At 40.2% G+C, this 1044775-nt stretch overlaps 58 protein-coding genes, 9 long non-coding RNA genes, 19 other non-coding genes and 4 pseudogenes across 115 annotated transcripts; 41 read left to right on the forward strand and 49 right to left on the reverse strand.

The window, feature by feature from the left end:
* Positions 1–7538: 7538 nt before the first annotated feature.
* Positions 7539–17559, forward strand: LOC145454195 (homeobox protein Nkx-6.2-like). The gene is made up of 4 exons (XM_080332211.1): positions 7539–8518; positions 12594–12772; positions 17029–17226; positions 17294–17559. Exons 1-4 carry the CDS (start codon positions 8035–8037, stop codon positions 17303–17305), a joined length of 873 nt encoding a protein of 290 aa, XP_080188337.1. The 5' UTR covers positions 7539–8034; the 3' UTR covers positions 17306–17559.
* Positions 17560–22690: 5131 nt separating this feature from the next.
* LOC145453648 (sideroflexin-1-like) lies at positions 22691–30278 on the reverse strand. Its single transcript, XM_080331620.1, has 11 exons — positions 30073–30278; positions 28931–29003; positions 28028–28198; positions 27200–27298; positions 27057–27132; positions 25278–25363; positions 24772–24899; positions 24034–24083; positions 23800–23849; positions 22955–23002; positions 22691–22892 (listed from the first exon to the last, which is right to left on the reverse strand). The coding sequence occupies exons 1-11, from the start codon at positions 30176–30178 to the stop codon at positions 22796–22798; spliced, it is 984 nt and encodes a 327-aa protein (XP_080187746.1). The 5' UTR covers positions 30179–30278; the 3' UTR covers positions 22691–22795.
* On the reverse strand, positions 30249–34110 carry LOC145453649 (uncharacterized). Its single transcript, XR_013919860.1, has 3 exons — positions 33975–34110; positions 30670–30766; positions 30249–30597 (listed from the first exon to the last, which is right to left on the reverse strand). It is a non-coding gene; the product is annotated as an uncharacterized LOC145453649 (long non-coding RNA).
* Positions 34111–34163: 53 nt separating this feature from the next.
* LOC145453647 (band 4.1-like protein 4A) lies at positions 34164–38922 on the reverse strand. Its single transcript, XM_080331619.1, has one exon. The coding sequence runs from the start codon at positions 38584–38586 to the stop codon at positions 36703–36705; it is 1884 nt and encodes a 627-aa protein (XP_080187745.1). The 5' UTR covers positions 38587–38922; the 3' UTR covers positions 34164–36702.
* Positions 38923–41987: 3065 nt separating this feature from the next.
* On the reverse strand, positions 41988–51053 carry LOC145454370 (nuclear respiratory factor 1-like). Its single transcript, XM_080332369.1, has 11 exons — positions 50761–51053; positions 50101–50376; positions 48933–49085; positions 48044–48202; positions 46058–46185; positions 45197–45305; positions 44989–45099; positions 43732–43980; positions 42640–42733; positions 42525–42577; positions 41988–42260 (listed from the first exon to the last, which is right to left on the reverse strand). Exons 1-11 carry the CDS (start codon positions 50944–50946, stop codon positions 42129–42131), a joined length of 1650 nt encoding a protein of 549 aa, XP_080188495.1. The 5' UTR covers positions 50947–51053; the 3' UTR covers positions 41988–42128.
* Positions 51054–55875: 4822 nt separating this feature from the next.
* Positions 55876–62895, reverse strand: LOC145454369 (uncharacterized). Its single transcript, XM_080332368.1, has 3 exons — positions 60778–62895; positions 60552–60717; positions 55876–56241 (listed from the first exon to the last, which is right to left on the reverse strand). Exons 1-2 carry the CDS (start codon positions 62781–62783, stop codon positions 60570–60572), a joined length of 2154 nt encoding a protein of 717 aa, XP_080188494.1. The 5' UTR covers positions 62784–62895; the 3' UTR covers positions 55876–56241; positions 60552–60569.
* A 4613-nt stretch (positions 62896–67508) lies between these two features.
* LOC145453956 (dynamin-1-like protein) lies at positions 67509–82344 on the reverse strand. The gene is made up of 16 exons (XM_080331920.1): positions 82149–82344; positions 81643–81790; positions 80790–81046; positions 78901–79038; positions 78102–78234; positions 77433–77577; positions 75015–75221; positions 72742–72862; positions 71789–71935; positions 71103–71192; positions 70934–71038; positions 70657–70722; positions 69190–69369; positions 68797–68906; positions 67867–68026; positions 67509–67669 (listed from the first exon to the last, which is right to left on the reverse strand). Exons 1-16 carry the CDS (start codon positions 82248–82250, stop codon positions 67613–67615), a joined length of 2166 nt encoding a protein of 721 aa, XP_080188046.1. The 5' UTR covers positions 82251–82344; the 3' UTR covers positions 67509–67612.
* Positions 69331–71237, forward strand: LOC145453957 (uncharacterized). The gene is made up of 2 exons (XR_013919986.1): positions 69331–69445; positions 70356–71237. It is a non-coding gene; the product is annotated as an uncharacterized LOC145453957 (long non-coding RNA).
* Positions 82345–91760: 9416 nt separating the features above from the next.
* On the reverse strand, positions 91761–105908 carry LOC145453795 (casein kinase I). Its single transcript, XM_080331778.1, has 10 exons — positions 105655–105908; positions 103883–103989; positions 103697–103823; positions 101637–101735; positions 98739–98878; positions 96342–96495; positions 95228–95350; positions 94935–95049; positions 93039–93072; positions 91761–92274 (listed from the first exon to the last, which is right to left on the reverse strand). Exons 1-9 carry the CDS (start codon positions 105775–105777, stop codon positions 93062–93064), a joined length of 999 nt encoding a protein of 332 aa, XP_080187904.1. The 5' UTR covers positions 105778–105908; the 3' UTR covers positions 91761–92274; positions 93039–93061.
* A 5595-nt stretch (positions 105909–111503) lies between these two features.
* Positions 111504–115434, reverse strand: LOC145454371 (large ribosomal subunit protein uL4-like). The gene is made up of 3 exons (XM_080332370.1): positions 115278–115434; positions 114729–114982; positions 111504–112402 (listed from the first exon to the last, which is right to left on the reverse strand). The coding sequence occupies exons 2-3, from the start codon at positions 114965–114967 to the stop codon at positions 111556–111558; spliced, it is 1086 nt and encodes a 361-aa protein (XP_080188496.1). The 5' UTR covers positions 114968–114982; positions 115278–115434; the 3' UTR covers positions 111504–111555.
* A 3596-nt stretch (positions 115435–119030) lies between these two features.
* LOC145454368 (A disintegrin and metalloproteinase with thrombospondin motifs 2-like) lies at positions 119031–150394 on the forward strand. Its single transcript, XM_080332367.1, has 22 exons — positions 119031–119250; positions 119318–119345; positions 120114–120517; positions 123260–123380; positions 123441–123568; positions 130519–130602; positions 130659–130821; positions 136777–136882; positions 136962–137105; positions 137638–137776; positions 137848–137961; positions 138358–138503; positions 138703–138872; positions 139526–139659; positions 141422–141554; positions 142328–142411; positions 143060–143229; positions 144409–144548; positions 144608–144730; positions 146566–146785; positions 147062–147206; positions 149747–150394. The coding sequence occupies exons 1-22, from the start codon at positions 119197–119199 to the stop codon at positions 149881–149883; spliced, it is 3087 nt and encodes a 1028-aa protein (XP_080188493.1). The 5' UTR covers positions 119031–119196; the 3' UTR covers positions 149884–150394.
* Positions 121061–122921, reverse strand: LOC145454372 (uncharacterized). The gene is made up of 2 exons (XR_013920106.1): positions 122786–122921; positions 121061–121490 (listed from the first exon to the last, which is right to left on the reverse strand). It is a non-coding gene; the product is annotated as an uncharacterized LOC145454372 (long non-coding RNA).
* Trnak-cuu (transfer RNA lysine (anticodon CUU)) lies at positions 147704–147776 on the reverse strand. Its single transcript has one exon. It is a non-coding gene; the product is annotated as a tRNA-Lys (tRNA).
* On the reverse strand, positions 148030–148102 carry Trnak-cuu (transfer RNA lysine (anticodon CUU)). The gene has a single exon. It is a non-coding gene; the product is annotated as a tRNA-Lys (tRNA).
* Positions 150395–159023: 8629 nt separating the features above from the next.
* Positions 159024–171175, reverse strand: LOC145453197 (UDP-N-acetylglucosamine--peptide N-acetylglucosaminyltransferase 110 kDa subunit-like). The gene is made up of 21 exons (XM_080331172.1): positions 170978–171175; positions 169424–169574; positions 168839–168958; positions 168652–168775; positions 168520–168588; positions 166192–166308; positions 166055–166134; positions 165291–165481; positions 165079–165224; positions 164303–164659; positions 163353–163532; positions 163009–163167; positions 162311–162418; positions 162136–162243; positions 161451–161621; positions 161237–161383; positions 160909–161037; positions 160696–160848; positions 160353–160563; positions 160069–160237; positions 159024–159383 (listed from the first exon to the last, which is right to left on the reverse strand). Exons 1-21 carry the CDS (start codon positions 171045–171047, stop codon positions 159233–159235), a joined length of 3111 nt encoding a protein of 1036 aa, XP_080187298.1. The 5' UTR covers positions 171048–171175; the 3' UTR covers positions 159024–159232.
* A 2590-nt stretch (positions 171176–173765) lies between these two features.
* LOC145453198 (uncharacterized) lies at positions 173766–178380 on the forward strand. Its single transcript, XR_013919653.1, has 2 exons — positions 173766–173968; positions 178079–178380. It is a non-coding gene; the product is annotated as an uncharacterized LOC145453198 (long non-coding RNA).
* A 4396-nt stretch (positions 178381–182776) lies between these two features.
* LOC145453943 (apolipoprotein(a)-like) lies at positions 182777–214047 on the reverse strand. 4 transcript variants are annotated; one of them, XM_080331906.1, is made up of 31 exons: positions 213578–214009; positions 212839–213074; positions 212620–212781; positions 211624–211786; positions 211382–211569; positions 210315–210601; positions 209699–209856; positions 204120–204284; positions 203395–203495; positions 203107–203334; positions 201744–201897; positions 201146–201261; positions 200492–200558; positions 196779–196859; positions 196508–196717; positions 195513–195696; positions 194274–194395; positions 194061–194213; positions 193336–193493; positions 192176–192384; positions 191485–191741; positions 190985–191138; positions 190884–190927; positions 190291–190452; positions 189591–189782; positions 189305–189512; positions 187582–187763; positions 186318–186536; positions 186036–186158; positions 184023–184120; positions 182777–183164 (listed from the first exon to the last, which is right to left on the reverse strand). In XM_080331906.1, the coding sequence occupies exons 1-31, from the start codon at positions 213817–213819 to the stop codon at positions 183010–183012; spliced, it is 5178 nt and encodes a 1725-aa protein (XP_080188032.1). In that variant the 5' UTR covers positions 213820–214009; the 3' UTR covers positions 182777–183009. The 4 variants fall into 4 exon arrangements, 3 of the variants coding, with proteins under 3 accessions (XP_080188032.1, XP_080188033.1, XP_080188034.1); XR_013919980.1 differs by lacking the exon at positions 182777–183164 and having other exon boundaries at positions 186478–186536; positions 213578–214021; XM_080331907.1 differs by lacking the exons at positions 182777–183164; positions 184023–184120 and having other exon boundaries at positions 185962–186158; positions 186478–186536; positions 213578–214023.
* On the forward strand, positions 183159–487753 carry LOC145453942 (doublecortin domain-containing protein 1-like). Of its 2 annotated transcripts, XM_080331905.1 has the most exons (34): positions 183159–183221; positions 464429–464606; positions 464673–464799; positions 464871–465023; positions 465656–465753; positions 465998–466157; positions 466593–466755; positions 467659–467864; positions 468308–468401; positions 468466–468625; positions 469112–469211; positions 469336–469468; positions 470128–470282; positions 470822–470956; positions 471771–471980; positions 472128–472253; positions 472786–473010; positions 473086–473208; positions 473387–473488; positions 476235–476431; positions 476485–476637; positions 477317–477602; positions 478342–478562; positions 479263–479438; positions 479505–479646; positions 480528–480639; positions 481111–481315; positions 481781–482028; positions 482997–483225; positions 484286–484500; positions 484701–484886; positions 485390–485494; positions 485811–486012; positions 487219–487753. In XM_080331905.1, exons 2-34 carry the CDS (start codon positions 464470–464472, stop codon positions 487416–487418), a joined length of 5484 nt encoding a protein of 1827 aa, XP_080188031.1. In that variant the 5' UTR covers positions 183159–183221; positions 464429–464469; the 3' UTR covers positions 487419–487753. The 2 variants fall into 2 exon arrangements, with proteins under 2 accessions (XP_080188031.1, XP_080188030.1); XM_080331904.1 differs by lacking the exon at positions 183159–183221 and having other exon boundaries at positions 463792–464606.
* LOC145453949 (uncharacterized) lies at positions 205675–208747 on the reverse strand. Of its 2 annotated transcripts, none has more exons than XM_080331915.1 (5): positions 208513–208747; positions 207008–207170; positions 206859–206926; positions 206620–206792; positions 205675–206308 (listed from the first exon to the last, which is right to left on the reverse strand). In XM_080331915.1, the coding sequence occupies exons 1-5, from the start codon at positions 208655–208657 to the stop codon at positions 206222–206224; spliced, it is 636 nt and encodes a 211-aa protein (XP_080188041.1). In that variant the 5' UTR covers positions 208658–208747; the 3' UTR covers positions 205675–206221. The 2 variants fall into 2 exon arrangements, with proteins under 2 accessions (XP_080188041.1, XP_080188040.1); XM_080331914.1 differs by having other exon boundaries at positions 206620–206795; positions 208513–208738.
* LOC145453945 (eukaryotic translation initiation factor 2-alpha kinase 3-like) lies at positions 215574–232395 on the reverse strand. Its single transcript, XM_080331911.1, has 20 exons — positions 232017–232395; positions 231824–231959; positions 230349–230420; positions 229861–229976; positions 228628–228756; positions 228199–228295; positions 226853–226940; positions 226694–226794; positions 225516–225651; positions 225361–225457; positions 225013–225182; positions 224004–224106; positions 223827–223950; positions 222987–223142; positions 221729–221811; positions 221514–221663; positions 220578–221073; positions 220075–220221; positions 218839–219177; positions 215574–215776 (listed from the first exon to the last, which is right to left on the reverse strand). The coding sequence occupies exons 1-20, from the start codon at positions 232145–232147 to the stop codon at positions 215684–215686; spliced, it is 2964 nt and encodes a 987-aa protein (XP_080188037.1). The 5' UTR covers positions 232148–232395; the 3' UTR covers positions 215574–215683.
* Positions 240757–260630, forward strand: LOC145453545 (uncharacterized). 2 transcript variants are annotated; one of them, XM_080331512.1, is made up of 7 exons: positions 240757–240923; positions 253993–254172; positions 254283–254419; positions 255571–255658; positions 255906–256327; positions 257753–257959; positions 259995–260630. In XM_080331512.1, the coding sequence occupies exons 1-7, from the start codon at positions 240839–240841 to the stop codon at positions 260325–260327; spliced, it is 1452 nt and encodes a 483-aa protein (XP_080187638.1). In that variant the 5' UTR covers positions 240757–240838; the 3' UTR covers positions 260328–260630. The 2 variants fall into 2 exon arrangements, with proteins under 2 accessions (XP_080187638.1, XP_080187639.1); XM_080331513.1 differs by having other exon boundaries at positions 254286–254419.
* Positions 250693–252452, forward strand: LOC145453548 (uncharacterized). Its single transcript, XR_013919814.1, has 2 exons — positions 250693–251734; positions 252219–252452. It is a non-coding gene; the product is annotated as an uncharacterized LOC145453548 (long non-coding RNA).
* LOC145453546 (putative G-protein coupled receptor 63) lies at positions 260580–273088 on the reverse strand. The gene is made up of 7 exons (XM_080331514.1): positions 272170–273088; positions 269175–269292; positions 266998–267198; positions 265060–265201; positions 264199–264487; positions 262529–262703; positions 260580–261152 (listed from the first exon to the last, which is right to left on the reverse strand). Exons 1-7 carry the CDS (start codon positions 272363–272365, stop codon positions 260951–260953), a joined length of 1323 nt encoding a protein of 440 aa, XP_080187640.1. The 5' UTR covers positions 272366–273088; the 3' UTR covers positions 260580–260950.
* LOC145453944 (uncharacterized) lies at positions 278946–293118 on the reverse strand. 2 transcript variants are annotated; one of them, XM_080331910.1, is made up of 12 exons: positions 290170–293118; positions 288936–289108; positions 286784–286947; positions 285668–285720; positions 285508–285595; positions 285368–285440; positions 284891–284951; positions 284120–284259; positions 282631–282729; positions 282379–282507; positions 281161–281286; positions 278946–280504 (listed from the first exon to the last, which is right to left on the reverse strand). In XM_080331910.1, exons 1-12 carry the CDS (start codon positions 293048–293050, stop codon positions 280340–280342), a joined length of 4152 nt encoding a protein of 1383 aa, XP_080188036.1. In that variant the 5' UTR covers positions 293051–293118; the 3' UTR covers positions 278946–280339. The 2 variants fall into 2 exon arrangements, with proteins under 2 accessions (XP_080188036.1, XP_080188035.1); XM_080331909.1 differs by having other exon boundaries at positions 282631–282738.
* On the forward strand, positions 297897–313083 carry LOC145454227 (uncharacterized). The gene is made up of 10 exons (XM_080332231.1): positions 297897–298443; positions 298731–299523; positions 304121–304210; positions 304968–305795; positions 306651–306830; positions 307085–307264; positions 308666–308763; positions 310114–310162; positions 312273–312389; positions 312845–313083. Exons 2-10 carry the CDS (start codon positions 299178–299180, stop codon positions 313081–313083), a joined length of 2127 nt encoding a protein of 708 aa, XP_080188357.1. The 5' UTR covers positions 297897–298443; positions 298731–299177.
* LOC145454698 (DNA-directed RNA polymerase I subunit RPA2-like) lies at positions 313771–335123 on the reverse strand. 2 transcript variants are annotated; one of them, XM_080332684.1, is made up of 25 exons: positions 334748–335123; positions 333027–333255; positions 330680–330768; positions 330081–330226; positions 329449–329572; positions 329238–329380; positions 329039–329119; positions 328103–328235; positions 327921–328037; positions 326959–327067; positions 325928–326018; positions 324249–324379; positions 324051–324185; positions 323069–323182; positions 322860–322972; positions 320906–321123; positions 319921–320030; positions 319038–319166; positions 318084–318225; positions 317882–318023; positions 316662–316863; positions 315632–315840; positions 314789–314900; positions 314353–314451; positions 313771–313996 (listed from the first exon to the last, which is right to left on the reverse strand). In XM_080332684.1, exons 1-25 carry the CDS (start codon positions 334928–334930, stop codon positions 313827–313829), a joined length of 3471 nt encoding a protein of 1156 aa, XP_080188810.1. In that variant the 5' UTR covers positions 334931–335123; the 3' UTR covers positions 313771–313826. The 2 variants fall into 2 exon arrangements, with proteins under 2 accessions (XP_080188810.1, XP_080188811.1); XM_080332685.1 differs by having other exon boundaries at positions 319062–319166; positions 334748–335121.
* LOC145454697 (uncharacterized) lies at positions 335591–373035 on the reverse strand. 4 transcript variants are annotated; one of them, XM_080332683.1, is made up of 52 exons: positions 372817–373035; positions 372558–372748; positions 372283–372395; positions 372103–372224; positions 371479–371567; positions 369837–370015; positions 369096–369237; positions 368714–368868; positions 367897–368131; positions 366661–366853; positions 366444–366602; positions 365631–365807; positions 362173–362315; positions 361648–361816; positions 360465–360847; positions 359937–360028; positions 359601–359804; positions 358483–358682; positions 358250–358369; positions 357627–357783; positions 357391–357522; positions 357154–357292; positions 356700–356837; positions 355810–355960; positions 354665–354863; positions 352672–352865; positions 352313–352495; positions 351409–351652; positions 351137–351296; positions 350587–350715; positions 350450–350531; positions 350196–350303; positions 349831–350001; positions 349290–349433; positions 348796–348969; positions 348529–348691; positions 347290–347465; positions 346072–346292; positions 345649–345809; positions 344629–344762; positions 344293–344482; positions 343665–343801; positions 341693–341801; positions 340673–340813; positions 340340–340410; positions 340045–340230; positions 339738–339815; positions 339207–339368; positions 338546–338730; positions 337984–338095; positions 337513–337564; positions 335948–336088 (listed from the first exon to the last, which is right to left on the reverse strand). In XM_080332683.1, exons 1-51 carry the CDS (start codon positions 372964–372966, stop codon positions 337517–337519), a joined length of 7995 nt encoding a protein of 2664 aa, XP_080188809.1. In that variant the 5' UTR covers positions 372967–373035; the 3' UTR covers positions 335948–336088; positions 337513–337516. The 4 variants fall into 4 exon arrangements, with proteins under 4 accessions (XP_080188806.1, XP_080188809.1, XP_080188808.1 ...); XM_080332682.1 differs by having other exon boundaries at positions 335949–336088; positions 337477–337564; XM_080332681.1 differs by having other exon boundaries at positions 335956–336088; positions 337473–337564.
* Trnap-cgg (transfer RNA proline (anticodon CGG)) lies at positions 362757–362828 on the reverse strand. Its single transcript has one exon. It is a non-coding gene; the product is annotated as a tRNA-Pro (tRNA).
* On the forward strand, positions 362980–363051 carry Trnap-ugg (transfer RNA proline (anticodon UGG)). The gene has a single exon. It is a non-coding gene; the product is annotated as a tRNA-Pro (tRNA).
* Trnap-agg (transfer RNA proline (anticodon AGG)) lies at positions 363907–363978 on the forward strand. Its single transcript has one exon. It is a non-coding gene; the product is annotated as a tRNA-Pro (tRNA).
* LOC145453948 (glucose-6-phosphate 1-dehydrogenase X-like) lies at positions 373889–386239 on the reverse strand. Its single transcript, XM_080331913.1, has 13 exons — positions 385414–386239; positions 383059–383096; positions 382005–382113; positions 381871–381930; positions 381440–381597; positions 380601–380759; positions 380009–380134; positions 379797–379890; positions 379263–379479; positions 378218–378426; positions 377778–377854; positions 377570–377662; positions 373889–375256 (listed from the first exon to the last, which is right to left on the reverse strand). Exons 1-13 carry the CDS (start codon positions 385555–385557, stop codon positions 375169–375171), a joined length of 1572 nt encoding a protein of 523 aa, XP_080188039.1. The 5' UTR covers positions 385558–386239; the 3' UTR covers positions 373889–375168.
* LOC145453643 (uncharacterized) lies at positions 402798–425711 on the forward strand. Its single transcript, XM_080331615.1, has 20 exons — positions 402798–403060; positions 403817–403933; positions 404069–404247; positions 404549–404678; positions 404741–404925; positions 408214–408349; positions 408501–408696; positions 413776–413930; positions 414032–414145; positions 414211–414311; positions 414533–414725; positions 415412–415530; positions 417533–417707; positions 417894–418093; positions 420732–420907; positions 421873–422030; positions 422086–422732; positions 423535–423766; positions 423928–424446; positions 425068–425711. Exons 1-20 carry the CDS (start codon positions 402991–402993, stop codon positions 425352–425354), a joined length of 4089 nt encoding a protein of 1362 aa, XP_080187741.1. The 5' UTR covers positions 402798–402990; the 3' UTR covers positions 425355–425711.
* Positions 430618–440722, reverse strand: LOC145454427 (uncharacterized). Of its 2 annotated transcripts, XM_080332423.1 has the most exons (13): positions 440599–440722; positions 440370–440531; positions 439938–440040; positions 437470–437663; positions 436577–436757; positions 434658–434727; positions 434446–434594; positions 434261–434366; positions 434067–434187; positions 431990–432118; positions 431592–431714; positions 431259–431367; positions 430618–430915 (listed from the first exon to the last, which is right to left on the reverse strand). In XM_080332423.1, exons 1-13 carry the CDS (start codon positions 440675–440677, stop codon positions 430858–430860), a joined length of 1584 nt encoding a protein of 527 aa, XP_080188549.1. In that variant the 5' UTR covers positions 440678–440722; the 3' UTR covers positions 430618–430857. The 2 variants fall into 2 exon arrangements, with proteins under 2 accessions (XP_080188549.1, XP_080188548.1); XM_080332422.1 differs by lacking the exon at positions 430618–430915 and having other exon boundaries at positions 430949–431367.
* On the reverse strand, positions 444070–452127 carry LOC145453939 (telomerase protein component 1-like). Its single transcript, XM_080331902.1, has one exon. It carries the CDS (start codon positions 452125–452127, stop codon positions 444328–444330), a length of 7800 nt encoding a protein of 2599 aa, XP_080188028.1. The 3' UTR covers positions 444070–444327.
* LOC145453940 (1-phosphatidylinositol 3-phosphate 5-kinase-like) lies at positions 452187–460000 on the reverse strand. The gene has a single exon (XM_080331903.1). It carries the CDS (start codon positions 459997–459999, stop codon positions 453565–453567), a length of 6435 nt encoding a protein of 2144 aa, XP_080188029.1. The 5' UTR covers position 460000; the 3' UTR covers positions 452187–453564.
* LOC145453947 (bifunctional polynucleotide phosphatase/kinase-like) lies at positions 460088–463239 on the reverse strand. Its single transcript, XM_080331912.1, has one exon. It carries the CDS (start codon positions 462314–462316, stop codon positions 460658–460660), a length of 1659 nt encoding a protein of 552 aa, XP_080188038.1. The 5' UTR covers positions 462317–463239; the 3' UTR covers positions 460088–460657.
* Positions 487754–489338: 1585 nt separating the features above from the next.
* Trnak-cuu (transfer RNA lysine (anticodon CUU)) lies at positions 489339–489411 on the forward strand. The gene has a single exon. It is a non-coding gene; the product is annotated as a tRNA-Lys (tRNA).
* A 551-nt stretch (positions 489412–489962) lies between these two features.
* Positions 489963–490035, forward strand: Trnak-cuu (transfer RNA lysine (anticodon CUU)). The gene has a single exon. It is a non-coding gene; the product is annotated as a tRNA-Lys (tRNA).
* A 537-nt stretch (positions 490036–490572) lies between these two features.
* On the forward strand, positions 490573–490645 carry Trnak-cuu (transfer RNA lysine (anticodon CUU)). Its single transcript has one exon. It is a non-coding gene; the product is annotated as a tRNA-Lys (tRNA).
* A 539-nt stretch (positions 490646–491184) lies between these two features.
* Trnak-cuu (transfer RNA lysine (anticodon CUU)) lies at positions 491185–491257 on the forward strand. The gene has a single exon. It is a non-coding gene; the product is annotated as a tRNA-Lys (tRNA).
* A 1660-nt stretch (positions 491258–492917) lies between these two features.
* Positions 492918–492990, forward strand: Trnak-cuu (transfer RNA lysine (anticodon CUU)). The gene has a single exon. It is a non-coding gene; the product is annotated as a tRNA-Lys (tRNA).
* Positions 492991–493534: 544 nt separating this feature from the next.
* Positions 493535–493607, forward strand: Trnak-cuu (transfer RNA lysine (anticodon CUU)). The gene has a single exon. It is a non-coding gene; the product is annotated as a tRNA-Lys (tRNA).
* A 538-nt stretch (positions 493608–494145) lies between these two features.
* Trnak-cuu (transfer RNA lysine (anticodon CUU)) lies at positions 494146–494218 on the forward strand. The gene has a single exon. It is a non-coding gene; the product is annotated as a tRNA-Lys (tRNA).
* A 1341-nt stretch (positions 494219–495559) lies between these two features.
* Positions 495560–503920, reverse strand: LOC145453379 (protocadherin gamma-B5-like). Its single transcript, XM_080331348.1, has 18 exons — positions 503512–503920; positions 503216–503445; positions 502366–502546; positions 502187–502300; positions 501261–501394; positions 500687–500910; positions 500479–500624; positions 500285–500413; positions 499946–500078; positions 499706–499883; positions 499352–499495; positions 499115–499288; positions 498870–499055; positions 498602–498805; positions 497300–497442; positions 497139–497235; positions 496963–497074; positions 495560–496661 (listed from the first exon to the last, which is right to left on the reverse strand). The coding sequence occupies exons 1-18, from the start codon at positions 503621–503623 to the stop codon at positions 495721–495723; spliced, it is 3582 nt and encodes a 1193-aa protein (XP_080187474.1). The 5' UTR covers positions 503624–503920; the 3' UTR covers positions 495560–495720.
* LOC145453380 (uncharacterized) lies at positions 499979–524229 on the forward strand. The gene is made up of 2 exons (XR_013919745.1): positions 499979–500102; positions 523987–524229. It is a non-coding gene; the product is annotated as an uncharacterized LOC145453380 (long non-coding RNA).
* Positions 524230–525604: 1375 nt separating this feature from the next.
* Positions 525605–525677, forward strand: Trnak-cuu (transfer RNA lysine (anticodon CUU)). Its single transcript has one exon. It is a non-coding gene; the product is annotated as a tRNA-Lys (tRNA).
* A 510-nt stretch (positions 525678–526187) lies between these two features.
* Trnak-cuu (transfer RNA lysine (anticodon CUU)) lies at positions 526188–526263 on the forward strand. The gene has a single exon. It is a non-coding gene; the product is annotated as a tRNA-Lys (tRNA).
* Positions 526264–527689: 1426 nt separating this feature from the next.
* Positions 527690–527762, forward strand: Trnak-cuu (transfer RNA lysine (anticodon CUU)). Its single transcript has one exon. It is a non-coding gene; the product is annotated as a tRNA-Lys (tRNA).
* Positions 527763–529197: 1435 nt separating this feature from the next.
* On the forward strand, positions 529198–529270 carry Trnak-cuu (transfer RNA lysine (anticodon CUU)). Its single transcript has one exon. It is a non-coding gene; the product is annotated as a tRNA-Lys (tRNA).
* An 811-nt stretch (positions 529271–530081) lies between these two features.
* Positions 530082–558024, forward strand: LOC145454357 (uncharacterized). Its single transcript, XR_013920103.1, has 2 exons — positions 530082–530228; positions 557776–558024. It is a non-coding gene; the product is annotated as an uncharacterized LOC145454357 (long non-coding RNA).
* On the forward strand, positions 531595–531667 carry Trnak-cuu (transfer RNA lysine (anticodon CUU)). Its single transcript has one exon. It is a non-coding gene; the product is annotated as a tRNA-Lys (tRNA).
* Trnak-cuu (transfer RNA lysine (anticodon CUU)) lies at positions 533366–533438 on the forward strand. The gene has a single exon. It is a non-coding gene; the product is annotated as a tRNA-Lys (tRNA).
* On the forward strand, positions 548160–548232 carry Trnak-cuu (transfer RNA lysine (anticodon CUU)). The gene has a single exon. It is a non-coding gene; the product is annotated as a tRNA-Lys (tRNA).
* Positions 558025–559664: 1640 nt separating the features above from the next.
* LOC145453925 (protocadherin beta-4-like) lies at positions 559665–578052 on the forward strand. The gene is made up of 19 exons (XM_080331889.1): positions 559665–560932; positions 561683–561903; positions 563405–563588; positions 564583–564690; positions 564800–564933; positions 565624–565832; positions 566603–566748; positions 567700–567828; positions 568191–568320; positions 568878–569052; positions 570403–570546; positions 572424–572594; positions 573507–573698; positions 574090–574293; positions 574650–574765; positions 575351–575426; positions 575650–575755; positions 576056–576223; positions 577128–578052. Exons 1-19 carry the CDS (start codon positions 560815–560817, stop codon positions 577937–577939), a joined length of 3543 nt encoding a protein of 1180 aa, XP_080188015.1. The 5' UTR covers positions 559665–560814; the 3' UTR covers positions 577940–578052.
* A 2965-nt stretch (positions 578053–581017) lies between these two features.
* On the forward strand, positions 581018–673927 carry LOC145453707 (nuclear pore complex protein Nup107-like). 3 transcript variants are annotated; one of them, XM_080331686.1, is made up of 24 exons: positions 581018–581153; positions 581214–581314; positions 581468–581554; positions 582623–582666; positions 582736–582871; positions 583888–584041; positions 584538–584606; positions 585007–585058; positions 586360–586431; positions 586491–586582; positions 587482–587563; positions 587628–587741; positions 589744–589834; positions 652279–652361; positions 654478–654537; positions 665490–665717; positions 666829–667047; positions 667831–668023; positions 668615–668869; positions 669335–669423; positions 672105–672298; positions 672848–672986; positions 673551–673727; positions 673786–673927. In XM_080331686.1, the coding sequence occupies exons 1-24, from the start codon at positions 581113–581115 to the stop codon at positions 673852–673854; spliced, it is 2841 nt and encodes a 946-aa protein (XP_080187812.1). In that variant the 5' UTR covers positions 581018–581112; the 3' UTR covers positions 673855–673927. The 3 variants fall into 3 exon arrangements, with proteins under 3 accessions (XP_080187812.1, XP_080187813.1, XP_080187814.1); XM_080331687.1 differs by having other exon boundaries at positions 581217–581314; XM_080331688.1 differs by lacking the exon at positions 654478–654537.
* Positions 591172–609389, reverse strand: LOC145454167 (uncharacterized). Its single transcript, XM_080332186.1, has 33 exons — positions 609250–609389; positions 608285–608406; positions 607915–608031; positions 607093–607759; positions 606431–606690; positions 606291–606366; positions 606060–606215; positions 605756–605996; positions 605550–605701; positions 604516–604603; positions 604281–604449; positions 603612–603768; positions 603407–603554; positions 602588–602749; positions 602316–602516; positions 601950–602177; positions 601744–601878; positions 601253–601359; positions 600871–600989; positions 600690–600812; positions 599714–600470; positions 599379–599647; positions 599067–599307; positions 598337–598577; positions 597932–598080; positions 597798–597873; positions 597346–597514; positions 597016–597172; positions 596802–596955; positions 595651–595818; positions 595408–595587; positions 592640–592870; positions 591172–591405 (listed from the first exon to the last, which is right to left on the reverse strand). Exons 1-33 carry the CDS (start codon positions 609375–609377, stop codon positions 591235–591237), a joined length of 6519 nt encoding a protein of 2172 aa, XP_080188312.1. The 5' UTR covers positions 609378–609389; the 3' UTR covers positions 591172–591234.
* On the reverse strand, positions 609868–617453 carry LOC145453706 (uncharacterized). The gene is made up of 18 exons (XM_080331685.1): positions 617044–617453; positions 616435–616576; positions 615883–615995; positions 615699–615815; positions 615372–615472; positions 614634–615307; positions 614321–614571; positions 613665–613881; positions 613051–613291; positions 612499–612650; positions 612338–612419; positions 612123–612273; positions 611174–611330; positions 610963–611116; positions 610735–610902; positions 610484–610669; positions 610190–610420; positions 609868–610128 (listed from the first exon to the last, which is right to left on the reverse strand). Exons 2-18 carry the CDS (start codon positions 616524–616526, stop codon positions 609970–609972), a joined length of 3246 nt encoding a protein of 1081 aa, XP_080187811.1. The 5' UTR covers positions 616527–616576; positions 617044–617453; the 3' UTR covers positions 609868–609969.
* On the reverse strand, positions 619004–625278 carry LOC145453708 (uncharacterized). 2 transcript variants are annotated; one of them, XR_013919885.1, is made up of 9 exons: positions 624385–625278; positions 623691–623831; positions 623424–623625; positions 622375–622505; positions 621670–621773; positions 621483–621601; positions 620695–620829; positions 619158–620042; positions 619004–619123 (listed from the first exon to the last, which is right to left on the reverse strand). XR_013919885.1 is itself a non-coding variant. In XM_080331689.1 (8 exons), the coding sequence occupies exons 1-8, from the start codon at positions 625117–625119 to the stop codon at positions 619630–619632; spliced, it is 1980 nt and encodes a 659-aa protein (XP_080187815.1). In that variant the 5' UTR covers positions 625120–625278; the 3' UTR covers positions 619004–619629. The 2 variants fall into 2 exon arrangements, 1 of the variants encoding a protein (XP_080187815.1); XM_080331689.1 differs by having other exon boundaries at positions 619004–620042.
* Positions 673928–674743: 816 nt separating the features above from the next.
* On the reverse strand, positions 674744–676757 carry LOC145453724 (mediator of RNA polymerase II transcription subunit 28-like). Its single transcript, XM_080331705.1, has 3 exons — positions 676458–676757; positions 676114–676374; positions 674744–675231 (listed from the first exon to the last, which is right to left on the reverse strand). The coding sequence occupies exons 1-3, from the start codon at positions 676572–676574 to the stop codon at positions 675019–675021; spliced, it is 591 nt and encodes a 196-aa protein (XP_080187831.1). The 5' UTR covers positions 676575–676757; the 3' UTR covers positions 674744–675018.
* A 175-nt stretch (positions 676758–676932) lies between these two features.
* LOC145453712 (phosphatidylinositol 3-kinase catalytic subunit type 3-like) lies at positions 676933–694499 on the forward strand. Its single transcript, XM_080331692.1, has 17 exons — positions 676933–678431; positions 679727–680067; positions 681929–682341; positions 682819–682957; positions 683720–683937; positions 685100–685266; positions 687167–687280; positions 688239–688440; positions 688505–688615; positions 689622–689756; positions 690951–691140; positions 691206–691337; positions 692080–692189; positions 692247–692388; positions 693410–693593; positions 693656–693813; positions 694290–694499. Exons 2-17 carry the CDS (start codon positions 679834–679836, stop codon positions 694428–694430), a joined length of 2790 nt encoding a protein of 929 aa, XP_080187818.1. The 5' UTR covers positions 676933–678431; positions 679727–679833; the 3' UTR covers positions 694431–694499.
* A 381-nt stretch (positions 694500–694880) lies between these two features.
* On the reverse strand, positions 694881–698001 carry LOC145453711 (integrator complex subunit 8-like). Its single transcript, XM_080331691.1, has one exon. It carries the CDS (start codon positions 697999–698001, stop codon positions 694996–694998), a length of 3006 nt encoding a protein of 1001 aa, XP_080187817.1. The 3' UTR covers positions 694881–694995.
* Positions 698002–698041: 40 nt separating this feature from the next.
* On the reverse strand, positions 698042–701239 carry LOC145453722 (TBC1 domain family member 20-like). Its single transcript, XM_080331703.1, has one exon. It carries the CDS (start codon positions 701074–701076, stop codon positions 699952–699954), a length of 1125 nt encoding a protein of 374 aa, XP_080187829.1. The 5' UTR covers positions 701077–701239; the 3' UTR covers positions 698042–699951.
* A 6671-nt stretch (positions 701240–707910) lies between these two features.
* Positions 707911–725181, forward strand: LOC145453710 (ubiquitin carboxyl-terminal hydrolase 44-like). The gene is made up of 18 exons (XM_080331690.1): positions 707911–708226; positions 708557–708631; positions 709560–709708; positions 710393–710549; positions 710610–710767; positions 712123–712268; positions 712839–713328; positions 714057–714320; positions 715346–715589; positions 717142–717355; positions 718201–718418; positions 718817–718939; positions 719003–719139; positions 722125–722282; positions 722347–722438; positions 723048–723170; positions 723226–723325; positions 724017–725181. The coding sequence occupies exons 1-18, from the start codon at positions 708125–708127 to the stop codon at positions 724244–724246; spliced, it is 3180 nt and encodes a 1059-aa protein (XP_080187816.1). The 5' UTR covers positions 707911–708124; the 3' UTR covers positions 724247–725181.
* A 1761-nt stretch (positions 725182–726942) lies between these two features.
* On the forward strand, positions 726943–731287 carry LOC145453720 (dol-P-Glc:Glc(2)Man(9)GlcNAc(2)-PP-Dol alpha-1,2-glucosyltransferase-like). Its single transcript, XM_080331702.1, has 4 exons — positions 726943–727217; positions 727590–727781; positions 728312–728616; positions 729879–731287. The coding sequence occupies exons 1-4, from the start codon at positions 727080–727082 to the stop codon at positions 730618–730620; spliced, it is 1377 nt and encodes a 458-aa protein (XP_080187828.1). The 5' UTR covers positions 726943–727079; the 3' UTR covers positions 730621–731287.
* A 177-nt stretch (positions 731288–731464) lies between these two features.
* LOC145453725 (uncharacterized) lies at positions 731465–732975 on the reverse strand. Its single transcript, XR_013919890.1, has 4 exons — positions 732814–732975; positions 732197–732526; positions 731617–732048; positions 731465–731577 (listed from the first exon to the last, which is right to left on the reverse strand). It is a non-coding gene; the product is annotated as an uncharacterized LOC145453725 (long non-coding RNA).
* A 1852-nt stretch (positions 732976–734827) lies between these two features.
* LOC145453723 (gem-associated protein 2-like) lies at positions 734828–746656 on the forward strand. The gene is made up of 9 exons (XM_080331704.1): positions 734828–735050; positions 736331–736430; positions 736490–736660; positions 737112–737226; positions 737846–737982; positions 744715–744833; positions 745142–745247; positions 745311–745410; positions 746212–746656. The coding sequence occupies exons 1-8, from the start codon at positions 734878–734880 to the stop codon at positions 745407–745409; spliced, it is 1020 nt and encodes a 339-aa protein (XP_080187830.1). The 5' UTR covers positions 734828–734877; the 3' UTR covers position 745410; positions 746212–746656.
* On the reverse strand, positions 746304–755585 carry LOC145453718 (uncharacterized). Its single transcript, XM_080331700.1, has 8 exons — positions 755472–755585; positions 751618–751848; positions 751120–751360; positions 750780–750964; positions 750224–750456; positions 748532–748697; positions 747657–747860; positions 746304–746569 (listed from the first exon to the last, which is right to left on the reverse strand). The coding sequence occupies exons 1-8, from the start codon at positions 755521–755523 to the stop codon at positions 746304–746306; spliced, it is 1578 nt and encodes a 525-aa protein (XP_080187826.1). The 5' UTR covers positions 755524–755585.
* Positions 755586–756419: 834 nt separating this feature from the next.
* On the reverse strand, positions 756420–765512 carry LOC145453713 (uncharacterized). The gene is made up of 6 exons (XM_080331693.1): positions 764196–765512; positions 762256–762430; positions 760458–760610; positions 758912–759128; positions 757720–757903; positions 756420–756892 (listed from the first exon to the last, which is right to left on the reverse strand). Exons 1-6 carry the CDS (start codon positions 765478–765480, stop codon positions 756828–756830), a joined length of 2079 nt encoding a protein of 692 aa, XP_080187819.1. The 5' UTR covers positions 765481–765512; the 3' UTR covers positions 756420–756827.
* A 3284-nt stretch (positions 765513–768796) lies between these two features.
* LOC145453450 (ras-related protein Rap-1b) lies at positions 768797–783923 on the reverse strand. 2 transcript variants are annotated; one of them, XR_013919768.1, is made up of 9 exons: positions 783784–783923; positions 783244–783322; positions 782859–782927; positions 782418–782474; positions 780622–780762; positions 779900–779997; positions 776165–776210; positions 771211–771442; positions 768797–769308 (listed from the first exon to the last, which is right to left on the reverse strand). XR_013919768.1 is itself a non-coding variant. In XM_080331434.1 (8 exons), the coding sequence occupies exons 2-8, from the start codon at positions 783298–783300 to the stop codon at positions 772318–772320; spliced, it is 561 nt and encodes a 186-aa protein (XP_080187560.1). In that variant the 5' UTR covers positions 783301–783322; positions 783784–783923; the 3' UTR covers positions 772198–772317. The 2 variants fall into 2 exon arrangements, 1 of the variants encoding a protein (XP_080187560.1); XM_080331434.1 differs by lacking the exons at positions 768797–769308; positions 771211–771442 and adding an exon at positions 772198–772410.
* Positions 783924–792601: 8678 nt separating this feature from the next.
* Positions 792602–799344, forward strand: LOC145453987 (uncharacterized). Its single transcript, XM_080331946.1, has 5 exons — positions 792602–793894; positions 794984–795144; positions 796044–796230; positions 797696–797882; positions 798918–799344. The coding sequence occupies exons 1-5, from the start codon at positions 792713–792715 to the stop codon at positions 799136–799138; spliced, it is 1938 nt and encodes a 645-aa protein (XP_080188072.1). The 5' UTR covers positions 792602–792712; the 3' UTR covers positions 799139–799344.
* A 1731-nt stretch (positions 799345–801075) lies between these two features.
* On the reverse strand, positions 801076–804053 carry LOC145453679 (large ribosomal subunit protein eL32-like). Its single transcript, XM_080331647.1, has 4 exons — positions 803912–804053; positions 803658–803752; positions 801311–801478; positions 801076–801251 (listed from the first exon to the last, which is right to left on the reverse strand). The coding sequence occupies exons 2-4, from the start codon at positions 803748–803750 to the stop codon at positions 801102–801104; spliced, it is 411 nt and encodes a 136-aa protein (XP_080187773.1). The 5' UTR covers positions 803751–803752; positions 803912–804053; the 3' UTR covers positions 801076–801101.
* A 6253-nt stretch (positions 804054–810306) lies between these two features.
* LOC145453677 (vacuolar protein sorting-associated protein 4B-like) lies at positions 810307–812331 on the forward strand. The gene has a single exon (XM_080331645.1). It carries the CDS (start codon positions 810392–810394, stop codon positions 811703–811705), a length of 1314 nt encoding a protein of 437 aa, XP_080187771.1. The 5' UTR covers positions 810307–810391; the 3' UTR covers positions 811706–812331.
* A 269-nt stretch (positions 812332–812600) lies between these two features.
* On the reverse strand, positions 812601–815344 carry LOC145453678 (uncharacterized). 2 transcript variants are annotated; one of them, XR_013919874.1, is made up of 6 exons: positions 814708–815344; positions 814332–814494; positions 814190–814275; positions 813673–813806; positions 813429–813610; positions 812601–813273 (listed from the first exon to the last, which is right to left on the reverse strand). XR_013919874.1 is itself a non-coding variant. In XM_080331646.1 (5 exons), the coding sequence occupies exons 1-5, from the start codon at positions 814847–814849 to the stop codon at positions 813569–813571; spliced, it is 567 nt and encodes a 188-aa protein (XP_080187772.1). In that variant the 5' UTR covers positions 814850–815344; the 3' UTR covers positions 812601–813568. The 2 variants fall into 2 exon arrangements, 1 of the variants encoding a protein (XP_080187772.1); XM_080331646.1 differs by having other exon boundaries at positions 812601–813610.
* Positions 815345–820033: 4689 nt separating this feature from the next.
* LOC145453719 (monocarboxylate transporter 14-like) lies at positions 820034–833712 on the reverse strand. Its single transcript, XM_080331701.1, has 6 exons — positions 831993–833712; positions 831437–831580; positions 827133–827644; positions 824933–825122; positions 823965–824210; positions 820034–823072 (listed from the first exon to the last, which is right to left on the reverse strand). The coding sequence occupies exons 1-6, from the start codon at positions 832198–832200 to the stop codon at positions 822846–822848; spliced, it is 1527 nt and encodes a 508-aa protein (XP_080187827.1). The 5' UTR covers positions 832201–833712; the 3' UTR covers positions 820034–822845.
* Positions 833713–833854: 142 nt separating this feature from the next.
* Positions 833855–843701, reverse strand: LOC145453717 (sodium- and chloride-dependent taurine transporter-like). 2 transcript variants are annotated; one of them, XM_080331698.1, is made up of 13 exons: positions 843170–843696; positions 841369–841500; positions 840980–841161; positions 839213–839301; positions 839021–839153; positions 838825–838959; positions 836488–836591; positions 836187–836280; positions 835811–835954; positions 835363–835500; positions 835088–835294; positions 834305–834478; positions 833855–834249 (listed from the first exon to the last, which is right to left on the reverse strand). In XM_080331698.1, the coding sequence occupies exons 1-13, from the start codon at positions 843324–843326 to the stop codon at positions 834142–834144; spliced, it is 1797 nt and encodes a 598-aa protein (XP_080187824.1). In that variant the 5' UTR covers positions 843327–843696; the 3' UTR covers positions 833855–834141. The 2 variants fall into 2 exon arrangements, with proteins under 2 accessions (XP_080187824.1, XP_080187825.1); XM_080331699.1 differs by lacking the exon at positions 835088–835294 and having other exon boundaries at positions 843170–843701.
* Positions 843702–850566: 6865 nt separating this feature from the next.
* Positions 850567–860616, reverse strand: LOC145453716 (sodium- and chloride-dependent GABA transporter 2-like; annotated as a pseudogene). Its single transcript, XR_013919887.1, has 13 exons — positions 860242–860616; positions 858269–858400; positions 857685–857866; positions 857457–857545; positions 856725–856859; positions 856528–856662; positions 854367–854470; positions 854025–854118; positions 852649–852792; positions 852167–852304; positions 851895–852101; positions 850815–850988; positions 850567–850752 (listed from the first exon to the last, which is right to left on the reverse strand). The product of XR_013919887.1 is annotated as a sodium- and chloride-dependent GABA transporter 2-like (transcript).
* A 3345-nt stretch (positions 860617–863961) lies between these two features.
* LOC145453714 (sodium- and chloride-dependent GABA transporter 3-like) lies at positions 863962–874405 on the reverse strand. 4 transcript variants are annotated; one of them, XM_080331694.1, is made up of 13 exons: positions 874269–874405; positions 872126–872379; positions 871083–871217; positions 870794–871025; positions 869754–869886; positions 868731–868865; positions 868468–868571; positions 867550–867674; positions 867369–867481; positions 866327–866467; positions 866011–866214; positions 864950–865123; positions 863962–864323 (listed from the first exon to the last, which is right to left on the reverse strand). In XM_080331694.1, the coding sequence occupies exons 2-13, from the start codon at positions 872328–872330 to the stop codon at positions 864165–864167; spliced, it is 1860 nt and encodes a 619-aa protein (XP_080187820.1). In that variant the 5' UTR covers positions 872331–872379; positions 874269–874405; the 3' UTR covers positions 863962–864164. The 4 variants fall into 4 exon arrangements, with proteins under 4 accessions (XP_080187820.1, XP_080187823.1, XP_080187821.1 ...); XM_080331697.1 differs by having other exon boundaries at positions 872126–872269; positions 874269–874384; XM_080331695.1 differs by having other exon boundaries at positions 874226–874373.
* A 1164-nt stretch (positions 874406–875569) lies between these two features.
* LOC145453917 (PX domain-containing protein kinase-like protein) lies at positions 875570–891958 on the forward strand. 3 transcript variants are annotated; one of them, XM_080331883.1, is made up of 17 exons: positions 875570–875749; positions 876571–876621; positions 877562–877796; positions 878790–878941; positions 880249–880323; positions 881347–881451; positions 883012–883116; positions 883176–883227; positions 884528–884637; positions 884706–884823; positions 886130–886260; positions 887896–887973; positions 888050–888136; positions 888206–888269; positions 889268–889333; positions 889856–889888; positions 891545–891667. In XM_080331883.1, exons 1-16 carry the CDS (start codon positions 875654–875656, stop codon positions 889864–889866), a joined length of 1536 nt encoding a protein of 511 aa, XP_080188009.1. In that variant the 5' UTR covers positions 875570–875653; the 3' UTR covers positions 889867–889888; positions 891545–891667. The 3 variants fall into 3 exon arrangements, with proteins under 3 accessions (XP_080188009.1, XP_080188008.1, XP_080188007.1); XM_080331882.1 differs by having other exon boundaries at positions 889856–889907; positions 891545–891648; XM_080331881.1 differs by lacking the exon at positions 889856–889888 and having other exon boundaries at positions 875571–875749; positions 891545–891958.
* An 11877-nt stretch (positions 891959–903835) lies between these two features.
* Positions 903836–904666, reverse strand: LOC145454518 (glutathione S-transferase Mu 1 pseudogene; annotated as a pseudogene). Its single transcript, XR_013920150.1, has one exon. The product of XR_013920150.1 is annotated as a glutathione S-transferase Mu 1 pseudogene (transcript).
* Positions 904667–907517: 2851 nt separating this feature from the next.
* On the reverse strand, positions 907518–908358 carry LOC145454695 (glutathione S-transferase Mu 1 pseudogene; annotated as a pseudogene).
* Positions 908359–910558: 2200 nt separating this feature from the next.
* On the forward strand, positions 910559–912087 carry LOC145453568 (uncharacterized). 3 transcript variants are annotated; one of them, XM_080331531.1, is made up of 4 exons: positions 910559–910720; positions 911004–911052; positions 911501–911666; positions 911732–912087. In XM_080331531.1, the coding sequence occupies exons 2-4, from the start codon at positions 911010–911012 to the stop codon at positions 911859–911861; spliced, it is 339 nt and encodes a 112-aa protein (XP_080187657.1). In that variant the 5' UTR covers positions 910559–910720; positions 911004–911009; the 3' UTR covers positions 911862–912087. The 3 variants fall into 3 exon arrangements, 2 of the variants coding, with proteins under 2 accessions (XP_080187657.1, XP_080187656.1); XM_080331530.1 differs by lacking the exon at positions 910559–910720 and adding an exon at positions 910750–910920; XR_013919825.1 differs by lacking the exon at positions 911004–911052.
* Positions 912088–912299: 212 nt separating this feature from the next.
* LOC145453566 (complex I assembly factor ACAD9, mitochondrial-like) lies at positions 912300–921784 on the reverse strand. Its single transcript, XM_080331528.1, has 14 exons — positions 921644–921784; positions 921425–921591; positions 921041–921193; positions 920810–920968; positions 920118–920242; positions 919915–920059; positions 918627–918711; positions 918100–918202; positions 916338–916587; positions 915454–915582; positions 915315–915394; positions 914006–914252; positions 913312–913510; positions 912300–912486 (listed from the first exon to the last, which is right to left on the reverse strand). The coding sequence occupies exons 1-14, from the start codon at positions 921705–921707 to the stop codon at positions 912320–912322; spliced, it is 2073 nt and encodes a 690-aa protein (XP_080187654.1). The 5' UTR covers positions 921708–921784; the 3' UTR covers positions 912300–912319.
* Positions 921718–923413, reverse strand: LOC145453567 (tRNA N(3)-cytidine methyltransferase METTL2-like). The gene has a single exon (XM_080331529.1). It carries the CDS (start codon positions 922820–922822, stop codon positions 921839–921841), a length of 984 nt encoding a protein of 327 aa, XP_080187655.1. The 5' UTR covers positions 922823–923413; the 3' UTR covers positions 921718–921838.
* A 9463-nt stretch (positions 923414–932876) lies between these two features.
* LOC145454258 (signal peptidase complex subunit 3-like) lies at positions 932877–934339 on the forward strand. Its single transcript, XM_080332259.1, has one exon. It carries the CDS (start codon positions 932943–932945, stop codon positions 933480–933482), a length of 540 nt encoding a protein of 179 aa, XP_080188385.1. The 5' UTR covers positions 932877–932942; the 3' UTR covers positions 933483–934339.
* A 9574-nt stretch (positions 934340–943913) lies between these two features.
* On the forward strand, positions 943914–1014563 carry LOC145454421 (synapsin-3-like). Its single transcript, XM_080332416.1, has 10 exons — positions 943914–944210; positions 944608–944752; positions 945139–945196; positions 946258–946349; positions 949446–949602; positions 953756–953845; positions 1009037–1009242; positions 1010610–1010787; positions 1011137–1011282; positions 1013347–1014563. The coding sequence occupies exons 1-10, from the start codon at positions 943988–943990 to the stop codon at positions 1013600–1013602; spliced, it is 1551 nt and encodes a 516-aa protein (XP_080188542.1). The 5' UTR covers positions 943914–943987; the 3' UTR covers positions 1013603–1014563.
* On the reverse strand, positions 960175–965996 carry LOC145454426 (metalloproteinase inhibitor 3-like). The gene is made up of 7 exons (XM_080332421.1): positions 965827–965996; positions 964838–965185; positions 963856–963969; positions 962844–962986; positions 961935–962052; positions 961358–961536; positions 960175–960813 (listed from the first exon to the last, which is right to left on the reverse strand). The coding sequence occupies exons 2-7, from the start codon at positions 964959–964961 to the stop codon at positions 960583–960585; spliced, it is 909 nt and encodes a 302-aa protein (XP_080188547.1). The 5' UTR covers positions 964962–965185; positions 965827–965996; the 3' UTR covers positions 960175–960582.
* LOC145454851 (U6 spliceosomal RNA) lies at positions 973143–973239 on the forward strand (annotated as a pseudogene).
* Positions 996672–1002077, reverse strand: LOC145454423 (uncharacterized). Of its 2 annotated transcripts, none has more exons than XM_080332418.1 (9): positions 1001508–1002077; positions 1001329–1001443; positions 1001155–1001257; positions 1000867–1000930; positions 1000716–1000781; positions 1000582–1000658; positions 999634–999748; positions 998506–998675; positions 996672–997143 (listed from the first exon to the last, which is right to left on the reverse strand). In XM_080332418.1, the coding sequence occupies exons 1-9, from the start codon at positions 1001635–1001637 to the stop codon at positions 996994–996996; spliced, it is 990 nt and encodes a 329-aa protein (XP_080188544.1). In that variant the 5' UTR covers positions 1001638–1002077; the 3' UTR covers positions 996672–996993. The 2 variants fall into 2 exon arrangements, with proteins under 2 accessions (XP_080188544.1, XP_080188545.1); XM_080332419.1 differs by having other exon boundaries at positions 1000582–1000649; positions 1001508–1002065.
* An 11352-nt stretch (positions 1014564–1025915) lies between the features above and the next one.
* On the reverse strand, positions 1025916–1035842 carry LOC145454715 (P-selectin-like). Its single transcript, XM_080332708.1, has 4 exons — positions 1035245–1035842; positions 1030937–1033279; positions 1028252–1028466; positions 1025916–1026309 (listed from the first exon to the last, which is right to left on the reverse strand). Exons 1-4 carry the CDS (start codon positions 1035396–1035398, stop codon positions 1026205–1026207), a joined length of 2817 nt encoding a protein of 938 aa, XP_080188834.1. The 5' UTR covers positions 1035399–1035842; the 3' UTR covers positions 1025916–1026204.
* A 333-nt stretch (positions 1035843–1036175) lies between these two features.
* LOC145454718 (uncharacterized) lies at positions 1036176–1040166 on the forward strand. Of its 2 annotated transcripts, none has more exons than XR_013920207.1 (2): positions 1036176–1036382; positions 1037942–1040166. It is a non-coding gene; the product is annotated as an uncharacterized LOC145454718 (long non-coding RNA). The 2 variants fall into 2 exon arrangements; XR_013920208.1 differs by having other exon boundaries at positions 1036200–1036382; positions 1039128–1040166.
* Positions 1040167–1044775: the final 4609 nt, after the last annotated feature.

Below are 1044775 nucleotides of genomic sequence, written 5' to 3' on the forward strand. Positions count from 1 at the left end.
CGTCCGGAATTTCACTGTTCAAGCTGGCGTCCGAGAGGAATTTCTAAAATATGCCAAATGTCCGGAATTTTGAAGACTTGACTTAAATCAACTTAAAACTGTTATCTTTTGGATTATTTATGCTGATGCATGATAACTTTTTTCGCGCTGCGCGTGATTTACTATCACATTCATGTAGGCTACCACCCTCGCGAAAGCTGCAATAAAATATAAATAAAATCAACCTTCATTTATTGGAAAAAGCCTAATGGTAATCGCAATTATAGGAGAACGGTATATTCCTAGAGATCGTTAATGCTATTTAAATGCTTTATTCAAAGATAGTGGCTCCAAACTAGGGGGTCGTTTGCCTTTATTCTGGGGTTTGCGAATATGTTGAACGTAATCAGCTTCCAAAATAGCCCGTGAGTAAGTCTGTTAGTCTGGGCAAAGATGCTGACTTCTTTTAATGATCAGCTCGTCAAATTTTGATCTGGGCCACGGAACATTTTCAAATTGGAGATGGAGTCGCGACCATAAAAGGTTGGAAACCACTGGATCTGCGGTGTTTATAAAGCTCCGTGGTGCGCACCGGCAGAAGGCTGATAAACAATCTTATCGGTAGGACATGTACATGACTTAACGATGTACAATTACGCTCCATGTATTTTCGAACTCATCATCCTCCACCAGCTCCACCGCTAACTCTGATCATGTAGGCGAAGAGTAATAGTATCTATATGGTAATAAAGGAACAACCAATATTATGGACAGAATTCATTCAAAAAACCAGATGCATATAGTAACCAGATTCATATAGCAAGCACCCCTCCCCCCCCCCCCCCCCCCCCCCCCCTCCATCCCCGAAGTTGCATCGATTACCCCATAGTGTGGGCTCAAAATCATTGTTTATTTGGGCGGGAAGGGGCTGAAAACAAGTGCTTTCGTTCCTGGTTACTCAACACACAGCCACATACTCCTGAACCGGATCGGGACCATCTGACCACCTCTGGTGTGAGCAAAGCTTTGCTAGTGTGACGTCATAACTCATTTTTGAATCCACTAGTGGGCGCTAAAGAGTGTCAGGCATTTGAGTCGCAGAAATATGGTAACCCTACACTGGACAAGTGGACATGCTTGATGACCAACGGATAGCCGGCGAGATACTGTTCCACAAATCAGGTCCTGTATATGTGATAGAGCGATGATCTTTCCTGTCGATCATATGATAGTTATTGGATCTTGGATTTAACGAGGACGCGCGGGAGAGAATATTTATTTTTTCACGTTACAAATCAACATCACACCACAAAAATGCAACACAGTGAAATGAAATATGTTGTTGTTGTTGTTGTTGTTTGTAATATTCATATTGATTTTATATTACAACGGTTAATTACACCAGGCCGATATTATATCTATATCATGATTTCCTACCTATGCCGACTTGTAGCACGCGGCATATTTCAGATTCCGAGAAGGAGCCAAGATCAACTTCCAATAACTATAATTCAGTTCATTTGTTGAAATATTTACCAGATCACAAGACCAAAAAATTGCCATAACATGAAAAGATAGGAGGGTGCCGAATACTTGGAGTAGTATTCCGTTACCCACCTTGGCCTACAGCATGTAGATAAGAGGCATGCACAGTGGATAAAAAGATATAAAAGATAACATAAAATGATTAGCGATGAAGATAAATAAAGTATATCTAGGCTATCGATGCGCGACGTATGGCAGATACAGTAGGCTTACCATACGTCCTCTTTTAAGAGGATTTGTCCTCTTTTTTGAGTTTTTTGAAAGTGTCCTCGGAGGACGCCCCTTTGACCTCTTTTTCGAGATTTTGTCCTCTTTGAAAATTTCGGTCAGATATAGAGCAAATTGCGAGTGAAATGCCGCAAATTAGCACAGAATTGACGCTCCGGTGGGTTTTTCGGAGTGAAAAACGGTGATTTTAGCTCCGAGCGAAGAGATGACCTTTTTTTTTTTGAGTCAATCGCGATCACAAAGTGGGAAAAATTCACCGGATTTTAAGAATTCTTCTCCGGTTTTGCAAGTCTGAAATTTCTGAAAAAGTGTCCTCTTTTTAGATTTCCAAAATATGGTAAACCTAAGATACAGGATCAAGTAATCTTGAGGGCTGCTAGTATAGTCTAGTATAGGAAGGGTTTCTGGAGTCGAACCCGCGGACGCGTACTGAGCAGTGTGCATTGATCTTAAATTCAGAACTGAATAGCCTTGGCCTCATGTCTTTTATTGGGCGCTTTTCTCCCTGTTCCTAGTGTTCGCTTTTTCATTCGCTCTTTGATAGGGCTATTATAAGAACAAAGGCGTCGGGCAGTGGTTCCCAACCTGTGGTACGCGTACCACTAGTGGTATGCGAAGGTCTCCAAGGTTGTACGCGAGTAGATTTCGTTTTTTCGACCGGATCGAAGGGAGTTATGATTTCAGGTGCGGTTGATTTTGAGTTTTTTGACGCTGTAGTCGTCGAGGTAAGGCACGTCCGTTGCAAGGTACGTCAAAGAAACGAAACCGACTCATGCATGACTTTCGATGGGCTGTGATGGCCGATTTCGGGGGCTTCCAGGACCACGAGCAGAATAAAATTTAAATTTTTACAATCAGTACCGCGGAAGATTTCGATTGATATCCGTTTTATCAAATTTTGCGGTCGGCAAGCCGGTCAAAAATTACCGTCAAATTACCTTTAGCCAAATGGTAGACCAATTTCACTGAGCCGTGAGATTTGCTTGTGTCCACACCATAATTTATAGGACACTATGCTATGAGCGAACGTATGACACGCAGTGGAAAATAAACAAATGCAGCCATTGCATTAAATAAATTGACTTTTTGGTTTATTAATGTTATTTCATTATGTTGTTTATCTTGTGACTCATGGTGGTTAGAAATCATGCATCTCATCAACCCTGACTGATAATGCCTAGTTTAATGGAATTTCTTATTACACCTCGCATAGGTCAAATACGTGAGTATGACGTCATAAATTGTGAATTCAGGGTAGGTGGTACGCGAGCACTGCATAAAACCTCGAAATGGTACGTGGGTGGAAAAAGGTTGGGAACCACTGGCGTAGGGGATAAGGAGCCCATAGATGAACCGCCAATATAGTTCGTCACATCGAAACGTGCTCTTGGCGAGACTCGATCCTGGGTATCCAGTGTTGGTGTCAATCTTGCATTTGAACAACTTTTGCGGTTTTTGAACAAATTAGACACACGCGTTGCGGTCTATTTGGAAAAAAACGTAGAGCACCTTTGATTTCTCCGAAATCGAAACTGCTAAACATAGTAGCGGTAACCCTTTTGTGTGAACACCAAAAGAAAATATTAATGAGAGAGTCCCTAGGACCAAAATTAGATCAATTCGACAAGCACATCTTGCTTTATGTCTGAATGAGCAGTGTGAGACCGTTTCAAGTCAATATATAACATCAATCCCTACATAATCCATCAAATATACTAGTATTCTAATATTTTCAACCATAGTAATTAATGAATAGTCGTACTCGTATTAGTCAAAGTATTTCTATTTCCAGATATCGGCGACTTGATATAGCGTGACCTCGGATGATGTTAGCGTCCACAAGGGAGCGACATCGAGTAAAGTGTCTGGGTGTAGAACAGGTCATATCTTCTTTGTTTCGTAATAGGTACTGGTACATATTTGAACTTTCCTCCACATCATTCATACGCTTACAGCAGTGGTTCTGAAAGGCTACCTCAGACACCATCTGTATATTTTCAACACCGTTAAAGTGTTGTGTCATGTTGAACATTACTCGGGACTCAGTCAAAGCGTTTATTCCTAGCAAATTCCCAGTCTTCATGAACTACAAAGTTAATTTTGCCGCTGCTGCATGGTTTCGTCTTCAGGGATTGCATGCATATTGCATATCACTTCAATCAATCAGGTTTATTAATATTTTCATCGTTTCAAAACATCGCAAGACTGCGATACAATGAAAAGATAGGAAGGTGTCGAAACAACTTGGAGAACCCTTTAATGTCAGACACCCACCTTAGCCTAGGTGAAGTAAAGAAGAGGCATGCACACTGCACAGTGAATGAAAAGTAATACAGAGAATATAAAAGGCAAGCGACAACATGAGGTGGCATATGGCGGAGGGTGAGGTCGATGTTAGGTCGTCGTCCGGTAATCCTGAAGACTGGCTAGTATTCATTTTGAAGAAATTGCTTGTATTTCGACTTGAATGTGGACAACTGGACATGCTCGACGACTGTTGGATAGCCGATGAGATGCTGTTCCACAATTGGGGTCCGGCATACTTGATAGAGCAATGCGTTTTCTTGTATTCAGTCACTTATTTCTTACCATCCAGTGTAAATGTCTCTTCTTTGCATAGCCTAGGCCCTTGTGGGTGTCTGATTTCAAAGACCATTATTATCATCATCATCATCATCATCATTGGTTTATTAGCAATTTTATCAGTTCAATACACCACTAAAAATGCGATAGCCTACAATGAAAAGAAAGGAAGATGTCGAAGCGACTAGGAGTTGTCTATGGAATCGGACACCCACCTTGGCCTAGGCGATGTAAAGAGGAGGCATGCACACTGAATGAAAGTAAAGAAGATAGTATAGAAAAAGGAAGCGACAAGAAATAGGGCGGCATGTCATGGGAAGCGAGATCGATAGGTCAGTCGTGGTCCGGTAATCTTGAGGATGGACTGTATTTATTTAGTAGTAATTGCTTGTATTACGACTTGAATGTGGACATGCTCGTCGACTGCCGGATGGCCGGCGGGATACTGTTCCACACATTAGGTCCGGCATATTTGATAGAGCGATCATCTTTTCAGTCGATCATATGATATTTGGACGACGTGGACGCGCGTGTGTTGTACTTGCGCGCGACCACTCCAATCGTTTCGACACCTTCCTATCATTTCATTGTATCGCAGTCTTGTGGTGTTTCGAAATGATAATTATTAATAAACGGATACTGATACTGGGCGAATTGTACAGATCATGTGTTTACAAGAGGAAGGGGGTGTCTTCTCCAATATGAATGACGTTATTGAGTCAACTAAAAATAATATGTCCGAAAGTGCTGTGTACGAATTGCGGTCAGGGTTGTAATGACTTCAGTCAAACTCGAGTCGCGATTTTTCTGTGACTCAACCCGAGTCAATTTGTGTCTTGATTCGACTTGTACTTAAGTCATCTCGCGTGGTTCGAAGTCATATGACACGAGACTCGGACGGGAAAGACAGGTATTTCATTGCGACTTCAAAGAATAGTAAAGTTCAAAATTATTGGTATTTCGTCTATCGTCACACTTGAATATTAGGGCCAGAAACTTTTAATAAGGAGGAACATTTTCATATTAGGAATGCGAGGCATTCGATATCATCAAGGCAGGTTTTAAAAAGTGGGTTGAACGTGACTCGAACTCGAAACTAAACAATGAACACAATGACTTGGACTCGGACTTGACTCGATGACGAATTGAAAATAACTCCGACTCAACACTATGAGAGTAATATTGACTTGTGACTCGGAACCTTGTGACTTGGTTACCACCCTGACTTGTGATTTTATATCAACGCATTTGTTTATCAACATTCGACATATACGACTTCCGACCTGAGCTAAATAACTATTATAGTCTATAATAGGTTCGATAACGCAAATCTGTGATTTAGAAACCACAAACGAGATTGATATCTCCATCAAATGTGAGACATATGGAGAGATAAACGCTGCTCTAATAGCGATGGTCTGCTAATTATATAGTAGGCAAGATTGACTGAGGATCAACTTAGGCGTGTGTGCGGTAGTCAGCACATGCAATCTCATCTTTTTCTCGTTTACTGAACGTCGTTATCTTGGCGTCATATGTGCAAACACATTAATTACCAGCATGGGGATTTGATGGAATATTTGGTCGATAGAAGTAGCGAATTCACATTGGTCGTGTCGCCGCTTGGCAAACACGGCGTGATTAATTGCGATAGTTATGTTGTTGGTATTGCACGGGAATATTGATGTCGTATATCATATAATCGAGATGATTACTTTGGATGCACTGCCGCGAATCCGAGTGTTTGCTATTTTCCATCTGAAGACAACGATTATTAATGATTTCTACTAAAACAAACGAATGCACGTCAAAGGTGATTTTCATAAGCAGAATACAGTCTACGAAAGAAGTGAAGTTGTTTTACTAGAGCCCACTCAATAGATAACACCAAATGCAACTCAAGGTATTTAGGAACGGATGCCAGATTGCTTGTATGTTGGACTATTGATTTGTCAATACGGTAGGCCTAGAATAAATTCAGTTTTCAGCGTGATACAGTTTTAATGTGTTATGATTTTTATGCTTTGAATTGACCCATGGGTTTTAAGACCACATACCTACTAGAGGTTACAGATTTAAGAAATCAATTAATTCGCACAAATTATCTTCAATAAGTAGCTCATTATGTCTCATTCACTGCCTTGATTTATGCTACGGGTAGGTAATGTGGCACGGGCAGATGGACTAATTAGGAATTGAACACGGAATTCTTTGAAAACAGCCAGACCTGCTGTTTCACCTGACTGTATAAAAACAGTCTTCGTATTTTGTGAAATATATTCTTTATAGGTTGGAGCACAGTGTAAAGGAAAATGCTATGGTAACTTAGGGGCAGTTTTCGGCTTGGTTAATCTTATCTTATAGAATCCTTGGAATATGTAGAAGTGTAAAAACTGATTGCACTGATGCCTCATTATATCATCACGAATCACGATTATGGATCGATCATTGGATAGAAAGAAATCCGTGCCTTGCGTGCATCTGCATACACTACACAAGGATGGATACATTACTAGACGCATTGCCATAAGTTCGATAAACATGAAGTAGTTAAGCTTGGCATCGGTTGAAACTGTCCTATATACTTTACGATCTTGTATTATTACTGATGCTAGAAGTTTTGAAGGCCTTGAGTATTTTTAACAGCCAGCATTGCAAAACATTGATACCGTGATCTGTGAAACTTGGATTCCGTTTGGGAATATTTGGTTCTTCCTGTCCAAGAATTTAATAATGATTTTATGTCCTTAAAATATTTGAAGATACTCTTGCAGAACTTCAATATACAATTGAATAGTATAGTCATATTGTTCAGTTCAATAAGAATATCCTAAAAATACCGAATATAAGTAAATGCTTATTAGACTCTAAAGAATATTTGGCATTCATAAATTATTTCCAACGCGCGGTCATTGATTAGGACCGGCCGATTCATAAGTTGCTAATAGATATAGTTCTGTAAAAACATCAACATATATTACCTCGGATTACTGGGAGTTACCCGTCACTAAAATACACTGCGGGTTTAATCATCCAGTCTGCTGTTACGGGTTAACGAGAATAAATGCGGGGACAAATAGATATTACCCAAACATTAATCGCGACTTCAGTGCTTTTTCAAATGCGAGAGAACTGGTGACATCAAAACTTCTTCGATATTGGAATCAGCCCGTCGCCATATTGGTTTCGGCTGCACCGGTATACTTGGATGGACCCGGCGCGGTTGTTCTTGTGAGGTATATCAACAAGTGTCAGCCGAAAATATTCGGGTTTATTTCAATATAAATAAAGAAGCTCTTCAACTACCAGTCTGTTGTTCCATTTGTATGAATGTAAAGGATGAAATCATTTCGCTATCCCATTCTTTGAATCCAAAGCGTCTCCAAAACGAGTTCGAATAATAGAAGACTTAAATCGCGACATATGCGATCGAATCGCTATTTTTCCACCTGAATTAAATTAGTTTGTGACCCGAATGTTCAGTAGCAGGGAATAATTAGCTTTACATATTGATAAAAGCGAGAAATACTGTTCGATAAACTCGATCGGGTTTATGAAAAAAGAAGAAAAAAAGTGATACACGAGACAGATTTACGAGAGGGAAGGACTATTCTGTATCACAGCCGTTGATGTACATAAGACATTGTATATCGATACGTATTCAAACAGGAAGAGTACAGATTATACCGTCAAAGACTCATGTCAATGTCCAGGATGGAAGAGCCGCGATCTTCAAGCCAGTGGCTTGATAACGAACATGTTAATGCGAACGGGACTATGACCGGCAAAGCCGTTCCTCATTTATTCGCAAAGTCAATGGCGCAACAGTCTAATTTTCAGGACTTCAGAAGGAATTTCTCTAGTCAATACGCTGCGCGATTCATGCAAATGCAGCAAGGAGGCACCCCGTTCGGTATAAACGACATTTTAAATCGACGCGCCGCCGATATGAACTGCGATAACAGAGTGATCGGCAATTCGGCCTCGATGGCTTTCTCAGAGGCTTCAAAGGCCATGTATTTACATGAATCTGGACTCGACCGGGCCCACCATCCATCAATTCCGCCGAACGCGATCGGGTTATCGCCCGGGTATCCGCAGACTTTGGCCGATCTACCTGTCAGTCCGGCGCTGTATTGGCCCAGTTTACTGCATGACGATTGGGGAGATAAACGACCCCGAAGTAAGTTGGTTTACTCGTATTTTAAATTGTATTATAGGATATAAATTGTTCTTTACTGCATTCTGCAGTAAAATCACTTGATTTTGTCGGCGTTGATTATAATTGTTTACTAACTCTACCGATGTTGCCCATGGCAACATAAAATACGACTTCTCTTTCCCCTGTATTGCTTATAACGCTGTGCTACTGCTAAGTGAGAACAATGAATTGATTTTATTTGGCACACTGTCTTACGTCAAAAGCATCAAGTTAAATTCTGGTTATTATATTGTAAACAGAAACTGACGAAAAAATAACTTGAATACATCTTGATATGAGTTATTATTTTATTCCATAACTTCAGTGGTTAATTCATACATTCATAGACTCAATGATCTGAATCTAGAATTATACATTAATATTCGAAGCTGGTTTCATAACGGCGACGGAAATAGAAGCAATTCGATGAAAATGCATTCTGAACAGATAAATTTTACAGTTTCTGTAATACATATCGCAAACTTCGTAGTGTTGGACCGTTTCTGTCGGAGATAGCGGCAATTCGCGAATGAGCCGACAATTCTCTAGGTATAGATTCAGTACCAGTGAAGTTAGACGAAACTAGTGTATAGCTAATTTTTTCAGTGCCATTCTGACCGAGAATAGTCAAATTCAAAATGTGTTTCGATAATAATTAATCAATGCGCTTGGTAAATGGAAAAGCTCTATTACGTCATAAAATCAAAACTTTGAAGTGCGAGGTAGCCTACTCCGCAGTGAAGGATTGAACCTTGCAGCCATGCCACGAGAAACACTAATAATAACCCGATTAGCAAATATCAAAAACGTGTTTCAGTACACAGAGTCACAGACACAGCTTCGCACTCCAGCAGTTATTAATAAATTGCCCAGCATTAATAGTTCCCTCGAAAGATGTGCTTTCATGTGGTATATATTGTTACATTCATTAACAAGGTAGGCCTACACAGATCGGATATACATACACACAGCAATAAAAACTTTACTGGATTCGGATTGACTTGATTACAAAACGTGCTGTGCAGAATTGATGAGTTTTTGTTTGGGAAGTTCATCTATGTGGTATGGGTTCATATGGGTCCAAATATCATATGATCGACCGAAACGATCATCGCTCTATCAAATATGCCGGACCTAATGTGTGGAACAGTATCCCGCCGGCCATCCGGCAGTCGACGAGCATGTCCACATTCAAGTCGAAATACAAGCAATTACTACGAAATAAATACAGTCCATCCTCAAGATTACCGGACCACGACTGACCTATCGATCTCGCTTCCCATGACAAGCCGCCCTATATTTCTTGTCGCTTCCTTTTTCTATACTATCTTCTTTACTTTCATTCAGTGTGCATGCCTCTTCTTTACATCGCCTAGGCCAAGGTGGGTGTCCGATTCCATAGACAACTCCTAGTCGCTTCGACATCTTCCTTTCTTTTCATTGTATCGCATTTTTTGTGGTGTATTGAACTGATAAAATTGCTAATAAACCAATGATGATGATGATGATGATTACAGTATATTCCCATTGAAATAAACCCGAAGATTTTCAGCTGCCACTCGTTAGGGGTTACGTCAGCGACTACAACAGAATTCAACAGAACTATAGAAGCTGACGATTGCCCTTGCCCCTGAAAAGTGTCAGTCAACAATATTCGGGGTTATTTCAATACGAAGGCATTATTCAATTGTATATTGAAGTTCTGCACCTCCAAAAGTATATCTTCTGGTTTATGGTACGAAAATGTCTTTATGGTCAATTTCTGCACGCCAGGATTGAGATGGCTGCGCTGTAATTATGCTTTCTATTGCACAATATGCAACTGATATCGTATTTACCTCGTCATCAATATATTTTCATACGGCCGCAAACACTCTCTGTTTTCCAACACTTCAAATCATTGCTTGCCAATTACGCTATCATTCAATTAATGACCGGGCGGAGTTATACGCGTTCACTATTGCAGCATATTTTTCGTCAAATATGTACATTGTCCAATCACCCTCGACAAGTGATCGGGGCCATTATTTTAATGAATTCCAAACAAGGCAAATGTTCCATTGACAACATTATTATCTCGATTGTGTCGCGGGCCGCAAATGAAATCGATTAAAAAAATATTGGAGAAATGTATTATGTAGGGCAGGCGTGTTGGCATATATTTGCCTGTCGATCGCGATTGAAAGATGCAATTCGTGTGATACATATAATCTGATTTGTGAGTCTTTTCGGAAATAGAATGAATCCCCTTTCAAAAATAAACTAACAAAGAAGAACATGTTGATTCAGTAAAACAAATGCTTTCTTCTTTCTGTCACACTGCATATAGGCCTACACACTGTAACAACTTGTTAGGACCTGAACTGATTACCAAGATCTTTAATCCTTGTTAAAATCTAAGTCTAAAAGAATTACAGGGGCATCCCTGTGTGGGCATATCCTTGACTTGCCTTATCACAGTTCGAACGAAGATTACTTTGAGCGCCACTAAGCCAACATATACGTACAATAATAATTTATAGACCAACATAGAAACATAGTAGCCTATGCTACTGTAGGGCGCTTTACACAATGACTTGTTAACATACAAAAAGTGGAAATATAATATATATATAGAATCTTGACCTTGTCTAATGCATAGATTTTGAATTCGGCAAGTGTGTATACTCTTAGACGGTAGAGTTGTCTTGATTGTTCTGCCGGCGATAGCACAGGACTGGGAAGTGGGAATAGATATTGTACAATTATACTACATAGCGCACATATGCATGGGTGTCAAGGTGCAATAATGCATTTGTTTGCTTAGTAGGTACTAGGTGCAAGGCTCAGTGGAGGTGGTAATACGAATATTAACGCCAAATTCGACACATGGTCGTGGTGAATTGTTTGCTAGTTTTATGCATGTGACTCGAATACATATAATAACATTTTAGCCTATAGTTGATCCAGCAACCTTCTCTTTGAGGATAGGCGGAATGTTGAACTTCCTCAGTATATAAGACTTTAGGTGACTGAGCGAATATTTGCTGATAAACGGTCTATATCTCGTCCATTTACGTTCGGTCGTACAAACGCCTTGAATATATTTGTGTATACATAAAATGTTTTACGCAATATCTTCTACCTACACGTATTTGAAAACGGATTCCGCTGGATATCCAAGTTTTTGTAACATTAAATATAGTTGCAGACCGATAAATCTGACTTTTAAAAACTATTAAATCAACTTATTTCGCTTTGATGTGCCTATTATGTAGCCTTTGACGTGTGGACATGGAGGTTGATGACTTTATGACTGACACATTAGCTGAAATCGAGAGATGACACCATACCAAGCCTTCTTATCAACACGTCGACTACGAACGGAACCGATCTACCGGTAGTGCAGTATACAAACTTCGACATTGTTTGTTTATTTCAAGTCAAAATGGCGGATTCAACTGTCAAAGGCTAATCTGTCGATTTCAGTTAAATATTCTGCTGCAAGCTCGGAAAGATGATATATTACTTCGCCAATCCCACAAAACTGACCATAGTTGTCAATATGCGTTCTGTAGTGCTAACTCCGGTACTATAGTAGGCCTTGCAATCGATGACAATTACACTTGGTATTGGAGAGATTGCAAGTTACTAGGCGTACGAAACTCAAAAATATAATGATTACGATTACTGCTATTGCTATACCAATATAAATGATTACTACTAGTGGTTTGACTAATATATACAATATACATATTGGCGAATATTTTCGGCTGATACTCGTGAGGGCTAATCATTAGCAGCTAGTAGAGAATTGAAAAAATATTGACGATTTATGCGTTTTTCAGTTGCTTACACTTGTGTCAACACAGTCTTTCATAGATTCAAATAATCCACGAAAATTAATACAAACGAACCCTAACACAAAACATCACATTAATTAATCTTTGTACTGCATATTTCGTATGCCCTAGTAATCAGTAATGCGATTGTTTACAACCATGAATAGCGACTGCCCTGTCACAGTAACTAACCAATAACCATATAGAAACGTGCCAACTCTTGATTACCATTTCAGACTCGACGCTGCCAAATCTGACGATGGAAAAATGCGACAAGAAAAAGCACACGCGTCCCACGTTCTCCGGGCAACAGATTTTCGCACTGGAGAAGACGTTTGAACACACCAAATATCTCGCCGGTCCAGAGCGAGCTCAACTCGCGTACACCCTAGGAATGTCAGAATCACAAGTAAAGGTAAGTAGTGGGCAATGTTCCTTCTAAGCTGCGCACGTGGGCAAATACGTAGTGCTGACACGGTCTCTGCGCACAGAAAATCTAAGTTGCGGACAAAAAATCCGAAGTGATGACCTTTTTTTCAGTCGTTACGCAATGTTGTCCAAGGGTCTGCGCAGTAAGTTGGCGAGTGTGCGCAGACTCGTCAAAAATTAGAGGAAACATTGGTAGTGGGGCCTGACATTTACTTGTAGAATATTATTTACGTGGAGCATTTTCTACTGAAACCCCACATACGTGCAGTGCATACCTCGATTTCCCTATTCAATCTGACGAATCCTTCAGCATACACATGAGAAGTTGCGTACTAATGTAAATTTGATAATAAATTCTAGCACATCGCCATGGAGTGTAATCAAATATAGTATACATATAGATATCAATCATACGATTACTTGCATTTTGGAAATGTGTTGAACCGAATATAATGGCTGTTATCCATCTCATGAATGATACTTTGGTATTTTTTCGACCATACCGATTTCATTGCACTCGGTTACAATGAAATGGTATAATCATGACCAATGTTACCTCTAATTTTTGACGAGTCTGCGCACACTCACCAAGTCACTGCGCAGACCCTTGAACAACAGTGCGTAACGACTAAAAAAAAGTCATCACTTTGGATTTTTTGTGCGCAACTTAGATTTTCTGTGCGCAGAGACTGTGTCAGAACTGCGCCTTTGCGCACGTGCGCAGCTTAGAGGGAGCGTTGAGACTTCAGAAATGTGCTATGTCCAGTAACCTTCGTATAGCTTTGTACTATGTTTCGTATGCTTCAATACCGCCAATCAAGGTTTCAAGGCTTCAACACTAAAAATTAGTATCGAAACTATAAATCTCGTTGATATATTAACTATTCAGTGGCGAGAAGCGTATAATTTCAGTACTCGAAAGAAATCGTCTTTTACTACTCGACTCGAATCGTTAAAATTAATACTCGATTCAGATTCGAGTACTCGAATCATTGTGTCCATCCCTAGTTATTGGTGACTCAACATGATTGTTTTCGAATATCACTCATTATGAAGTCACAGCAGTATGAATAATGCGAACGCAATAGAATGCCAATTTTACATCACATTAAAGGCAACTTGACATTTCGACACCACCTATTTCAATGCACTTTGTGACAATGCAGTGGGGGCTGACCTCGACTTCACAGATACGTCGTTTCTACTAATGTTCGTGGCTTTATAGGCTACTACATGTTTCGTAGGCAGCGATATGTAGTACACGTTAATTATTGCACCCTCTCAAATCTCATAATGTCGCCTGGGATGGGAATAACAAATCACAAAGAAAACTGTAATCGTATACTCCATTACTACGGAATAATGTCTGTACACAAGTCGGTACACGGCAGATCGTCTTGCGGTTTAGACGAACATGGCCACCGCAGGTTTATCGTGAGACCGTATTAAAACGTCCGCAGTGGGACGCGGAAATCAAGGCAGTCAACAACGATTAGCGCTGCTCTGCGGATGCAGTGCGTCACCCGATTTTATTGATACCAGAACGTGTTACATGATCCCTCGGGAAATTTTACAGCCATAGTGAAGTAGCACAACGAGCCACGCCGATGTAGGGTCCTGCGGGACTATGAATTTAAATATTGATGACGCGAGGCAATTTATTTGTCAGACGCAATCATCCATCTGATTTGATTTCGTGAATAATGCTAATCGCAACGACCGTTATAACCCTTGGTGTCTTTATGAAGATCTATCGCATGTCTCGAGTTTTGTAATGTCTTCGTGGATATTCGTAGCGATGCCATGAGATGTCCGTTGCAAATTGAGTTATGCGTTTAAAGTAACATTGATCAGACATGTACAAACTACGGCTACGGGATTCTCAAAACGCGCAACTAGAACTAGAGTGTGTCTGATTTCTATTCCTAGTCGTTTCGACATCGTCCTATCTCTTCATGGCCTCGCAGTCTTGTGGTGTTTTGAATTGATTAAATTATTAATAAACTGATACTACACAGATAACTAGAACTACTCAGATTTCAAAAGTCGCAACTAGAACTACTCACCTTTAAAAATTCGCAACTATGGAAATGGAACTATACTCACTGGTGAAAACGTGCAACTAGTACGAGAACCAGAACTACTCACTTTTCAAAACTTGCAGCTAGAACCAGAAGTACTCGCTTTTCAAAACTCGCAACTAGAACTATACTCACTTTTCAAAACGTGCAAATAGAACTAGAACTACTCGCTTTTCAAAACTCGCAACTATAGAACTAGAACTACTCACGTTTCAAAACTCGCAACTAGAACTGGAACTAGAACTACTCACTTTTCAAAACGTCCAATTAGAACTAGGAATAGACCTAGAACCGCTCACTTTTCAAAACTCACAATAAAGAGAGCTAGAATTAGATCTCCATACTTTTCAAAATTTCCAACTAGAATTAGAACTATTCATATTTGAAAACCAACTACTAGAACTTGAACCAACGACCTTTAAATATCCCCAACAAACCAACTAACTAACTAACACAACTAACTAGATAACTGATGCACGAATTGCTGAATTACAAATCAGCTAAGAAATATTCAAGATAGAATCGACATTTCAAAAGGACGGGGTTTCGATTTTGAAATGGGACGGACTTCGACCCCAAAAACTCACCCGCTGGCTACGCCACTGTTAGCAGTGATGAATCTGAGCTGGCAATGGCTGCAAGAACATCACACAACAGAACACAGGTTGACAATTCATGCCGAACGTAGGCGAGTGTTTCTAGTTGTACTTGAAGAGAAGTACTTGAACTACTCACTTTTCAAAATCCACAACTACCACTAGAACTACTCAAAAACAGTAGTTAGTTAGACCATCAGCTTACTAGATTGGTAGTTTGTACGAGTCTGAATTTAACGCGAAATTTTGTGCTCGTTAAGATGTTGTCGCTTTCTGTCCTTTACGAAAAAGGTTATACTTCATGTTTTTGCTACACGCAAATGATCAGAAATATGTACTATACTCGGGCGATACGCTTTTCAATCATATACAGGTCGATAGTTGGTCTGTTAGGTCTTCGAGAATTTTCGGATAACTTGACCTGCTACGCTATCCATCAAAAGTCGACGTAACATTTCGGTAATCGCATTATCAAAGGATATTTCTACCGATACAGTAAAAACAGTTTGGGTCGCACTATAAGTCGGTATATGATATGGATTCAACAAAAACCGATATAATACCCCTAATACGTACAATGTATGGGATTGTTTGGTGTGAAATATGATCGTTGTGGATCACCATGGAATTAAGAATAACATCTACAGCCTAGGATGCCTCTCGGTTCGACATTATTTCGAATGATAAAATTATTAATTTCATTAGATCCGCTGCTGAGTATATGCGTGTGCGTGCGTTGCACATTTTGTCTAATATATCGCACTTTGTGTAAGAGTAGTGCCGTATATAGGTTTCCAAAGCAATGAATGCAGCATTGTATGCAGAATTCATCATGTAATGTAATGTAATACCACACTCCGAACCCAGAGATATGTTGAACTTTTAGATATCGCTGTCCGAACCCATTGATGAGATCTGCGACGAGACGTCAATTTTCAGATATGACCCATGTGTATTTGTAAAAATAAAAATAATTCCACTCGGGGCCTACGATAAATTAAGCTAACTTAACCTAAGTTATCGTAGGCCCCGTTCCACTTATGTAAGAATTTGAAATTTGAATTGTTAACCCGCTACTTCTTACGGCTGTCGCCGAATTCGTGGACTCTTGTCACATTATTCGTATTTGTCCTGAATTGACTATTCTTTACTACTAACTTTGCACGTGGTGCACCAGACCCTTCACGGTGATATGCGCCACTTCATTTTTACCATCTATAATAATAATATGCACATCTGATACATATATTCGTATATCGAAATATACCCGAATATTTTCGGCTGACCCTCGCCAACAATTGAGAAGAACATTGTTTATCAACAACCGTATCGAAAATGTTCTTCTCAATTCTTTATATACTAGTTGGAGTAGTTGCGGACGATGATCGCTGACAAGGATATTGTTGATATAAAATGTTCTTTTCAATTCTCTACTAGTTGCTGAGGATTGCCCCTGACGAGTGTCAGTCGAAAATATTCGGGTAGATTTCAATATGAAGATTCGATTATAGGCTGAAGTTGTGTACCTCCGATTGTCTCTTTGCAAATCTGTTCGTTTCGATCAGGTCTGGTTTCAAAATCGCCGAACAAAATGGCGAAAACGTCACGCCGCGGAGATGGCGTCAGCCAAGAAAAAACACGACAGTGACGTAAAGCAAAAACTAACAGAATTACCGGATTCTGACGAGCGAGAAAACGTCAAAAGTGACATGAACCATTCCGATTACGCAGACAGTAAAAGCGAAGACGATGTCTCTCTGCTGGTAAACAAATTTACATTTTGTACGCCTGACAAGGCAAAGCGTGAAAACCTTCTGTTACTAAATACAGACCGACACATGAACACACTCTCACGCTAAGAGCTGGAAGCTACACGGTACAGGCCCAGCGGTTTACAGAGCCGAAAAACACACCCGTTTCGCAAAGGCCGTAAGGACTCTACGGTACTGACGAACAAGACTTCAAGCCAAAGATGAATACGCTGACATCGAATACGTCCGAGTCTGTTTGCATGAACTGCTATGAGATTATATTTCTGAATGTACTGATACTTATACCTGAATAGTTACTGGGAAATAGATGGTCAAAAGTTCATATATCTGTGGTGTGTTCCTCCTGGAGACAGGCCTATACTTCAAGGGAGAGTTGTATCATCATATTGCATAACCAAGATGGCCTGTGCTAGCTCTGAATGTTTAGAAATTGTAAGAAGTATACCACAAATTCCGCCATATGGTATTTCTTTCTTTTACTGGGGTAGGAAAAGTGTAAACAACTAAACAGGTATAGTGGTGACCTATAAATCGACTGTTGAGTGTTGATATTGCAAAAAAAATTGCTTTAGTTCAGGGAAGAAATCTTATACTGTGTGCGTAAGTAGGCTTACTGGTCTCATGTATATGACCTTCCTAGAGCATGACCTTTTACAGCGCATCGCCCTATTTTTGAATAACACCAAGCCATAGCGCTAAGTGCAATTGACACGTATACTTTTGGCTGGTGATAAAACCAGGCTTGTGTTCAAATATGAGACGCCCAGAAGGATAAATCGATTCTAACCGACTTACTCAAAAGATGGTATAGGTAGGAAAGCGATCCTCGCGATTCTGAATTTTAATTAGGCGTGCTCGCCTCTACTTTCTTAAACCTATTTCGTGCGCGATTAAATATTTAAAATTCAACAAAACGATTTCTCAGATCACACGCTTTTTCCAAATTTTCAGGCGATCAATGGTCTTTTAGGCAATCATCCCGTTACGTAATGAGGCATGATGTTACACAGAATAAGGTCGAACTCCCTCGAGACCGTGCAAGCGATGAGGATCATTGGACACAATGGAGACAAATTGCGGTTCCCGAGCTCACAAGCCATTAAAAGAGTTTACGGGCTCGTGTTTAACATTTATACCGCACGGGGAAAGGCGGATTTAAATCACTAAAATCGTTTATATTGGCCGTTAATCCAATATACGTTGTGATCGTTTTGAAAATAATTGTCCATTTCAAGTACGTTTGAAACTATCATTTGACAAGGACAAGTGCCCGTCCAACTACAACAGCGAGATCATGAAGATGTTACCATACCACAAAATGCTCAATATTGGATGTGAAATGCATTAATGATAATCTTCGGAATCCACTTGTTCGATTTGAAACATCAATACTGTACCCGGATAAGATAGTGCCAATTGCTTGCAGTAGAGGTCTACGAGTGATTTAGGTCGCATGTATTCGTTTGTAGTGGCATTAGGAATATTGCAAAATAAAGCTGTGGTACAGCAGGTTCTGATTGTGTCGTTTCGACTGTTTCGTGTCATTTCATCGTCGAAATCGTTTAACTAGACTGAACGATATCATCAAAATTAATCAGCGAGCGACGTTACCCGTGGCAATGTTTACATTCTGTCACTGCAATAAGGATAAATGCGTCAATTCAAACTGCATTCAATTGAATAATATATTCCATTTATTCATATCGAAATATACCCGAATATTTTCGGCCGACACGCAGGGGTGATCGTCAGCATTCTCAGCAATTAGTTGAGACTTGAAAAGAACATTGTATATATGTGTCAGCCGAAAATATTCGGGTTTATTTCGATATGAATATATTATTCAACTGTATATTTAGTTCTGTATCTCCAAGAATTAGCTCTATATCTATATTCATTGTGAACGATTATACTAGGGTTGCCGTATGTCCGGACCTGTCCAGAATTATACTGTTCAAACTGCGTCCGCGAGGAAATTCCAAAATATGCCGAAATGTTCGGAATTTTGAAGGCTTGAATTTGGCCAAAAATATCCGTAAATCAACATGAACAATATTATTTTTAAGCAGATGTATGTTACTTGTAATTTTTCTTCGCGTCGCGCTGCGCGCGATTTAGTGTCACCTACATTGCACTTAATATGCATGGGGTCTACCACTCTCGCAAAAATGCAATGAAATAGATCATCATTTACTGAAATAAGTCTTACTGTAATAGCAATTTTAAGATAACGGTATATATTTCTAGAGTCGGTTAAGGCTGGTTGGATGCTTTAGTGAAGGACAGTGCTCAGTATCAGTTTATTATTATTTTCATCATTTCAAAACACCACAAAACCGCGATACAATGAAAAGATAGGAAGGTGTCTAAATTAGGGTTACCATATTTTGGTTGAACAAATTCCGGACGGTCTTTAGCGCCCACTAGCGGGTTTCAAAATGAGGTCTAACCACATTGTCAATCAATATTACGTCACACCAGCAAGCTTTATCTATCGACTAGAGGTGGTCAATGGTCATGATCCGGTTCAGGAGTATATGGTTGTGTGTTTGAAGTTGAAACCAGGGCCGAAGTCACCTTTTTTCAGCCCCCTCCCGCCCAAATAAACACTGATCTAGGGCATACCGTAGGGTAATCGATGCAACTTCTGGGGGCTTACTAACTGCACATGGTCGTTAAATGATTTTAATTTATTATATCAATAATATTGGTTCTTCCATATATACTACTATAAAATTTTGATCCTCTCTCCGCCCACATGATCAGAGACCTGGTGGAGGATGATGACGACTTCGAAAATGTAAGGAGCATAATTGCACATCGTTAAGTCATGTTCATGTCCCACCGATATGATTATTTTATCAACCTAATGCCGATGCGCACTGCACCACCGAAGCTATATAAACACCGCACATCCGGTGGTTTACAACGTTTTATGGTCGCGACTCCATTTCCAATTTGAAAATGTTCCCTGGTCCAGCTGTAAATTTGATGAGCGGATTACTAATTAAAGATTGGCACATTTGTCCAGACATACTCATGGCCAATTTTGGAAGCTGATTACGTTCAACATATTCGCGAACTCCAGAATGAAGGCAAACTACCCCCAGGTTTAGAACCACTATCTTTCAATAAAGCATCCAAACCGCCTAAACCGACTCCATGAATACACCGTTATCTCGTAATTGCGATTACAATTACACTTATTTTTGTAAATGAAGGTTATTTTTATTTATTTTTGAAGAGCTTCTTGGAGGTACAGAACTTCAATATACAATTAAATAGTATATTCATATTGAAATGAACCCGAATATTTTCGGCTGACACTCGTCAGGGGTAATCGTCAGCAACTAGTAGAGAATTGGAAAGAACATTGTATATCAACAATCGTATCACAAAATATGACGTCACCAGCATGAAATTTCGAATGAGAGAGCGTTCAATGTACTATTTTTAGGTGATACACAGGGTTGTAACCAAGTCACAAGGCTTCGAGTCACAAGTCAATCTCACTTTTATATTTTTGACTCGAGTCAAGTCGAGTCATTTTCAATTCCCACCGAGTCAAGTCCGAGTCCAAGTCAGCGAACAGAGGATCGAGTCCGAGTCATGGTATTATGACTCGAGTCCGAGTCCAAGTCATTGTGTTGACTGCTCAGTTTCCAGTTAAAGTCTTCCTAAACCCACTTTTTTAACTCTGTTTGGTGATATTGAATGGTTCGCATTTATAATATATCAATTTTCCTCACTTTTAGCAGTTTCTGGTCGCATTTTCAAGCACCAGTACCAACAAACGAAATCCCAATAGTGTGTTGGCTTCGAAATTACAATGAAATGTCGGTCTTGGCCGTCTGAATCTCGAGTCAATGACTTGCTTCGAGTCATGCGCAATGACTCGAGTCCAAGTCGAGTCAATACACAGATTGACTCGAGTCGAGTCGAGTCATTTCCGTATTTTGAGAAAATGACTCGAGTCGAGTCGAGTCATCTGAAAATCGTGACTCGAGTCTGACTCGAGTCGAGTCATGACTCGAGTCATTACAACCCTGGTGATACACGAACTCCTTTTGTTGACAGAGTTTTGGTTGGTGTATTTTGATAAAAGTTGATTCCAAGGCACACAAATGGAATTGTGATTTTTGATCGCAGTTTTTGTGAGGTTGTTATAGTCCCCATATTAGAGCCAACATGAACATATATGATACTGAATCGCGCGCCGCGCGAAGAAAAATTTCATGCAGCATAAATCTGCCCAAAAATGATATTGTTTATGCTGATTTATGAAAAAATTATGAGCTTACTTCAAGCCTTCAAAATTCCGGACATTTAGTCATATTTTAGAAATTCCTCCCGGACGCAGTTTTATCAGTAAAATTCCGGACATGTCTGGGAAATTCTGGACGTATGGCAACCCTAGTGTAAATGAAATATAGTAGTCTTTGAAATCAGGCACCCACCTGGTTAGGCGAACTAAGAAGAGGCATGCACTTGCACACTGAATGAAGAGTAAAGCAGAGAATATAAAAGGCAAGCGACAAAATGAGGTGCTTCTAAACCTTGGGGTCGTTTGCCTTTATTCTGGGGATCGGGAAGGTGTTGAACGCAAACAGCTTCCAAAATAGGCCGTGATTAGGTCTGCGCAAAGGTGCTGACCTTTTTACTAATAAGCTTATCAAATTTTGTGCTGCGTGCCACGGAACATTTTCAAATTGGAAGTGGATTCGCGACCTTAAAATGTTGGAAACTACCGGATATGCAACCTGGTGGTGTAGACTGTCATTTCTGCAAATAAATAATCTTATCCATGTGTCATGAACATGACTTTGTTTGTTTGTATTGAGGTATTTCATGGTGTTTGTCGACTATTATGGTCATTTACATCAGGCCGGTATTCTTCATTTTTTATTCCGTAACTGCCGACTTATAGCACGGCCCACTTATAGGCTGTTTGTAAGACACTGTTACGCGGATGAGGTGGCGAGGAGGAGCCTAGATAAACCTCCAACACTCAGGTATAGGAATTCTGAAGTCGACCTCGAACCGGCAACCCATTGGTGTTGCAGCCGCGGATTATACCACTGCGCTATCTCGCCATGAACATGACCTGAACAATATAGGCCAACATACGCTCCCTGAATTTTCGAAGTCACCATCCACCACCAGCTCTAACGCTATTTCTGAACACTTAGGCGGAGGGAGCATCAAATTCTTTTACCACCAGCTACATCGAGTACCTGGGCAATTCGATTCCTAGTCGTAACCAAGTCTTGGAGGCTTATATATGTTAGGCTCCTCGTCACCATCTGATCCGCGTAAGCGGTGTCTTAAAAAGCCCTGAAGTGGCAGCTAGAATATTTGCTTGGTGCAAATGCCGATTGCAGTCGAAAAACACCATGAACACCACAAACAACAACTTTGTAAAATTTTCTACCTGCGCCCTAACCTCACCACATCGTGACAGTCACAAATGAAACTTTATTATTCCGCACGGTGTGAATTCCAAATATTTCATGGAAACGGCTAAGACACATAATTGGGCAGGACGAAATAACACGATGGTTCATAAACCTTTGTTAAAATAGACACGATCGCACGATACACCTTTGCTCTTCATCTGCGCTTGCAAATCCTCCTCGAGACTGGCAGTAGCCATGGAGCTGGAAAGAGATAGGAAAATGGGCGTGACTTGCTGCACGGCAACGCACCATGCGCGACATACCTTTTTTGAGGAAACAACGCGCAACAGAGCGGAGTGGCGAAGACAAGGCTGTAAACAACAACGGAGTTACAATGCGTAGATTTATTATCATAGGTGATCAGCAACGATGCATCTTTCAAGTTCTGAAACTTCCGAGCTTGAGTACGATCACACCTACTACCAATACCAATTGAAGTAGTTTCAACGTGCATTCGAAAACGATGGTGTCAGGCAAATTTGCTCTATTGCTGTCATAATATGTTTGCCTTAGATTTTATGGATAATGGACATGGGCCCTAGATGATTACTTCAACTATCACTGAAATTTCATATTACTGATGGCTATTGCAGAATAGAGTTATAACCTAGTCACAAGTCAATCTCATTTTTATAGTTTTGACTCGAGTCAAGTCGAGTCATTTTCAATTCCCCACCAAGTCAAGTCCAAGTTCGTGACTCATGTCCAAGTCATTATGTTCACTGTTCAGTTTTGCGTTCAATCCGTTCGACCCACTTTTTCAACTCTGCCCAAGTGATATAGAATGGCTCGCATTCATAATATCGTAATTTTCCTCGAACCTAACAGTTTCTGGCCCTATTTTCCATAGATAGACGAAATACCAATAATGTGGTAACTTTACTATTTGTCAAAGTTTGAATGAAATGTATGTCTTGGCCGTTCTAGTCCCGAGTCATATGACTTGGTTCGAGTCATGCGCAATGACTCGAGTTATTTTACGCATTTGAAAAATAACTAGAGTCAAGTCGAGTCATCAAAAACTGCGACTCGAGTCATTACAACCCTGTTGCAGGAACACGAAATCCAAATGTAAAGCTAATTTAAATTATAAAACAATGTTGCTCACCATAATCCAACCATGCCGACTTGGATAGGGGCAGACATGCCTGGATATTTCTGAATATAAAATTTCAACTTGCTCAGCAAAATTGAAGTCAAGTGCTACTGATTTGTAGCCATTACAAATCTACATAGGTTAGTAATTGAGAAATTCAATTCAATCGACACAATTTGATCGGACGCAAACTGAAACTGTCAAAATATACTGTCGGCAAATTCAGTTGAACAGAAAAATACACACCTGAAGAAACCTTCCTTTCGCCCATTTGTTCATAAATATCGGAGGGATGACTGAATGCAAGGACATAATTGAATAATATAATCATAACGAAATAAACCCGAATATTTTCGGCTGACACTCGTCAGGGGTAATCGTCAGCAACTGGTAGAGAATTGGAAAGAACATTGTATATCAACAATTGCGGCAATAAATAATTCAAAACTGGGCGCTTTCCCAAATATGATAGCCTGGGTTGTAACCAGGTCACGAAGTTCCGAGTCACAAGTCAAGTTGACTTTTCTGGTTTTGACTCGAGTCATTTTCGATTCACCGCCGAGTCAAGTCCGAGTCCAAATCAGGTCGAGTCATAGTGTTAAGACTCAAGTCCGAGACCAAGTCAGATTCAACTCACTTCTGTGAAACTCTTGGGTGATATCGAAGGCCACAGATTCATAATATACTCATTTTCTCACTCTAAACATGTTTATTCGAACAGATATAAGACAGTTTCTGGGACTATTTTCAGTTATCAAAGTAGAATGTGTCAAGTCATACGCAATGACTCGAGTACAAGTCGAGTCGATACAAAAATTGACTCAACTTGAGTCGGGTCATTTCCCATTTTTAAGAAAATGACTCGAGTCAAATCGAGTCATCAAAAATTACAACTCGAGTCATTACAACCCCAACGACAGCACTTAAATATTGGACTCGCGACTCAAAATTCAATCACTTAAGTAGCCAGCTGGAATATCTCACCCATTCCGGGCACGGCCATCCCGATCCTCGACAAGGTAACTTGAGTGATGGCGTTCTTCGCGGCTTTCGGAGATTTACCGATTTCAGTTCCGTCTTCGGTCGTCACCAAGATGCCATCTTTCAATTCGCTAAATTTCAAAGCAAACGAAATCAATTCAAAGCTCACAATGTACAAAATACATAACCAGAGAGGGTCGCCTGCCAGTCACACTCGCAGACACTAGATATTTAGTTAGTTGACGGTCAACTAAACGCTGGATTTTTAAGCAGTTCCAGTTGTGTATTCGTAAAAGCGAGTGGATCTAGTTACAATTCTAATTGACGATTTTGAAAAGTGAGTAGTTCTGGTTGGTCCATGTTTTTGCAGCCATTACTGGCTCAGAGTCATCACCACTAATGTCATAGCCAGCGCGTGGGTTTCAGGGGTCAAAACCCCTCCCATTTCAAACTTGAAATTAGGACCTTGTGAAGCATGCTGAGAATGCTACTCCTTAACCATCACTTACTTGCGTCTCATTAGAGGAATATTGATACAGTTTGCGGCCGCAACCGCGCAGAATGGCACGAGTCTTCCAACAAGAGCAGGTAATTTCTGAATAGAATTTCACGTCACATCATTGTCTTTGTATACAAGGCTGTGATTATCCACGAAATTAACAAAATGGTGAAGTCTGGGTCATGGCAATCTGATTTGAAATATTACTTACGTCGCAATTACAACCAGGATAACATTTAGTCCAAATGCTTTGATATTCATAATTGTGAAATACGATATCTTACATTTAATGTTGAGCACTCATGATTCGAGTACTCACAACTGAATCGAACGAGAGATGATTTTTTCCAAGTACTGAAGATACACTAATTTATCAACAAAAATCATAGCTTTGATACTATTTTCCACTGTAGAAGCCTTGAAGCCTCAATTGGTCATCTCGCAGCATACGAAACATGTACTACAAAGCCACCATGTTACTGAAAATGACATATCTGCGAAGACGTGATCAACCCACACCATTGTTACAAAATGAAATGAAATATGCATGGTTGTGAAAATACTGAGTAAAGTGAAATAAAACTGACATCGCAATCTTTGTTTTAGCTGGAAAATGCACATATTTGAACTCCCGAAATCTTTCGCACCGGCCCGAATTATATCATATCTGAGGTATTTTACTGGATTTTGTTGACCACATTTGCAGTGCAACTGATTACAACACACCTAGGAGTAATCGAGGTTACTAGCAGTAAAGATTACAGCTGGATATTCCACACAGTGGGATTGAGCAGCTTTATTTAACTATATGCAACATAAGATTATCAAATATAGAGAATGCACGAACAGATACCATAATTTTTACCGGTATTCGCCTGTTTACGCGAGACCGGACTGCAGTTATGCAGCATATTTTGGTAACTTACAGGTCATAGCAGGGTGATCATGCAAGGCTTTCTGGCAAGCCTGCCGCAACGCGTGCCGTAATCTTATTATAGAAGATTTGCAACTTTTGACCCTCGAAAATCAGTAAATCGTAAACTTTCGAATTGCAACGAAGCGTGTTATCGCATTAGCGACCGGATTATCGAGTCAGTCTGGGTGGTGTAAAATTTGAAAATTGTAGGTATTCTGAAGGTAATTAAGGGCACTTTGAGAAAACGCCAGTCAAAAAGGGATGAAAAAAAGTCGAAACCCTGCTGATCCAAAAATATTTTGGTTTAGAGATGTTTTGTTGGGATTTGGAAGATTTGTTAGCAAAAATTCAATTGCTCCTGTGATATATAACCAATATTCCAGAATAACTCCAAGATGAGATGCTAGATAGAAACATTTAGACTGGGGGTTATATGTTCATTAAAAATATGTTTCTCAATTTTGGTGCCTATCTGTTGCGATCATACCCAAGGGTGTCGTCGGAAGCGTTTCTAGTCACCAATACATTCGCCACCCCGTACCTTAGTGGACGACACAGATTTTCAAGACACGTCCGCGTATTTCAAGGAATGCAGCTACAGAATTCGCTTTGAAACAATAAAAGACTTGCCAATTTTTACATAAATTGTGTGATGTTATTTCCAAGAAAAGTAACTTTTAATGCTGTTTATCACTAGCCTACAGATATTAGGCTATTTGCAGGAGACAGATGACGTTGCACCATAATTGAGCTAAATTTGAACTAAATCTTGGGAGGGGTGGTTTCGCGGTTGAGAACCTCAGGTCTATGTGATGTTGTTTGATTGTTAGTGTCTGCGCATTCTAGCAGCAAACACGAGAGGCCCATTCTTACTTTGACTGTTTGATTGAGCAAGAGCGCGGTTCCAACAGCACCGGTGGTGGCGGCGCCGTAAGACAGCATTAGTTCTCTGAAAATATAAGAGTAGTATCAATTATGCCTATTGCGACAAGAGACAGTAAGACGCTAGGACTCACTTATCGGATAATGGTGCATCACCGCTCCTATTAGTATAGTTCACAATTGCGTTGAACGACTGGTTGATCCATTGCCAGAATATGACGGCAGGTGTCGTCCTGAAAATAAAGTCATCGAAGAGGTTGCTTTGGAGTCATAACGGTGTTTAAATATGTATGGTATCCTATTGAAAAGCTTCTTGGAGGTACAGAACTTCAAGTATAATTCATATTGAAATGAACCCAAATATTTTTCTTGCCATGAAGCCACAATCCCATTGGCACATTACACTACATGGAAAGAGAGACAAGACGTTTGCAGGACCGCATAAAACAGTCCCCATAGTTATAAGAGCACGTGCATCACGCTCGGAGAAAAGCTCACCCTTGGCTCATCACAAGTAGCTTGATTCAGAACAGGCAAAGGTGAAGAATTCTGTCGTTGACCAACTTTTGTTGGATAATACTGTTTGCGTCAAAAATTATCAAAACGACAAATTTCAACGACAGGCCGTTCACACTTTCATTTGTGTGCCTTGGAGTTGACTTTCATCAAAATCCGCCATTCTAGTTTGTTCTCTTTGTCCCGATATTTCGAAATTTTATGACGGTGACGTCATATTTGGTGATAAGATTGTTGATATACAATGTTCTTTCCTATTCTCTACTAGTTGCTGACGATTACCCCTGACGAGTGTCAGTCGAAAATATTCGGGTTCATTTCAATATGAATATCCTATTTAATTGTATAGTTTGGAGATTGAGAGAATTAAGAGCAAGATAATCGTGCAAAGATGTAAAAAGTTAAGCATAGACGTAGCAAGAAAAAACGAAGCAACGCAACAATACCTATAAAAGGTCATCATGCAACCGGTTATTGTCATGTTCATTGGCACCTGAGCCGACATCCTACCAATTAGAAACATTTTCTCCTTTGTATCGGGATGAAAGGCACTGTCATAGCGATATTTGGCGCGCCAAAGGTCGTCTTCCGTAAGACCAGTGAGGCTTTCTCCGCGTCTGAAACAACATTTGTACACAGGAAGTTATTAAGGTTAAAATTATTTGATTTAGAGCCTAGACCAGTGAAAATTAGGGTGTGCGAATCTTGATTGTGATTAAAATGGATGACTGGCATATTTATGGCAAGGTCTTGCCAAAATCGAGTGCCAGAGTGATCCAATACTGAATTGAATATTAGGATTCGAGACGTGTATTCGAGTTTCACTGATTTTGACGTCATAACAGTATAAATGATGCAAAAAGTTCAAATATGCGACCACAAAGAAAATACTGCCGGTTCTACATCACGTTAAAGATTATTTGGCCATTTTTCTCACATATCATTTCATTGCACTATGTGACAATGCTGCGACTTTATCACCGCTTCAGAGATGTGTCATTTTCATTGGTTAACTTTGCACCGCATGTTTCGATATGACCGATCAAGCTTAATAGATTTCACAGTGGAAGATACCATTAAAACTAGAATTTTCGAGTTCAAGTTCAAAACCGGGCTTTCTAAAAAGACTCATGTACGGAACAGACAGTATTCGCAGTAGGTGCACCAGTGTTTTGTGACCTTTCTCAGACCATAGCACCTTCACGGAATGTTCAAGCGACCCTGTTCCGGCGACATTGCTAACAAACATCCAGAAAAGCAAACATATTCAAGACCTTGCTTGCTGGCTGCGTGGGCAACTCAAACCAGCTGTGTTATTCACACACGAACGACAGTAAAAGTGGACTCACGAATATCGCAATACAATATCTTTGGCTTCATCAAGATCTTTCGAAGAAAGTAATAGATTCAGTGGATTGGTGACTAAAAATGAAGGAAATGCATCATGATTAATTAGGAGAGGCTCTATCATAGAGTCAGAACTACACTGAAACAAACATAGCTATAGTGGAAGTAGGTAATGACGGTTTGAAAAGTGCTTACATGATTTCACGAAGTAGTTTTGGTCGAAGTACGTAAACTATGAAAGGTGTCAACGTCCGGAATTACACGACGCGTCTTCACGACCAACACAAAATGGCTAATAATGCCACAGCAAATAAGGTTCCATCTTTAAAAACACATTCAGTTACCAACATACTGGGACTATTCCACCCAGTCGTTATGACAATTTCACTCATGAATGTGATTGGAACATATCCCACTACCTTCTATAACACAAAATCCAGAAGTCTAAAAAAGAAGTAGTTTTGCATAAAAAACTGTTCAATACAGGTATAGGACGTTGTGTCGTCAAAAGACACAACAACTCAAGTAGGGAGTGCAAATAGGCAATATCTACTTAATTACTACAAAAATTTAAAACTGCTTAATTGCTGACCACCTCTGGATATCACAAGTGGCTAGAACTGCAATTATGTTTAATGAATAATCCATAAGTACAAGCAACTTGAATGATGATAGATGAGCTCCACTCGGCTTCAAATCAGTTATCATCAGGCAACTACTTTGTGTAACATATGCAGGCTATCAAGCCCATTATGGGACAATTCAATTGCAGCACTTTGATACAGTAGTGAGTATTACTACCGTTTTCATTATTGATGGCATACGAACGATAAAGCTCAATCCATAAATACAGCAGATCATAAATACAAGTGCATGTTTCGTATGATGCGACACAACCAAGCACGGTTTCAAGGCTTGCATAGTGGAAAATAATATCGAAACTATAATTTTTGTTGATATATCAACTCTTAGGGGCAATAATTTATGTAATTGATAGAATGACCTCTCATTAGTGGATGCGAATCATTGGAATTAACACTTGACTAAGATTCCAGGACACGAATATTTGTCCACAGCCCTAATTATAAGAACCAGAGGTTCCAATCAAATGATCAACAAATTGCACGTAGGTACTCGGCCTTACCAGTGAAGAAATGTTTGGCCCGGCCGGCGTAGGTGTCTTGCGGCCATTTCGGTTTGCTCAGATCAACGATCGTCTGATTGCCATCGGAATCCTTTGCGGCGTCCATATTCAATGATTCGCGTTTCACAGGTCCATATTACACAAATTAAAATAGTTTATAATAGGTAAGTTACGAGCTGGCAGAAAAAGGTGAAAATGTCATTCGAGTTTACAACTTGAAGAGTTAAGAGTGTTGATTTCCTTCGCGGAACAGTTTCTAATGGAAACACTGTCGATAAATTCAGACATAATGGCAAGAAATTTCAAAAATGTTAAAAAAATTTCATTGAATATTCATATTACAGAGCTCAATTTTGAAATACAGAAAGACATGATATACGATGCAATTTTGCAACATGTGGAAAACATCATTCCGATAAAATCATATGCACAATCTGGAGTGGACACAGCGTTCATAAATCTTTGAAGCAGACATGGTCCCATTCTGCAACCTTCTCGATATCAACTTGCATTTCTTCCTTGAGACTGTCAAAAGGTGTAAAGCTGGCAAGAAATTCAAAAATGTATATCGCTAGTCAATAACGTACCAATCGTAACATATCTTTTGACTTGCTTGCCGATGGGATTAAAGCTATACCACTTATCATAATCCAGCCATAGCAATTCGAACACAAGCTGAGATGCTTGGATATGTCTGAAAAAGTTAAATTCAGACTCACAATCAAAACAACGGCATACGGTGATAACAATAAGCCCGCTTGAGAAACCCACAATTCATTCATTACAAAACTTGCATGCAATCTTAGCTATTGAAAGTATACTAGATTTGAAAAATTTACCGACCTAGATTAGCACTTCGCAATAGGTATTTTATTCAGTAGCCGGAATTCTCATATTTGACATTCTGGCCTTGCCCAGCTGCTTCATTCACACAACACTGGACAGAAGGCATGCAGTCATGTTTTGGTAACAACACATGACCAATAAATCCTGGGTCAGTGATTTTGAGCAAATACCCCTCAGCAGTAAGCTAGTTCTAATCCTAAAATAAAGACTCTGGGATAAATAGAGATAACGTGTGGTCAAGTGGTGGCCTGGCTAACGAAAAATGATTCCAAAACAATTACTGCTACACACAATTTGTGCATGTCCCAGTCCAGGGGTTCTTAATCTGGGGCCCTAGTTCTAGAAGGCTCGTGAAAGGGCAATGTCAAACTACATCATCGAGGAACTACATACAAACCAGATTAGATTATTATCCTTCGGCAATGACTCCTTGACAGGGAATGTGACCACCTTGTCTAGTCATTAGTCAGCTTATTTTAGACATGGAATGGCCTAAATAGAGTTAAGCTTGATGTGATGACCCTTTTCACACACTCAAGGAAAGTATGGGAGCGTGCGGGAACTAATCTAACGCTGTGGCCGAATTATTTTTCCGACTTGGATGTTGGATTCTTCACTCTTTCGTAGTGCCCATCCCGACCTATTACAGGTATTTAGGCAAAGCCAGCAATTGCACGGTTGATATAGCACGAATAGATCAGAAAATCACATTTTATCCATGAGAAGTTATGAAAAATCAATTACCACAGTTCCAAAGGGAGAATACAAGAGTTGAATGAATCAAACTGGAACGATAAAAGTTCTTCACTATAATTATAGGCCTAGTCAATTGCTGTATAGTGGAATTGTGATTAGCTCAAATCGTCGCGGTAGAATCAAAGTCCGTTTCAGTCCGTTTTTTTCCAATTTAGAGATTATCCATTTTTCAAATTGATAGAAAATCATATATTTGTACTATTTTCACAACTTTTCTGGCACATCTTGGCAGTTTGTAAGACTGTTTCAAAGTTATCCATGGCTAAGATATGAGGGAAAGAAAACGAAAACTTTACCTGAAGCAAATTTTCTCAAAACGAGTAAAATGGACATGAGCTGCTATGATTCCACAGCGACGAAATGTTCATGTTGATTTATTAGATTTCACAAATCTTAGGATTCAGGACAGTGGTTACTAATAATACACAAATAAAATTAGTGGCGATTCAAAATTTCACTCGCATACAACAATACCTGCTACTTACCAGGGCAGGCCGAAAGGATTACCAGAGAACCCGGCCCTTGGAGAACCCGGCCCTACCAACCCGGCCCTTGGAGAACCCGGCCCTTGGAGAACCCGGCCCTCGGTGAATTCCTCGGGAAATTTTGAAATTAAGTGTATTCACAAGTATTAATATGAATTAATAAAGTAATAATGTTATTATCAACTGATTTGTCAACCGGCAATCCTAATATCCCACCTCCGGAAACCCTAATATCCTCACCCTACCCCTAATATCCCACCCCCGGACACCCTAACCCTACCCCTAATATCCCACCTCCGGCAACCCTAATATCCTACCCTAACCCTAATATCCCACCTCCGGCAACCCTAATATCCCACCTCCCCCAACCCTAATATCCCGCTCCCCCAACCCTAATATCCCACCTCCGGCAACCCTAATATCCCACCCCCGGGAACCCTAATATCCCACCCCCGGCAACCCTAATATCCCACCTCCACCAACCCTAATATCCCACCTTCGGCAACCCTAATATCCCACCTCCGGCAACCCTAATATCCCACCCCCGGCAACCCTAATATCCCACCTCCACCAACCCTAATATCCCACCTTCGACAACCCTAATATCCCACCTCCGGCAACCCTAATATCCCACCTCCCCCAACCCTAATATCCCGCTCCCCCAACCCTAATATCCCACCTCCGGCAACCCTAATATCCCACCCCCGGCAACCCTAATATCCCACCCCAGGCAACCCTAATATCCCACCCCCGGCAACCCTAATATCCCACCCCCGGCAACCCCAATATCCCACCCCCGGCAACCCTAATATCCCACCCCCGGCAACCCTAATATCCCACCTCCACCAACCCTAATATCCCACCTCCGGCAACCCTAATATCCCACCTCCGGCAACCCTAATGTCCCACTCCCCGAACCCTAATGTCTCCTTTCCCAACTACCCTACCCAACCCTAACGCCCCACCTCAACCTACAGTTGCAATAACGAGCAGACCACGAGTGGTTGATATGTGAGCAATAACAATCGTTGGGATATATTTTTCATCTGAACATTCACACACAATGTACAATGCGATAAGACCCAATGCGATGTCATGAACAGATACGAGTATGTCGAACGTCGCACGTCCGCCCCGCGCCAAGTCAATTCAACACTGAGCCGACCACGCAAGCGTGATCACGTGATCTGATCACTCCGTGACTGCGTGATCTACGCATGCCCTGACCTCCTTACAAGATTGACAAATCAGTTGATAATAACATTATTACTTTATTAATTCATATTAATACTTGTGAATACACTTAATTTCAAAATTTCCCGAGGAATTCACCGAGGGCCGGGTTCTCCAAGGGCCGGGTTCTCCAAGGGCCGGGTTGGTAGGGCCGGGTTCTCCAAGGGCCGGGTTCTCCGGCAACCGGCCGAAAGTACCTCATTTATATAAAAGCATTACCGGTAGTTGTCAAAATTGATATAAATTGGTAAGCTATTCACTTTCCAAGATGCAAAAGTTAGATTTCTAAAATAGTTCAAGCAACTACCCACAAATCGTACGAATTGAGCAATTTTGTCATTAGCTAACTATCTATCATTTATAATCAATACTATTATGGGGGATTTCATCACATTCACAAATTCGTGATGTCATAAATTTTACAATCTTTGTCATTTTTACAAGAACACTAGGTCTTCAACGCGAGTCACAGATCGTGCTGAGATTTAACATGAATTGAACCGATCATGAGAGTCAATCACTTGTAGTCAACTACTTCTGCAATTTAATTAAACATAAACATAGGCCTATAGAACGTCTTACCAAAAAGGAATTGCTTCACCCCCCTCCAGTTGGTACGTTTCAAGTATCTTGTGGCCATTTGCGTTTGCTCAGATCAACACTGAGCTGTTTACTTTCAGAAGACTCTGTCCCGTTCATATTAATATCTTCTTCATATAGGCATCCACGATTCTTGTATAATATATATTAACAGCCAAGGTACTATATGACCTAACGGTAAAGGATATAAATGTCATGTGAAAACATATTATTTACACTTAAACAAAAAGAAAGTGCAAAATGACGCGTCAAGCAAACACAAGAGTGTAATTTCAGATTTTTACGCACGAATAGCTTACAAAAACGGTATTAGCACCGATAAAAACCAAAAAATTACATGATAACCAAGTGAAAAGTGCATTTTTAGCCAAGTTTCGGGTGTGAAAAATCACGCCAGCATTCCTAAAACAGTGGCTAATTATAAACAAGCCCGACACAATGCCCGTAGGCATGATGGACTAATAAAATGTGCGCCACATTACATTGTAACATAGAAGGTTGTAAATATCTCAACCCCTCGTAGAATACAAGCAGGAAATTACAACAAACAAATTATCTAAATAGGTAGGGCTACTACAGCTGTACAACAAATACCAAATCAAATAACTGCACGTTTTACAGTACATTTTCATAGGCTATCAAGCAACCTATGGTTTTTAACGAGCTTCTCGGATGGGCAGAACTTCAATATACAATTGAGTAGTATATCCATATTGAAATAAACCCAAATATTTTCGGCTTACACTCGTCAGGGGTAATCGTCAGCAACTACTAGAGAATTGGAAAGAACATTGTATATCAACAATTGTATCACAAAAATACTCAGCGAAAGACGGCTGTATAGCAACTATTCTTATTAATTTGGTGTTTGTTCGCGCCTATGAGATGAGATAATTACACTGAAAATATCCATGGACATCTCAACAAGCCTAAACCTTTTCTATTAATACCAAAAACTGCCGTAAATCTAATAACGTATTTGACTTATCGGGGAAATTAGAAAGACAGCCCAACAGGCAAGATAATGACGATAAACTTTCCTCGCATTTTTATAAAAATACGTTATGTTTCAAAAATCATATATAGGGATCCTACACATACGATACAATGAATGTTGATATCACAGCTTCACAGGTATTGGCCTAGATCAAACTGGAAGACTACAAAACACGCAATGACATACCAAAAAATAGCTTCAAGTTACACTAATTATAAAATACCACGGTCAGCTAATGCTGATATTGAAGTGAATAACATAGAGCAGAAGATTAAAAATACCATACAACGTAGTACAGTAATTCAATCTTTAACGAGACCCTAGCTGTTCTGCAAAATATACATGAATACATTGTCAATTTGTCACCACACCTGTTATCCGACACAATGACTGAACAGGTGGTGATTTGACTGTAACCCCATAAATCGTGCCTCTTGTGAATAGAGAAATATGAGGAGAATCTGTGGATATCAAAACATTTCGCGAAGACGTGGTGGGAATATTGATATTTTACATTGATACTTCACATAATGATACCTGTATTTACACGAGGAGGGCCGTTCTGTACACCGACATTTCGGTATATCAATACCGTGCGTTGCTACAGTTTTTAGTGTGTATTGTACATATCAACATTCATCTTTTCAATATCGAAAGCTAACTCTAATACATGTCATGGAAGGTAAAATGCAATGCACGTTACTAGGATGATTTGGCAGCTGATTGTTGAAATTCAGTATCAATTGAACAAAATCTCTAGAATTCAATGGCAAAGTACACAATTGGATGTACTAGAGATTGACAGTACAAAATTAGATTTCATAACACAAAAATTGATATGATGAAGTGCTGATCGACCAAAGGCCTAATCAATCTACCAAATATTTAAGGTGTTCGGCAATAATATAATTCGGTCTATTGATAAAAAATCAATTTTGCCTTCAAAATAAGCAGCTTGAGTGTAGAGTTTAAAACAAATTTTAATAAAAAACCCAGTCTCTTATCATTGTAGACCATAATCTTTAGATTCTTCTTAAAATCAGTGCAATCTGATCTATACAAGTGACGGTGTTTCAGATATAAATCTAATCAATTGTAACGAAAAGACTATTTTAGCAGCACTATATACTGGATGATGAATTTAACAACCAAAGCCCATCATGACTCACCCATCACCCTTGTAAAACATGATTTTGTATGTTGACATATCTCAGAATGTTACGGTCGGCTGAATTATTATGCCCTGGAGTAGGAATGTCAGGATGAAATTGAAACAATCAATTCTCCCGTTATTACCAACGATTCACTAGATTGAATGAATCTGATCATTGAAAAAGATTACAAAAACATTTTAAAAAGCAAAAATATAACATGTAAACGCGCTTCCCGCGACTAGCACTTGGCAAAATCGAGTATGCGAATTTTATGACCATGCCTATTTCAATAAACTATAATTTTCATTGAAAAATCAACTCTTAGTATTCAAGAAGCGCATAATTTCACTAGGCTATTCAAAAGAATAATCTTTCATTATTCCACTCGAAGCATTACAATAAATACCCGGTTCAGATGCGAGAATTCTCAGAACCATTGTGCCCAGCAATACCACAATAAAATTATCTAACCACATCTACTCACAATTGCAATAGAGTATCTCATCAACAAGGACATTGAACTTTAGTTACACAACTGCAAATTCCAGTGCAAATCACGTCATGTCTTCGACTTTTTGCTTCTTGTGTCCCAGACCTGCTGTGAACTCGCGGGCACCGAGTATTTGTTGAGTGATGATTTCGACGTACTTTTCCTCATCCTATCGTCATATCTGCTTTGATCCGCTTCTTTTGAAGTAGTAACTTGGAGAGACGGAACCATAAAGTCTCCGGACATGTAGTCTTTAGTAACGGAAGCCCGAGAACGTCTTGAACGGGGTGATATAGCGCCACGGCCATGTTTACGAACTCGTACAGGGAGAGGGTTACCATCTGTTCTTACTTCAGTATAGGGTATGTCGTTGAGTTGCTCAGGAGAATAATCGGCTAAATCTTCATTCTGCTTTCTGATTTGCTGCCATAACGCGCGTTGAGCGCGTACATCTTCTCTCGACAATCGATTTTGTGCTTTTCTGAGTTTATTTTGTTGTGTACGGCCATCGTTGAAGAGCGATTCAGTTTCAGATCGCTTACGACCGTTCGGGGAATGCACAAGGTTCGTTCTTTTGAGGGCTTCCGTGTCAGTGTGGTATACGCCGCCATTTCCAGTCCCGGTGTGATCTCGGGATCTATGGCGATGATTTCTAGACCTGTGACGTCTTGACGCGTCTGATTCATCACCGCTAGACCGACCTCCTGATTTAATCCTGTTTTGTTTATTTTCAGAATCGCTTAAAGAGCGAAGGTGTCGGTTGCGCGCGCGCCTTTCGCTTTTAGGAGTGATGTACATTCGGCTTGATTTGCGATTACCTTCGATACCAAATAGACCTTGTTGCTCTAATAAGTTTTGACCTTCCGATTCATGACCGCGGTCTGTGTTGGTGTGCAGTGGTTTTGAATCTTGCATGCTGGTCACCGTGGCTGTAGATCTAGTGCTAGACCGCCATTGGCGTTTCGTCTGATCATCGATCGCGGTTCCTCCGATTAAATTTTCTCGTCTAGGAGTCCATTCGGGGTGAGGTTTTGGATTTTGCGGCGCGTTCGGATCAGCTCGTAATCGGAAAAACTCGTGATGCTCAATCGCGCGTTTCCATAATCTTTTACAAGCTGTTCGGTCTGACGTCGTGAATGTATACACCGATTCATTACAATTTCTACTGCGTACTTGCAGGCGGATTTCTCTGTCTTTAAATTCAATGTGGCTCACTAAAGGCCAGTAATGAGTTTTGAGTTTTCTGGAGTTTTTTCTCACTTCGATCCCTTTAAAAGATAATCCAATCACACAGTCGTGACCGTACTCGTCTTTAGCTGAGTGTACTTCTACACCGTACAATTCAAGCTGACGGCATTTTCGGAGATACATTAGTTCCGCGTTTTCTGTCGACAATCCTTGAAATTTAGCGTGTAATTTCTCGACGTCGTCCGTGAATGATTTTTGTTGATTCGGAATAAATTGGACGGCGCTAAGATAACCTTGACGGTGGAAATCGATTTTGAAATCGCCTAAATCGGCTTGCGTTGCGATAGCTGCTAAATCAGCTGCTTTTCTTGATTCCACTTTCAATTTTCCGGAAGATACGTCTTTTTGTAACTGTAGAAAAAATTGGTGCTTTGCGATTTGATCGTGAATAGTGGTAGGGTCGGAAACGTAGAATCTAACACCGAAATGAAATTGGTGTTCCGTTTCGGAGACATCAAATCCTTCGTGATCGCGAAATCTTTTGTACAAATCCAACCAATGCGTGCGCGATTCAATGTCATTGTAGTTTAGCCCGAAATAATCTCTCTCTTCCAATTTCAAGTGACTGCAAACAGCTTCGAATATCTTCAAAGTCTTATCAGTCTTCTTGAAATGGATGTTATCACGAAATGACAACACAGATCCGTCTAATAAGATGACTTCGCAGTGTACATTGCCGCTTTGCTGACCTCCACAGCACAGCATCGTATGCAATCATGTATCTAATTCATAAATCCGATTTTGGATGATGTTACACCACGGATTACAATACGACGCGGTAAATGCTAAACACTGAAAAATGTAGATCGTATTCAGTACTTACGCAATAACATAGTTGGTTCAAATATTAGAGCACGGAAGCAGAGTATAATATAGAAATGTCAACGAGGATGTACGCTTGAAAAAATGGAATCTCTGACCCATCTGAATCGATACCATTGACAGCAGGCAGAAGTTATCAATACTTTACCGTACACTTGTTTCAAAATGATGGGAAATATTCCGTTATTCCTCGTGAATCTTCCAATAAGTTACAGCATCCATTAGAACGCCGTTTTCATTACCTACCCCTACCAGCCAAGATCTCGACTTGATGTGAACCGAAGAGCGTAGCGTATCCTCAAGGATAGACAATATTCGATTCTGTAAATCAAAGGTCGCTAGATTATGCTAACGAGTCACATAGTTTATCGTCGGGGTGGCAGGTCATCTCATCATCATCATCTTATTAACATTTTCATCAAATCAAAACAAAATTGCGGTATAATGAAAGGATAGCATGATTACCAGAGCCTTCTTTAGGCCTATTCCTGATCTATCGCTGAATGCCCATTTTTTCAACTTCATGATAGAAAATGGAGTCTACCCAAGCTATCTAAAAAAAGCCGGAGTAGTCCCTGTACACAAAGCTGGGGATAGAACTAATGTCACCAACTATAGGCTTACCATACGTCCTCTTTTAAGAGGATTTGTCCTCTTTTTTGACTTTTTTGAAAGTGTCCTCGGAGGACGCCCTTTTGTCCTCTTTTTTGAGATTTTGTCCTCTTTTTTAGGATTTAGAGCAGATTTAGAGCAAATTGCGAGTGATATGCCACATATTAGCACAGACGTGAAGCTCCGACGGGTGAAAAACGGTGATTTTAGCTCTAAGCGAAAAGATGACCTTTTTTTTTTTTTTTTTTTTTTTTTTTAGTCATCCATCTGGCGATGTGGAGTAAAAAACGTTATTTTGAGATCTGAGCGGAAAAGATGACCTTTTTTTTTTAGTCAACCGATCACAAAGTGGGAAAAATTAACCGATTTTTGAGAATTTCACTCCGGATCTGCAAGTTGCAAATTTCTGGAAAAGTGTCCTCTTTTTTGATTTCCAAAATATGGTAAGCCTAACCAACTACCGTCCGATATCCGTTCTCCCATGCATCGGGATTGTATTCGAAAAGTTGCTCCTCTCCCGCCTGTCCTCATTCCTCGCCAAAATGTCTGTCATTTCCCCTCAACAATTTGGCTTCCGAAACAAACACCAAACCGCTCATGCCCTCCTAGCAGTGGCCGAACAGTACTATGATATCTCAGAGAAGCGAAATGTGGGATGTAGCATTTTTCTCGACCTAAAAAAATCGTTTGACTGCGTAGATCATAAAATTCTCATCTCGAAATTGGCGCGTTACGGACTTCGGGGCCCACAACTTGAGCTCGTGAAAAGTTACCTCACTGGACGCCAACAAATGGTTGCGATCTCAGACACCTTGTCCTCTCCTCACCCGGTGACCTGTGGTGTGCCCCAGGGCTCAGTACTTGGACCGGTCCTTTTCACCTTATATGTCAACGACATTTTTGAAACCTCCTCACTGAACACCACACTGTTCGCTGATGATACTCACCTCCTCTCTTACGCATCTTCGACGGCAGAGCTGGATGCCTGACTGGTGACCAAATGCCCAAAGTCCATGAGTGGACGGCCCAGAACAACCTTTTGCATAAACGCCTCGAAATCGCAATTGCTGACAGTTAATTCAAAAAATAACCTAACCGTTAATATCGCTGGTCAGCCCGTTTCCAACACAGATAAGGCCAAATATCTCGGAGTTTTACTGGACTCGAACATGTCCTGGAAGAGTCATATTCAGTCCCTAGAAACTAAATTATCACCAAAGTGCGGCCTGTTCTACAGCCTTGGGCGCTTCATGCCAGCATGGGTTCTTCTGATACTCTTCAAATCCTCTGAATCAAAAGCGCACAAGTACAACACACGCGCGTCCACGTCGTCCAAATATCATATGATCGACCGAAAAGATCATCGCTCCATCAAATATGCCGGACCTGATGTGTGGAACAGTATCCCGCCGGCCATCCGACAGTCGACGAGCATGTCCACATTCAAGTCGATAATACAAGCAATTACTACTAAATAAATACAGTCCATCCTCAAGATTACCGGACCACGACTGACCTATCGATCTCGCTTCCCATGACATGCCGCCCTATTTCTTGTCGCATTCTTTCTCTATACTATCTTCTTTACTTTCATTCAGTGTGCATCAGTGCATGCCTCCTCTTTACATCGCCTAGGCCAAGGTGGGTGTCAGATTCCATAGACTACTCCTTGTCGCTTCGACATCTTCCTGTCTTTTCATTGTATCGCATTTTTGTGGTGTATTGAACTGATAAAATTGCTAATAAACCAATGATGATGATGATGAGATTACCACTGAAACATATTCAGTGCGAATCGTGTTTTGTAGAGTTGCTTCATCAATGTGATCCCCTTACCAGATAACATAATAAGCTGCCTAGATTATGTAACCTCTATCCTGCATATCGACCTCTACTACCGTTGCGTTGTGCTTTCAAGGTTGTCGTCGCGCGTCATTCGTTAATTATCTCCTGATACTTTTCGTGCTGTATGCATGTGCAATTTATTCTTGTCCTTTATCTACGGGTTCTAGCTAGGCTGAGGTGGGTGTTATATTAAAAGACTACTCCAAGTCGCTTCAATGCCTTTGTATATCTTCGTTTTATCGCAATCAGGAGAACATAGTCGATTTCCCGAAAAGAGAGGATAAATCCTCCTAATAAGAAGGACGTGTGGTATGGTAACTCGGGTTACCAATTACCAAATCCTGGAATCGGAAAAGGAGGACGCTTTTTTCAAACCATAAAAGATAGTTTACCGTAATTGAGAACAGATGATTTTGAAATCTTTACTGGAAATCTAGTTCTTGACTAAAAAAAGTTAATTTCTCAGATAGGACTCCCACGTAACTCGTCGTTTAGCTTTTATGCCAAAATTTAACATCTTTCGTGATCTTTTTGGACATTTCTTCTAAAAGGAGGACGTATGGTACCCTATGTTTTACATATCATTACAACAGACTTTTTACAACACAACTCTGGATTCGTAAGCCTGCGCACGACCAGCTTATTTGATCACTAAACGGTCGTACCACTGGCTAACATTAACTCAATTCTTTTCACTTATTTTGAAAACAAACTTCAGTCTGTCTAACTATCAAGCCCCCATTCAACCACTTTTCTCACGAGTCCCGCAGAAAAATGAAAAACACCGCTTCCCTAGTGCCCACCACAGTATCACAAACTCCCAAGTCTTCAAAATAACTTAAATCAATAATTCCGGCCAACAAAATCAGACATGACACAATGGAGAACGAATAGTAGAATGTTCGTATGCATGAACAAAAAAAATAGTAGCAGCAGTAAGAAAAGGCTATACACATTTGGCTGGCAAGTCAGGCGTCGACGCGAAGAGAATCCAAGTTTACATCGCCGGGTGAGCCTTGCCCTGTGTCCATGTCCATCGCGTCGTGCTGGCCCAGCTGATCTTCCGGTGACCTGCGGCCGACACCAGCAAGGCTGGGATCCTATCGAATGCAATCAAATAAAATTATATAATTATTGTCAACACTATTATATTATTAAATTAAATAAATAACATTTGTTTGGTTCTAGTTGTCTAATCGGACTAATTACAGCAAAATGCCGGTATTCCTTATTCGGAATATAATTCAATTTCCAAGTTTTTGCAAATTTAGCAATTCTAACCGTGTAGCCACAATCCTAACTCTGATCGACCTTGGAAAAGTTGAAAATTTTTCACTTGCTTAGCCTCTGCACATGCCACCCACCTGTATACTACTCGCGATCTTCTCATAAACGGAAACAGGTATATGGACCATTGCTGCAAATGAAATATATAAAAGTTTATACGACAGGATTGGACCGAACCGAAATATAATTCACCTGTCGAGCCATGTTCCTCAAGAACATCAGACGATGTCGATAATATGATCCTACTGACTGATGGATGAGACGAACCTTGCAAGGCTGCTACAGACTGAAAAAAATACGATTGAAACGTTAAAGCGAACATTTTAACGTCACAATATTTGCAAGTCGTTTGGAAAAGGAAAAAAGTTTGTTTGATGATAAAAAATTGACTATTTACGTCATATTTCTGCAAATTTCATGCTTACATATATACATCGATTTGAGACGGCCCACATCAAAACCTTTGCTTCAACAAGTGAACTAGTTGTTAAAATTACCCTTTTTGCTACACGAAAACTCCGGTATCAACAAATATGAATAATACGATGTCTTTTATGCCGGCGACGTCATATTTGGTGCTACGATTGTTGAGATACAATGTTCTTTTGAAATCTCTACTAGTTGCTGGCAATTACCCCTGACGGGTGTCAGCCGAAAATATTCGGCTTTACTTTATAGGAATATATTATTCAAGTTTACATGAAGTTCAAATATGTACATTTTCGCTACCGCAAAGAATATAATGCCAATTTTACACCACATAAACATTCACATATTAAATTGGATTTTTTCGACCATGCCTATTACACTGCACTTCATAACAACGCTGTGGGTCAATTACGACATTACATATATGTGATTTTCGCTAACGTGCATAGCTTCGTAGCATATGTTTCGCATGCCTAGATACCACCAATCGAGGTTTCAAGACATTTACAATGGAAAATAGCATGATCTTTCACCAACTGACTCGAATCATTAAAATTAACACCAGATTCGGATTTAAGGACTCAGATAATTGCGCTCAGCGCTAATCATAAGTTAGTTACCCGAGATTTCAAAAAAACTTTGTATATCTACAAAACTGGAATTGTTGTGTACAGTCCAGAGTTTTGTAATTTGATTTTTGCAGTAATTCTTTTGGTAGTCAGCTTGACTCGAGTCAAGCCTAGTCGACGAAAAATCCTGGCATAGTCCTACTATCTGGATAGGCTACAGATTTTAACATGAAACCTTGTACTCAATGCTAAAATCAATACCGATGCGAGATATTAGCTTAGTTACCTGGCAAACCTCGTTGCTCAAAGCAAATCCAATGTGGTCAGAGTTATCGTGCAGTTGCTCCTGACCCTGCTTTCCTTTTTGTTCAAGCATTCCGAGGTTGTCTCCGTTAGCCGATATCACAACTGGTTGGTCTTGGTCTACGGAAGCCAACACGCCGCCTTCCGAATGATTGCTTTCAATGACAGTGGGTATCGCAGTTATACCGTGCTGGTTGTCTGTGGTCGTGAGCGCCCAATGCTGCCCGTTCACCTGCGGAAACCGTAGATCGCGTTGCAGTGATATGTCGAGAATGGTAATGCGAAAGCAGGCCGTTATATTTTTCAATCGCGCCAAACTTGCAGTATCATGTGGATGACTCCAGGCCAGGACAGCCAAGACAGACATTTCATTGTAACTTCCAATAGTAAAGTCACCACATGATTGGTATTTCGTCTATCAGTCCTGATACTTGGAAAATATGGCCAGAAACTGTTAGGACTAAGGAAAATTATGATATTATGAATGCGAGCCATACTATATCACTCTAGGAGAGGTGAAAAAGTGGTTTGGAGTGGATTGAACTCAAATCTGAACGCAAATACTTTGACTCGGACTCAACTCACAACACAATGACTCGGTGGTGAATTGGAAATGACGACTTAAAACTTGACTTGTGACTCGGAACCTTGCGACTTGGTTACAACCCTGGCGACAAGATAGCGCATTGGTACACAGCAGACTTGGACAACTACATAATTCTAGTAGTCTAACTAGACTAATTGGAGCAAATCGCTGGTAATTCAACTCTATCTAATTTATGAAATATCACTTCGTTCTAATTCTAAAATTTGCAAATTCAGTAACTCTAATTCTAATCTAACTCTGAGAAATGAAACAGTGTAGGCATAATTCTAGTACTAATCCAACTCGGAAAAATGTCTAGCTATAATTCTAATTCTAGTCTAATTTAGAATATACTGTGTACCGTGGGCATAATTTGACTTCTAATATGATTTGGAAAATCTGAAAATCTCTTGATTGTCTAACTCTGGTACAGGGCAGTGTTTCTGAACCGTTGGCCCGCGTCAAATCCGCCAAATACACATCTCAATTCCAAAATGCAGGCTGGACAATCGCCAATGAGGTAGAGAAAAAAAACATCAAATTTTAAATCGATACGGTATTGAAGGATGGAAGAGTGTCAGCCGAAAATATTCGGGCATATGTTATTGTGAATATGTAATTCAATTGTATTCCATTGGGACTGCCGTACATTACCTGCTGCATGGTCACCGCCAACGGTCCGTCTATCCCGTCGTTGGCCAACGTGGCTACAGCTTGTCCTGTCTGATCTTGCGTTATCGTCGCTATAGTCTGCCCAGAGTCAATCTAAAAACAAGTTTGGATGGAAATAAGTGGTTGAACAAAATGGTGAATATGTCACTAAAAATTTGACCGCAAAATAGCAAAATCAACACAAGGTTACCTGAATTAATGAAACCGATCCATCAGAGTTTTGCACAGTTTGCACGAGAGTAGGCGGGGTCACGTCCACGTGCGACGTGGGCCTGGCAGCCGCCACGTTGCAGTATCCCCTGTAAGAAATCACAGCGGGGTTGCAGCCAAGTCACAAGGCTCCGAGTCACAAGTAAATCTCTATTTTATAGTTTTGACTCGAGTCAAGTCGAGTCGTTTTCAATTCGCCGCCAAGTCAAGTCCAAGTCCGAGTCATGGTATTATGACTCGAGTCCGAGACCAAGTCATTGTTTTGACTGCTTAGTTTCCAGTTAAAGTCTTGTTAAACCCACTTATTATAACTGTGTTCGGTGATATCGAATGGTTCGCATTTACAATATACTACTTTTCCTCCCTTTCACCAGTTTCTGGTCGCATTTTCAAGTACCAGTACCAATAGACGAAATCCCAATAGTGTGGTTGCTTTACTATTCTTCGAAATTACAACGAAATGTCGGTCATGGCCGTCTGAGTCTCGAGTCATATGACTTGGTTCGAGTCATGCGTAATGACTCGAGTCCACGTCGAGTCAATACACAGATTGAGTCGAGTCGAGTGGAGTCATTTCCGTATTTTGTGAAAATGACTTGAGTCAAGTCGAGTCATCAGAAAATTGTAACTCGAGTCGAGTCATGACTCGAGTCATAACAACCCTGGATGACAGTGAATTTTTTTCAAATTTTCAAACTCCTGTGCGGTCACATCTATCGGTTGGAACAGAGCAAAAGTTGGTGTGCAGCGTTTCTTTATGCAATTTGACAATTTAATCAGTGAATATTTTTGAACAACCCTAACGTACATCACAATAACAACTTTAAAAACGTAAATTTACCTTCTCGATCTGTCATTTCTGGCGTCTTCGTGCTGACCTTCGTCCGGGAAACAGTTTAGTAAATCCTCACGGCCGTGATGCTTGTAACAGTTGCACACGATTTGTCTCAGAGCGCGCGTCCAAGGCACCTGGCCGCGTCAAAAACAAGTCATCAAGATATGTGCTATGTCACACCCAGTATAGCGTTGGTGGGCATTTTACCAGTTTAAAGCAGGGTTGTAACCAAGTCGCAAGGTTGCGAATCAGAAGTCGATATTGACTCGTATAGTTTTGACTCTAGTCAAGTCCGAGTCCAAGTCAGCTAGTCATAGAGGGTCGAGTTCAATCCATAGTGTTGTGACTCGAGTTCAAGTCATAGTGTTTATGGTTCACTATCGACTTCGAGTCAGGTCCAACTCAATATCAAGGCCCCGGATTCATAATATACAAATTTTTCTCACTGTAAACATGTTAAATCAGGGGTGTCAAACTCAAATTGCGTCGCGGGCCGGACCATTCAAATGATTGAAATTCCATACCCTTGTTTTTTGCTTGAATACTTGATTATTGAGCCTACACAATAATATATTACCTTATACCGGATCATAGGGTTCTACTCTAGCAACACCTTTATTAGCGAACAATGGAATTAGAAGAGATGAGATGAGATTAGATGAGATTATGACTGGTTAAATATGGTATTATAAACTGCGAAAAGAGTAGCTTTGCGGACGATAAACCTCATGTGTATGTGTTTTTGTGTTATGAGGAATACGAGATATATATTGAAGCTGGTTCATTACTATTATATCGTGATTCGTGATATCGTGAGGTTCTGTTAAGTCATTTATATAAGCGAAATTGGGAGTGCGTCCAGCCCGTCCACAGATATTTGAATTATATTTGTGTGTAATAATTACATTTTCCATATAACCTGCAAATACCGGTTTCTCACTATGGCGGTTTCACTTCTGTGGTTAACTACTTTTTAGTCCATTTTTCCATAAAAATCGCAATTGAGTGTGCATTTTTTGCCTTCGCGGAATGGAAGTACATGACGGCTTTTCCTTGCTGATGGTGACTAGGGTGAAACCACAACACCACTGTCCGATTGTCATGATGTGACCAATGAACAATTGAACATACTCGATATTTGCTATCTTAGGGATTATTTGATTATAATACTTCATACAAAAAATCTCAACATTTGTAAGAAATGTGCTGAATAATACAGCCATTTTTCAAAATAGCTTCGCGGGCCGGATGAAATGGTCTGGCGGGCCGGATGCGGCCCGCGGGCCGGATGTTTGACACCCCTGTGTTAAATGATACAGATAAGACAGTTTACGGGCCTGCTTTTCGATCACCTGCCCTGATATACGAAACCTGAACGAGTCCTAAGAATTACCTAGTTGCCCAAGTCTGGATACAGGGGCTATTCCCCTCGGTTGTTAAGACGATTTCACTCAGAAAGCCGGTGCAAGATCTCCCGAAACCTTTCATACTTTACAAAATTGACATTGTAAAAGTACACTGTTCGAGTAGAAGTGCAAATAGTCTACAGACCTAACACTTTTTTTCGGTACAATAATTTTATCAACAAGATCAATCTATACAAACCAAGTAACCAACCCCAAAACGACTTTCCACCATACAAAAGCAAAAGTGTAAATAGTAAATAGTTTTGCATGGAAAACTGAAAACTGCTAAGCAAAATTGGAAGTAGTCTGAAAACAGCACCTCTTGATTAAATAACTAAGTACCAGTAGGGAAAACCTACTTGAGTAGGCTACTCCAGAAAAGTAGTACTTTGTTAAAATTGTTACTGTCCACCTCTGTACATTGGACAGTGTATTCATATTGAAATGAGCCCGAATATTTTCGACTGACACTCGTCAGGGGTAATCGTCAGTAAACTAGTAGACAATGGGAAAGAACATTGTATAGGCTATCAACAATCGTATCCTCTGTCTATATAAATCACGAAAACGCGTAATGAAATCTTGCCTTCAATTTTTGTGTGTCCGTCCGTACGTCGCGTCTGACGTTGGCCCACGGTACGTCGCCGGGCCACCACACCGGTCTGGTCGAGTCCCGGCCCCACCCCGGCTTTCCGCGACCCGTGGAGTATTTCAACATTTCCGGGATAAACATACGAAGCTGAGCCTGCGACAATATCAGAGCACCAGTTGCTAATTTTCTACTTGACGAGTTCTCGATTATGGCATTTGCAACAAATATTTTTCCAAGATGAGCTATAGTTCGTAAAACTTTTTCAGAATGATTTTACCAATCTTAGATCTTGTTAAAAAAAAATTTCAAATTTGATAAAATGTTAGGTTGGCTAAAAATTTGGCTCGCTAGTACAAGTAAAGCTACAGGAATTTGAAAATTTTGTATTTATTTATAAGAAATTTTTTTCAAATTTTTATGTCAACTTCATGAAATCGGTAAGTTGTAGAAAGTAACGACGTATAACAAATTTTGGACTAGAAATGCATCGACTGTGGCCACTGTCGGTAATCCCAGAATTATTAGCGAAAAACTCAAATAACTTCGCTTCTGCGGGTGCTAATTGCACTTAATTTGTTTTGTATCATTTTTGCAGAAAACTCATTAACAATGTCATGGGGTAGACGGTATAACCTAAAAAATATAATTTTAATTTTTTTTTATAATAAATTCAAAATTGTTAAATTCCAGTAGTTTCACACCTGCTAGTCGGAATTGAGCCACATTTGGTGTGCAACGTTATCTTTTAGCCAACCAATTTGATCAAATTGCCGCAAAAATTTGCAAAAAACGGTTACTTTCGTACGACCCTGACGCACAATGTTCTACCAGATTTACAGTGAAATGCTGTCAGATGGGAACGAGTCAGAATATCGCTCCTAACCTGATTCATTTTTTCTAAAGTAGTGGGAATTCCGTCGATGATTAGCGCAGGCAATTCAAACAAGTGTTCCTGAGATCGGGTGTTGCAAGGCGGGGCTTTTTCCTGCAGCTGCTTCTCCAAGTCCCGGAGTATCATATTCTGGCATCCTCTCACCTGGGAAAGGGACATGAATCGTCTAGTTGCTCAAGTATGCTTGCAGCACACAGCGTAGACATAGAAACTGCGTCTTCTGCCAGAACAGTAACAACAAAGAAATTGAGTACCGGTATGTAAAAACCAGGAACACATACAGTTTGTAGCTATTTGTGTATCAATACAGACGGGTGCCGGCGATATGATACTTGAGACCTTCATGTAAAGCCGTAACCCAGGAGATAAGCAAATATACACTCGCTACCAAGTAAACTAGCATATAATGGTACACTGTATAACATCTAATGAGAAGAAATAACATAGAAAGAAAAAAACGGTGGATGACTGATTGCAACCTGCTATTTGAAGAACGCAATAGCTAATGGAGATTCGAGAATGCATACAACTATGTCGTCAATGTGGAATCAAAGCAGCCTATGTCGATTTTACACATTTCGAGAAAACTTGGTTCATATAAAGCTTCATTTTCTTTCGGCCATGATCAACTTTAAAACGATGTGACGAACATAAACATAGTCAAGATATGGCAAAAAATATGTGAAAATTTGTACAAAAACTAGATTTTCTATCAATTTGAAAAATAGATCTCAAAATTCAAAAAATGGACATAAGCTACTTTAATGCCACAGCGACAATATTTGCTTACAACTACCGTAAGTCAAGGAACTCTCTCAGTCTCACGGCACCAATATTAATATATTCCATAGGCCTACATCAATTCCAGTAGGCTATGTCTTAAGGGAGACGTAAGTTTTTTGGGGAGTTTGACATATAGAACTTAGCAGAGGTCATAGTTCAACAAGTAGCCAAGTAGCAGATTATTAATCGCATCTGTCATGTACTGAATTTAGATCTAATAATCGATAAAATCTGAGTCTATTGTCCACGACAATGGACCATCGCTAATAGATGTTTCCCTTAAAATTGATGGATTATCACGTGATCACCACTTCTGTACGGTATTCACGTTAACAATGAGTTAGGTATAGGGATGAATAAGATAAATTTAACTCACAACTTGATCCAAAGGAGACGCCCCAAAGACCTTCACGCTTGGATTTTCCTTCCCCGGCGACACGCAAAGCAAAGCTGCCTGTTGCCCGCATCTCGTACAGAACTCCTGCATGATGTGTTTTAATTTCCGCAGCAACCTCGTGTATTGACGTTTACGCGTAGATGGATTTGTCTCAAATTTGTGAATCGTTTGTCTTCGTCGGGATGTTACAACAGCCGCAGCCGCAGCTAGACCAGGCATGGTGCCAGATGCGTTCAAGGACACAGCAATTTCGTCCTGCGAGAAGAGCATAAATGAATTACAAAAGTCATCCAAATACATAATATGGCAGAATCTGTCAACGTTGGAAAACTATAAAATTTTCAGTTTTCAGCTCCTCTAAATTAGGCAGTCGCAGTACCGTAATTAGAATTGCTCGATTCGCTTGGAAATCAGATTAAATACACAATTAGGAAGAAACAACAAATAGAGTTCTTTCTCATAAGCATTAGAATGTAAAATGTTCCGCACTATGCAGTTCTACAGCGGAAATTTTCAGCAAAATCCGAAATTAGTTAACAATTGAAATTCGAGCATAAAACATTTCACAAATTCGATCAGATGTTTACACCACGGTACCAAGTAACTATTAAACTATATCGCAAAATTCGTATAGATTACCTCTATGCCTCCATCGTGCATCAAATTAGTCCCAAAGCCGTCGTCTTCTCCAAGAGAATCGTCTTCGTCGCTGATCCCTCTCAAATCTCCATCAGCCCCCAGCATTTCAGAGTCTTTCGTTTGACTTATACCTTGCCTGACCTCTACTATGCGAACGTGAGTGCCGTCCCGCTGTACGTTGTTCATATCCAATAGGTTAATAAGGAATTCCAGCAAATAACAAGCCTAGCAAACACAGCGCTAATGCCAGAAATGAAGCAAACACTCGCGGAAAACCAACTCTTGCAAACTTAACGAATCCGGTTAAATATCCGGTTTGGATATTAGAAGATTCGGATTTGATCATTGTTGGATGAAAATACAAAAACTTCTTCGACTAGCCTCCGTGCATCTCTATACTATAGTCTACTGACATATATAGATTACTAATCTACGGTCAGCAATATATGCTGGATCCGGGTAAAACGGGTCTGTACAAATTTGTGTTCGGTTCGGTACCTAGTAGTATTGGTTCAAATTTTGTTCGATTTCAATTTCAACCATATCTTATTATTACATACACTAGTGTTTCCAAATTTTCGATGCAAAATAATTATGTATAGAACTCCTGTTCATATCAGAGTACATATTATGTCAGATGTATTAAAAATATGTGTGCATAGTGTTATTAACATTACGCATCGATAAATGACAACAAAACTAGAACAGCATGCAGCCGGAACGGCTGAGTGAAGTTTATTATTATTACTTATTCGTTCGCGCTTGTAGCCATGAAAGGCCTGGCGGAGACGCTTTCAGCAGTCACCGTATTATTCGACCATTATTGTGACTTCATCTGTGTTCACAACGTCTTTCCAGACACAAACCTATATTCTCAAACGCTGGTTACTAATATTGATTCAGTAGGAACTGCATAAATATTGTCCAGGCAAAGGGGGTCACAGTTGAGGACAAGCTCGCTGGCGAAATATACCATTCAATACTTTGCGCCTAGAAGACAGACGACGACAGACAACTTGGAGTAGTCTTTAAGATCAGACACCCGACCTTGGCCTAGGCGAAGTAAAGGAGAGGCATGCACACTGAATTAAAAGTAATGTAGAGAATATATAAGACGCAAGCGACAAAATGAGGTGGCATGTGGCGGAAGGCGAGGTCGATGTTAGGTCGTGGTCCGGCCGGTAATCCTGAAGGCTGACTAGTATTCATTTAGAAGAAATTGTTTGTATTTCGACTTGAATGCGGACATGCTCGACGACTGTCGGATAGCGGCGAGATGCTGTTCCGGCATACTTGATAGAGCGTAATGCGCTTTCTTGTATTCCGCCCCGATCATATGGTAGTTGTTCTTCGTTGACGCGCGTGTGCTGTAGTTGTGAGCTTTTGACTCCGAGGTGAAGTAGTCGTTGAAATTTGAGGGACATCGACCGCAATGGAACTGATACATAAACTTGGCAATTTCTAGCTTTTTAGAACACCAAATCTTTTGAGAAGCGATTTGTCAGTTGCACATGCACATCCAGGCCCCCGTGGGGCTTCTTGCATTATTCGCTACATCATTGTTTTGCAGGTGTACTCCTCCAGGCAACTGCTGTTCGCCAAATTCTCAACTCAGATGTATAAACCTAGTCGAGTACCTTTTGAAACCGTACGACTTCTACTGCAGGGTCATGCAGTTTACACGTAAATCCGAACTTCGACTGGAGTAGCTTCGGTGACTGCGTTGATCATTTCTGCTGCGGATCAGAGCCCAACGCATAGCCAAGGACGAATCCGCAATGAAAAATTGTAGAGGCAGACCGTTTCACGCAGAGGCAGAAACGTCACGAACAAAGATGTCGTTACAATGTCGCAAACAAAAGATTGAAGTGAAAGTGCCTTTTGTCCGTCTGGCTAGCGGCTACGCCACATACTTATATCATGTTGTTGTCCATGTCATCATCATCATCATTGGTTTATTAGCAATTTTATCAGTTCAATACACCACAAAAAATGCGATACAATGAATAGACAGGAAGATGTCGAAGCGACTTGGATTTGTCAATGGAATCGGACACCCACCTTGGCCTAGGCGTAGTAAAGAGGAGGCATGCACACTGAATGAAAGTAAAGAATACAGTATAGAAAAAGAAAGCGACAAGAAATAGGGCGGCATGTCATGGGAAGCGAGATCGATAGGTCAGTCGTGGTCCGGTAATCTTGAGGATGGACTGTATTTATTTAGTAGTAATTGCTTGTATTTCGACTTGAATGTGGACATGCTCGTCGACTGTCGGATGGCCGGCGGGATACTGTTCCACACATCAGGTCCGGCATATTTGATGGAGCGATGATCTTTTCGGTCGATCATATGATATTTGGACGACGTGGACGCGCGTGTGTTGTACTTGTGCGCTTTTGATTCAGAGGTAAAGAAGTCATTGAAATATTTTGGGCAACGACCGCAGTGAAACTGATACATAAACTTGGCGATTTCTAGTTTCCGCATATCTTCTATGTTTAGGACGCCGAATCTCTTCAGCAGCGACTTATTGGATGGGCAGCCAGGCCCCTTTGGGGCCCTAGCTATGATTCGGAGCACTTTATGCTGTAGTTTCTGCAGTGGCTTGAGTGCAGTTTTACTGGCAGCCCCCCAACAGAGGATGCCATAATGTAACTTCGATTGGATTAAGGATTTAAAGAGTATCAGGAGAACCCATGCTGGCATGAAGCGCCCAAGGCTGTAGAACAGGCCGCACTTCGGTGATAATTTAGTTTCTAGGGACTGAATATGACTCTTCCAGGACATGTTCGAGTCCAGTAAAACTCCGAGATATTTGGCATTATCTGTGTTGGAAACGGGCTGACCAGCGATATTAACGGTTAGGTTATTTTTTGAATTGACTGTCAGCAATTGCGATTTCGAGGCGTTTATGCAAAGGTTGTTCTGGGCCGTCCACTCGTGGACTTTGGGCATTTGGTCACCAGTCAGGGCATCCAGCTCTGCCATCGAAGATGCGGAAGAGAGGAGGTGAGTATCATCAGCGAACAGTGTGGTGTTCAGTGAGGAGGTTTCAAAAATGTCGTTGACATATAAGGTGAAAAGGACCGGTCCAAGTACTGAGCCCTGGGGCACACCACAGGTCACCGGGTGAGGAGAGGACAAGGTGTTTGAGATCGCAACCATTTGTTGGCGTCCAGTGAGGTAACTTTTCATGAGCTCAAGTTGTGGGCCCCGAAGTCCGTAACGCGCCAATTTCGAGATGAGAATTTTATGGTCTACGCAGTCAAACGCTTTTTTTAGGTCGAGAAAAATGCTACATCCCACATTTCGCTTCTCTGAGATATCATAGTACTGTTCGGCCACTGTTAGGAGGGCATGAGCGGTTTGGTGTTTGTTTCGGAAGCCAAATTGTTGAGGGGAAATGACAGACATTTTGGCGAGGAATGAGGACAGGCGGGAGAGGAGCAACTTTTCGAATACAATCCCGATGCATGGGAGAACGGATATCGGACGGTAGTTGGTGACATTAGTTCTATCCCCAGCTTTGTGTACAGGGACTACTCTGGCTTTTTTTAGATAGCTTGGGTAGACTCCATTTTCTATCATGAAGTTGAAAAAACGGGCCATATATTGACCGATATGCAGGCTTATCATTTTTAAAAACCATGATGGGATTTGGTCATAGCCGTCGGCCTTGTGCGATTTCAGTTTGTGGATGGCTACTTCTACTTCGTATTTGGTCGTAGGTTCAAGCACAATTGACTGGGATATCGATCTCACCTCTGACCTGGCCGACACAGGTTTTGTAATAGAAGAAGCAATATTTGGGCCTACGTTACAAAAATATTCATTGAAGTGATTCGCGATGGCCGCCGGGTCTGAAAGTTTGTTTCCGGTATCCGAATTCACAATTTCCGAAACAGACTTATGGCCTTTTTTTCGATGTAGGAGAGAGTTAAGTCCTGACCATGTTTTTCGAGTGTCCTTTATGTGTCTGTTGAAAAATCTCTCATTGTACTTTGCTTTTGCCTTGGAAATGAGATGCACGGTGCGATTCCTGAAACGTCGAAATCTTTCTCGTTCATGTTCTGGGCAGTTCTTGGTGTCTATTCGGTTATGCCACCGGTTACGTTTACGGATGAGTTGAATCAGATTTGTGGTCATCCACGGATTTCGCTTCAATTTTCTTTGACTTCTCGAAAGGCGCTGTAGAGGTGCAAATTGTTCCAGCAGTGATTTGATAGCAGACATAAACTCTACAAATTTTTCGTCAAAGTTGTTTACCGAGATGTGGGGGATGGCTGATGTTTTAAATTGATTGAATGCGGCATCATCGAGCGCTTCTTCGTCCACTAACTCTCGTCGTCTGCAGAGGTGATATGTTTCGGGGGGTGTCCTTTGTTGTCCACGTTAAATACGGAATATTTTTGAACAATTGAAAAATACGCTTCGCTGTCATCGTGCAACTCTACTAAACACACTCAACTACGATTAGTATATTTTGGAAATTCGAAAAGTGGACACCTTTTCAAATTTTCACACTTGCAATACCTAAGAAAAATACTGAAAAAAATGGTAAATTTTCTGCACTTTGTGGTCCGTTGTCGTTTTAAAAAAAGGTCAACTTTACGGCTCAGCTCCCGAAATAGCCGCCGCAGCGTTACTTCAGTGTTGATTTACTGTATCTCAGTCAAATTTGCCATATATTTAACCAAAATCCTCAAAACAGAGGACATTAGGCCGTCCTCCGAGGACATACTTTCAAAAAAGAGGACGCATGGTAACCGTACACTAAACCAATGCCCTTCATCCTTCTTGGGTGATGAACACTTAGAGTTGGAGTGACTAACTCACGCACCCTTTTCGGCGTAAACACATCGGGATCACCTTTACCGTCGTCCCGTTTCAGAGCATGGTTACTTAGTACAAATTCCAGGACCTTCTCGAACTTCACCCGTAGGATTTAAACCTTTGCTTGGCAAGTTTCTCATGCATCCCTTCGTATACTGGTACGCCCCATGCGTATTTTGGTAAATACCGGTTACAGAGCACTGCACAAACTAAATCAAGGCTACGCCAGTAAGACCATACCTTAATCACACCCTCAATGTCCCTAGTCTACAACAATGCTGTCGATGCACGCCCGATGCTTTTATTGGAACAACGAGAGTCGCACAAAGCCACCACAAGAAAAATTCCAACATATCAAAACGCATATCGCCCACACATTTTCAGACAATGCATTACGAAAACTAAAATCGTTGATTTATGGAACATACTAAATGAACGTGCCCGATTCGCGACAATTAAACTAAATCGACGTAAAAAAAGTGAATGCGGAATACTAATAATACACGAGTGGCAGGGGACAGTAGCAACTAATCAAGCACGGTCATTATATCCGCCTAATTCAAAATAAAAACAGTAAAAATTATCGAGCATAAATATATTCTATGTAGCGTTCGAGTCGCGGCGTCGGCGGAGATGAAAGACGAAATCTGAAACAAAAATCGATCGAATGATGCATCCATATTAAGATCTATAACACAATTAATTTCGGCTGACACACATCAGGGGTAATCATCAGCAACTGGTAAAGAATTGAAATGAGCATTGTGTATCAACAATATCAACCGTATCACCAAATATGACGTTACCAGCTTGAAAGTTCGAATAATCCAGGCGACGGATGGATCATCAATGTACTACTTACAGATAATACGACGAATTGTCAGAACAATGCATATGCTGACAAGAGCGAGGGCTATCGAATATCAAAATGCGCTAGACCACCAAGGCGGGGTTGATTTAAAATTAGACTTGTTACTAATTCAGGGAATTCGGCAAAATCGGGTGAAGTACGTGACACGGAGTAACCTGATCACGTCACGTCTCGCGCGACAACGCTGTGCCTACGAAATACCTCCAGAGGTGAAGTCGATTTCGTGGTTTAAGCCCGCTACGTAATCAAGCTACTGTTCGAGATTCACGTGTCATAAACGGACTAAATTAGCGCTGGAATTACATTGCCAGCTCGCAGTACATGACTGATACGGCATGCCTATGCGATGTAATCAATTTTGCAAACGCAATAACAAGACCGCAGCCTTGCACAGTGTAAGAACTACGCCAATGACATCCGCATTGCGCGATAATTCCGCGAAGTCTGCGGTTTGCAGCTATGTCGAAGAATCAAGAACCGTGCCGCGATTGCATAATGCTATGGGTTCGGCAACTTACCAAACAAAATGGGTAGTTACTAAATGGTAATCCGGAAGTTAAATCATTGTAGGCCCTTAGGGATCTAATTATATCAGCTCTGGATACTAAGTGAAGCAATGTGTTATGATCATGACACAATTACAAGTATACTTGGAGCAGACTGCATATATTCCAATTATGCCTACAAAAAGTAATGTAGGTATCTTGAAAAGATTGTTGCTATAATGAAATAATCTACTATTCCGCAAGAGGGCCAAAATTACTGATTACATGTACTCATACTATACAGTTTCGTGCTAGCAATTCTAAAGGATAGTTTGCTGGTTTGGAATGTGATGATTTTTGATGAGAGAATTATCAAAAATGAAAGTCGGACTATACACAGAGCAATAACTAAGAACTTGAGGTAGATCGCGCGAAAAAAATTTTCAAGTTGACTGCAGCTTCGTGCCCCTTTCTCGTTCTTTCACTCCCCTCCCCCAGTTTGAGAACCACTGGTTTAGACACAACAATTGAATAGGTTACAGACTTGGAAAACAAGATAGCTTACTGTACAGTGTTCGATGTGTACATACATTTGCCGTTCTCGTGCTTATGAGGATGGACTCTGACTTGATATGACCTGAACTTGATTTATTTTCCAAGTTTTCGCGAATTCAGTGATTCTAATTTAATCTGGAAAAAGAACTGCACAGCTATGATTCTAATTCTAGTCTAATATAGTAAAAAAATGTAGCCATAACTCAAATTTTAATCTAATTTGGAGAAGGTGGAAATTTTCTTGTTGCCCAACTCTGGATTAAGTTTGGATTGTCAACATTTTATAGGAAAGAAGATACTGGTATGTTTCTGTGAAAGACTCTCAAAACCTCAGCTGTGAGATTACGGAAGTATCTACTACGTCATGTAGTACAAGGTTACTCATGTTCATTGTTCATAGACACAATGTGATATCTATCTATGATAGGTCTTGATTGTAAATTCAAAATTCTTTTCAAGCGCGAATGGCATTGACAGTTATCATAGAATTGGACTACCCCTATTGATCTGCAGGAAACACCACAGGTAAGTTTTGCAGATATAAATATCATTATTAAAATACCATAAAGCTTCTTGAAGTTGGTCATAGGAAACCGATTAATCCAAACTGTAGTCACATAAAATACTCAGAATTTCGAGATATGTAGCTTTTACAAATTTATACATGAAACTGAGAGAATCTAGGTACCGGTAATGAGATATTCGAATGGGAAGTTATCAAAAAATGAGGTCAGTGTCGCACAGAATATAAAGAGTCTAATTGCATAGTCACCATGTCTATGCATTTACCCATTACATCATAATTATAATTTTTGGCTAATAACAATTCCAAGTCATACAGAAAATCAATCATTAAGTAGAAATCTTGCATTATCACATAATCAGAAATGTAAAATCACAACACCTATCTTACAGTAATGGAAAAATTTCAATCCGAACACGCTGAGATGTGTCTTCAGAAAATCAGTGTATGAGGATTGAATGCATATTTAGCATCAGCGAGGACATGGATATCATTTCAAACAGAGAATGTGATACTAAATCACAATCTAGTCAGGGCTGTGATACTGATGTAATCATAACTGCCCTAATACGCTAGCCCTAGTAGCTTATGTTAAGATCGGTGAATTTAATGAGCAGTCGTTGATGACACACAACAACAAAGAACCTTCCTATTGACACTATGACCTTGCAGAAAATAAGAATATAGCGTGATGGCTCGCCATTCTTTGGGATTTGTGACACACTTGACAAGTAGAAAATTTCCAGGATTTGCAAATTAGATTAGAATTAGAAATATATTTTACCCATATTAGATAAGAATCACTGAATTCAAGAAAACTTGAATGATGTTCAGTTCATAACAAATCAGAGTTCATTGTCATGATCATAATAATAACAAGTTACATCTGTACAGTAAGATTGGCTCATTTCGCACAATAGCACAAAAAAATTAATTAATGGCATTCAATTAATCTAATTAGACAACTACAATTATCTAGTTATCCAGTCAGATTCGCGACTCAGACATGATATTGGCGAGAACAGACATTTTTGACACGTGATCACAATAACCCGAGTCTCAAAAATTCATCATTTTGTATCAAACTTCATTGCAAAAGTAATCATTACAAAATAATGTAATTGATTTTTTTGAGAACTGTCCAGAGGTGGTCAAAGTAGTCAAGAAAGCTACTCAAGTAGAAGTAGAAGTAGCGACGAAAAAATCTACTCAAGTACGAGTAGAAGTACTTCTTCCATAAGCAACCTAAAACTACTTGAAGTAGAAGTAGAATTGACTGACTTCAAATCTACTCAAGTAAGTAAGTAGTTGTGAAAACGATCGTAATTCGTTCACATGGATTGTCCAAAGGTGCATATTGAGCAATGCGAAAGGTGCCTAGCTTGATTCATATTGATGTATACCAGGAGGTATTCAATTTTCGACAGCATAAGCATTCGTCCGCATCATGGGATGAAAATGATAGTATTCATATGGAAATGCGATACGAATCCTCTATTTAATCGAAATAGAAATCGTTCTAGAAAATATCATGGTATGGCGCCCTCCTCCATATTATAAGGCCCGTGGTGAAGTCGAAGAGCAATGCGGAGAAGTTATATAGGATACGGTGTCAGCACTTTGCGCGATTAGTAAACGTGAATACAAAATATGGTGGATCGTGAAAATGCCATATTGTGTAGCTTTATTTCTGGAAATTGAAGGCATTACTACACTTGCTTTTATACTTCAACATGGCATGTTATCGAGACAAAATAACTGATAATGATTTGAGCTCAACTGGGCATTGAAAGTGAAATATAGGCTAAATACTACTTCTAAAAGCGGAATATGTATTTCATGTTGAAAGAAAGAAAGTTTCAAAGGTGGTATGCTAAAACAGCTCTAAAACTAAAAAAGTCAGAGTTCACTTTTCCAGATTAGGACACGCCATGGACTGCAAGATTACGATATGATAAGTAAATGCTAGATTGCGAAACATCAGTTTCAAACATTATGATGAGCTATATATACTCTGGTGAAATATTCCATATGGGCAAAGGGCGACGGTGGGCGAAGGGTGAACGGAACCACGTCAACCCGCTACCCAAATTATATTCACCGATACTTTCGTGAAATCATACTGGCTACTCCGTATCCACTGAGCGCGTAGCGCGACGAAAATTTTTGGCTTTACTCAACTTTTATGAAAATGAAATGTTGATACTCCGTGAAAACAGCCCCGATATTCCCCAGGCTATCTTCCTGATTAAAGGATTAAACTACTTCTACTTGACAAACTGAAAATAGCGAAAAGTAAGTAAGTAGATCACAAAAAATTACCAAGTAGAAGTAGCGAAAATCAGATCTACTTGAGTAAGTACCAGAAGTAGAGGGAAACTACTTGAGTACTTTGAAAAAGTAGAAGTACTTCGTTACTGACCACCTCTGGAACTGTCATACACGGAGGTTCACAATTTCATCAACATTTCACAATAAACTTGCATGCGGAGATGATGAGAATATACATCAAATATTACATACCTATTATTGCATATATATTCATTGCTGGTGAGCTGAAGGATTAAAATACATGGTTGAGCTACTTGAAGATTGCTCCATCTTGACCACGTGTATGTTATGATCCGTTTTCGCTGCCACTGGTACCACTGTGTTTCTGCGAATAGTGTTTTTTTGCAATTTTCCGTTCCTGGTCAGAAATAACGGGTCAACAAATGCATAAAATCAAAACACACACAAAACCACTTACTTATGAATTTTTACATGTTTGGCCAAGTGATCGGACCGAGAAAACTTTTTCTCACAAACTGGACACTCATATGGTTTGATTCCATCGTGTGAGCGCTTATGCCGCGCTAGTTCATCAGATCTTGAAAATTTCCAACCACATGATGGATGCTTACACACAAATGGTTTTTCTCCAGTGTGCCTTCGGTAATGCGCTTTTAGATGCGAGCTTTTCGTATAACTTTTGCCGCAATTTGGGTAATCGCAGACATGGATTCTCAAGCTTTCATTATCGTTTGCCTTTTTAGAGTCTTTTGCGTCACCTTGTACAGTTTTGATTGCGATGTTACCCCCTGGATTCGTGATAGCAATACCGGCTATCATAATACAGCTTCCTTGTTGAGCAGATAACACCGGTAACGGGGCTATTTTTACAAAGTCTTTGCCCCCTTTTCCATCACCCACACTCTGGTTATTAACTGCACCGTTATCGTTAGTAGTTAGTGCGTTAGGAACTTGTAGCTGTGCGATTCTTACAGGAATTAACGCACCACCAAGGGCGATAAACAAAGGAGTCTCACCGCCCTTATTTTGATCGGAATTCAAGGTGATCAAATGTGCTAACGTTCCGGAGTTTTGTTGCGTAGAGCTTGACGGTGTGTCTGTCTTTGTTTGGTCTTGTAGGATTGAATTAGATGTCGACGTAGACGCCCCGGTAGGTGTCATAGGTTCGGTTTTTATCGGTGAAACACCAGGTGCCTGTGCATTACCGTTTTGCGTATGATGCATTGGCATTGGATTATTAATATTCGAATGTGTTTGCATCGTAATTCCATTATCGTTGAGAATGGATACATAACTTTCCTCATGAGATCTGGAATCGGAACCTAGCAAATCTTCCAATACGTTACCGAGGTTTTGTAAATCACTAGAACTTGAAACTTGTTTTATGGAACCATGATGATCACCTAATGAGCTAAACATGGGCATAGCATGATGTGGCTGATTACTGACAGGTACAGAACTAAACGATTGCGTGCTGATACCGAGAGGCTCCAGATCTACCGTGTAGGTCGAAGGTGGATTCATTTTTGATGATGTTTTTGTAAGCACCGGTTTTTCTAGTGACGAATACACAGACTTTGTGGGTGATACTGTAGTTGAAGTTAAGTTTGCATATGACACATGTTCATTGGAATCATTTCGATACAAATCACTTTGAGGATCGTAGGGCGTGGACAATTGTTTTTTCAAGCTAACTGTAATCATGGCTTGATTAAACTCCTGCATGGCTGAAGCAATGTCATGGTTGTTATCCAGTTGGAAGTGTCCCGGCATGTTACCAATAATAGCAGGTGCTATGACGGATGGCTGGTGCCCGACCTGTGCCAAGCTAACTGGATTTGAAACGTCCATTTGCTCCACAGAGTCCGGCATGTGGTGAGAGTTGGCACTTTGGAACATCCACGGAAAAACGTCAGTGCCTTCATGCATCGTAGTCACATTCGTTTCCGAAATAGTGACTTGGTTATTTGGTGGCCCAGGGGCCGCTGGTAAACTAGCCGTGTTTTGCTGCGGACTGTTGATAACAGCAACCGTAGGGACTTGGGATAAAACTTGTGCGTTGACGTTTTGTGATAGTTCATTCGTGCTGTACAATGGCTGCTGAAAAATTTGTCCTTGCGGATGAAATGAAGTTCCTGATATGATCGGAAGTGACACTCCAGATGTCGTCATCAACTGAGCATCGTGCGGCTTGTAAAGTACATCCAGCAGGCTGTCTTGGGCCGGCACACTGTGTCCCACCGGGACAGCTTGCTGATACGTTTGGTATTTCATGACACGGTTCATATCTGCAGGGTTGCTGTGTAGAGGCGCTTGAGTGAAAATTTGAAAACCGGGTCGATTTTGTTCCAACAGACTGGTGAGGTTGGGACACACCGTTCTGGCCGTCGAATGTTGTTGCTCTGAGGACTCCACTTTGTTTGATATTCCGGCAGAATGTGGTAATTCCAACGTCGCTTGCATCACGACACAACTTCAACTGATATTTTTTCTCACAACTTGAAACACATATGGAACTATAGATTCAATGTGATTCGCTTGATAAAGACAAAAAAATAAACTGTAAGTAGTGATTTTGATTTAATCAGTCATCCTGATTACGGTTGGGCAAAATCAAGTAGGCCTACATACGAGTGATTTGCTTCTGAATCGACTATCGTACTATACTATATAGGCTTTGAGTCGAGTCAACAGTCAAGTATCACTCATTATGGCATTATAACAGTATGTAGGCCTATCATGTAGAGAGTTCAAATATGTAGCTTTTATGCTATAACAAAGAATATATTGTCATTTCACAGCACTTTTTGCCAACGCTGAATCACGATTTCGCAAATGTCATTCCCACTAACGTGCACAGCTGTGCACTATATGATTTGTATGCTGTGATACTAACAGTTTCAAGGCTTCCACAGTGGAAAATACTATCGACATTCACTCTTAGTCTCAGCAAAGAGCGTATAATTTCAGAACTCGAATGAATCATTAAAATTTACTCTCAATTCAAATTCCAGTGATCACAACATTGCGCTCAGCCCTGATATTTCAAACCTTGAAGAACGGTGCAAATAATTTATTACCACACCTGTCCGTGTGTCCTCATTGTCAACTAAATTGTGCAGACTGTTCCTAACACAACTGCAGACCGACCAACTGTGAATCACGCCAGAATTTCTCGACACGAACACTTTTGTGTTAAAACAATAGATGCTTTGATGTATTATAGTGACCGAATCGTAGACGTCATAAATGTTGGCATTGGAGACGAATGACGGACGTAATATGTCACAAAAGCGTGTCTGAGTTCCGCATGTCACACGATTCCAAGCCACACAGTAGTAGCTGAACCAGTTTTGGCTGGAATTCTTGACGGGCTAGTTCGATACGATTACGCAATACCTGCCTGATAATCGTACAAATTTGTACCCTCACTGAAGTGTCTGTGATATGCATTCGAGCAGCGTATCAGATCCAGCGTGTCTACAGTTAGATATCTGCTGTTGAACCGAATCGATATGACGTAGTTAACTTAAAGACAGCTACCACAAAACACCCTACAAAGCAAGGACAACACCATCACGAGGACATCCGTCTACTGCGCCTCTGCGCAGTGCGAGAGAATGACGCAAAGATTTTCGACCAATCGGCGATTGAGAATTCCGTGACATACTGGGCTCGACCTCTGTGCTGGAACGCGATTGGTCAAGGGAAGGAAGGAGAATTCGTTTTTTCGTTTGGAAAGTTCTCTCGGTGTATCGGGAGGTTTGAGGGCGGAATTCGGGATGCGGCCTGGAAAATCTGGCATACGCCGGAGAAAACCTAAAATACTACGCATGCTGGTCACAACAAAGTCGTTTCACTTGTTCATGTCGCACCTGTAACTCCTTTTCAATCGATCTGCGTTCTTTTACGGCTGTAATCGATCCAGTAATGATGGCAAGGTAGTGTTCTCTGATGGGTAGAGAATGGGCTCGTGTGTGAGGTGTGTCCACTAATGATATCAAAAATAGCACTCACGAGCGAATTATAATGTAGGCTACTTATTTATAGAACTGCGTTATACTATAGTTACACACTATTTCAACGTGGTGGTGGTGAAGAATCTCACCTTTGCCCACACCGCAATCATATTCAACACGCAGATACGTTGCCATAAAAGTGTGTCTTGAGCGGATGGAGAGAGTTAGCGCAGTGATGACACCCAGCCACAGCTACTCAGGTGGCCCTTCCCCGTGAATACTAACTAGTCACTAGTCAGCCTGCAGGATTACCGGACCATGACATAACATATCAATCTCGCCTTCCGCCACATCATTTTGTCGCTTCAATCAATCAGGTTTATTAATATTTTCATCGTTTCAAAACATCACAAGACTGCGATACAATGAAAAGATAGGAAGGTGTCGAAACAACTTGGAGTATCCTTTAAGATCAGACACCCACCTTAGCCTAGGCGAAGTAAATAAGAGGCATGCATACGACGAAATGCATGGCATGGCATGCAACGAAAGATAGGAAGGTGTCGAAACAACTTGGAGTAGCCTTTAAGATCAGACACCCACCTTAGCCTAGGCGAAGTAAAGAAGATGCACTGCACACCGAATGAAAAGTAATGCGAAGAATATAATACGCAAGCGACAAAATGAGGCGGCATGACTCCACCCTACTTCGCCTAGGCCAAGGTGGGTGTCTGATCTCAAAGACTACTCCAAGTCGTTTTGACACCTTCCTATCTTTCGTTGCATCGCAGTCTTGTGGTGTATTGAAATGATGAATTTATTAACATTCAATTGAAATCAAAAAACTGACATCGGGCACCAGGCACGCAGCAAAAGTGGTCTTTTCGGCATCCTCCTTCCTATCTGTTAATTACACAGAGGTGGTCAGTAACGAAGTACTTCTACTTTTTCGAAGTACTCAAGTAGTTTTCCTCTACTTCTGGTACTTACTCAAGTAGATCTGATTTTCGCTACTTCTACTTCTACTTCTTAATATTTTGTGATCTACTTACTTACTTTTCGCTATTTTCAGTTTGTCAAGTAGAAGTAGTTTCATCCTCCAATCAGGAAGATAGCCTGAGAAATTTCGAAGCTGTTTTCACGGAGTATTAACATTTAATTTTCATAAAAGTTTAGTAAAGCACAGAATTTCCGTCGCGCTTCGCGCGCAGTGGATGCGGAGTGACCAGTATGATTTCACGAAAGTAACGGTGAATATAATTTAGGTGGAGGGTTGGTGTGGTTCCGTTCACACCACATTGTCGCCCTCCACCCATGAAATAATTCATCACAGTATATATAGCTCATCATAACGTTTGAAACTGATGTTTCGCAATCTAGCATTTTCTTGTCATATCGTAATCTAGCGTATATATGTCCATGGCGTGTCCTAATCTGGAAGAGTGTTTTAGCATACCACCTTTGAAACTTTCTGGACTAAAAACACGAAATACATATTCTGCTTTTAGAAGTAGTATTTATATTTCACTTTCAATTCTCAGTATCATATACTTTGAGTTATAATTAATATCAGTTCTTTTGTCCGAATAACATACATGTTGAAGTATAAAAGCAAGTGTAGTACTGCACTTAATTACTTAATGCTTTTAATTTCTGGAAATAAAGCTAGATAATATGGTATTTTTACGGTCCACCATATTTTTATTAACGTTTACTAATCGCGCAAAGTGTTTACAGTACACCGTATCCTATACAACTTCTCTATATTGCTCTTCGACTAAACTACGGGCCTTATAGAGGGATGGCGCCGTACCATGCTATTTTCCAAAACTCGTTGTTCGAGAAAACAGAGGATTAGTATCGCATTTCCTTATCAATCCTATCATTTTCACCCCATGATGTGGACGAATGCTTATGCTATCGAAAATTGGATACCTGCTGGTATGTATCCATATGAATCAAGCTCGTCACCTATCACATAGCTCAATTTGCACCTTTTTATAATCCATCCAATCAGGATCGTTTTCACAACTACTTACTTACTTGAGTACTTTTAAAGTCAGTCAATTCTACTTCTACTTCAAGTAGTTTTAGGTTGCTCATGAAAGAAGTACTTCTACTTGTACTTGAGTAGATTTTTTCGTCGCTACTTCTACTTCTACTTGAGTAGCTTTCTTGACTACTTTGACCACCTCTGTAATTACATCGCATTGTTTCTTGTGTATCGCATTATACATTGTGTGAGATGAAAGTACTATCTGTAGATTTGATTATTATTGAAATTAATAAAATGATGGTACAATCGAAGGTAGGAAAATATGTGGTCTATTCCGCCGCCTTATAGTCACTGATTTGGACTTTCTTCATCTCATTATTATAATCAAAGATTCCATACGGGATTGCTTGCTGAGGTGCAGTCCGCAAGAATACAATTGACGTCGAGAACGTGCACAACTGCACATTCAAGCCGAAATGCAAGCAATACCTACTGAATGAATAGTAGTCAGGGGCTGCCTTAGATTTCAGGACCCGGATCTGATATAGGCCTACCAAACTCGCCTATCGACACATTTTATGCGTCATTCACTTTCATCACCGGTCGTTTTATGCTATCCCTTATTTCGTTCCATCTAGTGAGCATTTTTCTTATTTACATCGCCTAGGCCCAGGGGGGTGTCTGTTCAAAGAACTACTACTCCATGTCGTTTCAACAATTTCCTATCTTTTCGCTGTATCAGTCTTGACGCGTTTTAAAATGATGAATTTATCAATAAACTGATAGAGACAGCCCGCACCATGAACACGGATGACTTCAAATGATATAACTGATTAGAAGGATGTCCATTGTTCAATGTTCACCTTGGACGCACTTCACGCAATACCATCTCTTATCACGACATCTCTAACCAGACTCATCCTATAACACACCCCTCACTGTCGTAGTCAGTTCAAACCTCAATATATCACGAAGGATTCATCCATAGCATGTTATCAATTCACAATACAAAGCGTGCGCAGGCGAGTCACCAGGCGAGTCAACCCCACTTTCAGAATGCAAACGGCATACAACATTAGTGTGAAGACATTCCCAGTTTTTGAACTGAGATAATGGGATATTCCAGCCGTGCTAAACAGACTATCTCATACCACAACATGTGCCATAGGCCTCGATAGATCTTAGATGGGGAACACCTGATATGGTCTTCTGTAACACAGTTCATAACCAATCTACAAAAAAAGTCTCACATTCTGATTAAATTGCAATGATTATAAGTTCACAGGTACGCAAACATCAGCATGCTTTGAAAATACAAAAGGTTCGCCTTGTCACGGCTACCACAATTGCGAATCTCTTATCTCCCCGATGGCTACGCTGGCTTTCTGCAGGGCCTGTAAAATACGGATTGTGGTTCGTGAAGCACTTGGAAATTTTGCCTCGGGTAACGAGTGAATTCACATTTCTGAAAACCAAGTCAAGTCGCGTCACATAGAAAAATTTGACTCGAGTCATCCCAACACTGATGTGTACATCCAAAAAGACCACTATTCACTGCTGTAACTTTATGTTAAATTTAAATCATAAGTACCTTCAACATTTCCGCGGCGTCCTTGCGCTTCTGCGAGATGCTGTCGGACTCGGTTAATAGATGATTGAGTTGATCGGGCTTGTATAACTGCCGCACTAGTTCGCTTTGCAAATGATCTTTCACATGATTGACGAGAAAATGCATGACCGCTTTGGGCACGCTGAAAAATGAAATGTTTCATGATTGTGCCGTCAGTTATGTACAGTAAATTCTTAATATACAGTTAAATAGTATATTCAATATTCATATTGAAATAAACCCGTATATTTTCCGGCTGGCACTCGTCAGGGGTTATCAACAGCAACTAGCAGAGAACTGAAAAGAACATTGCATCAACAATCGTATTGCAAAATATGACGGCATGAACATTCGAATAATCGACAGACAACTAGAAAATGTTTAGCTTTTTCAAATCAGAGTGGAATCAGAATTATAGCTTCATAGTTTTTTCCAAATTCGATTAAAATTTGAATGATAGCTTCACAGTTTTTTTTCAAACCAGAACAGAATTAAATTTACTGCATTCACATTAACTTTGACATTGATCCTGGTTATTCGCATAAGCATGAGAAAGGTAACTGTTTATTAGTCGTTTCGCACTATACAGTTCTCCTGTGGCATTTTCAGAAAAACACGAAATTAGATTAGAAGTAAATTTAGACCATAGAACATTTCCGAAATTAAATTAAAATTAAAGCACAAAAAACATTTCACAAATTAGATTAGAATTAGATTACCGGCATTCGCTCTAATTAGTAACTAGAATTATGTAATTGTCCAAGTCAGCATGCCGGTTATGTTATATTTGGTGAAACCAATGTGGATATACAACGTTCTTTTGTGGCTGACGATTACCAGTGACGAGTGTAATCAGGATCATTTCAATATGAATATATTACTCAATACTACAATTGACATATCATTTTTCACCTGTCTTGTATGTTCTTTCGCACAATAAGAAAATACGAATGGATCAATTTCTGAATGACGTCGACGTCACGTTTCTCTCGCCACGATAATTTCCTAGATATCGGCATTTCCTGGACAGATAACAGTTACGAATTTGAAGAGCTTTTTACGAGGTACAGAACTTAAACATACAATTGTATAGTATATTCATATTGACACAAGCCCGAATACTTGTCAGGGGTAATCGTCAGCAACTAGTAGAGAATTGAAAAGAACATTGTGATGCGATTGGTGATATACAATGATGTTTTCAAATCTCTACTAGCTGCTAACGATTACCCCTGACAAGTGTTCGGGGTTATATCAATATGAATATACTATTTAGTTCTATATCGTATATTTCAAACACCTTACCACATCTAACAGATTGATAGCAGGCTGCTGCGATACATGAAGCGAACTGGGGTAAGCAGTCGGGCTTCTCGATTCGGGACGTAGAGGATTGTCTTTATTACCCCCGAACCATTGTTTTCTAGACGCGTCTGAGTTATCCAGTTCCGATAATGATGCAAGCGGCGCGTCACCGTTTTCATTCTGAAGGGTGTCAAAAATCGTTAGTGTATCGGGGATGTTAACTCACTAACCACACGTTGGTCACGGAGCAACTACCGTAATTTTCCAAGTATGGTACGCCACCATGTATAATACGCACCCTTAAAATGGCACACAAATTCTGGAAAAAAGCCCGTACCCATGTATAGTACGCACCCTGCATTCGCAGTACATGAATAGCTGTGTTTAGTACACGATGGTGTTCTGTTTTGCGATGTCATTGTCGAAAAATCATGACATAACCATCGCTAATCATTATGCAATTAACGGCATTGTCTCTAATCGACAGTAGAGAGCAGCCAAAGCCTGCGAGACTGGCAACGCCATAGTTCAGGCCAGCAACACGACGTCTTGCGCACGAGGCCTATTACAGATGCGATTGCTAATCATTATACAAGTAATGGTATTGCCCCTATACGATAGTAGATAGCAACCAAATCCTGCGAGGCCGGCGACGCGACATCTTGCGCACTAGGTCAGATGCGATTGCCCAGGCCAACGGTTATGTCGTGCACACCCACGCCTGTTGGAGGTGCGACTGATTACGCATATGATTATATCTGACGCACATGGCCTCTTGTGTATGCTATTGTTAAGGCCTGTCGCTGACGCGATCAATTAGCAAGCATTGCCGCGCGCTGGCAGCAATCAACAACCTAATTTCGCTCGTGTGCAAACGGCAAACCAACTCAGCAGGAGATTGCGTGCTATGCAGACGACTCTCGTTAATTGGCAACACGCTTTTTGCTAGTTGGTAGCGCGTTACACTGATAATACGAATTACTGGGCACGATGGCTGAAATTGATGCGCGATTGGAAACAAACATGAAGAAAGGTGTGATTTCAAGTTTTTTATCGAGGGAGATTTTTTTCAAGCGTGTTGTTCCCGTGTATAATACGCACCCCCCCGATTTTAGGGCAAAAAATCGTGAAAATTTTGCGGATTATACATGGAAAATTACGGGTAGAATATGTGAATTCGCAAAAACTTTGAAATTGAATTAAATTCAAAATTAGGAAGAAATACAACAAAAATCAAGTTCAGTTAATTTCAAATCAGAGTTCATCCTCATGACCACGAGAATGGCAAATATATGTACAGCAAGCTTGGCTCGCTCGGCACTATACAGTTCTGTAGCGTTTACAGGAAAAACAGAAATTAAATTAGAATTGAAATCACAGCATTGAAACATTTTACTGATTAGACTACCAACATCTCACTCTACTTAATGCGGTAACAAAGTCTGGGCTGGGAGACGGCAATGTTACCTTGGTCTTGATTTGTTTGAGAAGTTCTCCGTTGGAAGCAACTTGTTTGCTTTTCCTTTCGTTTTGCTAAAGAACGAGAACACACGATTATATTATTGAGCCAGGGTGAATCTTGCCACTTCACAAATTTTAATGGATGAAACTGGTCATCTCATTACATACCAACAAAAGGTATAATGAAAGCGTAGCATTATGCACAGTTCTGTTCTGAACAACATTCCTCATCAATATCAATCCAAGGTTACCACAAATCCGCATACACCAAAGCAATACTTACTGCGTGTTGTTGGTGCACTTGTAAAAGTTCCGTTAAATTCTCGTCGGAAAAGTCGGGGTGCTTGGTGTTGATGTACGATAATTCGATCGCGACTAAATTGGTCACCTGCGAACAAAAGGAAACTGCAATTTCCAGGTCGGTAAATATCAAGTACTGCATTTCGTGTTACCATGTCGTTTGTAATCGGCAATCGTTGACGTAACAGCTGAGTTACTACTTCGACGATGCAGTCTCTCAGTCGAGGAAATCGTACTACCTCCTGTAAAATAATACAGTTAAAGGTTTATGCATATTCTTCAAAACACCTACAAATCTTTGCTGTGCAGTAGGGTTGTTCAAAATCAACTTTTTCCTTCAAACTTTACCGGCAATTAGATAAAATTTTTAGGTTGGTTAAAAAAAATGCTGTACACCAAATTAGGCTCAATTCCAACCAGCAGAAACAAAGCTTGAGTTCAAAAATGTTCAATTTATTAATAGAAACTGACGTCACCAGCATGAAAGAGAGAGCGTTCATGCTGGTGACGTCATATTTTGTGATACGATTGTTGATATACAATGTTCTTTCCAATTCTCTACTAGTTGCTGACGATTACCCCTGACGAGTGTCAGCCGAAAATATTCGGGTTCATTTCAATATGAATATAATTTTAAATTGTATATTGAAGTTCTGTACCTCCAAGAAGCTCTTCAATTATTTCAAATTCAAAATTTGAACACCCAATAACGGTCAAATATGGTGTAGAGCGTTTTTTCGTCATTTGAACAACCCTAATGTTCAACTTGCTGACGTTGGCGACAGAAAAAAGGTTTTTGGTCCATGTATGTATAACCGAGCAAGCGATTCGAACTCACATGAAATCCCGTGTTCTGAATAATCCGTTGCATTTCCTCGTGAACCAGCTCGACGCAGCGCAACGACGGCTCTTCTAATCTCTTGATCTGGCGTTTAACCAAAAGCTCGAACGACATCTCCGGCACAAACCATGACGGTCGGGGACCCTTGTAAAGCAAAGAAAAGGAAATTTTAGGAAAGGCGAAGTAAATTTCTACTCAAAAGCAAGTGGAAGGAGAAAATAAAAGGTTTTAAAACAGTGGTTTCTCAACTTTTTAGACCGTGACCCAAATCTGAGTTATAATGGTATCCCGTCACTAATTGAATTGTAAGGTTGCCCCAAAAAAAACACTGCACCCCAAATTTGGGCTCCATTCCAACTCGTAGATATCAACACACACAAGTTTGAAAATTTTGAATTTTTTATAAAAATCATACAATATTTTTCAATATTTCACTGTCAACCTCGTGAAATTGTTAAGTTATCTAAAAGATGCTTACGGTGCTTAACAATTTTTACTCCCTTCCAGCCGGTAGAAGTGAAGTTTTGGTAGAAGTGAAAATTTGGGATTCGCAAAAATAGCCTGGACGGTGGGTAATCCCAGAATTATTCATGAAAAACTGAAATAACTTTGCTTCTACGGGTTGGAATCTCGTCAATTTGTTTTGCGTCGTTTTTGTAGACAACGCAACCATTTCATGGGGTTGACAGTACAGTTACTTAAGTTTTTTTCTAAATTTTTTTATAGTAAATTTGTAACTCTTGTGCGTTCACCAGTTGTGATCGAGCCAAATTTGGTGTGCAGCGTTATTTAGGCAACTTAGCAATTTAATCAGTGAATCCCCGGATTCCGAAAAAAAAGAAGTTATTTTTAACATCTGTAATTGCCACACATATCAATACAAATATGGTCTGTTACGCCTAGTCAACTTTTCTCTACCAAACCCAAATTCATGCCACAGCCAATCGTACATTTGCGTTTCGTATGGCCGTTAAAATGTTGAGGTCCGTCAGCCCGCCGAGCGGGTTCATCGTTTCCAGCTTGCGTCCGAAAGTTTCGTGAAAAATGTAACAAATCCTGGCGCCGCCGCACCTGAAATAGCACATCAATCTAACCCCAAAGTGTCGAGTAATGAGAGACGAAGTTTTTGAGCACTGATATCAGGGTTGTAAAGAGTAAGACTCGAGTCACGATTTTTTGGTGACTCGAATTGACTCGATTCATTTATTCAAACGCGTAAGATGACTCGACTCAATTTGTGTATTGACTCGACTTGTGCTGACATTGTGCATGACTCGAACCAAGTCATAGGACTTGAGACTAGGACGGCCAAGACAGACATTTTATTTTGCCTTCGAAGAATAGTAAAGTCACCACATGATTGGTATTTCGTCTATCAGTCCTGATACTCGGAAAATAGGGCCAGAAACTGTTGAAACTGAGGACAATTACAATATTAATGTGAGCCATTCTTTATCACTCGAGTAGAGTTAAAAAGAGTGGATTGAACTCGAAACCGAACAGTGAACATAATGACATGGCCTCGGACTTGAGTCACAACACTATGACTCGGACTCGACCCTCTATTCACAGACTCGGACTTGTCTCGGTGGTGAATTGAAAACGACTCGACTTGACTCGAGGCAAAACTTTTATAGTTATGTCGAGTCAAGTCGAGTCATTTTCAACTCACCACTGAGTTAAGTCCGAGTCCAAGTCAGCGAGCAGCGGGTCGAGTGAGAGTCATGGTATTATGACTCGAGTCCGAGTCCATGTCATTGTGTTGACTGCTCAGTTTCCAGTTAAAGTCTTGTAAACCCACTTTTTATAACTCTGTTTGGTGATATCGAATGGTTCGCATTTCTAATATACTAATTTTCCTCACTTTTAGCAGTTTCTGGTCGTATTTTCAAGTTCCAGTACCAATAGACGAAATACTAGTACGGTACTTAACTATTCTTCGAAATTACAATGAAATGTCGGTCTTTGCAGTCAGAGTCTCGAGTCGTATGACTTGATTCGAGTCATGCGCAATGACTCGAGTCCAAGTCGAGTCAATACACAGATTGAATCGAGTCGAGTCATTTCTGTATTTTGAGAAAATGACTCGAGTCAAGTCGAGTCATCAGAAAATCGTGACTCGAGTCATTACAACCCTGGTTCTCCAGTAGCATTTCAAGGAAAAGCAGAAACTAAATTAGGAATCACAATATGCGCATTAGGGCTCTTCAAAAATGACTTTTTTTCTCAAATCGCACTGGCTACTTGATAAAATTGTTAGGTTACCTAATTTAAGCCTAGACGCCAAATTTGGTTCAATTCCAACCAGTAGCCGCATTGCTACAGGAAAAGAAGGTTTCTATTTATTATATAAAAATAAATAACAAAAAATTTGAAATTTTTTTGTTCACCCCATGAAAGTGTTAGGTTGTCTATAGAAACGATGTTCACCAAATTTGGTTCAATTCCAAACAGTGGAAGCGGAGTTATTGCCGTCGAAAAATTTGGATTTGAATAAAATAGTATTCACGGTGGGCACCACTATAATAAATAATTAAAGAATTGGTCACTGTAAATACTATTTTATACATAATCCAAATTTTTCGACGGCAATAACTCCGCTTCCACTGTTTGGAATTGAACCAAATTTGGTGAACATCGTTTCTATAGACAACTTAGCACTTTCATGGGGAGAACAGAAAATTTTCAAATTTTTTGTTATTTATTTTTATATAATAAACAGAAACTTTCTTCTCCTGTAGCAATGCGGCTACTGGTTGGAATTGAACCATATTTGGTGTGTAGGCTCAAATTAAGTAACCTAACAATTTTATTAAGTAGCCAGTACGATTTGAGAAAAAAAGTCATTTTTAAAGAGCCCTAATGCGCATAGAAACATTTCCCAAGACTAATTAATCTAAGATTAATCTAATTAATCCAATTCGACAACCAGAATTATCTAGCTGTCCAAGTCTGCATGTAACATATGTTTTATAAGCTGTAATCTGTACAGCAAACTTGGCCGAATTTGCACTATACATGAAAACAAAAAATCACCGTAGAACGAAAATAAGAGAATAGAAACATTTCACAAACTAAATTAGATACAAAATTATAGCATAAAACAGATTCAACTAGATTACAGGCATGTCCTTCTAATTAATGTAATTATACTAGAATTATATAGTCTGCACTCAGCTATGCGATTTCGTCCAGCCCTAGTGTCATGAAGAAATATACATACAGTTCTGAGGTCTCGATATTCTTCGCAGTGCCTTCGATGGTGTTGATGTATTCCGACGCGAATTTCGTGATGATTTGTAATAAGGTAGAACTCTCGTCTCCGATTTCTTCGCCGAAAGAATTCAGCAACAGTTGAAATTGAGACGTTAAAACGTTGACTCTGGTCTTCAGCGACGGCAGGCAATCTCGAATGTGGTGCATTAATAATCTGCAACATAACATTTTGGAATAACCTTCACATCACGGTTGTTCGAAACTCAAAATACACTTTTTTCAAATTTCACCGAACACTCCCTTAAATTGTTAGGTTGTCTAAGAACGCTCGAATTTTCATGCCGGTGACGTCATGTTTTGTGATACGATTGTTGATATGCAATGTTCTTTCCAACTCTCTAACAGTTGCTGACGGTCACCCCTGACGAGTGTCAGCCGAAAATATTCGGGTTCATTTCAATATGAATATACTATTCAGTTTTCAATTCTCGCCGGGCACCACATGAAATTGATAGGTTGCTGGAAAAAAAATGCTGTACATCAAATATGGCTAATTCCAAGCCATAAAAGAGAAGTTGATCTTGATGGAGTAGAAAATTTTGTATTGTATAAATACTTTTTTTCCCAAATTTAACCGAAGACCACATAAAATGGTTAGGTTGCCTAAAAATCGCTAAAAGAAATTTGGCTCAATTCCAACCTGCAAAGTTTCAAAGTAGAAAAGTTTGGATATGATAAAATAGTATTCACGGTGGGAAATTTGAAGCCAAATTCGATATGTGCTTTTTCTAGGAAACCAGCAATTTCATGGCATGCCCGTTGAAGTTTGAAAAAAAGCTTACTTTGGACGAACCTATTCCACATTCATTATTCATGATCGGCGCAATGCCATCGTATGAACATTGAACATACAACTACACTCCAATCTCATTGGTATTTAGCTACCAGAGGAGCCGCAGGACTGCAGATGGGAAATATATATCTATATCAACTCAAAATAGTAATTTCAGAGATGTAAACTAACTTGCCTAGTCACGGCAGACATTTTCAAGTCTGGCTGGGGTTGCTGAACCACCAGTTGCACGCCATTGCGTCATAGATAACAATGAGGTGCAGCTAATCAATCACATCGCACTTTGTTTTATAGCATGTTTTTTGACATCACTGCTCCACATTTTGTGCAATACTTGATAAAAGTTGCAATAAAAAGTAGCAAGAAAAAATCGAAAAAGTTGTAACTTTTGCAATATAAAATTCATTCAAACACCTTAAAACATCATACTGCATAAATCTTGAGTATTTAGTAAAAAAGTTGCAAAAACTTGCCCTACTGATAACTAACTCTCCGATAAAGCCAATATATTCATTCGATATTCAAAAGATATATGGTCTGTAGCTTAAGGTGCAATTTTGAAACTTCAGAGCATTTATTTGAACAGCTTTACAGCCATTGATGGGCTTGGACATGAAATAGACTAGGAAGGCATTAGGTAAGTATTTTGTCATGACATTCATGAAAATAAGGCCACAATGATTTCGCCTTCAAAGTTAAACCATCGTGATATTCGCCCGGACTTTGATTGATTACTGAATGATCTCCATTTTACGTAAGGGCTAATTCCTTTATACAATTGTCGTGCATAAATTACAGTCTCAGCATACATGATGTTCTGCAATTACACCATCTCGAGCATCGATCGTCATTTGCAGACCTATTGGCCTGAGTGCGAAGCTACTGATGACAAAATACAATTGCTCTACAGGGGTGTCCCAGGGACGCTTTAATGGAAACTGATATCGATTCATTATAATGTTGATAATTATCAACGTTTGCTGGAAATTAACAAGCAAACAAACATTAACCGGGGTCGCAACTTGCAACTCAATACTAAAATGGTGTCCAATGCAATTGCAACTGTATCATATCTCCCACGGGACCATAAAAACATGTCTAGCACTATTCACAGGTGGAGTGAAAAATTAAAATTTCTATTACAAAAAGCGGCCTCCATATGGCCTCAAATATCAAATCTCCGACCCTGCAATGCAATTTTATTAAACGAGCCATATCTTGATGACCGCTTATGCTAGAATGATAGGTTTGGGCTTAAAAGCTGCAGAAATAACATGATTCCATCTCATTTCCGCACAAATTTGTCTCGAAATGCACAGAAAAATGATAAATGCAAATGAATGATTTTTAAAGTAAAACCGAGCACTGGTGCAGTGGATGAGATAACTAAGCTTATAATGATTGATCTTATTAATGTGAAACATACCATATCAGTTAGAACTGCTTTTAATAAACACCATGCGTCAGCTATTAGCAGCATATTTTATTAAAATCTCACAGTAACAATAGGAATAGGAGGCTTGCTTTCCGACAACTATACTATACTGCATCACAGGTTTAGAGAACGAGTACCTGTTTAGGGTTTTCGCTAGGAATCTTGTACCATTGCGATTCGCGAGCGACGGATATCTTCTGTGCAAAAAGGCTTGCTCGTCTGCGATGGCTTCCGCAATATCTTTGTTCTTTTGTATGTCGAGTTGGCTACGGTTGATCACACCTGCGCGAGGAAACAGAGATAATGAAGTAAAAATTTTTGGATTTTGGGACATTCACAACATCAATTTCAGAACCTCCCACCGTGAATACTATCGTCTCAAATCGAAATTTTTTTAGACAACTCAACTTCATGGAATACTCGGTAAAATCGGGGATTTTCTTCAAAATAAATATTCAAAATTCTCCAACTCCAACTTTGCTTCCACTGGTTGCAATTGAGTCAAAATGAGTGTGAAGCATGTCTTTAGCTAACCTAACAATTTCATCAAATATCCAGTAAACCTTGTGAAAGAAACAGTTATTTTGGAACAACCCAAATGCCGTAATTATTACTTCAACTCGAAGTAGTTACGATGTCTTGGGTATCGCCAACTTTCACTTGTCATTGAGTATGAATTCACAGGTCACTTTCATTACTAATTGAGACTCACTGCTGAATGCATTGACCACATATGCATATCGCTTCTTTCCACTAGTATTAGCCGACAAGCTTACGACAATCACAAAATCAATATCGACACCTACCAATAATGCCAAGTTTAACAGGTATAACCCTGCCGCACAGTACGTCCATCGCGTCCGTCCCTGCGTCCATAATATCAAGCTTTGTAACGACAGCCAGCGTACGTCGCCCGTTTGGATCCACTTCAAGAGCCATCTGGAAGTATTCGATGCAAAAGGTCAGCATCCAGTAGGGCTGGGTCCAATAATTCGAGTAACTATTCGAATGATTTGAGTCGAGTACTGAAATTATACACCCCTTTCCACTAACAGTTTATTTATCAACAAGAATTATTGTTCCGAGACTATTTTCCCCACTGCGGTGCGGAAGCCTTGAAACCTCGATTGGACGTTTCACATCACACGAAACATTAGTACAAAACTACTCAAGTTATTGAAAATCGCATTTATGTGAAGTCCTGATCAACCCACAGCATTGCCACAAAGTGAAATGAAATAGGTATGTTCGAAAAATAACAGAATTATTGTTCATGTGCAGAGCTGGCATTATATTTTTCAACAGTATTTTAAACTGGGGAGACCTTGAAACATCGATTGGTCATGTCGCAGCATACGAAAAATGTAGCAAAAAGGTACGCACGTTAGTGGAAATTACGTATCTGTGAAGTCGCGATCAACCAACAGCAGTGTCGCAATGCGCAATGTAAAAGGTATCGTCGTAGAACTATCGTTATTTTCTTTGTGATTGCATAAAAGGTACATATCTGCACTTTCTACATCATTCCTACTCCGATGATGTCATAACGAGTGTTACTCAAACATTCAACTAATACTTGGTTCAGAAAGGCAGCATATTACTCACCTTGATAGCTTCGGAGGTTGCCATGTCTGTGTTAGCGGCTGTGACGGCTAGAATGATTGAGTTTGGATTGGAAATGTACTTCAGTATGAGGTCGCGCACTTGATTTTCGATATCTTCTGGCTGGTCGCCGATTGGAACCTGAAAATGAACAACCCACATAACACCACGCCACTTGAAATAATATCATAATCGCAACATACTGATTTATAGAGGGCAGTAAATGGTAAAATATCATTCCAATACTAGGGAGCTATAGAAAAGTATGGAAGCAAATCAATGATAAAAGATGGCGTGAAATTCCGGCAACCTAATTAATTCTTATATAATCTGTGAAATGCTTTTATGCTCTAATTCAAATTATAATCTAATTTCTGCTTTTCCTGAAAATGCCAACGGAGAAATGTATAGTGCGAAAATGAACCAAGTTTCCAGTACAGACATTTGCCATTCTCATGCAATCAGAATGAATTCTGATTAGATAACTTCAATCGAAACAATTTCAAAGTTTTCGTGAATTCAGTAATTCTAATCTAATTTGGAAAAAATGCGCAGCTATAATTCTAATTCTAATCCAATTTGGATTAAACCGTGTAGTTATAAATGCACGTGTTAATAAAACGGTTTTTGATGTTACGCTCAAACATAAAAAAATACTCGATCTGCAACAGACATGTTTGCAAAGTGTTTATTAAAAAAATCAATTCGTCGATACGATGTCAGATTAAATGACACAATGTCAAGTTCAAATACAAAGTGAAACAGCGGCCCATCGGGAAACCGTATACCGCTGTTTCGGCAAATTCAAGGCACGCTTCACTCTAAATATGATGAAGGTGTGAAAAATATTTTATCGGTAGCCATTGTCCTCAAGAAGTGGCTGTATTGTATTGTAACTGCAGCTAAAAGATTTTCATGAAATGTATCATATTATGAAGAACCAATATATCAGAAATCATGGAGGTTTAGTTACGGTAAATATGTGTACATTATGTAGAGGGTTAACAAGAAAAGACGCATGACCTTGATACCACAGAGATAGATGTAATGTAATGGTGCATTTCGTGAAAATATTTTGCTGCAGTCCGAATACGGTGGCTTTCTGATGATAACGGCTGCTGTCAAATTGTTTTGCACACCCTAAAAGTTATTATACCATTGAATATATATTCATATTGAAATCAGGGTTGTAATGACTCGAGTCATGACTCGACTCACGATTTTCTGATGACTCGATTTGACTCGAGTCAATCTGTATATTGACTCGACTTGGACTCGAGTCATTGCGCAAGAATAGTAAAGTTACCACACTATTGGGATTCCGTCTGTCAGTACTGGTACTAGAAAATGCGACCAGAAACTGCCGAAAGTGAGGAAAATTAGTATATTATAAATGCGAACCATTCGATAACACCAAACAGAGTCATAAAAAATGGGTTAACAAGACTTCAACTGGGAACTGAGCAGTCAACACAATGACTTGGACTCGAGTCATAATACCATGACTCGGACTCAAACCCCTGATAGCTGATGGACTCGGACTTGACTCGGTAGTGAGTTTGAAATGACTCGACTTGACTCGAGTCAAAACTATAAAAGTGATATTGACTTGTGACTTGGTTACAACCCTGAACCCGAATATTTTCGACTGACTCTCGTCAGGGGCCATTGTCAGACCCTAGCGGAAAATTTAAAAAATACTTTGTAAATTAACAATCCTATCACCGAATTTGATACATAATTCCCTCTGAGGTCCTGACGATTGTCAGTCAAGAATATTCGGGTTTATTTCAATATGAATATATCATTCAATTGCAAACTGAAGTTCTGTATTTGCAAGAGTCTACTTTAATTGGGGACCACAGACCACCATAAATTTGTCGATCACTTGCCTTAGTCATCCCAGGCAGGTCCACGAGCGTCAAATTCAACACCCTCGGGCTGAATATTTTCAAGTTGATGGCGTCCGGGCATATTCCCTTGTTGTCCCCGCCGAGTCTCGACGTCTCGTTTTCAATCTCTTTGCGAATCTCGTCAAAGTCTGTGAATCTCTTGTCTTTGGTGTGAAGAAATTTGGCCCACTCTCTCGGTTCCTCAGATTGCTGTTCTGCGCCGTTGACTGCTTGTCCCGGACTCTCGTCATCTTTATCTTGATAACGAAAAAAGCGGCTTATTTAAAAACAATACTTTTGAGTTAGGGATGTTGGCTTGGGTGTATCCTTGACAATGCCCGGTCCAGCAACAATGTCCAGTATTTGGATAAATTTAGAATTCTAATTAAATTAATTAGAGCGAAATGTAGTTCTTTTCTAATTTGTTAAATATTTCTGTGGTCTAATTGAAATGTATCTATGCTCTCATGTAATTTCTAATCCAATTTCTTATTTTGCTGAAAATACTACCGGGGAACTGTATGGTGCAAAACGAGCCACGCTAGGTGTACAGACATTTGCCATTTTTTCGGAGCAACTTTGTATCAAAAAATATGACGTCACCGGCATATCATTTGAAATTTCCTGCTGGTGACGTCATATTTTGTGATACAAAGTTTCTCCGAAAAAACGGTAAGTCGATGAGCATTGATGACAAATATTTCATCGATATAATGCGAGGATTCAGCCACTTGATAGAACACCATCTTTAAATGTGAATTTAGACATGGGAGACTAACTGAAATCGACAAATACCGAGGTCATATTCATTTTCAGACTATAATCATGTAATTTGAAAACTTGAGACATTTACCAGATTCCAACTTTACATCCCGATTGGCAGTGGCATCAGAAACATTGACTAGTTGTAACACGAGTGGTCTGCGAGTCACGATTCCTGTTCCTCTGGGTAGAAAATCTCGTCCAACTAAATTTTCCAGAACGGAGCTTTTACCACTGCTCTGTAAAACCAAGATAAAGATAATTTTACATATTGTTTCTCAAAGATATGGTACATAGCCAGTCCGGAATACGCAGTGCACAGGAAGGAGAAATGTATACGGAATCATATGATCCTGGAGGTGGATTGCACAATTTGAACATGCTTTGAAATAAGCACCATACGTATGCTACAAAATCATATTCCGAAACTCATTTCTGGTGTAGTTAATCTACATAATGTATTCATGCATTCAAATACACGGGACCCAGTCTCTATCACCCTTTTATCACGTCAGACCGGTGTTGAATTCCTAACTTTTATAAATGAAGAAATCAATATTATGGCCAAATGACATATTCTTCTGAAAAGACGCTTACCTGAGCACCCACGACCACAATTTGAGGTAGTTGTATTGAGTCGGTACCGACGGTGTTGAATATGTCTTGCAATTTGTTGATGACAGGAATTAAGGCATCCATTTTGTATATGCCCCAGTCAAAAGTCACCCAGACACATAAACCGCACAAGACTAATAACGCAGGGCACCGCTGCGATTCTGGCAGAAAATACTTCTGTTGTTTTCTGAAAATCACTGAGCCTTTGTGCTTGCAATGGTTCACTGATCGTAGCAAAAATAATAATCATACCAGTGTTGGGATCAAGTCACTACCTTCGAGTCACGAGTCATTTCGAGTCATTGCCCATTTTGACTCGAGTCAAGTCAAGTCAATCGATTTTCAAAGGTGACTCGAGTCAAGTCAAGTCACTCGATTTTTGGAGGTGACTCGAGTCAAGTCAAGTCAAGTCACGAGTCAAGTCACAATTCAAGTCAAGTTGCCTTTTCGAAGCACGAGGCATGATAACGTTATTGTATTTTGAAAGCTGTCTGAAAAACAGATTGAGTGGTCATTGATTTTGAACCGATGAACGAATATAGAGTTTAATATTCACGCAAGAAGACGCTGTATCGCTCACAGATACGTAGAACTGCTAGACCACAGTTTTTAGTTACCAGCCTAAATAGAGGATAGATACGAATTGATAGGATGCAATACATTTCCCATTTACAAATTGATATGAATTATGATACAATCCGAGCCTGTGGCAGTGGTTGAGGACTATATAAACTATATTCGAATTCAATTTCAATAAAACAAGAGGCTTGGTTAAGGTAAAAAACAGAGATTAATTACTTTACTATACTAGTTTACGACAACGTAAGCTGTAAGCTTCGATCACTTCGTTTGCGGTGAATTTATTTGTGAGGGAGCAATGGAGGCTCAGTCAAACGCACGATCATTAAATGATTGGTCGCGCTCACGGTTACACCAGCGTTTCGCGAACAATCCGAGCATATGCAAGATTCAGTGATCTTTATCGACACCGATTATTTGATGACTCGAAATTGACTCGTGAATTTTGCTCCGAGTCACGAGTCAATCCATATTTCTGATACGCCGAGTCAAGTCAAGTCAAGTCATTTTAGCAAAGTGACTCGAGTCAAGTCAAGTCATTCGAAAAAGGTGACTCGAGTCTGACTCGAGTCAAGTCATGACTCGAGTCATCCCAACACTGAATCATACCGGGTAGAAAGAGAAAGAATCTTTATTCGTCCACATTATATATCAACATCACACAACGCAAAATGTAACACAGTGAAATGCCACATGTAACGTAGACCGGAGGCTAGATATGACAGACTCTTCAGAGTCGAGCCCCCCAAGACAGGAACAATTTCTCCAACGATTTTGCATGGAGATGAAACCCTGAACAATACAGCGATACAGTAGATGGCAGTGTTGGGATGACTCGAGTCATGATTTGACTCGAGTCAGACTCGGGTCAGCTTTTTCGAATGACTTGACTTGACTCGAGTCACTTTGCTAAAATGACTTGACTTGACTTGACTCGGCGTATCAGAAACATGGATTGACTCGTGACTCGGAGCAAAATTCACGAGTCAATTTCAAGTCATCAAGTAATCGATGTCGATAAAAATCACTGAATCTTGCATATGTTCGGATTGTTCGCGAAACGCTGGTGTAACCGTGAGAGCGACCAATCATTAATTTTAATCATAGTGTCCTATATGGTGTCGACACAAGCAAATCTCACGGTTCAATGAAATTGTATCACGTCACAATTTCCATTTGGCTACAGGCAATTTGACGGTTATTTTTGACCGGCTTGCCGAGCAATAAATTTGATGAATCGGGTATCAATCGAAAGCTAACTCTGCACTGATTACGAAAATATAAATTTTATTCCACTCATGGCCCTGGAACCCCCACCATCAGCCCCAAATTATTCATTGTTGAGTAGATTGGCAGTGTGACGCAACAATGCTGTCTGGCGAAACGAGAGAGAAACTCAAGAGCAATGATGCGGCCGAGCGGCGAGAGTGGGATCAGCTGACGTCGCGGCAATAGCTATGTGCATTGTGCAATTATAGATAACTAACCCAGCTATACTTAGACGGAAGGATATTGCAGGAAAATTCGTAGGTCCCAAATACATTCTGTGGACACAGTTCTACCTTTACAAATCAAGGAAAGGCTGGTAATGTGTGCTCGCTTTTAGCGAAGCACCTATAGAAAGTGTCAACAGCGCCACGCATCTCTGGAGCCCTACGCAACAAGCGGGCTAAGGTAATCGATATCATAATAATCTGACATATCCAATGTAGACTACTTAGACGTAACCTAACTATCTCTATCAGCTGAAGGATATTGCGCGAAAATTGGTAGGTCCCAAATACATTCTGTGGACCCAGTTCTACCTTTACAAATCAAGGAAAGGCTGGTAATGTGTGCTCGCTTTTAGCGAAGCACCTATAGAAAGTGTCAACAGCGCCACGCATCTCTGGAGCCCTACGCAACAAGCGGGCTAAGGTAATCGATATCATAATAATCTGACATATCCAATGTAGACTACTTAGCAGTGTTGGGATCAAGTCACTGCCTTCGAGTCACGAGTCATCTCGAGTCATTGCAGATTTTGACTCGAGTCAAGTCAAGTCAATCGATTTTCGAAGGTGACTCGAGTCAAGTCAAGTCACTCGATTTTTGGAGGTGACTCGAGTCAAGTCGAGTCAAGTCAAGTCAAGTCATGAGTCAAGTCACAATGGGGCTGTTCCACTTCATTTTGAACACGCGGTGGCGACAAAGGTAACTCGACCCAAATCTGTTTTGTTGCTATATACTTTACTATGGGTATGGACTAAACATGGACCTAATTTCGTCTCTTGACGCACAACGAGGATGGTCAAAGTATCCATATCAACTTAAATCATCCATATGGATATGAAATAGCTGTTAGCCGACGAAAATGATGCTATTTCTTGGCGTCTTGTTCTCGTGATGGAAGTGCTGAAATTATGATTATATCCTCACCACCAACTGCAATGGTTCTATCATTATTATTCTCGCCATTTAGCGGCCAAAACTACACCAGATTGTACTGGATTCAATACAAACCCTTTCTAGATATATTATGACCTTAACCAAATAGCTGTCTGGTTGAAAGACTTCATGTCATTCCGATACCTTCCTATTCATCAATCTCATCACTATCTGTTGGTGTTTTTATGTGATAAAATACTAATAATACCAACTAGATCTCATCCTCACTGATGATTGACAATTAAACGATGTACCAGTTGTATTGTTGCAGTTATTTTGTCAAATAAAATGGAACGGTTATAAACTAAAGTCGCAAAGCGTAATAGTCTATAAAGCAGAGGTTCTCCAATGGTAAGCACATAAACATTGGATCATCATCATCATTATTGGTTTATTAGCAATTTTATCAGTTCAATACACCACAAAATGCGATAAAATGAAAAAATAGGAAGGTGTCGCAGCAACTTGGACTAGTCTATGGAATCAGACACCCACCTAGGCCTAGGCGATGTAAAGTGGAGGCATGCACACTGAATGAAAAGTAAAGAAAATAGTATAGAAAAAAGCAAACAACAAAAATTCTAAGCAACGTATCTACGCATGCTCATTATTACACAATTACATAATTCTTAGGAAGAGGAATGTCAACCCTCTATTTGAGAAACCCATGTATGGGACTGCTTTAAGACAAAAAGCAAAATACTTGTAAACCCAATTGATACTAATAGCATCACCATATCCAAGAATTGTAAAACACAAAATGAGCTTGTGAGCCTTGGTCATTTTTGATCATCGAGTTTGTACTTGAAAATCTTGAAGGTTGTAGCAAAGTTTGTTGTGCTACCAACAAAATATGTATCAGATAATCAGATACGTATAATAAGAGTCCATGTAGTGAGCAACTGACAATAGTCCCGTTTTGTTGAAGTCATATGAAATAGTTGTCTTAAAACTAAGCCTAATTTCCAAGTCTTTCAGTGGGAAGTACAAAAATGACGCCATGCTTACAATATCCAACAGTGTTGAGTGTTCAGGATTTATAGTGGGAATGATGGTTGCTTTGCACTATCAACTATAGAGTATGCTTCTTTCAATAAGGGGTGAATCACTATAGATTCAGCTATCCCCTTTTCCAAATTGTTGAATCGTCAGAACAAGATGCCGTGACTGATGACTCGTACAGTTTATTCTTTTGCAACAGCTTTTGACACTGACGTCTCTTCTGCAACCTTTTTCATTGAAAACAGAACAGATGAGGCTGCCTTTACCGAAGTGTAATCAGCTTCATTGTAATTCAAACGCCTGATTTATATATGTTAGAACCTCACAGCAGCAAATGTACAATGTACATAACGTAATTTTCCATAACACATAATAATCATGGGGGAACTGATTTACTGCAGGAGAAGCAGGATAAATCATGCTGGTGAAATGATATTCTGCAAACAACATTTCCAGGAGAGGACTAGGCATCGATACCTCTTCTTCGTAAACGGAGCCCATCCTCCCGATAACTTTCTGTTTCTAATTGATGCATCTTCTGAGATCAAATGACCGTCATCCTTACACAATGAGGCATATAAAACTCGCCATATCATACGACTCTCGGAAAATTAACAGCAATGTACCGGTAAGCTTCCACCTGCCAATGGCTGCCATGATGCCAATGTCCATCACGAGGACTAGACGCCAAGAAATAGCCTCATTTTCGTCGGCTAACAGCTACTTGATATCCATATGGATGATTTATATTGATATGGATACTTTCACCATCCTCGTTGTACGCCAATAGACGAAATTGGGTCCATGTTTAGTCCACTCCCATAGTAAAGCATATAGCAACAAAACAGATTTGGGTCGAGTTACCTTTGTCGCCACCGCGTGTTCAAAATGAAGTGGAACAGCCCCATTCAAGTCAAATTGAATTTTCGAAGTAAGAGTGATGATTCAAAGTCATAACATTTTGCCAGCTGTGAGAAAGACGATTAATTATCCATTTATCTTGAATAAAATAACGAATATAAAGTTAAATATACATGCAAAATTGCATTGTATCGCACACACACACGTAGAACAACTAATAAAATACGTGAGTAACTGTATAGCTACATGCTACAGTATGTTATTAATGTTATTATCAGCCAAAAGAGAGATTCGAATGCGAAGCCTCGAGAAGTTCAAACAAATTGATGTGGTACAATACACTACCCAGCTATACATCCGTAAGAAATAAATGCATTAACTATATTCATTATATTTAAATCATACAAGATGGTTGGTAAAGGTGACCACTGCGCAAATCGCAATGTAAGCACTGAGCCGTTTAGAAACAGAGATACGTTGCTATTAATCTACTTACTACTAGGGATGGTGTGAACCTCTAAAAGGTTCGGGTTCGTGTGAACGCGAACCTTTTTGAAAGGTTCTGTGTGAACACGAACGTGAACCTCGTGACGTCACGGGACGTCATATGGCTAATTCCAACCTAGCGATACCTAGCGATACCTAGCGACGACTCGGGCAACATTACGTCATAATGCGGAAATACATATCGACGTTTTAAACGTCGCCAAATGTATCAACTGGGGCAATCAAATGATATAATAATCTCATAAAATCAATATCTTCCGTCGCTTTGCCAACAATTTTGACGAGGACTTACCAGGGAATATAAGGGAAGCAAGGGACGTAGTTTATTTTTGTCCTTGATGTTCTTGCGGCATATACACCGACTCATGATATACATACACACGATCTGCGTATATGCGTACCGTGAGTACATGATGTGCATATGCCGTCGGGCAAGGAAGATGCAGATATAGCCTTGTAGCAGTTTTGGGATGACTCGAGTCATGACTTGACTCAAGTCAGACTCGAGTCACCTTTTTCGTATGACAGGTCGGAAAATCTATTCGACGTCTGAGTATTGCTACATTGATATTGAGCAGAGTGTGAAACGGGTTTCTATACTTGCTACTGATATCACCCCATTAACAAGTTATACAGCAGTAGCCAACACCTCAGTCGCACCGATTTGGTTTTAATGATCCAGTAAACATATGAAGTCAAGATTGACCCCATACGCCTGCTAGATTGATTAGTTGAATAAGCATCATTCACTGACCACGTAGCATATTTCGATCGTGATGTTTTGTGATTGTGGGTCAAGCTCGCAGCAGAGAGTCAATAAATATTTACAAACGGAAAGTTGGATATTTCGAGCAAACTGTTGCAACAAACCAAGTAAAACTTTGGAGATTGTCAAGGTACATGCTCGTTTAGTGTTGATTTTTTTTATGCCTATAGCGCCATGTATACAGTGGCCTGCAGTTGAAATGCGATAAATTTGAACCAACGATGTTGTAATGAAGTGAAAATTGTAATATATGAAAAAGGTTCACAGTGCAGAACCTACCAAGGTTCTGTTGTGAACGCGAACCTCTAAATTTCCGAGGTTCACACACAGAACGCGAACGTGAACCTCACGTTCACACCATCCCTACTTACTACTATACGGCAACGTAAGCTGTGATCATTTCGTTTGGGGCCAATATATTTGTGATGTAACAATGGAGGACCAGTGAAACGTACAATAATTGAATGACTGGTTGCTCTCACAAGTGCCACCGGCGTATCGCTAATAATCCGAATATACACATGATACAGGGATTTGGTCGAGACCGTTTACTTATTGATGACTTGAAATTGACTCGTAAATTTTACTCCGAGTCACGAGTCAATCCGCATTTCTGAAGCGCCGAGTCAAGTCAAGTCAAGTCATTTTTGCAAAGTGACTCGAGTCAAGTCAAGTCATACGAAAAAGTTGACTCGAGTCTGACTCGAGTCAAGTCATGACTCGAGTCATCCCAACACTGCTACTTAGACGTAACCTAACTATCTCTATCAGCTGAAGGATATTGCGCGAAAATTGGTAGGTCCCAAATACATTCTGTGGACCCAGTTCTACCTTTACAAATCAAGGAAAGGCTGGTAATGAGTGCTCGCTTTTAGCGAAGCGCCTATAGAAAGTATCAACAGCGCCACGCATCTCTGGAGCCCTACGCAACTAGCGGGCCAAGGCAATCGATATCATAATAATGTGAAATATCTAAGTAGACAATTTAGACGTAGCCTAAATATCTCTATCAGTTGAAGTATAATGCGCGAAAATTGGTAGGGCCCTAATACATTCTGTGGACCCAGTTCTACCCTTAAAAGTCAAGGAAAGGCTGATAAGGCGTGCTCGCTTGTACCGAAGCAAATAGAAAAAGTATCAACAGCGCAGCGTTTCTCTGCGACGCGATTGCACATCGCTATTGCCGCGACGTCAGCTGATCTCACTCTCGCCGCTCGGCCGCATCTTTGCTCTTGAGTTTCTCTCTCGTTTCGCCAGACAGCATTGTTGCGTCACACTGCCAATCTACTCAACAATGAATAATTTGGGGCTGATTGTGGGGGTTCCAGGGCCATGAGTGGAATAAAATTTATATTTTCGTAATCAGTGCAGAGTTAGCTTTCGATTGATACCCGATTCATCAAATTTATTGATCGGCAAGCCGGTCAAAAATAACCGTCAAATTGCCTGTAGCCAAATGGAAATTGTGACGTGATACAATTTCATTGAACCGTGAGATTTGCTTGTGTCGACACCATATAGGACACTATGATTTAATGATCGTGAGTTTTACTGAGCCTCCATTGTTCCCTCACAAATAAATTGACCGCAAACCAAGTGATCGAAGCTACAGCTTACGTTGTCGTAAACTAGTACAGTAAAGCAATTAATCACTGTTTTTACCTTAACGAAACTTCTTGTTTTATTGAAATTGAATTCGAATATAGTTTATATTGTCCTCAACCATTGCCGCAGGCTCGAATTGTATCATATCAATTTGGAAATGGGTAATGTATTGTTTCCTATCAATTGGTATCTATTCTCTATTCTGGCTGGTAACTATAAACTGTGGTTTAGCATCTCTACGTATATGTGAGCGATACAGCGCCTTCTTACGTGTATATTTAACTCTGTATTCGTTCATCGGTTCAAAATCAAAGACCACTCAATCTGTATTTCAGATAGCTAGCAAAATGCAATGAGGTTATCATGCCCCATACTTTGAAAAGGCAACTTGACTTGAATTGTGACTTGACTCGTGACTTGACTTGACTTGACTCGACTTGACTCGAGTCACCTCCAAAAATCGAGTGACTTGACTTGACTCGAGTCACCTTTGAAAATCGATTGACTTGACTTGACTCGAGTCAAAATGTGCAATGACTCGAAATGACTCGTGACTCGAAGGTAGTGACTTGATCCCAACACTGGTAGATGGTAATGAATAAACCTACGCTCAATGACGCATTAACACTGACGAACAATCGATTTTATTGAACGCAATGAATGCAGCAAAAATATCATAGAAGACTTGCGATCGTTCGATGTAATTACTATAATCGGGTTCAAGGATATATAGAACTATTAGAGTCCTCTATATCCCTGATTGGGTCGTTAATATCAAAATGCTCAAGATAGTAATACAATGAAAAGATGGGAAGGTGTCGAAACAATTTAGTATGGTCCTTGAAATCCTATCCGGTCAAACTAGCGAATGTCAAAACAGCGAGTATCAATATATGGCGAATTCAAAATTAGTATCCGCCATTCGGTTCATCATTGATTTATTGGCAATATTTATCAGTTCAATACACCACAAGATGCGATACAAGGAAAAGATAGGAAGGTGTCGAAGCGACTTGGAGTAGTCTATGAAATCAGACACCCACCTTGGCCTAGGCGATGTAAAGGAGGAGGCATGCACACTGAATGAAAAGTAAAGAAGATAGTATAGAAAAAGGAAGCGACAAAAATGGGATGGCATGTCATGGAAGGCGAGATCGATAGGTCAGTCGTGGTCAGGTAATCTTGAGGATGTACTAGTATTCGGTAGGTGTTAGGGTTGGTCTGTGTGGTTGAATACCTCACAGCCTGTGTTGATTACCTTACCACAGCAATATACAACGTAGCGTTGTAAATTGCTATGACCTTACTATGACACTGCCTGTTTCACACGCGAGTCGATATGCATACAATATGGTGCTAGATATAAACGAATGAATGCTTGATAGTCCGTTACATGGTGGAATTTATATCATTGAATGCGAGCAGTCAATTCGGATTGACGATAGAATAGAATGGATGTCGATCCCAGCGCACGCTCCATGTTGCTGAATTGGGTTAGGCTTGTTCTTAAGGGACATGATCTGTCTCAAATTAATGACTTGAGTGTGCCATTTTCTTCACAACGCCACCATATTCACACTGCATGAAATACACCATTGCACTCCCTCTCTGTGGCATCAAGATCACTCGTCATCGCTTCTTAACCACGATATACGAAAATCGGGAATGCACTTCGTCACTGCTGCACTCTCTCACCCTTCTAGTTTCATTTCTTTAATGATTACGTGGTAAATAGGAGATGGATCCCTCACTTACTTTTACTAGATGCAACACCTTCGAATATTGTATCTGATCGAAATTCACAGCTGCCCCAGTGCCCCACGACGACACACCATCAGAACCCTCTCTTCAACCTCATACACAAAATCAATTTATTCCAAAAATGCAAGTATCCCATTACTGCCACAAACAAAAATAGTGTTTTTCCAATACACACAAATAGAGCAAATGATTCATGTAGGCTTAGTGTCGAAAACGCTATAGCACACTGCTCGCGAATCTACAGTAAGGCACTGGGCCATTGCGTGTGCCAGAGTAGCATAAAATAAGTAGCAACGACAGTAAGTCACCGAAATTGCAAAAATTCATCCATGAATCCGTAGAGAGTTAGTGTTGTCGGGTAAGCGTTTGGAGAGACGACTGATCGCAACGTGTTGTGTATCGACGCCAAATGAGAGAGAGAGAGCGCGCGTGTGAAAAAGCAGCAGCAGGAAGGAACAGCGCAAAGTAGCATTATGATCATTATGTACACGAAAATGAAGTGCTAGAAAAATTGAAAACATACACATACATACGAAAAGAGTCGGGGGGGGGGGGGGGGGGTACAAGAACAATGGTAAAACAGCCAACGAGATCCAACACCTGAAAACAACACAATATTGTTAGTACTGACTCAAGTGTTTTTCAAGGGTAGGCCTGCCACTACTTCACAACAAAACTAGGCCTAGAATAATCTTTACTTGGTAATTTACACCGTTACTCGTATCCTTTGACCACCTAGGTTTTTCTTACTTGCAGTACTATCTGAAGTGGTTGTATTTTCAGACTAATTCACTCAAGTTTTTTAGGGGAAATCGCTTACTTTTTAGACTTCGGGTTTTGTGAAGTACGAAGTAGTTTTGGGACGTGTTACCATCACCTTAGCGTGAAATTGTCACATAACTGCCCGAAATAGTCTCTGAGACGTCGCAACTGAATTTATTTTTCAAATTCGCATCTATTGGCATGGTCAATAATGATCCCGCGAAGTCGCAGAGATGGAACTAGTAATTCTGAAATTAGTCAGTAGTCACCTTCGATCATCTGCTAAAAGTAGCCGATGCAGCCCCTCGACTTTCTGAAACAACATATTTGAGTTTTTTCCAAGCCTGTCATTTTCTACTTGAACTGCAATCGAGTAGAAATTTATGGCATTATTATGACCAACTCCGTAGGGGACTAGTAAGTGAGAAGGTTGCATGACTGGACTGTATGCAATGGCCGTTATTTATTCCAACACCACATTGCAAGGAGTTCAACTCATTAGTTTAGAACAGCAGGACACACTTCGGCCAACGCGGAAGTTTGCCCCGCCAACAAGCTTCAGCAGGTTACATAGAAAATAGGAGAGGAATCATTCCACTTACTTAATCCTTTGTGGAACTTCAAGTTAGTAGACACCTGCAACAAGAATAGCATTGATTTGAATATAGAGAACACACCATCATCACGCGCAAGGACTCGGAGACATTTGGCAGATTCTGTTTGGCCTAACAAAGCATCATTCGAAATCAAAAGCGCTCGCAGCGTTTCACAAACTTATCACACAAACACCTCCCTGGGCAATGAACCAGGTACCAACCTCCCCCATTCAAAGATTTGTTTTGTTTATTGCACACACAGACAGATACAGACTTATTACTTTATTTCATTTCCAAGCAATAAACGCTTTGAAGTTTTGGAAATGAATCTCAAGTCAGATGCCACATCCTTCGAATTTCGGCTGAATATATCGGGGTTATCGGTGAAGGTGCTAGTTATTGGTTTCACTGCTATCAGTCAGGCTCTACTTATTATTTCAAGAATCTCAGAAGACGACTGTGATCATGAATATGTGCGGTTTTAATTGTAATGACTAAAGTCATTTTCCGTTTTCAAGAACTTGGATCCCTTTGTACATTGACTCGACTAGTACTCGAGTCATTGCTTATGACTAGACCAAGTCATACAATTCAAGACATTCTATATCACTGATTCAAGTCTTGTGTATCGGGACCAAAAATTGAAAAATAGTCCTAGAAACTGTCTTTAATCCAGGGCCGGCCAACCCGTGGCCCGCGGGCCACATGTGGCCCGCGAGAAGGTTTTGAGTGGCCCGCGAAGTAATTTCCGAAATTTCTAATATCACCAAAATGGATTGCACAGATTGTAAACTTGCAAGGTCAAACAAAAATTTGATTAGTGTCTGGCACTTGAGATGTGTTGACTAAAATATCAGTTCCGGCGCTTTGGCAGATCCATCAGCCAGTCACATATTGGTAGATATTCGTAGGCTACACTACAATAAAGCAGAATAATTTGCGATGGGTTTATCAAATGTAAAAATTTTGGACAAGCTTCGCGCAACATGTTGTCACTTGATTTCTTGTTTGTGATATTGTTGTCCCTTTGTGAAAATGAAAGAACGCCTAATGTATCAGATTGAGTCTAACTATATTCGCCATTACGAGACAAAGTGTCGTTCAACATATGCGACTTTGCGTTTGCACTCGCAGTAACACCGTTCACTATGGAACCTAGGCATAAAATAATTGACGCATTTCCTATATCCAAGTGTTGGAGGGTTTTCTAGGCTACTCCTCACCTCCTCATCCGCGTCAGCGGTGTCTTACAAAAAGCCTAGAAGTGGGCCGTGCTGTAAGTCGGCAGTTACGGAATATAAATAAAGAATATCGATCTGGTGTAAATGACATAGTAGTTGACAAACACCATGAATACCTTAAAACCAACCGACCAATTGACGAATGTTGGTCGCATCTTTCGATATCGATATGTCCAGGCGCCGCGTAGCCCAGTCCTCGCAAATTTAGCCCAGCGAAATACAGCAGGCCCGCAATATAGTCAAGTGACAATATTATTGACCTATAAACTTAAAAAAATTCGCGCCTCGCGCGGCTGGTGGCCCGCGCAATAGTTCGTCAACCGAATGTGGCCCTTTGGCTGAAAAGGTTGGCCAGCCCTGCTTTAATCTGTTCGAATACACATGTTTAGAGTGAGAAAAATGAATAATATTATGGATCCGAAGGCTTCGATGTCACCAAGAGTTTCACAGAAGCGAGTTGAACCTGACTCGAACTCTACAATGAACAGTGAACTCTATGACTCGAGTCACAACAATATCGCTCGGACTCGACCCTTTGCTCCCCTACTTGGACTCAGACTTGACTCTTGAGTCAAAACTACATATTTAAGATTGTCTTGATAATCGGAACCTTGCGACTGGGTCACAACCCTGCGAATTCCACAACTATAGCAGCACCCACCTTTGCTCTTAGTCTTCTCCAATTGCTTAGCGGCGCTTGACGGGTTTGTGGAAGTGGCGCTGGCGGCTGCAGCGGCTTTTTGCTTTAGCATTGTCCAGTCGAACACGTAGTCGTACTAAAGTACAAATCGTCATGAAACTTTACCCCTCGCTATTACTACAGACGAGACTTTTGTAGGTACAGAACTTCAATATACAATTGAATGATATATTCATAATGAAATAAACCCAAATGTTTCACCAACTAGTAGAAGAACATTGTATATCAACAATCGTGGAACAAAGTTAGCGTACCTGGTGGTTCAACGTGCGGAAAAGTATACGGAAGAGTTGTCTCAGGTACATGTAGTCCGGGGCTTCTTCGAATCGCAGGCCGCGACAGTAGTTTAGGTACATTGCGAACTCCGCTGGATACCCCTGAGGCAGAAAAAATTTATGTCAGCATGCATATCATACTCGAGTGAACAATCGGGTCCTTTTGATTTTGACAGAAACCCATCAAGCCTTGTATACAGACTGATTATATTCACACCATTGATGTGATTTAAAACTAGACCGATTTATGGGTTCGTCGACAATAATATGTCGATATCCAACTTTAAAAGATCAGTATCAGGTGATGGAGGTGAAAAAAAATAGTGGCACCGCATTTTTCGTGCCGGCAGGGGGCCTGAGAACTTTAATCTGCGACTTCTAGACTGGCAATATTGATATTATATTTTATACCTTACACGAACCCAGATGCAGCCTTTTCTACTTTATTTCATGTCCAAAAATAGCAATGGCCTTTAAGCCGTCAAAATAAATGCCAAAATGTTTTGGAAATGCGCCTTGGGCAAGATGCCAAATCTTTCGAATATCAGGGTTATCAGTGAAAGGTTCGGTTTTATCAATGTCGGCGTAAAAATCTGATATCGGTCAGGCCGTAGCCATTACGTTGGGAGTATCAAGGCTACAAGGTGTTAGTTGTCGGCTTCTTCGTTTGGATTTATCGTGAAAGCCTTGAAACCTCAATCAGTCGTATTGGAGCTCCCAAAACATGTTGTATGATGCTATGGACGTTAGCAATGACATTTCCGTGTAGCCATGATCAAACCGCTGCATTGTCACAAGTCTAATTTAGTACGTATGGTCGAAAAACTGACATTATTTTCTCTGTGACCGCATTATGGGTGGTGTTGAGCTGGAATTAGATTCATAGCATAAGAGGTGAATATTTCAACTTTCCATATCATACATACTCTTATGATGTCATATGGGCGATACTAGAATACTCAACGCCCAATACCCGATTCAAATTCGAATCAATCAGGCACCTGAGCAATTATTCATTATAAGAATATATATAACACAATACATATACAATAATTATAGAAGATCTGAATTTCATGGTAGCCAGGGAACTTACTCTGCAGAGGACTTCCACGGGGGTCGACATTTTTTTCTCGCTAATTTTTTCGTATTTTTGCTTTTTCGTCGCCGCTTTCAGGCCTTGCCACGGCAGACTGCTTCGGTTGAAATACATCAAGACGTATCCCAGGGACTCCATGTCATCTCTCCGACTGTGAACGTTTCAAAGTACACTTAATATAACGGACTGTGCACACAATAAAGGCATATTCCGATTTCCTAAACATTTACATCTATTTACATTGAAACAAAATTTATTGGAGGCTATGTTTTTCTGAAGAGAAATCGTGCAGAGTTCATTCTCGTCGAGATATCTAGTTTCATTTAGTCAAACAACGTTATAGGTAGGCCTACATCGTACATGTATTTGTATATACTACAGCTGTATACATCCCAAATATGGAGACTTGGCCAGTGACATTCCACTTCACTTTTTCCATTGACTGAAGTTGATCGCCTATCTTTACGTCGCATTAATGACTACCATAGGTTTTCAACAGGCACAATTTTCAACATATGAATGGTAGCTTCGAATTTCATATTTTGTCACGTGTGATGTTGTTTTCGGATCGATTCGTACAGATTTGAAAATGAAAATGTTGGATCGCGGCTACCAGATCATTACATCTGCTACAATTTTCAACGCCTAAATACTAACTCTGAATTTCATATTTTCTCGGATGTTTTCTCAGTTTTTGGATCACATTGCAAGATTTTTAACTTGCAGGATTGGATTGTATTCACTGCTACATGTTAGCAATCTTATGCAATATCAACAACACAAACATTAAAAGCTACCTACCACGGTCTGCCTTCACTGTGACAGGAAGACATAAAAACCATCAAATTTTGTCATGTGTTCGAATTAGCTGACTGATCGATGACAGAGGAAACGTCAGCGCCAATGCAACTACACCTAGACCTTGTTACTTTTCGATCACAAGCCAAATCAGCCAATACGCTAGCTGTGAATATCGATGCGCGATTACATCTCCTCACAAGATGTTGATTCCGCAATCATCAGCAATACAGGCGTCTTACGGAAAAGAAATTGACGTCACACACGCAATGACGATATTATAAATGCGGCTGATATTGCACCATATAACAACAGGAAACAGTTTCTCGATGCAAACGAAATGTCCACGCAGAGATAAGAGCACTCATAAAACACTAGGCTACATAATTAATGAAGCGGAGAATTCAAGAATGTTATTGCAAGCATGTTACGATCATCGTGGTCGGGATAGAACACCAAAAAGGAATTCAAGTAACTCAAAACATACCATGCCACAATATTGATCACGATCAGAGAAGCTAGTATAAGTAGACTTGGACATCTAGACAGTTCTAGATCCCTAATAGACGAATTACAGCGAAATGCCGGAAATTCGAATCTAATTTGTTAAATGTTTCTGTGCTCTAATTTTGATTTCAATCTAATTTACGGTTTTCCAGAAAATGCTACAGGAGAAATGTTTAGTGGGAAGGTGTCCACCGTTCTAGTGCACATGAGCATGAACTTGAACTTGATTTTTGTTGCGTTTCTTACTAAAATAATCCAAATTCTAATCTCATTCTAAAAAAAAAACTCTGTAGCTATAAATAATTCTAATCTAATTTCGAAAAAAAAAAAAAAAAAACTGTAGTTAAAATTGTAATTCGAATCTAATTTGGAAAAGACTGTGTACCGTAGCTATAACTCTAATTCGAATCTAATTTGGAAAATAAAAAAAACTGTATCTATAATTGTAATTCGAACCTAATTTGGAAAATACTGTGTAGCTATAATTCTAATTCGAATCTAATTTGGAGAAAAAAACTGCAGCTAAAATTCCAATTCTAATCTAATACGGAAAAAAACTGTGTAGCTACAATTGTAATTCGAATCTAATATGGAAAATACTGTGTAGCTATAATTCTAATGGTAATCTAATTCGAAAAAAATGCAGCTAAAATTCCAATTCGAATCTAATTCGGAAAAAAACTTGTGTAGCTAAAATTCTAATTCGAATCTAATTCGAAAAAAAAAACTGCAGCTATAATTGTAATTCGAATCTAATATGGAAAATACTGTGTAGCTATAATTATTATTGTAATCTAATTTGGAAAAAAAAATTGAACTAAAATTCCAATTCGAATCTAATTTGGAAATACTGTGAAGCTATAATTCTAATACTAATCTAATTTGGAAAAAAATGTGTAGCTTTAATTCTAATTCTGATTTAATTTGAAAAAAAAACTGTAGAAATAGCCACAATTATAAATCGAATCTATAATTTGGAAAATAGTGTGTAGCTACAATTCCGACCCTAATCTAATTTGGAAGCCGAGATTCTACTCATTATTCGACTTCGACTAAAGGTATTGGCATTTCGAAGCAATAATCACATACCTTTGTTCGATACCCAAGTGAGCGTTGATGCTTGCATATCTAGCGGTCCCGGTGAGGTTCTTGTCCTCCCTGTAGGGAATGTGCTGTCTGGTGCGGTTGTCTCGAAATTTCTTAGCCAGCCCGAAATCAATTATGAAAAGCTAAAAGCAACACAGCGTCGACGGTAAGTTACAGTGGATACAGTCAAACGAAATGAAAACAATAGTAGCAACAAAGATAACTTCACCATTCAATATGTGTATGTGTAAGTATACAATACAATTCATATCCATATTCATATTGAAATGAGCCCGAATATTTTCAGCTGACACTCGTCAGGGGTAATCGTCAGCAACAAGCAGAGAATTGGAAAGAACATTGTAGTCTATATCAACAATCGTATCATAAAATAGTATTATCATGTTGACATGAACCCAAATATTTTCGGCTGACACTCGTCAGGGGCAATCGTCAGCAACTAGCGCTGAGAATCGGAAAGAACATTGTATATCAACAATCGTATCATAAAATAGTATTATCATATTGAAATGAACCCAAATATTAGCGGCTGACACTCGTCAGAAGTAATCGTCAGCAACTAGCAGCAAATTGGAAGGAACATTGTATAGGTATCAACAATCGTATCACATACGATGACATCACAGGCATGAAATTTCGAATAATCGGGCAGAGATCGCTTAAGATCAATATATTACTTTTAGCTGGTACACAAACTCCAATTCTTTACTAGTTCCTGACGATTACCCCTGACGAGTGTCAGCTAAAAATATTCTGGTATATTTCAATATGAATATACTATTCACTTGCATATTGAAGTTCTGCACCTCCAAGTAGTTCTTCAAACAATCTCTTTATTAATAATGCCGGGAGATTGACACCGACAGAAATCACAACTCCAATAACGTATTCCTAGTATCCAGATCAACAAAGATAACTGCCAAGCCAACAATGACAGAATTCAATAGTGTCCAATCCCTAGGAACTCTCCTACAATCACTTTCTCAGAAGATTTAATCCCAATATTACTAGGCCCGAGGGAGAGAATAAACAAATTGAACCAAGACTTCACAGTGATTTGACACCCAATTAACAATTCGTAAATCTTGGAACTTAAGGATGCCTTGGCACAATACGGCAAGTGCATCTTATCCACTATTCGGCAAGAATCGAAACTAGTGATGGTCGAGTGAGTTCTTGATGTCACCGCAGTAGAAGCCGAATTACTGTTGTGAAAATCTACACCAAGCAGAGATTCTGATTTACTAAATAATTCTGGAAATGATTTAAAATACAAGAAAATGAACGGTACAAAGAGTATTCAAGCACGTTAGATAAATAGACAGTAGAGTTGTTCAAAAATCAAAAATAACTTTTGTGTTCAAATTTTACGTGCTATTTGACATTGTTCGGTTTGCTAAAATAACGCTGCACACCAAATTTGGCTGATTCCAACGTGCATCAGCGAAGCTACAAGAGAAAATGTTAAATTTAATACAAAAAATTACTCCTCAAATTTCACTTTCGACCCCATGAAATTGTCCAATTGTTTATAACATGAATTGTAACTAATTTGGCTAAAATCTAACCAGTAGGGTTATTGGAGCACAAATTTTTGGATTTGAAAAAATAGTAGCCTATTTACAGTGGCAAATTCTGTATCCACTCACCAATAACTTCTACCGAGTGGAATTGAGTCAAATTTGGTACGCATCGTATTTGTAGGCGACGTCAGTAAATTTATTTTTTATATATTAGTAAAAATATATCGCAAATAATTTCCGTAGTACGTTTTAAAGTAGATGTGTGCCGGATAACTTCTTACCAATTGTGGTCTAACCCTGATCAAATATTCCAACCTACATGATAGCAGATGCTTAATGGCTAATATTGTCACAAAGGGTGCGACTTCCTAAAAATTTCCCTCACTGGGTGCTGTTATAGTGGTTATAACGCCCAGTAGATACGGTGACCAATCATGGGGTAAAATTATGAATGAAAACATTTGAAACATCGAAAGTATTTTAGCTTCAAGAACTATACAACTATCGAAAGCAAAACCACTCGAGCAGTACAAGTATGTGCAGTAAACTTTTTGAATTATCTCAAAAAGTAGGCTATAGGTACAGCGATGTTACTTTTGTCAATATAATCGAACTTGATAATAATGCCAATGTTCTGTTTTAGCTAATTCCCGCTATAAATTTGTGAATTTCTAGTGTCATTATCACACATCAATGTCGGCACAAATAGTCAACAAATCGCACATAATAACTGTTCCCAACTTGACCTAGCGACGTCTGCACGGGATTTATGAATGGTATATACACATCACACACACTAGGATTATCATATTTTGAGATCTGGAACGAGGAATCTTCTTACGAATCGCAAAATTTATGATACCAGACGAGAAAATGGGTAATTTGAAAATCTTTTCAAGAAATAATGTTGTGTTGACAAACAAAGGGTCATTTTTACAACTGGACCCACGAAAGACCCACAAGAACGTCAAGATCCCAGATTTCTTGTCATTTATGGCGTTTTTTAGTTGTGCCTGTACTATCGCCTGGCTGTGCAGAAACTATAAAGGAGGACGTAATGCCAAAAAGGAGGACAAATCCTCCTAAAGTGAGGTGGGTCGCGAAACGCCTAATTCACAAGAAAAGAAATAGCAAACACATTCATTGCATACTCTTCCTACCTTCCATGTCAGTTGAAGCAAAATAGAAAAGCTAACTTGATCAATCATAGTTTTAATTTAAAATGGCAGCATCATGTGAGAATCACATTTTTGAGTTAGTTATTAATAACAGTGAATTTCAAATGCAAGAAAACGTCATCCATCACTATATCGATTCGATACTTTCAAGGTATTTTCAATGGTAAATACCACGTTACCTTGTTGCAGTGTCTTCCAATGCCCATCAGAAAATTGTCTGGCTTTATATCTCGATGAATAAAATTTTTGTTGTGTACATACTCAATCCGGCTGATCATCTAAAATAGAAATTACATGCATTAAAGTGATCATCGCGTGATATTATTTGAATAGATCCGAATAACGTGTAGGCCTACGGACTATGGTAGTTTACCTGACAAGGGAGATAAGTATTGAAGCTGTCAAGTCAACAAGGATGTATATGTGCGTAAATTATAGATATATGTCTGAGATATTTGTGTCGCTGTTGAGCTCTATGTGTGCAATATGAAAATTTTGGGTGACACATCTAATATCTACACGGTAAAACTGCGAGTACGATCCTTCCAAGCATTGCGTGTACGTTCGGTTCATTTAATATTAACTTTTTTTCAGGATTCCGGGGATTCATTGATTAAATTGTTAGGTTGGTTAAAAAAAAAACACGCTACAAACCCAATTTTGTTCGATTGCAACTGGTATAGAACAATTTTCAAATTTGATTATCAACCCCATGAATTTATTAAGTTGTCTAAAAGAACGATGCTTACCGGCAATCATTTTTGCTGGATGGTGGGTAATCCCACGTAATTATTGATGAAAAATTCAAATAACATCGCTTCTATTGGTTGGAATTGCGTCAAATTTGTTCTGCATCGTTTCCCTAGACAACTCAAAAACATCATGGGGTTGACAGTCAAATTTGAAAATTTTCATATAATAAATTCAAAATTTTTAAACTCCTGTGCCTTCGCATCTACCAGTTTTTATCGAGCGCAATTTGGTGTACAGCGCTTTTTTAGGTACGGTAACCTAACAATTTAACTAGTGAATACCAGGAATCCGGGAAAAAGGGTATTTTCGAAATGAAGCTAAAATGCCCTGTCACGCATTACGAGCACAGGAAACATCATACCGTCTGCAACTGATGCATGGCAAATAACTTTCATCAAGTATTTCAAACCAATTCTACTGGTAAACATCGTCCATTTTGATAGAATACATGCATTTTCACAATCAAAATTGAATATATCACCGTGGTAGAATGAATTTAGTTTAGGCTATATCCCTTTTTCAAATTTAGAGATCCATTTTTCAAATTGATAGAGGAACAAGTAGGGAATGGCAGCATATAGGAAAGCTTCTAAATGAGGTCATGTCAAGAATCTCGAAATTCTAAAGGTTCTGGGAAAGTTAAATTTATTCTACCGCATCCTGAAGTGACAATGAATGAACTGACAACGACATATTCTTCAAGAATCTTGACAGAACATTTGATTATTAGTTTGAACAACGGAAATAAATCTTATCCTCGAATGTAATTGCCCTAATTGGCAGAGCGTCACAGTTAAAAGATAAGTGGAAGGCAGACTGTGTGCCAAAGATAAAAGGTAGTCGATGCAGTAGCAGTATCGCCCAGTCATAATTATGTTATTTGGCAGTCGGCACTGTGGTCAAATCTTTTTTTAGCCTAATTCTCAGTAAGACCATTATAATATTATTACATATGACATTTTCACAAAATATCTACACAGTCAGTGTAAGCGCACATATCAAGTTTCCAGAATGCTGCGAATGGCCTGTTAGATCACATACCTGTTCTAAATGTTTTATAAGCCTCACCTAAAATTGAAGAAAATAGGTTTTTCCACTCTATTGATTTATATACAAGTGTGACTAGTTTTAGCAATTAGCACATACCATAAATTGATGCAAAAAAGATTACAAAAACATGTTTTGTATTGTGACGATCAGTAACCCATTACAATTGCGAAATTATGCTTATCTGATACATAGCATCAGTTGAATGTTTCATTTGGGATCACCATCTTATCATACATCATTGTTTCTGATATTGCAGACAATATTTATTTTCTGGTGCATGCAATTTCAGATATTAAAAATATTCATCACACAATAACAGAGATAAGGCTGAATTTTCCATCAGAAATTTGAAAGTCAAATTGTGATGTCATTTCAAGTTAGCCACCTGATACGAAAACATATTGGATCCATATAAAATACCAGTAACCCAACAAACCTGATCAGCTAACATTAAAACCGTTTTCATTGTGAACCTTCTGGAGCAAAAGTTGAATAAATCTTCCAGGCTTGGCCCCAGTAAATCCATGACAAGGACGTTATAATCTTTTTCATGTCCGTACCACCTATACAAACACGGCACCGGTGGTATTATAATGGAGACAAAAAGCCTGTTGTCCATTACCTTATGTGCGGTATACCAACACCACCGGCAAGAATTTTGTAGAGTTTGCTTTCATAGAGAAGCTGAGGGTGCCGCGCTTTTTGTGATTCGAGCTTTACCGCGACCTCCTGTAAATAGATACAAGAATAGTATTCATATATTTCGATGGTTGGAGTACTCGAATCTAAATCGAGTATTAATTTTAACGATTCGAGTCTAGTAGTGATAGACGCGTTGTAATGCATAAGTATGGTTGAAAAAATACCAAATGTTCAATGTCATGTAGAGATGGCTTTACTTTAAACTCAAAATTCAATCACCTTCATCGATATAGGATCTGATTCAACACAACCATTCAGAGAATGCTTCTGAATATCATTTCAATGAAGAACTGAAGTATTCGAATGCAAAGTTGATTAAGGGTCAAGGGCATTGAAGTCTGTACTAATGAATTTTTATAAGCAGCTTACATACGCTGTAAAGTCTACACAGATCGATCACAATCCCCATCAAAATTTAATTAAAGGAAGGATCCCATATCGTGGTCATACGAAATCATTAATAATTCCATAAAAGTAATAAGGAATATAATTTATACAAGATAAAGAATTATATAATACCGCCTTTGTTCGGTTGATGTTGCATTATTGCACCAAAAAACATTTCAATACGGTATAATCAGAGTGACATAAAGAGCTTGGTAATTGGTAATGATTCATGCTCTTTCTCCAGAATCAATGTCATAAAATGGGATCATGCCAATTCGCTGAATTTGATTCAGCATGTAGTTGCCCACAGTAATCAAACAAATTCCGAGCAACAGTCGGCATACAGGAATACATTAAATTTTATTCCACATTGGAAGCAGCAGTTGAATTTTAAGCAGCCTGACTAGCAACTAGTGAATGGTATAATTTTAGCCTTCTTATTAAACATCAACAACACAGTATTGCAGATAGCTGCAAAGCATTGTATTTGTCAATGCTAGACATTGTTTGTTAAATAACGACTCCCACGTCCCACGTATAGGTTTCAGGAAAAAAACAGGAAATTCCTGAGATAAAGAACAAGAAACCACAAACACACTACGAAATCAATACCTTTCGAAGTCTTACTATTACTGAGAGCAGTCAGAATGAGACATCTTTTACGCTTCATTTTAACTAATTTCAAGGGGTTACATTGAATGATCACATCCTCGATATAACATACTGGGAGATTTTTGGTACTTCAAAATTCAAACCTATTGATTAATGACAGCTAAACAATCCACAACTTCAACTTGAAATTGAACAGACAACATACTATCCCGATCCCATGATTTCAATATAGAATACCTCAATCAAGTAGCGAACATGCTGACAATAGGCGATTATTTCCAGCTACCACTAACGAAGGATATATTGTTGCTATGGAATCAAACTAGTTTGAAATGTCCTATTTTACAAATTTTGAGAAAATTAACTTTGTGTCAAGTTTTTATTCCTCTTGGTCTTGGCTATATCTTGGCCTTGGTTATCTTTGAAACAATGTGACAAACATGAACAATTTAAACATGTTGAAAAATATGAAATTTTACAAAGACTTGATTGTATATCAATCTGAAAAATGAATCTCAAAAATTGAAAAAATGGACATAAGCTATTTGATTCCACAGCAACGATATGTAGCCTACTATGCATTAGATTCAGGTTATATTCTGTCCACCAAGAACGTATTAAGGAAAACTAAGCAAGGAATACTGAACTAAAATGGATGCAAAAATATGTCGAAAAAATTAATTTCGAACATACCTCTCCATTTGTCACGTTAATTCCAAGATAGATGTCCCCGAAAGAGCCGCTCCCAATCTTTCTCACAAGCCTATACTTGCCTCCGACGATAAACTCGGATTTAGTGCTCGACGAACTGGCCATAGCTGCTAAATCCACTCGGTTGAGGCAGGGATTTCTTTCAAGATTTCTCACGAAGAGGCTTCACGGAGCCGTCTTGTTTATTTGTGACACTACACAAGCTGTTTTACTAAAAATTGGAAAGGAATTTAAGTCGAACCTTGCAAAGAGTGTGGTTTGCATACAGCACATTCACATATTAAAGAGCATTGACATTTTTACTATTACCGACTGCGGACTGTTTTTTGAAATTGTTGGGTTAGCTGAAGAAAAAAAAATGCTGCAATTTGGCTCAATTTTGACGCGAAGATATTAGAGTTGAAAAATTTCAACTTGATTATAAAAAATTTTTAAAAATTGTTTTAATTATACTGTCAAATGCGCGAGTATTTTAAGTAGTCTAAAAAACATTGCACAACAAATTTGGCTCAATTCCAACCAGTAGAAGCAAAGTTTTCGGTGTTCAAAATTTTGGCTTTGTAAAAATTAGCCCACCAAAAATTTTTATCAAACAGTCAGAAAAAAAGCTATTTTTTAACAACTCTATGTGCCAATGAGAGAATTTATGCAGACCGCAACAAAGCTTCAGTTTAAAATGGTGTACGGCCCCAAAAATGGGTTTCTAATTTAGTTTCGTTAGGCACGTTTCAGATAAGTGGGCTAAGGGCCAAAATAAAACTAAAATATGCATATACTGACTTTCCTGCATGGGTATTCAAACAAAATTTGTTCGACATCCATAAGAATTATTCATGCGATGCGCTATTCGTCTGCAGGTATTCAAGTTCGGTGCTCATGCATATAGTTGGTAATCTGATACTGAAATACATTATCAAGTCTTGCCATCACCATTACCAACAGTGGGCCTGGCAACTATAAGAGTGCGTATGTTTGCAAGATCAAGAAAGTGGTTACAAAATTGGTAATATACGAGTTACAAAGGAAGCTTTGGTTGGTTTTTTATGAACTTCACCACAGTGACACAATTACTCGGACATCAATTTTAGTTTCATAAACAAATATTCAGGAATTTTAACTTAGATTTATACCAGCTCAAAAACTAGTTTCAACAACCAATTTCAAAACCGTTCAAACTTCCTGTAACGCGATATCGCATGACAATAGTGCACCATAATTTCACATGTGATTAAATAAGTATGCACGGTCTGTTTTCATAAACATAAGCTATATATTGGCAGGTCTCAGGTTATGGTATGCATGCAAGCTTTCTTTTCCCATGGCTGTGGTACATGGTCTGTGACCAGAGTGGAATTGGTGGTAATGTCACGCGCAACTTTCCGTTTAATTGCTTAATTATTCTATGTAAGAAACCCTTCTGTCACGCGCAACTCATTGCCGAAAACCATCACTGTTTCCAGTCTGGGTGAAATAGTTGCCTATAAGAAGAGTTAAACAATTTACATAATTCCTAAAAATGTCTGAATAATTCATGGCATGATATATATACGGCATTTGAAAATAGATTTTAATTTTCATCAATTGTGGTATTTCAGCCAATGTCGCAATTGAGTCTATGATTCACAAAATTTTGGGCATGTCCAGAGTGGAATTGGTGGCAAACGTCACACGCAACTTTTCATTCAATTCTTTAATTATTCTATGGTAGAAACCCTTCTGTCACACGCAACTTATTGACGAAAACAACCACTGATTCCAGTCTGGGGCCATGTTTTTTCTTACTGTAAGATCCATGGCCTTATGTTATAAGCGTTGAATAAACGAGAAAATGCAAAAATATTGTCATCAAGTCATATATAAATCGTCAAATTTCCATAATGATTTAGCCAGTCTCTCTAATCATGGTCGGTCTGTGGCTTTATATTTCCTCATTCATTCGTTTAATACCTGTTCACGAATATTTAAAACGCGATGTCGATATTATTAGTTTATGCAAAACGTAGGCCTACCGGTACCGTATATATATAAACAACTGGAACGAAATAGAAGCTTCGTATAGATACTACCATCACTCCAGATACACATCGTTATGCAATATCAAATATATGAGCCTACTACAATGCTAAATGATAAAACTGCATTACAAACATATCCTGCGGTAACCCGTAGTTAATTCCAACTCCAAGCTAGTCCAGGGCAGTAACCAGAGCGGTTCTTCTACTTTTACCGTCAGTTCTTTGGAAGAGCGACGTTATTATATCGATGCGGCCATGGAAGCCGCTGACAACGCAATCCGCGACGGTAGCATAGCAGTCTGCTCACAAAACACAGTCGTATACATCTTTAAACTACTACGATCCAACTGGAAGGAAGAATATATTTGTAAACCAATAACAAGCGCCAATATCCATATCATGATACTAAGCCAACGTTTTTCCTATTTCATCAACTCGAGAGGCGTAGCCAGGAGCGAGGGGTGGTTAAAGTCACCAACATCTATGGCGACGAAAGAGCATGAGCATACAGTGCCCAAGTCAAAAATTGGGAGGGGTATTAGTGCGTGGTAATGGTAAAATAGAAGATGATACTTGAGCATCATCAGCAATCTTCGTCCCCGTTGGCTGTAAAGCGCGCTTTGCAGGTTTGTCAGAGCTCAGTATCAGTTTATTCATATTTTCATCAGTTCAAAACACCACAAAAAACTGCGATACAATGAAAAGCTGGGAAGGCGCCGAATCTACTTTGAGTAATCTTTGAGATCAGACACCCACCAGGCGAAGTAGAGAAAGAGGCATGTGCACCGTGCAGTGCACATGCACAGTAATGTAAAGCAGTGTTGGGATGACTCGAGTCATGACTTGACTCGAGTCAGACTCGAGTCACCTTTTTCCCATGACTTGACTTGACTCGAGTCACTTTGCTAAAATGACTTGACTTGACTCGGCGTATCATAAATGTGGATTGACTCGTGACTCGGAGCAAAATTAACGAGTCAATTTCAAGTCATCAAGTAATCGGTGTCGATAAAAATCACTGTATCTTGGATATGTTCGGATTGTTCCCGAAACGCTTGTGTAGCCCATGAGAGCGACCAATAATGCAATGACCGTGCGTTTCACCGAGCCTCGATTGTTCTCTCACAAATATATTGACCGCAAACGAAGTGATCGAAGCTTAGAGCTTACGTTGTCGTAACTCTAGTGGTAAAGTAATAGAATAGAAAATGTCAATTTCTATTCTCTGTATTCTTATCTTACTTTAACAAAGCCGCTTGTTTTATTGAAATTGAAGTCGAATATAGTTTATATAGTCCTCAATCATTGGCGCAGTCTCGAATGGTCTATCATATCTATTTGTAAATGGGTAACGTATTGCATCTTAATAATTCGTTTCTCTATTCTCTATTTTGTCTGATAACTATAAACTGAGGCTATGAAATTACGTAGTTTAACAGGTTTACGTATATGTGAGCGATACATCGCCTTCTTGCGTGTATATTTAACTCTATATTCGTTCATCGGTTCGGAATCAATGACCACTCAAACTGTATTTCAAACACCTAGCAAATTGCAATGACGTAATCATGCCTCATAGATACATCGAAAAGGCAACTTGACTTGAAATGTGACTTGACTCGTGACTTGACTTGACTTGACTCGACTTGACTCGAGTCACCTCCAAAAATCGATTGACTTGACTTGACTCGAGTCAAAATGTGCAATGACTCGAGATGACTCGTGACTCCAAGGTAGTGACTTGATCCCAACACTGATGTAAAGTAAAGCAGAAAATATATATGGTAAGCGACAAAATGAGGTGGCATGTGGCGGAAGTCTGGTGATGCTGAGGGCTGACTAGTATTCATTTAGAAGAGATTGCTTGTAGTTTGACTTGAATGCAGACATGCTCGACGCTTGTTTAATAGCTGACGAGACGCTGTTCCACAATTGGGGTCCGGCGTACTTGATAGAGCAATTCGTTTTCTTGTATTCCGTCCTGATCATATGGTAGTTGTTCTTCGTTGACGCGCGTGTGCCGTACTAGTGCGCTTTTGACTCCGAGGTGAAGTAGGCTAGTCGTTGAAATTTGAGTGACAGTGACGGCAATGGAACTGATACATAAACTTGACAATTTCTAGCTTCCTCATGTCTTCTGTCTAGAAGGCCAAATCTTTTGAGTACCGATTTATCAGTTGTACGTCCAGGCCCCCGTGGGGATTTTTTGGCAATGATGTATGATGATACGATGTTGTAGTTTTTGCAGTGGGTCAATCGTATTCTCCTTTGCCTTTCTATTGTTATGGTAGGCTTACCATACGTCCTCTTTTAAGAGGATTTGTCCTCTTTTTTGACTTTTTTGAAAGTGTCCTCGGAGGACGCCCTTTTGTCCTCTTTTTTGAGATTTTGTCTTCTTTTTTGAAAATTTAGGTCATATTTAGAGGAAATCGCGAGTGATATGCCGCAAATTAGCGCAGAAGTGAAGCTCCGGCGGGTATTTCGGAGGGAAAAGGGGTGATTTCAGCTCTGAGCGAAAAAAAGACCTTTTTGTGCAATGTGGAGTGAAAAACGTGTTTTTGAGCTCTGAGCGGAAGTGATGACCTTTTTTTTTTTTTTTTTTTTTAGTCATCCGATCATGAAGCGGGTGAAATTTACCTGTTTTTGAGAATTCTTCTCCAGTTTTGCTTGTCTGAAATTTCTGAAAAAGTGTCCTCTTTTTTCATTTCCGAAATATGGTAAGCCTATGTTATATATTTACAAATAACCCCCGAGACAAATACAAGGAGAAGACAACAAAAAGTTCGGGATTATCGGACCACGATCTGACATTGACTTCGCCGACCGACACATGCCATAATTATTCGCTTTCATGGCTCGTCCTTTTATGCCATCTTTATGCTCTCAATACTACTAGGTCTGCCCTCAAAATTACGGGACAACAATCAGACATATCGACCTCGCTTACCGACACATGCAGCATTCATTTTTGTCGCTTACTTTTATGTTATTAATTCTCTTATCCATGCTATTGGGTATCAGCGAGGGTGGGTGTCTGAAGCAGGAATATCTGAAGGCCACTCAAAGTCGTCTCGGTACCCTCCTATCTTTTCATTACATCGTAATCATGTGGTGTACTGATGTGACGAAGAATATTTTTAATAATTGCTCGCCTGGCATTTAGTACCGTAACCATATTTATATTTGCTCTAGCTAGGGCTAGGCCGTAAGGTTGGTGTCTGATTCTTATGGTGTTTTTGAAACGATGAAAATATCAATAAATGACGGATTGACTACATATTTGGTTCCTCGAAAAATACCTAATACAGAAAACAGCTAAGTGTGTGTATAACCATTTTTGGACAACCAGGCTGTAGCGAAGGAATGTGCGTTTTACGGTTCACTTTCAGAAAGGTCCTTAGATAATAGATATACACTACTCGCATGGCTGCAGCTCTAGGCCAACCGGGACGGTAGATCTGTTCTTATATAGCTCAGCGTACACAATAATCATTACTGATACTTAATTACAAATGAAGTACAGTAAACCAATTACTCGTAGAAAGATCTAAGACTTGCTAATCGTCACAATAGTCCCTGAATATCTATCTCAGACTCTGTAGACAAGGACAGAACGCTGTTTCATAAACTATATACACAGATAATTACATTTCTCGTAACATATTTTTGACGAAAAAGGAGGCTACATCTATACTATTTCTCGAAATACCCAACCACTCGTCTCGTTTTATCAGACTAGGTCTAATACCTAATTAAAACATAATATACAGCCTTAAAAATTCGCTTTCCACAACTCCTCCAACCACCATCACGACATTATGAATCCAATACCATTTTATTGGCACCTCATAACCAACACAGAAACTCATCATTTCTTAGCGGCCTTCTGAGTACGCAGCTTCACCTTCTCGCTCCGTCTCTTCTGTTCAAACAAGATAGCCGCCCGCTTGAAACTAGCCGCCGCCGGGTTGAGCTTCAGCATTGCCCTGAAGTTCTTCAGAGGATTCTTCTTCACGGTACGTCTCTTGTTCTCCCTCTTGGGATCGCGAAGCGCGGACCGGATCGAATCGCATTGCAGAATCTTACTCAAATCGGTACATGTCATCTTGGGCATGGGAAGGTTGTAGTTTTTCTTCTCGGCCGACGGTTTACGCCATGTTCCGTACAATGAATCCAAACGTTTGAAAGCACTTTCCGTCCAGATCAGGAATCTACCAACATGGCCGCCGGGAGCAATTTTCAAAAGATCCAAACGATCCACGCTGATCAAGGTGATGCCTGGAATGTTACGGAAAGCTCTTGAGATACCTTCATCTTTGTCGTAAATCACACAAGGCCCACGGCGCATGGTTCTACGCCTGTTGCGCATTTTTCCCTTTCCAGCACGGATACGTTTCGAATCCTTAACCTTCTTGATATCCTCCCAAGCTTTCAGATTTCTCAACAGCGCGACAGCCTCTTTGGTTTTCTTGAACTGTTGCACCTTATCCTCGACCACGAGCGGAAATTCGGGCGTCTGCTCGATCTTGTGACCCTTGGACATGACCAAAGCAGGAAGGGCCGAAGCGGCAAGGGCGGAGCACATCGCGAAACGACGTTGGTTGATGTTGCAACGACGGTGCCATCTGCGCCATGTCTTGGTGGGCGCGTACATTCGGCCACCGCGGCACATGTTACCGAAGGCGGCTTGTCCGGAGCGGTGGGTACCACCACCCCTGAAATACAACGAATCTGGGTTAACGAGTTGCACATATAACGTCTTCATATGAACTGGCTTCTATAATATTTCAAAATATGTTACATCATAAAAAACCAACATCGCTACAGTTAAGATTGGGGCTTTTTTTCCTCTGTTAGCTACACATCAAGTATGGGCTAGTGTGGTTATGGCAATATACCAAAGTGGAATCGGTGGCAACGGCACGCGCAACGTCACGCAAACATTTACATCTGATCACGCTAGTTATTGAATTATGCTGACGTCACAAAGCGATACTGAAGTTCAGATCCAGAGTAAGGCGCTTGCGCTTTACAATCAACGCAAGCAAGCGTGGCAATCGCGCAACGACGTAACCCTAGTCCGGCGCATACCAGGTCTATTTTAACACATTGTGTCATAATTCAGTATCGAATCAGAGCAAAAATATTTCCGTCACGCCTCACGCGGATGAAATTTTCCAATCACGCGAGAAATCCGTCTGTCACGCACATGTTGTCGAAAACAACCACCGATTCCAGTCTGGGAAATATATCATAGTATGATAGTATAGGGCAGGGGCGTAGACAGGGGGGTAGAATTGTAGAACGTTCTACCCCCTTTCCAGGCTCGATTCTATCCCGAAAATCCCATGTCAACGCTATTGTTATAACAACATTTCTTCACGATATCGTTCAATTTTAATTTGCTGTGCGCGACGCCGATCGCCGACGCTGATTACATGCCTTTTTCTCGTCGATCTCTCGTCTACGGAAGCGCGTCTATGCAAGGGTGAAAGGGGCATTGTTACATTTTTCTCTCGACGAGAGTAAGCGATCAGCATAATCGCTTTATTCTGAATGCAGTCGTCAAGAAATAATAACATTTGTCGCGTCGTTCACGCGTTGGTTTTCCCATCAACAGTTTATTGTAAACGATTACGAACATTAATAACATGAAAGTAACAACTTATAACTGAATGAAATTATGTTTTAAAGCAATCGCATCTGATTCGTGCTTTGCCGAACTCAAGCCTGTTCCCCAAAACAGCGCGAAAACACAATACATTCGATTCGCATTCTACTTTTGGCGCCATTGTTGTGCATTGTCTTGACCTCAATGACCATCTATACGTCATACTAGATTATGCCTTTCGTGATCGGTATCCCACCGGGACGCATTCAGCCTTCAATAGCCGCGCCGAAACATGTTTGCGATTCCCTCACTTTGCGAATAAGTCATTATTCACACGCCGGTACAATCAGTATATGCGCCATGTTCGAAATGAATGGAATTAGAACGCCGAGCAGACATTACTCTAACACGCTAATTGAATCATGTCAAAATTCATGAAGATATAACAGATTCTGCGCTGCATAGATTGTTCAACGTGAAATGTTGTTATTGTATTGTTTCAAGGACGATTACTTATTTGAATGCAAATAAGATCTCCTGCACTGTCACAGGATGAGCGCGTGCGAATCGTAACATGATCCCGCGCAAGCTGTTGATTGCTAACTCGCTTCCAGTAATTAGATCCGCAAATTAGTTACGCTTTCAAAAGCGTACGGAATGCAGAAGTCGCTATCGCTAAAGGTATGACGCACAGAGGCTCATTCTGCCCCCTTTATTCAGTTCTACCTCCTTTTTATCTCGGCTGGCTACGCCCCTGGTATAGGGCTATAGTCATTTGATATCACCCAAGTAGAACATAAGATGACTTGAACTCATGATTGCAAGTGAGCACCTGGACTCAAGTATCAGCATGATGACTCGACCCTTTGCACGGTGACCTAGAGTCTAGACTATAAGTCACCAAAATTATATTAATTGAGTATTCGAGCATCACTTTTGACGACGATGTGGTAAGTTTGATGATTACTTACCTTTCATGCGACCACAAAGAATGCAATACCAGTTGAAGTTGAAGATGAAGATTATTTTTTTGACCATACACACCTATGGAATCTCGGTTCATTTTACGAAATAAATCCTGCGTGATAAGAGCTTTTCAGCATAGAAGAATTAGGTATTTAAACAGAAAGTTCTGCGTGACGTTGCCACCATCCATACCAATTCCACTCTGGACAGAATTTAATGAAATGTCACACGGCACGAGGATATTATAATTGACGATCCCAGCAATTATTGTGGTAAATAACATATAAAATAATATGTTCATTAGTAATGCCTGACATTAATGCGGACATATACGATAAGAAATATGTTACTAAACTTGCCACAGAACTGCATACATTACATTAACACGCCACAAGGTTCGATATCTGATATGTCCTAATCACATAAATTGGTGAGCATATAAAATATAGTATTCAGTATCTTACCTGACACGCGGGATACGAGCAACAGCACGTCCCGTTCCCCATGATTCTGCACTGGTTTGTTCACCCGCGATCTTTTTCACCGCGTACGGTTGACGATGATTTTTGCCGACATTGGTGTGGACAAAGTTTACAATGTCTGGCCTGATTGGAGCCTTGAAAACGGCCGGTAATGTGTGTGTCGTGCCAGAAGCGACACCTTTTTCGCTGTATATAGTAACCAGGGGCCTGGCGCATGCCATGACGATTATCAACGTCTGGAAAATAGAATGGGTAATATATGACCCTATTTCATAATCGATGCAGGACAAGCAAGATTTCTCAAGACATGATGGATACAAATAAGATGATTTTACGATTCTTAATCAAGTTTAAATTCAAGCACTGAAAGTTGATTCTCACTACTATAGTCCACTAATGCTAATAATACTAATACTCATACTAAAATTATTACCAATACTAATACTAATGAGCATTTCCACAAGCTCTGACTTCCGCAAACGTAATATATTTCACTTAAATATATCGAGAATCAGTTTTATTCGTACTCACCCAGTCGAGCACGCACAGAAAAGACCGATCGCAACACGTTGATCCGTAACTAAAACCACTCGATGGCGCAAATATAGTCGATCGCCAGGAATTCAAGCAACATGGGAGACATTACGGTGATTATCTGTTATAATTTTGAAGCAGTGCGACCGCCGTAGTTGAAAAACTTACACAAACCTTATTATTTTTCAATAAGCACTTGCATGGAGAAGTCTCGCCAATGATGGGACCAGGGAATGAGTGAGGAACGTTATTTGCGTACAGCGTGGCTGTACTAGTTGGATGCACCGCATCGCCGTCCGCGCGGCGAGGATCCGTGAGTCCCTCAGAGTCAACCGCAAACTTTATCTCAACTCAATAATAGGGCTATTTTCTGACATATCAAAATTTGTCAAAATTTTGTCAAAATTGTAACATTAGGTCAAAATATTACAAAATATTTTTGACCTCTGCATTTCGTTTGTATCGTAGATTTTGCACTGTATGTGAACTTCTCATTTGACATTTTACCGCTTGTAGCCTACTTTATAAGCCTACCGTTGTAGACGGCCCATTGTCTGCTCATTGTGAATCATTAACGGTCAAATGAAACAAATAGGTTCATCATCATCATTGGTTTATTAGCAATTTTATCAGTTCAATACACCACAAAAAATGCGATACAATGAAAAGAAAGGAAGATGTCGAAGCGACTAGGAGTTGTCTTTGGAATCGGACACCCACCTTGGCCTAGGCGATGTAAAGAGGAGGCATGCACACTGAATCAAAGTAAAGAAGATAGTATAGAAAAAGGAAGCGACAAGAAATAGGGCGGCATGTGAGGGGAAGCGAGATCGATAGGTCAGTCGTGGTCTGGTAATCTTGAGGATGGACTGTATTTATTTCGTAGTAATTGCTTGTATTTCGACTTAAATGTGGACATGCTCGTCGACTGCCTGATGGCCGGCGGGATACTGTTCCACACATCAGGTCCGGCATATTTGATAGAGCGATGATCTTTTCGGTCGATCATATGATATTTGGACGACGTGGACGCGCGTGTGTTGTACTTGTGCGCTTTTGATTCAGAGGTAAAGAAGTCATTGAAGTATTCGGGGCAACGACCGCAGTGAAACTGATACATAAACTTGGCGATTTCTAGTTTCCGCATATCTTCTATGTTTAGGACGCCGAATCTCTTCAGCAGCGACTTATTGGATGGGCAGCCAGGTCCCTTTGGGGCCCTAGCTATGATTCGGAGTACTTTATGCTGTAGTTTCTGCAGTGGCTTGAGTGCAGTTTTACTGGCAGCCCCCCAACAGAGGATGCCATAATGTAACTTCGATTGGATTAAGGATTTGAAGAGTATCAGAAGAACCCATGCTGGCATGAAGCGCCCAAGGCTGTAGAACAGGCCGCACTTCGGTGATAATTTAGTTTTAAGGGACTGAATATGACTCTTCCAGGACATGTTCGAGTCCAGTAAAACCCCGAGATATTTGGCATTATCTGTGTTGGAAACGGGCTGACCAGCGATATTAACGGTTAGGTTATTTTTTGAATTTACTGTCAGCAATTGGGTTTTCGAGGCGTTTATGCAAAGGTTGTTCTGGGCCGTCCACTCATGGACTTTAGGCATTTGGTCACCAGTCAGGGCATCCAGCTCTGCCGTCAAAAAATGCGGAAGAGAGGAGGTGAGTATCATCAGCGAACAGTGTGGTGTTCAATGAGGAGGTTTCAAAAATGTCGTTGACATATAAGGTGACCTGGTGTTATGGTCAACGTACCACAATATCCTAACTGAAGCATCACTGCTTAGGCATTGCATGGTTCTTATAGCAAGAAGCGCATGATGAAAAATTGCGATATAGACAGCATTGTCAGAATGAAGCAACACGGTGTATCACCAGCAGTATATGCACAACTTCAGTGTTGTCAGCCAACAACTGCTGCTGTTGAGCATTCTTTCTCCATTATTGGCAAGCTGTACTTAGTAAGGACATACACTTTCAACCCGAGAATGTAGAAAAGTATCTTTCGTTCTACTACAACAAATTTCAATTATTTCTACCATAATACGTGATGTAACCAGATTTCGTTGAAATACTATAGTTTTTCAGATTAAAATTTGTCAGTTTTTAAACCCAAAACGTTTTTTTCTTGCCAAACTACTTCATAAGGAAAGACAGTTCCAATCAAAAATGAAGATATGTAGTAAAAATTTAACATTATGTGGGAAAATACCTAATTTGTCAAAATTTACCCGTCAGGTGGAGCTACTCGGTCACGAATTGAAGCATATAAGCGCGGGCTACTGGCGCTTGATTGCTTTTAGGAATATATCTTCAGTATGTCTACAGTTAAGTTAAAAGTGATGTCATCATTCAAAGCATCACATTTTTGCGATATAATGAAAATATGCAGCGACTTGCAGTAGTCTTTCAATCTGACACCCACGGCCTATAGGTAGAACATCGAACATGTAAACCCGATTTGTGGAACAGTGTCTCATCGGCGGCTATCCGACAGTCATCGAGCATGTCGAATTGTCCACTGTCCACATTCAAGTCGAAATACAAGCAACTAATACTAGTCAAGTTTACCGGACCACAATCTGACATACCGATCTCGCCTTCCGTCACATCACATGCCATCTCATTTTGTCGCTTTTCCCTAATTGTATTATCTTCTTTTACTCTTCATTCAGTGTCCAATGTGCATGCCTCCTCTTTATATCGCCTAGGCCCAGATGGGTGTCTGATTTCAAAGACTACTCCAAGTCGTTTCGACACCTGTCAATCTTTCTATTGTAGGCCTAGGTCTTGTGGTGTTTCGAAATGATGAAAATTTTAAAATAAACTGATGATGATAAATAAGAGGCATGCACAATGCACACTGAATCAAAAGTTACAGAAGATAACATAAAAAGGACACGCGATGAAAATGAAGTGGTATGTGTTGGAAAGCGAAGTCGATGTATATCAGACCGTGGTCCGGTAATCTCGAGCGCATACTAGCACGAATGCTGCGCACGCGTGGAATTATATATTTGTCACGCCAAGAAGTATTCATGTCATCTCATTCCAGTTGGTATTGGTAAACGAAGATTTATATTCAAATTCATCTCTTGAGTAGGTCTTATAGCACGAAAAGGCCAAACACAGCTCACGATCAAGAAATCACATCTATATGAGGGGTGTTTTCAAATGTCGAACGTAATTTGTGGAACCTAATTCGACTGAGTTATCGCTTTTGATGTGAAGGCTTGTTTGGTGGGCCTTCAAAATGTACGGTGCGGACATGTAAAAATCAACCACAATTTCTTGTCTAACGTTTGCGATAAGAAATAACTCTTTAAGCTATTGTCGTCCTATGATAAATTTACATGACGACCTGCTCAAAATAGGTGTTGGTAACCGCATAATTAGTATTTAATGAATGCGTTACAATTACGACAGAACATGCATAGTAGATATTTCTAGGAATTAAGACCCTATTAGCAACATTTACGAAGCGTTTACGCGATAAAATCATATCGTACTCGCAATCAAATGCGCACGTTTCCGCTCGCATGGGATGTAAAACGCAGTTCGATCTAAACTTTCGATTACATCGTAGAAATTGAAAACTTAACCGCATAAGCGTTTTATTCAATCAGAAGCCTTTCAAAGAAAAGGCTCGACACAATAAAAGTTGGCTCTGTCTTTCCCGCGGGGCGTCTTTGCCACTTTCTTTTAATATTTATCTCTATAAACATATAAACGTTCCCATAAGTATAGTGATCTTGTCGGGATTCATTCAGATTATTTGTACACAATCGAGCAATGAAACCAGCTGACCAGAAGCCGGATGTCCTATGATCTTTGCTGAAAGCCGAAACATGGAAATGTTCGAGAAATAATCGTTTTTATTCGGCGCAACGTATACTCAAGGAAGGAATATGTATCTTCAATTATTTGTTTTAGTTTTACTTTCAGAGATTATACTGTCAGAGGTATGGCGAACCGTGCATCTACTCTTGAACAATTCAACTTACTCATAGAGAATATTTCTTTTTGTAGGTGGGGGCCGTGTTGAGACTGACTCATGGTAAGAATTGTGGTCACCATGTTCTGTAGCATATTGGGCATAAACGTATGAATGCTAGGGATGGCTTTGATACAAGTCGGTATCCTCATTGTCAATGACAAAATATAATTAGATAAGTGAACAGAACTGCATATTTATTACAAAGCTACTTAATAATAATAATGATAATGATGATTATGATGATGTTGCCACAAGACTATACGCTATTGTTGATGCAATAATATGCCGATATGCGGATTATGTATTGGCATATTTAAAATTTGGTGTAGCATCGAATCCGTGACCTCTAGCTTTACGATACCAGAAATGCAATCACAGAGGTAGGTACTGTGGAAATAATCGAAATATTATCGATAAATTTTGTTTGAGAGTATAATTAATTTCGTAGCATTGGGTCTTCTCAATGCACGCAGACTATATCGTCAATAGGGACAATATCATTCTTGGGCCCCTTCTCATATATAAATTGATTCAATCGATTCAGTCACATAATGACGCCACGTCACAGCAGCGATTGAACCATTGTATTTTTTTTGCACAAACGTCTACACAAAGAATAGTTGCCCTTTTTATACAACTTTCCCCATACATTATACATCCCAGATAGAAACTGTCAAGCGAATATCGAAGTCTTATACTCAGTCCAGTTTAATATTATTGGAAATAGTAAAATCTGCAGAGTGCGGTGTAAAAATAGCATACAAATTTTCTCGCAAAAGTGACACTTCAATGCATACCGCATGCTGACGCTATCTTTATTTTATTAAGAGGAGATTGTCCAAGAGTTTCCGGCTTACGATTATATTTATCCGATTATACGCGACAAAGACGGTAAACGAGTACCAATCCATACTGAAAATCAAGCGACTGATCGCTTAAAGCGGGATTTGACAAGATCCAGAGTGCAGTCGAAGAACGGAAATAGAACATACCGTTACAACAGCGACGTGAAACCCGCCTCTGAACAGTTTTACCTCAACATTTCTGCTTTTGGACAAAACTATGCAATCGTGCTGCAGCGAAAATCGAATTTGTTTGCTCCGAATGCGAAGATATACGACCACGCCGCTGGCGGTGTGGCTGAAGATTTTTTGGGAACTGATAATGTGTATACAGGATACGTATCGAATGTGCAAGGCAGCAGAGTGGCGTTGACTAATTTCAACGGAATTGTGAGTTAGCTGATTACACATTTTGGTGTTCGGTTTCTCGCTTGATGATGATGAAGTATACAAAACGAAAAATCGATTTATCTTGATCATCTAGAGGCGATTATTTTGTAGTTTACACACGCCATGACCACCGGTGCCACACCACTCGAAAAGTTGTAAATAACTATATGCTGTCGACCAAAAATTACCGACTACACAATCGGATTACGGTCGTGACGCACTGTAGACGGAAGTAACTGCATTTTCCATAGTTTCACCATCGCGTGCAGAGTCATAAAGTTATACGCTCTTTTATGCTACAGCATTTGGTTCTCACACACAAAGTTGTATCCAAGTCACGAGGACCCGAGTCACAAGTCAATTATACTATTATAGCTTCGATTTGAATCTAGTCGAGTCATTTTCAATTCACCACCGAGTCAAGTCCAAGTCAATGAGCACGGGGTCGATCCGAATCACTGTGTTGACACTCGATTCCTTTTCCTATAGTTCAAGTCATTGTGTTCTCTGTTCAGTTTCGAGTTCAAGTCCAGTTCAACTCACGTTTTTACAACACTGTTTGGGAGATATCGAATGCCTCACATTCATAATATAATAATTTTCCTCACTTCTGACAATTAGCGAATATAGCGTATAGTCTACCGTAGGTGTGTTAATGAAGTCATTAGCATTTCCGGAATAAAATTCGCTTTTACACCCATTCCAGTTGGTGCTTGGGTTCTGCTTTAGTGGACCAGCACAAGAAGATGCAAAAAGGTGGCAATTTCAATCAAAATCCGGTCCCCATAGCTTTTTATTTCATATGGGCTTTACTTTTGTGACGCAACAACATTCGGACGTCATATTGTTTGCGGGAAACGTGGCATAAATACCCGGTTCAAAGTTCAGTGTCGAGGGTCGCCAATTCACTTCACATGCTCGTAATATGTCAATTATCATTTCGCAGTACTCGGATAAACTCTACTATGGTTACCTACCAGAGGTGGTCAAAGTAGTCAAGAAAGCTACTCAAGTAGAAGTAGAAGTAGCGACGAAAAAATCTACTCAAGTACGAGTAGAAGTACTTCTTCCATAAGCAATCTAAAACTACTTGAAGTAGAAGTAGAATTGACTGACTTTAAAAGTACTCAAGTAAGTAAGTAGTTTTGAAAACGATCCTAATTCGTTCACCTGGATTGTAAAAAGATACAAATTGAGCTATGCGACAGGTGACGAGCTTGATTCATGTTGATGCATACCAGCAGGTATCCAATTTCCGATAGCATAAGCAATAAGTATTAGTCCACATCATGTGATGAAAATTATAGTATTGATATGGAAATGCGATGCTAATTCTCTGTTTTCTCGAACAGCACGTTTTAGAAAATAGCATGGTATGCAGCCATCCCCCATACTATAAGGACCGTAGTTTAGTCGAAGAGCAATACGGAGAAGTTGTATAGGATACGGTGTAATCACGTTGCGCGATTAGTAAACGTTAATAAAAAATATGGTGGATCGTAAAAATGCCATATTGTGTAGCTTTATTTTCAGAAATTAAAGACATTACCACACTTGCTTTTATACTTCAACATGTATGTTATTTAGACAAAAGAACTGATATTAATTATAACTCAAAGTATATGATACTGGGAATTGAAAGTGAAATATATATACTACTTCTAAAAGCAGAACATGTATTTCATGTTTTTAGTCCAGAAAGTTTCAAAGGTGGTATGCTAAAACAGCTCTAAAACATAAAAAAGTCAGCTTAGGACACGCCATGGACATGCTAGATTACGATATGACAAGTAAATGATAGATTGCGAAACATCAGTTTCAAACATTATGATGAGCCATATATACTGTGATGAATTATTTCATATGGGTGAAGGGCGACAATGTGGTGCGAACGGAACCACGCCCACCCTCTACCTAAATTATATTCACCGATACTTTCGTGAAATCACATCGGCCACTCCGTATCCACTGCGCGCGAAGCGCGACGAAAATTCTGGGTTTTACTACACTTTTATGAATATTAAATGTTGTTACTCCGTAAAAACAGCCCCGAAATTCCTCAGGCTATCTTCCTGATTGGAAGATTGAACTACTTCTACTTGACAAACTTAAAATAGCGAAAAGTAAGTAAGTAGATCACAAAATATTACCAAGTAGAAGTAGAAGTAGCGAAAATCAGATCTACTTGAGTAAGTACCAGAAGTAGAGGAAAACTACTTGAGTACTTCGAAAAAGTAGAAGTACTTCGTTACTGACCACCTCTGTTACCTACCAGTGTCCCATACTCCCTTCCATTGACGGAAAATATAACAGGTTTCAATTCACAAGAGGCGCGATTCTTGTGTATACTATATAGCTCATGTTGTTGGAAATTGTGCTTACAAGAAATATTGCCCGTGTGCTGTAGCCCACGTAGTTAAGCAACTAACGAGTTCCATGTTTCGGATGAAATCACAAGTCGATATATCCAACTGAAACTCTCAGCATTTAAAAGTCGAATGTTTACATTCGTGCAAGCGAATGAGCAACCACAATGAAACCATCCACATCCGCCGGTTCTTACATATCTACCGCAGGCACAAACATTACATCACGAAATTAAGCAATACGTCTGTTATTAGTTTACGAACTTGTGGTTAGCGATAATCTTGTAGGTAATTGTTTGCTATTCACGCTTTATTTTACCTTTGTACATATAGTTTCGTTGCTATCTCCTAATGTAATCTGCACTGTCTATGCTAGGCAGGCTACCTGAGAACGGAAGGCCGGGAATACTTCATGGAGCCGCTTGAAAGCGACCGATGGTCTTCACAACGCCATCTTATCTATGAAGTTAACAATCGATTCGGAAAAAAGCGGACAAGTAGGCTGATATGCCATATTATTTCTAAATAAACCACCACCTTAATGACTACGTATTCAGAGCGATCAAGAAGAGATTCGAAAAGACGAAGTTACAATATCGAAGTACTCGTAACGGCAGATGACAGTGTGGTGAATTTTCACGGACGGGATCAAATTCAGTCCTATCTAACGACGCTTTTGCTATTAGTAAGTCTTTCAGTGATCCTCGGAACTACTGTAGATCCTAAAACACGCACTGAAAAGTCCTCCATCTCTTGCTAGAGTTCAGACCAGGTATGTCATACGCGGTGGCTGATATGTGACTACATGCAGTCAAAACAATCCAAGGCATTTGTTTTCCAACGGGATGTTCATTATGTGATCTGATTGAATACAGCTGGTTCTTCATTACTAAACAGCATTCGTGTTGGCAAGAATGCTATTTTGCGTCACGACAAACAAAGGTCATAGTGTCGCTGCATTGAACCAACTCACCACACTACAGAATCTGAGAGACTCGACGAAACTGTCTTCACCGCAGCTGACACATTTTTAAAGTGCACATTCGGCGGATAGAATCAGACCGAATGAGTTGGCAAGGTCACCGTTTCGAATCAGAAGAGTGCAACTGATACAGTTATTTGCACTGACTACATACTTGAGCTATTTCGTAACTTGCATACAACGCTTTAACCTTGGAGTTTTCGCATCTATGAATAACTAACTTTCGATCCATACTTGACATGAAGATAACAGTGTGCACTTTTTGCCCTTCCCGGAATGTGGTGTCGATCTGTTAACATGTTCGACGTTTGTTGTCTTGAGGAGGGAATGTGTCCTTGGGATAAATCTCTCAACTTTTGATAGAAATGTGTTGGGATACACCAGTGGTTCTTAACCTTGCCCCCAGCGCCCCCCAGGGGGCGCTGGCGATGTTGAAGGGGGGCGGAAACGCTCAGGGGGCGATATGGGGGGCGCTGGGCTCAGGGGGGCGGTATGGGGGCGCTGGAGAAAAATGGCTTCGTAGTAGATGATGTGGTGATAGGACATATCCTTAATATCGAGTATTCAGAGCAAATTAACACCGAAAACTTCGTTACATATAGCCTTCAAAATACATATAGGTTTAATTGTCCATGGGCGCCTAAATGACTGACACCGAATGTTCCTGTCTTGGAAATCTGAACCCCAGAAGACGAATTCCATCTGGCAGGGAAAAATTATATGTCAGTTAAGAAATACCAATCTGAAATCGTGTGCGTCTTTTAGTTTAGTACGATTGGGCGACAGGGATATTCCTGTTGGGCGATATCCCCGTTGAGCGATACTATATTTTTTGATATTGCAGACAGGGGGTCACGAAATAACATCATGCAACGAGGTCATACCAACGGGTTCGCCTGCCCGAATATGTTTAATTATTGGTAACGGGCCCTACAGTTTCCAAGAAACCTCACAATGTTCGCTTTAAGTTTTGATGAGTCTGCGCACACTCAACAACTCACTGCGCTGACCCTTGGACAACAGTGCGCAACGACTAAAAAAACTCCGGATTTGTTGTGCGCAACGTAGATTTTCTGTGCGCAGAGACCGTGTCAGCACTGCGCACGTGCGCAGCTTAGAGGGAACTTTGCACCTAACTCAGCTCTACCGGTAAATGTGTTTATGTGAGCAGAGAGAGGATAAAAATTGATCTCAATTTACATGCAATTCCCGATGATATTGACCAATTCAATCCTTAATTAGTGAAATTTTTCGCACTTCGCGCGACTAGGCGAAAATAGCTCCCTCAGTAAATGTACACCGAATGTAGATACCTAATAGGCTATCAGCAAATAGCGGACAGCGTAATGAGGGTCTGGGAGCGAAGTCCTCCGGAAGTTTGGTATATCACCCGATGGGGGCCCAGAACCAACGTTTTATGTTTGGGGAGGGGGGCTGACGAAGTGCTGTTACGGCCCTGGTAACGAATAATTGTACCTGCGGGAACGCCCGAATATGTTTAATTATTAATTACGTGCCCCTTATTTTCCTATACAACAGCTCACTCAGTGCTACTGGTAAATCTGATTACGTGGGCTGAGAGTATAAAAAGTTTATAGCGACTTATAAATGAAATCACCATGCATTATAACAAATTTTGGTACCTAGGGCGACCAGGCCACACAAACTTTAGTGACCATCAAAATCACGATATGGGGTTCGTGGGGGCGAATCCCTCAGAAGTTCGGTTTATCACGCTATGGGTGCGCAAGGCAATCGTTTCTAGGGGGGTTGACGAAGTGCTGTCACGGCCCTCCCTCTTACTCATTGTCTTTATTACATTCGTTACAATATGAAGTTGAGGGGGGCGCTGGAGCACGATAATTTTTGAAAGGGGGCGCTGGACGAAAAAAGGTTAAGAACCACTGGGATACACCATTATATTTTCATTTCCTCAACACGTCGCTATGTTTGACATGCCTGGTCGAGACTATACTCTGGATGCGGTTCGACTGGACCTGTTGTAGTCATTCCTCATTAGGCGAATTCGGACCAACCGCCACTACGCTCATACGTATACGTACGTACGGACGCACACATACAGAACTAGATAATTTTAGTCAATCAGAAATGCAGGTAATCCAACTCTTATCTAATTTGTGGAATGTTTCTATGCTGTAATTCTAATTCTAATCTAGTTTATGATTTTTCTGAAAATGCTACAGAAGAATTGTATCGTGCGAAAAAATCCAAAGCTTGACATACCAACATTTTCCCTTCTCATGCTTATAAGAATGAACTTGATTTGATATGGACTGAATTGTTTTTTACTAATCCGGGATTTAATCCAATCTCCATTTTTTTTCGAATTCAGTAATTCTAATCCTAATCTTACTTTGAAAACATTGTGTTCCTATAATTCTAGGGCGGAGATAATAGAGTTGGATTAGCAACAAAGTCGATTATCGCGTTTGTCAGGATTTATCAACCCAGGATTAAGGAAACCGGTTGATCGCAGCGCATAAAGTTAGCGTTAATCTCATGATTTAACAAACCGAACAAACGATAGATAACTAGTTATCAATAGAAACTGCGGACGCTGCGGACCATTCCTACGCAGAAATATTTCCGATAATGACCGTGTCAACCGGACTGTCTCCTAGGTCAGAGGTCTCAAACACGCGGCCCGCGGCCGCATGCGGCCCGCGAGACCATTTTGTGCGGCCCGCGACGGCATTTTGGAATTTCAAGTATTCACCAATATATTCAAGTGCCGTATATCTTTTTTAGATATATAAACTTAAAGTTCACGCTAAGACTACTATAAAATAACCGAAATCTACAACAAACTTCACTGTCACATCACTTTTAAAAGCAACCTTGCTGTGGAAGATCGACTATTACGTCTCATTTCTAGTTTATAATGATAAGACATGACCCGTTGATGATTCGTGACTGAAAATTGTGATTTGGTTTGCTGCGACCTTTTCGTTACTCGATTTCGGATTGACTGGGTGATTAAATTAAAATGACTCGAGTTGAGTCGGGTGAAACGTCAAAATCAGAGAAGGACTTGCGACTCGGGTCGGTGACTTGGTGGGGTGGGTAATCCTACGGACGCAACAATCTATGATACTGTCATGGGGAATAGTAATATATACATAAAGGTTGTATAGCTTAAGTTGCGTGGGGTATATAGCTATCTAATCAGGTCAGTATGGCAGCCATTGGTATTCCGTGACCCCCGTGACGTATAGTTGAATATATGCTAGGTGTTGTTTGTTCTCTTTATCCATGTTATTATCGTTGGCGAGTAAGATAGTATAGTACACTCTACAGCTGTAACATCAATGAATTCTTCGCCGATTGGACATTTCAATTCCATGGGTTCTTAATCAGGGTCCGTAGACTCCATCGGGGTACGAAGCACCACATCAGGGTGTACGAGATGCATTGTGGAATTAGGCCTATATGCTGTGGAATATTTTCTTGACCAATTGATTCAACTGGAAAATAGTCCCCGCGCTGCGCGCGATTTCATGTGAATGGGATTCTGATTTTAATATAGGTACCACCAGAAATTGATATATTCCAATATTAATTGAAGGCAAAATCTAACGCTGATTTAGTTTGACTTTGGCAATGGCAGTCACAACAGCCGATACTTATCACGACTGTATCAAAACCAGGATTAGGCTACACCGCTAAAATGCTCTGATATCAGATCAATCTTCAGTAGATTTTAAAATATTTTACATAGAATTGTGGCACGCTAAATGTCCACTAGCTGCAATATTATAGCCCGACATGAGGCATGCTCTCGTATGATGTCTATTACTCATTAATTAAAAAAATTATGCCCGACACAAAATCAATTTTATTGAAATATTTGAAAATGTTTTTTTTTCGTGTCAAGAGTGAATAATGCCATAGTAAATTACATTGCCACGATTTTTGTGGAATGCCTGTTTGCAAGGTCCCGCCAAATAAGGTCTACATTGAGAATTATACATTGAATATCCCTAAGATTGGTGCTGCGGCCCGCGGCGTCATCAAAAACTGGGAAATGGCCCGCGAGCACATTTGAGTTTGAGACCTCTGTCCAGTGGCGGCTCGTCCTATAGGGCAACTGGGGCATTGCCCCACCTAAAATTCTGTTCAATAACAGTTCTTTACCATTTATAGACGCACAGCAATCTATATATACCGAAATCACAGCAAAAATCGTATTCTTCTTGTCCTTTCGCTTGTAAATGCCCATATATATAGCGAAGTCTCTGCGAAAATCGAATTCTCTTCGTGTTTTCGCTTTGCAAATGCCTAGCCGGGGCATGCCCCGGTAGCGCTCATAACAAGCTTTCACTGTCTATTCTCTCAAAGCTGCGCACAATAAAGAAACAGTGATTTACTCTCTCCTATTCATAAAATGACCGAGCAACCGGGGCAACATAGCCTACTCGCCCTTAAGGTGTGATGTAACAATCGTATCTACATCTGAACTCGGTTACCGTCATATGCGTTTAGTCGACCTTTGCTGGTATAGGTCGATTTTGATGGTGTTTCACACCATGATAATTCTTGAAACTTGGTATGTCATGTCGTGATGGTGGTATTTAACATTGTCCCAAGTTTCAGGGTTTCTACTTAAAGTTTAGGGTAGTAATTCCGTTTCCGAAGTTGAGTGTGTGCTGATTCGTCATGTATCGCAAACAGATTTTACTCAAAAGCCGGTATTGGTATCCATTGATTTTGACGATGTTCCATACCGAGATCGGTCATGACATTTGGTACGGTAAGTCTTAATGTTAGTATTCAACGCGGTACCAAGTTTCAAGTTTGTCACTGTACTGTGTTAGTGGTAATTTCGTTTCCTAAATCGAGTGAGAGCTGACTCGTCATTTATCGCAAACATATTTTACGCAAAGCCGGTATTGGTCTCCATTGATTTTAACGATGCTCCTTACCTAGATCCGTCATGAGCTTTTGCATGGTATGTCTTGATTTTAGTATCGAACGCTGTGCCAAGTCTCACGGTTGGCACTCAATGATTAGGGCAGCAATTTCGTTATCAAGGTCGAGATGTTAAAGATGTGCGCTGATCTGACACTTAGCCTACCTAACGCATTGCGGATTTCACGCAAAAGTCGGCGTATCTGTGTTAACGCTAACTGTGTTCCATACTGAGATAAGTGATGAGATGATGATATCATGAAACAGTTTACTAGCATCCTCGGTTTGCATTCAAATATTTACTTTTATTTTATATTCTCCAATGTCAATTTTGACCGTGAAATTGTGGCCTTCAGGCCATTTGCTTACAATTACAACCCCTGTCAAGCGCGATAGCTGTTTCGTTTTCGATGGCGGCTAACAGCTGATCGCTTGATCAATGATCAGCCTATTCCTCAGTAAATTTTACGCAAAATTCGGTGTTGGTCTGTTTGTATTAATTTTGACAGTGTACCATACCGAAAACGGTCATGAGGCTACTTCTCGTTGATTTCATGTAACAGTGTACCAAGTTTTCGGCTTTCATCCACGTATTTATTCGGTAATATATTTTCCAAAGGCGATTTTGCAGCAGACATATAGACCGTAAGCCGTATGTGTCGTGTGACAGTCTCCAGCACCAAGGCCAAAACATCTCCTATGCTGTATCGGGACCGAATTTCCGAGGCTGCTATCCGTAGTTCTTCAGAATTATGTTTTGGATTCAATATGACATTGTCCAATCTATGAGATAACAATTGCGTATGTGTCCGAACTCGTTGACCTTTCCAGCTAGGCTTACGCAATCTCTCGAGTTATAGTCATTTCCATTTCTGCAGATAATTAGTCAAGTCAGGTATAGTGCGAACATGAGCCGTGTGAAATCTTTGTTCCGTACGCCGTTTACGCAGTTACCACACTTCAAGTCACAGCTCACCGGCAGACCTCTCGCGGCACATACGTTAAATCACTGTTGTCGGGAAGTTCGTGTTACCGTAGTTCGTACCACTAAGTTACTTGTTTACGTTGGAAAACTCCATTGTGACGTCATCTTGATAAAAAGTCGCTTGCAGCCCTTGCCCCACCACCCGATATTGTCACGAGCCGCCACTGCCTCTGTCCTAGGTAATGGCTTCACTAAACAATCAACGAATCATGTACCCGCCATTGCAGAGCGATATCAATATTCTATAATCCGTTTCGCAGCTGTACCAGTCGAATTGGACAAGACTTTCATTTCGCGATGATGATAATTCTACCTGCAATTGAAGTATCGTTATCACCAGAGGCTGCTGTTTCATTCAACTATACATTCTATAAATTCAACATATTGACAACTGACAGCATCTAACACGTTTTCACATTATGATGTAACAGATAACGCCACTTGATTGAAAACTCGGGGCATCTGGACTATCCATCGCGTGTAACCTTTCCCAACTTTATGCGTCGCGATTAGCAGTAATTAATCACACGATTAGCATTCTGCCGGATCAGCTGACTTTATTATCCCCACCTAAAAATCGTCCCTATTAGCAGTTTTTAATCACATGATTAGCATTATCCCTTATCAGCTAACTTGATTATCTCCGCCCTTAGTTTTTCTAATAATTTGAAACGTTTGAAAATTTTCTAGTCCATCGCTGCATGTAACGACTCCTAATTACATCTGAAACGATGTTCAGGTGGACGAAATCTATCAAGACGATTCGATCGGCCATGACATCAACATCGTCGTGGTACGAATCACGCTCTTGGATCACGAACAGGTTTGTTATATATTAAAGTCGCAATGCTGTCAGGCTAATTATTACAACGCGCGAAGTCAGAGAACCTAATCTCCGGCCGGACTGCCATGACGAACCTAAAATCGGTTTGCAAATGGACTCATCGGAATCATCACGTGGATGGTGAGGCGGAAAATGGAACTGATTACGATCACGCGATATTTCTGACGAGGAGATTTTTCGGACCGACCGGGATGGAGGGTAATATTAATGCAGTTAATTCAAATGCTCGTGACAGCAAATCCAAGTGACCAAGATTCTCAGGCGGTGGTCGTATATATATAGTTAGGGCTGGGCACAATGATTCGAGTACTCGAATCTGAATCGAGTATTAATTTTAATGATTCGAGTCGAGTAGTAAAATACGGTATTTTCGAGTACTGAAATTATACTCTCCTCGCCACTGCAAGGTAATTTATCAACGAGAAAATAGTTTCGATACTAATATTCACTGTCGAAGCCTTGAAACCTTGACTGGCCGAGTGGCCGTATCGCAGCATTCGAAACATATAGTACAAAGCTACGAACGTTACCGGAAATAACTCATTTCCAAAGTCATGATCATCCCGCAACATTGTCACCAAGTGCAAAGAAATCGGCATGGTAGAAAAATACCAAAGTATCTTTCATGTGATGGATAACAGGTCTTTGTGGTCGCATAAAAGGAACATATTTGAACTTCGATATATCACATTCTGTTGTGACATCATAATGAGTGATACTCGATTACTCGACTCGACTCGAAGCATTTTACGTGATTCAGAATCGAATCACTCAGGTACTCGATTTTGCCCAGCCCTATATATAGTGAAAGTTAATTGTGACAAACAATTATGTCATGGACCTCGATAGCACAGACCTTGATAGTGACCTCGATACCACAGAGATGGAGTGGTATGGTATAAATCAGGGGTCGCCAACTCAAAACGGGTCGCGGGCCACTTTTCGAATTTCGTAGCGGTCGCGGGCCGCATGAATTCGATATCCATATAAGGTGGGCAATAGGGTTGTTCAGAATTGACCGACTTTCAAAAAGTCTAGGTTTTCAGTCCGTTTCCCATGCCTTATACCTTAAAAACAAATCCTGGCAACTTTTTTTTGTAATTCATCCCCTGCATCCGTGTGCACATTGAGCTGGAAGAATAGCAGCTGAAAATAGGGGATTCCCCTAAAATCTGAGTGTCACGATTTTACCTAGCCTAGTTAAAGTGACATATAACATGGATTTACGCAGCTGTTGCGGTTTGGAGTGCTACAAAACCCCACTATATAAGGCATTCCTAGTTCAGGATATCATTTCCATGTCCCACCCAGCCTTAGAACTGCTCAAAACTACCTAAAACTGATAGTCATTTTGTTGGATCACATATCCTACACCCCTCAAACCTACCCGGCACTGTTCATCAATTTCCTGGATCCCCATGTGCAAGAATACAACTGTAAATGTAACATCCACTCACAGCCACATAATAAAAATCACAGGAAACGAAAAAATAAGGCAAAGAAAGAGATCAACTTGGCAAAATATTACATAAATCAGGTGGATGAAATGGTTGCTTTCGAGAAATCTGCATATCTGTTCCGGTGATCTTCCACAGCTTGTAGGAGGCTCGCTCGCTGTTTTTTGTCATCCGTTATGAACGCAGCATAGTCGGTATTCAATTTTACCATACGCTCTGCTGCATCATTAACTACTTCAACAGTATTCACAAATTCTTGAGCTGTCACGAAATCCGGATCAGCATGCCATTCCGAAACTGGAAGACTCAACCAATCATGTTCCACATGTATAGCATCAAATAGAAACCACGATTCTGGCCCAATCAAATCGACCATACTCATTGACTCAGAGACAGAGTCAGAGATCAGACTGAGAGGCATACATCTGCGATATTTTTCAGGGATTGGCATTTTCAGCAATTTAGCAGCCATCGCTTCCTTCAGTTTGTCAGGAATCGTTGGATTAGCCGAGAACGTGGTAAATACCACCTTTTCCTCAGTTAGATACCAATGATGTTTTCGCAATTTCTTGTATGCCACATCAGCAACAGTAAGATCGCATAATGAAAAGTTTTTCATCTCATGAATGAATTTGAGATCATTCCAAGGTGCGTCACATGCAATACCAGTTTTCAACCAAGCTGGAACATAAAACAAAGCAATGAATGTATTGATTCGTTCGAACTTTTCAATGAACTCTTCAGAATAGTCCATTTGCTCACTCCACATGAACATTTTTTGACAGTACAGGACTTGACTCATCCATGTAGCGCTATGAGTAGCACCAGGCTTGCGAAAACGATGATCAACATATTTGTCATCCAAAATCGCCAAGGTGCCTGTTGCACATTCTCTGTAATCTCTTATCAAGACTTCTTTCTGCTTTCCATCATTGGGTTTCATCAGTGGAATTATTTCTTGCTTTGCTTCATCAGCTTTCATCGCCAACCAGCTGCCTTCAATAAACTTCAGCGTTTTATAGCTTCTTGATTTATCAATATGTTTCCACTTCTTCTTGAAGGTATTAAAATCCGTGTTTTCAGGGCCTGTGGTTGTCGATCCAAACAAACACTTCCAAACCTCTCGAATGACCAGTTCATAAATATGATGGCGACAGGCATTGTAGAAAACTTTCCTGTTAATCAATTCATCAAGTAACGGAACCGCACCTTTGTTTTTACCAGTGTTTGAGGATGTTGTGTCAAACACAAGAGCTCTACCAGATTTTGTTAAATTCCAAAGTTCCAGCAGTTCAAATGATGCATCAGCCTGTGCTTTTCCTGTAGCACTTTCCAGAGTTTGAATGCCAAGAAGTTTCCCTTTCTTAAATGCGCCGGAATACGCAGACGATGCGAGCACTGCCAAGGCCTCAAATTGATATCCTAGACGACTCTTAGTGCGTTTTCCATCCCAGTGCAATGCAATGTGCTCTGGGGATTGGTGGATATTTTTTCAAAGATAGATTCGGAAATATTCAAACGATTCGCAATGCGTCGTCGATAGGTCCCAGATCTTGAAAGATGGAAGTCATTAGGGTTGCCATCGCAAGCTTTAATCAGTGCTGCAGTTATCATGGTAGCGGCATTATCACTGACTTTCAAGCGATCAAAAACCTGGCATAGGTCTTCGTCGCTGAATAGGTTTACAGGAGCTTTTAGAGTCACAAATTTAGCGGAATGACCAGATGTCGACAGTGCAAGTTCAAAATCAGTGCTGTGAGAAGTGTCAGCTACCTGTGAAGATATAGGTGAGCTCTCTGTAAATTCACCTTCGCTACTTGATGCTGGTGCAGACTCTCTTGCACTCATGGTCCGTCTCTTTTGTTGCATGATTTTCGCTTTCAACACTTTATCTTTGCCACCGATCGTTGCTAATCTCGGACCCCTTTGATCCTGATAAAATGCTATGTCTTCACGTTTTTTATCGTCAGAAAGAAGTCTACTTGCTTCAATTGTCGCTATCGCGTCAGGGGCTCCTATATCCCATAGCTTACTCAGTTTGGCTTCAAAGTCGCTTTGTTTTTTTGATACATATTGCCGGCCTGCAGTTTTCTTTAGTGACAGCCATTGTTTCCATACTGTTTCCAATCTTTTGGTGGCATTGACTTTTGTGATAGTCTTTATGCCAGCAAGTAACCAAAAACCGATCACTTCATCTACTGCGATCTGGATGTGTGACTTGACTGGTTCATTTTTTAAAAATGAATGCTCTCTCAGGTGTAGCACATATTGCATAACTTGCCTCAGAGCGGGCAACTTCGATCCCGTAATGGCTTCCTCAGATGGCCCAACTAAGAAATGCTGTGTCTGCGATCGTGTTCTTCTAGCTTTCTTCGGTACTGCTGCACTAGATGACGATTTTCTTTTTTTTCAGACATTTCGCACTACAGCTAATCCTAGAAAAACAGATATACATAAACCCAGTCAAGCAACAAAGAATAGTGGAAAACATTTCAGTTCTTTTAGAGTTTTAGGTCGACCACATACTGCATAATTTGCACAGGAGTAGCCAGATTAGATCTAGTTATAGATTATCGAAGATAGTTATTCCTAAATTGGAAAAACTCATACCAGTATATTGATATCTTGGGATAAAACAAAAAAATTTAGAGCAACCGACTGGCGGCTTTACCCAGTCACTGGAATAGACATTTGCAAGCTTTGTTTCTATCCCAGTAGAAAGGAAAAGAGTATCAGGTCTATTATATCAAATAGTTGTATACTGCTATAATACTATGTTCACTAATCACGCGCTAAACCCGCTAATAGCATGAGTCAAAACGCCGCCTGATAAGTCCTGCACCTCAATCGTAAACACAGTCCATCAACAACAAAGCAGCAAGGCCCCTGACTAATCAATGATCCCCGTTTCACAGCCGTGTTCAGCGCTTCATCAGCGCTAGCTCAGTGGCTAGAACATACGCGTCACGTCAGTGAGAACACACGCCATTCCTGTCGAGTCACTGACAACGGGGGAATCCCCTAATTCCGAAGAAATTTTTAGGTGCATGAAAAAACGGCAATGTGCACACGGATGCAGGGGGTGAATTACAAAAAAAAGTTGGCAGAATTTGTTTTCAAGGTATAAGGCATGGGAAACGGACTGAAAACCTAGACTTTTTGAAAGTCGGTCAATTCTGAACAACCCTAGTGGGCAACCACGTTCTAAAACTCTACGTCAGTACAACGATGTGCTGCCTAACATAGGCGATATAGGCATAGCGACCACAAAAGAAGTAATATTTTATTAGGGAATATAAATACAATAAAAGATCACTGTTATCAATTTCATTATATTTTGAACTCTGAGCTGTGCACGATACCTGGAAACGCTTTTGGGGGCTAGCGAAATACATTACTAGCTGAAAGACCATCTTCACGTAAAGCTTGATCTTGTGTGGAAGCCCTAAGCCAGTAGCTCTCGAACATTTTTAGACATGTCCCCCTTTATGATACTGAGAAATGTCGCCCTCCCAGGTCGTCATATCACAAAATGCATCCATGATGCTAGAAATCCGAACGGGTAGTTTAACGGCATGGATGGTTATGAATAGGGCTGGGCACAATGATTCGAGTACTCGATTTTGAATCGAGTAATTATTTTAATGATTCGAGTCAAGTAGCAAAATACGATTTTTTCGAGTACTGAAATTACACGTTCCTCGCTACTGAAAGTTATTTTATCAACGAGAATTATTGTTTCGATACTATTTACCACTGTGGAAGCCTTGAAACCTCGATTGACCGTGTCGCAGCATACGAAACACATAGTACAAAGCTACGACCGTTACTGGAAAAACATTTCCCAAGTCATGATCCTCCCACAACATTGTAACAAAGTGCAATGAAATCGGTAGGGTCGAAGAAATACCAAAGTATCTTTAATGTGATGGATAACACGCATTATATATTCTTTATGGTGGCACAAAAGGTACATATTTCAGCTTCGACACATTACAATTTGTTGTGACGTTATAATGTGTGATACTCGAATACTCTACTCGACTCGAAGCATTATATGTGACTCAGAATCGAATCACTCTGGTACTCGATTTTGCCCAGCCTAGTTATGAATGTTGATGAGAGAATTCTATAATATGATTTCGGGACTATATATAAACAGAGCAATAACCGTAACTATGAATTTGAGGTAAATCGCGCGGAGCGCGCAAAATTTTTCAGTTGACCGCAGCTCCGCGCCCCCTTCAGATGCTTTCACGCCCCAACAAAGATACGCCCCCCCCCGTTTCAGAACCACTGCCCTAAACAAATTTCTAAGCGTCTCGGTCTGGGAAGTGTTTCGGCCACAACACACACAAACCGCGCAACCACACGACACAATGCACACCGAAACACAAAATGTTTTCTTAGCTTTCTTCCGAAATCTCAAATCAAGTCGCGGGCCGCAAAATATGACCTCGCGGGCCGCGTGTTGGTGACCCCTGGTATAAATTTTCCGGCCGGTAACTGCAGCTCCAATGCGGTGACTCTCTGAGAAAAACGACTGCTATACCAAGCTTTGTTGCACACTTTCGACATTCATTTGAGACATCATCATATTTAGATCGTAGTGTAAGTTTAAGAACTATACTGCTATAGGGTATTTAGTACCCATGAGATCCACGATGATATCAATGATACAAAACTACTACCACAGGCTACGCTCACGTCACCGGAATGTGTCATCCTTTACGCAGTTGCACCTTGAATCGTGAAGACGGATTCTCATCTGCTTTCGTCGTGGCCCACGAAACAGGACACGTGTGAGTTGCACAATGCACAATTGCACACATTCGTTTTAAATTTGAGGCTTACAAATGCTTAACTTTGTTCACGATTTAGTCTGGGTATGGAGCACGACGGGGAAGGAAATAAATGTGGTGATGAAACAAGCATGGGGTCAATTATGGCTCCGTTGGTTGAAGCTGCGTTCAATCGGTATCATTGGTCTCGATGCAGCGAATCGGAGTTACAAGGATACATACGGTAATGTACCTATGTTATGGGCATTTATATATACTATTTATATATGACAATCAACAGATAGATACACATTTATAAATATATACTAAATTACTCTAATACAGGGTTATAATTAAACGTGGTTCTTATGACAATTTCATTTGTAAAAGTCTCAAGCGTCTGCATAATGCTAGGTCATGCCACTCATTCACCATTTTCAGCCTACGAGCGGTCCGAAATTTCTGACCCTGACTTTGATACCCGTTCATTACATACCGCGTCTCCCAGTCTACCGTTTAACATCGGCAATCGTGTAATTGATTGAGTCCTCGTAGCATTATACCGCAGCACCGTAATAATTGTTTTCTCGCTTTTCCTCTCAAGGTATGATTTTATGATTGGTTCATCCATAAAGTAGGCCTGTTAGAACTACACTTGAGTTGCATAAATTCGATCTTTCGACGTTGCGAGTGCGACAACCTTTAATAACGCATGTTCGCAAGATAGAAATGTACAATAGCAGTGGTGAATATAGCACGGTTATTTCACATTACAGGAAATTCAGTTGCCTTCAAAACAACCCACATGTCGTGAACCCGAGCTCGCCACCAGACCGACACTATCCAGGAGTTTATTACTCCCTCGACGACCAATGCAGAATTGATTTCGGCAAGGGATTCAGATTATGCACAGCCGTGAGTGAGAATATATAAGTATACTATATAGACTCGCAAGGTATTTCAATGTAATCTCGTATTTCCTACAGTTCACAACCACAGATGTTTGCCAAGTCTTGTGGTGCGGGCACGATGAAAACCCGAAGCTTTGTAAAACCAAAAATAGCCCGCCGATTGACGGTACGGCTTGTGGCGAAGGCAGGGTGAGTGTAACATTCGTATTGATGTATATTATTAAAACTATGGGCACTAGTGACGAGAATTTACCCGTTTAATAACATATACCACATCCATAGTGGTATGATTCAAACTGTCCGTGTCACTAGGTTATCACAATTCACAAATGTCATATTTTTCGGTAGGTTATGTTACAAATGGTAAATGGTCATTGAAAACTACTAACCGATTCATTTATTTCAAAATATTTCGTGAGATGGTTCTGTCTATCGCTTGACACAGGATATGTCTCAACTTTGAAATTTTCAAGATCGTTCACATGTATGTGCACTTGTGCAGTTGTGCATTATGCGAATAGGGAAACCTGATTTCTCTGATAACGGGCTATGCCGACTTTCACATATCTGCCTCAAAACCGACAGTGGTGCTTTAAAAGCTACTGCGTGTGGAGCGATCACCAGGGAGGACGCAGAGACGGCGGATGGGGAGAATGGTCAAACTACGGAGCTTGCTCAAGGTCGTGCGGTACCGGCACGAGGAATCGTATCCGAGAGTGTAATAGGCCAAGGTATGGTTTAGTTTAGTTTATTGCGGACGATTACCCCTGACTAGTGTTAGCCGAAAATATTTGGGTTTATTTCAATATGAATATACTTTTCAATTTATGTTGTTATTAATTGCTTATCGAAAATCGCCGATAGGTTATCGCGTAGGGTACCAACGTTGAGATAAAAGTCTCCCAAATTCGAAAACTTCATCCGTTTCAGGCCTGCATTGGGTGGACTCAAATGCGAGGGATCCGGTATTGAATATGGTTTATGCAACAAAGCACCTTGCCTTCGATCAACCGACTATCGCACAGAGCAATGCAGGCATCATCGTCAAGTGGTGTATGGCCATCGTAGGCATACCTGGTCGCCATACGAGTACGATCATGGTACGTCTGGATTATTTGTTTACAGATACTTTATACATTGTATAACTACAATAGTACCCCTGACGAGTGTCACCCGAAATTATTTGGGTTTATTTCAATATCAATATATTTTTCGAATGCATATTGAAGTTTTGTACCCATAAAGTCTCTTATTTGGATTTAAAATTCTCTATATTACTACTGAAAATTATATAGTCGCACATTTTTCGATAAAAAATAAATCAAGTTCGCCAAAAATTCTGTTACGCCTGTGGCGCCATTTCTCCGCATGTTTTCGTATACTATAGTCGCTGTACAATTTCCTTGTGAAATTTCTCTTGACATTTCGTCATCCCATAAATCAAAAGGACTATCCTCGCATTAATTGTGCGTCACCACTATCATTTTCTCGCCCACGCATTAGTTTGCAGTGTATTAGGCAAAAACCAGAGATTCTTAGAGGTACAGAACTTCAACGTACAATTTATTACTATGTTCATATTGATATTGTAATTAATCCGGCCATTTTCGGCTGACATTCCCCCAGGGGTAATCGTCGGCAATATATATTTAAATGAGTAAATTGAAAATACCCTCACGCCCGACCTAAATACGAACAAACAGCCCAAGATCAATCTTCTTATTCAACTAAATATATAAACCGAATATTGCAGAGCAGCTGAAGTGTGAATTATACTGCCAATCGAAAGAAACGGGTGTGATTCTTTCAATGGGAACTCCCGTAGCTGACGGGACACGCTGTAGTTACGACGATCCGTATAGTGTCTGCGTGAATCGAAACTGTCTGGTGAGTGTCTGCACAATATCAAGCAACGACCGATGCCACGAATTACAGCGCGGAGAGGCGATTTACGTATACGTTGCACCTGACATCTTAATTGATTACGACGATTGCAACTCTATCAAGTAATCGTAATGGTTTTGAAATAATCCTGAATCGATCGCAACAGTGATCGAATATTTTGCATACATAAAACTGGTCCACACGAAATTTCAGGTTTGGGTTCTGACAACTCCATTTAGCTGATTTTGGGGCGACGAATCCAAAAATGAACCCATATTTTCTCTGTCACGTCGCGTTTTTAAGATATGAAATATCCCTGATTTTTTCATTCCAAGACATGCAATTTTAATAAATACAACGCAAATTTGTGTGAATATAATATAGAAGGCGTGTTTTCTGATTCAAGCCGGATTGTGGCAGGTTAAACAGTGTTTATTGCATCAGAATTCCTTGTTTTGACTACAGAGATTGTTTTTTTTCTTCTTCAAAATTAGAGATATTTCTATATCTCCAAAACATGATGTGATAGAGAAAATCTCTGAGTTCATTTTCGGATTCACCGCCCCGAAGTTAGCCGCAATCAGTTGTCAAAACCCAAACTTGAAAAAAAGTTAAAATTTGTAGACCAGAGAATTGATTGCTTTGTAATAGAGCGAGTACTCATTTTTTCGTCTCATGCTTACGAGTAAAATAAAATTTGAATAATAATATTCGTATTGATATAAATCCCGAATATTTTCGGTTGACACTCGTCAGGGTTAATCGTCATTAATCAAGGACATTGTATATCGACAATTATTGGAAATTTCGTCCCGGTGACGTCATATTTGGTGATATGATTGTTGATGTTGATATACAATGTTCTTTTCAATTCTCTACTAGTTGCTGACGATTACCCCTGACGAGTGCCAGCCGAAAATAGCCGGGTTTATGTCAATGCGAATATAATATTCAATTGTACATTGAAGTTTTATACCCCAAGAGATCCACCGAGGACGATAAACATAAACATGAGTCGTAGCTAAAATTGAAATCAGTGCGGTCGACCGTAGTTTGTTTGCTTAGTAGGCGATCACACATCCGGAATCGGAATCTGCAAAATCTTTTCTCCTATCATGATATGTCATGTAAAAATTGTAAACATGGCAGATAAAGCGAATGGATTGATTTTCGAGATATTATGCTCAAATTGAATCTCAGCTAATCCGGTTCCCTCTACTTCACCTACTGCCTCAGAGTTGTACATGTACAGCTAAAGAAAATTTTCAACTTTTCCAAATTACATTAAAACTAGGATAGCTGCACAGTTATTGAATTATTGAATTCGAAAAACGTTGAAATTGAATCAAAGTCCGGATCAGACAGGAATACAGCAAAAATCAAGTATATACACTTCATATCTAGCCAGAGCTCATATTCATAAGCAGGAGAATGGCAAATGTCTTTACAGCAATCTTGGCTCGTTACTATACACAGTTCACCTGTAGCATTTTCAGGGCAACCGGAAATTAGATTCGAATTAAAATTAGAGCATAGAAAAGTTTCACAGATTAGATTCGAATCAGATTACTTAGACAACTTATCTAGTGTCTGACCAGCGGCGAATTGTTTTGATAACCCACATTTTCACGTCACAACATCCCAGGCGCACAGTTACCGCGATGCCGTAAACACGATTCACCGAACAGGCATGCAGTAGTTGACATAATTCATAGTAAATACACAACGAATCGGGAATTTATCTCAAAGGATATTGCTTTTCCAGCACATCGGTTGCGACGGAGTCATCAATTCCGGAACGAAAGAAGACGAATGTGGTATCTGCGGTGGCGATGGTATCAAACAATGTACAAGAGTCCATAAAATCTACAAGAAAGCAATTAGAAAGACGCCGCACGGTAAATTGAACGTGATTCATCAACTAGCAATCCCATCAAGGCCACTCAACCGGCAGACCGCGGTCAGAATGCGTGCCTTTTCCGCGTCGAATCCGAACCTTATCTGTCTCTGTTGTTGTTTGTGGTATTCATGATTTTATCGACTACAACGGTCATTTACGCCGATATTATTTTTTATGATTCGTACATGCAGACTTGCAGCGCTGCCCACTTCTAGGCTTCGACACCGCTGGCTCAGTATTATATAGGCCTACCGGTACTTGTTTTTTAACAACAACAAAGCCATTATCGTTGATTTGCAGCCGCGATTCAGAGTTGGTAAACACGAACTTTGCACAGAATAGATTTGATATATTAGATCTGCATCGCCATTGGCCATTGGCCAGTGAAAACCTTTAGCACTACCTTCGACTCGCTTTCAACAATTTAGAACTTAATTTGAAGAGCTAGCAAGAAATCAAAATTGCAAATTCTCCAACCACCTGTGACTAACAGAACAATAATTGCATTTCGCTTATTAATTACTATTGCTGATCCCGCTTTACTGGATTTTGCATATAGTTGCAAATTTAGCGGTCGGGCTAATCAAATTTTTGATTGGCCATGCAAGTTCACAATAAATTACTTGGGTAATTTATTTTTTTGATATTTTAACTAATTTCGAGGATTACCTCGCGGGCCACTTAAAACCGCCTCGCGAACCACGGGTTGGCTGCCCCTGAGTTTACTTATAGTGACGAAATGCGACTTCATCTTAACGTATGTATTTCCAGGTTTCACCAAGATTCTTATCATTCCGTACAAAGCGAGACATGTGCGCATTCGGGAATCAATCCTTTTTTCTAAGACTGCAATAGGTAAGTCATTTCTCGTTAAAATTCGAAGAATACAACGAATATAATGCCATAGTTCTACATCGCATGAAAGATAATTTGGTTTTGTTTTCGACCATGCGTAGGGGAGACCGGGGACAAATGTAACAGGAGGCAAATGTAACAATCACTAGTAGGGTGGAGAAATCGCCTTGAGATTTTGCGTGCGCATGCGGTAGTTATGTCTCCTAACATGCCTGAAGTTACGTTGAGCTATACGACGCGAAACCCCGGAATAATTTTTTTTAATACGAAATTTTGGACACTTGAGTAAATATTTTCTGATCTGGAATAATTTGTTCAGACGAATAATACCCCAAGTGGTTACAATGTAATATATGTAGCCGGAACAATATTATCATAATCTACCGTGATGATAGGAAAACTGGGACTTGCATCGCCAAGAAGGTACCATACTGAGACACTAATCATGGTCGAGCGTCTCAGGTCAATTGTAACACTCTGTTACTTTTGCCGCGTTACAATATATTTTTAATGCCGAATATCAAGCTATAATTACGATATGAACTATAGAAGGATGTAACCTCTGTAGCCAGCCACAAGCATCTATGGCTGGACGTGACTATGTATGTGAGTGTTGGACTTTACACACTGACAACGTCTCTTTTCAAGGATTAAAGAACCGTCACACTAGACGCTGGGTTTTCAAAAGCAATCACTCTTCATTAACCGACGATTCGAAGCAGATAATCGAAAGCGGAATCAAGTGGACATACTCGCGGACACAGCGCAAGGAACAGTTTTTCACCGTGGGGCCGTTACCGTACGAATACGCTGTTTTCGTGAGTCTACCATCCCCGTACATTTGCAACGCAGACTTGTATACATACTACTACATTTTCAAAATGCTCAACCAGAGCTAGAACTAAAACTAACGACCTCTAAAAATCCGCAAATAACTGACTGCGGGGGGATATCATAAGGTTGGATTGATTAAAGAGTGCATCATTTCGTTCATCAGGATTAAGGAAACCGGAAGATCGCTTCGCATAAAGTTGATCGAGTAACATTTTCAATATCATGATCTTACAAACCTGGACAAAATGTATACTGCGTAAAATTCCCACACAGAAATATTTCCGATAATGACCGTGCGTGACGATTGTCTCCTGGGTAATGGCTTCACTCAACAATTGGACAATCGACGAATAATGCTCGCACCATTGCAGAGCAATATATCTTGTCTATATTCTATAATCTTTGCGTTGCTGTACCGTACTAATTGGACACGACTTTCATTACGCGGTGATGATAATTTTGTTACAATCTCAGTATATTTTATCAGCAGCCTGCCGGTTCATTCAAAAACCTGATAACTGACAGCCAACAACGCGTTTTCGCACTATAGTGCAACATATAACATCGCAAACACGACCTATACTTGATTGGCAACTCGGGACACCTCGGGTATTTATCGCGCGAAACCTTAACCGATTTTATGCGTCTCAATTAACAGTTTGTAATCAACCGATTAGCATTCTATCGGATCAACTATAACTTTGTGATCCCCGCGCTAAATCACATCTAACTGGTACCTGAAAATACGAATTACTGAATTTTAAATGAGCTGAGAAATATTGGAGGTCGGCATTTCAAAAGGACGGGGTTACGAGTTTGAAATAAAAGTGGTTTCGTTCCCAAAACCCCATCCCCTGACTACGTCATTGTTAGTAGTGACGACTCAGAGCTAGCAATAGCCGCAAGAACATCACACAACAGAACACCGGTATCACGATTCACGCCAAACGACGACCCGTGTTTTCCAGCTGTTGTTGTTGTTGTTGTTCTACAACTATTTTAATGCGCAACTAGAACCAGAACTAACTTCAAAATCCGCAACTAGACCTAGCTAGATCAATAACTACGCAAATATCGGTAGTTAGTTGATCGTCTAGTCTAGTTTGTACAGCTACAATGACGTAAATCAGCACAGTTGCTATGAATCGTTTCATTTTATTTAGGTATCTGTGCCGACTGATACCAGGAAGATAAAACTACATTACAGTTACAGCATGCATAGCAGCGATGTAAAATCGAAAAAATACGATTACGTAGTCCGAAAATGGTATCCCTGTTCTGTTACTTGTGGCAGGGGCGTCAAGTAAGAGCCTTCACTTTGTAATTTTCGACATCTGTGACTACCAGCGTCGCTATTTCTAGACGGGCGAGGTATGGGTGCATGAACAAAGTCACGAAGAGGTTCGTGCGCAAATATCATTGTGGCAATTCTACTCCGAGGAGACTCAGAGAACCTTGCAGCGTACCGTGTTCCAATGACGTGAGGTGATCACATTAATTATACTTTAGAATGTTGAAGCAACACAATGATTTCTGTAGCGTTCGTTTCGATTGATAACAAAGGCGACTACATGTTTACAGGTTTCATTTTCGTGCTGCTTTTGAAGTAACATATAGTTCCCGCTGTGATATAGTTGTTAAGCAGCTTAAAACGCGTGCTTCATTACGAGTGTTTTGGTGGTGAAATATACGTATGTCGCATTATCGCAACCGAAAGAATCGTATTTGCAATAAATAAACTAACGCCATTGTATTCGAGATCGCTGTGTAATGTAAAAATCATTGCTTCTAAACCACCGTTCCGCCAAATAAATGACAGTTTTAGATCTCAATTGAAAATTGAAAGAAGTTGGACGCTTTTCCATTACGTAGATAAATGAAACATCAATTTATTAATTGATTTATAAATTTGAAGCGTATTTTATTCGTCCTATAGAATTGTTCATGGCTCAAATTAGCCTACGTTGCAATACTGCAGGTGTTGTCCAAAGCTGTTTAAGAGTAGCACATAAATCGCTGACCAGTGATAGGCGAACGCCAACGACTTTTGAAACAAAACTCGTTAAACTTCGATGGTACAATTTGACAGTATAACAGACGCTAGCAAACAGCGAAGTCATATAGGTCTTTAAGAAATGCCGAATAATCAAACTCAAGTTATAGTTGTTTTTAACGGGAGTTTGCTTTGAAGAAATTTCGAAATGGAAGCACAAAGCTGCTCAAAAATTTAGGATTCGAATATTCTATTTTGAGTATAGCATACATCTGTCGTAATTTATACATTTGGGTTTGATTATGATTTTTGAAAGTTCACCGCTCCGCGAAATATGCTGTGAAATCTTTTCCAAGCTAAAAAGGTTCAAAAACTCTAGTCTAAATATACAATTATACATATACAATCGAATAAAATGTTCACGTTGAATTAAACCCGTATATTTTCGGCTGTCACTCATCAAGGGTATAATCTTCATCAACTAGTAAAGCAGCTATTGTAAATATATCTCGATCTCGAACTTAGAGTTACCTTGAAGTTGATTACTCAAATTCGCCATTGTTTTGATTATTACCGTTCCAATATTTACACTATTTGATAACAAAACTCGACGTATCGTAGCGTGCGACTATTTATAAAATGCCAGACACATCAGATCAATACCTGTTAAGGTCACCGACATGGACATTAACGTGTTTACGACCGTGAAATACTAACTTTAAGAACACCGCGCGTAATTACTTCCTCACTAATAAACACATCGTTTAATTCTTTGCAGGTAATACTTTGACCTAGTTGTCTAATTAATTTAATTCTAATATATTTCTGAACTGTGTCGCTATAATTCGAAATTCTAATTTAATTTGAAAAAAAAATTTGCTATCATTCAAATTCGAATATCCTATGAACAAACTGTTGCTATAATACTAATTCGAAACTAATTTGCAATTAAAAAAAACTTGCCATGATCCTATCCTAATCTAGTTAGGAAAAAACTGTGTCTCTATAATTCTAATTCTAGTCTAATTAAAAAAAAAACGCACTATATGTAGCTATAATTCTAATTCTAATCTAATTTGGAAAAATGTGTAGTGGTAATTCTAATTCTAGTCTATTTTGAAAAAAATCGGTGTTGCTACATATTTGATTCTAATCTAATTCTACAAACTATGTAGCTATAATTCTAATTCTGATCTAATATTGAAAAGCTTTGCAGCTATAATTCTAATTCTAGTGTAATTTAAAAAAACAACAATGTAGCTATAATTCGAATTCTAGTCTAATTTCGAAAACTTGAAGATTTTCGAGTGTTCCAATTTTGTTACAGGTGGCACACCGGGCGTTGGAGGCAGTGCTATTCGCGAGTGTGCAATCAGAGAGGGTTCAAGACCCGCAGCGTGACTTGCCAACGGCAGATGAACAACGAAATAAACTGGACGGCAGTGCCGAATTCGCAATGCGCCTACCTCTCGGAGAAGCCGATCAGCAAGAAGTCTTGTTCTAAAACCGTCTGCAACCCGCAGTGGACATTTGATGATTGGTCCGAGGTAAGTTATCGAATACAGCACGGGAGCAGGTAATTGGCATCTGAGTCGGGTAACTGGTGTTAAGCTTTTCCAAAGAAATTGAGCATTAGACATATAGCTACACAGTTATTTTTCAAATTCGATTAGAATTAAAATCACTGAATAGGCAACATCTTGAGTTTGAAATAAATTCCGGCGATATATTCGCATTCGTACGCACCATTTCCAACTATACACACATACAACACAGATAATATCAATGTCATTATAATTGAACTCGGGGATCATATGCTTTAGTGCTCAGTGTCTTGTGGCGACGGGGAAAGACGGAGAAATGTTCGCTGCATGGTCGGAGGTCGTGAAGGAAAACACATAGAAGACGATGATTGTATCTTACCAAAGCCTGCGTCCACGAGCGCGTGCTCGAGGCAGGCGTGCCCTGGTGAGTGATCAAGATAGAATCGATGACGAACCAAACACGAATTCTTCATCCAGACAGGCCTACCCTACATATGTGTGGAATGTAGACATGTCGATAATCTTCAAGTTTCAGCACACACTTCTGCGAGATGGCGTAGTGGTATCATCCACAGCTGCAACACCAATGTGTTGCGGGTCCGAGTGCGACCGAGGTCGACTCCGTGATTCTTATCTAAGTGTTGGAGGTTTATCTAGGCTCCTTTTCGCGATCTCATCCGTGTAACTGTAAGTGGTGCCTTGTAAAGGCTTAGAGTCGGCCCGTGCTACGAAGTAGGCAGCTACAGAATATAAATGAAAATTGGCCTGGTGTAAATGAACATAGCAGTCGAAAAACACCATGAATACCACAAACAACAACAACACTTCCGCATGAGATCGGTTGACTTGCTTCCGGTTAAGGACAGAGGCGAAGACGAAGTTTCCTCGACAAAAGAATAAGTCTTTCACAACGTAAAATACCGCCCAACGTGGGGCTCGAACCCACGACCGTTGGATTAAGAGTCCAACGCTCTACCGACTGAGCTAGCCGGGCGCCGTAATATCCGATTAAACCTCCAAAAATATTCCAGACTGTCGCCAACGATGACCCGAAGTGCCAGATGTTCGTAGTATAAACCATTACAATTTCAAAACAACAGAAAGATGCCCCCTACTGCAGAAGATATGTCGATATACAATACAAGCGTATCCACGATTCTGTATTAGAGTGCTGTTACCGTAATGTAAGGGCTGCGGGAGCGACTCAGATTCCTAGCCAAAAGCAAAAAGTTACAAATGCAAAAGGCCGCCCAACGTGGGGCTCGAACCCACGACCGTTGGATTAAGAGTCCAACGCTCTACCGACTGAGCTAGCCGGGCGCTGCGATGTCGTAGTAAACCTCCGAAAGCATACCAAAATGTCCCCAACGATTACCCGAACTGCAAGATATCCATAGTATAAACCATGAAAAATTCGAAACAACTGGAAAATATCTCCCTATTACGAGGACATATCAGTATTCTGTAAAGAATCCGTATGAAAGTGGACGCTCTGCTTCCGAAATGTAAGGAATGTAAGCCCTCAAGATCACCGGATCACTGATATATCAACCTCGCCTATCGTCTCATGCGTCATTCATTTTCACCACTAGTTGTTGTGTATTATCCCTTATTTCTTTCCGTCTAATGTGGTTGCGGAGGTCATAGCGTAGTGGTGACGATAAGCGCCTACTAATCTGGCGGACCCCGTTCGAGCATATTAAAAAGTCCAGAATTACAGTGAAAGCTCTGCTTCCGAAATGTAAGAACGAAGTTGGATTAAGAGTCCAACGCTCTACCGACTGAGCCAGCCGGGCGCCGCAGTACACCTTTAATCTACCAATAAAATTCCCAAAATGACTATATGGGAGATATGTCCTAAGGCCGCAGAGGGTGAGATTCGTATCTTGGGTATCCACCAGGCACGGTCGCACCATGATGTCATAGTCCGTCCACTTTGTGCATGTCGGTTATGCAGGCGCCACTTCTTCTCGAGTGTCATTGTCGACGGCTTTGCCGCAATATATCTAGACCAGGGGTCGCCAACTCAAATCGGGTCGATGGGCCGCGGGCCGCAAGGTTTGAATATCTAGATAAAATAGGCCACGCCGTTAACAACCACAGTCCTAAAACTTTACGTCTGTACAACGCCGAGCTCTCTAATATGGGCGACGGGCTTGGTTAGCACGAACATATTTTACTAAAAAAATATCACGATCATCACTTTCATTCTAACATCCACGATGAGCTGCGCACGATACCTGACAATATGGTTTTCAGCGACCGAAAATTTGATATTGGGGTTACCTGGTCACGATATTTGCTGTAAAACTATCGCTCCTAGTAAAGTTCGATCTTGTGGGGAAACCTGAAGTCGTTTTCTAAGCATCTTGCTCTTGGCAGATTTTGAATGCCCATTCGTATCAGCAAATTCTTCCTCCATGGAATGCTACTACCATCGCTGAAACCTTATCAGCTTGTGAGGAATATAGTGACGTTGGGCACAGGAGAACAGCTTATTTTAAACAACAACAGCAATATTTTCAACTTAAATCAATTTCAGTATGTTAAAATGCTTTACCAAGCGTACTTCCGAAATCTGAAATCATGTCGCGGCCCGCAGAATATGACCTCATGGGCTGCGTGTTGGTGACCCCTGATCTAGACCAAAATGGAATCTAGATATCACCGACTTCGGCAACATATTCAGCCATCCACGCCCCTAATATTTTGCCTTGGTGAATTTTGCGCATGCAACTCAATCAATCACGCGACGCTTGTGAGAGAGATTGAAACGATTGTTGATATACAATGTTCTTTCCAATTCTCTACTAGTTGCTGATGATTACTTCTGACGAGTGTCATCCGGAAATATTCGGGTTTATTTCAATATGAATAATTCTGTCCGTCCAAGAAGCCTTTCGGAGAGATTTGGCCGCGAGATTCCAATACCTACATGTTGAGAGTGTGACATACTATTTGCAGAACCTCATTGCAGAACCTCGGAATCCCGGATGTGCCGGCTGTCAGTCATGAGGGAACACTGTTGGAAGCCGAGATATCGTAGGTTCTGCTGCCAAACCTGCCGGACGTACGTCGCAGGCCGTCAAAGCGAAGACTAGCTGGCAGACGCGGTCGCGCAGCAGTTGGACAACTATAAAATATTCGACTTTTCGAAACTGGATTAGAATTAGAATTATAGCTACGCGTTTTTTTTCTCAAATTAGATTTGAATTACTGGATTCGTAAAAACATATATTGAACTAAATTCAGGCCCACAAAGAAATATAGGCTACAACAAAAAGTTCAGTTCATGTCACTCACTAACCAGAGTTCATTCCCATAAGCACTACAATGTCAAATGTCTTTATACCAAGCTCGACTCGTTTCGGACTAGTCGGAATCGGACTAAACATTAGCAATCAGATTAGAATTAGATTACGGGCAATTCACTCTCATTTAACAACTGGAATTATTTAGTTCTCTCTATAATTATAGTTGTATGTCCAAATCTCCATGTGCAGGGTGCTACATCTTCCGTCTTTAGTTCACATTCCGCGCGCTTAAGTGTTATTTTACAATTATTTTTGTATTGCTCTGAATTATATCGCATTAAACATGCACCTTGTTTTACGTGGGGGTTGATTATATTATCATTGTGACGAAGTTGTTACATTTGACATGTATACGTGGATGAGTTAGCGAGCTCGATATATCCTCGGCAATAGCCGATAAAATACCGGGTGGAAGACGGATGTATAAGTAGCAAGGAAATGCGTCCAAACACAGCCAGTATAGTAGGGATGGTGTGAACCTCATGGCGTCACGTGACGTCATATTGCTAATTCCAAACCTACATCTAAGTGAAGTGATAGCCTATATTAATGTATAGTTGTACACGCAGGGCCGTAACAGCACTTCGTCAGCCCCCCCCCAAAACGTTGGCCTTGGGCCCCCCATGGGGTGATACCCCAGACCCCCCTTTGGCTATCCGCTTTTTTACGCTATTTGACATCTCCATTGGGTGTCCGTTGGGTGAGACAGCCTTTCCCGCCTAGACGCGCCAAGCGCGAAAAATTTCAATAATTCAAGAATGTAATCGGGCAATATGATTGGGAATTACATATATATTGCTATCAATTTTGATCCTCTCTCTGTTCACGTAATCAGATTTTCCGGTAGAGCTGAGAGAGGTCTGTTTTAAAATGTATGACCGCCCAATATTATTGATATATTATATTGATATATGATATGATATTATTGATTGGTGGATAATCCGCGATTTATCAACGAAAAACTCACATAACTCCGCTCCTACTGGTCGGAATTGACTCAAATTTGTTTTGCAACGTCTTTGAAGACAGCTCAAGAATTTCTTGGGGTTGGCAGGAAAATTATGTATTTTTTTTTTTAATTTTCCATAATAAATTAAAAATTTTAATTGGATCTGCGGAGTCCTATACTTGTTAGAATCGAACCAAATTTGGTGTGCAGCGTTTTTTAGGGTAACCTGACAATTTAATCAGTGAATGGCTGGAATCCGAAGAAAAAAGTTAATGTCCACATTCAAGTCGAAATACAAGCAATTACTACTAAATAAATACAGTCCATCCTCAAGATTACCGGACCACGACTGACCTATCGATCTCGCTTCCCATGACATGCCGCCCTATTTCTTATCGCTTCCTTTTTCTATACTATCTTCTTTACTTTCATTCAGTGTGCATGCCTCCTCTTTACATCGCCTAGGCCAAGGTGGGTGTCCGATTCCATAGACAACTCCTAGTCGCTTCGACATCTTCCTTTCTTTTCATTGTATCGCATTTTTTGTGGTGTATTGAACTGATAAAATTGCTAATAAACCAATGATGATGATGTCCATTTCTATAAATCTTGCGAGTTTTTTCTTGGGGGAAGAGTACCAAATAATCAAGATATTTGGCAACTTTAAATCGCGCCCAGCGCGAAAGATTTTGGAAAAAATTGCATAAATTTTCAAAAAATACTCTATAATTTATGCTAATTCACAAAATAATTCGGGGCCCCCCCAATTGGGGGGTTTGGGGTGCGGCAGTTACGGTGCTGTGTACACGATACCTAGCCACGACTCGAACCATATAATGCCACAATGCTGAAGAGCATATTGACGTTTTAAACGTCGCTAAATGTATCAACTGCGACAATCAAATGATATAATAATTCCATAAAATCAATATCGTCCGTCGCTTTGCCAACAATTTCGACGAGGACTTGCAAGGGAAGGCTTACGCCTTTACGGTCTATGTCAGACCGGACAATGTATTCGGCATCTGAGTATTGCTACGTTGATATTAAGCAGAGTATAAAACGGGTTTATGTACTTGCTACCGATATTATCCCTTTAACAAGTTATACAGCAGTAGCCAACACCCCAATCGCACGGATTTGGTTTTTATGATACAATAAACATATGAAATCAAGATTGACCCCGTACGCCTGCTAGAATTTTTACATCAGACAACGATATCAATTTCATTGGTTGGGTGAATAAACATCATTCGTTGACTACCTACACTACATGTAGGTTATTTCGCTCTCGATGTTGTATGATTGCGGGTCAAGCTCACAGCAGATAGTCGCTAAATATTCACAAACGGAAAGCTGCATATTTCGAGCACACTTTTGTAACAAAGCAAGTAACTTTTTTGAGATTGTCAACGTGCGTGCATGCTCGTTTTGTGTTGATTTTGTATGCTGACAGCGCCATGCATAGAGTGGCCCGCAGTTGAAATGCAATAAATTTGAACAAAAGATGTTATAATGAATTGCAATATATGAAAAAGGTTCAGTGCAGAACTTACCAAGGTTCGTTTGTGAACGTGAACCTATAAATTTCCGAGGTTCACACACAGAACGCTAACGTGAACCTCAACCTCACGTTCACACCATCCCTAGTCAGTAGATCACTATCAAACAGCAAAGTCATTAAACACGGTTACATCCTTGAATTGTGTGTCTAGAAAGAATAAAACCGCTTATTATTATGCGATTACGTGTTTTGAAATGACGAAAATATTAATAAAACTGACACCCTATATGGTACATACCCTTCGCGGAACCCTGAACTTTCGTTGAGTAACCAAAGCAAAACATTGCCACATTGCACATCTAATACATCAATGGAGTACTGGTGCAAACACGAACTGCGTCAAACAGCCGGGCGATAAAAGTACAAAACCATTATGATGAATACAGCTATTGCAAATCAGGTTTCGCTTTAGAAAGCGTCATCCCCTTGTTCGGTGACAATAAACAGCGTGGTACCAATAGCTTTATTCCAAATGAGATAATTTGAGAGAGTCGGCATTTCAGAAAGTTGGCGTTTAGATTCCGAACCCTAACTGGTCCTGCGTACGCCACTATACCTGTACGTACGTACACGATGCCGTAGGCTTACCACCGCATCGGCCACAGTTCGAATACTGATCGCGCCTAATTACTGCTGGTACGACCCTGCTTAAAAGAACACTTTCTACCTCCCTTAACTGATCAACATTTGGTTGAATGGCCCCGTCAATTCTTTTCCGGTGACGACCATGTTGCCGTCACGAGGCGGTCCTTGCCACCCCAGACCACAGTCCCTTGGTGAAGGCGAGAGCCTAGACCAGGGCTACTGAACTACTTTTTGCAAAGGCGATACAAGTTTAACATTTGCTGAGGTCCGTCGTAACTCTCATGAAATAATTTACAGGCACTTATATGTAATACGGTGTATACAAAATCTGGTAAAACGGTATTAGCAAAAGCGAAGTTTATTTATTGGCCTGCCACAGTATTTCTCAAAGTGGGCGCCATCTGGGACGTCTGCCTCCTCGAAGGCACCGCTAGCTACAGCGGCGTAGCAGCATGGGCTGCCGCCCATGGCTTTCGTTGAAAATGCCGCCGCCCCTTAGTAGACCGCAGCAAATTACGACATAGTTTCATGTTCGATCAATCTTTTCAATAAAAATAATTACAAATATTATGCCGCATCTCAGAAGTTCTATATTGCTTGAGAAATAAGCCGCACCGTCTCAGCGTTTATAAGGCCAAAATGATATAGACATGAAAACACGAACGAATGTGTTAGCGTCAGGCCAGGGGCGGCCAACCCGTCGACCGCGAGATTTTGAGTGACACGCGTGATATTTCCCGAAATTAGCTGTAGTATCAAATAATATATATTCCATGTAATTTATTACGTTTATATACATCCAGTGGTGGCCCTGGACGAGACTTCCGGGGAGGGGGGGGGGGTATAAGTATGTAATCGCAGCTTCTGGGGGCTCCGTCCCAGACCCCCCTTTCACATGTATTGTTACAATCTTGATATTAGTGCGCCATATGGGACGGGATTACGTGATGTGTATATGACACTATAACATGGCTTTCAAGCGGGCCGGAATGTGGAATTGCTCTAGCTCTTGAGCCTTCTTTTTTCATGCATTGTCAAATTATAAAAGAAGTGAACCAGTTATCTATAGCTCATACCTTCATGTTGAAGATGTATGCCATGTAGCGTGATACAATTGCTGCAGGCTAAATAGACCCACACTAATCTGGAAAGCTATCGGCTTACAGTAGTAATAAGCCAGCACACCTCGTCAAGTTTTGAGCCAGGCGCTGGATTAGGTCATAGGGCAATTCCCTGCACAGACAACCGATGTTCCCCCCACTACCTCTTCAAATCTCCTGAAATTTGGTACACGCAGAGATGAGCTAATTCCAAACGGGATGAACTTTATTTTATGAAAATTGAACTTTTGGGTCAAAAGTTACGTCACTTCGAAAATTGACAACTTTCTGCTCATTTCGGGTCTGCACTTTTAGGTTTTATCAATGCAATATTCAAGAAGGTGTAGCTAGATGTTAGACGACAGTTGAGATACGGCACTTGGATTTATCTGAAGCTTGTCTGATCGTCTATACTTCCAAGTGAAATTTAATACCCTGTAGGTTAGGGTCAAACGTTAAATTGAGGGGGAATTTGCTCAATGGTCTAAAATCAGTCAGGCGTTACGCGATTTAGACTGCGGATTGCTCAAAAACATATTAAAATATTTCGGAAAATTGGGTCTTAAATGAAAGTTTGCTTCAAGGGGACTTCGTTCATAGCTGTTTGATTTTGGTTTTTAAACTGTAAAGTGATGAAATTGCAGCTTCAAGAGCACACTTCATTTGCACATGGAAATAGGTACGTTTGACACATAGTACACAAGTGTGGCAACCCGGCGTTTCCAGAATGTTCTGTATTTGCCGTTTAGAAATTATATTGCGCATCATGTGACTAGAGACCACATGTTTAGTTGGGAGTTGGCTGAGAGCGTGGCTGAAAATGGATGTGAATGAGTATGTCTCTGTGTTTGGTAGCGGGAAGTATGAGTAGTTGGGAGCAGCATCATGAAGTAGTTGTGGTATTAGGCAACTGGGGCATGAAGTAGCAGGTAGTTGGTTTTGTATTTGTAGGATTGAGGTGGATGTATCCTGTCGGAATCTATGCGCGGGTAGATTGACTGGGGTACGGAAAGGTCACGGCTTTTTTAGGTGATGTTTGGCTCTTTTTCTCAAAAGATGTCTGGCAACCTTGCGGAGCAGGCGGTAATCGCAGATAGACGAGGTCCCGAGCCCAGGAACATAACCGCGTTCCCTGTTAGGTACATCGCGCCGCATCAGGGTCGCTACACAAGGAAAAGTGTTTACCAATGCCTATAATTATATTCATTGTTAACAGTATTTGTTCAACTTGAGATTCTGTCGGAATTTGTTAAAATGGATACTGAAGATCGGTCTTGTAACATTGGACAGCTCATAGGAGAGGAAGCAGATTGCCAAAAAGACCCATCGAAGCGTATGCAATTTGGTTCATTTGAAGAGGACGATAGAGAAAAAGTTCTACCCAGATCTAGACTACTTGAGCAAAACGAGAAAGTCAATAGCATCTGTGCACAACATAAAAGAGCTTTCCTTGATAGGCACGAATTTTATCAAGTGTCCTGTTGCGACCCCTTCACCAAGCACAAAAACTAGTGAAAAAATATCTTCGTGTCATCACATTAGAAACCGTGAAAAAGCTAGCGGGAAAAAACTTGAATATCATTCCAGGCAAAAAGCTTTGCGGAAACTGTAGTATAGAGATGGAAAAGCTTGCTATGGCAGAGGTTTCTTGTCCCAGTTATGTCCAATCCCAATCCGGGATAATCAGTAGTGGTACAGGTACTGACAGTGGGGAAAGTAATTGCTCGGATGAAATTGCCAGATATCAGGTAGACAAAACATTGACTGTTATAGGAGAGAGCCCTCTCAAGCTCCACGGTTTACATGACAACGAGAAACCTGAATACAAGAAACGAAAGCTTTCTTCAATTGGTGACCATTATGGCAAGATGATGACAGAAGCCTTTCGATCGCCGGAGCATGCTGTGGATCATGACGTTGATATGGAAATTGGAAAGAATGAGCAATGCCTTAAGGACTACAATATTTTATTTGGAAAAATTAGAGAAAAGATTAACGACAAGACTACCACATATTCCGAGAAAATTCAGTTACTAACATGCGCACCTGAATCCTGGTCCAAAACTACGGTTGCAAAATATTTTCATGTAACTCAGCACAGTGTCAAAAAGGCACGAGAAATTGATTAAACGTCAGGAATATTCAGTAAACCACCTGTGACCAAAAGGAAAGGTCTGAGTTTGGATATTAAACAGTTGGTCATTGATTTTTACTGCGATGACGAAAATATGCCAGGAGCTCGAGATAAGGTAAGCATCGCCAGGAATGTGTATGAGCAAAAGAGGCTTCTTTTGTGTACTATGAAGGAACTCTATCAATCATTCAAAGGCCAGTATCCATAGAGAAAAGTGGGATTTTCAACTTCTGCTAGCTTGAGGCCGAAATGGTGCGTGTTGGCGGGTTCTGCAGGCATACATTCTGTATGTGTTCGTACGATACATCAGAATGTAATACTAATGCTGAAGGCTTGTCATGCGAGAAAAACGTACAAAGACTTGATTGCTATGATGTCGTGTGACATAGAAAACTAAGACTGCATGCTACTAAGATGTCCTAATTGCCCAAATGAAGATGCTGTGAGGAAATACTTGCTTCGTCAATTTGGTGATACATACGACAACATCAGCTTCAATCAGTGGGTCACAACAGATAGAACTGATATGATTTCTCGATTACTTCCCATTGATGAATTCATCAATTTGCTTGTCCAGCAACTAATTAAACTCAAGCCACATTCATTCATAACGAGTCAACAATCAAGCTGCCTTAAACATCGAAAACAGTCATTAGAAGATGGCACAGTGGTATGTCTTACGGATTTTAGTGAAAACTATTCATTCCACGTACAGGATGAGGCACGGTACCCACAAAAATTGCACCGTTCACCCGGTTGTGTGCTATTATAAGGATGGCGACGCGCTAGCACATTCCAGCGTGTGTTTTCTCTCCAAAGATTTAACACACGATGTCGCGATGGTATATGGAATACAAAAAACACCGTTGACTTTCTCAAAAGAAAATCACCACAGCTGAGAAAAATCGAATATTATACCGATGGCTGCGCAGCACAATATAAAAATTGTAAAAACTTCTTGAATTTATGCAAACACGAAGAAGACTTCGGTGTCGCTGCTGATTGGTCGTTTTTTGCAACCAGTCATGGCAAATCGCCATGCGACGGCATTGGAGGCACACTAAAAAGGCTGACGACATTGGAAAGCCTCCGTCGACCCTATCAAAACCAAATATTGAATTTGACAGACATGATGGCACTCTGTGTAGATAATATTCCAGCCGTACACTTTATCGAAATAACTGAACAATGCATGGAAGCAACGAGAACAAATCTTGTGAAACGATTTCAGCGTGCAATGACCATCAAAGGAACAAGAAGTTTCCACTATTTTCAGCCAATTTCACAGACAAAAATTGGCGCTAAGAGAAAATAAGCTTTGAGGAAAAGTATGCTTGTGTATCTGGCATTTTACAACCCTAACGTCACAGTCAACCCTCTACTGAATAAATACCAAGCAGTCACGATTATCTTACCACAGTTGAAATAACCACAGTTGAAATATCAACATCACCTAACGAAACATGCCTCGTTGATATCCAACGATACTCCTTTATGTTTTCCTTTGATGTAACTTTGTGTTTCATTTCATGATTTTCGATCGTTTTGGTGAATAAAATAGCATTAGTTGTCCGTCATTCTGATTGAATTCTATTGAGATCACTCACAATCAGGTTAGTTTCTAGTCTCAAGAGTGACAGAAAGGCGTTATGGCAAGTGATATCTTCATTTTTCAACATGTGTCAAACTATTGCATTTCCATGTTCAAATGAAGTGTGCTCTTGAAACTGCAATTTCATCACTTTACAGTTTAAAAACCAAAATCAAACAGCTATGAACGAAGTCCCCTTGAAGCAAACCTTCATTTGAGACCCAATTTTACAAAATATTTTAATATGTTTTTGAGCAATCCGCAGTCTAAATCGCGTAACGCCTGACTGATTTTAGACCATTGACCAAATTCCCCCTAATTTAACCTTTGACCCTAGCCTACAGGGTATTAAATTTCACTTGGAAATATAGACGATCAGACAAGCTTCAGATAAATCCAAGTGCCGTATTTCAACTGTCGTCTAACATCTAGCTACACCATCTTGAATATTGCATTGATAAAATCTAAAAGTGCAGACCCGAAATGAGCAGAAAATTGTCAATTTTCGAAGTGACGTAACTTTTGACCCAAAAGTCCAATTTTCATAAAATAAAGTTCATCCTGTTTGGAATTAGCTCATCTCTGTGTGTACCAAATTTCAGGAGATTTGAAGGGGTAGTGGTGGGAACATCGGTTGTCTGTGCAGGGAATTGCCCCAATGGTTGCAAGGATAGACTACATCAAAACTAAGTACCTCTACCGTATGCAGAGACTTGATGGCGATCGGGATATGGGAGTTTAACAAATGCAGAGATTTGATAATTGACCAAAGAGGGGGCCCCCGGGCGACTGCCCACCTCAAAAGCCGCCACTGTATATATCGTCTGCTATCGGCGCAACATAGCATGTAATTTATTGTGAATTTGCAAGGCCAAACGAAAATTTGATTAGCTTGACCGCGAAATTTGGGTTGTTGATGACTTAAGCATCAGTTCCGACGCATCGGCGTAGCCAGGGGCCAGCCACATTTTTTGCAGAGCCTAGAGAACCAAACACCATCGACATTGTTGAGTATACCAAGCATTTTATTTCCAACGAAGACACCGCAAGCCATAATACACCACATAATTACATTAGTATCGTACATCACCGCAAGCGCATCGACAACTAGCGTATTCTCACAACTATGTACAGAGACTATGTACAAAAACGATAGTAAAAGAGCATAATAAAACTACAAAAAAGAGAGTCCTCTCGCTGCGACGACCCGGCTTCACTTCAAAATGTGGTCGACCGGTTCGCCGCGCGAAAACTTGGCCCACATCTTTTCGAATAAGACCTCCATGTTGGACGTGTACGTCTTGATGCTGAACAGAGGCGAGTTGGTCCGCTGCCTCCAGACTTTGGCGCGTACAGATTTCAAACTGGAACAGGAAAAAACGTAGCATCAAAAAATTTGTCAACTTGTTGATACAATGTATATAGTGAATGTATAGTGTAACATGATAAGAGCAAACTACTGGATTTTCAAAATATGCAACCACAACCACCCACTTTTCCAACCTCACAACTACAACTAGAATTTCTCATATTTTAATATTGAGAACTAGTACTCACCTACTCACTTTTCAAACTACAACAGGTGTATTATAAAAACTAAGGACTAGACCTGGAACTACTCACTTTTTTAAAATTCACTAGAACTAAAACTACCGACTTTTCAAACTAGAACGGCTGTGTTTTTGAAACCGAAGACTAAACCTAGAACTACTCCCTTAATGCGCAACCGGAAATAGAACTAGAACTACAACTTTTTCAAACTACTCAAAAAACCAGCAGTTGATTGACCGTCAACTAACTAGGTTTGTGGTTTGCACAAGTCCGCTGAGATAATTCAACAGTGAGTGATAATTACAGTTTTCGATAATATATTCCAATCGTGTCAGGCTGCAAGCCTCGATTGGTAGTATTGCAGCATACATAACAGGCCAAAGCCAACCGACCCACAACAACTAAGGCAATGAAATAATAGGCATACCCAAAATAATACTAAAGCATCTTTAACGTGATGCAAGGTAGAATACTAGAATCGTAGAATATATATCTTACTATTCTTGGTCGGTTCCGAGCCGTACTGCGATATCTTCGTAATGAGACCGCGACGACGCGATAAGCTCCGGCAATTCGAGACAGGACAGCTGAGACGAGGCCACGCGGCTAGCCAGGGTCTCGCACGGCAGGGTCACCATCGGGCAGCCGGCCCACAGTACGTCCATGCCTGTCGAGAGACGTACACCCCATTAAAAAGGGACGGTCGGTGACAAACACTCGTAGTCAGTAAAAGAGGCAAAAACAAGGGCACCTACACACTGGCATGGCCCCATTCCACTCACCGGTCGTGTGTCCATTGCAGAGCGGCGTGTCCAAGCACACATCGGCCAACTGTCCACGGCGGACATGTTCTTCTTTCGGCGCCACGGGAGAAAACACAATCCTGTTCGCGGCCAGCCCGCAAGTGTGCGTGGCAAAGCGCTTGACGTTCTCCTCACCCACTGCCGGAAATCGCAGCAGCCAGAGCACGCTGTGAGGCACTCGTTTCAAGATCTGGGGTAAAACATAACATGTTACGCGATGTGGCGCGCGGACAGTTTGTCGTCACAAGTCTGCCGGCCAGAAAAGGCCAAGTTCAACTATTTACCTTTCATGCTAGCACAAACCATAATAAGGACAACTCACATTGCACCACATCTGCAGTGTGGCGGGGTCGATCTTGTAAAGCTGGTTGAAGTTGCAGTACACGATCGCGTTGTCGGGTAGACCGTACTGAGACCGCGCTGACACCACGATGCCCCGAGTGGGTTTTTCACCTGTGGCAGTCTTCGCGTCCAACTAAAAAATAGGTTGCACTGAAGACGAACGGTTCATGTCAGATAGGTATAGGCGGCGTACCTGCGCAATAGCGAGACCGTTATGAACATCGATATCTTCGCCGATTTTCACAGACAGCTGCCCGGTCTTGATCATGTTTTCGATGGCCACGATCGTGTCGTGGTCGCGCGGCACGCAAGGTATGCTGATCTGTGCGCAGAGAGGGTCAAGCCGTCAGTGTCGCTACTCGGGTAGAAATAATGGTGTGAATTTCTACTTTATTAGAAATACAGGCAAAGATTCATGAGACGTGTCAAAACCACATCAAAGGGAAGCAGAAAATGAAAATTCTGAAAAGTAGCCGAGTAATTCTAAAAAGTAGATAACGTTTACGAAAATCTTCACTCACCTTGTCGTTGGGCGTATCTTTAACGGCAGCTTCAATATACTCCACCCCTCCGAGCGACGTCAAGAACTCATCCAGCCGATCGGAATTGATCACAAACTTGTTATCGCCAAACAGCATACCGCCTGTCGTGTTAATCACGGCTTTTTGCTGCAAAAAATCGTATCAAAACTGTAACTAAATCACAAACGCGTAACGCAAAGCTTTTCTCTCTCACCTTCATGGAGGGGAACATGTTGGCGTGGTCTCCGACGAAGAAAGTGTCGGGCATGTAGGCGAGTTTCTCGCTGTACTGCATTTTCAGAGGTTCGGGCGAGGTCACCTCGTCAGTGATGATATAGTCCATAAATGGAGCCCCGCTGGTGCCCGGGTATCCAAGCCACATGACCTGAACAAGACAAGTGTTTAGGGGCTGGACACAATGTTGTAATATATTATCATTTTCCCCGGCCCTTGAATGTTACAGCTGACTAGGTCACTAACGAAACACTTCCAAAGCACTCGAATAGGCCGTTTTTAGATTAACCGCACTTCTTTCAACTGGAACTATCTTGATGATTTGGATTCGGAAAGTGATTTTGCACAACTATCAAGCCATAAGAACTGCACGAGATAGCTTTAGTATCACTGAATATATTCTCGAAAATTACACGGAGCTTCCAATGCAGTTTTATTTGCCATCAGTCACAAAGATACAACTTGCGATTTCAAATAGGCTCAACCAAATCCAATTTTTCAAAGCTAGTTACTTGGGTACTTTTCAAAACTTTTGTTTTCTACTTCCACTTGAAAGTAGTTTTGCAGAGTCTCATAAATTTCTACTCCTACTTGTAATGGAGTAGAAAGTTACTGTATAACAATAGGCCTTTGCTGCAACCCGGTTTTTTAGAATTGGCGCTCACCTGAATTGGGGCTGGCTTCAGAGCAAATATTTCATTCCTAGCGCCTTTCGTATACCCGTTCATGTTGAGCAAGATGTGAATGCCGTCCTGGTGAATGCGATCAGCAGCCTGCACACAATTGGGGCACAAATTATAAAAGGCCACACAACACGAGCTTGAAATGACAAATCGATACCTTCCCGTTGCAAGGAATGTGCGATAGATCGATGAAATGTTCAACGCTACCGGAGACGTGCTTGCGGAACTCAGTGCCGTCGTCTGGACTCAACGCGTAGCAAAACACCTGAAAAAGAGGGAGCTTGATAAACTAGCTGACACACTACATAAAGTATAAAATTTAATTTCTCAAATTTGTCCTTGTGAAGGCAATGTCTGATAAAACTACCCTGTCCCGTGTCCATATTTTATAGATTCGACCTAATTTCGGCAACGTGGCCGTGAATTGGCCTGGGTACTCGAGGCCAAAACTTTGTCAAAAGTAGGTTTTTCACGTGAAAAAATATCGGAATTTTTATTTTCAATTGATTAAAAAATAATCGCCCTAGTCATTACTTTGTCTTCCGCGTCGATCACAATCCCGTTCATGAGCCGGGTCAAAATTGCTTCAAATAGAACAGAAAATCCGTACATCAAGTACAAAAGTAGAAAAATAGTTTGGGACGTTCAAAAAACTTCAAATTCTATGTATCGTCGCGGATGCATCATAGTAGCTTATACCCATTTCTCAAATTTTTAGAAAAGCAAGTTTTTTGTAAAAATTTCATTTCTACGGGCCATATTTCGGTCGTGCTTTATGTTTGTCGCTGAGTTTAAAGTCGATTTTCTCGAAACGCGACAATGTCGACTTCGAGGCAGACGGACGTCGACACCCACCTCGACTTTGCTCCTGTCGTGAGACCCGGGCACGTTCTGCATCAGGTGCGAGGTCGGGTGGTTTCCGAAATCCGAGCTGACGTATCCGACACGCAGCCTGCCGTTGCTGGCCTCCAAGCCTCTCGGGTGCTCAAACGGCTGCTTGTGCAGTATGCTGATCTGAAAGTCGACGATAGATCGAGTTGAAACAACGCTAGTAGGCAAAGCCTACTCAAGTACACCGAATGAGTACAACTACTTTGCTACAATTGTTAAAAACTTTGTGAAAATCACAAGAACATCATTACCGACCACCTCTGTCACTTTATGAGCTCTACTACCCGATACTAGGAATCTTGCAGTACCTTGTCAACACAGAATCCTCCGTGGCGCGCCGCGATGGCCTTCCTGTTGTCGTGATTTAGTGGGTAGAGCATCGAATGATGAGGGTGCACAGAAGGCAACCGGTTCTTGTCCAATTGATCGGCGACGATCGTCAGCAATTTTCTCATCCTGTCATCGTAATCGCTCCAGTCGCAGATGATCTGCATAGGGACACGTCTCGTTAAACCACAAATGCGCGTCATGTATTCAGTACTTGGCCACCCCTAACCCTAACATTGATAAATACATACATACAGTATATTATAATTCACTCTTATATCAGCGAAACATCCGTTTTCCAATTTACCATCACAATATTGACATGTCGCTTTCACAGTAATAATAGCTATTACCAAGGCAACTAATTTTAGATTTGTCAAAAAAAGGCGAAAAAACTTGTCAAATTTATACCTCTGCTATGTCCACTTTTTATGTGCGACCATTTCTGTAGGTCACTTCGTTTTGCAACTGTTTATTCAGAAACTTTATTCGAGAATATCTCGTATTATACCCTACTAAAGATAACATCTTTTTACGATACATAATTCAAAAACTTGAGTTTTTCATATGTGAAAATTTTCAATTTTAGGGTAAAAAATTAATCGCCGTGTAGCTATTACATATTCAGTTATAATGCCAAATTAACAAAGTAAAACATCGCATATCACAATTAACGGTCATAATACTGTTGCAACAAACAATTTATTCCACTCAAAGATTTTCGACCGACTCTCATCAGGAGTAAACGTCAGGAATTGAGATAAACCAAATTCAAGTCGAATAAATTTGACAAAATGAAAATCTTGTTTTTTTGCGATATTTGAAGTTCTGTACTTCTAAACGCCCATATAAGAATAATAGTTATTACATTGCTGCCGACAACAGCACGCTTGAATTCACCAATAACCGCGCCAAGGCAGAGATGAAGTACCTGTAGGCAGTGAGCCAGATTACAGTAGGCATCTGGAAAATCCGGCTTCAACTTCAACGCCGTCCTGTACGACTGTATCGCCTCCGGAATATTCCCGCTGTCCTTATGGACGGACGCCAGGTTGCTGTGCGCGTCCGCGAAGGCCGGGTTGATCTGTATGGCGCGCGTGTAACACTGTATCGCGCCCTGCACGTCCTGCATCTCCTTCAGAGTGTTGCCCATGTTGGAGTACGCGTCCGCGAACGTGGGGCTGATGCGGATCGCGTCCTTGTAGTGCATCAGGGCCTCTTGCAGTTTGCCTTGCTGTTGCAGGACGCTGGCGAGGTTGGAGTGGGCGGCCGCGAACTCGGGGAAGACCTTACAAGGTAAGATAATACTCTAGTTTAGGGGGGGGGGCAAGTTGACTCGTCTTGCGGGGTCAGTGAAAGAGCACATTAGATTGTCCGTTGGCAATGTGGACACGAACGTGGGACTTCGAAAGTGACCATCGTTTAGCCATAGTTAGCTTTTCCCAGGCATAAAATAGCTTAAAATAGAGATTGGGCTAAAGTGATGTCTTTCTCGGCACATAAAACTTGCGCTAATTGGCGAGAAATGGAACACTTTTGAAATCGCAAAACGTATTTTCACGACTAGCGCAAAAGTGATGCTCAAATAGTCGCAATCTTCGAAATCGTATCCAGCAATTGCCGTGACAGCTACGTCACGCGGTTTCAACTCATCACGAAGCTACTTTCTACTTTTCAAAACCCAAAAGTAGTTTCGCCTCTACGTACCTCAAGCGCTTTGCAGTACAAAGCGATTGCCTCTTCGACCAATCCCTGTTCTCGTTTGATGTTAGCCAGATTATTTAGAGAATCGGCATGGGTAGGACAAAGCCGTAGAGCTTTGTTATAACTTTCTTCTGCATCCGCCACTTTGCCTGCGTAGAATCATTGCGAAGATGTAAGAATAAAATTGTGACTTATAAAATTCTGACAGCACCAACCTTTTTCCTTCAAAGCGTTAGCCAGATTGCAGTAAGCATCGGGAAAGTGAGGTTGAAGCTCGATAGCCCTGCCGTAGGTCTCGATGGCCAGGTCGATCAGACCTTGTTCGTAGTAGACGCACGCTAGGTTACCGTGCACGACCGCGTGGTTCGGAGATAAATTGAGCGCACGGAGATAGGCAGCCACGGCTCTGTAGATGAAGACTCGTTTCATGTCCGGAATCAATAACAAAACCATGCAACATCTCATAAGACAGGCCACAGCCATACCGTTGCGGCGGAATGTCCATTGATCATATTTTGAGATTTATTTTTCAAATTGATGGAAAATCAAGCTTTTGTAACGTATGTCACATTGTTTCGAAATTAATCAAGGTCAAGATACGGAAAATGGACATAAGCTACTTTGATTTCACAGCAACTATACATAAACTTTCGATTTGAAGACATGGTTTTGTGGGTAATTCTATGAACAGTAAAGAATTTCTTACTGTAAATCGTTTTTTTTAGTCAAATCAACAATTTCACAGGGTATCCACTATCTAGTAACAGAAATTTTATACATAGTAAATAATCGCTCCTACAGGTTGGAATCGAGCTGAATTTGATGGGCAGCGACTTTTTAGCTCCAATATTTCTAGGTGACACCAGTCAGTAATTAGTAGAATACCGGTGTTTAAAAGAACATTGTCTATAAACAGTCAGACCACCGATTATTACATCACAAGCATGGAATTTTGAACAACTCAATAATCGTTACTGACCTGTCAAAGATTCTAGCCTCCTTTAAAACATTCCCCAGATTGATGTAGGCGTCCAGAAAATTCGGATCCAGCGTCACAGCCTAAAACAAGCCCACACCTCAACCACTGACCACAACTCAAACCACAACATCAAATACCTTCTCAAAATGATGTATAGCCAACCATATTTCGCCTTGGCTATTGAAAACGCACCCGAGATTACTCCAGGCCACAGCGAAGTTAGGCTGTGTCTCGATGGCTTTCAGGTAGCAAGCCTAATGCAGATACAATGTTTGAATTAGAGTACAGCCGAGAACAAAGAGCTTGGATCAAGCCGAAATGATCCATACGCAGGAAGCTTGCGAGTAGATACTGCCCAGCTGTACATTCTAATTTCAATTTAGGAATACCGATGCTTCAATTCAATTGATTTCAATTTAGGAGTTCCGCAATGGCACTAAAAGCCTGGCTGTATCTACTCTGTATCATATCGCTGAGTTCTCTCAAAAGCCGTAGATGGCCAGACACTTTGTTAGCTGCTGTCAAATTGCGATACCGCGGCATTTTAGGACAAAGGGAGAGAACCTGGCAACGATATGCAAAGATTTAGCTCGCTTGGAGGTGCCAACGCAGGGGCGCATGCTCTTGAAACAAACATAGTTTTACCCATCTCGTATACAATACCATGGCTTTTGTGCTTAAGGAGCTTACGGAATATTTAGCTGAAAGACAAATAATTCATCTGTCGTGCGACGATGTGTGTGTCTTCTCTCCTTGGCAATGCTCGTTGGAATGGCCATCTGGACAAGCGGTCTTAACGTGACTTCACAATGAGACAAGAATAAAATAGAGTGGTTAGATGTTTGCATATTGAAAACAACAATGCTGATCGGGGGGGGGGGGGGGTTCACACTGACAGCGTACCGAGAAAGCACGTCGATTACCCTCAAAAGTCCGCTTTACAAATCAAACAAATGCAAAAATACTGTTTACAATCAATTAATGGTAAAATGTTACAAGGCCGAATAAAATCATCTGAGGGATTCGATCCTGACTTGTGTATTCCAGTAACGTTTATTATGCCATCACAACAGCATGAAGCATGAGGAAAAGTTCAAATATATAATTTTTATGCTACCACAAGGAATATACCGCCAGCTCTACATCATATCAAAGATAATTTGGTATTTTTCAAACGTGCCAGTTTCATTGCACCACGTGACTATGTTGCGAGTCCATTAGGACTTCACAGATATGTTATTTGCACCAACGTGCGTGCTGCGATAACACCAATCGAGATTTTAGGGCTTTCACATTGGAAAATTCAACCGAAACCATAATTTTCGTTGAACAATTCACTCTTAAAGAGCTTCTTGGAGGTACAGAACTTCAATATACAGTTGAATAATACATTCATAGCGAAACAAACCCAAATATTTTCGGCTGACACTCATCAGGGGTAATCGACAGCAACTAGTAGAGAATTAGAGAACATTGTATTTTGTGATACGATTGGTGATGTGCAATGTTATTTCTCTCGAATTAGAACATTATAATCAACGGCAATTTTCGCTAATCTGTCAGTGTAAATTGTTTCACAAGACAAATCATCAGAGTGGCATTTGGGCTATTTTAAAGCGTCTTAACGACTTGCTAATGGATATCTAACTTGCCAACTCTGTGAAGGGCCATTCAACTTGATACAAATACATTGCTTATGGGAGGATGCATACTAAACCGCTATGGAGGTCTTGCCGAGGACAGCAACATCTACAAAAAAAACTGGCAGCATTATCATGATTAAACATGATACACTGATCGCAATTTAGCGTTCATGGGTAGAGCCAAATGCTAAGATCGATGTCCGAATATTGAAATATCGAAGCCAACACGCCGTGTGTTTGGAAATAGCGCACAAGACACAGCATCAAGCTTCAACGCCAAATACATCGATTCATAGCACGCACCCATGTTTTCACGTCCGAAACCGCCATAAGCAAGCGTGGGACCCCATCTAGACCGGAAAACCAATTCGTAACACACTATTCTACACAGATACTGCAATCGGAAAAATATTTCCTCTCTATACCAATATAGGGGAAGCTCCCACCCAAAGACATGTCCATTTTAAAATCTAGATGAAGTCCCAGAGTTATTAAGATGATGTGTTCAGGGGTGAATCAGTAACGCATGCAGGAAGCAAATAACGAGAACTCATTTCAGAATTTGAGAAATGTCAAATTGGCCACATTTGAGAAGGAAATACTTGTGACATGGTTTCAAACTCGCACCAGTATCACAAGAATTCAGTTGGCAAAGATTCACCCCAGTGACAATGCTGCCAGTCAACAGCCACATAGGCTACTACTGTCCCCAAACCAGACGCTCCATCGCCCTAATGACCGTCGAATGCACAAGTAGTTAACGTATAGTGACTTAGGGACTCGGTACGGCGTGGCTTGCATGCGATGCCACACTCAATTCACCTTGGCCTCCTCAAGTCGCCCTAACGCCTTCAATAAATTGCCAAGATCACTGCGAACACAATACAGGTCCTGTAAAATAAAGAATTTTGCATAGTTACAAGGAAAAGTATAGCAGCAACACAAAATACATACAGGGTTAATATGTAAAGCTGAAAAATATGCTTGAACTGCGCCTTCAAGATCACCCGCCGTCACAAGGGCGGCTGCTAAATTGATATACCCATCAATGAAATCCGGCTTCAAGCGTACAGCATGCCTGTAGTAACGAATGGTTGAATTACTGGGAACTTGTTAGGTTTCGGCCAGCTACAATCCTTACCGATAGTGGTCTAGCGCTTCCTGCAACTGAGCTCGTTCTTTGTAGACATTGCCCAGGTTTGAGTAAGCTTCCGCTAACGTTGGGTTGGTTTTAATCGCATACTTTGAAAAATAAGCAGATCTGTCAAACAAAAATAAATTGATAACAACTGTTGAACAACAGGACACCGCACTGTAATAACAGACCACAGATCATTTTTAAAATTGATACAAATCAAAGTTTAATGGACACAAGCCACTTTGATTTCACATTGACGAATTAGGCTCTTAGAAGGTTCAACTTCAACTTCACTAAAAGAACAAATAATATATTCATAATAACTCTAATTCTGTCAACTGCAATTACTGACTGTCGCTCGTGATGAGAGTCAGTCACGAATAAAACTTCAAGCGAAATAAATTTGACAATGATATGATTGTTTGCTACAGTATATCAATAAATAGAAGTGCTTTTCAGAATAGGTTAAAATTAGGTTACACACACAAGATCCAACACTTCTCAGATGCAATTTAAAAAACACACACTACCAAGTAGAATAGTTGCCGTAAAATTTCAACACGATATCATCAACAATATATCACTCACTTGTCTAAGCGGCGGCATTGAAAATGAATGGAACTTAAAAGAAGCAAAACACCGGTGTTTTCAGTGTCCTGTTGCCACAAATGCATGCAGTGTCTTTCGGCATTTTCGTAATCGCCAGCTTGATATTCACGGTGAGCAAGCTCAGCCAGGCCTATTACATATATCAGATATTAATTACATACATTCGACTAAAATTGACAGTATTTTCATAATGTACATTGGGGGTGTTCAAAAATAACTATTTTTACCTAATTCAACTGGTTAATTGATAGCATTGTTAGGTTACGTAGAAAGGCTGCACTACAAATTTGGTTCTCTTTCAGTGTGTAGGAGGCAAAGCTAGGACTAAAAATTTGGATGTTTTCTGAAAAATACAAACTTTTTGTTCATTTTTTCAAATGTTATTGGCAATCCCATGAAATTGTGACGTCGAACTGTCTACAACAACGATGGATAACAAATATGTCTCAATTCCAACCATTGCAGTGAAGTTATTGGATTAAAATTTTTTTGTAATTGAGTCAAATTTGTTATTCATTGATTTTTTTAGACAACGAAACAATTTCATGGGGTAGGCAGTGAACTTAGGACAACTTAACAATTCAGTACATTTTGAAAAAAGTTATTTTGAAAAACCCTGATGTAGCCTATGATATTAGATAGCAAATATGTCTCCACCTTCAAGTTATAAGTCACATCGAGTCACTGAATTTATTTCAACCCGAGTCTAGTCATGATTGAAGTTATCGACCGAGTCGCTATTGATTTTGTATTGAGAAACAAATATAAAGTTGATTATGTATGTAAAAGGGCATTGCATCATTTACATATAGACCTACATTAAAACTGCTGAACTACGCAGATAACTGCAGCCTACAGGACCCTGCAGTCTGAAATTATCAGCTCAAATAGAAGATGATTGAACTTTGGACATATATGAAACCTCAGAAAGTTGAAACAGATTTATATGATATAGGCTATACACATCCACGAGGTAAAGTTTAAGCCTCCATCAATTTCTGTCAAGTAATAGAAACTTATATAGTGATTTTTTTGACGTCAATCACCAAATAGAAGTGAGATTGACTCAAAAAATTAGACTTTGAGTAACGAGCCTCATGTTACGTGTTACATACACTTATATACGACACGAGTCTTGACTGTCGAGTCATCACATAAAGTACGGTAGTTTTTTATCCGAGACATAGCGGAATATCATGGACGAATGATCACAGCGGGAAAGCTGCAATACCAACACTGCTCGTCTGCTACACCATATAATACAATGTGACACAGCTGATTCGAAAAATATAAATAATATCAATCCAGCATCATTTTATTAATTATTTCATAATTTTAATACACCACAAGACTGCGACACAATGGAAAGATACGGTAGGAAGGTGTTGGAAAGGCACCAGAACCCCCCAAATTGCAAATTTTTAAGGAGGTAAGACACTGTACGATACGCGAAAATTGAACATCGATTCAAGTGCACATAATAAGTTACATATGCAGAAAATATCGGTCCAATATATGTTAGTTTACACTGACCTGTGGCATCCAAAACTGCCGCCTGCTGGTTACCGTTGATCATGACTTTCTTGATGTCGTCTTTCGTCATCAGTGCGTTGCAGTTGACGTACGGGTCCTGCGCGTCCACACAATTCTAATTCTACAGGGAGACTTAACAGGTCTATATAAGATATACAATATGATAGCAATCAACCGCAATAACAACGAAAATCGCAATGCCTCAACAGAGGCTTTGTCCGATTCCTCGCATTAAATGTCACGTCTCGCGCAGTAGGCAAGGCACACTCACTACATTTTAGCATGAAAAGTAAATAGTCCGCAAGGTCTAGGAAAAATTAGGTGAATATGTTATTGATCATTCCCTATCGATTGCAATACTTCGTAGCAACTATTCTCATATGATAAGACCATATTTATAGTCAAACAACTTCAATACTTTATCCAGTAACGATCGGGATTGTGTGAGCCAAGCGACGCCAGTTTACGGTATCCGTTGCGTCACAGATATGTATTCTTCCGCTGTCCGGGATGGCGTGATTGCCTTCTTTCTAGAAATACGTCACGCGCGACTTTGACGGGCAGTCGCGAGGCACGCCTCGAGTTAAATCCGATCCAGCCGATCTCAGCACCACGAACTGGTTGCGACCTAACTACAGGGTATTGCTACGACCAGCTGTAATAAACATTCACGCCAGCTCTAATGATAATCTACATCAGGGCCAATGAAATCACGCACCGTAGTGGTGACGATAAGCGCCCGCGGTTCCATTCCCGTCGGAGGCGTTTCTGGGCTTCTCTTCCCGCGCGACAACAAAAAAGCCAAGAAAAAGACCCGACGAAAGAAAGCACTCACAAGGAATGGAAAGAACTAGAAAGAGCCGTAGCTTCAAAAAGATCAACATCGAAAAGAACCGTGACGGCGGGCACTCTAGGCCGAGGTGGAGGTCAGTCTAAAGATCGCAACTGCGCGTCGTTCGGCATCCTATTTGTTCGTTACATCACATTGTACATTGCATGCAGAGGTGGTCGAAGTAGTCAAGAAAGCAACTCAAGAAGAGGTAGCGACGAAAAAATCTACTCAAGTACGAGTAGAAGTACTTCTTTAATAAGCAACCTAAAACTACTTCAAGTAAAAGTAGAATTGACTGACTTTAAATCTATTGAAGTAAGAAAGTAGTTGTGAAAACGATTGTAAATATTTCGCATGCACGACAATGTAATCTGTAAGCTCCGATCACTGCGTTCGCGGTCAATATTGTGATATAACTATATGGAAGCTCCAGTGAAACGCACAATCATTGAGTGATTGGTTGCTCTCAGAGTGTAACCAGCGTATCGTTAACAATCCGAACTTTTACAAGATACAGCGATTTAGTCGACATCGATTACTTGATATTGACTCGTCAATTTTGCTTCGAGTCAATCCGCATTTCTGAAACGCCAAGTCACTTTTTGCAAAGTGACTCAAGTAAAGTCATACGAAAAAGGTAATCCCAACACTGGACGCTGGGAGCCAAGCCCCCTATACGTTTGGTTTATCACCCAATGGGGGCCCAAGACCAACGTTTGGGGGCGGCTGACGAAGTGCCGTTTCGGCCCTGACTGTCTAAAGCTTATTGGTATTTTTCTACCATAACCCTTTCGTTGCACTTTGTTACAATGCTGTGGGCTGATCACGCGTTCAGATATATTTCTTTTCCGCTAACGTAGGCTATGCGTAGCTCTGTAGTCATACTACATGTTTCGTAAGGTTTGATACGACCAATCGATGTTTACAGCGTTCCACAGTGGAACATGTACTTGGACCGGTCCTCTTAACCTTATATGTCAACGACATCTTTGAAACCTCCTCATTGAACACCACACTGTTCGGTGACGATACTCACCTCCTCTCTTCGGCATCATCGACGGCAGAGGTGGATACTCAAAGTGCATGAGTGGACGGCCCAAAATAACCTTTGCATAAATGCCGAGAAATCCCAATGCTCATAGTTAATTCAAAAAATAACCTAACCGTTAACATCGTTGGTCAGCCCGTTTCCAACACAGATATGCAAAATATCTCGGGGTTTTACTGGACTGGATATTCAGTCCCTAGACACTAAATTATCACAGAAGTGCGGACTGTTCTACAGCCTTAAACGCTTCATGCCATCCTGGGTTCTCCTGATACTCTTTAAATCCTTAATCCAATCGAAGTTACAATATGGCATCCTCTGTTGTGGGGCTGCCAGTAAAACTGCACACAAGCCACTGCAAAAACTACAACACAAGGCACTCCGCATTAGCTAGGGCCCCACAGGGGACTGGTTGTCCATCCAAAAAGTCACTGCTGAAGAGATTCGGTGTCCTAAACATAGATGATATGCGGAAACTAGAAATCGCCAAGTTTATGTAGTTCCACTGCGGTCGTTGTCCCGAATATTTCAATGACTTTTTTACCTCGGAATCAAAAGCGCACAAGTACAACAAACTCGCGTCCAGTGGATTGACTGAAATCGTCGTCGGTTTGACAGTTATAGCAACTAGATACAGATCATTGGTACAAAATGAGTGTTCTGATGCTGATGACCGCCGACCGTAAAAATGCTGCATAACAAGGTAGTCCTAGTTAAATATAATATTGGTCTGCTCTGTTAATGATAGTGGTCGGAAGCCCTTCTCGTGGAAAAAGCCATATTTACTAGGTATTTTCAATGACAATCCACTGTGACGTCACAATAAATATCCGTGATGTCATGGCTAGAAAAAAAATGTTTTATACATGTTTGCTAGATGGATTTTTGTTTTAAATGCAACCCTACGCACAGCATTGCCAAATAGTCCAATGAAAAATGTTCGAAAAAATACCAAAAAATAATCTTTAATGTGATATAGAACTGAGACTGCTTCTTTGTGGTACACGTTTGAACTTTCCACATCATTCATAATATTTGGCGCCATCGTGACACTTGATTCACAAATGAATCACATATGCAGGTATAGTCGCAGTTAACATGTTAGCAAAAGGTCAGAAAAACGTGCCATCGAACCCGCGTATAGACAGTTTCGCATAAAATCGCGAAAAGAAGTGGGTCCAACTGTATCGGATGGGCTGTGCCGCTGCGACTATTCACAGGCGCTATCCCGCTACTGGGCGACGCGGGAACTTTTGGCTGCTCCCTTTCGGGCCTGGCCCGGTTCGTTCCTCCTTAGACAACCTGGTCTGCCGAAGCTTCCAACGGCACACCATATTGACGCCGAACTTAGCGCGGACACCCGATCTACATAGACCGTAACGACGCAGAACTCCCAACCTCAAGCCGTTCACCACTCCTGGCCTCCAAGTAACTGGATTACAGACGCGCGCCACTACGCCCAGCCGATTGTTCGTGGTTAATTTCGGTGTTTCATTCTCTCGTTTATTCGCGCTATGCATTCTCTTCTATTGCATGCACGACAGATACGCATGACACTGTTGAGCTGTATAAATAATGCTTGCAATACTGTCGAGCGGCTGTTTCCTTCGCGCGGGATTATCTCACCGCATTTATATTCATTGGGTGATTATTGGGACTGGTCACAATGATTCGACCGGTAATTGAATGTGAATCGAGGATTAATTCTAATGATTCGAGTAGCGAGAGACGGTTTTTTCGAGCACTGAAATTGTACGCTCCTGCCGCTAAGAATTAATTTTTCAACAAGAACTATAGTTTTGATACTATTTCTTACTGTGGAAGGCTGTAAACCTTGATTGGTCGTATCACAGCTACTTAAGTAGCCTAGTAGGCTACCAAGCTACGCGCGTTGACGGAAATGATTATCTCCGAACTATTAGGGCGGGCCTGTTGGCATAATGACTTCGTTACATGACGTGATGTTATTTCGTGACCTTCCGTCTGCTATGTCCAAATATATTGAAAGCTCCCCAAACGTACTAAACTAAAAGACGCACACGATCTCAAATAGGTATTTCTTCGCCGGCAAATATTTTTTCTCTGCAGGATGGCATTTGTGTTGTGGGGTTCAGACAGGGTTGGAACCAAGTCACAAAACTCCGAGTCACAAGTCAATCCCACTATTATAGTTTTGACTCGAGTCATTTGCAATTCACCAACGAGTCAAGTCCGAGTCCAAGTCATCGAGCAGGGGTTCGAGTCATGGTATTATGACTCGAGTGCGAGTCCAAGTCATGTTGACTGCTCAGTTTCTAGTTAAAGTCTCGTTAACCCCACTTTTATAACTCTATTTGGTGGTATCGAACGGTTCGCAATCATAATATACTAATTTTCCGCACTTAGTCCTGGTTAAAGATATTGTTTATCCGTATATGACAGGAGTTGGAAGCCTATTTCGTCAAAGGAGCCATATTTATCCTATATTTTCAATCGTGAATATCAATCCACGATGACGTCACAATTTAATATACGTGGCGTCATGACTTAGAAAATATATGTCTTAAACACAACCATAACCATCTGTATAAATTCATAGCCTGATTTATTACGCTTTCTAACGTGATCGATCGTTCAAAGTTTACTTTCTACTTATCCTACGTCACAGCACAATGTTGCAAATGTGATTGTACCCGACTGTTTTTTTAAAGGCAGTCCCCTCTACCGTAATATATGTGAAAGTTGGAATAAGAAGAAAGACACCCAACAGTCAAAATCGAGTTGATGGTTTTAACTGTGCTCAATAATAATCAATGATCATCTGATTATATTTTCATCTGCCCAAGATACACACACAATGTACAATACCATGGAAATGCTCAGCAAACTTCTCATAAATTTGAAGTTCCAATTCCATGATTTGAGTTGAATACTTAATCAGTTTAGTCGCACTATGGGATGATTTTTATTTTTCCCCCGGACAGCAAAATTTGGTTTGCAATTATGCCAGTCTGAAAGTGGAAAAAGTTCACTGGTCTACACAACCGAAGCCCGATCAGTGATTATCATGATCACGCTTTCGAGGTCTCATTATTTATAACTTAACAGAAGCGCCTCCTTCCCAGGGTTACGTGACGAATTTCAAAGTGAATCTCTATAGTTTTCATTCGTGAATCAAGGCTTTGAAAAGCTGGTGTCATGGTTGAAAGACTACTCCGAGTCGTTTCAACAATCAATATCCCACCTTCTTTTCGCTGTATCACAATGTGTCAGTGTTGGGATCAAGTCACTACCTTCGACTCACGAGTAATTGCAGATTTTGACTCGAGTCAAGTCAAGTCAATCGATTTTCATAGGTGACTCGAGTCAAGTCAAGTCAGTCGTTTTTTGGAGGTGACTCGAGTCAAGTCAAATTGAATTTTCGATGTGTGAGTGATGATTCAAAGTCATTAAATGTTGCTAGTCGAGTAAAATATAGATTAATTGATCATTTATCTCGAATCAAATACCGAAAATCTAGTTAAATATACATACAAAATGACGTTGGAACTGTTAATAAAATATGTGAGTAAGTGTACACTGTACGTACAGCTACATGCTACAGTCAGTTAATAGCAGCCAAAATATAGGACCTAATATGAAGCTTCGAGAACTTCAAACAAATTGAAATGGCAAAATAGCCTACACTATCCATCTACATCCGTGAGAATATAAATGCACAAACTATATTTGTTCGATTTAAATCATACAAAGGTGAGCACTGCGCAACGTAAGCATTGATCCGTCTAAGAAACAGAGACTCATTGCTATTTAGATTATTATTCTACTACTACAAGGACAACGTAAGCTGTGATTGTTTAGTTTGCGGTCAATTTATTCGTGATATACCAATCTAGGATCAGTGTATCGTACAATCAGTGAATGACTGGTTGCTCTCACAAGTTACAGTGATTTATTCGACACCGTTTACTTGATGACTTGAAATTGACTCGTAAATTTTGCTCCGAGTCACGAGTCAATGCACATTTTTGAAGCTCCGAGTCAAGTCAAGTCAAGTCATTTTTTCAAAGTGACTCGAGTCAAGCCAAGTCATACGAAAAAGTTGACTCGAGTCAAGTCATGACTCGAGTCATCCCAACACTGCAATGTGTTGTGGTTATATAATCGGTGGGATATATATTTTTCATCTGAACAAGTCACACACATGTACAATTCGATAAGACACAATGCGATGAAATGAACAGATACGAGAAAGTCGAGCGACATGAGAATGTCGAACGACACGCATGCAGTTGCGATCGCTTTAATCTAACATCCACCTCGGCCTAGAGTGCCCGATGTCGCAGTTCTTTTCGATGTTGATCTTGTTGAAGCCGCGGCCCTTTCTACTAGTTCTTTCCATTCCTTCTGAGTGCTTTCTTTCGTCGGGTCTTTTTTCTGGGCTTTTTTTATGGCCGCAAGAACGGCAACACTAAGTCAGCAGCTCAGGAATCGTACAAACGATTTTATCTGCCTGGTGAAAAATTACCGTTGATGTCGAAACGCGATTTATATCAAACATCAACATGCCCAGAACCGGGTTCGAAGTCACGACCTACTGATTGATGTTTTAAACAGTATTTTAAACAAATGACTTTAAAAAAAAACATCGTTGTGTTTTTTCAAACGTTGAAACTATGCCATGTCATGTAGCCTATACGGACGATTTGCACCCAATATAGCCAACGCATACGGTATGGATTGACTGAAGCCCGCGAGATCGTCGTCGGTTTGACAGTTATAGCAACTAAATACAGATCATTGGTACAAAATGGGTGTTCTGATGCTGATGATCGCCGACCGTAAAAATGCTGCATAACAAGGTAGTCCTAGTTAAATATAATATCGGTCTGTTCTGTTAATGATAATGGTTGGAAGCCCTTCTCGTCGAAGGAGCCATATTTACCCGGTATTTGCAATGACAATCCAATGTGACGTCATGGATAGAAAAAAACATGTTCCATACATGTTTGCTTTAGATGGATTTTTGTTTTATATGCAACCCTAAGCACAGCATTGTCAAATAGTCCAATGAAAAATGTTCGAAAAAATTCCAAATAATAATCTTTAATGTGATGTAGAACTGACATTGCATTCTTTGTGGTACATGTTTGAACTTTCCACATCATTCATGATGTTTGGATGCCATCGTGAATCGAATACTCGATTCAGAATTGAATCAGCAGTTAGAATGTTAGCAAAGGTCAGAAAAACGTGCCATCGAGTGGGATCGAACCCGCGTATTGACAATTTCGCATAAAATCGCGAAAAGAAGTGGGTCCAACTGTATTGGATGGGCTGTGCCGCTGCGACTATTCACAAGCGCTATCCCGCTACTGGGCGACGCGGGAACTTTTGGCTGCTCCCTTTCGGGCCTGGCCCGGTTCGTTCCTCCTTAGACAACCTGGTCTGCCGAAGCTTCCAACGGCACACCATATTGACGCCGAACTTAGCGCGGACACCCGATCAACATAGACCGTAACGACGCAGAACTCCCAACCTCAAGCCGTTCACCACTCCTGGCCTCCAAGTAACTGGATAACAGACGCGCGCCACTACGCCCAGCCGATTGTTCGTGGTTCATTTCGGTGTTTCATTCTCTCGTTCATTCGCGCTGTGCATTCTCTTCTATTGCATGCGCGACAGATACGCATGACACTATCGAGCTGATAAATACATGCGTGCGATACTGTCGAGCGGCTGTTCCCTTCGCGCGGAGACGGGATTATCTCTCCGCATTTAAATTCATTGACTGATTATTAGGGCTGGTCACAATGATTCGACGAGTAATCGAATGTGAATCGAGTATTAGTTCAGATGATTCGAGTAGCGAGAGACGTTTTTTTCGAGCACTGAAATTGTACGCTCCTGCCGCTAAGAATAAAATTATCAATGAGAACTGTTGTTTTGATACTATTTCTCACTGTGGAAGGCTGTAAACCTTGATTGGTCGCATCACAGCATACGAAACATGTAGTACAAAGCTACGCACGTTCATGGAAATAATATCTGAACGCGCGTGATCAGCCCACAACATTGTAACAAAGTTGCCCCCCTGTTGTGTTTTGCGGTTGAGATATCATATACTCATTAAGTGCGATTTATATAGGGATATATAGTTCTATATATCCCTGGTTTCAGTTCGTCACGCCGAATCGCGAAAAATTCATGGTTGAAGCGGTCAATAATATCGGGAATTGCATAAGTCTTGCTATAAATGTTTTATCCTCACTTTGCCCACGTAATAAGATTTACCTGTAAAAGCTATGACTATGAGTGAATCAGTATTGTCTTGGAAAATGGAGCACCCGTAAATAATAATTCAACATATTAGGGCGGGCCTGTTGGCATAATGACTTCGTTACATGACGTGATGTTATTTCGTGACCTTCTGTCTGCTATATCCAAATATATTGAAATCGCCCAAACGTACTAAACTAAAAGACGCACACGATCTCAAATAGGTATTTCTTCACTGGCAAATGTATTTTTCTCTGCGGGATGGCATTTGTCTTGTTTAGATCAGATCGTCGGGACAGGAACATTCGGCGCCAGCCATTTAGGTGTCCATGGACAAATAATCAACCGGGGGTTCGCCACTGGCGTAGCAGCATGTGCTGCCGCCCCTGGCTCTCGCTTAAATGCCGCCCCCTCCCTAAGTAGACAGTAGCAAATTTCGACATATAATCTATTGATTTTCAAGCAATCTTGTCAATACAAATAATATGCCGCATCTCAGCCTCACCGTCGCAACGTTAATAAGGCCAAAAATAAGGCGGACAAGAAATAGCGAACGAATGTATTGTGCAAATTGAAATCAATGGCCGCCTCAAAGCTTAACTTTTCGTGCTTTCACTGAAGCAAAATCAGCGATAATAACCTCGAATTCAAGGTTATCTTCAATTCTATTTTGAACGTATAAAGTCACTTTCTATAGACAGAATGGATAGAGCTGATAGCCGATCATCATTCATGGTAGAACGTAAATAAGACTTAATCAGTCTGAACTTTGAGAAGCTCCTCTCACAGCTTGCAATTGAAACACCAATGGTCAGATAAAGTTTCAGGCACGAGCATAAATATGGTATCGAATCAAGCAGCTTTGCATTAACTAACCACTGCTCCATACCAGCCTCTAAAATCCGTCAATTTCCACAGCTAACTCCAAAAAGTTCACCTCGTCGTCATAGGTGCTATTAGAAGCGCTGGTGAATAAATTGTGACTTTCGCTTTGCAGCAGCGCGTGGGGATTAAAAAATCCAAACATCATTAAGTGGTGTAGGCTATGCCGGTAAACCTAGTTTGAGCTTCAAGTTTAGTTGTCACACTTGAATACCCAGACAGGCCTACAGCTGAGCCAGCTAATTGCAGCATAATTGGTCATGGTCATCATATAGTTGGTCAGGCCCTCCGAGCGCTCAAATTTAACAATACTGATCTTAATCGAAAGCTATTGTTGACCTGATTCCGGCGCTCCGATTGTTAGGAACAATCGGCCTTGACGGCTATTTTGGAGTGGTTCTATTGCCATATTAATTCGTGTTTTCGGAATCAGCGCGACACTAGCTTTTGATTGAGACCAGTTTGATTAAACTTTAGCTCACGGGATGCCAGCTATAGGACTACCAATTACGCTGCTTTTAGCCGGCTGTGTACACTGTGTATCCTCATTTTGCCGCCCCCTTGGAGCCTGCCGCCCCTGGCGCAGAGCCAGAACCGCCAAGCGCCTGCTACGCCACTGGGGTCCGCGAAGCCTCCAAATTTATAAAATGGCTGATAACCTCTACTTCGTATTTTTTAAATTGCAGAAGTAACGAGGCAGTTTCGCTTCATAACCGCTAAAAATTCATAACTCACATAAACAGAATGGCCGTCGGAGATGAAATATTTTACTGTGCAAACACATTTGAATAGCCAAATTGCCAATAGCCTACTGATACAAACGTATGGTTGTTCAGCGATGTTTTAGAAAATAATTGTTTGCAAAAAATCCACATTCTCATGTGACAGGCATAACTTCCAGATGAGCTGCTGCATAGAAATGACTATGCTAGACGTTATATGTTCACTAAAATCTGTTACTCACTTTTGGTGTCACATATGTAGCGATCAACCAAAGGTGGCGTCGAAAGCGTTACGCTTTATTATTACATTCGCCACCGCCTTGTGGAAATAGATTTTCCGCACTCGTTCATATCGGATAGACGGTGCGGATTTTCAAGACCCGACCGCGTATTTCAAGAAATTTAGCTACATAATTCGCTTTGAAATAATAAAATTCTTCCCACTTTATACACATACAGACTATAATGTTATTTTAATGAATTGTTATTTTGTTGCTGTTTATCACTAGCCTACAGTTGATATTTGCACAGGACAGATGGCGGTTGCTCGATAATATATCTAAATTTGAACTAAAACTTTGGGGGTCCGCGAAGACAAAACGGTTGAGAACCACTGATATGTATTTCGATCAACATAAAGGCAATCTTTTTCGGCCAAGGTTTTCTCGTTGCTGGTCGTTCTGGGACACTTCTCGGAGTCGCATGTTACATATGTGCGTCGTGACGCTGTAATAGCCGACGCCTATACATGTCCATTTCTATGAACCATGCGTATTTTTTAGGGACTGGTACCTCAATTATTCAAGATATTTGGCAACAGTAAATCGCGTCTAGCACGATTTTTTTAAATAAAGTTGCTTAGATTTTCAAAAAAATACTCTATAATGTACATTCACGGAATAATCTTTGGCCCCCTTCGAGCTCGCCCCCTCCCAATTGGACCGTCATTCCGGGATGGCCCGAGTCGCTCGAGGAAATACATTTCAAGAAAACATCTTAATCGAAAGCCGCATCGTGTTAAGTGCTGGGATCCACTCTCACACCCATGCTATGTCAAAACGAACACGGTTTCCTGAATCGATCCGTCTATGTTACCAGGTGGGGGTATGATCATGATCATGATTCTGACTAAGGCAACAACCGCGTTACGATTTCACGGAACTTCCCACAAACAGGAAATAACGAGGGAAGTTTGGAAACCGAATCCCGCGTAAGCAGTCGGGAATATATGCAATTATGCATTGATCCACTCATCCAGAGGTAGCCTATAGTCATGGGAGTGTTTAGACTATGAAAGCAAATCCAGACACCTATATATTGAGTTCTGTGTACTGTACATGTACAACTGTATTGATTGAACATTGGAACATCCAGCTAGACTGAAGTTTAGATATCCCGAGTCTAGAGAAGCAAATCAAGGTATCTGTAATCTACATTGTGCTCATATGTTGAACATCTGTAGCTAGACAAGAGTCTAGATATCCCTGAATCTAGAGCAGCAAAAACGATACATGTACATTTACTTGTACAATTGTACGTGGATCGAACATTGGGGCGTCGATAGCCAGACTAGAGTCCTGTAGATATCGCTTGAGTATACAGAAGCAAATCCATTGTACAGGCTACATAAAATTGGAGCGTCCGTAGCTTTTAGCGAAGTCGTGGGCCAGTATAGTTCGAAACCAGCTGTCTTTTTACGACTTTCAAGCGACTTTTTCCCTTCAGCGCTAAGGGTTTAACGAGCGCATGACGGATGCGCGCATCCGCTTTTATCATCACGTTTCGCCCATCCGTTGTGTTGTTCATAAGCGCTAAACTGTACCGCGACTCCACATTGAGCTAGTCGCCGCAACACAGAGCTATACGCCTGTGACATGGCTTGGGGACGGGAAAGCAAACACAGTTACGAAAATATGTTTGCTACTGTCACCAGGACTCTGTCGCAGAGCACATATCAGCAAGGTATCGCGTTCGTAAAAAGTAGCCTAGGTCATTTCCATTCAACAAACTGTATCTGAAGTCGTCCAAGAGTCAAATTGAATATGAAGACGTGAATGTGTATAATATAGCGCATGTATAAACTGATGTATGCAATGGAATAATATATTGGTATTGAAATAAATCCGAATATACTATTCATTTGGGTGTTAATTTCTGTACCTCCAATAGTCTCTTGACGTCGGTAACCTCGTACAATACTTATACCTGCTAGCAATTAACGCTCAATAATATCGAAATTTATTCATGATAACTGACAAAAATGTAAAAAACTACTTGCCACATCAAAACCTCACAATATTTGCATAAATAAAACTAAATAAAATATAAACGTGTAGCGTTCCTGCGAGTATGTAACAGCCGACGACTTGAATCCGGCGATATAAGTCCGCAGGAGCTGTTGAATCTTTTCCGGGTCGGCCTGATTATTTGCAACCGAGCAAGTCCCTGTATTGTGTAAGTCGCGGCCGTCACGATACCACTGAACTATTTGGTTGTATTAAGGTCGGTGCAGTTCCGGACTGCTTCATATAATACCAATGAACTAGTTAGTTGTATCAAGGTCATCGATTTGGGATTGCTTATAAGAGCGCGTGATAGATCCTAGCTGAACGGATGTGAATTAGTAGCAAAGACTCAAGAATAGAACAATGCAGAACACCATTACATCGCAAGCTTAAATTCTGATCACCGAAAAGGCAGCTGTCCTAAACAGCGCAAAATACGATATGACCGCATGCAATGCGCAATATCCTGGCGCTTCCGTGAGTCACAAGCGAAAGTAATAATCCGATTCCTATGCATATGGTAACTAAGTTACTGGTGGTATCTGTATATCGCGAGCATGTCCGTATGCCATAACCTAATGCATGCTTCACGATACCGGTATTGGAAGATGATCTTACGGCCAGTGTGCTTTGGAATTGGATCCGGGTCAATTACAATGGTGAAATTATCATAATTATAACAGACGATACTGTAGCAGTAAACGAAGCTTGTGTGCAACAGGGTTGCCAACTGCGGGATGGCTCTGAGTGCCAAATTTTTCGTAAAATAGTGCCACACTGACTCATAAGTCCCAAATTATCTTTAGTATTCGAAATCCCCGTATATACGAAGAGAAATAAGCTTCAACAGTCCAATTAATCTTAAATTAGGCTGCAGAAGGAATATCGTACATCCTGGTGGAATTCATTAGCTCTGCGTAGGGTCGTCAAGTAATGTTAAATCTGTAAAAGTCCACAACAAAAGTATACAACAAGAGTGACACAAAGATCAACTAAGCAAACTTTCCAAAGAACTTACCAGAGAATTTAAATTCGTCCACAGCGGAGCAGTCTTTACGTCTGGACTGATGGTACCCGTTTGGTTTCGACCGAACTTGTAAAGCGACACCGACACAGCTAAATAGAATTTCGACATTCGATCACGATCACAGCAAAAATAATTACTCGACGAAAGTGTGACATCACGGTTGTTATCACGAAAATATGCACATTATTATTATATTTAAAAACAATTTCACTAACGCATATAACAACAATGTTTGTACTGTACAGGCGCTAATCGAGTAGGTATGGGGCCAATCACATAATCAAGCCAACTAAACCACTCAGTACCGTCTTTTTGTTTCCGCCATGAATTCCCACAGCAGAGGTAATATCTACCCGTTTGTTAGTAAATTCGCCATGGTGAAAGGATACTCGTAGGTCCAGCATAACAGCTCTAAACTGACACCATTCATTGGCGTGCACATACAATGGAAATATACCAGGGTTGTAATGAATCGAGTATTTCTTTAACATGTAAAATGACTCGGCTTAGTCAATTTGTGTATTGGCTCGACTCATTCTATATTACTTGAACTCTCTGACTTCGACTCCAGTATCAATACGATGACTCGGTGGTGAAATGAAAATGACTCGAGTCAAAACTATAAAAGTAAAATTGACTAGTGACTCGGCTGCAACCCTAGTTATAATGACTCGAGTTGCAATTTTTCGGTGACTCGACTTGACCGAGTAATTTTCTTAAATATATAAAATGACTCGACTTGAGTGACTTATTGTAAAGACTCGACTTGTACTCGAGTCATTGTGAATGACTCGGTCAAGTCATGCGAGACATTCGATACGACTTGATTCAAATTATATATTATGTCAGCCTTTCTCGATTGTAGGGTCTGTTATCTGATATAATAAACATATAAGGTAAGAAAAATCAATATATGCATGAGAGACATTCGATATCATCCAAGAGTTGCGAAAAAGGGAGTTGAGCGTGACTTGACTTGCGGCTAGAGAAAGAATATTATGACTCGGACTCGAGTCTCAGCGATAGTGCACCCTGCCCTGGAATCAGAATTGACTCGGTGGTGAATTGAAAATGACTCGACTTGACTTGGTTACAACTCTAACATTTACGTGCAGTTGAGTTATCGTTTGCATTATCCAAAATGTGAGAAGGACAAGTCTTTCTTCTCCGTACCCATTACCGTCAAAATTGAGTCGAGTCATTATCAATGTTTCATATTCAGCGAGCCCCATTTTTGAGACCATTACGGACAGAAATCACACCCAAAACGATATATTCTGCCCAATACCACATAGAAAGCGAAAAAAAAGAGTGCCGTAATCAATAATCATCTTTTAAAGATCAGAAATCACTCGATTCAAAGTTCATGCATTCAGTTATTTACCACAGGTAATAGGACATTTTATATTTTCGCCCTTAATCTTTTTGCAGCATATACACCAACTCATGATTTACACACACGTGATCTCTGCATATGCATACCATGAGTGCATGACGTGAATACGCAGCTGGATAAGGAAGGTGCAGATATAGCCTTCAAAGGCTTTCTAAGTCTTGCACAACCCCTCCATGCTGTCTCAGAAATGCTGAGCTCAAAGTGCGGAAGCCACAGATACCACCTTTACTGAACAGGTCTTCCGATACGACCGGGGATTGAACCCACGACCGAAAAGCCGGACGCTCCACCATTACTATATCTTGTCGGTCATGACAGAGTTATCTATGCGGAAGCAGGTAACTATCACACATCTAAAACGTTTTACCAAACAACAATAGCATTAACATTGGAAACACAACTCGACAGCCATCTGAAGAGACTCATGCTGGTACAGAACTTCAATACACAATTGAATAATACATTCATATTGAAATAAACCCAAATATTTTCGACAATCGTCAGCGACTAGTACAGCATTGAAAGGGACACTGCATATACACAACCGTATCATCAACGAGAAAGTATAGAATCGATAAATTCTACATGGACGAAATACACAAAAATACCTGGAGCACGCGGACCATTGATTCCATTGCGACCAAACAGCTGAGCGGCACGGAGGATCGTAACATCTTTCGTCTGTTACTTTGATATTATGTCCATGGCAAGGGCCGAGCAAGCAATTGCTTCTGAATAACACAAGCACTACTTTTTGAACATATGACATCAACCTCAGCATAAATCACTGTTTGCACGTTTATTAGGAAACTATACGACAAAGTGAATATCTCTAAAATGCCTTCGGTACTTTTCAGGTCTTGGAAACCGTTAGTTCTAATTATAATTACTTCAGGTAAACGTAGCAGTCCGCAGAACAGTGTTTCTCTGACCCAGCCCAAGTCATCCACGTCCCGACGTATCTATCCTCACAAAATCCATACTCCCGAGCCGTATTAGGCTCCGTTTGTTTCAAGTCAATTCTGGCAACAGTCGCACACCATTTCTTACCGCTGGAATTTTCGCCGTCCGGAGTCGGCAGAGATACGCACTGAGAGTAAAGCCTTTGCCTGAATAAAATTAACCGTGGTGAGCATTTATATATCCCTTACACGCGTGTTTCAAGGCTAAAAGGCCTCGTCAATCCTAGTTTTTGTGATAGACCATGCCAATAAATCAACATATCCTTGATTGTTACGCTACATTCACAAAAGATGTGTCAAGATGTGTCACCGGTTCATGAAAAATTACGAGACACGTTCAATACCTCATCCTTCTTATTGGGAACATAAAGAGGCAAAAAAACGTTTAAATAGATGGAAAAAAAAACAGATGTTTTACGTATGATGCATTTGATTGAACATGAATGGCATGAGCCTTCATCGTATGAAACAAGACAGTTAAAAAAGAAACATTTTGAGTTAAGCTCGATGTTACTCACCATAAGTGAACAAGACCCCCTTTGTCAATACGAAATTGTCAAAGAACAATGGTTACAACAACTTACACGTAGCCATACCCAGGGCACGTACGGTCCACCGTCAATCCAATTTGGAGGTCCCACCGTTCAGTGAGACAGAAAATACGACGAAAAAACATGTTTTAGCTAGCTTTACGATACTAAAACCAGGGTTGTAATGACTCGAGTCAATTGGTATTGACTTGACCTCCACTCGAGTCGTTTCCCATATCTTTGAATAAACAGGTTAAGAGTGAGAAAAGTGAGTATATCATGAAACCGAGGCCTTCGATATCACCCAAGAGTTGCACAGGAGTGAGTTGAACCAGACTTGATCTCCACAATGAACAGTGATCCCTATGACTTGGATCAGATTGGAGTATGGATTTGAGTATCACCATTATGAATCGAACTTGACTCGGTGCAGAAGTGAAAATGACTCGACTCGAGTCACAAGCATAAAACTTGGTTACAATCCTGATTAACACCTACACCTACGTCCTACATGAGTGCTGTTTAGGCTACAATTCTATGTTTCTGTTAATAAAGACATGTCACAATTCATTAATGAAGACTTTCATAATGGCCCCTTGGGGGGTTAAGGGCCGCGGTTGATAACCCCTATTCTATGTGCTACGATTGGAAAGATTACTCACTTGTATTGAAAAGGGAAGATACATGGCAAAGACATCGGCACACTGGTTTGTATCTGCACGAATATTGGCTGTGCCGAAGGGTAAGACCTCTCCATTGGACAGGGTGGCACGTTACACAGTTCAGCATGAGCTACGTCAACGTAACACCACGGCCGGGGCTCGACGCCTCCAGGATTCCGGCACTAAATCACAAACACACATGCTACTAGTTAATTCTTCAACATTTAAGGTTGTTCAAAAATAACTGTTTTTGTCAAATTTTTGCGGCTACTTGATAAAATTGTTAGTTTGGCTAAAAAACCACTGAACACCAAATTTGGCTCAATTCCAACTAGTAGACGCGAAGCTACAGGACTTCGAAAAGTTTGGATTTACTATGGAAAAAATTCAAAAAAAATTTCAAATTTGACTGTCAACCCCATGGAATTGCTGAGTTATCCACCAAAAATCCACAAAACGAATTTAGTTCTTCATTAAAAATTCTTCGATTACCCACCACACCACCATCAATGGTATTTTTGCAAATCCAAGATTTTTAACTGCAATAACTTTGCTTCTACCGGTTGAAAGTGATTAAAAATTGTTATGCAACTTTTTTTAGACGACTCAACAATTTCACAATAAAATTTGAATTTTTTTTTTTTGCGAAAATTCAAAATTGTCAAACTCCAGTTCACATCTATTAGTTGGAATTGACCCAAATTTGACGTGGACCGTCTTTTGGCCAACCCAACATTTTCAGCACATAGCCGCAAAAATTTAAAACAACATCTTGGACAGCTAGAAAATTTCCAGCTTTTCCAAATTACTTCAGAATTAAGAGCGAAATGTTTTATTTCGAAATTAAATTCAAATAACCGAATATGGAAAAGCATGGAAATTGAGTTAAATTACGGATTAGAAGTAAATACAAGAAAAATCAAATTCAGTTCACATCGAATCAGATCACTCTCATAAGTACGAGAACAGAAAATGTCTGCGCGGCAAGCTTGGTTTGTTTCGTACTATATAGTTTTCCTGTAGCATTTTCAGGAAACGAAGAACTTGGATTAGAATTAAAATTATAGTATAGAAAGATTTCCTAAATTCAATAACAATTAGATTACTGGCATTACGTTCCAATTAGTCTAATTAGCCAACTAGAATGAGCATAGTTGTCCAAGTCTGCACACTAGGGGTGTTCAAAAACGACTTTTTTTTCGCAAATTGTACTGGCTACTTGATAAAATTGTTAGGTTACCTAATTTAAGCCTACACACCAAATTTGTTTCAATTCCAGCCAGTAGCCGCATTGCTACAGGTGAAGAAAGTTTCTATTTATTATATAAAATTGAATTGTAAAAACTTTCAAAATTTTCTGTTCACTCCATGAAAGTGTTAGGTTGTCTACAGAAACGAATTTCACCAAATTTGGTTCAATTCCAACCAGTGAAGGCGAAGTTATTGCCGTCAAAAAATTTGGATTTGAATAAAATAGAATTCACGGTGGGCACAACTATAATAAATAATAAAAGAATTGGTCATCGTAAATACTATTTTATTGATAATCCAAAATTTTTCGACGGCAATAACTCCGCTTCCACTGGCTGGAATTGAACCAAATTTTGTGTGTAGGCTTAAATTAGGTAACCTAACAATTTTATCAAGTAGCCAGTTCGATTTGCGAAAAAAATTCGTTTTTGAACTCCCCTACTGCACACACGAATCATTGAATGCCGCGTACATTAGAACTTTCCAAGTCCAAATCCGGATATAACTGTTTCAAACGACTGCTCCATTGTATACACGGTCTGGACAACATGGACACGTTCACCGGCCCTCGATAGGACTTTCCATAATCTGACACGGTGTAGCAATGTTTTGCAATGTCACAAGGCACTGTGTTGCACTTTCCAGATATCATAGTACTTGGCCCCTGACATGGTTCATACCTTCAAAAATCAGTTAAAATTATGCGTATCGTTATCGAGAGTATACACTGACCACACAATAAGAAGAATGTTACCTACCTACAATATCTAATGTAGACAGATTCTCCTCCCCCGCAAGGTTGAGAGCACGACACTAGCTTCCAAGGTGACCAAGTGCCTTCGTAAGACTTGAAACACCGCACCAGTGCTTCGTTCTGCGCGTCTGACGAACACCAAAGACCGTGCCGAAAATCGATACGTATACACGAGTGATGTATCTTGCTTTTGTAACTGTATTAGGTTGACAAATTGTCAACACAAATATCATAACACATCAAACACTGAATGCTATCTTTTCAACATGATTTGCCGAGTTTAAAAAATAATTTTTTTTATGCAGGGGTTATAAATATGTATTGTCAGGGTTGGAATGACTCGAGATTTTTTCAAATGTATAAAATGACTCGAGACTAGGACGGCCAAGACAGACATTTCATTGTAACTTGTAAGAATAGAAAAGTCACCACATAATTGGGGTTTCGTCTATCAGTCCTGATACTTGAAAATAGGCCCAGAAACTGTTATAACTAAGGAAAATTATGATATTATGAATGCAAGGTATTCTATATCACTCGAGCAGAATTAAAAAAAGTGGGTCGAACCAGATTGAACTGAAAACTGAACAGTGAACAAAATGACTCGGACTCGACCTTTCATGCGACCACAAGAAAATAACATCAGTTCCCCCCCATAATCAAAGATCTGCGCTACAGTCATGATAAAATATCATAATTCTAACCTGTAAGGAAAAACGCAAAACTCATTGGCCGCACGGGTCTCAGAATACCCTGATACATTCCCGTCCTTCTCACAATGTCTAAGTCCGCAAGGAATTGCTGTTTTCTTCCCACCCACGATAGCATCACACCACGGAGATATGCGATCGGATGTCTCGAAATTTCTAAAATCACATATATTCACGTTCACCTCAATTGAACACACGAAAAAACTATCATGCATCAAGATTTCAGGAAAAATTTTCAGAATTTCCAAATTATATCATAATTATAGCTACATAGTTTTTCCCAAATTAGATTAGAAACTTGGATAATTTTCAGGTTTTCCAAATTAGATTATAATTATATTTATAGCTACGTAGTTGTTTCCAAATAAGATTAGAATTAGAAACAGTGGGTTCGCAAAAACTTGAATAATTTTTAGAATTTCTTAATCATGTTTATAATATAATTATAGCTGCAGCTTTTTCCAAATAAAATTAGAATTAGTGAATTCGCAAAAACTTGGATAATTTCCAGCTTTTCCAAATTACTGTAGATATGAATAATAGCAATACGTTAAATTATCTAGTTCTCCAAGTCTCTTCGAGATTACCTGCATTCATCAGTATACTCCTCCCCAATTTTCCTTTTCAAGCACTGACAAAAAGCGAGAGATTATTATCGATTTTCTTGTTCGGAAACAGTAGACATTACCGGGTTTCCAGAATATGTCGTGTTCTTAAATCCGTGATAGTTAACGCCCCTATCGGATCGTTTGTAACACGCTTCGCACGGGTGAGTGTTACATTCACCCATGGTTTTTTGTGAAGGGCCATGACACGGTAACACCCGACACCATCTTCGGTATCTGTAGATGTAAATAGACTGGCACTCAAGTATTCAACTCAAATCCGGGCTATAACGATTCGAGTCGGAATTTTTCAGGTGACTCGACTTGACTCGAGATGTTTTCTTGAATACAGAAAATGACTCAACTTGAATCACATTGTGTATTGACTTAAATTTTAGGTTACTCAAACTATTTTCTTGAATAATGAAAATGACTCAACTTGAGTCACTTTGTGTATTGACTCGACTTGACTCAAGCTATTTTCTTGAATATAAAAATGACTCGACTTATGTCACTTTGTGTATTGACTCAACTAGTAGCCTAATTATTTTCGACAACCCTAACCCACATAGATAAAACACACCTGTATTGACCACCGCCACATTTGGCCGTGCACGTGACACCACTTCTGAACAAAGTCCAAGGGGACCAAGTCCCTTCATAAGACGATACGCAGTGTGCCCAAGTATTCGGAAACAACATGAGCAGGTCGTGATGGGTGCCACACACATGCACGTTGTAGAACAGGGCGAACGAGAAAAAGCGTATGCACGAAGTTCTCAGGACGCCGTCGTACTGGTACGGGAATCTGCATGCCGCTGTAGACCCCGTTGAACGAAACTGAACGGAAATAAGACAGTAGTGATGAATATGACCGGGCAAAATCGAGTAACAGAGTGATTCAATGCATAATTGAGTGTTAGGTTTTGATTCGAGTACATTTGGCTTGCCTCGAGTCAATTTGTGTATCGACTCGACCTGTACTCAATTCATCGTGCATGACTCGGATCAAATCATAAACTCACCGACTTGGACTTGACTCGTTGGTGAATTGAAAATGACTTGACTTGACTCGAGTCAAAACTACAAAAGCCAGATTGACTTGTGACTCGGAACCTTGTGACTTGCCAGTCTAAAGATAGCTTAGTAATTTTTCACCATACATATTTCATAGCACTTGGTGACAATGCTGTGGGTTGATCACTGCAGAGAAATGTAATTTCGTATATAAGTAATACATGTGGCGTGATTCAAATCAAAGCATCCCGACTTACAGCCAGCACCTCCCCTTCGACAGCAGGACAGCGTCTTACATCGCAATACTCCCATCTCGTGTCGCTATTCTCGGTGAAACACCAAGGCGCGTATCTCTCGCTCGGAGACGGGTTGCGACAAAACGCATGATGCAACGACTTCCCAAGATAATCACTCGCATACTGATGATCGTGTGGCACTTTTGAAAGCCAGTTCATGCATTTTTTACCTGATATCGAAAATATCCGAGTCAGAATGTGCATTTAACCATCGAAACTACATCTTTGATAAGCCTACATATCAGCATACTTGGTATATTTTATTGCCTTTATGTACAGCGTCCTAGTGATATATTGGTATACAATTGAATGCTGTGATACATTCATAGTGAAATAAACAGGGGAAATGGTCAGTAGAGAATTGAAGAGAACATTGGATATCAACAACCGTATTCGGGTAATCAGCAATTAGTACAGAAATGAAAAGTAACTAGCATATCGACAATCGTACAACCAAACTTGTTATATTGCTATATTTGGAGTTTCATAAATTAGTATATTCTTTAGTCACAGTAAAACTGGTAATTACACACAAAATCCGAGGAGCATCCTGCCCCCTAAGGAAAATGTTGAGATTGAAGTAAACTTTTAAAATTTCAGTAAAAAGTCAAATTGTTATTCCTATACAATACATGAAGAGGTCAGATTACATAATTGCGGTAGATGAAGAATTGGCAACGTGTGCATCATCATCATCATCATTGGTTTATTAGCTATTTTATCAGTTCAATACACCACAAAAAATGAGATACAATGAAAAGAAAGGAAGATGTCGAAGCGACTAGGAGTTGTCTATGGAATCGGACACCCACCTTGGCCTAGGCGATGTAAAGAGGAGGCATGCACACTGAATGAAAGTAAAGAAGATAGTATAGAAAAAGGAAGCGACAAGAAATAGGGCGGCATGTCATGGGAAGCGAGATCGATAGGTCAGTCGTGGTCCGGTAATCTTGAGGATGGACTGTATTTATTTAGTAGTAATTGCTTGTATTCCGACTTGAATGTGGACATGCAGTGGTAGAGATGAGTGAAAACGAAGAATTGAAATTACAGAAATTATGCTGCGATTTTCGTGTGCAAGTGTAAATTAGTCCGGTATTATTATTGTTATTATCACGTACCTGTGTAAGTTTGCGAAGCGTTCCCGGAATATTCGTAACCATGATTCGTGTAACAATCAACATCTTTCTTCAATTCGCTTTTCCATTTACAAGGAAACTCATTACATGCAGAATCATACTTCAACTTCGGGCCTTCACACAAAGGGAAAAGGCAATCTCTAAAAATCACAGAAATAGATTGCTTACTAGACTTACAAATGTCAATAATCACACAGCAATAGAGCAAATCTACACATATATACCTATTAGGGTTGTTCAATGTTCAAAAATAACATTTTTCCTCAAATTTTACCGGCTATTTGATTAAATGCAGTTCAATTCCAACCATTGGAAGCAAAGCTGACGAAAACTTGAAAGCAAAATTATTGGTGTTCAAAATTTTGAATTTGAAATAACAGTATTTACGGTGGGCATTCTATAATTAATAAAATTATCGTATTTCCCACCGAAATACTAACTTTGCTTCTACTGGTTGGAATTGAGCCAAATTTGGTAACCATCGTTTTTTAGACAACTTAAATTCACGAGGTTGCTAATAATCATTGAAAAAATAATCCATATTGTTAGTAAATTTAAATTTTTAAAGTCCAATAGATTCGCTTCTAATGGTTGGAATTGAGCCAAATTTTGGTATACAGTGTTTTTATGCAACCAAACAATTTTATTGTCAATTATAGTCAAATTTGGAAAAAAACGATTTATTTTTGAACATCCCCAATGCCTACCTTATATAGATTTTTTTCCCACCACCACAATGTTCAGAACAGTCGCCAGTGTCCCGCCAATTCGACCAGAACCCTTCGTAGGACGGCGGGCACATGCCCAGTTCATAGTTTTGCTGCGTCCAGATAACAGTTGTAGGTGGACAAAAATACCCTCTTAAAACGATGTTAATATTATTGATCAACTGCGACAACGCTACAGCCTTCCGAACTAACTCTGTACGTCTCACGCACGACGAATAAGTTTCCGAAATATTCTTGTATGGAAAAACACATCTGGCGCGACCTTGTTGGTAACCAGGTAGTGGGATGGTGTAAGGAATCACCCCGTCAGATTTCTATGAGAAAAGATACAAAGGAAAATTAGTTTCACTGCAAGATATGGATAAGTCTCGTTTTCAAGGCAGGACAAAATCGAGTACCTGAGTGATTTTATTTTGACTCGAGTCTTGGGCTTTGAGTCAAGTTGAGTACTCAAGTTAAGGTTCTAACCAAGAGTCACAAGTCACCCCTATTTTTATACTCTTGACTCGAGTCAAGTCAGGGTGCACAAGGTCAAGTCCAGGGAGGTAACCAAGTCACAAGGTTCCGAATCACAAGTCAATCTATCTCACTTTTATAGTTTCTGACTCGAGTCAAGTCGAGTCATTTTCAATTTACAACCGAGTCAAGTCAGTGAGTAGAGGGTCGAGTCCGTGTCATTGTGTTCACTGTCGAGTTTTGAGTCCAATAACGGTTCAACCCACTTTTATCAACTCTGCTCGAGTCATATAGAATGGCTCTCATTCATAATATCATAGGTTTTCTCAGTCCTAACAGTTTCTGACCCTATTTTCCAAGTACCACGACTGATAGATGAAATACAATAATGACGTGACTTTGCTATTCTACGAAGTCGCAATGAAATGTCTGTCTTGGCCGTCCTAGTCTCGAGTCATATGACTTGGTTTGAGTCATGCACAAAGACTCGAGTACAAGTCGAGCCAATACACAAATTGACTCAAGTCGAGTCATTCTACGCATTTCAAGTCCCAGTCCCAATGATTAGACTCGAGTCCAAGTTCAAGTCTCGTTCAACTCACAGTTTACTACTCTGTTTGGGTGATATCGAATGCATTGCATTCATAATATAGTAATTTTCGTCAATTTTAACATTTTCCGGTCCTATTTCACAAATACCAGCACTGATAGAGGAAATATCAATAATGCGGTAACTTACTATTCTTCAAAGTTACAACGAAATGGCCGTCTGAGTCTTGAGTACAAGTCGAGTCAATACAAAAATTGCCTCAAGTCAAGTCGTGTCAGTTTTCATATTAAAGATAATGACTCGAGTCAATTTGAGTCACCAACAATCGAAAAAATGATCTCTCACTACTCGACTTCATAGAACTAATAATCGATTCAGAGTTAAGAACTCAAATTACTCTACCCAGCCCTGGGTACAATCCTTACGCAATGAAACGGGTCGCAATACTCCTTACGGCCACTGCTTTCTGCATAACACCAAGGCAAACCCTTCTGCGACTTTGGATTGCGGCAATAGTTTTCCTTCAAATCACTAAACTCGGGGATGAGATTCCATTTCTTGCATCTTGACCCGGTGTAGGTTTTTGCATAAGACCCATCGTAGCCTGTCCTGCACCGTAAATATATAACGACTCAGTCCAGGGTTGTAACCAAGTCACAAGGTTCCGAGCCATAAGTCAATCCAATTCTCATAGTTTTGACTCGAGTCGAGTCATTTTCAATTCATCGCCGAGTATTGTCCGAGTAGAAGTCAATCTGTGTATTGACTCGACTTGGACTCGAGTCATTGCGCATGACTCGAATCAAGTCACATGACTCGGGACTTAGACGGTCAAGACCGACATTTCATTGTAATTTCGAAGAACAGTAAAGTAACCACCCTATTGGGATTTCGTCTATTGGTACTGGTATACTTGAAAATGCGACCAGAAACTGTTGAAATTGAGGAAAATTAGTATATTATAAATGCGAACCATTCGATATCACCAAACAGAGAAAAAGTGGGTTTAACGAGACTTTAACTGGAAGCTGAGCAGTCAACACAATAACTTGGACTCGAGTCATAATACCATGACTCGGACTCGAACCTCTGCTCGATGACTTGGACTCGGACTTGACTCTGTGGTGAATTGAAAATGACCCGACTTGACTCGAGTCAAAACTATAAAAGTGACATTGACTTGTGACTCGGAGCTTTGTGACTTGGTTACAACCCTGGTGATATCGAAGGCATTTATAATTAACTCATTTTCTCACTCCTAACATGTTTTCCAACAGATAAACGAGGTTTTCTGGACCTATTTTTACAGTATTGGTCCTGATATACGAGAACGAGACTATCAAATACACAATAACATTAAAGTATAACTGACGATCTAACGGCACAAAATAATCTACAAGCACAGATGATCCACACTCACCCATCTCCTATAAAGCAATCCATACATTTGTGAGTGTTACACGGCAGCGCATCCTTTGTGCTGCTATCAGATTTACACGGCCCGTGAAGGCACTGCCTTTGATACAACCAAACCCCACCTCCACAGGTCTTGGAACATTTCCATTTTATCCAATTCCCTGTTGTGCCTTGGGTTAGTCGTGGGCATATAGCGTAATCCCCATTGTGTAATCTAAGGAAGTTAATTACGATTTTGAGACAAGAAACGGAATTAACTAATCATATACTTATACCTTTCAAGAATCGAATCTTTAGTAGTTATATTAGTTCTGACCGCGCATATGCTGAGTTCACCCATACCAGTAACTGTTGTTCTGAAATAAGATCAAATAAATACCAGGCATACTTCGATATTTGCATAGAGAATGGATTGAACTTGAATGGATTAGCTTCGATGTTGGGAATGGCATGCTTCTAATTCAAATATGAACCTCTGTAATAGTAATTGAGGTATGTACAATCGTACAATGCAACTGTGCATTTCCAGTCTGCATGTAGAGATTGACTACATTTCAAATATTATCGAATTTGCGTTTTCATCCGAGGTTACTGAAACACATCTGTTTGTAGTTAAACGTAGTGTAACATCACTTTTAGCTTAGGATCCATTTTCGCCTTCCATGGATGCCATAGTCCATATTGTCAAGGGGGGGAATCAGAGTAGCTTACGCTACTATTTCTAAATTTTTTGAGATCCATTTTTCAAATTGCTATTAAATCAAGTTTTTGTAAAATTTTCATATATTTTCGGCCATGTTTATTAGGGTTGTTCAGATTTGGGCAATTTTTTGGAAACTTGTTTTGCGTAATTCCAAATGATAGTTTAGTGCATAAAAACACCTCTAAAAGCGATTTTGGTCATTTTCATCGCGGTCTTCCCTGCGCGCAAAGCCCCCAAAGACCCACGGGTCAATTCTCCTTACTAGCGACGATTCACCATTGCTGGTTTGTAGCTTTTGTGAAGTTTGCGGTAGAAAACGGCCGAGTAGAGCTGGGAAATATCAGGTTGAATTATCTTTTTGACAATTGAACATACCTACATTCCTATACATGCCAAATGTGTTTCCCCTTCCCGTATTTGGTATAGGTAGCCGGGTGGTAGGCCTATGTATGAAATGAACGAATACAGGCATTTCCAGCCGGTTTCAACTCTGTAAATGTTAATCAAAGACATATTGTATATGAATGTAATTTCACCTTTATAGTAGCTTCAATTCACCTAATCCGCATCAGGTTTGCAGTATCTAATACGTCTGAAAGAAAGTTGACACCCCCCCCCTCCCCCGAACACAAAAACGCAGGCCTGTCCTGTCCAAGACGTTGTCACAGTAGCGAATACGGCCAGAATGCAAGTGTCAAAAGCTCACGACACTAGGCTTCTTCTCAAATGATCATGACAGGTAAGTCTAAATGGGGGTCCTGATACTCAACTACCAATGCATTCTGTCTGAAAACGTCCCCGGTGTTCTTACGGAAACAGAAACAATCTCAATACATATTAGTCATTGTCGTCACCCATTATGGTATGTGCTTACAACTGAGTTAACATAAGAAATCTGGCACAGACTATGTTTCTGAAACTTGATGAATTCATTGTAAGGAAATTTGCATTATCAAACTTGAAAAGCAGAATAAGGCAAAACACAAATCCGGACATAGTAGGCCGACCATTTACGTGACTTGAGACAATTGTGAAAGATGAAAAGACAGGTATTATCATTGAAGAACATGTTGAGAATTAGGTAAGCATAAAAACAAAAAGTGGATAGCAACAGGCTCTAGTCTCAGGCAGGCTCATAGGATTTCAGTGTGGATTTATTGAAGTTGTGATACTTCTGACGGTGTAGCTCAACAACTTGCAGCATACTTTTCTTTTGGCGCTCATCATCTGTGATGATCGAAGCAAAGTCGGTATTGAGTTTAACTCCTCGTTCAGCAGCGTCATTAACGACTTTGACATTACTTACAAAATGGCTCATTTCATTGTATGTTTCATACTTAGGCCATTGTTCCACAGGCTGATTCAACCATTCTCCAGAACACTCAAATTCGTTGAACAAATGCCATGACTGAGGGCCCACTAAATCAGCCAAAGTGGTGTTATCCTCTATAGTCCCTTCTGATGAGAGAATGCGTGGCCCGCGTCGATAAGATTGCGGTTTTACAACTTTCAGTAGGCGGCTTGCAATGCTTTTTCTGGTATCGCAACTTTCTTTTTCTGAGAACAAGGCATAAACCAAAGTTTCTTCCACAATGTACCATGGATGCTTCTTCAACTTATTGAGAGCAGATTCAGCAACATCTTTATCGGTAGTTGTTTTTTTGAAATTGTTGAATAATGTATTTTCAGGACCTGTGGTTTCAGGTCCAAAAATGATTGTCCAGACACTCTTTACCACCAACTCCAATACATGATGGCGACAAGCATGATACATTTATTTACCTAGGCGGTCTTCCAGTAACTTTGCAGCTCCTTTTTTCCATCCACTATTCCTTTATGTCGTGTCAAATACCAACGTGGCAATGGAATTCTGCAAACTCCAAGTCGTTATCAAATCAAATGCAGTTTTAGCTTGGACCTCTCCTGTGGCATTTTCAATCTTTTGAATTCCAAGTAATTTTCCATTGGTATGCAAAGGATGAGAAGACAAAATAACAGCAATGCTTCATACTTTGTTCCATACCTGTCTTCTGTCAACTTTCCATCCCAGTGTATAGCAGCATGATTCGGTAGGTCTTGTTGAAATGACTCGTATATTTCATGCGAAATCTCAAGACGATTAGCATCTCTACGTCTCTTTATAGTTGACCTGGATAGCACAAAGTCATTTAAGTCCCCACCGCATGCCTGTATGAAGGCACTAATCAACATAGTTGCTTCATTATCGGTCAATCCTGAGTTTTGGTCGTTTTAGGGCATTCCTCTTTCAGATACAGCAAATACTGTAGAACTTGGCGTAGAGTGGGTAACTTGGAGTGAATAATACACTCAGATGAATATCCAATCAAATAATGACCAGACTTCGATCTTGTTCTTGGTGGGTCCGACACCTTTCTCCGCTTTGTTTCAGACATTCTTCTTCAACCAAATTCTAGCCTACCAGCAAATTGGATAACTCAGTATTTTACAGTAACACTAAAATCGAGGCAAAGATTACTGACATAACATATTACATGCCTTCCAGTAACATTTACTAGCTTAACACCAGCTGGAAATGTCTGTGCATCTGTTCTCGAGCTCGACTCACAATCACAACACGATGGTGCTTCTTCGGTGTACGATTCATAACAAACGTGCTACCAATACATGTTTCCCATGAACACGATATACCGGTTCATCATGGTATAACGAAGATTCATCTGGCATTTATAGGACTGCATTTCAGTACAGTTATGAATACAGATATATTTCCCATCCTTACATAGCCGTCTTGAACTGATAACTTCACAAAAGCTCCAAACCAGTGACACGGTCAACACTACAGATAAAGATATGACGTAAACACGTCAGAAGTAAGGAGAATTGATCCGTGGGTCTTTGGGGGCTTTGCGCGCAGGGAAGACCGTGATGAAAATGACCAAAATCGGTTTTAGAGGTGTTTTTATGCACTACACTATCATTTGGAATTACGCAAAACAAGTTTCCAAAAAATTGCCCAAATCTGAACAACCCTAATGTTTATGTTTGTAGGCAAAATATTTTGAGATCACTACGATGATATATAGGATTATTAGAAAGTGGGCATTCAATCACTAATTGCCCTCTCATATTCAACACCAGGGCAAAGTTCGATGAAAGGGAAGGGGAGCAGTCATAATTGAATTGACACTGTTAATACCATAACTTGGGCTAGACACCATGGGTTGCATACATATTCCAGGTATTATTGCCAATCACAGTGAAGTCAGGAATTTGTATGCCACGTCATAAACACAATTTACCTACCTTTGACAACCTATAGTTTTGCCAAGAGGTCTGGGCCATGTGAAGGAGAAATTGCACAACTTCGGTTCTGAAAATCGATTACCATTATAACCTAATATATGATACTTGAATCAAGTTCACTGGGCTGGGTTGGTGCAAAAATGCAAAAATTTGGAGTCGCATTCGTGATATTCCATAGTATGAGAAGAGTGCATTACAGAGTCAATACCTTGTAATACACGGTAATTAGCTTGTAACTGTCACTCTCTGTAACAAGTAACAAGTTTGCAAGCAAGAAATAATCTTCAAGCAACTCAAGGTGCTCCAAATAACAAAACACATCAGCCTAGATCACATTCTGTAGGCCTACCTACAAATAAAATAAATATACTCTTGTGGACATGGAGGTACCAAACCACGATATACCATTGAATGGTATTGAAATAAACCCGAATATTTTCGATACTCGTTAGGGATACTCGTCAGCAGCTAGTAGAGATTTCGAAATAATATTTTTTTAAATTCTCTACTACTTCTGACAATTCCCCATGACGAGTGTCAGCCGAAAATATTCGGGCTCATTTTAATATGAATACACTATTCAATTGGACGCCTATCACACATACACAAAAACACAGATTCTGGCAGATAAATAATGAAAGAAGTATTACAAACCCGGGTTATCCCTCAACTTCATCGGAAAATATACAGGTATTCCATACAGATCATTACGTCTCTCAGGACATTTGACAACATCGCAATACTCCCATCTCGCCTTCACATCACCAATGCTGCAATTTGTGTGGTTAGCCCAAAAGAAGATATCAGACATTAAAACTAGGGCTGAGCACGAGTCGAGTAATGAGAGATGAATTATTCGAGCTCTTAAATAATACGATCATCGCCATTGATAGTTAATTCATCAACGAGAATTTTAGTTTCAATACTATCTTCCACTGTGGAAGGCAGAAAACTTGCATTGGTAGTATCACAGCATACGAAACATAAAGTGCAAAGCTACACACATTAGTGGAAATGACATATCTGTCAAGTCGTGATCAACCCACAATATTGTCACAAAGTACAATGAAATAGGTGTGGTCGAAAAAATACCAAATTATCTTTAACGCGATAATATATTCCTTATGGTCGCATAAAAGGTACATACTTCACTTTCTACTCCATTCATACGGTCGTGACTTCATAAGTGATACTCAAATACTCTACTTGAAGACTGATACTCGATATTCCCCAGCCCATATTAAGAACAAACCTTCGTTCGGAATAACACCAAGGCGCGTGACGAATGCCGGGGGTCGGATTCCTACAATAATTGTCCTCCAGAGATGGAAAACCGTCTGGGATCGTATTTGGGGTCAGTGCGTGTTTCACGGGAATTTGGGATGACCAACTCTGACATCGGCGCCCTAAAAATGAATGTAAAACAATAAAATTGCAACAATGACAGAGGCAGTAGACACTTATTCAGAGGTGAATAATCTGAAATTGCAGTGCATCTTTGCGAACAATGCAAAATGATTATTGACACTACAAATAAGTTCATTTTCTTAAAGTAAATTCAGTTACTATGATACAGGGGCAATTGTGCCTAGTTGGTATGACAAATTCACTCTAATGTTGATAAAAAATGCTTTCTACTGGACATTCGCAAAAACTGCTGGGTTGAATTTGAAGTATTCAACTTGAGGAAGCAACCCAAGTACACACAACCTACTTGAGTACTCCAGGGCTGTGACCAAGTCACAAGGCTCCGAGTCACAAGTCAATCTCCCTTTTATGGTTTTGACTCGAGTTCAGTCGAGTCAATTTCAATTCGCCAGCGAGACAAGTCCGAGTCCAAGTCATTGTGTTGACTGTTCAGTTTCCAGTTAAAGTCTTGTTAAACCCACTTTTATAACTCTGTTTGGTGATATCGAATGGTTCGCATTTATAATATACTAATTTTCCTCCCTTCTAGCAGTTTCTGGTCACATTTTCAAGTATCGGTCCCAATAGACGAAATCCCAATAGTGTGGTTACTTTACTATTCTTCGAAATTACAATATAATGTGGGTCTTGGCCGTCTGAGTCTCGGGTCATATGACTTGGTTTGAGTTCAAGTAGAGTCATCAGAAAATCATGACTCGAGTCATTGCAGCCCTGGAGTACTCTGACAAAGTAGAAGCACTTCATTACCGACTACATCTCGAAACAAACAGCTGCTGATGGACTCATAAATATTATATATTTGCAGTTTTCAACGAGATAACTGCAAATAGCATACATATTTTCAATTTCCGATACAATATATTTCCAGTTTGAAACCTGGCCTGGAAATAACACTAATTTTTCACATTTTACGGCAGTGACTCGCGTTTTTGCTCACGCAATCTTGTGGTGTTTTGAAATGATGAAGTCAAGATTGGGACAACGTGTCATTGACTTTCATTAGTCAATTGTTTTTGACAGCTACCAGATCATATAATCTTTAACTCAGTGTGTAATCTTCTAATTTACATTTTCTGGGCCATGGTGGGTTTCTTATTGACATACTACCGTAGTAGTTTTAACTTTTTCCTGTCTTTTCATTATATTGCAATCTAGAAATGATAAACATATTAATAAACTAAACTAACTGGTAATGGTTGTGCTTCTCTTCCCAGAGTAAGTCATGCCGACACCGGTAAAGCAATCGTCAAGTCCAGGATTGGAAAAAGAACAAGGAAACACATTACACTCCCCAGACCCGACACGTGTCGCTTCTCCAGAACACGGCGGAAACAGACACTCCCGATAAATAATTAATTTACCACCCCCGCAACGCTTTGTACACTCCGTACTTATTTTCCATTCGCCCCATCTTCCTGCGTTAAAAAGTCTGGTTACATTACCAAGTCGAGTTTTGAAAGAATATTTTTGCCCACCACTGAAATATCTTGGGCAATACGCGAAATCGTTTCCAAAAGTTGAATTGGCTGTACGGCACCAGTCCACTCCTAGGCCATCCGAAACACAGTGGTCGTAGCTGAATTATACCGTCCGAAAATAAAGATCTTTGGAAATAGCGAGAGCTCAACCTGCGACTTATACGCGGACTCGAAAAACTAGATAATTCTAGCCGAATTAGACAAATTGGTGCAAAATGGTGGTAATCTAATTGTAATCTAATTTGTGAAATGTTTTTATGCTCAAATTTCGATTCTAAAATGATTTTTCGTTTTCCTGAAAATGCTACAGGAAAACTGTATAGAGAAAAATGACCTGAGCTTGGGTACAGAGATTTGCCATTTTTGTTACAATGAGCTCTGATTTGATATTAGCTTAACTTGATTTTTGTTGTATTTCTTTGTAGTGCGGAATTAAATTAAATTTCCAAGATTTTGTGAATTTAGTTATTCTAATCTAATTTGGATTTCAGATAAAATTGTGTAGCTAAGAGCCTGTAAGAGCCAATTTGTCAACAAGAATTATAGTTTCGACACTATTTGCCACTGTGGAAGCCTTGAAGCCACAATGGATCGTATCACAGCATCCAAAATATGAACTACAATGCTATTTACATGAGCGAAAATGAGATTTTTGTGGAATACTAGGTCCAGAACCGAATCACTGAAGTACTCGATTTAGCCAAGCCCTCCCTGTGACTTACATTTCATAATTGGCGGCCATGAATGGGAACCTACACCCAGCGCCGACTAAGTATTGCGGGATGTCGTAAGGGTGTGCCGGCACTGTAAATGGAATACCGGGCGCCGAATACCTGACCCGGCATGGCGGCATATCGCAATATTTCCAAGCGTCCTGTCCTCGGTTTCTGGAACGGAAATTTCTTCGAAGTTTAACAATGTTAAGGGATCGCCAGACAGGACGCCTATTGCCGAAAACCTAGCCTATAGCCGAAGCGCATCGGTTTCCGGCTTTCGGCAGGCTTTCGGGAGGCTTTCGGCTTTCCGCTTCATTGGTGTGTATCGGACCGCGTTTTCGCGGGCCGATCAAAATATTGTTGCGATCAAAACATTGTTGACTGGCTGGAAAGGAAATGGACGTGGAAGGAGCATTGGAAATGGACGTGGAGTTGGAGGACGGTGATATTGAGTCCTTGTTGGCAGTGTAGCTCGTGCAGCATTTTCCAATGTGCCATCGATGGAAAACATATTAGCATTGAGGCCCCTGCCAAGTCGGGATCAGAATTTTATAACTACAAGGGAAATTTTAGTATTGTGCTTCTCGCTGCATGTGACTCACAGCTTTGCTTCACTCTGGTAGACATAGGTGATTCGGGGAGACATAGTGATGGTGGGGTATTTTCGAATTCGACATTAGGAAGTAAGTTCATGAATGGTCAACTAAATGTGCCTGATGATGGCTGCCTACCTGGGACAGATGTACGTGTTCCCTACGTCATGGTTGGAGATGCGGCATTTCCATTACGCAGGAATCTGATGAGACCCTATCCCGGCAAACAATTGCCATCACACAAATCAATTTTCAATTACCGATTATCACGTGCACGGCGTGTCATTGAAAACGCATTTGGCGTGATGGCAGCACGGTGGAGAGTGTTCCGGGGCAGGGGCACCACTACTGCCGAGCCGAAACTTGCCACTGACATTACCAAAGCTGCATGTTGTTTGCACAACTTCTTGCAGTTTAGATCCTCGTGCACACTCTCGAACCTTGGCATCGCACCAGCCACGTCCAGTGATTTTGGAGGCCCTACAACCACTTCTCAAACCGAGACCACTCCCCGAACTGGGAGGCTGGGGTCCAATATGTACAGCAACGAAGCAAAGGAGGCGAGGGAGAAATTTACCAATTACTTTATGAGCAATATTGGCAGAGTTGCGTGGCAAGAAGCAGTGGTAAATCGCGTGTGAGCTCGTCGTCTCTGGTGGACCACAGATATCCTTTGGATATTCTGGTACCATAAATCTGCTTTTGAATATATTGCTAGACGAAATGACATTGTCCTGATGTACATTTGATTGTAAACCACTGTTCCAAACCATTCATATTCTTTCATACACGTTATTGGAACAGTTTTTATTAAAGAAAATATGAAAATTGCTTGTGCGAACATAGTTTGAAAGCAATGTGTAACGAAGTACAGTATATCACAGATCAAGAACGAGTACTAGGGGCAAGTTAATGCATTCATATTGGAACAGTTTTTACTGAAGAAGATATGGAAATTGCTTGTGCGAACATAGTTTGACATCAGGGTATAACGAAACACATACAACTAATTACAGAATATCACGGATCAAGAATGAGTACTAGGGGCAAGTTAACGCATAAGAAAGGTAGAATCACAGCGAAAGACATGAAAAATGTCCAAAGCAAAAATGCAGTGAAGAGAATTCAGCATGTATCAACACAGAGGTAAACAGCAATGTCAAAAGCATACAGTCAGACTTCTGCAATCTACCAATTTAGTTAATTGACGTGGTGACTAAGTTACGGATTTCGAAAACTGAGTAAGTCCTAGTTCTAATTGCAGATTTTGAAAATTGAATCGTTCTAGTTTCCGACTTTCAAAAGCGAGTAGTTATAGTTCCAGTTGCACATATCCAGTCGTTTGTACAAGTCATCATACAACATACATCATTCTGTATCCTGTGTATCAATAACTTGTGTCTCGAGTGAAGACATCTGCTCACCCATGAATTGCATAATACAGCTCATTGTAGAAATAGCTTTGACTGGTGGCAATTTCTCCAGCATCTTGGCAACCATGCTGCCAAAGTGGGCCTATTCGTTTCTTGGGCGATTTGCAAGATGAGCAGTAAAGTCATTCATTGATTTAACGTTTTGGCTCATGAAGTCGGATATTGCGGCCTGCATATGGAAAATATAAGAATATCACCACTTTCAATATACGATCATCATTTTTACCGGAGCTGGAGCCGGAGCTCTACATAAAATTCCGCCGGAGCTGGAGCTAGTTATTTGAGGGGTAGCTCCGGCTCCGACGTATTTCATAAGATGCTATTATATATGCAACAACCATATCTACTGAGTTCACATAATTCAACAGCAGGATTTTGCGAAATCAAGAATATTTTCCTCTTTGTTGCTGCATCCAATGTTACTGACGGCTGGCAGACTCTAGATTACTATCGGGCAACCCTTCATCACATCCGACTCACCTGGAATTCTTGTTTATCAGCATATCTCTTCCTCTTTCTAGAGACAACTTCGGTATGTGAGCTTGTTGACTGATCCGCACACTCTACCTCATTTCTACCATCATCAGACATAACCTGGCTTACATCTTCTTGAGATTCATGGACTTGCATTACATCTTCTTCTTGGCTTGATTCTGCTGTTAACAAAGTTGCACACGTGAAGCAGACTAAACACATGAATTCATCCTGTGGCAGGTTACCAGTATTTGAAGAAACATCCAGTCTATCTCCATTCCCATCAGAATCTGGTGCAACATTTCCAATAGTTCTGATCGCAAAATAAGCAATACCAAGTAAGAAATGTGGGCCATCTTGTAGTTATAGATATTTATATGATGTTAGGACTTACGGTTTATGCTTCAAATGATCAAGCAGAAAAGACATGGACTGATAATGAGTAAACTCCTTGATAGTGCTTGCGGCAGAGCCACTGCTTTTGGCTTTCTTCAACTCGCCAACATATTTGCTGAACCTGTCTCGGAGTTGTTTCCAACGTTTTTTGCAGTTCTTCGCTGTAAACAAATGAAAATTAATAAAATACATTAATCATTATACTGTGACATAATACATTTATTTACAACTCCCTACTGGACAATTTTTGGGCATGTCGGTGTGACGAAATTGGTCACCGTAAATACTATTACTTCAAAGTTTGCCGATGAACTCGGCACTTGGTGAGTTCGGCCGCACAAACTCGGCACTTGGTGAATTCGGCCCTCGGGAAATTTTGTAATGAAGTGTATTAACAGCTAATAATATGAATTATTAAACTAATAACAGCATTATCAAGTGATTCGTCAATCTTGTAAGGAGGTCAGGGCATACGTAGATCACGCAGTCACGGCGTGATTAGATCACGGATTGCATAGCCGCATATACCGACCACACGCGGTCTGCTTGGAATCGATGACGCGAGTGACGGGCCTGTGTCGTGTAAGTTTTGAGAAGATGGATCTTGTCGGTGTATGTGAGATCGGAGCTGTGGAAGATCAAGCGGCGCTTCTTCGTTTATTGATCACGACAAGCCAGTGTTCCTCATCAACAAATGTTTCGCATGATCACAGTTCTACCATATTAACAAAGCAAACAGATTTGAGGTTGGGCAGAAAAATGCCAAATACCATATTTTCATAGTAGGACTATGTGTAAGTTGTGTGAATTCATGTTTGTAAGGCCATAACTGTCATAGTATTTCATATTATAAAACAACATTACTGGAGCTGGGGTGGAGTGCAATATTAGCGGTGCAAAAATGCACTTACCTCTGAAAAGTTGCGACAAATTAGGGAAAATACTTGAGGAATTTTTATGGTCGACTGACATCTTTAAATTGAAAAGTTTTCGCAAACGTTAAACTATCTCCTTACCAGTATTTATATTTTTCCACAAACTTCAACAAAATGTCTCTAAACAGCAAAATGATTGTATCAGTAGGTTATTGGCAATTTGGCAATTAAAATGAATTTACACAGTAGGATATTTTTCATGCCCGGCGATTATTCTGATGTGAGTAATGAGGATTTAGTAGTTGCGGAGCAAAACTGCCTCGTGATTTCCCTAATTTAAAAGATTTGAAATTGGCAATTTGGCAATTAAAATGAATTTACACAGTAGGATATTTTTCATGCCCGGCGATTATTCTGATGTGAGTAATGAGGATTTAGTAGTTGCGGAGCAAAACTGCCTCGTGATTTCCCTAATTTAAAAGATTTGAAATTCATATATCAATCATTTTAAAAATTTAGAGGTCTCACGTCTCGCAGACCCCCTAAAATTGCTTCGCAGACCCCCGGTTGAGAACCACTGGGGCTATACCATATCATACACTCATAACCATAAACTCGTCATGCTTACCTGTTGTATCGTCTTTAGCGAGTTTTTCGCTGATCTTTATCCAAATATTATCTTTTCGTATTGTATCCAAAAATTTCGTATGTGTAGAGTCATAGAGCACCGGGTAGTCCCGGACGCTCTCGATCAGTTCCTCATTAAAATTCATATCAAATGCACAGCATAAATAGGCCTGTCACTGCATACAAGAAAATATGAGTAAAAACAACAGGGCCCCTTCCATCAGAAGAACTGAGCCCCAACATATTATATCTACCGATCTATCTATCAATATCTATATCTATCTATCTGCATGTATATCAATGATTCAAAATACCAACATATCTGGTGCCATGATTGCCGACCATCTCATATTGTTCTCATCAAGTATACAGTGCAGTAAACAATATTGGCACTGTACTCTACTACAATTGAAGTAAATTAGTACTGTTACTTCAAACAATAACGCCACTGCCACCGCATCTCTTCTCCCTGCGATTCACAACACTCAACAAAACATAGCCCAGCAAGCCAAATGCGACTGAAGCACACGGTGAACGACCAGCCGTGAGCGCCGATAGCCGATAAAGTTAAAAATATTTTAACTCGATAGGCGCCCGTACGCTTTCGGCCAGACTCGCGAAAAACGAGAGAACGCTTCTTCGTACGCGACCTGTCTGTATCGCATAGGTTTTCGGCTATTGGCTAGGTTTCCGGCTATAGGCTAGGTTTTCGGCAATAGGCGTCCTGTCTGGCGATCCCTTTAAACGTGCAGAGGTTGTCAGTAATCAAGTAGGTTTTGACTACTTCCAATTCTACGTGAACAGATTTTGGGAAAAACTACCGAATTTTGATAAGCTGGATTTTGAAAAGCAGAACGTAGTTTGGGATGAATTCGCATCATTTGGGCGCGCCTTGGAAAGTGCTACAGTACTTTAAATTCAGTAGATATTTATAGCATTACTCCTACATGAGTAGCAGCGCTGAATACTTTACAGCGTTGCAATCAAGTCACAAGGTTTCGAGCCGCAAGACAATCTTACTTTTATAGTTTTGACTCGAGTCAAGTCGAGTCATTTTCAATTCACTACCGAGTCAGGTTTGAGTCCGAGTCAGGTAGCAACTCGAATCCGAGTCATAGTGTCGAGACTCAAGTTTAAAACTCTACTACTACCTCTGTAAATATGATGCGATTACTAAAAATTCTTACATGTAACAGTAAGGCTGATATCTCAATTTGATAGGCCGGCGGCAGTAATTTCTCCAGTCTTTCCCATAGTTTTCGCCATGCTGCAATAACGCCTCTGACCACGCAATGCACAAATGTCCATCTGCCGTAGTGTCAATAGTGGCAGTGATCTCCTCCTTCTAGAGTCAAATAAGTTTCATAATGAGTTTGTGTATTGGGTTTAAGTTTGAGTTTCATGCCAATGAAGTAATATTTGGTGACACGGTTGTTGCTATACAATGTTCTTTTCAATTCTCTACTAGTTGCTGACGATAACCCCTGACAAGTATCGGCCGATAATATTCGGGTTTATTTCATTATAAATATAAAATTATTCAATTGTATATTGAAGTAGCCTACTGTACCTCTAAGCGAGTCTTCATATTGATTATTTAAAGGTTATTTTATTTTTCATTGTCCTGAATATGGTTCATAACTTGCGCTGAATCCTAGCGGTATGATCATATTGCTGTTAGTATGTCGAAGTGGGGTCGAGTCACATTCGAGTCACACAATATGCACTTAAAATTATTACAAACCGGAAAGTTGGTAATCGAAACTAAAAAATCAAAATTACACCAAGCACATTCACACAAACCTCCTCAAAACAAGCAGTACAAGGCTGAGTATTGCAAACCCCGTTGACATCTGTGGAGTCTCCGCTACACGGTTGATATCTGCAGACTCGATTTCGAGTCAACAGTCCCCCTCCGCAAGTCACCGAGCATTGGGAATCAGGAGAATCCGCCGAGGACCATGACGACCAGGACCCCGTCAGTTCCGGGAGGCAATAGCCCCAGTGCCGGTGTTTGTCAAAGCTCTCAGTGAGGGAGCACCACATATCGGGTCTTTCTAGTGTAGATATGCATTCGTTGATTAATGAGCCTAAAAAAGAAGGAATATGTCACAGAAGTAAACGATTCCGACTATAATTTATTATTGAATAGTATATTCATATTCAAATGAACCCGAATATTTTCAGATGACACTCGTCAGAGGTAATCGTCAGCAACTAGTAGAGAGTTGGAAAGAACATTGTTTATCAACAATCGTACCACCAAATACGACGACACCAGCATGAAATTTTGAATAAAGTGACGTTATATTTGGTGATACAATTGTTGATATCAAGTCATAGGCCAATCTCACTTTTATTTTCAATTCACCACCGAGTCAAGTCAGCTAGTAGCGGGTCGAGTCCGAGTTATAGTGCTTTGACTCGAGTCCGAGACCAAGTCATTATTTTTGTTTACTGTTCAGTTTTCAGTTCAATACAGTACAAGTCGAGTCAATACAAAAATTGACTCGAGTTGAGTCATTTTATGTATTTGAGTCAAGTCGAGTCATTACAACCCTGGTTGATATACAACGTTCTTGAGAATTCTATAATAGTTGCTGACGTTTACTCCTGACGAGTATCAGCCATCAACTAATTAGATTAGTAGTTTTCACAGGTCTACCTACAAGACTTGGATAGTAGCGCCCAACTTTGAGCAGATAAGTCTAAAATCTTGACTCTTAACTCCATAACAAACAACATTTTATCAGCACATAACTTGAATTACATCAGAGACATATTTTTTAAAGATTTTTACTTGAGTGGGCCTACTACCAAACATAAATACCATGCACTACCACGTACTATTATTTGAAAAATATACAAACCTTCATAAACAAATGGAAATACGCATTTTCCAAACGTAGCACGTTCTAAAGTCGGATAAACTGTTGTCACCGGGAACATATCCGACGACCCGCCATAAGTCAGTAACATATCACCCGAGCACATCGCAGTGTTACATGCAGAACCAGTAGTTTTCGACAAACGCGTATGACAAGGTTCAAAAAGGCACCTGGGAATCACAAGCATTACAAAAGACTACCAAAAACTTGTTGTTATTACGTACTTTCTAGTCAATAGTAACACACCACCACCGCAAGGTTTGTTGCAATACGGCGGAGATAGCCATGCCGTCGTTGTACCGCGTTTGCTCTCAGGGCACACGCCCCATTCTGTTGGCTTTTTGTCCAAATTTGATGACACCGCACAGACGTGACGCGTACTGATATCTGTGGAAAAGTAAATTAATTTTATTGAACTTAAATTTAAGACTTAACATTCATTAATGTAGTGAATCATATTGCAAACAGTAGTAAATTGCATCAAAAGATTAATCAAAAACAGTACACGGAGCTCGAGCCGTCTGTTCTCCTCGAATACTCAAATTTTCAAGTCAGCGATGTCACATTTGGTGATACGATTGTTGATATCCAATGTTCTTTTCAATTCTCAACTAGTTTCTAACGATTACCCCTGACGAGTGTCAGCCGAAAACAGTTGGATTTATATCAATGAGAATGTATTATTCAATTGTACAAGGAAATTCTGTGCATCCAAGAGTCTCTTCAAATAAAATATTCATAGAAAATAATGATTGAAAAGTATTTAGTTGCATTGATCCAACAAGTATTTTAGGACTTAGCTTTGCCACTAGGCCAACACAGCCTTTACAACTACATGATGAATCTCTTTGAGTATAGAACCATAGCCTACTACTGAATACTCTCTGAGTCTGGACAATTTCGTGTGAAAAACTTACGCATATTTAACATAAATTGATTTATACTCGACAAATAAATTTTGAAACTGTATTAAAATTATTAGAAACTACCGGAAAAGGAGATGTTGAAACCGTGTAGCCCAAATATATGCCAATGAATTGAAAAAAGAATATGTACCGCCAGTACCGGTACTATACTTTGTTAGACCGACTAACTGACTGTGCCTAGTAATTTGGCACTATTTATTTGTGTATAAATTGTTTCATGCATGATACTTCATATCAACATACTATACATTCACGAGATCAATTACAACAAAATGCAATCATGCCAATAGATACCTGGAAATTTCGTACACGACCAAAACTCCGTATTTTTGTAAATAAACGGGAAAACACATTGCGCGCCGACCCGATTACCACCCGCTGATGTAAGGATTGTATTGCTGTCCAGCGGGTCGCTTTCCAAAGGCAAATCGCATACTGATAGTACAGTATCTGTGACTGGAGAAGTATACACTCAATTGATAGTTATAGAAATGAATTCACAATCATTATCACCATTTGTTGAGTACTTGATCCATTTTGATGGCTTGACGAACGGTTTACTTTGCAGAATTACTCGGGCACCGACGATAACCCATTTGTCATAGACCTTCACATGATTAAGTCGAAAGTTTGAAATTCCTAGGCTGAAATTCGCACCACAAGTCCACGAGATATGAGCATCGTTTTCTTCATTGCAAGATAACAAGGATGTGGTTTCCTCATTCCGGATATTACGGACACCAATACATCTGAGTAGTAGAGAATGATATTACTGCTAAAATATTTCTGATTTCTATGACCAGGCTAGTACAAACTACCAATCTCGTTAGTTGACGGTCAACTAACTACTGGTTTTTGAGTAGTTCTAGTTCATTTTCTAGTGGCACATTTAGTAGTTCTAATTTTAGTTGCTCATTTAGAAATCGAGTAGTTTTTGTTTCAGTCACAAATTTTGAAATTCCAGTAGTTCTAGTTTTGCCTGATCATTTTGAAAAGTGAGTAGGTATAGTTCCATTTCCTCCTTTTGAAACTTGAGTAGTTCTAGTTCCATTTTCTCATTTTGAAAAGTGAGTACAGTAGATAGTTCTAATCGTTCATTTTGAAAATCCAGTAACCGGTAGTTCTAGTTCTAATTACTCATTTTGAAAATTCAATAGTTCTAGTTGCACATGTTGAAAATCCAGTAATTCTAGTTCTAGTTGCTCATTTTGAAAACCCAGCAGTTTGTACAAGTCTGTCAATGACACCTTACTGTCTGGTATAAACGTTCATGAGGCGTTTTCCTGATAACAACGACCATTTCCATGCAGTATTGTCTTCCGGACAGCTTGTGGTTAGAAATGGGATGTGAACGCCGGTGCCTTGTTTTAGCACACTTAAACACATTCCTCCGTGCGTATCCATTGGATGGTATATTATGTGACCAGTATTTTCGCAAGACCCGTAACCGTGCATCGTTATTGCGAAAACGAACGTAAATATTACAGAGTTCATTTCGTTAATACCACTATATAAATAAATTTTCAACTAGGAGGAAATATACGAACATATAATAAACCACAGCAGAAAGGACACTGCTGAAAAGTGAAACTCGACTAGGTAGTGAATGTTTTGATCCTTAGAGATTGCTGTAATTTGCGAGAATCGTATTCACAACATTATTCTTTGTAGTATTTAGCCCTCGATATACATAATAGTGCTAAATTGTGACAAAAAACTATAATACAGGATGAGATAAACACAGCATAGCTAATCCCAACACTGGCCTGGCCCCAAACAAAGCGGATCTAAAATTTTGCATAGCTACATGCTATGGTTGAGTGATTTTGGATCTAACGATGGTGACGTAATTATGGCTAGCGTTTCATCTCCCACTCGCGGGAGGATTGTGTTGTAAATTGCTATGCTTTTAGCTTGAATAACTGCTCCGGGGCAGCGCGCACTTGAAATTGTATATTAAACCATATATAATAAATCATTGCTTCAACTTCATTAAAACGTTGTTCGCATTTTGCCTCCTGTGTTTGATGACTTTTTCATGCCTGCTAAAAATGTCCACTCCCATTACACGAGATCCTCGTCTAAAGGAAATATCTACTTACCCCCACCCAATAGCAACCTAACTAAGAGGTCCATCGACTACTCGGGACCTATTATCTGGAATGCATTACCACCACATATCCGTGAATTGCCCTATAATAGATTCAAAAAAGCCCTACTTGATCACCTCTTGTCGTTACACTAACACTGTTGCCCTACCTCGCCCAGACATTGCTTCATTGATCATTTGCTACCATCGTTTAATTTTTCTTTTATTTTATTTTGTTTAACTACCGTAACGTTTTTTACAGCCAGACTGTTTAGAGTCAAGTGTACCAGCTGTTTGATGCTGGTGTGATCAGACTAGATGACCTTCACGGTCTTATCGATCATTCCTATCTAATAGCGAATACTGTGCATGCATAGCCTATCTTCTGTACCACCACCACTACCATGTGTTATGTATTTTGGTTTGATGAAAATAAAGACTCTCTCTCTCTCTCTCTCTCCTCATTTGGTCTTCGCTATATCCTACACTACATCAACTGCAATATTTGAATAATTCGTTGAGCAGGCGATACAGATCTTGGTTTGGTTGCTTTCACACCTTCTTTAACGTCCACTTGCAAAGTAATAATTTTATTTATCACACGAGTTTTCGGAGCTCTGCTCCTTCATCAGGTATCTGATAATCTGTTGCACATACTTTCGGATACTCACCGACATCAAGCAAGATTTTCCTCTAGCTTGTCCGTCTTGTCTTGTCTGTGCAACACCACCCTGCCCTACTTGTGCAAAATTCAATCACGGTTATAATCGATATATGCAATGACGATATATATATGTTGAAAATGACTCGAGACAATTTAAACAAAAAAAAATTGCGACCAGACTCATTACATTACAACCTGCTGATTCTCTCTCTCTCCGCATAATTTAGCAGTCGTTTTCAACGTTTTAGTGCTTATCGATATTATAGTTAACATTTGCGACACGCCGGCTCATATCAATACCTGCATACTGTACTAATACCGAGATATTTCTGTTCGAAAGGTGATAATCTCAATTCTCAGATAAAGTAGGTTATATTATAAAGCTCGTCTGAGCAGTTTAGCATGTCAAGTGGAACTCACTTCAAATATAATTTCCAATATCTCGCAATCGGTGTTATAGTCGGTAGTCAAAGTCATGGAATCAGAAACAAAACATCGGATTTTGTCATTTTTATTCAGCATTTTCACGAGTAAAAAATTTAAGAGCAAGAAATCTCAGGAGAAAAAGTACCAATAACAAAAAATGAACCAACACCATACGACCACTATGATTTCGAAAACAATTCATCCTTTATCGCTTCTGAGGCAGTGGGTCTGTCGTTGGGCTCGTCTGACAGCATTCGCTTCGCTAATTTTGACTGAAAACAGAACGGCCATGTTAGTTATACAATACGCCACGATAATTCAACCCAAAATCCATATATCTCTACTCAATTACAAGTAAAAGTAGCCAATTTCAAGATGTGCCTAAACTACTTCAAGTGAAAGTAGAATACATGTTTGAAAAGTACTCAAGTAGTGCTTCAAAAACTAGATTTGGTTAAGGGGTAGCATACTTTTAGCTGTCAATTAAAGGTGGCTACTTTTAAATTGCAAGATATATTTTCGCGAGTGATGCAAAATGGCTAATTACACTACAAACCAGAGTTGGATCAATTGTAATTTGTAATGTAATGTAATGTAATTACATTTTTCAATGTAATTGTAATGTAATTGTAATTGAAGCATTTTTATTTTGTGTAATTTAATTGTAATTGTAATTTGACAAAAATTTTGCTCAATTACAATTTCAATTACATTAAATTGCTACTGAGCCTGACAAGCACATCATAAAATTATTGACTTATAATGCATTCTCTTTAAATGTCGACAAGGAATTTGGTGGATCCATTTGCGGAAGCCCTTGACTGCGCCCTTGCGGGCGAAGTTTTTTATTTTTACCGCTATGCTGGGCTCGGCTGCCATTGTATACAATTATTAGATTACTAACCAACGGATGGATTCGCAACACTTGACTCACGATTGAATACGCCGAGAAGCGAACTGCTGAGCCGGCTAAAAGCAGCAGAATTGATAGTCCCTAGCTGGCGATCCAAGCGTCGAAATTTGATATGTATGGTCCTAATCGAAAGCTAGTGTCGCACTGATTCCGCAATAAAAGTATATTTCCAGGCAATGGTACCATCCCAAAATAGTCGTGAAAGTCTGGGAATCGGCATTGTTCTGAACAATCGCTGGGCGTAATTGGTCATTGTTGTGGTCATGCTGCTGCGGCGCTCTCACTTTTCAGAACAGTCGGCCTTAAACGGCTATTTTGGAGCAGTTACATCGCCCTGACGAGATTTTAATTTGTATTTTCGGAATTAATGCATCAATAGCTTACGATAAAGACCAGATGCATCAAATTTGGACGCTTGGATCGCCAGCTCTAAGACTATAAAGTTTGCTGCTTTTAGCCGGCTCTGAGGTACGTTTGTCGGTGCATTCATCCGTGACTCACATCTTGCGCATCTATCCGTGGGTTGCAGAGATGAGCATGGATTAGGATTAGGTTTTGAAAAAACAGGATTTGTGAAATTTTGTCGGATTTGGATTGGATTTAGACATTTTTTTCGGAACGGATTAGGATTTGGATTGGATTTACCTATTTTCTAGGAGATTGAAATGTCGTGTGGCGAATGGCGACAAAATTTATTCAGATCAGTTATTATTGTACTTATGGTTACTAAGTTATCTTGAATCAAGTGAATCGTTGGTTGTGAAAGAAAATTTTCGAATCCCTCCATTGCATAAATTAGTTTTTTTTTCTGAATTTCCAGTTGGAAGCGGATTAGGATTGGACATGGACTTGAATATGAAAAAGGTAGGAATTAAGATTCGGATATGGATTTGAAGGTTCGAATTTGGATTTGATCAGGACATAGAAATTTCAAATCCGCTCATCTCTGGTGGGTTGGCAATCTACGATACGATTTCAGATCACGATGCTGCATCGCTATTTCGTCTGGCTAACTAACCAGACCACTGGATATTATATAACGTCTTATCTGACAAAGCACGGTTTTGTTTTTACTCCTCATCCTAATTCCTACGTCCCTCGATAAAAATAATATTATTTCTTTAATTATATACTATATATGCAAATCCAACACGTGCATATATTATACTACTTTTTTCAACGACATACTGCACCCTATCCTTAATCCTAACCCATAGGAAATTAGGTAAATAACATTTTACATTTCCAATTACGTGAGCCATAATTACCGAGCATACAAAACACGCTTATATTACGTCACAATGACATCTTACATAGCATACTATGTACGTACGCACATAAACGCATTTATTACTACACAATCTGAACTAGACTTGAATTGTTGTTAATTACGACGCTACGGTTGTCAAGGAGCACGGTTGAATTTATGATTATTCAATTACATTTTCAACAGCAGCAATTGTAATTGTAATGTAATTGAAGCATGCAAGAAGTAATTGTAATTGTAATTGTAATTTGATATTTTTAGCATGGAGTAATTGTAATGTAATTGAAACATGCATGAAAGTAATTGTAATTGTAATTGTAATTTAACTGATATAATGTAATTGATCCAACTCTGCTACAAACAAGTGCGGTTTTCGACATTATATTCAGTTAAAACCGTAATATAGAGGCAATTTCACATGGATTTATTGACAATTTCACTCATAAATGTGAGACAAACATTTCCCAAACTACTATCGACTTTGCAGAATACAAGGTGAAAAAAGTAGGTAGTTGTGTCTAAAAAACCTGAGTAGAAGTGGAAGCTGTTGTAGCAGGGTTGTAATAAGCTAATGACGGGAGTTATTATTTCAAATGCGTAAAATGACTCAACTCGAGTCAATTTGTGTGTTGACTCGAATTGTACTCGAGACATTGTGCATGACTCGAGACGAGGACGGCCAAGACAGACATAGTAACTTTGAAGAATAGTAAAGTCACATGATTGGTATTTCTCCTATCAGTCCTGATACTTGGAAATTAGGGCCAGAATCTGTTAGGACTGAGGAAAATTACGATATTATGAATGCGAGCCATTCTATATCACTTGAGCAGAGTTGGAAAAACAGCGTTGAAAAGGATTGAACTCAAACCTGAACAGTGAAGACAGGGACTTGGACTCGGACTTGACTCGATGGTGAATTGAAAATGACTCGACTTGACTCGAGTCAACACTATAAGTGAGATCGACTTGTGACTTGGTTACAACCCTGGAAAGTAGTCTAACTACTTGAGTAGGCAGAACAAGTTTGCAGAGCTTGGAGTACTCCAAAAAAGTACAAGTACGTTGCTACTGACCACGTCCGCTTAGTTCATTTGGTTTTATCGATACTTCAGAAGAATAATAGACTTGGAAGTCAAGACCATCAGTCCTACCTCTTTTGTGTATAACCGCGAGAAATCTTTCGCCAACACTCCCTTTCTTGCTTTCTTGAGCACGTCCACCCTTTCCATATGCGTTGAGAAGGTAGTAAAAAGTTCAATGAGTATAATCCCGATAGCGAAAATGTCCACTTTCTTGCTGTAGTTGCGGCTGTTCATTTGCTCGGGAGCCATATACAGTCTGGTGCCGACTCTTTCGGTGTGCAGCTCCTCAGAGTCGTATGCGGTGTTGCTGTCGGCGGCCGTGTCGCTTTCAAAGTCGTCGATTTCGGTGACCAGACCAAAGTCTCCGACTTTTATTTTGCCGTCGTGGGAGAAGAATACATTGGAAGGCTGAATGAAAAGATAAAATCCTCAGGTCTTGAGTTAAGTTGAATCTAGTGAGGCTGCAATGCGATAAGACAGTAACTGACCACTGGCTTTCATTTTTAAACCTTTGTGGGAGCATACCTCAAGTTTTTTTATTTGTTGCATGTACTTAGGGTTGCTAAAAAATAACTTTTTTTTTTTGGATTCCGGGTATTTACTGATTACATCGTTAGGTCATAGTTGTAATGACTCGAGTCACGATTTTCTGGGGGCTCGACTTGACTCGAGTCCTTTTCTTAAAAATGAAAAATGACTCGACTAGAGTCAATTTGTGTATTGACTTGACTTTTGCACTTGAGTCATTGCGCATATGACGGACCCAGTCATATGACTCGAGACTGAGTCTACCAAGACAGACATTTCATTGTAAAGTTATCACACTATTATTATTTCGTCTATCAGTACTGGTACTACCAGAAACTGTTACAGCGAGAAAATTAGTATATTATGAATGCGAAGCATTCGATATCGCCGAGCAGAGTGGGTTTCACATGACAATAACTCGGAACTGAACAGTCAATACAATGACTTGGACTCGAGTCAAAACACTATGACTCGGACTCGACACTCTACTCCGTGATTTGGACTCGGTGTTGAATTGAAAATGACTCGACTTGACTCGAGTCAAAACTATACAAGTGAGTGACTTGTGACTCGGAACCTCGTGACTTGGTTACAACCCTGCGTTGGGTTGCCTAAAAAAACGCTGCACACCACATTTGGCTAGACTAAAAAATTTCCTTAAGCAAAAGCCCTATGTTTGGTAGTCATAAATTCGGTACAGTGTTTTGTCGTGTATATTTCAAGTTCGTTGCGTGAGAAATGTGTCAATGGTAAAATTCCGAAAAAATCAACGCATACCTTGAGGTCCCGATGGATCAAATTGGAATCGTGGATATAATCGACAGCGCTCAACACTTGCTGCAAAATCCACAAGCAATACTGCTCTTCTCGAGCATTGTTACCGTTGAGCCAACTTTGCAGGGTTTCCTTTTTACAGAGCTCCATCTGCAATGTAAGTTACCAGACGACGTGAATAAATTGAATTCCTTTCCCCAAGGATATGTGTTAATTTACACGCAGATCAAATCAAATTTATTGTAACACAGTTGATATAATTGAAAAATATATTCACATTGGTATAAACCCAGAATATTTTTGGCTGGCAACTAGTAGATTTTGAGTCAGACATATTCGGGTTAATTTCCATCTAAATATATTATCAGATCTATAATAAATAATTAAAGAATTTGCCACCGTAAATACTATTTTTCTCAAATCCAAAATTTGTAGTCCAATAAAAATGAGTTTTTTTTTAACAGCCCTCCGGGCCTCCGGCCGCACCTTAGACAGAGCGTCCTCACCTGAATGTACAGATAAACATTTGGCAACTGTGCTGCCACAGGCTCTATTATCTTCGATTCCTGTGACAATCTCTTCTTCTGTTTCGAAGAATCGTTGAACCCCGACCTGTCTTTGGTTCTTCGAGCTGGTTTCGGCTCTTCAAACGCTGAATCTCTCGAGCTAGTCGAATGATCGACGCCAGAGTTTTCAAACACAATGCTCAAATCGCTTAAAGACTTGTTGTTTCGGTCGTATCGACCAAACGGAATGCTTTCATTGTAAGACGACTCCTCAGGCACTGTGGATTGAGGTTGATATTCGGAATATTCAGATAGTTGGAATCCGCCGCTGGGCATTGACGGTATTGCAAAAGGTTCAGTTGGTTCAAACGAGACGTTTCGTTTACAAGGCGATTGGTTACGTTGTACTATATATGAATCGGTGACTTGATGCTTGGCTTTGGTGTCGGAATGTTGCGCTGAATGCGGCGATCGTGCAAAAGTTGACAGTAGATTGCTGAAAAGAAATTCAGTAGATGTAGAGATATAAATTTCTACACATTTACAAGTGAAAGTATTCGTTTAAAAGTGCGCAAAAAATAAATATCTCAGTCAGCCTTGGTAGATACTTCTAGTTATCTAACTAGACCAATTATAAGGGTTGTAATGAGTCCAACTCGAGGCGCGATTTTTTAGCGACTCGACTTGACTCGAGTGACACGAGGAACTACTTGAGTACTCTGAACAGGTAGAAATACTTCCTTGCTGTTCACCTCTGACACTAACCCAAACTACTAACCGACATGAAAATAATAAGTTTCATGGAGAGCACAGTTGACGATCTTGTTTTTTGACATGTTCATTGGGAGCACTGATATGCGATAGTCAAGGGGAAAATTCTTCGCCGTGGATACAAAACTACACTAGACCCAGTAAGACACAAAAGAAGGATCATACTTAGCACTGCCAGTCAGGCCAATGTCAGTCTGCTCTTGCCAGTCTGGAGGTGGCTCTTCGATCCAAGCGTTGTAATACCGCACGATGCAGTTATGATTGAGTTTGGCCAACGCGCGGACTTCGCGGAGCATTTTTTCCCTCGCGGTTTCCCTGAACGATGAAATAATCATAATTTCCAAGTCCAACCGAATAATAATTGAAGAGGAAAAAGTTACTTGTTTGGTAAACGGATTCTTTTGACTGCGTAGCTGCAATCATCTACCTTGTTCCGTGATTCCCATACAATTCCAAAGCCTCCCTAAAGTATTAAAATGATGGCTTTATTCGGTTGGGTGGGTTAAACGCGATTAAAAATCATACTAATATATGTGCAGTGTGCATGCACTTCTCCATGTTTCCGCTGACATTAGAAGTTATAATATTCTGTATAATTGAATAATATATTCATATTAAAATAAGAAAACGAACCCCTGACCAATGTTCCCTCTAAGCTACGCACGTGCGCAAAGGCGCAGTGCTAACACGGTCTCTGCGAACAGAAAATCTAACTTGCGCACAAAAAATCCGAAGTGATGACGTGACCTTTTTTTAGATGTTACGCACTGTTGTCTAAGGGTCTGCGCAGTAAGTTGGTGAGTGTGCGCAGACTCGTCAAAAATTAGAGGGAACATTGCCCCTGACAAGTGCCAGATGAAAATATTCAAGTATATTTCAGTATGAATATATTATGCAATTGTATATTGAAGTTCTGTACCTCCAAGTATCTTCAAATATTGATGTAATATCATACACTATCGATATAATATCAACGAAGCAAATGTAGAACTTCAATACGGCAATAAATTTCAACTTTCTGCACAATAATGTATGATTTAACTACTTGAATCGTTTATACGTCAAAATTCATGAAAAAAGTTTTTAAATGTCAAAAGTTTCAATTTCTACGTTAACATTATCGTTTTTAGGTCAAATATTATTAACAACACAAAGAAAATGGCTCACTAGAATAGTCAAATGCACAATTGCTTATGTTAAAACTGTAACTGCGCAACAAGCCGGGAGAAACAAACAGAAGAGGTGTCAATTTTGTAAATTCCTTCCGTTTCTTAAATTATTTCGGTGCCGCAAATTGTCGGCATGTCTTTCTGATATTCTCAACTCAAATTGAACACTCGAGCCTTGAATTACTCTGCAAAGTGTACAATAGTGTAATTGCCAAAGTTTAGGAAACGTCATGCACAAAAGAACTAAATTTCTGCTACAAGTCGGACTGATCTGTTTTATGTTGTTGATTGTAATAAAGATATCCTTCCTCAAGTATGTTTCATTAGCTTTAGATTTGCACAGAATTCTATTGTTTAGTAATTTTCGAGTGTGATATGTAGGATTGATGAAGTCAGAATGGTAAAACATGACAAAAAACTTCTGTTTTGTTCATATGAAGGATAATTATTAAAAAATTAACAAACCAACCTTGCCAAGACAATGGGTAGCTTCAAAGTCATGCAAAAATCTTGATTCGTAAGTGCTATAGGTGCATGTGGTATCAACATCGTCTTTGTTAGGTGTGACATCTGTCACTGCCGTTTCAGGCTGAGTTTCGGGTGCTTTGGATTCTTGCTTAGATTCCTGAACAGAACATATATAGTGACGTTTCATATCTAATTTCTGCAAAGCTTCACAAGCTACCGATCCATGACAATATGTGGCTGAGACTCTCTTTCAAATTTGTTTTAATACACAAAATCCACTTTTTGAGAGCTTGAGTTCGACACAAGAAATCTTAATACCGACAAGTCAAATCTAAACTCCCAAATGGCACCCGGCAAGTATGTATCTGATGGAGGAATAAACTACCAAACGAAACCAGTATACATTGATTTCAACAACTAAAACAACAATATCAACTACGTTCATCACTATGGCATGATGGTGATCAGCATGCTTTAATTTTTAGCCATTCCAAACAAGAAACACACAAAATCTCAACATTGAGCCCGATTGATACCGTATTTTTAAGCCGATACTGATAAACCCATTATATTCAGCCGATATTCAATAGAAATGGATCTCGCTCAAGGCGCACTCATAAAATTTTAGACCGTATAAACAATATATCAATATCCCTAGTCTAACAGATGCAAATTATAGTTCTCTAACCGCCTACAACCTTGTGACGTCTCAAAAATTTCTGATAAATTTTACCTCTAGTAGTTGATACTGATATTTATTTTCAAGTGTGATATCTACTCAATGGCATTGGCACACTAATAATCGGTCAGGCTCTACCTAGATACAAAGTAAACTTGATACCTTAGATTTCAAATGCCTGTGGCACAACCAAGCCACCACAACTGCGAGCACCCACGTGAAAAAAAGAAGCGCAATCGTATTCCCAGACATGCCATAAATGAAGACGAAGTATATGGGTGATTCTCTAAAAAACAACGACAATGAGACAAGCGACAGCGACACAGAACAGACACTCACCCGGAATGCTCATCGACGTAGATTTCTGTGATCCTACCCTTGCGCTCTGATTGATCGGGTAACGCATAAAAAGGCAGAGGGCTTTTCAGGAAGAATCCAACTTCTGGCATGTAAGAAACGAAGATTGGATACAGCAACAAACATTATATTCATATTGCCAAATCAGCGTTGTAACCAACTAAGTCATTACGTTCCGAGTCACAAGTCAAGTCATTTTCAACTCATCACAGAGTCCAGAACAAGTCCAAGTCAGTTAGCAAATGGCCGAGTCCGAGTCATAGTTTTCACTGACTATTATCGAGTTTGAGTCAGCTTGAACTCACTTCAGTGAAACTCTTGGGTGATATCGACGGCCTCGCTTTTATAAAAACACATTTTCCTCAATCTTAATATGTTTATTGAAACAGATAAAAGACAAGTTTCTGGGCCTATTTTGCAAGTATTGGTTCAGACGCACGAGACTCGGAGTCATATGGCTTGGTCGAGTCATCCACGATTTTATGATTGACTCATACTGTCATAACAATTTCTCTGTGCATGTCATTTATTGGCGATGGTGCGCAACAGAGTGAACTTGGAAATACCCAAAGTACCAACAGAAGATCAAGCAAAGCGCTAAATTCTTTTTTTGCAAAGAAAAATCAGCAAATATTACATACGTTTGGTCACTCTGGTTTGGTTGTGACTTCAAGTTAAATCCTTACTTTAAGAACTACTGACACACTTCAATCTACAGACATACATACAAAAAATATACGTTGAATAACTGCGATATTATCATTCATTACTTTGAAGAGCTTCTTGGAGGTACAGAACTTCAATATACAATTAAAGAGTATGTTCATATTGAAATGAACCCGAGTATTTTATATACGAGTGTTCTTTCCAGTCCACCACTAGTTACTGTCGATTACCCCTGACGAGTGTCAGCCGAAAATATCCCGATTCATTTCAATATGAATAAACTAATCAATTTATACCTTAGAGAAAAATGTATGCCCAACCCAACCTTTTCTGGATTCGGTCGACTGGTCTACGTACGACATCCAATTATTGTCGCAGTTTGCCGAGGCTGAGCCATACACAGACAATTCGCTGTCTTTCGCGTCTGACATCACAGCTTCCGTTAAATGGTCCGCAGAAGCCAGGTACGGACGAAACGGTAGTCTCACAGTGGGGCTGAATAGATTGAGAGAATATGTAAATATACAACTCAATGGGATGTTCAAAGTTTTGCTGCTGAAGTAGTAGTTGAAGTAATGGAAAAACAAGTGTGTAGCTATAATTTCAATTCTAATCTAATTTGGAAAAATTTTAGTTGTCCCACTACAAACGCTGCACACAAACAATGCCCGACCTGTATTTTGAAAAATGACTCATGACAGCGTTCGATTTCGCGGTGGCGCTTCGAATCGAGCTCGACATCTGGATGTATGCGTTCTTTTTATACATTCCTGGAAGTAACGCTGGTGAAAAAAAATCTCAAAACATTGAAATGTGCGAGAATGTTACCGAGGTAGATTGTTGGGTCCGGTTTTGGGGATTTCTCGTCCCCCCTCAAGGCTGGTACAGTGGACGGATCGAACAGGTCCAGTTTTTTATATTCTGCGCCGTCGATTTGCCAAATGCTAGCGATCGGACTGCCAAACTAAAAGGAATCGCACGTTAAATATACATGAAAGATTGATAAAATTACCAGTTACTTCCACAGCGGTATGTAATGAAGTAATTCTACTCAAGGGGTTGTGTTTTTAGATACTCCCATCCCTACAGTCTTAAAGAAAAACTACTATAGTAAAAGTAGTTTAGAATATTATATTCAAATTGAAATTAACCCAAATATTTTCGACTGATCCTCGTCAGGGGTAATCGTCAGAAACTATTAGCGAATTGGAGAGAACATTGTACATCAACAATCTCTCGCCCCGATTATTCGAAAATTCAAGCCGGTGACGCCATATCTTGTGGTATTCGTGTCGGACGTAGGCAGGTTTTCTCAAAATTTCAGAAAAAGGCTTTAGGCAGGGTTGTAATGACTCGACTCGAGTCACGATTTTTTGATGACTCGACTTGACTCGAGTCATTTTCCCAAAATACGGAAAAATATAGTGTATTGACTCGACTTAGACTCGAGTCCTTGCGCATGACTCGAGACTCAGACGGCCAAAACCGATATTTCATTGTAATTGCGAAGAATAGTAGTCACCACACTATTGGAATTTCGTGTATTGGTACTGGTACTTGAAAATGCGACCAGAAACTGCAAAAAGTGAGGAAAATTAGTAGATTATAAATGCGAACCATTCGATATCCACAAACAGAACTATAAAAAGTGGGTTCAACAAGACTTTAATTGGAAAATGAGATGTCAACACAATGACTTGGACTCGACCCTCTGCTCGATGACTTGGACTTGACTCGGTGGTGAATTGAAAATGACTCAACTTGACTCGTGTCAAAACTATAAAAGTGGGATTGACTTGTGACTTGGTTGCAACCCCGGCTTTAGGTATAAAACCAACCATATACACAAATTTGTATATTTCAAGATAATTATACTAGATACGCATGCATTATAAGATTGCAAGTTAGGTGATGTAAAAATGCATGCATTTCCTACAAAATGCACCATAATAATGGAGCCAAAGAACACATCCAGTCAATAAAATTCGTAGTTGACTACTATTCACCTTTCGCGTCCACATATTCTTGTGATCAGAAGTCAGCAATGACACAGAGCCGTTCGGAATGGATACTTGCACCTCGCAATTGTCTTCGTTGCCGAAATGGTCTGCAACAAATCGTGTCAACAAATTCCGAATTTTTTTTGTCAAGTCTCACAGTATTACCCTTGACGAAGTCTGGGCCGTCACCGGCAAAGTCAGGATCGTTTTCGTGTTTAAGTGGTCCAGACCTATGGTGAAATTCGTCATCAGCCTGCAAATTCAAAATCATTTATTAATTAAAATCTCATGTAACACTAAAAGTGGACAATAAGGAAGTACTTCTACTTTCCAGAGAATTTAAGTAGTACATATGCATACTTATGCTGCTTACTAACATGGTAGTGTTTTAGACCAGTGGTTCTAAACCGGGGGTCTGTGAAGCATTTTAAATCCAAATATTAAAAATGATTGATAACCTAATTAGTATTTTTTTTTAAATTAGGAGAATCTCGAGGCAGTTTCGATTCATAACTGCTTAAATTTCCGGACTCACATCAACGGAATGGCCGTCGGAGGTGAAATATCCCACTGTGAAAAGTCATTGTCAAATTGCCAATAGTGGCCTTCTGATACAAACATATTGCTGTTTCGAGAGAGATGTTTCGTCGGGGTTTGTGGATAAAGTTGGAGTAGTGGAATCAATCAGGATGACCTCGAAATGTTTGCAAAACCTTGTGGATTTGAAGTTGTCAGTCTCATCAAAATAGTGAACAGTCGTTTGAAATAGGAAAAAGTGTTTTCCTTATCTGCCCCAATAAAAGGATGGAAACCTTGACATGGGATCCATTTTCCTCTGTGATATACATATCCACTATTCCAGAATAACTTCAAGATGACCTGCTTGATAGAAATGACTAGGCTGGACGACTGGACGTTCATTAAAAAAGTCTGTTACTCAATTTTGGTGTCGTAAATGGTGCGATCCTACATAAAGGTATCGCCGCGTGGTAATATTACATTCGCCGATGGAGCGGATTTTCAATACAGGACCACGTATGTCAAGAAATGCAGCTGCCGAATTCGCTTGAAATAGTAAAAGTCTGCCCAATTTCTACATATTGAATGATATTATTTTCAGGAAAAGTCAATTTGTTGCTGTTTACCTCTAGCCCACTGTTAATTCCTGCACATGCAGATGACGGTTGCAGGACTGTTGAGATAAATTTGAACTAAAACTTGAGTGGGTCCTCGGGGGTCTGTCACGGTCCAAAAGGGGTCCGCGAAGACAAAAAGGTTGAGAACCACTGTTTAAGACTACTTCCGATTTTACTTTAACAGTTTTTGACTACTTTCACGACATCTGTGTATTACACATTATTCAATGGATAGGGCCTACGTTTGTCTATCTATCATCCTTATCTAGATTTAATGCTATATTTGAAGATCAAACTTCACACTTTGTGACTAAGGTAGCTTCGAAACAGATTATCTCGAGAGAAAATAATTCATATGAATCAAGATTAGACCACCTGATGAGATAGTTCAGGAGACTGCTGAGTTGGAATGAGATCCTTTGACATGCCGGCCGATATGTCAAGATTGAAGTCACCCACGCTGAAATTCCATCTGTACAGGCAACACAAATAATAATATTAATATAAAACAGGCATCATAAAAAAGGACACTGATTACATTGTGGTTAAGGAATAAGAAGAAAATATTCAGACTAACTCTACAGAAATCCGGAACAAGATTTGCTTACCAAAATACAGATAATATAGGTTAGAGTGGAGTCATGATGACTCGTGAGTATCAACTGAAGAGTGTGAATGCGTCATTATGCTAATATGACACAATAAACATCGTTGCAGGAAGTACATGCTTAACACAGAGATACACGTTTTATATGTTTCAAGACTTCAAAAGACAGTGTCAGATATCTTAACGAAATTTCATACTTTTCATATCCATTGCGTTCACTGACCGACCGAACAGTTTTCTGGTGCCGTTTCAGAATAATAACATTAGATTCTTTTCCGGGTTCGTGCAGCGTATTACAGCCGTCAGGCGTGCAGAAATACACCAATCTGAATGAAATTTGGAATCACATCAAACTTCCTTTAACACTGCATATCCATTATCCATACACAATATACATTCCAAACTCTAAAATCAAAATTGTGTCCATCAGCATAGCCAAGATCATGTTATAATTATCGGTCTAACGAACACAATTTGGACACTATCAGGCTGCACAGTTCACAGTCAACCACAACACAGCTTCAACTCATATAATCGAGCCACTGAATTAGGTACTGGACATAATTTCCTTATTGAGCAGTGCCACAATGCAGATTCCAAATACAACTCAACCCCATCAAACATCATTATTTAGTTGAATAGTATATTCTTATTGAAATAAACGCGAGTATTTTCGGCTGGCACTCTTCAGTTGTAATTGTCAGTAACTAGTAGAGAATTGAAACGAACATTGTATATCAACAATCCCCAAATAGCACCATACATCATCTGTCTTAGGCTACATATCTCATAATATGGGGTGCACCAGTTAATGAAAATATCTGAGTAGGGCCGATGTTGAAAAATAGTTATTAGTTAAAATAGTTTTATCAAAATAGGCCACAAGTGTGTGCCCACAGAAGGAGTTTGTGTATCTAATAATACTACGCTGAGCAAGCGCTCCAATTACTTGAAATTTCATGCCGGCGATATTATATTTTGTGATACGATTGTTGATATACAATTTTCATTCCAATTATCTATTAGTTGCTGAAGATTACCCCTGACGAGCGTCAGCCTAAAATATTCGGGTTCATTTCAATATGAATATACTATTCAAAAATAGTTAAGCATAAGCACCCCTTTCCTACACCATGCCAAGGTGTATTTATCTCGTCAAACTGCAAGTGACAATAAAAGGTTAGTGACGAGGTTTTAAATCTTTTAAGGAATGTCAATATTTATGAAATATTAAGCTTGAAGAGTTTTTTTTTCCTTTCAGAGTGATTGTTGCAATGCATTGAAATGGTCACACCTAAGACATTTGATTCCTAAGCAAAGGATTCAATAAAATAAAGCTTGCGTTTTCACAATACTAGTAGCCTAGATCTAGATGAAATGTCCCGCACGCAATAAAATTATAAACCTGAAACTATCAAGAACAAACATACCTTCCATTTTGTGAGTCCACTCCAAACGTGGTAACTTCATGGTCACCAACTAAGAGCGAGCCATCGGAAACTTTAAACGAAGATGACAGAAGGCTGTCTGCAGTTATTGGCAGAGACTGACAAAAAAGGAAGGAACTTTATAGACAAAAAAACACCAAACATATAAAGACTATGATGAGAGAATTTATTTATTATAGATAAAATGGCAATACATGGAATTCACATTTTACATGACACAAAATGATTCAATGGATGCAGTACATGAAATGCAGTTTATGAATTAAGATATAAAATCAATATTAGTAGGGATATAGCCTATGATTATTATATAGTTGAAGATGTAACAGTGAATAGTCAATATAACATAATACAATGAGTGTAGGCCACTGGAAGCGATTGGTCAAATTTGGTAATAAATATAAATTTAGTTAAGTCAAGCAAGTTTTGATATGATGAAAGTACAAAATGCATTATATCAGCGCACTTACTTCAACTGCATTTCCATCGAATTTGAAAAGTCTACCTTTCAGAGATGGAATTAGCCAGACAGTTTTCCCATTCTGAAATTCATACAATTACATTACTGATTGCAGAGTAGAAGTAGAATTAGATAATTAGTAAATAATTATGTCTAATTAGCATAAAAGAGGGACAAAATCATCTTGTTTCAACTTGATAAAACAGATTAGGATATTATGATAAAGTTGCTAATGATAATATCCTTTGCTTACCCACGTTTATGAGTAACAAACTTGTCACCTTTTGTCAAATATAGACTATGGCCATTCCCCAATATGCATGTTATATATATCAAATAAACTGTGATATTGGACACTACGCAAAAGCTGGATGTCAGATTAAGAGAACGCAGCTTGTTTCGACATCATCTGATCCGTTCATTACATCGCTTTCTGTCTTATGTATCACATTTTACATAGTGTGTGTCTTGATAGGATGAAAATATAATCTGACGATTATTGATTACAACATAGAAGGTTCAGTCAAACCATGAGTCATTGAAATTAGGAAATTGAGTTAGAAACACATGGTACCTAGTTTAAGTCGGCAAAAGGAAGACGTCCTCTAATGGGGCTACCAACTATTTCCCTAACTTTGCATGAAATGTTTGATTAAATTATTATCAAAGGAGTGCATGAATTCAAAACTGGTGGTACCAAGATAAAATTTGCACTGTGAAATTCATCAACCATATATCATCCATTAAACGAGCGAGTCCTCCCACATTATTCGAATTCAATTTTTTTCAATTTCAATTTTCATCATTAACTATAACTACAAATATGAAACAGAATATATATATTCAACAGATCGAAGTCTAGTTTTGACTCGAGTCAAGTCGAGTTATTTTTAATTCACCGCCGAGTCATGCGAAGTCCAAGTCACAGTGTTGAGACTCGAGTCCGAGTACAAGTCATTGTGTTTACTGTTCATTTTCGAGTCCATGTTCAACTCGCGTTGTCACAACACTGGGAGATATTGAACGCCTCGCAATCATTATAGTAATTTCCATCATTTTACACAGTTTCTGGCCTTATTTTACAAACACCAGTACTGATAGATGAAATACCAATAATGTGGTACCTTACTATCCTTCGAAGTTACAACAAAATGCCTATCTTGGCTGTCCGAGTCTTGAGTCAGTGAATTGGTGGACTCGGATAGTAAATTGCGTCAATTAGAGTCGAGTCATTTTCCATATTTTAGAAAATAGCTCAAGTCAAGTCGAGTCACCAAAAGATCATGACTCGAGTCATTACAACCCTGGTCCCATCACTCTATACCCAAATGGTCAGACCCAGTTAATGCAAGGATGAGTTAGCTAAAATTGAAATAATACCTTTTCAGCGTCTACAGCAAATAATCCCAATATTACTCAGTATGACTTGCCTAATGCCATTAGAAAATCATACCAACGCAATAATAATTAGTCATAGAATATTACCTGAGTAATCGGTAACTTGGTAAGACTTGATGATAACAACGGGCCAATTTCAGCATCAAAGCTCCATACAAATGCACCACTACGTCTGTCCAATGCTGTGACTTTACCGTCCATTGTACTCACAACTATGAATGGGCTAGTGAAAAGAAATAGGTGTTGAAACGATAATTGGACTAATTAACAGGATACCTACCCGTTGAATCTTGTCTCTGAATCATTTTGTACAGATAAGTCATTTTCATGTTTCCCTGCAGCAGCTGGCGCGATTGGTCGTGTAACACATAAGAGCAATATTCCAATATATGCGCATGATATCAATTTCATTCTGAATATGTAAAAGACACATATTTTAATGTTAATGTAATCCCATGAAATTATCTGATATCTGTGATGAATATGCTCACTGTATGATAGATTTGCTGGTAATCTTAGCGCTGGTGACCAGAGCGCAAAATTTAATTGAACCGGACTCAATCGAACGCTACTTTCTCACTGATTCCGAACATATTAATTAAAATGTGGTCCAGACGCTGGAATCCCACTAAAATCGCGCTCAAAGTTCGACATTTCCATTGTTGCGAACAATAGGAACGCTCAAGCTGAATGGGCAATTAGCGATTTTGCCGCTTGGGGCTCAGTCTCAGCAGTACCAACCACAACCACAAGTCACAACCAGTACATCAGGATAGCGTGGAGGGGCAGTGCAAGACTTAGAAAGTCAATATCTGCAGGCTATAACTGCACCTTCCTTGTTCAGCGGCATATGCACATCATCCACTCACGGTATGCATATGCACAGATCGTGTATATGTATATCACGAGTCGGTGTATTCGTGTATATGCCGCAAAAGACCTCAAGGACAAAAATACATAACGTCTTTTCCTTATTGCAAAAATTGCAATGGCGAAATGGGTGTTCGTAATGACAAATGATAAAAAGAGAAAGCTATGTTAGCAATTATGTGCCCAAACTCAACTGGAATTTGCATTCATAAAGTGCAAAAATAGTCCCGACAGCGGGTAATAATAAAAATAATCTTCCGAGGTACACGTAAGCAAAAATGAGTACTCCGGGAATACCCCGGTCAATTGTTTACATCACGTGATCTGATCTGCTTGATTTAATTTTCGTGCAGTTGCAGTTGTGGTTGCAGCAGAAAAATGCCTGATTCATCGACCATAGCAATTTACTACGTAGCTACGTTGTAAATTGCTATACATCTACTATGACCTGATATTCACTATTGATAATCATATTAATAATCATAATGCACTTTTGATGACTGCGTAACAGGCAGGTGGTCAGTAACGAAGTACTTCTATTTTTTCGAAGTACTCAAGTAGTTTTCCTCTACTTCTGATGCTTACCCAAGTATGTCTGATTTTCGCTGTTTATACTTTTACTTCGTAATATTTTGTGATCTACTTACTTTTCGCTATTTTCAGTTTGTCAAGTAGAAGTAGTTTAATCCTCCAATCAGGAAGATAGCCTGAGGAATTTCGGGGCTGTTTTCACGGAGTATCAACATTTAATTTTCATAAAAGTTGAGTAAAGCCAAGAATTTTCGTCGCGCTTCGCGCTCAGTGGATACGGAGTAACCACTATGATTTCACGAAAGTATCGGTGAATATAATTTAGGTATCGCGTCGGCGTGGTTCCGTTCACACCGCATTGTCGCCCTTCACCCATATGAAATATTTAATCCCAGTATATATGGCTCATCAAAACGTTTGAAACTGATGTTTCGCAATCTAGCATCTACTTATCATATCGTAATCAAGCAGTCCACGGCGTGGAAAATATGGACTCTGACTTTTTTTAGTTTTAGAGCTGTTTTAGCATACCACCTTTGAAACTTTCTGGACTAAAGACACGAAATACATTTCCCGTTTTTAGAAGTGGTATTTATACTTCACTTTCAATTCCCGGTATCATATATACTTTGAGTTCTAATTCATATCAGTTCTTCTCTCTGGATAATATACATGTTGAAGTATAAAACCAATAAGTGTAGTAATATCTTTAATTTCCGGAAATAAAGCTACACAATATGGCATTTTTACGATCCACCATATTTTTTATTAACGTTTACTAATCGCGCAAAGTGTTTACACCGTATCCTATACAACTTCTCCGTATTGCTCTTTGACTAAACTAAATGTTCTAAAACCATTGAGCTATATAAACACGTATTTTTCGTCATAAATTTATTTCGAATTGACAAATACAAAACGGACTTTAGCGAGATGATGTACGAACATTAAACGCATATTTGCAATGAAAAATGATTCGAAAATACTAAAAAATAACCACAGCACAGTCACTTGTAAAACGGATCTTTTTGTCCCATTGTGCCCCATAGGCGTGATGGGACTAACAGTGGGTAAAATGGGACAGTATTAAAATTATAACAGCGCACCAATCAGAAAGAAACTGAGAACTCTTGAAGAAAAAGACTGACGAGTACTTGTCAAAGCCGAGAGAGGTAACTTAGTGGTGACGAGATTATTTGGGGCTCCTCTTCCCCCGCGTCGATATTCTTACGGTGACAGAAGCCCAGAAAAAGACCCGATGAAAGAGCGCACCCGCAAGAATGGAAGGAGCCAGAAAGAGCCGCGGAATAGAGACTAATATCGAAAAAGGAACTGTGACATCGGGTGCGAGGTCAAGACGGATGCCAGTTCAAGAGGCCGCAACTGCAACCACAAATGGTCGTTCGGCATCCTGCTATGGGATCATCACATCATCATCATCATCATCATCATTGGTTTATTAGCAATTTTATCAGTTCAATACACCACAAAAATGCGATACAATGAAAAGACAGGAAGATGTCGAAGCGACAAGGAGTAGTCTATGGAATCTGACACCCACCTTGGCCTAGGCGATGTAAAGAGGAGGCCATGCACACTGAATGAAAGTAAAGAAGATAGTATAGAAAAAGAATGCGACAAGAAATAGGGCGGCATGTCATGGGAAGCGAGATCGATAGGTCAGTCGTGGTCCGGTAATCTTGAGGATGGACTGTATTTATTTAGTAGTAATTGCTTGTATTTCGACTTGAATGTGGACATGCTCGTCGACTGTCGGATGGCCGGCGGGATACTGTTCCACACATCAGGTCCGGCATATTTGATGGAGCGATGATCTTTTCGGTCGATCATATGATATTTGGACGACGTGGACGCGCGTGTGTTGTACTTGTGTGCTTTTGATTCAGAGGTAAAGAAGTCATTGAAATATTCGGGGCAACGACCGCAGTGAAACTGATACATAAACTTGGCGATTTCTAGTTTCCGCATATCTTCTATGTTTAGGACGCCGAATCTCTTCAGCAGCGACTTATTGGATGGGCAGCCAGGCCCCTTTGGGGCCCTAGCTATGATTCGGAGTACTTTATGCTGTAGTTTCTGCAGTGGCTTGAGTGCAGTTTTACTGGCAGCCCCCCAACAGAGGATGCCATAATGTAACTTCGATTGGATTAAGGATTTAAAGAGTATCAGAAGAACCCATGCTGGCATGAAGCGCCCAAGGCTGTAGAACAGGCCGCACTTCGGTGATAATTTAGTTTTTAGGGACTGAATATGACTCTTCCAGGACATGTTCGAGTCCAGTAAAACTCCGAGATATTTGGCATTATCTGTGTTGGAAACGGGCTGACCAGCGATATTTACGGTTAGGTTATTTTTTGAATTTACTGTCAGCAATTGCGATTTCGAGGCGTTTATGCAAAGGTTGTTCTGGGCCGTCCACTCATGGACTTTGGGCATTTGGTCACCAGTCAGGGCATCCAGCTCTGCCGTCGAAGATGCGGAAGAGAGGAGGTGAGTATCATCAGCGAACAGTGTGGTGTTCAATGAGGAGGTTTCAAAAATGTCGTTGACATATAAGGTGAAAAGGACCGGTCCAAGTACTGAGCCCTGGGGCACACCACAGGTCACCGGGTAAGGAGAGGACAAGGTGTCTGAGATCGCAACCATTTGTTGGCGTCCAGTGAGGTAACTTTTCATGAGCTCAAGTTGTGGGCCCCGAAGTCCGTAACGCGCCAATTTCGAGATGAGAATTTTATGATCTACGCAGTCAAACGCTTTTTTTAGGTCGAGAAAAATGCTACATCCCACATTTCGCTTCTCTGAGATATCATAGTACTGTTCGGCCACTGTTAGGAGGGCATGAGCGGTTTGGTGTTTGTTTCGGAAGCCAAATTGTTGAGGGGAAATGACAGACATTTTGGCGAGGAATGAGGACAGGCGGGAGAGGAGCAACTTTTCGAATACAATCCCGATGCATGGGAGAACGGATATCGGACGGTAGTTGGTGACATTAGTTCTATCCCCAGCTTTGTGTACAGCTTTGTGTGCATATATGTCTTATCGCATGGTACAATGTACATACCATAATTTGACGATTATAATATTCCGAATTGTTTTGAGTTGTAACAAAACCTGAATGAAGATCGAAACCGGCTTGTCGATCCACATTTATTAGAGGGTGGTAAAAATAGCCCTCCACTTATTGCGTGACATTTCAAGGGATGCTTTTAAGGGGGCACCGGTGACGATCTTGCTTCTGTGGTTTCTTCTGTTGATTTTTATATAAAAAACCAAAATTTTCCTTCTGATATCAATGGATCCATTTTGCCCCTAAACTAAAGTGTCCCGATGTGCCCAACTCACTTATTCGGAACAAAACCACCAATAACATTTAAAATGGCAATTATGTGCCTAAAGTAGTCTAGAGGGCGACTATAGTAACTGCTCTCATTACTAAGTTGTGTGAACTAATTTTAAGTACAATACACAATACGGCGGCCTACACACCGATAACGCGATCGAAAGGTATACCGATGTAAATTTACACAGGTTACAAAACTGAAGAACTGGTCATTGTCTCACAAAGACGCCGACCCAGGCAAAAACAAGTAGCGTCATGATTACGACTGATATGACACTACTAAATCATCGAAAGGATGTTTATTCTTCACGCGTTTTTTTTAATATTCACGATGTAGGGCTACCACTGTGCCCCTGTATGCATGCCCCAGTGCACCACCATTCCCTACGGTGTATGCGACATCTGACATATGCGTAGGCTATGCGGTAAATTGTCATTTCACAGTATTTCAGCAGACCCTTTGTCTTTAACAATTCATTAAATACATTATACTGATATTTTGTACTTATCGTATTGATACGGATCCCATTCCCGCCCACCCTTAAACATCAGCAGAACACACAAGGACATTCCGGACATCAGAGGTTGGGCTTTCAGCTGATCTTAAGTTTACAAAACTATGATATCCGATCCATTCTTTCACTATTAGGTTAATTAATGACTAATTAACATTAAATACAGAATATTAAATCTTTCAAGTGAGCGGAATGGTATTCTTGTATCAAATTGCTGGAATGGATACAGTTGCTTTCTGAAAGTCTTCAAGGATTGTAATTATCGCAAACAGCCTATTATCATTGCATATTTACGGGTCGCACAATGTGAATTCTTCTTTACGGAAAGCGATAAACACAGGGCTTGTAACCATATCTTTTTTACTGTCCTTCGATTACCCCCTAAGTCGTGAGATTACGATTGTGTTCTTAGACAACAGAACTAATCTTAATGGGACAACCCGCTGATTAGGCTTACTCCCTTGTATCAGAAAGTTATTCCTCCATATGCGTAATCGAATCACTTTAATCTAATACCCTTGACATTCAGTGAAGGCGGAATAAATTATAATCTAGCATAATCTCATATAAAGAAATGTGCCGTGGATCCGTTTCGTATCAAATTATGATGTCGATTTACAACGAAATATAGCCTACATCTGTCAGAATGATGGTGCGTTGCTTTAGAGTGGGATATGTCACAGTTAGCTATTTGCTGCATGTCGAAATTCTGCAGTTACAAGATCAGGACTGTTGATCTTGCTTAGCACAATTATAAGTGCATCAAGACCCAGAACGTTATCTGATTTAGGGCACGGTAACAGTAACAGCTCATCTAGGCCTATATGTATAGTCTCACAGATGCAATAAACTCTGCATGGTGGATGAATGAGGCTAAGAGCGATTCACCGCGAACTCAAATTTATTTTACAACATAAAATTACATACTTTTAATACCATATATAATATCGGTGAGGATATTTACTACCGGTTTTATTCAGAATCCAGATAATTCACATTTAATTTTATTGATTGCAAAGTTTTGTTGTTGAAGCGCTTAATTGCGATTTGATACTTTGTTTTGTTGATCTGTCCGCTATAGGTTTCATTTATTCCGGGCCTCTATACGATTTAAGGTGAATGTTAAGGCATGTTTCCGGTTCACCAGCTGATCGTTGAGGGCACATATACCCAGTGGAATAAATGTATCCTCGCCATATAATTCGGGTGCATTATCCCCATTATTTTCACGTTAGCAGGTGCAGCTAACGAAACAAACCAAACGGCCTTTGAGCCGTGTCAAAGCGGAAGCATATAATAAGTTTTGAAGACTTGATCCGAGTGATCCGTTATCAAAGAAATCCTACCCAGTAATCAGTGTTCTCAAAAGAATTACAAAACAGTATCATACAAAGGTGTCGCGACGACAGTAAGATATTGTAACAATCTGTTAGGTACAAAGTTACTCATGTCTTTTGACTTGTTACAACTAAGTCGATACTGATGTATCCTTTTGTCCCTCAATCCGTTTATGGTGTTAATAAGATGTAGGGTATATTAGTAGCTTCATATGAAATGATACGAGGATAAGGTGCGAGACAGAAGAATTATCATGGAGTTCAGAACTCGTCAAAGCAGTGGTGTCCAAATTACTTTCCGCGGTCTGAGTTAATTTCCTAGGAAGTTCTGAAAATGACCATTCGTCTTTCAAAACCTGACAGTGACATTGGCTGTACACAATAACTAAAAACATCAAAATAGTAAATGTGGTAAATTTTCTGTTTTAGGTATTCTGGCGATTACGAGGGCTAGGGACCTTTGTAGTCAGCAGGTCAGGTCCGTGGTGACTCGCACTTTCGTGTATTTCTATGTATTTGGCACTGTAATCACTACTAAGTTCAAACACCATAAATTACTAAAAATATGTTATTAATATATTATAATTAATATGATATTAACCGGGTTGTTATTATAGATGTCGTGAAAGCACAAAGCAGAAACATTTTCAAAACTCTCTATTGTACAAATGATCGTTCATGTTCTGCGGGTCTCAAATTCGGGCGAATTCTATCAGGAATACCTTCGAATATAACATGATACCTTTTTAGGTAACCTGGAACCATAGTATTTTTCAACAACCGGTTAACTATAGTCAGAAAGTCGGTGTATGTGTTAACAAATATATAGATGGCTCCAAATGACGTGATTAAGTTAGAGAGTTGAAGAACGTACAAGTACATATATTGTATATAATACTGACTATATGCATGTTGGTTATATTCTGTGATCTGGTTTTATATGACCACCCCACGAAGTTGGCTATACTATGGATGACATTTTTGTAACAGATCTGATTGAAAAATATGACATTTGTGATACACAAAATGACATACAATGTGAATCCTACCACTGGTTGTGTTTTGTTGCAAATGCAACAACGCAACACTTTTGCGACACCAATTTTGTTTCGGAACTTTTGTTGTGGTAACACTAACAATGTTTCCTGTGATTTACCGTGCCCCGTTATTCACACTTGAGCATATCTATCATATCCGCTTTCCTGTTGAGGGTGAAAACGTGCCGTATAAGCAAAATATCGCTTGCGGTTACACTGTAATCGTATGTGCCATCAGTCAAGGAAATCCCGTTAGGTATTTTAATATATATGGCCTCAAACGTAGCGGGTTTGGTTTACCAATACTGTGCGTGACCGTAGCCCGTCTCGCCTGACAGTGATGGAGGAGCCATTTTGCTTTGTTTCAGGCGATTACCGCGTGCTAACGCATTTTCTTAAGGAATTACTGACCCCCGCATTATATACAGACTCATTATGATGCATTTTCGATGATTATATTCATTACACTATCCTTATTTTTGGTTAGGGGCATAAGTAATTTCGTAAACGCACCGCCATTTGGTACATCAGTGATATGAAGCGTTACTAATGTTGTTCGTAGCTTGTCTAAACCACAAATCGCAGGAACATCTCCATTGATGTCGCGTGTCGGGCTCGTTAAAAGGGTGGACAGTAAAAACTACAAAGCTTTGGATTAAACAGAAAAGGTTACTTATTACGACGAGCAGCAATAATTTATAAATGGGGCGTAATTTGGGTATAATGTAAACGATAATGAGTTTACGGGTTGCATTTAAAAATTCTTGGAATACATGTCATATATAAAGTTGCCTGCTTCGAAATATTGCAACGCTATCGTCCTGACATCAACTAGAAATATTTCGAGCGCATGCTGTTTTGTTGTTATGCGTTGGTAGACTATTTATGCAGAAAGACATCTTGACATGGTGTATCTGCAAAATAGCGTATCTGTACATACGATCTGCGAGATGTCTAAATCTCAGTGTTGTATGAACATTACCATCGATGCTAAAATCGACATGTCTGTTACGACAATGCTATCTTGAACGACTAAATATTACAGACTGCATAAATCCATCGATTTGCTGCATAAATTCCTAAACAACGACCGCTAATGCGCTAACGACTGATGTACGCTCCTATATGTGGTTGGAATGTTATCAGCACGCAGAGTTTTTATCGTGTATGTTATATAGAGTTGTCAGATTATTATCACGTTGCTGTAATGACAACTATTCATTTACAGTACGCAGATTTCAAGCAATATGTATCAAATTATTTTAATTGATTTTGATAGACTCGGAATATATTGGGTATAGCGATAAGACAGTATCTTCAAATATATATCGTGAAATTGTGCTTTCGACCTTAAACACATTGCTCGACGCGGCGCCATTTTGTTACAGTATTTTAGCTTTGCATTAGTAAGGTAACCTGTGAAGACTCTTTGGTAATAAAGACTTGCGATAATGTCGAACTCTCTTCGATTCGGAGTGAACGCTATACTCGGATGGCGGACCAACGGAGGCAAGGACAAAAATATCAGTTGTAAAAGTATGTTCGTTTCATCACGAAATTTGAGCTTTCGGACTAATCATTGTCCAACTATTCTCTTTCCATAAATAAATATATAGATAGATATCGTGTATCTTTCAGTTTTATTCACTGACGACCGATTTTGTGACACAAATTCATGGATAGTTAAGGATAGTGATGACACAATATTCCGCACATAACAGACGTTGAATAGCCTATCTCCTATAGCTAGAGTCAGACTCGATTCGTCGTTTTTGTTGTGACCTAACCTGACACTATAGTAACGATTTATCACTGGTTTCACAATAATGTGTAACAATATATGCAGTAAACCGCATAAGGGTGGTATTCATGGTGTTTGTCGACTACTATGGTCATTTGGTCATTTACGCGAGGCAAATTTGTTATTTCGAAAACTGGTGCAATATAGGTTGGCAGACGACGTTTATAGACGCAGCTAAAACATACGTATTTTCAATGACAGTATGTCGATTTTCCTTTGAGGCGAGATCTGACGAAATCATAGGTTTATGAGATAGAATTGCTCGTTTATTGCGAACTGACACAAGCCATACTAATATTCATGGCGATCTGAAGCGTATTGCCCATATGGTAGAGGCCTGAGTTTAGCAGCATTATACGATTGATGAAACTGCGAGATCCCTGTTAACGCCTTATCGGTAAGTGCTGTTGTTAAGTTATCAGGTTAAGTTATCCTAATGTTTTCGTGAATTTCATCGCTATGACGTAGCATTGTGGTAAAGGTTAATTTGCGTGCAAGTGGCTGGCTACCCTGCTGTCATGCATTTACGCGCATTGACTATTGTTTGAGTTGACTTCTCTCAATTGTTACATAACATTCTACTTTCTAAGCTGTGTACTATTTGTGAACCAAGTGATCTGCCCGTGCATTCACGTTGGCATTCTGTTGTTCTGATTCGTATATGGTAATTAGTGCCAATTAATATTCTTCGTGTGTCCGGCTTTAGTATTTATACCGTAATCTGCCCCGACTCATCTCTTATCTGCCCTTTCAATACGTAAACTATCGTGCTCCCCTGTGTAACTGTGTTAGTGATTATGTTGTTGAAGATTTAATGAATTGCACTGGGGTTGGAAGTTCATCGCATTTCTGGTCACTATTTTAACAATAAATGCCAAACGTAACTTGAAGTATACGGCTATAGACGTACAAAATCCTATAAAGTGCGTCGACTTCATTTCGCCTTTCGAATACAAAATCATCTCGTATATCAAATCACCAAGTCAACAAATTTATATCCCTGTATACAGGGATGGGTCTGGAAAGAATTTCATCGAAGAGATGGCGTCAGAAATCGAACGATCTCTTGATCGCCAATTAAGAACCCAATCCATGTGTAGGACAGCCAGTATTAACTTTCTCGAGCAGGTTACGATGATGGTTCAGGTCTGAGGGCTTGAATTAGCAGCAGATTACTTAATTTTCTCCCTGACACCAGTCTTAACTTATAATAGTGAAAAATTTCGCGCCCCCTGATTGTCATGTCACAAAATGGAACCAGAATGCTAGCAATCCTAACGGATAGTTTGATGGCATGGAAGCAGGGATATCTGGAACTAGATATCCCTGCACGGAAGGTTATGACCGTTGATGAGAGAATTCTCAAATTTGAAATTGGGACTATAAACAGAGCAAGAACTATGAATTGGAGGTAAATCGTCATAGCCAACACCAACGCCTCTATATCATGCTTGGACAACTATAAAATTTTCGGCTTTTCAAATTGGATTAGAATCAGAATTATAGCAACACATTTTTTACAAATGACATTAGAATTACTCAATTCGCGAAAACTTGTCCATTGGACGACGTAAACTTCATATCATATTAGAGCTCATTCTCATAAGCATGAGAATAGCAAATGTCTGTACAGCAAGCTTGGCTCGTTTCACTTCGTGCAGTACTGTAGCATTTTCTGGAAAACCAGAAATTAGATTAGAATTAAAATTAGTGTATAGAAACATTTCACATATTAGATTAGAGATGAATTACCGACATTTCGCCGTAATTAATCTAATCAGAGAACTTGAATTATCTAGTATAGTCCAAGTCTGCTACATATAAGGCATCTTCGCTAGAATGTAGTACGAATGTAGTGCAAATATGAAGTGATAAGGCCTGCCTATTCACGAATAGTCACTACCGAACGACTTCAATTCGTTTAATCGCCCGGTATTCACCACAATCTAAATCAGGGGTCGCCAACTCAAAATAGGTCGCGGGCCACTTTTCCAAATTCCTGGAGGCCGCGGGCCGCATGACATCAATATCGATATAGAAGTAGGCAACGCAGTTCAACAACCACGTCTGATAACTCTACGTTATTACAACGCTGTGCTTTCTAACATAGGCGACGGTTATAGTCACCACAAAAGAACTAATATTTTATTGAACAAACACAAATACAACAAAAAGTATCATGATCATCAATGTCATTATATTTTGGACTATGAGCTGTACACGATACCTGACAATGACAACACTCTTTAGCCGCTAAAACAGGGGTGGCCAACATTTTTGTAATTCACGGCCGCATTTCGCGTACTCATGTAGCCTGCGGCCGCATACCGGTGGTTAGTCGTGATAAACTAGCTGGGGCCAAATACCCACGTTATCATGTCCATGTCCATTGCCGGTACACTCCGAACTAATCTATATGCACATATCGGCTTACTATGCGCACCAAATCGTTAGTAGTTATGTTGTAAAGAGCCACAGAGAACCAATCTGTAGTCGCGCGAAGCGCGAAAAATTTTTCATGTTCATGAGTGAATTTCGTCAATAAATATTAGTATAGTTTCACATATTACTATAAAATATTTATCCTTTCTCGGCCAATGTGATCAGATTCCCAGATACAGCTGATGCAGGGGGTATCTGTGAAAACTTAGGGTTGTTATTACAAGTGTCGACAGCCGCATAATTTTCCTTCTACTGCTGCAGATTGGCCACCCATGGATTGAAGAATCAATATTGGGGTTAGCTATACACGGTAGGCCTACTTGCTAGACAACTATCTCCTCGTAAAGCATGGTCTTTTGTAGCGCCCGAAGTCGTTTTGCAGGCGTCTCGGTCTTGGCAGTAGTGGGCCATTGCACGTCAAGGCAATATGCCCATTCGTACCAGCAAATTCTTCATCCATGGAATGATATTACCATGCCGAAGCCGTATCAACTAGTGAGTAATAGTGATAGTGGGCACATAGAATGGCTCACTTTGAAAAACAACAACATTATGTTTCAACTGAAATCAATTTTAGCGTTTCAACATGATTTACTAAGCGTTTTTCTGAATATTTTTCAAATCAGGTCGCGGGCCGCAAAATAGGACCTCGCGGGCCGCATCCGCGTGTTGGAGACCCCTGATCTAAATAAACATCATTTCTGACAGTGGCGTTAATGCCGCTTAAGCGATATTATCTATATGCAAGAGTGAAGGGTAAAATATTTTGCGGTGGCGAAAATTACATTATTGAGTTCATACTATAAATAGCAGATAACATCGACAGACAAACAATCGTGTAGGCTATCCACCGTTTTGGAAATTGTATCACTATTTCACGCGGTAATTGCGTCGGCCTCCTTTATCTCAGAAATCATCTCATGCTAATGATCGCGATTTTGCCAGCCATTAGCTGCGTTATCGGGACGATCAATTTCGTGGCGCAAAGAATTCCCAGTTTAGATCGTTACGGACATTTGCGGTGAACGCATCAAGACGATCTCGACCGGTAACTTTCGACAAGTCACGGAAATTTCTTTAGCGCTTCCGACCCGGCTTATCTCAAGGCAATCTGTTGAAGTTCAAAAGAGATACGCCTTCACATTTTCTGGTCACGTTCCAAGTGTATCCGAACCCGTGTTTATATCATTGACAAAGTAACTGCACAATTATATCGCCATCATCGACGCTGGTACATGAAATAGTATCATTTTGGTAACATCAATAAGTTTTGGTAAGGTAAATCGCATTTGTTCTGCGACACATACCTTCAGTCGTGAAACGATAAGACACGGGTAATGACAGTTATTGTTCACACTTCGTATCAAAGACAACGTGCCTCCATACATAGAGAACGATAATAGGCAAAATTTGTGGTGTTCTGCCATCGATCAATCTATTATTTTTGACACCTTTGGACAGATGCATAAAATAGGTAAATCCAGAAACGGGATAGGTTGAATTATACTATCATAAATTGACATATCATGTCATAAACCTTCGCATTGTAACACTTGACTCATGCGGCCATTATTCTCCGAGAATGAATACTATAGTCAGCCCTCATGATTACCGGCCCTCGATCTGACATATCAACCCAGCCTATCGGCCCATGCGTAATTCGTTTTCATCAACAGTCGTTTTATGTTTTCCCTTATTTCTTTCCATCCAGTGTACATATTGTACTGTACAGTGTACATGCTTCTTGTTTACATCGCCTAGGCCCAGGTGGGTGCCTGATCTCAAAGACCATCCGAAGTCATTTCGACATATTCCTATCTTTTCATTGTATCGCAGCTTTGTGGTGTTTTGAAATTATGATAAAATTACTGATACTGATATCATATTCTGTGCTGACTTCGCGAAACCAAATGCTAGCGACCAATTCTTGTCTGTTTGTAATTAGTTACGAATGGAATATGCATCCACGCGTGGACTTCTAACAATCCGATTAGATATAGTATCGTGTATGTCTGATCGTAGTCCTGTGCGTTGGGACCAAAGGAGGCACGAAGTAGTCTGTAAATCGAGCAGTCATCGTGGTATTGCGAAATCCAAAGACATCCGTGGTAAATGCAAACTTATCCAAAGAAGAATACCTTGACTGCTTGCCGAAGTAACATTTCCGAGTAGGAGTACGATAAGGTCAAGCAAAGGCGACATGGAATTTATGATAGTGTCGCGATCGCGATGGAGCAATCATGAACAGTTAGGAACCAGGTTGCTACTTTGTAAGATTCTAGTTCTCGCTAGGCCAGCGGTTCTCAACCGGAGGTCCGCGAAACATTTTCAGGGGGTCCGTGAAGCCTGAAAATAGTTGATAAGCTAATTTGTGTTTTTTTTAATTCGGAAAATCACGAGGCAGTTTCACTTCATTACTAGTAAAACTCCAGATCTCAGATCAACAGAATGGCAGTCCAAGGTGAAATATCCTTCTGAGCAGACTCATTTTTATTGCTAAATCGCCGATAGCTTACGGATACAAACATTTTCCTTTTTGGAGGTGTCTTGTTAGGGACAATGCGGGAAAAAAGTTGGATGAGTAAGGTCAAGCACGGTGGCTTCGAAATCCATTTTCCCGTGTGATATATACAACCATTTTCTATTATAACTTCAAGATAAGCTGCTGAAATGACCAGGATTGACGTAATATCAAGGGCGGGCAACTTCTCCAGTCGGCTGGCCGGACATGAGAAAATTAGGTACTTGGCGGGCCAGATTCCTGAAAATCGCGTATTTATCCACCTATACAACGAATAAATCGTATCTATTGTAACCTTTAAGTTTAAAGTAGAGACCAAAAACAGTATTTACACCATTGGATTACTCATACTGTAATTCAATAGCTGTTAAAGTCAATGAGACATGTGGTAATCAAAGTTGTCAACAAGTTTCTTAAACTCTGGCTGCATGTCAGCCGTAGAAATCCTTGGGAAAGAATGCAAGTGAACGTCACAGCTAGATTGTCAATGTTTATGGTCAAAAATTTTTGCTCGCAAATGTATGTAGACCCGCGGGTCACATTATCATGGAAGACCGGTGACTGTCTGCGGGCCACTCAAAATCGCGGGCCGTATGTTGCCCGGTTCTGCGTTATATGTTCATTAAATAATTTTGTCAATTTTGGTGCCATATTTGTTGCGATCATACCCAAATGTGTCGCCGGAAGCGTTACGCTTTATTATTACATTCGCCAACACCTGTACTTGTTGAAATGGATTTTCGGCACTCGTTAATATTAGGGCTGGGCACAATGATTCGAGTACTCGAATCTGAATCGAGTATTAATTTTAATGATTCGAGTCGAGTAGTAAAAGACGATATTTTCGAGTACTGAAATTACAAGCTCCTCGCCACTGAAAGTTAATTTATCAACGAGAATTATAGTTTTGATGCTAGTTTCCAATGTGGAAGGCTGAAACACTGATTGGCTGCATTGAAGCATACGAAACATAGTACAAAGCTACAAAGCGTACGTGAAATAATACATTTTCGAAGTCATAGTCATCCCATAACCTTGTCACGAAGAGCAATGAAATCGGTATGGTCGAAAAAATATCAAAGCATCTTTAATGTGGTGGATAACAGGCATTATATTCTTTGCTGTGGCATAAAAGGTACATATTTGAACTTTGACATATTACATTCTATTATGACGTCATAATGTGTGATACTCGAATACTCGACTCGAAGCATAATACGTGATTCAGAATCGAATCACTCAGGTACTCGATTTTGCCCAGCCCTAGTTAATATCCTATCGAAGGCGCGGATTTTCAAGACACGATCACGTATTTCAAGAAATGCAATTGCAGAATTTGCTTTGAAATTATAGAAGTCAACGCAATTTCTACATAGATAGTATGATCTTAGTGATAAACAGCAACAAAATGACTATTTTTGATAATAAGACCATACTATCCATATAGAAATTGAGTTGACTATAGTTATCATTTGCCCAAGACAGATGACGTTTGCACGATAATTGAGCTAAATTTTAACTAAAACTTTGTGGGGGTCCGCGGGGTCCGTGACGGTACGAAGGGGTCCGCGAAGAAAAAAAGGTTGAGAACCACTGCGCTAGGCAATACACAACACCCAATATCATCGTAAAGACTTTTCTGTGACACACCATGTCGGTTGACACATCTATAATGGATATCACATTTTATTACTTATCTATAAGGCGTATTCCTTCTCAACTCTTCGTATATATGTTTACAGCTAAATCATGGCTCACATTCGGCTATAATTTCTTCCTTCACTTTCAAACTCTAAAATTGAAACAGGTGGATCATAGAAACGACTTTGCAGCAGTTAAAAAACTTCAAAGCCCGTTAACGAATGGAAATTAACCATTACGTAATTGCAGAGTTATTTTGGCGCGGTCATAATGCGTTTCACCTTTTCACACACTGTCACCTTGTACAATAGGCGCGGCGCGGTAATGGGCTTTTTATCGCTTATTTACAAACCGAAGTGTCGCATTCGTTTCACGGCGAATACGTAAATGCCAATTGAAATTTCACAGTTCCAATGATCGCATTTCCTCGGTAGTTTTATCGAACCGATTATGCAGTACATTATAGGTTGAACGGGGTGATTTACATCCCAAGTATATATTTTCAATGCTGTAGCAATTATTATTATTAGATATTCCTTCGGGTCCGTATAGATTAAAATCATGAAAATTAACTCGCTTAAAATGTTTGAGATCACAGATACCACATATTTATCTCTCTTTCGATCCCAGTTTCGTGTATACACTGTTGTACAGGTACGATGGTGCATGAACTACGCATCGATAGTGAACAATACCAAGGAATTTAATGTATTCGATTTCCATGCTGTATCGTTTGTCAGAATTGAAGTATAGTGTCGAATCCGACGAACCAGAGATTTGTATAATGGCTCGACTTGTACCAGAGTCATTGCGCATGACTCTACCACGTCATATGACTCGACACATTCTAAATGACTTATTCCAAGCCTAGTATATCAGGGCCGATAATTGAAAAATATAGGCCACGAAACTGTGTTTTATCTGTTGTTAGAATAAACATGTTTGGAGTGAGAAAAATGAGTATATTATGAATCCGAGTCCTTATATATCACCCAGGAGTTGTACAGAAGCGAGTTGAACCAGACTGGAAGTCGATACTACTGACTCGCGGTTGAATTGAAAATGACCTGGCTTGACTCGAGTCAAAACTATAAAAGTACGGCTGACTTGTGACTCAGAACCTTGTGACTAGGTCACAATCCTGCTCCAGCTCTATAACCTTCACAGGTGAACGTAATTTGAAGCTGTGCATGATACCTGAGAAAACTATGTTTGATTTACATTTTAACTCTAAAATTCAAAATGTAAATGAGATATAGTTTCTTGAACAAATTTACCAATTTTACGCTAATTGTGGTCATGTACTCAATTACATTTATGTTGACGATCAAGGCTGATAAATTCGTTAATTGAGCGCAGAAGTAGCCTATACGGTTGCTTCATCGGAGCCTTGATAGGTTTATGAGATGGTGTAAAATGCAGCCTCCTATAAACCTTTCCAATGCGATTAATCCATGCGATATCACTATAGATACTATGTATAGACAGATAGCGACAGATATTTTACACGACTCTTTCCCTCCGTTACGTTGGATTTCTGATATCTGGCATACGATCGTACAATGCCTATTCCGTCTTATTTGCCGTTTCATCCTCCTTTAAGAACCGTTAAGGCGTGGAGGTCTCATGTTCACTGCTCAGCTGCATTGGAAACAAGGAATAAATTGCAGCAGTATGTATGTTGATTAGAAACTTAGTTTCTCCAACCATCAGAATCACCGAGGCATAAGTATAGCAAATTCTTCCAATGGCGCTTGAGATACACCAACTTACTTCCGCTTCCGATTAAGGTCATATACACGCTAAATACGCATATTTATATCACGCCGTGTCGAGTGTATTCATTAACAGATATCCTGTTGCTTTCGTAAATGCCTATAAAGTACAATCCGTTCAAATCATCCTTTGCAACGTAGCAAGGGGGTTCGGCGAGGTATGGTCATAGCATATACCATAGCATAAGGCAAGGGTCGGCAACCTACGGCCCGCGGGCCGGATCCGGCCCGCCAAGCGAAATCGTCCGGCCCGCGACATAATAATTAGTTATCACAAGAATACGGCCCGCCACTTCATAATGAGTTTCAATCTGCAGTGCAGCGCTGCATGAAAAAATGCGGCATTGCTACGATATAATAGTAGCCTACATCGTATTAGTCTATTGTTACGCCTTAAAACGAAGGTGGTTGAAGTAGAAGATGGAGATAGACTAGACTGGATCAGTGCTTATCAATCGGGTGTATCTCGCAACCGAAGGTGTTCCATGCTTTTTTTAAAGGGTTAATCACTCTGACGGGGTGTGACAAGAAAGGTGTTCTTCCTTTGCTTCGAAAACGCTTGGAGCATCTCAGACGCAATGACGGAATCTCAAACTATTCAATTATAGATAACTAGCCTCCGTATGTTAGTTAGCCTGTCTACAGTTTGATTTTCCATAAGGCATTGTGTGCCAAGACAAAAAACCTGAATAGTGTTTTGGCCACAATGGTGAAAACTGTTAATATGATTTTTGTCTCATCAACTGAATCAGTTACGCCAGATATTACTAGAAGCAGAGAATCAATATGGCGATGTCATGTAGGCCTATATCTGTCATGTTCGCTCATTGAGTCGAGCAGCTATGCTTACACGAGTGTATGAACTGAGAAATGAAATAGCAACTTTCCTCGAAAATACAAATATCGCCGACTCATAATCTTGTAATCGAAAATGGGTATCTCATCTTGCTTTCCTGGTACATTTAACGTCACCATTTCAACAAATTGAACTTGCAACTTCAGGGGGAAAACAACTACATAGGCCTACATGAGATGTTGAGGCGCATTCAAAACAAATCTGTGACTCTGAAAATGTCAACAGTACAAAGAAAATTATGCTCACTTTCCTATACTGGAGGAGAGAAAACCTACACACAAAAAAATCTGGTAGATTTACAAAGAAATTTCTGTAAATTTTACAACGAATTACCGGTCGCAGCCAACAGCAGCGTGTAGCTTGTCATTTTACATTTTGATATGTAATATTACATTAATTTAGCTGCTAAGTCAAGTTACCAGAATTTATTCGCAAGGTTACAGACAGTTACTCGCTACGGCATTTTACCAAGCTATTGGCAAAATTGATTAGCTTCCAAGCCCCAGCAACCAGTGGATACGTGGAAGTGCATGTCACTGTGATATCATTCTCGTTGCGATTTGACCTGATTCAACCTCGTTCGCGAGACAGGATTAGGTCACACGGAACTGGTTGACCCTAGTACCAATTTCGGTATAGTGCATAGTTGGGTGCAAGAAGCAGCTGACAATGTAGTTACACCATAGACATTATATTATAAGGCTATGGCTATACGGTCGGTCTCGGCGGTTATATTTGTTGTAACAGATAGGGCTAATGAGTTACAAAAATCAGTTTAGGATATATAATCTTATTCCTGAAACTAGAAATATCAGCACAGCAGCAGGCTCAGTTGACCATTTCTTAATGGCGGACACGGCGACCTATAATAGGTTACCTTAGGTTGCGCGTTGCGGGTTTTTCTGAGATTCGTAGTAAACAACCAAAATCAACTGTGACATCACAAATAGCGTCCGGTTAGGTAAGTAAGTAGGGAACCACACGTGGAGCAATAAATATCAATATATACGAAATTAGATGCAAAAGAAAGGGACTATAGGTGTTGATAGATGTTTCTGTATGAAAAACCAACCTGGATTGAACATTATAACGTGGACAGTAAATATTATTGGTGGCATATGTGAGCGGATGAATATCACTTATTTCAAAGTCGTCTGCGTGTCGAGCCGAGTAGCCGACTGGTCGGCCATTAATATTGAGCTTTGGGCAAGCAAAGGCTGACGGTGCGAAGCTTGTGACTTGTGATTGAAGAAAGTAGAGACTTTCGTTGAAGATTCTCAGGACTGATGAATGGGATGCGCATCGTAAAAGGTACAGTAGCCTACTGTATAGTATTAGTTACCGTGAATATCTACGACTGTGCACACCACCCGGATGACTTTGGTTTCATGATTTAAATATTTCAGTCGCCCCATTCTCAGTTCTATTTTGGGATATTAGTCGACTTGTATAATGACCTGCGACACCACATACTCTGCCGCGGAGTAGTTGAAACTGTTAGCTTGTTATTGACATTTATCGGGTCATAGCTTAGATATGTTTTCATCCACTGCTCGATATGTTTGGCTCACATGCCGCATCAAATGAGGCACCTTTTCTTTTAATACATTGATCATTGAAGTCAGGAAAATCTGCTATATCATGTCAAATGAGGAGTCGTCAACTCACAATGTACCAGTACCGGTACTTCAAAACTTGTTATATTTTTGTTAGCCTTTTTGTCTTAGTCTTTATAAGTCATGTCTAGGTTAGCAACTTGTCTTAGTATAGCGACTTACGCATGAAATATTTTTAGTGGAACTGCAAGATACTAGTCACACAGAAGGAATGAAAACGAGAAAAAGAAACAATTGGAAGTTTATCCGGCGTTGGAATTAATTCACCTTTTCTTGGGACCACTCGTGCTATATTTGCATGCCTCCTAAACAAGAATTATACTTCCAGCAGCAATACTTTTTCATCGTGAATCATGAATGAATATACAGTTGTCCTAATGTCGTCTTGAGAGCGTGAAGAAACTTTTGCGGTATTTTGGCATCGCGTTGCTTTGGGATAGGTATGGATGTAGGCAGAGACGTGAATTTACAAGCTGGCATGTAATCTGATTTACAAGGACAGCATGTAGGGTTGTAGGTAGGTAGGTAGGTAAGGCGGTAAAATTACAGTCTCGGTGGTAAATGTACAGAAGAAAATGTAGATTGAATATGCCAGAGGTGACTGTAACATTACAGTCTGGCATGTAAAGTTAGAATACCGGACGGTTGTAAGTTGAATTTACATTGAGTGACGGTAATGTTATATTACTGCCAAGTGGCTGGCCACCCTGCTTCCAGACATTTCGCGGTAAATCGAGGTAAATTTTTTTTTCAGTGTAGTACCAACACTACATTTGTAACTGTGATACGAAATTTAACTACTGAATATTCACCCGCTTTTCCGACATTCCTTCTCTACAAAATGAATTCTGACTATTCAATGTGGACGCCAATACCATTGCCTGAAAATTTCAAATGGGCCTTTCTGAAATGGGATGCAGTTGAATTGAATGACAAATTTCATACAAAAAGCATATCGCTGCATGACTTTGACAAAGAGTACGTTCTTGAGATTGGTCTTTATCCCAGCTTGACCGGCAATGCAAAAGAAATTGCATCGATTTTTGGAAGCACGTACGCATGTGAACAATAGTTTTAAACAATGAAATTCACGAAGAGCAAGCTAAGATCACGTATTTTGGACGTCCATTTTGAATAGGGTCTGATTCTTGTTTCATCTGACTTGTTACCAGAAGTTTAAAACCTTTCACAAAGCAAGCTGCGTCAATTGTCACAATTATTCTGTGTCGTTGAAGTGTAAATACACGTGTCTTCGGATTGGTATGATTAAGATTGCAGCAATGTAGGATAATATACCGAAGTGAGCGTAAAATATAGTACTAAGAAAAAATCCGGCCCGCCAAAAGGTTGTACACCCGAAATTTGGCCCGCGACTAGCAAAAGGTTGCCGACCCCTGGCATAAGGTCATAGCATATAGCGAAATGCTCTCAGATTCAGCTGTGAGTTTACCGTCTCAAAATAGATTGTATAGTGCAGCAGATCAATTCAGAGTTGAAGCAAGAACGCAGGCATTGATCGCAGTCAATATACAATTATACATCGTATTATTTTAACATACAAATTACCACATGCAATAATATTTTCCGTGCAAATTTTAAAATGACCCGTTTCGTCGTCCGCCATTATATCTTTTGTGAGTTGTTAAAAGAGTGCTGTTGATTGATCCAGATCACGACTTCACATGTCTCATTTTGACTAACGTACGCAACCTTGCACTGCGTGTTCGTATGCTGATTCACCACCTGTGGAGGTTTCAAGGCTTCCGTAGTTAATAAAATATATCTTGGTGACAAGGAGCGTATAATTTCATTACCCCAAAATCATCTCTTTAATACACGACTCAAAACATTAGAATTTATAGGCTACTCGTTTCATGTTCGAGTAGGCTACTCGAATCATTGTGCTCTGAAAGCTTAGTGACAAGATCACATCACTTCTACTTTTAATCATAGGCAGTTCCAGAAACGAAGAGAAGGCGACAAGTCAAATCGACGCATCACCGTTATCTGTCTCGTCGACTTCTTCGCACACCGATTCTCGCAGGCCGTCTAGTTCCGAATCGTACCGCGACTTGAAACAGTCGCGAAGGAAACGCGAGAGAGTCGACTCGGAAGATATTACTGCAGATAAAGGTAACTTGGATACAATACAGCGCCATCATTACTGAAATTATGCCGACGTTGTGCTATATGAGCGATTGAAACTATAAAGTCGAATGGTGATGCGAAAATTCGCCATTTAGCAGCCTCCAAGCACGAATCGAAGGAAGCATCGAATACGTTCGTGGATTCTACGGCCGAATTCGCACAGTCTCAAATAGATTCAGGAGTTTTGCTGAACTCGGCTTTCAGCCCGCGAGGACTCAATATGATCCACCAAGTAAGAATTTCGCGAGAATAGCCCTATATCTGGAAATTATGTATAAATTGTAGGCTATATGCGTGCAATTTTACGCGCCACACTTGGACAACTTGATAATTCTAACAGTGTAGTTAATAGTAATTCGAGCGAAATACCGGTATTCTAATTCTAATCTAATGCGTGAAATGTTTCTATGCTTTAAGTTTAATTCTAATCTAATCTCTGGTTTTCCTGAAAATGCTACAGGATAACTTTATCGTTCGTAGCGAGTCGAGCTTGGTGCCATTCCCACACCAATGAAAATGAGCTCTGAGCTTAGTTTTTGTTGCATTTCTTTGTAATAGGGAATATAATTAAATTTCCAAGTTTTTGAAAATTTAGTAGTTCTAATTCTAATCTAATTCAAAAAAATGTGTAGCTATTTATCTGATTCTAATGAAATTTCGAAAAGATGAAAAAAAAATCTATTGTCCAACTTTGAAGAGCTTCTTGGAGGTACAGCACTTCAATATACAATTGAATAGTATATTCATATTGAAATTAACCCGAATATTTTCGGCTGACACTCGTCAGGGGTAATCGTCAGCAACTAGTAGAGAAATGGAAAGAACATTGTATATCAACAATCGCATCACAAAATATGACGTCACCAGCATTGTCCAACTTTGCTACACGCCGGGCGTAAACGCAGAAAGGAAATTTGGTACCGACAAACAATGTTTCAGCAACTTAAGTGCCATCGTTGTTATTTGTGATATTCATGGTGTTTGTCGACTACAATGGTCATTTACACCAGGCCGATTCCATATATTTGATTCCGTGGTTCCGTCGTTTAATAGTGTATATTATTATTACGCCGGGCTTTTGATGAAGACCCCATATGCACAATGTACATGTAGTTGACCGAATTTGTAATCGGTTAAGATAGTGCTACCTTCTTGGTTGATATAAGATGGATATCTATGTATTTTTTCGATTCAACTTCGGTAATTATTGCGGTCCAAAATACTTTGAAAAATATCAGTATCATACTGTTCAATCGCCATTTTGGCATCGCGAACATGGCGGGCTTGAGATATACTATGATATTTTTCACGTTTCTGGCGTGCATTATGACTTTGCCTTTAAATAATATCGTCTGAATATTGAATATTCATGTTATATTTCAGTATCCCGGCTACCTATCTGCCGCGCAAAGATTGGGACAAGACGCCGCCTCGTTATTTTCAAATTCGATTACGGCGCCCCCGTTCACAGGTAAAGTAAATTACAGCCTATAACTTATTTGTCCAATTACATACAATTTGATCCTGGTGACATAATTTTTGGTGATACGTTGATATAAGTTATTTTGAATTCTCTACTAGTTGCTGACGATTACCCCTGACGAGTTTCAGCCGAAAATATTCGGGTTTATTTCAATACGAATATTATTCAATTGTATATTGAAGTTCTGTACCTTCAAGAATCTCTTCAAAATACTATTTCAATTGTTTATTTGCAGGTATTGCACAACACACGACAAGTCCTTTCATACCAAATATAAATCTACTGCCAATGGAGCTGCGCACCGCGCTGATGTCAAGAAACATTTTGGCGCAGAGCGACGTCTCGAAAATATCGCCTTTCGACTTGAAAATGTTTCAAAGCCACATCGAAAACTCAGCGATAAACTCTTGTCAGATACCGAAGACTTCGACTATTGATACATCGCCTTTGTACTGCCTGCCGTCAAGGACACTGTACGATTTATTTCCCGATAAATACGGGGCCGGTTTGGCAGCGCGCGTGGCCGTCGAGAATATGGAAAGGGATCACGAACGTTTGATGAGCAATTCGTCGAATCTCGGAAGAATGCCGGACTTTTACGGCAGCAGGATTGCGCTGGAAAGTCATCACGCAGGGTCGTATCTCGGATTAGACGCGGTAAGAGTTGCCTGATGGCGGCGGAGTTTTTGTGAACTAGGAATCTTTCAGCTTTCCAAATTACAATTATATCTGCACATTTTTTCCAAATTCGATTAGAATTAAAACTACTGAATTCGCGAAAAACTTGAAAATACAGTTAAATTCCGAATTACATCATATGAAATCAGAATTCGTTCTCGTATGCATGAGAATGGCATATGTCTGTGCACTATAAGTGTGGTTCGTTTCGCACTATACGTTTTTACAGTGCTCCCGTAGCATTTTCACGAAAATCAGACACTAAATTAGAATTAAAGATTTTTGTAATCAGATTAGAATTATAGATTACCGGTATTCGCTCTAATTATATAGTCTCATTGGACAACAGGAATTATTTAGTTGTCCAAGTCTGCCTGGTGAATGTTATTTTACATTGTGTTGGATTAAAACCGGAATATATAGGAAATAAGCTGAATGTATATCTTTCTATACTTGAATATTCCTTGAATAACCGGATTGATTTCTTGAGCGAAACAGGCAATACGACCAGACAAATATATCACGTATTCCGAAACATTTTCTGTAAATCTTTATAGATCTAAATGATAGGGACCGAATCGGATCGTGATGTAGGTTCGAAAATGTCAGGAACATCGTCGAATTCGCATTATTAGTACAGTATAAAACAAAACTAAAACCGTGTAGATGTGATTATATCTGAAAACGATTAGATCAAAATTCGCAAGCGCGTTTCGCAGTCCTCCGCCTTGAACAGGGACAATGATAGTTTGAATAAGCGGATTCCTGACACATTCCTACTCGTTTCGGGATACACGATTCTAATCAAGCTTCTTGGAGGTACGGAACTCCAATATACAATTGAATAGTATATTCGATTCTAATGGAGCTAATAAATCTGAGGTAACAGTTCTATGCCGGATGCATACAGATTTTCGCTAAGGACACCTATGTGACCATGGATGAATATTCAATACCATTCTCAATGTGGGCGACTATACCATACGTATAGTTAGTATATTGAACACCCAGAACGGGCACAGTCAATGTGTGAAAATGCATCGCATTTACTTCACATAAATTTAGGTTTAGGACCTGATGCATTAACTATTATACTAAACGCTATGGCTACATTGGTATATAATGGCATAGTATACTAAATATAAATATAATCAGTCAAGTTGTTCAGAATGAAGAAGCAGCTGTAAAACGGTTCTTTGACACTGTTCGGGGCTTACCTAATACGTAAACTCTGATGGAGCCAATATACCAACTTTTTACCTCAGCATATCCGCACACAAACCTAATCAAACGATCATGTATCGTGTCTTATCGATTTAAATTTAACGTCCATTTGAAAGGTCATAATAATGCAATATCTAAAATAAGAGATTAGATATATTATAAACTTGTCGTTCATTCCAGGGACAACAAGACAGCCTGAAAGCAAAACGGTGCCGCAGAAGCCGAACGGTATTCACGGAGCTGCAACTGATGGGACTAGAAAGAAAATTCGAACACAAAAAATACCTCTCGACTCCGGACCGGCTGGAACTCGCCAAGAGCCTGGGACTTTCTCAGCTGCAAGTCAAGACGTGGTATCAGAACAGGAGGATGAAATGGAAGAAACAGGTAAATATTTAGAAAACGCTCGTTTTCATGTTCCAGTTACCATCCATCATGCAATGTATTTTCCTTCTCCAATGTAAGAGTCATCAAAATTCGATACTTATTTTTACTCCGTACATAGTTGTATGTGAAATGTGTATTGTGTTTAGTAAAGCAATGCACCATTGAAATGTAAGGTGTAACCAAAATTATGAGCGATTTAAGCGGCCATTTAAAATTACAATCCTTTTACAGAATACATCTCGCGGTATCATAGGGTAATTTTGTAGTTGATGCAACCCTTATTGCGCCGATATAATATCGTAGTGGCCTGCACGCTATTGCGGTAAATTGTTTCGGGCTAACGATTTTCCCGTGTTTATCCGCTTCCGGTCACGATAACCTTGTGTTATATAATCGAATACCGCCGTGAGGATTGTAGTTGATAATAATAAGGGTCTTGTTCAAGATAGGCTAGGCTACATAACAACAACTTAACAACAGTTTACGCCTGTGACCTTATACGGGTAATGCGCCAAATACTCGTTGATATCGGGTGACGTCTCAATGATTGAGATATCCATCAAACTGTTGATTGGTCATGAACTATGATAAACTCAAAGCGGCGTTTGGACAACACGTTTACCCTTTGAATATTGATACCATCGATCTACCCTATTACATTCAACAGCTATCTTTTATCTAACCCAACTTGCAAGGCGCATTACATATAATGAACTGAAATATTACAAATTGCGACAGATCCTCGCATGTAAAAAGTCCTAGATGTTACAGGTAACATCAAACAATGTTTCCAATAACAATCAAGAAGGTAGGCCTATAGGGCTGCTGGTAGAGCAATTTGCTTGACGATCATTTTTGAACCAGCAATTCTGTATTTCCCGTGGCTAGCTTCTTGTTTTGTAAATAAATTCATGCAATGTCTCGCCTAAAAGTCTTGTCGAAAGTGTAAGTAACTAACTCGAAATACGCCAAAAAGGACATTAGGACATTTTTGATCGTCCTTGGAGGACCATACACTTTTCTTGAGAAAGAGGACAAATCCTCTTAAAAGACGACATTTGGTAGGCTTAAAAAATCTAACTATCCTTGAGTTACTAACTATCGAAAGAGAGTAAAGTTGAACGATCGATTCGAGTCGGTTAAGCCGCGATTCAATTGAATTGAACGTATCGCTTATACGCCTTATGCCGTGGTCACGAACGACAATCAGACATTTCATCTTCATGTAAGGAAAATGTAAGGTGCCAATCTTCAGCGACATTACAAATATTTGATGTACTGACATGGTACTGTGTTTGTAAAAGTCAATGCTAATCCATAACATGAAGCGGGAGGTGTTAACACTGACCATAAGCGCCGCCGACACGCGCTTAGCGGCAAAAATTATGACTAAGTACTTTCGCGCGTACCGAGTGCCGCGGCCCGTCCTTTTTTCTTCAAAGTAATAATTCATAACCGACAGGATAATAATGATGTATGCTTCTTGTTAATGCATCTAATGCGCTAATTGGGAATTAAACAGGCACGTGCCAGAGAGCAGAGGCGCAATTATCTCCCAAAATACTTACTGGCTTCGGCCATTTAATAGACGCCAAACAGGCTTGATCTCCTTTGAGTCACAGCTTTTTAGACTAATCGCGGTGCATTATTGTAATACCAGGTGCGTAATACCCTTCTTCATGTACAGTCAATAGCGTACTGTATACATAGGGCACACTTATGAGAAAAGTGTCCTTCAATCACACAGAGAAGATTGTTTCAACCAGATATTAGTCTGTATTATATTCCAACTTAAACAGATTACACACGAGTAAGAGACGTTTAATGAAGCATCATATCTATGCTGAAATTTTGGGATGTACGCACAGTTAGACATTCAGAATATTTCATCTTTGTCAAAGTATATTATAATTATAATTACAGCTAGGTTTTGATTCTTTAAATTAGAATTAGAATTAAAACTACACATTTTTTCTTATCCATATTCGTTACACGTTACACGGATTCTTATTGTGACTACATACCTTCATTTTAGAATCAACTCAACGGCAACGATGAAAACGAATCTCAATTAAAACCGAAAGGAAGACCCAGGAAGTCGCCGGAACCGGATAGAGCTTTGAAAGAAGACAAATTCAACACCGACGCGATCGCATCCAATTTTACGCCCAGAACTCAGAGAAAAATGTCTAACAACAGCGACATGTCTCCTCGCGCAGCGAACACGGAGTACATTTCAGACGAAAATCATTGGTCACTTAAACGGGGTTTATCAAGCAGCAGCCCACCGATACATGAACGGCTAATCTCATCGAAAATTAACAGTGATTTACAACGCGATAATAGCAAGGTGTTACGGAAAACGTGATATTTTGGTACTTCCAATTCGTAAATAACGCGAATCGAGAGCGCCAAGCGATTCGGTAGAGAGCAATCAGCGCCGGGGCAAACAACGAATTATTACTTGCTGAACGAATCAATGTCGTGGCGCGATTCCACCCAGCACGGCCTATATATTGATACGTGAAAGAAGATCGAGTCTACGTAACTTACTGTAGACGTCACTGCCTGCCGACTAGGAATTCATTCTTTTGATGCGTTATATCCACACTATATACGATTTTTTCAATCGACTGCCTTTTATTACAAAATATATACGCATGAGTAGCGACCAACATCCCTTTTACTGAGAAAGTGACAAGTTTCTATATAGTGAAATAAAGAAAGACAGAAGTATAGTATACCAAGAATTTGGTGCGATGCAGTGTTCATTGGAGGTTGCTCCCAATATCCCGACGTAGGACCGCTCTTTTAAGCTGTATTCCACAATGCCAACCTGCAATATTAGCAGACCTACACAGATATTTTCTCGTTATTGATGAGTCCGAGTATCATCCTCCATCATGAGTATCATCCTCCATCATGATGTTGCTGACATTATACTAGTGGATTGCGTCAACACGGCCGGTTATGTGGCTTTGCCGATAACATTCAGGGGACTTTGAAGTAATCCAACGTCCGCGAGTATCCGCTAGCCTGCGAAAACGGAGTGTAACTGTCCAGGCTGCGAAGGTTGGGAAAACTGATTTCGTCGGCTGATGACAGCGTCTCGTGCGCGTGATTTCTTTGATTGCAATTCCGCGTCGCGCCTTCCTGCGTCTGCGGGACTGGTTCTCTCAAATGGATCTTCCTCCTGTAAACATCATAGGTTAAAGAAAGTTAGGTCTATCTGAAGACTACACCAGCGGAGATGTGTAGTCAGTTATATATGTAATGTGGTCGATTATTGTTTTGCGACTCAACGGGCTCCAGGAAGGCTTGCTGACTCGCGTAAGGGTTCCCCAGGTTACTAACGGTTAAGAACCTAGATATACTAAAACTTAACCATTCAGCGTACCACAATAGCTCATATCGCCACGCATGACTGAGCTCATCAGATTTTGTTGTATCAATTCGTTATGAGTAGCATGTAGTGCCAACTATGTGTATGTTTAGGTAACGTTTTCTTGTTTCCCTCCTTTTCAGCTTAATCACTTGTTTGTTTGAATGAATCCTTAGAAATATACGCATAATGACACAGCGCACGATCAAGTTTAATACAGGCGTTCCCAACTGAGGGGTCACCGGCAAACAGGTTATCAGTCGAAGCATCATTTTAAAGTGACACCTATACTATAACGTGAGGCTGGTTCCTAGCCATCACTATTCTTCCTTCCATGAAAACTACAACGGACCGGTAGTGGTATGTGTTAACAATTATACACAATGCACGTGCTCGGCGCGACCGAATAACTAGAATATAGATCGTTATCTGTATTTCGCGTGACCCAGAATTTAACGTAACAGTCCTTGATTACTTCGAGATAGATTGAAATCGTTCCAAAAGACCTATACGCGTTGCTACAGTCTTGATTTAGGGAGGTTGACGAGTTCATATTTGCTAGGGTTACCATACGTCCTCCTTTAGGAGGATTCGTTCTCCTTTTTCAGGTTTTTGAAAATGTCCTCCGAGGACGCCTACTTCTCCTCCGTTTTGGGAATTCGTCCTCCTTTACAGTAATTAGAGTTAAGATAGTGGATGGATTCGAGTGAAAACGGGCATAAATAACGCTAAATAGGAAATTCGTGGTTCGAACGAAAGTGACGACCTTTTTTTTAGTCAACCGATCAAGAAGTGGCAAAAACTTACCACTTTTTTCCCAATTTTACTCCACAATTCTAAGTCTGAAAATTTTGAAAAAGTGGCCCCTTTTCCCGATTCCAGAATATGGCAACCCTAATATTTGCATGGTATAATTGCGCACATTTAAAGTCGCCAGTTTCCCCCATAGGCCGTGAGTAGGTTTAGGGGAAGGTTCTGACATTATTTTTAAGTAATCGACACTTCAAATTCAGAGGTTGGGTCGCGGGACATCTTCAAATCTAAATTTGGGGTTGCGACCTTAAAAAGGTTGGGAACACCCTCGTTTAATACAACCAAATACTCCTATAAATGCACAATCGTACATCACTTGAACGTCTATATACGCAGCTGCATCGTGATTTCCGGACTCAAAGTTCAATACTCACCCAGGTTGCATGAGATGCAGTCCGTTGATAGTAGCGAACAGAACTGGCACGTTGTGATGATGGCGCTGTATGGGTCGGTCGAAATCCCTGTCCGCTGAACAAGTCGCTGTGTCGCTTTGTTGGATGTCTTGGTTCGCAATTGAGTTCGTGGTTGAGCCGCTGTTCGATTCGTATTCTGATAAAACACACACCTTAGTCCAAAGTTCCAAGATATAATATCGTTAAGTACTATTAAAATATCAAGTGGGCAAACAAAAAGTCTGACACTCAGCCGTCATAATCAGCGATATGATACAACAGTGTGGTCTGTACTACAGCCTTAGAGACTACATGCCAGTCTAGGTCCTTCTGATACTCTTTAAATCCTTCTTCCTATCGAAAAATTTTGATTTGAATAAAATAGTATTTACGGTGAGCACAACTATAATAAATAAACAAAGAATCGGTCACCGTAAATACTATTTTATTTAAATTGAACCAAATTTGGTGAGCATCGTTTCTATAGAAAGCCTAACACTTTCATGAGGTGAACAGAAAATTTTCAAATTTTTTATCATTTATTTTTATATAATAAATAGAAACTTTCTTCCCCTGTAGCAAAGCGGTTACTGGCTGGAATTGAACCAAATTTTGTGTGTAGGCTTAAATTAGGTAACCTAACAATTTTATCAAGTAGCCAGTACGATTTGAGAAAGATAGTCATTTTTGAAGAGCCCTAGTGTGCATGCCTCCTCTTTACATCGCCTAGGCCCAGGTGGGTGTCTGACTACTCCCAGTCGTTTCGGCATCTTTCTATCATTCATTGTATTGCAGTCTTGTGATGTTTTGAAGTGATGAAATTTTATGAATCAACTTGAACTTGTACAGTTATAATAGTCTCTATTGCGACATCATATTGGTGTATAGCAGAAGGGCTTCCCAACCTTCCGGGACATAAGCCCTTTTCAGGTGAACTAGAAAGATTTGAATTTTTTTTTATCATCTTCTATAACAAAATAACCTCAAAATTTAATAAAAATTCTATAGTACAGCAATATTTTACTTCTTGATCTCGAGTTTACATTCTTCCCTCCACCACCAAACCAGGACTTAAGACATTGGCAAGGAAAATACAAGCTCAACGATCGCGTTAACTTTATTAATGTACTATCATGATTATTTTCTGTTGCATTTATATCATTTATCATCCAAACTATACCGATTAGTGTATATATACCGTTCTCAATTAAAATAAACGTTTCCTAATATTTTCATAATGCTAGAAAAAAGTATGGTGGAATGACGGTTTATCACTCTAAATTAACAGTACTGTATAAAACAGTTTTTAAATTAAAACAACAATACTTCCAAAAAATCGGGAAAAGGGGGAGCATTGATGATTATGATTTCAACCTGAAAAACGTAGGCCGTATTCCTCTCACCTATCAAGATCAAACACAAGTATTCGCACTTGAAGGTCACATCAAATTATCATCCTGGTTCAGTTGTTGAGTTGAGTATATTGTTAATAATGTTGTCAGTTCAAAAATACGACAAGATTTCGATATAATGAAAAGCTATAGGAAGGTGTCGAAACGACTTGGAGTAGTCTTTGGAATCAGACACGCTAATACAAGATAAAACACAAACATATATGCAAAAGGGGAATAAAAGTTATTAGGAAGTCTTACCGCGCATTTCTGAAGCTGCTGTGCTAATCTGCTTCTTTTTCTTGCAAGCAAAGCACCAATCCAGCCTGTCTTTCATCTCGGGAAGCCAAGCAAACGTAATAACAGGGAAGAGAGCCGAGAATCCAAACATGATCCAAACCAGGACCGTTTGGAAATGTGGCCAGGACGAAGATTTGGCTTGTGCGGTTCCCGAGAACTTGCTCGATAAATCCACCAAAATGTATGGAAGCTTCAACAGCAGGAAGATGAGAAATAGAGCCGCCACGTAATATGCACGCACTGACTGCATCTGTCGAAAGTGGTGTTTGGATTAATGCCTGCAAATTAGGTTAGAATTAGAATTACAACTAGAGACTTTAATCTAAATTAGATTAGAATTAAAGCTACACATTTTCCCAATTTAGATTAGAATTAAAATTACTGAATTCGCGAAAACGAATCGCTTGACTCGTTTCGTAGCAGCCTATGTGACTATACAAAGTTCCCATGTAGCATTCTGAGTAAAACCTGTAGTTTGATTCGAATTAAAATGAGAGAGTATAAACATGTCACATATTAGATTAGAATTAGAATAAGTGACAAAACATTTTACAAATTAAATTATAATTAGGTCACCGGCATTTCGCTCTAATCAGTCTAAACTGTATAGAATTGTCTAGTTGTCTAAGTCTGAGTACTTCTTTACTGACCATCTCTAGTTTTGTTAACTCGTACTGTTGAGCTGCTACAATGCAATCGTACTTCGTTGTACCTGTACGTAAGTTTCATTACACATCATAACGCGCACTCTGCGGCGTAGCAATGATAACAATTGTCGTATACCCAGAAGCATATTACAACAAAAATATTGACTTTCCAAACCTGGAAAAGTTTGTCGACGCTACCGTTTCCTTCGCGGTGATTTCGATTGATCTTCAATTTATAAGTTGTAAAACACAGCGAGACGAAGCAAAACAACGCTGCTGCAATGGGTAATCCAATACTTGTAATAACGAGGGAAATTCTGGTATGAAAAATACTGCGAATTAACATATATATCCCACTTAGCCTACTAATATCGAATAATTATTGGAAAGTTAACGAGACGACATATAGAGTTGGGCCATGAATAGAATCAAATTTACATTTCGTAATCAGTACGGCAGCAGCTTTCCATTGATACGCGTTTTATTGAATTCGGCGCTCGGCAAGCCGGTCAAAAAGGGTCGTAAAGTTGCCTTTGGGCAAATGGAAAGTATGACGTAACCCAAATGCTGTCTCCACACCATATAGGACCAGAGGTGGTCAGTAACGAAGTACTTCTTCTTTTTCGAAGTACTCAAGTAGTTTTCCTCTACTTCTGGTACTTACTCAAGTAGATCTGATTTTCGCTACTTCTACTTCTACTTCGTAATATTTTGTGATCTACTTACTTACTTTTCGCTATTTTCAGTTTGTCAAGTAGAAGTAGCTCAATCTTCCAATCAGGAAGATAGCCTGAGAAATTTCGGGGCTGTTTTCACGGAGTATCAACGTTTAATATTCATAAAAGTTGAGTGAAGCAAAGAATTTCCGTCGCGCTTCGCGCGCAGTGGATGCGGAGCGACCAGTATGATTTCACGAAAGTATCGGTGATTATAATTTAGCTCGCGGGTTGACGTGGCTCCGTTTACACCACATTGTCGCCATCCGCCTATATGAATTAACTCATCACGGTATATATGGCTCATCATAACGTTTGAAACTCATGTTTTGCAATCTAGCATTTACTTGTCATATCGTAATCAAGCATGTCCCTGGCGTGACCTAATCTGGAAAAGTGGACTTTGACTTTTTTTTAGTTTTAGAGCTGTTTTAGCATGCCACCTTTGAAACTTTTTGGACTAAAGGCATGAAATACATGTTCCACTTTTAGAAGTAGTATTTATACTTTTATTTTTATTCCCAGTATCATATACTTTGAGTTATAATTAATATCAGTTCTTTTGTCTGGATAACATACATGTTGAAGTATAAAAGCAAGTGTTGTAATGCCTTCAATTTCCGGAAATAAAGCTACACAATATGACATTTTTACGGTCCACCATATTTTTTATTAATGTTTACTATTCGCGCCAAGTGTTTACACCGTATCCTTTACAACTTCTCCGCATTGCTCTTCGACTTAAATCGCATTGCTCTTCGACTTAAATACGGGCTTTATAATATGGGGGATGGCGCCGTACCATGCTATTTTCTAAAACGTGCTGTTCGAGAAAACAGAGGATTAGTATCGCATTTCCATATCAATACTATCATGATGTGGATGAATGCTTATGCTATCGAAAATTGGATGCCTGTTGGTATGCATCAATATGAATCAAGCTCGTCACCTTTCGCATAGCTCAATTTGCACCTTTTTACAATCCATGTGAACGAATTAGGATCGTTTTCACAACTACTTACTTACTTGAGTACTTTTAAAGTCAGTCAATTCTACTTCTACTTCAAGTAGTTTTACGAAGCTTATGGAAGAAGTACTTCTACTCGTAATTGAGTAGATTTTTTCGTCGCTACTTCTACTTCTACTTGAGTAGATTTTTTGACTTCTTTGACCACCTCTGTATAGGACACTATGGTGATACGATTGTTGATAAATAATATTCTTTGCAATTCTAGACTAGTTGCTAACGATGACCCCTGACGATTGTCAGTCGAAAATATTCGGGTTTACTTCTATATGAATATTGGAGTTATGTAGGCCTACCTTCCACAGTCTATTCAGCTTATTATTAGTTCCAGAGCTATCGTGGAATAGAAATATTCATCAAAAATTCTTACATATACAGTGGTGTTGTCCCGTGCGATAAACCACATAAGCTACGTTGCACGTACGGTGCAATTCGAATACCGCTTGCTGGTTTTGGGAATAGTAACGGGCTGGATATGGCGAACGCGTGGATCCACGCGTAGAACACCGCGCATTTTGTGTACTTCATTGACACTTGGCGACGGCCGTAATACCGGCAGATCACGAAATATCTGAAGAATGTAAAATTGAAGCATCAAACTAGCGTCTTGTTGTAATCATCTCAGGTTTAACCTTAACGCATTGCCATTTCAAACACAACCCTATTAGACATAGAATATTATGCTGCATATTCGTACGGGTACATTGTAATGAATGAATACCAGTCAGCCCTCAAGATTTCCGGATCTCGATCTGACATATCAGCCTCTTCCATCGACACATGCGTCATTCATTTTCATCACTAGTTTTATGTTATCCCTTATTTCGTTCCATCCAATGTGCATGTCTCTTCTTTACATCGCCCAGGCCAGGTGCGTGCCTGACTTCAAAGACTACTCAATGTCGTTTCGACAACTTCCTATCTTTTCATTGTATCGTGGTGTTTTTGAAAGGTTACATTTATTAATACACTGACACTAAAGAAAGATGAAAGTTACGAAAATGATTATCCTAATGAGCTCGATAGTTTTTCAAAAATGTTCCATAGTTTTTTTTACTTTAATGATATATATACCGATATTCCAAGTCTCACGTTAGGTACCATTTTTATTTATGTGCAATAAATGCCAGTGACCGATCTGCGATGTTTCACTTTTCTAGTGTAGTAAAATCGGTTCATTACGATATTGGTAACGAGAACCAACAGCAAAAAGGGCGCAACAGAATAGCATGTCACATTAAGTGACATATGTAAGTCTATGGATGCGCATAAATAGGTAAACAATTTAATTGTATGTAAAGCATCACTTTAACAGCTGTTAAAATTTAACAAATAGAGAGTGATGTATGTAAAGATTTCGGCGCTTCTTCGATATACGCCCCAGATCAAAGCAGTGTTTCACATGTAACCAGCAAGTGTTTCCCATGAACACGATCAAATTTTATAAACGTCAAAATAAATTGTTTTTTTCCCTGTGGAGAGACGGATATTAGGGTTGGATGTGATCAAAGTAGGGGTTAGGGGTAGGTGGATATTAGGGTTGTGTTAGGGTATTCCAGGATTAGAGCTGGGGAAGGGGGATATTAGGGTTGGGGTGGGTTAGGGTCAAAATTGGTGTTAAGGTATCCCAAGATTAGGGTTGGGGATATTATGGTCGGGAGAGTGTGGAATATCGTGTCCCGCACTCCAAACCTATTCTTGGGTTACCCTAACCCTAACACAGCTCTAACCCAACCCAGCTCTAACCCTAACTCTAAACCCATCCCTTAACCCTAATATCCCCCAACCCTAATATCCCCTCTCCTCCAACCCTAATATCCCCATTTCCTAACCCTAACACAGCTCTAACTCTGACCCAGCTCTAACCCTAACTCTAAACCCATCCCCTAACCCTAATATCCCCCCTCCCCAACCCTAATATCCCCCTCTCCTCCAACCCTAATATCCCCATTTCCTAACCCTAACACAGCTCTAAACCTAACACAGCTGTAACCCTAACTCTAAACCCATCCCTTAACCCTAATATCCCCCCTCCCCAACCCTAATATCCCCTCTCCTCGATCCCTAATATCCATCATTCATCGAACGCTAATATCCCCCCTCTCCAACTCTAATATCCCCCTCTACTCAACCCTAAAATCCTCCCTCCCCAGTCCTAATATCCCCCTCTCCTCCAACCATAATATCCCCCTTCCACAACAATGGCAAAAAACAATTTATTTTGACGTTTATAAATTTTATTGTGTTCATGTGAAACATTTGTTGGTGTCATAGGGAACACAGTTTCGATCTGGGGCGTATATCGAAGAAGCGCCAAGATTTCGCTGCTGCAATAATTTGTACTACAGAAAAACATATAATATTGTAACTCAAACACAATACAAAATACAAATTATTGACTGCCACTTTTCAACTGATATCCCTTTATATTGACGCTCAACTCTAATCAGTCGCGTCCAGTCCTTATTTATCTAATTTCGTTGCAGAAAATATATAGGATACATTTTAATCGAGAGGACAGTCTGTTAAGCTTATCCACCAACCAACCTGTCTGCAGCCATCATAGTCACGGTTAGCAGCATCCCGATGTTTTGCAGCTGTGTGCAACAGCAATTAAACCCTTTCAAAAACTCTCCGTATATCCAGCTCCTTTCGATCGAAAATCCTAGTAAGTATGAAAAAATTCTGAATCTAGTCCGCCACCCAAATTGAGTTTAGCATGCCTATTGTCTATGAACGGCTGTACTAAGTTTGAGTGGTCGCAGCCAGCTCGACTAAGACGTTATATACTTTGGTCCTTGTTGCTTTTCGCGGCATATAGGCTACACCAGGGCTCTTCAACCGGGTGTATCGTACACCCCACAGGGTGTACCAAAATTTTAAAAGGGTGTACCACTCAGATGGGGTGTACTGGGGTGTACCAGATTCGCAGTAAAATGAACCAACGATTACAGTTATGACAATAAATAGGCAAGTTTATGCTTCAGAACATGTTGACGGGGTGTGCAATATCGTACAATGTTCATACCAGCTGTACGCAGCTTGCAAATTACAATCATTTTGTGATGTCATAAGCAAATGCGTCTCGTCATTTAAAACCGTTGTTAATGGACTTATTGGTTCCTTGCAGTGGTGCCACTCCTAGTGTTTTAACACTAGATCTAGTGTTTTTTCGGTTGTCCTAGTGTTCTAGTGTTTTTTTTCGCACAATTTTGCCAATATAGTGTTTTTCTGCAATTGTGCGAACAATGAATATTCTAACATAAGACTACTAAATTATACGCTAAATTTATCGATAATAAGGCGATTTGGTGTCTCTGGCTGTGTTTGTTTTCAACAATTCTATGTGGTGGTGCAGGAACAAGAAATTATCACGTAACAGGGTGCGCTGCGAATCCGTACTTATGAGCGAAAATCTCGGCAAAAATGAAGAGCGATTTCGCTCTGATGCTCTTGTCGTTTCTTGTTGAATTCACTCTGCAGATTCGGGCAAGATTTTCATTTGCCTAGGACAGCAGCTGCATACTTTCGCACTTGAGTGTATTGAATCCGTTACCAGCCTAATTTACACACAGAAAAGTGAAATCAATCATTCCTCTAGCTGCAATTTCCCTATGTGATATTATTTGATAAACTTGATGATTTGTCGTAAGAATGGGCTGCTTTGGCAAATTCGCAAAATGAGCTGCAGGTTACCGGTCAATGCCCTCCAACAGAATTTTGGCAAAAATTGAAATCCGTGCACAATGGATTCGCTGAATCAAAATTCCCTTTACTGGGGAAGCTCATGACGAATCTCCTGGCATTGCCACATTCCACTGCATGCGTGGAAATGAATAAGTATGCTGCCTATGGACACCTCCCCATTGTTCGGTTGAAGATGTACGGTAGTGAGCAAGATTCCACACAAAAGATACTTATGTTTGATGTGTACCATCGAAAGATAATTTTTATGAAGCCGTACAATTCGAAAGCGACAATATTTGATTTTTTCTTACTCTGTTGAATTCGTTTCATTTATTTTCATTGAACAATCATGCAGTATATCATACATATGCATCGAATTGATGTGTGGAACACTTCATATCTATGGATTTGTACCTTGGTCATCATTATTACTTGGCAACGGTAAATTTTTCCTGCAATTTACTAATCTAGTGTTTTTTCCGCCAATCTAGTGTTTTTTCACGACATAATCTTGTGTTTTTCCAGGAACCTGGAGTGGCAACACTGGTTCCTTGTAGACAGGGCCGTAACAGCACTTCGTCAGCGTCAGTCAAACGATGGATTTGGGCCTCCCAAAGGGTGATAAACCTCCCCAGACCCTCCTAAGGCTATACGCTGTTTACCCCTACTTATCAATAACATTAGGTGTCCGTTTACTGAGCGAAGCGCGAGAACTTTCTATTATTCATGCCTGAATCGGTCAATGTGATCGGGAATTGCATATATATTGCTACCAATTTTTATCCTCTCTCTGCTCACGTAATCTGATGTACCGGTAGAGCTGAGTGAAGTGTGTTTGAAAAGGTATGGGCACCCTCAATATTAATTAAACATTTCCGGATGTATACCCGTTGGCAGGAACGAAACAGCACTTCGTCAGCCCCCTACCAATTTTACCTGCGGGATGGTATTTGTCTTGTGGGGTTCCGATTGCCGAGACAGGAACATTCGGCGCCAGTCATTTAGGCGCCTATGGACATATGGACAATGTATTTTGTATATATAACGAAGTTTTCGGTCAGCATAAGGGCAGTTCTTTTCGGCCAAGGTTTTCTCGACGCCGATCGTTCTGGCACACTTCTTGGAGTCGCAAGTTACATGGCCTAAAACTTTATATGTCTTACTGCGTCGTGGCGCGGTCATGGCCAACGCCGATATGCCCATTTCTATAAATCTTACGTTCCATTTAAGTTTTCCTCAGTTATATACTCGCGATTTTGGTGCATAGATAGTACGCCAGCGGTGGTGTTCTGCTGCTACAATTAAAAACTTTTAGACGCGCGGTATATCTCAAGAAATCAGTGATGGCAAAGAACACCACAAGGGCTCTACCAGTATCCAATTTAACTTGAGTATATGACGTCCAGATGGGTCATGACGACTCTCCGCCGTAATGTGACCGTATGCTATAGTAGGCTATATATGGAATTGAAGTACGGCCGTGAACAGAAACGAGGTTGAACACCCCTGGATAAGGCTTACGATACGGAATCAGTGTGTTATGTGGTCACTGGTCAGGGTTGTATATGAGTTTTAAGTAAACGTTAAACGGGTGTACCATTATGAAAAAGGTTGAAGAGCACTGCGCTACACCACTGCACTACGCTAAGATGAGCAATTGAGCATGGGCAATAATACAAGCTGTAGTTCATGTTGATCATGTTCAACATGATTACGCTGAGTCTGGTGTCAACGGGAGACGATGATTGACAGCAGTTTTACGTACTGGTACGACGGTACATTCTTGATCTCAACGCACATTCTTGATTTGGCATCTACATTCGATATATTCTAATTTTAAGCACACAAGATTCACCTGTTGCCAGAGACATCGTGAACGTGCACTCGAACAATCCAAACGCAGCCATACTAGTGATATAGGTATTGAAAGCACTTCGTACTGGAGAAGTCGCTGATACGACGATGAGCAAGGAATTCCCAACAAGCGAGATCAACAACAGCAGAAGAAGTACACTAGTGTTCATAGCAATCACAAAATCATCTTGAGACATCAGTTAGCAACAGTCCCTGCACCATAATAAAGGAAGGTATCAATCACGAACTCCACACTTGTCGCGCGAGCAAACCAAATCTAACGCTATTACGGGGCCACCAACACGGCCCGAGATATAGTTATAGATTTCAGAACGACGCTAAATAAAGCATTTTGAAATGCTGAAATTGATTGGCAACAGTATTCCATCGAGGGAGAATCAGCCGATATGAATGGACATGGACATATTGCCAGAGGTGGTCACTGGTCAGTAACGAAGTACTTCTACTTTTTTGAAGTACTAAAGTAGTTTTCCTCTACTTCTGGTACTTACTCAAGTAGATCTGATTTTCTCTACTTCTACTTCTACTTCGTAATATTTTTTTTATCTACTTGCTTACTTTTCGCTATTTTCAGTTTGTCAAGTAGAAGTAGTTTAATCCCCCAATACGAAAGATAGCCTGAGGAATTTCGGGGCTGGTTTCACGGAGTACCAACATTTATTAAAATAAAAGTCAATTAAAGCCCAGAACTTTTGTTGCGCTTCGTGCACAGTAGTTATGGAGTGACAAATATGTTTTCACGAAAGTATCAGTGAATATAATTTAGGTTCTGGATTGCGTGGTTGCGCTCACACCGCATTGTCGCCCATATCAAAGTTTCATGACAGTAAAAATGGCCCACCATAACGTCTGAAACTACCGTTTCGCAGTCTAGCAATTACCTATCATTTCGTAATCTAGCAGCCCAAGACGTGGCCTGCTAATCTGGAAAATCCGGCTTTTTGAACGTTACACCTGTTTTAGCGAATCACCTTTATCGACAAAAGACATGAAATATATTTTCAGCTTTTTGGAAGTGGTATTTGTATTTCACTTTCAATTCCGAGTATCATACTTTGAGTTCTAATTACTTGCAGTTCTTTTGTCTGCAGAACATACATGTTGAAGTATAAAAACAAGCATAGTAATGCCTCTATTTTCCGAAAATAAAGCTACCCTAAATATAGATTTTACGATCCACAATGTTTATTGTTAACGTATACTAATCGCGCACGGTGTTGAAACCGTATCAGATACAATTTCTCAGTATTGCTCTTCGCCTAAACTTGGGGCCTTATAATATGGAGTATGGCGCCATGCCATGATATTCTCTAAAACGGGGTCTTCTAGTAGACAAATGGTTAGTATCGCATTTTCATATCAATACTATAATTTGCATCCGATGATGCGAAAGAATGCTTATTTTGTCAAAAATTGATGCCTCCTGCGATGCATCAATACGAATCAAGATCTCTGCACCTCCCGCATATAGCTCAATTTGCAGCTTTTGACACTCCATGCGAACGAATTAAGACTGTTTTCAAAACTACTTACTTACTTGAGTAGATTTAAAGTCAGTCAATTCTACTTCTACTTCAAGTCGTTTTAGGTTGCTTATGGAAGAAGTACTTCTACTCGTACTTAAGTAGATTATTTCGTCGCTACTTCTACTTCTACTTGAGCTTTCTTGACTACTTTGACCACCTCTGCATATTGCCTTGATGTGATATTAGGGTTACCATATACGTCCTCTCTTAAGAGGATTTGTCCTCTTTTTTGACCTTTTTGGAAGTGTCCTCAGAGGACGCCCTTTTGTCTTTTTTTTAGTCAACCACCCGACAATGTGAAGGAAAAACTGTATTTTGGGCACCAAGCGGGAAAGTTGACCTTTTTTTTAGTCAACCGACCACAAAGTGGGAAAAAATTACCATTTTTTGAGAATTCTCCATCGGTTTTGCAAGTCTGATAATTCTGCAAAAGTGTCCTCTTTTCAGATATCCAAAATATGGTAACCCTGTTTGGTATGGCCCAGTTACTGCCAAGACCGATACGCTTAGAAATCGGTGGAGAGCTTCCCAATGATATCAAGCTTTACGGGAAGATTGTCTTTCAGATATAGTACCGTGTCTCGCTAAAAAGCGCTGCTCAGTAGCCTACATAGTTCAAAATAAAATGAAAGTGATGATCATGATAGTTTTGTTGTATGTGTATTTCTTTAGCAAAACATGACTTCTTTTGCGGTAACTATGACCGTCGACCATGTTAGGCAGCACAACGTTTTGCTCACCTAAAGTTCTACAAACCTGGCTGCTATGCTATGTGGCCTGTCGCGAGATTGTATTCATGTGGCCAGCGGCCTCTCCGAAATTAGAAAAGTGGCCAGCGACCCGTTCTGAATTGGAGACCCCTGCCCTATTGGATAAGTTAATGCGCGTCTTGAGTCAGATATATAGCCATATAGGCCAGAGTTGGAGAACTACAAAGTTCTCATATTTTTCTAAGTGGATTATAATTAGAATTATAGCTACACAGTTTTATCCAAATTAGATTAGAAATTCTGATTTCGAAAAAAACTTGGAAAATGAATTAAATTCCGAATTCTAAAGAAATACAACGAAAATCAAGTCCAGTTCATATCCAATCAGAGTTCATTCTCGTAAGCACAAGCATGGAGAATATCTGCGCACCAAGATTGGCACGTTTCGTACTATACAGTTCTCCAGTAGCATTTTCAGGAAAAGATTAGAATGAAAAACTAGAGCACAGAAACATCTCGCAAATTATATTAACGTCATTTTCCTGTAGTTTGTATTAATAGACAACTAGAATTATCTTCAGTTCGATTATTATTCAAGTCTACTATATACCAAACTATAGCTTACTCAATACGAGGGAATGCATGCCTTGGCAATCAGATTCTACATACTCTGCGCTACCAATAGAGCTCTCATCTGGATTAGGAAAACAAAAATAGACAAGCGCGATAACAGCTCTTCATTCTCGATTTCATAGATCGCTCTCTGTCAAGCAAACAATGCAACGATGAGTAGAATGAGTTCGATGGGCTCAAGTGGTGTGCTTTTAACATGGAACGGATGCCACAAGTTGGCTTCGATGATGGATTGAATAATTGAATAACAAGTTATCGCACACCTCTCGATCCAATTATGAAAATAATTCATGCGTAAAGAAATCGGACCGGGACTAGGCCTAGTGCAGAGGGCAAACTTCCAAACGGCGGACAGGATGCTTTTTCATAAGGCTCGCATCACAATCTTGCAAACGCTTTTAGCATAGCACAGCTGAATATACATGAAATGACTTTGATTCATACAGTGCTCCTTATGAATCTTTAGTTTATGGTCATTCAAATTGTTGACTCCGACTTCTGTTAAAATGCATACTCAACGCACTTAACTACTTACTGTTTTCAGGGATATCTAGATATCCCTGACTGTTTTCGTGGGTAATAGCCACTCGATTGCTTTTTGCAGAAAAATTCCATTCGGCACGTGGCGTGAACTGCAATGCGGTGTACAATGTAGGCTATAGAGCTGTAAGTTAGTGCATTATGTTGTACAATATCATTTATCAGCTTACATGTGACCTTACTAGAGGGGTGCAATCTCTAGGCCGTAGAAGGAAATTTGTGCGGCCGTGGAAACGTAATTCAATTTGTACGTGTTGGCAGCCGTCAACATCAAGATTGAATTACGAATTGACTCCCGAAGAGTAGATGCGAACAGCGGAGGAAAATGATGCACCCCATACACAGGGCCGTAACAGCACTTCGTCGGGCCCCCCCAAAACGTTGGTCTCGGGCCCCCCACATAATGATAAACCAAACCTCTGGGGGGCTTCGCCCCCCAGACCCCCTACGGCTCTCCACTGTTTAGCGCAACTTGTCATCTGGATTGAGGCCGTTTGCTGAGCCGGCTTTTCTCGCTTATACGCGCGAAGCGCGAAAAATTATTTGTGCAATGCATGATTGAATCGGTCAATATGATCGGGAATTGCATATATATTGCTATCAATTTTTATCCTCTCACTGCTCACGTAATCAGATTTGCAGGTGAGGGGTGTTGGAAATCGTCGGATCCCTCAATAATAATTAAACACCTTCTGGCGTATACCATACCCCTTGGCAGGAACGAAACAGCACTTCGTCAGGCCCCGTCCCCCCAAAAAACTGGGGTCTTGGGCTACCATAGGATTATAAACCTACCCCCAATCACGCTGTTCGCTTTTGTCACGAAATTAGCCGTCCTGTCCAGGGAGCCAGCACGAAGCGCGAAAATTTTCGATAATTCATGATAAAATCGATCAATAAGATACGGAATTGCATATATATTGCTTTCAATTTCTTGTCCTCTCTGCTCACGTAATCAGATTTACCGGTAGAGCTGAGTGAGGTGTCTTGGAAACTGTATGGCCTGTTGGTATGAATCCGTAACATGACGGTATTTCGTGAGTTGTGACCTCCTGACGCACACGATTTCAAATTGGTAGGCTATTTCTTCACTGGCATATAATTTTTCCCTGCGGGATGGTATTTGTCTTGTAAGGTTCAGATTGCCTGGACAGGAACATTCAGCGCCAGTCATTTAGGCGCCTATGGCCAAATAAACCTCTATGTATTTTGTATATATAACGAAGTTTTCGGTCAGCATAAGCGCAATCCTTTTCGGCCAAGGTTTTCTCGCTGCCGATAGTTCTGGCACACTTCTTGGAGTCGCATGTTACATGGCCTAAAACTTTATATGTCTTGGTAAATCGTGGCACGGTAATGGCGAATGCCGACATGCCCATGTCTATAAATCTCTGCGTATTTTTTCTTGGGGGGAAGATTACCCAAAAATCAAGTCGTCTGGCAACCTCAAATCGCGCATAGCGCGAAAAATATTTGAGAAAGTTGCATCAATTTAAAAAATACTCTATGATTTATGCTAATTCACGAAATAATTTTGGGCCCCCTTCGAGCGCAGCCCCCCCCAATTGGGGGGTTTGGGGTGCGGCAGTTACGGTGCTGCATACAGAAATACCAACTTGGAATCGTGTGCTCCTAACGGAAAAAAATATTTCTGGTATATGTTTGGGAGATTCCAATATCTTACCACTATACCAACAATCCTAATTAGAGGCCAAGAAATAACAGCATGCGACTAAGTGACTGATAACAATTGGCCCACCCGAATATGCATCATCATTTATAACTGCCTTGACTTTTCGAAAACACTTCTCTCATCAACTCTACTGGTGAATCTGATCACAGTGGGCCGAGAAAGGATAACAATTTGATAGTAATGTGTGAAACAACTAATATTATTGACGAAATTCATGCGTGATTATGACCATATAACCAGCCCCAACTATTCATTACATGACTACTAGTAGGGTTATTACCATATTTTGGAAATCTGAAAAGTGGACACTTTTCAAAATTTTCATACTTGCAATGCCGGAGGAAAATCCTGAAGAAATGGTAAATTTTTCCCACTTCGTGGTCGGTTGACTAAAAAAATAAGGTCAACTTTACGTTCAACTCCCGAAATAGCCGCCGGAGCGTTACTTCTGTATCTCGCTCGAATTTTACCGTGTATTTAAATAAAATTCTCAAAAAAGAGGACAAAATATCAAAAACGAGGACATTAATTTGGCCGTCCTCCGAGGACACTTTCAAAAAAGTCAAAAAGAGGACGTATGGTAACCCTACTTACTATAGCGATTTCGATGCGTAAGCTATCGTAAGACAATGTGAAAAAGTAGGCCAGTCCGGAGTTCACCGGAAATGGGCAATTGCGCATGGATAGTGTAACATGGGTATTTGGTGTTCAGTTAGTTCATTGCGACTAGATCCTGGAAAGCGGCCGTAGGCTACATAAGTAATCGAAATGCGGTTGTGAATAGCAAAAAGGTTGGCCACCCCTGCCTTACAACGGGCAAGTCTGAAATTGGTTGCAGGGACGCTGAACAAAAAGATGCGGCGTCCCATTCTGTAAAAACATGAGTATAGCGAATATGTTGGTTAGGAATCGGCGCTGTCCAGCTACTAACATACCTCCATTGCTCAATGCTCACAGTCCATCGTTTAGTAGGCTAGTAACGAGTCTAACTTGATTAATAGTTATCAACATTGATATATGTTGTAAATGATTTTCACCCTATGGGTCGGTCTACTGGATGTAAACTCTTCTGTTCTGTACATATAGGAAATCTTTCGTTAATTTCGGCTCATTAACACACTCGGCCCTTCATGACTTGAAAGTCCAAAGAAAATGTTGCGTGCTAACTAAGCGGTAACCACACAGCTGACTGTGGAAAAGCAGCTTGCCATTGATTAGCCTACATCTTCAAACGCAAGCAGAGCAGACTCGGCCGCAATCTGAAGGCAGGCTAGGACAAGCACTCAATTCCAGAGCGAAACGTCGGCAATCTATTCTTGAAATATCTTATCCAATTCAAGTTCTGTATCCACGAGTCTCTTGAAATGTTTCTGTGTTGGAATTTTAATCTGATATTCCTAAAATGCAAGATCAGAACTGTATCGCGCGAAACGAACCAAACTTGGTGTACAGACATTTGCTTTTCTCATGCCTACGAAAGCGGACTCTGATTAGATATGAACTTGATTTTTGTTGCAAAAAATTCCAATATTGCAGAAAACCTGACTATTTTCTTTTCTAGCTGTCCGACTTTGTTAAAGGTAGTCAGACACGACCCTTCACAGCCCTAACAATCCCAATCCCATAACAAGCTCCACACGCAACACGCCACAAATGAGGGTATCAAAATCTCGAAAAAAATATCATTTGACGCAGATTTCGTAATATAACAGATAACGGTCCTAGACGCGAGTCATCGCTACGGTAGCCAATCATCATTCGCGGGCTAACGCATCACAAAAATCGCGGTCACACACAAACAGTGGCAAAATATCAATCACGTATACCAAAGTAAGAAAATAACTCGTTTCAACCGGCATGATTGCTTTGTCGTAACGGAGCCACAGAACTAAAATATTCTATCTATTCTCACACCGAACCGAGGCTTGATTACCGTAACGTTGTTAAAAGTAAAACTGTGAAACGTTCAAAGATAGCGTCTTTCATTTTGATAGTCCTCAAATCAAGCTGGGCGCGAACCACCCCGATAAAGCACGGCGTCCACGAGTACGGGGCGCGATTTCCGTCAGGCACACTCTGCTGATCTGCTCAGGTCGGTTGCGATGCCTCGATTGTCGCGCGTTCATATTGATCGACTGTTTCGTTTACAATTGCTTAATGTCAACAAATAGATGATTATAGTTGTCAATTTCAACTACTTGGAGCGAGATGTCGGTCATCCAATTGTAGTCTAATTTGTGAAATGCTTCTAATTTATTTCTGCTTTCCTGTAAATGCGACAGCAAAACTGTATAGCGCGAAACGAGCCAAGCTTGCTGTACAGACATTTGCCGTTCTCATTAGGGTTACCATATTTTGGGAATCTGAAAAGAGGACACTTTTTAAAAAATTCCAAACTTACTGTAATGGAGTCAAATCCGGAAAAATTGGTAAATTTATTGCGAGTTCGTAGTTGGTTGACAAAAATAAGGTCATCTATCTCACCCGACTCCACAATTACACAATTTCATCGAATTTTCTGTTGGTTGACTAAAGAAAAGACAACTTTTTGACACACCCTGTTACTTCAGTACTGATTCCCTATATTTTAACATGCATTTAACAAAAAAATTCGAAAGAGAGGACATTTTGGCGTCTTCCGTGGACTGGACACTTTCAAAAATGTCATAAAAGAGGACATACGGTAATCCTAATTCTCATACTTATGACAACGAACTCTGATTTCATATGAACTGAGCTTTGTTTTTGTTGTATCTCTTTTTAATTCAATTTAAAAGTTTTCTCAAATTCAGTGATTGTAATATATTTCTGAAAAGCTCAGCACAATCTGGTTGCATCACTCTGGCCAGTGGCGACATACTGCTAGTTCGTAAGTAGGTTTCTCCTACTGATAAGTGCTCAAGTTGACAGACTACTTCTATTTCAAGAGTTATTTTTCTTGGACAGCAGGCATACTAAGCAATTCCTGACCGTTATAAGTGTTATAACCCAACGGAACTGATGATCAATACGCACGCTACGCTACACAGGCATCGCAAATTCACCCGGTCAACGTTTAGGAGGCGGCGGTGGCGGTGGCAACTGCAAATCTGGCAGAGTGTACAGTTTTCTTGTTTCCCGCTTCGAGAAAGGCAACAGAGACGAGACGCCTGATTTGCTGTCGGCGCCAGAGGTGAGCGGTTGGTACTGCGGCGCTGGCGGCGATTTCGACGCCTGGAAAAAGACGGTGCTGCGATTAAAACTGGTCACAGTAGACAGAGTTGCTATACCTTATACAAGCATAAGTACAGTTTTCTTTTCAATTCTCTAACATTTTATATCAGCATTCGTGCCAACAGGAGTTTGTGTACCCTCTAAAAATAGTACATTGAGCCTTAATCTCTCTCGTTACCCCGATTACTCAAAATTTCATGCCGGTAACACAATTTTTGACGTACAATGTTCTTTCCAATTCTCTACTAGTTTCTGTCGATTACCCCTGAAGAGTGTCAGCCGAAAATATTCGGGTTTATTTCAAGACGAATACCACGTTCAGCTGTACAGACGTTCCGCACCTCCATGAGTCTGTTTAGAAGTAGAAGTAACAATTTCTATCGCAACTACTTTAAGTAATTTGTTTCAAAGTAGTTTAGGCCGAAGGGTCGCACACGTTTGGCGGTTGATCGGATGAGGCTACTTTGAAATTGCAAGACGCATCTTCGCGACTAACACCAAATCACTAACACACTGCAAATAGACACCAATTTCAAAAATACATTACCGCAAGTTACCGTAATAACGTGACTCACTTTCCAAATCACAGAAGTATGAAAAATGATCAGTTTAGCCTCAAGCACTCATAAAAACACTTTCACTCGCAACAGTCTCACCTGATCTTTTGCTGACGACTTGTCCTTCTTCTTCGAGTGTTTCCCCTGATATTTTTCGATATATCTCCTGATGAGACGGCGGATTTTGACGGTGTTCACCTCGTACGTCAGCTCGGTGTTATAGATCTGCGGAAAACAAATGAAGAATGAGTCGACTCGAGTAAATTTGTTATGTTGACTTGACTTGTGTTTGATTCCTTGTTCAAGATTCGAGACATTCTACATACTTGATTCAATTCTGGTGTATCAGGGCAGATACTGGAAGAATAGGCCAATAAACCCTATTTTATTTGGTTAAATAAACATGCTAACATGAGGGTTGTAATGACTCGACCCGAGTCACGATTATTTGTGACTCGACTTGACTCGAGTCGTTTTTTCAAATGCGTGAAATGACTCGGCACTAAGACGGCCAAGACAAACATTTCATTGTAACTTGAAGAATAGTAAAGTCACCACATGATTGGTATTTCGTCTATCAGTCCTGATGCTTGGAAAATAAGGGTCAAAAACTGTTGGGACTGAGGAAAATTACGGTTTTATGAATTGAATAGTATATTCATATTGAAATGGACCCGACTATTTTCGGTTGAAACTCGTCAGGGGTAACCGTCAGCAACTAGTAGAGAATTGGAAAGAACATTGTATATCAACAATCGTATCACAAAATATGACGTCACCAGCATGGAAATTTCGAATGATAGAGCGTTCAATGTACTATTTTTAGGTGGTACACGAACTCCTTTTGTTGACAGAGTTTTGGTTGGTGTATTTTGATAAAAGTCGACTCCAAGGCACACAAATGGAATTGTGAACGGCCTCGCCCAACGATTCGAAATCGGTCGTCTCGATAATTATTCGCACAAATCGGATTATCCAACAGATGTTTGCCGATGGCAGAATTGATGGTCTTTGATCGATCAGCATCATTTTTAAGCGGATGAGTTATGAATGTGAGCCATTCTATATCACTCGAGTAGAGTTTAAAAAAGTTGGTTGAGCTCAAAACCGAACAGGGAACGCAACGACTTGGACTCGGACTCAAGTCACAACACCATGACTCGAATTCGGCCCTTTACTCACTGACTTGGTGGTGAATTGAAGATGACTCAAGTCAAAACTATAAAAGGAACATTGCTCGGAACCTTGTGACTTAGTTACAACCCTGGCGACGACTCAAATTGCAATCGATATTCCCGAACAAGTCTTATTCCGTACCTTGTTCACGGCTTTCTTCAGTATATCTTTATATTCCGTCTTGGTGATTTGCCTCCGTTCGTAATAAGGTTTAATGGCGGACTTTGCTTCTTCGATGACTTTTTCACGAAATTTCAGCCTCTTCAGGTGCTATTGAGTAAAAAATCTGCGGTCAGCGGAGGCATATAAACATTTTTCAGGAGCAGATGCATCGAGCCTGGCGAGTCATGTTATGCAGGATCATAGATCCACGAGTTAGTCATAATGACTTACCCCACGTTTTTTATCCTTATTGTAAAGTTCAACAGCCGAAGATTCTATGCCGTCGAGGGGTGTATCGTCGGATGTGGTGTTGGTCTTTTCGTTCAAGTGCTGTGAAAACTAAGACAAATTGTATTAAGATGTTACCATCCGTACAACTTACACGCATATATAAAAAGCAGTGACAAAACACTAACGTAGATGGATTGAAATCGACACAAAAAGTGAAAGGTATAATCACCAGTGAGAGACTTAACAATTATCCCCCCAAAGGAAGGCCAAAAATTTTGATATCAATACGTAGCAAGGATGCAGAGGGTTGCAAATTGCAATGAGTTGAGTTTGACTTAAATATGGAAAATGACACGACTCGGCTCGAGGTAATTTGTATTGACTCAACTTGTACTCGGGTCACTCCGCTACAGGGTTGTTCAAATATACCTTTTTTCCAGATTCCGGGGATTCACCGATTAATATGTTAAGTTGCACAGTAAATTTGGCTCAATTCCAACCAGTAGAAGCTGATGCAGGGCCAATTGAAATTTTTGGATATATTACCAAAAAACTAAGTAAAACAATTTTGACGCAATTCCAACCCGCAGAAGCAAAGATAACTGAGTTTTTCATTATTATTACTGAGATTACCCACCGTCAAGGCTATTTTTGCATTTCCAAAATTGCGAACCGCAAAAACTTCGCTTCTACCGGCTGGAAGTGAGCAAAAATTGTTAACCATCGTTCTTTTGAACAATTTAACAATTTCATGGTGTTGACCGTAAAATTTAAAAAAATTTGTTTAACAAATTCAAAATTCACATCTACTAGCTGGAATCGAGCCAAATTTGGTGTGCAGTGTTTTTTAGGTAGTCTATTCACTGAAACCCTAGAATCTGGAAGAAGAGTTATTTTTTAACAACCCAATTGCGCATCACTCGAGACTCGGCCGGCCAAAACGGGCATTTCGTTGTAACTTGACTAACTTCGTACAATAGTAAGCTGACACATTATTGGTATTTCGTCTATCGGTACCGGCGTTTATAAAATAGGGCCTGAAACGTGTAAAGTGCGGAAAATTAGTATAATTATTATGAATGCGAGGCATTCGATAACACACGGCCAGAGTTGTAAAAAAGTGTGTTGAACTTGAAAATGAACAGCTAGCACAATGACTTGGACTCGGTTGTGAATTGCAAATGACTCGAGTCAAAACCATAATAGCAGAATTGACTTGTGACCTTACGACTTGGTTACATCCCTGCATGGAATAGACCTCAACTTGACACTCGCAATGTAAGATTACTGACGGGCGAACACACACTTTCATAGGCCTAATAACTTATATCTAACCCAGCAGTCCCTGCAAAATGCAGAATTTCCACCACAGAATAACAATATTGCAGAGACTGACATTGCCTTCAAAATATACAAGGCTGACACGAGAACAGTGTGAGATGTCACAGTAGCGAGGTGTCTACGTAGTGCGCAAGATAGCAAAAATAACCTTATCTAGACTGAGATGCTTTGACAGCTCCGCAATGCTCAAAATCGCATTCTGCGCAGCCGAGTGCTGTTGCGGGTTCAAACCAATGCTGTTCAGTATCTGAGTCGGGTTCAGCATGGTCTGTTGCATAGTTGTTGCGTCTGAAAACAGCAAAATTACAAAATTAGTCACGATATGCAACCATGGCAGACTTGGACAACAATTGATTCAAGTCGTATAATTATACTAATTACAGCAAATACCAGTAGTGTAATTCTACTCAAATTTATGAAATATTTCTATACTTTAAGTTCTAGTTTTACTGAAACTGCTACAGAAGTAAACCTCCTGTATAGTGCGAAACGAGCAGCTTGGCGTACAGGCATTTGCCAACCTCGTGCTTTTGAGAATGAGCCAAAATTTTGTTGCATTTCTTCCTAATTCGAAATTTATAGTTTTTACAAAATCAGTAATTATGATTCAAATCTAATTTGGAAAAAACTGTAAATCTGTTATAATTCTATTTGTCCAAATGTGAGCTGGGCACAATGGCTTGATGAGCACTCAAATACTGGTAGTACCAAGGTTGACATGTGGCTGTTTTTATGGCGAGATTGTAACCTGTTGGCCATGAATAAATTGGTGTTACGGCCCATTTGAGGTAAAAATTTTGTGGTCATATAATATACAGATTATAGACAAAATAAATTCACTTTCAGTGGTAAAGACCGTATGATTTCAGCACTCATGAAATCCCTGTGCTCAGTCCTAGTCGTATTTAAAGATGGATACCTTCAACTTGATCTTTTTTCGTATTCGCCTCATTTTCCTTGGCAATGGTTTCAGCGTCGGCCTGAAATATGTGTCATTATGTTAATTACAAGAACTCATAGTTGAGTATTTAGCAGTGCGATCACCACCAGACTTTTCGAAATGCGAAACTAGAACTGGAACTGCTTCCTTGTCAAAACTCACAAGAACTAGAACTTCTAAAAACCCGCAATTAACTAAATTCAACTCTGAAGCTTTCAATGAGTTAGATATATTGGAGATATAATCGGCCTTTCAAAAGGACGTGATTCCAAGTTTGAAATGGGGGGGGGGGGGGCTACCCCAGGCTACGCCACTGTGAGTAGTGATGACTTTGATGACACAACAGAATACCGGTATCACGGATCACACCAACTCATGTTTTCTAGTTTGGCAATGAAATTCTTTATAAATACGCAACTAGAACTAAAGCATTTGCAGTAATATCGTTGAACTTACATCAAAGTCCCCCATTTTCACGCTATCAGAATTCTCGGAGTCCAAAATCATGTCACTCGGAGAGTATTCCACGCTGAAACACAATATCAATAAACAAAGCGTTTAAAACTCACAATATCGCATGCGTCCAATATACTTACAGTGATTCTTTTGTTGCAGAACACTTTTTATCGTTGGGCACGCCCTTCTTATTGCTCTGTGAATGCGGAGTGCCGACACTTCGAGAATCTACACAGAACAACGTCATATTTTAACACATAGGCCACAATGGACACAACTTTACGTCAGACACACACTTACCTTCAAATATATCTACGACAGTCGGTTTTGATGGAGTACCAAAATCGCAAGTTCTGAAAAGTGTATAAAAATAATAACCAGAGTGCAGCGATAGTGTTATTCACAGGTGTAGTGATTAATCAACTTGAGAAAGTTCTAGGTTGATATCGACTAATTTCATTCTACTGCCGTGACTGGTTCAATACCTATGCAGCAAAAGTGTTCTCTTTTGTATTAATGAAATAAGTGATGGTGAAATTGACAATTTCACGAAAATCATTAAAATCATGTACCTTGCCTTTAAACATTGACAATCAGTATTAGACATTTGAAGAGTTTCTTTCAGATACCGTACAGAGCTTCGATATACAATTGAGTACGGTAGTATATTCATATTGAAATGAGCCTGAATATTTTCGGCTGACACTCGTCAGGATTAGGCTTATAGGCTAATCGTCAGCAGCTAGTAGATAATCAATAATCATATCACAATGTTCTTTCCAATTCTGTACTAGTTGCCCACTATTATTCCTGACGAGAGTCAGCCGAAAATATTCGGGATAATTTCAATATGAATATACTATTCCTTAGTATTGGACATGCATTCAATTGCATTATGAGATGCCAAATTCCTCACAAAATAACTCAAGGCCCCAGGGGTTCTGCTGGAGGCCAAAACACACACCCTACTCACAGCAGTAAATATTCATTCCAATCTCTTGATTTTGCTAGAAAATCATGTTTCAATCTTTTTTGTTCTTTCAACGCTGTTGCTGGAGCACATATAGAATTGTGGAACAGGGTAGACTTAGCGAAAATTTGGGGTTCGTCGAAGACTTGCAGATTAGCTAACGGTTCCCCAGGTTAGTGAAGTTCAAGAACCACTGTTTTAACCGATACTACTCGTAGCCCAAATAAATTTTTCAGCAATAGAAACATGTCAGTTTTAGCGCAGAGTAGAACTTAACTAATTCTGGCCAACTAATTGGCCACGAAAATAAGTATATATTTACTAAGGTGATGAAAATTGTTCAGGACTTTTGCTACAGCGTTAGTTTTCCTCGCATATCGGATTTCCCTCATTTACAGTGCCGGTAAACTTTGCTTCGGAATGGGAAATGAACCAAAATAACACACCTGAAATCAGTATCGTTAACCGGAGATTCGGCGATATCGAGTCCCGGAATCCTCGTATTCGACTTTCCGTTCCAATAGGTTTGCGCGTTTTTACCCGAATCATGATCGGCGTCCGTAAAATTGCGATGATTCGTCTTCGATTCCGAATCGGACAACACGCATAGCTGAAAATTGTTACAGTAGACATAAGCGACGTTATAACACTCAATAATTAATCCTGAATCGAATATTAATTCTAATATTTCGAGTCGGGTAGTAAGAGATCCTTTTTCTGAGTACCGAAATTATATGTTCCACCCGGTAAGAGTTGAACCAAGATATATCAACGACAATTATAGTTCCGATACTATTTTCCACAGTTGAAGGCTCGAGACCTCGACTGGTTTGGTCACAGTACAGGAAACACGTAGCACAAAGCTGTGCACGTTAGTGGAAATGACATAGCTGTCAAGTGTATAACACACTGCATTGTCACAAAGTGAAATGAAATAGGTATGGTCGACAAAATACAAAATTTTCTTCAACGATTTTGCCGAGCTTCAATCTTGGAGAACAAAACAATTATACGCCCATAAAGAAGCATAAGATATATATGGTCGATAAGTTTTCCCTGCACGAATATTTGTTGGATATGGTGTGGTCAGCTATGAAGACATAGGTTGGCTAAAATAAACACTACACAGCTTTAAGCTGGCAGCAGAAAGGGGCAACTAGACCTTGTTTAATATTGACAATATTACATTACAATAATCGATATCTAATGTAGAACACTGACGATTATTCGTACACCATAATGTTCATACCCACAGCACAATCACTACTTCTTCACACAGATAAGCACCATCTTTCCCGAGTACAACATAGCTTTTACCATGTTTTCAACATCCGCAGGATACAGATACCTCGACTCTTAACATTGTGCTCGACTTCCATGCGTTTTTCAGCAAAATTAGTTCAACAGAGTTAGCTTGGTGGAAGCAGGAAGTCCATTGTGTCGACTCAAGTCTGGGAATACCGTGTCTATGATATCATCGATGTAGACTAGCTGGTGTTTAGTAAAATTTCCAAACAAAATTTCTGAATCCGTCAATCTACAAAAATCAAAATTAACTTGAGTAGTAGACAAAGTACGCCCAACTTAAAACCAAATACTACAAACTTGAATTGAATGTGAAATTTACTGCTTCTCATTTGATAAAACACATGTCACACGTGGTTCTGTTAAAGTTTCTGCAAGTTGAAGACGAGGGGACTAGTACCTCTAAAATTTGAAAAATTATTAAAATTTTCAATGTATTTTTTGGTTGGAAATATTAACACGGTATGCTACTTCCGCTCTTACGTACTGACCTTATCTCAAAATTTCAATACCAAGTAGTATTTTCAGTCACTGTGAAAATGTTCAATACTGTAGTGTTTTCATACATTGTGAAATTTCGTTATATTGGTTTATCATAAACCTAAAATTTGTACAAAATTTTTGTCGTAAATGAAACACACATGGTTTTTTGAAAAGTCAACATCCAGATCTACATTTTGCTAATTTTTGTTTGACCTAGGTACCACATGGTTCGAGCTACAGAACTTCATAATAAACGTCAATAAAATCGAATTATGAAATTCCATAACGAAATTTCTCCAAGATGAGATTCACATAATCCTTCAAACATAGCAAAATGTCGGACTGTCCTACTACTTCTTAAAACAGGTGTCAGAACACATAAGGGGCATCGCAATTTTGACCTTTGGAGATATGGTGTTAGGGGTGTCAAAGCGCTATTTTTCCTTTCAAATTCAAATTTGTGATATTTTGTTTATAGCATAGATGTGAAAATTTCATGGTGACGAGGGTAGTCGTTTACGAGTTAGCTTTGTTAAGTGTTAGCCCCCTTAAAAACCATCAAGTTGGTTTCATGGCTAGACTTTTGAAAAAAACCTGGAGCATTGTCATGTCGACTACCTCCCAAGTATACCATAAACTCTATATTATGACACTAGGCATAAAATTATGTTTGAAATTCCAAAATCTAATGTTTCATTTCTCTAAATTAACTGACAAGCTTCCAAATTCTTGCATTTTGCAACAATCCACATACGATATTGTAATGAGTTTGGCGGTTAAGGATCACTGGTACAGACCACTACGCCTTACTTGGGGCGATTCATTAGAAGACGCGACACTCGACTTTTTTTCCTTCCACCGCATTCGAGACCTTTCCACAAATTCTTCCGCAAAACTCAAGCTCTCTTTAATGCTCTGATGAGCTGTGCTAGCCTCGTTCAACTCCGACGGCGGAGATACATCCGGTGCGGTTGTCGGCGTTTCTAAACCCAAAAATGAAAATCCAGCGTATATTTTACAATGGACAATGCACATTAGGGTTGTTCAAAAATAACTTTTTTTCTTCAAATTTCACCAGCTGCACATCAAATTTCGCTCAATTCCAACCTGCAGACGCCATTGAAGTTTGAGAATTCATAATTCATTAATTTTTTCAAATTTTAATGGCAACCCCATGAAATCGGTATGTTGTCTGAAAAAGATGCATACAGGTAGCAAATTTGGCTGAATTCCAAGGTAATTGGAGTACAAAATTTTTGGAATTTCAAAAGTAGTGTCTTTAAATATTTATTACAGAACTGCCCACCGTTGATACTGTTACCGTATTACAACTCCAAAATTTGATTTGATTTTTTGATGAATTTTTGCACAGCCTTAGCCTTTACAAATCGCAGGACAATAGCCCGAAATGAGTTCACACGGAAAGGCCCTTCAAGCAATACTTAACCTCTTGGTGGCGGCAAAGGATATGAAAAAAACTCTCAAACTTTAACGCTGAAAAAGGCTACTTAATGGGGTACAAAACCAGCTATCTGAAGTACCTTACGATAGCAGGAATACAGCACATACCAACTACGTCAGCTGAAATATCTCGTTTTACTTTCCGTAATTACACCGCAAAACAACTTCATTTTTTGGTAAAATGAATTTCTCTCACTCTCGAGGCTGTGGTTCCACTAGGCGGTGTCGAAGGTCAATGCTACTGTCGCTGTGGCAACTGACGAATCTCAGCTTTCCATCAAGCCATCACTGGAAGAATTAGCTAGCTGCGTTCGCGAGTTATTACGTAAAAACTTGGGTGAATACTGTGGGGCATATTTTGCGGAATTATTGTGTATTTGTTACGTAAACACACCTCACTCAATTCAACACTGATAATTTCGCGACGCTCACTAGAACGATAACTATCGAGTGGCAAAGTAAAAATCCGGCTTAAAAGCGGGTGCCGCCACCAAGAGATTAACAAAGCCTATTTCAGGAATCACAATGACACCAAGCAAACGAGATTGAGTTTCAAGATAATATAATCAGCCCAGCAGTCTACCTTGTTTTAAAGGCGATTTCTCCGTCTTGATAGACTCTTCATCCTGTTCATCCATAGCACTCTTTGAAGGCGACAAAGTGGGAGAAGACCTTTGTTGTGCTGTTTCCGCATTTTGCTCGTGAGCCAGTTCTTGATCAGAACCCGTCTTGACGTCATCTCCCGTCTTGACGTCATCTCCTAGAATACCTTGACCTAAGTCTTGTATGGGGCTGTCAGAAATTTTGTTTTCAGCTACATTAGCTGGATTCGTGGATTCATCATCAGGTTTGATAGAGAAACTGTCTTCGATGACATGAGACTCATCACTGCTACGACGATTAGCATTAGTCTGGTCTTCACTGCTGACGGAATCATGCCGTTTTTTTTTTTGCCTTTTTTTATGCTTTTTAGTACTTTGGTCGTCTGTAGAACCCGGTGAGGCCGATCGTTTCGAACGCTTGTGTTTATGTTTTGATTTTTTCGAGTGTTTTACTTCCGCGTGGTCAACGGGGGTGTCGCGATTGGGGCTACGTGATTTTTTATTCGATTCGATCCTTTGCGTTTGGAACGATTCCATTTCAGGATCGTGTAAAGATTGATGGTTGTTTTGATCATCATCGTCAAGAAAATTATCGTCAGCATCATCGCTACCGTCCCACGATCCAAACGACATTCTTTGTCGCTGTACTGATTTTACTTTCGTAGTTTCATGCAAAATTTCAGTACCTTTAGATTTACTACTTCGACGGTTTGAATCTTTGGAAGATTTTGATTTTTCAGACTTAATTTTGGTCTCAGACTCGGGACTTAGCTCCCTGTGGCTTTTACGTCGATGCGAACGACCTCTTTCCGATGAGTTCCGGCTTTTATCGCGACTTGATTTTGAGTGCTCCTTATCCCTGTGCGAGTCGCGATCATCGCTACGCTTATCTCGTTTTTCGGCTATACGGCCCCGGCTTGAGGACCTGTCCCTGTCCGAATCGCCGCGGCTTTTCTTTCTCCTGTGCTGGTCGCGACTTGATCTATTTTCTGACTTGTCCTGGTCAGAATCGCCACGACTACTTTTTCTCCTGTCCCGACCCCTACTAGACCTTTTTTCAGCCTTACGTCCCCGACTTTCAGACTTCTCGCGATCTGAACCGCCATGGCTTCTCTTCCTCCTGTCCCGCTCACGACTGGACCTCTTTTCATCTTTATAGTCCCGGCTTTCGTCTCGGTCAGAACGATCACGTTTTTTCCTCTTATCTCGATTCGAGTCTCGGCGATCTCTCTCTTTTCTCTTTGAGCTATCGTCAAGACTGGAGCTTTTTCTCTTTTTTTCACGTCTCTCCTCTTTATCAGAGTCTACTCTTTCGCGGCTCCTTCTTTTGCTCTTCTTGTGACGCGATTTTTCTCTCTCCTCATCAAAATCGTCGTGGCTCTTTTTTCGTTTATGTTTATGAGATTTTGACGCGCTTTCACGAGACTCGCTAATAGTTTCATCAATTTTTTTTTCAGCATTTTTACATTTTTCATCATTTCGCGATTTTGAAATCTTTTCACGTTTTGCATCGAAAATTTCACCGTCCTCCAAATCAGCGTTTACTTTATCTGAATATTGCTTCGCGTCAATCGATTCATTGAAGTCTGAATTTTTGCTATTTTCTGGTTCTGTGTCACTGCTTTTACGTTTTGAGCGTTTATTTTTCTTGTCCCCATGTAGTGATTGGCCATCTTTTTCAGTAGTGATGCTTATTTCAAGATTGTCGTCACTTGAAAATTTACTTTTCGAATCATTTCTTTTATCACGTTTCTTGTTTTTGAAGCTTGCAGGAGATTTGTTGCCTTTTTCAGTAGCGATAGTCACTTTGGCATCATCGTCACTGGAAAAATTCTGTTTCGAATCGTTTTTGCGGTGTTTCTTGCCTTTTAAGCTCACAGATCCATTATCGTTATCGTCTTCATACTTTTGGGGAACATTTTTGATAGGGCTACGATCTTTTTCTGCAGAAGCTCCAGATTTTGATGAGTTATCATTGTTTTTGTGATGTTTCTCACTTTTTAAGCTCACAGATTCGTTCTCTTCATCGACTTTATGCTTTTTGGAAGGAGTCTTGATATGGCTGCGATATTTTTCTGGAGAAGCACCAGATTTTGATGATTTATCATCATCTTTCCGAGGTTCCGCGCGGACTTTCTTGATATTTCCTTTGGTATCATTTTCGAGCTGGTCGTCCAAATACATGTCGACTATATCGTCAAACTCGCAAGACTCATTGTCTTTTGGTGTAAAAGTGGGAGACTTGCTTTGTTTTTCGCCGACTAATTTCTCAGTTGTTATTTCCGAATTTTCCATGTCTTCGGGAGACCAAATATTGTCGACATGTTTTTCACGTTTATCAGACTGTACGTCAAAATCAATTTTGGCAGATACGGATTTTTGTGAGATTTTACCTTTCCCCTTTTCCCGATTTTCCTGTGTTGCAATTTCAGGTTCAGTGATTTTATTTACTGAATTCTTCTCTTTGATTTGAAGTTTTGTAGTTTCTTTTACTGGGTCATCTTTACCTTTTTTCATATTTCCTTCTGTCGCAAGTTCCTCAAATTCAGAAATTTCATTTTCTGAATTCTTCACTTTGTTTTGAACGTCTGTAGGTTCCTTTTCAGGGCATTCTGGATTCCAGTCATCACTTTCAGGTGAATTCCTCTCCTCCTCAGACCAAGTCGGTTCAAAAGGATCGTAGATTTTTGTATCTTCTTGGTCATTTTGAGGTTTTGTAGGAGACACATCGCCTGCTATGTCGGAGAATGGGTTATACAGTTCATTCTTTTTGTCTTTTGGTAAGCTGGTGACCCTTTTTATGGTAATTTTTCTCGCACTGCCAGTCGACTTGCTAGTATTCGATGGTATTCGGCTGTCCATGATTAATATATCTGTGGTAGAGATAACATAATTGATCTCTGTATGAGGTAAATTAAGATGTTAAAAAGTTATAAGATGCGGAATCAAAGTATTGATCTACTGAAGTATTCTTTTCATCTAGCAGTCTAGCTTTAAGAAACTCTTGAAGCTACAGAAATACTTATATTGAAATATACTCGTATATTTTCGGCAGACATTCGTCAGGAGGGGTAATTCTCAGCTACTAGTAGTAAATTGGAAGGACATCGTATATCAATAGCTGTATCTAATTTCGCAATTTACTTGTAGCCTACAGATATTGAAATTGTAGAATACCAAGTTGTTTAGAATATGGAGCATCAAAAGTGATCCTAGTTAGCAAAACAATCTACCGATTGACGAGAGATGAGACAGGCGCTACCATGCTATCTCGTCCGTATAATACTTCATGGCCTTCGGAATCGTTGCACGTTATATTTTTCAGAGTGCGATGTAACAAATGCTGAGTTGCGCTACGCATTTTCAGTCGTCAACAAGCCAATAGGGTTTAAAGGCATGCAGTATATCCATGAAATGCTGGTAGTACAGCTATGCTCACTTTGCTCAGTGCAACCGGGCCGTGCAGATGAGTAGGGTTATGGTCAGGAAAATGCACTAAATCGTAAAACTGAACAATATTACGATTGTTATTATTCAAAGCTATTTGGATGAAATAAGTAGGCTTGAATTTAAAACAGATAGAAAATTCGTGTGCCGCATAATCCCGATGCAGATCCTGCTTGCATCGTAATATCTGCACTTGGCTTTTGGTCAACGGACCCATTAAATGTATATGGCGCACTTGAAAGCTCAGTGCTTCGCACAGTTGTGTTTTTGAAAATATCCTCCAAGGACGCCTAAATGTCCTCCTTTTTGACAATTCGTTCTCCTATACAGCTTTTAGAGCTAATATAAGGGAAAGATTGTAGTGAGAAAGGGCATAAATAACGCTAAATAGGAAATTCGTGGTTCGAACGAAAGTGACGACCTTTTTTTTAGTCAACCAACTTGAATAGAGAAAGAAAAACTGTATTTCTGGAGTTGACCAGGAAAGTTGACTTTTTTTAGTCAACCAACCGCAAAGTCGGGAAAAATTTATCATTTTTCCGATTTTCACCCCACATTCCTCTAAGTCTAAAAATTTTGACAAAGTGTCCTCCTTTCCCGATTCCAAAATATGGTAACCGTAGGCTGGGTCCATCGAAAAAGAGAGCATCGATGATTTCAATTATAAATTGGATTTCCCGTTTAAAGCGCTGCCTTCGAGAATGTCCTGATGTTGGTGTCGTTCCGATTAAGGCAGTGGGGTGTCCGCGAAGAAATTTCAGGGGTCTGCGAAGCCTCTAAATTTGAAAAATAATTGATAACCTAATTTGTATTTTTCAATTATAGGGAAATCCCGATGCAGTTTTGTTTCATATCTGCTAAAACTTCAAGACTCACATCAACAGCATGGACGTCTGAGATGAAACATCCTAGTTAGCAGAGATGAGCGGATTTGGAATTTCTATGTCCTAAAATTCAGAGATGGGCAAACTACGGCCCGCAACACCGTTCTGTGCGGCCCGCGAGAGTCTAAAGAAACTTATTGAAAATATTGCTAAATTGCGTAGTAAAAAACGATTTAATGATTAAACTTTTTCTTAGTATATTTCACCATGGTAATTCTAACACAGTGGTTTTCAAACTGGGGGGCACGCCCCCTTGGGGACGTGAAAGCATCTAGTAGGAGGGGGGCGCGAAGCTGACCCCTACTGACTTTTTTTCGATATTTCACCATCATAAGGGGGGGGGGGGCTGTCTTAAAAAGTTTGAGAACCACTGTTCCAAGAATTGGGACAACCGACTTTCATCTCTATAGTTTTGACAAATTGTTTATTGAGTTCGACCAGCCTAAGCATATACACATACAGCCTATCTATATTATCCCCATGTAGTCACTATATAATCAAATACCAAAATTGCGTTTTGGTTTATAATCCCCGTTTTATATAGTGCGGCCCGCGAATGGATTCAGACGTCCAATGCGGCCCGCGAGCTTAAAATGTTTGCCCACCCCTGTCCTAATCCAATCCAAATCCGAAGCTTCAAATCCTCATCTAATCCTAATCCGATTCTAACTTGAAATCAATCAATCAGGTTTATTAATATTTTCATCGTTTCAAAACATCACAAGATTGCGATACAATGAAAAGATAGGAAGGTGTCAAAACAACTTGGAGTAGCCATTAAGATCAGACACCCACCTTAGCCTAGGCGAAGTAAATAAGAGGCATGCACACTGAATGAAAAGTAATGCAGAGAATATAAGACGCAAGCGACAAAATGAGGTGGCATGTGGCGGAGGGCGAGGTCGATGTTAGGTCGTGGTCCGGTAATCCTGAAGACTGCTGGCTATAGCATTGATTTAGAAGAAATTGCTTGTATTTCGACTTGAATGCGGACATGCTCGACGACTGTCGGATAGCCGGCGAGATGCTGTTCCACAATTGCATGGGGTCCGGCATACTTGATAGAGCAATGCGTTTTCTTGTATTAAGTCCTGATCATATGGTAGTTGTTCTTCGATGACGCGCGTGTGCTGTAGCCTACTTGTGCGCTTTTGTCTCCGAGGTGAAGTAGTCGTTGAAATTTGAGGGACATTGACCGCAATGGAACTGATACATAAACTTGGCGATTTCTAGCTTTCTCATATCTTCTAAGTTTAGAACACCAAATATTTTGAGAAGCGATTTTCAGTTGCACATCCAGGCCCCTGTGGGGCTTTGGCAATGATACGGATGATCCGATTTTGAAGTTTTTGCAGTGGGTCAATTGTATTCTTGCAGGCAGCACCCCAACAAAGAATTCCGTATTGTAACTTTGATAGGAATTAATAGAGTGTTGAAATTCAGAACAAATTTTAATTTATGCAAGTGAAGAATTGGAATATTTTTCACAACCAACATAAAGTTACCATACCAAAAGTATATTAATAACTGATCTGAATAAAGTTTATCGGCATTCGCCACACGACATATCAATCTCCAAAAAAATCTGTAAATCCAATCCAAATCCTAATCCGTCCAGAAAAAAATCTCTAATCCAAATCCGACAAAATCTCACAAATCCGGTTTTTTCAAATTCTAATCCTAATCCATAGCAGAGATGAGCGGATTTGGAATTTCTATGTCCTAATCCAATCCAAATCCGAAGCTTCAAATCCTAACGCGTAATTTTTGTATATTCAAATCCGCATCCAATCCTAATCCGGTTTTAACTTGAAGTTCAGAAAAAATGCTAATTTATACAAGAGAGGAATTGGAAATTCTTTCATAACCGATAATTCTCTTGAATTAAGATAACTTTAGCATAGTGTAGTGTACCGTAAGTACATTAAAAACTGATCTGAGTACAGTTTGTCGCCATTCGCCACACGACATATCAAGCTCCCAGTAAATCGGTGAATCCAATCCAAATCCTAATCCGTTCAGAAAAATATCTCTAATCCTAATCCAATCCACATCCGATAAAATCTCACAAATCCGTTTTTTTTTTCGAATCCTAGTCCTAATCCATGCTCATCTCTGCTATATAGTCCGTCCGCAAGATTACCGGACTATAACCTGACCTATCGATCTCGCCTTCCATGAGATGCCACCCCGTTTTTGTCGCATGCTTTTTTCTATACTATCTAAGTACTACTACTTTTCATTCAGTGTGCAATTACATACTCGTCTTCGAGAACGAAATTACTAACCCAACTGTGTATTAACAGAGGTGGTCAGTAACGAAGTACTTCTACTTTTTGGAAGTACTCAAGTAGTTTTCCTCTACTTCTTCTGGTACTTACTCAAGTAGATCTGATTTTGTCTACTTCTACTTCTACTTCGTAATATCTTGTGATCTACTTATACTTACTTTTCGCTATTTTCAGTTTGTCAAATAGAAGTAGTTAAATCCCCCAACACGAAAGATAGCCTGAGGAATTTCGGGGATGTTTTCATGGACCTTTATCGTTGAGTTATATTTTGATCTGAACAAGTCACACACAATGTACAATGCGATAAGACACAATGCGATGTCATGAACATATAGGAGGATGTCGAACAACATGCAAGCAGTTGCGATCCTTTTAATCTAACATCCACCTAGGCCTAGAGTGCCCGATGTCGCAGTTCTTTTCGATGTTGATCTTGTCGAAGCTAGTTCTTCCCATTCCTTGTGAGTGCATTCTTTCGTCACTCACAATGAATGGAAAGAACTAGTAGAAAGGGCCGCGGCTTGAAAGAGATCAACATCGAAAAAGAACTGTGACATCGGGCGCTCTAGGTCGAGGTGGATGTCAGAGTAAAGGATCGCTACTGATGCGTATCGTTCGACTTCCTCCTATCTGTTCATGACATCGCATTGTGTCTTATCGCATTGTACATTGTGTGTGACTTGTTCAGATCAAAAATATAACCCAACCATGTTATGTTATGTTAAGTTTTGAAACGATGAAAATATTAATAAACCTGATTGATTGTTTGATTTCCTCACTCTAGGTGGAGTTCAATCTCGGTGATGTCCATTCTCGGGGGTAATGTCCATTCTCAATGGTATCCATTCTCGGTATTGATTTTCTCGGATCGGACAACAATTTTATCAAGTTTTGCGCTCAACAAGCGGTAAATTATAGCTTTGTTCAAATGGAAAGAATGACGAACCCCAATCGCTGTGAGCCATGAGATTTGCTTGTGTTCCACACCACTGAGCTATATCAACACACTCAGTCTCAGTCCACTGAGTGTGCCTGCAGTGGCGCCACTCTTGGTGTATTTTGATTTTGACTTGACCAGTGTTGTCGTTTTGTGGTGTTCCTGTCGACGACTATGGTCATTTACACCAGGCCGATATATTCTTCATTTTTCCGCATAGCTGCCGACTTATAGCACGGCCCACTTCTAGGCTTTTTGTAAGACACCGATTACGCGGATGAGGTGGCAAGGAGGAGCCTAGATAAACCTCCAACACTTAGGTACCTATAGGAATTCTGAAGTCGACCTCGGTCGGACTCGAACCCGCACCCATTGGTGTTGCAGCCGCGGATTATACCACTGCGCTATCTCGCCACTACAAGTGTTCTAGTGTGTTTTTGTTTCAAAATTCTTAAAATCTTGTGTTTTTTCTTCGAAAATTATTTGTAAATTAGGATGGTATTACGATGTGCTTCACAGTTCACATAATTTATACTTGGAAGAGATAGCAATTTATATTCGTCCACGCTTGCTCATTTGGCACAAGAACGAGAAGTCTAAACTCTATTACTCACTTGAATCGAACAGGATATGCTACCTTGCCCAATATTGAATGGTTACCAAAGGTGTATGTATAGCCCGGCGATTATACACTGAGTTGTATGCTTGGCTTGGTCGAATGCCTTGCCAGACTGTAAATTTGTTGGGCCACATTATTTGAAAAATGATGACTGGTCCGCGCATAAAGTCAAATTTCAAATTCAACTTTTTGTTAGGGATCAAATTTAAGAAATTCAATTTAAATCCGAATTTTACTTTTTCCAACATTGTCGGCGTGTTCCCATGGGCTGAGTTGGGGGTGGGGGTCCTGAGGATTGGGATGTAAGGAGTCAATGAAAATATGATAGGGTCCTCAGGGTTGAGGGTTGCAGTTAAGTAATTAGGGAGGGGTGAGGAGGGTCTTTACCGTTGGGTCTTGGGGGTTAGGGTTCGGGGTTGTGGTCCTTAGTGTTACCTTGAAAGGTTGGGATTCGTGGTTAGGCTCAGAATATGACCTATTTTGCATGTAGTGACAGACCTTGTTTTACACGTAACGACTGACCTTATTTTGCATGCAATCACACCAACCCTCCTCGGTCGCTTCGTAAACAGATATTGTGTGCTAGCGGCCGGACAGCATTATGTCTGGCGTCTGGGGTGGATTCGGACTGTATAGTACGGTAATCAATATACTGTACGCTGGACCGCTTCAACCCACTATAATAATTTTGACAGTCATGTGACTATATTTCAAGTATTAAGAGTACTACATGAGATGACCCCGATGTAAATATTAGGCCTACCTGTAAAGTTGTGATATTAGCTGGAATTTCTGCAACACACAACTTGCAATGAATTCGGAAATGGTAGACAAACTGAATGACATGACAAATGAACTAACATCAAAAATCGACAACAGCGAAAGTCGACTCTTTAGCAAATTGGAGCTGGAATTGAAGCCTCTCGTCAATCAAACTTTTGAGAAGATTCTGGATGCCTCTATTGCCAAATACCATGCTCGCATAAGTGAATTGTTTGAAAAAGACTCCGCATCCTTGAATTTGTCCCACCAGAAGATGGATTATATGATTCAGCGAATTCAATCTATGGATAGTCGACTTGAAAAACTGGAATCAAAATTGGAACCATTTACTCATGAAAATGAGAAGAAAAAAGAGTCTTTACGGATCAACTCTGGTATTGTTTACATTATTTTTAGTTAAGAAAAAGCTTCTATGAGTATCAATCTTACAAAAATATATTGCAAAACCAGTTTACATGACAGTAAGTCTCCTGATCGAATGCCTGCTGCTTCCAGGGGCGGTTTATTCACTGTACTTCTTTTTTTTAAATAATTTTTATAAACCACCATAACTAATAAGCATAAGCATGTAAACCTCTTGGCACTGCTTCGTTAGTCCCCACACATCGAGAAGTGATCCCCATGAAACCAATGAATGCTTCCCATGAACATGTGAAAATTCATAAACGTCAAAATAAATTGTTTTTCGCGTTGGGGTGGGGTAGAAAGATATTAGAGATGGGGATATTGGGGTCGGGCGGGGGATATTAGGGTGGGTTAGGGTCAAGGTTGGGGTTAGGATATCCTGAGATTATTAGGGTTGGTGATGTTAGGGTCGGGAGATATTAGGGTTTGGGAAAGGGGGTATTAGGGTGGGTTAGAGTCAGAGGTGGTCAAAGTAATCAAGAAAGCTACTCAAGTAGAAGTAGCGACGAAAAAATCTACTCAAGTACAAGCAGAATTACTTCTTCCATAAGCAACCTAAATCTACTTGGAGTAGAAGTAGAATTGACTGACTTTTAATCTACTCAATTAAGTAAGTAGTTGTGAAAATGATCGTAATTCGTTCGCATAGATTGTCAAAAGGTGCAAATTGAGCTATGCGAAAGGTGCCGCGCTTGCTTCAGATTGATGCATACCGTACCAGGAGGTATCCAATCCTTGACAGCATAAGCATTCGTCCGCATCATAGGATGAAAATGATAGTATTAATATGGAAATGCGATACTAATCCTTTGTTTACTCGAACAGCACGTTTTAGAAAATATCATGGTATGGCGCACTCCCCCATATTATAATGCCCGTAGTTTAGTTGAAGAGCAATACAAAGAAGTTATATACGATACTTTGCGCGATAAGTAAGCGTTAATAAAAAATACGGTGGATCGTAAAAATGCCAAATTTTGTAGCTTTATTTCCGGAAATTAAAGGCATTACTACACTTGCTTTTATACTTCAACAATGATGATGACGAAAGAACTCAAAGTATATGACACTGGGAATTGAAAGTGAATTATAATTACTACTTCTAAAAGCGGAAATGTATTTCATGTCTTTAGTCCAGAAAGATTCATAGATGGTATGCTAAAACAGCTCTAAAACTAAAAAAAAAGTCAGAGTCAGCTTTTCCAGATTGGGACACGCCGTGGACTGCTAGATTACGATATGATAAGTAAATGCTAGATTGCGAAACATGCAAACATCCGTTTCTAACGTTATGATGAGCCATAAAGACTGTGATGGAATATTTCATATGGGCGAAGGGAGACAATGCGCTGTGAAGGGAACCACGCCAACCCGCTACCTTCATTTATTCACCGATACTTTCGTGGCATCATACTGAGCGCGAAGCCCGACGAAAATTCTGGGCAATACTCAACTTTTATGAAAATTAAATGAACATTGATACTCCGTGAAAACAGCCCCGAAATTCCTCGGGCACTCTTCCTGATTGGAGGATTAAACTACTTCTACTTGACAAACTGAAAATAGCGAAAAGTAATGTAGTAGATCACAAAATATTACTAAGTAGAAGTAGAAGTACCGAAAATCAGATCTACTTGAGTAAGTACCAGAAGTAGAGGAAAACTACTTGAGTACTTGAGTACTTCAAAAAGAAGAAGTACTTCGTTGCTGACCACCTCTGGTTAGGGTCAAGGTGAGGGTTAGGATATCCTAAGATTAGGGTTGGGCGTATCTTAACATTCGGGTTGAGGAGGAGGGATACAATACTCTATACTCCCAACCCTGATCTTGGGATACCTTGTCCCCAAATTTAACCCTAACTGACCTACAACCCTAATTTTGGGATATCCGACCCCAACCTTGACCCTAATATCCCTTTCCGCCAACCCGACCCTAATATCTTCCTCTCAACCCTAATATCTCCCACCCCGACCCTAATGTTCCCTTCCCCCGACGCCAATATCTTCCACCCGACCTTAATATCTCCCAACCCAACCCTAACATCTGTCTCCGCAGCCAGAACCCCAACACAATTTTTTTTTAAATTTTGACGTAAACTTATAAATTTTCACTTGTTCATAAGAAACATTTATAGGTTTCATGGGGATCACTTCCCGGTGTGTGGGGAATAACGAAGAAGTGCCAGCCTTTTATTATACTTGTTATAATCTCAAGGGTTAGGACTTGACATTAAGATCTTGAGGATTCTATCGCCGGCACCCGTCTGTATTGTCATTCATGCAGTTGCACACTAACACTATTGTGTATGTGTTTTTATGTATTTTTTTACATACTCAATTTGTTTGTTGTTAATGTTCCGGTTGGCGAAGCTAAAACCTCTCTATGCCTCTCTCTTTCACTCTACGACAGTGGCTCTCAACCGGGGGCTCGTGAAGCATTTTCAGGGGGTCTGCGAAACCTCCAAATCTGCAAAATGGCTGATAACCTTATTAGTATTTTTTTTTTAATTAGAGAAATTACGAGGCAATTTCACTTTGTAACAGGCCGTATAAGATGAAATATTCTTGTGGGCAAACCAATTGTAATTGCCACGGGGGAACGTGACGGTCCAAAGGGGGTCCGCAAAAACAAAATGATTGAGAACCACTGCTCTACGACTTGTTAGGTATAGCTGATAATTAGGGTGATTTTTTTTTGACCAAAAAAATATAAAACTTTGACCTAAAAAAACTGATATTTGAGCTCACATATTCAGATTAGGTGTTTTCCCACATAATGTTCAAATTGCACTACTTATCTTCATTTCAGGTTGTAACTGTCTGTCCTTACAAAGTAGTTTGTCCTGAAAAAACGTTTTTTGCTTAAAAACTGACAAATTTCAACATGAAAAAACTAGTATTTCAACGAAATCTGGCCCTATGAAGAATTCCAGTAGTTGTATCACGTATTGTGGTGGTAGAAATAATTAAAATCTGTTGTAGTACAATGTAAGATACTTTCCTACATTCTCCGGTAGAAAGTGTCTGTCCTTACTGAGTAGCTTGCCAAGAATGTAGAGAACGTTCAACAGCAGCAGCTGTTGGCTGACAACACTGAAGTTGTGCAATGTGCATACACCAGTGTTGGGATGACCCGAGTCACCTTTTTCGTATGAATTGACTTGACTTGAGTCACTTTGCTAAAATGACTTGACTTGACTTGACTCGGAGTATCAGAAGTGTGGATTGACTCGTGACTCGGAGCGAAATTCACGAGTCAATTTCAAGTCATCAAGTAATCGGTGTCGATAAAAATCACTGTATCTTGAATATGTTCGGATTGTTGGCGAAACGCTGACAGTGTAAACCTTGAGAGCGACCAATCATTCACTTATCGAGCATTTCACTGAGCCTCCATTATTCTCTCATAAATAAATTGATCGCAAATAAAGTGATCGAAGCTTACAGTTTACGTTGTCGCAAACTCTAGCAGTAAAGTAATAAAATAGCAAAATGTCTATTTCTGTTCTCTGTTCTTACCTTTACCAAACCTCTTGTTTTATTGAAATTGAATTCGAATATAGTTTATATTGTCCTCAACTCAACCATTAGCGCAGGCTCGAATTTTATCATATCTATTTGTAAATGGGTAATGTATTGCATCTTATCAATTCGTTTCTCTATTCTCTATTTTGGCTGGTAACTATAAACTGAGGCTATGCAATTACTAATGTAGTTTAACAGTTGTACGTATATGTGAGCGATATAGCGCCTTCTTGCATGTATATTTACCACTATATTCGTTCATCGGTTTGGAATCAATGACCACTCAATCTGTATTTCAGATAGCTAGCAAAATGCAATGACGTAATCATGCCTCATACTTCGAAAAGGCAACTTGACTTGAAATGTGACTTGACTCGACTCACTCGAGTCATCTTTGAAAATCGATTGACTTGACTTGACTCGAGTCAAAATGTGCAATGACTCGAAATGACTCGTGACTCGAAGGTAGTGACTTGATCCCAACACTGGCATACACTGCTGGTGACACACCGTGTTGCTTCATTCTGACCATGCTGTCTGCATCACAATTTTTCATCATGCGCTTCTTGGTATAAGAACCATGCAATGCCCAAGCACTCATGATTCAGTTAGGATATTGCGGTAAGTTGACCATAACACCATGTCAACTTATTTGTTTCGTTTGACCGTTTATGATGCACAATGAGCAGACAATGGGCCGTCTAGAACGGTAGACTTATAAAGTAGGCTACAAGCGGTAAAATATCAGATGATAAGTCCACAGACAGTGCAAAATTTACGATACAAACGAAATGCAGACGTAAAAAAAATGTTGACTGTAGCGATGTGACAAGCTTGTCAAAGTGGTTGTAAGTGCACTGGAACTCGACGGCAGGAATCGGCATATCGAACACAGCTTTGAGTCGATCGCGATTGAACCACATCTTTGACAAATTTCTACATGTAAAAAAAAATCGCCCTACTCAAAATATAATAAATGTTTTGCAGTACCGATGTAGTTAATTGTATTGTCATATGATTGCAGTTCTAGATTATATTCCAGATGTATCTGTGGAAACTGAAAATTGTGCCATTACTGTCTCCGAATCCGACACTACTGATGACAGCTCTGTCCTTGAATTGGACGAAACAGGTATGTTTTTCAAGGATTCAATGTGATTGAATTCAATTCGAATGACATTTTGAATCTTTCAAATACTGAGTAGGCCTACTAAACTAGAATGCCAATAAATCGATCACTATGCCATATTTTGTTTATGACGGAACATACCCTTACGTACCCTACTGACTACTGTAACTACATATTGGGATCAATAACAATATTTGCACTAGTTTCTGATGATATCGCATAATTTCATTCCTAAAATTTAAAATGATTAGCTAAGAACCGGCCTTGAAACGAACATATTTTGAATTGTATCAAACACTACTCTGCATAGCGTCACCCAGATGAATTAAATATGTCACCAATTGAAAAACAATTGAACATTTGCGACAATTGTAGGATAAACAGGCCAATAAATATTGACCAATCGTCCTATGCCGGTATCTCTACTACTGAGGTGAATATCAGTCAAGCTCTACTTAAATTCCCCCTCTGTTCACACACCTGAAAGTTTTTGGGACATTGGGAACTCATCCAAACTTCATGAATGTTTTAGAGGTAGTCAGTAAAATGATTTTGGGCCAGTCCTAAACTCGTTCTCATGTGTGTCTTGGAGGTTGATTATTCAGGATGTCATTTCACATACCAGTAACTATAATAGTCTCGGCGGACAATCTCTGGTTGCTGATTTCGGCACCAATTGACCTCTGGAATGGTGGTGTGCGAAGTGCGACTATTATAGAGTACTAGCTTAATTGACTCTTGTGTAAATTTATATTTTCAGACAGGATACAAGTCTCCGACACGGTTGTTATGTTTAGAAGGAAAAACTTGACAAAACATAATAATGTTTATGAAGGAGAAATTTCAAGCAGTCTACTGGACATTCGGCGGTGTGCAATTAAATTTCCACGAGAATCTAGTCAAAGGGATGAAGAAGTGATGATTCTGGAAAAGCTTGGATCACATTCCCATGTGAACTGTCTTATCCAATCGGGGGTCTTCGACGATGGCCCGATCAAAAGTCGATTTCTCGTGTTGGAGTTGTGCTACAAAGAAAATTTGGACCAATTTCTAAGAAACGAACCTTACAACTTGGAGCAGAGGTTGAAATATTGCACTCAAATTATAAAGGGCATGAATTATATTCACAAAAAATTGATTATCCACAAAGATTTAAAACCCGCGAACATTTTGCTCGCTTTGGACAATTTACAATGCATAAAAATTGCTGATTTCGGCATCAGTCAACAAATACAATCTGAATGTTCAATGGTCTACTGTGAAAATTGCTTTGGCACTATCGGGTATCATCCTCCTGAAAGTTTTGGTAACGATCACATATCATTGAAATCAGACATTTTCTCGTTGGGAGTTGTGTTCTATTTTATCATGAATAAAGAAGAGTCCCCGTTTGGACCCGCATCAGATTTGTGGGATTCGAATATTAAAAAAGGGATAGTGGATATAACTTTGCAATGTGTTCCTAACCCAATCGCCTTTTCACATTTATTCAAATTAATGATGAGTAAAGACCGGCGATGTCGTCCAACCATCAGACAGGTCGAGAAACATCCTTGTTGGGCACTACAAGAAGACGATTGTGACTTTGGTAAGTAATCAATTATGTACAATGTACAACATTATATGTTGGCTTGCATTCAAAACAGCTATTTTTATGTGCGCGAGTATAGCTAAGGTTGACATATTGTGGAATCGGGAAAGGAGGGCACTATTTTCAAATCAAAAAAGTTATGTTGTCGTAATGGAAACTGACTGATTTTAAGATTACTACTACAAATATTGCTGTGTTGACTAAAAAAGGTCATCTCTCCTACTCGACTCCTGAATGACCCGCAAACGTCCAAATTACCTATTTCACGTCATGACCCTTTCCATTAGCCTAGCTGTCAAAGCTGTAAAGGAGGACGAGCTCCAAAAAAAAACGACATTCAGCTGTCCCCGGAGGACATTTTTCGATTTCTTGAAAATGGAGGAAAAATCCTAAAGGAGGACATATGGTAACCCTAAAAGTAACCAGAGCAGTGACGTGCGCGGTCAGGGTAAGCAACTAAGCAAGTGAAGCTGAATAAAATTTTGAAAACCTTCAATTATTTTATTATTGATATTTTACGTCGATGTTCACCAATGACTAAATTTTTTCTCCAAACATCACCACTTTTCATATGTAATGTTCGAATCGTGCCTCACATCACTTGTGATAATGCAATTCATCATAAATAGCTCAGAATTTATAATGACTGGTATCAATCGAATGCTATTGTTGCACTGATTTCGAAAATCCGAATAGTAACAATGTCTGAAGTGTACGGAAACCCTGAAGTACGCGCTGCAAATCTCGAAAAGGGAAAACGTCTTCACCTAATGTTTATAGGTTCAGGGTGTATATAACTGTATATTTCTCTTTGATGCGAGAGTTCATAATACAGTCGTTCCAATCATTCAGATCATGGATTCATGGACGAAGTTAACTTGGGCAGTGAAAAAAGAGATTCATCTCAGCTAGAAGATGTTGATTCAGTAGATGACCGTGGGAGAGTGATGGAGATGCTCTCAATTCTGGATCCAATTGAGAACGAAATAAAGGAAGAGAAATCGCGTAAAGAAATTGAGAAAGAGAAATCAAGTAATGAGCGTAATAGTCAATTGAGACTCATAGAGCAATTCTGGATCCAATTGAGAAAGAAATAAAAAAAGAGAAATCAAGTAATGGTCAATTGAGACTCGTAGATGAGTGACTCTTAATCTGTTCTCTCTAGACTTGGATGATAATTTTTTGACATTGCGACAAAAGTCGAAAGTTTCAATTTTTAGGTCAAAATTTGCGCTTCTTTGATATACCCCCGAGTACAAACATCAACAGTCTTTCCAATTATCCAGGTTATGGATTCATGGACGAAGGTAACTTGGGCATTGAAAAAAGAGATTCATCTCTGCTAGAAGATGTAGATTCAATGGATGACCATGAGAGAATGATGGAGATGCTCTCAATTCTGGATCCAATTGAGAACGAAATAAAGGAAGAGAAATCGCGTAAAGAAATTGAGAAAGAGAAATCAAGTAATGAGCGTAATAGTCAATTGAGACTCATAGAGCAATTCTGGATCCAATTGAGAAAGAAATGAAACAGAAATTGAGTGAAAAAATGGAGAAAGAGAAATCAAGTATTGAGCGTAATAGTCAATTGAGGAGACTCGTAGAGCTGAGGCTCCCAATCTGTTATCTCTAGGACGATTATTTCTGGACATTTCAAATAAAATCAAGTTTTTTAGGTCATAATATCTCGTCTTTTGGAATCAATAACCATATACTACCGGTATATGCTTTTGCACTGATTTCTGGTGATGTTGCAGAACGTCATTCCTAAAATTTAAAATGATAACAGCTTAGCTAGGAACCGGCCTTACAGGGCACTTGAAACAACCATATTTTTAATTGTAACAAACACTACTCTGCATTCTGTCACCCTGACGAATTAACACTCTTAGTGGGGGCAGTCGCTGTCAGTGACTCACCAATAACGAACTGCGGCGTCACAGAATTTGAAATAAATAGAATCCGCACCTAATTGGGTTAAAGCCAATAACATTTTGTCCATTTTTCAGTGGGTGTCTCTATTGTAATTTTTTGGCAATATCTCGCAACTCACATCTATCTATAGATTGCGGTATCGTCGGCATCTGGAAAGTAGCTTGAGAGCTGTAGAAGTGTGTGTTCTATGATTGTTGGCAATGTTGTGGGCTGATCATGACTTCACAAATGTGTTATTTCCAGTAACGTTCGTAGCTTTGTACTATGTCTCGTATGCTGCGACACGGTCAATCAAGGTTGCAAGGCTACCTCAGTGAAAATTAGTATCAAAACTATAATTCACGTTGATAAATTACCTTCCAGTTGCGAGGTAGTGTATAATTTCAGTACTCGAAAAAATCGTCTTTTACTACTCGACTCGAATCATCAAAATTAATACTCGATTCAGATTCAAGTATCAAATCATTGTGCCCAGCCCTAGTCATGAACACTTTTTTGCCAATCGACATCGGTAGTTGGTGGCATTGTCAATAGGGCAAGTTGTTTCCTGAGAAATTGAGATCACGGTTGCATATCCAAGTCGAAAGCAAAGAAGTGGCTGAATTTCATGTCTGTAGTAACTTCACGATTTTTTAGAATAGGTCCGTGTCCCATCTAAAAATGACGTACTAACAATATGCGTACTGTTTTCATGTTGTTTCTCTCCTAATGGTTTACGTAACACATGTACAATTTACGCGAATGGGGAACTACAGGGTTAGTATTTTGCAATTGAACTCTCCAATCGAGTTCAAATATAATCATTTCATCCGCAACAATGATGAACGGTCAACATTCAATGATAAATTATTGTGATTAACGACGAACTTGATAATTAATTGCAGTATCTTTTTCTGTATCTTGGTAGACAAATGTTCATTCCATTTTAAGCAATTCTGAAAATCCAAACGGACGAAGAAGTGGATCGCGCTTTCCTAAACGACCTCGCTGCTTTTCAATATCGATCGGGTCAAGTGGATTTGGACAATGTTTGTGATAAGTTTCTATTAGTTCATTCCTGCTGAAATGTCATTCAAATGACCCAGTGTTCCTTATCACTAGGGCGATTTTTTTTACCTAAAATAGGATTTTGACCTAAAAAATGAAGATTTTGACATATTTTGAACTTAAACTTAATTTTGACCTTATGTATGTAAATTAGGTGTTTTCCCATATCATGTTAGAATTGTACCACTTGTCTTCATTTTTGGTTGGAACTGTCTGTCCTTACGAAGTAGTTTGGCCTGAAAAATAATTTAACTTGAAAACTTGAAAATTTTTACATGAAAAAACTTTATTTTAACAAAATCTGGACCTATGTAGAATTCCAGTAGTTAAATCACGCATTATGGTAGAATTAATCAAAATATGTTGTAGTACAACGAAATATACTTACCTACATTGTCTGGTAGAAAGTGTCTGTCCTTACTAAGTAGCTTGTCAAGAATAGAGAAAGAACGTCCAACAGCAGCAGTTGTTGGCTGGCAACGCTAAAGTTGTGGGTACACTGCTGGTGACACATGTTGTTTCATTCTGAGAATGTTGTCATACATCACAATTTTTAATCATGCGCTTCTTGATATAAGAACCAATGCCTACGCAGTACGCAGTCTTGCTTCAGTTGGGATATTGCGGCACGTTCTGCATAACAACATGTCAACCTATATTTGTTTCATTTGACTGTTTATGATCCGCAGTGAGCAGGCGTATAAAGTAGGCTAAAAGCTGTAAAATGTCAAATGATAAGTTCACCGTCAGTGCAAACATTTACAATACAAACGAAATGGAGGTGGTAAAAAATTTTGACTTTCTAAACAATTTTGACGATATTGACCTAATGCTAAAATTTTGACATAATTTTGATTTATTTTGACATGTCAAAAAAAACGCCCAACTTATCACCTACAAAATCACGAATATATTGAAAACACGTTTACAATCTCAACTATGAGAATCGTGTTTAAAAATTTCAGGGATGTGACCTATAAACATACCTGACATGAACGATCTTGAAGAACTATTTAATGGAAGTATTTGTTAGAAATGTGCTGGATGATACACCCATTTTTCAATCTGATCAGTATTGCCGGATTAAATTATCTGGCGGGCTGTATGTTTGACACCCTGTTCAAATCACGTTGGACGTAAGACAACAGTAACTTCATGCAGTAATATCGGATGACAGCTACCTAAAATTCCCCGCTTGTAGTAGTAGTAATGATCCTATCTTTTTCAGTATTTACAGAAAATCATACTAGTCACTCTTCCTTTCATAGTTCGAGAAGGAACAGGATTTTTATTTTGTAAGCTATCGATTGAAAGATTCTTTCTGTTAACAGCTCGTTGCAGAAGCAGTTTTATCTGATGCTTTGGAGTCTCCTGATTACCGTAAGTAGACGTCAATTAGCTTTTTCCGGATTCGGTGAGAGTGTTTTCTGCATTTTATTTTGAATAGTTCATTAAAAGGCAATATGACCCTCAATAAATTTGCTTGCGTTGAAAAAGTTTCGGCTTGCCGAAAGGCGACCCAAGTCCTAGTGCGACTTGCAAGTTCAGCTAAATACCTCTGGCTTCAGCTGCTGTGCAGATGTAGTGGGTTGATCATCAGCCCATTTTGTCTTCATTTATATATTTCCCCACTTTTTTTTACTTTCTTTATTTAGTATTATGCTAATTCTCAACTTGTACTTTCGTTCGTTCTTTCTCTCTTCAACAACAATTTGACAAAGTACAGTAGCCTAGTCGCGTAGCACAATTACTACAATATTCATTAGTAATTTAGAATGTTAATTGAGTTTCAGGCAGGGCTCCACACAAATAATAATTCGTCTAAAGAAGTCCGTGAACCGTGACAACAAAAGGTTGGGAACCGCTGCACTAGGGTTAGGGAATCGAATTATAAAAGCTTTTAATATTTATGTTGACTCTAATTGACGGCTTAATCAACGGCTTAATCAACAAAACACAATGCTTCCATGGGCTTGAACATTTACGCTGTGGCCGTGACTGAAATAGGGGTCATAACTGTATGATGATGCCGCATTTGCTACTATAGCAGCATCCCAAAATCTACTTTTCTCTACCATTCTGTTCTACAACATGGACTCGATTGTGTTGAATTAAAAGCGACTATTCTGCTGGCTCGACCTCATTGCATGAATCGCTTATGTTTCAGCATAATCGCTCATCTTCTGTTGAAATGAATGAATTAATGCTTATTCTGTCAGAACCAAACAATAAAAATTGGAAGACTATGTCCGAATTAAGCAGAGAATTGGCTGAATTAACCTGAGTTTTTTATTGTGTAGTCTGAAAATTTGTGCATCTCTGTATTAGATGTCGACTTGTACACAAGAGCTACACTTCTATTGTTTTTGTCCACATTTTAATCATGCAGCATGGGATGTATATCATGTTTGAATGATTCATACATACATATTGATGTAGTTGTGGCTTGTTATGAAACAAGGAAGGAATGAATAGGTCCTTGTTAATTGCACGGCGAAGATTTCGAGCAGTAGGCTACCACCATGATTTATAAGTATGTTTGCAAATGTTAGGTCTACAATGTTTTATAATCGGGTTACCATATTTTGGAATCTTTTACCAAATCAGAAAAGTTAGTTGATCAAGAATAAAAACAGTCGCTTTTGCTATTTTTGCTTGAAAATTTGAAAAAAAAGTCATCACTTTCGTCCAACTCCCGATTTACCCACTTTTACTTAAATTCAGTGGTGTTGAAAAAAGGTTGTCACTTTCCATCGACCCAAACGTCCGCATTTCCGACATTTTCCAAAACCTGAAACAGGAGGACGCATGGTAACCCTAGCAAATTAAAATCATTCAGAGAGCAAGAGTCTTAATTTTTCATCAAACCAAAATACATAACATACGGCAGTGGTGGTGGTACAGAAAATATGCGTGCACAGTATTCGGTATTAGATAGGAATGATCGATAAGACCGTGAAGGTCATCTAGTCTGATCACACCAGCATCAAACAGGTACACTTGACTCTAAACAGTCTGGCTGTAAAACTGTTGCGGTAGTTAAAAAAATAAAATAGAAGAAAAATTAAACGATGGTAGCAAATGATCATGATCAATGAAGCAATGTCTGGGCGAGGTAGGGCAACAGTGTTACTGTAACGACAAGAGGTGATGACACTGTGGCCTATAGTTTTCGCAGTAAATTTGTAAGACTGTCGGATTTCTTCGAGGAAAATAGTGGGAGTCGGATAGCCGGCGAGATACTGTTGCACACTTCAGGTCCGGCATATTTGATGGATCGATGATCTTTTTTGTCAACCATATGATAGTTGACGACGTGGACGCGCGTGTGTCGTACTTATGTACTTTTGTTTACCTCAAAGAAGTCATTGTAGTTTTCGGGGCAGTGGAACTGATGCATAAACTTTGCAACTTTGTATTCGAGTACCGGCAATATCTGCTCCGAGTCCAAATGTTCATTCCGAACATATAATTTATTTCACTTTCGCAGTGGAAGACATGTGCAATTCGCTGGCTCCCCAAATCCGAACGCAGGATCTCAAGGACATGCTTCACTCTTTGAGACTGCTCACAGGCATCACGATGGCAGAGATTGAATCCCAATACAGTAAGTCTTGTAGGCGGTCGTCTGATTTGGAAATTTCCCTGTCTATTTTGTATCAAACTGTAGTTGACAAGTGGCACCGGAAATTCACTCTTTGAAAACTACCAATATAGTTCGTTGGCGGTCTACCAACAGCTGTTTTTTTTAGTTGTTATAGTTGCACATTTCAAATCTTCTATTATATTTAACAGTCAAACATGAGGTGCTTCGGAATAGAATGTATTTGGTTGCGGATTTATAAAGGTTCCTAGTTCTAGTTGTACAAACTACTGGATTTTTATAATGCAGAAGTCTGATACCTATACTTGCAGTCACATGGAAATGAAAAATTATCAGAAGAAAAAGTCCAAATCGAGCTACATAAAATTTCAAATCTGTTGTCTCAATGATAATGAACTTCTTTGAATATGTGCATTTTCAATGTTTCCAATAGTATAATAACCGTTGTCTATTTTCAGGGTACGATCATCAGGAAATGAGGAAGGAATTTTTGATTAGAATGCGTTTGGAGCAAGGTGGCGGACTAACGCCGCGTGTGCTATTGAATAAAGTGCGCTCGTATGGAATGAGAAAGCCATACGAAGAATTATGCAAAGCCTTCCTCCAGCATTTGAGGGAAGCAGAGCTTGCAGATCGGAGGGAAGCAGAGCTTGCAGATAGAATCTATGAAAAGCTGGCTGCAAGGGGGTTGGGGTGACTAATCTCTGTTGACTTTGAAATTGTTAACTTCCTGTGCTTGAGATGGCAGAACTGGCGGAAAAAATATGGTTATATACTATTGCCGAAAATGGTCAATGTAGAGAAATGTATACCTGAGCACCAAATGTGGCAATGCACACACACTTTCATATGCTAAACATGCGTTCATTGCATACTCAGTGGTGACCATTCTCAGTCATGGATTCCTCAGTATTGACAGGACACCAGAAAAAATTAGCTAGTCTCGAGGTTTCTGAACAATCAGTTAGAATGAGGTTATTGTGGTTTTTGCTTCATGGACACAAGGAGACAGAGGTGTATGACTCTGACCAAGACTAATTACAAAGGAAAGTAAAGTTGAAAATGACTTGAGATAATACTATAAAAGTGTGGGACTTGTCACAATCCTACGTCACAAATGCTGAATGATGGAAATCTAGTTGCATCTTAGACGCTGGGAACCACTGTTACTACGGTGCAGTCAGCTGCTTATACAATATAACATGTCTGAATCTCATTTAAATATCAGACTAATTACAACTGGAATCTATCTCCCTTGGCTGTCACAGCGATACGATTGCGGCAATTTCTTCAACATGAAGAAAGCAGAATTCCATAACAAGGCATTGACATGCGTTTAGACAAGAAGAGATTAGTGTCGCGAAATAAAAACACCCGAGCAAATACCGAAACAAATATCAAACAAGCAGTGTGCAGTAGCGCGGCAACGGAGTCTCGAATTCACTTGTCCGAAATCACCATCCGAATGTTCATAGCGGCGAGTTCGTTCACCAAATATCTGTACACGGACGGCATTTCGTGCAGCTGCACGTGAGCGTCGGACTTGCAGCTCGCGCATTTCCATTTTGGTTGCAGCATATTTTTAAATCCGTTTTTCGAAGCTTTATTCTCTGAAAATTCGATCGCGCGTTAGTTGATCGCAGAGGTTAGCGAGTAAGTATTGATAATTGCGCTGCTTATACAGGTGTTTATGATTCTACATTACTTCTACATCACTTGCCTGTTCTTTTGAGCAAAACCAGGCCTAGAGATAAGAGAAACATAGTATTTTACACACTTGTGTTGACAGAGCAAGTCCAGAGGTTTGTTGTTGGTCAAGACACACAGCAGACTAGTACAACACAAGTCACACAGTAAGAACATATCAAATCGCTCACAGCACGCTTCTACTTCCAACAGATTTGGCCGTCAATGTGCACAATGTAGCAAGGGTACACTTTTACCAAAATCACACACACAACATTACCCAAAAGAGGCGCTATAATGCTTCCACACTTTGTGCAGAGGTGACCAAACGAACGATCCGAAGACAGCAAGAGCCGGTCCAAAAGAAGATGAGAACATCCTAAGAAAAACAATAGAACAAATGAACCTAAGATCATGGTTGCAACCGAGTCAATAGTGTTAAGACTCAAGTTCGAGTCCAAGTCATAGTGTTTACTGTTCAGTATCCAGTTCAAGTTATGTTCAACACAACTCACTTCTGTGAAGCTCTCAGGTGATATCAAAGGTCTCACATTCATAATATACTCATTTTCTCACTGTAAACATGTTTATTCGAACAAACAAGACATTGTTGGCCTACTTTTCAATAAGCAGTCCTGATATAAGAGACTTCTACACAACTTGACTAAGTTGTTACAATCCTGGAAAAGATCTACGAACACTCGAGAATAACTCACCGTGGGCCAGCAGCGCGTCCCGTTCCATCTCACCAAAACGAATACCGCCTTGTCTTTTACGACCCTGCACCGGTTGCTGGGTCATTTGATCGACGGGTCCCGTGGTACGAACCTGAAAAAGTCAGGACACCGTGTCAATGATTTTCCGAAACAATGAAGTAATCTCAAGTCTTTTCGATTATGCCACAGGTAAGTGGGGCTGGACAAAATGCAGTACCACGGTGATTGGATTCGAGTATACCAGTATTCAATTCTTAAGCCATAAAGATGCGAAAAGTTCAAACATGCACGTTTGACGTGATCACTTAGAAACAATGTTAATTGTCCTTAATATAAAAATAATTTGCTAGTTTTCGGACCACGCCATACCTATTTCATTGCACTTTGTGACAATTCTGTGGGTTTGTCGCTACCTCGCAGACATGTCATTTCCACTTACGCACGTCTTTGGATGCTACGTCAAATCGTCGCAGTGGAATCAAAGTAGCGCGTGTCCATTTTTCAAATCAAGTTTTTATAAAATTTTCATTTTTTTCGGTCTTAACATTGTAAATTAATGTTTGTCACATTGTTTTAACTTGAATCAAGGCCAATCAAGGCAGTAAGAAAATCAAAATATTTCATGAAGTTAATTTTCTCAAAAGTGTAAAATCAACAATAGACAATTTGATTCCACAACGACGATATATACAGATTCAAGGTTTCTAGATAAAAAAAGGTATTGAAATAATTAAATAAAAATAATCGACAATAAGTGAAAAGGGGCATGTAAATTCAAAACAGGAAAAAGCAGTGTCTCAAGCCCCCAGCCCCGTGCCACCTTCAGAATAGCTCAAGCGTCACCTGGAACTTGTCAGACACCATGTGCCTCAGCCTCTGGTAATAAACGACGCCGATGAAAATCTCGGCCTCGAGCTCAAGCCCCGACACTCCGCTGTACATCTTTTCCGTGCCGTAATAGCTGAAGCCGGCCTTGCGCAGCGTTCTGCCAAAGTGATCGATCGCCGAATGGTTCTCAGAGAAGCTGAACGGAGTCGCGTCGTACGCCTCGCCTGTAAATATCCAATAGGGGTGTTCAAAAACAACTTTTTTCCCCAGATTTTACTGGCTACTCCCAGATATTGTCAGATTGCTTGAAAAAACACTGCACACAAAAATTTGGCTCAATTCCAATCAGTAGTCAAAAATTTGAAATCTCGACCATTTTTGGAAATATCTCGAAGTATGTTTACTTGTTTCCAGACTTTACCGGCTACAACACCCAGATAGTTTTTGGGGCGCCTAAAAACGCTGCAAATTTGGCTCAATAACAACCAGTAGTTATTACAATTAGAAATTTGAACCATTTTGGAAATACCTGGAAGTATGTTCCGTTGGGCCAATGTATATTTCACGAGATCGTGAGATTCGACAATTTGATAATTATAGTTGTCTAATTGAACTAATTAGTGCGAATTGCCAGTAATTCGAATCCAATTTATGAAATGTTTCAATGCTCTCATTGTAATTCTGATTTTTGGTTTTCCTGAAAACACTACAGAAGAACTCAGTGCAAAACGAGCCAAGCTCGGTGTATACAGACATTTGCAATTCTCGTGCTTGTAATATGTAATAACGAACTCTGATCTTATATGACCTGAACTTGATTTTTGTTGTATTTCTTACAAATTCACACTATAATTCCAATTCCAACACAATAATTCTAATACTACTCTAATTTGGAAAAAAATAACTGCAGCTATGATTCTAATTCTAATCTAATTTGGACAAACGGAAAGTTATCAACTTACCTAGCTCTGCAAGCAGGCAAGACCCACTCGAGCATTTCAGAAAAAGTTAAATCACTTCGTCACTTACTGCCACCTATTCTCACCGTGCATAGCGGCCGCTTTGCCCGCCATCGACTCAATCATCATCCCGATGGTCATACGAGACGGGAAACCGTGCGGGTTGAATATAATGTCGGGATAGAGGCCGGACTCCGTGAAAGGGATGTTCTCGATGGGCCACAGCTGCGAGCAAATGCCTTTCTGGCCGTGACGGCTCGCAAACTTGTCGCCGATGATCGGGTTTCTCTGAAGGTAAAAAAGGCCAGGTGTTATTCTGCCTGTTGGGCATCAGGGCTATTCAATTTTGGCTCAATTCCAACCAGTAGAAGCAAAGTTATTTGAGTAGAAAATTTTGGATATGAAAAATATAGTATTTACGGTGGCAAATTCTTCAATTATTTATTAGATCTACCCACTGTAAATGCTATGATTTGAAATACAAATTCTATGTTCCAAAAACTTTGCTTCAACTGGTTGGAATTGAGCCCAAATTGGTGTGCAGCGTTTTTCCAGGCAACCCAACAATTTCATCAAGTAGCCAGTAAAATTTGAAAAAAAACTTGCCATGTTTGAGAATGCAAGACCCTGAAAAAATGATTGCTCATATCTACAAATTTACATTTCAGCCAAAGTATTGATTTGTGAGCCAGATACATCGAACATAGTAAAATGATAGTATTCGACGAATAAAACTAAGCATGAAAGTCTCTCATGTATTCAGTTGCCATGATACTGGGGTTATAACACGCGTTTTGTATGACAATTTCACTCATTAAAGCTTGGCCAACTCATCCCAAAATGACTTCAACTTTTAAAAATCCTCCGAAATTCCTTTTTTCGGCCATATCTCGGCCTACAAAATGTTTTTTTCCACAAGACCCGACATGTTATATCGATTTAGGGATAAATCAGGGATGCCGAGCCCGAAAATGGCATTACTTTTGCTGAATTGGCTCAAGTTTTTGAGATAATGCATCTTACCACATATAGCAAGAAAAACGTATGCTCGTGGGTAACATAGGGTTTTTCGCTTGAGAGCCAAGTAAGGCCTTAAATTAGATGATATCATCTTTCATCAGCGCTAACATGAACACTGTAGGGCACTAATAAGGCAATAGTTAGTTTGTTCTGTATGTTATCAGTTTGAAGCTACTTAGTGGAATAGACTTACTAACGCTAACTAGTGTGTAAAATGGACAAAAGCTACTTTATTTCCACAGTTACGATATGCGCTGGAGAGGAAATACCACGCCGCGATTATCACCTGCACTCTCAACACCATAAATATTCTCTTGAAAACCCCGGTGCCCAAATTATTGCTGAGAATCTTGATATTGTCGACGACGGCCGACTCCTGGCCCTTGTACTTGACGACGTGAAATATCCCCGTGGAATGGTTGATGTACCTAAACAAAAACGAAATTTTCCGCAAAATTAAAATTAACCAAAAAAATTTAGAATCTAACGCGTAGTAAGGATCCCCGTTTTCCAATCTCTGCCCGATCGCCGGAAGTCCGTCGCGTTGCAGCTGGCCCTGCTCGAGTATCTCTTTCGCGTCTCTGTCGTTCGCCAGGATGCCAAACGTTAGTTTCATCGACTTGTCGCTGGCTACGAAAGCAAGTTCTTCGTCAGAACTCGGAGCAGAAACTACATACTCCGATTATCCTTATGGAATGGGACAACCCTGGCTAGTCATCAGTTTTCTTACTTTAGGCATTGAATAACCTAAATAGGGAACTTAATTTAGGCATGGAATAACCGAAATAGCCTTGAGAGCTTGATCAGGTGGCTCCTTTAGCCTAAACCAAGATTGCGCCACAAAGTGAAGACCAGGGTTGTAATGACTCAAGTCATTTTCTCAAAACACGGAAACGACGCGAGTCATTGCACATGACTCGAACCAAGTCATGACTTGGTACTCAAAAGGCCAAGGCCGACATTTCACTGTGATTTCGAAGAATAGCAAAGTAACCACACTATTGGGATTACGTTTATTGGTACTGGTATACTTGAAAATGCAACCAGGAACTGCTAAAAGTGAGGAAAATTATTATATTATAAATGCGAACCATTCGACATCACCGGAGCTATAAATATTGGGTTTAACAAGACTTTAACTAGAAACTGATCAGTCAACACAATGACTTGGACTCGAGTCATAATACCATGACCAGGACTCGACCCTCTGCCTGCTGACTTGGACTTGACTCGGTGGTGAATTGAAAATGACTCGACTCAGTCAAAACTATAAAAGTGAGATTGACTTGCGACTCGAAGCCTTGTGACTTGGTTACAACCCTGACGAAGATGTACATTGCTTTGTATCATACCGCACCATCTTTGTACTGTATCAAGGCCTCGAATGCTTTACAGTACAGATCACTAATATAGGATAGACAATATCCTCTGCAGATATATACACCGCGTTCCAACCAAACACTCACCGACTTTAGCAAGATCGATAAGTTCGCTTTTGTAGATGCAACCGTGTCCGAAACCCCTTTCGAAGCTGGCCTTGTTCAAAATCATAGCGTCCTCCATATCGAAACCTGCCAAGTATGACGATGGCTGTAGGTAATGCGGAGACATGACATCGCAGTCACCAATGAATTCGACATTGGTGCATTTGGCAGTAAAAATGTAATAACTGTTATTACTATGGAATCAGCGGAACAATATTGCATTAAAAAATTTGTAAAATGAATGTTTCACTGAATATGAGCTTGAATTGCAATATATGGCACTTGCAATTTATGAACATCAGGGTTGTTCAAAAATCACATTTTTCAGGTTTTAACGGCTATTAGGTAAAATTGTTAAGTTGGCTAAAAAAAAACGTTGTGCACCAAATTTGGCTCAATTCCAACCAAGTAGAAGTGAAGTTGGAAAATTTTGAGTTTTTAAAAATTTCAACAGCTAGCATAGGAAAAGTTGTCTACAATAACTATGCACTATGCAACACAAATTTGACTCAATTGAAGTCATTAGAAGGTAAGTTATTCAAGTTTTTAAATTAATAATTTTTGGATCACCCACAGTAACTAATATTCTTCAGATTCAAGATTTTCAACTCCAACATCTCTTTGCTTCTACTAGTAGGAATTGAGTCAAAATTGGTGTTTTTCGTAGCCAAACAAAGAATTTTACCTGATAGTCGCAAAAGTCTGAAAGAAAAAGTTATTTTGTACAACCCTAATGAACATTGTAATCAGATTAGGGATTAGGGTTAGGCTAAAGGTAAGTCAGGATTATGAGTCGCAAAGTGCCGAATTCAATTGCAACCAACATCACCCTGGTCCTTACCCGTGTAACTGATGACAGCCACAACTGCATTCGTGCCGAATGGGTAGTCGTCAATTTTGTAATGGTCGTACATGAACGGTCGAACCATTGGCGACTGAGGAGTTTGGATTCTGAAAGTAAAGATATAATTATCCTTGAGTGCATCCGCTATGAATTATGAGAGTCGTTAGAGTCGTTCAAAACCAATTATTTTCTTTACATTTTTGCGGCTATTTGATAAAAATGTTGCACGCAAAATTTTGCCCAATGCCAACCCATAGATTTGAAGCAGTTCTAAGATTGTAATTTCTTATAAAATCAAAAACTAAAATTTTTAAAGTGGTCAAAGCAGTAGGCGGGTGATGCTGGTAGGAACTAGCCTTGTATATTTCTACCCAAACACAAGTAAAATAAGCGATTTCCAATACGTTCAAAATCTACTTCAAGTGGAAATAGAAAATGAAGGCTTGAAAAGCAGGCTACTCAATCAGAGGGTTGCACGATTTTTCGGTGACTCGACTCGAGTCAATTCGTGTGGTGACTCGACTTCTACTAGAGTCATCGTGCCTGACTGTAACCGAGTCATATGACTAGAGACTAGGACGGCCAAGACAGATATTCCATTGTAACTTTGAAGAATAGTAAAGTTACCACATAATTGATATTTAGTCTATCAGTCCTGATACTTGGGAAAATAGGGCCGGAAACTGTTGGGACTGAGGTAAATAACGATATTATGAATGCGCGCCATTCTATATTACTCGAGCAGAGTTGGAAATAGTGGGTTGAACCAGATTGAACTCAAAACTGAACAGTGACGAAGTGTAAAAAGTTGGTGGTTTTGCCTAAAAAAACCTTTGATCAAAAGTGTTAGCATAAAAGAGACCACTTGCATATGCAGTGTATGCAGGAAAAATCTACACAAATACTTCCAAAAAGTAGAAATACTCAGACAGTGACTAACCCAAGGCTACGTCTTGCAATGCAAGACCAAAATCACGCTGACCTGTACAATTTATTGTCGGCCCGGTAGGGCAAAGCGTGACAGGGCGTGCCCATGGTCTGCTTTCCCATCTGACACTGGTACATGTTCCTGGGCGACTGATTGAAGTCGGAATAGGGCGTGAAGCTCGCCACCACGCTCAGGATTCCGCTCTGGGCCAGTTCCTGATGCGTGGTCTGCTCGTGAGCTTCTTCCGGGATGATGCAAATGTCCATGTATACCTGGAAAGAGGCGTTTATACCAACGTTGGAAGACTAGACTAAAATTTGACCAGAATTAGAATTATAGCTTAAATTAATAGAATTATAGCTTATATAATTCAATATATAGCTTAATATAGAATTAAAGCTTAAATTCCAAAAGAAATAAAACAATCATCAAGTTCAGTTCGCACCAAAGCAAAGTTCATTCTAATCAGCGTGAGAACGGCAAATGTCTGCGCAGCTCGTTAATCACTATACTATCATTCTCAGGGAAACCAGAAACTACATTAAAATTGAAATTGGAGCATGGAAACATTGTGAGAAACTAGATTAGAATCATATTACCGGTTTATAAGAGCGACTCAACTTTATCAACCGATGAGGTATCAATTTTAATTCATATCAGTCAACGAAAAATTGTTCAAGATAACACCAACTATGAAATACATTTCAATTCGACAAACTCCAAATCAGCACAGCGTAAGTAATTGCAAGTTATATTTCGCAAAGTAAGAATTTTTCTTTATATCCGTAGGGAAGTTGGTAAAAACTGTTTGAAATAGCACCACTATGAAATCAATCAGTGGCGTATCCAGGGGGGGTTTAGGGGGTCGGAACCCTCCCCATTTTAAAATCCTAAAAATTGATGTCAAATATAGCCTCTAATATTTGCTGATTTATTAGTTTAACATATTCGTTTTTACGTATGAGAAGGCGAATATGGCGTCTTAATGTTATTTAAGGGGAGTAAAACCCCTACAAAATATTGGAATTATTCTCTGAATTAGTCGAAAGGATAAAATAAGTCGTTATATTTCGCTAATTCCCTATAAATTCTGCACTTGTTCAGCTACATTTGAGCTGTGGCAGTTGCTGACGTTCTCAACTTTCTTCCCTCTATTTCTCTCTCACCTTGCTAAAACGAGAGACACATTTTAGGAAAATCTAATCTAATTGGCCGCCGCGATACGTAATTGCAAAGACGAAGTTGACGGCAATTCAACATCGCCCGCGAATTCGCTGCACCTGCTCGCCTTGAAATCGTAATTAAGAATTGCACGGCGTGTTGATTGATCAGCGAGACGCAGACACGGCGACACCAGTACGACAATGCTGTTCCCAAATCCACACTGTCTTTGCGATTATTGGCGAGAAATGGCCTACGCAATCGCCCTTGTTTATGCTACCGCCCTATTCCGTGCTTGTTCGTCCGCTGGGATACTACCAGCCGTGCGCATAATATCGTCAAAACACGCATCTCTGGCTGGAACTAGGCGCTTGGAGACGGGCGGCGTTTGCCGGCTCATGACTAAACGTGAGCATTTAGGAACTTCTATCAATCAGACCGTAAAAAAACGCGATTTCCAGGCAACGTCTGTATCGTATTGGTACATCTCCCACTCACGGCAAATTTCTTTTTATTATTAATAAGATGAGTGATCGTAATCATGATGTCATAATAGCCAATTTCGTAACACAAAACCCCTCCCTTTTTCGCGCTCTGGATACGCGCCTGAAATCAATTATCGTACTATTCGAACACAGGAACAATTTCAAGTATCCTATGAACCCGGAAGGTGCAGTCAGACATCTTCAGTAACGAAATGACACGTCTCACTAGCTAACACCGTTTTAACAATCTATTTTGGCGAACTGAAGTATCCACTTCCATTTTCACGGTACCCCTACCGTGATGCAGAATCTAAGGAGCAATCAATTGAGAGAACAATCAACATTGTGTCATAACAGCCTACCTGTTCGAACGAGCCGATCATCTCGACGTTTCCCGTTTTCAAATTCACAACGGGCCGCACCATCCGTGCCAAATCAGTCATCAGGTAAAGAGCCGGGCATTGAGACACTTTTTCTGAGAACAGAACGCTTTTCCATGTACATGTGCCCACACAGGACTCCTGAGTAAGCCTGGGAATCGCAATTTCACAAAAGTTTTACTGTCGCATACCTGTTTTTTCAATCAAACAGATTTCGAGAAGATGAGGGACTTCGTCTTCGCCATTGCATTTTTTCACTCGCAAAGATTCCGTTAATTGCCGAGCGGCAGAGTTCAATAACCAGCCTACAAGAAGCATACAAACCATATTTCAAGCACTTTCATTGGATGAAGCAATGTAATGCAATTTAACATTCTCTTTATAAAGCGAAATGATGCTTGGTCGATATAAAATTAAATCGACAGGTCTTGTCACAGAGGATTCTGACAATCTGTAACATGCATTAACACCTACAAACTGGCATTGTCAACCTGGTTACACCAACCGACACTTTTAATGACTGAATAGTATATTCGTATTGAAATAAACCCGACTATTTTTGGCTGACTCTCAATTGTATCACCGAATATGGCATTGCCGGCATGAAATATATTTTGAAAGTGTGTGTTGAGGTTTTGTACCTCCAAGAAGCACTTTTCATGACAGTCTATAATCGATAATTTGATTGACATTTTTACAGTACAAATTTCTATTTAGCATAAACTTTTATCAAGATATTCAAAAATTAGCTATTTTTGACTCATTTAGAGAAATTGCACGGTCACTAAAAAGTTTGCAAGAACCCGAAAACATCGTAGATGTTTTATATTTGAAATTTGGGGCCAAAGATCTTCGCTGTAGAATTAAAGTAGCTTACGTCCATCTTACACATTGAAAAATTCAACTCTGTTAGCTGATATTTTCTTTGTGCGATATCTTAGCCATGATTAACTTTGAAAGAATATGGCAACCATAAACATGGATAAGATACAGAAAGAAACAAAAGGAACAAGAAATATTTTTTCAAAAACATGATTTTCTATACGTTTGAAAAATGGATCTCAAAATTTGAATATGTCCATTTGATTCCGCCGCGACGATATCCAGACCACTGTTAGTACTTGAATTTTTTTGTTTGTTTTTCAACGACTCAGAACTGAACATCGCACTCACCAATCAGGAGTCCATCCAGGACGACGGGGTAGTAACCCGCACCTTTCACATCCGCCGAATCCGGGGCCAACATACCCAGTTTATAGAGCAACGGCACGATTCCCACATTAGCGACACGGTCCGTGACAACTTCGCCTGCACATTACGGAGTCGAGTTCAAAAATACGGCTCGATATCACTCCGTGCAGTCACACTTACATAAAAAAGACAAGTGATTTTTTAAACCACAGGGCGCCCCGTCGGGCGTGTGCACGGGACACAGGAACCCCCACGATTCGGGAAGAAGTTTACGTACCTCGGTTGTCTGCATACCGGCAAAAAAAGCGCCTCTGTAATGAAAGTATTCAAAAATTAAACTATCTGAAGAGACTTTTTTCGAGCTGTATACTAGGGCTCTTCAAAAATGACTTTTTTTCTCAAATCGCACTGGCTACTTGATAAAATTGTTAGGTTACCTAATTTAAGCCTACACACAAAATTTGGTTCAATTCCAACCAGTAGCCGCATTGCTACAGAAGAAAGTCTCTATTTATTATATAAAAATAAATAACAAAAAATTTGAGAATTTTCTGTTCACCCCATGAAAGTGTTAGGTTGTCTATTTAAACGATGTTCATCAAGTTTGGTTCAATTCTAACCAGCGGAAGCGGAGTTACGGCCGTCGAAAAATTTGGATTATGAATAAAATAGTATTTACGGTGACCAATTCATCAATTATTTATTATAGTGGTGCCCACCGTAAATACTATTTTATTCAAATCCAAATTTTTCGACGGCAATAACTCCGCCAAAAATGTTTGGGTTTGTTACAATATGAATCAATATAGTCGTCAGCTAGTAGAGAATTGAAAAGAACATTGTATATTTTTGCTGACGATTACAACTGGCGAGTGTCAGTCGGAAAGAGCCAACCTAGCTTATTTCAATATGGATATATCATTCAAAATTCCACTACTAATAACAAAAGTTGAATAGTTTTCCAGAAACTTGAGAGTTATACGCCAGGGACTATCGGACATAGTTGTTTGAAATAGACACGCGTGACAGTGCCGTCTACTAAGTAGCGGCAAATCGTGACGCGTGTCCGAATCAGTTTACTATTGCAAGATTGCTAAGCACATCACATCACGGTGAAGATTTGATGCACGAGAAGACTTGCCGCTTAACGCTGTATGCAACACAGATAGTAGGATTAGGTAACAAACAGCAAACACACACCTAAACCACGAAATAATCATCTAGTCCTAACATCATTAGATATAGATAACCAAGCTACTCTCTGCAGATAATAGTCCCCGTGTAATATGTGTAACAGATTAGGGTTAACATGTTTGTTTACTTATGACTATCCTTTATACAACCAAATATTCCAAAAAGACAAAAATAGGTCTGACAAATGGCTGCCACCTACACTAGGGTTGTTCAAAAATAACTTAAACAAATCTGACGCAATTCCAATCGGTAGAAGCCAAGTCATTTGAGTTTACCATAAATAATTCTGGGATTACCCACCTTCAAGCCTATTTTTGCGAATCCAAAATTTCAAACCGCAATAACTTCACTTCTACCAGTCGGAATCGCGTCAAATTTGTTCCGCATAGTTTTTGCAGACAACTCAACAATTTCATGGGGATTGATAGTGGAATTTGAATATTATTCTTTAATTTTTTCATGATAAATTCAAAACTTTTATACAGCGTTTTTCAGGCAACACAACAATTTAATCAGTGAATCCCCGAAATCCAAAAAAAATTGCCACATTTTCATTAGTCCAACGACAGCAATGATCTAGGAAATTTAAAACCTGTCAAAGTCAACGCTGACAGTGAAAGATCTCAAACGGGCCGTGCTTTATTTTAGCCTCAGTCGCTACTTACCTATGGAGAGACCGAAAATGAGAAATGTAGCGTAAGAAGTTGAGTTTATCCGCGACAATGGCGAGCCCCGTCGTCTGCTGCAACCCGAGACCTGAAAAGCATGCAAACTCCTGTTCAAGCTAGGTGCTACAAGAACTGGAGCCTAGCGCTATGAAAAAGATATGGTAGCAAAACCACGAACTTATATTCAATGCGTGTGCATTGGAGCCGGGCATTATATTCTTTGTGGTCGCTTAAAAGGTAGCCTACATATTTCTAATCCAAATCATGAAAAAACTGTAGCTGTCAGCCTAATTCTAGTCTAATTCAGAAAAAAAGACGTCATTATAATTCCGATTCTAGTCAAATTAAAAAAACAAACTGGGTAGCGAATATTATAATGTTGGTCCAATTTAGAAAAAAAAACATCACTATAATTCTGATTTTAGTCTAATTTGGAAAGAAAACGTCACTACAATTCTGATTCTAGTGTAATTTGGAAAAAAACTGTAGCTATAGCTCTAATTCTAGTCTTATTCAGAAAAAAACTGTGCTAGGTGATCAAATCATCAGGCTGCCTAAAACGATACACACCAAATTCGAATCCATTACATGGAATCGCGAAGCGCTCACAGTTTGAAAATTTTGAACTTATTATAAAATATTTCAAAAAAATCCATCAAATTTTACTGACCACTGTATGAAATTGTTAAGTTGTCTAATGTTCAAATTTAAACGATGCATAACCATTTTGGCTAAATTGCGACTCGTACAGGTGAAATTATTGCAGTTGAAACTTTGGAATTAGAAAAAATAGCATTGACCGTGAGTAGACCCAGAATTATGAACTAAAAACTCTAACAACTTCACTTGTACAGGTTAAAAATTAGCCAAAATGCATCGTATTTAGGCAACCCGGCGATTCAACCGCCTAGCAAGCAGGATTTGGAACTTTTTTTACAGCTCTACCGTGTAGCTATAATTTTAAACCACAACTCTGCTAATAACTCTGGTTATCCAGGCAGCCCGACAGACAAGTAATTGGCAGTCACCTGTTTTCGAGACCACATTCCCGGTGGCGAGCAGATAAGACATGGAATGGGTCACCTCCGGCACGGTTTTGAGGAGCGCGATCAACGTGGCTGACGTCAACGAATGCCTCTGCGCACGCAGAAAATCGAAATCGTCAACGAGTCAAAAATATCGACAGTTCAAAACCAGCAGCGCGACGATTGAGCGTGGGACGCAGGTTGTAAATAAGTCACAAGTCAATTTGACACTCATAGTTTTGTCTCGAGTCAAAAGTTGAGTCAATTTCAATTCACCGCGGAGTCAAGTCTGTCGAGTCCGAGTGTTTTGACTCCAAGTCCTAGCTCAAGTCATTGTGTCGACTGTTCAGTTCCGAGTTGATGTCACGTGAAACCCACCGTTTACAACTCTGCTCGATGATATCATAATATACTACCGTAACTGACTCGGCAGGAGATCGCTTGCTGTTGTGCGGCTCAGACGCTAATTGGCAACACGGGGCATGCTGGCTGAATGTGATGCGCGATTAAAACAAACATGAAGAAAGGCGTGATTTCAAGTTATATCTCGAGGGAGATTTTTTCAAGGCTTGTTGTACCCAGTCATAATACGCACCCCCGATTTTAGGACTTAAAATCGGGAAAATTTTGCGCATTATACATGGAAAATTACGGTAATTCTTCTCCCTTTTAACAGTTTCTGGTAGCATTTTCAAGTACCAGTGCTGATAGAAGAAATAATAATAGCGTGAAAACTTTACTATTGTTTGAAATTACAATGAATTGCCTCGTCTTGGTAGACCCAGTCTCGAGTCTATGACTTGGTCCGAGTCATGCGCAATGACTCGAGTACAAGTTGAATCAATACACAAATTGACTCGAGTGGAGTCATTTTTCATTCAAGAAAATGACTCGAGTCAAGTCGAGGCAACAAAAAATCGCGACCCGAATCAGACTTGAGTCATTACAACCATGAACACACTCACCACAGCCTCGTCTTCCTTGTTTTTGCAAGACCTCTCGACCAAACGCGACAGAGTAAGCAGCCACAGCGTCAATTTCTCTTTAAGAACCATCGTGTACAACTGACCGGGTAACAGAACCTAAACGACAAGCGGGGCAACCTCAACACTCGACCGCAAGCCGCAAAATAAAACGCGGCGGCTACCTCCTGATTTTGTATCGAGTCCAAGTTGTCCGGAAGGCACTTGTTCATCGCGAGGTCGAAAAGTTTCCGGGTCATGAGACACATCAGCCGGAATTTGTCATCGTTCTTTTTCAGGTGGATGAGTACGTTGTATCTACGTTATGTCGGCTTGATATTACAACATATTACATACATTACATATTATCAGGTTCGGGCACAAAGATTTGGGCAGATTAGAGTAGATATAATCCTGGTATCATCCTGGTATTGAATTTCTCCACCCTCCGCACAATGAGTTATTTTAGCGAGAGGGAATATATTTTTGATACTTTCTTCTCAGCGCCATAGCCTCAAAACTTCGATTGGTCGCTGTCGGACATTGGCAGGACTACGAATATTTATGCACACGAAAATCATGTGCAGTGGTGACCTGTGCATCTATGCAGACATCGAATTTTTATGCGATTCCGACCCAGGACCCATAGAGGCAAACTTCTATACTATCTTTTGCAAATCCAAAGCTTTCAGCCGCAATAACTTAGCTTCCACGGGTTGGAATTGCATCAAATTTGTTTTGCGACGTTCACGTAGACGGCTGAACAAGTTCACGGGGTTGACTGTAAAATTTGAAGAAAAAAATTCATTCTTTTTTATAGTAAATTTGAAAATTTTAATTGGCTTTTCGTCGGCGTATACTGGTTGGAATGAAGTCAAATTTGGTGTGCAGAGTTTTTTAGGCAAGCCATCAGTGAATCCCATGGATCCATAAAAAAATTCCATTTTGAACAACCCTAGTGTACATGTATGTTGTGCATAATTTTAGCTTTCGACTCAAACTAGGCGATACTGGAATATGAGACTCTGCATCGACGCTATTGGAATCTACATGCCATCTGCGTATGAATAACTGTCCAAGTTCCGACGACAAATTAAAATCGGCATAACTCGACCACTCACTTCAATAAATATTTAGCGATTCCGGCATCCGTCGTCCACGGAGGCTGGTTGAGTTTAATTCGAAACTTCTCGCCGACGAATCTGCAAAAAACACATTGTTTCGTTACAGAAAACGGCTACAAAGTCACAAAGCCAAAGTTGCATTTCCCCCCGCTTCCTCGTTTCTGTAAACAAATCAGAGCAAGGAATCGTTCGTCACCTCATAAAATCCTTATGCAAGTGAAGATTCGAAGCCTGCGTCTCTCTCATCATATTTTGAATGCAAGTCTTAAAGTATGTGTCGTCCTCTTTGGTCTTGATAAGTTCTTTATAAATCTCCACGTCGGGAGCGTCTTTTAGGCACTGCAACACCACAGAAAAACTATATCGCTTCCTAAACTCTCACAAGTGTCACATTCTCCCCAGCTCACCTTGAGCATCACCATCAAGGGGATATAGAACATCTCTTTGCGATGGAACACGCACGCCATCACCTTGCCGTTCTTGAGATAATGCAGAAACATGGTGCTGACGGTCTGGTCTGGAGACATACTCCTGTCAATTACAATCGGGTTAGCTGCAGGGGGCAGACAGGCACGTCCAGATAACTGTGGTAGCCTAATAAGACTGCTCTAATTCTAATCTAATTCTGGAAATGTTTTTATGCTTTCATTTTAATTCTGAAAAAATTTCTGGTTTTCCTGAAAACGCTACTATTTTTCCCAAAAAAAGTTATTCTTGAACAACCCTAGTATACAGACATTTGCCGATCTCGTGCTTTCGAGAATGAACTCTTAATAGATAACAAATGGAATCAATTTTCGCCATTTAATGCAATTTCTAAGTTTAATTGGGAATTGTAGCTGGTAGCCGTAATTCTAATATAAATTACGAACGCATTTTTCTAGTTGACGGCCTAACCTGAAAATTTTGGTCAAATGGCCACTAAGACAGATGATAATATCATCGTGATATCATCAAAAGGCAAAAAACTCTGAACAGGAAATTCACATTTTTCTCCAAAGCTTGTTCTGGTCAGGATTTACAGCGGCATATTACAAACCTGATCATAACGCCATACTCCGAATAGTTAGGCCCGCGGTTTCTCCACGACGTCCTTACCACGCCGAGTGGAAAATTTCGTCTCTGCATGACCAACATTCTCAGGATTTTTTCGTTTCCGTTCACCACAAAATAGCCGCCCATTTCCTGAAAAACACACGCCGTTGTAGATAAACATTCCAGGTTCGCATCATGATACCATACATAGGCAGTATTTGAACCAAGCTGCTACTTATCTCTGCAAAAATCAACTACACAATTGGATACTGTGCATGTATATTTTCTGTACCACCATCATTGCCGTCTGTATTTTATGTATTTTGGTTTGATGAAAATAAAGACTCTCTCTCTCTCTATCTTTCCCGATTGGGGCTGGGCACAATGCTCCTAGTACTCAAATCTAAATCGAGCGTTAATTCTAAAGATCCAAGTCAAGTAGCAATAGATGATGCGGGAAAAATACAGACGTTGTTTGCAAGCAACACATCCCTATGAACGCAGTGCTTTTTATAATTCGTGTAAAATAAATTGCGTGTTCATTTGGAGCAAACCTACCAAACAAATACATTAGGCCGAATAAAATCGAGCGCTACATCTCACCTCGGCTTCCTCCTGCTTTTCCACGAGTTCTTTCGGACTCATCCCGTGAAGATTGCATTTATCAGACTTCACCATGATCGGTATGGTTCCTGAAATGTGGATAACATCGCTGTTTATCCCTATTACCAATAATTCAAAGGCTAGAACAGTGTCTGAAACAGGCAAGCACTCCAACATAATCCACAATGGCAGTTAGAATCGCATTGCCGAAACAAGTTTGCTATAGCAAGATTGCTAAGCACATCAACCTATGAGGGAGGCTGATGCACGAGAAGACTTGCACCATGAAATTGACGGTTTTAAAGCGAAAACGATTCCGGTAATGCCGAACAACTATATTCAAGCATCGAAAATATTTTTTTCAAGTCTGGGATGACACTCGACAGCTATAATAGTCAGCAACTAGTACAGAATTGGGAAGAAAATTGTTCGCTAAATCAACAACTGTATCACTACATACGTCGTCACCAGCATGAAAATGCAAATGACTATGTGGGCTAAAGCGCATGCACATTTTGACTCGAGTCAAGTCACTCGATTTTTGGAGGTGACTCGAGTCAAGTCAAGTAAAGTCACGAGTAGGGCTGGGCATGATGATTCGAGTACTCGAATCTGAATCGAGTATTAATTTTAATGATTCGAGTCGAGTAGTAAAAGACGATTTTTTCGAGTACTGAAATTATACGCTTCTCTCCACTGAAAGTTAATTTATCAACGAGAATTATAATTGCGATACTAATTTTCACTGTTGAGGCCTTTAAACCTTGGTTGACGGTATTGTAGCATACGAAACATATAGTACAAAGCTACGAAGGTTACTGGACGTCGCACATTTCCAAAGTCATGATTATCCCGCAACATTGTCACTAAGTGGAATGAAATCGGTATGGTCCAAAAATACCATAGTATCATTTATGAGATTGATAACAGGCATTATATTCTTTGTGGTGGCATAAACAGTACATATTTGAAGTTTGACGTATTACATTGTGTTATGACATCATAATGGGTGATACTCGATACTCGAAGCATATTACGTGATTCAGAATCGAATCAACCAGGTACTCGATTTTGCCCAGCCCTAGTCACGAGTCAAGTTGCCTTTTTGAAGTATGAGGCATGATTACGTCATTGCATTTTGCTAGCTGTCTGAAATACAGATTGAGGCATGATTACGTCATTGCATTTTGCTAGCTGTCTGAAATACAGATTGAGTGGTTATTGATTCTGAACCAATGAGCGAATATTAGTTGAATATACTCGCAATAAGGCGCTGTATCGCTCACATATACGTAGAACTGCTAAACTACGCAAGTAATTGCACAGTGCACACAGCCTCAGTTTATAGTTACCAGCGAATTGACAAGATGCAATACATTATCCATTTACGAATTGATATGATACAATTCAAGCCTACGCTAATGGTTGAGGACTATATCGACTATATTTGAATTCAATTTCAATAAAACAAGAGGTTCGGTTAATGAAAGAACAGAGAACAGAAATAGACATTTGGCTGTTAAATTACTTTACTGTACTAGTTTACGACAACGTAATCTGTATGTTTCCATCACTTCCTTTGCGGTCAACTTATGTGTGAGAGAACAATGGAGGTTCAGTAAAGCGGTCACTGAAAGATTGGTCACTCTAACGGGTTACACCAGCATTTAGCGAACAGTCCGACCATATGCAAGATACAGGGATTTTTATCGACACCGATTACTTGATGACTTGAAATTGACTCGCGAATTTCGCTCCGAGTCACGAGTCAATCCACATTTTTGATACACCGAATCAAGTCAAGTCATACGAAAAATGTGACTCGAGTCATCCCACTGTCCGAGGCACACAACATTGCATAAAAAATCACATGCATTCACCTTGAACCAGACTTGGACAACTAGATAATTCTTGCCTAATTAGACTACCGGTAATCTTATTTGTGAAATATTCCTATACTCTAATTTTATTTGTAGTCTAATCTCTGATTTTTGTGAAAATGCTGCAGTACTGTATAGTGCGAAACCAGCCAAGTTTGCTGTACAGACATTTGCCATTATCTTGCCTATGATTTCATAATAACTGAACTTGATTTCATTACCAAGTTCCCGCAAATACAGTAATTCTAATTCTCTAATCTAATTTGTAAAAAAAAACTGTGTAGCTATGATTCCAATTATTATCCAATTTGGAAGAAACTGTGTAGCTATACATCTAATTCTGGACTAACTTGGAAACAAATGTGTCGAATTTGGAAAAGATCAAAATTTTCTAGTCGCCCAAAAAGCTGGCTCAACCACACTACTATTCTAATGGGGGAATAATATGAATAAACATCGGAACTTGCCTAGCATAACAGGCACATTGGACTGCTTCACATCGTCCACAGAGAATGAAACAGTACCACGCAGTCTTCCTGAATAGGTTGCGCCTCTTTGACGACATTCCGACGGATACACGATTACGCTACGACAATTTCGTGTTCCGTCATCCACTCTGGGCTTTTCCAAGTGAGCGTCCGCGAAGCAAATTGAAAATCTTTTATTGTTAACGAGGCATTGGATCGGGGCTATGGACTGAAAAGCAATATTCAACATAAAATATAAATATGTGCAGAACATAACTACAGAGTTAATACCTTATACGAGGTACTGAATTTCAATACACAATTCTATACAACATTCATAATGTAATGAACCTGAATATATTCGGCTGACACTCGCCAGGGTTATCGTCGAAAACTAGCAGAGAACTGGAAAGCACATTTTATATCAACAATTGTATCACAAAATATGACGTCACTGGTATATTATACGAGTGCGCACAAAAATAGATATATATATTATTGATGTATAGGAGATAATGAATTGACATTAGCAACATCAAATATCGGTAGGCATTTAGAAGGTGCAGACAATATATCGCCTATATTAATATTACAAATTTATTCCACTGGAAGATATTGAGCTGACTCTCATCAGGAGTGAATGACAGAGTCGCCAGTGAATGTGGCCAACCGAATTCGAAATATAGAAAGATTTTGTAATATTGAACCAAACAGACTTGTAAGTAAACATGTTCTATGACCCGATGACATAATAATTGGAATACCACCACATCCAAGCCTTCTGAACACACAGAAATTGAAATCTAGTGATGTATTTCGAACAGCAAGTTTTCAAACCTACATTGCTTGACCAAATGCAAGTTTTATGGACAACGATTTCGTGAACACATAACAGATATGGTAATTATATATCGACTCAAAATTGACGTGATACATATACCACTATTCAAGGAGGTAAGCTTACTTTTCTACACTGAATACCGGTACCAGGGTTGTAACCAAGACACAAGGCTTCGAGTCACAAGTCAATCTCACTTTCATAGTTACGACTCGAGTCAAGTCGAGTCATTTTCAATTCACCACCGAGTCAAGTCCGAGCCCAAATCAGCGAGCAGAGGGTCGAGTCCGAGTCATGGTATTATGACTCGAGTCCGAGTCCATGTCATTGTATTGTCTGTTCAGTTTCTAGTTACATTCTCGGTAAACCCACTTTCTGTAACTCTGTTTGGCGATAGCCTATCGAATAGTTTGCAATTTATAACATACGAATTTTCTTCATTATTAACAGATTCTGGTCGCATTTTCAAGTATACCAGTACCAATAGACGAAATCTCAATAGTGTGGTTACTTCACTATACCTGTATTCCTCTAAATTAAAATAAAATGTCAGTCTTGGCCGTCTGAGTCTCGGGTCACATGACTTAGTTCGAGTCATGCGCAATGACTCGAGTTCAAGTTGAGTAGAGTCATTTCCGTATTTTGAGGAAATGACTTGAGTCAAGCTGCCTAAATCGTGACTAATGTCGAGTTACGACTCGAGTCATTACAACCCTGCTGAATACAATAAGGAAATTCTACTATAACCTGTTAGAAACATGAAACCATAGTTATGCTTTAGTGATAGGCCATTTCGCTAAAATATTGCAATCGGATCGCTAGCTTCTTTACAAAGATCACCACATCATATATTACGCAAATAATCAATGGTAACTCTCCGTACCTTGGCAGCTTGTCGCAGCCCATGATTTATGAACCAGTTAAAGGAGTCGACATGAGGACGAGTAATCGCTTGCAAGGCTTCCGTTTGCTCCTTACCGACGCGTCCAAAATCTTTCGCAGTCAAATTCTTCAAGCTCGGAGCAGTCACCGTCGGCAATTTCGACTTCAAATCAATCACCGGCATCTTTCATCACAGTGCTTTCAAGCAAACCGACAAAGAGCCAAAATGGCGCACCTTGGACTTGATGAAATGTGAGTCAAGTTTTCGAGGTATAAATGTTTTCAATTTCTTTCTTTTCAATGTTCAACTGCTATACAACAGGATTTATGAAAAGCAAAAATACGGATTCAGCACAGAATCCCACGTGCCTACGATGTGCATTGATGCGTCACTTATAAACATTTACCATTGATGCCTAGTTTTTTACAGTATACTACACAACTTAACCACGTTATGATATATCGATCTCGTCTTCCAACCAAGTGCCAACTCCTTTTTATCGCTTGTCCCTTTTATGATATCTTCTATTACTTTACCTCAGTGTGAAAACTTCATGCCTCCTCTTTACATCGTGTAGGCCCCGATATGTGTCTTATTTCAAAGACTGCCCAAGTCGTTTTAACACCTTCCTATCTTTTACCGTATTGCTATCTTCAACGAAACCCACAATAATTCACCCCCGTCAAAATTCATTGGTTACCTATCATTACCATGGGTACACTGCCAGATAGCCTACCTGTCCATAGCATGACAGATAAAAATTCTTATTATAGTTACATCGCTTTGTCAATCTTTTTGTAAAATCTCAGCAATTCATCTGAATTCTACGCAATCAACACAATCTGTGTTCATGATTATCATTTATTTCAGTGGTAAGAAGTGCATTGTGACACTGCATGAACGTGCGATTGCAATAAGCAAGTGTAAGCATTGGTGGATTCACGATACATAGCCTAATACATTTGATACTAAATGAAGAAACAGATTCAACTCATACTTTTTATGTGTAGTAGTATAGTAAGACATTGAAATACAGTGAAAATAATGCAATTGAGCGTTAGAATATGACTTTATTTGAATATATATATAGCGTACATCTATGCGCAAAAAATTAAACATCTACTCCGCATCGGGGCGTGGGCTCAATCGTCCCTCCTCTTCCTGGACGCGCTTCTTTTTAAGGCTGGCTCTCCGCTTCATGATATTAACCCTATCATCATCGGTGATCATAGAACCCCTACGTGACGAAAGCCGCGGAGACAGTTCATCGTCACCACGACTGGAGCGTGGGCTGAGAAAATTTTCCGAAGTCCCAGGAGATACAGATTGGACTTCGGTTTCCTGGAAATTGAAAATTTCAAGTCATTATTCATGTCATTGTATTGCCTGTTTTGAATTCATTGATTGATTTCAGTTTCTAATCTTTTGGGGGGGGTAACAAAGACTAGCAGGAGACTAGAAGTTGAAGATCAAAATCTGTCGTCATTAAGTTTAGATATTACAGGCCAAATTACACTCCACATCATCTTAAACGACATACTGTAGTATTTCTCATAGGAATATACTTCAATGTACTGTATTTTTATAGCAATTGGATTGTACATCTTCCTCACTCATAGTGTCAAAATCTTATGGTATTTTCAAATGATAATTTGAAAATCCCACAATTTACAAGCTTTGTAATTAGATACGCTTCATCATCAAAGTTTCTACAACCACTGGAGATTTGAAGAAATGTCCAACATGCATTACAAGAAAAAGTACATTGCTAAATAGATTAGCATTTTTTTCAAACCAACACATTAAAATACCACAGCGTTACCGAACAGACAGCAAAGATCTTCAAAGCAGTCACTGGGTGAACAACAGAGCAAGAAGAAAATGGCAGTGATTTGAAAAGTACGTCAATTGTCAACCCCAGTGCGTTCCAATTCAAAATAGTTTCTTGCCAACAACCAGTGATAACATTAAAAAATATGTCAGTTGTTGATGATAATTGTCTAATAATTCTACAGGGCGTCGTGATTGTGGCGTTTTCGCTCATAAATACACTGCAAATCTAGTCCACAACTTGAAAAAATTTTCAACTTTGAGAATTAGTATTCAATTGAATAATAGGCCTATATTCATATTGAAATAAACCCGAATATTTTCGGCTGACGCTCGCCAAGGGTAATCGCCAGCAGCCAGTAAGAGAATTGGAAAGAACATTGTATATCAACAATCGTATCACCAAATATGGCGTCACCTGCACGAAATATTGAGGAAAAGAGATCCCTGTTCAGTGTACCATTTTTAGATGGTACACAAACTCCTGCCGATACAGACTAGGCTGGTGTATTTTGATAAAAGTCGACTACAAAGCATACAAATCAAGGTGTAAATAAGTATTGATCATCAAAATTTTGATATAGAAGAGAAAAGTAAAAGTATTTTCATGTAAAATTAGTGATTTCAATGTTTCCACAAGAAAAATGCATGAATGAAACCAATGGCTTCAGTGGTGAGTAATATTGCTCGAACTTGAATAAAGAGACGTTGTTGATGACATAGAAGTTAACCAATGAATGGAAGCCAAGCTAAACTGTGTTGATCAAGTTTTAGTTTCTCTCACAAAATTTACAATACACTCAAGCACTAATCAATAGACATTCGGCGTGATTAGGTGAAGAAGTTGATGCAGTCAGTAAACAACACACATAACACAAAGCATGCTAATAAATACCGACGTTTGCGTCTAAATAGAGGGAACGAGATACGCTCACACTCTCATTTCTCCTCTTCCTCCTCAACAACTGACAACAATCCGGGCGCATGCTGCATGTTATCACGAGTAAATTAGTATGTGAATATAATATTTAAATAAGGACTGGATACAAATTGGGTATCCAACAGATTTTATAACGAGAATTAGAATATCTAGATTGAGACAAGCACATCTGAATGTTCAGTCTTACGTCAGTTGATAAAGTTACAAAGTATTAGTTGCTGTGCTGCATTATACTCATAGAATTGAGACTATATTGCAAGTCCCATGGTGTTGGGTAATCACTAATCACTTATGGACACACTTATTATTTGTCCTAGGTAACTAATTCAGTTATGAAAAGAGGTGACCAATTAAATAGATTCAACCAATACTGAACTAGCATATAATCAACGAAATTGTCACACAGTAATGATTCATGACGTAATAAAAAATGTAAGAATACACTCTTCGTACAAGATAACATTACCTTTTGCTGTATCAATTTTTTCTGTAGATTCTCGGCGGCTAGCTTCATTTTCTCATCCTTGCTCATTCCTTCCGCGTCAGTATTAACGAGCATCTCGAAATCACGTACTTTCCTGGAATAGCAAGGAAGATTAAAGTCACTTATATCTGTTATATTTAGCAGAGCAGGATGAAGTGTCGGGGTCTGATACCCAGTGGTAGGACTCAAATGTATTATAAGCTGGATCTAACACAAAAGTTATATTTTTCAGTAGGTTCTGTTACAAAAAGTTATCGACAGTAACCAGTAATGCTAACCGTTTTGCTGATTTTGTAAGATGTCGTGAGATGCTTTTGAATAGCTTCTTGGAGGTGCAAGACTACAATATATTTATTGTATACAATTGAATAATATATTCATATTGAAATAAACCCGAATATTTTGTCAGAATCTAATCATCTGAAACTATACAGTGTTCTTTGCAATTCTGTACTAGTTTTTGACGATTACGTCTGATATCAGCCGACAATATTTGGACAACCATTTCAATATGAATATGTTATTAACTTCCTTGAACACTTACTTGTCTCCCTTTTCCTTCATGGCTTTAGTTTTTCCAGTCCGAATGTCTTGCAGCCTTTCCTCCAAGACCGTTTTCTGTCTCTTCAAGTCAAGCTCTCTCTTTTCGATGACGATGGTTTGTTCGCGGATGATCTTGTCGACTTGATCGCGTCTGTTGCGTTTCTTATCTGCGATTGCCTCTTGAAGCTGCCAATTGCGGAAAATGACAGATTTTAGATGTGATGAGACACTTTTGTATGCAGTTACGTTATCATATTTAAAATTCAGGTTATCTATTTTCGTTTTTTATTTGTGTGCCTTGGAGTAAGTATTTTATCAAAATCTGCCAACCTAGTTTGTGACAGCAAAAAGAGTTGGGCATAATCCAAAAATCACTCTTAACATGCTTAGTCAAACGGATAAAAGACAGTTTCTGGTTCTAATATACTACACTTGAGTCGAGTCATTTTGAATGTCTCGGGTCACGCGCAAAACTCGAGTCAAAACATAAATTGAGTCATATCGAGTCATTTTTCAATTTTAAGAAAATGACTCGAGTCAAATCGAGTCAACGAAAAATTGTGACTCTAGTAATTACAACCCTGGCCTACGCTCTAAGAAACTATAGAATCGATTGGATCCAGACGAATTTTCGTCCAGTACAAAAGCAATAAGCGTTATACCTTGATTCGTTGGCGGTTTTGATGTTCCTGCATTTTCTTTTGCATGTTCAAACTTGTCTCTTGCATCTCGTCAAAGACTCTTCGTTTTTCGTCTTCCGAAATTTTGATGTCCAGGACAGTCTGCTCGCGCTTGAGGCCTCCGCCAGGCGGCAAAAGCAAGGACTGGAATTAAAACAGAATATAATAAAATATAATTTAATTCAAGTAAACTTTGCGATTCAAGCGAAGTTTCATAATTATACTGGTGAAGATTAGAGATGGAAAGATATCGGATTCTTGAGTCGGTGCTGATAACGCTGATATATTCAGCCGATAATCATAAGATATAGCATCAAACTTAAGGCAAGTTTTCTAAAATTTCGGAGAATTTCAACAATTTTACACCTACGCCTGAACATGAAATAAACTAGAAAGGCTGCATCTGGACACCTGCCAGCTATACGAAGTATATCAATATTCTTGGCTTGCTACCACTGGTAAATACCATAGCCTAGCAGTTTTAGAGCGAAAATAAGCAGTCGAAACCTGTACCTTGTTCGCTTCCTGTTCGTCCGCGAGTCTTTTAGCTTCCTGCCGACGTTTACGCCTTTCTTCAAGAGTTTTCTCCATCTGCAGAAATAAAATATCCACCAACATCGTCTGGTTTAATTAAATTTTGTCTACATGCAGTATTACTCAAGTAACTATGATACTTACTTTTTTATTTACTTACATTTGCTCGAGTAGAAAATTATGACTTTACTTCCAATGCCACTCGAGCATCGCCTCTGGCTAGTTTTGACCGCGCATTATTCTACCCAAATCTAGTGTACACTAATAGCGATAATTGGCTCCATACCAGAGTTTTCTGCCTCGATTTATTGGCCTGCTGTTGATTTTTCTGGTCCTGCACTCTGCGTTCTGCCAGAATGACCATCGCGGCCGCGGCGTGGGCCTCGTATTCGATCTGTTCTTTCTTCTCGCGACGCATTCTTATTCTCTCCTCCATGTTCTTTCTCTGTCTATCCAATTCCGACGATAACGCCTGAAAAAGAAAATGTTATTACTCTATAATATCATCGATGTATTGTTTGGTGGTGATGAACATAACGTAATTTCGATCTAAATATATGCAATGCGTAATATATAAATACCGTTCTTTTGGCATCGTTTTCTTTCTGAAGTTGCGTCAGAGCGGCGTCTACATCAACATTTTCATTTTGCGCTAAAAACAGAAAAAATAGGCAGTGATGGTATATGATTACACCAGTGTAATAAAGTAAGTATCAGTAGTTCTCAATTCCAAAAGGTAGGAATTATATTGCTACAATTATCCAGCTAGGTTTGAGAATCAGGAAATTACATTTGATGTTATCGTTTGTTAAAATAGTTATCAGAGATTGTAGAAAAGATATTGAACACTGGACCTTTAAAATGGCAGATTGAAAAACTCAATATTTCGCTAATAAAAATATATCCATGCCTACCTTTCTGTTTTGCCAACTCCTGTTTCTGTTCCTCCAATTCTTGATCCAAACTCTCTATCTGCTTCTGTGTTTCCTCCATCGTCCTCACGTACGAAGAGCCCGTGCTCACAGACGACGCTTGCCTCTCCATGGGTTCGGTTGCTGAAAAGAAGCAAACTTATTCGAGCAGCCAAGTACATTTGAAATTCATAATCTCGAGGCAATATCCTTTTCTGAACGCAATTTTAAGACTTCAGTAGCATTTCCCGATAGCTCAGTTCAAGAGACAAGACTTTGACATACATTTACGTTTACATTTTATTCTTGTCATCCCGAGTACATAGGAGTAATAGGGTGCACTACATGTTTTTGCAAGTCTCATTCCTATATAAAATCGAGTGATACACCCATGAAATTACTGTATTCTGTAGTTTTTGAAATATTTGTGTCTGCAATTATAGGTAGAGCATCACTATACCACTGTGTGAGAAGAAATTCTTCACAAATTTGCGAAACACGTTGTAAGTTGAAACTGATTCGATTTCAGGCGATCAAAAAAGTGATAGAGTATCTACCCAGAAAACGCAAGATATATTATACATAACTTATAGTATTTATATAGAAGTGTCAACACAAAAACATATCTATAGGATATTCTCAAAATATACTAGAAGACATACTCCTGTCATAAATATATCCTTCCTTTGCTGGTTAGGTTTGCCTCCATGTTTAAGATCATAGAAAGTAAAACCTACTATAGCACTGATTGGAAGTTACTACTAAGAATGGCCATTGGCCTGGTGTATCTTAGGCATAAGTCGCCATTAAGACGAATTTATGCAATAAAACTTATGATTCATAAGAAGTGGCTAACAGAGGTAAATTGAATAAAATATGAAATCATTATACCAAGTTTGCTTTTATTGAATATATATCAATGTAGTTGTCGACTTGTCGTTTATTAGTTCTGCACTGGTATAGATCAGAAATATACAGAACCTGCCAAGTTTTGATCGCTCCGATAGCTCAGAAAACATTTACCTTGTCCAGGTGGCAGGGCACCCATCAGCACTTTCACAATGCTATCGTTCCAGGATTCAATTCTTCCTTTGCGTTCGCCATACGTCATCATGTCCAGAATCTCGTCGGACTATAAAAATAGAAATTCATTCGATATCGCTATCATGAAGATGGCGGCCCAAGACTGCGCAGCGCCCACATCAATTGAAACCACTGCGGCTCGATTTCAGACAGTATCGCTTTAATTATGTCTTTGCAAAGGTGGTCGAAGTTGCCAGGTACTCAAGTAGAAATAGAAGTACTGCCAAACAGAGTTGGATCAATTGTAATTTGTAATTGTAATTGAATGTAATTAATTACATTTTTCAATGTAATTGTAATGTAATTGTAATTGAAGCATTTTTATTTTGTGTAATTGTAATTGTAATTTGACAAAAATATTGCTCAATTACAATTTCAATTACATTAAATTGCTATTGAGACCTGACAAGCACAACATGAAACAATTGACTTATAATGCATTCTCTTTAAACGAACGACAAGGAATTTGGTGGATCCATTCGCGGAAGCCATTGACCGCGCCCTTGCGGGCGAAGTTTTTTTTTATTTTTACCGCTATGCTGGCCTCGGCTGCCATTCCATACAATTTTTAAATCACTAACCAACCGATGGACTCGCAACACGTGGCTCACGATTGAATACGCCGAGAAGCGAACTGCTGAGCCGGCTAAAAGCAGCAGAATTGATAGTCCCATAGCTGGTGATCCAAGAGTCGAAATTTGATATGTATGGTCCTAATCGAAAGCTAGTGTCGCACTGATTCCGCAATAAAAGTATATTTCCAGGCAATGGTACCATCCCAAAATAGTCGTGAAAGTCTGGGAATCGGCATTGTTCTGAACAATCGCTATGGTCGTAACTGGTAATTGCTGTGGTCATGCTGCTGCAGCGCTCTCACTTTTCAGAACAGTCGGCCTTAAACGGCTATTGTGGAGCAGTTACATTGCCCTGACGAGATTTTATTTTGTATTTTCGGAATTAGTACATCAATAGCTTACGATGAAGACCAGATGCATCAAATTTGGACGCATGGATCGCCAGCTCTAGGACTATAAAGTTTGCTGGTTTTAGCCGACTTTTCAGTACGTTTGTCGGTGCATTCATCCGTGACTCACATCTTGCGCATCTATCCGTGGGTTGGCAATCTACAATACGATTTCAGATCACGATGATGCATCGTTATTTCGTCTGGCTAACTAACCAGACCACATGATATTATATAACGTCTTATCTGACAAAGCACGGTTTTGTTTTTACTCCTCATCCTAATTCCTACGTCCCTCGATAAAAATAATATTATTTCTTTAATCATATACTATATACGCAAATCCAACAAATGCATATATTATAATACTTTGTCAACGACATACTGCACCCTATCCTCAATCCTAACCCATAGGAAATTAGGTAAATAACATTTTACATTTCCAATTACGTGAGCCATAATTACCTAGCATACAAAACACGCTTACATTACGTCACAGTGACATCTTACATGGCATACTATGTACGCACATAAACGCATTTATTACTACACAATCTGAACTAGACTTGAATTGTTCTTAAATACGCTACGGTTGTCAAGGAGCACGGTTGAATTTATGATTATTCAATTACATGTTCAACAGCAGCAATTGTAATTGTAATTGTAATGTAATTGATGCATGCAAGGAGTAATTGTAATTGTAATTGTAATTTGATATTTTTAGCATGGAGTAATTGTAATTGTAATGTAATTGAAACATTCATGAAAGTAATTGTAATTGTAATTGTAATTGAACTGAAATAATGTAATTGATCCAACTCTGCTGCCAAAAATTTAAGTGGAAAATGTAAGGATCTGAGGAGACCACTCGCCCACAATATACAATTGATGATCTATACCACCGCAACCCATACTACTGTAACACTCCGCTTTGCCATCAAACATTACCTTTTCAGCAATAAGAGAATTGACAGCTTCGGCCGTGCTGGTTTGAAAGGTTTGAACGTCGGCCAGCCATTTCACGGTGGCTTCATTCTTTTGAGCCATAAAATCGGCAGGGGAGTCTGATTCCTTTCTTCTCGCATCTGTCAATCAATCGGTCAATCAATCGAATAGCGGTACAGAGTTGGACAGCTGGAAAATGTTCCGCTTCAGCAAATTAGATCAGAATTATAATTATAATTATAGTTACAAAGTCTTGCATCAAATTAGAATAGAATTAGAGCTTCTTAATTCACAAAAATGCATAAATTGAAGTAAATTCAATGTATCAGAGTTGTACAAACAGAAAATTTTCAACTTTTCTGCATCATATTAGAATTAGAATAACTGAATTTACAAAAACAGAAAAAAATGAAATGAATTCCAAATTAGCAAGATATAGGACAAAAATCAAGTACAGTTCACATCAAATTAAAGTTTATCCTCATTAACATGAGAATCGCGAATTCCTGTACACCAAGAAAGATTTCACAAATTCGACTAGAATTAGATTACAAGCATTACAAGCATTTCAATAGAATTAATTCAATTAGATAACTAAAATCATCTAGTTGCGTAAATGAATTTCGAATACCCTCTATCTTGAGCGCGACGAAACGTTTCATATTCTTGTTCTGCTGCACTATCGACTCCGCGAGCAGTTTACGGAGACGCCCTCTCCGCGCTTCATCGGGCTCTTCTTTTCCTCTGTAGTGATCCACGAACCTTTGCTCTCTCCAATCTTTGCGTTCTCGGATTAGCTTGTCTTGTTCCGCCAAATTTTGCTGGAATTGCAAGCAAAATGAAATTGTTGTGGTGATCGCAATGGATAAAAATATTTAATAACGATCTCCTGATAACCATAAAATTTGGCCCATTACCAGAGCAGACTACACATTAGTGCAATGAAGTAATATATACAAGCTCCAACCTCATCGGATAACGTCGACATCTCCTTTGTAAGACTTGGATCCATTTCGACGGCTAGTAGCAACAGTAAAAGTTCTTCTCTCTCATATAGCTGTTTCGCGTCCATTTGCTGAAGAAGCCTTTCCGGTGATGACACTGAAATTGTACATTGCAGATTCTCAAGCAAAGTTCTGACAATAGTATTTGGTTGTATTAAGGGAAGCATCTCTTTGTTGGACGCTGGGAGATGCGAAGCCCTAGTGGTCCATCCATAATACTATCCAATCACTGAAATCATGAACCCAGGACGAGTATGGCCGCCAGGCATTCATAGTCCTACCCGGGATCTGAGGCCGCTTTAACGGGCCAGTATCCCATGCATAACCATGATGGCGAGGGCAATCTTGTGGCCGCAGAATCAAACCCCCCTAAGCGTGGATATGCAGACTCGTTGCACCAGTTTGAAATAAGAGAAACTGGCAGACACCCTGGCAAACCCTACAGGGGGAAGTTGGCTGTGGTCCCTCCAGACCCTTAAAAAAAAGATCTGACAAGCCATAGTGTTTGCTATTCAGAGACGGTCGGTAATGCAATACTTCCTCGAGTGGTTATAATTTTCGACTAATTCCACGTCTACTTTTCAGTTTTTTAGGCAAATCTATGCCGAGAAGATTACTAATTTTCGTTTTACCAGACAGTTGTTTAGAGGCATACTCGCTAACTTTTTACACCTTGCATTTCTTGAGCAGAAAATATTCTTTTAGTAAAAACAAGGCCTAGAATACTTACTTCGATATCAATACTATCACTTCTACTTGAGTAGTGGCAATGACACTTTGAACACCCCTGTTACTATTTCAGAAATCAGAAATTTGTGAAAACTGACGTACCTTATACAGACGGTATAACTTAATCGTAAAATCTCAATGAAATGTCACCCCTTCGTTGTGACAAGTAGCCTATGCCTCGACTCAGTTGTAAAAAATAAATCAAAAGCAGTCTGACTAGTTTTTTTCCGATAAATACATAAGTCGAGACTTACGCGACTGATCGAGTTCCTCAGACTCCAACGCTTCCAATCTTTGCGTAACGGCAGAAACATCAAACAGTTTTGCGGCCGCTTCCTTATCTTGCTTGCGTTTCTTCATGGCAGCAACGCGCTGTTGCGCCAGAGTTAGTTGTCGGGATTGCGCTTCCGACATGCTGCAATGAAAAATAGTCGTCTCAACGTCAAAAGAATCGTCTGGAGAGTGCTGGAGTTCATTACGGCCGGTAACGTTTATTTTGCTGAACATAATCGAAATGCTGCTGGAAAGCATGAACTTTACAAAGTCGACAGTATTTTTAAGTGATCGCAATCATAATTAATGACATTTGAAAAAAAAGGTCAAATATGTACCTTTTAAGCAAGATTTGAGTACTAGAATCATTATTCCCAGCTCTAAAGAAGACTCGGAAAATTTACTTTTGCGCAAGCGCGTCGTCCCTTCTCTTGGCCTGGTTGAAGATAATGGCGGCCGCGTGGAATTGGTCTTCCCTCGCGATCAACTTGCGTTCCCTGCGCAAGCGAGCCATCTCCAACTGACGTTTTCGTTCCGAGGTGATGGCTTCGTCTTGTCGACGTAATCGAGCCAAGACTGCGTTACGCTCTTTGTCGAGGTCTTGCTCAAGCAGTAAGAGAACGTTCTAAAGAATACGAACGGTAGAATATAGAACAGAATACATATAATAGAAGTATTGCTGTAGGTAGCCACTAAATTGCAAATGTCAGATGTAGATTTGGTCGAAGATTCACATACTTCGGAGTTGGCTACTATCGAAAGGCTGCTCATTCTTAAATTGGAGTCAGCTTTTATCAAAAACCGCCAACAGAAAGAGTTTGTGTACCATCCAAAGATATTACGGTACATTGAGTTTTATTCCGATCTATTATTCGCAATTACATGCCTGTGACGTCATATTCGGTGATACGATTGTTGAAATACAATGTTCCAGTTGTCGATGATTACCAGGGTTGCAACCAAGCCATAAGGCTCCATGTCACAAGTCAATTTCGCTTTTATAGTTTTGACTCGAGTCAAGTCGAGTCATTTTTAACTCAACACCGAGTCAAGTCCGAGTCCAAGTCATGATCCCGAGTCACGGTATTATGACTCGAGTCCGAGTCCAAGTCAATGTGTTGACTGCTCAGTTTCTAGCTAAAATCTTGTTAAACTCACTTTTTATAACTGTGTTTGGTGATATTGAATGGTTCGCATTTATAATATACTAATTTTTCTCACTTGTAGCAGTTTCTGATCGCATTCTCAAGTACCAGTACCAATAGACGAAATCCCAATAGGGTGGTTACTTTACTATTCTTGGAAATTACAATGAAATATCGGTCTTAGCCGTCTGTGTGTTGAGTCATATGACTTGGTTCGAGTCATTCGCATTGACTCAAGTCCAAGTCGAGTCAATGCACAGATTGAGTCGAGTCGAGTCATTTCCGTATTTTTAGAAAATGACTCGAGTCAAGTCGAGTCATCAGAAAATCGTGACTCGAGTCGGACTCGAGTCATTACAGCCCTGATGATTACCTCTGACGAGTGTCAGCCGAAAATCTTCGGGTTCATTTACATACAAATATATTGTTCAATTGCAATATTTTCAAACATCGGTAATTTCCAAACTATTATCCTACCCTTCGTTTCTGCTTTTCTTCCTCGTCAATTTTCTCCATTTCCTTATCCAAAGTCGGCTCGTCAACGTCAAGCCCAGCCGCGAGACGTTCCTCGCGCAGTTGTCTCCTGCGTTCCAATCTCTTTTGAAGCTCCTCTTGTTGAGACAGCTTGGTCTCCCCCAAAACGCGAGCGATATCTGTGACGAATTTTTTAGTTACGCCTCTAGCCACTAAGAGTTAATTTATCAACGGTAATTATAGTTGCGGTGCTATTTTCGAACGTGGAAGTCTTGAAATCTCAATTGGTCTCATCACAACATACGAAACAATAGCACAAAACAACGTTTTGTGAAGTCATGATCAACCAACAGAACTCTGACAAAGGTGACGTCGATTAAATACCAAATTATCAATAATATGACATAGAACTGTCATTTTAACATTTGTGGTTGCAAAAAACAGCAACTAATTAGTGCGAAATGTCGGTAATTTGTTCAAATGCATTCTGCGAAATGTTTCTATGCTTCAATTTTAATTCGAATCTAATTACTGGCTTTCCTGAAAATGCCACAATTGTATAGTTTGAGACAGCCAGGATTGGTGTATAGCAGGGGTCATAAAAAATCACTTTATTGCAGTCGAAAAATTTGGAAATTTGGCCGCCGTAAATACTATTTCCAATCCAAATTTTTGGACGGCAATAACTCTGCTTCCCCTGGTTGGAATTGAACCAAATTTGGTGAACATCGTTTCTATAGACAACCTAACACTTTCATGGGGTGAACAGAAAATTTTGAAATTTTTTAATTTATTTTTAAATATTAAATAGAAACTTTCTTCTCCTGTAGCAATGCGGCTACTGGCTGGAATTGAACCAAATTTGGTGTGTAGGGTTAAATTAGGTAACCTCACAATTTTATCAGGTAGCCAGTACAATTTGAGAAAAAAAGTCATTTTTGAAGTCTTGATGTGTCGTGAAATGCCTATTTTTACTAAATGATGCGTATTTTCTCATAGGGCGCTCCGGACACCTATGTTAAAGAGTACACGTTTCATGACATTAAATCACGCCAATTTGGAAGTGGAACAAAATCTCCCACAAAATACAGTTCATGTTGATTTGCGAAATTTCTGCGGTAGACTTGGAGGAAAAAGCCACACTTGATAATTCATTCAAATGCAATCACAAACTATGATAAAATCAGAAATACAAACCAACATCTTGGGAATAACTCTGAAAATAAGCGCAAAATAGACTACCTTCCTCTGATTTAATGAGAGACGACATCAGAGCCGCGGCCTCGTCCAATTTTCCTTCCTGTCTCAATTTTCTCTCCTGTAATTTCATCTCCATGATTTTTCGTTGCCTATCTTTCTCCGAGAGCTCTTGCCATTCTTTCTCTCCAAATTGCTTCATCAACGCCTGAAACAGAACAGACGTTTACGCCGAAATCCAACGTTGTGTTGTAACACGCCATGTGATGTCGAAAAATGCTGTGAATTGTTATCAAGTAAAATTATAATCACCGCTGCGATTAGTTTATCTTTTAGTGCATCGTATTTCTTCTCGAGAGCGTCCACGATTTCTTCTTCCTCATCGGAAAGGTCGGATTGCAAAAGAATCTGAGCCACGTTGTCAAACCATTTCTCGTTTCGAGATCTCCACAAGGTCTTTGCAATGGCCCGCAAAGCTTCGGAGTCCTACAAAACGAACGGTTTTAACAAATACAGAGTATTGACACGAGCCTTTATTGGCCGAACTGATGAAAGGGTGATGGCTTTATACATATGGCTATTACACGTAAAAATGATGCAACCATATTCCAAACTACTTTTTGCTTTTCAAAATCCAAAGGGAAAATAAGTACGTATTTTTTCTTCAAAACCTTTAACCAGAGGAAGTAGTCTAAAACATTACTTACAAACATAAAAATATATCAGTATCAAGCAATGTTTCTAAGCCTCCTGGTTGGCCACATTTCTGAACCCTCTTCACCAAAAGACCATCATGTTAAATAAACCTTCTTTGGTAGATCGTTAATCAAATTCGAGCTCTCAATCAATTGCTGCTTCTGCAACTTCGCCAGGATCTCTTCCTGGCAGTCGCTTTCCGTCGAAATTTCTTTCCCGAGTAATAGTAGTTGCAAATTGACAGCGGTTGCTTCCTAAAATAAGTCTTCGTTTAGAAATCTACTTACTAATACAGTGATTCCCCACAGTGACCCTTCCCCGCCTAAGAGAAGCACAGCGCATATTTAAAGAAGAATACCATTTAAAAGGGGCACAGCGCTCTAAATGTCATGTTTTTTCAGAGTAAAGTTGAAGGGTGAAGCCATTTTCCTCACAAATATATACGTTTGAGCGCCAGTATCGTATGCCTACTGTAATTAAACAGCCGTGGTTCATAAGACACATTTCCTTCATGAAGTTCAAATACGGCGGCTTTCTGAGGAAAATGGCCGATGCCATAATGTTGCTCACACATGCCACATCATATTTAAAGCGCTGTGCCCCATAAACTGATTGTCAGGGTGTGTTAAAGACAGATAAGAAATTGCATACTTTGAGAATTGTCATTTGTTCTTGACTATTGTCTGCCACGTTTTCTAGATCGCCATTCCGCCATTGTTTCCGTAAGTCGTATAACTTTCCCACTCTCGTTTTCAATGACTTCACATCCATCTCGGATATCTTTTTCTGAATCTCGCTGCCGGCAGCACACTCCATAAGTAGCTGAAGAAGTGGAAAATGAAATGAAGAACAAAGTTGAAACTGAAGTATGTTGTTGCAGTATGGCCAGGTCAAGGTTTTTCCGATGTACAATTTTATTTATCTTGCTAGTTGTTAATACTGACGGATGCATGCATGTATCATTGTATATCTCTAAGGCAGAAGGCTAACAGTAAGTGTTCAGCATTCATACAGACCTGCATTAGGACAGAACGTTCTTCCGTTTGCTTCATCTCAAGTTCTTTAATGATGAGTTCGATGAGCTCGTTGGGATTATCGGGCAATTTCAACGGTAGAACTTTGCTCTGTTCAAAAATTAAAAAATCCTTCTGTCAATTCAATTCCACTTCACTGCTTTAACACTTGAATATCGCAAGTAAGCAATATCTACTTGAGGGTCCAAAAAGTGGTTTGCTATAGCCTGATAAGTCATTCGATATAGCATCTCTACCTGTTTGTCGCCACGTCCATTCCTGTGCGCTTCAAGGCGTTTCCTGGCCAGTTCTAATTGCCGCATTTTCTCCCGTTCCAGACTGAACGCAATTTGTTTAGCAATAATGAATTGAGAAATTTGAAATTGCTGTATACCCTTCATCGGCTAGCTTCGATAACGCCAAGATTTGTGCGACGGCTTGCACGTTGTTTTCTCTTTGCATCATGCGCTGAGCCAAACGTAGCCGAGCCAGTTCCAGTTGTCTCTTACGTTCTTGACTTAATCTGGATGCATCAAGTAACCGATCTTGATATCGCTCATCAATTCAAATATTTCGTTTACACCAGGGTTGTGACCAAGTCACAAGGTTCCGAGTCACAAGTCAATCTCACTTTTATAGTTTTGACACGAGTCAAGTCGAGTCATTTTCAATTCACCGCCGAGTCAAGTTCGAGTCCAAGTCAGTGAGCAGAGGGTCGAGTCCAAGTCATAGTACTGTGACTCGAGTCCAAGTCCCCGTCATTGTGTTCAATGTTCAGTTTTGAGTTCAATCAATGCACAATGACTCGAGTACAAGTCGAGTCAATACACAAATTGACTCGAGTCGAGTCATTTTACGCATTTTTACTCGAGTCACCTAAAAATCGTGACTCAAGGCGGACACGTCTTGAGTCATGACTCAAGTCATTACAAGATCCCACATACCTTTCGTCAGTCTCGGCTAGTCTCTTCAATAAAGTGGCTTTTTGCGCTTCCAAGTCGTATTGGAGAAGTTCCAGCACATTTTTCCTTCTCTTCTTGAGAGAATCTTCATCGTTCTGTTCTTCCTCACCCCTCATCTTGTCGGCGTCCTCTTCCGACATACCTAAAGATCCACATGCATTGAACATGTAATGTATGAGTACAAGGTATTACGTTCACTCATACTGTTTACATTACTAAATTCATTTCTCTTGGAATTCAAAGCAGCCACTTACCTTCCTCGATTCTCAGTCTTTTTCTTTCCTTTCTCTCTTCCTCTAATCTCTTTCTCTCCTCCTCTTCTGAAGCGATGCCAAACATAGCCCGTACCGCGTCTGAATCTTCGCCGAATTCTCCCAGTAGCTTGGAAGCCTGGTCTGTCTTCCCTTCGGCTATCAATTTCTTGATTTCGTGCGTGGTTTCCGCGATGAGATGCTCTCTCTCTGGTTCCGTCATCGAATTCCATTTCTTCTCCCCTTTCTGAGTTTCACATAATCACTTTATTTTCTCGGTATTGAAAGCAGAGTAACATACCCTTAAGCATTTCTAGTGCTCAAGGATGCTTTACAATAATTACTACTAATTTTTGGTGATAGGTTACTCAAGTAGCTTCTGCCTGATCACAATACTTACTCATGTGGTTAAGTTTTTGGAGTACTCGCTTTTGATTTTGTAAAATATTATGTAGTTTTAGGGCATTTTGCATAAACTTCATGGGTGAAATTGTCTATTTCATTTCTTCTTTCCAGAGTATCGCATAATTTCGGTGACTAATTTATTTTCAGTGTTAAAAGAGCTTCTTGGAGGTACAGAACTTCAATGTACAATTGTATAGCATATTCATGATGAAATGAACCCGAATATTTTCGGCTGACACTCGTCAGGGGTAATCGTCAGCAACTAGTAGAGAATTATAAAGAACATGGTATATCAACAATTGTATCACAAAATATGCCGTCACAGGCATGAAATTTCGAATAATCGGGGCAGAGATAGTGCTCAATGTACTATTTTTAGATGGTACCGCACAAAAACTTCTTCTGTAGTAACAGGCTTGGTTGGCGTATTGTGATAAAAGTCAACTCCAAGGCACCCATACCAATGATGTCTACTTGTGAAAAAATGAGGTTAAAAGCATACCTTTTGTAGAAGACTCTTTGCAACCAGAGCTGTCAAGATTGCGTCGTATTTTCCTTGTAAAGCATTTTCCAAAGCGTCGTCTTCGTGACTGACGGCGAAAAGAGTGGTCGGAATGTTTTCGGTAACGCCGATTTTTACCCAGTTCAAGTAACTTTCTTGCAGTTCTATCAAGTTATCTTCACTCTGCAAAAAAGACGTCATATATTCAACGCAACAGTTTACAAATTAGATTAAAATTAGATTAGCGGCATTCGCTCTAATAAGTGCAATTTCTAGAATTATCCAAGTGTCCAAATCTGGTACGATGTAAATCTCACAGATAATAAATACAAAATAACGTAGAAATTACAAGCATTTACCAAACTAGACATTTCGTCTGTCAGCATTTGGCTTTTTCGATCTTGAATTTCTTGTAGGATCGCCACAGTTTTGATGTCGAGGCAGTCTTTCGATTGAGAATCTTTGGGCGAAACCGACACCAGCTCTTGAGACAAAATAGCTTGCCGGAAGAAACCGCCTTCGATCAATGGCATTCTAGAGTCATGAACGTTCACTGTGAAGAGAAATATGAATTTTCAAATTTTCTGTGCGAAGTAGGCCTGTACAATTAAATCGGTTGAAATATAGCAATATACCTTGATTTATTATTGAATAGTACATTCATATTGAGATAAAGGTGTATATTCTCAATCGTGGGTGACTAGTACGGAATTGGAAAGAACATTGTATTCTAAGTGTTCGAGGTTTACCTAGGCTCCTCCTCGCCACATCATCCGCGTAAGCGGTGTCTCACAAAAAGTCCAGAGGTGAGCCTTGCTGTAAGTCGGCAGTTACGGAAAATAATGAATCATATCTGCCTGGTGTAAATGACCATAGTAGTCGACAAACACCATGAATACCACAAACAAACAAACAAACAATCGTATCACCAAATATTTGCTGAAGATTACCCCTGACGAGTGCCAGGCAAAAATATCCAGAGGTGGTCAGTAACGAAGTACTTCTACTTTTTTTAAGTACTCAAGTAGTTTTCCTCTACTTCTGGTACTTACTCAAGTAGATCTGATTTTCTCTACTTCTACTTCTACTTCGTAATATTTTGTGATCTACTTACTTACTTTTCGCTATTTCCAGTTTGTCAAGTAGAAGTAGTTTAATCCCCCAATACGAAAGATAGCCTGAGGAAGTTCGGGGCTGTTTTCACGGAGAACCAACATTTTATATTCATAAAAGTCAAGTAAAGCCTAGAGATTTTTTTGCGCTTCGCGCACAGTAGTTATGGACTGCCATATATGTTTTCAAGAAAGCATCAGTGAATATAATTTAGGTACCGGATTGCTTATGATTCCGCTCACACCGCATTGTCGCCCATAGCAAAAACAAATCACCGTAAATATGGCCCAACATAACATTTCAAACTACCGTTTCACAATCTAGCAATTACCTATCCTATCGTTATCTAGCAGCCCATGACGTGTCCTGCTAATCTGGAAAATTCTGCTTTTTTGGAGCGTTACACCTGTTTTAGCAGATCGCCTTTGAAGCTTAATGGACAAAATACATGAAATATATTTTCCGCTTTTTAGAAGTGGTATTTGTATTTCACTTTTAATTCCGAGTATGATACTCGGAGTATCACACTTTGAGTTCTAATTACTTTCAATTCTTTTGTCTGCAGAACATACATCTTTAAGCATAAAAGCAAAATGCCTCTATTTTCCGAAAATATAACTACATTAAATATAAATTTCACGATCCAAAATATTTGTGATTAACGTATACTAATCGCGCAAAATGTTGAAACCGTATCCGATACAACTTCTCCGTATTACTCTTCGCCTAAACTTGGGGCCTTATAATATGAAGTAGGGCGCCATGCCATGATATTCTCTAAAACGGGGTCTTCTAGTGAACAAAGGGTTAGCATCGCAATTTCATAGCAATACTATAATTTACATCCCATGATGCGAAAGAATACTTATTCTGTCGAAAATTGATGCCTGCTGGGATGCATCAATACCAATCAAGCTCTCTGCACCTTCCGCATAGCTCAATTTGCCGCTTTTGACAGTCCATGCGAACGAATTAAGACTGTTTTCAAAACTACTTACTTACTTGAGTAGATTTAAAGTCAGTCAATTCTACTTCTACTTCAAGTAGTTTTAGGTGGCTAATGGAAAAAGTACTTCTACTTGTACTTGAGTAGATTTTTTAGACGCTACTTCTACTTCTACTTGAGTAGCTTTCTTGGCTACTTTGACCACCTCTGAAAATATCCGGGTTTATATCAATGTGAATATACTATTTAATTGTATATTGAAGTTTTGTACATCCTAGAACCTCATCAAACACCTTGATTTGGTAATTTTCGATATATTTCGTCCAGCTTTTCCCAAATGGCGCGACTGCTTCTTATGGCACTCAGTTTAGCCGGATCGTTTTGCTTCACACCGGTCTGATCCTGCTTCAGCTCGCTTTGAGAATTCAGGATGTGCACGAGCCATGCTCTTTCAGCCGCAAAGAGTAATTCTTGCTTTGCAAGGACCGCGTCCTGAAGTTAGATAAAGCTTGGAATCAGCATCATGAATTCATGAAATACGGGATTATTGCAAGATGGGTGGCCAGATGTAATGGCATTAGTAAATTACTTTAGCTGCATAAGATGTAGCCTGAAATCTTGAAAGTAGCTACCTGCGATCGGCTACTGAAAGTATGTGGTTTCTCGATCAAATTTACGTTTTGCAACTTCTTATTTGAGTACTTTTAAATTATAATTTTCGGCTTCATTTTGAAGTAAATTTCAAATTGCTACGTCTACATACAAGTGAGTAGAAATATACAGTATTATTTCAAATTGTAATTGAGAACCAATGATAACTAGTTTTACCACCCCGAGATTCAGGGTTGTAACCAAGTCGCAAAGCTCCGAGTCACAAGTCAATCTCACTTTTATAGTTTTGACTCGAGTCAAGTCGAGTCATTTTCAATTCATCACCGAGTCAAGCAGAGGTTCAAGTCCGAGTCAAGGTATTGTGACTCGAGTCCGAGTCCAAGTCATTGTGTTGACTGCTCAGTTTCCAGTTAAAGTCTTTTTAAACACACTTTTATAACTCTGTTTGGTGATATCGAATAGTTCGCATTTATATTATACTAATTTTCCTCACTTTTAACATTTTCAAGTACCAGTACCAATAGATGATATCCCAATAGTGTGGTTACTTAACTATTCTGCGAAATTACAATGAAATGTCGGTCTTGGCTGACTGAGTCTCGAATCATATGACTCGAGTCCAAGTCGAGTCAATACACAGATTGATTCGAGTCGAGTCGAGTCATTTCCGTACTTTGAGAAAATGACTCGAGTCAAGTCGAGTCATCAGGAAATCGTGACTCGAGTCATGACTCCAGTCATTACAACCCTGCGAAATATTATGGAACACAAAGATATTCTTCCTAATTTTAGGTGTCTAATCAGTGATTGCGAACTAGTTACCAACCATTAATTCAGTTTTAGTTCCACTCTTTATAATCTTCTCATCATCATCAGTTAGTGAAGGCTCGGGAAGTCGACCTTTTTTCATCTTTGCCTTTAAGGCGGCGATACGTTGTTTCGCGAGTTCTTCTTGACGTTTTCTGTCACTCTCAAGCCTGCGGTTACAGCGACACATACATTTCATCAACCGTAATGATTCATTTTGTGCAATGTGGATAGATTTTTGATTGGATTGTGGAAAACTGAATATTTGAACTAGGGACGGTGACTTGAGAGTCAGAGTCTGCAGTTCTAACCAAGCATTATTTGCTTGGTCGTGGGATGGGCATAATCGATTGCGCATCAAAAATCAAGATTATAGTCAAGTACATCATTCCACCAATCATCATGCCAAAACATATAGTAACACAGATGAAATATGTACGTTTTATGCAAGATCAGAGAAATGTGAAAACATATTGCTTGGCCTGACAATGAAAATAATGTTAGCTGCTTATCAAAAATTAATTATGACAAAGCCCTTTGTCAAAATACTGTGAATCGATCAATTCACATAAAGTACAGTTGCATGAACAACGAACATGCATATCCCTGTGCTGTACATTTAAAAGCCCTCCAGCTAGTATGAAAGTATAAAAACGATACTTCCTGTTCATGAAACAATTCTATAACTACCTAATACTTGAAAAATCAATTCACATTGAGATTAATACTGGTTTTGGATTTGAGACACATTTGTTTCTTAAGTTTCGGTAAGCGAAATAAACATGCCAGATCGTGGCCAAGCAATCGTGAGATAATTTGATATTTTTTCATCGATTGACGAAAATTGAGCTGTGACTGTCATTCCACAATGTATCTTATTTCAAGAATTTTCTCTATCAACGATCTCGCCTTTTCTCTCTTTCTGCATTACGTTCCGCTAGACCCAGCACCATCGCCGCAGCTCCAAACTTCTCTTCTCTTTCAGCTTTTCTCAGCTCGCGACGCAATCTCGCCAGTTCCCTTTGACGCTCCTGCTCACTGAGATATCTGAAAGAAGGAAGAACATATTACAGAATATCAATATTACATTGTTATAGATTGTAGTTGTGCCAGTAATTATGGTTACGTATTGTTCAATGTGATTATCAAAGTCATATCTCTATTTCATTTATCTGCATTTGAGTCAACAATTAATTATCAAGCCAAATAATCCAAACAGAATAAGTTCTGCTACCCCTGTTATAGATGATACAATAGCAATATTGCATAAGCGGACATAACATAAACAAGTAAATCAATAAATACGAGCATATATCACCGACAGCGTTCACCATTCAAAATAATAGACATCAGTGCCACTCACCGGGCGTCTTTCCCAGCCAGCATTCTCAACAAGGCTTCTTTTTCTTGCTCGTATCTCGAAGTCAAGTCCGTCAGCGGGTCACCATCACCCGTTTCAGATTCTTCCCCCTCCATATCCAGTTCTGCCAACCCCACAATTCCTTGAGAAAAGACAGATAATAAGTACACTTCGTTCACCTTACCAGAAAATAACACAACTCTCAAGACTTGAGTACCTAGCTGGGCACATATAGCTCACCTTGTTTTCTCAATTTGAGCCGTTCCTGCAGTTTTCTTTCATATTCTTCCCTGCTCATTCCCATCAAATTCCTCAATCTTTCTTCATTGTCGGCCGCGTCCCCAAGCAATTTCGCCAACTCATCATATTTTCCTAGCAAAAGAAACGCCAAATAACGTTTTTCGTTCGCCAGGTTAGTAAAGGTTGAGAATGTAGACTGCTACACAGTGTACATTGAATCAGGCCACTGTTTTAACCTTCTCTTCTGAGTCTTCTTTCCTCCAGCTTGAGCTTCATGAGCCTTTCCTGGCGTTCGCGCTCGCTTAATTCTTTCCAGGCTTTTTCCCCGAGCAGCTTCATCAGCGCTTCCGCGAGCAGCTTGTCTCGCAACGAATCGTATTTGTCTTCCAACGCCTGCGAAGGAACGGATATCAAATAAAATCTTGATACATTAAAACACAATTATGTTACATATCTGCTGGCTAGTATAATATTTCTGCATTTCGACCGTTACATAGCTAAATGTATTCATAAGCTTATAGCGGTTTACAAGAAATAAACATCAATGGAGTATTATCATCTACGATCAATTCCTACTAGGTTAAATGTTTAGGGGTGCATACAGCGATTTGGGTTTATTCAGGGCATACATATCTTCTTATCCAGAGTTAATTAAGCAAAAATAATGTCATTTCATATTTGTAATAAGCAATCTTAAAAACATCAGAAAACACTATTCAATGTTTTGCCAATTTTTTTTCAATTTTCAATTAAAAGTAATTATGTAAAGATATGTCAGTCAATAGGCCTATTATTCTCTGCATGCTGACTAATGTTATCAGAGCATGACATTGACACATTACACTTATCGGAGACATACCTGAAGAATTTCGTCATCATCGGCCTGTCCTTCGTATTTGCAAAGCACGTTGAATATATTTCTAGACACTTTGCCTTCGTCCATGGCGCGGTCTTTGATCTCAGGGGCAGAGGCAGGATCCTGCATTAAAATTAAGGTCACAATCAAAACCACAATTCTAGCAAATTTCGGAAATCATTAGAGTTTCACAATTGCTGATTTTAATCCAAAGAGGATATGTCAAAGTTTATTACCTCCAGAGCCATGTTAAACCATCGGAAGCCATCCTTGTCGTGCTCCTCTTGCAAGTCAGCCATTATAGTGGTGTAAATGTCATTATCGTTGATATCTACATCCTGCGAATCGCCCTGTACTTTCTTCAAACTATCCATTCTCGTGACGTATTTGATGGCGGCTGCCTCTTCCAGCAGGGCCAAGATGTCTCCTTGCCAGTCTGATTTACGAGAATTCGTTAGCAAAATTTGAGGTATCACGCAATAGGTATGCAGGACTTTAGATCGCGATCACTTGGATATAAGATACCGGTTCATTTTGACCAAAAACGTAGAAGAATGCTTCACGAATGTAAGACGCATGCTTACTTTTGACATCGCCTAGGACCAGGTGGGTGTCTGATTTCAAAAACTACTCCAATTCGTTTTGACACTTTCCTATCTTTTCATTGTATCGCAGCCTTGTGGCGTTTTGAATTCATGGAAATTCTTAATAAACTGAACTGAACACACTTTTCCAATGTTAGCCAAACTGAAAGTGAAATCAAACTACAGATAACTGATTAAATATTCTTTGTTATGTGTATAAGATGCATGCCTTCCATAGAATATAAGCTTACATGAAAAAGGAAATTGATCAGATCACATTAACATAAGCAATTATCGCTAACTTTGATATCTTGAGAAAACACACAATTGCTTTTGACAGCAGGAATTTATCCTAGGGCCTGATGAGGGCAGGTACACTCATCTATCTATAGTACCCAAGTAACAAAGAATATTAGGTAAATATATCTGCATAATGATCCCAGATATGTGGTAATCGTGACCTTAACAGTAACCCTACCTTAAGTTGACTAGTGCCACGCTTTGGACCAACTCCTTATAATATTTGGGATTGCCCTGAACCTGAATGGTACCAGAGTCAGGAGTTTTGTCAAATGAGTTCCTGTTGTCATATTTGATGACAATATAGGTGATGTCCAATTTTCTTTACATGCAATTCAGTCGTAAATATTTGAGTTTGTCTTGATATGAATATATGATTCAATGTTATACATAGTCTTCGTGAATGAAGACTATGTATAAACTAAGACTAAGACTAAGGTGATGAAATATCATAGAAATATCTTCAATACCTTCAGCCTTAGTATCGATTTGCGATCGTTTGACGTCTATCTCAGCCAATCGAGACGATCTCTCATCCTCTGTCATTGAAGCGGCCGCCACACGTAGTTCTTCGGCAGATTTATCGGATAACAAACCGTACAGTTTCTTCCAGTCCGCAGCGTGGCACAGCAGAACCCTTCGTAACGATGACTGCACGGGATTGGCTGAAGACCCTGTAATCATCATCACAATTTAATACAATTTTCGTCACTTCAAAATGATTCAAGTTCTTCAATCTCAATCCACCATTAATTTTAACTATAATTAACAAAATTATTAGGTACAGAATAATAGATATTACTCACCGAGTCCTTGAAGAGATTTCGTGTCCAAGGTGGTAGAGGTCATCAGCCTTTCTTGAGCTAGTTGCACGTATCGCAAGCTGTCTTGACGAAGCCTTAAATTGGGAATGTCACAGGATTATATTTCAAGGCTCAACATTGTCCTAATGAGCAAATTGACAACCAATATAGGCGCGGTGGAATCTGATATTTTCATCACAAAAATTCATGGCCATTACAAAATGAGAGATTGCTACTATAATTAAGCAGCAGGGTTGTAATGACTCGAGTCATGACTCGACTCGAATAAAATACTGGACAGTGAACACAATGGCCTGGACTCAGGCAGACTCGGTGGTGAATTGAAAATGACTTGACTTGACTCGAGTCAAAACTATAAAAGTGAGATTGACTTGTGACTCGGAACCTTGTGACTTGGTTACAACCCTGTTAAGCAGTATTACCATGATTAATTCCACCCCACACTACGATTATCATATTTGAGAATGAGAAATCACGGAAAATTATTATTGACACGCGTAAGCAACGCACTTTATTTTCCCCTCTCCAATTTTCATCCTCTCACAAAGCCCCATCGCGATCGCCGCTTTCGAAAAATCTCCATCGAGGTTCGATCTCAATATCTCCCATTGCTGCCAAGCAGATTCAGCAGCCACCAAGAACGATTTCTCCGCGGGATAAGCTTCGCGTATCTTCCTCAGCACCAGATCCACTTCGTCTTCATAGCGAAGGTGTAGCTCAGACAGCAGATTGCCGCGTGCCTTGGTCTGGTCTGGGTCGTTGCCGAGGTTAGGCGGTTCGTTGATTAGTTTGCGGTTTCTGCCGGAGTTCTGTAACTCGGCCAAGTATTCGCGAGCTTCTTCGTCGAATCTTGAAGTGTCAGGGCCCATGACGTCTTGAAGAGAGTAGCGAATCTGTACGTTATAAATATATATTTGAAGAGACTCTTGGTGGTACAGAATTTCAACATGCAATTGAATAGAATTTTGATATTGAGATTAAAGTAAATTGAGGATGAATATCAATGCATTACAGCGTGAAGATTGTGTTCAGTATATGAAGAAGTGGTCAAATCAAGCGTGAAAGCAAGCATTGATACCTCTATTAGTAATATCACAGCATCCAGAACATATGCTTTAAAGCTACCCGCGTTAGTGGAAATGTTATTTCTGTGAAGTCGTTATGAACACACAGCATTGTCACAAAGAGCAATGAAGTGGGAATGGTCGAAAACATCCAAATTATCATTATTTGGGGTCGAACTAGCAATATTTTCTTTATGGTTGCATAAAAGGTACACATTTGACCATTCCACATCATGAACACTATTATTGCATCAAAATGAAGAATATGCAACATAAAATTATAAGAGAGAAAATTGAGAAGAGAAAGTTAAACATACATTATTCATTTGGGGCAGTGATTTTATCAATTTATATCACAAATTTGATAGGTATTATTACCAGGACTTATTACCAGTTTGGTGGGCAAAAATCATGAGTAACTGAATTAGGCTCTGACAATCGCGACATCCCAGCAGCATACCAAGAACATGTGGTTTATGCTGCGAAATCAACTGTCTGTGTGTGGATTTTTGGAAATTGAAATTATCGTAGGGTAGGCTAGGCTAGTACAATTTAGCTACAACACAATACATTATCGAGAAAAAAATTGCTATGATGTACACAAAAGTAGAGGCCTACTGAGTACTTACCCCAAATGTCTCCTTGCAAAGTTTCGCCAGTTTACCATGACTCCCGGCCAGCCTCGATTTTTCCTCGCCGAATCTGAGTTTTTCCAGTAACTTCGCCCTGTCTCCGTCGTCTGGGATATTCTTTTGACGCACATACCCCTCGAAAAGCTTCAGTCGCAGTTGGTCGTATCTGTGAAGTGAAACGGTTGCAGTTATCGAACTAATTTCAAGGCATGCATGCGTGTGGGACGTGGGTTAATCAGTATGTATAAGAGCTGGCTAAAGCTAATGAAGTCTACGCTATTCAACGAAAAGTTGAATATATACCTTTCATGCCACCACAAAGAGTATATCGCCAGTTCTAAATCACCTTTGCTATTTGTTTCTTATGTTTCTTATGCTATGGAACGAACTATCTTGGTTTCAAGGCTACCACAGTGGAAAATAGTATCGTAACCATGATTGTCGTTGATAAATAAACTAATTTACCCGTAAATTCAGAATAGAAAGTGGTCTGTGCCTGCGATATACATTTACATAACTTACTTAGATAAGATCAAATCAACAAGTCTCTGTTCTTCGGCCGTAATCTTGTCCGAGGCGAGAACCAGGCTTGTGATATTATCGAGATGCTCATCTCGAATCACGCGGTAGATTTCTTTCCGTAAATTGTAAATTTCGGCAGCGTTCTAAAATTGTCAGTTGTCTGCTATTCGTGCGACTATTTAAAAGGTGAAGGATAGGGCAGTGGGCACCACTACGCTATATGACGTCCTCATATCTTTTCATTATATCGCAATGTTCTGGTGATGAAATTCATGGAATTGAATCTGATGAAATTTCAATAAATGATGCATGTTTTCGAAATTCGATAATACTTGATACTAGACATCTACCGGGGCCTACGAATATCGTAGGCCCCGCATCTACTTTCAATGCTCTCGATGATATTGGATATCATTCTGATACGTAGCCTAATTCTCAAACTGCATAATGATTTCAACGTCTTCGGTAATAGTTGAAATATTTCTGATAGGTTATTCTAAAACTAATTAACGGTCGTTGCATTGTCCATGTAATACTAGCAAACATATATTTCAAAACGATATACCGGAAAATTGTAAAAACGCGGGCTCGTCCGGGATTTGAACCCGGGACCTCTCGCACCCGAAGCGAGAATCATACCCCTAGACCAACGAGCCATGGTGTGCCGAGGCCATGAAGCGCTTACTGAAACGTCTTAGTGCAGCAAGAACACGCGAGAGAAACACTCTCCTCGTTTTCCCGTGACGTATTGTCTATCGACTCGCGGCTATATTATGTTTTTACGTTCTACTCCCTTGACTATCAGCTGGCTCGTTGGTCTAGGGGTATGATTCTCGCTTTGGGTGCGAGAGGTCCCGGGTTCAAATCCCGGACGAGCCCGCCTTTTATCAATATCCATTATATTGGAATTTTCATCAAACCACCAGAATATCACGATATAATGGGAAATTTTTGCCCCAAGAGACTCTTCGACGTACAAAAATTCAAAACACAATCGAATCTTCACAGATTTTGAAATGTTTCGAACTTCTTTTAGTGTTGCGGGAGCAGTCGGATTTCCGTCCTAATCCCGTTGGTCTGCACTGTGTCGTAACACTTACTGATCGCAGAAACCAATTGTTTTTCAAAACGGGCGGAAATATGACCGATCCATTGTACATCGATATAAACATATTTGCCAGTTCATTTGGTAGCCTCTGCCCTCTGTGTTGTGCTGACTTCATTTGGTAGCCTATGTGCTGTGCTGACTTTATTGCGTTGAATAGCGATAAAGTTCTTCTCGATAGAGTGTTTGGTGACGTATTGCGGGTTGGGTGCAATATGCAATATTATTAAATAAAACGCGTTTCCCGGGCGTTTGCCATGTACCTCCAAGTCCCTCTCTCTTTTTCAATACACCTATATTCAATTTTCTTTAACCATAAGACGCGTCTCTATGCAAACATTACAAGCTACCGATTGAACAACGCTGTGCCAACGTCCAAAACAAAGAACGACGTTGTTTAGAATGAGATTTACTATTGACGTAATAACTACGCAAACTAAAGCGCGAATCACGATCAACAAGACAACTCAGCATCATAAATTTATTTTATTGTGACGCAAATGCCAAGACGACACCAAACCATCAATTCATTCGTTCGATCGCATTTATTTAGCGAACAATTTCACGGGCGATACGAACTGCCGACGGCGAGGTACATACTCTCACAATCCATCAGCCGTTACTCGAATGGCTCGTTGGTCTAGGGGTATGATTCTCGCTTAGGGTGCGAGAGGTCCCGGGTTCAAATCCCGGACGAGCCCAATTTTCGTTTTCCTAGTGATATTATTTTGAATTTTATATAGGCAAGAAATACATGGGCAATGCAACGAAAGCTTAGCTACTTTATAAAACTGAGAAAAACACAAGGCTGTAAGAAAATGGATATGAAATGAAAATGTAGGTGATATCTGTTTCAAATTCTGAACTGCTAATCTCAAGTGACCTGACCTATCCTTAACCTGCAGTTAATCATAAAACAGAAATATGCAAGGATAGATCAAAATTGACAAGTAATCAAAATGTAAGCGAAATCTATATTTCGAATCCTAATCTGGTGTTCTCAAGCAAAGTCTGCTGACGCTTGTACTCATTTTCATTACTTTGCTTGAACATTGGCTATTCCCTTGTCTTTCAGTACATACGATGTAGTAGATTCAGTCCAGCTGTCTTGATGTTCAAGATTACAATCACTGTTGTGATCTGGAATTCCTTACCAAAATCCATCCGGGAAATTTCGTATTGGACCTTCAACTCCTCTGTTATTGACAAAAATACACAATACGTTGCTTCCCATGACATGACGCCCTATTTCTTGTCGCTACCCTTTTCTATACTATCTTCTTTACTTTCATTCAGTGTGCATGCCTCCTCTTTACATCGCCTAGGCCAAGGTGGGTGTTCGATTCCACAGACAATTCCTAGTCGCTTCGACATCTTCCTTTCTTTTCATTGTATCGCATTTTTGTGGTGTATTGAACTGATAAAATTGCTAATAAACCAATGATGATGAGCCTACTCATAATGGTTTTCACATCGCTTGTTTGATGGACATTGATTTATCATTCATTGGATCGACTTTAACCTGTTCGTTATCTGCTTTTTATGTGTTTACAATGCCACAAGGAGTTGCGTGGATCATAGCCACAGCCTTTTGTTTAGAAATTCCACAATTTTACCAGACACTCGCAGATAAGGGATTTCCGATGTTTTCTCGAATATGCCATCCGGCACTCATAGATTTGCATTTGATACATACATGGCCCCGATAGTTATGACGCAACCCATCCATCACGCCATTCGCTATCTCGCTTTTACTTCTTTTTAATAAAACAAAATAATTTTGCCTTTTCCAAACAAGATCGCCACTTACAAATAGCATTCTTGATTACAGGATTCGACCTTACAGCGTTAACCATGAGCTATTCTATACAGTAGAATATTGCAATTACTACATTTTTGTATTGAAATGAAGAAATTTTAGCAATAAATTGAGTCGAGATGCGATACCACCTTTTAGGTAAGGTTATCTAGTCTGCAGCACCACGATTTTTCTCCTCCATGCCCTGAATGCTGAGCGCCAAGCAGGATAGCCGCCAATACCAGTATTCGAGTCTTTGGTCTGGCAGCCTACCGATCAAGAAGCTGTACGCATCACCATTACACTAACTCGCTCGGCGATAGAGATAAATACATTCTAATTGGCTAGGAGAACATCATTTCAAAGTACTTTATACAATCATCGCTCACTACTTCACTCAAATCATTAGAATTAATACTCCATTCAGATTCGAGCACTCAAATCACTGTGCCCAACCCTAGCTAAAGTCCAAGAAATGCATACGCCGACTTGAAAAAAACTGATGTTATCAAATAAATAACCACGCTAAATAGGATTGAGTCAATATATGCTTACCATTGGCTCCAGTCTCTCGAACATCCTCTGCGACTCAATATCTTGCAGGACTTGTAACCGTGCCAGCATGGTTTCGCGTATTCGTTCCGTGGGGAAATCTTTAGAACGAGTCAAATTTTCCCAGTACAACGCAACACCGGTGGATAGAATCTCGTGAAGACGAGATCGCAAATGAAGCTGTAAGCATTTGAATGGTTTATGTCTAAGAATAGGCGGTCAGTAACAATGTACTTTTGGGTGACTCGAATTGACTCAAAGTCATTTATTCGAATGCGTAAATGACTCGACTTGTGCTCGAGTCATTGTGCATGACTCAAACCAAGTCATATGACTCGAGACTAGGACGGCCATGACGGAAATTTCATTGTAACTTCGAAGCATAGTAAAGTCACCACATTATTGGGATCTCGTTTATCAGTCCTGATACTTTGAAAATAAGGCCAGAAACTGTTGGGACTGGGGAAAATTACAGTATTATGAATGCGAGCTATTCTATATCACTGGAGTAGAGTTGAAAAAATTGGATTGAACCTGATTGAGCTCAAAACTGAACAGTGAACTCGGACCCGAGTCACAACATTATGACTCGGACTTGAGTTGGTGGTGAATTGAAAATGGCTTGACTTGACTCGAGTTAATACGTTAAAGTCAAATTGACAAGTGACTCGGTACCTTGTGACTTGGTTAGAACCCTAGATTCAGGTTAGGTTATTGTTAAGATTGGGATTATAAAGTCACATGCTCAACTGCCGGACAATCTCGGAGATACCAACCCAGTATCATAGCTTTTGATATTAGTGTAGGCCTACAAACCTTTTCAGCGGCCGTTGATTTTTGAAACGAGCTTTCTTTCCAATTCTCTTTCTGCTTAACCAAATCCCTTTTTAAAGCTTGAAGTTCCTTTTGAGTGTCATTCTTAATCCTGATCAAATCCGCTTGTAACTTGTTACTCAACAGAAAATGGGTCATGACCTGAAATTACGAAGCAGTGTTACTGAATCTGTGCTTATTAGAATGAATAGTACACTACCTCTCTCTCTGCGGAGTGTTTTTGTGACAGTAGTCTGGTTATTTCTAACCAAGAATCCACGAGGCCGAGATTTTTGCTGTGAGAAACGTCCGGCCTGGACACACCGGGAACTGTATTCCCTAAACTGTGGCTCACGCCTTCGGCAATGTAGACTTTCGATAATTTTTCTTGTCTGGTATGGTCTGGACTGTACCTGTGGAAATGTGAGAATGTTCGGGCAAATATACGTTGGGCATTGTGAGCGTGGAAATAAATTTTGAAAACATCATGAGAATTATCTTGGCTGGTTCCGTACTATACAGTTCCTGTGCGGCATTAACAGGAAAACTAAAAATTAGATTAAAATAAAAATAAGAGCGTGGAATCATTTCATAAATTAAAATTACAGCAAAGAAAGATTTCAAAATTATATTATAATTAGATTACCAGCATTTTTCTCTAATAAGTCTGATTAGACAACTAGAATTATCTAGTTGTCCAAGTCAGACTCAATGCGCATGAAAATGAAATCAAAATTCATCATTAGGGCGATTTTTTTTCCTAAAAAACGGAAGATTTTGACCTAAAAAATCAAAACTTTTTTGCCTCAAAAACTCACAAATTTTTACATGAAAAAACTTTATTTTAACGAAATCTGGCCCTATGAAAAATCGCAGTACGTAGTTACATTAGGCCTACGCATTATGGTAGAAATAATTAATTTTTTTGTAGTACAACGAAAAATACTTTCCTACATTCTCGGGTAGAAAGTGTCTGTCCTTACCAAGTAGCTTGTCAAGAATGGAGAAAGAACGTTCAACAGCAGCAGTTGTTGGCTGACAACACTGGTGACAAACCGTGCTGCTTCATTCTGACAATGTTGTCTACATCACAATTTTTCATCATGCGCGTCTTGATATAAGAACCATGCAATGCCCGCGCAGTCTTGCTTCAGTTAGGATATTGCGCTACGTTTACCATAACACCATATCAACCTATTTGTTTCATTTGAATGTTTATGAGCACTGAGCAGACAATCGGCCGTGTACAACGATAGGCCTATAAAGTAGGCTACAAGCTGTAAAATGTCAAATGATAAGTCCACCAACAGTGCAAAATCTACGATACAAACGAAATGTAGGTTGGAAAAACGTTTCAACTTTGTGAAAAATTTTGACATTTTTTGACCTAATTTTGAATTTTTTTGACATGTCAAAAAAAATCACCCTGTTCATTATATAGTCAGCGATATCGTACTTATCAAAATCTTCCATCTGATTTCTTTCCACCAGACAGCCGGACATGGCCGCGTGTTCAAACGTTCCGAACTTCTCGATTCGAATGCACTGCAGGTGAAGCGACGCATACAAACGCATACGTTCTTTTTCCAGTTTATCGGCGGATGTCGCCTTCAGCAGTTTCAGCATATACGCCTTTTCCTCTTCCTCTCTTTTGGCGAGGTGTATTAGAAGCTCGCCGTTTGTGGTTATCCCTAACAAAAACTCAACATTGGGTTCGTGTTTTTTAATATATGGGAGTTAATTCCTACAGTTACGCTTAAGCAGGGTTGTGATGACTCAAGTCACGACTCGACTACAGCCGGACTCGAGTCATTCTATATGACTTATTCTCTTGCATCAGGACCTGTCATAGCAAAAAAGCGACAGAAACTTTTATCTGTTTGAAACTCGAGTCTTAACATTATGACTCGGACTCGACCCATTCCTCTCTGATTTGAACTCGGACTTGACTCGGTGGTGAATTGAAAATGACTCGACTTGGCTTTGAAGAGATTCTTGGAGTTACAGAACGTCATATTTTGTGATACGATTTTTGATATACAACTCTCTTTCCAATTCTCTACTAGTTGCTGACGATTACCCCTGACGAGTGTCAGCCGAAAATATTTGAATTCATTTCAATATGAATATAATATTCAATCGTAAATTACTAGAATTTCTATGTCCCAAATATCTTATATTCAAACCTGATCCTAATTTGAGCAAAATCCTCAAATCCAAATACATGCTCATCTAGTGTATGAAGAGTCAAAACCAGTTAAGCTATTTCCTACCATTCATTTCACCGACGATTTCCTTTTCATAAATGCGATTGATATCGTCCGTCGTTCTGCCCTGGGCTCTCATTTCGCCGAATCTTTTCTCCGCTTTTTCCCATTTCTCCACGTAAGCGTCCGCAGTTTCACCCATAACTCCAAGGGAAGTGTAACTGCGATGAGAGCATGATTTTCACTGGTCAGAATTGAGCCAGATTTGGTGTGCAACGTTTTTTTTTAGTTAACCTAACAGTTTAATCAGTGAATTCCCAGAATCTGGAAAAAAAATTGGTTGAACAACCTTAATGTCCAGTGTCAAATCTGGGCCGTGCCAACGCTATTTAGATGTATTAAGGTAATTTCTAAAAATTCACCAAATTTCATCTATTGTAGGCTCTACCTGTGCTGCATTTCAGAACCGGGCAATGTCAGCAGCTGATCCAATCTCTTCAGCCTTCGCATATCTTTTTCCGACCTTTTCATATCGTGAAGATGCTTCTCAACAACTTGCCCGCCAACCGCCATACCTGGACTTTCCCGTTCTGGCCAAAAGAGAATCAATCGCATTTTGCTAGAGCGATAAGTTACACACTAGATTACAACATACTAGTTGACACCGTGCAATACCAGGCTTCCAAATAACTGACAAAGCAACAAATAACAGATTTGGTGTCCAGCGCAAAGTGTGACATGATTTGTTTGAAAATTTGAGAGTTGACGTTTGTATTTCACATGGTCCCAAATAATCCACGGTTTCTTAAAAATTGTTATTGGCTAGCTAAAATGCGACATGGTGATTTCACAAGACTGTCTAAGAAGTGATCATTTTAATATGTGCAATTTGAAATATGCGCACTTGAAGAAAATATAAAAATAAAGAGTAGAATATTGATATTTATCTGTTTCTATATATATTTATTGTGAGAAATTGTTTCCACATAGATAAATATTAATTATTATTATTAATAACAACATATAACTGAAGATAAATTGAGCAAATTGCCTATTTAATGTCAATTTATGTAAGCGCGTATCAAACTGGTAGCCCTTCGCATTAATCAGTAGGCCTACCCAAGAAGTAGCTCTTGGTTTCAAAAAGATTGGTGATCCCTGGTTTACATAATCACACAAATAGAGTTACCTGATTTCGATTTTGCCATCTCAGTGAGTATAATGTGTCGCAGCATGCTATACTTGACGTCAAGAGCAGAGAGAAGATCGCCGACCGATACAACATTTTTCAGCTCGGTCGTGATTGTTGGTCGTTTCATTTCAGTGCCGTCGTCGTAGATCACGGCTTCAGCTCCACCGAAACTCCATCTATTGCAAAACAGCAAGCCTATTTATTACTACCAGAAGTGGTCAAAGTAGTGCGCATTGTTACTAAAGTAGAAGTAACGCAGCAAATTTCTACTTAATTATAAGAAGAATTTCCAATTTCAAAGACATATAAAAACTATGAAAATAAACCCGAATATTTTCGGCTGACACTCGTCAGGGGTAATGACAGCAACTAGTAGAGAATTAGAAAGAACATTGCCTATCACCAATCGTATCACAAAATATGACGTCAGCAACATGGAATGTCGAATAATCGAGGCAAAGAGATCGCTTAAGCTTAATGTACCACTGTGTAAAATTGATTTTTTTTTCAAGTAATACTGTGCGTTTTACATGTTTTGAAATTGAGATGTCGTTTATGTCAAAACTTTGGTTTTTGATACCTTGAATCATTTTTGAGGCAAAAAAAACAGTCCAATCAACGTGAAATTTTGAAGTGCCTTGGGAAGCTTAACAAGATAAAAAGGTATATTTTTAGATTCATCAAAGTCAAAAATTTGCAATCTTTTTTAAATTTTTCAAAATAACCCTTATTTTGTATAAAAAACTTTTCAAATTCGTATTTTGGAAATCACGGTGAAAAAAATTCACTGATACACTTTGCCACAAGAATTTTTGACAAAATTTGTTTCATAAATCATGGAAACACGGTAAACGTCAGAAAAATAGTCGGCCATTTCACACCAATTTTAACCAACGTTAGAATGTCCACTGAAGCACATTGTGTGCAAATTTCAGAATGATTGTTTTACTAGTTTGAAAGTTATAGGCCTATGACTGATTTTCCAATTCGAGGTGTAGCTTCACCTCGTAAGCCAAATGTAGTATTTCAGATGATACTCAAACTCCTTCTGTTGACAACTAGGTTGGCGTATTCTGATAAAAGTCGACTGCAAGGCACACAAATGAAAGTGTAAACGACCTGCCCTGACGACGCGAAATTTGTCATCTCGATAAATTTTCGCTTCAACAGAATTATCCAACAAATGTTTGCCAATGGCAGAATTCATGGCCGTTCAGATACTGTGATACAGGGGTTATTTCAAAGGAACCTTGCTATCCCTATGTAACAGTTAGAAGTGACATGATTCGGCTATATTAGTTTAATGTAATATCCTTTTGTCACCTTCAGTTGAATAAATAAGGGAATCTGAGCCGCAGCGACAGAAATACATAAAAAAACTAAGATTTTTCAATTCAAGTATAGTGTAAATTCAACGATAGCTGAAATCCAAATGACATTTCAATGATATATCAAGTAGACAGTAAGTATCGTCTACTAAGAGCTACTCTTTTGTGGAAGATCCCATTCAAAAAACTTATTGCCATGGTGAGATCACACAATAAATAATAATAACTTTTATACATTTGTGTTTATATACACAGGATGACAAAATACAACATATATGAATTAAAGAACTCTAAATGAAGTTATTTTTAACCTGTTCACAAGTCGATTTGTTTCATTCTTCACTTGTTCGTGGTATGCTTCTTGGTGATACTTCATTCGAGAAGAATATTCTTCATCATTCTATGATTAAAGATTTAATTCCATATAAGTGATAGTGGCATGTATAACATTCTTCTCTCAGAAAAGTATATAGTAGGTAGTAACTTGTGGTAATTTAAGTTTTTATTGTGAACCTACAACCTGAAAACAACAAATTAGGTAGGCTAGTGTTTTGGGACATAAGAATGACACGTTTCCCATTCTGCTTCCTACTGATTTGAGACCAGCACCGAAATCAGCTGACATCTCGTCATACCAATATTCATACAGAAATTCCGACTCTGACTAATTGCCTTTCAAGTTTCAAAATCGTTGGAAGTTAAGCTATCTTAATGCTATTATAATCATGATACAAGGGCAATAATGTCTCGACAGGGAATTGTATTCACCATAGTAATCATACTAAATTAATTATAACTATATTGTAATACAGCTACCATTTACTTTTAACATTGAGACTTATAGCAAGTTGAAAATCAAACCCTAATATAATTATAAAACTTCTTGACCGTACAAGGCTATAGACCAAGCTATAATATTTATACTGTAGAAGTACCTCCAGCATTCCCTTCATTTCTTCATATTTCTCAATCATGGCATTCTGCTCGTTCTTAGCGACGTTAATAAATTCTTCATCAACTGCATCATCATCAGTAGTAATTTCTTGTGGAGCATGATCTGCGGCAAGTTCACATAATAATAACCAGATATGCATTTGCGACAATGTTGAACTTACCAGGAGAATATAAATATTGTTGAAATTCTGTCCAGGAAATGTTTGAGAATGGCTCTGATCTGGAGTTTACCCATGCTTTCCATTTTTTCAAGGAGAAATCTGGTTGAGCTGACCTGATTAACAGAATGACATGTATTTCAGTGTTTCAATCCTTTATCAGTTAAATAATCGGGCACAGGGCACTACACTTTAATATATATTGCTGCAGAAGATATTAATATTTTCCTTTTTTTACTGAGATGCAATAAATCATATAAATTGTAAACCAAAATTACCTTGCCAATAATAAGCTCTGTTTCACAGATATCATCTGATAACCATCTTCATCGAGGGCAATGAAATCCCAGTACAAGGATTCCTCTCGTTTTCTGCCTTCTTCGAGCTTTATAAGGACGTTTTCGAACTGAACTTTAATGCAACCCAACCCATTCGAAGCACCTCCATGGTTTCTCAACACGGCATTCAACTGGGATAACAATATGAAGAATTATCCACAATTAGGTTATATTTTCTGGTTGATACAATGAAACTCACCAATAAATCGTGCGCAGATTTGTAGAACAGGCTTTGGTAAAAAGTTCCAATCTCCTCTGCTGTCAGATATCCGCGATTTGACAAGTCGAGAACATCAAACATTGCACTGAAGTCATCGTCTCCTGGCTGCCCTTCATTGACGGGCGCCATCGAGTATGCGGTTTTCAACAACTACTGTATAGTTAGGATGAATTGTACATATGTACCTAGTTTATGTAGCAAAATTATTAAGTTTAAATTAGTGAAATTGAAAGTTAAAATAGATATAAATACAGACACGAAGTACCATGAAGGCATGAATGAGGCAGCTCGTCGCATACTGACCGTATTTCAAGTTTGTTGAATAATATACTGAAATCGAAATAAACCCGAATATTTTTGGCTAACACTCGTCAGAGGTAATCGTCAGCTACCAATAGAGAATTTAAAAGAACATTGTATATCAATAACCGCATCATCAACGCTCGCCAATGTAAATATTACGCAGCGTCACTTCTCCATGACAGTTTACGGTTCAGCTATCATATGGCTCATAGTGTCAGTGTAGTGTCAGTCACATAACGCATTCTTGTATGATCAAGTAAAGGTAAGGTAAACCTTAGTTATCTATAGTGGAAGAGTATCTCGTCGGCTATCCGATATAGTCGTCGAACATGTCCAAAGTCAAGTCCACTTTCAAGTCGAATTACAAACAATTTCTACTGAATAAATACTAGCCAGCCCTCAGTTTACCGGATCACGACCTGACAGATCGATTCGCCTTCAGACACACGCCACCTCATTTGTCGCCTGTCCTTTTGTATTTTATTCTTCTACTTTTCATTCAGTGTGCCTGTGCAACTGCGTAGGCCATGCCTACTCGTCACATCACAGGCGAGTGTCTTGATTTCAAAGACTACTCCAAGTCGTTTCGACACCCTCCTACCTTTTCATTTTAATGCAGTTTTTCAATAACCGTTCAGTGCTTCACTGTTAGAACCGCAGTTTACTACTACTCACTTAGTAATGCTTCCACTCGCCATCTAGATATAAGCATTGTGCCATATCCTCTGAGCATAAAACGAAGTCAGCATTTGAGAATCCATAGGTATATTTGATAACGTCGGGAGCATAACAACAAATCCTCCAATTATGAGACGAGGACAGATTATGGAACTGCACGACTCCCTTGATACGGAGCATCATATAATAAACCATACAAGAAAAATTAAGATGAACAACATGTAAAATAGATCTAAATAGCAAAGTGAACACTACAGGCATTACATTTCATAGCAATACCATATGTCTGGGATTACACATACATTACGATACATTGTTGGAACAGTAAAAATTCGTCAACTAGTGTCACTTTTATCAAGGCATGAATTTCAAATATTTTGAGAAGCTGGTTTATTTGTGGAGTCACAACTAACTATACATTGCCTGCTTTGTTTTCAACGAGCAACAGTTTTCAGTCAGAAATTGTGAAGTCACCAACACTGCATCAGCTTAGTGTGCATTATGACAGGTACGTACAATAGGTGTATCTTGCAGTAGATGATTACAATGTTAACATGCTATATTATAATGTATAGTATACTACAGGGTGGTCCAATATGCGGAGCACTGAAGGGGCTGCAAAGGGGTAAACTCAATATCATCAGATTACAAAATTTTACATCCTAAGCTTTCTCTTCCTTCCGCAATTCCTCAAAATTCAATGCGGTAAGGCTATAGCAGTATAGGCTAGCAACAATCTATTGGTAATGCCTGCTTATTATTGTGACAAATGTATGATTTAATGTCGATAGTCGACTGGCAATCAAGAACACTTAGTGCTCACCAATGTTGTTGTGCGAGTAAAAATCTTTTGTGGAAGAACTTTCTCAGTTATGAGCAAATACATCGGAAAATTACACACAAGGAAATTAATTCCGCGAATACCAGCATAATCGTATAAATAACATGAAAATAGTCGGTGAAAGTCGGATTATGTTTTGAATTGAAATTGGTGGCCTAACAACTACAAGTACTATTCGGTGGCCGCCGAGTTAGGACCACCCTATCCGACCACGCAAGCCAAGTTACACTGTGCTAAATCGAGTACCATCGCGTAATAACCTTCTCGTCATGCAACCAATTGATAACAAGAAGAGTCAAATTATTCAATGTACCCAATGGTGCGGTTCATATGTCGAAATATGAAAGAGTTTGGGAAATTTCAGTCAATACTCGAGTTGGTTTGGAGTAGTCAATTCCTTACATCAGCTCCTTGAGTGCTGTAGATGTGCAATTCAACTACTGTGATAATATGCGAATAGGAGACTATCCGATGTCACCAACTACAAAAATTATTCGGTTTCACAGTGTTCATAACTTAGGCGGTGTCCATTGGTAATCTGAATCGTAGACGTATCCAATCTTTTTCATGAACTCATCGGCTTCCTTCGGTCCACGTCTGTAAGAGAGAACATGAAATTGATTCATCACTCATAACGCACGGTTTCAGGCGCACAGGAAAATGGTTTGAAGACGATATGTAAAAGATTTTTGTCAAGTCCAGAAATGACTCAACAGCAAAAACAAAAGAGCAGGCCTGGAGTTCATACATACCAGGGCGATTTTTTTTGACATGTCAAGAAAGTCAAAATTTTGTCAAAATTGTAGCGTTGAAGTCCAAATTTTTTTGACCTGTGCATTTCGTTTGTATCTCAGATTTTGCACTGTCAGTGAACTTATCATTTGATATTTTACAGCTTGTAGCCTACTTTATAGGCCTACCGTTGTAAACGGCCCATCGTCTGCTCATTGTGAATCATAAACGGTCAAATGAAACAAATAGGTGGACATGGTAAACGTACCACAATATCCTGACTGAAGCAAGACTGCTTGGGCATTGCATGGTTCTTATATCAAGAAGCGCATGATGATAAATTGTGATGCAGACAACATTGTCAGAATGAAGCAACACAGTGTGTCACCAGTTGTCAGCCAACAGCTACTGCTGTTGAACGTTCTTTCCTCATTCTTGGCAAGCTACTTAGCAAGGACAGACACATTCTATTCGAAAATGTAGGAAAGTCTCTTTCGTTGTATTACAACAAATTTTAATTATTTCTACCATAATACGTGATGTAAATACTCAAATTCTTCATGGGGCCAGATTTCGTTAAAATAGTAGTTTTTTTCATGTAAAAATTTGTCAGTTTTTAAGCCAAAAACGTTTTTTCAGGCCAAACTACTTAGTAAGGACAGACAGTTCCAACCAGAAATGAAGATAAGTAGTATAATTCTAACATTATGTGCGAAAACACCTAATTTGCATACGCGAGGTCAAAATTTGGTCTAAATTCATTTTTTTAGGAAAAAAAAGTCAAAATTTAGATTTTTTAGGTCAAAATCTTCCGTTTTTTAGGTTAAAAAAATCGCCCCAATGATGACAAACACTCAATTACCTAGGTCTTCGATACCCAGCATTCAAAATGTATCGAGATACTGTCATTGTATCAGTATGATAGATAGTGTGAAAGAATTGCAGTAATTGTAGAAACATGTATATTATTTTACAACAACATTTCAATCCTATTGTGATCAAACTCAAAGAAGTACACAAGTATTTTTACTGAAATCCTAGTTAATGTTTCTATCAAGAACTCTCGCCCTTATCTCACGCGGAGTTTGTGTCGATGGGGTTCAACCGAAGCCAAATTCAATGTTGATCTATGAAATTGAGCAAAGGATTTTGACCCGGGAATGAATGTGGGGTTAATATAAACTATCAGGATCTTTCTTGTTTGGTACTATTATTTTAAAAATGACCGAAATTTCAATTTGACTGACCTCGGCTTCTACTGGTTGGGATTGAGTCAAATTTGGTGTGCAACGTTTTTTTATGTAACCTGACGATTTGACAATTAAACCGATGAAATTTGAAAAAAAGTTTCTTTTGAACACCCCTCTTGAGCATGCATGTATCCATTCCTGGGTTGTAATGACTCGTGTCATCACCCGACTAGAGTCACAATTTTCTGATGACTCGACTTGACTCGAGTCATTTTCTCAAAATACGGAAATGACTCGACTCCATTCAATCTTTGTATTGACTCGACTTGGATTTGAGTCATTGCGCACGACTCGAACCATGTCATATGACTCGAGACTCAGACGGCCAAGGCCGACATTTCATTGAAATTTCGAAGAATAGTAAAGTAACCACACTATCGGGATTTCCCCTACTGGTGCTGGTACTTGAAAATGCGACCAGACACTGCCAGAAGTGGGGAAAATTATTATATTACAAATGTGAATCATTTGATATAACCAAACAGAGTTATAAAAAGTGGGTTTAATAAGACTTTAACTGGAAACTGAGCAGTCAACACAATGACTTGGACTCGGACTCGAGTCACAATACCAGGACTTGGACTCGACCCTCTGCTCGCTGACTTGGACATGACTCGGAGGTGAATTGAAAATGACTTGACTTGACTCGAGTCAAAACTAAAACAGTGAGATTGACTTGTGACTTGGTTACAGTTATGCACATATTCAAGTTTCAAAATTATGGAGGGAATGTTCTAAGTGGCAGCACATCCAATTCTGATGTGAAAAACAAATCGCATACAACCATTAAGTTGCATTTTCTGATCGTGTTCAAGTAGAACAACGTTGCTATCGATCAGTCTCTGATTGCAAAATTATAAGATAAGATCAACTCGAACTACACTTGTTGAATAGTAAAATCAAAGCTAGTACATATGCAAATACTTACACTCCGAACTTGTAAGGAATAGGCTTGATTTTTTCGTTCTCAATCTTATGAAGGAGAGGTGTGAATATCCTCCAAGCTTCCGCCAGCTCATCACTGAAATCATACAAGACTACATTCATGTACCTGTTTCGGTTAATCATCACTATACTATTCCCTACTGCTATAAACACTCATAACGTGACTCATGCACGATCAACTGAGCACATACCTGCGTACAAAATTCATTTGAGAGCCGGTGAACACATCGAGAATCAATCTTTCGTATGCGTCAGGCATTTTGACTCCCTGAAATTTGAATACGGCGTCATCAAACAACATTGCGGCATGAAATGGAAAAAGGTCGGGCACCATTCAAAACCAAGTAACACGCTTCAATATTCACATATGGACTGGACAATTCATTCTAAAAAACTTGCTTAACATCTTTTAGTATCATTTTTAGGAATAGTATGGGGAACCAAAGAAATGGAAAATGACTCGATTCGAGTCAAAACTATTTGAGTCAAATTGACTTGTGACTTGGTTACAACCCTGAGTTGTAGAACAAAACTGCAAAATAGCATTTATAAATGGATGAACAGCGATGATGTTTCAAGCTACATCCCCCAACATAAAACAGAGCCAAAACTAATTTGATCAATATCATACTTGATATCTTCTGCTATACGTTAAATCCAGCTCCGTGCTGACTGGCTCCACCTTCACTCCAGGTGACTTTGTCATCATTTTCAGATAGACCGACTCGTTGGGTTGCACCCGAATCACCATCTCATTTCTCCTCAACGCCCCCTCGTCGAATATATCGCCGGGGACAGTCTTGAATTGAATTCGCACTTCAGCTTTGCGTTCGTTCAAGGCTGGAAGATTACAGAATGTTATTCTAAGTCTTCCCAAGTATGAAATAAGTAATAATTGTATACATATGCACAGATCTTGTATATGTATATCATGAGTCGGTGTATGCAAAATAATCGAGGACAATAATATACAACGTCTTATCCCATCCTACATACGGTGTAACGTACAATCAAGTAAGCCCACACCCCATAACCAGGTAAATCTGGTGAGGATTAAAAAATATACGGAATGGGATAATTCATAATTTAAATCAGTGGTTCCCGGCCCTTTTAGATCGAGGACTGGTAAATCTAACATCCATCTCGAAAACAAATATTGGAAACTTCAACGTAATGGGAAAGTTGCTGCTTCCATTTGATATTACACTTGTTATATGTGGTTATATTCATGTTTCTGGAAGGAAAATTTCCAGCAACTAACTTGGTTTGCATTGTTCAGTTTCTTCTGAAAAAACGCCACTTCACAGATCGGTAGCCTCTATTATACTGCCAGAATGGCGCTAACTTATACTTTCAGATGTAACAAATTTCGTTTGAAATGTATTCTTAGCTTTCACACATAACTGGCTGTGGAAGAGTTGCAAGGCTACGACACTCGCAGCACCATGACGTATCCAAGACAAAAGTACACAGCGAGCTCTCTTTATGACACAATGCAGCAAATTATGATCCAAATTTCTAAATCGATTCAAAATTTGATATTTACTTACTCTAATTAACAAACAGTCGCCTAACATCCAGCATTTTGCAATTGAGTTATGGCATCTTAATACATTTGAATAACCGGCAGCTGAGTTGACACCTACAGGTAGTTTAGAATCACTGAAATTTCACACCTTTTCCGCACTTCATAATGAACGGGACTCCGTCCCATCGTTCGTTGCAAATGTTGAATTTTGCCATCGCAAAGGTCGGCGTCACAGACCCGGTCGGGACCGTTTTATCGTCCAGGTATCCCAACTTGGCTTCACCCTCTCCTTTCGGATCCCCAACGTACTGACCCAGGATCGCGTCTTCTAATTGCAACGGTTTGATGGACTTGAGAACTTTCACCTATATCATCAAGTTGGAATAGTCCAAATTTTGTGTAATATACCATATGGAAATAAACAAGTGCATTTGCACCAAATATGTTGTCACTGGCATGAAAATCAGACAACGTGAATAGATGGCTTCAGTAAGTGTTCAAATTTTCCTGCGGATGAGTATATGGTGATACGATTGATGACATGCAATGTTCTTTTCAATTCTCTACTAGTTGCTGACGATTACCCCCGACGAGTGTCATCCGGAAATGTTCGGGTTTATTTCAATATGAATATACCATTTGAAAATATAATGGTTTGCGAATACCACAAACAGCATGTTACCTTTTCGTCTCTGAGATCATTCGCGTTCTTCGTGGCCGGCTTCTCCATCGCAACCAGGCACAGCACTTGTAGTAAATGATTCTGCATCACGTCCCTGTTTGTGAAAAGCAACACCGTATAACTATCACTAGCAGAGCCTGACCGATATCGGATTTTTGATCCGATTATCCGGTTAGTTTCCAGTCACTAGTATTGAGGCATGAGATATCTACCTTATAATTCCAAATTCGTCAAAGTATCCGCCCCTCCCTTGCGTGCCGAATGGTTCTTTAAACGTCACGATCACAGATGCGATATTGTCCCGGTTCCATATCGGTCCAAACACTCTGTTGCCAAACCTGCCAAACAAGAAATATAAGTTGAAAACTGCAACGCACAAGCCACGTCACAACGAGGGCTCAGTCGGGCTAGGGTTAATTGTAATGATTATAGTCTAGTAATAAGCAACGACTTTTTCCAGAACTATAATCATACACTTTCCACTAAGACTAATATTAACAACGAGAATTTATAGCCATCATAATTTTTCCCAACTTGTAATCCTTGAAACCTGGATTGGTTGTATCACAACATCCAAAACATCTACATAGGTACACACGTTAGTGGAGATTACATTGACGCAATGAAATAGGTATAGTCGATAAAACACCAGATTACCTTTCTGGGATGTAGAGCTGGTATTCTATTCTTAATGGTTGCATAACAGTTACATATTTAAACTTTACATATCATCCATATTCTTCTGAGGCCGTAACACTCCTAAGTGCTCATGTTGAAGTACATCTCAATCAGATGAAGCATTACCTCAAAACCAACAGGTTTTGCACCATTTCTTTTCCGAGGTAGTGGTCAATTCGATAAAGTTGATCTTCGGTATACAGAGACGATAGATGAGACGACAATTCGGCGGAAGAATCAAAATCTTTCCCGAAAGGTTTTTCGACTATGATACGATTCCACCCACTGGAAAAGAGAGAGAATATGTTGTGCTATGAATTACATGTTATACGAGTATAGGTATAAGTATTTCTATTCAATTACAAGTAGAAGTAATGATTTCAATAAATGTCAAAAATCCTTTCAAAGTAGAAGTAGAAAAGGAAGGTTTAAAAGTACTAAGTAAACAGTTTCAAGACGTAGATTTGGTCGAGGAATAACATATTTTAAAAGTTGATGGGAAGTAGCTATTTTCAGAATTGCATTGTGAATCTTTGTGACCATAATATAATGATTATTGACACTGCCAAATAATAAAATTTTCATAAATATATTCCGTTACCATGATATAGGGTTGTTTGACCCAGTTGTTATGACAACAACTAACATATTATGTAAACTTATCCAAAACCACTTTCTGCTTTCTAAAATTGAAAAGTTGAAAAATGAGTTTTGGATAAAAAAAATGTGAATAAGAAGTACAAATAGTCTAAAAACATAACTACTTTGAGTTAGTAGGCAATAATTACTCGAGCACTCTGCAACAGTAAAAGTGCATTGTTACTGGTTAGTGGTTATACACAACTATACAATTACAGAACTGAGATTGCTCTATGGACTAGTTCTCAACTAAATCCTAGGAGCCCACGAAATTCGAATTTTCTATAGAAATGAATACGATTACAAACCACATAAACAACACTTACTGTTTGCTCATGCAAGCCCCTTTGATATTGGCAGACACATCCTTGAATACACTCGGAGGAAGTGCCAGGTAGAACAATCTGTTGGCTTGCACGCCGCCAGGAAGTGAATTCATGCTGTTGTCCAACTTTTCAAAGGCAGACGCCTCGTTGTAGGCTCCCTGAAATACATAGCTTTGTGAACGGTTGTAGTATTTATACCACATACGGACATATCAGAGTTCTGGAGAATGTATCAACACATTATATGAGGATTTTTCTAGCATGACATCATAGTATGATCATGGAATCACTTCAATTGATGAAATGTTTTGGAGCCTATTTTTACCTGAAGTTCCAGTACCCTCTGAACAGGAATGGGTTGCAGTATCTTACTAGTCGATATTACATTATAAGCTGGCTTACACTTACTACAACTGCATAAGTTTAGTCACCTGTACATACAAAACATTGCCAAAAAACTTCTCAAATTTTTCCTTCTCATCGTCTTTCACCTAAAAGAAAAATTTGTTATCATCATTTATTCCCGCATTGAATTTGGGCACGAAAAGACCAACCCAACACTCACTTTCATGAAAGGCAGGACTTTTTCCTTCAGTTGAGGGATTGATAATTTTGATCTCGCATACCCAACAATATAAGTGGTTGGTGGAAGAAGGTCATCTCTGTATAACCACCTGAAGTATAATAAAAAATATTTATATTATATATGAACTACTGCTACTTTTGCTTACACATGAGTGTACATTTAAAGCATTACTTTTATCCCTACTTGATTAGTGGAAGTATTAAATGAAGGTATGAAAAGTAGCCTACCAAGTCAGTAATTTCAAAAACTTGGTTGAAAGGTCACAGTTAGCAGCTTACGCATAATCCCCATTGAAACTAAAAATAGGCGCAAATTTCGAAAATATCTTGATTTACCAAGCTACAGGTGCTATTTCGGCCAGTTATTGTGACAATTTCCTCATAAGGTCATTTAAACACACCCTAAAGCAACTTTCTTCTTGTGAAGGTAGTAGTTTTGCTCTTTAAGTAGAAGTGGAAGTTGTTATTTTGTTATGTATAATAATATCCAAGATGACGGCTACCAGAGCGGCGCAGTAACGACAATTCAAGCACGGAATATCCGTCAGATCACGTCAAGTGCTCCATGTTGCAAATCAAAGGATTTAGCAACAATACCAAAGTATCGATTTCACGCGCTGCTAGATGCTACAGAAATGCCTGTGGAAGATAGCCAGCAGGCATAATGCAATGGCGATCATCCTATGACACTGGAGAACAGTAATTTGCGATTTGCTTATCGCTCTAATTTGAACTGGGGCCGCGATTTACAATTTCAAACCATCAACAATCCCGCAACTACCAACTCGGAAATAGATATATATCCCGTCGTCATAATCGTGTGTATTACTGTAATTTTCCGACGCGTATTTTACGCGGGTCTCAAATGATACACAACGCTATACGCTTGCGTATGGGGCCTGTGATAGGCCGGTAATCAGCGCCATGCACTGTTCACGCATTGAGCATGCGTTGAGCATCGCTGGCTACGGAATATGCGCGGCACATGTACTTTTACGACACGCATAGCCGCGATTTACCTACAGCGCACTCACCATAGGGTCGGGAATATCTTCTTTTTCGCCAAATCGCCCTGGAAATATAGCGAAAGATTACGCCAAGGTATGCGCACACTAATAATATCAGGCTGGGTAGTCGGAAACAACGTTCTCTCAAAACGCGCGCTGTCACGTTTAGCAAAATCATCGCGCGAGGTCAACGACTGAAAGTAATTTACGCTGAATCATTGCCGGGTGGTTGACATCGCTCGATCGTTGAGTTAGGATTACCGCAAGTCGCGGTTTTCCGATGGAAACGCGCGATTCGATAGTTTCTCAACTTGTATGCCTTGCCTATTCATTCTTTCCAATTCTCTACTAGTTGCTGAAGATTACTTCTGACGAGTGTCAGCCGAAAATATTCGGGTTCATTTCCATATGAATATACTATTTACTTGTATAAATTTTCCCACCAGCTGTGACTAACAACGATAAATACTTATTGCTTTACCAATAATAGTTGAGCGGCCTTGATTTATGCCGTTCCAGCATGATAATAGTATTATCTAGGAACATCTTCATCTTTAAATTCCGCGCTAGAAAATCACAGCACTCAACAAACGCGTAACGTTGCGTCCGCAGGATTAAAGTTTTGAACATTGGCAAACTCTAGCCTTGCAGTCGTGCGTTCGTAACGGAATGAAATCTTCATTAATCAGCAGCTGCTGCCCGTTGATATTTAGATGTAAGGTAACCCCGCAACGGATAGGTTGTCGATTGTCTTTTTCATAATTTATCAGTTTAAACCCGCCAAAAATGTGATGTTGTAACGTGATAGTCAGGAGTCGCAAACGTGCAGCTGCGAAGCTGTGATCAACTCGCAGCATTGTCTTGTCGCAAAAAATGCCAAATCATCTATAACGTGATATTGAACTGCCATTATATTCTTTGCGGTCGCATAAAAGATACATATTTGAGCTCTCCGCATCATTCATACCGTTGTATGAATCGAGTAACTGCGTATTCCAAATTTTCGCAGGCCACGAGAAGGGGCATATCAACTCGAAATCACACAACGCTAGGGTTACCATACGTCCTCTTTTAAGAGGATTTGTCCTCTTTTTTGAAAGTGTCCTCGGAGGACGCCCTTTTGTCCTCTTTTTTGAAAATTCAGGTCATATTAAGAGCAAAATGCGAGTGATATACCGTAAATTAGCACAGAGGTGACGCTCCGACTGGGCGATAGGTTGACCTTTTTTTTTATTTTTTTTTTAGTTAACCACCCGGCAATGTGGAGGAAGAAACGGTATTTTGGGCTCTGAGCGTGTAAGTTGAACTTTTTTTTTTAGTCAACCGATCACAAAGTGGGAAAAATTCACCGATTTTTGAGAATTCTTCTCCGGTTTTGCAAGTCTCAAATTTCTGAAAAAGTGTCATCTTTTTAGATTTCCAAAATATGGTAAGCCTACACAACGCAACTTCGGTAGTTACCAGACATCAACACTTTAATTAATATGCCATCGCGGCGCGTAGCCGCGCCTTCGAACACGCCCAATTTTAGGAAAGAGATCAATGCGTTGGCTCATCATCTCGCGCGGCATTAGCCTCGTTTCCATTGATAACCATCGCAATAACCGCTAAGCCTGCGCAGAAAAACAGGACAACTACCGCTAAAATACATGCCGTAGCGCGCCACGAGCGGCTTCTCAGCCCTGCGTATCATCGCCACAACTTACCGAGTAGCACTTCACAGCAGAGCTACTACGTGTCGGCTCATCAAGCCGCCTAAATAGCGCACGGCCGTAACACTGCTAGATAGTCAAAATACCGAGGAATTCGTTATTTTAAGCGGATAGGAGCGTTAAAATTAAATTTTCTAAATGCCGAGAGCGTGTAGCCGATAACAATTTGAAGCGAATAATCAATTCTCGTGATAATATCGGCAACGCAGTAACGATTGCGCTGTCATTATTACTATTGATATTGTTGAACAATATATTCATATTGAATTAAAAACATGTCAGAGCTTATCGCCAGCTTCTAGTAGAGAATTGAAAATAACATTGTATATCAACACTGACGATTAACCCCTGACGTATTTCAATACGAATATATCATTCAAAAGTCACATCAAATATCAATACTGTTCGAAGCAATAAAAGATGTCCTGATTCGTGTTATCAGCGCGGAAACTAGCGGACTAGAATCCTTTATACAGGCGCAGAATCAATACTGCTCGCAGTAATAAAAATGTACTAATTCACGAATGGTATATTATAGCTAACTAACTAGTACGGATACAGTACAGACTAACGCCGCGTTGAGCAACAGCTGCTAGGCAGACGCCCGGTCTCGAGTCGGTTAAATAAGATATACCACGCAAGGCGCAGGTCGTAAAAACATATATATTACCGAAGCTCCTAAGACCACGAAGATGTGAGCTTGCCCGACCATAATCTCCATCGACAATGCGCGTCTGAAGCGTGACATGACGTTTTGTCCTTCAGCCTGCTCGGCGCCTTTCAATGGTCCTAACGTGTCTGCGGACTCGGTCATTGTGCCTTCTTTATGCTTAGTCACGGAATATGTAAGTCTGTGAATGGGAGCGATACGCGAGAACAGCGTAACGGCTAAGGCGTGGGCTCTCTGTTGTCACCTAACGGTTTTGAAAACGAATGCCGGTAAATATACACTCCACAAAGTGTTGCTGATGAGATACGCGCTGACAGACATGGACAATTAGACAATTGTAGCTGTCTAATTAAACTAATTGGGAGCGAAATGTCGGTAATTTAATTTAAATGTAATTTGCGAAATGTTTCTATGCTCTAATTTTAAATCTAATCTAATTCTTGGTTTTCCTGAAAATGCCACACTAGTATAGTTTGAAACAAGCCAGGATTGGTGTATCCCTGTTACATACACATTGTACATTGTACACTTGCACAGATATTTGCCTTTCTTGTGCTTATGAGAACGAAAACCCTGATTTGAAAGTGAACTTTATTGTTGTTGTATTTAAGATTGCAATTTAATTCAATTTCTAAGTTTTTGCGAATTTAGTGATTCTAATTCTAATTCTAATCTAATTTGGAAAAACTAGTCTACATCTAAAGCGATATGTGATGCGTGGAAGACAACAGTGAACAGTCAATGCAAATGCGGCTTCATTATCAACAGAACACATATTCTTAACGAATTCACCCATAACTGCGTCCGTTGATACAGACTAGGGTAGCTATAATTCTATCTAAGTAGCTATAATTCTCTGATTATAAGGACTAGTGCTGTTCAAAAATACCTTTTTATCCAAATAGCGTAGGCTACATGAAAAAATTGTTGGGTTACCTAATAAAACGCTGCACACCAATTTTGGCTAAATTCCAACCAGAGGCATTGCCATAACAGAAAAAAGATTTGGATTCATTTAGCCTGTAAAATTTGAAAAAAAGTTATTTTTGAACAGCCCTAGTGTTCATGAAGGTCAATTTCATTTGAGAGACAGATCAACTGAGTAACGAATGTCAATAGTGTGTTAAGGTTAGGCAGGGTTGTAATGACTCGACTCGAGTCACGATTTTCTGATGACATAACTTGACTCAAGTCATTTTCTCAAAATAAGGAAATGACTCGACTCAAGTCAATCTGTGTATTGACTTGACTTGGGCTCGAGTCAATGCGCATGACTCGAACCAAGTCATATGACTCGAGACTCAGACGGTCAAGACCGACATTTCATTGTAATTTTGAAGAATAGTAATAGTAAAGTAACCACACTATTAGGATTTCGTCTATTAGTAGCCTACCAGTACTTGAAAATACGGCATAAAAAAACTGGTAAAAGTGAGGGAAACTAGTATATTATAAATGCGAACCATTCGACATCACCAGAGTTATAAAAAGTGGGTTTGACAAGACTTAAACTGGAAACTGAGCAGTCAACACAATGACTCGGACTCGCGGACTAGAGTCATAATAATACCATGACTCGGACTCGACCCTCTGGTCGCTGACTTGACTCGGTGGTGAATTGAAAATGACTCGGCTTGACTCGAGTTAAAACTATAAAAGTGAGATTGACTTGTGAGTCTGAGCCTTGTGACTTGGTTACAACCCTGAGGTTAGGTGAGGTATCAAGGAATGGACTCTATTGATTCAACTATAATGTGACAATTTAGTGCTTGTAAATTTATTGCATATTTTTGATATTCAAACGATTACTACAGCACTTTTGAATGTGTCACTTCAATGATTTGTTACTCAATCGATTGAAATGCAACTTTTAAATAAATGACAATGTTGTCAATCAGACTCGGACGAGCTGTACACCACGTGACAATACAATTTACACTATTTTAGCTACAGCTACCTAATAATAAATTCATAGTTTGCTAATGAAATATTACACTGTAGTGCGGGTAGGTATGTGAGAGAGGATTACTGACATACATTTGAATCTGACATGAAATTTTTGCATTTTTATCAGTGAATATACACTGATGTAATCCCCGATCAAATATTCAAAATGTCTTGATATTTCATGATGAAAATGAAGAATTATATACAAAAGTGTACCAAGAATAGATAACAATTCACACTCACAAAATGAGACACATACAAGAAAAATATTAATAAAAACCTGATGTGGTGGGATAGGCCACATATTTTACGACAAATAATACGCAGTTTACTGCATTTGGTTTTGCAGGATAGTGTGTAGCTTACATACTGTGGATTGTGGAAGCAAATCTAAAATTTGAGAAAATATTCGCCGTTACTCAGTGAATCTACATTCACTGGGAGACTCTGTTCAAACATCAGACAACTCCCATGTTGAGACACTGGAGCATATTATACAGAGATTCAGGACTCATTATGCTATTATTTGAAATAGCGTTTTTTTCTTGCTGATTTCATTTGGAAAAATCTAAACATGCCATTTAGCCTATTAAGTAATTTTTTAACTGACCACCCAATATGGAATCGGTGTCTCGTGCACACCAAAGATTCTACTGACTGCACACAGGTGTGACGCCGAGAACCGCCTTGGCACACCAAAGATATTGCGCTAAGCGTACCGGGATTCCAACCTGGCTGACCACTGTTTACATTTCATACAAACTGCACAAATTCATGACAAATTACATTCAGACATATCACATATCATATCACATGCAACCATATGATATTCACGTCAGGTCTCACCATACTTTGTATTAGATCCAGAGATCGATGAACCCATATTCTGTATTAAAAGTCAATCATATCAATACTATATACTATCCACGATTCACGATTGCATACATTAACAAGAATGACAATTTCAACGAAGCAATTTGAAACATTCAACATATACATTATTAACGATTTTAAATACCTTACTTCAAGAGATATCGTATAATATCAACTCAGAAGTGGGCACAATCCTAAAAACCTTCTCGAGATTAACTCATTCAACCAGTGCAGTAACCCTACAGACAGAATCTATTTGCACGGCTAGCATTTTAGCAGAGAAGTATTTGCCGATTTGCAGAAACTCTCTAGCTCCTCTAAATTATAATGTAGAAACAAGCTCGCATTTGGGAAAGAATGTAACCTACGATAAAAAATTATTTCAGAACAATCATGCCTTAAAATATATGGAAGTGCTCCTGGCAAAACGAAGTTGCAAAATATCTCTTTTGATCTTATATTTGTCACGGTAAACTAAAATGACGGATTCGAGGTAAGGTGCCGTGTGCACCGGTGTGATGTTGAGGCTGTAATTCGATACTTGCAAAACAAACCAGCTAGGCAATTTGCCCAAGAATGCTTCGTCATTATGACCGAGACCGGAATGGTATATTCTTTCGGTGGCCTGTAAACGACGATGATTCATCGACAATTCAGCTGTTGACATGACAATTTTGCAATTTCGGATGGTGCCGAATCATATCACTATCGAATGTCATACTCGATAATATAATCAATATCTGATTTCCATGATTTCCCATTCATGTTTTACATGAATCACTTACAAGTAAAGCCAATGAGCGAATGAAGGTAAGAGCTTAGATTGGCGCTCTCTTGGCGAAATCGATATGTAAAGCTCGTTTATTTTTGACTTATTGTTGAAAACAAGTCGAATGGTTAGGCTTACGCGAGAACAATGATCATGATCAAATTGATCATCCATATCTGTTCGCACTCAAATTCCAAACTAATTCAGCACCAGTTGGCAATATCCGAGACACAAGCGTGCATCATCCCATCCCGATTGGTGTTTGTACTAGTAGACACGAGACAGGGAATAGTCGACGTGTCGAGCGAACAACTAGGACAAGCCACAGCGGGCCCGTTTACACAGTGACGTGCTCCGAAGCTGACTCGCGCGCCGAGTCTCTCGTTTTCGATGAAGAGAAATGGCAAACTGATTCAAGTCGTTTCTAGCTAGATATTTGCTCCGGAAGTTCTGCAGTGCAGTAACAATTACAAACCGGTATTTTCGCAGGGTTTTAACTTGTCACGAGGTTCAGGATCACACGTCAATCTAACTCTAATGCTTTTGACTCGAATCAAGTCGAGTCATTCTCAATTCTCCACAGAGTAAAATCCAAATCAGGGATCAACGGGTCGAGTCTGAGTCCTTGATTGGTGGATAATCCGAGAGTTATCAACGAAAAACTCAAATATCTCCCCTTCTACTAGTTGGAATTAAGTTAAATTTGTTTTGCATCGTCTTTGAAGACAACTTAACAATTCCATTGGGTTGACGGAAAAATTTTAATATTTTTTCAATTTTCTTCAGTTAATTAAAATTTTTAATTGGCTCTGCGGAGGCTTATACTTCTTAGAATTGAACTAAATTTGGTGTGCAGCGTTTTTTAGGGTAACCTGACAATTTAATCAGTGAATGGCTGGAATCCGGAAAAAAGTTATATTTGAACAGCCTTACTGTACAATTTGTATTGTACTGTACTATTTGAATTTTTCGTTGATAATTGTCGGATTATCCTTGATCGTTGGGTAATCTGAGAATGATCATAGAAGAACTCAAATAGAACTCAAAACTCTCTATCATATCGAGAAATTAATGTATGAGTGCTTGACAGTTGATGCAGTCACTGAGGCAGTGGAATACAGAAAGGCTTGGTGTCCGTAGCATAATAGGCTACAGCTAAAACTCCAGAAATTTGGATCGGCAACCGGAAATAGCGCCTTTAACTGGGTCACCCAGATTATGCGTTTTCAGCATTGAAATATGATACTGGTTCGTTAATGGTAAAGTGTGTGCATATAAGACGTCATCTTATTCATTGACAAACCCATGTACAGTGTATACCCATCGAAATATTCATTTTGCGATCTATCGGGAGCTGTGCAATGTGTATCCATTGAGAGACTTCGGACAGAACGTGCAAGAGCTGTAGTTGCCGCTTATGGGCACTGCCGGGACCAGTGTGCATTGCTTCGCGACTTACGACTCGCAACGCGCAACTCGCGATGTTGCGTCGCGAGGTCAGTGTGCAGAGGCCTTTAATAACAAATATCGTGGATCGTAAAAGTTATATTTAGTGTAGCTTTATTTTCGTAAAATAGAGGCATTACTACACTTGCTTTTATGCTTCAACATGTATATTCTGCAGACAAAAGAACGGAAAGTAAGTAGAACTCAGAGTATGATACTCGGAATTGAAAGTGAAATACAAATACCACTTCTAGAAAGCGGAAAATATATTTCATATATTTTGTCCATAAAGCTTCAGAGGTGATCTACTAAAACAGGTGTAACGTTCAAAAGATCGGATTTTCCAGATTAGCAGGACACGTCATGGGCTGCTATATTACGATATGATAAGTAATTGCTAGATTGCGAAATGGTACTTTCAAATGTTATGGTGGGCAATATTTACTACAATATTTGATATGGGCGACAATGCGGTGTGAGAATAACCAAGCAATCCGGTACCTAAATTATATTCATTGATATATTTGTGAAAACATATTCGTCACTCCATAACTACTGTGCGCGAAGCGTATCAAAATCTCTGGGCTTTACTTTATTTTTATGAATATTAAATGTTGGTACTCCGTGAAAACAGCCCCGAAATTCCTCAGGGTATCTTTCGTATTGGGGAATTAAACTACTTCTACTTGACAAACTGAAAATAGCGAAAAGTATGTAGGTAGATCGCAGAATATTACGAAGTAGAAGTAGGGAAAATCAGATCTACTTGAGTAAGTACCAGAAGTAGAGGAAAACTACTTGAGTACTCCCAAAAAGTAGAAGTACATCGTTACTGACTACCTCTGCGAAAAGACGCACTCGATTTCAAATTGGTACTTCTTTACTGGCTAATAATTTTTCCCAGCGGACAGGCATTTGTCTTGTGGGATTCAGATCGCCAGGACAGAACATTCGGCGCCAGCCATTTATAGGCGCCTCTGGACAATTAAACATTGAATATATATCGAAGTTTTCGGTCAGCACAAGGGCAGTCCTTTTCGACCAAGGTCTTCTCATTGCTGATCGTTCTGGCACACTTATCGGAGTTGCATGTTGCATGGCCGATAACTTCATATGTCTTGGTGCGTCGTGGCGCAGTAATGGCCTACGCCTAAGTGCCCATTTCTATAAATCATGCGTATTTTTTGTTTGGGGAAGGGTGCCCAATAATCAAGAGATTTGGCAACATTAAATCAAAAGTTGCCAAAATTTTCGAAGAAATACTTCATAATTAATGTTAATTCACGAAATTATTTTGAGCCCCTTTCAAGCTCCAGGCCCTTACGGTCCTGCATGCGATCCACGAAGAAATTCTGGATCAAAAATTGCTTGTATTATCAGGCACACCCAACAAAATCACAGATTTTAGTAACAAATACCTTCACCGTAATCCCTGACAGTAAATGTCCAACATGTTAGTCTGCCAAATTTTAACCATTCGACGGAAATGTGGAATTTTCACTCTAGTCGCTATCAGGTACCATTCGTAGTTATTGACATGGAATTTCGAAATGACAAAAGATCTGTGCACACTCAGTTCATAGTTTTCTGGAAAAAATGTGCCAAATAAGAGCCATTCACAGTCGAAAACGCCAATGCGAAACATTTGTACGTAACCTATGCTACACACAGAATATAACAGTTGCGCATTATTTGTGATCGCGCTGCTGTGTAACTTCTGACTCAAAGAGGAACCAGAATGTTGATTTAATAAAAATGAACCAAATTTCAACTTCCGCGTTTACCGGGAAATATATTGCATTCCTCAAATCGCATATGCAGGGCCAACGCCGCATCACGACTAAAACAAAGGGTGCATAGAAATAAGCCGACATAGTCGTTGGAGCCACTGTTTTTAGCGGTTTATAGCTGTATTCAATCGGCCAATTATCGTATTTTTTTAGCAATTCCATTGTTTGGTAAGATAGAGGTTGCAATTAAGCAATTGGTATCACGCTGCTGCGTTTCGACCGAACAATACGATGACACTTTCGAACGTGAAGCCTCGCATTTCTGAATTGGTATCTTAAAGGGAAGAGCAATAAATATTCATATGTTATCAGTTTATGTGAAGATGCTATTTTAATGGTTTTGTTGATGCACAGTTCATTTTGTGCGCCTGCAATGTATAGTAATTATTAGATGTGTAGTCAGATGTGCACTGAGGTAGATTTTTGTTTTTATGATTCAGTGAGAATTTGGGGTTCCAAGAAGGGTTGAAGATTAGCGCGAGAGTTGCGCGGGTTGGTAAAGGCTAAGAACCCATGTACTATATTATGTATTGGCTTGATAATGTAGAATTCCGGGGAGAAGCAAATGTATGGAGTAGGAGGTAACAATTTTAGTCATTTGACTGCCCGCGCAAGCAATCAAAAAGTTTGAATCCGGCCCGCTGTGCGGTTGACAGTACAAGTACATGTACAGTACATGTACACTGTACACGTACAGTGTACACAGACAGCGTCTCTCGATACGCTCAATCATTTGGTAATTGTCTGGACTTGGGAGTCCTATATCCTGTTGCGTTTTCATTGTGATTTACGTCAAGGAAACCGCACGCACGTTTGTTACCATGGAAAATGTGGATAATTCTTAACATAATCTAATTATCCCCGAGCAATCTACAATCTATATTAGTCGCGCCATCGTTGTTGAAGTATTCAGGCAAAACACACCAACAGCTGCAACCGTGTGATCTCACAGACAGCCTTTTTGCAAACCAACACCTCCCAGCACTTGGGCTCTTCAAAAATGACTTTTTTTCTCAAATCGTACTGGCTACCTGATAAAATTGTTAGGTTACATAATTTAAGCCTACACACAAAATTTGATTCAATTCCAGCCAGTAACCGCTTTGCTACAGGAGAAGTAAGTTTCTATTTATTATATAAAAATAAATAATAAAAAATTTGAAAGTTTTCTGTTTACCCCATGAAAGTGTTAGGCTGTCTACAGAAACGATGCTCATTTTTTTTTTTTAGGGGTAACCATATAATATGCGTGTCATGTCTCACCATACTTTGTCTTAGATCCAGAGATCGATGAACATGAACCCATATTCTGTATTAGAAGTCCAACATCAATACAAATACTATTCACGATTGCATACATTAACAAGAATGATAACGATGAAGGCAGGAACTACTATATAGAGTACTATACCGGAACCCTGCTAGGATAGAATGTAACCCACGATAAAAACAATTATGGCTGAACAAGTGAACAATCATGCCTTAAAAATATATGGAAGTGCTCCTGGCGAAACGAAGTTACAAAATATATCTTCTGATCTTATATGTGTCACAGTAAACTCAAAACGACGGATCCGAGGTAAGGTGCCGTGTGCACCGGCGTGATGTTACGGCTGTAATCCGATACTTGCAAAACAAACCAAGAGGCAATTTGCTCAAGAATGCTTCGTCATTATGTCTGAGACCGGAATCGTATCTCCTCTCGGTGGCCTGCCTGAGTGCCTGGCCTGTACTGTAAACGACGATGATTATAATATCGATTTGACAATTTTGCGATTTTTGAATTTTTGCAATCATATCACTGTCGAATGTTATATTCCATAATATAATCAATATCTGATTAGTAGGGCGTTTTTTTTTTCATGTCAAAATTTGTAAAAATTTTGTCAAAGTTGTAGCGTTACATTCAAAATTTTTTTGACGTCTGAATTTCGTTCGTATCGTAGATTTTGCACTGTCGGTTAACCTATCATTTGATATTTTACAGCTTGTAGCCTATTTTATAGGCCTAGCGTTGTAGACGGCTAATTGTCTGCTCATTGTGAATCATAAACGGTCAAATAAAACAAATAGGTAAACATGGTGTTATGATCAACTATAGATAACTAACCTACGGTCCGTAGGTTAGTTATCCATAGATCAACGTACCGCAATGTCCTAACTGAAGAAAGACTTCTTGGGCATTGCATCATTCTTATATTAAGAAGCGCATGATGAAAAATTGTGATGTTGACAACATTGTCAGAATGAAACAACACGGTGTGTCACCAGCAGTGTACGCACAACTTGAGTGTTGTCACCTAACAACTGCTGCTGTTGAACGACTTTGAACGGCAAGCTTTTTAGTAAGGACGTGCACTTTCTATCCAAGAATTTAGGAAAGTATCTCTCGTTGCACTACAATTTTTTTTAATTATTTCTACCATAATACATATTGTAACCACTGGAATTCTCCATAGCGTCAGATTTCGTTAAAATATTGTTTTTTTCATGTAAAAAGTTGCCTGTTTCTGAGCCAAAAACGTTTTTTCAGGCCAAACTACTTCGTTAGGACAGCCAGTTCCTACCAGAAATGAAGATAAGTGGTGCAATTTCAACATTATGTGGGAAAACACCTAATTTGAATACGTTTGGTCAAAACTCAGTTTGTTTAGGTAAAAAAAGTCAAATTTTCCTTTTTTTAGGTAAAAAATAAACGCCCTACTGATTAGTAATTTCCATGATTTCCCATTCATCGAATACAGAAAAATCAAACAAGAAGTGAATGAAGGTGAGTAAAGGCATAGAATGGCGCACTCTTGGCGAAATCGATAAGAAAAGCTCATATATTTTTGACTTATTGTTGAAAACATTTTCAAATGGCTAGGCTTAGGCGAGAACAATGATCGTGATCAATTGATCATCCATATTTGTTCGGGACTCAATTGCCAAACTAATTCAGCACCAGCTGGCAATATACGACGCACAAGCGTACATCATCTCGATTGGGTTTTGCACTAGTAGACAGGGAATGGTCGAGCCGACAACTAGGACAGGCCACAGCGGGCCCATTTACACGGTGACGGGCTCCGCAGCTGACTCGCTGCGTCGAGTCTCCCGTTTTCGAAGAAAAGAAATAACTGCGTTTCGAGTTAGAAATTTGCTCCCGATGTTTTTCAGTGCAGTAACAATTACCACTGGTATTTTCGCAGGGCCGTAACTTGTAACCAAGTCACAAGGTTCAGAATCGCACGTCAATCTAACTCTAATGGTTTTGACTCGAATTACGTCGAGTCATTCTCAATTCTCAACCGACTCAGGTCCAAATCAGGGATCAGCGGGTCGAGTCCAAGTCATAGTGTTTACTGTTCAGTATCGAGTTCAAATCAGCTTCAATTGACTTCTGTGTAAATCTTTTTCGTTACACTAACACTGTTGCCCTACCTCGCCCAGACATTGCTTCATTGATCATTTGCTACCATCGCTAATTTTTCTTCTATTTTATTTTTTATCTATACTGTAACCTTTTTTACAGCCAGACTGTTTAGAGCAGTGCTTTTCAACCTGTGTGACGGTTCGCACTGGTGCGAATGAAAAAAATTGCAGTGCGAATGACGAAGGTGGTGCGAATAGTGCGAATGAAAATCCGGATGAAGTGCGAATGACGAAGGTGGTGCGAATGGTGCGAATGAAAATCCGGATCAAGTGCGAATGAAAATCGTGGTTAATTGTTAACTTTTCTGACGTGAAATAATTCAAATAAACCTTATAGGAAATATAAGGTCAGCGTAACTTTTGCAATTGCGACGGAATTGTAAAACTTAATACGACGCACCACTAATCGTAGCTCTCACAAGCCGTAGTGAATTTCCCGCACTATAATTATTACGTAACTCAACGCCTGGTTTTGAAGCTGGTTTAGTGGCAGTATAGAGATCTCTATAGTGCCAGACATACAGTATACCAGCCCGTCTGAGCCTGCGACAGGCTGGAAAAATGACTACAAATTGACTTTCTACTATATTTCGCTAAACAATCGTCATATTTTCGTAATAACTGTTCGATAAGCGCGAGGCACGAGGAGACTAGGAAATACCATCATTACAGACTCACATTTGCAAGTTACTTTAACGCAAATTTTTACCCCTTCGAGGGTTATTAAAGTATGGACCGCAAAGGGTATAATTTTGGGTCGACACGGTGCTATCTGTTAATATGTATGTAATATTTATTGACTTTTGTGATAGTTTTTACATATACAAGGTCACTGTGTTGGGTACTATAGTCAATATGCGAGACACGCAGAAAATATAGCTTTATCATGAGAATTCATGATAAGGTTTATCCGACTGTTTTTTCTGGAAAGCATGACTGTTGGGATGAAATAATGTAGGGGTGAGCAACGAGCGAGCTCAGGCATCTGAGATTTATTCATTTCGAGGCTAACCCCTTCTGCGTCGGGACACATGAAGACGTAAAGTTTTGGCGAACAAACCGCTGGTAAACGGCGGCGCCAAAAACATATGCTGCGACAAAACCTCAGTATAAAAATGACCGATGTTGGATGGCCAAACCTTTCGAAATGGATTGGATATATGCTCCGTTGTCGGAACGGAATAGTCCCATTCTCGCAATCTGAGTAGGCAGTAGTACAACTGCGATACGCAGAGGAATTTAATTCGCCCTAATTTGAAATCGCGTGCGTCATACATGTTTTGTAGAGCTGCCTTGGGTAGAATTGTGGTGTTCGCGTTCTGTATGTCACACATGCCCGTAAAATCGTAGCATACAACTGTAATATCAAAAATGAGTTCCTTTTCATGGATAAGGCACGGGTCGCGAGATGCCACAAAAACTCAAATTTTTGTGGTAGTCTAAATGCAACGTTACTGTTATTAAACTGTTATGAATTCCCAAGTTAGATTGAGCTAATGAGTAAAACACACAGTATCGTGAGTTATTTGCTCTTCTCATAAACTCGCGAGACAGAAGTTGGAGCAACGTATCATATGGTAGCGAGCTCTAATGTGCCATGGTCGTTTTGCACCTTTATGTTCCAGAGACGTAAGGCAAAAGCCTCAACACAAACATGTGGGTTTTCCATCCTTTCGAAAAACCGGAGCCTCGCGGGACCTTTGTGTCAGCCAGGGTTGTAACCAAGTCACAAAGCTCCGAGTCACAAGTCAAACTCACTTTTATGGTTTTGACTCGAGTCAAGTCGAGTCATTTTCAATTCACCACCGAGTCAAGTCCGAGTCCAAGTCATCGAACAAAGGTTCGAGTCCGAGTCATGGTATTATGACTCGAGTCCGAGTCCAAGTCATTGTGTTGCCTGCTCAGTTTCCAGTTAAAGTCTTCTTAAATCCACTTTTATGGCTCTGTTTGGTGATATCGAATGGTTAGCAATTATAATATACTAATTTTCCTCACTTTCAACAGTTTCGGGTCGCATTTTCAAGTACCAGTACCAATATACGAAATCCCAATAGGGTGGTTACTTTACTCTTCTTCGAAATGACAATGAAATGTCGGTCTTGGCCGTCTGATTCTCGAGTCATATGACTTGGTACAAGTCGAGTCGAGTCATTTTCGTATTTTGAGAAAATGACTCGAGTCAATTCGAGTCATCAGAAAATCGTGACTCGAGTCTGACTCGAGTCGAGTCATGACTCGAGTCATTACAATCCTGGTGTCAGCTCTCAAAAACGATTTCTGCCAGCAAGCATTTTTCAGGCGCGAAAAATTCGCTGTATTTTGGATAGTAGTGCAGAAGAGAATATAAAACCTGGTCATCCAAGCACTAGTAGACGTTCTTGTACAAATTCCCAACAACATTGTTTGGCCGAGAAGGGTTTTAGTGAAATAGTTGAAAGCAAAACGAGCGAAAAAAGTTGCTTTTTCAATGAGACACTTGATAGCTTAAGCTACATAGTAGTCAATTCGTTACACATCTGAACAAAATGTTGTTAAGTAGGCCTATCTTCTTCATCTTCTTTATGTATAACTATTTTCGATTAGTTTGTGCGAATGACACTTATTTCACAAAAACAGTGCGAATGGAGCTCAAAAAGGTTGAAAAGCACTGGTTTAGAGTCAAGTGTACCTGTTTGATGCTGGTGTGATCAGACTAGATGACCTTCACGGTCTTATCGATCATTCTTATCTAATACCGAATACCGAATATGCAAGCATATTTTCTGTACCACCATTACTGCCGTGTGTTATGTATTTTGGTTGGATGAAAATAAAGACTCTCTCTCTCTCTCTCTCTCTCTCTCTTGGGTGATATCGAAGGCCATGGACTCATAACGCACTAGTTTTTCACACTCTAAACGTACATAATTATAAACAGATAAAAGACAACAGACAGTTTCTGAAATTTTCGAATATGACATACCAACCCCGAATCAAGTCATATCGAATGTGTCGACTGTCGAGTCATACGCATGGACTCGAGTACAATGAGCACAAAATGACTCGAGTCAAGTCGAGTCAGGACTCGACTTATTACAACCCTGGTTGTAATGATATTCTTCATGCTATCATGTGCATGGCGAAGCTGTTTTATCTGCGATGTGACTGCTGATGGAATTATCCGATGGTTAGTTAGATATCAATAACAACAGCAGATACGGCCGCCTTTGCGTAGTATTTGGCAGGCAAACTAGCATGTACTGTGCGCTTCCGTAAAAACCATTAACGGATTTCATTTCAAGTTCCCTTCTTGTGAAAGATGATCACAGCTAAGCTGCCCATCGTTGACCACACAGCATTATAAGTCCGCAGACTATCGAATGTGACATGTCATATCATATCTTGTGGGATTGCCGAAATTGGCAAGCCACAGACGAGCACGTTGATTGCGAAATGTCGTGTTGCATCTTGAATTACGAGATTTTATGTGAGCTCAAAGCGCCCTTGTGTGAGCTGTGGCAACAAAATGTTTTGAAATATCAATTTTGGCACTATGCGGTAATCGCATTCGAGAGAGCTCATTACCGATGGCGATTCTGATTTACCGCAATATTTTGTAGTGTTGCCCCTAGGGTTGCATTTAAAACAAACGGTGTTTTAAAATACTTCGTTTAAAACATGTTTTAAACAGTGTTTTAAACAAAGGCCTTTTAAAAAAAATTGTGTAAGTCGTAAAATTATGCCACAATTGTGTAAATTCTTTCCAAACACATGTTTTCTGAGCCTACGGACAATTACCACCCGATATAGCCGACGTATATCGATATCGGATGGTTGGAACCCTCAAAATAGTCGCTTCAACATTAATAGTACAGATACTTCGTCAAATGAGCTATAATTACCCTACATTTTCAATTGTTAATGTCAATCCACTATGACATCACAATGGAAAATTCGTGACATCATGGCTTGAAAAAATAACAATACAAAACATGATTTAAATTAGGGTCTTGTTTTAAACATGTTTGTTTTAAATCGATTTTTGTTATAAATGCAACCCTAGTTGCCGCTGGTGTAGATGACTATTGGAGTCGAAAGCTCCATAAAGGTCACAAACAACGATGACGCATGCTATTTATGTAGTTGTAGGCAGCTATTACATACCACAATTTAAGGTATCTATGGATGGAAAATACATAGAATAACAGCTACATTAGTAAGGGAACGGATTTGCTCCGAATAACATATTGGCCGTCGCTACTACACAATTCACACAACACCGTCGGTTTCCGAAATCGATAGCTCGTTCCCTGTGATACGATTGTCCGGTTGTTCGCGAATAGTGAGTGAGGCTGATTCGATTATGCCTCATCTGGCTATTGTTTCTCTGCACTGCCATTTTACGAAATAGACCCGAATTTCACATTCTTTGGCGACTTTGAGGGTGTTCCGGGTTCCGGTGCTCTAAGATTGTTGATATTCGGATTTTCAGAATCGGTGTGAAACTAGCACTTGTTTGATACCAAGTTATTAGGCCTACGAATTCTGAGTTGTTTATGATGATTTGCATTGCCGCAGGTGAGACACAACCCGCCCGTGCCTCACCTGCATGTGCCTCACCCTCACCTCTCCTTTCGCGCTGTATTTTTTAACACTAAATATGAAAATTGGTGATGTTGGATAAAAAAAGATTCAAATTTAGTTATTCATGAACATCGACGGTAAATATCCATAAATCGTGGAAGGCGCCACAATGTTCCTTTGCTAATCATGACGACCGGTGAGGCACTGCGTCACTTGCCTACCTGACCGCACGTCACTGATAGTATTGATCACGTGGATGTTTGACGACTGAAAAATTGACTGGAAATTTTGTTCGGAGTCACAAGTTTATTCCAAATTATTCGTCGAGTCCGAGTCAATAAATGATGTCGTTCAGACTCGAGTTATCCCAACGCTAATACAAGATATCAATACACGAAGGTGATTAAACTGCAATAGGTATATAGTATGTTTTATCGTAAGTATAGCGAAGAACCACGCTGTACTTTGATCGAACGCTAATACATGCTTACTAGAACGTCAATCGCATCCTGTATGAAATACTTTCAGACTACATAATATTGCTGGTTGGAATATATCTACATCAGGAATACTATGAAATCCATGCACCAAACTTCGTGAGTGATTGTCGGTAGCCTACACTCTACACATAATGCGCCTGATGAAAACACAATTGCATGCACATTGAACATGCATCATTGAATACAACAAATGTGTGTTATGTGCGCAGGTAGGCCTATATGCAGGTCATTGGTATTCCCATATACACTATATACTACTGTTTAGTGCACAGCAGGGGTGTCAAACATTAGGCCCGCGAGACGTTTTCATGCGGGCCAGCGAAGTAATTCTGGATAAATTGAAAATTGCTTCTATTATCAAACACATCTAACAAAATCATAGACATTTAGTAACAAATACTTTCACCGTAATCCACGACAGTAAATGTCCAACATCTTGTAGTCGGCCAAATTTTAATCATTGGACGGAAGTGTGGAGTTTTCACTGTAGTCACTATTAGGTACAATTCGTTGACATTGACGCGGAATTCCTAAAATGGAAAAGGAGCTGTGCAAACTCAGTTCGTGATTTTTAGGAAAAAATGTGCCAAAAAAAGCTATTCACAGTCGAAAGCGCCAATGCGAAACCTGTGTATGTAGCCTGTGTTACACACAGAATATAATAGTTACGCAAATCAAGTAATTACTTGTGGCTGCACTGCTGTATAACTCAGAAGAGGAACCCGAATGTTGATTTAATAATAATGAACCAATAAATTTCAACTTCCGCGTTTTCCGTGAAATCTCTTGTATACTCATCAAATCGTCATACGCATAACGAATGAAACAAAGGGTGCATAGAAATAAGCCGAATTATATATAGTCGAGAGCCAATGTTTTTAGCGGTTAATAGCTGTATTAAAACGGCCAATTATCGTATTTTTAGCAATTGCATTGTTTGCGAAGATAGGATTTGCTAGAATTGAGCCCATATGATCCGTAATAAAGTAAATTCTATATCAATGAGCCAGTTCTAGAGCTTCCGCGGAGATCAAGAGACACTCTCAGCTCATACATATGGTTTTGGATTATACGCCGGTCTTGGCGATCATAAATTGTAGGTAATTAGGGTCGACCAGGGGTGGCTTTGTTTTGTACAAGGAAACTTTTGAAACATGGTAACTAATGAAACAGGGAAACAAATGAAAAAGGTAAACTTATGAAACGGGATTACTAATGAAACATGGAAGCTTATGAAATGATGAAACTTATTAAACTTTATTTTGTACAAGAAACTTATGAAACAAGGAAACTTGTGATATGCGATAGGCCTAATTATTCATTATGTTTTCGTGTTGTGTGAAAATTCTATTTTAATGGTTTTGTTGATGCACAGTTCGTTTTGTGCACCAGTAACGCATAGTAATGTATTAGATGAGTAGTCAGATGTGTATTGTGGTCGATTTTTGTTTCTATGACTCTGTGAAAATTTAGGGTTCCACGAAGGATTGAAGATTAGCGTAATTGTTACGCGGGTTGGTACAATATTATCAGGGATATCTAGACTAGATAGTCTAGTCTAGATATCCCTGAATATTATGTATTGGCTTGATAATGGTAGCATTCCGGTGAGAAGCAAATGTATGTATGAGGACTGAGGAGGTAATAGTTTTAGTCATTTGACTGCCCACAAGGGATCAAAAGGTTTCAATCCGGCCCGCAACCAATTTGAGTTTGACACCCCTGGCGTACTGTTGACAGTACACAGACAGTGTCTCTCGATACGCTCACTAGTCACGCGTTATTATATTTTAGTAAATGCCTGGACTTGGGAGTGCTATATCCTGTTGCGTTTTTATTGTGATTTACGTCAAGGAAACCGGGCGCGCTTTTGTTCCCCTGAAAAATGTGGATGATTCTTAACATTATCAAATTATCCCCGTGCAATCGACAATCTATTTTAGTCGCGCCATTGTTGTTGAAGTATTCATGCAAAACACACCTGTAGCTGCAACCGTGTGATCTCACAGACAGCGTTTTTGCGAACTTACACCTACCAGCACATTTACCAGCATCGAAAATAGAAAGAGGGTCTACTACACTTAGTAGAGCGCAAATGCATTCGACATTGATGAAACGAAACTAATGGATATGGTACTTGTGTCTATAGAGCAATATATAATTGCTGTTAAATTGCTGTGGCTTAGAAATAATTATATATGGTTTTATGTCCTAGAGAGTGGAGATATGTACTAGAATTGATAGCCGTATTGTTACATGATAGCTACAACTGAGCATGCTAAAAGACGGAGTGTTCGTAATTATTGCGATTAGTTGCGCTGAAGGTCTACTCAATTCCAATGAGGGTAAGAAGAAATTGCTATCCTTACTTGCCTAAATTTGACTAAACCTCTCATGGAATGCATAAATTAGCATTACCAGAGTTGAGACGGTGGGAAATACAGTATCATAACACGAGGTACATGTCATCAAACAACAGCCGATACTGCATTGCAGGCAATAATATAACTATAGTGTGATTTATTGTCATTCTGAAGATCAAATACCAAAGCTAGACGGCTAATCTATCCAGAATTTACTGACCTCGGACTTTGGTGCTGGTAGAGAATTAGCTACTGTCCACCCATGTTTCGTTAAATTTCTTGTAACTTATCCTACACCTACACTACAGTCATCGAACAAACCTCGGAATATATTAGCGGTGATATCCTGGAAATGTCTTACGTCTTAATCAGTCATAATATTCTTAGACCGTATATTTTACACCTCAACGGGTCATTGTTCATTTAAAGAGGTTAAGGTTCTAATCGTCGGTGTGTCACTGTGAATGATAAAGCCTAACTTACTGATCAAAGGCCTTATTGGAAATTTACCAACTTTATGGATAACGCAAATTCCCATGTGCAGATTGTGCACACTCTTTTTCGAGTTGATCAATGCGCTTATTTTCTGAAGTGCAATATATAACATGCCAGGAAAATAGTATAACCTGTGTATCATTCCCCACGCTCAGACTTTCAGAAGAGTGTATGAAGTGCCAATTTTTATCAAGCAACCTTGCAATATTCCACTTACAGTAATGACGTCGACCTTAAATTTAGACGTCGATGCCTGCGAGTCTTCTGTATGTTCTGGAAATGCTGCCGGCACTGATGGATCTCAAGGCTGTGCTTGCACATGCAGTGAGCATTGCACAAAAGATGGTTGTAGCTGCAAGCGTGAGTCGGAATTTTAATAGGTGTAGCCTACTCAGCCAATACAGTTTTTGTAGTTGTATCAGGAATGCTTCACAGCGGCATGGTGTCGCAGTCGACTAAATTCATTTATCTGATCCGAAATTTCGTAATTTCCAGCATATGTCGTCTTCAGCGATTATTCCGTGAATGCAACAATATCGAGCCTTCATATAAACTTTTACATTACCCCGCGTTGGAGGACGACAGAGTACATTGAACTTTTTCATATTGAAATTTCCGGAAGCAAACACAAACAAGTATACAACAACGTGACGCTGGCCGACTTGAATGATGGCGTAAGTAATAGCAAATTCGCAAATCTATCACAATTTTAAACGAAAGGAATAAGCATAAGCATGGCCCGTGTACGCCCAGCAGTGGTTCGGTGCCTACGATAGGCCCCGAGCGATTCTTAACCTGAGGCGCTACAGGAGCATTTTGAATCAGACCATGGACCTTTCATTATTATTATGGAATTTGTGAAAAGTTTAATGCTGGTTGTCCCATCATTCCAGCCATATATATTCATAGTCTGCTGACAAAGGCATTGATGCTACTCTGATGGTATTAACGAATATGTTATCATTCATTTATCAGAAGAATCTCCCCGTTAACGGTCTGGAACCCTACACGCCGTATAAGATATCTGTAAAGGCGGTCAAAACAAACAAGTCGGCGGTCTTCAACAACACTCTGGGTACTAAGGAAGTTTTCACGGCAAATTCAAGTAAGAGCTTCGCATAATCGAAATGAGTTGATATCGCTTCTGAATAACATTGATTTCGTCAGCGGCCGCAACCCCAAAGAATGTCATCGTGACAAACGGAACCAGAGATCGTGCTACCATCACGTGGGAAAAACCTATTGAAATAGGATACGGAGTGGTTATATCGTATGAGCTGTGCTGTACACTAGCAAACGATTCCGCAACCAATAATTTGGCAGAAGCGCGAAACGTATCGTTGGAGCAGCAAGTGAGCGTTTCTACACCGCCATTTTAAATGTTGTACATTGCAGTTATGCCGTACCGTATATATTATATACCAGACCCGGGCAAAGTGAGGTCCGCGGAGCTATTCTGAGCGGCCCGCGAAAAGTTACTTGGAATTCAGAACATAAAACCTTCTTTTTATTATTTCCGCGAGGACTAAAACCTGAGGCTGTAAACTGAATCTAAAATCCGTTCACGTTCAAGCCTGTTCATTAATATGCCGCGATTACACAGCCTATGTAGCCTACCTCGCACGCGCAATCTGATAAAATTGCTAATAAACCAATGATGATGATTGATGATGATGATGATGATGATGATGATGATGATGATGATGATGATGATGACCTAGATTCAAAATAAAGTCAATGTAGCAAACTTGGCTGTAACAGTCAAAGTCACAAGAAGTAACCAAACCTTCATTGTTGCCATCGTCCGATTACGCATTACACGGTCAGTGCCTCAAATTGTAACGTGATACGTTTGCACATCGCTAATTCGTAAAACAGGTCAATTAGTGCCTATGATTACTATGAGTCATCATCACCCATAAAGGAGAAACGGGAATATCAAACAAAGCCGAGGGGCGGAATTCATAGAAGGTTTTGAGCAGTGCTTCTTAACCGGTGGGTCGCGAAGCTGTTTAAGGTGGGTCCCGAAGACGTTTTAAATGTTACACTTTCGTATTCATTTTTCCAAATATTCCGAACAGTTTATGTGGTCAGGATTTGAAGAGAAATGCGCATTCTCCTCCTCCAAATTAAATTGTGTTCCGCCCATAAGCGCCACAAGCGACGTTGCCGTGCTCCCGATAATTCGTGAGCCAGGTTATCGTCACAGTCATATTGATTGGAGCGTGAAATCCGAGGGTGAGGTATTGTGTGTGCGTGAGATTGAAATTCATTTTTTCCTCCAAAGTCTTTAATCTATAATCAACAAACAAATACCGCTACGCAAGCTCCTCAAAACCCTTTTGTGTTCGACGTGATGGACGAATTGCTCATTGGATACGCGCTTTCTCGTCTGTTATTGTTTGTAGTATTCGGTGTTTGCCATTACCGCGTCACGACATACCAAGACATGAAATTCCGGCCAATATGCGACTCCGTGAAATGTGCGGCCTAAAAGATCGAAACCTAGGGTATATATATGCTGAATTTTACATCGACTAGAGGCGCCTAAATGGCTGTTGAACATGATATAAATATTGAAATGAAGCAGGATATTTTTGGCTGACACTCGTCAGGGGTAATCGTCAGCAACAAGTAGAGAATCGGAAAAAAACATTGTATATCAACAATCGTATGTTGACATTTGCTGATATACAATGTTCTTTCCAATTCTCTGCTATAGTTGCTGACGATTACCCCTGACGAGTGTCAGCCGAAAATATTCGGGTTCATTTCAATATGAATATTCCATTCAATTGTATATTGAAGCTCTGTACCTCCCAGAAGCTCTCTAAATGGCTGTTTCCAAATATTATGCTGTCGCTAAAATTCATAGTATAGTATACGCAATCGCCAATATCGCTGACCGAATACCATCATGAATTCTGGAAAATATTAACGCTAGGCGCGACCGGATGACTGTGACGCACTGAAAACATAAAAACTGCCACTCATTAGCAGTGGTTTAAACGTTAGTCGCGGAAGAGCGTCTGGTGGGTCGTGCAATGAAATTTGGATGAAAAGGGGTCGCAAACTGAAAAAGGTTGAGAAGCACTGGTTTAAAGCACTCAGTCAGGGGTAAACCCGTCTTTTTAGAAGTGAGCGTCCAGCAGGTCGCCCTGTTACGTACACTAGTTGAAGGGAGGGCGAATTTCAGAAGAACTTCAAGTCTCGATCAACTATAAAGCTATTTCACCGAGCAGCGACCAAGACAATACGCTTTGTAGCATTTCAAATATACAGTTTAACATGTATTGATAGGAAAATGCTGATAGGGGTTTAAAGAGAGTTCAAAATGTATCCTGTTTAACATTGGTTCGAAATATGGCGGCCAATGAATATTATTTTTTGGTAATTAACCGTCACTTTCTCATTCTCTAATATCAACACATCAAGTGGGCAATATTTACTAACAGCGTAATTCACTTCTTTCAATGTAGAAATAAAATTAACACGGCCCGCCAACGTATATTTCTGCTTCTCATTTGGCCAGCGGGGAAAATGTTTGCCCACCCCTATTATGTACTCTATATATCTTGAGGTCACACGCCCGATTACGAGCCGCTCACACCAACAAGACTTGAGGGACAAACGGACAACTAGAAAATTTTCAGCTTTTCCTAATTAGACTGGAATTAGAATTACAGCTATACATTATTTTCCAAATTAGACTAAAATTAGAATTATGGCTACACGGGTGTTTTCCAAATTAGATGAGAATAGGGATTACCGCGCGAACACTTGGTAATTGAATCATAGATCGGTTCATATCAAATCACAGTTCATTGTCAGAAGCATGAAAATGGCACATGTCTGTACAGCAAGCTTGGCTCATTCCGCACAATATAGTTCCAATGCAGCATTTTCAGGATAACCAAAGACAGTTAAAAAAAAAGTACATTAAAATTAGATTACCGGTATTTCGCAGTAATTATTCTAGCCATGCAACTGGAATTATCTATTTGTCCAAGTCTGTCACCAACTTGTCTGAATTCGCGCTTAACTTAAATCATTCTTGCGAGCTGACTTAAATTAAGATTTTCGATTCACCTCCGGTATATTGATTAACGCTAAAATTTTATCGGACATCACATCAGAAATGAACCTTAATATTAGTACCCAGGTTTAATGCAACCTTGTGCAGGCTATATAGCCGCATGAATTCTTGGAGCTTTATCGTTCTTTTTTAATCGTTATATAAGGTCACAGGATTTAGTTTAGATGCGAAGGCGAACCCCTGCTTGACTTTAGTCGTGTTCGAGATGCGTTGGTGGGTCAGGTTGATAAAAGGTTTCAACAATAGAACGTTGCTAGCTACGGGTCCATCGTAATCAGGATCATCAATTGTTGTTGATGACGACAGCCCTTCATTGCGTAAGCTGTGGCCTACTAGCCTTTTTCTTGTACACAATTATTCTATAGATACAAATTTTAGGATCACTGGCGAGGTACAGCTTGGCCGACTATCACCCACAAGATGTATTTTTTCGAAGGTAGCCGTAATTTTGAGCCCGAAAGACATATGAAATGATTTTTAATCGTGCAAAAAAATACACCATCCAGCAACACATTAAGTTAAACCGATCCCCCTTTTCGTTCAGTGCGAATTCTTTGATCACACATACACTGCTTATACGTGGGTAGGATTGCCAAGCTACCTAAATATATCATTCCGGATAAGAGCATACACATCAAGAGGACCTGGAAATTTTACAGACAACCAAACCGTTTATACAGGTGGATACAATATCATATATCTTAGCTACAAAAATTCTTGTTTGGTTTGCACGGTAGTTTATGTATCTTGTAAACCTCGAACATTATGCTAAAATGCCACCAGTCACAGACGGTATAGGCTATAATACACAATAACGACGCACTATTATAGGAAATCGATGTGATCCTTGGGAAGCATCTCACGATATGATTCACTGCGAAGACATGTACGGCTTGATACAGTCATCTGGACCTGTACGAGTTTCCCTCACTATGAATCATGTCAACTCCGCTCGGAAATGGAGCATCAATCTAACGCAGTTTGCCGGATGGAGAGCAAAAATTGTATTTTTGGAAGAAGAAGATGAGTAAGTTTAGGGATACGGGGACACATAATCAAAACAATTACGAAGATATAAAAAAGAAAAGGCATGCCGTAGCCCAAGAACTAGAGATTACATGTCATCTGAGCGTTCTTCATCAATCTAGAAGTGAAAGTTTGACCGGGCTTTGTACTAGAGCAAGGGTTTCCAGACTTTTTATGGTCGTGACCCAAATTTCGATTTGAAAATGTGTTGGGACCTACCTCTCAATTTGGCGTGCTGGTTACTAAAAAAGGGTCAGAACCTTCGTCCAAAGCAACTCACGGCCTATGTGTGAAGCTGGCGACTGTGCGCAGTAGTAGCAATTACGATCTCGTCAATATCCGTCCTTAGATTACGAAACACTATCAAGTTTCAAGAATAAGCAACGTATAGGTCTTTTGGAACGATTTCAATTTATGTCCAATCTAAAGTACTGCAACTAGAAACGCGAAACACAGATAACGATGTATACCAATGATTCCCAACCTTTTTCGACTCATCGCCCCCTTATCAATCTCGACACAAATTCTCGACGTCTTCTTTTGATTTTTATTATGCTGCCGGCACTTTAACGTTCATAATGATGGCCAGACACGCAGACACTAACCTCAAGTTATAGTAGGTTGCCATGTACAATAACGTTTGGAGCAGAGGTCTCAAACACGCGGCCCGCGAGAACATTTTGTGGGGCCCGCGACGGGATTTTGGAATTTCAAGTATTCGACAATATATTCAAGTGCCGTAGATCTTTTTTAGATTTAAGAACCTAAAGTTCACTCTGAAACTACTACAAACTTCACTATCACATCACTTTTAAAATCTACTATGCGGTAGACGATCAGCTTTTACGTCGCATTTGTAGTTCCTGGTGATAAAACATGACCCGTTGATGATTCGTGACTTAAAATTGTGATTTGGTTTGGTGCGACCTTTCGAAAAATAACTCGATTTCGGATTTCGTGGGTGATAAAATAAAATGACTCTATAGTTGAGTCGTGTCAAACGTTAAAATCAAAGAACCTGCGACTCGGAACGCTGACTTGGTAATCCTACGGACGCAACGATCTATGAAACTGTCATGGGGAATAGTAATACATCAAAAGGTCGTAGCTTCCGTTGCGTATGGCAGGGTTGTAATGACTCGAGTCATGACTCGACTCGAGTCACGATTTTCTGATGACTCGACTTGACTCGAGTCAATCTGTGTGTTGACTCGACTTGGACTCGAGTCATTGCGCATGACTCGAACCAAGTCATTGACTCGAGACTCAGACGGCCAAGACCGACATTTCATTGTAATTCCGAAGCCAACACACTATTGAGATTTCGTCTGTTGGAACTGGTACTTGAAAATGCGACCAGAAACTGCTAAAAGTGAGGAAAATTAATATATTATAAATGCGAAACATTCGATATCACCAAACAGAGTTATAAAAGTGGGTTTTAAAAGACTTTAACTGGAAACTGAGCAGTCAACACAATGACTTGGACTCGGACTCGAGTCATAATTCCATGACTCGGACTCGACCCTCTGCTCGCTGACTTGGACTCGGACTTGACTCGGCGGTGAATTGAAATGACTCGACTTGACTCGAGTCAAAACTATAAAAGTGACATTGACTTGTGACTCGGAGCCTTGTGACTTGGTTACAACCCTGGCGTATGGCAGAGGTCTCAAACTCAAATGTGCTCGCGGGCCAGTTTTCCAGTTTTGACGACGCCGCGGGCCGCAGCATTTGTAGGGGTATTTTATGCCTTTCCAAGTAGGCCTTATTTGGCGGGAATGAATTGTCCTATTGAAAGTGCGCCGATCCAGCAGACTGACAGTAAACACAGATCGTCAAAATTTGATTTACTTTTGCATCAATTTAGGCCTGGCACGAAAAGAATCATCACATATATAACTATTTGAATGGAATTGTTGTTGTACTTGATATATATTAATTATAAGATATAGACACCATATGGGCGGACAAATATATGGTGCCATCACGAATGCTATCGGGTTATAATTTTGCAGCTACTATGAATATTTTGAATTTAACAGATTGATAATAGAGACTGTTCTGATATCAAAACATTTTTAGGTTGAGCATTGTAATTCCAATCCAGGACTCAGGTATACTTCTGATAAGTAGGCTATTAATCTCATGGCCAAATATCTTCAAATATAGGAGCAGAAAAAAATATAAATATAATATAAATATATTATTGAATGTGTCCTAGTGATTGAAATGTCGGAACGCCGAACGGCCCATTGTTGTTACATCGTTGGAGCGTACCACCACGGTACTCGGTACCTTTAAGTGGCCTTAATAATATGATTTAGCGACCAAAGATGTAACTAACAGATTGCCAATGGTTGCCATAACTACTTGCTTAGTTAGCGAAATACCAAGCTGCGACCTTCTGATCTATTACTATTCCCCTGATACGCGATTAGTTTGTTGCGTCCATGGTTCTAACAAATTCGCGGCATTCCGAGTCACTCCGAGTCCACTCGAGTCATTTTCATTTTGTCATCGAGTTAGCCCGAGTCTGAGTAATTCTAAGAAAGGTCGCGTCCAAGTCCAACTCACAAACTTCAGTCATGAATCGTCTTAGGGTCAGGTTTTGTCGTCATGAATTGGAAATGTGGCGTAATAGTAAATCTTCCACTGCATGGTAGCGTTTGCAATTGATGTGATAGTGATGTTTGATGAATATAGTTTCAGGCTTTCGGAGCAATGTCAGAGGGAATTTTCACTTTATAAGCTGAAAAGATATATATGACACTTAGATATTGTCAAATTAATAAAAATCTAAAATGTCGCCGCGGGCCGCCCAAAATGCTCTGGCGGGCCGCGTGTTTGAGACCTCTGACGTATGGTATATAGCTATTTAATCAGGTCAGCAAGGAAACCATGGCCATGCTGTGGCCTACGTGACGTATAGTTGGTTGCATCCTGAGTGTTGTTTGTTCTACTTATTCATGTTATTATCGGTGGCGAGTAATGGTACTATCCACAGCTGTAACCCCAATGGATTCTTCGGCGATTGAACATTTCTATTCCTGGGGTCCGTACTCCGTAGACCCTTTCGGGGTACGAAGCATCACATCAGGGGGTACGAGATGCATTGTGGAATTATGCATATATGATGTGGAATATTTTCTGGGCCAATTTATTCAACTGGAAAATATTCTTCGCGCTAGTCGCGATTTTATGTGAATGGGCTTTCTGATTTTAATATAGGTGCCATCGCAAATTGTGTTAAAAATGGACTGGGAGTACGAGAAATCTTATTGAAAGCTCAAGGGTACGATCGCTAAAAGCTCAGGAACCAATGCTATTTCTATGGCACAATAATGATTATATTTTAATTGTTCTTGATCTGTTCCGATAATACTGGAAGGCAAATCTTACGCTGATTTAATTTGACTTTGACAATGACAGTAAACACAGCCTACTTAACAGGACTATATAAGAAACACGGGTTATGCTATACAGCAGTGGTCGGGAACCTATGGCTCGCGAGCCACATATGGCTCTTTTGGGTATAAGATGTGGCTCTTTGACATGTTTTTAATTTTGTACCTAATTTTATCGATATTGCAGCAACTTGTTAGTAAATTATCACAACGGACAGAATAGTTATTCTTGTGGCAGCATAAACATTTATTTGAGAGGTCAAGACAGTGCCGTATCCAGGTTAAGTGCTCGGACCCCTTTACAAAATGCTCAAATTTAAGTTGCTGTCGCGGCAGCGACCAATATCCCTCGCGAATTCGATGTACTCCGCATCGCGCTCTATGTAATCTTGGATTGTACCACACGTTATAGGAGATCAAAGAGAACTAGGACGTCTATATGACAATCTAGTTTTCAAATAGGCTACACATTGTCGGCCTGATCTACGCCGAGAAATGAACTGTTTTGGAAGTGACATTCCAATTACAAATCGAAATTACAAACCACGCTTGGCTATCCACGTTCTTCATTGATAAGTAGCTTTCTAGTAATTCCGTTAAAATGTAGGCGTTTAGTGCAACGTTTATGTTACCGCCGAATTGAGAAGTCGATCAATATTTAGATTTTCGGAATCAGTGCTGCAGTTATATTAGATAAATATCAATTATTTTAAATTCTGAGCTATTTACGAGGAATTGCGCTACCACAGGATGATTAGTAGCCTACCAGATTTTACAGAAAAAATACGGCGCCCACGACTAATCCAATGTAGTGAGTTCGAATTTGTACTACCATGACGTCACTAATTTTCAATTGTGACGTAACACTTGATTGACATGTATGGCTCTTTGGGACTTGAAATGGAAAATATAGGTCTAAAATGGCTCTTCAGAAGAAAAAGGTTCCCGACCACTGCTATACAGCGCTCAAATGCTCTGATATCAGATCGAACTTAAGTAAATTACAAAATATTCTACATAAAATTGAGGCAAGTCAAAGGTCCACCAGCTGCAATGTTATAACCCGACAGATTTGACGATGTCATGATATGTCCTCTCGCATGATGTCTATAACTCAATATTTTAACAAAATATGCCCGGCGCAAAAACAATTTTATTCAAATATTTGAAAATGTGATTTTTCCGTGCCAAGCGTGAATAGTATAATAGTAAATGACATTTTCACGATGTTTGTGGAATGCCTGTCTGCACGGTCCGTCAAATAAGGCCTTCTTGGAAATTATATGCATTGAATATACTACCCGTATATTATTGATGCTGCGGCCCGCGGCGTAATCAAAAACTAAAGAAATTGGCCCGCGAGCACATTTGAGTTTGATACCTCTGGTATAGAGTAATATCTTGTGTACCATTCCTCAGAGGTCTTGTCTTCTTCTATGAAATAAAATGTTCAGAAATGAGCCTCCGATACCATCCGCTTAATTGGCATTATTGTAATAGTCATTGGTATTTAATTTTCGTCGGCGCGACCCCAGAGAATAGGCAAACGACCCCATTGCGGTCGCGACCGCTAGTTTGGGAAACCCTGTACTAGAGGCGTAGGGGCCCAAATCAGACCGCAATTTCAGTCCGAGAGTTCGGATCAAATGTACGCGAAAATGAATTCATTTCAGTTCCTATAATTTCGATGGTCTAACACGGGATGGATCAAATACCAACATCTTGTACCCGAACATGATAGCTACAGACGAGCAAAATATTCTTTGGATTGTCGAGACCTCTGAACAGAGTCAACGAGGTTTTGAGCTTCAACTGGAAATCGAACTTGGTGAGAAGCATTCAAAGCTTAGGTTGAGTTGCCGAAATCGTATTTTCTTGCTGGAAAATGAAATCGATTTTGTATAGTACTGATGAAAACGTATTTTGCAGATGGTGATGATTGTGCATCATCGCCATGTCTGAACGATGGGATATGTATCGACAAAAACTATGACTTCGAATGTAATTGCACAGCGGAATGGGCTAATAAAAGTTGTCAAACGCGTGCGTATAGATATTAGTTGGAACAACACCACGTCCGTAGCTTGCTCGGTATATTGTTTCGTCAGCTCGCCTAGACCCTGATGTGAATTGCATGCCTCACGAGAGAAATGTAACTTTGAAGTACAGCATACCGGGAGGATGGGGAAATGACGAAACCATAATTAGGGTAAGAATTGGCTTGTATACGTGTATTTGCTCAGGGGAAAGCGGTATTGAGTTTTGATTTGACCCGTGTTTGGAGGGCTGATACATTGTGATTTCATCATGATTGTGAAGTGAAATATTGATCGGTTCTAACCACTGGCGTGGTACTACACAGCATTGACCCATGTACAAATGCAAACGGTAATTGAGACATCACATCGAAAAACCGAGCGTGTTGTTTAGGGATACAGCTGCGAAATATGGTCTGATGGAATCGTGCAGCACAATGCCACAACGGTAGGAATTCGGAAACGAGAGATGGAGTTGCCTGGACTATCTCCGTTCACAAACTATACGATTCTATGCTATGTAAAGCCGTCAAAAAGGAGTGCTGTATTGTTAGCGAAAAACCTTTCATGCGAGACGTTGAAGGATGGTAAGTGTTTTTGTTTACAGAAGTGTCCAGACATCATCTGTAGGTGTCGATTTCAAGACGTTTTCATGATAAATCGCATAAATTCCACGTCATAATGATGTAAATGAGAATATGTATAGATGTCATAGCATTCTTCTTTCGAATTGGCCACAACTGTAGGCTACCTCACGAAAAGTTACCTCACCGTGCGCCACGAAATGGTTTCTATCTTCAACAACTCATCCTCTCCCCACCTGATTACCTGTGATGTACCCCAAGGCTCAGTATCTGGTCGGTCCTTTTCACGTTATATGTAAATGATATTTTCAACGATAAAATTGCCAAATACCTCAGGAGAACTCGACACGAAAAAGTACCGGTAGAATAACATTATAGTTCACCTACCGATTCATGTCACTACCTTTCTATCGCTTGTCTTTTTTCTTATCTTCTGTTACTTTCAAATCATGTCACACGTCACTGCATGTTCTAGCTAAGCAGATATATCTAGAACTCTAGTTCTAGTTCTAGATATCTCTGGAGCCAAGCCAAGGTGGGTATTTGATTGAAAGTCTATTCGATTTCATCGCAATGATGTTTTCAAATTAGGAAATTATTAATGAAAACTGGACTGAAGATAGGCCTATCGGCGCAAATTACCAGTTATTACAATCACAAATTACCTCGTATACATTATATTATTCCAGTTCCCACTGTTCCTCGGAATGTCACCCTATTACCGGGAAATCAATCGATCAAAGTATCATGGACACCACCTGCGGAACCAAGCGGTGAAGTAACGTATACCGTGTCAGTTAACTCAACGGTAATTATGCGCCACTCTTGGTTAGATTCTCGAGCAACTTTACCCCTACGTAGTATTCATTGCAACTATTTATTTCATAGCTGACAAGCGGCAGGCCGAATCTCAAATTTCTGTACTTAGAACAGCAGCGTGGAACCTTTTGATTACCGCGGGCCGCATCGATCGCAAAAAAAAACTTTTTCTGTTCATTCTCACGAGATCTCTCCGATCCTATTACTAGGCTATGCAATAGGGCAGGGGCCGGCGACCTTTCGTGTGCAACGTGCCAACATATGTCAATTTCAAAAATATTACCAACTGGCGTGCCAAACATTTATTTATCGTTTCAAGCAAGGAAATCTACCAATCGCTTATCTGAAGCTGCCAACGGCACCGGTTACGCTAGTGGTTCTCAAAGTATGGGTCGCGAAAGGTATAAATTATGGTACACAGCTACGCACAACAGCTATCATCTAATGTACATATTATTTGCTTAATTTATTGCGAAAATAATTATTCGCGCTAAGTGTTATCTAATGTGGTTGCTTTTGTAGTTTCTGTAATCGGTACCAGGGCCAATAAGCGACACACGCACCATCGTTGTTACGACGCGGTATGGCTTGATCATGATAAATATACCCACTCCTGTACCATACAAGTCGGTTGACACATAGGTTTGTCAGCAACGCTCTAAACGTCGCGGTAAATACTGTCGCTGTTCAAAATACATTGGAATCACTTACTCGTATCAGACTAAACTATGGAATAAAATCTCCTTTCGCGAGATGAACGCGCATTTCGCATTTCGTCGCGGGGCTCATTATTTTACCTGCGGGTCTGATTTGCACCGAGCGACTCAGGCTGCGGGCACAGGACTATTCAGCCCCGGTCATTTCGACGCCTGGATATATCAATATCGGAAGTTTTGCAAGATTTTATCGCCGCCAGTCGTTTTAGGAGCGCAGTTAACGGAGGCGCATGTCTCCCGAAACGTTATCTGTGTTGGTGTCTCCTAGCTTAAAAACACCCAGCGCCGAAATGCCGGTTCCTAATAGTAGCGCTACCGCGCAGGCTGCGCAGAGCGCACCCCTAGACTAGAGCATCCGAACGGCCACATACGATATTAGCATGCAGTTCACTTATAATTGCTAATACGTTTGGAGTCATTGCTGTATTATATTAAGCATAGTTTGTATTTTTTCGATGTATTTTTGGGGGTATCCACAATAAAAGGAAATCGGTTCAATTAAATCGCGCCATGCGCGAAGAACATTTTCAAGTTAAATAGAATAAAAAAAATCGCCCTAATTATACCATGTCGTGTGTACCAATTCATTTGACGTGCCATGAAAAATCACTCGCGTGCTACAATTGGCACGCATGCCAGGGGTTGCCGACCCCTGAAATGGGGTCTTGCATTCCAGACTTTCAATTCTCCTGTTTGGTAGTATTAAAGGGGAAGTGAGCAGACTTGGACAACTAAATAACGCTGGTTGACTTATTTTTAGCAAAATGCCGGCAATCCAATTCTATTCCTATTTTGTGAATTGTTTCCGCGCTGTAATTTTAATTCTAACCTCTGAAAAGGCTACAGGAGAACTGTATAGTGCGAAACGAGCCAAGCTACGCGTATACACTGTACAATGTACATGCATTTGCCATTCTCGTGCTTACGAAAATATACTCTGCGTTGATGCGAACTGTGCTGTTGAATTTCTTTATAACTCGGAATTTAATTCAATCTCCAAGTTTTTGCGAATGCAGGAATTCTAACCTAATTTGAAAAAAAAACTATGTAGCTATAATTATAGAATAATTATTCGGAAAAGCTGTAAATTTCCCAGTTGTCCAACTCTGGAAGTGAGGGCACTGCACAACGCCGTAACTTCCACGCCTCTTCAAGTTATTTCGTAACACAACATTCGTCATCCGAGCCGGGAATTCGGGATCGTTTTGGGGATCGAAACATTCCAGAATCAATCGCTCAATAATTCTTAGCGACACCATATTCTTTTTGTACCAGGATCATGAAGAATACAACGAAACTGAATACGTCAACGTTACAACTTCCATTACTGACACTGTATTCTACATTCGAAACCTACGTCATTACAGAACGTACGCTGTGGTGGTTCAGGTCAAAAACACAGAGGGAACAACGAATGCGGAAGCTGTTCCTGGCTGGACCAGTCCCGGAAGTATGCTCAACGTAACCAATGTTTAGTGAAATGATTTCCAATAACTATGTATAATAAAGCACCATTGGAAATTTATGGAAAAGTAGCTGGAATCACATCTGATTCTGCAGAAAATGAATGGTCTTGTCCGAACGATTTTTGAACTAATGACCTTTCATGCAAACAAACCTTCTGTATGTCTCACAGTACCTCGCGCTGTTGATGGATTCAGTGTAATTGCAACTGCGACTCAAATCAATATCTCATGGATCCCTCAATCTCCTTCTGTTGGGGAAACGACATACGACCTCAAACTTACAAACGCTACCGCCAATTGGATGAATTCTACCGACGTTACAACGTTCACGTTTACGGACCTGATGCCGTACACTAACTACAGCATCACAGTAAGCTGCATATTAATTAACATCAAGCTACGCTCAGCGATCTATTCTACTTGCTAAACAAAATTTTATGTATCATAATTATTAGTCACCCGTTATTAGATTTAACTCAACATCTTAGCGGCGACCACGTTTTGTAATAATTCACCCTGTGATAACACACAGTAGTTATTCCTGCAATACTAACTCAATATCGAAACGGGCATGATTGTCATTGTAGTTGATGTTTATCAGTACAGCAGATAGGCTATGGGTAGGTAGACAGTAGATACGTACCTATCGTTTCATTTTATCTTGTGGTGCTTTGAAATGATAAAATAATATATAAAGTGAATAAAGTGATACTGATACACGACCGTGTACGCCTTTGTAGCCTAATATTTTCGCGTATGTCGTGTTTAGATCAGTGGTTCTTGACCGCCGGTCCGCGACGACTTTTCTGCCGGTCCGCCGGGTGAATAACAATTTTATCCCTTAATTTCAAGATGCAATTTGTTTAAGGCTTTCGATTGCTAAATTAAATAAAATGTCAAATTTTAAACACATTCAAAACTTCGTGAGGTAACATTGGGTCTGGAAAAGTATTTGATTTGACTTGAAGTTCAATCCGTGTCATTTGACGACATGCAAGCGACCAGTACAAGCTGACTCACTAAAACGTACAGTTTGCGCGATTATTCGTTTTCGATCAATTCATTTTGTGCGGGACAGTAACTGCCACACCCCAAACCCCCCAATTCGACCGGGGCCGAGCTTGACGGGGGCCCAAATTATTCGTGAATGAACATAAATTATAAAGTAATTTTTGAAACTTTATCCAACTTTTTCAATTGTTTTCGCGATAGTGTCGCAAAATTTCTTCATTATCGGGTGCGCTTCACACAAGAAATACGCTTAATTTATATAAATAGTCATTTCGGCATCAGCCATTACCGCGCCACGACGCACCAACACATAATGAAGTTTAGGCTAACATAAGTAGGCTTACCATATTTTGGAAATCTAAAAAGAGGACACTTTTTCAGAAATTTGCAACTTGCAAAACCGGAATACAATTCTCAAAAACCGGTGAATTTCTCCCACTTTGCGATCGGTTGACTAAAAAAAAAAGGTCATCTTTCCCGCTCACAGCTCAAAATACCGTTTTTCTCTCCACATTGCCAGGTGGATGACTGAAAAAAAAAAAAAAGTCATCTTTTCGCTCAGAGCTGAAATCACCGTTTTTCACTCCGAAATACCCGCGGGAGCGTCAGTTCTGTGCTAATTTGCGGCATATCACTCGCATTTTGCTCTAAATCTGACCTAAATTTTCAAAAAAGAGGACAAAATCTCAAAAAAAGGATAAAAGGGCGTCCTCCGAGGACACTTTCAAAAAAGTAAAAAAAAAGGACAAATCCTCTTAAAAGAGGACGTATGGTAAGCCTAAACATAAGACTCCGAAAAGTGTGGAAAAATTCGGCAGCGAGAAAACCTTAGCTGAAAACGACTGCACTTTTTGAACGAAAATTGCGATATATATATATATGTATAATTTTCCATCGACGCCTAAATGGTTGGCGTCGAATGTTACTGTCCTGGCAATCTGTACCCCACAGGACCAATGCCATACCACAGAGAAAATAATTTGACAGTGAAGAAGTAGCAATTTTGAATCGTGTTCGTCTTTTAGTTTAGAACGCTTCGGCGATTTCAATATCTATTCAAAATATAACAGACAGTAGGTCACAAAATAAATACACCCAACGAAGTAACTATTCCAACTGGCCCGCCCTAACATGTTTTACTATTAACTACACGCCCTTAATATTCCAAGACGACTCCTCATTCAGCTTTACCCGAAAATCTTCTTATGGGATAAAAAATTTATAGTAATATATATGCATTGCAATTACCAATACTATGCAAATACCAATATTGTTGACCGATTCAGTCACGAATTATAGAAAATTTTCCCGCTCGGTGCGATTAGGTGACAAAAACTCTCTGCCTGCACTGAGTAGAATGAATATACTCACAAGTACTAGTGGAAACATCCACACAACTGTGGGGTATTGGGGGCTGGGGCCAAATCCCCAGGTGTTTGGTTTATCGCCCTATGGGGGGCCCAAGACCAACGTGAGCAAGATAGTACGATAAGGTGCTTGGCTCGACTCCGAAACACTTCTTCTCTCGCTATTGTCGAAAAGTAGAATATTATTCGAGTGTGATCGGTTAAATCCATTGCCTTCTGTGCGAAAGACTGTAAGCGACTCTCGGCGGTAGCACGTTGGTTTGGGCAAGGCAATTTTACCTCGACTCAGCACAATCAATACCGTAAAATCACATGGATGTCATCAAGAACATAATTAAGTACGATCAAAACCCTCAAGATGTCACTCTCTATCACAATATGCTTGCAAAAATGGTTGTATACGTTACGTTTTGGGGTGATTTCAATTTCTGAAGGTCCATCGGTCCGCCAAATATTTTTGGAAATTTTGCCGGTCCGCCAACGGTCCGCGAGGTGAAAAAGGTTGAAAGCCACTGGTTTAGATCATGATTCGTGGACATGGACATTGTTAAACAATAGCTCCGTGAAATTTATAATTATCGCATGAATTCCAAGGACCTCAGTTATCTCACAATTGGGCGTTATTTCAAGGTTACGGCGAAGACAAATGCCGGGAGCGCGGGACCATTTCTGAAAACCATTGAGACCGAACAGTACATTCCTAGTCGACCGCGAAATCTTTACGTTTTTCCGTTTAGTCCCGGTAGCAATGTCTCGGTCAAATGGGAAACACCAGAATTCCCCAACGGCATAATCATCGCTTACACGTAAGCTGTCATACTGTATTTACAACTGTTGTTATGCTACCGAAATACCATGAAATTGTGTCTATATCCATTATTTTACCAGCCTAAAGGGGAGACGGGTCTTCCCAAGTTCAATAGTATACCAGATGATCTGAGCACTAATACGTTCTCTAAGGGTGTCTCGACTTCATTGGTGATACTGTTATGTCTAGCCACCCGTCTATACGGTGTTTACTTTATCAAATTTCTGTTAACTGCATTTTTATAATGTATTTGTAAGATTTAACAAATAAAAGATTCCCTCTCTCTATCCGCGAGAGTTGCACACTATTTATTCAGTGTGTATATACAGTGGTACATTGGAGTATTCGGTTGTATTAAGTTTGTGGCTAATCGATACCGAATTGAAAAACTCAAATTTAATATCAAATATAGCCTAACAATATGTAAATTTTGCAAGTCGTATACGTTAACAGCCTGCCATTAACAGTTCCGAATGGAATGGATTGTGACAGGATCGTGGAAATAGCGTTGTCATTCTAGCCAGACATCAAAATTCATGTGTTGCAATATTGGCGCTATTATTCCATGATCGTGAACAGAAACTGTATATTTTCACATATCAGCAGTGGCCGGTATCGGATAATACTGATAAATATGAGCGTTGCGGTTCAACGTTGCGGTTCGAACCAAAGCGTGGGTTTTGGATCTGATTCGTCGTTTTGATTTTAGCCATACTTAAATATTGAGACAACATCCCACAGATGCGAAATGGGCATACGGATAAACTGCCTCGATGCGACATTACCTAACGTCAATCTCAACAATGTGGCACAGCTAAGGTTGTGATTTACTAACAGAATCAAAGGTGTTAGCTTCGTGAAATCTATGTACAGACTAATCTTATTGCGTGACGTAATACTGTACGGTTGGATACGCTGTAAGCATGCTGGGTATTCCAATTCACGTACCGTATGTTTAATCAGGGTAACATGGTGGCCAGGAATAAGCCACAATGTCACCAATACCTCCTACGTAATTCAAAACTCGGGGTGCAGAACAATCAACTCAATCAACGTAACAGCTTGGACTGAAGTGGGTCACAGTGACACCGCTAGCGCACCTGTTACCAAATCGCAGTCCGGTAAGATCGTGTTATATTGGTAGGTTAGCAACGCGACTAAATTACATATCTTCAGAACCATGCAGTCAAAGAGATCCCTTAAAGTTCGAGACGCTGCTTAAAAACTTTGCGTCTGGTGGGATGTGTTTACCTTGCGATTTCGCAAAGCTTCAAAATTCTACGAGCACAACTGTCAGAGACAATTTGACATGCACTGAAACTTTGGTGATAGGATTCTACGGTATATCCTGTCCAGAGGTGATGGGAGCTTCTAAATTTGCTGTGGCCGAAATAGAATCAAACACCACCGAATTGAATCATTATATTTCCACTAAACACACTTTCGTGGAAGGTACTCAAAGACGCAAGACCCTCATCCCCCCGGTCGACAATAAACTAGTTTCAATCAGCGTTTTGAATCCGGAACAGCAAGATTCCACTGGACTCATTACTTTTTCGTATGCTATCGACTATGACAGCGTGTTCAGGAAATATTCTTACGACTTATCGTTCGATACAAGCCAAGAAGGATTGCTTCGCACATCGTACAGATACTCAAGTCACAAGCCAGTAGGAGTCTATCTTCGGGAAGATTTGATATTTGATACTTACGGAATTGAGTGCAATGATCGTGGAGGTGTGGTTGAATGCGTCAGCAATCATACAACAGTATTCGCTGTCTTGCTTTCGGTGGAAACGATTGCGATACCAAGGAGTTTAAAGGTGAGTCAAAAATTGGAAACCCTGTTCCCTGTTGATATGCACCGCAAACACAACATGTACAATTAGGAATATAAAATAAATGAATTCTTTATCTCGGAATCAAAAGCGCACAAGTACGACACACGCGCGTCCACGTCGTCCAAATATCACATGATCGACCGAAAAGATCATCGCTCCATAAAATATGCCGAACGTGTATCCCGCCGGCCATCCGACAGTCGACGAGCGTGTCCACATTCAAGTCGAAATACAAGCAATTACTACTACATAAATACAGTCCATCTTCAAAATTACCGGACCACGACTGACCTATCGATCTTGCTTCCCATAACATGCCGCCGTATTCTTGTCGCTTTCTTTTTCAATACTGTCTTCTTTACTTTCATTCAGTGTGCATGCCTCATATTTACATTGCCTAGGCCAAGGTGGGTGTCCGATTCCATAGACTACTCCAAGTCACTTCGACATCTTCCTGTCTATTCATTGTATCGCATTTTTTGTGGTGCATTGAACTGTTAAAATTGCTAATAAACCAATGATGATGATGATGATAAAACCAGGATTAAAATTTGAGACAACGACGTCATAAGGGAGACGATGACGTCAGAACTTCCAAATCCAAAATTGGTCGGAACAGCTTTTTTCTAGTATATCACCGTCAGCGATTTTCTACGCAACTCATCCCACATAAATAAGATAAGAAAAGGTTTGAAGTATAACCAAATGAATATAGCTTTAAAATCAACTTTACCGAGATGCTGTTGTTGCTCGGTGCCGTTTTGAGTTTACACTTTGTTTACAGATCTTCGCGGTTGTCGCTGAATCCACATCAGTGTTCTTTCTATTCATAACTTTCGTGATACTACTGAGGGTCAGGAAACGAACCGGCGGAGAACGAATTCCCATCCAGATAAACCTATCAGTGTCTTTGTTGCTTCTACATTTCTGGGTGCTATGGGGAGATATCGCATTGGAAATACCGGATTTCTGCAAAGCCATCGGGGTTCTCACTCATTTCTTTCTGCTTTCGTCAGGTATGGAACCATGTTTTGATATACGAAAAGTTGTCTAAAATCACGTGGTTCATTAGCCTAACGCACTAATTTCATCACCAAATCCAGTGGTGCTGAGTCTTACTATGAACGCTGACGGTGATTGTTAATATAATGAGACTTACTTTTCCTCTGTCACTCAGCGTTTTGGATGATGAACGAAGCCAATTTGCTATTCTTCAAAACCAGTAAATGGGCGGCTACGTCTACGAAACGCAGCAAGATCGTTGTCGTTACAATGTGTATCGGATGGGGAATTCCGTTTATAATAGCGGGGATAACTGCAGCAGTCGGCTTCGGTCGAGGAGTGTACATGGAAAAAAGCGACTACCTGACGCACGAAGATTATGAAAAAGTGTCTATTTCCAAACAAGGACCGCAATACAATCATTGCTTGCTGAGCTCCAAAAACGGAACGCGTCTAGCCTCTATCATACCAGTAGCAATTATACTCGCATACAACCTTGTAATGGCAGTGAGAGCCGTGATATTCGTTCACACTAAGCGGGCAGAAGTCAAAAAGTACATGCCGTCCAACCAGGATGAAAAGACCAAGAGTAAAATGATCTCGGAAACTCTCGACAACGTATTGCATTTACTGAAAGTGATATTTCTGCTTCTTCCGGTGCTTGGGGTACCGTGGATCCTCATACTATTATCAAGTGAGTTGCATATCATTTGCGAGCAATGCAGCTAAGGCGGCCTACTCAAATTACGAAGACTTGTCTCTATAATCACGGAAAGAAGAAAAATGGTCCACTCCGAATAGCCTTATTATACGACTCTGTGTATACTTATAGTTGCGTAGTCCGGTGGAAATAAAACCTCAAATTCTTACTTAGCCGCAATAGAGCTGTTTCCAAGTCAAGCGAAAGATAAAATCAAACTGATGATCAGTGTAGATTGTGGAGATGCGTGACAGACTTTCGGTACCAATCGCCAATGACAGATTTCAAAATTGCAAGATTCAAATTAGCGACTATATAATAGCCAAGAAGAAATGATGGTGCGACAAATAGGTAGGCCTGCAATGTTAGAAAATTACAACCCGTTAAAAATAACTACTTTGACTCCCACAAGCAATTGAGAACTCCAAAAAATACAGATATTGCTATATTGACTGCCTTTTATACTTTGGTTCCGTATATCTAGCATCACACACACGATAACACCATGTATGCTATAGATTGCCATCGTGTCATACGATCTGACATGTAATATTGCGTACATATTTTATGTTTATAGACCTAGCTGAGTTATCATGATGCGCGATTTTTTAACAGATTGGGGAAGCGAATCCATACAACTGAGCTTCCTATACGTAAACACTTTGGTGAGTGGATTGCAAGGAGTGTTCATATTTCTGATTTATTGCGTTGCCGACACCAAAGTGCGGGGTGCTACAAGGAAATCGATCGCTACTCTCAACTCTATGTTGCCGAGCATATCCGATTCTCGATACGGTATTAGCAAGCAAAGGCGCGCTGGAGGAAGTACCGACTTTATAGTGGAGTCAGGTGGTTCTGCGTCCCGTACTGAGACGAGACACAGCTCAACGTCGACACGTTGAAATGAATTGCGATGTCTATCATTTTAGTGAGAAAAAAATCGAAAACCTGTCTTATACTTACGAAAGCATGTTATTATTTCTAATTATACGGTGTATTTACATATTTCAGATATTATTAATATGTTCCGCTGTATTGTATTGATGATGTTGTTCTACTTTTACCAACATTCAAGGTCTATCGAAGTTTATGTACTCAATTTTATGAAAACGTTCTGTCTCATTTTTCGCACATAGCGCTGTGCGTCGGGCTCACATGCAATCATCATTAAATTTATCAACTTGCTGATATTTGTTTTAACGTGAGTGTGGTATAATGTATATGTTTGTATATACTATAATAAATACAATACAGAGAAATCTTACTGGCCTATCTTGAGTACTAGGGAATAGTAGACGCTATGAAAACATCTGGAGCACTGGCGTTGGCGTGTTAGTGGGAGGTGGTCAGTAACGAAGTACTTCTACTTTTTCGAAGTACTTGAGTAGTTTTCCTATACTTCTGGTACTTACTCAAGTAGATCTGATTTTCGCTACTTCTACTTCTACTTCGTAATATTTTGTGATCTACTTACTTACTTTTCGCTATTTTTAGTTTGTCAAGTAGAAGTAGTTTAATCCTCCAACGGGAAGATAGGCTGAGGAATTTCGGGGCTGTTTTCACGGAGCATCGATATTTAATTTTCATAAAATTTGAGTAAAGCCCAGAATTTTCGTCGCGCTTCGCGCGCAGGCTATACGGGTTAGCCAGTATGATTTCACGAAAGTGTCAGTGAATATAATTTAGGTAGGGGATTGGCGTGGTTCCGTTCACACCGCATTGTCGCCCTTCGCAATATCAAATATTTCATCACAGTATATAATATTACGGCTCATCAGAACGTTTGAAACTGATGTTTCGCAATCTAGCATTTACTTATCATATCGTAATCTAGCAGTCCATGGCGTGTCCTAATCTGAAAAAGTGGATTCTGATTTTTTTTAGTTTTGAAACTGTTTTAGCATACCAACCTTCGAAACTTTCTGGACTAAAGTCATGAAGTATATGTTCCGATTTTAGAAGTAGTATTTACATTATATTTCACTTTCAATTCACAGTATCATGTACTTTGAGTTCTACTTAGTATCAGTTCTTTTGTATGAATAACATACATGTTGAAGTATAAAAGCAAGTGTGGTAATGCCTTTAATTTCTGGAAATAAAGCTACACAGTATGGCATTTTTACGATCCACCATATTTTTTATTGATGTTTACTAATCGCGCAAATTGTTTACACCATATCTTATACAACTTCTCCGTATTCCTCTTCGACTAAACTATACAGGCCTTAATATGGGGAGGGCGCCATACCATGATATTTTCTAAAACGTGCTGTTCGAGTTAAAAGAGGAGCAGTATCGCATTTCCTCAGACATGGGGTGATTACTTCATGAATGTAATCGATTGCGATTACGATTACTTCTGAATCACGCGATTACGATTACGATTACGATTACAGCAAAATCAGGAAGTAGTCGATTACGATTACGATTACATTGGAAAAGTAATCACGATTACTCACGATTACATTTATTTTGCTTCTTAGAACTAATCTTGCAAGATATATTGAAGACAATATAAGGATTGCGTCGAAAAGGCCTAATGAGATAACAACAACTTCCTCAATAAATGACGCGCTATTTGCTTGTTACGTCATAATGTACCCATTGCCCAACTTAATAAGGGACGATTTATCGCATCAAACGATTTGCATTCTTGCCAGTTCCGTAACTGCCGCACCCCAAATTACTTAATAGGGTGGTGAGAGCGCTCGAAGGGGACTCAAAATTATTTGGTAAAACCAACATAAATTATAGAGTATTTTCGTGAGATCTGATTACCCTGAACATTTTTTTCGGGCTTCGCGATTTAAATGTCTTTTAATAACTTAATTTAGAAATGCATACATCTCACCCTCATGAAAAAAGTATGCATAATTTACAGGAATAAGCATTTCGGTGCCGGTCATTATACCGAGCCACGACATACCAAAAGACAAATGCAGTTTCGGCCAACATACCAGATGATATAATGATGAATTACGTGCCCTCAGTTCCACTGGTAAATCTGACTATCGGGGGCTTAGAGAGGCCTAAAAATGAATAGTAATATAATGCAATTACTAATATTATTGACAATAATTCAGTCTTCAACTTGAGAATTGACCACGTTATTGGGGCCCACGACTAACGTTCGGAATGCGGGACGAATTGCTGTTTTGGTCCTTATTCTAGCTACAACCCACGCTATCATGGCATATAAGCGGATGGCCATGGCAGCAGGTTAAGAATTGCGAAATAACGATCGACGCCAGTTTAAGGTGTAGAGTCATATGAGAATAAGATAAAGTGACCATAAAATTCTGCCTTATTCTTAATGCGGATACTGCACGCTGCCGTCACGAGAAACGGCAAAGAACGGTTCGGTTATGATGTATATCAGCAGCTGTTGATTTTTAATGCTTCGTTGTGGAAATTGTAATGTTTTATTTGGCGAGTACAAAATTTCAAATCTTTGCTCGGTGTGAGCTCGGATGGTGTGAGCCTCTGAAAGGTTCAGGTTCGTGTGAACGTGAACCTTTTTGAAAGTTACTGTGTGAACACGAACGTGAACCTCATGACGTCACGTGACGTCGTATTTCTAATTCCAACCCTACATTTTAGTGAAGTTATAGCCTATATTAATGTACAACACGATACCAATAGCGATTACTCCGGCAACATAATGCCACTATGCTAAAGTACAAATTGACGTTTTAAACGTCGGCGGATGTTTCAACTATGGGGCAATCAAATGGTATATTATTCCCATAAAATCAATATCTTCCGTCGCTTTGCCAGCAATTTCGACGAGGACTTGCAAGGGAATATAAGCTTACGCCTTAACGGTCCAGGCCAGCCCGACAATGTATTCGCCGTCTGGGTATTGTGACGTTAATATTGAGCAGAGTGTAAAACGGGATTATATACTTGCTACCGATATTACCCCATTACCAAATTATACAGCAGTAGCCAACACCCCAATCCCGCGGATTTTGTTTTTATGGTACAATAAACATATGAAGTCAAGATTGACCACGTACACCTGCTAGATTTTTTACATTAGACAACGATATCAATTCCTTTGATTGGTCGAATAAGCATAATTCTCTGGCTATCATGTAGTGCAGGGGTGGCAAACCTTTTCAGCCAAAGGGCCACATTTGATTGACGAACTATTGTGCGGGCCACTAGCCGCGCCATGCGCGAAAATTTTTCGAAGTTCATGGGTCAATAATGTTGTCACTTGACTATATTGCAGGCCTGTTGTATATCACTGGGCTCAGTTAGCAAGGAATGGACTATTTGGCACCTGGACGTATCGATATCGAAAGTTTCAACCAACATGCGTCAATCATTTTGTGCCTAGGTTTCATAGTCGACGGTCCTTCTGCGAGCGCGAACGCAAGGTCGCATGTATTGAACGACACTTTGTCTCGTCATCGCGAATATAGTTAGACTCAATCTGATACATTAGGTGTTCTTTCATTTTCAGAAAGCGGGTAACAATATTAAAAGCAAGAAATCGAGTGACAGCATGTTGAGCGAAGCGTATAGAAAATTTTTACTTTTGATAAATCCATCGCAAATTATTCTGCTTTATTGTTGTGCACGAAGATCTACCAAAATGTGACTGGCTCAGGGATCTGTCAATGCGTCGGAACTGATATTTTAGTCATCATAGCTCAAGTGTTGCGGCCAGACTAATCAAATTTTTGGTTGGCCTCGCAAGTTCACAATCTGTGCAATCCATTTTTTGATAATATTACTAATTTCGGAAATTACCGCGCGGGCCACTCAAAACCTTCTCGTGGGCCACGGGTTGGCCGGCCCTGATGTAGTGCATCTCGCTATTGATGTTTTGTCAATGCTGGTCAAGCTCACAGCAGAGAGTCACTAAATATTCGCAAACGAGATGCTGGTTATTTCGAGCAAAATTTTTGAGATTCTCAAGGTGCATGCTCGTTTAGTGTTGATTTTTTTTTATGCTGCCAGCGCCATGCATTGAGTGGCCAGCAGTAAAAATGCAATAAATTTCAACCGAAGCTGTTATAATGAAGTGAAAACTGTAATATGTGAAAAAAGGTTTACAGCTCAGAACCTACAAAGGTTCGTTTGTGTACGTGAACATCTAAATTTCTGAGGTTGAATACACACAGAACGCGATGCGTGAACCTCACGTTCACACCATCCTTGGTATGTAGGCTACTGCATAGGCCTGCTTCTCGCCAAACACCAACAGACAAATTGCGTTGAACTATAAGCATAACCTTTAACGAAACATCAATATTACCATTTGCAACTAGGCAGAATGGTGATTATTATCCTGCTGCGAGGTAGTGGCGTCTAGAGTGTTGCGAAAACAAGATATGTCGCGCGGCAGGTGTTCTTACAATCACACTACAATGTAAGTCGATTATCTATTTACATACAATGTGTGGAAGTGGATACTTCTTACGCAATCATGAGCGAAGCTAGTACTTCTGACGTAATAATGAGCAGTGGTGTTTATAAATCAGACGTTCGTGCTATCATTAACCTGGTATAATGTCTTTTCCTTGTTCGCGAATGTTGAGTTTATGTCATAGTCCTTGTACTAATAAAAAGTAATCGCTCTTTCACAAAGAAATCGATTAGATATGGGAAGTAGTCGATTACGATTACGATTACTTCGGAATTTTTTCGAATGTAATCGATTGCGATTACGATTACTTGAAAATGCTGTAATCGTCGTAATCGATTACGATTACTAATCGCGATTACCCCATGTCTGACTATCATATACATCCCATGATGCGGACGAATGCTTATGCTGTCGAATATTGGATACTTCCTGGTATGTATCAATAAGAATCAAGCTCTGCAACTTTGGCGTAGCTCAAGTTGCACCTTTTGACACTCCATGTGAACGAATTACGATCGTTTTCACAACTACTTACTTACCTGAGTAGATTTAAAGTTAGTCAATTCTACTTCTACTTCAAGTGGTTTTAGGTTGCTCATGGAAGTACTTCTACTGGTACTTGAGTAGATTTTTTCGTCGCTACTTCTACTTCTACTTGAGTAGTTTTCTTGACTACTTTGACCACCTCTGGTGTTAGTCCATAGCTAACTGAGAGTTTACATCAATACCACGGTTAGGCCAAGTCAGCAAAGTTGTTGTTATAGATAAAAAGATATATCGAATGCGTACAACTATATATATTCGCCAAACAAAGTGTTATTGTCACGCCGGAATTGAGTCTAAAGTAACATCAAAAATACTGGGAGTAGAATATTTCGGATCGCTTCCGAGGCGCAGTTTAAAATTATCAATATATTGCACTTAGCGAATACATCCATTTGTACAGTGCAGCTCGATTATTCTATTCGAACCGCATTCACGCCTCAGACACTAGGCGATAGGTAGCTTATATGCGAATATAACTAGATGACAGGATCAAGACTGAATGGTTGGGAAGCGCCTTCTTCCTTCCTTGATGCTCTGAAACAAAATATATGTTCTGTGGATCCATTCTAGCGGATCGAGACGACACACGGCACGGCGATTGTCGTTGTTTATTTAAAGGAACTATTAGCTGCTTGTCGCCTGGCGGTCCTCAGAATGTACCTTTGCATAACTCATAGCTGTTGAAGGGACAAGCGCAAATGCGCATGCGCACTCTCATTGACATGGTTCAGCGGGTTCGTTATGCAAATGTGCGTTTCGAGACCTTTGACATAGGTGGGTATCTGGGCAGCTTAACAGTCTCGAAGCGGATAGTGAGCCAAGACAAGAAATGTTTAAACACACTGGGAGATAAGCGTTAAGAGTAGTATACACAAACCTTTTCTTTAGGCAATACGAAGTTATGAACACGACGAGCACTATCAACGCAGCTCCCAACATTGAAGACAAGATGATAGAACCGATTTCTCCTTCTGTAAGTCCCGTGGCTGAAAATAAACCTTTTATCGCCTGCTGAAGTATTCCATCTCAAGATTCTAAACCCGAATTCAGTTTCGCAAATCCCAAGTCCTAATCCGTGCTCTTGTTATATGTGATGCTAATTTCACATCCTACGATTTTCAACAACACATTTAAAATGACACAACCGAATAACATTAGATCTAGAAAATAATATCTTCCGATTTCAATGTGTGATCGTGATACCTCATACCTACACAAGATACTCCATCACCAACATGTCCCGACTTGCAATGGCATTCGTACGCCCCGATGGTGTTGGAGCATATTGCGTCAAAATGACAGTAATTTAGCCCACTGGTGCACTCATCTTCATCTGTGAATATATACAATATACATATAAACGGCCGTCAACACGCATCAAGATCGCCAATACACAGATACAATCATTTCCAGAACGAATAAAACCCCCATCACAATTGCAATGGTACGAGCCTGCTGTGTTGCTGGATGTTGCATTGGTATGCCACCCGTATAGGTCAGCAAAGCACTCGTGTTTATCTGTGGATTGTCAAACAAACCAAAAGACTATTCCGATACTGTCCGGTCACATTGCTTTAGTCTGACATGAATATTTCTATTTTGGTTTACCTGTACACGGTCCATCGTCTCCTCCATAGTAACCATCGAAGCATTCACATTTAAAATTTGTCCCAGTTCTAATACATATTCCAGTGTCGACGCAAGGATCAGTAGGCGAATCAATACAAGCATCGATAACTGGAAAGGTACATTAAAATCAACTCACTAGCCGCAGGGGCGGGCAACATACGGCCCGCGGGCCGGATCCGGCCCGCGGACAGTTTCTGGTCTTAGTTGATAATCTGGCCCGCCGGCCGGTGTCCGGTCAATACCGAGAAAGCCATTACCGAGAATGGACACCACCGAGAATGCAATGTATGCAATGCAGGCAAGTTATGCATATATACAGGTCGTGTGCATGTGCAGTGCATGACGGCTTTGCCACATTCGGTGTGGATTCTCAGATATAAATTTCTCGACAACGCCTTCTCAGTAAGTTCGATTCTTGTAGGGTTACCATACGTCCTCCTTTTTCAGGTTTTTCAAAATGTCCTCCGAGGACGCCCAAATGTCCTCTTTTTTGAGAATTTTGGTTTAATATAGGGCAAAATTCGACTGAGATACAGTAAATCAGCACTGAAGGAACGCTCCGGCGGCTATTACGGGAGCTGAGCCGGAAAGTTGACCTTTTTTTAGTCTACCGACCACGAAGCGGGGAAAATTTACCATTTTTCAAAATTTTCCTCCGGTATTCTAAGTTTGAAAATTTTGAAAAAGTAGAACCGCGGCCCTAGTCTGCCGAGATTCCCCACCACTTCTCGGCAGACTAGGGCCGCGGTGGTTCTATACCAATACCGAGAAAACCACTACCGGGGCCTACGATACTTAGGCCCCGTCACTACCCCCGCGGCCCTAGTTTGCCGAGAACTGGTGGGGCTACTGGCTACTGGCTGGAATTGAACCTAATTTGGTGTGTAGGCTTAAATTAGAAAACCTAACAATTTTATCAAGTAGCCAGTACAATTTGAGAAAAAAAGTCATTTTTGAACACCCCTAGTACCGGGCTTATCGAACGCCTTGAAATCTTAATTAAGGATTGCACCATCATTTGTTAACTGATCAGAGAGAAGCAGACATGGTGGCGCCTGTATGACAATGGTGTTCTCAAATCCACATTGTCTTCGTCATTATCGGCGAGAAATGGAGAAATGGCTTTGAAATGACATTGCTGTCGTTACAATACATTCATTACATGCGATTTATTCCTTGTATATTTTTGGATAAATGAGCGAATAATGTATCGATTCAGCTATCCGGCCCGCCAAGTACTTAATTTTCCTACATCCGGCCCGCCGACTGGAGAAGTTGCCCGCCCCTGCACTAGCGTATAATGGTATATCATTTCAAAACAACAACAAGGCCCTTGTTTAAAACATGTTTTTTTTTTTTTTAAAGCCATGATGTCACGGATATTTAATTGTGACGCCATAGTGGATTGACATTGACAATCGAAAATATAGGGTAAATATAGCTCTTTTGACGAAATATATGTACTATTGCTGTTGAACCGACAATTTTGAGGGTTCCAACCATGCCATATCGATGTACTTCGGCTCTATCGGGTGGTAATTGTCCGTAGGCTCATACAACATGTATTTACACAATTATGGCATAATTTTACAACTCAAAAAAAGCACAATTTTGTTTTTGTTTTAGAGGCATTTGTTTAAAACACTGTTCAAAACATGTTTTAAACAAAGTGTTTTAAAACACCGTTTGTTTCAAATGCAACCCTAGATATCAGATTAGATTACTAACGCAGGGTTTACGCTACAGGTTTTAGTGCGTAGGCTACAATAATCTGTATAGCCAGATCGAACGCCATATTGTAGGGTTACCATATTTTGGAATCGGGAAAAGACACTTTTTCAAAATTTTCTTACAATACTGGATAATAATCCGGAAAAAGTGGTTCAAAAAAACTTTCCGGCTCAACTACCGAAATGCAGTTTTTCTTTCACATTTTCCGTTGGTTGACTAAAAACAAGGTCGTCGCTCACGTTCGAACCACGAATTTCCTGTTTAGCGTCATTTAGAACGTATGGTAACCCTACCATATTGTCAGTATAGAATCAAATATGTATACCTTTGTCGTAATTTAACGGCAATATGTCCAAAGACAGATCTTTTACGATTCCCCGTAAATCTGCGTATTTTGGTAGTCTATAGACTCTGTCGTCAGACGACAAGTTACCGGTCGCGATGGCCTGAACATAAACGCAATTGTGCAGGTTAGAAGCACCCCAACGAATATTGTGGAAGGAAATAAAGTTGCAATACCCGAAGATCCCAGAGATCGTACTTTCCAACCCCGATTGCGTAGATGATGATGCCCTGTAACCTTGCTACGTCTGCGGCTTTGACCAATTCTCGGTGGTCACTTGTCCTGTCGTAAGATGAAACAAAGAAGATCACAATTCCACTATTTGAAGTTAGCGTAATTAGAAACTAACTACCGCTCTCACTTGTCATCATTTATAACAACAATCATAATATTTCCCGTACTGTTGCTTCCCCATCTTGAAGAGCTTTGAAAATGCGCGACCGCTTTGCGTATTGCGGCCGCCGTGCTGTGCCTACCGTTGCCCGATTGAGTGATTTCGTTGATTGCATTCTGCGAAACATGCAGAGCACACCTTCATACCGCCCGCTGTGTACTTGATTCCGACATAATTACCAATAACGTAGCTTGTGACCGGTATTGCCCGAGCGAAATATGTGTTGTAATGACGGCACGGTCAGACATCCTGGAAGTATTTGAACAAAGCGTGTATTTTCAGAAAATGTGATACAATATGCCGAAACAAAATTTTGGCTTCAAATTAATACGAAATTACACGACCTGCCAGTGGTTCTTTAGCCTATACTGAGCCACGGAACACTTCGCTAACTCTGCTAGCCTTCGCGGAACCCCAAATTTTCGATGATTCATCATAACCAAAATCTACCGTAAGAGACAGTATTTAACTACACATCGAATACATTGCTATAGATTACTAGTGCAGAAAATGAAATGTGCACCGACATGGAGTTAGAATAGCATTACCATTAAAATATAAATTTTCACACAAAACGACAACATGATAATGAATATTTATCGCAAATAATTGTGAATTCTGCGGTTCCTTTTCAGATTCCAGTTCAGAAACGCGAGGCTTCTTCACCTTGAAAAGTGTCATCGTATTATTCGGCCGAAACGTAACAGTGTCATACCAATTGCTTGATTACAAATGAGCAGAGGTGGTCAGTAACGAGGTACTTCTACTTTTTCGAAGTACTCATGTAGATTCCCTCTATTTCTGGTACTTATTCAAGTAGGTAGAATTTTCGCTAATTCTACTTCTACTTCGTGATATTTTGTGATCTACTTACTTTTCGCTATTTTCAGTTTGTCAAGTAGAAAGAGAGACTGGGGAATTCTCGAGCTGTTTTCACGGAGTTCTAACTTTCAATTTTAAGAAAATTTAAGTCAAATCCCGAATTTCCGTCGCGCTTCACACAAGGTAGATATGGAGTTACAAATAAGTTTTCACGAAAGTGAATAATTAGTTTCAGTTCTTTTGTCTGGATAACATACATGTTTAAGTTTAAAAGCAAGTGTAGCATCGCCCTCTATTTTCCGAAAATACAGTTACACTATATGGCACTTCTACGTTACGCCATATTTTTTATCATCGTATACGGATCACGCAAAGTGTTAACGTAGTATCCATACAACTTCTGCTCTTCGACTAAACTTAAGGCCGTAATATGGGCGAGGGAACATGCCATGACATTTTCTAAAATGGGATGTTCGAGTAAACAAAAGATCAGTATCTCATTTCCATAGCAAAACTATCATTTGCATCCCATGATGCGGTCGAATGCTCATGCTATCGGAAATTGATACCTTCTGGGATCCATCAATGTGCATTGTGTATGAAGCTCTCTGCCCCTTCCGCATAGCTCAATTTACAGCTTTTGAAAGTCCATGCGAACGTATTATGACCGTCTTCAAAACTACTTACTTACCTAAGTAAATTTAAAGCCAGCAAATTCTACTTCTACTTCAAGTAGTTTTAGGTTGCTTTCAGAATTTCTACTTCTACTTGTACTTGAGTAGGTTTTTGCATCGGTACTTCTACTTCTACTTGAGTAGCTTTCTTGACTACTTTGACCACCTCTGCAAATGAGCTTTTAAATATTGGAGATAGAATTGGCATTTCAGAAGGACGGTTTTGGATTTCGAATTCCACCTCTCCTGCCTACGCCACAGCATACGACACGACTACGACTACAGATAACTAATCTCCGTAGGCTAATTATCGATAATACGACCACACAATTCGACTACTGATCGGGCGTAATTACCCGCAACCAATGATTGCCAATGATCGCAAACCGTATGCATGAGTTAAGTGCGTATGGCTCAGCAAACCCCTAGTGTTCCATGGAACCACTATATATATACGGCAGGTCATAGTCATGGGCAGGGTTGCAGGCTTTGATGTCTTGCTATTACGGAGTATAACAATAACGTCAAAAAGCCTCCATGCGATCAGCGTGAAACGAGGTACAAAAAGAAATGCAAATTATCGGTTGCTAATAGCTACTCACCCACGACCTGTATAAGTGTTGGAATATGTTATTATTCCAATTTGGGCGGTTCCGTTGTCTATATCAAACTGCCTTGCCATGTCGATTACCCATCGCTTCATGGCGTTGGACTCATTTGGCTCTATTTTGGTTTCCGACAGATCCAATACAAACACGATGTCAAGAAAGGTATTTCCACAAACTGAAACACATCAGTCACTACTAATCCAAAACTTTACCACGAAATTAATAAATTATTGGCTATGATGAATACATTACAAAGTAATTTGAAGGTAGACGCAATGGGACACTGCATACAACTATACTACGAATTTCTAGCACACTGAATCGCCTGGATGATGCGTCTCAAAGGAAACTGCCAATATTTACAGGGTCGACTGTTGATTCCCAGTTATATTTAAATATCGATCTAAAACGAAAGCCAATTAAATAAGTCAGACTGCGTCAGAGTAATTTTATTGTTAAGCTACTTTCGTTGGGTGGAAATGAAACCTCAGCGACACGAGAATTGCAATAACGTGATTTAACATGTATAAATTGTGGGAGACTGTGATTCCCAAAGGGGGTCATTTTCAGAGATAGTCACTGTTGATACTCACGTAGAAGTACCACCGTCAATTTCTACACAAGTAGAAGTATCGTATTACAAGTAAGTAAAAAGGTAAATTATTCTACCACGCCTATAGTTTCTGCTAAAAACTGAAAACTGTCAAGTAGAAGTAGATGTATCATAACCACTTGAGGGAGTGGTGAAGTTAGAAAGATATATTCGAAGTGTAGAAGTGCTTCGTTTCTGACCCCCTCTGATGATTTCGAAGTGGCGTGACCATGGAACCACTGTTCTCCAATGAAAACCAGATTTACGCTACTGGAAACACGAAAGTTTACTCCACCTGCGGCGTAGTCGATTACAAATCCTTGGCCCCCAACGGTGGTATTTGCAGTGTAGAACGCCATGATGACATTTTCGTAATCCTTGAGAAAGTAGGTGGACGGTTTAGCATGAGGCGACACCACAGTAGTAGGACCATCCTTTCGTCTTCGTGTTAGCAAATTGTCTCTAATTTTGCTGGATGAATCGACGTACCTGCAATAATGTGTCATTGAGAATACCTGAGCAGAGCTAAATGGAATTGCGCCGTATACAAAAGTTGATTTGCTATAATGCGGGATATAAAGAACTCTATAGCGTACAACAGCTTTATTATGATACGAGAACTCTAACTCTATAATTTGTGTATAGCGAAAGCAACTCTCGAGTAGCCTATAGTCTACACATTGTAAACGAGAATTTTCGCTGATTTCCACCATAGCCTAGGGTGCAAATATGGCCGTCGACATTGCCTGGTATAAATCACCCATTTCAAGGTAAACAATAGTCAAATAAACCACTTAATATGGTAATAGCCTATATCCCAGTCCCAGAGATGGAGTGGACCCCGTTTTCGTGACCACAAGAAGAAGGCGCAGAATGTTGGTAAATCACAGAAGCCCACTACACCCTGGATTATTTCTTCATAAGCATTGGTAGCCTATTTGACTGGATTTTACCTGCTGGAATCCGTGTGAATGCAAAGCAATTTCTACCTATCCTTCTGTCTGCTCTTTTTTTTCACCAGTGCCAATGGTATTACTTGCAACTGATGGCACTCAGAGGTGGTCAAAGTAGTCAAGAAAGCTACTCAAGTAGAAGTAGAAGTAGCAACGACAAAATCTACTCAAGTACGAGTAAAAGTACTTCTTCCATCAGCAACCTAAAACTACTTGAAGTAGAAGTAGAATTGACTGACTTTAAATCTACCCAAGTAACTAAGTGGTTGTGAAAACGATCGTAATTCGTTCACATGGATTGTCAAAAAGGTGCAAATCGAGCTATGCGAAAGGTGCCAAGCTTGATTCATATTGAGGCATACCACGAGGTATCCAATTTTCGACAGCATAAGCATTCGTCCGCATCATGGGGTAAAATGATAGTATTGATATGGAAATGCGATACTAATCCTCTGTTGATTCGAACAGCACGTTTTAGAAAATATCATGGTATGACGCCCTTCCCCATATTATAAGGCCTGTAGTTTTGTCCAAGAGCAATACGGAGAAGTTGTACAGGATACGGTGTAAACACTTTGCGCGATTAGTAAACGTTACTAAAAAATATGCCGGATCGTAAAAATTCCATACTGTGTATAGCTTTATTTCCGTAAATTAAAGGCATTACTACACTTGCTTTTATACTTCAACATGTATGTTATCCAAACAAAAGAACTGATATTGATTAGAAGTTAAAGTATATGATACTGGGAGTCAAAAATGAAATATAAATACTACTTCTAAAAGCGGAACATGTATTTCATGTCTTTAGTCCAGAAAGTTTTCAAGGTTGGTATGCTAAAACAGCTCTAAAACTTTTCCAGATTAGGACACGCCTTGGACTGCTAGATTACGATATGATAAGTAAATGCTTGATTGCGAAACATCAGTTTCAAACGTTATGATGAGCCATAATATTATATTCTGTGATGAAATATTTGATATGGCGAAGGGCTACAATGCGATGTGCACGGAACCATGCCAACCCGCTACCTAAATTATATTCACCGATACTATCGTGATATACTACTGGTTGCCCCGTATCCACCGCGCGCGAAGCGCGACGAAAAGTCTGGGCTTCACTCAAATTTTATGAAAATTAAATGTTGATGCTCCGTGAAAACAGCCCCGAAATGCCTCAGGATATCTTTCCGTTTGGAAGATTAAACTACTTCTACTTGACAACCTGAAAATAGCGAAAAGTAAGTAAGTAGATCACAAAATATTACGAAGTAGAAGTAGCGAAAATCAGATCTACTTGAGTAAGTACCAGAAGTAAAGGAAAACTACTTGAGTACTTCGAAAAAGTAGAAGTATTTCGTTACTGACCACCTCATGATGACACTATATGATAAAAGTATGGTAAATAGGCATATACCGAATATTTTTTATCCATCCATGCATTTATAGTGTATGTTAGGAACAATGTTCCCTCTGAGCTGCGCACGTGCGCAAATGCGCAGTTCTGACACGGTCTCTGCGCACAGAAAATCAGAAGTGATGACCTTTTTTTAGTGGTTACGCAATGTTGTCCAAGAGTCTGCGCAGTGAGTTGGTGAGTGTGCGCAGACTCGTCAAAAATTAAAGGGAACATTGGTTAGGAATGGTCACGTTCAAATATCTTGACTCACGGTGTATTGCATGTCCCATGATGACAATGTATTTAACTCACATTTGCATATGCCGACATCGCATCATTATCAATCATTATATATATCGGACAAATGTTATTCTCAACTGATTGATAGGTTTGCTGAATTTGAATGCTTACGTCAGATTTAACAAGCTAGGACGCAGAATGTCGGTCACCTTCAAGCCAATGTAAAGAAAATCGCTTTCAGCAAGTTGAAAATCTCTTATCGCAAGTTCATAACCTGAAAAGAATAAAGTTCAAATGATTCGTGATCGTACCACACACCATATTGAACACTGCTGCATTGGGTCAAATAATTACTTAATAGGATGTAGGCTGCACACGATATTTACAATGTGTGCACTATGCACCTGCCCTGCTGTCCAAGTCAATCATCATTCATCAATCACCGCATTCGTCGATTCAATTTTGGGTGTATGGAACATATTATCTGGATTGTTGAATTTGCCCCATCGAAATTTCTCAACAGAGTATGGGCCTACTACTAGCCTGCTTACCATACATCAATTATTAAACATAAAAATGCAGTCGAGTAATCGCTTCTTATACCTTCTAGTTTCTGACACGTATGCGTGACATTGATAATTTTGGTCCATGGAGCTAGATTTCCTGGATAGGAATCAGTAGGACCACCGTAACAAGGAGATTTAATGCTTCCAACGCGAGCAGTCCTGGTCAAAATCTCGCCAACCTGATTGCAGGAGAATTGATCTGTTGAGCAGTAAAATGTACATAAATTTCCTATACAGTACATACATTTAATTGCAAAAGAACTCACCGACAATTTTATACTGACATTGGACGACATGCACCGCGATATAACTAGTAAATGAAAGTGCAGTGAATATGGAAGTCATAACTTCCACTTTAGTTCGCTAAAATCTGTCAATTATTTGACGCAAGAGGATTCACACTCGGGTAATAGGTACACTCTCATAATAAATGATACTTGTGCTGAAATATTATTTTTGGCGATGTTATTCTTTATAAGTTATCATTGACCGTAGTGCAGAGGCCAAAAGTGATGAGCACCATTTGTCTTACTGGAGTGCAGGCTGAGTGTTGCACTTGCGTCTTATATTCTCTGCATTACTTTTCATTCAGTGTGCATGCCTCTTATTTACTTCACCTAGGCCAGGGGTGGGCAAACTTTTGAGCTCGCGGGCCGCATTCAACACCTGAATCCATTCGCGGGCCGCACTATATAAAATTGGGATTATGAAACACAATATTGTAGGGTTACCATATGTCCTCTTTTTTTATTTTTTTGAAAGTGTAGGCTTCTCAGAGGACGCCCCTTTGTCCTTTTTATCGAAAATCTAGGTCATACTAATAGCAAAATGCGACTGATATGTCGTAAATCAGCACCGAAGTGTCGCTATGGCGGGTATATCGGGAGCTGGGCGGAAAGTTGACCCTTTTTTTTAGTCAATCTCCACCACCTGCCAATGTGGAGTAGAAAACGGTATTTTGGGCGCTGAGCGAGAAAGTTGACCGTTTTTTTAAGTCGACCGACCACAAAATGGGAAAGATTTACCGTTTTTTGAAAATTTTTCTGGGTGTTGCAAGTCTGAAAATCTGAAAAAGCGTTCTCTTCTCCGATTTCCAAAATATGGTAACCCTACAATATTGGTATTCCGAGTTGGTATTTCTATATGAGGCGCATCTTTGTGGGGTTCTGATGGCGAAGAGCGCTAGTATAATAAAATCGAAAAAGGAAGGTAAATTCAACCGCGCGCAGCGCGAAGAAAATTTCAAGATTAATAAAACTCTTTCAAGAAATCAGGATTCAATTCGTAAATTCAAATTGTATGTCGACGGCCGCCAACACATACTAATTGAATTGCATGTCCACGGCCGCACAAATTTCCTTCTACGGCCGCAGGTTGGCCACCCCTGTTTTACGCATACAGAGAACGAATCTACCTAATACACCCGCGAATCGTTTTCTCCGAACGCAGAACTAAAATTAATAAACGTTGCTGGAGTCGCCGATCTAAAATCACACTCGTGATCCGAATTATATCAATCCCGTTTAGGATTTCTGTGATGTTTAGCAGTTCAAACCTTTCAAAATGTGTTGGTCTTGAGGTCGGGCTGTCGCGCCAGATATTATACATGAAAAATAACATGGGAAGTATTTACCTTAGAATTGACATGGTAAAATATATTAAGAACAAATTTAATTGAGTCCCTGTAGATTTCTAGTACGCATTTTATCAATATTTTTAATAAGTTTCGTGAGACTCTCGCGGGCCGCACCAAACGGTGTTGCGGGCCGCATGCGGCCCGCGGGCCGTATGCGGCCCGCGGGCCGTAGTTTGCCCACCCCTGACCTAGGCTAAGGTGGGTGTCTGATCTTAATGGCTACTCCAAGTTGTTTCGACACCCTCCTATCTTTTCATTGTATCGCAGTCTTGTGATGTTTTGAAACGATGAAAATATTAATAAACCTGACTGACTGACTGCACATAACCGACGCAAACTGTGCGCAGTAAACTCAAGATTGCCACTTTCCCTTCATTCCGTTATTTTGTTGCGGAAGTCCTCTACGTCTATCCTGACTGCCTATATAGCCTACTCTGGTCAAACAACTTTCGGATTGAATAGCGACGTCTCAAGTTACCAACAAGTGCGTACCATACTCAAGGTGAAAATCCTCCAAGGACATTCAAGTGAGAGTAACGGCCAAAACGAGCAATGCGTATATTAGTTAATAACAATCACACGGTAATTAAAATGATTATATGCAAAGCCGGCAGACATTTCACACTGTACTTACGCAACTTGTTCATTATATGTGTGTTTCGCAAGGGCAAAAGGATTTAACATTTGTAGATTCACAATCGGTTCCACACTTTTGGGCTTCAAGTCCAGCTACGAATCCTGAAATAGGGGGTAGGCTGTGTTGAAGGCTGTGGGCCACGACCAACAAATAAACGCTGTTACGGCTCGGCCGTGATCGTAAGCATAATACAACGACGAAGAGGCAAGTCTACAAACTAAGCAAATTTGGAGAAACCCATGCACTAATGCTATGTGGCATTTTGACTGTAGTCGTATTACATTAGTTTGAATGACATGCCACCGCATATCAGTGGTTGATGCATGGTTGTCCATGTCCACATTCAAATCAAAATGCAATCAATTTATACTGCAATCTAAAGATTACCGGACCACAATCTGACCAGGGATATCTAGATATCCCTCAATCTGACAAATAGACCTCGCCTAACGACACATGCAGCATTCATTTTCGTCTTTCCTTTTGTTATTTTTCTTAAATCCAGTGCGCATACCTCTTATTTACATGCTGTAGTAGGCCAAGGCGGGTGCTGTCTGATAAAAAAACTACCCCAAGTCGTTTTGGAACCCTCTTACCTTTTCAGCATATCGCAATCTTGTGGACTGTTGATTTGATAAAAAATTTCATAAAATGATGATATACGGCTCCGAATTGCACATGCACTGCACATTAGGGCTCTTCAAAAATGACTTTTTTTCTCAAATCGTACTGGCTACTTGATAAAATTGTTAGGTTACCTAATTTAAGCCTACACACAAAATTTGGTTCAAGTCCAGCCAGTAACCGCTTTGCTACAGGAGAAGAAAGTTTCTATTTATTATATAAAAATAAATAATAGAAAATTTTCTGTTAACCCCATGAAAGCGTAAGGCTGTCTATAGAAACGATGCTCACCAAATTTAGTTTAATTCCAACCGGTGGAAGCTCAGTTATAGCCGTCGAAAATTTTGGATTTGAATAAAATAGTATTTACGGTGAACACAATTATAATAAATAAATAAAGAATCGGTCACCGTAAATACTATTTTATTCGAATCCAAATTTTTCGACGGCAATAACTCCGCTTCCACTGGTTGGAATTGAACCGAATTTGGTGAGCATCGTTTCTATAGACAGCCTAACGCTTTCATGGGGTTAACAGAAAATTTTCAAATTTTTCATTATTTATTTTTATATAATAAATAAAAACTTTCTTCTCCTGTAGCAATGCGGTTACTGGCTGGAATTGAACCAAATTTTGTGTGTAGGCTTAAATTAGGTAACCTAACAATTTTTATCAAGTAGCCAGTACGATTTGAGAAAAAAAAGTCATTTTTGAAGAGCCCTACTGCACATACACATACCCGGTAAACAACTTCAATAAAAGACTCTCCTGACGGTAACTGTTCACACAAATGCGGGGTTAGCCTGCCGTTCCTCGCATAACTGCATCACACCGCACATCCATTACCATAATTATTCACTAATATTACATAAACTATAGGGTGCGTACTGCGTAGGTTAAATTTCGTTGCATAATTCAATATTGTTGCAGCAATAGCGGATAAACCAGAGTGCAGCTTTTCATAATAATTTGTAAACGGGAGTATGAAATCAACAATAATTGTTTTTTGTTTGTTACAAAAACGGAATCAGTCAGATAGCATAGGATATTGGAACTAGAAACACGATACAGATCCAAAACAACTACATTTAATCAGACTAGAAGTGCAATATAACGGTGCGCACGACTCCTGACGAATCTCCGAACGCGACCAATCGTTCCGTGACCGCGCACGCGTTAGTTATCGGGCTCGAGTTGTAGTATTGGCCGATCTGCTTCCAACCACCTTTCTCCCATATCTTGATCGTGGAATCGCGAGATGTCGTGATGAAATGCCGCCCGCCATCAAGTATAGAAGTAACTATGTTGTCGTGAATCTTCATTTTGGATCCGTTACCCGTGTGATACAAATATCCAAGGTTACTTCCCAGCAGTAGAACTTTTCCAGACTTTTGATCTTCCGCAGCGTGCACGAAACAGCTGATAAGATCATCCTTATCCAGTTCCACATTTTCCACCGAGACTTCAGTACCTCTGCTGCCATAAACGTATCTGGGATCGTCAAATCCATATTCATCAATAACGTTCCGGTAATCACTGCACACAGCATCAACTTTGCAATCCTCGACGTACGAGAACTTTCCAAGTTTCAATACATTACTGCTATCCTCTGTAACAATGTCGCAATAGCTCGGAACAGCACCACCAAATGCAATTTGGTAGCATTCGCGGGGAGCTCTTGAGGTGTCAACATCTTGGTGAGGATGTGTGTAGTTATAGGTGTCGATAACGACAATTTTTCTTGTCCTGTTCGCATAATCAGGGTACACATCCTCGACACACCATACCACCTGCTTTCTATCGTAGGAAGATGTTGCAAACACATTTTTCCGAAGCCTACACAAATCAGTGATGCATCTGTCGTGAAGTTTGGCTTGGTATTGCAAAGAAAGACGATTGTGGTCCGTAATTTCCCACAAGTATACATGACCAGCGCTGCATGTGGTAACCAATCCACCGTCCACTGTTGCTACCCCTGTGACTTCACCGATTTGCCTAGTGACGGTGGATGAAACTCCCAGATCCCAAGCCTTGATCATTCCAGTTGATGCTTGTGAAAGAATATGCGCATCTCCGCATACTTCCAAGGACACAACAGACTTGGCGTGCTCGCCGAGTATGTGAATTTGTTGTCCAGTCAAAGGTTTCCACGTTACCAAAGAGGCGTCATTTCCTGCGCACAAGACGTCGAAATTTTGCATTTGCATTCTGGACGCATTCCTTTTGCTGTTGTTCGCTCCTAATTTTTGCTTGTTGTGTTCATCGTTCCATTCTTCAGCATCAACCTGAGTAGCCCAATCAACATTACGATCTTCGACAGGATTTCCCGAATTCTCATCGTCCTCATCATCTTCTATACTGCAACGTTGAATGAAATTAACATCACAACAGTTGGTCCTGCTTTGTGTATCAACGCTGGTGATCAGTGTTCCTTTGCTAGACCACACTTTGACAGTACAGTCTTCCCCACCTGTCGAGACGACACACCCCATTTTATACATCACAGACGTCACTCCTGATAAATGCCCCGTCAAAATACGAAGCGGGGTATCGTAACTGTCTTCCTTTACACTACCCGACGATGGTGGGCTTTTCCAGATCTTCAGAGTCGAATCGTTCGAGCCTGTAACAACAGTATCGTCGAGATCGTGCCATGCGCAACACGTTATCCAATCCTTGTGAGCTTGATGGATGGTAAGAATTGGAGAGATGTTTTTTTTACGAGCCCCAGAAGAGATTATATTGACGTTCCTCATTTGATCATCACTAACAACATCCCAGTAGCATAGTTTCCCATCTTTTCCGCCGGACAGCAGCAGATTTCCATCTGTATTAAAAGCGAGACAGGTAACCGCGCCTTCGTGTTCACGAGCTGATTTTGAGTGCGACACATTCACAACATCGGTCCTGTCGTTATTATCATTGGAATCAGCCAGTTGCGATGTAATATCTTCCAGATTCCACAACAAAACTGAGAAATCTTCACTGCCAGAAGCCAACCACTTCCCAGCACACCCGGAAGCTAGCACAGGCCCGGTGTGTCCCTCAAAAATCGCCACCACAGCCTTAGAGCTCACATCGACAGCTTTCAAAGTGCTGTCGTAACTACCAGTGATAACAAGTTCCAATTCAGGCGCAGGGTTCGAATCCAACGAGAACAGAGAATGGAAGATATCGCCAGCTGTCTTTTCTCCAGCAGACGGGCCCCAAGCGACACAAGAAATCGCAGACTCGTGAATCTTGTCCGAGTATATGGGATACGGCAGTCTTGAATCATACATGCTGAAAATACCTTCATGAAATCCAGCAGCGATGGTCGATTTATCGTAGTTATATTTGCAGCAGACAATGTTGTCACGTTCCTCTTTGCTGTCAACATTGTAACGCATAGTTTTCTTCCCAAGCCGAGACCTCCAAACCGCGATTTGAGCAGTGTCTTCATTTGCACCAGCCCCACCGCTGATAAGATACTTTCCGTCTGCAGAAAACAAGACCGATTCAGGAGATTGCAGGTATGCTTCACCGAAATTACCAATCGCAGTGCCTGTATCGGAAGTCCACAATCTAACTACGGTCTCATACTTTGAACAAGACGCGACATAAGTCCCGCACGCAGAAAACCTCAGCGCAGTGACAGCTTTTGAATGATGACGAATCACCGCTACTCTCTTATGAGTGTGCAAGTCCCAAATTTGAATCGACGCATCCCACAGTCCAGTTGCTACTCTGGCTCCGTGCGGATGAAAATCCATGCAGTTAACAGGCGATCCAGTCATCACTTGCTTAACGAGACGGTATTTAGTCGCTCCCCAAATCCCAATAGACCTATCGTGAGACGCGCTGGCAAAAATAGGCATCGAATTGCCTTGACTTGTTGGACGCACCGCAATCGAAGTAACCGCGTTTCCATGAAGCTTCAGATCTGCAATTTTGTGACCGGCCTTAAAATCCCATGCGATCATTGTACCGTCACTTGCAGCTGAGACTAGAATTGTGGTTTTGACAAAACATACAGCAGTCACGGAATTACAGTGACCAAGATAGTCAATAGAGTTCCCGGTACTCTTCTCAATCAATTTTACTTTCCCAGATAGGGTACCGGCCGCAAAATAACGCCCAGTTCCCAACACAGTAACACAAGTGTGCTCATCTCCGAGTTTGGAGTTTCTGTAAGTCTGAACCACAGAATGGGCCGTTTGATCATGTATTCCGGACTCCATGACCACCATGTCAGACTGAGTGTGATAATCGAGCTTGGTCAAAGCATCGCAGCGCGGGTGACTTCCATATTCTTGGTTGATGGCTTCTTGGTATACCATGTTTGGAAATTTGGTGATAATATCGAGAGTAGATTTTACGAATCTTTCCATCTGCAGCCACGGCTTTGGACTTTCTTCACTTTTCATTCGTTTTGAAATTATCCCAGCTTTCTCTTTGAGCAATTCAAAGTCTTCCAGTAAACTCGCGCCGACACCAAGTTTACATTTCAACGCCACAAATTCAATAGAGCTCAACAAATTTTCCAGGCCTTGTCGCTGTCCAGATTGGGAAAGATGGGTCGGCAGACGTTTCAAGCAGTCCACCAATAAGAAACTATCGACATCATGCTTTGTGGAATCCCATATCTTTTTCATGTAAAACCCAGCAAGTACCAAGTGGCACTTTTGAACCAATTCGCCTTTGGCAAGGTATTTCTCGAGCAGCACTTTCTGATATACAGAATGTCTGAGCATGACAGCTCTACCTTGACGAGTTTGTGACCAGGATATGAAAGATTTCAAGGAATTGATTGCATTGAACACGACTACTTTGGGAATATTGCTGTCGTCGGCTGAAAACCAACAGGATATCGCTTCGTAGAGGTCGTCATCCAAAATCATCCATTTGTCGCAGCAATGTAGAATACCAATAATCGCAGGTATCAGATGCGGATATTTGGCAAATTTCGATTCAACTTGTTCCAATTGCCATTTCAACGAACCCACCATATCGTGAGGTATCACTTTCAGTGTTTCGCCGAGACTTTCAAACGTTTCACTAACGCGGATGATGTCGCAAATATTGGCGAGATACATCGGATTGACGGAGCCCTTTTTAGACATCAGCGCTTGAAGCTGGTTGTTGAAATGCGATTCGTCCAGTTTTTTGCTGTGTTTGCCGAGCGCGCAACGCACGATATCTCTCTTGTCGGATATTGTCAGTTCCGGAATCGCAATAAACGTCACGCAATCCAAATGCTTCAAAGCTTTATATGCGTTCCCTCCTTCGTTACAAGAAACAACCAGAGTGATTTTTTCTTTAGCTATCTTAGTTATCCAATCGAGACTGTCGAAATGATCAAGACCGTCCAAAAGTATATGCACAGTACTCTCAGCCGTTGAGTTTATCCTGCGGAAAGTATTTAGCAGCTTTTTGAACATACCGAACAGACTGGCACTTTCATTGTCAACGTTGAAATCCAACTGACACGCATCAGAAATCGCCTTACAAATACAGCGAAGTGCGTTGCCTGCAATTTGCGAATTCCGAAGTTCAGACTGATTCGCTATAATCGAAGATCCATACGGTAAACGATTGTGGATATTTGCGATTATCGACGTTTTACCGCTGCCTATACCTCCCACAATTGCCAAGACAGAGTTTTGACCATTCAGAGCTTTGATCTTTCGCATGATAGCGGACATCAAAGAATTTCGGCCAACAAAGTCTTGTTGATACGACACCTGCTTGCGCTCACTCGATTCTGTCTGCGTACCAAAATCCATGTCTGCAATCTCTTTTAATTTACTTCTCAAGTCATTCTCCACCAATGCTTCGAAATCCTCTAACCCCGAAAGCTTCACTTCGCCATTCTCAATCTTGTCAAATTTCGGCGCGGAAGCGTTCCCAACATAATGACCGCTTTCAAGCACTCGACTCTTCAGCTGTTTTAATTTACTCGACTTCTTGGAGTCCTGTTCGAAAAACAGGGGTTTCGCTGATTTCGGAATCGACGATTTCATTTCAGATGAATCGCGAATGTAGAAAAGGCATATCTTGTTCTCCGAGTCCCGCCGAAAAGCGGCTTGCGCAATTTCCAGTTCTGTAATCGACCTCGATTTGGGATAATCCTCCAACCAATCTGATTCATCGTCAGGAAAACCGTAGTCACGCGGCACCCATCCGTAACGATCACCAAGCAATCCGATGAATATGTCACATTTTCTAACCTCGTCCAGACAGATGGATATATTCCGCCCAAACCGAGTGTCCTCTCCTGATATCCCCCATCTCAAGTCCGTCTCTAGAACGCGGATTTTCATATTCTCAGCCCACTCGCGTATCCTCGGAAATATCCAAGACACTAACGCGTCTCTCTCGTTGTTCATGTCTTTTATGGTCGATGATATAAAAACTCGTACCGTCTTCCAAGGCTTGATCGGTTTTGACACAACAGGCGGCAGACTATCGAAATTATCATCATTATTCTTTAATTCAGCCAAGTTCAACCTCATGTCGACTGTTTCCACGTGCTTTATTTGAGCTTCCGCGTTCCCGAGGGCGATAAACTTCAAAATCTGATCGCTGTACCCACTGAAAGTGACAACGTCGCTTTCATTCGAGACTGAAGTTTTCTTTCCACCGAGGTCGACTTTGTAGCACATCAAACTACTATTCACTTCGCTCTTATACCCTCTCAAAAAGTGACTCAACAAAACATCTTCGCGATCTTTCATCTGAGAATGCAGCACCACTAAGTTATCCATCCTCACCCGTTCCGTGAGTAATTTACACAAGAATTTTTCAGGCAACGATTTCGAGTGCTCGTGCCACACAAAAGCAAGTTTCGCAAACGCCACTATCCTTTTCAAATTCTCAAGTATACCGCCCTTCTCCAATTCAACTACTTTGTATGCTGAATCTGAGTAGATGATGAAAGTACAAGCTTCGCAAGAGTACGCACACATTAGGCCAAGCAAGATCCCGATATCTCCAATAGTACGGGACGGCCCCAGTCCTTTTGACGTAGTGCAATTCTTTTCGAACATTCCAGCTGAAGCTTCACATAGAACAACTGTATGACCGGTGATTGGTGACACATTATTCACGGTTGCGATTTTTACACATTTATTGAGAGCTTTGCGATATCTGTCGATCATGTCCTCATCGTAACGAAACGCAGATGCATACTTTCTCGCTACAGCTCTTCTGATGACATCTATCTTTTTCTCTTCGTCACTTTTCGGAGTCGTGTCTCCATATTTTCTTTTGTTTTGATGCTGCTGATGTTTGGTCAAAAAGTATTTGACACCGTGCTGCTTGTACATCTTTTGCTTGGCAAGTTCTTTCTCCAGATCCTCCAAGGCTTCGTACGCGGAGAAAAATCGAAACGGAAACTGCCTGCTTCTAGACACTGCTTTTTCGTTGGTGAGCGTTTTAATAACCTGCTGATGATGCTTTTCCGATATTCCGGCTTGGATCATGTTACGCAAATTTCGCAGCATCGCCATGAAAGGAAGCTTGCGATGGTCCAACAGACTTTCCCACGTTTTAGCCAGGTTTCCTTTAGCGGAAACCTGAGTCTCCCAAGTCTCGGGTACTTGCAGTTTCATTCTTTTTTGCGACAACGCAGAGTCCCATGTTCCTTCCAAGCCGCATTTATAAAATTCCTCCATGCTGACCGGGTATTTTTTACCCAAAATACACATGACAGGGTAAGCGGGTTTCACGATATGTAGTTTACGGATCAGATACTTCAGCGTGTAGCTAGGAACATACAGCTTCGGAGCTTCATCCTTTTTTTCGCTACTTTCCGTTTTTTTTTGAGTCTTCTCTTTTCGTTTTGCCTTTTTCGATTTGTCTTTATTGTATTTTGCCAGTTGATACTCGTCAAAATCTGGGAATTTCGCGACCATTATCTTTCTCAAAGCGGTCGGTAAATTATTGGTACCGATCTTCCCGTCGGGGTCATTGAGACTTTGATAAAACTCTGCAATTTGAATCCAGTCGGAAGGCAGAACTACAGCCTTCTTGAAATACTTCTTCAAATACGGTCTGCATTCCGGCACGATTGAAGCTACCGCCGCTAGTAAATTACAGGTAGTACGGATATTCAACTCTGCTCTGCAATACAGTGCGACTTTCAACACAAATTCCGGGTCTGACAAGGCAATCTTCTTGCATAAACCAACGATTGTTGATCTGGTGTGATCTTTTTCACTAAACCACACTGGGTTATTGAGCAAAGACGAACACGTCACCGAAATCAATTTTTCCTTAAGAACAGAAAGTTGCGACTTTACAATCTTAGTAGTTTGTTTCATCAAGTCAGGCGATGGGAAATTTACTTTGCTAGTCCCTACAAGGTCTGAAATCAACTTCACATCATCTCTACTCAAAGGCTTCTCTTGTGGTACAGGCGGTAACACTGTCTCCTGACCGGGGGAGCGCACAGTCGGTGCGGTTTCTACGAGGGTTGAAGTTCTCATACTGAAAGATGGAGCCAGCAATGTATTCACGGTTCGAAGTACCGGCCTGTGACTTTGTGTCAAGAGCTTGTTCTTTCTGAGATGTCCGAAATCGCCATTCTTCTTACCATCTAACATGGGGTTTGGTATAAAAGTTCTTTTGGTTGGTACGGTAGAAGTTTTGAGGCGAGTTGACACATCCTTACGAGTCAAATTCCTCTTAAGATCCAAACAACTGTGGGAACTACGCCCAACGTTCGATCCTTTTGTCAGTTTCTCGAGCAATACATTTCTGGTGTGCTGCACAAGAGTTGGTCTTGCGCTTTCAGATTCAACTTGCTTTATTCGCACTTGCGGAATTGGTGCACGTTGCAAAAGCGGGTTCTTCAGCGAACCTGACCTTTTCTTCTTGTAGTCATTGAGAATACCGTTGTCTGTAGTGACAACCATGTTGATTGGTATCTTAGTGTAACAAGTAGGCCTAAATATCAAACCATAATAAGTTAGGAGTCTGTAGAAAATGGAAAAAGCGATATATGTTATAACGATGGCTCATGAAATTATAGGCTAAAGCACGAGACTATAGCAAATTCATCATCAAGCTTTATAATGGCAACACAAACTAAAATAATCGCATACCATATCATTGAAAAGAATATAAATTATAAATGAATTCACATTACTGATAACCTTTTCAAAGAAATTGGTGCAAGAATTAATTTTACTTAAGTCAACGGAAAATCTTTTGAGACCAGGAATATTGCTAATATGAGGCATAGTATTCGATGTGGCACTGTGTGCCTGACACAGTCAATAAGTCATGGTTTCCATTGTTGAAGCGTTGAGACGGAAGTTTCAGATGATTGCAATAAAGGAGAAAGACTTCAATGAGAGTGAATAGTAGAAAAAACTATCGAGTATATCACATACTCTTATATATTGCATTCTTATGCAGGAGAAGGCCGATAAATAAGGAGACAAGGAAGATCAATCACTAGGTTATTAGCCGAATATGCTGGTAACAATAACATCCACAAAACAGGGATAGTCACACCGTGAAAGAAGTCATTAAAATGACCTCGAGTTTTCACAGTGAAAAAAAGGAGGGCAAAGTAAACTTGCACTCACATGAGAATTGTTCATCAATATAGATTGTAACACAATAGGCAGCATTATTGTACAATACTGATCTGTAAGGTGCTAAGATTAATGGATTATCCATGCTTAGCATAGATAACAGGTCTATTTACACAGTCCATTGATTAATCGCTGTAATTATTTGCGTATCCTACTCTACTGCAACAAGCATATTGATGTAGTCAATGAACTTCACTAACGATGCATAGGACACCATCTTCTTAAACTTGCAGCAAACACATGAAAATTAAATTCGGAAAGTTAGAGCTTCGCTAGATGATATTTTCTTATACAGATAGTTGAAATTTACATGCAAGTATACCGAATCAATTTCCTGTTTTGAATGATAATAATGACAATCAACACTTTGCGATGATGTGGTATAGCATTTTGTAACACACAGCCATAAACTAAGAATTTACTACGATTGACATAAATTCAATGAGGGTATTTCGAACTCAAGCAGCAACAGTGATAAAGCTAGCAGCTGCATGAACAATCTCAGGGATACTGTCTGCCAAAACATTGATGAATGCATTCATACCGACACATTAGCTACAAGACAAGAATATGAACCAAAATAGAATACCCATATATGTATATATTACTTCTTACATCACTTGTATAAAATGTCAAGAAATACAATCGGCGTAGTAGAATATCAAACACTATTGAATATCCGCATAGCAGATGATCAACTAGTGAGAGCTAAAATTAAAACAAGTACACAAATTGTTCATTTAGCTTTCCTCAACTACCTTCTGGGTTACTGCTTTCAAAAAGATGCATCCCATACCAACGGTCTGGTACAACTTGAAAATACCGGTCCATCGCTTCACAAAAACGGTTTTTGTACAGTTCAGGAGACACGACCGTCGGCATCGATCTCGAAGACGACCATTTCACCACCATTTCCAACTTCTTATCCCACGTGAAAGTGCGAATGAAATCGATAATTCCGATGAAAATCTCCTTGTTTCGATCAATCCCGATGAGCAACGAATAATCCATGATCAAGTTTTCAGACAAAAAATCGGTGTCGCGCTGCATCGCGTTTTTGAAAAGAAATTTGGCGTGCTCGTGTACATAGATAGGATTTTCGCACATTACTCTCAAAAGATTTTCATCCAATAGAACGACGTCATCGTTTTTCGACGTAGATTCTTCACCGTTAGTGTCCTTAGGCACATTCTTCGCACGTCGGTTTCGTACCGACCCCTTCAAGTCATAGATATTGTCAATTTGTTTTTGGTAAAACAGATTCTCAATAACCAAAACGTCTTGTTTCAAACTTCTCCCGGTTTGAGAATTACGGAACGATATCCGATACACTCCAAGGATTTTCGACAACGCGGTGGCCTCACTGTTATCAATACAATCAGTAAGATACTCCACATATTTAGGAGCAAATTCCAAAAACGATTGCATTTCCAAGTTTGACATTTGTTTCAGTATAAACTGATCGTCCTTTGTCTTGTGAAAGGTGGAGCCAGATTTCCCGCCAACCGCCAACCATTTCGCGCTACGCGACAAAGACTCTAAATACTGATTCTCGCCACCTTCCAGAATACCGGCACGAAATTTTTGGAATAAATCGGCAAAGTATACTTTGCAATAAAACTTTGTGGTCTTGTCGGAAAATTGAACTTCGACATGATCAGTTGAAACGGAGTTTGGTATTTTAATCTCCTGATCTATTTCATCCACAATCGGAATATCATCAGATAAGTTATCAAATACAGACTGATTTTGTGGAAGCTCTGTAGAATTCGGAGTAGAATGCAGTTTGATTGATACATCGCTATGCTTTAACGACCTTTTATACGCACTTGAGCAAAGTGTGTACGCGATAATCGAAGTCGGTTCGGCATCACGTACAACAATCTCCGTGCTAAGACATTCCGGTAACAGATAATGCTCGTCTGCAGGAAAAGGCGTCGGAGGTGCCTGCAATAGATTGCCAGGCAACAAACGTATCACAAGAGACTTCATGCTTGAACCGGTCCTTGTCATTCTCCTTGGCTGCTTGTCATGACTTTTTGCGTCCGCGGAGATACCGCGCTTCAATTGCCGAGCGCTTTTACCGTTGGAAGCGTCTTCCGGGTAGTCCACATCAGACGACCATTGAGATGACGTGGGCGGGCAGCTTGAAGCACCCAGAAATTCAGACTCGACATCGGACCCACCTTCCGGTGTCTCGCATTCCTCCTGCACTGTAGGGTGCAAGCGTTTTCTCTGCACACGAGGCGAAGTAGAATGTTTCGATTTGGGCGGATTCCAAAACGAATTCCTGTCTTTATCGTAAGCGTCGAGTAGTTTTTGATTCCAAGTTTCTACCATTTTTGAAACGTCACATTTCAGTTGTAATACGGAAAAATTCAGTTGGCGTCTCAAATTGTCGTCAAGCACAGGCTCATCGGACATCTTACCACTGCTAGTGTCCCACGCGTCCTCAAATGAATCAATATTATCGAAATTCGTGTAACCATTACTCTTTAGTAGCACTTCCATCTTTTCAATTTGTTCAAACAGCAAGCTTTTCTCATCGTTGAGAACGGAGACCAATTCCAAAAAGTATTTTTCACGAGACAGCGGTATCTCATCTGTGTTTGAATCGACAGTGCCTCTTCGCTCACGAGACGAATTCACACAATCACGAATGTCCTCCGAGGAACTCTCGATTTTATCCACCAGTAATCTGATCACATAATACGCGTCACTCGCTGTAATAATATCATCGTCATATCCGCCACTTCTGTGAGCTTCGGCTGGATCACAGTGGGTTGGTATCGATAAGAAAGCAGAGGGGAACACTATTTCGTTCAATTTCACTGGGAAACACTTGAATGCCGCGATCAAATCATGGAATAAAAAGTATTGGAATCCTGTAAAAGGTTTCATCTCCCAGTGCTCATCGAAGATTTCCTGTTTCGTGATACCACGTTGTTGATAAGGCACCGATCCCATTTGAGGTATAGTAAGTTGTCCGAAATTAATCTCAAGGTATTTGGCAAAAGACATATACCACGCGTCGCGTGACATGGTTTTAATGGCCGATGACTTTTTAGTGTCGTGGTCCCAAGTCCAAGTCAAAATACTGGATTGCTGGAAAGGTTTTGACAGTTCCTTCAACAGAACAGACATGCACATGTCGCCGTGCACGAAACTACGTACGTGCTCGACCATAGGCCGTCTACAAGTTGGGTTTGGACAGTGATAATTTGGTCGAAAACAATAACGCTCCAAAAACCCTCCAAGTGTAATATCATTGCCACGATAGAAATCGATGTCCACAACCCAAGGAAGAACGCAGTAATACGGCGCATTGGGAGATTGCACGCTATAACTACTAAACAGCAATGATATATGTTGATGATTGTAAGGATCCAAAGAATCAATGTGACATTCATTTGTCGAATCAGAAACAGACGTAGTATCATCGTCATCAATAATTTTATCCTCAACTTCCGTAGGTTTTATTTCATCATCTTTGACTCTATGGAAAAGTGTGCCAGCGTGAGCACGGAAGCTGGATAACAAATCCCGCACTTCCTCAGAAGACGCAGATTGAGTAAAAGAACATGTAATAAACTCATGAAGGGAGTCGTCGTTCATATTGAGAAATATGTTGCTTTCGTTAACAGAACCAAACTTATCACTGCCATGCTTCGTCGACGTGGAATACTGAGAAATATTACCTCCAGATCGAAGCTGAGATTGTGATGGCTTCTTCTCTTTGACAGGTGGACCAAATATCATATCAATCATAGTCTGTTCCCAAGTTGAAACACCGTGATTAATGTCATTGCGTTTCGTGGGAGAAAGCATCTTGTTGATAGCGGGACAATCGTCTGTCCCGTTTCGCTTGTACGGTTGAGTGTAGCAGGATACTGGCTGGGGTGTTACATTTTTGGATACGTGGATTTCAGTTGTTCCATCCCCAGTCAGATCACTTGAACTATGTTGTTTTTTATTGTTGTCATCATGAGTCTGACTGTGATTATATTCATTGGTGGACTCTGTGTGGCGCGAGTGTGAAAGCCATGGCTTGTCTAAAAGGGACGAGCTTGATACTGTAACTACAGATTTCGGATTGTGGCCAACATGCTGACTGGAATCTGTCTTGTCGGATTTTCGAGACGGGAAATCGAGAATTTTGTGTGGCAAATATTTCCAATTTGATGATTTCTGACCTTCGACAGTGTACAGGTAAGGCTTTGCGGGCATAATTAAAGGGGACGTTGATAGCAGCAAAGAGTTCAATCTGTTTTCAAATAGGTCTTTATTTTTCTGCATCTCGGAAATCGCACAAGTGTCGTTCTCTTGCAATGGTCCAAATACGGAATCAGTCCCTGAAAGTTGCGTCGTTAACATCCGAGATTCTCTGACTGTTGCGTAACCTGAGAATGAAGCGCCCTTTTGTGACATTACAGTCTCGTTTAAAGGCACAATCAAGCTTTGAGTGCCGTCAAGAGATTTTGACGTAACGTCTGAATCCGACCGCATACTTTTCGCAGACAAATGCTTTTTTAGTAGCTTACCTAAATTGTGTTGGTCGATAAGATACGACATTTCAAGTCGGACATGAAACATGGCACGTACCAAAAAACGGAAGACATCCTTGACTTTTGACAATTCCTTCCAAACCTCAGATTCGTCTGAAGATTTTGATCTCAAAATCACGGTACATCCATACATTGGATTACACCCTTCAAAATACAACAACGCCTTTGGCGTTTGTTCCATTCCAAAGCACGGGAGATCATGATTTTTCAAATAGAATCTTGAACATCTACCTAAATGCGCTTGTAATAACTGATCAATCGATTGGACAATATCGCCTTCAGTGCTGCGTGCCACTCTTTCCATGACCGATTGCTTCACATTGACAACGACCGTGATTCCAGCTTCGAGCAACAACTCCTGGGCAATTCTTGAAACTGTGCACTGCACCAATACAACATCGGGACGTTTGGAAGTTATTCTTGTTACGAGATGCTTGTAAAATTCACGTTCTTGCCTCAAAACCGGATCTAAAGCGGACAGTCTCAACTGAACACGCTCGTATTCTAAGGGTATTGCTAGCAGCAAAATAGCAGGGTTTAAAATATCAGTTCTCATGTGCTTATTAACAACGTTATTTGTGAAAGCGACACCATTGATAACTTGAGATTCACGCCTGACACCATCAGGAATCTTCTTAATTTGGACATAATGCACCACATCCATGTTCACAGTCGGATTGGGGTTGATATAAAATGACGCGTGTTTCGCCAAGGGCACCAAAACTTCAGCCCACGCTAAATCCAACCCTTTCTCAAACAGTAACTGCCTCAAAAACGCCAAATCGTGTCTCGTATACATTTCCCGCAGCCACTGGCAAGCACGTTTATCGCACGATTCAAAAGACTTTGACTGAAAGTCCACATCTCTCCATCCCGACAGCGGTTGGTGCCACGGGTGGTTAAGATAAGTCCCGTTCCACGTAATGAAGTTTCGTAAATAATCTGCATTTATGCTGGTGAGACTCGAGTCATCAAAAGAAGGGTTGAACGGAGTGGAGTTCTTCGAGTGCTTACTAGCATCGGGTATATCCATGCTAGAAGATCGCGTATATTTTATAACTTCTTCGCCTTGATCGATTTCCACGTAACTCGACAAAGACATGACCGATTGCTCTGACACGCTTTGTTCTTCATCAGAAAATATCAACGTATCTGTAGGAGCAGTAGACTGACCGTCACTAGGGCTGTAAGTCAAATTAGCGGCAAAATATCCATCTGTTTCATCCTCGTTATCACCAGAACACTTGATTTCCTGTACCCAAACAGGTTCTCGTTCAATAAGACTTTGATCGTCTTGATTATCCATAGCAGAAAAATGATCTGGATAAATTTCGATTTTTGGAGTTCGAACATTTATCGATTTCTTGTAGTTCTGATACAGAACATAACCGTCTTGAAATAATCCACCCATGTCAAGTACCGATTTCATCCACAGTCCTTCGCACAAGGCTTGTCCGATCGCGCACCCTTGCGTTCTGTCATAGGCCACATCATTCTTGATTAACCAGTCCACTAGTTCTTGCCCTGTTATGCAACTGGAATACTTCCTCAAACGAAACCTGTGGTCTCGAAACTCGATGCCTTCCTTCTCGTCGCAAACCTTTTTCCAGATCATACGCAGTTGCACTGAATCTTTCACCAACATATTGCTGACATTGTCCCCCAATATAGATTGCGAGGACTGCTCCTCTTTAGCATCGAAAAGAAAACTAGGACTCTGCATGCCGTTAAGATTCTCTGTAACTGGAGATAATATACTCAAAGCGCTTGTTGGACCAGCGTCAAAAAGTTGATCATCGCTGTAACTACTGTCCGTCCTTTGCAAAGTACCTGCCTCTCTCCGCTGTCTAATGTTATGACTGTTGAATAATTGATCATAAACGCCGCCTTGTACAATACCAAGGCTTTCCGTTGAATTGCCGTCGTTGTGTTCGTCTTGTGCTGAGTCTATTGTATTGGCACTTAGACTTTGGCTGACGACCTTTGCAACGTCAGGTTTGTTGCTCTCGGCGAACTGCAACACTAATTGGCAGCAGTACATGCAGGATCGTAACTTACCTTGCAGCCCCATAATTTTTCCGGAAATCACTTGATTACAACAGCGACTGCAGAAGATCTGCCCGCAGATGCGGCAGTGATGACGTCTGCGGAACGTCGTGAATTTTTCACCGCATTCGTAACACTCGTGACATTGCTCATCAGGCATCCAGTATTGTCGTAACTCTTCTGCATTTGAAGCAGGTGAGGTAGGGGCGGGTCTGCCGTCATCAGAGTCTGGGGACTGCTGGCCCCTTACCATCTTGGGTAAATCTTTAAAAAGTGTTGAAAATGATCGGATTCTCAAATGCACCTCGCTACCAGGCGGGTTAGGAAACAGTTTCCGATCATGAACCTTTCTTTTTGATTTACCCGATTGGTTCAAATCCAATACATTCGGTCTACGGGCGGCGTGTTCGGTCTGGGAATCAGAAGTGTCGGGAAGACTTTCCTGTGACTTCTTGCTACTAAATAAATCCAAAACGAACTTGAGAAATCCTGGTGTGCTTGAAGACTTCTCTTTTGGTTCACCAAACGATGTCAAGGACGTAGGATCCGCAGATACTTGGTCCTTTTTATCCATGATACAGTCCCAGAACAGATAATGGAGTTGAAAACATTAAAATCTACTACTAAAGAAGTTATGTTATCTCTACATTAATATTTATGCACTGAGAAATGAAAGACGGATTACAAACTGATAATTTAAATCAAAACCATCATATTTCACAGTGGGTGAAAGATATTGTCTTTCTGAATGAGATGAAGCTACAGAAACAGAACAATATGACACCTGAAAGAAGATGAACATGCGAGGCCACACTGCACATATTTCAGTGTAGCTCTTATTGAATCAAGTGAACGTCATATTGAAAAGTGTGAACTTGTCGATTACGTGATAGATTTGATGCCATCTGGCCAAACTTTTCACACCAACTCTAAAAACTACAGACAAATTTGTTCCGATTTCCACTACCTGAAGTATAGGGTTGGTATTGGTTGAACAATAAATTTGATTACACAATTTTATCAGGCATCAACCGAGATCCACACAAAATTCCGATGGAAAAACACAACAATCATGAATAATCAAATGGATTTTAAAATGAAATCGTAGACAACACAATATCACTATAGAATTTATCAGTCATTATAAAGCGATTTGTTTATCACGTATCAGAAACGTGACCTGATAATAGGAGGCAAAAAATAATCAATCAGTCCTATTATAACAGGTATTTTTAATCATTGTACAGGAAATACTTCTTCCGCATATCATCATTCGAAAAGTTGGGCACAAAATTAACCTTGACAATACTTTGAAACCCCTCAGGCAAGCTCGGTTCCTCGTAAGCTTTTCGATACTGATAGAACACGAAGTCCGGAACCTTATCATGCTCAGATAGTGACAGCTCACGGAATCTATTGTTATGACGCGCATGCTCCATGGAGACTTGAAACACAAAGCATCTGCAATCGCAACCACGCGATTTGGCTGCATCAATATATCGTTTTCGTCCTGCCTTATCAGGGTTTGTGTTGTCCACAACAATACTTTGACCGTTCGCTAAAGCCTGATTGCAGGCCGCCACACATTTCTGCCAGGTTTTCATTGTATCTCGGTTCACGCACGTGTAACCTTTTGAGACCAAGTATTGCTTTGAAAAGAAAGATTTGCCACTTGCTGGGTATCCTACCATGATTATTACTTCCTGCTTCTTGCTTACAACATCATCACTACCTTCGATTAAATTTACATTTTCATTGACGCTCTTCGGGTCAAATTCTGGCATGTTAAACTTTGCAGGCTTTTGGGACATGAAGAACTCCTCAGGCGTCTTAAACTGAATTCCCAGATTCAAAGCGAAAAGTCTATCGGCACACGAGAAATCTTTTTTCTTTTTCGGCGCCCAATCTTTTGGACGACCTGCGGCATCGCCGACATAAAAACTATCGCTCATATTTATTGAAATCCCACCGTTTCCATGCGTTTGTAACCACTCCCAAGTTCCAATATTGGGTTTACGATTAGCGCTGCGTTTCGTAATCGCTATCACTTGAATAGGGATTCCAAGCTTTTTCAGTAAATTTCCAATTTTTACTTTAAAATCTTTGGGAGCTATTTTGCCCTTTCCAATCCCAAGCTGATTAGTGATGATCACAATTTTAAATTCATCGCGATGTAATGATTTGAGCCTGCCCGGTATCTCGGCATACAATATTCTCCAATCGTTATGATCAACAGCAAACGTTTTTCCAGACGCGGTCGTAATAAGAGTACCGTCCATATCAAAAGCTGCAATTTTTGACGAGTTGAATAAATCATGCGGATTATAAATCAGTAAATCTTCATAACCTGACCAGCCAGAGGCAGAATCAGATTTTATCCATAGCAGTGAATGAGACGGTAAATCCGTTTGTTCTTTCTTTGATTTGTTCACATTGGGTGTAAGTAAGTTGGATTTCTGTAAGAGACTTAATTTTTTTTGCACCTCAATTTCTTCACTGGTTTGCTCTGCAACTTTCCGCTTTTTGCTTTTCACACCTAAAAAATCATCGATGGTACGCTTCGATTGTGTTTTCTCTTCTCCCTTTTTCTGATTGCAGGTAATTGTATATTCGTAACAATTATCAACCATGCAGAATTTGTCATTTGGCTTTAGTGTCTTGGTTTGTCCTTTTGGAACTTCTTCTCCATCGATTGTGGCAGAATTGAGGCCGTGTTGTTCCAGGGTTATAGTTCCGTCTTTGTAATCGGCAATTAGTGTTACATGTTGCCTGGAGCATAATTTATCTGTGATTTTTGTGACAGGGCTCCGTCCGAGAATAACAGATGTGTTGTTTGGTAAATCTATTGGTGAATGTCTGCCGTCCGTGGAGCACACTTGAAAGTATGACATATTATTTAAACTGGAATATACTAAACTGTATAGATCTAGGAGGAAAACGAGAATTTGTTAGCATCACATTTTCAAGTAATTCATCATTCCCTCATATATCACCAATTACTAATCATTTTTTACACAAAAATTTTACGAAGGTAAAATATCAATTCTTCAACACAAATGAATTAGACAGGACTCTAAGAATACATACTGAACTTCAATCAAACTGTGCCTGGGTAATTGCATCATAATTATTAGATTGAGATAATTTTCGCATCACACTCTAAAAACATACCGTCACAATCATCAAACCACATAATCAGAAAGGCAAGACTACATCATACTTTATTACTGGACCCATCTGCGCACATTACCAATGCATTTTCATCTTACTTTGCTTAGGCCTATCGAGGGCATGAAATGTGAAAGACCAATTATTGACATTTGAATCAGCAAATCCATTAATTTATAATGCATTGAATTTATGTATGATACAAATACTCAAAACCAAAACAGTGAAGAGAAAGTACCATATTTTGACAATATTGTGGTGGGAAAAACAGGAAACAAGACAAAAAAACAATTGAAATGTAATACGACTATACGAGATTATCTGTGATCAATCGGAGCCTCTGGTTGCTTGATCCTCATCGAAACACAGTCCCGGTCAATGTCGTAATATGAATATTCCGAGTAAGAAAAATATTCCGTCGTGTTGTACTTGGTGGAATCTGCCTTCGACGCTTCAGTTGGTGTTGGGCTTGGCACATGATCTTTCGATTTTGGGGCGGAAGATCCAACTACCTTATTTTCATGACTGGCAATCAACCCAGTCCAAATTGTTCTTCCGCTGGGGAAAATTTTAATGTTCCTCAGAATATTGAGAGCCATCACTCCTTGAAAATGATCACAAAGCAATACCAGGTAAGGAGATAACTATAGCGAAGGAAAATATAATGCATTAGAATTTCAAACAAGGAAATAGTAGCTTTGAAAATTAGCAGCACCTTGAGATACAGAGACAAGCTGCAAAGATTGGCAGAACAGTCAAATTAAATGACTAATTCTACAGACGAGACAGATAACGGTTGGCTATAGTGAATAGTGTTATACGTTGCATATCAGAATCACAGTGATATCCCGCTGAGTTGGTTTGTAGAATGACGAAGGTTGGTGCCGTAGGTTCAACATAATACAAATATAAATAATCACTAACCTTTCTCACTGACACTGGCCTACACCTGAATATCACTGTGACCTGACCTGACCTGACCACTGTGATTCTGGCAGAAAACGCTGAGGCGTAATCAGGTTGATACAGCTCAGTGCCGGTCCGTGGTTGATATCATCATGTATGTAAATTGTAAAGGCTATGATATCATCATAGACATTGATCTGATCTCTATGTACTAGGAACACTATGGTTGTACATTGGGGCTAGCATTTCACCATTATGATATTGGTGTACTTTTAGACTCTCAAAATGTCAATCATTACGTCGTGGACGAGCAACAATAAATCCTAATATTCTCTTTTAATATTCTGACGCCTAATTTTCCTTGTATGTAAACTTTCAAAAATACACTATTTTCTACTTGAACAACATCAGTTACTATTTTATTTTGCTCCACTAACAGGCCGACTTTGTTTTTTTTGCAGATTTCGCGAATATGGCTCATTGCACACCAGTACCGCTGTTTTGATTTCCATAGCAGCAATCAACAATAACTATCTGGTGGCGGTTGTTGGAATCGATTCGTAAATATAAATGTGCGTTAGTTCAGCATTTCTTCTCCTTGGCACACTGTTTTTTTACAGAGAAGTGATAATAGAATAGTTGATTATTGCACAATATCAGCTGGTATCATAATTCTCTCGTCTTAGCGCTGTGGCAAGGTCAGGGATGGCCAAATCGCCCAAATCCTCATACGCCAAAGCAACGCGATCAAGTATTTACACAAATTTCTTGAAAGAAAATCTGTGATAGGTGTGTGACAGTATGAGGAAGATTGCTTGACGTTTACTCCAACAGCCTCCAGAAGTTCGTAAAAATATCAGACAATAAAATCAGATTAAAGCACTTTCTCCACCTTCATCATTATGTTGGCTATTTCTGTACCTTTATAGTTAACAATAGGATTTCTCCAACCAACATAGCAAATAATCCGATGTCTGGAAGAGTTAGACGATCATCAATGTCTAGTAGGGAGGAGGAGAGAATACTCAATGAATATCGTCAAAGTTTGGGAGAAAATACATCACAAAGGAATGACTTGCCACCTTCACGTAATCGTGCAAAGAGCAGGTAAGCCCTATTTATCTTCTGTCTTGTTCATCATAAACAGACTAATAACATCAACATTGAATTCAGGCCTAAAACAGCCAGCCCATACCTCCAAGCAGTTGCACCTCGAAATCACTCGACCGAATCCAGGCCTAAAACAGTCAGCCCATACCTCCAAGCTGTAGCACCTAGGAATCACTCGACCATTTCTAAGGTAATATTGCACTCATAGGAGATATTTCTTATTCATGTCAGGATAATTGTGTGAACTCTTTCCTTTATCAGAAACCACATCCAGCGAAGAAGATGAGAGAGCGAAAAGTTGATGAATCCGAGTCTAGCATCGCTATGAACAGTAAAGCTGTCGGGACACAATCTTTCACGGAAGACAACTTATCTTGCGATTACTCATCAACTTTTGATAGTAGCTCCAGCGACGTAAGTTCCCCTAGCATCATAACAACATATCTATGTCCAAAGGTGGTTAGCAACGAAGTACTTCTACTTTTTGGAGCACTCAAGTAGTTTTTTCCAACCTGCAGTGGGCTACTTACTCAAAAAATTGTCAAGTAGATGTGAAAGTTATCTAAAAACACAATTTCTTGAATAAGTAGCGTATTTTCAGGCAAAACTGCTTACTTTTTACAGTTTAGATCTTATAACTTAGTTTTATGGTATGTTTCTGTCACTTTTATGTGTGAAATTGTCTTAAAAATTCACCGTAACTGAATTAAATTTTCATTTGCAGTGTCATTAGTCACAAAGAGACATCTTGCAATTTTGAAAATTGCCACCTACCATTAACACTGCAAAAAGTATACGTCCCATCGACAAAATCTACTTTTTAATCTACTTGATTACTTCTCAGATCTTTGTTTGCTACTTCCACTTGAAGTAGTTTGACATGTCTTGCGAATTGCTACTTCTACTTTTGATTGAGTAGAAATTTATAGCGTTACTCCTACTTTAACTTGAATGCTAACATTGTCCGTATTTTCAGCAGTTCTTTAGGATTTCATTTTCAAGGTCAGCTATACATTAGCATCACTATTAACTGACGATATTTTAAGGATTCTAATGAAAAAGAGAATCATCCACGCCGCAGGACAATGGAAGTGAAATTCTCAACTCGCAACAGACCGACATCAGCACCGGCACACAGAAGAAGGTACACATTGGCATTATTGTCTGGAAGAAGTGATTTCAATTGGTGAATTCTTAGTTCAACTTGCAATTGTGCATTCATATTCAAATGATCCGGAATAGTTTTGGCTGGCATTCGTTAAAGATAATCGTCAACAACTAGTAGAGATTTGGAACAAGCATAGTATATCAACAATTGTATCACAAAATATGACTTCAACTTGCTCTGAAAGTCATGAATTAACCATTTACTTCCTTCTGCTCTCAAGACATACACATGATGGCAGCACCGATAACGAATCTGTCGCATCATATCGCAATAAAAGTATTCCAGTTTACAAAAGACAGCCGCACACTATCAGATGCAGAGCTTTTAAAAATGGCTCTCATCAAGATGAAGTGACGGTAGTTGCAAGTGATATCAAGCAGGTGAATTCTCTTGACATTAAGTTTTTAAATTTAGTGTGTATTGGCGTTATTCTCTGTTCATGACCAAGATAGTACAATGGTCAAGCATCCGACTTCTTGATCGGTTATATAAAACTTCCTATTCCTAATATTATGCTATAATTATTTTGTTAAAAGTACATTGGAATTGCATTCTTTTAGAGTGCATCATTTGGCCCATATACTGTATTCAATTTGGCAAAGTTACAGTATTAATTTGACAGATTTTGTTCTACTACTTAAGCATCTATTAAAGGATGGCTTCGTAAGGTTTGAATTGATCTAGCAAACCGTTAATTAAAGTAGCCCTAATATTATGATGGCATGGTCCATGGCAGATTTGACTATCGGTCATGTATTTTTTGCAAGCGCATTACCTTGATTTATTACATTAGCTAATGATTTTTCACGATATAGCTTCTAGTGGAGGCTACTCGCAAACTTGGACTTAACATGGCTGGTAGAAGAGTGTATCTGGAAAATGGGACAGAAGCCTTTACAGCCAAAGATATACCTTCAGATGCAAAAGTTTTTATATCAAATGGAGAGCCATACAAGGACCCGAAGAAATCATTGCATTGTAAGTATTTAGTTCTTTGTCAGTGTCAGTACTTGTGGTTCTGATGCTGTCCCGTAAATCTTCATGTAAGTAGTATATTGATAGCTAAACTCTTGTGTTTACTTAGCATCTTCAACAGGCTGTGAGCACTCTCACTAATTTGAAGTAATTCAAATGATTTATTTACCTTAACTGGAGCATTGTTTGGGATGGTGTCAAACCTTCGAGTATCTTGAACTCCGAACACACAGCAATCATTTACGCGTAGCCGTGCTGGTGGGCATTACACATTGTCACCGATCGTTTTATGTTTCTTGTAAATAAAGCATTGCTGTAAAGTGGCAATTTGCAGACTTCACTCTCACAAAGTTACATGTGATGGTTCTTGGTAACAATTAGTTTTTGATGAAGTACGAGTGTCATAGTTTTTCATACAAACTTATATGAAGAGAAGAGAATCTTGGAGATATAGAACTTTGATATATGATTGAATCGTATATTCATATTGAAATATACCAGAATATTTTCAACTGACACGTATAGGGACTCAGCAACTTACATGTTTAGTGCTATGAATCAGATAATTTTTGGGAGTACTCACATTTAGGCGGACAAATTATTGTTGGGAATCATGAAAAGAGTAATTAAACCTTATGTAAAGTATTCCTATTCCATTCGCAACTAAATAAAAGTATCAACATAGAATTCAGACCTAAAAAATCGAACCCATACTGTCATACTTCCAAGCAGATTAGTAAAACCTAGAATAGTATCTTCGTAATGTTACTTTATAAAACTAGTCTACCCTATTTTGTTGTCTGTGTTGAATGTAGAATGGTTTTGCTGTCAATTTCAGGCGGTGATTCAGCAATAGATAGCTATTAATTAAATCAAATAATTTATTCATTTTTTATTTTTATTCAGACTCGGCAAACTTGACACAGACCCAATCTTGGACCCCAAAAGGTGTTGTTTTGGAAGCAGATAGGAAGCCGATGCGCAGAAAGGCGACCAATAGATTGAAAAGGCTGGCCGGCATGCAATCATATCGCATCCTGGTGTTTGCTAACGGAAATGGAGCAGACGGACAAGAAGTGCTGCACGGTGCCCAGCACACCAGCCTCACCAAGGTACCATTGACTTCGATATTGGTAGGTTCAGGTAGCTCTTGAATTAGACCTTTAGAAAATGTTTCTTGCCAAACCGTGTCTTATATGCGACTAACTCCATAATCTACAAAATCCTGATTCAATCAATCCGTAAATCTAATAAAAGTGACTGTATCATATTAGCCCAACCGCACAAGATGCAAGCAGATTTCGGCACCCAAAGTTCATGCTGTTCTCAGTACATTTATTTTGATCAATACTACTTGTATTGAAGGACTAACTGAAAAATGTCTTGCCATTCCAATCTATGGCATGTAATGTGCATCTTTTCCGACTGTGTTGTATATGGATGAAAATGTCAATCTGAATTAATTCTATTATATCAGTGATATGTGCAATGCAGTTAGCCTAGTCTAGTCTGTATGTGTAACTTGAACCCAATGTCCTCCGATCTATAATTTTAGCTTCTGGATCAATGTACCAGCAAGCTGAAATTACATGTCGCGGCACGAATCTTATACGGCTGGAACGGAGAAGAAGTATCTACCTTGCAAGAAGGTCGATGCCCATACAACAAACAAGTTCGCTAGCATGTCCTTGAATATATCTTTTCGTTCTACAGTGCTGAAATTGGATTCCTGCATGAAGGAAGGCGCAGTTTTTATACACGGCCCCCTTTATGTGAGTTCGGGTGAAGGCTTCAACCCCACTGGGGCCACAAATTTCATGGAAGGGGTCCTGTGGGGATTGAAAAAGCGATTGGAATCTGCCAAGTTAAAAACGTGAGACCAAAATACGTTGCTAATAATTTGTGGTATAAGTCATATATTTGATTGTTCTTATAATTTGCCTAAAATTGGAGTTGAATTCTGCTGAAACAATAAATTTTTAAAGATATTTATGGTGTTTTATTGATTGCGGTCTAGCGAAGTGATTTGTTCATTACCGTAAATCTCTAAATCAACTTTTAGACACCAATTTCTTATGGCCCTTTAAATGATGTTGATTTGCAAAAGCAAGTTTTCTCACTAGCATACACTTATTTGCATGATTTGTCATCGGAAGTGTCATATATCGGTAGTAAAACCTTAGGTTATGTGGTTTCATAATATTGCTGGATTGACTTTGTACCAGTTTTGTGTCTATGTACATTGTACACTTCTACCTGTATGGTAGTACACTAATATTTGGTTGTATCATTATGCATAAACTTGCATACACGCAAAATTACATGGGATTACTTATGAAATGGACCGTTAAAATCTCAGGGAACAGCTGGAATATGCATGCAATGGAGAAACTGAGAAGATTACCGATAAAGAAATAGTTAATATGCAACCGGAGGACGCGTACTCGTACATTGATTTGGCAAGTACTCAATTTGTCTATCGATAAGATGTTCGGTACTTATTTTCTGGCTTTGGGCAATTTGCTGCTTTATTTTGGTTGTGATGCTCAGATGATGACATGTTGGTTATCTGTGTGTTGTCAGGTGTCGGAAGATATCGAGGAAATGAAAAAGGCGAAGGCAAAGTACCAAGAGCGACTGAAAGTTTTGAAGAAAATGAAAAAGGAACAGAACAGTCTTGGGAATTCTTACACAATGAAGCATATAAAAGAAATCAGTATGCATTGTTAAATATATCGATGTTCTCGGCTGTCGTTTAAATGTGATTGGATTGTGACTGATGCTGATGCTGATAAAATACAAGTGCTGTGTAATATTTCAAGTTAATTAACAGCACAACCGTTTTTTACTGAGCAGCAAACAAGCAAATGAGATTAAGTAAAAATTAATTGTTTTTGGAACCTAGTTTTGCTTAAAAAACTGATAACTGTTGGATAAAAGGAGGAGTGATCCGAAATACCCACTTGATTATCCACTGTTTTCTACATTACGATATAAAAAAAGTGTGAATTGAGTATTTTTGGCTAAAATACTGTTAAATATAAGTGGGAGTAGGCTATACACATGACCACTTGACCTTGAGTAATCAGCACGAAACCTACTTGAGTTCTCTGAAAAAGTAGAATTACTCCGTTAATGGCCACCTCTGATTAAGATAAAAGAACGTCAAGATAATCAGTTTGATGTTCTTTTGTTTCTTGTTTTCTTTTGCCCTTTTATTTAATTGAAAGTCGATATATATTTATATATATATCTGATTAAGAGAGTTAGGAATGAAAAATGAATGAACTATGTTCATCGACGGCGCCTGCCGCGTTGCAGTTTGAAATATATTGTACACCTTGGTATTTTATTTGCGACCGCACGTATTTACAGGCAGCGACGACCGTATAGTCGGTCAGCACGGGCTGCGTTTGAAGATTTTCGAAAACGGCAAAGACATCAACCCGCAAACCGTCTTTGTGAATTTGAGAGAAATTTACCGTGGCGCGGAACAAGAGCAAAATCCGGACGAGCTCATCAAACGCAGAGTACGCCGATTAAATTTTCCACTCAATCGGACGACTAGAAAACTTTCAGCTTCAAATTAGATTAAAATGAGAAATATAGCTTTTCTCCAAATTGGATTAGAATTAGAGTTACCGAATTCGCAAAAACTTCAAAATTGAATTAAATTCAGAATTAGGAAGGAATACAACAAAAATTTCAGCCTTTCTAAATTAGACTAGAATTTGAATTATAGCTATACATTTTTTTATCAAATTAGACTGGAATTAGAATTATAGCTACAGTTTTTTCCAAAATAGATTAGAATTAGAATACAGTATTCTCGAAAACTTGGACATGCAATGATGTTCAGTTTATATAAAATCAAAGTCCATTCTTTCTTATAAGCATGATAATGGCAAATCTCTGTACACCGCGCTTGGCTCGCACTATACAATTCTCGTGTAGCATTTTCAGGTGAACCAGAAATTATATTAAAATTATATCGTAGAAACATTTCACAAACTTATTAGTTTAGTTTTCCAAGTCTGCTACCAATAGAACTGTGCGATTTTTTTTTCAGTTTTTGGAGTACATATCTCATTGGCATAAGCCAGTCGACCCAACAGGGCCCGCAAAGAGTACGTTGGTCCGGAGAATGTTCGATAAAGAAGGGGAGGAAATAATGAATGTTAACGAATTGGAGTATGATCAGCAGGTAGGAAAATCCGCTAATTTTAGGGCTGTAATGACTCAAGTGACGTGGATATGGAGATCCAGCAAAGTACAAGTGAAGAAATCGTGCCAGCAATTTTGTCAACGGGTTAAGCACCGGAGACCATGGAAATTTATTTATTCAACTGCCGTGCAATGGGGATAGGTGGTATTTTCTTTTCGCTGCAGTTCAATCATGGTGGATTTCTGAAGGAAATGTTTACGGCCAAAATTTTTTCTTTAATTTGAGACCATATCATATTTATAGCACAATGCCCCTTTCAGTACTCTTTCTGCAGATCGTTAATTTAATAAACGACCTCTTTTTATCGTGCCGCAAGCTAATTCAATTGATACTATCAAAACATGGTAGAGCGTTTCACCATAAACACGCAGTGTCGAATTAGTTGAGCAAAAGCGGTCACTCATGGCTTGTTTGAAAGGAGAGATCTATGATCTATGAATAGCACATACTTATTCGCACTAGGTATACGTCATGGACTCCATAAGGAACTAACATAAACTTGTCTATTTTTACAAGAAGGTTATCTCGTATTCTTGATTATATACACGCTCGGTTGCCCTGCTCTCATCTAGCTTCATGGCGTAGTTGGTTAGGCATTGAAATTCTGAATCCAACGATATGTTACTTATTGGTTTCACATCCCATTAAGGTCGTGTTTCGCAGTTTTGAAAAGTGAGGCAAAATTTTTCAGAAAAAACAGCTGATGCCAGCTGGTTAATAACTATGCACTACGGCTAGCTATGCTATGCCTATTGATGTATCTTATGCTATTCACCACATTCATTTAATTCAGATTTGGCTCTCCTACGGGGAAGATTTCAAGCCCTGTTACTTGATGACATTGCACGCCCAACTGCAGCCTGTGGTGGGATATCTTTTGAATGGACGCGAAAAAGTGATTATGCGACAAGGAGAGACGGAAATACCTCAAAACACCAAATGGAAAGCTTGCACAGGGTTTCCTGAAAACGTCACCTGTTTACCTGTGGAGGTCATTGAAGGGGTCAGTACATTGTTCACTGCAGGCGTCCAATTTTTTTTTTTTGAAAATCTTGTAGGTTAATAATTAGGGCTGAGAACAATGATTCGAGTACTCGATTTACGCAGTCCTTGTGATAGTAATGTAAATTTCCTCAAAATTCTGTTACAGCAGCCGGAAATGTACCCGGAAACTGACCACTACCTACAAGCGGAAGACGATCCTCGACTCGTGTTGAAACCGATGCTGATGGCCGATAAGAAGCTAGAAAAGAGAAACATCCCCGGATTGTCCCAGGTAATCGGAAAGATTTCATTTGAATACGCTGTCAAATCTGTTGTTATATCGGAATAATATGGTTCAGAATCGGATTATGAAGCTTTGTATGCACAATCTTGCTAATGGACTAGCTGCCATCTAGATTTTTCTTTAATTGACGTATGTAGGTACCGAATTATAGGAATCAATATAAGGATTATACAAATAAATACCATTCCAGGTTCCAGTGGATTAAAATAATCAATAAACGAGTAAGATAATACTTAATACAACCAAATACTCCAATCAATACATGAGGAAAAATGGGGTTTTCTCTGCACATCACGATATAAATGGCAGGCCGGACAGTTCAATTAAATTATGACTCAAAAGCTAAACCTAATTTATCATCATGCGCAATTGATAATATTCAACACTCCAAGATATATTTTCATTTATAATACATGTATTACACTGAAATCTAGGAGTTAGTTGCAGTAATCAACTAACTACGGTAAATTGGTCGTTTGTGTAAGTCTGCTCGACATCAGCATGAGTTATTGCTTTCCAGTCCTGGCTTATTCATCGTAACGGGTTAGTTACGTCACGTAACTACCCTCAACTCGCGCTGGCCTTGGATGAAGACCAACCAGTGACTGTGGAGATGAGTTGCGGGGCGTCCGTAACAGGATACGCGGTTACTCTACAGAAACGAGCCAAAGGAAACCCCATACATCAGTGGGAGTTCAGCTCGGCCGGTCAAATCTGTTCTCTCTTCAATTCAAGCTCACATCTGGTACATTTTTTTGGATATTTGAATCCCAGATTTTAAACATGTCTGGAATTAGGACCTATTATCTTGTTCTGCAAGGTCTTGACGATGCTTGATAAAGAAAACTTCAATTCTATCGAAATCAAAGGCAAGGTTTATCCACTCAAGTCTGCTAACAACGATGATGGAAGCTCACCTGTGGCGAATAGTCCTACCGAACAGGTATGTAACATATGATTGATACATCGTTGGTATGCAATGTTCTCTCCGATTCTCTACAAGTTACTGACGATTACCCCTGATGAGTGTCAGCCGAAAATATTCGGGTTCATTTCAATATGAATATACTATTCGCCTGTGTAATAGAAAAACACGCTTCTCCTTGTGCGTCTGTGTTTAGATCCGAGTTGTGGCGCTTGAAAAATTGACAGGTTCGCGTGCTAAATATCAACGCTGGGCGTTGAAACAGGAAAGCATCCCAAACGAATGGAAAAAGACAAAGGTAACTTCTATCTCATTGTATTAATATGCTAGAACTAGTCTGTTCGAAGGTCTGCGATTTTGAGTGCTGGCATATTAGTGGTCAGAGGCGGTCAGTAATGAAGTAATTATACTTTTCAGAGTGCTCGTGTATATTATGGCTACTTTGCACTATCTACTCAAGTGGTTGTGTTTGAAACTACTAACACTTTTACAGTTTTTAGGCAAAACCACATCATTTTTACTTGATTGGAAATCGCTGCTCCCATTGGAATACAGAAGTAGTCAGTAACGAAATACTTCTACTTTTTCAGAGTACTGGAGTAGGATTTGGCCCACTTTTCTACTTGAAAATTTACCGTTTTTTAGCCAAAATTACTTACTTTTTACTAAATGGAACTAGCAACTGTAAAATTTGGAAAAGTATCAAAATTTTCAAATTATTTTTTTGGATGGAAATATTAACATGGTACCTGTGTTTTTACATCATTGCCTTACTTCATCAAAAAGTAAATCAAAATTGCAAAATTTCTACTTTACTAGGGATACCGTCAGTATTTTCTTTTACTGCAAAAATGTTCAATAGCGTTTTTCTACATTGTAAAATTTCGTTATATCGCTTCACCAGAAACCGACGATTTGTACTAAATTTTTGTCGTAAATTACCCACTCATCGTTTTTTGAAAAGCTAACATCCAGATCTGTGTTTTGCTGATTTTTGTTTGGTCTAGGTCATGGTCTGAGTTTGACGGGGCACTTCTCTTTAAAAGTGATTTTTTTAGGTGTTCACGTTTGTAGTCATAAATTCCCAAAGGTAGATGCGAGCCCCATGATTCATACATTGCTGGAAAGGGCAGGAAATTTCCTTTCCAAATATGGTCTTTATGTTGTACCATGAGCATGTACCCCACCGGTACACTTACTCAAAAAAACATGAAAATATTGAACACGCGTATTAAAAATCCTAAAAACTCAAAAGTCTGTCAAGATTTTCCTTCAAATATTGTTGTAGTAATAGCACAGGTATATACCTACAAAATAATGGAGGGATTTTCAAAAAAAGGTTTTCTAACAAAATTTATTAAATTTTTGTCAGCGAACCCTAAATTTTCATTTTTTTCAAGATTCTTTCCCCTGTAAAAATTTTTCTGGACAAAATTTTGAGAAAACGCTCCATTATTTTATTATACGTACCCTAACCATCATTTGTGCAAAATTTCAGATGAATCGGACAAGCAGGTGCCGAGCAGATACAATTTTTGTGCAGAAAAAGTATATTTTGAGAAAAACGCGTTTAAAAAATTAAAACTACAATAACTTCAAAAAACAAGGATATGAACACTGATCATGACATCAATGGCCACATTAGTTGATTTGCATCACACATTGAACCATATATAACACAACCTGAGCATTAATAGCCGCCAGGCACATAGTCTGATGTGTCTAAGGACTCTTGAACTCTTTAAATTTTTCACAGCGAGAGAGCGTCGAGATGCAGTCTGTCTTTTTTCTCGCTTCAAACCAGTTCCATTTTTGTGAACGTGTTCACTGGCAAGTTTAGGCTTTCAAGAACACTCAAGTATACACTGCATCCAATATTCCAGTTCAGTACGGACATAGCTACAGCACGTTTTACTGCCATAGTTCATAAGTACCTTTTCTTCAGGCACCTTGGCCCTATGGTCGCAACGAATGACTCATTTTGGGTTTTGGTGAATCCACCAATGCATCTTTCCATTTCAAAGATTCTTCTAAAACTCTAAATTTCCTTGATCGACTCATTCTAGGCATATTGATAGCTAGAAATGAAAACCAATCCAAAACAGTTATCAAAAAACAATACATACTACCCAATATTGTCAGTCAGCAGTCAATGAATAAAAAAAGATGAAATAGGACAACACACAACCTCCATCTGGACCATTTCCTTGGTACTGAATCAATGAAGCAGCCAAGTATATGAAAGCAGACATGCTAGAACACTTATTTATAAGCAAACAATAAATACTACCCAATATTGTCAGTTATCAGTCAACAAATCAAAAAAGAAATGAAAAAAAAACAGCCTCAACTCGCCTGCTTACTGAATCTGGGAAGCAGCCAAGTTTATGAAGGCAGACTGGCTAGAACTATACTAGAACACTCATTTCGAGCTCTACAGCATAGATTTCACCAGATGGCGCTATTTCCCCCAGCAAAGGCGAATGTTGGATTAGAATGAACACGACTGCAGCAAAAATTGGGCTGTAATTCTTTTTTTTTTATAAAATGGTCCCCAAAAGAAACTAGTTTTGGATAAGAAGGAGTTGGAATATCATAAAAATAATGACATATTTGGAAAGAGCGTGAAATTTCCGTTCTAGATCGATGAAGAAAAAAAAAACACAAAAAAATTATTTCTAAAGAGAAGTGCCCCCTTAACAGCAAACTTCTCAAAAAAATTGAAATTTGACAGTTCTAAACGATATTTCTCCAAGATGAGTTGCACACGATCTTTCATATTTTAGCAACATGCAGGACTGTCCTATTACTCCCTAAGAAGTCGTTAGATCGAAAAGTAGTCTCACAATTTTGAGGTACGGTGTTTCGCGTGTTGGAGCACTATTTCTCTTGCCAAATCCAAATTCTGTGGGCTAGAACTACAATTTGTGATATTTATGTATAGAGCATAGCGACATCTAGCAGCTAGTAGCCATTTGCTAGATAGCGCTGTTGAGTTGCTAGTAGCTAAAATGTCGGTAAACGATTTCTTGTATGCACCCCAGGTTGCTAATCCAGCTTGGAAGAAACTGGCTTATTCCTGGCCTGTGCTGCCCGACGGTAACTGGAATATGGATTACAAATGGCCGTTGGAGGGCACTTTCATTTGTTCCCCGCCTCATCTACGCGGAAAAGATAAGCCTAAATCACAGACTACTATTCCTATTCGGGTGCTCAAAAACGGAGAGAAAGATCTGAAAAGGTTACTGAATGCATTCAGTGCTAATTTCATGCGTTAATATGGTAATCTTTTAGATTTGTGTCGCTGGTTGTGCCTGATTTATCCGGATCCGTTACGAGCAGTAACAACAAGTCAGAGGCTGAAAACGAAGAAAGCATCATTCAACTTGAAAGGAATATGTTTTTGGAAAGAGCAACCAGTCTTCTGAATTTACCTTTTGCTGCTAGGTATGTAAGTTACAGTATATATAAACAGATTAGCGTAAACTGCAATAAATGTTTGCATTCATGTTCTCTGCAAGGTTGTGACTTTTTCATGAGTATTAGTGATTGCATATCTGGCTCAAACATCAAATTTAAGGTATACTGGGGTAGTGACTCTACGAATGTGCCTGCTTCAGACCTACGATAATTTGCATTCTAGATAGATCAGTATCGCACGTTTGAGGTATTAAAATAAAGATAATATTTGAACTATAATCTGGGAATATTGATCTATCTCATACAGCTTACGGGCGTCAAGATGAAGGATTTCTAGTTTATTTCATGTCCAGACATGCAATGGCTATAATGTTGTACAAGTAATGCTCCGAAGTATTGGAAATGCGCCTTGAACTAGATGCCATATTTTTTGGGATATCGGCTGAAATATATCCCGGTAACCAGCAAAGGTGCAAATTATCGTCTTCGATTATGTACAGATATTATGGCTATCTCGAGGTTATTGCAGATTGGTTCCAACTTGGAAATTAGCGCAGCAAATTTTTTCAAATTTTACTGGCTATTTGATTAAATTGTTGGGCCGCATGAAAAATCACTGCACATCGGAATTTGTCTCTTTTCCAACCAATAAGACCACGGCTATAAGAGTAAAAATTTTGAATCCGATTTGAAATCTGATTTGCAGGCGTATATTCAACGCACGCGGACAAGAAGTGTTTTCTTTGCGTAAGCTACGTCGGGGCGACATGGTCTTCGTGACTTGCGGAGAAACTTGGAGAAATCCGACCGTGACCAAATCCGAGACGCAACGGCGTCAACTATTAACCAAGTTGGGCGCCGACGTGAAGAAAATCCATGAATATTGCGTTCTTCGTGATCCGGGAGATGTAGTGGTCACTATGGAATCGGGGGTAGTGGCGGGATCTAGGCTGGTCGTGGCTCAATGTGTGGAGATAAAGACAAAGCAAGAGGTGTGCATATTATATTTATCACATCCTCTTATATATGTTAGTGAGGGCTGTTCAAAAAAAACTTTTTTCCTGAATCTTGCTGGTTACGTGATTAAATCGTTAGGTTGCCTTAAAAAACGATGCACACCAAATTTTAATTCATTCCAACCAATAGTCGCGGATTTCGTACACTTTGAAAACTTTGAATTTACCCAAAGATGCAAAAAAATTTTTTTGTCAAATTTTTCTGTCAACCCCATGAAATTGTTGCGCTGTCTTCAAAGATGATGCATAACAAATTTGACTCAATTCCAACCCGTAGAAGCGGAGCTATTTGAGTTTTCTTCGATAATTCGGGGATTATCCTTGATCGGTGGATAATCCAAGAATTATCATCGAAAAACTCAAATAACTCCGTTTCTACGGGTTGGAATTGAGTCAAATTTGTTTTGCATCGTCTTTGAAGACAGCGCAACAATTTCATGGGGTTGACAGAAAAATTTGACAAAAAAATTTTTTGCATCTTTGGGTAAATTCAAAATTTTCAAACTGTACGAAATCCGCGACTATTGGTTGGAATGAATTAAAATTTGGTGTGCGTCGTTTTTTAAGGCAACCTAACGATTTAATCACGTAGCCCGCAAGATTAAGGAAAAAGGGTTATTTTTAAACAGCCCTAATGTGCATGAATGTGGGTTTAATATATATGTTCATGAAATGAGCTATGGTTTGCACCAAATATCACAATCAATTTGTCTAGGAGGACGACAAAGCCCCGAAAGAGGCGGAAGTTGAAAAAGAATCTCCCAGCGACGCAGGCCAAGATTGCAAGACTTGGCACGAAATGTCTCACAAGCACGCCGAGTCGGCTTTCAAGTCCCGTAAATATCCGTGGCAGGACAGAGAGCATAGTGCGGAAGCGAAGGAGCCCGAAGAGGACGCCAAACAGAAATCTCCCAGAACTCCGCGAAGCCAATCGAAGTAACTATTGTATATCATTGATACGTTTGCTGATATAGGCCTGCACTGTTCTTTGCAACTCTTTACCAGTTGCTGACGATTACCCCCGACTTGTGCCATCTAAAAATATTCGGGTTTATTTCAATATGAATAATTGAATATACTGTTCAATTGCAGTAGAAAGAGATTGACATTCTATAATGCGATGATAACTTTGAAATATTCTGTGCAACCACTGTTCTCCTTGATTAGTCAAATTTTGTTGCCTCTTATGCAATGTTCCCTCTAATTTTTCACGAGTCTGCACGCACTCACCAACTCACCGCGCGGCCCTCAGACAACAGTGCGTAGTAACGACAAAAAAAAAAGGTCATCACTTCGGAGTTTTTGTGCGCAGCTTAGATTTTCTGTGCGCAGAGACCGTGTCAGCACCGCGCAATTGCGCAAGTGTGCAGCTTGGAGGGAACATTGCTCTTATGTCATGTTTGGGGATTCTACTGTTGCTATACTCTTGAATTCTCTATTAGTTGCTGACAGTTACTTGACCTCTGACTAGTGTCAGCTAAAAATATTCGGGTTTATTTCAATATGGATATATCCAATTCCATATTGAAGTGCCGTACCTCCCAGAGTCTTTTCCAAAGCCTAACAATATAAAATCTAACTTTATGCTATTGTCACGATTAGGAACCCCTGTTTAGCTATCTTGTTCACATTTCAGATCTCCCAGGAATCAAGTCCGAAATCCTCGCGTCCTGCAGAAATACGTTTTCAAGGACGGATTCATAAGTCCCGAGGTGGACCCGAGTCTTGTATTTGGCGTGCCTGGATTGGATCTGGAAACTTTTGCCGGGACGCTTGAAGTCCGTCTGTGCAAGAAGGACATCGACGACTTAAGTAAAACTAAACCTAAACTATAACTAAAAATTTGACAAGACCACGTTGGTAATTTTTGAATCGCAGCTCAACGGTGGGATGTGAGAAAAGACGGTACGGTGGCTCCGTTGTGTGATTCGTCTTCGGGACTTACGGTTTGCCTGCCGCCATTGTCGGATGAAGAAGAACGATCTCCCAAAAGCTATTGCTTAACGCTACAGAAATTGAAGTAATGTCAAATATTTTTCAAGATTTCCTGATGCATGCACGTAATATGATACCCTTGTGATTGTTCGTATGCCTAAAAAAACGCTGTTCACCAACTTTGGCTCAATTCCAAATGGTAGATGTGAGCGCGCAGGAGTTTGAAAATTTTGACTTTACCGTATTATAAAAATATTTGAAAAAAATTCAAATTTTTATTGTCAACTCCATGAAATTGTCGTGTTGTCTACAAAAACGATGCAAAACAAATTTGGCTCGATTCCAAATGGTAGATGTGAACGCACTGGAGTTTGAAATATTCGAATTTATTATGAAAAATGTTTAATTGTTTATAGAAAGATTCAAATTTTACTGCTAGCCCCATGAAATTGTCTACAAAAACGATGCAAAACAAATTTGACGCGATTCCAACCCGTAGAAGCGAAGTTATTTTTTCATTCATAATTCTGGGATTGCCCACTATTTTTGCGAATCCAAAATTTTCAACTACAATAACTCCCCTTCTACCAGTTTGAAGTGAGCAAAAAGGGTCAAGCATCGTTCTTTTAGACAAATTGACATTTTCTAGATTTGACAATGAAATTTGAAAAAAAAAATTTAATACCTTTATCTATCAGTCGGAAGCGAGCCAAATTTGGTGCGCAGCGTTTTTTTTAGGCAACCTAACAATTTAATCTGTGAATCCCCGGAAAACCGGGAAAAAACAGTTATTTTTGAACAACCCTAGTATACGGTTCTTTCCACTGAGAGTTAAATTGTCTTCATGTGGCGTAGAACCGGCATATCTTGTAGCATTTCTCCAATTATATATCATTTACGATGAAATTTTCGTATTTTGTTGTAATTTTCCTTCTGATGACGAATCATTGAACAAATCTGTTACAGACCTTATTCCGTTGGATCCGCCAATCAAAAATGGCATTTGGACGAAAAAGAGCATTTGTTGAAAGCATTTTACTCCAGCGTCGCCGATAAAGAAGTTACTTCCGCCAACCATGTACGACGTTCACAGTATTACATAATGTTATGTTTCATCATCAAGTAGCCAGAATTTGACAACATAAATACCAGTTATTATCTAGTTGTTAACCCGAATCATTATTGTGAAAGCCTATAATCAAATTCTAATCTAATATATGAAATCTGTTTCTATGCTCTATTTTTTATTTTATTTTAATTTCTGGCTTTCTTGAAAATGCTACAGGAGAACTGTATAGTGCGAAACCAGCCCAGATTGGTGTGAAGACATTTGTCATTCTCATGCTAATCAGAATGAGCTCTAATTTTGCATGAGCTGAGCTTGATTTTTGTTATATTTTTTCCAATTCCTAATTTATTTCAATTCAATTCAATAATTGAATAAGTTTTTGCGAGTTCAGTAATTCTAATTTAAGTTTGATAAGCTTAAAATTTTTCAATTGTGTAACTCTGCAAGTATCAGATGCATGGTATTATCGTTCATCATCAGGTATCCATTTGTACATACGCGGTTCGAGGCCCGGAGAGATTAAACCAAGACGGCTACATTGTGGAGATGAAAGGTTCGACGCGTAGTAATCCGGTGATGGTGTGCCAGTCTTGCGCGATGGTAATGCGAGGAGGAGGATATCCTGTGACGCACGCGCCTACAAACTGGTCCTTCGTGTGCGCGATGGGGGAAGCAAAAAAGAACGGTGAGTCTAGAGGAGAGTTTCTTAAACTTTTTGATATTCATACCCCTTGAGCTGTCATGAAATGTTTTTCGTAACCCCTATCCAGGATAGGATACTGATACTCATTGTCAAGACTTCAATTGCATCTCGCAGTCACCGTTTGAGTGTTCCATAGGAATCAATCATTTCTGCAAATCACAGTTTACTCAATGCTATGCTTTTTACGAATTGCGTTCTTTATGACTTCATGAATAAGCATTTTCAATATTCAATATGCATATGCACAGATCGTGTGTATGTATATCATTGTTCGGTGTATATGCCGCAAAACATTAAGGACAAAAATATACAACGTCCTATTCCTATATCAATGTTCAATACCAGAGATCTTTAAGGTTCCACCTTTCTTCAAACTTGGGCCAAGCTGTAAGAAATTGCCTTTAACTTTTTGGGTTTACACGCAACAACTGCTCTTTTATTTTGCAGGTTTGAAAAGACGGGGGTCATTAAAATGCTTGAACGGGAAAATCGACCTTTCAACATACGAGGCTGAGCCCACTCTAAATCATTGGGTCTCGCAACTGCAAAGACTGAAACAAGAGACCAGCATGAGATCGATAAGTCGCGAAATGAACAGCGTCGAATACACACAAGCCTGGAGGCTTCTTGTCAGGAAAAACGGAACTGGCTATCAGTCGAAAGCAGAAATGGTGGTCGGAAGTAGCGTGACAGGGGTATGAAATTATTCATTGGTGGCAGTTTTTAGACTGATGCATATTTTGGTGTTCTTATCAAATATGCATAATATGCTGTAATTGAACAGTGAGTAAAAGTAGGAAAGTGCAAACTGCAAATCAACAGTATTGATTTGCTGAAGGCCACGTCGATGGTCAATTGGTCATGTTTTATTGAATTAGCCGGTAATCTCAAATTACCAACAAGAGTTTTGTCTGACAATCAACACCTCGAATGAGTGGGATGAAAATCAAATTCACAAGCAATTTATATTGTCGTGGTATACTTCATGAATCATTTTCTCTTTACGCCCTCTAGCACAGTGGTTCTTAACCTGGGGGTACTTATCTAAAAGGGGGTAATTTAGCAATTTTTTTGGGGTAATTCAAATTGAAGTTTTTTATACACTCACAATGCTCCACTGAAGTATTTTCAAACGCCAGTACTTTTGTATAAGATCCACCTTTTTTTCTCATAAACTTCAGTTCTTTGGAAGAGAATATGTCTGTTGTCTTTTCTGTATCGTAGGAATTTCAAATTTTCACCTAAAATCGTCTCCGTGGAAGCAAAGTAGCTTCTGTCTATTTTACGCATTTCAAGAGAATTTTGTTAGTGATACATAATGGCCATGGTTAACTTTGAAAGAATGTGACAAACATAACCATGGCCAAGATACGTCCGAAAAATTATGAAAATTTTACAAAAACGTAGCTTTCTATAATTTCCAAAATAGACGAAATTTTCGGATATTTAACCTTGCACATATAGCGACCATTTTGTTGGGATTTGTGAAAAATTCGTTGGCCCAATGGACGATAGGCAGCGAAATGAAGGCGCTGAAGTAGTATTATACTGGAAGATGTGAATTTGGAAGTTCAATCTGATGCTTGAAATTGCTATGATTAATCCTAGTTCAAGTGCTCAATTTGAAGCAGTTATAATTCTAATAATGCCTGGCAAATTTCAGGTGCTAGATCAATGCTCTCAAAAATTGCATTTGGCGTCAGCGGCCCGTCGCCTGTACACGGAAGACGGCACACACATTTTGCATATGGATCAGCTGAGACAGTGGATTGCAAAAGGCGGGAAAAGAGTCGCGAAAGGAATGTCAGGTCAAAGTTCAGCACAAGAAAAGGGCGATGATGCACGAATGAATCCGGCGAATCAAGAGGATAAGCAGGGAAAGCAAACGGACGGTATGTTTTTTTTCTTTTAATGAGTTGACAGATGAACCAACAGTGCATTCTGTATTTATCATGATATAGTCAAATCAGACTGTTAATAGCACTGCTGCTCAGCCTGTTCTAATATGAATAGTCCAAATTGTGCATCCATCCTCTCTACAAACTCTATATTACATGTGACCCAACTATGACTTAAATTGTTTGTGAATCAGTTTGAGTTGGACAACCTCTTTTCACTGTGTTTTTTTAAATAGGTTTCTATAGTTTAAAGCTACAAAACTTCAATATCACAACAAGCAATATGATCATTGATCATATTGGTAAATCTATGCCACTGAAAACTTTTCAACTGACTTGGCAACGTGACCATATAGTGTGCTGTTACACTGTTTCTTTAGAAACCATTTGAGATATACATTACAATTGGTGACACCAAGGACACCTAGAACTGTATATACAGAACGAAATATCCCTGGGTGAAACATACAACACTCCTAATTTTAGCTATCAGTGACTTTGAACTGCTGTCAAAGGACATCTGGTATGCATTATCGCGTGAAGGTTTGCCATTCGTTAGAACTAGGGTTGACTCGAGTCGCGATTTTTTGGTAACTCGACTTGACTCGAGTCATTTTTTCAAATGCGTTTGACTTGAGACTAGGACGGCCAAGACAGACATTTCATTGTAATTTCGAAGGATAATAAAGTCACCACATTATTGGTATTTTGTCTATCAGTCCTGATACTTAGAATATAAGCTCAGGAAAATTACGACATTATGAATATTATTGAACTGATCGAACTGAAAACTGAACAGTAAACATAATGACTTGAACTAGGACTCGTGTCAAAACACTATGACTCGAACTCGACCCTCTACTAGCTGACTTTGACTCGGACTTGACTCGGTGGTGAATTGAAAATGACTCGACTTGACTCGAGTCAAAACTATAAAAGTGGAATTGATTGTGGCTCGGAATCTTCTGACTTGGTTACAACCCTAGGTAGAACATCACCATTTATTCATGTGTAAGAGTAATCATTGATACTAAAGGCGCCGATTGAATTCCAGGGAACAACTCCACAGAAGGCACGCCCGACCACAGCACCACCGAATACGGCACGCAAGATCTCACCAGGCAGACGAAAAGCAAGAATCAGCCATCCATCTCCCAGGCTATCACGGAACACGCGATGCAGGACCATCAGCCGTTGCCCACTGTTGAATTATGGGTGTCTTGCGGGGAAAATTTTATCAGCCCAGTATTAGCTGATAAAATGATACAGGTAACACATGTATGTAACTCTTGGAGTTGTACAATATGATACCAAAATCGTAACTGTAGAACCTCGGGATCAGAGAAAACTTGATTGCAAAAATTTTTACACCAACAAAAATTGCTATATTCACCATGCAGCAATTCGTAAATTCTGTGTCGTTTAATGTAAATATCTCTGACATATTTCCTATTCTTGTCATATTTCAGGAGAGCATTGTTTCACATGCGGAACGGAATGCGTTGAATTTGGAAATGGACACACAGCGTCACGTTATTCGGCAAATTCATGGTAGAAGAAGAGGGCATATGGACCCGGCCAAACTGGTACCGACCAAAGACGTTTGTCAGCCCGTCGTCGTCAAAGGAGGCTGGACAACGGCTACCAAAGAAGAGGTGATGATTTATTTCAATATTTACTTCTTACAAAATTTTTGTTACAAAGTTTATTTTTACAAAATTTGCAACAAAATTTTTTTCTCAGAATTTTTTCCAGTAAATTTTTGTCGAAATTTTATGGTTCAAATCTTTTGAGAAATTTTTTTGTAAAATCAAATCAAATTGTTGTTACTCTGTTTTCTCTGCTACAAGTGATACGAATCTCACTGCTAGAATCCATACACTGGCAGAGTCACATTAGTTCCATGCAGAGGTGGAATTATTTCAAGTCAGAGAGAAGAACGAAACGTTTGAAAACTATTCAAGCTTGAAAAGTAGATTTTGTCGAGCATTCACATTATTTTACTAATTTATCGATTCACTCGCATTAAAATTGATGCAAACTTGTCCCAAAGCTACTTCGAAGTATGAAGTACCATTGCTGGTTTTATGTGACATAATTCGTGCAAATTTTATTACTCTTTATTGAATAACGCATGCCCAATATTATTTGTTTTCAGGGTGAGCGTTTGGGAATGTATAACGAGATCAAGGAGACCCAACAATCCAAACGGCCGAAATCGGCCACCAAATTACAAGGGAGTCTTTACAGACAGCCGCAAATGGTATGTACCTTTGATATTGTCGCACCTTTTGTGGTCTCACGTAAGACTGCATATCAAGTTAGACTCTAAGCTAATTTTTCACACCTGAGCACCTGCATACTCGGCGTTATAATGTTAGCACTTTGTCATAAGCTTCGTTACTTGAAGTTTTTTGTTCAAAATATGATCGCTTTCTGTACTTCATTCAGTAAAAAATCCCACTGTCATCAAATGACTTGATCAGGATATCTATAACTATTTTCGGATATACCTGAAGTAAATTTCCAGGCACAGGCTACAAGAATCACAGCTATAACCTTGATCATTTCATCTGTAGAAAAGAATAATCGTGAGACTAACCGACGATCAAACTCGGTCTGCGTATGCCTGGGGTGAATCGATGGACTCCCTGCTCGATGACGCGGCCGCGAAACTGGAAGTGCGCTGGATAAACCGGGTATTTTACACCAAGGATGGTCGGAAGATAAAAAATTTCGAAGACATTCATAGAAATGAGGAGCTGTACGTCAGAGCGAAGCGTAAGTTCCTGGTTTTGCATATTGTATTGTGGATCTGAATCATCCAGGGGTGGTCAAAGTAGGTATCAATACAACTCAAGTAAAAAGTAATGCTGTAAATTGCTACTCAATTACAAGTAGAAGTAGCAATATCCAACACAAGTGAAAACTAGTGGAAGTGGAAAATGAACTGATCAAAACACTTTTTACAACCATGCTTTGGTGATATCTTGGGCGATTTTTTTTTACCTGAAAAACGGAAGATTTTGACCTAAAACACCAAAATACTGACATTTTTTACCTTAAAAACTAAATTTTGACCAAGTTTTGCCCTCGTGTATGTAAATTAGATGTTTTCGCATATAACATTAGAATTGTACTTCTACTAATCTTTATTTCTGGTTGGAACTGCCTGTCCTACGAAGTAGTTTGACCTGAAAAAACTTTTTTGACTTGGAAACTGACAAATGTTTACATGAAAAAACTTTATTTTAACAAAATCTGAACCTATGAAGAATTCCAGTAGTTACATCACGCATTATGATTGAAATATTAAACTTTGTTGTAGTACAACGAAAGTTACTTTCCTACATTCTCGGGTAGAAACTGTCTGTCCTTACTAAGTAGCTGGCCCAGAATGGAGAAAAAACGTTCAACAGCAGCAGTTATTGGCTGGCAACACTGAAGGTGCGCGTATACTGCTGGTGACACACCGTGTTGCGTCATTCTGACGATGTTGTCAACATCATAATTTTCGATACAATTCTTGATATAAGAACCAATGCCCATGCAGTCATGCTTCAGTTAGGATATTGCGGTACGTTGAGCATTACACCATGTCGACATATTTGTTTCATTTCACCATTTATGATTCACAATAAGCAGACAATGAGCCGTCTACAACTGTAGGCCTATAAAGTAGGCTACAAGCTGTAACATTCAACAGATTTGGCCCTATCTTGCAAGCACCAGTACTGATAGACGAAATACCATTGGAACATTACTGTGCTGCGGAGGTACAATGAAATGCATGACTTGGTCGAGACAAGGGTAATGACTCTAGTACTAGTCGAGTCAATACACAAAGTGACTCCTGTCGAGTCATTTTCCATATTTAAGCAAATGACTCGAGTCAAGTCGAGGCACCAAAAAATCTCGACTCGAGCCATTACAACCCTGTGTATTCAGTTTGAATGAGAATAAAAACTCTCTCTCTCACTTTGCCAGGCCACGGCAGTACTATAAGGATGAAGACAAATTGGGCGCGGACCAGAAAAACACTAGGTCGGGAAGCCACGGAAATCACTATTACCGGGCCTCGCAATGAGAAAAAAATCGCCTACGTGCCGCCGACCAATCAAATCGTGGACTCTGAATCATCATCATCTTCGGCAACTTCTTCATCTTCAGAATCCGATGACGAATAGTTTAATTTTTTTTGCGAAATTTATCATGCAATCAGTTCGAATTTCTTCATCATTTGGCGGTTTATTATCATCATTGTTTCATATCATGTCTTCCGAGCTTTTGAGTTTGATACCTATCATGCGAGCAGCAATTTGTTTGTGAAAATATTGTTGGAAGGCTAATTTCGCCGACCATCGTTACACTGTATGATTCTTCTAGCTGGATTTTGTGTGTCTTTTAACGTGTTTGTACTTGTGCTTAGGTTAAGTTTTGTATTGCGTACTGTGATTTTCTGTTCCCCTCTCATTTAGCGAGAAGTAGCACTTAGAAATGAAAATATATTTAAAAAAATTAACCCCTTGTGAATTGTGATGAAGCTGAATGGATCTCTGCGGGTTAGCGGTTGCGTTTTCGACGGTCTTGGCTGCAATGGGCAGGGTCGTAATGACTCGACTTGAGTCACGATATTATGTGACTCGAGTCATTTTCATAAACACGGGAAATGACTCGACTCGGCTTGAGTCAAGTCGTGTGTTGACTCAAGTCGTACTCGAGTGATTACGCGTCACCCTACCAAGTCATATGACCCGAGTGCTCGGAAGGTCCTGACAGGTATTTCATCGTAACTTCGAACAATTCTAAAGTTAACACATTGCTATTTAGTCTATCGGTACTGATACTTGAAAATAATCGGGCCAGAAACTGTTAAGATTGAGGAAAAGTAGTATATTATGAATGCGAGGCGTTCGATATCACCAGCAGAGTTATGAAAAAGTGTGTTGAGCATGACTGAACCCGAAACTGAACAGTGAACTCGACTCAGTGGTATGTTAAAAATGACCCGATTCAAAACTATGAAAGATAGATTGAACTTGTGACTTATAGTAACAACCCTGGTAATTAGAAATTGTTATCGACAGGATAGCGTAATGGTGAAGCGTCCGGCATCTTGGTCGTGGGTTCGATCCCCGGTCGGGTCAGGCCGAAGACCTGATTAATAACACGTACTGGTATCCATGACTTCCCTGATTGGCGCTCATGCATTACTGGGATAGCTTGGAGAGGTGGTGCATGACTTAGAAAGTCGTAAAGGCTATATCTGTAGGCTACTTACTTGTCCAGCGGCATATGCACAGATCGTGTATCATGAGTCGGTGTATATGCCGCAAAAACTTCAAGGACAAAAATAAACTACGTCCTTTTTATCATACGCTGATTCCGAATCGAATTTGTGGAACGGGTTTTATCAGGACTGTTCCAGTTTTGAATTAGCAGAGGTTGGATGTAGATGCGGCAGTTGCGATTTTAATCGTTTCGCATTTTTAAATCATTTGGAGTTTTGCTACGTCAGTATAGCTCGATCAAAACATTTTTCGACAGCCACAATGCGGATAAATGATTAGGAAGCAGGCCGTCCACTCCTGCACAAAATTGTGGACAGCTGATTTGTAAGGTTATATCGACAAAACTCGCAATAGGGAAGTAGCCTATTTCCGCGTTGGTCCTAATTTGGAATATTATAAATTAGATCTACCACTCTCATACGGAATTTTGGGCATGCTGATTAGCCTACTGACATATCCTTACAAGCGATATAAATATCCCCGTTTGTCTGAACTTGCGACGGTTACATTTCAACGTAGGGGCCATCAGGCATGTGTTACCTACTTTGAACCAAGTTTCAGCGCCCGGCTAGCTCAATCGGTGGAGCGTTGGACTCATAATCTTGTTGCTTGCCTCCTCTTTACATCGCATAGGCAAGGGTGGGTGTCTGATTACATAGACTACTCCAAGTCGCTTCGACACCTTCCTATCTTTTCATTGTATCGCATTTTTGTGGTGTATTGAACTGATAAAAATTCCTAATAAACCAATGATGATGAAGGCAAATGTAGGGCTCATCCTGGGATGTTTTGGGTAGTTTGATGATGTCGCTCGGCGCCCGGCTAGCTCAGTCGGTAGAGCGTTGGACTCTTAATCCAACGGTCGTGGGTTCGAGCCCCACGTTGGGCGGCATTTTAGCTTGATAAGCTTTCGCCTTTCCCGAGGACATTTTGTGTCCGCCCCAATTCTTGCATTTTGGAAGCAGATCGTCCGCTCTAATCCTGAATGCATCTACAAATTATCGACATATCCTCGCTGGAGGGATTCATTTCCATGTTTACCTGCGTTTATAATTGAATGAATTGCGGAAATCAAGCACTCTAGTCGAATGACTATACGACTCATTTTGGCATAGGTTCGGTAGTTTATATACGTTGGACTCAAAGCCCAGTCGTTGTGGGTTCGAGTCCCAAGTTGGGCGGTATTTTACGTCGATGAACTTCAGCGTTTCCGGAGGAAATTTCGTCTTCGCCTCAGTTCTTATTTCGGAAGCAGATCTACCACTCTTATACGCAATTGTGGGCATGCTGAATAGCCTACTCACCTACTGACATATCCTCACAAACGACATGAATATCCCCATTCGTCTGAACTTGTGATGGTTAAATTTAAATTGAGGTTAACGTAGGGGTCATCCTGGCATGTGTTGGGTGTTGGGTACTTTAACCACGGGGTTCAGCGCCCGGCTAGCTCAGTCGGTAGAGCGTTGGACTCTTAATCCAACGGTCTTGGGTTCGAGCCCCACGTTGGGTGGCATTTTAGCTTGATAAGCTTTCGCTATTCCCGAGGACATTTCGTGTCCGCCCCAATTCTTGCATTTTGGAAGCAGATCGTCCGCTCTCATCCTGAATGCATCTACAAATTATCGACATATCCTCGCTGGAGGGATTCATTTCCATGTTTACCTGCGTTTATAATTGAATGAATTGCGGAAATCAAGCACTCTGGTCGAAATGACTATACGACTCATTTTGGCATAGGTTCGGTAGTTTATATACGTTGGACTCTAAGCCCAGTTGTTGTGGGCTCGAGTCCCAAGCTGGGCGGTATTTTACGTCGATGAACTTCAGCGTTTCCGGAGGAAATTTCGTCTTCGCCTCAGTTCTCATTTCGGAAGCAGACCTACCACTCTCATACGGAATTGTGGGCATGCTGAATAGCCAATTGACATATCCTCACAAACGAGATGAATATCCCCATTTGTCTGAACTTGCGATGGTTAAATTTAAATTGAGGCTAACGTAGGGGTCATCCTGGCATGTGTTGGGTACTTTGAACACGTGGCTCAGCGCCCGGCTAGCTCAGTCGGTAGAGCGTTGGACTCTTAATCCAACGGTCGTGGGTTCGAGCCCCACGTTGGGCGGCTTTTTACCTTGATAAGCTTTCGCCTTTCCCGAGTACATTTTGTGTCCGCCCAATTCTTGCATTTTGGAAGCAGATCGTCCGCTCTCATCCTGAATGCATCTACAAATTATCGACATATCCTCGCTATAGAGTGATTCATTTCCATGTTTACCTGCGTTTATAATTGAATGAATTGCGGAAATCAAGCACTCTGGTCGAATGGCTATACGACTCATTTTGGCATAGGTTCGGTAGTTTATATACGTTGGACTCTAAGCCCAGTTGTTGTGGGTTCGAGTCCCAAGTTGGGCGGTATTTTACGTCGATGAACTTCAGCGTTTACGGAGAATATTTCGTCTTCGCCTCAGTTCTTATTTCGGAAGCAGACCTACCACTCTCATATGGAATTGTGGGCATGCTGAATAGCCTATACTGACATATCCTCACAAACGAGATGAATATCCCCATTTGTCTGAATTTGCGATGGTTAAATTTAAATTGAGGCTAACGTAGGGGTCATCCTGGCATGTGTTGGGTACCTCGAACACGTGGCTCAGCGCCCGGCTAGCTCAGTCGGTAGAGCGTTGGACTCTTAATCCAACGGTCGTGGGTTCGAGCCCCACGTTGGGCGGCATTTTAGCTTGATAAGCTTTCGTCTTTCCCGAGGACATTTTGTGTCCGCCCCAATTCTTGCATTTTGGAAGCAGATCGTCCGCTCTCATCCTGAATGCATCTACAAATTATCGACATATCCTCGCTGGAGGGATTCATTTCCATGTTTATCTGCGTTTATAATTGAATGAATTGCGGAAATCAAGCACTCTGGTCGAATGGCTATACGACTAATTTTGGCATAGGTTCGGTAGATTATATACGTTGGACTCTAAGCCCAGTTGTTGTGGGTTCGAGTCCCAAGTTGGGCGGTATTTTACGTCGATGAACTTCAGCGTTTCCGTAGGAAATTTCGTCTTCGCCTCAGTTCTTATTTCGGAAGCAGATCTACCACTCTCATACGGAATTGTGGGCATGCTGAATTGCCTACTGACATATCCTCACAAACGAGATGAATATCCCCATTTGTCTGAACTTGCGATGGTTAAATTTAAATTGAGGCTAACGTAGGGGTCACCCTGGCATGTGTTGGGTACTTTGCACACGGGGTTTAGCGTAGGGTTGCCATACGTCCGGAATTTCCCGGACATGTCCGGAATTTCACTGTTCAAAATAGCGTCCGGGAGGAATTTCTAAAATATGCAAAATGTCCGGAATTTTGAAGACCTGACGTAGGCTCATAATGTTTTCGTAAATCAACATAACAACATTATTTTGGGGAATATTTATGCTGATGCATGATATTTTCTTCGCGCTGCGCGCGATTTACTATCACATTTATTGATTTTAATATGGGGACCACCACCCTCGCAAACCTGCAATAAAATATATATAAAAACAACCTTCATTTAATGGAATAAACTTAATTGTAATCGCAATTATAGGAGAACGGTATATTCCTAGAGATCGTTAAGGCCGTTTAAATGTGCTTTATTCAAAGATAGTGGTTCCAAACGTGCGGGTCGTTTGCTTTTATTCTGGGGTTTGCGAATATGTTGAACGTAATCAACTTTCAAAATAGCCCGTGAGTAGGCTAAGTGTGGGCAAAGGTGCTGACTTCTTCTAGCAATCAGCTCGTCAAATTTTGATATGGGTCACGGAACATTTTCAAATTGGAAATGGAGTCACGACCATAAAAAGTTAGAAACCACTGGATGTGGGGTGTTTATGAAGAAGCTCTCTGGTGCGCACCGGCATAAGGATGATAAACAATCTTATCGGTGGGACATGAATATGACTTAACGATGTACAATTACGCTGCTTGTATTTTCGAACTCATCATCCTCCACCAGCTCTATACCGCTAAGTCTCATCATGTGGGCGTAGAGTAGTAACTATATAGTAATATATGGAACAACCAATATTATTGACACAATTCATTCGAAACATTTAACGACCAGATGTATATAGCAAGCCCCCCCTCCCGGAAAATGCATCGATTACCTCATGGCGGACTCAAAATCAGTGTTTATTTGGGCGGGAAGGGGCTGAAAAAATGTTGTTTCGGTCCCGGTTACACAACACACACATACACATACTCTTGAACCGGATCGTGACCATCCTTGGACTATGAGCAAAGCTTTGCTAGTGTGACGTCATAACTCATTTTGAAATCCACCAGTGTGCGCTAAAGAGTGTCCGGAATTTGGTTCACAGAAATATGGTAACCCTAGTTTAGCGCCCGGCTAGCTCAGTCGGTAGAGCGCTGGACTCTTAATCCAACGGTCTTGGGTTTGAGCCCCACGCGGGGCGGCATTTTAGCTTGATAAGCTTTCGCCATTCCCGAGAACATTTCGTGTCCGCCCCAATTATTGCATTTTGGAAGCAGATCGTCCGCTCTCATCCTGAATGCATCTACAAATTATCGACATATCCTCGCTGGAGGGATTCATTTCCATGTTTAACTGCGTTTATAATTGAATGAATTGCGGAAATCAAGCACTCTGGTCGAAATGGCTATACGACTCATTTTGGCATAGGTTCGGTAGTTTATATACGTTGGACTCTAAGCCCAGTTGTTGTGGGCTCGAGTCCCAAGCTGGGCGGTATTTTACGTCGATGAACTTCAGCGTTTCCGGAGGAAATTTCGTCTTCGCCTCAGTTCTCATTTCGGAAGCAGACCTACCAGACCACTCTCATACGGAATTGTGGGCATGCTGAAAAGCCTATACTGACATATCCTCACAAACGAGATGAATATCCCCATTTGTCTGAACTTGCGATGGTTAAATTTAAATTGAGGCTAACGTAGGGGTCATCCTGGCATGTGTTGGGTACTTCGAACACGTGGCTCAGCGCCCGCCTAGCTCAGTCGGTAGAGCGTTGGACTCTTAATCTAACGGTCGTGGGTTCGAGCCCCACGTTGGGCGGCATTTTAGCTTGATAAGCTTTCGACTTTCCCGAGGACATTTTGTGTCCGCCCCAATTCTTGCATTTTGGAAGCAGATCGTCCGCTCTCATCCTGAATGCATCTACAAATTATCGACATATCCTCGCTGGAGGGATTCATTTCCACGTTTACCTGCGTTTATAATTGAATGAATTGCGGAAATCAAGCACTCTAGTCGAATGACTATACGACTCATTTTGGCATAGGTTCGGTAGTTTATATACGTTGGACTCTAAGCCCAGTTGTTGTGGGTTCGATTCCCAAGTTGGGCGGTATTTTACGTCGATGAACTTCAGCGTTTCCGTAGGAAATTTCGTTTTCGCCTCAGTTCTTATTTCGGAAGCAGATCTACCACTCTCATACGGAATTGTGGGCATGCTGAAAAGCCTATACTGACATATCCTCACAAACGAGATGAATATCCCCATTTGTCTGAACTTGCGATGGTTAAATTTATATTGAGGCTAACGTAGGGGTCATCCTGGCATGTGTTGGGTACTTTGAACACGTTGCCCAGCGCCCGGCTAGCTCAGTCGGTAGAGCGTTGGACTCTTAATCCAACGGTCGTGGGTTCGAGCCCCACGTTGGGCGGCATTTTACATTGATTAACCTTTACTATATTCTGGAGGAAATTCAATCTTCAATCTAGTTCTTGCATTTCGGAATTTTGAATTTGGATATGCTGATTTTAAAGATATCGACATTTCCTCGCAATAAAGATACCTATCAATGTCTTTCCAGCGTTTTTCATCATATAAATTGCGGATATCGGGCACTCTGGGTAATCCTGCGACGCATTTTACGTATCTGTTCGGCAATTTAAGCACGTTGGACTAAAAATTCAACTTTCATGGGTTCGAGCCTCAAGTTAAGCGGTATTTTGCATTGATAAACCTCAACCTTTCCCTCTAGGAAATTTCGTCTTCATCTCAGCTGTCACATTTCGGAAGCAGATCGTCCACTCTCATACAGAATCGTGGGCATGCTGATAGCAACGATTTTATCGACATATCATCACAATCGAGATGCATTTCCTCGTTTGTTCGAATTTGAGATGGTATAAATTTCAGATATCTTGCAATTCAGGCTTAAGGTATGGGTCATTCTGGGTTGTTTTCTGTAGTTTTTGAACGGGCTGCTTCAAAGAAATATTCTAACTGTATCAAATGATTAAAATCGCGAGTTCCTCATGGTCTACACCTAGCCTCTGATAATTCAAAGCTGGATCAGTGCTGATAAAGCCCATTGCGGCTAATAAAAAACAATAAAAAACACGTCTTAAACAGGGGCCATGTTTAAAACATGTTCGCTTTGAATTGATTTTTGATTTAAATGCAACCCTAACTCATCTATAGGCCTACTCAACAAAACCGCTTCCCATTACTCAACTTTAATAGTTAGAATTAATACTCGATTAGGATTCGAGTATATGCTCAGACGACATATGTGCACTGTCCAGTACGTGACTGTACCACTAGTGGACGCTTTTCTTTATTTCCTGGTCGAGCGTTTAATCGTATAGTTTCAGGGATTTTATTTGCTACCCCCTCTATAGTTGTGATACGTAACCCCCCGGTTTAGGAAGCCCGGTTATAGACTCTCCTGCATAGTTTCGACCCTGTTATACCGTTTCATTGATCACTTCCCAAGAAGTTATTGGTGTGAAAAAAGCTGGTGACCCCTGCTCTCAAATGAGAAACGTATCCGAGAGCGGCTATATTGATTGTTACTAGCATGGCGCGTTAATCTTTCTATTAATTCTGTAGTGTAATCTAATTTATGTGTTAAGATAACATTCGCCAGACCCTATATACCTGTGATTTCAATCAACACAATTTCTTTAATTATTATTGATCCCAATCACTAACACACTCAGGCCTGCATTCGGTTGCCCAGTACCCACCTCCTGCAATATCGACACCATACGTGATATAGCGATAGAATGAACATTTTATTCAATACCGAAGTAAAAATCGATGAGAAAATAACGAAAATGGCTGCAAATAATATAAAATTATAAAGAGAACGAGACAATATTCGAGTTGTAGCACAGCATCGTCTTCAAAATGGAATGTTCAGCAGCCGGCTCGCGACTACGTCAGCATACTGTTAACATTATCGATCACGTTATTGGCCCGTTGTAACGCAAAACCGCCTGTACTCTCCATAGAGCCGTTCATATTATAATAGTTCGGATTGCTAAAGCTAAAATTCGGATCAAACGGCGTTGTACTACCAGGCCGTCTCGCGTCCTGCCCCAAATACCTGAAAGACTGCTCAGAGGAGCTTGAAGATTGCCTGTGATACGGTGCTTGGGCTGTATATGGCTTATATTGTGAGTTATCTTGCGCGAATTCGACGTAGTTGTTGTGGTTGATGGGTGTTCTTAGTACTCTGGGAGGATTGTGTCGAGATTCCCAGTTTTGGCGACCGTTTAATGATCCTCGGAGGTAGTCATGATTGGATGCGTAACTAGCTTGAGACGCTGTGTCCATAAAACGTTGTTGGTTATCGTCCGTCGGTCTTGGTGATGTAGAAAGAGTCATTTGTGTTTGAGCGCTGACATCGTCGCCCTCGTAGTGCAACCGTTCTAGCGTGTTCATTCGCTGATTTAACGGAACTAGTTCGTCGATTGGTTCAAGCTCACCGTCGTAATTTTGATGGTATTGATCCGTTGGATTTGGCGAAAACGACATTGTCCTGTAATAATCTGGTCGTGCGTGATGTCTTGATGGTACGTGTTGTAAAGTTGGATATTCATTCGTGCGGATGCTAGATTCGTAATCGTAGAAAGGCGTATCTAATCTCGGAGCGGACGCGGTCATCCCGTATTTCAATCCGCGCGTTTGAGTCGGTAAACCATCAGGGCTTGAAGGTTGTGGCATCCAGCAGGTGTCGCTGTGTCCGTGAGTGCGGCAATCTTCGCGGCATTGCGGGCCTAGGTCGCTTGTTCTTGCATTTTCGTCGTCTCTGTGGGCAGTGGGTTGAACTGATGACCGCCCGTCTGTTGTGTGGGGATTTTCGCTTTGAGTAGCTGTAAGGTAATATGTATTATTGGTAACGAGGTTGTCATTAACGAAGTACTACTTTTCCGGAGTACGTGAGTACGAGAAGAGCTTCTTGGAGATACAGAACATCAATTATAGAATTGAATAGTAGATTCAAAATTCATATTGAAATGAATAAACTATTCAATTGTATATGTATTAGTAGTTTTTCCTAGTAGTACTGATTACTCCTTATGTTGTAGAGATTTGCAAGACATGTCAAAACTATTTCAAGTGGAAGGAGAAAATGGAAGCCACAATTTGTCTAGCTAGATGAAGATATGTTACCTTGGTTGTATTCAGTATTGCCGAAGTTTCCGTTTTCGGAATCGCTGTCGCCGCGCCCGCTGTCGCGATCCGCAGCTCGCAAAGAAGGCAGCGCCACCGTAGCACTAGAAGGCTGTATAAAGATAACGCGAGTTAACGAGAGATTCATTAGTTACGGCCTTCCGCCATAAACCCACCTTTGAGTCATGCTTGAATGTTGACATTCTGTTCTGATCTCGGTTCGCGCGTGCCTGAGCGGACAATCTCAAACTCCTTTCGTCGATGTGAATTACTCTGAAAACGGACATGAAAAGGGTAATTTACCGCACTGTTTCTCGGTAACCCGGCGGTTCGTTACTTTTTAGGGCTGTCGGATCCAATCGATGTCATGGTGTCGGATCGTAAGTGTACGGACTCGGATCGAGAAGTATTCGCGCCCAGAGGCTCGCTGATCCACGGGGTGGTTGTTTTTTCTGCGGAACGGCAGTCGTACGTGTGCATCTGTAGAATATAGCGAAAATGAATAACCCGTTGATCGTCAAAAGGTTGCTAATCGATAAACTCGTGTTATGAAAATTTCCGCAGCTTCTTAAAGGTACAGAACTTAAATTGTATAATATATTCGCATTGAAATAAGTTCGAATCTTTTCGGCCGAAACTCGTCAGGGGTAATGCCAGTTTCTGACGATCACGCCTATGGCGAGTGTCAGTCGAAATTATTCGGGTTCATTTCAATATGAATATATTATTCAATCGAAAATTTCTAGTTTATAAATTCACGACGATCTGACATATCGACTTTATCTACCGGCACATGCCACTTCGTTCTCATCACTTGTCTTTTTTATGCTACCGTCTTCAACTTTTCACTCAATGTGTATGAGCTTGTGCAATGTGCACGAATCTTCTTTACATGTACTAGGCCACGGTATGTGTGTGTGTGTGTGTGTGTGATTGAAAGACTATTCCAAGTCGTTCCAACTCCTTCAATTTCCATTTGTTCACTATATCACAATCTTGTGATGTTTTGAAATGATAAAATTATAAACTGAGCAGAACCTCTGCTGTCACAATATAGGTACAAGTGAGCTGTAAAGATTTCTACCCTGACGCGTGAAAATACGTAGGGTAACAGACGGCAAATGAGTTTGCCTAATATACCATCATTACCCAGAAATTACCCGATAAAGAATTTTTGCGTGCAGCTACAGCGTAACATTACACCGTCGTCGAATAAAATCAGATAGTTTGGCGTAAGGCGTCGTTCAAAAATTGTAATTCGAGATATCTCGAGGCAGATGGTTGGTACACACTTTGGAAAAGTCGGGAAACAGATATTTTAATAACACTACGATTGAGTTATAAAAGAGTAAAATCATACTTATGGAAGTATCGTATGGACAAGCGGGTGTTATCAAAACACGGATTAGGCGATTTCGGTCGGAGTAGGTTTTGACTATAGAATTTCGAAAGTTTATTGTTATTTTGTAAAATATAATTCAAAATTAGCATGGATTTGAATGGATATAAAATTGAATTCGGGATCTGGGTACAATCCTGAAGATTAATTGGTGTAGTATTACTACAATAGGTCGATTTCTCCCAGAAAAAGCAGCCCAGATTCTATAGGAGTCAGGAAATGTATATTCGTTTCACAAACCTTTTTATCTTTGCGCCGTCTGCATACTACGATCACTGCGATGGCGATTATGAGAACAAGACTAGCCACCCCCAAAGCCACTGCGAGGAAGATGTAATTCTTATCAAAACTTTCATCCGTACTCGGTTCCGGTATATCCCCATCGATCACGTTGATGTAAAAATATGTAATGGTTGATTTCGCGGGTTGACCGGAATCGGTAGCCTGCAAAGAAATTCCACCGATATTATATATAAAAACGGATATAAACATTAAAGATTGTTTATACCTTGACGGAGAGCGTGTGCCAACCCAATTGCGTAGTCAGATTAGCTTTTGAGAAATTAAGTCGTAGATTTCCGCTGGCTGGATCGATAATGAACAAGTTCGAGGAGTTCTTTGCGGCTGCTTCGTCATCTTGCTCCACTATTTTGTAAGTAATCTTCGAGTTTGGTCCAGCATCCGAATCTACAGCCTGTGAGATTATTGCGATATGAATTTCTTGATTCTTCTTTACTAGGATTAGGTAAGTACCTTGACTTTCATGATGAGCTGGTCATGAAGTATGGTCGCGTAGACTCTCTCCTCATCCGCTTGAGGGCTGGTAAAAATCGGGGAATTGTCGTTCACGTCGCTTACCCGGATCATGACCGTACAGTTTGTACGTGCTATTTTTTTCCAGCCTTCGTCTCTTGCTTCTATTACCAACTATGGAAAAATTCCACCAATGTATACACCGCCTTTAGTTTCAAGCTAAAAGCTGATATATACCTTCCATTCGTTGGTTTTCTCGTGGTCCAATGCTCTTTTCAGGGTGATATCGCCAGACGCCTCGTCGACTGCAAAGAATTCAGTGCTTCCCTCTACGATAGAATATCTAACGATTCCATTCCTTGAATCTTCGATTACCCCTTCCTTGATAATGATAAGAAAACTGTTTTAGATTTCCGCTCGTCATCTGTAGAGCTGAGCAAAATGATTCAAGTACTTGCATGAATTCGAATTGAGTATTAATAGTAATGTACTCGACTCGAATCCTCGATTCGCAATCGAATCACTCAAGTACTCGATTTTGCCTCGCCCTGTGCGTCAGTCAGACAGTACCTCAAAAGTAAGCCTACTCACCGCATTCTTCCACATAGACGGCTGGTATTCTGCGTCAGCATCAGTGGCCGCAACATTCAGCACGAAGGACCCGACCGCTGAATCTTCGGCTATCATCACACTCTTAGCCGGCGCGTCGAATACAGGCGAATTATCATTTTCGTCCAATACAATAATGGTAGCATTTACGGTTGAGCATCTGAAGACAACAAGGTCATGATTACAGCGAAATTACTGATGCGTGGTAAATACGATTGTTACCTGGCTTCAGGCTTCCCGCCGTCGCAAGACGTAATTTGCACAACGAAATACTGGAAGGCCTCGCGGTCTAGTGGGCGACCGGTAGAGAGCAAGCCTTCGGATAAAACGAACTGCCCGTCCAACTTCTCAAGCACTGTAAAGATTTGAAACATTATAGGTATAATGCTATTGATTAATACTTTGTTGTGCTAGTAAAGCGGTAGTTCTTTTTAAGATAGCTTGTGCCGTGCAAGCGTATGTTTGATGTCCAAAGCCAACTGCCGCATCAATATCGTGAAATTAATCATCGCCCAGCGTTGTGGAGTGCTATCAAGCCGGGATTTTGTATAATATACATGCCTTTTTGCGATCTGTATTTCCGGAACGTGGTTATTGTTGTGGTAACTTCTCCATTAGCCCCGTCGTCTGCGTCTGACGATGTCAGGGCAGCCACGAATGTTTTGATTGTAGCCGATTCCGGTATGTAGCCTGAAAGGTAAATTGTTTAGATTGGCATATTGCTTTAGGACGCGAATTGATAACAAATTGCGTACCTGTTAGGTTGTGAGAGTCTATAATGTAGTTGATTTTGATCACAGGCGCGTTGTCATTAACGTCTTCAACTTGAACGTTGAGCAGCGCCTGGCCTATTCTAGGCTTTAGCGGATCTGAGTCCCGAGCCTCGACCGGCATTCGCAAGCTATGAAATACCAAAATTGACGATAAGATCTTTCCCACCGCTTGGCAACGCAAGGACCTTACCCGTCATGTATTTCCCTGTCGACTTTCCTGCGTAACTTTATCTCGCCAGTCATTTTATTGATTGAAAAGAGCCGGGCTGCTAGTCGCCTTGAGTGATCGCCGATCGTGGAATTTGGCAAGAAATAGCGGACTGTTCCGAGTCGACCACTATCTTTATCAGTGGCGCGTACTGTTGCTATGATATGGGGCGGTCCATCATTTTCCTTCAGCTTTATGATGTATTCCTGTGACAAAGAATGTTGGGCAATGGGTTGGCGGACGTGGAGCAACATAAGCCCGGTTTTCCTGCTAAATTACTAGTTGGAACCAATTAAGGCTTAATTCTAATGGGTTTCCCACGATGCCAAATAATATAGGTATTTTGCCATGTACGCATTCTGTTTCAGTAGGCTTGTTATCAGAAACCGCGCACTTAGGAGTTTATTCATGTCAAACATAAATTTTTGATGATGTGTATGTCGTATTGTCGTAGGCTATGCCTTAAAGGCCGCCAACTTTCAAAAGTTGTTCTTACACATTTAGAAATACCACCTTTCTAATTGAAATGAGCAATTTTCTTTGGTGTTTCATTTACCTGCTTCTCAAATACCGGTGCGTTGTCGTTCGCGTCCGTTATTGTGATGCTCAAGGTTGCTTTTGCTGAATATCTGTCAGCCCCATTGTCTGTTGCGGTCAGTGTCAATTCCAATGATGAATCACGCTCGTGATCTGTGATATATGAAAGTGTTGCAGAAGACATATCTATAGATCCACACCATCAGTCGGGGTATCATAGGACGTTGTATGGTTTTGTTCTTGATGTTTCTGCGGCATATACACCAACATGCATACACACGATTTGTGCATATGCACAGTTGGCACACCATGCCGCTGGACAAGGAAGGTGCAGGCAAATCCCTGTCAGGCTTTCTAAGTCTTGCACCACCCCTCTATGTATTCCGCAGCGTGCTGGCATATTCGTTCGTACGCTTCGGGCTGCGGTATTTCTTAAAGTCGATTCCACTACCATACAGGCAGAGTTGGATGCGGGCACAGTTTTTTTCCAAATTAGATGACAATTAGAATTACTGAATTCGCAAATACTTGGATATTGAATTAAATTTCGAATCAGAAAGAAATACAACAAAATCCGAGTTCAGTTCATATCAAATTAGATGTCATTCTCATAGGTATGATAATTTCAAAGGCATATGTAGTGCACCAATCTTGGCACGTTTCGCACGATACAGTTCTGTAGCATTCTCAGGAAAACCAGAAATTAGGTTAGAATTGAATTTAGACCATAGCAACATTTCACAAAATAGGTTACCAGAATTTCATCCTAATTGGTCTTATCTTATCTAATTGCCCAAATCTGCTTGCAGACGCCTACTCTGCATGCCGTCGTTGGCTGTGACGTCATAATAGCGAAAATGTCACGTCTTCACAGCATCCGGGACACGGACCTCTTTGCTCTTTGTTACACGCTGTCTATACTGTATAGTTTTTTAGAGTACTTACCAGGTGGATCTAAAACTCGTAATTGCAAGTGTGACACTCCAACTTCGTCTATTGAAGTGGCGATGGCGAAGTAGGGATTGCTCTGTAAATCGTAGGAAATATCTCCATTAGCACCTGAAACAAAATTGGCGTCATGTTTATTGCACTCTCCACGTCGTAAAAAATATAGAGTTTTATACCGATATCTTTATCCGTGGCAGCGTATCGATCAAGGGACTCCGGGTCCCCGATATCCAAAGTGCCCTCGCGAATCGTAATCGCGATGCTGGTCTCTGGGAATATCGGTTTGTTGTCGTTGATATCGTCCACGAATACATCCATGTTTAGCATGGTGAAGACGGAATTCGGAAGCATTACCGCCTGTAAATTATATTATTTTTATTGATTCGCGCATTCCCCGCAATGACTGATACTGCGATACGCAATTCACTATAAGGTTGTGATAACAGGCGTTTTCCACGTATTTTCATTCTAATCATAAACATCTTATTTTTGACAAAAAATATTTAAATTACAGCTAATGTGACCTTGAAATTTGATTTTCGGCGATATCTCGACCTATGAATAATTCAAGTATTTTCAAAATGATACGCAAATGAATAGGATGAACAATACCGCAAAATATTTGACGTCTTAAGCCGCAGAAGCCCTCAATTTGCTCATCAGCCAATAGCACGATATCACATTATTTCGCAATATTTTTGGAAATGTTTGTTATCGAATGAAGATCAGGGTTATGAGTGCAAAGTGGGTTGGGATCATTCGATCTTGATGATTTAATATCAAAAGTCTCATTTAAAATTTTAATTTATGTGGAAAGATAAGACGCAGAAAAGATTTCACTGTGACCAGATCTATTTCCGAAATGGCTGTGGCATGTTAAAAGACGTGATTAGAATTTAGTAACGGACAGTGTGCAGCAACCGGTGATTCAACAAGTGTTATTCAATCTCCAGCAATACATCTGTCGATACCTAAACGCCTTATACGAAGCTGCAGATCATCATGGAGACTGAACTACGCACAAACCTTGACGCGAATGATGCATTCCTTGGAATTCCCGCACAATTCTTCTCGATCCAACACCTGAGACGTGGTGATCTCTCCCGTCTCCACGTTCAACTCTAAATAGTCAACTCCCTCCACTTCAGAATCGGGACTCCTACGCACTAGCTTCTGGCTCAGCATTTTGAATTCTCGGTTCCTGCGTTCGTCGTAGGTGATTTGGAATATCCTTGCCATGTGGGCGACCACATATCCTAAAAGAGAGCGTATAATGTTGCAACAAAACCCGACTATAATCCCGGTCAAGTAGTGTAGAATACCTGACGGCCGCTCCTCCGGGATGTGCTTTACAATCCGTCCATCGTCACTTTGGCCGTGACATATGATGGTAATCCAACTCAGTAACAATATTTGGAACGTATCCCATATCATGGTACTTGACTATATACAGGAGTATGGACAATATATACAGTGGTGTTGTATATATAATTTAAGCCCTAGATCAAAGAAAGAAATATGTTACTTCGACTGCATACACCAGTGCAACTGATTACTGAACAATCAACATAGCTAGATTATATCCATATATACACGTGAGCTATTAGGAGGTATTGTAATAAAACAATACGAAATCAGAATCGGAACCCACTGTTGTTTCGTCATAGTGTGAATTTTAGTTGCTATTCACACTCTTGACAGTTCGCTTCACACGCGAACTCCGTTACAATGTTGTTCATTAATTATATCATTAGATTGTGTTAAAATCTTCAACTATTTCAATGAATGATTGTATAGCGAAGCGTCAATGAATACGTGAGAGGTGTTAGATCTGCGACATTAACTCAGCAGTAAGCTTAACGCTTTCCCTTAGCTGTGATCGCACACTTAACATATTCCATAGTCCGCAAGACTTTGATCCTCTCATAGGGGCTCTGTGGTATTGGAATGACTTTATTCGGGGTGTTGCCATTGCGTTTTATAAGTTAATTATTGCTGCGTTGAAAATAAGAGCGAGAAAGTGCGATAAGACACTCTTGGAGATACAGAAATACAATAAATAATCCAACAATATATTCATATTGAACTAAACCCGAATATTTAGATATTTGGTAATTCGATTGTTGATGTACAATGTTATTTCCAATTCTCTACTAGTTATTACCCCTGACCGAAAATTGCCGGGCTTATGAATATGGTATTCGAAACTGCGATCATTTCGTACAGATATGTACCGGTCGAATTCAAGACGTGTTGGTTATGGCCACGAATTTCATTTACAATATCAACCACTGGTATAGGTAAAAACAAAGCATCCTATTTTTCGACAGTTTTCCATCGTAGTAACTTCACATAAGAACTATGAAACACGATACGTACATCAACCAATTTTTATCGACATTCTCAATTTTGACTGCGTCCCTGTCGACTTGATCAGCGGTGTTTTTGTGAATTTTTTTTAAAAACTTTTACAACTGACATCACCACCGTGTAGCGTAATTTTTACGAACTCCTTGCTCCCAAAGTACTTTTGTAAACATACTTTCTATAATACACATTGCCTTGGAATTACCGATAAACGAACTCACAACAAATATTTTGTTGACTATCAAATATTGAATATATCATTGGTCGCGAGGCTTCAAGTAGCGCAAATATCCTTGACTATCAATCAAAATCGTATAATATCCGATTACACATAAGGGCCCACGGTGTCGTCTGGAAAACAGTTGGGTCGTTTCGTAAGAACGTAATCGGTAATGGGCGGTCTGGTCTGTTTTCTATTAAACCATATTCAAATCATACGTGCGGTATTTGCTTTGACATATGCCGCCATTAAATATATTTTATCTGCTCTTATAATTATAAAAAAGCGTGCGTTGGTGAACTGAATTATAGACAATTCCTATATACTCAATGCACTGAGGAAATTTTACAATCGTCACCAGTAAGGACTTGCCAATATTTAACAAATATCATCAATTCATCATCTATGCATCATCTATACCGTTTGGCATCGAGAACACCGCTTCCCTTCTGTAAATATGCACACCTTACGCGCCAATGGCGTTGTCGATTATACTGAACTTTTCAAACAACAATTTTCTTCATAGATAATTTATGTTTGCGGACACTCGGTGGAAATGGCTATTGTGCCAAGCCGGTGATATATGACCGCCCAATTGCTCAAAATAGAGGTCATCAAATAATCATTTCGGCAATATGCGGTGCCGCGCGCGATTACAGAAGCAGATGTTTTGAGATTATATATATTCAGCTCATGTTTCTGTGCGCCCACAAGAAATAAAATTGTATACAAACGAGACTTAACGTAATAGGCTCAGACATAACGTAATATCGTGGCAGGCTCACTGACAGACTTTGTCAACTAAATAATCCTAGTTGTGTAGTTAGACTAATTAGACTAGAGCTAAATTCCGGTAATCGAATTCTAATTTAATTTGTTAAAGGTTTCTTTGCCCTAATTCTAATCCAATTTCTGGTTTTCCTGAAATCGCTACGTGAGAAGAGTATAGTGAGAAACGAACCCAGCTTGCTGTAGAAACATTTGTCATCCTCGTGCATCGTGCATGCTAGAATGAACTCTGGTTTGATACGAACTGAACTCCAAGTTTTCGCGAATTTAATAATTCTAATTCTTGTCAAATTGAAGAAAAAAAACATGTAGCTATAATTCTAATTTTAATCTAATTTGGAAAAGCTGAACATTTTCTGGTCGTCCAAATCTGCTCATGGATAGGCGGATCGTAACTTACCCTAATAACTCCGCTGTGTACTTTACTCACGCCCCTAGGTATTATGTACATTGCTCATAATGCAACTTGCCTTAGCTTGCTCCTTTATCATCTCGTATACCCTCATTCATCTCAACACACTCGAGTTTACGAACAAGCATCATGGAGGTTTACAGACGATGTCCTTTGTATATCTCTTTCCTTATCAGTTGAAAGTAGCGGCGTAAATTGAACCTTCCGTTGACAGAGTTATAACATCACCGCATATATACGCCATTATATTGCGGAGTAATGTCAGACCGATCCGCCGCGCGCGCCGCGGCGAAACTCACTGTTAAACGGCACCTCACTCTCGTTTTCTCGCGACCCGCGGCAATTCCACTTTTTCCCGACTCTTGCCGCCAGCAGAAGCCGTAGAGAGTTTTGTTTAATCCGAGTTACCGGACTAATTGCCTTTTGTTTATACGCTAGTGCGTAGCATCTGGTTTGATCGCGTACGGTTACTCTGATACGTGTCCGCTTCGCAAATGCGACCATTAAGCGACTGTCAGACTTTCACAACAGTCCGTCTGTATGATCCGTCATCGTAGGTGTTGCGATCATTCATCGGTACAGACGCGTTTATGATGACCCACACGGTACCTTTGGGTGATAAAGTTACTGGCGTGGAATCGGTCATATGTCAGTGCCTGGGAAATCCGTGGTTATATGAATTTATGACAAAGATAACTGCTCGTTGAGTTAAGTTTTTTTAAATTGGTTGTTAATTGTACATCTCACACGAGAGCCATGTTGTAAATTACAGTACATCTCGTTTTTCATTAAATTCGATATCAGTGATAAACTAAATTGCGATTTGGCGATGATGATATTGCACTGGTCAGAAATCTTTCGGCCATAACTTGTCCACGGTTAACTTTGAAACGATGTGATAAACATAAGCATGTCCCAAAAACATGAAAATTTTACAAAAACTTGATTTTCTATCAATTTAAAAAATGGATCTCAAAATTTGAAAATGGACGTAAAGTACTTTGATTCCACCGTGATGATATATGAGTAAGAAATAATACCATTTCTATATGCTTTGGAATGACTATTGCTTTGTTCATGTGCTCCTACATTTCATGACACACAGTCATAAATTGATATCAATTGACAATTATGGCCAGTAGTTTGAATGTTACATCATGAATAGGTGTGACTATGATGTTATTTACGCATCTAAAATATTACTACCATGCGCGTATGCATGTTGGCGAGTTTGATTTGATGCATGGCCGCGATTGAAAACGCTTGCCTTATTTTTCGATCATTATCTGTATTTAATTACCGGTTATAATCTGATTGAAATTCGTCCACGCGATAACCTTGTTCGCGATGGACGATTGTCCAAATAGAAGGCACTTCGAACGCACGTTAGTACTCATTATCAATTTCGGTTGCCCGACATATGAGCATGCGACACAATGGAAAACGACAGTTCAGCATGGAACACATCAGCATGCGTCACTTCAGCATGTGACTGTATAACCCAAAAACTTACCCTAACCCGAAACATAGCCTAACCTAACCTAACCTAGCCTAACCTAACCTAAACCCTAACCCTAACTCAACCATAAACCTAACCTAACCTACCCCTAACCCGTAATTTAACCCACATGCTCATGTGTCGCATGCCAAATTGTCGCATGCCGAAGTGTCGCATGCTGTAATGTCGCATGCCCATATGTCCACGGACCATCAATTTCTTCTGGCGGCGCACGAATGTTTGTAAACTAGCTCACCGCAGAGACATCACCTGCTTATTGAGACTCGCCTTTCAACAAGGCCTGTGAAGTCTTTGTACCTTACACCTATGAAGTCGCAATAAACCGGAAAGAGTTGTAAATTTGATAATTCCTACCGCCCTCTGTGCCTACACAGATCTATCGACAGCTTCTTTGATGACTGTACTGTGCGGTGAATAAGTGCGAACACCTGTACGAATGTTACGACTTGAGATTTTGATTCTCCGTGAAGGCGGACGTACCGATTTCGTACCGAATTTTTTGAAGCATACTTCAACCCGGCGATTAATAAGTTACGGTAACTATATGCTGTAATGCATCCTGTCTATCTCACTGACCAGTCAAGGTTCACTCGCATTTACTCCTTCGTCGTGAAATTTACGCGCACTGCAACTAAATATCTGCTCAACAATTATATCTGGTTTATACTGCCACGCTTTCTGTTTCACTTCCGTGTATACAGGATAATTTCATCTGCACCCGCTTTATATCAATACAATGCCATTCGTACACAACTTTTCAGTCATATTACGGAAATAAAGTCTACGATTCTGATACTTGCGACCGGACACTTCACCGCTGGATATTTATTTACTTGCTCGCCCGTCTACAGATAGTTATATCCTTTAATTCGTCTAATATTTGTCAGTTTCCAGTTAATGATTTTGCTCAAGGTCTGGTTTGCCAACGCGAAGTTTACTAACGGAACGCAATGCGATAAGCCGCGTTTGTTTATGATAACCCTAAATTCCCATGCAAGCGACTGTTGACTTAACTTATTGAAACCGACGCGGCGTATTACAGATTCTTTAGTCTCTCGAATGCGTAATTAGTCTACGCGACTTTGATGAGTTCCATTCATCGCTAACCCGGAAATATATTGTTCAATTCTTGAAATGTTCTGCTGTCTTCTTTCGAAATCTGTGGCGTCGAAACGATACTAATTAAGGCATTAAATCGGAAGGATTTATCTGTCGAGATTACTTTAATTAGACTGGGTCTTTCTGCTCTGTATGGCGATAGATTTCAAACTTCTTAGTATCTTAGCCACGCAACCAGTCTTGGACAACTAGATAATTCTCTTTGACTAATTAAACTAACGCTACAGGAGAATTGTATAGTGCGAAACGAGCCAGACTTAGAATACAGACATTTGCCATTCTCGTGCTTTTGAGAACGACCTCTGATTTGATATGAGCTGAACTTATTCAATTTCCAAGTCTCCGCGAATTCAGCAATTTGAATTGTGATCTAACTTGAAGCAAACTATGTAGCTGCAATTCTCGTCTAGTTTGGAACAACCTGTGTAGCTATAATTCCAATTCCAATCTGTAAGTTTAGAAAAGCTGGACATTTGCTATTGGTTGTCCAACCCTGTCACCCTCTTGTATGCTCTTATGTAGCATTGACACCCACGTTTTATAACGCATACAGGCCTACTTAGGTCACTGTTCGCACACGAGTAAAGTAGAACCTCGGCCAACATGTGGGGTTGTCGCTGTAGTGACAAGTCCCCTTTCTGCGTCTGGTTTCTTTCCCATTTCCAGTAAGGCAAGCCTCGACTAATCGGCAAAACAGAGTCGTTCGATTATTTGCGTTCGCATCAAAAAGTGTGTCGAGCCTCTCTACACACAATGGAATCTGGAACGGTATCGTGTCGTCGTAAATCGCGGCGCGGTGACGAGACCCGTATAAGTTTACTAGCCCCTGCATTGGTGCCGTTTAACGCAAATATATGACTCGCAAGTCATAGAGGAGTCAGACCGTTATTACGCGGACAAATATATTGTAGAATGATTCGTGTTGCTCAGCCGGTTGAACGCTGATCACACAAATATTTTTGTCGATACTAGAAAACAAGGTTCACCGACTGACCAGTGACCAATCATGCAGAATATCGATGCTGAAAATAGCCTTCACATTGTCAGTCTCTGTATTAATTCCGTGCCAAATACCTTTATCATCTATATACAATTGAATTGCATATTTGTATTGAAATGAACCCGAATATTTTCGGCTGCTACTAGTCAGAGGAGGTCGTCAGCAACTAGTAGAGAATTGGAAAGATATTTGCATAACAACAATCGTATCGACATAAAATGTTCTTTCCAATTCTCTACTAGCTGCTGACAATTACCCCTGACGAGTGTCAGCCGAATATATTCGGGTTCATTTCGATACGAATTTACTGTTCCATTGTATATTGAAGTTCTGTACATCCAAGAAGCCCTTCCGTCATTTCTAGACAAAATTGTCAACAACATTATACACTCGAACGAAAATTTCATGTGATACACGTCGCAATTTAGTGATGTCAGGAATTAGATACCGAAACAATGGTTGTTGTCGCAAATTCACTACGGGTTAAGGTCCGTTTTGGTTCCTGCACCCCGCAATATATATGTGTTATATCATCGTCAGGTAGATAGAGCGCATTATCGCTACTCTCTTTTCAAGTACTACCACATGAATAAATTGTAACTTTTGGTTCGGGTACGCTTCAGCTTCGCACGTGTCATAAAGTTTTAACGGTTGCTGGCTTCCGCTTCTGATGGACTGCGCGCTGGATCTCAATGAGTCGAAACGAAGCGGTAAATTTCATAGTTTTACCGACGTTAAAGCAAATATTTGACAAGTCGACTGGGTATTATTTTCCAATTCTAACCCTAGAGTGGAAACCGATGTAATTGCGGTTAATATTGGCCCGATTCCTCTTGTCTACCTGTAATTGAGACGTATTCTCGAGTTTCATCTGATTACACACGCCCAACCTAGGCCGGGCTACACGCGTATAGCGATATTCACGTTGATCAACATTTGTCCTGGTTGACGTAGAGTATAAAATTTGTTACAACTTATCACTTTTTTCGGGTATAATGGATTAAATCGCGTAGTATTCAGCCGTATGCGTACAGATTCTCAATGGTCATTGAACGGAATACATCATAAATGCACCACTGGGGTCAAATTATCGGTCCAAAGTAATGTTATTCATGTCGGGCTGAGCCCGCGTGTAGTCGCGATATTTTGAGAGCTTCAACCATCCCCAACATCAAGATATTAGTTGCTTACTTTTGTTTGCTGTATAGCTGGTGTTCCAATCAGAGTACGTGGTGATGAAACCGGACACTTTTCTTGGAGCGATTGTGTCTTGATCGATTGGACGTTAGACCACGTTGTGTTTGGCTTAAATATATCATTTTACTAATTGAATAGTACCCTCGTACGACGCGAATCGCCGGTATAATGACGGATCATAAAATTATCCAATTGAACTGAAACACGATATTTGATTGCGTCGGTACGATCAACCACCGCACCGCTTTCGACAAATCATTCGGGAGTTCACCAATTTGTCAATAATATCACATCCATGAGACAGGCACAAGTTTATTACGGCCCCTTTTCAGGTGCGGTATACTAAATGTTTCTGCTAACATACATTTGAGCATTTGATGGCGTTACTAGTGGATATTCGCATACCGTAGTTTCGGAAGCTATCGACAATATATCGTAGAATCAATACATACTTTATCGCTACCACCATTAATACAAAAGCATGGTTTATAATATTATATATAGTAATACCTTACCCTTTTTATTCAAGGAAGGGGACTATTGCTTGAAATTCACCCTTCGTAGTTCTAAACTCAGTCTTCCAAATTCACACGAATTATTCTGCATTTATGCGCGGAGTATTTTGATAGCACACGAATTGAACCTTGCATACAATAATGCATGTGCATTATACATTGCACACTGCATATTGATTGAATACCTATACTAGTTACTGTGTTTACCCTTCACTGCTTATGCGTACATAGTCGCGCCAACCGCAAAGTATGTTACACGTTCCCGTTTAGAATACTTTGTATGTGTTACCTTATAGCCTCTGCCAACTGCCATGCATTAATCACTCTACTTTCTACTATGCGTATCTTATTTGTTAAGTGGGAATTTGCAAGTTCGACATCGAGCATGTTATTTTTCGTAGTATACACAACCGCACGCTTGAAATACGTAGATCACGTCACGACCCTTTCTATTGCAGCAGCTTCCTTTGTGGATACCGTTTGGCTGCTGTGACGGCCTTTCTCGGCTCTTCAACATAAATTGTTATTTTAGGACCAACGTCGGTTTACCCGCAATCAAAACTCCGATGTAGCTTTTCAAAGGATATTTGAGTAGAATTTATTCAGCGCGCAATTCAACAATCTAAACCCGCCGCTTTGGAACCGGTTTGTGGATAACATCAACCCGCACTTGAACTGTACGCTTCGCTGGTTTAGCTGATTAATTATTTTGTTCCTATCCAAAAATCATCAATATTTGGCTTGGTGTGATTCGTGATGTACGTGCCCCGAACAAAGAGAACATATTTACGGCAAGCCATTTTCGCTTGTTTCACGTATTTCACGAAGGTAATTCATAGATGACATCATGCGCTCATGGCGATTAGGCATCTGGAAAGCATATTCTTCACCGCGACACAGGATCTGGTATCAACATGTCAACAGCATTCGCGTAATCGCACGTTACAGATACGAAGCAGCATTCCGTTTTATTTTACGGTATGACTTCATTGTATAGTTACTGTTCTGACCCCACGGACTGTTTGTGTTTGAGTCCAAGTCTAGACCCGAAGGATGTGACTACTGGCTTCATGTGGAAAATACCGGTACATATCTGTTATCACGGTTAACGAAAAAATTATTTCTTTGCGATGGCATGTCACAACTACGGCTGATATCAGCACGGCTATTTCCATCCCAGGCAGTGTCATACCAAAGACCTGATTAGTAACGCTGGTATCCATGGCTTCCCCACATGGCGCTCAGCGTTACCGGGATAGCATGGAGGGGTGGTGCAAGACTTAGAAATCCCAACAAGGCTATTTCTGCACCTTCATTGTCCAGCGGGATATGGAAAAAATATACGTCCTATTCCTATTCTAGTGATCCTGAAAATGACCGCGACGAACTACGATATAGACCAGTGATTCCCAACCGCGGCCCCCAGCTAGCCTTCTTGCGGCCCGCACAAAAATATTGAGAAATCGATTTATGAAACAAAAAATTTATATTTATAAAATACTCTTGCTTGGCTTGGAGTCTGGAGTATTCAATCAGGATTGCAGGAAAGTTGTGAGTAGACTGCTAAGATTACGTCAATGCTGTTTCAATGCAATGTGCCCTAACTTTCCAGTTGAACGAGCAGTGCCTGCCTATAGATATAGGTATAGATATAGGTATTAACAGGACCGTAACTGCCGAACCCCAAGCCCCCCAATTGGAGAGTGCGAGCTCGAAGGGGGTCCAAAATTATTTAGTGAATTAGCTTAAATTATACAGTATTTTATGAAATTTTATGCAACTTTTTCAAAATATTTTAGCGCTGCGCGCGATTTCAAGTTTCCAAGTACCTTAATTATTGGATACTCTACCACCAAGATAAAATACGCAAGATTTATAGAAGTGGGCATATCGGCGTTGGCCATTACCGCGCCACGACGCACGAAGACATATAAAGTTTTAGGCCATGCAACATGCGACTCCAAGAAGTGTACCAGAACGATCGACAGCGAGAAAACCTTGGCCGAAAAGGACTGCCCTTATACGCTGACCGAAAACTTCCTTATGTATATACAAAAAACATATAGGTATACTTTACCAAAGGCGCCTAAATGACTGGCGCCGAATATTCCTGTCTTGGCAATCTGAACCTCACGTGAATAAAAATAAGGCTACCATCCCGCAGGGAATAATTATATGCCAGTGAAGAACTACCAATTTGAAATCGTGTGCATCTTTTAGTTTAGTACGTTTGGGCGATTCTATATTTTTTGATATAGCAGACTGGAGGTCACGAAATAACATCATGTAACGAAGTCGTACCAACGGGTCCGCCCGTCCGAATATGTTTAATTATTATTTACGGGTCCTACAGTTTCCAAGACACCTCACTCAGCTCTACCGGCAAATCTGATTACGTGAGCAGAGAGGACAAGTAATTGATAGCAATATATCTGCAATTCTCAATCTTAGTGACCTATTTCATTTTGAATTATCGAAAATTTTCGCGCTCCACGTTGGCTCACTAAACGGTTATCCTGATTTCGTGGCAGAAGCGAACAACGGGACGGGATGTCGGTTTATCACCCTATGGGAGCTCAAGACCTAAGTGTTTTGAGGGGCCTGACGAAGTGCTGTTTCGTTCCTGCCAACGGGTATACGCCCGAAGATGTTTAATTATTATTGAGTGGTCCTACCTCCTACCTTTTCAAACACAACTCACTCGGCTCAACCGGTCAATCTGATTACGTAAGCAGAGAGAGGATAAAAATTGATACCTATATACATGCAATTCCCGATTATATTGACCGATTCAATCTTGAATTATAGAAATTTTTCGCGCTTCGCGCGATTACTCGACAGAAGCTGCCTAAAACGGACACCCGATTTGGATGATAAATAGCGGGAAACAGCCATCTAGCCTGAGGGGGGTCTGGGGGGAGGGGCTTCGAAGTTCGGTTTATCACCCTATGGGGGCCAAAGAGCAACGTTTCGGGGGGGGGGCTGACGAAGTGCTGTTACGGCCTTGGCTATTGATAACTAATTTACGGATAGATGTGCAACAAGTGACTCACGATAGAATACGCCGAGATGCGTAACTGCTTAGCCGGCAAAAAGCAACATAATTGGTAGTCCTATAGCTCGCGACCCAAACGTCCCAATAATTTGATATGTCGGTGCGTTTATCGAAAGCAGGTGTCGCACTGATTCCAAAAATACAAATTGAAATCTCGCCAGGGCAATAAAACTACTCCGAAATTGCCAGCAAAGGTTGATTGTTCTGAACACCGGGAGCGCGGCAACACAATGGCCAATGGCGTCAAGCGAATGATCGGAACAATGCGAATTTTCATATTTTGGTGACTATTTTGGGTTCCTTTCATTGCCCTGGTATTCGTGCGGCCCCGACCGTACTCTTAAATTCTAAATTTGGCCCTGCCACCGAAAAAGGTTGGGAACCACTGATATAGACGATGCCAACTAAAACCCGAAAATAATACGATTTCGAATCGACTAAAAACGACTGTTAGACATACTTCTTCTGATAATCACGAACATAACTACATTTGTAACAATTGATAATATATCATTTGAACAATTGAAATACGCCAACAACATACTGATATATGTATACGCGACAGGTTCGGAGTGATGTGAGCTCAGATGCTTTAAGATGACAAAGACTCTTCCCTTATCAAATTGAAATTTGAGTAGATTTTACGTTATTATTTTTCGAGCGTGAGCCTGAAATCTGTGATATCATGCGATTGATGAATGTGTCTTAGCACTAACTAAAGATGGTAGTCAAACTGATCTATGGCCATAGTCGTATTTGTCATTATTCACTGTTCAGTGACCAATTTACGATAGCAAACGCAATAAATTCCATAGCTATAAGCTGTAGTATATTTCAGTGCTACATGTCTACAACGTAAGTTGAATAAATCTTTTTTTTTTAACCATTTGGGAAATCACGGCCTTTGCCGCCTGGATGCCTGCAGACTAGATTTAATTTTTTGTGTAAACAATAGCATCTCCACGGGATCTGACAGGAAATTGTTTTGAAGTAGAGTATCATCCTGCTCTTTTCATTTTCGCTTACACGTTGTTTTAAAATCTAACAGGTCCTCATGTTCTACCTCGTGCATGAAGAGATGCGCGCCGTCTCGGAAACGGTTTCAATCTGTAAATTGACCATGTCCGGATAGCTCATAACTGGTACAGCGCGACGCGCGGCATTGTGTAAGATAAAATTGAATTTATCGGATCTGTTCGCTGGTGAACCTTGTCGTCAACATACGTCGCTAATTGAGTTAAAATGGGCTGGCCGGAATCATGTTGATACACGCGCTTCAAAACTGTAACATCCTTTCGTGATTGATGTATACGAAGTTTCATCCTTATTTAATATACATGTCACATATCAATCCAAATCGAGATTTTTTTTATATAACCTTCCGTATTTCGACCATATTTTCCTATCACATTTCTACCCTCCATACCGAACCTAATTCTTGGAATGACACCGATATTTAATATTTTTAGGAATTATTATATTTCTTCTAATCAACCATTCCTTTCTGATGACACCTGCATAATGAACTATTTCTACCATGACTGTAGCCGGGCAGGGGTTTAATGATACCTATTTCCCAGTAAGTTGCAACACTGCACTGGTAGAAAACTTTCAGCCTGTATTCCTTCGCGAACTATACTCACTGATAATTTCCAAGGTCAATTCTGGACTATTGTCTCCTCAGAAGCCATCGCTGGTTTATTAGCTCCTATTCGTATACACGAAGTATAAGCTTATAAATTCTTGCGCTTCAGCACCTGCTATAGATCCAGTGATCTGTCGTCAATTGGATCCCGTTCCTCCGCAAATGTTGTTTCTCATGTTATCCGATAATGGCGTATCAATGTATCATTATGTTAGAAATCTTGTGATCCAATTGCAGTAAAATGTTTTCAGATCATTGACCAACCATTCAGGTTTTGTTGATAAGGTCAGTTCAAGGTATCCAGAATATCGTTGCATCTTGACAATAAATCACATGTGTATTTTATTTATATATCAGATAATGCGATTAATCTGGATTGACATAACATTGGTACCAGCTCTCGTTGGTTTGATTATATAATCTACACTGAGTGATCGCATGATAACGAGAAAGTAACCTTTCATAGTATATTTTAAACCTATAGTGTAAGTCTATGAGCTACTCTACTGAACTAAATTTCTGACATTCTATGTGGAAACCATACGATCCATCATTCGTGGGTTATATTTGGCAATCCGGCGTGTAGTCGAGAGGGGAGGTTTTACCAATTTTGGACAATATGATGTCGTCCCTGTCACCATATCATAATGATGAATTTTAAGTTTAGGAAAGTTCTGCTAAATAATAGAAATTTCAAGCATGCTCCTGCTGCCGTAGTAATATGAATTTCACGGAATAATTTTCGGATGTATATTCAAACCTGCACAACTGTACGTATATCGGGAAACCCTTCGATACCATTTTCAATCCGACTTCTGGGTTTATGCTAACTGTCGATCAAGCCTGCATGGGCTCCGTACGAAAGGAAACTTGTACATTATCTTGCTCTTATGTCAAGTCACACTTTTCTGTTATTGACACGGATTCAGCTGCAGTGAGCATGGTATATAAAATAGTGAAAATGAATAGAATTACACTTGTTTTGTCTTGTAAACAGATGATCTTACTATTTCTTTTGGTAAGTGGGTGCATTCATTTGAAGCAAGCCGTATCAGGTTTACTATCTTGTTTATAAAGGAGACTTTGTTTTGGTCCGAGACCGATTTGATCTAGCAACGGCCGTTTATTATCGCGTCTCCGCTGTTGAATAGAATTTCTTTACATGAACAAGACGCGCCTTCGTGGGCGCTGTAGACCCTTATAACCGCCGCTCAATGGGAGGGACTAATTAGAATGGTGTAATTTTCCATCAATAGAACCAGATATCTCGTTACTGTGTATGATCTTTGTCTTTGATGGAATAGCTTATCCTATAACGCGACGGTGCTGTGAGACTTTTTCGCGATCAATGCAACATATTTCAACGATAAACGCCGGTCGCGATACGTTTAAATGGTGCAGGTTATTTTCAAAACACGATGATATTCCGCATAATTCACGGGATAGTATACTATACAGCCGTCCTTGTGTGTTGCAGGTAGCAATAGGCGCCCCGTACTAGAATGTAGAATCTGACCCGTCTTCAGCACAACAAATAATGTCTCAACAGCAGAGTATATCTATTTTTCTCTATTTTAGTTCCGACAACTGATGTGAAGCACTTGATTTAGGGGTAGTGTTTTCCAACCAGTGGGTCGCGACTCATTGGTGGGTCGCGAATCTATTACAGGTGGTTCGCGACGCATTTCTAAATGTTACTGTTACAGTATTCATCTCAATATGTCATAGATGACCTCTGTTGGTTGTTATGGAATGCCAACACTCTTCCAATTAATATATGATAGCAATTCAATAGGTGTAAATAGAAAAACTTCTGAAATACTGACGATCTTACATATGGCTGTTGGTCGAAAATAGAATAGAATTTTAAGCATTTCTGTATAGTTTCCAAGGAGGAAAATCAAGTCTAGATTTGATTTGATAATATCTCACTCCAATATAATAATATAATAAATAATCTCCACTTGAGCATTGATAGTAAATTGCATGCGTAATGTGTGTACATTGTTTCTTTTCTGATTAATTTGTTTTTCATTCGCTTGGTTATATCTCATTGTGGGTCGCCCGATAAAATTTGCTGAACTGAACTGAAAAAAAAAACTGAAAAGGGTTGGGAGAACTGATTTGGGGGACCATACTAATGCGGGAATTGTTAGATAGAGCCTATTACTGAAACTGAACACAAACCTACGTACACACAGCTTACCATTCCTTTGAAAGCGTCGATAATTTATATCTTATCTGTCCTATGTATATGAATTTCCATTTGCGTAGCGTAGCCATGGCATGGAAACGCCAGTCGTTTGACGCATCCCCATATCTGGCGTTGCAATTGATTGAGTGGTGGGATAATCTTTTTGCTAGTGAGAACCTCCTCCTGTGCTTTTTGTAATGAAGTGGAACGTTATAAAAAATCGTTACGTACCAGTCACATAATAGAAGCTTTGTACATCTTTTATTTTCCTATAGACGTTGATTCCAATGTGGAAATAACCTGACACCACGCACTCAAACTTAGCTTCCGGTTTTCGTCTATATGTAGCTATTTCAATCACATTTGTGACTCCATACGCTATGGCTTTTCCCCTGATCAGAAACATGTTCAGATTTACTTAAATTCTAATCGACATCATTTTTTCCACCAATATACTTCATGTGGTATCGTTCTGTCTTACGAGGTCTGATGCGCATAGCCTATTAAATGCGTTGAAAATCGCACAGCATTGTGCGGGCCACATGGGTGTTTCAATTATACATTGTATTGGATTAAAATCGTTGGTGCGGGAAGGAATTGCTGGCTATATGCGTCTTACTTAGCTTGTACACGATTATATTTTACAGCAGGAATATCTCACCTCGGCAGATTAAATGCGGCCCGTCGCGATCAATTTTTCATGAATTGCCGTCTTGTGTTTTATTTATCTTGACTACTGGTGTGAAATCAATCCTATGGTCAATTAAGTGTGATGTTCTGGTTTAATGAAGACCAGCGGGCCTTGTGGAGACAAATTACATTCGGTTTCGTTAGCTGGATTGCCGAAGCTTAACTGTGTATCTCTTCTTCTTACTGAAGAATGATAAGTACAAGACCATGTATCCAACACAAACTTTGCTGGAGTGCTGAGCAAACTCGCGGCCATCGACTAATGAGACCCTCCAGGCTAAGTGGACCTTCTTTCGATATACATGTAACAAATGCAGATACACAGTGCTTATTCCCTGATCAAACACTACTCGCAGAGGACATGACACTCTGACTGGATCAGTGTTTGTTAAGTCGTGAACAATAGAAAAAAGTAGCACGCATCTGCTTCGCGTGGACGAATGAAGTATTGAGATGGCTCGATCGTCACGCGGTGACTTCCTATCTGGCGAAGTAGTGCTTTTAACGAAATTATAATCTAAAAATAACATCATTTTCAGAGGTACGGTATACCAGCACCGATATTGCTCCCGGAAAATTTAAAGACCGTGACTATCGATGAATACATAAAAGTTATATCACCCAAAAGCGCCAGAGACATTGTTTTCATTAATTTTGTTTAAATTCATTACATTAAGGAAAATGATCGACAGAACCGCGTTGCTTTCTCAAACCACGACTATCTAATCCTATTTATCAATGAATGTAGCGGTGTATGTCAAAATGTAATCTGAATACATGGAAAAACAAAGCCAAGGTTGGTGTGATTAGAATGACCGTTGAGAGGATATTATGTTTTGAGTAACTGCTTGCTACTTGTACGGTATGAGTTGGAAAATGGGGACATTATTAAGTTTTATACGAAGCGATAGTTCCTTTGCTCTTGGCATATTTTCCTCCGTCATTATATGTTAGTTGTCCGTTAGTTTTAACTGTTAATCCTATCAATATTTAATCTTATGTGTTGCCCTCGTTAATTTTATCAGACCATCGATTTTTAGAACACTCCATGCATATATGACGGTCAGAAATTAAATAACTGTAATTTTTACCGCTTTTCTGTATTCGTTAGCCTTCGTGTAGGATGGTTAACCAATGATAATACATAATAATCATAAAGCTTTAAAGATGAATATAGAAGTTGGTTGAGGGAGATGAATGTTAAACCATGACTCGATATGTCCAAAGTCACATCTCTTACATAAATGACCAACTGAAAATACATGTTATTCAGTATATCAATGAAATTTGAATACTAAATTCACATCTCAGTTCTACTTGGCCTAGCAAACTCGTCAAAGCCAACATTGCAGGGCATATCGTAGTCATATTGATTTTCATTGAAACACGAATAAGTCGATCAATTTGGGTAGTGTAACGTTGGTCATCTGCCAACATTGTTGAATTGAGCACGACGTTATTGTCATAAGCGAGGTCAGTTTATTGTGACAGAGTCATCCATATCGCTATGAATATAAATACCATGACCCAACCCTGTCACAAGTTTCAGAAGGACTTGAAACCTTCGGACAGTGTGCGATATTATGTTTAAAAAATGCACAACACTAATAAGGTATATCAAAGATACATTCGACATGTAATCGTTTACTATAAGCGTGAATGTTTAATCAGGTGTTACCGCGTTTGCGTCACGCGGTAATAAGACAAGATGTGCGACATCGGAAGTTGTAATCTGCTCTTGATATTCGCCGTACTTTCGATAATTTTTGACCCATTGCACTGTTGTCAGTTAGTGCGAAAGCGAACTATAGCAACCAAACATTTGTTTATGATCGGCTCGCAGTGCTAATACTGCGTTTTACAAATATTAATGTGTACTATATTATCTTTATGTGTTATAAGTTGCGAGTTTCGCTTAATACGGAACCTCTCTTCGAAAGCGTTAAAAATTGCGATCTCTGTATCTGACTCCATCTTCAGATTTCGATCGATATATAAACCAGCGAATACGAGAAAACACAATACGAATTCACTGAAGGCGATTTTTGATGTATGGACTATTTAGCGCGGAATACAACACGAAATATCCGATTGTTGCGTTCATTTCTGCGTTCGGGAACGTAGGTACCGAAACACATATCGCCTTCGACGCTTACTCAATTTATAAGGCGAACACGAGCAGACAACTAGAAAAATTCCAGCTTTTTAAAATTAGATTAGAACTGGAAATATAACTGCACAGCTTTTTCCAAATTAGATTAGAATTAGAATTACAGAATTCACAAAAACTTGGGAATTGAATCAAATTCAGTTCGTATCTAATCAGAGCTCATCCTCATACGCAAGAGAAAAGCAAATGTGTCTGTACTAGTGACTAGTGTACAGCAAGCTTGACTCGTTTCGCACTATACGGTTCTGTAGCATTTTCAGGAAGACCAGAAATTAGATTAGAATTAGATTGTCGGCATTTCGCTGTAATTAGTCTAATTACTAATTAGGCAACTAGAATCTTATTGTCTAACTATCTAATTGTCCAATTGGCTTAAAAGTAGTTATCGCTCATGTATCGATCGCGAATAAGCAATACATCGACAGTTTTGTATCCCCAGCTCATATACTACCTACCACTCAATCAACCTTCGCCACCATTATTATTCATATCACCATACTACTGTATCTGTATAAGTGTATATATCTTACTATATCATATTGCCTTTTACAGTATTGCGCACCGCACATGTCCAAAGAGTGCAGATCAAGTACGCACATGAAAGAGACGGCGCTTTTCGGAGCGACCGTTACGTTTCCAATTATTACCGGCTATAAAAACATATTTCGTTTCCCGAAAGAAATCGCCGGCATTGTTGTTTTCTTTGTCAAAAAACGACAGTTACGCGCGTTTTCTTATGCCGGTGGTATTCGTTCCAGCTACTTGGCGTCTATAAAAATAAACTATCGCAAATTATAACGATATTCATTAGACGCCAGATATGGCGTGACAGGAATCAATCGGGTAGAATTTTCTATGAAGACAGTGGCAAGAAGAGAAATATTTATCGTGGTCCCCTTTCACTTCGATGTATAGATCAAATGTGTATATAGTGTACATTTGACGCGTTTCATTCGCTAATTCTATCGCTTTTGTTGGATATGAAATAATCTGCGGAGACGGATTCTGATTGTATAAAAACGTGAAGTGAAACTGACCGAGATAATTTCGAGTCCAGTAGAAGTCCAAAGGATGGTTCCGCGGTAGTATAAACGTTTTCAACTTTGTTCACAAATCAGTGTTGTTACTGTTGGGGCAAAATCTAGGTTAGGATTTGGGTGTAATACTCTGTATTTAGATTCTGAATTTCACAATGGTCCCAACCGTAATAAAATTTAATTGAGACAAATGTCCTTCGGCAATAACGATTGATGAAAGGCAGACTTGAAAGGAAAACTTTAATTCTTCGATGGCCTGACTTCGGGGGTGTCGATGGATACGAATTCATCTGTATCGTTATCGTATCCTGTCGACAACCGCGCTATGCGATGCGGTGATGATGTTAACAGTCGCCTGGGAATATTTTCACACTGAATATTTTTACATTATTTTTCGCTTGTTCGTGTGTATTTGCGTAATTGTGTATACATCGGAAATGGCGGTCGGATTGAGCTCGGGCTAGGTTTAGGAAATATTTAAAATATTTCGATCTTACATCGGGTCACTCGACTAATCAATGACATTGAATATATTAGTTTTGGAGTTTGAATCGAGTTCACATCAGGCTGCAATCAACCCCGGATTCTGACTGACTTCGGCCACTGTTTACGGCCGCTTCCGCATCTGGTTTACATTTGTGTAACCATGTACGTAGGATCTAACTCTCCCTGCGTTGGACTTCGGGTATTTGCCTGTTCGTAGCGTTTAAATATACGTGTGCCCGTGCTGTCACTCAAGCTAACTGTAACTACTCATGGTTTTTACATTCACTATTTTGAATGCCTAGCTGTTACGACTTCCGCTATTTTGCATGGTTGCCAAATTAAGCACACTCATTACTCATCCATCTAAATAAGAGGATTAATGCATTTATCTCGCATTTAGTCACGTTTGTCATCGCGAATAGGGGATTTCGCCCAGTTATTTTTTTGAAAATATGTCTGATATTTGATAGTATAACACAGTGTACAATTATGTTGTAACTCGATAATATAAGTTGCGAAATTATATTAATAAATAGGATACTTGAACGGTAGCCGCACCGCAATTTCACTTATGAATATAATCGTATAAGGCTAGTCTCATAAAGATATCTATGTGCGCATTGCGGTTATACTTTGCCTTTGTCGATTACCATTTAAAGTTTTGGTCAAAATTGATTCTAGTCACGGTGCGATGTAAGCGCATTCCAAGATACTGACACTGTGCCCGCACGTCTTACTCAATATTCAGATCTTGAAAATTGCGTTGTTGCTGTTGAAAAATGTCCGATAACGCTCCAACTTGTTGATGACATGGCGGTTTCGTACTGGCCACCGTTCGATGAACTATAGGCGTACTTGACATCTTAGCAACACGGACGTACTTGGTGGGTGGTAATAGTTTATTTCTTCTGTCATCGCGAACAACTGGATTAGGTTATTATCACGCAATCGCTTCTACATCGGTGCGTCAACTGACGAGAGTGAAACAATCACTAAGATGCAATGTATAGCAAACTCCGTTGCACGCTATGCTGCAGAAAGGGATTCAAGTATACACGAAATGGAATTTGAAGGTGTCAACGTTATCACCATTTGTTTACTATTCCCGCCATTTCAAAACTAGTATCCCGTGCATTGCGAATAGACTGAATTTTGTCATAGCGAAGTCGGTAAATCTGACATCCACGCTCTTGTTTTCATGTAGTGGTTGGTGGTGGTGGTGGTGGTGGCCTTCGAAGAATGATTGAATGAAAAACTACCGCTGGTCGATTTTCCTAATCCTTTAAATTGGCTTAGTGTTAGTTAAGATTTAGTGATGTTACCTATTAGCCTATTTTTGAAATCCTATCGCAATTTCGTGACACCCTATAATTAACCACCAGGATGCATATAACTTCGTTCGTTTATCTGGGCTCCTCATCGCCGATCCCGCTGTAAATACAGCGCCTTCAAAAGCCCAGAGGAAGAGAGAGCAGAACTCAAGAAAGCCGGCAGCAGAGACCAGAAAAAGTACGCAAGAAATCGGAAAGACCTCAAAAAGATGCGAACTTATGAAATTACTGTGCGTGCGCAACTGACCCAAGTGTTGATAAGCGGCAATTGTGTTAGTAAAACAAACAAACAAACTTCGTTCGTGTGCGTTGAATGGTGATGAAAAGCAATGTATATTGCAATGTCTATGCCTTGTGCTGCGGCAAATGCACATCATGCACTCAGGGTGTGCTGGTGTGCATATGCACATATCGTCTGCATGTTTGTCATGAATCGCTTTAAATGCCGCAAAACACCAAGGACAAAAGTATATAACGTCCTAACTGCTCAAAATTGATCTCTATATCTCCCTTCGCGGTCGGTGGAATAGACCGACCACATATTCGATCCAAGTCATACGTCAAGATGCCGCAAGAACCATTCCAACGTATCAATGTTACAACATTTGACGATTCTACGGGGACATTGCGCCGCCAAAAATAGTGTGACCATACAGCTGGATTGGCATGGAATGTAGTCGAATATTTTTTGTGTGTGTTCCGAAATAGTACATTGCAATCTTGATATATAGATCGGTCTGTTTCTTAAGACAACCTTCCGCAAATATCCTGTAATTACCTTATGGCGTAGCTTCATGCGATCGCCGCATCGTTGATAAAAGCCGCCGTCTTGACGATCATTATTCCGATTTCACGCCTTAGTGCATCTACTTGCATTGGGATCGAAAATCGACTTCACGTGTTTATGTCAAATCGATTAAATCACACGGCCCTGGGAGAGATGTGCGTATGATTCCCGCCGGATTTACATCATTTCATGTGGTGTTATCGTAATGGAAATGTGTATGCGAAATGTTTTTTACGAAACATGCCTGTCTGTTTCGTGGGTTGTACTTCGCGAAAAAAAGTATTTGATTCTCCAAGACAACTTCGACTCGTGGTTTCCATCCTTGGTATTTTCTTTTTGAGATCTGTAATATCGACCTGTAACGAACAAGCATCATGTTTGCAGAATTTATCTTTGCGATAATCGAAGCGACTCATGCATGCTCTCCGCTAGCTCATAATGCTATAACCATTGAAAGGATTGCTGTGCGTCAAATTGCAACATTTGTGACATGTGGTGACTAAATTGAGACTAATGACGACACACTGTGCCACAGTTCACACCATAATATTCCACACGTCATGTCCGGAGCAGTTCACTTTACGTTACAGCCCAATCACGCGGTCGAGCGCTCAAATCTGTGTGCGCGATTATAGAGTTCTGTGGTGGTTGGGATGCTTGGTTTCGCGTTGCTGTTGATCCATACGTTTCGGAAACAGATCGCTCACCCTCATCCCGAAATGATGACGATACTCATTTAATGATCACAGACATATTCTCGCAAGGGATTTAGTTCCCTGTTGATTCGAATTGTTAATGGTTTATATTACGAATAACTTAAACTCATGGTAAACATTGGAGTAATTTTGGGATGTTTTCGGAGGTTTATTCGGTGGTCGCAGCGCCCGGCTAGCTCAGTCGGTAGAGCGTTGGACTCTTAATCCAACGGTCGTGGGTTCGAGCCCCACGTTGAGCGGCATTTTACAATGATGAACATTTGCTCTTGACGAGAGAATTTCCTCTCCTTTTCAGTCTTTACATTTCGGAAGCACATCTTCCACTCCGATACAGAATTGTGGATACGCTGATATCGACAGATATACTAGTAGCAGGGATAAATTTTCCTGTTGGTTCGAAACTGTTATGGTAAATTTCTGGTAAACGTTCAGTTAATTTTGGGATGCTTTTGGGCTAGCTCAGTCGGTAGAGCGTTGGACTCTTAATTCGAGCCCCACATTACGCGTTATTTTGAATTGATTAAATTTTGCTCTTTACGAGGAAATTTAATCTCCATCTCAGTCCGTACATTTCGGAAGATGATCGTGCACTGTCATAAATAATTGCGGATATACTGATTTCTTGCAATAGGGATTTATATTCCTGTTGTTAAGAAATTGTGTTGATTTATACCACGAATATCTTGCCCTTCACGTAAACATGGGGGCCGTTTTGGGATGTTTTCGGTGGTTTCATCATATGCTGGAGCGCCAGGCTAGCTCAGTCGGTAGAGCGTTGGACTCTTAATCCAACGGTCGTGGGTTCGAGCCCCGCGTTGGGCGGCATTTTGTCATTGATGCGCTTTTGCTCTTGACGAGGGAGTTTCAGTTCCATCCTTTCGAAAGCGAATCGTCCACTCTCATACAGAATTTTGTATATGCTGACATCGACATATATTTTCATCTTGATTCGAAATAGGCCCAGTTTTCAATGTTACGTTTGTATTGCACGCATCTGTCACATAATTTTTGTAGGTTCACCGGTCCGTAACATTGTCTTTCAGCTTTTAGTGGTCCGTGAGGTCAAAGAGGATGAGAACCACTGGTTTATACTATACGAACACGAACATCTTGTACTTCAGGTTATCATCTGAGTCATTTTGAGGTGTTTTCGAAGGTTTACTCAGATGTCGCAGCCCCGGCTTGCTCAGTCGGTACTCGGTAGAACGTTGAACTCTTAATCCAACGATCGTGGGTTCGAGCAGGGATATCTGGAACTCGTAGATCTGAATCGAGCCCCACGTTGGGGGATATTTTACATTGATGAACTTTTGCTCTTCGTCGCCACCTCAGTCCTTACATTTGGGAAGATGATCGTCCACTCTCATACAGAATTGTGGGTAGGCTTATTTTGATCTATCATCGCAATCGGGATATGTTTTCAAGATCCCTAGCACAGATTACAAGGACAGGACTAACCGGCTCCAGCTATTTCGACAACAGAACATATAACTATCAAAGGTTTCAGCCATCATGCCTCTCTGGCATCTCGGCCCATGGTTTTATCACGGTCGCTATTTCTGGAAGAGCACTTCGTGTTTGAAAATGTATATGCCTCGTGGTGTGTCTTGACTCGGAGATGGATGGCGATGAAATGCCATTGCCTATAATAGTCATGCACTCGTGGCATTCATCATCATCATTGGTTTATTAGCAATTTTATCAGTTCAATACACCACAAAAAATGCGATACAATGAGTAGACAGGAAGATGTCGAAGCGACTTGGATTTGTCTATGGAATCAGACACCCACCTTGGCCTAGGCGATGTAAAGAGGAGGCATGCACACTGAATGAAAGTAAAGATGACGGTATAGAAAAGAATACGTTGATAGACTTTTGCACTTCACGAGGAAATTTCGTCGTCACCTCATTCCTTACATTCCGGAATAAACCGAACTGAAGATTATCTTTTATTCTCATACAGAATCATGGAAATGCTGGTTTGAAAATGATTGACATATCCTATGGCAATAGGGATATACTAGGCTACATATCCCTTTTTATTCGCTATTCTAATGGTTAGAGTCAATTTGGGGTCGTTTGTTGAATTTTACTCAGACGTAGAAGCGCCAGGCTGGCTCAGTCGGTAGAGCGTCGGACTCTTAATCCAATGTTCGTGGATTCCAGCCCCACGTTGGGCGTTATTTTGCTCTGCTAAACTTTTGCTCTTTACGAGGAAATTTTTCGGAGGCGTCGTCACTTGATGCAGCGCCCGGCTAGCTCAGTCGGTAGAGCGTTGGACTCTTAATCCAACGGTCGTGGGTTCGAGCCCCACGTTGGGCGGCCTTTTACATTGATAAACTTTTTCTCTAGACGAGAGCATTTCGTCTCCATCTCAGTCCTTACATTTCGAAAGATGATCGTCCAATGTCATAAATAATTGTGGATATGCTGATTTATTGCAATAGGGATTTATTTTCTTGTTTTTACGAAATTGTATCGGTTTTTACCACGAATATCTTGCCCTTCCGGTAAAGGTTACGGCTGTTTTCGACAACTGCTGGAACGCCCGGCTAGCTCAGTCGGTAGAGCGTTGAACTCCTAACCCATCTGGCGTGGGTTCGAGCCTCACGTTGTGCGTCATTTTACATTGATACGCTTTTGCTCTTGACGAGGGAATTTCGTCTTCATCTTAGTCCTTACATTTCGGAAGCGGATTCGGAATTATGTATTTGCTGACATCGACATATATTCTAAATGCGTATAATCCCTGTTGATTGGAAATTGGCCCAGTTTTCAATATTACATTTGTAATGTCGCCAACACTCAGACACTGAGTTTTGCTGCAAAGCCCTGGCTCAAGTTTGCAGACCTATAGAGTGTTTGCTTTATTATTACTCTGCACACCAGAGAAGTATTGTTAAAAAGTGGGTATTTCGGGAGTCGAGTCAGAGTGATGACCTTTTTCTTTAGTCAACACAATAAGATTTCCACTATATATTTCAAAATCAGCTGTTTTCAATTTCGGTAAACCAACTTTTATGATTTGATGAAAGTCCTCTTTCCCCGATTTCAAAGTATGGTAACCCTAGTGTTTGGGGTGTGGTTTTAGACTTGTTTTATGTGGTATCGCTTTTCTGTTTTGCTTTTTGCGTAAAATTATTTCCACATTGCGTTATTTTCTTGCTGCGTACCGGCATTGACGGTCTCGCCAGGCCGCTTGTGAAAAGGGAAATTGCCAAATTTGATAGCTCTGCGGGAAGTGGCAGCGAAATGCTGTCATGTATAGGTTTCAAACCTAAAGAACATAAAAATGTATGCATGATCGATTGAATAGCGGAAAAAGAAACGGAACAAGCAGACACCCTGCAAATATGAAACGGTTGGGTTATACAACGGAACTTTCGAGTATCTCATACCCAAATAATTCTAAAAAATTATAAATTCAATTTTTTACTGCAACTTTTGTAAAATTTGAGTGCATATATCTCACAATTTCGGTGCAATAAAAAATTGAGCTTCTCATACTCAGTACATTTCCAAGACGGATCTAACATATATGCGTTTGAGACGGAATCCCATGTCTGGTTTGTTTCTAAATGCCGCTCTCGGGTGCATTGTGTCGTTTCATTGCGGATTGGTCGCATTTTCCAATAACAAGCTTTTTATCTTCCCGAGGAAATACTAAAAATGTATTGCCACTATATATTACAAATATCTTGCACTTCTGGTAAACGTGTTGTTTTCTGTTGTGCAATGTGCGGTCACTTCTTGCGGCGCCCGGCTAGCTCAGTCGGTAGGGCGTTGGACTCTTAATCCAACGGTCGTGGGTTCGAGCCCCACGTTGGGCGATATTTTAGATTGATGAACTTATGCTCTTCGTCGTCACCGCAGTCCTTACATTTGGGAAGATGGTTTTTCGCCTGCCAGTACCGGTACCTAAAAAATCAGGCCAAGAACGGTGAGACGATGAAAATTAGTATATTTTGAATGCGAGGTTTTCGATATCACTAGCAAAGTTATAAAAAAGTGAGTCGAACTCGAAACTGAACAGGCTCGACTCGGTGGTGTGTTGAAAATGACTCGAGTCAAAATTATGAAGGTGAGATTGACCTTGTGCGACTTGGTCCCTGGTAATTGGATATTGCTATACTCGGATTCCGAATCGAATTTGTAGGCCTACAACTTTCAATTAGCAAAGGTTGAATTTATATCATGCGGTAGTCGTGATTTCAATCATTGCGTACGATTAAAATATTTCTTTTGAGCTGTGCTCCGTCAGCAGCTCGTTTTAGAAATTTTTCAACGGCCGCAGTGGGGATGATTGATTAAGGAAGCAGATCGTCCACTCCGGCACAGAATTATGGGCATACTGATTTCAAAGGTTTTACCGACATACCGTCGCAATAGGGGCATCCCCGTCGGTCCGAATTTGGGATGTTTTAAATCAGTGGTTATTAACCATTTTTTCTCCGGCGCCCCCTGTAAAACATTGCCTGGGTCGAAGTCCGGTTCCGGGTTGGTACTTCACTATTAGACCACTCGACTAATTAACGGTATAATTGTATGTGCTATTTTCGGGATCAAATCCAGGTTGTTTAACCATCGGGTAAGTCCTACCGGCTCATAGCATTTCATTCGAGATCGATGTTTGTTTTGTTTTTTTTGGGGTATTCATGGTGTTTATCGACTACTATGGTCATTTACACCAGGCCGATATTATTCTTGTTTTTCCGTAACTGCCGACTTATAGCACGGCCCACCTCTAGGCTTTTTGTAAGACACCGCTGACGCGGATGAGGTGGCGAGGTCGATGTGCATTGTGCATCTCTGCGATTGGAAATACGGGGACGTTAATTGTATTGGGTTTTGTTTTATTGCTTTGTGTGACTACTAAATCCCCTTAGAATGTGGTAGGGATTTGCTCACGTTAAATTTGGTACTGCACCAAGCTCTTAACTTTAACATGAATGGGAGTAACAAGCTACCAACACTAAGCAGTATCATCCTTTATGATACGATGAAGAAATATTCTGACGATTTCATTTTGTAGCTCTCAAATACAAGTAGCCTATATCTAGTTAACCAGTTTGGCCAAAAAGCTTCAAAAGATCTTTAATGTACAAAGGGCATCACTCTCAAAAGTTGTACAGTACAGTGCCTTTTCGATTTCGACACGCAGTGCGTTGCAGGATACAATACCTAGTTCAAAACATTTTGTGGAAAATAACCCGAGTTATCAGTATAAGTATCAGTTCAGTGATATTTTCATCATTTCAAAACACCACAAAACTGTGATACAATGGAAAGAGAGGAAGGTGTCGAAACGACTTGGAGTAGCTAGCGTGACGGGAGTGTTTTAACGGGGAATTGGTAATACAAAAGTACGCCAAATTCATTTTACATGGATTAAAATAAACCACTGCATTCATGGAAACATCGTCGGTGGATATTTCACCATGAACGAAATAAAGAATGTGATTTTGACTGATTTTGTCGAATGTTAGTTTGTAATAAGAACTCAGGGATACATAGAATTACTGTTCTACTATATAATCATATGTCCTTACTACACCATCTACTGCGAGGCCATTTTTCTTCAGCGCCCCCCCCCCCCTGAGCCCAGTGACCCTAGGCTTACCATACGTCCTCTTTTAAGAGGATTTGTCCTCTTTTTTGACTTTTTTGAAAGTGTCCTCGGAGGACGCCCTTTTGTCCTCTTTTTTGAGATTTTGTCCTCTTTTTTGAAAATGTAGGTCAGATTTAGAGCAAATTGCGAGTGATATGCCGCAAATTAGCACAGAAGTGACGCTCCGGCGGAAATTTCGGAGTGAAAAACGGTGAATTTAGCTCTGAGCGAAAAGATGATTTTTTTTTTTTAGTCAACCGATCACAAAGTGGGAAAAATTCACCGGTTTTTGAGAATTCTACTCCGGTCTTGCATCTTGCAAATTTCTGAAAAAGTATCCTCTTTTTACATTTTCAAAACATGGTAAGCCTAAGTGACCCCCATTTCGCCCCTGAGTGTTTCCACGCCCTTCAAAATCCAAATCGCACCTAGAGGGCGCTGGAGACAAGGATTTGAACCACTGTTTTAAGTAAAACATGTCTTGCTATTCGGGCCAAAGTAGTGTCATCGTGGAGTGTCTTCGCTAGTTTGAAGGTATTGCTCGGCGCCCGGCTAGCTCAGTCGGTAGAGCGTTGGACTCTTAATCCAACGGTCGTGGGTTCGAGCCCCACGTTGGGCGGCATACTTCTTTGATAAACTTTTGCTCTGACGAAAGATCGAGAAATTGCCAAGTTTAAATGTATCAGTTCCATTGCGAGCACTGCCCCGTACATTTCGATAACTTCTTTACCTCGTAATCAAAAGCGCATAAGTACAGCACACTTGCGTCCTCGTTAACCAGCTATCATACGGTCAACTTGAAATATCATCGCTCTGTCAAATACGTGGAACGGTATCTCGCCGGCTATCCGACAGTTGTAGAGCATGTCCACATTCAAGTTGAAATACAATCAATTTCTACTGAATGAATGGGCTACTCGTCAGCCCTCAAGATTACCGGACATATCGACCCCGCTTTCCTTCACATGCCACCTCATTTTGTCACTTGCCCTTTTACATTATCTTGTTTTACTTTTCATTCAGTGTGCAATTTCAACTTGCATGCCTCATCTTTGTATCGCCTAGGCCCAGATGGGTGTCTGATTTCAAAGACCACTCCAAGTCGTTTAGAAACATTCCTTTAGGGATGGTGTGAACCCCTAAAAGGTTCAGGTTCGCGTGAACGCGAACCTTCTTGAAAGGTACTGTGTGAACGCGAACGTGAACCTTGTGACGTCACGTGACGCTATATTGCTAATTCTAACCCTATATTTCAGTGAAGTGATATATTAATCTACCTAGCGACTACTCAGGCCAAATTATGCCACAATGCTGAAGTACATGCTGACGCATTTTATTTTGTCAACTGGAGCAATCAAATGCTATAATAAAATCAATGTCTTCCGAAACCTTTGCCAACAATTTCGACGAGGACTGGCAAGGGCATATAAGCTTACGCCTTAACGGACAATGTATTCGGCGTCCGAGTATTGCTAAATGGATATTGAGCAGAGTGTAAAACGGGTTTCTATAGGCTACTTGCTACCGATATCAACAAGTTTCACAGTAGCCAACACCCCAATCACACGGATTTTTTTGATGATACAATAAACATATCAAATCAAGATGGATCCCGTACGCCTGCTAGAATTTTTACATTAAACAACGATGTATTCTTCATATCATCAATTTCACTGATTGTTTAAATAAGCATCATTCGCTGATTTCCAGCATGTAGCGTATTTCATTCTTGATGTTGTGTGGTTGCGGTCAAGCTCACAACAGAGAGTCACTAAATATTCAGAAAGTTGAATATTTCGAAAAAACTTTTGTAACAATGTAAGTAAAAATTTTGAGATTGACAAGGGACATGCCCGTTTAGTGTTGATTTTTTATGGTGCCAACGTCATGGGGGGAGTGGTGCGAAGTTGAAATGCAAAGAATTTCATCCAATGATGTTAATGACTTGTAAAATTGTAATATATGAAAAAGGTTCACAGTGCAGAACCTATACCAAGGTTCGTTTGTGAACGTGAACCTCTAAATTTCTGAGGCTCACACACAGAACGCGAACGTGAACCTCACGTTCACACCATCCCTGAGTCTTTTCATGGTATCGCAATCTTGTGGTGTATTGATCTGATACCATTGTTAATAAACTGGACTGAGTACTCTCATACTGAATTGTGGATATGATGATAGGTCATCAACATATCCTCGCATTTTGGATATATTTTTCCGTGTTTTCGAATTTGTAATGCTTTATACTAGCTACTAACATATTGCACTTCAGGTAATCGTTGGAGTCGTTTTTGGCCGTTTCATCGCATGGTGCGGCGCCCGGCTAGCTCAGTCGGTAGAGCGTTGGACTCTTAATCCAACGGTCGTGGGTTCGAGCCCCACGTTGGGCGGCAATTTTACATTGATAGACTTTTCTCGTCACGGACAACTTTCGTCTCCATTTCAGTCCTTACATTACGGAAGATGTTGTTTCAATATCATAGGCTTATTTTAGAGTTTCCATACGTCCGAAATTTCCCAGACATGTCCGGAATTTCACTGTTCAAACTGCGTCCGGGAAAAAATTCTAAAATATGCCTAAATGTCCGGATTTTTGAAGGCTTGAAATAGGATCAAATGTTTTTAGTAAATCAACGTAAACGATATTATTTTTGGGCAGATTTATTCCACTTGAAATTTTTCGTCGCCCCGCGCGCGATTTGGTGTCACATTCATTGATTTTATTATGTGGACCACCCCCTCGCAAAAAATGCAATCAAAAATAAATAAAAATAACCATCATTTACTGAAATAAGTCTAATTGTAATCGCAATTATAGGAGAACGGTATATTCCTAGAGTCGGTTAAGGCCATTTAGATGCTTTAGTCAAAGATAGCTTGGTTCTAAACCTGGGGGTCGTTGGCCGTTATTCTGGGGTTAGTGAAGATGTTGAACGCAATCAGCTTCCAAACTAGGCCGTGAGTAAGTCTGGGAAATGGAGCTGACCGTTTTTTAGTAATCAGTAGGGCAAGTTTTTGTGGCAGTCAAATCCGCGGAAAGTTGCACCTATTTTTTACAAAAGTTGCACGTATTTTTCACAAAAATTGCACTAAAAAGTTGCAGTTATGGGCAACTTCCTTGAAATTATTAGGGTATGATATATTCGAATCGATCCGTATCCAAGGCACTGTAGTAAAACTCAGTATTGGCGACTTCATCATCATCATCATTGGTTTATTAGCAATTTTATCAGTTCAATACACCACAAAAATGCGATACAATGAAAAGATAGGAAGGTGTCGGAGCGACTTGGGGTAGTCTATGGAATAAGACACCCACCTTAGCCTAGCCTCTGGTCGATAAGCAAAGCTTTGCTATTGTGACGTCATGTTAACAGACAATGTGTCATACCTCATTTTAAAATCCGCTAGTGGGCGCTAAAGGATGTCCGTAATTTGATCCAGAAATACATGGAAACCCTAGCTTATTTTATTTCACATATCCTCACAATTGGGTTATAGTTCCCTGGTACAGATTCCATAGACACGGCTAACCGGCTTCAGCCATTTCGGCAGCAGAACATATAACTATCAGTTATATTGGCCAGGGTTCTATCGCCGTCGATCTTTCGGGAAGCGCACTTCGTGTTGGCTGAAACTCTATGTGCCTTGTTTGCCCTGAGATTTCGATATGCCACTGAAAAGCTCGATGACTCGGTAGGCTATAGCGTGTGTTCTAGGATCTAGCCCAGGGGAGGACAACATACGGCCCGCGGGCCGGATCTGACCCGTGAAGGGATTTTGTCCGGCCCGCCGACAGTTTTCCGTCTCACATGATAATGTGGCCCGTAGCCCCAGTCTGCCGAGATTCCCCACTACTTGCTTACTACGTCAAATTTTAGTGACTGTATGTTAATATATACGTATATGCGCAATGCGCAGCGTGCGAGAGTGGAGCTTACGCGTAAGTTCGTCGAAGCGAAAAGACTCGCATTATCGGCATTTACGATGAACTCTCAACCCTAATGTCGTTTGTGATAATCATGGTGTTTGTCGACTACAATGGTCATTTAAACCAGGCTGATATTTCTTATCTTTGATTCCGTAACCGCCGACTTGTATATAGCACGGCACACTTCTAGGCTTTTGCAGGACACCGCTTATGCCAGACAGGGCCGTAACAGCACTTCGTCAGCCCCCCCCCCCCGAAACGTTGGATGTTGGGCCCCCATATGATGATAAACCGAACTTCTGGGGGGCCGTTTATGTGTCAGCTTTTCTCGCGCGAAAAATTTCTATAATTCATGATTGAATCGGTCAATATGATCGGGAATTGCATATTTATTGCAATCAATTTGCATTCTATCTCTGCTCACGTAATCAGATTTACAGGACAGCTGAGTGAGGTGTGTCTGAAAAGGTAGGCCCCCTCAATAATAATTTAACATCTTCGGGCGTATACCCGTTGGCAGGAACGAACGAGCACTTCGTCAGGTCCCCCAAAAGAATTGGGTCTTGGGCTCCAATAGGGTGATAAACCTATCCCCAGTCACGTTGGTCGCTTTTGCCATGAAATTAGTCGTACTGTTTAGTGAGCCAGCGCGAAGCGCGAAACTTTTCGATAATTCATGATAAAATCGGTCAATAAGATACGGAATTGCATATATATTGCCATCAATTTCTTGTCCTTTCTGCTCACGTAATCAGATTTACCGGTAGAGCTGAGTTAGGTGTCTTGGAAACTGTAGGGTCCGTTGGTATGACTCCGGAACATAATGTTATTTCGTGATCTCCTGTCTGCTATATCAAAAAATATAGAATCGCCCAAACGTAGGCTACTAAACTAAAAGACGCACACGATTTCAAATTGGTATTTCTTCAGTGGCGTATAATTTTTCTCTGAGGGATGGTATTTGTCTTGTGAGGTTCAGATTGCCAAGACAGGAACATTCGGCGCCAGTCATATAGGCGACTATGGACAATTAAACCTATATGTATTTTGTATGCATAACGGAGTTTTCGGTCAGCATAAGGGCAGTCCTTTTCGGCCAAGGTTTCCTCGCTGCCGATCATTCTGGCACACTTCTTGGAGTCGCATGTTGCATGGCCTATAACTTAATATGTCTTGGAGCGTGGTGCCGCGGTAATGGCCAACGCTGATATGCCCATTTCTATAAATCTTGTGTATTTTTTCTTGGGAGAAGAGTACCCAATAATCAAGACACTTGGCGGCTTGAAATCGCGCGCAGCGCGAAAACTTTTTGAAACAGTTGCATAAATTTTCAAAAAATACTCTATATTTATGCTAATTCACGAAATAATTTTGAGCCCCCTTCGAGCTCGCCCCCCCCCCCCGCAATCGGGGGGTTTGGGGTGTAGCAGTTACGGCCCTGATGCCAGGTGTCGCCAACTCAAAACGGGTCGCGGCCATTTTTCAAATTTCGTAGAGAACGCGGTCCGCATGAATTCAATATCGAGATTAATTAGGCCACACAACGACGCCATCTCGTCACCTAGACTCAACCCTCATGAATTAATATCTTGATAAATCTGGGGTACCGGGTTTCTCGAACGCCTTGAAATCTTTATATAGTTGTCAGCCGATGTTATGAAGGAAATAGAATACACTAGGCCCGATTTTGACATAAATCACCTGGCTGGACAATGGACATGGACATAGGGTTGTCCAAAATTTGGAAAATCTCAAAAATGATAGGTATCAATGTCTCATTCTATAGATTATTGATAAAAACAACAATGAGACTGGAATAAGCTCACAGGAACGTCGTTAAGATTTGTCGCAAAGCGTTTGAAAGTAGCTACCGACGAGTGGGCGTGCTAGCGACCATAGAACGGAATCAAGACTAGTAATCACGAAATCACGGCTCTCGATTGGCTAATCGGCTATGCTTCAATGATCACGAAGGCAGTGGCTTGCTGATCAGTTGGTAAAGGAGTCTACTAACGGTGGCGATTCTGTAAGCGCATTGTAGGTTGGTTGGCAGATAATGATTTAAGATTGATGCAGGACATGTTCAGTGACTAGATACATGATGATGAACAAACAGCGGCTACTTCCCACAAACTTAAAGCATGACTGGCTTACTGTGAAGGAAACCGCCGTAGCCTACATGTCTGTTTTGACCGATGGATAGCACAGAACCTGCGGAGAAATATTGCAAAGGCGCTTATGCAAGTGGTGAACGAATTTCTTGTTTCAGAAGGGATGCATCATCATTGAATACAAATATAAAACTTAACAATGACACTATACTTTGTCTGATCTTATTAGGTTCCAGTCGTGGTATATTTGAAGTCTTGAATGCCCTGAGGATTTTGGCTGAATCAGCCGTATATGCTGGGGACTGTCAAAGTCGTCAATGATGCCGCACAAGGAGTTAAAAGGTATAAGCACAGACTATGCTATTATACCCATTAAAAAGACAGTTTGATTGTATAGCTTAACTTAGCCGTAGAGAATAGCAGGCATGACAGAGGTGAAACGGCGAATGATTGTGCTCTTTTAGAACTAAATATAAATCCAAGAAATACCTAGTTATGGTTGCAATACGTCAGACTGGGCGTAAGTAAAGTATATTAGTCATCGCAAACTGGTACAGCACACCCTACGTGAGATGGATGCCGCACAAAATCTTATCTGCTCAGAAGATGTTATATTGGCTGACCAGATAGCTTATATAATGGATCCACGAAGAAATGTAACTATCGCACTGCTTCAATGCATTTTAAGCTCGTTTTACATTCCAGCATTTGTAGTGTTACAGCCGGTAATGATTCAAGATTCCTTCAGGACATGCTAAGATGTACTGTATTTTTGTTGGTCATACCAGCATAGTCTGTACTTACCTCTACACCTCTTTCTACGGCATAATTGACGACTTTGACAACACTTACGAGTGAATTCATTTTGCTGTAAGAGTTTAATAAGTCCCCAGCATAAAACTGATTCAGCCAATCCTTAGAGCATTCAAGACTTGAGTTATACAGCACGACTGGAGCCTAATAAGATCAGACCAAGTAGAGTCATTGTTAAGCTTTATATTTGTATTCAATTATGATGCATCTCTTCTGAAACAAGAAATTCGTTCGCCTCTTGCATAAGCGCCTTTGCTATATTTCTCCGCAGGTTGTGCTATCCATCGGTCAAAACAGACATGTAGGCTACGGCGGTTTCCTTCACAGTAAGCCAGTCATGCTTTAAGTTTGTGTGAAGTTGCTGTTGTTTGTTCATCATCATGTATCTAGTCACTCAACATGTCCTGCATCAATCTTAAATCATTATCTGCCAACCAACCTACAATGCGCTTACAGAATCACCGCCGTCAGTAGACTCCTTTAACAACTGATCAGCAAGCCACTGCCTTCGTGATCACTGAAGCATAGCTGATTAGCCAATCGAGAGCCGTGATTTCGTGATTACTATTCTTGTTGCCGTTCTATGGTCGCTGGCACGCCCACTCGTCGGTAGCTACTTTCAAACGCTTTGCGACAAATCTTAACGACTTTCTTGTGAGCTTATTCCAGGCTCATTGCGGTTTTTTATCAATAATCTATAGAATGAGACATTGATACCCATCATTCTTGAGATTTTCCAAATTTTGGACAACCTTTGGACATCTTTCGTTGAACGCGGTATCTTTACCACCTTGGCGTGTACGGAATATTTCCTTAATAACATCGACTGACAGCTATATAAAGTAAGATCTCTGCGTGACCGTTGGAGTGTTAAGCCCCTGTGGAAATTTCAATACATTGCAGCTCCATTACGGTGGCGTTCTGAAGAAAACGGCTGCGGCCAAAATTTTTCTTTCGTTTTGCCCTTCAATTTGAGGCCACATCATTTTTAGAGTGCAGTGCCCCTTTAAAAGCGCGTCATTTTACGATCAAATTCGACTGGCTGTTCGGGGCCTACGTAGGGTCATTGGCTCCGAGCTGATATTAGCCTGCTCTTGGTCGGCTTTAAAACCCCAGGTGCGTAGCCAGGGAGTTTCTCATGTAGGCCTATAACTAGAAATTCCGTCCTTTTGAAATGCCAATTCACTAATTCGTATCAGCGATGCTGCGTACTGCAAATTATCGAGAATCATTTGTATGAGAAATGGGTCATCGATATCTCATGTGCACTATCGTCGGTGGTTTGATTTAGGGCGTCCGCATGCAGGCCTGCTACCGTCCGCAGAAACACTTTCGCCAAACAGTAACAATCTCTGAGTGTAATATTGTTTGTGTTTATGTATCTTTTTGATTAAAACATGCCCGCGTCTGAACAATTTGTGCTCGTCGTGTGTCGTCGGTAGGTATGACTAGCGCACGCTGTAATTGTAATTATCGCAGGTTTGCGGCATGTCTGCAATTCCGTTATCAGCGCAGCCTTGCCGGCCGATTGTACGTACAGTCCGATAAAATTGATCAATTGATCAACGCCGCAAGCCGCGTTTAAAATATTTTGTGAATTATTTTTGTGATAAATATTCTCGGAGCTCAAAGTTGAATACTTGAACAGTGTTTTATTGTGTGTGCTTGCTAATTGGAATCTATTCCAGTGCCCATCATGTAAATCCAATTATGCTTTGCGAATGGAAATTGGGAAATGCAGCAATGTTGGTGTTGGTTTCGGCGGTAAGGGATAATTACTGATTGGCCGCGAGCGTTTGTAATCATCATTCTTGTCTGTCTTTCGTGTTCCAGAATTGTCGCGCCGTGTTACTGCTCAGTCCGGCGACGAATGCCGAGCGCGCGGCAATCAATGACCTAATTTCGCAATGTTCTCAGCTGGAGATCGCGTCTCGTTACACTGTGCGATGCGATGTGCGTGCACACTGCACAGACGAATGTCGCTAATTAATCGAGGCCCCACGTACTTGTTGAATTGCAACTTAATATTAGCGTCAGAATGATCGTTTCAAAACTACGGGGTTTTGCGTTTCAAAAGGATGGGGTTTCGACACCCCCTGACTACGCGCCTGCCGCCACCCCATGCAAAAATAAAAGTCGGCGCCTATGGACACATCACATATCTTCTGCGTAATTACTAAAAAAATACAGGAATAAGACGAAGACCGCGCCTCGGTGCAATGCCCGATACAACAAAGTTCGATATAGTTCTTTCTTTATTGACGCCTCCTTGCTTCTTTCAGTTGCTTCATCGTATTCGCCCTTCACCGGGTGTTTCTGCGGTCATTTGGTGGAAACGGCGTCATAAGTCTGCCATATTCAATCGCGCCTCTTCTCTACGATCTGTAGCACGTTGGAGATGTGTTAAATCTCACTCGGATGGGTACGTGAATTTGTGGCGTCGCGAATTCTGGGTCACCCAGCTGCTCGTTTTTTGAAACGCGATGTCGGGTCGTGATTTTTATCACTTAACGACACGCGTTACTCAGAAGACGCTTGTGCAGTGCATTCGACCCTTTCCTCTCATTTCGTTATACCACAGTACTATATTGTTTTGAATTGACATAATTTCTATCAAACTGAACTCTGATTTACGGCTCACAGCAAGATTGTTATCACCTAATACATTGCGACGGTATAGTCCGTCGACGTCATTCTCCCACTTTCCCACTGTACAACAGGGCTGTATAACTATATTTCATTCGAGGGCCGGATTCACTGATTTTGACTGACCCGTCTCCAATCTTTGGTTTCCAGATCAGTACTACGAACCATCTACTTCTCTCTTTTCCACTCGCATCTGCAATATGGAATCGTAGTATGGGGAAATGCATGTACAACATTTTTGTGCAGAATTCGAACCCTGCAAAACCGTGCGATACGGCTGATCTCATCTGTACCTTTACGTACCAATTTATCGCCTTACTACCGTAAGCATCGAATTTTGCGAGTTGATGAACTGTATCGCTTCGAAGTATCAAAAGTTGTTCACAAATATTTTTCCAATAGTCTCCCTCCTGTGTTTGATGACTTTTTCATACCTGCTAAACATGTCCATTCCCATTACACGAGATCTTCGTCTAAAGGAAACGTCTACTTACCCCAACCCAATAGCAACCTAACTAAGAGATCTATCGACTACTCGGGACCTATCATCTGGAATGCATTACCATCACATATCCGTGAATTGCCTTATAATAGATTCAAAAAAGCCCTACTTGATCACCTCTTGTCGTTACACTAACTGTTGCCCTACCTCGCCCAGACATTGCTTCATTGATCATTTGCTACCATTATTTAATTTTTTTCTATTTTCCTTTCCTAACTAAACAATTTTTTACAGCCAGACTGTTCTGAGTCAAGTGTACCTGTTTGATGCTGGTGTGATCAGACTAGATGACCTTCACGGTCTTATCGATCATTCCTATCTAATACCGAATACTGTGCACGCATATTTTCTGTACCACCATCACTGCCGTTTGTTATGTATTTTGGTTCGATGAAAATAAAGACTCTCTCTCTCTCTGATCGCCCGTGGACCGGAATAGCAAAATCAAAATGTTACTTCCAGATCCACATCTTTGCATCATGGGATGCTTTATCATCAAGCCTATGACACTACTGATTGTATATGGTCTGTTCTAGCAACAGCTTTACCGGAATTGGCCAATATACCGTGATTGGACTATTGAATGAAGTTTGAAATCACTAAAACAGTGGATCTTACCGGCGAGTCACGAGGACATAAGTCGGCGTATTGTTACGTTCCGTTTTCTTTGGTCGCGAGGTGGCGTTGGCCCTGCGTGTGCCTTGGAATACAATGAGCAGTGAGCACACATTGCGCAGTATTCGGTATCAGATAGGAATGATCGATACGACCGCGAACGCGGACTCTTCGAATTTGGTTCGTTATCACCATCTGGATTTTGACCAATACAATTCTGGGTCATGACAGGAAAAATATTTTCGAACCGCCGAACTGAATAAACTTATAACTATAAAGAAAATGAAAAAAATGAAGAAGAAAAATGGATTAAATGTTACATTGAGACATTAGAGATTATTATGTGGAAGTATGTCTCGGTAGAAATCTCGACTTTTGATATAAAGCTGTAGGATAATACAATAATCATCTCAATTACTTAAGTTTGCTCTACGGGCGGTGTTTCAGACCCCTACTGTAGGCTACTATATTTTAAAGCACGGACAATCGCGAAAAATCGATCGCGTCATTTGATCACACTTAATTCCCTTGAAATGCGATTCGTATGATATTATTGCACGAAATTACTGTATAGGTAGTGTATGTATTGCCACCATGAGAATATCGTTCTTTCGGCGTCGTTAACAAAAGACCGGACGAAAACAAGGTAGTGCGGAGCATGGACCGGAGCCGGATTGGATATCGGCTGGATTTTTTCGATTTTGGCCGGAGCCGGATCAGTAATTTTTTTATTCGGCTATAATCTTTATTGATAAGCATGACTTTTGTAACTGAGTATTGAGTAACTACCAACCAGCCACACGCAAGCAACCGCCAAGCCAGTGCGAATATAAACGAGCCATATTTATAAATTCACGGAACCACCGTACCGAGTAGCGCGGAGCATGAACCGGAGCCGGATTGGATATCCGGTCGGACTTTTTCATTTTCAGCCGGAGCCGGACCAGAAATTATTGAAAAACAGGTTCATAGTCGGACCAGAGAATTTGTTGATCTGCTCCGCACTAATACAAGGAAGTTAATGAAAAGAGCAACAAAAAGCGTCTTGAGCAAGACAGTCGCAAGATCAAGATCGAACACTGTTACATCGGCACTAGGCCCAGGAGATCGTGCTTAGCCGTTCAGACACTCTATCAACCAGGGACGGGCAACATACGGCCCGCGACGTGATTTTGTGCGTCCCGCAGTCAGGTTCCGGTCGTACGTGATAATGTGGCCCATAGTCTGCCGCAATTCTTCACTATGCTTGCTTACTTCGTCAAATTATAGTGACTGTAGGTTATTCTATCTTTTCCAAATAGTAGACTGGCAATTATTAGTTATTCTTTAGTTCTTTGTGTCCGACATGCAGCCATATTTCAAAAAAACTGATCGCAACTTTCATCGACCACAGATTTCCCATTGACTTCAACAGCTATTGAAGTGCATCAAGGTAATAAATTCATTGAATACCGTTTTTGTCTCTATGCTTTAAACTTAAAATTAACATTAAAAACGAGTAATCCTTGTACAGGTGGTTAAATACGCGTTTAAAGAATTCATTCAGTAATCCGCACCGCCAAGTAGCCTACTTCATTTCCCCATATCCGGCCCGCCGACTGGAGAAGTTGCCCGCCCCTGCTCTGTCTGTTCATTACATCGCATTGTGTGTTGTATATCGCATTATACATTGTGTGTTTTGAGTGGGTGAAAATATATATGCCTACTATTTGTATTTGCGGGACACTCCATTCGGTCGTGAGAACTACTCTTCGAATATTGAAAAATTAGTGAGCTCGTCAACAAATATAATGTTGCTAAATTCGTTGTGAGATTGTGTCGCTCTTCATCCCACTGGAGATCAGAGACCACGGATTTGAAGATTTTGGCCGGTCTAGAATAGGATCTGTATTTGGACTTTGACATGGAATTTATGAAATATCAAATCCGTTATTTTCTGTTGCTCTCTAAATACATGGGGGGGGCGGTTGGTGATGATGATGATCCTTTTCAGGACTTTAAGTTCCATGTAAGCACCATCCATATCACGGATTATTACGCAACCCCTTCTCATCCCACGATCGCTGTAAGCTGCCACGAACTATTCAGATTTATTCGACTTAGATGTAGGACGCGATCAATTACAACTTTCGCAGGTCGCAGCGATGTTAATACGACGATGGTCGCCATAAATCTTTCAGCTGTGCTCAGCGTAGACGTGTAATAAGGCGCGATGATAATATGGAATTCATTCCGACTTGTGGATTACATTGCGGATGAGCTGCTTGATATCACCGGAATGATAGGATCATTCGAATTAATGCACGTATTGAGGAGTATAAGCGTTGGGCATGATAGAGATGTCATGTAATTATGTGTATTGATCGTATACCTATATAGCCTAGTTCCGACTGAGGAGAGTCTGACAGAACTGGGATTAAGGCTCGAACAGGATAGCACAAAAGGGTTGGATAATCCTACGCAAGGTAAATTTCAACGTGAGCATCGTTAGACTCGGGCATTTAGTTACCGATAGATGCGATTAACTGATGTTCTGAAAAGACTATAGCATAAGGTCATATTTTCTGCAACGTTCTCCATCAGTGCTGAAGCTCAACAGGCGATAGAGATACCTAGTAAAATCTAATCAAACTCAGCGTGTATAGTTACATATCATCGCGCCAAATCAAAGTATATTCCGAAGTATGTGCATTGTGCACGGTGTCAGGGTTGCTTTTGTTTCCGATGGTCTCTGCATACAATATATAAAGGTTTCGTCCCAAGATCCCACCAAACTAAGAAATCTCTCTGCATTTCAAAGATCGTCCCTAATATAAACAACATGCGATATATATTATGGTAGTAGTTACTTTGGTATAGGATTTCAACTTGTATGACATCACCCAGTAGAGATGGCTTGAGTCGTGATGGCCAAAATCCGGAAATGTCATCTGCCAAGTCTACATTTCTAGCTTTGAGAAATTTATATTTCGTTTTTAAAGTTACGTAAACGACTGTAGCGTAGCGTGCTTCGTATTGTATAATCCCATTTCGATTTCCGTATAAATGCCCTCTTCTTTCATAATGGAATTACTCAAGAGACTATAAAACTGCGTCCAAATCTTTGCCCCGCGAGCAGCTATGTCGGTATATCGGCAGTCCATATTCGATATTGAAGTGAATTAGAAGTTTGACTCGAGATATCAATAATGCATGAAGCGAAAAATTCCCTTAATCATGCCTATTGTATTGTAGTCGAAAACTTGACAAGTTTTGTGTTCGCGTTGCGCGACGCTTCATTTACCTTGGGACGGCGCGGGATTCCGTCTTGATCGATAGTAACTATTTCCAGCGCCACACGCGTTTACTGCGCATATGTAGCGAGAAAGTGTTTATTATATTTCTATTAAAAACAACTATATGTTGGTGACATCGGAACGTAATAACTCTCTGCTGACTTTGGCATTAATATTGCATGGAGTTGGAATATTTTGTTGTTTATGACAAAAGCGTATCAGCGTGGATTCAGGTTTCGTATCAGTAGATCGTGTTTTGTATTTAATTGAAATGTTTATAAGGTTAAAATTTGCTGTATTGTTGCACATAAAACCAAGCTCTGTCCAGACATATAACTGGGGAACAAATTTCGCTGTTCTAGTGAAATATTTACCTGCGTGTTCGCTCGGATAGACACTACGTTGATTCGTCGTGTATATAGACAACTGGGGATGACAACTTGATCGGATAAGGTCATACTACCTTCTAAGATTCTAGTATACTTATACGAGGCCAAAGATACTCATTACTAACCCTATATAATTAGCTAGAAATTACTTTAAATATTACTAAAACAACGACTGTGTGATAGTCACCAATAGTGCTTCTTCAAACCTGTTGAAGCGGAATGAAATATAACATCCAAAGAACAAAACTGTCCCCTGAGTAAGAAGCGATGGAATATAGGACACCTATAGGACTATACTTGCGTAGTTTAGTTAACTGGGTAAGTGGACAATCTGGACATACATCCTAATTGGCGATCTTCCTGGATATTACATGCAATCTGTCGTATTTTGTTGTTGAAATTTAGAAATCAGTGCATATACTATATTTCTTGCTCTTGTGGTATTCGTGCGACAATTTGGGATGATTACCATACTAATTTTGCATTGATTTAGTGTTTTATACTCAATAGAGTTATCACATTTTGAGATCCGAAAAAGGGTACACCTTTTAGAAATCACAAAAGATGAAGGAGCATACATTGATACAGGGTATTTTGAAATTTCACTGCTTCTATCGATGAGTTCAAGTAGGCTATATTATGCCATTTTTAGTTGTATCTGTACGGTCGCTTGGCTCTCAAAGCTATAAAAGAGGCTAAATTGTGAAAAAGGGAGACACACTCGGAGGACGTTTTGGATTTCTTGAAAAGGAGGACAAATCTTCCTAAAGGAGGATATATGGAAACCCTTATACTCAACCATCCTCTAATTTCAATCATGTCCGAGTTACGAGCTCCTTACGAATTTGTTCCTTCCAATATTTTAGGATAGTCTATATAAGTCAATTCAATTAACGTCTTAAACTCCTATTCCGCGACATTAGTGTGCTGTGAAAGTTGGCGCAAAATGCAACGGTATCAGATTTCCCAAGTCGATTACTGCAGATTTAAAGTGAGATTCGATGTATCTCATTGGAAAAGAACGCCTCTATCCGTAGGTCTACATCTACGATTGATTCCGATGAGCAAGTTTTGAATAAGCCGCTCAATCAATCGATCAAATTAAGTACGTAACATTGTTCTTGTGCATATACGCCATACGGGCATGGTGCTCCTAAGATCGCAATTATGTCAGCGAGCTTCTGAATCGAAAATATATTCGCATCGCTTTTCTGCACAAAGCATGCAGCAACCTCGCCGCCAAAGTGCATGTTTTACACCCTGTGTTCGTAATGAAGATGATCCAGATTTAATCGAATCAACGCAATCTATTATTAAAGCCATCGCCCTATCGAGGTATATTGTGATTAATTTTTGTAAGTGCGCTAATTTGGATACCGACATCTCACATGACATCGTGTTGCTGATTACGTCGAAATGCAGCCCCGGCCAATGATTTTCCGCGTGATTGTGTTATAGTGCTGTGCTTTTTGCACATTATAGGATACACCTCACATTCTATCCACGGTAAATGTATGATATTGTTTGAAATTAACAATGAGTTAAGAATTTTCGTAGGTTTTTATGCAGTTAAGTAAAGAATGGGGAATGCAATATGCTATAGCTATAATACAGGGGTGGGCAAACTTTTGAGCCAGCGGGCCGCATTCAACATCTGAATCCATTCGCGGGCCGCACTATATAAAATTGGCATTATGAACCAAAACACAATGTTGGTATTTGATTATATAGTGAGGACATTGAGATAATATATGTCTATTTATTACAAACCAAACATTGCGTTGATGATATCGTACCCGTGTCAGAAACAGTGGCGAGATTTCATAGACTGGTCGACCTCAATAACCAATTTGTCAAAACTATAGAGATGAAAGTCGGTTGTCCCGATTCTTAGAACAGCGACCTGTTCAAAGATTTAATAATTCCACTTTTGGTTCAGTTTCAGGACACACAATGCCGACAGCATCATAACCATGTTAGCTTCTAACACGCTTCTACGCTGTGTAGATAAGACATAAATACTTAAATCCTACGTATAACGAATCTACCCAAGACACGCGTGAATCGTTTTTTATAAGCACGACCACTGAAATAATAAAACCGGAGTGGCCAATCTAAAATCTGCACACACGTGATCCGAATTATGTCAATCTCATTTAGGATTTCTGTGATGTTTAGCAGTTGAAACCTTTCAAACTGCGTTAGCCTTGTGTCGTCGGGCTGTCGGATCAGAAATTAAACATAAAAAATAATATAGGAAGTATTTACCTCGGAACAGTGGTTATCAAACTTTGTAAAACACGCCCCCCTCCGTTATGATGGTGAAAGATATCGTGCCCCCCTTATTGTCATATCACAAAAGGCAACTAGGATGCTAGCCAACCTAATGGACAGTTTGATGGCATGTAGGTTACGACCATGGATGAGAGATTTTAATATATGAAATTCAGACTAAAGACGAATCAGCAGTAAATCGCGCGAAGCGCGAAAATTTTTTTTAGTTGAGCTCAGCTTCGCGCCCCCCTTTATATGCTTTCACGCCTCCAAGTGGGGCGCACCCCCAGTTTGAGAACCACTGCGTTAGAATTATCATGGTGATAAAGATATATACTAAGAAAAAGTTTAATCAAGTCCCTGCATTAATTCGATTTTTAGTACGCATTTTATCACTATTTTCAATAAGTTTCTTTAAACTCTCGCGGGCCGCACAGAACGGTGTTGCGGGCCGCATGCGGCCCGCGGGCCGTAGTTTGCCCACCCCTGCTATAATATGTATATTCGACTTTTTTGGTCAAATATTATATAGCAGAGGATGGGCCTATCTGCGGTGCCCGGCTAGCTCAGTCGGTAGAGCGTTGGACTCTTAATCCAACGGTCGTGGGTTCGAGCCCCACGTTGGGCGCGTCCTAGTCACGTTTTCCTGTTGATGCAAATTTATCCAGTAATCCTCTATCAATGCATGGTAATATTCGCATATTATAATTGATGCGATACGAAGATTTATTCGCCATCATCAATTACGCTTTACAATTTTTCATAATTGAATTCACAAATGGCATTTTGGCGTCCTATTCATTATCTTTGTAATTAGCGGTACATTCTAAAAATGACGAAGGGTAACAGCAGGTCAAGTGTCGATTTACTCTTCCTTTGATTCCATATTACTCTTTTTGATACTGATTTTTTGCCGTGGGTTATACATATACATACATATATTCCGGTAGTGTTTTAATAGTATAGCAGCTATGAAGATCTTATTATATCGTGATTTCGTGATGCCCGGTATGCACTACGAGAAAATATGCGAGAAACTATCGTAAAATACGGCGATTGAAAGATAGTACGAAGAACTTGCAATATAAATAATCATAAGGACATACTGTTCACCTGTCAAACATTCCCACTAGACCTTATTAGAGCTGTGTAAAAGCTCTTTTAATGCACGCAACTCGGCAGAGTGAGAAGATCATAGTCACATTGGTTTCATATGATACCCCGTCGATAAATTGACTCTTTTGTTCATTACCTCGCGTACAACAAAAAGCATACCGAGATAGCTAATAGCAAAACTTAATAATTCATGAAAGCGTTATATTTTGATGCCCGCGAAAGACAGAAAATCGTTAACTGGCCCAGAGTCCTCGTCGACCAGTTAGAAGTGATGGATGTTTTCTTGTAAGAAAATGGCGTTGCGGCCGGACCCGGGATATGATCGCCCTTTTATAAACTTCTTCCTCTGCGACGGTCGCTTTTTGAGTGAAATATTGTGCCTTTGCGGTATCGATTATTCAGGATAATCGCTTTAAACGATAATGGAACATATCTTGAGTGGAACGATACGCCTAAAGTAACTCGATATCAGTGATACCGCATTGTGACACAGGATATACGAGTCGGAAGCCCTGTTAGAACCGTACGGCGTACGCTGATGGCGGGATTTTGGAAATGTTTTCGGAACTTATTTGGTATTGCTATCTTCATAAGGTTGGTCACATATATAGCCATACTATAGGTGGCTGCGAAACAGCGGGAAAATTACCGCATCGTCATATCTGACAACGACTTAATTCTAATTGATATCTGCAGATGTTATTGAAGTTAGCGTAATGTTGTAAAAATTGCTCTCGAACGCAGATAGACTTGTGCATGCTGAGGCAGGAAAACTTCGAGTCGTATATGGAAGGCTCTAAAAGTCCTGGAGACACGGACTTTTAAAAAATGTAGAGCTTCTTTGAGGTGAAGAACTTCAATATACAATTCAATAATATATCCATGCAAACTCCAAACTCCAATTTGCGGCGGACACTCGTCATTGGTAATCGTCACCAACTATAGCAGAGAATTGGAATCGAACATTGTATACGATGCGATTGTTGCTGACGATCACCCATGATAAGTGACAGCCGAATTAATTCTACTGAATTTCAGTATGCATTTGGTGGTACGATGTGTTTTCCATTATCATTTTCCATTATGACATTTATTCAATTGCATTCTATGGGTAGTTAATGCATTTGACGTGAAATTCGTACCAGTTGTTGGATAATCCCGATATCTTTGATGTACGAATAGCGCTTTTCAAGTAGGTTTATGTAAGCACCAGCACAAAATTAGCTAAACCCAAGTCACAAGTTGAGCGGTCCAGGGAAATACCAGGCCGTTTTAACATCTGTTATCGGCGGGCGCCTAATCCCGCATGAATCATCCCGCTCAAGCCAATTCCCCATCCAAACTGTTTGTTCTGCTAAACGCTCACTTTGCGGACTCGTTACGTGCTGGCGCGCTTTCGATATTCTTGTGGAGGGACTGAAATAACAGGGTTCAATTTATGTACAAACACCGGCCGCAAAGAAGCGAACTATGTCAACGCATTTTCAGGTATCGTTTTAGGGTATGATATCAAAAGGATTTCTGAAGTGACCTTCGAGATGTTTTGGATTGCATTGCTTTTGGAGAAATGGGATTTTCTGTTTAGGTACCGATGGAAATTGTGGTATTGTATACAATTCACACTCGTTATATGGCTGTGTTGCTATTATGCTCCTACATTGATCAGAACCTTTATATTCCCTGACTAATTTCCTGGGGAGTTGAATAGTATTTGAGACTGATATCACAAGCGCATCAGATACCTAAGCCCAAATTTTCTAGTTTGAACGCGCGTCATAGTCGTATCGTCATTGATCCAATGTGATGTCACCGGTCTGGGATCTCATTTTAGGAAATGCGAAGGCTTCTGGAGATTAAAAAAAAACTTCGATATTGCAACAAACAATATTCACATTGTAAATTTATTCCACTGGAAGCTTTTCGACTAACTCTCATCAGGATTCTACATGTAGTAATAGTAAATGTGGTTAACCGATTCGAGACACAGAAATAAGTTTCCGTAGTGACGTGATAATGACAGAAACACAGACTCGAAAACGGCATACAACAAACAACAACGCACAATTACGATATGACAGAGGCTAATTCGGATATAAAAATGATCGAATTACAACGCAACACCAAGGAAATATTGCAATTGTGTAGAGGTGTTCTTTCTGGTGGGGGATCATCGACTGCTGCTGATTTACAATGGTTGATTCTGAACCTGAAAATGAGAGCGACCACGAGCAACCATGGAAAACTGATTGACACTACTGTAATATATTTGGTGCATTGAGGGTGTTTAGGGGGTGTTGTCCGATGTGCTTGCAGATAAGATCTAGTTACAACCCGCATATATAATTAAATATCATGGTATCAGTCGTAAGATGACTTCGTTTTTACCGAATATCAGCATCGCAATGGGACTACACTTCACATTGTCCATCCGCCCGACTTCCCAATTTGAAACACAACCATTCGGCCATACTGTTACGTTAACGTATATTACAAGCCTAACAGAAAATCTTATCACACGTGGAAAATTGCCCGTTCGCGTTCTGAAGGAGATCACTCAATCTATTATTCACACAAATATACTTAAACAATTCCGCGGTTCTTGATGAGTTGGGACAATAGAAATAAGGGCCGTATACGTTATCGAAGTCCCCAGAAGGAGGGTTGTTACTGTGTTAAAGGCTTGTTGACTAATGCTGGAGTTCACCGATCTTAGGAACCATCGTCAATATTACTCTCCTAGCAATGTCTAATTGCCCAATGGCACTTGAGAAGCAGCATCTTGGAACAGCACCGACCTTCAAGTATATTGTAAGGCGCATACGACGGATTTGTTGAAGAGAGTCATTACAAACTATAGCGTGATTGTAGGCTTGAAATGCAATTTTAGAGCGATTTTTGTCAGAATCAAGGGAATCAAGTACAAAGATGTGAACATGTTTTACCATCTTGATGGTGTCTGTTTAGTAAGATCTCGCCATATGTGTTGAATAAACCAGAGTAAACCTCCTCACTGTGGTAGCATACGGCGATAGCCATCTTCAATGACAGCCCATAATGCCATCATTAGGCGTCCGTGATGTAGCAGCATATTTAAATTGAATCTTTCCTTTGTGTTAACGGATCAGCGCGGAACATATTTTCGCGGGAGATTAATTTGAAATTGAAAAGATTTTCGAATTTCCTACGCATATATACGGGATGTTAAATCGATGTCACGGCGCGTTAGGGCTTCTTTGTGAAGTAAATTTGGTTTTGTATAAGGAAAGGCGATTCCCACGCCGGCGAAATGGCATCAAATATTATTCCAACGTTAGTCATTGTTGAAATGGAATGAAGTAAGGGTTCGAGATAATTTAAAAAAAGTGTATTCTCGCGTGGATTGTCCGGCTGTAACTAATATTCGAGACATTTGTCAGTGGTGGGACTGATGTGATGATATAACTTACAGGTCATGCTGCTATTCGTCAGTATCAGTTTATCAATAATTTTCATCATTTCAAAACACCACAAGACTACGATACAATGAAAATTGAAAAGAGAGAAATTTATTAGTATATTCAATTGCATATTGAAGTTCTGAGAAGCACTTCAAAAGATAGGAAGGTGTCGAAACGGCTTAGAGTATAGTATTTGAAATCAGACACCCACCTGGGCCAAGGCGATGTAAAAAAGAGGCATTCACACTGAATAAAAGGAAATATGGGATAATATAAAACAGAGTAGATTTTCGTTAGCGCTTCAACTGAAGCGCTGGACAACTCTACCTAAAATAGGTGTATCAACGTTTTGTACTGTGAAATGCACAATGTGTAAAGAACTGTACATGACATTTGAAACTATCAAATTAGCCAACTAGCCACTCCCGATTCTGGATCAGACTTGGGCAACTAGAGAAAATTTTCAGCTGTTCCAAATTAGATTCGAATTAGAATTAGGCCTATAGCTGAAGCGATTTTTCCGCATTAGAATGGAATCAGAATTTTCAACTACACAGTTTTTTCACATTAGAGCAGAATTAGAATTAGAATTAGAATTAGAATTAGAATAAGAATTAGAATTAGAATTAGAATTAGAATTAGAATTAGAATTAGAATTAGAATCAATATCAAATCAGATTTCATTCTCATAGGCATGAGAACAGAAAATGTCTGAACAGCAAATATCGCTCGTTCATTGAATCATAGAAACATTCCACAAATTAGATTAGAATTATAAATAGAACAAAAAAGCATTTCAGAAATTTCTCTAGAATTAGATCACCGGCATTCGCTATAATTAGTCTAATAAGAGAATTAGAATTATCCAGTGTCCAAGTTTGACCTGGATCAGTGATCAAGGTACCGCAGTGTGTTCTGACAATGCAAACCAGCCTTCGTAAATGAAAAATAACTCAAGTCCGTGAACCGAATTTAAATGTCGTTGCTGATATCCGGGCAACGATGAGTAGACGTGAAGGAATTCCGCTTAGATAGATTATTTCGGTAGCCCTGTGATCGCTTTAAATTCTCGAGATCTTCCAAATCCCTGGTCGCTCTCGAGTTTAGTCAATCTTAAACCCATTTTATGATTTGTGTCATTGGAAATCGATTTCCCCCGGAATAAATTTGGTATTCCTCGCAATAAATTTGTTGCTTATCTGATTTGGATTAACGAAAAGTGAGTGAAATTCGCGTTTTAAAGTATTTTCAGTAGTCACGCTCGTATCTTAGTATGATTGCTTCAAAGTCTAACGGCGCAATTACCGCGATACACGAGGTGGGCCCGAGTCGAATTGTGATGGTATATCTGATATTGAAATTCAGTCGTGCCGGTGATAATCACGGCATGATTTGAACGACCTTGTCAAACCTTGATTGCTGTTCTATTCAATTCCTTTATCTGTGTTTCCCTTTCTTTTTACAGCAAGACCCAAATCTGAATTTTAAAATTGTCTCGCGATCCAAGCTTCACACATCGAATCAGATGCCTTTCTAATGTTAGCATGCATGTTTCGACGGCAGCAGACAACCAGTTGTAGCACGCTACACATTTCTAAGGTAGAAGATTTATTTCAATATAAGCGAGTGATTCAGAATTTTTTTGATTATTTTGAGAAATTCAACGATTAAGCGATTGCCGCGACCCTTCGTGACTCATACTCGAGAACCACTCTCCTATACCATAACTGTACCGTAGCGTGCGTAGCGTAATGTTGGTGGCGTCTACATGAGAATGACTAGGTACTATTTATTGCCACGAAATAGCTTTATTTAGGAAAGAGTGTAAGAATTCGGAATGTTGATGTCTTGTGTATCGCATTGTAGATTGTGTGTCTGGATCGGATAAAAATATAAACGCCTATCTTTGGTTGATTGATTGGTTGGTTGATTACTGTAAGTCTACTGGTGATCGCGAAGTTCGGATCTACAGTATCTGCTTGGCCAAAGGTGTGTGAAGAGTTCTGAGACACTGTGTCAATCTAATGCTAAGTCACTGTCCAAGTGTCCATTGAATTTGTCAAGATCGGGCTCTTATCTTGCCATATTGCATGTCTACTGTCTAGCTTGTATCTTGTTGGCACATTTCCCTCTCTATCTCTCTATCCCAGAACCTATCGACGAGGCCTCAGAAATCGGGGGTGGTGTATATAGGGAGGTAAAATGTTACATGCTGGGAATTCTTTTGATAATGAGTGAATTGCAATGTTTTATCAACGGTTATTGCTAATGTTGTTTGAAACAGATGTTTTATACGCATGTGCAGTACATGTTACTGGCGGGAGAGTAGATATATGAGATGGGTAAGGGGTGAATTAGCTGAGCATCGTTTTAAATAGTGCTCAATGTCCAATTTCATGGACCAGAGGTGTGGGAAAGGCGTACCTTGTCTGCCAGTTTGCAATATTTGATCACTGATCCAAATTATCGAATAACAACATCTTTTTGACATGTTCAAATATGAAATGTTTATGTATATAGTGTCGTAAATGGTACTTACCTCTCCTTTTCCTGGCATAAACAATACCAGTTGGTTTGTGAGAACTATGTTTCGTAATCAGAAGCCGATCGCCATTGTTTTGATTTCCTTTATCATAGATAGATTATCTGAATAAGATTATATGCTTGATAACTGAAATCGTCACATTGCCGTGTTGATGCGCGCACATCTCATAGCTGGCACGGGATGAGAGAGACAATTGATCAGGAATTTGTGAATTTTGCTTCAATCGGGAGGACATTATTTTACAATCCATCCAGACCTGACTGATTTGCAAGGACAGCGGCAGTGCTATTTCCCTTCAACTGTTACAGGAAGTTAAGCCCCACATTTAAATAAGGAATCATGTTTTACTATTGTAGGATGTTAAAATGTGTAATGTCATAACATACAATATCCTCCCAATATTTACAAATCTCCTGCTTGAAGATGTTGTGATTTTCGTGCCGTTTGCGACGTTGGTATGAGATTGATGTAGGCCTATACAGGCGTAATCCAACCGGTAGGCTGCAAGCAGCGTTTGGTGCACATTGCACAATTTGAGATACGATTGTTGATATATAATTTTGTGTCCAATTCTCTACTATAGTTGCTGACGATTACCCCGGACGAGTGTCAGCCAAAAATATTCGGGCTTACTTAAATAAGAATATCAATATACAATTGAATAATATTAGGGCTTATTTCAATATGAATATACTATTCATTTGTATATTGAAATTCTGTACCTCCACACAATACACACTCCACAATAAGAGATTTATCTGTCACATATTATCCATAAAGTGTAATAGTTTTCATTGAATATTCGTGTCTATTTTATGTATTCCTTGTTGTTTGATCGATGCCGGTTATTATTTGCTGTTAGAGCTCTGTCTTGAAAATGAAGTCCCTCGATATTCCAGCATTCACAACTCCATCGTTCGCGCGCCTAACCCGAGCATAATTTCAAATTACACTATGGCACACTCGGCGCGCCGTATTTACGCATCCCAGCGGGTATTTATTTGCTCGGCGCGAGAAGCTTGATTTCGAATTCATACATTACTATCTATCCAGCAGCGAGGACATTGTTTAAGGGCGCGCGATTGCGCGTAGCAATATTGCGCTGGAAATTAGCTTCAAATCGGGGGTTGCGAGACAGATGTTGCGCTTGCGCGATTGCTTTGGATTGACGGATGAAAAGTATCCGTGGAATCAGTTTGTTTGGAGTTAGCTCACTGGTGTTTTCGCTCTTTTCTTTATAGCGCCACGGCCTGGAAATTTGATGTAAGATGTTTTTAATCAACAATAAACACGCTTGCTATAGAAGTTTATTATTATTCACAGGTCCAGAATAGGCTTGATTTAGGCTTGACTTCCCATGAATTATAGTGCTACTATGTTCTATGCTTTTTAACAGTGTATTGAAATACATGATATACCGGCATGAATTGCACTTGACGTTGTCTGGAATAGCGAATGTACGATGCTACACTACGCAAATATGTACGTCGCTGTTTCGATTATTACGTCACGCATTTAACAATCGAGTGCGGCTCGATCAGGCAGCTTGCCCACCTTAATCTTGGTCGCTAGCAATATAGATGAGCATTTCCAATTGAGACGTAAACGTGCTGCAAATTTGCTATGTCACCACGCATTAGCTTATATTATAAAATAATACAGTGTACAAATTGCACGTTCATTACTTTTAGTAAATATCATATTATATTAACCACTTGTCTTTCTAAACCATTGATGCTGATATCGCTCATATCGTGTCCTCCCTACAGTGACCGCACGCTTTCGGACTGCGAGAACTGTTATAAAACCGTAGTTTCAACATTGAAAAAACGTTTAAACCGATATTGACAACTTCGCAGCTTAGGACTTGTCAAAAAGGGAGGCCATTACGTGCGAAATGACTATAGCAGTTCAGGCGCCAATAAACTCAAAACATTTAACCGTCTTTCGCAGTCTGCAGTCTGCACTAAGGGGTGCCTTTATTTTGTACATGCAAGCTAATGAAAAGCTAATGCAGCTAATTAAGCTAATGAAAAGCTAATTAAGCTAATGAAAAGCTAATTAAGCTAATGAAAAGCTAATGAAAAGCTAATTAAGCTAATGAAAAGCTAATTAAGCTAATGAAAAGCTAACTAAGCTAATGAAAAGCTAATTAAGCTAATGAAAAGCTAATTAAGCTAATGAAAAGCTAATGAAAAGCTAATTAAGCTAATGAAAAGCTAATTAAGCTAATGAAAAAGTAAACTAATGGAAAGTAAGCTAATGAAAAGCTAATGAAGCTAATGGAAAGCTAATGAAAAAGTAAGCTAATGAAAAGTACGCTAATGAAAAGCTAATGAAGCTAAAAGCTAATGACTCTAATAACTATGCTGTAGCACGGGGGCCTTTCGACCCGCCTGGCGGGAGCAGACCTTTTAACGTGGCCCATGCATTTCAAAGGGGAGTTTGGACTTTGAAAATTTTCGAGCTCGCCTATACTTTAACGTGGGCGACATAACTGCCCCAACTTTGCCGCGTGTCGCCTACCCCAAAACACGCGGCCCTATGGCAAACCGGCTATTCTTGCTCGGATCGGTCCCAGATTTCGTGTGAGCCAAGTCGTGGGGGGTGTTTGGCCGAGAATTTTTTTTTTAAGTTTCCAAAAATTTTTTGGGACTTCAATTTTTTTTTCAATTTCGTTACCATGTTAAAGGATAGGGAAGTTGGAGTTAATTTTAAATTTTTCTCTCGATTCTCACTTTTCTGGTATCGTTCGACGCAGCGGACGCAATACAGTAATCTACCGCTTAAGTACGCACCTGTTTAAGTTCGCATCCCAGATAAGTACGCAAAAATTCTTCACAATTTCTGGGTTCAACAATTTCAACAGCAAGCACCATAACTGAATGTTAGGAAAACACTGCTTCAACATATCGTGCAAAGTCATTTAATGCATATTTTGCATTCTTTGTTGCTTGACCTCCAATGTCACCTGTCTCAGTTTTCGCTGAATGCATATAAATGTGCTTTTGAGGTTGTCATAAGCACCTCCTGCTTGATCTTGTAAGGCAGGACACAACAACTGATCGGCGAGATAGCGCAGTGGTATAATCCGCGGCTGCAACACCAATGGGTGCGGGTTCGAGTCCGACCGAGGTCGACTACCGAATTCCGATACCTAAGTGTTGGAGGTTTACCTAGGCTCCTCCCCGCCACGTCATCCGCGTCAGCGGTGTCTTACAAAAGCCTAGAGGTGGGCCGTGCTATAAGTCGGCAGTTACGGAAAATAAGAAGAATATCGGCCTGGTGTAAATGACCATAGTAGTCGACAAACACCATGAATGCCCCAAAAACAAACAACAACTGATCCTCAACTTCAAACACTTTATTATGAAGTTGTGCAAAGCCATGAAAAACGATGCTGTTTTCGACAGGTGCAGAATCGTTGCTTACGCTAGCTTCGTCGTCGGTGTCATCATTTTCAGTCTGCATCGGCCAAGAATTTTTTTTTAAATTTTCCGAAACTTTCGGCTTCTTCTCTTTGCGGCGCTTCCAACGAGGGGTCGAGCTTGGGGCTGGGCATCACAGGAGCTGAGCTATAACACGAAACGTCGTATCTCGGCTCCTGTGCGTCGTAAAGCTAAGCGACTAGTCGATCCGAGCAAGTATAGCCGGTTTGCCATAGGGCCGCGTGTTTTCAGGTAGGCGACGCGCGGCAAAGTTGCGGCAGTTATGTCGCCCACGTTAAAGTATAGGCGAGCTCGAAAATTTTCAAAGTCCAAACTCCCCTTTGAAATGCATGAGCCACGTTAAAAGGTCTGCTCCCGCCAGGCGGGTCGAAAGGCCCCCGTGCTACAGCATAGTTATTAGCGTCATTATAGCTTTTAGCTTTTCATTAGCTTAATTAGCTTTCCATTAGCTTCATTAGCTTTTCATTAGCTTACTTTCCATTAGATTACTTTTTCATTAGCTAAATTAGCTTTTCATTAGCTTCATTAGCTTTTCATTAGCTTACTTTTCATAAGCTTACTTTTTCATTAGCTTAATTAGCTTTTTATTAGCTTAATTAGCTTTTCATTAGCTTTTCATTAGCTTAATTAGCTTTTCGTTAGCTTAATTAGCTTTTCATTAGCTTACTTTTCAATAGCTTACTTTTTCATTAGCTTAATTAGCTTTTCATTAGCTTAATTAGCTTTTCATTAGCTTTTCATTAGCTCAATTAGCTTTTCATTAGCTTAATTAGCTGCATTAGCTTTTCATTAGCTTGCATGTACAAAATAAAGGCACCCGCACTAAGCGCGTGGCCGCGTGGGGCAGACACCGGCGCGAAATTCTCTCGCAATGCAACAGCTTATTTGGTTCACAGGGAGACATCCTATCAGTTTGACAGACGTGAATAGACTTATAACAGATCAATTATAGCGTCCACATCTATTACAGCACAATTCATTCACGCATTTACCCAGAGACAGGTGAATTCTTGTCGGAAATGCCTCCGCGGAAAGTTAAGCGCAAATGAGCAGCTAGCGCGTGAACAGGATGCAGGCTGCGGCGAAAAGACAGCGCGCAGGGTCGTTTGGTTGTCGACGCCTGCGCAAGCCGCCAATTACTTGAGATATAAGATATGTCAAGTTCAAACTGCGATGAAAGTTTGTAGTTGACTGGAGCCAAGACTGGCTGAAGTAGAGCTCGCGAGGTACTAACATGTATTGCATTCCTTGTGTTTGTTTAGCTATAAAGGGGGATTGTTAATCGGCAAATATTTTGCCATTTGTGACCAGGCGCCCCCTCTGCAATGCATACAATTTTCTAGATCTAACAGCTTCGCTTATGCACGTGCACGTTGGAATTGAGCCAAATTCGGTATGCAGAGTTTATTTCGCCTATCTAACAATTTTTTCGAATATACGTTATTTTGATCAACCCTAATTGGCCACCGAATGCGTAGCTTTGCGTAAGACGCACAAACGGATTTTTATATAAGAATAACAACTGTGCGTCAGGGTCAGGTGTAGGTTGTCCAGAAAGAAGCTTTCTTGGCTTCCGGTATTTATATGTCGTCATTGTGAGTGTGACATCACAGTATGTCCTATTGCATGACCCAGTGCTATCTCTTGGGAAACCGCTACGATTCTGTAATTGCTCATCGGAACCTTTGGGGAATTTGACTGCAATTCGGTAGTACGAGTTTTTGTAAAATGTACGTGGATCGTCTCTTCAACATGCAGTTTTAGTTGAGTAGTTAGTTATATTACTTATCATTGATTGAAGATGAGACGCCATTTTGAGTCGCTAATGATCTACCTGCAATTTACGAATATTGATGTTTCCATCTCGATTCGAATTGATATTCTTTGCGGATTAATAGCTATCGTATCGCTGTTCGGTGTCATAAATTATGCATAGCTACAAGAGGTCTATTAAGGCTCGGCTTTGCGAGGCTAGGGATCATTTTGCGGTTTAGTTACTAGTTCGATGTCTCTGCGGTGTTCTGTGACCCTGGTAATGGGTAATGCGAGTGGACTATACCATACCTAATACCTATGTCTTCGTAAGTTGGCGATTTTGTAGTGGGATATTGTTACGCGCGCCTGTTACAAGCAAATGTAATGCAAGAAGCTATCAGACACAGCACAGCTATGCGGGTTTGTTTACTGCGTGATTGAAGATATTTTGTTGAATCTTTCGACTACCAAGCGTGTTTTGGAATGTTACTTTTACGCCAAACCCAAAAGGACGTCATATGGACTCCTTATCAGTCACCTGCCGAAAATTAAATAAGCGCGACCACTAGCATTGCGAATGGAATTGTGAAAATTTTCAATTGTGTTTTGATTCGGACAGATCGCATACTGTGTTATCACATGTACCGTAACGGAATTCAGTTGTCGCCAGATATACACGAAACCATTAGTAGTTTCCTGAATAAAGGTCACTGTTATGGCGATGCATCACGCGATTTTCATATGAATAGCCAAACCAGCGGCGTGACAATATGCTGTTTCCACTAGTTACAAAACTTAATAACATTTCATATATTTCAAGCTGTATTTCGTGAACCTTGATAGTGTTGTGCGTATATACGGGATATTCACGAGGCTGCTGTCAACCGACAGGTTGGCGAGACTGAGCAATGAACATGGAATCCTGGATTATAGCATTTACAGTAGCCTTCGTGGTTTCCTTATGTGACTCTAGTCCTCCCGTGGAAGAGTCTAAAGATATCAGGGAGGAATGGATGGAAGACAACGGTACGTATCTACTGAAGCTCATTATTTTCTACTGAGGATGTTCGAGAATACACTGGTTATTCCAAGTTTAGTTGAAACTGACGCAGGTCTGTGCGTAATTGAATAGGCTATATATAAAATCCAATTTTCGTTTTGCGGACGCTAATGAAGTGACTGTTGGCGTCGTGTCACTCTCTTGGTATCGTAAAATTGTCGGCTGCGGTTAATGAGTCGGTTGGCTTGCGAGTAATACGACATTCGGGCGAATATTCTATGCTGTAATTCCGGACTATATTAGTGGTATTGTGGAATAATATAACAGCGTGTAGTTGTATCAACGTAATCTGTAAATTTCGTGACAAGAATACTGCAAGTCAATAACGCCATCATGGATGCCGCGAATTCACTATGGAAACACGTCATAATGCCGTAATGCCAAAACGTGAGGGATGCCCTATGATGGCCTCTATGCGCAATTGCGCATTTAGGATGAGTTGAAATTTTCAATGTGATGTAAAACTGGCACTATGCATTACTCGCCTGCACTGTTTACTCAATTGGTTACGATTTTAGACTATTTCGACGTTTACTCGACAGTTTTCAGATTATTTTGGTAAAATTAGCCCTACAATACTTACTTTTTAGGCTACTTGTAAATCGCTATTTTTACTTGTTCCTTAGTATAAATTTACTACGGTATACTCTACTTCTACTTTAATCACCTTTGCGTATTAGCCTATAGCGATGTCGAAACACTTTTTCATTTTACAGGCCACATAGACGGCATCGCCAGGATGCTTCGGATACGTTACAAGGAGATCACAGGCCGTACCTTCAAAATTCTCACGCAATCGTTGGAGACTACGCGGACCGTTAAGAAAAATGTCGGATTCATATCCATTGATAGCAAGACAGGCGAAATATCGCTAACGCAAGCCTTGGACAGAGAGGAACTGTGCCGGAAAGCAGAAGAATGTTTCATAAAGATCACGGTTTGTTGTTGCTCTACCGATTTCGCACTAGATCAGACACCTCGTTGAGGAATCTCGCACGATAAAATGCTTGACATAATGTCAGCTGGTTAACAGGCTGTCAAGTAAGAGAAATACTGGGCTAATATCAATCCACCGGTCGATCTCGCTTAGTTCTGGTGGATTGTTGGCATTGTTCCTTCTAATTTTTGACGGGTCTGCGCACACTCACCAACTCACTGCGCAGACTCTTGGAAAACAGTGCGTAACGACTAAAAAAAGGTCATCAATTCGGATTTTCTGTGCGCAACTTAGATTTTCTGTGCGCGGAGACCGTGAAAGCACTGCGCATTTGCGCACGTGCGCAGCTTAGAGGGAACATTGATTGTTGGTATGAGAAGAATTTCGCGCCGTTTCTTTGACACATTTCGACACATCGCCCCCTTATCAATCTCGACAAAAATTTCCGCCCCTCACATTTACGGATTCTAAAAAGAAAACATGTAAACGGGAAATTCATTCACGTAACTCTGATCGCTGGTGAATTGACTAAAAAAACGGCAATTTTCCCTAAAAAAACGGTTTCAGCGTCTTCTTTCCATTGAGTTGACCTTTTTCGCGTCACGATGCAGAATAAACCGTCTTCACGTGCATTTTTTGGCCGTGTTAATCAAATATATCTCACAGGACGTTCTAGCATTTTCGCACTCCGGTCAACCCCTTGGTATTTTCGCCCCTCAAAATCGCCCACGTTGGGAACCACTGATCTAGATGTAGCTATCTAATCTAGATAATATCTAGATATCCCTGGTTGATACAAACCACAATCTTAGCGAAAAAACGTGTGTATCTGCCAATCTGCAATGTTTGATCGCCGGAACGCGCGAATCTTCAATTCACATTTGTCGTGCTGTTAAATTCAGGCGAGGCGCATAAAGTTTCACGGTGCATGCATTTCTATTAACATAAATTCTGTGTTGTATTTCTATATTAACAATATTAAGTTATTGCTTCGTGTAACATACATATGCGACCGTATAGGCCTATAATCCATTACTACAGTGCGGAAACTCTTATTGTTTTCGATACCGTAACAAATATTCCGGCCAACTATAGTAATCGGAACGCTGCGTGGAACGGATGCATTAAAATTAGCTCGGTGCTGTGAATCGGAGCTCGGAACTGGGAATCCGGTCCAACCGGTGTTCAGTCAATGCATCTAGGCTTCGACTACATGTCCGGTATCGGTATGGAATACTCACATTCAAAAAGTGGTTACATTTAACCAAAGGGTGTGACTATCGAATACTTTAGTGGGTTTTGTATATACGTGTGGCACTTCCTCTTATAGAACCCGAAAAGTCTGTTACAATGGATGTTGTATTGAAAGCTACGTCTAGTACTATAGTTGTGAGTTTTGAAAAGTGAGTATAGTTCTAGTTCCAGAACTAGTCGCGTATTTTGAAAAATCCATCGGTTTGCACAAGTCCGTTTCGTTACCTTCTCGTATATTTCCTCGCAGCTGATGATCAACCGCCCGAGCCACACGCCGGATCTGGTGAATCTGCGGCTCAACATCGTCGACGTGAACGACAACAGGCCCACCTTCAGACAGAATAAGTATGACGTCATAATCGCGGAAGGAGAGTACGAGGAGGGAGACGTGATAGCGCTCAACGACTTACGCGCTTCGGACGTTGACATCGGTAAGCTATTGTTGAAATGACTGGTTTTTATCAACGAGTTCGTGGAGCGCGAGTCATGTCTGGAGCTCCAAGGGCGGAGATCTTAAAGTAAGCTAATACCGGAGAATGCTAAACGTCTGATTGAAACCGTTAGCCGCGGCGCGTAAAGTGTGAAAAGATTTTGCGCGAGAATTATCCCTAGTGGGAGTCGTCTGGCTTAACTTTTAATCCAGCGAGTAAGGTTGAACAGTGGTGAACAATTTTTAATCAGAACATTAGCATTCTCTCGGATAAGCTCACTTTACGAATATTTCCGACATGATAGAGTGTTTCTTGGAGGTACAGAAATTCAATACACATATTCATATAATATTGAATATTCAATTCTTAGTTTGCTGATGATCGCCTTTCCAATTCTCTACTAGTTACAAACGATTACCCCTAACGAGTGTCAGCCGAAAATATTCGGGTTCATTCCAATATGAATATACTATTCAATTGTATATTGAAGTTCTGTACCGCCAAGAAGCTCTTCGAAAGTAGCGTTGAAATGCGATAGTGCTCAAAAGTCATCGGACAGGGTATTCAAGTTTCCGAAATTGCAGTATCGACTACCAACCCGGTGTCGCGTAAAGGCTTCAGGTCGTATTAATCCAAACACTCTTGTTGGAAAACTTATCCAAAACGGCTTCTCCAAATTGGGTTAAAATTAGAATTATAGCTACGCAGTTTTTCCGAATTAGATTACAATAAGATCGAATGAATTCGCAAAACTTGGAAATTGAATTATATTTCGAATAAGGACGAAATACAACAATAATGTTCAGTTCATGCAAATGAAATTAGCATGAAAATAGCAAATGTCTGTACACTAAGCTTGGCTCGTGTCGCGAAAAGAAGTTCTCCTGTATAGCGTATTCAGGAAAACCAGAAAGTAAATTAGGATTAAAATTAGGGCATGGAAAAATTTCACAAATTCAAATTATTATTATTAATAGATATTTTATTTCCTCAGGTAAAAACGGCGAAATTACGTACGCTCTGAATGCGAACCCTTATTTCGCGATAGCCGAAAATCAAGACAGATCAGACGCATTAGGATTGCGAGTCCTTCGCACACCAGGTCAGCCATTACCCCTTATGAATATTAATAAGCCTACTTATGATACACATGGTCCCGCTATTAGGAGGATTATCGGGTGATTATCGATTTTTTTGCACGTGTCGCGCAGATCACGAGACCAAGCCGGTGCACAACTTGACGCTCTACGCCGAGGACGGGGGCGAGCCCATGATGTCTTCCAGGACTGTGCTGAATATTACGATCGCGGATGCAAACGACAACGCACCCGTTTTTACGCGTGAAGTACGATTTTATATTTAATATATTTGATTTAACTTCAAAATTAAACCATCAACTTGATTATGATCGCCAGATCAGGCCGATCATGGATTCTTAACCTTTTTTTAGCCCGGACCAGGACCACCATCACACATAACTAAGTCCCAGAAACGCGACACACGTTAATATAACCTACTGTACGCGACTGGGGTGTATCTCTATAATATTTGGTGTATTTGACCCGTTTTCACCCATCGGAAGGGGTGTGAAAGTAAACATCTGTACTCGAAAGTGACGACGCATTGATTTACACCGTACGCTGTAGTGGAAGAGTGCCTATTCAAATCCCGCTACCACCCCTGATATACCGCGGTATAAATTAGAGTGTACGCTATGATGGAGTAAATAGAAAAATGCACCCATGCAGTTGCACGCCTATGGTGCAAATGCAGTGGGGAAAATGGGGAGAGATGGATTTACCAACCCATGATAGTGGAAATAGTTGAATACACCCATTTCCGACCCGTGTATGTACACTTGTAACGTTTATTGTGATAATAGGGTAGGGGGGTTAAAGAGGGTTTCCTACACCCCCATTTACGGTATTTTTTAGATTTGCAATGAATGCTGGGTGTCAGTGGGTGTCATAAAGCATATTTAAGTATGTACTCAATCCTGCAACTTATTCCCAAATCTTCTTTTCTCCCTCTTTAGGAATATATCGTGAAAGTGGACGAGAACATAACCAAGTCTTCTCGGCTGGTGACCGTGCATGCCAGCGATAGGGACAGCGGCAAATTCGGACAGGTCCGGTACCGCGTGGAGCCTTTGTCGCTGAAATCCACGGGCGGCCTGGTGTCTGTGCATCGGGTGAGCGGGGAAGTTCTGCTGGAGAAAAAGCTGGATAAAGCCGAACACGACAAGTAAGTAACGTTGATATTGGGTCCTTGATTAAGGACTATAGGGCTGATCGGATTCGAGTGCCTGCCTATGGGTGATTCGTTGACGAACGTCTAATACGAATATTCAAAATAATCCGAATATATTTCGAATCAGTGATTTGTATTACACACACACAGAAAAAAAGCATATTACCAATGCGGAATCTCGCAGCATGTGCAACCAATTACATGGTATTTTTGAATCGAAGCATGCACGTAATGCATACGCAACCGTGTGTTTATAAATAGGCACGAATAATTAAGAATGGAATCTGTAAATACGTATCGCTCCGTAACGGTCCGTGAGCGAAAATAGGCTGGTATCCCGTTTTACGCAAGTTGCTTTGAGCGAATGGAAATCAGACTTGGCGATAAGATTATTCTGGTTGCTTAATTGGTCTAATTACATCAAAATACCGATGATTTAATTCCAATGTATGATCTCTGAAATGTTCCTTTGCTCTAATTTTAATTCTAATCTAATTTATAGTTTTCCTGGAACTGTATAGTACGAAACGAGACAAGCTTATTGCTGTACAGACATTCTCCATTCTCGTGCTCATTGGGATGGAATCTGATTTGATACGAATTGAACTTGATTATTGTTGTGGTCTTCATAAATCGGAATTCGCTTTAACTTCCCAATTTCTGTGAACTCAGTAATTCTGATTATAATCAAATTTTGAAAGGCTCAATATTTTCTTGTTATTTCACTCATGGTTGCGATGACGGCGGTTTATGTTCTGTTTCAGTTTGAGAATTTGCATCGAAGCGGCCGATTCTGATCCGACTCGCCCGTTGGTCGGCAGAACTTGGATTAAACTGGAAATCAAAGACGTGAACGATCACAAGCCGGAAATCGACATCAACTTCCTACAATACAGCTTCAACAACACAGGTATTGCGCAGTTCACGAAAATCGCGTTTTTCGCCAATTTCTACCATAGTTTTTCCACCACGTGGGGTCCGCAGACTAGCTCTAAGGGGTCCGCAAAAGGCCGATGTTGACAATACAACTAGAAAACTCCTCATTTTTACTCGCAAAAAGTAAGATACATAAAAAACAGAACCCTCCACATCCCTGGGATATATCTCCATCCTTAAGAATGCATTGCAACGGTCGGGAAAGCATAATTTGCAACCAGATTGTGACGAAGGCTTGATTTTCGCCCTGTACCCCGTGGTGGGAATCTTTAGGAGGATCTTTCCTCCTTTTTGAAGAAAAGTTCTTCTTTTTGACAATTTGTCTCCTTTTTAACCTAACATCACCAAAAAGACCACGGAAGACGTTAAATTTTAGCCTAAAAGATAGAGGACGGGTTATGCGGGAGTCAAAGCCGAAAAAAATGATCTTTTTGTTAGTAAACACCACAGAACTATATGCTAAAGGTGGGTAATTCGGGAGTTAACATAACAAGATTTCCAGTAAATATTGCAAAATCATCTGTTTTCTATTTCGGTAATTTCATAAAAGTGTTCCCCTTTTCCGTTTGCAAATATGGTAACTGGTAACCCTGTAGGTATATACAGAGTATCGCTTACAAGGTTCACCGTCGAACGTTAACTGTCATTTTACACATGATGGCTGGACAGGCTGGTCTATCAAGGCTTATGTTGTGTCAGACTATAGTCATATACAGTATTTGTATTACATCACACGGCGCAATCTTCCTAAAATGAAGACAATAAAAACATATCACCGAAAAGTTAAAATGCAAACAAGGGCTTATTCTGAATCACCTAATCGCATCTTCGTTTACAATATGCCATTAACGGGTTTTATTAGACGACAACCGGCGTGTGTTCCTCGTGTACGCCGCAAAGTTTAAATTATAAAACCATTTCACAGACTTCGTTAAGGAATCGTCTCCCGGCAACCAGGTGATAGCGTTCATCAGCGCGACCGACGAGGACGAAGGCGCCAACGGAGACGTGGAGATACGCGTTCGCACGTACGGTGTCCGACATTCGTCACCAGGTAAGCGAACAACAGTTCCTGCGCTCTCTCCCTGGAGAGAATATGCTTGAATAAATGAATATGATTGTAACATCAGCACCCTCTATTCTCGAAAATGCGCAGTTTCGAATTCGCTCACACCCGCACCCACATACCGGGGCCTACCATAACCTAGTTAGATAGATACATATTACATAAGTTTTCGCATATGACCCGGATGTACTATTAAACATTGGATTCCAGCCATAGTGACGTCCTAATTCTCTCCTCGCAACACCGTAAGATCACCTCTTCACTAAAAACTAGTTCTCCGGAAATTTTGTCTCCGCATAGATACCCGGTTGATTCGATTTTGATAGGCATTGGGCGCTTCAATATTTCAGATGAAGAAGAAGTTTTCCGCGTGTTCACCTTTCAAGGCGGCCTGCTATCGTCGGTTGGGCCCCTAGACCGCGAGCAGTACCAAAAATACGTGATCAGGATCACCGCTTGCGACAGAGGAATTCCGCTGCTGTAAGTTTCGCCATTTTCAGTTTTTGCGATCGTATGTTCCAATTCTCTACTAGTTTCTGACGATTACCCGTAACGAGTGTGCGCCGAAATATTCGGGTTCATTTCAACGTGAATGCACTATCCAATTGTATATTGAAGCTCTGTACCTTTAGGAATCTCTTCAATTGAAGTTGCGTTGGTACAGCGGCTATTTTAGCTCAGTTGTTGTGACAATTTCACCCGTAAAGGTTATGAGAGCGTACCCCAAAACTATTTTCTTCTTCCAAACTCTAAAACGTAAGGGGGTTTTGCCTAAAAATCAGCGAAATACATGTTGAAATCAATCACAAAAGTGATACAAACCTACATACTGCTTAATAAAGGCAAAAACTGAAAAGTGATTGGTTGTTTTGCAGCATAAATGTGAACTAGAAGTGGAAGTATTCTTAAAAACACAATCCTCTTGAGTCTTGAGTAAGTTGAGCGATTAGGCATAAAATAATTGTGTGCCCGTCAAAAGTAAACTACTTCGATACTGAAAACCGCTGTTTATGACCGTCCCCGTTTCTTTCGTCCAGGTGTCGGGAGGACGAGATTCGGCTGAATGTCTTGGACACGAACGACGACGCGCCGGTGTTTGTCGGCCCGCGCGAGACCTTGGTCGTTCGCGAAGACGCAAATGTCGGAGTCGTGGTGGGAAGATTCCAGGCCGAGGACAAGGACGCCGCTTACCCGCCCGTGTTTGCTCTCAGGGTGCGCGTTTCAGCTTCTTTAAATTATATGCTCATGTTGAAATACTCCAGAATATTTTCGGCCGACAGTCGTCAGGGGTAGTCGCGTATTCGTCAGCAACTAGCAGAGAATTGGAAAGAACATTGTATATCAACAATCGTATCATGAAAATACTGAATGAATTCCATTTTATGGAATATCAGATCGAACCGGAATCTATGGATTTGGTGTAGGTTTTGGTGTGACAAAAGAAGAATGGTGTCGCGGTAGAATCATTCTAAGCAATATGTGTTTTCCGCGACTTTATGCGGTGTAAGGCTTCACAACCCGTTTTCTCGGATTTTCGCGACACATTTTCTAGCCGTGATGCCTCACAGCCGCGAAAATATTATTACGCGGTAGTTTTCTTGATCTACCGTTGCGATCCCGATAATCGATACAGCCAGGCGCGTAGCCAGGCGAAAAATTAGGGGGCGGTCTATTTTTTTCGAATTTACTGATATAGCATCAATTCATTAGGGTTAAGTACATGTGTAAATGTCGATTATACAATCTCTTCGTGTTGACGAACTTACGCGTATGATAAGCTTGCCAACGAGTCCGGAAGCGTTGTCAATTAGTGGGTCCCTGATCGCTCGTGAATAATTATATACGCGCGCTTATCAACGCGTGCTATGTAGCCGCGGCGACGATTTGCGCAAGTCAAAATGTCCAATTTGATATGGTATCTGTTCTAGTACGACACCAATTTCAGGAGGTTTAAACCTTTCTCATATTTCATAACTCAAAGCTTTGACACGCGTCTTCTGATGGTTATGTTCAAGTATTAGTGAAAGTCAGTTACGCACTAACGCAAGCACGCGTCGTACATGTTTGCCGGCATTCGATGTCGTTCAGTTTCGCAATCAGTAATCAGAGCATGCTAGGTCCGAGACGCGATAGTTAGGCGAGCGATGATTTGCGCACCAGACCAATGCAATGCGATTGTGCGGGCCAGCGATGGTATAGTGCGCACCTGGCGTATTGCAGATGCGATTTTTCAGGCCAGCGGAACTAGGCTTGTTGGAGCGCGCGGCAATCAAAGACCTAATTTCGTGTCGCGTTACATTGTGCACAGACGAATCTCGCCAATTGCCAACACGCCTCTCGCTAATTGGCCGCGCGCAACTCTGATAATACGACTCATTGACTTGCAACTGAATATTAGCGTCAGAATGGTCATTTCAAAAAGACGGGGTTTCGAATCCGAACTCCCCCCTTCTGGCTACGCGCCTGGATACACCAGCCATACCTCGTTTCGAGTATTGAATGCTGGAACGCATCTGCTGGATGACGGGTTTGAAATGTCCGAAATGAATCATTTCATTGCAGGACGGGCGAATCGTAGAATCTCGAAATGGCGTGGTGAGGTACGCGATCGCGAAGGGAGACAGGAGTTATTTCTCGATCAACCCCGTGTCGGGCGACATCACGTTGGAGAAAAAGTTGGACCATGAAAGCCTCAAGCATTTCGAGGTATGCTACATGCAATGTTTCGTTTGATCATAACTGGCGATGGACAGTAACGTTTTTCTACATTGTTGCTGTACTCAAGTAGGGTTTGCGTACTTGTGGAAATAGCCCCTGTAGCCAAGATGCTGAATGTTTTTTTCTAGCATCATTCACCATTTTCCGTTAGTCGCGAGGATCCATGTTCAAATTTCGAAAGCGGCCACTTCCTATAATTGCCAAAAGTCGGCAAACCCTCGACCAAATCAACTTATAAAAACTGCTTATTTGAGCACTACTCATTCTAGTAATCTTTAATTCTGATTCTAACCTAATTTGTGAAATGTTTCGATGCACTCGTTTTAACTGTTATCTAAAATATGATTATCATGAAAATGCTGGGGAAGTGTATAACGCGAAGCGAGCAAATGTTGCTGTATAGATATTTGCCATTTGTGCTTACGAAAATGGACTCTGCTATGATACGAAGGGAAATTGCACCAATTTTCAAGTTTTCGCGAATTCCGTAGTTTTAATTGAAAAACAACAACTGTGAAGCAATATGCATATAATATATGTAATTCTAATCTAATCTGGAATTGTTGAAAATTTTATTACCCGTAATTTTCCATGTATGGTACGCACATTTTAATCAACTTTTTTGTCCTAAAACCAGGGGTGCGTATTATCAATACGTACAATAATTTTGAAAGAAATTCTCTCGAAATAAAACTTGCAATGCGCCTTTCCTCTTGTTCGTTGTTAATCGCGCATCACATCCGGCCATCGTGCCCGGACTCGGGTGGAAATCTGTTTAGCGCACTTATTTTACACCCTTGGTAGGTGTATACGAAACGTTTTCACGCATTGGAAGGGTGTGAAAGTATCGTTTGCCTGGTTTACCCTACGTTATGGTTAATACACCTTTCTTCTCTGATCCTTCAAAGTTCAAACACGCTCCATACGAACACAAATGCTCTCGTATCTTACGCTTGCCCGGTCACCTGCTCGTACAGGGGATGCGTGTTATACATTAGGGCTCTTCAAAAATGACTTTTTTTGTCAAATCGCACTGGCTACGTGATAAAATTGTTAGGTTACCTAATTTAAGCCTACGCACAAAATTTGGTTCAATTCCAGCCAGTAACCGCTTCGCTACAGGAGAAGAAAGTTTCTATTTATTATATAAAAATAAATAATAAAATATTCGAAAATTTTCTGCTCACCCCTTGAAAGTGTTAGGCTGTCTATAGAAACGATGCTCACCAAATTTGGTTCAATTCAAACCAGTGGAAGCGGAGTTATTGCCGTCGAAAAATTTGGATTTTAATAAAATAGTATTTAAGGTGACCGATTATTTGTTTATTTATTGTAGCTGTGCTCACCGTAAATACTATTTTATTCAAATCCAAATTTTTCGACGGCAATAACTCCGTCTCCACTAATTGGAATTGAACCAAATTTGGTGAGCATCATTTCTATAGACTTTCATCGGGTGAACAGAAAATTTTCAAATTTTTTATTATTTATTTTTATATAATAAATAGAAACTTTCTTCTCCTCTAGCAAAGCGGTTACTGGCTGGAATTGAACCAAATTTTGTGCGTAGGCTTAAATTAGGTAACCTAACAATTTTATCAAGTAGCCAGTACGATTTGACAAAAAAAGTCATTTTTGAAGAGCCCTATGGGTATAGTTTTTTCCCAGTTTTGACATGCCATTATAAAGGTGCGTATTGTACATGGTTGCGTACTATATATGGAAAACTATATACGGTAGCTGTCCAATTCTGCTTTCGCCACATCAACCTATGATTCATATCGGACAATATCCGTATATATACTATATTTCGATGTATCTTTCATGCGTTGACTCCATGCAATAACTCCTCGCCCTTCCGACAGTTAATAGTGACTGCAACGGACGGCGGCACTCCGCCGCTCAGCGCTTCCATCAACGTACCGATCCAGGTCTACGACGTGAACGACAACCGTCCGGTTTTCACGAATCCTGCAAAGAACGGAAGCTCGGTACAAGCGACGATATTGAAGGATCAACCGATCATGGTGGTTAAGGTAAGATTCGCGATTTACCTATAGCTAGACAATGAATCATTATTACAGATAAACAGGTCGTGAATGTAGTCAGCATTGGTAGTTAAATAGCAGTGACGTCATAAATTTCTACTTAAATATTGAACCGATTGCACTCGCGTCATTGCTCATGACTCGACACATTCCATACGATTTATTCAAGTCTCGTGTATCTAGGGTTGCATTTAAAACAAAAAGCAATTAAAAACAAACATGTTTAAAACAAGGCTCTAATTTGAAATTTTTTGTTGTTTGTTTGTTTTTCAAGCCAAGACGTCACAAATATTCGGTTGTGACGTGATAGTGGATTGACATTGACAATTGAAAATTTAGGGTAACTATATAGTCCCTTTGACGAAATATCTGTACTATAACTGTTGAACCGACTATTTTGAGTGTTCTAACCATCCCATATCGACATACGTCAGCTAAATCGGGTGGTTATGGTCTGTGGGCTCGTACAAGATGTTTTTTGGAAAGTATTTACACAATTATGGCATAATTTTACAACTTGAAAAAAAAAACAGGGCTTTTGTTTAAAACATGTTTGAAACAAGGTGTTTTAAAACACCGTTAGTTTTAAGCGCAACCCAGAGAAATAAATTTATTATGAATCTGAGAGTTTCACAGAAGTGACTTGTACGTGAATTGAACTCGATACTGAACGTTATACACTATGGCTTGGACTTGGACTCGAGTCTTAACATTATATGACACGGACTTAACCCGTTGCTTCCTGACTTGGAATTGACTCGGTTGTAAATTGAAAACGACTCGACTTCACTCAGAACCTTGTGACTTGGTTACAAGCCTGGTATAAACAATAGCCACTATACGGTCACCTCCGAGAGTACAACGACAGAAATCCGCACACTGAGATGAGTCGGTTTGCAGGCGCGCGATTTGGACAAAGGCAGAAACGCCCGCGTTCGCTACAGGATAGTAAAAGAAGACGACGTACACGAGTCGGACGTGAAACGTCACAAAGGCCTTTTCCTGCTCAATCCCATATCCGGAGTGCTGAGGCTGAACTTCTCCAAACCCAACTTGACGAATCACCAAGGACCGCACACTCTCGTGATCGCGGTGAGTGAAAACTATATATAATCCTATAGTTCTGTTATTCGACTAATTAAAGCATAATGCCGGAAATGTGATTCTAGTCTAATTTGTGAAATGCTTCTATGCGCTAATTGTAATCATAATATCTGGTTTTCCTACAAATGCTATACAGGAGAACTGGATAGTGCGACACAAGCCAAGCTTGCTGTACAGGCATTTGTTATTCTCGTACTTACGAGAATGGAATGAACTAGAATTTAGTTGTATTTCTTTGTAATACGGAATTTCCTTCAATTTCCAATTTTTTACGAATTCAAGTAATTACAATCCTAATATAATTTGAAAAGAGCTGTGTCGGTGCAATGCTAATTCTCATCAAATCTGGAATTTTCAAGTTCACAAATTCTGTTTCCAGGCGCGCGACTCCGCAGACTACCCGCTCTCCACGCTGATTGTGATGCACGTCAAAGTCAGCGACGCGGACATACCGTATCCTCCCTCGTCATCGGCTGGGTTTGAGGCCAAATTTACCATCGTTGTGGCCGCCCTCTCCGCGGCAGCGTTGTTCCTGATTGTGTTGATAGCGGTGGTTTTTATTCGCAGGAGACGCAGAAACAGGGTAAGGTTTTGTCTGCCTTGCCCGCGTACAGGTTTTCAAGTTGCGATAGCTGTAAACTACGCAGAGGCTACTCATATTGATCTAGATATGGCCTGTGAAGAAGTACAACTCTGTCGGGGCACCCCTGCAGTCCACGCAGGCTACTTACCCACTGGATTTTAGATTTTAAAGGCAGTGCAAGCAATCGTAATGTGGATAACTACGTTTGAAATTCGAATTTGTAAATGTATCGCTTCCAAGGGAGTTGCTGTCTCGCCGATGATTAGACAGACTATATGTGGGATGAAAAGCTGCATTGTCATACTGGTGCCGTCATGTCTGCTTTACGTAGGCTGTTAACGTTCCCGTGCTTTCAGCCGCACACGTACGACTGCAAGATGGGTAAAGAAGTCCGGCAAGCTTGGATCTCGTTACCGAATTGTTCCGGCCCGCGAGACGGCGCAGACGACCGACAATCGAGCAAGTCTTTTGAGTAAGATCGCGTTTGCGATATTCTGTGTAGTCAGTGTTTTGTTAGCAAATCATTAGGGCAGCGAGAAACGATTGATTTTACTGGTATTACTGAAATTACACGCCCCTTTCCACTAAGACTTACATTACCGACGAGAATTGTAGTTTCAATATTTTTTGCCCCCAAGTGGAAGCCTTGACCCTCGATTGGTCGTATCACAGCATCCAGAATATGAAGTGCAAAGCTACGCGCGTTAATGGAAATAACATACCTGTGTAGTCGTGGTCGACCCACGGCATTGTCACAAAGTGCAATGAAATGCGTATGGTCGAAAACACACCAAACTCTCTTAATGTGGTGCCAAACTGGCCATGTTTTCTTTGTGATCGCATATTTGAACTTTCAGCAACATCCATACTCGTATTGCGTCATAACGATCGATGATTACGTCACAATCGAATCACTCACGACGGTGGTCAGATTTTGCCCAGCCCTGCTAATTATGATAGTTGGAAAATGTAAAATGAAACAGTTGTCGCAAGAAGAGATAGTTGGGTGTTGGTAGATGTTCCGATGTGAAATTAACAATTCTGCTTGTTTATGCAGAGCGATTGTGCGAGATCGGAGAGAGGATTGCGAGTCGCCATCACGCGGAGCTGCGCTGAACGAAAATCATAAATTGGTAAGGGTTACGTGTTTTGCGTCGTTATATCTCGTTCTATCTCGACGATTAACGAAATTGATAATGCCAGGCATTCTATTCTATTCTATTCTATTTTAACCCCTGTTCTAGATAAAGTTGAGTGTAAGACTACTCAAATCGTTTTTACTTCTATATTTTGCTATAATCACGATCTTGAATAACATTATTCATGAACTGAGCTAAGGTTGGATTTTCTTTCCAGGAGAACGTACATCAGCTATCGCTGCCCGTCGTGAGATCGGTGGATATGGACAGCGGACGCGGGGAAAGTGGCTCTGAAAACGACGACGCAGCGCAATCAGACCTCGGTACATAATGATAAGTCATACGCCCAGGGCCAACATGACACCGTGGCCATGATCGATTTTACCGAATCTTGGTCGTGCCCGGGTACCGAAGGAAGATAACGAAAAGGAAATGCTATCAAACAATGTTTGTAGGTCGTTAATATCGGCCGGCGCAACGGGATGTACGTAGATAATCATAGGTGGTCAAAGTAATCAGCATTGCTACTGAAGTAGAAGTAATGTAGTATATTTCCTCCCAAATCTGTGCAATCAATGTTATGCCTGGTGCGTCGCGATTATTATCCTTTGTATCCCTTTCAGGCGCGCACGGGCACCCTCATTCCCGGCAAATGTCCAAGTCTTCCCGCCGCGATAGCAATCACAGTGACGTCGCAAGCAGCCGGTTGAGCGAGCTAGGGCCGCGTTGCGACGAAGATTGCCGAAAGTTCGGTCACAGCGACGCGTGCTGGCTGCCATCCCCGAACGAAGGTGAGTTCGCGTGGTTTTCCTCAATTCACCAAAAGTGTTCGGTCAGAATTGTTCAAACTAGTGGATGTACAAAACTCGCAACTAGAACTAGAACTAACAATCTTTTGTCGTTGCTGTTTTCGTGACACATTCACTGATTCATTATAAACTAACTAGAATCGATTACGAGTCAACTCATTCATTTAATTTATCTAGGCTTACCATACGTCCTCTTTCAAGAGGATTTGTCCTCTTTTTTGAATTTTTTGAAAGTGTCCTCGGAGGACGCCCTTTTGTCCTCTTTTTTGAAAATTTAGGTCAGATTTAGAGGAAATTGCGAGTGATATGCCGCAAATTAGCGCAGAAGTGAAGCTCCGGTGGGTATTCCCGGAGGGAAAAGCGGTGATTTTAGCTCTGAGCGAAAAGAAGACCTTTTTTTTTTTTAGTCATCCACCTGGCAATGTGGAGAGAAAAACGTTATTTTGAGCTCTGAGCGGAAGTGATGACCTAGTCAACCGATCGCGAAGTGGGAAAAATTTACCGGTTTTTAAGAATTCTTGTTCAGTTTCGCATGTCTGAAATTTCTGAAAAAGTGTCCTCTTTTTACATTTCCAATATATGGTAGGCCTAAATTTATCAGCTGTAACGGGGGGGTTTCGATCCTCAAAGCCAGTATTACGATTCACGCCAACAACGACACGTTTTTTTAGTTGTTCGGCAACTATTTATTATTTTTGTAATTGCGAAACTAGAACTAGAATTGGAACTACTCACTTTTAAAATCCTTAACTAGAACTGGAATTGGAACTACTCAAAAGCAGTAATTATTTGACCGTGAACTAACTAGGTTGGTAGCTTGTATAAGCCCGTCTGAATCGCCTCGCAAATTCTTTTCACCGTTGCAAACATCATTTTACCTCTTCAGATTATTACCGCCCGCCGAGCGGCGCCAGCCACCACTCTCTTCAATACGCGACCCCGCCCACGTCAACGCAACTGCACTACCGTTACGACGTCGACGATCCGCGTCACGCACAGTCGCCAGACTCGCAAGGCTTCATACACGCCCGAGACGGATTACAACCGGCAGATTACCTACAAACAACCCCCAGTAACTGGCACAGACCAGCAGACGGAAACGCAAACTGCTACGACGTTGAGTTAGAGACCATAGCTGAAGGCGTGCCTTTAGGTATGCAGCAAAATCCAGACACTTACAACATTGACGATGTGTGCGGTTTGACTAATCAGAGACTATCCACGATGGTAGACCCTAGGTTTATCTCCGGTAACTCCGGAGACGCGACTATCCGGCGAATGGGCAAACATGTTCCGGAGTTAAACAGCCAGAACCACTGGAAGCGAACTAGGTTTAACTCAGTGTCTAGTTTGACCGGGCCTACGCACGCTTACAGCTACAACGACATTTCCCGCCAAAACACCGCGTGTCGACCTTTGACCGTCACGCCCGCGCGATTTCAAGACATTACGGATCGCACTATATACCCGTACGCTAGTTTTTCGCCGTTTTCGCCTGAACAGTCTTCCAGCCCGACAGGTGAAAACGTAAATTTGGAACAGCCCCTTCCTTTACTGCAGCATACTGATGGAGATTCATTCCGCGGTGCTGCGTATGGTCACGCGGACGATTCAAGGACTGGTTTGCTACACGAACAAGGTTGTTGCACTCCGGGTTTTTCGTCTCCCGGGCATTTACCGGGACATCTGTACTTGTGATTGGTTTCGCTTCGTATTACTGGGATTGCTCGGATCAAAAGTGCTCATGCTTTTAAAATTATTTTCAGACATTCCGTTTTTCTTTAATAGAAAATTCGTTGCTCTTTCGAAAAGGAAGGCAGGTTCAGAATGATGTAGCAAGTGCGAGCTACGGTAGCGACCTTTTAGGCTGGAACATTTCGAACTCCAAGTTCTATAATCCGTGTTTTAGGTTATAGGTTTACAGTGAAAATCGGGAGGTGGAGAGTTGTCGGGGAGTTGTGTAACCGGACAGATAGGTGTGTAGGTCCCGGGTGGACTGCTGACGAAATACTATTCCACATTTGTCCGCCGTACTTGATGACGCGAAAAGTGCTTGAACATTTCTTTCAGTTTGGTTTATTAGCAATTTTTATCAGTTCACTACACTACAAAAAATTGCGATACAACTAAAAAGACCAATCAATCAATCAGGTTTATTAATATTTTCATCGTTTCAAAACATCACAAGACTGCGATACAATGAAAAGATAGGAAGATATCGAAACAACTTGGAGTAGCCATTAAGATCAGACACCCACCTTAGCCTAGGCGAAGTAAATAAGAGGCATGCACTCTGAATGAAAAGTAATGCAGAGAATATAAGACGCAAGCGACAAAATGAGGTGGCTTGTGGCGGAGGGCGAGGTCGATGCTAGGTCGTGGTCCGGTAATCCTGAAGACTGGCTAGAATTGATTTAGAAGAAATTGCTTGTATTTCGACTTGAATGCGGACATGCTCGACGACTGTCGGATAGCCGGCGAGATGCTGTTCCACAATTGGGGTCCGGCATACTTGATAGAGCAATGCGTTTTCTTGTATTCAGTCCTGATCATATGGTAGTTGTTCTTCGTTGACGCGCGTGTGCTGCACTTGTGCGCTTTTGTCTCCGAGGTGAAGTAGTCGTTGAAATTTGAGCGACATTGACCGCAATGGAACTGATACATACTTGGCAATTTCTAGCTTCCTCATATCTCCTAAGTTTAGAACACCAAATCTTTTGAGAAGCGATAGATAGGAAGGTGTCGCAACGACTTGGAGTAGTCTTATACGATGCCGAAGAGAAAAGCGACGCGTAGAGAAGTACGCTGTATGTACATTTCGATGCTGGATGAATGAGACGAAACTATGAGGATGAAGTTGGAAGCACTTAAAACGGAGGAAGCAACGGTTCAGTTCAGTTAATTAATTATTAATTTCATCATTCCGAGCACCTCGACATTGGGAAGGGGTCGTCTAAACCTTAAAACCTTCTTAGCATATATAGACGCGCGGGTATTTTTGTACAATAATGGAACGGGATCCATGATCATGATCAGAACCGTAACTGCCGCACCCCAAACCCCCAAATTGGGGGGGGGGGGGGGAGAGCTCGATGGGGGCCCAAAATTATTTCGTGAATTAGCATAAATCACAGAGTATTTTTTGAAAATTTATGCAATTTTTTCAAAATTTGTTTTCGCGCCGCGCGCGAATTCAAGTAGCCATTTATCTTTATTATTGGGTATTGGGCCATTACCGCGCCACGACCCACCAAGACATCAAGTTTTAGGCCATATAACATGCGACTCCAAGAAGTGTGCCAGAACGATCGGCAGCGAGAAAAGCTTGGCCGAAAAGGTCTATGCCCTTATGCAGACCAAAGACTTCGCTATATATACAAAATACATATAGGTTTAATTGTCCATAGGCGCCTATAAATGACTGGCGCCGAATGTTCCAGTCTTTGCAATCTGAACCTCACAAGACCAATACCATACCGCTGGGAAAAATTTTGTGCCAGTGAAGAAATACCAATTTGAAATCGTGTGCGTCTCTTAGTTTAGAAGCCTACGTTTGGGCGGTTCTATATTTTTTGATATAGCAGACTGGAAGTCACGAAATAACACGTAATGAAGTCGTTTAATCATTATTTACGGGCCCTCCCGTTTTCAAGACATTTCACTCAGCTCTACCGGTAAATCTAATTACGTGAGTAGAGAAGACAACAAATTGATAGCATGTTATATATGCAATCGCCGATCTGATTGACCGATTTTATCATAATTATCGAAAATTTTCGCGCATCGCGCTGGCTCACAATACAGTACAGGTAATTTCGTGACAAACGCGAACAACGTGATGGGGGGGTGGTCGTTTTATCACCCTATGGGAACCCAAGACCTACGTTTTTGGGGGCCTGACGAGGTGCTGTTTCGTTCCTGCCAACGGGTATACGCCCGAAGATGTTTAATTATTATTGAGTGGTCCTGCCTTTTCAAACACACCCCACTCAGCTCTACCGGCAAATCTGATTACGTGAGCAGAGAGAAGATAAAAATTGATAACAATGTATGCGATTCCCGATCATACTGACCGATGAAATCATGAATTCAAGAAATTTTGCGCGCGTCGCGCGCTTAGGCGACAAAAGTTGATTCACTAAAGAAACTCCCAATGAATAGTGGTAAACAGTGTATCGGCGGAGGGGGGTCTGGGGGGCGAATCCCCACAGACGTTCGGTCTATAACCCTATGGAGGGCCCAAGACCAAAGTTTTTTTGGGGGGGCCTGACGAAGTGCTGTTACGGCCCTGATCATGATCATTGCTGCTCTAATTTTCATCTAACAGCCATAATCAGCGGTTAACGACCGCAATCCCTACTTTGTATTTGATAGTTGTTTACAGAGCTATTCACTTCATGTCATTCTCTCTGTTTTTGCAATCAGTAAATGTAATGTTTATCGCGATGTAGCATCTGATAAACTTAGAAAATATAGCAGTTCCTACTTCCCATCCGTGTAGGCCGCTGGGCGTGTAGAAGAGAGAACCACGCGACAAAATAGCGTCTCGTCGCGGTTTGAAAATTGACTAAAATCGTCTCGCTTGATGGCTGTATTCAAGAAAGGGATTCCCCTAGTTTTCCCGGGTTCGCGTGCTTGAGTGGGAGGGCTTGTTAGTTCGCTTTGTTAATGTTTTAACCAGTTCAAAACACCAAGATTGCGATACAATGTAAAGATAGGAAGGATTCTAGTCGACGTGAATTAGAGTTTCAATCATTCACATACCATCTTTTTGATATTTAGTTGCTCAAATTATACCGCTAGTATTGTTTTGACCCAAAACTTGATTGGAAGCACTGATTTTCCTCTCTGAACCCAAATTCTCGCCGATCATGGATGCTACTGGCAATGGGTCGTATCGCGGCAATAGAAAGTAAGTTATGATTCAGTGTGCGGTACCTGGCATTTCACTGTTTCACTATATAATTCCCAGAAGTCTTCTGAACGCTGGACAGATGGCACAATCACCCACAACTGTACGAAATTCCAAAAACATGCGAAGAAGTACGAATATGACGCCTCAACAGATTCATGGTAATGTGGAATTTTTGGTTTACAACTGGAAATTACGTAAACCGGTTTTACGAATGTTACATTCTGTCGTTTAAAAATTTTGTTGGTATTTTGGCTGCTTGAGTTGAAATTTAAACAAGTCCACATACTGATGATTATGGTTTTTGAATTTAGCTTTGAGACAGCTCGATGAGAGCATCGTTCTTGAAAACCCAGCAATGGCGGACATCTATACTCCAGTAGCAGGTCGAGCTTTGCCGCGTAAGTGTTTCAAAATTTTTCAATACATCAATCACTTGTAAGTCACTGTAGTGTTCGAGAATCTGTAAGTATATAAAGATTGAGAAAAAGGAATAGTAGTTTAGATCTGCTTATATTACGTTTTTGTAAGATTTTCGTATTGCCACACATTACATTGTTGATATCACAAATTAATTTGACAGAGAATTAAATGCTTGATTAGGTGTTTCAGTTAAATACTGGGTAGAAGAAGCTGAGCTCCATGCATAATGCATATAATAGGCCTGTTAACTGAACTGATCCATACTGAACCCCACTCATCGGTTCTAATATATGTATTGACTCGACTTGGACTCGACCAAGTCATATGACTCGACATGATTCTATATGACTTACTCAAGTCTCGTATAACAGCACCGATAATTGAAAAATAGGCTCAGAAACTGTCTTTTATCTATCTGAATAAACATGTTTGGAGTGAGAATGATAATATTATGAATCGGAGGCCATCAATATCACCTAAGAGTTACACACAATGGAGTTGAACCCGGCTTGAACTCTGTAACTGTAAACACTATGACTTGTACTCGGACTCGAGTCTTAACACTAAGACTCGGATTTAACCCCTTTTCCCCCTGACTTGTACTCGGACTTGACTCGGTAATGAATTGAAAACGACTCGACTTGAGTCAAAACTATAGAAGTCAATTTGACTTGTGACTCGGCACCTTGCGACTTGGTTACAACCCTGATTGAAACTCGTAAAACGACTGAATTAACATGAAATATATTACTCGTTTACGAATGTTGACTACATTAAAAGCAATCTGCTATTCTGCTAAATTGTTTTTACAGCGATGCCCATTTAAAAAACAAATACAGACTGCATTTCTTTGGAAAAGACTAGACCTGCACACAGAAAACAGATGGATAATATGTTTCAATGATATGTATTTGTCATAATTTATATCGTTCTCCACAAATGCACTATGTTGAACTTGAATAGTTGTGTATTTGATTCTACTGACGGTTCGCAAATGGTGAAACATTTGTCTTGGTTTTAACCAATTGATATTGACTCCTTTCCAGGTCGTGGGCGGATCTCTATGATCAGGGACAACGAATACTCTGTGGTAAGGCTTAGGCGACGGGCCGCTTCTAAATCCATCTGGAGATTAGTAATCCACGTTTTGAATTTCCAGTTGGCTGGGTTGTCGGACGACGAGCTCGAACTGGACGAAACGAAAAAAATATTCATCCGTGGAACTCCCGGCGGTTATTCGGAAAAGCTTCAGACGACGTTGCAATGCCTTCCTGATGAAGATCCTGGTCTAGCAGGTGCTGCGTGTGGATATACTCAAATTGATAGTGACGCGGATGACCTCTACTAGAACTACGGTTTTTTATCTTTGAAATCAATGCATGGGGTCGGATTGTTACAGTTGTTACTCAAACGGGAAAGTTGTTGAATTACATTTAACGGTGGTCAGGGCTGTTCGAAAATAACTCTTCTGTTCAAATTTGACTGGCTATTTGATAAAACTGTTTGAACAAAAAGTTATTTTTGAACAGCCCTTGGTCAGTAACAAAGTAGGCTACATATACTTTTCGAAGTGCTTCAAGTAATTTTTGCCAACTTGCAGCTTAGCCTACTTACTGAATGGATAACAATTTTAGACTGCTCCATTTCTACTCGATCAGTTCCTTAGACAAAACTACTTACAATGTGGAGTTTGAATCGTGGAAAGTATTTTTTTCGTCAGTTTTCAGTTTTTTTGGCATAACTAGGCATAGCATATTTACTCTTTTTACTTAAAGAACTTCTTGGAGGTGAGTAGAGGGTCGAGTTATAGTGTTGTGACTCGAGTCCGAGTTATTGTGTTCACTGTTCAATTTTGAGTTCAATCTGGTTCAACCCACTTTTTTCATCTCGGCTCCAGTGATATAGAATGGCTCGCATTCATAATATCGTAATTTTCCTCAGTCGTAACAGTTTCTGGCCCCTTTTTTCCAAGTATCAGGACTGATAGACAAAATACCGATGATGTGGTGACTTAACTATTCTTTGAAATAACAATGAAATGTCTGTCTTGGCCGTCCTAGACTCAAGTCATATGACTTGGTTAGAGTCATGCACAATGACTCGAGTACAAGTTGAGTCCATACACAAATTGACTCGAGTCGTGTCATTTTACGCCTTTGAAAAAATGACTCAAAATAATCGTGACTCGAGTCGAGTCATTACAACAATCCTGGTACTGACATGATCGCTTTGACCCCATCTGGATAATCGTTATTTGAGTCCGACTCCTAATTTCATGCGCACATCCGTCAACCGTGTCTCGATTTTTCAGCCACATCGAGCTTGTATTTCGACTTCAAAGAGTCCATGCAGCGTCACCAATCTGCTTCCGACATCTTCGATCTTCTCAACAATTACGAAGAAGTCTGCACCGATCACGAAAAGCTGTTACGGAGCTTGCTGTCGGACAGGAAAGCAGAACCAATGTGAGTCTTCGATTGGGATTTATCGTTAATTTACTACTTCCGTATGCAGGCTGACTATGCGTTAGGGTTGTTCAAAAATAATAGTTTCTTCAAATTTTACCGACTAGTTTATCAAATTGTTTGATGGGCTTGAAAAACGCTGCTCACCAAATTTGGCTCAATTCCAACCTGTAGAAGCGAAGCTACTAGAATTTATTTTAAAAAAATTGAAATATTTATTTTCAACTTCTACTGGCTAGCCCGTTAAAGCCCATTCAACTTTGCTAAAATGCCTAACTGCTTAATACAAACTATCGGTTTGAAATATGTGGATGGACTTGTGACTTGTTTTCACTCGGAATTTTCTAGTAAACTGCAGTTCCCACCTCGACGGGCCTTTTGTATGATATAAATCGAATATGTTTATACTATTCGTGAACAATTGGTGTTGTTCCGACTTCCGACGTTTTGTATTTTATCCTCTATATTGATTTCACCTCTTTGACATTTTTTCCAGATCTATCAATTTGGCGAGTATGATTGAAAGTGAGAAACGCACTTGGAGACTGATCAGTTGCTTGTACAGGTTTGTGTATTTTTCATTCGATTTGCCGCATTTTCTATGCTGTTTCATCCCAGGCATCAAAATAAATTCCTAACCAATCTGACTATTACTGTAAACTATCAATCAATTAGTTGATAAAAACGGTATTAAATCCAGTTAGTTGTATTTATCAAATTCACTTCACACAATTACAACTGTATATGCATTATGCAAAGCATCTCCAATGTCATAAATCCTATGGATTTGATCCTATAGTCAAATGCCCTGGTTTGCTTCACGTAATCACATCTATAACCTTGTGCAGTTCGATAGCTCATCTGCAATCATGAATAATGTCTATAAATGTATAGTTAATTTTGAATGACTTGCCCAGCTTTTTACGTTCATTCTTGAGACGTGGCAGAGGTTTTGATTTTAACAGCGATCGTCTGAGAACGGAAGCCTTGGAATCGAGCATGTGCGATGAAGACTTGGTGAGTAGTTTGAATGTTGCGCATTTTCTTCAAGAGCAGTTGTTCTTAACCTAACCTAGGGCGAAACGTGGCGCTAATCTCCGAGCCTTTGGCAAACTCCTGAAAATTGCCACATTACACATCTAATGCATGGCTATAGCGTGCTGGTGCACGAAATGATTTTCACACAAAACAAAAAAGAATACAATGAATATTTACCGAACAGAATCTTGAAAGTAGAGAACTTGAATGTGCCAGTGCAATTGAAAGGATTATTCACATGGAAACTCGAATATTTTCTGCTGGCACTCGTCAGACGTAATACGCCCACCGAATTTGTGCAAATAGAAGGAATTTTTGTACGATCAATGGGTCGATTTTTTAGACATGTCAAAATAAGTCAAAATTTTGTCAAAATTGTTTACCAAGTCAAAAATTTTTGCAGATGTAGATGTTTGCACTGTAGGTGAACTTATAATTTGACATTTCACAGCTTGTAGCCTACTTTACAAGCCTACGTTGTATACGACCCAATGTCTGCTCATTGTGAATCAAAAACGGTCAAATGAAACAAATACCTTGACATGGTGGTATGCTCAACGTACCGCAATATCCCAACTGAAGCAAGGCTGCGTGGGCATTGGTTCTTATATCAAGTAGCGCATGGTGACAAATTGTGATGTAGACAACATTGTCAGAATGAAGCATCACGGTTTGTCACCAGTAGTGTACGCACAACTTTAGTGTTGCCTCCCGAAAACTGCGGCTGTTGAACGTTCTTTCTGTATGTTCTTGGCAAGCTACTTAGTAAGGACAGAGACTTTCTACCCGAGAATGTAGGAAAGTATCTTTCGATGTACTACAACAAATTTTAATCATCTCTACCATGATGCATGATGTAATTACTGGAATTCTTCATTCAAGTTTTGCGGACTTTTAAAAACAATATTCGGTAAATTCCATGCAATTGGGCGACATTTGAGTTGCATACATTTGTCGCAATTAAATTTAGGGCTAATTCTAAATTTGTAGGCTCTCTGGTCCGCAACATTTGATTTGATGTTTACCGGTCCGTGAGGCCAAAAAGGTTGAAAACCACTGATCTGAATATAATGCATCGAACATAAGTGATATCTTTGCCTTGATTATAATAAATTCTAATATATGGTGATTCGATTGTTGATATACAATGTTCTTTCAAATTGCTACTAGTTACTGACGATTACCTCGGCGATTGCCAGCCGAAAATATTCGGATATATTACAATAGTTAAGAACCACTGTTCTAGACGTTAGCGTTAAATGTCTTCCACATTTATACAGATTGAAAGTGAAAGCGAAGTCAGATGCGTCGGAAACTTGTACAAAAATAACACCGAAGTCCGGGAGGCTCAGGTTGCTAGCGTAATGGTCGATGGTGCCGGACCGCCTTTAAACTTTATTTCCGTCGTCAGATCGTCATCGATTGGCTGGAACGAAATGCCGCCGACGGCTTGGAAGATGGGGTTGCGGAGAGAATGCAACATTATTCCGAGGCCGTTTGCTGGTAACTTTGCTCTTATATCCTAGACGTGAACAGTAACAAGGTTGTAAGCAAATCAAATGTGACATGTCAATCTCACTTTTATAGTTTTGTCTCGAGCCAAGGCAAGTCATTTTCAATTCACCATCGAGTCAAGTCCGAGTTAAAGTCAGTTAGTAGAAGGTCTATTCCAAGTCATAGTGTTTTGACTCGAGTCCGAGCTCCAGTCATTATTTTCGCTATTCAGTTTTCAGTTCAATATGGTTCAACCCACTTTTTGCAACTCTGCTCGAGTGACGTAGAATGGCATCGTAATTTTCCTCAGTCCTAACAGTTTCTGGCCCTATTTTCCAAGTACCAGGGCTGATAGACGAAATGTTAATCATGTGGTGAATTTACCATTCTTCGAAGTTACAATGAAATGTCTGTCTCGGCCGTACTAGTCTCGAGTCATATGTCTTGGTTCTAGTCATGCACACTGCACACTGACTCGAGTACAAGTTGAGTCAATACACGAATTGACTCGAGTCGAGTCATTTTACGCATTTGAAAAGAATGACTCAGAGTGTCAAGTCGCAAAGTCAGTAAGTCGCAAGGTCATGTCGAATTTTCGAAGTACCAGATGTGATTCAAGTTATTGCATTTCGCAAGTTTATGGATTGCAGACTGACTCTGGCTATTTCATACCTTACGATTCATCAAACTCATTTAGCGATACCCAAGTACATCACTGATTCTAAGTGTATATTATATTCATATTGAAATAAACCCAAAAATGTTGTACGATTGCTGATATACAATGTTCTTTTCAATTCTCTACTAGTGCCAGTGCCAGCCAAAGATATTCGGGTTTATTTCAATATGAATGTATTATTCAATGCTGTACTTCCAAGAGAATCATCACTGATTCCATTTTATTTCAGGGAAAACACTCTTCATTACTTGTCCCAGAGAAAACTAAAAGGCGAAATCGGCGTCGGGGATAAAAACATTGTTTCGCAAATGGTAGTTAGAATTTTAGCTGCGGCTATGCGATCTTGTTTAAATTGAATGCTTGTCTCATTTTAAGGACCCGGACGCGCCTTTCAGACAGAAAAAGCCGTTGGCGGACCTGGACCAATGCGACGAAGTACGACTGCTGAAGTCGATGTTCTCATACATTAGAGCAGGAAAAATGGACAAGGTGGGGAACGTGATCCATAATCGGGCGACTGGATTATCTGATTAAAACCAGATGCCAGATGCCTGTGTCCTGTGAAACTAGCCAAACTTGGTGTACAGATGTTTAGCATTTCTTGCTTAGCTTATGTGAATATTAGCTCTGATTTTGTATGAACTGCACTTGGTTTCTAGGTCGAAATTTGATTGAATTTCCAAGTTCAGCGAATTCAATAATTCTCATTGTGATCTAATTTGCCAAAAACAATGGAGCTATAATTCTAATCTAGTTTAGAAAAGCTGAATATTTTTATTAGCCAAACTCTACCATAACTATCATTGGTTGTCGCTGCCTTGTGACTGAAATTGTTAGGGTTTTTAAATTGCTTGCGATACAATATTGAGCTCGGTAACAACTCGTGTACATTTGAGACCGCTGCCACTACCAGACGCTGAAATGTACTATTTCTACGTTTTAAGATCTCTCTAAAACTCACACAAGACAAGCCTACGGTCTCTATCGTCTATATTTCGTTTACATCATGCAGAATTTCCAGGGTTGTAATGACTCGAGTCATTTTTTCAAATGCGTAAAATGACTCGACTTGTGTCAATTTTTTTATTGACTCGACTTGTAGCATACTCGAGTCATTGTGCATGACTCGAACCAAGTCATGTGACTCGAGACTAGGACGACCAAGACAGACATTTCATTGTAACTTCGAAGAAGACTCATACCATTATAATTTAGCAAATTTTTTGACATTTGTAATGCATGCCCTCAGAACTGTCCAATATTGACAAATTTCGTTTTATGAATTCTAAGTAGATGAAAAAAAAACAATTGAAAAATTTCCAACAGCTCAAAAGACAATGCTATTCAAAATTCTCTTGTCACTAGGTGGCGCTGAATGCGAAAATCTCGAAAACAAATTGTCTTCGAAATTATTGATTACTTAAAATAGTATTTACGGTGAGCAGCAGAGACCAGCTGTTCACCGTAAATACTATTATAAGCCATGAATTGTTTGAAAGACTATTTTTTTTCGAAATTTCATGAAGGAATAGATTGCACTTCGAAAATCCAATTTTATATCAACCATTCTGCTTCAAAGTACATTTTGCAATAGTTTTTTTTGTGGAAACGGAACACCATATGCATTTTCAAGTCCGGGCCCCCCAGTTTTTTTTAATCCGTAACTTTTTTTTCATTGAGTTTAGAGCAAAAAAGTTGATTTTTTCCAATTCCTTGGCCCCATAATTGTATAATTAGACATTTTAATTGATTCTCCACCATCAATAAAGCAAAAAATATCGATTTAAAGATTTTTGCATGCGGCGCCAACTAGTGACAAGAGAATTTTGAATCGCATTATCTTTTGAGCCGTTGGAAATTCTTCAATTTTTTTTTTGAATCCACTTATAATTCAAAAAAGAACATCTGTAAATATTGGACAATTCTGAGGGTATGCATTACAGCCCTTGCTAAATTATAGTGGAATTAGCCAGAATAGTAAAGCTGCCACATTGAAAAAAATGGGTTGAACCGGATTGAACTGAACAGTGAACATAATGACTCGGACTCGAGTCAAAACACTATGACTCGGACTCGACCGTCTACTAGCTGACTTTGACTCGGACTTGACTTGGTGGTGAATTGAAAATGACTCGACTGGACTCAGTCAAAACTATAAAAGTGAGATTGACCAGTGACCTGGAACCTTGGACTTGGTTACAACCCTGGAAATATAGCTATCATGTCGAGCGCGACCGATGTGGCTTATTCTAACAGGCTTTAGCTATTGACTGTGATAGGAATGTTCCTCTTGGCCTTAGTACATGGTATGGTAAAGTAAAGATCTCCAATACAATGCCGATCTGCAACAGACAGGCTGGAAATTGTGAATACGGGGGTAATTTCGACTCAAAACCCCAAAAATCGAACAAAATGACTCTCTGTGACGCCGTATACCTCAGATTGTATTTGAGTTTGAGGATAAAAACCAGAAATGGTTCTTCCTTTTCAGGCTAAAGAGTTGTGTATGCACTGCGGACAGCCGTGGAGAGTCGCATCACTTGACGGCTGGAGACTTTACGAAGATCGGAATAAAGAGTGCAGTGAGTAACAATCTATTTGTGTCCTTTAGTCGTCAGGGTGTATACAAGCAGTTTGCTACGAAAATATGTTCTGTAAAAAACTGAGATTTGTATTTATATAATTATCTGGATATTGTGTATGGCGATATGAGAGATAGATTTTCCTTCATATTCGGTATTTTTACTCTTCAATTATTTCGAATAAATTTAACTTGTCATTAGATATGACTTGCAATGTTGTGTGCTGTGGCAATTTTTAATCTGACCTTTTCTGATAGCTGTGAAATTCATGTGGACTGCATGTGAAACATCAGTGTAGAAATTATTTAATGTGTTGCCATCCAATTGCGCGGTACGAAGATGCTGTCATATTGAAAACGGATGATAATTTGTTCATATTTCAATCTGGTTTTACAGATATTATTACTCAATCTCTTAAAAATGTGGCTTGGAGAGTTGATTGTGGGGTACAAATGATTCACACACCACCTTTATACACAATTAGAATCGTTAATCATCGAACGTGAGGCGCAATTGGCATTTCAACTGTCACCTTGTGTCAATATGAATTCATTTTTATGCTGTATAGAGTCTTAAGCAGGGTTGCCATACCGTCCTTATTTCTAAGATTTGTCCTTATTTTGAAGGGTCACGTCTTAGAAAACGCAACTGTCCTTATTTCTAAGAAATGTCCTTATTTTCGACTTGCGTCCTTATTTTTTCTTATTTTCAACCACTGCAGAACTTTGATCGTTTCTCTCTGGTATTTGTGTTGCATAATATTCATAAATTCTGCTTTTGCGTCGAGATTTTATGACATCATAAAGGAAAGGAACTCTTGTGACGTTCACGCCATAAAATTTGACTTCTAAGTGGTGAGATAGCTCGGGCCGTGCCCGTGAGTGGTTTCGTCTGTACCAAGCTACCACGGCGGACGTCATTTTAGCAGTAAACAGTAGTACTCGGTTCCTGCTGTTTGGTCTACTGCAGAATAAGCTCAAGCTGTGGAAAAGGCAGCATTTATTGCGTAGTGCAATCGATACATTGATTAAAAAGCAGTAAGCTGTTAATCATTGATAAATTTTTCTAAATTATATTGCACTTACGCCAACGCTTATTTAGGAAGGGGGGTTGACGAAGTGCTGTTTCGGTCATGAGTAAAGGTAAATCTAGACCTGAGCTCTCGTGAGATCCATTAAGCACTTTCTAATAACAAGGAGTTGCTGAAACAGATTGTTTCTAGCGAATATGCCACGGCTCATAAAAATACAAAATATGTTCAAAAACGTTTTTTCATGCAATCTAATTTTTCGACTGTCCTTATTTTTGAGTCTATGTCGATGGCAACCCTGGTCTTAAGGCTGGGTTGAGCGCGTGCATAGCTCGATTCTGCGAGTGAATATGTTCCCATTCTGCAGTGATCAGTTCGCACAATTGATGGGTGTCATTGGCATCATGTCGACGAGCTGTTTCCAAAATCCCGTCCACGCTTTATCGTCACTACGGTCCGCTTTCGGAGCATGTATAGTTGATACCAACGAGAGAAACATGTTGTTGCTTGTGGACATGTTTTCTTCGTCATATGCGGAATCCTGTCAGATTACAATGTATTAATTGAGTAATTTATTGAGTCGATAGCAGATAATCTAAATATAATTAGGTAGAATCTTGGTAGCTTTCACACCTTATTTAACATCCACTTGATGCAAGCTGTGTTAGTAGACTTACCCTGCAGAATTATACGTATCATCGCAGGAGCTGTAATGCTTTTGGGTGTTTAACTTGATGATCTCAAGTTTTTATGAGGTGTTAATCTATATCAGTGGTTACTAAAGTGGGGCCCAGCGTCCCCTGGGGGCATTAGCGACCTTGAAGGAAGAGCTAGCTTCAAAGTGGGCGATTGTGGCGGGCTGAGAACAAAAGGGGCATCATAGAGATCAGTGTGGGAAATTCAATAATAAATATCTATATTTGTGCACTAAGAAGGGGTATATGAATATTTGAACAATGAAGATATTTCTACGTTGTTCACTGTTGTAGAAGGTGCATACAATCTGAAATCTCTCTCCATATATGTTCATTGGCATGCGATAATGAGTTTTCTAACCAATCAATTATGACGAGCAGAATTCTTAGCTATAGAGGCTTATTGTAGTACACACATATATAAACGCCTGTACAACGAGTATGGTGAATTTGCAAGAACGTATGCACCATAACGAAGTTGACATTTGAAGGGATATTGGCTTGCACGATTTTATTCCTGGGTGGTGTCTGTCCCAAGGTTCATACAGAGTTCTGACTATGAGAGATAACGTGTAGCTTGCTGCCTATAAAAAAATTTACCTAGAAGAGACATAAGTTGTGTGAGCAATAAACGACAACTTTTTGTCGATGTTAGGTTACAGCGAGGAGTTTGGCAAATGGACTATTGGCCGGATGGGTTTGTTGTGTAAAAAAAGTTTGGGAAACACTGGTCTGTGGTTAAGCAAAAGTGATTACGAGGATATCGTGATCAAATGTAGGTAGGCAGGGTATGAAATGAGTTATTCTTCAGTGCTGAGACAAATGTCAAGTTACGAATCCACCAAGACGCTTGTATTGCGACTGAAGTATGATCAATTGATCATTATAGGATCTGAACCGTCAACGATGTTCTCAATTTCACAGTCAATATTAGAAATTGAAAGAAAATGAAACCTTTGAAGTGACTGAAATATTAAAAATCAAAATGATAGGTAATGCAAATGAACTAGGGTGATATTATGAAAAAGGCTAGGGCTGCAAACCATGTGCCTGTGCATACTCCAAGATCATCATTCTGACCTGCAATAGCACGGATATAATGAACTGACTCTTTCGCCGATGATGAAGCTCCGTCAGCGCCACTTGAACCTCGTAGTGGCACCACGGACTTGATGCGAACGATTGCGACAAAATGAGTATGATGTGTTTCGACGCCCCAATACACTCCACGATGTTGTCGGTTATCCCGGCGCCCGGTATGAAATCTCTCTCATTCAAGCACAGAGCGTAGCCTCGCTTGTCTTCCAATTCCTAAATTCAAGTGAGGCAGAATATTTCTTCAAGAGTTTCTTGAAGGTACAGAACTTCAATATACAATTAAATAGTATATTCATATTGAAATGAACCCGAATATTTTTGGCTGACTCTAGTCAGGGGTAATCGTCAGCAACTAGTAGAGAATTGGAAAGAATGTTGTGTATCAACAACAGTATCACAAAATATGACGTCACCAGCATGAAATCTCGAATAATAAAGTATTCAATGTACCGGCACTATTTTTAGATGGTACACAAACTCGTTTTGTTGACACAGCCTTGGCTGTTATGTTTTGATGAAAGTCTTCTCCAAGGCACACAAATGAAAGTGTGAACGCCCCCTTCCAACGGCGCAAAATCTGTTGTGCCTTGGAGTCGACTTTTATCAAGATACACCAACCAATCCTGTGTCAACAAAAGGAGTTTGTGTACCATCTAAAAATAGTACATTGAACGCTCTCTTATTCGAAATTTCATACTGGTGACGTCATGTTTTGTGATACGATTGTTGATATACAATGCTCTTTCGAATTCTCGACTAGTTGCTGACGATAACCCTTGCCTAATGTCAGCCGAAAATATTCGGGTTCATTTCAATATGAGAATATACTATTCAATTGAATCGAAGATTTTACTAGGCCTGACTGGCTTGCGAATAACAATGTAGGAATCGCATGGTATGGTGTGACATGCAATAGAACCAGCTATGTGTCCTTTTCATGTTTGTCATCTGCAGTTTATAGAGTTAGTTTAGCGTAGCACATAGAAATAATTCAATGTTGGCGTACAAACTAGGGTTAGTTCGGATATCAATAATTTTCACTATCCGGATATTTGAAATTTAGCTAACCGGTTAACTGGATAATGAATGCTAAGTCAGATAATCGATTTCACGAGATCTGCATGAAAAATGGATCGCAAAATCATTACACAGTGTTATGGTAGATTTATACGTATACGCGCAGTACGAGCGAATACGAGAAAAATCACGCAAATTTAATGTTCACTGCTTCTGCAACTCCCTCCTTATAAATTACACTACATCAATAGTGGTATCCTGTAGCCGGGACCGGAGATTTGTTACAAAGAATCCACACGTATTAAATGCTCTTTCTGCTTCCACAAAATGGGCTGAATATAGTAAGCAGCGCTTCCTTTTTGCCCATTCTTCTGTTTAGGTGTCCACTGTCCAGTACTGGAAGGACGAGTACCTGATACTGGAATTGAGGCCGACATGATAGCTCGCTCTAATTCCTCCATGGGAAATTCACATGATCAGGCCCGTAGCCAGCCGAAAAAATAAGGGGGGGGGGGTGGGTGTTTTAAATAAAACGAGGGGTGTTTTAAATAAAACGAGGGGGTTTCGATTTTTTTTCGAATTTAGTATCAGCGGAAATCAATTACGCTTGCACGTACGAACATGTTTGCGAAATGCGAACATTCGATGTCATTCAGTTTCGCGATGTCACTCAATAATCACAATCGCGGATCATAATAGTCTTAGCGGCATATTGTCTCCAAGCCACCGAGAGATAGGAGCCAACGCATGCCAGGCCCGAGACTCGATGGTTACGCCAGCGATGATATCGTTTGTACCATGCCTATTGCAGATGCGAATGTGTAGGCCAGCGATAATATCGTGAGCACCAAGCCAAGGCAGAATGAAGATGCGATTATGTGGACCAGTGATGGTATAAAGTCCACAGAGCCTATTGCAGATGTGATTCTGCCAGCGGAACTATAGGCTTGTTGACGACTCGAAAAATCAGGCCAGCAACGATAGCCAAGTTTGCAGCAATCAATGACCTAATTTGGCGATCTTCTAAGCGGGAGATTGCGTCGCGTTACACACTGCATTGACGTATCTCGCTAATTGGTGACACGCTTCTCGCTAATTGGCCGCGAGCAACACTGATAATACGACTTATTGAAGCTTCCTAAAAGTGTAAAACGCAATATTAACGATACTATTTTATCCGGTTAACCGGCTGATTTATATCCGGATATCGGATAATAAAAAAACCTGCGGTTAACCGGTTAACCGTTATCCGGATAATCCAACCCTAGTACAAACACAATACTCACCCACAGGGGTGGTCAACGTATGGCGGTCTTTTTTGAAGACGGTCATGCTTATACCTTCGTTTAACTAAGGTAGAAAACAATCGTTTTGAAACGTATCATTGATGGTAATCAAGTATTACCTCAACCCTGACTTTGTTTCCTTGACACGAGACAACTTTCGCAATTACAACATACATCTTCTTGGTCAGTGCATTGTGACAATAACTATAATCCTGAAAGGTCTTACGTTATTCAGAAATTACAAACTACACACTACTTTCTATAACTCAATACTCGAACAGTCAGTAATTTGGCTTGAAAAAACACAGAATAATGAAAGTTATATCAAGTGTCACAAGTAGAAAAAGCTGTGAGATTCTACTACTCGCCCTCTCTGCCTACCTGCAACTTTCTTAAAATTGAGTGAGCCAGTACCGTTGACATGTCCGTTGTTCATGGAAGACTTACCTCTAACAATGATATCACAAATTCTGCATCTTCACCGCTGTTTGGATCGTATGACACGAAGGCATCGAATTTATAATCTTTTTCAGTTCCAATTCCAGTCTCAGGATCACTCTCTTGTTCCTTCTCCAGCAGTCCTTGGAATCCAAGCAAGATTTGATCTTTGATTTTTCGTTCTCTTTTCTAAACGCAGTTTCGCCACGCTTTTTGTCAAGTAGCTCAGAAGCGGTTGCGTCGCGATCCTACCTTTTGCGCGTAAAAATTGAGGAGAAATATTCCCGCCAGCAATAGAAACACCCCGAACACAACCCCAGAGATAATTCCCACAATTGGAAGTTCCTGACAATATTGCTCTTCCTTGATTTCCATGATTTTGTATGCCTTGCTATTGTCCGCAGTTGTGCACGTCAGACTCTTAAGGTTGAGGAATGCTGTTAGTGCAGGTGGATATGGCAAGGTAGGGGCTCAGATATGGGATGCTTTTTTCACAGTTATGCAATACCCGGTTAGCTCTTTACGGTTGTATATCTTTATTGAGATTGAATTTCAAAATTGATAAGTAGGCCTAACAGAGTCTGATATCTTCATAAATGAGAGGGCATGTGATTGAAATGTCCTTACAGACTTTTCCTGTAGCATATATTCCACCTCTTTGCAGAGACTGGGTTCAGGGTGGAGTTATTATTCTTTGGATCGTACTTCTTAACTTACTAAATGCTCTGTCAATGTGTAGAGCCTATTTATGCAACTTATATTTTTATTTGGGGTTCAAGCCAGGGTTGTAATGACTCGAGTCAGACTCGAGTCACGATTTTCTGATGACTCGACTTGACTCGAGTCATTTTCTCAAATTACGTAAATGACTCGACTCGACTCAACTCAAGTCAATCTGTGTATTGACTCGACTTGGACTCGAGTCATCGCACATGACTCGAACCAAGTCATATGACTCGAGACTCAGCCGGCCAAGACCGACATTTCATTGTAATTTCAAAGAATAGTGAAGTAACCACCCTATTGGAGTATTGTCTATTGGTACTGGTACTTGAAATTTGCGACCAAAAACTAGTAAAAGTGAGGAAAATTAGTATAATATAAATGTGAACCGTTCGATATCACCAAACAGAGTTATAAAAGTGGGTTTAACAAGACTTTAACTGGAAACTGAGCAGTCGACACAATGACTTGGGCTCGGACTCGAGTCATAACACCATGACTCGGACTCAAACCTCTGATCGATGACTTGACTCAGTGGTTAATTGAAAATGACTCGACTTGACTCGAGTCAAAACTATGAAAGTGAGATTGACTTGTGACTCGGAGCTTTGTGACTTGGTTACAACCCTGGTTCAGGCACTGTTAAAAATCGATTATGACGTTAGAGCAGCATAACTTACCTGCAACCTATTTCTTTCAATCAGCCCCCTTTCTTCTTTTACTGCATGCATCCAATCTATCAACGATCTTGACGAACATTGACATTTCAGTGGATTGCCCTCCAAAAATACCATCGGTATTACTTCCAACAGGCTCACTTCCTTCCCTATAATCCTGCGTACAATACACGAATGGTTCCTTATTTGTCACTGTGGTATATTCCTTCCCAAATACTTGATTTTGTTGTAAGTTAAATCCAGTGTCCGAAGCTCGGGGAAGTGCGCAGATATGGTCTTATGCGATGGTAACGACGTGATGGCGTTTCGTGTGAGATTTATTATTTGGAGTTTCGGCGGTAACCCATTAATTGGCATTTCTTCGATGGAGTTGTCTACAAAGGATGTATAAATTTCTTCTTGTTTACTTATTGGTAGATTTACACCAATAGGTTCATGACTGTTTTGTAGGTCGTGTGAACGTAGAATATTATTCATTCTAATATGCTTACACGGAGGCAATGCGGACGAACAATCAGGTAAAATTTAACTCATGGTAGCATGTTACCAGATAGATCAATGCTCCGTAACTCTGTTAAGTTGACGTAGTTGATGTGCTGAGTTTTCAATCCCAATCCTGTCAGATCCAGTGTCCTCCAGGCACTATTCCCTTTGAGCTTGACTTCTGTTCCGGGCCGATAACTACCCTCCACATAGAAGATGTGGTTTTTGTCTGTCTGCAGGAATAAATTGCTGGTGATTGTGATTATGAGCACACAGTGCGCTTCTGCTCTATGAAGTGATGTTCCATAACCTATTATCATGTTGGGGATGATAACTGATTTTGATTCGCCAAAAATTCTGGCAATAGAACAAAATGAACGTTTCAGCTAAACCTCTATCTCTATCATCACTTATGAAGGACAAAATCACTCAGTATCTCTTAGTTACTATGGCCATCCCCAAAGCCGCTGGCCTAATAAGGCCTGCATGATCGTTGACATCAATTTGAAAGCTTACTTGTACTGCTTTTGAGCAATTGAGGACGACTTGCATTTTATCCGCCCTGCATTTCGTGGGAGTACAATCGGAATACCTGAATCCAGACAATTGTATCTAATACTCTATCATATTTCAATAGCCACTGCACGCACCTGTAGTATCCTGCCATAGTGTGAATGACTCGTCCCTTGAATTGCATTGGACTGTCACAAACTGGATAGTTTCTTGCTATCATTAATGGATTCCATGGTACGAACCTTGAGAAATAGTTTGCGAACGAACCCAACGAACAATCACAGCGCTGTGTGTTGAATGGATGAGAAAATGAGAATGCGAAATTACCGAACTTATTTCTTGCAAAGCTATGTTAATAATATTGTATTGTACTGTTCTTCATGTTAGTCTTCAGTTAATATTGCACGAGCTTCTTAATCTAGATAATTGATTTATCTTCTGAATAAATCAGCTTACGTGTTTCTTATAATTGCAAGCTCGTGCTTGAAACTTGAAGCATTGGCTCAATTCGAAATTTGAGTTTTAAAAGAGTCATGCATTACCAATTGGTTACCGCCCAATCCGATCCATGTCAAGCTGTCCAATCCATCGAACTGCCAGCTGTACATGACCTTGATATTGTTGTCTTCCAAGTTGAGATACGTCAGAGCAGTAAGGTTTAAGAGACTTTCCAAGTCCTCGTCGCTCCAATCGCCGAGTTGGTTGTTACTCAATTCCAGTTGTTTCAATGTTTTCGGCAATCCGTTAGGTATGTGCATAAGCGAGTTGTTCTTAAGATCCAAACTGTCGTAAAAGTGTGATTGTTGAATAGTCTGTCACATAGCCAAAATAACATTGTTGTGACTTGTCCAAGAATAGGTCACATATGTCAAATTTTCTTTTACTTATGTCAAAGGTGATACTATTGATGGTTACTATACTATGCTTTCCATCTTGCCACTGGTATCGTCATTATCACTCTACAAATTGTTGGCGGACTCATTTGCTAATCATCCAATGGTAATAATCCTATATGGATTTCGAGTAAAGTTGAGTTTTACTTTCATTTGTAAGTGCACAACAAAATCATAGAGATTCGAGGTGGTATGTGGTGAGAAAAAGATTGAGAACCACTGATTTGAAGGAATGCAAAATTTTGAATATGCATTTCTCTATCTGTAAACATCAAAGCATGTCCTATGTTCAAATACCGATTGTCCTGTCTAACTTACAAAAAGATTTGGTTTGTTTGTAATCTGCTGTCCTAGCTCAAGTTGAAATATCTCTACTAACCTGGTAAGTCGTTCTTGATCCGCAAACTTGTTATCTGGTATTTTCACGAGATTCCTGTTGTCTTTTATCGCTATTTTCAGCAATCCGGGCGGTATACGTTCTGGTACGGCCTGCAGTCGTGCGTCTTGGCAAGTCAAAACCTTCAGGTCGTAAGAGCATCCCTGATTTGGCGGTTGCTGGAAGTAACTCATGAAGTCTAGGGCAATTTCGAAATTAGACCTCCCATCTTTTACAGTGATCCCTGTATTGAATGTAGGTTATTTTGTATGTGATTAGGTTATTGAATTTGATGTTAATACCGGTACGCGATACCTGATAAGTCTGTAGGTTGGCACCTTGTCTTCATGCTTTGGTCCCTTGACTGGAGGTTAAAACGCGAAATCACTACACCATGTTTGGTCAGCCATTGTATCATTGTCAACATTTTCAAATCGCACTGCCACGGATTGCCATGTATAGACATTTGTGTGCCGTTTACGCAAAAATCATATTCGCTGCTGTCACGTATGTGGGATATTTGGTTTTTTCCCACATTATAAGTGTTGATGCCAGGTTGAATTCCTCGGGGCAGTGATATTAGTCTGGAATGTAAGCAGATCATTGATGGTAATATTACAAGACAATTGACCAATTATATGCAGACTCACTTGTTACTTTCCAGATTGAGGTAACTCAAATTTTTTATGTGGATAAACGCTGTTGGTTCGCTGTAACTGATCATGTTTGATTGCAGTTCAATCTTGATTAGCGATGCTGGCATTTTTAGCGGAACACTTATCAATTTATTGAAGCTCAAATCGAGCACTTCTAGATTGATCACAGTCGACCAGCGACTGCTTGTGATGAATTTGATGTTGTTGTAATTCAATCTAAGTACTTTTAGCGTTGATGGTAAGTCACGGGGTATATCTGTGAGTTTATTGTGACGGATATGTAAATGGCGTAGATTCTGCCACTTGTCAAATTCTTTCAACTGCTGCGTGGGTAAATGTGTCAATTGTCCGTATGTGATTATTAAAGTCCGTAATGAATCTGTTGGGAGGTTATTGAGCCAACTTGTGTTTACTTGCCCACCTATGTTAGCCCATATTGTGTGCAGTGTTGGTGGCGTATTTTTGAATATATTCTCCGAGTAGTTACCGAATATCATTTGAGATAGTCTCAATATTGATAATTTGGGAGGCCATATTATTTCCTCGTCTTGATTACCGCCATGCAGTCGCGTCAGAGACAGAATATGTGTTGTTTTTGGTATGCAGGTGGGAATTCCTGAAAATTTTTCGTTAGACATTGAAACATAGACGTCTCCATCGTATCTTGTTATGTTGCAGTCTCGTCCTGTTTTGGCGCCATCTCGCAACCCGTGGAAACGGTTGCCAATTATTGAAACGTTTCTGGCAGTTGCTGAATAAAACCCAAAAAGTTATCAATAAGTTGTAGGAAATATCGAAAACTCAGCTACAGAGTCGCATCAGAGTTCCAAGAGTAATATGCTGAGGCCTGAGGATCAGTTATCACATGATAAGATGTTACATTGAATAATCTGGTGTGTTCGATATCAATACCACAGTACTTCTATATATTCAATAATTGAGATAAAATTTTAGATAATTCACATTTTACCTGGAATCCATTGCCAATCAAAATATATGTCTTCCTTCAAAAATTCATTCTCTATTAGAAAAACCCGACTGGCTCTTGTGTCGTTGAGTTTTCTCAGTAGAGAGGCGTCAGAAAATCGACATCCTGAATTTTAACAAAGGTTTTCATTTGAAAGCTTATGCACAGTTTCACCAATTCTTACCAACAACTCGTATTGACCATATGTCTACCGAGGCAAGTAAATGAAGATCTGGGTCTTTGACACGATAACAGCTCGCTCCCAATCTTCCTTTTGCCAGGATATTTAACGAGTTGGTGCATCTGCATTGATAAACAGTATTAAGACTATGTTATGCGGATCTTATTCCAGTCATGGCGCTCATGTTTTTAGGTTGAAGTATTGATAATTTTGGTGCATGATAACTGACTAAAGGTGGGATGTATCATAATAATTGAGCTTGATCTTTTCTTAGCGGTCGTGACAATTTCACACGTATAAAAACCCACTTGTTTTTTCCACTGACTTATCTCATTCACATATACTGTATTAATTTGCTCCCAATAACAGTAAAACACACACTCACTTGCAGCCTGCAATCCATGAACACTGATTTGTGTCTATATCAATATCAATATCAGCAACTACTTGTATGAAGAGAGCTATGTTTACTATGAATTTTCGGACAATCATCTAAAGTCGTAAATAGATATATCGTATCAACATAATAATGCATCCAAGCTTGCCTCGACTGCTGAGCTACCATAATAAGTATCGCATCAACACAGGAAGGCTTTTGTGTCACCTACATGCTTTAAGTTTCTACCGTCGTCATATGTATCGTTCACTTTCTATCGCTCATCTCACGCCTACGCAACTAGCTTCCTAGGGATCATATTCTTTTATGCACCAATCTCGTACAATCATAGCAAGTGAAACTAACCAGTAGTTTGAACAGTAAAAATTGTTGCAGACCCAAATTGAACTGGTAATTGAATATATTTATGAATGAGCAGCATCTAGCAATATCCTTGCATAGCAATAATGGTGAAACGACTCAAAAAAAAAACACTATCAATTGTGTATTGCGTCTGATAATATGTTCCAAAATTTGTCCCATTCTCTCTGTGAGGATTTCGGGTCTGGTGCTTTAAAAGTTGGTATCAGTGACAAGAAAGTTCTTAAACTGCTGTTGATATCTTGCGATAAGTCCTAAAGAGAAACATACTTGGATTAATGAACTAAAATAGTGTGGACATTCAATGATCCACATTCCACAATACCTCCAGTACTATTGGTATCAGAAGCTTTTTTTGTCTGCTATGCAGCTCCGCCAAGGCTATTTGGACTTTATACTGACACCATGGGCTTGATACAAATGTTTTGGATAGAACCAGAATCACTCTTTTGGACAATCTAATGTTTTCACTGATACTTTCACTAATGTCCATCCCAGGTTCAAAGTCCCTTGTGCTGATATATGCCGTAATTTTCCGTTTCTTCTCAAGCTCCTGTAAGAAACGTGTTTCAGTTAGTCATATTCAGTTGGATAGAAACAGTTCATGAAGTTTTTTTTCTGTTCATTCTTTTGTATGGTAAGTTATAATCATGTGTTACGGAGTATCAAAACTATTTTTTTCTTTAACAACCTCAATTAGCTTTTCAACAAAGTCTCCATCTTGTGCACAATCTTCTGTCGCCACAAAAGCATCGAACATGTAATTTTCTCCTGAAGGCAATCCTGGAAGTGAATTTTCTGATCCTGTTAAAGCGTACTCGTGTGAAGAATCCTCTTGCAACAGCCTTAAAAAGCCCGATAATATTTCTTTCTTATACGTGCGCTTTTTTACCTGGAAAGTCGTGCCAATTTAGTTTGAATAGTGTGAAGTTAAATCTTGAAATTACTGAAATGAAAGCATACCTTGTGCAATATGAGAAACATCGACAAGATGATCACTACTATGAAAAGTCCAGCTGATAGCCATAATCTTGCATCGACATTTGGCTTCTGACAGATTTGGTCTTCTTTAAGGGTGATCAAATATTGATTTGAAAGAGATGATGGTCCGAAGCACTTGATATTCTGCATGCATGATATATTTGGTTATGTCTTGCATCATGGGGTTGTTCGAAAAAACTTTTGTTTTTTGTGATTCCTGAGATTCACTGATTAAATTGTTATGTTGCCTGAAAACACTTGAACACTGTAGATCAAATTTTTCTAAATTACAACCAGTAGAAGCTGACGCAGAGATAATTAAAACTTGAATTTCTTATAGGAAAAATTGAAAAGAAATTGAAAAATTTTACTCTCAACCACCTGAAATGGTCGAGTTGTCTACCAAAACGATGCAAAACCAATTTCATGGAATTCCAACCCATAGAAGCAAAGCTTTTTGAGTTTTTCATTATTGATTCTGGGATCTCCCTCCGTCAATGCTATTTTTGCATATACAAAACTCACAACTGCAATAATTTGACTTCTACTGGTTGGAAGTGAGCAAAATTTGTTGTGCATAGTTCTTTTAAGCAACTTAACAATGTCACAGGGTTGACAGTAAAATTTGAGAAGAAAAAACAATTTCAATATTATATAATAAATTCAACAATTTAATCAGTGAATCCCCGGAATCCGAAAAAAGTTATTTTGGAACAACCCTAATCCCCAATTATTTGATATGCGCTATCTAGATTTCCCTTTAATAATACAGGCTTAATACTGATTTGTTGAACTCATTACCTGAGCATCGTTCTTGTTTGCTGAGGTTGCATTGAATTTTATCCATAGCTTGAAAGCATTCATGGAGCAGTTGCATTCAAACGGATTTCCGTCTACGTAGATTTCCGTTAGTGACATCAAAGTAGCTGTTTGCCTCGAGCGCACAATTCTGAATTTACAATCGTCACTTAAATATGTTCAGATAGTCTTGAAATGCGTAGGGTACTTAATTCTGTTGTTTCGTAGATCCACTGCTTTCAAATTAGGTTGATGCTTCTTGATTAAGGTGATATCTGGAATATTGTCTATGAGATTTCCTCTCAAGTTCAGTCTTTGTAATGAATCCGGGAACATATGTGGTGACCATCTTGTCAGCAAATTTTCTTAAAATCAAGCACAAGGGTATTTGTGAAACAGGGTTGTAATGACTCGAGTCACGATTTTTTGGTGACTCATCTTAAAACCAGTCATTTTTTCAAATGCGTAAAATTACTCTACTCCAGTCTATTTGTGTATTGAGTGGACTTGTACTCGAGTCATTATGCATGACTCGAGCCGTGTCATATTACTCGAGACTAGGACAGCCAAGACAGAACTTTCATTGTAACTTCGAAGAATAGTAAAGTCACTGCATTATTGGTATTTCGTCTATCAGTCCTGATACTTGGAGAATAGGGTCAGAAACTGACCTGACCTGAAAATGACTCGGACTCTACCCTCTACTCACTAATCTGGACTTGGGACTTGACTCATTGGTGATTTGACAATGACTGCAATTGACTTGAATCAAAACGGTAAAAGTGAGATTTGTGACTCAGAACGACTTATAAAGTACATAATGATACTCTCCTGGCCGAATGCTTGTTTTGCAGTGTTTGAATATATATTTTCTTACCTGATAAATCGAGATTTATTAAATTGACAAACTCAGTGATCTTTATATCTTCATCGTGCAGTCGTAGACCGTTGAGAAATATTTCTTTCCAGTATCTCTTTGCAAGGATTTTTGGAAATTCTCCATAGACAGGTCCTTGAAGCCCATGAAGGGCTAGAACATCACTTTCCTAGGTAAAAGACTGGGTGCTTTCAGTGACTGTCCAGTGTCCACGTTACCATACATATCAAGTTACCTGCTGACTTTCGATGGAACAGACTAGTTCTGGGGCTAGAGTCGTATAGTTCCGTTTGCATAGAGGAGATACACATTTCAGCTCATACCTATGAAAATAGAAAAACTCAAACAATTGTTACCGCGGTCAATACATACTGCGAGGAATGTCACTTTGAAATGTTCCAGTCATGAGATCACTCCCATAACTTTATACTTTGATGTTGTTGATTTTGGGCTACTTTGCAGTGCCAAAATTCTAAACTTTCTAATTTTTTTCTACTAATGAATATAAGGGTTGTAACCAAGTCACAAGGTGTCGAGTCATTTTTAATTCACCACCGCGTCAAGTCCGAGTCTAAGTCGGGGAGCAACTGGTCAAGTCCGAGTCACAGTGTTAAGACTCGAGTCCAATTAATTGTGTTTACTGTTCAGTATCGATTTAAGTCTGGTTCACGTCGCCTCTGTGAAACTCTCCGGGTGATATCAAAGGCCTCAGACTCTTAAAGTACTCATTTTTCTCACTCGAAACAGGTTTATTCAAACAGATAAAGACGGTTTCTGGGTCTATATTTCAATTTTCGGTCCTGATTTATGAGACGTGAATAACTCAGACTCCAGTACAAGATGAGTCAATACACAAAAATATATTCTGGTTGTTTTTCAACATCAGAACCAGTCGTTGCACCAGTGAAAAGCTGAAATGCATCCAAAGCCGTGATACTTAGCCTCTACTTACCTAGCGATCATTTACATCGAAATACAGCAATGAGATACCAATTGCTTAATTAGAAATGAGCTTCTAAATATTGCAGATCGAATTGACATTTCAGAGTGACGGGGGTTTTGATTTGGAACCCCAAACTCCCATGTGTACTCCACTGACCACGGCATACCACCACAACATTTACAATTCGACTACTGATCACCTTGATCGGACCTAATTACCTGCAACCAATGATGGCTAAGATGGGCATGTCATCACAAATCATATGTCAAGTGTGTGTCTCGACTTCCAGGCAAACCCTGAGACTGACTGTTCTTATTGATACTTACTCATAATAATAGAACAGGCTCCTTATGTCTCTGTTTTTCACTTCCAATGGTGTCGCACACCTTGCGAATCGAATCAGCTGATTGTCATGCAGATACCTTCTATTCAACCGGCTATACCATAATGCGAAGGAATGTAGTGAGCAATCGCAGATCTTAATAAAACCTGATCAGCTTGATATCATTTGTTTCGAGTTTCAATAAAATACCAGGTCATTTCCTTCCAGTCCTAGCCAATTTAGACTTTTCAGGGCCTGGAAATCCTGTCCGTACAATGTCTTTATGTGGTTGTCATGCAGTATCAGGTCTTTGAGATTCGTGAGATTAGTGAATGCTTCTATGTCTTTTGCGTTCAATTCAGTAATGTTATTATCTTGAAGATCTAGTACTATGACTGATGATGGCAGTCCGAATGGTATCCGTTTGAAATTGTTTCCGCGCAGGATTGCACTAACGAAATTGCAAGACATTTACTGATGTCTCAGACGATATCAATTCAATTTGGTTTCTCACCTTTTCATATTCTCTTGATTTGCAAATACATAATCTGGGATTGTCGTCAATTCCTCATTCCATGTAATTCTGACAGCTCTGAGACCCCGAGGTGGAGTTTTGGGAAATGCTGTTAAATTAGCTAGTGTGCAGTTTAAAAGATGCTGTGGCTCGTACCTGCGTGTAGTGGGTACAAAAACTCTCGATTTGCAATTTTTATGCGTTGAAATGATCCTGTATCGGATTTTTTACCTGCAAGCAGCAAATAGTGGGGATGTGATGTATGCTGTGTAGATGCTCACCTCGTTCAGGTAATCTGAGTGGAATGCTGTGAATATGCCGTAGGCATATGGTAAGTGCAATCGTTTTGAATAGTAATCTACCACTCTCACCGTAGTCTGGCAAATTTTTGCATTTGCCTTTGCGTGAAAAAACTTCGAACACCCTTGCTGATTTCCCCTTTCTTTCGATGCTCCATTGTAGGAATTTAAAAAAGTACAAATCACAGAACCAATCATTGTTGCTTATATCAATATTGAAGCAGTCTGAACAGAACTCGTAATTCTCAGGTCCACTTATCCGAGTCAGAAAATTGGATCTTATACTGAACACCTGTGGCTTGCTCTCAATTCCTCTTGGCATCACTTTCAACCTATAAGATAATCAAACACTTTCCATTTGATCGACGAGATAAGTAATGATAGAGTCCGGCTTCTCGATCGGTAGTTCGTGGGTTCAATCCCCGGCTGGGTCAGAGCAAAGACCTGATTGTCGATCATAACTGCAGGTCGATCAATACTTTATGGAAACGTCGTTTTCATGAGTATGAATACATTTTCAAGAATATAGTAGGGCAGATTTAGGTTACAGAGCACGTGTGGTTAATAAAATGTATATATAAAATCCACAATTCCCAGATATAGGACCTTGTTAAAAGGAAAGGTGAATTTTAATCATCAAAATGTACTGCACTAGCAGTAACATTGCAGGAGTAGTAGTAGCGTTAGTCATGTAGTTAACATAGAAAAATAACTTCACGAGCATTACATATTACCTGTTATTTCCCAAATCGATTTGGATCAACTTGGCCAATCCCATGAAGGCTTTTGGAGAGCAAGTCTCAATTCTGTTGTTGCTTAATATCAAGTATTTGAGATTCTTCGGCAAGCCTACTGGACATGATTTCACAAGGTTCATATTCAGCGACAGAGTCTGCAGCGACTGCGGCATTATGACATCAAAATTTCTAATAGAATTCCCTTCCAAATTAATTCTCTTCAGCTTGATATTGTTCAGAAATGTGTCTTCTGGGACAAACGATACATTACTATACTGCACTGTGATATAGCTGATGATATCGCTTCCATACACTTTCGGCATTACCCCGTCGTCAACATTCGCATATCTAACTTGAAATACTTTCACGTTTGGACCGACTTTTGCTAAAGTAGCAGTTGGATATCCAGATTTTATATCTGTGATCTTGAAAGATGTCAAGGACTGTGGCCAATCAAATGTCGGCATCACCGTGGCTTCCCAAATTATGAGTGATTTTAAAGAGTCTGGGAGACATTGAATTTTCAAGCCGTCTCTTCCATATTTGTTGAAATGAAAATTCATTGTCTTCAATTCTTTCAAACGCTTCTTGTCCTTAACACAGTCTGTTGACGTGACACCATTTTGGATGGAACAATCCTTGAAATACAGCTCCTGAAGGTTATCTAGGCACAGTGTGGCGAATATTAGTTTGTATTATTGCAGAGGTATTGTATTGTGTTGCAGATTAGGGCTGTTCAAAAATAATTTTTTTATTTTCAAATTTTACTGGTTCCACAATTTTCTAATACAATAACTAGCCCTATTGCAGATACATTACCTGGCAATATCGTCAAATTGACTGATTGCAAATGAGATTCATAAATTGAAAGTCTTTTGACGGATGAGTTCCTCTCTTCAAGATGCTTTAATATGGCATGTATTTCATTGTGAGTACCTATAGGGAAAATGAAATACTTTTTGCCATTCGGAGGAAATATACTGGCTTGTTTCAAGGAATCCCATCTGAATGTGTGTTAATGCAACATAACTATATTTAATGTGCCGTATTCTATATTTTTAGTTGTTGTTGATGAAGATTATCTATATATATTATCTATATCGTGAATTTTAGCTTGTTTGAGACGTTTGAATATTCCATTTGTTGCTAAACATAGTTTTATCTACATTTGCAAATAACAGATACCTACTTCCTCTCAATATCAATTTAGTGACGCCAATGTTTTCCAATTCTTGAACGTCACCTATTTTAGCATGATCGCAGCGACCTTGTATTGTTGTATTGGATGGTTCCGTCAGTGATGCTTGGCATCTGAAATCATGCACCACTGTATTAAGAAGCTACTATTGTCTTGAAGAAATGCATTTGCGGAAATACATGAGATTGCACTATAATAAATCGCAATCTCCAAATCTCAATATGCAGCCCAGAATAGACTTTTGAGCTGGAAAATTTTGAATGCAATATGTTTAGAAACTTTCTTCTCCTGTAGCAATGCGGCTACAGGCTGGAATTGAACCAAATTGGGTGTGTTGGCTTAAATTAGGTAACCTAACAATTTTATCAAGTAGCCAGTACAATTTGAGAAGAAAAAAAAAGTTATTTTTAAACACACCCCTACTGTACAAGTGTACATGTTCATTGTTAGGAGACGAAATTGAATACTTCGAAACATTGGTCCTGATAATACTTCGTATTAATGGCAACATGTTTCTGCCATATCTACGGCTGTATAACGCAATCTACCGAAGTCATCTGTCAAACGTCATGGCCTTTTAGAAATTTTGATCAAATTAAAAAAAATACAGCCCTTTCAAGAATGTCTCGAGCCACCATATCCAATTACAAATATCTTATTTAACCCTGGGATCTCATCTTTCACCAGAAATTGATGTGAAAAGGCTCGAGTCACAGGAAGTGGACTTTTTGCCTATTTTTAGAAAATTTCTTTAAAATTGCGCTCCTGGGCGAATGTTATAATGTATACATTCATAAAACTGCGGTGAGGGACGAATCATTCTAGCAACCAGACTGCAGGCTCCCAATTCCTGATTTAAAATATTATAGAAACCTATCATCCGATTCGAACACAGCCGCTATTGAAAGAAATTATAATAGTGAAGTATTCAACATAAATAAAGGATGGCTTCTTACTTGCAACGTGGGATGTGTGTACACAAATCGTCTTCACCACTTTTGCTCTCAACACTTACTAGGCAATTCCATAATAGCAAATTAATCATTGTAAATACCACTGCAACTGGATGGTGGTGAAGCAACATTCTGTCTCAACTCTCCTTATCTTCGACATATTGAAACTCGATGTTGCATTGATATTTAACCATAGAATATCATGGCATGAGTCACTAACAGTTGCTTCACTGTACATGCTGATTTGAATGCTATTATGCATTTTTCTTCAATCCAGTATGATGCAAGCTCATAAGTGAAAAGTTTGTAACTGACGTATCTATAATTAAGATTTGGGATACCGCCATTCTCGATTCTCTCCAAACTATGCATATGTGGTGATCCGTCATTAAGCAATTATTATTATTTCCATCTGATTACGTAGTCTTCCTTTGCACAGTCCAGTGTTGTTTTATCGTCATGTCATTCTTCTCTCTTCTGTTTTATGCTTCTATGTTGCTTGAAGCCACATTGGCACCTTTACTTCAAATACTGCGATAGTCAGTTCATGACAATTCATGTCATGTCACTTGTGCGAAATGTCTTACTAGATGAGAGCTATCAACGTTTACTACACTTGACTTGTGAATTGATATAACAAATTTATTAGGTCATATAAAAATGGTCACGGTATTAAGCAGTGTTTCGTACAAAATTAAAAACTTTTTAACAGTGTTGTAACTTTCACACAACATCTTCTTGTATTGGACTTTCAGGCATTGATTTTAAAAGCTCTCGCCAGAAAACTGTCCAGCTTGAGTGACTTTGGTCGGACGGAATCTTTAGTGCTTTGATGAGGGACAAAAATGTTTTCACGCTTCCTGCGGTGTTTTTGTCGATATCCTGTGAATATAGGTTAAATACGGAAATGAATGGCATAAATTGTGTGTCAGTTATATCACACCTCTAAGAGAATCGGTATTAGTAGCTTGCTTTTTCTTTTCTGATGCAATTCTGTTAGTGCGACTTGCACTTCATATTGACACCAGGGACTTGATACGAAATGTCGGGACAGTAACAATATGATCCTCTTTGAAGCCCCAATGCACTCGACAATGTTATCCGCTATACCAACTCCAGGTACAAAGTCCCTCTCGTGAATACATAACTTGTATGCGTGTTTAATTTCGAGTTCCTGCAAGTTTGAAAATCAGCTTGTTATCAAGGCAGAAATTATATCGCCTTTACCCAGACTCACGTCAGATAACATGGCAGCAAATTCCGAGTCTTCGTCGTGTGGAGAGTATGAGAGAAAAGCGTCATACTTTTTCCTGCTGTTATCCTCTATACCCGTTTCCGGATCGGTGTCTCTGTATTCTGCCTCTTGTTGCAGTAGCTCTCGGAAACCTTGCAGAATCGCTTCCCTTTCTTTTATTCTACCTCTCTGCGAATCCAGATGGTTATTTATATCATTCTGTCTGTGACAACCTTCAATGCAATGTCTTATACCTTTTGGTAGTATCCTAAGCTCACACAAAATATCAGTATTAGTAGAAACACTCCAGTCGCAAGCCCACCAATTACTGCTGGTATTTCAATGCCTGGACAGTAATCGGCATCTGTCAAGCTTGAAATTGTTTTGCCTTTGACGGCTTGAGGTGCACGACATTGCAAGACCTGAAGTTGCAAAAAATAAGTCTTTTGTTGTTGAGAAAGCACACGTGTTTTCTCAATTACTTCAAGATCGTGCCGTTTCTTTGTTGGTACATCATGGCTTGCTGTTACCCATGATACAAGAGGTCTGATTTGGCAGTCACAAATCAATGGATTTCCTTGTAGCTTAAATGATTCCAAATATTGAAAGATATTAACGTCCTCTTCGGTGACTATCCTGAGAACATATTTTGCTTTGAACAGAATCATTTACGTTCATGCCATTTATAGTTACTTGATATTGTTGTATCGTAAATCAATGCATTGCAACGATGGGAAGTATTCTTCCAGTTCCAAACGTTTCGGCAGGTTAGTGATGTTATTGTTGCTAACATCAATGATTTGGACTGATCTTGGTAGTCCCCCGAATGGAATTCTCTTTAGTGAATTGTCTATAACCGTAAAACATTACTAGAGTTTTATCATCAGTAATAGTCTTTGATGTGAATTAATCATTGTAGTGCAGGGGCGGGTAACTTCGCCAGTGAGCAGGCTGGATATGGAAAAATGAGATAGGCTACTTGGCGGGCTGGATTCCTAAATCGATACACTGATATCGTATTTATTCACCTGCTAGCATTAATTGTATTTACTGTAAACTTTACGTTTAAAGCATAGAGACCAAAACAGTATTCAGTGAATTTATTTACGTAATGTACTTCAATAGCTGGTTGAAGTCAATGAGACAGCTGTGGTCGATCAAAGCTGTCAACAAGTTCTTTGTTCTTTGACTGCATGTAGGACACAAAGAAATCAAAGAACTGAGGAAGAACTAACAATCACTATTATTTGTGTCCGTTCGACCTTTAATTATTATACTAAAACTAATCAGCCCAAAATTCACTTTGAATCTTTGATCTATATTTCTGGCTTGCGACAAGGCACGATACTGAAGGAAAAATGGAAAGCTTATTGTGACACAACATAACATGCCTGTCACGTGGCTAAAAACAGAAAAATAACCTATAGTCAATATCATTTGACGTAGCAAGCAAGTAGTGGGGGACTGCGGCAGACTTTGGTCGCGGGCCGCGGGTCGCAAAACTGTCTGCGGGCCGCTCAAAATTCCTTCGCGGGCCGTATATTACCCGCTTCTGTTGTAGTGCGTCTTGGGATGAGAAAAAATTAGGAGTATACTTTATTCTCCTACTTTACATATTTGATATGTCTTTTCTATATCATACTTGTTAGTATAACAGTTTGCAAATGTACGAGGTGATTCAAATTAACATTCGGTTCCTCCAGCCCAAGGGATCCCAGGTCGATGGTCTTCCAGTGCGTATTCGCAGGTATTGTTGGAATCTTGGTCATTTCAGGATCGACGTGCAGGATGTTCTAAGTTGGATTAATTATTCCATTATTTCTCTGTCTACTTACTTACCAAGATGATAAAAGTTACCTTTTGCATTGGATAAGAACAATTGATGATAGTACTTAATCCATCCCATCCGCAGTTCGGTGGTACGCAAGCCTTGACATATCTGAATACTCAATTGAAATTATCGCTTGTCTCATCACAACCTTTTCAGTGATTTCACAGAAAAAGCGGGATGATCTCACTCGTAATATCCCGATAGGATCCTGATATCCGTGCCACGTTTCGATTGCGGTTTAAAACATTCACCAAAATATCCTTGATTCAGATATGGCTCAGAGGATTTTGTTTTGTAGTTCACCCATTTGACAAACGGCCACAAACTACAATCGCAATCCTAAATTGAATCCAAAATGTTAATTAAGTAACTTATTCTATTCACGGTAAAAATCAATGCTTCTAAAACAATGCAATCTGAAAGTATGCCAATCCAAACTGAACCAACTTTAAGCACAAGTAGATCAGGGGTTGTTTGGTGGTACTGAGACATGTTTAAAATGTTGAAATGAATTTTGTGATATTTTCACTAAACTCTAATTCTCCATAAATCATTCATGATATATAACCGTGTGTATTCTAGAATATCTAATAGGAATATGCAATGGTCCAATTTCCTAACACTGTGTTGTGGGATCATGACCATGGATAAGTTTGAATAATTTTGGTGGGAAAGGCAGCAAATTTATCCCAAAGTTAACTCCTAATTGCCCTAAAAATTTTAATTGTAGTGCACTTACCAATGGGTTACCTTTCAAATGCACAGAGACCAATTTTTTCAATGGCTGTATTGGGATAACACTGAAAGTGTAAAGCATATTGTATTGTAAGTCCAGGTATTGAAGCTCTTTCAGACTCTGTATTGCTTCTCCCTCCTCTTCTGTGATGTACGTGATGTTGTTGTATCCGAGATTTAGGCGAGTTAGAGTTTGGGGTAATTTTTTCGGGATTCGACCTAATCCTATATTTTCGAGTCGCAATCTGTAATGTAAAGTAATGGATTGTTAGTTAAGGTCCACCTGAGACTTTTTTAGTCTTACTGGGCCTGTTTCGTGTACAGTTGTCCATTGAGACCGCTGTTCATCACTAGCACCTAGTTTACAGTCTTTATAGCACAACTGATATTCCATTTCAAGATATCAGACTAATTCTAACCTCATCGGTTAAATTTTCACCTGTTCATCAAATCTGGACATTTTCCATACGTCACAATTAAAATATTACACTACCGAACACCTATGAATGCGTATGATTGGCCTCTCCCCAACTGGTAGTTGGGCAGGTCTTATTAGCCTCAAAGCTTGTATGCGCCCATGGCATAGAACATTTTGTTACCCCACGATATTCAGCTTACCGTGTTAGCAACGTCATGCCTTCAAAAGAGTTGTTCGGGATCGATCTTATTTTTGTATTGTCTACGATTTCAACTTCACGCAGCTCTACGGATAGATCCGGCGTCCTTTCCAGATCATTGCTGACACACTTCAAATGCGTAATGTTGTAGCCGCATCCCAGTTTTGCATACTTTTTCACATTTTTCATCACCTTATTCAATGCTTGATCATGCAGTCCTGTGTATGAAACAATGGGTCAAGCACATCAAAAGTATAGTGATCGCCACAGGGCATTTCAATTACTGAGATTGATCTGATTCCGCATTGTCAATTGAAAATTTCCTGTGACTAGATGTGATCGAATGGAATCACTGGTATACATAGTGCCTATGAAATGTCTAACCTACCGCAAGTAGAAGTGGATATTGCGTGCACTCTCTTTGCATAAATAACAAATATCCCACCAAATAGATCTAAAGAGACTCTTTGAGGTGCAGTACTTCAATATACAATTGAATAGTTCTGCTTCATGAATTCGCAGATGGTAACTTCCTATAGTGTATCATGCTTTATTGTTGACTTATCGCCGGTTTGCTAACTAATACATATAATAACTAGAGCTGGACAGAATGGTTTGCTTAGCCAAATCAAGTTGATTGATTGAAATTCTTATAACCTGGCAATCCGTCTGCGCATATTGCTGGAATTGGGTGCATTGAAATTACGGTCCTGTTTCGATGCTCTCTGTTCCACGCCAAGAATTTGACCATATTTTGGTTGCAGTCCCAGGGGTTGTGTTCAAGATTAAAAGTTTGACACGTTGAGCAGAAGTTATAGTGAGTTGCTGGGCCTATGTCTGCGATGGCATTTCGGTCGAGGGCATATGTTGTTATGCCGGGCTGGACACCTTGCGGCATGCTTGTTAATCTAAAAGAAGTGATATCGAAATTAAATTACTGTTGATATTATTTCAAGAGCTTTGCACTTGCTTGTTTGCAGACAGTAATAAAATCTTCAAATTTGACAAATTCATCAGAGCTTCCGAGTCAATCGTCGTTATTTGATTGTAAGTCAAGAATAACTTTTCGAGTGACACCGGTAAGCCAGAGGGTACAACGCTTATGAAGTTACGCGACAAATCAAGTATCTTCAGCTGTGCTAAGTGGGATAGTGCTTCTATGTTCAATTCTGCGATTTTGTTATTGGTTAGTATCAATCCCACTACGGACGATGGTAGGTTAGGGGGAATTCGCTTGAGAAAAGTATATATTACCGTCATACGAACAAGAATATTATCCTTTGACAGACTTCCGGTATGGTGTGGCGGTATGTCAGTGATGCTAACATTTTGAAGTAATATGTTAGTCAATGATTTTGTGGGCAGATAGGTGAGGAAGTTAGTTTCCCGTATATTTGACTGATGTCTTAGTACTAGCCCAGTGAGATTTGCAGGAAGGTTGCGAAAAAAGCTCTTTGCAATCCGGGATATATTGTTGTTATTAAGCTGCAGGAATTTCAAGGATTTTGGCCAGTTCTGTTCTTCAGTTGAATAAGCAACTTCTTCTAAATTCACTGAGTTGATACTGAGTCGTTCCACGTCTGCGGGAATACACCGTCGCATAGCTGAAGCTCCCGGATGGTATAGGTTCAGAATCTTGAATGCCTGTATATCAAATCAGTTACTGAAGATTCCTGTTTTTCATGGAGGCTATTCCTTGAGAAAGCACCTTGAGATGCTCCGTGTAGCAAGGATTCCCGATCGCATTTTCCGAGTTCATGTACATTGTCTGGATTGTTGTTAACGATATTGTAAGTCTCTCGAGGTATTCTGGTTGAAATTATATTGAAATGGATTAGTGCTCTGGATATTTGGTATTATCCATTAGTTTGACATCAAATTAGAAGCTATTATTATCGATCATATTCTTAAAACATATCAGGTTGCAACCCGTGACACTGTTATTTCATGGAGAATTCGGGAAATGGATTGAAATTTAGTGTCCAGTGAATTTTGCAGCATTAAAATAACTTAATTTTAAAGAACTGTCACGCACCTGGCATCCAATACCATGAAAATGAAACGAGATAGCTTTGCGATAATTGAATTCTTTCGAATGGAATTTTCATCCTAGTAAGACTTGCTGAATTCTGTACGTTCGTGAAATGTAAATCTGTTGAGAGTAAGTGACATTGGATTATTATTTATGCTTTATCAGCAATTTAATATGAATCCCTTACTCCGTACAAAAAGTGCCGAGATATTCCTTGGAGTTTCCATATTCAGTAATTCAGTTATTGTGATGTTGTCACAACTTAGTGTATCCCGTGCCCGAGATCCGAGCTTCAAACATCTGAAATGGAATGAATAACTTCGTTTTGGTGGATTTTTGACGCAATGCGTATGCCGCCAACACTGTGGCTTGCGACCGGGGCCACGAGGGTCTGTACTTAGAAATTGTAATGCTGAAAAACATTTCTTTCTATTTACCTACCGGTATTCCAAAATCGTACACTTTGAATAAAAAGGAAGAGAAGAGAACATGAAAAGGACAAGGTATGTCGAAAAACTCTCTCGCATCCTGTCGATGTCTATCGGTAATTATCGTCAGTGGTAATTCAGCAGCAGACATATTTTTGTGCGAGGTAATGAGTGTTTGATAGTCAACGCTGTACTGTGTTGCGCAAAAAACTCCAGATTTGAAAACTATAGTTCCCGGTACCGGTTATGTTCAATAAGGAACGATTCCATGCGGAATTTTGGACCACATTACCAACATTTATTTATCTCACCTGCACTTTGGCACGTTGCTGCAAAGCATGTCGTCTGTTAAACACTGTGTGATTTGTATGACAAAAATGAACTTGGACCAATTGCTCAACATGGCGTACTGGACGTTGGTACGATATCAGCAGAGACAATCGGTCAGCGTTGCTGTTCAAGTAATAAAAGAAGTAACGCGGTAAATCTCTACTCAATTACAAGCAGAATTAGCACTTTCCAAGTCATTCCGAAACCACGCGAAGTGGAGGCAGAAAATGAATGGTCACATATTCTTGGCAGTCAATCGTATGGGTGCCTGCAAGATGTATCTTCGCGACTTACACAAAATTACTAATAATGACGACACTGCAATTAGGCAGAATATTCGAAAATATATTCAGTTGCCGTAATGCAATAGCTATTTCACGCGGTTCACGTGATACGGAGGCTATTCCGATCGGTTGTCATGGCAATTTCGCTCGTAAAAGTGATACAAACTTGACCAAAAACTACTTGCTAGTTTTCAAAATCCAAATTTGAAAAAATGAGTAGTTATGCTTAAAAAACTGTTCAGCTAAAAGTTGAAGTAGTCTTAAAACAAAGCCACATGGTGAATAGTTGAAGAAGCCAAAACCTACCTGAGTAATCCGGAAACGTGTAAGTAGCTCGTTGCTGGCCAGCTATGGATATCAGCCAGTCTATGTGTAGCGTATTCTTCGATGTTGCAATTCCGCACGCCCCTCTAACATCTTAGCTTATTCCGTGATATCTTACCTTATAACTACATAAAGAGAAGCGTTATTCACGTTGTTAAACTACCACACGTGACACGTGAACTGCGTTGCCCCGCCAGATTGAATAGATCTTGTGCGGATGCGACTGTCATAGAATCTGTGACGGAAAGTCGACGCTGTACCACGCTGATCAAACCGCGCGTCCATTATTGCAATGTTGTTGACTCACATCACGTCGCTGAGGGAAACTAGACCGTGTGCAGTGGTCGTGGGATATTGTGCGAAAGTGGAGTATCGCCTGGCTTCTGAGATGACTCAAGTTTTTTTGCCTAACACACTCTTTGCGAAAGGGTTGTACACGAAAGCATCGCTGTTATAAATCCTGCCTGCATACCTTACTACATCCCTATTCGTACAAGAATCATTTGGATTAAAATATTGTGTTTGATTTATACCGTGGTGTAAGTTTGAGGTAGGTTCTGGTTTGATGTACAACGGGTGTGTGTGTGTGTATTCAATATTCATATACCCGTGTAGCGTTGGTGATGCTAAGGCTTACATCATCAAGGAATTTCAGACCTTCCTTGGTCTATATAAGAATACTATTCATGTAAATTTTAGCTAGCAAGAGTTGAAATCGGTTGTTTTTTAGAAGGGGTGGTCGATCTCTTAAATTTGAAGTCATACAGCACAGGGGTTAAAAATCTTATTCTTACTCTGCGGACATGTCCCGAAATGATTTTTTGTCGCGTACCAGTCTTCAAAAAACAGAAATTTTTAACATTAAAAATGTATTGCAGCTGATACACTAGAACATGGGCTCTTTACCAGGGACCGTCGACTTCTTGGCGGTACCGAATCATGGGGTGCGAGATGCATTGTGGAATTAGGTCTACGCGCTATCTACAGCCCAAGAGTATTTTGCAAACCAACAAAATGTGAAATATTTGCTGGGCAGATTCATTCAACTCAATAATCAATGGTGTTTTTGATTGTAATATAGTTCCATCCGAAGTTGTGTAGAAAACGGACAGGGCTACGAGAAATTTTATTGAAAGCTCGAAGGGTGTGAGAGCTAAGAAGGTTGAGAGGCACTGCACTGGAAGGTCCCCAGTGCCCAGTAAGTCAGTAACGCACATGTTCCGATGGAAGAGATCAAGGTGAATACATGTAAATTTTCATACGTGATCTGAGCTGAACCTTGACTTGACTTTCGAAAGTATACGAACTTCCGTCTCTGGCGTGCGACGATTAAAGCCCTAAAAGGAACGTATTGCTTCGATAACTTCAATTGAAGCAGGCATCAAGTCACGTCGCAGTCTCCGAAAGCTATTTCGAATCGCTATTATTAACACTAGGCCTACCGTATGTCCTCTTTTCTTAACAAGATTGAATGGTACTCCGAGGACGCCCAAATGTCTTTATTTTCGCATTTCGAGTTAATTGTTTATGCCTTCAACTTTTAGTAGAGAAGTATTTATTTCCAAAAAGTTTAGAGAATCTGGACGGTTGCATATAATTTCAATGATACATCGTTTAAACAAATTTCACGATGTTATAAATGATCATTCCATATACTGACAAATGATGAGGGAACCGCTGAATCTAAAAAAATGAATATGTTTTAGCGTCTGTAACTCTTGCCTGCAACTACCAAGACTTTGTATAACACCATCTTTTTGGGTTCTGAAAATATGGTAGGCTTATTGAACACTAACCAATGCAACTATAGTGTACGAAGTGTTAACTGGTTTAGAGTCCGGCTCAGCAATTAATTTATTGCGTCGATCATCGCAACTGTGCAGTGTGCGCGTGTCAAGCCACCCCTGTCTAATCTGTCAAAAACACATAACAGTGCACACCATGCGGTAATACAATATCATTTTCGATGTAAGTAAATAGCAAAATATTGCATTTCGGACAAACACGTCAAGTACGATCCTCAGTTAAGGTAAACAATATAATGGCGGGCGGTCTCCGAGTACTGCGCCACGGACTTCCGCATCCGTGCGGAATACCGAGATAGGTTACGAAAAAAGGGAAGAGAATAAATATTAGTATCTTTACGCGCTTCTCTGTACGGTGGCGGAAAACTGGTTTAGGGCTGGACACAATGATTCGAGATTGGTCGTATCGAATCTAACTTAACATGTATAGAATATGTAATATAATGCTGCAGACGTTAGTGGAAATGGCGCGTCTGTGAAGCCGTGATCAATCCACAGTATTATCACAAACTGCGATGAAATAGGCATGTTTAATGTGATGTAGAAGTGACACTGTATTCGTTGCATTCCCTTCAAAGGTACATATTTCAACTTTCGACGCCACTGTTGTGACTTTAGTATGGTTGTAAAAATACCCAACAATCATTAATCTGGTTTATGACTGGCATCATATTCTTAGTGGTCGCATAAAAGGTACAGATTTTAACTCGAGTACTCGATGTTGCCCAGCCCTGGCGATAATGTCAGTCTTGGAATGTGAAAGTTAACTTATTTCAGTGAGGTCCACTCTGAAAGTTTTCCCGTCTTGTAAAATCACCACGCTTTTCACGTAGACCGGCACCTTCAACGTTAGACAGTCTTTCTCCTCGTCTGCCTTCGAGGCGTTATTGTTCTTGTTGACTGCTTCGTATTTGGGAGGCTCTGTCGTGGCCTTATCTTGTGACATGTGTGTAATATCAGCCGCGTAGGTGATAACAGATCGATTCGGGCTGTGCGTGCGTTCGTCCGTGGGCTGTTGGCTGACTGGATGTTGCCGTCTGGCTTCTTCCAGGCTTTCGTCGTCTGGGAATGAGGCGCGGCTGCTGCTGGCGTTGCTACTGCTCGGGCTGTGGGTAAACTTGCTGTAGCGGCGCAGTTCTTCGTCCACGGACGGGTGGCGAGACGGGGGCGTGTGGCCTGTGAGGAGAGTATAGTTAGGGGAACTGGATAACTTTCAGCTTTCCCAAATTGGGCTTGAATTGGATTAGCTGAATTCCCAAAATCTTGGAAACTGCAAGAAACGCAGCAAAATCAAGTTCACTTCGTATTAAATCAGATTTTATTCTAATAAGCACGAGAATATATAATGCCTGCACGCAATTCGTGGCTAGTTTAGCACTTTTGAAGCATTTTCAAGAAGCGAGGAATTAAAACGTTGAGAAAATCCCGACAATTTCGTTATGTCAGTGCGTGTACGCCGCGAGATGGCGCTATAACCTACGTGTCGTCCGCAAAACCCGTATCAGATTCTTGTGGAAGTTGCTCTAATACTCTCCTTCGCGACTTTGCCCGGAGGATTTTTCGTGATAGCTAGGTCATTTCAATCGCAGGCGCATGAGTCATGAATGCCGTGCCGAACCCGCGTGTATATTCTCGATGAACTCGCACGGCTGATCGGAAAGGTTAAATCCGCCGGATCGGCGTAGATCTCTGTTTACCGGTTGTTGCGGTGGCCTAGTACTATTTACGAATGTCAGAGGTACCAAAATGGCGGAGGGGTGGGAGGCTCCGCACTTTTTTGCAATGTACACCTAACCTATACTGTCTCTGACTGCTAATTGTGACTCACTATCGTTCTCTTCCTCGTCGTCCGCGTTCGGTATGTACACGCCGGATCTTCTACCCCCGAATAGGATTTTGAACGTTTCCCTGAGTTTGTTGATGCCGACTGGATTGAAACTGAAGCGCAGGTCCACTCCGTCGGCTGAAAGTGCGCGTATTTTCACGGTTAGAGCGTGATTCTAATATCATTACATTCGTGTATCATGAATATAGACATAAACATCGATTTTTTTTATAAAAGGGGCCGTTTTCAAACTTCAGGCCTAAATCAACGTTTTTTCTTTCTCAAATGTTCTCTAGTCTCGCGAATATCGGTATAAAACAATCTTGTTACCAGAGACCTGCATTAAATGCCCGGCCAAACAGTAAAAAACGTTTCGGTTTGCAAATGTTCCTCGAAATTTCTACTTTGGCGAATATAGGTTTTAAACACTAATGATTTTTTATTTGGGTGTCTTTTTAGATACCCCAATAACTAGATACCATAATTTAACCTTCAACCTCCCAACCAAACAGGAAAACAATTTTCTCATTCTCAAATGTTCCTGTAAATTTCTAGTTTCGTGAAAATACGAATAATCATATTTATATTGTCGGGCTGTTTTCAAGCTAGAGACCTCAACATTTGTGTTCGCAAATCTTCTTTAAAAGTTATATACGGTAGTTATCTCCTGAATGATTTCCGAGGTAAGGCGAGTCTTAGATGGTGACCTCTAATTTTTACGTAATTTCAACTCCGGGTGGAATCCCAAAGGTGATTTTATTTGTGGAAAATATAATTTCTAGTACACTCACTGGATTGCAACGGTCTCTTGTACAGTATCCCCGTCATTGGAATGCATTCGAAGTACTTCTTGAATATTTTCACGACGCATCGCGGGTCGTAGGGCGTCGATAGTTTGCGCGTCACTTCCCTGCGCGCAAATTAAAATAATCTTTAAAAACCGATTCGATTTCGCGCATATAGAATAGAACATCTCACCCGTTCTCACGCGTGAATTCCACGTATTCGTGACCCGATTTACTGTCCAGACCGATCCGAAACTGCGACACTTGCAACGAATGGTGCTCCTCCATGCTTGTGATCTAGATGATTAGTGAGTTGAAAGCTGGAGGGAAATGATGCTCGCATCCTGCTCGTTACTCATTAAGAATAACTGTCTTCCTGTGAAGGAATCTTATAGGGTAGAAGGTGACAGATTTTTCGATATGTGATATTGATTATGTGGTGCTGTCGTGAGATGGATTGTACATTGACACAAAATTAACGGATTCTTGAATAAATCTGCTATGATCTGCCTTGGCAGGTTTCATAAAGTTATGCAAATGGGCGTTAAGTAATAAGGTGTGAAAGCTGCTATGGCTTTACTTTCCAATAAAACTGATACAATCCGTTTTCTGGTGAACCATATATTGCGGATTGTGGCTATCAATGTATGACACTATGCCGACTTGTCTATGGATATCAACGATTCGGAATAAAGGCCTTTAAAATGTCCGCTTAATAGAGAGCCGAAATCATGTGGATACATACTGACCACGCAATTTCGTGAACTGATTAGCAATAAATTAGCTGTTGAAACACCGTAATAACCTCAAATCGGCTCCATCAGGGTGGAGTTATGTATTCAGGTTGGCGCCTACCATAGGAAGAACGGATAATCGCGCGCGTAGAGCTGATACTCACGTGGAAAGTGACGCAATTTGAATAAAACACAGCCCGGAATAGACCTTTTGCTGTGTTCAGATTGAACAGGGAACTTGACCATTGGTCTTGCATTCCGGCGTCGTTGCTCTGCGGAGACGAGCCACCGGCGTCTGTAAAGATATGTGTAATATTTTTATAACTTGAAAACCGTGTTCTTGTTATTATGTCTCCGATATTATATATAAAGTTTGACTTTCTCGGGCTTAATGTCTTCGAGGTGATGTAATGACTAAAGCGAGTCCGCGACGCCGGATTTCGCTGGAGGTTAATGGCTTACAAATGAGCAATCCTGCGAGAACGTTCGCTAATAGCATAACAAGTGCTTAAAAACGTAAAGTAGTCGCTCGTAGAAATTGTTTATTCCGAAGGAATAGTCATCCAGAATTGATATCCTCTAACATTCGGGAAATATCCTGACGTATTTGATGGGTCGCCATATATGTTGGAATGATATTTGACACATGTAGACCGGAGAGCTTCTTGGAGGTACAGAACTTCAATATACAATTGAATAATATATTCATATGGAAAGATACCCGGGTATTTTCGGCTGACACTCGTCAGCAACTTGCAGAGAATTGGGAATAACATTGTATATCGACAGTCGTATCACAGATGATTAATCCTAACGAGTGTCCATGTCCACTGAAAATATCCCGGTTTATTTCAATATGAATATACTATACAATTGTACATTTAGATCACGAAATTACATTCGTGACGGAGATACAATGTCGGATTTATGCGCGCAGTTGGCAAATTATCTATCATATTCGTTGGATCATTCATCATACACCACCTTCGCTGCGTTACAAATTTCGTTATGGCATGAACCTTGGCCCACTGACGCCGAGCGTTGTGTTTTGCATTATTTGCGTCTTTCTTCTAGCGGAAACTAATCGTTACGCTATCGTGTTTCATAATTCAAACACTTTCCACATAACTTTTGCGACCGGAATTGCATAAATCACATTATTTCCTGCTCATCGGGTAGAAACACGCACGGCCCACATCATGAAGAAGCCTACCTCTCCTGCCGTTTGACATTTTCGAATTAATCACGTCCGATCGTGCCTTTAACGCTTCCCGAAACTCTGCGAACGTAGGGGAGTACTTGTCGAAAAACGTGATGTCGGAACGCCCGGACACGTGGCGCAGGTGACGCTGCAAGCCCGAAGCTATCTGCATGAGAGTGTCCGGGGGATAGGGCCTCTTATCTCTCCTCCTCACCTACGTTGCAAAACAAGGGTATCGATTAAGGCGCTGTAAACGAATAGGAATTGATCGAGTGTCACCTCGGTTATGAAACGTGGGAGCCAGTAACTCATCATATCCACGCTAGCGTCTTTGATATCCAACGGTACGATTTCGTACAATCCTGTCTTCCCGCTTAAGTTTGCTCGGGAATTGCGTTCTATGGCCCAATCTCGCCATACCTGTGAATGTAATGCATGTAGTGGATCTGTTGAAGGATTTGTGATCTTTTTTCGAAATGGAATTTGGATACATTTAATTGTACACTTATATATTTATTATCCCCCGCAATTGCGGTGCCTTGTCAGTGTCAGGCTAGGCTCGAAGGCTTCAGATAAGTACATTGTTTGCAACCACGAAATACATATACCAAATATACTTGAACAAAATTGAATTCAAATTTATGTTCACTGCTTCGCAGAAATGTCGTAATCATGAACGCCAACATGCCCATTGCTCAGTCTTGTGCTACATTGCCGGAATAACATATCGAAACAATGATTCTCGTTGATATATATGTTCTCAGTGATGAGGGGCGTATAATCTTGGCATCCGGAAAGGTTTATTCTCGCTGCACGATTGGAATCATCAAATTTGCTGCCCGATGGGGCTTCGAGTGCTCTAATGGTTACGCCCAACTACCACTGGTCACTGTGCTTTGTTCGCGACGCGCAATCATCATCTTTGAGTCTATTAAACTGACGGGTTCAATGCTTTTGTGCACGTAATTCTTACCTTAACAGCCCAGTTATTTTGTCTCATTGTCCTTTCCGGTATGGCCGCAGTTGAAGCTGATGTCGGCAAGTTCGCTTTCTGCTCGTAATCGCCGCCAAGGCCTATCACGTTTGGAAACGGAGGCGAAGTCCTGTGTTGCTCCTTATACCCGTTCGATTTCGCACGAGCCAAAGCGTTCACAGTCATCGCGTTCCAAATGTCCATAATAGTAGCCGGGCCGGCCCTGGCCGCGATATGCCGCGACAGGGCTGCGTTGTAATCGAACAAGCTCTTCTCCGGTGGTATAGCCATCGGAGAGGCCCTTTCCATCATCAAATGTGGAGCTATCTGTCTTAGTTTATCAGCGTCTGATTCGGACGCGGCCGAGGTCGGGAGAATATCGCCCCTTTCGCGGTTGATAGCCGTATCTTCTTGAGGCGTAGTAGGCGAGTTACTGTCGTCTGTCTTTCGGCGGATGAAAGAATAGAAATGCCGCAGGATGCTGGATTTTGATTTGTCGCCCTCGCGGTAGTCTTCCTTGTAATCGTCCACAATTATGTCTTCCTGCTTCTCGTCGGTTTCTGACGAATTTTCGTGCTCGCGTTTCGAACGCTTGCTGCTGCAACTGTGCTCCGTTTCTTGTTCGTATATGTCCTCTTCGTCCATGGCGCGTTTTTTCCTGAGCAGACTCAGGTTGAGAGGATGGGGCGCCATTGATGATACGCCTTCCATGGTGGGAGTACACACTTCTGCCATCTCTGCGTGTATATCTCGCCGATGAGTTTTATAATAAATATAACCTGTAATAAATCGTGGGCATGTGAAATCACAGAACTTCAGTAACGACAGTTACGTTGCCCTTTCCCATACATATTACTTTTTGAATAGACTGTCTTCAATATACAATTGAATGGTATATTCGCAACGCAGGGGCAATGCGAGTTGCTAAAATCTACTATCGACTAGTTTCAGACAAAAATATTGGGGCTTATTTCAATATGAATATACTATACAATATCACTATCGCAGTGTGCAACACACTATTCAAACCTTGGATTTAAAACCCAACCCCTGCCGTTGGTTTAATGCGCCGATATATTTGCGAATAGTGGCCGCCGTGTGTGATATACTGCATTTTTATCCCACATATGCATCCGGAACGAGGAAAAACGAATAGAAATCGATCATTATTATTTTATTCATACGTACGCTGCAAGGCAGTGTCTCGCTTTCATAATCGCGCTGGAGTAAATGTGTACCAGCTGATAGTACCTAGCTTCTACACTGAGTACATCTCACCGACAAGACCTCTATAAATCTACACTGCAATAATCCGCACTCCGACCCTTGAATAGCACAAAACAAACTCAAATCCTCGCGATTCGAATTTACATTCCTATAATAAAGCCCCATGTCTACTTTTGACAACAGTTTATACTTGTGCGCATCAATGTTGCTCTTCCTTTCTCTCTTCAATCGCTCCCAACCCGCTCACTCTTGATCTCCGAGAATTCCAAGTACATTACAGTCGTTAAAACTCTCGAATGTTATTCTATTTCTCATCCGTCCATTTGCGTTATTGATGAATTCGAGCATCGATAGGGCGTGATTTAATATCGCTCCGAAAAACGAGAGAGTGTAAATCATTGTCGACTTACAAGGGCTAATCATAACAATAGAGCAAGAGAACTCCACAAACTTTTTATATTACACTGCATTGTTTCACGGTGCTAGTTTGATGATATACGCGCACCACGCGAATTAGGTTAAGTCTTGAGAAGTTCATAATGAACTATATCACACAGATAAAAGGCGACGGATTACTTATAAAAGAATTGATACATTAATATCCCGCTGTTTTATGACTTGACAGAAAATATTAGCGCTTCGCTCTGTTTAACTCAGCATTGTGGACTTTGAGATAATTCTTTTCACCAGGCGAGTGTATAGAACTAGAAGATAATCCTGCTTTATACTGTATTGGTATAAGGGACACATCCTAGCATTATTACTTAATATCCCTTCCTCTCCAATAAACTTTTATTTCGTTGCCGTCCTTGCATTAGTGTCGCTACAGTACACGATCCAGAAAGCATGATATGCAGTGATTGATTATGATCATCCTGACTTTATAGAAATGCGAGCGCCCCCCTTTGTCGCTTTATAGTCTGCATTTGACAACAAGGGACAGCCCATCGATTCGATAATATTTACATTCGCTCTATCAGACATGTGCATTGTAGATGCACACGCCGCGCGCGTAATTGCAATCCGCATTGTGAAATACAAGTATTTTCCAACGATCTTAAAAAGCGCATGGAATCTGCAATCTGTATTAGATTATTACAGACTGGTCATTCAAGATTGAACGGTCATCTCCATTGAGTAAGAAGTCACGATAATGACCTTCGTGACACATGCGGGGTGTCACAGACAGTGTCTAGCGCTTTCAATCCCATTTCTCAACTGGCTGAAGTATAGCTATGCTCTGTAAAATCGAATTAAAACCGCCGAACGAAACATAGCACCACAAATGCGGAAATCAGCAGTGATACGATTGTGAATTTACATTCATTTACGATGTTATTTCCAATTCTGTAACCAGTTGCTGGCATAAAGCCAAGTAGCTAAACCATATCACACTCCTAATACCAAATCTATGATCAAAATGACTCGAGTCGTTGTGAGTGACATCTTACGAAATCCACTTCGATCAACGAATACTGCTTAGGCAATATCATAAAAAAGCGCTTTCCAGAGTAACTTCTATCGAAAATTGCGAACAATTCAATCCAGATATTTGCTAATTCCGATACACGGGGCCGAAAATATATGATATATCGATCTAAATCAACATTTATGTAGACATATGCGTTGAAGTGGCATTCTGCCGTCATATGCTCGTGTTCACAGAGAACCTTTTATGAAAAACAGTCCTTCGCACAATTCCATATCAACACTCAGTACTATCTTTATCGGGGATAGAGCTTTATCAGGTGCGAAACTACATCGTCGTCCCCGAAAATAAACTTCTGGACGGGAACCCAACGATAAAACAAACGAATGACCTGCTTGTGACGTCATTTAAATACTGTCTTCAAATTAACAATGAAATCTGCTGTATGCGCGTTGGTCGCGCTGTCAAAATGGTCTACAATGGATCAACGGTCAGGAAGATATTCAACATTACAAATTCCGATGCAAGAACGGAAGCCTTATGATCGTGCTCAGTTGGAAGTCTGCATATTTTAATAATTGCTGCGGAACTATGTACAACGTTCAGTACCTGATAACCTGACACTCGTTTTGGCATGATGCCTGCGTATGCTATGCAAAATAGGAGTATATGCTCTGATTGCTCTCCCCTATGCACGATTTCTAAACAAACTGTCATAGTTACCACGCAAAGTTTGATATATCGCCTTCTAGCCAATGTTTTTTCTTCTATCAGCACCCCTCTATCGATTCTGTCTGTACTTGATATATACTTTTGTCTTCTGAACTGCGATTCCCTATTCTATCGGCGCGCTTTCCGCGCAGACTGTCAGGGAAGCGATAATACGCAGACTTCGCCATTGTCAACTAAATATCGCGTACCGCTTCGCTTCTAGCACGTTTGTGCCGTATATCATGATAACAAACGTTAAACATCGGCGACATGTTTTACAACAAGCTCCAATCAAGAAGTCAGTTTCCATCTAGTCTGATTTTGAATATGTTAGAGCGTGATTGCTGTGTTAGGCCGTATACTCTCTAGCAATGATGCAGGGCGGACCTTGTCATTCTGTTATAACTGATAATACACGAGGGAAGTTTTGATTCAAGAATGGAATCCCAAACACTTCTGCTGTTAGTAAGTTAGCATTGTAAATTCTGGCCATTTTGGGTCTACTCACAGCTGTGAGTCAACGTTTTCAAGAATGAACTTTATAAAGAATGGATTTAGAATTTGTATGACAAGTGAAAACTTTCACAACAGCCTTAGACTCGCTATCGCCGCTTTAGAACCAAGATTTAAAGAACTAACCTAAAGTAAAAACGGCAATTCTCGGATTAGCTGCGAATAACGGAATAATAAATACATTTCGCTCATTGATTTTGAATAGTATATCCATGTTGAGATAAACCCGAATATGTTCGGCTTATTTCAATATGAATACACTATCCAATTGTACATTGAAGTTTTGTACCTCTCTAAGAATCTCTAATTGATTTTGCTAATGCCGTATTGCGTTTGTATGAATGTAAATGATTTCATGAGGGTTCTATAACGGACTTGATAAAAACTTTTCTAAGGGCACCTTTGGTACAGCATTGTAGAAGAGATAGCGCTGCACCTGTGTATAATGCTTGGAGCATTTGGGATAGGCGAACCTTACTTTTTCCGATTAGCATTTCTCGCGCCAAGAAATCTTACACTAAAGTTTTGTCACTACAAGTAGCTCTATTGCAAGTCAACTCTTTTTCGGAATTCGAACATATCCCAATTACGCCAACGCCAAACTCGCAACGCGCGCGCATTAATGCCCTCTCGCACATCCTCATTCCTCACCTTTGTTCTAAATATCTGACAGTTAAACTGTGTATATACTTCGGTTAAATCGCTCTGTCGTGCTTTTGCGGTAATTACGGAAGTCTTGCTCGTTGAATAGTGATTGCGCCTAGCGTCGTCGTCTAATGTGTTTGTGTGACGATTGTGTATTGCGAAAACGCGTTTCCCATCGCTGTCTTCGCGTGTCACATCCTGAGCGTTAACAATACGTCACCGGGTATCGCCGTTGACGGACGTGATTAGTGAGTTTGGCAATGGCCGGTCATTCGGACGCACCACCACTACGTGATATCAACGTGTAATTGTTATCAAACTAGATAATTTACTTGTGTGATTAGAGTGATTCGAGATAATTGTCTGTATTATAGTATGTGATATGTTTCTATTAATTCATTTTAAGTCTAATCTAAGTTATGGTTTTCTGGGAATGCTACATGAGAATTGTACAGTGCGAAACGTGCCAAGATTAATACACAGACATTCTCGTGCTTATGATGATGAACTAAATTTGATTCAATTTCCGAGTTTTCGCGAATTCCGTAATTCTAATCTAATTTTGAAAAAAACTGTATAGCTACAATTCTAATTCTAGGCTAATTTGGAAAAGCTAAAAATTTCCAATTGTCAAACAAAAACACTGCAAAATTTGATTTAGTCGCACTCCAAACGCTTACGCTCTCGCGACACGAGAGAATTCGTGCCGGGCCTATTCATATTCCCGGCGTTGTGTTTCTAACAGATCATTATCAACGCGGCTGCCTGAAACTGCCGATGAATGATAATAATTGATAACATAATCGCGACTGACCGCATTGCATTGTAAAATATACGGCTAGAATAGGAAATTTAAAGCTTCAGATTATAAATAAGATAATTGATACTATTCGTGATAGTCACTGTATATCGCAACATCAGCTATACTGATTATGTAATCCGCGCGGATGAGTTTTTTATCAGCGAATTGTGTTATTGTGGTCTCTTTATACCTTTTACCACTCATATTACGTCAGCCTACGTGTAGTCCTCGGTACTGTTCTTGGATAAAATTGGTGTACACTATTTCCAAAGGGGTGTTTGCATACTAATGACAAGTCAGAGGCGGTCAGTAAAGGAGTACTCACTTAGGTTTTTCCTACTGGTAATATCTACTCAAGTACTTTTGTTATTTTTTGATTACTTCTACTTGATCAATTGTTGCAGTGTTACTCCCACATCTACCCGAATAGCGATGTTGACTGCCGTACTTTAACCACCTCTCAAAAATACAATAGGGTCGAGCATGGCCTAATAAGACACGGGTCTAGGGACTCCTGATCAGTGATCCCTGACCGATATTAGTTATGTCTAAAAAGCCGTCCAAGGCCGCTTCTGATAACCGGGTAAATTCTTGCAGACTTGCGTCAAACGCACGGTTGAATACCCGTCAGACTTCGGATATATCTTGAGTTCTGCTAGTCATAAACCTTTTTATATCGTCTCTGCGCAAAGTAAATTTCGACACAGTTTTCTAACATCAAAATAACGGCTCATAGTCAAGTATAAATTGCAATAAGTCCAATAATACTCAGCGTATAATCCCCCGCAAACTTGTGCATTAAGTGCTGGAATGTATAAAGAGCTATCGCATAGCGACATAATATAATAGTATGTTCTAGTAATGATATGCATTTTCAGTTCATTTGAATGTGTAGCACTCGCCAATTTGCGTTTATCAATGCTAAAATACCCGATATAAAATCTATAGAAGCATATGTGCAATGTGCATGCTTTTGAATTAGTTGGATGGTGATATCCAGAGGTAGGCCAGATACCTTTAAATTTTCGTTATAAGTAGCCTACTCGAGTGCTTTCATGCGGCTCCATACGCACTCTGAAGTTTGAAATGCGGTTACGACATCCAAAAGGGTTGGGAACCACTGCTTCAGATGAATAGGTGGGCGTCGGCATACAATGCCCAGCGCCCTATTTAATGTGAAGCGTTTCATTTCAACATTTGAATAATACATTCATATTGCAATAAACCCGAATATTATTGGCTGACACTCGTCAGGGGTAATCTTCAGCAACTAGTATAGAATTGGACCGAAAGTTTATATCAACAATCGTATTTCACACAACACAGCAATTTTATTCTAGAGCAGTGGTTCTCAACCTTTTTCACCTCGCGGACCGGTAAAACTTCAAAAAATGTCTGGCGGACCGGTGAACTTTTAAAATTGAAATGAATTCAAAATTTAAAGTATGCAACAGTTTGTTTTGCAATATATGGTGCTAGAGAGTGACATTTAGAGGGTTTTGAACGTAATTTATTATCTTCATGATGGCATCCATGTGATTTTATGGTAGTGAGTCTGTTGAGTCGAGGTAAAATTGCCTTGACCAGATAAACGTGCTACCGCCGAGAGTCGTTTACAGTCTTTCGCGCGAAGGCCGTAGATTTAACCGACCACGCCTACTCGAATAATATTCTTCTCTTTGACAATATCGAGAGTGGAAGCGTTTCAGAGTCGAACCAAGCACTAGGGATGGTGTGAACCTCTGAAAGGTTCAGGTTCGTATAAACGCGAACGTTTTTCAAAAGTTCTGTGTGAACGCGAACGCCACGCGACGTCATATTGCTAATTGAAACCCTACATTTCAGTGAAGTGATCCTCGCGATACCTAGCGACGATTCGGGCCACAAAATGCCACAATGCTGAAGTACATATCGACGTTTTAAACATCGCCAAATGTATCAAGTGTCGCTTTGCCAACAATTTCGACGAGGACTTTCAAGGGAATATAAGCTTACGCATTAACGGCCTAGGCCAGACGGAGAATGTATTCGGCGTCCGAGTATTGCTACGTTGATATTGAGCAGAGTGTAAAATGGGTTTATATACTTGATTCTTTAACAAGTTATACAGAAGTAGGTAACACTCCGATCGAACGGATTTGGTTTTTATGATACAATAAACATAATAAATCAAGATTGACACCGTACGCCTGCTAGATTTATTACATCAGGCAACGGTATAAATTTCATTGATTGGTTGAATAAGCATCATTCGGTGACTACCTACATGTAGTGTAGCCTATTTAGCTATTGATGTTGTGTGATTGCGGGTCAAGCTCACAACAGAGAGTCCCTAAATATTCACAAACGGAAAGCTGCAAATTTCGAGCAAACTTTTGTAACAAAGCAAGTAACATTTTTGAGGTTGTCAAGGTGCATGCTCGTTAAGTGTTGATTTTTTTATGCTGCCAGCGCTGTGTATAGAGTGGCCCGCAGTTGAAATGCACTAAATTTCAGCCAAAGATGTTATAATGAAGCGAAAATTGTAATATATGAAAAAGGTTCACAATGCAGAACCTATCAAGGTTCGTTTGTGAACGTGAACCTCAAAAGTTCCGAGGTTCACACACAGAACGCGAACGTTAACCTCACGTTCACACCATCCCTACCAAGCACCCTGTCGTGCTACGGCTTGCTCATTGCCCACTGCCACCATACGCCGGTTACTTTGGCAACTACGAATACAATCCGTGCCGCAAAAAAACACCATACAGCAGCTATACGGTCCACCCGCATATCAGGGCCGAAAAAGCACTTCGTCCGCCCACCCCAAAAACGTTGGTCTTGGGCCGCCACAGGTAAACCAACCCATCCTAACGGAGGCTTCGCCCCCAGACCCTATAGTTGGGTAGATGTTTTCATCTGTACTTGTGACCACATTCATTCTACTCAGTGTAAGCAGAGAGTTTATGTAGCTTAATCGCGCAAATTTTCGATCATTTAGGACTCAATCGGCTTTCTCGCTACCTAATTTATGGCACCTTTCGGAGTCCCATGTTAGCCCAAACTTCATTATGTACGTCGTGGCGCGCTAATGGCTGACGCCGAAATGCTTATTTCTAGAAATCAGGCGTATTTCTCGGAGAAGGGCACCAAATAAGCAAGACATTTAGTGACACTAAAAAGCGAGAAAATAAATACATAAATGGTGGAAAAAGTTTCACAATAAAATACGCTATGACTCATGTTCATTTGCAAAATAATTTTGGGCCTTTTTCAAGCTCGACCCTCTCCAATTAGGCGGTTTGGGGGCACACGTTATGGTCCTGCACAAAATGAAGGAATCGAAAATGAATGAACGCGCAAACTGCGCTGTTTAACGATGAGGCAGCTGGTATATGTTCTGTAGCCTACTTGTCGCTCGCATGTCGTCAAATGACAAGTCTTGAACTTAAAGTCAAATCGAACATGTTTCCAGCCCCAATGTCACCTCGCGAAATTCTGAATCAGTTTAAAATTTGATGTTTTATTTATTTTATAAATGGACAAGCGTTCAACATTGCATTTTGAAATTAAGGTATATAATTGTAATATACGTGACGGACCGGCAGGAATGTCGTCGCGGACCGGCACCGGTCCGCGGACCGGCGGTTGAGAACCACTGTTCTAGAGAATTGATGTTTCGCCCCAAAACAAATCGTACAGAAACTGGCAAAATGTAAACCTGTTTCTTTCAGGACTTAGTACATTATGAATAATTATACTTGCATAGCCGAACACGAGGTTAACCAATAACGATGCTTGATGGACACATAAAACACGAATCCCATTCGCACCCTTTCACCGCAAAGCGAAACGCGTATATGTTACATTTCTAACGAGCCGTCGGGAGTATACCCATTTTCATCTGCGGTTGTCAATCACACGCTGCACGCTCCAGCGAAATTACACAAGATATCAGACCGCGTCAGTTAGGTCTACGATGGCAGTTCGTCATCATTTAAATCCGCAAGTACGCCTCTCTCTCTCCGATTCAATCCTAATATCTGTCATCCCGAAGACTTGTGCCTTGAAACTGATACCGGGAAACGTCTATCTCGCGTATATAGACAAGTTTTGATAATCGCACAATATACGGTATTATGCGACATCTTTTACCCTTTTAGAAATTGTGCGGTATTATCATAGAACAGAATCGGCCACAATGGATATCCGGGTATACGGTATTGAGTTGTGTGCGTTTTCGATCTTTTACGGATGCTGCTCTATAGATGGATTAGGATTTTAATCGCGTCGGACCTTCTCGTAAAATGCTTGATATATCGGAATTTCAGAAATTTAAAAGTCGCGGACGACTGTCCCATCTTTTCTTGATGTATAGCATTTTTGATACGCATTTTCGGGTGCTTCATAAAATACAATTGTGATACAATAGCAGAGGTAGCCAGTAACGAATTCTTCGACTTCTTTGAGAGTGCTCAAGTAGGTTTTTCGTACTCCCAACAATACAACAATGCAACACAATAATCTTGAGAATCTGGGGCACCTTCACGTAAGCTCGTCCGAATTTTAATGACTGTATATTCGGGTCGAACTGAATCGAACCGAACATTCCGGCTTAAACTAGAATCACGCATATCTTCTATGCGTTTAAACGGCGTTTAATGCACACAGGCGTACTATGCAATGTATGTTTCTCTGCTCTGAAATTTATGGTCTGTTTGTAGTTTTTCGTATTGGCTGGACAGTGAACACTGAACACTGAACAGCTTGAATTGGTTCGATAACCGCTTTCCTTCAATAGCATAGCAATAACATAACTGACTGCTGTCGGGTTAGTCGACAGCCTGTCATGACTGCATTTGAGATTATACGCGATACATTATATAACTTATGTTTTGTAATAAATAGAAAATATAAAATCAAGTACGTCGCGATCGGAAAACGCAAGGCGAGCTCATCACCTGAATGAGTTCTTAGAATGATGGCACAGTGAGGTCTGTAGGCTGTCGAAAAGTCGCGTCGAGAAACGCGATTGGGTGCTATAATTCTCGCAGGTGCCGTCGATAATGTTTCACTTCCCTTCGTTTTAAACGCCAGTCGCGTTGGATTACCGTGCGTGCTTAAATTTTTCGGCGAATCACCGTTATGCTTACCTGTCAAGTTCGTCAACTCTCTATCCCCGGCCGCTAAACTCTAAACTAAAATTGCGTAACCGCCGAAGTCCACCCAGCAAAAGTCAGAGTAACTCATGTCCATTTAAGAGAGTCGGGTTTTTGTGATGTTTATCGTTTTCTTTCGGCCACATGGGGAAAGTTTTGCAAAAACTCGATTTTCTCAAGATTTGAAATATGGATTTGAAAATTTAAAAAAATTGCCGTATTCTACTCTGTTTCAACAGCGACTTTCAGACCATCGGTACTTGTGGTAAAAATGTGTACATTTACAACCGTTTCAACGAATGAAAACGGCCCAAAATGGACCAATTCTTATAGGGATATGTCCCAGTCCCAGGAATATAGTGTGTTTAGTGTTTAGTTATTGCGTACCGACCAGGCTCGGATAACTAGGAAATTTTCAGGCTTTCCGATTTAGAATAAAATTGGAGTTTATGCTTCACATTTTTTCTTCAAATTAGTCTAGGATTAGAATTAAAGCTACAGAATTTGTTTCTTCAAATTTGATTAGAATTCGAATTATACTGAATTCGCGGAAGGGGTGTGAAATCAATGTTTTGTGCCAGAAAGTGCTGTTGGCCTGATTTGCTCACTACGCTATGGTGGAAATTCGATTAATACAATATGGTTGAGACAGCGGCATGACAACACTTGGTTTTCAGACGATCTAACTTCGCACCCCAGTACCTAGATCATGCCGCCACGCTCCTATGTTCTAATAGCGATTTGGAATGCTGTAACCAAGTTGCGATACGCCAATCACCAGGCGCTAATGTACATTTCAGCATGATTTAAGTATCTTTAAAATCTTCGAGGTCAAAATTTTCGCTCAACCCGGCCTATCATCTTAAAATAGCCGCGACTATTTGCCGTATGTCGGTACGACATGCACTACATCTGGGCTCAATATTCCCTAATGCACCTATCAGTTATGGTGACGGGCTGTTGTTTGGCTGACAATCCTGCATATACGATGGCATTGTCCGTAGTTAATCTGCAAATTTGCCTGTCGCTGATAGCTGTTCAACATAGCAAAAATAAAATTCAGCACTAGACTTGATTTAAATCTGTGCTGTGCTACACAAATGCAGGCTATTTAGACCATTACCGCAACGCGTTTAGGCTTCCGACCCTCAACCGCTCTCGACGACCTAATACCCTTGCGTCTGATCGATTTGTTATGCACGCAATCAGCAAGATTAATTTAGATATTGCTCGGGAACATTAGCCCGCCGTATAATATGCTTTGCAAAACATAAGACTAATTCCAAGCGACGCAATTTAACATAGTGTTTGCCTGTAGGAATTTAGGGCGCTGGACATCGAGTATTGATCGGCTATTTTAGACTGAGCTAAATGCGGGTCTCTTATTTGCTATATGCTAAAGATCAGATCTGAACAACAAGATAATTTTAGTTGTATAATTGGACTGATTAGATCAAAATATCAGTGATATAATTCTAATTTAATGGTTTTATTGAACATGCTGCTGGAAAACTGTACATTGCGAAACGAGCCAAGCTTGATGTACAGACATTTACTATTCTTGTGCTTATCAGAATTGACTCTGATTTCTTGGGCATTTTTTTTACCTAAAAAACGGAAGGTCTGAGCTAAAAAATCAAAATTTTGACATTTTCGACCTTAAAAATCTTAATTTTTACCAAATTTGACATAACGTATGCAAATTAGGTGTTTTCCCATATAATGTTAGAATTTACCGTTTATCTTCATTTCTGGTTGGAACTGTCTGTCGTTGCGAAGTAGTTTGGCCTCAAAAACAATTTTTTGCTTCAAAAACTGACAAATTTTTACATGAAAAAACTTTATTTTAACGAAATCTGGCCGTAAATAGAATTCCAGTAGTTACATTACGCATTATGGTAGAAATAATTGAAAAAATTTGTAGTACAACGAAAGATACTTTCCTACATTCTCGGGTGGTGGAAAGTCCTACATTCTCGGGTGGTGGAAAGTCCTGTCCTTACTAAGTGGCTTGCCACGAATGGAGAAGGACCATTCAACGGCAGCCGTTGTTGGCTGACAACACTGAAGTTGTGCGGACACTGCTGGTGACAAACCGTGTTGCTTCATTTGGCAATGTTGTCTACATCACAATTTTTCATCATGCGCTTCTTGATATAAGAACCATGCAATGCTCACGCAGTCTTGCGTCAGTTAGGATATTGCGGTACGTTGAGCATAACACCATGTCAACCTATTGGTTTCATTTGAATATTTGTAATTCACAATGAGCAGACAACGGGCCGTCTACAACGGCAGGCCTAGAAAGTAGGCTACGAATGTAAAATGTCAAATGATAAGTTCACGGACAATGCAAAATCTACGATACAAACGAAATGCAGGTTGCAAAAGTTTTATCTTTGTAAACAATTTTGACAACTTTTGACCTAATGCTATAATTTTGACATTTTTTGACATGTCAAAAAGAAATCGCCCTACTGATTGCACATAAACTGAAATTGATTTTTGTTGTATTTCTGACTAATTAGGCATTTTATTCAATTACAAAGTTTTGCGTCCTAAGTAATTCTAATTTTATTTCAATTTGGAAAATGTGTCGTTGCTGTAAAATTGGCAAAGGCAGCTACCTCTTAGTGCAAGGCTTGTGTAACTCTTGATGCTCGAACTTTTCATGCAAAAATATGTGGTCCCTGAAAAATTTAAGTGTACCTGATGTGTGCGTGCGTCTTTTTAACCTACAAATCGTAATATATGTGGCTCGAGTCGAGATTTTTCACGAAAATGTCGCTAATTGATGGTGAAACTTGGTCTCATTTGTTGGTGATATAAATCGTCATCGATTACGCGATGTAATTCCCTTGTCGGGACGCGTAATTCGACAGATACGCCACGCTGGTTAAGGCAAAATCGCGGATGCTATTGTACTTTCGGTTCCAGGTATTCGGGCGGCGATGAGTTAATGTGCATTCCGCCCTCTATTGGGGAAATGAGGTAACAGTATATCTGCGTAATTCGTCTATGGGCGTCAACACTGTCACGCGCCTGGTTTCATGATGTCTTTGAAAGTCGCCTGACACAAACGTAACGCATGAACTATCTTCGATTCGGATTTTTCGGTGTTTTAGTGCAGTGTCCGGTTTGTACTTCGTCATAAGTCACACATACGTAAGATATGGTGCGATTGGTGCGCTGCGTCACGCTGGTGTCTTTGAATTCTGGCAGGCGTTGCAGACTATTATAGAGCCGGGGTCTCAAACACGCGGCCCGCGAGACCATTTTGTGCGGCCCGCGTCGGCATTTTGGATTTTCATGTATTCGACAATATATTACTGCCACATATCTGTTTTAGATTCGAGAACTTGAAATTGACTCCAAAAACTGCCCCAAAAACCTTGAAATGCTCATCAAACTTCAATATCGCAACGCTTTGAAAAGTCACCGTGCGGTGTTGCCTCCTTGATGTATTTGTTAAGGTGGCGAGTAACGAAGTGATACGCTCGACATTTGTAACACCTATGGATTGTTAGGCGATTGGCCATCTCTTTGCTATGACACATTAATTTTATATCTATGTTGTTATTTATCTGTCCCAAATTGGGACTCCCAATATTCGAAGGAAAATCGAACGCCAAATTTATTTGACTTTGGCAATGCCATGATCAGTAGGCTACTTATCACTATGCCCAAAACCTGGAAATGCGCTTCACTGCACAAGTGCACAAATGCTCTGATATCAGATTAATCAAGTTGTTGAATTCAGAAGTATTATACCTATAATTGTGGCACGTCAAATGTCAGCTAGCTGCAAAATTGTAACGCGACGGATTTCACTACGATGTCACGATTCATTTGTCCCCTTGTGTACCTGTATCTCATTATTGTGACAAGTTACACCAAGCACAACAACAATTTTAATCGATTAATTCAAAATGTGATTTTTTTCGTGCCAGGGGTGAACATTACGGTGCTACATCACATTTTCATGATGTATGTGGAATGCCAATCAATAAAAAATGATAAGGCATGCCTGAAAATACATTGAATACCCCCATTATTGATGCTGCGGCCCGCGACGTCATCAAAAACTAGCAAATTGGGCGCGAGCATATTTGAGTTTGAGACCCCTGCTATGTAGCTAATTTGTGATACATAACTTCAATATTGGATTGAGTAGTATATTCCCATGAGCACGATAGACAGGTTTTGAAGAGGATAACGGAGATACATCTGGCATTCATAAAACCGAATTAAAGGACAATTTTCAAAACAGATATATTACCTCGCAATTTTCATCTCGACACAACCGTTTTTAACTGATAACTTCACAAAAGCAACTAACTGGCTACACGGTCAGCACTTCAGGATAAGATCAACTCCGGTGAATCGCCGGCAGTAAGGAGAATTAGCCCCTGGATCTTTGGGGGCTTTGAGGGGAAGGAAGATGACGATGAGGATGACCAAAATTGATCATAAAAGTGTTTTATGTGCTAACTATCATTGGGATCACAATGACTGAAGTTTCCTGACCATTTTTGAAATCTGAACAACCCTATTGACACGTCTTTCAACTTGCTAATTGTACTTGTGAGTAGGAATTCACTGTATCACTACCACCTCTGCGGTTTTATTGTAGGCGTTCATATATTTTTTTCGGACATATTGAAACTTTTTCTATATCATATAATCGGCTATCAGCATAGTCGACTGCAGCAAGACCAGCGTTGAAAAAAGATAAGAGACCCATTTTACCGTGTTATTTCACGTGTAGCGAAGGTTGCATCTCACGCAATGTCCTTGACAACACTTGCACGCCTAGGCCTTTAATGTGGGTGACATTTTCCGTCAACACAGTATCGATATTACGCTTTCCAAACATCATAATTAACACCCATCGTACAGCAGCGTTACCACACAAGATTTAAAGGGTTGAACTAATCTGGAGACGTCTAACGCGTCTGAACAAGAGAGCTAGATTAGGGCGGATTTTCATCGACAATATGCGAGTGGTTTTACGCGTTTGAGAGAGATTAGCCTTATAGCAATATGGCGTCTAATGACTGTAATCTAAATCGGAACTGTAAGTGTAAAGTTATGCGTACTGCGTAGTAATAAGAGTGTTTGCTTCGCGGCTTTGTCTCGAATTAACCTTTGCGGTTGCATTGATTCGTATTAGTAGAGGACTTGGACTCGATATTATATTAGTATGGTATATTGATGTCTAAGCTTTAAACACGATGTCGAATATTATTCCGGGTTTGCACAAAGTCTAATGTCTGATATCATGTCATGCTTCTGTATCTATTTATGGAACACGGTGATTTTATTTCGATTTTCCTGAATGCGTTCAGTGTGATTGTGAATATGCAATGTTCTTTTCAATTCTCAACTAGTCGCTGACGATTTCCGCTGTCGAGTGTCAGCCGACAATATTTCAATATGAATATATTATTCAATTGTATATTTAAGTTCTGTACCTCCAAGAGTGTCTAAACGACGAATAAAAATATAATCATTTTGGCATCGCGGGTATTTCGGATACCCGGTGCAAGTCGTACGTTTGCGTCCAATCCTTTTTGCGCACGCGACCGCGATTTGCGTTCTGAAATACTTCTCAATTCTCATCACGCGAGGGTCACGCACGTAGTGCCGCTCCACAGTTGGACACTTGAAAAAATTTTCACTTTACAAAATTATATTAGAAATATTATTATAGCTACAGTTTTTATCCAAATTCGATTATAATTAGCATCACTGAATTCGCAAAAACTTGTAAAATTCGATTAATTAAAATTAGAGCATTTCACTAATTATATTTGAATTAGATTAATGGCATTTCCCTCTAATTGGTCTAATTCGGCAACTAGAATTATCTCATCACAACACACTGTCGTTTGTTTCGATATTTTTATTGTAAAGGAGTCACCGGCTGGCGATTTTAAAGCACAGTTTGTTAGTGATGTCATTATGTACATGACGGACTAGCCGGGCGGACAAACTTGCTTTTGTGCGCCTTGGAGTCGACTTTTATCAAAATACACCAGCCAAGGCTGTGTCAACAAAAAGAGTTCGTGTATCATCTAAAAATAGTACATTGAACGCTCTCGTATTCGACATTTCGTGCTGGTGACGTCATATTTTGTGTTACGATTGTTGATATACGCTGTTCTTTCGAATTCTCTACTAGTTGCTGACGATTACCCCTGACGAGTGTCAGCCGAAAATATTCGGGTTCATTTTAATATGAATATGCTATTCAATTGTATATTGAAACTTGCTTTTATAGAGACACCACTATTTGGAAACTAAGATTGCATATAGTTAACCGGCTGGCGATGTAAACAAGCCTCGCGCAGTCATGGATGATCTCTGTGAATCGTATCAGATTGCAAACTTCGCTCTCTCCAATTCTATCAACATTTAATTTCTACCTGATTAGCAAACGCGCGGCGTCATAGCGTCGTGTAATTTGCGACTCGGATAAGGTCAACATAGGTGGCTGCTCCGTCTGGACCGCGCTGTCTACGGACGGCGGCGGTAAAGTCGGTTACGAGATTGGCAAGTTCCCGTTCGTGAATAATTCGATGCGTTTAATTGCGGCTGGAATTGATTTATTCGCGGTACAGAAATAATACGCTTCTTGTCGTTGAGTGCGAATTTATCAACGACAATTATAGTTTAGATACCGTTTTCCGCTGCGGAAGGGCCACACATACCAACACACGAAACGTGCAGCATTGTCACAAAGTACAATGAAATCGGAATGGTCGGAAAAATACGAAATAATCTTTAACGTGATGTAGAATTGGCATTATATTTTTTGTGGTTGCATAAAACGTACACGTAGCCTACATATTCGAACTTCCACATCATTCACACTGACGTACACGATTTCGCTCACCCCTAGTAACTATTAGACAGAGATACTGATTTCAGCTCTATGCCTGGCTTGTCATCCGAGAATAGATAGATTTGTGGGATATGAACTTGTGCGGATATTCTAAAGCAGAGATTCTCAACCGCGGTTCCGAGGTAGCCTTCTTACGGCAGTGATTGACCTATAAAGTCTAAACATGCAACAAATATACAATAGACGTCAGTTGTTGTTTGTTTATATGAATAGTTATAGTCAATTTCTGTATATGAATGCTAAAAGGAGTTATGTCTAAAGCCGTCCAAGGCCGCTTCTAAAAATCGGCAACGAGAATTCTTGCAGACTACCGTCAAACGCAATCTGCGTCTATCAATGCTGAAAGAACCGATATAGAATCTATAGAAGTCTATGTGCAATGTACATGCTTTTGAATTAGCTGGAATGTGAGATCCAGAGGTAGGCTATATAGCTACCTTTAAATTTTCGTTGTAAGTAGCCTACTGGAGTGTTTTCATGCGGCTACGTACGTAGTCTGAAGTTTGAAATGCGGCCCCGACATCCAAAAAGGTCGGGAGCCGCTGTTCTAAAGAATCCGTGTGGTTACGAAAATCATAATTAGCATTCCCCGTCTAAACGGCACTGCTTCATAACCGGACGGGATTACGCGCGCGCTAAATTGCGTTAGTCAGTGGCTTAAATTGGCGCCGTCCTCATCCACGATTAGCGACACCGATTAGCGCAACTCCACTCCAAATGGACTTGAGCGCGCGGCCTCTAAAGCCCTTGCAAATCGCGCAACAAACTAATGGCGGCATCCCACCGTATTCCATTACGACAACAGATCAATGCCTTTTTGTGAATAATAACGCTTGATTATCCCAAGAGTGACGCCAATGCATTCGGCTAATTACGATACTTAGAAAAATTTATGAAGAACAGCACCGATGTTCCCATTATCGGGATAGTTTAATTAGTTAAAAGCGCGTAATGAATTCCGACATACTTCCATAGAGTGTGGCGTGGACGTTCTTTTCCGCCGTCTAAATAATGGAATTGGCCACGCGTAAGGGCGAAATCGATCCTATATTCGGGATAATTGTTTTGCCGTTTAGATATTATGATTATTCTACGCGCGCTCGCGTATAATGACACATTACGACGATGTAGGGCCGTAATTCCCCACTTAAAGTATTGTAATCGCGACCGCGTTTTCGTATGGATATGGGTTTGATTATGTGTTATATATCGTCTTGACTTCCTCTTTGTTATAAATATGACAATAATTTGGAATATTGTGCGCGGTATATGACAAGCGTGGGTCGTACGTGCTAATTTAAACCGTCTGCCGTAATGTGACTTTTCCAGTATGCTCTTTTCATTCTTGCGGGCTTCTGTGTTCCAAATATTTTCAATGGTATATTCATATTGAAATAAACCCGAATATTGGTTTGGTAAAGGATCGGTAAGAACATTGCATATCACCCATCGTATCTCAACTATTTGCTGACAATTACCCCTGATGAGAGTAAGCCGAAAATACAATGGGAGCAACTCGGAATTTATACTACAACATACACGAATAAAAAAGTAGTCTAGGTCAAATCATCGCGGATCGCAATGCCGGTAAGGCGCGCATTGAACTCACGTTCATGAAGTTCTGCGAATAATTTCAATCCGGCCGAGTTTGGTACATTCGAGGATCCAGACAGGATCAATGGCGAGGTCCATCTCAAATTTATGATTCGACACGTCAAGGAAAATGGCTCTAACCACAATTCGTATAGTGTGAGTGCTTGGTATAACGTCCGTGCGGGGCCTACGATAACTTAAGTTATCGTAGGCCCCGGTCCGTGTTTATAACAGGGATATCCCTGGTTTATAAGGTTGTATCGATTTCGCCGGCGTAGTATCAAAAGAACTCAGAATAATGGTTTAGTCTACAATATTATAGCTCCCACCGGTTGGTTTACGTCGACGACGCAGTCGAGGCCTGTGTTGACCGTTCTTTCAGGTTAGCGGGTCAGATTTGATAGGGATAACTTTATCGATATCATCACCCTGCTTTACTGTTACGTAAACAAGAAGGAAAATCACGTGACTGTGCAATACTAGCTTTTTGAAGCTAGACTTTGACAATTAGATATATGAGTTGTCTAATTCACAAAATTAGTGGAGACGGCGGTAATGTTAAGCCTAAAATGTAAGCCTATTCTAATTTGTGAAATGTTTCTATGCTCTAATTTTAATTCATTTTTCCAAATTAGACTAGAATTAAAATTATAACTACACGTTGTTATCCAAATTAGACTAGAATTATAATTACGCTTACACACTCTTTACCAAATTAGATTGTAATTACAAGATAGCTACACAGTTTCTTCCAAAACAGACTAGAATTAGAATTATAACTACACGTTGTTATCCAGATTAGACTAGAATTATAATTGTAGCTACATAGTTTCTTCCAAATCTGACTAGAATTACAATTATAACTACACGTTGCTATCAAAATTAGATTGTAATTAGAATAACAGCTACACAGCTTATTACAAATCAGACTAGAATTAGAATTATAGCTACATATTTTTTCAATTAGATTATAATTCGAATTATAGCTACACAGCTTATGGCTCGTTTCGTACTATATAGTTATGTAGCATTTTCTTTAAAACTAGAAATGAAAATAAAATTGAAATTTGAGCGTAGAAACATTTCGTAAATTAGATTAGAATTAGATCACTGGCATTTCGCTGTAATTAGCGTCATTATACAACTAGAATTATCTAATTGTCCAAGTCTGCTGCGTTATTCTGGCGCGGCCTTGCTCGACCTTTCGACCCCGTGACCTTGCGCGATTTGAGAGTTATTAAGGTCGGAAATTATGCGCGGTCGTAAACGGCCTTTTATCATCTTTAAATTCACACTACGCCGTCCCATTGTGTCATTTTTCACGCTACACGAAGATTGTATGTGGGTATTTGTTTTTGACGGATTAAACACGGTCTACATTACCAGAACAATCGGCAATGCATTCAATTTTAAGCAATAGCGTGTTAGCTATGGTATTTCTGCGCGCGCCAAATGCGAGCATTCATAGGTCGTTTCCTCAATCCTGACGACCGTTCCCATGACAGCAATACTGGTGACTGTGATGTCATATATTCGTGTTTTCTCGTTGATAGAATCGGTTTCGTTTAAAGCAGAAATTGCATGCCGTCTTATAGGTTGTAAATTGAACCTTGTGCAAAGAAATCCACCATGTCGACTGTTGTTGTTGGAAATAGTATATTCGTATTGAAAGAAACCCATATATTTTCGGCTGACACTCGTCAGTGGTAATCGTCAGCAACTAGAACAGAATTGAAAAGAACATTCGGGGCCTACGATATTCATGAATATACGATATATGAATATCGTAGTCCCTGAACATTGTATGTCAACAAGCGTATCAGTGATGCGATTGTTGATATACAATGTTCTTTCCAATTCTCCACTACTTATGTTTATTGAATACTTATAATAAGTATAAGCAAATCTTACTTGAAAAGAGCTGGCCAGTATCGCAATTGCGATGCCTTTCTACTTTACAAAATCCAAAGTCGAAAGAGTAAGTAGATTTGGAATGTGTTTCCGTCACATATAAGGCTGCATTTAAAACAAATGGTCTTTAAAAAACATTTCAAACGTTGTATAATTAAACCATAATTGTGTAAATACTTTCGGAAAACATGTAATATGAGCCTACGGACGATTTGTACCCAATGTAGTCGACGTAGACGATGTGGGCTAGCTGAAACCCTCGAAATCGTCGTAGGATCTACAGTTTGGCATGTAGATATAGGCCTAGATCATTGGTACGAAATGGGTGTTCTGATGACGATGTCCGCCGACCGTTAAAAATGCCGCATAATAATATAGTTTGAGGTTCGTTTAAGACAGGGGTCGGAAGCCTTTTTCGTCAAGGAGCCATGTTTACCCGATATTTTCGATTGTCAATGTCAATCCACTGTGACGTCGCAATGTAAGATTCGTGACGTCATTGCTAAAATATACGCAAAAAACATGTTTTAAACAAGGGCCATGTGTTAAACGTGTTCGTTTTAAATCGATTTTTTTTCAAATGCAATCTTAGGTTACGTACTTCGTCATGGAAAGTTTGTGCGTGTGTCCAGACCAATATAGGTTAGCTACATAATGGATGTTGTTAGCCAAGTCGCCGAATGACATATTTTAATGTCTTGGAATCAGTGCATGTTCATATTGTTCACCGTCGGCTACTCTCATCTCTAGCGTGTCTCATGTCAAACCAACTCCACACATTTTTCTCCGTGTCATTCGCGAGCCAGTAAGTCGACACGTCACGCCGAACCAGCTCTAAACCGTGTTCACATCCAATCATCTATCCCATACAGCGCTCTATAATCCCTAACGGACAATAAATGATTAAAAAACATAGACTTTGTCCGATTCCCCCGGGTGCCCGCCGACATATGGAGCCAAAGTCAGGTGCAGCTCAACGTAATTCGAACGCGTGTTCTTGGTAACGCGCGGCTTTTCGCTTCGAAACGGACAAGAAGCGATGCAGCAATAATCGAATGACTGTAGCGTTCTACAAAGATGGAATTTATGTCACAAAAAGAAGGTCTGTCTACGTTATATAGTTTTATGGCGGGCGCTCCATAATTTATGAAGCATCCTCGATTTTGAATGATAATACTAATGGACGCAGCGGGAAGTAACAATTTAGAGTGACGCGCGGACCATGATTTTTCATTCTAACCGTTTTTAATGCCACGATTTTACTTTTGCGAATGAATGAGTTGGGGAAAATGAAAAAAATCTATGACGCTAACTATGTATGGATCAAAAATAAGACTGTTTTATTCTACCGTGAATTTTACTGTAATATGAATCGATGCGTATTGATCATCATCAGACATGCTCTACTAGACGGTGTCCGGTCAATACCGAGAAAACCATTGCCGAGAATGCCATTACCGAGAATGGACATTACCGAGAATGGACACCACAGAGAATGGACACCACCGAGAATGCAATGTATGCAATGCAGGCATGTTATGCATATGCACAAGTCGTGTGTATGGGCAATGGGCATCACGGCTTTGCCGCACTCGGTGTCGATTCTCAGATATAAATATCTCGACAACGCCGTCTCAGTAAGTTAGATTCTTGGCATTGGCCATTCTCGGTAATGTCCATTCTCGGTAATGACAATCCTCGGTAATGTCCATTCTCGGTAATGACATTCTCGGTATTGGTATAGAACCCTACTAGACTGAGTCGGACAACCAGATATTGTTAGTTTTTTCTAAATTATATTAGAATTATTGGTGATTGTTGTTGATATACAATGTTCTTTCCAATTCTCTACGAGTTGCTGACAATTACCCCTGACGAGTGTCAGCCGAAAACATTCGGGTTTATTTCAGTATGAATATACTATTCAATTGCATATTGAAGTTCTGTACCGCCAAGAATCTCTTAGAATTATAGCTACACATTTTTTCGGAATTAGATTAGAATTTTTGCTTCACAGTAGAATTACAACAAAATTCCAACTCCTATCAATTTCAATCAATTCATTTTCTTGAGCATAAGAATGACAAATTTCTGTACGGCAAGCTTAGCTCGTTTCGCACTATGTAGTTATTTTCGGGAAAACCTGAAATTCGATTAAAATTATAATTAGACCGTATCACGAATTAGATTAGAATTAGATAACCGGCATTTTGTTGTAATTTGTCCAATCATACCACTAGAATAGTCTAGGTGTCCAAGTCTGCTACTAATTCGATGATGGCGTGGTTGATCGCGTCACAATGAAAAGTGACAATTGAGCCTGCCACACTTGGTAATGTGTCTTATAACTCGAAAACTAAAACCACCCCAACCCCAACCGCAACGGTCACCAGCGAAGTCGGCTTGTGTAATTTGAAACTTGATGAATTTGCCATTCAAAATGTAAGATTTACTATTAATATGAAAGCCGTGCATCAACCTTTATTAATAAATCCAAAACGAATATTTTACCAAATATGAGCGTGAATTGTGATATACGTCACTTGGTGAATTCTACACTTGACCTGTATGTAGTATATAATGTATGCTGGTTATGGGTATTACGTGTTATATTATGTATTGGGTTCAGGTTTGTTCAGGGTTAGAATTAAGGGGGCGCGCCAAGTGTCGAATTTACATGCTGAAGTGTCGCATATATTGCGTAACATGCTCATAATATCCACGGACCAATCGGCGTATAAGGCTGGCTCTCAACGCCAAGCATTAACGAAATTGGACCTATCTCATTCTGTCAATTTTGTGGTTAGCTTCACAGCGTGGCGTAGACTTGAGAATTGTGTAGCGTCGCAGTTGTTTGCTAGCGGGTGGAGTGCGGGAGCAATCAGTAATCTTGGTCGATTACGCCGATTAATATGCTACTTTACCGTAATCGCGTTCTATTAAATCCCACATATAATAATAAATTACGGGACGCGATGACTCGCGTTTCTTCAGCCGAGACCCATTTGATTTTGCGCGGATATGCGTATTGCGTATGCCTGACGGGTGCGACTAGTCAACGTTCATTTTGGGCTGGATTTCGCATTTGTTGTCTTCCAAGGGGGAACTGATAGCGTTTCGCCTGGTAAAATTCATTCAAATGATCAAGGGAATCTCTCAGCAAATAATGAAACCAGACGGGTGCAGGTGAGCAGCAGCGCAAACCGCGAGCGTATTGGCCATTGTTGCGCAACCGATTGGGCATTCACACTCTTACTCTCGTGCGCACTTGCTCCTGAGCCGCTCAGACGGCATGGCTGCGTCACAATACCAAACTCCGTTACAGTGCAACATTCGAGGCTGATTTGGGCGGGCTCCAGGACCACGAGCGGAATATACTTATATTTTCGCAATCAGTACCGCGGTAGCGGTAGCGCTATAGCGTTCAATTGATACGTGTTTTATCGAATTTAATGCTCGGCAAGCCGGTCAAAAATGACCGTCAAATTGCCTTTGAATAAATGGAAAATGTGATGTAGACCAATGTCACTGAACCGTGAGATTTGCTTGTGTCCACGCCGTTTAGGACACTATGGTCGCACGCTCATATGTAGGGCGACCTTCACGTATGCGATACATGCAATCGGGGTTTCAAGGCTACCACAGAGGAAAATACTATCGATACTACAAATTTCGTTGATAAGTTAACTCTTCGTCGTAAAGAGCATGAAATTTTAGTACTTCAAAAAGTTGTCTCTCGCGTCTCCTTACTTGAGTAATAGGGCTCTTCAAAAATGACTTTTTTTCTCAAATCGTACTGGCTACTTGACAAGATTGTTAGGTTACGTAATTTAAGCCTACACACGAAAATTTGGTTCAATTTCAGCCAGTAACCGCTTTGCTACATGGGAAGTAAGTTTCTATTTATTATGTAAAAATAAGTGACAAAAAATTTGAGCGGAGTTATTGCCGTCGAAAAATTTGGATTTGAATAAAATAGTATTTTCGGTGAGCACAACTGTAATAAATAAACAAAGAATCGGTCACCGTAAATACTATTTTATTCAAATCCAAATTTTTCGACGGCAATAACTCCGCTTCCACTGGTTGGAATTGAACCAAATTTGGTGAGCATCGTTTCTATAGACAGCCTAACACTTTCATGGGGTGAACAGAATTATTTTTTAATTTTTCGTTATTTATTTTTATATAATAAATAAAAACTTTCTTCTCCTGTAGCAAAGCGGTTACTGGCTGGAATTGAACCAAATTTTGTGTGTAGGCTTAAATTAGGTAACCTAACAATTTTATCAAGTAGCCAGTCAGTACGATTTGAGAAAAAAAAGTCATTTTTGAAGAGCCCTATTGAGTAATCCGGAGCCTGGGCCTAATTTCAACCACAAATCATCAATGCCATCATCAGGACGGTTTTTTCGAGTCACGCGAGACGCACGCATCCATCCCTAATAACCGGATCGTCCCGACCTTTCCCGCTAACAGCGCACCAACTGCGCTTTTAGGCGCGCTGTTTCGAATTTCGGCCCACGCAAATGCCAAGTACCACGCATCGAACCCTCGAGATTCGGTTACAGGGCGTCTTCTTTCAGGATTCTCGCCATCGGTCCGGATCAAAATCGCGCCCGCCACCTCGTTAAGTCTCGAGACAATTGCGGAAAGATAATTTCCTACGAGCGCGCGGAGCCGCGAAACGGCAATAACAGCAGGTCTTGAGACAATTGCGTGCAATATTATCCCGGGAGATTCTGGCGTATATACGCGTATTAAGTCATCGGTATACGGGTATAAAGCGAAATTCCGAGGATTGTTCAGGAAATCGCGCCACAAGTAGGTTAACATTTCTAAAAGGCTTTAAGTTGATGAGTTTGGATGACATGTGAATATCAATCTGAGTGAAGCTCCAGCTAGGGCGAGTTCATTGTGCCAACAGCGCGCGCATTGCGGCCTATATGTATTACACAGATTGGTTTCATTCGTTACGATTTATCCGACATACGTCGGAGACCGTTGGGATGGTTTTAGTGTAGGGCGAGGTTGGTCGAAAATAACCTTTTTTTTTTTATTCCAGCCATTCACTGATTAAATTGTCAGGTTACCCTAAAAAACGCTGCACCCCATGAAATTTTTGGGTTGTGTTCAAAAAACGATGCAAAACAAATCTGACTCAATTACAACTAGTAGAAGCGGAATAAATTGAGTTTTTCGTCGAAAACTTTGGATTTGAATAAAATAGGATTTACGGTGGCCAATTCTTCAATCATTTATTACAAGTGTGCCCACCGTCAATACTATTTTATTCCAATCCAAATTTTTCGACGCCAATAACTCCGCTTCCACTGGTTGGAATTGAACCAAATTTGGTGTGCAGGCTTCAATTAGGTAACCTAACAATTTTATCAAGTAGCCAGTAGAATTTGAGAAAAAAAAAGTCATTTTTGAACACCCGTTGTAGACAGTAGTGAATGCGACCTGCAGAGGAAAATAATGCATCCCAATTTGAAATATCGTCCGACACAACGTTGCGTTCTCTATGCGATACATGCCCGTAAAAACGTAGCGTGCTAATATTAAAGACGCGCTCTTTTTGATGTGTGAGGCTTGCGTCGCGAGATGCCACTAAACTTAGATTTGGGTCGCGGCCTGGAAAGCTTTAGAACCAATGTTTTATGTGAACGCAAAGGTCGTTGATAAATTAATTCTTGGTGACAATGAGAGTGCCCAGCAATTTACAATATCAATGTTACACCAAAATTTTGACCGCTCTCGTATAAGCCGCGTAGCATTTATCTGATACTACATCTAATTCGTTAAGAAGATTATACGGTCCTACGCGATTTTATGTTTACTGGTGGCGTGACTCAATCCCACGGATTTCGAGATGTATTCCTAATATAAAACACGCGTACAGGTTTTGATGGTGACCTCTGACACTTCAGGAATTCGTTACTGTCGTGCTAACGCTTGATCTGTGTGAGAATAAGTTGTTATCTACTGCTGTTATGGATAGATTTGTGTGCTGGTATTTCGTGCCGGGTGTCATGTGCGTATAAATTTTTTCGTGGATTTTGGGAATGGCGTTGTTTGTTGATTGTAACCTCGGTTTTATTATGTTGATATTTATCGCGTGGAGAAGTTAATAATGTGATAATTATCAGATACAGGATTGGCGATGAATTCTATTAACTGACTATTGCACAATCAGCTGACTTATCCATTTTAGATTCTCTGATATTTTTGATTATGATATTAATTTGCAACCTCTTTATGTTGATATATATCGTATAGAGCAGCGAATGATAGATAATTATCGGATACTGTATTTCTGATGAATTATATTTAGTTATTTTAGGGCAAGTTTTTGCAACTCATTTTACAGCTTCCGGTGTTTTAAGCTGTTTGGAGGAATCTTATATTGCAACTTTTTGCAACTTTTCTCCAATTTTTTCATGCAACTTTTTGCAGCTTTTTCGATTTTTCATGCGACTTGTTGCAACTTTTTTCGATTTTTCATGCACCTAACTTTTCACTGAGCTTCTTGGAGGTACGTAGCTAAAATCTTCAATTGATATTCATATTGAAATGAACCCTAAAATATTCAAGTTTCTTCAAAAACTTGCCCTAGTTATTATGCTATTAATTTGTAACTTAGTTATTTCGATATTTATCGCGTAGAGCATCGAATGGCGTGATAATTATCATATACAGGATTGCTTATGGTTATGAATTATATTTACTGATTATTACCTAATTATAGTGATCCATTTTAGTTACGCTGATATTTTTTGATTATGCTATTAATTTGCAGCGTTTGTGCGTTGATATTTATCGCGTAGAACAGCGAATGGTGTTATATATCTGAGACCTAGTTGATGTTTCTTTTTAATCACGCTATTAATTTGCAACTTCGTTATTTCGATATTTGTCGCGTAGAGCAGGGAATGATGTGATGATTATCGGAGACGGTGTATTTTTTTGATTATGTTATTTATTTCCAACCTCGTTATTTCGATATTCACAGTGACCGAAGACGGGCCGGTGGAAATCGAAGGCAATCCACTGCGGGACTTGTGGAGACTGGCGTGCTGGGAGATTTCGCAAAACGTTAGTCATGATATTTTCAATAGGAAGACATCCATACATAAACTGTAGATCACTATTCTTCAATAACACTGATTTCTCGGTACGGAGTTGCTACATTATGTGTTTGGTATGAGAGGATAAGTTTGATTATGAATGCAGTGTATTGCTGCGTCACTCTCCAATTGTGATGTCAGCGAAGTGTCGCGTAATCAAGGTGCAGGTTAAAAAGTCCCTTCAACGCTTATAGTGCGTTCAGGAATGTCATAGTTCGATATGTTCTTTACGCTACCCTGGATGCGTCAGTGGTGATGTTAGCGTGTTTATTTGGTTCCGATCGTCGGTTTCAATTGTGACGTATGTCCCCATCGGTAGGCTAAACCAGAGTTGATAGAAACATTTCACGTATTAGTCTAACGGCATTTCGCTGTGATTAGAATAATGAAACAACTTAAGACACTCTTGGGAGTTACAGAACTTCAATATACAATCGATATTCATAAATTTTATAATTCCATATGGGTATAATGGAAGCGATATCACCACGCGACTTAACCCGCCATTCATATATCTGGACACGTCGCTATCGCTGTAAATTAGTCGCTTTGGTGTTCGGTATGATAATAATACCGGGTCTTGGAGCAGCGCCGCGTAATGAATTGAAGTGGTTGAGTTCGCAAATGTTAATTCCGTCCTTGTATCAATCGTTTACGACGTGGCGCGGAGAGAGAGTATACGGTATACGCCCGCTGTAGTCGAGATAGCGCAGTGGTACAATCTGCGGCTACAACACCAATGGGTGCGGGTTCGAGTCCGACCGAGGTCGACTTCTGAAATTCGATACCTAAGTGTTGGAGGTTTACCTAGGCTCCTCCTCGCCACCTCATCCGTGTCAGCGGTGTCTTACAAAAGCCTAGAGGTGGGCCGTGCTATAAGTCGGCAGTTACGGAAAATAAGAAGTATATCGCCCTGGTGTAAATGACCATAGTAGTCGACAAACACCATGAATACCCCCAAAACAAACAAACAAAACGCCCGCTGTAGAATTATTAAGGGTATTTTTGAAACGGGGAAAAGGGAAACGCGACAGTTTCCGGGTGCTTTGAATTTGTGTTGTCGCGATGCGTGCGTGTAGATCACACATCGCAGTATTCCATAAGTCTCTCAATCAGCCTTGGACAGCTAGATGATTTTAGTTGTCTGATTAGTAATCTGTTAATGTAACTTACGGAATGTTTTTGGATCTAAGTTTGATTTTAATCGAATTCCCGCTTTTCCTTAAAATGCCACGATACGGGAGAACTGATAGTGCGGAACGAGACAAGCCACACAGTTTTTTTCTGTTCAAATTGGACTAGAATTAAAATCATAGCTACGCAGTTTATTCCAAATTAGATTAGAATTAAAATTATAGCTACACAGTATTTTTGTCAAGTTCGACTATATTCAGAATTATAGCTACACGTTTTTTTAAAAATCAGATTAAATTTAGTATTATAGCCACGCAGTTTTTTCCGAGCTCGATTAGAATCAGAATTGTACCTACGTAGTGTTTTCCAAAGTAGACTACAGTTAGAATCGTAGCTACACAGTTTTTTCTCCTGATTAGATTATAATTGCAATTACCGAATTCGCGGAAACTCGGACATTGTATCTTATTCAGTGTTATGTCCATTTTTTTCCATCGCTATTTGGGCATGGATCTTTCGTTTTAACCGGGTTCCAAGTTCCAAGTGGCACGGACTTCTAGTGAAGTGGACATATGAACTTGAATTTTCGAGGTAGATTGAAAACAAAACTGGTTTGTGTCCAAATTATTTGGTCAAATTCACAATTTCCAAAAATGGACAGTGACGATATCAAGCCATAGTCAATACTCAGTCCTCATGAGGATTAGCAAATGTTTGTACAGCAAGCTTGGCGCTATACATTTCTCTTGTAGCATTTACAGGGAAATCGTAACTTAGATTGGAATTAGAGCAAAGTGTCATTTCATAAATTAGATTAGAATTATATCACCGGAATTAGTCTAATTGTGCAACTAGATTTCCGTATCTGGCGATAGCTACGTACGCCCCGCTTTCCAGCAACGTAAACATGCCCTTTTCTGATCTTTTTAACTCTTTTTTTCACCTGCCAGGAAACGGTGCATTCTTCTGAGAGAGCCCTGTACGGAGCCCTTTGCGGCAATTTAAAAGCGGTGAGTACCTTTACGCTTATAGTGGGCCGAGAGGCCAACATCAAACGGAAATGAAGATTTTAATCCAACGCCCTTTAAACTAAATAGGGTCTACCGCTAGATTTTCGGAAATGATACACGGTAGCAATGCGCTTGTTAAGCAGTGTAGTAACTGCGCGCCCCTTTGTGACTTATAATCGCGATTCAGACTCGTTGTCTACGTAACACTGGCTTCAGACGGTGTCGTCTCCTCTCGATGAACTGGCCGGGGTCAGGCGCTTGCGAATCGGAAGTTGCATTTTCGGCCAAAAAAGGCTTTTTTTTTGTCACGAATCAGTTGCGTTTATTTACGGTCGGCATTTGCGATCTTGAGATAATTGTATTATCTCTCGATGTGTGTTTTAGTATTTTACTCTCCGGAATATGACGCTGTGTGCTCCAGCCGGGCGGTTCGAATTCCTGTTGAAAAGTAACGGAGTACTGTTACTTTTTCGGGGTCCTCAAGTTGGGTTTGCTCACTTGCATATACTTGGTATAGTGGTTAAGATTTTGGACCGCTTCAAATTAACAGTTTTAGTTTTTTTTAGGCAAAACAAGCGCTCGAATACTGACATTTTACGCGAAATAACGAAGTGTTTATACTTTTTCGAACTGCTTAATAAGAATTAACCCACTTACGGTAGAAAATTTCCAGCTATTCCAAATTAGGTTAGAATTAGAATTGGAGCTACACAGTTTTTATTTCAAATTAGATTAGAATTAGAATTACTGAATTTGCGAAAACTTTGAAATTGAACAAGTTCAGCCCATATCTTATCAGAGTTCATTTTCGTCCGATAATGGCAAATACAGCGAGCTCTATTAGTTCGTTTTTACGAATCACTCTAGAATTCGAACTCCCGAATTCGCAAAACTTGGAAATCGAATTATTAAAGTCCATGTTATGAAGAAATATATCAAAAATATATCAAATCAGACGTTTCGCGCTATACATTTCTCATGTAGCGTCTACAGAAAGTCCAGTGATTTCATCTGAATAACTTCTACTTAACAGTTTTCGGTTTTTTGAGCAAATATTGTCTTGGAACACATACTTTTTTACTTGAGAATCGCTGCTTCCACTTGCAAATGTGCCCCACTTATCCGAGTGGTTAAGATTTTATACTGCTGATATTAAACAGTTTTCAGTGTTTTAGAATTCCTACTTTTTTACTTGGAAACCGCAAATTCTACTTGAAGTTAAATAAGAATTTAGGGCGTTAGCTCTACGACGAATACTTTGCCAAACTCTTCTCCGCGGTGCATAATTTTTGCATTTTGCAGCATTTTTTACCACGACACCACAAAAATTGGTACGAAATGCCATCCAAAACCGCTATTTTTTCGTATGTTTCTGCCTCTGTACGTTACACAACGCACCTTTTTCTCCGGCGTAATCCACGCGTGTAATGCCGTGTTCCCGGGCGAATTTAATGATATCAAAAACACTGACGAATGATATGGTGCGAGTTTATTCTCGTAGCGAAAAAAAAACGCGCTCTACATCAAACGGACTCCAGGAAATATCAACAAACAGCATCTAACTCGCAGCGCAAAAATGAACTCGGCTTTTTCGCCCGACACCATGAGTAAGACCGCGATCATAGGCAAAGGTCAATCTTAAGAATGTATCTGTGGAAATTGTGTTTAAATTCGAGGCTCCCCGCGGTTGAGTTCACGCGCCTTCCAGGCATGTAAATCTAATGGAGTCGGGGCGTGGATTAATTTTTGCGCGTTATCAATCCGTTTCCGATGTCCTCCCGGGCGCGCGCAATGTCAATAAACACGGCGCCGGGGGCGCGGTGAACTCGGAAGCGAGTTTGGCACACGTTGCGCGCGGATCAAAAGGCCCGCGGACCGCCCTATGATAACCTTTCCGGTGTTGGTCTAATTTTGGTGACGCGTGTACGAAATTAAGAGCTTTTCTGCGGAATTCCGGGCGGAACCGCACGATTTTTTTGCGCCTTTTTCCCGGCGTTTCAACGGGGCGTGGTCCGTAGTTGTGTGTTGGCGGATTTAGACTTCTTGCTGCCGTTCGTTGCCGATTGCAGATGATTTCAATTGCGCAGATGTGCTTTGATAGCGTAGCTCGATATCAATACGTCATGGACACTTCAATACCGGCCAAAGGCCGTTGCTGACAATTTTAAAGTTGCACAGAAAATCCCAGCACGTAGGATTCTATTATAAAGTCTATATCAAACTTCACACCTGATCATCATAAATTCCCGGCTTGTGACTCGGCGCGCGTGTTACTTTGAAACGCGGTCGTAATTCGATGCCGCAATAGACGATTTCGTGGCGAAAGTTCACGTCTATATGTCAGAGGTTGCTGCGTCTCACTCACGCGACATTGATTGTGCGGTAATGCTCACGCGTCTAGGTAACGTAAAGGCGGGGGTGACGCGAATGTATGGTGCGATATACGGCGTGACCTAGACTATAGCTGGCTGAGTTCGGTGTCCGAAATTGAATTGCAACGTCGACTGTTTTGGTCATGCTGAATCCATGTGAAATTGTATATGAAGTTCTGTATCTACCAAGAGTATTCCGTCAATTTACAAAAAAATTTCACCGTTGGTGCATCGCAAACTACAACAGTCATTCGAGACTTCGTCAAAAGTGACTCAGTTCAACAGAAATATATTTGAATTTCTCCGGAAACAGTAAAAAGTATATTTAGTACTCAAATTTTAAATCGGTTCCTGCTAGAAGCCGCATTTCTCCCTATTTGATGGAAATTCGCGTGTATTTATGTACATAGCGTTACAGGTCACCCGCGTATATGCGCGGACTGGCGAATTAGCCCCAAATCAATATAGTTATGCGCGTTCGACGCCAGATAATGTCAACAGCGCTAAATTTGTTAGCGGACATTTTGGAATATAACAGGTAGAAATTCACTTGTTCGATAAACGTGTAATGCTCTGAGTATGCAATGATTGAGGAGAAAATGGTCACCCTTAGTTATCCCTGTGTAACCGCTATGTCGTTTGGCGATTTCCATCGGTTAACCGCCAGATAATTATCGCAGTAAGCGGTGAATCATATCGAGGAATCGTTACTGTGAATGTCGAACTAAATAACGCGTGGCGCGATAATTATCGGGCTGTATTAGCGATTTGTTTACGAGATTGGGCGTCTCGATTAGCGCCAAAGAGGGCTATCGGTCGGTTTGAACTAACGAAGTAAATACTAATTCATTCTTCCCCGATTATCGTAGGCTACACGAATTTCAAGTATATGAGAGTATATGGAATTGGGTTAAACTTATGATTAGGGCTGTGTGTACTGAAATTATACCTTCCTTTGCAATGAGAGTGAATTTATCACCGAAAATGGTAGTTTGGATAGCATTTTCCACTGGGGCAGCCGTGAAACCTCCTCCAGCATGCAAAATATGTAATACAAAACTACGTACGTCGGTGTTAATGGCGTATCTGTGAAGTCGTTATCAACGCACAGCATTGTTGCAAAGTGCAATGAAATGGGAATGGTAGAAAAAATAGCAAAAAAAACTTAAATTTGATATAGAAAAGATATTATATTATTTGTGGTCGCATAAAAAGTATATGTTTGAACTTTTCACATCATTCATTTGATATTGAGTGATATTCGACTCGACTAGCTCAGCCCTAATCGTAACCTGATTCATCTGTTGTGCGTAGCTGACATCCTAACTTACTGTGAACGTAAGCATTATCACTATCGTAAACAATAACAATACACAAGCGCTGCATTGTTTTCGAAACGGCGACAGCCCGATATGAGACAAAAGAATTCTTTAAAGGCTACATCGCAACGTGGCAACGTTATTTTTCAACCCGAAATTTACGCAGTTTTAGCGAAGAAGAAATCGACCCGTATTCACGTTATTTGTGACATTTTCCCTGTTACCGATCGTAATCTCGTCGACAATAAATTAACAATAAATAATAGGAAATCCATTATATTGTTTTGAGTAATTCGACAGATTACGCTGATTCCTCTTCTTAGAGGCGGCGTTGTCAATCGTCTCACGACCTTTGGCCCGTAACGATGTCGATCGTGGCCGGCGGTGTTTTGTTGTATAGTCAAGTTGAAACTAAAGGCCGTAGACCAGCGCCATTAGATCGTGTCTATGAGTCGCGTTGCTTGCTCAATGCTCATGGCGGGAGATAGGGTGAGTTTACGTTGTCGGGATCGCACTGCGCGGTCGGGCCTTTCGTGCCACTCTAAACCGTTCTTGACCGTTGCTGACCCGCAGAACACTTACGCTAATCCGGAAGTCTTCGCTCGACCGGAAGTCTTCGCTCAACCCCATCTTTTCAATTAGTCATAAATAACAATCTACCGCGATGTCCACAATGTACAGCTGAAGGGATGGTGTGAACGTGAGGTTCACGTGCGCGTTCTGTGTGTGAACCCCAGAAATTTAGAGGTTCACGTTCACAAACGAACCTTAGTAGGTTCTGCAGTGCGAACCTTTTTCGTGTTACAGTTTTCACGTCAGTATAACATCTTCAGTCAAAATTCTCTGCATTTCAACTTCAGGTCACTCTATACAATATGACGGTGGCAGCATAAAAAAATCAACACTAAACGAGCATTCCCCTTGCCAGTCTTGCTTTGCTACAACACTTTGCTCGAAATATTCAGCTTTCCGTTTGTGAATATTTAGTGTCTCTCTGCTGTGAGCTTGACCCGCAACCACAGGACATCAGCGAATGATGCTTATTCAGCCTATCAATGAAATTGATGTTAAGAATAGGGCTTACATCGTTGTCTTATGAAAAATATCAGGCAGGCGTACAGGATCCATCTTGATTTGATATGTCTGTTGTACCATTAAAAAAACAAATCCGTGCGATTGGGGTGTTGGCTACTGCGTAATTTGTTTGTGGGGTAATATCGGTAGAAATTATAGAAACCCGTTTAAACTCTGCCCAATATCAATGTAGCAATAGTCCCCGAAATTGTTTATGCGTTATTATAGCGTTTAATTGCTCCAGTCGATACATTTGGTGACGTTTAAAAAGTCAGCATGTACTTCAGCATTGTGGCATAATGTGGCCTGAGTAGTCTCTAGGCATCGTCTACACGGCCCGCTGGTAGGCTTTTTATAAGACACCTCTTGCGCGGACGAGATTGCCGTGATGACTTTAGATAAGAGAGAACTATTTCAGTCGATCCCAACCCAGAAAATCATATTATCCAAACCGAATGTAAAAATTCCATTCTAATTCAACAAATCTTTCGTTTTAATTCATCAATCGGCTTACTCGCATAAGAGTGACCTCTACCGTATTAACATTATCACATGAAAACTATTACGCGGAATTAAAACCTTGTGTAAACTGCGGGCAGCTGTATGCAGTTTCGCACAGCGCCGTGCTCGCCGTGATTAAAAGTGAATCGTGTTATCGCTTTTTTTCCTGCCTGGAATTAATGTTATATTATTGTCGTTCCTGCGTATGGCATTGTTTCGTGGGATGACGCAGTATATTTTTTGTTATATATACTCACGTCGCGGGTAAAATAGCGAAAAACTGGCGTGACCCCAGATTTTATTGAGATATTTTGGGACATAGATTTGTGCATTACTCTGCGTCAAATATATTTTATAGATATTGCATTTTCAATGTCAGACATTTTGGACGCTTACCATTTCGGGCAAGCCACATTATAAAGTGGATTTCCGTCTGTCCGAAATCGCAATTGTGCGAATTGGCTGGTTACCGATTCATTATCATTATCTTTCTTGTCTCTGTGACGCAGGTAACATTTGTTGCAAATCATAGAGACGGAATATTTCGTGATTTAAAATGCACCGATTTGATGGTACGAATTCGTATCTTAACGACGGCTTTTTCGTATTCGCTCTGACAAAAAATCCATTGCGTCGTGAATATAAAACTAAAAAGTCTCATTGCGCACACGAAAAAGCGCAATGAGACTTTTTAGTTTTATATTCACGACACAATGTAATGCAATGAGCGTATGATTTTGTTGCGAATGCGCGTATATTAACGCTGTAGAGAGGAAAGTGGAAATATATGCAGCATATGAATATATTCACAGTAACAATTGAATCCATTGGCGGGCCGCACCATACAGAATTGGGACACTAAGCCAAAATTCAATATTGTTAGTTGATTATATAGTGACCGGCGACATTGAAATAATAAATATGTATCTGAATATTTAAAACAAACCAGACATTGATTCGATGATAACGTACACGCGCCAGAAACATTGACGAGAATTTACAAGCTTGTCGTCCTCGTTGTTAAAATAAGGGGTGAAAGTCGATTGTCCCGATTCTTAGAACCGGATGTAGGTTTGAGTCTGTGAGCGGCGATCTGTTCATAGATTTACTGATTGTACTTTTGGTTTAACTCCGCGACACACAATGCTAACAGCATATGGCCATATTACCTTTAAATACGCTTCTACAATATATAGATATTATAAATATAGATACTTCTACAGTACAAAAAACGAATCCATCTAACTACTAGCACATTCGCGAATCGCTTTTTTTTCAAGTACAGCACTAAAAGTAATAAACCTGCTCGTGTTGCCAATGCAAAATCGCGCTCGTGGTTCGAATTAAGTCATTTACGCTTCACTTTCTACGGTGCATATTGTATAGCAATTGAAACCTTTCTGAACGCATGGGCCTCGCGATCGGGCTGTCGCGTCTACATTGAAATAAAAACACTATGGTAAGAATATAACTTATCATTATCATGTTGAAATATAGTAAGAAAAGTTTAATCAACTACCCAACAGTAATTTGGTTATTGGTGCTCATTTTATGAATATTTTCACGTTTCTTACGGCTTTTGCGGGCCGTAGTTTGCCCACCCCTGGGTTAGTGTCTCAATACTTTATTACCACTGTATTAGCCTCGAAACATCGGTAGGCCATAACTCCTCTACCAACATAGAGAAACATGTTACACAAGGCTACGAATAATCGCGGTACATTTCCGCCAGGTAATGATCTAATCGCAATGGCCACAAAGCGAAATAGCTGAGGTCTAGATATACAACATTATTTTGTATTACGTGTAGCCTGCATCATTTTCCTTGTAGCCGCAAAACAGATACATGTTGAACTTTCCAAGTCATTGTCACTGTTATGACGATATAGTAGATGGTACGCCAATCGCTCGTGCGTGTCGCCATTTTGCGTAGGCCTTGTCGCGATTAAGCCTGGCCACAAAGATTCTTTGGAGCTTTGCAATCATACGCTCCTTGTCAAAACGGCTGGATTTATCCACGAAAATTATAATTTCTATAGTATTTTCTGCCTTGGAAGGCTGTAAACGTTGATTGGTCGATCGCGGCATAGGAAATGCGTAGTACAAAGTTACGTAGGCTAGTGGAAATAAAATGTCACAAAGTGTAATGCAATAGGTATGATCGAATGAATGCGAAATTATCTGTAAATTTGACGTAGATCTGACATTGGAGTCTTTGTGGCAGCATAAAAGGGTACATGTTTGAAGTTTCGCGACACTAGCCCCAGTCGTGGCGGACTGGTGTTTGCAACTAGGCCTGGCGCGAAAGTTGATACCAATTTCAACCCGCGGATCTCGAAGCCATTGCAAACTTGTTATTGTGCCAGCCTGTAAGTATCACGAATCGCTACATCGACAAATCGTGTACCATTCGCTCGTTCACGTTCTGGTAACATCGTAGAATATCCGTTACCGCATTGCCGACAAGAAAGTATCGACCCCACACAATAGGCGCCGGTGATTATTCAACTTTTTACAAATGCGTAGATGTGAATCAGCGTGTAGTAATTATTACGGCGCGCGCCGGAAGGAAAGACGTTTTCAATCGGTTTGCGTCAAAAGCCGGGAATCATACGCCTTTAGAATGTAACGGTACGACACTCATCGGGAGGTGTGACATTTCCGGTGACTAGCACTGTTGCTATCTTTGTTGTCTTGGCGTTACGCCTTTGAATGTTACACTCCGGGTTGGGATACGGGGTCTTCTTATTGGGTTACCATATTCGAGGACGGTTCATACAATTTTCAAAACTTATAAAATCGGACGAGAATACGGGTACAGATTACTAAAAAAAGGTCAATTTTCCAAGTCATTATGTTCAGTTTTGAGTTCAATTCGGTTCAGCCCACTTTTTTCAATACTGCTCCAGTGATATAGAATCGTAATTTTCCTCAGTCTTAACAGTTTCTGGCCCTAGTTTTTGAGTATCAGGACTGATAGACGAAATACCAATAACGTGGTGACTTTATTATTATCGAAGTCACAATGAAATGTTTGTCTTGACCATCTTAGTCTCGAGTCATGCACAATGACTCGAGTACAAGTCGAGTCAATACACAAATTGACTCGACTCGAGTCATTTTACGTACATGAAAGCCGAGTCATGACTCGAGTCATTACAACCCTGAGTAGTAATAAAATTGTTGTGTATCGTTTTTTCAGACAACCCAACAATTTCAAGGGGTAGCCAGTGAAATTTGAAAAAAAATCTATATTTTAATAAATGAATCAAAAGCTTTTTGCTCTTGTAGCTATGCTTGTATCGGTTAAATTGAACCAAAATTGGTGCGCAGCGTTTTTTAGAGTGGGCAGTAATATTTGAAAAAAAACGTTATTTTTGAACAGCCGTAATGTATATGTTATTCCCATTTTTAGGGTATGCCTGTTGAGTTAGTTACCGTACTTGTTTTTGAGAAATAATATGTCATCAGGAAAAATATATCGCGGTTCGCCTGATTGTTTTGTAATTGAGGGACGACCCCAGTGTTCGAATTTATGTATATTATTGATTTCCATCTACTTTAGTTGAGGCAGATAATAATATTTTTCGCAAAACTGCGAATCGATAGACACCGTGAAATTTCAATAGTCACGATGATACCGCCCTAACAATATATTACCCATTTTTGTAATATTTCCATCTCCAGTTGCCTATTCCAAACAGGCAGTTAGCGGTAAAAAAGCGTGCGACCCGCTCTATTCTCCCAATGAAAACATTGTAACTACCAAAAACTGTGTACTAGACATTCAAAAACTCATTACCGGGTGAGTACGTCGCGTCATTACAGATTCTCCACACTTTTAAATTGCTGCGTGTCATCTAAAAGTACTTAGATGTTATGAATTGGATATATAGATCCAGGCAATCGTGTGTTTGCAAATTTTTTATCAGTGTAGATTATATATCGCGATAAGACGTAGAGCTATTATTTTGATATCAGCCGTAACCCGTGTATGTACTATGAAATGTGGGGTGCGTTTGAACTGTGTTTGACTCGCCGTTTTGCGCTGATAAGAGGTCGACAGTTATTATATACTGTAACCTCCGTCTAATTTGAATTTGATACTTCTTTAGTTAGATCATTAACCAATAGAGGATATGTAGAATGAATCTCCTGAGGGCAAGTCTTTATATATTCACTGAGATTGCCAATATATATACATGCGTATAACCATAAACGACGGTTCAAATCATTAATCATTTTAATGAAAAACACAAATGATCTTTAAAATAATATTTTTCAATCCTGCGTTGGAAATATTTTGTCTTACATAACAACAACAACTTACATTACAAATCACTCAATTTCTGTCTCGTACATTTGTGGAATGAATATGTTCAAGTATCGCATTACATCAAAATTTTGACTTTAATTGATGCATGATTTGTCATGGTGACCGTGGCACGCATGCAGGCAGAAATAATAATATTGTTGAGAGTCTAAAGATATTTTGTCAAAAATAGTTTTTTTTCATGTCGAATTGAAAAAAATATGAGTGCGAAAATGTGAGGTTTGTGATCGTGATTGATTGGTATTATGTGTGGTTAGCGATGAAGTGATTTAATCTTCTTAACGTCTGTAAGAAATCGAAAATAAATTTTCTACTATTTGATAGATTCCCATAATTTCGTCTATTTCCAGTATTATGTAGTTTGCGTATACTAAATTTATTTTTGTGACGTTTGGAATGCATTCCCACAACTTTTAAATCCGATAACATAATTCTGCTAAGTAAGAAATGCGGTTTGAAAAAGAGAAACGCGTTTCTACGATGTGTTTGAAGTCGCGCTGCAAAGCCGTAAAGGAATTGTCATCTTGTCGCGTTTGAGAACGTTAGTAATCGTTCCGAGTTAATGAGCTGCACATCAAATTATGACACAATATTATGGGAAAGTATTTTTGCCTCTTTTGAATGAGGCTACATTATAGCAGAATGCAGCTATAAATAATAATTAAAATCAATGCATTAGCATCTGCATACGTCTTTAGTGTTGCCTCATAGCTTATATTATGCTACATAAAATTAATCACTTCAAATGTATTTGTTAGATTTATTGAAGATATCAGTTATCTTGAACCTCTGCGGCCCGGCTAGATTGTTCTTGGGCACCAACCGCGTAAAATATTTTACAGACATTATCAATAACTAACGCTACTGCTTTTAACTGTGTTTTGTCGCTATCGGTTCAATTGATAGTGACAGATACAATAGGTTACCCTGCTACTGTATCAGTGGAATCCATTACTGCGTGTCTTCACATTTAATTGACATCCATATTAGAATACGTGCCTCGTATTGAAATGAGCCCAGGGCTAATCGTCAATTCCATGCCAGTGACTCAATATATTTGGTGATGCGAATGTTGATCTACAATCAGGGTTGTTAAGCCTCGAGTTATGACTCGCCTTAGTGATGTTTTCAAATGCATAAAATGACTCGACTCGAGTCAATATTTGTACAGACTCGACTTGTACTCGAGTCATTGTGCATGACTCGAACCAACAATACTCCATCAAATTCTCTACTAGTTGCTGACGATGACCCCTGGCGAGTGTCAGCCGAAAATATTTGGGTTCATTTCAATATGAATATACTATTCACTTGTAAAATACTTTGTGACTGACCACCTCTGGTTTTGTTAAGATGGTGAATGTTTGCAAGACGTGGGAAGATTATCTGTGGGCGCACTACAAGGCGATGATCGACACCATGGTAGAGCAAGAGATCCGTCACAGTCCGACTTTACTGGCCAGGAAGCGGCCGGAATGCAACGACGACTCCATTTCTCTGCCGGAATCTTATTGGAAACAAAAAGTGACGCTGTCCGGTCCTGGCGAAATTTTCGACAGCATCGTGGCTATCTCGGACGAGGTTTGCTACGTCACGTTTTTACACTTGGGGGCGGTCACGAAAAGAAAATTTCATGATGCATTATGAATAGGTCGTTTTTTTTATCAAAAACACAGAAGATTTTGACCTAAAAAATCCAAATTTTGACTACGAAATTTTGACCTCTTGCCCAAATTAGGTGTTTTCGCGCATTATGTTAGAATATCTTCATTTCTGGTAGGAAATGTCTGTCGTTTTGTCCTGAAAACACTTTTTTGACGTAAAATCAACAAACTTTCTACATGAAAAAACTTTATTAAACGAAATCTGGTCCTATGAAGAATTCCAGTAGTTACACCACATATTATGGTAGAAATAATTAAAATTTGTTGTAGTGCAACGAAAGATACTTTCCTACATTCTCGGGTAGAAAGTGTCTGTCCTCACTAAACAGCTTGCCAAGAATGGAGAAAGAACGTTCAACAGCGGCAGTTGTTGGCTGACAACACTCAAGTTGTGCGTACACTGCTGGTGACAAACCGTGTTGCTTCATTCTGACAATGTTGTCTACATCACAATTTTTCATCGTGAGCTTCTTGATATAAGAACCAATGCCCACGCAGTCTTGCTTCAGTTAGGTTATTGCGGTACGTTGAGCATAACACCATGTCAACCTATTTGTTTCATTTGACCGTTTATGTTCACAATGAGAAAGGCCGTCTACAATGTTAGACCTATAAAGTAAGCTACAAGCTGTAAAATATCAAATGATAAGTTTGCCGACAGTGCAAAATCTACGATACAAACGAAATGCAGGTTGCAAAAAAAATTTTGGCTTTGTAAACAATTTTGACAATTTTTTGACCTAACGCTACAATTTTGACAAAATTTTGACTTATTTTGACATGTCGAAGAAAAATCGCCCTAATTATGAATAAAATGGCTGCAAGATTCTAATTTCTTGAAATCTGCAGTCAAAAGATACAGCTCCAGATCTTGCTGATCCCTTGGAAAATGGGATATCTCTACAGATTTAATGTGTCTATCCTCTTGAAGTTGACTAATTTCCAGCAAATGAGTGTTGTGGAGTCAATACAAAAATTGACTCGAGTCGAGTCATTTTACTCATTTGAAAAAATGACTCCTGTTTCAGGCGACAAAATCGGACATAGAGACTCCTTTCAACACAATTCAAAAGCATCTCATTCTGGAAGACATACCCGGCCTGATCGACGTCGTGCACTCATGGGTGACGGATAACGGCGACGGTGACATCACAATGGAGGGCGTGGTCGCGACCGTTCACCCGCAACTGCTCAGATTCGTGGCGCATCTCATCTTGCTGCTGCGAATTATGGGAGTGTCCATGGATGTAAGAATGTCGTATCTGGATGACTTGGTGGTCTTGCAGTGAATTTTGGGCCAAATTTCGTGTTATCTTGCTGATTCCGTGGTGCTATCAACATTTTAGTATATTTTCTTGCATAAAATAGTGTTGAACTCAGATGTGGTCAAAATTTTCATCGTTGCTACTCTAGTATGCGGAAGTAGTGATTTTTATGTAAAAGCAAGTATTCTAGGTCTAATTTTGCCTAAAAAACAGACTGTCAATATACAATTGTATAGTATATTCATGTTGAAATGAGCCCGAATATTTTCGGCTGGGGTTATCGTCATCAACTAGTAGAGAATTGGAAAAAACTTAGTATATCAACAATCGTATCACAAGATATGACGTCAGCAGCATGAAATTTCGAATAATCAAGGCGAAGAGAATGATTAAGCTATTTAAGCACAATGTACTCTTTTTAGATGGTACGCAAACTCCTTCTGTATGCACAGACTTGGTTGGCGTATTTTGATAAAAGCACACTACAAATATAACTGAGTGAATTCGAAAATCAGATGCTTACGTTCACGCAGTCGATTCACATTTGAATCAAAATGATTTCGATGGACAACGGGCTCGATGTTGAAGCTGTCACGCGAGTCCAAAACGGAATTTCTATCTCTGGTTGAAATTACTCGTGTCCAAACAGACATTCGTGTCTCAAAATCCTTTCTTGTTGTGATCAACAGCGGTAGGAAGAGAGTGATCGTTTGTTTGGGTTAAATTTTGAACGCGTAACACAGAAAAATGATATATCTCTTACAGGAGAAGAAGTGCGAAGACATCATGGAAGCGTACGTCGAATATTTGGCGGCCGACGAGAGTTCGTCTATACTTGTGGCGAACTACACGGCCGCGTTGTCTCCCGAGAAACAGGTCGACGTTTACTCGCGCTTCCTGAAAACTGTCGAAGACAGGGAACTCCGTAAGGAATACTTGCAGACTGCTCATGAAGCGGGTAAGGAGTTTTCCAGGGTTGTAATGACTCGAGTTATTTTTCGAATGCGTAAAATGACTGGAGTCAATTTTTGTGTTGACTCGACTTACACTCAAGTCATTGTGCATGACTCGCAACTAAGACGTACATTTTGTTGTAACTTTGAAGAATAGTAAAGTCACCACATAAATGGAAAATAGGGCCAGAAACTGTTAAGACCGAGTAAAATTACGATATGATGATTACGAGCCATTCTATATCACTCGAGCAGATTTCGTTAAAATAAAGTTTTTCTCGGGTTTTGAGGCAAAAAAGTTTTTTTCGTGCCAAACTACTTCATAAGGACAGACAGTGCCAACCAGAAATGGAGCTAAGCGGTACAATTCTAACATTATGTGGGAAAACACCTAATTTGCATACGTTAAATCAAATTTGATCAAAATTAAGATATTTAAGGTTAAAAAGTGTCAAAATTTTGATTTTTTGTTCAAAATCTTCCGTTTTTAGGTAAAATCGCCCTAGTCATAAGCGGATAGGTCTTGCAATTTTGAGAGTACATATGTCAAATAACTGCTAAAACCTACTGATTAGGCTTTACCATGTTGTTTTCAGGACTGGACATCCCCGCCATTACCAAGACCGTGGTAGAGGACATCCGCCTTGAGACAGACATGGACACCACCGCCATCACCCCTTCGGGCAGGGCAGACGAATCTGCCCGGGACGATGGTTTCGATTCGGTGGTCGAGTCCGATATAACGAACGACGATTGGAAAAAGATTGAGGCCCTGGACTGGCTTGTGTTCGACGTGTCGCAGAGGCCGGAGGCCGTCAGACAGTGCAACGCTTTGATGAGAAGCTTTTTGAGTAAGATGTTGATGTCGATGTAATGTAGATTTGGACCTGCTAATGTAGAAATCTGGCTTCTGAATTTCCTGAAAACGTTACAGGAGAGATGTATCGTGCAAAACAAGCCAAGCTTGGTGTACAGACATTTGCCGTTCTCGTTCAGAATTCAATTTAATTTCTTAGTTCAGTAATTCAGTAATTGCAATTCTAGTCTAATTTAGAGAAAAAGTGATTAAAAGTATTAAAAGTAAATAAATTTTGATCAATTTCGACCAGTACAAACCGACGCAGAGCCTATTGAAAATTTAATATTCATTGAAAAAAATTGAAAAATTTTTGTCATGTTACGATTTCCTATACCAAGTCACGGCTTTACGTTCGAAAAATAAGTCTGACTCCGTGTCTAACTTTGCCAATGAAATTTTCCTCCAAATTAGCTGAAGCCGTTTGGATTTACATGTAAATAACGTGATTTTGTTTCAGTCAAACAGAAGTTTGCGGCCGCGAGACAAGTCATGGGGAAAATACCAGAAGGATCGGTTGACGCCATCTACCGTCAATGCGGGATTCATGTAAGACGTCGCCCGTTATGTTACCGGCTAATATGTTGTCGGTGTTTGGCATTTATTTCACGCTGAAAATTTATTTATGTCGCCGATGAGAGTAGTTTGAGCGCGTCTATAAAAACAACACTCCTGAGCTAAAATTCTCACTAAGTCAAGTTTTTCCAGCTATTTTTGCAGCTTCCTAAATACTCATGTTTAGGGCGTTTATTTTTAACTAAAAATTCAAAAATTTTACATTTTTTGCCCTTGAAAAACTTGATTTTGACAAAATTTTGACTGCGTGTATGTAAATTAGGTGTTAGAATTGTACTACTTATCTTCATTTCTGGTTGGAACTGTCTGTCCTTACGAAGTAGTTTGGCCTGAAGAAACTTTTTTGACTTGAAAACTGACAAATTTTTACATGAAAAAACTTTATTTTAACGAAATCTGGAACTATAAAGAATTCCAGTAGTTACATCACGCTTTATAGTAGAAATGCCATTATTAATTAAAATTTGTTGTAGTACAACGAGAGATACTTTCCTACATTCTCGGGTAGAAAGTGTCTGTCCGCACTAAGTAGCTTGCCAAGAATGGAGAAAAAAGGTATAACAGCAGCAGCAGTTGTTGGCTGGCAACACTTGTACTTGTTGAGTTGTTGTAAGCAATTTTGACAATTTCTTGACCCAACGCTACAATTTGGACGTGCCAAAAGCATCGCCCTACTCATAATTTATGTAGTATGATGTTTTAAGCTGTTTTTTAATCAAGTTTTTGTAAAATTTTAATCGTTTTCTGGTCATATCTTGGCCATTTTTATGTTTATCACATTGTTTCAAAGTTAGTCATGTCCAAAATAGGGCCGAAAGAAAATGAAAATTTTACATAATGTTAATATTCTCAAAATATGTAAAATGAATGCAAGCTACTTTCAATGCACAGTGTAGATATACTTGGAATGTGCTTTGTTGAAAATCACATCTGAAAACAAGTATTGGAATATTGCATAAGTCGCCTAATCTCGAGTATCCAACTGAAAATGCCGTTCCCTAATTCAAACTTGATGTATTACGTTGATGTACGACCGAGGTCATTAGCTCGCGATTTCGGAACACCGGCAAAGCGCCGTGTACCAACACCGTAAGATGACTCAATCGCGGCAGAATGTTATAATCATTAAAGAGTTTCTAATGCTCCGGGCCGCTGTCGCCGCAACGTTACGCTAAAGTTTGACCTTGCGCGCCGGCAAAATAAACAAACGTCAATGCCGTGTTTTCGTGTATATTGTACATGTGATCTTGTGAACTCGGTGAAATTATTGTAGATGTTACGAGGCGATAGTTTTTCGAAGCTTGTTTTCTGGTCTAATTTTATCCGAGGGCTGTTGACAAACGTTTTTTTTTCTTTCTCGATCTTCGATAAGTGTGGTTCTTGAACCGATTTTGGGTCGTGATAGTTATTGACGGATTCCGAACATTTTAAGAGGATCGTTGACATGACTGCGTTGTAGTAACGTGGCTTGAAATACTGTCTCACTCTCACATTAGAGAAATTCTTTAATAATCCGAGATTAGCTACAAAGATTTATTGGTTCAGTTGGAATAATGATTGTCTGTCATCTTGGACAGCTAGATAATTCTTGTTGTCTAATTAGAGCGAAATTCTGGTAATCTAATTCAAATCTAATTTGTGACATGTTTCTTTGCTGTAATTCTTATACTAATATAATTGGTGAAGAGCTTCTTTGCTGTAATTCTAATATAATTTATGAAATGTCTCTTTGCTGTAATGTTAATTCAAATATAATTTTTGAAATGTCTCTTTGGTGTAATTCTTATTGTAATGTAATTTGAGAAATGCTTCTTTGCTGTAATTCTAATATAATTTGGGAAACATTTCTTTGCTGTAATTCTAATTCTAATTTAATTTGTAAAGTGCTTCTTCTTTGCTGTAATTCCAATATAATTTGTGAAATGCTTCTTTGCTGTAATTCTAATTCTAATATAATTCGTGATATGTTTCTTTGGTCTAATTCTAATACAATTTGTGTAATGTCTCTTTGCTGTAATTCTAATTCTAATGTAATTTGTGAAATGCTTCTTTGCTGTAATTCCAATTCTAATATAATTTGGGAAAGGTTTCTTTGCTGTAATTCTAATTCTAATGTAATTTGTGAAATGCTTATTTGCTGTAATTCTTATTCTAATATAATTTGGGAAACATTTCTTTGCCGTAATTCTAATTCTAACATAGCCTAATTTGTGAAATGTTTCTTTGCTGTAATTTGGGGGATGTTTCTTTGCTGTAATTTGGGAAATGTTTCTTTGCTGTAATGCTAATTCTGATAGGCTTGTAGCCTAATTTGTGTAATGTTTCTTTGTTGTAATTCTAATGCTTATATAATTTGGAAATGTTTCTTTGCTGTAATTCTAATTCTGATACAGTTTGTGAAATGTTTCTATACTCTAAATATAATTCTAAAAAACTAATTTCTCGTTTCCTGAAAATGTAATTGAACAGATTTTTCGAAGAGTTCATTAAGACCCGAGTCTTAACACTATGACTTGGACTCGGACTTGATTTGGTGGTGAATTGAAAATGACTCAACTTGACTCGAGTCAAAACTATAAAAGTAAAATTGACTTGTGACTCGGCACCTTGTGACTTGGTTACAACCCTGGCAATTACAATGAGGAAAATTTTAGGTCAACGGATCAGAGGCACTGCCGGCTACCCACGAAAGCGCGATCCGGGAGCATTTATGCCTGGTGGCGTATTTATCCGCAAAACAAGCGTTTGAGGACTGGTTTAAATTCTTTCACAATGGAAAACCACTGCCACCTAGTGACTCAAAAGCAAGGAGAACAAACTTTGCAAGCCGCGTTGCCAACGACCATAAGTAAGTCACAATTTCAACATGATATTCGCCGGATATAAAATACTATACATTTCGGCTTGTATAGTATATTCATATTGAAATGAACCCGAATATATAGCGTTCAATGGTTTATGAAAGTTCTGTACCCCCAAGAAGCATTTGGGCTTGTGAAAAAGTTTTGGGTCATTTTGGTTCAATTCCAGCCCGTAGAAGTGAAGTTATTGATGTTGAAAATTTAGGATTTCAAATCATAGTATTTACGGTGGGTAGGTCTATGATAAATAATTGAATATTGTCACCGTAAATATTATTTTAGACAAATCATAAATTCGCTTCTACTGGTTGGAATTGAACCAAATTTGTTGTAGATCGTTCTTTTTTTTCGGTACAGCCTAACAATTTCATAGGGGAGCCAGTGAAATTTGAAATTTTTTTAAATGTGTTTTATCAAATAAATCCAAAGCTTCTTTCTTATATAGCAATGCTTGTGTGAGTCGGATTTGATCCATAAATGGTGTTCAGCGTTTTTTTTAGGCATATCGCGGTGAATTTCCGATGATTTAATTCCAGGGAGGGGCAATATCAGGAAAGTGTGAAGCAATGGGAAAGGAGATGCACGGACTTGTGCCGAATATTACGGGACAGAGTTTACAACGTCCTGCTGTTTCCTGGCGGCGGATGGCTACTGGACACCCTAGACACCGAAGAGGTTTGACATATGTCACTATCTCAATACGTGGGAAATAAGCCAAAGTCTTGAACAGATTCTTCTAATGATATGCTTGTAAAAAATTGTGATCATATACTCTAATTACTTTGCTATGCGCTCATGCGGAAGCAGAAGTGATACCATTAGTTATCGTGATACAACGGTCATTTCACGCGGTTCTTATTACAGTTTCACCCAAAAAGTTGTTGCAAAATTATCCCAAAATTAGGTTCTACTCCGACTTTTGATATGTGACAATCAAATCGTGCAATTTTCCTAAAAATATTCCGTTACCATGACACGGGGCCATTTCGATCATTCGTCTGGATAATTTTACTCGTAATAGTGATTCAAACTTGGTGAGTAATTTTGCTTGTAGAACTGTTTAAGTAGAAATGGAAATATTCTAAAAACATACCACTTGGCGAAGTATTGTGAGCAGGCAAAACTCTTCAACTTTGTACTGTGAGTAAGTTGAAGTGCTTTGTGACCACCCAGCTCTGCTTAAAATCAGCAACCTATCATTGCTATGCTTCTGATGCTTGGCGCAATCTCAAACTGCAGTGTCAACCTGACGAACAAGCGGCAGCCCGCCGATACCAGATCGACGTCTTGAGAGAAATGTGTCTGCCGAAAATCTGCCAGCTCCTGCTCACCGCGCTGCAGAACACGAGCGACATGAAAGACGAATGTTTGAATCTAGCTGACGTGATCGCGGATGAAGACTACAATATTTACAAGGTTTGCCAGTTGGTCCGCCTTTATGCCGGTTTCAAGCAAAGTATTGTATGGTCGACAGGTTTTCAAGAAGGAAGATGGAAGGAAGATATTGAGCAGAATCCAAGACATTGCCGTCGATCTGCTTTAGGATTATGGTACCTGCCAATAGGCTATTTCCTTTTTTGTAGTGCCACGTTTGCAATAAAGCCTGCTTTCTGAAACAGTGTGATTTTTAGCAATTGGATCGCCTTCATGTTGATCAACATGAAGGACGTAGCGATTTAGTCTTGTCTCATTACTCCCCCTCAATGGCGGTACCAGTATCCGCTCGCAGCCAGCCTGGAGCTAGGTTTGTAATTACTCCTGTGACTTGAACTTGACTCGACACATGCAATGACTACGGCAAGTTTCTTATATAAATATAACACGAAGCAGTCTTTTACTTGTCATCATAGACATGTTCAGAGTGAGAAAAATAGTGTGATATAAATCGAAGACATTCGATATCAGCCAAGAGTTTCACAGTAGTGAGTTGAACCTAACGTGAACTCGATAATGAACTGTGAACACTTGGACTCGACCCTTTCGATCCGCGACCCAAACTCCGAGTTCAAAATGACTTGGTTACAACCCTGCCTGAAGCACAGTTACGTTCACAACGGTGGAATTTCATACTAATATTACAGATGATAGGCCAACCAGTTTTTTCCATGACACACAATTGCAATTCGGCAAAACTAGACAGTAACAGCCCCTTACAGGGTTAAGGAATTCCAAAATGATCATTAAAACACTAATTACACAACTCATGCGTGACATAACATACATTAGCCAAATTTGGTGTAGTGTTTTTTCAGGCAACGCAACACTTTAATCACCAGAATTCAAAAAAAGGTTATTTGTGAACACTATTTCACAGGCATTGCCTGACAAATATGACTATTTTTGGTCTTCCATCACTCTGTAGTTACGCACTATGCAGTCCCAACACATTCATAGTTCGGACTACGACTTGACCATCTCAGACACCTCAAATACTCGCTTGAGCATGGCTTATCAAGCCTTGCCACATTATGTCATATCTCAAGACAAACCAACAATCAAATAAAAGAAAATTGCAAGACAAGCATTTGCTTTCACAAACAATCCGTGCCAGCTGTATATCGTCATATACATATTCTGAGTCGAGTCGTGTCATCGAGTGATATGCATCAGGAGTATCAAGTTCAACACATGCACGCGAATTTCTTCACGGTATCAGAGTGAATCTGAACCTTCGGACTGCCACATCATGGTTTATAATTCCCACTGATCAACGCCGTTGGTTCAATTGCTGTTGCATTGTGTCCGATTGCAGCTGTCCCGCCAGGCCCTGGTTTGCGAGAATGGGCGCAGTGCTCGGCTTCTCGTTGAAGGTATTTTGCAGAGTCCTTATATTTTCGAGCCATTGTTTCACTTTTGCGGAATGGGCGCGAATCGTCAGTTCCTTTCGCGCTATTTCTTCGGACAATTCTTCGACTTCCTCCTGAACACAGTTAAGCTACATATTTGAGATGCATAGATAGAATCTATTATACGTGTGATCAGAGTCAAATCTTACACTTCATGTATATTGTGAGAGGTAAGTTCGACCAAATTTTCAAAATTTGAGATCAATTTTTCAAATCGATAGAAAATAGAGTTCTGTATAATTTCTCATATTGTTTCGGTCATATCTTACCCGGTTTATGTTTGTCACATTGTTTCGAAGTTGATCATGGCTGAATGAAAATGGAAACTTTGAATTTCTCAGAATGTGTAAAATGCACGTAAGCTACTATGATGGCACAGCAACGATATTAGGTGAGTAATTTGAAGGATAGCATACGGCTCTGCAATGTCAAAATTGTATCATGTTTTTAGTACGACTCGACTCGAGTAACTGCTCTAAAATTAATTGACTTGCGCTAGAAATATAAAACACAATTTTCAAATCTTCAAAACATTCCGCTACACAAAGTATTCATTATAAACTTGGCATTGCCTTATAATCGTCATGCATAATTTTTGTCACAAAAAATTGCTAACATTAAATTACACGGCCTGTAGCATGGAGTGAGTGGCCTTCTCAATAACTAAAAATAATGAACTGCGACTATTAGCATCCCACTACCCGAGACTTCAGTAATGGCATGGCAACAATAATGAATATATTTGAATCGAAACTGACTCGAAATTGACTATTTTGAATGAATTGGAGAATTTGCAATTACTCGAAATGAAGGAACTCTAGTGACAAGATCTCATTACTGTTGCTCTGTAGCCATTCATAATGCAGTTACTGCAACGTTGTTGGTTTTCAATTTTCATGCTACGATAATGCTTCTTAAATTTAAGATATCTTAAATTATCAGATAAATGAACAAACCTGCAGTACCAACTCAGGCTGTTGCTGCGATACCGTTGCGTGTTTCTTGAGAAAATACGCTTCCACTTTCCGAGCTTGCTCCATAAATTCTTGAATCGACAGCTCCATGCTCGACCTAAGCTTGTCCTGTGTTATTGTCAGCTTATTTGCATTATCCACTCCTGGTTGCATAGGCGCTATGCATCCTTGAAACGCCGCTTCGAAATCATCGATGATCGTGCGCTCCAGATTAACAGACGGGCCTCCGCTTGCCATGTTACCCTGAAAACAAATACCTATGTTGAGCAATTCAAGTTGTACGGGCACTGAGACGGAAGAAGCGTGTACTTAATTATGATGATTACCTGGTTCATTTGCAGTCCCGGGGCCATCGTGGAGGCTTTTTTTCCAAGCATTTGCTGCAAACTGACGTTGGGCATGCTCGGTTGTTGCGAGATATATTGAGAATGCGGCTGTGCCATTATTTCCGAAACTTATATAACTTTATACAATGTTCTTTCCAATTCTCTACTAGTTTCTGACGAGTGTTAGACGAAAATATTCGTGTTTATTTCAATAGGACTAAATTATTCTATTGTATATTGAAGAGTACTCTTCAAAACTTATGAATAGCTTGCTTTTCACATGAGCGGTGCAAATCATCACAAAACACGCTTGGTTCTGGCAGAATGTTGCACATGTACGCACGAACGCCTCGTATATTCCTTTATTATTATTAATATTGATGCACATAAAGAATGCGTTGATCAGATTTCGGCATCCTCATTGTCGATGAATATTTGTTTCCTAATCTTCATGGCACTGTTGTATTCAGTTCCCAAACATGCAAATGCCTTATAATGAGGTTATCAACAAGGTTCGTCAGTAGTTGGCGATGAGAAGTCACCTGACTGACAGCTCGCATTAATCGTTTACGATCAGCTGGGAGCATTTGCTAAGGTACGGGTTATAGTGGCGATCTACTATTCTGCTAATGTATGAAGATGTCTGCGAGCATAGCAATGCAGAAAGTCATCGAATCGAATATACAATCTCTACTGCTGATACGTGATCAAGTGGGATTGCTGGTATTGAACGAATCTGGTGGCGTTATCTCATCACACGGAGATCTTTCCAATGACGAGCAAGCCGCTAACACACTCATGAGCATGGTTCGGACTGCGTGGAAAGTTAATTTAGGCGAAAAATCAACAAAGAACGGACGGAAAGGAAACATAGGAAAGCTGTCGATTATATTTGATGACTATTGGTATACAGCGACTGTTTCGAATGGTTACGTTTATATTATTAAAAGGCGATCTACACAGCCTGTTACTGCATAGAGATTCTCTGCATTTTTTTTCATAAAGTATGCCACACTTTCCTATTGCAATTTCCGATTGCAATATTTCCGTTACTATGGTCTTATGCAAGGTTTTGTTGAAAATCTGACTGGAATTGCAGCAGTTCCATTCATATTTTCCTCCACTGCATCTATTTTTGAGTCGCCTCATGAAATATCGCAGCCATGGTGAATAAATTAAGCTTGAGGTAATGTTCTGATCGCAATTGGATAGCCTATAAGTTAAGTACCACACATACGTTGACATTGTTTTATTCTTATTGTCGTGATCGTGACGTATAAAATATTTAGCATTGGCATATTAAAAACATTTAGCATTCACAATTGTTCTGTTATCAATGCATAACTCTGCTCAAGAAATGGGCAAAACTAGATAGCAATTTCTTTCTCTCATTAATTTTTGCTGGACATATGAACTGGCTTTTTTTTGGTATTATATAGCCTACCTATTGGCTGTTGTGTCTGTATATTTGTTCATATCCGACATATTGGTGTATATATTACGTAAGCATTAGGCTCTGATCATTGGCATGTAGTTCTATAATCTCTTCAGTTGTTTAAGGTTATGATCCAACATATAGGCTACCCTGTCGCCTGTTTATTCAAATGCAAATCAATGAATATTTCAATGGCTTCTGGAATGTTATACATTGAAGACTATGAAATCTACATCGTAAAATTATCAATTGAAGCCACTTATAAAGTACCAAAAGTAGCGTCTTGTCTCGGCTATGTCAGCGTGTAAATTTGAGACATTGACCAACCTGAATTCTTGTGTTTTCATTTTTGTGCAGGCGCCGTATTTCTATTTAGCGATTGTACTGCGTCTTCGCACTCTACATGTTGCTGAAGCGATTGATATACGCGGAGATCGCAGTCGCTGCTTGTGCGCTCGGCACTTACTACAAGATTCATTACGACCAGGATTTTCGCCATAGATTGTATCAGAGCGAAAACTTTGCTCCCGTTTTGAACAGTAAGTCTTTTACAAAATTGATTAAGATAGCTTTTTATTGAGTTGAAATATTGTCTTCTCATGTCAGTAGATGTTTATTAATAATTTTATCATTGTAATACTGGATACCTTGTAAAGATAGGAAGGTGTCGAAACGACTTGGAGAAGTCTTTGAAATCAGACGCCCACCTGGGCCTAGGCGATGTAAAGAGAAGGCATGCACAGTAGGGGTCTTCAAAAATTACTTTCTTAAATCGTACTGGCTGCTTGATAAAATTGTTAGGTTACCTAATTTAGGCATACACACCAAATTTGGTTCAATTCCAACAGTAGCCGCAGTTCGACAGGAGAATAATGTTTCCATTTATTATATAAAAATGAATAACAAAAAATTTGAAAATTTTCTGTCCCATGGAAGTGTTAGGTTGTCTATAGAAATGATGTTCACCAAGTTTGGTTCAATTCCAACCAGCGGAAGCAGAGTTATTGCCGTCGAAAAATTTGGATTAATAATAAAATGGTATTTACAGTGGCAATTCTTTAATTATTTATCGTAGTGGTGCCCACCGTAAATACTATTTTATTCATAATCCAAATTTTTTGGCGGCAATAACTCAGCTTCCACTTGTTGGAATTGAACCAAATCTGGTGTGTGTGCTTGAATTAGGTAACCTAACAATTTTATCAAGTAACCAGTACGATTTGAGAAAAAATGTCGTTTTTGAAGACCCCTAATGCACAGTGCACACTGAATAAAAAGTTATCTTGAGGGCTGACTGTTATCCATAATGGTTTTATTCTTGGCCCATTACCATTGGTTGACAAGTGCATAATGCATTACTGGGAGGATTAGAGAGTCATACTTTCTGAATTACTTGACCCGTGATCGGTAGGCAAATTTTTGACTCATTTTCAAGTCATCAATTTATTTTACTTCGTAAACCCAATATGCATATCTTATGTTGAATTGTAAATTGGAGCATTCTCATCAATTTACATGAATATTGTGTTGGTCAGCGTGATTAAGCCAATTACGCATCCACACATTAAAATCGTGCGACACAAACTGGAAATATTCGATGACTTGACTTGACTCGAGTCTTTTCTTGAAGATTTGATGACTTTACTTGTTACTTGAGACTCAAAATTTTCACAAGTATTCGACTTGACTCGACTCTAAATATGCACGAACTCAAAATGGCTTGATACCAACACTAGCATAATGCCATCCAGTACCTTACCGACCCGATGCATATTTTTCTTGCAGCCTATTATTCATTTTATGGGCCTATTCACAAATAGATTCAATTTTCCAGCATACTACTGGGCACAGGAGCGAAGCGGAAATACAATCATCGAAAAAGAAGACCTTTCCTACTTTTCCTCCATTGAAAAGAAACTCGGCAATAACCGGCCTTAAACTATGTCAGACGCCCAATCTTCCAATCAAAACCCCGCGCCACCCATACGGACGCGTTTCAATTATGTGTACAGCTGCGAAGTAAATTTGAACGTTTACATCAAAATATGTAGCCTGGAAGGGGAACGCAGGATTACTAATTATAAAGAGTTACTCGATGACCCGGTGATGGCATTGGCGACGTTAAGTACCGACGAAGAAAGTGATGATAATAGTCACATGTATGCTACTGTTCAGGTAATAACTAGTGTGCTTAGCTACTTATGCACTGCTTATTGGAAACAACTCTAAAATCCATTAATCCATCAGACTTCATTCGTTTAAGTAAGTTTTTAAAAGTAGTTCTAATTGATTGGGTGTGATTCTGAGTCATAAGATCAAGCGTTATATGCCTCAGATATCGCATCCACTGTATCAGTGCTCAATTTGACCTAAAAAATCAGTGGACTGCTTGTCAATGTTCCCTCTAATTTTTGACGAGTCTGCGCACACTCACCAACTCACTGCGCAGACCCTTGGACAACAGTGCGTAACGATTAAAAAAAAGATCATCGCTTCGGATTTTTCAATTGAACAGTATATTCATATTGAAATGAACCCGAATGTTTTTGGCTGACACTCCTCAGGGGTAATCGTCAGCTACTAGTAGAGAATTCAAAATAACATCGTATATCAACAATCGTAGCACACTTTCATTTGTGTGCCTTGGAGTCGACTTTTATCAAAATACACCAGCCAAGGCTGTGTCAACAAAAAGAGTCTGTGTATCATCTAGAAATAGTACATTTAACGCTCTCGTATTCGACATTTCATGCTCATGACGTTACATTTTGTGCTACGATTGCTGATATACGGTGTTCTTTTGAATTCTCTACTAGTTGCTGACGATTACCCCTGACGAGTGTCAGCCGAAAATATTCGGGTTCATTTCAAGATGAATATACTAATCAATTATATATTGTAGTTCTGTACCTCCGAGAAGCTTTTCGGATTTTTTGTGTGCAACTTCGATTTTCTCTGCGCAGAGACCTTGTCAGCACTGCGCAGCTTAGAGGGAACATTGCTGCTTGTAACCTTTTTTTCTGTACATTTTTAAGAATAAGTTCTACGGTATAAGTTCATGTTGCTTCTGCAGCTTTCAAGCCCAGAACTAGCTTTCTAGCATAAGCGGTTATCAAGATACCGGCATGGCGAATTGCACGGCCACCAGAGGGTGCAGAAACCTGAAATTATCAGCAACACTTTTTGAAATTTAAATTTTTGAATTTTTCACTCCACCCTCGGCTCATTCAAATTTGGTTTATTGTTATTAATTTCGTCGGATCAATATACCGCAAGATTGTGATACAGTGAAATGATAAGAGGGTGTCGAAACGACTTGCAGTAGTCTTTGAAATCGGACACCCAGCAGAAAGAAGATTGAGAGCTCATTTCCCCTAGACTTTGACATCTAGATAATTGCCGGTGATATAATTTGTTAATTGTTTCTATGCTCCAATTTTAATTAGAATCTAATTTCTGGTCCTGAAAATGCTACAAAAGAACTGTGTAGTGCGAAACTATCCAAGCTTGGTGTACAGACATTTGCTACATGCTTTTAATAATTAACTCCGATTTGATATGAACTGAACCTCCTTTTTGTTGCATTTCTTTCCAATTTTAATTTTATTCAGTTTCAAAGTTTTCGCGAATTCAGTTATTCTAATCTAATTTGGAAAAAAATCTGTGTAGCCATAATTCTCATCTAATTTCGAAAAGTCTATGTTCAGATATTTTCAAAAAAATAAGACAATTTAATTAACGCTGTGGTCTTGAGAACTTACTTTGAAAAACAAAACATTCTTGTGAGGATGAAGTCTGGTTGGATTTTGATATTTGTATTTCGTCCTAATTCGAAATCTAATTCAATTTCATAGTTTCTGCGAATACAGTAATTTGAATTATAATTTGATTTGCAAAATATATCAAACTGTAATTCTGATTTAATTTGGAAAATCTGAACATTTTCTAGCTGTCCATCTCTGAACCTCATTTACCCAAATTTGCACCTAGGCTATGCCTCCACTAAATAATGTGATAGGTTGTACTCTTTCTTCAGATATTTTCAGAGGGTGAACCAATTTGCCTGCCTGTACAAACGAAACATAAATATACAAACAGCAAGACATTACACTCGTGGAACGAATGGATCAAATTGCCCTTAAGATACATGGACTTGCCGAGAGATTCGCTCCTTGCCATCACCGTATGGGCTATCGGCGGACCTAACAAGTCCGTCCCGGTAGGCGGGACTACCATTAGCTTGTTCGGAAAACGTGGCACCCTTCGTCAAGGCATGTTGGACCTGACCGTATGGCCTGATGTGGAAGCGTCAGGTAAAGGATCAACCTCAACGCCACATAAAGCTCCGTGCAAGGACGGGCATCAAATGCCGCGGCTGACGAAACTGGTGAAGCAGCGTAAAGAAGGGCATATACCAAAAGTGGACTGGCTTGACAGGCTGGTATTCAGGTATGGTTAAGTTCTTGATGTTTCATCGGCAGGCCTTCACGGTATTCTACTCAGTGCTATTGCATTATGTCAAAGATTTTGTAATACTATACACAATACACATAGAGGTTGTCAGTAACAAAGTACTGTTTTGCTTACTTGCAGTACTTGATACATCATGTTTTAAACCACTTCTACTGAGCAGTTTGCAAGGAAAAACTACTTCCTTTTTACACTTTGGATTTGATAAAGTACTTTCGCAGTATGTTTACATCAACTTTACGAGTGAAATTGTCGCAGCAAATGGGAAGACATAGTCCTTTTATCACTCTCTGTAATTGAATTTAGTTTTGAAAACTTCACCTAATTGTAGTGTCATGTAGTGCATGTGTATCCACTTGCGAGACACAGGGGGTCTACTTAATGAAGTATAATATTATAAATATAAAAAAGTGTTGGAAAAAATAACTCGGGCATCGTTCTTTATATCGTTTTCAGGGAGATCGAAGTTATCAATAAGAAAGAGAAGAGGGAAATGGATTTCATGTATCTCAACGTCCAATTCCCGAAATTTGTCTACCAAGAAAGCGAATATGCGGTCGTGTATTTTGAGGACGATGGAGATCAAGCTCTGCAGGTACATCCAGAAAGTTTTCCAAACTATAGAGAAAACCGATAACTTTGGTCTCTGTTGCAGTGTCCGGAATCCTAATGAGATGCAGCCCTATTTATATGCATATTAGTAACTTATATAGTCGGAGGAAATGGTGGAACCAAACCAGGGCCACAGGCAGGGCTGTAATGACATCGCGATTTTTGGCGACTTCACTCGAGTCATTTTTTCAAATGCGAAAAATGACTAGACTCGAGTCAATTTTTGTATTGACTCGACGTGTACTCGAGTCATTGTGCATGACTCGAACCAAGTCATATGACTTGAGACTAGGACGGCCAAGATTTCATTGTAACTTCGAAGAATGGTAAAGCTACCATATTTTTGGCATTTCTTCTATCAGTCCTGATACTTGTAAAATGGTGCCAGAAACTGTTAGGACTGAGGAAAATTACGATATGATGAATGCGAGCCATTCTATATCCCTTGGGCAGAGTAGAAAAAAGTGGATTGAACCTTATTGAAGTGAAAACTGAACAATGAACAAAATAACATAATGACTTGGACTCGGACTTGATCCTCTACTAGCTGACTTGGACTCGGAATTGACTCGGTAGTGAATTAAAAATGACTCGACTTGACTTGAGTCAAAACTATGAGAGAGAGATTAACTTGTGACTTGGTTATGACCCTGGCCACAGGTCATAAACACCTTCGTGTTATATTTTTGATGAACTGAACTTAATACCCAGTAATGCCGATTCAATACGCTGTGCTTTTATCTAGATCCGCACCAATCCACAACTGGTCGTGGTGCCAGACCACGAGCTGACCGAGTCCAACCTGGTGGAAGAAAAGCACCGTAAGCTGGCGAGAAGCATACATTCGACTCAGCACGACTTGAAGCCGAACGCCGTGGCCCGCGACCAACTGGCTGTCATCATGCAGTACCCACCTTCCAAGCAGCTTACCTCGGAAGAAGAGGATTTGATATGGAAATTCAGGTGTTGTATAGTTGAATCTGATTGGGTTGGCAGAATGGGGCAGCTGATTAGTAGGGCGATTTTTATTTGATAGGCTATGTTAAAAAAGTTGAAATTTTGTCAAAATTGTAGCGTTGGGTCAAAAAACTGTCTAAATTGTTTGCTAAGTCAGAATTTTTTTGCAACCTGCATTTCGTCTGTATCGCAGATGTTTGCACAGTCGTTGGCGAACCTATCATTGGACATTTACCATCTTGTAGCCTACTTTGTTTGCCTACCGTTGTAGACGGCCCAATGTCTGTTCATTATGAATGATATACGGTCAAATGAAACAAATAGGTTGACATGGTGTTACGCTTAACGTACCGCAATATCCTAACTGAAGCAAGACTGCGTGGGCACTGGTACTTATATCAAGAAGCGCACAATGAAAAATTGTGATGTAGACAACATTGTCAGAATGAAGCAACACGGTTTGTCAACTTGAGTGTTGTCAACCAACAACTGCTGCTGTTGAACGTTCTTTCTCCATTCTTGGCAAGCTACTTAGTAAGGACAGACACTTTCTACCCGAGAATGTAGGAAAGTATCTTTCGTGGTGCTACAACAAATTTTAATTATTTATATGCATGATGCACTGGAGTTCTTCATTAGTCCAGATTTCATTAAAATAAAGTTTTTTGATGTAAAAATTTGTTAAGTTTTCAAGTCGAAAAAGTTCTTTCAGGCCAAACTACTACGTAAGGACAGACAGTTCCAACTAGAATGGAAGATAATTAGTACAATTCTAACATTATGTGCGAAAACACCTAATTTACATACATGAGGTCATAATTTTGCCAAAATTAGGTTTTTTAAGGTCAGAAATGTCAAAATTTGGATATTTTTAGGTCAAAATCTCCTGCTTTTAGGTGAAAAAAATCGCCCTACCGATTAGTAGTGATTCTGTTGTCAATTGAGTATTTGACAGAGGTGGGAGGGAACAAAGTACTTGTAGTCCAGCAGTAAAATCTGCGTTGATGATGTAACTATTGCTGTCAAAGGCTATATAGCTGCAGTGCTCAACGAAATAGTCTCTTAATGCTCGTCCCGAATAATTACAATTAATTTTCCAATCTTTGTGCCGAGCCCTGAAGTCCAACATCATGTCAGATCTCCTTATGATCTCGTGCTCCTGCCGCAGGTATTATCTGACCAATCAGAAGAAGGCTCTGACAAAATTTCTGAAATGCGTCAAGTGGGAACGTCCCGCCGAGAGCAAGATTGCGTTGCAGCTGCTGGAGCAATGGCAGCCCATCGATGTGATCGACGCTTTGGAGCTGTTGTCGCCCAATTTCACGAACCCAACCGGTGAGAATCCTTGATACTTAACATGATATTGAATAGTATATTCATTTTGAAATTGACCCGAATGTTTTCGGCTGACACTCGTCAGGGGTACTCGTCAGCAACTACTAGAGATTTTTATGCTATTGGTGTCGAATCGGTTGGTACCAGGTTTGAAATAACTCGAGCCATGACTCAACTCGAGTCACAATTTTTGACATTCTGATTCAAGTCTCGTGTATTAGAACCGATAATTGAGAAATAGGATCAAAAACTGTGTTTTGTCTGTTAGAATAAACCAGTTCATAATGTGAAAATGAGCATATTGTGAACGAGAGGGCTTGATATCACACAAGATTTTCGCAGAAGTCATTTGAACTGGACTTGAACTCAATAATCGACAGTGAACACAATGAATTGGAGTCGAATTTGAGTCCCAAACACAATGGCTCGACCCTTTTCTCTCTGACTTGGACTCGGACTTGACATGACCAGAGCCGTAACAGCACTTCGTCAGGCCGCCCCCCAAAACTTTGGTCTTGGGCCCCCCATAGGGTTATAGACCGAACTTCTGGGGGGCGAACCCTCCGGCGATACACTTTTACCGCTATTCATCATATTGATTGGGAGTTTGTTTAGTGAATCAGCTTCTGTCGCCTAAGCGCGCGAAGCGCGGAAAATTTCTAGAATTCATGATTTCATCGGTCAGTATGATCGGGAATTGCATATATTGTTATCAATTTTTATCTTCTCCCTGCTGACGTAATCAGATTTGCCGGTAGAGCTGAGTGAGGTGTGTTTGAAAAGGTAGGACCGCTCAATAATAATTAAACATCTTCGGGGGTATACCCGTTGGCAGGAACGAAACAGCACCTCGTCAGGCCCCAAAAAACGTGGGTCTTGGGCTCCCAATAGGGTGATAAAACGTTTGTCACGAAATTATCTGTACCGCATCGTGAGCGAGCGCGAAGCGCGAAAATTTTCGATGATTTATGATGAAATCGGTCAATCAGATCGGCGATTGCATATATATTATGCTATCAATTTATTGTCCTCTCTACTCAGGTAATTAGATGTACCGGTGGAGCTGGCTGAAGTGTCTTGAAAACGGGAGGGCCCGTAAATAATGATTAAACATCTTCGGGCGAGCGGACCCGTTGATATGACCTTGTTACATGATATTATTTCGTGACTTCCAGTCTGGTATATCAAAAAGTACAGAATCGTCCAAACGTAGGCTTCTAAACTAAGAGACGCACACGATTTCAAATTGGTATTTCTTCACTGGCATAAAACTTTTCCCAGCGGGATCGTATGTGTCTTGTGAGGTTCAGATTGCCAAGACGGAACATTCGGCGCCAGTCATTTAGGAGTCTATGGACAATTAAACCTATATGTATTCTGTATATATAACGAAGTCTTCGGTCTGCATAAGGGCGTAGACCTTTTCGGCCAAGCTTTTCTCGCTGCCGATCGTTCTGGCACACTTCTTGGAGTCTCATGTCTTGATTGTATGTCTTGGTGGGTGGTGGCGCGGTAATGGCCAATACCCAATAATATAGATGAAAGGCTACTTGAATTCGCGCGAAAAAATTTTGAAAAAATTGCATAAATTTTCAAAAAATACCCTATGATTTATGCTAATTCACGAAATAATTTTGGGCCCCCTTCGAGCTCGGGCCCCCCCCCCCAATTGGGGGGTTTGGGGTGCGGCAGTTACGGTGCTGGACATGACTTGAGTTGAAATTATATAAGTAAAATTGATTTGTAACTCGGTACCTTCCGACTTTGTTACAACTCTGGATGATGTACAAAGCTCTTTTGAAATCACTACTCGTTGCTGGCAATGACCCCTGAAGAGTATATGCCAATATATATCCAATATTTAAGTGTATATTGAAGTTTGTACGTCCTTGTTTCGCAGTTCGGAGTTACGCTGTCAACAGGCTGGCGGAAGCCCACGACGAGGACCTGCTGCTATATCTGCTTCAACTGGTGCAGGCTTTGAAGTACGAAAATTTCGATAACATCAAAGCAGGTGGGTGATGGCATATTGCAGCCGAAACCTGTAAAAGTAGTCGGCGTTTCTGCTGAGTTAGAAGTAACGTGAAAAATTTCTGCTCTCTTACAAGTAGATATAGAATTAGAACTAGGGCCCTTCATTTCTGTTCGATTACACATCCGAGTAGCTAGTTCGAGACATGTCAAAACTACTAAAAAGGGGAAGTACAAAATGAAAGCTCTGCGGTACACTCAAGTATGTAGTTTTAAAAAATGTAAACTTTTGCAATGCAAAATGCATCTACGTGACCAACGCAAATTGCTGGTGTTACACTATAAATACCTAGTTTCAATCTTCCAATATATATTTCACACGGTTTTTCTGACAATTTCATAAATGATGAAAACTTTTCTCTAAACTATTTTCTAAATCCAAATGCTGAATAACTGATGATTTAGAATTTTTGAATTTATTGTTTAAAATATTTTTAAAAAAATTCCAAATGTTACTGTCGATCCCATGAAATTGTTAAGTTACCCAAAAGAATTTTGCATAATAATTTTTTGCTCACTTCCAATCGGAAATAGCCTGGACGGTGTGGCGGGTGAACCCCGGAATTATTATTAATGAAAAACTCCAAAAACTTCGCTTCTACGGGGCGGAAGGTGGAACTGCCTTAAATTTTTCTTGCAAACAGCCCAACAATTTCATGGGGTTAGTCAGTAAATTTTTTTATAATGTATTCTACTGGTTGAAATAAAGCCAAATTTAGTGTGCAGCGTTACTTTAGACAACCTAACAATTTAATCAGTGAAAATGTAATCCGGAAAAAGGGGATAAGCTTTAACAACCCGTCGTTGCTCACCCTTTAAAACTGCGTGAGTAGAAGTGTTAGTAGAGCAGAATCTTGCTTGGTGTTTGATAACAAGTCGCTGTCATGTCATTTGCGCCTCTACACTTGACGAAAGGACGAGATATCTAACTCCGTGTTCAGGCCTGAATGCCATGAAGAGGGTTGACAGCACGGCCACTACCGTTTTAACTAAATCTACCGGTCTGGCCGGCGCAACAGCTATGGAGTCAACACTTCCTGCCGTCACTCGCGACACGGCAGAAGACGATACTTCGTCGGAGGATGGCACCGCGTCTCGTAGTCAGCCGGACCTCGTCATGCAATCCGGGATTCCCATGACCACGTAACTGCTTCTTTTATCAGTTGGATCATTGTAAAACATTGATAGAGCTCGTTTTCTTGGACAGACATTCGAATAAACCTGTCGAAAAACAAGAAACGATGCCTACGTTGGATTTGGCCACTTTCCTGATAGAGAGGGCTTGTAAGAACTTTGGATTGGCCAATTATTTTTACTGGTAAGGTCAATTTTACGTATCTGTAGTTAGTGAATATATGAGTGTATAGTTCCTTCTTTTAAATGTATCTTTTCGTTGCATCGTAACGAATCTGCCAAAACATACGGAAGAAATTCGTTCTGGCGACGATTGCGACATGAATTATGTACTAATTCATAGCCAGGCTCTGTCAATTTACAATTTTAACAGCTTTCATAGCTCCGTTGAATGCATTGGTACATTTACACTGAAGAAATTCAGTCTGGCTACAATTGTGAAGTGAATTATGTACTGATTCATGGTCAGGCTCTGCCAATTTTCAATTTGAAGAGCTTTCATTACTGCATCCATTCTAGAGTAACATTTATTTGATCCTAGACCTTTGAAGAGATTCTTGGAGGCACAGAACTATATTATACAATTGAATAATGTAGGCCTATTCATTTTGAAATTAGCCCGAATATTTTTGACTGACGCTCGTCGGGGGGGGGGGGATAATCGTATGCAACTAGTAGAGATTTCAAAAGAACTGTGTATACCAACGAATCTAAGATGCAATCTCTACTTGTTGCGGATGATTACCCCTGACGAGTGTCAGCTGAAGAGATCAGGGTTTAATTGAAGTGATTATATAGGTATATTATTCTGTCCTGATGCCTCTGATAACACGTTACCGTCACACTCAAGGGTAAGAAACATATTCAAAATAACACAAATATGATAGTTGGATATACAGCACATTAAATAGCGGGGTTCACATAAAGTTAATTCTATGTGTGAAAAAATCGACCTTTTAATCATCCAAAAGATTGCATGGATTTGTGAGATTTTGTATAGTTTAATCACAACATTTACATCTTAATCCCCAACTCTTTGTTTGTATCTTCGGACGCGGTTCACCTCTGAGATCTGCATAATAGCAATTACGATAAGGATTTATCTTGATATAATCTCCACTTTCGCCATAACATGCAGACTGAATCCCTTCCTAATACCGTCGTAGAGATCGTGATTACCTATTTTATAGGTATCTACTTGTGGAATGCGAAGAGCAGGACAGCTCTGACCCTGAGAAGAAGCGGAACGCCGATATGTACATCACTGTCATGAAACGATTTAGTTACGTTCTTTTGAAGGGCGACCGAAATTGCCGGATAAGAAGGTAGCACATTATACGCTCCTTGCCACTAATAGTTGATTTATCAACAGGAATTCTAGTTATTATTAAAGTGCAACGAAATAGGTATGGTCGAATAAATACAAAATAATCTTTAATTAGATGCAGTGTTGGGATGACTCGAGTCATGACTTGACTCGAGTCACTTTTTCGTATGACTTGACTTGACTCGAGTCACTTTGCTAAAATGACTTGACTTGACTTGACTCGGCGTATCAGAAATGTGGATTGACTCGTGACTCGGAGCAAAACTCACGAGTCAATTTCGAGTCATCAAGCAATCGATGTCGATAAAAATCATTGTGTCTTGTATGTGTTCGGATTGCTCGCGCAACGCTGGTGTCCCCTGAGAGCGGCCAATCATTCAATGATTGTGCGTTTTACTGAGCCTCCATTGTTCTCTCACAAATATATTGATGGCAAACGACGTGATCGAAGCTTACAGCCTACGTTGTCTTAACTTTAGTATAGGAAAGTAATTTAATACCAAAATGTCCATTCCTGTTCTGTGTTCTTAACTTAACAACCAAACCTCTTGTTTTATTTAAATTGAATTCAAAAATATATAGTCCTCAACCATTGGCGCAGGCTCGAATTGTATCATATCAATTTGCAAAAGGGTAATGTATTACATCTTATCAATTCGTTTCTCTATTCTCTATTTGGGCTGGTAACTATAAACTGAGGTTGTGCAATTACTTACGTAGTTTATTAGTTCTACTTATATGTCAGCGATACAGCGCCTCACTTGCGTGTATATTTAACTCTATATCCCTTCATCGGTTCAAAATCAATGACCACTTATAATCTGTATTTCAGACAGCTAGCAAAATACAATGACGTAATCACGTCTCATACCTCAGACGGCAATTTGACTTGAATTGTGACTTGACTCGTGACTTGACTTGACTTGACTCGAGTTGACTCGAGTCACCTCCAAAAATCGACTGACTTGACTTGACTCGAGTCACCTTCGAAAATCGATTGACTTGACTTGACTCGAGTCAAAATGTGCAATGACTCGAAATGACTCGTGACTCGAAGGTAGTGACTTGATCCCAACACTGATTAGATGTAGAACAGGAATTGTATTCATTGCATGAAAGGTAGGCCTACATACAAATTTCTAGTTGTGTCAAGCATCATTAACTCTATGTAACACTACTTTTAAATATTCAGATCACAATTAGCTGGGCAACAGAAATTCATTGACAAGCTGGTGTGGTTGATGAAAACCATTCAAAAGGATAACTCCAACAGAAAAAGGAAGATTGACAAATTAAAAGCGTTGCTAGCTGACCCAGACACTAGCTCATATAATTTTTCCAATTTCGACGCTCTGCCGTTGCCTTTGGATCCGGACGTCAAAGTATGTTGATTTTGCCACACCGTTTTTTGATGAAATACCGACGGCGACGGTGTTTAAATTTTTAGGTTAACGGCATCGTTGCGGATAAAGCTAACTTGTTCAAAAGCGCGCTTATGCCGGCGAAATTGACTTTTCGTATTAACGACGGAAAAAATTTCTACACCACGCTCTTCAAGCACGGCGATGACCTGCGTCAGGTTAGTCTACCGGTTTTTCAGAGGTAAACTGTAACTCAACGAAATTTGGCTCCAATTCCAATGAGTCAAATTGCAGCTACTTGAGTTTGAAAATTTTTAATTTATTATAAAAATATTCAACTTATTTTTTCAAATTTTACTGTCTTCCCCATAAAATTGTCTTGAAAAACGATGCATAGCAAATTTGACTCAATTCCAACTCACAAAAGCTAATTTATTGAAGTTGAAAATCTTGGATTTTGAAAAATAGCATCAACTGTGGGCGATCCTGGAATTAACAATGAAAACTTTGTTTTGTATCGTTTTTCTAGTCAACGTAGCAGTTTCATGGGTTGAAAATTTTGTCCACTCCTACACGTCGGGCTTGAGTTGAATTTGGTGCGCAACGTGTTTTTGCCGACCTAACGATTTTAGCCGATAGCCGCCAAAATTCGAGACAAATTTATTTTTTGGACAACCCTAACGGGGCAGTGCGGTTGTCTAAAATTACTTGATACTTTTCAGACATTTCAATTTCCACTTGTAGCTGAGTGTAATTCAATTCAATTTATTGCTAAAAATTTCAGCATTTCATAACACCACGAGACTGCGTTACAATAGGAGATGGGAAGGTGTCGAAACGACTTGGAGTAGTCTCCGAAATGATGGCTTACTTCTACTTCAGTAGCTATAATACTTTGACCAGCACTGCTTTTATTTTTCGCACTTATTTTTGTCTAATTTACTTTCATTTTGTCCATAGGATCAGCTCATCCTACAAATCATTACGCTCATGGACAGACTGCTTCAAAAGGAGAACTTGGATTTAAAGCTCATGCCTTACAAGGTCCTGGCCACCAGCACCAAACACGGGTAGTGCGTTTCTAAATTTTCATTGATTTCGTGTCAAACTTGCGTTTCTGTGTGCAGGTTCGTCCAGTTTGTCGAGTCCAAGTCGGTGGCGCAAGTTTTGGCCGACGAGAATTCCATCCAGAATTACTTTCGGAAGTTGAAACCTAACGAATCGAAACCGTACGGTATCGATCAGGATATCATGGAGAATTATGTAAAGGTATTGACGATATGGCAATCACTCTGTGTTGATTATGTCTTGTGAATATACATTAGGGCTGTTTAAAAATAACCTTTTTTCCTGAATCCTGCTGGCTACGTGATGAAATCGTTAGGTTGCCTTAAAAAACGACGCACACCAAATTTGAATTCATTCCAACCAATATTCGCCGGTTTCGTACGGTTTGAACATTTTGAATTTGCCCAAAAATGCAAAAAAAAAATTTTTCAAATTTTCTTGCCAGTATCCTTGATTGGTGAATAATCCAAGAATTATAATCGAAAAACTGGAATAACTCCGCTTCTTACGCTTGGAATTGAGTCAAATTTGTTTTGCATAGTTTTTGAAGACAGCCCAACAATTTCATTGGGTTGGCAGAAAAATTTTAAAAAATTTTTATTTTGCATTTTTGGGCAAATTCAAAATTTTCAAACCGTATGAAACCCGCGAATATTGGTTGGAATGAATTCAAATTTGGTGTGCGTGGTTTTCTAAGGCAACCTAACGATTTAATCACGTAGCCAGCAAAATTCAGGAAAAAAAGGCAATTTTTGAACAGCCCTAATATACATATGCACTTGATTGGCTCGTGTCGAAGACTAGCTACCTCGTTTAGAGCTCAATTATCACTGTAAGATGAGTCTGGTCTGTAGAAATATTATGTTATGTTGACTCTGTTTAAAGTTCAATTTTTTTTTTTTTCATGTAAAAAACTTGATTGTATATTCAAGGTCGCGCACGGTGTGCTATATGCTAATGTAAAGCAAACACGTAACTGGTCAAAATTTGAATTTGAGAAAATTAGTATTTACGGTTTAAAATTCTGCATTTATTCATTATAAAGTTTGATGTGCAGCGTTTTTTTAGCCAACAACAATTTTATCAACTAGCTATTGAAATTTGAAGAAAAAAGTCACAAAGTATAATTGTATACTATGTATTGTGTGCACTGTGCAAACATGATCACAGCTTTGCAGTGCTTGCTGATTTTATAATTGCAGTAACTGTTGGTATTTTTCAGAGTTGCGCAGGTTATTGCGTTATAACGTACCTTCTCGGAGTCGGGGACCGCCATCTCGACAACCTCCTGCTTACCAGGACGGGTTGTTTGTTCCACGTCGATTTCGGATACATACTGGGCAGGGACCCAAAACCGCTGCCCCCGCCCATGAAACTGAGCAAAGAGATGGTGGAAGGAATGGGAGGTGGGTAACACGTGGGGAACCCACACTGGTAAACATTTGCGATCTGATCCAATTTGTAACAGGTATAAACAGCGAGTATTATCAAGAATTTCGCAAGCACTGTTACACGACATTTCTTCACTTGAGACGTCATGCCAATTTGATATTGAATTTGTTTTCTTTAATGACAAACGCGTCCGTACCTGATATCGCTCTGGAGCCTGACAAGACTGTGAAAAAGGTCAGTACGACTAATGCTGCTTTTGACACTGCCGCGCTAGCTTAAATGGCAATAACATCCCCACATATCCACTTGTGATATCATACTGTAGTCGTTTGTTTGCAATGTCACCAAAGAATCGATGACATAACTGTGATTTTATAATCACAATTAATCTACTTCCATTCGTGAATGGAAAAGCTGCAGAATTTTGTTGTGTTTTGCTACCGTTACAGTTGATTCATCCATGGAATAACCCCACGTTGGCAGAAAGGAGTGCCAAGCATCTGGTGTTGTAATGGCTAGCATCAAGCAGGAGTTTCCTAAATAGTGCTTCCTTCGTCTCCTTGCTTAGCAATCGCTACTTGAGTGCCAATGATGACTATTTTGACACCCTCTACCTTCTGCACTAGTGCATTGTTGTCAATGACCACAATAAATCTAATAAGGATGTTCGATTATGACATACCGGTATTGTTTACCTTGCTATTATTTAGGTTCAAGACAAATTCTGCTTAGACCTGTCCGATGAGGAAGCTGTACGACATATGCAAGGACTGATCGACGAAAGTGTGAACGCTCTCTTTGCTGTGGTTGTCGAACAAATTCATCGTGTCGCACAGTATTGGAGAAAGTGACGTGTTTCTCGATTTACTAGTGCGTGAAAATCAAATCATGAATGCAGAATATATCGCAAACATTACAAATGAGTATGCTTCTGGGTCTGACTTGCTTGTGGTAGCCTGGCATATTGATTAGGGCTGGGAGAAATTAAGAGTCAAGAGTGAGTGAGTATTTGAGCATCAATCATTATGAAGTCAAACGAATAAGAATGATGTAGAAAGTTCCCCATAAAGATAATTTGGTGTTTTTTCGGCCATACCTATTTCGTAATCTGACATGCTATGGGTTGATCATGATGGTACAAAAGTATCGATTGAAGGGACGTTCGAATATGTATGTACCTTTTATGCAGCCAGTTCTAGACCAAATATTCGCAATTCACGACAATTTTGCGGGCCAAACACGCCTTCACAGAAATGTCACTTCTACGGCTTTCATTATGGAAAATAATGAACTCTTGGTGAAAAAAATGTGTATTTATTACTCCATTCGAATTCAAGTACAGTACTGAGATCCTAATGTGCACAAGGAATTCATGATCATTAACTCAAATTAGGAACAGAACAGTTGAAACAGCAGCTAGGAAATCAAAAACTGATGCGCGAGCGCTCGGAAAAACCGCAACGTCTTCACAGTTTTAACTTGGCGCAACACCTTGGTCGTGTTGCACACATTGATCTCCGGATTCGCCAGCGCCCGCTGGGCCGATTCCTTCTTTGCGTTCTCCCCCGAATCCCTATGCACGCATGTTGCGTACTCCAAGAGTTCCGCGTCCCAAAAGTGTTCCCGATAGTGAGTCTCCATCGCGTCAGACCTTTCCCTGCTCTCCTGCAAGGCTTTAAACGCAGTCGAGTAATCAGTATCTTTCATCATTTGACACAAAACAGCAGCCTGCGTGTTGCAACGCATCTGCATGCAGCATTTCACCATTCTCTTCACCACCTGCGTATTCAAAACACCGTTAAACAGAATATCGGTGTTGAAGTAGTTAGACTGTACCGCCACAAATTTTAGATAGTTACGAAAAGCTTCTGGATAATTACAGTACGCAAAATTCATGTCCGCTTGAGTACGTAACCATTCTGGATTGTTCGGAAGTATTGTGAGGCAGTGTTGTAACATAGCACGCACCATATTGGCTAAACAAGGCGCGCTGATAGCAGCTTGACTTCCCGATAATGACGACGGCCATATTTCAGCCAAAGGCACTTTGATTTCGGTCAAAATATCTTCCTGACAAAGCCTGTGAAGGCGAATCAGCATCGACAGAATGATTTCCAATATTTTCGGATTCTTAATCCGTTCGACCAACGCTAAAAACGCAGGCCTCGATAGTAACGGTGTTGGGATGTCTGTCTTTTTCAAAATAATCACAGAATTATCTTGACTTCTTTTCTGCTGATAAATCGTCGCCACAAAGATATCCGTTACGATGTTCCACAAGTCTTTGGCAGCTCTCTTTGCGTCTGTATACGGCGGCGACGAATTCGCGATCCTGGCGTGCGCTTTTGCGAGCGCCCTGCAAAATTTCAAACCGCCGCCTAACCCGTGGCTGGACAGCGCCTCAAAATAGCTGTGGTCCTCCAAATTAATCAACAGCGCTACGCAGACGTCGGTCAAATCAGGCGGAGGTGCTACTACGTCGCTCGATGTTTTCGCTAAGTGTTGCTTAACACGTTTCAACGTTTCCGACAATTGCTCACGCAATTCGCGGCATTCTTTTTCGTTCGCAAACTTCAATGTCTGATCTTGGAGCAGTTCTGTGATCTCGAGTTTCAGCAATTCGTTGGCAGCAATTTTTTGTAGCTTAAACGACAAGGCTTTGCCGTGATCTCGAATGTACGATAGCATCTTCCTGGCAATTGGTAAACTATCCGGATCGTTAGCGCAGAGTTTAGATTTAGCCAAGAGTATGTACATGAGATCTTTGCTTATCGCTACACTGATGCTTTTCAAAACCGATTCGTAGCTTTGATGTATTTTCCAACGGTCGCATAATTTCCATTGGTGCGTTTCCGGCGAAAGTTTATGTAATTGTGTGATGGATTTCTTCAAAACTTTAGGGTCACATGAAATTATGACTTGATTCTCAATCTCTGTGATACTGCTACTTTCCACATCCATATCTGTCGGGCTTGACGGCGATTCCTGTGAAATACTCTCCTCGTAATCTTTCTCTCTTCCAATCATAGACATCAAGTCTTTTTCGGAAACGCATAGTTTCGTTATTTGGCAATTCGCGAGCTCTTTGCGAAGCTGTTCGTCCGAAAGATTGTTGTGCAACGATTGTAAGAATCCGCCTAATTTTTTTCTTTCCTTACGAGAAATGTATTCGTACGCTTGCTGCACGAATCCTAGTATCCTCTGAAGCTGAGAGAGGTTCAAGTTATAAGTCCAAAGACAGCTAGGCTGCGGGTAACCTCGGATTGCGCGACACACTGCGTTTGACCATATAATATCAAAGTACACCTTCAACGCATTACCGCCTTTATGTTCGTACAGCAAATCTTGTTCCAACTGATCGCGTAGAGTCATTGAGAGTTCACTTTTTTCAAGATCTTTAAACAATATTTCTCCAAGTTCCGATACGCTAACAGAATCATTCTTTTTCAAACACTCCATGACCATACCGAACGTTGTTTGGTCTGTATTTTTCGGCGCGGAATCTTTCGAAGGAGATTGATTCAACGATGCACAAGCTGTCACATAACCTTTGAGGGTGTCACTATCGATTTTGGAATACCCTGATGTTTCTTCAGGAAAGCAACTGAACCATTCTTGGACGTGACCGAACATTTCATAAGCTTTATCGTAGAAGCCATGCATGAAATGTAAACAACCCAAATCGTAACAGATCTGCGCGTGCAGTTCTTCCAATGGTATAAGCCAACCTTTTGCGCCTGGTTCGCATAACTGCTTGTTTTTTATCGTCTCAAGATCAGGAGAATATACGGCTCGTTTAATTTGTTGTAAGAATGACTCTAAAGTTTGCACTACATCAAAACATTGATCTTTTACTAATGCTACAATTTGCTCTTTCATTTCATCATGCCGTTGCTGTGCGTTATTTTGGTACAGACCAGCTGGATGTACATTAATTGTATTTTTTCCACTCGGTTTTGAGGGAAACGCGGAGCTAACAACAGTTCGTGCAGCCCATCTACAATACAGCACTACTGCTGTAAGAGTATGATCGTGCATACTTGATATCTGAGTCTTGATATCCATAGTACGTGACGGAAATGTGGGTGCATTGCAGAATGATAGCAACTCTCTAAGCAATTGATGTCGGCAGGACATCGGCAATTCTTTAGCAAAAGCGTCCAAGTCCCATTTCAGAAAAGCCCCACATTGCAACGCCAAACATTTTAGTGTCAGATTTTTCAAATTGGACGGAGGCGGTAGTGTTTGTCCTTGGTCGGTTACGGGTTTGTTTGCTTGTTCGAAGAATATTCCCAGTAATTCCATAGCACTCGGTTTACATGTTTTCTCTTTTAGATGCTGTTCAAGCCTGTTGTCATCCAAGAGAAATTCATAGTACGCTGTTGTCTCTGGCGTGACGGTAGCAAAAGGCAAATCGCTCATCTTCGAAAATTGCACAATTTAAGCGCTAATTCCCTGCAAACTTGACAATTACACAGTAAGTAATAAAACCCTTCCAAGTTTTGAAGAGCCAACAATGAATGATACTTGAACATAAAATATATCTCAAAGATCCGCACCGACTAATGAAAAACATCAATGAAATGGAGCACACCACGCACATATCAAATTAGATTATATAAATCTGACATAGCAGTTAGTTCATAATCAAGCAGTGGGAACTACAGCAGATATTGCACTGAATCCATCACCTAAAACACAAAATTCTAACATCACGGCAAGGTCAGGGGCAGTAAATTTCTAACATCATGCACATTATATATGAAATCATAACACAATGATCTCATGTGCTATCACTATAAGATTAAAGATATCCTACACGGTTAAATAGCACACAATATTCCAGCCCATTGCCCCATAATACTTGAACTCGTACCAGCTATTTCGCAATATTCACGCGAGGACAATTACAGTAGCAACCAATAAATTGATCTATTTTTATTTTAAAATACATAAAATCAAGATATTCTTCTTGAAAACTTTTTATTCAAGTCTCGTTTTCCGGAAACCTGATCTTGTGAAAAAGGGACAACTTTGCCAGAATTTTTGAGAATAATATGTTTTTAAGACAGTAGATATAGTTCAGAACAGGCTCGGACGCGATTATTACACCTTTTCAGAAAATGCCACAATAAACCGAATAATTTATAGATATTGAGGATCAGTGAAGATATATCCAGTGTTATTCTATTTGAAGAATTGCAACCAGCTCAGGGTTTCCATGACTCGACTTGCGTTCTTTGATAGAAAGTGACTCGACTTGTTCACGAGTCATTGTGCATAACTCGACTCATTCTATATGACTTATTCAAATCTCGTATATCAGGACCGATAATTGAAAAATAGGCCCATAAACTGTTTTTTATCTGTTTGAATAAGGCTAATTCTATTATAATTTAGCACGGGCTGTAATGCATACCCTCAGAATTATACAATATTTACAAATGTTGTTCTTTTATGAATTTCAAGTGGATTACAAAAAACAAAATTGAAGAATTTCAATCGGTTCAAAAGATAATGCGATTGAAAATTCTCTTGTCACTAGGTGGCGCTGCATGCAAAAATCTTTAAAATCGATATTTTTTGCCTAAATTGATGGTGGTCTTTCAAATGATTCACGGCTTAAAATAGTATTTACGGTGAACAGCTGGTCTCTGCTGCTCACCGTAAATACTATTTTATGCAATCAATAATTGCAAAGACAATTTTTTTTTTTTGAGATTTTATGAAGGAATAGATTGCACTTCGAAAATCCAATTTATATCAATCATACTGGTTCAAAGTACATTTTGCAATAATTTTTTTTTTGTGGAAACGGAACACCACATGGATTTTCAAGTCCATTTTTTCATTGAGTTTAGAGCAAAAATGTTGATTTTTTCCAATTCCTTGACCCCAGAATTGTATAATTAGACATTTTAATTGGTTCTCCATCATCAATATAAAGCAAAAAATATCGATTTTAAAGATTTTTGCATGCAGGGCCACCTAGTGACAAGAGAATTTTGAATCGCATTATCTTTTGAATCGTTGGAAATTTTCCAATTTTTTTTTTTTAATCCACTTAGAAATCAAAAAAGAACAGCATTTGTAAATATTGGACAATTCTGAGGGCATGCATTACGAATGTCAAAAAATTTGCTAAATTATAATGGAATGAGTCATAAACATGTTTAGAGCAAGAAATTGAGTATAGTATGATTCCGAGGCATTCGATATTACCCAAGAGAAGTGAGTTGAACATTACTGAACTCAATAATGAACAGAAACACCATGACTTGGACTCTAACTCGAGTCAAAACTATTAAAGTCAAATTGTGACTTGGATACAACCCTGGACCAGCGCCAAATTTCTACAAGCAAACAGTCTAACTAGAACCACTGCAAGACGTCCAACATGGATACGTTAGCTAACGCCACCGCGGCTGCACCAATTGCCCCACTCAAAATGATGGCTGCCACTTTTTTACCTCCAAACCGAGAATTTTGTGATTGTCCAACTTTTTCTAGCACCCTATTTTTCTCTTTCAAGTGACGTAACACATAATCAGGACGCTGTTGATAACTTACAAGTTCAAAATTTTTAAACGTAGCGACGGTGAGACTGCCGCGATAATGTCGCAGAGTTTCTTTGCCTAACGAATCGGGCGGAAACTGCGTGAACAAGTCCGACGCGTCGCTTATTAATTGTTCCATCCGTAAATCCCGAGGTAAATTACTTAAAAAGTGATGCACAACCGCCATATCGCATTCTTGCGTTAGAATATCGGACGAACGGTGCAAAACTATTTGCGCGGCTAAATAAATTGGCATTAAAGGATGACACGCTAAGAAAAAATCGTAAAGACGCACAATTTGTTTTTTGTCCGATAACACATGTCCGTACCATGTTATCAACCAACTCAACGCAAAAATCGTACCGACGTGACTTCTCAACAAGAATTCCGCCAGATCTGGGTCACATTTCTGAATGAGGGGCATGATAAAGCCCAATATTTTTGAAGTATTCTCCATAGTGGGATACATAAAATCTCTCAAATGTAAACAAGAGAGCTTCTCCAATAATCTGAAAGTCAGTTTTTGTCCGCACACAAGCAAAAATGTTACCGAGATATCATGGTATCCTTGATAGTAATGAAGTTCAGGATGCGCTGTCAACACCCAGAGGATGACTTCGAGAAGCTTTTTTTGCATAATTTCGCGCTGTTTCGCGGGCATTTTGGGAGGAAACCTGCGTGCCGAACGATTAACGTCCAATAACACTTGTTCGTAGTATTTATTGTTTTCAAGCTTTCCCGGTGTCGCGATAGTCTCGTAAATATCGACGTTGAGGAGTTTAGGCCAGCTTTTTCTTCTGCTTTCGTCATTGATAAAGCCTCCCGGCTCCATTGCTAGTTTGCGTAATGCTGGAATGTCGACGGGGTCGCTGTTTAAGGCATCTTGGATTCTTCTGAGTTTTTCCTTTTTTTCGTGTGAAGGCAAGGAATGGTCGGTCATGGCGGGAGAGTCGCTTATTGTTCCGTCTGTCTGTCTATCTACACATGGTGTAAAATTGCTAACAACTTACAAGACGGCTGTGTGGCCCAGCGCGAAAACTGGGATTGGGAAAACGAATGAATGAACTTCCGGATTGGGTTCACATGCTGTCAATCAAAATCGCTGATTCTCATTTTAGCATGTCAACATTACCACGATATGCGCCGTTCGCACGTATCATCAAATCATTTAATTTGCTGAGTGGTATTATTATTATTATTACAGCTTTTATAAATTCTATGGTATTATTGTTTCATTGAAATCTTCATAAAATTTGGCGCACCAAAGACATCATTCATTGATCACCAACAAGCAAAATTTCTTGCACACATAATTCGAAAACAAAATTATAGCGTCGTGAAGATGAAAAGAAAAGGTATGCTGATGAGATACGAACAAAATCGAGGTTTGCAGCCTTCCACGTGCTCGTCCAAACTACCATTCTGTTAGATTAGGGTTACCATATTTTCTTCTTTAGGAAGATCTGTCCTCCTTTTTCAGATTTTTCAAAAATGTCCTCCGATGACGCCTAAATCTGCTCCTTTTTGGTAATTGGTCCTCCTTGGCAGCTTTTAAAAGTAGGATAATAGACTGGACACGCTTAACTGAAAATCGGCATAAATGGTGCTAAATAGGTAATACGGACGCCCGACCGGGTCATTTGAGAGTTGAATGAAAGTGATGACGGTTTTTTAGTCAACACTACAAAATTTCCAGCATCAAAACCAGCTGTTTTCTGTTTCGATCAATCAACGTTTATGATTTGGTAACCCTATGTTAGATAAGAACTCTTAATGGCATAACATAACATAACATGGTTGGGTTATATTTTTGATCTGAACAGGTCACACACAATGCACAATGCGATAAGACACAATGCGATGTCAAGAAGCGTATAATATCAGCACTCGGAAAAAATCAGCTCTCTCGACTCGAATTTTTAGAATTAATACTCGATGCATATTCGTGTAAAGAAATCATTGGGTGCAGCCCTGTTTATTATTAGGCCACAGATGAGAAAGGAGATAAGGTCAGGCCTATAAGGTAGAGTAATTGGAGGTGTTATTGATTGAGAATTGATGGTGTTCCGACATCTATGCTGATTTTGCAACAGGTCGATATTCTTGTTGATTATGCCGCAGCTCCCGACTATAATATCACGGCCCACTGTCGCTCCAAAAAGCAGTGGTTCTTAAACTTTTTAGGCCGCGACCCAAATCTGAGTTTATTGGCATCTCGCGACTGAACCCTCACATATGAAAAAGAATGATTTTTTAATATTTGTATGCTACGTTTTTATGGGCATTAGGCATGTATGACGTAGAATGTGCAGTGTGCGTACTGTGCAGGCGAAAGTTGAAGCCAACTCAGCTCTTTGAAACATTTCAATCGCACGCGATTCCAAATTGGGGTTCATTATTTTTCTCTACGTTCACATTTCTAGTTTCTACTTTCTACTGCATTTGTACTACTTATATCGCAAGGACGGAACGGTGTGGGTGCCGACCATTTCGACAACCGGGCATATCAATGTCCAAGGTATCGGCTGCAACAAATTCAACAAATATTACATCGATATTAACCCCAAAATTATAGGCTACCCTTCTATTTTAAGAACCCTTCTCTAAAGACTCTGGCAAGGCCCTACTAATGTGAATAGGATGACGATGGGTAGACTAGTGAGAATGGGATCTTAGAGTCCAGCACGGTCGGACTAGAACCAGCAACTCGTTGGGTTGTGCGGCTGGATTCTGTCATCACGTTACTCGAAACTAGCAACGGAGTGTACGCGGGCACCGCAATCTATGAAAAATCAACAACTGGTAGCCTTCTCACTTCTCATGCCCAGTCGGGCCTGAGTGAACGCGGTGCTTGCTTGTGTTTAATTACTGTCTTGCATTTGAATAGTATATTCATATTGAAATGAACCCGAATATTTTCGGCTGACACTCGTCAGGGGTAATCGTCAGCAACTAGTAGAGAATTCAAAAGAACATCGTATATCAACAATTGTATCATAAGTTATGACGTCACCAGCATGAAATGTGGAATACGGTAGCGTTGTTTTGTATTTGAACAGCTTCTTGGAGGTACGGAATTTCAATATACAATTGAATAGTATATTCATGTTGAAAGAAGCCCGAATATTATCGCCTGACACTCGTCAGGCGTAATCGTCAGCAACTAGTAGAGAATGGAAAAGAACATCGTATATCAAAATCAACCATCGTATCACAATGTATCTTGTATTTTCAAAAAATGATAGACCAAAGACCTTCGCCTATTTCTTTGCGTATACGGAGAGCCGACATGCTCGCGTAATCATCTTTTGCCTACGTAACTTGGCCGCAGGCACTTGGACATAGTTTTTGACGTGAACGTTTAGCACAGGCTTAATTTGTATATATACGACAGGGAGATAGCAAGAGTTGGTCGGGAACCTGAATAATCATTGAAACAGTGGCATCTGAGTAAGCGATCCGCCAGCATTCCATATGAGCCGCCTCTGCGTCGCTATGCTTTGATGGAAGTTGGTTAGTCAGCTATCGACGAAACTCTGAAAAATGATGACTTCGTCTGCTTTTATAGCGTTGCTTCTACTTCAGATTTTCCATATTAGCTGTTCGGATTCAAAAACGGTAATTTTTTTTTATTCATTTACGAAGCAGCGCCGTGCGTCTTACCGTAACATTATAAAATACATGTTTGTATTAGAATATCGAAAATCTCCACAACATGCATGCTTTTATTTAGCGACTGGAGAACCAGGGTGGATTTGCGAATGATAACACTCAAACGAATGGTTCCGCAAATTTTCAGCACTGGTCCGGTAAGTTTTAAAACGCATTCAATTCGAAAGAATGTGATTGATAACTGTATTGAATTGTCGTGTCCGATTTCTCGTATTTTACATCCAATTATTACGTGACTTGATTACTATATCTTCTCCGCTTTGTGTTGCTCCTAGGCTATTTGTTCTTCTTCGGTACCTGAGTTGTTGGCCTACATATTATATATATATAGTTATGTTGCGTATTGTACAACGACACGTCGTCTAAGTGTAGGCTAAAGCTCTATGAGTGTATAAGATCTGACATCCGGTGTTATTTGAATTGCTCAGGAGATAATGGGAGATGCGACGACCACCCCGATTACGTAAAAGACTGTCCAGTGTGGGCAAATTTGGGATATTGCGAGGAGAAAATTATGGGTGAACGATATCCGGCATGGATGAGAAAATATTGTGCAACTACCTGTGGATTATGTCCGAAAACCTTCTCGACGAAATTTACTTTTAAAATAGTGTTGTTAATTTGCTATTTCGCTTGGATCTTGAATATTTTACCGATAAGACGACCAAAAGTGATTGCAGAATTCTGGCTATCCTCTCGTCGGAAACGATCCTCGAGAATTGCATTTTTGACACTGATCACCTTTCCGTGTGTTGTATTATACTACCTTTAGTTATTCAACAAATTAATTATTTCAGATATCTGTAGTTGCGTTTGCCATACCATATGTTTTGGTAAATATCTGAATTATGGGCGACCTGCAGAATTTCGTCACCATGAATTATTTTGGGGATTTAACATATATTTACAATGCACACGATTGTACTATAAAGTTTACGAAAGTGACACTTGAAAATCAAATGAAGTGTTGGTAATGGAGTGGTGGAATAAAAGAAGATGTCCACATTCAAGTTGAAATACAAGCAATTACTACTAAATAAATACAGTCCATCCTCAAGATTACCGGACCACGACTGACCTATCGATCTCGCTTCCCATGAAATGCCGCCACATTTCTTGTCGCTTCCTTTTTCTATACTATCTTCTTTACTTTCATTCAGTGTGCATGCCTCCTCTTTACATCGCCTAGGCCAAGGTGGGTGTCTGATTCCATCATCATCATCATCATTGGTTTATTAGCAATTTTATCAGTTCAATACACCACAAAAAATGCGATACAATGAAAAGACAGGAAGATGTCGAAGCGACAAGGAGTAGTCTATGGAATCTGGAATTGGAATGGAATTCCATAGACAACTCCTCGTCGCTTCGACATCTTCCTTTCTTTTCATTGTATCGCATTTTTTGTGGTGTATTGAACTGATAAAATTGCTAATAAACCAATGATGATGATGAAGATGGAGTTGAAATAATTAACGGAATAATAACCCCGCATACACAAGGCACAAATGCGATGAAATCATCATTGATGATGTCGAATTACGAGCAATACCCTCGGCCTACCCTATGGCAATTACCAGCATCAAAACTACATAGAGTTTTCACGCATTCTATTTTCAAGAAAGCAGCTGTTTTGAGATAGATCTACTTCTACACGTCTACATTACTCTTTCTTCAAACACAAGTTGTGAGATAGCGTATGTAATGGTAGGGTGTGTGGCTTATCGGTAGGTCGTGGGTTGAGTAGCCGGTAGGGTCAGACCTGCAATAAGACTTGAACGTAAAACTGTTGTCCTCGGCTCAGAGTTTCGGCATAGCATAAAAGAAAACATCAATAACGTTGGTGCAGAGTGCAGACCAGCTAACCTTACCTTAAGGTATTTGTGTGTAATGTTAATTGTAATGTGGTCAAAGATAAAGATTCCCTCTCTCTCTCTCTCTTTCGTCTACATTACAAATCAACCTAACTATAGATAACTAACCTACGGATAGATACGCAACAGCCGTCGTCACGCTCTCTTGCCCGGAGGAAAATAGTGCTCAGCAATCTGAACGCAGCATAATTGCTAATCCCATAGCTGACGACATGAGCGCTCAAATTAAATAGAGTTGATCTTATTTGAAAGCTACTGTCGCGTTGATTCTGAAAATATACATTAAAAGTTCACTAAGGGAACGGAACCAGCTCGAAATAGCATTCAAAATCTGAAAATCGACATCGTTTCTAACAATGGCAGAGACGCAGCACAATGACCATAGCAATGGGCCTTGCATGGTTGCGATTCTTTACAACAATGCAGATTTTCAGACTTTGAGGTGAATTTTGAGTGGTTTCCGCTGCCCTGGTCAGATTTTAATGTTAATTTTCGAAATCAGTGCGACAGTAGCTTTCAAATAAGATCCACTTTATTCAATTTGAGCGCTCAGGTCATCAGCTATGGGATTAGCAATTATGCTGCGTTCAGATTGCTGAGCAGTAATTTCCTCCGGGCAAGCAAGCGTAACGACGGGTGTTGCGTAGCTATCCGTAGGTCAGTTATCTATAACCTAACACAACAAAAATGTAACACAGTTACCTGTGACATGGATGGTCGACGGGAGGCTCGATATGACTAACTCTTCAGAGCCGAGCCATCCAGGACAGGAGCAATTTTCACAGTTGATAACTAATAGATAAAAAATAAGGGAAAAAAGAAAAACAAACTCACAGTATCATCATAGTGTCCTATATGGTGTCGACACAAGCAAATCTCACGGCTCAGTGAAATTGTAACACGTCACAATTTCCATTTGGCTACAGGCAATTTGACGGTCATATTTGACCGGCTTGCCGAGCATTAAATTTGGTAAAACGGGTATCAATCGAAAGCTGACTCTGCACTGATGACGAAAATATAAATTTTATTCCGCTCGCGGCCCAGGAACCCCCACAATCAGCCTCGAATTTTTCATTGTTATGGAGATTGGCATTGGGACGCAACAATGCTGTCTGGCGAAACGAGAGAGAAACTCTCTCGTTTCGCCAGTCAGCATTGTTGCGTACCGACCGAGATAGTGTAATGGTTATGCGTCCAGCTTCTCGATCGGTAGGTCGTGGGTTCAATCCCCGGCCGGGTCATACCAAAGACTCGAAAACTGGTATCCGCGGCTACCCAGCTAGGCGCTCACCAGGGATAGCATGGAGGAGAAAAATACGGTGGTACAGACTCAATGATATATATACTCAATGATGTATATGATATATACTCAATGATATATATCATTGAGTATATAGTATATAGTATATATATCATTGTGCAGACTAGATGACCTTGCTTAAAGGTCGTATCGCATCTCCATCGTCAAAGCATCTCGATGGTGCAGGCGAAAATAAATCTGATCTCTCTCTCTCTCTCTCTCTATGGTATCATAGAAAAGTTCGAAATACAATGCATCGCATCTCTACCGCCAAAGCACCTCGACGGTGCAGATGAAAATATATCTGATCCCCCTCTCTCTCAAGCAGTTTGTTTATATAGTTCAGTGTTTCAGAAAGCGTCAGTATCGTATAATACAGTACTACGCCATTACTGGTCACCCTATAGTTGCTGAGAGAATGAGATAAACTGATTAAGCATTTTCAAATTGAAATGATGGATCGCTCTCAGATTCGATCACCTGATTGAAAGCTAGACTATTCATCATCATCATCATCACTGGTTTATTAGCAATTTTTATCAGTTCAATACACCACAAAAATGCGATACAATGAAAAGATAGGAAGGTGTCCAAGCGACTTGGAGTAGTCTACGGAATCAGACACCCACCTTGACCGACTCGTGGAAACAGCGTCTACTCCTTCACTTAATTCAAAATTATCCACGTCTCACTTTAAATCGTAATATAGTTTCGCAAAAATGAACAGAGATACAAATCCGACGCAAATTCGGTTTTACACTCCCAAGAGTAGCAGCTCACGCATCATCGCCGCCCGAAGAAAAATGCTACCCTCATTTCGACTCTTTGCTTTGTATTTGTAACTACTCAGCCATGTGACGTTACGTCACACATCGAATTTTTTGCAAGCGGCAAAGGATCAGATCGCGCTCTCTCGACACCCGCTGGAGGTGATTCAAAATGCAGACTGTTTTGAATGTATAAAAACGATTTAATACATTCGCCCTTTCCTAACTGGACTTGTTATGGTTACAGCTAGGGTTATCCACGTAATTATTGTCCAACTCCGATTCTCTAACCAATGAATATTCAATCGGTAAGCTGCAGTTTGAGATTGAAAGCTGTTACTTGAGAAAGGGCAACTAAAACATTACACAATTATGAGCGGAATCAAAACGCCACCATCTCCTAAGGAGAAGGTGTCTAATGAAGAGAGCGCAACATCTTCGCGATCATCTCCTTCGAAGACGTCAAGGGGAAAGGTTTGTATCTGCAGAAATCATATTATATTGCACTTGATAATAGGCATCATCGACTTATTCTTGTGAGGTCAAGTCAATATACATTGCACAGTTCAACCCCGAAAATTGAATATAGCACATGAGAAAGTGTAATTTTGTCTTGATCTAACCCTAAAATAGTTTACTGTTCTGCAATTGTGAAAATACATGATTTTTCTTCGGTTGATGAAATCCTAGTCACAAGTAATCTCTCCGTTAATTAGTCAATGATATGTTTTGAATTTGGCCATAATAATAATTGTGGTATTGTAGCATACAGGAAGAGGAGAATGTTGAATACATTTTGTTTAGAATGATGCAATTGGGAAAAAGGAAGACAATTACCTTGCAAGATGTACAAACTATCGATTGACAACTGGATATGAGGTTTGCATTTTTGCAGATTTATGACATTAGAATTTTGATTGTATTTATCGCCTTTCTTTGACTCTTGAATTGTGAGGTAATAAATACTCGGATATATTTTTGCTTAAACTTTTGCGGATATTGTCAATTGATATTACTGACCAAGACAAATTGACGGCATTGTTAAGATTGTGATTGTGTTTATATCATTTCCTTGAGTTTGGCAATGTGAGTTAATAAATATGCTTGAATATATTTTTGCTTCATTTTTTGCGGCTATTGTCAATCGATATTACCATGCTGATATTGTTAAAGCCAAATTGATGTATTTTTTTAGATTCTGATTGTATTTATAGCCTTTGCTTGAGTCTTGCAATGTAAAGTGATGGGTATCGTATTGTCACTGTGGCTAAGATTTTGCCAAAAGAAAACGAAAATTCTACAAAAACTTTATTTTCTCAAAATATGAAAAATGGACTTAAGCTACTCCGATTCCTCAGTGACGGTATAATCAGAATTATGAAAATTGATGTTTCCGTTCCATAATTGGCAGTAATCAATTTCTTGTAACAAGCACTGATCATTTTTTTAAATTTTACTGGCTGCTTGATGAAATTTATTGCCTAAAAAAACGGGGCACACAATATTTATCTCAATTCAAACCTACAGAAGCATTGATATATATGTATGAAAATAGTTGAGATTTTTTTTTTTTTTGAATTTGTTCTTTTGTAATTTTAAAGGCTACCTCGTGAAATCGTTATGTTGTCTGAAAAAAACGTTGCAAAACAGATTTGGCTCGAGAAGCATATTTATTGATGTTCAAAATTTAGGATTTCAAATCATAGTATTTACGGTGGGTAGATCTATATAATGAATATGTAAAGAATTTATTTATTTATTTTTGAACAGCCCTACCGGTTCATCAAGTTCTTATCATATTTTTCAGGTGTCGATTTGCAATTGTAAGCATGTCCGTAAAATTCGGATCGGCGAGCGTCACTCAATCTGTAACCCGCAACGATGGATGTGTAATACTTGTTTAACCACCGACTCAGTTTGGGCGTGTCTCAGTTGTCCCAATGTGGCATGCGGAAGGTAATACTTTTATTCAATGTGGGTGAGAGGCACATAATAACACATTATTTTCATATTTGGGTCAACTCCAATGTAATATGTTAGCTTAGCAATATAGATATATTAGCGATAGTCGGACATCAATTAACATTGTAATGGCGTCAAAGGATATAAATGGGGTAAGAAAACCAGACTCATCAACCAATTACGTGATAATGAGTGTGGTTATGGAATTGTGTGTAACATGTGAAAGGCCTACCAAGCAGAGTTGGAAGAAAAACTTGAAAATTTTAGCTTCTCGGAACTAGATGAAAATTGGAATTATTGAATGAAAAATTGAATGAAATTCATATCAAACCAGAATTCATTATCACAAGCACAAGGATGCCAACTGCCTGTAGGCCACGCTTGGCTAATTTCGCACTACACAGTTCTGTAGCATTTTCAGGAAAACCTAAAACAAGGTTAGAATTGAAATTAAGAGCGTAGGAACATTTCATAAATAGGATAAGAATAAAAATTACAGCACAGAAGAAACATTTCACAAATTAGATTACAGGCGGTTTTCTATAATTAGTCAAATTGGACAATTAAATTATCCATTTGTCCAAATCTGCTACCAAGTGCATCAAAGTAGACAAACTATTCATGACTGTAGCATGTGATAAGCTATCTTCTGTAGGTGTGGTTCGTTCTTTTGTTTAGATTTATAAAAGAACACGCCTTGACGCATTTCCAAGAGTCAGGTCACCCTCTAGCAATCGACGTGAACGAACTTTACGTGTTCTGCTATAAATGCGACGATTACGTGTTGAACGACAACAACTCTAGCGACATCAAGGTTATTCGTGAAACGCTGCTGGTTAGTTGTTTAGTTTTTAGCCCTTGAGTCACATTTAAAAGCGACCCTACTCTTTGCCAGGCAATCAGATATCAAAATTTCACGGGTACAACGCGTAGCGGGCATACTCTCAGATCTGCGGTGATAACGGAAAAGGAAGACTTGGAAATGCGACGGCAGATGCAGCAAGATCAATTGGACAGGGATGACCGACTCTTTACGGCAATCTGGCATTCGAGGTAACTTGTGCAATGTGCATGTACAATTGAATAATATATTCATATTGAAATATACCTGAATATTTTCGGCTGGCAATCGTCAGCAGCAACTACCGCATGTGTTTACTAGATCATCCTTATTTTGAATGTAGGGATTACTGGGTTTTAGAAGTAGTTTTTAAAATTGAATGCTGCTAAAGAAAGAGAAAGAGAGAGAGAGTTTATATCATATCATCGCAATCGCAAATAATTCAAATATGGCAGACAAATTTTTGATTCCGTAATTGTGTCCACATGAAGTTTGAAACATCTGCTCTGCCTTGATTATTTGAAATTTTATGCCAATGACACCATATTTGGTGGCACGATTGTCGATATACATAGTTCTTTTGAAGTCACTGCTAATTGCTGACGATTACTTTTACGAGTGTCAGCCGAAAATATTCGGGTTTATTTAAATATGAATGTATCATTTATTGATACAAATTTCAAAGACATCATTGAATGCAGAATGCAGTTCAAGAATTGGGATATACAAGGAAGATTAGTTGGGATTTATCCTCATTATGTAGTATAGTAATTGCCAGATGAAGCAGTAGCGAAGTGATCTGGGGATCATCGAATTTACTGCAGCAGTTGGAGTAATTGGTTCCATATTGTGTGCTTTTAAGATTTGATACAGAATAGTGAATATATCATAATATGATGCCCAATTTGAAATAGCAGCAAAACTGCCTCACTTCCACAACTACCAGCAACCTATTTTGGTAGACTGCCCAAACAGGACTGCTTTGTTGTCTCTGTGTCTCGCGTCTCGGCCGATCTCTGATCTGGTCGCAGTTGAACAGACTCAGGCTTACTTGTGAAATCAGACTTCGAGTAAACGGTAGAGGAGCACTGCTCATGTCGCTTGAGTATGGCGATATAGGATATGATCGAATGTGTACCTTTTATGTGACCACAAAAAAATGAATTTCAGGTCTACACCACATCAAGATGATTTGGAATATTTTTCAACCATATCTAGGCCCTACTCTGTTGGACTTGACGTTAAAATCATTGCACCCAGACATAGTTGTGACGGTGGAATCACAGCTAAGCTTGCGTCCATATTTACAAATTTTGGGATCCATTTTTCAAATTCATAGAAAATCAAGTTTTTGTGAAATTTTGGTATTTTTAGGCCATATCTCGTCTTTGGTTATGCTCGTCACGTTGTTTCAAAGTTAACCGTCGCTAAGCTATGGCCGAAAAATGAAAACTTTGCATAAAGTTTATTTCCTCGAAATATGGAAAATGGACATACGCCACTTTGATTCCACCGTCACAATATATGCAAGTGCCTTGATGACGAATGACCCAACCTTTGCCTGTAGGTTTGTACGGCAAAGAAAATCCTTCAGAAGATGGCTCCGATATATTAAATGGAAACGTACGAAAGATTGTATGCACGAGAGTGAATCTAGCGAACCAGAGGAAACCAGCGATGTAGAATCTAAGGGAGACCATGATAATTCACAAGGTATGTTATTTTGTGATTATTGTTCCTTTTACGCATATACGTTGCACGAGACTGTCCTCGTTATGTTTTGCGTAACTGATCTTTGTTGTACGATAGATTCTAATTATCGCAACCATTTTGAAGCCGTTGGATGTTCGGTGTATGAAAGTTATTTGTAAAGAATTTTCAATAATGTTCTGCGGTCAATCTTAATAATCATTATGTGGTACTTTAATGTCAGATTTTAATAGGCTATTTCAGGACTTTGGTCTTGTGATGGGTAAGTTACGACAACGGTAGACTGGTTAGCGAGCCACTCTCTTCTGTGCCCGTGCTTATGGTGAAGTTCTCATTTTTTATCTTACTTTTATTACTGTAAACATGTCAATATTTTGCCATCAAAGTAGTTTGAGACTTGACTGTTAGATGTGTCTGCGCCTTGTCTTGCGGCATATGCACATCATGCACTCATGGTATGCATATGCACAATCCGTGTGTACGTAAATCATATCAAAAATATACTATGTCCTATTCCTGTAGATGAGACCTTGCAATTACTGTGAATAACAGCCACTTATTATCATTTTCTAGGTGTGGAGGCTTGCTCGTTGCCAGGTTTTACCAGTGAAAAGGCACAGGACGTGCAAATAAGTGACATTGCCGAATCACCTACGCCTGCACTCCCAAAGTCGCCTGTCACTTTAACTTCAGGAATATTGCCAGATCCTGGCCAGGCGCAAGCGACGAACTCTGGTAGCAGTGTCGAGGAAACGATTGAATCCGCAAAATCGAACTGTACGCCCCATATAGCCTCTGAGGCATTGGCAGGGGCGGAATCTTGCGAAGAAAGTGTGAAGCAAGATAAAGAAATTGCCGACTCTACTCGCACAGAGGCCGTGAAAGTGGAAACGGACTCGTCGAAAGAAATACCGATCGAACTTTGCGACGACGAACACAAATCGCACACGCCAGACGAAGTTCAAAGTCCTGTGTGTTCGGAAGATGAGATCCAGGAAGAGTCCGTTCCATCGGTGCCCTTGAATATTTTGTCGAGACCAAAGAGGAGTAATGCCGCTGCAAGGTGAGTTCTTCTAACCTTTCCTTTTATTGCTTTATTTGTCCTCACTACTAGTGCATAGAGTAAATTTCTTGCGTTTGAATGCATGCGTAATATTTTATCATAAAAATATTCTTCCCGTTTCTTGTTCTCTCTCACCCTAGTTCACGAGTCCGTTAATGCTCTCTCTTGAACCCTTTACACATCATTCGTTTCTCCTATGAGTTAACGCCAGACAAACGTCATGAATCTGCTTACATTTTCTGTTGATTTGTTTACATCTTTTCAAAGGCTAATTTGCAATAATTTATGGTTTCAACATAGTGACTTCTGTCATGAGTTTTAATGCTTTATATCAGCGCTCTTCGACCGTCTTTGGTTTGGTAAACATTTGAAATTGTTGTTATTGTATGTTGTGACAACCTCGTGCCCCCATGTTTGCTTGAAAGATGAGATTTTGCGTATCACCATATCACCATGTGAATTGAACGAAGTGGAGCTGTTCAAGTTTTACACGCTGTCAATCAGAGTTTGATTTTGGTTGCAGACTGCTTGCTACTGCATGCCATGAAACAGCATTCAAGCAAACTATAGAATATAGCAAAGCAACTATTTAATGACTGTTATGTTCCTGCACAATATTTCAATTCGAATATATTATTCAATTGTGTATATTGAAGTTCTATACCTCCAAGAGTCTGTTTGGGCAGAAAAAGACTGTTTGTTTCACTTATGCTGCTCTCTAATTTAAGATATAAAGAAATCTTCGGCAGCCTCGGTATCGGCCCGTTAAAAAGAGAGACTTCCTGTCCCATACCATCGCATGGACACCCCGACGAACCGCCCTCTAAAAAGCGCAACGTACCAGAACGGCCGCCGGGCCGCAGAAGCGACCGCATCCGTAGGATAGAGAGAGCCAAAGAACGTGCCTCCAAACGGAAACAGGCAAGGTCAAAGAAAGCGAGGTCCGAATCCCGTAAACGCTTGAGGCAGGCCGACAAGGAAGCTATTAAAAAGTATGTGTGTGTCTTGAGAGTTGTAGCCTTCAACTAAACAGTTTTCAGCTTTTCAAATTTAGATTAGTACTAAAATTATAGCTCTACAATTTACTCCCAAGATTATAATAATTATAGCTTCACATTTTTTTTTTGCAAATAGGTTACAACTAGAATTATAGCATATAGTTTTCTTCGAAATTAGATTAGAATTAAAATATGAATGAGACTGACGAGTGTCTGTACGGCAGGCTTGGCACGTTTCGTCAGGGTTGTAACCAAGTCACAAGGCTCCGAGTCACAAGTCAATCTCATTTGTATAATTTTGACACGAGTCATTTTCAATTCACCACCCAGTCAAGTCCGAGTCCAAGTCAGCAAGCAGGGGGTCGAGTCCAAGTCATTGTGTTGACTTCTTAGTTTCCAATTGAGGTCTTGTTGAGCCCATCTTCTATAACTCTGTTTGGTGATATCGAATGGTTCGCATTTATAATATACTAATTTTCCTCGCTTTTAGCAGTTTCTGGTCGCATTTCAAGTACCAGTACCAATAGACGAAATTCCAACAGTGTGGTTACTGTACTATTCTTCGAAATTACAATGAAATGTCGGTCTGAGTCTCGAGTCATATGACTTGGTCCGAGTCATGCGCAATGACTAGAGTCCAAGTCGAGTCAATACACAGATCGAGTCGAGTCACTTCCGTATTTTTTAGAAAATGACTCGAGTCAAGTCGAGTCATTAGAAAATCGTGACTCGAGTTGGACTCGAGTCTATTCATGACTCGAGTCATTACAACCCTGCGTTTCGCACTATACAGATCTCCTTGGCATGATTTTCAGGAATACCAGAAATTAGCATTGGAACATTTCACATATTGTACAAGTTGAGTCGAGACACAAAATTGACTTGAGTCGAGCCATTTCCATATTTAAAAAATGACTAGTCAAGTCTAGTCACCAGAAAATCGCGACTCGAGTCATTATAACCCTGGCATATCCTCATAACCTGTTCCATATGATGAAATGTAAAACGTAACGTTACAGAACTAAAAGCGTGGAAACTTCGTCCAAGAAAGTCGTTAAAAAGAAAACACCCAGGCGTCCCGCGCCGGCGTCCAGAGCCCGACGACTGATCAGCGGTCCGCCCGCGCCCAGCAAACGAACCCATTCGTATCGACCCCCGTCTCTGTACGACAACGTGCCGAATAAGGCGGTGACGTCGCTGATCCCGGGCGTTACAGGGCTTCGGAACTTGGGAAACACTTGCTACTTAAACTCCATTATACAGGTGACCCATTTTACCTTGGGCTGGGCAACATAGAGTACCTGGGTGAATAAATTTCGAGTCGAGTATTCGAATCTAGCTCTGGAGTCTGTTCGCTTTAGCTCCCATTTCCATTTGCATTTTGCATATGCCAACTCTTACTCTGATTCGTAATATATTCTTCACAGATATCAGACTTGAACATTTCTGTATATAAAGTATATTTATTACATTATCACTTATTTTGTGATGCGGTTGTTGATATACAATGTTCTTTCCAATTCTCTACTAGTTGCTGACCATTACTATTTCAACATAGATATATGTTACTCAAGCTCTGTACCTTCAAGAAGCTCTTCATTACGTTTTAGATATAATTATCACCAAGTCAATCAACCGATCTCTTTTTGCTCGTGGAAAGTAATTCAATTTGCGAAGGTCTGCCCGGCCCGTGTGATAAACTTCTACATCTTCTGTAACTGCAACGGCACTTTTTAGTAACATTTTAGAACATTTGGTTCTATTTTAACGTTCTTGGAATTAGAGCAGTTTAACAGATACAGATACAGACTCCCAAAGAGTGTTGCAAAATTTATGTGACATGATCCATGATTCAAGCACCATTTATTATGAGGCGATGACAATGATAATGAAGATGCTTTTTTGTGGATCATGACTATTTTGTAGTGCTTTGTGGCCGTCGCGAGGGTCACAACCCTCACAACGTTTCGTTTGTATTTTTGTGTGACATGTTTTTTGGCTCTGAGATACGGCTAACGCTCGATCAGTGGAAATGAGGTATTGAACTGTTTCGTGTGGTGAGTCACGAGCAATCAAAGTTTACAACCTTGCAACTAAACTTTAATTCTCGTTGAAAAATCAAATCTTAGGACGAATATAAAGTTGGACTATCAATAAAGTTGATTATCAGGTTCATCAGGATTAAACAACCAGGATTAAGGAAACCTCAGCGCATAAAGTTAGTTTCAATCTCATGATTTAACAAACCCGAAAAAGTATAGATAACTATGCGTACACTGCGTATCTGTATCGCTCCTATGCGCAAATATTTCCGATAATGATTGTCTCCTAGGTAATGGCTACACTAGACAATCAACGAATTATGTATAGTTGTATACCCACCATTGCAGAGCGATATTGATGTTATATAATCCGTTTCTTAGCTGTACCGTATCAATTGGACACACGACTTTCACTTACCGATGATGATAATTCTACCCATTGAAGTGGCAGTATCGTTATCAGCAGGCTGCTGTTTCATTCAACAAATTGATAACTGACAGCCAATAACGCGTTTTCGCGTTATGATGCAACAGATAACACCGCTTCATTGAAAACTCGGGACACCTCGAGTAATGATCGCGCATAACCTTTTCCAACTTCATGCCTCGAGATTAGCAGTTTTTATTCACACGATTAGCATTCTTCCTGATCAGCTAACTTTATTATCTCTCAGTCTCTTACTGCCGACTCGAGTCATTAGAATCAATACTCGTTCGAATCATTGTGCCTAGCCCAAATGTAACTCGTATTTACAAAGTTTTCACATGTTCAGGTTTTGGGACATTTGCAAAAATTCCGTCTCTGTCTGCTGGGCCTGCGCGAGATGGAATTTAATTGTTCGAAAGGCGCGGACGCCCTGTTTTGTTTTGCGCCGCCGCAAGGTAAACAGGTGCGGGCCTTGACCCGACGGACCACTGTGGAATTGTACAACGAACAAGTGAAGCCGACGTCTATGTCGGCGAGGAGTACGGGAAGGAGAAATTCAGGTATTACTTTTTGTTGCGCCGCAGTGTTAATGTTGGACTGCAGTAGTTACTGTGTGATACACTTTCTCAAATCTCTGCGAGAACTGCATGAATCAGTTTCTGTAAATTCAGTTTTTGGCATCGTCAAATTTCGGAATATGTCCTTTACATCGATAACTCCTGATGCTTGTCAATTTAGCTGCAGCAATGAATCTGTGTCAACTGTGTGCATTATGTATTATGGGTTCGAATATAGCAGCAACACCATTCACCACCAGTGTTAGCACGGCCGTGTGACTAAGTATTTTTAATGTCCAGAGGTGGTCTGTAACACAGTAGCCTACTAATATATACTTTTTCAGTGCCTAATTTTACCGAAAAACTATCTAAATATCAATAATTTGCTTGTCATATTTTTTCTGTTCAGTTTTAAGACAAATTTCTATGGAAGTGAGATAGAAACTTGTTGCTTCCGCATCTTTTAAGCCCCAAATCAGCTTTCTAGCGTAAGCGGTCGTCAATATATAGCGAAATTAGCTATTTTTGGCCCGTTCGGTGAAATTGCACGACCACTAGAGGGTGTACAAGCCCAAGATTATTATAGAAATTATTTTTTAACATTTGGGACCACATATCAAGTGTCGGTTTTGAAATTCAAAATTTTCCATTTTTCACTCCACCCTAGTATCCCAGTGCTAACTATTTTGACCACCATTGTAGATTTGTAGTTCAGTTGCTCTTGAATTTCTGCCTAACCGCAGTATGGTGATAACGCATTTGAAAACGGATATCTATTTGGCTTTAAACTCTGGTTTGAAGCTTTCATCTGTGTCCGATTCGTAGCTTCACGTTCAACCGTGTTTCAGGTTTGAACGGAGGCCAGTCTCCTCAAATGTCGGGCGGCTCTCCGATCAAAAGCGACTGCCATTCGCCCACCGTGTCCAGCAAGGATTACTGGTCGTCCTCGCTGTCTCTCTGTAACGAACTCGACCACCTGTACCAAGTGATGTGGTCCGGGAAATGGAAGCTGGTGTCGCCGTATCACTTTCTACATTCCGTTTGGAGCTTGATACCGTCGTTTCGAGTGAGTTCTTGGGTTTCGGTGATGGCCGCAGTTGGAAAACTGGAAAATTTTCAGCTTTCAATATTAGAATTAGGATGACAGGGTTATGAATGTTGTGCTTTGCAAAGTAAGATCTCGCGAAGGAAGGGTTCATGTTACTGCAATTGAATAGAATATTCATGTTCATATCAATATTAATATACTATTCAATTGTATATTGAAGTTTTGTACCTCCCAGAAGCTCTTTATTGTCATAATTCTGTAAAAATACTGCGGACATAAGCTGATTGACAGATTTAGGGAACTAGAAGATTTACAGCTTTCCCAAATTAGATTAGAATTAGAAATATAGCATGGAAATATTCCGCAAATTAGTTTAGAATTCGATTAACAACCACTATATTCTCTTTGTATTGTAGGGTTACACACAGCAAGACGCTCAAGAATTTTTATGCGAACTACTGGACAAGATCGTTTCGGAATTAAAACGTAACTACACCGACTCCAAGTCTGAGAATAAAACCGCTAAAAGAATACTTCAGGTCTGTTCAAACCTCGTTGCGATGAGTTACTTTTCGTGATCTCACCCAGCCCGCATTTCGCAGGTTGTTGAGACTGTATTCGAAGGCCGTCTCAAGAGCCAAGTTCGATGCCTCGAGTGCGGCAATGTGTCGTCTACCGTCGAGCCCTTTTGGGATTTGTCTCTCGAGTTTCCGGAACGTTATCACAAAATCAATGCCAAGTAAGTTCTGTAGCTTGCTAGTTTTTATTAGTGCTGGAGTGAAAGTAATGAGAAAATGGTTGGTTTGAAAATGTTCCAAGCTTTGAATTCCTGTGTTCACAAACCTCGCATGCCCTTATCTTAATACGTGTGTAGGTATACCCTTCTGTCTGCGGCTGTTGACTGCTATGCTGAAATTTCAGAGACGACAATCTTACTGCATCAATCACTTCCTTTTGGGTCAGTTCATGCCAGGTGGTCCAGAAAAATTTCAAAATATTCCCCCACCTCCTCACATTATCATGAAAATTGGTATGCTTGGGAAACTTTTCTTTCTGATTTCAGAAAAACAAATTTTATGAAAATCGATCCAGTACAACCGAAGATATGGCCGTTCAAAAATTGCTGTTTTTGTGATCGCGAAAGCGGAAAAAAATGACAGAAATTTACACATGCAATTGAAATTTGCTATATTTTAGTCAAATTTGGGTTGTTGAGGGTGACACTTTCACACTTGTTCATTTACATCCTACTTGATACTTTGCCCCCTTCTTTGACACCTGGGGTTGCATAGTCTGACCTTTAGCCCCATGATTCTGTTCGCGTCTTTGAAAATCGCTCACGCGTGACGTCATTTTTAATTGCAAATTTTTTTTGACTAAGAGGTGGTGTCATCAAGTGTAAGGTGTCATTGAAAAGCTCCTGATAAGGACTTTCAGAATCAACTATAACATTCCTCGCTATAAAATCATTACATACCATAAGAGTGCCATGAAACTAACCTGCAAATAACATGTTTTAATTGAAAATCTCACCTTTCTCAACATGACACAAACTCTGTAAAACAACTAATTTTACTTTTATTCTATATGCAGTACCTATTGTACTATACACAAGGTAGTCAGTATAGCTCAGAACAGATAATTGCCGACATAAATTATGCTGGAAATAATGTTTGAAAATTGGAGAAAAATTTGCTACACAGTTTGAGGTGAACACACAGTACTTCAAAAATGAATCAGAATTCACAACTAACGCAATGATAAGATGCAATATTTTATGTATTCTACACAATACATTTGGGCAACGATCAGCACTAAACAATGAAATGGACAATAACAATGAAAATCAATGTCAGCGGGTTGATAGATTTCATATTATGGTGAGATATCAACTATGCACTTCCACATATCAGATATATATATTTATCTTTGATGATATGTCTTCCAAACTTCTTTGACTTTCAGTGTTGTTTATACACACTCATTTTGATGCTAACTCGGTCTTTTAACGCCGGCATCATCCTGTTGTATTTGCTGTTTCCAAAAATCTTCACAATTTTTTCATCTGAAAGCATCTTCCCTTTTTGTGGTGGTGGCAAAGAATAACTCCAGTGTCATGTTCTTGCTGTTTCGCATCTCTCACCAACCTTCCACTTACTCCAAAAATTTCCGAGATTTTCATTCTTGACCAATTGTTAAGATTTGAATTTTTTGAGGTCTTGTTGAATTAGGGCTATTGTTTTTTCTTATATTTTTGATACGATATTTCAAAAGCAACTCCATTTTCATATTTGTCTCTTCCCGTCCCTACAAATTCTTGAATCTCATCAACATGTAAAACCTTGGCAAGCTTTGTTTCAACATTGAGATTCAAATCTTGTATTTTTCTTTTTCCGTATCTAATTTTTCGATTTCCAGAAAGAGAATGCAGCTTTACTGGAGATTCACCAACAGCATGAACACACTGATATGTGCATTGTTAATATCTCACCATAACATGAAAACTACAATACATGAGATATTGGGTCTTATTGCGATAGTTGTGAATTCTGAGTAATTTTTGAAGTATTGTGTGTTCACCTCAAACTGTGAAGCAAATTTTCTCCATTATTTTAAAAATGTCTCCCAAAATTATTTCCAGCATAATTTATGTCAGCAATTATCTGTTCTGAGTTATACTGACTACCTTGTGTATAGTACAATAGGTACTGTATATAGAATAAAAGTAAAATTAGTTGTTTTACAGAGTTTGTGTCGTGTTAAGAAAGGTGAGATTTTCAATTAAAACATGTTATTTGCAGGTTAGTTTCATGGCACTCTTATGGTATGTAATGATTTTATAGCGAGGAATGTTATAGTTGATTTTGAAAGTCCTTGTCAAGACCTTTCCAATGACACCTTACATTTGATGACACCACCTCGTAGCCAAAAGATATTTGCAATTGAAAATGACGCCACGAGTGAGCGATTTTTGAAGACATGAGCAGAATCACAGGGTTAAAGGTCAGACTATGCAACCCCAGGAGTCAAAGTAGGGGGCAAAGTATCAAGTAGGATGTAAATGAACAAGTGTGAAAGTGTCATCCTCAACAACCCTGATTTGATTGAATTATGGCAAATTTAAGTTACATGTTTATATTTCTGACAATTTTTCCGCCTGAGCGATCACAAAAATTGCAATTTTTGGACGGTCATACCTTCGGATTTAGTTGACCTTTTTTGTTGCAATTTGGATTTCTGAAATCAGAAAACAAAGCTCTGTAAGCATGCCAATTTTCATGATGTTTCGAGATAGTGGGGATATGGCCTGGACCAACTGATATGATATTACCCTTTTATATATTTTATCATCAAAACGAATGTTGGTTCGCGAGACGCTAATAAAAGCCGGATTTGAGCTGTGTTTAACAAGTTTTAGAGGATCTGATGTAGATAGATACGAATGTTGATATGCAAATTTCTTTGGAATTCTCTACTAGTTGCTGACAATTACCCCTAACGAGTGTCAGTCGAAAATATTTGGTATGGTATATGGTACAATATGAATTATTGAAGTTCTGTACCTTAAACAGTCTCTCGGATGAATCCATGCATATGAGTGAATGATTTCGTCAATTTTCAAATCACTTTAGGCTAGGATAAAAAGCAAACTGGGCTGTAGCCTATATTGGCAATGTGAACCGTATTGCCTTGTTGGCGAGATGCTGACTGGCAACATTTTCAGGAGAAAGTCTGCCACCGGGAATCGCCCTGGCACCGTGCCTTCCGACCCTTGTACGCTTCACGAGATGCTGGAAAATTTCACAGCGCCGGAGTTGCTAGACGGGGGAAAGGTGTACGGCTGTTCTAAGTGTAATCATCTTCAGCAAAAGAGCAGCCATGGTTCGATACATTTGTTTTTTACAGTATTTCTATTTTGCTCTGAACTTTGTTTCTGTTTGACCAGGCGGCGGTCAGAAGAAGAACGTCCTGTACCGAAAATATTCGCAGCTACTCACGGAAGCGGAAAAGCAGCTGAAAGTGCTTGAACTACCGCAGGTAAGAGATTGCTTCGTTGGTGAATCTGAATTTTTTCTAGCACTGAGTAAGTCATCGGGAATCAACCCACTCTTTTCGTCTCCGCTAGAGTGATGTCGATGGTTCTCATTCATAATATTGTAATTTTCCTCACTTTTAGCAGTTTCTGGCCCTATTTTACAATAATACGACGAAATACCAGTAATATCGAGTCATATGAATTGGTTAGAGTCATGCTTAATGACTCGAGTACAAGTTGAGTCAATACAAAAATTGACTCGAGTCGTGTCATTTTACGCATTTGATCCGAGTCATATCAACCCTGGTTCTGAGTCACAAGTCAATTTGACTTCAACAGTTTTTACTCGAGTCATTTTCAATTCACCATCGAGTCCAAGCAACGGGTCGGGTCTGAGTCGTAGTGTTAAGACTCAAGTCTGAGGTCGAGTCAGGTTCAACCCACTTCTGTGAAACGCTTAGGTGATGTCGTCGGTCTCCGATTCTCAATATACTCATTTTTTCTCACTATAAACAAGTCTCGGATTAAAGTTCGGCGCGTGAAAAACATTTCAGACCATATCTTATTTAGAGTGGTGTGCCTTTAACACGCGATTCGATCATCGTTCGCAGATTCTCCGATTTCATCTGAAACGTTTTCGTTGGATCGGAAGGAACCACAGAGAAAAGATATCCGTTCACGTCGATTTCCCGTCGGAGCTCGACATGACGCAATATTGTTGGGGTCTGGGAAAGGTTAGTTTTGGTTTTGCGGCGCTTTAGATACGGAATGATGACTGGTTTGCTTCAGAACGACAAGCACATGTACGATTTGAGCGCTGTGGTCATTCATCACGGGCGGGGATTCGGTTCTGGTCACTACACTGCGAATTGCTGGAACGGCGCCGGTGGTGAGATAAGCTTTGTCTTTGTGACTTGGAGATTATTTTTCATCAAGTGGTTCGCGGGGTTGCTCTGGCGAATGGGAAGCTACTTACTTTCTCACTTTTGATGCTGAAAAGTAGAAAGTGTTTTTTGGATAAGTTTGCATCACCTTTACGGGTGAAATTGTTGTGGGGGGCCTACAGTAACTGAATCTATTTTCGAAGATGTTACTTGTAGTGTGGTTTTGCATTAGTCATGAAGAAGTCATGTAGGAATTTCAAAAGTAGCCACATTCCCTTACCTGCTAAAAGTATGTGACCTCTACCGAATTTACTTCTTTCTACTTCCTTCTTACTGACTTCCGAGTCAAAATGAGATTCTTTTGACTTGAGTGAATTCGAGTTTATAATTCACCGCTTAGTCCAAGTCATTAATTACACAGTAATTTTCCTCGCTCTTTCTTGCCCTATACTACTGAAAGACGAAATACCAATACTACGAAACTTTACTATTCTTTGAAGTTGCCACGAAATGCCTGTCTTGGTGGTCCTAGACTCGTGTCGATTGATGAGTCGAGTATATACACAAATTGACTCTAGTCGAGTCACCAAATAATCGCAACTCGAGTCATTACAACTCTGCCTCTTCCTACTTCGGTAAATTCAAACCCCTTTCGCTTTTTTCTTAACGATTGGCGTTGATTGTTTTTTGTTACAGAATTCTGGGTGCACTGCAACGATTCCAATCTCGAGCTCTGCTCCATCGAAGACGTGAAGGCGTCGCAAGCCTACATTTTGTTCTACACGTTACGCGGGATCGACCCTTTTCCTCATATATTCACCCCGCCAGCCACGCCCACTGTACCCAGAAGTATGTCCCCCAGCGTTTCGGACGGCGACAGCTCCGAGGTTTCTACGTCCGATTTTCAAGGCCACGAAAACGTGTGAAGCTACTTGAGTCGGACGTATTTTGGACGCGTGCGATTAGAGAGTTATTTTTTATGGTTATACTCTGCTTTTGTATTTTATCGATTTTCAACGTAAGTGTTTCGAATCCTGTGAGACCAGCAGAAGAAATATCTGAGCGATTTGATCCTGAACCGAGTGTTAGTATGAACGATGTAGGTGTGCACCACATTAAATATAGTTTGGTTTATTTTCAACCATACCTTGACAATGGTAACCACATTGAATTGGATAAAATTTCCCAATTGTCGGCTACAATCAGAGAGCTATTTTTTTATTGTTGTACTCTACTTTTGGATTTTATTGCTGTTTCATGCAATTGTTTCGGACCGGCAAAAAATATCTTATCTGTGTTCTGTACCGTTGATTTTGGACCAAATTTTTGAAGACAATTGTTGATAAGCTTGGCAATTCACGAGGACCTGCTTGCGTTATTCATGAATTTTGCTGGCGTAATCACACTGGCGCTGGCAGCATGTTTTATGTTCTGGTCAATTTTAGCGGTTGTGTTCTCTGTGTAGTGAGCGCTGTGGCGAACCAACAGTGTTAGGCGTGCCTAGGAGATACTATTTACCGATTTTTAAACCAAAACAGTACGAAACAATTTGCCAAAGCTTCCAGTCTGGTGCTACCCAATCTTTTGCCTGATACTATTCTCCTAATGGTGCGTTATCAAGCTTTGTACTGGCCGGGATTGGAAATGCTCATCGGATGTGTTCTACAATATGAATAAGCTTTGACGCGGTGGTTTGGGTTATATCTGAAATCGGTTACCTTACATTTTACATTGCGTTTGCACGTATGTGTTTCAACATTACGTTCGATGAAGAATCCCCTTCATTGCCTTCGTTTGCTTGTGAACTTGAGTTGCGACTGCCTCTCGTTTCTTAATGGAATTAAAAGCCACTACTTTTGAAGTTAGCGTCTGCGAAATTAAACTGATTGCGGATATCGGTTATGCTGGGAATTGACGGCCGCCGTTGAGCAAAGGTCCATTAATCAGGTTCGCTGAATCATTCTGGCAACCGACGTATGGGAAAGTTTGAATGACATAGTTAGTTATAGTCGGCGGTTCAGATGTTTTCATCAGCTAAGGATATTGAATAGAATATTCATATTGAAATAAACCCGAATATTTTTGGCTGACACTCGTCGGGTAATCGTCAGCAACTGGTATTTGGGAAGAACATCATTGTATAATGTATATCAACGATCGTATCTCGAAATATGACGTCACCAGCATGAAATGAGATCTCAAATAAGAGAGCGTTCAATGTACTATTTTAAGATGGTACACGAACTCCTTTTGTTGACAAAGCTTGGGCTGATGTATTTTGATAAAGGCCGACTCCAAGGCACACAGCTAAAGATATGTACGGCGTGATACACCAGACCAGAGACAACGTTATTGTTAAGAATTTAATCCTTTCAAAAACACCACAAGATTGCGATTCAATGGAAAGATAGGAAGGTGTCGAAATGACTTGGAGTAGTCTTTCGTAGATAGGCCTACTAACCTACGCAATCTATATAATCAATTCAGCACCGCTTGGTTTGCTAATATAAATGCCCGATCTCGCAGTATTGGACCTTATCTTTCCGGTGTCGAAGACTCTATGCTAGACGGCGAAGTACTATCTCTATCTTCGTCTTTATAGGTATGGATTACTAGCCTACGAAGGTTGGTTATCTATATTATATTATAGTCTAGTAAGTGGTGGCCCTATCAACGGGGGGGGGGGCGGGCGAGACTTACCGGGGGGGGGCTATAAGTATGTAACCCCCCTTTCGCATATGTTATAATTAGCTATCTTTCACCGCGTCAAGGTTTGGCCATATGTTGGTTTCGGCCATATCTATTATTGCATGTGTGCAAGGATAGACTACATCAAAACCAAGTAATTCTACCGCATGCAGAGACGTGCTGATTATAGGGATACGGGACTTTTCTAACAAATGCAGAGATTTGATGATAATTGACACATCTGTCTGGAATCATATTTTTGCTTGGTACACGGATTTCCATGTTTATTCGCTATTATCCCTGAAAAAGGCGCATGAACCAAAGAGGGGGGCCCCTTCGACCAGAAGGGGCCCGGGCGACCGCCCACCTCGCCCACCCCAAAAGCCACCACTGTCTAGTTGGTAATTCAGACAGACTCCGGTTCTAGTCTCGACGGCAGAAGGTTTCGAAGCGTCGGGGGTCAATATGAGCTCTTGCTCCCTTACATCGCCGATTTTACGTAGTCTTTATAAAAAAAAAAGCTCAGAGAGTGAGACCCGGTGAATGGGGAACACAAGGAATACGAATGAAAAGGAGCGAGGAGAAACGACAGCCTTCCAAGCGTCATGATCAAGCACTGTTTACATCAAACATTAGAACGAGGTGGGCAGATTAAGCAGCCGTACTCGTTTTTTTCGACATCCTACTATCTGTTCATTACATCGCATTGTATCTTGTGTATCACATTGCACATTATGTGTCTTGTGCGGATAAAAATAGTACCGATTATGCGATTATTGGTGTCGGTAGCGGGGTTCGCGAGCTTCTGAAAAACAATTTAGCTTTAGTGCGGGCGGATATTTGTAAACATGTTGTTGAGGGAATATACAGGAAAGACCACGGAACGAGAGTGTGATTGAAAGGCGAGCCGAGATAAAAATGCGTCGCGGATACGTCAGACAGCGAAAGCGAATCCCGCCACGCACTGCCGCGTAGCGTATGTTTTGTTTTGATTTAATTTCTGCGTACGTGGAGTAGTGGATAGAGTTCTGTTCGGCGTGTGTTGACTGTGTCCTGTGTAGGGTACAGCTCATGATGTTTGAAGTAATATTCGTAGTCATAAGCGCTTACCTTGCATGGGAAGTGAACAAGACGGTGCCCGCCCCGTTTATAGACGAGATATTTCACATACCACAAACCCAGAAATATTGCAATGGATCGTTTTACGAAGTAAGTAATGTATTTATTTTGGGTTGGTCAAAAACTGATGCTGTGTATCACTAAAACTAACCAAATCCTACTTGTGGTACCAATTAGTAGGCTAATTTTACATTTGTACTGGCGATGCCAGTGAAAACCCACAATTTGTAGAAATTTTGCCAGGTGCAGATGAGATCGATCCAAAATAGGATTTGTAAAAATATGTGTTGGGATACGTTTTTAGATCACTAGACCTAGGAAACTGACTGAAAACAGTAATTTTTTGAACTTCAGTCAATTTTTTACTTGTAACCCTAAGGTCAGGTGTCTATATCGTAGCCTTATAGCCCATTTTAGTTGATACATACAGTGACCAAAAATATATTATATCTTTATTTACAGTGGGACGCCAAAATTACAACACCGCCCGGACTTTATTTCTGTGCTCTTCTATTAAACCTGCCTCTCAAGCTTTTCGGAGGCAATTATTTCTGTGGCGTCGCAGCATTGCGTGCGGTCAATGTGTTCTTCAACACATTGAGCTTGATTCTGCTGCAGAAGATTACATTCGAAATTCATGGAGCAAAGAAAAATGTAAGATTTCGTGTTCTCTGTATTGTAATCTTGGCATCGGGTGTAGCCGGATTGAAAATTTGATGGGACAAAGTAATTTTAACGAATCAGATGTAACTAAATATGACGATACAATTTGCAAAATAAAAAAATATGGGATCTTGTCATTCAACTTATCATTTATCCCCATACTTTAAGAAGCTACCAATCTAGTATATGGATAGTTGTAGTACTAGTTGCGGATTCTGAAGTATTTTGTTGTAGTTCTAATTCTGGTTGTGAGTTTTTAATAATTAGTAGTTCTAGTTCCTGACGTTGAAAATCTAGTCGTTTTTACAAGTCTGTTTATGCCATATATCAAAGTCAAGTTTGTGTAAAAAATAAAGGTCCCTTTTTTGACTAGAAAATTTTGTCATTGAGTAGGCCTGGCTGTTGATGGAAGTTTGGACCTAACTTGAAATAGTTCATTATTGGCATTACAAACTTTCTGCAAATGTTTGCATGATCGCATGTACTGTCACAACTTCCTTATCCTTGTTTTTTGCTTGCAGGACTCTTATGAAAACTCAAAACTGCAAGGCTTCGCATTAGCATTGTTTCCTCTGAACTATTTCTTCTCTTTTCTATACTACACCGATCCCGGATCCACTATGCTAGTGTTAGCAGCGTACTTGGCAAACTTGCGAGCTCAACACAAAGTGTCTGCCTTGCTGGGCTTGTGTTCTGTCCTTTTTCGCCAGACAAACATCGTTTGGGTGGTTTTCCTTGCCGGTAATGTGGTGGTCAAGGAAATGGTCAAAGCGGAAGATATCAAAAAGATTGAGACGTCAGCGGAGGTTGAAGATAAATTGGCACGGTAATACATTTTAATATGGTACATTACAGTTTCTTGGAAGTACAGAACTTCCAATAATCCAATAATAATTTCAATATATTATTCATATTGAAATTAACCAGAATAGTTTTGGCTGACACTCGGGGTAATCGTCAGCAACTAGTAGAGAATTGAAAAGAACATTGTATAGGCTATCAACAAATCGTATCATCAAATATGAAATAAGAAATACCTTTGTTGATATACAATGTTCTCTCCAATCCTCAACAAAGAGTTGCTAACGAGTATCAATTGAAAATACTCGGGCTTATTTCAATATGAATATTTCATTCAATTGTACATTGGAGTCCTGTACCTCCAAGAATCTGTTCAAACAATTTTTTCGATGACCAAATTTAATAATCTTATCAATTTTCATCAAAGCATTTCAAATTTTCCAAGTAGATACGCTAGCCTCTGCCTGTGCTATTCAAGTAGACTATCTACTATACTTTTGATATGTTGAGTAATAAATAGTTTTTAGTAGTAGATAGTAGATACATTCCTGAAATTTGTAAATCGGTGTAAAGCTGCCTTCGAATCATCAATGGTATGGCTGGTACCAGTAGGGCTGTTATAAATAACTTTTTGTTTTCAAATTTTACTGGCTACTTGATAAAATTGTTAGATTGCATAAATAAACGCTGCACACCAATTTTGGGTCGATTCCAACTTAGAGGCACATTGCTATGTAACAAAAAGTTTTGGATTTATTTTTAGGAAAAATATAAAAAAATTTCAAATTTTACTGGCCACCTCAAGAAATTTTTAGGTTATCTGAAAAAACAATACACAACAAATATGGCTCAATTCCAACCTTCATAGCAATGTTTTTGATGTTCAAAATTTAGGATTTTAAATCACAGTATTTACGGTGGGTAAATCTAACAAATAATTTCAGCATTTGCCATCGGCCCATCGTAAATGCTATAGTTTTCAAATGCAAGATTTTGTACTCCAATAACTTCGTCTGCTGGTTGTTTTGAGTCAAATTTTGTAGTGCATAGTTTTATCAGACAATGTAAGAATTTCATGAGGTAGCCTGAAAAATTTTTAAAAATAAATTATATTAACTGCCCTTATGTACCATTGTTCAAACTGCTATGCTGCTGTTTTTCCATTTACAGTTTGATCTGTCTCGAATACTTCTCTTTCTACTTGCTCTTGGCTATTTATGGGAATAATTGGCACTGTGGTAGTGTGGGCCTTGCTACGCTGTAAGCATTTAAAATTTTGTTTCACAGATTCCTGGTGAACATTGTCGCTGCCGCAGTCAAGTATCTGCTGGTTATCGCAAACCTCATCAAGATTGTGACTCTGGTGTGGCCTTACATGACTGTAGTGGCTATATTTGCGGTTTTCTTGGTCGTGAATGATGGTATTGTGTTGGGAGACAGGCAAAGTCATGTGGCGGTATTTCACGGCGTACAGATTTTGTACTTTTTCGCGTTCACGCTATTTTTTGCATCGCCACATCTGGTATCGGTGTCGTTTCTGCGTGATTTCATTACGGCGTTGAAACGAAATCCGAAAAAATTTTTGTTTATTACTATTATATTTGTGTATTTTATTTTTAGACGTACCTATATCCACATGTTCTTGCTAGCAGATAATCGCCATTACACCTTTTATTTGTGTCGGTACTTTTTGAGCCACAGCGTGTTGCGATTTGCGGCATTACCTCTGTATATTTACGGTGGTTGGGCGATTAACGAAGCGTTAGAAAAACCGAAATGTACTAATACTTGGAAACTGATGTTTATGATGTGCGTTTTGTTAACCACGATTCCTCAAAAATTGATTGAGATGAGGTATTTCATTCTGCCGTACCTACTGCTACGTGTGAACTTGCCTGTGAAACGCACGGACCTTGTTGTTCTTGAGTTGATACTATATACTGTTGTCAACGCGGTCACCCTGTTCATCTTTTTCACAAAGCCTGTTACCTGGCCTGATATAGATATGCCGCAACGGATTATATGGTAGATGGCGATATAATTGAACTTGCAGTCGTGGCATGTGTGTAAAACCGTAAGGATATTTGCTTGATGCTAGTATCACGATACTATGTAGGGCTGTGCAAAATCTAGCTCTAGTGATTAGGTTCTAGAACAGCAAATGTCCTTACAGCTAGCTTGGCTCGTTTCGCACTATGCAGCTCGAACTTGGATTAGAATTACATTACTGGCATTTTGCTCTATTTTCAACTAGAATTATAGAAGTAATAATCTTTATATACTGCCACACATCTCCATAATCCAAGTACCGGCACTGCCTTTCTTACACTTCTACTTCAGCTGTTTTGTCAAGTCAAACTACTTATTCTCCGTCGATTTTGTCGAGTAGATGCTGTTTGGATAGATAGATGTCACTCTCAGAGCTTATATTTTGACATATGTCTCGCAAATCACCACTTGTAGTTCAGTGTAAATTTACGGCAATATTTCTGCGTTAGTGACGCCCGTGTCGACTTGTACCATGTCCGTATATAATACGCGTCTTTTGGTTTGTTTATGTGAATTGCTGTCTGCCTGCGAATTCGAGATTTGCTTGTATCTTGTTATTCTTGCACTCGTAAACGGTATTCATATATCAGCTGAGCAATGAGCATATCTGGTATACTCTTTGTTTAAATACAGAGTTTTACGAATTGCTTGTACGTCCTCATTGTCCTAAAAAAGTGTAACACTAGTTTTTCGTGAGCAGATGTGTGCGTCTGGTATCGAGTAATCGCGCATTACTATGCAGAGCTACTAGTATACTCAATGTTTGGGACAAGAGTAGGCTGCGTCAGCAAGCTATCAATATAATTTCGGTTGATCATTGCGAAAAAGTTTAGCGCATACCGGATGTTCGGTATTACCGGTATGGATATGACTACATTTATTAGCGGGGCTTAATTGATGAATCACGCGGCGAAGTGCGCTGCTGCTTAGCTTTAAGCTGTGGGACGTTCTTTACCTGCGTAGTCGAAGATGTCACAGTTGCTACGGATGTTGTCAAACGGAGTCACTCGCCAGTTCCTTGTCACATATCTACGCACAAGTAATACGAGATACCGTATCAAATAAACGGAAAACAGTTCGGGCACTGAAAATTCGTGTAAACAAGACTTCACGCGATGGAAAATACGTGGCGTTTCGTAATCTTGCAACGGCGAAAATTGAACATTTGGAACTCTTCGAATCAGATTCCCTTTGCAATTTTACGGAGTCCCAACAAAACCCGAATCATAACCGGTATACTATTTTGGCTTCTTTCCTGTGCAATCTTACGGAGTAAAAAGCAGCCAATTGATTTATCCCAGATTCGGTCGTTATGGACTGGTTAGGCTACTAGACTGAAAATGTACAAGTCTTCTACTTTCTTCTGGAGTGTTGGAGTCAGCATTCTGTGCTGCACATCTCTGCTGTTCTAAAAAGAGGCCGTGATAAAATAGGTCTCGCTTGGAATAGGAAAGGACATACTACGTGATATGAGCTGCATCGCACATTTGAAGCTTAATTATTCCGAAGCGGATTTGCAAGTATAGGCTAGGTTACTCTCGAGGACTAAAACGTACCTCCTCTCCGACACCGAAGTCTAAACCTTGTTGTCCAGGCGGGGAAGGAAAGGATAAAGTGAATGAAGCACACCGATAATAAGAAGAATACGAATACCCCCGCAAATGCCACTCCGACCATAAGATCCCACATGCAAAATAAAACGTGTTACGTTAATATTAGTGCAGTCAAAAGCGAGGCGTTTTACGCTTACGAGGTGGTGTTCCCTTGCTCACAGCAATATCTATAACTTGGTGGACCGCAGCAAGTCATTGAAGAGTCTGGACATTCAATTACTTCCAAAACATCACCGGAATAGTATGAGCACCGCACACTGTCTGTTGCAATGTCTGCGATGTGAAGATTTTGCATTAGTTATGGCCCATGTACAATGTACAATGTACATGTAGTAGATACACGCCTCTTATTTACTTATTCTATCTAGGTAATCTGATTGAAAGACTACTCCAAATCGTCACACTCCTATCTTATCCATCTTATTGCACTCTTGTGGTGTTTCGAATTGTGATGAAAATTCTGATGAAACGAGCCAGAACCAGAGTTAAAAAAATCGTATTATAATCGTTGAATCGTCTTTACCGGCATATTCGACGCAATAGAATGCGCCGTGACTTACCGCCACTGTTCTCTGCGTGACTCCCATATATTAATTTGAGATGCTCTGTAAAGTTGATCATTCCTCCTTCAATCGCTACACAAGATACTAAAAATTAGTTATCGACACCTCAATATTCCCCCTTTACCATCCGACCGGCCATATCTTTAATGAACAGTCGTCATTCCAATATAATCAATCATGCTTGTTTATCTAGTTGCGCAGGCTTTCATTCATTTATGTGGTAAGCTTCAAGCAAAACATATGTAATGGTCGTTGCTGTATACAAGATGTTCGTAGTAGAACTACCACTTTGAAAAACATCTTCTGACAAGAGTATACAAATAGATTATAGTTGCCCGGAGTTGGAATTCGCATGGATGAACCCGGCGTAACGCAATACAACATGGAAAGGATTTTGTACCGCGGCATATTCATGCGCATCTAATTTATCTCGAAAACGCAAATCATATACTAAATATGTCAAGTGGCTTTATATGCCCTAATAATAAGTGCAGGAAAACCAAGCACGTCGATCTGGATGTTGCAGACGAAAATATCGCTCTATACTTCTCTATATATGTCGCATTCAATAATATAGCTCTTTTTATGTATTATTTGATTTTACTCTCAGCTTGGATTCACACATCATTTTACGTTAGTAAAAGCCATTTGATATTTGTATTAGAAACATTCAATTATAGAATGTAAACGTGGAATGGCAGCGACCGATTTTGCAGCTTCGTTCCGCTTCGCTGAAACTTTACTCAGACTTGTTTTACGGCAGCTACTGTAGGAATTCTGGCAATCCAAAAGTTGTCTTCCAGAGCTCAGAATTTACTGAATCCGGTCTTGATCGAAAGCTACTGTCGCACTGATTCCGAAAATGTAAATAAAAATATGATCAGGCACTGAACCGCTTAGAATTCGCCCTCCAAGTCTGAATTATCGGCATTGTCCGAACAATCGAGGAGCCGCAATGGGTCATTGTTATGATCATTGTTTTGCGGTCATCCGATTGTTCTGAACAATGCAGATTTTAGATGTTGAGGGTGGTTTTTCATCTCAGTACGGTGCTTCACCATATCTTGATTGATATTTTCGAAATCAGTGCGACAGTAGCTTTCGATCAAGACCGGATTCAGTAAATTCTGAGCTCTCTCTCTCTCTCTCTCTCTGGAAGACAGCTTTTGGATTGCCAGAAATTCTACAGTAGCTGCCGTAAAATAAGTCTGAGTAAAGCTTCAGCGAAGCGGAACGAATCTGCAAAATCGGTCGCTGCCATTCCACGTTTACATTCTATAATTCAATCAAAGCATCTCTGGTCATTGATGCATGAAATATGGAAATACCCTAACATTTGCAAAAACAAAATTCACAGTAGCATGCGCTGATGCAAACAGTTTCCAGTGTTCCAGATATTTCTAATGGTAGCACTGGTAGCAGCATCGAATTTATAAATGTTTACACTCGATAGGAGCAGACTTGAACAGCTAGGTAATTCTGGTTCCATTATAATCCAATTCCAGTAACTACGGTATACCGAAATGCAGGTAATCTAATTCTAAACTAATTTGTGAAATGTTTCTATATGCTCTAATTTTAATTCTAATATAATTTCTGGTTTGTCTGAAAATGGTACAGGAGACCTGTTCAGTGCAAAATGAGCCAAGCTTGCTGTACAGACTTTTTATGAGGATAACCTTGATTTGGTATGGACTGAACTTGACGTACCGGTATGGCGGTATGCCCGTAGGCCTATGGAATCGGTGTCCTGTGCTTACACTATGTTCTATTTTTTTATTATTTTTTCATTAAATTACTTTAACTTGGAAAATCATCGCTGCTCACCTGATATATCAGGCAAAAAGGCCAGCGATTCCAATCGGGGGGGGGTAGCCTATGTTGTTTTCCAATTCCGAATTAAATTGAGTTTCCAAGTTTTTACGAATGCAGCAATTCTATAATTCTGAGCAAGTTATCCAACTGTGAATGGGATAGCTCAATTCATCTTTTTACTGTTGGTCTTATATTTCTTAGTTTTCCAGATGTACTAATAGTGTTGCGGTATATATTAGTATTGGAATGTCATTGGGAAGTGTGACTGGAGAATGTCTTCACGAGGATGACGTGGGCCACGATGTTATTCCAGGTGCGACGCCGTTCTTTCAGGTGGATTTGGAGGATGTGAATTCCGGGAAATACGTTCCGCCAGTTGGCATACCCAGTAACCCGCATGAATATTTGAAAAGTGTGATGTAAGTTGGTTGATTTATAATTGAAGTCATAAAGATTTGGGATGAATATAGCAGGGAACAGTAGTTTATATATCACGTCATGTAATATTTCATAGCAGGTTTATAACCAAGTACGAGTCACAAGTCAATCTCATTTTTATCGATTTGACTGGAGTCATTTTCTATTCACCACCGAGTCAAGTCCAAGTCAGGCAGCAAAGGGTCGAGTCCTAATCATAGTGTTGTGACTAGAGTCCAAGTCATCATGTTCACTGTTCAGTTTTGAGTTCAATCCTGTTCAACCCACTTTTTTCAACTCTACTCGAGTGATATATGATGGCTCGCATTCATAATATCGTAATTTTCCTCAGTCCTATCAGTTTCTGGCCCTAATTTCCAAGTGTGATGACTGATAGACAAAATACCAATAATGTAGTGACTTTACCATTCTTTGAAGTCACAATGAAATATCAGTCCTGGCCGTCCTAGTCTCGAGTCCTGTGACTTAGTTCTAGGCTCATGCATAATGACTTGAGTACAAGTCGAGTCAATATACAAATTGACGCAAGTCGAGTCATTTAAAGCATTTAAAAATACGACTCGAGTCATTACAACCCTGATAGAAATGCGAATTGCAAGATCAAACATTGTACCACGATATGAGAAGTGTGCAAAATCAACAAGTACAGTGATCGAAGGTTAAATGATTTCAGCATTTTGCGATTTGAGAACGCAGGTTTTTCATTTCCACTCTATACCTATCGTGTGATTTGCATTATGAGTTACGATGGAGTGAAAAATTCGAAAATATTGAATTTCTAAAAGTGGTCTTGATATATGGTGCCAAATATGATATAAAATACTTCGTCTTGGTATTGGGTTCGTGCACCCTCTAGTTCACCGAACAAGCCGAAAATAGCAAATTTTGCCATATCTTGATAACCGCTTACACCAGAAAGCCAGTTTCAGGCTTAAAAGATGCAGAAGTAACATGCTTCTATCTCACTTCCATAGAACTCTGTCTTAAAAATGTACAGAAAAGTTACATTATGCAAATTACTGATTTATTCAAAGTAGAATTAGGCACTGATGCATTGTGTGCGATGTCAAATGCGTTGGTCTTATGAATGTGAAACATACCCCATCAACTAGAACTACTTTTAAAATGTTACGTAAACAACTGAAGACCCCTTAAACTTCAATTATAAATAATGTGAATGATTTCCAATATCACTGGTTACAACAGAAACAGTTTGGAACCGATGTGTCAATTTTGCCTGTAACGGAACTCAAAATTCTAGACATGAAGCGCGAAGCATTCCTGATGTGGTAGTCGCAAAAATAGACCCAAAAAAGATGACACCAAAGGTGAAAGCGGCCAAATATCTCAAGTCGTCTCAGGTTTGTGTGTAACAAATTGATCTCAAGCTGTTTAACCCAAAGCGAGCTCTTCAATTTAGGATTCAACATTTAAACCACCTTCCTACGAATTTTCACCTTCAAAAGAATGGCAGGAACAGCAGTTGTCAAATTTTGCCGTGGCCCGTCAGCACTTTACAAGGCATCTAGCGAAGCTAAAGTCGATAAGCAGGCAAACGAAGAAAAGACCAAAACTTCCCGTTTATCCATTGGTGTGTATAGGTTATAAAAATTGTCGCTGATGCTATTCAAGTTGAATTTGAAGTATTTGTGTGAAGTTGAGTGAATTGAGATGTTGCTGAAGTAAAACTACTAGGTACGACGCAGTGCTGTGCTGGCACGGTCTCTGCGCTCAAAGCTGCGCACAAAAAAACCGTAGTGATGACCTTTTTTATTCTAGTCATTGCGCACTGTTGTTGTTGAGTTGGTGAGTGCACGCAGACTCGTCGAAAATGAGAGGGAACGTTGGTTAGAATGTTGGGTTTCGTAATCGCTTTGAGATATTTGAATAGTATATTCCTATTGAAATAAACCCGACTATTTTCGACTGACACTCGTCAGGGGTAATAGTCAACAACCAGTAGAGAATTGGAAAGAACATTTTACACTATCATATGCACGTTGTGTAACTTCATGTTTCTCAATCCGTGTCCACACTTTCAGCCTCCTTGGGACGAAGAAGAGAGTTGGAAATGTTTATGCTTCGGTAAGAGATTACACGCTGCCAAAGCAGAGATTGAATCTGAGAAGGATGAAAATGAAGAGAAAACCGACAATGGTATTTATTGTCTGCTTTAATACAAATGTGCAAGTGTGTTTTGATTAGATAACAACCAGCACCGATAACCCCCCTGCATATTCGAACGATACTCAAAAGATATGGCATCTAGCTTGAAGCGCATTTCCAAAACTTCAGAGCATATATATGAACACCTTTACAGCCATTGCTATCCTTAGACATGAAATTACCTAGAAAGACTACATTTGCTCATTATTGAAATCAAGACGGGTTCAGCTCACTTTTGTGAAGCTCTTAGGCGGTATTGAAGGCCTCGCATATATAATATACTCATTTTTATACTCTAAACAAGCTTATTCAAACGGATCCTGATACGCAAGAATTGAATCACATAATATAGAATGTCTTGAGTCATGTGCAGTGACTCGCATACAAGTCGAGTCATTACAACCCTGATCTGGACTCGTGTAAGCTATAAAAGATATTTCTAGTCTTGCATTCGCAGATTATAGTTCTCCGACTACCTACTACCATATTGTGACGTCACAAAAATTCCCGATATTTTTTACATCAAATAGCCGATACCGATATTTCTTTCAAAGTATGAATTCGATATTATCTGCAAACTGCTCTAGGTTTGATCAAGCTTTGTATTCAGTTGATGAGGAAAATTCGTCTGATGAAGACGACGTGCTTGGTCAGGCGCTTGCTTCAACGGGATCAACAACGGCGGACATGATGGCCGACGAAATACCAACTGATAACGACAATGTTGTAGACTTGGAGTCCCTTGAGGTATGGCACAGGCGTATCTCAGGGGTGCCATGTAACTCGAGTCACAATGTTTCATTGACTTGACTGATTTTCTTAAATATGGAAAATGACTCGACCTGACTCGAGTCAACTTGTGTATTGACTAGACCAAGTCACTAGACTCAACACATTGTCTATGATTAATTCAACTTTCGTAAATCCGGACCGAAGCTGTCTTTTATCAATTTGAATAAACATGTTTAAAGAGAGAAATATTAGCATATTACGAATCCAAGGCCTTAATGTCACCAAGGTTTTTTTACAGGAGTGAGTTGAACCTGACTTTAACTCGATTCTGAACAGTGAACGCTATGACTTGGACTCGGCCCTTTTCTCACCGATTTTGACTTGACTCGGTGGTGAATTGAAAAATACTCGACTTGACTCTATTTAAAACTGCAAAACTCAAATTGACTTGTGAGTCGGAACCTTGGCTACAATTTTAGATTATTTCCACTTGTGGTCAACAGTATTATAGGACCAGACTACTTACTTTAATATAGCTTTCAATACAACATCCATTGTAGCAGTATATTTATTAAACTCGAAGACTTTTCGGGTGCCTCTTTTCAAGAGTTATCGGCACACTAAAGGGATTTAAACAGATTTAAAAGCAAAACCAAAAAGGCAAAGTATGACGCAACAATCAAAATCACAGACCATGAAATTTGCATCGTATCAATGGCAACAATAACAAACTACGAAGTATGCGGACATACGGTACTATAGTAGCAACACAATTTGTAAATAAACAATTACACGCACGGAACAACACGCACTAATGAGAAATTTGTAGGTTATAGAGGAAATCTTTCTGTCTGCATAAAATAGGTTTGCTCAACTGAATAATAGTAGACTCCAACACTTTTAAATGAAACACAGACCTACCACGCGCAATGACAGTGAACATATTGTCATCATAGTGCTGTGCACAGGCAAGGTTTTCGCTCAGATGCTGACCGATTGACGAAGCATATGCTTGGTAATCATCATAGCAGTCTGTTTTTGCAGCCAATTTGCACTGACGTGCGAGCTCCGTACGATCATTTGCGCATGTTTTTGACCGAATCAATTTTGGGATAAGAAGTCAACAAGAAGTCAGAGATTTCCTGTCATTTTTTGACTTGATGCGTTTTTGCCGTTACCTGAGTATTATTGACACTCGCAAGGAAAAGGAGAACCAGAGGAAGTATGACCGTAACCTCAAAGTTTTATTTCAAAATCGGTTTGGAAATTCGCCAAGTACGGGAAAGAAAATCATAGCAAATCTCTCTAGTTATAAACTCACTGATATCGAAGAATTTGTATTGTCTCATGGATTGGATTTTTGTTTGCCTCGCAACAACGTTAAGAGAGAAGAAATATTCGCCGATTTCGAGGTATTAATTGGTCAACTACAACACCATAGACCATTATCTCCGGAATATTTTTCTGCGATGAAAGCTAAGCGCAGTGATCTTGCACATGCGTATTGTGGCACCCCAGTGGACGCCGGTGATTTTCTGATGAACAAGGATTGTCTTAAAGCCATCAAATCCTTACGTTGAAACGAAAAAATTTGCATCACAAAACCTGACAAAGGTTCTGGAGTTGTGATTTTGAACCGGGCAGATTACAACATGAAAATGGAATCCATTCTTCAAGATTCATCAAAGTTCACCAACCTGGGTCCTGCCGACATGAACGATAACACGCGCAAGTTAGAAATGAAGCTGCAGCGTCGCCTTCTCAAACTGAAGAAGGATGGAGTACTTCCTTAAAATCTGTACGAGTCTCTACGCCCAACGGGATCACAACGGCCGCGTATGTACGGTTTACCGAAAACACATAAAGATAACGTGCCTCTTCGCCCCATATTGTCTATGTGTGGATCGGCACAGCATAATTTAGCCAAATGGCTTAACACCGTCATTGAGCCAGTTCGATCCTTGTATACGCACCACTGCGTTCGCGACTCGTTCACGTTTGTAGACGAATTAAAACGAGCCAAATTAAATCCGTCCAATGTATTTCTTAGCTCATTTGATGTGAAAAGTCTTTTTACTAACGTACCATTGTCGGAAACTTTCGAAATCTGCGCAGACGCGCTTTATGCTGGCACGCTTGAACCTCCGAAACTACCGCGTGAAATATTTCTTGAATTGTTGCAAACTGCTACTAGTAGCGTTGAATTCAGCTTTAATGACACGATGTTCCGTCAATGCAATGGTATTTCGATGGGTTCACCGTTGGGACCTAGTCTGGCCGATATATTCGTGGGATACCATGAAAAGAAATTGTTTGAAAACGTCGCAAAACCTCTCCTATATTTTAGATATGTCGATGACACCTTTGTTGCCTTTAAAAATGAGCGAGAGTGTAATAATTTCTTCGAAAAATTGAATTGTCTCCATCCAGCTCTACAATTTACCGTGGAAAAGGAAACTGATGCTGCCCTTCCCTTTTTAGACGTCTTAGTAGAGAGATCAGGACAAACGTTTTTAACGTCGGTGTACAGAAAACCTACTTTCACTGGTCATTACATTCGTTGGGATTCATTCTGCCCGAAGCGGCGTAAATTAAACCTCATTTCATCTCTCGTTAATCGCGCCTTGCGCCTCTGCTCACCGGAAAAACTGTCACGCGAACTGGATGATATCAAAGATCTTGCATGACGCGCCAACTGTATTCGATGCGTGCATAACTGATGCAGATGGCAACAGCTCGTGTGATCATTTCGCAGTGAAAGCTCTGCTGAACAGCAACAAACTGCAGCGAGACAGACAAACGGTAACGTTTCGTAAGTTTTCGACAGCATCGATTGCAAATATCTCAAACGACATCAGAGATAACGTCAAACTCCAATCTTACGACGACTCGAGTGAAGTCCTGCTTCGAAATTACAATCAGCAGCTTCGCCTGATAATTGATAAGCACTCTCCACCGATCACGAAATCAATTGTCTTGCGCTGCTCACCCTGGTTTAGCAATGACATCAGGACCGCGAAAAGACTGCGGAGAAAACTTGACCGTCAGTGGAGAGCTTCTAAACTAGTCGTCCATAGACAGATGTACCAAGAACAATGCACTCGGGTGATCAGAATGATAGTCAAAGCAAAATCTAGCTACTACAACAACTTGATAATGGAATGCAAGGACAACAAGAAGAAACTTTTCAGCGTAACGAAAAACCTCCTCGCAGAATCGAGCTCAGTCAAACTACCATCGAATCATCCATCGTCACTAAGTCTGGCAAACTCATTTAACACGTTTTTCCGTGACAAGGTGGGCTCTATCAGACAATTTTTGCTTGCTCAGCAAGGCAACCGACACCGATCAGAAGGACAAACAAACGATGAAAATTTCAACGGTGCCGCTCTGGATAATCTATCGCCTACTAATGTTGATGAGATTAAAGAGCTCATATCTGGTACACGACCAAAGACATGCGATCTTGATCCTATACCAACTTGGATTCTCATGGAATGTTTCTCCGACTTGGCGATTCTGGTCGTCGAAATCATAAATCGGTCGCTCTTAGACGGCGTGGTACCGCAATGCTTTAAGCGAGCTGTGGTGACCCCACTCCTGAAGAAGAACACTCTTGACCCCGATCTGATGCAAAACTATCGACCGATATCGCAGCTTCCGCATCTCTCAAAACTTCTGGAAAAGGTTGTCGCCAAACGCATTGTGGACCAGTACGATCTTCACGACATGAATCAATCGGCATATCGTGCCGGCCACTCGACTGAAACAGCAACGTTACGCGTCCACAATGACATTGCTTCTGCCCTCGACAACGGAAACATGGTCGCTCTGATAATGCTGGATCTCTCCGCTGCCTTCGATGTAATCGACCACGTTCTATTGGTGGAACGGCTCCATCATGTATTCGGAATCTCCGGCGTGGCATTAGAATGGGTAAAATCCTATTTGAAAGATCGAATGCAGTGCGTATCTGTGGATGGTGTCCGTTCGTCAGAGATTCAAATCGAATCAGGCGTACCACAGGGTTCTGTTCTCGGCCCATTGCTCTACCTCATATACACGAAGCCAGTTGGAGATATTTGCCGTCGCCATGGTTTCTTCCACCATTGCTACGCGGATGATACACAGGTCTACGGTCTTATGAAAAATAGCAATGATTGGGAGAGCGTGTCATCCAAGTTGCAGCGATGTCTTATTGATATTGAGCTCTGGATGACACAAAATCGTCTCAAGTTAAACAAAGAGAAAACTGAACTCATCATTTTTACGCCAACCAGACGCCCCATCGACCACAATCAATTCACCATCAGATTCGGACCAGACACCATCCAAGCCAAGACCTGTGTACGTAACCTAGGTATTCACTTTGACGGCATGCTCTCAATGGAAAAACATATCGACTATACATCAAAGATCTGCTTCATGTATATCCACAAGATCAGTCGAATCAGGAACTACCTATCTGAGGATGCATGCAAAGCCATAATACTGTCGCTGGTGATATCACGGCTTGACTATGGAAATGCTCTGCTTTACGGGGTAAACCAAAATTGCATCGACAAGCTACAAAAGATCCAAAACATCGCTGCTCGTTTGGTAACTAGGTCAAGGAAGCGTGATCACGTAACACCGATTTTTAGATCCCTTCATTGGTTACCCGTGAAATTTAGGTCTGAATACAAGCTTCTTCTGTACGTCTTCAAATGCATGGAGGGAAGTGCACCAGCGTATCTTCGTGAGCTAGTGACAATGTATAATCCCGGAAGAGCGCTACGTTCTCAGTCGCAAAAGCTCTTGTCCGTTCCAAGAGTCAGAACATCGACTTACGGCGAGAGAACCTTTTCTTCCTCGGCCGCCATTCTGTGGAACAATCTTCCAATTTCTATCAGACTATGTGACTCGCTATATGTTTTCAAACGCAAAATCAAGACGGTTTTATTCGCACGAGCGTTCGAACTAGAGTAGTGTTCATTCCGCCCTACAACTATGCACTTCGTCTTTTATACATATCCTTTACTTTTATATTTTATTGCCTTTTATGTACAGCGCCCTAGTGTAGTAATGATATATTGTTATATTCGGCGCTCTATAAATTATTATATTATTATTATTATTATATCCACTTGATTCTCTCCAAAAATGGCTATCCGGACCACGTATTAAAATGCTCCATCTCTAGGGTATTGAAAAAATCGGATACAGCTCCAAAATATGGCCCAGAAAAATGCCCGGCATTTTTACACCTACCTTGGCTAGGTAACGTGTCTAGCCGATTTGAAAAGCTTATTAAATCGGCTGTTCACCGTTGCTACTACAGCGTTAACAGGCATGTAGTGTACACGACGAAACCCTTGTTACCCAACTCTCGAAAAGATGTACTTCCTGCCTTTGATGCAAGTAATGTTGTTTACCAATACAAGTGCCACTGTGATAGTAGGTATGTAGGACGTACATCTCAAAGATTGTTTGAGCGTATTAAGCAGCATATCCCAAAATTGATTCAGTCAAAAACATGCGCAAATGATCGTACGGAGCTCGCACGTCAGTGCAAATTGGCTGCAAAAACAGACTGCTATGATGATTACCAAGCATATGCTTCGTCAATCGGTCAGCATCTGAGCGAAAACCTTGCCTGTGCACAGCACTATGATGACAATATGTTCACTGTCATTGCGCGTGGTAGGTCTGTGTTTCATTTAAAAGTGTTGGAGTCTACTATTATTCAGTTGAGCAAACCTATTTTATGCAGACAGAAAGATTTCCTCTATAACCTACAAATTTCTCATTAATGCGTGTTGTTCCGTGCGTGTAATTGTTTATTTACAAATTGTGTTGCTACTATAGTACCGTATGTCCGCATACTTCGTAGTTTGTTATTGTTGCCATTGATACGATGCAAATTTCATGGTCTGTGATTTTGATTGTTGCGTCATACTTTGCCTTTTTGGTTTTGCTTTTAAATCTGTTTAAATCCCTTTAGTGTGCCGATAACTCTTGAAAAGAGGCACCCGAAAAGTCTTCGAGTTTAATAAATATACTGCTACAATGGATGTTGTATTGAAAGCTATATTCAAGTTCTGTACCACGAACCAGCTATTTAACTACTTACTTTCTGCAATTTGTATTTTGAAACGTTGAAAGCAGTGTTTGGGTATGTTTGCCTCACTTTTATGAGTGAAATTTCTGTGATTACTAGGCGACATAGCCCCCTCCCCCCATATGGCAGCAACCAAAATTGAATTTTAAAATTGAAGCTATTTGTAGTATTATTTTGCATAAGTGCGAAATACTGCAATTTTGAAAGTAATCAAATCGATTAACTGATAAAAGTATGGGAACCATCAAGAAAATTTTCGTTTTGAAGCTGCTGACTTGAGTAGCTTTTTATAGAGGTCTCTGTTACTAGTTCGCCATGAGATGTCCATTTGCGGCCTCAGGTACGCTTTTTAGCATCTGTAATCTCGTGTAGAATTTCTGGTCTGCTTCCGGGTGATGTATTCACATTTTTTGCACATAACCAACCGGTGAGCTTCTTGGAGCTACAGAACTTCAATATACAATTGAGTAGTAGATTCATATTGAAATGAACCCTAATATTTTCGGCAATCGTCAGCTACTAGTAGGGAATTGAAAAGAACATTGTACATCAACAATCATATCACAAAATATGGCTGCTAAAATATCACCACTCAATCATTTAGTATCGTTTGCTTGCAATTCACGTCATGCATACGTTCCCTACAGAGTGGATTCCCTCCGATGATGCGAATTCTGTTGCGAATGGACTCCAACCAGGTGGAAGCCAATCTTGAATATCATAACAGATGGATGGACGAATATGGATTTAGTCACGACCAAGGAAGGTACGCGCTAATCGGACGAAATGTTTGTGAAATTGCAGGTGCTAAGTAATCAAATTAATAGTCCAATCCAGAGGTGGTCAGCAACGAAGTGCTACTACTTTTTCGGAGTATTTAGTTCGGTTTTGCCTTGTTGTACTGCTTATACAGTTATGTATCCTTTTACACTAGTCAAGCAAAATTGAGTTAGGTCAGGAAGTATTTCCACCTCACAGAAATGCCTTTTATATGTGCTACTACTATGTTCTAGTACCCTTCAATTGCCCCATAGTACTACAGTTCGCTGGTGGTGATCACATGTTATTTTCCAGATGGATGTATGCGCTTCTCACATGTCTAGAAAAGCCTCTATTCCCGACCATCATATCCCTGCTGAGAGATCTGTGCAGGAAATGCGCCGAGCATCGACGACTCAAGGTGAGAACTATATATAAAACCCCGATGTTGGTGAATGTAACATAGTGTTGTATCGTTGGACAGGTCGATGCAGACGACCACCAGTTGATACACGGGCTGAATTTGATTATTTGTGTCATCGGAAGATACTTCGAGCAGACAGACCTGGCTGATCCAATGTGATGTGAGGACATTATTCTTTCTATGTCATGTTTCTCTCTGACAATACAGATTCATACTCCCATGCTGTACAGATTCATACTCCCATGCTGATTAATTTTTCTGACAAGGCCCAGGCAGTGGCCTCGTTAGAGTTTACACTCCAATACTCTCATGCTAGTACACAGCTAGATTCCAGTATCGGATTCTTCGTACATTAACTTTTTCTGATATAGGCAGTAAGCCAGAAGCTTTAACTTTCTGAACACATCTACTTTCATGTTTCGGCCCCATGCTACCAGGCCCCATTGAGAGGGAAAGTAGGGAAGTTGTCATTCAGCCCACACTGCTTATCTTAGGTACTAGGGGACAGCCCGCAGGAATCGAACCCACGATCTCTCGTTTACAAGAGCAGTGCTGTAGCCGCTGTGCTACGGAGGCTGTCACTTGCTTAGGTAACAAGTACCATATAAATGTTACATATTGTCTCATTCATTCTCTCCACAGTACGCTGACGATTGTGGGCAGACTAGTTTCTCGAGTGTTTGTCAGCTTATTACGGCGGCGCAAGAGAGCAGTTGTGCCAACATTATGTATTCGTCAGCTTACTGTGAAAAAATAGCAGTGGAAAAAATATTGTTTTACAGTACTTGTAAATAAAATGCACGAACAAAATCATTGGTACTCTATTTCCTAGTTTTGCCAAAAAAAAAACTCAAAAAAACACTTCGTTTCTGATCACCTCTGCAATCCAAGGCAGCATTTTAAAACCTTGTGTAAAATTAATTGTAAATGACTGTACGATGAATGAAAAAATTGATTTCAGGAGGATTTCACACTCGAGCGGCGCAGTACGTAACCATTCCGCTTCCAAGATTCGGGAGGATTTTTCAGCTCAAGAAGCCATCGAGATCTGCACTACGTCGTATACTCCGTGTTCGAACACTTTCCTTTGACTGTCTGAACTTGGCAAATGAAAGCGTTGAGTTTGATGCAGTTTTCGTCGTTCCACCAGAAATCGTGTGTACGCTTGACTTGTTCGACGCAGTCTTCCGTGTGGTACTGCTTGTCCGGCACGCTGTTTGGAAACTTGTTGAAATCTCGCTCTTTCCTACGACGGTTGTAGAGGCAGCGCGTGCCGTCCGCCCATATTTTGACTCTCTCCTCCAGCCTGTCGTCAAGCCCTGCGAGATTTGAGACGGGTCAAAATTGGGTTTGAAATGTAATTTCTTGTCAACTACGCACTGATGTTGATAAAATTTTATATCCCAGGTGCTTTGGGATTGTTAGGAGAAGAAAAAGGATTTGATAAACACTTTAGAAGACGTCACAGATCAGGGTATCGATAAGTATCGATAAACAACTTGACTTTCGTCAACTTGGAAAATATGTCAAGGACGCGTTAGTAATCTCTACTCAATTATAAGTAGTAGTAGCAGCAATTCTCAAGACATTTCAAAACTAGAAGTAGAAAATAATAGGTACGAAAATTGCTCAAGTAAGCAGCGTCAAAGGTAGGTTGAGGCGATTCATACTTTTAGCAGTTAATGGGCGGCGGTTACTTCGTAGTTGCAATTGCCGAGAAGAAAATGAAAGGTCCTAAAAGTACTCTAATAGTTTCAAAAACCGTAAAATTGGTCGCATACTTCAAGAAGTTCACCTAGGAAATTGCAACATCTAGCTTTGCGACTAACTATAAATTGGTGCAATCTTCGTAACGCAGGGTTATTTCACGTTACAATTTCGCTCCTAAAAGTAACGCAAACTTATCCCCAAACTATCCTTTCTACTGTTCAAAATCCATATTTTAAAAAGTAAGTATTTTTGCCATAAGTGGAAGTAGTGGTTGAACATAACCATTTCAGTAAGTATTGCAAGTGGGCAAGACCTATTCCGAAGTACAGCGTACTACGAAAAAGCTAGCCTACAACTGCGTTGCTTGCCACCTCTGCACACATGCGTAACTCAGAGTGAGCGTACATTGAATATTCCGATGAAGCAACCTGAAAATTCTGTATATTCCTTACACTCTGCAGCTAATAATTTTCATCAGCTCCTTATTGACATATAACTCCCATTGAAAGCTATCTTGGATTATTTTCTTGCAATGTACAAAGTACAGTGCATCCTTGCTGGTTCTAGGCCTAGGTTTGACATGAAAGACTACACACTACTGTAAGTCGTTTCGAAACCGTCATATATCTCTCCATTCTATCGCAGTACGTCTTGTGGTGTTTTCAAAATATGAAATCTCTACATAAACGAACTTACCGATCCAAAACGATAGTTTATCGGACTGCTGCATGAGTATCTCCAGAAAATCCTGCACGCGTTGCGTCTTCGGCATCGCCAGGTATCCGCCTTCCTGCGCGCATCGGGTCTCGGCCGCCGCGAACGTCTTCATATCGTTGAAGACTTGATAGCACGTGCAGTCAAGCTCTTGGTAGCCGATAGGACAAGCGATGGGACGCCGACCTTGGTGATTGAATCTTTTCGTTAGAAATAGGCGGAGATTTGAAATGGAGGATGACACGAATGATGTTACAGTTGAATACTACAATGATTGTAGTCTCGAATGCAAAATGTTGAACGTTTGTCGTTCAGAATTCCATGAACTTGGCGACTATGGTGGTATTGAAAACAATATCATTTCAACTCATGTTTACTGGCCTGGTGCGTCAGAGCTAGGATTTCCTATCAAAGCAATTTGTAACGCAGTAGATGACATTGCTGCGGTGTTATGCCTTATTTCTTCCATCCGGTGTACATGCGACTTATTACTTCGCCCAGGCGGGAGTCTGATTTCAAAGACTACTCCAAGCCGTTTCTACACCGTCCTATCCTTTCATTGTATCGCAGTCTTGTGGTGTTTTGAAAATGATACGGATACTTACTTATACAAACAACCCAGCTGCATTAATACTGATCGATACTTCCAAATCCGAAGCAACTCGAGACGAATCATTACAATACTGGATTCTGATTCCATAACTTGAATAGTTTTCCTCGGGCCTAATTATGACGTGACATTCTGGAGTGGCAATACCCATACTGTAATTTGAAAGGACGAGGCAAAACTCAGGGATATCTAGAACTCAACCACGCCGTTTAATAAACTCGATTTGGAAAGATCTTTTTTCACTGACCGATTTTCCGCAGCAAATTGTTCGCGTGAATTCGCATGTTCTGTTTCGTCAGCGCCCTTTTCCATATCGATATTTCCCGAATATCTCCTTGAAAATGAGGGTTGAATCGAGGAAAGCCTGGCAGCCTGAAATCCCGCCTCCCGGTATGCAGGGTCCCGTGTTCGTTCTGCGCAAATTCAAAATTAAAATCTGCGTTCATGCACGCTATATTTACAGCAGTGCTGGTTCTTAAATAGTCCTATGTCTTAATGGCTTTGTTCTTGTAATACTGTTGTTGAAGGACATATCATTTTGCGCGCCAGTATTATATAATAATGCAGGACGTAGGTCATTAGAAGTGTAATATGTTCGATTTTTTGTTTCTTGTGACTAACCGAAAATTTGGGGTTCAACTAGATTTGGATTTGCTGAATTAGGCTAATTAGAGCGAAATGCCGACAATCCAGTGTTGGGATCAATTCACTACCGTCGAGTTACAAGTCATTTCGAGTCATTGCACATATTGACTCGAGTCAAGTCAAGTCAATCGATTTTCGGAGGTGACTCGAGTCAAGTCAAGTGACTAGATTTTATGAAGCGACTCGAGTCAATTCAAGTCAAGTCACACGAGTCATGTCACAATTCAAGTCAAATTGCCTTTTCGAAGTATGAGGCATGATTACGTCATTGCATTTTGCTATCTGTCTGAAATACAGATTGAGTGGTAATTGATTTTTAACTGATGAACGAATATGGAGTTAAATATACGCGCAAGAAAGGCGTTGTATCGCTCATATATATGTAGAACTATTAAACTGCGTGAGTAATTGCATAGCCTCAGTTTATGGTTACCAGCCAAAATAGAGAATGGAGAAACGAATTGAAAGATGCAATACATTACCCACTTACATATTCTATTCATATGATACAATTCGAGCCTGCGCCAATGGTTGAGGAGTATTTAAACCCATATTGGAATTCAATTTCAATAAAACAAGAGGTTTGGCTGAAGTAAAATCAGAGAAGAGAAATAGATATTTTGCTATTAAATTACTTTACCACTAGTTTACGACAACGTAAGCTGTAAGCTTCGATCACTTCGTTTGTGGTCAATTTATCTGTAAGAAAACAATGAAGGCTCAGTAAAATGCACGATCATTGAATGTTTAGTCGTTCTCGCGGCTTACACCAGCGCTTCGCGAACAATCCGAACATATGTAAGATTCAGTGATTTTTATAGACACCGATTACTTGATGACTTGAAATTGACTCGTGAATTTTGCTTCGAGTCACGAGTCAATCCAGATTTGTGATACGCGGAGTCAAGTCAAGTCATTCGAAAAAGGTGACCCGAGTCTGACTCGATATGATTCGAGTCATCCCAACATTGTAACAATCTAACTTTAATCTAGATTGCAAAAATATTTCTATGCTCTAATTTCAATTCTAATCTAATATATTTCGAAATGCTACAAAAGAGAACTTCTGATACGATCCAAGCTTGGTGAACAGTTGTTACGAATTCCGTAATTCTAATTCTAATCTAATTTGGAAAATACAGCAGCTATAATTCTAATTCTAATCTGATTTGGAAAGTCTGGACATTTTCTAGTTGTCAAATTCTGGGTTCAGCGAATGTTTGCATATATTGGCTCACTGGGTTAGTAAAGGAATTATGGACCATTGATTTACTGATATGAAGTTATTAGATACCTTCCAATGTCCAACCATCAAAGGCGCCTCGTTTTTCAGACTCCCGACCACTTCCAGATAAGTCCCCTGGCCATCCGGGTAGCCGTCGATGTAAGGCGTGATCAGCGTCACGTTGTCCGCGTACGTGTCCCGGTCGAAAATGATCCCGACCACGGTCCAAGTGTTTTCAGGCAGTGACGATTTTCCGTAGTCGATGTGTCCCGGGATCTCGTTCGCGTAGAACGAGATTGTCTCTAAAGACAAGTTCATATCAAACCAGATTCCATTCTCAGAAGCGTGACAACAATAAATGTCTCTAGTACAACATTTACTCCAAATTCGATAAGTCGCTGGTATAGGTTCTGGCTTGGTGCGCCATGAGTGTATATTCACACCCGTATATCAAGGGTGGTAACGCGGGTGGAAATACACATTCGTACAGGTGTATTTTATACGTTTTTACCTTTAAGAGTGGGTGTGAGAGCATACCGTAAGGTGCTGATAGCCTGATTTACAGCACATGAAATGGCGGTAATTTCGTAAGTACACCCATTTACAGCGTATAGCAGAGACTTACGTCCATAATAGCTCGGAACCACAAACTCCCATCCCACGTTACTCTCTGTTCGTTTTGACAGTAACCTCGCTCCTCTGATCGGCGCTTTCGTTTTGGCTCGCAGACGAATCAGCGCCGTTATGGTGAAGCTCTCTTCGTCCAGTTCGAACGCATTTCCCAGGTCAATCGGAGTATCATTCTCATTGCTTGAACAAAGTAAATACCCAGTCAATGTATTTCCTCAATTGTGCAAAGGTAAAAGTTGGCTGTTGAATAAGAGGAGTGCTTGGAACTTGAAAAAGTAGATATCAACTTTTTTGCGACCATTTGTCCACACCCCATTTGAAAACGAATTTTGTACCTGTAGTTGATATCAAAATGTGCTGTCGCAGGAGGCGGCTCATTGTCCGCGCCCACCTCCAGAGCCCGCATGTTGTCTTGAAAGTCTCCCCGTATGATCGATCGCATCGCCCGCACGATGTACAAGTTCGGGTCCAGCGACACGTGCCTCGCTTCGCCTTCCTGCAGCCCGGGGATGTGAATTTCCGCGACAGACCGCGCGCTCGTCAACGGCAAGCAGATCTTCTGACCCGGCAAAACGTCTGAACCGGATTTGCACAGATAGTAAATTTTCGGCTTTTGAAAATAGATCAAAATTACACTTATAGCTACATTTTTCAGAATTGGGTTACAACTGGAATTACTGTACTGAATTCGCAAAAACTTTGTGGCGTAACAAATACACAAACCTACTCGAGTACTGGCACTGATAGTACACTATAAATGCTTATGGAAACTCGGATATGGGATTCTATACTAGGTATTGGGTACTAGGTATTGATAACATTTTGCGACTAACCCCCGTTCTTGTCGAAGGCTATTTGGTCAAGCAGACTTTTCTGCAGCTCCGCTCTCAGTTTCCTTCGGTAAGCACGTAATATTCGAAGTTCCTCCGAAGTCGTTGTGTTCCGCAGGTTGGGATGGTAAATATGAGATGACGGCACGTTGACTGTGCCGCTTTCACTTCCGTTTGATGCTCTTGAAAGCGTAGTTGCTTCGAAGATCAATGCCAGCAGCAGTAAAGTCGCATCTGTTGAATTGCTAACATCATTATTTATCGATATAATGAACTACCGGTCGAACAGACAATTTTGTTATACATTCAATGTATAATTCCCCTACGAGCTATATGTCCATGTCCAGTGTCCACGTAAATAACCGACGCATGCAAGCCGTAAATCCAGCCCATGAAAAGTGTCATGTGCGCTAGATATAACTTCATTATGAGCACAATTATAACTTATTACGAATCTCTGTCCACAGATTGCTTGGGACAGTGGTTCTCAACCTTTTTGTCTCAGCGGACCCCCTTTAAAAACGTCACCCCAAAGTTTTAGTTCAAATTTAGCTCTATGACCTTCCAACCGTCATCTGTCTTGTGCAAATATCAACTGTAAACTAGTGATAAACAGCAACAAAATGACCTTTCTTGAAATTAACATATACTATAGGGATGGTGTGAACGTCAGGTTCACGTTCGCGTTCTGTGTATGAACCTCAAAAATTTAGAGGTTCACGTTCACAAACGAACCTTGTTAGTTAGTAGGTTCTGCACTGTGAACCCTTTTCCTATATTACAATTTTCACTTTACTGTAACATCTTTGATGGAAATTTACTGCATTTAAACTGCGGGCCACTCCATGCATGGCGCTGGCAGCATATCAACAGTAATCGAGCATGCACCTTGGCATTTTCAAAAATTTTATGTCACAAAAGTTTACTCGAAATATCCAGCTTAGTTTGTGAATATTTGGCGACTTTCTGCCGTGAGCTTGACGTGACCCGCAATCACACATCAAGAGCGAAACACACATGTAGGTAGTCAACGACTGATGCTTATTCAACCAATCAATGAAATTGTTATCGTTGTCTGATGTAAAAAATCTAGCAGGCGCACGGGGTCAATCTTGACCTCGAATGTTTATTGTATCATAAAAACCAAATCAGTGCGATTGGGATTTTGGCTACTGCTGTATACTGGCAATATCGCTAGCAAGTCTAGAAAGCCGTTTTACACTCCGCCCAATATCAACGTAGCAATACTCAGACGCCGAATACATTGTCCGGTCGGGCCTAGACCGTTAAGCCGTATGTTTATATTCCTTTGCAAGTCCTCGTCGAAATAGTTGGCAAAGCGACGGAAGATATTGAATTTAGGGGATCATTTTATCATTTCATTGCCCCAGTTGATACATCTGTCGACGTTTAAAACGTCAATATGTGCTTCAGCATTGGAGCATTATGTGGCACGTCAGCACGAGTCGAATGGGCTATCGCTTCACAGATGTAGGGCTGGAATTGGCAATATGACGTCACGTGCATAGTAGAGTGCGAAATTTTGAGCCGATGACCCCGATATATTCAGCCGATAATCAAAAGATGGTATCTAGCTTGAAGCGTATTTCCCAAACTCCTTACTGTCGCGTTGTGACGTCATCAAAATTAACGCCTTTTTTATCTCTAATAATGACCGAAAACCATATTTCTTTTAAAGTGTGACTCGAAAAAAATTCGGCGATGAAATTACGTGGAACATTTTCGAAGAGTAAAAATGGGTTGGAACTCGATTTCTCAGTATCCTTCAATCATCAGTCGTTAGCTTTAGTTTGACCTATGGGTATATTGTTCCGTCCTGGTAAACATTCGCACTCAGGTACAGGTCGATGTGGATCCTAAACCTATTGAAGTGTATGGTTATGGATGTGGTTTTGACGCAAATGACTGAATTTGTTTGTCATTCCTAGCGTACTTACCATGCTGTTTCCGACTACCGGATTCGCCGCGCTAACTAATGGGGATTTTACTGCCGCGAAGTGCAAAGACGCTCCACTTGCGTCCAGCGCATCATATTAACCATGATTTACAACGATGCAAGCCAATTACCGACTAACAAGTTGGGATCAATTCATATGCGATCACTTATCGCGTCGGACACGTTCTTGACACAGTGCGGGGTTCACGAGAATGTTTCTAAAACCATTCGTTTTGACGGTTTCTAACACCGAAAGCACACAGGTTGACATATGTTGATGGATACAGCTCGTTGAACTATTTGTAAACACGAAATTAAGGCGTCCATGAACTCGTTACAATAAAGTCGAGAATACCTAGAAAAGGTATCATTATATCGGTAGCCACTAGTTACTGGACTATATACGAAAGGATTAATTGCGCGCATAGCGCTGTTATGACAGTTCTTTCCAGTCTTTTGCGCGTCATGACGTCAACCTGAGTAATATCTTGGGACGTAAGCATTTTACTGTTAGCATGACACCTGACACCCAACATTATATTTTTAATTATCTACGGGTTCATATCAGTGGCCTATGCAATTGTGTATTGAAGTTCTGTACGCATGCTACGTTTTCGTACATGTACGATACAGACAAGACATTCATGTGTGTAGTAGGCAGCATAGTTCTATGAAACATGATTCAATAAAAAATAACAACGTTAATTCAACGAGATTGTTGTACTCAGTCGATTTGCAAAGAACGATTCTGTACGATATTGAGCGCAATGTATAGGCTACAACAGCGCATCCCGACCCTTTTCTAGTCACGCGGATTCTTTCACAGATCCCTAACCATACACATGACACATTGAACGAATAGTATGCACCCTTAACATTCGAAAGATGCCTACGCCTCAGATCAGGCTTTGGGCCAATTCATTTTTCTGTAAATCCCATTTTGTGCCATCTTACCGTGACAAGCTGTAGGCCTATATTGCAAGTGCCTATATGTCGGTTGTTTGGCCTCACCGAGTCCGGCACCAATTAGATTATCATTATTTGCCTACATTATAGCTACGGTGACCGTATTTTGGAATCGGGAAAGGAGAACACTTTCTCAATATTTGCAAACTTAGTATACCGGAAGAAAATCCCGAAAAGGTAAATTTTTCCCATTTAGAGGTCGATTGACTAAAAAAAGGTCAACTTCCCGGCTCAACACCCGAAATACAGTTTTTCTTTTACACATTACGTTGGTAGACTGGTTGACTAAAACAGGTCGTCACTTTCGTTTGCACCACGAATTTCCTATTTAGCGTAATTTATGCCCATTTTAACTCGAATCTATCCCCTATCTTAGCTCTAAAACCTGTACGGGAAGACGAATTGCCAAAAAGGATGACATTTAGGGTCCTCGGAGGACATTTATAAAAACCTGACAAAGGAAGACGTATGATAACCCTATAGGCCTATTAGTACCTATATGTTCCCTCTAATTTTGCACGAGTCTGCACGCACTCACCAACTCACTGCGCGGTCCCTTGGACAACAGTTCGTATCGACTAAAAAGGTCAGCACTTAGACTTATTTGTGCGCGGCGACTTTGTCAGCGGTGCTAGAGGGAACATTGATTAGCACTCACATATTTTGCACAAATACGAGTTTTCTCGACAGATATAGTGCCGGACAGCAACGTGTTCTTATGAGTCGTCCTAAAGTTGACGGCGCGAATAACCCGAGGTCGGCGAGGCATGTGCCAATTGATATTTGAAGGCGGTAATAACTCCGAAATTCCATTACCCGCCCGAAATTAACACTGCCCGTTTAGAGAACCAATCGATTTTATCTCATGGTATAAAATCACTCAAAATAAACTCATAATGTAGTAGGCCTACATGTATTGAAGTTCCGTACTTACATGTCATCTCATGTTCCAGGCGAAACGTCTCCGAATTTGTTGATCCTAGCATCGCCAGTCCCAATATTCACATTAACATCGCATCGATAACCTAACCTGCACCGAATACATCTATTTATTGAATAACTTCTATATCAAAGAAGCCTCGTAGCCCTCCTGTGATGCCCTTTCCTGACTAAAATGGCGAGACGATTGGCATTTTCAGAACTAAGGCATCTCGAACTCTTCCTATCAAATTAATTTAATCCATACACTGCTTCAGGAGCTTGAAACCATGCAGATCACAAGTCAGGTAGTAAAGCAAGTTGAGGAGTTTGCTTAAAACTGTTTCGCGCGTACGCCTTCTAACCTGTCATTAGAGGCCCTATCAGCGTGAGCGATTCTCTCATTTACCTTTTAACGAGTTCACGGTACTACCCCTTTCTTCATAGTTGTTCCGGCATTTGTGTATTTCTAGCCTCAGAACGGCGCATTCTTCAAAGGCTATCTGGATCGTAAAACTGAGCTAATTTGAGATCAAGAATATGTATGCTTTATTAAAAGCTGACAGTCGAGGATCTACACCGAAACGTAGCGACAAGACATCATCAGCCGTACAACGAGGATGCAGTTAATCTAAAGTTTGATCACCAAGGATTCACATCATAACCACACTTATACACAAGGAATGGCTCATGCAGGCCGCAAGCAGGAACGGGAAAAATGATTGGAGTACTCCAATCAGAATCGAGCAAGTGTTAAAGATTCGAGAGTCCAATAGTGCGAGAAAATTCGCTACCGTGATACTGCGAAAATAATAGTTCTGGTAGTTTATTCTCGCTGTGGAATACCAAAATATCTTCAATGTAGAGTAGGCTAACTGAAATTCTAGTGACTCACGATCAACCAGATCACCAGGCGTGACAAACAGCGACTTTACATAATTGGCAACGTCTAACTACAACCACATCAATCGACACGATTTATTTACAAAGCCAGGCGCGTGTCACATCACACCATACCACGGCCAATGGGTTTCGAGTGACACTAAAAAAAAAATGCAAAATTGTCAGTGATATGTAAGTCGAGATTGAAGTATCGTGAAAGTCAAAAAAATTAAGTGTCAAAAACAAGGTTGTGCACGTGACATCCCTAAGCCACCGTGGCAGACTTTAACTAACAAGACGTAACTTACTACTTCAATTGAAGTCCATCCAAGAAGAGTCCATCAATTTCGTTTGCGGTAGCGAGTTTTGTTGAAGCCATCACTTTGAGTGAAATCGAAGCAGGTACAAATCGAATTAGTATAACGCAGAGCGTTTTAGGATATGTACAAGTGTTACTAAGACAAATTCTTAACACAAAATCCCAGCACAGCTATGAGAACATGCTTTCTGCGACTGATTTCAGGTCTGAAGAGACAGCGGCGAGCACCCGTGTTCCTGAACAGATCATGTCACAACTCAGTAGAGATACACATCTAGTTCCCTGGCGGTCAAGAAACACAGTCTACTCATACATAGGATTTATGTTGACAAGCCCGTCTTGGCTAACGTTGGTTGCAGGCAATTAGGACTGATCAGCAGTCGACATGTGAGTGTTGTGGTGGTGCTGCATTTGCACTGTACAGGGGGGTTTGGGTTCGAAGTAGAAGCCCCGTCCTTGTGAAATTCCAATTCTATCTCCAATACATAGTTCATTCGAAATCTAGCAATCGGTATCACGCTGTTTAGTTTTAACCGAACAATACGATGACACTGACACTGACTCATTTCTGAACTGGTGTCTGAAAGTGAACAGCAGATCCCACTGATTTGCAAGAGATGTTAATTAGAATGTTATCGATTTGTGTGAAAATCATATCATGATAGCTTTGTTCCTTTAACACTATATTGATCAGACTTGGCCAGCTAGATATTTCTAGTCTATCAGTCCTGATACTTGGAAAAGAGGGCCAGAAACTGTTAAGACTGAGGAAAACTACGATATTATGAATGCGATACATTCTATATCACTCGGGCAGAATTGAAAAAAGTGGGATGAACCGGGTTGAACTCAAAACTGGACAGTGAACATAATGACTTGGACTCAGACTTGAATTGAAAATGACTCGAGTCAAAACTATAAAAGTGAGATTGACTTGCGAGTTGTGACTCGGAACCTTGTGACTTGGTTACAACCCTGGCTTAAAGATTAGTTTTTAAGTGTTATGCTAATAACAGTTGATAACCAGTAACCACTGTTCTAGTTCCAAAACATCAGCACCAACCTTGCCCGCACATCTTCTGTATAGCTTTCAAGTGATCGACTGCGTCCACGTCTACCGTTATCATGTGTCCGTGAGAGTGCTCTATGCTTTCCAGTATTAGCGGGGACAGGTCCGCCGAGGACGGGCAGGTTATTCGGGTGACGGTCCCGATTGAACCGTGCGGGTGCTCTTCGTTGCCGTACAACTGAATTGAGAGATAAACGCTGATGGGTGATCAAAGTACTCCGTGATGCTACTCAAACAGAAGCAACTCATAAATCTCCGCTCGAATAACTTTCATCACAACATCCCTTGCAAGGGTACAGCGAAATTACCAGATGAACTATGGAAAGTAACTCCTTATCGCTGTAACGCAGGGGTTACCAAAGTTTTTTACACAGTGGCCCGCTTTGAAAATGAAAATAAATCGATGGCCCCCCATTTTTTCAACACTCGGAAAAGGGTAGGAAACAATAGTTAAACTAAAATGGAGTCAAATTTTTTCATTACTTCCCGAAAGGGGCCATAACGTCCTGCTGTAACGGAATTTATTTCTGAAGATTATAATTATTTGTAACGTCACAAGTCATTTTGTGTTTGTCACCAAGATAAATCTTGACATTTCGAAAACACCCACCCGAGACCAGAGTTATGAGCTGGCTATATGCGAACCCTGAATCAAATCTACCCTTTAAATCTACTTGAGGGCTTTTCAGACCTTTCTATGACTACTGCCACTTTGAGTAGCTACTTCTACTTGTATTTGAGTGGAAATATTTAGCACAACATCCATTGCAACTACACATATATTTCAATTCTTAGACTGTGTTTGGGTGCTCTTATCAAGAGTTTATCGGCACACTAAAGAGATTTAAACAAATACGAAGCAATGCAAACATGGCAAATATTTCTGATTTTTTATGTCATACTTTGCCGTGTTGGTTTTACTTTTGAAACGCTATACCGTGATAATAACTGGTGATAAGAGGCACCCGAAAGGAGCTTGAATATACGAAGAGCGTCTTGAATAGTACATTCATATTGAAATCAGCCAGAATATTTTCGGCCGACACTCGTCAGGGGTAATCGTCAGCAACTAGCAGAGCATTGAAAATTGATATACAATGTTCTTTCCAAATTCTCTGTTAGTTTCTGATGACGTACGTACATACGTCGCAAGGTGGCCCTTACAATCAGATTGAAAAGTGCATACCTGCCCATCGACATCAATCACGAGGACATCTTCCGATTTCGAGAGAGTCTGGCTGCGCGTTCTCAAGTAATTGTAAATGTATTTGTCTGGATAGTTTCCTGTGAAGACGGCGGTGAAGCTTTTCCATTTGCGCACTTCCAGCCCCAAGCCCTCGCTGGGCTCGTGTACTTGACAACGCAGCGTGAGACTGTTGACCTTGCCGGCGCTTTCGCGAGTACTGTGAAATGACAGTTATGTGGCATGAATAAGGGTGAAATGCAGGGTTGTAATGACTCGAGTCATGACTCGACTAGGGTCCGACTCGAGTCACGATTTTCTGATGACTCGACTTGACTCGAGTCATTTATTAAAACAAGGAAATGACTCGACTTGAGTCAATCTGTGTATTGACTCGACTTGAACTCGAGTCATTGTGCATGACTCGAGACTCAGACGGCCAAGACCGACATTTCATTGTAATTTCGAAGGATAGTAAAGTAACCACCCTATTGTTATTTAGTCTATTGGTACTGGCACTTGAATATGCCACCAGAAACTGCTAAAAGTAAGGAAAATTAGTATATTATAAATTCGAACCATTCCATATCACCAAACAGAGTTATAAAAAGTGGGTTAACAAGACTTTAACTGGAAACTGAGCAGTCAACACAATGACTTGACTCGGACTCGAGTCATATTACCATGACTCCCTTCCATTCAGAGCAGTAGTTCCCAACCTTGGGTCCGTGTTTACGCCAATGAATTTTTCACTTTTATTTATCTCTTCATATGCAACGTGTCAAGCTCAGGCACGAGAAAATAAACTTACCGGTACGTAGTAAGATAAATTGATGCTGTTACCCACAGTTGCGTACATTAACCTTACACTACAATACTACATCTACCGCAACGCATGACGATTACACTCAAATCAGGATTGCATCGTCTATTACATAATAGAGAGCATGTGGTTTAGTTAAGAAAAGGCAAACACTGCCCTTTATTAAATTTGCTGGCATGGCACTTTGGATCACCTTTTCATATCCCTATCCCGCTAAATAACTCTGGCCCTCTTCGCCTGCTGTGCAGATGTAGCGGGTTGGTCGTTAGCCTATCTTGTCTTTTTTTCTCACTTTTTTTAGTTTCTTTATTTCAGTATTAGGCCTACGTCAATTGTTTATTTAATTTTATGCAAATGGTGTATTCAACTTTTGTTGTTTCGTTCGTTCGTTCAGTTGTTTTTGTTTCTTTAACAACAACAACAACAATTTGACACAGTACATGAGTTGGGTAGCATAATTATTACAATTGGCACGCATTCACAATATCGTAATTCTCCTCAGTCCTAACAGTTTCTGGCCCTATTTTCCAAGTACCAGGACAGATAGACGCATTACCAATAATGTGGGGACTTCACTATTCTTCGAAGTTACAATGAAATGTCTGTTTTGGCTGTCCTCGTCTCGAGTCATATGACGTGGTTCGAGTCATGCACAATGACTCGAGTACAAGTCGAGTCAACACACAAATTGACTCGGGTCGAGTCATTTTACGCAAACACACTTACAGAATGGAATGTAGAGTTCTTTTGACGTAATACCGATTCGGTCTGTCATTCGATTTCACAACTTCGGGCTGCATGAGAATCCGTTGGATGTCCTCGATCTTGCAAGGCGGCAATTTCAAATCGTGCTTCAACCCGTTCTTCTCCCCGGGGATTCTAGTAAAAAAGAGATCAATATCAACCAATATCTCTGTCTCGTGATTTAAAAGAGTTTAGCCTACTATTGTGAGAACATAAGTAGGCTACCGTACTTCTTGACACAGAACAAGCCCCGTGAATGAAGAATAGTTTCTGGTATCAAAAAATTAATAATATCCAGGGTTACACATCTCTACTAGTGACTGAGAAAATTTCCACAGTTATAAGATATCGGTGTTGATGTAATGGCTCTGTCTTATTTAAACACTTTTGAGGTCAGCTTGGTAAACACTGTGTGCTATATGTAGATAACGAAGTCACTGAACTGTTAAATTTGCACAATGATTACAAAGGCTGAGCTCGGCATAATAATCAGAGTACTTGAATGTAAGCCAGGTTAGTTGGAAATGACTGGAATCAAACAGTTATGGCTGATATCGTGATACCGGTATCAACTCCTTCGACCTTCACCATTAACTTTTTTCTTCACAACCATCGTTTATTGTCATTTTTCCCTTACATAACACTGTAGGAGCGTAATTGTCTGTGCTACGGCCGGGTCAGACCAAAGACCTGATTAGTAACACTGGTATCCATGACTTCCCTGCTTGGCGCTCATGCATTACTGGGATAGAATATAGGGGTGGTGCCGGACTTAGAAAGCCATACAAGGCTTATATCTGCCTGCACCTTCCTTGTCCAACGGCATATGCACATCATGCCCTCATGGTATGCATATGCACAGATCGTGTGTATGTCTATCACGAATCGGTGTATATGCCGCAAAACATTAAGGACGAAAATAAACCACGTCCTTTTTTTCCTATGAAGTGCCTCAGAATTCTAGCACTCCTCCGACTAACCTAGGCGCATATATCATGCCGGGACCCAATGTCTATTATGAAGGAATTGTGTGTTACGATAGCCTACCATAAATCGGCTGTTTGACCGCATTGAGAAAGTGATGCACGCCACAACTTGACACCAGAGAGATAAGTTTGAGTGGAGAGTACCACTCGTGTACCTGCAGTTTGAATACTGCAGAACATGATTGCTGTCAACAACTTTTTCACGATTCCATCTTAAATTTGAGACCATACCATATTTAGAGCCCAGTGACCCTTTAATGGTAACCCAACTGGCTACCTTTTCAATCATGAGTTGCTTATTGACTTATTGCGTGTTAGCATAACGTCATACTACATTTTCAATCATCAGATGACTATTGGCTCATTGAGTGTTGGCGTAGTGGCGTACTAAGGATTCTAAATTGAGCCACAAAGAATGACCATGAATGAGCAATTCAACTCTTTACAGTATTGCCATCCCGATTGACCTACGTAGATTGGCATTTTACAATCTATGGTGGAGAAGGCTAATTTTGAGGTCATGAGACATAGTCCGTTGTAACCTAATTATCCCAATAATTTCAAATGTACGAGTAATATATTGATTTCTAGGAAATTTTCGTCACCAATAAGTTAATATTTTTGGTGCCAGGAAGCAAATGTATTGAAGTAGGTGATTCCAATATTCTTACAAGCTAATGAAATACGAAACAATTTCTGTCAACATTATAATACATACCTGAATGCGAATTTGGCAAGGTAGGAGAGGTTTTAGAACATTTCCTAACAGAACATATCCACACCGGAACACATACCTAAATATCGCCATGGGTGGTTTTCCTATGTTTAAGCGTAAAAGCAGCAGACTGTTCAAGGTGTCTTCAGATAGGATTTCCTCCTGAATTGCGCCGGCAATGTTGTTGCCGATTAATTTTTTGAAAACAGCCGTCTCGGGAGATGAAAATAATCTCGATTGGTAAGGCGAGCGAGCTGAAAAGTAAGATATCCAATCACAATTTATCAATGACATTTCTCATTCACTCAAAAACGATGTTATTTCATAAATAGATTAGCTCTGATTGAAGAATTTTAATTATATTTGTAGGCCTATAGAAATTGACACACTCATATTTCTCAATTAGTAATGATTCCATTTTCTCGAATTTCTCCACTATCCACAATGAAAGAGATGTTATCCGAACATGCTCAACGGGACATGTTACCGATCAGCAATGTTTTGCTAAGTTTCAAGTATTAGCAACATAGCAAGTAATGGCATGGTAAGAAAATTGCACAAGGGGATATGTAGTTGGAAAACCTAATTAAGCGATGACGCATAATAATAAACTGAGAAAATAGAAAATTTCTTCTAATGGTCAATTTCTCATGATAATGCTATTTGTACACTAATAGTGAACTCCTGGGACACAGAAATATGAACTTGAATGATATATTCATGTTGAAATCAACCTTCATATTTTCGACTGACACTCGTCAGGGGCAATTGCCAGCAACTAGTAGAGAATTGGAGAGAACATTGTATATCAACAATCTATCACCAAAGATGACATCACAGGCATCAAATTTCAAATAATCGAGGCCAACAGATGACCTAGGCTCAATGCACTATTTTAGATTTACACAAACTACTTCTGTTGGCACAAACTAGGTTGGCGTATTTAGATAAAAGTCGGCTAGTAATTCTCTACTGGTTGCTGACGATTACCCCTGATGAGTCCCAGTTAAAAATATCCGGGTTTATTTCAATATAAACATATTATTCAATTGTATATTGAAGTTCTGTACCTCCAAGTCTCTTGAAATATATACGTTTGGTATATAAAACGCTTACCGTACTTTTATTTCAAAACCACATCAACTATGTTTTGAGCCCCATGTTGGAGACACAGAAGTTTCATTCTCTGATAGCTCAACTAAAAATCGTATCCCATCATATGTCTAATTTTCCATCATATTACCTTAAAATCATTCTGGAACAGTAGTTCTTAACCGCATTTATGAAAGGGAACCACAGAAGCCACACTGATAAGCAAGAAATATTCATTATAATGTTTTCGTATTGTGTGATAACTAGGGCAAGTTTTTGTTGCAGTTAAATCCGTGGAAAGCTGCATTTATTTTTGAAAAAAGTTGCAGAAGTGTAATTTTGCTCGGTTGAACAGGAAAAAAAAGGTCAACTTCCCAGATGGACTAAAAAAAAGGTCAATTTTCCGGCTCAGCTCCCGAAATACCCGTAAAAGCGTCACTTCGGTGCTGATTTACGGTGTTTCAATCGAATTTGGCCGTGTATTTCACCAGAATCGAGAATACTTTCATGAAAAATCGAAAAAGTTGCGGAAGGTTGCAAAAAGTTGCATTAAAAAAATGGACAAAAGTTGCACTATAAGATTCTTTCAAACAGCTTAAAACAGTATTCTACATATCTTACGAGTATTTAGGAAGCTGCCGGCAGCTGTAAAAAAAAAGTGGCAAAAACTTGCCCTAGTGATAACTATATTGCAATGATTTGTTCATTTAACACTTTGTTGATGCACTGGCTATTTTGCGCACAAGTAATCTATGGTAATCTATTTGATGTTAAGTTATATGTATAGGCTATTGTGGTAGATTTTTATCCTTGGGACTTGGCGAAAATTGGGGGTTCCGCGAAGCCTTGCAGATTAGTGTTCCGCGGGATAGCAGAGGCCAGGAACCATTGTTCTAGAATAAAACTTTTAAAATATGCAGGAAATACCTGAATCGTGCACGGAGTCGAAGAGCATAGGAGACGCGGCAGGCGCGTTGAATTCAAAACTATACGATTCCGTTGTATTGTCTGTCACTTGCACACATTTCTTGAATTCCGCTTCCATGTCACTGAAAGCTTTGGAAACTTTCTTTCCGCTGCTAGCAGGGGCTGGTTGAGAAGGCATAACTTGCATAAGCGGAGGAATAATAATTGGTTGCTTTGCGGGAGATAAAGGCGCGGAAGACTTCCGCGTCTGCGGGACAGGATTTGACGAGCTGGTTGAAGTGGCGCTTTGTTTTTTATTATTTTTCTTCTTTTTTTGATAAAAGCTTTCGATACATGATAGACGATGTGGTGGACATTCCTTAACATTGTCTCCCCGTACTACAAAGAAAAACGTATTTCTATCGAGAAATTCTTTGAAGTCAGATTCTTTAGCACTTGCCACTTCCTTAACTTCCTTGCTGGCTTGATGATAATGTCCTCTTAAAGAACTTGTCGCGACAGGCTGGGTCACAAATTGAGCATAATAACCAACAGCGGCGAGATCTTTCTGGAATTTTGACATGATTTCAGCCCTGCTGAAAAGGTATCCCTTGCTCCAAATGTGTTCATCCCAATAAACCAATGTTTTATTCCTTGCAACAAAGTCTTTAATGCCAACGTTCCATTGTTCACGAGAATGTAGATACTTTCTGTGATCATGGTCCGGCGGTATTACAGCTGACATGGCCGCAAAGGGTATCTGATTATTGTAAGTTTCCATCTCCTCCATAATTTCTTCCAGTACATCATCCTCTGCTTCTTTGAGGCACACAAATCCGCTTTTAATGATGAACCAATCAGGATGCTTCGATACGACATTACGTATTTGCTCAACGTCATTGTTTCTCAGAAATCTGGGACAGTTATCTTGGGCATTGCTCAAATTCTCGGCTAGTTTTTCAAGTTGACATGCTCCATCTTTGAGATAATGCTTCAAATATCCGCTTCCTCCTCCTTGTCCTTGGCTAGATTTCGATGTTTTATTACGGGTAACGATCTGAAGTTCCTTAGCTTTGAATTTTATCTTGTGTTTGCCGTCAGTGTGGTCAATGCGAGCCTCAACCTTGGTGCCTTTCTTATAAAGGTCAGTTAGATCATCAGGTATGAGGCCCGAGATGGATGACTTATCAAAAAAAGCCTGCGGAACCGGGTTTCCTTTGTCGAGCTTGATAAAGCCGTAGGATTTTGTTGAAAACTCAACAGTGCCGCGGTATCGGCTACTGCTTCCAACACCTCCAGATGCCATTTCCCGCTATCATAAGAAGCCCGGCTTGCAGTTAGAGTACAGACAGCATCACAACAACAACAATGAAGGCTTGCAGACTTGCTGAGAGCCATATCGCAGGTGGGTCATAGAATTTTATATATTTTGACTTTATATATTACTAACCTCCATAATATCATCGTTCATTTTATTGAAATTTTGTTATCAAGTCAAAACAGCACTAGATTGCGATATAATTAGAAGATAGTTGGGTATATATTGGTGATGTCACAGATGACAGCATCTACTTTCATTCATCATTTAGCGTAGCGTTGACTGCGCCGGCTGACTGGCGGCGGCGACGTGTTGCGTCTAAGGTTTATGTAGGTCCCGGCTTCTAGATCGGCAGATCGTGGGTTCAGTCGACGGCCGGGTCAGACCAAAGACCTTCGATCAGTAAAAGCGGTATCTGTGGCATCAGCTTCCCCGCTTGGCGCTCAGCATTTCCGGCACAGCATCTGGAGACTTAGAAAACCTTATAAGCAGGCCTGTTTATTTTTGGATTTCTCCAAAAATAACAAAAATAGCTTAGTTTTGGATGTTTTCAAATTTTATTTTTGGAGAATCTCCAAAAATAAGAAATGAATGTGTTTTTAGCCCTAATGCTACATAGAAAACTTCACCGAAAGTATATGTTATTATCATGTATTCATGTTCTTCAACACATCGACATCATCAGTGATCTTGAACTAACTTTCTAATACTTTCGCCACAAAGTCTTTGGCCTGGAGAATACCCTCTAAAGAAAAATCAGTGGGTGACGCCCGGTAGAGACCTTTCTCCCAGTTGATTTTCGAGAAATCGGCTTCGACCGTCGCACTTGTGGGAGACATCGAGCCATGTGGATCCAAAGAACTGTCGCTCGTCAATAATGCGCTTGAAGGTGACGTCCATTTTGTATCGGACAGACATGGATTGGAATTGGTCTTCGATATCTATTAGGGTGTCCACTTGTTCGACAGCCCACCCCGGTGTTTGTCGATCAATTCACTGAGCTGCAAATAAAGTAGCTTACATATATGTATCACTCTTGCTTATATTATTAGAATCTAAAACAGCAACAAGTTCTGTCCTGCCTATGAGGTTGCGCCACTTGGTGTGGTAGACAGGGCAGAACCCGCGTTCATTGTCGGCAACTTCAATTTTCTTTATGCCGTCGATGAGCCCTGCTATAAGCTAGGAAGGCTCCTGGCTGCCTCGAACGTGGACTGCTTCTCTCCTTCGTCGATATTCTCAAGAAGGCCGAGGACTGCACAGTGCACACTCGATCTGATCCTCCACGAAATTGCGTGACTCAGTGAACTTGATAGCCCAGCACCCTCTGACCAGAGGACCTTCCTTGCCGCGGGTGTCATTGTCCCAGTCCTCAGATGCATGGGCACCGAGATCGAAGGCGTTCGACCAGGCGATGGAGCTCATCCTGATGCTCCACGATCAGATGGCAAAGTCCCTGAATCTTTGTGACGGTGGTGATCAGCTCTGTGGCCATGCGCTCGAGGACGATTAGTTGGATCCACTACAGCAGCGGAGGTGCACAGCCCGGACCTTTATCGTTTATAACCCCGAGGAGTTTTCCTTTTCCTGGATCAAGTCCTGTTGCCGTTGGAGGTATAGCCATTCAGTCCCATCATCGTGTGGACGAATGTTATTGTTGTAGAGGTGGCGGTATTCGGCCTGCGTTACAAGGTCCCGCCCGCACCACACTCGCACGATTTCATACCATATGCCGCCTCTTCAACCCTTGTCGTGTCGCCTCTGATTCTTCCAGTGAGTGGAAGTACTTTTAGCGTTTTGGAGACCGCACGCACATGCTGTTTGTGTGTGTGTTTTTGAGTTTCCTGGTTGTTTCAACAGTATTTGCACTGCTCTGACTCGTGCATTTTACTAAAAAACTTGAAAAAACATCATCCAAAAAAAGCTTATTTTTGGATGTTTTCAAATCTCAATATCCAAAAATAAACAGGCCTGCTTATAAGGCTGTATCTGCGCATTCCTCCTTGTCCAGCGGCATATGCACAATGCACATATCGTGTGTATGTAATCTATGTAGGCCTATATCATGAGTCGGTGTATATGTCGCAAAAAGATCAAGGACCGAAATATAAAACGTCCTCTTCCTCCATTGTTTATTGTGTGCCGATGCAAATCTGACGATTATTTCATTTTATTTATAATTTTCACCATTTCAAAACCTCACAGGAATGCGATAAAATCAAAATATAAAAATTAGAAAGGGTTCGAAACGACTTGTAATAGTTGACATATCCACCATCATCGAGCCGCTGTACGTATCCGGTTCGATTCTCGAAAGTAGAACGTTCAAAAAGCGTCTTACTCTTAACGGCGATAAAAAAAAAGTACTAGAAAAAGACCCGATGAAGGACGTACACAAAGAATCTAGGGAAAATAAGACAGCCTACGTCGATGCCAGAATAAGATACAACTAGTAGTTTCGGCATCCTCCAATCTGTTGGTAACATGTCATTGTGTTGCTTGTTTATCGCGTTATTGGCCTACAGTGTGTGTAGCCTATTGGTCTTAGGCCCTGGGCGAATGAAAATATATAGGCCTAATCCAAATAATATTAATACGATCTGGCACCCACCTTATCCTAGCTAGAGCAAAAACCAGGCATGCACTACACACAGAATGAAACGGTAAAAGAGATCAAATGTGGTCATTGGTCAGTATCGATAAGTGGCCTACTTTTTGCTATTTACAAATTGTCAAGTAGAAGTATTATGTTCTTCAGACGATCGAGAGAGGGACTGAGAAATCGATGGACTGTTTTCACGAAGAGCGTGTTCTCATCAGCTCCTACCAATTCTCCTGCGATCCGCATCACTTCCGAATTTTGTTCGAAATCTCTCATAGATTTCCGATTGTGAAGTATACTATTATATGACGAAGTCACGTTCATCGTGATGGCGGGCCCTCTAGATCGAAGCCACTCAATGCAACAGACTATAAGAAAAAGCGACGCCCTTTGTAACAATAACACGGACTTTTCAAGTTCAGAATTAGGGGGGGAGAGGGAGGGGGCTAGGTCCGTTGATAATTACATTTAGGTTTGGTTGCGACCCTCATGCTTATTAGTTTCCTTGTACAAAATAGACACCAATCCATGGTGGTTTCGCTCGGCCACGATAATATGCCAACGAGTCACGTAAGGTAATGCCAACTCGTTGCCGAACATGTTCCCAACATTAACTACGCTTTACCCTACAACTTCAGCGTACCTGCGCCCTGAAAACCGTACCACTATACATGTAAACTAGAGCAGCACTCCACGAACATCTTTTTGTTACAGTTTATATCTCAGCCAATAAATACAAAGTCGGCGAGCCAATATCGCACGATGGACTAATACCGTCGACACCAATGCAGAATCGTAGACCAGGCAGTCATGTTCTGGTAGCATCACGTAACAGGATACCAAAAATTGTGAATGCACACAAATAATAATTTCCTAGATTACTTTCACATAATACAGGCTTCATGATAGCTCTCCGTTCGCGGATCAACTCTTTGAAACGATGGCCGACAACATAACCAAAATGCTACATCAACAACCGAGCAATCCCATAATGATACAAAGTCGGAATAGAACTAAGAAACGTGTATAACTATCGATCTGTTGCAGGCGCCCATAATTTGAATCAAAAAGTCACCATGGAAATGCAGTATCGACAACGTTATCAGCCCAGTCCGTCTGTCCAGAGCATACGCAAAAATGTATAGGAGGCGACAAACATAATAGGAAAATGAAGTATTAACATCGTTGGTGCGAATGAAAGCAGTCTTTTTCATCTGGAAGATAAGATATTAGTGAGATAAAATTTCAGTGGTATCTGTCGCGATCGAATGGTTATCTCTTCATTCGGAACATCGCCAAGGTTTTAAGATGGAAAACATCTCTAATTTCATTCAAACATAAGAATTGTAGCTCGATTTTTCCTTCAAAACAGGAAGGTATTGGTACAACATAAATAGTACACACTCACTTCTTATTATAGTGTGAACACAATCATCGAAACTGGCAAGACAAAACCTCACATTAAATTGCATTACACATCGTGCAATGTAAATAATCGAGCGATTTGGCAATAGTAATCATTTGTGATTTCAGGCAAAATAATGTGACAAAAACTAAATAATAGGTGTCATGCAGCCATCTGAACATCCCGAAGCACTGATGCCCGGAGCGTACACGTCAATTCGAACGTTTCGGTATTATTCGAGGTCCAGGATTAGAGCAAAATCTATCGCGAGAAGCGCATCGTAAGTAATGCCCAAGTCCTCACAAATATGGGTGAGGTGTCATCTGGAGATAATGAATATCACAAAAAGTCATTAAGAACCGTGCATTTTGCAGAATTGCAAGTGGTAACGACACTAATGTTAGTGTTTCCGAGGTTAGACAGTAGAAATATGATTTTGGAAACGAATTTCATTTGGATCCAGGCGACGCAATTTGCTTCCAGCACTCATGCCAACATTTTGGTAATAATCAGAAAACCTGCGTCGTTTTCAAAGTATGACGACAAAGAAAGTTTCCCAGAGCAGTGGTTCTCAACTCCGCCAAATGCATTAGACTTTTATGTCTCAATTTCAAAAATGCAAGAGGTTGAACGCTTGTCAATCAAATGAAGAAATGAAACATCAAATTTCAAATTGATTTAAAAATGATTCATTAAAAATTGAGTTGTATAACAGGAACTTGAAGGAAGTCTGTTGAACTTCGACAGCACTATTTACCGACGTTTAGCAGTAGAATAGAAGCTAGCAAACAGCAAATTATTATCCTTTCGTAAAAAAAACAGAATATCAAACTCAAGGTAGTGGTTTTCAATAGCACTTCGCCTTTAATAGAACCATGTGTCAGAAGGCAGCATGAAAAGAAGTTTCCAACATCAATTTATAGCTGCATAAATTCGTAGTAATCACAATTTGGGTTCATTTTGATTATTGAAGGTTTTCCGGTCCGCAACACTTATCTTGATGTGTTACATGTCCGCAAAATTCTGGTTGAGAACCACTGAGCTAAAGGCTCTAGAAAAAGAACTTGATCCAGAAATGATCAAAACTTCGCAATGAAGTTTCCTTCGAAAGTGATTTTGTCGGTTGCCTCACCTCCTCCTGGCGAGCGACGGTTTCAGGATATAAAATCAAAAATTTCATTCGAAAGAGAAGATTCGATTCGAAAACAAAATCGATGATCGATCGCAAGGCAAAGAAATAAAAGACAACCAAAAAACGCGAGCGCGGCATTCGATTCGGGGAAATTCGAACATATGCGACTCGACTTGGGGCTGAGCACAATGACTCAAGTAGTAGAATCCGGGTAGTGAAATTACAACTAATGTTAAAAACGATAATAGTATCCATGCCTTCTTCCCAACGTGGAAGCCTCAAAACCTCGATCGGGTCACAGTAACTACAATCGAGGTTTGTAGGCTTCCACGTAAAGTGTAATATCGTTGAAGATATACATCTTTGTGAAAAGGGGTGCGTAATTTCAGTACTAAAAAATAACATTTTCGCTACTCGAATCATTCATAATTAATACTCAATCTGGATTCGAGTACTCTTATCATTGTGCTCAGCCCTAGTCGTAGCGTTCCGATTTAATGCAATGTACCAAGTACGATGCAAAAACAAAGATTTCGGTGCATGTGCAGGCGCTATCCCATGCCTCTCCGTCCTACTCACCAAAAGACGTTCGCACTCTCGCAAACGCTCAACGCATTGTTGACAATTGAAAGTGATTAAAAGAAGAGTGTTTTTTTTTTGTTAAATTTGTGAACGATGAAATTTTTTTTGGGCGCGGGCACGTCCTCCTATATCGCGGGCATCATAGAATACTGCAGCTCGAGCATATGCCGTCAGGCTTGTCTTTCACTGGCTCGGAAGCGTTAATCTGACGAACCAGTTCGAAAAATACCTAAGAAATTAATTTGTACACTAAAATAAAGTTTTGTAGAAACTCTTGGAGATAGGGAGCTTCAATATACAATTGAACAACAATCATATTGAGATTAATCCAAAAATTTTCAGCCGACACTAGTCAGGGGTAATCGTTAGCAACTAGCAGAAAAAGTGGAAATAATGATAGTATATCAACAAGCGTATCACCAGATATGCGATCACCAGTATGGAAATCGGAATAATAAAGGTAAACAGATAGCTTAATAAATCATCCAAAATTGAACTTAGCTATCTTCAATTATTCAAATTTTGTCGTTTTTGGTGATGCAATTGTTGATATAAAACAGTCTATTCAATTATTAACTAGTTCCTGACTAGTGACGAGTGCCAGCCGAAGATATTCGAATTCATACCAACAAGAATATATTATTCGATTGTAAAATCAAGTTTCAAACAAAAAACACGGCGTTTTCAAGATTACGTCTGGGCATCAGGCTGATGGGACACTGTCAAGTGGCTGCGTGGCACAGCCCGTCAGGGCCAGGACACTCCCTATACTCACCAGGATTGAACGGTCCTGCACCACTTGCTCGCCGCACAACAATTAGTCGAGAAAAAGATTTTTTCAACAAAAATAAGTATTACCGTCACGAAAGGAATATTAAGAAATGATAAAACGGCATAATTCGAGGAATAGAAACTCGGGGCACCAATAGGAGAGATATTGCTTAGGGGGTGACGCCGTCGCCGTAACATCGAAACAGGCTTGGGAGGAAGGGTGAAACGCCATGAGCACATTTGGAGCAAAGGTAAAGTGGATTTCGGGGCTTGTTTTCCTTTTAAAATTCAAACCTAAATAATAGTGACAAAAGGGGGGAGGATTGTTGTTGTTTACAAGATGGTGCAGCCGCCTTTGCTTTTCTTTTTTTTCTTCTTCGGTTCGGGGGTCTTGGAATTTATTTGTCTGACGAGGTCAAAGAAAATCTGTTCGCAAATAGAGTGTTTATGATGAAAACAGACGTGAAAGAGACTCTTGGAGATGCAGAACTTCCATGCTTTTGAATAGTATATTCCTATCGAAATAAACCAAAATACTTTTGGCTAACACTCGTCAGGGGAAACGGTCAGTAACTAGTAGAGAATTGGAAAGAACATTGCATATGCGATACGATTGTTCATATACAAAGTTATTTTCTCTACTAGTCGCTGACGATTACCCCTGTCGAAAATATTCGAGTATATTTCAACATGTATATTAGGGTTGTCCAAAATTTGGAAAATCTCAAAACGTCTCCGTGATTGTGTCTCATTCTATAGATTATTGATAAAAAACAACAATTAGCCTGAAAGAAGCTTACAGGAAAGCCGTTAAGGTTTCGGTCAAAGCGTTTGAAAGTAGCTGCTCAAGAATGGGCGTGCCACCGACCATAGAACGGCAAGAAGACTAGTAATCAAATAACCACGGCTCTTGATTGGCTAATCGGCTATGCTTCAATGACCACGGCAGCAGCAGCTTGCTGATCAGGTGTTCAAGAAGTCTGCTACCGGCGGGGATTCTGAGTGCGCATTGTTAGTAGTTTGGCAGGTGATGATTCAAGATTAATTCAGGACATGTTGAGGTACGAAATACATGATGAACAAACAACACCCGCTTCACAGAATATTTTACAGCATGACTGCTTCATTGTGAAGGAAACGGCTGAAGCCTACATGTCGTGTACTTTCCTCGAGAGAAAGCAAAGGCGCTTATGCAAGTGTTGAGCGAATTCACCGTTTCAGTACCGATCCACCATCAGTGAATACAAATATATAAAGCTTAACAAGGACACTATACTTTGTGTGATCTTATTGGATCCAAGTTGTAGTATATAGTGAAGTATTGAAGGTTCTAGGGATCGACTGAATCGGCCGGTTATGCTTGGCAGTTATACTTACAGCAAATTGAATTCAGTTGTCAAAGTCCTTGATGATGCTGCAGAAAAGAGGTTCAAGGTAAGCACGGGCTATGCTGGATATGATATCCAAACTATGCTGGATACTATATGCAGCATAGTCTGTTCTTTTCTTTACACCTCTTTTCTGCGGGATCAATAAGGACTTTGACATACCATATCCAGCACAGCCTGTGCGAGTGTGCGTACATTACCACCTCTTTTCTGCGTTATCATTTAGGGCCAAGCATAACCGGCTGATTCCGCCGATACCTAGAGCATTCAAAACGTCACCTATATACTACAGCTTCAGCCCAATAAGATCACACAACGTATAGTGTCATTGTTAAGCTTTATATATTTGTATTCACTGATGGTGAATCCGTACTGAAACGGTGAATTCGCTCAACACTTGCACTTTCTTTCGATGAAAACACTACATGCAGGCTTCAGCCGTTTCCTTCACAATGAAGCAGTCATGCTGTAAAAGCTTCTGTGAAGCAGGTGTTGTTTGTTCATCATGTATTTCGTACCTCAACATGTCCTGAATTAATCTTAAATCATCACCTGCCAAACTACTAACAATGCGCACTCAGAATCCCCGCCGGTAGCAGACTTCTTGAACACCTGATCAGCAAGCTGCTGCTGCCGTGGTCATTGAAGCATAGCCGATTAGCCAATCAAGAGCCGTGGTTATTTGATTACTAGTCTCCTCGCCGTTCTATGGTCAGTGGCACGCCCATTCTTGAGCAGCTACTTTCAAACGCTTTGACCGAAATCTTAACGGCTTTCCTGTAACCTTCTTTCAGGCTAATTGTGGTTTTTTATCAATAATCTATAGAATGAGACACAATCACGGAGACTTTTTGAGATTTTCCAAATTTTGGACAACCCTAATGTATATACTATTGAATTGCATATTGAAAGGGTAAATAGGTCTATCGTTCTAAAAAGCAACCACAATTACCCGGAAACAGCTGGGTAACATTGACTTTACTATTCTGGAAAAGATGTGGCCCTGGCTAGGGCACCTAGATAGTTCTAGCCTAATTATGGCGGAATGCCGGAAATATGATTCAATTCTAATCTAAGAAATGTTTCAATGCTCTTATGCCCCGGAAAACGTTACGGAACCGTATGGTACGAAATGAGTAGAGCTTGTTGCACACACATTCGACATTCATGCTGGTGTGGGAGTAAACTCTGATTTGGTATGAACTGAACTTAATTTTTGTTGTAACTCTAGATGGGCCTGCAGAGCGCGGAAGCAGAGAAGCCAAATTCGTTTTACGCAAAAATTTCTCTTTCAACTCGATGCCATAACAAGGGCATGGATTCCATTCACAACTAATTAAGTCTCGTTAAGGGACTGGCGGTAATGGACTGGCGCTCGCAACAAAATTTCTCAGAACAACACTGAATTTTAGCAGAGAATTTCACATCCACAATAAAGAAGAGTGAAGTAGCCACCTGTTACACGTTTGATATGCGACACACAACCGCAACAGGATTCAACTTCAACAGATCCGAGGCGTGATAAGCCCTAAGCTAGTGAATATTTCATATTCGATACAACACCCGCCGCTCGCAGACAGATCAATTTCGGTTTTCAATGCGCTTTCCTGTCTGTGCGCGCTAAACGTATGTTAATAAACGCGTCACTGCGACGTCAGTTCGACGATGTTATTTTCGGTACGAAACGGACTATGGAACTGTCAGGTCAGTCGAGCGCCAAAAACAATCAGCGAGACCACACGATTACACGACCTGACTATGGAAACATGATGCAGAATGGGAATGTTGAGGATCATGATTTACAGAATTACACATTCCTAGCCTCCTAGGTAGAGCTGGGCAATGTAGAGTATAAACCTTCGGAGCGTCGCTAATCAGACGTCATAACAGTATGAAAGATGTGAAAAATCCAAATATGTACCTTTTGAGATCACAAAGAATACAATGACGATTCTACATCGCATTAAAGGTAATTCGGTGCTTTTCCCACCATACCTAGATTTCGTTGCGCTTTAGGATAATCCTGTGGGTAAATAACAACTCAAGATGTATTTCCAGAACATGCTTAGCTTCACACTACATTGTTCGTATGACTCGATAGGAACAATCTAGCTTCCAAGGCTTCCACAGTGGAAAACGGTATCGGTCCAATATATTTTGTGAACGAATAAATTGTTAGTGGCAAGATGAGTATTATTTCACTACTTTCACTTGCTCTACTCGACTGGAATCAATAAGATTAATACTCAATTCAGATTCGAATCATTGTGCCAAGCCTTTTCTCTGAGTTGAAATAAATACAAACATTACCCCACCTGCATCAAGCAAGCATTTTTGTATCAATGCGCATTGTACAGTAACGAAAACGATACCCCGGCATTCAGAAAGACAGTCAGACTAGACCAAAAAAGTCCAGTGTCTGAAATAACTAATATGAAACCGTCAAATAAAACGCGCGTCACTTCCTCTTCGCGATTCCTACAGTCACCTCCAATGCAGATCAATGACCGAATGGCTTATTGTGCAACAGCCGCAGTAGTGACAGAACGATTATTCCTTTTTCGGAAGACTGAATTGACCTAATTCGCAGAAGAAACCTGCCGGCTATGTCATGAGAGAACATTACTAAAATGAAGCCGCCCGCGGTAAATTCATCATAGTCACACTCACACCGGGTAATAGGCCTACACACCGGCTAATACGAAAGTATAATGCGTTGTTTCACCTTTCTACCGAATCAATCAAAGGTCAGTGTACTGCACATACAATAACGGCAAAATTGCATACAATACCTCATTCACGTTGATCTTCTGCTTGGCTGATGTTTCCAAAAAGCAGCTGAATACAAACATAACTCGATCAGACACCGTGAACGTATGCATACAGAGAAAGTAGGCATCAAAATTTCCGACAGCTGCTGTTGAAATTCAGCTTACATCTTCCAAATCACGCCATAACTGGTCTTGCACATGTAAACTTGAAAAAACTTTCCAACATATTCACACCACATAAACCAAAATCCCATAACTTTCACGATAGCCAACATTATGCCGCTCACTTCATGGATAGGTAAATCCAGGGATATCTCATGGTAAATCAGACAAAAATAACCACTAACGACTAGCCCAGGGGTTCTCAGCCCTTTCTTGGCCGTGGCCCATTTTCCGGTTTAAAAATGTGCTGTGGCCCACCTGATATCTTGAAGTCATAATCCTGTTTAATTCGTATGGACAGCGCCGTAATGCCTATTTCTCTAAAATATGCGCATTTCCCCTAACTGATGATATTGAAATCTCGATCTCCCGTGATATGAAATCGCGCGAAGTGCGAAAAAAATTTCAAGTTAAATAAATATCCTCCAAAAAACGACCAACGAAATAATCTTGGGCCCCTCCGAGCTCCCCCAATTGGGGATGTGGGTGCGGCAGTTACGGCCCTGGTAGATCATAAGCTAAAACTCCTCTAAGTAGATTATTTTCGTCCGCTGCTCCATTCGCGTCGCGAAACACAATGATCAGATCCCCGCACTGTGTAATTGGGACTTTAGTGATACTATTGTGGGGAATATTATAATCATTCTGGACCTGTATCGAACAATTCATTGTGAATGGGATACTACAGTGAAGTGGAGAAAGATTTTTCAATATGCATGATGTATACTTCGTATGTCTTGTACCAAAACAAGTGAAGTTGCGATGTCAGAACATTCAATCCAATGATACAATCAATTCCCGTGATTCTTTCAGTATTTACAATGATTTCTAGACCGGATATTTTAAACCGACTTCAAAGATTAATGCGCTCCGATAAATCCTCAATCCATTAAGATTCGTTGTTGCCGTGGTGCAGTATACTTCCGCCAGAAGTTGCTAATAATTTGCAATTATGGCTATGTTTAGCTTGCAATAATACGGCCTGCCGAAGTGCGGTAAATCTGTACATCAATTGCACTTCATTGCAAGTTCATTGCATACCCCTTTCAACGGCATACGACATATGACTTTGCCGGAATACTTGGTTACTTCAACATTCTCTTCCGGTATATACGCTTGAAATTATTTCAGTTGCTGTTAGCCGTAGGTTGTCACAGCCAGTAGAAAAAGCCACCGTTTCTTCCGAACGTTTTTGATTTGTACATGCTGACTTCATGCTTGCCACTACGTCTAATCAGAGTCGGATGAAAAGCTTTATGTAGCATACGTATAATTAGATAATACGAATATATATTTTTAGCGGAAAACATAAGAAATATTACTAAACTTACATTAATACTGAAATTTTCAGAATGGCTCTGTGGCCCACCTCAAAATGCTCTGTGGCCCACCAGTGGGCCATGGCCCACCCTTTGAGAACCCCTGGACTAGCCAATCGAATACATTTCAACGAATTTAGCTTTTAGTCAAAATGCATTTGATCTGAAACGGACTGGCATTTGAATTCAAAATTTCATGACGGTGGATTACGATTTATGACATACAATGTTGGTTCCAATTATCTCCTAGTTGCTGACGATTACCCCTGAAGAGTGTCAGCCGAAAATATTCAAGTTTGTCGCAATATGATTATATTATTCAACAATCACAATAATGTTCTCAATTCCACAAGATTCGAAAAGATTCTTCGGTGGATTTTTATGATTTCAAAACCAAGGCTGCAGTTACATGGCCAGGTAAGAACAAGCCAAGCAATTACCCGCTGACACAGCCCAGTTGTGTGACATAGATAGTCGAATATAGATAGTCAGACATAGATAGTCGAATTTGGCATAATGCTTATTTATGAATGAGAGCGTCAGTGAAATGTGATTAGGAGTTAACTCTCCATTTCAGGTAGTAGATTACTGTGACAGATTCTTCTCGCTCCCATAGATCTATGAACTTGGGAAAAAGCGTCTGCATACAGCTATCGTTAGGCACAGGAAGTGACACGCACATTCACGCCATCATAAATACATAAGCCTGCCAGCTAAACCGCCATTTCCTTTCGGATACCTCACGCGCGCACGGATAGTCAAGCGAAATCACGCAGGGTATTGCAAATTCATTTTATCACTGGAAACCAGAGTGGCTAATTTTTAATATATGCTTCAGTTAATGACATTGAAAACACTTAAATCTGAATGTCAGATCAACTGCGAATACGCATGGCCAATATCATATCAAATATCCCTTTCCTCAACTACTACTACCATATTTGAATGAAAGAGACACAGGAAAGAACTTGATACTTCAATACACGAAGGCTATGTCGCCGCAGACGCGAACACTATTTTTCAACGTTTGGTGCTATCATTGGGCTTGTAATAATTCTTACCATGAGCCACCAGTATAAATATAGCCGAAACTGACAAGGGCCATCACACACCTATTGTAATACAGTCCTGTTTGGTAGTGCGGGATGATAGAGCATAAAACGGCCTAGTTACCAACAGAGGCGTGAAAATTCACTTAAAATGCCATTCCCAAACACCCTGAAATAGGGGAATTCTCATATTTGGTATGCTAGTGAAACACTGTTTGCAGATATCTTGAGATAACGGAATGACTCATCCGTGACAGTTTACTAGGAGTTAGAATTCTAAAACAAAAGGGAGAGGAAGGGATGCAATCCAGAATATCGACAGAACAGAAGTCCAGAACAGAAGTCTTAAGCGTTGATGTTACAATGGCAGCAACAAAGTCTTTATTCACTCCCAAGTCAATATTTGCCTGCAATATTTACAAACCAAACCAAACGATTTTCATGAAGGTGACGGTATTATACAATTATTTCTACAGCACAAGACATACCACTGATATTTGCAGTGACCCGGTTCTAAATATTACCAAACACAGAACCAAACCTTTCCTAAATCACCTAGTAATGACCAAAAAACAAAGGCTCGATTTTAGCATGTATACAACACATGCTAAAACAGTCTAGTAAACTATTGACATTTGACACCGGAGTTCACCTTGTTCTGTCAATACTTGTTAACAGAACACCCCGTCATCCCCAGCTGAAAGGATTCAATAACTCAGCCACCACTTGGGATCGATCCATTTAGTGCATAACGTTCAATAGGTTAATTTAAGGACTTCACCAGTCATGCTACCATCGGTAGCCTAATGTTTTTAATGCTGATTAAATCCACAGACAATCACAGTGCTGGTCAATCTAAGTAATGCATTCATTGCCAACTACACATTAGTGAGCTACTAATTCTAATCGCATCAATATGCCTAAATGATCAGCAATTCAATACTGATAAACTTTGTTGTAACGCAAATTCTCATAATCAAGATCACTTAAAATCTTGATAGATATAATTGCATGCGTGACATCTTCTGGTAGCACCAGTAAAAATCGGCGTGACGGGTTGATTGCGCATATCTAGAACATTCCTAGGAAGATATCAGTTCACGGTGGGAGAATTGATTAAACATGCACCGATCAATATCAGGTCACAGATCAGGTCACGAAGAACATAAATGGCGATTATCACAAGACTCGAAACAGGCCGAACACGGAAGCAAAAATTGCATTACCAGTTATTCCATTGTCTTGCCAAATGAGCACCTTGATCTTTGTTTACAACCCTCTCGTCTTCCAAGTCGCATTTATTTCCCACTAGGACCATAGGCACCTGACGGGAGGAAAAAGAATTGGTCAATTAATAAAACAGACGATACTGACAAACTACTTGTTTTTGGAAATGCGCAACTACAACTAGACCACTAACTTTTCAAAATCCGTAACTGTAACTAGAACGACTCGAAAAAACCAGTAGACAGTTGATGTTCAACTAACTACATTGATAGTTTGAACATGTATGTTCCTCGATGTTGAATCAAAAGAGCATTTTGTACACACCATTGTACACATTTTGAGAAAATTAACCTTGCATAAAGTTTTCATTTTCCTTCAGTCATATCTTGGCCATGATTAACTTTGAAACAATGTGATAAACATCATTATGGCCGAAAACAAAATGAAAATGTTACAAAATCTTTATTTTGTATGAATGTGAAAAATGGATCTTAAAATTTGATAAATGGACATAAGGCACTTCAATTCCATCGTGTCGGTAAATGACAGTGCGATTTGGCACAGTATGGCGGCTCTGAGCAAAAATATCAAGTGACATAACACTTCCAGAATGAATAAAGTCAGCATCCTACAAATTTTACTTTGTCACTGAATTTGAAAATATTTGATCGAAATTTAAATATAATTGATTGTAGATAGTGGTAAACGCAGCAATCCTTACATCATCAGTATCCTTGACTCTCAAGATCTGTTCACGCAACTCCTGAAGATCGTTGAATGAGGATTGCGACGTAATACTGTACACGAGCACGAAACCCTGCCCGTTCTTCATATAAAGATCTCTCATCGCCGTGAATTGTTCCTGTTAAAACGAATCAGCGTGAACGGTGGGAACAGGAAATTCCGCCTCCTTCACAGTCCAAATCGTGAAATTCCTGTTCGTTCAGCTCCGTTCAAGACTGGGTGGCGATATCGCGGATTATTGAAACCGCAGGCAACAATGGACATGCGAGACGATTGCAAATTACTGGACGGAGTAGGTACTTTTGGCCGGAAATAGGTTATTACCGTAAAGTTGTCTACGTTGCGCAAAGTGGAAATGCATTGAGAGTTGACCTGACCCCTATAAAAATAGGCTACTTGACCATGAATTATGCAGATTTGGGAAATCTCATCCCTATCTGAATCCATACTATTTGATAAATTTCATGAATAATATGCAACTTTCATTGGAATGGTCTATAGAATGTGTGAATATTATGGGAAGTCGGGTAGTAATAAATGAGTTTTTCGGGTACTGAAATGTTACTCCCATTGCCAATAATAGTTAATTTATCGATCCGAATTATAGTTTCGATTTCGGTACTATTTTCCGCTGCAGAAGGCTGCAAACCTCGATTTAACGTATCACAGTATATCAAACATGTGGCACAAAACTACAAAGTTAGCGTAATGAAATATCTGGGACTTCATGATCAAACCACAGCGTCTTCCCTTGTCAACAAGTGCATTGAAATAGGTATGGTCAAAAAAATAAAAAGTAATCTCCAATGTGATATAAAACGGGCATTATATTCTTTGTGGTTGCGTAAATGGTGCATATTTGAACATTCCGGTCTCGGCTTAATTGAAGTCAAGAATTTCACATCACGGCTTATCAAAAAATGTCAAAATTCCAAAATCACGAGTCAATCCTCATTAGAGTCTGATAGTCTTCATTAGCCTATTATATCGCAATGTTCGAGTCATCTGTGACTCCGCGTTCCCTCAACAATGGGTTCACGGATCCGACAGATCTTGTTGCAACAACGTGTTGAATATCACAGTAAGCATTAATAATTCAGTAACAGTATTGCACACGGATAACATAACTTGGCCGGACTTGACAACCCTGTTCTGTAGGCTATCAAACACTATGATGTAATGCAAGATGAAACACATCAAGGATTTCTTAGGACACTCCAGCATCGTCACCAAACAACATTAAACCACTTTAGCCATCAATTGACCCTCATGCTCTCATGGAAAATATCAAGCCAGAGAACGTCTGTTATGAAAACTGTCGAGTGGATAGGCTCGTCACCAACACACATGTAAACTATAACATGAGTAATCCCCACATACAGGCACAAAGCTATTTTCTCTGTGAGAATCTGACAGTAATAATAACCATACAATATTGATGCAATGATTTCACAGCGCAGTAGTCAGGAAATGCACAGGATTCCAAAACTGTTCAAGTATGAATGAGTACGGATCCAAAAAAATGGGTTTGACACACTTAACTGGAATACATCAGTCAGATAACGCATAGTTGAAGCTGGTGACTATTTATAGTGCACACTGCACACATGGTCTGGCATTTCTATATAGTCACAGCTGACAGCCCACGAGATGTGGCCATCTTAAATATGACTGATACACCTATTCAAAATGCATTGCTTTTATAACATTTATATTACAGAAACAGCGCCTAGCCTAGTCATAGATTAAACTTAACGACACAAAGCAACTTACAGTTCCAGCTGTATCTAAAATTTCCAACATGCATTGCTGATTGTCCGTCTCCACTTGCTGTGAAGGAAAAATCACATGTTAACCTCAGTTGAAACTATTACTGAATAAACCATTGCCCAATTGGATTCATAGCAGTCAGCAATTACATGAGATAGATGTACGAAACTAGACTAGTCACTCTAGGAATTAAGAAATTGATGATTAACATTCGATTTTCATCTAAAACTCAAGTAACAATCAGATCATCTTAATGAAAACCATACCAATATATCATCAGGCTATAATATTGTAGGCGAAACAATTCCTTAAATTTACACAGCTAAGCACTATGCATGTTAATTTCACACGATATATATTCCTTGGTCAATGAACAAGCAATAGTTGCAACTTGAAAATGGAATTGCACACCGTACAAAATCCAATCGTTAGAATAGTGATTACCTTCCTGTAACTGTCTTCGATTGTGGGGTCATACTTTTCTACAAAAATGCCCTGGACAAACTGCACGGTCTGGAAAAGAGAATGAAAGAGGTATAACAAACTCTGCTAAACGGCATCGTCAGCAATTGGGTACTAGGAAAAATGCAAGCAAAATTTGTGAAGCCGACAGGGTCCATTTCCGTGATTTGATATAAAAGCCAGACATATCCTTTCAAAGTGTATTCCAGCTCCGAGAACATTCTTAGAACTGGAGATTCTATCACACTACACAAAAACTTACAGCAAATAGACATTATAAAGAGTATTAGGATAATGACTCATCCACAATCCGCTTGAAATGGCATATTATTTAGCAACAAGTACTGTACTAAGAAATGCAGCTTACCAGTGCACTTTTGCCCACACCTCCAGAACCCAGCACAACTAATTTATACTCCCTCATATCTCCAGTAGAGGTGCTTCTCCTGTGGCAAATCATAAAAAACGTTCAATTATGTACAGCCTACGAGTTCCACAACTATGATGCACTGTTAACCAGTCAGCTTCTATCCCAGGTATTATAAGCAATCGCCGCAAGCCGGAAGGTGCACTGTCCAAACAACAGGTGGTCAGATTCTACTACTGGTCTATTAATAAACATTACGAATTCATTTTGCAATGCACTTTAGATCATGCCGGTAGCAAGTCAAGAGCAGCACTAACTCCCAAGAAACCGGTGTTCAGCTATACAATTATATATCAACACCAGAGTACGGAGATGAGCATCTATGAAACTGTTACTAAATCAAAATGAGTATAAGGCGCGCACACTCTCAGAGAGTCATTTTCCCGGTGATGATGCCAAAATGTGCCGATTGCAGTGTCAGTGCAATTCACGATATATATAATATGCTACAAGGTGCAAGCCACCAAATAGTATACCCACCTCTACACAGTGAATCTTTCGAGAGAGACAGAAGAATTTCCAACAAACACAAAGATGTACACGTCTAACTACTATACAAAACAATATTCAATGTAAAATGCTGTAAAATGAGAAAGGATTTCACAGTTGAAGCATGGATATACTGTACTTGGTCTCTGCAGTCTGGATTTTTACACATCACGTATTCATATTCCAAAAAACAGACACTTTCAAATTAGGAGTTTGGTGTTAATAGTTCTAAGAAGACCCATTATAACAATGGAACTCACCTGAATAATCACAAACCACGACATATAATAACAAATCTTCATTCAAGTTTTTGAATTAAATTTTTTTCTATGACCGGTCAATTTTTTCTGTTTCATCTATATTAGTTTGAATTACGTATCAGAAGTTTTTCAATTTTTTTTTTGCAATCATGAATATTCTTTCTCACCCAGTCCATCACAAGGAGGATGGGATGAGGTTAATTTTAATGAACAATTTGAAAAAAGTACGACAATTTGAAAAATGCAATCGAGTCTCAGTAGCGTAGGTATTTCGCATGTCGGAACAGCCCCCTTTTCTAAAATCAAATAACCCCTCCTTTTCGAATTATTATTATAAATATATCTCATTAATACTTCTCAACATAATCGCTTACGTGTATCATTCGAACAATACGACACCTTTTTTATGTAGGCCAGCGGTATATTTCTCTAATCTAACGAGACTGGCATTGCTCATCATTCTTTCGAACGCACTCAGCCAGTCATCAAACAATTACTAAGGCTACAGCAACCAGCAAAGTTGCATTTCATTAAAAGGATACCAAACCATCACAATCAAGATAATGGTCTTTAACAGAACTTTGCACGCTTTGCCGTGCAGAAACATCGATAAAACCACGTATATCGCATAAAAGAAGACATCATTCAAAGTGTTACATTTAAAATCGCATAGATTTCAACAAGTACTCAGATTTAGGATTAATTTTGAATCATGAAGTACCATTGGTCTGTGAGGTTAAAAAGGTTGCGAACCATTGAGCCGCAATACTTGATTAGACAACAACAATATATTGAAGGATTTTCGTCGGTATCTTCACAGCACTCTCTACTCTACTCAGCGAGTCTGAGCGATTATGATGCTCTATGTCCAAACTTGTATTAAACATTTCTCAATTGTTTGGTAAAAATATCATCAGCAATCACTGCAACACCCTCACAGTGACGACGAGGACCGGTTCTAAATCGCGTGAATTCCACTATATACCGTCACAAAATAATTCGGTCAAGAAGTCACTGAAAAAAAGGAGTGCTGGAAGGATGGTTAAACGAACTGTTTGAAATAATTCAGGCTGGTGAAATCCTGCAACTGATATTTTCAAACGCACCTTCCTTATAAATATGGTATTCTTTACAATAGAGGAATAATGTATTTTTGATCGAAACAATTCGTTTTCACAACACATTACCGCAAAAAAACGTTCTACTACTATTACGGTCATCTAAGCTATGGTAATATTCAACTATTAATCGTATAATTTACTATAGATTAAGTTATGATCTCTTGCACAAGTTAAACCATGCAGATTACATGCAAAAGACGCTTAATTATATCTTTAATGAGATGGCAAGCCATTAATAAATTAATTTCATTCATTAATCCGGAATGTTTCAAAATTACATTTTGACAGAAATGTTTTCCGAATTTTTCAAACGATTAGTAGAAAAAGGATAATCGCATCGCACCATATGATTTTTTCAAATGCTATACCGGTAGCTTTATTGGCACGTTTTAATCAACGTACAATTGTTTCTTCTAACGCTGCGAATTGATATATATTTGTATTTGCCGGATTAATTATAACCCGAGCCTTGATGCATCAAGCAAAAACATCCTGTTGGGCGTATTCCCCTATAACAATGAATTTGATATGCTATTACGTTTGATTTGTAGTTCATTTTCATCACGACTCATCTCATACTCTACATATAAAGACAAAGCATCCTTATTTTTTTTATTATGGGGCACTGTATAAAGCTATAGGCCTACATATATCGATATATGCATAGACTACAATCTTCCTTGTAGAATGTATCATTCATAGGAATGATCAAATCAAATATGATTATGGCTATTCATTATGGGTAGTAACCAGTAACGTTAACGTACCTTTTCAAGTTTCACAACAGTGCCAATTTAACAGATAAAATACACACCATACCTTAATATCCACAAATACTGAATAAACCAGATCTATAAACCATGAACAATACACGATGCCTTAATATCAGTAGCAGATATCACAAATTAGGCTCATCTAATTTCATCCGCGTAAATTAGCCTATTTATCACACCGCAAATGCGAGGAATTCTAATCAATCGCGGCGCTATCCCATTGTTTGCACACCATTCAACAAGTATTCAAGAAAAAGCATCATATAAATATCACAGCTTACCAATAACGATCATCCGCCACACCTCAAGTTACCTATAACTACAATATTCCCGAAAAATAACGTAATATTCCAACTAAATCCATATTATAAGATTTGTAACCACCATTAACAGCTGGCGAGCAATGAAGCGACGTAGAGCGCTAATTTGGACCAGGGTGAGGCCCTGTCGTCACGGTGAACGTGACGTCATCATATAACAGTACAGCAATTTCCTTCACGTTATACGTAACAATCTCACCTGTTGCATATCATGCACATTGCACCGAAACAGAAAAATATTTAAAACTATTATGGACCCCGTATATTGAAGGTAAACCGGAAGATACAGGTTAATGCAGATATTGATTCGCGACACCAAACGACCGGAGAATGAATACTAGTCTGCGGTCTGCATTACCGGACCGCGCGCGATCTGGCATAAAGGTCTATATATCGACTTCGCGTACGGTCACATGCCGCATTTTCATCGCTTATCCTTATGTTATCTTCGGTTACTTTTGATTCACTGCTGTGCGTGCCTTTTATATACATGTTATGGAATCTTATATGCCGATATAGATGCCTGAAAGACTTAGTAGGCTACAGATGTTTCGGCTCCCAAGTAATCCGAATCATAGCTAGAGCCCCAAAGGGGCCTCTGGTTGCCCATCCAACAAGTCGCTGCTGAAGAGATTCGGCGTCCTAAACATAGAAGATATGCGGAAACTAAAAATCGCAAAGTTTATGTATCAGTTCCACTGCGGTCGTTGCCCCGAATATTTCAATGACTTCTTTACCTCGGAATCAAAAGCGCACAAGTAGCCTACAACACACGCGCGTCCACGTCGTCCAAATATCATATGATCGACCGAAAAGATCATCGCTCTATAAAATATGCCGGACCTGATGTGTGGAACAGTATCCCGCCGGCCATCCGACAGTCGACGAGCATATGTCCACTGTCCACATTCAAGTCGAAATACAAGCAATACTATTAAATAAATACAGTCCATCCTCAAGATTACCGGACCACGACTGACCTATCGATCTCGCTTTCCATGACATGCTGCCCTATTCTTGTCGCTTTCTTTTTCTATACTGTCTTCTTTACTTCCATTCAGTGTGCATGTGCAATGTGCATGCTTCCTCTTTACATCGCCTAGGCCAGGGTGGGTGTCTGATTCCACAGACAAATCCGAGTCGCTTCGACATCTTCCTGTTTATTAATTGTATCGCATTTTTTGTGGTGTATTGAACTGATGAAATTGCTAATAAACCAATGATGATGATGAATCTTTTCATTTTGGCAGTGGCTATTCGTCCGGTACCGGGAGAATAATTTTTCAGGCTATTCGTCCGGCACTGTGTGCCGTGCCCGTAACTATGCGTTGGGACGGTTGGGACAGGTTGTCCGGCACATGATCATGCGACACAATGAAAATACGACAGATCAGCATGCGTCTCTTTGGCGTGTGGCTTTTACAACTGTAGCGGACTGCTAGTCCTTTTAACCCTAGTCCCTAGCTATCATATTTCTGCATTCTGCATGAAGGAAATGTAATCTGTTCGTAGCTTGGTGACTATTGCTACGCCAAACATAAGTACCGTACTAGCTAGAGCAGTGGTTCCCAACGTGGGCGATTTGGCGGTCTAGGGGGCGAAAATGACGAAGGGGGCGATATCAGTTCAATACACCACAAAAAATGCGATACAATGAAAAGAAAGGAAGATGTCGAAGCGACTAGGAGTTGTCTATATGGAATAAGACACCCACCTTGGCCTAGGCGATGTTAAGAGGAGGCAGAATTTTAATGAACATATAAAGTTCAGCCTACGTCTAGCAGCTCATCTTGAAGTTATATTCCGGAATAGCGGTTATATAGGCTACATAACAGGAAAAATGGATTTTACATACATGCCAAAACCCCAACAAAACATCTCGAAACACGAATATGTTTAGGCTATTGGCAATTTGGCAAATAAACTGACGTTGCACAGTAGAATATTTCATCTTAAATGGCCAGCATTCTGTTTATGCGCGTCCCGAAGTTTTAGCAGCTATGGAGAGAAAATAGGCCTACCTCATGATTTCTCTACTTAAAAAAGTATATAAATTAGGTTTATCAACCATTTTGCAAATTTGGAGGTTTCGAGTACCGCGTGAAAATGCTAATCGCTCGGGGAGCCCCAGTTGAGAACCACCGGTCTAAGTCTATTCGTTGTATTCATCTTATATCATGCAGTTTTGTGGTGTTTTGAAATGATGAAATTACGAATAAACCTAACTGGACAGACCACGGTCCTAATTAAAGTACCTGGCGTCGGAGTCCGAACATTTCAACAAACTCCAACTCCGGCTCCAGCCAGTATATGTGCCTCCCCAACTCCGACTCCAAGGAGTGCTACAGATATTCTGTGACTCGAACTCGAACAAGAGAAAATCAACGACACTCCGACTCCACATCCGTGCTATAGAGAGGATGCTGCGCTCCAAAAGCTCGCGTGTAATGAGTAAATTCTGATTTCAAGACAAGGCTACTTCCTATCTGTTCATTGCATCACAATCTTGTGGTGCTTTGAAATAATAAAATTATTATTAAACTGATACTGAAACTGAGTGGATGGTAAATCATCATCATCATCATTTTATTAAAATTTTTACCAAATCAATATAGCCTCCACAAGATTGCGATACAATGAAAAAGATAGGAGGGTGCCGAAACGGCTCGGAATATTCTTTAAATCAGACAACCATCTTGGCCTACAGCAGAGATTCCCAACCTTATTTGACTCATCGCCCCCTTGTCACCTAACTCTGGTGAATTTACCAAAAACAGGCCATTTTCCGAGGTGGCGGTGCTCGGAAAACCGGTTTCCGCGTCTAATTTCCGTTGAGTTCACCTTTTTTACGCTACATGAAGTATGCTGCAAAAGCCGCCTTCACGTGCGTTTTTTACCATGCTAATTAAATATATTTCACTGCACGTTCTAACATTTTCGCCCCGATCCCCCTCAGTCGCCCCTTTGGTATTTCGGAATCAACTCGCTATCTCTGCTCACGTGCTCAGTCACCCATGTTCGAGATGCTCTATGGTGCTTGCTTTATCATTATGAATCCGGAGCGGACTGTTAAGTTTCCGTCTCGAGTGGCGTGAACTGTTTTTAATTCCTTGCGCCTCATAGAAAAGTTTATACATAGTGAACTCGTCATGAAATATATCTGTAACTTGCCCGTTTGCCAAGTTTCTGTATTTGAGTTTTCGAGGAGTAGGTAGTATATATTCATCCCGATTCCGTACCAGGTTCCAGGTATAGAGACCTGCTGTCACGTACGGTACTGAAACGTTTCCGGTGGCGAAAGATGGAATAAGCCGAAGTGGTATATTTTTTGAATGTAAACCAACTCATGATATATACACACACATGATCTGTACATATGCATACCACGAGTGCATGATGTGCAAAAAAAACTACCGTCCCGGCGTCCCGCGCGCCGGTACTTCATTCAAAACGCAAAACTTATATTCTTTGAAGGTTTGAACCCGTTCCCGATTCTGGTCTTTTCGTAAACACGATTCTACATGTTATTAACGTGTGATGTAGTGGTAGTATATGCATTGAGGGTTTAATGTTGTTGCCGAATCCATGAGCAAGTGTCAAAGACACTAATTTTTTTCACTCGATTAGACTGAAAAACACGCAAGTCAAAGTAGCTTATCTCCATTCTACACATTTTGAGGAGGGTTGGTTCGATTATGTTCACAATAAGAGCAATTCTGTTCACAATAAGAGCAGTCTCATGTTCACAATAAGAGCAGTCATGTTCACAATAAGAGCAGTCTCATGTTCACAATAAGAGCAGTCGTTGTATTATTCACAATAACATCAGTCGCAGCACCACCATATCCCCCGGACACGATGTCCGAGTGGCAACATTGTCCGAACACAACCCAGACATGATGTCCGAACACCCCCAGACACGATGTCCGAGTCTCAACGCAGTTCGAACGCACTCCTGACATGATGCCCGAACACCCCCAGACACGATGTCCGAGTGTCAACGCCGTCCGAACACACCCCAGACACGATGTCCGAACGCCCCCCCCCCCAGACACACCCCAGACATGATGTCCGAACACCCCCCAGACATCCTCATCCATACACGATGTCCGAACTCACCACGCCCCAGATATGATGTCCGAGTGTCAACGCAGTCCGATCACACCCCAGACACGATGTCCGAACCCCCCCCCAGACACGACTTAACTTGACTCTGTGTCTCAAAATGTAAATTGACTCGTGACTCAAATCTAATTTTTTTAGTCAACTTCGAGTCATCAATCTATCGGTCTCGACTGGGTCGCTGTACCTGTACGCACGTACTTTACGTACGTACAATCGTACATCGTGTTTGGGGGTGTTCGGGCATCGTGTCAGGAGTGTGTTCCGACTGCGTTGACACTCGGACATCGTGTCTGGGGGTGTTCGGACATCATGTCTGGGTGGTGTTCGGACTATGTTGCCACTCGGACATCGTGTCCGGGGGATATGGTGGTGCTGCGACTGATATTATTGTGAATACAACGACTGCTCTTATTGTGAACATGAGACTGTTCTTACTGTGAACATGACTGCTCTTATTGTGAACATGAGACTGTTCTTATTGTGAACATGACTGCTCTTATTGTGAACATGAGACTGTTCTTATTGTGAACATGACTGCTCTTATTGTGAACATGAGACTGCTCTTATTGTGAACATGAATGCTCTTATTGTGAACATGAGACTGTTCTTATTGTGAACATGACTGCTCTTATTGTGAACATAGGACTGTTCTTATTGTGAACATGACTGCTCTTATTGTGAACATGAGACTGCTCTTATTGTGAACATGGCTGATCTTATTGTATTATCATGTCTGGGGTATCTTCGGACTGCATTGACACTCTGGACATCATGTCTGGGGGTGTTTGGATATCATGACTGAGGTCTGTCCACACTGCGTTGCCAATCGGAAATCATGTTCGGACATCATGTCCCGGCCTGTGTTCAAATATCAAGTCTAGGGTGTGTTCATAAAATCATGTTTGGGGTGTCTTCGGACTGCGTTGACACTCGGACATCATGTCTGGGGCGTGGCGAGTTCGGACATCGTGTCTGGACGATGTCTGGGGGGTATTCGGTCATCATGTCTGGGGTGTGTCTGGGGTGTGTCTGGGGAAGGGGCGTTAGGACATCGTGTCTGGGGTGTGTTCGGACTGCGTTGACACTCAGACATCATGTCTGGGGCGTGGTGAGTTCGGACATCGTGTATGGAGGATGTCTGGGGGGTGTTCGGACCTCATGTCTGGGGGGGGGGGCGTTCGGACATCGTGTCTGGGATGTGTTCGGACTGCGTTGACATTCGGACATCGTGTCTAGGGGTGTTCGGGCATCATGTCAGGAGTGTGTTCGAACTGCGTTGACACTAGGACATCGTGTCTGGGGGTGTTCGGACATCATGTCTGGGTTGTGTTCGGACTATGTTGCCACTCGGACATCGTGTCAGGGGGATATGGTGGTGCTGCGACTGATGTAATTGTGAATACAACGACTGCTCTTATTGTGAACATGAGACTGCTCTTATTGTGAACATGACTGCTCTTATTGTGAACATGAGACTGCTCTTATTGTGAACAGAATTGCTCTTATTGTGAACATAATCGAACCAACCCTGTAGCACATTTTGGGAAAATAACTATGAGAAGTTATCTTTCGGCTATATATATATTCATCAGGGTTGGTTTGATTATCTTCACAAGAAAATCAATAAGGTCGATCATGTTCACATGTTCTGCAAAATTTATTGACAAAATACGAAAAATTCCCGTTGACGAAAATTTACGTGAATAGATGGAAGTGTTTACCGTAATTATTCGAGAAGGATGGCGGTTTAGATCAACCGTAGTAGTATATAGAAATTACGTTCGCGATATTATCGATGAAATGTTGACCAACCTAGCATTCTTGATAAAGCTGTTTAGAGGTTGAATTTGAAAAGATTTCCGAGGTGATTCGATTCCAAGTTGAGTATTCTGGTGTCACTCTTTATGAGATCATAAGAATATGCAAAGTTCAAATATGTAGCTTTTATGATACCGCAAAGAAATTATTACACATAAAAATAATTTGGTATTTTTTGACCGTACATATATATATACTTCATTGGAATTTGCGACAATGACACGGGTTGATCACGACTTCACAGAAGTGTAATTTTTGCTGACTTGCGTAACGTCGAAACGACATCTCTCGCTGAATATAACTCCTATTGGAAAAGGCAGTATAATTTCACTACTGGAAAATATTGTCTCAATACTTGAATCGAATCATTTATTTTATATTGGAACCATAAACGGTTCGCTAATAGTCTCTGTAATAATAATAACATTATTATCAATTACATGGTATCACTGGATAACCAAGATTTCCAAAAATTCTGTAGGCCTAACTTGCTAAGCTAAACAATGTCTGGCCGAGGCAGAGGACAATGGGGTTACGAAGGATGCAACACAAGAGGCCGAGGCGGTGGCGGCGGATATCCCAACAGAGGTCAACCGCGTGGCGGGTACAACAACCAAGGATACAATAACCAAGGATACAACAGCCAAGGATACAACAACCAAGGATACAATAACCAAGGATACAATAATCAAGGATACAACAACGAAGGATACAACAATGAAGGATACAACAATGAAGGATACAATAAAGAAGGATACAACAATGAAGGATACAATAATGAAGGATGGAATAATGAAGGATGGAATAATCAAGGGTGGAATGATGAAGGGTGGGGCTCCCAAGGATGGGACCAGCAGTGGTCTGAATATGATGAATCCTACAGCAATAACTGGCAAGGATATGGCCCTAGTCAAGATTACAATGATGGCAGTGGTTACGGTTATGGGCCGCCACCGGGACCAGGGCCAATGTATCATGGCATGCGAGGAAATGGTCGAGGTCCCATCTCAAGAAAAAGACCTTTTACTGGTCCCTACCCGCCTAGAGGTAGACCATACAAAAGAGGGCCTAATATGCACGGCCCACAACACGACTACAATGATTGGGGTGGAAATGGATATGATGGTTGGGAGCCAAGGGGACCATCAGGTCCAGGGTGGGGTCCAGGAGGAGATTACTATGAAGAAAATCCATATGAACAATCCTTTAAGCATCAAGGCGGTTACGAAGCGCCTTACAAACCACCCAAACAGCAACAAGACCAACAAGGTCCTCAAAGTAAAAAAGCTAAAAAAGAATTGGAAGAACACCACAAGCAATGGAGCAAAAAGCACGAATCTCCAGAAGACAAACTCATCAAAAGGAAACACGAAATTTTGACCACGATTGAGGAGAAAAACAATCTAAACGACACGATTCAAAGCATCATGAACGCGATGAAATGCGCGAGTGAAACCCTGAGTATGGAGGCTAGATCTGCAGCGGAGGTTTCGGAGTGCAGAATAAAACAGGACATGGGTGAAGAGAATATGGGGGGTGTTACGGCAGATGCGGCAGAAGCAAAGCCGGCGGCTGTTTTGCCGCCGCGGGTGCTTATCGGTGTTATACGCGTAGGGCCGGCCAAAAGGAAGTTGATTATCAATGGTGCGGCTGGTCACGGAGATGAATTAGTAGCAGTTTTTAAGGTATGTTTATCCGTTCGTTTAGAAATTTTATCAATCAGAAACATCGCAAGATTACGGTAGAATGAAAAGATAAAAGGTGTTGCAACGACTTGGGAGTCAGGGTTATAATGACTCGAGTCGCAATTTTTCTTAGTACCGAGTTGACTCATTTTCTTAAAAATGGAAAATTACTCGACTCGACTCACTTTGTGCATTACCCAATTCAAGTCTCGTATATCAGGACCAATACGGTAAAAATAGGTCGTGGAACCGTAATTTATCTGTTTGAATAAACATTTTAAGAATGAAACAAATGAGAATATTTTGAAAGCGAGACGTTTGATATCACCCTCACCCAAGTGTTTAAAAAGTGAGAAGAACCTGACTTCTATTGATATGGCAAATAGGAAATAGCGCAAATTTAAAATACATGTATAAATTTTTGACATTTTCCCGCTTGAGCGATCACAAAAACAGCAATATTTGAGCGGCGAAATCCTCAGTACCGATTAACCAATTTTGATAAAAATTATTTTTCTGAAATCCGAAAAAAGTTTTATGAAGCAAACCAAATTTTATGAAAATCCGAGTCGTTGGGTCATATTTTTCCGTTATTGAAACAGCTCCAATTCGGAAACTATAAATTCCTCAGAATATGATTGTGGCACTGGTACCCCTCCGTAAAAGTCCTTAAAGACTGAATTCAACCATTTTGCAACAATTTCCATAACCAACTGTGCGGAAATCAAACACGTTACTCGCTCACTACCAACCCAGATAATTTTGGGTGTATTCTGCTATCAGCTTTAGCCCTTTTCTCATTGCTGGCCAATTTATGTCCTTCGCTCTAATATCTGTCATGGTTATATGAATCATGTCAGCACTTTTTTATGTTGTAGTGTTCGAAAGCAAATGTTAGCATTTAATAGGTTATGCACTCCTAATTTGCCACAGTCCAAATAGCATATTTTGATACAAAAACAAACTTTGTCTCCAGATCTTTAATTATAATGATTAAATGAAGTAGCGCTTCTTTAGAAAGATGGTACCCAGTTTGGATGTGCTCTTGATCAATCACCGGCTTTTCCAACTCGTTCTTATTTCCTTCAGGACAAACCAACAAAAGAAATGTTGCACAGGCTTGCCAGTCTGATCGAATTCAAGTTGAAGGGGCCAGTAGCCGACAAGGCAATCGTCTCACCGAATGACTCAGCTGAAATCATCACTGTCAGCTTGGACAAATTTTACTGCCGATACCCTGTGCTTATTAGGTAGGGCGTTTCGTTCTGCTGCTATCTTATATTTATCTTGCTGATAATGTTTGGCTCAGGCTTTTACGCTATCAGTACCGATTGTATTCAGTTAATGTGTCTATAGCATCTATAGCATACATAGTATTCAATATCAGATGAAAAGTATTTCAAATACAAAATGGTAGAAAAGCAGTGGTGTAACAGCAATTTTAGTCTGTAGCTCTACCTGTTTTTTTTTAGTTCTATGAGTGTGCGCTATTATCAGGGTATTCACACTTACACGTATGGTAACCCTATTTTAAGTCAATCGCAAAAGTCCTACACTCTCACCAGGGTTGTAACCAAGTCACAGGGCTCCGAGTCACAAGTCAATCTCACTTTTATAGTTTTGACTGGAGTCAAGTCGAGTCATTTTCAATTCAATACCAAGTCAAGTCCAAGTCAGCGAGCAGACGGTCGAGTCTGAGTCATGGTATTATGACTCGAGTCCGAGTCCAAGTCATTGTGTTGACTGCTCAGTTTCCAGTTAAAGTCTTGCTAAACCCACTTTTTATAACTTTATTTGGTGATACCGAATAGTTCGCATTTATAATATACTAATTTTCCACACTTTTAGTAGTATCTGGTCGCATTTTCAAGTACCAGTACCGATAGATGAAATCCCAATATTGTGGTTATTTTACTCTTCTTCGAAATTGCAATGAAATGTCGGTCTTGGCCATCTGAGTCTAGAGTCATATGACTTGGATCGAGTCATGCGCTATGACTCGAGTCCAAGTCGAGTCAGTACACAGATGGACTCGAGTCGAGTCCGTGTTTTGAGAAAATGACTCGAGTCAAGTCGGGTCATCAGAAAATCGCGACTCGAGTCATTACAACCCTTACAATGTTGAGGCAATGGTATTATAATTTTTCAGCCTGACATCACCCGCGTGTTCTGGGAACACAGACCAAAAATCGGCGAAAGACAATGATAACGCAACAGTTTCCATGACAACCGAGTCTGATGACACTCGTCCGCAAGAAGATGACGCAGATCTACTGTCGGAGGAAAACTGCCAAACGGCGCTTCGAAAAATCCGGAGAACTAAATGGGCGCGGAAGGTGATTTGGCATCTGGTTACCGGCAGACTTGGGCGACTGGATGGTTCTAGTTGTCTGATTAAACTAGTTACAGCGAAATGACGGAAATCTAATTCTAGGCTAATTTGTAAAATGCCTCTACGCTCTAATAAATTTTAATTCTAATATAATTTCTGATTTTCCTGTAAATGCTATGAAGTATACAGTGCGAAACAAGCCAAGTTTGTACAGACATTTGCTACTCTCATGCTCATGAGTCATAAGTAGGGCAAGTTTTTGCAACTTTTTTTTTACAGCTTCTGGAAGCTTCGTAAATACTCATAATGTATGTAGTATGGTGTTTTAATCTGTTTGGAGGAGTTTTATGTTGCAACTTTTTGCAACTTTTGTCTATATTTTTCATGCAACTTTTTTCTGCAACTTTTATCAAGTATTGCGCAAAATATGCTATAAAACTATAATAAAGACTAAATTAATGGATTTCAAGTGACAATGCGGCCCACCATAGACGCCGGTATACTGGGTATGCCGTGTTTACCTAGCAGTTTTTTTCGGGTATGCGGCATACCCACTATTCCGTTAGTCATGAAACTCGCTGAACGAACTGGTAAATTGTGCGAACCCTATGTAAATAAAAATGTAACCATGATCGATTGAATAGCGAAGGAAGAAACGGAACAAGCAGACACCATGCAAATTTTAAACTGCTGGAACCTTTCGAGTATCTCATACCCTCATGATTTCAAAAAATTGTATAAATGCAACTTCTGCAGCACTGCGTAACGTAATTGATGGGTTTGCTAAAAAATCGCTGTACACCAAATTTGGCTCAATTCCAACGTCTAGAAGTGAAGCTATTAGAGTCGCAGCTTTTACGGCGAACTTTAGGAAATCGTAAAGTTGTCGAGAACAAGTCGATGTGTAACAAATTTGGCTCAATTATACCAGTAGAAGCGGAGTTATTGGAGTACACAAATTTTTATTTGAATAAGAATAGTATTTAAGGTGGGACATATAGAACCGTAAATGCTATTATATCAAACACAAACTTTTGGACAACAATAACCTAGCTTGTTCCGTTTGGAATGGTGCCAAATTTTGTACGGTGTTCATTGTTTCTTTTAACAACTTCACAATTTCATGGGGTTGGCAGTAAAATTTGAAATTTTGAACGCCCATAGCTTCGCTTCTGCGGGTTGAAATGTGGCCAACTTTTGCATGCAGCGTATTTTTTCAGCCAATCTAATAATTCTATCGAGTAACCTGTAAAATTTGAAGAAAAAAGTTATTTTTGAACAACCTTACTGAGCGATTGTTGATATACGCTGTTCTTTTGAATTCACTACTAGTTGCTGAAGATTACCCCAGACGAGTGTCAGCCAAAAATGTTCGGGTTCATTTCAATATGAATATACTACTCAATTGTATATTGAAGTTCTGTGCCTCCAAGAAGCTGATTGCTTTTATCGCGTCTGATAAATTGCAGAAAAGGGAAGAGCTGGAACTGCCGGTCGTAGGAATGTTTGTCGACTTTGCCCAGAGGTTGGACGGGTGGAGACACATGACGCCGTACGCGGCCGAAGTGCTCGTACACGCGGTCATGACTAAACTGGCCAAAGACGTACGCGAAAGTGAATTGAGCGTGTGGAGACTGTTCATTCAGTGCATTGAAGGTACGCGAATGAAAAACTGTTGTGTTTGTATTGTTACTTGTTTATTGTGTTTGTATTGTTACTTGTTTATTTTACTTTGATTCGCAGAAGTAAATACACCGAATTTCTATACATGTGTAAGACGTAGTATATTTTTGTCCTCGGTGTTAATGCAGCATATATACCGACACTTGATATACATACACACGATCTGCGCATATGCATATAACAAGTGCGTGATGTGCACATGCTTGGCAAGGAAGGTGCAGATATAGCCTTGTAAGGCTTTCCAAGTCTTGCAGCAATCCTCCATGCTATCCCGGTGATGCTGAGCCTGAGCGCCAAGCGGGGAAGCCATGGATACCAGTGTTACTAATCACTAATCAGGTCTTGAGTTTGACCCGGCCCACTGATCAAGAAGCAGAACGCTCCATCACTACGCTGTCATCTATATATGTAAATGTATAATATACAGAGGTGGTCAGTAACGAAGTAATTCTACTTTTTGAAGTACTTCAAGTAGATTTTACTCGTACTAAGTAGTTATAATTTTAGACTACTTCTACTAAAATAAGCATAGAACACCTACTCACTTACTTGTGAACCACCACTCCTACTTCTACTTGAGTAGAAATTACTGCGTTACTTCTACTTGAGTAGTGACGTTGACTACTTTGACCATCTCTGATAATACATGATTGAATTTCTATCAAAATATGCCATCTTAGTTTGTATCAACAGAAGGGGTTCGTGTAGCATGTAAAATTAGTACATTGAGCTTAAGTGATCTCTTTGCTGCTAGAATATTCGAAATTTCATGCCGTTGATGTTGTATTTGGTGAGACAATTGTCAATATACAATGTTCTTTGCAATATTCTGCTAGTTGCTGATGATTACCCGTGGCGAGTGTCAGCCAAAAATATTCCGATTTATTTCAATTGCATATTGAAGTTCTCTATCTCCAAAAAGATCTTCATATAGGCATTTATATAACCATATATCTCATTTTGGAAAACTTTTGTCCATGTGTTCAAACAGAAAAGCTCTATTTACAGTGATGGCCATGGGACTGGTGCTTGAGGATGGTCCTGGATTGAAAGACCCATGTGAATCCGGTAGCGTCGATGTATTTGCGAATTTGACGACGCAGGATGCGGAAAACCTGACAAGAGCAGCGCAGGCGGCGTTGCGAATGTGCGCATGCGGACGGATAGAGGATCTCCTCGAGTTGGAAGCAGAAGATGACACGCAAGATGAAGCAGCTCAAGATGCATGAATATGAACGCGGTCGCTTTGGAGCGACGTATTTGTATTTTGCAGCAGTCCGATATGGAGCCACGCTCCTGCAATCGTTGCCTTATCTCTCGCGTGAGGTCGAGTTGATCAGTATGTGATGAATTACGCTCTTGCGTGCAGATTTTACGAGGCATTTCTACCGATCAGCGATAATACAGTTGAAGTAAATAAATTCTTTGACTGGTATGCGGATGTTGATAGTACTACCAGCAGATGATGTCAATCTACTTTTATCTGGCCTATGAGAGAAGGGATATAAGCCGGGTCGCCAATGGTTCAGTGCTTCGCATGATTTACCTCAAGTTCAAAACTAGAATTACCGTTATTTTGGAAACGTGAAGAGGACACTTTCAACATTTTCCGACTTATAATCCTGGAGTAAAAATGGTAAATTTTCCCCGACTTTGTGGTTAGTTGACTAAAAATAGGTCATCTTCCGAGTGGGCTCCTGAAATAGCTGCCACGGCGTTACTTCGGTGCTGATTTACTGTATCTCACCCGAATTTTACCCTATATTTAAACAAAATTCTCAAAAAAGGGGACATTTGGGCGTCCTCCAAGGACATTTTCAACCAAGTCCAAAAAGAGTACATCTGGGCGTCTTACGAGGACACTTTCAAATGAGTAGATGAGAGGACAAATCCTCTTGCAAGAGGACGTATGGTAGCTATTTTAAACGCTGTACCCAAGAGACGATCAATGTCGTTATCGTTGGTACTTGTATTCCAGGCCTAGTTTTGCCGGAACAACTGTCAAGAGGATGTAGTCAGTGGTGGCCCTGCGAACGGGGGGGGGGCCTGGGTGAGACTTACTGGGGGGGGGGGGGGGCCCTTTAAGTATCCAACCGTAACATCAGACCCCCCTTTCGCATCTGATATTTTATCTATATTTCACCCCGGCAGGGTTTGGCCACGTGCTGGATTCGGCAATGTCTATTATTGCACGTGTGCAAGGATAGACTACATCAAAACTAAGTAATTATACCGCATGCAGAGACGTGTTGATTATCGGGATACGGCACTTTTCTACCAAATGCAGAGATTCGATGAAGATTGACACATCTGTACGGAATCATATTCTTGCCTGGTGCACGGATTTCCGTGTTTATTCGTCATTCTCCTTGAAAAGAGCGCAAAATCCGAATAGGGGGGCCCCGGGCGACCGCCCATCCCAAAAGCCACCACTGGTCACAACTTTAAGTAGTGCAAGTTAGAAAATCTACTTGAAGAACCTCAAAAAGTAGAAGTACGACGTTACTGACCACTTCTCGCTGTACCTGCTCATTTACTAGGCAAGAGTTTTTACTCACCAATGGCTGGCAGACACTGCAGCTCTTACTGTGAAAACCGTATCTTGCACTTTGAACATTGCAGTCTTCACAAAAATAAATGCCGTTTGCTATATTACAGCCGTCATTAGCTAACATCAGGCGCTGTTTGAAAAAATTCTGAATTTGCAGTTCTATGCACAGTCGAAGATCAGTTTCTTCAGTCAAATACACAGCATAGCATTGTGTTTGGTATCAGGAGTCGGATATAAATCCAAAATACCCTAGTATCCAAACCACTTTCAAAATAACCTCTCCCTCTAACTTGGAGACCTATAGTTAACTATCAAGGGTCTCAAAATATTCCAAAGGCAAGCACTGCAGCATGTGCAACAGTTTAACAATATCTGAACCGGAAGTAATAAGAAAATCATCATTTTCAACACCGGGTCTGCCAACGATGGTAGCTGAAAGCCAACAACTGGCCAACTGAAAACCCTTGAGCAACCATGTGACTCAGCCATTAGTCCCAGCTCCGTCCAGATTTCAAAGTTGGTATACATTCATACTTCGGCCATCTATTCAGATTTCTGACTAATATCTAGCAATATGCAAGTCACAACTCGCAAAAATAAGCAGACCAGACATGCTCGAAGTTATCAAGAAGCGCATTTATTCACTCGTTTTCTTGGCTACGCAATCTAGCGTTGGGATTAGTGACGTAGATGTTCAGTTCTCTGGCTCTTTGCACGAGAACCTTTCGCTTCTTGCTAGACACGGCATGCGCAATTTCGGCACAGAATGTCCTGTTCGACATCAGGAGGACCTTGCAATGGGATCACAGTCAACAAATTGATTTTAGCCAACAACAAAATAATAACTCACCTCAAGTTCTCTGATATTATGGACGAGGAATTTCTTGAATCCTCTGTGGTCTCGCAGACAATGCTTGGTCTTTTTGTCGCTACCGTAACCAATGTTAGGCATGAGGTATTGCCCCTTGAAACGTCTCCTCACCCTGTTGTCGATACCCTTGGGTTTTCTCCAGTTGGGCTGAAACGAAGACAACACGATGAGATTAAATAGGGACAAATAAGGGATGCGGTAGTTGACATACCAAGGGTAAGGAAATCATACTTTATACCATAAATTAAATCCATAATATCCCAATGGACTAGTCGTTGTCGCAAGCCCAACTGGCCTACCAGCTTATGAAATATTGAAAGCCAACCGATAATACTACCATCATACAACAACCGCAACTACAGCGCGTGCACACTCAAAATTGTGTTGTCTTCAAGCTGGCGACTGAAGCACCAAGTTCATTTGAGGAAATTGGCCAGACCACTCGAAAACCCGCTAATTTTTTTTCAATTTAAAGATGAAGATTTCATAATCACAATACACCACAAGACGGCGACACAATGAACAATAGGAGGCTGTCGAAACGACTTGGAATAGTCTTTGAAATCAGACACCCACCTGGCCTAGGCATAGTATAAAAGGAGGCATGCACCCTGAATGAAAAGATATTATAAAAGGACAGGTGACAGGAAAGTGGAATGTTTCGGAAGGGGAGATCAACGACAGGTCGTGGTCCAGTAAACTAGAGGGCTAACTAGTGTCGATTCATCAGCACTGTTCTGAATAATGGGTCCGTCTATTTTGTGCATGTCGGCTATGTCGACTATGTGACAGATATGTCGGAGCTATTTGGACTTTGTTGCAGCTATAGGTCGACTATGTGACAGATGTTGCTGATATATGTCGAGTATGTCGCGGCTATGTTGGTTATGCATCAGCTATCTCGGCTATATCGCTTACGTACGGAGTTATTTGAGATTTTCCTTGATCCTTGATCGGTGGATAATCCGAGAATATCAACGAAAAACTCCGCTTCTACTAGTTGGGATTGATTCAAATTTATTTTGCATAGTCTTTGATGACATTTCAACAATTTCATGGGGTTGACAGAAATATTTGATTTTTTTAAAATTTTCAATCGGATCTGCGAGTCCTATAATTGTTAGAATTGAACCAAATTTGGTGTGCAGCGTTTTTTAGGGTAACATCTCAATTTAATCAATGAATGGCTGGAATCCGAAAAAATTATTTTTGAACAGACCTAATGTAGATACATACACGAGCTTATACCGTAGTAGAATATACTTTATATTGAAATACTTATAACTGACCACCAGGAAAGATAGACAACACGGGAACCTAAACTTTTTTCGTCTATTGTATTTGCATTACAAATAGTATGACATTGCAACGAATAAAGACAACTAGCATCTGCTTCTGGATCAGACTTCGGCATTTAATACTTTGCCTGAAACATATGTAAGCCAATGTCAAAATTTAAATTATTGCAAAATCCACTTCTGCATGTCCGGAGTTGATTACGTAGTCGACATAACCGCAACATAGCCGACATATATCTGCGACTTTTGTCACACAGTCGACTTATAGCTGCGACAAAGTCCAAATAGCTCCGACATATCTGTGACATAGTCGACATAGCCGCTACATAGCTGCGACAGCCGTCATAGCCGCTACATAGCTGCGACATAGCCGACATGCACAAAGTAGACGTACCCCTGAATAATTGCCGCACAGCCCAACAGTGTCTCAATTCAGTTGAAGAAGGTGCCCAATTGGAAATGAGTTGTAGTAGTTCTCGGTTAATTTTTGAAATAAATCCTGCGTGATGAGTGCTTTTCAGCGTAGAATAATTAAGTGATATGAATATACTATTCAATTGTATATTTAAGTTCTGCACCTCCAAGAAGCTCTTTATATAATTAGGTAATTAAACAGTAAGTTCTGCGTGACATTGCCACCAATTCCACTCTGGCTGTAAATCAGACACTTAACCGGGCTGAAGAGCATGTAAATAAGATGCATGCAATGCACAATGTATAAGGGTAAGGAGCAACTACTATTCGCTCAGTGGAAACTGATCACATTTAGAATTCAATATGGACATGCTTGACGACTGTCGAATAGCCAACAGAAACTTATACTAGAAACGACGGACACATTGTAATCTCATCGCTGGTGGCTACACCTCAAATTCTATATAACTGGGTTTAATTGAAGGAAACTGTTGCACTGATTCTGAAGTATAAATTTCGGCATCATGGCAATGGAATCAACAGAATGATGAAAATCATAACAGTCGCCGCATCAAAGTTGCCTTAAAATACCGATATCTCATAACTGACATTACCTTGAGTTTATCATATCGATCCGACTGGTGACGAATGAATTTCTTCACCCTTTTTTTCACAATCTTCTTCTTGACAATTGGACGAGGCGCCATTTCTGAAGAATAACCTCAGGTTAAGCATTGAGTCAAACCAATACATTTAAGCAAGGCAAGTGTTAACATTCATTCAACTATATTCTTGAAAAATCAGCTACGGGAATATTGTAATATCAGAAGCGATGTAATATGATAAAAAATGGTATGTTGACACGTACCAGCGGTATGCGAAGGACGACCTGAAAAAGGAATCCAAAAGCAACTAGGAGCTAAGAGTTTGTGTTGTTCCGACAGGGGGCGCACTTTATGGCTCGAAAGTAACAATATATTTCAGTGCCCGTCTCTATCGTATCTTGGTGATTTGTTATCCCAATTGAAGTAAAAGTGAAAAAGTAATGATCGACGATCAATTATATTTAGTACAATAGCAGTCATCTATCCAACATTGTGGACTTCATGAGGAGATGCGAAGCGTCTCCTAAACTTCGCAAGGACTACAGTAGCTATCCCGTTCAGTTATGTAGCAATAGTGCCATGGTGTGGGCAGAGTGGTTGTGTTAGTTATAAATACTATGATAATACTTCTTCGTTATTATCAGAAATATATTCGAAGAGAAACTGAGATCAAGATCGACCATAAAAAATTGAAGCTCAGCCGCCGATCCCACGAGCAAATCCCAAAGAATATTCTGTATTTGTTCAGCCGGCACCCCACTTTTCAGCTTCATAATAGTATTTTGACGGTAACGCCGTTCTGGGGTGGACTACTTCTAGTTCTTTTGATCAATCCCAACAATTTACCGTATGTTAGATGCCGCCCAGCATATCATACTTATTGTAGATAATACTCAACTTTGATAATAACGAAATTAATAACCCAATCATAGTGGTATAATATTGAAAATTGCTACAGATAACATCATAAACAAAGCTAGTCGCTCATCTCGGTATGCAGCACCGTCAAAATCTACACAGGTCAAGACCGGCTTTTGCGAAAAATCGGTCATGCGCTAGACTTTTTGCGCCCACCTATATGCCTACATACTTTACTTCGATTACGAACTTACTACCCTAACCGTGAACAGCCTTAAAACTTCGCGCAGACTTAGAATAGGAAGTCTCGTCATCGCTCTCCCTGTGAAACACGTACGTTTAAAATCCATACAGAGCGGTACCGGCTTTCGAGTAAAATCTGGTCCGTATAGGTATAGACTGTGAATATCATATCAGCAAATGCTACGGTTCCATAGTCGCCAAGTCCCATCCGATAATGAAATTGTTATATGATAAATGAAAGAGATCGTGCCAACAACATTATATCTAGCTCAGTGGCTACGATATGTCCTCTATCTTGACTTTTTTGAAACTGCATGTCCTCGGAGAACGCCCAAATGTCCTCTTTTTCTGAGATTTTGATCCCTTTTTTGAAAACTTTGGTTAAAATTCGACTGAGATATAGGAAATAGGTATTTCGGGAGGTGAGCCGATAAGTTATTGACCTTTTTTAGTCAACCAACGGAGAATTCAACAAAAGTGAATATTTCTGGAGTCGTGTTGGTAAAATGACCTATTATTTTAGTCAACCAACCAAATTAAGTCTGAAAATTTTGAAAAGTGTCCTTTCTTTTCAGATTTCCAAAATATGGATTGGACCTGGTGTGTGGAACAGTACCCCGCCGGCCATCCGACAGTCGACGAGCATGTCCACATTGAAGTCGAAATACTAAATATATACAGTCCATCCTCAAGATTACCAGACCATGACTGACCTATCGACCTCGCTTCCCATGACATTCCGCCCTATTTCTTGTCGCTTTCTTTTTTTTATATTATCTTCTTTATTTTCATTCAGTGTGCATGCCTCCTCATTACATCGCCTAGGACAGTGGTTCCCAACCTTTTTCGTCTCGTGGCCCCCTTGGCCGATGTTTGAGCTAAAATTCCCCCCTCTGAAAAATTTGCCTGTGACTAAAAAAAGGTGCTTTTTACCGCACAACCATTTGTTGACTGAGCAATTACTGGCCAAACATATTCAGATATGTCCGAACTGTCGAATGCGGACCGCACTACACTTTGGTAAAGTACGTACAGCTAAATTTGACCTTGTTTTTACGTACAGGTCGGGTAGTCGATGACGAAAAATAAATCACCAAGTTCGCTTGCTATGGCCTTGAGTCGAATCGATGAATTTGATATGTTTTATGTCTGAAATGTTTTTCACGTTAGCTCAAAATGTTGGATTAAAAAGGTAAAGAATTTCACCAGCGGTCTTGTGCTGAATTTGGCTGAACTTTTTCCGCTTATAGTAGCAATTTGGTCACGAGGCAGTCGCGGGCCCAACGATATCGTCCGCGAGCCTCATTTTATCAGGGGGTTTAATATCTACGGAAGGCATTTTAGACATACACCCAGCTTGAAATCCGCCTAAGAAGCATACAATTGTAAAGAACTAGTTTCTACTAACAGCTATATACCACAAAAATCTAGAAACCTTGTGAACCAAGTTTGTTTTAATTTTGAGGTGTATGGTGTGTGTTGACTAGGCCTACTGTGGTAATTTACACCACAGGCCAATTTCCTTCATTTTTTTATTCCGTAGCTGCCGACTTATAGCACGGCCCACTGCTAGGCTATTATAAGACACCGCATGCACGGACGAGATGGCAAGAAGGAGGAGCCTAGATAAACCCCCATCACTGATAGGTAGGATCGAATTCTGGAGTCGGACTCGAACCCACATACATTGGTGTTGCAGCTGTAGATTAGCCTATACTACTGCGCTATCTCACCACACATTGTGAACCCAGTGAATCTTCCGATACAACGTTAAAGCCAGATTCCCCCCTTAAAATTTCAAAATTCCCCCCGGTTGGGAACCACTGGGCTAGGCCAAGATCGGTGTCTGATTCCATAGACTACTCCAAGTCGCTTCGATATCTTCCTGTCTTTTCATTGTGTCGCATTTTTTGTGGTGTATTGAACTGATAAAATTGCTAATAAACCAATGATGATGATGGTAACCCTGGCTAATGGGATATGTGGAGTCAATATAAAATGAAACACCGTAAAACCTTTCAAGGTGTGATACTAGGCTTACCATATTTTGGAAATCTGAAAAGAGGACACTTTTTCAGAAACTTCTGACTTGCAAAACCGGAGAAGAATTCTCAAAAACCGGTGAATTTTTCCCACATTGCCAGGGAAAGACTAAAAAAAAAAGGTCCTCTTTTCGCTCAAAGCTCAAAATACCGTTTTTCTTCCCACATTGTCTGTTGAAAGACTAAAAATTAAAGGTCTTCTTTTCGCTCAGAGCTAAAATCACCGTTTTTCACTCCGAAATACCCGCCGGAGCGTCACTTTTGTGTTAATTTGCGGCATATCGCTCGCAATTTGCTATAAATCTGACCTAAATTTTCAAAAAAGAGGACAAAATCTCAAAAGAGAGGACAAAAGGGCGTCGCCGAGGACACTTTCAAAAAAGTCTAAAAAGAGGACAAATCCTCAGCAGAAGACGTATGGTAAGCCTATGTGATACGAGCCCACTTCCTCTGCTGAGTAGCGATTCTGCACTCAGCAACTCACGCCAAAAAGTATAGTCACACTCAAATGCATTCGAATCGGTAGGCTACTCAAATCTAAGAACTCCGCTCCGCTCACCAAAACCGGGAGGAAGTTGGTTACAATCGATTGACAGTTTTGTTCGGTTACTAGTGCTGTGTGTTGGTTATATTTACAATTCCCATTATATATGACCGTGCTATTTGAGATCTGAATCATTAGTCGACGTATAAATAGCACACTCGCAAAGGAGCCCGTGACTGACGTCTAGCTATTGGAATGACCAGAATGAGTAGATATCACGTGAAGGTTCAAGTGTATGCAATCACTGGTCCATGAAAGTAAACATATCACGTGATTTCGGTGACGGAGTATTGTCATTTATGGCTTATAGCGATTCGGGAAGTCTGTATTATATGTGGAATCCGGGCGTATATTGGCTGTTCTTTTGTCGTAAGGACAAGGATGTTAACAATAGTTTGACATGAAGTTATTTAGTAGTTCAGGATAATGTTATAATACAGTGAACATGAAGACTGAGCATGTGTATGGTACCGACCGTACCGTAATGACAAATATAAAAACAATTTATTTATACGCTTCCTTGAATATTTCAAATTTCAAAACAATCTTTGTTAACCAATAGTTTGGATGATAATTTGAGTTGAGGTTAGACAAAATTGAAGCCAGCTTGGGCATTGTTCGAACTATATGGTTTGGATTAGCTCAGCTTGGCTACCTGGGTCCGGGTTGGGCACAACGGATTTATATCAGCCTTCACAATCAATGTGCATTAGTCATAATATCATGGGAACAACTAAGGAAGCGACAATTTCATACGTCCCCGAATCACTGGTTTGAATTTTTTGATTTAAAGTGTTTTAATCGCCCATGATTAATGGGAAAAGATATCATGAAATTAGGAATAAATACAATTCTCGAGTTGAGTTGCCTCGACAGTACAAAACATAAAGTCGGAACAATACCCGCCATTTACGGTGGCGGGATTATAAGTTCAATAATTTCATAACTTACCTGAATCACTGGTTTAAATGTTAGATCCTACCCGGACCACGAAACAGGATATTTTTGACAATTTTCCAATAGTGGGTAGGTTTGTGTAGCCTAAGAGTGGGTCAAAGCGAAGACACTGCCCTGAACCGGACTACAAGATAATTCTGAATGTCTAGTTAATTCCATCATCTAATTTGAAGGATATTCCTGTGCTCTATAATTTTCATTCTAATCTACTTATACCGAAAATGCTACTAAAGAAATGAATTGTGCGTAATGAGCCAAGCTTGGTTTACAGACATTTGCTATTCTCATGTTTGTGAGAATGAAATCTGATTTGATATGAACTGAACTTGATTTTTTTTAAATTTTTAATCAAAAAGCTTTGAAGAACGTGAAAAAATTTCTGATTGGTGGCCCATTTTTTCAAATTTTGAGATCCATTTTTCAAATGGATAGCAAAATCAAATCTTCGTAAAGTTTTCATGTTTTTTCGCCCACATTGTTTCAAAGTTAACCATGGCCAAGATAATAACGGAAAGAATATGAAAACTTTTGTATAAAGTTAATTTTCTTGAAATGTGCAAACTGTACATTAGCGGTGTTCAAAAATGACTTTTTTTTCTCAAATCGTACTGGCTACTTGATAAAATTGTTAGGTTACCTAATTTAAGCCTACACGCCAAATTGGTTAAATTCCAGCCAGTAGCCGCATTGCTACAGGAGAAGAAAGTTTCTGTTTATTATATAAAAATAAATAACAAAATTTTCTGTTCACCCCATGAAAGTGTTAATTTGTCTATAGAAACGATGTTCACCAAATTTGGTTCAATTCCAACCAGTGGAAGCGGAGTTATTGCCGTCGAAAAATTTGAATTTGAATAAAATAGTATTTACGGTGGGCACCAATATAATAAATAATTGAAGAATTGGTCACCGTAAATACTATTTTATTCATAATCCAAATTTTTCGATGGCAATAACTCCGCTTCCACTGGTTGGAATTGAACCAAATTTGGTGAACATCGTTTCTATAGACCAGGGGTGTCAAACATACGGCCCACGGGCCGCATCCGGCCCGCCAGACGATTTAATCCAGACCGCGACGCAATTCTGAGAAAATGTAATGTTTGTTTTATCTAGCACATTTCTAACAAAAGTTGGGATTTTAAGTAAGAAATACTTAGACGCAAATTCTCCCTCAACACAGCCAATGTCGAATATGTTCAGAGGTCACATTATAACCACCCGACGGCATTGTTGGGTATTCACTTCAGTTACCATTAGGTGAGATTGACATCCCGGTAAGGCAAAACGGGCACACTGAGTTCAGAATTTTATTGAAAAAATAAAACAAAACACTGTATTTGCAGAGACGAAAAATATATGAGAAACCGTTGGATGTACGGTAGATGAATCATATAAGAGTTACATGAATAATATAGGCCTAATTTAAATATATTTGGTCGCAGCGTTGCATACCTTATTCTGACCCAAATGGCCCCAGAGCCGCCCGCCCGCCGTTGTTTGCGAATAAGGCCGTTATTAGCATATAGCGGCATGATCTTTAATGTAGCCTACTGTATATTGTATACTGTTGGACTATTATATAGGCCTATCGCCTTGATAATAAAGCATTTCAGTGAAAAACAAAGGCGTGGTTTTGAAGGTAACATTTTGGAATCATTTTTCACTGGTTCGGCCCGCGAGCGTTCGAAATTTTTTAATCCGGCCCGCGACCCAAGTCGAGTTTGACACCCCTGCTATAGACAATTTAACACTTTCATGGGGTGACCAGAAAATTTTCAAATTTTTTGTTATTTATTTTTACATAATAAATAAAAACTTTCTTCTCCTATAGCAATGTGTCTACTGGCTGGAATTGAACCAAATTTGGTGTGTAGGCTTAAATTAGGTAGCCTAACAATTTTATCAAGTAGCCAGTACGATTTGAGAAAAAAAGTCATTTTTGAACACCCCTACTGTGCATAGCTATACGTTGACTGCACAGCGACGATATATTGGGATTAATATTCGAGCGAAATCCTAAAGTGCAATTTCGTTTTGTGACATATCAGGTGATATTAGGAACACTTCTTTTCGACTCGTGCTGAGCAACAAATTCCATGTCTGGAGGAGGAACATTGGAGAAGGCCATCGACCTTGTGCAGAAAGCCACCGTCGAGGATCGCAATGAAAACTACGAGGAGGCCCTCAGACTGTACGAATCCGCCGTAGGCTATTTCCTTCACGTCATCAAGTACGAATCTCCCAACGACAAAGCCAAGCAAACGATCCGAGCCAAGTGCACGCAGTACTTAGAAAGAGCTGAAAAACTGAAAGAACATCTTGCGAACGCCAAAGCGGGCAAAAGTGGAAATAAACGTAAACCTGAAAAAGCCGAAGGCGGAAATAACTCAGATGATGAAGATAAGGGCGAGAATAAAAAATTCCAGAATCAACTGCACGGGGCTATTGTCGTTGAGAAACCAAATATTAGCTGGACTGACGTAGCCGGTTTGGAACAAGCAAAAGAATCTTTGAAGGAAGCGGTGATCATGCCTATCAAGTTTCCTCATCTTTTCAAAGGAAAGCGCACTCCGTGGAGAGGAATTCTACTATTTGGACCTCCCGGAACAGGAAAATCATACCTTGCGAAAGCCGTCGCCACCGAAGCCAACAATTCCACTTTTTTATCTATATCATCCTCTGATTTAGTGTCGAAATGGTTAGGCGAAAGTGAAAAGCTAGTCAAAGCATTGTTCCAACTGGCACGTGAAAATAAGCCTGCAATCATTTTTATCGATGAAGTCGATTCTCTGTGTGGTTCTAGAAGTGAGAACGAAAGTGAAGCTGCTCGTAGAATCAAGACCGAATTCCTTGTGCAAATGCAAGGTGTTGGGGTTGACAATAGTGATGTTCTCGTCCTCGGAGCTACGAATATTCCTTGGACTTTGGATTCGGCGATTAGACGTCGTTTTGAAAAACGTATCTACATCCCTTTACCGGAAGCGCCGGCCAGACAGAGCATGTTTAAACTTCATATGGGCGATACCCCGGCTGTTATCTCCGATAAAGACTACAAATATCTAGCCGATCACACCAAAGGATATTCCGGAGCTGATATCAGTATTGTCGTAAGGGAAGCGCTTCTGAATCCGATTAGGAAAATACAGCAGGCTACACATTTCAAAAAAGTACGTGGTCCATCGCGGGACGATCCTGATTTAATTGTGGACGATCTGTTGACGCCGTGCTCGCCTGGAGAGCCGGGAGCTATGGAGATGTCGTGGCTGGATGTTCCTGGCGAAAAAATGAGCGAGCCCAAAGTTTGCATGCAAGATATGTTGGCGGCGATCTCAAACGTGCGACCCACGGTCAGCGACGATGACTTGAAACAACTCAGAGAGTTCACGGCGTCTTTCGGCGTGGAGGGGTGAACGAGGGATTCAGGATCTTCTGACGTAAAGACTGAGATGCAACCCCCGAAACTGCAATTAGTCACGAATATATATGCAGTTCAGTGGAATATCAGCCTCGTATGGTCTTCGTTACTGGATACTGCATATTTTTCCTTCTACGTTCTTAATTGGGATGTATGACTGCAGTTTATGTCGACTTTCCAGAAGTCTATCTCTTTCTTTGTAGCACAATGGGAGGTCAAGTTCTATTACTGCTATATTTGCTCTAATACTCATAACATGTCTGGATTCCGGTGTTATGTGACTTGGCATTAATAACTTACGAATCTGCACTTGGTGTGCTTGAAATCTTGGTATATATAAATATGAACTTTTCGTTGGTAGAATATATTTACTCTAGTCTGCCTTTTGCGATTCAGTGACTTTGTCATGATAATCAAGAGAGGAAGAGGGCTGTTTAACATTGGCCTAATTGCATTGCTTCTTATGAAACGGAATTCTTGGTCACATGACAATGCAAAGGAACTGTACAGTTTACTAACTATGTAGCCCTCGGTTTTGTGATATCTGCACACGATTATAGAATATACAACTTCCAATGTGATCTGTTATCGAAAATAAAAAAGATTGTATCAGTTTTCTCACTTGACGCAGAATATATACTTGCTCACTGTTTTTCGGCACTTTTGTCAAGTGCCTTGCCCACCAGGTTGCATTGAGTAAAAAAAAGGAATACTGTCGGAATACTATCACAGAACCTTTTTCATAATTTGCAGGCAGAGAGAATTTTGTGGCATAATACAAATGTAGTCCGACTGAATGTTATATTGGATGATAAATCCATGAAGAATAGCAGGATGCCACTTCCAAACCTGTAAACCGTAAAACTTCACCGCAATATAATACACAAATGCTCATTCAGTTTTCCATATCTATTGTGAAATACAACTAATAGAAATACATATGCTTAATCAAGCAACAAGATTATGAAATCATAATTTCCTTAATGTCACAGAAAGGCTAGAATTTGGCGGAAGATATTGCAGTTTAGACTTGGTGTGACCTGGCACTATGGGTAATGTGTTCCGGCTGTCGGGAGGAAAAAGATTTGCCAATCAGGCTGTTGTACGAGTGGATTTAGGATAGGAAGTATATCGACTTGAGTCACTTTGTGTATTGACTCGATATTTTATATGACTGACATATGTATTAGGACCAATACTTGGAAAATAGGCCCATAAAATGTCTTTCATCTTCTGAAGTGTGAGAAAAATGACTCGACTTGCCGAGTCAAAACCGTAAAAGTCAAATTGACTTGTAACTCGGTCATAAAGCCTAGTGATACCTATTATTCAGTGTTCGGTAGCAGCTACTTGAGCGGGTATTGGTTTTTTCAATTGGGCACTCTCTTGCTTTACAGCAAGCAGTTTCATTTTCTCTCGATGTTCTTCAGTTATGCAACGCAATTGTTCTCGACATATCCTCATTCTTATCAAATGTTCTTCTTCTGCCATCTTATCAGAACCAGGAGACTTCCGATTCCTCAGTGTACTGGATATACTGTCGCTGGGAGACTCGTCTGCCTGCTTTTGTAGAGGAAAATCATTGTGCCACAGTTAGAGATACAGAGATGGGCCTCTCAGTTAGGCCTACTACTTCAGACCTAAAACAGCGGTCATGCATGCAAACCTACAGGTACTTAACAGCTGCATTCATATGGAAAATTGAATACGGTACCAACCAGATCTGCAATATATTGCATGAAAACACTTGCTGCTTCGTATGCTTTGGCTCTTGGCAAACGTTACAGAGTAACCGCAATTTGCCTCCCAATATTTGTAAATTCATAGTGCTTGGGTTCGGCATTCTGTAATGCTGCAGTCACCTCAACAAGATTTCGACATTTCTGTTAAACATTTTGTCCTGAAATGAATGAATATGTTCATGATTATATCGTAACCAGTGATCAGTAATGTTACACATACTTGAAATTCACCGCAATCTGATCGCTTCCGTTTCCTTTTGGAAGATGAATGTTGGGGAGATGGAGTACTTGACAGCGGACTGTTGCAGTCATGCACACTTTCATCTAAGTGCTCTAAATCTGCAAGGACGTCTTCTGCAAATTAACAACAAGCATATCAAATTGATTCTTTTGTTTGGAATAGATCAGGGCTGTTCAAGTTGATTAATATTCAGCTAATCAACGTTATAGTTAGTTTCATTAATCAGCGCCGTGTTCATTCAAACTTTGTCAAGTTGAAAACGCCTTAAAAAAGCATAAATCTCCCTACAGTCGTGCCTGGAACGCCATGTTTGGTCGCGGTTCTCGCCATTTTTTTTCAAGTACTGGTAGGCCTACTGACAGATGAAATACCAATACTCGGGTAACTTTGCAATTATTTGAAGAATTACAATGAAATGCATGTCTTGGCCGTCCCAAGTCTCGAATAATCAATCAAAATACCTCGAGGTATTACTACAACCCTGATTAATACATACCTTCGTCGTGTGGTTCAATTGACATTTCATTTTCCTTGGAGTCGTTAGAGAGATCACTATTCCCTACGTGGAAGTGTCCGACAGTTCTGCAAATTAAAAATGATGAGAGGTGCATCGCATTACCAAATATTATATCACTCACATTTTGTGCCTAAGATGCTTCAATATGAAGCTCATATTCTGATAAAGGTTCCACGTAGATGAGCTCGTTGCACTTGATCCGCTCGAATGGGACTGTTGGACTTTTTTGTTCTCTTTCGAGAGACGATCTCTCAAACTTTTCCATCTTTTCATACATAGATCCACTAGAATACCGTAGCGTGATTATATAGTTAGTATGATTTGGCACACATACTTCAATATATACACTGCGGAATAACCGCTGTCGCTCGTAACTCTGGCCCAAGCATGCCCTAACCGAAATCAATGACACACATTGACTGAGAGACAAAGGGGACACGGCTGAGAGCGCAGTATTTGATATGCTTGGAATTTCAAAGAAGTGTCAAATATCTTACCTGGTACATGTAATTTTTCACTGATACCCTTCCACGCATTTTCTTTACATTTCATGTCTCTATATGAATTGAGACTCGTATCGTACAGACAAGGGTTATCACGCACGAGCCGAATCAGCAGCTTATTAAAGCACAATTGCATAATTTTAGTGGCAATGTTCACTAGGTCAGTATCAAATTCTATGTTTCTGAAAAGTGAAATAAAGAAATCATTCCTGTCTCTGCACAACTCCCGTGCCTCATGTCCTTGTACCGATACCCTAAAGCAACTGAATGCAAATACCAAATGAATTATGTCATATCAAGCAGTGTGCATCTGCAAATCAATGAAGTATCGAGGAATTTTTATTGACCACGACCCTAGTTGGAATACCCATGTACGCCAATGTTTCCTCAAAGATATCTCGCAATATCGGTGTATTGTGGCGACTGCATCGAATTGTCTCTATGCTTCTGCTTCGAAATCTTTATTCCTACATCATTGTTCCATTTGCAATACCGGTACAGTATAGGCCTATTATTATATCTGCAACCTAAATTGTTCTGAAACCCGTACAATTACTGCGGAATAAAAACAATGGAGCCGTTGCTGGACTGGTCAGTGGTCATCTATCATCGCATATCTACCATCTCCATATTACACCGTCTGTACGTTTACATAGTAAGTGCTGCGAACTGCATAATGTTTTGCGTATTTTTACATAGACTGGAACCCAAAGTCACTCAACTATGATAGTTGAGTGACTTTGCTGGAACCTGGACAGTGGTCAATTTGTTTGTTGTTAATGTTCCGGTTGAATACCTTGATCACTGAATCCAAGATCTCACTATAGAATGTAAACGTTTACATTCTATAATCTCACATACTACCATTTTGAACTGTCTCAAGTTTTAAATATTAAGTCAAGTACGAACGAACTAACTGAATATAACTAGAAACCAGGTATACATGGCTAACGGCTATACACCGCGGGTAAGCTCACCAAAGTTGACGACCACGCAAGACGCTTTAGGCGCTGCGTTATGAGCGCAGCCAAGTGTCAACGCTTGACTAAATAACGCGTCGCTTGCCGCATTCTCTGTGTAGTGTAGCGTCCTATCTATACAGACGATGCGCTCTCGAATTAGTCAAAGTGACATGAAGTGCGAGCAGTGGTGGCTTTTGGGGTGGGCAAGGTGGGCGGTCGCCCGCTCCCCCTGGTCGAAGCCCCCCCTATTTGGATGGTGCGCTTTTTTCAAGGATACTAACAAATAAACATGGAAATCCGTGTACCAAGCAAGAATATGATTCCATACAGATGTGTCAATCATCATCAAATCTCTGCATTTGTTAGAAAAGTCCCGTATCTCGATAATCATCATGTCTCTGCATGCGGTAGAATTACTTGGTTTTGATGTAGTCTATCCTTGTACACATGAAATAATAGACCCCCAGAAGTCACGGTTACATGCTTATAGGGCTCCCCGGTAAGTCTCGCCCAGGGCCACCCCGTTCGTAGGGCCACCACTGAGTGCGAGACATAGTATGTAATCTTCAACCGAGCATAGTATATAATAGCCCCGCCGTCTTCGTTCGATCTTACTTTTCTAGTTTTGAATCGAGTCATTTTCAATTAACGATAAAGTCAACATCTAGTTCAAGTCACCGCGTTCACTGATCAGTTCTAGTCAGAGGTGGTCAATGGTCACTGGTCAGTGCAGCGCCCTGCTCACTCTGCTATCCGTTATGGAATATTACCCCATCACGTGACTTCTATTCACCGTTGGTATAAAACCAATTGCATATCGAATATTGGAGTCCTTAAGAATATGAGACATATGCGTAATACAAAACGTACTGTTTGATTTATCCGTGCAATATATATCTGGAAAAGGCAAATGGTCGTCTGTTGAACTGCTAGTCAAGAACTCATTCGTCAGGACGTTCGTACCAGCTATACCGCCGCAGTTGAGTATACTTGTAAGTCGTTATCCGTAGACAACGGACTCGCTGTATAACCTCACAGGCTATTAGACGAAAAAACGTTCTATATCAGTTAACAGAGGTGGTCAGTTACGAAGTACTTCTACTTTTTCGAAGTACTTGAGTAGTTTTCCTCTACGTCTGGTACTTACTCAAGTAGATAAAATCTTCGCTACTTCTACTTCATAATATTTTGTGATTTACTTACTTACTTTTCGCTATTTTCAGTTTGTCAAGTGCAAGTAGTGTTACCCCACATTATAGAAAAAGAAACTGGGGAATTCTTGGGCTGTTTTCACGGAGTTCTAACTTTCCATATTAAGAAAATTTTAGTCAAACCGAGAATTTCCGTCGCGCTTCACATCAAGTAGATATAGAGTTACGAATATGTTTTCACGAAAGTGAATATTATTGAAGTTGCATTGCACCGCATTGTCGACAATATGATATATTTCATCATAGTAAATATGGTCCATCATTACGTTTGAAACCGTCGTTTTGCAATCTAGCATTTACCCATCATGTCGTAATCTATATAGAGGCCCGGCCTATGGCGCGTTCTAATCTGGAGAAGCGGGCTCTGACTTTTTGAGCGTTAGATCTGTTTTAGCAGACCACCATTAAATATGTCTCGACAAAAGACATAAAATACGTTTTCCGTCTTTCCGATGTAGTATTGATATTTCTCGTTCAATTCGCAGTATCATTACTCAGAGTTCTAATTAATTTCAGTTCTTTTGTCTGGAGAACATACATGTTTAAGTTTAAAAGCAAGTGTAACATCGCCGTCTATTTTCCTAAAATACAATTACACTATTTTATGGCGTTTCTACGCTACGCCATATTTTTTATCATCGTATACGAATCTCGCAAAGTGCTAACATCGTATCCATACAACTTCTCCGTATTGCTCTTCGACTAAACTAAAGGCCGTAATTTGCGTGAGGGAACATGCCATGACATTTTCTAAAACGGGATGTTCGATTAAACAAAAGATTAGTATCTCATTTCCATATAGCAAAACTATCATTTGCATCTCATGATGCAGTCGAATGCTCATGCTGTCGGAAATTTATACCTTCTGGGATTCATCAATATGCATTGTGCATGAAGCTCTCTGCACATTCCGCATAGCTAAATTTGCAATTTTTGAAAGTCCATGCAAACGTGTTATGACCGTTTTCCAAACTACTTACTTACTCGAGTAGATTTGAAGTCAGCCAATTCTACTTCTACTTGAAGTAGTTTTAGGTTGCTTATGGAAGAAGTACTTCTACTCGTACTTGAGTACATTTTTGCATCGCTACTTCTACTTCTACTTCAGTAGTTTTCTTGACTACTTTGACCACCTCCGGTAACTAAGTACTTCTACTTTTTCGAAGTAATCAAGTGGTTTTCCGCTACTTCTGGTACCTACTCAAGTAAATCAAATTTAGTCTACTTCTACTTCTTAACACATTGTGATATAATTACCTACCTTTTGCTATTTAGTTTGTCAAGTAGAAGTAGTTTAATCCTCCAATCAGAAAGATATAGTCTGAGGAATCTTAGGGCTGTTTTCACGGAGTACCAACATTGAATTTACATAAAAAGAGAAAGGGTGTATGAATTCTGACTAAACATGTGTTTTACAAGGTGTCCGGTCAATACCGAGAATGCTATTACCGAGAAGGACAATACCGAGAATGGACATTACCGATAATGGACAATACCCAGAATGGACATTACCGAGAATGGACACTACCGAGAATGGACATTACCGAGAATGTACACTACCGAGAATGGACATTACCGAGAATGCACACCACCGAGAATGGACATTACCGAGAATGCAATATATGCAATGCAGGCATGTTATGCATATGAACAGATCGTGTGTGTGCATTACGACGTTGCCACATTCGGTATCGATTCTCAGGTATAAAATTCTCGACAACGTCCGTTACATTAAGCTAGATTCTTGGCATTTGCCATTCTCGGTAATGTCCGTTCTCGGTAATGTACATTCTCGATAATGTCCGTTCTCGGTATTGTCCATTCTCGGTAATAGCATTCTCGGTAAAGTCCATCTCGGTAATAGTATGGAACCGTTTTACAACCATTCTGAGAAGACGATTGTTGAAGATTAAACTTGTACTTCGTATTCAAGAAAGCTCGCCAATGGAGTATAGGCTGATTTAAACTTCATTTGGGAAAATTTTTGATATTCTTTGAAGAGTTAGAGCAATTCCCACGTGTAAGTCACCATTAATTCATAGCTTTGGCAGTAGCCTAAAGCTCGGTGCGCCGGGTAGCTGTTGTTAATAGCTGGCGAACTGCACTGCCTAAGACAGACAATATAGCAGTGGTCGGGAACCTATGGCTCGCGAGCCATATATGGCTCTTTTGGGTATAAGATATGGCTCTTTGACATATTTTTAATTTTGTACTTGGTTTTATCGATATTGCAGCAACTTGTTGGTAAATTTACTTAACGGCTAGAAGAATTATACTCGTGGAAGCATAAACATGTATCCGCAAGGTCAATACCGTGGCGTATCCAGGGTTAAGGGCTTGGACCCCTTTATAAAATCCTCAAATTTCAGTTGATGTAGCGCTAGCGACCAATATCCCTCGCGAATCCGATGTACCCGGCATCGCGCGCTTCGTAATCTTGGATTGCACCATACGTTGGTTGATCAAAGAGAATAGCAGACATGCTGGGGACGCCTACATGACAATCTATTTTTCAAATACACATTGTTTTCCTGATCTACGCCGAGAAATAAACTACCTTGAAAGTGACGTTCCAATTACAAATTCAATTGCAAGAAACGCTTCGCTATCTACGTTAGTCATTGATAAGTAGCTCTCTATAGTACTGCCGTTAAAATGTATAGGCGTGTAGTGCAACGTTTATGTTACCGCCGAATTGAGAAGTCGATCAATATTTAGATTTTCGGAATCAATGCTACAGTTATAGTAGATTAATATCAATTATTATAAATTCTGAGCTATTTACGATGAATTTCGTGCTTCTTCGTGCTCCGCGCAATTCAACATAACTTCATTTTACGCTTCAATATAGTAGCACCCTTTCTCAATCTGAGCCGGCATCGGAATCGTGTGCTCCTTGCGAAAGAAATTTGTTTGTGGTAGGGCATACATTTGGGCGATTTCAATAAATTTCCACTATTTTCACCACCGATACAATCGACAATCTTTATGGGGGTCAAGAAATAACAGCATGCAACAAAGTGACTAATAACAATTGGCCCACGCGAAGATGCATTATAATTTATAACTTGCCCTAAATTTTCTAAAGCACTCCCTCCATGAACCCTACCGGTGAATCTGATCACATGGCCTGAGAAAGGATAAATATTTGTTAGTAATATGTGCATGTGATACTGCTACTATTATTTACGGAATCCATTCGTGAATCTGAAAAATTTTCGCGCTTCGCGAGACAATATATGCAACCCCAGCAACTATTCATAACATTGCCACTCGCGATTTCGGTGCGTACAATAGAATGAAAAGTAGAATAGTCCGGAGTTCATCGGGAATGGATATGGACGGATTAACGTAGGTATTCTGCGTCCTGTGAGTTCATTACGGCTATGCCCTGGAATGCGGCCTTAGGCTACATAAGTAATGGAAATGCTGCCGTGACTTGCAAAAAGGTTGCCTATCGCAGTACACGTACAGGGGTGGGCAACCTGCGGCCGTAGAAGGAAATATGTGCGGCCGTGACACGTAATTTAATTAGTATGTGTTCGCGGCCGGCGACAGGCAAATTAAACTAATGGTTCATTGAATTTTAAAAAATCTTGAAATTTTCTTCGCGCTCGGCGCGATTCAATGCTATACTTCATAGTGGTTCATTTTGAAATCTGAGCCCCACAGTACGGATGCGAACAGCATCTAAAAATGATGCGCCCCATATAGAAATACCAATTTGGTATAGAGTGCTTCTCACGAAAGAAATTCGTTTCTGGTATGTTTAGGCCAGTGATTACCAACTGCGGTTCTCAGAGCCACATGCGGCTCCATAGATGAATAACCGTCAAACAAGGATGCATCTTGAGTTCTGCTGGTCACTTCTGCTGGTACCTTTGTATATCGTCTCTGTGAAGAGTATATTTCGACACATCAAAGTAAAGCTCCATAGTCAAGTATAAATTGCAATAAGTCCAACATTGCTCAGCGTAGAATTCCCCGCTAACTTGTGCATAAAGTGCAGAAATGTATGAAGACGCGGAAGAGCTATCAGATCACGACATAATAGTACTCACCAATTTGCTTGTATCAATGCTATAATAACCGATATAGAACCTATAAAAGTCCATGTGCAATATGTGCATACTTTTGAATTTGCTGGATGGTGAGAGCAGAGATAGGCTATTAGCTACCTTTATATTTTCGTTATAAGTAGCCTATACTCGAGTGTTTCATGCGGCTCCATTCGTACTCTGAAGTTGGAATCTGATCACATGGGCTGATAAAGGATAAATATTTGATTGCAATATGTGAATATACTAGTAATAATGACGAAATTCATTTGTCATTCTAAAAAATTTTCGCGCTTTGCGCGACCATGACGTTTCCCATTTTTAATAAAACATGGCCTCTCGCGATTTCGGTGTGTATAGTAAGCCGATATGAGAGAGTGGATTAGTCCGGAATTCACTGGAAATGGATAGTTTAACATGGGTATTGGCCTATTGGGCGCCCAGTTAGTTCATTACGGCTTACGAACTGGAATGTGGCCGTAGGCTACGTAGGTTACCGAAATGCGGCCGTGAATAACAAAAAGGTTGCCCACCCCTAATCTAATACATAATGCTTTACCTCCAAAGTCAAGATGGGACTTACATAATGGCACATACAGAGAATGAATCGGCCCAACACGAGCAGTAGCCTACTTTTCAACCTTCATCACCGCCAATAATAACGTGTTTGATCTGCTATCATATAGCTGCCAATCTCATATCAAAATCCTAAATACACATTATCACCGTTTTTACGTATAGTTGCGTGAGGCTTTCACGGACCTCTGGTCTAGCTAGCTTCCTCTCGCCTCTAGTCCAACCGGACCAGTATTTTCCACATTTTTAACCAAGGAATTCCTATTTACTCAGTATAATTTAATTGCAGACAATCAAACGCTATTTCAATGAGAATCAATTAAACACTGTCTTTCAGTGCGATATCGGGACCTGATATGCTTCGACTCATAGGATAGCCCATCAGTGATGAGCGGTTATTGATTTTTGAGAATCCGAATCCGTCCGACAGCTTGAGTCTATGAGTAACCATCCGTCCGAATCCGAGCAATCTCAACCAAAAATCCATGCGAATCCGAATCATGCCGTTCAAGCTCCAAAAAAATCCGAATCGAATAACTTTTCCGAAGAATCCTAATTGTACAGCTGAGTGGCGAGTAGTTTTTACAAAGGCTAAGGTAAGGGTTAGCTGATATATATTTGCTTGGACATTTGACTGAACAACTTCAGAGTGTTACTAAGCCTATCAGAACGTATGTTGACTATCCGTGTTTGGTTTTCCAGTTGACGATTGTTTTCTTTCGATTAGAAATCACGTCACGTCAAGTCGCGTCTGGTCAGAACTATCTAGAAATATCCGAAGCAGAAGTTACAACTATCCGAAACAAAATCTGCGATAGAATCCGAATCCGATCCGACTATCTCAAAAGTGTCCAAAATCCGGTCCGGACACTATCCGAGTCCGTCCGATACATTTACTGGTAGCACTTGAGTGATTATATCAGAAATAAGTATCTCCGTCTCCCTAGGCATCAAGTCAACGGTGTTGATCTATGTCGATTCTGGTTGATCACCCCCCCCCCCTGTTTCGCAGGCTTGACATCAATTCGCCGACGCTATTTCACACGTTCAACTATAACGCGGCTCGCGTGATAATTAGGTATACTATATGTATATTTGCATGTCCTTGGTTCGAATAGAGCACAATTCAACTTTAATAATAAGAAATTACAAAAGAAACTTTAAGAAAATGGATACTTGTAAGAAAAACATTTACGTATGATAATGCGGGAACTGCAATATGAATAAAAATTCAGAAAATATTCCGTGATTCTTGCATGATCAACTCTAATGTATCTTACATTTTTGCATGTCCATGGAATTGGAAAGCTACAACGCTAAAATGACTACGGTTCTGAAATGGAGCTTGATCTGTGTTTCTTAATTCTTCTACAAGCGACTAAAATAACAAACGGAACTATTCCCACAAAAATCGACAGGCCACCAGCTATGAACGAATACTGATAAGTCCCTGATGTATCGTGAAGGTAACCGCCCAGTAACGAGCCTAATATACCGCCTACGCCGTTTGCAGTTTCTAGGTAGCCGAACGCGATCGCTAAGAGACGGTCTCCTGCAAAAGAAGAGGGTCATGTTTGTGTGCAAGTTACTCGTGGCATAGCAATTTATTAAATACGAATCAAGATGGGATAAACCAACCCAGCTGTTAGCATAGTGTTCGGCTGGGTGCAGGAGATTTGGGTTGTATTTGAAACAAACATGGTTGTTGTTTGTGGTAAATTCATGGTGTTTGTCGACTAATGTGGTCATTTACACCAGGCCAATTTTCTTCATTTTTATTCCGTAGCCGCCGACTTGTAGCACGGCCCACTTCTAAGCTTTTACAATGCACCGCTAACACGGATCAGACGGCGAGGAGGAGCCTAGATAAACCTCCAACACTTAGGTAGGAATTCTGGAGTCGGCCTCGGTCGGACGCGAACCCGCAACCCATTGGTGTTTCAGCTGTGGTTTATATCGCTATGCTATCTCGCCACCGATGCATTGTGTGTCCTGGAGGTAAGGAAAGAAAATGTAGAATCATCAAATCTATGAACAAATCGTTGCCCACATTCAAATTTTCATCTTGTTGCAAGAATCCGCACAAGTGACTTTCATCGCTAATTTTGACAATTTGGTTATTGAGGACGACCAGTTTATAAGATGTTGACAATATTTGCGACGCGTATATTTAGTTTGTTTTAAATATACAATTTTATTATCTCGGTCACTATATAATTATATTAGATATTGCGTTTCGGCTAATAATCTCTATTTACTATGGTGCGGCCCGCGAGCCAAAATGTTTGCCCGCCCCTGTCCTAATCTGACAATCATACAATCACTGACCTAATCACCGAATGAGACGAACAGAAATTAAAGCTTCGCACCAGTTTGGGCGTCCTCGGAGGACATTTTCGATTTCTTGAAACGGAGGACGTATGGCTATCCTAACTAATACTCACCGAACAAATCCGCGAGTACGACCGGATATATCGACCAGTTACCGAAGGCTATTCCGATCAGCGCACAGTTGATGGCGGCCAATTCAAACGAGCTGAAGAGCGTGCTGGTTAAGGTCGATATTCCAAACGCCACTCGCAGGCCGATGAAGAGGGCGGTGGTGTTGACGCGATCGTATGCTGCTATAACTCCCCATAGTAATCGTCCGAAGAGATTGGATAGCCCGATGATTGACACGAGAAGTGCACCTGTGCGTGTGAAATATGGTTCGAGGCGTTGTGACGCTACTGGTGCAGTATGCGTATGAAGATGAGTCGTTAAATCTGATTAACTCAATACATAGATGTATGACCATCAACCAATGACCACAATCCTCCACAAGGTAAGGGCTGTCTAGTGTCTAGCAGACATGGGCATCCAGATAATTCTAGTTGACTAATTAGACTAGTTAGAGTGAAATGCAGGTATTCTAATTCCACGAGAAATGTATCTGTTCTCTAATTTCTGGCCTAGAAATGCAGGTATTCTAATTCCAAGAGAAATGTATCTGTGCTCTAATTTCTGGCCTAGAAATGCTACATGGGAACTGTACATTGAATGGAGCCAAGCTTGCTTTACAGACATTCGCCATTCTCATGCCCTTGACTTGACCAATAAGTGCTAAAAATATGTGATCCTTGACCAAATGCCGAAATACACTTTTGAAATTATATACTTGAGTAGCTTTCCGGTCTTTGATTTTCTACTTACACTTGAAGTATAGTTTTGCAACGTCTTATAAAGTAGCTACTTCTACTTCTAATTGACAAAAAACATTTACGGCATTAATTCTACTTCTACTTGAGTAGCAACGCTGTCTACTTTGACAAAATTATTGCTATCGTAAATAGACCTTGGCCTGGCCTCAAATCCATTGACAACTGTGGTGCTATACTAAGTGAAACATCGTTAAAGCGCGTGTGTTGCATACCTTGTTGCAGGGTCATGGAGTAATCAGTTACAGCCCGGAGCGCGGTCAGTCCGTATGCAATCATTACTCCCACGAACATGGTGATATTGTGAAACAATAAAATGTAAAATAACGGCATTTTGAGGATCTTGGCGAGTTGGTCTCGGTAGCTCGGCACTGTTCGGGCGGCTATACTTTGTTCGGACAGGAACTGAAACCGAAATTGAGATTGGTTATGAAATCGAGCATATACATAATCATAGTTACAACTGGACGGACAGATTCGCGGGGACAATTGGGCGATTACAACGTTCTTCAACCTAATGCTTGCTTCTGTAGGCTACACTTACGTAGTGACGAAATTCTGTTCCTAACGTAGGCCTATTGACCATATTGCGATAGAATAAAGTGGTTTCTTCCGGTTATATAGGAAGCAAATGGTACAGGACATGTCTACAGCGTACGCTGCGCGTCGTGGTTATTCATTTCATCTGAACTACCAGGGTCCAATTCGAATTGCTTCACGTGGAGCTGCTAAATCTCATCGCAAAGACGAAAAGAGTGTATTTCCACTTAATGTCGTCGATATTCTTTAATTGCACCTCGGAAATAGATTCAAGTTTGCTATTAGGGATTTTTCGAAATAGTGGTGCAATGCTGAAGCCAGCCGAGTCCAAGTTCATACAGAACATCGAAGTAAACAAACCGAAAGTCCCCAGAAATTTAGAATCCTGTCCTGATCCGGATCCGACATTCGGATGGAAATGTGAATCCGGATCTGATCCTGTACATGCCAAATTGCCACCCGTGTGCCCCTCCTGATATACGGGTGTGAATATACACCCATGGCACACGAATCCTGAACCTACCTCAGACTTATACCGCGGTATAAATCGAGTACAGCATTCTAATCCAAATTATGCATGCATGCAGGACCGTAGGAAGGTATGTATGTTGTATAATAGTGTAGGCACGTAGTATTTATGACCGCGACATAATTCTGCACCACCCTTTTTGGCCCTTTGGCTAAGAGTGCATGTAGAGTTTGAATCGAACTTTCGACAGATTTCACTGTGATCGAGGTGCAGCTAGAGTCAAAAATATCCAGCAAGATTCCAGAGATGGTCTGTAACGAAGAACCCTTACTTTTTCGAAGTGTTCAAGCATAGGTCTTTGGCTACTTGTACTCGATAGTTGAGTGGTTATGATTACTCACACTTCTACTTCGCAGTTTCCAGTGTATTCAGGCCAAACTATGCTTAGAATAATAACTCTTTTACTTAGTCGGAAATGGCTACTTCTACTTGTACTGGAGTATAAATTTGCGAAGTCACTGCTAGAGTACCAACGGTGAGTACTCTTGTCAGATTCGCCAAATCTGCCGTGTCTGATATATCGGATCCGGGGAGGGATCAAACGCGATCCAGATTGAACCTGTCAGAGTGACGCCTTCGCAATAACAGTCTTATACTCGCGATTCCTCCCATAGGGGTTCGCTGAGCCTGTATCGGGTGTTCCATGGAGGCCAAGACAAAAGACCGACACAGCATAAGTTACACTGGTTGCAGTAAATATTCATTAAACCATTCTGTTTTGTGTGAAAATGATGTTTAATGCTTCCCTTCTTTTATCACTGTTGTTTAGGTTTACCATACGTCCTCCTTTAGGAGGATTTGTCCCCCTTTCGAAAAAATGTCCTCCCTTCGCCCAGATGTCTTCCTCTTTGGCTATTTGTCCTCATTTTTAGCCTAAAATACCGAAAAAGACCACGAAATACGTTAAATTTTGGGCTAAAAGATGGACGACGGGTATTTCGGGAGTCAAATCGGAAAGATGACCAAGAGTCAACACCACAGAAGTATAGGTAAAAAATGGGCAATTCTGCAGTCGCGTCAAAGTGATGACCTTTTTTTAGTCAACACACCGAGATTTCCTGTAAATATTCCACAATCAGCTTTTCTCAATTTCGGTCAATTTACTTCTATGATTTGATAAAAGTGTCCTACTTTCCCCGTTTCCAAAATATGTCACCCCTACTGTTGTTGATGCACACTTCATTTCGCGCACCCGCATTAGCAATATATTTGACGTGTAATGTGGTGTTAGACTTCTGTTTTTGTGACCAGGCGAAAGTTTGGTGTTTGCCGAATGCTTGCTGAGTATAGAGTAAGGTTAAGAAAAACTGCAAATATGATTTCGTTCATAACACCTCCAATCCTACCTCGTCATTTTCGAGAATGGTTTCCGGAAAACCATCGTACGCGTCGTAGTTGAATGGAGATATCACTTCTACATCTTCTTCAACCGCTAACGATGACTTTCGCCGGGACAGCGGGTTACGAATCCACGCGCGCATCAGTTGAAAGCTGCCTTTTCGTGGTTTTTCTACCACCGGCTCGGAATAACCCTTGCCTACATCGTTATGATTGATATCGACCATGACTTCGTCTCTGCGATCGTTCGCACGCGTCGACACTTGCGGGCTTCCCGGGGCTTTGTCAATCGGGCACATTATCATCCCGAACGCTATCATGTTGCCGTAGATAGCGCCGGAAATGAGCATCGCCCCTCTCCATCCGTAGGTGTCGATGAGGGATTCAAAAACAACAGGGAAAACGAAGGAGCCGAAGCCGATCCCGCTTGAGGCAATCCCCACAGCGACTGACCGCTTGTGTTTAAAGTATTCGCTGAGAGTGATCACGGATGAGATGAAGCAAAGACTCCCACCGATTCCTATAGGTAGTAAGGGAGTACATGAATCAGTGGGGATTAAAACATTTCAACTTGTGGCACACTAGAAAGATTATATAATGCTAATAGTGGCACACTTACAAGAAAAAAAGAAGTTGCTTTCATTTTTTTTAAAACAATTTTTAGTTCAATGGATGTGCTTATTTATACGAACATGTATGACTGAAACACGGTTGCAAATTCAAAGCATTCTCCCTCGTTTACAGTTTTAATCTCAGGCAAAACAGAAGAGCCATGCTCACATATCCATGGCGCGAGACGTGGAGCATAGGGTTTGAAAGCAGACAGATATTTTTCGTCGAAACAGCGCTTAAAAAAACGGTCGTTATGTTAATCAATGAGCTGTCCTACTTCTGCAGAAATATTGCTGAATGCAGTTCTTACAGATGGATTAACTAAAATCCATCTAAGTTGTTCAGATAAAATGCTGGGAAGTGATGCAAGCTGAAGTCCAGACAATGTGCTGACGAATTGCGGAACGATATCTTGTTTATGATTTGATTTAAGTCGCATACGATTGTCTTCATACCTTATTTTAAATAGTTGTACAGTTGTTTTCAATTCCAAAAAGATGCGCGGTACACTTTGGTAATCAATGACCTAATAATAATTGCAATATTGCCGCCGGACAGGGAGAGGGAGCCTGCGGACGGCTTGTGATTTTAATGTGCTCTGCGTCACAATCTCGTACAAGTATACAGCATACTATAAAAATGTATATATATACGGAATTTTCGATGAAATGTCTTCGACTTTATATGACGTCAAATTTAAATAACCTGTCAAACATTCAGCCGATTGCTATTCGACTGCTTCTCCTTGGAGTTGAAAGGGATCATAGACAGTAGTTTCAACTCCATAGCGTAATGGATATTGTTACAAACAATTTCATCTTTAATAATACCATCTGCTAAAAGAGAAACACGGACGGGGAAAGGCATCCAATGAGAGTGTTCCTTACGGAATCGGAAAACTTATAATTTTGTTCGCTCTTGTCACGGCGTCCTTAGAAAAAAGTCCCGAGAAGGATCCGATGAAGGACGTATAATCGTAATGAATCGAATGTAAAGAGACAGCTTATAGTTTAATATCGAACATTGTTACCAGCACCAAGGAGCACCAGGCCGAGTGATCTAGTTCGTCCAGTAACGAAAATGCACCACAGCAATATTAGCAATATTTCATCAACGAAAAATATAGTTTCAATGCTTAGTTCCATCTTTGGAGTTCCGAAAGCATCAAAAGACATGGCTACGAATATTCATGGAACGATATTTTTGTCTAAGTATTGCTCTACCCTCGCAATGGCCACAAAAGCTCCATGAAATAGTCGTGGTTCAGAAATATAGTAAAGTAATTTTGGAAAGCATTATTTCTCTTGTGGCCACAACAATATGCCGATTACTCGACCCGACTGGAGGCTCAACACTCGGAATCGTAATCGAATATCACTTGATTTGACCTGGCCCTAGGGGCAAACAAGGTTTTTCTCTTCTCTGCGCCTCGTTCAGGTGGGATAAATATTTATACCGGATATGAAATAATAATTAGGACTTATTTGCGTACAGGATGTTACCAACGGGCGAGTTACGTGTCAAAGGCCATCGTACAATGAAATAATGCCCAGCGATTGACGAAGAGACTGAAGCAGGTAATCAGAGACAGGCTTCGTGAATCATGATATTTGAGAAGAGTATATATAGTAACAAAACACATTTCATCAATCGAACACGGCTGACTAGACAAAGGCATATTTACGCGCCATTTGAATTTTGATCAAGAGTAAACCCAGACCGTTTGTTATTTGCTAGCGTGCTGAACGATAGATCATGGTGCGCGGCATTGTGCTGAAGTTCATGGATTTCGTCACTTTGCCATGACCAGAGTTAATAGGAACAGACGAGGAACATTAGCTGTTACACATTACCAATTGAACATTGAGTGCGGGAAATATAGTGTCGTTATAGACCAGGGGCGGGCAACTTCTCCAAGCAGCGGGTCGGATATAGGAAAATTAAGTATTTGGCGGGCCGGATTGCTGAATCGATACATTATTCGCCCATTTATCCACATATACAAGGAATAAATCGTATTTAATGAATGTATTTTAACGACAGCGATGCAACTTCAAAGCCATTTCTCGCCAATATTGCCGAAGACAATGTTGATTTGAGAACAGCATTGTCATACAGCAGGGGTGGCCAACCTTTCTGCCAGTCACGGCCGTATTTCGACTACTCATGTAGCCTACGGCCGCATTCCAAGGCATAGTCGTAATGAACTAGCAGACGCCAAATACTCATGTTACAGTGTCCATGTCCATTTCCGTTGAACTCCGTATTAATCTATTTTATAATGTACTCTGTTCATAATCGCGCCAAGCGCGAAAACTTTTTCAGATCCATTCATCAATTTCGTCAATAAAATTAGTAGTTTTACATATTATTTCTCCTCCCATGTGATCAGATTGATGGAGGGCTGTTTTCGAAAATGTAGGGCTGGTTTTGAAGGATGATGCATCTTCGGGCTGGCCAATTATTATTAGTCACTTTGTTGCATGCTGTTCTTTGCATTTTTCGACCTCCCGTCAGGATTGTCGGTATAGTGAGGAGCACACGATTCGCATACGATTCCGAGTTGGTATTTCTTTATGAGGCGCATCATTTTCCTCTGCTGTTCGCAACTGTACTGTGGGCAACTGTACTGATTGCAAAGTGCGCAACTATCTTAAAATCGAAAAATGAAGTCGCATTGAATCGCGCCCTGCGCGAAGAAAATTTCAAAAATAATCAAAATCTTTCAAGAAATCGGGAGTCAATTCGTAAATTCAAATTCCATGTCGACGGCCGCTAATACATACTAATTGAATTACGTGTCCACGGCCGCACAATTGCTTCTACGGCGGCAGGTTGGCCAACTCTGTCATATAGGCACCACCATGTCTGCTTCTCTCTGATCAACCAACACACGGTGCAATCCTTCATTAAGATTTCAAGGCGTTCAATAAGCCCGGTACCCCAAATTTACCAAGATATCAATGCGTTAGGGTTTAGTAGGTGACGAGATAGCGTAGTTGCTAAACTGTGTGGCCTATCTATCTCGATATTGAATTCATGCGGGCCGCGGCCTCGAAATTTGAAAGTGGCCCACGACGCGTTTTCAGTTGGCCACACCTCGCATAAGCGGTGTCTTACAAAAGCCTAGAAGTGTGCGCCGTGCTACAAGTCGGCGGTTACGGAATCAAAAGTAAGAAATATCGGCCTGGTGTAAATGACCACTGTCGTCGACAGACACCATGATCACCACAAATGACATTAGGGTTTAGTAGGCCTACATCGTAAATGCCGATAATGCAAGTCTTCTCGCTTAGACGAACTTACGCGTAGGCTCCACCCTCGCTCGCTGCGCATACATGTGTATAATAACATACAGTCATTAATATTTGATGTATGTAAGTAAGTATAGTTGTGAATTTCGGAAGACTGGGGCCGGCGGGCCACATTATCATGTAAGACGAAAAACTGTCCGCGGGCCGGATCCGGCCCGCGGGCCGTATGTTGCCCACCCCTGTTATAGACAGTATTATTCTTTTATCCCACGTTTTAAATAATCAAGTTTCTAACTAACTGTCAAGGGATGTCTAGATAAAATCAAACCCATTGACCTTGAAACAGCCTCATTGAAACAAATGAATGCTAAATACTGTGTTCAATAAATCATTATAACCGTGGGATGGGTATCTATTTTCCAAGACACTTTCGACCGCATACGAACCTGCCGTGATAGAATAGAAGATGAAGATTTGAACGATGCTGGTGGCGAAGGAACATGCGATCGCAGATATCGCCAACAGAGCTCCCCCAAGCACGTGAGTTGCTCGGCAACTTGTTTTTAAAATCATCCAACTGGCGAAAGGTCCTGCACGAGAAGTATTCATTACGCGACGGCGTTAGATTTGAATTATTTAACCGTCCACTTACTAGTTACTGATTTCTGCATATTTACGGAAGTTACGCGCTTCCACCATGGGATATTAAAGGTTATCGATCTACCATAAGGGTGAATAGACCATGTTTTTTCAAGGAAGGAATATAAATATAATGTCGCAATAGCATAACAAGCTTTCAACAATAAGCTTGGTCACTGGAAGCGACGTATCAGAAGTTCATAATCATGTAAATACGGAACAAGATATTTAACATGCACATCACTTTATAAGTTTTTTTGCAATCTGAACACGGAAGATATTATTTGATATACATATTACTAGATGTTTTTAGAAGACACGTTCGCTTAAGTAGCATATTTTAGAACTACGCACTAAGCTTACCCGAGGCTGAAATCACGCCACCAACCGTGCTTCCCACCAGGGACGTCATCGCCCCAGACGACTCAAACTCATCCATCCATTCCGGTAAAAGCACACCGTATCCGAAATACACAGAACCTATCACGGTTTGCGACAGGAAGCTAGCAATCATGACAATCCATCCCCATCCGCCGTCCAGATACTGCGACTCATGATTCTCCGTCGACATATCTCGCGTGATTAATTCTACTGCATGTCGTGATTGGACTAGCAACCTGGAATCGGTATCATTAGCGAACGCCTACATCATGCAGTGCACATAAGTAAAGTAAATCTCATCGTAGACCGATTTCCGCGACCGATATCACCGAATCTGTTCTCCAATAAAACAGTGCTCCGTAGACTGGTAACTTTGCATGTAACGAACGCCGATGGCCTTTTGCAAAAGGTGAAGGCTGCGTGCGCTCTCACCTTAGCGACCTCGGCTGAGCGTGCAGAAACACAGTGTTTGCTCTCTCGAATCTGCTGACTAACGTCCCCGGCTCATTCGAACAAGCCAGAAGACGGGTGACAGAATAAGTCAAACTCGATCAACTTTTAACAATATCATATCATCTCTGGCTATACTGACTATAAAGGATTTAATATATGATTTCGCATGATTCATAAAGTTAAACTTTATGTACAAAAATAGCCCGTCTAAATCTACACCGGTACAAACTATAATTACGATCTATATTCCTGTTTTGCTACTCTTTCCGTTACGATTCGGACTACCAGATGTCCCATTCCAACGTAGAGCCCACGCGCACGAGGGTATTTGTTATTGTTTCTCAAAAAGTCAAGACAGTATACCTACGTCAGGAGATAAATCAGTGAACCGAATCTAAGACTCGATCTCAGTTCATCAAGCGAATGGTCTGCACTTGTGTTACTCGACAAATAAAGATCCAAAACAACTTCGGTTTCAACTTTCAATATCCAGCTTGTTTATTTCGTTGTAGGAACAGCTCGGAGCTCACCTATGGCTTGGCTAATTTATAACGCAACATCGCGCGATGATATTTCGCTATCTCGAAATGACCAATGAAATACATCATATCTGTACTAAAGGTCGACCGATATTGATTTTTACAGGCCGATACCGATATATCGACACACTCACAAGGCCGATAACCGATATCATAGGCCGATATTAATATGGAAGGAGCAGAGAACAATTTCACCAAAAATATTACTTATTAGGCAAGATGCCACTTGTTCTTGCCACAGAAAGCTGAACAACAAACGAGAAAACTGAAATTGGAAAGAATTATTGCTCAATTGTGCACATTCGTTGAAATTTGGGATAAGCCAAAAAGCAAAACATGATACAGAATTGCAGATCAGTCCAGAAAAGGTAGATTGTAATGCAGGAAGCATAGTTTCTCTGCATGCTCACCCAGTTAAACACGCCCTGCAAGGTAAATCTGTCTTATATCGCCCTTTGCGTCGTCGATTTCTTGAGATTGAGAACACGGAGCATTGAATTTCCAATATTTTTGAATTTTTTTAAATATAAAATATCGGCCGCGATATCGGCCTTCATAGGCCGATATCGATAATCGGGAAAGCTCTAAATATTGGCCTCGATAATCGGCCATGTCGATAATCGGTCGATCTCTAATCTGTACTGAGGAGGGTGCAAATGTGCACAGACCCTTGTTTCACTGCTGATTGGCGGAGACAAAGTTTCTTTCATCGATTCAGTGTTATAAATTGTGGTAAAGCCAATATACTGATGTATACTGATTGCCGTAGTTGGGCCTTCAACTCATTCCCCGTCACCAAATCACTTTCTATTTACGAATTCTGTTGGTTGGTGAGATGGATGCAATAAGTGATTGATAGTTCGCGATATTACCGTTTATTATTGGAGTCATCATATTCCTGCTTTTACATGCAACGTTAAAATGACCATCATCTACGCGGGGGTTGAATCTAACGATTCGGCGTTGCCAATATCACAATGTATAGGCTGCAACATTCATTGTTGATTGGTACTTAATCTTTATCAATATTAGTCTCAAACTATTATTTCACGTTATATATGTATAGTTACGTACGTAAACATCTATTGTGCAATGTTTTCTTAATTTAGGTGTTAATAGCGAAGTAAATATTTGCTCGTTCATGGCGTGATTGCTTGATTGGGGCTCGTAAGAGCAATTGCATCGTCGCCAGACTTTATTTCTTCGGATTCCGGCGGAACTGACGACTTCGCAGAATTCTTTACTTTCTGGGAGAAATAATCTTGCAGAATACGGTTTGTGGATAAATAATATGACAATCACCTGGAACATGGTATCTCCAGGAGATTTCCAAATAACGTATGTTGCTGTTACCGGTATAAAAATTACTGAACTCAACGCTGAAAGCCATGCTAGCCCATTTACCCAAGTCGGGTACCGATATGTTCGATTATACGTCAACGGCTTCATTTCATAGACCGAGTACACCAGGAGTAACTGGAAATAGAAAGAGATCTTTAATGCAACCCGTGCAGCTGTAATGTATCAAAGTGAAACGTAAACACAAGAGCACAATCAGCACATACCTGCTGAAATTAGCATTTGAGAAAGGTATCAACCAGCATACAGTTAGTGTTGCATTTAAAACAAACGGTGTTTTAAAACATTTTGATTCCCACATGTTTTAAACAGTGTTTTAAACAACCGCATTTTTAAAAGAGCAATTTATTTTCAAGTTATAAAATTAGGCCGTAATTGTGTAAATACTTTCCAAAAAAACATGTTGTGTGGGCCTACGGACAATAACCATCCGATATAGCCGACGTATATCGATATAGGATGGTTGGAACCCTCAAAATAGTCGGTTCAACAGGAATAGTACATATATTTCGCCAAAGGAGCTATATTTACCCTATATTTTCAGTTGTCAATGTCAGTCCACTATGACATCACAATTGAATATTCATGACGTCATGACTTAAGAAAAGAAAAAAAAACACAATAAAAACATGTTTTAAACAAGGGCCTTTTGTTTTAAACATATTGGTTTTAAATTGATTTTTGTTTTAAATGCAACCCTACATACAGTAGAATTCATATCCTCACCATCACTGTCAATGGTGCTATGTATTTCCACGCCACAACCAACCACAGTTTTGGTACCCGAATCTTCATCATATCTTGCATGTGCGTACATATCTTTTTCGCACCATATATCCAAGCGAACCCGATCAGCTCAAATAGTATTAGCACGTATATGCACCAGCCGGCGCAGGTATAGATATTCACGATATGAAAGATATAAATTCCACCCTCAATATAGAAAATATCGGGTGATGAAAAGAATGATATAGCATGGCAATGCCGTGATATATACTCACGTTAGTGACCATGGTTAATCCAATTGCGAATTGGATCAAGGAAAGTAACCCATGGGTGATCTCATATGTCCACTTTCCTCTAAATAACGTTGGTGCAAGGTCTTTCGTACATTCAAAAAGTCCGTCTTGAATGACATACTGTAAGCGTACGGTAATGTAATAAACAGCACCAATATCAAGGGTATTTCAACAGGGAATGTAGGTTAAGGTGTCAATGTACAGTGTACACTGTACAGTTATAACTTAGTTAGAACTATACGATCGCATAGTTATAGGATTTATACAAATTAGTGAAGCTGTTGGACACGCGCGTCTGCCCATATGACGCATACAGCGTATATGCATGACTACACATGCTGCATAATGCGTATGGGAAAAACCCTTTGTTACCACATACGAGAATTACCCGCACGGATCGGAATAATTTCTAAACTATGTTAATAGTTACCAAGCTGTCCAACCCCAGCAGTATCAGCGTGATGAAAAAAATAGCCATCCACAAATTGGGTAAGGGTAGCAACGATAGCGCTGTAGGATAGACCATGAATACCAGTCCTGGGCCTGATTCTGCTACAGCATCGACGGTAGTGTTCTGAATGTAAAACGAGCGTAAGTATGTACTGAAACAATATTGCAATACACAAGGCATAATTGATTCTGGAACGGTAACGGGCCACTGATTGTTGATGAAAGTTGTATACAATGCCAATTCTGTTCACACGCTCTTAATGCATGAGCTTGAGCATACCGCGGCGACTACTATTTCTATAAGATATAGGCCTACCATTTTATATGTAACATCACAGGAATACCAAAAATCTTACTTTGATCTCCGCTAGATGACCCAGTACCGAGAAAATTGCAAATCCAGACGTGAAACTGGTAGCTGCGTTTGCACAGCCGATTATCGCAGCGTTCCTGTGTAATGTTTGTGATTTTTTATCGAAATCGTAAATGATTTTAATTGCAAATTTACATTCATGCGTAACGGTACACCATAACAGAATAGAACTCTAACACATGATGTGATACGCACACGGTGGGATTCTGTCATACATCAACATCAACAAATACTTCGAATTATACATCATGTCTTATTCACTTATCGACTAGGTTTCTGCATACCTGATAGCGTTGTAATGGCGTTCGTTATGAGACGAAATCGATATCAGGCATCCATAGCCAACGATGAACGTGAATGTAAGCTGATTGGCAGCATCTGTCCACAACTGGTAATTATAATAAACGACAATGAATCAAACAGTGGTTTCCAAATCCGAATCAGAACCCTAACCTTGATTTTAATTTAATTCGATGACAAAAATATATGCATGCACGCTGTCAATATCATCTAAATTTCCTGATTCCGTCTACGAGAGTCAAATTGTATTGCTATGCAAAATCGGGGATATCTATAGATAATCCATGTGCAAGATATTATTCTCCGCCATTTTATGCCCCGGAATTAAAACGTCTTTCTTTGGGGTGTATGGCGTTAAGAAGGTTGGTGCAAACCTTCAAGGAACTAGTATATGTTATCATGGCTTACTAAACCTACATCATTCTCTCATTTACACGAAGGAGGTTATATACGCTATCGATATGGTGGTGCTGTAGGCTAGTATTCAGCGTCTATAATGCGTAACTTTCTTCCGTAACCTCTCAGTTTATTATCGCTTTACTGATTGTGTACAGCAGTGGTCGGGAACCTTTTTTGTCCGAAGAGCCATATTGGCCTTATTTTTTTCCATTTTACCTCCCTAAGAGCCATACATGTCAATCAGCTGTTACGTCACAATTGAAAATTCATGACGTCATCGTAGCTCTAATTCGAACTCATTATACATGGGATTCGTCGTGTGCGCCGCATAGTCTCTGTAAAAACTCGAACTAATCGTGCTGGTTGGCTTACTTGAGCATCCGAAACTTGAGTTACAAGAACGTAGGCTCGCCGTGATGCTCCTTTTAAATGCGAAAACTCATGCTCACATGCGTAGGTGAAGCCAAACATGGTCACTACAGCAATCTATGTAGGCCTACCCACTCTTAGCTGTTAACGAAAAATTTGAAACCTTCATTTATTATTGGTATTTTCTATTGATGTTCATGAATGACTAGATTTTAAACGTTTTTCTCCCAAATTCACACAATTTGCATTTTATTGACCGAAAATAAAGCGTGAAACGAGAGGTAAGGCACAGACGAGCCGAGCCTCACCATTTATAACGCAATTCATCGTAAGTAGCTTAGAAATTATTATAACTGATATTATTCCAATGTAACTGTCGCACTGATTCCGAAAATCTAAATACTGATCGACTTCTCAATTCTCCAAGTATTCGGCGGTAACACAGAACGTTGCGCTATACACGCCTATTTTATCGCAGATAGAGCAACTTGCCGATCAAGAACGGGGATAGCGATGGCGTTGTTTGTAATTCGAGTTTGTAATTGTGAATTTCACGTCCACGGCAGTTCATTTCGCGCCGTAGATCAGGAAGAAAATGTGTATTTGAAAAGTGCGTTGTCATATCGGTGTCGCCATGTCTGCTGTTCTCTTTGATCAATCAACGAATCGCGAAATCCAAGATTTCGAGTCGGGCAGGCTACTTCGAATTCGCGAGTGATATTGGTCGCCGGCGCGACAGTAACTTAAATTTGAGGACTTTGAAAATTGTTCTAGCCCCTAAACTTGAAGACGGCATTGCCTTTACCTCTCAAAGACATGTTTATACTGCCACGGGGATAATTATTCTGGTCGTGATGAAAGTTTACTAACAAGTCGCTGCAACATAGAACAAGTCACTACAAAAATATTTATTTGGCAAAGAGCCATATCTTATACCCAAAAGAGCCGTAGGTTCCCGACCACTGGTGTATAGTGATGTATTTTGTCAGAGATACAGCGGGAAACTCTTTCTTTGAGTATTTTCCCTAAAGGTTTAATTTTCAATGCGACATACCAGAAATAAAATATAACGTTTTCTAAAGTATTCAGTATGAAAGCTATGGAGGGTCCAAATATGTAGTACATTTAATGGTACCACTACGAATATAATGCTACTTCCACAGCCCATTGAAGATTAGGCCTATGTTTTTTTATTTCCATGACCATACATATTTCATTGCGCTTTGTGACAATCATGTGGGTTGATCCCACTTCACAAACAGATCATTTCTGCTTATACGTGCGTTGCTTCATTGCACTTCATGTTTGGTATGTCGCGATACGACCAAGCGAGGTTGGTAGGCTTGCATTATTATCGAGACTTTAATTTTCGTTGATAAATTCACTCTTAGTGTTAGTGGTAAGGAGTTTGTTGTTCCAGTATACTCGAAATAATTAAATGCTCGAATCATTGTGTCTAGCCCGGATTAATTTTATGCGACTATCCATCGATAATTTTTTTACAGAGCTGTATGATATATCCTCTTTCTGTGTTATCGCATTGGAACACCCACCTCCAGATCACTAAGTTTGGTCACATTCGTTGATAAATATTTTGATATTCCCAAAGATGCGCCCGTGAGAGTAACTCCACGAACCACAACAATGAAAATCATCGCGATCGGTAAAGTTGCCGTCACATAGACAATCTGTATGATATTGTATGCGAATTAAAACATTGATGAAAGTCGGATTAACGGCTGAACTGACTTTGCTTGTCCAACTTATTCCTTTCCACACTGAGAAATACACCAAGAGCCACGTTCCCAGCAGACAAAGTGCAAGATCCCATTTAACAGAGCCATATTCTTCTAGACCAGGTGATTGTCCAAGGATGAATGTTCTGAAATATGAGCTGGTGATAGCAAACTCACGATAATTGATGGATCGACCGATATATACCTCCAATATTCTTCAACCGAAGACTGCGATCCCGTGTTGCCTAGGGTTTGAGTTAGGTTAACCGCAGTGGAGTTCAAGAGTTGTGTTGTCTGTAAATACATACACCATTTCAATGTCCATAATAAATTGAGGGTGTATCTGTGGTGTTATGATATGCTTGATTGAGCCCGGCTAACGGGTATGGGTTCCAAAGATGAGCTTGAGCATGGATTAGGATTAGGATTTAGGAAAACCGGATCGTGAAATTTTGACGAATTAGGATTGGCTTGGAATTTTTTTCAATGGATTAGGATTAGGATTGGATTTACCGATTTTTGGGAAGATTGATGTCCTGTGGCGAATGGCGACAAAGTTTCTCGTCCTACCACGATTTTACAAAGTTCACAAAGTTATTACTTCATGTACTTTGGCACTCATTAAGCGTTTTATTTCTTTTACAGATTTATATTGGCATAAGATGTGTAGCTTTTCAAGTGGAGTTCCAAGTTTGAATCGGATTAGGATTAGGATCTGAATATACAGAAGTTATGGATTAGGATTTGAAGCTTCGGAATTGGATTGGATTAGGACATAGAAATTTCAAATCGGCTCATCTCCGATGGGTTCCTGTGATTGTTCTGTAGCAGACACGACATGTGGACTGCTGAGGGAATACACTTCGAATTCGACGTGTAATAGCTGTCAATAGTGTCTACTGTCTAGTAGTTAGTCTTGCAGCTAGATTTAGAAGCTTGGCGCTAATGCAACAGTATCTTTGTCCGTTATTCGTGGTGTTCCAACAACCTATGGACCGTTCAGAGTGCTTTCTTTCATCAGGTCTTTTCCTGGGCTATTTTTCGTCGTAAGAACGGCAACGGCTGGGGAAGAGGAGCCCAGATAAACCTCCGACGGAACCGGTCTCAGTCCGCCAGATTTGTAGGCGCTTATCGTCACCACTACGCTATACAAGGTGCTAACAGACGACAGGATTAGGATGTTGCAGTCATATTCCAGTGTCGGAATCAGGTCACTACCTTCAGGCTGCAAGTAATTTCGATTCACTGCAAATTTTTACCAGAGTCAAGTCAAGCCATTCGAAAATGTTGAAGTCAAGTCATGCAAATTTTCTATACGACTCGCATCAAATCAATGCATCTCCAATATTCCGATTTCAAGTCAGTTTCAAGTCATAGCAGATGCACGAAAGAGCTGGGGGTTTGTTTGTTTTGTGTTATTCATGGTGTTTGTTGACTACTACATTAATTTACTCCAGGCCCATATTCTTCATTTTTATTCCGTAACTGCCGACTTGCAGCACGGCCCACTTCTGGGCTTTTAGTTAGACACCGCTTTACACCGATGAGTTGGCGAGGAGGAACTTAGATAAACCCCCAACACTTAGGTAGGAATTCTGGAGTCGTGCTGGTCTTCATAATAAATTTATGCATTCTGGTTGTAATGATATTTCAATGCCAAATTCAAGGCCATTATGGAATTTGAGGTTATTTTTTTGTGTGCGATTCCGTTTCTGGTGAGACTAAAACATATCTGAAAAGAAAATCGATTTGGCCACTTTTAGTGAAGCTGAGATGTTCAAAATGCCTTGCGTAATATAATATTAATTGACTTGAACATTGAATGTATAATTCGACGCCGAGTCACGAGTTCATCTTTCTCCTACATCCAACATCCAGCCAGATTCAAGTCAAGTCATTTTAAGGCAGTGACTTGATTCATCCCAACACTATTATAATCACGGAACTATATGTTATGACTTTCTCTTCCCACCTGATTTGAATCTCGACTTAGGGATATCGGAACGCAATCTTCGGAATTCCAATCATTAGTACAGTCGGTCCATGGAGAGGTGGATGATAGAGAGGATATTAGCCAACGCAGTGACCAGGCCATAAGAACCGGATAGTACGTGTTGCCAAGAAAGAGTATGATGTATGCCGCGTATCCAACACCTTTGCGAAAGGAAATGCACGTGAACAATCTTCTCACGAAGACGTATATTTGTGGGATAAACATTTCTCTTTACCGGTAGCTTGACTAGATGAACTGGTCTATAGCGGCACTGTTACTATAGGTCACAGCAATCAATTTCCATAGTCTATCAAGTCTATGGGATAGGTAAAAGCGCTATAAGTAAGGAAGGAATTATGGAACATTACCTTGCAATACTGGGACCAGTCTCCATATGGACATAGCGCTTCGGCGCGTGTATTGCCCCATCACAATCTCCAGAATGATGACGGGGAGCACGAATATCACCAGCAGGGATAGGTAAGCGACCAGAAAGGCACCTGTAGCAATGTATATCGATTTTGATTGACTGATTCATCGACAAACTATTTGGTATAATACTACACGGTATATATTGGAAATCAGCACCAGAAAGCTACTATACCAGCATATTATATAGCGATTGTATTGTCGTGGAGATTGGAGAACTATCAAAGCATATTCGGACCCACGAAATCAGGTGATCCAAACCACGAAACGCTATCCCCGAAACTCTTAAATCACTCCTTGCCTATATTTATAGCTCACCGTTAACTCTTTTCCACCGGTACTGGTGGAATTAAGTTCCGTCAGCAGAGAAGGTGCTTTCAGAAATTGATTTGTTACCGAACTTGGAGCGCATATGCATACATGTTTAATACTTTGGAAACCACTTGGATGCGGATTCTTTCTTGGTATTGCTATTTGCTATAATGCTAGTTGGACCTGTGGTTACGACAATACCGCGATAAAAGAGATGCTTATCTTATCCAAATATAGGCCTACTTTATACTTTACAAAATCCGAAGCGTAAAAAAGGAATGGTTTTGCTTCATATACCGCAAAGGAAAAGTGGTAGTGTCTAACAGTAAGCAGTTCAAGCAGGCGCAACCTACTTGCGTGCTGGAAATTAGTATTGCGTTACTGACCTCTCTGAAAAATGTATTCCCAAAATAACTTCGTATTAATCTACTCAATTGGTAAAAATCCGGGGATTCCGTGATATCGTCTGTTATACTCATTATGATAATATTAGTTCAGTGGTTCCCAACGTGGGCGATTTGGCGGTCTAGGGAGGCGAAAATGACGAAGGGGGCGATAGGGGGGGGGGGTGAAAATGGACAAAAGGGGCGACAGGGGGCGAAAATAAGGAAGGCAGCGATAGGGGGGCGATGACGCGTCAAAACGGCTGACCTTTTTTTTTCAGTCAACCCACGGAAATTTAGTTTCAAAAGTGTCAAATTCGACATCGAATTTTTTTTAGTCAACCCGCCGGTGATTACAGTTTGTATGCCCATTTTTCGGTACACAAAATTTAAGGGGCGATGATCGGTGTTGAGCTTGAACAGGGGGCGATGGGTCGAAAAAGGTAGGAAACCTCTGTAATAGTTATCATCATCTTGCTACAATTTTCATCGAATCAATACGCCACCAGATTGCGATATAATGAAAAGATAGAAGGGTAACGAAACGATTTAACCACCTTGGCATACAACATGTAAATAAGCGGCGAGCACACTGGATTTAAGAAAGGATAACATAATGTGAAATGTGTCCGTAGGTGAGGTCAATATGTCAGATTGTGGTCCGTGGGCTGACTAACTAGTCACCTAAATGGTATCAAAACAGCTTTTTCTCCTTTATATGATACACAGTACACAACCTCCAAAACATTCCATTTGATTCTTCATAAGTTATGACGGGCACTTTATACCGTACATTGCATTGACGACCCTTAATAAAGAAGACAACACACCACAAGTCAAATTAGTCCGCGTTGTCGGAATGGTGAACAAGGCTAAAAACTAGCACCAGCGCATCGCACTCATAAACTCCCTATTAACACAGTTAGTACTTAGCGTGATGGATGATAGCCGGGCGTCATTTTAGCAATACCACACCCGATCTATCATTACTATTACTACTGCAGTCGACAAGTACTTTGAGCCATTGAAACAGCTTATAGCCTACCTCCTCCGTTCTTGTAGCAAAGGTACGGAAATCTCCAAACGTTACCGAGACCGATCGACATTCCAAGAACACTCATGAGAAAATCTAGCTGTCTCTTCCACGTCGAAGGGCCGACTTCTCCGTACGAAATCTCCAGTGACTTTTCCTTTATCCCCATAATGTTCGTGAGTCTAATCGTTTACGAACACGATAAGAAAGAATGAATGTTTTGTAGAAATATATTGGTAATGTGGGAGTTCCACAAAGGTTCGCGAACACGATTAGCATTCGAATGCATATTCAATTATCTGGAATGGCTGGCCGCTAAACTTTCATCTGGTCCAATGCAATGACCTTTTTTTAGTCAAGTCGAAAAGATTTCCTGTAAATATTTTAAAATCAGCTGTTTTCAATTTCGGCGAACAACTTTTATGAGTTGATAAAAGTGTCCTCCTTTCCCGATTCCAAAATATGATTACCTTAACTGTACCTGAACATTTAGTGCCAGCAAATTTCAAACACTGAATTCGCAAGCGACGCATCAAACAGTCACGCCTATAAAATGTGTAACAGATTTATTCGCAAAACACAAGTTAATGCAGGACAGACTCGTGATTCACGATCGTAAATTGACACCTCTTCGTTGCAGTCTGACTGCAAAATTGCGCAAACGAGCTCATAACCGAACTGTTTTGGAATCACTTTTCATTATGAGGCATTTCATTTATTCCGGGTAACAATGCCGTATGGGCTGTTGACTGCCGACGCATTACAGCAGTGGTTCTCATCCTGTGGTGCGCGTAACACTAATGCAGGATCCGGGAACCTATGTCTAATAAAATATTGCCTGCTGATAATTGCTCACAATGCTCAATGCTTATTTATATTTACCAGTCCAATATAATCCTTTTTTTGATAATAGGGCAAATACAGCACCAGCAACTTATTTAGGGGTATACATCGGACAAATCTAACACGAAGTTCGATACGAAGTCACATCGGCAACCAACCGAATCAGACGTACCCGACATTGCACGCCTTGAAATTATGGGGGAATGCAAACATGGCGGCGCCTGCACGACAAATGACAATGCAGTTTCCAAACCACATTGACTTCCCGATTAATGGCGAGAATTTTGATTAGACATTCCCAATTACAAGTTAAAATTGCAAGCAAATCCATCCCTATTCCCGATTGCTATGTAGCTTACTGACACTGTCGTTAAAATGTAGGCTTGTAGCGCAAGGTCATGTTACTGCCGAAGAATTTGAGAATATAAAGTTTACCAAATGATATCAGTTACCTGGTTTAGGGGCACTGATTGGATCGTGCGTGACTGCCAGTAGAGCGATTGAGGTTGGCTATCCTCGCTCATGCTGCACGGATTGTTTGGTTGGAACGTGACTTGATTACAATAAAAGCGTGCTACTGAAGACTAAACAATGTAAACACTAAACATAGATTCGCACTGTTACTCTTGTCCAGGTGTTGATTTTGCTTTTAAATGCACATGCACAATGCACATGCTAATTGCCTTACATTCATTACAAAAAATATCATTAGCCTCCCACGGAATCAGAATTTGTAATATGTAGATGCAAAAGGTTCCCGACCAACGCGTCGCTTGCTCATTGCTCAACTGCCGTTTTTCATTGTGTCGCATGTCGGGCAACGGGTTGGATTAGTGTGCAGCATTTTAGGTAGTAGGAAGAAAAACAAAAGATTTTTTAAAATCAATTTACCAATTAAAATTACAATGTGGTGGTACATTGTAGAAATTTGGAGGTTCCGCGGACTCCAGGTTGAGAAATTCTGCTCTGAAAGTACATTTATATTTTATAGCACCTCGGGAAATACATAGTAAGTACTGCTGCACCCAATACTTAAACAAACCATAGACATTAGGCTTACAAATGCAACTGAAATGATGGCATACACAACAATCTATAAAAAAAAGAAGAATACTTGGACGCGGTAAGAAGAATTTGTCAGCTTGAGTAAGATCAGTACCATTATGCTCTTCAATATACAATTGAATAATATACCAATATTGAAATAAACAGGAATATTTTCTGCTGACACTAGTCAGGGTTAATCGCCATCACTTAATAGAGAGTTGGAAAGAAAATTGTATATCAACATTCGCATCAATTCTCTGGTAGTTGCTAACGACTACCCCTGAGCCCTGGCGAGTGTAAGCCGAAAATATTCGTGTTTATTTCAATATGAATATGAATATATTATTCAATTGCACTATACCTCAAAGAGTCGATTCAAATATGTTACTTTACACTGGTGCTGAGACAAGCAGCGCTGCATTTTTTAACATCACTCTCTCGATTTGACCAAGAGAAATGATATAGTGCTGGCGGCCCGAGCGTTTCAGTTAATAGAACTGGTATAAATCGTATGGCACGGTCAAAATACGAATTGATTTGGATACGCAAGGTGGCAGTGCGGAGAAATGATGAGCTATTGTCGCCGCGTACCCACTACCCATCCCAACCCATTGCCCAATATACAATTCTGTAAAAATGGGTGCGGTTGGGGTGAAGATATAATTCGTATTGAATTATAACAATCTCACGTTGTAGATATTTGGAGACAAACAGATTCTTGCCGCTCAACTGAATAGCCATTAGAGATGCTTTCGTCGTCACCACAAATACTAATAATTACGAGAATTTTATGTTTAAAATTCGACGGTATCGGTCGAATCCGAATCCGATCCTGATCCAATCCGAAGAATCCGAAATAATCCGAAATTTATTTGACGCGCGTCTGTTTCAGGCGCGTACGTTCGCAATTATGAACAGGCATGTTAGCCGTGAGATAGAAAACATAGGATGAATGAATCAAGAAGACGGGGACTTAGCCCAAAATACGTATGCTAATGTAACTGGAGGGAGGCAACTGACAAACCGATTATGCGATTTGAGACTTGAACTGAGAGGAATGACCAGCACGGATATACTGTTTGACACACTGTTGTTACTCTATTGTTATACCAGAATAGCGATTGACTATTGTGCGACAAGAATCATGAGAATATTTAATCACTGTGTTAATTTGTCAACTTGAAAACAAACTCGCTACACAACTAACTGCAAGTTGAATCATAACCGAATGTGTTAATTCGTCACCTTGACATCGATATAATGTTATTTTAAGTCTGTCAACATGGTACTGTGTCATATTCGTTAATACGAATAGTGTTTATCACTAGTAATATTCACATATTGATTTGAATCACGCCAACTCGTGAAACCCTACAACTTTATTAGTGATCTAGTTAGTTTTATAATCGAGTTGCTGGAATTGGTATTGCATCTCAATATTTCAACATCTTTCAATAATCGAAAAAGTCAGCCCCTAGTAAATCTGTTTGTAACTTACCCAAACAACTCCAATAGCATCCGCATGAAAACTAGACAAGACGAATATGTACGTACAATTGTACAATGTATATGTACTGTAGCCGACACCACAACAACCGACACCACCATTCTTATATTCAATAATATGAATAGTGTTTCTTACTCAGAGGCGGTCAGTAACGAGGTACTTCTACTTTTTCGAAGTACTCAAGTAGTTTTCCTCTACTTCTGGCACTTACTCAAGTAGATCTGATTTTCGCTACTTCTACTTCTACTTCGTAATATTTTGTAATCTACCTACTTACTTTTCGCTAATTTCAGTTTCGGAGCTGTTTCACGGAATATCAACATTTACTTTTCATAAAAGTTGAGTAAAGCCCAGAATTTTCGTCGCGCTTCGCGCTCAGTGGATACAGAGTAGCCAGCATGATTTCATGAAAGTATCGGTGAATATAATTTAGGTGGTGGGTCGGCGTGGTTCCGTTCACAGAGCATTATCGCCCTTCGCCCATATTAAATATTTCATCACAGTATATATGGCTCATCATAACGTTTGAAACCGATGTTTCGAAATCTAATCTGGAAAAGTGGACTCATACTTTTTTTTAGTTTTAGAGATGTTTTAGCATACCGCCTTTGAAACTTTCTTGACTAAAGACATGAAATACATTTTCCGCTTTTAGAAGTAGTATTTATATTTCCCTTTCAATTCCCAGAATCAAGTACTTTCGTCAGTATCAGTCAATATCAGTTCTTTTGTCTGGTAACATACATGTCGAAGTATAAAAGCAAGCGTAGTAATGCCTTTAATTTCCGGAAATAAAGCTACACAATAAGGCATTTTGACGATCCACCATATTTTTTACTAATCGCGCAAAGTGTTAACACCGTATCCGATACAACTTCGTCGGATTGCTCTTCGACTAAACTACGGGCCTTATAATATGGGGGAGTGCGCGATACCATGATATTTTCTAAAACGTGCTGTTCGATTAAACAGAGGATTAGTATCGCATTTCCATTTCAATACTATCATTTTCATCCCATGAAGTTGAAGAATGCTTATGCTGTCGAAAATTGAATACCTCCTGGTATGCATCAATTTGAATCAAGCTCGGCACCTTTCGCATAGCTCAGTTTGCACCTTTTGACAATCTATGCGAACAAAGTACGATCGTTTTCACAACTACTTACTTACTTGAGTAGATTTAAAGTCAGTCAATTCTACTTCCACTTCTAGTAGTTTTAGATTGCTTATGGAAGAAGTAGTTCTACTCGTACTTGAGTAGATTTTTTCGTCACTATTTCTACTTCTACTTGAGTAGCTTTCTTGACTACTTTGACCACCTCTGTTCTTACTTGTATGGCGGATTATTCATATATTGATTTGAAACAAAGGGTTGAAATCACACAACTTCATTAGTTATCTAGATATTTTTGTCGCTATTAATTTTGCTATTTTTCTCGAAATTGAGTTACTTGAAGTGCAACCTCTATCACGTCTCGACATTTCAACATCTTACAATTTTCAAAAGATTCAATCGCATAAATCCGTTTGTAACTTAGCAATGACTACAACCCCAACCTAAATCAATCTCAGTTGCATTCATATATTTCACCGACCTCTCTTTTTGAGGTCTGTAAATGTCGTTGATAGTTTGTAACAGTGTTGGGATCAAGTCACTACCTTCGAGTCACGAGTCATCTCGAGTCATTGCACATTTTGACTTGAGTCAAGTCAAGTCAATCGATTTTCGAAAGTGACTCGAGTCAAGTCAAGTCACTCGATTTTTGGAGGTGACTCGAGTCAAGTCGAGTCAAGTCAAGTCAAGTCACGAGTCAAGTCACAATTCAAGTCATGTTGCCTTTTTAAAGTATGAGGCATGATTACGTCATTACATTTTGCTAGCTGTCTGAAATACAGATTGATGATGTCATTGATTCTAAACCAATGAGCGAATATAGAGTCAAATATACACGCAGCAAGAAGGCCCTGTATCGCTCGCATATACGTAGAACTGCTAAACTACGTAAGTAATTGCACAGCCTCAGTTTATAGTTACCAGCCAAAATAGAGACTAGCGAAACGAATTGATAAGATGAAATACATTACCTATTTACTAATTGATATGATACAATTCAAGCCCACGCTAATAGTTGAGGCTTTATTAACTATATTTGAATTCAATTTCAATAAAGTAAGAGGTTTGATTAAGGAAAGAACAGAGAACAGAAATATACATTTTGCTATTAAACTACTTTACTGTACTAGTTTACGACAACGTAATCTGTAAGTTTCGTTCACTTCATTTGCGGTCAATTTATTTGTGAGAGAACAATGGAGGTTCAGTAAAGCGCACGATCACTGAAAGATTGGTCGCTCTCACGGGTTACACCAGCATTTAGCGAACAGTCCGACCATATGCAAGATACAGGGATTTTTATCGACATCGATTACTTGGTGACTTGAAATTGACTCGTGAATTTTGCTCCGAGTCACGAGTCAATTCACATTTTTGATACGCCGAGTCAAGTCAAGTCAAGTCATTTTAGCAAAGTGACTCGAGTCAAGTCAAGTCATACGAAAAAGGTGACTCGAGTCTGACTCGAGTCAAGTCATGACTCGAGTCATCCCGACACTGGTTTGTAAGACGCAACAATTATTACTCGGTGCATATGACTTGAGATTAACAAGTTTCTGAAAATGCTATCTCTATTGCGTCCGGAAATTTCAACATCTTACAACACACAATAGATTGAATCAATTAAATATATCCCGATGTTGTAACCACTTCCAACTTAACAATCACTTTGTACATGACGCGACCGAGTTTGCGACGCGATAAGTTAAACGTAATCTGAATATTTCAATTGACTTTGTCATAGCGCGATTTGAAGTAGGGTTGACAAACATGATCGATGACTTTCGCTCCGTTACATTTCGGTTTAATTTATTCGCGTGATTGCCATCCCGCTATCGTCACACTAACACAATCGTCGGCTTTTCCCAGCCGCAACTTCGCATTTCAACTTCTCACCATAGCAGATAATCCTCATATTGATTTGAAGCAAGAATTGAAACCTTGTAATACTATCAGCGATCTGGTTTTTAGTTTGTCAAAATTGAGTTTCTTTAATTGTTATCGATATTGCGTCGAGACATTTTAACATCTTACCGCACTCAAAAGAGTCGAACGCATAAACATCACCTAATAAATACGTTTGTAACTTACCCAACCAACTCTAAGAGTATCCGTATGAAAAGTAGACAAGATTACGCGATCACATACAAACACTGCAACCAGCAATCTATATCAAGTTCAGTTGTGTTCATATTTCAACGACTCGCCTTTTTTATTCAACTGTAAAAGTCGTTGATATTCTGTAAGACAGTCTGAGACTGTAAGACGCATCTGCGAATCCATCACCCTCCGGAATTTCGTATCGTTTGCAGGACTGCGGTGAGAGAACGGCCGATGACTTATCTCTTTCACAGCCTGACATTTCTCGGTTTTGATTTAAATATACGGGGGTAAAAAAAACTTGACTCCAGTCAAAGTCTTAACCTGAGTCATCCCAACACTGCTTACAAGACTGTTTGTATTGTATGCATGCCCTACCTATATCGTATTCTTGAACCAATACCGATAAAACCAATACCTAGCACCTCAAGGCGCATTTCCAAAACTTCGAAGCATTTATTTGAATAACTCTACAGTCATTGCTATGCTTGGGCAGTATCGACATGCGCAAACTAAAAAGACTGCATCTGGACAACTGTAAGCTATACGCAATATATAAACATCCCCTCCCCCGGCCCATAGTCTATACCAGTAACAGATTATCTTAGTTCGCTGAATCCCCACTAATATGATGTGACGCTACGGAAATTGCCGATAATTTTAAAGCTGTGATGACCGGTACCGACATCCTTTTCAAATGGTGATATTGATTCGATATTCAATTTGGCGCCAACGCCCATTACGAGTACAATTCATGAAGTCTTACTCGGCACTATGCAAAAACGTTAAAAAAAACACTTATATATATTGATATATACATATCCATCTGTATTGCGCAAAATGAAGTCACGCACCATAAACTAAATACTGTCACGTTTAATGTGGGATTGCCTAATTTCGGAAAGCAAGATTCATCGAGTTGTCGCAAGACTTCGATTCTTCATACTGTGGGGGTACCGAAGATCGCGTGGAATTCTTTATTCTCTGGGAACAACGCAATGATGATATAGGATATACGCCTTAGAAGGGATCAATATGACAGTCACCTGAAATATAGTATCTCCAGGCGATTTCCAAATAACGTATACCGCTGTCAGCGGTATAAAAACGACAGAACTCAATGCTGAAAGCCACGCTAACCCATTTACCCATGTCGCGTACCGATATGTCCGATCATACGTCAACGGTTTCATTTCATACACGGAGTTTAGCAGGAGACACTGAAAAATGTCAGTGCTAATATATATTTTAAACAATTAAGGAGTAATTCCTCGCGTGGGAAAGTGAGTGTCTAGTTCTGGCGAGACAGAATTATGCCTATACGTTTTTGTAAATATTCATGATGTGTAGGAGATCCAAATTAACATTTTGTTATAATAATTTCAAAAAGGCCGAGAAGCCGTGTACTTTTTACCGGACATGAACACATCATAGGAATATGAATAGGACGTTATCTATTTATGTCCGCGATGTTTCGCGGCATGTACAATTGTACACCAACTCATGATATACAATGTGCAAACGCATAGCATGAGTTCATGATGTGTATATGCGGCTGTAAAAGGAAGGTACATATATAGCCTTGTAAGGCTTTCTAAGTCTGGCACAGTGGCGCCACTCCTTACGTGCTATCCCGGAAACGCTGTGCGCCAAGCAGGCAAGCCACGGACACCAGTTTTACTGATCAGGTCTTTGGTCTGACCCGGATAGATTGAACTATCGATCTAGAATCCACCATACACGAGTTTTCGTAGTTACATTTCGTACACATTCGATCCAACTATTTGGAGGCCCGAAATGCGAACACTGATGGCCCCAAATATTACGAATATGTTGTACTTAGGGAGTATAGTGGGCCTACTTTATCCAGTGGAACTCATCAATCTTGTTCGCTCGGAGATCTCGTGTTTGACCAAACCCGCGACCTTGTTTCAACTCAAGATCGACAAGATACGATCCCGGGATATCGCTTTTGAACAGCATAAGCTATGCCGTTTCAATTAGAACGCGTTTGGCGCACTTACCATTGTATATTCTGAAATCAGGCACAAATCACAGGTACATCGGCAATAAAACTGGAATATGAACAATGAACATAAACGTATGCTCAAATAGAAAATGCTCACCGTGACTATCAAGGGCCCTATGTATCTCCACGCCACAACCAACCCTATTCTTGGTGCCCGAATTTTCATCATGTCTTCCATGTGTTCACATATTCTTTCTGCTCCATATATCCAAGCAAATCCCACAAGCTCATATAAAATCAGAACGCAAACGCACCAGCCCGCGCAAGTATAAGTATTCACGATATGAAAGATACATATTCCACCCTGTGGGTTGAAGATATGCGGAGGCAAATTAACGATATTGATTAGAACATTATCGCGATACTTACGTTGGTGACCATGGAAAGTCCTATGGCAAGCAAGATTAAGGAGAGCAACGCATGGGTGATCTCGTGCGTCCATTTTCCTCGAGATAACGCGGGTGCAAGGTCCTTGGTACATTCGAAAATTCCGTCTTGTAGGACAAACTTTGAAGAAGGAGACAGAAAAGAATGGAAAACTACCAGCAAGGTGGTTTCAAAGTCAAACAGACATGGTATCTTTTTATGCAAAGGTCTGATTGATAGATTGATAGATTGATTATCTTGTGCTGATTCAAACTGATAATGATGACATTGAATTGAATACGAGTAGACTTCTGTTACGAGCTGTTGGTAAGATAATATTGAGAATAATAAGAATTAGAAATTTGCGAAACTGGTGGGTAAGCGAGCCCCGACGACGGTTGTATACAACGGACGTCTGCACTAGCACAATGCGTGTACGAAACACAGTTTGTTACGACATGAGAATCATCTATGTTGATTATTACCAAGCTGTCCATCCCCAGCAGTATCAGCATGATGAAGAAAATGGCAGTCCACATATTAGATAATGGCAACAACGATAGTGCTGTTGGATATATCACGAATACGAGGCCCGGACCTGACTCTGCTACCGCATCTACGGTAGTGTTCTGAATATAAAACGCAATTAATGTATAGAACAAGCATAAGAAGCGTATTCTATATCGGATGTGGAGTGTGCATGATTGCCCGCAAAGCGGAATATTTATTGTCGCGGTGGAATGGTAGCAGACTTGTACAAACAACTGAATTTTTAAAAGGCCCACCTATAATTAGAACTACTTACATGTCAAAACACAGGGACTGGAGCTATAGATAACTAACCTACGGTGGGTGTAATCAGAGGTGGTCAAAGTAGTCGAGAAAGCTACTCCAGTGGAAGTGGAAGTAGCGACGAGATAATCTACTCAAGTACGGGTTGAAGTAGTACTTTTAAAATGATCCTAAAAGTAGTATTGACTGATTTAAACTCTACCAAGTAAGTAGTTGTGAAAACGGTCGTAATTTGGTCGCATGGACGCTCAAAAGATGCAAATTGGCAATGAGGAAGGTGCAGAGAGCTGGATTCATATTGATGCATCCTAGAAGGTATCGATTTTCGACAGAATATACATTCGTCGGCATCATATGGGATGCAAATGATCGTTTTGGTGTGGAAATGCGATATTAATCCTTTGTTTACTCGAACACCCCGTTTTAGAAAATATCATGGCATGACGTCCTCCCCTGTACTAAGACCCGTAGTTTAGTGGAAGAGCAATACGGAGAAGTTGTATCGGATACGGTGTTAACACTTTGCGCGATTCGTATACATTAATAAAAAAATATGGCGGATCGTAAAAATATCACATAGTGTAGCTTTATTTTCTGAGAATAGAGGTATTACTATACACTTGCTTTTATTCAACATGTCTGTTCTCCAGACAAAGGAACTGAAAGTAATGAGAACTCAAATTATGATACTGGGAATTGAATGAGAAATACAAATACTACTTCTAAAAATCGGAAAAGATATTTCATTTCTTTTGTCCAGAAAGTTTCAACGGTGGTCTGCTAAAACAGGTCAAACGCTCAAAAGAGTTAGAGATCACTTTTTCAGATTAAGACACGCCGCGGGCTGCTAGATGTTAAATGTTGGTGCTCGATGAAACAGCCCCGAAATTCATCAGTCCATCTTTCTGATTGGAGGATTAAACTACTTCTACTTGACAAACTGAAAATAGCGAAAAGTAAGTAAGTAGATTACAAAATATTACGAACTAGAAGTACTAGAAAAAGTAGTACTTCATTACCGACCACATTTAACGGTAACAAGGAGAGGTCCGAATAATCGAATTCTTACTTTGATTTCCGCTAGATGGCCAATAACTGAGAAGATGGCGAATCCTGACGTGAAGCTAGTAGCGGCATTTGCGATGCAGATCAATGCAGTGTTCCTTCGGCATATACATAGATTTCATTGCCATTTTAATATTTTTGAATTAGACCTATTAGTAACGCTGCAGACGTTAGGCATAATAAAAGAAATGATATAGCACCATTAGGCCTATACATTACAAGATATACACGCTAACACGATACCGGCACGCTGGTCTCATTCTCCGCCGCCAACAAGAACTACGACATCGCGGACAAATTACATCGCATGTCGTCTCTTACTCATTCGAATGAAATTACTGCACACCTGATAACGTTGTAATGGCGTTCATTATGAGACGCAATCGATATCAGGCATCCGTAGCCAACGCCAAACGTCCAAGCCAGCTGACTGGCCGCATCAGTCCACAGCTGAAATTGGTAACAATAAATGACTCGTACGTTGCGACATAACAACGGCATGGAGGTGGTTCTCTCTACCTACACTACTAGATTGGCTGAGGAGGGTTGGTTCGATTATGTTCACAGTAAGAACAGTTTTGTTCAAAATAAGAACAGTATTATGTTCACAATAAGAACAGTCTCATGTTCGCAATAAGAATAGTCGTTATATTCACAATAACGTCAGTCGCAGCACCAACATATCTCTGACACGATGTCCGAGTGGTAAAACAGTCCGAACGCCCCCCACACATGACGTCCGAACACACCCCAGACACGATGTCCGATTGCCAAAGCAGTCCGAACACACCCCATACATGATGTCCGAACACGCCCCAAACACGATTTCCGATTGACAACGTAGTGCGGAGACACCTCAGCTATGATATCCAAACACCCATGCTGTAGGATTCGCTTGACTACATAATCTCAACCATAGATACTCGAGCTCAATCACAGCTGCAGCTTCAATGGTTGTTTTTGGTAATCATGGTTTTTCACTTTTTCGACCACTGCGGTCAATGGTCATTTTCACAAGGCCGATATTCCTTGTTATGATTCCTGAGCTGCCGACTTGTAGCACGGCCCACTTGTCATTCTAGGCTTTTGTAAGGCACCACTTACCACCGAAATCGAATCCAGAAACCCTGCTTTTAAATGCTTGAGGCTTATTATCTAGATTCTAGAGGGTAAAGTGGGGCAACACGTTTACCCAAAGCGGGAAACGTCATAATATCCACCAAACCTGTCGAAACGGATTGAATGTCGGAATTCGAGCGCGAGATATTGTCCCCACTTCACCACGATCGTCTGGTGAGTCCAACAAGTATCAATTATCATATGTAAAATTATCATTCAGTGATGTCCAATGATTTGATGTTTTGCTATACATGGCTGGGGCAAAACGCCTCTATTGACTTTTTACCCCGTTATACCCTACTGAATACCGCATGCCACTAAGTAACCGATAAATATTTAATCCCTATACAGACCTATACATGCTTCTCCGCCTCATCATGGCACACCGGATCTTTTGAAAACAAAACAAATTTCATCCAGAAATAGCAACTGATTATGAAAAGTCAAAAACAAAGTGGGAAGTTCTTGAAATGTATCTTGTTTAGTAAGAGGAATAGCCTTTATTCGCCAGCAAAGTAGTTCTCCCAGAAGGCATTCGTGATGGACCCATAAACGGCTACTCAATTCATATTGACTGGACTTTAAGGGGTGGGGCGTTTTACCCCACGGGTGGGGTAGGCGTTTTATCCCCGAAATCGCCATTGTTTGTGGATCAGCAACCAGATGGTTATTGTGTGAATTCGCCTTCGGACTGTGGCTTAAATCCACCTACACGCAGTGAAATCGTAAGTAGGACATTAAAGTAAGTAGGACGTTAAATAGGACATTTCAATTGGTTGTAAAAGGCTACCTACTGGTAAGAATATGTGAAAAACTCATAAGTTCTCATAAACGTTACAAATCCTCATTCCGGCGTGGAAACCTAAGTGACTGTTTCGTCTGACCATTAGGAGATATTTGCGATACTGTGACGCATTCAACGCTCCCTTTGCTCCGTCATATTGATGGCACCTCGGGTGGTGTGCCTAAATTATTTCACGTGGAAGAATATTTGGTCGAGACGGGACCTACGAATATCGTAGGCCCAGGTCGAGACGTACGTCGCATACTATTAGCAGTAAATCGGCGGTGGGTATAATTTCGAAAATGCAAGATATTGCGACCAGCAGTGCAATCTTAGTTACAATCTTGGAAAATCTTCGAAAATATGTTCATTGACTGTTCCAGGGGATATTTCACTCAAAAGGGTCACGCAAACTTATCCCAAAGTTACTTTCCACTTTACAAAACCCAAAGTGAAAAAAAAACGGTTCCCTAACTTGAATTGAAAGTACTCTAAATATCAGCTAAGTAATGTGAGTAGGCAACTGAAGTATATTGTATGTTATGATAGAACTTGTTATTTATACACTGCATGAAAGAGTGTCGTATTACTTAAATAACGTCACCTCGAGATCACCAAGTTTGGTCACGTTTGTGGATATATATTCCGATATTCCCACAGAAGCGCCCGTCAATGTTACTCCGCGAATAACGACAACAAGGACCATCGCAATCGGTAACGTTGCCGTCACATAGACGATCTGTATAACACTTTTTGATGAAGGACGATCGTGATGTTATCCGAATTCTGTGCTGGATTTACTTTGCTGGTCCAGTTTATACCCTTCCAAACAGAGAAATACACCAACAGCCAGACTCTGCTAGTAGACAGAGTGCAAGATCCCATTTAACCGACCCAAATTCTTCCAGTCCAGGCGATTGTCCAAGAATATATGTCCTGAATACCAGATATACTGTATAAATGTATAATTGGATTCGGGAGCCTTTATAATGATAATTTTCTAATTTTGTTCATGTACATGGTACACTGAAGCCGATGCACCTTGGAGTTTACCAACACTGAAATGCTGCATCGATTCCTCACGAGATTTCATTTGAGTGAGGTGGCGAAGGTATTCCCATACTAAGGAAGTATAATTAATGTAGGAAAGCCGCTCACTCCGCAAAATAATGAGAGGAACGTGACAAATTTGAGATTGGTGTAACTATGACAACAACCGTCTTATTTATGGAATTGACTTTGATTGAAACTAGGTAAATTTGAAGCTTGACTTCGCACTCCATCGTGCTTAATCCGGTCAAAATAGAGTTTGGCAACCTTTCGCACCTTATCCCTAAGCTCGAATGGGATCGGGTCCAGACTCCTGTAACCGTGCAAAGAGGTGATTGATAACTGATGGGAGACCAACGAAAAAGTAATTCATTACTTATCATGTAAATAAATATGAGCTAAGATTCATCTTCGAGCTAAATACAATCAGCAAATACGGTAAGTCGCAGGTTGTCGAGCCCGACCGGATATTAGGCTATATACCTCCAATATTCTTCAACAGATGACTGTGATCCTGTGTTGTTGCTGAGTATTTGAGTGGCGTTTCCGGCAGTGAAATTGAATTGCGTGGTCTGTAAATTAATGTACCATTTTCAGCATATTCAACAGCAAGTGAAATATAGCAAATGAAATATGAGTCAAGACGGTTGTCGAGCATATGCGAATTGTATTGCTGGAACCATATTGGATATGTACCATTGTTATGCAGACCTGATCAGAAGCTCGGTCTTCATGTATCGGAACACAATCCTCAGAATTCCATTCATTCGTGCAGACTGCCCACGGAGAAGTTGTGGAAAACGATGATATTAGCCAACGCAGCGACCAGGCCATTAGAATCGGATAGTAGGAGTTTGCAATAAAAAGTATGATGTATGCCGCGTATCCAACACCTACGCAAAAGGAAATTAGTGCATATTTACATAAGAAATTCGCCAACGATGAGATGTGGTTAAATTAAAATTCGCTCATGATGATGCTGAAATTTATGAGATTGCTATATTGACAGAGTTGGGACCTCAATGTAATAATCCATAAGCATACAGTTTAGCAGAATATGTCAGCTCGCAGGGCCTACTACGCGCAGTATAATCTGAGTACAGTACACCACGAAAAACGTATTGCCATGTCACGACTCTCACGTAAAGGGAGAGAGGTAAGCTGAAACAAGAGATCATAATCCACGAGAAGAAATGACATTACTTTTTCTGAGAATTGTGGATATACACCGCCTACACAGAGAAACTTATTTGATTTGGTGGAAATTATTGTCGCCTACAAAGATATAATATTACCTTGTAATACTGGGACCAGTCTCCATATGGACATAGCACTCCGACGTGAGTATTGGCCCATCGAAACCTCCAGAACGATGAGTGGAAGAGCGAATAATACCAGTAGCGCTACATAAGCTACCAGAAACGCACCTGCAATCAATCAATCAATCAATCAGGTTTATTAATATTTTCATCGTTTCAAAACATCACAAGACTGCGATACCATGAGAAGATAGGAAGGTGTCGAAACAACTTGGAGTAGCCATTAAGAGCATACACCCACCTTAGCCTATGCGAAGTAAATAAGAGACATGCACACTGAATGAAAAGTAATGCAGAGAATATAAGACGCAAGCGTCAAAATGAGGTGGCATGTGGCGAAGGGCGAGGTCGATGTTAGGTCGTGGTCCGGTAATCCTGAAGAGTGGCTAGTATTGATTTAGAAGAAATTGCTTGTATTTCGACTTGAATGCGGACATGCTCGACGACTGTCGGATAGCCGGCGAGATGCTGTTCCACGCAATTGGGGTCCGGCATAATTGATAGAGCAATGCGTTTTCTTGTATTCAGTCCTGATCATATGGTAGTTGTTCTTCGTTGACGCGCGTGTGCTGTACTTGTGCGCAACAACGTGCGTTATTTAGTGACTGACTGAACACCGTGAAAAGTGATCATCGAACGATTATCATATATTACATATTCTATACCAGAAAGCCAAAGCTAATAGGGAAGCCGAGGGAGGAGCCGAGGGAGATCAATGACGCTACACTTCATGCTTATATAACGAATATCCCGAAAACCATAGAAGCCTAATGTGAAGAACAATGGGGGGAGGGGGGAAAAATTTGATGAGGTAAAATACCCCACCTTTCAAAGATCTGAAAAAATATTGTAAAAAGTGATGGTCTTGGGCAATTATTGGGTGATTAAAATAACTTCTAGAATCTGGGGTGATCTTCCACCCACATTCATAATGTTATGGAAAACCAGGGTGTCATTTCTCAGATTGCCAAGACAGGGCTCTTCGGTGCCGACCATTTCAGGGCGTATATTAACAACTGACAATCGGACATTTCTATATATCAACGACGCCGAAAATGTGAAGAAAAATTTCAAGTTTAGTGATTCCAACAAAAAATAGTCTAGGAATTTATGATTATTTACGAAAACATTTTGGGCCCCGTTCGATCTATCCTCCAATTGGGGTGCTTCAAAGATTTAGAAGGCACACAATTATTCATCTTGAGCTAAAATGTCCATACCACACGGAAAGACCATTTATGAGTTTCTGGAGGGTGAGCGTCGGGCGGGCCACATGGAATTACTTACTTGATTGAAGCATGCTGTTTTTCGTAAGCTCTGGAAAAAGTTGTCGCCACTCAAAACATCGCTCACACGTTTCACAGTTAATTAAAAGAGAAATTTGGTCTTTGGTGAGATACGCACGATTCCCAATTTACATTTATTCATGCAGCGCAATATTTATTGCCTCTGCTCCCTGCATTTGTTCCGCGACACTCAGATTGCAAGGACTAGGCCATCTCTCGCAATCTTCGTCTAAGGTTCCAACGCCGACGATCTGTCTGGGATCGCACTTGGTGTTGGCTAAAACACATCTGTCTTGGTGTGTCTTTTTGGCGCCGAAAAGCTGATGCATAATAGTCCCGCAACCGCTGGCAGTATGGCAAACACGAATACAGTTAGATTCAATTCTGTACATCATGCGTATTTTTATTTGGGCCTATTTTTTACATTTCGAGATATCAAGAGGCGGGCACTCAACAATTAAAAAAATCACCGAAACTATATATCACGCAAAGCGCGAAGAAAAATTTAAAGTTGAATACATGTGCTCAAAATACTAAACTTTAATTTACGAAAAATGTGATGCAGGGGGGGGGGGCATGGCTCCTTTCGCCCCCTTCTGGCTACGCTTATTGGAAACGTAGAAACCTCAGCAGTAATGTGATACAGCCTACCCTACAGCCTACCTCCACCGTTCTTGTAACAAAGATACGGGAATCGCCACACGTTTCCGAGACCGATTGTCATTCCTAAAACACTCATGAGAAAATCAAGCTGTCTCTTCCAGGTCGAAGGCCCAACTTCTCCATGCGTAACGTACGACCCGGGTACCGGCGCTTTGATAGTATTATCCATGTTTGCTAGACCCATCGTTGCTATAGGCTATATAGCAATATACGTATACGCAATATGCAATATGCAATATGCAATATACGTATACGCATGTAGATGATGAATATTTAGTCGCACTAAGCTCATGCGTGAGAAGGAGAACGATTAGCGACCGTTAGCTGCAGTTGTATAGTCGTAATGACCGTAATCATAATCAATCAATCAATGATTCATGCATAAATAAATTTTATTTTTATTTTGGTTAGACTGTTTGTATTATCCAGCACTGAGCTCACAGCACCGAAAACGCCAGTGCGAAACCGTTATATCAGTCGTTCCCCAACTGCGTGCCTCTATAGCAGTGGTCGGGAACCTTTTTTGTCCGAAGAGCCATATTAGCCCTATTTTTTCCATCTCAACTCCCAAAGAGCCATACATGCCAATTAACTGTTACGTCACAATTGAAAATTCGTGACTTCATCGTAGCACTAATCGAACTCACTGCATGGGATTCCTCGTGTGCGCCATATTTTCTGTGTAAAAACTGGTATTTATTGCTCGAAAATAAAGCTCGAAACGTGAGGTAAGGCACAGACGTGCCAAGCCTAACCATTGATAACGCAATTCATCGTAAGTAGCATATAATTTATTATAACTGATATTAATCGAATGTGACTGTCACACGTTATTCCGAAAATCGAAATACTTATCGACTTCTGAATTCTCAAAGTATTCGGCGGTGACATAACGTTGCGCTACACGCATATATTTTATCGCCGGTACTGCACAGGGCTATACTGACCAATCAAGAACGTGGATAGCTATGGCGCTATTTGTAATTCGAGCTTGTAATTGTGAATGTCACATCCCCAACAGTTAATTTCGGGCCGTAGATCAGGATGACATTGTGTATTTGAAAACTGCGTTTTGAAATGGGCGTCGTCATGTCTGCTATGCTCTTTGATTTATCAACGTGTCACAAAATTCAAGATTTCGAGTCGGGTACATAGAATTCGCGAATGATATTAGCTGCCGACGTGACAGTAACTTAAATTTGATGATTTTTGAAAGAGGGGTTCCGAGCACCTAAACCTGATTGTCTTTACCTCTCAAAGACACGTTTATACTGTCACGAGAATAATCATTTTGGCCGTGATGAAAATTTACCAACAAGTCGCTGCAATAATAATCAATTCAGTACAAAAATAAATATTTGGCAAAGAGCCATATCTGATACCTAAAAGAGCCATATATGGCTCGCGAGCCATAGGTTCCCGACCGCTGCTCTATAGATTCTCAAGTGTGTCGATCACGAATATTTTGGAAATAAACCATATAAATATTTGAAATAAGGCATGTTGTCATGCCTATTCGACTCAAAATCGTTCTAATTGCTTCAGTAGCTGACAATTATCAGCGCATATGACAATGAAGCTATCGAATGGACACTGGACAGGCAACGACCAATTTTGCAGCTTCGTTCCGCTTCGTTGAGGCTGGAACCAGAATTGTTTTGCGGCAGCGACTGTAGGATTTCTGGCAATCCAAAAGTTATCTGCCAGAGCGCAGAATTTACGGAATCTGGTCTTGATCGAAAGCTACTGTCGTACTGATTTCGTAAATATAAATTAAAATATGGTCAGGCTCCGGCAACGGTATTGTCGATAGTCTTATAGGGTAATCGCAACGTCATAATTGGGCTGCTAGGTTAAGGTTACTACCAAGCACCAACCCATAAACAATGAATCCTTTCGCATATCGTGACCATGACGTCTGGTCTGGATTTCAGCATGTACTGACGCAGTAGGCTCCTTCCCAGACTTTAGAAGGGTAGTCAATCAAAAATGGATGAGTTTTGGCTGTCTGCTTTCAAATCCTATTCCATCGTCGGTGCAAAAGCAATCAAAATTATACTGCCATACTTATATGCGTTTATGGTTATATTTGAACGTATATTTCCTGTTTTAACACAAATTTACATTGTAAACGAGAGAAATGGGCTGGGATTTAAGACGAAATACACGTGTTGTACAGGTCAATATTGCGACCTCGTTTCAGCAGTATATGTTCGATTATTTGTATATAAAAGTACATCCATCGTACTAACACGTGAAAATAATTTTTTGAGAGCACCTCTTCTTCTAGTGCACTGGTTCTCAACCGCGGGCCCGCCAGTTTTATTAATTACAATTTAATACCTTAATTTCAAGATGTAATATGTTGAAGGCTTATCTATTGATAAAATAAATAAAAGTTAAAATTTTAAATTGATTCAGAACTTCGTGAAGTAACATTAGGTCTGGAAACATGTTCGATTTGATTTGAAGTTAAAGCCGTGTCATGTTACGATATGCGAGCGAAAATGCAAGCTGACTCGCTAAACCGCGCAGTTTGCCCGATCATTAGTTTTCGATTCATTCATTTTGTGCAGGACCGTAGCTGCCACACCCCAAACCCCCCAATTGAGGGTATAGCCGAACCTGAAGGAAGTCCATCGTGAATGAACATAAATTATAGAGTTTTATTTTAAACTTTATCCAATTTTTTTCCAATTTTTTCACGGCCTTTCCCATAGAGATACGCACGATTTATTGCAATTGGCATTTTGCTACAGGGTTGGTTCGATTATGTTCACAATGAGAACAATTTTGTTCAAAATAAGAACAGTCTCATGATCACAATAAGAACAGTCATGTTCACAATAAGAACAGTCATGTTCACGATAAGAACAGTCACGTCCACAATAAGAACAGTCTCATGTTCTCATGTCAATAGAAACGATGCTCACCAAATTTGGTTTAATTCCAACTAGAGAAAGCGGAGTTATTGCCGTCGAAAAATTTGGATTTGAATAAAATAGTATTTACGGTGACCGATTCTCTGTTTATTTATTATAGTTGTGCTCATCGTAAATACTATTTTATTCAAATCCAAATTTTTCGACGGCAACTACTCCGCTTCCACTGGTTGAAATTGAACGAAATTTGGTGAGCATCGTTTCTATAGACAGCCTAACACTTTCACGGGGCGAACAGAAAATTATCAATTTTTTTATTATTTATTTTTATATAATAAATATAAACTTACTTCTCCTGTAGCAAAGCGGTTACTGGCTGAAACTGAACCAAATTTTGTGTGTAGGCTTAAATTAGGTAACCTAACAATTTTATCAAGTAGCCAGTACGATTTGAGAAAAAAGTCATTTTTGAAGAGCCCTATTGTACACCTGGATTGGCCACATCGCAGCATACGAAACATGTAACACAAAGCCACGCGCGTTAGTGGAAGGGATATTTATGTGAAGCCGTGATCAACTCCAGCATTTTCACCAAGTTCATCGAAAAGAGACCAAATAATCTGTAATGTGATGTAGAAGTGGTATTATATTTTTGCGTAGCGTAATAAAAGAACTTTTGAACTTTTCCCAGCTTTCATACTTTTGCGACGTCATAATGGGTTAATGAGTTACATTCGAAGACTTGACTCGACGCCGGATATGTAATTCAGAATCAACTCACTCCGGTAGTCGATTTTCCCCAGCCCTGGTTGTAGCGTCTGGTTATAACTTAAACACATATCCATATAGATTCTATTCACCAGATCTGTGGCTGTAGGATAGAGCCAATCATAGCAAAGTAATTTGTAACGGGAAAGGTCATAAATAAGCGATGGTAATTCGCAACAGTGAAGATAAACAATAAACTCAAGATCAATCTTTAAAATGTATCAACTACGTAGCATTGGCATAATGATGAAAAGAATCCACGTCCGGGATCGATTACATGCTGGCTTCCTTGTTAACCGCGTCGCATTCTCTGTTACCGTCGTACTGATTCAGCGGGGGTAAACTTTCGTCGGAGCCACCGTCCATTTTGTTCTCCGTATCAAATCGAGCTCGCGCGAATTCGATTTTTGGGGCTACTGATCGTCTGTATTTCTGCGCGAGATAAAACGAGCTTGACGTTATCTCAGCGGGAGCAAAGTGCCTTCTGCATACGACGGATATCACATTCTATGACATATACGATGTCCATGACCAACGATAGCTGGATTTCGCCATAAAGTGTCACAATAATGCAAACTCGCATAAACTGCATTTTATATTTCATATTCCAAAGTGTTTGGGTATAGTTTCGTCCGAAAAACTGTTTATGTAGAAGTGAAAGTAGTCTAACATCAGAAACCCCTTGAGTAAGAACTGCAAGTTGATAAAAACATATTTGATTACTCCGAAAAAGTAGTGCTTCATTAGATCATTACTGGTTGGGGCCTCCTGTTATTGAGAGCACTGTATGGTGCTGGCTAGGGTTGCATTTAAAACACAGTGTTTAAAAAAAAAAAATTTCTCAAATTGTAAAATTATGCCATAATTGAGTAAATACTTTCCAAAAACATATTGTATGAGCCTACTTACGGACAATTACCACCCGATTTAGCTGACGTATATCGATAGGGGATGGTTGGAACACTCAATATAGTCGGTTCAGCAGTTATTATAGTACAGATATTTCGTAAAAGGAACAGTGAAAAAATAAATGTTTATTCCTGTACGAGCGTAATTACCTCTGCCAGGGTGGCGCCTTCACTTTTGTAAAGAACCCACGCCGCCTTAAGAGGCACGCATATGATCGACGAAGCAGCCATAGTCCAGCCGATCGCGTGTCCCATGGTGGGGTAGTCGTAAGTTTTGTTGTACTGCAAAGGTTGGTACTTCGCGATGGCGAACATCAAAATCGCCTGTAATTACAAATAGCTTTGCTATATAGTGACCCGGCCTGTAAAAGTTTACCGCACGCAGATTTGAACAACTAGACAATTCTAGTTATTTAATTAGACTAATTAAAACTGGATACCGACGATCTAATGCTAATCTAAGTTCCAGTTTTCCTGAAAATGCTACAGGACTGTATAGTGCGAAACGAGACAAGCTTGGTGTACTACAAACATTTGCCATTCTCGTGCTTATGAGGATGAACTCTGGTTTGATAAGGATTTGACTTTTTTGTATATTTACCGACTAGGAATTTCACGCTTTATGCGAATTCAGGAATTATAACTGTAATTTAATTTGCAAAATCTGTGTAGCAATAATTCTTATTCTAATATAATTCGCAAAAGCTGAAAATTAGATTATAATCAGAATGATAGCTACACAAGTATTTTCCAAATTTGGGTAGAATTAGAATTATCGCTACACGGTCTTAACCAAATTAGAATACTATTATTATATAGTATTAGGATTATAGCTATAGTTTTTTACAAATTAGATTATAATTATAATTACTGAATTCGCGAAAACTTGGAAATTCAATTAAGTTCAGTTCGTGTCAAATCAAGAGTTCGTTCTCGTGAGCATGAGACTGCAAATGTCCGCACACAAAGCTTGGTTCGTTCGCACTATACAGTTTTCCTGCAGAATTTTAAGGAGAATAAGGATATAGACTAGAATTAAAATTACAGCATAGAAACATTTCACAAATTAGATTAGGACTAGAATTGGAGCACTGATACGTTTCACAATTTAGATCAGAATCATATTACCGGCACTCTGCTCCAATTAGTCTAATTATGCAACTAGAATTATCTATAGTTGCCCAATTCTGACCACGGGTGAATATACTCACGAAGCATAGGATCGGCGAGAAATACTTCCAGCAAAGCACGAAAAACGTGGACGGCTTGTATCCTATCATGTCTTCGACCGCTAGGTAAAACTTGTTGCCCCCGTAAAACCAGCCTAGAGCCACGCACTGCCAAGCGGCGGCCCACAGCAACGCGAATCCGCTCGCCCCGTAAAAGTCAAACAGCTGGAGAACGTACATCCCGCCCTGTTGAAATGAAGTTAACAGAATATGCTATGGACGCCCTGGAAAGTAACTGAATATGCTACTTAAACGTCCAGGAAACATCGCTTAACGATAATCAACAAACGATACGTACGTTAGTCACCATGCTCAATCCCACGACGCAGCAGAACAGACAGCAAGATCCTATGCAAATCTCTTTCCTGTATTTTCCCCCTCTGAACAATACCGGCCACACGTCTCCCAAAGAAGTGGCCAGCGCCAAAGTGTCTGTAACCTGCCACAGAGTATTCCTTGTACGTGTAAAATTCATTCTGTTCTTTGGTTCGTTATTGAGCGTTGCTCAGAAGGAGCGTGGATTGTATATGTCGTATTTTAGGAGGATTTGTCCTCTTTTTCAAGTAACGTAAAATATCCTCGGAGGACGCCCAAATATCCTATTTTTTCGCAATTCATCCTCTTCTTATGGCTTTGAGTGTTAGGCGACTGTACAAGTGTACATGAACAACGAAAAAACGTCCTAATATAGACGTGAAAACTGGATTTCGACAGAATTGAAGGGAAACTCTGCAGGAAATTTACAAGTAAAATAGATCTCTGGTAGGTCAGCTTCAACCGATTATACTTGGGTTTATACTTGGGATTATGCTTTTGGTTGTCGAATCGGAAAATTGACCTTTTTAACCATTGTCCGAATTTTTCTTTCCCGATACCCGTTTTCTCGTCCGCTATTCTAACTTTTGTAACTTATAAAAAGTATCCACTTTTTTCGGATCTTAAAATATGGTAACCCTAGTTGAACACAAGGTGGACACTGGACAATGTCCAGTGGGCATTCATGTAGACAGGTGAGCCTTCTTGTGAACTTATTATGTATATATATCATTCTGCCATTCTTAATCCTTATGTAGCAACCTTGCATGTATTTCATTTATGTGCATGTGACATTTTACATATATGTGACACCATCGCATGTGTGACATTCTCTCATATAAGTAAATATATGTGCAATTGCGCATATATGTAATATTTTCGTATAGATATGCAACATTTCTGTACCGTGTACACATATATAACATTCTCGTACATATTATATGTAATATTCTTACACATATGTTATATTCTTGTACAGAAGAAACAACGCTCGTTCGTTGAACAGAAGGAATTTTATATCATACCAGAGTGCTGATCCCAAGCAGAAATATCATCACGAAAAACAACGAGGCCCATAACTGCGATACCGGCAGCATCGTGACTTCTTTCGGATAAGCAATAAACGCCAAACCCGGGCCTGTCGATAATATGGTCACATCTTCACAATAAGTCGGTTACCACGTTATCGAGTCTGAAACAGCTAACCGGACTCTGCCACGTCCTTGACTTCGACGCCCATCTCATCGGCCATGTAGCCCAGCGCGGCGAAGATGGCGAACCCGGCCAGAATACTAGTGCCGCTGTTTATGACGGCGATGATTAGCGTGTCCCTGTGATAAAAAGGAATAATACCACTCCAGAAAGTAAAATAAATACTCCTAATAAGAAAGTCACGGTGATGTTCCGCGTCAGATTGAGACAATTAGAAAATGTTCAGCCTTCGAAATAAGATTAGAATTTAAATTATAGCTAGTTTTTGCCCAAATTAGATTACAATTAGAATTATAGCTACAGTTGTTCCAAATTCGATTAGAATTAGAATTATAGCTACGTTTTTCAAATTACATCAGAATACCATATACAATATATCTTTTTTTTCTTCAAATTAGAGCAGAATTTAAAGTAGAGCTATACACAACAGTTTTTTCAAATTAGATTACAATCAGAATCACTGAATTCGCAAAATCTTGGAAACTTTATTTAAAAAAAAATTGAATTAGGGAGAAATACAACAAAAAACCAAGGTCTTTTCATGTCAAATTAGACTTCATTCTCACAGCCACGAGAATGGCAAATGTCTGTACACCAAGCTTGGATTGTTTCGCACTCTACAGTTTTCCTGTAGCATTTTCTGTAAAACCATAAATGGGATAAGAATATAAATTAGAGCATAGAAACGTTTCACAAATCAGATTAGAACTTGGCTTTAATTATTCTAATTAGACAGCTAGAATTATTTAATTGCCCCAGCCTGACCTCACCATACCATACCAAGCAAGATTGAATAGGAAAGTCGTGGTAAACAACACTACAGGGGGAGATATGGGTTTTATATACAGGGCAGTGTGTCAATTCAATGACTCCATTGCTGTTTGCTGTGATTTGAAGGGACGGGTGACCCACCTTAAACAGTTGTTGCCATAAGAATTGAAGCTTCCCAAGGACAACAAAACGCCGATACACAGCGAATAAGAGAAAAACACCTGTGTCCCGGCGTCGATCCAAACCTATGTAGAACACACGGTGATGAATTGGAGGCACACGCCAAATGACTCTAAATTATATCAGCAGAACATGTAATACATCCCTACTATCGCGAGAATCATTGTATTTTGTATATGAAATCTGAAATCTATACTTACTATGAGATGGAATGAATCAATTACCTGCGGTTCTATTAGCTTCGTCATATTCGGTTTGAGATAAAACTCGATCCCTTTCGAAGCTCCGGGAAGGGTAACCCCTCTGATGAGGAGGATGAACAGCATCAGGTACGGGAAAGTGGCGGTGAAGTACATGGTCTACAACGTAGAAACTCAGATAAGCTAGAATGGGGTTACCATATTTTGGAAATGTGAAACGAGGACACTTTTTCAAAATTTTCAGACTTGCAACACCGGAGGAACTGGAATTATATTCCTTGTGATCGCTTTAAAGGTACATATTTGCACTTTCCACAACATCATGCTGTTTTGACGTCATAATGAGTTTGGCCAGCTCTAATGTCCAGCAACTAGTAGAGAATGGAAAAGAACACTGTATATCAACAATCGTAACACAAATCGACAAAAATGTAATGAAAATATACTTTAGGAATGCAAATTGCGTAACGCGTGTCAGACTGTCAGATAAGGGAGTCAGTGCCATTTGAGGACTACATGTCACGTTCTGCGCATCATCGAAATGTATGAGGGATATAAAGGATATATTAACGGTGCTTTTGATAAGAGCATAATGGGAGTCGATCGTTCCGAGAGGCAAATGTCTACCGGTGAATGGGTGGAAATTTACTGACAAATCTAGTCAACGTTCGGGAAAAGTTCAAAGTGACTTCCACGGATATTGAGGTCCTAACAGAAAAACACTCGCCGCTGTGTTGCTGTATCAAATTGTAAGGTATGGAAAATCACTTTGTATTCGGTCTATCACTGACCGTTTCTATAGACATGTAACTGTTTGATAAGGTTGAAACATAATTCAAATTATAATCACGCCAGATAGATATCCCTGAATCACGCAAGGGAATGAGTCAACTAATTCATAAAGTCCATACGTATACACAGATGAGGTCAAAGTATAGCCGTGGTTGGGTCGTAAATTTGCGTATTCTCGATTGACACTCGTCAGGGGTAATCGTCAGCAACTATAATTGAAAACTGCAATGTTCGCAATATCGCGAATCTTCTAACCTTTCCCGTCGACTCGGCGCCTTTGAAGACGGCAATGTAGCAAATGAACCACGCCAACAGCAGCACCCCTGCCAATTCCCACCTGACACCGCCGATGTCATGGATACCGTCGCTGATTTGCAAGACTTCCCGCCTAAGCAAAATTTATTTAGTTGCATTGATATCTATCTAAACTACATACAATTACAATAGAACTAAAGATTCACTGGAGCTTGCTAAGGTTAAGCAGGGTTGTATCGGTTCCGAGTCACAAGTCCATCTCACTTTTATAATTTTGACTCTTATAGTCAAGTAGAGTCATTTTTAAATCACCACCGAGTGGAGTCCGAGTCCAAGTCACTATGTTCACTGTTCAGTTTTCAGTTCAATCCGGTTTAACCACCTTTTTTCAACTCTTCTCGGGTGATATAATCACTCGCATTCATAATATAGTAATTTTCCTCATTCTTAACAGTTTCTGAGCCTATTTTTCAAGTATCAGGACTGATAGACGAAGTACCAATAATGTGATAACTTTACTATTCTTCGAAGTTACAATGAAATGTCTGTCTTGGCCGTCCTAGTCTCGAGTCATGCACAATGACACGAGTACAAGTCGAGTCAACACAAAAAATGGCTCGAGTCGAGTCATCTTACGCACTTGAAAAAATGACTCGAGTCAAGTCGAGTCATTACAAAATGGTGACTCGAGTCATTACAACCCTGGATTAAGGTAAGCAGTAAGCATCGCAGGTGGTCAAAGTATAGCCAGTCCAGTGTTACTTAGGATTACCAATTTACCATATTATGAGATCCGAAAAAAAGGCCACTTTTAATAAGTTATAATAGCGGATGAAAAAAATTGCAAATTTTCAGGTACAATATATTGTATTGACTAAATAAATAAAAAACGGAAGGTCATTTGATGTATGCCATGGTGTGAGTCTGAGGTAGGCCCTGGTCTCGTGTAGCAGGGGTGTATATTCACACCCGTATATCACGCGTGATACACGGGTTTGAATACACACCATTCGCTCAAAGTGCATATTTCATTAACTTACTCCCAATATTCAATCACAGGGGATGTTAAATTTGCTTCGCTCGCTGTCATGTTAGTTCCTTTCAAAGTGGTATAGTCAGACTCGCACGCCGGGGTATTCCACGTGTTATTGCACGTGCTCCAAGGCAGTACGGTCCTCCAAGATTGGAACAGATAAAACAGAGCCCACGCCAATATCACCGCGTAGTAGCACATGGTGTAAAATACGATCGCGATGGTGGACAGCCCGACACCTGAATATGGTCGCAAGATCATGGATTTCGGATCCACTTGGTACTACATTCACATACCCGATAAAAGAGGACATATGCCATTCCAGGACTTGATGGCGCCGAGTTTTGTGAATTGGCCGAGGGCAACCTCCAAGAAGAACAGTGGAATTCCGCTGAAGGCGACCATGATCAGATATGGAATCAAAAAAGCACCTTGAAATAATAATTATTGTGTACTTTATTCACAGTAAAACTGGTTAATACATAGCTGGGGAGCAACATTCCCCTCAGGAAAATGGGGAGATTGAAATAAACTTTAAAATTTCAGTAATAGAGTCAGATTTCTATTCATATGCAATGTTTCTATGTCGTATTATTATTTCATTTAAAAAGAAGTTGAGTGACGCATATCACAATGTGTTTTTTGCGTCAAGACTGTACCACAGGAGCTGTGCTATCAGAAATGGGCACAATTATGTCTCCAAATCAACTCGAATGAATAGGTGCTATAATTTAATCAGAGACAGAGGCGTAACGATTATAATGATAATTTCAATTTCTCAATACGATCTCATCCTACCTATCAGCTCAAACTGATATCAAGCCCGATTATATGATGATCGTATAAAATTCCTTGATAACCTAAATGGAGTTCAAGGTATAATAGTAGTAATTTCGTTATACCGAGCAAAAATATATGAAACACTAAAAAGTAAACCGAAGAGAAATGTATTCATTGACCTTGATTAGCTTCAATTGATAAGCTTCCGAGTCGTTTCGAATCCTTGCGATCTTTTCATTTTATTTATTTCAATCAATCATACCAGTTGTACGCACCATCATTTCCAATTATGTATACATACAATTCAAAATCGCACAATTAGCATTGCCACATTTTCTATGACGATAATTTCTTTAATATGCAGTAAGTCATGTTAGTTGCCCGTTATTTTAATACCACAAACATTCAGTTGGCTATCTGTGTTCCTGTTTTCACTCTAATTGAAATTAAGGGTACCGGAGGTGATATACAACTAAGCGATATCGTTCAAATACAGGATAAATGTCCTGCGACTTAACCAGACTTTAGGAATTGCATTACTCCATTCGTTCAAACATACCTCCTCCATTCTTGTAACATAGATACGGGAAACGCCATACGTTCCCGAGACCGACAGCAGTCCCAGTGCAAGCCAGTAGAAAATCGAATTTCCCGGTCCACGAATCTCTCTGTCTCAGCTCCTTGCCGGGTTTCGCGGGCAGATCTTCGGAATGAATAAGGATCGCCGTACTTCGGTCATTAGGTAAAGATTCACTGCTTTCCATTATATCCGTCGTGGAGGTTAGATTATGGATATATAAATTGAAGACACTTCTGAATGAAAATCGTTTCCAAGCGAATAAGTTACCGTGGTAAATAGCTGGTATCTCATTTGCCGCAAAATCGTCCCGACTGGCCAGAATAAATAGGAATGCTCATTTATAGGTTCTAGGAGAATAGAGAGGGTTGAATTGCAGTTCTTCAACTCTGATGCCGAGCGATTTCGTGGTTTTGTATTTAGCAATAGTAATTACGGGCTAAGAGCGAGCGCAGCTGCGATGGTGCATTGCAGACTACTTAGATTGGAATGCCATTTGGTATGGTTATCAATTGTGGGGGTAGCCTTTAGCCTATATCATAGCAGAGATGAGCGGATTTGAAATTTCTATGTCCTAATCCAATCCAAATCCGAACCTTCAAATCCAAATCCAAATCCTAATCCATAACTTTTTCATATTGAAGTCCATGTCCAATCCTAATCCGATTCCAACTGGAAATTCAGAAAAAATATAAATTTATGCAATGGAGTGATTCGAAAATTTTCTTTCACAACCAACGATTCACTTGATTCAAGATAACTTAGTAACCATAAGTAGCCTACATTAATAACTGATCTGAATAAAGTTTGTCGCCATTCGCCACACGACATTTCAATCTCCCAGAAAATAGTTCAATCCAATCCAAATCCTAATCCGTTCTGAAAAAAATGTCCAATCCAAATCCAATCCAAATCCGACAAAATTTCACAAATCCTGTTTTTTCAAAACCTAATCCTAATCCATGCTCATCTCTGTATCATAGGGCTATCATATTTTAGAATAGGGGAAGAAGGACACTTTTATCAAATCATGAAAGTTGGTTTACCGATAACAGCTGATTTTGTTTTCTTGTTACTGGAAATCTTGTTGTGTTGACTAAAAAAGGTCATCACTTTTCCTCGACTCCCGTATTACCCACTTTTAACTTCTGTGGAGTTCATGAATAAATAGAAAAAGGTAACTTTCAGATTTTACTCCTGCGTAACTCATCGCCTATCTTTTAGGCTGAAATTCAGAGTTTTTTGGGGTCTTTTGGGGCATTTTAGGCTACAAAGGACAAATTGTCAAAAGGAGGACATTTGGACGAAGGGAGGACATTTCTTCAAAAAGGAGGACGACCGTATGGTTAATTGGTAACCGTACTATATCATATCTGGAGGTGGTCAATAACGCAGTAGGCTACTTCTACATTTAAGGAATTTTTTACTGCTTTTTTCATACTTTCACTACTTACTCAAGTAGTTGTGATTTCAGACTATTTCCACTACTGCTTAACAATTGAATAGCATATTCAAATTGAAATAAGCCCGAATACTTAACGCATCAGTTAGGCCTGTCATTTTTAATCGCGAGGATTCGGGCGTGCTCTTAGAGTATCGTCGGACAGGTGTCGGTTTTTCCAAGAATTGGTCTTTTGCCTGTATATTAAATAGCACGCTGGATGAAGGACTCACTATACTGTACCGGTACTTGCCAAAGGCGCGTATCTTCAAAATGAAGCGAAACAAATTGGTAAATGTACGTCTGTGCTTGGAATATAAATATAAATTATCATCATTATTCGGGACGAATATTAAATACGTGGCATTCGTTTGGTAACTTAACCAAGTTGTTGAAAACGAATCCAATTTATGGTACGGTAGGGTATTGGAGATGAACCACAGATGTAACCGTAGCACATTTGATATACGGGCATCGGGCAATGATGCGGTTGGTGAAACATTGGTCTGGCATATCCATAGAATATGCTAGTCGTGTTTTATATTTTCTTTGAAGCTCAGCGTCATTTTCCTCGGCGGCAGACGAATAAAAATCGCATTTCTCTCTTCAATCTATCGATACCGAAGTACTGGATAACCCACCTACACCGTGTCTTTCGGACTGCCCCATACAACCACTACATACCATATTTCCATTGCCCGTTCAGAACATCCGATGTTCTTCCTTTTCATGATATACCGGCAGTAACGCAACAAACACTAAATGTCGTTATTTCAATTTTGTCAGTGTCTATTCCTGGATATTAGTAGATAACGACATTAGCTATCAGTTATTTATCTATTTATGACGTCACAAAGTTATCACTGAGTGTTGAGTAGCGGCCGAACAAATCCTTGCATCAAACTTGATTGACTTCGAATATTCGTGTAACATTCCTTGAAGATGTTTACGATCGATATACTACGTGGATTATGATCATTAATATATGATGTAGATGCTTGTAGACTTGCGCTATTGTCCACAGTATCATCCTAGTCGTTTACAGCTGTAAACGACTATGGTGTCATGGCTAAGAGCAGCAATGTAGTAGAGGGGTATGCAGCAGAGATGAGCATATTTGAAATTTCTATGTCCTAATCCAATCCAAATCCGAACCTTCAAATCCAAATCCTAATCCATAACTTTTTCATATTCAAGTCCATGTCCAATCCTAATCCGATTCCAACTGGAAATTCAGAAAAAAAACTAATTTATGCAATGGAGGGATTCGAAAATTTTCTTTCACAACCAACGATTCACTTGATTCAAGATAACCTAGTAACCATAAGTACATTAATAACTGATCTGAATAAAGTTTGTCGCCATTCGCCACATGACATTTCAATCTCCCAGAAAAAAGGAAAATCCAATCCAAATCCTAATCCGTTCTGAAAAAAATGTCTTATCCAAATCCAATCCAAATCCGACAAAATTTCACAAATCCTGTTTTTTCAAAACCTAATCCTAATCCATGCTCATCTCTGGTATGCAGGGGATGCGACCATGTTTTATATGATATTCTACACTTTCTCACTATTTCAAGACTGCATTACGTTAAAGAAACATATACATAGCATAATGCAGTTAATTTCCGGAATTAACGATTAACCATATGACAAATAGTTTCAACAAAATCAAGCAACACATTTTATCTTGTTCAAGTCCCAAATGTATACGGAGTGCGTTCATGTATGTCATTGGTTAAAGCTGAATCTTCACGTAGTGAGTCGACAGTCGTCACCATTAAATGCATTTGTAGTTTACGGCACTGAGCTATATAAACACGGTTTACGGTCAATATAAGAAAACTTGTTTCCGCTTCACCAAAAGCTTTTCCTCTCCGACATCTATGGCTACAAGATTGACAAGTACATCCGGATGTATATCCGGACTCGGTAGCTCACTGTTGTTCTTTCAGTGGTTCGGGCACTGAGTGGTGGTTTGGGTCATACTGTTTCGGAATTTGGATTAATTGTAACGTTATAGATTGGACTTTTCGCCGCAGATTGAATCGTATATACGAGATAAGTATGGCTGTTTTGGATACCGGCAAAGTACACGTTCTGGATGATTCTATTCCGCTCTACTGTACGCTGCAGGGAACAGACAATGTGCAGTCACACACGGCAAGTGTTATGTCCGTTCTGTTACGGTATATTACTCGAGAGTCGGATAACCCTCGCAAATATGGCTGTAAAAGTTAGCAATAATGAAGTATTGTTAGCTTCGTGCAACAATTTAGCGTGTACAATGCACGCAGGTATAAGATGTCACACAGACACAACTAATTGGTGATATGCTGATATGACCTGTAAAGGTCTTCTTAATCGTCACCACCATAGCAGTGGATTAAAACAGTTTATAGGCCTACATTGTAACAATGGATAGTCGACAAACTGTATGAAATCACAGGAAGAAGAAACCACAAATCAACGATACCTATCCCCTTTTTCCGATGTATCAAAATTGTAAAATGAAGTAAAAAATATGTTCTTTGATAGTTGATGAATGATGAAAATATTAATAAAAACTGATACGGATGATTGATGTTGGTTATCTCAGGATATGGTAATTCCTGTAACTTCATTGGCGTTATTGACTGATAACTAGGGAAGTTCTTGTTGCGGTTGAATCCGTGGAAAGTTGCATTTATTTTTGATTAAAGTTGCAGTAAAAAGTTGCATTTATTTTTTCACAAAAGTTGCACTAAAAGACCACATTCTGCTCGGAAAAAAAGGTCAACTCCCCAGTTCCATTAAAAAAAAGGTCAATTTTCCGGCTCAGCTCCCGAAATACCCGTAACAGCATTACTTTACTTCAGTGCTGATTTACGGTATTTCAGTCGAATTTTGCCGTGTATTTCACTTTCATGAAAAATCGTAAAAGTTGCAAAAACTTGCCCTACTGATAACCGTAGGTCGATTTATATTTATCATTTTTTTTACAGGAATTCATTGTGAGGGTTCAAAGGGGTGAACTGAAAGAGAATTCTTGGATTGTAAGTATACAGTATCAGTAACTAAGTTCAGTGAATTGATGAACAATTACTGTATGAAAAGTTTATTCGATAGACCATCTATCGATAGTTCCGTATGATATTTATGTGATTCCCATTCGACCCACTTTTTCACATGAATGTCTGATGAGAAAGTTGTACCCCTTATGCTGGGAAATTATATCATGCCGCACAGTTGATTGCAGGGATTGTTGATAGTCCAGTAGATTCCTTTAACCAGTAGGCTACCATTAATATTGAACAGTTGGAATTCTAGTGAAGATATATTATAGGCGTGCGGTTACTGACAATATTTGTCAGATAGCCTCTTGAACTGGCATTGGACTAAATTTGAAACAGGATCAAACCCATTCAAACTTAGGCTGCACTTGATGCATCGACCCTTATCTCGGTGTGTCATAAGCCTGGCGATCTGTATATATCTATTGAGTTACATACGAGTTTATGGGTGATTCCATATGTAATGAGCAAGGGAGCTGCACCAGTGCTGGGAAAGTTGTGTAAAATTTGTCATAGTGATAATGATAAATACAATACCGGTACTACCGGTCCGGTAGTATTTTTCGTCACTGTAAAATCAAAGAGCATGTCCATTTTTTCAAATTTTGAGATCATTTTTCAAATTTCGAAATCAAGTTCTTGTTAAGTTTTCATTTTTTCACAGCCATATTTTGGCCATGTTACGGTTATCACATTGCTTCAAAGTCAAGTGGCCAAAATGTGTTCGAAAGAGAATGAAAACTTCGCAAAAGTTCAATTTCTCAAAAGGTCTAAAATGGACATGATCCATTTCATTCCACACCATTGATATACTGTAAATCAAAATATTCTCTGAAAAAAATCTTAACAAGCTCCAGCTCGAACTTGAAACTATTATGTTCTACACACAAATTGGGTGTAATAACACTTCTTTTTTTTACAGATTAGGAAGCGGTATAGCGATTTCGCTTCTTTGGTCGAGTCGCTGAAGGTATCGGGAGTCGATTTGCCGTTACCGCCAAAAAAATTACTAGGCAACATGGAAAGAGAGTTCATTGCCGAAAGGCAGAAGAAACTGCAACATCTAATGGATACAATATTAGCCCATCCGTTTCTTGCTGCCAGCGATATCGTAAAGAAATTTCTTGACACAGATAACTACACTTTCAACACCAGTGGTGAGTTAAACCGAATGTTACTTTTATACAGTGATGGTGTTTTTATGCTACTTCCATTTTTGCTTGCTAGTTTTATCGGGCAAAACTAATTACTTTTCATTTACACTAAGATTTTAGTTGGTAGAAAGTAGTTTTGGATAATTGGATATGCTTGCATGACTTTTATGAGTGAAATTGTCGTAACTGGGTGAATTTGCCCTTGTATCATGATAACTTCAATATATTCGGGAATCTCACCTATTTGTATCAAGCCGTCCACTGTGTTTTTCTGTTTTGTTTTTTGTAACACCATAACTAGTAAGCATGAGTGTATACTGTATATATTGTGTATGATCTCCTGGGCTCTAGTTCGACGTCACGATCTTAAGGATCATATCGCCGGCATTCGTCTGTACCGTTATACAGTCACTTACGCACAAATCTTATTGTGTATGTGTCTTTGTTTTAGGGTATTTTTTACATAGGCCTACTCAATCTAGTAGTAAATGAGCAGGAATTTATACCGTTAGTCCTATTTCTGCTTTTGCAGCAAGGTGACCTACTCTGAAAACCTCTTCTTGCATCTCCATTTCATGATGAAATAATTATTTACCAGTAATTAGCATGGTGCTTTGATCGTGAAATATGCAAACGACGCAATTCAACAGGTACCACCATATATTAATTTCGTTCGTCCGACATTTGAGCATGCGTCGTTTGAGCATGTGCCTTTAAAAGCCCAAACTAACCCGAACCCCAAATGTAACAACGAAAGTAGCCCTTACATGACCTGATCCTAAATTTAACCCACATGCTGAAGTGTCACATGCTATTATGTCGACGTACTATTAATTTCAATTGACTATGCCCCAGAAAGGAATCGTATATGGAAAGAATGAGTAGTGTGTTCATAGAATGAAATAAAAACAACAATGCAATGCAATGAAATAAAAACAACTGACGACCTACTGCATTTTCGACAATCAACGGCCAACAGTGCGTTTGTTATTTCAGAAGCAGCGTTGCAAAATGTATCGATGTTCTTTCGTTCGGAGCCGCATTGGGAAGTCGTTGAGCCCATCAAAGACATGGGCTGGAGATTACGGAAAAGCTTCTTTCTTATTAAACCGAAAGATCAGCCAAAGAAGAGATTGCTTTTATCTTGGGTAAGTCGGCTTATCGGCGTATACTGAAACTAGCTTTGGTACTCTGATAACATCAGAGTGGGAAGGTATTATTGATAACATTTATGTGTATATTTGAAAACACTGTTGGAGGTTCAGAACTTCAATATACAATTGAACAATGCATACCTATTGCAATATGTTCACTGTCATTGCGCGTGGTAGATCTGTGTTTCATTTAAAAGTGTTGGAGTCTACTATTATTCAGTTGAGCAAACCTATTTTATGCAGACAGAAAGATTTCCTCTATAACCTACAACTTTCTCATTAGTGAATGATGTTCCGTGCGTTTAATTGTTTATTTACAAATTGTGCTGCTACTATAGTACCGTATGTCAGTATGCTTCTTAGTTTGTTATTGTTGCCATTGATACAATGCGAATTTCATGGTCTGTGATTTTGATTGTTGCGTCATACTGTGCCTTTTTGGTTTTGCTTTTAAATCTGTTTAAATCCCTTCAGTGTGCCGATAACTCTTGAAAAGAGGCACCCGAAAAGTCTTCGAGTTTAATAAATATACTGCTACAATGGATGTTGTATTGAAAGCTATATTGCAATAAGTCCGAACATTTTCGGCTGATACTCATCAGGGGTGCGATTATTATTATTTCATGCATGTGACATCATAGTTGTGTTACGACTGTTGATATATAAAGTTCTGCTGAATTCTTTAGTAGTTCCGAAAATAGTCGGGTTTATTTCAATGTGAATATATTTATCAATTGCATATCGATCAAGTATTTGTTGCTGTTCCAATCTCTAAGGCACATCATTGTAATATAGCGGTAGTGAGACACTAGATTTAGTTGGTGTTAATTCACTTTTTGAAGATTCTCTGTACCCGATATGGGCTCTTTCAAGAGCAGACAATTTTCCTGATTCATAATCAGTTCACCGGAGAGAGGGCAGTTCTTCATGAATAAACCATTTTAAAGACTTTCGGGGATACAGAACTTCATTGTACAACTGAATAATAATATATTTGTATTGAAATAAATCCGTTTATATTCAGCTGACACTCGCCAGGGGTGATCGTCAGCAACTAGTTGAGAATAGAAAAATCTCTACTAGCTGCTGACTATTACTCCTGATAGGTGTAAGCCGAAAATATTTATTTCACTATGACTGTATTATTCAATAGGCTAATAACCTTTATGATAGTTTACTTGGCTCCTAGGTTGCAGGTGCACTGCATTGGTGTCACTTGCATAGCTGTGGCCAATGCCCACTGGCCGTGCTTGAAAGATTAGGCAGCTAATGTTGTAAGCTTAATTTATGTGCAATTTCAGACTGTGCACGGGGCAGAGAAATTACTCAGCGAACGAGATATGGCTGCGGTTTTCAAGCTTCTTCCAAATCTACAAGTATGACTCTTAATTATTGCTGTCAGTATTTGTTGTGATCGAAACCGGCATGGCTCATACACGCTCTGAATCAGTCGCTAGATCTGAGTTCGATGCTGAGTCAATGAAGATGCCACCGATTTGTAGTGGTATTGGTTATTTTTTGTTAGTCGCAAAGATACATCTTGAAATTTCAAAAGTATTTAAGCCTATTTCCGATTAACTACCATAAGACATGGTTGTAATGACTCGAGTCATGATTTTTTGGTGACTCGACTTGACTCGAGTAATTTTTTCAAACGTGTAAAATGACTCGACTCGAGTCAACTTTTGTATCGACTCGACTTGTACTCGAGTCATTGTGTATGACTCGAACCAAGTTGTATGATTCGAGACTGGGACGGCCAAGACAGACATTTCATTGTAACTTCGAAGAACGGTAAAGTTACCACATGATTGGTATTTCGTCTGCCCGTCCTGATACTTGGAAAATAGGGCCAGAAACTATTAAGAGTGAGAAAGATTTCGATATTATGAATGCGAGCCATTCTATATCACTCAAGCAGAGTTGAAAAAATTGGTTCGAACTGAACATTGAGCATATTGACTTGGACTCGGACTCGAGTCAAAACACTATGACTCAGACAGGTCGGACTCGACCCTCTACTAGCTGACTTGGACTCGGACTTGAATTGGTGGTGAATTGAAAATTACTCAACTTGACTCGAGTCAAAACTATAAAAGGGAGATTCACTTGTGACTCGGAACCTTGTGACTTGGTTTCAACCCTGCTATAAGTATGCAACCCCTTGACGAATTTTTAAACTACTAGAGTAGTGTGGTGGAGTGGTCCATTATTTTGAAGGAACCAAGAACTTTCTAGTATTGACACTCGATGAATGTGGCTGTGTTGAGTGTGCAGCCGGTAACCGAGTCCAGTATTTTCATTGTGATGATTATTTGTCTTTAAAAGTCTGTTGTTTGGCTGCTATGTAGCAAGTGTCCTAGAAAGGAGCAGTTAGTTACGGTATAATCTTTATCCAGCACCCTGCGATATGTCCCGCCCTGCACGCGATGACTAACGAAAACGGAGGCTTAACTATCAAACAATTCTACACGAACGGGTCGTTGCGGGATTATCTGTGCAAGGTAATTTGTGATTTCGTTGTTATCTACTGTATTTGACTGATATATTCATATTTTCGGCTGACACTCGTCAGGGGTAATCGTCAGCAACTAGTAGAAACTTGGAAAGAACATTGAATATTAACAATCCTATCACCAAATATGACGTCACCTGCCTGAAATTTTGTATATCCGAAGCAAAGATATCGCTTAAGCTCAGTGACGTAGACAGGGGGTAGAATTGAAGAACCCTCTACCTCAGGGCTGGCCAACCTTTTCGGCCAAAGGGCCACATGCGATATACGAACCATTGCGCGGGCCACTTGAATGTCGATGTCCTTTTTTAGTCGTCCGATAGGAGCGAACCGGATTTGGTAACGGTGAAAAAGGACTTATATTACAAAACATCAAAATCGATAACAATTATGTCATGGAAACTTTGTGTAGCCTACATGTCCTAGCCGAGCGAAGCGCGAAATTTTTTCAAGTTAAAGAACGAAATAAGTCAATAAAATAATATTATTTGCATATATCGTGGGTCTTCCCTGTATAGTGTATACCGTTAAGCTCATTTGACCAGGACATGACTAATCGGCGCTTGGACACATCAATATCGAAGATTTCAGTGAACGTGCGTCGATCACTTTGTGCAAGGTTCATCGTCGACGATCTTTCCGCTAGTGCAGACGCGAAGTCGCATGTCGGACGACATGTTCTCGCATAATTGTCAATATAGTTAGACTCAATTCCGTAAATTAGGCGTATTTTTAATTTTCAGGAGGCACCAATACTAAAAGCAAGAAATCGGCTGACAATAAATCGCGCAGTGCTAAGAAAATATCAAATCAAATAAATCTACCACGAAATATTCTACTTTATGATATTTCCGAAGATCTACGAAAATGTGGATGTCCCTAGCGACGCCAATACTTTGGACTTGGTATTTTAGTCATCAACATCACAAAGTCCGCGATCTGTTTAATCAAATTTTCGGTAGCTTTTGCAAGTTCACAATTAATTACCTGGGTAATATTTTGTTGTTGATATTATAACCAATTTCGAGAATTGCCTCGCGGGCCACTCAAAACCTTCTCACGGGCCACGGGTTGACCGGCCCTGCTCTACCTCCTTTCCAAGCTGATTCTATCCCCTAACTTGAAAATCCCTCGGAGAGAGTAGTCTACTTATCCCGTATTATGAATGCATTAGCATCTTCACGCCTACCTCTTCATCATTAACCATTCGTCATACTAGACTATGCACCCACATTCAGTCATCAACACCGAAATTTGTTTGTGATTCGCTTCAACTGCTTTGTGAGTAAATCATTATTCTCCATCGGCGAATTGAATAAAATAGATGTAAATTTACCGCAACTGGCATATGTTAAGAGAGAGATGTTAACATGAGCAAGATTCATCTTTATTGCATTGGCATTTGTACATAGATTCAACCCGATTAAACTGTCGGAATGTAAGACATTGTTTCTTTCAAAATATCCCTCCTCTCCCCCCTTTTGTTCTACCTATCCCTCCTTTTCTCTCGGCTGGCTTAAGCTCAATTGTATTTCTTCAATACTTTCAGGCCAAACCGACCAAAGCACCATTTCTCAAAAAGTACGGCTCTCCAAAGGCAGTGTTGCCCTTGCCGCCTTCTGAGATCCGACAAATCGGCAGGCAAATATTAGAGGTACTGTTTGTGCGGAACCCGATTGGGTTTTTCAATGATTTTGCATCATTTTTCTGCAGATGCTCAAATTTCTGCATGAAAAAGGACTGGCATGCCACCACCTGCACGCAGGTCAGCCGCTAGCGTGTGTCGACATCGACAACTATAAAATTATCATATTAGATTGTAATTAGTTTTATAGCCACACAGTTTTTTCCAAACTAGATTAGAATTAGAATTAAACCTACATGGTATTTCAAAATTACGGTAGATTTGTTTTAGAATTTTAGCTACACAGTGTTTTCTTCCAATTACATTAGAATCAATTATAGCTTCACGGTAGTTTCAAAGTAGACTAGAATTAGAATTGTTATAGCTGTACATTTTTTTGTCAAATTATGTTAGAATTTGAATTATACCTACACATTTTTTTCCAAATTAGATTAGAATTAGAATAACTGAATTTGCCTTAACTTGGACGTTGAATGAGATTCAGTTCATGTCAAATCAGAGTTAAATCTCATTAGCATAACAATGGCAAATGTCTGTGCCGCAAGCTTGACTCGTCTCGCACTATACAGTTCTCCTGAAGCATTTTCAGGAAAACCAGATATTAGATTTGAATTTAAATTAGAGCATGGAACATTTCACAAATTAGATTCGAAGTCCAAGCCTGGAAACTATAGAGACTATAAATTCACACACAATAACATGCACGCTGATTAACTGATAATTATCTCCTCCATGTTTTATGTTATTTTTATGCTGGAGGCGATTTTCACTTGCTTGCACTGATGAAGGAATCGGTACCGGTGGTGATTCATTCAACACTTCTTTGCTGAATTTCCATGTACTAGGTCGACAGTAGTTCCCCTGTTACTTTTTCGTGGTCGGAAAATGATGTAATGTAAACTGCGGCAGTGAGATCTGTTTTTGAGTAGTATACTGTAACCTTGCATTGGCAATGTCTCACACATCATAATAGGATATACTCCTCTAAATTGTTGCTGTGGAATCAAAGTGGCTTATGTTAATTTGTCAAATTGATGTGAAATCAAGTTTTTGTTGAATATTCATTATTTTTCTGCAATATTTCGGCCATGTTTGTGTTGTCGCATTGTCTCAAAGTTTGCCATGGCCGAAAGAAATTGAAAACGTTACATCAAGTTAATTCTCTCAAAATGTGTACAGCGATTACGCATTATATGCAACAACAAAAGATCCAAAGTAATCTTTTTAGCTTCTGACATATCTACCAGTACCGTTGACTGTGCACTGTGCAGCCGTGGGAATCGATATTGAATATTTGTCAATATTTCAATCATACCTGATATCGAACTCAGTAACTGTGATTACCTTGTGCTGGCAATGATCATTTCAGGCGATTTATTTTTTCGACTAGTAAATCTTTTGTCTCTCATTTGTGGTGCAGGCAATCTCGCTATGGACGAGAAAGTTGTGAAATTGCTCGATTTCGAGAACTACTTTCTGGGCGTCCCGCCGTTTTATAAGCCGTTTTATTGTCAGTTTCGCAAGATACATGTGAGTGTACCATGTTGTTGCTTTTTAATTGTAGCATTCTTTAAAAACTATTTTACCCTTCCCCACAGAGCTCAGAATCGATAGACGTGTACAGCTTTGGACATGTTTTGTACGAGCTTGTATTTGGCCGTCCATTGAATAAACCGACAGTTGAAACGCTTCCGCAGCAACTATCTGCAGAAATACGTGAGTCTTTAACTGTTTTGATTACAGCACATGGCCGTTAGTATAGCCAGACCGACATCGGATTATTTTGCTGATAAAACCGAGAACTCTAGTACCTTACAGACATGGGGTGACTGTGATTTGCGACGATTACAGCATTTTCAAGTGATCATAATCTTGAAAGAATGATTCCTTTTTTTGTACATGGACTATGAAAGTGGTTCTCAACCTTTTTGTCTTCGCGGACCCCTTTTGTACCGTCACTGACACCCCGAGGATCCCGCAAAGTTTTTGTCCAAATTTAGCTCAATGATCGTGCAACCGCCATCCGCCTTTTACAAATATCAACTGTAGGCTAGTGACAAACAGCAGCAAAATTTTTTTTCTTGGAAATAACATCATACTATTTATGTAGAAATTAAATCTGTGCCTTCGATTTTATATGAACGAGTGCTGAAAATCCATTTCCGCAAATATAGATGATGGCGAATGTAATAATAACGCTTCCGACGAGACATTTGGTTATGATCGCAACATACACGGCACCAAAACCGAGAAACATATTTTTTAATGAACAAGTAACGTCCAGTCTAGTCATTTCTATGTAGCAGCTCATCTTCAAGTTATTCCGGAGTACTAGTTATGTATATCACGGGACAAAATGTTTTTCTGCAAACGTTTCGAAGTCACCGTGATTTACCTGCACTACAAATTTTTTAAATTTTTTCACAAACCCCAACAAAACGTCCATTCTGTTGATGTGAGTCCTGAAGTTTCAGCAGCCATGAAGCGAAACTGCCTCGTGATTTACCTAATTTAAAGAAGTACAAATTGGGTTATCAACCGTTTTGCAAATTTCGCGAACCCCCCGAAAATGCTTCCCCCTGAAAATGCTTCGCGGACCCCTACGGACTATGACATTACTTCGTAAACAAGGAATAGTTGGTTATTATCATAATCATAATTGCGTGATTCAGCAGTAACGGTAACCGATTATATTGAGGAAGTGTGATCATCCCACGTCTGGCGCCTTGACTGATAACTTCGATATATTATGTACGATATGACATCTAGCTTAAAACGCATTTTGAAAACTTCATAGCATTTGTTTGAACGGATTAAAACCTGTAAAGCGTTAATAAATAGACCAATATTCCCAGTCTAGCAGCCGCAGATTATCACACTCTGACTCCTTACTAACATGTTGAGACGTCATGAAAATTACAGATCTTTTTTGCCTCTAATTCCCGACACTGATATTTCTTTTACAGTCTGATATCAACTCTGGCTCTAGTTTTAAGTATGATCCCCCTCGCCTACATTTTAGGGTCGGTCTTGGAATCGATTCTGAGTGTGGAGGCGTGCAAGCAGGGTCTGCCTTCGTTAGAGGGCCTTCTGATGCATCCCTTTTTCGTTAACGAGGTCGTCGTGACCGTCGGTATCAAGCCGCAGCTGAAAGTAAGTGCGTGTATCTGTACATCGAATGTTATTTCGCCTTTGGATTGCTGGCTAACGGTCAAGTCATTGGAAATACCCATGGATTTGATGTGTGGGTTTTCAGTAGAAATCTATTTGTGATGTCGGGTATTCTCACCAGAGGTGACAGCAATCTCAAAAAGATGCCAAGGCTACTTTGATGATGGTAGAAGATTTCAAAAAGTGGATTTTGTTGAGGGGTCGCGATCAATATAGCAGGGGCTACTTTTGAAGCGGCAGGGTTGGCTCTTCGTGACTAACTCGGAATGATTCATGACACCACAAATGGGTGCAATTATTGAATCTAAATACAGTTACCGTGGTATGGGGCTATTTTGTCCAGACTGTGTAAAATTTCGCTCGAAGGGGATGCAAACACACTGCAAAACTGGTTTCTATTTTCCAAAATCCAGAATCAGAAAACATAATATGTATACCTAAAAACTGGCAAGTGTGCTCTGAAAAAGTTTCTTCGTTATCTCTGATTGATCGACATTCTTTGCGATCCTTTCACTAGGAATAACACTAGTGCAGAATTGTTTTGCGGTCAGTTATCATTACTTTATTATCAGGCTTGTAACCAAGTCGCAAGGTTCCGAGTCGCAAGTCTACCTCACTTTTATAGTTTTTACTAGAGTCAAGTCGAGTCATTTTCAATTCAACACCAAGTCAAGTCCAAGTCCGGGAGTAGAGGGGCAAGTCATTGATGGTCACTGTTCAGTTCTGAGTTCAATCCAGTTCAACCCTCTTTCGAATGATGTAGAATAGTTTGCATTCATAATATCATAATTTTCCTCAGTCCTAACAGTTTCTGGCAATATTTTCCAAGAATCAAGGCTGATAGACGAAATACCAATCATGTGGTGACATTACTATCTTCAAAGTTACAACGGAATGTCTGTTTTGGCCGTCTGAGTCTAGAGTCATGCGCAAGGACTCGAGTCCAAGTCGAGACGATACACAAATTGACTCGTGTCGAGTCATTTTACTCATTTGAAAAAATGACTTTGAGGGGCGCTGCGCTCTAAAAATAATGGGGCGCTGCGCTCTAAAAATAATGTGGTCTCAAATTGAAGGGCAAAACGATTTTTTTTTTGGGCTGCAGCCATTTCTTTCGGAACGCCACCGTAATGGGGCTGCAATTTATTGAAATTTCCACGGGACCTTCACGTTCCACGCGGCTGCGTGTCATTGCTTAACCCGTTTCATGGCACGATGTCTTCACTCTCGCACCTGCTCGACGCGATTAGGCAGTCATGCAGAGAACGAACTTTGTGGTTGTCAGCCGATGTTATGAAGGAAATATGTCAACAACTATCTAAAGTTCGTTCTCCGCGTGACTGCCTGATCGCGTCGACCAAGTGCGACAGTGAAGACATCGTGCCATGTAACGGGTTAAAGAATGACACGCAGCCGTGGCAGCTGGAGCGTGAAGGTACTGTGGAAATTTCAGTAAATTTCAGCTCCATTACTGTGCTGCTGCGGCCAAAAATTTTTTTTCGTTTTGCCCTTAAATTCGAGACGGCATCATTTTTAGAGCGCAGCGCCTCTTCCAGTCAAATCGAGTCACCAAAATATCGTGACACGAGTCATTTCGACCCTGTTTATTATGCTTAGATTCCGAGCAAGTTGAAGGAAACATTGAAGCAATTCAAAGAGAATCAAGATAAGAAGCTGCGAGAAGAACAGAAAGTGGTATGGAATTTTGAAACTTTTATAATTTTAGGCCTTATCGAGACCGAAAGCGTGACGACCTCTTCTCGCCGTTCAGATATCTCAATCAAGACGACTCATGAAAGCCAAAGCCTACCACAGCTCGGACGACGAACGGAGAAGGCGTAAGCTCGAGGCCAGACGGGTTAGTTAGCGGATGAAGTGTCGGCCTTGAATTGTGTTTCTCATTTTCCACCGTATGTGGCTTTTTCAGAAATCCAAAAAGCAAGAGTCGGGCGCCAAAGAGGAAAAGGCAGACTGTGGTACCGCGTCCAATGGTATGTTGTAATTTGTGTGATATTCTGTTTATACTTTTGTAACCGACTAGTATTGAAACTCTAGGCAGATGTTGGTCGCTGAGTTCAGTCATCTGTGCCTGTCAGAGGCCGGCTGTTGTTAACAAGATTATTTCAATTGGAGCTTCTAATCTGCGGCGGCATATTCTGCATAGTTATCATCCCAGCATGGAGGAACTGATTGAACCCACCGTGACTGACATAGCTATCACAATTTAGCTATGGCTCTTCTCTTGAGTGCTGCATGGTGCCCCTGGGCACCCACCTATGAAAAGCGTGAAGTAGATTCACACTTTTACTGCTGTCTAAAATTGTTGGTTTTGCATTAAAATGTACCTTTCAATTGCTTTCAGTTTCGAAAGTTATCTTATGGCTCTCACAGAAATCCGATATAATATGTAGCTTGCAAATGCTTCCCGACACCTGTAGCTAAGCTAAAGTGTCGCTTAATCAAATGCCGGGCATTTGGCTTAATTACTGCCAGTGTTCTGACACCAGATGACGTCACGGATCTTCAATTGCGACGTAACAGGTCAATGGCATTGTATGACTCTTGACTTTATTTACGCTCTAATTACAATCGAAAATATAGCCTGATATGGGTCCTGACAAAAAAGGTTAGCGATCCCTGGTCTAGACAAAGGTCTGTGGACATATGAGCACGCGACACTTCAGCATGCGACAATTGGTCACGCAAAACTTGAGCGTGTGGGTAAAATTTGGGGTTAGGGCCAGGTATGGTTTAGATTTAGGATTGGGTTAGGGTAAGTGTTGGGGCTGTGAAACCACATGCCAAATTGGCGCATGCTAAAGTGTCGCTCGCTGATCTGTCGTTCTTCATTGTGTGGCACGCTGATATGCTGGGTAACCCTAAATAAAATCTCGCGTAACTGGCAATTTTCAGTGCTAGTCACAATTTTGACTCCGGTCGAATACAAGCGTACGGTACACAAAGCACACTAAACTGCACTTTTTGCCAGGTGTCAACGGCCACACGGGTGATAAGACACCCACTGACGCTGAGCCACCTTCGTCACCAGCTCCGGGTAAATATACACTTTTCCTACGCTCATTTTTTATTTTTGGTAGAGGCGTTAGATTTATGCGAGGAGTGTGCTGCACGTGCAGTGTGCGTATTATCAGGAGTATGTCCAGGGTTGCCATCTACATGTATGAAAAATGTTTTTCGAATTCTGTAATTCTAATTCTGATCTAATTTGGAAAAAATTGTGCAGCTGTAAGTCTAATTCTAATTTAATATGGAGAAGCTGACTCACGGTCTTTTATTAAGCTGATGACTTGACAAAAGTAATCACGGCTTGCTGAAAATAGGTGCAGCCTACAATAAGGAAAATCTGAGATATAGGACGGTATGGCAACCCTGTGTGTAACTCTAACCCTCTCTGGGCGATCGTAGCTGGTGAGATTCCCTTGATTTATAGTAATTGACTGATTGAAGTTTTAATGAAGAAGAATGTGTTTTGACATATCCGAGGCTCATGAATGCGGACCGCACGTGTTGTCATGATTGAGTTTGATTTTGACTAATGTCCGGTTGTCAATTTCAGTCGCTACGTAGGCCGCATACTTCATGGTTCAAGGTTTGGATTTTGTGTTCCGGTAAAGATGGCACTAACTGTTCAGTTGCATGCTAACACTCGTGCTTGTGGCGTATTAGTAGAGCATGAGACATCATTGGTGTGGAGTACCGGAGAACATGTTGTACCTAGGGCTAGGGATAATAATTGAGTAGCCGAGTCTGAATCGAATATCAATCATTCGAGTCGAGCACTGATATTATACGCTCCTTGCCAACAAGAGTTTATTTATCATCAAAAATTATAGTTTTTATACCATGTTCCTTTGTAGAAGGCTATAAACAACGATTGGTCATATCACAGCGTAAAAAATATGCAGGACAAAGCTAATGACATCTCTGTCTTGATTAACCCACATCATTTGCACAAAGTGCAATGAAATTGGCTTGTTTGAAAAAAGGCCAAGTAATCTTAATTGCGATGTAGAGCAGGCATTTAATATCACATCATTCACAGTATGTTGTGAAGTCCTAACGAGTGAGAATTGAAGCCTGATACTGGATTTAGAATCGAATGACTCGAATACTCGATTTAGCCCAGCCCTAATCGTGACATGTTTTGTAATAATTTTGTGTTACCTAACTGCTACTCGTTTGTTTGTCTCCGTACGTACGTAATTCTTCACACTTTTGCTATCACCTTCTGTATTTGTTTCATACTCTTCCGGTTAATTATTTAAAATCTGTCAGTTAGCATGCGAAAATGCTTCTGGTGAAACAAATTTTATTTCTCTAACTGATCTGTGCGGTGTTGTAAACTTCGGACTAAACACAATGCGGTAGATTTTTTCTCTTGGCTGATATAGGAGCTATAAACCACGGTTTATTGTTCAAGGATGACCATGATTGTACAATGTAAAATTCTGTCAGGGCATGTTGTGACTCTTGAACTTGTGTCGTCGGTGGACACGACTGTTATTGAGACATTATACGTATCCAGAGGTGGTCATAATCGACAGCCTTGCTACTTAGTAGAAGTATGGCTGTGAATTACAAGTAGAAGTAGTAATTTATAAGACGTATGACGTCAAGTAAGTAGTTTGAACAAGATTTAGTTGAGGGTTCGCGTATTTTTGGCGGTTAGGGTGGCTGCTCTCGAAATTGCAAAATGCATCTTTGAGACTATTGCAGAATGGCTGCAAAGTGGTATTAGCGCGATCTTTGAAAATATATTCAGTCATGATGGTGCAGACTGTGCTATTTCTTGCGGCTCGTATGTCAATTTGACTCGTGACAGTGATGCAAGCTGTCTACTTTTCGAAACCCGAAGTGTCAAAACATATGGTTTTGCCTAAAAACTGTTAAACCAGAACTATAAACCACCAGAAAGTAGAAGTACTTAGTTACAGACCACATCTGTAGCCTGTGCAGTGTGTATATATCACAGCAAAGTAATCTCCAAAAACTACAAAGACACCACACCTTGACATATATCGTCGCTGTGGAATCGAGGTAGGTTATGCCCATTTTACACAATTTAAAGTTCTCTTTCGCCTATGCCTTGGCCAAGATTGAATTTCAAACAATGTGATATGCATAGACATGACAAAGTGTGACTGAGAAAAATGATCGATTTTCTATGAGTATGAAAAATGGGCATATGCCGATTTATATTCCTCTTATTATAACATTTCAATAATTCCGTCTTGATTTATTTCAGTTCCTGTTGCCCCACCCCCGCCGCCTCCTCCGCCTGCTGCTCCAACTGGAGACGACGATCCTGAGCCAGATACCAAACCGGAGGCGTCGTCAGAAAGGGGAGCCCTGCTGAGTTCCATACAGGGTTTCAGCAAGGCGTCCCTCAAGAAAATGAAAAGCTAATAACGCTCTGCCGAAGTGCCTACCGAGTTTCGATGTCCATCAAGTCAATCTTACGCACTAATCGCATTCTTGCAATTGTCCGAGCCAAGTTATCTGCATAGTTTTTGAGAATTGCTAGTTCTCAACGAAATCACAGCGTCCCGAGTGATGGTTTGATTCGCTACCTTTGGTTTGCTGGTTGGAATTCACGATTATTCTGATCAGATGAGCTTTTCATGTGTGCAATATAATATATTCATTTGTTTGCAATGAAGTGGTGGTGTTCAAGTTCAAGTTCGAGTTCGCTTCTATGAAACTCTTGAGGTGATATCCAAGGCCTCGGATTCATTATTATACATATTTTTCTGATTCTAGACATTAGTGCGGAGCGTGGACCGGAGCCGGATTGGACATCCGGCCTGATTTTTTCAATTTTGGCGGGACCGGATCAGTACTTTTTTGATAAGGCCAGAATCTTTATGGTTAAGCATCACGTTTGTAACTACCAAACAACAACACGCAAGTGACCGTCAAGCCAGTGCGAAAAGAAACGAGCCATATTTCTAAATTCACGGAACCACCGTACTGTGGTGGGCCGGATTTCCGCCAGGACTTCTTCATTTCTGGCCGGAGCAGGATCAGTACTTTTTCCTAATACTACCTGACCAGAGAATTGGCAAACCGGATTGGAGCCGGACCAGAGAATTTGCCGGTCCGCTCCGCACTACTGGACATGTTAATTTAAACCGATAAAGGACATTTTCTTGGCCTCTTTATCATACGAGACTTGAATAAGTCTCACAGAATGTGTCCACTGTCCATGCGCAATAGGGGTGTTCAAAAATACTTTTTTTACAAAATTTCATCGGCTTTATTGTCAAACCGTCAGGTTGCCTAAAAAACGTTACCTAAAAAACGCACATTAAATTTGACTCAATTTCACCAGTAGAAGCAGAGGTCAGTCAAATTGAAATTTCAGTCATTTTTTACATAATAGTGTTTACGGTGACCAATTTCGTCACGCGGTCATGACCACAAATCGTGTTCCAGGTATGCCTGAACAGGCAGGGATATCCTTTCAATCTGTTTTGATATTGAAAAGGGCCTATGGTGGAGTTTGGATGAAGACGTCGCCAATAAACGAGAAAAAGATATGACACGGATTAGCTGGAAATTAGTCCACTTCATTGAAATAGCCACGTTAGGAGGATGGTGAGATAATTTTCAACTAGAGTACTTTGGACACTGAAATTAACGACCACGAAAAGGACATGAAATGACAAGCAGGTAAAGTACGGGTAAACATATTTCTCAAGTAATAGTCATATCTAGATATTATTTTTTTTCGGACCAATTAGATTTTACGAAATCTATCCCAGTTATGCAGGGCATACCGATGTATCGCTGCCTTAATCCGAAGTTTTTCCTGATTGCAAATTCGCCATTCCCAAAATCTCATGCACACAGACATCAGTTACATTCGGTGTTCGAATATTTCTCTGCTATTTGACGTTGACTGATCCAGGGCGTTAAAAATGGTGCTCATTGCAATTGGCTATGCCAATAAATAGTAATGCCTATTTATGAGTTGAAAAATCATCAATATAACAACTTAAATATAATCATTATTGCGCCATATTAATGGCATTGCGTTTCTTAACCTTTTTATCGATCTTACCCCCTGATGGGCTGCTTCGTTCCCCAAAGGGGTCTGCGAACCCCTGGTTAAGAACCTCTGGAAATCCCAGGCTGGAATAGAAATGTCCAATTGCCGAAGAATTCATTTTTGTTACAGCTGTGGAGCGTAGCCTACTACTACCACCGATAAGTAGGCCTATATATGGATAAAGATAACAAACAACATCCAGGATGTGATCAACTATAGCCTATACGTCGCGGGGGTCACAGAATGTCAATGATTGCCATATTGGCCCGATAAGATAGCTATATACCCAGGGCCGTAACAGCACTTCGTCACCCCCCCCCCCCAAACGTTCGTCTTGGGCCCCCATAGGGTGATAAACCTATGCCTGTGAGCTGTTTTCCGCTACTTGTCCTCTACATTGGGTGTCCATTCAATGTGTCAGCTTTTCTCGCCTGAACGCGCGGAGCACGAGAATTTTCGATAATTCGGTGACTGAATCGGTCAATATCACCGGGAATTGCATATATATTGCGAGTTATTTTTACCGTCTCTCTGCTCACGCAATCGGATTTACCGGTAGAGCTGAGTGAGGTGTGTTTGAAAAGGTAGGAACCCTCAATAATAATTAAACACCTCCGGGTGTATACGCTTTGCCAGGAACGAAACAGCACTTCGTCAGGCCCCACCCTCCCGAAAAAAAACTTGAGTCAGGGGATTCCATGAGGTGATAAACCGCCCCCCATCACGTTGTTCGCTTTTACCACGAAATTACAGTGGTACCGTTTCGCGAGCCGGCGTTAGGCGCGAAAATTTTCGATAAGTCATGATAAATCGGTCAATAAGGTCGGGAAATGCATAGCCTATGTATTGTTATGAATTTATTGTCCTATCTACTCATATTTAACTGGATAGCTGAGTGAGGTGTCTTCGAAACTGTAGAGTCCGTAAATATTAATTTAACATATTCGGGCGGGCGGACCCGTTGGTCTGACTTTGTTACACGATGTTATTTCGTTACACCCTGTCTGTTATATCAAAAAATATAGAATCGCCCAAACATACTAAACTAAAACTTCACACGATTTCAAATTGGTATTTCTTCACTGCCATATAATTTTTCCCTGCGGGGTGGTATTTGTCTTGTGAGGTTCGGATTGCCAAGGCAGGAACATTCGGCGCCAGTCATTTAAGCGCCTATGGACAATTAAACCTATGTGTATTTTGTAGGCCTATATATAACGAAGTTTTCGGTCAAGGGCAGTTCCTTTCTGCCAAGGTTTTCTCGCTGCCGATTGTTCTGGCACACTTCTTGGAGTTGCATATTACATGGCGTAAAACTTTATGCCTTGGTGCGTCGTGGCGCGGTAATGTCCAACGCCGATTTGCTCATTTCTATAAATGTTGCGTATTTTTTCTTGGGGGGTAAGAGTACCCAATAATAAAGATATATGGCTCTTGGAAATTGCGCGCGTCGCGAAAAGTTTTTGAAAAAGTTCCACAAATTTCCAAACAATACTCTATAATTTATTGGGGGGTTTGGGGTGCGGCAGTTACGGCCCTGTATATACCCTACGAAGCGCAAGCTACGACCTTTTGATGTATTACTATTCCCCATAACAGTTCCGTGGAATGTTGCGTTCGTAGGATCACCAGGTCACCAATTCGCAAGTCATTCTCTGATTTTAACGTTTGACCCGACTTAACTAGAGTCATTTTTATTTATTTACCCAGTCAATCCGAAATCGAGTAATCTTACGAAAGGTCGCGCCAAACCAAATCACAATTTTCAGTCCCGAATCATCAACGGCGGGTGATGTTTTGTCAACATGAAGTAGACTTGTGACTTAAAAGCTGATCTTCTACCTCATGGTAGCTTATAAAAGTGATGTGATAGTGAAGTTGGTAGACATTTCAGGTTTTTGGGGTAAAGTTTTAGACTTTAGAGTGAACTATTAGTTCGTAACTATAAAAAAGATATAGGACACTTGAATATATCGTCGAATACTTGAAATTCCAAAATGTCGTCGCGGGCCGCGTGTTCGAGACCTCTGAACGGGAGCTTGATGCAGAAATTTTGACGTGAAAGCGGTACGGCGTATATCCTTATTGTAAACTCAAATATCTCGTATGCGCTGTGAGGAATGCAATAAGAGATTCAACTGTAGGCATGCACTCATCAAATTTAGTTAGTTAATAATGAACCACCATTCGATTTTTCTCGAGTACTGTACGGTGCACGTCTATCAAAGTACGGCATACAAAGGATTGTTATTGAACTGCCGCACTGAATCAACTCACCAGTCACGACTCCAAAGAAACTGAGAGAAGTGAAAACCAATGTTTACCGAAATTGATGCAATTTGTGAAAAGTAGGGCTACACATTTACCGAATAGAAAGATTTGTGGGGCCGAGACCTCGTTGAGTTAGAAGTAATAGCAGCGTGATCATGACCACACATAGTTGCGTCATATTTCTTGAGCACCATGAAACTGACATACAACGCGTGCAATATTTTACTTTCTCGGAATTTGGATTTGGTGTCGACGTCACAGCTCATCATCATCATCATTGGTTTATTAGCAATTTTATCAGTTCAATACACCACAAAATGCGATACAATGAAAAGACAGGAAGATGTCGAAGCGACAAGGAGTAGTCTATGGAATCTGACACCCACCTTGGCCTAGGCGATGTAAAGAGGAGGCATGCACACTGAATGAAAGTAAAGAAGATAGTATAGAAGAAGAATGCGACAAGAAATAGGGCGGCATGTCATGGGAAGCGAGATCGATAGGTCAGTCGTGGTCCGGTAATCTTGAGGATGGACTGTATTTATTTAGTAGTAATTGCTTGTATTTCGACTTGAATGTGGACATGCTCGTCGACTGTCGGATGGCCGGCGGGATACTCGTTAATGTGACATTGCCGTCAGGTGGTTATAATGTTGCGATGTTTGTTGTGTTGATTGAGGACTCATTGACGGGGAAGTATTTCATATTTCAATCATAAGCTTTGGGCAGAAATGTGCTACATAATACAAGCAGTTTTTCATTCTTCAGCATTTCTTCTCGGGCCTGATCCGACGAGTGCTAGCAGCACTAGCACAGTGGCTGTCAACATTTTTGGTTTACGACACCTACAAGCTACCAGAATAATTAGCAGCACCCACAGTCATACAGAGATGGTCTTTGACCAAGTCCTACATTTTCGCATCACTCAAATAGGCTTTGCTCTGCTTCAAAGAAGAAATTACGGTATCTGAAATATCTTCGGACATATCACAATTATATCTAAGAATGGCATAATTTGACATAGGAATCATTGTCAATTCTTTCGCAGCTTTGGTTCCAAACAGTTTGTTTTTTACGATTCTGGTGCATGCCGGAAACATAACTTTCTCCGCTTCCGTGTGAGATTTTGAATTTTTAGCTATTACCTCTGCTACCAAATAAGGCGGCCCTGCGATATCGTTGAAATTTCGAGATGGGCTCAGATATTATTTCATAAGATGTGTTTGACTTGACTCGAGTCAAAATGTGCAATGACGTTAAATGACTCGTGACTCGAAGGTATAGTGACTTGCTGCCAATACTGATCGAGATGCGTATATACAAAAACATGAATGTCAAACGCATTTCCTCGCAGATCATATAGCATGTTGAGTATAGCAATACCTCAACTCACAGTTCAATTACGGTTCCAACAAACTGGGATAATAACCTCAGACGTGGGGAAATTTGTGAACTGATATATTTTGATCAACTACTTCTCAATTATCAAATTCGACGCATGTAACATAACGTTGCGCTCCGAGCCTACATTTTAACGGCACTACAGGCACGCAACCTAACAATTACAATGTGAATGGCTATGTTAGTAATTCGAATCTGTAAACGTGAACATCACTTCCAAAGGAGTTCAATTCCCGCCACTGGTGAATAGGAAGACTGAGGATTAGGAATGTGCATCATCAAAAAGGCGCCGCCATGTCTGCTCTTCTCTGCGTTCAGTCAGCGTATTGTGAAAAACTGAATTCAGCCTTCAAGGCAGGTGATATGCGGGTAGGGTAAAGCGAATTCATGGGTCTGCTTGCAGGCATGATAGTAATTTTGATTTGTCAAATGTACAAAATTCACATCGAGCCCGATTTTGATTATTGATCTTTTGCTATAGACTAGAATTATTCTGCGTGTAATTTTGAAATTTCGGCAAATCTCTCGCGGCACCCTTGCGAGACATAAATGGCACACCGGTTGAGAACCGCTGTAGCTAATCCGTCGACTGCACAGAGTGCACACTGCACAGCGCTCGGGCAGAAGAATCAACACCGCAACAGCGTAAAGTTGAGCGTGGATGTCGCGCAACACACACAACTAAGCAAACTTCTCGTACATTGTCGCGAATCCCGCTGTCTGTAGCAACATTGCACATAAAACTATTTGTGGTATGAGTCTTAGACACAATTCACGCCCGAAACGGCAGCCATTACCTACCTACCAATACCATTACTCATGATATATTTACTTGGCGAGCCAGTCTGACGGGCTCCCACTTCCCATGATGTCAAGACACACGCTCACGTCGCTCAGCTCATACATATGATTTGTTATGATACGCCCGTCTTTGCCATCCTTGTTTGCAGGTAAGTGAGTCACGCTAATTTGCAATAAACATTCATTATTATTTTCCGTTTTATAGTGTAAATTATATTTTAATATTTTACCACCCTCAAACATAGGCGCCGACTTTTATTTTTTTACGAGGTGGCAAAGTCTTGTGACGTCATAAATGTTCCATATCGATGACGTCATTGTCGCACGAAAACGTAATTTACTACATGCCGCTGGTGTACGTGTAGAACTGAACCATTCGCGTGACGTTTAAGTATCGGCCTTGCACTCATTAAAAATATCAAGTCATGCAGTCGAGTTATTAAATAGAATCTTAAAATGGTACGATCATTATTTTGAAGTGTAACTGCGGCCTGCGCTACTAGTCCGCCAGACTGAATCTGCAGTCGCATCAATGTTATTCACGCGCAATGTCCAGTGTGACTAACGAAATACACTACGCACTGGCCTTGCAAGTAACACACAACTCTCGAATACGTCAAGCAGACAATAATGATGATTACAAACGCGAAATCGCGCAGCCAATCAGTAATTGTCTCTAGCGGTTTCTTGCTTCGCGTTGACCAATTCGCATCGCGGCAATTGTTTGATGATTAAAACATTGGTGCATTTCCCGATTCAAGTTCGGGAAGCGTTTCGAAAGTACATCGGTCAATTCGTAGATTCAATTTGGATGTCGACAGCCGCCAACGAATACTAATTGAATTACGTGTAGACGGCCGCACAAATTTCGTTCTGCGGCCGCGTGTTGGCCACCCTTGGGCTAGAATTAATTCCACTTCCGGACGCATGCCGCGATCTTACCAATGGAAATCCACTGTCTATCTAATGCCTAATAGTTTAATATCCAATAATGTTGTTCTCGATACGAGTACATCCAGCAATCAAGTTTATCGGAATGTAGAAGGTTCATTGTTCAAACGAATCGAATAAAATCAGAATTTCTGCCACCCATAATCTTGTGATGCATCACGATAATAATGAAAGGAACACTGAAAAATGACTTTGTGCGACAATTTCGGAGTACGAATGTATCAAGCAGACAACAAGAAATATTGATGATGGCAAATTAGAAAGCGTGTAATCTAATCAGTATCGCCACGAATCGGCTTTGAGTGTGACACCGTATTGAGCAGTTTTCGTCGCGACAATTGTTTTCTCATTATATCGGTGTTTAGGCTGTATTGCTGCATTTCCCGATTAATGTCACGGTCAAAGCCTTGTTAGAGAAACGAATCTGCGCAGAAATGAATTCCAATTTGCAGGCACACACCAACCCACCCTCCAATTTCGCGCTCCGATTACCTATCACGAAGCTAACTAGCTCATGAATGGTTTTGTAAACGAATATGGGTGCACATAATTTAGATTTCAGAAAACCAGAACGTATATTTGGGCGCTTGGTCGGCAGAGGAGATCTAGGATGGTGCTTCTCAGCACACGCTAGGCGCGAAGCCGGTCGAAAAATTAGGGAGATTTGGATTTTTTCCAAATTTACCAATATAGCATCAATTCCATTCGGGTCAACTACATGTGTAAATGGCGATCATATAATCTCTTCGTATCGACGATTTTAGGCGTATGATAAGCTTGCCAAAGAGTCCGGGAGTTCTGTCAATTAGCGAGCCAGTGATCTCTGGTGAACAATTAAATACGCGCGCGTATTACGCAGTCTCAGGTACAGTTTCGCAAATTAAATGTCCGAACTTGATTGCACCGATTTCAAACCTTTGTCGTATTTTAGAACTCGAGACATGATACACATCTTCTGATCGTTACGTTCAAGTATTAGCGGGAATCAAATTCGCACGTTAAAGTCAGTCTGCCGCGATTTGATGTTATTCAGTTTCGCGATGTCGCTTTTTAATCAATATGACATAGAACAATCACTAATTAGCGTAAACTCGACCGCATTGTCTCGAGACCAGCGAGAGATAGGAACCAAAGCATGCTAGGCCCGAGACGCGATAGTTAAGCCATAGGCCAGCAATGATATCTTTCACTCCAAGCCTATTGCAGATGCTGTTGTGTAGGCGAGTCGAAGCCGCCAAGGCATATTCGATTGTACACTGTACAGTTAAGCGATGATATAGTGTGAACTGGGCCTACTGCAGATCCGATTGTTGAAGCTTGCGTCACCAGGCTTCGTCGAGATGCGATAAATCAGGCTAGCGACGATTGGCACGCGCACGGGAATGAATGACGTAATTTTGCGACCATCTCAGCGCGAGATCATCACAGATTCTTCTCGCTAATTCACAACACGTTTCTCGCAAATCCGCCGCGCGGAACACTGATTACACAATTATTGAATTGCAACTGAATATTGGAGTTAGAATGATCATTTCAAAATGACGGGGTTTCGCGTTTCAAATAGGGAAGTTCGACTTCCGAACCCCCGTCGCCACGCGCCTGGCACACGCGTGTTTCGAAATCGAAGACATCTCTAACGAGGTCGCATCGATTCGCCTTATTTTTAATTACTGGTCACAAATCACTTGGGCGTTTGAGCAGAGCATTTTGTACGAGGTGGCCGCCACCTCGTAAATATGGTCACGAGGTGGCTGCGCCACCTCGTAACCTCGTAAGTCGGCGCCTATGCCCTCAAACATGGAACCCCGGTTTAGAGTCACTGATTTAGGATGACGTGAACTTTACTTGTAGATGTGATATACTCGAGACTCCATCACGGCAACGGGGTTATTAATGTACTGTGTACGAGTGATGCAGCATTTGATGCAGTGATTCTTGAGCTGTACTAACTATAGGGCAGGGGTGGCCAACCTTTTTGGCCGAAGGGCCTAAAAATGCAGCTTTTCGAACCAATGCGCTCGTCACATGACTGATGATGACCTTATAGGCGTCCAATATGCGCGAGTCGGATTACGTAACGATGAACGCAAGACTTATCTTACTACACATTGACATTTACGTCATGAAAAATCAGTGTGCAGTCTGCATTCATGTGCTAGTCGCGCGAAAATATTTCAATGTGTAGGCTACGTATGAAATCGATTAACATTATTGGTACCTGCGTGTATTGCATATCTTTGCATATATATTGCATATGTACCGCGGTGCTCAGATTGCAAGGACAGAAGTATATTTGGTGCCTGGACAAATCAATATCAAAGGTTTCAGTCAACACGTGTCGATCATTTTGGCCAAGGTTTCATAGACGACAATCATTCTGGTAGCTCACTCAAAGCTGCCAGTGATTGTTCGGTATCACTTCAAAGGATGGAAATGCTGTTTGCTAATATCCCTTAATTGCACTGCCGGAATTTACCGAAGTTTGTTTGAATGTCTTCGCAGCTTTCAGATATGACTTGTCCGCAACGAGTTGTAAACTACTTCAAAACAGTTTCTACTACACTTGCACAATTGTGATATACGCCCATGGTAGACCATAAACTCTATTACGACACAATTCAGAAAAATACGTCCCAAACTTCTCAATCAATTTATAATTTGATGTTTTATTTGTCTAATTTATGGACAAGCGTCCATATATTTCTGCATTTTGGAATTAAGATATCAAATTCTAATATGTCGCGGACCGGCAGGAAACTTGCCACGAACCGGCACCGGTCCACGGACCAGCGGTTGAGAAGCACTGACCTAGACTACATGTGTATTTCATTCTTGTGTGATAGCGGGCCAACTCACAGCAGAGAGTCAGTAAATGTTCACTAACGTAAAGCTGAATATTTCGAGCAAATAAGGTGCATGCTCGCTTAGTGATGAATTTCTTTTCATGCTACCAGCGTCATGCAGAGACTGGTACGTAGCTGAAATCACTGAAATGCAAAGAATTTCAGTCAAAGATGTTATAGTGACATGAACAATTGTAATGAATGAAAAATGTACGCATTTCAGAACCCATACCACGGTTCCTTTGAGAAAGTGAACCTCTAAATTTAGGAGGTTCACACACAGAATTGTATTGTATCGCATTTTGTGGTGTATTGAACGGATAAAAATTGCTAATAAACCAATGATGATGATGATGATGAGAACAGCACGTTATTATTTATGTTTTCGTTTTTTGTGAAAATTGTGTTTTAATAGTTTTGTTCTTTTAACACTCTTTTGAAGCATATATTTCATTTCATGCACCAGTAATCTATATAGTGATGTGTTAGATGTATAGTTACTATAGTTCAGGGGTCACCAACCTGTTTGCAACCAAGAGCTACTTCTTGGGTACTGATTGAAGCGACGGGCTACCATTTACTCCCGCCGTTTACCCGTATCAGACTGAATTTCCGCTTCGATATTCATAGCACCGCATGTGCAGGAATCACATTGCGGTAAGACTTATAGACTATAGAGTCTTTTAAATCATAACATCTCATTTCAACTAATAAGCTTCTATTAATAAATCAAGTACCACTTCGCACCATGTTAGTATAAACCATACAACAACAGTCAACTCAAATTTTAAAATAAATCATGTCACACTTTAGATTGGACAAGGACATCATGTTATATGTTTCTATATCAGTCAGTGAGAAGCCTGGCAGTGCATGCTATCAACATTCAACTACAGTGCGCTGCTGTACTCTGGTATGTCACCTGACACTCTGAGCGAGTGTTCCAGATGTGCATTGGTGAGGCGTGTTCTGTGTTTTTTTATGAAGTTCGTGTCCGAAAAGGGTGATTCCCACCGATAAATTGAACCAAACACCGTTGCAACCTTCATAGCTGCTGCGCATACACCACTGTACTTTTCCGTATTAACAAGGCACCAAAAGTTTGCTGCGGCCTGGTGGGCTTTGAGGTGGAGGTCATTTTGCAGTGTTACAATTCCTATCTCCAACTGTTCAGCATCCAGACATGACAGATTTCATTATACCGGATAGCAGCAACGATTACAGAAAGTTTGAAAGATGGTACTGCGTTGAGTGTAAGAGAAACAAGCTGTGTCAAAAGATGCAATACGTAATAGGGCATACAGATATTGAAAATCTGCTAGTTCTTCACGGCTAACTGCTGACGAGTAGTGATGTTGTTTACTACTTTGACATTGTCCTTGACGTCGAGCTACCATAACGGAACCCCCCGCCATTTGAAGGAGACGATGGGTGGCATTCCGTCATGTCGCCTGTATAGGCAGTGTGCAGTAGGCCTATCCTACGTCTCCGATATTTTGTGATTCTATTACATGTTGGACTGTTGGTATATTACGAATTGTAATTGAGGATAGGCTATGTGATATCATCATTATAAGTGTTTACATATATGTATTGGCATTTGTAAGTTACATGTTAGATTGTTAGTGTGATTTAAACAAGAATAGTCAAATCAATCAATCTATATATTTAAAAGCTTACTGGTAATAATCAGACGAATATTGGTAAATTCTGATATTCGATCTATTTTTACAGCAGGCTCGCCGGCGACTCATCTGGTCCCCGCGGTCTACCTGGGGCCCGCGGGTTCCGCGTTGGTGACCCCTGCTATATAGTTGGATGTGTATTTTGGTAAATGTATAGTATATCTCAGCCAAAATTTAGGGTTCCGGTAAGGCTCGCAGATTAGCGTTAGTGTTCCCCGGTGAGTAAAGGTTAACCACGGCACTAAATGCTGCGACATTCGTACACAGTGGATTGATAATGAAATCAAGTCTCGAGTAGGCTATCCTATATCACATCAATGTTCATAAGCCCTGTATATCTGGGCCCAATTTTATTTCAGAACATTATGACGTCATTGCGGCGGAGGCTGATCGTGAACACGAGATGTTGGAAATCCTGAACACTACTAGGATTTTTCCGTAGCTTAGCCCTGGTGGTTAGGGAAAGATTATCGATAGATATGTCCCTAAAGAAATTCCTTTGGCTAACTGCAAAACACCAGACCCACACGTAATCGAGACATGCAAGTTGTATTGCGAACAATGATCTTCAATACTACATGAGCGCAACAACCATGTCAAGAGACTCATATTTTGTCTGGAAGGACTAATTCATCACTTTTCACTTCTTATCGTTCTGTTTCTGTCCTCCCCAAGTTGCCATTGACCCGTTAATGGGGAACTGACGGTAACGATCCGATTTGAAGAAGGCAGCCATTTTATCCATCGTTTCGAATCTTTTCACGTAGGACTCAACGTTCGGGTGCTTCGAAAAGACATCGCCGCCGAAAAATAGGCGGTGGTGGTCCAACGTCTCGAATAAAACGAAGTCGAGATAGGTGAGTTTGTCACCCAGCAAGAACTTGCGACTTTGAAGGTATTTGTCTAGCATGTCGAACCTTTTCACCTGCTCAGACAACACCTTCTCGGCGTTTTTGTACGTGTCTGGACTGTAGCAGTTTCTAGTGAAATTCGTGCGAGTGTCTTGAATCACGCCTTGCAGCACATCGCTCTGGCGTTCTTCTTCGCAGCCGGACGGCGCGAGGCCCAATTTTTTACCAAGGTATTTGTATATCGCCCAGCTCTCTGTCAGGCGCACGTCTCCGTCGATGACGTATGGTAAATTTGGAAAATCGAAACCTAGCTTGTATTTCTCTTCGAACCAAGCCCCAGTCGCCAACTTATGTTCGTATTCCATTCCTCCGTATTCCAGCATATTTACGGCTGGGGCACCAAATCCACGCAGATCCCAGTAACAGAAGATTAGTTTGGCCATGTTCAAATCGTTTTACTGTATACAAGACTTATATTATGCTAATTTAAACAACAGAAAGTAGAAGAAGATTAATGAACAATGTTCTACACCAAAGGTGGAAAAGCTGCGCTAACCATAACCAGTTTCAGTAACCGCTGCACATAATGTGTATATTTATTTACAATAAATGAAGTAGAAAAGCTCTATGTAGCCTACCTGAGAAACAGGCATTTTTCTCCACACAATTTAATCGGCATAATCGTACATCACCGAAGGATGGTAAAGTAAGGGTATTCCAAATCTTCATCTTCATGATTCGAACACGATGGGACTGAACTATACTGTTTGAATAACTTGCCTGTTTCTATGTTACTTATTAGTTAGTCAAATAATCATATAATCGAAGCATACGCCGTCTATGGATGAAGTGGTGGATATATTTGAGAATCGGGAAGCGAGCAATGAATCTGTAAGCAACTGGTTAATATTAATACGGAATGCCAATAAATTTTGAACGAACGATTAAATATCCAATCTTGTGAAGTTTTGCGCCATATAGACTTTTTCGATATTAGGGCTACACATTGGCTGTATGAAGACCTAATCTGAACTTACTTACGAAACTCTTCAAACTTATAATACTAGTCCAACATTTATAATATAGTCGCCGCCAGCAGGTTAATTCTAGAATATGTTATTTCTTTATGCGAGAGCAATGAGATATGGCTTCTCAAGCTCCTCGATTTCTGAAAACGTACGCATGACTGCTGTCTGTTTCCTGTCATTTAGCGAAAGCCGGTTATTAAGCGCATGGCGGATTTACATAAGCTTGCCAATGCTCGCAATCCACGGCCGTTTTACATAGAATATATAATATGGTCAGTAGGTTAGTCTAAATTAAAATATGAAGCTATCCTGCATGCATAATTCAGATTCATTCCAACAATTCACACATCTTTTAAGATGAGATACAGTGAATTTGTAGTCGTGGCAAAATGAATGAGGATGCACGCTCGAATAGTCACCAACAATACTAGTCTGCCAAACTGTCGACTACACAGTGCACAGTGCAAAACAGAATGAAGCCCACATAAGCTATTGCACACCATATCTCAATAACCTAAGCAAACTTCTCATCTACATTGTCGCGAATTCCCTGTCTAGCAATTTTACAAAGCGACCTATACGTAGTATGAGTCATAGAAGCAATTCACGCGGTAAAATTTGAGAGCGCCTATTTATACGTAGCGAACCTTGGATAAAGAATGTGTGTAAATGCCTTGTCACTCTTACGCAGTATCATCGGTAATAATGGGTTGGGTTGCCGTGATCGAGTCTCGAAAAATATATACAAGCAACTAGAAGGTAAAGTTAATCAAGCGTCAATGCGGTATGCTTTGATCTTCCAAGTGCTTTCTTCCTTGTTTACACTCATTCTAATACATTTTCGACCACTACATGAATGAAATCGCCGCTTAGAACTCATATTCAAGTCGAAATACAAGCAATTGTTACTGACTGGATGTATGCTAGTTCGCGCGCTTAAGATTGCCGGACCTCGATCCGACATACCAACCTCGCCCATCGCCACATGCATCATCCATCTTCATCACTAGTTGTTTTATTTTATACGTTATTTCTATTCATCTAATGTGCATACCTCTTATCAATCAATCGTCAGATTATATTTTCATCTGCACAAGACACACACACACAGTGTACAATGCGATGTACAAGACCTACAATGCGATGTAATGAACTGATAGGGGGATGTCGAACGACCAACCAGTAGCTGAATCATCATCATCATTGGTTTATTAGCAATTTTATCAGTTCAATACACCACAAAAATGCGATACAATGAAAAGAAAGGAAGATGTCGAAGCGACTAGGAGTTGTCTGTGGAATCAGACACCCACCTTGGCCTAGGCGATGTAAAGAGGAGGCATGCACACTAAATGAAAGTAAGAAAGATAGTATTGAAAAAAGGAAGCGACAAGAAATAGGGCGGCATGTCATGGGAAGCGAGATCGATAGGTCAGTTGGGGTCTCTCAAGCTGGCATCCACCTCGACCTATTGTTTGATGTCACAGTACTGTATTCTTCGATGTTATTCCTTCTTCGTCGGCCCTATTTTAGAAGCTCTTTCTTTCTTTTGCTGGGCTTTTTTTGTCGCCGTAAGAACAGCGACACGGGGGAGGAGGAGCCAAGAATAACCTCCGACGGCGGGAATCGAACCCGCTTCGCCTGCTTGGATGCCGCCGATGCTCACCACCACTGCCACATCGCCTATACAGGCACAGGTGGGAGTCTGATTTCAAAGACTACTCCAAGTCGTTTCGATGATATTTTCATTGTATAGCTGTCTTGTGGTGTTTTGAAATTATGAAATTATTAACATAACACGACACAAGATCTTCGTCATTAAAGGAAAATATATACAAGAGAACTATCGATTACTCAGTAATCACGACCTCTCATCTGGAATTCATTGCTCCTACATATCCGTGAATTGCCGTATAATACGAAGAAGGCTACTTGATTACCTCTTGTCATCATATTAGCACCGCAGCCCTATACCTCGCCCAGACATTGCTTCATTGATTTGCTGCTGTCTTTTAAATATCAAATATTAAAAAATATATTTTTATCAACTAACATTCGTTACAGCTAGATTGTGTAGGTAGACTGTAGAGACAATGTGCTTGTTTGATGCTGGCGTGATCAGACTACTTGACCTTCGAGGTCGTATCGATCATTCCTATCCGTTAATACTGTGCAGTGTGCACTGTGCATGCATGTATTTTTTCTGTACCATCATGCGGGTTGCCGTCTGTCTGCTCTGTTATTTCAGTTGGATGGAAATGAAGACCCTCTGTCTCTAATAATCTGACACTGACATCATTGTCAGCAAACTTCTGTTAACGTCACATCACAATCACTTTATTTTCTGCCTTGCGAATACGATCATTATTTATTGCCGTTTGAATTTCAAAACTGATTCCGAATCGTGATAGCTTGTACACCGCGTAAATTGCTTCGCAAAAATTCCTTTATTGAATCATTTCTTGTCGTTGAATGCTTGACCTCCCCAAGTTGCCATCGGTCCGTTTATTGGAAATTGGTGGTACCGTCCCGATTTGAAATACGCATCAACGCGGTCTACAGATTCGAACCTCTTCAGATAGGATTCGACGTTTGGAAATTTTGTGAAAATGTCCTCAAAGAACAGGCGGTGGTGGTCCAATGTTTCCCACAGAGCAAAATCAAGATACGTCAGTTTGTTGTCCACCAAAAAGTCGCGCGATTGCAGATATTTCTCTAACATATCAATCTTTTGCTTCTGAGTTTCCAAAAGCTTGTCAGTAAGATTGTAGAACTCGGGATTATATGCATGCATCGCGAAATTGTACCGGATATCGTTGATCACACCTTGCAACATATCGCTTTGTCGTTCCGATGCCTCTCCCGGTGACGGTACCAGGCCTACTTTCTTCGCAACGTATTTATATATCGCCCAGCTCTCAGTTAAACGTACATCGCCGTCTATGATGTAGGGCAGATTAGGAAAATCCATGCCTAACTTGAATTTCTCCTCCAGCCAATCGTCTCGATTCGTGACTAGTTTATGCTCGTATTCCACGTTGCCGTACTCCAGCATGTTCAAGGCTGGGGCTGCAAGGCCTCGCAAGTCCCAATAGCAGAATACAAGCTTCGACATGTTATGGTAACGGATATATGGAAGACCTTAGTATCCTGGATTGATGTAACGCAAAATACAATCGTCGTCAATATATATACGTATCAGGGCTTGCTTTACATTAATTAAGTAGCTTTAAACATCCTAAACCCGTGATTGCAATAAGGATTACGCTGCATCGAATAACGCCTAATTTGAAGAAAAACGGCACACCGCGGATATGAGGTACTACTTGGGAAATAGCTACCTTAACTTCGCTTATATTGATTAAATTCTGTAGCTCATATGCTCTAAAATAAAATCTGTCGATATAAGATCCTAAATAATGAATTTTCAATCGGAACCATTACCGGTTAGTTAGGGAGTATCCAGAAAGAAAATTAAGGACTGTACTGTACATTTGTACAATGTGTACATTTGCACAATCAATTCGATTTTACAACCGTTAATTGGAATGAATGAATTATTTGAATGAATCAATTGGCTCTTTCAGCGTTACCTCATAATTGCAATGACGTCACAATATTTAAAAATATCAGAAAGTTTTGCAAGAGCCTGGTATTTCTACATCTCCCAGTCAGAGCTTTTCTAATCCTCGTCCTATACCTATGACATATTATTCAGAAGTCGCAGGGAGTGGATTGGTTATCTCTACTAATGTTTATTGAGATACTATCTATTCACGTTCGTCAGCTGATATATATGGAAAGTATTTTACTGACACTGGGACATACTGGCTGTACTTGTACGCCTTGTCGCAGACACTTATGCTATACCGGTTCTGTAAATAGTGAATAGCAGTTTGATACAGATCCTGGGACACTATAGATCTTTGAGTAGTCTGCTGTTCCTACTTTGAGGGGAATTGAATGCTGTCGGCTAAAGTGCTTCTAGCTCAAGAATGCCCATTAAACATAATCTGAAGTCCACTTCAGTTTCACGCAACATAAGCCTACGCTTAAACGTGGGCTTGATATGGTAAAAGTAACCCTACTTGCACACTTGAACATTGAACAAGGATTCTACATCCATTGACTTTCGCTGTTTGGTCTCCGACATAACCATATTACATATGATATTTCCTACGGAATCAGAATATTGTTAAATAAATGTCAAAGGCTCCTGTCAGTGTTTACACGACAACTGATACCTGGTAGGCCTATCTGCCTTTTGAAATAACCGCAATGACCCAAACTATCCAGAGACGATGCCACATTCTTCATCGAGGGCTGGCCAGTGGCCATAGACTTGGTACTGGCCAAAACGAAGAATGGGAATGAAACTCTTATAATCAGGCGTCTAGACTATAGTACTCGACACCACTTATTCTGACGTCATATACAATAAGGCGGCTTAGTTTTTACTAACGGTGACATGAAATATATACTATACAATAAATAGTATAAAACAATATACAATGCGATGGCAAATGGAATTGGCACACACGAATGCTGGAGAGACAGCGCCTTGTGACAAAGTCGCTTGTTGATGGCCGTTTTACCGAAATGTCATTTCCATGAACATCTGTTGCCCTGTTTAGATGATGTCATGATCACAGGTTAGTCAAGGCAAGTAAAAATCATTGTAAAGGAAGCTCTTAATCGAAACGATAACGGTCGCAAATAATAATGCCATGTCACAATCATCATTGGTTTATTAGCAATTTTATCAGTTCAATACACCACAAAAAATGCGATACAATGAAAAGACAGGAAGATGTCGAAGCGACAAGGAGTAGTCTATGGAATCTGACACCCACCTTGGCCTAGGCGATGTAAAGAGGAGGCATGCACACTGAATGAAAGTAAAGAAGATAGTATAGAAAAAGAAGCGACAAGAAATAGGGCGGCATGTCATGGGAAGCGAGATCGATAGGTCAGTCGTGGTCCGGTAATCTTGAGGATGGACTGTATTTATTTAGTAGTAATTGCTTGTATTTCGACTTGAATGTGGACATGCTCGTCGACTGTCGGATGGCCGGTGGGATACTGTTCCACACATCACAGGACAAGAGGCATCACTCAATTTTCTCAACCATATATCCTGTCGGACGTGCCGGACTGTAGGCACACGATTGGTAATGCTACAGGCTCAATGGAAACCGCGTACACTTTCCCCCAAATACCGCGATGTCACATGGGTCAACTACTTCCCTCAAATAAAATCCCTGCGCACTAATATATTTGAGTGGAGCAATATGATAAAGACGATATTTGCTGCGCTACATAATTTCTCGTTCGGAATCCACGCTTACGAAATGTCCATCAGGTGCTGGTAGGTAGGGCCTATCATGAGTCCAACAATTTGCAGAGCTCAGACAGAACCCACGTTGGAGCGGTAGCAATTAGCAACAAAGCGTTCCGCAGCTTGGTCTGGTCAATGATGAGCGTGATAGGAGCTTGAGAGTTTAGATTGCTATTGTTGCAGTGAAAAGTCAGGAAGGCGGTATAACCCACTTACACATTTGTAGCATGTCAATTGAGGTCGCTGTGATATCAATTCAAGTGTTTTGGTTTCCTAACTCGATGGCAATGTGGCGCAATTGAATGCTTGGCCGCTGCGGCATCAGTTTGAAGAATTTGTTAGTTACGGCATTTAGTATTAATTGATATTTCATGATACAACTGCTCGGTATCTGGGTAACGGTGGGCTTTATAACTTCATATGATACATATCGTGCCCGATTCGGTTAGCATCGTGTAGCTTACAAATATCGTTATTTTTTCAGCTAATAATGCGCCTATCCCGCAATTCCGAGAACGCAACCCACATTGAAGGTGATGAACAATAGCATATTAGATAGTGTTTCGTCCCACTATAAGATAGAAGAAGGAAAGGCCGCCCAAATCGAACGATGTTCTATCGGGCACTAGGGCGGGTGGATGTTAAATTGAGTGAGAGTGACCGTACTTGATCGTTTCAGCATCCTCGATTTGCCTCGTCTCATGTATCGCATTGTTCATTGTGTACTGTGTGCTGAACCGGTGAGAATGAGAACCGCTGGCTTTTACAGTTATAATTATAACTCGATCCAGTTGGAGTAGCATGTTCATAACTTTGCAATTTTAGGCTGGCCTCAACCTAAATTACATCCGACGAAATTTGCTTATCGCGCCGTACACAGGAGGCACAAGCCTCCGCGTTAGTTCGAACGTGCATGTAACATGCATTGTACTAGCTGCAGACAGGAGCATACGTGCGCAAAACTCCCTAGTTTCCTTTCAGGAGCGTCAGGAGTCTCAACAGGCAATCAGAGCGAAAGCAACACAACCGAATCAATAGAGCCGTATTTGATGGCTGGGCTGTTACTGTTCCTCATGCTGTATTTCTGTACAGTCGTAGTTACAATCCTGCATCGTCAGCGCCTGCCGACTCCGAAAAAAACCTATCTGTGAGTAATCATGACTTGGGCTTCGCTGATTGTGGCTAGAAGCAAAACTAAACAGTATTCTTCAGACATGCAAGAGGAGGTTATCATAGAGAATCCAGTCCGATTGTGTGTTCTAAGGAATGGAGCAGAAGAAATGACGACCATTCCATGGGACGCCCTGATTTACAGCATGCTAGAAGATTTGAATTGTCTTGACCTCAGAAGCAATGATTTTGTTACTGCTGAACAGTACAGCGCCGAGAGTGGATGCACTTGACTGTATAAAATTTCTGTAGTGTGCTAATGGAATGTCTGCTGAACGTATTTCACTTATCGGATTTCTCGAAAACAATTTGTACCGCAAGAAATAGACGCTAGTATTTGATATTCGCACTAATTTTATATCCTGTATTACGGTAACGGAATATAACATTCTCATACACTTGTAGGGCCATTATCATTAGTAATTTTTCGTGGGCTCTCGACCTAATGTTTTATTCTAGCTACTTTTCAAAAATTCCCTTTCTTCCTCTTCAGTAGCAGATCTGACTACTGTCACGTACAGTATACGATACACCATCGCGTCTCGATCAGCATTATTAATATCAGTGCTTCTAACATTCAACGACGTAACAACGTCATGATACCAGCGCGTACCAACAAAAATAATTTATTTATTTAGGCAAAGACTTCAACACGTTATCAAAACTCTTTAGAAAAATGGGATTCTCGACGAACTTGTGTTCCAATTCCAACGGGTGAGGTATAGCATAACGCCTTTCTTCAATCAATTCTTTGCCCACTCTTTTAGCATGGCTGTCCCTGCTGATGCCATAATTGCCTGAAAGACGTATATAGTAAATTAGTAATAGTTCATACTTTTCAATGGCGTACCGAAGTAGCGAAACACTACATTTTAAGTCTCGATTCCAAAATGTTGGACCAGTCAGCGCTTAAGATTACATGACAGCAAACTGACATATCGACCTCGCCTACCGACACATGTAGCATCCAATTTTGTCACTTCCTTTTTATGTTATCCTTACTTAAATGCAGTGTGCATCACTCTCATTTACACGCTGTAGGCCAAGGTGAGCGTATGATTAAAAGACTACGCCAAGTCGTTTCTGCACCCTCCTTTTCCAATTAATCGCAATCTTGTGGTCTATTGATATGATGATGGCCGCTTTTCTAACAATTAGAGAAATAGTGAATGAAAAGTTAAATTGATCTAGAAGTTTAGAATATAGACAGTCCATGGTCTACTTTGGGCGTACGTCACGATGGTGCAAGTGTTTTACGAAACTGTAGCCTACAACTCGTTTTGGACAAGCTATATAGGTCATTGTTACGGATAGGCTACTTTGTATAATAACAGACTCTGTTATTATACAAAGTATACCGAACAATCATAATCTTCGCCTAGCAGAAACCTCAATACAATTACGTATAAATATCTAATATCAAAAGAGACAGCATTAAATGAAGCCTCCAATATCACATTCGAGTTTCATACATTTGTGGCAATTAAATTTGAGGTTTATTTTGATTTTCGAAGTCGTACCGGTCCACGATGTGAAAAAGGTCGAGAATCACCGGTCTAAAACCCACTCAAATTAGTGACTAGTGATCACCTCTTCTACGGGTATAACGAAAACCCACTTACTCTTAGCTTCTTCCATCATCAGCCCGCAGTCTCGAAAGATCTTGTACATGAAAGTCGACGCGATGAGGTATTCGCGGTCCACATCACGCAGTCCCAACACCAGCGATTTGTTACACCGTGCCAGAACAGCTGCCATCGCGTACAACGATATCGACATCTCCGCGAAACGCCGTAGTCTCAACTGTTCGTCTTGCAGAGTCTACATGAAAATTCAAATGCGACAATGGCCCGCGGATATGTCGAGTAAAATATAGGACTGGGCGCAACATATCGACTATCAATTGTAATAATTCGAGTTGAGCGGTGACACATGACATTTTCGAGTACTGACATTATTCAAGTTGGAATAGTAAGAAAAATAATTACCGGTAAACTGAAAATCAACATTTCAATAATTATCAAACGTGGAAGCATTGACACCTCAATCAGTGGTACCGCTAAATCTAAAACCCGCAGCACAAAGCAGCACAAAATAAGCACGGAGACGTCGGAGAGCTTCGAGGTACGGAGCTTCAATATACAATTGAACAGTATATTCATATTGACATAAACCCAAATATTTCCGGCTTGGTCAATCGTCAGCAACTAGTAGATCCCCCTGAGAGGCAGCCAAAAATAATCAGGTTCATTTCAATATGAATATATTCAAGTGTAGATACTCAATAATGCAAAGCCCTAGTAAGAAACACCCTACGTTTCCGAAATGCTTCAAATGGTTGAAGGCCTTCCTATAAAATCCGACGATCGCCTCTTCAAAGTGCTCGCCACTCTCGTCCAACCTCTCGTCGAGCCAGGACTTCGTGGCCTGCTTGGTCGTCAAGCCGAACGACGGTATTCGCTTTCTCAGCATGCCTTTGTGGAGGTATCGCGAGCCGTGGTGGTCGCGCAGGTTGTCGAGGACGACGCGCATGAAGAGCTTCAGCGAGCCTTGCTTGTAGTGCCTGCGAACAGGAATGCAAGACTAATCTTTCACGACTGTACCAGAAGGAAAATAGCTGACTTGCTGAATTAGCAAAACCTGGCTGGAAATTGAATTAACTCAGAACAGAAAGAAATACACAACAAAAATCAACTTCTGGTGATATCAAAACAGAGTTCATTCTGAGAATGGCAAATGTCTGTGCACCAAGCTTGGCTCGATTTGCATTTTTTCGACATGTAAGTTCTCCCGTAGCACTTTCAGGAGAACCAGAAATTAGAGTTAAAATAATAGCATAGAAACATTTCACAAATTACATTAGAATTAGAACACGGGTATTTCGCTCTAATAAATCTAGAATTATCTAGTTGTCAAAGACGGGCTACACACGGTAATCACATTGATAGACTTCGATACCTTCCTATCTTCTTATGTTGTCGCAATATTGTGGTTTTGAATCGATACAAATATAAACTGAGGCGGCCAACGTAGCCAGCGTTTCTGGTCAAGTAGAAGTAGAAGTGACGTCATAAATTTCTACTCGATTACAAGTCAAAGTAGCAATTTCAAGGACGTGTAACAGTTACTCCAAGCGAAGGTACAAAATAAAAGGCCTGAAAGTACTCGAGTAAGTGAATACCTAGTTTCAAAGAGTAGTTTGGTTGATAACTCGGATGCTTTTAATCGAAGGTGGCTGCTTACGAAACGGAGGATGAGACTCTTGAAGATACAGAACTTCACGATACAATTGAATAATATATTCATATTGACGTAACCCGATCGTCAACCCAAATATTTCCGACTCACACTCGTCAGAGGTAATCGTCAGCAACTACTAGAGAATTGAAGAGAAGAACTTTTACACCCCTTTCCAATTGTCTACTAGTTGCTGACGATTACCCCTGACGAGTGGCAGCCGAAAATATTCGGGTATATTTCAATATGAGTATATTATTCAATTGTAAATTGGGCGGAATATTCGAAAATATATTTAGTTACTGTAAAATTTTCAACATTATCCGTCCACATTAATCCTTTCCTCCAAGTAACTTATCCTTCAAATTAAAAAAAATAAAAAGTCTACCTCATCTTTTCTTCTGCGTGGTTTTGGGTGTGCTTGAAACATGACAGGGCGATATACAATTTCAAAACATCATTCGTGCCCTGGAATACAACTTGCACGTTATGTAAGGCTGTGCTACATTTGCCCCGCGTCCACACACCTCTGTAACACTCAGCATCTTGACATCTCGCATCATCCGTTCGCATGACAAGACCTTTGTGTAGCCTCGATATCCGAATAGCTCCAAGCAATCGTTTACGATTTCCGAAGCTTTTTGAGCGATGAAGATCTGTGATTAAAATTATTAAAGCAATGAATATACAGAGGTTGTCAAAATAGCCAGCATTGGTAAATGTAGAAGTAACTGCTAAAATTTCTAATCAATTCCAAGTACCGTTACAAATAAAGATTTGGAATATATGTCAAACCTACTTCCTGTGGAAGTAGCAAATGAAGGGAAGGTATGAATAGTAATTAATAATAGGCCTAAGCAATAGTAGTAAGTAGTTTCAAAAGTGCATTTGCTCGTTTGGTGGCATACTTTGTAAGATCCATCTTCGCAACTAAAACAGAATGACTAATTACATTGCAAATGACTGTAATTTCTGAATTAATATATTCATTTATTTCATACATATACCGAAATATTTTGTAAAGTAAATAACTTCACCTGAAAAACTGTCAATGATTTACTAGCACTGTAAGTTGTGTAGCATCTAAAAATAGTGCATTGAGCATCAGCGCTCTCCCCGCCCCGATGATTCGAAATTTCATGCCGGTGACGTTCTATTTTGTGATAGGATAGCTGATGAGCAATGTTCTTTCCAATTCTCTACAAATTGCTGACCAGTGTCAGCCGAAAACATTCGGGTTCATTTCAATATGAATGTACTATTCACTTTGTATATTGAAGCTCTGTACCTCCAAGAAGCTCTCCAGTAGGAAAACTCACTTGGATACTCCACAAATGGTAAAAGAACTTTACAACTACTCACTGATCATCTCAGCGTATTGGTATATCATAATATTATCAAGTCGACTCACCTTTGCTACCGCTGACTCCACCGACAAATCGTGTACTTTGCCTTCTTCGGCGGCCTGATCGTACTTCCCCATCGTCAGATAAGCGACGCTCTCCATGGCGTAAATGTTCTCGGCCATCAGAAAGATGCGTTCCTTCACCAGTTGGAAATCCTTGATACGTTTTCCAAACTGCACCCTCGTGTCTGCGTAGGCGGTGGCCTCCTGCACCAGTCTCCTCATGGGACCGATGATGCCGCAGGCGAGACCCAGTCTGGCAAAACAATTTGTAATCCGGAGGTGGTCAGTAACAAAGCATTTCTACTTTTTAGATTTTTCCTGCTTGTACTGCTCACGTGGATACTTCCATTTCTACTCGACAGTTTTTTGGGATAAACTACTGTACTAACTTTTTACAATTTGAAGGGAAAATAGCCCAAGTATGATGGTAAAGCGCACCTACCGTCATTGTAGTGTCATTAGTACTTTTGTGTTTTCCTTATGCAAAACTACTAACTTGTATATTTTCAATTCTGTATTGAATTAGAAATTGCCCTTGATAACTTAGCTGCATATACACCATGCACCGACACATGATATAAGTACACACGATCTGTGTATACTAGGGCTGTTCAAAAATAACCTTTTTTCCTGAATCTTGTTGGTTACGTGATTAAATCGTTAGGTTGCCTTAAAAAACGACGCACACCAAATTTGAATTCATTCCAACAAATATTCGCTGGTTTCGTAGAGTTTGAAAATTTTGAATTTGCCCAAAAACGCAAAAAAAAATTTTCTTCAAATTTTTCTGCCAACCCCATGAAATTGTTGCGCTGTCTTCAAAAACCATGCAAAACAAATTTGACTCAATTCCAAGCCGTAGAAGCGGAGTTATTTCAGTTTTTATTTGATAATTCTGGGATTATCCATGATCGGTCTATAATCAAAGAATTATCATCGAAAAACTGGAATAACTCCGCTTCTACGGCTTGGAATTGAGTCAAATTTGTTTTGCATAGTTTTTGAAGACAGCCCAACAATTTCATGGGGTTGGCAGAAAAATTTGAAGAAAAAAATTTTTTGCGTTTTTGGGCAAATTCAAAATTTTCAAACTCTACGAAACCAGCGAATATTTGTTGGAATGAATTCAAATTTGGTGTGCGTCGTTTTTTAAGGCAACCTAACGATTTAATCGCGTAACCAACAAGATTCAGGAAAAAAGGTTATTTTTGAACAGCCCTAGTGTATACGCACCCCATAAACATGATGCACATATGCCGCTGGCCAAGGAAGGTGCAGATATAGCCTTATAAGGCTTTCTAAGTCTTGCATCACCCCTCCACGCTATCCCGGTAATGCTTAGCGTCACGCGGGGAAGTCATGGAGACCTGTTTTAGTAATCGAGCCTTTGGTCTGACCAGTCCGGGGATTAAACCCGCGACCTATCGATCAAGAAGCCATACGCTTCACCGTTACGCTATCTTATCCGAAAGCGCAAGTTTGCATCACTTTATCAGTAGATTGTCAATGATAATTTTGTGTTGTCGCAAAGAGGCATCTCGCAATTCCGAATGTAGTCTAGCCTCTACCGATAAACTGTTAAATCTCTGCGACACCTTGACTCAATCTACTTCTGGAGTAGTTTCCAAATCTTTCATTTTCTACTTCTACTTGAAGTGTTCCTCAATATTGCTACTTCTTATAATTGAGTAAAAATTTAAGGCATTAATTCTACTTGTACTTAAGTCGCACCGCTGAGCGCATGGTGTGATTAAGATCGACTCACCTCGACTCGTTCAGAGTCTCTGTCGCAATTTTAAATCCGTCTCTCTCTTCTCCGATCATGTTCTCCAGCGGCACTGGCGTCTCGTCGAACATGATATCGGAGGCTGCAAATGGGTTGAATGTTTTTGTCAAATAATCTACACGATGTCAAGGGGGAGGGGGTGATGCTTGATTTACCCAAAAGACAGACACGCTTACTTCAAAGCATGGCTGTAATGACACGGGTCGTAACTTTATGTTGACTTGGCTTGACTCAAGTCATTTTCTTGGAAATGGACAATGACTCGAAGAAGTCATATGATTCAGGACGGGAAACAATGACTTTGACTCGAGTCAAAAGTTAAAATCATTGAATCACTTGTGACTCGGAACCTCGTGACTTACGTAGAACCCTGCTTTACAGATCTACGATACTGAGATCCTACTGGTGAGTTACAAGTGAATGACTCAGAACACCCAACACAGTACATGGACGAACGGCTAGATTTGGATGATTCGCAATCTTATAAACAAAACATGAAATCCTACTATTTAGTGCTCTCATTCCCATCTTGTCTTCTTGCGGCCCGTTGTATATTCCACCGAAATCCTTTTCAACAATGAATGCTGCAATCTACACAACACACGAAACATCAATGATCAATTTGTAGAATGTCAAAGCTTCTGGCAGATGCGAGTTACAAAAGTGAGTCTCACGGAAGTGAGACTGTGGTATAGGAGTAATATTGTGCAGTTTCTTCAAAATCTCCGATTGAGCATACTCTAAGACTTTAGCATTCACTGGGATTCTAACCTAAAAACAGAGGTAGCCACTAGCCACTGGTCAAACCAGTCAGCATCAGTGCTCAAGTTGATGTCGAAGCAACACTGTAAATTATACTCGATAAAAGGAACTCTAATGATTTCCTAGACATCTCAAAACTAATTCAAGCGGAAGTTGTAAATCAGTGGTTCTCCACCGCCAGTCCGGGGCACGTTTCCTGCTGGTCCACCGAATATATTCAACTTTTATACCTCAATTCCAAAATGAAAGAAGCTGGACGTTTTTCCGTTAAATGAAACATCAAAATTTTGTATTGATTTCGAAATTTGAAATGTAATTTTCTACAGGGTGTCGTAATATAGGTTAGTGGTCTGCTTCGGACTTGGCGTAGGTCACAATGCTGCAAGTCTTGTACAAAGCTGTTTGAAAGTAGCCCAGAACTCGCTTAAACAAGGTTCGGTAAATTTCGACAGTACAGTTTCAACGACATTTGGCAGTGTAGAGGTTACGAAACAGCAAACTGGCGTTTCTTTCACAAGAACTCGAACAATTTAGTTCAAGTTAGTTGTTTTTAACAGTATTTTGTATTCTATAAACTGCAACAGAACCACATATAATGTGTCTAATATCAAACGGCAGCTTTACAAGGAGTTTCCGCCATTACTTTTTAGTTGCATAAATTAGTCGTGATGGTTAATTTCGGTTATTGTAGGTCCTCTGTTCCGCAGAATTTATTTTGATGTTTTACCGGTCCGGTAGGGGAAAAAGGTTGAGAACCACCGTTGTAAATGATGGTCTGATTGAAAGTACTCAAGTAGGCTACTTTAAAAAAATAGGACATAGGCTAGTTTCAGCAGTGGTTCGAATGGGCTACTATGAAAATTGAAGGATGTGTCTTCTTGACAAACTTCTACTTTTCAAAATCCAACTGTAAAAGGTAAGAGTAAATAGCCCAAGTAGGCAAAATATACTCGAGCACTCCCAAAAAGTAGTAACCTGTTACTGACCGCCACTGCCTACCAAGACTTAAGGTCACACATTATACCAACTCACCGTGTCTTTGATTTCATCATCCACATCTTTCACTTCCAATTTCGCAAACACTATCATCAAATCCGCGATAGCGCCGTTATTGATGGACGTTTTTTCACCAGAAATAAGCCAGTGTCGCCCGTCTGCGCTTAGCCTGGCCCTGGTGCTGCGAATACAAATTTCGCTATCGTAAGAGTTCACGGCAAGAAAACGGCATGACATACTTTATGGCGTTCACATCGCTTCCGGAAGAAGCCTCGGTGCTGCAGAAAGCAGCTATCATATCTCCCGAAGCTAGCCGGGGTAAGTACTTTTGTTTCTGCTCGTCGGTGCCAAATGTCAAGATGGGCTGTGATTTGAGGCCGGAGTAAATATCGTGAGTGCACAGTAAGACAGGAGTGCTACCAGAATACCGTTATGCACAGACATGGTCAGTAACGGAGTATTTCCACTACACGCACATTTTTCCTACTCAAGCGGTTATGCTTTCAGTTTTCTCGGCAAAACTAGGCCTAGAATACTTTCTTGGAAATCACCACTTCTACTGGAGTAGAAATAAGCTGGCTTTACTAATAAATCAGATTTTGTGTTGTATACCGTATATTGCAGATTAGTGTAACCGATCAATGTAGAAGCCTTGGTTATAAATAAATTTGCAGTGTTTTCACAAGAGAACACTGCCTCAAGGGCATTATCATTTCAAAATACCAATATTCCTAGTCGCACATCTAGGCACAAAGCGACATTCGCAAACTGAGTACATTGTGGATTAAGACTACAACAATCTTGGCCGTCTCTTTGCCCACTGCCTCTCAAATTACTCAGTGTAAGTAAGAGAGGCAGTTTAGCAAAATGCTTCCACTCGATGTCTTATGAACTGCATTAGTAAATTATAGTAATATGTGGCGTTGCGTACCTTGACTCCTAGTAAATTATGGCTCGCAATCATCATATTGACTGAGTTATCGGACGCGGCCACTTCCTCCAGAACTTTACATAATTTCAAGTTGGTAAGTCCAAGCCCTCCATAACTTTGAGGAATCGTTAATCCAAACAGTCGTAGTTCCTTCAATTTCTGTTAACACAGAGTGTGGCTGGTAATGAATTGCAGGTCTCCAGCGCTAAAATAAGAACACGGGAACCATACGTTGATAAGCTCTTCTGGAATCTCTGCGTCTGTATCCAGTTTTGCAGAGTTGATCTCGTTGTTAGCGAGAAACTCGTGTAGAGGTGCGAGACTTTCATTGAAGGAATTCAAATCTCTGCTATTTTCCACCGTGGGGAATGGAAAAATCCATTTCTAAAGAAAAAAAATGTAGATGTGGCTATTACTGATAGCCTGCATTGTAATTGTTTCATAGATCTTCCAACTATATACAATGTGGTGTTAGACAGGATTAGAAGTAGGATATCTTTCATACAGAACTTGGATCTCAATCTTAGTTTAACAGCAATACGAGAGCAAAAAATACCTAAACGCTTCGTAACAGTACCAGCTCATGGACGTAGAATTGATAAACAATAAGCTTACCAGATCAATATTTGCAACATACAGGCCTTTCACGAAAGATTCAATTCTTTCCGGCTCAATATCAAGCACAGATATCCGTCGGCAAGAAGGACAGTATGCAATTGTTGGTTTCCTGACGTCCCGTTTCATAAGAGTCGAAAAATTGATGGAAGATGCTGACAGAAAGGCTACAGAAACGATTTTAACAGTCAAATAGCATAATCTACAACACCTTCTCACCTTGATAAGGCTGGACAATCCTGGTCAGATAGAATCCACTCCTCATCAGAAGACTTTGAGCCATTGCTTCAATACTACTATGACATTCACATCAAAACGTTAATTTTAATTGTATTCATGAACTAATGATGTAATGATCATGTACATTGTTTAAAAATCGGCATTGTATAGAAAAAGCCATAAAAATTCAACGTTTCAAGTCGCTAAATCAGGTTTACGGAATTTCGCTTGGTTCCACACGCGATACATACGAATTTGTTTAGCCCTGTTAACTTGCAGCCGCCTGTCAACAATATTCTGTTCTTCGACCAACCCAGCTCCGACAAAGATGGATCTGATTTCTTCGCTAGTAAAGAAATACACCAACGTACCATCACCACGGCAGTAAAAATTTTCCTCGATGCACCGATCAGACTTAAATCTCAACTGCGCCATGTCGTACCTTCCGTAATCACGGAATAAAAATAATCCGCCAGGTTTGAGCAATGCAGCTAATCGGCGGACAGCGCCTGCCATTTTCTCCCTAGGTAACGCAGATAGCACAAATATCATAATTATAATATCGACTGATCCGTCAGGCATCGGATACGGGGTGTCACTGGAAATATCATGAACAAACGCGTGGCATCTTTTCGGATCATAATCCGGATTGGACTTTACGATGTTAATGGCAGAAGACGAATAATCACAGGCATACATGAAAAAATCAGGATCATCGTTAGTCCGCAGTACTGGAAATACAGTGTTTCCTGCGCCACATCCGATTTCAAGAAATTTGGTTTGGCCATTTTGACCGCGGCATCCATCTTTGATATTTACACCCTCTCCAGCTGACGTAACACTCGAGTTGTGTTTGCTACCACGGAATAGTTCCGGAAATTCAGTGAAAAGCCAGTGTCTGTCTTTGAAAAATTTAGCATCATGTTTTTCGTAGAAGCTGTTCCATTTTCCTGATGCGTCTGATATTATTTTTATGCCCGCTTCCTCAGACAGTTTTTCAGAATATTGTCTTTTTACTACAGCAAGTGCCTGTTCTTCTTGATCTGGCGTCCATTGGACGTTGTCCCAGGCGTTGTGTTTGAAGACGTCGTTTTCTGATTTTAGATGGCGGCTCCCGAACTGAGGTCGTGTCACGTCACATGATTCGGATGATTTTTGGGTAGCCTCTGCCATTGCCATATTTGCAGTTGTTCTTTTCTATATGTTTTCGTAATCAATTTACGATAATTCAATTTCAATCGGTATCTATATTTTTCTGTTCAAAGTATAAAAATATGTAGCATAATATCTGTTAAACCTTCATCACTCTACCGAACCAACTATGATACGGTAACAATTAAGTTCATTGAAATTGTAGGCTTATACCAATATATATGATTAATTACACATGTTCACGAATAGAACAGTAGGCTGCCAGGCGTGTAGCTAGCCGAGAGAAAAGGTGTTTTTTTTTGGTGCGTAATTGATGACTGAATGTGAGGGCATAGTCTAGTATTAAGAATGGTTAATTATAAAGAGTTAGGCAGTTAAGACTGTGTACAACAGAAACAATGCAAACAATATGCGAATGCGTTCTGAATAAGGGATAAGAAGAATCAAGCTTAGAAAGGGGGTAGAGGGTTGTCGCATTCTACCTACCTGTGTGTCTACACCTCTGAATAGTATTGGATCACTATAACTTCCACCCACATTTATCAAACTATTGACAGGACTGAGAGGTGGCACTGTTCGTATTGCAACACTCTTGACTCCATGCAGCACAAAGCCTGCAAGGAAAATAACATAAAATGAAAATTCATTTCATAAATGTTTGACAAATTTGAAATAAAAAAATTTATTACTCAAGGTCAAGGCCCCTACTGGAATCTCAATACGTTTTGCCTAGTATAATATGTGAGCAGCGATGATTCTCAAATTCAAAGTAATTTAATAAAAAATGAAACAGTATGAGCACAGAACACCGATTCCATAAAGGGCAAGAAGACTATAGTTTTTTTCTTCATGATGACGATAAATAGGTCATGAAAATAAGAGCAAGGAGGCCGATGCGGCCTGAATACAACAAAAAGATAAGTTATGGTTGAATATAAGAAGTACTTGATATAATATAATCCATAAGTTAATTCAGACAATATAGTGTACCACCCCAATTGGAATCTCAGTTCGTTTTTTGAAATCCTGCGTGATAAGAGCTTTTCTGCATAGAATAATTAAGTAATTAAACAGGAAGTTCTGTGTGACGTTGCCACCAATTCCACTCTGGCGAACCACCAACTACCGGTACGATACGTGCAATGGTGCAAGTTACAAGGACACTAAAAAAAATGAGCACTGAGCAGACAATACTATCAGCAGCAGACATAGGGTGATTACTTCATGAATGTAATCGATTGCGATTACGATTACTTCTGAATCACGCGATTACGATTACAGCAAAATCGGGAAGTAGTCGATTACGATTACATTGGAAAAGTAATCACGATTACTCACGATTATATTTATTTTGTATCGTAGTAGTTATATTGGAAGACAATACATGGGTTGCGCTGGAAAGGCCCAATGATATAACAACTGTCTTTAAAAAAGATGGGACATTTCCTTGTTACGTCATAATGTACCCATTGCCCATTTTATAGAGGACGATTTATCGCACCCAATGATCTGCATTCTTGCTAGGTCCATAACTGCCGCACCCCTAATTCTCCAATAGGGTGGGGAGCGTGGTTGGAGGGGACTCAAAAGTATTTTGTAAACGAACATAAATTATAGAGTATTTTCGAGAGATTTCATTAACTTGGAATTTCTCTTTGAGCTTTGCGATTTAAAGGTCTCTAGATAGCTTGATTTTGAAATGCATACGTCTCCCCCTCAAGAAAAAAAGCATGCATAATTAATAGTAATAGGCATTTAGGTGCCAGTCAATACCGCTCCTCGACACATCGAAAGACATATGCAGTTTCGGCCAACATGAGACTCCACGAAGTGTGCTATTAAAGAAAGGCATTGGCCAAAACTTAGGGTATGTGTCCATTGTTAATAGCCGCGCTGGGTGGGCGTGACTAACAGTCCATTCCTTCCAATCTGAGCCCACGATGCAAATGCCACCCGGGCACCCACAGAGCATTAGACATGACAATTTTATGTGTGCGTCTCAGTGGTCTCACGCAAGTTTTTTTTTTAGTCTGCTGTTTGGGCCGCTACAATCAATATCTTTTGGCTATATAACAGACCGGAGGTCACGAATTAACAACATATAATTAAGTAATTATTGCAAGATACCATATGTTATAATTATGAATTACGCCCCCCACTCTTCAGGTAAATCTGACTATCGGGCGCTGAGATAGGATTAAATATGCAATATAATGCAATTACCAATATGATTGACGAAATTAAATCTTCAACTTCAAAATTGACTACCCTATGGGGGCCCAAGACCAAAGTTTGGTTGGGCGATGCTTTTGCTGTTTTGATCCTGATTCTAGCTGCAACCCACGCTAACATGGTGTTAACATGGTGCTAACATTCTGTTCACAATAAGAGCAGTCTCATGTTCACAATAAGAGCAGTCTCATGTTCACAATAAGAGCAGTCGTTGTATTCACAACTACATCAGTCGCAGCACCACCATATCCCCCGGACACGATGCCCGAGTGGCAACATAGTCCGAACACAACCCATCAGACATGATGTCCGAACACCCCCAGACACGATGTCCGAGTGTCAACGCAGTTCGAACACACTCCTGACATGATGCCCGAACACCCCCAGACACGATGTCCGAGTGTCAACGCAGTTCGAACACACTCCTGACATGATGCCCGAACACCCCCAGACACGATGTCCGAGTGTCAACGCAGTCCGAACACACCCCAGACACGATGTCCGAACGCCCCCCCCCAGACACGATGTCCGAGTGTCAACGCAGTCCGAACACACTCCTGACATGATGTCCGAACACCCCCAGACACGATGTCCGAGTGTCAACGCAGTCCGAACACAACCCAGACACGATGTCCGAACAACCCAGACACGATGCCCGAGTGTACACGCAGTCCGAACACACCCCAGACACGATGTCCGAACGCCCCTTCCCCCAGACACACCCCAGACACAATGTCCGAACTCGCCACGCCCCAGACATGATGTCCGAGTGTCAACGCAGTCCGAAGACACCCCAAACATGATTTTATGAACACACCCTAGACTTGATATTTGAACACAAGACGGGGCATGATGTCCGAACACGATTTCCGATTGGCAACGCAGTGCGGACACACCTCAGTCATGATATCCAAACACCCCCAGACATGATGTCCAGAGTGTCAATGCAGTCCGAAGATACCCCAGACATGATAATACAACAAGAACAGCCATGTTCACAATAAGAACAGTCTCATGTTCACAATAAGAGCAGTCATGTTCACAATAAGAAGTCTCATGTTCACAATAAGAGCAGTCATGTTCACAATAAGAGCAGTCATGTTCACAATAAGAACAGTCTCATGTTCACAATAAGAGCAGTCATGTTCACAATAAGAACAGTCTCATGTTCACAATAAGAGCAGTCATGTTCACAATAAGAACAGTCATGTTCACAATAAGAGCAGTCTCATGTTCACAATAAGAGCAGTCATGTTCACAATAAGAACAGTCTCATGTTCACAATAAGAGCAGTCATGTTCACAATAAGAACAGTCTCATGATCACAATAAGAGCAGTCATGTTCACAATAAGAACAGTCATGTTCACAATAAGAGCAGTCTCATGTTCACAATAAGAGCAGTCTCATGTTCACAATAAGAACAGTCATGTTCACAATAAGAACAGTCATGTTCACAATAAGAGCAGTCTCATGTTCACAATAAGAGCAGTCATGTTCACAATAAGAGCAGTCTCATGTTCACAATAAGAGCACTCGTTGTATTCACAATAACATCAGTCGCAGCACCACCATATCCCCCGGACACGATGTCCGAGTGGCAACATAGTCCGAACACAACCCAGACATGATGTCCGAACACACCCAGACACGATGTCCGAGTGTCAACGCAGTCCGTGTCTGGGGGGGTTCGGACATCGTGTCTGGGGTGTGTTCGGACTGCGTTGACACTCGGACATCATGTCTGGGGCGTGGTGAGTTCGGACATGGTGTATGGAGGATGTCTGGGGGGTGTTCGGACATCATGTCTAGGGTGTGTCTGGGGGGGGGGCGTTCGGACATCGTGTCTGGGGTGTGTTCGGACTGCGTTGACACTCGGACATCGTGTCTGGGGGTGTTCGGACATCATGTCTGGGTTGTGTTCGGACTATGTTGCCACTCGGACATCGTGTCCGGGGGATATGGTGGTGCTGCGACTGATGTTATTGTGAATACAACGACTGCTCTTATTGTGAACATGACTGCTCTTATTGTGAACATGAGACTGCTCTTATTGTGAACATGACACTGCTCTTATTGTGAACAGAATTGCTCTTATTGTGAACATAATCGAACCAACCCTGTAGGAATCATATGAGAATAACAGAAAGTGAACATAAAATTCTGCCTTCAACTTAATGTGATAATGTAATGCAAGCTGCCATTACGAGAAACGGCAAAACAAAGGCCCAGTTATGATCTATATCAGCAGCTGTTGATTTGAATGCTTCGTTGTGGAAACCGTAATGTTTTATTTGACGAGTACAAAATTTTAAACCTTTATCTGCTGTACGTTCGTACCATATAGGCCTACTACTCGCCAAGCAGCAACGGTGAAACTGCATTCAACTGTAGAATTAGAACTATTACATTCTATAGTTTAGCTAAGCATAATCAAAGATCAATACAAAAGTTGCTATTTTAACTCAGGCAGAGAGGTGATTATGATTAATTATCCTGATGCGAGGTAGTGGCGTCTGAAATATATTGATAAACCGATACCTGATTGGAATCGCTGGCCTTTTTGCCTGATATATCAGGGGAGCAGCGACGATTTTCCAAGTTAAAGTAATTTAATAAAAAATAATTAAAAAATGAAATATAGTGTGAGCACAGGACACCGATTCCAAACAGGAACCGATATACAGCACGGTGGGTTTTCTTACAATCACCCTAATTTACATCGAATATCTATTTACTATGTGTGGACACTTCCTACGCAAAGACGAGCAAAGCTAATAGGCTACCTCTGACGTAATAATGAGCAGTGGCATTAGAAAATCAGACATTTGTGCTCTCAGTATATGTCACAGTCCTTGTACAAATAAAAAGTAATCGTTCTTTCACAAAGAAATCGATTAAATATGGGAAGTAGTCGATTACGATAACTTCGGGATTTTTTCGAATGTAGTCGATTGCGATTACGATTACTTAAAAATACTGTAATCGTCGAAATCGATTACGATTACTAATCGCGATTGCCCCATGTCTGATCAGCAGTACAGAAAATCATACAATACATTAACATAATTACAACACACTAGTAGATAGAGAACAAACTGTAGCCTCGAGCAGTGAGCTATATACCTACGTCCTGCGTTTCATTCTTTGCTACGTTCTACGTTCTAGTGTACAGTACAATGTACGTACATAGGGTTGTTCAGATTTGAAAAATTGTCAGGAAACTTCGACCATTGTGATCCAAATGATGGTTTAGTACATAAAAACACTTTTATGAGCTATTATGGTCATCTTCATCGTGATCTTCCTTTTCCGCAAAGCCCCTAAAGATCCTGAGGTCGTTTCTCCTTACTACAGCTGATACACCAGAGTGTTTACGTTCACGCAGTGCTCCGTAGTGTTGACCGTGTAACCAGTTTGTAGCTTTTGTGCAGTTGTCAGTTGAAAACGGTTGTGTAGAAATAAGAAAGGGCAAGGTAATATATTTGTTTTCAAAATTGTACTTGAATGCTGACTTATAAATGTCAGATGTATCTCCGTTTTCCTTTTCAAAATCTGTCTATCGTGTTCATGGGAAGCATGTATTAGTTGCACGGGTAACACTTGTTTGTTATGGATCGTACATCGAGTGAGCGCCGTTGGGTTGCAAGTTGAGAACAAAGGCACCTAGTTTTTAGCCAGTAAATGCTATTGAAAGGTCTGTAATGTGTAATGTCAGTAATATTTTTCTCAATTTTAGTGTATCTTTAAAAAAACAAGTTATATCATTTGATGGTATAGTGCAATTTAGTTGAAGAAGAATGTCTGAAGAAAAGCGGAGAAAGGTTGTGTCAGACCCACCAAAAACAAGATCAAAGTCGGGTCACTACTTGATCGGATATTCATCTGAGTGTATAAGTCATTCCAAGTTACCGACTCTACGTCAGGTTCTACAGTATTTGCTATATCTGAAAGAAAACTGCCCTAAGACTACCAAAACGCAAGAAGTTCTTCTACAAACTGTTAAAGAGGTTGCCAAAGTATGGAATATGGCAAGAATACCCATGAAACAATTGCAGAACATTGTTTCGATGCTGCGAAAAGTTCATGACACTTGGTATGATCTTAAAAAGAGCAAGGATCGGTCAGGTGATGTTGGGGGGAAGCGCCAAGCATTTTGTGATAAACTCGATAAGTTGTGGGACATTGGACATTCCGAAGCAATATCACTTATAAAAAATGATTCGCAGTTGTCGCCATCTCAAAAGAATGAAGACGTCGCATTTTATGAGGACCAACAGCATTCTCGCAGTGCACGACTCGCAGGAAAAGATAAGATCTTTGAAAGAAGCCAGGCACAGATTCCAACTGAGATCAGTGACGAACCAATTTCAGCATCTGCGAGCACAAGTTCTAGTGATGAATTTGTCACATTAATGTCCTCGTCATCTGGGGAGGAAACCAGTACTCCACCCTCTGAATATGATGCTGCAATCAAATATCCATCATTTATTAAACTTCAAGCCCCAAGAAACTTGTTAGATGACAAACATATTAGTGATGTGCTGGACCGTCTAAAACTGACTGATAACCAAGCAACTATGCTACTTAGTGCTTTCATACAGGCATGCGGAGGGGATATTGACGACTTTGTGCTATCCAGATCAAGTATAAAGAGACATAGAGAGGCTAATCGCCTTGAGGTTTCGCATGAAATATTTGAATCATTCCAACAAGACCTACCCAATCATGCTGCTATACACTGGGATGGAAAGTTGACAGAAGACAGATTTGGAACAAGCTATGAAGCATTGGCTGTGATATTGTCTTCTTATCCTCAGCATACAGATGGGATGTTACTTGGAATTCAGAAGATTGATCATGCAACAGGCGAGATTCAAGCAAAAACTGCATTTCAATTGATATCGGATTGGAATCTGCAGAACTCCATTTCTGCATTGGTATTTGACACAACATCGAGCAATAGTGGGTGGAAAAAGGGGGCTGCAAAGTTATTGGAAGACCTCATAGGTAAAAAAATGTTGTATCATGCTTGTCGCCATCATGTATTGGAGTTGGTAGTAAAGAGTGTTTGGAAATGTATCTTTGGATGTCAAACCACGGGTCCCGAAAATACAGTATTCAACAATTTCAAAAAAAACTGGACAAAAATAGACAGAACTGCTCCAACTCGAATTTTGGAAGTCCCAGAGGATTACAGTGAGAGAGCTGCCAATGTCATAGCTCATTTGACACAAGCCTTCAACAAAAAAGATTTCTTTACTAGGGATGACTATAAACTCTGCGTCATCAACACCTTAGCTATCTTAGGTGCTCAGTTTCGTGCAAATCATCAAAGGCCGGGTCCCACTCATCATGCCAGGTGGATGGGAACTATTCTATATTCTCAGAATATGTTCATGTGGGCTGATCAGATGCAATATTCAGAATGTTTCATTCGTCAACTGAAACGCATGAACTTGTTTCTAAGTTTATTCTATGTTCCCGCGACGCTCCAGGGAACGACTTGCGTTTCATTCAAGAGATGCACGGATATACAACTACCGACAAAGAGGTTGCTGAATCTGCTTGCAATAAGTTGATGAAACATCCATGGTACATTGTGGAAGAAACTGTGGTTTATGCCCTATTCTCGGAAAAAGAAAGTTACCATACCAGAAAAAGTATTGCAAGCCGGCTACTGGAAGTTGAAAAACCGCAAACCTATCGACGGGGACCACCTGTTTTCTCGTCGGAGAGGACTATAGACGGGAGCACCACTTTGGCTGATTTAGTGGGCCCTCAGTCATGGCATTTGTTCATCGAATTTAAGTGTTCTGGAGAATGGTTGAATCAGCCTGTGAAACAATGGCCTGAGTATGAATCATACAAGATCATGAGTCGTTTTGTTAGTACTGTTAAAGTCGTGAACGACGCTGCGGAACGAGGAGTCAAACTCAACACCGACTATGCTGCTATCATCACAGATGATGAACTTCAGAAGAAAAGTTTGCTGCAAGTTGTTGCGCAACACCGCCAGAAGTATCAGAGCTTCAAAAAATCTGCACTAAAATTCATTTAAGCCCTGCCTAAAACTTGCTTAAGTGACTGGAGCATGCCGCGATCCATTTTTTTTTGGTTTTTATGCTTACTAATTCATAACATATTTTCAGTGATAATAACAATTGTCGCAAGCCACGAAAATGTTATGATGTAGGCCTACTGATATTTTTGGCAATAATTGCTTCATAATTTGATTGTGCAAAATGTTCTCGCAATAAATTCATTGAGTTTCAGAAACATACATCTTCTTCACTTGACTCTATTCTTGTTTCAAGAGCAAGCCTAGTATCATGAACTTGTAGTACTTTCACAATGTTGCTCCATAGATATCCTTGTCATATTCCACTCTATGGCAACAGGAGAGTCCTGCGTTTTCGTCGTCTTCGAGCAGAAAGAGATTACTCAGTATTTTGCAAATGAACCGAATTTGAGGCGGAGACACTGACATTCCTACATTACATTCCTACTTAATAGTTCTTTCACCAACAGTCGCAAAGTAAAAGTCACCTGGAAATGCATGCATTTGTTTCATTCATACAACAGCTGTAGCAGTAGGCCTACAGATTACAACACATATTCCTGAAGGTAGCTCAGGTATATGTAGTTCAGTGCAATTGTCAAAAATATATATTAACTCGATATTTCCCGCATATATACTGTTATTATCAACTGCAAGCTTCCCTAAAGGTACAATCATCACCGCTGAGAACTGCTTTGCATTATGAGCTAGGTAAACACAGTCAGGGGAATCCCCAATAATTAGGAGAATTGGACCCTGATCTTTGGGGGCTTTGCGGAAAAGGAAGATCACGATGAAGATGACCAAAATTGCTCATAAAAGTGTTTTTATGTACTAAACCATCATTTGGATAACAATGGTCGAAGTTTCCTGATAATTTTTCAAATCTGAACAACCCTAACGTACATGTGATTTTCAAAACAACAGATGCTCGCATTGCGCAACTGCAGGTTGCAGAGTGTGACCTTTCACCTTCATATGCAAACTGAGATTATCCCAAAATTGAAATCTACCGAGCTGTGTAGCGTTTTCATAACGACCTTGATAATAATCAGCATTTATTATCATTTTCATGGGTTGAAAACGTCACAAAATTACCATACGATCAGAAGACTGAGCCAACACCGCAAAGTATATGGACCAAATACCCACTTTAGTCCACTGATCGCTCAGTACTGTATTGTACTGTACTGTACTGTACTGTACTGTACTGTATTGTACTGGAATCAGAAGTTTTTTGCACAGTGAAATATACTGCGTTAGAATTATGAATCCCTGAAACATTGATATAATCTAGGCTTACCATATTTTGGAAAACTAAAAAGATGACACTTTTTCAGAAATCTGAGACAAAACCGGAGAAGAATTCTCAAAAACCGGTGAATTTTCCCACTTTGTGATCGGTTGACTAAAAAAAACTATCCGCCCAGAGCTAAAATAACCGTTTTTCACTACGAAATACCCGCCGGTGCGTCAGTTCTGTGCTCATTTACGGCATATCACTCGCAATTTGCTCTAAATCTGACCTAAACTTTTCAAAAAAGAGGACAAAATCTCAAAAAAGAGGACAAAAGGGCATCCTCCGAGGACACTTTCAAAAAAGTCAAAAAAGAGGACGTATGGTAACTCCTTGTCGCTTCGACATCTTCCTGTCTTTTCATTGTATCGCATTTTTTGTGGTGTATTGAACTGATAAAATTGCTAATAAACCAATGATGATGATGATAATATAATCACAAGTAATGCACAGGAATTAATGCTATATGGTTCACTGACCATATATATATAACCACGTCGCCTGTCAATCAAATTTTATGTAACAAGATTGAGGAATTGAATAAAACCAAGACAGCATCATGAATACTGTCTTATCCAGATTGAATTCAGCGTTCGCTTTCACATTGAGCGTTACAGCGTCAGTGACATTCGCATGCTTTTTAACTACACATTTCTTGGACTACGGCCATGACGTGGAAATTGGCGTGAACGATATAATGGTGAGGAACATCGAGGATTTCAACGCATACCGGAAAAAGAACGATTTGGGAAGTCTCTCTTTCGATCTGAAGGCGGATTTGGAGCCCCTCTTCAACTGGAACTTGAAACAAATCTTCTTATACCTACTGGCAGAGTATGAGACGAAAAATAACAAAGTCAATCAAGTCGTATTGTGGGACAAAATAATAAAAAGAGGAGAAAATGCAAACATAGACTTGAAAGGAATGCACACGTCTTACTACTTTTTTGATGATGGACATGGCTTGAAGGGGAATAAAAATGTCACGGTTACTTTGAGATGGAATCTTGTTCCTAATGCAGGCTATCTTGGACTGGTCACAGGAACTGGAAATCACCAGTTTTCATTTCCCAATACGTATGCGAATCGGAGGGGCTAGTCCACCTTTCTTCTGAAATTAGGTAGAACTAGGGCACTCAGCTCTCAATCTTTCTTTTTTGTGCAAATTTGCTGCCGGGGAATTTTACGTAAACAGCGTTGCACAGTTCGAGTATTTATGTTGAAAGGAAATTAGCCAATCTCTGACTTTGAGACAGTTTATATCTTGCTGCATGATGTGATTATTTTGAATTTGATGCAGTGTCCAAAGTTGTGGATACGCCCACCTCTGGCACCATGCCCTATGACAGTCTTTGTAGTGTTGTAATGTGTTTTATGGTCCAAATATCCTTGTTGAAGAAAGTAAGATTAAAAATCTTGCGGTGATAGTCCCTCTAAACATTTAGTAACCATGTTGGTATAGCTATTAAAATTGCTAGTTACACGAAATACTACATGCATTACCAGCTTGAACATACAAGATTAAAAATCAATCATGAAATGCATTAAATTACCATCATTGACAGAAGTTTCCAAAATCGATAAAGCTATCCAATACAAGAGAGTTTATTAAAGAATGATACATCGTAGTAGGCTACATGTTTATGTTGAAAGAGTTTGTAGGAGAATGAGATTGAATGTCTGCAAAACATAGTATCATGCTGCTTCTTTTAGCAAAATATTTTTTACTGTTATGTGCAAAACTGCAACTACAACAACTGGCTACTGTGTTGGTGGGGAAGGATTGTAGTTGCTAGTTTGTTTTCTGCTGACTACGGATTGTGTGTTGTGCTGGTGCAATTGTGTAATCAGTGTGTTGACCTCTACTTTTTCTGGCGTATCAAGAATTACTGATGGTGTCCTTGGTTTATTGTATTTTGAGCTTGTTTCTTTCAAGACAACAAAATCACAAGGTCATCTTTGAGGTCTTTATTAGCAGATTAGACTCGTGCTCAGCGTTGCAGAAATGGTTTTGTTAGACCCATGTTATAAGTGGTTCATTATATTGGTATGCTGTCATCAAGTTGTTTTGATCACTCTATGGGCGCCCAAGCCCATCGTTTTTTTTGGGCCTGAATCATCAAATAATTGCCCATCCAAATTTTTTTCCTGGCGTTGCCCGCTAGGACAGACTGGATCACATGACGAAAAAAGCTCATTTGCAAAGAACATATGGTTGATTTATTAGACCAGCGGTGACCAACCAATCAGGGTCGAACAGACATATTTTACAGTGTTACCGCGAAGAGTCCTATTCTAGGTATATAAGAGCCCAAGCCCTAGTTGCACAAAAAGCTACCTGAAAGGAAAAGACGTAGTTTATTTTTGTCCTTGATGTTTTTGTGGCATATACACCGACTCATGATACACATACACACGATCTGCGCATATGCAATATGCATGCATACCAGAGTTGGATCAATTACATTATTTCAGTTCAATTACAATTACAATTACAATTACTTTCATGCATGTTTCAATTACATTATAATTACAATTACTCCATGCTAAAAATATCAAATTACAATTACAATTACAATTACTCCTTGCACGCTTCAATTACATTACAATTACAATTACAATTGCTGCTGTTGAACATGTAATTGAATAATCATAAATTCAACCGTGCTCCTTGACAACCGTAGCGTCGTAATTAACAACAATTCAAGTATTCATGTTTCATTCATGATACGCAAATACCCGGTAATTAATAAAAGAAAAACGTTTTCGAACTATTCCAGTATGCAGTATGTCGTTGAAAAAAGTATTATAATCATGCACGGGTTGGATTTGCGTATATAGTATATAACTAAAGAAATAATATTATTTTTATCGAGGGACGTAGGAATTAGGATGAGTAGTGGAAACAAAACCGTGCTTTGTCAGATAAGACGTTATATAATATCCGGTGGTCTGGTTAGTTAGCCAGACGAAGTAACGATGCAGCATCGTGATCTGAAATCGTATTGTAGATTGCCAACCCACGGATAGATGCGCAAGATGTGAGTCACGGATGAATGCACCGACAAACGTACTACAGAGCCGGCTAAAAGCAGCAAACTTTGTAGTCCTAGAGCTGGCGATTCAAGCGTCCAAATTTGATGCATCTGGTCTTTATCGTAAGCTATTGATGCACTAATTCCGAAAATACAAATTAAAATCTCGTCAGGGCAATGTAACTGCTCCAAAATAGCCGTTTAAGGCCGACTGTTCTGAAAAGTGAGAGCGTCGCAGCAGCATGACCACAACAATGACCAATTACTCCCAGCGATTGTTCAGAACAATGCCGATTCCCAGACTTTCACGACTATTTTGGGATGGTACCATTGCCTGGAAATATACTTTTATTGCGGAATCAGTGCGACACTAGCTTTCGATTAGGACCATACATATCAAATTTCGACGCTTGAATCGTTAGCTATGGGACTATCAATTCTGCTGCTTTTAGCCGGCTCAGCAGTTCGCTTCTCGGCGTATTCAATCGTGAGTCACGTGTTGCGAATCCATCCGTTGGTTAGTAATCTAATAATTGTATACAATGGCAGCCGAGGCCAGCATAGCGGTAAAAATAAAAAACTTCGCCCGCAAGGGCGCAGTCAAGGGCTTCCTCGAATGGATCCACCAAATTCCTTGTCGACATTTGAAGAGAATGCATTATAAGTCAAATATTTTATGTTGTGCTTGTCAGGTCTCAATAGCAATTTAATGTAATTGAAATTGTAATTGAGCAAAATTGTTGTCAAATTACAATTACAATTACAATTACACAAAATAAAAATGCTTTAATTACAATTACATTACAATTACATTGAAATATGTAATTAATTACATTCAATTACATTACAAATTACAATTGATCCAACTCTGATGCATACCATGAGTGCATGATGTGCATATGCCGCTGGACAAGGAAGTGTAGATATAGCCTTTACGGCTTTCTAAGTCATGCACCACCCCTCCAAGGCCTCCATGCTATCCCAGTAATGCATGAGCGCCAAGCAGGGAAGCCATGGATACCAGTGTTACTAATCAGGTCTTCGGTCTGACCCGGCAGGGGATCGAACCTACCGATTAAGAAGCCGGACGCTTAACCATTACGCTATAAACTAAATAAACGGTTATATTACTACACGCTTGTGACTTGTGAGCAAAAATATGGACTTGAGGTCAAAAACAAGGACGGAACCTTTATAGGACAATGTAGCTGTAGAAAACAGAACACTTTACAATTTCGAAGTCTTAAATTGAGATGGAGCTTGTGATTATGCTCAACAAAAGACACAGACTATGCTGTATTATGTTTTATGTTCAATTATTCATCTTTTCGCTTCGATTGTCGTGTCGTCGGTTGGCTGCGGCTGTAATAGTTATATAGCCACAGAAGAGCCTACAGCGAACCGATCGAAGATTGGAAATATCCATAGACGCAACGTAATGATTCCAAAGTTGCCAATTAAAATGATAACATAGCATATTCCATGTGTCATTGTCATCTCCGAGGGCGCAGACTACATAGCAGGTGACAAAAATTGCTCGACTCTCGCTTCGTTACGAGTTGGTTCTAGCCTACAGTCGCAGCATTTATTACTTGAGTCATGATTACAAACTACAATGGTTGTGTAACGAGAAGATCAATTAGTCGATTTACGCCATTTACCATTATGTAGCGTACCCGTGAGCGTGAGCCACCAACTAGAATGATATGAGATTGGCGTTCCCTCTGCGCAGCAGAATTTGAGACAGCGACCGAGTGGAGTACAGAATAGTAGGCTATAAAACGACAATATGAAGTCGGGGTAAGGCGCTACTTCGTGGCGTGCTGGCGAAATGTCCCGTCCTTAGACGAGAGTTCAAGACGTCGAGTGTCGTCTAGCTTTGCAGGTATCGGGATTATGCTTTTTGTGGGGGGGGGGGGGCGAGCTCGAAGGAGGCCCACAATTATTTCGTGAATTAGCATAAATTATAAGAGTATTTTTTGAAACTTTATGCAACTTTTTCAAAAAATTTTCGCGCCTGGCGCGATCTCACGTCGCCAAATGTCTTAATTTTGGGTCCTCTTCACCCAAGAAAAAATACTCAAGATTTATAGAAATGGGCATATCGGCGTTTGCCATTACCGCGCCACGACGCACCAAGACATAAAAAGTTTTAGGCCATGTAACATGCGATTCCAAGAAGTGTGCCAAAATAATCGGCAGCGAGAAAACCTTGCCCTTATGTTGACCGAAAACTTCGTTATATATACAAAATACATATAGGTTTAATTGTCCATATAAAGGCGCCTAAATGGCTGTCGCCGAATGTTCCTGTCTTGGCAATCTGAACCTCTCAAGAGAAATACCACCCCGCAGGAAAAAAAAATATGCCAGTGAAGAAATGCCAATCCGAAATCGTGTGATCTTTCAATTTAGTACATTCGGGCTATTCTATTGTTTTATATAGCAAATAGGAGATCACGAAATAACATCATGTAACGAAGTCATACTGACGGGTCCGCCCGCCCGCAGATGTTCAATTATTATTTACAGGCTTTACAGTTTTAAAGACAACTCACTCATCTCTACCGGTAAATCTGATTAAGTGAGCCGAGAGGACAAGAAATTGATAGCAATATGTATGCAATTCCCGATCTTATTGACCGATTTTATCATGAATTATCGAAAATTTTCGCGCCTCGCGCTGGCTCACTAAACAGTAGAACTATAATTTCGTGGCAAAAGTGAACAACGTGTTGGGGGAGGGGGCAGTTTATCACCCTATGGAAGCTCAAGACTTAATTTTTTTTTGGGGGGGGGTGAGGGCCTGGCGAAGTGCTGTTTTGTTCCTGCCAACGGGTATACACTCGGAGATGTTCAATTATTATTGAGGGGTCCTACCTTTTCAAACACGCCTCACTCAGTCAATCTACCCGTAAATCAGATTACGTGAGCACAGAGAGGATAAAAATTGATAGCAATATATATGCAATTCGCGATCATATTGTCCGATTCAGTCATGAACTATAAAAATTTCTCGCGCTTCTCGCATTTTGCGAGAAAAGCTGACTCACTAAACGGACACCCAATGTCGGTGATAAATATCGATAATCAGCGTACAGCCTGAGAGGGTCTGGGAGGCGAAGCCCCCCAGAAGTTCGGTTTATCAGTCACCAACGTTTATTTTTTTTGTGGGGGGGGGGGGTGACGAAGTGCTGTTACGGCCCTGGCACTCCCATTCTTCATTCTCTCTCGCATTCGTATTTGTGGTCTCTGCTGCTGACTTTGGAGCTCGGCCCAATCATCCTCTGGGCTTTTTAAGGCGCTGCGGGATCGGCAATGAGGAGCACAGATGAACCTCCGACACATAGAAACATGGCGGTGCAAAGACTTGAAACCACAACCATTGGTGTCGCGGCGGTGTCGCTTAATTCTCTACGCGGGATTCGTCTTATGCGCCGCATTTTCTCTGCACAAACTCGAACTAATCATGCTGGTTTCCTTACTTGCGCATGCGAAATTTGAGTTACGAGAACGTACGTTCGCCGTGATGCTCCTTTTAAATGCCAGAACCCATGATCACATGCGTTGGTGGAGCCAAACATGGCCACTATATCACTCTATTTACAGGCCTACCCAATCTAAGCTGTTAACGAAGATTTTGAAACCTTCAATTATTATTGGTATTTTCTATTGATGTTCATGAATGACTAGATTTTGAACATTTCCTCCCAAATTCGCACAATTTGCATTTTATTAATCGAAAATAGGGCGTGAAATGAGAGGTAAGGCACAGACGGGCCCAGCCTCACCACTGATACCGTAATTAATCGTAAATAGCTTGGAATTTATTATAATTGATATTAATCCAATGTAACTGCGGCACTGCTTCCGGAAATCTAAATACTGATCGACTGCCCAATCCTCGAAGTATTCAGCCGTAACATATAACGTTGCACTACACGCCTATTTTATCGCCGGTAGAGCTACTTGCCAATCAAGAACGTGGACAGCGATGGCGTTGTTTGTAAATCGAGTTTGTAATTGTGATTGCCACGTACACGGCAGTACATTACGCGCCGTAGATCAGGAAGACAATGCGTATTTGAAAATTGTGTTGTCATATTGGTGTCTCCGTGTCAGCTATTTTCTTTGGTCAATCAACATATCGCGCAATCCAAGATTTCAGGTCGGGTCTAGTTCATCGAATTCGCGAGTGATACTGGTCGTCGTCATGACAGTAACTTAACTTTGAGGATTTTGAAAAGAGTTCAAGCCCCTAAGCCTGAAGACGGCATTGCCTTTACCTCTCAAAGACATGTTCAATGTTCATGTTCATGTTCATACTGCCACGGGAATAATTATTCTGGTCGTGATGAAAATTTACTAACAAGTTGCTGCAATATATTGATCAATTCAGTACAAAAATAAATATTTGGAAAAGAGCCATATCTTATACCCAAAAGAGTCATATATGGCTCGTGTGCCATAGGTTCCCGACCACCGCTTTATATGTTGCGACCATACCCTAAGGCAGGGGTGGGCAATTATTTTTCCTGGTGGGCAAAATGAGAAGCAGATATGTTGACGGACCGAATCAAATTTTTTTGCTGTATTCTCCAGCGTATTGAATTTATTTCTAATTTGAAAGCAGTGAATTACACTAAATGGTGCTCAGTGGATATTGGGGAATGAGAAAGTGACGGTTGATTACAAAAAATATTATTTGCCGTCATATTTTGAAACAATGTTAAACATGATATATTTTGAGCTCTTTTTAAACCCCTATCCGCGTTTTTCTATCAATACATCAAAATGTATTTGGAATAGCCGTAACAACCCGTCAGGCCGTCGTCACCCCCCCAAAAAAACGTTGGTCTTGGGCCCCCATAGAGGTATAAACCAAACTCCTTGGGGCTTCGTCCTCAGACCAGACCCGATCGGGATGTACGTTTTTAACACTGTACTTCTGATCGAGATTTCTTGTATACACTAATTGGCAACGTTACGCCCTGATCGCTCAAAGCGCGGAATTTTTCCCTGATTCATGATTCTGTTGGTCAATAATATTGGTAATTGCATATATATTGCTATATTGTTTTGAAACTCTTTCAGCCCACCTACTCAGATTTACCACTAGAGCTGAGTGAGGTGCTGTCTTGGAAATATTCGGAAGGGCCCGTTGGTATAATTACTTCGTTCCATTTTGTTATTTCGTGACTTCCCGCCTGCTATGTGAAAAGATATAGTAATCGCCAAAGCGTAATAAACTAAAAGGCGCACACGATTCCCAATTGGTATTTCTTCACTAGCAAATATTGTCTATGGACTATTGGACATCGTGGTTTTCGACCCTGTTGCCCGACCCTGTTATAAAGCGATATATGAACGATAACTGAGGGGGGTCGCGGGGGTCCGTGACGGCCCACATGGGATCCGCGAAGACAAAAAGGTTGAGAACCACTATTAGGGCCTATACTATAAGTTCTCTGGACAAAGGTTGAGACCATAGCTATAAGTATAACATCATTTCTTAATAAATATTTTTTATCAAATCAAAACACCACGACATCGCGATATAATAAAAAGATAGGCAACTTGGAGTATTCTTTCAATCAGAAACCCACCGACATACGATGAGTACAGATCTATTGTGTCTTACGAACGATTGCTGACATGGCCTGCAAGGCCGTGTCTGCATATTATAAAGCTGAGGCCGAGGTTGCAATGATGACACAAGTGGCTACAGTCATCAAATCAAATGAAGTTAATCAATTCCGAATCAATACGGGGTTATACAATGCCAGCGTAAGTCAGAATATTCGACTGAGCGAAATTCAAGGTGGGATTTAATCCTTGGGCCTATAATGTATGCAAGAAATTAGTTCGGCACGGTATACATTAGCTATGGTACGAATGGATTACGATGAGCTACGAAATTACGACATATTATAGTACCGAACCGAACTATTTAATACTTCACTGGGAAATGTCAATCAGTTTTATAATGCAGTTCTGTTATTGTGTATCAACATCACCTACTGGATTGCGTTGTTGATTATTAATTGCTTTGTTGATAAAAGCTCCAGCTGTGTCATTTTCAATACCAATAGCAATGAGATGTAATAGCGTATTTCGAAGAATCAACCAATTTCTTATACGATATCTGAGCGATTTGCTGACCATCATTAACACGTAGTCGTAGTCAGGATAAGATTTGACCCTTTGGAGGAGAACATTTATTCGACGCCACCATTGGGCTGTGACAGCTCGGTAACAGACTCCAGGTGTTGTCAACATAACGACTCCCACTCGAAAACCTTTTGAACACACAGACTCCAGCTTTGACCCGTAATATTGTTATTTGTCAATGGCAAAACTCTTGTCCCCATCTTCTCGCGGCACCACGTTCGAGAAGTATTTGTGCAATGTGCATTGTGCATAAAAAGAATGACATACGCAGATGCATGAATATGATACTATATGATCTAACCACCATATTCGCAACTCAACTTGCTACTGAGCTACTCGTTTTTGTCCACTCGGCTGACTTATGAGTGAGGGAATCAATAGTATTGATGACCTGCATAGGCCAAAACGTATATTGCATTCATGCGCTGAAAATGAAATACCGTTATTTCATCTGAAAGTATTGATGTTAGCGATACGTTGTATTTGATTGAATCGAATTTGTAATCCATACACTCTATACCCGCGTCGATAGCTTTGGTAGGCTGAGCGTTAGCCTGTATATGTACGGAGTCCCGTATACTATATGAGGTCAAGGTTAGTAGCCATCTCATGGCTTACTATAGCTACAATGCTACACAAAGCCAGCCATTTGATAGATCACGGGACGAAATAACGGATCGACAGTTCGGCCATATACTTATCTCGAGTACCGTTAGGCGTGCTGGCCGCTGGCCGCCTCATGTTGCATAGTTACTTCCCTGTGTCGGAATTCAGAGCAATGAATAATTTACGTCTACATGCGTCCGTGCCAGTTGCTTCAATCTGGTTCGTAATAGGCTACTCAAATAGATTTTTGAAGGCCGTGATTTCGCGGAGAAATATCCCTCTAAATTTTAGCTCCTATAAACACTCCTTGCATGCTGAATTGCTGATTGTTTTAAATAGGAGGGTGCGTGGATATGAGATGCAGCCATCGAACTTGGTATTGTAAAATAGATTTAGATTTCGTTGCCAAAAGTAGATGTAACGACAACGAATGAGATACGAGTTGTATCAGGAGACGATTGACAGTTAGTGAATATTTTCGACTCAGGATGTATTGAGTGCAAGTCCTGTATTAAATCGCATTGTGTCGTGTGTATCCATTGTACATTGTGTGTGTCTTGATCGGGTGAAAATAAATAATCTGGCGATGATTACTCGTTTGTTGTATTCGGTATTCGTTTATATCTATTCGACTAGGTTGCCAAACCTCCCTCCGTGCTATAGGTGCCCACTGCCCAGATATGCATGTTTATATGTATCATTCATCTATATGTGTTTGGACGTATTGTGATGCAGTTGAATAGCGAAGTTTTCGGCGGAGGGAACGTTCGTTCAGTTCAGTCTACTAATGATTTTATCATTTCAAAACACGATTACATTACGATATAATGACCAGATTGGTATCACAGTCGAAATGACCTCTAGTAGTCTTTCAATCGAATTAGCAGCTGTATGCCGAGAAATTAAAGACATGCTTACTGATTGGAAAGTAACATAAGATGGACAATCGACGGAAATGAAGTGGCATGTGTCGGTAACATGCGCTATAGATATGTCAGTTAGTGGTCTGGTGATTTCGAGCCCAGACTAATAGTATTCACTCAGTAGAATCTGTTTCTATTTTTACTCGAATGGAATAACAGGGCAATCGCTCGACGGCTGTCGGACTGCCAACCAATGTTCCCTCTAAGCTGCGCATATACGTGCGCAAATGCGCAGTGCTGAAGCGGTCTCTGCGCACAGAAAATCTCCGTTGCGCACAAAAAATCCGAAGTGATGACCTTTTTTTTAGTCGTTACGCACTGTTGTCCAAGGGTCTGCGCAGTAAGTTGGTGATCGTGCGCAGACTCGTCAAAAACTAGAGGGAACATTGCTGCCAACGGAGTGCTGTTGCGCGGTGGTGGTTCGGGATACTTGAGACGGCAATGCGTTGTCTTGTAATTCGTGATGAACATATGGTAATTGACTAATTGTGCTTTAGATTCAGAAGTGAACAATTTGTTGAATTTTGCGGTGCAATGATCGGAATTGTGCAGCGCACAAATGTTTCGAGTAGCGTAACTTGCGACCCCGCATAGGGTTGCTATAACCAATTTGGCAAGCCGTTGACTACCGTACAGAGGCGTAACAACTTGCTGATTGAAATCGCAACGTTACTGAGGAGTAAAGTATGGTTTTAGCGGGCCATTCTGACAGGTTATGCGTTTTAAAATGTAATGTGGATATCCGATTATACAGCCTACATGATGACTACGAGTTTGTGCTATATCGCTCGACGACTAACTTGAAACGACACCATTGTATTCTAGTTTCATGTATCATACCATCTAGTAAATTTATAAAATCTATAACAATGCAGTCGGCAATGAATTATTTTAAACGGCGGCTGTCGGAAACTAACTTCACCGGCAATTTGCCAAACGGGTATTTCGTGGACATCGAAGATAATCGACGTCATTCATCCACTTCCAACCATTTTACCGACGCCGACCCATCGCCAAGAACAACTCCCCTTGCAACAGGGCCGAAGGCAACAGACGCTACTATGCAGGACCTGAAACCGGACCCGCAGTCAAGTACGTCTCTTGGAAACAGAAATGCAGCGTTATTTTAATGAGGGCGCTCGCGACTCCCAGATGCGTTCGCCTATATTTAGGCAGGTACCAGAGAGATGACTTGTATCGGGGCCTACAATATTCAATATATATTTATTATCGTAGACCCCGCTCATATGTCGTTATTATCATGATCCCTTTGGATATGGTTGAGGAGCAAATATCACCTATCTGCTGGCGTTGCCCAATTTCCTCCAAGACGGCGTGGCTGGTGTAGTTAACCGTAAGCTATGGTACTACAAACAGATATCAAAATTCAATTCATAAATTCAGTTTACATAGTTATCCTAACTTAGGATTTTTTTGATGGCGTTCGATATTATCACATGTCCAGGAAGCTATGTTTCATTTCTTCCAGGTAGTAATAATGCCGGTTCATCTGGGTTCGGTTTTTTCTCCGCTCTGAAATCAACAAACGCGATAGCCAAGATGAGACCAAAGGTGGACAGACCGGGCGAGGACAATAAAATCATCCTAGTCATTGACGATGAACATACTGACTGGTAAGTTGTTTAGGAATTCAATTGATTAACTTATGATATTTGATACTTATGTCAATTTGCGCATTTCCATCCGATTTTTCCTGCTCTCTGCGCATGAACCCTTTCGATATGTTTGCATACTGCTATATTTCAATGTTGTTAATATACTTCATGAAGTCGTTAGGACTCTTCCGTGTTTTTTCAAAGTATCGCGATATAAGGGGTGTTTTGAACTGATAAAATATTAATGGCATGGTCAACGTAATGACTATTATAATTACACGGGTTAATGCAGTGTGGGCTCGAATTCCAATTTACCTTAATTTTTACTGAACTGGTCTGTGAAATCGGCACGTCCAATTTGAATTGATATTCGGTGAGAAATAACATGGGTCCTTTCTTAACAGGAAAAAGCACTTACACGGGCTAAAACTGTATGACACCTGCACAATTCGCGTGGAGCAGGTAGGTAGAATTACAGTTTGCAACTACGAGAGATATATTAGGTTTTAGAGATAACACATGTTTCAGATAACATTGGTATGACTGATTGAATTCATGACAGGTATCAGGACACTGTCTGCCTTGTAATCTATTGGCGAATCGTATACGTGAGCCCTTTATGACTGAGTGACTGTCGATGTTTGCATTAGGAATGCAAGCCACAATGAATTGATTCAACATCTACTTTTTGTGTTCATGGTAAAGCCGAGGTCCTATAGGATAACGGTTGTCATCAACGGTTGTCAACTTTTAGTATGGTAGCGATTCTCTGATGACTTGGTGCGATTGTATAGTTTGGAGAAACGTGACGGTTTATGCCAGGGGTGACCAACCTTTTTACTATTCACGGCCGCATTTCGATTAATCATGCAGCCTACGGGCGCATTCCAGGGTATAGTCGTAATGAACTAGCTGGACGCCAAACAACCATATTAAACTGTCCATATCCATTTCCGGTGAGCTCCGGACTAAACTGTTTATTTATAACGGCTGACTTATACGAACCGAAATCGCGAATGGGCAAGTAACGGAAATTTTCTAGATTAACGGATGAGTCTTGTCATTATATTAGTAATTTTATATATTACTTTCAAAAATTTATCCTTTCTGAGCCCAAGTGATGAAATTCACCGGTAGAGTTGATGGAGGAAAATGTAGGGCAAGTTATAAATGATTATGCATGTTTCGATCTTTGGGTGAGGCAATTGTTATTTGTTACTTTGTTGCATGCTATTATTCCATGATCTTCTTCAGGTCGGATTAGGTTTAGATCAGGTTACGGTTGAGCTGAGTATAAGGTTAGGGTTAGGTTGGGTTATCCTGAATGCCTTGCGATTATGACAATTACTTTAAATATGTCGATATTTTTCTTGCCTCGCTGTCATGTAATCCACTAATTTCAATGGCTAACTGCACTCGCTGTTGTGAACGAGAGCTTTACGGGCTAAGTACTTGGCAGTTTTCGCTGTCGATGTCAATACAAATTTACGGGATTGCACTAATTTACCGTTCTGGGAATACAGGCATCATTTCAAGAAATCACGCTTACTGCGAGTACCAGTCACGGCGTAATTGTTGAGATCAAAGGCAAGCATGATGGAAATAGCATAATAAGGTGACTATAGTTGCTACTTGTAATCAGGGTTAACAGTTTGAGTGTTGTATATCGATTGCGAGTTCACTTCTAAGCCGTGTGAACCCGGTCAGTGGTTCTAAACCGCTGGTTCGCGGCAAGTGTCCTGCCGACCCACCAAATACTAGTCTTTCGTGATGGTGTGAACCTCGGAAATTTAACGGTTCATGTTCACAAACAAACCTTGGTAGGTTCTGCACTGTGAACCCTTTTCATATATAACAATTTTCACGTCATTATAGCATCTTCGGTTGACATTTATTGCATTTCAACTGCGGGACACTGTATGTATGGATCTGGCAGCATAAAAGATCAACATTAAACGATATGTACCTCGACAATCTCAAAAATTTTACCTGCTGGCTCGAAACATCCAGCTTTGTGTTTGTGAATATTTAGTGAATTTCTGCTGTGAGCTGGACCAGAAATCACACAACATCAAGAAAGAAATACGCTACATGTAGATAGTCAGCGAATGATACTTATTCAACCAATCAATGAAATTGATATCGTTGTCTGATGCAAAGCAAGCTTACGGGGTCCACCTCGATTTCATATGTTTATTGTATCATAAAAACCAAATCCGTGCGATTGGAGTGTTGGCTACTGCTGTATAACTTGTTAATGGGGTAAAACCCGAGTCGTCGTTAGGTATCGTGTACATTAATATATATCACGTCACTGAAATGTAGGACTGGAATTAGAAATATGACATCACGTGACGTCATGAGGTTCACGTTCGCGTTCACATTGAACCTTTAAAAAATGTTCGCGTTCATACAAACCTGAACCTTTAAGAGGTTCACACTAGGGATGGTGTGAACGTGAGGTTCACGTTCGCGTTCTGTGTGTGAACCTCGGAAATTTAGAGGTTCGTGTTCACAACAGAACCTTGGTAGGTTCTGCACTGTGAACCTTTTGGTAAATTGTAATTTTCAATTCAATGTAATTTTTCAATCCATTATAAGATCTTTGGCTCAAATTTATTGCATTTCAACTGCGGGCCACTCCATGCATGGTGCTGGCAGCATAAAAAATCAACGCTTAACGAGCATGCACCATGCACCTTGACAACCTTAAAAGTTGTAGTTGCTTTGTTGCAAAAATGTTCTCGGAATAACCAGCTTTCCGTTTGTGAATATTTAGTGACTATCTGCTGTGAGCTTGACCCGCAATCACACAACATCACGAGCGATATACGTAGTCAGCGAATGATGCTTATTCATTCAACCAATCAATGACATTGATATCGTCTTCTGATGTAAAAAATCGAACGGGCGTACGGGGTCAATCTTGACTTCATATCTTTACTGTATCATTAAAACCAAATCCGTGCGATTAAAGTGCTTGCTACTGCTGCATAACTAGTTGTTGTTTGTGGTATCCGTAGCGAGTATTGAAACCCGTTGTACACTCTGCTCAATATCAATGTAGCAATACTCAGACTCCGAACACATTGTCCGGTCTGGCTAAGACCGTTAAGGCGTAAGCTTATATTCCTTGGTAAGTCCTCGTCGAAATTGTTGGCAAAGCGACGGAATGTACTGATTTTACGCAATTATTATATCCTTTGATTACCGCTGTTGATACATTAAGCGACGTTTAAAACGCCGATATGTAATTCAGCATTGTGGCATTATGTGGACCGAGTCTTCGCTAGGTATCGTGTACATTAATATAGGCTATCACTTCATTGGAAGATAGGGTTGGAATTAGCAATATGACGTCACATGACGTCATGAGGTTCACGTTCGTGTTCACACAGAACCTTTGAAAAAGGTTCGCGTTCACACGAACCTGAACCTTTCAGAGGTTCACACCATCCCTAGTTCACACCATCCCTACTATAGTCTTTTATATCTCAATGCCACAATGGAAGAAGTTGACCGCTTGTCCACTAATTAGAGAAATGAAACATCAAATTTGAAATTGATAACGAAATTTGAGACGTATTTTTCTGCATGTTGTTGTATTACAGATTTTATGGTCTTCTTTGGAATTAGCGTACGTCGCAATACTGCAATAGTTGCACGAAACTGTTTATAGCCGGCAACTCGTTTAGGAACAGTTATACGTGAAAGCTATAAGAAGACGTTTAAACAAAGCTCGATAAATTTCGACAGTACAATGTGGCAACATATTGCAGTAGATCATATAGGATAGCAGACAGCAAACTCGCATTATTCTTGAAAGAAACCGAACAATCAAACTCAAGTTTTTACCAGCGCTTCACTGTGCAGAAATTGCAATAGAACCACCAAACGGCAGCATTCAAGTTTCCAATATTTCCGATTCACTTGCATACATTTTTATTCATTGCAATATGGGTTGATTTTGATGATATCGAAGGATCACCGGTCCTCAAAATCAAACAGATTGAGAACCACTGATTAGACAGCGTTTCAAGTTCTGCTTTATTATTGGCTCATAGCCTTTGGCTCGCGGAACCCTTGGAGTACCGCAATATGGCCGTTCTTGCTAATGTAACGCAATGACTTGCAGATTCAACTGTATTATACGCATGGTCAGCATTATGTCAGCCCACCAAAACGTTAGTCTTGGGCTCGCATAGGGTTAAAAATTACAGTGATATATTGAGCTTCTTGAAAGTACAGCACTACAACATGCAATTGAATAGTATATTCGTATTGAAATATACTAGAATATTTTCGGCTGACACTCGTCAAGGGCAATTGTCAGCAACTAGTATAGATACGACCATATAGCAATGTGTGACCACGTCACCCTTTAAGAACGGCAACAGATGGTTTCCCATCTAGTTTATTTCAATAATATTAGATCAAATGTCTCCTAATCCGGACGAAGATCTTTTCTGTTATGTTTTTATTTTCTATTTCAGGGACTGCAATATTATTTTGGAACTTTTTCATATAGTATTCATGAATGCAAGTGCAGTTTCAAAAAATTATTGATCAGGGTGACTAAATATTTAGTCTGCGACTTGATAGTTTTTAAACACTAAAATGCTGCAAACAATCGGTCCAGTGATCTGTCGCAAAATATCTTTCACGTTGTATATTGTGTACCTGTATTGTAAATATATTTTCCATTGCACAGATCGTTCAAGCCGCACTTTGTTCTGGTTCGCCAGTCGCCGAGATCGATGGCGGAAGGGGCGGACTTTCGGAATATCATTATAGGGCTGAAGTTTGGCGGAATCCCGTCGGTCAACTCGCTTCATTCAATCTACAATTTTCTGGACCGCCCTTGGACGGTGAGCAATGAGCAATTGAGCATATTACGCATTCAACATAGATATGTGTTCTTTATTTACGAAATGTTGATGTACGCCTGCCATTGCAGACACGACGACATATATCCCATATTTTATGGTTTTTACTAGCTCTGGCCAAAATCGAGTACCTTGGTGATTCGCTTCTAAGTTGAGAATTTCAGTATCGATCATCAGTACGGTGATTTTTTGACCTAAATGCAGAAGATTTTGACCTAAAAATCAAAATTCTGACATTTTATAAACCTAATAACTTATTTTTGACAAAATTCTGCTCTCATGTATGTAAATTAGGTTTTTTCGCACATAATGTTAGGATTATACTACTTATCTTCATTTCTAGTTGGAACTGTCTGTCCTTACGAAGTATCTTGGCCTGAAAATACTTTTTTTGTCTTTAAAATTGACCAATTTGTACATTAAAAAACATTATTTTAACGAAATCTGGACCTATGAAGAATTCCAGTAGTTACATCACGCATTATAGTAGAAATAATTAAAATTTGTTGTAGTACAACGAACGATACTTTCCTACATTCTAGGGTAGAAAGTGTCTGTCCTTCATAAGTATCTTGCCTAGAACGGAGAAAGAACGTTCAACAGCCGCAGTTGTTGGCTGGCAACGCTGAAGCTGAGCGTACAATGCTGGTAACGCACCGTGTTGCTCCATTCTGACAATGTTGTCTTCATCACAATTTTTCATCATGCGTTTCTTGATATAATAACCAATGCTCACGCATGCAGTCTTACGTCAGTTAGGATATTGCGATACGTTGAGCATAACACTCTGTCAACTTGTTTCATTTAACCGTTTATGATTGACAACGAGCGGACAATGGGCCGTCTAGAACGACAGATCTGTTAGACTACAAGCTGTAAAACAGGGGTGGCCAACCTTTTCGGCCAAAGGGCCACATGAGATTTACGAACCAATTACGCGGACCGCTTGAATGTTGATGACCTTTTTTAATCGTCCGAAAGGAGCGAACCGAATTCCGTAACGTCAAATACAAGACTTATATTACTACGCTTTAAAATTGAATTGATAACAATTATGTCATGAAAACTCTGTGTGCAACTGTGCAGTGTGCATCCATGTCTTGGTCGCGCCAAGCGCGAAATTTTTTCGAAGGTAATGATTGAAATCTACCAATATATATGTTACTTGCATATATAGGGGGTCGCCTCTGTATACCACTGGGCTCATTTGGCAAGGACAGGATTATTCGGCGTTTAGACATAGCAATATCGAAGGTTTTGGTGAACATCAGGGTTGTAACCAAGTCACAAGGCTCCGAGTCACAAGTCAATCTCACTTTTATATTTTTGACTCGAGTCAAGTCGAGTCATTTTCAATTCCCACCGAGTCAAGTCCGAGTCCAAGTCAGCGAACAGAGGACCGAGTCCGAGTCCTGGTATTATGACTCTAGTCCGAGTCCAAGTCATTGTGTTGACTGCTCAGTTTCCAGTTAAAATCTTCCTAAACCCACTTTTTTAACTCTGTTTGGTGATATTGAATGGTTCGCATTGATGATATATCAATTTTCCTCACTTTTAGCAGTTTCTGGTCGCATTTTCAAGCACCACTACCAACAAACGAAATCCCAATAGTGTGTTGGCTTCGAAATTACAATGAAATGTCGGTCTTCGCCGTCTGAATCTCGAGTCAATGACTTGCTTCGAGTCATGCGCAATGACTCGAGTCCAAGTCGAGTCAATACACAGATTGACTCGAGTCGAGTCGAGTCATTTCCGTATTTTGAGAAAATGACTCGAGTCGAGTCATCCGAAAATAGTGACTCGAGTCGAGTCATGACTCGAGTCATTACAACCCTGGTGAACATGCCTCTACCATTTCGCGCAAATGTTTCATCGCCGACGATCTCGCTGTGAGCGAATAAGCGAAGTCGCATGGTCGACAACACGTTATCTCGGGTTACCATACGTGCTCTCTTTTTGACTTTTTTGAAAGTGACCTCGGAGGACGCCCAACTGTCCTCATTTTTGAGATTTTGTCCTCTCTTTTGAGAATTTTTGTTAAATATAGGGCAAAATTCGACTGGCATACAGTAAATCAGCACTGAAGTAACGCTCCGGCGGCTTTTTCGGGAGCTGAGCCGGAATGTTGTCCTTTTTGTTAGTCAACCAAGTTATAATTTGGATTTACGATAATGTGGATTGATCAACCGGGGTAGTAAATGATATCCAGCAATTAGGGATGTACCTCAATGACTAGACATTTTCCTGTTGTCAACGCTCGTGAATTTGTTACCTCATATAGGCGACACGTGCGAGCCATTCTGCATTTAGGCCGATGCGTATATATAATTCCATTCACTATCAACTTGTTAATGAAAATGTCAGCACATGGTGCAATCACTGATAAACTGTGTCCCGGTGGACAATAGGAATGAGGTTTCATCAACAAACAATGGAACATAAAAACTTACAAAGTGCAAAATGCCTCAGTCGCCAAGAAGTAACCCCCATCAATGCGTATCGTTGGATATATTTTTGTTTATATTATATTGAATATTGAAGCCACTCGTGATTTCTAACCATCGGTTAGCGAGTGAAGAACTTTGATTCAAACGCGTCAGCAACGATTTTGAATTGTTTTCATAAGCGGTATTATGATCTGTGTGAATGCAGGTAATTATGCACGCATATCGAATCAACTATCAAGATAGATACTGCAGAAGCATTCGGTCAGTTTTGTATTTGGTGAATTGACTGTCCAAGACTGTTGTCAATTCGGTTTTTGCTCTCGCTATTTGATGACGCAAAGTGGATACTGAACGTTTCTTGACTTTCGTTTCATGTGAAAGATTAAACTATGCAGTGTCTACACCATTAATTCGAGTATACAGATACGAATTCCTGGCGATGCCAAAACTGCCAAAAATAAAATCTGAAAAATGCCAAAAATAAGCTATTTTGGGTATTTTGGCGTACGCCAAAAATAACACGGCCTGCTCATATTACTATAGCCCTATAGTCGATGACAATATTCTCCCAATCCATTTCCTAATTTCTGACCGGTTTACAAAAGATTACAGGAAATACATCGATGTTTTTGTTATTAAAACAGTAATAATCATTTTCAACAACACAAGATTGATTTCTGGCATGAGAAACTGCATTGAATATTATTAATATTACTGGACCTAAAATAAGCGTTCGATATAGTTCCATAATGTATAATCTGTAGTATACTACGTGTTCAATAAATGTACTCTCCGCGGTATTCAAAAGTCACGTGTATACTTTGCCGAATTATTGTCGTGTTATTGATTTTGAATGCGACTTTTTATTCTGTTTTCGTACATATGTCGGTGTTTAAGACCGAACGGAATTATTGATTACTCCCTGGAGGTATGCTACATAGTGCATAATGGGAACTACAGTTTCGATTAGATATTGATAACAGGAGATATTCGTAATGGAATTCGTATCGCGTATTCGTACACTTTGCTATAAAACCAGGTGTGACCGTGTAACGAAGCAGGCTTACTTACTCATGTGGTAATGATCTTATACTCTACTTCACAGATTTCAGTATTTTAGGTAAAACTTGGCTCTAAATACTTATTTTTACTTTCTCGGAAATCTCAGCTTCTGTACTATTACCTCAGTAGAAATTCACGACGTTTTTTACACTTCTACTCTTGGTCGTAGCGAAAGGAGTGTGTTTTTCCACCCGTATACCACCCCTGATATTAGTGCGGAGCGGATCAAAAAGTTCTCTGGTCCTACTCCGATCCTGTTTTTAAAGATATGGTCCGACTCCATTCCTAGGTCGGATTCTAGTAATGACCGTGATCCAGTCCGAAAAACTCCTAGAATGATTATTGATTATCTACTCACAGGATGGTATTGAATGTTGATTGAAGCAATGCGAACAGGAAATTAAAAACGCCAAGATCAAACCCAACCCTTATCTATAGTAACTGTGTGGCCTATTTTATCTCGATATTGAAATCATGGAGGCCACGGACTCTACGAAATTTGAAAAGTGGCCCTCGATCTGTTTTCGGTTGTAGACCCCTGGTCTATAATCACATGCAACGACACCAACCATTTGAATTAGGTTATCGGGTTGAACACCCTGTAACGACAGCTATATCTCTTCCAGTTCGCACAACTAATTCGGATTCAGAAGAGACTCGGCTCTGAGAAATTTCCGCTGATCAGTCAAACCTTCTATCCCAGTGGAAAGGAGATGGTGAGTTTTAGTTTTTAAATTGATAAATTTGATGTCTCTATAACGAGGTTGCCGATATAGTGCAGCAACCCGCAAATGACCGGCAGTCATATGCAATTATATCTGTTCAGTTAGGTAATATATTAATCGATCCGTTCTTCAAGATTGCGATGCAGTGCATAGTATCAGTTCAGTCCAGTTTATTACTAATTTCATCGATTCAAAACCTCACAATATTGTGATAAAATGAAGAAAAAAATAGAAAGTTGTTAAAAAGACTTGAGTATTCCTACACCAAGCTGGTCCTAGCACACGTGAATATATTACATGTACAGGGATGTTCAAAAAACACTTTTATTCCAGATTTTAGCGGCTATTAGTCAAAATTGTTAGGTTTTCTAAAAAAACGGTGCTCACCAAATATGATTCAATTCCGACTAGTAGAAGTGAAGGTATCAGAGTTGAAATATTTGAAGTTTATTTGCAAAAAAAATGAAAATTTACTTGAAAATTTTACTGTCTAGTAGTCTAGTAAAATGATACACATGAAATTTGCCTCAATTCCAACTGGTAGAAGCGAAGTTATTGGAGTTGAAAATCTTGGATACTGTGGATAATTATTAATGGAAAACTCGAGTGATTTCACTTCTACGGGCTGGAATTGAGTCAAATTAGTTTCGTATCATTTGTGTAGAAAACGTAAAAAATTCATGAGTTAGCCGGAAAAAATTGAAAAAGTAAAAAATTTAACTTTTTTATCCAACCAAAGACTTTTAGTTAATAGGGACAAAAATCTGAAAAAAGGTTATTTTTGTTCAACCCTAATGTGCATCCGCATTGTACACTTGATAAAAAGCAACACAAGATAACAGAAACAGGGCAAGCGAGGAAAACGAAGTGTCATGTGTGGGCAGGCGAAATAGGCATGTTAGAACGGGGCCCGGACTAGCATAAATGCAGTAGAATCTGCTTTTGTTTATGAATGTGGACAGCTGGATATGCTCGACGACTGTCGGATTGCCGTCGAAATGCTGTTGCACCGTCGTGGTCTGTCATACTTAATAGAGCGACGCGTTCTCTTGTACTTCGTGATGAACATATGGCGATTGGGCAAATAAATAGTATATGGTTCATATACGCTTTGTTTTGAGTTTCAACTGCAAGTGGAGCTAACCTTGTGTTGCTGGTGCTTCCATACGCAGATAATGGATAAAGGATTAGCAATTCTATTATACAACCAAAATATCGTGTATTAATATGGAGTGGTTGGCGAATCGTGAGAATTCCATCTCGTGGGGCTGTACAGTAGAAACCTCCACGAGATTAATGTCACCATCAACTGCGCGATTATCGTGAGTGAAGGGAGCTCCCGGACGATTTCGTTCCCAAGTGTGTCTCTTTGTTATTACCATTACCGGAAAGCGCCATGAGAATATGCGCGTGACGGCACGTTCTAAATCGATTACGGTATCGATGCATTGATTGAAAAAGAACCCAGAGTAGATGCGTACGCGGGCATTGGTTTGTTCCGATCGATAAGCGACAATGGGGTTTTGTCGGAAATGGCCGCACCGGCGTGACCGAGGAGATTTCATTACTGAAAGTTTGAAAGTCAATGTGTCTCATTAGCGTATTCGTCATGCGATATGCGTACACCCGTACATGCGTACGCTTATGGGACTATGTATCTGGGTTGATGAAAGTTTAATGGTCAATGAGTGCGAGGAACTGAAATAGTATGCATCAGGTGAGCTAGTTAGTATAGCAGATATTCATCCTATCATTTGGAATGAAATATCGCAACATGCTCCCAAATTACCGTATGATAGATTAGGAAAAGACTTACTTGACCACCTCGTATCGTCATAGTAACATTGCTGCCCTACCTCGCCTAGACATTGCTTCATTAATTTGCTTGCATCATATTTATATGTTTAAACCAAGGTTCTTTACAGCTAGAACCCGTGTACGTAGTGTACCTGTTTAATCTGGGTCGGACTAGTTAACGTCCGATACTGAATACTGTACAGGCGTATTTTTCTGTATCATCATTGTCGCCGTTTGTTTGTTCTGTAATTCGGTTGGGTGAAAATAAAGACTGTATGTGTTTATCTCATCATTCTCAACAGCATGGCTTGCGAGCAACTTTCGATGCAACTCTCTGCGTGGCGAGATAGCGTTGTAGTATGATCCACAGCTGCTACACGAATGGGTTGTGGGTTTGAGTCCGAACGAGGACGACTCCAGAATTCCTAAGCATTGGAGCTCTATCTAGGCTCCTCCTCGCCAAGTGATCCCCGTAATCGGTGTTTTGGAAAAGCCTAGAAGTGGGCCGTGCTGCGAGCCGTTAAATACGGAATCAAAAATTAAAAATGAATATCAGCCTTGTGTAAAATGACAAACGTAGTCGAAACACGATGAGTATGAAATTAGGCCCTGTATTTAAATAAAGAGAAAATTGGGTCGTCACTTCACCGTACATCCTCTATAATGAAACAAACTCTCGGTGCGGCTCTGGATTTTAATATCCGCTGTTTGGCGCCAGTGCGTCGGATGTGCTGCTGTATGACATTGATATTCGTGCTACTTGCGTTTTTCATGTCTTTTTCATGTAGACTAGGGTTGTTCGGAATTGACCGAGTTTCAAAAAGTCCAGGTTTTCAGTCCGATTCCCATGCCTTATACCTTAAAAACATATTCTGGCTACTTTTTTTTGTACCTCGTCCCCTGCATCCGTGTGCACATTGAGCTGGAAGAATAGCAGCTGAAAATAGAAGATTCCCCTAAAATCTGAGTGTCACGATTTTACCTAGCCTAGTTAAAGTGACATATAACATGGATTTATGCAGCTGTTGCGGTTTGGAGTGCTACAAAACCCCACTATATAAGGCATTCCTAGTTCAGGATATCATTTCCATGTCCCACACTGCCTTAGAACTGCTCAAAACTACCTAAAACTGATAGTCATTTTGTTGGATCACATATCCTACACCCCTCAAACCTACCCGGCACTGTTCATCAATTTCCTGGATCCCCATGTGCAAGAATACAACTGTAAATGTAACATCCACTCACAGACACATAATAAACATCACAGGAAACGAAAAAATAAGGGAAAGAAAGAGATCAACTTGGCAAAATATTACATAAATCAGGTGGATGAAATGGTTGATTTCGAGAAATATGCATATCTGTTCGGGTGATCTTCCACAGCTTGTAGGAGGCTCGCTCGCTGTTTTTGTCATCCGTTATGAACGCAGCATAGTCGGTATTCAATTTTACCATACACTCTGCTGCATCATTAAAGTGCTACAGGAAAAGCACAGGCTGAGGCATCATTTGAACTGCTGGAACTTTGGAATTTAACAAAATCTGATAGAGCTCTTGTGTTTGACACAACATCCTCAAACACTGGTAAAAACAACGGTGCGATTCCGTTACTTGAAGAATTGATTAACAGGTAAGTTTTCTACAATGCCTGTCGCCATCATATTTATGAACTGGTCATTCGAGAGGTTTGGAAGTGTTTGTTTGGATCGACAACCACAGGCCCTGAAAACATGGATTTTAATACCTTCAAGAAGAAGTGGAAACATATTGATAAATCAAGAAGCTATAAAACGCTGAAGTTTATTGAAGGCAGCTGGTTGGCGATGAAAGCTGATGAAGCAAAGCAAGAAATAATTCCACTGATGAAACCCAATGATGGAAAGCAGAAAGAAGTCTTGATAAGAGATGACTGCAGAGAATGTGCAACAGGCACCTTGGCGATTTTGGATGACAAATATCTTGATCATCGTTTTCGCAAGCCTGGTGCTACTCATAGCTAGGCTTACCATATTTTGGAAATCTAAAAAGAGGACACTTTTTCAGAAATTTGCAACTTGCGAAACCGGAGTAGAATTCTCAAAATCCGGTGAATTTTTTCCACTTTGCGATCGGTTGACTAAAAAAAAAAAAAGGGTCAACTTTACGCTCAGAGCTAAAATCACCGTTTTTCACTCCGAAATACCCGCCGGAGCGTCACTTCTGTGCTAATTTGCGGCATATCACTCGCAATTTGCTCTAAATCTGACCTAAATTTTCAAAAAAGAGGACAAAATCTCAAAAAAGAGGACAAAAGGGCGTCCTCCGAAGACACTTTCAAAAAAGTCAAAAAAGAGGACAAATCCTCTTAAAAGAGGACGTATGGTAAGCCTACTCATAGCGCTAGATGGATGAGTCAAGTCCTGTACTGTCAAAAAATGTTCATGTGGAGTGAGTAAATGGACTATTCTGAAGAGTTCATTGAAAAGTTGGAACGAATCAATACATTCATTGCTTTGTTTTTATGTTCCAGCTTGGTTGAAAACTGGTATTGCATGTGACGCACTTTGGAATGATCTCAAATTCCTTCATGACATGAAAAACTTTTCATTATGCGATCTCACTGTTGCTGATGTGGCATACAAGAAATTGCGAAAACATCATTGGTATCTAACTGAGGAAATGGTGGTATTTACCACGTTCTCGGCTAATCCAAAGATTCCGGACAAACTGAAGGAAGCGATGGCTGCTAAATTGCTGAAAATGCCAATTCCTGAAAAATTTCGCAGAGGTATGCCTCTCAATCTGATCTCTGACTCTGACTCTGACTCTGTCTCTGAGTCAATGAGTATGGTCGATTTGATTGGGCCAGAATCGTGGTTTCTATTTGGTGCTATACATGTGGAACATGATTGGTTGAGTCTTCAAGTTTCGGAATGGCATACTGATCCAGATTTCGTGACTGCTCAAGAATTTGTGAATACTGTTGAAGTAGTTAATGATGCAGCAGAGCGTATGGTAAAATTGAATACCGACTATGCTGCGTTCATAACGGATGACAAAAAACAGCGAGCGAGCCTCCTACAAGCTGTGGAAGATCACCGGAACAGATATGCATATTTCTCGAAATCAACCATTTCATCCACCTGATTTATGTAATATTTTGCCAAGTTGATCTCTTTCTTTCCCTTATTTTTTCGTTTCCTGTGATGTTTATTATGTGTCTGTGAGTGGATGTTACATTTACAGTTGTATTCTTGCACATGGGGATCCAGGAAATTGATGAACAGTGCCGGGTAGGTTTGAGGGGTGTAGGATATGTGATCCAACAAAATGACTATCAGTTTTAGGTAGTTTTGAGCAGTTCTAAGGCAGTGTGGGACATGGAAATGATATCCTGAACTAGGAATGCCTTATATAGTGGGGTTTTGTAGCACTCCAAACCGCAACAGCTGCATAAATCCATGTTATATGTCACTTTAACTAGGCTAGGTAAAATCGTGACACTCAGATTTTAGGGGAATCCCCCATTTTCTGCTGCTATTCTTCCAGCTCAATGTGCACACGGATGCAGGGGACGAGTTACAAAAAAAGTAGCCAGAATATGTTTTCAAGGTATAAGGCATGGGAATCGGACTGAAAACCTGGACTTTTTGAAAGTCGGTCAATTCTGAACAACCCTAATGTAGACGTTATTCAAGTTCAATGTTTGTAAGTGACACAATTAGTTTTGCTGATGGAACATAAAACCGAAGCAAAATGCATGGGTCAAGCAGGTGGTAATTTGCCGCACCGAGCTCTACGCAGACGCAAGCCAAAGCTTGTTTGCTGCTGCGTGTTGGCGATGGCGACCCGAGCAAAATTTGCTTAAAGCGGTAATAGGTGGAAGATGTAGTGATTGTAGTCGCTCTGATTCCAGAAATGTAAATATTATTCTAGTCGGCACCAGGCAGAACCCTTCAAGCCCTATAGTATGAAATTCGTTATTGTGCAGGCCAATCGCAGCGAAACGGGGTGTCTTTATTTTGTACAGGGTGCTGCCGATTCTGACACAAATTTAGCGCCTAACTAAAACGTACTCCTGTGACTCTCGGTGCAGATGTGCTAGAGATAGTGACTCAATTATCATGAATCTCAGCGCCCTTTGTTCAGAAATAAATAACTCTGCACATAACGGGTTGCAGCTAATCGGTCGTTGTATTGTCACACTAATATATCTCGCAGCACCCTTTAGAACCCTCATTTATACCGAGTCTGCAGTCACGGCGTTGCTTTGAAATTTTGAAGCTATCGATACCAAAGCAATATCCTACCTTGCACTATCACAGGCCACAACGAGCATTATTTACGAACGACAAGCATCAGTGCTGTGAACATTGATGTGTTTCTATTAGTAGAAAGAGAAACCTATAACAAGCTAAACTGCAAGACAAGAATTCATATCTAAAGACTGATCTGAATATGCAATCACTGCCGCACTGACTAATATTTTCATGCTCGCATTCTTCATATTGAAGTCGTATACGAAAAGCTTGCTATCCAACTCCAAAATCATCATTGATTTATAATTTTCCGAGGATAAAAGATAGAGACGGAAGTTTCATCGGACGAATAAAAACAATTGCGATCGTGTATATTCCGTAGACGTTGCCAGGGAGTCATCGCCGGAATACAGCAGCGGAAGAATTTCGGTTTGTGGTAGCTGGCGCGCTGTCCAGCGCTTATGATTTCACAGTACGATGCCATATATGAAAATGCCACTAAAGCGACGGTGTTAGCAACACAAATAGCGACATGTAGCGTCTCACGGAACATTACAGCAGCCACGACGAGTCTCAATGATCATGAACACTTGTAGCGCTATGGGGCTTCCACAGTGAGCCATAGTTACTGCATTCGGCAGCCTGTTCCCGTAGTCTTCGTGAAGAACTCGTTATGTCGATGACTTTACTTTATGGCACTGTTGAGCTTTTCTTGTGCCGAAGTCGGAATCCAGAAGTGTGGTTTCGTCTTCTTCTTCTTCGAAGGCGACGTCCGCGCTTTGTGTCCGCTAACCCCTCGTTCCACGTGCACTGTGCGTCTTGCTTGCCGGTTTCTCTCTTGCAAGCGTAATTCACCGGGTTCACTTTGAACTTGTAGCTGGCTCTTAGCATTTTCTCCGTCCACAGGCACGTATCCTTGTTCTGTGTGGTATGAAAGGGGTCAGTTAATAGAAGAATAAGATTACTAGCAGCAATAATAATGAGGATTTTATGAGTTATGACAGGGTTCAATGGCAGGATATATATCATACGCTTCGTGGATTTCAGTGTGGGCGACGGTTGAGTAGTAGTACTGCCAGTATTTTTCTCAGGTGCAAACTTGGAAAACTGAATAATTATAGTTGCGTAATTGGACTAATTAGGACGGAATACCAGCAATCTAATTCTAATCTAATTTGTGAAATGTGACTGTGGCTATGGTCTAATTTTAACTATAATTTCTGGTTTTCCCTGAAAATACTACAGGAAAACTGTGTCGGGCGAGACGATCCAAGTTTGACGTACATAAATTTACCATTCTCATGTTCATGAGCATGAACCCTGGTTTTGATCATACTTCGTTCTTATCGAGAATTTAGTTCAATCTACAAGTTTTTGTGAATTCAGTGTTCTGATTCTAATCTCATCGGGAAAAACTGAAAATGTTCCAGTTGTCCAACGCTGTCCAGATTTACATATCACTTACCGGATGGCATTTCTCCCAGTTGCTGTCGCAGAACGACACGGTGCAGTTTGACCGGCACGTTTCTTCAGCAGCCCGCATATTTCTCTTGATGGCCTTTCTCTGCTTGCTCTTAAGAGGGTTCCAATGCACATGGTAGTCGCAAAGGCCGATCGAAAGTCTTTCGTCTTCTCCTATGGATCCTGAATGTCCAAACAATCCCATTGAGCTTTCTTGTTCAAGTTGTGATGCGATTGTTGATATACATTGTTACACAAAGTTCAATGCACTAATAATCTCTACAGTTGCTGATAAACGACGACTGTCAACCGGAATTATTCGGGTTGATTTCAATATAAATATATCATTCAATTGCAAAGACTATTGGAGTCACAACACTTCAGTATATAATAGAAAAATACATTCATATAAGAATAAATCCGATATTACTGCCTGGGACTGGATAGGGGTATACTTGCAACAACTAGTAGAGAATTCAGAGTTTCTTCATCTTCAAAAATGAATTGTATATTGAAGTTCTGTACCTCCAAGAATCTCTTCAAATTCATAATTGCAACGTCTTTCGTACTCAGGTACTTACCGATCAATAAATACGTTTCCTTTTCTTGGAGAGTGATTCCACAGACTGAGCCGTAAGGAGCGGTGTAAATGTATACTTTCTTTCCCCCTTGGTCTTCTAGTTTCAGTCCATTGTATGTCTGGAAAGGCATCGCTGTGTTTATTCTAGTCCTCACGCCTTGTCGCTCTAAAAGGCGTTATGTGGGCGAGCCTCCATTGGAAAGCGTGGTTTTCCGCGGTTTTTCAAAGGTGCGGTTTGTGGAATGCTACGTTGGGCGCTTCAGAAAGCAGCTATTAGTCTGCGCAAGACGCGCGCTGGTATCTCTGCGGAAACGTTTCTTTCTTAGACGTCTGACAGCGCGGAAATACCATCGCCACGCGAGAAAGAATATTACGAATGATCTTAACGTTTGGAATTTTGCGATGGAAGTCATCTAGACATTATTAATAACGACAAAGGATGGGTCAATTAAAAGAGTTGACGGAGCGGTGTCTAATGGGGTCGGTTGGCGCGGGAAATAGATTTATACGGTGGTGACTGATTATACGCCCGTATCAGTAAGTAATATGTAAAATCGAAAATTGGTTAATTGACATAATTAGCCGGTTATGCCGTTTCGACCACACGATTTTGACGATGTCTTTGAAAGTCGGTGCATTGAATCATACTTATTCACTGGCCGTGAATAACCCTCTCGCGAAATTACAACTTACAGTATCTTATCCGATTACCAAGTTGTGATATGAGCTTTGTTTGATCGGCGATTAGAGTAAGTTTATGCCCGGTCAATCGCCCCACGACTAACTTTAATGTGGGCGCATCTGGCTGTTTTCTGTTTACCGCCAGTCGCTGACGGGGCAATAGTCGCAATCTCAGATTTCCGTATTGCCGCACACGTTCGATATTTTATTAGGTCGTATAACCACTCACCTCGTAGACTTTGACTCTGTAGCGGATGTAACTGACTATGAACTGGCTATGCAGCATCTTGTATAAGTCGCGTTCTTTCACGACAACCTCGACCCGTTCCATTTCTTCCTTGGGCTCCAGCGTTTCGTCTCGCTTGTTCACGACTGCAAAATCAAATTCAAGGTTTGAGTTGTGAAGAAATCGCGCATCAGCTAGCAGGCAATGGTTCGTGCGAATTCCTCGATAACGTCCCAAGAAACGGCGATCGATCTACAATTATGCAAGCCATCCGAATTTACGAGTTCCTATATCTTGGTTTTTATGTGTTGTGGATTGAGCTGCTCATGTTTTATATATCGATTATTATACATAGAACTGGGCGTCTCTTTTCCATATAGGGATTCAATACAGATCCACCATCATCAACAGACGTAGCCCCCAAATACGGATGTTTTACGAGTGACATAAATATGCGATCCCACGCGATATCCCAGTGGCAGCCTTGTCTTAAAAATTACGTCGCCATAGCAATGGAATACAAAAACAATTCAGGCCTGGCTATGTCATTCCGTTAAAATTCACCGCGAATAGCAGATCTATCAATATTGATGCATTTATAAATGGTGGAATTGATTACGCAATCTGGACTGTCTACTCTAAGATTTACTTGAGTAGGATCTGGTAGCCCCACTCGCTTTGATGGACATTATTTTTTCGAATAAATTGTATGTATCGACAAGATAAGAGTTACGTGTAAATTTGCCAGCCTCTTGAAGGTGGCGTGTACCTTAAGGTGGGGAACTAATGAATATCGAGTGTTCTTCATACCGTATTGAAATTGTCTCACGCTTCTGCGAGTCATTTATGACTCTCGTCAACATGATATATTATTGAAAGTACCGCCCTTTGTAAGTATCTGTTAAAATGTTGAAGCTGTATTCATCTCTCTCTACTTTGACATGTGCGACATTTTAATCCCGAGTTGTAAATCATTGTTCGCCGTAATTTCATAGACCGAATATTATCTCCTTACCGGCTACATTATCTGTCGACTGTTCGTCAGTCGAATTCTGCGATTTGTCTTTATGAACTTTGGGTCTTTCCATGATGTATACGAAGTCGGCACTGCGAACTTTCACTAATGCTCCTGAAAAAGAAAGAAATATTGCAAAATGTGACACCCACGGTGATGGATACTATACTTTGTGATTCATTATATTATTTATTAATCAAGAACTACCGGGCAGAATCGCCTGATATACTAGAAGTACACATTATGCTGTTCTTCGCTATTTAATAGACTTATGAACGCGCAGAACTTCACTACACAATCATGTATTCGTATTGAAATAACCCGAATTTTTCGGTTGACACTGGTTAGGGGTAGGCTGATCATCAGCTACTAGAGAATTCAAGAGAACTTTGTATATCAACAATCGTATCGCTATTGTATGTTATAACGAAGTGATATGATTGAATAGTAAACCCGAATATTTCAATATGAATATACTATTCAATCGAATATTGATGTTCTCTACCTACAAGACGCCCTTCGAAGTGATATGAACAAGTTATTGCGCAATGCAGTATAAATGTCGGTGTCAGACCAGGTTATAGTTGCGGCTACACGTAAGCATTGCGTTACCGAAAGGTTGATCGTACTTCAACAAATGTTGTTATCTGGTTTGAAGCTAATCTCGGATGAAAATATATCCTCCCGTCCGTTATGGGAGCGTATATAATCGATAATAAAGCAAATGGACAGCTCCGTTCCATATATTTCAGGCACGAAATGATATAAAATATATTATAGCCTATACTAACGCATGGTCGCATTTGGAATAGCTCCTAAATTATTCATTACAAGCTATGCCAGAGCTTAAAAATATATAATCCACGGGTGCGTAAAACCAGCTGGTTCGATATCAGCCTGCGGGATCAAGATACAATCTATCTATTTAGTCCGCAAATGAAAAAGTAGCGTAGTTTGATAGATGCATTCTGTCGCTACTTACCAAATCGTCCCTTTTTGCAGTAGCTTTGCTGCGGGTGTGACCTTGCACAAGTGCACCCCCAAACGTAGTTGATCGCGCATAGCGTCAGCAACAGCACAGCCGCCAGTCTGATGAAGGACTCCATTTCGGATATTGCTATTTGATAGTATCGCTTGTACTTCCAATCGGTGAATGATATCTTGGCCGCGCCAACGCGGTCTTTATATTCGAACTGTGTTCGATGTTCGAGAGAGCCTGTCTTTTCTACCCGCGTGAGAGAAATAGGTCTTTCTCCCAACGCTAGAATTAATGAGACTTCAATCGCTGTTCGGCCGCTGGAAATCTGCGAATTTCCCAACCTCTTTTTTCCTAAAGTTCAGAATCTAAGGTCTGATTGTTGTTGTAAACCCGGGGCGTCGGAAAAAATAAAGATTGTGGATTTTACGTCGGCGTACCAACAACAACATCGCCGTAGAAACAATCGTCTTGCAAGGTGATATCACACACTTGAGAGGTAATGACAGTAAACTCAGCACGCTTCATTCCAATCGTAATCGGATTTACGTGCCTTAATTACCATCACCGAATAACTTATTTGAATACGTGATTTATGTTTCATTTCGTTTCGTGGAGACGCAATTACCTCATTCCTAATGGGTTTTTATTATATAATACGGACGATATATCGCGGTACCTGCGTCCTAATATATACTGTAATGGTTTTGTGGAACCGCGCCTAATTATGAGCAATGGGTGTCATTGATTTGGTTCTCTAAATATCGTATGAAAGGTGCGATAGAATTTTGAGTAAGACATATCTCTATTTTATGTTAATGGCGTATTTAAATATCAATATTGTCTGTTCAGCGATTCAGCCACCGCATTGCTGACATACTTACACATCTGGCAACATGATAACACAAACTAAAGTACGAAAAATATCATATGGGACAGTTTCAGTCAAAAACGAATCGGTCTTCTAGGCCGCTTGCCATAGATGAAATGCTTACTTGTTGATGATACGCGGAATGTGTTTGATGCAAAAATCGGCGACCAAAGCACTATTTTGTGCGATCTGGAGATGGAATGTGACCGATATATTGGTGGGTTACATCTCGCGGGACGAACGCTGTCAAGGTTCACATCTGTCGATGTCAAAGCATGGGCAAGGCTGTTTGCTGAACGCAATCAATTTTATTTCTAAACTGTAAACAGTTTGGCATTGAACAGACAGACAGATTTATTCAATTAAAACAATCTGACACAAAATATGAGCTGAGCTCTTAACCATAAGACAATAGTACTCAGTGTCTTACCTTATTTCTCCAACAGTTGATTATTGCCTACCTATTTTGGGGACGTGATGAGTTCCACTTTTCGCACAATAAGCAATGAACCTTATACAATCGCTCGTATGCAGAAATACCATCACTGATTCGAATACACATCTCACTTATATAAATTTTATTATAGTCATGATGCCACGGAAGCTATTTCTCGAGATGAAGTAGCAACATTGGGTTCTATAGTGTGAAGATTGTTCAGTTCAATGTACATACACATACCTATACTCCATTGTCGAGCGTTGTTTTATAGCGGTGGTATAATTCACGACTTTATTTGATCACTCATTATCAGATATTGAGCTTTTTATTACACGCTTCTTATCGCGAAACCTCAAATCCGAGATTGTTAAATATATTGTGGTTGTAAAATACACGCTCTTTCCTGTTGCACTGTGTCCCGAGTCCGCCCTTATCGATTGGATGCTTCTGAGTTCAAAGTTATTTTGAACATCAGGCGAGACCGTTATATGGCCGGCACATAGACAGGTGTTGTTTGTCATAATATTTGACCAACGCTTTGGTTATAGCTGTAGCTTGACATCGGTGAAGATCAAGTGGGCAAGTGCACGCGATTCACGGGCACTTGTTTCACATTTCCTTGTTCTTATTCTTACGCTGTCTGCCAATGAACCTTCACCGGTACACGGCATGAATGAATGAAAGCTCAAATAACACTCTTGCCATTTATAGCAACTCTACTTAAACTGTTAAAAAACAACCAAGGATGTACATTATAAATTCAGACCGCGTAAATGTTGTATTGCAATAGGTAACATTACATCGAATCCATTGAATTGTTTTTCTATGAGTTGGGGCTTATGCACTATAGTTACTATAGTATACTTCCCTTGATATCCGTGAATTTGCGTGAACTACGTTTGTGCTTTCTTGTTGTGCATGTGAGGATTGAGCAATTGTGCGTGCTTACTCCAGATGGAGATGAGTGATGCACTGGTGCCCCATTGGTAATTAGCAATCACCGATAACAATGCTAGTACCATGCTGTCATGAAACTTAAAGTACCTAACGAGCGGAGTTACGACACTTTTGATGCTTATGAATATTGCAGAAGTCACTCTTAAATAACTTTCCGCCATGTGCCAATCTTTCATCTTCTGGAGTTGGTTTGCCTTCTGAGTTTCAGCTGGGCGCGGCTGAATAAACGAGCTACCAAACAGCGGACCGGTATACGTTGACCTTTAGTGGGGTCCGAATCTGACATCTGGAATCTTGCGAAGATACGCATCGTCAAATTCCTTCAAGCCCAACTAGTGCCATCGGCAGGCTATGATGATGGAGGCATTCCTTTTGTAATAGCTCGAGTGATTTAAAGCACATGACAACGATTGGCAATGGTTTTTGCGACGGTTATAAATAGCTCACGTGCATGTTAAATCTTTCGGATAGTCGGAACTGATGTAGGACCTAAACTATTAAGCAAATCAGCAAAGGTAGCCAGTTCCGAAATTCGACTTTGAAGAACTTCGTGGATGTACATAACTTCAACATACAATTGAATAATATATTCACATTAAAAAAAATCGAATATTTTTGGCAGACACTCGCCACAGGTAATCGTCAACAACTAGTAGATAATTGGAAAGAACATTGCATATCAACAATCGTAATTCTGCTTTGTCGGAGTACTCAACTAGCTTTTGACTATAGTCTTACCCAAGTCATGGTTATGTTTTGTGACTACGTTTCTACTTACCAGTTTTTTAAGCGAAACTATTTTTTTGGATTTCGTAATTCAGAAAGTAGTTAGCGATATTTTTCGACCACGTTTATAAGTGAAATTGCCATAACAACTTTGCGAAATAGGCCCTGCATCCCGGTTACTGGATGTATTTTGGAAAATCGCACCAGTTTGTAGAGCCTTTATTCGTTATTCGCTAAGATACACCCAATTTCGAAAGTAGCCACTTTCGATCGACTATACCAAAAGTATATGCAACGTCTCGACGAAATCTACATTTTCAAAATACTTACTTGAGTCCTTTCACTCATTTTACATTTCCACTTGAAATAATTTCGACACGTCAAGGATATCGTTACTTCTATACTTCTAATTGAGCAGAACTTTGCGTCGCTACTTTTACTTCTACTTGAGCATAAAATATGACTACGTTGATGACCTCGGCATATAGGTAATCAAATCAAGTCTCAGTATCGATGACAGGACGGTCGAATCACAGCCATACAGTTTGATTCGTATTAATAACAACGTATTGGTTGTGGTATGGCCATGTGTTTATAAATGCCAGTGAGCTGATTCATATGAATGCTTTACACGTGAATGGTTGAAAGTGCGATTCCAGAAGTTTTCTGTGGAGTGGGAGAGAGAGAGAAGGAAAGAATATTCAATTCGGAATGTCTGGGTGTTGTTTCGCGCCATCGTCACTTTGATAAGCGCGGCATTCGAAGTATAACAATCCTCAAAGCTGGGTATTTGATCTAAACCAGGGGTCACCAACCTTTTTGCAACCAAGGGCTACTTTTGGGTACTGATTGAAGCGACGGGCTACCATTTACTCCCGCCGTTTATCCGTGCCAGACACAATTTCCGCTTTGATATTCAAAGCATTGGGCAGGTATCGCATAGCGGTAAGACTTCTAAGAGATTCTTTTAAATAAAAACATCATATTTCAACCAGCTAGCCACTAAGACTTTTAAAGAAATCACGAATTACTTCGCACCGTGTTTATATAAATTATATAACAACTGTAAGCTCAGATTTTAATATAAATCTCGTCACGCGTTATACTGGACATCGTGTTATCTGTTTCTAAACCAGTCAGTGGGAGGCTTGGCATTGCATGCTATCAACTAGTGCGCTGTACTCTGGTATGTAACTTACACAGTGTAAGTTACACTGCAACTCTGAGTGAGTGTTCCAAATGTGCATTAGTGAGGCGTGTTCTGTGTTTGTTATTTGATGAATGTCGTGTCCGCAAAGGCTGATTCACAACGATAAGTTGAACCAAACACGCTTGCAACCTTCATAGCTGCTGCGCATTCACCACTGTACTTTTCCGTGTCAACAAGGCACCAAAAGTTTGCTGCAGCCTTGTGGGCTTTGAGGTGGAGGTGATTTTGCAGTGGTACAATTTCAATCTCTAACTGTTCAGCATCCAGACATGACAGATTTCATTATACCTGACAGCAGCATCGATTACAGAAAGTTAGAAACATGGTACTCTAAATTGCGTTGAGTGTAAGAGAGACAAGCTGTGTCAAAATATGCAATACACATTGGCCATACTGCATCTTCTAGTACGTCACCGCCATTTGCTACCGGATAGTAATGTTGTTTACTACTTTGGCATTGTCCGGGACGTCGAGCTACCATAACGGAACCCGCCACCCTTTCAAGAAGACCGTGGATCGCATGCCGTCATATCGCCTGTATGGGCAGTACGCAGTAGTGCTATTCTACGTCTTCGATATCTTGTTATTCTACTACATCTTGGTATATTACTAATTGTAATTGGGGATATTTGATATCATCATTTTAAGTGTTTATATATATGTATTGTCATTTCTAAGTCACATGTTATAGTGGGATTTAAACAACAATAGCTAAATCACTCAATTTATCTATTTAAAAGCTCACTGGTGATAATCTGACGAACATTGGCAAATGCTGCTATTCGATCTATTTTTAGAACAGGCTCGCGGGCACCACATCTGGTACTCGCGGGCTACCTGGTGCCCGCGGGCACCAGGTTGGTGACCCCTGATCTAAACGTTTTGCTTGTGGCCAACGATTTAGATTCGATATCGCGCTCTGTTTTGTCTTCCGGTAGCTTGGTTTCGACTCCCGTCGGCTGTCTGATGAGTATGTGTCGAACGCTATCGTCGTAAACAACTATAATGACAACATCGGGCCCGTGATATAGCAATATGTTGTCGAAAGACTGTTCGACAAAGCAAAGTTGTACAACCACAGAAATTCATCAGATTTTACAAATTCGATTTGAATTGTAATTACTGAATTCTCAAAAGCTTGGAAATTAAATTCCTAAGCACAAAGAAATACAACTAAAATCATGTTAAATTCACATCGAATCAGTCTTCCTTCTAGCAAGCATGAGAGTGGCAAATGTTTGCACACCAAGCTCGGCTTGTTTCGCACTATAGGCTACGGTTCTCCTGCAGCATTTCCAGGAAAACCAGAAATCAGGTTAGACTTACAATGAGAGCATGGAAACAGTTCCGTATTAGATTAGAATTAGATAACCGGCATGTCGGTCTAATTGTTTTGATATAACTACAAATATATAGTAGTCTGCAACAAAGGTCGTGGAAGCCGTAGAAAAGCGTTACGTCACGTGTACGACGATTCATTGCTTGTGAGTTCTTCACGTAGGAAGTTGCAGACTCTAACAAAGTCATGCCACTGTGTCACCGTCCAGGAATCGGGAAAATGAATTTACCATGATCGTAACCGCGACCCACGTTACCGGTAGGTCTCGCATGACGTTTTCGAAATACTCGACGCGGCGATTTCTGCATACCACGCGTTTACTCATTAGAAACTCGCCGTCGGACTCGCGGTTCTTACTGTATGTAACTCTGCGAGCTGGTTATGCACTGTGCACACAGATTTATCTTTGATCGAAATGCCGGCATGACGTGCATACGTCATTTTGTTTTGGTGGCTTGTGATGGTGACCCTTGGTTATTTTTGTTGTTAGCGGGTAAGATTTATGAGCTGTTGCGTAGTACGATGAGGAAACTACGCAGTTGGCGATGCTATTTTGGAAATATTCAGATAGCGGATGAATAATGACAGTGGAGTTAATCTCCGATTGTCCGTTCCTGGTTTGTTATTACGTACACTTCGCAATACAACATATCCACTATAATTATATTGATGATTTGATACACGCTATACTTCATTTCATTTAACCGCGGATTGCCCTGTGCGGCACTGCATGCACTATTGCATATACGTCAGTATTTTATGCAATAGAGAATTCCGCACTATAATCGCGGTCGAAATTGGTTGAGCAATCTGGAATATTGTGTGATCATACGTAAAATCGGACTGCTTTTGCCTAACTGGAGTAACACATGATCTCGCCATCAAGTAAATGCCCTTGACCAATTTTAAGGCCATGAACCGCCTGGAAACCTTCATGACGGAATTGTCCAGATCCCTATTGGTGTAAGGCAAATGTGTGCTTTGATAGTATTTCAGACATGGCTCACTGCAAGATTGCGATCAATAACAGTGTCTCTAACCCAACTTAATGGAAGAAACTTGTTGTTCTGGCGGTGAACTTTGAAACCCACTGTTTCCGCAGGGCCCATTTATAACATCAGAAGCGACAACCCGTGACTCAAGTTACGACGTGCGTTCGCGGTCTTATCAAGTACATGTATACCACAGCTCATCTTAATATTTGCAGATAAAACAGCCCTCGTAAACTTATCTTATTTTCGTATATTTTGTGGGTTTGATTAGTAATCGGGGTGGTCTGGTCCCCTGATGATAGCTTACAGTAGATTCATAATTTAATGTTTAGAATATCGCAGTTGCAGTTGACGTGGAGTTCAACAAAACTAATAACAGTCATTTCAACAAAACCACAATACGCTCATTTCGCTGTGCAAGGAGTAGTGCAGTTCATGATACCTGTTTGCAATGTTTAACCTGGCCGCGTAGAACTCAAATCGCGACCAAGGCGATACGCCAACTATCTCAATTCAACTTCCTCCTCGTATTAATTGATTTTATGGATTTAGCCTTTGATCGTAAAGTTTTGTCGGACATTAACGAAGGAGTCCGTACAGTACTAATTGACAATCAACGAATCGCCGCAGAGTGACTAGTTCAAAATTGAAACCTGAATGCCAAATAATGGATTGATTACGGGCCCATAATGATTAGATGTGTCACGAGTGGTAAATTCTACGTTCTGCGTGGTGTTTCGCAGGCCTGCCGCACTCTATATATGGTGTCGATACACATTAGAGGCATTCGGATCACAGTTTTTCGGAATCCCGTCCAATCCTGTTCGATAAAATGGAATCGTGTTCCAATCCATTGTTTCCGTCTTGAATGTTAATATCCGGACCCGAAAATATCCGGCACCGTGTTGAGCAATAGATAACTAACCTACGGATAGATACGCAACACCCGCCGTCACGCTTGCTTGCTCGGAGGAAAATACTGTTCAGCAATCTGAACGCAACGTAATTGCTAATCCCATAGCTGACGACCCGGGCGCTCAAATTAAATATAGTTGATCTTATTTGAAAGCTACTGTCGCACTGATTCTGAAAATATACATTAAAACCTGATCAGGGCAATGGAACCGCCTCGAAATACACCACAAAGTCTGAAAATTGGCATTGTTCTAAACAATCGTAGCCACGCAAGGGTCATTGTTATGGTCATTGTGGTGCGTCGCTGCGATTGTTTGGAACAATGCCGATTTTCGGACTTCGAAGGCTATTTCGGGCTGGTTCCTTTGCCGTGATGAAAGTTTAATGCATATTTTCGGAATCAGTGCGACAGTAGATTTCAAATAAGGTCAACTTTATTCAATTTTAGCGCTCGGGTCGTCAGCTGTGTAATTAGCAATTACATTGCGTTCAGATTGCCGAGCGGTATTTCCCTCCGAGCAAGCAAGCGTGACGACAGGTGTTGCGTATCTATCCGTAGGTTAGTTATCCATAGTTGAGCACACATTGCCCAATATCATTTTGCCCCGGTCGTCGATATTTGTCTAATTACACCTCGGCAATGCATTGAAGTTTGTTATTAGGGATTTTTCGAACTAGCATAGTGTCAGTTCATACAAAACATCAAAGTAAACAAAAAGAAAATCACTTTCATCGATTAGTTATTTAGTATCCTGTCCTGATCCGAATCCGGCAGTCGTGCAGAAATGTGAATACGCATCCGATCCTGTTTAAGAAAAACTTGCCGGGTTTCTGCCCGGTTAGAATCCAAAATACTGGTCCTGTACATCTCTTGTACACATACTAAAATTGGAACGGTACAGAGCAGTTCAGCATGGCCCTGCGAAAAGATGACACGCAAAATCGTGAAGCGTCTTGTTGAGTGATCATTTCCATCACCCACATGCGCCACGCTTGGTTTAGACATGTTAGTTTCGGTATGACTGATTTTCAATGAAAGGTTTTCAAATTTCATGGTGTTATTATTGTTTTCTCTCTCTGCTATTCCTAATGTGATAATAGTCTGGGATAGTCTGCAAATCACTTGCTGTGCGCGCAAGTGGAGTGCCTTGCGGACAAGGCATTTTCCTGACTGCATTGATAAAAACAGCATGGTCGCCATCCCTTTGTCATTAAGCTTCGATGTTTTGCCAGTCACTGGTAGATAGAATCATAGCCGATTAGGTTCGGAGTTCAATAGTCATCCCCGAATCAAATCATTTTCTAAAGATACCCCAATAACTCAAAATGTGTGTATGGTGGGTTCAAGTCGAACCGAGGTCGACCCCAGGATACCTTCCCAAGCGAGAGGTTTATCTACACTCGTCGCCATGTTTGATTCGCATATGCGGTGTCTTATACAAAAGCCTAGAGGTGGGCTTTGCTGCAAGTCGGCAGATACGGAATCACAGTAAAGAATACCGCCTAGGTGTAAATGACCGCTGTAGTCGAAACACACCATGAATACCAAAAACATCAACAACTGAAACAAAATACAAGCGGGGCCTACGTTAAGTTATCATAGGCCCCGATACAAGTGTAGTGATTCAAAATTTGTGTTTAATGAGCTCCTGTGCCTTTCAGGCCTATAGTACACAATATTTGTATAATATATATACCATTGCATGCACATTGCACCATGGCTTCAAGTTTTGCGGGATGCTGGAGCATGCGACCGACACTAGCAAGACAGTTTATGCTGTGAAATATTAACGAAGTCCATTTTGCCTACGCCTTGTTTGTTTGTTTGTGGTATTCATGATGTTTGTCGACTACAATGGTCATTTACACTAGGCATGGTCTACTGTTTTAGTAGGCCATGCACCGTGCCGATATTTCTAATCTTTTTTTATTCCGTAGCAGCCGAATTGTAGCACGGCCCACTTCTAGGCTTTTTTAAGACACGGCTTGCGCGGATGAGATGGTGAGGAGGACCCTAGATAAACTTCCAACACTGAAGTATGAATTCTGGAGTCGACCTTGTTCGGACTCGAACCCGCAACCCATTGGTGTTTCAGCTGTGGATTATACCACTACGCTATCTCGCCCTGCCCTCGCCTTAAAACACAGAGCACCCACGATCTGATTATTTCTGATGAGTTGCTTTTAATCATGGGATTCGATTTTCGAATCAATGATTCTAATTGATTCCGTAATTTGCATTGTCCATTACTGTATATCATCGTTGTGCCCAACCTGTTCCAGTGAGCCATAGTTGGAACAGTCACGGCTTGTGTTCTAGTTCCATAGAGCAATTGCAATAGGCATCCCGAGATGATTACAACCTCCTACATTTCCTGTCTAACCTTGCAGCACATCCGCGTCACGACGCGGTTATTGAAACCGAAAACATCTGATGCCAATGATACAGAATTTCCTCGCTGGTAGCGGAATATTTTCACGGTGATGTATATTAGAGGAAATGCGGTTTCCAGTCGTATTATTTCCCGCGCTCGTACTCCTTCGTGTAGTACCTAAAGAGAAATAACTTCTACTGTTTCCCGACAGTGCGATTTCCTGCCACGAACTTAAACGCGATGTCATCGATGTGTGGTTTAGCTTTTGCGATATCATCTGACATCACGTGTACTGTCTGTTGCTGGCACAAAAGTTTATGATTGATATTTCTATTTGTAATAAAACAAGTGATTTGTGGTCATTTTCCAAAATTAGTGACAGTGCATGTGCGGTTGCGTGCATATGATGTCTGATCTCGGCGTGTGATAGGATCGACACGACACGGAATTGAGAAATAGTTAATGTCATCCTGGGTTTGGATACAAACTCTTCGCTAAGAGTGCACGACATTCTACTAGCTTACGACCGATCCATTCCCATCCGTAAATCAACCGAGTTCGTATCAATCCTAACCTTTTACCACATGACATCGTTGGTACTATGACGTAAATACTAACGATGACATAATTATTTATAATGCAACCGATATTAAACCATATGACTTCATTAGCGCTTATCGGTTACGAGCTCTGAGTGAACCATATATTTATTTAGCTTTGAAAACCTATGGTCCGCTTATTAACAGTAAATATACCGCGCGCTAAGTGCAATTTCTTTTCGCATCTCTACGGTCGCAAAACACGATATTCTCAAAACACAGCTGGGTTTCTGTCAATTTACTGGTACGCGTGGATGGGCTTATGATTCAGCATTTGAATGCTAATGCCCATTTTACAACCGTCGGGGTTGAATATTCTTTAACTGCCCACTTACTCATGTTCAAGTGGACACTTCGGTGGAAATCGGAAGTAATTCCTTATAAGGTAGTACGAAGGTAACGCTGACGTAATAACATCGCGGTGGTCAGTTGATATCGCGTGCATCCGAAAGTTCTCGAGAGCTTTTAAAAGTGTTTCAGATTTCATCTTATAGTCCATTACGTATCGCGACTATGTAGCGAATATTTTGTTCTGTTTACGTCTGCTAGCGACTTATCGCAATGGTGTGTTACATACAGCATACAGACGGGTGTGTTGTATGATTCGTGTGAAATACCATGACAAGCACGTAACTGACGAGCACCTGTTTTTCAAATGGCCATGATGAGTCTAAGATCAAATTTGGCGTAGACGCGCCGAACCCGTAAAAGTTCGATTGGATTAGATCTGGTCGGGCTGTTTTAACGGTAATTCTTACGGATGTGAAGAGACTCTTGGAGGTACAGAACTTCAATATACAGTCGAACAATTCATATTGAAATGAACCCGTAGAGAATCGGGACGAACATTGAAGTTCAACATTTGTCACATTTTGTGATACGATTGTTGATATACAATGACCGTTCGCAATTCTCTACTAGTTGCTGACGATTAATACCCCTGACGAGTGTCAGCCGAAAATATTCGAGTTTATTTCAATATATCTTATTCAATTGCTTGCGAACGTGTAATGTATTAGGGAATTTCTATTTTTTCCGATATCTGGTGCACCCAATTTGATTACGTATCGGGTATGGCGTTTGAGAGCAGTCTAGTGCAGATTTGTTCAATGTGATCAAGTTGATGCTCAGGTAGACGCGGGATTAAAGCTCAATTACGAGAAGAAGTAGCGATTTCAAAGACATGCCAAATCTACTTCAAGTGGAGGTGTGAAGTAAAGGTCTGAAATGTGGTCAGTAGTTTCAAAGTGGTGGATTTGGTCATGGTTTCGTAAATTTTCAAAAGTTGATCACAGTTGCCTACTATCTAAATTGCGTCTTCAAAATAACTGATGACAACACTAGGAATAGTCGCCATTCTCTAAAATGTGATCGATTACTGTCATGCACTGACTTTTTCGTCCGGCTGTCATGAATACTTCCCTCATGAAGCTGATGCATACATATCCCCGAACGACTTTTAACGAGATGACCTTACTTAAAAGGTCGCATCGCATCTCCATCGTCAAAGCATTTCGATGATGCAGGCGAAATTATATCTGATATCTCTCTCTCTCTCTCTTTTGAGGTCTCTCTCTTTTGGGTTTTGCCGTAAAATTTGTCAAGTTATCCAAGCAATCTTAGTATACCGTGATTTCCACGCTCTGCGCTCAGCATTTCCGGGATAGCATGTAAAGGTGGTGCAAGACTTAAAAAGCCTTTCAAGGCTATATCTGCACCTGCCTTGTTCAGCGACATATGTACTGTGTACATCACGCACCCATGGTATGCATATGCACATATCGTGTGTATGCATATCATGTGTCGGTGTATCTGTATATGACTATATGACTATATGACTATATGACTACTCCTACTCCTATAGTCAGGGTTGCCATACCGTCCTTATTTCTAAGATTTTTCCTTATTTTGAAGGGCCACGTCTTAGAAAACTCAACTGTCCTTATTTCTAAGAAATGTCCTTATTTTCGACTTGCGTCCTTATTTTGTCTTATTTTCAACCGCTACAAAACGTCGATCGTTTTCCTCTGGTATCTATGTTGCATGTTGCATAATATTCTAAAATTAAGCTTATTCGACGAGATTTTATGACATCATAAATGAAAGGAACTCTCGTGACGTACACACCACAAGATTTGACTTCTAAATGGCGAGATAACTAGGGCAGTGAGTGGGGGTACAGCAGTTTCGGCTGTACTAAGCTACCGCAGCGGACGTCATTTTAGCAGTAAACAGCAATGACAGGTTACCGTTGTTTGGTCCACAGCAGAATAAGCTCAAGCTGTGGGGAAAGCCGCATTTATTGCGTAGTGAAAAAAGCGCGGTGCAGTCGACACATTGGTTAAAAAGTAGTAAAGCTATAAATCATTGATAAATTTCTCCAAATTATATTGCACTTGCGCATATAGTTTTAGCTACAAAGAAGACTAAATCTGATTAGTGAAATAAACAGGCGTAAAGACGTTTTTCGTGTCGATTATGAGAGAGAATTCAACGGTATCTAACGAAGATTGAAGGGCGAGTGTTCCGCACATAGCAATATCTGCAATTGTGACATTAACCTGGAGGCCATAGGAGAGACCGCTACTTCAGCTTACATTGATACAGTGCATCCTCAAGATTACCGGACCATGACTGACCTATCGATCTCGCTTCCCATGACATGCCGCCCTATTCTTGTCGCTTTGTTTTTCTATACTGTGTTCTTTACTTTCATTCAGTGTGCTGTGCATGCCTCCTCTTTGCTACGCCTAGGCCAAGGTGGGTGTCTGATTCCATTGACAAATCCAAGTCGCTTCGACATCTTCCTGTCTATTCATTGTATCGCATTTTTTGTGGTGTATTGAACTGATAAAATTGCTAATAAACCAATGATGATGAGATTCTTGATACCCCAAAACACAAGAAGTGTGTCATGATGATTAATTTGAGCCAGTCAATGAATAATTTTTCCACAAGTATCGATCAGCACCAACGACCTCAGACTGCCAGGCAGCAGCTGCAGAGGGTACCTAGGCATTCTATACTGTCAAATACCAGCAATCATTCCTCACCAACGATTACACATCGCAATTGTTCAAAGCAAGATTCTCCGATTTCAACATTGCAAATAAGTTTTCTTCGGCCAGGACCAAGACGACAAGCATTGTTACTGGAGTTGTTGCTCCATACGCTCAAAAATGATTTGTCTAAACTTGGTGTGCGGCCTTTTTTTTTATCTTGGTTGGCGCCTCGTCTTAACGAGGTGACGAAATTTGGGTTATCACCCCAGGGGGCAACACCAACGGTATTTTTATTGGGGAGGGGGCTGACGAAGTGCTGTTTCGGCCCTAAATAAAGGTAAACCTATAACTGAGCTGTCGCGAGATCCATTAAGCACTTTCTAATAACAGGGAGTTGCTGGAGCAGATTGTTTCTGGTGAAAAGTATGGAATGTGATATGCCACGGCTCGTATAAATACAGTATATGTACAAAAACGCTTTTTCATGCTAATTGAATTGTTCGACTGTCCTTATTTTTTGGTCCATGTCGATGGCAACCCTGCCTATAGTACTGCGTTACTGATCATCTCTAGTATAGCGTGCCATTGATTCAACACACACTTGCATACCTTTTCGATTCTCACTACGTTTGTCGATTGCCTGACGACATGCGTCAGATTGCGCGCTGATTAATGACGGCGTATCCGACCCTACGCAGAGTCGCTAATTGCTCCCAACGACTTCCCATATTTTCATGCGCATTTCCCGCTATCTTGCTAAGTACTGACGAAAGGGCGACCAGAATTGCCGTACGGGCCGTTTTGACACGGATATTCCTGTATTCACGTGGTCGTGCACCGTAAAGCGTATCATAACCTTTGCATGCGTTAAAGGTCAGCAAGCCGCCATTTCCCATAGTAATGTGAGCGATTCTCAACGGAAAATATAAGCTTGTCAATATTAAATCAATTGCATGGCGCCTATACTCCTCAGCTGAGTCAATCAGAGTTTGAAAACTAGAAAATTTCCAGCTGTTCCACATTGGATCGCAATTATAGCTACACATTTTTCCAAATTAGACTCGAATTAGCGTTACTGAATTCGAAAAAACTTTTGAATTCGAATTTTCATCAAATTTCGACTGAGAAAGAAATGCATAAAAAATCACGTTCAATTCATATAAAATCATAGTTTATTCTGATAAACATGAGAATGGCAAACGTCTGTACACCGAGTGCGGCCCGTTCCGCGCTATACAGTGCCCCTTTACCATTATAGGAAAACAAGAAATTAGAATTAGAATTAAAATTCGAACATACAAACATTCGCAAATAATATTAGAATTAGATTACTGGCATTTCGCTTTAATTAGTCTTAATTCGCCAAAAAAGAATTATCTAGTTGTCCAAGTCTGCACACAATCCAAGGATGAGCCAGAGATTGGCACTACTGTGGTTTTACAACTTGTGTGTACTGGTTATACAGCAGCGGTCGCCAACTCAAAACGGGTCGCCGGCTACTATTCAAATTTCGTACAGGCCGCGGGCCACATGAATTCAATATCGATATAAAATAGGCCAAATCGATTAACAATCACGTTTTTAAAATGGTACACCATAACAACGCTGTGCTCTCTAACATGGGCGGCGGGCATAGTTACAACAATAGAAACAATATCTTATTAAATAAATACAAATACAACAAAAATATAATTTTCTTCACTTTCATTCTTTTTTTAACCATGAGTGGCGCACGATACCTGGCAATGCTTGTCAGCGGCTATGGAATCGATATCGGGGTTAGCGAGACACGGTACTTTGTGGAAAACTATCTACTCGTAAAGCTTGATCTTGTGGGAAGCCTCAAGTCGTTTTCTAAGCGACTTGATCTTGGCGTTGGGCCATTACACGCCAAGGCAATGCCACCGCGTGTTGGTGACTCCTGTTACACAATGTACCTTCCCATTCTCTACTAGTTGCTGACGATTAACCCTGACGAGTGTCAGCCGAAAATATTTGCGTTCATTTCGATATGAATATACCATTCGCTTGTGTACTTGTGCCATTGTGTTGTGGACTTTTGTATTCGTGCCAAACGTCGTAGTCTACGGTATCCAGCGGCGACCGCCACTGCGCGCTTACGTAACTACGAAGGAAATTACGCGCCATGTAACAATCCAACAAACACCGTAGTAAACCTGGCCTATATTCTGAGTCAGTATACTCAATTTACACAAATCTCGGCTTAATCACCTCATTGAACCACCATTTGTGCTAATCAGCGCCGCCGGCAAGCGCGCAAAGGATGTTTTCGATACGTACCGATCGGGCATGTTTTGTTTCTAAACGGATAACTTTACTACGGCCTATTCGCGGTCTCCCGCCCAAAATAAATCTGATCGCATGCGATGTACGCCGGCCAATTATGCCCGCTGCGAGCTATTTCGTCATGATTACGCGATCCGTCGAGCGGCAATCCGTGAGAAAATCGCGCACTGCCGGTGCGGAGTTTGTGTGTACGAAAATGTCAGGACGAAGTCGTTTTGACAATGCGTTTCTCTCTATACTTGTTCCAGAGTTGGGCATTGGGTGAATAGAGAATTGTCAGTTTTTCCGAATTATAATTAGAAATATAGCTACACAAATATTAAATTAGAATTAAGATTACTGAATCCGCATTAACTTGGAAATTGAATTATATTCCGACTTCGCAAGAAGAACAACAAAAATCAGGTTCAGTACATATCAAATCACAGTCCAGTCTCATATTCATGAGAATGGAAAATGTGTGTGCACCAAGTTTTGCTCATCTCGCAGTATACATTTCTCCTGTAGCATATTCAGGAAACCCGAAATTCGATCAGAATTAAATGAGAGCAAGGTAACATTTTACAAATTTGGTCAGAATTAGAGCCGGTTTGCCGATAATATCGAGTCGATATCACACTTTGAAGGAATTATCGGTATCGGCCGTTGGAGGTGAAAAAATATCGGTCATTTTCGTGACGTCACAACATGGTGGCAGGAAGTCAGAAAACTATAATCTTTGACTGCTAGACTGGGAATATTACTATATTTCATATAGCTTACACTTTCAAGGTCTCCAGGTGCAGTAGTTCCAGTTTATTTCATGGATAAGTATGGAAATGGCTGTAAAGCTCTTGAAATAAATGCTCTGAAGTTGTGAAAATGTGCCTTTTGAGGTAGATTACACCATAGTTGAATATCGGCTGATATATCGGTGTTATCGGTGAAGGTGTTAGATATCGGTTTTATCGGTATCGGCCCAAAAATCCAATATCGGTCGGGCTCTAGACAGAAATAGATTTCCGGCATTTTTATTTAGACAACTTGAATTACCTAGTTGGCCAAAATTCTCTGTTGCCTTTTGCCTCCTTCGAATTTTCCTGTTTCGTAACGATGTTGCCACATTTTGTACGCTTGTATTGCACATTATTCTATTTGAAATCAATTGTATATTGGAGTTATGTATACCTCCAAGAATCTCTTCACAAATAATAATCCAAGTTCGAATAGGTCCATGATAAATTAGTGTTGGGGTTACGATTAAGGCCGTAGATTAGTTTAGCGCAGGGACGGGCAACATAAGGCCCGCGGGCCGGATCCGGCCCATAGAGAGTTCCGGTCTTACATGATAATGTTGCCAGCGGCCGGAGAGAGGTCGCCATGAAACTATTTGTTCTGTTTGGGTCTACATACATTTGCGAGCAAACATTTTCGACCATGAAAGCGAAAAGACAAATCTGCATTCCAATCTAACTGATGCTCGCGTGCAGTCTTTACCAAGGGTTTCTACGTCCGACATGCAACCAGAGTTCAAAGAACTTGTCCACAACTTTGATCGATCGCAGATCTCATTGTCTTCAACAGCTATTGAAGTATATTACGTTAAGACATTCATGGCCTCTATGCTGCCAACTTAAAATTCACATTATATACGACTCATTCCTTGTATAGTGGTTAAATACACGATTACTGTATCGATTTAGGATTCCGGCCCGCCAAGTACTTCATTCCTCTGTATCCGGCCCGCCGACTGGAGAAGTTGCCCGCCCCTGGTTTAGTGTTAGGAGTTACACTCAATTGGGTATATTGGGTTGGCGAATAGGGTTTGATTTCAGTGTTATGGTTTCGGGTTGTAGTTGGTTGATTCAAATGCAGCGTATTATTATGTCGCTAGAAACAGATACGTTTCTGTCATTAAAATGATTAATTGCGACTTTCAAATGTGTCATCCAGTTGATGTTTGACTCAAATCAGCTGTGATTCTGACGACTAAAACAGCGCTTTTGAATGCGGCACCCAACAAATCACAATTCTGTCATATTCATCACATTCGCATATCACACTCTGTATTTCTGTGGTAGAACAATTAATATCTACTTAATAAAGGACTGTCTCATCACTTTCGTTCGGCAACCCCGCTAAATTACCCAATAACATAAAACCATGTATGTGCGACACGTTATCTCTCGAAAATTATCTGTAAACGGCCGCTGCATATATTATCGCAGACCAGTTGTTTCTGTTCGAAGCGTACAAGTTTCGAATTTAGCGTATACAGAAATCACATGAAGGAAAATCGTATATGGAGAAATTCATCATCTTTATACAATCATTACCTTAATCCCACCTCTCCAGTTGTAATGGCCGTATTCGGAATAGGCGCCCAGCTGATAACGGGCAAAGGTGTGTCGGTTTAAGATTTACGTGGCATGATAACGCCTTTACGGGCGCTTGGGCGTGTGAGGAAGAGGTTCTTAATTTCAGCAGCGTATCGCCCATTACGCAGAAATTATATTTCGCGTAACCTGATTCAGATCGTGCGAGAACAGCACTGTTGGCAGTAAACTACATCACGCCATGTCGACAACCAGTGGTCATATCAGTGGTAAGCACTAAATGCGTTTCGTTTAAGTAACATTACATTTTTCACAAATCGGTAACATGACTTATTCTAATGAAAAAAATATCTTCACCGAATGCAGAGATAAATAGTTGATGTGTCTTACGACTCTGTTATGCACCCCACGTAAATCAACCCTGTGGAACAGACTTGAAGAACTAGATAATTAGACCAATTAGAACGCAATGCCGGTAATCTAATTCTAATCTAATTTGTGAAATGTTGCTTTAATTCTAATTCTAATCTAATTTGGAAAATCTGGGAAAGGTTCTAGTTTACCAGCTCTGATGCGGAGAAGTAACAAATGCAACCATCACTTTTATTTTGCTTTCTTAATGTGTGTAAACATTTATTATTATAATAATCAGGGGCTGATTCGCGAGGGGGTGGGGGCGCGCACTTGTGTCGAAATTTTCAGGCCGAATTATTTCGCAATTCACCCATCTTAACAATCCTATGTAAGCGACATCTCGAGTAAAGTTGAGTTTTTCGTTACTTTGGTATGGTACTCAACAAAATCGTTGAACCTCAAGGTGGCACGCGGCAAGAAAAAGGTTGAGATCCACAGTTTTAGACTATTGCTCTTGCATTTTACTCTCGTACCGAATTATTCCATAAATGGACGCGGTGCATCGGCATAGAATTCTGGCGTCAGGCGCGCCGCCCGATTTGGGTTAGAACATTCGCTCCTACGTTATGGGATTGACTTGAATTGAATTCCCCACATTCTCCGGAATAATTATTCGCACTTTCCGTCTGCGGACGCGAAATTAGCGCGCGATATGCAGGCATGAGGTCACTCGGCAGGCTGTGTCGCGCGCACGCGTTTGAGGTGCGAATAGGTATGTTCTACGAAAAGTAGGGTTGGTGCGTTCTGCTGAATCTATTTAGGATCAGTAAAGGCTAATCGTGAAACGAGTAATGTCAAACACTTCAGTCGAAGTAAAGTCATGATCGTGTTACGTGCGACACCAGGTTTATACACATTATTCATAACTAATAAGTTTACAGTACATCGATGGATAACCGATTGAAATTGATGGAAATGCAATGGGTTTCAAGTCAAAATCGAGTGCATTTACCACGAGTGGTATATGTAATGTGAGCCACGGGCACAATAAATTATGTCATGACGTGAGTGCATTCAAGTTTAGTGCCGGCCGTAAAGTCGATTCATGACACCACTTGAAGCATATAGCCGTCATTTTAACCCGCGTTTAAGACTGAAAAAATGTGCGGATAAATATACAGGTGATGATTTTTATGATCGCAAATGGGCAGGTGTTCTATTTTTGATCTTCGTGCTTGTCTGGCGAACCAATAACGCGGTCACGTCGCCCGCAGAAATATTTATCCGCCGCCATCGTTGGTCCAGCAGGTATAGCAGATTGAGGAGTATTCCACACTTTAAACCGTTTTGCTGTATTGATACTCTGCTCACCGCTTGCCGAACTTGCCACATGTCTCACGTTAGTGTTTTTTTTTGTTTGTTTTATTGACACAATTGACGCTTTTAACAACTTGGGTCATATGCGCCCGCGCAGTAAATTTCATAAGGTCTTTCTGCTTGTATTGCGTCCTGTTTCAGGTCCTTTTGTTGCCATCTTTCTAGAGTTCGGCTCTCTATTTCTCTGGGCTTTTCAAGGCGCTGCATTTACAGCGGGATCGACGTTAGTGTATTTGATTGTGAATGATTCGTAATGACGAGAAGAAATCTTTCGCAATGACGAGAAGAAATCTTTCTGCGTGGTTGTTATTCCACTTCGATAAGGTGTATGCAAGTTTCAGCCATCCAGATTCAACTAGATATTTCTAGTTGTCTTTAGACTAATAATAACGAAATGCCAGAAATCTAAGTCCAATCTAATAAGTGAAATGTTTCTCTGCTCTAATTCGAGTTCTATAGTCTAACGTCTGCTTTTCCTGAAAATGCTACGCCCTACGCGAGAACTGGGAAATGATTCAAATTTGGTGTACAGACATTTCCTTCTCATACTTATAAAAATGAATTCTGATTTAATATTAACTGAACTTAATTAAATGTCATAGTTTTCGTGGATTCAGATATTCTAATTTTAATATCTACTTCGGAAAAAATGTCTAGCTATAATTCTCATTTTAGTCTACTTTGGTTTGTTTAATTCTAATTCTAATTTAATTCAGAAAAACTGAAAATTGTCTTGTTGTCCGCGTCTGCGTTCATCTTGGCGTTCATGGCCATGGCCAGTACGTCAAGTCCAGTCATTTCAAAACACTTCTGATTCAACCGGTGATGTCGTGTCAATATACCACGAATCCAGGCAATCCACAGATGATAGACGCTCACTTCCCGTCGATAGAGTTATGTTATGAATTCGTGTAGTTGTTTTGACCCAGCGCCCGTCTACACGAACCACGAATCAAGCTCGTATCGTAGAACACGGAAGCCAGAAAAATATGTCTGCATTTCTTTAGAGCAGCGTCACGGGAAGGCTGTATTTTTTCTCTTGTAATACAACGTACGTGCAAGAATACAACATGTCTTGCATACTCAAAGGTCCCGCGCGCACGTATCAAGAGTTTGTTTATCAGACATCAGGAATGTTGCGTTAGAAATAGAGACATTCCCAGAAAAAATGTCGGTTGGTATGCAATGCATCTATGCATCGCCAATGCGTTGTGATTAACTAAGATTTCCAATATCTTAGAATTAATGGATCGATTATGAATTTATAACACAGATGCATTACGAAGAACTGATCGGCTGGTAATAGTAAATGACCTGTGCATTGTTACATCAATTACATCAATTTTTACCGCAAATAATGTGGCCATTTAATTTCCTTGCTCTGCCTAACTTTTTAGCGGACTATCCTCAAAGAGACATATAATACAGCATTTGCGGTATCCATTTCGTGTGTATAATACGACCTCCCGAAACACGTAGATTGTGATAATTCGCACCGTTCTACTTCAGACAAAACCGCATCGCCGTATTAGCGGTGTATTTGCCTGTACAGATTATGTGTCTAAAGTAGGCGAATTCTGGATGAAACATACGCTCTTATCTACTGATCACAAAGTAGACCGTGTGATTAAACGCAAATCTGAGTGGCTAATTCGCTGTAAAAGCGACTTGCGTACGCATATCAAAGCAGATTGTGCGGCAACTCGTAGTAAAAGGATCTATAAACTATGATTTGCGACATGTTGTTGCATTAGATGTCACCAAGGAATTAATTGTATTGTATATGTCCGTGTAGTATAAAAATGTTACTTGTTCTCAGTTGCCTATGAAAACGCCTGGTGACCCGCTCTCATTCCATCAGTCATACGAATTGGCATGCTTTCTTAGGTGATATGACAAGCTTCAATACACTCTGAATGAAGAAAATGTGCGTATTCACATTCACACCAGTGTATCGCACGGGATATACGGGTGTGAATATACACCCGTGGTACACGAGACAGACAGACAGAACCTTCCGCAGAATTACACAACTGTGTGAACTGTGAATATACATTCTTTTTGCTATGTATGCTATGGTTGAATCAATATTGACAGGTGGATATTGAGATGTCAAATGTGTCATTCGTAATCTCAATCCGCCAAAGCCATGACAAATATCTTGCATTCGCGATCGTGCTTGCAAACATTCTTCTGCAATAGATTCCTCGTTACCAAGTCATTATCCTCTGCTGAAAAGTGCATTATTGCCGGTTATCATCGTTAAGCGTGATACGTAGGCGTAACCTGCATCGATTGGAGCGTTAAGTTGTTGAAATATGCGACACCGTGAGTGCTTGCTGTTCTACTTTCGGATGTTGAATTACAATTAAACGGATTGCGGGCCCCGATTAACATTCCGCGCACATTCCGAACTCATCGTTGGTCGCGAGAGAGAGTGCTGTGTTGTCGCTGTAAATACCTGCTACCTGTCGGCAATGACAACTTATAGACCAACACGTGCGGAGATTACACGCATCCTCTGGAATTGAAAGCTATTTATGATTTTACAGAAAATAGTTATTCGCCGCAAATCCGTTTTCTTAACAATGTCCTCAGTGTTCGACACCATAGTATGTGAACTCCACCGAGCAGTGGTGGTCGCTAGTGTCGTAGTACTCAAATAGGTTATCCAAATTACACTGATTATTCAATTGGATATGCCTTCAGACTGCTTCCCTTTCTATTTAACAGTTTGACAGCAAAACTACATACTGTTAAATGCTTTTCATTTTATAAAGTGGTTGAATAGGTTTGCGTCACCTTTTTCAGAGAAATTGATCTGAAAACCGAACGAAATAGTATCATGATATCTAAGTAATCGTCAAAAAGTGCACCTAGTCGCATTTTTATTAGTCATTTCATGTTGACTGTTCTGATGCATCTTCGATCTGACAGTATAGCCAACCCCGATTCACTAGTAAAATTATGCGACGCTAATACCAAATCTACGAGCGAGTGGCGCCGCAGTTCGTTAAACACCACAGCCACGACTCCAATGGCTGCTGGGTCGAGTCTCGGCTCTACCATGTTTCTATGTGTCGGAGGTTTATCTGGGCTCCTTATCGCCGATCCCAGAGGAAAATAGAACCGAACTGTGGTAAGATGGCAGCTAATGACCAGAAAAAGACCGCACAGACATTGATGTTAACGCCATTTCCGTGCTGGTCGCAAATGGCCGAAATTGTTAAAAGCGCCAATTATGTGAATGAAACAAACAGACAGCATATAGATTATACAAGCATGCGCCACATGCCGACTTGGACAACTATAGATGATTCTAGATGTTAATTAGTCCAATTATGTCGGTAATATAATTCTAATTGAATTTGGTAAATGTTTTCTTTGCTCAAATTATAATTTCAGTCTAATTCGGGAAATGTTTTAATTAAGGTTAAGAGGATTTGTCCTCTTTTTTCAATAAATTGAAAGTGTCCTCGGAGGTCACATGTACTGTGCCTAGTTAGGTGTATGGTGGACATAACGGGGCCGGTAGTTATTCACAAAAGTCTTCCCCTTTCGCAAAGTGCGGATACACGCGTGATACCGACTTGTCCCGCTAAAACTGCCGAATGTAGCAACAATCAAGTATGTCCGGAATTCAACCTGACATGTGCGATCGCAATTCGCAGCGATGAGTCGAATACTGGTCCGCTGATGTGTATTCTGTATCTCGTAAACATACAGTAGTGTTGCGTTGTCATGGAATTCTCTGGTGGGTGGCTTGTTGGTAATGCTAAGGACAGTGTTTTCTCAAAGGAGTATTCTGTGGCCAGTAATTACTCCGTTGTTATCACATTGCCGACCAAAGATAGAATCATCTTGAGGATATTTCAAATACACGCATACCTTGCACTTGATATATAGTACCAAAGAATATATACAGAATCAGGACTGGATGGTTATCAGAACTGACGCCGTCTCTATACAATGAAGATGCGGATCACGATATTCCGATTATTATCAAAGTGACTTTTCGTCTTTACTTCTGATTATCCCAAGTAATATTTCCTATACTGTTGCCCAGATCCTCATAGCTTTAAACTATCCAAAAAATTGACTTTACACCTCGGAAAAATAATGATGACGCAATGAAATGTCATGCCGCATGTCACGCACACCAAAATGATGTGCGGATAATTCCTTTATTTACAAAAGGTGCATGTAAAATGGCGTACGATCGACCGCTGATTTTCGATATTATCTGTGTTCAGTGTAAATAAGGACAATGCTTCCGCTGTGCCCAAACACAATGAATAATTCATTGTTGGCATGCACATTGCGTATATTTTATGATATAATATAGATTTCATCTCGTGTATACATTCAGGCACAGTGCAGAATCTTTTTCGTTATGCCTTCGTTTTTAAATCTCAATAGGTCACGATGTATTGTTCGATTTTCACCTGTATGAAATGCCTATTTTTACCCGGCTTCTTCGTTTCATGTCCTATTGATTGCCAAGCAAATCGAATGTGCTAATTCCCACTAAATTGGGAGGGTAAGAAAGTCACAATCGAAAACATGCATTTAGAATTGGAAACTTGCTTCCTTATGTCTTTCGGCATATCCAACGTATCAAAACACTTGACTTAATCAGAGGGTGCGAAAGCTTATCGTCATCCTCTCGTGTGTTGTTATGTCGCAGAGGTCCTTTCTGTTTGTGCTTCAATATTTTGTAATTGATACAAACCATAGGATTTCCGACATAATGTTTGCCTCACGCGTGCTGTCGGAAATGTAATCTCTGCTCGCCCCCGAAAATCAACAAACCATTGTCATGCGTGACACAACTCAGGCGTACGTGTAAGCACTGTCTTGGAACGAGAGCTTATTGTCGGATGTAAGACTTTGTGGTCTGATGAAAAATATTTCGGTCGTCCATGTTGTTATTATTGTGTGCGGCTGCGCATTCTATATCAGGACGCTGGCTGCAAGTCTTTGATTGTATGTGACCCGTTACAGCGCGCGGTCATAACGACCAATGCGAGTACGCGAAATTACCATTTCCCAATATTGTATTGAAGTGACATGGCATCGATGTTGCGCGGCCCATGGCAGACTTTGACCACTAGATAATTCTAGTTGGCTAATTAGACTAATTAGAGCAAAACGCCGATATTCTGGTCTAATTTGTTAAATGTTTCTATGCTCTAATTCTACTTCTAATCTAACTTCAGGTTTTGATGAAAATGCTATGCAGCAGAACAGTATAGTGCGCAACTGGTCAAGAATGCCGTACATACATTTGCTATATTCTCATTCTTATGAGAATGAATTATGGCTTGATATGAGCTGAACTTTTTCCAAGTTTCCGCGAATCTAGCAATCCTAATTCTAATCTAATTTGGAAATACATGTTCTTGTTGTATTCATGGTGTTTTGTCGACTACTATGGTCATTTACACCAGTCCGATATTCTTTATTTTTATTCCGTAGCTGCCGATTTGTGGCACGACCCACTTCTAGGCTTTTATAAAAAACCGCTTACTCTGAAAAAGAAACATGTGTAGTTATAATTCTAATTCTAATCTAATTTAGAAAAGCTGAATATTTGTTATAGTTGTCCTAGTCTGGCCCATGGTCGTGTACCTACTAATTGTCGGATTAACTTAGTTTACCTTTCGTTATCCAGGGCTCAACTAAATTGGCGCTATCTGATCCATTCTATATTTTGCGTATTTGGACATCTTGACGTCAGTGATTTAATCTACCCTTTTGGTTAAAGTGTAGACTCAGCCTAGGATTGGGAGAGAATCTGGCAAGTTCGTCCACAGGCGGTTCAGGTGTTGATTCAAGCACCAACCAATATTACATGGTGAGATATCACGTAATATCTGACAAGATAGACCTCGCTGTTTTTAAGCAACTAAAGCGATGGTTGTCAATCTTTACTGACCCGAGGAACACTTACGCTAATGCGCGAGTCCACAATAGTCGCTGGGTTATAAAAAAACTAAAATATACCACAATATACACATCTAATACATTGCTAAAAGTTACGGGTGCACAAAGTGAACTTTGCATTACAAAAGGTTTAAAAGATGAAAATCAATCAAATATATAATTTTCGCACAAAACGAAAACACTACGAATATTTATTGCAAATCATTGCGACTTCTTCTGTTCGCCTTCAGATACCACTTCATAAATGCGAGGCTTCACCTTGGTAAGTGTCATGGTATGGTTCGGCCGAAACCAATTGTTTAATTCAAATCACATTATTTATATTGGAGATAGAATTGAGATTTTAGAAGGATGGGGGTTTTGCCGTACCACCACAACCGTCACGATTCGAAACCTGCTCGTGCCTAATTGCCTGCAAAAAATGATGTCCAAGCGTATCATCACGAATAATATGCATGAGTGGAGTTCGTGTCTTAACCTCAATGGAAACCTTGACACTGGCACAAGAAACCCTTAGTGTTCCATTGAACATCAGTTAAGAACCAATGAAGTCGTCCACACTGGTTGGGCTGGTTTGAGGTTGCGCTATACATACTGTTTCATACGGTTGATTATTATATTATCGTATGACATGCATCGGTAATAATGGCAAGAGGCGTGACCAAGTCGATCAAGAGATGTTATTCTCCCGAAATCCAAACCACGTGACGTCATGAGGATTATGACGTGTAATTGGAAGCGTGACCAATGTTCATGATGGAGGAAATAGTTCCCCTCGACGTTACACCACTCCATACGACCTTGGCGTGTCGGCAAAATCCGCTTTTATCCTTCTAAGTTGGATTAAATGAATGTTTGTGATGGTGCAATACCCGTGGACGTTAGGGATACTAATACGCGTATCAAATTTGATAAACATAATGTAGCTTCGGGTCAGTTCAGTTTTATTGGCAATTTGATGATTTCAAAACATCCCAAGATTGTGCTAAAATGAAACGCTAGGCAGCAGACTCGGACAACTGGAAAACTTTCAGATTTTCCAAATTCGATTGGAATTAAAATTACGGCAAAACAGTTTTTACAAATTCGACTAGAATTAGAATTATAGCTACACATGTTTCTCCAAATTAGATTAATATTACAAATATAGCTACATAGTTTTTCCAAATTATATTAGAATTAGAATTACTTAAGTCGCGAAGACATGAACTTGAACAACGAATCAAGTTCAGTTCTTATCAAATCAGAGTTCAGTTTTATATGCGCGAGAATGACAAATGTCTGCACAGCATGTTGTGCTCGTTTCGCACTATACAGTTCTCCTGAAGCAATCACAGGAAAACATAAATTAGATTAGAATTAGAACAAAGAACATTTAACAAATTAGACTGGAATTAGATTACCTACATTTGGCTTTAGAGTTATTCTAATTCAGTTGTTCCCAACGTTTTTCGACTCATCGCCCCTTATCAATCTCGACACAAATTTTCGCCCCCCCCCCCATATTTACGGATCCGAAAAATAGGATATATGATCGGGAAATTGATTCACCTAACTCTGATAGCTGGCGAATCTACTGAAAAACGCCATTTTCGGAGGTGGTAGGTACTCGGAAACCGCGTAATATGCAAAATAAGGCGACTTCACGTGTATTTTTGACCGTGGTCAATTGGTCATTGATAGCGTAAAGGTGAAGCGTCCGGCTTCTTGATCGGTAGGTCGTGGGTTCGATCCCCGGCCAGGTCATACCAAAGACCTGATTAGTAACACTGGTATCCATGACTTCCCTGCTTGGCGCTCATGCGTTACTGGGATGGCATGGGGGTGTTGTGCATGACTTAGAAAGCCGTAAAGGCTATATCTGCACTTCCTTGTCCAGCGGCATATGCACATCATGCACTCATGGTATGCATATGCACAGATCGTGTGTATGTGTATCATGAGTCGGTGTATATGCCGCAAAAAACATCAAGGACAAAAATAAACTACGTCCCCTTCCTTTCATTGGACGCTGTAACATTTCTCCCCGAGTCGCCCGTTTGGTATTTTCACCTCCTTCTTTCTCAAAATCACGATGGCGATATCGCCGACGTAGGGAAGGGAACCACTGTTCTACTTCAAGTCTGATAAGCGAAGTCGATATGTCGGAATGTGGTCCAGTAATCTCGAGCGCTGAGTCGCTGACTAGTATTTACTCAGTAGAATTTGCTTGTACTTCGACTTGAATGTGGGCATACTGTCGGATTGCTGTTGTTCAACCGAGATCAATGCAAGTTCTGATACGCCAATATGTATTACTTCTGAGCTGAGAAAGCGATGCAACCGGCATGTATAGACGTCGTGTAATCTCACCAGGAAATGAACTCTCCTGACATCGATTCTGGCCGACTAGTTTTGTTGAAAACCATGAAGAGACACTCCCCATTGTGTTTTGTGTACTGTCAACATCAACCAGACTAGTCTATATTTTTGGGCGTCCCGAGACAGGTCAGTCTTGCCGTTTCACTCCGGCTTTGAACAGGTCATCCGTATGTAGTCTCGATTCGAGTGACCTCATTCCCGATGTTGCCATTGTATTCGTGCGAGTCGCGAGCAACAGTAGATCACTTCTGAAGAGTTTGTCCCGCGAGGTTTGACGGACTGGTTTTATTCGCGGTGCAAGCAATTAAACTTCCATGTTTGAACACTGCTGAATCGATACAAGCCCGTCGACCACACATACAGCCGCGCGGCGCGTAAGAAACTCCGATTACACGCCGTATTCAGTGGCAGTGTTTATGGCAAAATACACGAACACGCTCATAACACGGGATAGGTGACCGAAACTTTCCAGATGCGGGCGATTCCGCTAAATGTTTGGCTGAGTTGGAATTATTTTGTAAATTTCTGTATAAGGCTTAGAGGTAATCCGCCGGGTATTAAGGTGTTGTGTTTGAGAGAAACCCATCTTTACTCATGCGGTAAAAATACTTTTAGACACACGAATTAAAGTTTTTCTGGGGTGAATCGGACATTAAAATTTCGAGAACCCTCTATCAAGAGACCCTTGTAGGTTCAGAACTTCATTTTACCACTGAATAATATATCCAACAACTGGTTGACACACAATGTTCTTTTCTACTACTTGCTGACGATTATCCCTGACGAGTGTCAGCCGAAAATATTCGCGTTTCTATTCCTTTGTATATTGAAACTATCTATTGGCGTATTTGAAAAGAAATGACGAGTCCCGGTTTTTCGCCGCAGTTGCATCTATACATGCTATTGAAAATCGGAACCATTTACCATCTCTTCCGCCAGTTCAATAACCGCGAGAATTGCGTTACAATGAGCAGGTAAGAAAGCAGTCGGAAACTAGGTAAATTCTGCCAATCAGACACTCGAACCTTAGCCAAGATATAGCCAGTAATAAAAATGGAGGACATAGAAAATAGGGCGCACACTGAAAGCTTAAAATGGAAAAGCAATGTTGTTGAGGAGATTGGAATTAGATCAAACACGGGCTCTTGTTAATAACATAATTAGTTACAGTGAGTTATAGTAGTGGCCGAGATTCATACATCTTACACAGTGAATGGACAACACCCATCAGTGCTGATGGCATGATTTTCAGATGTTGTATTGTAGAAAGGCAGACATTGCACGTTATATCATTAGGTTTATTTGCGTGAGTCAGATGGCCGCGGTCCTTGAATATATTTTGTTTCGGTTCCGACTGTGCGCGTCATACGAAGTACTTTATGGAAAGAAATATTAAATGGTACCAGCCAACCACGCTTTCAAGATTACGATAAGTGGACTATTCAACTGTTGAAATCACGAAAATGTAATAAATTCGCTGACCCTCGCCGCCCCGTGTTTATCTCGCAAAAACCTATAGATACATTGCAGCATATTTGCGGCGTATATTCTCTGGTAAGGAAGCCAACTCTGACGCATATATAGTCTCGACATGAATACGGTATAAGGCGTCGCTACGTCAGCCAACCACGCTACTCCAGAATGCGCAGTAATTCGACTTCAAACGGGAAAAGCCGTTCGCCTCTACAAACAAGTCTTGAGCATGAGGAGACGGTGATATTGATTGACCCTTGTGCCGTCCTGCGGGAGCAGTTTACTTTTTGATGACAGTTGACCAAGTCTCAAAGGAGAAATAATGCGCCCTTGCAATATTGTGTTTCCAAACCAGTGAGCAATCGATCGATCGAGCAATATGAGCTACCTGCTGTTGACACCGGACTGGGAACTTATTTATAACTTTTGCTATCGCGGAGCTGTTTTGAGGAGATTTATGACTACGAAACCGGGGTTAATCTCGTGTTACATCACGATTTCGAAATATTTTACGAGATACATTTGTCAGGTTCATAATAACACAACCATTGGTTAATATATTCGTATTGATATATGCCCCGATATTTCCGGTTAACACTCGTCAGGGGTAATCGTCGCGAGTAGAGAATTGAAAAGAAGGTTGTATGTCAACAATCGCATCACAATATATGACGTCACTGGCATAAAAAATCGCAAAATCGGGAGGAAAAGATGTCTTAAGCTCGATGTTGAGGAAGACGTCGGCAATTTCGTATTTCTCCTCCTGCTTTCCAATTTAACACCTCACTTTTTATAAACTTTGCAGTGTGCAGGTACATGAATCGTGATTTTACTATTATGTTTATTCAGTATGCATGTTACGGCTGTTACTTTAATCACGGGGTAACGAATGCCATTTCAGGCGACCTGAACGTGCACAAGTATATGCTTATTCCCGATGAATAATGCATTTCCCAGTGTCTGGCGATTCTTTCTAATCTATGTCTATTTATATCGTTCGAAGGTTTCGCGTTGATATTTGTATGTTCGTAAATGTAATATATCATGCATTTGGTGAAGGCAATTCGTTATTGCTAAGACAGCTATACTGAGCTGTTACGTATACACACAGTATATAAGTAAATGCACTTTGTGCATCCAATGTTGCGTTCGTAACAAACAGACTGCACAGTGCACACCACTGATCTCGGTATTGCATTCTTGAGAACCGCAAATCAACAAAGCTGAAGAAGTGGCCATCATGCTCTGTTTTTAAAATTTCAAACATAAATCTGTTGAAACAATATTAAACTTTTGGTGGAATGCGGACACTGCAAAAAGCCCTTAAATGGTACGCGAGTAAGAATGTTTTGGGATCACAGAACTGGACTCATACTTGTGTCATAATCGACAACGCGCTATATGTACCTCAGGATTGTAACCAAGTCACTATTGTCAATCCTACTTTTATAGTTTTGACTCGAGTCAAGTCGAGTCATTTTTAATTCACAGCCAGATCAAGTCCAAGTCAGGGTGTTTTGGGTCGAGTCCAAGTGATTGTATTCACTGTTTAATTTCGAGTTCAAGTCATGTTCAACGCACGTTTTTAAACCCTTCTTGGGGGATATCAAATGCCTTGCATTCATAATATTCTAGTAGGTTCCACACGTTTAACGGTTTCGGGCCCTATTTTTCAAGCATCAGTATTGATATACGAAATATCCATAATGTGGTAATTTAGTCTTCTTCGAAGTTAAAATTCCTGTCTTGGCTGTCCGAGTCTCCAGTCATAGGACTTGGTCGGGTCATGCGCTATGACTCGAGTTCAAGTCTAGTCAATACACAAATTGACTCAAGTCGAGATGAGTCGTTCCGTATCAAATAACTTGAGTCGAGTCATTACAAGCCTGGTTTAGATAGGTTGCGATCGACCGCCACAATGACGAATTTCACACTGTATAATATGGAATAAGCTTTACATTTCCGGAATCAGAGCCTCAGATCTCTCAGCTATTACCGGTTTGAATAAATTCGCAGCCCCGGTCGCCAGCTATGGCAGCAACTTGGGTCTATGATAACTTAAGTTATCGTAGGCCCCGCAGCAACACATACACGCTTTGGTTTCCGTCCCATCAGCCAAACTAATTATGTCACTCACAAACAATGAACTTGAATAATTTATAGAGACTATGCAGTCTGCATTCTGCAAGGATGCAAGATACGGGCATAGGCGCGTTGTTCTCTTAAACTCAGTATCCGAGTTGACCTGCAGCTCTCGCCAAAGGTTCACTTTTACAATACAGTCAAGTGCAATTTAAATTGTATTTGTTCACAAATCTGGAGAAGAAAGGCGGAGAGTGTAGAAGCTAATTTGCGATGTACACTATTTTTAGAACGCTGAGAGTTATTAAAGTTAACCATTGAAGGTAAACCAAAATTGGAAGCGTGGCAATGAGCAGCTAAGTGGTAACATTCGGGGTTAGATAGTATCGGAAGAAACAACACACATTTGTAAACGCAAAGGTCACGAAAATCCGATAAACATGGCGTTCGACGTTCGGCGTCGCCATCTAGAGTTGATTTGGAACCGATTTAGCATGTTCGCTTGCAACTCTCTGTCACTCTCTAGGGAGCGCTGCTAGAATCTTCCTTGTCGAGCGGGTTGTACCATTTGCATTTTCCTGACTTGGTTCGCACGCATGAATACTGACAGGCTTCAGGCGTTGGGGCCGTCCGTGCGCTTCTCCATTCGCACAAAACCTCCTCGTTCGGTGGCTGAAATTTTCAATTCAGTTTGGTTGAGTTCAGTCGTAATTCAACCAATTCAAAACATCGCAAGATTGAGATAATATGGAAGATAGGAAGGATTTCAAACGACTCGGAGACGTCTATCAGGAGATTCTTGGAGATTCATCAGAACTTACCATTGAATAGTATATTCCTATTGAAATAAACCAGGATATTTTCGGCTGACACTCGTCAGGGGTAATCGACAGAAACTAGTTCAGAATTGGAAAGAACATTGTTTTTTAATCAAATACGCACCACGTCCAAGCCAGCTCGACGACTTGAGCATTTGCAGCTTCTCCAAACTAAATTTGAATTATAGCTACGACAGTTTTTTTTAAATTGTTTAGAAATAGAGTCATTGCTGCACAATTGTTTTGTAAATTAGATTCGAATTCGAATGACTGATTTCGCGAAAGAATTACAACAAAAATCAAAATAAGTTAATCGATCCCGAGCTCATTCTCATAAGTACGAGAACGTCAAATGTCTGTACACCAAGTTTCGCTTGTCTCGCGCAATGCAGGTCCCATGCGGTGTTTTCAGGAAAACCAGAAATTAGATAAGAATTAAAATTAGAGCATAGAAACATCCAACATGTTCGATTAGAATCAGATCATCGGCATTTCGCTCTAAGTAGTGTAAGGAGGCAGCTAAAACTATATAGCTGTCCTAGTATGTCCCGAGCACCGGAAATATGTGGCCGGCGCGCCAAATTAAAAGCAACAGATGTCAACATAGCAAGACGTAGGCGTTTTGAGAACGCGTTGGAGTTCTGATTCATAGAGACTGTATCGAAAACTGCTGAGTCACCGAATAACTTTCGGTGACATTGTTATTCGTGAAGTTTCCTCGCGTGATTACGACACACCGTCAGGTGTTCACCACTAGAAACGATCGCCCGAATTCCAAAGCCGAGCGCTGGAGATCTGCGCACAATATGTAAACTGACTCTTCGTTTGCCAGTCGCTGAGCGATAATCGCCGTAGATTTTAAATTTTGAGTGACTACGTTCCCTCATTAGACTAATTACCGCTAAATACCGATTGTGTAATTTGCAAAATGTTTTTATGCTCTAATTGTAATTCAAATCAAAATTCTGGTTTCCCTAAAATGCTTCAGGAGAACTGTATAGTGCGAAGCGAGCCAAGCTTGGTGCATAGACATTTGCCATTCTCGTGTTTATGAGGATGAACTTAATTTTTGGCTTAATTCAATTTCTGATTTGCGAATTAAGTGATTCTAATTCTAATCTAATTTGGAAAAACTGAAAATGTTCCAATCGTCCAACTCAGGTTCATGTTCGCGAGTTGCGATTTACGAATTTCGATGACTTATTTATTCACAAACCTCGTTACAGTTGTAACCATTGCACACTTTGACCGCACACGATTCGCAAGATTCGGGAAACCGGCGCTCCACGTTATGGATGACGTTTTTCTTTTCCGACTTTGTCAGCTTGCTGAAATCCAACTTGAAGTCGCACATTCGAATCATCATCACTCCTTTATGCAGTGTTCCTGATACGAAAAGACAGGAATCAGGGCCTTGGTTGTATTTTGCATTCATTGCAACCGCACCAAAACGCTGCATTAATTAAATAACATGACGATAGTCTATATTATAGTATAGAATGGAATAGTCGAAATTGAAATGGCATGTTGGCACAATTCGCAGTTGTACGCACCATTTCCAATTACAAATACATACATTCGGGTTGCATTTAAAACAAAAATTAATTTAAATCAAGCATGTTTTTACGGTCCTAGTTTACAACATGTTTTTACTGTGTTTTTTTTAGCCATGACGTCATGAATCTTTAGCTGTGACGTCACAGGGATTGGCATTGACAATTGAAAATATAGGGTAAATATGGCTGCTTCGGCGTGAGGGGATTCCGACCACTGTCACAAACAGACCAAAATATGTTTCACCTGGACTACATCGTTATGCAGCATTTTTACGGTCGGCGGTCATCATCATTAGAACACCCATTCCGTACCAATGACCTATATCTACATGCTGTAACTGTTGAACCGACGACGATTTCGAGGGTTCCAGCCACTCCATATCGTATACGTCGACTATGCTGGGTGCAAATCGTCCGTAGGCTCATGCTAATACGTTTTTCCGAAAGTATTTACAGAATTATGGCATAATTATACAACGTTTGCAAAAAAAAAAACATTTTTAAAATACGCCATTCGCTTTATATGCAGCCCTAGTGCGACCCCTTGACCAAGTCTACTTTTGGAAACTAGTGACTTGAGTAATTTTCATCTTCCACCTCTACTTGAAATAATTTTGGCACATCTTAGAAAGCGCTACTCCGACTTACAATTGAGTAGTGTCTCACAACATTACCGATACTTCTGTTTAGTAGGAAACCTGAGTACTTTGAACAATGAACATTTTTGCTTGTAACAAACTTATGGTCCATTTGCTGCAAAACAACGTATAAATCTGACGGAGGCTTACCCATCAGGATGTAAGGCGTTCTTTCGGTGGAAAGTTTCACATTGCAAAGTGGTGCCGGCGGAGTATAGACGAATTTCATTTGCTTTTCCGTGAAATTCTGTAGTCCTTTGAATACCTAAGGAGTAAAATTGTGGGACATTCGAATATACGGTTACATCCAGACCTTATTGCGCTAAATCGGTCCTGAATTGACTCGGTATTTCACAATTATATCTGGTCTACATCACGCAATATCTCGCAGAGGTAAAATGTATACGAAAGCTTGTGATCGACTGCGTGCAAGCATTTCAACTGGCTTACCGATGTGCGGTTTTCGCTTTCATAAACCTCACCGATGATAATCATGATTTAAGGCGCAATCAATCCGGGAGTTAGCAGACTAACCACCCACTATGCTTACTGTAACTGGCTGATCGATGATGTTATTTTAATGCGGGTCGCGCGACGAATAATCCGTTGTCTGGATACTAATTTCCACCGTAAACTATATGTAAATCTGGGCAACCAGAAAATGTCCAGCTTTTCAAAATTACGAATTAGAGTTATAGCTGCACAGTTTTTGTCCAGATTAGGTTAGAATTAGAATTACTAAATTCGCGATAACTTTGGCATTGCATTAAGTTCAATTCATATAAAATTCCCATAAGCATGGGAATAGCAAATGTTTGTGCAGCAAGCTTGGCTCGTTTCGTACCACATAATTCTCCTATATCATTTTCAGGAAAATCAGAAATTAGAATTGGAATTAAAACAACGAAACATTGCATAAATTAGATTATCGGCATTTCGCTCAATTGTCTAGTCGTGTAACTCTGCTGTGGATTTATGTATACTGAGGGATATCTAGAATTCGAATTTAGCCCTCATCATGTATTTGGCAAAAAAAGAGTAATCATAACCTACACTACATATCCATGTGTATTCTTTACAAGTTCAATGAATTCTTACCCTCGTAATGCTTATTCTGTATTGTACCATTGTCGTTGAGGTCGGCGTAACTGGTTCAGGACTCATACCTAAAGTACCTTCATATTTCATTAGCGGATATTTCACTAAACTAGTTGGTGCGGATTTTTACTAACCTGGTGCGTATCCGGCGTAATATCGTCGGTGCCTAGCCATGCGTTTTCGTCGGATTATGCTTGTGTCTATATAAAATAAACAATAATAAGTCGCGACTCATTAAAAAATGGATACATTTTAAACGGATTGTTGGATATGTGTGATACTGACCATTGGCGTCGCCGGTTACTGCCGGTCCTGTGTTTTGATTAATGTCCACGCCAGGACTTTCGTCCTGGAAGAATTAAAAAGCACGGTCTTTGTTAGAATTGGCGGACAAACACCGCGCAAGACAGGTGACAACTAGGAAATTTCCAGCTTTTCCAAATTGGAGTAGAATTAGAATTATAGCTACCCAATTTTTCAAATTAGATTAGTGGAATTCGCTCTAATTAGTCTAATTAGGTATCCAGCTTCCAAGTCTGGTGCAAGATCAGGGTTTGGTATGTAATATTTTACCGATTCGACACTGTATTCCGGTGTTTCGACAATGCTGGGCTCCGTGGATTCCTCCGGAGATGTATTGCTATCAACTGATGGTGTGTATCCAACAGTAGCGTTCTAATTGAAAAGATAAAGACGCGAACATGCATAACATTTGTGCAGAATAGAAGTATGATTCTCACAATTATTTCATCGCTTATTTCAGGCAATGCAATTAGGTCCGGCTTTTGTATGTCAACTTGTCTGTACTTTCCGTTTGGTCTCAGTTCGACCACGCGAGACGTTCTCACAAACGCCTTTACGACTGCGTACCGAATACACCATCATTACACCTGGGGTTTTATTAATGGTAAATCGTAATAACTTACCGAAATCAGAATGGCAAAACATAGCTTGAGGATGAATCGGCTGGCAGGAACAACCTTCGACTTTACCGTTGTTGGCGAACATGACGCAGCATGCTATCAGGACGCTTATAATTGCGCGGTTAACAGCCATTTTGATACGCTCAACACTGGTAGCTCACGATCTAAATAATAAGTTTCACATTTGTGAAATCCGTCTATTGCACGAAAGTTGACAAGTGCTGTTACAGTAACAGTAGTCATACACTACAGCCCTCCACTATGTAGCACTGAGCCCAACTATGGTGTTCAACAACTATAGACGTAGCTATCTCGACTTGTTTTATTTGTTGCTCTTGTTAGTGCTACATTATGAGTCGCGTCTGACGACCTCTCCTCACTCTGCTATATCCATGGGTTTGAAATATAGCCACAACACAGCGTAACTTCATGGCTTGCTGTATAAATATAAAATATGGTATGAGCTAACGCGAGGTTATGTAAACAGGGATTCTTATGCTGTACATAACCTTTAATTTGTTTTAGAGTGTAAGCGAAGTAGTTGACCTCTTTATAATGAAGCCAGAAGTTTCTGAACTCAATTTATAGCTGGAACTTACTCCGTTGAATAGGGAGAAAAGTTAGAGGCAAATCATAACAAATTTAGCAGGCGGATGATATCGCATCGCCTAATGTCACTATACAATAATAGCTTGTTGAAGCAGCGGTTCTTAAACTTTCACCGAGTCATTACCCCCAATAAGAACATTACGGACTTCAACCACTCTCTTTCCAAAAAATAATTAGTTACTACTGACAATTAATAAATAATGCTATCGTTTACATCCAGAGTATTCGTTAAAGCAGAATTATGCGCATGACTGCTGCTCAAAAATGAAGATGTCAGATCTAGGAAGGCCATGACAATGTGGCGCAGTTATTTCGTATTGTTGTCGATAGTAAGCTTGTTGGGATTTTAGTTTGCATAGATGCGGTTGCCTAAAATCCTACACTTCATAGCAATATTACAAAGATGCCGACTAAAATATATGATAATAGACGCTCTCAAAAAGCAATGTTCACTCAAGATGCCCGTAAGAACTGGATTTCGTTTTATTTAGTCTCGTGTATTCCTGGGTCAGCACTATACAGCAAACAACATATGGAGTTTTTGACCCACTTCTTGAACAAAATTACATTTATTTCTGCCGGGGCATTTCGACAATTTCTTCATAGCGGAGTAGACTAGAGTGCAGAGGTGCTAAACGTCTATTGCAGACGGAACAAATGTGGACAGCTGGGTGAAACATGCAGTCTCTGTAACGCAGCGGCAGGAAAAAAACTATATGTACTAGTTTTGGAATCGAAAACGCCACTACAACTTTTTGGGAAATCTGGGTCTTGCGAGGGAATCGCGCAGTGCGCGAAAATCGATCCAAGGTAGGGCATGAATTTTATCAAATCAACCCATAAAGAAATGCTAAACTGCCACTTTGGGGCAATTAACCACAGGTTAAGAACCACAGGTTAAAAACCGCTTTGTCACAGTCTCACGGTCTCAGAGTATATGATATCGCAACTGACCTCTCCGTATTACGCATATAAGAAAGCTGTCACTGGGAATTATTCCGTATGATTGCGAACGTAGAACCCCCTGATGTCTAAGCTGCGATGACACTGTCACGACTACCTGAATAAAGGCTAAACTCTGTACAAAAATACTGCTATTGACAATGCCAACGGTTTCAAATTAATCTCTTTGTGTTGTGGGTCGATTTCGAAACTAATGTATGCGTTGTAGTCCGAATTTTCCGAATGACCGGCCGATTCGACGCGACAGTAAGTTTATCTAATATACGATTGAAATCGTAGCATTTCATTCGAAAGTACTACGAAAACATGCCCGATGAATGGACGAGTCTAGACTGACCGAATTCATATCACGCGTTGACGCAGTTGACGCGTATCGGCATAACAACTTTAATCGGCGACTTTGTCGCGATCAATGCAAAGTTGGATAGCTAGAAAAATTTCAGCTACGATTTAAATTGGAATTGGAATTAACGAATTCACAATAACTTGAAAATTGAATTACATTCCTTATTAGAAAGAAATTAAGTTCACTTGATATCGAATCAGATTGCATTGTCCTAAGCATGAGTACGGCAAAAGTCTGTACATCAAGCGTGGCTTGTTTCGCACTATACAGATCTCCTGTAGCATTTTCAGGAAAACCAGATCTTCGATCAGAATTAAAATTGTAGCATAGAAAAATCTCACAAATTAGATTAGAATTGGAACTATTGCATTCCGAATCAGAAAGTAATACAACTAAAATCAAGCTCACCACTTCATATCAAATCAGATAATTTTCACAAGCACGAAAATTGCAAATATCTGTACACAGTGTATACCAATATCGACTCGTTTCGCACGATACAGGTATCTTGTAGCCTTTTCAGTAGAATCAGAAATTAGATTAGAATGAATACTGGAGCACAAAAATATTCCCGTATTAGATTAGATTTAGATTACCGCCATTTCGCTCTCATATGTCTAATTCAACTAGAATTATCCAACTGTCCATAAGTCTGGATCAAGACCACGTTCGCATGTTATAGGATTTAGAGTTAAGCTGCTTCCCCGGTTGCAAATCCATACGAAACTGCCGCTTTACTTGCTTGCACTCTCTATTTAAACATCTGAAATATATGAGGACTTAAAGCGTTACATCACTCGTGAATTCCGATAACGGAAGCAATAGTCTATCTATGCAATAAAGAATGTATCCGCTTATATAGGCCGGTGATGGTAGATTCTCAGCGCGTCGGATATGGAACGGGGCGTGTTTCAATGAGCTTTAAAAATATCACTCCCGTCAACAAGTTCGCTGACCACGCAAGCATCCGTAAACAAATCTCCTTTTGATGACGTTCGTTGCTGTGACGTTCATAAGAATCGGGAGGTCTTTCTCGTGAATGAAATGTCGCGCATGCATTCGTGTGACATTGGAAGGCGAAGGAAAAGTTCGAAGCACTTATTCGCATCTTTCAACCCGGGTAAAGGTCCGCGTTACGAATTCGATGCCAATGCGACTGTCTACCACTCGCAAGTAATGCATATCAGGGTATGACCACAGGTGGTCAACGAAGTCATCGTTGGTGCTCACGTAGAAACGGATGTAACGTAAATTTGTATTCAAGAACAGGAAGCTATTGTCGAGTAAGTAAAAACTAGGTATCATATACAATTGAATGCTATATTCATATTGAACTGAACCAGAATATTTTCGGCCGACACTCGTCAGCAGTAATCGGAAGCAAATAATATAATCCCATCAGGATTATCGGTATGGTGGAAAAATATTGGAATCTCCCAAACGTATACCAGAAACAAATTTCTTTCGCTAGCAGCACACGATTCCAAGTTGGTATTTCTATATGGGGTGCATCATTTTCCTCCGCTGTTCGCATCTGTACTGTGGGACTCAGATTGCAAAGGGTGCTACTATATTAAAATCGAAAATAAAGTCGTATTGAATCTCGCGCAGCTCAAAGAAAATTTCAAGATTGATTGGAATCTCTCAGAAATTTGGGAGTCAATCCGTAAATTAAATTTTCATGTCGACAGCCGCCAAAACATACTATTTCAATTGCGTGTCCAATGTCCATGGCCGCTCAAATTTCCTTCTACGGCCGCAGGTTGGCCATGGCCAGGCCAGTCCTGATGTGCTGGAGGTTATCTGTTCTCGTGTCCCAAGGTGTGTCACCGTGTATGTTTGAAAACCCGCCGCACCACTTGACTAATTAGGGCATGAAATTTCTTTAATTTAACCTTTCGGCTTATTTCACGATAACGACGTTATGGCGATTGGTGTTATACGATTTATCTGTGGAACTGAACGAATGTTCCATTAGACGAAATCTTTCACAGAAACAGCTAGCAGAAGTTGACATTAGAATCCGTCGATTCCATCCTCATAGAAATATCTCAAGCTCAACAAGTCTATACTTACATTGAAGGCGTTATCAGCACTTCAATTCCGTAATAGGACATTTCGAGTGCGCTGCTATGATTTGACGATCGTTAAAGGAAGCTCGTCGTAACATCTCGTCAATGGTCTAAATTTAGTACCGCAGCGAAGTAATAAAGTCCATGTTATGCTCCGAATTGCATTCACTCACAAAATCACATACATAAGTTGTACAGCACTTTGTAACTTGACATTGAATATGGTATATCAATGTAAAGAGAAAGTTACTTTGCAACGTATGTGGCGTTATCACCACGTGATCGTAATCCTACCAGCGTGATGTTATCGCCGAATGCGCGATTTTCATTCGTGACGTAAAATGCGACTGAAATGTGACATTATGCTCATTCTGGAAGCATGATACTTTGGAGTCGTGAAGTCGGGCACAAACTCTGGATGTGAATGCCGAATCTCTAATCACGAAACATGAAAGCAGCGTATATAATATTTGAAGTCTATATGGAAATCCGAGTCAATTTTTTTTATCTGCCTTAATTGGACACAACGCATTTAGAATAAAATAAATCGGTAACAAAACCACGCAAAATGAAATCGACTCGACGAAAATAAACTATACAAGTCGGCGAAGTTAGCCTTGACAATATCTAGTCTCGCTGCAACTGATCTGATCTTACACAGTAAAAGTAGCTGCAAAAACAAAAACCAAGAAAGACATGCAATATGTGATAGACGTACGTCACAATAGCATGCGATAATATCTGGCAAGGTCAGACTAAAAGTCATCAGCCTCAAATTTCGATTTTAAGTGGTACTATGCTATTATCGATAATGTGACAAAATTTTATTGACCTTGAACGAAAAACAGATTTTCATTGTCCTTTTATGGATCACTTGAAACTAGTACACGGAGCCCAACGGGTTTTAAGAGTCCCCTGGTGTATGGAGAAGATCGCGTCCACTCTATAAGCGCACTCTTGATTACATGTATATTTTTCCTTTCAAAGCACATGAACTTGGTTACACCCGTATGGGAGGTAGGGTTCTGGGTGGGATGCAAAATACCAGGGCTCAAATAGTATTGCAAACAACATTCCAATTGGCACCATATAATTATATATACAGTTAGTGATCGCTGGGTGATGATAACTGATGTAGGTGATACAACAATTATAATTCCGCAGATTGGTCTTCCGAAGGGAAATGCTGATTACGTTATAATAGCGTACGATATACCAACATATATACAGGAATGACGTGACAATATTCAATGTGGACTCTCGGCTGCTATGAGATCCTCTTACATTCTATCGCCCTCGGCCGACGCGTGTCGAGATATAATTCTCGTCGTATCTTCAACTACCAAGCTTAATTGAAATCGATAAAGATATTGGATTTCGGTAACCTTTTTTTCGCACGCGTAGGCGAATAGAATCAGTCGTCTGGCCTACGCTGACTCTTACTGAATAAACATAGTCGTACTGTCAACCCAGTCTATCCCAAGCTCTTGTCATTTATGCAGCCGGATCACCATCCGTTCAGTACCTGATCGATTGTTAAGGCTAAATAACGGGACTTCACAGCAAAGCAAATATCTTATTTCATTCGAGGCAATGAAACTTATGGACAGTCATCAACTGGGTGAATGACCATTATATTTTGACAATCTCTTCCACATACCTTCGGATACTCACCAACATCAAACGAGATTTTTCCCCAGCTTGTCTGTGCAACACGACCTTATACAAGTCTTGCGCAAGATTCAATTATGCTTATTTCAGTCAATATATGGAACAACTGCTGTCTGATCTCCGCATTTTACCTTTTTGTGAGTTTAAAAAACAATGTTTTCACTCTCTCCTCTCGAGCTACCGGTAAATTGTATTTGCAATGACCTCATATTACATTCATTTAATTTCTAATTTTATCACGATGCTGTTTTTTATATTCTATTTTTCCACGTTTGTATTTTTGTATTAGTTTATTATTATTTAATATAAAGATCGACTTAAGCCGCCTTACAAGCAAGTTGCATTGTTGTACAACTATATCGTCCGCATTGTATTTGCAATTAGCGTAATATATATTGTATGCTTTCGATTGTGCGATGCGCCTATTTATCCTATTTTGTCTGAATTTACCAGCCTGGCGAAAGATAGTATAGTTGATAAATCAATATACCTGCGGAGAGTCCACTTGTAATTTCATTATTCATCGCTAAACTCGGAAACGCCAACATCAGGAAAGTGACAAATCCGTAATCTGTAATAATTAATGGATGGGGTATCCGCTCAAGTAGCTTCAGGATAGAGGATTGCGAGTCTTATCTGTTACAATTACTGTCCTAAAAAATCAAGTTGACTTGGGCATAGCGATGCGTGGGGTGTGTTGTGTGAGGTAAGCTACCGAGACAGTTAGTTAACCAACCACATGAACCTCGAAATGCGTGGGGTGCGTAGCTCAAGCTTCCGAGACAGTTCGTTAACCACATGAGCGATCTTGATCCTGAATGTCGGCAGTCACAGTTTAAATAATCCAAAATTTTACGTTGTCGCTCAGTTATCGCTGTAGGTGTAGACGCTCGGGCGCCATATCCAATTCCGTTGCACTATTTGGCTTTTCTCCCGATTTACTGCGACTACAAGTGATAATGATTCTGATCGATACTGACGTATAGTCGTGCAGTTAATTCTCTTTAATCACACCGATTTACTTACCAAGGGAACACTGACGCTAATCGGCAAGCCCTCGGCTACCCAAAATCTTCGCATGTTTGGTGATACGATTGTTTATATACAATGTTCTTTCCAATTCTATACTAGTTACTGACGATCAACCCTGACGAGTGTCAACCGAAGATACTTGGATTGATTTCAATATGAATATATATACTAGTCAGTTGCATATTGAAGTTCCGTACCTCCAAGAAGCTCTTTAGTCATAAAAACAAAAGTCAACCACAATATACATCCAACTATCCATCAAATACACTGCAGAGTAACAGATAAACTGTGCATCAACAGTGTTAAAAAATTATAACATGATTTCAACGCAAACGAAAACATTAAAATAATATTTATTGCAAATCGGTGTTCTATCGAAACTCGACGGCGTGATACCTTGCAAATGAGCCTATAAATATTGGAAGTATAACTCTAACCCTATCTAAGTGTTGGAGGTTTATATAGGCTCCTCGCCATCTTATCCGTGCAAGCGATATCTTACGAAAGCCTAGAAGGGGTCCGTGCTATAAGTCGGCAGCTACGGAATAAAAATGAAGAAAATTGGCCTGGTGTAAATGACCATAGTATAGTAGGCGACAAGCATTATGAATACCACATACAACAACCCTAACCCTAACCTAAATCTCCCAGCGTATGCCACTGCACACGGCGTACCATCACAACAGTGTGTGCGTGCAACCATGGCCAAGACGGGCGTATCATGACAAATCATATGCATGGGTCGAGTCTGTGTCTTCAGTTCCAGGGAACCCTGGTTAAGAATTACTGACACGCACGAACATAGTTTTTGTAGTTCTCCAATGAATATTACATTTCAGCTTACCGCTTCCAGCTATCCCGTGGTAGTGAAGATCGGCCACGCGCACAACGGCAACGGGAAACTGAAAGTGGACAGCTATCACCAATTCCAAGACGTGTCCAGTATCGTCACGATGAGCGGGACTTACGCGATATCGGAGCCGTTTGTAGATTCAAAGTTCGACGTCAGAGTACAGAAAATCGGCGGCATGTACCGCGCATATGTGTAAGATTTCGGAGAATTCGAAATTAGATATGTATAGGATATTAGGGCTATTTTTTCAAATTCTACTGGCTACTTGATAAAATTTATAGGTTACCTGCACACCTAATTCCAACTCGTAGAAGCATTACAAGTTCAAATTTTAGATTTATTTAATAAAATAACAGTTTTTCAAACTTTACTGGCTACCACGTGTCATTGTCAGCATACGAGTAGCATAGCTAACATTGAAGTATAAAATTCTGGATCGGAAAATATAGTGTTTACGATAGGAAATTCTTTCATTACTTATTATTGAACTATCACCTATCCCAGTTTTACACCATGGACCAATCACAACCGTCCCCTTACGCGAAGTTACTAAATAACTAAACCAGCGGCGGAGGTGATCAGTAACGAAGTATACTTGAAGTAGATTTTGCCTACTCGCACTCCATATTAAGTAGTTATGATTTAAGACTACTTCTACTTCTACTTCACAGCTTTCAGTTTTTTAGGCAAAATAGGCGTAGAATACTTACTTTACTTACTTACTTGTGAACCGCCACTCCCACTTCTAGTTGAGTAGCGACAGTGACTATTTTGACCACCTCTGACCAGGGGTCATCAACCTTTTTGAAACCTGGAGCTCCTAGGGTATTGATTAATGCGTAGGGCTACCAGTTACTCCCACCGTTTACCCCTATACTTGGTTCCATCACTTGGACATTAAGAGCACTGGGCAGGGTTTCCGCTCCTTACCAAGAAAAGATTACTCTTCCCGGGACTCGCACCAGTGTATCCGAGGTCAGTTTCGTAGCCTCACTGGACGCGGAAGCGCCAATCTCCCTTCGAGACTCGGGAATATTAACCAGATTCCCTGTTCGGACTCTGCGATCGCATGTTTTTTAGGTTAAAGTGATCCATGTTCAACTGTTGTTCACATGGAATCCTTCTCCACTTCGACCTTCAAAGCTATCATTTGAATATTTGCTACTGCCACCAGGGGCGACTCATCTGCTCCTTACGGACGACCTTGAGCCAGCGGGCACCGCGTTGGTTACCCCTGAACTAAGCTATAGCGATTGAAGACAAACAGAGGAAAAAAATTGGCCGATTGATAATGATGATTGGATTAACTTGGCCCTAAATTGAAGCACACAAATGCGGAAATGATATTCAGTCGCTAACAAGTCAGACACCCCAATATTCGAGGACACCCTAGGAACAGGCTTTCTGAATTCTGAAATAGGTGCCATTTTCGTCTGCCACATTCAGGATGTGAATACACGCTCTCTACGCTGCGATAGTACTTGAGTAGAAATTTTAAACATTAATTCGACTTCTAGTTGCGCACCAACGCTGACTGCTTTGACCACCTCTGATTATAGGCGAACGTCCATCTCAAATAGCTGGAAGGCAAACACCGGGTCTGCGGTCCTCGAAGAAATTCCGGTTTCCGACAGCCACCGGTTGTGGGTCGACGCGTGCAGTGAAATGTTCGGCGGTTTGGACATAGTCGCAGTGAAGGCCGTTCACGGAGCGGACGGGAAAGATTACATCATCGAGGTGAGGTGTTGTTAAGAACTGTTCAGACTCGATCGCGGTTTAAGTTAGTGGTTCCCAACCTCTTTGATAATCTTGTGGCCCCTTAGGTGCAAAGTTGAACAAACATGGACTATTTTCAGTTTTTCCAAATTAGATTATTATTGTAATCACATTTTGCGCGATACAGCTCACCTGTAGCATCTTCAGGAAAACCAGGTTTAGGGTTAGGTTTTCTACATCCGCTTTAAGTAGTTTTAACGTGTCTTGGGAACTGCTACTTCTACTTGTAAATTGTGTAAAACGTTGTGGCGTTACATCTATGCTTGAGTGGCAACGCCGACTTACCCCGCCACCTCTGAATCTCTGCCAGGTATCAGACTGCACGATGCCCATTGTGGGCGAGAAGCAGGAGGAAGACAAAAAGATGATCACCTCGTTGGTCCAGTACAAGATGCAAAATATCTACCGGCCGAAACGCAACACCGGCACAGCTGCCGAAACCGCCCCGATCGCAAAGTAACATATCTTCTTGATCTAGACTTCGAGAACTAGATAATTCTAGATATCTAATCACACTACTTAGAGCTAAATGTCGGTAATCTAGTTTTTCTAATCTAATTTGTGAAATGTTCCTCTGCTCTAATTTTAATTCTAATCTAATTTCCGGGTTCCCTAAAAACGCTACTGGAGAACTATACAGCTCGAAACGAGCCAAGCTTGCTGTACGATATTTGTCATTCTCGTGCTTGTGAGAACGAGCTCTGATTGGATACGAGCTGGACTTAAATTTTGTCGCATTTTTTCCTAACTATGGTTTTGATTCAATTCCAGAAATTTTGCGGATACAGTAATCCTAATTCAAATCCAATTTGAAAATAGAAACTGTGCAGATATAATTCTACTTGTAATGTGATTTGGAAAAGCTGAAAATTAGGGATGGTGTGAACCTCTGAAAGGTTCAGGTTCGTGCGAACGCGAACCTTTGTGAAAGGTTCTGTGTGAACACGAACGTGAACCTCATGACGTCACGTGACGTCTTATTGCTATTTCCAAACCCTATCCTTCAATGAAATGACAGCCTACAATAATGTACAGATTGTAGGTACACGATACCTAGCGACGATTCGGGCAACATAATGTCTCAATGCTGAAGTATCCTATTCTGACGTTTTAAACGTCGCCAAATGTATCGACTGGGGAAAATCAAATGATATGATAATCTCGTAAAATCAATATCTTCCGCCGCTTTGCCAACAATTTCGATGAGGACTTACCAGGGAATATAAGGACAGAAAAGGACGTAGTTTATTTTTGTCCTTGATGTTTTTTGCGGCACATACACCGAATCATGACATAAATACACACTATCTGCGCATATGACTGCCATGAGTACATGATATGCATATGCCGCCAGGCAATGAAGATGCAGATATAGCCTTGTAGCAGTGTTGGGATGACTCGAGTCATGATTTTACTCAAGTCAAACTCGAATTACCTTTTCATATGAGACCGGAAAATGTATTCGACATCATACATTGATATTGAGCAGAGTGTGAAACGGGTATCTATATGCTTGCTACTGATATTACCCCATTAACAAGTCATTCAGTCAATCGCACCGATTTGATTTTAATGATACAGTAAACATGAAGTGAAGATTGACCCAGTAAGTCTGCTAGTTTTTTTACATCAGAAAACGATATGAATCTCATTGAGTGGTTGAATAAGCATCATTCGCTGACTACATAGTTTATTTCGCTCGTGATGTTTTGTGATTGCGGGTCAAGCTCGCAGCATAGAGTCACTAAATGTTTACAAACGGAAAGCTGGATCTTTCGTGCAAACTTTTGCAACAAACAAGCAAAATTTTGAGATTGTCACGGTGCATGCTCGTTTAGTGTCGATTTTTTTTATTCTGCCAGCGTCATGAATAGATTGGCCTGCAGTTAACATGCAATGAATTTAAACCAGCAAAGTTATAATGAAGTGAAAATTGTAACATATGAAAAAGGTTCACAGTCCAGAACCTACCAAGGTTCTGTTGTGAACGCGAACCTCTAAATTTCCGAGGTTCACACACAGAACGCGAACGTGAACCTCACGTTCACACCATCCCTACTGAAAATACAAATTAGGTTATCAACCATTTTGCAAATTTATAGGTTCCGCGGACCATCTGACAATGCTTCGCGGACCGCCCGGTTGAGAAGCACTCTACTAGTCCAAGCTATTATGAATTCCGTAATACTAATTCCAATCTAATAAGAAGAGCTGTACAATATGCGATGACATTTATTACGTGAATATGCTATATAAGGTTTTTATTAACTGAAAGAGAACTCTAGTAGCCTACGGAACACAGCTTCGCCAACAACTATGATACCAAAAAAGTTCAAGGAGCGACACAATATATAGAGGGGAAGATATTGTAGTCACCTAATAATTGGTTAACTCAATGTAAAGGACGAGACTATCGCACACAAGAATCCTCCACAAGCTATAATTCTAATTCTAATCTAATTTTGTAAAGCTGAGAATATTCGAGTTGTCCATGTCCAACTCCGTGTTGAAATCACACAGGCGTACCGGCCAGCAGAAGCCAGCAACGCGTGCGATGTCCTACTCCAACAGCGCGCCCGCCTCTCCGCCCGACTCGCCCAGCGCCACATCGATCCCGTCGGTACCAGCGACTACGCATTACCGAAACTCGGCACCGCCATCGCCAGCTTCGCCCAAAGAGCCACTCTCCGGAGGCGCGGTCTCCGACGACTCCGGAAGCGCGGCTAAAATCCGGGACATAAGGAAATCGTTCGTCAGTTCGTTTTTCAACGAATGAGCCCGAGCGCGATTTCGTGTGCAATGTGTATGACTGTTGTATTACGACCGCAATTTCCTTTCAACTATGTACGGTAGTTCATATAGTGTCTATGTGTACAGTGAACCAGCTTTCGAATAGATGCGAAACGCGCGACTGCACGGTTAGGCATTCAGAGGCAAGTAGCAATTCGTCGCAGCTTCGTAATTTAAGGTGGATTGCACAGAAGGCGATCAATGCGTGATCGACGATAAAACATCTGGACTGGATAGCCGCCGGATATCTTATATTTTTGGTCGGATCTGAGCCGGATTCATGCTTTTGATGATAAGGCCAGAGCGCTAGGAGTATCGTACAGGATTTATTCAGATCCGGTGGATATTGGCGAAGGTGGACACGATCCGGTTAAGGAAGCGGATTATGAGCACGAATTCATCGATTTTGACGCAGCGGGACTGTATCCGGATTATAATTTGGCTGTGAAAGTCGGATTCTAGCAGGATATTTCCTGCTTCGGTCGGATCGGAACCAATCCGCCTCGCACGACAATATACTGCGGCAGTAATTCCGAAAATTTCGTCGCGGTTCATATTTTTGACCAGGTTTATGTTTGTCACATTGCTTCAAAGTTAACCATGGTCAAGATATGGCCGAAAGAAAACAACAAGTTTACATAAAGATGTGTAAGATGGACACATGTTTGAATAGTCAGAATGCCGCAAAGCAACGGTCACAGCAATGTCCCATTGTTTCGCAACAATGTCCATTTTTCACTGTATTTGCTCAACCGTGCAATCACGTGCTGCCCATCTACATCTATCCGCAGGTTAGTTATGTAGTCTATGCGTCACAAAGATATTGCGAATGGTGCTCTCGTCACTATAGGTGTTTGGTCATCAGCTGTGTAGCTTTACGATCGTTGTTCAGTGTTCATGTTATGTGAGTTATAACTAGATATGATAATAAACAGCAATGGATTGTCTGGAATTGTGAATGGATGGCGCTGTTCGGCGACCGGCGTAAGAGTTTTTAAACCGCGACCCAAATCTGAGTTCTAATGGCATCTCGTGACCCAAGCCACACACATACATTTTTAATACTAGTATCATACGGTTTAAGGACATATGACATAGAGAACGCGCAGAAAACAGTTGTACACAACGCAGCTCTATGAAACATGCCTGACGCGCGCGATTTCAAATAGGAATATATTATTTCCGCTGGGGTTCGCATATGTGCTACTGTCCACCCAAATTGCAAGGACAGGACTATTCGGTGCCGATCATTTCGACGACTATCAGCGTTGAAGGTCAACCAGCGACGGTCAATTTTGACCAAGGTTCTATCGCCATCGATCTTTTTGGCACCGCACCCAGCCGTATGTCGGATAAAACTTCATGTCTTCATGAGTTCCGGCGCCAAAGGGGTTGGCCTCGAAATACCTGTACAGGACCGTAACTGCCGTACCCCAAACCCGCCAATTGGGGAGGGGGCGAGCTCGACGTGGGTCCAAAATTAATTCGTAAATTAGAACAAATTATAGATTTATTTTCGGAAATTTATGCAACTTTTTAGAAAATTTTTCGCGCTTCGTGCGATTTAACGTTGCCAATTATCTGGGTTATTGGGTATTCCCCCAAAAGAAAAATATACATGATTTATACAAATGGGCATTTCGTCATCAGCCACTACGGCGCCACGACGCACCAAGACATATAAAGTTTTAGGCCATGTAACATGCGACTCCAAGATGTGTGCCAGAACGATCGGCGGCGAGAAAACCTGTGCCGAAAAAGACTGCCCTTATGCTGACCGAAAACTTCAATATATATACATTATAGATAGACCTATGTTTAGTAGTCCATAGGCGCCTAAATGGCTGGCGCCGAATGTTCCTGTCCTCGCAATCTGAATCCAATAAGACAAATGCCTACCCGTGTGCGTCTTTTAGTTTAGGACGTTTGGGCGATTTCAATATCTTTTGACATAGCAGACAGGAGGTCACGAAACAACATCATGTAATGAAGTTATTATACCGCCCGAATATGTTTAATTATTATTTACGAGCGCTACAGTGTCCAAGACACCTTATTCAGCCCTACCGGAAAATCTCATTGCTTGAGCAGCAAGGATAAAAAATTGATAGCAACATATATGCAATTCCCGATCATATTGACCGATTCAATCATGAATTGTTCAAAATTTTCGCGCTTCGCACGTTTAGGCGAAGTATTGCGCCTCACTAAACAGTACAATAAATGTCGGTTACAAGTCGCGGCAAACACGACTAACCTGAGGGGGTCTGGGGGCGAATGTTATCACCCTATGGGGCCCCAAGACTGAAGTTTTTTTAGGGGGGGGGGGCTGACGAAGTGCTGTTACGGTCCTGTACCTGTACTGTACATCATATTCCAGCACCCGCTCGTCGGACACTCTTGCCTACACTAAAGTATCATAACGGTCTGCAACGGTGTTATCCAGAGAATACAATGTCGAACAAATCTTATCATGAATTCAAACTAAATTGTGCAACCTCATTCAAAGGTCGCAAATTTCATGATCAAGTTATACCGTATAGTAACGACTTTTCTGCGTGCCTTGCTCACTGGATATAGTACCAACACTGTGACCTCGGAAATGTACAAGAATATCGCGCCAAGCGCGAGGAAATTTTTTGGTTGCAAGGATTTTACGATCGCTCTGGTGCCGTCGCGACCAAAAATTATACCCGTCACGACCTATCCTTTAATAACCCCTGGCATGGATAATTCCCCATTACGTATCATATATGGACGCTAGGGTATAGTTCAAAATAAGTTTCTGCTTCAAATTTCAGGGTTTAATTTATACAGCTAACTCTGATCGCTTGTAGATTGACTGAAATAAGCCCAACCTTTCGCGGCGATCCCTATATCTTAGGATAGTTTGTGGCGAGTTGACCTTTTTTAAAATTTGTTTAGTCAACTCTCACGGTAGTTCCAGAATAACCCGTTTCAGGTGTATTTTGTGTCGGTATCTGGTTGTCGGGCAATTAAATGTATATCCGACTGAACGTTTTAATATTTCCGCCCCCTATCGCCCCCTTCGTACGTTTTCGTCACCCAATCGTACCCTCTGTTATTTTCGACCCCTGTTTTTCAAAATCGCCAACTTCAGGTGACATCGCCCACGTTGGGAACCACTGGCCTAATTCATAAAACTGCTAGGTTGCCTTAAAAAGCGCTGCACTCAAAATTTGGTTTCCTTGTAACCTATAGGAGCAATAACAGTAAAAATTTGATTTACTTTGAAAAAAAAACAAAGATTTATTAATCTCTCAAAAATTCGGGAGTCAATTCGTAAATTCAATTTTCATGTCGACAACCGCCAACACATACGGCCGCATAAATTTCCTTCTACGGCCGCAGGAACAACCCTGATGGGCGCAGACCCGGAAGATACTTGGTCCACTCATTGCCCCGTGTGTATCAAAACGGGAATTCCATTTTTTCGACACAATAAGCGTAGCCAGGGGGCGAAACGGGCTAGGCTAGGGATGGTGTGAACGTGAGGTTCACGTTCGCGTTCTGTGTGTCAACCTCAGAAATTTAGAGGTTCACGTTCACAAACGAACCTTGGTAGGTTCTGAACTGTGAACCTTTTTCATAGATCACCCCTTTTCACGTCATTATAACGTCTTTGATTGGAATTCTTTGCATTTCATCTTCGCACCACTCTATGCATGGCGCTGGCAGCATAAAAAATTAGCACCAAACGGGCATGCACCTTCCCAATCTCAAAAATTGTACTTGCTTTGTTACAAAAGTTTGCTCGAAATATCCAGCTTTCCGTTTGTGAATATTTAAAGACTTTCCGCTGTGAGCTTGACCCGCAATCACACAACATCAAGAGCGAAATGCACTAAGGTAGTCATCCAATGATGCTTACTTATATTTGACCAATCAATAAAATTGATATCGTTTTGTCTGATGTAAAAAATCTATCGGCGTACGGGGTCAATCTTGAATTCTTATGTTTATTGTATCATAAAAACCAAATCCGTGCGATGGGAGTGTTGGCTACTGCTGTATAACTTAATTGTTAACGGGGTAATATCGGTAGCAAATAGAAACCCGTTTTACACTCCGCTCAATAGCAACGTAGCAACACTCCGACGCCGAATGCATTGTCCGGTCTGGTCTAGACCGTTAAGGCGTAAGCTTATATTTCCTTGCAAGTCCTCGTCGAAATTGTTGGCAACGCGACGGAAGATATTGATTTTATGGGATTATTATATAATTTGATTGCCCCAATTGATACATTTGGCGACGTTTAAAACGTCAATATGTACTTCAGCATTGTGGCATTATGTGGCCCGAGTCGTCGCTAGGTATCGAGTACGATGTACATTGTACAATAATATAGACTTTCACTTCACTGAAATGTAGAGCTGTAATTAGTAGGGATGGTGTGAACGCCAGGTTCACGTTCGCGTTCTGTGTGTGAACCTCAGAAATTTAGAGGTTCACGTTCACAAACGAACCTGGGTAGCTTTTGGACTGTGAACCTTTTTCATAGATCACCATTTGCCACGTCATTTTAACATCTTTGGTTAAAATTCTTTGTATTCCCACTTCGCGCCACTCTATGCATGTGCATGTGCATGGCGCAGGCAGCATAAAAATAGCAACACGTAACGGGCATGAACCTTGCCAATCTCAAAAATTTTACTTCATTTGTTACAAAAGTTGGCTCAGAATATCTAGCTTTCCGTTTGTGAATATTAAGTGACTCTCTGCTGTGAGCTTGACCCTCAATCATATAGCATCAAGAGCGCAATAGACTACATGTAGGTAGTCACCGAATGATGCTTATTCAACCAATCAATGAAATTGATATCGTTGTCTGATGTAAAAAATCTAGCCGGCCAATCTTGATTTCATATGTTCATTGTATCATAAAAACCAAATTTCTGCGATGGGGATGTTAGCTACTGCTGTGCAACTTGTTAATGGGGTAATATCGGTAGCAAGTATAGAAACCCGTTTTACACTCTGCTCAATATCGATGTAGCAATACTCAGACGCCGTATTACATTATCTGGTCTGGCCTAGACCGTCAAGACGTAAGCTCATATTCCCTTGCAAGTCGTCGTCGAAATTGTTGGCAAAGCGACGGAAGATATTGATATTTTGGGATTATTGTATCATTTTATTGCACCAGTTGATGAATTTGACGACGTTTAAAACGTCAATGTACTTCAGCATTGTGGCATTATGCGACACGAGTCGTCGCTAGGTATCGTGTGCATTAATATAGGCTATCTCTTCACTGAAATTTAGGGTTGTAATTAGCTATATGACGTCTCGTGACGTCATGAGGTTCACGTTCGCGTTCACACAGAACCTTTCAAAAAGGTTCGCGTTCACACGAACCTGAACCATTCAGAGGTTCACACCCTCCCTAGGCTAGGCTTCCCCAATCTTTGATAATTTTACGTAGCTTAAGATAAAGAAGAGTATTTTAAATCCGATATATTCAACTTAAAATATTTCTCCGTGCGGTTTAGTATTATTAGATTTTAATTTAAAATGGTGCCTCTCGAGGGATGTTGACCGAGACCTTTGATATTGGAATGGCTGGGCGTAGAAATTACTGGCGCCGAAAAATCCCAGTCCTTCTCTACCCGGTACAAATGCGACCCGCAGTGGGAAATATAGCACCCCGTGAAGAAATGCGAATTTGGATTCGCATGCTTCTCCACCAAATGACTTATTCGTTGAATTTGGTCTGGTACGCGCCAGCGAACTCATCGATTACATGCCTCGCAAATTTCACCAAGAACTGATGTCATGGCCTCCGTAACAGTACTGAACAGGGCCGTACCTGTCGAACCACAGAACCGCAATCAAGGCCAAGCTCGGAAGAGGCCATGGCCTTAATTCGTAATTAAATAATTATACATAAAATATATTACTATTGAATAGCTTGCCCGGGGCCCGTAGGCCCCGCCTTTCCACAAATTGCAGTTTCAGAATTGACCAACGAGCTGAACTTATTATCGAACGCAAGCATATTTTAACATTTTGATAGTGCTACAATAATTGGGACATAAACGTTTTGTAAGACATCCCTTATCACAACGACAAGTTTGTGGTTTTCATGGTAGTTTGGATCGCCAAATATAAATTGCATTCACTAATCCATACCGTTGGCCAATGTAATTCGTCTTTATATAAACATCATCATCATAATATTCATAAGGTCCACAAATGGATAATACAATGTCTTGCAAAACCAAGGTATTACAGTCTTAAGCATTGTGGGCATGATGCTGCGTGGCCTATACACCAGGCCTTTACAACCTAGTTTTCAGGGCGCATAGTGATAACGGAAGCTAAAAGCTTGTCATTTGGTACAAACATGCCACATGAACTGGAGAATCCAATCAATTTACAGGTAAGCAAAATTTACTCGGACACATCAGCTTGGGAACCAGTACAAAATCGTATACGCTTCGGGCGATTCGAATGCTTAAAGATCGTTGGAACATGTAGGCCTAATTGTGCTTCCTCGACTTGCGGGTATGAATTCATACGCCTGGTGATCCCGCCATTGGACGAGGTGTTATCACATACATCTCAGTGATCAACGAGATCAAATTTCCACGCTCAACAAGCTGGATTTTTAATACCTAACCAAATTTCACACGCTACGTTTTAGCATGTCTTTTAACCGCCAACGGCGCCTGGGTATCACAATTGACCGCCCTATAACTATGTGTGTGGGAAGGTTGGGCACAAAGGATACGGGGACACAATGGTATATCGTGAATATATTTGAAATCCGAAGGGAAGAATGCATATCGCTTCGATGATTTATCAGTGTCATATTAGCCGTAATCCTGATGTGGTTTGATTTCGCCAGGTCTTTGTGAGAAAATTACGAGTTTCTTAATTTTGATGACCCTACGCTACCTTTCGATCGTGTTCGAGGTGGGTATATCTCGTTTGCTGCGCCTGAAATTAGCACACAGCTTAGTCAGAGCAGTTATTAGTCGCCGTGTATGCTATTTTAGGCGCAGGATAGCCATTTCAAAGTTTTTTTGCTCTGAAGAAGTGGGTGGGGCGTGTGGGACACAATGGGACATTCATATCCAAAGGCAGATTTTACAAAATATCTGAAAATCAACAGAAGAGTGCGCAAAAGCATGATCGACACCAGCACTCCCTTACAAAATACCCCTTTAAGCGTCGCGCAATAAATGGAGGTTAGCTTACCACCTATTATAATCAATCTGGTTCGACGAGCCGGCTGCGATCTTCACGCTGGTTTCATTTCGAGTCTAAACCAGTGCTCTTCAACCGGGGTGGTCGTACACCCTAGGGTGTACCAGAATTTGCAAAGGGTGTACCACTCGGATGGGGTGTACAGGGGTGTACCAGATCCGAATTACAATGAGCCGATGGCTAGCTATCACAAAGGCAGGTTTATGGGTCAGGACAGGTTGACGCACAGGTTAATGAGCATGCAGCACCGTAACTGCCACACCCCAAACCCCCCAATTGGGAGGGTGAGCTCGAAGGGGGCCCCAAATTATTTCGTGAATTAACATAAATTATAGCGTATTCTTTTAAAATTTATGCAATTTTTTAAAGTTGCCAATTATGTTCATTATTTGGTACTCTTCCCCCAAGAAAAAACACGCAACATTTATAGAAATGGACATATCGGCGTTGGCCATTAACACGTCACCACGCACCAAGATATATAATGATTTAGTACTTATTACATGCGACTCCAAGAAGTGTGCCAGAACGATCGGCAGCGCGAAAAGCTTGGCCGAAACGGACTGCCCTTACGCAGACCGAAAACTTCGTTATATATACCAAATAATAGGTTAAATTGTCCATAGGCGCCTAAATCAGTGCTCTTCAACCTTTTTCGGAGTGGTACACCCTTTTAACGTTTGCTCAAAACTCGTACACCCCTGTTCATTAGGGGTCTTCAAAAATGACGTTTTTTCTCAAATCGTACTGGCTACTTGATAAAAGGGTTAGGTTACCTAATTTAAGCCTACACACCAAATTTGGTTCGATTCCAACCAGTAGCCGCATTGCTACGGGAAAAATGAATAACGAAAAATTTGAAATTTTTCTGTTCACCCGATGAAAGTATTATGTTGTCTATAAAAACGATGTTCAAATTTGGTTCAATTCCGACCAGTAGAAGCGGAGTTATTGCCGTCAAAAATTTGGATTTGAATAAAATAGTATTTGGTCACAGAGTCTATTCGCCGCCAGTTAGGCCGCCTGTCACGCAAATTGGAATTTATTTCGTGTCAGCCCCAAAACAGCATGACATTACGAACGATAATCAACCTAAATGTAACAGTATTGGGGAGAGAATAGGTAAAACTACTGCTGCAGAAGCGGTAATCCAGATCAGCGATGATAGCAGGCGCACCAGCCTACTGCGTATCAGGCCTGCCCCACACCACACACAGTCGACAGAAGCACATGGGCTGCATGAGATGTCAGTAACCTCAGATCCTATGTCGCTATACACAGTCTATTGTCGCTAATTTGCATCACTAGTAACAAAATACTAAATTACAAATGTATGGCGAAATATTGGACATAACATCGGCATTTTAAAACAAAAGGGTTTCGATTTCATCATGGATGCTGTTTCGACCCTGGCTGGCTACGTCACTTTTTTATTTTCATTGCGGTATTTATTAACGTCGGGTATGAAGTACCGATTCAAGAAGTCTGAGCTATCGCGGCGGTTTCCTCAAAAATCACTAAAAGACAAATGACTAGCTGAGATGTGAAATAGCGTCAAAAAGCGGATAGCCAAGGGGGTGTCTGGGGGGCGAAGCCCCCCATAAGTTAGGTTTATCACCCCATGGGGGGCCTAGGCCAACGATTTGGGGGGCTGACGAAGTGCTGTTACGGCCCTGTGAGCATGGTACGATGTTATCTCAAGTGTAATACTGTACACCGTTTGATTGTGATGTCATAAGCACAAATCTCCCGTAATCATTTAGCCGTCGGCAATAGACCAATGGCTCCGTTTGGTGTTGGAAAGTATGCAGTTAACAAACATGTGTTCAGCTAGTCATTTGTCTTTTAGTGATTTTTGAGGAAACCGCCGCGATAGCTCAGACTTCTTGAATCGGTACTTCATACCCGACGTTAATAAATACCGCAATGAAAATAAAAAAGTGACGTAGCCAGCCAGGGTCGAAACAGCATCCATGATGAAATCGAAACCCTTTTGTTTTAAAATGCCGATGTTATGTCCAATATTTCGCCATACATTTGTAATTTAGTATTTTGTTACTAGTGATGCAAATTAGCGACAATAGACTGTGTATAGCGACATAGGATCTGAGGTTACTGACATCTCATGCAGCCCATGTGCTTCTGTCGACTGTGTGTGGTGTGGGGCAGGCCTGATACGCAGTAGGCTGGTGCGCCTGCTATCATCGCTGATCTGGATTACCGCTTCTGCAGCAGTAGTTTTACCTATTCTCTCCCCAATACTGTTACATTTAGGTTGATTATCGTTCGTAATGTCATGCTGTTTTGGGGCTGACACGAAATAAATTCCAATTTGCGTGACAGGCGGCCTAACTGGCGGCGAATAGACTCTGTGACCAAATACTATTTTATTCAAATCCAAATTTTTGACGGCAATAACTCCGCTTCTACTGGTCGGAATTGAACCAAATTTGAACATCGTTTTTATAGACAACATAATACTTTCATCGGGTGAACAGAAAAATTTCAAATTTTTCGTTATTCATTTTTCCCGTAGCAATGCGGCTACTGGTTGGAATCGAACCAAATTTGGTGTGTAGGCTTAAATTAGGTAACCTAACCCTTTTATCAAGTAGCCAGTACGATTTGAGAAAAAACGTCATTTTTGAAGACCCCTAATGAACAGGGGTGTACGAGTTTTGAGCAAACGTTAAAAGGGTGTACCACTCCGAAAAAGGTTGAAGAGCACTGGTCTAAACTACAGGATGTAAACTGAAAGTGGTCTTCGACACCCTGCAGATCCATCCTTTTCTTCAAAAGTTCCCAGTTTCTTGCTAACTGATGCGGGGCTAAATGTTTTAATACTGTCCCATTTCCCCCACCACTTGTCGCCTTGTGCCCCGCCCGTGGGGCACAATGGGACAAAAAATGTTCCTTTGTTAAGTGACTGTACTTTCGTTATTTCTTCGTGTTTTCAAATATATTTTTTGTAAATTAACGTTTTATATTCATTGTTCGTCCATCGTTTTGTTAAGTTCATTGGTATTTTTGGATTCGAAACATATTTATGACTAAAAACGTGTCTTTGGCACATTGTGCTCCACCTTTCCTATGCTACTAAGCACTCATACGTCAACGGTCGAATAATGAGTGGGCTATTGACAGTTTCAATACACTCAGCAAGGTCTGCTGAGCAAAGAAACATACTAATAATTATGCACCATACTATTCCTGCTATCAGAATAACGACACACGCTGTGGGATTATTCCACTACTTAAAATATTTCCTATAATGAAGACAATGCCGCCTATGTATCTCAAAGTTTGGAAGTACTTGTAACATGCCACAGTACACCGTCATACTGGACTGTGAAATGTAGCTGTAACCTCTTCTCTAATCACCACTGTCGAATCGCCCGTGTCGTTCTATCTTCACACCCCGCGAATGTTGACGGCAAATGTGTCCCCAACCAGACAAAGCATCTCTCTACGTATACACAGAGGTGGTCAGTAACGAAGTACTTCTACTTTTTCGAAGTACTCAAGTAATTTTCTTCTACTTCTGGTACTTACTCAAGTAGATCTCTTTTTCGCTACTTCCACTGCTACTTCGAAATATTTTCTGAACTACTTACTTACTTTTCGCTATTTTCAGTTTGTCAAGTAGAAGTAGCGTAATACCCCAATAAGAAAGGTAGCCTAAGGAATTTCGGTGCTGTTTTCACGTCGTACCAACATTTAATTTTCATAAAAGTCATGTAACATCCAGAATTTTCGTTGCGCTTCGCGCACACTAGATGTGGTGTGACAAATATGTTTTGACGAAAGTATCGCTGAATATAATATTGATACCGGGATACGTGGTTCCGTTCACCCGCATTGTCGCCTATATCAAATATTTCATCACAGTAAGTATGGAGCCCTATAACGTTTGAAACTACCATTTTGCAAATCTAGCAATAATTACCTATTATATCTAGCAGCCCATGACGTGTTCTAATCTGGAAAAGCGGACTTTGACTTATTTTAACGTTAAACCTGTTTTAGCGAACCACCGTAGAAACTTTCTGGACAAAAGATATGTACTTTATTTTCCGCTTTTTAGAAGTAGTATTTGTATTTTTCTTTCAATTACGAGTATTAGACGTTGAGTTCTAATTAAAGTTTCAGCTCTTTTGTCTGGAGTACATACATGCTGAAGTATAGAAGCAAGTGTGGTAATGCCTTATATTTTCCGAATGTTAAGCTATACACTATATGGCAGTTTTACGATCTGCCATATTTTAAATGAAGTATACTAATCGCTCTAAGTGTTGAAGTCGCATCCGACACTACTTCTCCGTATTGCTCTTCGACTTGACTAGGGGCCTTGTAATATGGGGGAGGGCACCATGTCATGATATTCTCTAAAACGGGATGTTTGAGCAAACAAAGGATCAGTATCGCATTTCCATATCAATACTATCATTTACACCCCATGATGTGGACGACTGCTTATTCTGTCCAAAATTGACACCTCCTGGGATGCATCAATATGAATCAAGCTCTCTACACCTTCCGCATAGCTCCATTTGCAGCTTTTGACAGTCCATGCGAACGGATTACGATCGTTTTAACAACTAATTACTTACTTACTTGAGTAGATGTAAAGTCAGTCAATTCTACTTCTACTTCAAGTAGTTTTAGGTTGCTTATGAAAGAAGTACTTCTACTAGTACTTGAGTAGATTTTTCCGTAGCCACTTAGCTTTCTTGACTACTTTGATCACCTCTGCGTATACAACACTCATGTCTTTATTCATCGGTCGAAAAGAAAAAATAAATGATCATAAACACTGAAACAGAATACAGAAATATAAACTGCATATACCATGCCCAGGTAAGAAGGGTTGGGTCGAACATGGCTGCTGGATCCATCCTCGCGTAAAATATCGATGTCGGGAATGTCATGAAAGGTGCGATACTGCAAGGGATTATGACTTATTCCTGAAGTAGAACTAGAGCTAACCAAAATATTAGGCTTAACTGGCTTGGCTATTTAGCTGGGGAGTCCTGTCCTGTGCGTACGAGATCTTGAAACCAAAGATATTACTCAAGACATACGAAGTTTATTCGGATGTTAAAGCAATGTAGGTTCAACATTGAATCTCCTCGAGTCTGGACGTTGCTGGGCCGATATATGTTTATACGTGGATCACAGGTTGTCAGCCCGCGCAATTATGAATCGCCCATTGGCGTATTGGTACCTCTTTCAATTAATCTAATAAAATGCGTGAATAAATGCCCAGTATAGTCACTAGTCAGTGTCGGCATTCTAGCAATTTTTCAATGCCACGAGGCTCCCATGCCTATAATGCCGAACTGTTCGTAATCATCTTCACACTGGGCAGGGTGGATCCGTTGTTTTAGGTAAGCAGTTATCATGATCTACGATGCTTTCACCCATTGCTTCCGCATCTCCGTTTGGTGTTAGTATCTGCATCTGTGATTAAAAACAGAATCCCCGCGTTATTCCGTGCGCGGTGACATTGAAACAATGGCTCGTAAGTTTTATGGCTACTCATCTGGGTGACACTTCCGTCACAAAAAAACAAAATCTACCACAAAATGCACTATAGATGACTGGTGCAAGACAATGAACTGCGGATCAACAGAGGAACAATATGGAACATTTCACTATGATTTTCACACAAAACAAACACATTATAATGGATATTTATTGCAGTAAGTGTGGCTTCTGCTGTTCCCTTTCTGATACCAGTTCAGACAGACTAGAACCCCGAGACTGACTCGAGGAACGGTTCCCGGGAACACCGCTTAAGAATATATTTTCGAATGTTTACAATGAGAACAATATGAATATTTTAGTACCGCTTCGCGTCATTGTCTCATGCTGAAAGGTCACCTGTCCTAAAAACCCTGATTATTTCGACACAGAATCACGTAACAACTGTGAACATGAACTCGGCATACTACGACTAAAGATTTATAGCTTAGGACAGTGGTTCCCAAACGGTGGGGAATTCAATGGTTTCTGGTGGGGAATAGACGCGTTTGTTCAAAATTATCCACATGACAGTCTTCATATTCCCGGAGTCACATGCGCAATTACCGCTACCAGTTAACTGCTCCGGAATATATGTATCGAAAAGTATATTGCGCGGTGTTCACAAACCCTCATTTTCAACTCTGGATGGCCAATGATGGCGTCACAAACGCATCCAGCACGACTAGTTAGACGTGAAATAACGCTTTCGCGAAACTTTTAGCGTTACTGGTATCGGTTCACAATACGTTTTACGTTGCAGTAATAGGCGATTGTCTTGCGTACTGGTGTGGTTGTGTGTCTTGTGTAGTCAAACCAGCAAACAGCTGCTCTGTAATGACAAAAGTGTTGGGTAGTGGGGAACAGGACCGCAACCGCCGCACCCCATAACCCCCCCCCCCCATTCGGTGGACGAGCTCGAAGGGACCCAAAATGATTTCGTGAATTAACATAAATTATAGAGTATTTTTTTGGAAATTTATGTCACTTATTCATTTTTTTTGCGCTGGGCGCGCGATTTAAAATTGCCTAATATTTTGATTATTGGGTACCCTTCCCCCACGAAAATACGTAGAATTTATAGAAATGGAGACTTCGGCGTCGACCATTACTGCGCCACGACGCACCAAGACATATGAAGTTATAGGCCATGTAACATGCGACTCCGAGAAGTGTGCCAGAACGATCAGCAGCGAGAAGACCTTGGCCGAGAATGAATGCCCTTGACCTGACCGAAAACTTCGATATATATACAATATACGTCTATGTTAAATTGTCCATAGTCGGCTAAATGGCTGACGCCGACTGTTCCTGTCCTGGCGATCTGAACCCCACAGGGAAAAAATTATTTGCCAATAAAGCAATACCAATTTGAAATCGTGTGTGCCTTTTAGTTTTGGCGATTTCCATATCTTTTGACATAGCAGATATAGGAGGTCACGAAATAGCATCATGTAACGAAGTCAATATATCAACGGGTCTGCCCGAAGATGTTTAATTCATATTTAGGGATCCTACCTTTTCCAACACACCTCACTCAGCTCTACCGGTAAATCTGATTACGTGAGCAGAAAGGGAATAAAAAATTGATAGCATAATATATGCAATTTCCGATCATATTGAGCGATTCAAACATAATTTATATAAATTTTTCGCACTTCGCGCGTTTACGGTCCTGGCGGGGAATGAAAGCTCGCAATAAATCCGAAGTGGGGAATGAAGACAAAAAGGTTGGGAACCACTGGCTTAGGATGATAATGATGGGATGAGTATGCAATAGTTTCGAATACCGGTACTACATCCGTTATAGGATCACATATAAGCGACACGGAGTGCCGACGATCAGAGCACAGAGCAGGCAGCTGAAAAAAGTACGTACGTTTTTCAGTTTAGTGTTTTCGTCAAGCTTCAAGTTTTCCCATGCGCTTTTACGGTCAGTTACAATAAATATGTAGTACATCACATCCTTTCCAGGACGTGGCAGCTTCTGTATTTCATTCGTGACATCGCCGGTGGCAGTATCCTGACTGTCCGCCGTCAGGTGGCTCGCAACAATCCTCGTCGCCTCCGTGAGAACAGATTGCGTATCATAAACTGTGAAAATATAAGCAATACGGTAAACTAAAGCAGGATTCGACAGCCTAGCCCATTTATCGCGAGCATCATCAGACTATTTTGACAACCATCTAGTTGGCAGATAAATTTCAGTTGCGTCGGGTCTGACGTCATAAGCAATCTATGAATATTTACATGGTCATTGGTCAAGTCGTCTTGAAGCCAAGTCGTCTTGGAGCGACGTCATGAGACGGCTTGCCAAAGTGATCGAGTTTACAGGGTCATGTTTATCGCAGCTCGAGTGATACACAGCACTGTGGGATTCAGCTCGGGAATATGCTACGGCAGTTGAGATATCCAGAAATACCTTCAACACAATTCTAGAATGACCAAATACGCCGTGTATATATTCTTTCTGATTGTGAGTTGTGCAAGTTATATTGTTGGCTGTACTCGCTTCATAAGTTGTGACGCTGAACAAATAAGACCACGTGCATATTATAAAAGCAGTATCATGTACTGATAGAGCTTTCATATTCACCCATTTGAAATACGTGCCGGTTTCGTGAAATATGAACATGAAATGTTGGTACGTTGCTGTAGTCTGGATTCGTTTTCAAGTACCGGTACTGTTCAAGTCGTCTCCAAGCGACTCTGCGGAACGGATTGAGCTCAAGACGGATTGAAGCCGTATGCCTTTTTCTCTTTTTCAAAAACGAGAGAGTCGGATTGACGAGTCAGCTTCGAAGCTGACCCAAACGGCCATGTAAATGGGCTTTATGATTATTATAGCGATGGTGTGAACGTGAGGTTTACATTCGCATTTTGTGTGTGAACCTCGGAAATTTAGAAATCACACAACATCAAGATAGAAATACGCTACATGTAGGTAGTCAGCGAATGATGCTTATTCAACCAAACAATGAAATTTATACAAATAATACATCGTTGTCTAATGTAAATGATCTAACAGGCATACGGGGTCCATCTTGATTTTATATGTTTATGGCATCATAAAAACCAAATGCATGCGATTGGGGTGTTGGCAACTGTATAACTTGTTATTGCGGTAACAGAATAGAAAGTATGCAAATCCGTTTTATACTCTGCTCAATATCAATTTAGCAATAGTCAGACGCCGGCAACATTGTCCGGTCTGGCGTATATAGACCGTTAAGGCGTAAGCTTATATTCCCTCGCAAGTCAGCATGTACTTCAGCATTGTGATATAATGGGCCTGAGTTGTCACTATAGCGTGTATACTGTTTACAATGTAGACTAGATTACTGAATGTAGACTAGATTACTGCACCACTTCACTGAAATGTAGGGTTGGAATTGGCAATATGGCGTTACGTGACGTCATAGGTTCACGTTCGCGCTCACACAGAACCTTTCAAAATGGTTCGCGTTCACACGAACCTGCAACTTTCAGTTTCACACCATCCCTAATGATTACGCTGGTATTTTGAAGTAAAGCTTTGTAGACATCACTCATTCACCCACCTAGCAACTTTGGCTGTAAAGTCGTATTGGTATCGTGGGCAACAACTGTTATTAGCTGTGACTGTGGTTCTCAAACAGTGTGCCGATTGGACTGATTAGAGGTGCGGCGATAAAATGTGGTAAACAAGGTCAACGTATAAAAAAATCTTCGACATCTATGGTAATCTATGATCATTTTACACCACGCCAATATTGCTTATTATGATTCCCGAGATGCCAACTCGTAGCACGGCCCACTTTCGCTTTAGACTTTGTCTCAGACATCGTTTATGCAGATCGGGTGGCGAGGAGACGCCTATAGATAAACCTCCGGCACTTGGGGCGGGATTTGGAGTCGACCTCGGTTGGACTCGGACCCGCGACCCATTTTTATTGCATCGGTGCAGCGTGAGGGATACCGTACGTCCTCCTTTTCACGGATCTGTCCTCCTTTTTCGAGAAATCGAAAATATCGTCTGATGACGCCGAAATGTCCTACTTTTTGGCAATTCGTCCATCTGTATAGCTTGGACAGTCACGCGATTGTACAGGCAGAATTGACGCCATAAATTACACTAAATCTCGAGTTCAACGTCAGTGACGGCAAGGACTACTAGAAAATGACCTTACAGCGGGTCTTCCATAGAAGTCGATTTAGTAAAATGACCTCTTTTCTGTCACCACACGAGGATTATGTTCGAGCGTGTCTTTTGAGCCTCAATGCCCTTTTTTTAGTCTACACAGCCGCATTTCCAGTCAAATTATCAAAAACCCCTATTCGCGTCCGATTTTATGATTTGTAACAAGTGTTCCCATTTCTGGATCTCGTAATATGGCAACGCTATGCAACGTATGCCACTATGCCACTCACCACTCACGGTATACGAAGTGTTATAGCTGTAGGGTGCCGCAAACTATTTTTCCCTCTGAGAGGGTGCCGCGAGATCGACGAATTTAGATCTAGCTGCGGAATGTCAAAGTCTCCAGGTCCTTATGATTAAGGCGATAAAACAAATAAGACTTACCTGATGTTATTGTCTTTTTATCTTTAGGCTTGAATCTGTTTCTGAGTATTTTGGCACTGTAACGCTGCGCTCGGTTGACACTATTCAGTATTTCGGAATTAAATACATCAATATTTTCGAGATCTGTGCGGTAGACCATCCAAGTAAACCTATGAGGTTCAGCAACATTTTCAGCAATCATTTTGACTAAATTTCCCGTTGTGCTTGTCAAAGTGTCCCTCTCCGTTTCGTCACGAATATCGCTTATCACCAGGTAGCTGCCGTGAGATGTGATGCATTCCAGGCAGCACATGTCCTCCTCATTTTCCCAGGAAGGCTTTTCATCTCCTTTGGAACGTAGGCACGTTGTGGTATTGATCTTGGGTTTGAAGTCGTCCCAGCATGTGATAGTGACATTGGAACCAATCTTCTTATTCGTAGTATCCTTATCATCATAAGAAGGGTAATCTGCATTAGGATCTTCTTTGATTTCACCGCAACCATGGCAGGAGGGCAATACTCCATCCCACTTCCCCACTCCTGCGGAATCCCCGTCCCGTATACATGTCACCTTATCCGAATCAAAAAGTTGGTAACCGCTTTTGCATTCAAAGTTACAAGATACCCCAAGGCTATTGCTGCATGATTTACCATTCTTGCTTTCTTTCATGTTTTTGATAGGGGCGATTTTCGGGCAAATTATCTTTAGGCATGTTGGCAGGTTCCCTTCCCATTGCTGGTCTTCTTTGCACGTTTTAACGAACAATTTGCTTTGTAACGGCGTGCTGCCCCCGTCGTTGTCACCGACTAAATAGTAGCCTCTGTCTTCTCTGCATTTGTAAGCGCATTTAGTGCCGATCGGATATCCATTGGAGTCATTCACTTTTCGTTGATTACACTCCACGTCCATTACCGACGTGTCATATTTCTGGTAACGGCAGACCTTCGGTTCGCATGTTTGATCGTTTACAGGTTTCCACTGCAATGTATCCTTGTCATTTTGCTGCCCGACAGTACACGTGACTTGTGTCGCACCTTCAAGCTCGTACAATGTCGAATCGCAGCTTACAGAGCATCGACTGCCAAATTTATATTCATTGCTACAAGCATACTCCACGTGTGCCGACGCCTTCAAATCGATACAGCTCTGGATTTCGCACGTTTTTGGAACTTTCCCCACCCATTCGCCGTTACTACCACCTTTACCATCATGTTTACATTCTATTTTCTGCCTATCCCTTGGCTCGTAACCGCGATCGCACCGGAAAATACAAATACTACCCAGTTTACGCCCGAGCGTACAAGACACCTTTACGTTTTTTCGGCCGGTCAACGGATCGCTACATTTGATCTCTTCACACTTAGGTACGTCTTCACTCCAAACACCGCGACTCGTACCGGCATCACCGGCCTTGCATCGGGCAACTGTTTTGATCCTGGTCGTTCCGACCAAATCGTAACCTCTCTTGCAAGTGAAGGTGCAGTTGGAACCCACGGAATTACCGCTTGTACATTTCATATATCCGTTTTCTGGTGCTTGTAGACTATCGCAACGAATTTTGTTACACTTTCGAGGTTTGATACTCCATTCACCCTGCCCGAAACTCTTTTCTAGGCACGCAGATTCCAATACAGTATCTTTAGTTCCTACCATGTCATAACCTTGATCGCACCCAAACTTACAAACGCTCCCTCCGTTATTACCGTTGCTGCAATTCCAATAGCCGTTAGCGACGACGAATTTTGCAGGTTGGCAGTAGATTCTCTTCTCGCATCGCGGCACGGGCTTGTCCCACTTTATATTGCCTCGACGGTTGACGCATTTGATTTTGTTGTAGTCTCTATCCAGCTCGTAATATTGATCACAGCTAAAAGTGCACACGCTGTCAAGCCATTGATCGTCTTCGCACGTGTATACTGTGCCTTCGCGTTTAGTTATCGATGGACATCTTCCTCTGCATCTGCCTAATGACGGACGCCACTCGTTGTCCGCGCGACAAGTCGTCTGGCCTTTGCCTTTAGTCAAGACGTACCCACGTTTGCATTTCACGGAGCAAGTTGTCTTCCAGAAATGATGTTCTGGATTCTTCCGATAGGGAGGCACATTGACGCAAGTCATATCAGCGTTCTGTCGTTTCAATGTCGAACATTGAATCTTCTTACAGGATTTCACCTTCGGATGCCACGTCGGAGCCCACCGTCCGGGACTGTATCGGCACCTTATTGTGTTGCCGCCAAACACGTAGAAATTGCTGTCGCATCTCAGTGTGCAGTTGCTGCCTACGTTGTTCCTATCGTCGCAAGCGTACGCGCCATTGTAGCCTGCTCTTTCCACCGGCGGGGCGCATTTTTTCGGGCGCGGAGCTGTAAAACATGACTTTCTCTGTGAGAGACTAGCGGACCTGATCATACCGAGCTGCACAACTAGAAAATGTCCAACTTTTCCGAATTCGATTCTTATTTTAATTAGCGATTCGAAAAGTCAAAGAAAATTGAATTAAATGTCATATTAGAAAAAATACAACAAATGGGGCTACATTTAAAGCAAAAATCAATTTGAAAAAAACATGTTTAAAACAAGGCCCTTGTTTAAAACATGTTTTTTATTGTAATTTTTTTCAAGCCGAATATTCAATTGTGACGTCATAATGTAATGACATTGGCAATTGAAAATTATAGGGTAAATATAGCTCCTTTGACGAAATATCTACGTACCATAGCTGTTGGCCGACTATTTTGAGGGTTCTAACCATCCCATATCGTATACGTCGGCTCTATCGGCTGTTAATTGTCTGTATAGGCTCATACAACATGTTTTTTGGAAAGTATTTTAACAATTATGGCACGATTTTACAACTTGAAAAAAAAACACGAATTTTTTTAAAAGGCCTTTTTCAAAACCCTGTTTAAAACATGTTTTAAGCAACCATTTGTTTTAAATGCAACACTAACAACAAAAAACAAGTTTAGTTCATATCAAATCAGAGCTCATTATCATAAGCACGTAAATGGTAAATATGTGTACAGCAAGCTTGGCTCGTTTTGCGCGATACAAGTCTCCTGTATAGCGTTTTCAGTAAAGCCAGAGATAAGATTAGAATTATTATAAGAGCATAAAAACATTCAACAAATTACATTGCAATTAGATTACCGACACTTCGCTCTAATTAGTGTAATTATCCAGCTGGTTGTCAATGTCTGTGGCATTACAACTCAAGTAGAAGTAGCAGCATTGCCGTAAATTGACGCTAAATTAGAAGTAGTTGTGATTTCTAAGTATTATGAAAGGCTTGAGAAATACTCAAGTGAGTATTTTACATGTAGATTTGGCGAAGGTGTACTACTTTTGGCAGTAAATTGGCGGTTCCTAGTTCAGGGATTTCGGGATGCCACTGCGCGACTATGAAAATTCGACTGATAAACTAGAAATAGCTAAATTTGCAAAAACATACTTTTTTACGTTTACCATGATGACGGCTATTTAGCCCGATTGTTACGATACTCCCACGTACAAAAGGGATGCAAAAACTACGTTTTACTTCACTAAAAGCTCAAGTGTGAAGATCAAGTAGAGCATATTTTGAGATCTGCAATGAGGACACTTTTTATATGTTACAAAAGTTATGATAGCGGACGAGAAAAGGGTTCTTTGGAAATTATTACGTCTAATTATATTGGGTTGGCTAAAACAAGGTTCATTTCCCGACTTGACTCCCGAAAATCCCGTTACACTTATAACACTGGTGAACACTATTTTTGTTGACTTTGATCATACAATTAATAATGATTAACTTTGGGGTGCTGAATTCAAAAATGATTACCGTTTTCTCTATCACGTCAAGTTTTTGGGTTGGCACCCACCACATTGTCTCATAGCCCACAAAAGCACTACTTTTAATATTTTGTGTTTATTGTTTGAAACGACCACAGGCAGTAGAAAGTAAATCAACAGACTTCAAATAAACATTTGCACTATTTTATTTGGTTGATTTAAACTGATATTGCTTCTACAGGACAAACAAAGTGCGAGCTTCAGGGTCCAAATTTACGCTAATAAATCATAATTCTGTAGGTTGTCTCGTTTGATTGTTGATTGTTGATTGATTGATTGTTGTCTCGGTTGGGTGCTCTGTATTTACTATATAAATTCCTTCAGTTCGCTCCCAAAGCGGACGGATAGCGAAAAATGATGACATTTGGGCGTCCTCGGAGGATCTGATTTTGATAGTCGCTATGTTCTCGTATTTCTATGAGTTGCTATTGTACGACACCAGATTGTCGTTCAATTGAATAAAGAACACCGGTACCGATGCTCTGAATTTAACTTACGTTTGCAGTAGTCACGTCCGGCATTGCATCCGTCTTTGCCACAACAACATACGCACGCTCCGTCTTTGGTATTGGGAAACGGGCACTTCCCAACCTGTAGGATAAATGAACATAGAATCCGTTGGCATATATTCCCCATATATTGACAAGACATTCAGGGTAGGCCCCTATATTGCAGCATTAGAATCTAGTAACTATATACCAGTGGTCGGGAACCTTCCTCGTCAAAATAGCCATATTCACCCTATATTTTCGGGAAGCGAGTGTGCAGCGACACCAATGATTGTTGGTTCGAGTATCGACTCTGCCCTAAACCCCCAGAATATGTAACTATTTGACCTCATAAAGACCTGTCTCAGCAACAAAAAGAATTATAATGAGTCATCAAAAAGTTGAGGCAATAATGATAAATAAGGTGCGAATAAGGTACCAAATTACAAATTTACGAAAGAGCCCAATTTCATCACCAAAAGAGCAATATATGTCTCGCGAGCCATAGGTCCCCGACGCCTGCTATATACCTTTGAGGTACAAGTCATTTCGAGTCACAACAAACTTTGACTCGAGTCAAATCAAACCATTCCAAAAAATTTCAAGTCAAGTCACAAAAATTTTCAGAGCGACTTGACTCCACTAACTTATAACCGCATGGCATATCCAGCCTTCATTTCACAACCCTAACCTACCACAGAGTATAATATCCTTAACATAACTCTAACCCACTATCCCACTATCTCATTATATCAACCACAAACCATAGCCCTAATACAAAACCCTATATTACATCCATATTTTGTATATATAAAAACAAATTAACTTACATATCACCATTGATATAGATACACCGCTGTAGAACTCGATCAAAGAAAGGAATTTCCTATCAGACTGCTTCCATGTGCCACAAACTCAACCAACCAAGCATAACATACGCTAATTACGACGAGCCATATTCTAGAACACAAATAACAATGCACTATGACGTCACAACCATATTATTCGGTCGTCAACAACTACGGTAAACATAAGATTTACAAATTCAAAAAACCAGTATATTTCTACTTGTCATCGCCTGCAGCTTCGAATTACAGCTACGCTCAACCATTATCGCCATCCCAACCTTCATATCAACAAATCCAAGGTTCGTTATTATCACCCATTACCTAAATAATTGATCATTAAATGACTTTAAGTTATTATATTTTATTTGCATTAATTTCTGTTATAGCCTACTCACCTTATATGCATGATGTAAATATGCACTTTACTTCTATCTATCTTATCATTTTATATCCTTTTCGTAATACAGCACTATGGATATTACTCCCAAATTATATAAAAAGACGCAACTGCTCCTTCGGGTGTCAGCATTACCGGTTATTTGCGACAGAAAAGGAGAGGCTAAGGCCCTACCTATACCTTTATACCCCTGACGACGTAAGGTGCTATGGTAGAGTTGCTTTGGAACGAGTCAATATCCATTTTACTATATTCATTCCCTCTGCTTATATTATGTTTTCACGAATTTATATCTGTTTTGTTTTATTTTTATGCATATAAATATATCTGTTTGCAACGAACAACACTTTCATACTCAAATTCTGTACCACATGGAACCCATATATCTTTTTGTTGAATATCTACTACGTCAGATATCTATACTACAACTCCTTCACTTAATTACATCTTACCCTTCCCACTACTTTTCCAGATTTTATGTTACATGATATCAACCCAAAACATCCAATCTTTGAATTCTTGTCGGTAGGGTCAAGCCCGCCTATGACATCTTACCGAGGAAGATCCTATCGTAAAACACCAGAACGTCTTGTTAACCAAATTGCTATACGACATATAAAACACATTCTATATAAACCATGACAAGGAATCTGGTGGATCCATTCGCGGAAGCCCTAGACTGCGCCCTTGCGGGCGCAGTTCTTTCAAGCTTTTACCGCTATGCTGCCTTCGGCAGCTTACATCTCAAAATTTCCGATTTCTGGTCAATTTCAATCAAATGTTCATCATGTTTAAAGTTTCATGTCTCCAAAATGTATGTATGAATCCCGACAATGCGCGAAAAATGCTGTTTTTGAAAAGGCATCGCCCATGTTTATAAATAGTATTTACGAGTACTGATAATTATATTGGTAATATTTATATAATTATATCATTTTATAATATTCTAGATTTGTCAGCCTATTTTGTTTGCGGTGTCGCTTCTGACGCACTACATCGAAAACGTAAATTGAAATGGAAACACATTGATAAAGGTAACATTGCGACGAAGGGCGAGTCGAATGTACATCACGAACTCTATAACAAGTCAGAAAGCGTTCTAAATTTCGATCTAAATTCGTTTAAAATTTGTCTTTTATTTCTCTATAGTCAATGGACAAGCCTTCACACTCTTACTTTATACAAATGAGAATAAAGTGATGTATAATTATAACTCAAAGGTTGCTAAGCACTGAAACTGGCTACCTTTTGTTAATAAGTAACCTATCTGGATTTACAATGGTAGAAAAACGAATTATATCGTTCACTCATTATTATGCCCTCTTGCGTTGTTCGTGATTACTCGTCAAACGAGCTCATAATTGCGTTTATACGCCATGCTCTAGAAACGTTGGCAAGATCATTTCTTAGACACTCGACTGCAATAACTTACTCCAACTCACCCGTTTTCTCTCATTCAAGCAAGCGGATCGTTGCTGACAATACTTCTTCACCTTCGCCACTCCATTCGAGTGAAAGTACCTTGTCCGACAGACTGCTGTCTGAAAGTATTAACAGAATATTGAGCCGAAGAAGACGCAATATATTATTGTAATTTGGACCGACTCATGCTGTAGTATCAGTACCGATAATAATCATAGATTTGGTTTTGGCATACATGAATACTAATTATTAAATACTAATAAAATACTAATAGACAGCGCCCGAGATTACCGGACCTCGATCTGATATATCGAACTTTCTTTTCATCTCATGTTTGTCGCTTGTCCTTTTGTATTATCTTCTATTACCTTCACTCAGTGTGCATGCCTCCTCTTTACATCACCCATGCCCAGGTGGGTGATGATTTCAAAGACTACTCCAATTCATTTCGACACCTTCCTATCTTTTGTATCGCAATCTTGCAGTGTATTGACTGGGTGCTTTTTTTAAATAATAAAATGAACTAAACTGAATGAATTCTGATTGTTGAGCGTGCTGCGTGTTGAATTTGATATGTGTTGCTGCGTGTTTGGTGGACTTCTTATTGCTAGCGAGAAGACCCTCTCAAAGTAGTAACTGTTGCTAATCAAGTAGAAGTTGAAGTGACGACGTAAATTTCTACTCAATTACAAGTAGAACAATAGCAATTAACGAGAAGTGCATAACTATTTCAAGTGGAAGCAGAAGCCACTCTTGTAAGTGCTTTCAAAAAGCTTTTAGAGGTGTTAATCGCAGATTGCTATATTATAGAAATTACATGATTTACGCAGCCACGTAGCAATACTCAGGCGCCGAATACGTTGTCCGGTATGACCTACACCGTTTAGGCGTTAGCTTATATTTCCTTGCAAGTCCTCGTCGAAATTGTTGGCAAAGCGACGGAAGACAGTGATTTATGGGATTAATTATTATATCGTTTGATTGCCCCAGTTGATACATTTGGCGACGTTTAACACGTCAATATGTTCTTCAGCATTGTGGAATTATGTGGCTAGAGTCGTAGTTAGGTATCGTGTACAGTAATATAGGCTATCACTTCACTGAAATGTAGGGTTGTAATAAGCGTTCACAGCAGGGATATCTAGATTCACACGATCCTGAACCTTTCAGAGGTTCACACCATTACTAGTAGGGATGCGAAAATAAAAGTAAATGCGTACTTCAGGGTAGCCAAGTGCAGTGCAGTTCACCATCGCCACATCTTCACCCCAGCAATCCGCAGATCTGCCGTCACAACTTTGACACATCAACGCTGGCGTGGACAACAACGTTAAAACCGTGTTTTGTAAGATCAAGAACGCTCTGATACATACCTTCACTACCGCGGACAATAAGAAACAGACTTGCGAATATATTGACGAGACTTGTCATCCTTCTTTCTGAACTTTTACCAGCGCCTCAATAACAACCTGAAGACGATAGAAGGGGTATATGCGCTCTTTATATACTGAAATTGCGTGTCTGAATCCAGCGCGAATTCGTTGTGCGTGCGCGGCTCCCCGGAGCTGTTCGAGGAAAGGTTGTTTTAAAGAAATAAACATATATTTAATGTAAGACCTGGAGTTCCTCCTCCGGCAGAGAGTATTTATCTAGTTCTAGGTAACACCACAGTCATTGTACCCAATAATCGGGATCGAATGGAATATGCCAAATATTTGTGAAAAAAAGCATGCTCGCCTGACCTGCCATTCCGGAAATCGCGTAGAGAGTCATCGTAACGATCTTCTGCAAAGAATACCTAAATAATGGTATTTCAACTCAGCTGTGGTTTAGTTGGATACTTTCTGCATCTTCTTCGTGGATCGAAACTGGTCCGATCATTGGACGCGTTGGGAGTTTCGATGTGTTAGGAATTCGAATTCTGCAGTGCGTCAGAAATCGCTAATATAGCATATTATAAGGGGAGCAGTGACGCAAAACAATGTGATATATTTCATGTATCTATTCAACGTTTTATAAGATACTGCGCGGCTGCAAGGGGCGGTTGTGTACTACCGGTGATATTATTCTAATAACCGGAATAGAGAGCTTCATATGTCTCCCTAACTATAGTATACTTTTCCGAACGAACTTTGTAACAAATGCCCCTTAAAGAAATGGCGTTCGTAAATGCAGGCATTCACTTTTGTGAACGAATTTGGCACAGTTGATGAGATAACGGCGATGTATTTGTAAAATACTGAAATAAATGTATATTCGACGAATCATAGTCACTGCCAGCACGAATGAATCTGTTGATTCTTTAGGATGATTGAAGTATAACGGTATGCCAGTGCGTATCATCATTTATGGGCCTACGGACCAGAATTGGATTTCACTGTAACAGCTTGATTTAAACTCCGATATTATAAAAGATATTGTGAGAGGTTGTAGGGTGGTTCCGAGATGTAGAAATAATAACACGGCGAATTAGACGTGGCGAATTTCAAGGTATGCAGATATTCAATCCATTACAAAGTCTCATGGAGATTTATTGAAGAGGGTGACCGGTCTACATGTACAATCTGTACATCGAGAAAGCAGACCGGGCCGTATTAGTTGATTCCCTGCAAAATTGTCAGTATTGTGGGGATGCACCATTGTCGAGCAAGCAAATTAAGTAATTTATTAATTTAATTACTTAATTAATATGCGTAATTTTCGATAGGTATTTTCTGCTACCGTGATTCAGTCAAAGTACTTATTGATTCAAGCGCTTTTTCAGTATCAATGAGGGCAAAAGCGTATTCGAGTAACTCGGGAAACTATACAAAAAAGTAGTTTGAATACACAATTGCACATATAAAGTACATCGCGCCTACCCTGTATATACAAAATACAGCGACATTGGGCGAAATTAGCGACAGCAACAGAATATATTTAAAATTAACCTATGAATCTTTTTTCAGAAGCTTAGAAAAAACGTGCGATAAAGAATTCTGAGCATAAGGTCGCGAAGGGAACATTTCAAGTAGGCCTACTTGCACGGTGGATGAAATGTCCCCACATTTTCCTTCGCATGGCTATATTAAGTACTACTCATATGGAATAATCGGCATTTCCCATAATCGCAAGTTACTTATCAATATAGTGAGCAGTCCCGACGTTGGAAAAATGATAATTGACTTCATATGTCGATCTGGTACGTAGTTCACTGCATCCACCGTAATACGTATGTGACAGATCGTCTTCGGGTGTGAATAGTTTCTTTCAATCAGAGAGAAGAGATAAATAAATCGGACAACAAACACTAACATACAGTTCGCACTCCGACATGTAATAAAGCGTACCAACTTGAAACCACACAGTTCAAATAATTTTGTGAAAATTGTTAGGAAGTAGAAATGTTATCGAATGGATGTAAGAAATGTCGCTCTACAAGAAAGCACTTACTCCTGGAGAAAGTTCAATATGTGCTGGATTATGGAGAGATATGAAGTATAACAAAATAACAACGGCTTTATCAGTGATTGCGTACGCAGGTAACCAGTTTGGTGGGATGTCGCGCTGTTACTAACGCCTCTGGACGTAAGTCGTACGAACATGCCAGCGATTCAAAGATGTACATTTGTACGACGACGGGTAAACACTTACATAGGGCTGGAGGTAGAAAAGTTATCAATCGAACAATTCGCGGCCATATATAGATTATAATCGGTTGGTCGAACGAGCGCGTTTCGGCACCGGTACAATCGTTAAAGACACTACAAGATCCATATGGTTTATTACGTTAGTCTTGGGAAATTATCTCGGGTATATCAAATTATAGAACGGTGGTTCGTGACCGGTTTTCCCTGAGCTATAGTATCACGATCTTCCTAAAGACATCCACTCTATTTATGCATATACTTTGTGATGATACGCCCGTCTTGGCAATCATTTGTTGCAGGTAATTATAGGTCCGATCAGCAGTCGAGTTGTTACTGCTGAAGTGGTCCGTCATGTGCAGTGGCGTACGCAGGGGAGGTTCGAAATCGAACCAAAACCCAAGTTCTTCTAAAATGCCGATTTCATCTCCAATACTTGTAAGCTCATGTGCAATTAAGCTATTGGCATCACGCTGTTGCGTTTCGGCCGAACAATACGGTGGCACTTTACACTTACGGTGGTAAGTCTCGCCTTTCTGAACTAGTATCTGAAAGGTGACGACAAAAGTCACACTGATCTTCCAATAAATATTCAATATATTGCTTTCTTTTTGTTTGAAAATTATATTTTGATGGCTTTGTTTCTTAACATTCTATTGATGCACAGTTCATATTGCGCAGCAGTAATCTCCTGTAATGCATCGAATGTGTATAGTTAGATGTGTATTGCGGTATATTTCTGTTTTAATGAAGCATCGTAAAGTTACGGTTGCGCGCAGGCTTGCGGATTGGTGCAGACAAAAAATGAGCTATTGTAACTGAACCGCCTGAGAATATGACATTTGCGATAGAGCCGGGTGCCAAAAGTTGAATTGATTGAATCTAGCCTACAGATCCTGCTATTGACTTTCTATTCATGGAAAATCTACTCCATTGCTGTTGCCGCAAGGTCGAGGTAGAGAGCTGATAATGTTAAGCCCATTCGCGTCGAATACAACGAACACCTTATGGATCATTGCTATTTAATTTATCCACTAATAACTAGCACTGAGATTATTGTATTCAAGGGTCGGCGTGAATCGTGATCAAGTTGCGAGTCTGTATCCTGTTTCGAAGGCAATATGGCTACAGGCCAGCCTGGCACGTAAGACCGTTCATACGAACGGGCGAACAACAATGTCAGTGAAAATGTTTGAACAAAATCCGTCCAAGAATGTTGAGCAACTATACGTTGATAATTTTACATCAATAAATCAGTTTTTATTAATATTTTCATCATTTCAAAACATCACAAGACTGCGATACAATGAAAAGATAGGAAGGTGTCGAAACAAGTTGGAGTAGCCTTATATTATTAGTGAAATGTCTCGATCTCGATGCTCAACACTATTCCATTACAGTAACAAGCGCAACATCATGTCAATGAGCGATCCTTACGAACGATAAAACAGCTTTCCTCAGTCCAGTCGTTCAAACTTGATAAGGGAAACGGGGTGATGTTGACATTTGATTTCAATAAACGATAAATGACCACATAGTTTCAGATGTCAATGACTGTTGTATGTGATGGTAGAGACTAGCCTGCGGGAAATCATATGTATGTACGGATACTTAGACAACTAGAATATTTCCAGCTTTTCAAAAATTACGTTAGCCTTAGAATCATAGCAACACAATTTTTCCAACTTAGACTAGAATTAGAATCATAGCTACACAATCTTTTCCAGATTAGATTAGAAACAGAATTACTGAATTCACGAAAACTTGAAAATCGAATGTAATTCCTAATTTGAAAGAATTACAATAAAAATCATGCTTAATTCGTATTAAATCCGAGCTCATTTTCGTAAACATGTCACAAATTATATTCGAATTAGATTATCGGCATTTCGCTCCAAGTAGTTTAATCAGGTAGCTAGAATTATCTAGTTTTCCAAGTGTATATACGAGTGAGGTGCAGTCATCATAACGTATATGCACCAACATATTGGAATTTTAACATAACCATGTTATTATCCCGGTGTAGTTTCGTACGCAATCGTAGAGTAAACACAGGATTCACTTGGCAGATCTCTCGGATTTGCTGTTATTTATATCTCCGTATGTTTACTTTCGACTTGTGGGTTATAGAAATTACAACCGGAAAGAATACCGCGGGGATTTTAGGACTTGCCCTTCCAATAGGAACGGCTTTATCGCTGGTACTTCGTGAAAAAATCCCCATTAGGGTAGTCTCACGCGCTGAAACAGGAACTATGGACTACGGCTGGTTGCTATCAATCGTAATGATAAGCGATGCCATTTATGCGACATCATGTTTGCATAATATTCATCAATCGATTTTGGGTTATATACGGAAACATGCGTTTCTCAACGCCGCCTCCAACGCGTGGTTGTTTCGTGTCGCGTTTTCTAGTCAAACAATAGCGACTCTGATTCGATAAGTCAGTGGGTAGGATGACTTACCGACAACAAGGAGCCTGTTATTCCAGAACGAAACAGACCGTGAACCTATAATGCCGGCCCATTTTCGGCAAAATATTTACTATCGAATAACGTACTCGTATAGAAATAAACCCGAATATTTTCGGCTGACACCCGTCATGGGCAATCGTCAGCGACTAGTAGAGAATTGAAAAGAACATCGTACGTCAACAATCGTATCATCAAATATGCATAAAAGTCGAATAATAAATCGAGGCGAACAGATGGCTCCATGTATTCTCTATAGTTGCTGACGATTACACCTGACGAGTGTCAGCCCAGAATATTCGTGTTTATATCAATATGAGTATACAATTCAATTGTATATTGAATTTATGTACCTCCAACGGTATCTTCATATACAATGCACTTTTCAATTTTCTACTATATAGTTGCTGTCAGTCGAAAATATTGGCGTATATTTCAACATGGATTGGATATACTATTCAATTGTATATTAAGGTTCTGTACGTCCAAGAGTCTCCTTATATAATATTTACTATAGCAGTGACATTTATGATCTACACTATCCTATATAACGGGTCGTTCACATGCAGTAGCATTCACTGTGCAATTGGTTAGCGTAAAACGTATGAATTTCAATTTTTCTCCCGAAATGCAGTTGATATGACTGTACTGTACTTCCTATATCAACACCGTGGCCTGTAATCAACACCAGGAAATGTCGAAGACATGAATAATGTACCTATGGCGGGTTGAAGTGATGAGAAAACCTCTTCGTCCACACGGTCGGCGTTTCTGC

The sequence above is a fragment of the Botryllus schlosseri genome, chromosome 13 (assembly GCF_051294905.1).
Source record: "Botryllus schlosseri isolate E-star chromosome 13, Bs_hap1, whole genome shotgun sequence".
NCBI lineage: Eukaryota > Metazoa > Chordata > Ascidiacea > Stolidobranchia > Styelidae > Botryllus > Botryllus schlosseri.

Coding starts and splice junctions, on each gene's coding strand:
- LOC145454195 (XM_080332211.1), top strand. CDS start 8,035: ATGTCAATGTCCAGGATGGAAGAGCCGCGATCTTCAAGCCAGTGGCTT. Junction 8,519..12,593: donor GGGAGATAAACGACCCCGAA/GTAAGTTGGTTT, acceptor TTACCATTTCAG/ACTCGACGCTGCCAAATCTG. Junction 12,773..17,028: donor TGTCAGAATCACAAGTAAAG/GTAAGTAGTGGG, acceptor CGTTTCGATCAG/GTCTGGTTTCAAAATCGCCG.
- LOC145453648 (XM_080331620.1), bottom strand. CDS start 30,178: ATGGACGCCGCAAAGGATTCCGATGGCAATCAGACGATCGTTGATCTG. Junction 27,299..28,027: donor TGCATGATGACCTTTTATAG/GTATTGTTGCGT, acceptor CTTTATTTTCAG/GACGACACCTGCCGTCATAT. Junction 23,003..23,799: donor GTCGGCATGGTTGGATTATG/GTGAGCAACATT, acceptor TGTTGTTTACAG/CCTTGTCTTCGCCACTCCGC.
- LOC145453647 (XM_080331619.1), bottom strand. CDS start 38,586: ATGCTGTGCTGTGGAGGTCAGCAAAGCGGCAATGTACACTGCGAAGTC.
- LOC145454370 (XM_080332369.1), bottom strand. CDS start 50,946: ATGAACAACGTACAGCGGGACGGCACTCACGTTCGCATAGTAGAGGTC. Junction 48,203..48,932: donor CTTTAGAAAAAATGAATCAG/GTTAGGAGCGAT, acceptor ATATTGTCGCAG/GCTCAGCTTCGTATGTTTAT. Junction 45,306..46,057: donor AGAAATGACAGATCGAGAAG/GTAAATTTACGT, acceptor GATTTCTTACAG/GGGATACTGCAACGTGGCGG.
- LOC145454369 (XM_080332368.1), bottom strand. CDS start 62,783: ATGCAAGCGACGTTGGAATTACCACATTCTGCCGGAATATCAAACAAA. Junction 60,718..60,777: donor AAACATGTAAAAATTCATAA/GTAAGTGGTTTT, acceptor ATTTCTGACCAG/GAACGGAAAATTGCAAAAAA.
- LOC145453956 (XM_080331920.1), bottom strand. CDS start 82,250: ATGGATGCCTTAATTCCTGTCATCAACAAATTGCAAGACATATTCAAC. Junction 75,222..77,432: donor CTAGCGAAAACCCTAAACAG/GTACTCGTTCTC, acceptor GTTATGTTGCAG/ATTATTAATGCACCACATTC. Junction 71,039..71,102: donor TGCCGATTACAAACGACATG/GTAACACGAAAT, acceptor TTTTGTTCGCAG/GTGACCAATTTAGTCGCGAT.
- LOC145453795 (XM_080331778.1), bottom strand. CDS start 105,777: ATGGCCAGTTCGTCGAGCACTAAATCCGAGTTTATCGTCGGAGGCAAG. Junction 103,990..105,654: donor TTAACGTGACAAATGGAGAG/GTATGTTCGAAA, acceptor ATCTATTTACAG/GAGGTCGCGGTAAAGCTCGA. Junction 95,050..95,227: donor TCCGCACGTTGAACCACCAG/GTACGCTAACTT, acceptor TTTGTACTTTAG/TACGACTACGTGTTCGACTG.
- LOC145454371 (XM_080332370.1), bottom strand. CDS start 114,967: ATGGCATGCGCCAGGCCCCTGGTTACTATATACAGCGAAAAAGGTGTC. Junction 112,403..114,728: donor GCTCGTATCCCGCGTGTCAG/GTAAGATACTGA, acceptor GTTGTATTTCAG/GGGTGGTGGTACCCACCGCT.
- LOC145454368 (XM_080332367.1), top strand. CDS start 119,197: ATGTATCTTCAATTATTTGTTTTAGTTTTACTTTCAGAGATTATACTG. Junction 142,412..143,059: donor TTTTTCTAAGACTGCAATAG/GTAAGTCATTTC, acceptor TCTCTTTTCAAG/GATTAAAGAACCGTCACACT. Junction 146,786..147,061: donor CATTTGATGATTGGTCCGAG/GTAAGTTATCGA, acceptor CATATGCTTTAG/TGCTCAGTGTCTTGTGGCGA.
- LOC145453197 (XM_080331172.1), bottom strand. CDS start 171,047: ATGACGAAAGACGACATCAAGAAAGTCATGATCAACGGTAACCAGCAG. Junction 168,959..169,423: donor CAATGCCGCCGCTTAGACAA/GTGAGTGATATA, acceptor TTTGTTTGACAG/ATCTGCTTATTTTTCAAAGT. Junction 162,244..162,310: donor ACATTCCTTGCAACGGGAAG/GTATCGATTTGT, acceptor AATTGTGTGCAG/GCTGCTGATCGCATTCACCA.
- LOC145453949 (XM_080331914.1), bottom strand. CDS start 208,657: ATGAATTTTAATGAGGAACTGATCGAGAGCGTCCGGGACTACCCGGTG. Junction 207,171..208,512: donor CGCTAAAGACGATACAACAG/GTAAGCATGACG, acceptor ATTTGTTTACAG/CGAAGAACTGCAAAAAACGT. Junction 206,927..207,007: donor GATCATTTGAAGCATAAACC/GTAAGTCCTAAC, acceptor TTTTGCGATCAG/AACTATTGGAAATGTTGCAC.
- LOC145453943 (XM_080331906.1), bottom strand. CDS start 213,819: ATGAACTCTGTAATATTTACGTTCGTTTTCGCAATAACGATGCACGGT. Junction 196,860..200,491: donor AAAACTATAGGTTGTCAAAG/GTAGGTAAATTG, acceptor ATCTTATTTCAG/AACAACAGTTACTGGTATGG. Junction 186,159..186,317: donor GACTGCTACGTTTACCTGAA/GTAATTATAATT, acceptor TGTGTTATTCAG/AAGCAATTGCTTGCTCGGCC.
- LOC145453945 (XM_080331911.1), bottom strand. CDS start 232,147: ATGAAATTGATATCATGCGCATATATTGGAATATTGCTCTTATGTGTT. Junction 229,977..230,348: donor TCGATGGAAATGCAGTTGAA/GTAAGTGCGCTG, acceptor CTTTTTTGTCAG/TCTCTGCCAATAACTGCAGA. Junction 226,941..228,198: donor CTCCTGAACTATCTCATCAG/GTGGTCTAATCT, acceptor TTGAATTTGCAG/GCTGATGACGAATTTCACCA.
- LOC145453545 (XM_080331512.1), top strand. CDS start 240,839: ATGTCGAACTCTCTTCGATTCGGAGTGAACGCTATACTCGGATGGCGG. Junction 254,420..255,570: donor GACTCAATATGATCCACCAA/GTAAGAATTTCG, acceptor GTTATATTTCAG/TATCCCGGCTACCTATCTGC. Junction 256,328..257,752: donor CGTATCTCGGATTAGACGCG/GTAAGAGTTGCC, acceptor CGTTCATTCCAG/GGACAACAAGACAGCCTGAA.
- LOC145453546 (XM_080331514.1), bottom strand. CDS start 272,365: ATGTCTCAAGATGATTTTGTGATTGCTATGAACACTAGTGTACTTCTT. Junction 265,202..266,997: donor GGGACAACACCACTGTATAT/GTAAGAATTTTT, acceptor TTTTCATACCAG/AATTTCCCTCGTTATTACAA. Junction 264,488..265,059: donor GCGTCGACAAACTTTTCCAG/GTTTGGAAAGTC, acceptor CACTTTCGACAG/ATGCAGTCAGTGCGTGCATA.
- LOC145453944 (XM_080331909.1), bottom strand. CDS start 293,050: ATGGACAGCCGAATACCATCGAATACTAGCAAGTCGACTGGCAGTGCG. Junction 285,596..285,667: donor TGTCGTAGATATATTTGAAG/GTAAGTGTGTGT, acceptor TGTTCTGTGTAG/ATTCTCGAAGTGTCGGCACT. Junction 282,739..284,119: donor AGCATCTCAGTCTAGATAAG/GTTATTTTTGCT, acceptor AATTTGTCTTAG/TTTTCACAGCACTTGAACGA.
- LOC145454227 (XM_080332231.1), top strand. CDS start 299,178: ATGAATTCGGAAATGGTAGACAAACTGAATGACATGACAAATGAACTA. Junction 305,796..306,650: donor AGAAGACGATTGTGACTTTG/GTAAGTAATCAA, acceptor CCAATCATTCAG/ATCATGGATTCATGGACGAA. Junction 310,163..312,272: donor TTTGGAGTCTCCTGATTACC/GTAAGTAGACGT, acceptor TCACTTTCGCAG/TGGAAGACATGTGCAATTCG.
- LOC145454698 (XM_080332684.1), bottom strand. CDS start 334,930: ATGCCGGTGATTGATTTGAAGTCGAAATTGCCGACGGTGACTGCTCCG. Junction 324,380..325,927: donor CATTTTCGGTCTCTCCATAG/GTAAGTAGCGAC, acceptor CTTTCATTACAG/AGGCGCTTTTTTTGCCGGTA. Junction 323,183..324,050: donor CCTGGATGGACTCCTGATTG/GTGAGTGCGATG, acceptor TGCTTCTTGTAG/GCTGGTTATTGAACTCTGCC.
- LOC145454697 (XM_080332680.1), bottom strand. CDS start 372,966: ATGGCGCCCGTCAATGAAGGGCAGCCAGGAGACGATGACTTCAGTGCA. Junction 370,016..371,478: donor ACAAATCGACTTGTGAACAG/GTTAAAAATAAC, acceptor GTTTTGCAATAG/ATGGAGTTTCGGTGGAGCTG. Junction 362,316..365,630: donor TCGAGAGACTGGAGCCAATG/GTAAGCATATAT, acceptor TGACAATTTTAG/AACGCTGCCGAAATTTACAA.
- LOC145453948 (XM_080331913.1), bottom strand. CDS start 385,557: ATGACCGAGTCCGCAGACACGTTAGGACCATTGAAAGGCGCCGAGCAG. Junction 380,135..380,600: donor CAAAACCTGTTGGTTTTGAG/GTAATGCTTCAT, acceptor CTTGTTTGGCAG/GTTTGGCAACAGAGTGTTTG. Junction 377,855..378,217: donor CGTATAGCAGAAGATATCAA/GTATGATATTGA, acceptor TTCAAATTTCAG/GGAGTCAAAATGCCTGACGC.
- LOC145453643 (XM_080331615.1), top strand. CDS start 402,991: ATGCTAAAAGACGGAGTGTTCGTAATTATTGCGATTAGTTGCGCTGAA. Junction 403,061..403,816: donor TCTACTCAATTCCAATGAGG/GTAAGAAGAAAT, acceptor CCTTAAATTTAG/ACGTCGATGCCTGCGAGTCT. Junction 403,934..404,068: donor AGATGGTTGTAGCTGCAAGC/GTGAGTCGGAAT, acceptor CGTAATTTCCAG/CATATGTCGTCTTCAGCGAT.
- LOC145454427 (XM_080332422.1), bottom strand. CDS start 440,677: ATGACTTCCATATTCACTGCACTTTCATTTACTAGTTATATCGCGGTG. Junction 434,728..436,576: donor AACACTTATACAGGTCGTGG/GTGAGTAGCTAT, acceptor AAATACTTCCAG/GATGTCTGACCGTGCCGTCA. Junction 434,188..434,260: donor ACGATCTCTGGGATCTTCGG/GTATTGCAACTT, acceptor GTTTATGTTCAG/GCCATCGCGACCGGTAACTT.
- LOC145453939 (XM_080331902.1), bottom strand. CDS start 452,127: ATGGTTGTCACTACAGACAACGGTATTCTCAATGACTACAAGAAGAAA.
- LOC145453940 (XM_080331903.1), bottom strand. CDS start 459,999: ATGGATAAAAAGGACCAAGTATCTGCGGATCCTACGTCCTTGACATCG.
- LOC145453947 (XM_080331912.1), bottom strand. CDS start 462,316: ATGTCATACTTTCAAGTGTGCTCCACGGACGGCAGACATTCACCAATA.
- LOC145453942 (XM_080331905.1), top strand. CDS start 464,470: ATGTCTGGAAGAGTTAGACGATCATCAATGTCTAGTAGGGAGGAGGAG. Junction 465,024..465,655: donor TTGATAGTAGCTCCAGCGAC/GTAAGTTCCCCT, acceptor CGATATTTTAAG/GATTCTAATGAAAAAGAGAA. Junction 469,469..470,127: donor GAAGCATATAAAAGAAATCA/GTATGCATTGTT, acceptor ACGTATTTACAG/GCAGCGACGACCGTATAGTC.
- LOC145453379 (XM_080331348.1), bottom strand. CDS start 503,623: ATGATATGGGATACGTTCCAAATATTGTTACTGAGTTGGATTACCATC. Junction 498,806..498,869: donor GGCACACGCTCTCCGTCAAG/GTATAAACAATC, acceptor ATTTCTTTGCAG/GCTACCGATTCCGGTCAACC. Junction 497,236..497,299: donor GGATCCGACAGCCCTAAAAA/GTAACGAACCGC, acceptor GTCCGTTTTCAG/AGTAATTCACATCGACGAAA.
- LOC145453925 (XM_080331889.1), top strand. CDS start 560,815: ATGAACATGGAATCCTGGATTATAGCATTTACAGTAGCCTTCGTGGTT. Junction 564,934..565,623: donor CACCCGTTTTTACGCGTGAA/GTACGATTTTAT, acceptor CTCCCTCTTTAG/GAATATATCGTGAAAGTGGA. Junction 574,766..575,350: donor CAATCGAGCAAGTCTTTTGA/GTAAGATCGCGT, acceptor TTGTTTATGCAG/AGCGATTGTGCGAGATCGGA.
- LOC145453707 (XM_080331686.1), top strand. CDS start 581,113: ATGGATGCTACTGGCAATGGGTCGTATCGCGGCAATAGAAA. Junction 582,667..582,735: donor GGGACAACGAATACTCTGTG/GTAAGGCTTAGG, acceptor TTGAATTTCCAG/TTGGCTGGGTTGTCGGACGA. Junction 667,048..667,830: donor TTATGGGAGTGTCCATGGAT/GTAAGAATGTCG, acceptor TATCTCTTACAG/GAGAAGAAGTGCGAAGACAT.
- LOC145454167 (XM_080332186.1), bottom strand. CDS start 609,377: ATGTTGCTTCACCACCATCCAGTTGCAGTGGTATTTACAATGATTAAT. Junction 597,173..597,345: donor ACGGAGCATTGATCTATCTG/GTAACATGCTAC, acceptor CATCCTTTGTAG/ACAACTCCATCGAAGAAATG. Junction 591,406..592,639: donor TTATATCCGTGCTATTGCAG/GTCAGAATGATG, acceptor GTAATCTGACAG/GATTCCGCATATGACGAAGA.
- LOC145453706 (XM_080331685.1), bottom strand. CDS start 616,526: ATGTTGAGCAATTGGTCCAAGTTCATTTTTGTCATACAAATCACACAG. Junction 613,882..614,320: donor ATGCGCAGACGGATTGCCAG/GTTATAAGAATT, acceptor TTTCATACACAG/GACTGCATGATCAAGCATTG. Junction 610,421..610,483: donor TTGCTGCCATGTTATCTGAC/GTGAGTCTGGGT, acceptor TCAAACTTGCAG/GAACTCGAAATTAAACACGC.
- LOC145453708 (XM_080331689.1), bottom strand. CDS start 625,119: ATGGCAGAAGTGTGTACTCCCACCATGGAAGGCGTATCATCAATGGCG. Junction 621,774..622,374: donor CAAATTGCGTCACTTTCCAC/GTGAGTATCAGC, acceptor CTAATCATCTAG/ATCACAAGCATGGAGGAGCA. Junction 621,602..621,669: donor GAATTCACGCGTGAGAACGG/GTGAGATGTTCT, acceptor ATTTGCGCGCAG/GGAAGTGACGCGCAAACTAT.
- LOC145453724 (XM_080331705.1), bottom strand. CDS start 676,574: ATGGCACAGCCGCATTCTCAATATATCTCGCAACAACCGAGCATGCCC. Junction 676,375..676,457: donor CGGGACTGCAAATGAACCAG/GTAATCATCATA, acceptor ATTTGTTTTCAG/GGTAACATGGCAAGCGGAGG. Junction 675,232..676,113: donor AGCCTGAGTTGGTACTGCAG/GTTTGTTCATTT, acceptor AACTGTGTTCAG/GAGGAAGTCGAAGAATTGTC.
- LOC145453712 (XM_080331692.1), top strand. CDS start 679,834: ATGTCAGACGCCCAATCTTCCAATCAAAACCCCGCGCCACCCATACGG. Junction 682,958..683,719: donor ATGGAGATCAAGCTCTGCAG/GTACATCCAGAA, acceptor GCTTTTATCTAG/ATCCGCACCAATCCACAACT. Junction 693,594..693,655: donor GATGGTGGAAGGAATGGGAG/GTGGGTAACACG, acceptor AATTTGTAACAG/GTATAAACAGCGAGTATTAT.
- LOC145453711 (XM_080331691.1), bottom strand. CDS start 698,001: ATGAGCGATTTGCCTTTTGCTACCGTCACGCCAGAGACAACAGCGTAC.
- LOC145453722 (XM_080331703.1), bottom strand. CDS start 701,076: ATGACCGACCATTCCTTGCCTTCACACGAAAAAAAGGAAAAACTCAGA.
- LOC145453710 (XM_080331690.1), top strand. CDS start 708,125: ATGAGCGGAATCAAAACGCCACCATCTCCTAAGGAGAAGGTGTCTAAT. Junction 710,768..712,122: donor ACGGCAATCTGGCATTCGAG/GTAACTTGTGCA, acceptor CTTTGCCTGTAG/GTTTGTACGGCAAAGAAAAT. Junction 712,269..712,838: donor AGACCATGATAATTCACAAG/GTATGTTATTTT, acceptor ATCATTTTCTAG/GTGTGGAGGCTTGCTCGTTG.
- LOC145453720 (XM_080331702.1), top strand. CDS start 727,080: ATGATGTTTGAAGTAATATTCGTAGTCATAAGCGCTTACCTTGCATGG. Junction 727,218..727,589: donor GCAATGGATCGTTTTACGAA/GTAAGTAATGTA, acceptor CTTTATTTACAG/TGGGACGCCAAAATTACAAC. Junction 727,782..728,311: donor TTCATGGAGCAAAGAAAAAT/GTAAGATTTCGT, acceptor TTTTGCTTGCAG/GACTCTTATGAAAACTCAAA.
- LOC145453723 (XM_080331704.1), top strand. CDS start 734,878: ATGTCATTGGGAAGTGTGACTGGAGAATGTCTTCACGAGGATGACGTG. Junction 744,834..745,141: donor TTTAGTCACGACCAAGGAAG/GTACGCGCTAAT, acceptor GTTATTTTCCAG/ATGGATGTATGCGCTTCTCA. Junction 745,248..745,310: donor CCGAGCATCGACGACTCAAG/GTGAGAACTATA, acceptor ATCGTTGGACAG/GTCGATGCAGACGACCACCA.
- LOC145453718 (XM_080331700.1), bottom strand. CDS start 755,523: ATGCTAGGATCAACAAATTCGGAGACGTTTCGCCTGGAACATGAGATG. Junction 750,965..751,119: donor CATTTTGATATCAACTACAG/GTACAAAATTCG, acceptor ACTTTGTTCAAG/CAATGAGAATGATACTCCGA. Junction 748,698..750,223: donor TGATGGTTGGACATTGGAAG/GTATCTAATAAC, acceptor GAATTTGCGCAG/AACGAACACGGGACCCTGCA.
- LOC145453713 (XM_080331693.1), bottom strand. CDS start 765,480: ATGGCATCTGGAGGTGTTGGAAGCAGTAGCCGATACCGCGGCACTGTT. Junction 760,611..762,255: donor CCACCCATGGCGATATTTAG/GTATGTGTTCCG, acceptor CTTTTTTACTAG/AATCCCCGGGGAGAAGAACG. Junction 759,129..760,457: donor AGAACTCTACATTCCATTCT/GTAAGTGTGTTT, acceptor GTCATTTCACAG/TACTCGCGAAAGCGCCGGCA.
- LOC145453450 (XM_080331434.1), bottom strand. CDS start 783,300: ATGAGGGAGTATAAATTAGTTGTGCTGGGTTCTGGAGGTGTGGGCAAA. Junction 782,928..783,243: donor GTGTGGGCAAAAGTGCACTG/GTAAGCTGCATT, acceptor TCTCTTTTCCAG/ACCGTGCAGTTTGTCCAGGG. Junction 772,411..776,164: donor AGAAGATCAACGTGAATGAG/GTATTGTATGCA, acceptor ATTTGCGAACAG/ATTTTCTTTGACCTCGTCAG.
- LOC145453987 (XM_080331946.1), top strand. CDS start 792,713: ATGTCTGGCCGAGGCAGAGGACAATGGGGTTACGAAGGATGCAACACA. Junction 793,895..794,983: donor AATTAGTAGCAGTTTTTAAG/GTATGTTTATCC, acceptor TATTTCCTTCAG/GACAAACCAACAAAAGAAAT. Junction 797,883..798,917: donor GTTCATTCAGTGCATTGAAG/GTACGCGAATGA, acceptor CTCTATTTACAG/TGATGGCCATGGGACTGGTG.
- LOC145453679 (XM_080331647.1), bottom strand. CDS start 803,750: ATGGCGCCTCGTCCAATTGTCAAGAAGAAGATTGTGAAAAAAAGGGTG. Junction 801,479..803,657: donor ATCGATATGATAAACTCAAG/GTAATGTCAGTT, acceptor TCTTCGTTTCAG/CCCAACTGGAGAAAACCCAA. Junction 801,252..801,310: donor ATAATATCAGAGAACTTGAG/GTGAGTTATTAT, acceptor TCCCATTGCAAG/GTCCTCCTGATGTCGAACAG.
- LOC145453677 (XM_080331645.1), top strand. CDS start 810,392: ATGTCTGGAGGAGGAACATTGGAGAAGGCCATCGACCTTGTGCAGAAA.
- LOC145453678 (XM_080331646.1), bottom strand. CDS start 814,849: ATGCAATTGTGCTTTAATAAGCTGCTGATTCGGCTCGTGCGTGATAAC. Junction 814,495..814,707: donor TGAAAAATTACATGTACCAG/GTAAGATATTTG, acceptor ACGGTATTCTAG/TGGATCTATGTATGAAAAGA. Junction 814,276..814,331: donor AAGCATCTTAGGCACAAAAT/GTGAGTGATATA, acceptor TTTAATTTGCAG/AACTGTCGGACACTTCCACG.
- LOC145453719 (XM_080331701.1), bottom strand. CDS start 832,200: ATGTCGACGGAGAATCATGAGTCGCAGTATCTGGACGGCGGATGGGGA. Junction 825,123..827,132: donor CCATTCTCGAAAATGACGAG/GTAGGATTGGAG, acceptor TTTCGGTTTCAG/TTCCTGTCCGAACAAAGTAT. Junction 823,073..823,964: donor CGTACTCGCGGATTTGTTCG/GTGAGTATTAGT, acceptor CTTCTTTTGCAG/GAGACCGTCTCTTAGCGATC.
- LOC145453717 (XM_080331698.1), bottom strand. CDS start 843,326: ATGGGGATAAAGGAAAAGTCACTGGAGATTTCGTACGGAGAAGTCGGC. Junction 841,501..843,169: donor TTGCTACAAGAACGGAGGAG/GTAGGCTATAAG, acceptor ACATTGCTACAG/GTGCCTTTCTGGTCGCTTAC. Junction 841,162..841,368: donor ACTGGTCCCAGTATTGCAAG/GTAATGTTCCAT, acceptor CCTTTCGCAAAG/GTGTTGGATACGCGGCATAC.
- LOC145453714 (XM_080331694.1), bottom strand. CDS start 872,330: ATGGAAAGCAGTGAATCTTTACCTAATGACCGAAGTACGGCGATCCTT. Junction 871,026..871,082: donor CATATGTCCTCTTTTATCGG/GTATGTGAATGT, acceptor GACCATATTCAG/GTGTCGGGCTGTCCACCATC. Junction 866,468..867,368: donor TGCTTGGGATCAGCACTCTG/GTATGATATAAA, acceptor ACTCTGTGGCAG/GTTACAGACACTTTGGCGCT.
- LOC145453917 (XM_080331881.1), top strand. CDS start 875,654: ATGGCTGTTTTGGATACCGGCAAAGTACACGTTCTGGATGATTCTATT. Junction 876,622..877,561: donor TGAAAGAGAATTCTTGGATT/GTAAGTATACAG, acceptor TTTTTTTTACAG/ATTAGGAAGCGGTATAGCGA. Junction 886,261..887,895: donor GTATCAAGCCGCAGCTGAAA/GTAAGTGCGTGT, acceptor TATTATGCTTAG/ATTCCGAGCAAGTTGAAGGA.
- LOC145453568 (XM_080331530.1), top strand. CDS start 910,891: ATGATACAACTGCTCGGTATCTGGGTAACG. Junction 910,921..911,003: donor TGCTCGGTATCTGGGTAACG/GTGGGCTTTATA, acceptor TTATTTTTTCAG/CTAATAATGCGCCTATCCCG. Junction 911,667..911,731: donor ACTCCGAAAAAAACCTATCT/GTGAGTAATCAT, acceptor AGTATTCTTCAG/ACATGCAAGAGGAGGTTATC.
- LOC145453566 (XM_080331528.1), bottom strand. CDS start 921,707: ATGGCTCAAAGTCTTCTGATGAGGAGTGGATTCTATCTGACCAGGATT. Junction 921,592..921,643: donor GATTGTCCAGCCTTATCAAG/GTGAGAAGGTGT, acceptor TCGTTTCTGTAG/CCTTTCTGTCAGCATCTTCC. Junction 918,203..918,626: donor GGGAATGAGAGCACTAAATA/GTAGGATTTCAT, acceptor ACCCATTTGCAG/CCTCCGATATCATGTTCGAC.
- LOC145453567 (XM_080331529.1), bottom strand. CDS start 922,822: ATGGCAATGGCAGAGGCTACCCAAAAATCATCCGAATCATGTGACGTG.
- LOC145454258 (XM_080332259.1), top strand. CDS start 932,943: ATGAATACTGTCTTATCCAGATTGAATTCAGCGTTCGCTTTCACATTG.
- LOC145454421 (XM_080332416.1), top strand. CDS start 943,988: ATGCAGTCGGCAATGAATTATTTTAAACGGCGGCTGTCGGAAACTAAC. Junction 944,211..944,607: donor GAAACCGGACCCGCAGTCAA/GTACGTCTCTTG, acceptor CATTTCTTCCAG/GTAGTAATAATGCCGGTTCA. Junction 1,010,788..1,011,136: donor GGAAAGATTACATCATCGAG/GTGAGGTGTTGT, acceptor AATCTCTGCCAG/GTATCAGACTGCACGATGCC.
- LOC145454426 (XM_080332421.1), bottom strand. CDS start 964,961: ATGGAGTCCTTCATCAGACTGGCGGCTGTGCTGTTGCTGACGCTATGC. Junction 962,053..962,843: donor ACAGAGTCAAAGTCTACGAG/GTGAGTGGTTAT, acceptor ATGCCTTTCCAG/ACATACAATGGACTGAAACT. Junction 961,537..961,934: donor GGAAACGTATTTATTGATCG/GTAAGTACCTGA, acceptor TTGGACATTCAG/GATCCATAGGAGAAGACGAA.
- LOC145454423 (XM_080332418.1), bottom strand. CDS start 1,001,637: ATGGCTGTTAACCGCGCAATTATAAGCGTCCTGATAGCATGCTGCGTC. Junction 1,000,931..1,001,154: donor CGGAATACAGTGTCGAATCG/GTAAAATATTAC, acceptor TAATTCTTCCAG/GACGAAAGTCCTGGCGTGGA. Junction 1,000,659..1,000,715: donor TTACGCCGGATACGCACCAG/GTTAGTAAAAAT, acceptor TGAAATATGAAG/GTACTTTAGGTATGAGTCCT.
- LOC145454715 (XM_080332708.1), bottom strand. CDS start 1,035,398: ATGTCTTGTCAATATATGGGGAATATATGCCAACGGATTCTATGTTCA. Junction 1,028,467..1,030,936: donor TAAAAAGACAATAACATCAG/GTAAGTCTTATT, acceptor ATATTTTCACAG/TTTATGATACGCAATCTGTT. Junction 1,026,310..1,028,251: donor AAAACACTAAACTGAAAAAC/GTACGTACTTTT, acceptor TTTTAATCACAG/ATGCAGATACTAACACCAAA.